Genomic DNA, 1,153,433 nt, shown 5'->3' on the forward strand with positions numbered 1-1,153,433 from the left:
CAGCCTGCCAATGCAGGAGACATGCCTTTGACCCCTGATCCAGGAAGATTCCCTGGAGAAGGAAATGGCAACCCACTCCAGTATTCTTGCCTGGAGAACACTGTGAAGCCTGCCGTGCTACAGTCCATGGGGTCGAAGAAAGTCAGACGTGACTTAGCAACTGAACAAATGTTAGCATCTTAGCCTAACCCTGCATGTTCTATCTCACACACACACACAGACACACTACCATCACCACCACAAGCAAATATTTGGAATTTTTAGGTCATAATCTAATATAGTCCTGTATCTTCACCGCAGAACACTGGTAGTCTCTCATTGCATTTAATTTCATCTTGAAGAAAAACTTGCAATATTTTTCAGTGTCATAGAACCCCATGACAGTATTTCATAGATCATGTACCAGATTTCCATACCATCCCATTTCATGTTCTATGTTTTGCCTTTGTGAGGGAAGGACACTATAAAGTTCTTTTCCATGATCATGTTAGTATTTTGGTTTAACGAGCCTTGAGTAGAAATCTTACTTTTTTCTTTTTGAGGGGCCCCTTGGAGGATTTTGAGCAAAGGAATAAATGCAGGGGGAGTTAGCAAGCATCAAGATATAGAGAAATATATATGGGTGTGCATGATAATTGGGAAAACAGTTTAAAGCTCACAAAAGTCAGAGTAAGAAGTACTGTTTCTATTCACAGGTAGGAATATAAAAAAATGTGTGAGAGAAGACAGTTGGAGATTTTTTCAAATTAAAAATCTAAAGAATCTAAGAACTGATGTGAATGACAAATAAGAAAGATCAGTAAATCTGTACAGAGAACAGCAGTATCTCCAGTAAAAACGAAGGTGTCGAGAGAAGCAGAAATAAAGTGTGGCTTTGGACAAAAGGCTGATGAGTTTCCTTAGTGCTATATTACATGTGATGTTAAACTGTCCAAAATTTTAATTATTTAAAGGAGTAATTAGTTGGTAGTAGGGAAGAATGAGGAGATAATAAAAAAGTTTTCATGAGAAGACTTCTTGCTTCCACAAATATGAACCAGCATTTAAGTTGCATCACATGCTTATTTAACTGGGAGAGGCCAGAGAGAGAACAAATTTAAATAATGAATATGATTCCTCTTTGTTGTTGAATGAGATGGGAGCTGTGAGTTTACTGTTCCCAAAGGCGTCAGTTCTTGCTCACCTCTAGAAGTAGGAACACTGATCTACGTGATTGTGGTGATAATGTTAGCCCAATCTCAATTTTTGCCTTTCATATTGGTTTTAGAACCTAACCCCTCAGTAGCATGATCTCACAGTGTGGTCTGGAAAGGAGAAACATGAAAAACTTAACATCCAAATAATCAGGTGTCTGGAGCATTTAAAAGTCCCTCTATAGTCATGCTTTAAAAGAACTTAAATTTGATAATGAAGACAGTACTTCCAATCTGGTATCTAGTACTTTTACTTCCCAGCAGCATAATACCACTTTGGTCAGGTTGAACCACTGCACAATTTTGCAGCTCTTTCAGAAAAATAATGAAAACAATTAGAAAGACACAGTCACATGCAATGGTGAGAAAATAGTATTACTATCGCCCAATCTTTCCCATAAATGTGAAATATCCTTGACTCATCTCCACACTGTGTATTTATTATAAGCCCTTATAGCAAGGGATTTTGTTTCTTTCAGGGTTTTTTGTAGCACCAGATAGACACAGTGGCTAACAATAAATAATTCGGAAAAGTCATTGCAATATTTATCGCATGTCAGAAATTGTCTGAATCTGTATGTTTATCCATTTCCCTGGCTTGATGTATTCTTCACGAGTAAGCTGCAACATAAGATTGAGTTCCCACTCTCTGCCACTGATGTGGTTTGCCAATCACACTTTACTAATATCTCTTTGTGTACTACTTTACAATTTCAAAGTACTTTTTTATATACAGTGACACATTTATTTTAATGTAATGGTATCCCCCAAGCCACAGAAAATGTGAAGACATATGAGCTCTTGTGTTACACTGTGTGGGTTCAAATCCCAGTTCCATCTGCTCTGTGACCTTGGACAAGTCACATACCTGTGCTTCAGTTTTCTCGTCGATAAAATGGAACCTACTAAAAAGAGTTGTTGAAGGGATCCAGTGATATAGTCTATGAATGTCCTGAGCACAGAACTTAGTAAGAGCTATGTGTTAGTTATGAGTAAATTATTACCTACCTTACTGGCGTCTATAACTATGGTTTTGGATTCCTTGAGCAGCATATTTGTGTGGTTTTTTAGAAAAGCAAGCTTACATAAATATGTGCAGAGAGCCTTTTATGATTTCCATGGCATAAGGGATTTCATTTCTCCTATCAGCTGTGAAGAAGGTCCCATGAGACAGTAAACTCTAGTTAATTGCTAGAGCAAGTGTTGAGTTCCTCACAGCAAACTCCAAGGGGTGGCTATATCTGTCTTGTTTGCCATTTTACATCCCAAACCTAGCATATAGTAGGTACACAATAAATGAATAAACACATTGAAAAGTCTTAATTGCTATGTGATTAATTTTTAGCTCAGATATATTCTAAGAATCAAATGAGAAAGGAAAAGTGATTTTTTTGAAAGCAGAACATTTAGAGATGGTGTCTCTAATCACAATGAATTGCCTTAGAGAAAAGTTGTTAATGAACACTGAAGGACATATTATTAATAATATGCTTGATAATTTAAATTTTTTTTAAATTAAAATATTATATTTTACAAAGTTTATAAATGGAGTTCCATGTATGGATCATAACTCAGGGAGATTTCATAAATAACAAGAAAGGCTGAGTTTTATTCATTGTAAAAACTCTGAATATGCAAACATGCCTATCTAAGTGTCCTCAAACTCTTGAACCCTTTGAAGTAATTGATTTCAAATTCATATATCTAAAAAGTATGAAGAGTCAATTCTAGTTCTAATTATGTAATTCAGAAGTTGCCCATCAGTATAAAATAAATTGGTGAATTTTTTCAAATTATTGGAAGGTAAAACTCATTTATTTAATTTCATTCATTTATGTAATTGTTTATTCATTCAGTAAGTATTAACTGACTGCCTCTATTGTGCTGGGCATGTTTCCAGATGCTAGGAGACAGCAGTCCACAAGGCTCTTTCTCAGAGATTTTATAATCTAGAGAGGGATGAGGTAGGCAAGACTACCCCCATGTTTGGGGAGAATTTCCCTTATGCTGGTCTCCCTGAATCTTCAGAGCATTGATTTCTACTTCATGATGCTATGAAAGCTGGTCTTACTAAAAAGCTGTGTTCATGACAAACCCAAACTAGCCAAAAGATGAGAAATTCAGACATTATTCACACATCCACAAATACCTATAGATGTTAAAAATAATGTAGACAAAATTGCTCAATATCTCAGAGTCCTATGGGCACAGCTTAGTAAAATGAACTGAGATCAGATCACTTTGATTTGTCACGGTTGAAAACTGCATTTGTAAATTGGTGTAATCCATCTCTAGTGAAGTTCTTCAGAGACAGCCTTGAATTCTTAAAAAGCTCCTGAATGATAGATTTTGCATTTAGAGCTCAGCATTGTCTTAAAAGATAGTTGTAGTTCACATAAGTAGAGAATTCCCTATTGATTACATGATTGAGGAAGCACAAAATCTGTTATTCTTTCCAAAGTCAATTGTAATTTAAGCCCATTATCTCCCTGTGGATGTTCTACTTCAAACAGCAACAGAATCAAAATGCAAATGCCTCAATGAAAAGGTTTGAGGATTCTTTTACTGAACTATGCTCTGTGTATTTTGCCTTCAAAAAATCATAGCAGGAAAGAGTTTAGAAAAAGCTGGCTACCAACCAGGCCAAGGGAAAGAACTAAATTTCATTAGGATCACTGATGAATAGTTACAACAAATTTTCACCCTTTTAATATCTCACTTGTTTATGATAATAAAGTTTGAGCTTCATATAGGAGCAACCTATGTCTTTATTTTGATATGATTTTGGACATCTCAGTGGCTCTAATGTGATCAGTAATAATAAAAGGCATTAATACAAGTTGTAGTAATTTTTTTCCTTTTCCCTCTGACTTCAATGAACCTTTAGGGAACCACAAGGGACCTGTCTGTCTTAGGGATGGCTACTTCTGATATAATCTTCACAGAAAGGCTTGCATTTCAACAACTAGATTTTACTGAAGAAAACTGGCCATTTGGCTGGTCATTTGTAAGCAGGACCAATGTGACATGTAATCTGCCCTTAGATGCCTTAGGTGTGATGGACTGCCCCTTCACTTAGACGACTTGGCATACATTTATTAGCACTTAATATTATGCAAATGAAGTATAAAATACAAAGACTTCTAAAAACACCAATGTAAGCTATCTGCTCATTTGACAGTTGCTTCTGTAACACCATGACAATATTTATGCTGACGTGAAAACACATGATAATTTAATATTAACCAACCACTTACAGCTAAATGAAAATATACCTTAAGCTCCAAATTTATACAAGGTACTGAAATGTGTTGAAATGACCATTTCCTCATTAGAAGGGTGCAATGATTTCCCTTTATGAGAGTATGTGGCATAGCCTGAATAACTTTAATATTTTTCTGTTAAATGATAACTAAAATATATGTTTTATTAAATTTTTCTTATAAAAATGAGAACTACCTCTTTCAAACTGAATACTACTCACATATTCTCCATTCATTCCCTTTAGTCATGCTTATCTCTTTTGTAAACCTATTTTACATAACATTCAGGGTCCTCACCCTTGCCCCCCTCCCCCCCACCTCCATTCTCTCTAGTAAAAAATGATATGTGTGCAGGAACGGGAATCTGTCACCATGGCAGGACACTGCTGAGACAGGCTCACCTCCTGGTTTCCTTACTGTCTGTCCTCTGCTGAGTGATGGACTATGAAGAATAGGAGAATTTGGTACTGACTGTAATGACCACCTGAAAGGGCAAAATGAAATGTGTGGTGGTTCCAATTGGTTTTATTTTCAAGAAAGCAGTTCCTAAACTGAGCTTCTTAAATTTCTAATTTGGGGGACTATCTGAAATGTGAAATTAATTGTCTCTTGGGGAGTCAATGGCTGCATTTGAGAAAAGGGAATATTCAAATATTTCTCTCAGTTTTAATGATCTCTAGAATGTTTCAACTGGACATTTATTCCTTCTTCAGGTACATGTGTGTGGCTAAGGTATTTAAGTGTCCAAATAATTATTGCTTCCTGCTAATGCCATAAAGTATAATCAAACTTTTGTGCCTAGATTCACAAGTTAAAAGTTATGATCAGCATAGGTGCCTCTAATAGATAATTTTCTGTATATGATACTTTCTGAAAGGAGATGTCTCACTGTCCATTTACCTACATAAACATGTGTAGTGAAGTAGGTGGATTTTCACCCGGGAAGCAGCAGTAACTTTTCACTCACAATATTAATGTCACTGGTTTCTATATGCCTAATTTGAAAATGTATTATCCTTTTGATCTTATATTGCCAAAAATATCCATTTTATATTTGAGAAAACTGATCGAGATTTTGTATGATGTATTTCTGTATATATGCACATCTATAATGCAGTTTTGTAAAGCCCTAGGCTTTAAAATATCAAATAGACTTCTATGATAGAACATCAGTGTAGGTAAAAAGAGTTGAGATTTCTTCAGTTTATCAGTCAAAAATATAAAGTTAACAAAAAATATTTAGAGAAGGGTTATATATAAATATTATATGATGATCAGTTCATCCTTGTTTGTATTCTCTTGCCAGATTCATAACACTTGGTAAGAAAAGACCTAACTTTGTAGCAAATATACTCTGATAATATTTACTTTGTGGAATAAATAAACATTATATTCTGTTAGAACTAATAAGAATAGATACAAAACTTAAATAAAAAAAAAAACAAACCAGTACTAGAGTTCTCTATCCTTGCTTCTAACAAACTGAAAGTTGAGCTGAAATTGCCTCACTATTAATGCATAATAAAATTTATGGAAATGGAAAATAAAAAGCCAATTGATTCTAGAACCTGAATAGAGTATAAATATAATAACTTGCCATTTTCAGGAGGGGAACAGAGGTTGAATTTGCAATCAACTGGAATTCTCATTCGGACAACTCAGCATTACGGATGCAGAACAGGTCTAGGTGAGGGGCAATGTGTAGATTTCTTTTAAGTAGCGACAACCTTGAACTGATGCAGTTTGAACTATAGCCTAATAAGGGATTTGTTAATCTCTGGAAAAGCTATAGACCCAAGATTCACTTAACCCTGGCCTTGGTGATTCATGTGAAAGTCACAGACTTTACTCTTCTTGTACTGTTTCCGTCTGCAGACTGGAAAACCTCTCCCTTCACACACTGAGGACTCCCACTGCAGTGAATGGGAGGTCGGTGTGTGGGAAGAGCACGTGAGCGGCGGGGGTTCAGCCCCAGAGAAAGAAAGGTGTCGAGCTGTCTTGGTAAAGAATTTATACACCACGTGTTCACAGTTTCTTGACAGGTATAATTATCAGTGTTGTCTTTTCCTTTACTATGTGCTGGGATTCTGAAGCACGGTTTCAAATTTGTGACTATCGAGTGTTTGATCAAGGAGCTTCAAGGACCTGAAAGGGTGGAGGGAGAGTGGAGAGAAATCAGTGATTAGTATTCATTTGTCAACTACAAAATGCTAAAAATATCAAAGGAGCACCTGCTATATGAGAACAGCGAGGATAATTTTAGGCGCTATCATTCATGCAGTCTTCCACAGGCAAAAAGAAAAAAAACTGATGTTTGCAAAGGAAGTAATTATCAAATGAGGATGGGAAAGACATAGTTATTCCCTAAGATTAAATTTTTAAAAATCAGTTTGGAAACATCTTAAAAGTAAAACATTTTTTTCCTCTCAATTCCAGATGACTCTATTTTTCTTCACGAAGGCAAAGGAGAGATAACTTTTATATGTTATGACTCTGAGTGGCGCTCCTGCTGAGGTACATGCAAGTGCAGCCTCTCTCTGATAGGCTGATCCTACCAATACCCCTCTGTGAAGCAGTCAGGAGGCCCGGCTCTTCTCCCGTGAGGTCAGCCTGACACAGGGCAGAGCAGTCGAGGCAGATGCCCCAGGTGGTCAGACCCGGGGGAGCAGCCCCCCCAGACACTCCCCCAGACCTGGCACTTTCCCACTGTCACGGAGTCACTTCTTCAGAGAGAACAGTGGTTTCAATCTTTGTTTTTAAAGCTGTGGATATTTTTATTTCAATGAATGTAAAGCACCGTATTATAAAAAAGATTAAGGAATTGGTCGGGTCGATGTGAAAGTGTGTGTTGCGTGTAGGTTTGCAATCTGCCTCCTCTGCATCAGCACTCTCCAGCTCGAAGCCTTCTAGAGAAATGCCTAAAAGCACCTCGGGCCTACAGGATGGAACTGAAAGTCAAGCATGAGGCCCCTGTACTCCTTCAGGAATCACTTAACAAGATACTGCATAAACATATCTGCCATTAATATTGTGACTATTATACCAACGCTACTGCTGTTACTAGAGTGCTCATCAATGGCCACATATTTTAAGTTCTGCATATTTTTTCTTATTTAATTTCCATAAGAGGCCATTTTAATGAATCTTACATTGAATAACTTCCTCCTAGTCCCTTAGCTTCCAAGTGACAGAGCTACCAAATGATTGAGTTTTTAATTACTTAACTTATCATAGAGTTACATGTCCCAAGGGAATGGGACTCAGCAGGTGAATTTCAGTAAGAGGCTTGGGTCTCTTCATCTACCCAGAGGGGAAGTGGGCCCATGGGCTATGCCAGCAGCTGAGAGAACACTGGGCCTCCAAAGGGTGCGTCACTGAAATACCCACGGGGAAGAACCACCTGCACAAAATGTTCTCTATTTCCCTCACTCCCCTGACTTGTAATTGAACGGATTCATGATTCTTTTTTTTTTTTTTTTTCAAAAAAGCCTTTCCCACACAGTATAAATTTTATTGATCCAAGTTGCTTTCCAATTTTTGAATGAGCCATTATAGTAGGCAGAATAATGACCTCTGAAATATGTCCACGTTCAAATTCCCAGAACCTGTGAATGTGTTAAGATTCCATGGTAAAGGGAAATTAAAGCTGTAGATGGAAGTAAGGTTGCTAGACAGTTGATGTTAAAATAGGGAGAGTGTCCTGAACTGCCCAGGTGGGTCCAATACCTTGTACTTAGAAGTGGAAGAAAGTGAGAGAAGAAAGCCAGGGAAGGGGAGGTGACGGTGGAAGCAGAGGTGAGTGGGTGCAATGTGAGGACTCTCCTGTCACTGCTGGCCTGGAGGAACGGAAGGATGGGGCTGGTCTGGAGGAAGGGGAGGATGGAGCTGGTCTGGAGGAAGGGGAGGATGGGGCTGGTTGGAGGATGAGGAGGATGGGGCTGGTCTGGAGGAAGGGGAGGATGGGGCTGGTTGGAGGAACGGGAGGATGGGGCTGGTCTGGAGGAAGGGGAGGATGGGGCTGGTTGGAGGAACGGGAGGATGGGGCTGGTCTGGAGGAAGGGGAGGATGGAGCTGATCTGGAGGAAGGGGAGGATGACGCTGGTCTGGAGGAAGAGGAGGATGGGGCTGGTCTGGAGGAAGGGGAGGATGAGGCTGGTCTGGAGGAAGGGGAGGATGAGGCTGGTCTGGAGGAAGGGGAGGATGGGGCTGGTCTGGAGGAAGGGGAGGATGGGGCTGGTTGGAGGAAGGGGAGGATGGGGCTGGTCTGGAGGAAGGGGAGGATGGGGCTGGTTGGAGGAAGGGGAGGATGGGGCTGGTCTGGAGGAAGGGGAATGGAACCAGGAGGTGAAGAGTGCAGGCAGCCCCTAGAAACTGGAAAAGGCAAGGCAATGAATCTTTCCTGGAGTCTCTGAAAGCCCAGTGAGATTGCTGGGCTTCTGTCTTATAATACTGCTAGAAAGTTAATTTGCACTCTTTAAAGCCAGTGCACCCCAACATTTTTGGCACTGGACATCAGTTTCACAGAAGACAGCGTTCCCACACGTGGGGGTGGGGAGTGGCTGAGGTGATGGTGTGAGTGATGGGGAGCTATACGGAGCGGCAGATGAAGCTTCCCTTACTCATCCCACCGCTCACCTCCCGCGGTGTGGCCTGGTTCCTAACAGGCCATGGACTGATACTGGTCCACCGCCCAGGGGTTGGGGACCCCTGTTTTAAGCCATTAAATTTGTAGTAATTTGGGGTGCAGCAATAGGAACCTAACAGACCTGTGATGCTTAAGTACTATGAAGCATAAGGCACTGTTTTAGAGGCAATTGGTGGGGGTTAATGCCAGCTTGCAGCAGTGTGAGACTGAATTCCTGGAAAGCTCACGCAAACGTGTCTACGATGAGGGATGGGACACGTAAGGGCAGGTGTCACCGAATACAGAGGTGGAGCAGCACAGTTGTGAAAACAAAGAGGCTTTGTAGCCCACATCTCTGAGTTTGGATCATGGCCCTATAACTTCCTAGCTGTGAAATCAGTAGACTTTAAAAAAAATCCTACATGACTCAGTTTCCTTCTTTAAAATGAGATTTAAAATAGTACCTAATACTCAAAGGATGATTGTAAGGGTTAAGTGATTTTACATATATGAAACATTCAGAAAATTTCTTGGTGTACCCTGATTCCTTAACAAACTTTATCCAGCATTATGATTATTTTCTGGTTCAAGTTTTCTGCTTGATAAGTCTGGGTTCCTTAAATTCAGTTTTTATCAGAGTTATCCTTTGGGACCTCTCAATAAGTGGGCTGGCAGTTCTGGCAGTGGTTCCCAGGATCAGGACACAAGGCCCGTGACTGTGGCAGAGGAAGGTACAGAACAGGATGTCGTGGATACAATAAGGGAAGTGGGGCCCTGAAGAGCAGGAGGAGAGTCAGTGAGGCTGCTGGCAATGGTCAGCTGCTGTGTATTAACGGATTTGCTAAGATGCAGCCTGTATTTGAATGTAAATGAACTCTGGATCTGCCAACAGAAGCTCAGAGAAATTAAACAAGCTTTTGGTCTTGACTTCCTCAGAATGCTGACATCTCAAAAAGAATTTCTCTGTTCTTCTCACTTTTATTCCTTGGAAATCTGAGAATCTGAGTGAAATATGGATTTACATAGACTCACACTTTTAAAAATGAGATGCTTATGGGATGGAAGGCAAAATAGGTGAAGGGAATTAACAGGTACAAACTTCCAGCTATAAAATAAACAAATCATGGGATATAATGTACAGCACAGGGAAAATAGTCAATAGTACTATAATAACTCTGTATGGTGATGGGTGGTAACTAGACTTATTGTGATGATCAATTTGTAATGTATTATAAATGCTAAATCACTATGTTGTTTGCTTGAAACTAATAATCAAAGTCAACCACACTTCAATTAAAAAAAATAAATGCTTAAAGAAATGTAATATTGTTTCTCAAAATAGTGGTTACAGTATTTTTTTTAAAAAATCCTATATTCATAGGTTTCTATAAAATAATTATAAAGTGATCATACTTACTACATTTTAGAAAATGTAATCTACTCTTCCTGATAAACAAAGATGGAAGTTAGGGAAAAGACAACTGAGATGTACTTCAGGGGAATTTAAAATTAAAAGTAGGCAGACGATGCATTGTCCACACACTACTTGCATTAAACCTGTTTTCCATCTGTGTGCACCACTGACGATTGCTAGTTATTTCATAACTTCTACCATCTCATATAAAAATATTATTTCTAATTTATAGAATATAAATTATATTTCATGTGATAAAAATAAGATAGTATCTGACAAGTAATTTTGCTTTACCTGGTCTTTGCTTGACTTGTCAAAATTAGAAAAAAATTAGCAATCTATTCAAAGTAAACAGTTTCAGCAACCATAGACCACAGTATGAGTTAGCAAGTGTAACAAATCCCATTTAATCCCTAAAAATCTAATTAATTAAACGTTGAATAAGAGCTAATGTAAGTCTCTCTGACTGAATCCACCATAAAATCCATGGATGATATGACTTAGTTGTACTTTGCTTGTACTTGAAATGGTCACTAGTTTAATCTCAAGGGGCCCTTATATCGTCTATTGCAAGTGCTATCTTGGCAGGCACAAACATAAATTTCATGTTCACTTAAATAGAACTTTACCCTATCCTGTGTAACAAAAAACATGGTTTTAAATGTTTTTTTATTAAAACTGCTAGTCTTTGATAATGAGACAGTAGGAAATCCTCAAGTGATTTCATGAACACTGATGGAACAGAGAATGGTCCATCAGTATTTGTGGCCAAGTTGGATACTTCCAAGGATGACTGAATGAGCACAGGAGGAAGCTTTTAGTAAGATCTTAGAGGTCTGAATGTCACATGCTTCTTTCAAAACACTTTTAAACAATTTTACTAAGGGCCAGTGTGGTAAAACAATTAGGGGAATTGGTACAAGTCTGTATTATTGAGAATGGAAGAAAAAATGAGTTCATGAAAAGAATGCCAATGTTTGGCTGAAGAATAGTGAGTTGTTATTATTAGCAAAAAGACATTTGGAAGGATTCTGGAAGTACAAATGGTCAGTACCTTTGTGTTTGAAATGGAGTAGAGAAGAGGAGGAGATGGACAAAATGACTTGTCTGTATGCTTCCAAATCATTCCATCATCCCAGTCCAAACGACCATATCTCTTGCCTATTATATAATAGTATCCTAACTGGTCTCTATTTTCACTCTTATCCTGCAATAATCGATTCTCCCCGTAGCACCTAGAGTGATCTCTTTTAACATATAAATCATGTTACTCTTTTGCTTAAAAACCTTTTTCCACTGCAATAAAATCCAGCTTCCCTCAGTGGTTTGAAAAGCTCTCTGTAACCTGGCCTCGTCCGCCTCACCTGTCCTCCTCACTCTTTATCACCTCACTATCTCTGCTTTCTTTCTATTCCTCAAACATCAACTAGCCTCATATCTGTCCCAGAGCTAATGCGCCGGCCTATTTCCTTCGCTTCCGATGCCTGTTTCCTGGCTTCTCCTTGTCATTCAACCTCAGCTTCAGTGTCACCTCCTTGGAGAGGTCTGGCCTGATCACCTCCCAGAAAGTCATCACCTGGACAGTCTCTATTAAAACACACTATTTTGATTCTACCAAGTACTGGTCTCAATAGGGTATTTTTTACCTACTTGTTAATTAACTATGCCCTCCAACCATAATGTAAGCACCTGGATAGCAAAGACTGTGCTTTATTCATGCTGTTTCCAAAGCCCATTAAATAGTGCCTGGCCCTTCCCAGTAACAAATAGATATTTACTGTTAAATAAATGTAGTTTTTGGAATGGAATGTAATTTCAGACAAAGACACCAAACTGTGGTATTTGTAATAAAATAGGTTATAAAAGAAAGATAGTTGAATTCCCAGGACCCTCTGCGAACAAGTCCCATACTCTATTTAACTTCCTCACGTAGCTTCTTTTCATGAGTTGTCACGAAAAATTGAAAATCTCTTCTCATATCCAGTGTTTCTTGTTGTGCAAACAGTAATCTGATATTGAATGAGTTAAAACCACTATTACCCACTGTCATCTTCCCAAGAATATTTGAACCTCATTTTAAATACACATTTGCATATATTATAGTACAGAGGTATCAAAGATTCAAACTCTTTCAAAGGATAGAAAGGAAAATGTATGTAACTCCAGAATTCCTAATGTTGGCAGATGAATTACTTGGCACAGTAAGAAGGAGAAATAATTCTTTGATACTTGTAAGCATGGCTGTGGGGAATCCACTGAAACTATTGCAGCTTCATATGATTCATCTAAAAAATGGTGTTTTCATGGTACTTGCTGTGAAGGGTTTTTGAGGATTAGGGATAACACGTTGAGAAGGGCCTAGCACACAGCAGGCACTTCAGAGATGGTGATTCTTACTCGTAACAGTTTTTCCTGAAGTTTCTCTCTCTCTCTTTTTAATTTTTCTAAAAACATGAAGCAAAACCTGACTTACCTTGTCACCAAGTGGAATTTAGAAAGACATGTACACCTGAGACACATTTTAAGTGAAGACCCAAAGAGAACTCCAAAATCTCAGAGCATAAACACTGGCAGGTCTCTATGTCGTCCTCTTCAATAGAGCAGCTTTCTAGTAAACAGTTTCAGTATTGTAAGGGGGGTCTTCCCAGGGTTAGCACTAGATGGTTGTTTAGTTCGTACACTAAGGCACTTAGTACACTTAGTACACTTAGTACACTGTGCTAAGGCAGCTGGCCAGGGAGGTAAGCGGGGCTGGAGTGGAGCCCACACTCTTGTCATGAAACCGTGTGCCGATCTGTACAAAGGCATCATATAGTCTGTACCTGGCCCTCCTCAAGTATACAATTTTTTCAAAATCGCTTACATTTCCAGGGAATTTGGCTAAATGCAACATAAAATAAGCAACTGTCTCGTTAACATTTTCTGAGGTCACTGTGTTTTGTTTGATTGATTTTGTTTGGATTATTAAGTCTAATGGTTACGTCCCAGCTGTCTAAGGAACTATACTTTTTAAGAAAACCAGACTCTGTGTGCACGGGGCTTTCCTTGCGTGGAGGGCACCTCTCACCTATGACATGTGGTTTTGCTGTGTTTGTTGCTGCTGCTGCTGCTGCTGCTGAATTAGCAACTGCTGCTGCTGCCGACGCCGGGCTGTCCGTAGCTTTTCAAAGCGAGCCTCCATTTCTTCTAGGACTTTCGGGGTGTATCGCACCACCAGCTTGACGCTGTCCTTAGCAGCCTTAAGCAGTTCTACAGCTTTTTCATGGTGCTCTCCTTCCACACTCTGAAATGACATGATATCTCATAAGGGGACAGTTCCCATGTTCTTTTCTCTGGAGCGAAATGCAAAATGAGTGTTATAGTACAGCCTCTAAGAACTTGAAATTTAAAGAAGGTATGGCAAATTTATGGCCACCAACGTTATCATTTTACTGCATGTGTAGCTGAACCACAAGCAGGTTAGCTGCACTAGGATACAGGATGGATGAAATGGAGATTCAAGATCGGAGGAGGAGAAATAATGAAGACCTAAAAGATAACACTTTTAGAATAGGATTGCTAAATTTCACCTGGCAGAGTAATTGCACTGGTCCAGAAACCTTGGAAAAAATTTAAAAGGAATAATGAAGGGGGATAATGAAAAGGAATTCCTACCTGGTATTAGCACTTAAAAAGAATCTACAATGCTTAAAGTAGCATCTTATTGATGTAGTAAGAGGAGAATGAAACAGAATCTAAAGCAGATCCACCGCATAAAACGTATGTTACATGATAAATGTGAAATTCAGACTAAAGGAAGAAAGGATTGTTAAATAACGATGCTGGAACAGATAATAATTAAATGATACAAAAGAATGGGGATTCCAGTCTCACAGTCTATGCTACATATAGCAGAGTGATTAACAATTTAAATATAAAAATAAAACCATGAAACAACTAAAATAAAGCATAGGTCAGTGTTCATCATCTTGCAATGTAAAAGTAATTCTTAAGTAAAATTATCAAAAAAAGACACCCCCACAATATCAGACCTAAAAATTGGAAGTTTTTAGACTGAAGAGAACAAACCTCTGGTTACCAGGGAGGACTTGTGGGAGGAAGGGATATTTAGGGAGTTTTAGATGGACACGTACACACTGCTATATTTAAACTGGAAAACCAACAAGGACCTATTGTACAGCACAGAGAACGCTGCTCAATGTTATGTGGCGGCCTGGATGGGAGAGGAGCCTGGGGGAGAAGGGATACGTGTGTATGTACGCCCGAGTCACTCTGCTGTGTGCCTGAGACTACCACATGTTTAACTGGCTCTGCTGCTGCTGCTAAGTCACTTCTGTCGTGTCCGACTCTCTGCGGCCCCACAGACGGCAGCCCACCAGGCTCCCCCGTCCCTGGGATTCTCCAGGCAAGAACACTGGAGTGGGCTGCCATTTCCTTCTTCAAAGGAGGAAAGTGAAAGTGAAGTCGCTCAGTCACGCCCAACTCTTAGCGACCCCATGGACTGCAGTCCACCAGGCTCCTCCACCCATGGGATTTTCCAGGCAAGAGTACTGGAGTGGGGTGCTATTGCCTTCTCCGTAACTGGCTATATTTCAATATAAAATAAAAAGTTTTTTAAAAAATGTAAGTTTCTAGGTCTCACACACTTTATAAAAAGGTCAGATAATAAACTGAAACAAGTATTTTCAATATACAATAGTCAATTCGTTAATATTCTTCAAACGAAGAGCTTTTCAGTTCAGTAGCTCAGTCATGTCCAACTCTTTGGGACCCCATAGACTGCAGCACACTAGGCTTCCCTGTCCATCATCAACTCCCAGAGCTTGCTCAAACTCACATCCATTGAGTCGGTGATGCCATCCAACCATCTCAGGCTCTGTCTCCCCTATCTCCTCCTGCTTCAATCTTTCCCAGCATTAGGGTCTTCTCCAGTGAGTCAGTTCTTCACATCGTAGTGAAAAGTACAGAGCCAAAGTATAGGAGCTTCAGCTTCAGCATCAGTCCTTCCAATGAACACTCAGGACTGATCTCCTTTAGGATGGACTGGTTGGATCTCCTGGCAGTCCAAGGAGCTCTCAAGAGTCTTCTCCAGCACCACAGTTCAAAAGCATCAGTTTTTCAGTGCTCAGCTTTCTTTATGGTCCAACTATCACATCCATACCTGACTACTGGAAAAACTAAAGCTTTGACTAGATAGACCTTTGTCGGCAAAGTAATGTCTCTGCTTTTTAATATGCTGTCTAAGTTGGTCATAGCTTTTCTTCCAAGGAGCAAGTGTCTTTTAATTTCATGGCTGCAATCACCATCTGCAGTGATTTTGAAGTCTAAGAAAATAAAGTCTATCACTGTTTCCATTGTTTCCCCATCTATTTGTCATGAAGTGATGTGACAAGATGCCATGATCTTAGGTTTTTGAATGAATTTCAAGTCAGCTTTTTCTCTCTCCTCTTTCCCTTTAATCAAGAAGTTCTTTAGTTCCTCTTAGCTTTCTGCCATAATGGTGGTGTCTTCTGCATATCTGAGGTTATTGATATTTCTCCCAGCAATCTTGATTCCAGCATATGCTTCATCCAGCCCTGCATTTTGCATGGTGTACTCTGCATATTAAGTTAAATAAACAGGGTGATGATATACAACCTTGAGGTACTCCTTTCCCGATTTGGAACCAGTCCGTTGTTCCATGTCTGGTTCTAAGTGTTGCTTCTTGACCTGCATACAGATTTCTCAGGAGGCAGGCAAGATGGTCTGTTATTTCCACCTTTTTAAAAATTTTTCATAGTTTGTTGTGATCCACATAGTCAAAGGCTTTGGCATAGTCAATAAAGCAGAAGTAGATGTTTTTCTGGAACTCTCTTGCTTTTTCAATGAACCAACAGAAGAGCTCTTACAAGTCAATAAAGATTTAAGCAAAATGGGCAAGTGAACTCTTGGACAAATAATAATTTTTTAAAATGGCCAATAAACCTATGAAAAAACTGCCCAACCTCCCTCATAATCAAACAATGCAGATGAAAAAATATTTTGCTTTTAATTTAAAAATGGTGAAGATGTATTTTAAAATATGGTGTATTGACAAGGATGTAGGGAAAAGGTACTCATACACTGGTAATATTGTGACAAAAACTAGTACAGTTTTTCTGCTGGGCACTGTTGTTATGCAATGGATAAAACCCTTTATAAATAAAGAATTTTATTTTAGAGAAATGTACTAATGATAAAATCAGACATGCACACATACCTGTAAGACAGATATGATATGACAGAAACAAACAAACAAAAAAAACACATCAATTCTTAGCTTTTGAATCTCAAAAATACTCTTTTGAACATAATGGCATAGACAACAGTTGGGGTAACTAAGTTTACTATAAGTAAACACCAAGAGGCTTCTCCCAGAGCTTCAAAAGTATCTCTAGGTTGGGATTAATGGTTTAGTTGCCAAGTTGTGTCCAACTCCTGCGACCCCATGGACGATAGCCTGCCAGGCTCCGCTGTCCATGGGATTCTCCAGGCAAGAATACTGGAGTGGATTGCCATTTCCTTCCCCAGGGGATCTTCCTGACTCAGGAATCGAACCCGAGTCTCCTGCACTGCAGGCAGATTCTTTACCGACTAAGCTACAAGGGATTAGGGAGAAATAAAACAATAGAAAATTATAATCAGACATCATAGAACCCTGAGTAGAGGAGACAGTCCTTTCCACTCAGCTGACCCCAGGGCAGATGACACAACCTCTAGTTTATAGGATCAAAGTGCAAAGGCCTTTTTTTACTTATTTCCCGGGTAAAGCTCAAAGAAATGTGTGTGATGTGACAGACAGGGTTCAAGACAGGCTTAAATACTGCCAGAACACTTAAGAGTGGCACTGAAGCGGCAGAAAAGGCCACCCCAAAATTGGTTTAGATTACATTTTCACAACCGAAGCAGAAGGGAGACTCAAATGAATATTACATTGAGTTACCAAAAAATAATTTTCAAGCACACAAGTTATATCTTGAGATTCATAATTACAACCATCATACATATTTGAAGATTTAAGAAATTGTGTTCCATTCTATCATTTGCTTCGGCAAGGTGGCCGCGGACTGAGGAAAAAAAAAAAGCTTTGAATTAAACAATGTCATTGGTGGCCTTCAGTCATCTGTCTGAGAGCCAGGCAGATACTAAGGACTTAAGAAACGACTGTGGAGAGCCCTGGGGGCAACTTATATAACCACTCTTTTGCCAAGTCTGGACTAACTAGAGAGCAGAGGGTTATAAATAGCTGTTGAGCAGAGTGAATTTTTATCTGTGGCTGAAGCCTAGGAAAGTAGGCTCATTCATTGATTAATTTATTCATTTAACTATTCACTCAGTCATTGACTTGGTCATTCAACAGATGTTTATTAAGCATTTATTTAGTTGTACTTTACTAAGTTCTTCTGAAGAACATGCACAAGAGGAAAGTTTGACAACTTTGTACAGTATAAATTCTCTTTCAGTGTGGTTGAAATTTCTTTGTAATTTGCCCCAAGGTGAACTGTTAATGTATGGAATTCCCCTTTAAAAGGAAAACTGGATGATTTGCTTGTTTATGCCCTTCCCTAATTTCTTTTTTAATATTAAAACTAACAAGTTCTATGTTTTAGTAACAATGGTTCACCTGTTTTCTAGGCCAGATGATTAGTCTCCAGACTTCTTTTTGGCTTTTGTCCTATTTGCTTTCATTTAATAAGGCTGGAAACTCTAGGTCAGACCTTTAGATGCTCATTATCCCCAGGTAGGCACTCTGCCTACAGTTCAGAGTTGCCCCAGGAGGGCTGTGGGATTAATACATGGAGCCATCAGGCTCTCACCACAGTGGATGGCTGAGAGAACTATGGCTGGGGTTTCATACTCCACCCTGCAGAACTGGCAAGACTACCTCACTCACCCTCAGCCCTGCTCTCCACCATGCGTGCATGGTTGCATACTAAGTCACTTCAGTCATGTCCGACTGTGCGATCCCAAGGACTGCAGCCTCCCAGGCTCCTCTGTCCAGAGATTTTCCAGGCAAGAATACTGGAAAGGGTTACCATTTCCTTCTCCAGGGGATCTTCCCGACCCAGGGACCAAACCGCATTTCTTATATCTCCTGCATGGGCACTGGCAGGCAGGTTCTTTACCACTAGTGCCATCTGCTCTCCACCACACACTTAGCAATTGATAAAAGGCAGACTCCAACGTACTTTGAATCCAGAATTTTTTTTTGTCTCAATGCTCTATCTCTGGCTCAGATAGTGACTCTGATTTTTAGGGGCTCAGCAGAGTTAACAGGCCTCTTGGTCTGAATGTATGTTTCACTGTCTTCCCCACCAGGGCACAGAATTCACATGGGATCTGGTCAGAGTGTCACGCTTCAACATTTCCACTACTAAAAATGCTCTGCTAAAGATAATATACATTACATGATTAAGCAGTATAATAGAAACCAAGAGGTAACTCAGAGACTTGAAGAAATATAAGCATCTTTGTAGAATGTATCATTTCAAACACTTGTTAACTTTGTTGTTTAAACTGTTTTCAGAAAATCTGCATCTAGAAGACTGTTCTGGGTGTCTCTCCTTTTCCACTGGCATTGTCTACTTTATTGATATTTTTGAGGGCATATGTTTGTCTTCTTAATCTATAATTTTTCTCGGAAGTGCTTTCAGTTCATCAGTATAACTTCTTAATAAGAATAAGACAGTTTTCTCTCCTTTCTTTCCCTTTTAAAGTAAGAACAAAAAAGCAGACAACCTTTCTATGGAGTTCCTGTTCCATGAACTAAGAAAAGGTCAAGCTCTCTGCTCTGTTAGGATACACATGCTGATGAACAAACACCCATCAGTAGGGTTCCCTAGCCCTGACAGTTTATCATTTGTTCCTACTTTTGACTTTGTCTCTTTCTCACTCTTAAGTGAGAAACTAAGCCTTATTTCAAGCTAAATATTTGAAATATGTTTTGAAATATGATAGTTTATTTGTAAAACAGTTAAGCTGTCTTCCTATTACAGATATATTATACACACACATTCGGGAATTGTCCTTTATAAAAATTAGCCCAGTTTGAGAAGTCACTGAAAACTTGCAGCACTAGCTTTTCACATAGGATGAAAATGTGGCCCTTATGTGATTTGAGGAGACCTAGGGAAACTTCTGATTTTAAAGTGGAATCCCCTCCTCCATTAAAAAACCTGAAGTTGCATATTTTCCATAAGAGCTTTCCATACTTTCTAAAACAAATTTTTGTAATTTCAGATTTCATCCTCTTGCTTTAAGAGTTCTGTTGTACCTATTGAAATCTGAGGAAGTCATTAGAATGGATTAAGTTAACAAGACTTTCCAACAGACATCAGATAAAAGATGTATGTCATGAAGGAGGTGAGGGATGGTGAGGAAGGCATGGGGTAAACTAGGTATCCAGGAAATATTTAGACCAAAGAGAAGTGGTCCAAAAAGAGAGAAGCCCTGAAAAATATTACCTACCCCACAGAAGCACCTAGTCTGGACATGAGCCTTCACCGAATTAAAGGGCAGAAGGAAGGATGGACATACCCATCTTGAAAATATTTCTTTCCCTTGCCAAAGTTTTAGAAAGTACATGTAGAAATCAAAATGAAAAGGAGAGTTCAAATGGTTCTATTACCATTTCCAAAGGCTTAAGAACTGGATATTCTATAATGTTAATATATAAAGTAATATATTTTCATTCAGGAATGTGAGAAAAATTAGCTCAGTAAGTAACGAGATGCCTATTTATTGCATTAGTAATCTCATGCAGTGGTAGAAAGCTCTGGAAAGCTTTACAGTTAATCTGATTGAAGTTTAACAAATCAGTAGATGGCGAATGAACCAACTTTTCAACATGGTCGTGTTCCGATTTTTCAATAGTTTTTATTTCCACACATTGTGAGTTATCAAAGTGACTACTGTTTCTCGGTACCCTCAGTGTCCTGGCTGATTAAGAATCTTAAAAAGAGGGAGCTCTGGATTACATTGCACACTTGCTCATGATAGGTACTCTCTCTTCCCTGTTATAGAGAAACTAGCTGCTAAATTTTGATCTCAGACCTCCAGTGGAAGAGATGCCTGCCTGGAAAGGGACCTCATTATCTGAGCACAATCAACTGCCAAATGAGCTGCACCCAGGACTCCACGGAGTTCTTTCTCTGTGAGGATTACAGGGACACAATCCTGACCCAGCTTGCTGATAAGCTGTTTAAACACTTTGTTGGATAACCAAGAGTTGGCTATACCTCTCAGTTGCTGTAGGAATATCTAGAGCCAAGTTCATGTTTAGGGTCCTAAATACATCAGCCATTCTTTTGGATTAAAGGCTAAATGATGTCACCAAGAAATAAATGGAAAAAAAAAAGAAAAAAAAATGATATCAAGGATATTGGGTTATAATATTTGGGTAAAACTAAGCCTCTCAGAAACTCAGAACCTTCGCGCTGTAAAGGCCCTGAGAAACCACCTCATTTGTCTCCTTGCATCTTAATACACAAGAAAATAAAGACTTGAGAGTGGCTGTGACCTGGCCCATTTTATAAACTTGTTAGTTGCAATGCTGGATTAGAACTCATTATCTTTGATGGCAGTTCTTTTAACAATCTTGTTCTGCATTTCGAGATTAACTAATTTAGATTGTGGTGGGTCAGTTTTTACAGGATGTGAAGGATAGGAATATAGGAGTATAAGATGTGTCAATACAAATAAATATATGTATTTATAATACATAAACATAATATGCATATAAGTTGGCCAGTGAAGAAGCACTATGAAACTACATGCTCACTATTAGTGGATTATAATTCTCAACATTGAAAAGGCCCTCTATAGCCAAAGACAGACCCACTTCTTTCCTACAAAGGTAATTGTGGAAAATTATTTCATTTGAAATGAAATGATCATTTATACATAATAAACATGGGTGTGTGTGTGTGTGTGTGTTCTAACACTCATTGAGCACTTACTCAGTGCAAGGCATTGCGAGCTGCTTTGTGTGCATTATATCTAATCCTTATAATAACACCATAAGAAAGGCGATACAGAGCTTAAGAAATCTGTGCCCGGTACCCGACTAGTCAGTGAAACAGATGGAACTTAACTGACATCTGTTTCCAGAGACTAGACTCTTACTGACCAATCCATAACCTTGAACAAGATAATGGAAAGTAAATATTGTATCAGTGGCTCTCCTTTTCATGGGTACTTTCAGATCAGTTGTTCTTGAACTTGAATGTACATAGAAATCAACTTAAGCACTTACAAAATACAGAGACCTAGGCTGTATCCTACACTTGCCATATCAAGGTCCACAGCAGTGTGACCTAGGAACGTGCGACATCACAAAACTCTGATGCAGCCAGCCAGTCACTGACGTGAAGATTAGTGTTTAGACATGGTGCCCTTGACTATAACTACCTTGAATAGTAAATGCCCTCTTTAACAGTTCCTTTACTATGTCACCCCAGGAGAGAGGTCTGGGTAGGTGAGGGACATCTTATAATACTGCCTTGGTGTAGCCCTCTAGTCAGTATTTTTGGTCATTAAAAAAGGCATATTGATTGGATGTTTAATTAAGAACAGAATATCCCCACAAAAATTACAGGATGTATTCAGGAAAAAAAACAAAAAAACTTTATGACTCTCTGATCCTCTCCTTTTCTCAAATATGTTAATATCCTTTCTAAATGTATTCTTTTTTCCTGAAGAAAAGTGGCAAGTATAAAAAGTATTATGTTTATCCTTTGGAAAAAATATGCTAATTCTCTCCCAAAGTACTTTGTTCCTGCCTAAATGCTAATATCTTTTTCAGTGCACTGTAATTTATCAGTGTACAATCATTCTGCAGACACCAGACCATCCTAGAGCAGGATGAGTCTTATTTATCTTTGTGCAGCATCTACTGTGTGCTCCATAAATACCGAGTCAATGAATAAGTCATACATACACACATATTAAGCTAAGGAGCCAGTACCACCTAGGTTTGAATTTGAGCTTCTTCACACAGCAGCTTTGTGAGCTCAGACAAACTGCTTAGCATCCCTGAGTCTCAATTTTCTCATCTGTAAAAAGGGTGTCAGAGAGTATCTACTTTATAGAATCATTACATTTAACACACACAAAGCACATGGAAGAGAGCCTGGCGCTTTAAAAGTGTCCAGCAAACACTGGCTCTTGCTGAACCCTTTCCTGTGCGATCACGTTACTGTAGGGCTTCAGGCTTTCAAGGACAACAGCAGTAACAAAATATAATTTGCCTTTGGAATACGTAGACATTTCTTTTATATTATCTAGGAAGTAAAAAAAATATATTTACTAAATTAATAAATAATGTATGGAATGTTGGAAACAGGTTTAGAACTACTTAGGTCAATCAACGGCTTCTAATCCCAGTCAAGTAATTTAGAAGCACCAGCTCCCTACATAACAACTGTTACGCTAATTAAAAATGAAAATTCATGACAAACTGCTCTCTCCATCCCTCCACAGCGCCACACTTTGTTAGCGAAAGAAAGAGTGTGCTAGAGACTCATCATGTGCACAAACCTGAGAGGGGGGAGCTACGAGAGAGCAATGCGATCATCACCTGGAGCCAGACATGCTGGAGTGTGAAGTCCAGGCGCCTTAGGGAGCACTGCTGCGGACAAAGCTAGTGGAGGTGATGGAATGCCAGCTGAGCTATTTCAAATCCTAAAAGATGATGCTGTTAAAGTGTGGCACTCAGTATGCCAGCAAATTTGGAACAGTTGGCAGTGGCCACAGGACTGGAAAAAGTCAGTTTTCATTCGAATCCCAAAGAAGGACAACGCCAAAGAATGTTCAAACTACCACACAAATGCACCCATTTCACATGTTAACAAGGTAATGCTCAAAATCCTGCAAGCTAGGCTCCAACAGTACATGAACTGATAACTTCCAAAAGTACAAGCTGGATTTAGCAAAGGCAGAGGAACCAGAGATGGAAGACTCAACATCTGCTGGATCACAGAAAAAAGCAAGGAAATTCCAGAAAAACATCTACTTTTGCTTCATTGACTACACCTAAAGCCTTTGACTGTGTGGATCACAACAAACTGTGGAAACTTCTTGAAGAGATGGGAATACCAGACCACCTTACCTGCCTCCTGAGAAATCTGTATGCAGGTCAAGAAGCAACACTTTGAACAAGAAAAGGAACAATGGACTGGTTCAAAATTGGGAAAGGAGTCCCTATTTATTCAACTTCTATGCAGAGTACATCATGTGAAATGTGGGGCTGGATGAAGCTCAAGCTGGAATTAAGACTGCTGGGAGAAATATCAATAACCTCAGATATGCAGATGACACTACCTTTACGGAAGAAAGCAAAAGAGGAACTAAACAGCCTCTTGATGAAAGTGAAAAAGGAGAGTGAAAAAGTTGGCCTAAAACTCAACATTCAAAAAATGAATATCATGGCATCTGATCACATCACTTCATGGCGAACAGATGGGGGGGGAAATGGAAAGAGTAAAAGAATTCATTTTCTTGGGCTCCAAAATCACTGTAGATGGTGACTGCAGCCACAAAATCAAAAGATGCTTGCTCCTTGGCAAAGCTATGACACACCTAGACAGCATACTAAAAAGCAGTGTCATCACTTTGCTGACAAAGTTGTGTACAGTCCAAGCTACGGTTTTTCCAGTAGTCATGTATGGATGTGAGAGGCGGACCATAAAGAAGTCTAAATACCAAAGAATCGATGCTTTCAAACTGTGGTGCTGGAGAAGACTCTTGAAAGTCCCTTGGACTGCAAGGAGACCAAACCAGTCAATCCTAAAGGAAATCAATCCTGAATATTCATTGGAAGGACTAATGCTAAAGCTCCAATATTTTGGCCACCTGATGCAATGAGCCAACTCATTAGAAAAGACCCTGTTGCTGGTAAAGATTGAAGGCAGGAGGAGAAGGGGATGACAGAAGATGAGATGGTTGGGTGGCATCACTGACTCAATGGACATGAGTTTGAGTAAACTTTGGGAGATGGTGAAGGACAGGGAAGCCTGGCATGCTGCAGTCCACGGGGTCACAAAGTGTTGGACACGACTGAGCAACTCAACAACTACAACAAAACATATATATGGTTTCCCAGGGGCCTCAGTGCTAAAGAATCTGCCTCCCAATCAAGTGACTCAGGAAACACAGGTTCAATCCCTGCATCGGGAAGATCCCCTGGAGCAGAAAATGGTAACCAACTCCAGTATCCTTGCCTGGAAATTCCATGGACAGAGGAGCCTGATGGAGTACAGTCGATGGGGTCACAAGGAGTCAGAGATGACTGAACACACACACATGCAAACATATGCACACATGCACACATATACACACATGCACACACATATACACATATGCATACACATACATGCACATACCTACAGCCATCTTCAAGAGTACAAATGTGAACACTAGAGATGTGAAACCAGAACAAAGCTGTGTGGAAAAATATTCCTAGAAAATGAGATCTTTAAATCAGTCTGTTAACTTTTGAGTGGTAGGCTTCATGTGGGAAGTAAAGATTATAAGGAACCCTACCAATCATGATTCATACTGATTTGTGCTTCCAAAATACATGGTCTGCCCACCTACACTCTCCCAAGCCATGACACTCTGACACTAAATCCCCCCACCCCCACCCCACAACCCCGAGCAGAGCATTTTGCAAGTGTTCAGAAGCAGGAACATCAAAACTGCTGACTCTCAATATTTGCTTCCAGGTCTGGTTTGGTATCTTTTTTGGGGGCATTAGTTCTAGAAGGTCTTGCAGGTCTTCACAGAACTGTTCAACTTCAGCTTCTTCAGCATTACTGGTTGGGGCATAGACTTGGATTACTGTGATACTGAATGGTTTGCCTTGGAAATGAACAGAGATCATTCTGTCATTTTTGAGATTGCATCCAAGTACTGTATTTCAGACTCTTTTGTTGACTATGATGGCTACTCCATTTCTTCTAAGGAATTCTTGCCCACAGTAGTAGATATAATGGTCATCAGAGTTAAATTCACCCATCCCAGTCCATTTTAGTTCGCTGATTCCTAGAATGTCGACATTCACTCTTGCCATCTCCTGTTTGACCACTTCCAATTTGCCTTGATTCACAGACCTAACATTCCAGGTTCCTATGCAATATTGCTCTTTACAGCATCGAACTTTGCTTCTATCACCAGTCACATCCACAACCGGGTGTTGTTCTTGCTTTGGCTCTTGTCTCTTCATTCTTTCTGGAGTTATTTTTCCATTGATCTCCAGTAGCAAACTGGGCACCTACCGACCTGGGGAGTTCATCTTTCAGTGTCCTATCTTTTTGCCTTTTCATACTGTTCATGGGGTTCTCAAGGCAAGAATACTGAAGTGGTTTGCCATTCCCTTCTCCAGTGGACCATGTTTTGTCAGAACTCTCCACCATGACCCATCCATCTTGGGAGACCCTACACGGCATGGCTCATAGTTTCATTGAGTTAGACAAGGCTGTGGTCCATGTGATGAGATTGGTTAGTTTCTGTGATTGTGGTTTTCAGTCTGTCTGCCCTCTGATGGAGAAGGATAAGAGGCTTATGGAAGCTTCTTAATGGGCAAGACTAACAGGGGGAACACAGACTTCCCTGGTGACTCAGGTGGTAAAGCGTCTGTCTACAATGCAGGAGACCTGGGTTCGATCCCTGGGTCAGGAAGATTCCCTGGAGAAGGAAATGGCAACCCACTCCAGTACTCTTGCCTAGAAAATCCCACGCACGGAGGAGCTCGGTGCTGGCTACTGTCCATGGGGTCGCAAAGAGTTGGGCACGACTGAGTGAGTTCACTTTCTTTCTTTCTTTCTTTAACAGGGGGAAACTGGGTCTTGTTCTGATGGGCGGGGCCATACTCAGTATATCTTTAATCCAATTTTCTGTTGTTGGGTGGGGCTGTGTTCCTTCCCTGCTATTTACCTGGGGCCAAATTATGGTGGAGGAAATGAAGATAATGGCTACCTCCTTACAAAGATCACATGCATGTACTGCTACACTCTCTGCCCCCAACCCTGCAGTAAGCCACCACTGACCCACGGCTCTGTTGGAGACTCCTGGACATTCCCAGCAAGTCCTTTTCATTATAGGGGACTGGAATGCAAAAGTAGAAAGTCAAAAAACACCTGGAATAACAGGCAAATTTGGCCTTGGAGCACAGAATGAAACAAAGGCTGATAGAGTTTTGCCAAGAGAACACACTGGCCATAGCAAACACCCTCTTCCAACAACACAAGAGAAGACTCTACACATGGACATCATCAGATGGTCAACACTGAAATCAGGTTGATTATATTCTTTGCAGACAAAGATGGAGAAGCTCTATACATTCAGCAAAAACAAGACTGGGAGTTGACTGTGGCTCAGGTCATGAACTCCTTGCTGCCAAATTCAGACTTAAATTGAAGAAAGTAGGGAAAACCACTAGACCATTCAGGTATGACCTAAATCAAATCCCTTATGGTTATACAGTGGAAGTGAGAAATAGATTCAAGGGATTAGATCTGATATACAGAATGCCTAAAGAACTATGGACATGACTATAGACATGATGAACTATGACACTGTACAGGAGACAGGGATCAAGACCATCCCCAAGAAAAAGAAATGCAAAAAGGCAAAATGGCTGTCGGAGAAGGCCTTACAAATAGCTGTGAAAAGAAGAGAAGCAAAAAGCAAAGGAGAAAAGGAAAGATATACCCATTTGAATGCAGAGTTCCAAAGAAGAGCAAGGAGAGATAAGAAAGCCTTCCTCAGTGATCAATGCAAAGTAATAGAGGAAAACAATAGAATGGGAAAGACTGGAGGTCTCTTCAAGAAAATGAGAGATACCAAGGGAACATTTCATGCAAAGGTGGGCACAATAAAGGACAAAAATGATATGGACCTAACAGAAGTAGAAGATATTAAGAGGTGGCAAGAACACACAGGAAGAACTATACAAAAAAAGATCTTCATGACCCAGATAATCACGATGGTGTGATCACTCACCTAGAGCCAGACACCCTGGCATGCGAAGTCAAGTGAGCCTTAGGAAGCATCACTACGAACAAAGCTAGTGGAGGTGATGGAACTCCAGCTGAGCTATTTCAAATCCTAAAAGACGATGCTGTGAAAGTGCTGCACTCAATGTGTCAGCAAATTTGGAAAACTCAGCAGTGGCCACAGGACTGGAAGAGGTCAGTTTTCATTCCAATCCCAAAGAAAGGCAATGCTAAAGAATCCTCAAACTACCGCACAATTGCACTCATCTCACTGGCTAGCAAAAGTAATGCTCAAAATTCTCCAAGCCAGGCTTCAACAGTACATGAACCGTGAACTTCCAGACATTCAAGCTGGTTTTAGAAAAGGCAGAGGAACCAGAGATCAAATTGCCAACATCCGTTGGATTATCAAAAAAGCAAGAAAGTTCCAGAAAAACATCTATTTCTGCTTTATTGACTATGCCAAAGCCTTTGACTGTGTGAATCACCAAAAACTGTGGAATTCTTCAAGAGATGGGAATACCAGACCACCTGACCTGCCTCTTGAGAAATCTGTGTGCAGGTTGGGAAGCAACAGTTAGAACTGGACGTGGAACAACAGACTGGTTCCAAATAGGGAAAGGAGTACTTCAAGGCTGTATATTGTCACTCTGCTTATTTAACTTATATGCAGAGTACATCATGAGAAATGCTGGGCTGGAGGAAGCACAAGCTGGAATCAAGATTGCTGGGAGAAATATCAATAACTTCAGATATGCAGATGACACCGCCTTTATGGCAGAAAGCGAAGAAGAACTAAAGAGTTTCTTGTTGAAAGTGAAAGAGGAAAGTGAAAAAGTTGGCTTAAAACTCAACATTCAAAAACCAAGATCATGGCATCTGGTCCCATCACTTCATGGCAAATAGATGTGCAAACAGTGGCTGACTTTATTTTTCTGGGCTCCAAAATCACTGCAGATGGTGACTGCAGCCATGAAATTAAAAGACACTTACTCCTTGAAGGAAAAGTTATGACCAACCTAGATAGCATATTAAAAAGCAGAGACATTACTTTGCCAACAAAGGTCCATCTAGTCAAGGCTATGGTTTTTCCAGTAGTCATGTATGGGTATGAGAGTTGGACTATAAAGAAAGCTGAGTGCTGAAGAATTGATGCTTTTGAACTGTGGTGTTGGAGAAGACTCTTGAGGGTCCCTTGGACTGCAAGGAGATCCAACCAGTCCATCCTAAAGGAAATTAGTCCTCAATATTCATTGGAAGCACTGATGTTGAAGCTGAAACTCCAATACTTTGGCCACCTGATGCAAAGAACTGACTCATTTGAAAAATCCCTGATGCTGGGAAAGATCGAAGGCTGGAGAAGGGGACGACATGGATGAGATGGTTGGATGGCAACACCAACTCAATGGACATGAGTTTGAGTAAACTCCAGGAGTTGGTGATGGAGAGGGAGGGCCGGGGTGCTGCAATCCATGGGGTCGCAAAGAGTTGGACGCGACTGAGCAACTGAACTAACTGAGCTGAACTGGTTTGGTGTAAGAGTGGAGTTGTGGAGGTGGTGATAACATAAAACTACCACCTAAAACTACCTCCCTCATACTCATAGTCAGTGCTATTACAGCTCCACTTAGGCGTGCAAATACATCTCAGTCACTAAAATCAAGTGTGATTCCTTAATGAAATCATCAGGCCAGCCCTCCGTACAGCCAGTGCGAGTGTGATAGGCCATAAAGGCCCATGGTTTGAGTCATAACAGATCACAGCTGAAGAGTGTGACCTCAGAAAGTGACCTCTCCTCTTTGTCAGGTCTCAGACAGACACAGTCCCAGTTTAGTACTGAAAGTCCCCAAAATGCCTTGGTCCTGGGCTAGCCTAGACAGTTGGTCACTGATTAAGACACAGGTTGTAAAGACTGAAGGATGCATAATAGTGCATGGTACACTCTATTTCTTCAATAAATGTTTGTCTTTACAGTATCCCTTGTGGAATTTGAATTTTCAATAGATATGAAGGGGAGCAGTTTTATTAAAGAAGGAAGGGTGTATTAAACACCAAAGGGCAGTATGAAGAAACAGAAGGAGAGATCTGATATAAAAGAAAGGTTTGGAAGAATAGGTTCAAGGGCAGATGAGTCATTTTGGTTTACTCTGAAATTCTGGCAACACCTTAAAGACAGAACTCATACCATGGAGCATCCTCGGCTTCTGGTACTGCAGAATCCCAAGGATAACAGAGTCTGGTTTAAATGGCAAAGCTAGTTTAGAAAAAGTACCCAGATTCAGTTTCATTAAATGTTACTGAACCAAGGCAGCATGCCTAGACACAAGCTGGATCCCCAAGGACAAATGCCAAAGCCCATCCCTCAAATAGAATCCATTGTTTTTTATGGCAGGTGAGTTCTGATGTGCTGGAGACAGGACTAACGCTGGAAGGTTCTTTGACAGACTTTGCAACCTAGACAAAAGCTTAGCCTATACAAACTTACTAAGTGTGGCATACATACATCATGCCATCTCCTCTCTCTAGATGTCAGCTTGTATCAGGATTCTGTCAACCAGAATAGCTTTCTTTTTTCCTTCAGTATCTTATCCTAATGATTTCACAGAGATCATTGTTTTCTAGGTATCATGGAGACAATAACAGGTCCCTGAAATTATTCAACAAATCCATCAAGGGTACGCTTTACTATCTAACCTGTTTCAGAATCCTAAAAGCCCTACCAATTGTATAAAGCATAAAGGAGAAATACAACAAGTCTCCACAGAAGTTGCCTGAATCCAGAGCTGTCCAATGTGTTTCTTGTACAGTGTAAGACAGCAGGGACTTTTATGTTGCTAGGTACCACGAATAACAAACATTAACAATAGCTATAATGCTTAATTTAATTACAGACGCCTTCTTGCAAGAGGAGGAGTGAAAATTTAAGGGATATTTCAGGTTTAAAGTTTTTTAGGTAATTCCCCAAAATACAGCTTTACTGATTTTAAATGCTCTAACTGGCTCTAAACTCCAAAGATTATTTTTACCCCTCCCCTCTGACTCCTGCTGTCACTAGGCAATTACTACTAGAAATAATTTGAAATCACAGTTCAACATGATTTTGCTGTATGGCATTTCATTGTATGGATAAATGATAAATAACCAAACCTCTCTTTTTGAACAGTTGTGCCCAGTCCCTCAGACATGTCCGAGTCTTTTTGCGACTCCACGGACTGAAGCCCACCAGGCTCCTCTGTTCATGGGGTTTTTCAGGCAAGAATACTGGAACAGGTTAGGTTACCATTTCCTCCTCCAGGGGATCTTCGTAACCCAGGGATGGAACCTGTGTCTCCTGCACTGGCAAGCAGATTCTTTACTGCTGAGTCATCAAGGAAGCCCATCACTAACCACACGGCCACCCAAACTAGGCTTCCAGGGGACGCTGTTAACTCTCCCCTCCACCCACACACAGTTAACCGCAGGTACTTGATGTTTATTGACATTGTTTATTGTTGTTTATTGATGCTGTTTATTGTGGTTGATATTTATTCCCCATTTACCATCTCATCTTCTCCTCCCTCTTATTTCTTATGATTTTAAAATATCGTCCAGGTTCTCTCCTGTCTAGATTCTCCAGATTCTAGCCTGAGTCCCTTGGTCTTCCCGCCCTTGCTGACAGTTCAGCGAAGGGCAGAAAGAATACAGCTCTGGTGGACCCTGTCCTTGAAGGCATGGACTGGTCTACACTGACTGTTTCTCCCCAGAACTCAGCACAGTGCAGAGTCCCCAGCCAGCTTGGGGAGCACTGGCTTTGAAGCTTAGGCCCAAAGATTACCAGCTGTACTTCAAGACAGGCAAGTTATTTCATTTCCTGAGCCTCAGTTCCCAACATGCAAAATGATGTGAATAACACTGCCTTTAAAGATGTCATTTAAGATTTAATCAACCACCCATGTAAAGTGCCAAGTGCTATACACCTGGCCTATAGAATGCACCAACGAATGTGGGTCCCCTTACCGCAGTGGCCCTCAACCTCCTTGGCACCAGGGACCAGCTTTGTGAAAGACAACCCCTCACTTCCTGCTATGCAGCCCAACTCCTAACAAGCCATGTCCCGGTACTGGTCCACGCCCACGCGTCAGGACCCCTGCCTTACTCCATGTATATTTCTCCATCTTCTGGAAATGAAAGTAAAAATACCCCGTTGCACGCAAAGCATTTCCATCACACAGGCATGCCCAACTCTTATTTCCTTATACCCAGCTTCAACATGAGCATGAGCACCACGCTCTTGAGTTCACTACATATTTTCGTGTTTCTGTAATCTCTCATTTTATTTCCTCAGACTCGATTGTTCTGCCTCCTTCTCCTGTCTTAGTTAAACCTCCACTCATCATTCAAAATCCATTCCAAATAGTACTCACTCTCTAATATGTTATTTTCTTGCTCAAAGTAAAGTGTAACCACCTTACGACGGCCTGTAAGGACCTTCACTATCCACTCCCAACTGGCCTCTCCAATTCTACCTTCTAAGGCTCTCTTCCCCCTCATTCAAACCCCAAATTAAACTGGGGTTCTTTTTAGTATTGTACATGCCTGGTTCATTCGTGCCAGGATTTTGTGTGACTACCTCCCTCTCATAAAATTCTCAGATAAAAGATGTTTGACTTTATTATTAGTTAGGGAGATCCAGATTAAATCCAGAAGGGAATAAAAACTGTTCACTTATTTTAAAAAATTGATAAGGTACTGCTGAGGATTTGGTGAAATTCGTATTCTCATACAATTGAAATATAAGTTGAAGGTCAATTTGGCAGTATCTATTAAAGTGTGCCCATGTTCTCCTCACCTGGGTTGCCACCTATTCACCTGAAGACATAGTTATTCATATACATGAAGATTTTCACTGAAGCAGGGTTTACAATAACAATGAAGCAAATAAAAACAAAAAAACTCAACTGGGTAGCAAGCTAAATGTCCATCAACAGGGGGATGGTTGAATTAATTCTGCTACCCACATACCATGGACTACTCTACAGCAGATTAGAAAACTTGAGTATGTAGTAAGAAGACAAGATATCCAAGATAGTTCTAACTGAAAAAGCAAGTCATAGCAAAGTACATATGGAAATATTAGTATATTTTGAAAACTTAAAATAGTAAGAACTAACATTCCTTGAGTGACTTCTATCAAGTACTTTTCTAAGTGATTTAAATTCATCAAAATAGTTCCTCTTCCTAACAACCTGGTAAGGTATGTAACGTTGTCCTCCCAATGTTATACACGAAGAATTGGAAGCACAGTAAATTTCCATGGGCACACCATGGAGGATAATAAATCTGTCGCCAAGCCTGGCCTCACGTATGGCTGTGTATTGTCTTTTACACTTTATATATAAAAATGAACAAATAATTGTGTGTGTCTCTGTGTGTGTGTACTTGAGTACCAAGGAAAACACTTGAATAAATACAGACCATCACATAGTGTTTCCTCATGGGGGGAAAGGAACAGGAATGGAGTGATGGAAAGGAAAATGATTAAAGAGGCTTTTTTAAAATTCAGATTTTAGTTTTTGAACATTGAATTCTTTGGAAATTTAAAAGGATTCATTCAACATATTTCTTGTATAATTTGTTCTGATACAGTATCCCAGAATCATCATGAGGAAAGTGAGCAGGAAAGGCATTCTAGGATAAACTGAAGAAGGCGGGACAAAGGATAATTTTAAAAGTGCTTTGAGGCACAGCTTTGAAGTAATTTGAGCAAAAAATAAATTCTACCTGCAATTGCCTGGGCAATTTAGGTGAAATGAAGGGGTTTTTGCGACATTACCTCAGAAATTATGGACAGAGGAGAGTGGTTTGTGGGAGCTTCAAAACCCCAATTATAAGGGAATGCCACTGAGATTCCATTCCAACGGTCATGACTGAATGCTTTTTCTCCTGGCAACACTGTTAATTTGTTGAAACCTGAGTTTTCCTTCCCTCCATTTCCTCTTGGTAGTTTATTTGTCCATGCTAGCTTCAGTTATGTGGCCTGCTACATCACTCTTGTTTAAGTGTGAATGCTATAAATCCAGGGTGATGTTTGACTGAGAAATGGTGAGGAAGGATTATGAAATACTGCATGGTCAAGTTTTTGTTTCTCACTAATGACTCCTGAAATGAAAAACTACAGTGATTTCAAGCTTGATGGATGGGAGATCCCAGAGTGAGTTACAAATCAGTTGACCTAGAAATTCTTTTAAAAATGAAAGCAGTTGGTTTTATATTTTTCTTTGGTATGATTATTACCATCCTCTCCTCCCATTTCCCCAAATAACAACGTGTTGCAACAAAGAAACATAGCTGTTACATAATATCTGTTTCTTCTCTCATTAAACATTCAGTTTAGTTCAGTCGCTCAAGTCCAGTCCGACTCTTTGCAACCCCCATCTTTGCAACCCCATGAATCGCAGCACGCCAGGCCTCCCTGTCCATCACCAACTCCCGAAGTTTACTCAAACTCATGTCCATCGAGTCTCATCCTCTGTTGTCCCCTTCTCTTCCTGCCCCCAATCCCTCCCAGCATCAGGGTCTTGTCTTTTTTTTTTTTTGAAATATTTATTTATTTATTTATTTTTGGTCATACATTGATATGAATCAGCCATAGATTTACACGTATTCCCCATCCCGATCCCCCCTCCCACCTCCCTCTCCACCCGATTCCTCTGGGTCTTCCCAGTGCACCAGGCCCGAGCACTTGTCCCATGCATCCCACCTGGGCTGGTGATCTGTTTCACCATAAATAGTATACATGCTGTTCTTTTGAAATATCCCACCCTCACATTCTCCCACAGAGTTCAAAAGTCTGTTCTGTATTTCTGTGTCTCTTTTTCCATTTTGCATATAGGGTTATCGTTACCATCTTTCTAAATTCCATATATATGTGTTAGTATGCTGTAATGTTCTTTATCTTTCTGGCTTACTTCACTCTGTATAAGGGGCTCCAGTTTCATCCATCTCACTAGGACTGATTCAAATGAATTCTTTTTAACGGCTGAGTAATATTCCATGGTGTATATGTACCACAGCTTCCTTATCCATTCATCTGCTGATGGGCATCTAGGTTGCTTCCATGTCCTGGCTATTATAAACAGTGCTGCGATGAACATTGGGGTGCACGTGTCTCTTTCAGATCTGGTTTCCTCAGTGTGTATGCCCAGAAGTGGGATTGCTGGGTCATATGGCAGTTCTATTTCCAGTTTTTTAAGAAATCTCCACACTGTTTTCCATAGCGGCTGTACTAGTTTGCATTCCCACCAACAGTGTAAGAGGGTTCCCTTTTCTCCACACCCTCTCCAGCATTTATTGCTTGTAGACTTTTGGATAGCAGCCATCCTGACTGGCGAGTAATGGTACACTCATCTTTGACAAAGGAGGCAAGGATATACAATGGAAAAAAGACAACCTCTTTAACAAGTGGTGCTGGGATAACTGGTCAAACACTTGTAAAAGAATGAAACTAGAACACTTTCTAACACCATACACAAAAATAAACTCAAAATGGATTAAAGATCTAAATGTAAGACCAGAAACTATAAAACTCCTAGAGGAGAACATAGGCAAAACACTCTCCGACATAAATCACAGCAAGATCCTCTATGACCCACCTCCCAGAATATTGGAAATAAAAGCAAAACTAAACAAATGGGACCTAATGAAACTTAAAAGCTTTTGCACTACAAAGGAAACTATAAGTAAGGTGAAAAGACAGCCCTCAGATTGGGAGAAAATAGTAGCAAATGAAGAAACAGACAAAGGATTAATCTCAAAAATATACAAGCAACTCCTGCAGCTCAATTCCAGAAAAATAAATGACCCAATCAAAAAATGGGCCAAAGAACTAAACAGACATTTCTCCAAAGAAGACATACAGATGGCTAACAAACACATGAAAAGATGCTCAACATCACTCATTATTAGAGAAATGCAAATCAGGGTCTTTTCAAATGAGTCAACTCTTCACATGAGGTGGCCAAAGTATTAGAGTTTCAGCTTCAGCATCAGTCCTTCCAATGAACACCCAGGACTGATCTCCTTTAAGATGGACTGGTTGTATCTCCTTGCAGTTCAAGGGACTCTCAAGAGACTTCTCCAATACCACAGTTCAAAAGCATCAATTCTTTGGCGCTCAGCTTTCTTCATAGTCCAACTCTCACATCCATACATGACCACTGGAAAAACCATAGCCTTGACTAGACGGCCCTTTGTTGGCAAAGTAATGTCTCTGCTTTTTAATATGCTATCTAGGTTGGTCATAACTTTCCTTCTAAGGAGTAAAGCGTCTTTTAATTTCATGGGTGCAGTCACCAACTGCAGTGATTTTGGACATCAAGTTATATCTATCCCCTGGTTACCCTGCTTCAAATTCCAGCCTCTTCTAGCCCACTGCTCAGATTGCAATCACAGTAATCTTCCTAAAACGCAAATGTGACCATGTCATTCTCTTGCTTACAATTCTTCTAATCCTCAAATGGCTTCCCTGATGGCTCAGTGGGTAAAGAATCCGTCTGCAATGCAGGAGACACAGGAGCCACGGGTTTGATCCCTGGGTTGGAAAGATCCCCTGGAGGGAGAAAATGGCAACTCACTCCAGTCTTCTTGCCTGGGAATTCCCATGGACAGAGGAGCCTGATGGGCTGCAGTTTCCTGATGGGTTGCAAAGAGCTGGACACCACTGAGAGACTAAGCCTCCAAACCTCCATATTGCTCAGATACAGCCCCAGGTTTGCAGTCCAGTTTGCTTTGCATTATGATATGGCCCCTGCTTATATTTTTAGCCTCACTAGCCAACTCTTAAGGGTCCAAAGAGATGAACTGGCAATTTTCTCATGTCTGGACTCTAGGATTGTTTACTCTGAGGTGGCTCTTTCACCTCACTTACTGCCTCCTTTCACCTATCCAACACCTACTTGCCCGTGAATTTTCTTCAGAGAATAAACCATCTCTGGCCCTCCCATGCCTGGGTGAGATGCCTCTTTTATGATCTCCCATGGAACCCTATACTTAACTTCATTTACAAAATAACCTATGTTGCAAAGATTATCTTCTTCACTGCCTATTTCTCCTCATACTTGTAAGGGTGAAATCAGGGGTATTTATTTTTTTATTTCACCAGTGACTAAAACAGTACCAGGCCCAATAGTACTTTGCCAAATGAATGAATGAATCCATATCTAAGTTTTATGGATTAAAGTTCATCAACAAACTTGTAACTTAACTATGTTGTCACTTCTCTGAGAAAACATAATGATTTCTAATTTAAACCACTGGCTGCTCCCTTAATTATGAACTCGTGACAATCAACACAACTAACTTATATAGTACCTACTATGGGTCAGGAACTACATTATGTCACTTAACCATCAAAGCATAAAAACGAGGTAGCCACTGTTATTATCATCTCTTGGCAGTGAGGAAACTAAGGTTCAGAGAAGTTACCAGATGGTTCCTCAAGTTTCATAAAGTACACTGAATTAGCTTGTGAGATTAAATTGCCCAGTGCATTTAGAGTGCTGAGTGAATGCCTGGCCTCTAAGCTCTCAAAGGAGCTCTTTTCTGTTACTTCTGTTATCAGCTTTGTTACAACACTTGGGGTCTGCCTGCTTTATTTCTAAACCTCATGTTTGGGGATTTTCAAACTATGATGCTAAATGGGGCATATATATTGAGTAGAAGATACACTTTTTTAAAAGTTGCATTTTTTTTAATTAGAAAAAACTTTAAAAAATTAAAAATGTAAGCTGCTACTGCTGAATTCATCTCGGGCTTCTGTGGTGCTTCTCCAACATGCCAGTGCTCTTCCATCTTAGCGTCTCTGCACCAATTCTTCCCGCTGCCTGGAATGTTTCTCCCTAGATACTCACGTGACTCCCTGCCCACCTTCATCTTGATTCTTCTCAAATATCACCTTCTCACTGAGGCTACTCTGCTCAGCATCACATCCTCCCCTCTCTACCCTGTCACTCCTTGTACTCCTTCATATGTACTGATTTCTCTTTTTTCCTTAGTACTTGCCACCATCTAACATTATATATATATAAAACGTGCATGTATATATATATAAAACATACACATTATTTACATGTTTATTGCTTTCTACTCTACCAAAATGTAGACTCCAAGAAGGAAAGGATTTTTCTTTTTCTTTTTCACTGAAGAATCCAGATTGCCCCAAGTAATGCCTGGTACACTGAGATGCTTAATAAACTTTTTTCAATGGCTTTTTTTGGGAGGGTTATTTTAATTGAAGTATAATTGATAATAAATACTTTTTGAATGGATGGATGAATATTGCCTATGTCCAGGCAATGTTGTATGTTGTGTAACCTCATTTGGCCACACATGTGCTCCTGATACAGGGTATTTATGTATATTTTGTTAACATACTGCCCTATTCAGTAGCTCTCACACTTAGGGTTTGGTAACTAGCTGAGCAGGTGCTCAAGGTTTGATCTAGGAAGAATAACACAACCAAGAAAGGTAAAGTTAAAAGTTCAACGTAGGTTACCCATGTTCCTATAAGTATCACTAATAAAAAGTGCGTCAAAGGGAATTTTAATTACTATATTTGACTTGTTTTCTTCATGTAATAATAGAACATGCTTACTAAAAATTGAACATAATTAAAACCCTGATGATTTCCTTAAAATTAAATAAGTTTATTAGAGGTGAAGAAGGTTAAAGTGATTGGCTACTTTGTGGAACACTCAAAATATGTGCAAAATTATATTCAATGCAACTGGAGGAAATTACATTTTAATACCTATAGCTGTTGACACCATAAAATGATGTGAGATCTGATAACCAGCATCAGAAGGTTCTTGCATTATCCCTTCTGCCAGCTGCGTCCAACAAAAGAGGACCCATGTGAAACAGTATGTGTAGCAGGTCCCTGTGGTAATTAGCTGGGAATTGCTACAATCTGGTCAGTAATATTTAAAACTGTTTCTAAAGTTGTGTAAGAGTGAAGAGCAATATAATAGCTATCATTTCATGTAAACTGCAAAATAATTTAAACAGATTATGGGCACCAAAATACAGAGAATTTCAGAACGAGAAGCTGTCCCCCTTCTAGCCTTGTGGCCTGCCTTATTTCAGATCCATTGTAACACTCAGAGGGCTCACAGGTTCCCTATAAACTTCACTTTTGGTTTTATTGAGTAGTCAGATAGCTACTGTGCCTTCTAGACTTAAGCAGAAAAGTAGTGAGACCTTACCATATTTCTGTTTATGACATACTGACACAGAATTTCTACAAATCACCCAGAGCTACAGCTCAGGCCAATATGAGTAATACGGTTATCTCTATTTATGAAAAATTTAAATTGAGGTTTCTAGGAGAATTCAATAAAAGTGAGCTCCTTTAAGGTATGAAAGAAAGTGAAGTCGCTCAGTCATGTCCGACTCTTTGCGACCCCATGGACAGTAGCCTGCACCAGGCTCCTCCGTCCATGGGGTTTTCTCGGCAAGAGTACTGGAGTGGGTTGCCATTTCCTTCTCCAGGGAATCTTCCCAAGCCAGGGATTGAACCCAGGTCTCCTACATTGTAGACAGACGCTTTACCATCTGAGCCACAAGGGAAGAGGTATGAGGTATGTTTTATTAAACCGTCCCTTCCCAGTGCCAAGCACATGGCATGTGGTTAATAATTCTTTTTTGGCAGCCTGAATGAAGCCTTTAAAATGGTATTCTTAAAGTACTGTTTGCCTGTAGAGACAGGTTCAATAATGGGTTGTCAATCTCCTGGCCTTTGTTATAGACAGTAATTAGGATCAACTGCAGGGCTCTGCCTCACAGATCCTCAATTCAGAGACAAGCCTTGGATAAAGTCTCTTTGCAAGAATTGGCCTCATTTGTGGAATCCCCTGCGTGCTGTGATTTGGGAGAAGTCCATTCTATTCACATACACCATACAGTGTATAATGTATGCAATTTAGATTTTAATGGTGCAGCTAATATTTGGTTTTTATCAGTCTCCAGGAAATTGTACCAGTTTAGTTTAAGGAAATGGTTCTCAGCTAGGCATGATCTGACCGATCTAAGGAGAGCTGGCAATGTCTGAGACTCTTTCAATGGTCCCCACTGGAAAGCGGAGTGTGGCCAAGGGTGCTGCCAAACATCCTACAATAGACAGCACAGCCTCTCTAACAAAGACTTACCCAGTTTAAAACCTCAACTGTTCAAAGGCTGAGAAACTCTGATTAAGACAAATTTAGAGAAGACTTTACAGAGTAGAATTTAAAAAAATAAATAAAGTTTTCTACTTTAAAATGCTGCCAGTTTGCTAAAACTCAGTTACTGCATTTAAAATTACCCATGGCCTAAAACCTATGTCCTTCTCCAAAACCAGATGGCTCATTCTATTTTGTACACTTTCACACTGATGACCCACAGACACTACAGTTTGCTGAGTACTGGGCTTCTCACTTTCTTACCTGAAACATTTTTTTTTTTTTTAAATTGCCAAGTCACCAGAACACATTTTGGATCATCACCAAGTGGAAAGGTACTCTTGGGCCTGGAAATGCAGTTTTCCTTACATCTGTCCTTGATGACTGTGGGCTCCTGCCTCTGATTGAGGCCACCGAGAGCTCCGGCTGAGACATCTTTCCTCCTGTATAGCCAGGAGGCAGGATCCACGCCAGAAACCTGGGACTTTCTTGGTAATTCCCTCCCCTTCATCTCTCATGTCCAGTCAACCGCCAGGTCTTGTGTATAGTACCATTGTCTTCAAAATAGTTTTCAAATCTCTTCCTTTCTCTTTACCCTTTTTATTTCCTCACAAGACCGTCATCACATCTCTCCCAAACTCATAGGTGTTCCCTACTTGATCTCCTCACGTCCAGTTTTTCTCCACTCCTTCACATACTCCTACAGTCACATGCTGGCAGTTGCCAGAACAATTATCTCAATGCAAATAAAAGCATGTGATGCTGGCCATTTTCTACAACCTTCAAATGATAAGTCCAGGCTCTTTATTGTGGCTTATGGGGCACACGACAACAGAGGCCTAGCCCATCCCTCCAAGACCAATCCCACACACTGTGCCTTACTCTTTAACTGCAAACATCATGTTGTCCCTTATATGTTTGTACGTATGTTTTCTCCTCTTCCTGGATTAACCCTCCATCAACCTACTCGCTCTGACATTTCTGTCGATAACTACTCTTTATCCTTTTAAGATTCTATTTGTATATTATCTCCTCTACAAAGCCAGAAGGTGTTGTTTTGTTTTCAGGAAGTCTGAACTATCAGCCAACACTGTCCATGTTATCCAGTGACAGTGACTAGCTGCAACTGTGATGGGGCATCTCCTCTCTGGACGGCCACAGCTCCCCCTTGGTCATCCCCGTCTATGTACATAATCTCCTCTTGGTCCTCACCGTAGTTACATCTTTCACTTTTACTTCTACTTCAAGGAAGCCAAATGTACTCTTACAAAACCAAGTCTACTACAGCACCATGCTCCCTTGGCTTTCAGAGGTAGAAGCTCAGTGACTGTCTAGAAGCCTCAAGTTTTCTAATGTCACAGTTTACTAAATTTCTGAATACGGACTAACTGCTGCATAATGGCGATGAGCTCAGAACAAAAAAGTGAGTTGAGATGCTGGTGCTGGGTGATGAACTAGGCTGATGCTAGGAGATCAGATCTTGTGTATACCAATCATACAAAGATTTAAATTCCTGTTCCATCAAAAACATAACTGCAACATATGCAGACTCTAACTCCAGGATGTAAAAGTCTCAAGCCTTGCCTCATATTCGAAGTTACATTCTTAAATCTTAAGCTACCGTATATTTGCATAGTTGCTGGTGATGCCAGGCACACCTACGAATAGAAACAAGATTTCTGAGAAGCCTTTAGATGCCACTGAAGAGCTACAATGTAATCTACATTTCAGAGTAAAGTCAACAGTAATAAAATTACCAGCTGATGATTCTGCCTCCATGAGAGAAGAGAGAGCAAGCCAAGGAGGGAAGGCTTACAGTTCAATATGACACGCATTGCAAGTTTATTAAAACTGTCCACACCCCATGACTGAACTTAGAAAGGTGTGGTTCTGGTACCATAACTTCTAAGACTCTCTCACTGAGTTTCCCATTTCTGAGACTCAGCAACTAACATCTGACTTAAAGTTCAGGCATCTTACATGAACCTGTCGGTAACCACATATAGTGTGATTACTCATGCAGTGTTATTTGATTCCCATCTCTATCAGTGTCTTCTCTCTTTGAGTACAAGAGAAGAAAGTTCTTATTTCTTTAAGAACCAAGTTCTTGTTTCTTCGAGAACAAGAGAAGATCAAAATCCATTCTAGAAAACTGTACAAACTCTGAGATTAACTTGGTTTGAATTTTATTGGACAGACCTATGGAGCTGTGGCTATATTAAAAATTTTCCAACTTTGCTTTAGGCTGGTACTAGTAGTCTCCAGGCCAATATTTAGTTAAGTGAGAAGAATGGTCCTTCTCAGGCAAGCTGGGCTTAAATCGAATCATAAAGAACAGCTTTTAGGCAACAGAAACTGGCTTCTCCAATAATGGTTAAAATGATAACTGATAATTGGGTTTAGTGAGCTCCATAAAGAATAAATGATGCCAGAAAGTGACCTAGCACAAAACTTGAAGGCAAACCCTGTATTCCTTCACAGGGAGCTGCCTGCTTCTCAGCCAACAGAAGAATGATCCTTGCTCGGCTTACATTTTCTGCTTTTGTAAATTAAGACTTTGCTGCCACAAAAGATATGAAGACAGGGGATTTTATGAAAAGGTTGCTTAATAATAATATACAGCAATAATGTTTTATTTTTGTGGGAAGAGAAAGTCATACATTTTTGCCAGTGCTATATTTATCAATTCCCTTTTATATTCATTAGGAAAGGTAGTTAGGACAGGTGTCATTACATCAGTTTTGCTGATGTAAGGACACCTAAAATCTCAATGACTTGCCAATAATCAACAGCACACAAGTGGGAGCCAACTGCCTCTGAAATTAGAATATTTAGTGGGAGACTTTTATTGTCTCTTGAAAATAAATAGAGAGCAGAGGAAATCACTTAGTCTGAGCTAAAAGTTTAAATCTACATGCAGGCAAAATTGTAAGATAGGAAGGAGACTATTACCTCCTTCCAGAAAAGAAATTTACATTAACAGTTAATAATAACTAATAGTTAGCAGCTACTGAATTTATAAAAGTTTTCTGCCACAGTGGCAGATACTTTCATATGCTTTCTTTTATATAACCTTCAGATCAGTCATGTGAGAAAGGTTTTATTATCTGTTTTACAGATGATGAAATAAGAGTCCCTAAATTGTAAATAGTCATATTATAGTTAGACTAACCTCAAGCTCTTCAGAAACTGTAAGAACTTGAGCTGTAACGGCATTTGAAATTTTGAAAATATCAATTGTCAATAAGCCTTTCTAATTTTCATTAAAAGTAGAAATAGAAAGAAGATGACTTCTAAAGTTATCAGATGCTAGACCTTATTCAGGTGGTTTAAGGGTTTAGAAAGAAAATTTCAATATAGAAAAAATAATACTACTATACTAAAACAGAAAATGTATAATACATTTCATTTTGTAGTGACTAGCCATAGTTGTTGCTGCTCAGTCTGTAAGTCATGTCTCTGCAACCACATGGACTGTAGCAGGACCAGCCACAGTAGGTATCAGAAACTCTTGGCACATGACCAGATTTTAGGATTGATTGACAACACAGAGATTCCTATTGCCCTTAAAATAAAACATAACCTTTCTGGTAGCACCTCTAGGAATCTGACCTGTCTGGCTCCCACCTCTCCTCAGCTTCTTTTGTCCGGCTCTCCATGACCCACCCCCCCCGCTCTTCTTTCAGCCAAGGCTGAGACCACCTGGGACCCCTTGCTGCAGTGCTCGCAAATGGACAAATGTCTCCTCCAGCAACAAAGTACAGAGAAACTATAAAGGACGAAAAATAACTGTGTGCGTGAACAACTGGGGCAGATTATGGACAACAAGATAAAAAAAGATCCAAAAGACACTGCCTCTTTTGAAGAGCCAGGAGCAAAACCAAGGTGTTGGGAGCTAAAACAGGGTACCTGTTTTTACATGAACCCTACACTCAACATCACAAAAACAGGTGGGCAAGCCACCTGATCCATCCCTCTGGCCTGACCCCTACCCTCACCTTATATACGGAACTGGCTTCACCCCCGGCCCCAGGGGAGTGAGCGAGGGAACCTGTTACTTGTTTTCATACCCACCACCCACTGCTGCAGCGAAGGCCCCAGTGAAGGCTTTCTTGGATTTCTTCTCTGGCTTCTTATCAATCTGTAGTAAGGAAGGCCAAGAATCCCGGTTGGTAACAATCCTTCATGAAAGTCACGGGCTTTCTTACCTAGATCACGTCACCCCAGCTCTTATGATGATGACTGACTCTTCCTCGCCCTTTTTGTTTTTAGTCAGTAAGTCGTGTCCGACTCTTTGCAACCCCATGGACTACAGCCCTCCAGGATGGTCTGTCCATGGGATTTCCCAGGCAAGAATACTGGAGTGGGTTGCCATTTCCTCCTCCAGGGAATCTTTCTCAACCCAGGGATCAAACCTGCGTCTCCTGAATTGGCAAGCAGATTCTTTACCTGAGCCAGCTGGGAAGCCCCTTCCTCGCCTTCAGTCTCAGCCTAGATGTCTCCTCTAGAAGCGGCCATTCCTAACACTATCAAAAGGGGCTCCTCTTAGTCTCTCACATGGCACCTGTTTTCCTCTCCTCTTCCCCCTTTAACACTTCTTACAGTATTTCATTAGGAGGCAGTGTTAAACTCTGAAGTATAAATTTGTGGGTTTTTTGTGTATTTCCCCACCCCTTTTGCTTCCTTCGGCCCACACCTAGGGAACAAACAGAACTCAAAACTAGCTGAGGCAGAAGGAGAGGGCTGCATTTTCCCCCATTATCTAAAGGCTAGGTGAAGGCTGGGGTTGGGGTAAGGAGGAAGAGAAGGAGGACAAGCTTCACTGACTGTATAGGCAGAAGTAAAAGGAGAAAAGTCCTCAAAGTGGGAGGGGGAAAAGAAAGTTGCATTGTCAGAACCAGGAGTAGGGTGGAAAATACTCAGCACATACTATCCAGAGAGTAGAAAAACCAGTGTGCTTATGGGCTGTGGACAACTGATCCCTTTCGATGGTCCTGGAAACTCCCAAGTCTTCTGAATTTAGAATAACGGTTTTCCATGACCAAGTCTTACTCACTGGAACTTGTAAACGTTGCCTTGTATGGAAAAAGGTCTTTGCCGATGTGATTAACTGAAGAATCTTGATCTTGAGATAAGGAGAGTATCCTGCCTTATTTAAAAGCTAAGACACTTTAGTCCTGAAGGACTCTGCAACCCTATGGACTGTACCTCCTCTGTCCATGGGATTCTCCAGGCAAGAATACTGGAGTGGGTTGCTGAGCCCGAGTCCAGGGGATCTTCCCAACCCAGGGACTGAACCCACATCTCTTATGTTTCCTGCTCTGGCAGATGGGTTCTTTACCACTAGCACCACCTGGGAAGCCAGGGAAGCTTCCACACAGAAGTTACAAGAAGAGAACTGTCTACCAGAGCCTCTGGAGGGAGTCCAGCCCTGGCTGACAGCCTGGTGTGGGGTCATTCAAGCTGACTTCTAACTTCCAGTCTCCAGAACTGTGAGAGAATAAATTCTATCAATTAAACCATCAAGTATATGGTAATTTGTCATAGCAGCCATAAGAAACTAATACACACATGGAACAAAAATCTCATTCCTATGAGCAGCATGGAACTGACCTGAATCTCTGAGGGAATTTGCTTTATGCTAGGATAACTGGTGGCTATGTCCACAGTTCATATACCTTTATATGTATACAGGCATATCTCAGAAATACCAAGGTAAATACCTCCTTTTCCAAAATGCTATTATTTTTAGGAACGGTTCTCCACTTTTTAAAAGTCAAAGCCCTTTATAAGAAACGGAAAAGCAATACTCATCCCAACCAAAACTGCTTATGCAAACCTATACAAGTGAAGAAACCTTGATCTTTTCTATACCATACAGGAAACCACTAGTCTTTAAAGGACTGAGAGGTTAGCTGACCCCTACGTTAGGATGAATGAAACCAGACGGCCCAGATTACACTCTCCAGCTGTACCATTCAGTTGGCTGTGCGACCTTGGGCCAGTCACCTGATCTCTCTCTTCCTCAGTTCCCTCATTTATGAGAGCACTTACCACAAAAGATCATCATGAGGAAACAATTAACTCAATATGTAAAGTGCTTAGAATGTTGCCTGGAGGTAAATATATATGGAGCTTTGACTATGTACATAGGTGCTGTTCCAAAGGGGCTTCCCTGATGGCTCAGTCGTGAAGATGCCTGCCAAAAGGGGATGCGAGTTCGACCCCGGGGTCAGGGAGATCCCCTGGAGAAGGAGACGGGAACCCACTCCAGTTTTCTTGCCTGAGAGTCCCCATGGACAGAGGAGCCTGGCAGACCATGGTCCATGGGGTCGCAAAGAGGGGGACACGACTGAGCACACAGGCGTGCTGCGCTAAGACTGCAGAGAAGGCAATCAACAGAAGTGACTGCTGTCAGTGGGGCATGCGTTTCAGTGCAGAGCTTAAATGTGCAGAGAAGTCTTATGGTGTATTTCACAGTAATTTAAAAAAAATCTTTGTATTTTCTCTTTGTCCAGATAATAGATAAATAAGATTTAATATAGATTTCCCATGTGGACTCCAGAGTTTCACAAAGCTCAAATCTAGAGAGTTCTAACCTTTGTTTCATCCTCATTCCACATCTGACCGCCTTTCTGCGTAAATAATTCAGGCAATGAGTACTCACCCTACCTATGAGTACTTCACCCTTGGCAGAAGTATTTATAAAATGGGAGAAAAGCCAGGTTCCAGGAAAACAATCTATTCTGTTCCATCCCTCAACTTTTACTCATTCATTTGTTATGCTTAAAAATCAATTAGCACTGTTCATAGACTGTATCAACAGCTTTATTTAGTATTAACTACAGAGCTGGGCAAATTTAACTGCCATTTCCCCACCAATGATGCTTAAAAACAATGCCTGGATTTCAGGAGCTAATGAAGGTCTCCTTTTCACTATGACATAGATTCAAATTTCTTGTGCTTTTATTTTCTCTTTCTAACCTCTGCCTCCCTGTTCCCCACCTGCCTTCTCCCCCGTCAGTATAGGAGGCTATCATACTGATTCTTTTGGACCTTCTCCCTTTTAAAATATTACTATGAAATAATTATTAAGTCAGACGCAGTTGAAAAGAAGTGTACAAGGAGACCCTGTGGACCCTTTAGCCAGCTTTCCTCAATAAACATCTTGTAAAGAAACAACTGATTTTTTTAGTATTAAAATCAGGGCATTGACAGGCACAATCCTGGAGCTTACTCAGATTTCATTGGGATTTACTTTTTCAGTAACCAATTATTACACTTGGTAAGCATCAGTTATGTTAATACGAAAGGCTGAAATTCACTTTTTATGCATGTATTTGGTATGGGCTTGGGGGTGCAAAGGTGTATCCATTTCTCTGTGTCTACCTGTGGGTGTGTGTGCATGTGCGTATGTGTAAAAGAGAAAGAGAGAGAGAGAAACAAGCTCTGGCCCTATCCATTCACAAGACTTTTTTGAGGAACAGATGAGAGAATCTTAGGTAAATACTGTTCATAAATTGTAAAGTACTAAATTAAAAAACAATTATATTGTATTCCATGCCTAATACTTCCGTTTAAGATAAATTTCCCATTAGTAAGGTACACAGAGCGCCTCCTTACACGTACGAGGAGAGTGTGTGTGTTTGCGTGTGTGTAGGGGTTTACAGGAGTCTGAGCAAAATACCATCTGGAAACACAGAGTCACAGAGTTAGAAGGGACCTTGGGGTCAACTGTTGTAGCCCTCTATATTGTACACATAATTTGAAATATTCTTGCCAGCTGGTCTTCTAATCTTTGATTAAAACTTCAAAACTTCAAAATCAAAGTTTAATCTTTGATTAAAACTTCATATTGTGACTTGTGATTCCGTCTTTTTCACAATAAGCCCTTCCTAAAATCTGCCTTCCCTGTGGCTTTCCCCCACTGGCCTTGGCTCTGCCATCTGCTGCCTCACACAGTGGCGGACACGTGAAGGCAGTCATCGCTCCCCTGAGTCTCTTCTCTGTCCTAAACAAGCATTCTTCCTGTACAAGACTGCTTGACTCGGGACAAGCTTCTTGTTCTTCGCAAAGTTGGAATCAGGATGAGAGCGCAGTGGGGTGTGAGCTGAACAGTATGTTCAGAGCTGAACCAATCTCTTCTTCCTTCCATGTTTATACATATTTGCATTAATGGCCCCTATAATCACATTTTCCCCCCTTAACTTGCTTCAGATTTCTCTTGAAATCAATTGAAACCCCCCACACATTTTTTTTCTTCAGGGTTTTTTTTTTTTTTTTCCTTCAGGTTTTGATATTTAGCCATTCCTTCCTGATTCTGCCTAATTTTGATTTTCCCTGCCTGATTCCCTGGTGATTCAGACTGTAAACAGTCTGCCTGCAAGGCAGGAGACCCGGGTTCAGTCCCTGGGTTGGGAAGAGCCCCTGGAAATGGCTACCCACTCCAGCATTCTTGCCTGGAGAATTCCATGGAGAGAGAAGCCTAGTGGGCTACAGTCCATGGGAAAGAATTGGACACAACTGAGCTACTAACATACTTCCTGATTCTGCACATAGGTAGAATGTTTGGCAAATGGGCAGGAATTCACATAGATTCTTATTAAATTTAGCTTATTGTACCATTCCATTGGCATTTTTTTTCCTTTTCATATATCCAGACCCAATCACTAAATGTATTTACTGTTCCTGCTGGCTCCACACTGGCTGCAACCTTTATATACGGCCCTTTAGTTCTTTCTTGATATTGCTGATGATACATTTGGGTATAAAAGAGTGAAAAGGAGATCATTAGAAAGCTATAAATTCTAACTGTAACATTTTGACTTCCTGTTAACTTTAAGCTTTAACTGAGTATTTCAGTTCTAAGTTTTTATTGAGGGTTGACCTAAGAAGTAGCCATGCGCAAAAGGCCTTGGCATTTTCTATAAAATTGTATTAGGTAATTCAATATCTCATTTGTAAAAATCCCAGGGGAAATTTCTCCTGGAGCTCAGGGACAGAAAAAAAAAGTCTCTACCAATGATGGCTGAGCTGGTATGAGTCTCCTGTTTTGATTTCTAAGACAATGAAAGAAAAAAATATTACTTGCTCTATTGCTCTATCTTTTGAAAATTTCTATTTATTGATTTTTTTCCCTTTCTATGCCATGACGTGCCATGTTAGTAATTCTTCATTAACATATTTTACTTTTTACCAGATATCATGATTAAAAAAAAAGTAGTCGTTCAATCACGTCCAACTCTCGCAACCCCTTGGGCTGTAGCCTACCAGGTTCCTCTGTCTATGGAATTCTCTAGGTGAGAACAGTAGAGTGGGTGGCCAGATCAAACCCAGGTCTCCTGCACTTTGGGAGGATCCTTTACTATCTGAGCCACCAGAGAAGCCCAGATAATCATGATATATCCCTTCTAAATGCAGGTAGAGCATACATGTAAACATACATAATCAAGACATCTTGTCAGGTATCTTTTCAGATGTTTAAAAGTCCATGCAACAATTTCCTTACTTTTTAAGTAGGACAGTAGGAAACTTTCCCCAGAAGACTTGTACTACTTGACTTCAGCCCTTCAAATCACTCTTACAAAATTTGTTCTCAGTTTAGGATGGTATGTTCTGAAAATATTCCGTATTAATTTTCCCAAATGGTACTTTACTTTAAAGTGTAAACTGGATCATTTGCTAACATGTTCTCTTTTGTGGTCCTTCCATTACAGAACAATTTTTTTTTTTTCATTAAATACTGCTATCTGCTTGGAATTATTTATATTGAGAAGACGTGTGGATTCAGTGTTAGCAGCCCAGGGTTATTGCCTTGGATTAACTACTTTGACTGCCAACTGGAAACCCACTAGGTCATGAAATTTCTCATTTACAGGATGAAAACTACCTTTTGATGAATACCTGATAAATACAAGGTGCTGTTAAAATGTATATAACTTACCTTTAGGTACTTTAAAATAGGTAGTTTACAATACATAGTTTGATTTTATAGATATGCAATATTTTACATTACAAATTGAGAAGCCTAAATCAGTCTAGGTGGTCAGCAAACATTACATCAGAAAGGTATGACTCCAGAGGCTGGTCGCACTACAAAAGCCTTTGTTATACCCATCTTAAGGATGTTTTGTTTATTAGCAACAGTTTGTCAGAAACGGATTCTTACTGGCAAAATTAGTGACTTATGAACTAGCATGATAAATGGAAGTTAATCAACAAAATTAAAGGTTTTAAATGTAAGTGGAATACTAAAGATACTGGAGATATTTCCCACCTTTGCATGACCAGGTTGCAAAAATCTTAAGGAGACTCACAGCTTGCACCAAAGGATTAGCGGCGCAAGTTTGATCACTAAAGCTTCTTATTTCCAACTGCCAGTTTAAAAGAATTTCTGGTTGTCTGATGCTGACTATAACAAAACTCTTGGCTCTGGAATGTTATTTCATCTGCCTCAAATAAACCCTTTTTTCAAGGTAATGTTTGGAACATCTGAATGGACCAAGAACTAGGATGTTATCAAACTTAACAGAAGAGGTTGTATGAGTCTATTATGCCTTTTTGCTAATAAATGTTTGCTAAAATAAGCTTTTATGGACAACAGACTTTGCTTTAAAACTTACATAACTAGCATTAGCAATATCATAGGGGGACTGCTAACTCTCTTCAAGTTCCTTCACTAACCACACTTACACACTTCATTTGTGTGTAACAAATTATCACAGGATAGTTCTCAACAGACATTTTGCCTCATTTTAATTTTCATTCAACCTCTTAAAATTAGTCCCTGCTCACCTTATTCAGATTAGGAAATTCAGTTTAGGGCTTATTAATCCATTAAATAAATCCTTTTCTACTGACTGGAAAAGGTCAGTCTTCATCCCAGTTCCCAAGGAGGGTAGTACTTGAATGTTCTAACCATCGGACAATTACACTTACCTCCCATGCTAGTAAGGTCATGCTTAGAATCTTGTGTGCTAGGCTTCAGCATTACATGAACCAAGAACTTCCAGATGCCCAAGCTGGGTTTCGAAATGGCAGAAAAACCAGAGATCAAATTGCCAACATTTGTTGGATCACAGAAAAACCAAGGGAATTCCAGAAAAACATCTACCTCTGTTTCATCGACTATGCTGAAGCCTTTGACTGTGGATCATAACAAACTGCGGAAAGCTCTTAACGAGAGGGGAATACCAGACCACCTTACCTATCTCCTGAGAAACCTGTATGTGAGTTAAGAAGCAACAGCTGGAGCTCTGTATGGAACAGCTAACTGGCTCAGGACCGAGAAAGGGGTATGAGAGGGCTGCCTGCTGTCACCCTATTTAACCTATACATTGAGCTTCCCTGGTGCCTCAGATGGTAAAGAATCTGTCTGCAGTATGGGACACCTGGGTTCAATCCCTGGGTTGCGAATACCCCCTGGAGAAGGGAATGACAATCCACTCCACTATTCTCGACTGGAGGATTCCATGAACACAGGAGCCTGGCGGGCTCCGGGGTTGTGGAGAGTTGGACACGACTGAGCGACCAGCACACACTGGGCACGTCATGAGCAGTGCTGGGCCGGATGAGTCACAAGCCGGAATCAAGACGGGCAGGAGAAACGTCAGCAACCTCAGCTATGCAGATCACAGCACTCTGACGGCACAAAGCGAAGAGGAACTAAAGAGCCTCTTGATGAGGGTGAAGGAGGAGAGGGAAAGAGCTGGCTTAAAACTAAATGAGAGGGAGATGGGAGGGGGGATCGGGATGGGGAATAAGTGTAAATCTATGGCTGATTCATATCAATGTATGACAAAACCCACTGAAATGTTGTGAAGTAATTAGCCTCCAACTAATAAAAAAATTAAAAAAAAAAATTTAAAAAAAAAAAAAAAAACTAAATGTTAACAAAACTTAAGATCATGGCATCCGGCCCCATTACGTCATGGCAAATAGCAGGGGAAAAGGTAGAAGTAGTGACAGATTTCCGATTCTTGGGCTCTAAAATCACTGCGGATGGTGACTGCAGCCATGAAGTTAGAATACAACTGCTTCTCGGCAGGAAAGCTACAACAAACTTAGACAGTGTGCTCTGTATAGTCAAGGCTATGGTCTTCCCAGGAGTAATGTAAGGTTGTGAGAGCTGGACTGGAAAGAAGGCAGAGTGCCATAGAATTGATGATTTCAAACTGGGATGACTCCCGAGGGTTCCAAGGATATCAAGGATATCAAACCAGTCAATCTTAAGGTAAATCAACCCTGAATATTCATTGGAAGGACTGACGCTGAAGATGAAGCTCCAGTATTTTGGTTACCTGATGCAAACAGCCAACTCGTTGGAAAAGTCCCTGATGCTGGGAAAGATTGAAAGCAGGAGAAGAGGATGTCAGAGAATGAGGTGGCTGGATGGCAGCACCGATGCAATGGACATGAACCTGGGTAAACTCTGGGAGATGGTGAGGGCCAGGGAGGCCTGGCGTGGTGCAGTCCATGGGGTCTCAAAGAGTTGGACATGACTGGGTGACTGAACAACAACAATCTATTAAATCCATGGATACTGAGTGGTAGAGTCTGACGTGTCTGATTCCACTGCTTCAGTTCTGCCCACAGTCTGCCAGATAAAGTCTCAGATCATTGCACGGAATGGCGAAGTGATTATTAAATGCCAACAGCTCTGTTCCCTACAAATGTATGGGTTAAACGAAGGTTCTTTTGCCCTTTTGACAGACAGCTTAAATAAAGTCAACTAAATATTGATTTAATATAAATTTCCTGTGGCTTTACATAAATACACTTACTATGAATATATTTTTGGTTCTTTTAAAAATATATATACTCTTCCTTTGATCTACTCAATACATTCAGAGAAATCATAAATTCACACAGTGAGGCACAGATTACTTTGTGACACAATTGCATGACCTAGCTTTAGAGTCCTCCCCTAGAAAACTTGACTATGGAATTATCAGTTGAAACATGCTTTGAAAAAGTGCTAGTTATCTAAAGGTCAATAAAAAGCTCATCTTAAAGCATTGTTGCATAGAAAAAAGTAAATGAAATGGTAATTTTAGAATTGGAATGCTGAAGTGATATAAAATATTCATGGATTGGTGATTTTGATGTACATGAGAGATCAGCAGAGTTGAATAATTTGGGGTTCCATAAAACTACTAGTCAGGCCAAAAAAATTCAAGATATAAATACAGAAGAATTTATTTCATGGCTATAAACAAAATATCACCTTTCAAATGCATTTATTTTGGATATTATGTCCTTAGCAGAAATCACTATGACCACAAAGAACACAAATCTAATTTATTTTTTTAAACCTTAAGTTCTTAGAAGACAGATCCCAGGTGAAAAGAAAGGTAAGTTTTGATATGTTTCTATTCATACTTCTGAAATTTTTGCTTTTGGGTTATTATTTTTTATTTAAGTAGAAGTTATAAGGGAAGAATTATTCATTTCACATGATACCATCTCATCAACAACTCATTATTACATGTGGAGGTAATGGCATCCAAAGAATATGAGACTGTAAAAAAATATATGTTCATACTTTTAACTTCATGTGAAAACTAAGATAAATATAATGGATACTCGCTCTTTTTTTTTTTGGGAAAGGGGCTAATATATTTTTATTTCGCTGTAGCTGTTTACTTGGCTTAAAGAATTACCTGTGCATTAGTCTTTTCCATGTGTGTTATTATTATACATATTAAAGCCAGCCTTCCTCTATAATGAAAGTGAAAAATAGGGTAAAAGTTCTAGCTTTGTTTTTTAAATGTGTATATTTGCTTACAGTAACTTTGAATAACTCAATGGACATGAATTTGAGCAAATTCATTCGTATCTCTGATGAAGGAAAGGGGAGTCTGCTGTGCTGCAGTCCATGGGGTTGCAGAGTCAGACACAACTCAGCGACTGAGTAACAACAAACTTTGAATAAAAGTGACTTGAAATTATGTTCTTTTAAGTATTAATTCAATTAGAGTATTATGTGGAGAAAATTCTACTAGCTGGAATAATATCTTGGGATGATTTTCCCAGGAGGTCCTCTTTATTATCCCTGAACAAGACAAAATGAGACATCAAAGCTATAAAATTATCTCTTTTGTAGGTTTGATATCCATCAATGCTTAGGAAGTTGTTTGGACACAAAATAAAGACTTGCTCTAGGATTTCGATACTGATTCAATAACAGCGGTGGGGGGAGGGGAGGATGTACTTAGAGTGAAAAACCTCTGATTATGTTATGAACATACCACTCCATTCACTGACAGCAGCTGGTCTCCTCTCTTGAGGCCTCCGTGTCTTTCAGCCACCCCTCCAGGAATGATGCGAGAGATATAAATGGGAGAATTTTGCTCCTTTCCTCCCATCACGTTAAAACCAAGGCCTTCATCTGTCTTTGGCAGTTCGACTACCCGAGGGTGGGAATGGCCTTCACTAGCTGCAAAAGCTGCAACTGTAGCCTGAAAGAAAAGATGATCATTTGGTGATAAAACGAGGGAAATAAGGCTATTCACACGATTTGCAGTGCGCAGACCAGGCAACTCCTCCTATTTTATAGCATTCTCCTGTGAAAGAAAGAATACAAAAGGGAGGGGGCTTTCTTCATTTAGATGTCCTTTATTTCCTTTCTCTGGTAAAGCTCAGCCCAACTATTTCCACCTTTCTACATCTTACCCATTATGATAAAGTTTTCCCTTTTTCATAAAAATCTTTCCCAGAGACCTTGGTTAGATGCAATTCCTCCTATCCTTGGATTCCAAATAGCTTTGGTGCATATAATACCTACATACAGTACATAAACTATAATTATTGCATATTACGTGTGGATCACCAGCACCTTAAGGGCTGAGATTGTGGCTTCCACTTTTTTGTATTACACAGTCTAACCGGGTGTTTGTGCATGCATGAAGTAGCTTCAATTGTGTCTGACTCTGTGACCCTATGGTCACACATGGGGCCACACATGGGGTTCTCTAGGCAAGAATACTGGAATGGATTGCTGTGCCCTCCTCCAGAGGATCTTCCTGATCCAGGGATCGAACCTGCATCCCTTACATTTCCTGAATTGGTGGCCAGGTCCTTTACCACTAGCGACACCTGATAAATATTCATAAATATTTACTCAATACACCACGTATATATACACACACACATATATATATACACACATATATGTTTCTATATGCATACATATATATACATATACATGTACCCTGATGAATACATCTAGAATTTTGCTATTGCGAAACCACTGGCTTAGCAAATTTAGTTCCTTTTTCCCTAAATTGAAAATGCCTAAAAGAAAAAAAAGCTAAAACAAAATAATAGATTCAAACAGATTATAATATTTCACATCAGTATTCCATATTATTATGAGAGGTCCTCTTATCTGGCACAGGTTTTTCCCCCCTATATTTAAAATTAATATTTCAACTACTCTAGCAATGTAGGTAAAATGAGAAGCCCATGGTTTTACACCTAGATGTACAAAATGCAATTTAATATGGACATAAGTTTATTTTAAAATTCATATATATTAGTTTAAAAAATAAGTTAAAGAAACAACTCACCATTAGTTTTCACCCCCTCCCTTCCATGGAAATAAAGAAAGAATATTGCCTGCTTCTTATTTTCCACCTCCAGTAACCTGCCTTAACCACAGCTGGTTAGATGTCTTTTATAAAGTGATTTACTCAACACTGAAAATACTGATTCCCAACAACTGTACGTTCCTTTTCACACACAGCATTAACACATCAACTTAGCATTATGTTACTGTCTGCATTTAGTGAAAGATAGTGAATGAAATGGAAATAATGGCTTATTTTTAGCTACATGCATTTGCTCATGCAAACCTTGTTGTCATGCATAGATTTTAATGGCTGACATGGATGCAATGCAGACAGCCCAGAAACAACCAGAAAATATTGTGCTATTGCAACATTATGCTGCTATCCTGCTGTTCTACATGAATAAGAAATGAGAATGGTAAAATACTACATAATTCACTTTCCCCTTAATTAAACCATGTAGGGATCATTTTTCTGTGTGTGTTTCACTTCAGTACAAGCAAAGCATGATGTAATGATAATAATACCCTTTTTGTGCCTGGGTTAAAAAAAATGTAAAAAAAAAAACAAAAAAAATAGTCACAAGTCTACAGTGTTCAGTTACAGAATGAAAACTTAAAAGTCAGGAGAAAAACCAAGTAAGAGGTGATGTAACACAAAAGAATTAAATGGAAAATTCTGATTATTTTCAACAGTTATTTCTTATATATTATTAGAAACAGAAAAGCTTTTAAAAAGCAAATGTGTATCTACTATAACATTTCTGCACTTATAAAATAAGAACTGCACTAGTGATTTTAGGTTAAAACTGTTATTTCCTATGGCCTATTTTCCATATAATCTCACGATCCTACTGTTGTAACATTTTCATTCGTAGGGTCTCTGCAATCTCTGGATTGGAGTTTTTCAAGAGCAAATGTAGCCTCTACCATAATAGCTGACAAGCCTTCCCTTTAGGTCAATATTGTATTCGTTCAGCTGCGCTGCTGAGTAGTACATGGGAAAATCCTGCACCAGTGGGTATCAGGTGAGTTCTTGCCATGTCTAGCTTGAGTCAAACCTTTAGACTTGTGCAAATAAATTTCCATGCATTGAATAGTGAACAGGTTCTTTTGGATCAGAAGAATGTGTCAGAAAACCTAGAAGTATTTCCTACGATGAACCAGTAGATTTGCTTGTGCCAAATGAACATTTAGTGAGTTTAATGAAATCATTCTCCTTTCTTAAGCTACAGAAGCAGCAGAAACGTTCAATTTTCCATTAGGATTTTTACCTGGGAAGTAGTACTGGTTCTAGACTCTGGGCTGCCACTGATGTCTAAATTCTCTTACAGTGTACACACGAGAAAACCTGAAACACACACGCGCACAATCAATTACTAGATCACTGGGGTTACGTCTGTTTCTAAAGCTGCTCAAGTCTTACCTTTGCTGTGGCCCTGGCGCGGAATTCGGGACAGCCATTAACAGTTATCGTTTCATGCATGTATTGATACACCTAAAATGTGCACATAAAAAAAGAATGCGTAAGAACATTAAGAATATCAATTCTTTCATTGCAGATAGGACAATAAATTTTCATTGTTAAAACACAAGTTCCCTATCACAAAGTGAAATAGGTCTGGATCAATTATCCTGATGATTTGATCCAAAAGTTCCTCCTATTTTTTTTTTGGATGGGGTGGAGGAAATTGCTGTAGAAAAGAGAAGGCAATCACTTTTATTCAGAAGTTTTAAATTTGGCATCCTTGTTTATCAAGTAATAAAACTTTTATATCTGGTTTTATTTTAAAAAAACCCTTTAGTAAAAATTTTTATCATTATTTACAGTTCTATCTCTCAAATATGTAATAAAAATGATGTATATAGTTATTTCCTGAATCTAGGTGATACTTTAAAAATAGTTTTCAAAATTAATATTCCACAACACTGAGATTACAATATCTTTTCCTTGAACACTGGAAGGTATGCATGTTGGAATGTGTTACTGATACATATCCATAATTTGTAACTACAGAGATTCAGGAGCAAATACAAGTAAAGTAAAAGAATCTCAGAAGTGATATACAGAACAACATATCAACCACAGGTTCATGTTAACATTGAGGTGAAACGGAGAGAATGGAGGCGTAAAATCTGAGTCTACAGTGACTCAGTTATAGTAAGCACATAGGTTTTGCTGACTAATGGACCTGTGTTTGAGCCTTTTAATACAATTTGGGAACTATGAGGTCTTGGTTGAACCACTTTACCACTTTGATTCTTTTTGTCCATCTGAAATGTGAGTAAATAAGAATAATTATTTAGTATGGTTCCTTTCATCTGAAATAACACTCTCAGAACGCCAACCCCAACAGGTACCTCTTAGAAAGAACATATTATTACTAAGTATGATTCTAGACACAACTATAGAGATTTTTGAAACATAACAGAAATACTGTTTTTCCTCTAAACTACCAGGGATGGGGCTAGGAAATCAGTCGCTAAAATATATTGCTTAATTTTAAATAAACGGAACTGTAGAAGATGACTTTTAAAGGATAGTTTGAAGAAGATGTTTTGAAAAATAACATGATTAAATATGCTTGTTATACGCTCATTTTGAAGATTTAAATAATAAATCTTCCCATGGTGGGAACTGTTCATGCATGCCACATCAAGCCTCTCATTTAGGTTGCTAAAGTAAGAGTCCTGTCTTTCTCTTACTCCCAGCTTAGGTCTCTTCCTGGATTCAGTGTCCTCAAAGTGGCACCTCCCTCTTCCCATGGTGGTTCAGACAGTAAAGAATCTGCCTGCAAAGCAGGAGACCCGAGTTTAATCCCTGGGTCAGGAAGATCCCCTGGAGAAGGAAATGGCAACCCACTCCAGTATTATCGCCTGGCAAATCCCATGGACAGAGGAGCCTGGCAGGCTACAGTACATGGAGTCGTAAAGTGTTGGATATGACTGAGCGACTAAGCCCAACACAGCAAAGCACAAAGGTAAAAGTCCATTTGGCATTATACTGGAGCATATTTCAGGAGTGACCTGGAAGCTACATCAATAAAAGATAAAATCGGAAAATTTAAATTGAAGATTTTTTTTCCTTTCTATTAATCTTACTTTATATGCTTAAGTTAAAAGTTATTAAGGTCAATTTAAAAGTTGATCAATTCATCCATCCAATAACCATTCATTGAGTGTCTGGGACTAATTTCCCAACATTTTTTTATTGGCTCATTTCTCAAATACATTTGGTTGAAAATCCCCACGAGTGCTGATTCATCTTCCCCAGGTAGCATATTTAAGGAGGAGAAAGACAAAGTAGTCTGGACTAGAAAGGCAGAAGGACTACTTAGAATCTACCTTTTATCTTGTACTTCCACTAAATAACCAGTTTATCCAATTTCTGTAGGAAGTCTAAACAGGGAAGAGCACAGTTTTCTGAAAAGCATTTTGTGGAACTGGGATCTGTTCATTCAAATTCTTCAGATTATCAAAAATAGCTGCTATACATGCTTCCATGCTACCTCCGAGACGGTACATCGTTTTGTTTCATAGAAATAGCCCTTCCACAAATGTCGCTTATTTGCTCTTACAGCCTATTTAAGAGAAGATTTTCTCTAGCCTGTTTCACTTGTTAAAACTCTCTCAAATTTGACCCCTTTGCTCCATCCTGACTCACTATCTGTTGCTCAAAGCACTGCATTAATGTCAATTGGGTCTTTCCACCAACAGAGCACTATGGACTTTAGTTATCACCATCAACCAGACCATGCTGCTGCGGTGCTCCTGGCTCGCTGCTGCCCTTATAGTAAAGGCTGCAAAGTCAAATGCTTACAAAAGTCCAGCCAGCAAAACAATGCAGAACCCAGGCTCCTCTCTTTAGTCTTGTTTTCCTACTTCCTTTCCTCCTCTCTGAGCATTAACCAGACACAGCACACCCTCTGAGTTGTTCAGGCCTTTGCACAGGCCGTGTGTTCTGTTTGGAATGCCCTTCCATCAGGAAGACTCTCATTTATCTAAGTTTAACACAATCTACAGATTCAATGCAATTCTTATCAAAATTCCAAAGACATTTTTCATAAAAATAGAACATAATCCTAAAATTTATATGGAACCACAAAAGACCTTGAATAGACAAAGCAATCTTGAAAAAGGAGAACAAAGCTGGAGGCATCACCCGGCTTGTTTTCCAACTGTACTACAAAGCTGTAGTGACCAAAACTGTATGGTGTTGACACAAAACCAGGCATAGATCAATGCAACAGACTGGAGAGCCCAGAATTAAACCTGAGCGTGAATGGTCGATTAATTCATGATAATGGAAATAAGCGTACACAATAGGGAAAGAGCGGTCTTACAGATAAACACTGCCGAGAGAACTGAACAGCCACAGGCAAGAGGATGGAACTAAACACTGATCTTGGACCATACGCACAAACTCATTCAAGGTGGATTAGACACTTGAATGTTAGACCTAAAACCATAAAACTCACAGAGGAAAACAGGTGGTAAGCTGCTTGATAGTGGTCTTAGAGATAATTTTTTGGATCTGACTCTAAAAGCAAAGGTAACAAAAGCAAAAATAAACAAATGAGACGACATCAAATTAAAAAGCTTCTGCACAGCAAGGGAAGCCATCAACGAAATGAAAAAGCAACTTACTGAATGGGAGAAAATATCTGCAAATCACATATCTGATAAGAGGATAATATTCAAAATATACAAACTCACACAACTCAACAGCAAAAACAAAACAATCTAATTTAAAAATGGGCAGGGGATCTGAATAGACAGTTTTCCAGAGAAGACATACAGATGGCCTACAGGCACAGGAAAGGAAGCTCAGCGTCACTAACACATCACTAATCATCAGGGGATGCAAATCAAAACCATGATGAGATATCATCTCACACCTGTTAGAATGGCTATTACGGAAAAGACAAGAAATAGCAAGAGTTGGAGAGGATGTGGAGAACAGAAAGCTGCCCTGCACTGTTGGTGCAATTGTAAAATAGTGTAAAGTGAAAGTGAAGTCGCTCAGTTGTGTCCGACCCTTTGCGATCCCATGGACTGCAGCCTACCAGGCTCCTCTGTCCATGGGATTTTCCAGGCAAGAGCACTGGAGTGGGATGCCATTGGCTTCTCCAGAGGATCTTCCCGGGGATGGAACCTGGGTCTCCCTCACTGTAGGCAGATGCTTTACTGTCTGAGCCGCCAGGGAAGTCCCATTAGTGTAACCACTATGGAAAATATTGCGGAATTTCCTCAAAAAATTAAAAACAGAACTGCATTATGATCCAGTAATTCCATTTCTGAGTATTCACCCAGAGAAAATGAAAACACTGACTCAAAAAGATATACACACACACCATGTTCATTGCAGCATTATTAAGGAGAGCCAAGGTATAGAGACAAACTAGGCAGATATCAATGGATAAACATGCAACGGGATACTATAGCCAAAGAATAAAATCTTGCAATTTGTTATAAAGTAGATGGATCCTGAAGGCATCATGTTATAAAGCAGATGGATCCTGAAGGCATCATGCTAACTAAAATCAGTCAGACAGAGAAACATAAATACCATATGATCTTACTTATATGTGGCATGTAAAAAAACAAACAACCAAAAAAAAAAAAACAAGCAAACAAATAAAACCAAGCTCATAGATATAGAAAACAGATCGGTGGTTGCCAGAGAAGGGGGATGGTGTGGGCAAAAAGGTCCAAACTTCAGTTACAAAATCAGTCCTGGGAATACAGTGGACAGCAAGGTCACTGCAGTTAACAGTACTTGTGTACATATGCCTGCTTAGTCATGTCTGACTTGTTGTGACCCCATGGAGCTATGTATTGGATATTTGAAAGTTGCTAAGACAGCAGATCATAAAAGTCCTCCTCACAAGGAAAAAAAGAAAAAAATTTGTAACTATTCACAGTTATGGATGCTAACTAGACTAACTGTGGTGATTATTTCAGAATGTAGACAAATATTGAATTGCTATGCTGTACATTTGAAACTAATATATGTTAATTATATTTCAATAAAAAAATAAAAGGAGGAAAATTGAAGCGCAAAAGCAAAAAATAATTTTCTAAGAGTCTGAGAGAAATACAAATTAAGAATAATTATCCTTAACACCCCAGTATGAATTGTGAATTTAAAAACGGGCTATACAAGAAGTAGTGTGTATAGATAACTGCACAGGCTCTGAAGGAAACAAACCCTGAGCCACTTATTAATTGTATGATCTTGATCAGTTACTTGATTTCTCTGCAGCTCAATTTTTAATTTGAAAAATGTGCTTGAAGCAGCAACTAACTTGTAGTTCTTCTGTTGTAAAGATTCAATGAGATACGAACTGTCCATAGGATATAGTAAATGCATAAAAAATTAATTACTATTATCACTGTTTAATGTTTCCCAATGTATTTGACCCTGGGAACTTTGAGGAAGAATCTTCTAGGACTAGGAGGCTGTGAACACTTTTAGGAAGAATTGATGAAAGACTGTGGTTCTCCATAATTATTAAGACTGGGAAGGGGGGGAGGAGCCAAGATGGCGGAGGAGTAGGACGGGGAGACCACTTTCTCTCCTACAAATTCATCAAAAGAATAACTGAACGCAGAGCAAACTTCCCAAAACAACTTCGGATCGCTAGCTGAGGTCATCAGGCGCCCAGAAAAGCAGCCCATTGTCTTCGAAAGGAGGTAGGACAAAATATAAAAGATAAAAAGTGAGACAAAAGAGCTAAGGACGGAGATCCATCCCGGGAGCTCTTAGGCGGCATTACTTGGGGTAGGGGCCCGAGTGCCCTGAGGACAATCGGAGGGAACTTCTGTGAGTTGCCAACTTGAACTGTGGGAGACCAAAAGAGAGAGAGTAAATTAACCGGCCCGAACACACTGCCGGCCATTCGCAGAACAAAGAGACCGAGAGGGTCCAGAGAGGAGCTCAGAGGCTGCGGACCGGCCCAGCCCCGCCGGAGGCAGGAGGCAGGGGGGAGGGGAAGGTCGCAGCGAGACACAGGGCGCAGGCACCCGACCGGCGCGGGCGGGGACTGGGGCTGGGGACGCGGAGGGCGGAAGGCGCGCGCGCCCGACTGGCGCCAGCGGAAACTGAGACTGGGTCCGCGGAAGGGAGGGGGCGCGCCACACCTGGGGATAGTGCGCCCATCAAGCCCCTGGCTGCCTGGACCGCTCTGATGGGGAAGGCACAGAGAGCAGGCGCAGCTTTTCCTTCCGCGCTTTTGTGGAACACCCGAGGGCTGGAACCTCGCGCAGCGCGGGGCGCGCTCCATATAGAACAGCCGGGAGCCTGAGCAGCACAGACGGAGAAAGCAGCGTCAGCCCCTCCCGGCAGCGCCAGCCCATCCCCACGGCGCAAGCCCGTCCCCATAGCGCCAGCCACTCCCGGCAGCGCAAGCCCCTCCCTGCGCCGCAGAGCGACGGAACTAGCTACCTGAATAAGAGTCCACCTCCGCCCGCCTGTGTCAGGGCGGAAATGAGGCTCTGAAGAGACCGGCAAACAGAAGCCAAATAAACAAAGGGAACCGCTTCAGAAGGGACTGGTGCAACAGATTAAAATCCCTCTAGGAAACACTGACTACACCGGAGGGGCCTGTAGATATCGAGAAGCGTAAGCTGGAACGAGGAGCTATCTGAAACTGAGCCGAACCCACACTGACCGCAACAGCTCCAGAGAAACTCCTAGATATAATTTTACTTTTTTCTCTTTTTTTTTTTATTATTTTTTTTATTTTTTTCTTTTTTCTTTCTTCTCTTTTATTTTCCTTTAAAATCCCCTATTACTCCCCCATTACTCCTTAACTTTCATTTCCACAGACTTTTATGATTTTTTTAATTAGGGGGAAAAAAAATTTTTTTTCTTTTTTTTTTTTTCTTTTTCTTTCTTTTTTTTTTCTTTTTTTTCTTTCCTTTTTCTCTTCTATTTTCTATTTTTCTTTTTCTCTTATTTCTTTTAAAGTCCTCTAGTACTCCTCTACTACTCCTTAATTTTCATTTTCAATACACTATAACCTTACAAAAAAAAAAAAAAAAGAAGAGAAGCCCTATTTTTAAACCGAAGATTATTCTCTCCCAATCTTGACTCTCTGTTTTCTACCTCAGAACACCTCTATTTCCTCCTTTCCCCTTCTCTTCCCAATCCAATTCTGTGAATCCTTGTAGGTGACTGGGCTACGGAGAACACTCTGGGAACAGACAGCTGCGTAGATCTGTCTCTCTCCTCTTGAGTCCCCCTTTTTCTCCTCCTGTTCATCTCTATCTCCCTCCTCCCTCTCCTCTTCTTCATGTAACTCTGTGAACCTCTCTGGGTGTCCCTAACGGGGGAGAATCTTTTAGCCATTAACCTAGAAGTTTTCTTATCAGGGCTGTATAGTTGGAGAAGTCCTGAGACTACAGGAAGAAGAAAACTGAAATCCAGAGGCAGGAGACTTAAGCCCAAAACCTGAGAACACCAGAAAACTCCTGACTACATGGAACTTTAAGTAATAAGTGACCGTCCAAAAGCCTCCATACCTACACTGAAACCAACCACCACCCAAGAGCCAATAAGTTTTAGAGCAAGACATACCACGCAAATTCTCCAGCAACGCAGGAACATAGCCCTGAACATCAACATACAGGCTGCCCAAGGACACACCTAACACATAGACCCATCTCAAAACTCATTACTGGGCACTCCATTGCTCTCCAAAGAAAAGAAATCAAGTTCCACGCACCAGAACACTGACGCAAGCTCCCCTAACCAGGAAATCTTGACAAGCCAATCGTCTAACCCCACCCACTGGGTTAATCCTCCACAATAAAAAGGAACCACAGACCTCCAGAATACAGAAAGCCCACTCCAGATACAGCAATCTAAACAAGATGAAAAGGCAAAGAAATACCCAACAGGTAAAGGAACATGAAAAATGCCCACCAAGTCAAACAAAAGAGGAGGAGATAGGGAATCTACCTGAAAAAGAATTTAGAATAATGATAATAAAAATGATCCAAAATCTTGAAAACAAAATGGAGTTAAGATAAATAGCCTGGAGACAAAGATTGAAAAGATTCAAGAACTGTTTAATAAAGACCTAGAAGAAATAAAAAAGAGTCAGTTAAAAATGAATAATGCAATGAATGAGATCAAAAACACTTTGGAGGGAACCAAGAGTAGAATAACGGAGGCAGAAGATAGGATAAGTGAGGTAGAAGATAAAATGGTGGAAATAAATGAAGCAGAGAGGAAAAAAGAAAAAAGGATCAAAAGAAATGAGGACAATCTCAGGGACCTCTGGGACACTGTGAAACGCCCCAACATTCGAATCATAGGAGTTCCAGAAGAAGAAGACAAAAAGAAAGGCCATGAGAAAATACTCGAGGAGATAATAGCTGAAAACTTCCCTAAAATGGGGAAGGAAATAGCCACCCAAATCCAAGAAACCCAGAGAGTCCCAAACAGGATAAACCCAAGGCGAAACACCCCAAGACACATATTAATCAAATTAACAAAGATCAAACACAAAGAACAAATATTAAAAGCAGCAAGGGAAAAACAACAAATAACACACAAAGGGATTCCCATAAGGATAACAGCCGATCTATCAATAGAAACCCTCCAGGCCAGAAGGGAATGGCAGGACGTACTGAAAGTAATGAAAGAGAATAACCTACAACCTAGATTACTGTATCCAGCAAGGATCTCATTCAGATATGAAGGAGAATTCAAAAGCTTTACAGATAAGCAAAAGCTGAGAGAATTCAGCACCACCAAACCAGCTCTTCAACAAATGCTAAAGGATCTTCTCTAGACAGGAAATACAGAAAGGTTGTATAAACATGAACCCAAAACAACAAAGTAAATGGCAACGGGACCACACCTATCAATAATTACCCTAAATGTAAATGGGTTGAATGCCCCAACCAAAAGACAAAGATTGGCTGAATGGATACAAAAACAAGACCCCTATATATGCTGTCTACAAGAGACCCACCTCAAAACAAGAGACACATACAGACTAAAAGTGAAGGGCTGGAAAAAAATATTTCATGCAAACGGAGACCAAAAGAAAGCAGGAGTCGCAATACTCATATCAGATAAAATAGACTTTCAAATAAAGGATGTGAAAAGAGACAAAGAAGGACACTACATAATGATCAAAGGATCAATCAAAGAAGAAGATATAACAATTATAAATATATATGCACCCAACATAGGAGCACCGCAATATGTACGGCAAATGCTAACGAGTATGAAAGAGGAAATAGTAACACAATAATAGTGGGAGACTTTAATACCCCACTCACAACTATGGATAGATCAACTAAACAGAAAATTAACAAGGAAACACAAACCTTAAATGACACAATGGACCAGCTAGACCTAATTGATATCTATAGGACATTTCACCCCAAAACAATCAACTTCACCTTTTTCTCAAGTGCACACGAACATTCTCCAGAATAGATCACATCCTGGGCCATAAATCTGGTCTTGGAAAATTCAAAAAAATTGAAATCATTCCAGTCATCTTTTCTGACCACAGTGCAGTAAGATTAGATCTCAATTACAGGAAAAAAATTGTTAAAACTTCAAACATATGGAGGCTAAATAACACGCTTCTGAATAACCAACAAATCATAGAAGAAATCAAAAAAGAAATCAAAATATGTATAGAAATGAATGAAAATGAAAACACAACAACCCAAAACCTATGGGACACTGTAAAAGCAGTGCTAAGGGGAAGGTTCATAGCATTACAGGCTCACATCAAGAAACAAGAAAAAAACCAAATAAATAACCTAACTCTACACCTAAAGCAATTAGAGAAGGAAGAAATGAAGAACCCCAGAGTTAGCAGAAGGAAAGAAATCGTAAAAATCAGGGCAGAAATAAATGCAAAAGAAACTAAAGAGACCATAGCAAAAATCAACAAAGCTAAAAGCTGGTTTTTTGAAAAAATAAACAAAATTGACAAACCATTAGCAAGACTCATTAAGAAACAAAGAGAGAAAAACCAAATTAACAAAATTAGAAATGAAAATGGAGAGATCACAACAGACAACACTGAAATACAAAGGATCATAAGAGACTACTACCAGCAGCTCTATGCCAATAAAATGGACAACTTGGATGAAATGGACAAATTCTTAGAAAAGTATAACTTTCCAAAACTGAACCAGGAAGAAATAGAAGATCTTAACAGACCCATCACAAGCAAGGAAATCGAAACTGTCATCAAAAATCTTCCAGCAAACAAAAGCCCAGGACCAGATGGCTTCACAGCTGGATTCTACCAAAAATTTAGAGAAGAGCTAACACCTATCTTACTCAAACTCTTCCAGAAAATTGCAGATGAAGGTAAGCTTCCAAACTCATTCTATGAGGCCACCATCACCCTAATTCCAAAACCAGACAAAGATGCCACAAAAAAAGAAAACTACAGGCCAATATCACTGATGAACATAGATGCAAAAATCCTTAACAAAATTCTAGCAAACAGAATCCAACAACATATTAAAAAAATCATACACCATGACCAAGTGGGCTTTATCCCAGGAATGCAAGGATTCTTTAATATCCGCAAATCAATCAATGTAATACACTACATTAACAAATTGAAAGATAAAAACCATATGATTATCTCAATAGATGCAGAGAAAGCCTTTGACAAAATTCAACACTCATTTATGATTAAAACTCTTCAAAAAGCAGGAATAGAAGGAACATACCTCAACATAATAAAAGCTATATATGACAAACCCACAGCAAGCATCACCCTCAATGGTGAAAAATTGAAGGCATTTCCCCTGAAATCAGGAACAAGACAAGGGTGCCCACTCTCACCACTACTATTCAACATAGTGTTGGAAGTTCTGGCCACAGCAATCAGAGCAGAAAAAGAAGTAAAAGGAATCCAGATAGGAAAAGAAGAAGTAAAACTCTCACTGTTTGCAGATGACATGATCCTCTACATAGAAAACCCTAAAGACTCTACCAGAAAATTACTAGAGCTAATCAATGAATATAGTAAAGTTGCAGGATATAAAATTAACACACAGAAATCCCTTGCATTCCTATATACTAACAATGAAAAAACAGAAAGAGAAATTAAGGAAACAATACCATTCACCATTGCAACAAAAAGAATAAAATACTTAGGAGTATATCTACCTAAAGAAACAAAAGACCTATACATAGAAAACTATAAAACACTGATGAAAGAGATCAAAGAGGACACAAACAGATGGAGAAACATACCGTGTTCATGGATTGGAAGAATCAATATTGTCAAAATGGCTATTCTACCCAAAGCAGTCTATAGATTCAATGCAATCCCTATCAAGCTACCAACGGTATTTTTCACAGAACTAGACCAAAGAATTTCACAATTTGTATGGAAATACAAAAAACCTCAAATAGCCAAAATAATCTTGAGAAAGAAGAATGGAACTGGAGGAATCAACCTGCCTGACTTCAGACTCTACTACAAAGCCACAGTCATCAAGACAGTATGGTACTGGCACAAAGACAGAAATATAGATCAATGGAACAGAATAGAAAGCCCAGAGATAAATCCACGAACCTATGGACACCTTATCTTTGACAAAGGAGGCAAGGATATACAATGGAAAAAAGACAACCTCTTTAACAAGTGGTGCTGGGAAAACTGGTCAACCACTTGTAAAAGAATGAAACTAGAACACTTTCTAACACCATACACAAAAATAAACTCAAAATGGATTAAAGATCTAAATGTAAGACCAGAAACTATAAAACTCCTAGAGGAGAACATAGGCAAAACACTCTCCGACATAAATCACAGCAAGATCCTCTATGACCCACCTCCCAGAATATTGGAAATAAAAGCAAAACTAAACAAATGGGACCTAATGAAACTTAAAAGCTTTTGCACTACAAAGGAAACTATAAGTAAGGTGAAAAGACAGCCCTCAGATTGGGAGAAAATAATAGCAAATGAAGAAACGGACAAAGGATTAATCTCAAAAATATACAAGCAACTCCTGCAGCTCAATTCCAGAAAAATAAATGACCCAATCAAAAAATGGGCCAAAGAACTAAACAGACATTTCTCCAAAGAAGACATACAGATGGCTAACAAACACATGAAAAGATGCTCAACATCACTCATTATTAGAGAAATGCAAATCAAAACCACAATGAGGTACCATTACACGCCAGTCAGGATGGCTGCTATCCAAAAGTCTACAAGCAATAAATGCTGGAGAGGGTGTGGAGAAAAGGGAACCCTCTTACACTGTTGGTGGGAATGCAAACTAGTACAGCCGCCATGGAGAACAGTGTGGAGATTTCTTAAAAAACTGGAAATAGAACTGCCATATGACCCAGCAATCCCACTTCTGGGCATACACACTGAGGAAACCAGATCTGAAAGAGACACGTGCACCCCAATGTTCATCGCAGCACTGTTTATAATAGCCAGGACATGGAAGCAACCTAGATGCCCATCAGCAGATGAATGGATAAGGAAGCTTTGGTACATATACACCATGGAATATTACTCAGCCATTAAAAAGAATTCATTTGAACCAGTCCTAATGAGATGGATGAAGCTGGAGCCCATTATACAGAGTGAAGTAAGCCAGAAAGATAAAGAACATTACAGCATACTAACACATATATATGGAATTTAGAAAGGTGATAACGATAACCCTATATGCAAAACAGAAAAAGAGACACAGAAATACAGAACAGACTTTTGAACTTTGTGGGAGAATGTGAGGGTGGGATATTTCAAAAGAACAGCATGTATACTATCTATGGTGAAACAGATCACCAGCCCAGGTGGGATGCATGAGACAAGTGCTCCGGCCTGGTGCACTGGGAAGACCCAGAGGAATTGGGTGGAGAGGGAGGTGGGAGGGGGGATCGGGATTGGGAATACATGTAAATCCATGGCTGATTCATATCAATGTATGACAAAACCCACTGGAAAAAAAAATAATAATAAAAAAAAAAAGGGAAAAGGTTTTAAAAACAGAAAAAAAAATTAAAAAAAATAAAGTAAATACCTGGCTCAACAAATACAAAAAAAAAAAAAGACTGGGAAGACCCAGAGGAATTGGGTGGAGAGGGAGGTGGGAGGGGGGATGGGGAATACATGTAAGTCCATGGCTGATTCATGTCAATGTATGACAAAAACCACTACAATAAAATAAAAAATAAAAAAAAAATTAAAAAAAGACTGTGGTTCTCAACTAGGGACAATTTTGCCCCCACCTCCAGAAGACACTGAGCAATGTCTGGAAACATCCTGGGCTGTTACAGATGGGGAGAGCGATGGTGTTGCTGGCCTTTAGTATGCAGAGGCCTGGGATGCTGCTAAACATCCCACAAAGGTCAGGGTAGTCTGCCCCACTCCAATAATGAAGTATCTACCAAGACGCCAATGAAGCTGAGATTGGAAAACCCTGAACTAATAAATAGAGATACCTATTTTCTTTCGATATGTAATAATTAGTGAGCTGTAAAATATAACTTGTATAGCACTGAGTAAAGGGTCTTGTAAATGTTCAATGAATAACTTTTGGAGTCAAATATCAAGGATAGGCCAAGTGTAGTGCTAAGCATTTTTATATCTGAGTTCATTTCATTCTCACAACTTGTGGTTCAGGCATTCTGCACACAAGAAAACAGCCGTGGAGATGGCAACATGCCCACAAATCACACAGCTAGTCAGTGGTCAGTTTGGTCCAGAAATTCATATCTAACTGCCTCCCACATCTTTCCTCTTTTAACCACATCAGGTCTTCTTATACTGAGACAACATCAGACCACTACTGTTTTGACAGCATGTGTTGAAACAGATGTGCAGCTGTCACAAGTTTTTATATTCAGAATAAGTTTCTGGATTTTATATGGTATCTACCACTAAACAAGTGGTGGTTGTAAATTTACAAACAAATATATCACTCCAAATGAAAGTGAAACAGCATTTTAATCCTCTTTTCTGGTTATAACATACTAAGTGAAATCGAGCATTATTGTCAGCTTTCATCTTATAAAATACAATAGATTCTGATTACTTGGCTTTCAAAATTGAGCTATAAAGGTCATGTTCTAAGTCAAAGCCTGGAGACATTAATTATTTTTTCATTAGTTGTGTCATCTTATGAACGTTTCTTAGCCTTTTATTTCCTAAGGGGCAAAGCCTATCCCTGCCTATCTTACTTTTCAAGGACAATTGTAAAAGTATAAATTTTTGAAGAAAGTTGTTAGGGAAAGCTAAAGTACTTTCCAGACACCCTGATAAAGCTTCTGAAGGGAAAACAGAAAACTGTCGTACAGGCTTCTTCAAGGGACAGTGGATGGGGCTTATGGTCCTCTGAATCTTTTGGGTCCCCAAACGTTTGGCAAACTTCACCTACACTATTTCTAAGCACATTCTACTGGATATGATACATTTAATTCCTAGTGAAAAGTCAAATAATTTATAAAAACTTTTCTACAGAGTTTTACTTTACATTTTAATCAGTAATTCCCTAACCTTGAATAAATCCCACAAGTTCAACAAGCATTTTGTGTATCTAGAACCTATTCTGCTATGCTGTGCCATGATGAGTTGCTCGGTCGTGTCTGACTCTGTGCAACCCCACGGACTGTAGCCCACCAGGCTCCTCTGTCCACGGGGGTTCTCCAGGCCAGAATACTGGAGTGGGTTGCCATGCCCTCCTCCAGGGGATCTTCCTAACCCGGGATTGAACCCAAGTTTCCCGCACTGCAGGCAGAGCCACCAAGAGAGCCCAGAATCTATTCTAAGATACTGAAAATCGACAAATACAGATCAACTCAATAAAAGCATTGGAAGTGTAGTGAGTTGGTCCAAAAAGATTCATTCATTAATTCATTCAGCTAATATTCACTTGTGGGCTATTCTACTCAGTATGTTAGGCATAAGGGCCAAAATATGAAAAAAAAAATACTGGCTGCTTCTAAAACTTTGAGCTAATATTAATGTTTACTATAGGGGGGCTATTTTAAAATATTTTAAGTGAAAAAGTTTAAATTTTAGTTTTTCTTTATATTTAAAAGCAGATAGTCTACTTTTTCTGGAGAGAAAAAATGTCACTGAGAGAATAACAAATGCAAATATAGCAAAAGCTTCTCTTGTGTACCAAGTTTACAGTTCCCATTTAGATAGAGTTAAAACAAATAGCTAAAATTCAAGCGCAAGAGGATTTTTGCCTCTGAGCTTTCATTTATCATAGACTATGTAGACAGTATCAATATAAACTTTACACTGAATCATTGTTCTTCATCTTGAAAACTCTGATTGGTACAGAGATGTAGGAAAGGGATGACAACTCTATATCATGAGTTTCTTGTCCTCAGTCGCTTTTCTATGTGACTTTAAGGGACATACTATCTCTGAATCTTACTTTTCTACTGTGTAAAACACTATCTTCAAGAGTTAGCCAAAGAAGAAAAAGTTTTGTGGCTTCATGAACCATGACATCTTATTCTTACACTTTTATTATAATAGCTGCCGTATTTTTATTATTACTATTACATGCATGTCTAAGATTCAGTTGGAAAGATGCCTTTAGCGTTTAGCTGCTTGGCCAGCAAGTATAGAAAAAGCTTTTGAGTTCAAAACTAGATTCTGATTGCTGTCTTCTGCTCTTGCAGACAGTTTTATTGACCTGTGCATTCTGATGTTATTTTAAAATTGCTGCGTGAGACAGACACAGGTAGGCTCACCTTACCCAAGCCTTCTTTTCAACCCTCTCCTCCCAGCACCGACTAGACACATGACCCAGTTCTGTCCAGTGAGAATTCAACTGGAAGTAGATGAGAGGTTTCTGTGAAAGTGTTGCTGTCTTGGTACAAGTACTGTCCTTTTTTCTCCCTCTGTTTCTCGTCTGAGTGAATATTATCAGCTGTGATAGCAACCTTTAACTGACAGAGAAAGGACAGCAAAACGTATAGACATTAGCTCTGATCACATGGGACTCCTGAATCCCTGTGATCAGCTGCCTACTCTCAACTTCTTGTAATGAAGAAGAACAGTCTTATTTGTCTAAGCACTCAAGTTGGATTTTATGCTATTTTCAGCCAAGAAAATTCCTCATTGCTATATTATTCAAGTAAATGTTGTACGTAACTATGCCATATTTGGAGTCTGTTTTCTTCTAGCCTCTTCCAATTCCAAAAGTTGCAAGTTTTGTTAGAAATCAAAGTAAATTTGTTAATATGAGGGTTAAGAAGCTAAGAGTGAAGAATAAAAACATAGTTAAAAATGCAGAAATTAACTAGGAAAATGAAAAGACAAGTTGACCGAGAGGATATGTTTGCAAAATACATAGCTAAAAATGACCTCCTATCCAGAATATATAAAGAGCTCTCAAAAGTCAGTAACAAGAAAACAATCCAATTAAAAACTGGGTAAAATAGAGTTTTGGTGGCCGAGCAGTTAGGATTCCAGACTTTCACTGCTATAGCCCAGATTCAATCCTTGGTTGGGGAACTGAGATTCCATAAGCCTCCTGGCAAGTCAAAAAAAAAAAAAATGGGTAAAGTATCTGAACAGGCATGTCATCAAGGAAGATACATGGGTGGCAACTATGAAAACATAGTCAACATCATTAATCACTAGGAAATTCAAATTAAAACCATAGTTAGATCCATGTACACATTTACTAAAATGTTGAGATTTTTTAAAAAATCCTGACAATAACTAGTATGGAAAGAGTGTTAAATAACTAGAAATCTTGTACATTGCTGGTGGGAATGGAAAATGCCACATCCTCCTGAGAAAACAAAATAATAGTTTTCTATTGATTAAAACCTAACCTTGTAAGATTCATTACCTACATTTAGCTATTTATCCAAGATAAATAAAAATGTGTATTCATATAAAAATGAGATGCAAGCATGCTTTATTCATAATCACCACAAACTGGTAACAACTCAGTAGCCTTCAAAGGTAGATGAATAATCAAATGGAAGCACGTCTGTACAATGGAATACTGCTGGGCAATAAAAAGGAATAAGCTATTCATACATGCAACCATATGGATGAACCTCAACTGCATGTTGCTCAGTGAAAGAAGCCAGAATCTCTAATGATTTCATTTATATGACACTCAGGAAAAGGCAAAATAATAAATAAGGACAGAAAACAGATTGAAGGTTGTCAGTAGCTAGGGGTGGGAATAGACTGACTACCAGGCACGAGAAAATTGGGGGAGTGTTAGAACTGTTCTAATACCTTGATATAGGTTATGGTTAAGATGACTGCATGGGATTAGTAAAACTCTGAAACTGTACACTGAAAAGGGGAAGTATCACTTTATGGCAACTATGCTTCTGATTTTTAAAAAGGCAGAAAATATTTCTTACGAGATGAAAATATTCAGAAACTTAACTCTTATTTTGGAAACTAAAAATAGAGACTTCGAAACACAAAAACCTACATATATTTAAAGTGAAAGTCACTCAGTCATGTCCAGCTCTTTACAACCCAATGGACTATACATATACAGTCCATGGAATTCTCCAGGCCAGAATACTGGAGTGGGTAGCCATTCCTTTCTCCAAGGGATCTTCCCAACCCAGGGATCAAATCCAGGTCTCCCATATTGCAAGCAGATTCTTCACCATCTCAACCACCAGGGAAGCCCTACATATATTTAATAAACTATTTAATATAATAATAAGATGACATTAGCCCCCATTCGTCAAAATTTATAAATGTGGAAAGCAACGCATATTTTAATGAATGGTAATATCTCTTTCAAACACAGAAAACTCCAGTGCCTTATTACAGACAAACTAACTACTAATATGTCAATAGAATTATAGTCAAGATTAAATAAACCCCTCCATATCAGTGACTGGAAAAAAGAAAACTTTCAGCAACGTTGTAAAAAATGAAAATGACATTAAACCTCAAAAGGGAGAAAAGCAGGAAGACGTATGATCAAATTACAGAAAAACGAATGAAAAAAGTCTAAATGGGAAAATTACATGGCCCAAATCCTACCATATTATCGTGTTCATTAAAGCTTGTTAAGTGTAGGTTTTTACTAAAAAGCAAGCAGGAAAAAAAATGCAATGTGAGTATTGAGACTGATACTTATATCTACAGCTATCTATAATTTTTAAATGAATTTCTTGATTTTTCAGAATTGGAAACTCAGATTAAGAGTTGAATAAGGAAAAATTATTTGATGTGGACTCTGATTTTAAAATATTAAATATTTTCATAACATTAAAAGTGAAGGTTGAGATCCCTCATGTTCTTATATAATTAAAGGCCACCTAGGTTTTTGGACAACATTCACAGTACTAAGCCAGTGTATTTATCAAAATATAAACTCAGCAGTTTTTATTTTAGTAAATTTTAGGCCAAGGGAGGTATTAATATGTAAAATAAATCTGTGTGGCTCTAAATTTAATTGCATTTAATAGAGTCCATGCATGCAGAAATCAAGTGCCCTGATGTGAATATGCATACTGTACTAGACGTGACTAGAATAAAATAGAAATAGAGATTATGTCACCAAATACATAGTCTACTTATTTTAGGAGGTTTTGTAGAAATAATTTCAGATCAATTGAAAGTGGCCCATCTATTAAGGAGGAGATATTTTTTAAAATATCTAATTTTTGTCTAGAATTTTTTCCTTCATTTTGGAAAAACAGCAGCCATAATTAAATTTTACACATTTAAATCTATAGCTATTCATGTATAGATATAGCCCCCATATGCTTTTCTTACTGTGGTAATGTTCTGTTTAAATTCACAGTGTTAGAATTCCTATAATCCACAAATTTAGGGTATAAAATTTAATGTCTACAACCAACCACTTTTTCAAAAGAAAACAAAAAAGTACACAACAAGTCATGTCTACTACAGTTAGGATCATCAAGGGTCAAATCAATCCTGTGAAAAAAATTCTCGAGTAATGTCTTTTCCCAGATGGCTCAGTGGGTAAAGAATCCACTTGCAATGCAGGAGACACAGGATCGATCCCTGAGTCAGGAAGATCCCCTGGAGGAGGAAACGGCAACCCACTCTAGTAGTCTGCCTGAAAAATCCCATGGACAGAGGAGCCTGGCAGGTTACAGTTCACAGGGCTGCAAAGAGTTGGACAGGACTGAGCAACTGAGCACACACTACATCTCTCTAGGACCACCGACTTGGATGAAGACATGCCAGCCTTTTGGACAAGAAAAATACTGACAGGTATAGAGAAGCAAAAGGTAATATACCTCTATTAGGTTGAAATGATTGAAAAACAGGGTTTAGTCACTAAAGCAGATGTTTGATGGTAATACTGGTAAAATCAATATGTCAACTGACATTTCCTACTTGAAATGATGGCATTACTTACAACCAAAACCAAAAATAATAAATGCTGAACTTGAAGATTGAAAACAAATGTGACATGTGGGGGAACTAAATGTTTCCGGTCCTTCCCTTTCATGTGTTAGCTTCTGTACAACTGTCTACTTATTGCCTCAATATCCCCCGGGAAAGAAGACCTGTCTGCTCAGGTGACTGGTCAGCATCCAGGAACTGTTATTAGGCCATGGTTACTGGCAGGGTTTCTAAAAGGTCAGGAGGCATGAGACCCATCTTCTGCTCTTTTTGCACCCATGTCACAGGAACTCAGGTAGGGGCTGCTGGCTTGGAGGAGATGGACCTGTTCCTCTCGTTTTCTATTCTACCTTCTAAAGCCGAACCTGACATCGCAGATTCAGACTGGAGGAGATGGGGAATTCATTTGGGTATCTAGGCCCAGACTTCATTCTCCAATCTACGTTTTACCAGAAAGAGACACACTAGAGAGGAGGATTTGGGTGCTTTCCACGCTAATAACAAAGTGGTCATTTGTTTTCTATTTGGGTCCTTCTCTTTGGTTGGTACCCCTTTAAGAAGATGGATGGAATGCAGGAGAGGATTTGTGCACTCCTGGACCACTGGCTATGATGCCATCTTGTGGGGGTGGTGGTGGTTTAGTCACTCAGTCATGTCCGACTGTTGCGACACCATGGACTGTAGCCTGCCAGGCTCCTCTGTCCATGGGATTCTCTAGGCAAGAGTGCTGGAGTGGGTTGCCATTTCCTTCTCCAGGATGATACCATCTTAATAGCACTGAAATCTAAAGTCTACCTCTCATGGTTCTCATTTCAAATCTCATTTCAAAACTCAACTTCGTAACTCAAGACTTTCTGCTGCAATGTGATACAACCATTTGCAATTTGCTTTAAAGGACACAAGGAGACTACAACAGCAGAAAAGCCAAATTAAAATGGTCCATAATTTGTGACCTAACTCGTGTGTTACAGTGAATTTATGAAAACGGTATAACCAGGCTTAAGGAAAATACAGTCTCAAATTGCAAGTGATCATCAATGCTTAGATATAGATGAAGGTAAAACTGATGGCTTTAAATACCTATCCATCCTCCTAAGCAAGTTATAAAGGGATGGGAACTTTTTCTAAAATGTTGTTCATGGGCTAATTCTAATGAGAAGTGCACATTAAGAAAGTTCTCCAGCACTCTACTTCCCAAATGATGTGGCAAGGATGAGAGGACCCTCAAGGAGGGTAATGTGAGATCACTTCCCAAAGAGGATTAAATGCCCTCTCATGCCTGATGGTAATTGGATGGCATATTGTATTTTTTTCTTGTTTTAGTTCTGGAGGAGCTCAGTAGGGAGGCATAAAACTATTGGTTTAAGTTACATATCAGTCTTCAGAATCTCCATCATTTTAAAAATTACCAGAAGTTAGTTATATCATTTGTTTTAAGTGAATTAAAATGATTCTGGATATACTTAAATTTTCCAAAAGGAACAGAAGATACTTTTTTCGGTTTTATAGTTTCACAACTAATTATAATTATTCTGTTATAAAAAGCAGAAGCATTAATTGTGAAACTATAAAAGTGAAGGATGATTATAATTTTAAAAACTATGCTGTTTACTATTAATGTCTCTATTTATTTTTATAATTGGGTTATATTTCCTAGTGGTTTCTTAACACACAGAACTTTCATAGGGTTGAACAAATTAAATATTTTGTACAAATTATTTAATAACTTTAAGGAAAAAAATGAGATCACAATGGAGAATTTCCACAGGGTCCACATGACAGGTGGCCAAGCCACCAGGGAGAAATCTCCTTCCTTTCCGTTGTCTAAAAAAGAAATCCCTTAAGGCAGCTGTTCCCATCCTGTCCTTGTTACACAGCCAGAGTCCCCTGGGACAGGATATGCCTGAACAAAATTTTGGGAAGATGTCTTTTCTGATTAGTATAGCACCATTCAAAGGAACTGGACAATCTCTATGTGCTTATTTTGGGTAAAATTCAAACAAAGTTTGGGGCTTAAAATCTTTTTTTCTGATTGAATTAAGACAATGTGAAATCTCAAGAAGGATCCCAAAATTCTAGGATATTGGCTAAGCAGACTTGAAATTTACCAGTGTACTTACAAGTCTGCAAGATTTGTAAAGTCAATCTCTACTTTTTAAATTATGTATTTATCAGGAAAATGAACTATACATTTTGGATCAACTAGGTATATACTGTCATTGTCATATGAGTTGTTTAAGCTAATCGAATGAATAGTAAAGAAAAAACTTAACCCAGTAAAAGCCAGTCTGATTATTCAGTTTTGGAATAAAATTATTATAGCTAATAAAAAAGTTGCTAGAGGTAAAAGTAAAAATACAGGATGCCTCATTAGATTGGATTTTGAGATAAACAATGACTAAATTTTTAGTTAAAGTATGTTCTATGCAATATTTAAGTTGTTATAAATGGATTATGGTTGAAAATGAGACTATTATTTTCTGGCAAGCAAGAGATGCTGAATATACTTCAGAGAAGGATGGTAAATATAATTAAGGAGTAAACCAAACAGAATTGGGTGTTGGAAGCCTCCGGGTGAGAAAAGATGGAAAAGGGTCTAGTTTGGTGGCATGGGCATGGATGCAGGATAATGAGCTTAAATCACCGTGTCATCTCCAAGAGATGCTCAGTAGACAGTTACATGTAGGTCTGAAGATCAGAGGAAGAATATGGGCTGTATGATATAATTTGTGAGCTATCTATTTAGTTAGTTGGTAACTGAAGTCCTTTGTGTATATGTTATCCTCTGGGAGAAACTTAGAGTCAGAAGATGTGAGGGTCTTGAGGGATTCCAACATCTATTTATGCAATTTATAAACTGAGCCTTAGTCTTATATTTAACTTATAGAGCCAAGGCATCGTTTTTTACTTTAAATAACTCATATATTAGCCTTTTTCAAAATATATTCAGGAAAGAGGGAATATCACAAGATACATTTTTAAAAAGTGATTTGACAGTAAAAGTAATCCACATACACTACAGAAAATTTGTACAACTGTACAAGAAACTAAAATTATTCATAATTCTGTATCAGGGTATAACCACTATTAACATTCTGGGGGATTTACTTCTAGTCTGTTCTATTTATTGATTTTAAGAATTCGGTATCAAGTCAGTCATTGCATATCTTTTATAATCTGATTTTTCACTTAAAATACTGGATACATTTCCCCCATGTATTAAATATTCTTCTATATTATTTTGGTGGTGCCATCATATTTAATCTTATATATGTGCCAAGTGTATTTATGAAAGTGACTGAAAAACAAAAGATGCTCTATAGGTAGATCTTATCATCTGTTCATGTGAGAGATCTGTTCATTTATCAATTACCCGTTTACCATAGTTTATATACTTCATACTCGGTTATTCCTACCTCTGACTTGTGTTCTGACAGAGTAAAGAAAATACAGGCCCATTTACTACTGGTAACTAGAAGCCTGATAAAAAATGAAAGAAATGGGATGGGATTGATAAAAAAGATAAACAGTATTCACAATTATTTTCTGATCTACTTTAGCATATTCACTGCCAAATTTATATTAACTCCTGAGCATAAAAGTATACACTGTATAATTTAACTAAGAATTTCACCAACTAGATCAGAGTCAGATTCTTAAAACACAAAACCAAATTCTATCTATAAGCATTACTCATCAGAATCCTAACGGCACAGACATGTTAAATAGTTGGTTCTGATATTCATAACAAAATGTGAATTAGGGAAAATCCTACTGAAGACAGCCATAGCTTTTTAAACTATAGAATTTTATGCCTAACCCACCCACCCCCAATTATCAGAATCAGCTTGTGTGACTTATTTTATAAACTACTAATTATTTTTGTTTTGTTTTGCTTTTTTTCCTATTTTGATTACTTGAAAGTTAAATGAAGTTAAAACTGAGTTATAGACAGGTCAATAAGAAGAGAAGATATTAACAAATTATAGTTTTAGTAATTCCTTATCTGATTTTCTGCCATATGTGCATATAGGAACAAAGTTCTTATATACTTACATAGGAAGCAATGCTTGCAATAGATAAATTTTTCTGTAACAATTAAATGGTGAAAATTACTAAAACAGATTATTTCTGAAATTAGGTCAGTACAAAGAAAGACTATTTAATAAATAAAGCTTCAGAGTGGAAGAGGTTATAGACACATGTCGAAAATGAGTAAAAAGGAATACTGACTTCTGGTCTGGATTTTAATACCAAATGATTTCATCATCACTTAAACTTTCCAAAGGTTCTACAGATTCTCCTACTATTTAGAAAGTGCTTTTAAAACATGTGCCAACTCACCACTTAAAGACTTTTTAGACAGTAGTTGTGTAGCCTTCAAAGTAGATCTTTAAAACAGAGAAGCAGAATATTTAGTCCTTTTCCAAATAAGTTATCAGGCAGAAACTATAACTGTCTCGGTTATGACCAAATCCTTCAGTGTACACTAACCCTACAATGAGGCACATTTTGGTAATCTCTGTGGACCCTACAAAAATAGCTTAATCATGTTTCACAATGTCCAGATACCTGGAGAATTATGATTCTTTATATTATACAACTGCATTCCTAGGCTTGATCTCTCCTCTTGAATTGATTATATTGAAAATGAGCAACACCACTGATTCCTTTTAGTTGAAATATTTCTAGTCTATAAAGTCTCTGCAAACACTGAATTAGCAAATACTGAACCACTCAATTCAGTTCAGTTGCTCAGTCGTGTCCGACTCTTTGCAACCCCATGAATTGCAGCACGCCAGGCTTCCCTGTTCATCACCAACTCCCAGAGCTTGCTCAAACTCATGTCCTTCGAGTCTGTGATGCCATCCAACCATCTCATCCTCTGCCGTCCCCTTCTCCTCCTGCCATCAATCTTTTCCAGCATCAGGGTCTTTTCAAATGAGTCAGTTCTTTTTTTTTTTTTTTTAGCTTTCTTTTTTTTTTTTTTTTAAATTTTTTTATTAGTTGGAGGCTAATTACTTCACAACATTTCAGTGGGTTTTGTCATACATTGATATGAATCAGCCATAGATTTACACTTATTCCCCATCCCGATCCCCCCTCCCACCTCCCTCTCCACCCGATTCCTCTGGGTCTTCCCAGTGCACCAGGCCGGAGCACTTGTCTCATGCATCCCACCTGGGCTGGTGATCTGTTTCACCATAGATAGTATACATGCTGTTCTTTTGAAACATCCCACCCTCACCTTCTCCCACAGAGTTCAAAAGTCTGTTCTGTATTTCTGTGTCTCTTTTTCTGTTTTGCATATAGGGTTATCCTTACCATCTTTCTAGATTCCATATATATGTGTTAGTATGCTGTAATGTTCTTTATCTTTCTGGCTTACTTCACTCTGTATAAGGGGCTCCAGTTTCATCCATCTCATTAGGACTGGTTCAAATGAATTCCTTTTGACGGCTGAGTAAAATTCCATGGTGTATATGTACCACAGCTTCCTTATCCATTCATCTGCTGATGGGCATCTAGGTTGCTTCCATGTCCTGGCTATTATAAACAGTGCTGCGATGAACATTGGGGTGCATGTGTCTCTTTCAGATCTGGTTTCCTCAGTGTGTATGCCCAGAAGTGGTATTGCTGGGTCATATGGCAGTTCTATTTCCAGTTTTTTAAGGAATCTCCACACTGTTTTCCATAGCGGCTGTACTAGTTTGCATTCCCACCAACAGTGTAAGAGGGTTCCCTTTTCTCCACAGCCTCTCCAGCATTTATTGCTTGTAGACTTTTGGATAGCAGCCATCCTGACTGGTGTGTAATGGTACCTCATTGTGGTTTTGATTTGCATTTCTCTAATAATGAGTGATGTTGAGCACCTTTTCATGTGTTTGTTAGCCATCTGTATGTCTTCTTTGGAGAAATGTCTGTTTAGTTCTTTGGCCCACTTTTTGATTGGGTCATTTATTTTTCTGGAATTGAGCTGCAGGAGTTGCTTGTATATTTTTGAGATTAATCCTTTGTCTGTTTCTTCATTTGCTATTATTTTCTCCCAATCTGACGGCTGTCTTTTCACCTTACTTATAGTTTCTTCACATCAGGTGGCCAAAGTATTGGGAGTTTCAGCTTCAGCATCAGTCCTTCCAATGAATATTCAGGACTGATTTCCTTTAGGACGGACTGGTTGGATCTCCTTGCAGTCCAAGGGACTCTCAAGAGTCTTCTCCAACACCACAGTTCAAAAGCATCAATTCTTCGGTGCTCAGATTTCTTTATAGACCAACTCTCACATCCATACATGACTACCGGAAAAACCATAGCTTTGACTAGACGGACCTTTGTTGGTAAAGTAACATCTCTGCTTTTTAATATGCTGTCTAGGTTGGTCATAGCTTTTCTTCCAAGGAGCAAGTGTCTTTTAATTTCATGGCTGAACCACTGCTCCTATGGAAAATTCAGAATTGGGATCCTACAAGCCTCTGGTTACATTTCCATCAAGCAATTATTAGTCTTTTTATGTGAGTTTTTGTCTAAAGAGACCTTATTCAATACATACTGTTGATCATTAACATTGAATTCAAGGCCAACAGCACTAAAACTCATGCCTAAACAAAGTTAATCTAGCAAGAACATTCTCTGTGAAAGCTACATCATAGCTTTTGTCCTTAAGAACACTGGACAGCACCTACCCATAGATGCACACGAACTTCACCAAGCTGCTACTAATGGCAGATTTCATTTGACTTGAGTTATCCAGATTGCTCAGGTCCCTTCCCATTCTATTCCGATGAGTTCTTTATGTAGTATGTCCTAATGACTATGATTGCAGTGTCAACAACAAAGGAGAAAGAAGGCTCAGAATAACCCCCTGGCAGTAAATAAGTCTTGAAAATGAGAATATTTTGATACAGGCCATCTGATGTCGCATTTTGACATAGTCTTCTAACATAGACAAGTAAACATAAAACACTATATATTTTTTAATGACCAAACGGTGGGTACACCACACATCTCCGGTCCTCATCCATCCTGTACCCCATCTGCGTGTCTGGGTCAGGCTTATGGTGATGCTCAGGAATAAACATAATGACTTTCAGCCATGCACAATGCTTACAAATAGGATAAGTGCTAATACTGCTTCAAGATCCTGATTTCAATTCTTCTGGATAAATACCCAGAAGATGGGCTGCTGGGTCATATGGTAGTTCTCTTTCTAACTTTTGAGGACCCTCCATTTTTTTTCCATAGCAGGTGCACCATTTTGCATTCTCACTGACTCACTAACAGTGTATAAGAATTCCAACTTCTCGTTAAAAAGCCCAGACCTGAAAATGAGCTGAACTTCACTTAACTTTTGGGAGAACCCTTCAGAATGCTCCTCTGAGGGTAGGGCAACAGCTAACATTCACTTAAACACCAAAACGTATCTAGAGTTTAGTTTGGAAAAATCTCAGCTGCGGTTTTGCAAAATTTCAGATTTTTAAAAAATAAAAAAGATTTGTTAAATTATATATCAATTATACTTTAAAAAATTTATTTAAGATTATTTACATAGATCTTTCATTATTTCCATCTCTGTAAATCTCTAAAGACAAAGTCACACTCTTAAATTTAAGGATATAATACTAACAGCAACTATATTTATTTCTTTATTGAAACCAAATGAGCTCACCTATACATAAGGCTCAAGTTAGCATGGCAAATCAATTTCAAGAGTCAATTCCCAAAGATTGATGCCATGTTCTAATTGTAACCTTACGGCTCTAAATATTCCCACTCCACTTGGAAATCATGTAAGGTTTTGAAGAAACTGGTTCCATATCAACACCAGAAAGAGAAGTTTCAAAAAATGATTTTATGGCTACAACAGAATACAGCAAAAATGATGTGGAGAAAGTAATGGACTGTTTACATTTGCCATCTTAGGATAAAAGCATCTGAATTTTTCTGTTTTGAGAAAATGGTATGTTTTTATTTGCCAGGAAGTAGGCATGCATTTTCATTAGGTATATTGTTGGAAGATTCTCACAAAGACAAACATCTGCATCATTATCACTACTGTCAAAAAATTCTACAGCATGCAAAGCAGTGAATGCCACTTGTCTCAGGCAGCAGAGATGCTAACTCATTAAAAAGCCCAGACCTGAAAATGAACTGAAATTCATTTAACTTTTGGGAGTGATATGCCAGATTTAATTCTAGAATGTAAGAAGAAAGGCACCAAAATGCAATATTTTTTATGTGAAAATATTTCATAAGACATTTTCTCTCTGAAAGAAAAAGTGGGTCAATTTTATCAATGTGGAAGATGAGCTGAATCTGAATGCATAATTAACCTGTCCTTAGGCATGACAAAAACCTGCCTTTGTATTTCCAAATCCTTCAAATTAAATCCTATAAGAATCTAACTTTTGAAAGGAGGGTGGGGTGGAAATGCTCAGAAAGTTTTAATTAGGCTCAAGTGTTTCATTGGTATCTACCCTCAATCAGGTAAATGCTATCAATCTAGACTGATGGCAAGAATCTTTTTCTCAGCCACTGATTATTCCCATCACATTGCTTGTTCATTTTTATCAGAGATAACTGTCAGCATAACTCAGCATCAAAGGAAAACAACCTTCTGATTCCATGCCTGGTTCAAACTCTATAGTGTCCTCTTTATTTTCTTACTGCCTATATAAATGTATATTTTAAAAAGTACTTAAAGAATAAGGTTGTGTAGTCACTCCTGTCCTCCGTTAAGCAAATTATCACTGTGTACTATAAAATTAAAGAAATTTTACATTAATATGACCAATAAAATGAAAAGCCCATATACCTGTCAATTTACCAGGCTTAATTTTTTAAATTGAGTGGTCTATTCTGCTGTCTAATGAGACTAGAGATGTTTACTTATTATATAATATCTATATAGATTTTATTATCTTACATAAAGACAAAGAAATCAAAACCCCAGTACAGTGACTGAGCAGTGGAAAAGAGGGACGGGGTCAATGAGAGCTGTGGGATATCAAGAACATCTTTGACGAAACCAGAAGTTTTTTTCTGGCAGCTGTCATATTAGATCATGATCTAGTGTCATCACATACACAGTCAGGATGCAGAGTGCCCAAAATATCTACTCTTACACAACAAGGTGACACTGAAATTCTCAGCAAGATTTGGAGTTCAAAGCATAGTGTTTTATGGAAGTGTGAGAAGAGAAACAGGCTGCTGTCCTCTGGCTCTTAGAGAAGGAGATGAACTGAAAGAGTTCTTCCTCTGTGATCGTAAAGGCGGATGACAAGAAACTACCCTCCTCAACATAAGAGGAAGTGCAGCCTTCCAGACAGTGGAAAATGTTTCTCCTATAAAGTGGCTGAGTCACAAAACTGTTGCCACGATTCACCTTGAGCTGTTAGGATTGTTGCCTGTATCTCCCATGTGGGGCATGAGTCACTGTGGACCATTTCTTAGATGCTTTCTAAATTCAATATTATGATAATCATGGGCCAGGTAAGAAGATATCAGACAGTCTTAATCTAATTCACCAGTGTTAAATAAAAGTGTGTGTGTGTGTGTGTGTGTGTGTGTGTGTGTGTGTGGTTGAGGAGATTTCTAACAGCTGACAAGAAAAATAAATCTTCCTTTCTTGAAATCACATATAATAAAAGCCCATATTTGTTTCTATTTGTAGACCTACTCTTCAAAGGCTAAATGTAATAAAGATGAAAGGATTCTCTCACTTTTAATTATTTTTACATAAATTAAACTTCAGGTTATTAAATAGATACAAAGCTTTATAAAAAAGGAAATAATCAGTAAGACTACTCTATCAAGAGTTGTAGGTACTTAATTATATTTGAATATGGTTCAATTAGATTGCTAAGTAACTGACTTCATAATTCCTTTTGCTAAGTTCCTTTTGAAAACTATTAAAGCATTTTTCTGACTTTTTATTATCATTTTTTTACTGTTATTTCTTTTTTGTAATCCAGTATAGTTATTCATATAAATTATGTTTTTAGTTTAAACTTTTTTTTTAGTTTAAATTCTGTTGTTTCAGTTAGGGAGCACTCAGATGAAAATAACAAATGAAGTAATTCAAAATGGCTCAAACCAGATGGTTCCCAAATGGTGCTGCATGATGGAATCACCGGGGAATCCTTAAAATATACTCATGTCTGGCTTCCTACCAACACTCTGATCAAACTTCAGTGGGGTGAGAGCGGGCATTAGGATTTTTGAAAGTGCTCCAGGTAATTCTCATGGTGCAGTGAAGTTTGGGAACCATGGGCTCAAGCACTGAGAATAGCTAGTAAAAAGAAATTTCAAGGTAAGGTGAATCTAGACAGTACAGAGTCTTCATCTTGTCATCAAAGACCCAGGTTTTTACTCCTCTGGCATGCTCAGAATGTCAGCTTTGTCTTTTGGAGGCCTGGTCTCTTTGTAATCCTCAAAAGACTGTTATAGTTTCAAAAATTATATCCAGACAGGATAGTATCTAGTAGAAAAGACGGGATTACTTGCTCGGATGTCTCTTTTTAATAGCATTGATACTTTCTCAGAAACTCGTTGCTGGACTTGGACTCATGCCACCTTGGCTACATTAGGGTCACCTTCCCATCCTGTTGGACCTCACTCGTGGCGCAGACAGTAAAGCGTCTTCCTGCAATGCGGGACACCCAGGTTCGATCCCTGGGTTGGGAAGATCTCCTGGAGAAGGAAATGGCAACCCACTCCAGTACTCTTGCCTGGAAAATCCCATGGACGGAGGATCCTGGTAGGCTGCAGTCCATGGAGTTGCAAAGAGCTGGACACGACTGAGTGACTTCACTTTACCACCTTGCTAAACTAATCGCTCACAAGAGGAATACCGCTGTGGCATCTGCCTTATATTGACCCTTCTAGCTGGGGCCTGGGTCACTCTTTCCTGAGTCCTGCTGGGGCCAGGAGTAAACAGGTAGCGGTGTAGCACCTGAAGGAAATCATATTTCTGCCAGTTAGAGAGAAGAGGAGTTGTTTGGTAGGAAGCCTGGAGGATCTGCCGGACTCCTTTTTTCCATTTTCTACTTCACAGCGTGCCATCTACCTTGACTGGTTTCCTCTTATGCAAGACTTCTGTGCATTTTTTCCTTACACTCCTTTCTTTCTATGAACAGTATGCTCCATAAACATGAGAAATCAGGAAGACGTCAGGGCTCAGGGGAATACCACCTAGAACATCTCATTCTCAAAAAATGCTCCCGTGATAGAAGATGTATTATAGGAATTTTTCATTCTTTTCGGTTTACACTTTTCTAGTATTTGCAACCTACCCCCTTCACACCCAGAAATGTGTAAAAAAAACTTTCGCTGCATGCTTCTTATACTGGCAATTTAACATATTAGTAGTATTTCAACTTTCACTTAAGCATACTTCAGATTTACAGTCCACATGAAAATACTTATCTCTGAAGTGTTACTACACTGAGAGCAGAGCAAGGGAAAGCTAAAAACAGCTATTTTAAGCCCCGTGCGGTGAAATTATGGATGGTTAGCAAGTTGACTGCACCTTGGTAACTTCTCTTCCGTCTGATCATGCTGAAGTTGCCTCCCACAAGATTGTAATAATAAGGCCATTGGCCTAGGAGCAAGGTAATCATTCAAAGTTAATCCAATACATCACTGTTTTGTCTACTCAAGGATAAAGACACTCTAGCCCTGCTGATACTGAAGGAGTTATGCCGTTCTTGATGACTGTGTGTTATTTGTCTTTTGGCATCATTTGGGGTCAAAGTTGCCAGGAACTAATTGATTCAGAAACCAAAAATGTGGCCAGTAGTATCTCACTGAACTGCCCTCTGACAAGACAGATCAGAAACGCTACCTGCCACGGCGCTCAGAGACCCACTGCTGAGCTTTACTAACTGAGCATATACAACCTACTGGATGAGACCCCTGCAGGCAGCACCTGCCTCTGGGCTGGCTTCACGAGGGGCTCTGATCAACCATAACGGCTATCAAGTCGCAGGACAGGCACAGCCTTTAGGAAACCCTAGAGAGGACACTGTTTCCAGTGTCAAAAACCTACTCACTGTAGCTCAACTGCTCTGCCCTTGACAGCTTAGGAAGACTGATAAGGATATGATACCCAATCTAAACAATGACACAATTCCCAGCAAAAAGCTGCAAGGTGAAGCATAAGGAGAGCTTGAGGGGGCCGAAATTGTGGCCTAGGTGGAGAAAGGATGCTGGCATTCAGCAATGCATATATGCTTTCTGGTCCCACACGAACAGAGCATGCAGTCTGATCAGAGGATTCCTCGGTGGGGGCCGTTCTGTGGACACCGGGACTGTCCACCCTTTATTCCCAGTGCAGTCAGGATGGTCAGAGTGCTTCGTGGCCTGTGAACAGAGTCATCCTCAGGCAGAGGGCACGTGCTCCATACCAGCACCATGGGGTGTGCTTGGCAAAGAGTCGCAGAAGGTTAGGTCAAAAACCAAATCTGCTGGCACCTTTTGATTTTTTTAAATTCACCTTTCAAGTATCCTCAAATAGCCATATCCTTAATTATAAAACTGCTGGGAATCATTTCACTGGATAACACATTATGGAAGATTCTAAGAAGTTGATAGCCATACAATAGTATTTTGTTGTTTGGTCACTAAGTCGTGTCTGACTCTTTTGTGACCCCATGGACTGTAGCCCACCTGGCTCCTCTGTCCATGGAATTCTCCAGGCAAGAATACTGGAGAGGGTTGCCATTTCCTTCTCCAGGGGAGCTTCCCCACCCAGGGATGGAACTCAGGTCTCCTGCACTAGCATGTGGATTCTTTACCAGTGGACCACGTGAGAAGCCCCGAACAGTATACGCATTGCTATAGATTTAAACAACTATACAGCTACTAAGAGCCTAACTCATCTGAATTCTTCCTTATGCAATGTTTTTTTTGTTTTGTTTTGTTTTTACAAATTTTCTTTTCTTTTCAGTCTAAGAGAAGGTCACATTTGAATACTCTTAAATCAGGCCCATGGGTTACTCAGAGTAAGTGGACGTGAATTATATAACTGTGTTGTACATAAAACAATCATACAAAATAGAAAATTATAGAATCAAATGTTTCCAGTAAACATTTCTCATAAACTTCGGAGTTCTTCATGGAGATGAAATAACTAGATGATTTAAAGGAAGGGACACCATGCTGTAAGGGGAAAAGTTAAAAGAAACGATGATGTTTAAATCAGGAAGAGGAAACTTGCTGGCTTCAGAGCTCCAAGAACTTCTGCCAAATCCTAATTTGTGGTCTCTCTCAGAATGTCAATGTACATAGCATTGCCTCTCCGTGATAAATGCACAACATGACAAAGAAAATGTTATGAGAAATCCAGTCCTATTCTTAGCACAATTGGTGCTTCTGTGCCTATTAGAAAAAGCTGGCCCTTCCTCAAGACACAGCCATCTGCCAGGAAATTGTAATAATATTCAAATTCAGGACAACCACAAAACTGAACGGTGCACCTAAAAGGTTCAGTGCACATTTTTACATGGTACTCTTGAGAAGTTCAGGAGACTTACTAATGTAAATATACTCTCCTTTTCAATAAAAGGAAGTTGTTCCTTATAACAACTGACATTACATACAAAAAGTGCCCAGAAGTACTGGGCAGAGGGCGAAGGACAAGCAGTTGCTGCAAAATAAGCAGAAATGGGGAGCACAGCAAACATAGAGGACTCAAGAAATGTTCCAAAGGTATACTAAATTTTAACTATCATCACAAACACCTACCATGCTTGGCACCATCATCTATTGCCTACTGGGAGGCCACAAAGGAAGACAAAGCCCCTCTGTAACTAGACGTTGTGAGCAGAAGGTAACTCTCCAAGTTTCAACTGAGCCAAGACTGTGGCCAGGCTGTATAGAGATGAGTTACGAACTTCACCAAGAGCTCCTCCAGGTACTAGCTGCATACTGAAAATCAGCATTTCTTTGCATAGGGTATAGTATTTTTGTTGCACTATCATAGGTACATTCAGATTCACTAATTTCGAGCCTAAATTACTGTTGTACCTGAAAAGTGTAAATGTAATGTGTCTGTATCATTTTAGGCAGCAAATAAGGATTCTAAGGAATTATGTGTATACTTTAGGAAAGGTCAATGGAAAATTCTGCTGTAAATGGAAAAAGCATTCACATAAAAAATGATCTAAGCACCAAGGTCAGAAACCCAGGACTGCTACATTAAAAAAGAAGAAGAAGAACCAGTATCATACACAGAATTAAAGAAACTTAGGCTAAAAAGAGAGTGGATGTGGGCTGGAGGGGGAGTGCACCCATCTCACTCTGTTTCTTTCCTTCTTCCAGATTCTAACAGGTAAAGGCTTTGGGAGGACGGAAGGTAAAGAGAATATATCAGTGTTTACTAGGTTTTCAGAAGCCAAGTGAATGGAGAGGTGGAGAAGAGTGGGAAATAGGAAATGTCGCTCAGAGTTAACACAGCATATAGTTTATGTTATTTATTTCCTAAATAACTTGCTCCATTAACACCAAATTATACATGTTGAACTGCAGTATCTGAAATGCTATCTCTACAAGGTTACTCCTCTATTAGGAATAATAGAGGAATTACTAAGTAAATCAACAAGCTTAATTACAAGGCAACTACTTCTGAATCCATTAAATAGTTTTATATATTCAAATTAGCCACTATATTGAGGAAAACTCTCTTTTTGCTCCTTTCAGTTGCTAATATGTACATTGACACACTTCCCAGGTGACTCAGTGATAAAGACTGGTGTGTGTGTGTTGGTCTTTCAGTCATGTCCAACCCTTCGCAACCCCATGGACTGTGTAGCCCGCCAGGCTCCTCTGTCCATGGGATTTTCCAGGCAAGAATACTGGGCTGGTTGCCATTTCCTTCTCCAAAGCAGTGATAAAGAATCTGCCTGGAATTCAGGAGACAAAGGATGTGTGTGTGTTCGACCCCTGAGTCAGGAAGGTTCCCTGGAGAAGGAAATGGCAACCCACTCCAGTATTCTTACCTGGGAAATCTCATGGACAGAGGAGCCTGGTGGGCTACACAGTCCATGGGTTCACAAAGGGTCAGACACAACTTAGCAACTGAAAACAAATATGATGTACACTGATACCAAACACACTGAAATATAGTTCAATAAGCATGTGTTTTTCTAATAATTGAAAATGCTGCTTTCCTCAAAGGAAACCAATATTTGTAAACATCTGAACACTTAACATTAAATAAATAAATAGCCAGATAAATGATTAACTTTTGAATCTTTTGCCTGTAAACTCATATCTAATTAAGCATCCTTGTAAAACATCTCTCAAAATTATATAAGTATTTGATGGTCAAAAACTTTCCAGAATCTTATAATAAATGAATAAATGTAAACATTTAAATCACTAGAAATTAAGTGACTGAAAAACATTTTATCTTCTACAGAATGCAGATATTATAAGAAATATAATCACATTAGTCAATATTTATTTTTCTCATTATTAGATCATTATAACTAGCTAATAAAGATAGAATAAATGTTATGGGAACTTTTTTTAAGCTATAAACTTCACAGGGTCCAATTTCAATTATACAGAAATTCAAATTGGGGAAATTCATATGTGTAGTCACATGTTCAAGTATTTGGACACTTCAATCTGTCTTTGCATTTGGCAATGCAAATATTATTAAAGTTGTAATTATAATAACAGTCAATTTCATTTGCTTTTCTTTTTATACCATGATGACTAAATCATATTTTATATGGATTCTTTATTACCCAAGTATACTCTTTCTAAGATGAAAATCTGAACATCAGGTATGATGCAGAGCAGGGTCCAGTGGGGCTCCTAGGCATGAAGGTCTTTTTGTCCCCCATTTCTTATAGGCAAGACTCCAGACTTGAGGACCTGCGATCCAAAGGGCAGAACAGTTCATAATCAAAGGAGAAGCAGCCAGGAAGCCATCTGAGGTAAGATTAAAGGACAAGATAATCTCATCAAGATTAGGAGACTGATCACCTAAGACCCTGCACACACCCTATTCTTGACAGCAACCTCACCATTTTGAAACTTTGCAGAAGAAAAAAATACAAGACTCTTACTGCCTTGATCCTTTTCACATACTCCTCCCCAGACCATATAACCTCTCACAAGGTGGGGGGAGGAAGGGGACAGTTCTTGAGGCCCTAAGCTACTGTGTTTCCTCTGCCTGGCAAAGTAATAAAGCCACTCGTTCCTTCTCCTCCGTAACTCTGTCTCCATAGTTCTGTTTGGCATTGGCCCACAGAGAGCCAAGATTTTGGCAACAGGTATGATTCAGCAATTCTACTACCTTTAAGTCCTTAAGTCATGGCTGCTGCTGCTGCTAAATCGCTTCAGTCGTGTCTGACTCTGTGCGACCCCATAGATGGCAGCCCATCAGGCTCCCCCGTCCCTGGGATTCTCCAGGCAAGAACACTGGAGTGGGTTGCCATTTCCTTCTCCAATGCATGAAACTGAAAAGTGAAAGTGAAGTCACTCAGTTGTGCCCGATTCTTAGCGACCCCATTGTCTGCAGCCTACCAGGCTCCTCCATCCATGGGATTGTCCACGCGAGAGTAGTGGAGTGGGGTGCCATTGCCTTCTCCACTTAAGTCATGGAGATCTTGATAATTCCTCCCTCAGCTGTAGTTGTGTGATACAATTAATCAAGGTAAATGAACATTCTAAATGGATTTCTTCTTTAACTATCGTTTGAATAATTGCCTATGCTTGACAAGGTATTTTGCATGAAGTATCAACAGTGTGATTTAAATCACACTCATGATTACAAACTCTTCAACCACAGTAATTAATACATTACTGACCTCTCATGGGACTATGTTCAAACATTTAAAGTATTTATTATTGAAAAGTTCTACTGAACTACTACAGGGCTTCCATAATTTTTTAAGTCCTTTAATTTCTTCCAACTTAATTATTTGGATATATTATTTATTGAAATATAAGTGACATGAGTCTTTGTCATATCTGGAGGAAGGACACATTTTAGAGCTTCTTGACACTAGTCTAATTTACTTAGCTAATGTCTGGTAATACCAATTCTCTCAATGTGCAGTGATAGTTATTTAATCTCTATCCTAGACACAAAAGTAACTGCTGTCCCATCTGTGAGGAAACTGAATGATTTTCAAAGAAATTTTTAATAGAATCCAGTTATAATTCACTTTCTGAAATAAGGAGTCAAAAATATCTGGCAGTTAAGTAAGTAGTCACAGAGTAAATTTAACAGAATACTCTTTCATTCAGAAACTTCAGGAGGCAGTATTCTTTAATTTCACTACACAGCCAGTAACCTTTCCCACGTTGATTCCATACGAGCCTGTAGTTCTCAGAATAGTTAGCCCTGTGTATTCTTTAAGGAATACGTGCTACAGCCCCGTCATCTTTGTGTAATTGCATGCCTACTGATATTTCCAAGTGGACAGGATCTAAAAATTGTATATCAAGGTGTGTGGAGAAAATTATATCAAGAAAATCAGTGAAAGAGAAATAATCTATTCTACCGGGAGTTCCAGAGAGGGCTAATTTCCCTTTCTTTTCTTGACCTTAAAGAAAGAGCAGCATTGCTGTATTTAATGCAGAAGGTACACATCTGTCCACTGTTATCAAGATGATGCTTTTGTGAGCTATCCAGAAGTCCATGGTTTTCCATTACTGGTATTTCTGGCAAGCCCCATCTTTCCAGTAGCAAGACAGAGGAGAGGAAGAATGTATGTGGCAGCTAGGCCCTAATGGTTTACTGAGTTGCTTTTGCTGTTCTCTAGTTAGTTCTTTGTTTATGTGATTTTTACATTTGGTACATCTTTGCATAGCCCCTGAGAAACTTGGAAAGATGCCTTTAAAAATGACTGTTGTCACAAAAAAGACTGCCATCAGAAACAGACCCAGAGACAGAGAAAACAAACTTATGGCTTCCAAAGGGGAAGGGGCCAGGGAGGGATAAATTAGGAGTTTGGGGTTAACATATGTACACTACTTTATGTAAACCAACAAGCATCTACTCTATAGCACAGGGAACTATACTCCGTATTTTATAATAATCTACAAGGGAAAACAATAGGAAAAAACAGATATCTATGTACATATAATGGAATCATTTTGCTGCACAGCTGAAAATAACATCAACATTGTAAAGCAACTATGCTTCAATAAAAAGAAATAATTAATTAATTAATATGACTGCTGTTTCTTGCTCATTAACTGGTAGGACTAGATGCTGTGATTTCACCTCCAGTTGCTGGCAATTGGGAATAGAGAGCAAAGGAATTTTTGGCTGGACTTTAGCCAGTCAGCCAAGTCTGGGATGTTCTACTGCTGATTTATGGGAAACAGCAGCAAAGAGAAAACGCAGTTCAAAAGTTTTCAAGTATCAGGCTTAATAAATATTAGGGGTCTCTTATAATATGACTAACAGGCGCACATGAGGATACAATGTAGCTCTGGAAGATAAGATTACCGGTAACAGGTTTCTTTTCTCTTTATCTAGGAAAGCAAGCCTTCTCCCTAAAGTTGTGGCTATTGGTTGAAACGGCTTCCCTGCTTGTAGAGCTGAGGCTTCCCCAGTGGTTCAGGAGTAAAGAATCCGCCTGCAATGCAGGAGCCACAGGAGACACAGGTTCAATCCCTGGGTCAGGAAAATCCTCTGTAGGAGGCATGGCAACCCACTCCAGTATTCTTGCCTGGAGAATCGCATGGGCAGAGGAGCCTGGTGGGCTACAGTCCATGGGGTTACAAAGAGTAGACACGGCTGAAGCACCTTAGCACACACACATGTGCATAGAGCTAACTTAGAAAAGGCCCATGGACACATTTGAACAGACATGCATGTGTGTGATATATCCTTAAAGACTTCCTAAAGCTTGATCTTAAAAATGCTAAACTAAAACATAAGCAGACTCACAGATCTAGAAAACAAGTGAGTGGTTAATTACCAGAAGGTAGAGAGGCTGGGTAAGGTACAGTACAGGTGAAGGGGATTAAGAGAGACAATTTTATAGGAGGCATAAAATAAACAAGTTACAAGAATGTAATACGCAATATATAGCACTAGGAATATAGCCAATATTTTATAACCTTGGAGTATAACCTCTAAAAATACCAAATCACTATGTTGTGCACCTGAAACTAATATTATTATAAATCAGCTGTAGTTCCCCCAAAACCCTAAGTTATTCCAGAAGGGACTCAAATTGTCTGGGAATGTCATAACTGTTTTGGTGATATAATGCAAATTATGCCATTATTAGTAATTAAATTTTTACATTGCCTTCTGGAAATCTGTATAATAAATATATGATATAATACATTATGAAAACACCATGCATTGTCTCATGCTAAATGAAGCAAAGAAAATAACTGGAAGCAAAAATTTTAAATAATGTTGTTGGCATACATGGAACATGATATGAAGAGGAATTATGGAAATGGAATCATGATGCAATTTTCCAATTATTTTAGCTCATTACCAGTAAGTAGTGAAACAAATGTTTCACTGTTTCCACATTTCAGAATATTCTGTTTTTGCCACTGTTCACAACAAGTGAAACCAGATTAGACTAGGAATCATGAAATTTGATTCTATACTAATTCAGGCTCTAACTAGCTTGAAAGACAATGTCAACTTTACAGATCTTATTTTCTCATCTGTAAAATTAAGAGATTAAAAAAAATCAAGACGCCAAAAGGATCAGTTATAGAGGATTTATCAGCCACTGAACTAAAAAAAAAAAAATTTGCAAATTTACATATTCTGGGAAAAAATTGTCCATAGTTTTTACCAGATTCACAATCATCAGAATCACAAAGAAGTTTATAACTTCCTAAAGGTAAGAAACACATGTTTTACCTGGGATTTGTAAGAACTCAGAGTCCTATTTGAAATTCAAGATTTATGAAAATCAAATATGTTTATCTACAAATGAAGATAAGCCATCTTAATGAATTTCTTCATGCACTCAACAAATAATTATAAATACTCATTATTTGGCACACACTATACACTAGATGCTAATTATACTGTGATGATTGAAACAGACATTCTCTTACTTCATTCTAGTAAGACTTTAGTTAAAACCTTAATTAACCTTGATGAAAGAAATAGAGACCCACAAATCATGAATGTGAAACTATTCTCTGAGTACATTTGGCTATGTGCTTTTTTCTTTTCCCCCTCCTTGGACCTCAGGTGCAAAGAGCAGAATTGGAATTATCATAACCTTTAATTTACGGCGTATATTCATCATTGTCCACTGATCCATGAATGACTTGCTCTTATTAATTTACACACACAAAAAAGCTAGGATCAAAACCAGATAGGATTAAAACTATTCCTTATTCCCTCTTCTCCCCACCTCCAATATTTATTGCCTTGGATCTCCCAATGAGCAAATAGCGAAATGATGAAGAGACAGATAAACTGACCAGTTAATCAGAAAAACCAGAAACAGATCCATGTATATAGTTTTTGGTATATAATGATGCAATAAATCAGAGGGAACCATGAATTATTTAATAAATATAGCTGAAAATAAAGTCATCTTTACAGATTAAAAACACTGGATTCCTACCTCATACTAAGGACATAAATTTTAAAAATAAAAGTTTTACTCTTAATAGAAAATACAGGTGGAATATCTTTTAGAATCTGAGGTAGGGAAATATATCTGAGGCGAGATAACAAAAAAGCACTGATTATTTAAAAAATGATCAATATGAATATTTAAAAATTAACAACTGTAAGACATCTTAAAGATAAGATACAAAGTAGCAGAATATATTCACTATATATACCAGTAAAGAATTGAAAATAAAAATATACTAAATATATATGTATATATAGATACATATATAAAAGCACAAACTAGTAGGAAAATACATAAACTGATGTTTCACAGATAAAGAAACACATTTCACCAATAATCAAAAGAAGGGATACTCAACAATTTAATGATCAATTAAATGCAAATGATGACTGCAATGAGATCCCATTTTAGTATATTCAGTTGGTAAAAATTCAAATGTTTCATACACCAAGGATTAGAGGTAATGCAAGTACATAATTTCTATATTGCATTTGGGGTATAAATTAGAGCAACCAAGTTTAAAAACTGGTATTATCTCTTAAAAAACTGAACATTTTATACCTTATGATCCAGAAATTCTATATCTACATATATATATCCATGAGAAGTCTCAATTATCTAATAAATACATGTACGCTAATAGCAGCACCAATGATCATAAGTGAAAAAGTAGAAACAACTCACGTCCTCACCAATGAGAGAGTGAATATCACACAACAGTCAGAACAAGTGAATCACAGCAACACACACAATAAAAGCTTGAACTTAGCCCTATAATATTATTCCCTGGAGAAGGGAATGGCAACCCACTCCAGTATTCTTGCCTGGAGAATTCCACGGAGAGAGGAGACTGGCAGGCTACAGTCCATGGATTTGCAAAGAGTTGGACATGACTGAGTGACTAACACTTTCACTTTAAGTGGAGAAGAATATATTCCCAAAGATTTCATCAGCATACCTTTTTATAACATTTCAAACACATAAAATTAAAATAAATGTGCTTCAGAATTAAACACAAGCACTCAGACTATATAAAAATCAAGGAAATTATGCATACAAGATGCAGTGGTCAGTTTTCAGCCGTAAATCTTATATGAAAGAAAAAAAAAGAAGAAGGAAGAAGGGAAAAAAGAAGAGAGGGAGGAAGTTAGTAATTGCCTTGCATATATTTGAATTATAAGTGATACTAATTTCATTCCCTTTTCTGTGTGCAAATCACACTCAGGGATAACAGCAATCTTGTTAAAAACACCGATTTGTAACTTAACATTCATTTTAGATGGCTTGTACAAATGGACTTGTCTCCACATGTGTTGGCAATATTGAAGCAAGGGAAGGTTAAATGATTTGTTCATTGAGAAAAAAAAAAAAAACGTTATCATCATTGGTGCCAAAAATAGAAGTTCTGATTTCCAGTCCTATGATCTCAACAGAAGGCAGAATGTTCACTTTATCTGACTGATATAAAACACAACTTCTCTGAAGACTCTATTATTTTGAACTACTGTGTAAGTATTACATGTAATTACACGTTTCTGGAAATATGTACTGTTTATTTTATCATTTGCAGTAGCAAATAGAAAGGCTGGAGCTGAGTATTTATTTACCCAACAGTGATGCTAACAGCCTAGTGATGCTCATCATTACAGACGATTTATAAGGGCCTGTTTAGATATCTGTAAGATCAATGACCCTTTAGTGCAATTACAGTCTGAAATGGTTCCTGCCACACAGACCCTGTTCTTGCCACCAGAAAGTGACATGTTGATGCTATAAACGCTCTTCACATTGTTTAAAATGCGTCTTCCCTCTGAAAAAGCTGCAGGAATAGAAATAGAACTATAACTGTAGTTTACAAATTGTTTCTCATTGCTTTTGCAATTTCCTGTGATAAAATGATATTAATAGATTAGGTTCTCCCAAAAAACTCAACCAAATGAGGACACATGTTACTATTTTTATCAGTTTAAAAATCTTCATGGTATCTGTCTTTCCCATATCTAATTGATACAGAGTCTCACATAGTCTCATATTCCTACCATGCATACATGCTCAACTTTACATAATTCCATATAATCTACACCAAGGAAAACATTAATTACTTACTACATAACTATGTGTGGATTCACAGAATTGGAGGGACCTTAAGTCAGATGAACTAGTCATGAAGTTTTTCTCAACTGATACCATCACCCTTTATTAGGGAGTTTTCTTGATTTTTTGAGGAGTGAGGTGGGAGGACATATATCATGGACCTTTTGAGAGTCTAATGAAGTATATGGTGTTATCCCAAGAAAAACAGATGTGTAAATGTTCATGCCATTGTTTTCCCTTTGACACTGAATCACTTTACAAACAATGCTACAGCTCTTTTTTTTGTAAAAATTAATCATTTCCTGGAAAATACAATAATTCCGAATTCATATAAAATAGGAAAACTGTGACTACTTAAAGTATGCTTCAATAAGAAGGCTGCTTTATTTGTTTAGAAAAAGGGAAAATTTGGACTGATCTTTACAAATATTTAGGTCATTTTTAATTTCCAATCCATTAGTGTCTGTTCTCACAGCAGCAATTGCTCAAAGCTGCAGTTCAGATCAGCTTCAACAGCAGTGGGTTAAATCCTTCATCAGAGCAGAGTAGGACTTCTATTGACACCTGAGCTTTCTCTAACACACACTTCAGGTTGAATCAGGTTCTGGCAAAGCCTTTATCCTGAGGTCAAATGATGTTATTTTTGGAAAGGCTGGCATCAGCAAGGAGGCCTCTGTCAGCAAAGAATGACATTTGAATCCTTTTTTCATTTAAATCATCTAAGCAGAAGTAACCTTTAAAAGAGTTTTGTAGGCTTTTCAGTTGTTGCAGATCTTCCCTGTGGATACACTGACAAGGCTTTCTCCTTTTCAACTCCCTTCCCCTCACAGATACCCTTTCAGCACTGGAAACATCACAAATTTTCAGCTCTAAATCTCTCTGGCCAAAATGGCAACTGTTTCCAACAGTAACCATAATAAGATCAGCAAACCTGGAATCTAGGGACTACAGCCTCCTCCTTATGTCCTAATATCGCTACAAGAAAATCCAGCCATGAAGAAGCACCTCTTGTCAAACTTCGCTAAGATATTAGCAACCCTTTACTTAGAAAAATAAACACTGAAATTTCTGACCCAAGTTCAACCAAGCATATTAACACTTATCTTCTGGAAAGCCAAGAATCTTTTGTCAAATAAAAAGAAAACATTTTGTTCCATGCCTAACTAGAAACTTGAAAATATACATTCCAGGCTAGGGCTGTGAAATTACTGGACCACTTTCCACAGAGTAGGGAAGGCCAAGCATCTTTTAGGATAATTATCAGAGTCCGTGACACTAATTTACCCTGATGCTAAAAGGAGTAAGTCTCTATGAATAAAGTGGGAATGCCTGTCTTCACCAGAGCAAGCAAGCTGGAGGCTGGACCCAGAAATTCCACATGTAGTCCACATTTGCACATGGTGGCAAAGAGTTTTCTTCCATTAGAAATTCTGCTTGACAAAGAAGCTGTTCACTGTTGGAACAACTGGCCTTGAAAATACTCATGAGGTATGTTAACACACACACACGTTAGGGTATCAGCATTCACGAGACAGATAAAAATCAGAACTTCACTGAAACAATCATAGTTTTCACCCAATAATACCATGCCAAATGGAAATGTACAGCTATTATTTTCACCATAACTGGCTACAAAATATTAGCAAAATGTCAAAGTTCAGAATTAGGTGAAGTGAACAGAGACACTCATAATTTTTTTGTTTGACACTCTTTTTTCAAAAGACTCAGAAAAAAAGACACTCTTTTCTGAGCAACCCACCAGTTCAAACATTTCTAGAGTACATGATTTGATCAAGCTTTTTTCAATTACTTAATGGTTTCTTTTTGCTTGGAAATGTGTCAAGATACACTGGGAAAAATAGAAGTCTTAGATTTTCACTTTTTAAAAGCTGAGCTTTTTCTGCAAAAAAATGAAAAATTCTATAATGTGTAATGTGCTTTCAAGATGCTCAGAAATAAGCTTCCTTGACTTCACGTTCTTGTTGGCAGGAAACTTATCACAAAAGAAAGTTTGACTTTTGTGCCCCATCACATTTACCAATGCCAATAAAATCAAAGGAAATGTAAGAGCAACGAAGCTTTCTTTTCTTTGTCATCTGCCAACTTACACTAAGTTCAATACAAACAAAAGATATGCATAAACATAATTTGAGATACATTTTTGTTCATTCTGATCTGTGTAATGCTATTCAAGATGCCATTATGTAACAAGGATGATAATTTTATACAATGAATCCATGCCACTTTATTCATATTTGAAGTAAAACTTTTAAAACATATTTTGCCATAAAATTTTTGCCAATAAAAAAAAGAAATAAAAATATATATACTTGTTCTTACTTCATCTACAACATGAAGCCTATATATGGTGTGTATTAGTCATTCAGCTGTGTCCCGCTCTTTACGAAAGCATGCACTGTGGCTTGCCAGGCTCCTCTGTCAGTAGGATTCTCCAGGCAAGAATACTGGAGTGGGTCGCCATTCCCTTCTCCAGGGGATCTTCCTGACCCAGGGATCAAAACTGGGTCTCCTGGACTGCAGGCAGATTCTTTACCATCTGAGCCACCAGGGTCTATATATTACATTAAGTTAAAAACTCTTGTTCTATCGTAACCTGAAATATGACCAAACAACCCCTGTTGTTATTAACTTCTCATCATATGGCAAGGTTTCCAGATTCCTTACTATATTTGTTTATTCTAACACTACTAGACTGTCAACATTTTACTTAAAATGTGGATCCTCCTCCTAAGAAAAAAAATTCTACATTTATTTGGATGATTGATAACTATAGACTATTCTCTATATTTGTAACTAATATTTCTATTAAAACATATTAAAAGTTTGTATTATCACTAAAACCACTAAATTTTTCACCAAAATAGGCACCATTTCCTAACTACTTCCTCTTTTAGCTAGGTACATTAGTCAAGGTATTTTGGGTTTTTTTTTTTTTTTATCTTGTTTGATCTAAAGTTACCTTATTTTATGTAAAAAAAAAAAAATAAAGCTAAACAAAACCAAGATCACAGAGTTTAAGTAACTTGCCCAAGATCACACAGTTAAGTGGCCAAGCAAGGATTTGAATACAGGCTGTCTGAATACATTGTCAATGTTCTTTCTGACTCCACGTAACGCTCCTTCTGTCTTTCCATTATAATACATTATGCCATGAGTAACATCAACCAGCCTCCCTTCTCGCCTTTCTTCCTTCATTCCTCTCACTCTCCCTTCCTCCAACTCTTCTTTCTCCTTCTGCGTATCCTTGTTTCATCTCATCTTGTCACTATTGATTTGAGGATATGTTTTCTTAAGATAATTAGAAATCTATATGCTATGATATGACCAATCATTAGCCGCCTTCTCATAAAGGTAATTACATTTGCTGTTTGTGTTCTCAGCCACACAGTAAATTAAGATGAACAAAGAGCATCAAGAACAAGCACTTGTGTCATGATGCTATGACCCATATGATTGTGAAATCAGGATGTGACTGCTCAATTTGTTTTAAATGGTAGTGGGGGCAATGAATATGTCTATTAGCCTCCTGGGTTTTCTTAGATCTAGTCTATAGAGGCTACCATTTCTCTCCCTAATTGTTATCTATTTCATGACTTACCAAAACACTATACCTAGTAATAATCTGGGACTCTACTCTTTGATAATAATAGCATTCACTGGTTTTGTAATTATTGGCTGCCAGACTGTACAAGGTGGTTGTACATGTATGATCTCTAATTATCAGAATGACCTCAAAGCTGATGGTACTACTCCCCCTATTAAAAATTGACAAATAAAATTTTATGGAGGTCAAAAATAAGTAACTAAGTTGGGGTTCAAACATTGGAGGACTTTACAACAACCTGGCTCTAATAATTTTGCTGCTCCTTCTGATCAGACAAAATATCTCATAGTGACATTTTTTCCTACATATTAGTGGTGGGAGAATTGCAGAGATGATTCCCAAACTACACATCGCTCTAGGAAAAAATCTTACTGGAGACTAAAGGCACTTGAATAGCAGACCAATACATTCTATTTCTTTTATGTTGACTATACCTTAAAGTATATAAAACAAAGAAATTCCTTCATAAAGAAATGGTGTGGGAGTTAGATGGGGTGGGAAGTGGTGCTGGAAGGTTAGTAAGCTCCATCCTAAGGAAGAAAAAAAAGAGTGTAAGAGCAAGTGGGAGCTAGAAGCAAACAAAATATGAGCAAATGCATGAGACACCTAATGTGCATTGGTCCTTATATCAGATACCAATTTTACATAGTTTCAAAATGATTTATCACTGCTTACTAAACATACAACCTACCTTTTAAAAATTAACTTTGTTTTATAGCAGTGAAAGGGCTGATAAAAGCTTATAACCTTTTGCCAAGGTAAATTTGGCTTTGTAACTGTTTTATTATCAGTCAGGATAGCTGGGTATTGCTGTGGTATGATAACCCCAATGTCATGGGGGCTGAGAGTAGCAAAGATTTATTTTTTTTTGCTGAGCCGATAAGTTCATTAAGAGCTGGCTAAACCCTGTATTTCTCACTTTCTCACTCAGTAATCCAGGATGATTGATTATCGCATAAAACATCACTTTGTTGTTGTCTAGTCACTAAATTGTGGCCGACTCTATGCAACCCCATGAACTGCAGCATGTCAAGTTTCCCTATCCTTCACTATCTCCCAGAGTTTGCTCAAACTCGTGTCTATCAGGTCACATGAAAAGGGCAGGGAACATAGCAAACACTGCACTGACTCAAAGGCTTCCATGAGGAAATGGCACGCGTAACCTCGACTCGCATTTCCTTAGCCAACGCGGCTCCCGTAACCCCATGGAGCTTAAAGGAGGATGCGGAAGTCCAACTGCAACATGTGCTAAGGAGACAAGAGAACTACAATGTTTTTCAATGATCCTGTGTAGAGTCGGTTTTATTTTCTTATTCTAGAGTTCTACTACATTAGAAATTACTAACACATACCATCTGGTGATTGCCCAAGGAAGGCAGTCTTTGGTAATATGTCATTCAGGTCTGTATATCTGGTGACAGGCATACTAGTGGGAGTGAGTGCTCACCACAGTCTGCATACACCAGATCAGTAAGCACATGACTCTGAAAAGCAGGAAGCCTAGATGCCTTAAAACTTGGAAGATAACGGTAGTAAATAGATGGCTAATTCTTTTTTCTTTTTTAATCATTTTAGTTTCAGAAAGAAATTTTTGGTATTTTGTTGCAGAAATTGGATGTCCTCTTAAAATATGACCATTCCTATATTATTGATTTCTTACTCTGAGGCATGAAGAATACAAAGTGTTGGAGGAAAGTCCATATCTTGCCAGTTGAGCTATTTGAACTGCATTTCAATTATCTTAGGAAATTCTCTTATCAAAAAAATCAACATTTAATAATCCTTTTATTTCAATCCTTATTTTCCCCTATATTTTAATTTATAAGTTTGGATCACTCAAGTTAATTAACACAGGGATGAACTAAAACTTGAGAAAGCCACTTAAAGTCACAGAAATAGTTTTTGCTGGGAATATAAGGATAATAAATTTATAAATTTCACCTCTCATTCTAAACTTTGCATGAACTTTCCTTGTGAGCCAATGCCTTTCACTTTGGAAAAGCAGCATCACTCGTCACTCCATTTTTCTGTCATGTACTCCAAAATTACTTGTACTGAATAGGTACAAGTAAATTATTAATCAGTCCTTTTAAAATCACTGAGCAAAAAAACACAATCAGGATAAGTATTGCCAACCACTATCTGTATTCTGTGAATAAAGCTCTGCATGGACTGTCATTCAAGTGTAACTCATTTATTAATAGATCAGTGCTTTATTTGTTGTATATATAGATGGCCTTACTTCAGTACCGATCACAACAAAATCTTTTCAGTCTTTTTTACAGACTAAATAAAATTAGTTAAGTAGAGAAAACATGTAATCTCTTTTAATCATCCATTTTCATAAAAAAATTACATTTCATTACATTATTCTCCCCATATAATTGCTGCACATATGCCAGAAGCTGATCCAGTGGCTTTACCTGAACGTAAAGCAAAATATGGATTTGCCTCAACATAAAATAATAATTAACATTAACACTTAATGTATGGGGGGGAAAAAAACTACAAAAAAACTGCAATAGGTCGTTCTGCTTTCTTTGTAAGCATAATTTGGGTTTTACAGTCTTGTTGGCAATGGGATGACCTGCACCTATTCTTTGCTCCAGTGAACGCAACTAAGAATGATGCCTCAGACTTCCCTGGTGGCACAACAGACAGGAAGCCACCTGCCAGGGCAGGAGGCATGGGTTCGATCCCTGGTCCAGGAGAATCCACATACCGCAGAGTAACTAAGCCCGTCTACCACAACTCCCGAGCCCACACTCGAACCCGCAAGCCACAACTCCCGAGCCTGAGCGCCACAACTCCCGAAGCCTGAGCGCCACAACTCAACTCCTGAAGCCTGAGCGCCACAACTCAACTCCTGAAGACTGAGCGCCACAACTCCCGAGCCTGCGTGCTACAACTCCGGAGCCTGAGCGCCACAAATCCCGAAGCCTGAGCGCCACAACTCAACTCCTGAAGACTGAGCGCCACAACTCAACTCCTGAAGACTGAGCGCCACAACTCAACTCCTGAAGACTGAGCGCCACAACTCAACTCCTGAAGACTGAGCGCCACAACTCAACTCCCGAAGACTGAGCGCCACAACTCAACTCCCGAAGACTGAGCGCCACAACTCAACTCCCGAAGACTGAGCGCCACAACTCAACTCCCGAAGACTGAGCGCCACAACTCAACTCCCGAAGTCTGAGCGCCACAACTCAACTCCCGAAGCCTGAGCGCCACAACTCAACTCCCGAAGCCTGAGCGCCACAACTCAACTCCCGAAGCCTGAGCGCCACAACTCAACTCCTGAAGACTGAGCGCCACAACTCCCGAGCCTGCGTGCTACAACTCCCGAGCCTGAGCGCCACAACTCCCGAAGCCACGAGCCTGCGCTCCACCAGGAGAAGCCACCACAGTGAGAGCCTGTCTACCACAATAAAGAGTTAGCGTCCACTCACTGCAGCCAGAGAAAACCGCACACAGCACCAAAGCCCAACACAACCAAAAAATAAACAATGATGTCTAAACAAGAAGGACGCCTCTATAGTTCTAGTTCTTTTCTCCTCCTGTGATGACAACATGTATAACTTTCACAATGGAAAGTATTAACTGGCAAATATTTCTGAAAACTCAAATAATTTAATCAGAGAGACTCTGAGTATTATTCCTATTATGAATAAGAAACGCACACTTCAGTGGTTTCACTCCAGCATAACAGTCAATACCGAAGAGACCAGGAGTAAAATTAAAGCTAATTTTCAGGTAGTCAGCATCTTACATCATACTTCTTAGTTGTACTTTTCTTTACTGGCTTGTGGATTTACCAATCCATCAACATGCATTCATATCTTATATTTTACTGAAGAACTTTCATTAGATGAGGTCACAATGTTATTCTATGATTCAGAATTGTTGTATACACATTGGCTACTTTTATCATTACTTCCTATGGTTAACATAAAAATACTATAAGGATGATAAAAATTCCAAACTTAAATATAAACAACACCATGCAACTATTATGAAATGTTAGCTGAGATGAAGGGACCAAATCAATGTTTATATAACATGTATTGGCTTTAAAATGATTACTAAGGACAGTAATGTGAATATAAACTAATTTTATTAGTATAATTTATAAAATGTAAGGAAGATAAATTATATCATCTTTTTTCTCCCTTCTAAAACTTCTGAACTGTTTATACATCAGTTATAAATTCCAACTACCACTAATGATAGCATACTTTACCACAGAGTTTGTAAGATGTATTCATAATATCTATACAATGGCTCCATATTTCTTTACATTTTTCCTTTTTTTACTCAAATCTTCTCTTTCCTTAGCAAACTCTTTAAAGAAAAAGGCCTGTGTGTTTATTTGAACAGGTATCTACACTGCATTTACATCTCGAGCATCAGCTTCTCCCCTGAGCTTCAGACTTAGATGTCTACCAGACATCTCTAGATGGATTTCGGAAAAGAATCATCAGTTTGCTATATCCAGAACAGAGTGCTTGTATAGTCTACTCCAAACCTCGTCCACCCCCGAGGATTCCCATCTCGTTACATCACATTGATCCAATTGTTCGGGTCCAAATGTAAGAATCCGTTGAGACTTCTATCATTCATATACTCTGTAAGTCAATTCCTATTGTTTTTATTCTCAAAACCATATATATTGAATCTGACAACTCCCTACAACTTGTATTGTCGCCACCTTCATCCGGGCTGCCATCATCTCATCTCCTGAACTGCTCATTACCTTATTACTGATCTCTTTGTTTCCACTCTTGCATGGACCCATGTATTCTCAGCAGTCAGAAAAACATTTTTAAAAAGCTGAGCAGGTGAGGTCAAAATGCTCCAAGGGCTTCCTATCATGCTTAGGATAGAATCCAGTGTTCTCACCATGGCCTGTGAAGCCTAGTGTTTCCTGCTCTCTAGCTGCCTCTAGGAAGTCTACCTACCTTATTTCACTGAAGGCATAGCCGGCTTTTGGACTATTGCTTCCATGGATTAAGGTAATTCTCGTCTCTGGGTTTTTTCACTTGTGGTTTGCTCTGCCTGGAACACTATCCCCTCCAATACCTGTGTAATTTGTTCCGTGACTTCAATTATTTTCTGATCACTCTAAGAGAGTCCTACCCGTACTCCCCTAATTCTGCTTCATTTCTCTCCATAGTGCCATTTTCTGACATTGTATTATATATTTATTAATCACCATTTTCTCACTGGAACTTAAGTTCCATAAAAGTAGAGACTTTACATGGGTCACAAGCCAAATTCCCAGTGAGCAGAGAGATATATTTAATGGATACTATTCTTCAGTTAATTCTGTGGAAAATAGAAAGATGACAGAATATCTAAGATGAAAAGTCAGCCACCAAATCCCAGGGGAGTAGCACTCTGTGAAGGAAGAAAAGAATATATAGGGCATGTAGCCTTAGTCTACAGAGTGACTGCGGGAGGCCCGCGGGGTTTCTCGTATCTTAGACCTTTCCCACTGAGCAGTGGATGGCCGAGAATTCACACACTTGGAGAAATTTTCTTTCAGTCTTTGGTCAAATTCACAGATTATAACTTAGAGATAGAATTATGGCTACTTCCTTAAGCTGTATTCACTGTAAACAAAAATTAAGTAGTTAACAACCTCACCGTAGTAAAGATTTAGCACAAGTACCGTCTAAGTCAAATCCTAGCAAAACTCAAATATTAACCTCATTGGGTAGGCATGGCTTAAATATGCAGGGAAAGAGGTTTTGTGTATCTTAAACGTTAGTCACGTGAGGCTTTCTACTTAGTGACAACACAGAAGCTAGCGCTGTTCAGGCAGAGAACATGCATTAACCACAAATACAGTTGCACAGTGGAAGGCTGACGACTTCCCTCATGGTAGAGTGGATAAGAATCTGCCTGTCAATGCAGAGGGTGCAGGTTCAAGCCCCAGTTTGGGAAGATCGCACATGCTCTGGAGCAACGAAGCCCACGTGCCACTCCTGGCCGGCGCACAAGAGGCCGCGAGTCACAACCACTGAGTCCGCATGCCATGATGACTGGAGCCTGCATTCCTGGGGCCCAGGGGCCACAGCTGCCGAAGCCCACACACCCAAGGGGCAGCAAGTCACAACTATAAGCCCTTGTCTGCAACTACTGAAGCCAGCACCCTTAGAACTTGCGTTTCGCAACAAGAGAAGTCACTACAGTCAAGAGAAGTCACTACAAACAAGAGAAGCCCGCAAACCACAGCTAGCGAGTACAGCCCGCTCTCCATAACTAGAGAAAGTCCACCAGCAACAAAGACTCAGGGCAGCCAAGAGTAAATATATGAATAATAAATAAATATAGCAGTGTGTTTATGTCAGAAAAAAAATTTTTTTAGAAAGAAAGGAAGGTTGATACAAGCTTCTCTGAGAGATGCATGCTCTCTGCTACAAAGACCCTCTTGGAAGCCATTGGGATCAACTGACTTTGGAAAGGATGACAGTACATAATTTACTAATTGAGGACTTCGGGCAGGACAAATAATGCTGGATATATGTACTTTAGGTGCTAACTAAATGTGGAAGAGGTGATGGGCTTACTGAATAAAGCATTGTAGAGTATATACCTTAAGTGAACTATCTTATAACCCGTGAAATTCATTAACTGACTAGTCAATTCCACCACGAATTAATAAAAAATTCAAACAGTTATTTTAAACACACTTATTCTACCTCAGGCTTTTTGAAACCATTAATAGGAAAGCATTGCAAAGATTTGTTGAAGAGCATATCAACCTGTATCCATTACTGCACTAGACAGTAATTTTCGGATACCTATAACTTTAGTCAGTAGTGAGTTACTCTTTCAGATTTACCTGAGAAAAGATTTAGTTGAGCGTTCTTTTAAGAAAAGCTCAGTCCCCATTAATGATGACTACTTCTACCTGAATTTCCAGATGACTTCAAGTGACTACTAAAAAGTTTAGACTATGTGTCAGAGTCACCCACTGAAGTAGTCACTTTATGGGTACCATAAGCTCAACATTTGGTTGTACATGAATGCATAAATCCTAACTGAATCTAATTTTGGAATTTAGCAGACTAAATTATATTTTATCATCTGTCTAAGCAGTTAAAAACAGAAAGCTTAAGTTACAGTTACACTCTTAACTAGTTCAACTGTTTGTGTGGAAAAGGCATGCTTTCTATTCAGAAGGCATAGAGCAGAATATAGTTATAAAATATTAGTCCCATACCTCTCGAATAGCAGTACAAAACTCACTCTGAAGCACTTTTTTGAGGGACTGTAGTTTGTGCACTGGTACTTCTCCAGATTCCTGTAGTTTTTCCAGTAATTCAATTGCTCTGGCAACATCTGAAAGAAAAAAAAAAAATCAAAGTGGAGAGAGACATGCGGTAAACTGTATCTTATCAAAAAGTACCATTACTCCAATTAAACAGTGACTATGAAAAGTAAGTGGAATTTATAGCAAAACCAGAATTTACAATTCATAGTTTTTTAATCTCATTTTTTGGTAAAAGGTCATTTAAATCTGTTCCATACCACTTGTCACATAATACATCTTCCTCAATGGTATTTCTCATATGTTATTTCTGTTACACAAATTAGTCTGAATATTCTTTCAAAAAAGAAGAGCAGGAAGCAGGTCTTTTGTATATTCTGATACCCCAATAACGAAATGAGTTCTGTCAATTTTACCTCTGAGAGGCTTTTTTTCAGTTCTTCTTTTCTCATTCCAAATTTATCAAACCTGCATGTTTACATTTATTAGTATGATGATCTGATTTATTTGAGTAGAGAAGATGATCTTCTCTACTTGTCTATAATCTCCTTGAGGGTAAGAATTTAATTGGGCTTATTCACCACTGCATCCTCAGAGTCTGGTGTAAACCAGTAAATAAATACTTGATATCATATTTATGAAAGAATGAACGAGCTCTCTCCATTTTACTGCCATTGCATTATTACAGACCCTCAACGTCATCTCTCCTCTGTCCAACTGGAATCATTTATTCTCCTCCAGCCACTTCATATGATCCATAAAGTTGTCTTCTGAAAATAAAAATCTGATCATGTACCCACCTAGCTGACTCTTAGCACCAAAAGAGTTTTTCAACAACAATTAGCTTAAATGCTTCTCTTTCACCTGATGATATATATCAAGAAACACAGTCGTTTATAACCATAGCTTTAAAATTCCCAGGATGGTTTTGTACTGTCAAGAGAAAATGATAAGATGAAGGCCATTTAAAAAATATTTACAGTGATCTCTTCTACCTCTGTTGCTGTGGCCAATAACTCACTGAAAAGACACTGAGACATTACATACAGAGATTTTCAATTCCTACGTGATTAACTCCAGGAAGTACCCATATCCCTGCCATCAGATTATTAATTAATTAAATAATTCATTCATTCATCCATCCATCACTTTGTATACTTGGCACTAAGACTGACAGGAAGAATAAGACAAGCTTCCTTTCTGAACACACAATCAGATGAGGGAAAACAACATAACAGTATAGTCACCCATCATAATAAGGCGGAAAGTGAAAGTCGCTCAGTTGTGTCTGACTCTCTGAGACCCCATGGACTATACAGTCCATGGAATTGTCTAGGCCAGGATACTGGAGTGGGTAGCCTTTCCCTTCTCCAGGGGATCTTCCCAACCCAGGGACTGAACCCAAGTCTCCTGCATTGCAGGCATATTCTTTGCCAGCTGAGCCACAAGGAAAGCCCAAGAATACTGGAGTGGGTAGCCTATCCTTTCTCCAGGGGAACTTCCCCACCCAGGAATCGAACTGGGGTCTCCTGCATTGCAGGATTCTTTATCAACTGAGCTTTCAGGGGAAGCATTGCTACCACCTAAAAATTCAGGTGGGGTTGGCATAGGTTTATGTATTTAACCAAAGACAAGAACCAAAAAGTAACTTTAATGGAGGAGACTCCCTTGAAGTATTGCCAATTGCGGCCCAAGGAAGCACAAATCATGAAATCAGTAAGACACTGTCAGTTTCAAAAATCTGTCTTTTTGTACATTAACTGAAAGTCAATATAGTCAGTTGGACAAAACCAGTCGCATCCACAATCAATAAGATACCAAGCTAAGAACTGTATGCACTTCTAACTACATGAAAGACTCTATCTAGATTCCAACAGGTACTTGGAAATCTCAACATGTTTAAAACTGTGCTTGTTATATTTTTTCCTGAAAAGTAGCTCTTCTCTTCTTACATTCCGTATTTCCATTAATAGCATCTCCACCCAGCCGTATTTCCATTAGTAGCATCTCCACCCAGCCTGTCTTCCAAGCCAGACCATGGCATCATCTTTTACATTCACCTCCACATGTAATTAGTCAGCAAGTGCTATAGGTTCAATCTCAAAATGCCTTTTGAATGGAAACCCTGTGCTTTATTGCTTCAGGGAAGCCTTTATTATTTTCCACCTAGGGACTATAATATCTCCTAATGTTCTTTAAATGGCTTTTCTTTTTCAGTCCACTCTCCACACTGCTCCTAGAGTGATAAACCTCATTATTATACTCCCCTGCATAAAACCTATTTCTGGCTTCCTGTTGCAGAGGGTGAAGTTCAGACCATTTAGGAATACATACAAAGCCCTTAACAATCAACCTCTTCTGACTCATCTCTAAAAACCTCCTCCTGCCAAACTTATAGATTGATCATCCAAAGTTTTTGCTATTCTAGAACACAACACAGAACACCACGTCTCTGTGATTTTGAACATATCATCTCCTGTTCCTGGAATGCAATACTTTATTCATCCAGTAGTGCCAGGCATGAGAGACAGTGGTAATAGAGACCACCGGTTGCTCTTGCTTTCATGGCATTCACAGGTCTGAAGGACCACAGATACCTAATAAAGGGGGCATGAGCTATAAAAGCAGCTCTATAGGCTAGTACATGGATGTCTAACCAGGACATGTAGCATCATCCAGGAGGTCAGTGAGGAGCTCTTTGTGAAAATGACAGCTTAGCGGAGCCCTGTGTAGGAGGTACAGATGAGGAAAAGGAGAAAAAAGGTCCAGGCAAACAAACGCAGACTACTGAAGTTTTATCAGGAGAGTGTGGGGCATTCAAAGAACTGAGAGTTTAATATGTTCAAAGTTGAAACCAGGTCAAGAGTAGCAAGAAATGCAGTAGAGAGAAATCACATCATGGAGGGTGTGACAGGTCATGTAGGAAGGACTTGGCCTAGACAGCCTCTCCTTAGACATGTCTTCCCTGACTCTCCAAGGCAGATTCAGTTGCTATCATATTGGTATTCCCACAGTCCTTTGTTCACTTATCCATTGTAATAATTACTACTCTCTGCGATAGCTCTTTTTATATGTATGTCTCCCTCCTTCACCCTGCAAATACATAAGATTTTTGAGAGGTCAGGAGCAGTGTATTATTTATCATCGTATCCATAGTTCAATGAAGAGTCCTTGACAAATACTGGGTGTTTATATTTGTTGAATGAATGATAGATTAGTTGATGAGACTAGAAAAGAAGGGGTTCGAGGCCTATGTCTAGGTGGACATATAACTAACTTCTCATGAGAATAAGCCTCCAGATCACTAACAGCTTTCGCCAAGACTGGTTTGGGTCTGACATGCAGAAGGATGAAAGCCTGAATGTGTAGGCTAAAGGGTATCAAGTGACTGAACTGGAATTTCAGAAAGCTGAAAATGGCTATTCAGGAGTTCTTATCTTGGGCTGCACTTTAAAATTACCTGGGGAACATTTAGAAATTATTTATTTTCCCCTCAATTTCACTGAGACATATTTGACATAGAACACTGTGTTAGTTTAAGTGTACAATGTAATTATTTGATATACGTATATTGCAAAATGATTGCCACAGTAAGTTACTAATGCCTGAGACTCACCCCAAATGAATTAAACCAGAATATATGGTACAGTGGTCCTTGATCTTGGCTTCAGACTGGAACCATGTGGAAAGCTTTGACAATCTTGGATGCCTGGATCTCACAGAGAGACTCCAGTGTGACTGGCACAGGTGGGGCCTGAGCAAGAGCTTTCGGAAGCCCTCAAGGGGATGCCAACGGTTGATAAAGGCCGTGTTTGAGAACCCCTGGTCTAGTTGGCATGGGTGTTTTTACAGCCCTGTGTGATTCAAATGTGCATGTTGAGAACCTCTGCTAGAAATGAATGGTTCTAAAACATGAGTGTGCCTAAGAATCCCCTGGGGAAATGTATTAAAATATAGGTTCCTGACATCCCCCCCACTGCCACTTGAGGGACATTGATTCAGGAGGCATGGGGATAAGGCTCAGGAATTTTAAAATTATTCAAGTGATTTTTTAGTTTTAGCTTTTATAAAAAAAAATTACTAGTGCATGGTTGATTTAAAATGTTGTATTAAAAATAAATAAAATATTGTATTAGTTTCTGCTGTACAGTAAAGGGAATCAGTCACACAGAAACATATATCCACTCTTTTTTAAGATTCTTTTCCCATATAGGTAATTATTGAGTATTAAGTAGAGTTCCCTGTGCTATATAAATATATAGTAGGTTCTTATTAGTTACCTGTTTTATATGGACTAGTGTGTATATGTAAATCCCAAGATTCAAGTGATTCTAAAGTTGTTGTTTCACAGAGATATGAACAAAATGATAGTTCAGGTTTCCTTTTGTCCCAGCATTCCCCAAACTCCTGCACTTTCTATTATTCTTTGACATCCTATATAACAGGATACTGAATGGGATTCTTTTGAGAGTCTTGGAATTATTGATAAAAGTCCATAAATGAAAGTAAGTAGTGTCAAGTATCCACCCTATTCTGAAACAGTGCTCCTAGCAAAGGCTGGTCGCCCTGACCACTGTGGAGTCGTAAAGCCAGCCTGCTCCCCAGACTTGTATAATTGTATTCACAATCTCTAAGTGTGGAATTCAGTCATCAGGTCAGGTTCTTTAAGATTCCAGATGATTTCTATGACCATTCAAAATTGAGAACCACTGTTCAAAAATGAGCTATCAAGGAAACTAGCCACCCTTCACTCCACCAAAAATTACTAAAAGCTGGGCCAGCTCTGTTACATTATACCATAGGCCTTTTCCAGTACATATGAAGAGGTAACTGTGAGATGAAAAAAAAAATTCATGAAGAATTGTTAAGTCATTAACTTTGGACAAAATACTAGGTCTTTTCCTCTCTTCAACGAGCCAAGCAAGGCGTGTTCCTGCAGCCACCGGGGGTCGCCTGCAGAGGGAGACGGCCGCTTTCCCGGTGGCACAGGTGACCTGCCTGCCCACTGCCCATCGGGTCAGAGGCGGGGACGTGGACAGCAGGGCACCAGAGCCGGCTCGCTGGCACCCACCCAAGTGAATCTAGCAGGGTGAGGTCACGGCGTTATACAGCAGTTGGTAAAAGCCAGAAGAAGCCCCCAAACTAAGAATGGCAGAGATCAGGTCCTTCCAGCCTAAGTCTGACTGGTGCTGCCAAGATGTGGTGAGTGACAAATTGGATGTTAAAATGCAGTTTAAATGGAGTTTAAAATTAATTCTGATTTCTTTTAGCTCTATAAAAGTACCAGAAACCAGCAAGGCCCAAGATCTGTAAGGAAGTCAAATAAACCTTTCAATAATTTAAAACAACTACAATAAATTGTGTGTAGTTTATTTAAGAGTCCCCTTAAGGTTCTTGCTGAGAACCTCCTTACACTCACTTTATGAAACTTCTCTACAAAATTTGGTTACTAACACAGAAGTCTGGGTTTACCAGGATAGCTCACATTTGACAGAATATTAGAAAAGGCCTGGGAAGGCTGCTTGATAAACACTAAGCAAGCAAGAAGATCTCAGAAGCTTCTCCTGAAATGAACTCCTCCTCACGTCTACCAACTCTCAGGTCCATACCTCCATTATCCATCCTATTATCTAAGCACAGTCCTTGGGCATTGCCTTTGCCCCTCCTCACTCTCCCTCACACTCTGGATCCCATTAATCTCACTTCAAAAAGCAACCATAACAATAAACCTTTATTTAATATCTGTGGAGTAGGAGTCACTGCAAGCCAAGAGCTTTCCATCTCTTTACCCATTTTATCCTTCTAACGACCCTGTGTGCTGCATGCCTGATAAGTCACTTCGTCGTGTCTGACTCTTCGTGACCCCATGGACTGTAGCCCGCCAGACTCCTCCGTCCATGGGATTCTCCGAACAAGAATACTAGAGTGGGTTTCCATGTCCTCCTCCAGGGGATCTTCCCAACCCAGGAACTGAACCCTGTCTTTTATGTCTCCTGCATTGGTAGAAGGGTTCTTTATCACTGAGCCACCTGGGAAGCCCCTAACAACCCTAAGTGGCAGTAAATATCCACATTTTACAATGAGAAAATTGAGGCTTACAGTGAGTTTAAGTATTTCATTAACAAATAGGAGACCTGGGTTTGGAGTCTGGATCTAACTGATTCCAGACCCTGTGCCTTTTATTTTTATTCCAATAATAGATTTTCTTTTAGTAGCTGTTTCCTTCAACATTCAATACTTTTATAATAGCCCTGTGTCCTGCAGGCTTTCTTGGTCAGAGGCTGAGCTCTTAATTTCCCTTTCTCCATAAAGATTAACCTCTACTTCATTTACCAGTACACCTCTCTCAAGTAATATTCAGTGGTCATCAGAATTATCTGGAGAGCTTTTCTTTAATTCATTTATTTATTTTGGCTTATGGGATCTTAGATCCCCAACCAGGGACTGAACCCAGGTCCTGACAATGAAAACACCGAGTTCTAACACTGAACTTCAGGAATTCCCTGGAGAGCTTTTAAACAACAGGGAAGAATTTTTATCAGCCTTTGCAACCCACTGGAATCACCTGCAGGAATTGAAAATAAACAAACATACAAACAAAAACCAGATACCTAGATCCTAGCTACATATTATTTCTGATTTCACTGTTCTCGCATATGGCCTGGGCATCAGAACCTTCAGAGCTCCCCCATGATATAATGTGTGGCTATGCTGAGAATCACTGCCATGGCCTCTTAAGGTGTACCCTGTGGGTTCTAAAAACAATGTCACTTATAATACTAATTGCTGTCATGTATCGACTTTAGTACAGCATGAATTTTCAACATTTTCCTTCTCTTAGCACTATGAGGTGCATACTATTATCTCCATTTTACAGGAAAGGAAACTGAGACCCATAGAGTTAAAATTACTTCTCTGGAGAAAGAGCTAGTAAGTTGTCCAGTTAGGATTTGAATCCTGGCACTATGGCTCTAGAATCTGGACTACATTTGAGATATGGCTCAGGAAAGTGTATTCTTAAGGTCATTCCCAGCACTTCTTATCCAAGCCTGTTAACAGACATTAAGCTCATCTGATCAATAAATCCTTGCCTGGAAATGAAATCAGTGGTTCTCAAATTTTAGTCAACAACAACAAAAAATTAACCCTGTACCATTTATTAAAAATTAAGATGAAAAAAAGAAGAAGCTGACAGGGAAGCTTTCAAATTTTGTCTTTGACTAGTCATCTTGGGTGGTGCTGATGCAGGAAGTGGTCCACAAATGCACTTTGGAGGTTAATGATAGTTTAATATGCAATCCAGAAAAAGGTGAGTTAAAGGTCATCATTCACTTTCATTTGCCTTACTTAGATCATCTTATAAAATCCTCAAAAACATGTAAAAGGATTACTTACTACTGTCCTCACTGAATAGTTAAAGAAGAACTTTAAAAAAACAGCTAAGGCTGAGAAAGATGAATTATCTAGCTCAAGGCTACATAGCTAGGGAATGGTAGAGTCGGAATTCAAGATCAGATGTGTCAGACTCCAGTGCCCATGCTTATTTATTTTTCTATCCAGCTGTTAAAAAGGATTAGAAATGAAACAATAAAGGTATTGCAAACTTATTTTTAAATACAGCATCATTGCAAACTGAGGCAAACAGACATAACATCATTCAAAGTCCAGGAAGATAACCCTTCAATATGTTACAGTATAATCAATGTATTCTTGCCTTGAGAACCCCATGAACAGTATGAAAAGACAAAAAGATAGGACACTGAAAGATGAACTCCCCAGGTTGGGAGGTGCCCAACATATTACTGGAGATCATTGAAGAAATAACTCCAGAAAGAATGAAGAGACAGAGCAAAAGCAAAAACAACACCCAGTTGTGGATGTGACTGGTGATGGAAGCAAGGTCCAATGCTGTAAAGAGCAATATTGCATAGGAACCTGGAATTTTAGGTCCATGAATAAGGCAAATTGGAAGTGGTCAAACAGGAGATGGCAAGAGTGAAAGTCAACATTTTAGGAATCAGCAAACTAAAATGGACTGGAATAGGTGAATTTAACTCAGATGAACATCATATCCACGACTGTGGGCAAGAATCCCTGAGAAGAGATGAAGTAGCCATCATAGTCAACAAGAGAGTCTGAAATATAGTACTAGGATGCAATCTCAAAAATGACAGAATGATCTCTGTTCATTTCCAAGGCAAACCATTCAATGTCACAGTAATCCAAGTCTATGCCCTGACCAGTAATGCTGAAGAAGCTAAATTTGAATGATTCTGTGAAGACCTACAAGACCTTTTAGAACTAACACCCAAAAAAGATATCCTTTTTGTTACAGGGGACTGGAATGCTGAAGTAGGAAGTCAAGAAACACCTGGAGTAACAGGCAAATTTGGCCTTGGAGTACGGAATGAAGCAGGGCAAAGTCTAATTGAGTTTTGCCAAGAGAACACACTGGTCATAGCAAACACCCTCTTCCAACAATACAAGAGAAGACTCTACACATGGACATCACTAGATGGTCAACACTGAAATTAGATTGATTATATTCTTTGCAGCCAAAGATGGAGAAGTTCTGTACATGCAGCAAAAACAAGACCAGGAGCTGACTGTGGCTCAAATCATGAACTCCTTACTGCCAAATTCAGACTTAAATTGAAGAAATGAGGGAAAACCACTAGACCATTCAGGTATAACCTAAATCAAATCCCTTATGACTACACAGTGGAAGTGAGAAATAGATTTAAGGGACTAGATTTGACAGAGTACCTGAGGAACTATGGATGGAGGTTCGTGACATTGTACAGAAGACAGGAACCAAGACCATCCCCAAGAAAAAGAAATGCAAAAAAGCAAACTGGCTGTCTGTGTAGGCCTTACAAATAGCTGTGAAAAGAAGAGAAGCAAAAAGCAAAGGAGAAAGGAAAGATACACCCATTTGAATGCAGAGTTCCAAAGAATAGCAAGGAGAGATAAGAAAGTCTTCCTCAGTGATCAATGCAAAAAAATAGAGGAAAACAATAGGATGGGAAAGACTAGAAATCTCTTCAAGAAAATTAGAGATACCAAGGGAATATTTCATGCAAAGATGGGCACAGTACAGGACAGAAATGGTATGGAGCTAACCGAAGCAGAAGATATTAAGAGGTGCCAAGAAAACAAAGAACTATACAAAAAAGATCTTCATGACCAAGATGATCATGATGGTGTGATCACTCACATAGAGCCAGACATCCTGGAATGTGAAGACAAGTGGGCCTTAGGAAGCATCACTACAAACAAAGCCAGTGGAGGTGATGGAATTCCAGTTGAGCTATTTCAAATCCTACAAGATGATGCTGTGAAAGTGCTGCACTCAATAGGCCAGCAAATTTGGAAAACTCAGCAGTGGCCACAGGACTGGAAAAGATCAGTTTTCATTCCAATCCCAAAGAAGGGCAATGCTAAAGAATCCTCAAACTACCACACAATTGCACTCATCTCACACGCTAGCAAAGTAATGCTCAAAATTCTCCAAGCAGGCTTCAACAATACATGAACTGTAAACTTCCGGATGTTCAAGTTGGTTTTAGAAAAGGCAGAGGAACCAGAGATCAAATTGCCAACATCCACTGGATCATCAAAAAAGCAAGAGAGTTCCAGGAAAACATCTACTTATGCTTTATTGACTATACGAAAGTCTTTGTGTGGATCACAACAAACTGGAAAATTCTTCAAGATGGGAATACCAGACCACCTGACCTGCCTCTTGAGAAATCTGAATGCAGGTCAGGAAGCAACAGTTAGAACTGGACATGGAACAATAGACTGGTTCCAAATAGGGAAAGGAGTATATCAAGGCTGTATATTGTCACCCTGCTTATTTAACTTATATGCAGAGTGCATCATGAGAAATGCTGGGCTGGAGGAAGCACAAGCTGGATTCAAGATTGCTGGCACAAATATCAATAACCTCAGATATGCAGATGACAGCACCTTACGGCAGAAAATGAAGAAGAACTAAAGAGCCTCTTGATGAAAGTGAAAGAGGAGAGTGAAAAAGTTAGCTTAAAACTCAACATTCAGAAAACTAAGATCATGGCATCTGGTCCCATCACTTCATGGCAAATAGATGGGGAAACAGTGGAAACAGTGGCTGACTTTATTTTTCTGGGCTCCAAAATCACTGCAGATGGTGACTGCAGCCATGAAATTAAAAGATGCTTATTCCTTGGAAGGAAAATTATGACCAACCTAGACAGCATATTAAAAAGCAGAGACATTATTTTGCCAACAAAAGTCCATCTAGTCAAGGCCATGGTTTTTCCAGTGGTCATGTATGGACGTGAGAGTTGGACTATAAAGAAAGCTGAGCAGAGAAGAATTGATGCTTTTAACTGTGGTGTTGGAGAAGACTCTTGCGAGTCCCTTGGACTGCAAGGAGATCCAACCAGTCCATCCTAAAGGAGATCAGTCATGAGTGTTCATTGGAAGGACTGATGCTGAAGTCGAAACTCCATACTTTGGTCACCTGATGTGAAAAACTGACTCACTGGAAAGGACCCTGATACCGGGAAGGATTGCGGGCAGGAGGAGAAGGGGACAACAGAGGATGAGAATGTTGGATGGCATCACTGACTCAATGGATATGAGTCTGAGTAAACTCTGGGAGTTGGTGATGGACAGGGAGGCCTGGCATGCTGCAGTCCATGGCATCACAAAGAATCTGACATGACTGAGCGCCTGAACTGAACTGATAATCAATGTGCTCCTATTGATAACATGCTTTAATCATCAAAAATGATTGATTCATCATCAACTGCCATAACTACTGTTATGATAGTAAGATAACATGTTCTGGAAAAACTTCCTTTAAAATAACTGTGTATTATAACCAAAAACAAAATATTGAAACTTAAGTGGGAGGAGCTTTCAGTCATCTGGAATACTTCAATTATCATATTCTCTTTCCTTAATGATGACTTTTTATTAACTTTGCTAACATTTAGCCTGCAGAATTTAACCATGACGCATTCACATCTGGAACTTGGATGAAGATGGAGCTGGGTCATTTAAGACATATCATCACAAATTTCATAAAAATTTATTGAGTACTATGGCAAACAACATGAATTATCTACCCCAAAGTCATCCAAACCCTCATGTTCCTTGTCTTCTTCTACTACAAAAGCTGGAAAGCAAACACACTTCTCTTTCCAGACTCTTCTGTCATTTGGCCAAGTTGTTTTAAGTGGTAAAGTCACTGGGCCTGGCTTCCAGGAAGGCTTTTTAAATGGATAAAATGCTGGCACACACTTCAGCAGTTTGGTCTTTGCACCCTTACTCTTTCCCCATCTCTTGCCAGGCTCAAATGTGCTGAGACATGAACTGGCTATTTTGCGATCATGAAAAGACTATCATGTGCTGAGGAAGGTGGGGTATGAAGAAGGATGGGACCAAGCCCTTGATGTCATCACCAAGCTATGCACTGGCCTTGAATTGTACAGCCAACCCCATGATTTTTGTCTATGAGAAAAACACATGCTTAACTATTTGGTTCTCTGTGACTTGCAGCCAAATACAAACTAATACCAAACGAAATGACTTTAAAGGCATTATTCTAGCAGGAATAAGGTTGATGTTATTGAGAAACTGTAGTCACACATGGATGGTGGTCCTTTGATTAAGATAGTCATGGAGGGGCTTCCCTGGTGGCCCAGTGGTTAAGAATCCTCCTTGCAATGAAGAAAATATGGGTTTGATTCCTGGTCTGGGAACTAAGATCCCACATGCTGCAAAGCAACTAAGCCCACATGCCACAACTACAGACACCGCATGCCTCAACTAAGGCGTGACATAGCCAAATAAATATATTTTCTTAGAAAGATGGTCATGGAAAGCCTCTCTGAGAAGGTGACACCAGACTGAGTCTTGAATAGTGACAAGGAGCCAGTCATATGAAAATCCAAAGAAGGAATATTCAGACAAGAAGAAGAGCAAGTAAAGACCCTAAACTGAAGGGAGCAAGCCTACATATTAGAACAGAGAAAACCAGTGTCAGAGGAGCACTGAGACAGGGAGGAAGCAACAGCCACAATGGTATACTGGTAAATGATTAACAACCACTTCTCTAAAACACAAAGCAGAAAAAGTTATTTGTAGCACTTTCTGATTTCTGTTCATGGGGTTCTCATTCAAAAAATGAAGATCATGGTATCCAGTCACATCATTTCATGGCAAATAGATGGGGAAACAATGGAAACAGTGACAGACTTTATTTTCTTGCATTCCAAAATCACTGCAGATGCTGACTGCAGCCATGAAATTAAAAGACACTTGCTCCTTGGAAGAAAAGCCATGACAACCTAGGCAGCATATTAAAAAGCAGAGACATTACTTTGCCAAAGGTCTGCTAGTCAAAGCTGTGGCTTTTCCAGCAGTCATGCACAGATGTGAGAGTTGGACCATAAAAAAGGCTGAGCACCAAAGAATTGATGCTTTTGAACTGTGGTGTTGGAGAAGACCCTTGAGAGTCCCTTGGACTTCAAGGAGATCCAACCAGTCCATCCTAAAGGAGATCAGTCCTGGATACTCATTGAAAGGACTGATGTTGAAGCTCCAATACTTTGGCCACCTGAAGAAAAGAGTTGACTCATTTGAAAAGACCCTGATGCTGGGAAAGATTGAAGGCAGGAGGAGAAGGGAATGACAGAGGATGAGATGGTTGGATGGCATCACCGATTCAATGGACATGAATTTGAGCAAGCTCTGGGGGATGGTGAAGGACAGGGAAGACTGGCATGCTGCAGTCCACGGGGTCACAAAGAGTCTCAGACACGACTGAGGGACTCTCCAACAACGACTGATCTCTGTAGTGCAAATACTCCTACCATGACCAATTTCAAACTACTGACATGTTATCATTGGCTTGAAGAATTCTTGACTACTTAACAATCAGCTCTCACAAAGCAGAAAGTACCAATTCCAACATACCATTGTATAGGAAACAGAGGTTTAGACTTTATGCAACGATCTTATAAGAAGATTTTATTTTCGTGTAATTACCAAAAAAAGGTCATTGAAGAATTTTTGGCAGAAGACTGATATAATTTGATTCACGTTTCATAAATATCATTATGATCATTGTTTGAAATTAGTCATAGCAGATCAATGGTATACAAAGAAAACCAGTTAGAAAGAAGACTATAACTGTGGCGTTGGCAAGAAATGGTGAAGGCTTAGATTAAATGGTGGCTGCGGGCACAGCAAGACATGGACAGCACAGGTAGGGAGAATAATCAGTACCCCAAGGGGATGCATATCTGTGTGATGAGGTCTCAAAAAAATGTCTCTTGAGCAGAAAAGCATTTATTAGTGAATACAGTCATACATGTTAGCCTGCTTCATCAGTAATTGTGTCTGCTGCTTTACCCATAAGCAAATGGTATCGCAAACTTCACAAGTAACGAGAGTAACATGGTAGAAGAAGAGCATCAGAACCCTGAAGACAAAATTATTTTAAGGAGACATTAATAACAGGGTGACATTTTCTCTCCTGCTTAGCCTCTTTCTGTCCATATATGACCCCTCCATTCAGGGTCAATTAGGGATTATATAAAATGTTTTATCACTGCACCAAGTGGTTGGAGAATATGGATATAAACCCAAAAGTCAGAGACCTGAGAACTATAAAATGTGGTAATACTGATCTTATAGCTATTATGAAGTCTGAAAGAGAATATAATTATGATGAGATTTTCATAGAGAGTGCCTGGCACACGAGTTATATATGAGATCTATACTTCTAACCCTTTCTTTCTATGAGTCCTCACTTCCTGTTCTAGTTAGTGGAAATGTTTGAAGAGGAAATGTTAAATTACAGGAATGAAACTATGCTACTCAAATTTCCTCTGAAAAGGTGAGTAGATGTCCTCTTTTTAATGACATATGACCAACAGAGTTTAAATAGGATGACTTTGAACCACTAAATTTAGCCATACATTAGTATTTCATGTACAGTATTATAGAAGTCATTATTAAGTCTACATTTTAAATCGTGTACATGAAATACTGACTACTAGCTTTATGATGTATCCAAAAATTGGACCAAAGAACGTCCAGTTTAAAAATCGAATGCTGCACAACAAAGCATGTTGTGAATGAATTAACATATGTGGACAATAAAGCTTTGCACTTGCATTGCTCTGATATGGAAAGCAACTCTGCCAATTTACAAGTTATAATGAGACATGACAGCCAGTGTGTCCTTCTCACATGACACTCATCTCTGTTTGGATCCACTCACAACTTGCCATGTTCTTTAAATGCAGACAATTTGGTAAACCTCAGGATGAACTAGCTCAATTTAAATGTGCTCAAATTAAAACCCTTACTTAGTATGCTGTTAAAAAATAATCCCACTTTATATTTATTATCAAAAGCTGAATGAATTCTCTTCCCAGGATTTGGGATGACATTGAAGTGTCACCACAAAGAAGTTTGACAATACTAAAATCTTAAAATTCTGAATTTATAGAGTGAAAAACCCTGGTCCAGACTCTGCTCAAAGTGTTTGCCAAACCTACTGCAGTCAGAGGAACACTTTATGTAACAAAATGAAAAGCTGTGGTTACTAAGCGATTCTCTGAAGTAGTAGGTACCTGTTTCATTTGAAAGTGACTACTTACTCAATAAACAAATCTTTAGGTATACAAAGCTTAATACAGCCTTCTTTGTCAAACAATCCCTGTTACATGGTCTGAATGAGTAACATGTTGCCAGTTTTTCCAGGAACTATAGTCAACCTTTTCTTCTTTTTCTTTTCTTCCTTTTTAAAAAAATTTATCTGATTTTCCCAGGCAGCTAAAATTGAAGCTTAATTTGCCTACCATTACCTGAAACCTCAGGAAATCAAAAGTTTCAACTTCCTTTTCTGTTTGAGCTTTATCTCTACTCTATGTGATGTCCTTCCCTTTTTTCTATATTTTCACCTCACTTTTCTTTTTAATCTTGCCTCCATGTCTTTACATAATGAAAGCCAACTATAACCTTACTTCTAATGATGGTGCAATTAGCTCATCTCATTTTTTCTTGTTTCCAGCCTTCTTGGCAGCTACACAAATGAACACCTGATTTGACTGTATTAGGGAAATATACCAGGACTTAGACCTCGTATGGCCAAAATGTAATCTATTCTTGCATGTCTAAAAGAAGTGGGACAATCTACAACTTTTTTTCACACTAAATACTAGAACACCAGTGTCCTACTAATTTCTGTATGCTCTGTTGTATCCACTACAGAATCATGATAATTGTAGGCACTTAAAAACTGGTTGCTGAATAAGACTGATTGTGAGGAATTAGATGCTGTTGTGAGATAAGTAGTATATATTATACACTTTTAATATTATGTAAGTATTTGTCCTCACTAGTTAACAATGATACTATATTAAGCCTGATTTGACAAGATTTAGATTTTTTTTTACAAAATGTGAATTCAGAGAAAATTAGGATTTAAGGGAATAGACTCCATCTTTTTATAAAGATCAAATTTAACCGTCTACAAATGGGAGGAGTAAGAACCATGGGGATGACTTGGAAAGTAGATCAGAGTTTATTTTAGAACTTGTGAAAATTTTTAGAGAAGCCTTATTTTTAACTCTCTGGGAGGTATTTTAAAATACTTTCTCAAAACTACATTGTGTACACAGACAAATTGTTTCTGAAATTTCTTGGAAAATGAATATAATTGGTGTTACTTCATTAGCCAATTAAGTACTGGGAGTATAGTTTCAGGAATACAACTAGCACATACAGATTAGCAAGATGATACTTCAATAGTGCATCACAGCTAACCAGCCTGTCCATGCACTATCCCCTATTTATATTTCATCTAAGACCTCAACCGCCTTTAGATGCAATTGGATGAAAGAACAAAAACACTTTTCACAAAGCTTTACATTGAACTCTGTATTTTACTTTTCCTTTCATAACTCTTTACCTAATGTTTCTCAACAAAAAGTTAAATCATTATTGCCCAACATCTTAAAATACTGTATAATGTCACGCTGCTTAATTAACTTACATGCAAGGTACATCATGAGAAATGCTGGGCTGTATGAATCACAAGCTGGAATCAAGACTGCCAGAAGAAATATCAATAATCTCAGATATGTAGGTAACACCATCCTACTGTGGTGTTGGAGAACTCTTGAGAGTCCCTTGGACTGCAAGGAGATCCAACCAGTCCATCCTAAAGGAGATCAGTCCTGGGTGTTCACTGGAGGGACTGATGCTGAAGCTGAAACTCCAGTACTTTGGCCACCTCATGCGAAGACTTGACTCATTGAAAAAGACCCTGATGCTGGGAGGGATGGGGGGCAGGAGGAGAAGGGGACAACAGAGGATGAGATGGCTGGATGGCATCACCAACTTGATGGGCATGAGTTTGAGTAAACTCCAGGAGATGGCGATAGACAAGGAGGCCTGGCGTGCTGCGATTCATGGGGTTGCAAAGAGTCGGACACAACTGAGCAACTGAACTGAACTGAACTGAATGGCAGAAAATGAAGAGGAACTATAGAGCCTCTGGATGAAGGTGAAAGAGGAGAGTGAAAAAGCTGGCTTAAAACTCAACATTCAAAAAGCTAAGATCATGGCATCCAGTCACATTACTTCATGGCAAATAGACGGGGAAACAACAGAAACAGTGACAGACTTTGTTTTTTTGGGCTCCAAAGTTACTGTAGATGGTGACTGCAGCCATGAAATTAAAAGATGCTTGCTCCTTGGAAGAACTAGACAGCATATTAAAAAGGAGACACATTACTTTGCCAACAAAGGTCTGTATGGTCAAAGCTATGATTTTTCCAGTGGTCATGTACAGGTGTGAGAGTTGATAAAGAAGGCTGAGCACCAAAGAACTGATGCTTTCAAACTGTGGTGCTGGAGAAAGCTCTTGAGAGTCCCTTAGACAGCAAGGAAATTAAACCAGTCAATCCTAAAGGAAATCAGTTTTGAGTATTCACTGGAAGGACTGATGCCGAAGTTCTAATCCTCTGGCCACCTGATACAAACAGCCAGCTTATTGGAAAAGACCCTGCTGCTGAGAAAGATTAAGGGCAGGAGGAGAAGGGGGCAACAGAGGATGAGATGGTTGGATGGCATCACCAACTCAATGGACATGAGTTTGAGCAAACTCCAGGAAATAGTGAAGGATAGGGAAGCCTGATGTGCTACAGTCCATGGGGCTGCAAAGAGTTGGACAGGACTGAGAGACTGAATAGCAAATCTTAAAATACTAGACACAAAAGAGATATGGACCCTTAGGCTCTATGAGTTTTATTATATCTCCAGCTTAGTACATCAAAAATTACCAAGCTTTTACATTGGTAGTGATTCCACCTGAAGTAATTGGCAATGAAGGAGACAGGAGTACTAACTCCCTTCAGTCATGTCCAACTCTCTGTGACCCAATGGACCATAGCCCGCCAGGCTCCTCCGTCCATGGGATTCTCCAGGCAAGAATACTGGAGTGGGTTACCATGCCCTTCTCCAGGGGATCTTCCTGACCCAGGGATGGAACCTGTGTCTCTCATGTCTCCAGCATTGGGTTCTGGAGCCCGAGTCCTTCTGTGTAAATGGCAAAATTGAATTTTTCCTGGTAAGTATTACTAGCACATTCCAATTCCCTTTTTTATAGTGCTCAGGAAGTTGTAAGGGAAAAGTTTTATCAGGGAATTGCTGGAGACACACCCAATCAAGCTGGGTGTTTTCAAAGAGCTCATTATAAAGAAATCTTACAAATTTAACTTTTCATGTCCTCAAATATCTCCTAAACTAGAGAACAGATGAATGTTTTTATCTAAACTGACACTCTGATATATTATTCTGCTATCAAGCTACTTAATAATATGTTTCCTCTGTTATAGTATCACCACTATATCATGCTGTCACTCGATTTTTTAGTTACTTTGAGGCCTGTATGGTGAGGTTAGTGTGGTGCTATCTTTGTCTTTAAAAGGTGATTAGAGGACTAAGTGAAGCTTGGTGTTTGCAGCAATTGCTATGGTGAATGAATAGTTACTGAGAATGTGATTATCATCAGGCTGTACAAAAGATGACTTAAAATTCCAACTAAAAATGAAGAAATAATGAGTTCCTCCTCATTAGGTTAGACTCCCTGGGGCTGCTTTGTCAGACTTTTCATAGATGTTTCTTTTCTAAAACAAATCTTGGGAATAGAGGAGGAGGAAAAAATAATTGAGTAACTTATTATATTTGCAGAGCAAACTAATAGTAACTAATAAAGTGCTATTTGGTCATGAGTATAGTTACACAATCTATTGAATAAATTTAAAGATGACAAGAAGCAAATGGCTACTTTTCCCCCTAATTACAAAATAATTCACTTCTCAGGGTGGTTTACAGGTAAATATGAATTTTACAGGTAAATATGAATTTTAGTCCTATGCTTTAGATATTTTTCTTTGTTTAAAAAATGTATAAACTGTTATCAAGACTATCACTAATCCATTTTTCTAAAATTAAAACTTTCAAAGATGATTCAAAATAATTTAAGTGAATAACTGTAGCTTAAGATTGAAGTAGCTTTTTTATTTTTCTCTAAGTCCCCAAATTCATTATTTACAAAGACTTTTAATTATGGGTATATGGCAATTTCATTTCTTTAAAATTTGAGTTTTATGATAATCATTTTCTTTATATTCAGATCCTTTATATAATAAATAGAATTCTATCTAGTATTTTACTTACTGAGTTACCAAGTATTTTCCATTAATGTTAACATATACTGTGGAATAAAAGTATTTTTTTGTTATTTGAAAAATATTTTTGTAAATTCATCAGGACCTGTGACCTTTCTTACAGTTAAGTTTTACCTTTTTTTTTTTTCCCCAATTTCTTCTGTTACTGGGCTGTTATGATTTTCTATTACTTCATGGTCAATGTGAAGAATTCCTATGGTCCTACAAGGTATTGCTGTTGTTTGGTAACTAGGTTGTGTCTGACTCTTTTGCAACCCCATGTACTATATACCCCACCAAGTTCCTCTGTCCGTAGTATTTTCCAGGTAAGAATACTGGAGTGGGTTCCATTTCTCTCTCCAGGGCATCTTTCTGACCCAGCAATCAAACCTGTGTCTCCTGCTTTGGCAGGTGGGTCTTTACCCCTGAGTCACATGGGAAGTCCCCCTACAATGTATATATATTTCATCTTAATTTTTTCTTTTTGTTTTCTTGCTCTAAGGTTGTATACAGTGCTTGATACTTAAAAACAAAACAAAACTCTTCAATATCTACAGCTATGTTCTACTTCTTATTTCAAAGTTATTTATTTATAACATTGCTCTTTTCCTTGATCAAACATGGCAATATATTAATTCATTTTCTGGTCTTTTCAAAGACCCAGCATTTGATTTTATAAAACATATTTTGTTTCATCACCATTTAGTAACATCTACTTTTATCTATACAGCTTCCTTCTTTGTCATTTGCTTAGACTTATTAATCTGTGTGTGGGGGTGTGTGTGTGTGTGTGTTTTAATTCCCATTCTCCTGAGGATCTTCCTGACCCAGGGACTGAATTCAGGTCTCCTGCATCACAGGTGGGTTTGAGACACCAGGGAATCTGTGTTTTAATGACCCTACTTTTTTCTCAGAATCCCATTATACCAATATCTTGCTTCTTTTGACAGATCATTTCTTTGTGCCCACCATTTAATTTTGATCTATTAAAGTGAACACTTTACAGAAAAATGATTTTTTTCAAGGGAATGCTTTTAAGAGAACTGTACTTTACTCTTTATTTTTTGATTGCATCATATATTGATCAGAGAAAATTACTTGTGTGAGTTCTCATTTCACATTTTAACAAATTTTTGGAGTAATACATGGTAAATATGTCACATATGTTTGAAAATAACAGATAATACAGATACAAACATACATAAAATGTGTGCTTGAGCTTGTTCAATGTTTTACTGAGATTTCAAATAGTCTAACTTTTTATTGTCTATTTATTAGCTGTCAATCTCTGAGAAAGTTGTGTTGAATTGCTGATTTTTTCCACTAACAGTTTCTGACTTATACACATATACTGCTAAACTGATGCTAGGTTTAGGATTCTAATAGATTCTTACTAATGTTTCTCTACTAAATATCATCCTTTGTCATAATTAGTTTTGGCTTGAATTCTATTAATATCATTCTGCCTATTTTTGTTCTAACTTCTCTCTGGTATGGCATTTTCCATCTCCTTATTTTCAAATTTTCTCTTTATGACTGTTTTTCATATCAGCTTATTATTTTCTTGATATTCTGATATTTGTTAAAGCAGGTATTGTTTATTCTATTAACTCTATTTTCTGAGTAATATTTTCTCTAACATAGGTGCCTTTATAAAAATTGTCCATCTCAAAGAGTGGGTGATTTTTTTTTGTTTCTACTTAATATTTAGCTTTAGGATTTAGATTAAATGGTATTATACTTCCACAATCAAACAGGCATTCCCATTCATCAGTGAATACAGTTTCTAATACTAAAAGTCTATTTCCAGGACTAGGTATGAAACTACCTGAGGAATGACCACTTCAACAAGGAGGAAGAGGGATGCTTTGCCACTGGATGTGATGGTTCAGTCACATTTGATATTTTCTCTGTAGTCTGACATGTCAATGATGAAGTCGGAATTAGAACTAAGATACTCTGAACCCCAGGCCTGATCTTTATCCACTACACTACTCAATATTTGATTGAAATTGTTCAGATTTGCCTTTGTCACTTGGTCCTAACTAAAAATAGCTTACGGTATACACAAATCTGTACAATTCATGAGAATGACTGCAACATTGTCTAAATCAATATTCTCATATCTGCTACATCCTTTCATATGTTTACCTGCCGTCTGTACATCTTCTTTTCTGGGGTGTCTATCTAAATTTTGTGTTTATTTTTTTAACTAGGTCATTTATTTAAATTGTTGAGTTTTAATAGTTCTTTATATATTTAGCGTGAAAGTGAAGTGTTAGTCACTCAGTCGTGTCTGACTCTTTGCAACCCCACAGACTATAGCCCGCCAGACTTCTCAGTCCATGGGATTTCCCAGGTAAGAAGAATACTGGAGTGGGTTGCAATTCGTTTCTCCAGGGCATCTTCCCGACCCAGGGATTGAACCCGGGTCTTCTGCACTGAAGGCAGATTCTTTACCATCTGAGCTATTCTGGATACAAATCCTTTAACAGATATATTGTGTGAATATTTTCTCCTGGTTCTTGAGTTGTTTTTTAATTCTCTTAACAATACCTTTTAATTGAAAATTTCTTTAACAATACCCTTCTTGACAATACCAACAAATTAAAACTTATTATCATTTTCTACTATAGTTCATGCATTTTACATTCAGTCTAGGAAATCTTGGATTGACCCAAGCTCTCAAATATTTTCCTCTATATTTTACTTTAAATGAGTATAGTAATTTTAGCTCTTACATTTAGAATTATGGTGCATTTTTGAGTTGAGTTTTGAGCATGAGTTTTGAATAAGATAGGAAGTGTCAGGTTTGATTTTTTGCATAGAGTATCAAATTCTTATAGTACCACTTATTAAAAGGACTAGCCTTTCTCCACTGAGTTTCCCTAGTACAACTATTGAGTATTGGCCATATACTTGTGGGCCTATTTCTGACCTCTATCCTATATTTCACTGCTTGGCATATCAATACTTACACCAACATCATCTTGGTTACATACCTTTATAGCAAGTTATGATATGAAGTAGCAACATAAACCTTCCAACTTTGTTCTTGGTTTTCAATTTTGCTATTCTATCCTATCTGTATTTTCATACAGATCTTACAATTAAATTATCAATTTTTAAAAAATCACTAACATTTTATCTGGGATTGTGTTACAACTGTGTAACAATTTGGGGAAAAACGACATCTTTACAGTGCTGAATCCCTAAACACATGAGCATCGTATACCATTCTATTTAAATCTTTATGTTCTCTGAGCATCATTTTGTACATTTTAGAATCCAGTTCTTACACAAACTGTGTTAAATTTGACTCTAAGTATTTCATGATTTTGATGCTATCATAAATATTATTGTTTTTTGAATTTTAGTTTTCAATTGCTCACTGCTGTTATATAGAAATACAATTGATATTTTCCTAGTAACCTTACATCTTCTCACCTACCAAAGTCATCTATTCATTTCAGGGGGCTTCCTTGGTGGCGCTAGTGGTAAAGAATCTGCCTGCCAATGCAGGAGACATGAGACATGGGTTTGATCAATCCCTGGGTCAGGAAGATCCCTGGAAGAGGACAAGGCAACCCACTCCAGTCTTCTTGCCTGGAGAATCCCATGGACAGAAGAGCCTGGCAGGCTGTATAGACCATGGAGTCACAAAGAGTCAGACACCACTGGAGTGACTTAGCATACACACATGTAGGATTTTGGCCACAGACAATCATTCTGTCTGTGAATGAAGACTAATCACTCCAGTGTCTCTGGCACCATGTTCTATTTTGAACTCTTATTATAGGCTTACTCTCTTTTATTTGCCATGGTCCATCTTGCCACAAAACCTTGTTTTTCTCTTTGTTTGAAACTCTCTTTCCTATACTATTTACCAACTGAGTGATTATTCATGCTTCAGATCTCAGGTCAAATATAACTTCCTCAGGGAAGCTTTCTCTAGGATAATTCTCCATGTTATCCCTTTCATTCAATTATTTTTCATTAATCCAGCCAACAAATATTAAGTACCTACTATTAAATGCCTACTCTGTGCTATGGACTACTCCATAGTCCATCTCTGTTTCCTAGTACTGATTATTATAATTTTATGTTTATCTCCAGGATTATTTGACTACTTCTTCTCTCCTGTAGATTGTAAGCTTCAGGAAAACAAGAACCGTGATTGTTTCTGTTCTTTGCTGTCCACGCCCAGTGGAAGGCCGTTAACGAGGCAGGTGCTCATTAAATATTTACTGAATAAACAAATGAGCCAGAAGAAAACACACGTCCAGAGATGGAGGAAATATTTTGGAGTAGGGGTGACTTATATGATGCTATTCAACACACTGCCCAAAAAGACTGTCCCACTGACTCTGTAACCATAATTTAACTGCTGTATGCATGAAAATGTATCAGAAACATTTTTCAAATGTAATTCTAAGGAAGTTCTAGGAGATGGAATTTGGAGGTTGGGATGCAGACTCTAAGCATGAGGAGTTAAATTTAAAATTCACAAATAAAACATTTAATTGGATAAAAACAGATGCTGCAACTTCAGATTAGATTAAAATAACAATATTTTCTTGTCAGATGAAAATTTAATCCCATAGACCATTAGATGCCCTTAAAATTATACTTGTACCTTTTCGAATTCATGAGTCATTAGGATCTAATTGACCTCAAAACAAACAGGCAAATGCAATAAACTTGAAATGACTTGCTCAACAAGGTCTTGAATTTATAGGAAATAGGTGGGTTTTGTTCCATTTCAGAGAAAATAAAATAAGGTTAGCTTTGTTTTATCTTTTGAATAAGATAATATCCCAATACTTAAATCAGAGTATGAATTCACATGTTTTAATGCAAAACAAGCTACTCTTACATTAAAAAGTTTAATTTGAAAGGTATTATTTTTCAAGTGTCATTAACATAAGCCACACCTGCCATAATTTACTGAGTAGTTTTATCTTATCTTTAATTATACATACACTGAATATCTTAACTCAGGTGCAAGAACATCATAACATTCTAATAATGCTTTAAACAACTTTACTTTCGTTACGTTTATCAAGGATATCTTTAACAGGAAAGGAAAAAGATTAACATGTCTCTCTTAGGAATCCTTCTTCTCCTACATGCATCTCAATGTCAACACTTATTAATGCATATAAGTGAAGCAAAAGAAAGAGGAAATTGTGTTGGTTTATTAAGCTTGGATAGAGGTAGCGTTACTATTTTTATCTGACATTTCAATAACAGAATGCCAGTTCAAATGCCACAGAAGTCTGAAAGCAGTGGCTAAGAAAAACATATTGTTTACCTGAAAATCACTGTGTATTTAAAGGCATTATGTTCTTCTTACATATGGGGTTAAATGATGTACTTAACAACAAACTGTCACAATCAAGGAACATTTAGACTAAATTAGACATGAAATCAATACAGCTATTTTTATCACGAACCATAATTTCCTTTAAAAATACATTCTACAGGAAAAAATATATATATTACATATACACACACACACACAACTGAACAGTCCTTAAAAGTTACTCAAGCCAGTGTCCTGAGAAATGCAAAAAGAAATCCTTTATGTGAGTTGAACCACTATCATACCAGGCAATAAACTGTAAAATTCAAATAAGAATTTTAGGAATTCCAAAATATGAATAAGTGTTATTTCATTTCAAGAAAAAAAAAATATGGGGGTTCTGGTGGAAAAAAAATCAGAACTTATTGTTTTTATTTGTAATTAAAATGTCAAATGTAAGAATTCACATGGCACAGAGTGAGTTGAAGAAAACACAGGTGCCTAATTCGCAAACTACAAAAAATACAGTATAAAGATGACCATCTGGGGAGAGCTGGCTGACTTAATATTCCTATGAGCTTACCGTCTGCTCCATATTTTTCTTCCAAACTGCACATTCTGACCTTGAAAATGCATCTACATGTTTTGTGACGTGCCCCTCCTTCTGAACAGAAATGCAAGTAGATGCAATTATGCAAAGGATATTAATACAACAAAGGACATACTGTGTTGTATTTTATTTCATCTCGACTTTCTGAGTTTTTAAAGGTTTTATTTCTGATACTTTTTCAGCCTTTCACAACCATTCTATAACTTCCTAGACTTTCCGTGATACACCTGTAAGTACCGACAGCACAGTTCTAGAGAACAAGCGCCTCTTTGAGAGTGGAGGTTCACAAGGAGGCCCAGAAGGCAGACGTGCGAGAACGTCAAGGACAGGAGTCATAAACCTAGGATGGTCCTCCTCATACGGACACAGTGGACAGATGACAAAGCTGAAAAAGTGAGGAATTTCCAGCTTATCACAATATACCGACTACCCAAGTATGCAGAGGATTTTAACTGACATCCTTCAGGATTTCTGAAAGAAGCATCACACTTTACTGACATGGGGAATTAATATGCTAAGCATAAAAACAGATTTCACACAGGTTATCTTTTTATATCTCAGTCCAAATACTGAAAATGATGCTTACTTTCAAGTACTTGCTGCTGTGTTTTTTCTAAAACTAGTCTTTTGCTGTACCCCACATTTTTTTTCTGAAAAATAAAAAGCCTGCAGCTATACTTCTTCAGTATCCCTAATTTATGCTTTAATCGTTTCAAGATTATCCTCGTGCACCATATGCTACATGGTATCTGTGCTCCTAAAACTTATTTCCAGCCTTGAATCAAGCCTTCCAGGTTAAAGCTCTAATTTAATTGTTGATTTACAATATTATATCGGTTTCAAGTGTGCAGTATAATGTGTTGCTACATTTTTTCATTACAATCGTGAAACTATGGTTGCAGACAATAAAAGTATTCTCAGGGGAGAGGAACCCTAATTTACTCATTGGTTGTCTTCCAGCATCTTAAAGTTCACAAGGTGCTAAGCTAAGCTCATCAAAGCTGTGGACCCACATTTTCCCTTTGACTTTTTCCTCTCCCATTTTCACCACCTATCATGCCTATCATTACCTCTTCCTTCCTTTCCATTCTCAAAACTCCTTGTCAAATTCATGTTAGGTCATTCAGATTACAACGGTAATACGATGATAGTCCAAAATTATCAAACTGTTCCAAAGAATAACAGGGTTCCTGGAATAAAGAGTTTCATGATCTGCATATTCCATACAACTTGTAGATTCACAAAGTATCTTAAAGGCTACACATTAGAGAAACATCTTTCAGTTTGTTTAGCCTGACGTTTCGGAAACCCAATATTTCCTAATTCATTTTACCATGGAACGTTTTTCGAAGAGCATCCAATAAAATCTTCCAGAGTTATGTTTGTAAAGCATTCATCTTCCCCATATATTAAATCCTGCAGCCAATTTTCAAACTAACCAATAAATACACAGCTCAGATGATTTCACTTCCCTGCTCAAAAGTTTAAAAAAATTTTCTTTAATTTTCCCTGCTCTAGATTACCCATCGAACAAAGCTAAGCACCTCTCACTGCAACCTACATGTTTAATCTTATCTTTCATGAAATGGTATGGACCTAACAGAAGCAGAAGATATTAAGAAGAGGTGGCAAGAATATACAGAAGAATTATACAAAAAAGATCTTCACGACCCAGATAATCATGATGGTGTGATCACTCACCTAGAGCCAGACATCCTGGAATGTGAAGTCAAGTGGGCCTTAGGAAGTACCACTACGAACAATGCTAGTGGAGGTGACGGAATTCCAGTTGAGCTATTTCAAATCCTACAAGATGATGCTGTGAAAGTGCTACACTCAATATGCCAGCAAATTTGGGAAACTCAGCAGTGGCCACAGGACTGGAAAAGGGCAATTTTCATTCCAATCCCAAAGAAAGGCAATGCCAAAGAACGCTCAAACTACTGCATAATTGCACTCATCTCACACGCTAGTAAAGTAATGCTCAAAATTCTCTAAGCCAGGCTTCAGCGATACATGAACCGTGAACTTCCAGATGTTCAAGCTGGATTTAGAAAAGGCAGAGGAACTGAAGATCAAATTGCCAACATCTGCTGGATCATCAAAAAAGCAAGGGAGTTCCAGAAAAACATCTATTTCTGCTTTACTGACTATGCCAAAGGCTTTGACTGTGTGATCACAATAAACTGTGGAAAATTCTTAAAGAGATGGGAATACCAGACCACTTGACCTGCCTCTTGAGAAATCTGTCTGCAGGTCAGGAAGCAACAGTTAGAACTGGACATGGAACAACAGACTGGTTCCAAATAGGGAAAAGAGTACATCAAGGCTGTATACTGTCACCCTGCTTATTTAACTTATATGCAGAGTACATCATGAGAAATGCTGGGCTGGAGGAAGCAGAAGCTGGAATCAAGACTGCCAGGACAAATATCAATCACCTCAGATATGCAGATAACACCACCCTTATGGCAGAAAGTGAAGAAGAACTAAAGAGTCTCTTGATGAAAGTGAAAGAGGAGAGTGAAAAAGTTGGCTTAAAGCTCAACATTCAGAAAACTAAGATCATGGCATCCGGTCCCCCCACTTCATGGCAAATAGATGGGGAAACGGTGGAAACAGTGGCTGAGTTTATTTTTTGGGGCTCCAAAATCACTGCAGATGGTGACTGCAGCCATGAAATTAAAAGGCACTTACTCCTTGGAAGGAAAGTTATGACCAACCTAGACAGCATATTACAAAGCAGAGACATTACTTTGTCAACAAAGGTCCATCTAGTCAAGGCTATGGTTTTTCCAGTAGTCATGTATGGATGTGACAGTTGGACTATAAAGAAAGCTGAGCGCTGAAGAATTGATGCTTTTAACTGTGGTGTTGGAGAAGACTCTTGAGAGTCCCTTGGACTGCAAGGAGATCCAACCAGTGTCTCCTAAAGGAAATCATTCCTGTGTGTTCATTGGAAGGACTGATGCTGAAACTGAAACTCCAATATTTTGGCCACCTGATGCGAAGAGCTGACTCATTTGAAAAGACCCTGATGTTGGGAAAGATTGAAGGAAGGAGGAGAAGGGGATGACAGAGGATGAGATGGTTAGATGGCATCACTGACTCAATGGACATGAGTTTGGGTAAGCTCTGGGAGTTGGACAGGACAGCCCTAGCGTGCTGCGGTTCATGGGGTTGCAAAGAGTCAGACACGACTAAGCGACTGAACTGAATTGAACTTCATGACTTCACTCATCTCTGTAGTCACCATATGTCAAGCCTAGGACCTACTGTACTTCAACTGCTCATCTTCAAAGCAAATAAACATGTTTCATAAAATAAATGTGTACCATCATTTAGCAATGAATCCACCTTTCACACACAACTCTGATACTACGAACATCTCTTTAAAGACTTAAAAACGTATTTCCCTTATCTCCATGATTTGAAAAACTATACTCTAGATAAAGTTACCTGCACTGAATATTTTTAGCAAATTGATTTGTCATTATTGCACTATTTTCCTGAAATAAAGGTGGCATGTGGTACTTAGCATAATTGAGCCAGATAGGAAATTGGTATGTAGATGTAATGATCACATTATCTGTGATCACTTCATTTCTTAACCAGTGTCACAATACCTATTCTTATCCAATTTTTAAAAAGTAACATCTCTTGAAAATACGTCTAAACCTTAAAATTTTTTATTACAATTTTAACTGAAATGGTACTTATTGTTCAAGAAATAATTAGTTGTACATTTGCTTTTGGTCAGGCAATGGTACCAGGCAAAACGCAGTCAATAAGATGGATATAGTTGTTATCAGTGTAGTTCTTACCATTCTTACAGACAGAGGAGTTGCAGGCGTGCTGAGTATTTTATCTCCCTCTAGCTAGTACTATACTATTTCTCTGAAAGCAAAAGTTATCCAAAAAAGTTGTCCATATTGTCACTAACATCTCTCTTCTTATTCTCTCTTGAGCCTATACCAATGAAGCTTTTACCAGTATTTCAACCACTATTTCAAACCAGTGTCAGGACCATCAGTGACCTTCACACTGATAACCACAGTGGTCAATTCCCAGAAAAGATCTTACTTCACCTGTTATTAATACCATTTCACATAGATAAATCTTTCCATCTTCTTAATAGGTTTCATTTACTTGGCCTCTGATCACCGCTCTAGTTTTCCTCCCTGGCTGGTGCTTCCACATCTTCTCAACCTTTAAGTGTTATAATTACCCAGAGCAGAGTCACCAAACATTGCATTTTTTCATCCTCCATATGGCTTTCAGTTCAGTCGCTCAGTCATGTCCGACTCTTTGCGACCCCATGGACTGCAGCACGCCAGGCCTCCCTGTCCATCACCAACTCCCAGAGTCCACCCAAATCCATGTCCATTGAGTCGGTAATGCCATCCAACCATCTCATCCTCTGTCGTCCCCTTCTCCTCCCGCCTTCAATCTTTCCCAGCATCAGGGTCTTTTCCAATGAGTCAGTTCTTCACATCAGGTGGCCAAGGTATTGGAGTTTCAGCTTCAACATCAGTCCTTCCAATGAACACCCAGGACTGATCTCCTTTAGGATGGACTGGCTGGATCTCCTTGCAGTCCAAGGGACTCTCAAGTCTTCTCCAACCCACAGTTCAAAGCATCAATTCTTCAGCACTCAGCTTTCTTTATAGTCCAACTGTCACATCCATACCTGACTACTGAAAAAACCATAGCCTTGACTAGACAGACCCCAGACACCTTCAAATACCATCTATATGTTGATAATTCCCATATTTGTATCTCCATCCTGGCGTCTTCTCTTGAGCTCCAGAATTTTATATACAGTTGCCAATTCAAACTCTCCACTGGAGTGTGTCTAATAGATATCTCTACAAGTCCAAACTCGGTATTTCTCCTGGACATACCCCTTCCCTCCTATGTTCTTCTAGAGCCTTTTCGATATCAGGTGAAATGGCAGATTGTCTGATTCTCAAACCAAACACCTGATTCTCTATTAACCACTTTGTTTCTTCTACACCTTATACTCAATCAAGCCTTCATCAAATCCTGCTGGCTAAGTCTTCCTAGCAAGTCCAGAATTTGACCACTTAGCACTACCTTTCCTGTGACTACCCTGAGCCGAACCACCATCATCTCTGATATGGACGGATTCTTTTAATTACTTTCTTATCTCCCCGTCTACCTTTTACCCCTACTGTCAACACAGCTGCGAGAGCCCGTTCAAAGTAAAAACCCTACCACTGTAGTTTTATCATCTTAGGAATAAAAGTCAAAGTCCTCAAAACAGCGGGCATCAGGCTCCTCTGGGCGGAGGCCCTGTGGCCTACCTCAGGCTCCTCTGGGCGGAGGGCCCGGGGCCTACCTCAGGCTCCTCTGGGCGGAGGGCCCGGGGCCTACCTCAGGCTCCTCTGGGCGGAGGGCCCGGGGCCTACCTCAGGCTCCTCTGGGCGGAGGGCCCGGGGCCTACCTGCAGAGCTCGCTCCGGACCTCGTCCGCCCCACAGTCTTCCCAGAGGCGGCCAGACGGCCCTCAGCGGCCGCAGTCACCCCGCAAGGCACGACAGCACCTGCGTGCCGACCGGGCGGCCCGGGACCCTGCCCCGGCCACGCTGGCAGCTCTGAAAACTGCTGCGTGTAGACCTTCTGCCGCGGCGGCTGCGCTGGGCTGGGACAACCAAACTGTCCCTCAAACAGATGGGCGCCACCAGGCCAGGCCCCGGACTGCAGCCCGAAGCCAGGCCCCTCTATTCTGTTCGCGGGCCCACCCGCCGGGAGGCTGGGCCCGCCAGCGCCGCCGAGGACCCCGGCTCCCAGCCTCGGGTCGCGCTTCCGGGAGCGGCCTGGCGCCGCCTCACGGCTGCTCCTGAGGCTGCACCTTTAGGACCCGGCTTTCCGAGGACTCCCCCCCGCAGAACCCACACCCGGCGCCTTCCCCCTCAGCCCTGCCCATCTCACACGGAGCTGCGACAACTAAAACGACACCGCTTGTCCCTTGTCCGAGTGCGATTCCTGCTCAGTAGTGTCCGACCTTTGCGACCCCATGGGCTGTGACCCGCCAGCTCCTCTGTCCATGGGATTCTCCAGGCAAGAATACTGGAGTGGGTTGCCATTTCCTCCTCCAGGGGATCTTTCCCACCCCAGGATGGAACTCCGGTCTCTTGCATTACAGGCAGATTCTTTACCATCTGAGCCACCAGGCAGGCCCCCTGATCCACCGCCCCCCACCCCCCAAAAAAACTGGAGACCCAAAAGTCTCTTTGTCTTCATCGCCTTCTACCCTTCCCGTTGTTGACTCTGCCCCAGGCATACCAGGCCTCAGTGCTTTTCCTAAAATACTTTCCGAATATTATTCATTCAGGCCTTTACCCTTGGGCCTTTACCATTCAAGCAGGCCTTTTCTCCTGGGCTGCTTTTCTCCAATTATCTTCAGGGGAAACTCCTTATTCACTAACACCTAATGCAGGAAAACTTCCCCGGATCCACCCCTACTTCCTTGCCCTGTGTGTCTTCAGATGACTTAAAGTTATAGAAAGTTCTATGTACTCACTTGTTTGTCTTGTCCGCCCTCCACCCTCACCTCACTAGAATATATGCTTCACAAGAGTTGAAATTGTGTCTGTGTTCACTGCTGTATCCCCAGGACCTAGAACAGGTGTTAAGACTTAGTAGGCACTCAAGAAATGTTGAAGTGAGTATCTGAGTGAATTTACAAAAGGGCAGGCTTCCCAGATACCTCGAATGGTAAAGAATCTTCCTGCCAATGCAGGAGATGCAATAGACGTGGGTTCAGTTCCTGGGTCGGGAAGATCCCCTGGAGTAGGAAGTGGCAACCCACTCCAGTACTCTTGCCTGGAAAATCCCATGGACAGAGGAGCCTGGCAGGCTACAGTCCACGGGGTCACAAAGAGTCAGACACAACACAGTGACTGAACACACACACACACAAAAGGGCATTATAAACTGCTAAGGAAGCATAAAACGGAGGCAACTAAACTAGTCTCAGTGATTAAGAAAAGATCCTTTGAGGAATCTGAAACCCAAATGCTAAAAAGACAAGTAGGAATTTGCTAAGAAAAGGGAGGAAGAAGAAGGGAAAGTTTCTCCCCCAAAGAGAACAGTGCTAAGACTCTGAGTTTGGTTATTCAACAAACATTCAGTAAACACCTACAATGTGCCAGGCTGTGTTCTCGGCATCTGGGACATACATAGTAAAAAGGAAAGGCCATACATAAATTATTTTTGGCATATGGTCAGTTCATAAAATTAAGAACACATTAAAGTATATTTAAAATGTTGGAAAACGATCAGCCACCAAAGAGTTTAATGCAGAGTGACATGATCACTTTCGCATTTCAGAAAATCAAAACTAAACATAAACCTTACCCCCAGTTCCTGGCTGTTTTGATACTTAACCGACAATAGCTCCCATTCAGGTTCCACAGTCATTTCTAATTTAAGCCCACAGTATCAGATAAAGCAAAACAGTGCTAATGTTCCTATATGGAAATTTTTAAATGGTGTTATAAATAGAAGTTTTCAAGTTTTTCAAAATTTTAATATAATTTAATGTCATTTTATTTTTAAAAAGTCTTCTCTCTTAGCATACTTATTATTTTTCAGTGTCATGTTTTTTCCTTATACGTTCTATTTTTTAGAGTGCACTTTTAAATCATTATAAATATGCTTATGGTCTCTTTCTGATTTCTTCTATATTTCTCATTCTTCTCTCTGCATTTCTGTTCTTTCTGCACAAAACACAGTTCTCACTCACCCCCTGACTTGTCCGCCCTGACTCACTCCTATGTTCTCCTCCTCATTTGTTCTAATGTTTATTTGTGAGCTCCCATTTGGCAGGGATTATTTCTTCTATGAGAAACCAGTGTGACTGGATGTTTCTAAAGAGTGCTTTCATTTTACTTCCTCTAGTCTGTCCTAGGCTCAGATTCATTTTATCTAAGTTCCTTGAGAGAAAGTGTTTTGAACTAACTCAGTGGTATATAGTCAGGCTCCAAGCTAAGTAATACAGTTTAGGGTACGGGTATAATGAAAATTTAACATATTCCCTCCAGTACCTGCTTTGTCCCCGGCCATAGGGCTTATTTCTGAGTCTGTGACCACTTGGCATCCACTTCATCTCCCTCTGTCCTCATCTACCAAGATGTCAGCTCGATATCACTGCCATTCCAGCCTTCACTTCCCCTTTCATTCCTGGCCCCTGGAGATTATGCTTTCTCACTTGCAATCCAAACTATAGAGAGTTTTTTATTTTTTTTTTATTTTTTTTTTTTGAGAGGTTTTTAATTGTTAGTTTTTATCTGGCACATCTTGATGTTTGTAATGGGAGAGGTTCTGTGTTAGCTCAGTCTGCCATACTATGGACTCACTCAAATTAGTCTCTAAATGGAATTTTAATTTGAAATGTGAGCAACAACATAAAGACAGTCTGCCTAACCAAATAGTTGCTCAGATGTGCAAATAAATACCAAATATTAACCAGGCTGCAAAAATGCTTTCTAAGTCTGTCTTCCCAACTGGGAACACTCTTTCTTACTCAATTAGGTTAGTGTGAATTACAGCTCACAGAAGATGAGCTAACTTTGCACAACAGAAATAGTAAAAGGTATAGAAACCCATCCAGACAGAGAGGGAAGGTGATCCAGGCGGAGAGGGAAGGTGAGCCAGGCTCACACCCAGCACGGCAGGAGAGACACTAGCTGTCACACAAGTGGGGAAAGAAAATTAGCTAAAATGTTTAACTGACTGAGGAAAGTCCAAACATGAGCTAACATGACAATATAAAACCTCTGGGAGTGGCATTTAATTCCAGACCTTCTTTTCTTCAAGTTTTTTTTTTTTAATATGGGCCATTTTTCAAGTCTTTATTGAATTTGTTACAATAATATTCCTGTTTTATGTTTTGGTTTTTTGGCTTCGAGGCATGTGGGATCTTAGCTGCCTGACCAGGGATCAAACTCACAACCCCTCCTTTGGAAGGCAAAATCTCAACCACTGGACCGCCAGGGAAGTCTCTGACATGCTTTTGCACAAACTTTTACTGGGAGCTGGTGAGAAAGAATGGATCACAGTTAAGAGTCAAGGTAAAAACCCATTAGAGCTAGGAGACAGATAAAAGAAAAAACACTTCTACCCCAAGGTAGGGGCTTCCCAGGTGGCTCAGTAATAAAGAATCCTCCTGCCAATGCAGGATATTCGGGTTCGATCCCTGGGTCGGGAAGATCCCCTGGAGGAGGAAATGGCAGTATTCCCCCAGTATACTCCAGTGTTCTTACCTGGGAAATCCCATGGACAGAGGAGCCTGGCAGGCTACAGTCCATGAGGTTGCAAAGAGTCAGATACAACTGAGTGACTGAACATATACTCCAGTATTCTTGCTTGGGAAATCCCACGGACAGAGGAGCCTGGTGGGCTATAGTTCATGGGGTCTCAAGGAGTTGGACACAATTGGGCACCCATACATGCACTCACCCCAAGGTGGAGGGAGAGGGAGGCAGAGAAGAGTGCTAACTCTGTGATCTTACCAGTATTACTGGCGGTCCTCTGCCACTGAAGGAGGGACAGGGAGCTCTCCCACCAAGACCCTCCAAGGATGAGGGAAAGGTTTAGTCTGGTAGACCAGGGAGAGACAGGATCACTGAGAAAGCCCATCCCTGAAACTCAGGAACAGGGTCTTCCTGAGACCAAGGCTGGGCTGGGACAACAGAGAAGCTCCTTTGTCACCCACCACCAGGCTCGCAAGTACCAAGAATTGAGCAACAGTAGTCTACCTCTGGGGAAGTGGAGAAAGCAAAGAGCAAAAACCATCTGGGACACTGTGTACAAGGAAGACTGCAAGTTGAGGGTCAAGCAACTCAAATGGTTAAACTGAATGCAAACATAAAAGCCATTCTCTCTTTCCTATTTCTTTAATGTTCTAAAAGATTGGCAGGCATTGTCTGTAAAGAGCCTGAGAGTAAATAGTATTAGCTTTACAGACCAAATGGTCTCTGTTGCAATTATTCAACTCTGCCCCTGTAGCCGGAAAGCAGTCATAGACAAATGAATGAGCATGGCTGTGTTCCAATAAAACTTTACTTATAAACATGGAGATCTGAATTTAATACAATTGTCATGTGTCACAAAATATTTTTCTTTTTTATATTTCCAACCATTTAAAAATAATGTAAAAAAAATCATTTTTAGCTCACAGGCAGAATTTGGTTTGGGGTCTGTAACCAAGCCCTGGTTTAAAGCACGATTAGTAGCATTGAATTATGCATTTATGGCACAGAAATAGCAATAGCATAAAAGCCAGGAGGAAGCAGCCAGAAATATATTAAGGAAGGCTGCGATAAGTTAAAGACACATTCTGTCAACTCTACTCCTCAACATTAAAAGAAAGACTTACAGCAAAAAGCCTTTCCCTTTCTCCAGGGGATCTTCCCAACCCAGGGATCAAAGCCAGGTCTCCCACAGTGTGGGCAGATTCTTTACCATCTGAGCCACAAGGGAAGCCCAAGAATACTGGAGTGGGTAGCCTATCCCTTCTCCAGCAGATCTTCCTGACCCAGGAATTGAACCTGAGTCTCCTGCATTGCAGGCGAATTCTTTACCAACTGAGCTATTAGGGAAGCCCAAAATAAACAAAAGTGAAAGTGAAAGTGAAGTCATTCAGTCGTGTCCAACTCTTTGCCACCCCGTGGACTGTAGCCTATCAGGCTCCTCAGTCCATGGAATTTTCCAGGCAAGAGTACTGGAGTGGGTTGCTATTTAATAAGCAAAGGCTTATATAAATATTAGATCAGTAAAATATTATTTGAATGTAACACGCTTGGTTACAGCTCCTTTACATTTGGAAAAGACGTAATTTACAAACAGAAGATTTCATCTTGAAAGATACCCAGGAGAAACCTGTAAGAAAAAAATAATTAAATGTACTTAAATAATTCAATGTATTTGAAAACAATGGAGAACAAGAAAAGAAGCTTTGAAAACATGTTAGAACTTGTAAAACAAAGATTTCTTTCTTTTTGGCTGTTCTGTGTGGCATGTGGGATCTTAGTTCCCCGACAAGGGATCAAACCTGCATCCCCTGCTCTGGAAGCTCAAGTCCTAAAAGCTGGACCACCACGGAAGTCCCAAGACAAAGATTTCTAAACCCACTGGGGGAAAAAAATGAAACTAAGCAGGAAATCATGCATACTTCAGTGTACATCTGTGTACAACTAATCTTACCCACTGCTAATTTATTCAACTACTTAGGACAGAGGATTGCTGAGCCCAAGATCATGTGATGAGTGCTACAATGTCTTAGCCTAAATTGCTATAAAAAACTACCATAGCCTAGGTGGCTTAAAACACAGACCTTTTTGTTCTGGAGGCTGGGGAGTTCAAGATCAAGGTGCCAGCAAATTCAGTTTCTGGTGAGAATCCCCTCCCAGCTTGCAGCCATCTGCCTCCTAGGCGTATACACACTCACACGGGAAGGACAGGGAGAGCCTTAGCGCTCTCGAGGTGGTTAGACAGTATCACCGACTCAACGGACATGAATTTGACCAAACTCTGGGAGACAGTGGAAGACAGAGGAGTCTGGTGTGCTACAGTCCATGGAGTCACAAAGAGTTGGACATGACTTGGCAACTGAACAACAAGTCTCATCATGACCCCCACCCCATGACCTCATCTAGCCCTAATTACTGCCTCCAAACTCTACTGGGGCTTAGGACTTCAGCATATGAATAGGAAAGGGAGAGACAAAAGCCTGCAGTCCATAGCACACACAATCTTAATATTTTGCTTTACGAAGTTATCATTTGGATGCCAAACTGTCAATACTTAGAAAATGTAAGCAAGGTGAAAAGACAGCCCTCAGATTGGGAGGAAATAATAGCAAACGAAGCTACAAAGGATTAATCTCAAAAATATACAAGCAATTCCTACAGCTCAATTCCAGAAAAATAAATGACCCAATCAAAAAATGGGCAAAAGATCTAAACAGACATTTCTCCAAAGAAGACATACAGATGGCTAACAAACCCATGAAAAGATGCTCAACATCACTCATTATCAGAGAAACGCAAATCAAAACCACAATGAGGTACCATTACACGCCAGTCAGAATGGCTGCTATCCAAAAGTCTACAAGCATTAAATGCTGGAGAGGCTGTGGAGAAAAGGGAACGCTCTTACACTGTTGGTGGGAATGCAAACTAGTACAGCCGTTATGGAGAACAGTGTGGAGATTTCTTAAAAAACTGGAAATAGAACTGCCATATGACCCAGCAATCCCACTTCTGGGCATACACACCGAGGAAACCAGATCCGAAAGAGACACGTGCACCCCAGTGTTCATCGCAGCACTGTTTATAATAGCCAGGACATGGAAGCAACCTAGATGCCCATCAGCAGACGAATGGATAAGGAAGTTGTGGTACATATACACCATGGAATATTACTCAGCCATTAAAAAGAATTCATTTGAATCAGTTCTAATGAGATGGATGAAACTGGAGCCCATTATACAGAGTGAAGCCAGAAAGATAAAGACCATTACAGTATACTAACACATATATATGGAATTTAGAAAGATGGTAACGATAACCCTATATGCAAAACAGAAAAAGAGACACAGATGTACAGAACAGACTTTTGGACTCTGGGAGAAGGCGAGGGTAGGATGTTTCAAGAGAACAGCATCGAAACATGTATATTATCAAGGGTGAAACAGATCACCAGCCCAGGTTGGATGCATGAGACAAGTGCCCAGGGCTGGTGCACTGGGAAGACCCAGAGGGATGGGATGGGGAGGGAGATGGGAGGGGGGATCGGGATGGGAACACATGTAACTCCATGGCTGGTTCATGTCAATGTATGGCAAAAACCTCTACAATATTGTAAAGTAATTAGCCTCCAACTAATAAAAATAAATGGAAAAAACAATTAAAAAAAAAAAGAATGAAGAAACAGACTCAAAGGTGAACAAATGTTTTGTATTGAGGATAGAAATATCCAAAATTAGCATTTTGTCTATAATAATAAATAATGGAAAATATTGGTATTATGAATAGGAAATCTTCAGAAAGATCATTTTCTTTAAAAAAAAAAAGAAAAGAAAATGTAAGTCATCAGAAGAAATGAGTGTCTACATGATCCAGAATACCTTATTTATCCAGAGGCATGTATCTGTCAACCTCGACTGACTAAAACAAGTCTGAAAAGATGGTAGGATGCAGAATTTCCCATTGAACCATGCAAATAAAACCTCATCATTCCTTTAGTAACATGCACTGGTGTACTGCTTTACTTATTTTATCTTCCACTATATTTTTACAAAAACTTCATTTTCCAGAGAACATTTGCTGTACCCAGAAAAGAGAAGGAAATAAATCCTGTATTTTCAGGTGAAAAATGGTTAAAAAATTAATAATTTTGGCCTAAAGGAATAATTTTAAGTTACCTTACAGGAGGTTTGCTTAGGTGCTAGACAAATATGGCATAGCTTGGACCACTGAAACACATGTTAAAACCCCGAGGCATTTAGTGTAATGATCCTGGGTAAGCATAGTATACCCCTTCAGGATATTTAGAACCAATCTTGAAGGAAGAAAAAGAAGTCACAATTTTTCTCTTTGTGCCTGAAAAGTCAGGTTGTGCTGCACTTGTTCCACTTAAAGAAAAGATCGTAGAGAAAGGGACCCGGGGCCCTGTTATCACTTTTCCAGCTCCCTCTGTGAGCCTGTCAACACTCCAAGCCTGTGAAGTTTCACCTGCGCATTACAGATCACTGAAAGAAAATCCGAATGTCACAGTCATTATCTCTGGGTTCACTGGCACAGCATGGAAAGAAAGATCAGAATGTGGCTAGTACTTTCTTATAATTTCATATATCGGTATTCTCATCTTTTGTAACTAAGAAAGTAACAGACATGATTAATAGTAAGAACAACCGTGTATGAAACACCTGCTGTTTTCAAATAATTATGCTAGACTTTAAAAATATATCGCAATAGTCTCTACCAACATTGGTATACGTCCCTTCTGTAAGCTGTGGCTTTCCCTTCCGTCTGGGCAACGGACTCTCCCGGTGGTACCTTCTACCTGTCCGTCTGCTCTTTGAAGCCTCTGCAAGCACCTCTGTGCCTGCCATGCCTTACAAGTTCAAGCTCCTCGAGGCTTGTTACAGACCCTGTTACAGACCTGTGCGCTTGCTCTCCGCAGTGTAGCACCGGGATTAAGCTCAAGGACTCAACATCAACCAGCCTGAGTTCCAATCCCTTTATTTAGCCTCTTTCTGCCTCAATTCCAATGTCTTCAAAAATACTAATAGCACCGACACCAGAGGTTTGTTTTCAGGACTAATTGAAATGAAATATGAAAACTTCTAAGCACAATGCCTGGCGTGTAGTAAATACTCAACCTGTGTGAGCTGTTGCTAAAATACTCAGACTCTGTTATCATAAATTATCTGACAATGTCTGTCTTCCCTGGGCTGCACGCTCTACCCCTAGCCTTGGACTCGGTACCTGGCACATCGCAGATTTTCCTTCTGTCTTGCATGGCTGAGAGGGAAGAACCAAAGGAATGCATCACCACACAAAGTGGACATCACTATTGCTATGTTAAGGATGAAAGAAATAGAATGTGGAGAAAGTAAGCAGTATTCTAAGCTCCCACAGATAGTAAGTGGCAGAATTGCAATTCAAATCCATATCTGTCTAAATCTGAAGCTTGTGCACTTTACATCTATCACACTGGGAAAAATCCATGCCCTGGGGAGAAGGGGGTGGGGACTAATCAATCAGTATTGAGCACTTATTTAATAGTATCAACTTGGCGGTGTTCTAAGCACTTACATACGTTTTCTCACTTTTACAGTAAATTCAGGAGGAAGACACTACTATTATTGGCAACTTTATAGATGAAAAGTAAAGGACAGAGAGACAATTTTAACAGGCTGAGATTATAGAGCAAAGGAGGGGGCAGGAATAGGTAGGATTTGAACCCAGATGTCTGGATCTAGCGCTCACACCCCTGAGTGGCACCTGTATGCCTCTCTCAGCATCCTGGGATGCTTCACAACTAAACAGCTAAACAAGAGTCAGAGAGTCACTCTTGGTGATAGAGTCAATCATTATTTTCAACTTCTTTATTTTACATAGCCGATTAGAGTACAGCTGAGTAACAGTGTGTTGATAGAATCAGATGAACAGCAAAGGGACTCGGCCACACATGTACATGTGTCCATTCTCCCCCAAATTCCCCTCCCCAACAGGCTGTCACATAACATTGAGCAGAGCTTCATGTGCTATACAGGAGGACCTTGTTGGTTATCCATTTTAAACACAGCACTGCGAACCTGTCCATCCCAACTTCGCAACTATCCTTTCATCCCATTCTTCTCCCCTGGGAACCACAAGTGTGTTCTCTGAGTCTGTGAGTCTGTTTTCGTTTCGTAAATAAGTGCATTTGTATCACTTCTTTTGAGTTTCCGCATGTAAGGGATGGCACACGATACTTCTCCTCTATCTGACTTACTTCACTCAGTACGACAATCTCTAGGCCCATCCATGTTAGTACACTTTTGATATCTGCAGATAAATAGAACAAAATAAAACCCCCAAACATCTACGTAAATTCTGGTCCATGTCCTTAACAATGACTAAATCTTAAAAGTCCATCTATAAGAACTTTTCCAATTTGTCATTCGACTTTTGCCTGTACTTTCCCAGTAATCCAGTAATAGGATGTTCATGAATTCCCGGAAGGCACCTGTTCTAATTTTAAACAGAATAAATGCAGGAAATTTTTTCTTGAATAAAAATTCTGTCATCTTGTATCCTTTGGTAACTTACCTAGGTTTATTCCCTGAAGCTAGGCAGTATTTGAAGGAAAAAAAAATTAATTTATTCAGCACACTTTTGAGCACTTATCTTTCAGGCACTGTGATAGGCAATGCATACACAAAGATGAATATAAATAACTTATGCTGCTAGGGTGACAGCAGCATAAATGAAAATTTTCTATATTGTGTAGTACAGTTATGAAAAATAATGTTACAGAAGCATCAAGAAAGAAGTGATTTGGGGAAAGAGGTAGCTGACAAATTAGGTAATTGTACAGGAAACTTTTTATTTTGACCTCCAGGCGTCTCTAAGTGCTTCTTGCTTCTACAGAACAGCAGAATAAACATGGTCTCTGCCTCTTAAGTGAATAATGCAAAGAAATAAGCAAAACAATGGAATGGGAAAGACTAGTGATCTCTTCAAGAAAATTAGACTAAGGGAACATCTCACGCAAAGTTGGGCACAATAAAGGAAAGAAATGGTAAGGACCTAACAGAAGTAGAAGAGGTTAAGAAGAGGTGGCAAGACTACACAGGGGAACTGTACAAAAAATTCTTAATGACCCAGATAACCACGATGCTGTGATCACTCACCTAGAGTCAGACATCCTGGAGTGTGACGTTAACTGGGCCTTAGGAAGCATCACTACGAACAAAGATAGTGGAGGTGCTAGAATACCAGCTGAGCTGTTTCAAATCTTAAAAGATGATGCTGTTAAAGTGCTGCACTCAATATGCCAGCAAATTTGGAAGACTCAGCAGTGGCCAAAGGACTGGAAAAGGTCAGTTTTCATTCCAATCCCAAAGAAGGGCAATGCCAAAGAATGTACAAACCACCATACGATTGTACTCATTTCCCATGCTAGCAAGGTAACACTCAAAATCCTTCAAGTTAGGCTTCAACAATATGTGAACTAAGAACTTTCAGATGTACAAGCTGGATTCAGATGAGGCAGAGGAACCAGAGATCAAATTGCCAACATCTGTTGGATCACAGAAAAAGCAAGAGAATTCCAGAAAAACATCTACCACTTCATTGACTACACTTAAGCCTTTAACTGTGTGGATCACAACAAACTGTGGGAAAGTCTTAAACAGATGGAAATACCAGACCACCTTATCTGCCTCCTGAGAAACCTGCATGCAGGTCAAGAAGCAAGAGTCAGAATCAGACGTGGAACAACAGACTGGTTCCAAATAGGAAAAGGAGTACGTCAAGGCTGTATATTGTCATCCTGCTAATTTAACTTATATGCAGAGTACATCATGAGAAATGCTGGGCTGGATGAAGCATAAGCTGGAATCAAGATTGCCAGGAGAAATATCAATAACCTCAGAAATGCAGATGATACCACCCTTATGGCAGAAAGGGAAGAGGAACTAAAGAGCTTCTTGATGAAGGTGAAAGTGAAAAAGCTGGCTTAAAACTCAACATTCAAAAAATGAAGGTCATGGCATCCAGTCCCATTGCTTCATGGCAAATAGAGAAAAAATGGAAACAGTGACAGACTATTTTCTTAGGCTCCAAAATCACTGTGGACAGTGACTGCAGCCTTAAAAATAAAAGATGCTTGCTCCCTGGAAGAAAAGCTATGACAAATCTAGACAGCATATTAGAAAGCAGAGACATCACTTTTCCAACAAAGGTCCATATAGTCAAAGCTATGGTCTTTCCAGTAGTCATATATGGATGTGAGAGTTGGACCATAAAGAAGGTTGAGCACTGAAGAATTGATGGTTCTGGCTGTGGTGTTGGAGAAGACTCTTGAGAGTCCCTTGGACAGTGAGGAGATCAAACCTGTCAATCCTAAAGGAAATCAACCCTGAATATTCATTAGAAGGACTGATGCTGAAACTGAAGCTCCAATACTTTGGCCACCTGATGAGAAGAGCCGACTCATTGTAAATCAGACCCTGATGCTAGGAAAGACTGAGGGCATGAGGAGAGGGGGGTGACAGAGGATGAGATGGCTGGATGGCATCACTGACTCAATGGACATGAGTTTGAGCAAACTCCAGGAGATAGCATGGAGAACTATCCACGGAGAGGGAAGCCTGGCATGTTGTAGTCCATGGGGTCACAAAGATTAGGAAACGACTTAGCAACTGAACAACAACTGCCTCTTAGTACCATATGCTTGAAGACATTGAGTCTTATCTGGCCCTGCCTCCTGGCAGTATGGTGGGAGTACAGTTGACCCTCCATATTTGGGTGTTCAATGCCTGCGGATTCAGCTAATCACAGATGGGTTGCTTGAATCTCGGAATGCAGAAAACGTAAGGGCCTAAGCATGCAAATGATCAATTGTATCACACCTTTTTAAATAAGGGACTAGACCACCCAAGGATTTTGTTATCTGCAGGCTGTCCTGGAACCAATGCCCTGCAGATATCAAAGGATGCCTTTCTGGACTTTGAAGACTCAGAAAAAATAACTATCATTGTTAAATGGTTCCCATGTGTCAGGCCTGTTTTAAGTATTTTGCACATATTAACTCATTTAAAGTCCATCTAACTTGAGTTTAAATATTATTGCCATTCGTAATTCCCATTATTCTATCCCCTTCCCTTCTTTTGGTGAAAGATGATTCTTGGATAGAAAAAAAAAACAGATCATACTGAAATTTCGTTAACTATCACCACAATAGGCAAGTACACAAAAATAGCAGAACCAGTTGGATTTGAAATAGCTACTGTGTTTCTAGAGGAACTTACCACCAGTTTAATTTAGAAGCTCTTGTTTTCGAAGATAGATACTATCTGAGTATAACTTCAGTTTAAGTTTCAATTCAGCATGACTTTTTTTCAAGCAGTCTTTGGGCATATTTACTTTTAATAGGCAAATCTTCAAATTTAGCTAGCACATTAGGTAGGAAAACTCAGTCATGGAGAATAAAAAACTACTTTATCACCTAGACTAGAGTTACCTTTGGTAACATTGATGTAATCAACAGGACTTAAAGGTTGTATTTTCATTTGCCAACCCAGAGTGATTTCAAATTAAAGCCATTCTAACTTGTTTATCAGGACACAGCTCTATCATTCATCCATTTGTGGTTAAAAGAAAAATAAGGCAGTATAGCTTATGTGTGCGTTTGGGGTTGGGGGGGGGAAGAGGTGGATTCCGCTTGGCCCTCCTCCTGTCTCTTTTTCTAACCTTTTCAGTTGTCTTCTGGCATTAACTTGTCTGGTTCAATTAACAAGTTAAGATGGCAGGTGGATGCAGGCAATGGATGTTGGGCTACAAGCCTCAGCACTGGCAACTCACATCCCTTCTTGGCCCTGGAGAGCATTCCACATTTAGGTCTGCTACACACACACACATACACACACACAAAGCAAAGAGACTAAGTATGGTAGCTACCACTTTTACATTATTACGGGTTGGAAGACTTTATTATTATTATTGTTATTAAGAATGACTCTAAAATAGCTAGTCCAACTAAGTCAATTTCATTCATCCATTTATTCAATCAGTCAATATGAAGAGTGCACCAACCATGTACCAGACGATGCATTGAGCTCTCTGCAAACAAATTCAGCATAGTCTCTGACCTAATGAAGACTTCATCCTAATAGACAGGTGTCATAACTAAGTAAAGAGTTTCTCCAAGAGGAAGCTTATAATAGCACATCTAAAACTCAGTATATATCTTCCAATTTGATACTACTCTCCAAATATTCTCTCTTCCCTATTAAATAGCTAAACTCTACCTAGTGATTCTGAAAAAGTACTCCAAAAAAAAAAAAAAGTACTCCAGAAGCAAAAGCATTACTTTCATAAATGACCAGAGTGTACCAAATATAGCTCACAGCTTAGACGGCTGACATAGGAAACTGGAAGGTATTCACCAAACTTCTGTTTCTTTATCTGAAAGTTCGATCCTTAATTTTTCAATTTCAATTTTAAAATGGTGTCTAAAACTCTCATTAAATGGAAAATACCTTTTTCAATAATCAAGACTTTTTAGAAGTTTGGTTCCTTCTCTTTCAAACTTTTTATATCAGACAAAAAAGTATAGTACAAAAAGAACCTCGAATATTGATTTCCAAAGAAAATTCAATAAAAGTACATTTTTTAAATGTTTAGTGAAGCTTATGGAAAACACGAGAAAGAATGCAAATACTTAATGTTTGTAAACTAAAATATACCTGGCTACTGATGTAAAAAGATTTTAGGACAAGAGTCAGAAAATATAGTTAAACCCTCTTTCTTTCCTCCCCACCACAACTATCAAGGCATACAACCTTAAAACAACATAAAGACTAGTTTAATTTTTACTTTCCTTCTTCCTTAATCCCTCCTTATACTAAATAAACAAAAAACTAAGACAGAGAGAAGAGGGAAGTCCTTTGGACTGTGAACAAAAGTGATTTTCAGGCAAATACATATTTTACATAAACTGGTAAATACAGCTGATTAGAAAAGCTATAGGTTGCCCAAGGCTTGAATTGGGAAATACGTAAAGTAATAAGCTCTGCTTGCCTTGGAAAGGGAAAAGGGAAGAGAGAAAAAAATTTAATGCATCACAAATTTTATGAAAAGTGTGGCACTCATGGGATTTTCATTTGCATTCAACTTTTGCACTCATTTCTTTTTCATAAGGTTGAAACCCACAAAATAAAAGCTCTTGGTTTTCTATTAGAATTTTTAAAGGGCAAAAGTTTTAAGTTCTTAAAGAAAAAACACATCAAAATTTGTTTAATCAATATTTTAGATTACAATTTATTTTAGAATTCAAGAAACCAAGATTTACATTTTTGCAATGTATCCAAGTTGAGTTTAACTCACAGAAAAATTTGATGGCTGTGACACCAGCATTTTATTTTATACTGGTGCCTAAACACAGACTGTAAACTATTGATCATGTTATAAGTAAGGTCTCAAGTATTGAATATTACACAACTTCAATTACTCTTGGAAATTATTTTCATTATCCATTTTCCTCCAAGAGTTGAATTTGTGAGTCTTCTTTATAAGTCATGCAAAGACTTCCTTGTAATCTGCTTAAAAATAAGGTAAAAATATAAGCAGAAGTAAAATTTTGAAGAATTCCATTGTATTATCTTTTCTGACCTTGAGATGGAAAGTGAAAGAGAGTTGGAGCTACTGGACTTAAGTGCCTGAATCCATGCAATTTTTAAGACAGTGAAGTATTCCTATGTTCTTTGCTATGATGGTATTAAGTATATGGATTGCACACCGCTTTACTCCCTTGATTTTAGCTGAAGGTCATCCCTGGTGTAGAGATTAAGATCTGGGCAAAGATGTAGGAATTGCACTGGACATTTTATATTCTGGAAGAGACTATTCACACTAATCTCCTTATCAGCATCCTCTCTTTGCTACAAGGGTAAATTACAGCTACTACTTTCTACATCGCAGTCTAAGATAAGATATTACACCGAAAATGAATATATCTCATCACCACTTGGGTTCCACATGTAAATCTATACATAGTGACATGTACATTATAATGTTCAGGATATCTTTGAAAATCTAATTATAATATACAGGGCTTTAGTCTAGCAATAAGCAGCAGCCAGTTGATCTATAGATTCTCTTGGTACACTTATAACCAAATGCCTACTCCAAATACATACTTAGTGTTGTTATTTCTTGGTGGTTTTTCTTTTCGATCATTCGCTCGGTTATGGATGTCCTCATGGGATGGTCGCCAAGTTGTGGATGTAGAACTGCTCTTTCATGTATTCTTCGCTCTATTCATAATGCTTTTCCTAAGGATCTTATTAACACATCAGAACTCAGATGAGATTTTACTTTCTCAGTGAGCCATCTAAATAGGTCCTTCCTCATTATTCTATCTTTGTGTCATGTTCATTGTTTTCAGAGCACGTCATATTTTCAACTAATCTAAAATCCTAATTATAAATTACATCATCTGGCCCCTGTCCAGTTCACAAACCCTTTGCTGTTTTGGTTTTTTTTTTGCCACTCTTCCCTGTGCTCACATTTTCACACTGACTTTCTTGATGCTCCCAGGATGCAGGCATGAGGTCCTTCTCTCGAGTACATTCCTCCAGATATCTGTAAATTTTGCTTCCTTACTTTCCGCAGATCTCTCCTCCCATGGCACCAATTCTTGACCATCAAGTTTCAAGTTAGCACCACATCCCTCCCTTTGATCCAGTCTTAGTTTTTCTACTAGCACTAATATACCTATGTGCTCAGTGTATGGATCTCACTGGTATGTCAACTCCATTAGCCTTTATCTACTTTGTTCATTAGGACCCCCACACTGCTTAAAACAGTGCTTACCAAAAGGCTGACACTCAGTACTTAGTTGTTGAATGAATGAATTTCTTACTGATGTTTCCATGACTAGATTCTTAAGGACCATAAAAGCACAAACTTTGTCTCTGGCATTCCTGTAAGTAACATCTTGTATACAGAAGGTGATAAATGAATATTTATTCAATGAATGAATGAATGATTTACATGAGCATGTGTGTGTGTGTGTTTAATCTCTTTCCCTCCTTAGATTCTAACTACCATGAAGACCATGTGGTATTCTGTTTAGCTCCCCAATATGCAGCAACCCCACAGGAGGGTCTCATTTGCTGTAAGCACTCAATAAGTAGTCCTAAGGACAGGGAAAAGAGGGAACAGAAACTTACTACGACCAAAGCCACCCAGAGGCCCCCACAGAGTTAATCTGAGGTCTTAGTTGCAGAAGGAAAAGCGTTTAGGATATACACAGAGCAGTGAAAACGTGAAGCCACCCTGTTTGTCCTTTCAGGGGCCAACCTGGTTCTGGCCAAGGCTTGCTTCCCGGACCAGACCCAGGAAGCTACTGGGTCCTTAAGAATCTAAGTGCAGACTACTGAGCTTTACTTTCAGATGATATCTTTGGAGTTCTGGGGTGTTCCATCTTAATTTCAAGCTCTAGCTGTGATCTGATTGCTTAAAACCGCTGCCCTAAAGATTCCAGATGAATCTGTGGATAATGCCAAAGGGCATCAAACAAGAAAAATTAGATTTTAGCATAAAATCTCCCACTGACTAGCAGAGTAACCTTGAAAACATCTCTTATCGTTGCTTCTTTCATGTTTTTCACTTGAAAAATGAAGATGCTAGAAAAGAACCTGTAGAATACACATGGATTATGTATTCAGGTTTCCTTGATAAGATGCCTGGGAAGGGGGCTTTATGAGGCATCTTCTCTTTCTCTCCTTCGCCCACCTGCCATGACCCTCCTTGCTTAATAATCACAGCTCAATGAGCTATGGTTGCTGATGGAAATCTGTCAAGAGCATGAGAGGAAAGAAAGCTTAAGAATCACTGGCCTGTGTTCTCCCTGCCTTTCTTCCCAGGGTTAAAATGTTGTGAATCTATGAACTGTACTTTTCTGTTCACAATGCTGCTGCTGCTAAGTCGCTTAAGTCGTGTCCGACTCCGTGTGACCCCATAGATGGGAGCCCACCAGGCTCCCCCGTCCCTGGGATTCTCCAGGCAAGCACATTGGAGTGGGTTGCCATTTCCTTCTCCTCTGTTCACTATGAAACCCTTGTATTTTAACAGTGTTAAGTTGTTTCAATCCTTTAGTTCACGTACATTAATTTTTTATTTTCTACTGTGATCAGGGACTATGGAAGGCTTTGAGAACACAGAGATGAATTTAGAAATGGTCCCTTCCCTCAAGAAGTTCCGTTCGAAAGGAGATAGATGCAACAGTTTGAGAAATGCTTTGATGAGGCCAAAGTAGTGGGTGACCTCAGAGCACGTCAAAAAACACCTGGAAGAGGTGGGCGAGGAAGTCATCTGTGAAATCCTCCAGTAGGTGACCAGAAACTGAGTCCTAATTTTAATTCACTGAATTCTAGGCTCCTAGAGTTGCACATTGTCTGAATCGTTCACTCCAAACTCCTTATGTGCCAAAAAGGAAAACTGCTCCCCAAAGAGGCTGACCAACTCCTCGAAAGCAAGTATCAAGAGTTATGCTTAGGAACCAGATAAGTACTATCTTTTCAGAGATTTTTTACTTTTTGTAGGAAATTTTTCATCAGTTCATTTCATCAATTTTATGATACAATTAACAAATTAATCATATTTTAACAACTTAGAGGGGAAATTATGAATATGTATTGACTTCTTACACAGTAATGATGTCAATAACCCACCATCTGTAAATTACGAGACCTTGAAGCCAATTTATTCAGATACATTCAGTCTCACCCAACTTGCCTCTTGAGCTACTGAATCACAGCTGGGAAGGACAGGTACAGTCCGGCTGTGAACAAGAACAAACTTTAAGAACAGATCTTAATCTGATTGCACTTCCTCTCCAAAATTGATCAGGCATTTAAGGTAAGCCCTTCAAAGTGGAATGTTTTTAGTAGTAGTAGTATATAAAATTGCTCAGGTATGCAATTTTCTTGGAGTTTGCTTGCCTTTTTTTTTTTCCTTTCTTTCCTAATGCAGTCGTTTTACTTGGGATGTTTAAAGATGGTGATATAGGAATGGGACAATATAAGATCTCATTACATTAAAACAGAAATACTTGGGAGTCCATAATTTCTAATAGCTTGCCATCTGTTAGGTTCTTAGAGGCAATGGATTTATCCTGCTTAGTGGAGATGATGATACTGGGGAGAAATCATGGATTATGCAATGGATTTCTGAACTCTTTAACTACTATTATTAATTTACTAGCAGGCAAACCAACATTTCCCAACATAAAATCAATTATTTTTTGTCTTTCAACTAGTATCCCGAGTAAGGTTGCTGTGGGCACCACAAAACATCTCTTCTGGCGCCAACAGATTGCGTTAAAATCACCCCACAATCTCTCCAAATTAAAAAACCTCCCTAACTTTGCACTGGCTTTTTCACTGTACTCGCAGCAGGATGCTCTTTTGCCTTGCCCCACAGTCCGGTTTAATCCTCCAGAAAGAATATTTTTAGAGGCACATCGGGCTGAATCATTTTCATCTGAGCACACCATTTCCAAATGGCCGCACAGGGTCCTAAATCCGGCCGCTGCGGGCCAGGGCGAGCAGGTGTCCTCCGCAGCAGAGTCGTGGGACCCCGGAGCATTCATAACTGGACGTCGGAAAGCAAGAAAGAATACTCGAACACGCAAGCACAGGTATAACCCCGCAGCGGTGCGCGGGAGAGGCCGCGATCGCAGCGAAGGACTCCATCCTTGGGCTTGGGGAAGTCCTAGAAAGGAAGCAAACGCTCTTCCCCAGTCAAGTCAGAAAGCAGGACGCACAGGGTCGCAGGTCAGAAGTTGAATTGCAACCCAGCCTGCGCTCCGTCCCAGCGCCTTCCGCAGCCCGGGCATCGCCGTGGCACCGGGCTGGGAGAGAACAAGGCTGGCTGGGTCAGGAGAAACTGTGAGCTGCCACGGCCGGAGAGCCGCCCCCGGCGGGGGCAGACGCGACCCCCGCCGCCTTCCGAGCGCGAAGCCGGGAGAGCGGGCGCGGCTGCCGCGACGCTGCGCCCCCGGCCCCGGCCCCGCTGCCCGCGCTTCCCTTCGCCCTTTGCGCGGAGGGCAGCTCCCAGCCGCCGCAGCCCCGCCGCCGTGCCCCCGGGCACCGGCCGCCCGGGGGCACTCCTGGCCCGCCCCCGGGCAGCTGCCGGGGTCTCCGCAGCCGGACCGACCCTCGCCCCCCGGCGCCGGGACAAACTTCCTTCGTCCTGGGTCCCCAGCCGCGCAGACTGCCAGGCGGCTCCCTCGGCAGGCTTCCCTGGGCTCCGGCTGCAGGCGCCCTCGCCCGGCCAGGCGAGCTTTCCTCCCTGCCCCTCTCCAACCCCGAGCCCCGGGCGAGCGCCTGGCGGTCCCCGCGCCTCCGCTTCAACAAAGCCGGCGGCCGGGAGGCGAGCCGCCGAGGGGCTGAGAGGGGCGGCGTGGGCTGCTGGAGCCCCGCAGAGGCACCCCTGGGCCGGGCGGTGGTAGCGCGAAGGGGCGGCGGGGACGCGGCGGGCGGAGAAAGGGGAAGAAAGTGTCCTGCTCTCGGCGCGAAAGCCCTCTCGGCTCGTCCTCGCCGCCCGGCTCCCCCGGCCCGAGCGCTGCCCGGCGGTCCGGGCGGGAGTTGGCGGCGCCAGGGGAGGCGGCTGGCGGGGGACGCGGTGGCCTGGAGGGCGGGCCGCTCCCTTACCTCTGTCCAGAGTGAGCGGCTGGACCACTGTCAATGTCGCCATGTCTGCCGTGGGAGCCGAAGTGACGCTCGGCTTCAGCAGCAGCAGCCGCTTGTAGTGAGAAAAAGAGGAGGAGATTGGGGGCGGGGGTGGTGAAGGAAGACGGAAAGGAGGGGGCGGAGGGAAGGTGGCGGTGGTGGAGGAGAACGGAGCCTGGGTGGGTTGGCAGCCGGATGGAGACGCAACTGTTCCGCGGCGGGCAGACCTTCAGATGCGGCGTGAAGCGAAGCAGGTATCGCAGAGCGAATGCCTCGCTGGCTCTGGGAGGGAACTTTGCCGTTCCACCCGAGGAGCACCGGGTGGGTGTAGCTAGCGTGTTGCTTTCTTTCAACTTTCCACTCGAATAAAATGGTCACAGCTTACGTGCGTTTCGGGGAAGGAGAAGAATGAAAGGGGATAGAGGGGAGGGAGGCAGAGAGTTTTTTTTTTTTTTTTTTTGATTAAGAGAGTTTGTCAATCCCCTAGTTGTAATCGAGGGGATGTAATCCCATCCCCTGGAGAGAAAATGCTTCTAGTTCAGAAATGTTGGGTTGCAATTGTGGTTGCTGTTAATTTCTGTTAACGTTTATTTTGGAATGTTGACTCTTAACAGTACACAGGATAACTGACTTAAAGCCAGGCTTCCATTACCCCTAGGTCTCCATTAAGGACCTCAGTATATTGCCTAGAAAATAAATTATTTTACAAGTAAACTTCTTTTAAAATGGTTTTAAATTAAAAATCACAAAGAGAAGTTTCTATCACAGAGTTTGAAAGACAGGTACCTAGCACTTTTCCAGGTTGTTCTATAGCCAGTGGTTACTCAGAGTTGCCACTTGCTGATTAATTAACATATTTGACAGGAATTGAACTAGGCCATCGCCTGACTTGAGGGATTCAGTACAGTCCCTGATTCCAGTAACCAGCGATCTAGTGGGAGATGATGTTTTTAAAAGGGTGACTTTAGAGTCAATCAATCAGGAATCAGTGACTAGAACTTTCAAATATTGGTTGTGACCCCTTCACCCTAACAGATTGCTTTCACTGTCTGGCCACATAGGGACTCTCATTCTGATCAAGAAATTAAGATATAGTTATCTTATGTAAGCAGAATGGTGATGACTATGAGTTCAGGATCGGAAATGACAAAGCTGCCTCCTTCCCTCTCCTCATGACAGAGCAGAATTGTTTTGGCTAACAGTATACTCCTGAAGACAGACACTGTTTTACAGCAAAATATTTGCACATAATCTACATCATTGTCTTCTGATTACAATATGGATGGTTTCTGAAGACCTTTCCCATCTCATGGTTTATATTTGAAAAAGAAAAAAAAAAAACACAAACAAGATTTCACGAGTGATTTGAGAAAGTCAGCGATGATTGGTCAAACACTAACAGACCTTAAAGACATACCTAAAATAATAGTTGTTGCTTATAATAGCGTGCTTATATTTTCATTTAGTGTCTAGAAAGAACCCTGATCTTGAAATTCAAGGCTTAGTTATATGCTCTCCAGAAACCACATAATCTCTCACTGATCCCCAGTTTCTTCATCTGTCAAACAAGGACACTTTTAATCTTCAAGCTTATTGAGATTCTGTAAAATGAGGAAATTAATTCTTGCCTGCAAGCTCACTGAGTTTTGTGAGGGTCTAATGAGTTCATGCACATGTATGTGCTTTGAAAACAGTAAAGTATATACAAATATATGCATACAACAAACACATTCCACCTGAACTGTGTGGCAAGCACTCTGCTAGGTGCTAGCCAAACAAAGATGAATAAGACATGGCCCTTTTTCCAGACAGTACTCAGTACAAGTTGGGAGACAAATAATGAGCAGACTGTGAGAATATGAGTAAGCTCTGAGCGAAAATGAGAGCAGTAAGTACTCTAAGCACCGTGGAAGGATAAACTGGGAAAGAGGGAAGACGCAACAATTCTGGCTGATTGTCATTATTTACATCCCCTAAATCAAACAATAGAAAGAAGTTGAATCATGGACAATAGCAATAGAATATGTGCCAGGGCTTTGCACAAAATATCAAACCTCATTCAATAATTTAGGGTGAAAAGAATATACAGATCCTTTGGCCACTTGAGTAGTTCTTAACAACAAATGTTATCATGAATATGTATTTGAGTGGCTTGATTCATAATTCTAAAAGCCGTTTCAACACAAATCCCAGACTGTGAAGTCCGAGAAAGTTGCCTTTTTGTCTTTGGGTTTCCTGATGTATTCTCAGCATCAAATATTTAATAGCATGTTTCTGGACTTAGGCTTTGAGCTCCCTAATTGAAAATTTACTCTACCATTCTCCCTCTGTGTTGACTCTGGAGAGTTCTTTTAAGGATTGAAAGAGAAAGTAAGAGGAAGAACAAATCACCATATATCTTTGCAAAGGGTCAGACATTTTAATTATTGTTTCTAGTAGTGGCAAATTCAATGCCTTTAGCTTATGTCTGCACAGGTGTAGAAAATGAATAGTAAATAATTTATTATCTGTCATGAAGGATGAGTAGCTACTGTCTCTCCAATAACATTTGTGAATTTCTGTTTGAGATATGTATAAATGTAAAGTGAAAGTCACTCAGTCGTGGAAGAAAAGCTATGACCAACCTAGACAGCATATTAAAAAGCAGAGACATTACTTTGCCAACAAAGGTCCGTGTAGTCAAAGCTATGGTTTTTCCAGTGGTCATGTATGGATGTGAGAGTTGGACTATAAAGAAAGCTGAGCGCCAAAGACTTGACACTTTTGAACTGTGGTTTTGGAGAAGACCCTTGAGAGTCCCTTGGACTGCAAGGAGATCCAACCAGTCCATCCTAAAGGAAATCAGTCCTGAATATTCATTGGAAGGACTAATGTTGAAGCTGAAACTCCAATACTTTGGCCAACTGATGTGAAGAACTGACTCACTGGAAAAGACCCTGATGCTGGGAAGGATTGAAGGCGGGAGAAGAGGACAACAGAGGATGAAATGGTTTGATGGCATCACCAACTCGAGGAACATGAGTTTGAGCAAGCTCCAGAGTTGGTGATGGACAGGTAAGCCTGGTGAGCTGCAGTTCGTGGGGTTGCAAAGAGTCGAACATGACTGAGCGACTGAACTGAACTGAACTGATTTGAGATTTGTAGAAACACAATCTTGCTTTGGCAGATAAAGGCCATATTTGTGCTGTGCTGGGCTTAGTCACTCAGCCGTGCCCGACTCTTTGCAGCCTCATGGACTGTAGCCGGTCATGCTCCTCTGTCCATGGGGATTCTCTAGGCAGGACTACTGGAGTGGGTTGCTGTGCCCTCCTCCAGAGGATTTTCCCAACCCAGGGATCGAACCCAGGTCTCCTGCATTACAGGGGGATTCTTTACCGTCTGACCCACCCGGGAAGCCATACTTAGGTCGCTTGAATAACTGTGTGGATCACTCCTGTACCAGCCACAGTGTTTCATCAAGGTCAGTATATTTGATCTATTCAAGTATACTGAATATGCTTTGCTGATTGTGTATTAATTAGGAAATTATCAAAGACGCCTGTGATTATACTTTTATCTTAGCTATTTGGTTACACAGTCAATACACTTTTTCATTAAATTATTTGTAGCAGTATACTTCTATGGCATCTTTATTTTCAATGAAATTCATTAATTCAGGAATACTTACTGAACACTTTCTGTGTGCCAGACTTGGGGCTAGGTTGGCTTCTCTGTCCTTATCTTTTCAGCCTAGAGGATTAGGTATTATTATCCCATTTTATAGATAAGTAAACTGAGACTCAGAAAGGCTAATCAACTTGCTTAAAAATAGTAGCACCTGTATTCAAGAACCCCTGTTTGTTCTACTGAAGAACACACTTCATCCTGCACTACGCAAGATTTAGTGATTTCAGCCTTTTATTTCAGAGTGAGTGTATGTGTGTGCATCCTTTATCTTTTCATGTTATGCTTGAGAAATACTCAAAGAGAGAAATGCATGGAGGAAATTTAGGTCACAGGAGGAAAGAACTACAATACTGGTTCCATTTTATATAAATACAGGTTAGTATTAAAGCTGACTATCTACTTTGAATATAAAATCTGTTCTTGTTAAAAAAATTCATTCAAAGTTACGTTAAGGTCTGTTTCACTTATTTGAATCTTTGTGAATTATATGACAAAATCAAGAGAAGGTTTGCATAAAGCATTAGCATACTAAGAAAATGTGTTTAGTTAGATTATAAATGTAGTAGAATAAGCACAGTTTCATATGAGGAAAATAGCACCTTCAAACTGGAATTCTTTCAGCCTTGGGTGTTAGAAATTATTTTTGACTGATTCAAGATATCACTTTATCTTCTTTAATTCTCACAGCTTAGTCAAAATAGTGCTAGATTAAGAGGAAGTGCCAACCTATACTTTGGAATATAAATGTTTGTGTGTTTTTTAAAAATAATCATCGAAAATCTTGTTATATTTATTTTTGCTTAGACTTTTTTAAAAGTGGCAAATATGTTCATGGCAAAATATCTGAATCCTAGACTTGTTTAATAACTACTATCTGTTTGTTCATTCAACTGATACTCTACTTACTGTGTCGCAGATGCTGTTGTAGGCACGGCTATATTGTAGTGAACTCGAAAAGGCCCTGTTCTCACCTGGCTTATATTCTACAGGGGGAGAAAGACAACAGACAAACTAAGAAACAAACAAGAAAGCGGTGAATTAGTGACTATGTGTTGTGCAAAGAATGAGTCAAGATTGGATTGAATCTAGAATAATGTCAGGATTACAAAAGACAGATAAGGGAAAGAGGCATTCTGAGAAACAGGAGAGAAAAGCCAGGGATGAAAAAGCGGACGTGGTTTATGTTTGGGCAAAACAGGCGGTTCAGTTGGGAGCATCAGAGATGAGCCTGAGAGGGCCATGGAGAGGCAGGTTGTGACGGACAATGTAATTAACAGAAATGTGATGAGCCTTTCACGAATTGCCTTGTGCCCACCATACAATGAAACGTACAAAGACCATCTAGGCTAAGAAGAAAAAAATTGTGTTGTAGCATCTAGATTAAAAATTACTAACATCAGAATGAGTTACTAATTCAGTGTTGGATGTTAGAAAATTGAAGATGCAATAAAAATATAAAATGTCAATTTTAATTATTTTTCATTTCCTTCAGAAGAAATTTTTTAAAACTCTGAAAGAAATGTGAAATCTGAGTAATTAATCTTCACTTGTAGGGTCTTATTTGCATTACTTTACATTATCTGTTATGCAAATAATGAATATAATAATGTTTGCTCTCATTCTGCCATAGGCAATAGCACATATAATAAGTGCAAAGGCTTCCTGGTGATAAAATGTTTTATTTATGCTTGTTTAACTCATAAAATATAAAATGATGTTTTTGTTTCATTTTGAAATGAACATTTTTCTATTTTCACAGTTAGAAGTTATGATTGATATTTTATAATAAATTTAAATTCAAAAACATAATTTTCTTCATTTTCTTTATTCACTCCATCCTCATATTTCCACCTTTGGGAAAGCCTAATAGACACAGAGAGGCAAGATAAAATGACTTTTAAAAGTGATACTGGACTCATCTGTTTCTCACATATACTCAGGTAATATTTCTGAACTTTGAGAACCCACAAATTTTAATGGTTTTTTAAAAATATTTTTATTATCATTACATTAAAATTTTTTAATATATTCAATTTTGAGTCTATAGTTATATGCTTTTTATCCAGCAAATGTTTATGAAGTGAAGTGAAGTCACTCAGTCATGTCCGACTCTTTGCGACCCCTTGGATTGTAGCTTACCAGGTTCCTCTGTCCATGGCATTTTCCAGGCAAGAGTACTGGAGTGGGTTGCCATTTCCTTCTCCAGGGGATCTTCCCAACCCAGGGATTGAACCCAGGTCTCCCGCATTGTAGGCAGATGCTTTACCGTCTGAGCCATCAGGGAAGTCTCAAATGTTTATGATGCACCTTCTATATACCAGACACTGTTCTATGTTCAATGGTAAACATAGGGAATGCCTTTCCTTATAGAGCTTAGTTTTTATGAAGGAAACAGATAAAACACAAATAATCAATAAATCAGATAATCTTAGGGAATGGTAAGAGCCACACACAGAGATGTGCCTGTTTACACTGTTATGTGAGATCCAGTTATTGTGGCTTTTGCAACAATGTCATTTTTTGTGACATCACATTGGAATCTTTAAACTGGCCAAGGTAGGAGTATTTAGCTTGCTTGCTTTCTTCTGGAAAGCTGGTTGTTAAATATTTACCAGCATACCATAAAGTCCACAAAGAAAATAAAATAGAAACTTGTGATGAAATATGCAGCAGGGAACAGGCAACATTAGAATAATCAGAAAATAAGTCACATTACGCTTGATAGAAAATTTTCAAAAATAACTATCCAGTATTTGGTGGAGTATTGACTAGGATGCTGGACCTAGGATGGAGTTAGAAGAAATAGGAGACATTCAGGTAATTTTTGAGGAATTACAAAATATTTGGAAAGAAAATAGAAGCATCAGTGGAAAATCAAAGATTTAATTACACAATGACATATCGACAAGAATAGTGGTAGTATAAATCTCTATGTGTTAAAGGCATACGGAATCAAAGGAAAGTCCAGATTCTTTGAATGCTTCCTGGAGGCTGTTTACAATCACTTTTAGAGGAAACTTGGAGGTATTTTTTCTCCTGTATGCAGATAATAAAATGTCACACCTCTGGGGAGAAAGCTACACTGTGCAATTTTGAATCAAAAGATTGCTAACCAAGTGGACCAGGATCTTCTACAGGATTTTCTGAGAACTAAAGAAGAGGAGGGACATGATTATCACAATTGAGTGTCTTTGTTGCTAGAGAATCTTACCACGGTGAGGCAACAACTCTATTGCCTTGATCCTTAAAAAGGATACTAAAGATGGTTAAGGCTTATTTGTTTCGGACTTTGGCTTTATTTAAAATTTGGTTTCAATGACTTTTTCTTTTCAACTTAATTCCTGATTTTCATTTTTTTTCTTAATCCTTCCCAACTTATTCGTTTCTCTCAAATTCTGGTACTATGGAATTAATTAGAAATAGTAGGAACAGATGAAAAGGACATCTTCAAGTTCTTCCCAGATTGTGGCACTGTACAGTAATTGAGGCAGTAACAGAATTTACTGAAGGTGAATTTACTACAGAATTTACCTCAGAATTTACTGAGGGCCATACTGCCAGTAATGAGCAAGCTTGAGAGCGAATTGCAACATTAGCATGGACAGCATGTTCAGGAGAGCTTACAAACTCTTGTTTTTATCCTCCAATGCTCGAAGCAAAAATGATTACAAATTTAATTGGTTTAATATGATCTTTCTTGGGGCTCAAACTGAAGCTTAAAGATCAATTCCTTAAACTTCTCAGTAGGGTCAAATTATGCTTTTCTTAAACTAAGTGCCTCATTCTCTCCTTCTCTGTCTTCCCTCCTTTCCTGGTCCTCGATTAACTCCCATCCCCTTGCTCATGTAGGTAGATCTTTCTGTTGCCTATAGTCTTATTGTGCCATTCCCCAAGTCCATAGCTATGCAAGGTATATCCACCTACTGAAGTACCATCTCTGAGAAATTTCCTCTTTCAGAGATTTTTAAATTTTACTTCTTGCTAAAAGCATTGACTTGCATCAGTTCAGTTCAGTCACACAGTTGTGTCAAACTCTGCAGACCCCATGGACTGCAGCACACCAGGCCTCCCTGTTCATCACCAACTCCCGGAGCTTACTAAAATTCATGTCCATCGAGCGTCAGTGATGCCATCCAATCATCTCATCATCTGTCATCCGCTACTCCTCCCGCCTTCAATCCTTCAGAGCATCAGGGTCTTTTAAAGTGAGTCAGTTCTTCGCATGAGGTGGCCAAAGTATTGGAGTTTCAGCTTCAACATTTGTCCTTCCAATGAATATTCAGGACTGATTTCCTTTAGGATGGACTGGTTGAATCTCCTTGCAGTCCAAGGGACTCTCAAGAGTCCTCTCCAACACCACAGTTCAAAAGCATCAATTCTTCAGTGCTCAGCTTTCTTTACAGTCCAACTCTCATATCCATACCTGACTACTGGAAAAATCATAGCTTTGACTAAATAGACCTTTGTTGGCAAAGTAATGTCTCTGCTTTTTAATATGCTGTCTAGGTTGATCATAGCATTCCTTCCAAGGAGCAAGTGTCTTTTAATTTCATGGCTGCAGTCACCATCTTCAGTGATTTTGGGGCCCAAAAAATAAAGTCTCTCACTGTTTCCATTGTTTCCCCATATATTTGCCATGAAGTGATTGGACTGGATACCATGATCTTAGTTTTCTGAATGTTGAGCTTTAAACCAACTTTTTCACTCTCCTCTTTCACTTTCATCAAGAGGCTCTTTAGTTCTTCTTCGCTTTCTGCCATAAGGGTGGTGTCATCTGCATATCTGAGGTTATTGATATTTTCCTGGCAGTCTTGATTCCAGCTTGTGCTTCATCCAGCCTGGCATTCTGCATGATGTACTCTGCATATAAGTCAAATAAACAGAGTGACAATATGCAGCCTTGAGAGGAAAGTGAAAAACTTGGCTTCAAGCTCAACATTCAAAAAACTAAGATCATGGCATCTGGTCCCATCACTTCATGGCAAATAGATGGGGAAACAGTGGAAACAGTGACAGACTTTATTTTTTGGGGCCCTAAAATCACCACAGATGGTGACTGCAGCCATGAAATTAAAAGACACTTGCTCCTTGGAAGAAAAGTTATGAGCAACCTAGACAGCGTATTAAAAAGCAGAGACATTACTTTGCCAACAAAGGTCCATCTAATCAAGGCTATGGTTTTTCCAGTGGTCATGTGTGGATGTGAGAGTTGGACTACTAAGAAAGCTGAGTGCCAAATAATTGATGCTTTTGAACTGTGGTGTTGGAGAAGACTCTTGAGAGTCCCTTGAACTGCAAGGAGATTCAACCAGTGTCTCCTAAAGGAAATCAGTCCTGAATATTCATTGGAAGGACTGAGGTTGAAGCTGAAACTCCAATACTTTGGCCACCTGATGCAAAGAGCTGACTCATTTGAAAAGACCCTGATGCTGGGAAAGATTGAAGGCAGGAGGAGAAGAGGATGAAAGAGGATGAGATGTCTGGATAGCATCACCGACTCAATGGACATGAGTTTGAGTAAACTCCGGGAGTTGGTGGTGGACAGGGAGGCCTGGAGTGCTGCGGTTCATGGGGTTGCAAGGAGTCAGACACGACTGAGTGACTGAACTGAACTGACGTACTCCTTTCCCGATTTGGAACCAGTTTGATGTTCCAATGTCCAGTTCTAACTGTTCCTTCTTGAACTGCATACACATCACTCAGGAGGCAGGTCAGGTGGTCTGGTATTCCCATCTCTTGAAGAATTTCCCATAGTTTGTTGTGATCCACACAGTCAAAGTGTTTGGCATAGTCAATAAAGCAGAAATAGATAGTTTTCTGGAACTCTCCTGCCTTTTCAATGATTCAACGGATGTTGGCACTTTGATCTTTTGTTCCTCTGCCTTTTCTAAATCCAGCTTGAACATCTGGAAGTTCATGGTTCATGTACTGTTTTAGCCTGGCTTGGAGAATTTTGAGCATTACTTTACTAGCGTGTGAGATGAGTGCAGTTGTGAGGTAGTTTGAACATTCTTTGGCATGGCCTTTCTTTGGGATTGGAATGAAAAACTGACCCTTTCCAGCCCTGTGGCCACTGCTGAGTTTTCCAAATTTGCTGGAATATTGAGGGGAACACTTTCACAGCATCATCTTCCAGGATTTGAAATAGCTCAACTGGAATTCCATCACCTCCACTATCTTTGTTCATAGTGATGCTTCCTAAGGCCCACTGGACTTCACATGCCAGGATGTCTGGCTCTAGGTGAGTGATCACACCATCGTGGTTACCTGGGTCATGAAGATCTTTTTTGTATAGTTCTGTATATTCTTGCCACCTCTACTTACTATCTTCTGCTTCAGTTAGGTCCATACCATTTCTGTCCTTTATTGTGCCCATCTTTGCATGAACTGTTCCCTTTGTATCTCTGATTTTCTTAAAGAGATCCCTAATCTTTCCTATTCTATTGTTTTCCTCTATTTTTTTGCATTGCTCACTGAGGAAGACTTTCTTATCTCTCCTTGTTATTCTTTGGAACTCTGCATTCGATTGGGTGTATCTTTCCTTTTCTCCTTTGCCTTTCACATCTCTTCTTTTCACAGCTATCTGTAAGGCCTACGCAGACAGCAAGTTTGCTTTTTTGCATTTCTTTTTCTTGGGGATGGTCTTAATCCCTGTCTCCTGTACAATGTCATGAACCTCCATCCATAGTTCTTCAGGCACGCTGTCTATCAGATCTAATCCCTTGAATCTATTTGTCACTTCCACTGTATAATCGTAAGGGATTTGATTTAGGTCATACCTGAATAGTCTAGTGGTTTTTCCTACTTTCTTAAATTTAAGTCCAAATTTGGCAATAAGGAGTTCACGATCTGAGCCACAGTCAGCTCCAGGTCTTGTTTTTGCTGACTATATAGAGCTTCTTCATCTTTGGCTGCAAAGAATATAATCAGTCTGATTTCGGTGTTGACCATCTGGTGATGTCCATGTGTAGAGTCTTCTCTTGTGTTGTGGGAAGAGGGTGATTGCTATGACCAGTGCATTCTCTTGGCAAAACTCTATTATTAGCCTTTGCCCTGCTTCATTTTGTACCCCAGGGCCAAGTTTGTCTGTTACTCCAGGTGTTTCTTGACTTCCTACTTCTGCATTCCAGTCCCCTATAATGAAAAGGATATCTTTTTTGGGTGTTAGTTCTAGAAGGTCTTATAGGTCTTCATAGAACTGTTCAGCTTCTTCAGCATTACTGGTCGGGTCATAGATTAGATTGCCGTGATATTGAATGGTTTGCCTTGGAAATGAACAGAGATCATTCTGTCACTATTGAGATTGCACCCAAGTACTGCATTTCAGACTCTTTTGTTGACTATCATGGCTACTGCATTTCTTCTCAGGGATTCTTGCCCACAGAAGTAGACATAATGGCCATCTGAGTTAAATTCACCCATTCCAGTCCATTTTAGTTTGCTAATTCCTAAAATGTCAACATTCACTCTTGCCATCTCCTTTTTGACCTCTTCCAACTTGCGTTGATTCATGGACCTAACATTCCAGGTTCCTATGCAATATTGCTGTTTACAGCATGAGGCTTTACTTCTATCACCAGTCACATCCACAACTGTGTGTTGTTTTTGCTTTGGCTCCGTCTCTCCTGAAAAATGTAGGGCTTGATAAATGCCAGAACAGTAAAACATGAATAAAGGATTTCATGGAACATGGTTGGCATCATGAAAGAGATGGCATTTATATTGGGTCTTTAAAAACAAAACAATTTCTTTAAAAAAAAAGTTTGTGTATTTGGCAACATCAGGTCTTAGTTATATGTGGGATTTCTTAGCTGTGGCATGTAGCATCTTGTTCCCTGACCACAGACTGAAATGAGGTCCCCTGCATTAGGAGTGCAGAATCTTAGCCACTGGACCACCAAGGAGATCCCAACAAAAGCATTTCTTAGATGGAGGTAGAACTGAATAGACTTTCAGTTGAACTGAACAGACTTTCAGTTGAACTGAACAGAATGTATAAATGTATGTCTCAGAAAGCAATGGCATGTATGTTATTATTGAAACAGTATGAAGATGTGAAGGAAGTAGCAAAATTGTAAAATTAGGAAGAAGCTGGTAGAGGAAAGGAATGGCAGGTACCTTAGAGGGCTTGTGAAGTCACTCAAAAAAGTCAGAATTTATTCAAAAGGCCATTAAAGCTTTTTAAGCAGGCAGGTGATATGAGGTTCTTCTTGAAATAGTATATTAAAATTTATTATAGAAAAATGATTATAAATGCTGAATAGAGTAGCAGAAAGTCAAAATTATCCATATCAACCAATGATGTTCTAGTCACATATGAAGAGAACAGACCCATTCTGAGGTCACACAGACAGGCCTTCACACAGAACTACAGCTTGGTTGAGTGGTTGGAAACACTCAATGCCATCTTCACTGTCTCCATGGCAGATCGGCAGCCCACTCTGGTATGCTTGCCTGGATAATCCCGTGGGCAGAGGAGCCTCGTGGGCTACAGTCCATGGGGTCGCAAAAGAATCGGACATGACTGAGCAACTAAACAACACAACATAGACGTAATGCTGGTGTACAAAGGAAAAGTAATCAGTGGCTTAAATTTGAAATTCTGAGGACTCAAGATTTCTTAACACCTTACATCTTTCCTAAAACATCACTGTTTATACCCCAAGTAACTCTCTGCTTTTTTGTGAACTCCTATTAACTGTAGTAGCTTATCTTCAGGTAGTCTAAAAAGAAGAATGAAGTAACAGGAAAAAATATGAGAGATTTTGTTATAGATAGGATGTGATGCAGATACTGCTATTACATCAATAAAAAGATATTCATTAGGATAGATTTTAGGGACTAATTGAGGAAATCTGTTCATTCCAATATAAACTTTGAAGTAATAATATGTTCATTCAGTTGAAATGTTTTGAAGAAACATTTCTTCAAATGTCCTCCCCGAGAACAGGGAGTGGTTATAGAGATTTAAAGGGTGGTGTCTATACTGGGTCATTTATGTCCATTGTAATTATTATTAACACCAGTTTTAAAATTAGAGACAAAGCCTGAAGAAAAATATGGAACATGTTACTGAGCCTGTAGAAATTATAATATCAGGTGGGAGATATCTTCCTTTCCTTAGTAAGTAAGTGTTAGCCACTCAGTCGTGCCCGACTCTGCGACCTCATGGACTGTAGCCCACCGGGCTCCCTGTCCATGAGATTTTTCCAGGCAAGGATACTGGAGTAGGTTGCCATTTCCTTCTCCAGGGGATCTTCCCAACCCAGGGATTGAACCCAGGTCTCCTGCACTGCAGACAGATTCTTTACCAACTGAGCTACAAAGGAAGCCCTCTAAAAGAAAGTGAAAGTCGCTCAGTGGTGCCCGACTCTTTGTGACCCCATGGACTATACAGTCCACGGAATTCTCCGGACCAGAATACTGGAGTGGGTAGCTGCTCCCTTCTCCAGGGGATCTTCCCAACACAGGGATGGAACCCAGGTCTCCCGGATTGCAGGTGGATTCTTTACCAGCTGAGCCACAAGGGAAGCCCAAATGGACGTTTAGATTTGGTTTTCTTCCAAGCAGTGAGTGAAGGAGGGATCCAGCTTCCCTCTGCTTAGAGGCTCTATTGTGGTGGTTTAGTCACTAAGTCGTGTCTGACTCTTGCAACCTCACGGACTGTAGCCTGCCAGGCTCCTCTGTCCATGGGATTTTCCAGGCAAGAATACTTGAGTGGGTTGTCATTTCCTTCTCCAGAGGATCTTCCTGACCCAGGGGTTGAACCTGGATCTCCTGCATTGCAAGCAGAATCTTTACCTACTGAGCTATGAGGGAAAGCCCTCCTTTCCTTATCCCAAGTCTTTTTGAACAACATTCCCACCCTTGATTTTCAGCGTCATAATGTTAGTGTATAGTGACTGGCATTTTTATCCAGATTAGTTGTTATAGAAAGCTAAGATTCATAGGTGTGTAAGACATATTTTAAGCATAGATATGAGATTTTTAATCTTCTATTTTAATGTGATATATATATAAATGTTATAACTCTTAAGACTTAAAGTATCTGTATTTGATGTCAGTGGAACTTTTACAGTAAGAGATGAGATAAAATATTTAGGGAATAGGAGAGATGGTAAATGAGCAAGTTAACAATTTTGTGTTATGTGCAGCTCATAATTGTAGCTCTGTGAAGAGCTCCCACTGAGTCAATGGGAGGTGTGGGTGGAGGTTAGAGCCAGGTTAATTGTTGCATTCAACATCATTCAGGAGAAAAAGTAGAGATAAAATTGCAGCATTTATATTTCTGCCCTTCAATTTTCCTTCATCTCTATACTTGTATTTTCTTCACTCGTTATTATTTATTTCCCATGTCTGAATTTTTTCCTCCCTCGACTCCTTCAGGTTATTGAAGAAATACAGTCCATAAAGTTGACTTTCAAGGTGTTTTAAAAAGAAAGAAAATGCCAGTCATCTATTCATTTTCAATATAGTGTTGGAAATATAGTTCCTCAGAAAGGATTACCAAGTAATCGGATTGAAAAATAGATTTTGGGAGGAAAGAGGTATTTTACTACATGTCTCTCTGGCAAGCTAGGGACTGTGGTGCACCATCACTGCTAGGCCTGCAGGTATTTTAATTATCATCCGACAGGTCATTTTTCTCTTTTAGTAGTTTTCTAGTCCTTTGGGATCCACCTCCTCAATGACTATTAGTTTCTTCTATGTAAGGAAAGAACCTCTGACTCCAAATATGCAGCTTCAGTAATTTGGCCTTCGTATTCTCTGACCTCTCATCTTCACAGTGTGATTTAGATCTGGTTTATGGTATAATGTGTCAAGGATACTACTGCCTAATTATCGCCAACTCCAGCTTGCAATTCTCTTCACATTTGAGACTTTAAATTATTATCAATGTTCTTTCACTACTTTGTTAATTTAGAAAGTTAACATTTGTGTAGATTAAAGAATGCCTGTATTTTGCTTCTTGTCTTCTTATTTTATTCTTCTCACTCTTCCAATTTTCTACTCCTGTGTTTGCTTTTATTTTCACCCAGGTTATTTTACCAATATTAATATTGTCTTTTGAAATTTTTTTGAGATATTCCATTACTAAATTTGGAAAGCATTTATACAAATCCTGAGGGAACTGAAGGTATCAGAAAGAAATAAAAAACAATAGTTTATGGACTGTTAAGTTGTCATGCTTATTAAATGCAAAAAAATCCTTTTAAGAGGAATAAACAAAACTTTCTTTTGTGTCTTCACCCTTCAAAGAGAGCTCTGGAAAACAACTTTCCATCAAGTTACAAATTTTATTGCATAATTTAGTGAAACAATCACACAAACCAAGTTTGTTAGCTTTGGGCATTAAATGCACATGTGTATAAATTTATCATTACCTTGCTTATCCCGCAGTTTAAGTTTTTTGACAGAAAAAGTCTATTTTGATTTTTAAAAAATCACTGAAAATTGTCTTTTAATTTTTACAAACCTGAATGTATTCTATCGTAAAAACGGTTGTATTTGTGTCACTGGCTTATTGGTGACTTTCATTTTTCTTTTAACTTCATAGAATCCATGAGTCATACATTCGTTTTCCTGGATATACAACATATAAGCTCATTGTAAAATTTAAACAAATATGTTAAGATGTCTTTCTAAAACTTGGCAACACCTCCATTAGATGAGATCTTCTCAGATGGGCATTACTTTATGGCAATGAAGAACTGTAATTGTGTTTCCTCCAGAATGAGATGTAGGTTGAACTTCCTCATCTTATTGGTCTAGAATCTCTGTCTCCTACAGAGTTTATTTAATAATATTCTAATGTTACTCATGTCCTAGAAGTTTTCATTTGTACATGGTAGCATTTGGGCATCAAACTTGTCTGATTTTATTTGTATCATTGGAACAGTTGAGAAGCTAAAATCCAGGAATTTTTATTAAGAAAATTTTAAATGTAGAGATATAAAAACAGAACATAGACAACTGAAACTAATTTCCCCAGCTTGATAACAGATGGACATTTTTAAGGCTAAACATGTTATTTCTATTATCTAGAATTAAAAGAAAATATTGTGATGACAAACAAATACATTTACCAAATTCAAATAGGATTCTTACAATCCTTATCTTGTACCAGAATTTTACCCATTAGAGTTCTAAAATATTAATATGAAAGCATAATTCCATGCATTTAAAATTTTTCTGTGGTTTTAGGCTAAAGATTCAGTTCCACTAATGAACACTGGGCATGTTTCTAAGAGTTAAGCCAATTCTGAGAAATATGAAAGCTCCTTATTGTTTTAAAGGACATAAGCTGAACATGGACAAGACCATGTTTGAGTTTTGTTTTCTTTTGTTTTAATTTGTCCGCATACCTAACATACAGTAGTGAATGAATACTAAATAGGTCGAAAGAAAGAAGGAAAAGAGGAAAGGGACAAATGAATGAACAAACAAATGAAGAGTGATCAAAATTTGTCTGAAAAGGCAATACTGCAAATAAAAAATATTTCTAAGTATTTATTTTATATCTTAAATATCATACACTAGCTGCAATATAGCAAGTAGACTAGTGTTACCTAAAAACTTCTGAGTCCCAATGAATAGATAAGCTATCTGTAATTGGCATATCCCAGCACCCTGTTAGGGAGAACTGACTTCCACTTATGTTGCATTTTCTTCACAGGCTGGCAGTGATCTTGCAAATTACAGTGAGATTGCTTCTTTCTAGGGTTAAGTTCTAAAGTCAGCTACTAACGCAAAAAATGCCCTTGAAAGATCCTTTCTATCATCTATAAAACTTAATTTGGGATCTATATCCTTATACAGTGGGCTTCCTGGTGGCTCAGACAGTGAAGAATCTGCCTGCAATGCAGGAGACCTGGGTCTGATTGCTGGGTCAGGAAAATCCCCTGAGAAGGGGATACCCACTCCAGTATTCCAGTATTCTTGCCTATATAATTCCATGGACAGATGAGCCTGGCAGGTTACAGTGTTCTGCCCGTAGTCCGAGTCCCTGGTCGGGAAAGAAGACTCCTCGAAACAATGCAACTTGCAATAGGGGAATTTATTGCTGACTCGAGCCAGAGCCTCCCGCCCTCACCAAGTGTGTGAGGACGAAAGGCCCCAAGCCCCAGCTCTCTCGGGTGTTTATTAGGTCAAAAAAAGCAAAAAAAAAAAAAAAAAAAAAAAAATAGCAGCAGGTAGTTGGCGCAATCGGATTGGTTATACAGTGGGTAGTTGGTGTAAGCGGATTGGTTACACAGTTGCAAGGTAATTTTTGTTGGCCCAACGTGGGGCTTTCAGCTTTCCCCTGATAGGTTCCCTTTTTTCTGGCTAGGCATATGTTGATTGGCTGGCTCCAGGAGGCCTGATAATTATGTTACCCTGGGAAACCAGGCCTACTCCTAATCTAGGCTGCCTGTCATGGCGTTAGCCGTGACAGCCTCACATTTCCCCCCTGTCTGTTGTTCAAGTAGAGGAATCTTCCTCTTCATCCTGTGAAATTGACTGATATTGTTGTCTCAATACCATAATTTGGATGGTATTTAGGCGCTCCCTAATAAATGAGACCAGACGGTTTAAAATGCATGGACCAAAGGTCAGTAACAATATTAATATTATGAGTGGACCTAGGAGGGTGGAAATCAAAGTGGTCAACCAGGGGGAGCGCTGAAACCAAGACTCAAACCAGCCTTGGGCTTTTTGTTCTCTCTTTCGCTGGGCTAGTCCCTCTCTTACTTTCTGGAGAGATTTTTGTACCACCCCTGAATGGTCGATATAGAAACAGCATTCTTTTCTCAGTGCTGCACATAATCTTCCTTGTTGCAGAAACAGCAAATCTAAACCTCTCCTATTCTGTAACACTACTTCAGCCAAGGAGCTCAAGGATTCTTGGATGTGCGAAATGGACTGTTCCCGTGGTTTCGCAACCCCAAGCGGCGCAATAAAAAGAGTCAACTCCCCCACATTTTTCAATTTGGTTCCAATCCCTTCCTCCCCTCGGGCAGACATAGACAGGCACCTGTTCGTAGTACTGTGGGCCTTTTCGCTCAGTTACGGGTGAACAGACCGAAAGAGCCGTGGGCAAAGAACTTGGTCAGTTGGTGGGGACCAAACCCATTACTGTCAGCCGCCAGCACGCACAAATCAAAGGTCAGTACTGGCCACCATGTCCCTTTGGGGGCCACGTTGGAGCTCGAATTAAGCACTTTTCCAGTCTCAGGATTGTAGATCACCCAAGTCAGGTTAGCTGGCTGATGGGGGTTGTGGCTGGTTGCTCCTGGGCCGATGAAAACTGTTATCAGCAGGAGAGTTAAGAGGGCTCCCGTCGTACGAGTTTCAGTTTCAAAGGATTTGACGGGTGAGGTCTTGCCTCTCATTCTGCTTGCGCCTTTTCCTGTTCTTCCGGGGTGGCTTGCCGCACGTGACTGCAGTGAACCCAGGGCCCGATCCCGTCGGCCTTAACAGCAGTAGGAGTGGTAAGGAGAACAACATAAGGGCCTTTCCATCTAGGTTCTAATGCTTTAGATTGGTGTCGTTTTACCCAAATCCAATCATCCGGGCCAATATTATGTGAGGAGATGGTCCCCTTGCTTGGACCCTCGTGTATCTCTCGAATTAATTTCTAAACATGGCTATGTACCTTAATGCCATCAGTGTTTGCTGAAATTGTCCCAAGGTAGGGGGTGGTAGGCATTTTCCCTCGAATATAGGACACACAGGAGGGGGTCTTTCATACAGAATCTCAAAAGGGGTAAGATTCAGCTTATAAGGGGTGTTACGCACTCGAAAGAATGCGAAGGGAAGGAGGGTCACCCAGTCCCCGCCAGTCTCTATTGCCAACTTTGTCAGAGTTTCTTTTAGGGTCCAACTTATTCTCTCAACCTGTCCTGAGCTCTGGGGATTATATTCACAATGTAACTTCCATTTTGTCCCCAGAGCTTGGGCCAGCCCTTGTACAATCTGGCTCACAAAGGCAGGTCCGTTATCAGAGCCCATAGTCACTGGCAGCCCGTACCTAGGCACTATCTCCTCTAAGATACTTTTAGCAACCACTGTTGCTGTCTCTCCCTTAGTGGGGAAGGCTTCTACCCACCCCGAGAAGGTATCTACCAGAACCAACAGATAGCGATACCCATACTTGCCTGGCCTTACCTCAGTGAAATCTGTCTCCCAGTGTTGCCCTGGCTCTTCCCCCTCGGTACCTCGTTCTAGTGTGCTGCCTTTTCCCTGTCTTCATCAGCTGGCGTGCTTTGCAAGCCTGGATTATCTCTCGTACAGTTGCATTTTGTCGAGGGAACCTCAGGCAGGCCGTCTGGAGAAGAGTCAAGGTCTTTTTTTTTTTTCTCCCAAGTGTGTAGTTGTGTGCAGGTGTTCACATAGGTGACGACCCAGGATGGCAGGCAATATCAGGTTGTTGTTTTGATCTTGGTACCATCCATCTTTGTCATCCTTCTGGAGGGTGGTATCCTCGTTGATCCAAATGAGGTCAGGGAGGGAATAGTCGGGGACTGGCGGCAGAGTCCCCATACCAGGAGGTGGAAGTCCCATGGCTAATATGGGGGCGGCATAGTCCCGGCTGGCCGCTTTTAGTAGGGCCTGTCTGAGTGTCTGGAAAGCCTGTTTCATTGGCTCAGTCCAAGTCCAGTTTGGGGTCTCTTTACTTCCCTCATATAAGGGCCGGGCCTTCTCAGCAAACCCCATGATCCACAGTCTACAATATCTAACAGTTCCCAAAAACTCTCTCACCTAGCGGGGGGTCTTGGGCTCTGGTATCTGCAATATTGTTTCCTTCATGGCCTGAGTTAGCCACCTTTGTCCCTGCCTGATCTTATACCCCAAATAGGTGACCTCTTGCTGGGATATTTGCGCCTTCTTTGCGCTAGCACGATATCCCAAGGTGCCTAGAGTCTGTAAGAGGTCACTGGTGGCACGGCTGCATGCCTCTCCTGTGGTTCCAGCCAACATAAGGTCATCCACATATTGCAGCAGGATGACCTCTGGGTGGCGAGTCCGATATTCATAGAGGTCCTCACTCAAAGCCTCATTAAACAAGGTAGGGGAGTTTTTGAACCCTTGTGGGAGGCGGGTCCAAGTTAGTTGTACTACCGGTTGGACTTCCCCCTCAGTCCACTCAAAGGCAAATATTTCCTGGCTCTGGGCCGCCAGGGGTAGGCTGAAAAAAGCATCTTTCAAGTCCAACACAGTGTACCAAGTGTACTCAGGCAGCAGACTGCTCAGGAGGGTATACGGGTTGGGGACAGTAGGGTGTATGTCACTCACCCGCTTGTTGACTTCTCGTAGGTCCTGGACAGGTCTGTAATCCGTACTCCCCGGCTTCTTCACCGGTAGTAAGGGGGTGTTCCAAGGGGATTGGCATCGCTTGAGAATTCTGGCATCCATGAGCCATCGAATGTGGGGAGTGATCCCCCGCCGAGCCTCCTGGCTCATAGGATATTGCTTCACCCTCACAGGAGTCGCCTCGGCTTTTAGTTCGATGACGACCGATGTCTCTGTTTAGCCAGTCCCATTCCTGCTGTTTCTGTCCATGTCAACTGGTATTTGTGGACCCACGGTCGTATATATGGTGCTATAACCTCTGAGGGCTTAGGCACAAAAAGTCTGTATTCATCTTAAAGCTAGAGACAAGACATGTATCTGCTGTCCAAGTCCATCCGTGACTGACATTCCCCCAGGGTCAAAATGGATCTGAGCATTAACTTTAGTCAACAAGTTCCGTCCAAGTAGAGGGGCTGGGCATTCTGGTATCACCAAAAACGAATGGGACACCTGGTGGGTCCCCAGATTTACTTTCTGTTCTGTGGTTCAACAATATCTTTTTTGTCCCCGTGGCTCCCTGCACCAAGCTGGTTTTCTTAGACATTGGTCTCAGTTTTTTATTTAAAACAGAGTGTTGGGCGCCAGTGTCCACCATGAAGCCAACGGGTTTCTCCTCTACATGTATGGTTACCCAGGACTCGGGGAGGGGTGTCGAGTCTTGACTCTTGACACTGTCTTCCCCCGCATATAGAACTCGAGTTCCAGGGGAAATTTTTTCTCTCTGGGTTGTTCTTCTCTTCGGGTCCCTCTTAGGGCACTCATTTTTCCAGTGCCCCCGTTCTTTGCAGTAAGCGCACTGATCTTTCTTTAGGGCCTGTCTTTTTGGTCTCTCTTTTTCTCCCGACGAAGTCGTTCCTCCCTTTCTTCTGGGGTCTCCCTATTATTAAATACCTTTTCAGCTGCTTTCAGTAAGTCTTGTATTGTTTGTTCTCTTAACCCCTCTATCTTTTGTAATTTCCTCTTAATATCTGGGTCTGCCTGATTCACAAACACTAGTAGAACTGCAGCGCGTGATTCCTCAGCCTGGGGGTCCATAGGTGTATATTGCCTAAAGGCTTCCATTAGCCTCTCTAGGAAGGCTGACGGGCTCTCAGTGGGCTCTTGTCTTACTAAATTTACCTTCGCCAAATTTGTTGGCTTTTTAGCTGCGGCCCGCAGGCCAGCCATTAGAGTCTGGCAGTACACTCGGAGATGCTGCCTACCTTCCACTCGCTCAAAATCCCAGTTAGGCCGCAACAGAGGAAACCCCTTGTCCACGAGATGAGGCTGGGCGGTTGGTCTCCCGTCGACCCCTGGGACCCGTTTCTGCGCCTCTGCCAGGATTCGCTCCCGTTCTTCCGTGTTGAAGAGCACATGCAACAGCTGCTGGCAATCATCCCAGGTGGGGTTATGAGTGAACAAAATGGGAAAAGGGTCAGTACTGATAGGGTCGCTCTCCGTCTGGGTTAGCTGGTCCCACCCGGATGGGGAGTGCCTGTACAGTAGATGAAGGTAACTCTGGGTCCCCATGATCGTGCTCACCCCTATTTCCTCTATTTCTTCTCTGGGGTCGGGGTTTCCTTATCCCTTCTGATTCATCAGGGGGGCTCTTCCCCCCGGGGGAACCTGCAGCGGAGGAGGGGCATATGGCAGGGGCCTAATTTCCGTCTCCAAGTCAATCAGGTTCCGGTACGAGGATTCCTGCAAGACCGGTTTTGGGCCCTTATTCTTCTTGGCTTCCTCTGGGGGAGTGGGAGTTTCCATAACCAGGGCCTGTACATTAGGAGAATCAAGGAGTTTGTGAACAAAAGGTTTTAACCATTTGGGCGGATCTTCTACTAGATCTTGCCATACCATAACATATGGGACTTGGCTCGGGTGGCCCCAGGGATCAGGAGCCATAACTTTTTCTTTCACCGCCCGAATAATAGAAGGTTGAAAAGTTTCTTCTGGAGGCCATCAAACTTGGAAGGCGGGCCACTCTGCAGAGCAAAAGGTTATTAATTTATTCTTTGTAACCAGCAGCAACTCTAGCCCTGACATCCGAGAAATGATCAGTCATGAGAGAGAGTGGGGTGGATTTTCCTTGCCCCATAGCGAGAGTCAGAAGAAAGTCACCGAGAATTACCACCAATAAATCCTATCGGGAGTGGTGGTGGCTAGGAGGTTGGGCTTGTGGTATGCTTCGTGGAACTATTTGAGTGCCTTAGTCGTTGCACGGAAGTTTTCTTGTTGGGGGCGGGCACCCTAAGGGTTTCTAGCCCTTTCCGTGACCCCCTTATCCTTTCACGGGAGTCTTCCAGTGGCAGGCGCCCTATCGGCTCTTTAAGTGCCTGTCCCGTGCCCACACAGACGGGTTTTTATTTGGCCAGATTCTCGGTTTAGAATATGAGAAAAAAGGAAAAAGTTTCACCCTCTCGGGCTCCCGTTGCTGGGGCTGACTTGTTGGGAGGCCTTCAGAATCCGCCAGGGAGTAGCCCTGGCCGGGACTCGTCAGTTACCCCGACAACTGTCTGCCTGTTCACTGAAACTCCCAGAAACAGAAATAAGGCTCCAAGGCTTTATAGGAAGAAGTAGACAACGACACACCAGAGAACACTGAGACAGGAGACAATGCCAGCAGTTATACAGAAAAACACACAGACAGACACACATCTGCCGACAACACAGATCCTCTGGAACAAGGGTCACCTTACCGAATGGCGTCCACTGTTCCCCAGATTCGGGCTTAGGAGAGGAGGTCTCCTTCCCGCAGAGCTGGCTGCCTCCCAGCGCGCTCGCTGGCCTCGGCCTCACGCCAGCCGGAACGGCCAATCCGTTCCCTCATGGAAAGCTTTCCTTCACGCCAGACACCTTCCTGCCTTTTAGCAGGGCCTTGGATTTACTCTGGTCTTTCTGTGCCAGATACCTTCCTGCTTCACAGCAGGGCCTCAGATTTACTCTGGGCTTTTCTAGACCTGCCTGAGCACCGGTGCTATTACCCGTCCTTTTTCCCCTTTGTTCCAAAGAGCGTTCTTCCCTGGTCAAGGGATCCCGGACGAGCCTCCAAATGTTCTGCCCGTAGTCCGAGTCCCCGGTCAGGAAAGAAGACTCCTCGAAACAATGCAACTTGCAATAGGGGAATTTATTACTGACTCGAGCCAGGGCCTCCCGCCCTCACCAAGTGTGTGAGGACGAAAGGCCCCGAGCCCCAGTTCTCTCCGGTATTTATTAGGTCAAAAAAAGCAGCAGGTAGGTGGCGCAATCGGATTGGTTACACAGTGGGTAGTTGGCAAGTAAGTGGATTGGTTACACAGTTGCAAGGTAATTTTTGTTGGCCCAACGTGGGGCTTTCAGCTTTCCCCTGATAGGTTCCCTTTTTTCTGGCTAGGCATATGTTGATTGGCTGGCTCCAGGAGGCCTGATAATTATGTTACCCTGGGAAACCAGGCCTACTCCTAATCTAGGCTGCCTGTCATGGCGTTAGCCGTGACAGCCTCACAACAGTCCATGGGGTTACAAAAGAGGCAGACTCAACTGAGTGACTAACACTCACTTTCACCTTGATACAGTAGTTCTTAAATGCATTAAAATTTTAGGAGTACTGTGCTAAACTTAAGTCAAGACAAAGTTGAAACCCTCAGGAGTGAATGACTCAGTGCTCAGTGAGAGGATGGCTTCAAGATTAAGAGTCTCTGCTTTGATATCAGCCTGCTGTTTAAATCCCAGGTCCAGTGATTGGAACCTGTGTGACCTTGGCTAAATGACAGTATGTCTTGCTCTGTTTCTACATCTGCAAAACTGGATTACTTAATAGGTTGTTATGAACCTAATAGGTTGTTATGAACCTAATAGGTTGTTATGAAGGTCAAGTGAGATAATCTGTATAAACTATTTGAAATGGTCTGGCATGCAGTAAGCGTGTTTGCTATTCTTCCTGACTTTATGACAACTATTAAAATTCCTAATAGAGAACAAATGATGGATGAGAATTATAAAATGTTTTTGTTTGCCTGAAGGATTTACTCCATTCTGTTTTAATAAATCAGCCTCTGTAAACTTAATGAATATAAATAAATGTGTCTTAGGAGGAGGTAACAAGATAAAGTGTCACTGGCCCACAGTAGGCAACGCTCACTGGATTTTAACCAAAATTTTGCATGTGAGCAGTTGGACATGCATACCATTTTTGAAAAAGATAGGGCGATGACCTTGACAGCTTACATCTATCTTTCCAGACTGTCAGTACCGACTGAGGCCTCACTGAACAGGAATCAGTCTCCTGTGCTTAGGCATTAAATGCAAATTAAGTGAGGGTTAGGTTCTAAATCCCACTCAAAAGTTGTATTCCTATTAATATAATTCTCCTACACTAAAATGTACCAGTTCACTCCTGCATATTTTATTTTATTTTATTTTATTGCCTACTTGACCAAAGAGCCTCCTCTACCATTACACCTGGTAATGGTTTCAATCTTATATGTAGCCCCAGCTAGAATTCCAAAAAATGTTTTCTCTAGGTGTTCTGCCTTTAAAGTCTCTGGTTCCGTTATCTACTCTGCACCTCTCTACCTAACACACACACACAAACACACACACACCCTCTGTAACTGTAGTTCCTTAAGCTTCAGTCCTGTCTTCAGACTCTCTGCAACCCTCTGGGTGTGACCCTCCAGGCTGCTCTGTCCAGGAGATTCTCCAGGCAACAATATTGTAGCGGGTTGCCGCATCCTCCTTCAGGGGATCTTCCCAATCTGGGGATTGAACCCTCATCTCTTGAGTCTTCTGCACTTGCAGGCAGGTTCTTTACCGCTCACGCCACCTGTGAGGCCCAAACTTCTACCCCTTTGTCATATCACCTCCATTGAGCTTTTGCCTGAGGAGTCCTGCCTCTGCATGTGTATAAGAACAACCTGTATCTTTTCCTCCTGAAACACGGTAGCAGATGTGTCCCTTGCATACCTAGTCTGAATATTTCATTCATTCATTCAGCAAGCATTAAGTCAGTATGGCAGCACACCAGGGATGATACTCTTAGGATACTGATAGGTGAAGGAGGTACACTGATCTCTGGCACCTTTGAGCTGGAAAGAAAGAATGAAAATTATATTAGTGAAAATTTGCCATAATATATGTCATCAAAGCAAAGCTGTAGCTAACTTTCTTTTGTAGGCTGGCAAGACTGGAAAACATCCTGTATAAGTATGAAACACTTGTGAGCATTCCGATACAGGCACTGTTTGTATTTGAGTGGCAAGGGGAGTCACTTGAAAAATAACCATTTTTCTGTGTTCTACTTTTCATCTATGAAGAAGAGAAGGTCCAAAAGAGTTTGACATTTTTCTCATTCTACCAGTTGTTATATGATCTCATTTGGGGTGACTATTTCTTTTTTGTTTTGAAGTGGGAAATGAGGAAAACACTGTTTTGTGGACACTGTACCTCTGGCATATTTGAGTAGAGATATTATTTTTTCCTCACTTTTTCTCATGCAGGTAGGAGCCAAGTTTTTAGGATATGAAACTGTTGGCCAAAGCTGATCATGATTTTTTATAAACATCTGGACATCTTATAACATCACAAAGTGTTGCTTTTTTAACTGATATTTTTTAGTTATGTTAAAAAGTAAGGTTCCAAAATAACAGATATAATGATAGTGATAGTGACTGAGGGCCCATTATGTGGCAGGGACACACAAATATTAACTATTTTTCATTTAATCTTTGCTGAATCTCTAGGAAGAAGATATTATTATTCTTTATTTACAGATAATAAAATCAATACCCTGAGAAGCTAAGGAATATAACCACCCTCTCTCATGACCCTAATTTCAAAGCTTACCTTTTCTCATTCTGCATTACCCTCCGCCTCCAAAAATGACATTTAAAGACTGGCTATGGACCATATCAACTTTTCACCACTATTCAAAAACTAATTTATCTATTGCCATCCCAGTCTGTTTCATGTTGATAGTTCTGGTATTAATATTCAAGGTTGGCAATTATTTAAATGCCAGCAGGTTGCCTGGCCAAGAGGATCTGAATTGATATGAACACGTTTTTGAATAAGACTCTAATGTGGACAAAGCAGATAGAGACACTGTAATTATAGAAGACAATGTAAATCAGCAAAGAGATTGATTTATTTGATGCTACAGTGGATTACTTGTGGAAAACTAACACTCTCAAAAGTGTTTTTCTTAGCTTTGTTACAGATATACCTGGGCTTCCCTGGTTGGTAAAGAATCCGCCTGCAATGCAGGAGACCTGAATTCAATCCCTGGGTTGGGAAGATCCTCTGGAGAGGAAATGACAGTCACTCCAATATTCTTGCCTGGGAAATCCCATGGAGAGAGGAGCCTGAGCTACAGTTCATGGAGTCACAAGAGTTGGACATGACTTAGCGACTCAACCACCACCACCACCAACAAAGATGTATATAACTGGTCCTAAGAATTGCCTAGTGGTTTGAATGCACGACATGCATGGAGGAAAATCTTGTTTCTTTTACATTTTGATCTCTTTACTCATTTAAAGTGTCCATCTTCTAGCTGCTTCTGAAAAACCTTCAAGTATTCTCAAAGTGCAGAACCAATGCCTTAAAAATTATTTGCATTTTACATTCAGCTATTTCAACTACTGTGAATGACTTCCTTTAGTTTTTGCTCTGTCTTTATGCTTTGTTCTGTCACCCAAATTGCTTTGAAAAGTTTAGCTTGGAAAACAGCAAAGGACCAGATGCTTTAATTTTCTTAGCTGGCTCCTTCTATCTTAATAAGATTTCTTCTCTGGATTCAAAGTAACTTTTGTCATATGTATGTTCTCTACGTGATAGCTTTAAACCAGTATAAAGCAGGGACATAGATGTAATATCTCCAAGATGTTCTCTGAAACTGTTTCCTCACAGAATCCCTTATTCATATCTCTCCTACCTTATTTTTTATATTCTTTTAAACGTTGTACTCTGTAACTTTATTATTGCTATGAATGCACTGAATGAATTCATATGTTTAAATCTTAACCCCCAACATGATGGCATTTGGATGTGGGGCCTTTGGGAAGTGATTAGGTCATGAGGATGGAGCCCTCATGAATGAGATCAGCGCCATTATAAAGGAAATCCTAGAAAGCTCCCTCTTTCCCTCCACCACGTGAGGACACAGAGAGAACAAGGCAATCTGAGAACAACGCAGAGGGCCCTCAGCACAGAGAGAATCTGCTAGCACCTTGATCTTGGACTTCCCAGGCCCCAGGACTGTGAGAAATATATTTCTCCATATAAGTCACCCAGTCTCTGATATTCTATTACCAGTCTGAATGAACTAAGACAATTATGAAATTTTATGTATCAACATATCAAAAATAGTTAACAGAAAACTTTTAAACTTGCACCCAAACTTATCTGTCCTATAAATGTCAAACATTCAAGTTATCATTTCATCCTCTTTTTTTTTTTGTATTTTTTTATTTCCTCAGTGTGAAATTTTTTTAATAGCTTTATTGAGATATAATTCATATGCCTTAAAATTTACCCATTTAAAGTATTCAATTACACACACTCATGAAGTTGTACATCCATCACTACTATATAACTTTGGGCTTCCCTGGTGGCTCAGATGATGAAGAATCTACCTGCAATGTGAGAGACCTGGGTTCAATCCCTGGGTCGGGAAGATCCCCTGGAGGAGAGCATGGCAACCCACTCCAGTATTCTTGCCTGGAGAATTGTATGGACAGAAGAGCCTGGTGGGCTACAGTCCATGGGGTCACAAAGAGTCAGACATGACTGGGTGACTAGCACTTTCACTTTCACTATATAACTTTAGAATTTGTTCATCACCACTCCGCATTCCCACCTTCCTAGCCCCTAGCAACCACTAAACTTTTACCTCTCTAGATATCCTAACCTGGACATGTAATATAAGTGGAATCACACAATATATGCATTTTTATGTTTGGTTTTATTCACTTAACATGATGTTTCAAGGTTCATCCATGTTATAGTATAAGTACTTAATTCCTTTTTACTGACAAGCACTGTTCCTATATTTTTAAAAATAAAATATATTTTAATATGTAAATTACATATATATATATATATTGCTGCTTGTGGGCTTTTTTCTAATTTCAGCAAACGGGGGCTACTCTTCATTGCAAGGTATGGCTTCTCATTGCAGTGGCTTCTCTTGCTGCTGAGCCCAAGCTCTAGGGCACTGGGGTTTCACAGCTGTGGTGCGTGGGCGCAGTAGTTGTGGTTCCTGGGCTCTGGAGCACAGGCTCAATAGTTGTGGAGCACAGGCTTAGTTGCTTCACAGCATGTGGGATCTTCACAGACCAGGGATTGAACCCATGTCTCCTGCATTGGCAGGCAGACTCTTTACCACTGAGCTACCAGGGATGGCTTAGTCTTTACCTCGTTCCTAGGCAGAGCATCAGTATCAGTCGAAGGTGAACTATTAGGGCATTCCAAGTTCATTCCTGGGGATATGCACAGTCCTGCATATGAATATCACCTTCTAGATTTTCAGGAATTTTGGGACTCTTTCAAATCCCTTAGTAAATATCTCATACCCTTTTCTTTTATGAGACTTCTGGTCAACCTCTTGTTAGCTACAGATGGTATCACTGCCTCAGCTAGCTATAATATCAAACAATTACTATTAAATATTTTCTACAAATATCCTGGAGATAACAGTCACACAGAGAGAGTTCTGGGTTAAGTCAAATAAAGGCAAGTTCTAAGAAAGAAACTTTGCCTAGCAGCTGCTAGAAAGGTCAAATAATAACATTTCTCTGGAGATGAGACTAGGAAAATCCAAGCCAGATTTTCCTAAATTTTCTATCAAAATCCAGAATTAGGAAAATCTGTACCTCCAGTGGTTGCTAGACTTCTGGTTGTTACAGCTGTCTAGTTGTGAGTCTGCAAGTTTTCAGTTCTACAACAGAGCTGAAGAGGGGTTAATGGGAGTCAGACAAGGTAAAATGCCACAATGCTTATTCTTCTTATTGAGATCCAGTCATTTTTATTGCATAATAGCTTCTGTAATTGTTGCAAGCCTTTAGTTAATTTCAGGAGTCTTTAAAAAGTTGACTTCGAGAATAATTGCTAATGTTCTCAAGGAGCAGATTTTTGGAGATCTTCACTCTGTCATTCTGGAAGTGCTCCTTGGGTCATCCCTTCTTGTATGTTTCAGTGGTATCTTAAAATGAACATCCTAAAATTGAATCATCAATTACACATCACATTTCCCCAAATTTTAATAATCTTCTTTTATAGGCTGTCTTCAATACCCATGAGGCTGTACTAACCAGAAGTCTCTTTTATCTCCCGCCACTATATTCAACCCATCAACAAGTCCAGTGTATATTATTTCCTAAATGGCTCTCAAATCTACCCATTTTTAGCAGTTCCAGTAAAAACATCATGCCTCCTCTTCTCAAAAACTGACTTCTAAGTACTATAATAACCCTTTGAGCAATCTACCTGCTTCCAGCCCAGCCTCTCTCACCATTTATCCACACATAGACTGCATGACATTTTTTAGATGCAAAAATAATCATGTAACTTTGGGTAAAACTCTTAAACACTTTCCCTGTCCTCTAAAGGCAAATATTTTTACCATGATCTTCAAAGCTTATCCATGGTCCAAACTATCTTCCACAGTAAGTTAGTAGCACACATTCTACTCTCTCCCTGGGAACTTTTCCTTCTTCTCTTGGTCCAATGAACTTTTTAATCACTATATCTGAGCCCAAGTATGACTCTCAGAGAAACTTTCTCCAAATCTGACTAAATCACATAGCAACACACACTTGTCCTTCCTAAGAATTATAATAAGAGCAATCTGTCTCGTTTTTTAGGCTATAAACTCCACGAGGACAGAGACTCTGATTTTGATTACAGTGGCATCCTCTGAGTTTTAGCACAATAGCTGATGAAAGTTTTGCCATCAATTAACATTTGTTAAATAAATGAATGTTAATAAATGATCTATTTAAGGCAATAATGGAATAAGCAAAATTAATTCCTTTAAGCCAAGAAGTTAAACAATATAACTAGCAAGCAATCAAAGGAATCAGTCTGTCTGTTTCACCTTAAATGTTTTACTCTTCATTGAAAGAAATATTAGTTGCTTTAAAAAAAAAATGTTCAAACTGTGGCCATCAAGCCACATGTGGACAAAACAGGCATATGTAGAATTTATATATTCAATTTGGAGTTTATCAGTAAAATCAGATTTTGAAAATTACTTTGAGAATTAAGTTCATAACAGCACGTTGTATAGATTTTCCACACTTAACTATTAGCATAGAGTACCAATAAACAAATAAATATTTTCTATTTAACAGATATTCTCTGATATAGCATCACAAAATAGATACAGTTAAGTCACTTGAGTTGCTTGAGGACTATTCATTTAAAAAATCTATTTTGTACACAATGGCAGGGTGGGTCTAATTTTTTTTTTTTCTGTTATGTCAGAGGAAACTCTTGAAACCACTCATTGTGGTTAACTACATTCCTAATAATATGTCTTTTGAAAGGACTATCATAGGTCTTCTACATGATTAGATTGCTTATCTTCAGGTAGATTGAAAAGAGTTGGACCTTAAAGAAGGCTGAGCACCAAAGAATTAATGCTTTCGAACTGTAGTGTTGAAGCAGGCTCTTGAGAGTCACTTGGATTGCAAGGAGATCAAACCAGTCAATCCTAAAAGAAATCAGTCCTGAATATTCATTGGAAGCACTGATGTTGAAGCTGAAGCTCCAGTACTTTGGCCACCTGATGTGAAGAGCCAACTCATTAGAAAAGACCCTGGTGCTAGGAAAGATTGAAGGCAGGAGGAGAAGGGGACGACAGAGGATGAGATGGTTGGATGGCATCACCGACTCAGAGGACATGAGTTTGAGCAAGCTCCGGAGATGGAGAAGGACAGGAAACCCTTGTGTGCTGCAGTCCACAGGGTTGCAAAGAGTCAGACATGACTGAGCAACTGAACAACAAGATTGAAAAAGATATTTCCTGAGGATTGACTCAAGGTCTATCACTTTGCTTCTAGCATCAGAGGCCCAGGATATCCGTGATACCTTATTCCAACTCGATGTGACATAGCCCTTGTGAAGTATCAGTTACTCTTTCAGTAAGGTTGCCGGTATTGCTTCACTTGGCTTCGAACCATCATTTTATAACTAAGCGTGTTGTCACAGATTTCAAATGCTTCAGATGACAGCTTTGGATTTCTTTGCTTAAGTTTTTTTAAAGTATTGAAACTTTAGCAATCTCTTCAATGAATTGTGTGTCAATTTTAGACATATTCTTGACATAGAATTGCCCTGCATTTCAAGCAGCACATTATAAGCTGCCTATTTTCTACCTGAGAGATACTTATTTGGGAAATATGTTCATGATGTAGACTATTTTTTTCCTTTAAATGTGGAAAAACTTGTTTTCTTTCTTATTATGCTGATTTTCCCTCCAAATATACAAATGAATTGTCATTCTATTGTAGCAGGCACCTTGATTTCCCAGATGTTATGCTAACTCTCTTACTGCTTTTGGATAATTTCCAAAATACAATACTTGGATTAAATGTGTCCCCGGTAGATCTTACCCTTTAGCTGTGTCCTTCTCTCCTTTTTATACTGCTACTATATAGAGCCTCTCAATGACTTTATTATATTTCAGCATATGACTGCTATTTCCTGTTATTTTTGTCTTTTCTACTTGAAAAAGAGTTTCTTATTTCTCTAGCATCTTTAGGATTGGAGATCATTAGTTATATATTCAAAAGGTACACATTTTTCATATAAAACATGTTAGTATGGTATATGACTGTGAAAGAATAAACATATTTGGAACTCTGTCTTCATTTTAGTCTGCTTTGTTGGGTCTATAAGGTGAAATAATTTCTGTATCAAAATGTATAATTTATGGTCATAAAAATATAATAACTTTTCAAGCATTCTGCCAAATATTAAAACATTTTGTTTTACAATAGTTTTAGATTTACAGAAAAATTACAAAATAGAGCAGAGTTCATGTATACCCCAAACCTAGTTTCCACTATTGTTAATAGCTTATATTAGTATTAAATACTTGTTACAATGAATGTGGGAATAAAATCAGAACATTATCATTAACTAAAGTCTATAGTGAGAGATTTCCTTAGTTTTTACCTAATATTCTTTTTCTGTTCCAGAATTCCATCCAGAAAAACACAATGCATTTAGTAGTTATATCTTCTTAGCCTACTCTGGGCTGTGACACTTTCTCAGATTTTCCTTGTTTTTGATTACCTTGACAGTTTTGAGGCATATTAGTCAGATACTTTGCAAAATATCCCTCTATGGGGATTTGTCTGATGTTTTTCTTATGATTAGACCTGGGTTATATATTTTGTGGAGAAAGACCAGAAAGGCAAAGTATCATTCTCATTATATCATATCAAGAGTACATTCACATCAATCTGACTTATTATTGATGATGTTGACCTCGATCATCTGGCTGAAAGAGTGTTCTTCAAGCTTCTCCACTGTAATGTTACTCTTTTTTCTTTCCCTTTTCTCTACTGTAACTCTTTGAAGGAAGTCACCATGTACAGCCCACTTTGAGAAGTGGACAGTTATGTTTTGCTTCTCAAGAGCAGAGTATCTACATAAAGTATTTGGAAGTTTTCTGTACTGTAGATTTTTCTATCACCCCCATTATTTATTTATTGAACCACTTATTGATATAAGTATGGATTCATGGAAATTTATTTTAGACTTTGAGCTATAGTTGGATAAAATCTATTTATTTATTTATTTCCTCAAATTGTTAGCTTTGGGAATTGTCTCATGTCTCCTGTGTCCTGTTGACACACTCCTGCTTTTTGTCTGTTTAGTTTTTATTTTTTGCATTTCTTTAATTTCTGGCACTACAAGATGCTCCAGGCTCATGCTATGTATTTCCTGCCTCAGCCCATAGAATCAGACATTTCTCCAAGGAGCTCCGGATCCTTTTATTAGAAACCAAGATCTGGGCACTAGATGTTCTGTTGTATTATTTTTCTAGCTAAAGAAATGAGACGAATTTCTTGAGCTTCTACTATTATTTAAGCCAGAGATAAGCAAATATGTTCTGTAAAGGACCAGATAGTAAATATTTTAGCCTTTGCAACCTATCATCTCTCACAATGACTTTGTTGTGAAAACTGACTTTGATGTGAAAAAAACAGCCTTAGGTAATATGTAAACAAATGAATGTGACTATTTTCTAATAAAGCTGTATTTACAAAAACAGATGACAGGCTGAATTTGGCCTGTGGATCATAGTCACCTAACTTAAGATATAAGCTGTAGGTGTGGCCTGTGTGGTGTGTGTGTGTGAGAAGGAGGGGGATAGAGGAAAAGGGAGAAGCAGATAAACAAGATACGAATTCATCCTTAGAGTGAAAGAGTCAGGGACTGAGCTCAAATGGTCTGATTACAAAGACCGTGTTATTTTTCTTTTGCCATACTGGCTTCTGGGCTTCCCCAGTGCTTGCCAGTGCAGGAGATGTAAGAGATACTGGCTCAGTCCCTGGGTCAGGAAGATCCCCTGGAGGAGGACATGGCAACCCACTCTAGTATTCTTGCCTGGAGAATCCTATGGACAGAGGAACCTGGCAGGCTACAGTCCCTGGGGTCATAAAGAGTCAGACATGCCCGAAGCGACTTAGAACAGCATACATACTGTCTTCTAATCAATGATTCTTCAAATTTTATCCCAGAAGTTCCTTGTATTTTGTTTTTCCAGCTTGCAGAAAATCTCATGCATAGACTAATCAAATGTCTCAAGTGGTATAACTATAATAATGATGCTGGCTTACAGATCATACCTGGATATCAATCTTATTTACTTTTAGTCACATGTTATATAGTTACAAACTCTAGGTTATTAATAAAGAGGTCAAGATAGCCAAGCAAACTGTTTGCTGAAATAAACTGTTGGAAAAACTTCATTCAAAGTAAAGACATTTTCCGACTGACATGGTTCATGACCAGCTATATTGTGTAACTGTGTAATGAGGAGTCTCTTGCTTGCCAGCGAAAACCAGAGTAAAGAGATGACAGCTCAACAATAGTCTTCTCCAGAGACTAACCGAGAAAGACAACGAGAAAAGATGAGTATGGCTGTTTCAAAACAGAACTCAACTCTTAAAGAAGGAAGAATTAGAACAAAGGAAAAACGTGAGCCAGATCGATCTCTGAGCATTTCAAGTTAATCGCTGAGGTACTTTTCCTTTATATCAATTCTTTTACAGACCATTTTCCAAATTGTTCCCCAGTTTTAAGCTCTCACAGGATTCACAAATCCTATGAATTTATAATTCTGGGTGCTAAATCCATTGATCATAGTTTCTCTCACCAAGTCATTTTCCCTTACTACATTAGCTTCAGCTGTGAAACAAAGTTACTTAATGGTATATGTTTTCTCCTTCAAACTGTGATAAGTCATGGGTAATCAATAAAGAGCTGGAGAAAGATAATGTATTAAAGGTTAATCACACCGTATGCCTTATATAGGACATAAGAACTCTCCTGTTATTGATTATACATTTTTTTAATTGTTCAAAGTCCATTCTCCAAAATAATATGATCTTTCTTAGACTGGTGTCAAATGAAATAAATCTCCCTACCTACTAGTTCATCGATCAGTGACAGATATACACCTATAGTAGTGTATTTAAATGATAAACCAGTTCATATAATGATTGATCATTCACTCTATGTGCTTCTGGCTCAAGGATGAAATCTGTAGGAAAAAATGACTAGAGTGGTAGATTGGAAAAATTGGGTAAGAAGGTTATATTTTTAGAATTTTGGTTCATAGATAATATTTCAGAGGATATTAACAATAACATCAGTAGTATAATTGACATTAATAATGGAAATAATATAATATATAATTAATAATAGACACAGTAGTGACTGTGTCCATCAGTCAGAAACACAAAAACCACTCTAGATATTTCAAGTGTAAAGGGATTTAATGCACAGAATTAGTTAGAAAATTATTGGAAAAGCTGGGTGAACCAGAGTTTAGTGCTCTATCCATTGATACAGAGCTGGTACCATTCCTGGGCTGAAGCCTTGCCATGCCTCTACTCTGACGGAGGCTGTGTCCCCACTGGTATTGCAGCCGAGTGGGAACCTGGGTCATGTATGGATGTGAGAGTTGGAGGCTACACTGGAGGATGTGACGGAGGCTGTGTCCCCCCTGGTATTGCAGCCGAGTGGGAACCTGGGAGCCACATTCCCACTGCAGAGCCTGTGTGGCACTCCTGCCACTACTCCTGCTGAAGGCATCTCCAGAAGCAAAGAAAGACAGCACCTCTCTTCCTCTTGCTTTCCAACATTCTGTACCCAACTAAAAAGGGAAATGCAGTTTGCAGGCTCCTACTTCTACAATTCAAAAGGGCGTGAAGGAAGGCAAAAATGGAACTTATGCCAAGAGATTATCAAAATGCATACAATATGATGGGTACCATTTTAACCATTTTCAGATAGACAAATATTAATTTAGATCTCATAACAACCCTGTGTGGTAGATATGCTTTATACTTATTTCACTGATGAGGAAACTGAGGCATAAACAAGCTAGGTAGTATCACACAACGATTAAGAGGTGGAATTAGGATTTTAACCAGGAAATATAACTCTAGTGTTCATACCTATAATCATGGTACTACAAGTCAACAAGCCAGGTGTTCTGGATCCTGCTTCATTTGTCCAAAGTAAGAAGCTAATTTTTTCCAGGACCCCCATTCAAGTGTGTCTGATACAAACCTGCCCAAGTATTTCTGATATGTACCTGCCCAGGTATCTCAGATACATGCCTGCACAGGTATTTCAGATGTCTGATACTCGCTGGTATTAGCCACATTTGATCAACATAGCACCTCTCTTATATGACCAACAATCTCAATGGTAAGTGATTTCTCTTGCTAGTCATCCCCTTTAGCCACTGTTGTCAACATGAGGAAAACCACTGCCCTTCCCCTTTTACTTCATGCCTTCCCTGGTGGCTCAGACGGCAAAGCGTCTGCCTACAATGCTGGAGACCCGGGTTCAATCCCTGGGTCGGGAAGATCTCCTGGAGAAGGAAACGGCAACCCACTCCAGTACTCTTGCCTGGAGAATCCCATGGACGGTGGAACCTGGTAGGCTACAGTCCATGGGGTCCCAAAGAGTTGGACACGACTGAGCAACTTCACTTTCACTTTCACTTACATGGATACCTCATGCAAACAGAAAAGAGACCCTCTCTGTAAGTTCCCACAACACAGCTAAATGTGAGGCTATAATACCACTTGGCTGGATTTTATTGAAGGCTGGAGATAAAGGATTTGAAAATACAGAATAAATTATAATTACACTATAACAAGGTTGCTCTTGGAGTGTGCGCGTCCAGGCCCATCTCTGAAGAGTCCCAGTCCCAAGGCACCTCCTGGTATTATTTCAGACCTGTCTCTCTCTTTTTTTTTTTTTTTTATTGGTTGGAGGCTAATTACTTTACAATATTGTAGTGGTTTTTGCCATACATTGACATGAATCAGCCATGGATTTACATGTGTTCCCCTTCCCGATCCCCCCTCCCACCTCCCTCTCTACCCGATCTCTCTGGGTCTTCCCAGTGCACCAGCCACGAGCACTTTTCTCACGCATCCAACCTGGGCTGGTGATCTGTTTCACCCTTGATAGTATACTTGTTTCAATGCTATTCTCTCAGAACATCCCACCCTCGCCTTCTCCTACAAAGTCCAAAAGTCTGTTCTGTACATCTGTGTCTCTTTTTCTGTTTTGCATATAGGGTTATTGTTACCATCTTTCTAAATTCCATATATATGTGCTAGTATACTGTATTGGTCTTTATCTTTCTGGCTTACTTCACTCTGTATAATGGGCTCCAGTTTCATCCATCTCATTAGAACTGATTCAAATGTATTCTTTTTAATGGCTGAGTAATATTCCATGGTGTATATATACCACAGCTTCCTTATCCATTCATCTGCTGATGGGCATCTAGGTTGCTTCCATGTCCTAGCTATTATAAACAGTGCTGCGATGAACATTGGGGTGCACGTGTCTCTTTCAGATCTGGTTTCCTCGGTGTGTATGCCCAGGAGTGGTATTGCTAGGTCATATGGCAGTTCTATTTCCAGTTTTTTAAGGAATCTCCACACTGTTCTCCATAGTGGCTGTACTAGTTTGCATTCCCACCAACAGTGTAAGAGGGTTCCCTTTTCTCCACACCCTCTCCAGCATTTATTGCTTGTAGACTTTTGGATAGAAGCCAAAAGTCAGTCAGTCAATCAGCCAGTCTGATTGACGTGGTGTGTAATCAGACCTGTCTCTAAATGGCTGGGGCCAACTTCCTCTTACCACCTGGCATGTTTTTGAGTCTGTCTCCATTCAAAGAGTCCTGGCCCACTGCCCAAGCTCCAGTTAGAGAAATCCCTCTCAAGACTGAATTCCCAGCTTTTGTTTCTTTTCCATTCCCAAAAAAAAGTATCCAAAACTTGGAGTGCAATATAAACTCAGATTTGTTTGATTAATGATTTACTAATGATAAAGTTCCACACTCTATGCAGTGAGAACTTAACCTTTGAAGTGAAAGTGAACTCGCTCAGTCATGTCTGACTCTTTGCAACCCCATGGACTGTAGCCTACCAGGCTCCTTTATCCATGGGATTCTCCAGGCAAGAGTACTGGAGTGGGTTGCCATTTCCTTCTCCAGGGGAGCTTCCTGAGCCAGGGATTGAACCCAGGTCTCCTGCATTGCAGAAAGATTCTTTAATGTCTGATCCACCAGGGAAGCCCTTGTTAACCCTTCAGTTGAGTCGCTCAGTTGTGTCCAACTCTTTGCGACTCCATGAACCGTAGCACGCCAGGCCACCCTGTCCATCACCAACTCCTGGAGTCCACCCAAACCAGTGTCCATTGAGTCGATAATGCCATCCAACCATCTCATCTTCTGTTGTCCCCTTCTCCTCCTGCTCCCAATCCCTCCCAGCATCAGGGTCTTTTCAAATGAGTCAGCTCTTCACATCAGGTGGCCAAAGTACTGGCATTTCAGCTTCAACATCAGTCCTTCCAATGAACACACAGGAATGATCTCCTTTAGGATGGACTGGTTGGATCTCCTTGCAGTCCAAAGGACTCTCAAGAGTCTGCTCCAACACCACAGTTCAAAAGCACCAATTCTTCGGTGCTCAGCTTTCTTTATAGTCCAACTCTCACATCCATACATGACCACTGGAAAAACCATAGCCTTGACTAGATGGACCTTTGTTCGTAAAGTAATGTCTCTGCTTTTTTAATATGCTGTCTAGGTTGGTCATAAGTTTCCTTCCAAGGAGTAAGCGTCTTTTAATTTCATGGCTGCAATCACCATCTGCAGTGATTTTGGGACCCAGAAAAATAAAGTCAGCCACTGTTTCCACTGTTTCTCTATCTATGTGCCATGAAGTGACAGTACCAGATGCCATGATCCTAGTTTTCTGAATGTTGAGCTTTAAGCCAACTTTTTCACTCTCCTCTTTCACTTTCATCAAGAGGCTTTTTAGTTCTTCTTCACTTTCTGCCATAAAGGTGGTGTCATCTGCATATCTGAGGTTATTGATATTTCTCCCAGCAATCTTGATTCCAGCTTGTGCTTCCCAGCCCAGCGTTTCTCATGATGTACTCTGCATATAAGTTAAATAAGCAGGGTGACAATATACAGCCTTGATGTACTCCTTTTCCTATTTGGAACCAGTCTGTTGGTCCGTGTCCAGTTCTAACTGTTGCTTCCTGACCTGCATACAGGTTTCTCAAGAGGCAGGTCAGGTGGTCTGGTATGCCCATCTCTTTCAGAATTTTCCACAGTTTATTGTGATCCACACAGTCAAAGGCTTTGGCATAGTCAATAAAGCAGTTAACCCTTAGAAGATTATTAAATTGTTAATGATTTTTGTTCATTTGAGATACAAATGATTTCTATCTAATTGAAAAGATAACCTAAAAGGTTACATTTTATGGTCATGGAAGCTATTAAACAGTTTTGCATTTCATTCAGCAATGTCATTTCAGCATTTTTTTTCTCTGACTGTAGTATATACTTTGTCCTTTCTTGTATTGCATTGAATCAGTTTAACATTTGGCTTAATCCCTCACTAATGTTTTTGATTTGAGTCTACATTTTGTTTCTGTGAGTTATATTTTTAACTTTTAGAAAATTATACTTTGATCCTTTGATTAGCTTCTTCACAAGATTAGTAAAAATAGAAATGACTACTTCCTTCAGAGTAAATCATCCTCAGATTTATACCTAATATTTGTGGGACTTGGAAAATATTACAAATGTAGGTCCATATACAGTAAGACTAAATGTTTGAAACATAAATTGTGACTACAGGCCATTAAATGAAATATATTCTTCTCTCCTCCTTTGACAAGTGTCACTTCATAGTAGGGCTTCCCTGGTGGCTCAGAGAGTAAAGAATCTGTCTGCAATGCAAGAGACCTTGATTCAACCTTGGGTTGGGAAGATCCCCTGGAGAAAGGAATGGGGTAATGCACTCCAGTAATCTTGTGTAAAGAATTTCATGGACAGAGGAGTCTAGCAGGCTAAAATCCTTGGAGTCACAAAGAGTCAGACATAACTGAGCAAATAACACTTACTTACTTCATAATAAACACACTGAAAAATATCCATTAGGCTCTGGTAATTTTTATTACCAAAGGTCAGCAAAATACCAAAAATGAACAAGTTTAAATATTATGATGCATACTTGGTTAGTCTGTTGAAAATAGGAAGATATTTGGATGAATAATAAAGCAAAGCAAATTGAAATTATATATTTATTTCATATAATTTAATATTTTAGCCCTCAGCAAAATTACTTATTACATTGTTATAATCAAGGTTTTCATATAATTTGTATTCTATTGACAGTAATGCCAAATTAGATCTTGGCTGAATATTATAATTCTTAAATATGTTTATTTGCTTTAAAAACTTCAATTTGGAAAATTTTGTCTGGAATTGTTTATAAAGTTATAATGCAATACTTGGAATTAGTCTATAAAGTTTCATGTTTGAATAGTGTAATGAAGGTAACACTAATTGAAAAATTAACACTCCACAGAAACTATCATCATCTTATGTGACCCTGACTCATCTTTTTATTTCATAAGTAACTTTCCAAAGAAGAATACACAATGTCTACAAAGCAAATACTTTGGCATTGCAGGGCATCTTTCTGTAGACATATTCAAACAAAAGAGAGAAAGACATTTTGGACAAAAGAATAATCAAGTAGAGCTTCGATTTAAAAGCTCCAAATGATTGCACCAGTTTCCCTCAAGAACAAAAAATAGGAGGCAGAGTGCTTGCTTTATTTGTGTAACTGAATAGCCTAATGAGGTGTTTCCCTTCCCCAAGAAAGCAATCAATGTTTTAAAGGACTGTTTGAATTCCATCACTTTCTCCAAAGTTCCTTTCCAAGCCTCCTTTTCTACTTTTATCTAATGCCAGAATGAAAGAGTAACATTTTTTCCAAATTGAGATCCAAAACTGTCAATGAATTTTTTTATTCATTCATTCAAATATTTTATATTACATTAATTCTATCCCACAACTACTCTAGTTTCTGGGGGTTAAACTTCACAGTCCATGTTTTTGATCTTTTAAAGGATATATGCCATTGTCTGACTTATTTATTTGTCCAAGTGAAAATATTTCTGTAGGCAAGGTGCCTTGGGAACACAGAAGAAGGATCTATTAGATGAGCAGGCATAACATCCATTCCCAGTGCTATTTCTCCAGAGTAATGAGAATTAAATTCAATTCCCTATATTAATCTGCATTCATTTTCTGACTGTTGATGACCTTGAAACCATGAATAGCCACTGGCAAGGGGGTTGAAGAGCACAGATGGGACTCCCCTTCAGTAATATACTAAAGACATAGAAAGAAGGAATTCATCCTAGTAACAGCCACATGTTTAGTCCCCATAATGGTCCCCTTGTACACAACTGCTTACTCTGTGGAAAGGATCAATGGATTATCTGTTGTTTCTGATAACTTACATCATTATTTCTCTCTATTTAGGAATAAAATGGTGGACTTAAAATAAGATTAAGATTGAAGATAACACAATGACTTTTAAAAGTTAAAATGAAGAATATAATTTGTTAACTTTAAATAGCCACTGACTTACCTGTTTGTAGTTGTAATGCAGGGTAGGAGGGTATGGGTGTGTTTCCGAATCTAGGCTCAACAGACCGCCAAATATGCTAGTGAATGTTGGCCTGTGAGGACTTCCTAGAAGGATCAGAAATAACAAAGTCAGGAGGAAATCTATAGCATTTATTCTGAGTCACCTGAATCAGGGGATGTGTCACGTCACTGATTCTTTTACTGAAATATGTTGAATATATTTATGCAATTTTCTTTAAAGTATAAAAATCTTATTAAATGCTCATTCTATAGCTCCTCAACAAAAACTAACATTAGCCACATTCTAATTTGTATATTCTTTCAAATTGTCCCAAAAGCATGCTCATTCAAATGTCCCAAAGCATGCTCACATATATTATTCCAGTTATCTTCATAGTAGCACCTAGGAGATACAGAGGGGTTATTATTATCACCTCCTTAGAAACAGGAAAGTGAGGGAACAATAGGTTAAATTAATAGAGGCAAGCATAAATTGATTCATAGCTTCAAAGCCCTGCAAAATAAAACCATGCTTAGTTTACAATTTATTTTTAGAAATTATAGTTTTCCAGGTATTTTAAAAGCAATATTTATCACTTAGACTTTATCTGATAATTGTAAAATGTAGTGGCATTTCAATTTCCCTAGAGGCTTTTATTTTATTTCTGGAGACACACTACACATAAGAAAATAATGCCAGAATGATATATATCTTAATATTAACAAGATCTTGGTCAATAATTAACATAAGAAGATAATTCAACAATTTTTCCTCATGCATGAATACTTGAGTAATTAATTTATGGATAAATGTCAAAAATGCAATTCATATTTCCCAGTACGACTTTACTATTCTAAACATACCTCATACAATCATTCACTTTCAAAAGTGTCATATTGAGAGATTTCATGAGGATGTAAAATGGCTAATATATAATTCAGAGCACTTTTATAACCTTGGTTCAAATGAAAACATAGGAGAAAAAAGTCCATTATGCTATAGTTACAAAAAGAAACAACAAAAACCCAGACAATAAATAAGACAGTCTCTCAACCTTGTGTTAATAGACAGTCTGCTCTTGTGAGGCAACCCTTGGGGGATGGATTAATTCATGTCCTAGCCTAAGGGTGTATGCCACAGAGGCTCTCAATCTGCGTTCCAGCGTTTGGTTCTTCCCTTCATCTCCTCCCAGTATTGACATTCTCTTTTCGTTGCTGATCTTACCTTATAAAATGCTTTTTTAAAAAAATCAGAGGCAAGACAATAGAATCCTTTGTTTACTTTCTTTCTTGTCCTTTGCTTTCTATTTCTTTTATCAAAGATATTATGCATGTATAATTTGCAAATGGTTACAGCACAGAATTCTCCATCTCTTAAACACAGTCTCGATATTGATTCTGTAAATATGCACTTTTAATCTTTTATGAGTTTGTGTTTACTTGTCTTATGGGAATATGCACACTGCTCTCCTGAACTGACAAACTATACAGAAATGGAGCCTCCCTGTTTATGCCCCAGTAAATGCTGCAGAATGACCTGAACATAACTGAAGAGTGTGTAGAAGGGCCAAGGTTGATATGCTGGTAAAATATTCCAGTTGGAAATGGAAGGGCACCTGGGATGAGCAGCCACCAAAAACACTAAATAAAAAGCAGTTATCTTTTCCTTCTTTCCTTCAGTCTGCAGGTGTCAGGTAAGTGATTGTCCAGCTTTTGGAAAGTCATCCTCTGTATGAGCATGAGTGAGAAATTCAAAGGGAGATTTTTTAGCTTTCCACGCACTGAGGCTCAATAACTGCCCTCCTAGATGTAAATGAAAGACACAAATCCACTGTGCGTTAAGTCTTGTTGACCACGTAATCCACATGCTATTAGCTTTTCTAAAGGACTATTTCATTTACTGTCGACAGAGACCTTTGGTATCCCCAAGGCACTTGAACTTGTTTCATTTACTTTTTAAAAAGTTTGGTTTTGATTAGAATAATTTGCCTTTTCATATCTGTCAATAAAAGCTCTGTGATGAAAGTGAGGGTCTTTAGTGGATATAATACTGATGATATTTTCAGATCTGAAGTGAATTGGCTTTGCATGTCTCCAGGCCTGGGGCATCACTCAGAGCCAAATGCAGAGTCAGAATGTAGTATGATTCACCACTTTCATAAACCCTGATCTTGTTCTGGTGGAAATTTGTGGCTGGATTTGGATCAGGCCTGACGGTTGGAAGGGGAGCCTGGCGTGCATAGTAACACAGATTCTCTGGAGTCAATCTGGTCCTACTTCTTCCCCAGTTCACTAATATTTTGGAGGGTAGTTTTCTATCTTCTACTATTTTTGTTTTGCTTCCAGGTGTGTAGTCATCTGGATGAGTCCACAAGTAAAGCAAGGAGTCTTTGCTGACCACCCAGTCTAAAGTTGGAGAAGGCAATGGCACCCCACTCCAGTACTCTTGCCTGGAAAATCCCATGGACAGAGGAGCCTGGTAGGCTGCAGTCCATGGGGTCTCTAAGAGTTGGACACGACTGAGCAACTTCACTTTCACTTTTCACTTTCATGCATTGGAGAAGGAAATGGCAACCCACTCCGCTGTTCTTGCCTGGAGAATCCCAGGGACGGGGGACCCTGGTGGGCTGCCGTCTGTGGGGTCGCACAGAGTCGGACATGACTGAAGTGACTTAGCAGCAGCAGCAATCTAAAGTGACCACCCCCAGGCACTGCCTAGTCCAATAACTGTTCAATTTTATTTGTAACCCATATCACTATCTGACATTTTCTGATTCCTCTGGTTTCTTGTATATTATTTATCTGTCATCTCCATGAGGGCAGGGCCACCAGTACTTGGAAAACTACCTGAACTGCTTATCATTATAGAGTAAATATTTATTTCAATAAATAAGTAAATGAAGAATGCAAAGGCTTTTAAGGGTTTCCTCCATAGGTAAGTAATTATTGTTCTCAGGCTGATGTGTTTAATTTAATTTAGAACTGTTCGGTAGTTAGAATAGGAAAAAGGAGTCCAAAATGGTGGTTGCTAAAAAACAAGGACAGGAAAAGCCTGCAAAAACAGAACAAAGGAAGGTCCAAGGACCTCAGGTAAAACAAACAGACCCCTGGCTAGCCCAATTTACATAGGGTAGGTTCACGGGGAGGAGAAAAAACATATTTTAAAAAAGGAGCCAAAATTGAGCCAGGGGCTTCTCTTCTCTTCATGTCTTTTGGGTCGGCCTGCCCACATGCCTCGAGGATGTATTTTCCTTTGCTTGCCAATAAAACTGAGCTATAACACTGGTCCGTCTGTTGCTTCAAATTTTTGCTGCGGCGAGAGAGAACTGAAGAAATTACAAACTCCACCCCAACAGAACTATAGACGCATCCCTGGGAAACAAGGAAACAGTTCTGCTCCTATTACACCCTTCATTTTCCTGCAGTGAGAAAAAGGAAACTGGAATGACCTAGCCTTCTACATTTCTTAAAATCTGTGAGTAATGACAGCTACTTTTAAGTACTATGAGACAGAGACCAAAGGAACACTGGGCTATATCAGATCACAAGAGCTAGGCTGGAACTGAATATAATTAGGAATGCAAGGAACCCCCCCCACCCAAAAAAAAAAAAAATGATTGATGGTAATTATTTTGAGAAGGTAGAATTTATTTGTAAGAAGGATGCTGGATAGGAAAGCATTCTCTTAGTCATAAGGATTTGTCTTTTATCAGGGTAAAAGTTAAAATATCAATAGAGAGAAATAGTGGCTATTTTACTTGTGGTAGCTATCCATTGTAAGCCAGAGATTTTTCTATATTATTACTTTAATGGGGCATGCAACCTTCCTTTTCACTCACAAGTATCAACAAGGTTGATAAAGAGTTTCTGCCAAGACACTGAGAGATGGACCAATAATACTGTGAGGTCAGGCTGAAACTCAGTGTAGCTAATGACTTGTGTAGCCCAAGTGATCAACTTTTTGAAAGATACATATGTCTAGGAAGTTTCAATAAAGTTTACTCTTTATTTATGTTACATATATGAACTTGGGTTAGCCAGAAAACTGTGCATATCATGGTGACACAAGGATATGCTAGTTTACAAACTGCTCTCTTAACGCGATGCTTCCGTCTTCACTCTGGCAGGGAAGAGACAATGAACATTTGCTCTCCATTTGGAAATGCTTCTATCCAAAAGAAGAAAACAGACACTCATTACTGCTGCTCACATGTAACAGACCTAAGCAAGTCACATGGACGTTCCGATTTTAAGAGGACCTGTTTTCTTCTTGTCTATCCAGGAAAGCTCTAGTTATGTCTGCCATAACAGCTCTGAGTATAAAAGAATAGTTACAGTAGAAACTGGCTGTTGCAGGGTAGCATAATGTAAAAAGATGTGGAGGGGGGAAAAAAAAACAACACTCTTTAGCAAACAATCCAGAAGTATAGGCAACAGGAAAGTGAGGATGGGCATGGTGAATTCAGTAAAAGGGAGAAATGTCACCTCCAACCGTCTCCTCCTTTCTTTTCTTTACCTTGACTTTCCTTTCTTTTTCTTTATTTCCTCCTTCCTTTCCTTACTTTTCCTTCTTCCTTCCTTTCTTCCTTCTTTCTCTTTCCATTTCTCCCTCTTCCTCTCTCTCTTTTTTCCCCTTTTTTCCTTTTATCTTTCACCCAATGTCTGATGTGTTACAAGCATTTTGCTAAGAATTGTGGTTATAAAGTGTTTTTTTTAAGTGCATGAGTGATGTCTAAGGATGTCACTCTGGTTATTGACCTGACTCCATGTCTGTGTCAAATTCTATGCTTTAGTCAAATGATGCCTTTCCCAGGATGTCGTCATGGCAGCAGAGCAGGCAAGGTGCTTGTGTGGCTCCATTAAGCTGTTCCTGAAAGCAGGCCTGGCACCACCACCTTTCAGATAGCTGAGCAATTGAAACGATGTTTCTTCTCTGCCATGACCAGAGATGCTCAGCAGGTTCACTTCAGTTCTTCCTAGTCCATCATGCTATTTAAATACAAAGCGACATGTACATCGTCATAACAAACTGTCTTCAGTAAGAGCCTAAGGAACTTCCCAGGAGGCCACCTTGCAAATGCAGGGAACATGGGTTGGATCCCTGGTCTGGGAACTAAGATCCCATATATCGCAGGACAACGAAGCCTGTCCTCCACAATAAAAGACCCCGAGTGATGCAACAGAGGTCCCGCATGTCACAACTAAGACCTGGCGCTGCCAAATAAATAAACATTACAAAAATAGGGGCCTAAGAACTTTTTCAAAATTTTTAAATTTCAAGTTGCCAAATTTGTCAACCAACTAGACAGTCTTTGGCAGAGGTAACTATTAACTATCAAGCCCTGCCTAGAATATTGCCAGGATTTTCTCTGGTCAGAAACACAAATACTATGTAAAAAGAATTTATAATATAAAAGATAGAAAAATAAAAAATAATAAGAACCAAAATTTTCAATGTGCTAATTTTATATCTTTGGATAATGTTTAGTAATAAAAACACAAAAATAATAACAAATATTTTGATGAGCATTTACTGTGTGCTAGGCACTCTGTTGGGAGAAGGCAATGGCACCCCACTCCAGTACTCTTGCCTAGAAAATCCCGTGGACAGAGGAGCCTGGTAGGCTGCAGTCCATGGGGTCACTAAGAGTCGGACACAACTGAGCAGCTTCACTTTCACTTTTCACTTTCATGTATTGGAGAAGGAAATGGCAGCCCACTCCAGTGTTCTTGCCTGGAGAATCCCAGGGACAGGGGAGCCTGGTGGGCTGCCGTCTATGGGGTCGCACAGAGTCGGACACGACTGAAGTGACTTAGCAGCAGCAGCAGGTACTCTGTTGAGCCTCTTACACGGATGATTAATTTCCACAGTGAACTTATGACCGAGGCATAAGGCATATGCTAACACACATATGCAAGAAGCTACGGGAGCAGAGGAAAAGTTCTGTCCAAGTTTCTCTGAAGAAATAAAATCATAAGAACCTTCACAGAGAAGGTGCTGTTTGGAGGCAAGACATGAAGAATGATTAGGAGCTTGCCAGCCATGTAAGCATTGCAAGACAGAGGGCAAACGTGGTAGAATAAGATATAGGTTGAAAGAAGGAAAAGGAAGTAAGACAGTAGGTTCTGGGGATCAAATAACCAAGTGTGGTATGTATAGTATAGTAAAGAATGAAATTTAAGCCATACTAAAGAGTGTAGGTGGTAGGGAACCTCTGAAAATTTATGAGCAAGAGGTGACTATATTAGTTGCTTATGAAAAAAAGCATCCCGTGATAATGGAGGATGGATTGGAATAACATAGAAGGAAGTCATAAACTTCCTTAATAAAGGCATAAATATAGACTCAGTCTTCCCATAAGTCAGAGAAGGTTCTATATATCATCCATGAGGAGACATCTGGTGAAAATAGAAAGAACATTATATGGGCTATGGCTCTTCAGGGGATAGAAAGCAAAACCCATTATGCCACAGGGACTAAGACTCTGATCTCAGCAAGGCATATGAGTGGAAAATTTTTGCTCTCTTGTAGATATTCCAGATGGAGCTACAGCAGTATCAAGGCAAGGGAAATGGCAGCAAGAGAAAGCTTCTTAACGATAGTTAAGGCCTAAAAAAGACTTAAATGTGTAAGTATAATTTTGATTCCATGGTACTTAAAAATATGTGTGTAGCATATCTTCCAACATAAATATATCAGTTATACTTGAAAAATAAACACAAAAATTACTTTAAATAATACAAGAGGAAGAGATTTAATATAAAGAACTGGAAGCTTCGAAAACCATTGTCTATGTTGGAAGAGTAAAGGTAAGAAAAAGCTACCATAACTTTCAGATTCACTGCTAGCTTTCTGAGACTCAGGCTATTTCAGGAAATTATAGGGATCTACTATGTAGGTTTACAGTTGCCTGAAGCTCCAAGGCAGATAATTTGCAGAAAAATTCTTAGAGGTTATTGCAAAATTTCACATCCACTGAAGCTCAAATATATGCCACTGTTGACCAGGAGCAATGCTTTTTTTTCTCACATGAGAGCCTTTCTTAGTAAATCTAGGCCACAATCTTGTTGACAAGGGAGACAGACAGTGAATAGAATGATTCAGAAATGGTCCTAAGTTTCCAACTAACATAGATGAGGGAAAATGACATTTATACTAATCCAAGTAGGTACACGCTAAGTGAGATAAAGGCATTTACAAAGTTTTTAGCCTGGCCTTTTTTTAAAAAAAGAAGAATGAAATTTGATTTTACTGATACATGTACTTTCAGTATTATTTATTTATACTGTGTTATGTTAAATATATATATATATATTTCATAGATGAATAACAAGCAAATAGAAATGCTAGTTGTAGCCATTAACAATTAGGACAGTCTTTCAACAGAAAAGCACTAGGAAAACTGGTTATCTACATGCAAAAGAATGAAATTAAACCCCTACCTCACATAATATACAAAAACTAACTCAAAATGGATTGGAAACCTAAATGTAATAGCTAAAACTATAAATCTCTTAGAAGAAAACATAAGAGTAAATCTTCATGATTTTGGATTAGGCAATGGTTTCTTAAATATGACACCAGTGGCATAAGCAGCAGCAGAAAAAAAATGGATAAGTTCATTTTCATCAAAACGAAAATGCTTAGCTTCACAAAACAGCATCAATAAAGTAAAAAGAGCACCCAAAGAGTAGGAAAAAATATATGCAGGAGGGAATCAAAGTTGCAAATCATATATCTGATAAGGGAATTGTATCAAGAGTATACAAAAGACTCTTACAACTCAACAATAAAAAGACAAATGATCTAATTCTTAAAAGGGAAAAAAAGTATTCTAATATAGATAAACCAATGAGACAAAAAATACATATGAAGAGGCACAACACCATCATTCTTTCATTATGTGTACGTGTTAGTCACTCAGCCGTGTCCAGATCTTTGTGATCCCTATGGCTGTAGCCCTCCAGGCACTTCTGTGCATGGAATTCTCCAGGCAAGAATACTAAAGTGGGTAGCCATCCCCTTCTCCAGGGGATCTTCCTGACCCAGGGATTGAACCCAAGTCTCCTGCACTGCAGACAGATTCTTTACCATCTGAGCCACAAGGGAAACCCCTACTCATTAAGGAAATGCATATTAAAATTACAGTGAAGTACCACTTCACAGACACTAGGAGGGCTTAAACAGAACAGATAATACCAAGTATTGGCTAGAGTGTGGAGGAACGGGAACCCTCATATACTGTGATGGGACTGTAAAATGCTACAACCACTTTGAAAAACTGCATCACATTTTCTCAAAATGTTAAACATAGAGTTACAATATGACGTAGCATTTCCAGTCCTACCTATATTCATACCTATATAGGTAGGTATATATATATATACCTATAAACATACTCAGCACAATTGAAAACACAAGTCCACAGAAAAGCTTGCATATAAATACTTATAGCAGCATTATTCATGGTAGTCAAACTGTAGAAACAACCTAAATGTCAATCAACTGATGAATGGATGAACAAAATGCAGTATAATCCTATAATCCTATTCATCCTAAAAAGAATAAAGTACTAATACATGCTAAAGCATGGATAAATCTTGAAAATATCATTGTAAGTGAGTGAAACTAGATTAAAAGTTCACATACATGATTTCAAACCAGTCAATCTTAAAGGAAATCAACCCTGAATATTCATTGGAAGGACTGATGCCGAAGCTGAAGTTCCAGTGCTTTGGCCACCTGATGCAAAGAGCTGACTCATTAGAAAAGACCCTGATGCTGGGAAAGATTGAAGGCGGGAGGGGAAGGGGACAACAGAAGATGAGATGGTTGGATGGCATCACCAACTCAATGGACATGAGTTTGGGTAAGCTCTGGGAGTTGGTGATGGACAGGGAAGCCTGGTGTGGTGCAGTCTACAGGGTTGCAAAGAGTCAGACATGAATGAGTGACAGAGCAACAACAAATACATGATTTCATTTATATGAAATATATTGAATGGAAAAATCCATGGAGACAAAAAGTAGATAGTGATTTCTAGGGACTGAGGTTAAGGAGGAATGAGTAATGATTGCTACCAGGTTTCTTTGGGGAATAATCAAATGTTCTAAAATTAGATAGTGGTGAATATGCCAAAAACTACTGAATTATACACTTTAAGCAACTGAATTTTATGCTATGTGAATTATATTTCAATATAATTGTAATTTTAAAAATGGCAAAGCTGAAATCTGAAAATGAAAACAAAGAAAGGAATGCTAGTCATTTAACCTGCTACTCTGACAAACACTTAGAATTGTAAGCTATAAAACACAAAACAAACTATAAAACAATGAAATGAGATTCTAAAATTTTATTTACTCATTTTATATAAAATGAGGAGGGATATGGAGTGGCTTCTAAATTAGATTACATGCTACCAGATGAAAATGAGCACTTATGCTTTACATTATATTTAACGTGGTGTCAACTCTACAATATGGATGCCTAATACAAACTCATGCGAAGAGCTGACTCATTGGAAAAGACCCTGGTGCTGGGAGGGATTGGGGGCAGGAGGAGAAGGGGATGACAGAGGATGAGATGGTTGGATGGCATCACCAACTGGATGGACGTGAGTTTGAGTAAACTCCGGGAGTTGGTGATGGACAGGGAGGCCTGGCATGCTGCGATTGTGCTGCGATTCTTGGGGTCGAAAAGAGTCGGACACGACTGAGTGACTGAACTGAACTGAATACAAACTTTTAATGATGGTTCTGTCTCAACTTCTTCCAGCACTGCAGTGTTAAGAATGTGAAATTCTGAAACTTTTAGACTTAGTGAAATTAAATAATCTAGAAGTATATTCTGATTTTTAATAAGTCTGTTATTTGCTCATTACCATAAAAATGAAGGTATAAAATGTGAATTTTAAAATAAACAAAATAATTATTAAATAACATTAAATTGGAAGAAACTGGGGGCAAATATGTTTTTGTATTTATCATGTTAAAGTTGAACTAAAGAAGTCTATTTTTAAAACTAGCAATATCTTTCTGATTTATAACAGTAGCATGAAGGTGACTAACTTTACTAGGAGAGAATGACATTGAATTATTCAAGAGAAATATTTAAATTTTTTTAGAACAATGGCAACTAAGAAAATGAAATAATGCATCAGCATATTTCAGTTTTAAATATCTACATAAAGATGAACACTGGGCATATTTAAATTTCAAATAAAACCTATGATCTTGCTGCATCAGCATTGTAGCAAAATGCTATTTTTTTCTATACCAGCCATGTTTGCTTTTAGCACCAGGGATATTTTCCCTTTCTAGATACTAATTTAAAAAAAATAATTATAGTAGACAGAATAATTAATAAATAGATTATCCCAGTATTCTTTATAATCATTGCTTTTTTTCTCTTGCCTTATCCACACTTTTGCCTCATATTCATTGAGTTCAGTTCAGTTCAATTCAGTTCAGTCACTCAGCCATGTCCAACCCTGCAACCCCATGGACTCACCGTGCCAGGCTTCCCTGTCCATCACTAACTCCCAGAGCTTGCTCAAACCCATGTCCATCGAGTTGGTGATGCCATCCAACCATCTCATCCTCTGTCATCCCCTTCTCCTCCTGCCTTCAATCTTTCCCAGCATCAGGGTCTTTTCTAATGAGTCAGTTCTTCGAAACAGGTGGCCAAAGTATTGGAGTTTCAGCTTCAGCATTAGTCTTTCCAATGAATACTCAGGGTTGATTTCCTTTAGCACTGACTGGTTTGATCTTGCATTCCCAGGAACTCTCAAAAGTCTTCTCCAAACTCATATTCATTATCTTTCTAAAATTCAATTTTAATTTCTAACTTCTATCCTATGATCCTATTTGTTAGCTCTTGCCATGTTACATGCTTACTTTTTCTTTTTACATAATACTTTTATCTCATTCTTAGATATCACTTTTATTCACTGGCTTTATTTTATAAATCTGCTTATTAGATATGAAAATATTTTGAATCTTTCTAAAGCAGTAATTCACATAAATTAAAACCCTGTAGTCTGTCTTTGAAGTTAAACTCATAAAAAATATTGCTAGTAGCAGTTTTTTTTTTCACCTACCAGGATTATTTTAATTTTCTACATCACCACAGGAATTCTCTATAGAAATCTTAATCATCTCTTCAACCCATAGCATTGGGGGTTTACTAATTGATACCATCCTTTGAACATCTAGTTGGTTGATATGCCAACAAATTTCTCAGATGCCTTGGCATTACAAACAATGTGCCAGAAGCTGAGTAATGATCTTCAGGATTATTCCAGGCCTTGCTCTCTTGGTGAAGTTTCCAAAGTGTCATTGGCCTACATCATGATGACATAGTCCTCCCAGAGTAACAGACAAATTGCTTCATTTTGCACCTCACCCCCTTATCATGGAGAAGAAGGCCCCTCTAAATTTCATAGGCCACCTGCATTACCCCAACTCCCTCCACATGCTTTGTGACCTCATGGGAAGGTTCTTACAGCCAGTCATATGAGAAAAGAAACCTTGAAGGATGGTTTACACAAGAGAACAGAACTGCAACCAGTCAGAAAGACACAATATACCATAACAACTCCCCTCAATTGGGGTCCTAGCAGACTTGGCAAGACCGCCTAGTGGGCAGAAGTTTGAGCTACAGTACATTTAGTGTTTCACTTGGCTGGTAATGGAAATAGTGAGATACATGGAAACATCTTCCTTGACTTATCCTGGGATTACATATTGATAAACCCATTGTAAATTGAAAACACTGTAAGTTGAAGATGTTTTTAGTATACTTTGCCTATCAAACATCATAATTTAACCTAGCCTATCTTAAACGTGCTCAGAACACTTATACAAGCCTACAGCTGGAAAAAAAATCATCTAACACAAAGTATATTTTATAACAGAGTGTTGAGTATCTCAGATAATGTGTTGAATACTGTAGTGAAAGTGAAAAACAAAATGGGTGTATGGACACAGAATGGCTGTAAAAGTGTCCGTTGTTTATCCTCACGTGACTGACCAGCATCGCTGGAGAGTATCAGATTGCTTATCACTAGCCTGGGAAAAGATCAAAATTCAAAACCTGAAGTAGAGTTTTTACTGGATGTGTATCACTTTTGCACCATCATGAAGTTGAAAAATCATAAGTCAAACCATCATAAGTGTGTACATACCAGTTAATAGATGGTCTCAATGAATTTACTGAGTAACAATGAATATGGAAGAAACATAATTGGAGCATAATTAACAGGGAAGTCAGAGGAGGAAGAAAATGGGAAATCAACAGAAGAGAACCTTTTAGGTAATTACTGAATGTGAAGAAAATTGTATTCTATATATACCCTGCCAAGACTCTCAATAATCAAGTAGCTAAGATGACATGACCTATAGATGTTAATCAGTCTCTCTCAATAGCCACCCCAGTGTTTGCTCAATGATTAAAGAACAGTGTCTAAATCATTCAGATGGAAGTAAAAAGTTAAGCCACATGGGCATACTTTCTCTAAGGGTAATCTGGCCACTATCTGGTAATCTGAACACTATTGCTGAATATGCAGTCTGGCAAGACTTGAGATGAAAGCTGAGTCCCTAGTATGGTACCACTAGTATGGTCCATATGGACCTAGTATAGTCCCAGGATCTGCCACTCACCTAGTGACAAACTGACATATTGAATTTTTATATCTTATTAAGGGTAGCAACTTGAGCTCCTTTAGTTCAGGTCAGTTGCTCAATCGCATCCTCTTTGCGTCTCCATGGACTGCAGCAAGCCAGGCCTCTCTGTCCATCACCAACTGCTGGAGCTTGCTCAAACTCATTTCCATTGAGTCGATGATGCCATCCAACCATCTCATCCTCTGTTGTGCCCTTCTCCTCCCACCTTCAATCTTTCCCAGGATCAGGGTCTTTTCCAGTGAGTCAGCTCTTCGAATGAGGTGACCAAAGTATTGGAGTTTCAGCTTCAGCATCAGTCCTTCCAATGAATATTCAGGACTGATCTCCTCTAGGAGAGTCCAAGGGACTCTCAAGAGTCTTCTCCAACACCACAGTTCAAAAGCATCAATTCTTCGGTACTCAGCTTGCTTTATAATCCAACTCTCACATCCATACATGACTACCGGAAAAACCATAGCTTTGACTACACAGACCTTTGTTGACAAAGTAATGGCTCTGCTTTTTAACATGCTGTCTAGGTTGGTCATAGATTTTCTTCCAAGGAGCAAGTGTCTTTTAATTTTACGGCTACAGTCACCATCTGCAGTGATTTTGGAGCCCCCCAAAATAGTCTGTCACTGTATATGAATATTCCTTAGTTCTGTAATCCTTTCCCAGAATCCTTTCCCAAAGTTTTGGGCCCCTGAATGTCTTATTCATTGTCATGGAATCTCAAACATTGTTTCAGACCAAGAAACTCATTTACTGTGCAATGTGATGCAATAAAATAAAACCCTAGGATTTACTGACCTTACCAGCTACCCAATCATCTAAAAGTACAATGAGAACATATAGGTGTGGAACTAAGGGAATAAGTGGGAATGATTCAAATCAGTACTATTGTTTCCATTCCTGTCCTAATAACTTCAGGCTCCCTGATACCTAAGGGAGGAATACTTCTACCCTGGAACCAAACAAAATTTCTATAACACTAGAAGTTGAGATTGCCAATGAACCAGCAGGCAAAGGAGAGGTTTACTGAATAGTCTTAGATGAAGGGTCCTGATAATTAAGGAAAAATAGGTCTTTGCTACACAGTGGAGTGGCCTGTGATATAGAAGGGATTCTCTGGGAAACTCATTGCTTCCATTTAGGGTGGAAGAAATGAATGGAGAATTACAGCCGCCAAATGAAGGTGGGGACCACAGAATTCTTTACCGGGCACTCCACCAGATAAAGAGCCAAAAGAGCAGCTGAGGGAGGAAGGGACAAAGAACAGCTACCACAGAAAGGAAGTAACTAATATCAGTTGTTGACTCACATCCAGGTGCAGACATCACTGTAGTGCCCAGGCATGGTATAATTTCTTGCTTAATTTGCTATGAATATATTTATGTATATTAACCTATGTCATTTTTTTGCTTTCAAGTATTTTGGTGGTGATTAATTTTATCACTTATTTTTTAAAGTTTGGGCTATTTATCCCAAAAGAATTGTGACCAAACTAGAAGGATAAGTATATCACCTTATTTGGATAAAGTTCAATTCAGTTCATTCGCTCAGTCGTGTCCGATTCTTTGTGACCCCATGAATCGCAGCATGCCATGCCTCCCTGACCATCTCAGACTCCTGGAGTTTACTCAGACTCATGCCCATCAAGTCGGTGATGCCATCCAGCCATCTCATCCTCTGTCATCCCCTTCTCCTCCTGCTCCCAATCCCTCCCACCATCAGGGTCTTTTCCAACAAGTCAACTCTTCGCGTGAGGTGGCCAAAGTATTGGAGTTTCAGCTTCAGCATCAGTCCTTCCAATGAACACCCAGGACTGATCTCCTTGAGGATGGACTGGTTGGATCTCCTTGCAGTAACTGATGGAATTTGGGACCATACCTTTACAGGGAGAGAGCTAGCATATATTTATTTGAATAAGAAATAATTATAATATATTAGAGTTAATAATGTTATTTTAAAATTTGAATATAGGTAGAAGGTTCTACATGAATGCTGAATAGCCAAAGGAATGACTGTGTCGTGTATTATTTGAGGGGAACCAACCAGCCTACACTCTAATTTCTTTTCCTTGCTGTCCTTATTCCACAGTGACTGGAAGCCTAGGAAATCCATTTCCCAGAATCTCTTGTCAGTAGGTTTCTGGCTTAGAGTCCACCAGGAGAGGCCACAAAGTCTGAAATGCCAAGGGAAACAGAAACCGTTGCTCTTCATCCAATCAGGAGACCTCCTGGGCTTCAACAAGAGATGCTTTGCAGCTCCACTGCATCCTCCTGGAAGTTGTTCGTCTGGTTAGCGGTGACCTGAGATCATCGCTGGAAGTTGCCTGGGATCTGGAAGTTCCTAATGCCCTTATGGCTGGAGATGCAACAGTGACTAATAAGGAATGTTTTCTATGGTTGTTGCTTCCCCAGCCCTTCCTATGTATTTTTAAGCCATTAGTTCACTGTATTGAATGTCTTCCTGCTTGCAATACCAGACTGGTTTCTTCATTTTTATGATTGAATTCTGACTGATACCATGCAGTTGCTTAAATCAATTTAAAAATTTTTAGATTTGGCAATACTGCTTATTTTAGCCTCAATCTTGAAATGAAAATTTTATAGATCAACTCTTACCACACTAAACAAAATCCTTAAACAGGCTTTTCAGGGTAAGAAATGAGAGAATATTATTGATTCTTGGGGAAGAATATAAAAAATCTATGATACTTTATAATTACATTGAGTTAATACTTATTGAATGCTTACTTTGTGTTGGGCTGTTTTCTGAAAGCTTTGCAATCCTCACAACAGTCCTATGAGGCAGGCACTATTTTTACTCCTATTTTAAGGATGTAGTAACAGAGGCTCAGATAGGTAATTTGTCTGACATTGCAGAATTTGAAAATGGTAAAGATTACATTTGTATCCAGGTATTGTGACTCCAGAGACATGACTTTTATTTAAATTTTCTTACATTTATTATTATTATTACTTCGGTTTAAAAACAGATACTTATGGCTTCACAGTTCTGGAGGCTGGAAGTCTAAAAGTCTCAAATCAAGGTGTCAAAAGGCTTGGCTCCTTCTGAGGGCTGTGAGAGAAAGATCTGTTCCAAATCTCTCTCCTTGACATCTTCTCCCTGTGTCTCTTCACATCCTCTTCCCTCTCTGACAGTTTCAGTGTCCAAATTCCCCTTTTTACAAAGACTCCCATCCTGTTGGATTCGAGAGCACTCTAGTGACCTTATTGCTTCAGTCATGTCTCACTCTTTGCCACCTCTTGGGCTGTAGCCTGCCAGGCTCCTCTGTCCATGGGATTCTCCAGGCAAGGATAATGGAGTGGCTAGCGATGCCCATCTCCAGAGAATCTTCTTGACCCAGGGATCAAACCCAAGCCTCTTATATCTCCTGCAATGGCAGATGGGTTCTTTACCCTAGTGCCACCTGGGAAGCCCTCTGTGCATGCTAAGCTGCTACTCTGCTATGGACAGGAGCACGCCAGGCTCCTCTGTCCATAGTTTTCTCCAGGCAAGAATATTGGAGTGGGCTGCTGTGTCCTCCTCCAGACGATCTCCTGACCCAGGGATTGAACCCATGCCTCTTAACACCGCCTGCACTGGCATGTGGGTATCTTTACCACTAGCGCCACTTGGGAAGCCCCCAAAAAGGAAGGGGTGTGGGGGATCCCCCTCGTGACCTCATTTTAACTTTACTTCTGTAATTACCTTGTCTTCAAATAAAGTCACACTTCCGGGTACTGGGGTTAGGACTTCAGCATATGAATTTGAGGGGCCACAATTCAACCCTTAACATTTCTCAATGGAAAAGTCTCTAGCACTATGAGAACTCATAAGAAGGGGCTTGAGGTAGTTAGAGTGACTGAGGAAGGCTTCCTAAAAGAAGTAAATCTGAGTGGAGATCTGAGAATGAATGGGCATTTACTAGCAAAAGAGGAAAGAGAAGGTTGCTAGCCACAGAAATCTTTTGGCAAGTGAGAGCATAGTGACTACATGAGCTGAAAGAAGGCTAGAAAAGTTGGAGCAAGGCAAAAGAGTGATGTGACTTCCATAATTTAAAATATTTTTTGGAAAATCTTGTTGCTGTGGTTTAGTCGTTAAGTCATGTGTGACTCTGCGACCCCAAGAACTGCAGCACGCCAGGCATCCGTCACTCTCTCCCTGACCTTGCTCAAACCCATGTCCATTGAGTCGGTGATGTCATCCAACCATCTCATTCTCTGTCATCCCCTTCTCCTCCTGCCTTCAATCTTTCCCAGCATTGGGGTCTTTTCCAATGAATTATTCTTCCCATCAGGTGGCCAAAGTATTGGAGCCTCAGCTTCAACATCAGTCTTTCCAATGAATATTCAGGACTGATTTCCTTTAGGATTGACTGGTTTGATCTCCTTGCAATCCAAAGGACTCTCAAGAGTATTCCCTAGCACCACTGTTCAACAGCATCAATTCTTTGGCACTCAGCCTTCTTTATGGTTCAACTCTCACATCTATAGATGATTCCTGGAAAAATCATAGCTTTAACTATATGGACATTTGCTGGCAAAGTGATGTCTCTGCTTTTTAATACGCTGTCTAGGTTTGTCATAACTTTTCTTCCAAGGAGCAAGCGTCTTTAATTTTGTGGCTGCAGTCACTGTCCACATCGATTTTGGAGCCCAAGAAAATGAAATCTGACACTGTTTCCACTTTTCCCCCAACTATTTGCCATGAAGTGATGGGGTCAGATGCCATGACCTTCATTTTTTTAATGTTGACTTTTAAGCCAACTTTTTCACTCTCCTCTTTCACCTTCATCAAGAGGCTCTTCAGTTCCTCTTCCCTTTCTGCCATTAAAGTGGTGTCATCTGCATATCTGAGGTTGTTGATATTTCTCCTGCCATTCTTGATTCTGGCTTGTGAGTCATCCAGCCCAGTATTTTGTATTATTTCAAGTTAAATAAGCAGGGTGACAATATACAGCCTTGATGTACTCCTTTCCCAATTTTGAACCAGTCCCTTGTTCCATGTCCAGTTCTAACTGTTGCTTCGTGACCTGCATATAGGTTTCTCAGGAGGCAGGTAAGGTGGTCTGGGGTTCCCATCTCTTTAAGAATATTCCACAGTTTGTTGTGATCCACCCAGCCAAAGGTTTTAACGTAGTCAATGAAACAGAAGTAGATGTTTTGTTTTTTTAATTCCCTTCCTTTTTCTATGATCCAGCATATGTTGGCAATTTAATGTCTGGCTCCTCTGCCTTTTCCAAATCCAGCTCAAACATCTGGAACTTCTCAGTTCATGTACTGATAAAGCCTAGTTTGAAGGATTTTAAGCATAATATTGCTAGCATGTGAAATGAGTGCAACTGTGTGGTAGTTTGAACATTCTTGCCATTGTCTTTCTTTAGGATTGGAATGAAAACCAACGTTTTCCAGTCCTGTGGCCACTGCTGAGTTTTCCAAATTTGCTGGTATAATAAGTGCAGCACTTTAACAACATCATCTTTTAGGATTTGAAATAGCTCAACTGGAATTCCATCACCTCCACTGGCTTTGTTCATAGTAATACTTCCCAATGCCCATTTGACTTCACACTCCAGGAAGTCTGGCTCTAGGTGAGTGACCACACCATTGTGGTTATCTGGGTCATTAAGAACTTTTTTGTGCAGTTCTTCTGTGCGTTCTTGCAAAAGTAGTAAGTGAAGAGATATCTGGAATAACAGGCACATTTAGCCTTGGAGTACAAAATGAAGCAGGGCAAAGGTTAACAGTTTTGTCAAGAGAATGCACTGGTCATAGCAAACACCCTCTGCCAACAATGCAAGAGATGACTCTACATATGGACATCACCAGATGGTCAGTACCAAAATCAGACTGATTATATTCTTTGTAATTGAAGATGGAGAATTTCTATTCAGCCAACAAAAACAAGACCTGGAGCTTACTGTGGCTCCGATAATCAGCTTCTTATTGCAAAATTCAGGCTCAAATTGAAGAAAGTAGGGAAAACCACTGGCCATTAAGGTATGACCTAAATCCAATCCCTTATGTTTATACAACAGAGGTGACTAATAGATCCAAGGGACCAGGTCTGGTAGACAGAGTGCCTGAGGAACTATGGGTGGAGGTTCGTAACATTGTACAGGAGATGGTGACCAAAGCCATCCCAAAGAAAAAGAAATGCAAGAAGACAAAGTGCTTCTCTGAGGAGGCCTTACAAATAGCTGAGAAAAGAAGAGAAATGAAAGGCAAAGGAGAACGGGAAAGATATAGCCAACTGAATGCTGAGTTCCAAAGAATAGAGATAAGAAAGCTTTCTTAAGATAAAGAAGCTTTCTTAACTGAACAATGCAAAGAAATTTAGGAAAACAATAGAATGGGAAAGACTAGAGACCTCTTTAAGAAAATTGGAGATACCAAAGGAAGTGAAGTGAAGTCGCTCAGTTGTGTCTGACTCTTTGTGACCCCATGGACTGTAGCCTACCAGGTTCCTCCAGCCATAGGATTTTCCAGGCAAGAGTACTGGAATGGGTTACTATTTCCTTCTCCAGGAGATCTTCCTGACCCAGGGATCGAACACAGGTCTCCTGCATTGTAGGCAGATGCTTTACCATCTGAGCCACCAGGAAAGTCAAAATAAACTTCAGATGGTAGCTAACTCTTCAGTGAGCTGAGCCAAGAATACTGGAGTGGGTAGCTTATCCCTTCTGCAGGGGATTTTCCTGATGCAGGAATCAAACCAGGGTCTCCTGCATTGCAGGCAGATTCTTTACCAACTGAGCTATCTGGGAAGCCCTACCAAGGGAAAATTTCATGCAAAGATGGGCACAATAAAGGACAAAAATGCAAAGACCTAACAGAAAATCTTACCAAGACCTTACTTTTAAACACTGTAATGTGCTGCTTTTTCATAGAAGCAATAAACAAAAGTTAATCCAAAGAGGTATAGTCAATGCTGCTGCTGCTGCTAAGTCGCGTCAGTCGTGTCCGACTCTGTGCGCCAATAAAAGTAGTTAAAATGTATAATGTAGGTGAGCATATTAAGTTCAAATGTTTTCAGAGGCTGTCTCTTGTAACATAATTATGCTCCTTGCCTGTCTTTCTGCACCCCCTTCTCTTGACTCCCACCGTTATTCTGGTATTGGCTATTTGTTAAAAATAATGATGATGGCTATGTTAATAACTAATGTTTATTGAGTGGATATTGGCCAGGTACCATGCCAAGCATTTAAAAAATGCATAGCAACCTTATTGCTGCTCTCATTTCACAGACTGGAAAAGTTGAGGCTTAGGTGATGGAGTGATTTTTTCCATGTAGATGACAGTATCAGTAATAACCCAGCCTATTCTCTCTGGAGCCCGGCACCTAATCAAACTATCATGTTTGGAAAACTGCCACCATGAAGGGAATCCATACGTTCATGTGCCTCAGAGAAAGCCCCAGTATCTTGAAGGCACTGGAGAAATTAAAATGTAAACTTCTCTCTTTTTCCTCCTTCTCTTTATAAATACCTCTGTGAAAATAAACTCATGCCCAGGGCCTAAATTAAATGAAAGTGGCAAAGAAAATGAGGACAGGAGGCCTAAGAGAAAATCTACTTTCTGCTTTGTGGATAGTGGATTTTTATAGGACACTGCTTCTTAAGGAGAATTTTGGATTTATTTTGTGTAGGTGAGAACTTTTATATTCTTAGTTTAAAAAAAAGTGGAACTAACCAGGGGAGGATGCAGAGATATAAGGCAGAGTTTTGCAGATATCTTGATGCTTGAAGCAAGCATAAGGCATGCATTTGCCTTTCTATTCCTCTCCTTCTCAAGTGAAATGAACACCTATTTTGGGCTGGTGAGGGGAAGAAACCTGGATCTTAGCTCTTTGAGGTTTCAGGTTCCAGAACTCCAAGAGGAAGTGAGGATTAACACAGCATTTTGATGTCAGCAAACTGGCACACCACACATTACCGTGGGCCTCCGTTTGATCTGCATTTAACATATCAGCTGGAGAAGCCCTGTACCCATCAGCTGCCAGCCTTAGAGTGATCCAGATCTCATCTTAGCATTCCCCCGAAACACACACTGCTTCTCGCAGAGACAGTTATCTGCCAGGTGCCTCATTGCGTGATCTCACAGCACCCTACTGAACGTGGTGGCACTTACCACAATTGTTCTATTTGTAAAATTATTCTCTTTGTATTTGTCTCCTCTTTGGCCTGGAGATTATGTTCTACTGTAGACTAAAGAAATTGGTTTAGTTGTAACTGTTGTAAATTAACAGTCAAAGGCAATAATCATATGGTTAAAAATAAACAGGAAAAAACACTTTTTCAGGGGATAAACTAGTGAACGTAGGTTTATGTTTTAGAACTTTGGTGACTATATCACTGAGCAGAAAAGTGAAAGAAAAACCCAACACCCAGATTTAGAGCAGACTTTATCAATAATTCTAAGTCTATTGACACATTAGTATTTGGGAGCTGTCAAACCACTAGGTTAAAAATAAAAGTAGTTTGGAGATACTACATGTAGATTCAGTTATGGTGTAAAGAAGAATTCTTGAATTTTATGCTTGGAAGCAAGCCAAATGATGGTCAAATCTTCTAATTTTACAAGTGAAGAAAGTAGGTGCTCAAAGTCACAGTTATTTAGTTCAAAGCTGAAATTAAAAGTAGAAGGGACTTCCCTGGTGGTTCAGTGGCTAAGGCTCTGAGATCCCAATGCAGGCGGTCCAAGGCTCGCTCTCTGATCAGGGAACTATATCCTACATGCTGCAGTTAAGAGTTCACATGAAGCAGCTGGACATCCCACACACCACAATGAAGATCGAAGATCCTGCCTGCCGCAACCAAGACCTCGTGCAGCCAAATAAACAATTATTCTTTTAAAATGATGACTGTATTGAAACAGAATGAAAGGCAGTAAAAAAAATTTTTTTTAAAACTAGGTGTATTCATATTAACACCAGTACCTTTTCCAATCCATGAAAGACATCGATAAGTTCCACAGATCTGCATCAGCCAGTGAGTGCCCTCTATCGTAAGCAATAGAAATGAACTCCAATTAACTTCAGCAGAAATGAAATTGACAGAATAGTGTCAGGAACTGTGAAATAAAATCACCATGGACTTGTCTTCAGTTGGGCCAACCAAGAGGCAGACTTTGGCCAGAACTCAAGCAACCATCAACAAATAATGTTCATGAATCAGGACTCTCTGAGAAGTGATCCCTTCAGCGCAGTTTCAAATTATATTGCTCCCTCTTTTGTGAAGCATCTTCTGTTTCCACACATTTACACACATAAATATCAAAGTTCTGAAGCTGAGTCTGTATGAAACATGCTGATATATGGCTCCAGTTGGAGCCTGGAGATCATGAGTATGATTGGGCCATTGGATATGAGGAAATTGATTTAATTGTCTACAGGATACTCTCATGCAAGGTGATTAGTTGTTAAGCAAATGAAAAGGACTTTTTAAATCTGGTTCATAGGATTGGATAATGAGGGTACGTTTTCAAATCCTAATAATCTCACTTATATAACCATACCTATTGCATCTTTACTCTTTCTGAACCAGTGCCATAAATTTTGAGCCAGAAATGTGAGTTCTGCACCCTAATGTTCCCCACAGCACTATGTATAATAGCCAGGACAGGGAAGCAACCTAAATGTCTATCAACAGATGAATGGATAAAGAAGATGTGGTACATATACACAGTGCAGTATTACTCAGTGATTAAAAAAAAAAAGAATGAAATGATGTCATTTGCAGCAACAAGGATGAACCTAGATTGTCATACTGAGTGATGTAAGTCAGACAGAATGAGACAAACATATGATAGACACAGTGCCTGAAGAACTATGGACAGGGGTTTGTAACATTTTACAGGAGTCAGTGACCAAAGCCATCCTTAAGAAAAAGAAATATAAGAAGGTAAAGTGGTTGTTTGAGGAGGTTTTACAAATAGCTGAGGAGAGAAGGGAAGCAAAAGGCAAGGGAGAAAGGGAAAGATACACTCAAGTGAATGCAGAGTTCCAGAGAATAGTAAGGAGAGATCAGAAGGCCTGCTTAGATAAAAAATGCAAAGAAATAGGGGAAAATAATAGAATGAGAAAGACTAGAGATCTCTTCAAGAAAATTGGAGATACCAAGGGAATATTTCATGCAAGTATTGGAACGAGAAAAGACAGAAATAATAAGGATCTAAAAGAAGCAGAAGAGATTAAGAAGAGGTGGCAAGAATACACAGAACTATACAAAAAAGGTCTTAATGACCTGGATAACCACGATGGTGTGATCACTCACCTAGAGACAGACATCCTGCAGTGTGAAGTCAAGTGGGCCTTAGGAAGCATTACTACAAACAAAGCTAGTGGAGGTGATGGAATTCTGGCTGAACTAAGTAAAATCCTAAAAGATGATGCTGTTAAAGTGCTGCACTCAATATGCCAGCAAATTTGGAAAACTCAGCAGTGGCCACAGGACCAGAAAATGTCAATTTTCATTCCAGTTCTCAAGAAAGGCAATGCCAAAGAATGGTCAAACTACTTTACAGTTTTGCTCATTTCACATGCTAGCAAGGTTATGCTCAAAATCCTTCAAGCTAAGCTTCAGCTGTACTTGAACCAAAAACTTCCAGATGTATAAACTAGATTTTGAAAAAGCAGAAGAACCAGAGATCAAATTGCCAACACTTGATGGATTGTGGAGTAAGCAAGGAAATTCCAGAAAAACATCTACTTGTGTTTCATTGACTACACTAAAGCCTTTGACTGTGTGGATCATAACAAACTGTGCAAAATTCTTAAAGAAATGGGAATACCAGACCACTTAATCTGTCTACTGAGAAGCCTGTATGCAGGTCAAGAAGCAACAGTTAGAACCAGACATGGGACAACATACTGGTTCAAAACTAGGAAAGGAGTACTACAAGGCTGTGTGTTGCTACCCTGCCTATTTAACTTGTATGCAGAGGACGTCGTGTGGAATGCTCAGGGGGATGACTCACAAGCTGGAATCAAGATTGCAGGGAGAAATATCAACAACCTCAGACATGCAGATAACACCACTCTAATGGCAGAGAGTGAAGAGGAACTAAAGAGCCCCTTGATGAGGGTGAAAGTGGAGAGTGAAAAAGCTGGCTTAAAACTCAACAACCAAAAATATAAGATCATGGCATCAAGTCCCACCACTTCATGGTAAATAGAAGAGGAGAAAGTGGAAGTGGTGACATATGTTATTTTCTTGGGCTCCAAAATCACTGGGGATGGTGACTGTAGCCATGAAATTAAATACTTGCTCCTTGGAAGGAAAGCTATGACAAACCTAGACCACATATTAAAAAGCAGAGACATCACTTTGCTGACGAATATCCATATAGTCAAAACTATAGTTTTTCTAGCAGACTTGGTTCTATTCCTGGGTCAGGAAGATCCCCTGAAGAAGAAAATGCCAACCCACTCCAATATTTTTGCCTGGGAAATCCCATGGACATAGGAGCCTGGTGGGGTACAGCAATGGGGTTGCAAAGAGTCAGACATGAGTTGACTAAACAGCAGCATGCTGTTAAATACTTAAAATTTTAAAAATTATATTTCTTGTTTTAATAAGTTAAATTTAAAAAAATCATAATCCTTCATAAGGTTGCCAATGTTAATAGTTTGGTAGGTTTTTTTTTCTGTGCCAGGAGTACAATTTTAGAGGCTCTCTGACTGAATTATTTTGAAGTGATAAAAAAGCCTTCATAATCTCTTTATCTTTGTAATTTTGAAGTTTTCAGAACTTTAAAGTTGCTAAGAAAAAAATAATTTAGCTTTGAAAACAGCTTTAAAAAAAGCATAAAAATCTTTTGTTATGATATAAGGGCAGTGGTATTCAATAATTATTTTTAGTGCAAGAGGAAGACAGTCACAGAACTTACTGTTTATATTCATTTCAATGTCACTGTACTAGGATTTAAAATGCATTTTTATTACCATTTATCATGTCATCTGTTTCAAAGGTTAGAAAAATAATGTATGTTATGCCCCAATCTTTCCCATGTTTCATTTTCTCCATACAATGAAACAAAAATGACAGGACAGTGAGCTCTGTGGGATCAAGGGATCCCACATCACAACCTCATCACAACTAACTAATAAAGCCTCTTAATCAAGAGAACTGTATGCGGGACATAGGACAGCTGAAGTGTGATTCAGAGGCTGGCAGACATGTAGCAGTGAAGAACTAGGGACATTTAAAAATGAGTTGTAATCCAGTCTTGATTGACTCTAGATGGAAAATGACACAGGAAATTCAGGTGCTAAGTGTTACAAGTTGCAGTCTGTTTTGTCTCAGCACAGATTTTCAGGTAATCAAAAGCATTCATTGATACCTAACAGAGTTTACGATTAGGACAATACTGCAGAGTCATAATGTAAAGATAAGCCTAGCATTACCAAGAAATCAGTTATGATTTTACTCTATTTTTTATTAAGTGCCTGCCATGAGTACATACGAAATACATAATGTTAAAACCACATACCGAGGTACTTAATTCAACTTCCTTATAAAGGTTTAAAATGCCAGTTTGGTAAATGTGTCCTAGCTGATTACATTGGGAGTAATTTGATGTAATCAGCCAGCTAAGTGACTACTCTCCACCTGGCGTATTGCTGCTTTCTTCATTCTGCTTCAGGTACTAGTGGCAAAATGAGCTATGATTTTAGCTGCTGTGGTATTGATGCACCTGCCTTCTCAGTTATAGAACAGTTTGCTTCATGAAACACTGAGGAGCACCTTAAATAGTAGAGAAACCAACTATATCAAGAGTTTTTATTCCCCAGAGTACCATCCATGCCAAAGATAGGAAAAAATCAACCAGATCCGAGCTGTCTTGTATCTTTCAAGCAGAGTATTCTTTCCAGTGAGAGGCAAGTCACAATGAAGATGACCTAAGGGGACCCAGCCTCTGAAGGGAAATGGAGAAGCAACCTAGCACAAATAACTGACTCAGTTTTCTGGCTCCTACTACATCCTCACCCCTTCATAACCCATGCTCAGATCATCATTTCACTACTAACTTAACATCTTTATTGTAAACATGAATCCAGACTACTGAGATTTCATTCTTATTTTCTATCTCAAGATTATGCCAAACTTTGCTTTCTTTATAACACCCCTGACCCTTTCTATGTATCTTTTTCTATAAGGTCCATATTATTCTGTTGTTTTTTTTTTTTTTCTTTTTTTGGCTTAGTCAACAAATATTTATTGAGAACCTACTGCATTCCAGAAACTATTCTGGCAGCAGAGACTGGAACGTGGACAGGGCACATATTATTCCTGACATCAGAAAATGTAAATTCTAAAGAGGAAAGGCAGACAACAGATAAATAAATAAGTAAAACAGACATTATCAGAGGATGATAAATGCTATGGAGCGGGCTTCCCTGCTGGCTCAATTGTAAAGAATCGGCCTGCCAGTGTAAGAGACATGGGGGTTCGATCCCTCGTCTGGGAAGATCCCATGTGCCATGGAGCAGGAAGCCTGTTCATCACAGCTACTGAACCTGTGCTCCCGAGCCCCAGAACCACAACTACTGAGTCCACTGCCGCAACTACTGAAGCCTGCGTGCCCTAGAGCCTGTGCTCTGCGACAAGAGGAGTCACCACAGTGGAAAGTCCACACGCTCAATGAAGAGCAGCCCCTGCTCATCGCAACTAGAGAAAGTCCTCACAGCAACGAAGACCCAGTAGCCAAAAATATAACGAAGCCAAAAAATAAGTAGAAATTTTTTTTAAGTGCTATGGAGCAAAATATTTCAGGATAGAGAATATAGGGGACATTGGAGGTATATTTTTAAATAGGATGGCCAAGAAAGATGTTGCCAAGAAGATAACACTTGAGTTATGACATGAAAGAAGAGGATTGAACTTTGTAGATATCACAGTTACGTTATTAATACGAAAATGGGTTTGTGTGGTTGGTGTGAACTACATGAAAATGTATCAATGTAGGTATCATAGAAATTATTAATGTAGTTACCACAATGCTACTAATACTTTTGACAAAAGTATCCAGTTTACTCTTAGCAGAGTCCATAGAGCCTTTGCAAACTACTAATCAAGTTAACCATGGATGTGTATGCATGTGTGCTCAGTCAAGTCCGAGTCTTTGCGACCCCATGGATTATAAACCACCAGGTTCCTCTGTCCATGGGATTTTCCAGGCAAGAATTTTGGAGTGGGTTGCCATTTCCTACTCTAGGGATCTTCCCGACCCAGGGATTGAACCTTCCTCTCTTGAGTCTCCTGCATTGGCAGGCGGATTCTTTACCTCTAGCGCCACCTGGGAAGCCCCAGTCAAGTACCCATAAAAGGTATGAATTAAAATTGCAACCTAAGTGTAAAACAAAAGACAATATGCGGCATTCAAAACGATAACCAAGGACTTTCCTGCTGGTAGAGTGGATCGGAATCCGCCTGCCAATGCAGGGGGCGCTGTTAAGATGAACATCCCTGCGCTGTTCAGATTCCACGTGCCTGGGGCAACTACAGCGCTCCTGTCACAACTACTGAAATCTGTGCACTCGGTCCCGGGAGCCACAACTACTGAGCCCGTGTGCTGCAACTACTGAAGCTCTCGTGCCTAGAGTCTGTGCTCCACAACAAGAAAGGCCGTAATGAGAAGTCGTGGATCGCAACCAAGGATAGCCCCCAATCATCACAAGTAGAGAAAGCCCGCATGCAGCGACGAAGATCAAGTGCAACCAAAAACACATACATAAATAAAATTTTAAAAACTGAAACCAAAATATAGTGTTGGAAATGAGCCAAGCAAAAGGTAGCAACTTTTAAAGGTAATCATATATGGCAGTTTGAAATGTGCATGCAATTTAATATTATGAGACAGGTTAGTGCTCACTAATATAAGTCTACCACTAGAATTTTTAAAGATGATTTTGTTAGCTGGAAGAGAGACGATGCTATTATGATGAATAATTAGCTTATATGTAGCAGGCTCACGTGTAGCTTGGGTAAGAGTGGATCTTGTGTATAGATCAATATTTATAGCCTGTAACCTAAAACTTGAAAATCAGGATCTCAGTAATACTCTTTTAATGAAAGATATTTTTAAACTTACATTAATAAATATTAATACCTTTCCTCCATTTAGAAATCTGGATGGACTTTCATTTTATATTTAAAAGCTAAAAGAGTCTAAAATACATGGTGACTTGATCATATCATATCATACATAAAAATCAATCAAATCAAACTCAGAAAAGAAGTCAAACAATAATACTTCACTAAGTCATATAAATAACTGAGTCCATGATAAAAAAAAATAGATTATTCTAGCCATTTACTTAGTTTTCTAAGTATTAAAAACATTCAGACAAAATGCTTTATAATCTAGCTACCACTGTTGGTATAATTCCCTAGGTATAAAGTCGATTTAGTTTTTAAAATGTTAATCATACATTCTCTGAATAGATACAGGATGCCTGAACAGTAATTAAGGTTAGATTAGTTGATGAAAAAGTTTAATTTAACATTAATTTTAGTAGTAATGAGACACTATTAAAAAGTATATTCATATATTCAATGAGCAGAGACTTTGGTGGAGAGAAAAGATTCTTTTTGCTGTAGCAGATTTGTTAAGTTGCTATAAATATTTTACAAATTCAGTCTCCAAAAAATAGTAGCAATGGCTTAGTTATTTATCTTCTCATTGCTCTTCTAGAAACCATACAGAGCATCGAGGAGAATGGAGAGGGGAAAAGGAGGAATCTACAAACTATATTTTCTACAAAACTAGGAAGCATGGAGATTGTGGAAACCACATGTACATATAAAGAAAGCATATGAGACCTGTGGAATCTGAAGGAGAAACTGCTGGGTGCAGGATGTCAGGGGAGAAAAAGATGTTCTGATTGGCAAGTATTAAACATTGATAGGAAATAATCTCTCTCAGGAGAGAGCCTTTCAAAGGGTAAGAATTTAAAATTTTAATTTAAAAATTCCCAAAGCAACCATTTGTTCAAATAGAAAATAAAATCTGCATTAAAAAACTTCTTAGATAAAAAGAAAAATGAGAACTTAGGGGATACAGCCAAATGTATACTCAGAAGTAAAATAACATCCTTCAAAGAGGGCATCATGTTTTAAAAAAGAAAACATGGATAAATTATTCATATAAAGAATATAGAAGAGATGAAAATAGTTTATAGAAATATGAGAATGAAAATAAATGGGATCAAAGTAGAAAGATGAAAATTTTTAAAATATTAGAAGAGAAACAATTCATAAGTAAATCCAAAATTTGTGATTTCTGTTGCACTTATTTTTGTTTTTGCATGTTTGTGGAGAGTAGGGATAGAAAGAATGTGTAACACACAGAGCATAAACTCTATAACAAACGTGATAAAAGAAAATATTAATTTTAGACATAAAATAGAGATACAGTCAGAGATATGAAATTTGAGACCTTTCATAGACCCACTAATAAATTTGAAAATATTATCAATATAGGCAATTTTCTGAAAAATTACCAATACTGACTCCAAAGTAAAAAAAATTTGAATGATAACGATGGAAAAATAAAAAAATACATTATTAAATTTATTAAAGAATTCTTTCCTTAATGGCTTAATTGTAGAGGCAACTGATTCTATACAAACTACCACAGGTTAGAAAAATAGAAAGTTTTTCTGTCCATTTCAAAGTGAACATCCTCCTGAGCTCAGAACATAGTAAAATTCTCTCTCTTTCACTCACTGTAGGCAAATCTGCTTATGAATATGTAGCATACAAAAACACCTTCGGGATTCATTAAAAAATCACAACAGAAGCAGATACAGGCTCACAGAGAATAGCCCTGTGGTTGCCAAGGGGGATGAGAAGTGGAGGAGGACTGAATTGGGAGTTTGGAACTAACAGATGCAAACCATCATATATAGAATAGAGGAAAGGCAAGGCCCTATTGCAGAGCACTGGGAATTATATTTAATATCCTGTAATAACCTATAATGGAAAAAGAAAATGAATCACTTTGCTATGCACCAGAAGCTAACTCAACACTCTGAGGTGGCTCAGTGGTAAAGAATCCGCCCACCAAGGGAGACGCAGGAGACCGGGATTCAATCCCTGGGTCAGCAAGTTCCCCTGGAGTAGAAAACGGCAACTCACTCCAGGATTTTTACCTGGAGAATTCCATGGACAGAGGAGCCTGGCAGGCTACAATCTGTAGGGTTGCAAAGAGTCAGACATGACTGATCGACTGAGCACACGCTTCGGTATAAAAAATCACAAGATAATAACCCTCTACAACCACATCGGTTCAGTTCAGTTCAGTCGCTCAGTCGTGCCTGACTCTTTGCGACCCCGTGAACCGCAGCACTCCAGGCCTCCCTGTCCATCACCAACTCCCAGAGTCCACCCAAACCCATGTCCACTGAGTTGGTGATGCCATCCAACCATCTCATCCTCTGTCGTCCCCTTCTCCTCCTGCCCCCAATCCCTCCCAGCATCAGGGTCTTTTCCAATGAGTCAGCTCTTCGCATCAGGTGGCCAAAGTATTGGAGTTTCAGCTCCAACATCAGTCCTTCCAATGAACACTCAGGACTTATTTCCTTTAGGACAGACTGGTTGGATCTCCTTGCAGTCCAAGGGACTCTCAAGAGTCTTCTCCAACACCATAGTTCAAAAACATCAATTTAGAGTTATCCATAGGAATTCAAGGATATATTAGTATTGGGAAAGATATTGATATTATATCATCAATGTATTATAGAAAGATATCACCATCTCAATAAATTACTAAAACTATATAATAGAATTACACATCTAGAAGCTGATGAACCAGGAGGAAAATTAGGCAAAACTGGTATTATAGAAACGTAGAGAAAAATGTTTCAGTAATGGGTGGGGTTTTGGTTCTAAAAGTTGAAATATTATGAAGATAGAAAGAAAGCAATTGCGTTAAGATGGCAAGTACTGTGACCAAGATAAACAGAGTTTCAGTGGAATGCAGGGCATAAAAGGGAGAGTAGGGTACACAGAAAGGAAATATAGATAACTCTATGATATTGGCTATGAGGTCAACAACATATAAATAATCAGATTGTGTGGCAAACAATACAACTACTTTAATATCAAACTTTGGAATAACTAGAATTTAGAGGATTGTATACCCAACTAGAGATTCTATCATCTATCATATACATTCATTCTTTCATTCACCAATAGCTGAGCAGCTACTAGGGGGAAAACACTGTAGCAAAGGATTCCAAATTATATTCTGTTCATGAGGAGTTTGCATTCCAGTTTTGGAAATTAAGATAATAAAAATACATAATAGAAGGTTTAGAGCTATAAAAAATTTTGTCCAGGCCAAACACATACACACATGCACATGCAGCAAGACACTTCATAATTATTTCTTGCAGATCATAGTTTAAAGCATATTCCAGAAAAATGCACACTAATACTTTAAAAATCATATTTTAGCTCAGAAAATAAAGGCACAGATAGTTAAATATATTATACCATGATAAAGTGTAAGTCTAAACAAAAGACAATTACTTGGATGCTTCAGGCATAATGAATGATTAAAATGAAGTCATGATCTTTCAAGGAAAACTGTTGGTTGTTCAGAATTTGTTTGGCTATCACAAATCTCATTTTCTGTTTAAATATTGACCTAACTTTAGCAGTTTTTTTGAAGAATATAAGTAAATCAAAACCTAAAAATGCCAGGAAAAACAGAACTGGACTAGGAAAACAAAATTGTGGAAGTTGGAGAATGATAAGATCGATCGTGCAGGTAACTAATCCAAAACTACTTTTTATTTGTTATTTAACTACAAACATGGATTCTGAAAAGATTATTTATTATTACCCTGTGTAAGGTATTGTGACATGCAATAGGAAGAATATATAAAGGAAGCAAAAACAGTCTGCCCAGTCACATTTTATAAAGTCTTCAACATTTCCAGTAGTGTAGATATCTGAAATGAATTCAGTTCTGTTTTGGCTTATCTCAAAAAAGTGTTTTTTATTCTTACTGTTAAAAGAATAATTTTCCTAACATCAAATTCTGATTTATTAAAGCACATAGAATTCTGATTTCTCATTAAAGATGCTATTGCATTTTCTTTGTTTTTTTTTTTCCTAATGAGAAAGAAGTTTACTTAATTCATATAGCTATTCCTCTGATAGTAATGTGTCTTTTCCCCCCTCTTGCTACTTAAGACACTTTCTTTGTTTTTGATACTCGTTTGTAGTTTGATTATGATCTCTCTCAGTGTTTTTTCTTTGTATTTATCCTGTGTGGAGTTAGCTGAACTTCCTGTTGGTTTCCACAGTTGTGTAAAATTTCTCCAATTAATCTGCCCTATTCTCCCTCTCTTATATTTCTAGAACTTCATTTGCACGAAAGTGAAAGAGGAGAGTGAAAAAGTTGGCTTAAAGCCCAACATTCAGAAAACTAAGATCATGGCATCTGGTCCCATCACTTCATGGCAAATAGATGGGGTAACAGTGGAAACAGTGAGAGACTTTATTTTGGGGGGCTCCAAAATCACTGCAGATGGTGGTTTCAGCCATGAAATTAAAAGACACTTACTCCTTGTAAGGAAAGTTATGACCATCCTAGACAGCATAATAAAAAGCAGAGACATTATTTTGCCAATAAAGGTCCATCTAGTCAAGGCTATGGTTTTTCCAATAGTCATGTATGGATGTGAGAGTTAGACTGTGAAGAAAGCTGAGCACTGAAGAATTGACGCTTTTGAACTGTGGTGTTGGAGAAGACTCTTGAGAGTCCCTTGGACTGCAAGGAGATCCAACCAGTCCATCCTAAAGGAAATCAGTCCTGAATATTCATTGGAAGGACTGATGCTGAAGCTGAAACTCCAGTACTTTGGCCACCTGATGGAAAGAGTTGACTCATCTGAAAAGACCCTGATGCTGGGAAAGATTGAGGGCAGGAGGAAAAGGGGACAACAGAGGATGAGATGGTTGGCTGGCATCACTGACTCAATGGACATAAGTTTGGGTGGACTCTGGGAGTTGGTGATAGACAGGGAGGCCTGGTGTGCTGCAGTTGATGGGGTTGCAAAGAGTTGGACACTACTGAGCAACTGAACTGAACTGAACTGAACAGACCACATAGTAGTTATCACAGTTCAGTGACACTCTTTATTTACTTATTTATTTTTACAATTTTTTCTTCTATCTTCACCCTGGAGAATTTCAGCTGACCTATGTTCAATTTCATTGACATCTTTTTCTGTTGTCTCCAATCTGCTGTTAAGCCCACTGAACATATGTAAAACCCTTATCTGCCATTTTCAATACATCAGCCATCTTAGAGTTTTTTCCTACTGAATACTTAAAATTCTTTTTTTATTGACAATGAATCACTTTTCCCTGATTCTTTGAGGTTGAGTACTTTTTATTACATGTTAGATATTGCAGGGGAAAGATGTAAAAACTGAATTCTGTCATCTTCCTCTGAAAGTGTTTACTTTTGTTCTAATAGTTAAATTATTGTTCATTCACCTTGACTTTGTGGAGGCTTGGTTTAATACATTACTACTTTGTTTTAAAATCTGAAAAGTCTCATTTTAATGACTGATATTTCAGTAAATCTAAGTAAGATGTAGTTGAGAGCAATTATAATAACAATAACAAAAACACTAGTGGATTACTTGACAATCACTTTTCAAAGGTATTCAAATAGAAAGAGAGAAAAGAAGAAAGAAAACAAGTTGGTTGCCTTCCCCTTGCCCTTAGGATAAATGCAATCTCCCCAAACTGAGATACATCACCCTTTATAGTCCCATCTCAGAGCAACTTTCCAGTTTTCCAGTCTCTTCTGTCTTCTAACACCCAGCAGTAGAACCTAACTCAGTTCAAGACTCAAACTTTTACATGTGTTCCCCATCCTGAACCCCCCTCCCACCTCCCTCCCCATCCCATCCCTCTGGGTCATCCCAGGGCACCAGCCCTGAGCACTTGTCTCATGCATCCAACCTGGATTGGTGATCTGTTTCACACTTGATAATATACATGTTTTGATGCTGTTCTCTCAGATCATCCCACCCTTGCCTTCTCCCATAGAGTCCAAAATTCTGTTCTATATATCTGTGTCTCTTTTTCTGTCTTGCATATAGGGTTATTGTTATCCATGGCTGATTCATGTCAATGTATGGCAAAAATCACTATAATATTGTAAAGTAGTTAGCCTCCAACTAATAAAAATAAATGAAAAAAAAAGACTCAAACTTTTGCAAATGCTGTGTTCTACACCACAAATAGGCTTATGTCCAATATCTTTTCAATACTACTCACAAATTACTAAAAAAAAAAAGGTGTCCTAATTCTGTTAGACAAGGTTAGGTCCTGCATCCTGAGACCTTCAACAATACTTTTTTCATGTGTCTATAACAGATTTTTATCTCATCATATCAGTTCTCTAGTGGAATTCTTGAACATTTATTCATTTATTCAACAACAGCTATTCTGTACATAAGATGTAAGAGGTATTGGTATAGGTGCTCAGAATACCATGATGAAAAAAATAGAAGTGATTTTTTACCTCAGAATGTATTGCGTTTTGTGTTTAGATTTTGTCTTGAGAAGCACTACTAGACAGTGGCTGAGGAAACAGACTTTGGAACTAGACTGCATTGTTTGCAGCACTCTCGACTATTTATGAGCTAAATATCCTTGAAAAGTTACTTCTCTGTGCCTCATTTTCACCATTTGATAATTTCAATAGTATTTCATAGTTTTCATGTGAGCTTAAAATATGTAAACCAGTAGAATGGAACCTGGCATACAAGAACTCAATAAATATTTGATATTATTTTCCTCTCATGCCTATATTATGATGTCCAAAATATTGTAGGTGCAGACAACATATTGTTGAATGAATGAATACCTAAGTTTCTGTTTTAAAAGGTACATATCACTTATTGAAGAAATTTTATATTGCTTCTCTGTTTTTTTCTTAACCAATAAGAAGCTATATAAGAAGTCAGAACTCAGGTTCAGAAATATTAAAAGTGGATTCGTTAATGCAATAATAGTATTTGCTTCTTTTCTACTTGCTCATTCAAGAAATTTTTTTTTGCTCCTCTTCACTAAAAACAAGAAATGTAACTATTCTTTTCTTTGGGAGTTTATAAGTTAGGAAATTGATATGTATTTAATTACATATAATAAAATAAAATGTAGTATACAATGAGGAATGAAATAAATCACACATTTGAAAGCATACATGAACTTCTTGTCATATATTAATTTGGATTATATAAAACTACCAATATTTTAATGGTTTGACTAGTCAAATGGCAATTTTATATGATTCAAAACAATATCAGATAATAAATACACTCATGAATCAGAATAATATGTTATTCAGAAGAGGAGAAAACTTTCAAGGATTCCATTTCTCAGGATGACAAATAAAGCTTTAGAATAAGAGGCAACTGGAATAGATTTGAAGAAAAAGTAGATAAAAACAAGTGACTCAGTGATTCTTGAAATGTGGTCCCACAATTTTAGATGAGCATAGGAAGTAATGACCAAAATATAGCTAACCTGAAAGAACAGTGGTCAGATATTTTTAAAAAATATTTCTTTAATTTCATTTACTTTATTTTTGCCATAGTTTTCCATTTTCTGAAGTTGGAAGGGGAGGGGAAAATTGCTCAAGACAGAGTCTTTCTAACTAATGAAATAAATGTTCTTACAATTAAACTTTATAGATATAGAAATTTTATAAATCTAATATTTTTACTTTTATGTTTTGGAAGCTCCACACAGCGGGAAGGATTTTGGTTCCCCAACCAGATATTGAACCCAGGCCTGCCAACAGTGTGAAGGAAGTGTGAAGTCCTAACCACTAGACTGCCAGAAAGTACCCTAGAAATCTAGCAATTTTAAACACCTATGTCTATGTACTTTATGATAATATTTCCTCCCAGTTATTCTTACTCAATATAACTTCTAAAATGTAGTGCACTAAAATATTCTGTGTTAAGTCAGAAGAATTTAAGTTTATTTTCTTGATCTACTTAGTCATTCACTTAGTAAAATGCAATAGCATGCGTTTCAAGGACTCAGTTCTTTGTTCAAAATATTCCTTTAATGAATAGAAGGATACAGAGCTGCAGGACACTAATACTTAAAGCACTGCATAAAATTAAAAACACTGAGCGAATTTAAACTAAGGATTTTTAGTAAAGTTTCATGCTTCAAAGTGCAAGTAATTTGAACTGTAATTAAAGACAGACTGTTTATTAATACTTCTCACTTGAATACTTGGATTTATGCTTTTTAAAATGGAAATTCCAAACGATATATGTGTTATGTATAAGTCCACTTAGCCAAGGGAGAATTTTGGTTAGATTTTATATTAACTTATATGCATTTAATAGGGACTTTCCTGGTGGCTCAGATGGTAAAGTGTCTGCCTACAATGTGGGAGACTTGGGTTCAATCCCTGGGTTGGGAAGATCTCCTGGAGAAGGAAATGGCAACCCACTCCAATACTCTTGCCTGGAAAATCCCATGGACGAAGGAGCCTGGCAGGCACAGTCCATGGGGTCGTGAAGAGTCGGACACAATTGAGCAACTTCACTTCACATATGCATTTAATACTGATCATGTCATTTCAGCATCTTCACATGACATGAAAATAAGTAAATAATTACTTAGTATTTGAACAAAATATACACTAAAACATATGACTTCTACCTCTGATACTAATAGCTAGTCAACACTGCATTTTATAAAGCACTTACTCAAAAATTACCCCAATATGCTAACTAATCTGAACACTATTGTCTTACAGATATTAGTTCCATCTCTGAAACAACTATAAATAAAAATAAATATGTAAGGGAGACAATAGCATTTTGATGTTGTGGAATCACCTCTGAACTGGGATTTAGGAGATTGTTTGTCACTTGGGAAATGAGGGGTGTAAATTAGATTGTCTTTATCAACTCTAAAGTTTCATGAAGCTGATACTAGATTGCAAAGATTCTGAAATTCAAAGATTCCATTAGGGTCTTAATGGAAAATACAAAGAGTTTGCCAGAAGATAAGCTGTGTGTCTTCTTATCTTTTTCTTTCCCATAGTTTAATCTCAGTCTGTATATATCTACTGTGTTTAGAAAAAAATCTTTTATGCACAAAGAGGTATTTGTTTAACTGAAAATCTTTCAAATATAGCAGACAGGGTAAATAACTCTCCCTTCATTTAAAATAACCCATATGAAAGGATTAAAAATATAATTTGCAACTTTAATCAAAGTTGTCTTTTTCAGTTGATCCCACTTACAAAATAAATATATTTTGACAAAATCAACATACGTAAATATATGACAAATCTATAGGAAGACGCTTACTCCTTGGAAGGAAAGTTATGACCAACCTAGATAGCATATTAAAAAGCAGAGACATTACTTTGCCAACAAAGGTCAATCTAGTCAAGGCTATGGTTTTTCCAGTCGTCATGTATGGATGTGAGAGTTGGACTGTGAAGAAAGCTGAGTGCTGAAAAACTGATGCTTTTGAACTGTGGTGTTGGAGAAGACAATCTTGAGAGTCCCTTGGAGTGCAAGGAGATCCAACCAGTCCATCCTAAAGATCAGTCCTGGGTATTCATTGGAAGGACTGATGCTGAAGCTGAAACTCTAATACTTTGGCCACCTGATGTGAAGAGCTGACTCATCTGAAAAGACCCTGATGCTGGGAGGGATTGGGGGCAGGAGGAAAACGGGACAACAGAGGATGAGATGACTGGATGGCATCACCGACTCGATGGACATGAGTTTGAGTGGACTCTGGGAGTTGGTGATGGACAGGGAGGGTTGGTGTGCTGCGATTAATGGGGTCACAAAGAGTCAGACACGACTGAGTGACTGAACTGAACTGAACTGAACTGGTAGGAAGACAGCTTTCTGCATCCCAAACATTTAATACTAACACTATTTTTAAACTTATTTCTCTCTATAAGGCAAGTGTTCAGCAGTGTAAGTTATGAGCCTACCCTGTGGAATATACGTGGATTTTAACAATGAGGACAAAAAGGGGATGAGTACTTAAGTGGTGGAATCTGAATACTATAGTATATTTAAGCAATGTTCTGGTTCATCAGACCATCAAATAGATACTGACAGAGAAAGCTGGTCATACATTTGCAACTCCATATTAAACAGTTACAGATCTATTTCCTTGGGTTTTAGGCTCAAACTCAGGTTTACCTTGGCATAAGAGAATAAATGGCATAAACCATTTAAGCATTAAAGATATGGGTAATGACGGACTGAGGTCTAGACAGAGGCCATCAAAGGAATGTTTGGCACCAAGAGGAAAGAGTAGTCGGCATGTCAGCTGAGTATCAGCCAGAACCGACCCAGGCAGAGAGAGGGGGTAAAGCATTGAAGTGTACAGAAGGGACAGCCTTCTGTCGGACTTCAGAGCAAACACAGTATGTGTACCTGGTGTGTGAAACACTGATGACGCTTATCACACAGCTCAGGATATTTAACTCATACATGTCCTTGTCTGCGTATGCATGCCCTCCATCGATCCGTCACTAACCCCTCCAATAACTTGCTATATCCTTCCAAGATTACCTAAAACAAAGCAAGAGAGTAAAAACACCCATCAACCAATGAACAAAATCAGGCAATTTTTATTTTTCTGATTTTTGTTTTTTACTTTATACAGAACAGTATAAATTGAAACTTTGTTTCTTTATACTTTGTAAAAATAAGTATCTCTCTAGTTGACAAGAGGATGATATAGTATTCTAAGATTAGTTTCAAACAAGTAAAATTTTGGTACAATTATAAGTATTGGTAATAAGTAAAAACTAAAAGACATAATAAAGAATTAAAACTCAAAATTCCCAAATGTTTAGTCTAATACTGTCATTTCACATCCATGAATTATTCCCAATCTTTAAAAAATATTAAAATAGTATTTATATAAACACTAACTATATGGTAACAAGCGGCTTCCCTGGTGGCCCAGGCAGTAAAAAGTCTGCCTGCAATGTGGAAGACCTGGGTTCGATCCCTGGGTAGTGATTCTCTGGAGAAGGAAATGGCAACCCACTCCAGTATTCTTGCCCAGAGAAATCCATGAACAGAGGAGCCTGGAGGACTGCAGTCCATGGGGCTGCAAATAGTTGGACTGAGCAACTAACACACACACACCCCCACACACACAGTAACAAATTCCAGATTTCCCCAAATTCAAGTGTGTTTGCTAAGGTGACTCCATGGTAAATAATCTGACTGAAATGCAAGAGATGCAAAGACATGAATTCAATCTCTGGATGAGGAAGATCCCCTGGAGCAGGAAACAGCAACTTACTCCAGTAATCTTGCCCATGGACAGAGGAGCCTGGGGTCACAAAAGAGTCAGACAAGACTCAGTGACTAAACAACATCAACATATGGTAACTAATTCCAGATTTCCCCAAATTCAGGTGTATTTCCTAATACTTTAGTACCTATGTACAAAAGTGTCTCTAGAATACTTAAAAATATATATCCATATAATGAATGAACTAGTCAAAATATCATGTATTTTAGGTGGAAGCTATCAATATTCAATGGTTATTCAGATTTTTCACATTTTATTAGGATATTTTGACATTATGAAGACATGAAAAAATTCATTTTTATTGTAAGGTATATCCACATTTGGTGACTTATTGAGAGGATATTTAGATGACTAATTCATGACAAACTGCAGTGGATGGAGTAGCATGCAAAGAACAGCCTGAAGTCTTTTCAAACTTTTTACTAGCTCTCTGACTTTAGCTACTGAGATTTCACTAGCAAAATTTATAGAAACAAAAACCTCTTTTTAAAAAAGGATTTAAAAGACACAAAATATAAACAAAATTTACTTGATTGTTGTTTATGGTCAATTAGTTATGAGACAGAAATAGAAATTTTTCAAATATCTCAACCATTAATAGTAAGCTTACTTAACAGCTTCTAAAGAGTTTATGTCAATAATTAACTTACTCTCTATTGGTAGTTGAGTAGGGGTAGAGATTCTAGAAGCCTGGACTGAGACTAACACAGAAGGACAACAGGATAAATGACAGGAAAAATTCCTTAACAAAGATAATTTACCAAAAATGACATAATAAAAAACAGTTTCTGAACAGTTCTATATCTATGGAAGACACTGAATCTATAAATTAATATTCACAAAAGTATAAATACCAGCCATTACTCATGAGTCCTTCTAAACATACAAAAAACACATAACATTAATCAAAGCAAAACCTTCTTTGGCATATAAAGAGAGGGACTACATTCCAATGTATTTTATAGGTCAGAATAAATCTGATACTAAAATATGACAAGGACAATGTAACAAAGAAATATTACAGGCCACTATCTCTCATGACATGTAGGCAAAATCCTTAAACATTAGCAAGTCAAATAAAGTAATATATAAAACATGATGTGCTATCATGATGAATTGTGATTTGTTTCAGGAAAGCATGTTTGCATTAATATTAGAGGAGTTAATATGACTAACCACATTAAGAGAATGAAGAATAAAAATAATTTAACTATATCAATCAATACAGAAAAGCCGTTTGACAATATTTAACATCAATGATGATAAAAAAAAATTCTATGAAGTGCAATGGAGGAAAGCTTCCTAAATTTCATAAAGGATATTTATTTTAAAAAATCCACAGCTATGATTACATTTAATGATGAAATATTTAACATTTTTTCCTTAGGTTGGAAAAGGCAAGAATGCCATTATTACCACTTCTATTAAACTCTGAATTGTAGCTTCGGTCCAAGTCAAAAAGTATTGAAAAAGGATAAAGATGGAGAGGATAAAGGGAAACAGATGACATGATTGTGTATCTTTATAAAATCTAGTAATATTTCCAGATAAACTAGGAGAAATTACTGTATAATTTAGCAAGATTCAAAACTAATAATAATATACAAAAGTAAATTTTGTTTCTATATGTGAAAAACAAAAAATAGAAAATAATACTGAAACTATCACAATATTTGTTAATTGGTTATACTTGAATAAAAAGTTTAAGAAAAAAGGAAAATAACAATAAAATGTCATTTATAACACCAGAAATCTAATTCCTAGTAATAAATCTTCCAACAGATGTGCTAAAACTACAAAATCTGGTTGAGACAAGTTAAAAATAACAAAAATGAATAGAAAGAATGTCATGTTCCTGCATTGGAACTCACTACTTTGTACCATGCAGAATTTTTTAAAGAGCCCTGGTGAGTGCAGCCATGAAATAAAAAGACGCTTATTCCTTGTAAGGAAAGTTATGACCAACCTCGATAGCATATTAAAAAGCAGAGATATTACTTTGCCAACAAAAATCCATCTAGTTAAGGCTATGGTTTTTCCAGTCGTCATGTATGGATGTGAGAGTTGGACTGTGAAGAAAGCTGAGCGCCAAAAAATTGATGCTTTTGAACTGTGGTGTTGGAGAAGACTCTTGAGAGTCCCTTGGACTGCAAGGAGATCCAACCAGTCCATCCTAAAGGAGATCAGTCCTGGGTGTTCATTGGAAGGACTGATGCTGAAGCTGAAACGCCAATACGTTGGCCACCTGATGCGAAGAGCTGACTCATTGGAAAAGACCCTGATGCTGGGAGGGATTGGGGGCAGGAGGAGAAGGGGACAACAGAGGATGAGATGGCTGGATGGCATCACCAACTCAATGGGCATGAGTTTGAGTAAACTCTGGGAGCTGGTGATGGACAGGGAGGCCTGGCATGCCGCGATTCATGGGGTCGCAAAGAGTTGGACACGACTGAGTGACTGAACTGAACTGAACTGAACTGAATGATTTATACTACTGCATTACTTCCTCCTCTTGAAAAAATCGGTGGGACTTTTAACTTGCTTCTAATCTATAGAATATGTATAGATGTGAGTTGGACTATAAAGAAAGCTGAGTGCTGAAGAATTGATGCTTTTTAACTGTGGTGTTGGAGAAGACTCTTGAGAATCCCTTGGACTGCAAGGAGATCCAACCAGTCCATCCTAAAGGAGATCAGTCCTGGGTGTTCATTGGAAGGACTGATGCTGAAGCTGAAACTCCAATACTTTGGCCACCAGATGAGAAGAACTAACTCATTTGAAAAGACCCTGATGCTGGGAAACATTGAAGGCAGGAGGAGAAGGGGATGACAGAGGATGAGATGGTTGGATGGCATCACCAACTCAATGGACATGGGTTTGGGTGAACTCCGGGAGTTGGTGATGGACAGGGAGGCCTGGCGTGCTGCAGTTCATGGGCTCACAAAGAGTTGGACACAACTGAGTGACTGAACTGAACTGAACTGATGGCAATGGTGAAGGGATTTTACAGATATAATCAACGTCTCTAATTATTTTTTTTAAAGGGTCATTGTCCTGAGTGGGTCTGGCTAATCACATGAGCCATTTAAAAGGAGTTTAGACAGCAAAGAAGGAAGAAGTCAAGAAACTCATTCCTCCTGGTCTTGATGAAGCAAGCTGCCTTGATTTCTATATGGTGAAGGAACAGATACTGATTCCTGACCTCTGAGTGAGCCTGAGGCAGATCTGATGTAGAAAGAGTCCAAGGTCTCAAATTAATAAAGAGAAATCACATAACCAATGAGCTGATAAGGCCCTTCATAACATTTACCATGTTTGATGCAGGGGTCAAGCACAATGATTCAGGCCACAGTCAACTCCCAGATTCACCCTACATGGACAGTTCAGGGGATCCTAGAGCTCATTAAGAACTCTGTTTACTGTGTCCAGTTACACATGCTGAGTGCCTTTGACCCCTATTCATCATCCAATTTGATGACCTAGCTTCGGGCTACCAACTGCTCTATCAGATCATGCAATCCATGTTTGTATAGGTCAGTCTTAGCCCTTAACTACTTCTGTAATTACCACTGTAACACAGATGTTGTTGTTCAGTCACTCAGTTATGTCTGACTCTTTGTGATCCCATGGACTGCAGCACACCAGGCCTCCCTGTCCCTCACCATCTCCTGAAATTTGCCCAAGGATATGTCCATTGCATCAGTAATGCTATCCAGCCATCTCATCCTCTGATGCCCTCTTCTTATGCCCTCAATCTTTCCTAGCATCAGGGACTTTTTCAATGAGTTGGCTATTTGCATCAGGTGACCAAAATACTGGAGCTTCTTCAGCTTCAGCATCAGTCCTTTCAATGAATATTCAGGGTTGATTTCCTTTAAGACTAACTGGTTTCATCTCCTTGCAATCCAAGGGACTCTCACGTGTCTTCTCCAGCACCACAGTTCAAAGGCATCAATTCTTTGGCACTCTACCTTCTTTACAGCCCAGCTCTCCCAACCGTTCATGACCACTGGGAAGATCACAGCCTTGACTACACAGGTCTTTGTCAGAAGAGTAATGTTTCTGCTTTGCAACACACTGTCTAGATTTGTCATAGATTTCTTGCCAAGAAGCAATCATCTTCTGATTTCATGGCTGCAGTCTCCATCCACAGTGATTTTAGAGAGCAAGAAGAGGAAATCTGTCACTTCTTCCACCGTTTCCCCTTCTATTTGTCATGAAGTAATGGGGCCGGATGCCATGATCTTAGTTTTTTTAATATTTAGTTTTAAGCAGGCTCTTTCACTCTCTTCCTCCACCCTCATCAAGAGGCTCTTTATTTCCTCTTTGCTTTCTGCCATTGGAGTAGTATCATCTGCATATCTGAGGTTGTTGATGCTTCTCCCATGTATCTTACTTTCAGTTTGTAACTCATCCAGCCTGGCATTTCTCATGATGTGCTCCGCATATAGGTTAAACAAACAGGGTGACAGCAGGCAGCCCTGTCGTGCTCCTGAGCCAATCAGCTCTTCCATACAGGATTCTAACTGTTGCTTCTTGACACACATACAGGTTTCTTAGGAAACAGATAAGATGGTCTGGTAATCCCATCTTCTAGAGCTCTCCACAGTTTGTTATGATCCACACAGTCAAAGGCTTTAGCATAATCGATTAAACAGAGGTAGATGTTTCTCTGGAATTCCCGTGCCTTCTCTATGATCCAGCAAATGTTGACAATTTGACCTCTTGTTCCTCTGCCTTTTCTAAATCCAGCTTGGATATCTGGAAGTTCCTGATTTGCATAATGCTGAAGCCTAGCATGCAAGATTTTAAGCATGACCTTACTAGCATGGGAGATGAGTGCAACTTGGGAATTGGGATGAGGACTGACCTTTTCCAGTCCTGTGCTCACTACTGGGTCTTCCAAATAGCTGACACTTAAATGAGCATCTACCACTTCAACTTAGTCCACCTTCAGCCTTAGGGCTTCAGGAGCATCCAAGAAATCAACAGTAAAATCACAGTCCAAGTCTATGAGACCCAGGTGAAATTAATATTTGAGTTGATCCAGAGTATTGACTTAGGTTTGGGGCCTCTTTCACACATTCACAAACTGTGAGGTTGAAGAGCCAACTGGATTAGGGGTACCTCACCTTGGGACAGGACTAACCTAAAAGGGAAAGCTTATGTTGATGAAACTGTTGGTCAAAACCTCACTGTAATGCTTTGCCTACCTGCTTACCTCTAAACTCATCCAAGAACAGGATCAGGAGGTGACGGAGGGCAGCAGGAATCTGGTTCTCCCTCCATCCGACTTCTCCACCCCTCAGGTGAGTAGCTTTCTGCCCTCCCACCCCCATCTTAGAAGGTATCTGGCTTCTTTGCTTTATGCTGGTTATTTAACTACTCCACCCTCCAGGTCTGACTTACCAAATGCAGGTTTGAAAAATTTGAACCAGCTTTTACCTGTTGAAAGTGTTTAATTCAGGGCATTCTTGATGGGTGGCTTTCTCTAGGGCTTGTATATTTCCTTTTGCTGTAAATTCCTCTTCTCTTTTGCGCTCCTCTCTTCCTAGATTATTTAGTTATCTCTTTGTTGGTCCTTTCCCACTCCCCATTCCATCTCCGATTCTCCAATTTATTTTACATCCAGAGCAAACTGTGACGCTACCTCAATTGTTACAACAATCAGTCAAATAAAGTGTTCTGTGCAGCCAAAATGGAAAACGAAGGAAGAAGAAATGAATACTTAAAAGAGGACCCTGAGTTTAAGATCCGACCTCAGACTCTGCTGGCAATTTGACTGCAGCCTTGTGAGCCCTGGCCCTGGGTAGAGCACCCAGACAAACCATACCTAGACTTTGAACTATGGAAAATGAGATAATTAGTGAGTGTCATTTTAATTCCCCAAATTTGTGGTAATTTGTTATGCAGCAATAGAAACCCAAAGCAATATAATTTCTAAATCACACCCAAATTAATCTATAAATTTAACAAAATTCCAATAATAATCCTAGCAGCTTTTTAAAAAATTAAAGTTAGCAAGCTAATTCTAAAACTTTATTAAGAAAATGCAAAAAAATGAGTCAAAGAAATCTTGAAGAAGAATAAAGCTGGATTACTTATATTCTTAGACATCAATACATAAATCTACAGAAATATTGGTGCAAGGATAGATATACAAATTAAAGAAACACAACAGAGAGTTCTCAGATTCACATGTGTGTGCTCATTGAAATCCCAGTTTACTCAGTGGTAAAGGATACATCTGCCAATGTAGGAAACACAAGAGGCATGGGTTCCGTCCCTGGGTCAGGAAGAGCCTCTGGAGAAGAAAATGGCAACCCAGCCCAGTATCTTTGCCTGGGAAGTACCATGGAGAGAGGAGTCTGGTGGGTTGCAATTCATGGGGTCACAAAGAGTTGGATATGACTGAGGACGCATGCACGATGATGCAATGTTCATGTTTGGTGATAAGAACGTCACTGAAGTTGTGTTGTACAAAAATAGTCTTTTCAATAAATGGTGCTGGGTCAGTTGAATATTCATAAATAACATGGATAAACCTTGACCCATAAAAATTTAATTTGAGATGGATCATAGATATAAAATGATCATAATAAACCTTCCAAAACAAAATATAGGAGGTCTTCAAGTGCTTGAGGTACTCAGATATCCCTGAAACAGTTCACAAAAATCAAATGATGAAACAAAAAAAATGATAAGTTTGTTTTTATGAAATTAACAACACCTGTTCCACAAAGGACACTGTTATGAGGGTGGAGAGATAACCCACTGGATGGAACAAGATAACTGCCTCACATACATCCGTCAGAAAACTTGTCTTCAAAATATGTATACCTCTTATTCAGTAGAAATCAATCAATAAGATTAAGAAAATCAATCAGTAAGAAAACCACAGATCATGATTTTATAAATGGGGAAAAGGTAAAGGCTTACAAAGAGAGGAGATTCAAGTGACCCAAAATATGAAATCATGTTCAGTGTCATTATTCATCAGCAAAATGAAAATTAAAAATATGGTGAGGTATCACTGCACAGAAATTGGAATTGTTAAAATTAGAAAATTAATATACCAAATGCTTCCTTCTTTAAAAGAACTTGGATATGAGATAAACATCAGATTCTTGATTTGAGATTCAGTTTAAATTGATAATGCAGGCTCTTTTAGGGTCTTATTAAAATTCATTTATTTTTAATTGGAGGATAACTGCTTTACAATATTGTGTTGGTTTCTGCCATATATCAACAGGAATCAGCCATAAATATATGTATGTCCCCTCCCTCTTGAAACTTCCTCATACCTGCCACCCCATGCCACCACTCCAGGTTGTCACAGAGCACCGGATTTGAGCTCCCTGCATCATACAGAAAATTTCCACTGGCTATCTAATTTTATAGGTATATTACAGCATATATTTGTATGTATAATATAATATATATAGTATACATATATTTGTATGTATATAATACATACATATATTTAATGTATATAATACATACATATATTTAATGTATATAATATATACATATATTTAATGTATATAATATATACATATATTATTTATATATTATATAAAATGTATACATATTTGTATGTATATAATATATACATGTAATATATTATATGTACTATAATATTTATAGTCCACATATGTTAGAGTGTATATTTCAATGCTACTTTCTCAATTTGTCTCCTTCCCCAGCTGTGTTCATAAGTCTGTTTTCTATGTCTAATGCAGGGCTTTATTCTTTCTTTTACTGCACATGTTAATATTCTCAGGGAACATTACAGATACTAACTAGTAAGCCTTTGGGAAGAAAATCTGTGGTTCTTCATGTTAACAAAGAAAACTATGGTATTCTTCAGTACACTGGGGAGAAAGCACAAACAAGAAAGAAGAGAGGGGTTCATAGACAGCTTCTGAGCAGAACTCAATTACAGCATATATTACTCTCTATGAAATGATGTGAAGAAACTTCTAGAGACATCATGTCCAGGAAACTGATAATTGCACTTCTGTGCTTTGTTTGCCTTTATAGTCTTTCTTCAATTGTTTTCTTGCAGAAATAACTAAAAAATAATAAGTATAATGGCAGAATACTTGCAGACAGCAATGTAGCATTATTGCAGTGTCCTACAAACTTTGCTAATTATGTGATCTGAGCTAGTATAAGAATTTTAACTATAATTTCTGATGGAAGTTTCTATTCCAAGATAAGTTTATAACAATATTAGGATGGTTCCTTTGAATCAAATTAGGAGAAACTGAATGAGGAAAACCACACTACAGAGGAAAACAAGTGTGCTGTGCAGTTAAACACAATTAAATAACTTGAAATAATTCATACATTTTCCACACTCATCACTAAAGCACTTGCTCAGACCCTTAGACATAAAATGAAGGACGCTACCTTATAAAGTATCTTTCCTTTTCCTTTGTTCAGGCTCTGCTGAACAATTTCCTACAGTCCCACTAAGAACTGATATAAAATTGCTTCCTTTTGTCAGAGGCATTATTACTAACAGCAAAAACTGACGAATCTATAATGTATTTTCTCCTCACCCGGCTCCTTTCTGTCCCCTTTCTTCTCCTTCTTCTTCTCTTAAACTATAAGATTCCTCCTCCTGGATGTAGCTGAGTGACTCATATATGGACACTTGACCCTAGCTAGGTCAATTAGATTCTCTCTTCCAGGAACTTGAAGCTATGATTCAGAGACAGGTAGGCAGTCTCCGTGTGTCAGTCAGTCAGTTCAGTCACTCAGCTGTGCCCGACTCTGCGACCCTAGGACTGCAGCAGCCAGGCTTCCCTGTCCATCACCAATTCCCAGAGCTTGCTCAAACTCATGTCCATTGAGTCAGTGATGCCATCCAACCATCTCATCCTCTGTCATCCCCTTCTCCTCCTGCCTTCAATCTTTCCCAGCATCAGGGTCTTTTCCAATGAGTCAGTTCTTTGCATCAGGTGGCCAAAGTATTGGAGTTTCAGCTTCACCATCAGTCCTTCCAGTGAATATTCAGGACTGATTTCCTTTAGGGATGACTGGTTTGACCTCCTTGCTGTCAAGGGATTCTCAACAGTCTTCTCCAACACCACAGTTCAAAAGCATCAATTCTTTGTGTGTACATGAATCCAAAGTTGTAACTTCAGGAACTGCAGAGCTCCTGTGTAAGAGATCGACACTACTTAAAGAGCTTGAAACTTGGGATGAAGTAAGTCAGAAAGAGAAAAGCAAATAGCACGTATTAAAACATGTAAATGGAATCTAGAAAAATGATACAGGCGAATCTATTTGCAGGGCAGGAATAGAGACGCAGACATAGAGAACAGACGTTTGGGCACAAGTGGGATGAATTGGGAGATTAGGACTGACATACATACAGTACCATGTGTAAAAGAGATAGCTAGTGGGAACCTGCCGTATATCACAGGGAGCGCTGTGATGACAGATGAGTGGGATGCGGGCATGTAGAGCAGGTCCAAGAGGAAAGGGGTATATGTGTTCATACAGCTTATTTAGTTGTTTGTTGTACAACAGAAACTAACACACATTGTAAAGAAACTACCCTAATAAAAATAAATAAAGAGCTTGAGACTTAACACATAGAAGAGATGTGTGCATGTGTGTCTGTGTGTGTTTGTGCTAGAGGATGACTATGAAAGCATTCTTTCTTATAGTAATTTATTCAAACTATAAAGATAACTTCGTAAAGCATACATTGTATTAAAAGACAGACATACTCAAGGGTTCACAAATAATGTGTACTACAGCATAAAGGACCACAACAACCTTTCACAAGAAATGTCACTATTTTGAGGATTAAAGGAATTAATGCATATAAAAAAATTTAAACAGTCTACAAGAAATAATGGGCACTCAATAAATTTTAGCTGTTATCATCGTTATGGAAAACTGGATTTGGTGACTATTTTACACACATAAAAAGGAAAGGGAAAGTGAAGAGAAGAAAAATGACATTTTCATCAGAACATGTGACGAATTTGCCCTGCAAGTTCATGAGAGTGTGGTGGTCAGAGTAGAAAATAAAACTACACAGCTCTTAATATGTAATCCTCTGAAGAGGATAGTCGTATAACTGTGAAATGAGGGTTTTCATCCCTTCAATTTTCTAAAGTGTGCTTTAAAAAAAAATCCCCCATTTTCTTTTAATCCCTTTAAGTATTCAGCCAAAATTGATGTATTTGAAAGTGTATCATGAATACATGCAGTTTGACAACCAACGGACTAGTTAATGAAATTACTGTGGTTTTTATTGCCAAAGCAGCTGTTGCTAAAAGATTAATTTAATATATAAATATTTTTCATGGAAAAAAATGAAGGCGGATGAGAGAAAAGAATTGTTGAATCAAGATATATGATTTGGTTCTCTTCTAAGCCCAAATTCAACGCATAAAGTTACAACAGTCTAATTTAGTTATATAGAATTATATCCTAGAACAATTATTTTTAAGATACTGACTGTATCTAATCTTCCCTTCAATATTTTCATTTGCCTACTAATAAAATTATCAAATAAAATAAAAATAAAGTAAAAAACAGTAGAAGGATATTATTTAACATTTATGTGTCTCTTACTGTGTATCGGAAGCTTTGCTCGGGGCATTACATGCAAGTTTTCTTTCAGTCTACAACTACCCTAATAAAGCAGGCCACATGGGACACTGATTTTGGCATCCCAAGCCATCATTTCTCTTCTGTCACCGTGAAGCTGCTATGTGGTCTGTTTAAGATTGAACGCAGCCCCAGATCAACACATTGGTCTAAACCTGTAAGAGCGCTCCTTGCCATTTTTCCTCTGATAGAAATGATTTTATTTTATTATTATTTTTTTCATTTATTTGTATTAGTTGGAGGCTAATGGCCTCTGGATGATTAAATCCAGATGAAGTCTGAAGGGCTTGTATTTGACATTTGTGGGAAGAGTAGGGCTCTCTTACTCTGGAGAGAACAGGGTGCAACAAGAGGATCACAACTGCTAGACATTCGCCCAGTCCAAAGTCAGCCAGCACTGGCACACAGCCTTGTAACAATGGAGCCAGAGCTGTGATCAAAGCATTCTTGAAACTTCTGAAATCTCAATTTACACAAGCTAATACATTTTAGCTATTCAAATTGGGGGGGGGTAGTTTTTTGAAACTTATAATCAAGAATCCAAAATGGTTCAGAGATGTTTTATTATCTCCATTACACACATGGGGAAAATTAAATTTGCTATGTCATTGCCTAAGAATGTAAGTTCTAAAAGTAGAATTTGGATTCTGGAAGTCAGAACTCTAGAGTTATAATGTTCAATCATTACAATAGATAGTCTTCCTAAATGATGTTGGGAAACATTGTAGCATTTACTATCACAATCAAAAAAGTTTAAAGAAGTATTTTTTATTATTTCTTCATCTAATTGAAAAAATTTTGATGGTGAGGTTGGTTTTTGTTTGGGGTTTTGAGGCTTTTTGTTTTGTTTTGTTAATTTCTTGGAGCAATGTGAAATAAAGGATAGACATAATGATTTGGATGCTTTGGAATCCAAATAGTTGGACCACTCTGTATAAAAAAAGGAATTTTCAAAGTATGAACAGTCATAACACTTCTTCTATTTCTCTAACTTGGAATCATTGTTGGGGTCTTGCAAGTCCTCTCTATTTGATGTATTGAGCAATTGATTTGAAATAGTGGAAAGAGCATGAGTTTAGAGGAGTTTGGAGACCTTAGATTAATCCCTGAAAGGCTCTATGATGTTGATTAGTCTTTGAACTTCAGTATATTCTATAAAGAGGGGTTAATAATACTTTTAATACTTTTTCTTTTTTTCACTGGCATGTTTAACAGATGAAATGTGATAAAAGGACTATAACTGGCAGAAAATGAGCCTTCAGTAAATGGTATCTAAATCATAAAAGATTTTTGTAAATTCTAGTAGGTTAAAAGTACCACAATTGCTTTTGTGCCAACCTAATATATCACTATGTGAAAGTAAAGTCGATCAGTCCTGTCAGACTCTTTTGAGATCCCATGGACTGTAGCCTACGAGGTTCCTCCATCCATGGAATTTTCCAGGCAAGAGTACTGGGGTGGGTTGCCATTTGCTTCTCCAGGGGGTCTTTGCAGCCCAGGGATCAAACCCAAGTCTTCTGCATTGCAGGCAGATGTTTTACTGTCTGAGCCACCTGTGTTCCTTAGGTAAATGGTGTTGGCATATATTTATTCCTTCTCTACAATATGGGATAGCATTAAGAGCACACTTGTGCTCTTAATGAACACATTTGCACATATTATCACCCTTAGTCAAAATTTCCTATTTACTTCTCCTTGTTGCATGGTGTTTTAGATAGGATAGGACACAGACTCTGTACTCATATAGACTAAATCAAAGCTTGATTCTGATCCCAACTCTGACACCAACCATACAAACAGAGGAATTGCTAACTTGTTTCAGGTCTTTTGTCAAAAAAAGAAGGTTTTTTTCTTTTTAATGAAATGAGTGGATTACAAGAGATAGAATCAACCACAATAATAATATAAATATGTGTAAAGTGCTCTGCATAAATTAGTCATTAATGTTCATTTCTATTTGTCTCTCTTGTATATCTCCTTCCCCATTGTCACCTAAGCACCACATCAGAGTATTTTTTTTTATGTGTGGAGGAATCAGCACTTTTCTCCTTAATGAGTGAAAATTATTTTCTTTCAAATCTAAGGAAATTGGAAAATTTAGAGTTATCCATCTTAAAGATACCCACTTAAAGTGTTCAAAGTGACCAAAACTAAATCAGACAATATTTCTCCCTATGTTTAAGACAAATTAATGGATTCCTTCCAAATACCCCTGGATAATATTGCTTCCAAAACTACACTGGGCTTAGGAAATGCAGGGTTCTTTGAAAATCTTTTATTTACTGTGTAATTTAAGATCAAATTTATCATGAGCATTGGAATATCAAGATTATAATTCCATGTATTTTGCTGTGTATGCACATGCACACACACACAAAAAGGAAACTATACATAAAATAATGTGTCTAAATTATGTAGATCTAAAGTCTTTCTCTTTTTATTTATATATATATCAGAATTTTTAATCTGAAAAAGCATGAGTAATTATCTTAGTTCTCCATTTTTATGCATTTCATAGATCAACTTTAAATTTTACTCTTTTAAATTAACTTTGCTTGCTGTCAAATAGACAGTGCCCCCCACTGTCCCAATAGACTAGTACTATGTAGCATATATTAAACATGTAAAAAAGGTGCTTTATAATGCATTATCTTCACCAAAGTAAATTAAGGCTCTCTTCCAATGGAAAAGAATGTCTGTGTAGAATGCTAATAAGTTAAATGTTTGTTTTTATGGCAACCATTTCCATTATAAACAATAGTGGTTCTTTAAAAAAAAAAAGAAGGAGGAGAAAAGCAACAGAACAAAGCAGTAGTCTATAAAATAAAACCTGAGCAGGTGCAGAGAAATACAGTAACCTCTGCCTTTGGGTATTTGTCATCATTTATATACTTGGAATTAGTGTGGTGTCCGTAGGAGATTAATTTACATGAAGAATGCCAGATTGGAAGTAAAGGCCTCTTTAAAGGAAGTGTATATTATGTAGGGACTATCTATCATTTTGTGTTCTGAGACTGGTTCTAACAAGGGGCCATATTAGTATGCAAGCCCTTGTGTTTTATTCCTTTTCGAGTTTTTGTTCTTGGAATGAGGTATTCCCATGAAACTCATTAAACTTCTATTTCTACAGCTGGCACACCACTCAGGCATGAATAATCTAAGGGGTAAATAGAAAGTTGATATAAATATGCAAACATTTTTGATAAAATATAAAATAATAGGTAGCTAAAAACTGGAAGTGACTCACTGACACACAAAAAAAGAACATTTTATCATTTTTCTTAAGATTTAGTTATGAGAAACTCTGATCTGAGTTTTAAATTCTTGTCCAAATGAATGTTAGAACTCTTTAAAATCGTCAAGTGCTGTGGACACAGCAGGGGAAGGAGAGGGTGGGACACATTGAAAGAGTAGCATTGAAACATATACATCACTATTTGTGAAACAAATAGTGGGAAGCTGCTGCATATCACAGGGAGCTCATCCCAGTGCTCTGTGACAACCTAGAGGGGTGTGCTGGGGTGGGAGGTGGGAGGCAGGCTCAAGAGGGAAGGCGTATATGTATACTTATGACTGATCCACAATGTTGTATGGCAGAAACCTACACGACATTGTAAAGCAATCATCCTCCAATTAAATATTTTTTTAAAAAATTGTCCAGAGCCCATGCAGATATGGTAATAGTAGAGTATGAATATTTAAAGCATGGGCATGAGAAAATTCAAATAAATAATCATAAATTCCCTTTCCTTGATCTTCTGTAAAATAGTGTCTTACATACAAGGTAACAATGCAAGGGAGGAATGCTTAATACCTTCTTTGGGATATTTGCTTATCACTCTGAAAGAAGTAGACTAGTATTCACAAATCATACAAATTCAGAAGACAGCCCACTTTGAATTTGAAGTAATTATACATTTCAAGAAAACAAATTGAAAGAAAAAATCTTTGTAAAATGACTGCAGATAAAACAATTAGTATTTATCAGGTTGTTTCAAATTAATGTCTGATGACACTCATAGGGAAGCAGAATTCATACTTCGTCGGTGATAGTGTCAATTTAAAAATTCCATTAGGAGAATAATTTCTTAATAGCTACTGAATGAAAAAATGTGCATCCTTTTCATCCCAGCCCTCCACTTCTAGGTGCTACCAAAAGGAAGCACAGTGGTACCAGCTGCAGCATCGTTTGTATTACTGCAAATTGGTCTAAATGTGGTTATTGATACGAAAGCATAGATTATTAGAACCATACCTTACATTTTATCTAACATCTATTCCACATGGGTTAAAGACTCTAATGTAAAAGCAAAACTCCATAAAATTGTTCAAGAATTTAAAGGGCATTTATTTTTGTTACTGAGGTAGGAGAGAAAAAAAAGCACAAAAACATTATACCACAAACCATGTAGGAAAACTTGCTGAAATATACACTATATTAAAATTACAAGGTTTATTTTGAGAAGAGATATTGTAAACTAAAAGGACGTATCTTAAAAAGATAGATGTTTAACTTAAAAAAATACTGAAAATCTATATAACAGAATATACTGTTTTTCAGAATAAATAAAATTGTTGTGAATCAACAAGAAAAACAGAACCAACACAGAAGAAAAATAAAGGATGTGAGCAGATAATTCAGTGAAAGCATGATAAAATTACATTAAAAATGCTCATTGGAAATCACAGAGATAAAATTTTCAATAATACTTTGATAGCGTTTCACGCCCAATAGATCGGAAAAACTGTAACAGGCTGACAAAAGAGGTGGGTAATAAATACAGAACTGTTGATTCTCTAAGATACTAACTGAATATAAACTAGCACAACTATTTTAAATAGCAATTTGGGAATGTTTGAAACAAATTTGAAGATATTCCCAAACCTTGATAGAGCAATCCCACATCTAGGCACAAGCCCCAGTGAAACTCTAGCACATGTGTTCCAAGTTAAAAGTACAAAATATTTATAAGAGCATTTAGAAAGTCAAATTGATTTTTTTTAGTTCTGTCATGTCATTGCTGAGAGTGTCTCATTCTGATTCCATGTTGCATCTTTCTTAGTTTATTTATTATGTCTTTTTCTTGATATCTTCTAGCTCACTCAGCATGGTTTTAATATTTATCTATTGTATGTCTTTTCTGGGGTCTTTGAATTGTGTAGATATTCTTCCACTTCTTTTTTATTCTTTTTACTTATGAGATTCACACATTACTTTTCTCTTACTCATTTTTTTCTGTGAAATTAACTTTCCTGAATTTTTAAAGGAAGCTATCGTTTGATTTGATTGGTTCTCTGATCTCACAGAGCTCACTCTTCTGTCATTTCCTGTAGCAACTTGCTTCCTGACATACCTGCCTCTCTTCTGTCTCCAATATTACCTGAACACCCCTATTCCTTCCTCTCTGTTATCTATGCCATGATAAATTTGGGTTCCACTTCCAGAAGTTACTCCCTGGGGGCCCTGCCCTGGAAGTTAGTCTTGGCAGGTCAATTTCAAGCCTTCTTAGAGATGGAATGTCCCCACTCCTTCAGGCTTCCTTACTACAAGCTCTCGCATTTACCTACATTTGGAGCAGGCCAAAACTCCCCCCCAGTGTCAGTTCTGGTTGTTACTGTCTTGCAGGGTTTTCTCTTCTCATGCCCTGTAGGCGGCTCCACTGCTTGCTTCTACTCCCCTCCACTGGCAGCCTCTTCATCCATACACACACACACCCATGCATGTGTAATTATTCATGTATTTCTTATTCTGTGTAGCTCCTTATTTACATTACATTCTCTCTCTGTCATAGAGCCCTTGTTCTAGAAGAAACAAGTTGCTATGTTATTGGCTTCCTTATAAAGAGGCCCATCTGGCAAGGAAATAAGGAAAGCCTCTGGCCAATAATCCATAAGGAACTGAGGCCCTCTGTCTAAAACTCTTTAGGGAACTGAATCTTGACAACAACCATGTGAATCAGCTGGAAAGCAGATCCTTCCCAGGCAGGCCTTCAAATGAAGACACAGAACTGGCAAATCCAAATTTTTACAGTCTTGTGAGACTTAATGAGGCAGAAGACTCTAGATAAACTCTGCCTGCATTCTGGGTCCACAAAAAATATGAGATAATCAATGCTTATCAATTTTAAAATGTGAATTTATTACATTATAATAAATAGCTGATATAACTCATATGAGGAGGACATGGCAACCCACTCTAGTATTCATGCCTGGAGAATCCCATGGACAGTGGAGCCTGGCGGGCTACAGTCCATGGCGCCGCGCAGAGTTGGACATGACTGAAGTGACTTAGCATCCATCCACAACTCATATAGGCAAAATTATATATGTATGTTATATATTGATGCATTATTTATAATTGCTAAAAAATGTACATTGCTAAATGTACATTAATAGAATAGTAGTTGAATAAGTGGAGGTTCATTCAAAAATAAAACATGATGCTACACCAAAAGGATAAGAAGCCTTTTTACGCACTGATATGAAAAGATAACCAATAAGTTATTAAATGAAAGAGCAATGTACAAAATAATACATAACATGCTAACATTTATTTATGCCTATAAAACTGTTCTGGAAAGATACAGAAAAAACTAGTAACCATGGGTACCTATTTTGGGGGACTGAGGTGGGCGGAAACTGAGTGGCTGTAAGTACAGAAGTGGGAGGGAGACTTTCAACTCTATAGTTTTTTATGCTAATTGACTTTGGAATCTATGTGAATGAATTAGCTGTTTCACAAATTAATTAAATGTTTAAAGGCTTAAAGGGAAAAATAAGTAAAATGTTTAACAGAAATTCATTTTCTTTTTCTAAAACAAAACATAAAATTGAATAAGAAAAAGAAAATTGCATTCTGTGTAGTGCATTTATATGTTTTTACAATAAGCAAACATTATATAACTTACTGGCACTTGTTTATGTAATATATAAGTAATATTACTGGATGTATGTAAGACTTATTACTCCTGTGCCCCCTTCTCATTTTCCAATCCGCATTTCAGTCCTTTCTACTGCCCAGTCCTTTGATGCCACTCGCCAGCATATCTTTCTCTGATTTCTCACTGTCCACTCCCACTTTTGCTCTTACAGTGTCCTCTCTCCTCACCTAAATCAAGATCTAAAGTAACACTTGTTGCATCTTAAATAATAGCAGCAGTAAAATCAATAGTCCAAGCTAAGCCGGAATCAAGATTGCAGGGAGAAATACCAAAAACTTCAGCTATGCAGATGACACCATCCTAATGGCAGAGAGTGAAGAGGAACTAAAGAGCCTGTTGATGAAGGTGAAAGAGGAGAGTGAAAAAGCTGACTTAAAACTCAACATTCAAACCACTAAAATCATGGCATCATGTCCCATCACTTCATGGCAAATAGACGTGGAAACAGTGAGAAACTTTATTTTCTTGGGCTCCAAAATCACTGAGGACAGTGAGTGCAGGCATGAAATTAAAAGATGCTTATTCTTTGGAAGTAAAGCTGTGACAAACCTAGACAGTGAATTAAAAAGCAGAGACATCACTTTGTCAACAAAGGTCCACATAGTCAAAACTATGGTTTTTCTAGTAGTCACATATGAATGTGGGAGTTGGACCACAAAGAAGGCTGAGCCCTGAAGAATTGATGCTTTTGAACAGTGGTGCTAGAGAAGACTCTTGAGAGTCCCTTGGACTGCAAGGAGATCCAACCAGTCCATCCAGAAATCAATCCTGAATATACATTGGAAGGACTGATACTGAAGCCGAAGCTCCAATAATTGGGCCATTGGACATGAAGAGCAGACTCATTTGAAAAGACCCTGATGCTGGGAAAGACTGAGGGTAGGAGGAGAAGGGGATGACAGAGGATGAGATGGTTGGATGGCATCACTGACTCAATGGACATGAGTTTGAGGAAACTCAGAGAGATGGTGAAGGACAGGGAAGCCTGGTGTGCTGCAGTCCATGGGGTCGCAAGGAGTCGGACAGGACTGAGTGACTGAATAACAACAATATATAACTCAATAATAATATGTAATCAATAATATGCAACTTGATACTTGCCTATGTAATAATAATAATTAATATGCATGGGAATGATAAATTCCAAATTTAGGCTAATAGTTATTTCTGGAAAGAGAAAGATATGAATAAAATTAGAGAAGAAGCGAGGTGACTTCAACTGTATCTTTCACATTTTCATTTCAAATTAGGTCATACAGATTGAAAAAGTACAGAGAAGGAGAGAAGTGTGGAAATACTTAATGCTTTTGGGTAAAGGAATTATTGTAGGAAAGCCACTTAAACATATTTTATATCTTGATGATGGAATTCTATAAAAATCAGCATGAAATTTAAAAATGGCTATACTGTATAGCTCTTGGACCTATTTTGAGGGAGTTCACATAAAGAACATAAAAGCTCCTGTATCTATCTTTGATATCAGGAACTATCAAAGTAAAAACGCATCCTTCTGACATACTGGGTGAGAAAGTGAGCTCTGAGCATCTTACGGGTAACTTTTTCGATAGCCATTCCTTGAAGTTACAAATCTACACTTGATAGATTGAACGCAATCAAACAGCCATACCTAATTTATTGGGAAATGTAATTTAGTTGTGTGCCCAGGGAAAGAAATGAGATTTAGTGAGCACAAAGTGTTGTCTCTTCCACAGGGGATGAGAGCTGCTCAGCATGTGGGAATGCTGACCTGTGACGCCAGACCTTTCTATTTTTTAAGAGCAGATAGAAATTCAACTTTCTTTAAAATTTGATATCTCTGATTTTTATATGTTGGCAACTAAATCATTCTTTTAATGACCTTATATGAGTCAAACAAAATATGTCTCCTAGCTGGATCCGGTCTATAGGGCAATAGTTTATAAACTTTGATGGTACTAAATAAAATATCCTATAATTGAACACTGAGAGGGATCAGAGTTAGAGATCTCTTTGCCTGTGGATTTTGGGTACACAGTGTTCCAAAATTACCACATTAGTTGGCACTTAAAAAAAGAGTTGGACAGTGATGCCACGGAAGCCAAGGGGTAAGACAAGATTACGCTCAGTAAATTAGGATGTGGACTCAAAGACCATTGGATTGATCCAGCAAATCAAAAGCTAGGGCCAGGCACAACCCTGTAATAAAGTTATACTGCCTTGCTTCTTGAAACTTGGGATGCTGTTGTAGAAAGGCCTCATAGACACAGAACCATCTACAACACAATATAGTTCAGACTTTGCGGCATAGACTGAACATCAAAATTAGAGAGCTATATCTTCATTTTGAGATGTGGTTGTTAGGAAAAGCTTTGTGAAGTAGGGGAGATGTGAATTACAGTTTGAAGCATGTAACAAAAAAGAACCTTGAGTATATTCACATAGTAAGTGGAATTGTGAGAAAGAAAGACAAGACAGGACTTCTAATGAGCTGAATTAAATCTCAAGCTCTGCCTTCACCAGCTACCTGAGTACAGAGGCTTCTAATTATCTCCTAATTACTATTCTTACTTTACTCTCAATTTTTAGCCGGGCACAGAGCTTCCTTGCCTTTAGGTATGATCGTATGCTAAGTATTAGCAAATGACTATAAGGAGAACAGGGTGCACAACTTCTAGAAAATGCTTTTAAAGAGGATCTTTACATCCTTCTCTTCTTGCTGGTTAAAATAAGCACCTAAATGCTGACTCTAACAGTTATCAGGGACCTTGAGGTAGCCTTGGGAATGGAAGTCCTTTTTAGCATAGTAACAAGACAGGGGCCTAGGCTGGAAACCTTTGGGCTCTCTGGATGTGTGAAAGACATAAACTTGTCTCATTTATGCCATTTTGCTTTAAAAAATACTCAAACTTGAACATATTATTTTACTCCCCTGAGCTGGAATTTCCTTAAAATGATGGAGGTAAGTTTGTTAAGATAGTCCCATTGATATCTTCATACTTAACATTCTGTATGATTTAGCAGGAAATTTTTTAAAAATCTATTTGAGCAACTGCGCCATGTCACAGTTTATATCAACACATCTCAAAAGTAAAAAGTTCAATTACTCAGGTGTTTTCAAATGTAGGGAAGTTTCTCTTTGAGAAAACACATGATAACATACAAAATACCTAAATGGAATACAATATACAGGTATCTGCCTCTTTTCAAGTTTGCTTTATACCACTTTGCTTTTACAAAAGACCCACATTAACACCTGTTTTTGCTAACTGAAACAAATCTTAAGAGGGTTTTCCTTTTTAGGGAAAAGGGCCAAAACGGACCTAAGTATTCAGTATTTGTTTGGGATCCGTTGTAGAGCAGTGCTTACCCCCCCAGCAGCAAAAGGGCACCTCGAAACTCCTTTCCTGGGACTACGCTCAGCATCTCCGTGTCAGGCCGCCATAGCTTTGAAATGTCTGTGAGCATCTGTGCTTTATCTCTATTCGTTTTTGTATGCTGTTAACAAGATGTGCCCTAGGGTAATTGCTTTTTTACTTTACTCTATTTCTGCTAACCAAAGTTTTCACAAAAACATTCTGCTTTTAGATAGCGAAAGAAGATAGCAATAGAAGTTGGAATAGAAAATTATTTCAAGTGTGCTCATTCATTAACATGACACTTGAAACAAAAAATTACATCATTAATGATACTGTAGAAAACTTTTATAATTGATCCCTTAAAACTGATGATTACCTTCCTCCTGGTCAACTTTTCCCAAAGTATATTCATTTGAATGAAAATCTTGACAAGAAATCAACAAAATACATATACTGGGGTGAAAGAACTGTTTATACTACTTTAATCCATATTTCCTTTTGAGAAACTCACCAGACACATTAGAATAGACGTCCTGAGCCATGGGGTCGCAAAGGGTCAGACACGACTGAGCAACTGAACTGGACCTGAGCCATCTCAAACAAGCAGATAAACAAAAATGTTTATCTGTGTTTAATCAGTTATTTCTACAATATATTTGACCATAACAATGTTTTTCTTTAGAAGAGTGGTTGGAAAACAGTTCTAGATGGTCTACTTTTCCAGGATTCTTTCTTTATATCCTGCTGTTTCTCCATTTAGGAGAGTAAACACAGCCCCAAGGTAACAGATAAGTTAAATTCCATTTGCTATTTCACAGCACTCCCTGCAAGAAAACTGTCTGTAAACCACAGCTTGAGATTTTCAGAGGGAAAGAAGAAGGATCAATGAGCTCAGTTTAGACACTGTGCATTTAATTTTGTCTTCTGGGCTCTGTCTCTTGTAGCAAAGCTCTGCTTTAAACTAGAAGTACCATTATCATATTATGAGCTTTAGAAAGATACTTGACATTCACCCTGGACTTACATGTCCTTGGAGAGAGATTTCAAGAAGAGAATTTTAGTGATTGATTTTAGACCTCTCCTTGTCTATAAACCTTACAGTTTACATACGCAATAAATATTTTTTGAAATCAGTAAAAATGGAAGCAAGAGACTAACAAGTGAGTGAAGTACAATACAAAAATAAGTAGTTAGTACATGGAAATGCCTCCTTTTTGGTGTAGCATAATTTTTCTGCTGTTCTTTTAAATGTTTTGTCTACCACGAGAACAGAAATCTTCTACAAGGACTAGAAGATGCCATCTGGTGATTTTATACAATATCAGTACTGAAAAAAGCTCTATTTTCCCCAATTGTAATAGGTCTAAAAGCTCATTCTTTTGAGATTTCAGTGATAGGGTCCAGAAAAACACATTTTTCTTTAATTCCTTTTTAGCATTAAGCAAAATAAGCTAAAAGTTATTTTCATTATTTAAAATACCTATATGATTTATAATATAAAATAAGGAACGCAAAAAAACAAATAAATAAATAAATGAAATAAAATAAGGAACAGAAAGAAAAACTGATCAGATCAAGAAACATAAATTCATAAAATTGCTCAGAATCCAAAATAACTTGAGAAATATAATAAAAATTATATTAATACATTTCCTCTGGAAATCATAGCTATCAAAAAGCTATAAAAGGCTATGTTACAAACGTGTGGATTTTTAATCCATAGAACAGATGGCCAGTTTTCATTTTATTCAATGCTTTACAAATAGATGAATCAAACATCCAGTAGAATTTTTATTTTTATTTCATTTAAACTTATAACTATAATTATATATAATGGAGTGCTAAGAACAGTTAGAATGTTTTTATAGGATCATAATAATCACAACATAGGATTATTAATTCAAAACTGCCATTTCTGGGAAAAGTCTAGAAATCAGTAGGTGGCAAGTAAAATATGAAACATTTGCTCAGAAACAGTTGTCAGCTTTACATATCAAAATATATGGATGGTCCTGCATAGTTTTTGTTAATGATTAGTACCGGTGCATGTCGTTAGGTTAAAACAATGGATATATTGTACATGGAAGAAAGGACGTCTATAGAAGATCAGATTGCCAATTTTGGTTTTTAGCCAAATTCAATTTCACTGGGTTGTTAATAACTTGATTGGAGGTAACTGTTGTTTCTTTCAGGAACCTGTGAATTTTATATGATCACAAAATGTGTTAATGCACATATAGCTCAGACTGAAAAATACACAATGCTGCAGATATGAGGGATATATTTTCCATTTTGATTTAAACGTTTACGTGTACACAGCAGTATTTTATGAAGCCCCTGAACTATGAACCCATGTCAGTCTACATGGCTGGTTTAACATGTGCCATGTTTGATTGTTCTTCTGAATGACCACTGGTATTATTTTGTGGACATAATTCACAATATTCTATTTTGAAATCCAGCATAACATTTCATTTCAATCTGCTGATTTAGTCCTCTAGGAAGGACAGAGACTATTAAATTTTCAAAGCTTCACAGCGCTATTCCCGTATCTAATAGAAATAGCCAATTGAAAATAACCACTGTGGCTTCTCCGGGGAACCTAGCTGTACTTTGTCTCATGGTGTCCATTTTCTGACACATAATGCAATAATCATTAATCTCAAGCTTATTAACTTTCTGTACCAGCCTTTAGGGGTGACTATCTTTATAAGAATACCTTCTAAAAGTTCCTAAAGAAGCAGTGAGACACTGCCTGTTACTAATGTCATACACCTGCTGCTGTTTTGAATTACTTTGCTTCAATAAATGAACTTCAGATAACGAATTGTTTAAGTATCAAGAAAAACCTTTTAAAATAACATGTATTTCAAGTTACGATTCTACTAAACTGAAAATACAATATTATTTTTTACTAAAATAAACACACTTACCTGCTTTTTTCAAGCAGAAAATATCAAGCATAATTTAAGTCTTCTTTTAACAATTAGAGTCATGTTTACAATCATCAGTTTTATGCTTAGCTTTAGTATGGTTGCTTCTATATTTCCTTTCTTACTATTATTTAGCTATTAAACAACAATTTAGTTTGTCAGTGAAGTGCTGAGCACATGAGAAGTTTTAAAAAATATTTATGGAATTAACAGACAAATTCTCAGATGAAGCTCTTACTAATGTAATGTGGACAGAGAAGTAAGATACCCAAGTGTTGAAAGTGTACATTCATTATATCTCACGTTGACTCAATGGTCTAGCCAGTAGACAAGACACATGAAAATTACAATACTGGGTATTTCAGTTGATCAGAACTTTATCCATTTACTACAGGTTCTAGATTTGTTAGATGCTGAGTTTACCAAAGATTGACCACTGAATAAAACAGATATTATTATCAATGAGAAATGACACGTGGAAATAATACGTAGTGCTCTTGGGCAATCCTATTACATTAACAAGTATATGAAAAGTGAAAGTGAAAGTCGCTCAGTCGTGTTTGACTCTTTGCGACCCCATAGACCCTGTAGTCAGTCCATGGAATTCTCCAGGCCAGAACACTGGAGTGGGTAGCCTTTCCCTTCTCCAGGGGATCTTCCCAACCCAGGGATCAAATCCAGGTCTCCCACATAGCAGGTGGATTCTTTACCAGCTGAACCACAAGGGAAGCCCAAGAATACTGGAGTGGGTAGCCTAATCCGTCTCCAGAGGATCTTCCTGACCCAGGAATCCAACCTGGGTCTCCTGCGTTGCAGGTGGATTCTTTACCAACTGAGCTATGCTTTGCCTTAAATGGTTTTTATATTTAGTTATTGATTTAGCTATAAAGAAAAGTCACACATCAACTTTACAATCTGCTGTCTTTCTATGTGTGGGGCCAGAATCAATTCTATGCAATGGTACCCTGAGAGGATAATGTGGTATATAAGTGGAAAACTGGGATTAGTGAGCATCCTTTGAGAACTCTCTGGGTTTCTTTATATATTCCCAAACTATTCTCTGTGTTTTTACTTATACTGATATCTGCAGAGGGCTGAAAATATTGCCTTGTCTCTGTAACATTTATGTTACAGAGGACTTCAATGTATCTCTAAAACTCATTTGTTTTCATGTACTTGAAGACTATTCCCCAGACCCTAGTGATGTTAACTTGATTAAGTCAGTGATAAATTAGGAAACAGTGACCAAAAACAAGTTAAGCAATGTTGTTAGATAATTATTTTTATAAAATATTTGTGTACTGAAGCAATACTCTTTTCATCTAGATTGTCGGAGTCCCTCCAAAAATATAATTTAATTAGAGCAATTGTATTTCTATATTTTTATTCGTTCACTTGTAGTTTTGGTACATTTATTCTTTAATAAAGTTTTTAAAGAATCAATTGATACTAAAGTACTAAAAATTGTTCTGAATTTTAACCTACAATGTTGATTTTGGTAATTTTCCTCATGATTTTTCTTGAAATTTCTCAATAAAATGGCAGAATACTTAGAAATGGTCGTATCTATTTTGATATTTTTAATGCATCTCCAGTGAAATTCATTTCATGAACAGTAGTATAGACTTTTTCTATGGAGAATGATGTAATCTCTAGTTCATGACTGTCTTGGATTTAGATGGCATCTGTCTAAAAGTTGGAAAGTATACTGCTCATAGAACCTGAAGTTGGGATCTTCAGCCCACCTGGATCTGAGGATGTATTCTGTGGTTTTTAACAATCATTTCACTGGACAATTTAAAAAAAAATTGTGCTGCATTCTGTGTATGTGTGCTGAGTAGCAATGTTCTTATTAAGTCCTAAATTCAACAACAAAAAAATGAAGGCTGAGAAAAAAGCAGCATCAATTTTCTGCATTTTAAAGAATGTGGAAAATAACAAGAGGCTACAAGCTCTCTGATGGCTGGTTCCCACTGCTCATCATTCCTAGTTTCTATCCCAACCCTAGAGTGTTTTAAGCACAACCCTGGCAAACAGGGAGAGCTGAAATGCAATTAAGTTGTGAATTATTGACCTAAAGAAGAAACTATGGATTTTCACTTCCTTGCTTTAAGAGTCAAGAAATGGTGTTTACCAAATCCATGAGAGAAGTCTCAAGAAGTGCCACCACCAGAAATGAGAAGTCAACACTGGTATCTTCAACAACATTGGCATCTTACTACCCAGGTGAGTTGTTTTCTTATGCAGCATACTTGTTGATTTATGCATATCTGTTCAGAGGTAAAACTAGATTATGGATACAAAGTGAATGTGATTTACTTAAAATTTCCTATAATTGTACACTTAACATGCATTTTTTCTGGAAGCAGTTGGTTCAATATGATCTGTAATTCATCAAAACACAATAACTAAAAGCAAAATTTTATTAAAATATATAATAATTTCTTAGAAATGAGTCTCAGTGAGATTAAGTTATTTCAAAATATTATTTAATATATGCAGAGATGATTATGTCATATTTCTTAGTGTTAGAATATTTTTTACATTTCTTAGCATTAGAATGCAACAAGTTCACATCAATTCTATCTCTATTTCAAATTTTTATAGTTGTATGGATCAAAAATGGCTTTTATAAACATTTTGGTAGGAAAGACAGTATTTTTTAATATAAATATCACTCAACTATTTGAATTCTTTTTATAAGTAAAAATAACCTTATTATAAAAAATTGCTGTTAATAACCTATTTTCTCATAGCTCAATTAGGTCCTCCTTCAATTTTGTCAAAATCTAAACATTTGAAAAATACTGACCAAAAGGATTTGTTACCTCATGGTCATAGTCATGTACTTTCTTCATTTCTGGGAAATATATTAGGAATACTAATTATATTCCTAACTATATCAGGAACCATATGAAATTGCTGTAATTATAGGTCAAAAGTGATTGAACACAGAAATTTCATACAATTTAACCTATATCCTAACCATTCGCTCCTCGTCACAGCGTATGGATAGGTCCTGTTGGTATTCCATTTAAAAGACGAAAACTGAAGTCCAGACAGGTTAAGTCATTTGCCTAATATTTCTTGGATAAAAAGTGATAAATTCGGAATGTGAATTCAGGTCATCTTGCTCAGGTTTGTTCTCTTATCAACTGAATTAAAAATTGCTCCTCAGTGTACTCAGCAATATTTGGAAAATAAAAGCATTTTCAATTTCAATACATACTTACCAATATAATATTTTTTGATAAAAGGTTTTTATCTTGCCATGTGCTTTAAATAGACTTTAAAAAACTTTGGAGCTGCAGATTTAGCTAAATTTGATTACCAAGCAATTTAATTAGTAAAGTCAGTTCTCATTGTCAAAGTAAAAAGCCACTATCATGGAAAGCCTAACTTTATTTTTCTACTTTGAAAAGTATTTCAAAACCACTGAGAAATATAGTGTAGAACATGTAAGATAGCATCCTCTTAAGACAAGATTAATTCATACAATTTTATAATTCATAAAATAAAATTATAAAGCAATATACTATTTCTTATTACTTATTTTTAATAATGCAATGTATTACATAGCTCAGATCATAAGTAATTTAGTTACCTAGAAATATTTCCTTGTTAAATCTATGTATACATGTATCAAACTCTGATGCTTGGTCATTTGAATAAATAAAGAATGTGTAAAACCACAAGGAACTCTATTAATTTTACTAGCTATCATTATCAAACAAACTTATCCTGTATCTAAACAGAGAAACTTCTCTATAGCCAAAACTAACAAGTCTGGCTCGCATTTACTTTTACTTTTTATTAATAGAAGATAGAAAATATAGTCATTTTATAAGATGAAACGAGTGGAGATTTAAATAAATATCTCACAATATGACTTGACTTGATAAAATAGATTTTAACTACTTTGAACAATACATACCAAATCTGAAAGAAAGCATAAAGATTTTGCCCATGAGTTTTATCCAGCGTATCTTGAAAATTTTGGTAATCTCAAAAAATATTCCAATTATGTTAAAAATATTCCAATTATGATCTACTTCATTAAGCTAGAGTGCTCCAGCTCTTCAAAGTTTTTTTCTCTTTTTAGCTAATGATGTTTCCCAAGGATGAGTCTTAAGAATAGCTGAAAAGAAAAAAAAAAAAAAGAATAGCTGAAAAGAGCTACTTATATTTAAATACATGAAAAAAAAAACCTATTTTTGTTATTTAATGTTTCTTAACTATGTTATTTGCTTTGCTGTTCTGGAACTACCTCAAAAATTGATGCTTTCTTTGACAATATGAAAAGTTGGAAGAAATGAAATCTTTAAACAACAATTATCAATACCGATGCATTTTAAACACCAGTTCTTCACTTGTCACACATTATTGAGCTGAGATGTATTAATGTCATAGGCATTTGTTTCTGCAAAAATTCCCCTGTCAGTAGTAATGTGTTAACAGAAATATCTGCAAGATGGAGAGTCATACATCCTGAGGTGGTCTGTATTTCCTTGGCTATACATTGACACTGATTTGTTTTCCGACGCCAGTATTTTGAAGTCACTTTCTTGGATGTCCAGAGAGATTTCTGATATGTGTGCCTTTCTTATGTGAAGCAGGATAGACGAGATAGGGAGAGGAAAAAGGAAGGGAGGAGACTGCCTCGAAGTCTTTTCTGCAGTCATTCCAGCTATGACTGTCTCAGGAAAGAACACATTATTGCTCATCATTCCTTTTAAAGTCTTGGCATTATAGTGGTTTGCATACCAAGGTTTCAAAACTGCTCCAGAGAGTATTGTTAAGCCAGTGATTTAAGAAAACTAAAGCTCTCTATTTGTACCCAACGAAGTCTAGAGTCTTCAGTAACCGAAAAAATAGATAGATTTGCATGTATGTGTACACACATTTTAGATCATCTGATTATTTTTTTTCATCTGACAGACTATTTTGTCATCATGCAATTGTGTTGTATGTTCCATGTAAATCTGTGTTTCTGGTTTCATTAGACCAAGATATTACCAAATAAGAAATATGTGCTGAGTAGAAATTTTAAACATCTATTTAATATTTAATTATAGTATGTCTCAATCTAGGGTCCACAGACTCTTTGGGATCCACAGAAACGTTCTCAATCATCTGCAGGGCCTCAGGTCTGAGAAATTTTGGTTAATGGACTGTCATTAAGAGCTCAGATCATCAGAGTCAATCTCAAATTGCAGCTCCCCGCCTTACCAGCTGTGGATCCTTGGGGAAGTTTTCCTTCCTTCTCTGAATCTCAGTTTTCTCATCTGTAAAATGACAATGTACAATGCTCTTATCCTCTTAGGTTGAATTAATTAAGAGAAATACTTCATTTACCCATAAAATCAGTAAGTCAAAAATGCTATTTCATGAAAAAAAAAAATGCTATTTCAGAACAACAGAGACTTATTATTTGGGTTCTGTGTATAATTAAGTCAAAGTAGTGTACACGGCTTCTGTAATATTTTTGTTAGCCATCAGGACCAAACTTTTTGTGTGCATTTAAAGAATAAGAAACTTTATATTGCTAAAAATTAATCATTCTGATAGCTAGCATAAAATTTTGGTTTTCTATATATATTTTTTTCTATACATTTCTATATATTATATATTTCTATATATAAATATATTCATTTTATAAGTTCAAATAAATTGAGGGTTAACTTTAACTGGAATGAGTTTTTTTTTTTCCATTTATTTTTATTAGTTGGAGGCTAATTACTTTACAGTATTGTAGGGGTTTTTGTCATACACTGACATGAATCAGCCATGGTGGAATGAGTTTTAACTACCAATACAGCTTTTCATTGAATCACACTCCTCAGAATTCCAAATTGTGCTTTTTCTGCTGATAGGAAATTGTCTTAGCTGAAAATATGGAGCCTGTGGGAGAGGAAAACATCAGTAATCATTAACAAAATCATTTCAATGTTTTGTGGAACAAAGGGGGAATATTTTGGCCCTATGGTAAGCACTGTATAATCATAATTTAGACTCACATTTTGTATTGCAGAAATGCTGGAAACGAGCGATAACTAGATTTCTAGCAATATCCAGATCAAAGCTACCCTTATTTAGACCAATTGGTGCATAATTAATGATACTTTAACATGCAGCAAGGTTGAGGATGTTGAGAGGAAAACAGGAGACACATTGAATCTTTGGAGCTTTCCTCACATCCTTTGTATTATTCAGGTTAGACTACCTACCAAAACAGACTACCCCTAAATCTCAGTGTCCTAACACAATAGAGGTTTATTTCTCCCTCACGCTCCATCTAACCTAGGAAGTGGTAGACTCTGTTCCTTATGATTTATCAGGGACATGGATTCCTGTCAGGCAGCTTTACCACTTTCTAAGGTCTTGGAGTCTTCCACAGAACTTTTGCAGCCAGACAGCAGACATAGAGAAAAATATCGAGAGTATCTCATTCAAGGGTTTGGGACCCAGCTCAGATAGTATGCTTGTATACATGCTAAGTTGCCTCAGTCATGTCCAACTCTTTGCGACCCTAGGACTCTAGCCCACCAGGTTCCTCTGTCCATGGGATTCTCCAGGCAAGAACACTGGAGTGGGTTGCTGTGTCCTCCTCCAGGGGATCTTCCTGACCCAGGGATCGAACCCCATCTATTACATCTCCTGCATTGGCAGACGGTTTCTCTACTGTTGGCACCGCCTGGAAAGCCCTTGGGTAGTATACATCATTCAAAAAAAAGATGAGAACATTGATATTAGTCCCAACTGGATGGACTCTGCTAATCCTCTATAGAAATTCAGGATTTGGTTTAAATTCAAAGATTTCTGTTGATTTTTGTTTTTTTTACAGATGTTTCTGTTACATTCAGAAACTTTTTATTTAATCATAAGTGATATTAATTCATTCATTTCTAACTCTGAGATTCCAAACAGCCTTGTCTACATATTGACTTAATTCTATTGTAAAGAAATTTCATCTGTTATAACAAGATCAATTAAGTAATTGCCAGCTGGTTAAATATGAATGATTTAAAAATCTAATTTCCTAAAAAGAATCCACAAAGATTAAGTACAATTTTCCATAATACTCAAGTAAACAAGCAACAAAGCTCAAGGTTAATAATAAAAATGACAATCATAAAAGTAAAAGCTCATAAGAGATCTTCTTGCAAATTAATTACTATATTTATGGGTGATAAGACATAAATCTTATGATGACAGGATCTAACAAGAAAGGAACAACACCCAAACCTTGCTAAGTTAAAGGTGTTTGAAGTATAGATATTCTTCATCATCTATTGTACTACTATTTACCAGATGTTAAAGCCTGGCCCATTGCTTTGTATTTTCAAAATATTTGTATCAAGAACTTTAAGTTTAACTTTAATTCTCTCAATATTCTAGTCACTCAAGCTTGGAGGTGCCATTTACATTTATTTTAATTAATGTGCATTAAAAACATTAGAGATATAGATTTTTAAAAATACCCACTCCTAAAAATATGTTTATTCTGAGAAAAACTAGGCAAATGCTGTTGGTTAAAAATGGTGATATTTGTTTATCAGCAGATGTAGATTTGCTGTGGTTGTTCAGTTGCTAAGTCATGTCAGACCATTTGTGACCCCATGGAATGCAGCATGCCAGGCTTCCCTGTCCTTCAGTATCTCCTGGAGTTCACTCAAACTTGTCTATTGAGATGGTGATAATATCCAACCATCTTTTCTGCTGTCGCCCCCTTCTCTTCCTTCCCTCAATCTTTCCCAGCATCAGAGTCTTTCGGTCATGTGGCCAAAGTATTGGAACTTCAGCTTCAACATCAGTCCATCCAATGAATATTTAGGGTTGATTTCCTTTAGGACTGATCGGTTTAATCTTCTTGAAGTCCAAGTGACTCTTAAGAGTCTTCTCCAGCACCACATTTTGAAAGCATCAATTCTTTGGTGCTCAGCGTTTTTTATGGGTCATCTTTCACATCCACACATGACTACTGGGAAAACCATAACTTTGACTTTATAGACCTCTGTCAGCAAAGTGATGTCTCTGCTTTTTAATATGCTGTCTAGGTTTGTCATAGCTTTCCTTCCAAGGAGCAAGCGTCTTTTAATTTCATGGCTACAGTCACTGTCCAAAGTAATTTTGGAGCCCCCACAAATAAAATCTGTAACTGCTTCCACTTTCCCTCCTTCTATTTGGCTTCCCTTGTGGCTCAGTTGGTAAAGAATCAGCCTGCAGTGTGGGAGACCTGGATTTGATCCCTGGGTTGGGAAGATCCCCTGGAGAAGGGGATTTCTACCCACTCCAGTATCCTGGTCTGGAGAATCCCATGGACTGTATAGTCCATGGGGTCATGAAGCGATGGACACGACTGAGCAACTTTCACTATTCGCCATGAAGTGATGAGACTGGATGCCATGATCTTAGCTTTTTGAGTGTTAAGTTTTAAGCTAGCTTGTTCATTCTCCCCTTTCACCCACATCAAGGGGCTCTTTACTTCCTCTTCATTTTCTGCCATTAGAGTGGTATCATTTGCATATCTGAGGTTGTTAATATTTCACCCAGCCATCTTGATTCCAGATGGCAATTCATCCAGCCTGGCATTTTTCATAGTGTAATGTGCATAAAAGTTAAATAACCAGGGTGACAATATACAGGCAGCCTTGCCATACTCCTTTCCTAGTTCTGAACCAATCTGTTGTTCCCATGTCTAGTTCTAGCTGTTGCTTCATGAGCTGCATGCAGATTTCTCAGGAGACAGGTAAGGTGGTCTGGTATACCCATCTCTTTAAGCATTTTCCACAGTTTGTTGTCATCCACACTGTCAAAGGCTTTAGCATAGTCAATGAAGCAGAAGTAAATGTTTTTTTCTGGAATTCCCTTGCTTTCTCTATGATCCAACAAATGTTGCCAATTTGATCTCTGGGTCCTCTGCCTACACATGGCCCTGCATAGGATAGCTTATAGCTTCACTGATTTATGCAAACCCTTTTACCATGACAAGGCTGTGATCCATGAAGGGGAGATGTAAGATATCTGGGGCTGAATTTCCAACTCTCAGCTTTCCCACAGTGAAATAAATCATGACCACATGACTCACGACATGCTTTGGATCATGTGATCCATGACCCACTGGTTGTTTGGGTAAAGCATTTACTCAAGATCCAAATACTAGGTGGACTACAATACTTTTACCCACATATTTTCAAACTTTAAAAAATGCAATTATTTTATCATGTCCATAAAACTGTGGAAAACCAAAGTTTATAAAAGGTGTTTATAAAAGGTATAAAAGTTCCTCAAAGGTGACCATATTTATTTCACTGTAAGTATCAATACCTGTGAGTCTACTTAGTAATCGAAGTTCTACAGCACTTAACAATATTTTTGTATTTACATTTTACTCTCTAACTCAAAACCTTTTCATTTCTTATTTGATTCTAGGCCAAGCTCAAGGCAAATAGATGGGGAAACAATGAAAACAGTGACAGACTTTATTTTCTTGGGCTCCAAAACCACTACAGATGGTTACTGCAGCTATGAAATTAAAAGGCGCTTGCTCCTTGGAAGAAAAGCTATGACCAACCTGGACAGCATCTTAAAAAGCAGAAATATTACTTTGCTGACAAAGGCCCATCTAGTCAAAGCTATGCTTTTTCCAGTAGTCATGTATGGATGTGAGAGTTGGATTATAAAGAAAGCTGAGTGCCGAAGAACTGATGCTTTTGAACTGTGGTGTCAGAGAAGACTCTTGAGAGTCCCTTGGACTGCAAGGACTTCCAACCAGTCCATCCTAAAGGAAATCAGTCCTGAATATTCATTGGAAGAACTGATGCTAAAGCTGAAACTCCAATACTTTGGTCACCTGATGCAAAGAACTGACTCATTTGAAAAGACCCTGAGGCTGGGAAAGATTGAAGGTGGGAGGAGAAGGAGATGACAGAGGATGAGATGGTTGGATGGCCATCACCAACTCGAAGGACATGAGTTTGAGCAAGCTCTGGGAGTTGGTGATGGACAGGGAAGCCTGGCGTGCTGCAGTTCATGGGGTCGCAAAGAGTCCGACATGACTGGGAGACAGAACTGACGGACTGACAAGCTCTTCTAACACTATGAGTTTAGTCTTTAGCAAGCTATTGATTTTTCAGATACCACTCTAATGGCAGAAGTTGAATATGAAGTAAAGAGCCTTTTGAAGAAGGTGAAAAAGCTGGCTTGAAAATCAGCATTCAAAAAACTAAGATCATGGCATCCAGTCCCATCATTTCATGGCAAATAGAAGTGGGAAAGGTGGAAGCAATGACAGATTTTATTTTCTTGGGCTCCAAAATCACTTTAGACAGTGACTTCATCAATGAAATTAAAAGACACTTGCTCCTTGGAAGGAAAGCTATGACAAACCTAGACAGCATATTAAAAAGCAGAGACATCAGTTTACCAGCAAAGGTCCGTATAGTCAAAGCTATGGTTTCCCCAATCATTATGTATGGATGTGAGAGTTGGACTATAAAGAAGGCTGAGCACCAAAGAATTGATGCTTTTGAATTGTGGTTCTGGAGAAGACTCTTGAGAATCCCTCAGACTTCAAGAAGATCAAGTCAGTCAATCCTAAAGGAAATCAACCCTGAATATTCATTGGATGGACTGATGCTGAAGCTGAAACTCCAATACTTTCACCACCTGAAGAGCTAACTCATTGGGAAAGACCCTGATGCTGAGAAAGATTGAAGACAAAGGGACAAAGTGGAGGCAAAGGATGCAATGGTTAGATTGCATCATCCACTCAATGGATATGAATTTGAGCAAACTCTAGGAGATAGGGAAAGACCGAAAAGCCTGATGTGCTGCAGTCCGTGGGGTTGAAAAGTGTTGGACATGACTTAGGAACCGAACAACAACAATTTTTCTAAGGTTTAAATTCCTTGCCTATAAAATAGGGATAAACCTATTGTTTTAAAAAGGTTTTGTAAAACTTAAATAAGATGAGTGGTAAACTCTTTGTAAACACTATGGGAGAAGCATCAAGAGCGTTTTGCTTTTTCTTTTTTATCCATGCTCTTGAAGTTTTTTTGTCATTTTGATTTTTGACTTTTTGTGTGTGGGTTTTTTTTTTTTTTCCTTATCAATTCACTCACCCATTAACTCAGTTGGCAAATCAGATATGGTCTCCAGAAACACTTACTAAATATCTACTATGTAACAGTACCACACTAGATATCATGGATATCAAGGTAAGCTTGACCCTCACCCTCACAAGATGGAGTTTATCCTGGCAGAGGGTGGAGTGTGATGAGTGCTAAGACAGTGGAAACAGAGGCATCTACTGTAGTTAGAGCTTCTTGGAAGAGGCGATGTATAAGGAGCGATCTTAAGGCTGTGGAGGAATTATCTCAGAAAAAAAAATAAGTTTAGCAAAATAACATACTGTGTATTAGCAGAGAAGTATGAGAAACAGCCATAAAGAAACTGAAAGTCCAGGGAACCACTTGGAGATGTAGTAAGAGATGAGGAAGGGGACCTAAAGAGAGGCGAGGTCATGGAGGGCCTTGTAAGTTAGGTTGAAGAATTTTTAGTCTATTTGGAGTGCAATATTTTTGATCAGTTACCCAGTTATGTCTGACTCTTTGGGATCCCATGGACAGCAGCACGCTAGGCCTCCCTGTCCCTCACCATCTCTTGAAGTTTGCCCAAGTTTATGTCCATTGCATCAGTGATGCCATCCAACCATCTTATCTTCTAACACCCTCTTCTCCTTCTTCCTTCAATCTTTCCCAGCATCAGGGACTTTTCCAATGAGTTGGCTGTATGCATCAGGCGACCAAAATACTGGAGCTTCAGCTTCAGCGTCAGTCCTTCCAGTGAATATTCAGGGTTGATCTCCCTTAAGACTGACTGGTTTTATCTCCTTGATGTTCATCCAAAGAGTGGAGTAGGCAAATCAAATCATTTTTCCAGTTCCTCTTCTGTCTCTGATCTGCATTTCTTGGGTCATAATTTAGCTTTCTCTGGTACTTCCAACAGTAAAGAACCTGCCTGCAATGCAGGAGACCAAGGTTCGATCCCTGGGTCAGGAAGATCCCTTGGAGAAGGGAATGGCAACCCACTTCAGTATTCTTGCCTAGAGAATCCCACGGACGGAGGAGCCTGTTGGGCTACAGTCCACGGGGCCACAAAGAGTCGGACACGACTGAGTGACTAACGCTTCCACTTTCGCTTTAGCATAAAGTCCTCTGTGAGTTTTCTCAGGGTACAGTCGTGTGTCTGTTGTCACCGCCGTAACATTCAGAAAACTAAGAGCATGGCATCCGGCCCCATCACTACGTGGCAAATAGCTGGGGAAACAAGGAAACAGTGACAGACTTTATTTTCTTGGGCTCTAAAAATCACTGCAGGTGGTGACTGCAGCCATGGAATTAAAAGACTCTTGCTCCTTGGAAGAAAAGCTATGACAAACTTAGACAGCATATTTAAAAGCAGAGACATCACTTTGCTGTCCAAGCTATAGTTTGAGCAAGCTCCAGGAGTTGGTGATGGCCAGGGAAGCCTGGCATGTTGCAGTCCATGGGGTAGCAAATTGGACACAATGGAGCAACTGAACTGAACTGATATATTCTGCACATTTAAGCATTTATATCTGGTTGGGTACAGTTTTCCTTCCTCATGCACATTATCAGTCTAGTATCATGGCAGATACTGTTTTCACATTGACCATGGGGCTATCTGAAACAATGCTATTACTTGAAGCTTCTGGATCATTCCATCTATCAGTCTCTTTTCTCAGCAGCCAGGAAGATCCATTTCTCCTTTCTTCAAGGTAACTAATAAAGTATAATGGGGAGTATAACCCTCCAGGAAACAACACTATCACACACACACAGGTACATGCACATGTATTTAAAAAAATTTCAACTTCCTATGATTTTGTAGATAAATTCCGTATAATTTTAAGTGGCTTAAAAGGCACTAATATTAGGTTGCTGCAAAAGTAATTGCAGTTTTTGCATTGTTGAACTTTGCCATTTGATATTGGAATACATGGTTAAATGAATGTGGTTATGTTATTTTAATGTGTATTTCTTGCTTTATGTTTTTTTTCCTGATAACTTATTTCTTGCTGTTTATTTTACATTTATTTTAAACTAGGGAAATGATGTTAGACAAAAAGCATATATGAGTGATTTTCTTATTTGAGTTCAAAATGGGTCATAAAGCAGTGGAGACAACTGGCAACATCAGCAATTCATTTGGCCCAGGAACCGCTAATGAACATACAATGCAGCGGTGGTTCAAGAAGTTTCGCAAAGGAGATGAGAGCCTTAGAGAAGAGCATAGTGGCATGAAAAAGCTGGATAAGTGGGTACCTCGTGAGCTGACCACAAATAAAATAAATCATTGTTTTGAAGTGTTGTCTTCTCTTACTGTACACAACAGCAACGAACCATTTCTTTATCAGATTGTGATGTATGATGAAAAGTGGATTTTATATGACAACCAGTGATGACCAGGGCCAGTGGTTGGACTGAGAAGAAGCCCCGAAGCACTTCCCAAAGCCAAAGTTAGTCACTCAGGTGTGTATGGCTCTTTGTGACCCCATGGACGGTAGCCCACCAGGACCTTCTGTCCATGGGATTCTCCAGGCAAGAAGACGGGAGTGGGTTGCCATTTACTCCTCCAGGGGAATCTTCACTACCCAGGGGTCTAACCCAGGTCTCCTGCATTGCAGGCAGATTCTTTATCATCTGAGCCACCAGGAAAGCCCAAATTTGCACCCAAAAAAAAAAAAAAAAAAGGTCATGATCACTGTTTGGTGGCCTGCTGCTGGTCTGATCCACTACAGCTTTCCGAATCCTGGCAAAATAATTACATCTGAGAAGTATGCTCAACAAATCAATGAGATGCATAGAAAACTGCAATGCCTGCAGCCGGTACTGGTCAACGGCCAGTTGACTGGTCAAGGGCCAAATTCTTCTCTACAACACCCTACAGTAAGTTGAACAACCAAAAGCTGAAGGAATTGGGCTAGGAAATTCCTAGCAACCCATATTCACTCATTCACCATATTCACATGACCCCTCACCAACCGCCTACCACTTCTACAAGCATTTTAAAAACTTTTGGCAGGGAAAGGGCTTCCACAACCAGCAGGATTCAGAAAGTACTTTGCAAGAGTTTGTTGAATCCTGAAGCATGGATTTTTATGCTACAGGAATAAACAGACTTATTTGTTTCTGGCAAAAATGTGTTGATTTTTACAGCTCCTATTTTGATTAATAAAGATGTATTTGAGCCTAGTTATAATGATTTAAAATTCATGGTCCAAAACTGCAATTACATTTGCACTGACCTAATACAATCTTATCCCAGGGATGGGGGAGCCTGGTGGGCTGCCGTCTATGGGGTCGCACAGAATCGGACATGACTGGAGCAACTTAGCAGTAGCAGCAGCAATACAATCTTATAAGTCCTGGCCACATCTTCACTTGACCATTAGTAACAACCTCTGTGTTCCAGTGGGTACACAGAGGGAGAGTGCAAAGAGGCTCAAGTGTGTTCAGACAGAGATTACAACACATGAAAATGGCCAGAGATGAAGATGAGAAAAGCATATGCCTATCTGAATCTCTGAAAAAATTCCAGCCATTTTCATAAGCTTTTTCCCCCGTCTGGAACACTCTTGCACCTCGTTTCTTGCTCAACCCGCCTGTTCTGCATTTCTAGCTCAAAAATCATCTTCTTCAAGCAGACATCTCTGGCTTACCTCCTTCCCCAACTTTTTTCAAGAATTATCAAGTGCTTCCATACTCCCACAGCCCTTTTCTTGTAATTGATTATTTTAATTTTCTCTTATTAAATTATAACCACATGACAACAAGAATCTTGCTCCCGTGATATTCCAAGTAGCCAACAGAATGCCTGACATAAACCTGATAACTAAAAAAAAAATATGTTGAATGAATGAATAAAAAGAACCATCCATTTAGTGGCAATTATGAATTAAGCATTTTACCAAGTGCTTTATCTACACTCTCACTTAGGCTGCCCAGTATTGTTCCCATTGTACACATGAGGAAACTGAGTCTTAGAATAAGAAAGTGAGAGTCGCTCAGTCTTGTCCAAGTCTCTCCGGGCCAGAATACTGGAATGGGTAGCCGTTCCATTCTCCAGGGGATCTTCTCAACCCAGGGATCGAACCCAGGTCTCCCACATTGCAGGTGGATTCTTATTAGAATAAGAGACTTGTTCCAGATCAAAGAGCTAGTAAGCAACAGAGTAAGGACTGAAGGCAAGGACTGTCTTACAAGAAACTGAACTTCTATCCTCTCTGCTATAACAATTCCCCTTGTTCTTCCTGTTACACGTGCTTTGTGCTCAGTTGCTTAGCTGTGTCCAACTCTGTGACACCACGGACTCCAGCCTGCCAGGCTCCTCTGTCCATGGAATTTTCCAGGCAAGAATACTGGAGTGGGTAGTCATTCCCTTCTCCAGGGGATCTTCCAAACCCAGGGATCAAACCCGCATCCCTTGTGTCTCCTGCATTGGCAGGCAGATTTTTCACCACTAGTGCTACCTATTAAGCTTCTTGGTTCTATTCCTTAAAAAGAGGACAGGTTACAACTAAGTTTAGAGTTAAAAGAGTTAAGCTATTTTGCTCTTAATAAATCTGTTTTGACTGCATATCAATGGTATTATTGTTATTTTTTTTTATTGTTATTTTTAAATGGTTTTTAACCTATGCTCCATTTCCAAAGAGAAATCTGAAGTGGGTTGCATTCTTTCCTTGGCAAGCTTTTCTGCTTGTTATCTTTCTAACCTGAACTGATTAAGTATATTTTTGTGAGACAGAGCAAGAATACTGGCTGCAAATCCCAAATCTCTTAGATCTAGATCTTGCACAAAAAATCTTGATCAAATTGCCAAAAGTAAAACTGCAGCAAGTTCAGTTAAATATTCACAGGATTATTTATTTTGAATTGATTTAAAAGTGTACTGCAATAAGTCACTTAAATGTTGCTTTCTAATAATATTTGTGGAGAAACAAGTCAACTTTGGGGTTATAATAACAATCACAAAAATGTTTGGTTACCATTCAGTTATATACAACATAACTAAAATCCCTAGGATAGATTTAATTTAGTTTTTTTTGTTTGTTTGTTTTTTATTTTTATTATTTTTTTCCATTTATTTTTATTAGTTGGAGGCTAATTACTTTACAATGTTGTAGTGGTTTTTGTCATACATTGACATGAATCAGCCGTGGATTTACATGTATTTCCCATCCCGATCCCCCCTCCCACCTCCCTCTCTACCTGATCCCTCTGGGTCTTCCCAGTGCACCAGGCCCGAGCACTTGTCTCATGCATCCAACCTGGGCTGGTGATCTGTTTCACCCTAGATAATATGCATGTTTCAATGCTATTCTCTCGAAACATCCCACCCTTTCCTTCTCCCACAGAGTCCAAAAGTCTATTCTGTGCATCTGTGTCTCTTTTTCTGTTGTAATTTAGTTTTTACAGTAACCATCTTTATTCTGCTCTACATAGGTATTTTGACTTTCATAGAAATTTAAGAATTTTGTCACATATGTTAATTATAACTTTATTACAATACTTTGGTCTTTCTAATTATCACAAATGCATTTACAGTGTGGAGGCTCAAATTTGTTTTACTTCTATAGAGTCTTATAGACTGCTACTACACGCAGCATTATTTGACTCAATGGGCATTGCACATGAAGTGAGTGACAAAGAATAAAGAGCAGAAGTTAGTCACTTTTCTATTATTGCTTACTTAATCCTGAAAAGAATAAATGTGTATGTTTAAGAAAATTGTGTTTTTTGAGTTAAACTTTTAACTCAAATATTGACTGTGGTCTAAATGTCATTCAAAACAGTATTGTTCAAAGACAAAATAAAGGTTTAGTTCAGTTCTGAGTGCATCTGATCTCTTAAATTATAAATTATAAAGGAGGCATCTACTTAACTGAGTTTCTGTCTCTTCTGTACTTATTTATATAAAGTGATTTCTATTTGTTTTCAATGTTTTCTCATCACAGAGAACATATATGCAAAAAGCATGTCTTGGTAATGTTGAGGAAAATGTGTCTGAGGAAAGGGGTGAGGAATATCTTTAAAATCACTGATCTTTTGTCTAGGTTAGTAGGCTAAGACTTTCGTTAAGCAGGCTGGATGTTCTGGGCCTAGAATAGCCATTAAGTGTACTCCAATTTGGAAAATGATTGTCAGTTATGACAGTGAATGAATAAGGGTAGGGGGCATTTGGCATTATTTAGCACTGTTAATATTATATACTTTGGGAGGGGGTGCTAATGCACTCAACTTTTCTTGAGTCTTAGGAAGTCTAGAATGGAGTTTGAGATGTTGAACATTTTGGGGTTTGTTTGTTTAGGTTTTTTAATTTGTTTTTGCAAGTGAGGAGAATAAAATTTCTTTATAGCTCTCTAATATGGACAAGACAAGAGAATCAGCAAAGGCTGAGAATGATTGAAGAATTAAGTGCCTGTCTATACAAAGGTAAAACTGGAATACAGTCTAGGAGAAAGGGCTTCCTAAACTTGAGTCAGGGTGGGACTCAGTATTAAAATTTTATGAAATAAAAACATCATAGATAAAGAGACAGTGTGCCACTAGCAAACCCCAAGCCACCTTTTTGAAGGCCTTTTGTTATAGACGTAAGGACCAGAATTTGTGTGTGTACTCAGTAATGTCCATCTGTTCACGACCCCATGGACTGTAGCCTGAAAGGCTTCTCGGTCCATGGGATTTTCCAGGCAAGAATACTGTAGTGGTTGCCTTCTCAGGATCTTCCTGAACCAGGAATTAAACCCATGTCTCCTGCATTGGCAGGTGGATTCTTCACCACTGAGCCTCCTGGGAAGCCCCAAGGACCAGAATAAGGAGGCTCCAAACCCCAAAACTTTATAAGCATAAATCAGACACACTTTTATTTTTATAATCCATCTAGCAGCTCTCAACCACATTTAGAGTAAAATCTAAAATCCTTTCTGTATTCCATAAGGTCCTTTATGATCTAGCTCCTCCTGTCTCTAAACAGCATCTCTCCATCTTTCAACATGCTCCAACATCATCTGTTAACTTTCAAACTCCCATATTCATCAGGCTTGTTCCATCCATGGAGACCCTGCATGTGTTCTTTCTTTTCTTCTGTCTTCCCCCAGATACTCATATTGGCAATTCCTCCCTATAGATCAGGTCTTCATTTAAATATCACATCCTAAGGGAATTCACTCACTTGCCCTTTCAGTTCAGTTGTCTCTCAGTCGTGTCTGACTCTTTGCAACCCCATGAACCACAGCACACTAGGCCTCCCTGTCCATCACCAATTCCCGGAGACAACCCAAACCCATGTCCTTTGAGTTGGTGATGCCATCCAACCATCTCATCCTCTGTTGTTCCCTTTTCCTCTTGCCCCCAATCCCTCCCAGCATCAGGGTCTTTTCCAATGAGTCAGCTCTTCACATCAGGTGGCCAAAGTATTGGAGTTTCAGCTTCAGTATCAGTCCTTCCGATGAACACCCAGGACTGATCTCCTTTAGGATGGACTGGTTGGATCTCCTTGCAATCCAAGGGACTCTCAAGAGTCTTCTCCAACACCACAGTTCAAAAGCATCAATTCTTCGGTACTCAGCTTTCTTTATAGTCCAACTCTCACATCCATACACGACTACTGGAAAAACCATAGCCTTGGCTAGACGGACCTTTGTTAACAAAGTAACATCTCTGCTTTTTAATATGCTGTCTAGGTTGGTCATAACTTTCCTTCCAAGGAGTAAGCGTCTTTTGATTTCATGGCTGCAATCACCATCTATAGTGATTTTGGAGCCCCCAAAAATAAAGTCAGCCACTGTTTCCCTATCTATTTGTCATGAAGTGATGGGACCAGATGCCATGATCTTAGTTTTCTGAATGTTGAGCTTTAAGCCAACTTTTCCCACTCTCCTCTTTCACTTTCATCAAGAAGCTCTTTAGTTCCTCTTCACTCTCTGCCGTAAGGGAGGTGTCATCTGCATATCTGAGGTTATTGATATTTCTCCCGGCAATCTTGATTCCAGCTTGTGCTTCATCTAGCCCAGCGTTTCTCATGATGTACTCTGCATATAACTTAAATAAGCAGGGTGACAATATACAGCCTTGATGTACTCCTTTTCCTATTTGGAGCCAGTCTGTTGTTCCATGTCCAGTTTTAACTGTTGCTTCCTTACCCACATACAGGTTTCTCAAGAGGCAGGTCAGGTGGTCTGGTATTTCCATCTCTTTAAGAATTTTCCACAGTTTATTGTGATTCACACAGTCAATGGCTTTGACATAGTAAATGAAGCAGAAATAGATGTTTTTCTGGAACTCTCTTGCTTTTTGATGATCCAGAGGATTTTTAAAAATCACAGCCCACATCATTATCTCAAATAATATTTATGTATTGTGTTATAGTACATGCTATGTTATTATTTTCTATATCTGATCACTAGAATGTAAATACCATGAGATCTAACAAAAAGTTTCTGTTTTCCATATACACCGGACATAAATTGATATTCAATAGCTCTCTGCTAAAAGGACTGAAAGGTTATTGCTGAACCATGAAAGACCCTGGGATTCTTGGCCTCTGGAGGAGAAGAACTCAATCCAGGGCCAGTGACAAGGCTTGATCTCTCAGAACTTTTGTGTAATAGAGTTTTATTAAAGTATAAAAGAGATAGAGAAAGCTTCTGACATAGACATCAGAAAGAGTGCCCCCCTGCTAGTCTTTAGCTGGATGTTATAGAGCTACTAGCAAGCTGTTAATTATAGAAAGGAGATGTCTCAAAACTCAGAGTGCCACCAGGCCCCTCACCCACAACATGCATTTTGACATAACATTGGCACCAGGTGAGTTATCCCGGGCAATGAAATGATTGGCATGAATCTTGAAGAGAGGCAGGTTTCCAGGTAAATATATAGTTTCATTAACATAGATTAGGAGAACAATGTAGGAGTAAAACATACTGGTTCGTTGAGCCCTTATCAGTTCTGAGTCTTCAGTGGAAAGAACTTGAAGAAAGACACAGTCTAGGGAAAATACATAGTTCATTAATAAGGCTTAAGAAAAACATTTCCATAAGAAAAACGCATTGGTTAGCTTAAGGTTTGAGAAAAGTTAAGTTCAGGTGGAGTCAGGTGTCATCCTGGCAACGCAGAATTTTAAGCAAAACCTCTTTTTAAATTTTTATAGAGAAGGGGGGAAAATCTAACATTTGTTTGTTTCCTCCTGCCACTTAAGAGAGAGAGAAAAAATGTCTGACACTCGCAGCCTATTTCCTCTGTTTGGAGACCCCTGGCCTTCCTGTCTGTTACCCTTTCAAGACTACCTGAATAAATGAGTTAAGTAGTTAGAATAGGAAAAAGGAGTCCAAAATGGTTCTGATTAAAAGACAAAGAAGGGAAAAGCCTACAAAAATAGAACAAAGGATGTCTGAGGACCAGATTGAGGACCTCAGGTAAAACAAACAGCCCTCCTGGCTAGCCCAATTTCCATAGGGCAGGCTCAGAGGGGAGGAGACAAATGTATAAAAGGAGGAAGCCTAGAAGGATTGGGGGCTTCTCTTCTCTTTGTGTCTTTTGGGTTGACCTGCCATCACACCTCTAGGATGTATTTTCCTTTACTTTCTAAATAAAACTGAGCTGTAATATGGGGCTGTAACACTTGTCCGTCCATCACTTCAAATTTTTGCTGTGACAAGACAGAACTGAGGAAATTACAAACTCCCCTGACATCTATGGTGCTGTGACTCGGATTTAACCCGGCTGAAACAACCTCAGCCTGGCCCCCGTGAGGTGGAGGCCAAGTACAGTGGAAGCCCGACGCGGTGAAAGCTCCCACAGTGAAAGCAGAACGCAAAGAAAACCCAGTGCAGGGGAAGTGACAAGAAGCCCAGAGTGCCGGAAACTGGACAGCAAAAACAAACTGGGCAGAAAGCTCACGCGGCTCAGTCTCAGATTCCAGAAGACCTCTGGTTAAGGTAGGAAGTCCTTGCTCCCATGGCTGGAAGGACATATGGCTAACAAAATCTTGATTTTTCTACAACCTCGTGTCTCTTTTTTCCTCAACCCCCACCCCCACCCCATGAACAGGCAAGCAGCAGTGGGTGCAACTGAGGAACTCTGGCAGGGGTACTCCTCAGGGTGTCCCTAAGGCTCCACTATCTGCTGGGCCCCAGTAGCTGTTGCCCAAGTGGGTAGGCGCCCTTCTGTCCTTGCTTTTCTTTAGGCCAAGGATCAAGCCAATGAAAACTGTGAGCACAGGTCAGGTATATAGCAGATTTTCTGGCAGGTTATGAAGGGGATTCCTTGGCACGTTTTTCCCACTGCTTTTTCCTCCCATCCTCAGCTCCTCTCTCCCGGGGCTTGAGCCCAATCAAAACCCACAGTGCCTGGCCTCAGGACTTAATGAAGCTCAGGCTCTGATACCGCATTGCAAAAATTCAGTGAGAAACACAGCATAGGTAAGAGGTGGATGTGTTTGGATTCAGAGAGAAACACACTCCACAGGGTGTGGGCCATTGCAGGAGGAGAGTGCTTCAGTCAGGGAATGTGGTGTGATTTCCAAGCTGGTGATCTCATATGCTTATGAGTGGGAGGATCATTCCAACAATTAGGGAACCACCCACTCCTTGGAACTGTCCTGGTACCTCTGGGTGTGTCATTTAGCTTGCAGATTGAGGATCAAGGTTTAGTTGAATTTGACTTGTCATCTTGGACCCATTTGATTTTTAATCCATTTATCTTATACCCTTGGGCTCTGTCATTCTTTCAAATGTTGTGCCCTGCTCCCTTCCCTCCTGTTTCTTGCTCTTTTCCTGAGCCCTGTCTGGGCCCACAGTGTTGCCTCTACAATCTTCTGGAGGAACAACCAGAAAATAGCTGGCCCTTGGGAGGGAAATGTTGTATAATATCCAGTCTTTCTAGATATTCAGGCCTTCATCTTCCATGTTTCCTATAACATGTGCAACAACAGCATCTCTCAGTGAACCTGCTAGGGTGGGTGACAGGCACACAATGCCTGCTAGAAGTCCATCTGTTGGCATCCCTTTGTTAGGTTGTTAGAATAGGAAACAGGAGTCCAGAACGGCAGCGGCTAAAAGACAAGGAAGGGAAAAGCCCGCGAAAATTGAACAAAGGAAGGTCCGAGGACTGGAGTGAGACCTCAGGTAGAACAAACAGCCCTCCTGGCTACCCCAATTTACATAGGGCAGGCTGGGGGGAGGAAAAAACATGTCAAAGGAGGAGCCAAAGTGCGCAGTTGCGCTCTCTCTCCCCCGAAAGCTGGCATGCCCTCCCACCCTCTTCTCTTCACGTCTTTGGGTTGGCATGCCCTCATGCCTCGAGGATGGATTTTCCTGGTATTTTCTAAATAAAATAGAGCGGTAACACTGATTTGTCTAAGAGCTATAACACGGTCTGTCCAAGCCCCGATAGCTGTGACACACTGACGGCTTTATTTATTTATTTTTTCCATTTATTTTTATTAGTTGAAGGCTAATTACTTTACAATATTGTAGTGGTTTTTGTCATACATTGACATGAATCAGCCATGGATTTACATGTATCCCCCATCCTGATCCCCCCTCCCACCTCCCTCTCTACCTGATCCCTCTGGGTCTTCCCAGTGCACCAGGCCCGAGCACTTGTCTCATGCATCCAGCCTGGGCTGGTGATCTGTTTCACCCTTGATAATATACATGTTTCGATGCTGTTCTCTCAAAACATCCCACCCTCGCCTTCTCCCACAGAGTCCAAAAGTCTGTTCTGTACATCTGTATCTCTTTTTCTGTTTTGCATATAGGGTTATCATTACCATCTTTCTAAATTCCATATATATGAGTTAGTATACTGTAATGGTCTTTATCTTTCTGGCTTACTTCACTCTGTATAATGGGCTCCAGTTTCATCCATCTCATTAGAACTGATTCAAATGAATTCTTTTTAATGGCTGAGTAATATTCCATGGTGTATATGTACCACAGCTTCCTTATCCGTTTGCCTGCTGTTGGGCATCTAGGTTGCTTCCATGTCCTGGCTATTATAACCTTATCTTCGACAAAGGAGGCAAGGATATACAATGGAAAAAAGACAACCTCTTTAACAAGTGGTGCTGGGAAAACTGGTCAAACACTTGTAAAAGAATGAAACTAGAACACTTTCTAACACCATACACAAAAATAAACTCAAAATGGATTAAAGATCTAAATGTAAGACCAGAAACTATAAAACTCCTAGAGGAGAACATAGGCAAAACACTCTCCGACATAAATCACAGCAGGATCCTCTATGACCCACCTCCCAGAATATTGGAAATAAAAGCAAAAATAAACAAATGGGCACTGAGGGCTTTAATGTCGATCACTCCAAATTTTTGTTGTGACGAGACAGAACCAAGGAGCATACACTCGCCTGACACCTTCAAGGGCAATTGGGCTTCCAGGGATAATGTTTGCCACTTTGGGAGTTAGCCCTGCAAGGCCGTTTGAGCCCACTTACCACCCTTCTCCTAAAAGTTACAAACATACCCCTGGATCAAATCTCCACTCCACTTTTATGGAACATCTGGTCTGTTGCCTCTTATCAATTTGTTCTTAAGTCACTAACTCCTACAACCAGGACCCTGCCCACTTGTAGGCAACATCACTCCACCCCACTTATTATTACTAAAATACTCTTAATGCCCCTAACAGAACAAGATAACCCATTCCTTTGTCATTGCTTCTGTTATTACCTAGAGTGGGTCTATGACACGAAATGTTTACCATTGGAGGTACCCTAACCTTCTCTTATAGAGGATTAGGGGAGGGAATCAGTGACTTACATTCCCTCAGAGCAATAAGAGGCATATGGCTATTTCTCTAGGTTCCAGTCTCAGGGACAGGCTTGGGTTGCTTTACATCATGGTATCTATTCTTATCTGTTGTGGACAAGCCAGCAATAAGTTAAGATTACAACCCCTTAATCCTACCCAGTACTAGTCAGATTGGAGACTTCGGGGATGCCCAACTTCAGCCTGGGGACCCCAGGAGGTCGACCTGCCTCAACCTGCCTAGGGATCTGGTCCTCAAAAGGTTGTCATGCCTCAACCTGCTCAGGGATCTGTCAGTCCAGGGGTCCCAGGAGGTCGACATGCCTCAACCAGCCCAGGGACCCAATGCCTCGACCTGCCCAGGGATTCTATCTCCAGGAGGCTGTCACACCTCAGCCTGCTTAGGGATCTGCACCCTGACCTGGGGACACCTGGCTCCCAGATTGCAATAGTACTGGGTAGGATAAGCTTCAAAAAGACTCACCCCCAAGGAAGTCCACCCATGGAAATTGAAGGAGGCCTATTAGTTTCTTCTTTTTTCTTTTCCTCCCTGTCATCACTGTCTTTCAGAGGGGAAATACCAATCCACTTCCTGACAGATGCCCTTGGGATGCATCCTTATTAATGTAGGAAGCTGTTTGATCCTCTATCTCTAAGGAGAAGTTCCTTAAAATTCTTTTGTGCCACTGCTTGGCCACGGTATCCTCTGGGGGACAAGGAACACTGACCTGAGGATTGGAGCTTAAATTACAAAACCATCCTATAGCTAGACTTATTCTGCAAAAGACAAGGGAAATCCACAGAGATTCCCTATGTCCAAATTTTCTTCCGACTAAGAGACATGAAGGAACTCTGTCTTAACTATGGGATTGTTGTATGCCCTAAAAGTGAGCCTACTAGGCAAACGGTGTTAGGCACAGACAACCAAGAGAAGGAACTTGTGGCCCAAAGTTATCTGATGCTCCTTCCTTGTATCCAAATGTGCTCCCATATCCGGGAGCACCCCCTCCACAAAAGCCAACTCGAGTATGTCCCTTAGTCGAAACTGGAGCAGAAATCAGACCAACCTGGGTCCATAAGCCCTTCTCCCTCTTAGAACTAAGACAGATCAAATAAGACCTGGGCAGCTATACAGATGGCCTGGGCAAATATATAGATACATTCCAACACATTACCTTGGCATTTGACTTGATGTGGAAGGACATCATGGTCACATTTACTCAAACTTTATCTGACACTGAACATGCTAGGATCTTAAAGGAAGCCCAAAGGTATGCTATGGGGCTTCACATGTCAAGCGATAAATACCCAGTAGGGGAAACTGTGGTCCCCTCCTGAGATGCTAATTGGAATCATAATGACCCTGAGCACATCTGGGGAAGGGATCATTTTCTGATCTGGGTAAAGGCAGGACTGAAAGCAGCCCAGCAAAAAGTAATCAGCTATGCCCGGGGCTCAGCAATAGCTCAGGAGCCCAATGAGAACCCCATTGCCTTTCTGGAAAGGCTAAAAGAGGCCCTCCAAAAGTTTACCAATCTGGACTTGGACTCTTATGAGGGACAGGTGATTTTAAAGGACAAATTCCTGTCCCAATGTGCATCAGACATCAGGATAAAGTTACAACAGCTACAGCAGAGCAGGACCCTGCTTCCTCTTCAGATGAGATGGTCCAGACAGTCACCTTCTATAACAGAGAACAGGAGAGGAAGGCCAAGGCCCAGGAAAGGGAGAAAAGGAAAGAGACAAGGCATGCCCAGACACTGGCTGCCCTCCAGGGAAGCCCTATGGCAAACCCTGAGTCCTTGAAGGACAAGGCATGAGGCAAATGCCTAATCTGTAGACAGGCAGGACAATGGACCAAAGAGTGTCCAAACTGAAACAAGGCTCCTAAAATGGCTTGCTACAAATGCCATCAGTTGGCATGTGCCATCAGGACCCAAGAGCCTCAAGGTCAAGCGCCAAGACTTCCCTCGTAATGGTTCAACAAGACCTTAGCTGAAGCAACCCACTCCAGCCAACCTGCCTGGCACAGATAACTATCACAGGGCTGGAGCCAAGAGTGCAACTGCATGCGGCAGGTAGGTCCAAGAATTTCTTGGTTGACACAGGGGCTACCTACTCTGTCCTAACCTCCTACTCTGGAGCCTTCTCCTCCCAAACCTGTACTATTTTGGGTGCTACAGGAAAAAAATTACAAAAATATTCACCTGAGCACTTCTTTGTTGCTGGGGTGGACAAATATTTTCCCACCAGTTTCTTGTGGCCCCTGAGTGTCCTATTACTCCCTTATTGGGAAGAGATCTTTCCCTGCCTTCAGAATCTTGCAGATATTGCAGTCCTGATAGAAGATGCTTTAAAACTCTCTCTTGGGGACAAACTATTTTTACCAGCCAGAAAGTTAAACAGCTCCTGAACGGGAGAAGCCATTTATGGATGTCTGATCAAAGGACACTCAGATATGCAGTAGTCTCCAATTTTGAGACCATAGAGGCTAAAGCTTTGCCACCAGGTACTTTAGCCCAATTAGCTGAGCTCATAGCCCTGACTCAAGCTTTAGAGCTGGGAAAAGGAAAAAGAGTAGCCATTTACACTAACTCCAAGTTTCCTTTCTGGTGCTACATGCACATGCTGCTATTTGGAAAAGAAAGAGGTCACTTGGGGACCGAGGGTCCCCAAATATGGCGATTGAATCTTTAGGCTCTTGGAGGCAGTCCATCTGCCCACTGAGGTTTCAGTCTCCCACTGTAAAGGACACCAAAAGGGAGCACAGAAGTGGCACGAGGGAACCAAGCAAGACTCCAACCAAGATCAGAGAACCAGCCAAGATCAGGGAACCAGCCAAGATCAGGGAACCAGCCAAGATCAGAGAACCAGCCAAGATCAGGGAACCAGCCAAGATCAGGCAACTCAGAGAGCAGCATTACAGAACCATGACCTAATAGGTGTTGCTACCTTAGTTTCACAGACTAATTTGCCAGAAAATTCCTTCGTATACTGAAGGTGAGACTCTTAAAACTAAGAGTGAGGGCTTCCAAGAAGATCATATGGGGTGGTTCCAAAAGGAGAGACTCCTTTTTCTGCCTGGGAACCTCCAGTGAAAGTTGGTTAACTCCTTACATGCCACCACTCACTTAGGGGAAAAGGCCCTCCAAAGATTACTAGAAAGGTCCTTCAGAGGAACAGGCCTCCAAATGACGATAAGGCAAGTGGTCTCCTCTTGTCCCACTTGCCAGTTAATCCCCAAGGAGCTTGAAGACGCCAGCTTGCCCAGCCTGTCCAATGACATGGGGCCTACCCAGGAGAGGACTGGCAGATGGACTTCACCCAGATGCCAGTTTCTCAAGGGTATAAATACCTATTAGTAATGATAGATACATTCACAGGTGCCGGGAGCCGGCACACGAGATCCCACCCATGACAAGGTCATGAGAAAACCTGACGGGCAAGGCGGATCAGGTTTTCAGGGATTTCAAAAAGCTGCCCCCGGCGCTCACCTTAAAGATGATATCTGTCTTTCTGATGCCTGCCTCAATAGACTACTCCCTAATTTCTGTGACACAGGCAGAAGGCCTTCCCCCATCTCTTCCCAAATAAGAATCAATTTAGAACTTTAATCAGTAAGTTTCCCAGGTGGTGGTATTTTATGAGATTATCCAGGGTGAAAGGAGTGTTTTACTTTAAACTCCTTTGCTGGTATTTTAGTTTGTTTGGCAAATGCATTTATGCTCTTGGTACTAATATGCATGATTGCTTATAATACTCTAATCATAAAACAGCATAAAGAAGCTGATCATATAAAGGCCCTAGTAAACATAGAGCCCTTCGGGGAGTGAGGAAGTCCTATTAGAAAACATAAGAAAAATTATTCTAAAGGTGGTTATTGGGTTGACGTTTGCTTGCTGTGTTTTGCTTGCTGTGTTTTTGCTTTTAATGTGCTAAGGTTGTGTTATAGAAACCACTGTTAATATAGCTAAAGATCTAGAGAAATAAGAGCCTAGAGAAATACCACCCTAGTGTGGTAACAATGAGATGGTTGCTAATTGTCAGCCAGGAGTGCTAGGCAGAAGCTGCCTCACCAAAGCCGCAGAGTCTGTGTGGGGTGAACTTCTTAGATAAACGCAACTGACACCTTCTGTAGAAGGATTAATTTTTGTGTTAACAAGGTTATACTTCCACTTTGTACTGTTGCCCTATGAGACTGCTACCTTTCAGTTAGGTCACCATAGAACCAGAAAATAGGTTTACACTCACCTGACCTGCATAAAATGTTAATAGGCCCCAAGGCCAGAAGATAATGTACAAGACCCTCATAAACAAAGAAGTATGCAGAAAACACCCTGGTTTTGTGAAGGACAAGCTGATGTAATGTTAAACTATCTTCCCCTTAGAAATGTACTAACTTAGGGTATAAAAGCTATGGTAAAAAATAAGCATTGCCAGACTCTGCCAGACCCTGCAAACACCGCCGTCTGGTCATTCTCTCTCTCTCTCTCTCTCGCTCTCTCTCTCCCTCTCTCTCCCTCTCTCTCCCTCACAGACTTGGCTCTATCAAGGCGGGTCTCACATGTCTTCTCTCTCTCTCGCCGACGCCGACGCCGTTCATCCTGAGGGTGCCCCGTGGATCCTGCTGAGGCTGGATCCCGGCACACAGGATGGATTGAAGGCTTTCCCACTCAGACTGAGAAGGTTGAAGAGGTGGTAAAAAAAAAAAAACAACTGCTCCATGAAATCATTCTGAGATTTGGTCTGCCCAGGTCATTACAAAGTGACAATGGGACATCAATTACTTCTAAGGTCACCCAAGGAGTCTCTAAAGGATTGGGCATTATTTATTATCTCCACTGTGCCTGAAGGCCTCAGTCTTCAGGAAAAGTAGAAAGAGCCAACAAATTCTTAAAATCAGAGATAAAAAAGATAACCCAGGAGACCTCCCTGGGATGGAAGGAGGCTTTACCAAAAGCTCTCCTCCACACCCGTATTGCCCCTAAAGGTCAGGTTGATCTTAGTCCTTATGAGATGCTCTATGGGAGACCTTTTGCTTATGTCAATGACCTCTTCCTAGATCCAGAGGCTCAGACCCTCTAGTCTTATACCATGACCACTAGGCAATTCCAACAGGATATACACTTGTGGGATGTCAATCAGGACTCAAAAGATTCTAAAGAGCCACCACTATATGCTCCATGGGTTCAAATCCTAATTAAAATCTGGAAAGATGGGTCCCCAAAGGCTCAACTCCAGCCCACATGGAAGGGCCCCTACCCTGTAATACTTTCTACCCCCACAGCGGTCAAGGTGCCAGGACATGACTCCTGGATTCACTATTCATGAGTCAAACCATGGAAGAAAACAGAAGAGAGGACATTCAATCCACCTGTGAGCCCCTGGGAGATCTCAAATACCTACTCAGAACTACAAATGAGTGCCATTCCAATGAACACCCCCAAAATCAAGTTTCTGGGGATAAGATTTCTCTTGATAGCACTAAAGCGCCAGTGCAGCTTGGCAGGGGTTGTACTCCAAAATAGAGAGAAGATAGATCTCCTGATCCTTGAACAAGGAGGGACTCGAGCCATCTTGAATGAGACATGTTGTTTCTGGGTAAATACTTCCAGCTAAGTTAAAGAAAGTCTACAGTTCAGTTCAGTCACTCAGTCATGTCTGACTCTTTGCAACCCCATGGACTGCAGGACGCCAGGCCTCCCTGTCCATCACCAACTCCTGGAGCTTACTCAAACTCATGTCCATTGAGTCAGTGATGCCACCCAACCATCTCATCACCTGTCATCCCCTTCTCCTCCTGCCTTCAAGCTTTCCCAACATCAGGGTCTTTTCAGATGAGTCAGTTCTTTGCATCAGGTGGCCAGAGTATTGGAGTTTCAGTCCTCAAGAAAAACATTCTAGATTCTGCTGCTGCTGCTGCTGCTGCTAAGTTGCTTCAGTTGTGGCCGACTCTGTGCGACCCCATAGACGGCAGCCCACCAGGCTCCCCCGTCCCTGGGATTCTCCAGGCAAGAACAGCGGAGTGGGTTGCCATTTCCTTCTCCAATGCATGAAAGTGAAAAGTGAGAGTGAAGTCGCTCAGTCATGTCCGACTCTTAGCGACCCCATGGACTGCAGCCCAGCAGGCTCCTCTGTCCATGGGATTTTCCAAGCAAGAGTACTGGAGTGGGTTGCCATTGCCTTCTCCGTTCTAGACCCTACAGGACCTCAAAGAATGAGCTGGAGAGTTCCTGGGGTGGCTACCATCTCTCTTTGGGGGACCCTCCTGGCGATGGGAAATTTGGAGTTGGCTAATGCCCCAATAGTCCCTGTCATCATGATATTGATCCTGCCCATGATTGCTCCATGTATTGTCAATTGTTTAACCCATTTGGTCTCTGCCCAGGTCAACAAGCTACAACATGCAGTGCCAGTTCAACAAGGATATACAAAACTACACCCAACCATAGAAAATATCACTCACCCTTAGATGGACACTGCTAGAAGGACTCTGAGGCCCGAGACTAGCAAGAGGGGGAGGCCCAATGTCCCTCGCTGTCCCAGTTCATCAGGAAGTAGCCAGAGACACCTTGGTGTCCCTGTTCCCAAAGAATTGGGCCTCCCATCTCTTGAGGGGGGAATGTTAGATAGTTAGAATAGGAAAAAGGAGTCCAAAATGGTGCTGGCTCAAAGACAAAGAAGGGAAAAGCCCACAAAAATGGAACAAAGGAAAGTCCAAGGACCAGATTGAGGACCTCGGGTAAAACTTCCCTCCTGGCTAGCCCAATTTCCACAGGGCAGGCTCAGAGGGGAGGAGACAAATGTATAAAAGGAGGAAGCCTAGAAGGATTGGGGGCTTCTCTTCTCTTTGTGTCTTTTGGGTTGGCCTGCCATCATGCCTCTAGGATGTATTTTCCTTTACTTTCTAAATAAAACTGAGCTGTAACATGCGGCTGTAACACTGGTCCATCTGAGGACTATAACACTGGTCCATCCATCGCTTAAAATTTTTATTGTGATGAGACAGAACCGAGGAAATTACAAACTCCCCCAACACGTTGAACCAGTCATATCTCCAAACTGAATATCAGAGGCATTTTTGAGCAGGTGAAGGTCCAGAAAGTCACCAACATCTGGAAAATTTGGCAGAAGTTTGTCAGGGCACATTTATGACTGGCAGGCTGAATCTTTCGTAAAGAGAAATTCATGAAAATGGACAATTCTGGAATCCAGCACCAGGAGCAAAACTCCAAGCCCTAGTAGGATATTAAATTATTCCTAAATAGCATAGATGCTTTAGTTAATAAACTAATCCTCAGGTAAATGCATTTGGATATTACATTAGCTCTTTTAGAATAGAAAGCTTCAATTTTCATAGTTTCAGATTCCTCTTGCCCATAACCTGGCCCATTTGGTGCTTGTAATATCTCTTTTAGAATAGTAACCTTTTGATCTATTACTGCAGATTCATTTTAATAAATTTGATTGGCTGTAGCACATTTAGAATTTGTATTAACTCTTTGAGCTTAACATTTAAACATCATTAAATGTGCTGAGGCAGAATTATTCTTTCTTGATTTAGAGAGGATCTTAAATTCTTTAACATGAACATTTTCTGAAAAATAAATATATTACTCGGGTAGTGCCTCCTAAAATTCATAGACATGTCTATGAAAATATAACTTTCAGCTATCTTTTTGACAAAGATAGAAAACATATATTAAAAAAATAGATTATGGGATATGAAGGCAAATTTGTACTTAAATGGGAAACAAATAGAAGAAAGCAGAGTCTGGATTGAAACAGAGCAGATCAGCTGTTCCCAAGCTTTTGCATTCTGCAATTGTCACTTAAGTGGCACCATCCTTGCACACTCACATACAAAAACACAGACAACATGCCATTAAGTTGGTCATTCATTTAACTAGCTTGTTGTATTAGGTGTTTTCTATGTGTGGTAACTGTGTAAGGCCTGGGGTCACTGAGAGTAAACTTGTAACACACATTATTGCAGGGGCTCACAATCTTCTGAAGGAGAAGGTAATAATTACAGCAGTGTAATAGATGATATAACAAATATATGGATAGGGCAGAGAACATCAAGGGCTCATCTGCTTAATGCCATCAGGGGACACATTCACGAGATGAAGAGATTTGCATATATTAAATCCTAAAAAGGGAGTTGGAAGGGTTGCCAAGGTGAAGAAGGCACTGCAGCTGAAGGAAGATTTGTGGAAGCTGAAGGACTAGGATTTTATAGGGAACTGTAAGAAGCGAGGTGCAAATAGAGCCAGGTGTGAATACGTAGGAGAAAGTAGTGTACACAAGGGTAGAACAGCTATTTGCAACACTGTTGGCAGCTTGCTAGGGGGTAATAATTCTTTCCTGTACAAGATTTTAATATCCCTGGTCTTTACCCATGTTAATAAGTAAACTCCAGTCATTATGAAAAGCCAAAAGTGCTCTTACTTTTGGCAGCCAGCCTCCAAGATGGTCCCCAGTCATCAAACTCTTCCTAGTCACACCCTTCTATAGTCTCCTTCCACCCTGTAGCAAAGTTTGTCTGTGTGACCTCCACCATAAAGCAGAAGTGATAAATTGCCCTTCTGAGATGGGACTGGGAGTACAAGTGCAAGATGGTGGAGTAGAAGGACGTGCACTCATCTTCTCCTGCGAGAACTCCAAAATTACAACTCACTGCTGAACAACTGTCGACAGGAGAATTTTGGATCCCACCAAAAAAAGATGCCGTACATAAAAGGGCAAAGGAGAAGCCCCAGCAAGATGGTAGGAGGGGTGAAATCATGTTTCTAATCAAAGCCCATACCCATCAGAGACACTTGGTAGGCCCAAAGGAAACCTTGTGTACACCAGGAAACCCCACAGAGACTGAGCCGGACCTGCCTGTGAGTGTGTCCTGAGGAGGTACAGGTCAGCAGTGGACTGCCGCAGGGGCAGGGGCTCTGGGTGCAGCAGACCTGGGTATGGCATAAGCCCTCTTGGAGCAGGTCACCCTTAACCCCACCATAGAGCTGCCAGAACTTACACAGGACTGGGGAAACAGACTCTTGGAGGCCACAAACAAAACCTTGTGCTCACCAGGACCCAGGAGAAAGGAGCAGTGACCCCCACAAGAGACTGACCCAGACTTGCCCATGAATGTCCAGGAGTCTCCCGCAGAGGTGTGGGTTGGGGGCACTGAGGTCTGCAGTGCATGCTGACCTCCTTATGAAGGAGGTCACCATTATCTCCATCACCTCCACCATAGTTTGGCCTCAGGTCAAACAACTGGGAGGGAACACAGCCCCATCCATCAACACAAAATTGGATTAAAGATTTACTGACCATGGCCCCACCCATCAGAACAATACCCAGTTTCCCCCTCAGTTAGTCTCTCCCATTAGGAAGCTTCCATAAGCCTCTAATCCTTATCCATCAGAGGGAAGACAGAATGAAAACCACAATTACAGAAAACTAATCAAACTGATCACATGGACCACAGCCTTGTCTAACTCAATGAAAACTATGAGCCATGCCATGTAGGGCTACCCAAGATGGACAGGTCAGGGTGGAGAGTTCTGATAAAACATGGTCCATTGGAGAAGGAAATGGCAAACCACTTCAGTATTCTTTCCTTGAGAACCTCAGGAACAATATGAAAAGGCAAAAAAATAGTACACTGAAAGATGAACTTGCCAGGTGGGTAAGGGCCCAATATGCTACTGGAGAACAGTGGAGAAATAACTCCAGAAAGAATGAACAGATGTAGCCAAAGCAAAAACTACATCCAGTTGTGGATGTGACTGGTGATGGAAGTAAAGTCCAAGGCTGTAAAAAACAATACTGCATAGAAACCTGGAATGTTAGGTCCCTTGAATAAAGATAAATTGGAAGTGGTCAAACAGGAGATGGCAAGAGTGAATATCGACATTTTAGGAATCAGCGAACTAAAATGGACTGGAATGGGTGAATTTAAATCAGATTACCATTGTATCTACTACTGCGGGCAAGAATCCCTTAGAAGAAATGGAGTAGCCCTCATAGTCAACAAAAGAGTCTGAAATGCAGTATTTGGATGCAATTTCAAAAATGACAGAATGATCTCTGTTCATTTCCAAGGCAAACCATTCAATATCACAGTAATCTAAGGGTATGCCCCAATCAAAAATGCTGAAGAACCTGAAGTTGAATGATTCTATGAAGACCTATAAGACCTTCTAGAACTAACACCCCAAAAAGATGTCCCTTTCATTATTGGGGACTGGAATGCAAAAGGAGAAAGTCTAGAGGTCCATGGAGTAATAGGCAAATTTGGCCTTGGAGTACAGAATGAAGCAGGGCAAAGGCTAACAGGGTTTTGCCAAGAGAACGCACTAATCAAAGCAAACACCCTCTTCCAACAACACAAGAGAAGACTCATGGACATCACCAGATGGTCAACACCAAAATCAGACTGATTATATTCTTTGCAGCCAAAGATGGAGAAGCTCTATAGAGTCAGCAATAACAAGACTGGGAGCTGACTGTGACTCAGGTCATGGACTCCTTATTGCAAAATTCAGACTTAAATTGAAGAAAGTAGGGAAAACGATTAGACCATTCAGGTTTGACCTAAATCAAATCCTTATGATTATACAGTGGAAGTGACAAATAGATTCAAGGGGTTAGATCTGATAGACAGAATGCCTTCAGTCTCTGTACAATTCCTGACATTGTACAGGAGGCAGTTATCAAGACCATCCCCAAGAAAAAGAAATGCAAAAAGGCAAAATGGTTGTCTGAAGAGGCCTTACAAATAGCTCAGAAAAGAAGAGAAGTGAAAGGCAAAGGCGAAAAGGAAAGATATTCCCATTTGAATGCAGAGTTCCAAAGAATAGCAAGGAATGATAAGAAAGCCTTCCTCAGTGAGCAATGCAAAGAAATAGAGAAAAACAATAGAATGGGAAAGACTAGAGATCTCTTCAAGAAAATGAGAGATACCAAGGGAACATTCCATGCAAAGATGGGCACAAAAAAGGACAGAAATGGTATGGACCTAACAGAAGCAGAAGAGATTAAGAAGAGGTGGCAAGAATACACAGAAGAACTGTACAAAAAAGATCTCCATGACCCAGATAACCACGATGGTGTGATCACTCACCTGGAGCCAGGCATCCTGGAATGTGAAGTCAAGTGAGCCTTAGGAAGCATCACTATGAACAAAGCTCGTGGAGGTGATGGAATTCCAGTTGAGCCATTTCAAATCCTGAAAGATGATGCTGTGAAAGTACTGCACTCAATATGCCAGCAAATTTGGAAAACTCAGCAGGGGCCACAGGACTGCAAAAGGCCAGTTTTCATTCCAATTTCAAAGAAAGGAAATGCCAAAGAATGTTCAAACTACCACACAATTGCACTCATCTGACATGCTAGCAAAGTAATGTTCAAAATTCTCCAAGCCAGGCTTCAGCAATATGTGAACTGTGAACTTCCAGATGTTCAAGCTGGATTTAGAAAAGTCAGAGGAACCAGACATCAAATTGCCAACATCTGTTGGATCATTGAAAAAGCAAGAGAGTTCCAGAAAAACATCTATTTCTGCTTTATTGACTATGCCAAAGCCTTTGACTATGTGGATCACCACAACTGTGGAAAGTTCTTAAAAAGCTCTGGAATACCAGACCACCTTACCTGCCTCCTGAGAAACCTGTATGCAGGTCAAGAAGCAACAGTTAGAACTGGACGTGGAACAGCAGACTGGTTCCAAATTGATAAAGGAGTACATCATAGTTGTATATTGTCATCCTGCTTATTTAACTTATATACAGAGTATATCATGAGAAACGCTGGGCTGGATGAAGCACAAGCTGGAATCAAGATTGCTGGGAGAAGTACTAATAACCTCAGATATGCAGATAACATCACCTTGGCAGAAAACAAAGAAGAACTAAAGAGCCTCTTGATGAAAGTGAAAGGAGAGAGTGAAAAAGCTGGCTTAAAACTCAGCATTCAGAAAACTAAGATCATGGCATCCGGTCCCATCACTTCATGGCAGATAGATGGGGAAACAGTGGAAACAGTGAGAGATTTTATTTTTTTGGTGGGGGGGGCTCCAAAATCACTGTAGATGTTGACCGCACCCATGAAATTAAAAGATGCTTGCTCCTTGGAAGAAAAGTTATGACCAACCTAGATTGCATATTAAAAAGCAGAGACATTACTTTGTCAACAAAGGTCCATGTTGTCAAAGCTATGGTTTTTTCCAGTGGTCATGTATGCATGTGAGAGTTGGACTATTGAGTGCTGAAGAATTGATGCTTTTGAACTGTGGTGTCAGAGAAGACTCTTGAGAGTCCCTTGGACTGCAAGGAGATCCAAACAGTCCATCCTAAAGGAAATCAGTCCAGAATACTCATTAGAAGCGTGCTGAAGCTGAAACTCCAACACTTTGGCCACCTGATGTGAAGAACTGACTCCTTGGAAAAGACCCTGATGATGGGAAAGATTGAAGGCAGAATGAGAAGGGGTTGCCAGAGGATAAGATGGTTGGATGGCATCACTGACTCAATGGACATGAGTTTGGGTAGGCTCTGGGAGTTGGTGATGGACAGGGAGGCCTGGCGTCCTGCAGTCCATGGGGTTGCAAAGAGTCAGACACGATTGAGCGACTGAACTGAACTGAACTGATGGGAGTGGGTTATATAAAAGATTGTGGAGTCTGTCTTGTTCTCTCTCTCTCACACACACACCCACACATAGCACATCACTCAATCAATCCATCACTCAGTCACTCATCTTGGTCAAAGGGAAGTCAGTTGTCATGTCTTCTGAACAGCCCCATGAACTGAAGCTTCCTGGCAACAGCCATGCTAGTGAGCATGAAGCTGATCCTTCTGCCCATTGGGATGATCTTAGTTCTGACCAAGAGACTGCCTGGCTACTACTTCATTAGAGCCAGAACCACCCAGCTAACTAACACATCCTGATTCCTGATCCACAGAAGCTCACATGAGAGAATAAACCTCTGTTGTTTTAAGCTGCTCAGTTAGGGAATAATTTATTAAACAGCAACAGATAATAATACAGTACTCGTTTCCAAAGACTTCTAAGAGGAGCATAATAGATCCCAAGTGAAAATGACAAATCAATGCTAACAGCTTCACAATCCTCACTATAGGTGGTGGGAAGCCATTGACAGATTTTAGGCAAGGGAGTGATACAATTAATTCATGTTTTAGGATGATTACTTTTGCCTTAGTCATAGGGTTTTTCCATTCCATTTTGGGGTCCTTCCTCCACTATTGCTTTTTCATCTACCTCTGAAGAACCTAACAGTGTATGACACTTGCTGTCTTATTTTCCTGACTATACTATGAGCTACTCAGGAACAGAAATGGATCTATTAGTACCTCTTAGTAATTTATAAATAATTCTTGGTGCTCCTAGAACCCTGCTGAGCATTAGGAAGGAGAGGACTCAGTAAACACTTGCAAATTAATTGAATGATAGGAGGTAGTTGGGCTAGCAAGTTACTAGATTAGCTTGTTGAAGGAATGATGAAGGAATGGCCTTTAGAGATGTCAAAGGAGAAGGAAGGAGAAATCAGTCATTTCACACACAATACCACACACACACACTGATAGCTAGCTTTGCAGGTAAAATCACCTACTAAAAAGCTTAAACCTTTGTACTGCCTCCTGGTGTTGTCACAGCAGAGATCAAAGGAAGAGAATTCTGGTAGCTGGAATAGTCTGGCAGAACCCAGCAATCTTATTCGTAGTTCATAGATATAAAACAATGCTACCAAAAAGTGATTAAAAAGTAAAAATAGCAACAATAGTTATCTTACTCTTTCAAAGCTTATGACTTGGTTTGTACTAAACTAATAAAAGTTTCAATGGAAAGAAGCAGTATAATGTCATAAAGAAATAAACCCTATAACATATCCACATAGTTATACAGATATAAAAAGACAAATTTTATATTCACACCAAGTTATAGGAGTATTTGGATTAAGCAAAAAAGCAAGTGTAATCAAGTAACAAAGAGAAGTCCACTGAAATCCTTTCTATACACAAAACATCTTCACTGGAGATTCTGAACACACTCTAAAACTCTAAATATTCAGTTGTTTACTTTTTTAAAAGGTAGGGATTTGAATCAACAGGTAACGCATAAGAGTATCACAAGAATCAGCTAAACTCTCCTCATTCAGAATGATGATTGGAAAAAATGTCCAAATACTTTAAAACTGTCTTAAGCTTATAAATGAGATATCTGTTTTTATGATCTACTAAAAGTAATTTCTTGTCTCCATATTTTCTTCCACTTTAAAACAGTACTCCATCTGAAATACTTGTGTTGTCTTTAAAACCTCAAAGTGATTACCCACTTCCTTGTTATGTAAGAGCAACTCTTGTTTTGGACTTGTTTCATTTTCTGGTTTAACTTCGTATCTTCCAAGTACACACACGCATGCACACGTGCACACACAAACTGCAAACCTGAAGTAATGTTAGGTAATCAACTACATTTTACAAAAACTTTTATTATAAAGGATATTTCTTCTCCTTTTCATCATTTGTTCCCTGATAATCAGATCCTTTCTTATATAAAGTTTTATTATTAATACAAAAATTGAGTAACAAGCAGTGGTCTTTGTTTAAGACTACAAAATAGAAACAATACTTTCTGAGGAATTATCTTTGAAGAAGAATTAAAATGATTTTTAAAGGATTTTGGTGATCAGATTAAAATATTAACCATTTTTATTCACAGCTCCATTGATGAGATTTTTTCCCCCTTCAACTGTAAATTGTTATACAGAGAAAAACAAACACAAACAAAACCCCCAAGAACTTGAAAAAAAAATGATTAGAAATATTTGCCTAGGTTATTCCTTTTCAGTTTTTTTCAAATAAAAGCAACTATTTTTATAAACTTTTACTAATTAAAAATAAATTTTAACATGTTTTACTTTAAAATTTTTTAATTTTGTGTTGGGGTTAGAGGTGACCAGTGAAGGGACTCAGTTATACATATACATGTATCCATTCTCCCCCAAACACCCCTCTCATCCAGGCTGCTCCACATAACACTGAACAGAGTTCCATGTGCTATAGAGTAGACCCTTTTTGGTTATTTAAAATGGATAATACGGAGCTAGTGGTAAAGAACCTGCATGCCAACGCAGGAAACGTAAGAGACGGTGGTTTGGGTCGGGAAGATCCCCTGGAGGAGGACAAGGCAACCCACTTGGGTTTTCTTGCCTGAAGAGAGAATCCCCATGGACACAGGAGTTTGGCAAGCTACAGTCCATGGGGTCGTAAAGATTTGGACACAACTGAAGCAACTTAGCACTCACGCAACTGATAAGGATGTCTTTAAAAAATAAAAATTAAGCTGGTGGATGAATCCCATACCTTATATTTGGTTGATAGGATGAACTGAAATTGTAGAGTTCTTCCCATTCACCGAAATATTGTTTTAAAACAAGTCTTTCATCTGCCTTTTCCTCCTTGACTTTACTGCAGTTAACTATGTAAGCAAAAAAGAAAAAAGTTTCAAAACAGGAGTCTATAATTACATTACTATTAGCTATTTCACTTCAGAAGTTTTAAAAATATTTACTGAGCTATGAAAACCAGCATATTTTCCAGAAATTCTTTACTAAATCAGAATTAATCTGCAGTGTTTCTGCAGGCTGAAATGTCAGCACAGTCTGTACCTGCTGCAGAAATAATTTATGCAAATGCTTCCATGCCAAGTTTTCATAATATCCAGGAAATCTGATATGTGAGACATTCTTACTTTTGTCAGTAGTAAAAATCTTAGTAGTTCAAATACACAAAGGTAGACATTTAACTCTAAACAAATTTATGTGAAAATTCTGTAGCCAGCAGAATACATGATCAGGGTAGTCTACACTTATTTTTAAACTGTGTACTTTTTAATTCCTTTTACTCTCTCTGTTAACAAAAGCCTGGATAGCCAAGACTATGATTTTTCCAATAGTCACGTATGAATATGAGAGTTGAACCATAAGGAAGGCTAAGCACAGAAGAATTGATGCTTTTAAATTGTGGCGCAGGAGGACTCTTGAGAGTTGCTTGGACTGCAAGATTAAACCAGACAATCCTAAAGGAAATCAACCCTGAATATCCATTGCAAGGACTCATGCTGAAGCTGAAGCCCTAATACTTTGGCCCCCTAATGTGCAGAGCTGACTCACTGGAAATGACCCTGATGCTGGGAAACAGTGAAGGCAAAAAGGAACAGGGGAGGCAGAGAATGAGATCGTTAGAATCACGGACTCAATGGACATGAGTTTGAACAAACACCAAGAGATAGTGGAGGGCAGGGAAGCCTGGTATGCTACAGTCCATGGGGTTCCAAAGAGTCAGACAAGACTTAGTGACTGAATAGCAACTCTGTCTGCAAAAAAAATTTAGCCTGTACTAAGAATGACTGATCATAGCCTGAAGTTATAATCCTAGGAAAAAGTTGTAGGATTCCTGTATCTTTTTCCTCTTAATTCTAATTCTACTCTGCCTTCCTAATTTTCAACATCTTTTTCTTAGGCAGTAAGTGTTTCAACTCCAATTTCCTTCCTTTCTCTCATTCTTTCTTGAGTAGTCTTTCACACTTTTTTGAATCTCTATACGCTTTCCCTGCATGCCTCTTCATCATATGAAAGTTTCAGATAATCTTGATCTATTAATCTTTGCTCAAGGTGTTTAATATGTCATCTTGAAGAGCATATTAAACATACCATTTATTGCCATATAATGAAATAAATATTGTACTTATTACAAATAGCTAGAATTTTAGAGGGCGTGAAAACTGAAAAGACTGCAACCACGTTGCCCCCAAATTAGTTAAAAATAATATTTTGCTTTTTTGAAGAAGTCCAAAATGTACATGCATGCTTCAATTAAAATAATTTCTTGCAAAAATTTCTGACTGTAAAATTTTAAGGGTGTTAGTGAAGTTGGAGGTTTGAGGGATTGATATTTTGGACTGGGTGTTGGTTTGCTAATGCCTAGGTGCTATGCAGTTTATACATATTTAAATCTTGTAACAATCCTGTGAGATAAGGATTATCAGCCTCAAATAATGTTTGATGCTAAAGGTGAAATGGTCTAACCTCAGGTAGACCTGCATTTGACACTACTTTCTAGCTTCCTATCTGGCTCAAGTTTCTAGTTTTACTGCTCACTCCAGCTGTGCATCTCCACTACTCCTCCTGCGGGCTGACCTTCACTTACGCTCTTCCCTTTTCTTGAAATGAAATTGGTATTCACAATCTATTTCAAAAAATACTTAAACCAAGATAGCACACTGCAGGGTCCAGAAAAAACAGTTTAATCCAGCAGTGTGGGGGTCTAACTTGTCTTACACAATCTTTTAATAAGCGCTTTTGTTTTTAAGTTCTTAAACTTCGTCCTGAACTTTCAGAGGAACCCAGAGCCTCCTAATGCTGAAACATTTCAGGTTTCTGATAAGGAAATCCATTTTCTCCTTTCAGCTTCCCCCTGCCACCCTCCTACCCCCTTAAGTCACACACCATGAGTTTAATTTCTTTCCATTGTCTCTTTTGGTCCATTATCCTCTCCTGTTTTCTTCATTCTTACAGATTTTTACCACCACCATCACAGTCACCACCACAACCGTCACCACTGTCCTTTCTTTTTTTAGAAAGAAAAGGAAGATGAAGAAGAGGAATAGATGTGGGTAGTCACCTTGTTATATTTTGTCGGAAGTCTAAAATCTTTCTTCTTTTTAATCATCAGCCTGGTGTGAAAATCATGGACTTCGGAGTCAGATTCCCCACCTTTTCCAAGTTGGGGCACAGACAGAAAATGTATTTGTTTGGTATGCTGGGGTAAGTGGGAGCACTGACATGACAGATCAGTGCACCTTGAATTACAGGTGTACCAAGGCATCCACCACCTTGTCTCAAGGGGGTAAACATGGGGATTCCAGTTACTGCTTCTGCGTACTGGTTGGGAAATGCAAGAGCTAACATATCTGAAAGTGCCAGCACGATGTTGACACACAGGAGGAACCCGCAGAGATCTGCTTGCTTCCTTTATATCCATCCCCGCCCCCAGTCAGTCTCAACTTACACAATGCAGGGGCTAACATATTTGTAAATGACTAAGATGGACGTCACTGTGACACCACAGAGGATGATCTGGGGTCAGAGCATCCTTTGGACCAGATAGCAGCATCACACAGCTGGGCAGAGGAGAGGGGGAGGCCAGGAGGGTATTTGGCTTCCAAACTCTGCACTGAAGTGATAACTGCCTTTGCTTTTGGAAATCACTGGCCCTGAGGCCTTAGGAAGAGTTGGCTGCAGGTGTTAAGGAAAAGTCTAGTGGCTTGTGTTTTAGATGAAAGGAAAGAGCTGAGGTGGTTAAAGATATGGCCTTTGTTTTATTATATTTAGCCCTGTTCTGTTTAACCTTCATTTTCACATTATTTTTTTCCTGCACACACAAAAAATCTGTTTACAGCTTCTCAAGTTTACAATCTTCCTAGGGTCGGGGCATTCATTCTTTGTTACTTCGGATTTGGGCATACACATCTTTACAGTTAAAAGTGCAAATGCAATCACACCAAACAGCATGTGGCATAATATAAGGCAAACGAGATAGACTCTGAATTTCACTAATGGGTAAAGAAAACAAACCCAAAAAACCCCAAACCCCAAACCAAACCGAACAGTGAGGAGTTTAATGAATGTTAAGCTCACCAAACAGTAACTTACACAGCCTGACTTTCTTTTTTGTTTCCTCAGCTTCCTCTTTTTTGATTCATTTCACCTTGACTTTGCTCTTTCTTTTGACTGAAATTTTTGTTTTTGTTTTTTTTTAGTTTTTTGACTCATCAAAAAACAACAACAATAAACACCCAAAAAACCGGCCAAAGAAACTCCAAAGAGGCAAATGGGAAGGGAAAGAAAGCAACAGGTCGTCCTGCTTTCTGCCGAGCTCGCGTGGGGAGTCGGATCCGAAGGTCCCATCCCGGGGTCGGGTGCCGGGTACCTTCCTGCGGCCTGTCAATCACCCCCACCAGGCTCTTCCCAATTCGGTTGGGCAACCTCCCTCTCCTCCTCCTCTCTCAGCTGTCAGGAAATCCTGGAGCCGCCCTCGCCCCGGAGCCACTTGTCTTCTAAGTGGCCGGGGATGGAGCTTTGTTTTCAAAAGAAGTAAATAAAAAACAACCCTGAGACTTCAGGGGCCCGAGGGCCGCAGAGCTCGGCCGGGCAGACGGCTCGTGCCGCCCGGGGCGAGGCGGCTCCTCCCGCCGGTTCTCGGAGACCGACCCCGAGCAGCTGCGCTCAACTTGTTTGTTGGAAAGCCGGCGGGACTGGGCCGGCGGTGCTCGCCTTAGGGGCTCTCGGGTGTCGGGGCGGGGCGCCCTCCCGGCGGAATCGCGGGGCTGCGGACGCGCCGGGTTTGTCGCCGGGACGCGGGGACCCCCACCCGTCCGCGGCTCCGCGCCCCCTCTGCAGCCTGGGGCTTCCCCCCGCCGCTCCAGGTCGGTTTTTCCCGGCGACTCTGGTGGTGCCTTCCAAAGTCCCAGGGCTCTGGGCACACCTCGGGGTTTTCTCCCGCCTCCCGCCTGCTCTGCTTGGGGCCCCAGGAAGTCGCGAGCGCCCCACGGGTGGTGCGTTCCGGGCGGCGCGCGGCGGAGCCTGCAAGGACTTGGGGGAGGAAGGGGCGACCCCGCCGGCAGCGATGAAGCCGTCTTGGCTGCAGTGTCGCAAAGTCACCGGCGCGGGGGGCCTCGGCGGGTCCCTGCCCGCGTCCTCTCCCGCGCGCGGAGCCGGCCCGGCCCGCCGGGCGTACTTGGCCCCCGGCCCGCGGGGCGCTCTCGGGGGCCGGGGCTGCAGGGCGCTGTCCTCGGGCGGCGGCGAGTACAAGACCCACTTCGCGGCCTCGGTGACCGACCCCGAGAGGTTCTGGGGCAAAGCCGCGGAGCAGATCAGCTGGTACAAGCCCTGGACCAAGACGCTGGAGAACAGACATTCGCCTTCCACCAGTTGGTGAGTGACTCCTGAGCCCACCCCCGGCTCTTTTGGGCGTCCAGGCTCCACGTCCCCTGCATCGGAGCCTGGAGTTCTTTTGGGAAAAGAGGATGAGACTGGAGGTGTGATCACACCTTTTAAATCCGTGTTTAATTTCAGCTTCATAGTCAAGCTCGCTTGCCTTGTCTTGAGCGATTCGGTTACCTAGGGTGAAAGCCCTGGTTGCTACAGACAAGAAATTTACCTGTATGGCCAGGCTCTGCTTAGTCGAGCATGAGCCAGCCCTCCGGAGACCCACAGTCTAGAAAGGGAAGCAGCCACCGCAACAAGTGCAAGCAGAGTGAAGAACTAAGGTAGTTTCTAAGTATCCTCACCCTGTGAGGAGGAAGAGAGTGGGTGAAAGACTTCAGTAAGATCACACCTATGTAGAGATTGGAAAAGTGGATATGTCCTCTCAAAGTTGACAAAGTCCCAGTTATTAAAGTCCAGGACATGGAACACAGGTTGAAATTTGACTGTTGATGTGGCTGCGAATAATTGTGTTGGTGGGAAAGGGGACTGGTGAGTCAGGGGTTGATTTGGGAAAGGATTTATGCATCACGCCAAGTAGGTGGGATCTGGTCCACAGCCCTATCCTGTATATGAAGCTGCAGTGTATTCCAGAGAGAATACGCAGTACATCTGCCTAGAAGATGCTAGAAATCATGGTAGGAATAAAGTTTTTTTTTTTTTTTCTTTTAGAGTTGCCATTGTAAGTAGTTATAAATACTGTTTTTGTGTTACAACAAACAAAAGATACTTTTGTAGAATAAATGCCAAACTTGTCAGATTCTTAAGGGTGAATCACACAGGCGAACTGGAGAGTTATGGCTGCTCTTTGGGCCATGTGCCTAGCTCTTAAGAATGTGATTGCTTTCCTCAGCCAGCCCTGAGGGAGAGAGGTTTTCTCTAGAAAAGTCTGCAGAACACTGCAGTGGGGTTTCCCACTACCATTTCCAAGTCCCCAGCAGTGAAATGGGAGAATGAGATGGTCAGGTTTGCATTTGATGAATGTCTTCTTGTTGAGAGTAGGAATCTGGAAGGGAGAATGACCTCTCAACCAGAGGCTGTTCTCTGTCCCCACCATCTCTGTCCCCTCTTGATTGTTCGGAGCTGTTTACATGGGTTTACCTTTAGAGTCTAGCACATTTCCCCATCCAGCTCAAGTTTTCCAATAGTGTTTGATTGATCCTCTCTTATGTACCCGTCAGCGAACCAAGCACTTGGTATGCATGTGGCAAGGGGGGCGGGGAGGCGTCATGATGGTTAACAGCCTGGTCTCTGGGGCCAGAAGTTTGTGTTTGAGTTCTGGCTCTTTACAGTTACTGGCGGTGTGTTCATAGGCAGGTTGCTTAATCTCTCTGTTCTTCAGTTTTGTCATATATGAATGTGTAACTAGTAAGATTAATTTAGTAAAGGATTAAGACCAAGTCTTAAAAGAAATAGACCCTATAAATGTTAGAGTAAGAATAGCTATCTTTGCCCTCTCATTGCACAGTTATTTAAGAGCAGGAAATCTTGCTAGATCTGAGAAGATCAAAACACAGAGATGATTGTCTCACCTAAGAATGTGTTCTCAAAGTTCTGTGTCCATATATCTGTCAAAAAGTATGGAACAGAAATTATTTACGTGACCACCGTCCCATAAAACTGTGCAGAAAACTCAAGAAATCACTGGGATACTCCAAGTAAAAACCAATGAGGGCCAGACCTAAAGTAGTGGCAGTGGCGATGCCAAGAACAGCCTCTAGAAAGAGGCTTAATTGAAGCTGGGGAGGACTCAAGGGAGAACAAACAATGTGGAACTCAAAATGTCCATCAAATCAACCTTTAAGATCTAGAGGTTTTCCCTCTATGTTTTCTCTCTTCTTAATTTCTAGTTGCTTGCTGGAATTTTTAAAAATTGCACAAAATGTCTGCTTTTAAAGAGGTGTTTTGCCAAAGGGTCCTTGTATGTATTTTCAAAAATTCAGTACATTGTAGGTCACAGTATTTGATAATACTGTATCTGAATTCTTCATTTTTGTACTCTTGGAATCACGTGGCTGTACCTGTTTTATAGCAACCCAACAGATCAAAGTGAATAACAGATAAGTCTTTGAGTCTGTATTTGTTTTAGCAGTGTGATTCAATCTTACTGAGGAGTTTGGTTGGCAGAGCAGAGTTGGAGAGGCAGGTAGACATAGGAGACCATCCATCCAATCTGAAACTTCATTCAAAAAATCGTTTTAATCCAAATCCTATTTGCAGATATTCTTCGTTGGTTAACATTTTTCTGCAAAGGTAAACTCAGTTCAGTTCAGTTCAGTCACTCAGTCGTGTCCAACTCTTTGCGACCCCATGAATCGCAGCACGCCAGGCCTCACTGTCCATCACCAACTCCCAGAGATTACTCAAACTCATGTCCATCGAGTCGGTGATGCCATCCAACCATCTCATCCTCTGTCATCCCCTTCTCCTCCTGCCCCCAATCCCTCCCAGCATCAGGGTCTTTTCCAATGAGTCAACTCTTTGCATGAGGTGGCCAAAGTATTGGACTTTCAGCTTCAGCATCAGTCCCTCCAATGAACACCCAGGACTGATCTCCTTTAGGATGGACTGGTTGGATCTCCTTGCAGTCCAAGGGACTCTCAAGAGTCTTCTCCAACACCACAGTTCAAAAGCATCAATTTTTCGGCGCTCAGCTTTCTTCACAGTCCAACTCTCACATCCATACATGACCACTGGAAATACCATAGCCTTGACTAGAAGGACCTTTGTTGGCAAAGTAATGTCTCTGCTTTTTAATATGCTATCTAGGTTGGTCATAACTTTCCTTCCAAGGAGTAAGCGTCTTTTAATATCATGGCTACAATCACCAAAAGGTAAACTCAAGGTCAGGGCAAATGTCCACCCTGCCCCACCCCCTTGCCCCTTTATATCCCTATGTTCTAGGGCAGAACAGACATATGAATTTAAAAAGTGATAGGTAACAGGATACATGGACTTGATGATTTTTGATTCTGCATGTCTTGGGAGGTGGCAAGTGGATACAGGCACAATTTGATATGAAGGTGCTTTGCTTACTTCTTTTTGATTTGAAGCTGGGATCTGGGGAAGGGAGATGTTGACCACCAGTCCTTAAGTAAAATGAGGAAGGGTTGCTACAGCTAGCTGTTCTCTTTGAGGTGGAGCTGACATAGGTGTGTAGTCAAGATCTCTGAAGACCCATGGTTTCCAGAGGTGAGACGGATTCTTCCTCATTATACACTTGTCTGTTTATTCTTCGTGGAAGCAGACTCCCCTCTAAATCTGCAGGCCTACCAAAAGCCCCAACACGTAAATAGCAGTGCATATTAGCTTTCACAGTGGCATAAACTACCCAATAGTAGTTTACCCATGCAGTAGTATGAGCATGGAGTAGAAATCTTTGAGGGTGATACATTAGGGACCTTCCATTGTAGTCAATAGCCCTGTAAAATATATTTCTGGGACTTTAATCTCTGAGATCTTTGAAAAACAAATTACATGTAGGTGCTTTAGGAACATGTGAAGAATTACCTTTCCTCATGGTTTGTTGGTTAACTCACATTGTTGACACCTAGCTTTGGGGAGAATAAAGTCTCTATTATAGAGACTTCAGTGGAGAACTGAATATATGGTGAAGCAATTAGAACCCCTAGAAATTCTCTAATCCTGGAACCACAGAATGGATGTTTTGGTTATTTTCTCCTGATGAATTAGACATCCTACTGCCTTTCCTAAAATTGAAATCCAGCTACCCCTCTCTGAAGAATTAGGCAATTCACTTTTGCATTATGCATTGTGATTAATTTTTTCAGTCTGGGTCATTAATTATCCCTTTCTCTGGAAACATCGCAGTCCTGTTTTAGTTTATTTTTATTTAAACAACATTCAATGATCAGACTCTCACATACTGTTTGATTTAGAATTTAATATGTGTTAACAGTGACTATAAGCTAACAAAAATCTAAATGCAGATGATTGGAAAAGGATTTCTGCTTGGTTAACATATCTACAATGGAAATTGTGTAGGTACTTTTTTTTAACATGCAAGATCTCAGTTTCTGACTAGCTGTGAGGTAAAGGTTGTTTTCTTAAAATGGCTTATAAGTGTTAAAGATATCAATTATTCACTCATTGTGTGTATAGGACAAAGAAAATGATGAAACAGATGGGAGACATACAGTAAATTATTACAAAACTATTTCTTTAGAGTTGTAGTAAGTGCTATGAAATAATAAGGGGATTTACCATAATTTTTCTGGAAGGATCGTGGTAGGAGAAGAAATGATGAAGAAATGATGGTTAAACTGAGATCACAATGTGTAGGGATTAGACTCAGAAGGAGGAAGGAACATTCTAGACAAAGAGAACAGCACATGAAAAGGTTGTGAGGTATGAAGTGTCTCAATAAATTCTAGGAACTGTAAGAAGGCTAACTTGGCAGGTAATAATTAAGAAACAGATGAAGAAAGCCATATCATGAATGATCTGGTGAGTCATGTTAAGGATTTAAATTTTTTTTCCTGGCACAAAACAGGTCACATAGTGGATGATCAAAACTTGAACTTCCTACTCTTCTTTCTGCACTGGAACAAGAAATGTTTGGGTTCAACCCCAGTTCTGCCACTTGCTTTGGATAGGCTTCAATATCCGTATTGGTGAAATAAGAGTAACGATAGTATCAATTTCTTAGGATCATGGAGGTGGGTGGGAGCATGTAAACTGTCTAGGACTGTACCTGACACACAGTACTAGTTACTGATGTTTTTGAAATCTGGAAGAGAGGTTCCCAGAAGCTAGTGTGGACCAGAAAGTCTTCAGAGAAATGGTAGCATTTGGACTCAATCTTAAAGTAGGATTTAGAGAGAAAGAAAAATACTTTTTGTGTGCAAAAGAAAAACTTCTGTGTGCAAACCAAACACGACAGAGGCATAGAGGAGAGAAAGAACCAAATATACTTGTAGGTCAGAATGAATAGCAGATCAGTTGGCTTGTAGTGGTTATTTTGGAGTTACAGGTACTCCAGAAGGTAGTTTCAGGATGGTTTTGGAAGGCTTGGAATAGCAAGCTCAGACATTTGCATTCACTTTTTAGGCTGTAAGTCACAACCTCTCTGTAAGCCCGCAGATAGGTTTTGTGTGACCTAAGTGCTGGGTTTTTGTTTGTCTGAAGTAGTTGTTTTTGAAGTAGTTGTCAGTGTTTAAACATTGGAGGATGTCATCTAAAATTTAAATTTCCTTTAATGATTCAATCTGGGGGGGCTTCTTTTGAAAAAAAGCAGATTAACTGTCAGGGCTTGGTCAGCATTTTCTCCTGGTAACACTTGGCTGGAACCGACTGACTGCTGTCCCAGGTGAAGTTAGACGTAAGGATCACCAGGTGGGGTGTAGGGAAGTAAAGAAGTTATGATAAACCTGAGAATTTGACTCAGATACCCAGGTGGAGGAATTGATTGTGAATTAAAGATAATGACTTGAAGACTTGGCAAGGGCTCATTGGATTATAGATTTGACTGAAATTTGTAAAGACAGGAGAGCTAAAGCTTAGTGAATGTTGAGTGGGGCGGGGGGGATAGAGAGAGAGCAATTTAGAGAGAGAGAGAGAGAGAGAATGAACAAAATACTAAAAACTGAACTGGGAAGATAAATAGAAGAGGGGGGATGAGAGAGTGTGAGAGTGGATGAGGCTTGTTCAGAGAAGTAGGATAAGGAAAAGCAGAATATTTTGGTGCCATGGAGTAAGAGGGAGAGAAGAGATAAAAATAGGGAAGGTCAATAGTGGTCAAGGGCTCTAGAGATGTTTTGAGGCTATTGAGGATTGAAAGATAACAGTTTTGACGCAGAAATCTTCAGTGATTTTTAATAATGTGATGTCAATGGAGAGGTGAAGGCCAAAACCAGGATCCCGAAATACGGACGGAACTGATGGTAGGCAAAACCAGTTCAGGGACATATTGGACAGTGACAGGAAGGGAGGGGAGATGCCAGCATGTGGAGGAGTCTGGGTTACCTGGAAAGAAGTTTCCTCACTATCTTTCCTTTCCCCACCTCCCCCTTTAAGAGAATCTCTTGTTTAAAGGAAGAAGTGAAGAAATCTGTGAAATAGGAGTGAAGGGAATTTTGCTTATTTTGAAACCTGTTCCTCATTAACAGGACTCCTTGTTTTTACAAGTTGAACTTTGTGTGGTTTCTTATCTGTTGTTTTCTTTAGATGCCAGAAGTTCATGGAAAAAACAAAATGGAAAAGTCTAAAAGATGGAATAAAAAGCTACTTAACAGATTTACATGTTCTTGTTATGTATTGCAAAGATTCTAGTGAGCTAGATATCTAAGCATTTGATGGTGAGTTTGACAGGGAAGATAAAGAGACAGTTAAAAAAAAAAAGATGAAAGAACTAATATTTGTTGATTTGTTAAATTATTCTGGGGTTTTAGACCTGTCAGTAAGTGGTTCAGAGGGAAAAAAGTTCTTTATCTTTTACTTGCAACTTTTCTGAGTTTGACATTCTTTCAAAGGAAAACAAGGAAAATATAATGTGGATTTTATATAATCAGAAAGTAATTTATTCCTCTACTGAATTTTGATTCTTTGGCAAACAATTAGCCACATTAAACTGTCTTGGAAATTCAGCCTCCCTCCCTCTCTTTCTTTTCTCTAAAATTTCCTTCATATTTATCAGATATTATTAAAAGTGTATTTAGTTCTAGTTGAAAGGTGAGAGTTTTATCTTGGGATGAAAAAAAGGTATCCCCTCTGACAAACTCTAAATGAAATGAATTTATTCATAATATTGTGCACAGTACAGATACATTTAAATTTTAAATTATCATTTTTTTATAAATGAAAAAATATTTTATGAAGGTACATGGTGAGCATGAAAAATGGCCTGTTAGCAATACTCTCCCTCAGATAGACTCATCGAGAAAGACCAATTTAAAAAGATGGGCTTTATTTTATATTCTGAAGGTCAACAGCTTCGTGCTGTGCTATATCTCATTTTCTCAGTCTGTCATGCTGCTGAAAGTTCAGAACAGAACAGAGTGAACTACTGGAATGCTGCGATTACATAAGCAAGGATGGACTGCCCGACAAATGGCACAATCAATGAACAAGGGAAATTCAATCAGCTGTGACCAGTCTTCTACCAGGTGTGGGGTAAAGTCCACACTATTAGTACCTCCTGGAAGGTGGCTTGCTTTTTCCTTTGTCCATGCCATATACTATTAGTTGAGGAAAAAAATCCAGTAGTTGAAGTTATTTTTCTCTTCTTGTTCTCCTTTTCCCCCTCCAGCTCCTCCTTTTTCTCCCCATTTTCCCCTTCCCCTCCCCTTCTTCCCCGCATCCTTCCTTGTTCTTCTCCTTCTCCTTCTTCTTCTTCTTTTTTTTTTTTTTTTTTAAGAATTTCCACTTAAGCAGTGACTGTGAAGGTGGAATCATTTCTTTCTATTGTGTGAAATTTCTGAGAGAAACCTGTGGGAGGCTAATGAATATTTGTGATAATGTATGTGAATGTAATAACCTCTTTACAGTTTTAGGAAACACATCTGACAAACTTATATTCTTTCTGTAAACCATGTGGTTAGAGAATTTATAAAAGGTATGAATTATATGTACTTTTGCTGGCATTATGGCCAACTGACTTAAGGGGCAATGCATAGAAAGGAGAAATATTATTCTTATCTAGGAAAATTGAAGTTTAAGAATTTCCAGTTTGAAATCGTCCAGCTGAAAGTCTTAGAATAGCTGAAAACAGATCAGGTAACTATGTTAGAGGACAGAGTTCGATTTATAGATTTTAGGTAAGTAGTGAATTTTACTGATTTAAAATATTAGTTGCTCTAAGTGGGATAAAAGCATCTAAAGTCTGTAGGTCTTAAGACCTAACTTAAGAGATAACTCTCAACAAGAGGAATACCTTCTTCAGGTTTTGATGTTAGAATAGCAACATTTCCCAAGTATAATTTTTGAGTTGTCTCTCCCAAGTGACATTAGTTGGGAAGATTAAGGGAAAAGGAAGAATGCTTTGTAGACATGATCAATATAGATATCTGTGCAAAAAAAGTAGTACAATAAAATGATAAAAAAAAATTTAGTAGCCAAAGGGACATAAAATCATTATTATTGACTGTTTGCTAAAATAACGATAAGTGAAAGCACTGGAACTTAGAAAAGTCTACTTTTGCACTAATCTCACTTTGCTTTCTCTCCACACTTTTTAAATTTTTCAGTTTCAGTGATTCTCAGTTGTGACTTAAGTGCTTTTCTAAGTCGCAAATGCCCTGACATTGCCTTGCTCCCAACTCTTCCTGCTTAATCAAGGCTGAATGAAGTTTACCACTGTTACCGATGCAAATTTGTACAATGTGCTATCATTTTCCCCTTGGGTAAAAATGTGGGTAGGGGAAAAAGTGTTGAGGAGTGTTATTAGTGGAGGAAAACACATTGACTTCTGAGTTAAAACTTAGGTAACCCCCGCCCCCCCAAAAAAACTTAGGTCCCCCGTCCTTGAGCAGTGAACTGTACCGAAATGTGGACCGTGGTGAGGATCGCTGTTCAGTGGTGTCTGTTCTCTACTTTCGAGCCCACAGGATGGCCCGGCTTCCCCTCCTGGCGTGGTTATGTGATTAGCTTTGGCGGAAGCAACTAGGGCTCCCCTGGTGGCTCAGAGGTTAAAGCGTCTGCCTCCAGTGCTGGCGACCTGGGTTCGATCCCTGGGTTGGGAAGACCTCCTGGAGAAGGAAATGGCAACCCACTTCAGTATTCTTGCCTGGAGAGTCCCATGGTCGGAGGAGCCTGGTAGGTGGTAGGCTACAGTCCACGGGGTCCCAAAGAGTTGGACACGACTTAGCGACTTCACTTTCACTTTCAAAGCAACCAGAGAAAGGCGTGTTTCTTCCTGTGAAACCATTAGAGGCTGTCCTTCAATCCCTAGTCCTCCCTCTCTCTCAGAGCCACTGTGGAAGCACGTATAGCCTGGGGAACCGAGCAAATGCGTAGGTGATGGTTCTTTGGGGAGTCCACTTGAAGCCTCATTAAGGGTGCATGAGTGAGAAATAAACATTGTTTCAAGTTATTGAGTGTTCCCTATTGTTACTGTGTGTAATCCAGCCTATTTTATTGATTGTGAAATCATTAATGTATATATTAATAACATATAATAATAACATAGAACTTTTTGAATGAAAGTGTCCAGCATATGGTGAAAACAGCTAGCCTTACGGTATCTGTGCTCTGAGCCAGATAGAATACTAAGTACTTGAATTTATTTAATGTTTCTAACAACCCTGGCGAGGTAGGGGGCCTTTTACTATTATTTAGTGTATATGGAAATGAACATACAGAGAGTTTAAGAAAACTTGCCTAAATGTGTAAAACTAATAGGTAGCAGATCTAGGATTTGAACCCAGGCAGTCTGAATTTGCGGAGCAGGCAATGGCAGCCCGCTCCAGTACTCTTGCCTGGAAAATCCCATGGACGGAGGAGCCTGGTGGGCTGCAGTCCATGGGGTTGCTGAGTCGGACACGACTGAGCAACTTCACTTTCACTTTTCACTTTCGTGCACTGGAGAAGGAAATGGCAGCCCACTCCAGTGTTCTTGCCCGGAGCATCCCAGGGACGGGGGAGCCTGGTGGGCCATAGTCCGTGGGTCTCAGAGGGTCGGACACGACTGAACACAGCAGCATAGCTCAGCATAGTACAGGTTGAACTCAGGGTCTGTACTCTAAATATACACTGCGTTCTATTGTCTCCGTAATAATGGTCTTAGTTAATTTCAGCTTTCTTTTTCTTTTCTTACCCCTTCTCCACTGAAACCACTAAAAGTAACTTTAAAAATCTAGATTTATATCTCAGAAACATTTGGAAAATATCTCTATTTTATTTAGAATGATAGACTGATGTTCTTTGAAAAAATAAACTGTATGTTTTCTGTAAAATATTTAAAATGTATACAACAGTCCCAAAAGTGGTGGGAGAGGGACTTTATATTAATTGTTACCTACTTTAGAAATGTTTCCTGAATAGCATAAAGCAATATTAATCCCTTCTCTTAAGAAGGCTATGTTGGTTTTCTGTCTTAAGGAAAATCTATAATGACCATATTATTACTCATTGCTTGTAGTGTGCTTTAACATTATTTTTATGAGACCATGGTAATAAATAGCCTAATTAATTCATCTAATTATGAGTACTTGAAAAATTTCCTTTCCTCCAAGTTCTCGGGAAAAAATAATTGGACTTGTTTGTAATTATGGAAGTTGTTTTGATTACTTTTTTTTTTTTAATGCATTCAAGTATAGTATTCTTTGCTGTTTTGCTTCCATTGCTTTTCATCTTGATCCTAATGCAGGTGGACAGACCTTGACACATAACATATGTTAAGTGCAGAGATGAGTTTTTTCCCAAGGAATCATATTGCATCCATCTCTCTTGTTTCTAACATGAATATCTTATTTTTGAAATCCAGTACAAGGACCATGAACTGTGGGCTCTCTCACTAACCTGTGTTATTCCATAGGTGTTTCCAAACTTTAGGGAACAAATGATCTAAAAATGTTAAATCCTCCTTTGAGTGTCTAAGGGATGAGCGACAGCAATATCTGAAGAGTCTGTAATAGATTGAGAAGAAAACACACATGATTGTTCTCTAGCACATGACTGAGTTTTTCCTTCTTTAAGACTGATGAATGAGTTTCAATAATGATAATAACAGTAATAACAATCTTGGCAATGTAACAGAAGTCACTATGGAGCACCTTTGCTGGGTCAGACTCTATGCTAATACTGCACGTATACCTTGAATCCTTCTGACACCCTATGAGATATGTATAATTATAATGCATTTTTATGACTGTGTAAACTGAAGGACAGAGAGAGTAAATGACTTGTAATATAGTGGTAGAGTTAATTTTTCATGCCCATTGGGTCGCACTGTATGAGCCCAATTTCTGTAATGGGTTGTGACTACACTCTTTAAAACCTCTTTTACCTGGAAAGTACAAAGGAATGAGAGCAATGTTTGAATTAAAAAAAAAAATTAATCAGAGATGTAACTTCCTTTCTTTCATTTGTCATCTATGTTTCTATGTGTCTTCCATTTTCTTCTCTCATTTTAGTGGAATTTAAATCTTCACTATTTTCCCAGAGTCAACTTGTACCTGTCTTCTTGGTAAATAGTTCTTTCCTAAAAAACCTATCACCTTGAATCTTATTTCCCTTTAAGCTAGTTTGGCAAAGAATGCTCAATTCCCATTTGCATTAGTCACTATACATCCACTATATAAGTGCATACTCCACTGATACTTTTCTTCTAGCAGTAATTTAAAAGATCTCAGCTAGGTGACAGAAGGGCAGGGATCAGGTCTCAGACATCTTTGTTGTCTCCACGGTGGAATGCAGCTGACTTTGTATATGTCTGTCAAACTACTTCAGGTTTAAGAATTGTATCAATGTCATTTTACCAGATTGTCATGCTTTAGTCACCTTATTTAGTAAACACATTAGCAGATAAATGAAAGAAAACTCACTGTTTAAAAGTAATAAAAGACAAATATCACATGATCTTACTTATGTTGTTTAGTCACCAAATCACGTCTGACTCTTTGAGACCCCATGAACTGTAGCCCATCGGGCTCCTCTGTCCATGGGATTTCCCAGGCAAGAGTATTTGAACTGGGTAGCCATTTCCTCCTCCAGGGGATCTTCCTGACCCAGGGATCAAATCCATGTCTCCTGCATTGCAGGTAGATTATTGACCGCTAAGCTACCAGGGAAGCCCTGATCTTACTTATATGTAAATTCTAAAAACCAGAACAAACAACAAAACAGAACAAAAACCAGGCTCACAGATGCTGAGAACAGACTGGTGGTTGTCAGAGGAGAGGGAGTTGGATGCAGGTGAAATGGGTGAAGGGCATCTTAAATACTTAAGTACTTGCTTGAGTCTGTGTGCATACACATGTGTGAGTGTGTTTTGAGTGTGTTAAAGCATTAAAGAATACAAATATATATTATTACAGTAAGAATAGCCCCAGTAATATTCCTTACCATAGTTTTTTAACTTCTCAAGAGCATGTGTTCTTAAAGAAGAATTTAGAGAAAGTCAAGTAACTTGCTCATGTTCACTTAGAAAGCAGGTGGCAGATCTGGTATGAAAAACGAGATCTGTTAGACTTCAGCTTCTTATTGTGTCATATTTCATCTTCAGTTAATCCTATTTTATCCTCATAATACCAATGTTAACACATTAAAAACATGTCAGGTGCACACACACACACACACACACACACACGCACACACGCACGCACGCACACACTTGTATGTTTGCTGACCTGTTATAAAAGTGGAGTTTTTTGGCTCTGGAACTTATTCATTCTAAATCTGTTTGTTCCTTCATTTATCCTTCCTTTCTTTCTTTTGTTCACTCATTAAATGTTTACTGAATGCTCATATAGGCCAGGCGGTATTCCAGGTGCTGAATTCCAAGTAGAGTATAACTTTGAGGAGTGATTTCATACATCAAAGGAAAAAAGTGTTTTTGCTTGTAATAAGATAGCTTTCATTTTCCTATTTAATAAAAGGAGAGTAATCATGAGTGATATGGACTATCTAGTTATTTCCTGAAAATATGGGTAATAAAATTTGCTTTATTTTGCAATCAAGTCTGCTCTGAATTACCTTTGACCATTGAGGTGTGAGTAAGTAGAATATACAAGCTCACATTATGGTGAACTGTGGCCATTTTCTAACTAATAAATCCTTTGATACATAAAATAATCAACCAATTTTAATTTTATTCCTTTGTGCAGCTTCTTATTTTCTGCTAGAAGTGCTAACACCCGGGAAAGTGGGGGAAAGACAAGTAACACAAACAGAATAAAGAGAAATAATGGGCTTGGTTAGCATGAGCTAGGTAATGAACTCTTGGATAATTGAGCAGGCTGCACTGCATTCAAGTTTCAAATTAACGAAATGTGAATGGAAAATGTTTATGATATTATATATAGACAGTGACGGAACTGGCAAGGATAGAGCAAATACATAGTTTGTGACCTTGTTGTTAGATTATTTTGAGGATAAGACTAGGGAAAAAGACAATAAAAATTTTGCCTACTTTTCTTAATGTTTTAATTTACACTCAATGGTATCTGGTTGGTTGAGTTGGCTTTAGTTTCTGGCTGTGTGTTAAAGTTGTTTTGATGAGAGTGAAGGTGGAAAATTGGAAGAGATTTAGTGGGGTTTAACTAAAAGAGCAGAGATTTTATCATCCAAAAGCCTTGGTTTGAGACATAGATTTTGAATTACTTTTCATTTACATTTCTTATTCAAAAGTAATTCTGATTGAAATTTAGGTTTATGCTTTTTTTCCCCAGATAGATGCAGTGTTACTTTATATTTTAATTGTGTAAACTCAGGAAAGCCAGAATAGATGGAATGTCAATTATAGTTCAATATCTAATCTCATATATATCTTGGTATAGTTGGTATATTTCCTTTCAGTCTTTCATTTTCTTTTTAAATTTTTGTTTTGGAATAATTATAGACTCCTCATAAGTTGCAAAAATAGTACGAAGCTGCAAAAATAGTCATTTATACCCAGCACTTAGCTTCCTCCAATGGTAGCACCTTACATGACTATAGTGAATTATCAAAAAAAAATTGACATTGGTTCAATACAATTAACTTGACTAACCAACTTATTCAGATTCACCGGTTTTTGTTTTTTGTATGTGTTGTGCTTTTAAAAAATCTATTATCTATTTCGGTTTGTCAGTTTGACTCTCTAGATCTCTACTGTTTTTCTTACAGAAAAATAGAATTATAAAAAAATAGAATTATAGAACTATACTGTTCATATTATTTGATAGCTTATTTTCCCAGCTGGAGTAAGTTATGCTCTTTTTCATACCTCTGTTCTTCTATTGGAGAAGGCAATGGCACCCCACTCCAGTCCTCTTGCCTGGAAAATCCCATGGATGGAGGAGCCTGGTGGGCTGTAGTCCTTGGGGTCGGGAAGAGTCGAACAGGACCAAGCGACTTCACTTTCACTTTTCACTTTCCACTTTCATGCATTGGAGAAGGAAATGGCAACCCACTCCAGTGTTCTTGCCTGGAGAATCCCAGGGACGGGGGAGCCTGGTGGGCTGCCGTCTATGGGGTCTCACGGAGTCGGACACGACTGAAGTGACTTAGCAGCAGCAGCAGCAGCTGTTCTTCTCTTGCGTGATTTTGATGTATGCAGAATATTTAAACATACTGGATGAATGTAAAATTATTTTTTTCACAATCCCTTCCTGTTGATTTTTAGGTGGTTTCTCTTTACTTACAAGAATACTTTCTTCTTTGGAGACAGCATTCCAAAGATCTCTCTGTCTCTGTGTCTGACTGTCCATCTGTCTCTGTTTCTTTCCTTCCTTCTTGCGGATGAATTCTTAGATTTCTGAGTCAAAGAGGAATTATATGCTTTCTGATATATATTGTCAAAATTTTTCTCCAAAAATATTAATGAATATTGTGAGTAAGGCTCCACAACCTTTTTCCTTATGAAATATTTAGAGAATCAATAAAGATAATAATTTAGTGGACTGAACATTGGGTGTTTTAAGATCTTAACATTGTGTCACATTTGTTTCAGCTCCTTTTATTTTAAGAAATAAAACAAAATTGATGCTCCCTGTGTATCTCCCCCAATTACATAGTCTTTATAGAAACAATCTCAGAATAATTTAGAAGTCTCAATGGGAAGAGAAAATTCTTTTTAGACATTCTAAAATGATTCATTGTATTCTTCCTCTTTAATAAGAGCTTGTATAGACCATTTCTCTGCGGACATGAGCTAAGTGTGTAGAATGAGTTAATAAATGTGGTGTCTGCCTTCTGGGAGCCTCAACTGTAGAGGACAATTTCCTCAGAACATTGCAGTGTCATTCTGCCTGAGTTACAGCGAGAAAGAAATGGATAGCTACGATGAAGACATAATGTGAACGTAGAAAAAATACACAGTCCTGAAGTCCTCAGGTTTAGAGCACATTAGTTTCAATCCTCTATTTTCCCCCTCTGTTCTTCTCATGTCTCCCTACCCAGAGCAAAATAACACCATGTCATCAAATTGGCTTTTTCTTCCCTTGCATGGTTGCTTTCTCCTTTATTTTTTCCCTTTCCTTTTTGTTCTTTCTTTATCACGTCATCATCACTGCCATCAGCATTAAATGCTAAAAGGCATCTTTTCTTTCTTCCAGCAGATACAGGTTGGCACTGGAGAGTGTGCACCCTCTTCTGCCCCCCTCTGATTCTCTGGATGGTTCGGAGATTTCAGGGTTACCTGCTTAAGGTCTTCATGCGCATCCTCGTCTGTAGGCCTGGTTTTCCAGGAACCTGCTCTGAGTTGGAGTTCTGTTCCTCATGAGCTCATCGTGATCTGTTTCTGAGTTGGTTGACCGAGGACCACTGCTCCTGAGTGCCCTAAGTAGTTATTTTGAAAAAGGCTGACTGATAAAGTTAACTTTCCTTTAGAATGTACTTTTAAATATATATTTATTGAGGATTATATTTAGATTTTAATAAATTTATGCTTTGAAATTTAAATGTCTTGATCTTAACTTTTACATTTGACCTTTAACTTTACTTAATTATGATTTTAGCTTTTCCTATTTTGAATTGAGTTGAATCCTACTCCCTTTTGCTTCAATACTTCATTTTCCCTGCATTTCCTCTAGAATAAAAATAAAACAAATGAGATAAAATTGTGTCCTCATCTTCTGCTTTGAATTTCGCTGCCAGGCATGACTCACAGCCTCGGACTCTTTAGGATCACTCATTCATGCCTTTTCTGTCTATTGACAGTGGATCCAGTTCAGATAACAGGTATTGATTTCTTGAAAGCCTTTCTTTTTACTCTTTTTCCTGTTGGCTGCATTTCTCACCACTGGCAGTTCTCTCTGTTTTAATCCGAGATGATCTGGCGTGGGTGCAGATCATTATTTCATGTCCTTTCATGCTGAGATGGGACAGTTTGTGGTGAAAGCTGGTAGGCTGAGGCCAGGTTCTGAGTGTATTTACTAGTGTGGAAATTATCAGTAGGGCTAAAGAGCACCTCTCACTTTATGTTAGGTTTCTCTGTTAAAATATTGTCCTATAGAGAGATATGCTTTCCAGCTTCTTTTACAAACACAATATCCCTAGTGGTTAAATGAGCATGAGGTTATTATGCTGCCCCAAGTAAGCAATTACCCAATTTGGAGGGTTTCCTGGAACAGTCAGTTGATACTGTCCAAGGCCAAGTACCTGTAACTTAGATGAGATGTCACAGTGTGAGAAAAGCAATATGATGCCCTCTTAAAAATGCTTAAAGCCTTCTCTGTGTCCGATAGTAGTCTTTTGAGCTAGCCATTGTTTTTGCTGAGCAGTTACCTCATGAGACCCTTATTCTTATTTGTGTTAATGTGTCAGAAGAGTGCTATTTCAATATACATTCATTCACACTTGCAGCATTAATTTAAAAATAATAATTAAGCATTTACAATATGCCATTAATGAGCTAGCACATGGCCTGTGCCCATAGGAAATGGTGTCTAGTGAGGGTACAAAAATTACTCAAATTAGCACACAGACATGGAAAATTGAAAATTCATCACATTTTCCCTGGCGTTGGAAAGTACTGGGTTCTAGTCTGTGATGTGTTAGTTTGATAATTCTGGGAAGTTTTTTGACCTCTTTAAGCCTCATTTCTCATCTGTAAGATAGATATAATATTGTCTTTCTCAAGGGATAGCGCATGGATTAAATGCTTTACCAAACTCAGTTCAAATGACCAAACTCAGAACCTGGCCCATTATTGGCAATGAACAAAATGCTATTCCCTCTCTTACTTCAAAAGTATTTATTTTTCTTTTTTATTTCAGGTCTCCCTTAAAGAGAACATAAACCTGATACCCAGAAATGATAAAACCTCAGTTTTCTTTGATACACCCTTCTTCCTACTTCAAGCTCCTTTGATTTGTTTCTACGCTTCCCCCACTTTTTTTTTTTTTTAAACTTCCTGTGATTTTCTAGGCTAGTCAATAGATCCTAACTGATTATCTTTCCTAGTTTGCCTCCCATTGTGACCTGAAATCCCTTTCTGAACAGGGCATTCCCTTTAAAAGACCTCCCCTTCCTTAACAAGGTATTCAAGGCTTACAAGGCCTGGTCTTTCTTGCCTTAGCTGTTGTCGTGCTCCCAGCTCAAACACACATCTCTTCCTTCTGCAGCAGTGATGCACTTTGCCCTGTTTTTCACTTTCCCACTTGCCAATGCCATTAAAAAACAAACAGTATTTCCACTAGCGTTCAGTCCTTCTCCTCTCAGTTACCTTCACGTTTTACCCTTCTCTTTTAATAAAATCCAGCTGAAAGATCGGCATAAATAAAGAGAAACTTCTCTTCACGTCATAATGTCTTGCCCTGTTGTCTGTTTTCCAAGTCCTTTTCCCTTACACTCCTGCGTCCACTGAAAGGTGACCTCAGGCCTCATCACTCGACCCAGGTTCCTCTTCCAAAAATCCATCAGTGTCAATTTGTTGCTTAATTCTATGTGTTGACTTGAAGTCCTTGGCTTGTTTGATCTCTCTTTAGTGTTTGACTCGGGACCATCTCTACCCCTGAAATTCCGCATGGCTATGTTGTCCAGGATGGTAGCCTATAGCCACATGTGGTTACTGAAATTTAAGTTTAGTTTAATTAGAATTAAATAAAATTTAATTTACATGGCTAATATGGCTATTGAGTATTTGAAAGGAGGTGAGTGTGACTGAGGAACTACATTTTAAATTTGTGTTTTAATTAGTTTAAATTTAGCCATCCACTTGTGGCTAGTGGCTATTCTGTTGAGCAGTGGAGGTATAGTACAGTTCCATCATCACAGAAATTTCTGTTGGACAGGGCTTCTCTGGAGTAAAGATTGGCAGAATTTTTCTTTAAGGGGCAAAATGGTAAATATTTGGCTTTTCACTCCAGACAGGTGCCATTGTAACCACTTAATTCTGCTGTTGTCAAGCAAAAGCAGCTACAGAAAATATATAAACAACTAAGTGTGACTGTGTTTCAACAAAGTTTTATTTATACAAAGAAGTGGTGGGCCAGATCTGGCTTGTGGCCAGAATTTGCTGACCCTTCTTGAGCCCTGGTTTCCTAAAACATTTTCTTTTCATTCTTCTGTATTTCTCAGATCTCTCCTTCCTTTCCATCTTTATCATCACAATGCTTGATTACTGCAAAAAATCTCATCAGTCCCTTCTCCTTGTGTCCTGCAGTTCATTGTACCCATTGCCACAGAACTGTTCTTTCATAATTCAGAGGTCAGATCATCATTTGTCAATGTGTGTGGTGATGGTAATCACCTCATAGGGTTATTGAAAGGGGTCAATGAAATGTGTATAACATTGTGCTGATGGTGGATTTAGATTTCTCTCACATTAATTCATCCATATAGAATAGTGTTTGTGATCCAGAGTGTGACATCCTGACATCCAGTTCCAGCTTGTCGGACTTCACTATGGACCTGACATAGGCCACATAAACTCTGTGTACCTCAGTTTCCTCATCTGTAAAAAGAGGATATTAGTATACACAGAAAATTTTTGGGAGAATTAAATAAATTAATTTGTATTAAGTGCTCATAGTATTATGTTGATACAGAGTAAGGGCTACGTAGTTGGTTTTCATTGTATTTTTCTAGTTTCATAGGTGATTGAAGAAAGACCTAAATACGTTAATTTAGGTCTTTACAAGTCTGCATCCATGCAACTTGTAAACGACATGTCTGAGATTTGAACTCTGGTCTTTTGACTTTAAAGCCCAGGCTTACTACATTCATTTCAACATCCACCACTCCTTACACATATCCTAGTTGGAATTAATCTCTTTTTGCTCTGCTTTCATCATACTTACTTTGTACTTCTGCCAGGAAATTTGCCACATTTTGCTTCTTATTATAGTTATTGCAAATCAGTCTGCCTTTCAGAGTAGAGAAGATGTACCCAGTTATATTTTTTTCCCTTCCTTCACAGTCTCAGCTAATCAACAAGAAATTGTTTATTGTTAAATTTGTTGAATAGAAAAATGTTTTAAAAGTATTATAGATAGTTAATAGTGGAGACTGTAATCAGCTATAGTCTTCTTGTAAAAAATGAATTATTAATTATAAAGATTATATGTTTATTATTATTTTAGTTCATAGGTTTAGTATTTTAGTATACAGATAACTAAATGTATTCACCATCATCAAATTGTTTTCAGTATGTTGCTTCTGGTTTATTTAATTTTTGAAAAAGAGCTTGGAGTTTCTTTTTTTCCCCTGAAACTATGATGAAATGAAGACCCACATAGGAGATCTTCAAAGAAGGAAATTATAATTTGATCCAAGGAAGAAAGCTCATATCAGAAGGTAAATTATAAGTTAGACTTTCCAGTTATTTAGTAATGAAAATTTGCAGAGAAATCAGTAGCTGAGTATATAGAGAGGGTTACAACGTTGTCACCACTAAATATGGTTTTGCTGGAGGAAGCTTTCAATAGTTATTTCATGGAATCTGAAATATGGCAGTCTGTGAAAGAGTTTCACAGGCCACACTGTTAAAAGCATTGCTTTATTAAATTTTATTCTTGGCATGGGAGGCAGTGGTAGAATTGAGAGAAACATTTTAGACTTTACTGATTTAACTTTTCATTGCTGGATAATCAGATTCACAGAATAAATTTCTATCAATTTCCCCTTCTGAAACAAGGATTTTTATTTTTTTGAGTGTCAGAGTTTCTTTTTCCTTTTGTAATGTTTGAAGATTGACTTAATAAATACATCCTTAAAAAGGAAAAGTTAGCCTTCAACAAAGGGAAGGTTGGTGGTGATGAGAACTGATGGAAACAGAAGAATCATATACACATTTGCCACTGGCTTTTTCTGGCTTCAAGAGATCAAGACCATGGAACTTGTTAGGCTCCCTGCTTCTGAAAAAAATTTCAGATATCCATCCACATTCACCAACTTAGCCCACTATGTAGGCCAAGTACACACTCCAGTCTAATGCATATGATGAAAAAGCTGAAGTCAAATACGGCATTGGCTAGAATCAGCTGTTAGGAAAGACAGGGAAGATTCAGGGTAAGCTGAAGTGAAGAAACAAGAAAAATACAACTCAAGGCAGATTTTTTTCAAAGAGCTAAGTCTAAGATTTTATGCTAGATATAAAGCTAGCAGGGGTTGATGAGGAAGAGGCAAATAAAAGTAGTAAATTATCTTCAGGAAATCTAGAAGGAATTTCAAGATGTTTCTTCTTTCCAGAGCCCCTTCTAAAGGGGGACTTTTCAGAGTCCCCCTTAGTCCCGCCTCTGTGAGCTCAGACACTGATAATAGCTCATCTCTGACTCCTTTTCAAGGAATCTAACATGACTGCTACAGAATTACACTAGGTGAGATTCCTCCCATTTCATTTGTCCTAGAATTCATTCCTTTGGCTCTTAAATTATAAAATAGGACAATTTTTAAAGCTAGTTTGAATTTGTGAAAGTGTATGGATCTTAAGACTTGTATCAGGATAGATTAAGTCATCCTGCAGGAATAAACAGCCCTCAAATCTCTGTGTTTTAAAATAGCCCAGGTGTATCTCACTCATATTACAGGTTTGTTTTGGGTTACCCAGGAGATTCGCTCCATGTCATCCATCCTAACCCAGGGATATGGGCTGATAGCGCAGTTGCCATCTGGAGTATCCTTGTGGCAGGGAGAAGGAGAAGTTGTCAGCGTGCATTTGCTCTTGAAGACTCTGTATATTACCTCTGTTGCCATTTCATGGGCCACAGCAAGCCACACAGCCATACTTCATTTCAAGTCGATATGAAAGTGCAGTCCTACAAGTGCTTGGAATGAGGACAGCCAAAATCATAGTGGACAGCATGAATAATGACCACAAATTTATGACAGATCTCTCCATGTGATTTGGAGGTTCTATCTAGCTATTTATTATTGACTCTTCAGCTGCTTGAGGTTAATTCTGGTGAAAAAAAAAATAAAAAGAACAAAGGTTTTATGGCCCAAATTTTGGTTTCTTCAAACTGAGTTTAGACATTATCATATATGTAAGAAATGCTTCTTTTTTTACCAGAAGAATATTCAAAAAAGATGTTTTTATTATAAAATTTTTCACTAATGGTAGCTGTGCTGATTACAGAGTTGATGATTCAGTCAGATCAGGAGAAAAGCCATACAAAGCATTTAAAGTTATTTAAATCTATTTAAACCATCTATTCAATATAAATACTTGCTCATGAAAATTAAATAACACAGGAAGTATTTACCATGTAAAAATACAGACTATCCCTTCTCCATTCTGTCCCTCAACTTTCTCTTACGCAGAGTTTACCACTGTTAATATTTTCCTGTCCATTTTTCTAGACCCCTTGTGCTTTTATGCAACACAGAGATGAACATGTAAGCAACTTGCTATGGCTATGTTAAAAGTACATTGTGTGTGTATGTGTGTGTGTGTGTGTGTGTGTATGCATATTCCTAAATTGCTGAACTAACTTATTTGCTCACCTACTTTATGTGAGAATGGCAGTTTCTACTCTCACCAACAGTGTGTATACTATATTTTTTATACCAGTTGGCTCAGATGGTAAAGCATCTGCCCACAATGCAGGAGACCCAGGTTAGATCCCTGGGTCAGGAAGATCCCCTGGAGAAGGAAATAGCAACCCACTCCAGTACTCTGGCCTGGAAAATTCCATGGATGGAGGAGCCTGGTGGGCTACAGTCCATGGGGTCGCAAAGAGTCAGACGCAACTGAGAGACTTCACTTTCACTTTCAGTGTAGAAAAATGACATTATTGTCTTAATGTTCATTTTTCTGATGTTTGTAAGACTGAGTACCATTTTTATGCTTATTGACTATTATCATATTTTTCCTCTGTGGATAGCGTGCTGAAATTCTTTGCCTATTGGATTTAAATTTTTTTTCTTACTGACTCATAGAAGCACTTTGCATATTACTGAAGCTGCAAATGTACCTTTCCCCTTGTCAGTTAGGGCTTCCCAGGTAACTCAGATGGCAAAGAATCTGCCTGCAATGCAAGAGACCTGGGTTTGATCCCTGGGTTGGGAAGATCCCCTGGAGAAGGGAATGGTTACCCACTCCAGTATTCTTGCCTGGAGAATTCCATGGAGAGAGAAGCCTGGCAGGCTACAGTCCATGGGGTCACAAAGAGTTGGACACAACTGAGCGACTAACACGTACTTGCTTGTTAGTTATGCTGAGAATATGCCCTTCCCACCCTCCCCACACCTCGACTTTATCTTGTCTTCTATTTTATGCACACGCAAACACAGAGTGTACACACACACACCTGCACATACACCCGGACGTGCTCATCTGAGTGTGAGGTTCAGCAGGTAGCTGAGTGGAGAGCATTTCAAAATCCAAGCAAGGATCCATGTTCACTCAGCAGTGGATGCAGGTTTTGATTGCTGCAGTCCTTCTTTCTATAATTTTTCAGGAAGAGGCAATTTCCACGTGGCAATGGTATACAGAGTTTCTGGGCCTCTTGGAAGTTATATAGAGCATTGTTCCTATTTTACAGGTCTTAAATCTTTAGGACAGGTATGCATGCAGAGATTATACTTGTTTCAGAAAGACTCTAGGAAGGTAAACTTTTGCATGATGCATATGTGTGAGTGTGTGTTTGATGATTATTAATTTTCCATCTAAACACCAATGACCCATTCTTTATTCCTACCTGCCTCTGATCTGGGAGTTATTTCAGAGCTTTATTAAAAGAGAGGTTTTCTGTTAAGTGTTTGTATTGCCTGCTTAGTATTTATACATTCCATATGAATGTATTCTGGGGTAGGGCTGTGTACATTTTTCTACCCCTTCTTTTTCTTTCTTTTATTTTAATTTAGCAGTATGTAAAATGTCACAAATTCTATGTCTGCCACATGTCTCATGATTTCTAGATTTAGCAGTCATTGATCCTATCTGTTCTATAAATTAAAAATATTTCCACTTTTCTGATCTAGTGGTAGCACCATTTCTAGTGGTTCCATGTTGCTTTCAATTTTATTTCAGTTTTACATTTTTTCTGTTATTCAGGTAGATACGGCAATTTCAGATTGCTTCCAATTTTCTGCAGAAGGAATTCAGGGCAGGGGTTGGATAGGATAAAGAATATGAAGTTTTTTCCTTTTTGCAGCAGAATTAAATCTGACTGAGTCTATATATATACACTATTTCTGTGTGATACATGAAATACTAATACATTTGGGAAGACTGGAGCATCACAAATGAATGAAAACAGGATTAGTCAAAAAAAACGATGCTTGGCAAGCTGACTGCTGATGAATAAACAAATTTAACTGTACTGCCACATCAATATATATATATATATATATATACACACACACATATACAAATATATATATATATATCATAATGTGTGCCAGGTCACTTTAGTCATGTCTGATTCTTTTCGACCCCATGGACTAGAGCCTACCAGTGTCCTCTGTCCATGGGATTCTCCAGGCAAGACTACTGGAGTGGGTTGCCTTGCCCTCCTCCAAGGAATCTTCCTGACCCAGGGATCGAACCCAAGTCTCTTATGTCTCCTGCATTGGTAGGCAGGTTCTTTACCACTGGTGCCATCTGGGAGGCCTATATGTCATAATATAAATATTAATATATAATACATAACAGGTTTTACACACAGATTACATATGTGTATAAATATATTAATGATACTTTTAAGACATAAGTATTAAAAATTAAATCAGAAGACAGTAATATGAATTATCTTAGGGGGAAATTGTGATGGAAAATTGTGAATTTATTTGACAACATATGAATTTAAAGTACCTTTCTGTCAGGAAATATCATAAATTAAAATTTGTGATAAATTGAGAAAATAATTTATAAGTGTTAGACTTAAATTCAATATCCTATATAAAGTACCTTTAAAAATTGGCAAGACATCACAAAGAGCAAAACTAAAACAATTTTTACTTCTAAAAATGAAGATTGAGAACAATCTGTTTAGAGGAGTGTGATAAAATGAACTTTCAGGTAATGCTGATGGTAATATAAATTGATTTAACATGTTCAGAAAACAATTTGGTCATTTGGTGTGTGAAAATTGTGTGTGTGTGTGATTGTAGGAATTTTGTTGGCATACATAATAAAAAGCAATGTGACCAATATTTCTCTAAAAGAAACATCATCCTAGGATCATTTAAAATAATGACAGTATTGTGAAGAGCAATTTGCCACAATGCAGAGTAACTTGTGCTTAAACAGTGCTGCCGAAGCTATTATTGAACATCAATTGAATGGAATATAATGCCTTGATTAAACATGTTTTGAGATTTTTTCAGGTCATTGGAAAAAACTTATAATGTGTTCTTAAACAGAGGCAAAATATTTACATGTAGAAAAAATAAAATACTCCAAAGTGTATTTTCTGGGTTTTCTGCAGTGAGCATTAGGGATTTTAATAATCTGGGGTGACAAACCATTTAAAATCTTCTCATACATTTTTAGAAGGGGTAGTGAAGAGACAGCACATAGAAGGCATCCAGTTGATCTGTACTGAAATGATTTGATTTGAAATGAAATAAAATCTTGTAATGGTAATCAGATCTTTGAGCTGTGAGGCCTTTTGCAGGTCACTTGGTCCCGTTATCCGCAGTAATCCGGCCCTTAAGTTTAGCCAGTTTATAGCGGTATATTCATTACCTGTAACACCTCTGGAGCCGCGCCAACATGTCACTCCATTCAGCAGTTCTTGCTTATCAGTGTTTGCAGGCCTTTCCTTCTGTTTGAATTTCTTTCCTGTCTGTCCCAAAGGGTACCTTAAAATTCTTTAAATTTCTCTAAGGGCATCCTTAAAAAAGAAAATGCTAGTGTGCAAATAATTCAAATTTTAAGCCACCCAAAATTTGCAAATAATTGGAAAAAAAGAAAACCAAAGTTCTTTGAGTACAGGTGAATTTTGGGTGCCTTCTATATCTTGGCTTTTGTAAATAATGCTGAAGTGAACATAAGGGTGTATATATCTTTTTGAATTAATGCTTTTATTTTCTTCTGGTAAACACCCAGAAATGAAATTGCTAGATTTTATGGTAGTTCTGTTTTTAACTTTTTGAGGCACCTTGATACTGTTTTTCATAGTGGCTGAACCAATTTGCATTCCAACTAATAGTGCACAAGGGTCCCTAGGGTTGTTTTTTGATTAGATGACTTTATACACATGAAATATTGGTCTAGAGTAAGCTATTAATAAATATTACTTAGAGACTTTCATGACAAGGTGGACAAAATGTACTTTTTCCTATTCATTCTGTTCAATATAGCTAAAAACATAGGACATTACATATAAAATACACATAAGACTCTGAAAGGAAGAGAGAAGAAACCAAATCAGCTCAGATTTGGGACCGGAAAAATGACATGACACTTGAATTCCCCAAGTTTTCTTTTTTGCTTATGTGCCCTAGACTGAGCGCTGGAGAAGGTGGCAATTCAGAAGTGCCAATGGGTGTAGAAAAAAAGTCCCAGAAAATTTTCTCTTTGGATCCCTCCCTCTACTCCCTAAATAAAAAGGGGTAGGGAAGGGCAGCCTGCCAAAAGAGGATCTTTGGACAGTCACCACCCTAATCCAGTCAAGCAGTATGGCAAACTGATCCCCATCCCATCCTCATCGGTGAAAAGATGGTGAGGAATCTAGACTTCTACTTTGCCAGGCTGTATCAAGGGTGCCCTAAATATTGCCAACTCCCCTAGCGGTATCAGAGAAGGTTTTCTCAGGAATTGGAACTTTCATTACAGCTAGGATAGGAGGTAAGGAGGCTCTTGGCCCTGGCAGTGTCAGTGGGGTCCATGTGGGCAGTCTCAGTGAGATGCCATTCCCCCATCATCCAGAATGATGTAATGGAAGCCTAGTGGGAGCCTGAACTTTGACCCGAGCTCAGTGGTAAGGAGGTCCCTCTTACTCTCATGAGTGGAAGCAGAGGCCTAATGAGGAGCTGGAGCTTAAACCTGAGTAAACATTTTTTACTTTTTTCTTGATGTATTAGTTAATTATGGCTGTAATTATGCTTCATATCACCATTAAAATCTGAGTCAGAAGATGCTTATTCATCAGCTAGTCTGTAGGTTGTCATGGGATCACCATGACTGGAAATGTTGCTCTCAGACATCTATCTGGCTGAGTTGGGCTGCAGGCTGAAGAGGAGGCAGCAGTTAACACCCGGAGGTTCTCCTCCAGGAGAGGGTCGAGGTGCGGCAGTTAACACCCGGAGGCTCTCCTCCAGGGGAGGGTCGGGTCGCGGCAGTGATACCCGGGGGCTCTCCTCCAGGGGAGGGTCGAGGTGCGGCAGTGATACCCGGGGGCTCTCCTCCAGGAGAGGGTCGAGGTGCAGAAGAGCGAGCCTGATTATATCTGCTGTGTCAAGGGCTTTCAAGTCAGAGCATGCCTCATGGCTGCTGATTAGCCAAAGCGAGGCACAAGGGTGGCCCCAAAGTCAGGGGAAGTATTCTCCACTGATGAGAATGGAGGCTGGAGGAAGAGACAAAATATTTTTAATAGAAGAGGCGAGGAGAAGAGACCGTGTTTTTCAACAAAGGTGGAATCTATTGCACTTGGCAGTTCAGAATCACTGTGTTAATTACTCATTGTGCTGTACTGTGAGGTCATCATTTTCACCATCTTTGATGTGTGCAGGGTCATTTGATGCTGATTAAATGATCCCTCCTACTGCCTTCTGTATCTGTTATTTCTTATTGCTTCCACTGTATCTGTAGATGTATTACCTGCTTCCTTTCACACAGGGCTATTTGAATGAGTACCTGATGGTGACACTCAGTTTTATAAGGGGATTTTTATAATCTTTGCTACTCTGATGTTGGAACCAATGAACCATTACTGGACTTGTATTTTTTATCTAATATTCTCTTCCTAAAAAAGTGAAAAATTCAATTCTCAGGGAAATGAGTTATATTTTCTTAAAAATTATCTCCATCTATCTACATTATATCTGTATTTTCAAAGGGATGCACTCAGCAATTAAGAGATAAGGTAGTGAATTGAGAAGTTTTAAAAATTTATTGACCATATGTGCATGTTGATTGCTTATTCAAATTATGAACCGTCTCAAAATTCTGAAAAGAACTTACCTATACTTTGTGAAATTGGGGGTATTACATTTAATTGAAACAATATATATCTTTCAAGGAATATAAATATTTCAGAGAAGAATTGATTTTTTCCCAGCAAGTCTGTCTTTTTATAGCAGATCCCTAGACTTCAGTCATGCATCTACCATTTGCCCTCTCAGCATAGTGCATCTGTCCTGGACTTGGATACAACTCATTTCATCCATGTAAAGTCGATTATTTTGGTGCTGTATACTCTAGTTTCATCCTAAGCAATAAAATCCACAAAATTGTCACCTTGAAGCGTGAGGTATATTTTCTTCTAGTGCACATGAAAATAAATACATGTTTATTAAAATCAAAATGTCACTTCTGTATCATCTTAAATAGTTTACAGCCATCATTACTTGGTATAACATGCACGGGAAAACACTGTTTTAAGGACAGCTCGCCAAACTGGAACTATGGAAACCTAGTTAAGCAACATATATGTTTTGAAAAGAGTCATTCACTTTTACTTTCCAATTATTTTTCAGGTTTGTGGAAGGGATGCTTAACATTTGTTACAATGCCATCGATCGTCATATTGAAAATGGTGAAGGAGATAAGATTGCTATCATTTATGACAGTCCCGTTACAAACACTAAAGCCACTATTACCTATAAAGAAGTCCTGGAACAGGTAATATTATTAACTTTCTATCCACGTTCTTTGGAAATCATACCGAAATTAATTTAAATAGCATACATTCTCATTGCATAGCCTTAATCCTCTTAGTTCATTGACATGCTGTTGTACTTTTAGTGCACGCTGTAAACAGATGTGTGTTTACTCATTTAAATTGTTTTTATTCTTTATATTTTACAGTACTAAAAGATACTCATTTTATTACTTGTAAACATTTTTATTGCATTATAGTTGCTTTACAATGTTGTGTTAGCTTCTGCTGCATAGCAAAATGAACCAGCCCTACCTACACATATATCCCCTCCCTTTTGGGTTTCCCTCCCACTTAGCCCCCCAGGGTACATTAAGTAGAGTTCCCTTTGCTACACAGTATGTTCCCATGAGTTGTCTATTTTATATATAGTATCAGTCATGGAGCATTTCCCAGGTGGCTCAGTGGTAAAGAATCTGCTTGCCAATGCAGTAGACATGGGTTTGATCCTTAGGTGGGGAGAAGGAAATGGCAACCCACTCCAGTATTCTTGCCTGGGAAATCCCATGGACAGAGGGGCCTGGCCGGCTGCAGTCCATGAGGTCACAGAGTTGGTTGGACATGACTTAGCGACTACACGACAGCAAACATCAGTAGGCTGTATGTATCAGTCCCAACCTCCCAGTTCTTCCCAGCCCACCTCTTTCCCCCTTGATATCCGTGTTTGTTCTCTACCTGTCTGTCTCTCTTTCTGCTTTGCAAATGAGATCATCTATACCATTTTCTAGATTCCACATATATGCATTAATGTATGATTTTTTTTCTCTTTCTGACTTCCCTCCTGTATATGACACTGTCTGGATCCATGGAACCAGACAGACATCCCAGAGATAAATCCACGCACCTGTGATCACTTAATCTATGACAAAGGGGGCAAGAATATGCAATGGAAAAAACACAGCCTCTTCAATAAGTGGTGCTGGGAAAATTGGGAAACTATATGTAAAAGAATGAAAATAGAACATTCCCTAACATCATACACAAGAATAAACTGGAAATGGGACCTTATTTTAAAGGAAGAGGTTAACAGATCTCTGACAGTGTGCTTTTATTCTCTCTGGCCTTCATTTTCCCTCCACGCTGGCATCACCTGGCCCTCTCTCCAACCCTTGTGCTGTTGAAGCGGTCCCCCTGCCTTCTGACTCACCTGTTACCAGGCTGTGCACCTGTCACATTGTCACCTAAGATGACACTAGAATTTTCTTCCTAAGAAATGACTTATTACTCTACCCCCACTTGAAAACCTTTTCTTTAAAAACTACTGTTATTTAGAGAGCAGAATCTGGATTCCTGTGATGTATAAGACGCTTTGGAATCTGATCACAGCATCCCTCCAAGCTTCATTTCCCAATGCTCTTGGCCATCTCTTTTTCACCCTAGATGTCCTTACACTCCCTCAGGCACTCCTGGCCCTTTAAAGATCTTTGTACATGCTCATTCATTTCCCTTATTTGCTCTTTCCCCCCTCCTCCCATCTGGGTAGTTCTCAGGTGAATCATGATATTGGCAGATAAGTTATGAGATTCTTTTCTTCCAATATTAGGGTAGAAATGAGATGTCATAAGTAATTATAAAAGTATTTGGGTTTTGTGGCCTGCAGGAGACTTATTCTTGCTCTGGGGGAGGGCATTTATTTATTTGTTATTGGAAGGGAGGTAGACTGGAGGGCAAGGTTCCTCAGCCTTGATACTGTTGACATTTTAGGCCAGGTATTTCTGTTGTGGGGAGCTGTCGTGTACACTGTAGGGTTTTTAGCAGCATTTCTGGTCTCACTCATTAGTTGCACCCCTTTCCCAGTTGTGATGACCAAAAATGTCTGCAGATATTGCTGAAATGTCCCATGTAAATGCCTTTACTTTTTTTTTTTGCCTTTTATATGGAGGCTTTTTGAATCACATTCTTTTATTTTGCTTTTTTTTTTAAAACTCATGTAGAATTTCCATGCAAGTTTTAGAGTATTTGGTTAACTTTCCCTGGCTCTCTGAAATAATATCCTTTTGCACCAGCATTGTTTCTGTTTAGCCTTCTAAGGGATTTCAAAAAAGGCAACTGAGGGAAAACTATTACTGCCCCAATCTCGGGTTGCTGCAAGCAATAAAGTTAGGAAACAAGGGGGCTTTGCAGCCTGGCTGCAGCAACAAATTCTGCCTTCAGCTGACTGGAACAGAAGAGGAATTTATGAAAAGTGAATACCCCAAGGGAGAAGGGCTAGCAGTGAAGAGTTAAGGAGAAGCCACCAATTGCCTAAGAAGTAGAGCTGCTGACTTGACTTCTAGACTGCCAGAGTAAGCACTAGTTGGCTCACGAGCTTCCAGGCCTCCGGCCCGGGGCAGCTGGCAGGAACTGTCTTGTCGTTTCATTTCACAGTAGGAATAGGGCCTTGCCTCTTTCTGGGACTCATACTAGGGAAATTCCAGTCTAATAAGAGAGTTCAAATACTGGGCAGCTGACTACAGAAAAAAAGAAAATAATGCTGCAAATACCGTGTTGGACACGTTTCATGAGTCTGAACGTGGGAACTGTGTATTTTCAGAGTGAGGTTTCTAGAGACAGAGCTCATACTGGTCTGAGGAGGAAACGCAGTCTGTTATCAGGTGATTTTGGTTTTCATCTGAGGCTGTGTTTTATTTTAAAAGATAAATCTCCTAAAAAAAAAAAAAAAGATAAATCTCCTGATAACCTGTTATATTCTGTGTTTTATTTTAGGTTTGCATTTTCAGCTTTTAGACAAGGTTTATAGCCTGTGTTCAAAAACTGAATCCTATGATGTGGGTATATGGCCATAGGCTCATTAATAATTAAGACAGGTTGATATTAAGATGGGCTTCTTAGGTGGCTCAGTGGTGAAGAATCCACCTGTACATGAGACATGGGTTCAATCCCTGGGTCAGGAAGATCCCCTGGGGAGGGTAATGTCAGCCCACTCCAGTCTTCTTGCCTGGAGAATCCCATGTACAGAGGAGCCTGGTGGGCTCCAGAAAGAGTCAGACACGACCTAGTGACTAAACGGGAACAACAATATTAAGATCCTGGATCTTAATTGCTATCCTGCTTAGGAAGCTTACTTATATATTTAACATATATGATCTATATCAGTATGTTGAGTTTGATACATGACCGAACATCAGAGTCAAGGAAGACACTTTGGGAAAGTAAACTAGGAAGTGTTAAATAAGTTGTTCCTCCTCTCATTTTCTGCTGTTTTGTTTTTAATTAGTGTATGTGATAAGTACACACATGCATTTTGCTTAGAGGCCATTCTGCTAACTCATCTTGGTTTTCTCATATGGAGTCTGGACTCTTAGACCCTTTTGAGGTTTGTGCTGGTTCATTGGTTTCAGCTTGGCCTGACATCAAAGTACTTAAAAGGCCTGTTTCTCTCACCTGCTGACAGCTTCTGATTCCCCAGGGTTTTCTTCTCTAAAGTACTAAAGGAAGGACTGTTAGGAAAGAGGGGGGCGTTGTGCTGTATTTTGATTACCTGCTCCTGGTTCCCTGTGGCTTTTACTTTATTAAGTAGAGAAGACAGGGAAAGAAAGATTTAATGGGTAAGGCCATTGAGAACAAACAAAAAAAAAGCTTTGTACTTTGCTTGTTTTCATCTCTGCTGCCTCATTTCTGCTGGGAGTTTTTGTTTAGGTAAAACTAAAGTTCGTACTTCTTAATTAGTGAACCAGAACATTTCAGGCTAAAGTATTTCAGTGACGTGAAGGATCTGAAGATTTTACAGAACGATTCAGAGGTAGAGCTTTTCTCAAACTGTCATCTCTTGTAGGGAGCTGATAATGAAAACGCTTCTTTAAGATATTTGTACTGTACATCTGTGTCTCTTTTTCTGTTTTGCATATAGGGTTATCGTTACCATCTTTCTAAATTCCATATATACGCGTTAGTATACTGTATTGGTCTTTATCTTTCTGGCTTACTTCATTCTGTATAATGGGCTCCAGTTTCATCCATCTCATTAGAAATGATTCAAATGAATTCTTTTTAATGGCTGAGTAATATTCCATGGTGTATATGTACCACAGCTTCCTTATCCATTCGTCTGCTGATGGGCATCTAGTTGCTTCCATGTCCTGGCTATTATAAACAGTGCTGCGATGAACACTGGGGTGCACGTGTCTCTTTCAGATCTGGTTTCCTCGGTGTGTGTGCCCAGAAGTGGGAGAAGGTGAGGGTGGGATGTTTTGAGAGAACAGCATCGAAACATGTATATTATCAAGGGTGAAATAGATCACCAGCCCAGGTTGGATGCATGAGACAAGTGCTCGGGGCTGGTGCACTGGGAAGACCCAGAGGGATGGGGTGGGGAAGGATGCGGGAGGGAGAATGGGGATGGGGAACACATGTAAATCCATGGCTGACTCATGTAAATGTATGGCAAAAACCACTACAACATTGTAAAGTAATTAGCCTCCAACTAATAAAAATAAATGGAGAAAATAAATAAATAAATATATATTGGGCAAAGTGGCCTAATATAATAAAATATATAAAAAAAAAGATATTTATAGAGAGACGGCTTGGTTCAAGATCCCTTGTTCATTCAACACATACTTAGTTTGCATGCCACACCTTCCTTGGAACAAGGAGTATAGATAAATGACTTATTCTTTATATTTAAAGAGCTACAAAAATCATGAAACATAACACCCGGTTATGTAGGGTAGTGTTGTATTTTGTGGGAAGGCACCCAACTCAGCCAGGGGCAAATAGGGCACAGGAAAGCTTTTGCAAGAGTCACTGTCTTATATGAGTCCTGGGACCTCCTCCCCAGCCCCGCCTTGCATTGCATTGCACACCCCAGCAAGCACCCATACCACGCCGCCCCCCCACCTCATGCAGTCACGTCTCCAGGCTTGCTGCACGCCCACCTTCAAGCCTTTATACTTGCCTGCCTTCTGTTTGAGATGGTGTTTCTTCCAGATATCTTATGATTCATGGCACCTGAATATTACTTTCTCGGTGAGATCTTCCTCGGCCATGTTAAATACAAAGGTTCTCATGCACACCACTTCATGAGTCCTTTTTCTGCTTTCCTTTTAAAATTTAACTATTTATTACTGAGTACCAGTCTTGATATTTTATTTATCTTTCTTTAGTATTTTTCCTCTTCTGGATGGCAGTTCCATGGAGGGAGGCATTTCTGTTTTGCTCACAGAATAGTGCCTGGCATGTAGTAAACATTTGTTGACTGGTAAAGCAATGAATCAATGAATGGGCTTCCCAGGTGGGCACTGGTGATAAAGAACCTTCCTGCAATGCAGGAGACGTAAAAGATGTGGGTTCAATCCCAGAGTCAAGAAGACCTCCTGGAGGAGGACATGGCAGCCCACTCTAGTACTCTTACCTAGAGAATCCCATGGACAGAGGAGCCTGGTGGGCTCCGGTCTATAGGATCAGAAAAAAAGTCACTTCAGGACATGACCGAAGTGACTTAGCATGAATGTGCAAAAAAATTAATGAATGAGCTACCATTTGGAATTTCTAAGTGACTGTAGCTTCCTTTATTGTGGGGATTTTTTATCTTTGAATTGTACCAGTAGTTTAACTTGATCTTCTTTCCAAGTAAATTCTAACTTCTTACTATCTGTGAAAGAAATTGTAGTTTATTTACATTTGGCTTGGAAGTTCAAGATGAATGTTTCTTTCTTGAATTTCCCACACTAGCAACTCTAGTGTCCACTCCAGGAGATAGGTGTTTATGGTGTCCTTCTCTTCAGTTCCGTCGCTCAGCTGTGTCTAACTCTTTGCCACCCTGTGCACGCCAGGCCTCCCTGTCCATCACCAACTCCCGGAGCTTGCTCAAACTCATGTCCAGCGAGTCAGTGATGCCATCCAACCATCTCATCCTCTGTTGTCCCCTTCTCCTCCTGCCCCCCATCCCTCCCAGCATCAGGGTCTTTTCCAATGAGTCAGCTCTTTGCATCAGGTGGCCAAAGTACTGGAGTTTCAGCTTCAACATCACGCCTTCCAATGAACACCCAGGACTGATCTCCTTTAGGATGGACTGGTTGGATCTCCTTGCACTCCAAGGGACTCTCAAGATTGTCTTCTCCAACACCACAGTTCAAAAGCATCAATTCTTTGGTGCTTAGCTTTCTTTATAGTCCAATTCTCACATCCATACATGACCACTGGAAAAACCATAGCCTTGACTAGACAGACCTTTGTTGGCAAAGTAATGCCTCTGCTTTTTAATATGCTGTCTAGGTTGGTCATAACTTTTCTTCCAAGGAGCAAGTGTCTTTTAATTTCATGGCTGCAGTCACCATGTGCAGATGATTTGGGGGCCCAAGAATATGAAATCTCTCATGGTTTCCATTGTTTCCCCATCTATTTGCCATGAAGTGATGGGGCCAGATGCCATGATCTTAGCTTTCTGAATGTTGAGTTTTAAGCCAACTTTTTAACTTTCCTCTTTCACTTTCAAGAGGGTCTTTAGTTCTTCTTTACTTTCTGCCATAAGGGTGGTGTCATCTGCATGTCTGAGGTTATTCTTTCTCCTGGCGATCATGATTCCAGCTTGTGCTTCATCCAGCCCAGCATTTCTCCTTCTCTTAGTTTTTTTCAGATTACTAGTTATATCAAAGGTCAGTGACATAAAAGAGTATGTGAGTTTATATTGCATGTGTATGTGTATATTATATGTAGTAATTATTTTTAGAAATTCCTACTTTGAATTTATCTTCTCTGCATCTAATTACATTTTAAATTTACTTCTACATGTGGTAAGTTTGTATTTTTTTGGTATTCATACAGTTGTAAATTTTTATGTATGTATTCACTAAATAAAAATATGACCCCCTACAGGGCATTTGAGAAATTTTCATAAATATGTATGCAGGGAAAATGAAGCCCAGTGTGTACTACATTTTCCTGATTTAATTCAAACTGAAAGTGTCTGTTATCTTTACTAAAGGTAGCTTTTGAAATATAATTATGGCAGGAGTTGTAGTTATAAAGGCTGAATAATTTAGAGGAGAAAATTACTCTGAAATCAAGGGCTATATCCCATGAGAAGTCCTCCTTCCAACCTCTGCCCCCTTTAGGAAGCTCTCTTCAAAATGTGAATTTCATCTTCTCAGAAACATGTCAGGGTAAGATCATCTCATATTTCTTTGCTTGCCATATCATCAATATTTCCATAAGCAAACTCCTAAATCACAAAAGCCAGAACATGAAGTCCAGCCCTGCCAGAGGTTGCCTTACTGAGGAGAAGATATACAGCAGTGTGTATATTTAGTTTTCTTTTCTTAAACTTCCTAAATAAGCAATAAATACTTCAGTTGTATTACAGTCTGCATCACTAAAAATTGTATCTCTGTAAAATAATGTTTTCCATGTTTGGTAAATTGTGAATGAGGCTACTATGAGATTGAATTAACAGTGGTTGATGTATTTTTCTAGCATGCAGTTTTTTAAGCTTCTATTGAAATGTGATATACATTTAGAATAGTGTACAGGTCATAAGTATTAACTTGATAGATTTTCACAAACAGAACACACTCATATCACCAGATCAGGAAACAGAGTATTCCTAGCTCCCAGAAGAACTTATTATGCTTCCTTTAGTCATTTCTCTCTCAGCACGCACGTGATTATTATCCAGACATCTGAACACCATCTATGATGAGGTTGCTTTGCTTTCTTGAACTTTGTGGAAATGGAATAAATCAATATACTTTTTTTTTTTTTTTTCAACTTTTTGTTCATGAGACCCTTTCATTTCATTGCAAGAGGCTGTAGTTGGGTCAGTTGAGTAATGACTAGTTTGGGGCTGTTACAAATAATGCTGATATGAATATATTTGTGTGCAAAATTTGGTGACAGTAAGTGTGCATTAACTTTGGGGACATGCTTAGGAGTAAGATGGCAGATTATGGGGCAGACACATGCTTGGCTTGCATAGATAAGGTCAAACAATTTTCAGAGTGGTTGTACCAACTTAACATTCCAAGTGGTGGTGGTAGGAGAATACTAGTTGCCAAAACTTGATGTTGACCATGCCAAGTCTTTTGAGTTTGGGCCTTTCAAGTAGCTGTGCAGTGATATTGCCTTCTGGCAATAAGTAAACTTTAAATATTTGTGATTTATCTGGCTGTGTCGGGCCTTAGTTGTGGTTTGCATGGACTTCATTGCATCACATGGGACCTTTAGTTACGGTGCCCAGACTCAGCAGCTGCAGCAGGTGGGTCAGCAGTCGTGGTGCACAAGCCTAGTTGCTCCAAGGCATGTGGGGTCCAAGTTCCCCGACCAGGGTTTGAACCCACGTCCCCTGCATTGCAAGGCGGATTCTTAACACTGGACCCCTGGAGAAGTCTGGATTTAATTTTGTCATCCCTAAAGGCTAATGCAGTTAACTCCTTTCCCTGAGCTTTTGGGCCATTTATTGTTCTACTTTTCTGAAGTGCCCAATCAGGTCTTTTGTGCATTTACTTTTCTTTTGGATTGTTACGATGTCAGGACGTTTTGGTGAGAGATTTTCTCACAATTGAAGAGAATAGCTTATCAATATCTGAAAACCTTAATAATAAAAGATGAAGATCCTTTAGTAAAAATGTTGATGATTAAGTAGCTTTAAAAATCTAAAGATGAGGACATTGTCCCCTGTTTTAAAAATAATAATGTGAAAGTCTTTTCTTTACTAATCTTGACTAACCTTTTTTCTTTTTTTTTTGAAGAAAGTTTGGAAGAAAATTCCTTACAGTAGAAGCAGGAAGCGTGAGCTCCAGTGTTAAGGCTGTAAATGATCTAGTGAAGACGATGCTGTGTTAGTACTTTCATAGATGTTAAAAGGCTCTACTTACATTGATTTTTGAGTGGTCTGGCTTCATCTCATTTTCCCAGAATCCTTGTTATTTTTGTGAGTTAATTTGTGCAGTGCAAAGTTGTATAATGCAGTTTAGCAGAAACATTTATATTTCATTTGAAACTGAAGATGTTTATATACAAACTACTGATTTAAGTTTTTATATAAATTGTAACTGGAACTTTGTTTGAGTAACTTTTCAGCTTAATGAAATTTAAGTTAGATTCTGAGAGTACTCCACAGAAAGAAAATAGGTATTAGATCAATCTAATAGATAATACAGAAGGGAATAAATTAAATGAGAAAACACCATTTTGGTATTTCCTGGCTTCTTTTTTTCCCACTGTTAGAGCCATGCATTCAAAACTAGAAATGTCTAAAAATAATTTTTACATCAACCCAGAATAGCAACACTATGGGCAACCCTTTCGAATTGTCTCAGCCAGGTTTTTAAAGTAATTATATTTCTCTAATTTTCTGAAATCAATTTTCTGTCTGGAGTATATACTCATTTCTTTTCCATTCTCCCCATGCCAGAAATCTTCACCATACTTCGAAGTCTAGACCGCTTTACTTGTACCTTTCTCTAAGCACTGGTTTCTTTTTGCTTTTTATATTACTTAGTAGTATACCTACACTATTGGTGTACCTACTTATTTATTAATGTACCTCCTGACTGTAGTAAAAGCTTCTTGAGGATAAGGGTTATATTTTATTTATCAATTTATTTTATCTATACAATGCTTTATCATTTATACTATATACATATTTATATGTATAAATATATATATTCCAATATATATATCATTGGAAGGACTAATGATGAAGCTGAAACTCCAATACTTTGGCCACCTGATGCAAAGAACTGATTCAGGAAAAGACCCCAATGCTGGGAAAGATTGAAGGACAGAGGAGAAAGGGATGACAGAGGATGAGATGGTTGGATGGCATCACTGACTTGATGGACATGAATTTGAGCAAGCTCCAGAAGTTGGTGATGGACAGGGAAGCTTGGAGTGCTACAGTCCATGGGGTCACAAAGAGTAGGACATGACTGAGCGACTGAACTGAATTGATTCAATGTTTAATATAGGCCTCATAACATAAGCTCATATTACATACTGAATGAACTAATAAATAGAATATTCAATAACTTTCATTAAAAAGTAAAGAAAACTTTAACTCTTGTCTAAGAGAAATAATCATTTCCAAAAATATCACTTGTCTCTTCCACATTGTAATTTTTTTTTTTATATTGGGAAATTTAAATTTTTTAATAGGGTGAAAATCTTCTTTATTTTAATGCATTACTTGACTAAAAGTTTCTATCTTTCTGCATTTATTTTTTTTTATTTTTTTATTTTTTTTAGTTCTACCAGTTTATTGCTACCAACCCACCTCCCTCCACCCTCGGGCACACATGCTCAGTCATGTAATCCCATGGACTTCAGCCCGCCAGACTCCTCTGCCCATGGATTTTTCCAGGCAAGAGTACTGGAGTGGGTTGCCACTTCCTTCTCCTATCTTTCTGCATTTAAAAGCTCTGCTTAAAACATTTACCTAGCTTGGTCATTTTGGAAATGTAGAAGTCTGGTCTCTAGTAGTTTTTATTCCTGCATTTGCTTAATGAATTTATTTTTATCATTCATTGGTAGGTTCTTGTTAGATGATTTGTCTTATCTACAAGGTGGTTAAACTCTGACCTTTTTGAAAGTTAACTCCGTAAGATCAGTGGATGATCTGCTTTCCATTTATATTCTTGGACTGGGATGATGATGGAGCCAAGTTTATTTATTTGTTCAAAACATACTTTTAGAATACCTAATGTGTATTTGGCACTTCTGTGGACACCATGCATTACAGTAGTGAATGATACAGTCTTTTCCTACAGGAAAATTGCATTCTAATTGGGGAGATATGTTATGAATAAAAAGATAATACAAGTGAAAAGATAACACAACATAAGGGAATAAAAGCGTAAGGCTAGAGTGACCTGGACTCTCTTGTATATAGATTTGTCTGAGAAAACTGCTTATCACTGAGGAGATAACCCAGTGACATAGACTCAGATAAAGGCTGGGAGAAGCCCTGTCAACATTTGGAGGAAATGATATCAGGCAAAAGGCTTCCTAGGTGGCAGTAGAGGTAAAGAACCTGCCTGCCAATGCAGGAGACATGGATTTGATCTCTGAGTCGGGAAGATCCCCCGGAGGAGGACATGGCAACCCACTCCAGTATTCTTGCCTGGAGAATTTCATGGACAGAGGAGCCTGGTGGGCTGCAGTCCGTGGGGCTGCAGAGAATCGAACATCGCTAGAGTGACTGAGCATGTGCACAACAAATACCAGATTTTAATGTATAAATAATTGTAGCCTGTTAATGTTATAATCGACATTTTGTTTGAACAGTTAATAATTCTTCAGGGAGACAAATAATAGCTGAAAACAAAGTCCCATAGGTGGCATACTAGAGATGGAGAAGGAAGACGTCTTCCGTGAATGTATATTCAATCGTATATTGAATGCTTATTGTATGAGGCAGTGAGCTCAGAAAAATGAATGTTTCCTACTCTCAAGGAACTCTTAGCTTGCTGGTGAGAATAACACAAAAGCAACTGTGTGTAATGTAACAAAAACATTTGTAGCACAGAGGAAGAAGGGACTCATCTGGCTCCAGCAGTTGAGAGAAGGCTTTGCTGTGAAAGTAAAGCATCAGTTGGATCATAAAAGAAAGATAGAAATATGTGCCACCTGTCTTGGCTGTTGTAAATAGTGCTACAGTGAACATTGGGGTACATGTGTCTTTTTGAATTTTGATTTTCTCAGGGTGTGTGCCCAGTAGTGGGATTGCTGGGTCGTATGGTATTTTTATTTTTAGATTTTTAAGGAGCCTCCATACTGTTCTCCATAGTGGCTGTATTAATTTACATCCCCAGCAACAGTGCAAGAGGGTTCTCTTTTCTCCACATCCTCTCCAACATAGAAAAATATCGTATATTAAGGCATATGTATGAAATCTAGAAAAATGGTTCTGAGGAACCTGCTTTCAGGGCAGGAATGGAGATAAAACAGATGTAGAGAAATCGGTGCCCCGTACGCAGATGGCCTCCCTACCAGTGTCCCTGGTCTGTAGCAGATTTATCCGAGAGTTGGACCTGACATGGTTCGTAATGATGGTGTGCGCTGTGAAGGCAAAAATGACTGCATTTGCTGACCTGAGTGGGGCCAACAAGATGGATTAAGTGGGATCCCAAGTGGAAAGATGGTTGAAGGATAAAAGAGAGAGAGACCGTTACTACAGTCAAGAAGGCACAGAGAAGAGAAACATGGGCTCCTGCAAGTGGAAGTGCGAGGACTTGGTAACAATTATTTTTCTGTTGACTAGCCCCTGCACCTGTCCTATTCTCAGCAACTTCAGGACAGCGGAGCATGTCGCCAACATTCAGTTTCTGACCTTTAATAATAAATGTTTGAAACTATGAAATTATTTGACTCGATAGAATTTTCAAAGCAAGTTGAGGATAAAGCTAATTAATATAATTGAAGACATTGATTGGCTTAAGTGATGCAAATAAAGATATGAGGATAGAATCATATTTCAAGTGTATGAAATGAAATATTTTGTTAGACTTTTTGAAATCAATAAAGATCTACACATGGGAAATGATGCTATTAACTTTAACTCATTTGACAGTTTTATACTCATATTTTTGACATTTGTACTAGTTAAGTAACATAAATGTTAATAAATCAATGCATGTTGCATTCAGTAGAGTTATTGTGAGGACTGGAGATTGGAGGGGAATTGATTGTTCATTTTTTTATGCTATACTTGATTGGAGATAATTTTGTCTCCATTATAAAGCTAAATTATGTTAACTTTATCATATGTAGTTTTTATCAGAAATTTTATTTATTTATGGGTATTTATGATGTATTCTTGGCATTTGTGATGATCTACATTGCTTTGTGTATTAGCTACTGTGCATGCATGCTTGCTCAGTTGTGTCTGACTCTTTTTGACCCCCTGAATTGTGGCCCACCTAGCTGCTCTGTCCATAGAATTTTCCAGGTAAGAATACTGGAGTGGGTTGTCATTTCCTTCTTCAGGGGATCTTCCTAACTCAGGGATTGAACCCGTGCCTCTGTGTCTCCTGCATTGGCAGGCAGATTCTTTAACACTGAGCCATTGGAAAGTCCTTATTAGCTACTAGTGTGTGCATTATATTTGTGAATTTTTCATTTTTTTAAAGATATGTGTGCCTTTTTTTGGTGAGTGATGGTAATGCTATTGGGAACAGACCCAACTATTGCAATGATCTTGTGTCCTTGTACAACTCCTGTGATATTTAGCAACTTCTCTGTGAGCCGTTTGTATATATTCATCGACGTCTAGATTGTATTGACCAATGAAATCATAAAGGTTAACAGGAACACAGGCAGATTCTGGGAAGTATGATTGGTGCACCCAGAGTAGTTGTCATGTTTATGTACTGTCTATAAAAAATGCTGAGGGTGTTTGTTTAATTAAAGCTTTGATTAAATAATCAGTGTAGAATTGATCTAAATGATGCAAGGTTCCTGTTGACATCTGTTGCCATCTCTTGCTGCTTTTTATATTTGTCTTTATGAGAAAAGAGATCAATGAAGCAATTTTTTTACTCTTAAAAATTGAGACATACAAATACTTCATAAAGGAAAAGCATTCTTACATACTTTTTGTATTGACACAATTTATTTTTTAATGTGCAATTAAAACTAAGTTTTAATGTCTTTTCTTTATAGCTCAATGCATACATAAAGCCATCTATGATTTATAAGCCAGGATAAAAACAAATCTACAAAGTCAACCAAGCTCAGATTGACAAAATTAATTTCATAGTGAGTAATGTTGAGGTAGAACTGAATGTCTAACTGCAAGGCGCTTATGGTTTGGGTGCTGTGGCCCTGGGTCCTTTGAGTTTTGGCAACCTGTTTTCTGTGATGCCTCAGTTCTTCTGTCACGTGTGTGTGTGTGTGTGTGTGTGTGTGTGTGTGTGTGTGTGTGTTGCTTAGCCACGTCCGACTCTGTGCAACCCCACAGACCGCAGCCTACCAGGCCCCCCCGTCCATGGGATTCTCCAGGCAAGAACACTGGAGTGGGCTGCCATTTCCTTCTCCAAAAGGAATGATAGAAAGGAAGTGAAGTCGCATAGTAGGGCTTAAACTTGCATAAAGCCTTTTATTTTACAGTTGTATTATAAAAAAATCATGACATCACCTGGCTTTTACTTAATATGCATGAATTATTAAAAAATTACAAATAAATACAGTGAAATTGCCTGAGTGCTCATAAATCCAGAATATGCTTCACGTTATTAATTATTTAAAAGTTGTCATCAAAATCAAAATACCAAGTTTAAAAATTCTCATAGAGAATTGATGGATGACCATGAGAATGTCTCCATAGACCCCAGGTTGAGAAACACAACAGTAAACAGTTTATTAGACCAAGAAAAAGGAATCTAGTTTTAATTCACTTCAGTTCAGTTCAGTCTCTCAGTCGTGTCTGACTCTTTGAGACCCCATGAATCGCAGCACGCCAGGCCTCCCTGTCCATCACCAACTCCCGGAGTTTACTCAAACTCACATCTATCGAGTCGGTGATGCCATCCAGCCATCTCATCCTCTGTCGTCCCCTTCTCCTGCCCCCAATCCCTCCCAGCATCAGGGTCTTTTCCAATGAGTCAACTCTTCAAATCAGGTGGCCAAAGTATTGGAGTTTCAGCTTCAGCGTCAGTCCTTCCAATGAACACCCAGGACCAATCTCCTTTAGGATGGACTGGTTGGATCTCCTTGCAGTCCAAGGGACTCTCAAGAGTCTTCTCCAACACCACAGTTCAAAAGCATCAATTCTTCAGTGCTCAGCGTTCTTCACAGTCCAACTCTCACATCCTTAACACGACCATTGGAAAAACCATAGCCTTGTCTAGACAGACATTTGTTGGCAAAGTAATGTCTCTGCTTTTTAATATGCTGTCTAGGTTGGTCATAACTTTTCTTCCAAGGAGTAAGTGTCTTTTAATTTCATGGCTGCAACCACCATTAATGATACTTAAAAAAATATTTTCCATTGGTCTTTTAAATTTTAACATGGTGTTTATAGCAGCCACACTGTAATTTCTTTTTAAATATTAACTTGTTTTACATTTTGCTTGTTTACTACTATATACACAAATATGTACGGCAGTGATTTTTTATCATGGTCTTTATGTTCATTGAAGAATATAGCCATATCCAGGTGACTTACATGAATTTGTATTTAATTGAATGTTCTTTATTATTAGAGCATAGTAGATTCTGTACCTTTTAAACATATAATACATTTGGGAAAATGTGTACATTAACTATTGTAGTTTTTTTAGAATGTCTTTGTAAAGTTATGAGAGTACAAAATTATGAAAAGTGACTTCTCTAATAGTTGAATTCTGTTTCATTGTAGTCCAGGTGGGTTATATTGTAAAAAATGTAATAAAACTTGCTTTAGGACTTGGAATATTTCCCTTAGAAACACTCTAGAAAGCATACAGAAAGTAATCAACTTTGACTTGAGCTATGCTTTAAAAATTCATTTGAGAAGTCTATAATTGGAATCTATATAAATTTCTCCATGTGTCTCTGAATGGTGCTTTTCTGAGTGGCGCTTGGGTTCCAGACTGGCTACCCACATAATTTAGCTGGAATACAGTGCATTAGCAGTGACAAATAATATGCTTGCAATACTTGTAATTCAGGGATTAAGGGAGGAATAGAAAATGAATGAAAATTTATTGGAAGTATTGGTACTAGAGAAAAACACGTTCAATCAGAGGAGAGTGTAGAGATAGAGACCAATGAGTTAGTTGTGAGAAGTCTTTCTGGGCATTCTAAAGGGTTAGAGAGGTGGATGTTATTGTGAAGAAGACAGGTGGAGGTGATCTGTAAGGAGATTCGCCTAAGGTGGGATAAACAGAGAAGATGAGCAGTAGAGGGAAAGGGGACATGGTGTAATGTCCCTGGGGCAAAAGGAGGATGTTGTGAGGATCAGCTGGAAATGGATCCAGGAGGGGACCCTGGAGTTTGGCTTTTTTGGTAGATGGAAGGTGGGGAAAGGGTCAAGATCACATGCAAATTGGGGTTTATAACTTGCATAGTGTCTGTTTTAAACCTCTGGTAGATACTGCAACAAAACCACATTTACAGACAGTCTGCCTATTTAGACACAGTATCATTTTGTTGTTGTTGTTGGATGAAGAATATGACTTTATTTAAAAAGCTGGCTGATCGAGAAGATGGCAGACAAATGTCTCAAAGTTTTAATATCATAGTTTTAAATGGTTCTGTGTGTAGTCGCTACCTAAGGGTTCTTCTGTTTTTCTCTCTCAGCTACCCGGCTTAGACTGTTTAACCACACAGCCCTCTTGCTAACATCCTCACCTGTCTTACCTGTCGTGGTCCCATCTCACCTCCAGGATGGAACGGCAGGCCTTGATCACCCCAGTTCTTTGCCATCTGCACATCTGTGTCTACATGTGTTGAATGCATGCTGTGTGTGCTGAGTCGCTTCAGTTGTGTCTGACTCTCTGCACCCTCATGGACTGTAGCCCGCCAGGCTTCTCTGTCCATGGGATTCGCCAGGCAAGAATACTGGAGTGGGAAACCATTCCCTTCTGCAGAGAATCTTCCTGACCCAGAGATTGAACGCACATCTCTTATGTCTCCTGCATTGGCAGTCTGATTCTTTACCACTGGTGCCACCTAGGAAGCCCACCTCGCTTGAAAACTGTTGAAGAAAAATGTCCTAACTGCAAATACTGGCTTACTACAAATTCGTCGTCCCCAGTATCCAGGGATTTCAGTGCTATGTCTTTTTCCCTTTGGCATTTCTTTAATAAATTTTGTCTTCTGCCCTCCAAAGCCTATTTTAAACTTTTGACCTTCCCATTTCCATGCCTCAAGCTTAATAGGGAACTTTGATTCAAGCCTGGCAACCAATTTGGGAATGAAATCATTTGCAATATCATTCTTCAAATGCAAACCTGGACCCGTTCTTTCTTTCCTACCGTTACTTCTTGCATCCTTCAATCATCATTCCCCTTATGGTCTACACAAAGTATTTCTCAAATCATATCATTTATTTTTTATCACCACCGTCACAGCCCTAGATCTTGCAAAAATAATTGCATTGTAAGGATAAGGAAAGTGCCTACTTCTACAGAGATCTTAACTTGAATATAAATCTAACTTAACAAAACTTAGCAAGGTTCTAAAAGATACATCGTACTGAATCTCTATATCTTTCCAAGTCATCTTACAACATTCTTCACCCTGAATTCTTGCTCTGTCTATTCTGAACTGCTTTACTTTCTCAGATAAATGCCTAATCAAAATATCAAATTTCCTGAGGATTAGGAATTTTGGCAGAAATTATCAAGTGCGTAAAAGCAGGAGGAAGTCATTATTACTCAACCATTAATGCCCTGAGTGAAAAGATGTTAAAATGGTAAAAAGTGGAAGCAACCCTTAATTATTCTTTTCTATATAGTTTCTTTCCTTTTAATTATACATACAGTAGTCATGTCATGAGTAAATGGTAGGTATCAATTACATTTTTTATTCTTTTAGACCTTGGACTTCTTGATGGAGGATTATTTTCTCTGTCAACAATGGCCAGACTGAAATAGAAGTACTATCTTAAAATGAACAAGATGTCCTTTTTAAGACGTGATAAATTTTGATGATCTACTTGTAAATCACAGCATATCAACATTAAGGAAATGGAGGAACATATTCCTTATCAAGTCTGTGAGTGCACATGCATAGAGAAGTGTAGGATTGAACTAATTTTCTGTGAAATACCGTCTGAAAATCACATTAGTCTTGAAAGCACACAGATTATTGAAATTGTGGTTATTTTGAGCCTGAACTAAATAGATGAAACAATTCTCCATTTCATTCTGCTTGTGAATACACAGCCTTAAAATGACCAAATATTGATTGAAACCCACTTGTGAAGAAAGTGGGAATGAGAAAAATGATTATTCTCAGGAATTATATTTATTCCTTCATTTGGGGAAAACTCTTTGAGAAGAGATGTGTTAGTATATATTTTCTAGCTCATTATCAGATAACTGTTTTGAACATAAGATACTACTTTATATTCTTTTCTAAAACTCAATAGAATTCCATTTTAAAATATGAATATATATTCTTTGTTTTAGATAGTAATAATACATTTTACTCTTGAATATAAATGATATAGTTTTATCTTTTGAAGAAAGGTTGATTTCTCTTCTTTTAATAACATCACATCACCTCTACTTTCTTTCTGTTGAAAGGCATAGCTCACAATTGAATGGACTTAATATAGCATCATATTTAAAAGAGAATTATCTCAATGGCATATCCAATAAGTAGTCACTGTCTTAAAAAGTTACATTTGTAGAAACTTCTTATGTTAGGTGAAAATATTTGCATCCTTGAAAGGTTCCTTTCAAATAAATAGTTTTAGTATTATTTCAGATATTAAGCAGTTTTGATATAATTTATTCTTTTCACAGATACTTATTTACCTGGATGCATGGTTAGTGCATGACCAAAAAAAAACAATTCATCAGAGATAAATTTTTACCTTCTTGGTGGCTCTCTATGTATGTACAAGTAAAGAAAAAGCAAAAACATGTCTGTATGATGTGTGTGTACCAAATATGTGATTAAGTTGTATGTTTAAAAGTAAAATATAGGTACTTTAGGTACTTAACTCTTTCTATGGGAAATTATGTATAGTCTGAAGAACAGGTCATTCATATCCAATTTGAGTAAACTGTTTCCTCAGATATCATAATTGATATTTTTTTGGTAAAGAGCTACTTTTTTAATCACAATTTTATTTATTTCATGTTGGTTGCGCGTGGTCTTTGTTGCTGCCTGGGCTTTTCTCTAGTTGGGACTTCTCCTGAGTTGTGGTCCATAGGCTTCTCCTTGCAGTGGCTTCTTGTTGCAGATCACAGGCTCCAGGGCACACGGGCTTCAGTAGTTGCGGCCCCCGGGCTCTTGAGTACAGAATCAGTAGTTTTGGTGCACGGGCTTAGTTGCTCTGCAGCATGTTGGATCTTCCCAGATCAGGGTCGAACCCATGTCTCCTGTAGTGGCAGGCAGATTCTTTACCACTGAGCCACCAGGGAAGCCCCTAAAATTGATTTTTAAGCTATTTACATTTTCTGATATTGATTCAAGCAGCGTTTGCAGAGTAACATCATTGCTGTTTAGAGATATGCTTTCTCTCGTCTTCTCTTTCATATAATTTTCTTTGACATGGCCCTGAGGTTGCCTCTGATTGTTATCTTTTTACTATAATTTGGATAACAATGCTATCTTTGTCAAACAATGATTTTCTTTAGATGGGCACACTGGCAGTTTGTGAAGCAAGTGCTAATTTACTCTGTGGAACATAATCTTTGATCAGTTTTGACTAATGTTTATATTTGTGTTGTGGGAATATTTTTTAATGAAACATTCTCAAATGCTTTCATATTGTAAATCCCATTTTCTTCTATGAGCTAGTATTTTATTTTTCATGAGTGTGTTTATTAGAAGTCTTGAAATCTATTTCCCCATTCATTTTCATATTTATAAAAATATATTAATTATATTTATTTTATAATTTACAAGTAACGGTGGAAAATTTTGCTGGAGTAACATTTAGTCCCAAAAAGTACTAAAAAAAGGTATTTTCTCTATTAATCATATAAAATGTGTGTCTTCATAGCAACTCAAGTGTGGTTAGTATAGCATCTAAACATTGAGGAGTCGCTGCCTGGAGGGAAGGAGGTTAACAAGGCCAAATGTGCACCATCTAGTGGTGATACAGACATAGTGCAGCTTAATTTGACAAGATGGTCCCAGGGCCGTGGTTAACAGCTCAGATGCCTGCAGGAACCCGGCAGGTAGTCTATATGGGAGAAATGGATGGGAGAAAAATCAGTCAGCCATGTATATCACATCTCTATGGGCTTCTCTGGTGACTCAGTGGTAAAGAATCCGCCTGCCACTGCAGGATACGTGGGTTGAATTCCTAGGTTGGGGAAGATGCCCTGGAGAAGGAAATGACAACCCACTCCAGTATTCTTGCCTGGGAAATCCCGTGGATGGAGGAGCCCAGCAGGCTACAGTAGCGGAGGGTCGCAAAGCATCAGATATGCCTGAGTGATTAGCAACAACAGAGCTCACGTCTCTTTAATTATGGAACTGTGGTGTAAGCACATGACGAAATAAACAGGGTGTAGAAGAATATATTTTAAACTGAGAAGGAAAGAACAATGCAAGCTCTGTTACGAATTGCCCTAGGGAATGGCAAGTTCATGGCAAACCCAGCAGCTGATCTTTGGGTGCAGTTGATTGTTGTCGTTCAAGAACACAGCCACTGTGACTAGACCTTCCAGTTTTTTAAGAGAACCTGGAAATCTGATTTTGCATCTGAAATCTTCTGATTTTAGTATGTTGGCTCTTTGTCTTTTTTAGGTGTGACATGGCCTCACCTTAAATAACATCTTGGGGCTACATTTAGCCATTGTGAGATCTTTTCTTTTCTTTTTTTTTTTAAGAAAAGAGCTGAATTTATTGATTTTCATTTCTTTAAGAGGACAGAAAAGTTTTAGAATCTTCCAGCAACGTTGTGAAGTGAGACTGGATTTTAAAGTTACTGAATCACTGCTGGATTGGGTTTTGGTTGAAAATTCTTTTTATTTAACACTGTTTAAGATGCCAAGACTGTAGCTGTGAATAGGACAGACGCTTCTCGTTGGTCTCTCTTAGTGCTGCACCTTAAATGGAACACCCAGTAATGCAATCCCAGAGCATGGCCACTTTCTGCAGGCTTACAGTGAGATGTTTGGATGTAACTTTCGGTGTTATCTTGGTTCTTGAACTCCTTTAGGAATTTAAGTTCATGATTGATGTTACTTTGATTTATTTTTCTTATAACTTCCTACTGGGCAACTTGGGGTTCTTAAAAAATAGCACAAAAGTAGAGTTTGCAATACAGGGCAGGATGAAACACTGAGACAGCTGTTTGTTACTTTCTGTATTTCCCCAGAGCCCTTAACCTTGACCACATCTTTTGCCATCTGCACAGAGGAAGTGAATAGAGAGAAAAAAGGAAGAATGATCAGGATTCAGAATCCTTTGAACTTGTTCAAAAAGTAGGAGAGGCAGAGTGAAATGAAAGGAACCGCTAGTAGCGGTGTGGCCTAATTCCTTCTCCTAGGCCTTCTCTTTTCACTCTTTTAAACGTCACATTTAAAGGCAAGCATAGTCCCTCTGTTGCCCAACGGATCCCTACCACTCCTTCACTTCTCTGAGCTGATATGTGACTACTTTCTCATTTGTTCTTTCTGCTTCAGCTCCCCCGGTCTCCTTGTTCCACAATCACATCACATAAGATCCCTCTTACACCACCGTTCTGGTGTCCTGTCTGCCTGAAATAGTTTCCTCACAGATGGCCACTTACTCTTGACCTACTTGTCGTTGCTCCAGTGTCACTTTCTTAGGTCTGTCCTGATTGTCCCATTGAGAATTATACCCCCTGTATCCCAATCCCCTCTGGTTTGCTCTACTCCCCCCATCAAATACCACTCAGTACCTTTTAACGTAATATATGATTATTATGTTTATTTCATATCCTCTGTTAAAGCAAACGTAAGTACTCTGGGGGTAGAGATCTTTGTCTTGTTTGTTTACTGCTGTATCAGAAAACAATGTGTGTGATGTATGGGAACTCAGTATGTATTTTTTAGATGAAAGAATGTTGAAGTTCTTGTTCACTTAAATCTGTGCATACTTCCCGCAGTCTGCTGTAATGGAAAGGTTTCTTGCAACAAACTATATCATGTGTAAGCTTATGATCTATGTTGTCTTTGGACTTGGATTTGCCTGCGTGCTCACTCGTGTCCAACTCTTTGCGACCTTGTGGACTTTAGCCTGCCAGCCACCTCTGTCCATGGAATTTTCCAGGCAAGAATACTGGAGCAGGTTGCCATTTTCTTTTCCAGGGGATCTCCCCTACCCAGGGATCGAACCTGTGTCTCTTTGTGTCTCCTGCATTGGCAGATGGGCTGTTTACCAGCTGAACCACCAGGAAAAACCCATTTTTGTCTTTATTACTAGAAATACATGTTAAGATGAAAGAAATATTTCTTTGTTTGGTTCCTAAATGCATGTTAGAAGTAAAAAAAGTTTGAGTGTATGCTCTTAACATAGAGGGCAGTCACTTTGTATAGATAATTAGTATTAAAAACTGCAAAGAAAAAATGCACTTGCTTTTAGGGCAACAGAAAGAACCAAGAATATGAGGTCAAAAGGCCTGTAATGGATTCTGGTTACACCTAAAGTTATCTATTATTTCTGAGTGTCAGTTACCTTTTCTTTAAAATAGGAATAATAATAATAATAGAATCTGTCTTATTTACCTAATAAATGTTTGAGGATATGTTTTCCCTGTTAATCCATGCTTGTTTCCTTCAATTCCTATCTGAATTTGAGACTGGTTTATTTATCTGTTCACTTGACAGATCACCCTTTAACAGACAAGCTCCACAGGGAAAAGCCTGTGTCTTTGTTTTTTGGTGTTGTTTTCCCAACCTTGAACACAGCAGCATATGATAGTTGTTCAGTAAAAATATTGTTGAATGAATAATTAAGCAAATTTAAGACATGAAATTCACATGGCATAATAATAGTAAATCGGCTTGTAGTCAAGTGAAGTGAAGTGAAAGTCGCTCAGTCGTGTCCGACTCTTTGTGACCCCATTGACTATACAGTCCATGGAATTCTCCAGGCCAGAATACTGGAGTGGGTAGCCTTTGCCTTCTACAGGGGTTCATCCCAACCCAAGGATTGAACCCAGGTCTCCCGCATTGCAGGCAGATTCTTTACCAGCTGAGCCACAAGGGAAGCCCAAGAATACTGGAGTGGGTAGCCTATCCCTTCTCCAGTGGATCTTCCCAACCCGGAAATCGAACTGGAGTCTCATGCATGGCAGGCAGATTCTTTACCAAATGAACTATCAGGGAAGCCCTGTAGTCTATTACAATAGTCCAAAGATCAATTGTTATTGTCACCATCTAAACTCTTATCATCATCATCAATATGTATTACTCAGGCTTCTATAATCCACTACCAATGGGATGAGTGTCTTCTAGGGTTGCTCCTATAACTTACAAGTTTAGTGAATTAATACAGAGGACACTTTGCTGATCTGATGATGTCGTTACAGGTCTCTAAGCTGGCTGGCGTTTTGGTCAAGCATGGTGTCAAGAAGGGTGACACTGTGGTTATCTACATGCCCATGATCCCACAGGCGATGTATGCCATGCTGGCCTGTGCCAGGATAGGCGCCATCCACAGTCTCATATTTGGGGGATTTGCATCCAAAGAACTAAGCACTCGCATTGATCATGCGAAGGTAAGTGTTTTACCTGGGGAAATCAAGCACTAACCACGTATGGTCCAGCTGTGTTTATCTGCAAATGAACCATGCAAGAGTGATTGTGTTTACTAGACCCTCTCATCAAATGAGATAAAGCTGACTTTTTATTTGGCATACACTCTTAACCAAAATTTTATTTTTGAGTCAGTCCTATGTGAAAGATATCATTCTAAATACTGTGAAGAGTATAACACATAAGGTGCAAGTCTTTCAAGTTAACTTTCCATTTACATTTGGATGCATAAGACATTTAAGAAAAATAATAACTAATATACTCATTCAGCATATATTCATTAAGCTTCCACTCTATGTCTGGTACTCTCCTTGGAACTGGTTAATAAATGATACTTATCACATGGAGAACTAGGGACCCATGACTACTTTTATAACCTATACATTTCCACGAATGGTGGTATATAGCACAGTGGTTAAGAGGGAGGGTCAGGGATGGGCGAAGTTATACATTTAGTTGGGGTACTGACGTCACAAACTTGAAAGGCTGTTGTCACAAATCATTGAGATATTGAACTTAAAATACTTAACATGGAGTCTGGCATATAGTACCCATTAAAAAAAGGTTAGCTGTTGTTATTCTATGAATTTAGAGCAGGGATTGGCAAACTTTTTTCTGTAAGTTACAAGGTAATAAATATTTTAGGCATTGTGGGTCACATGTGAGCTTCTGTTGAAACTATAGAGCTGTGTTGTTGTAGCACTTAAGCCCTACAGAAGCGAAGGGCATGCAGTGTCCCAACAACGCTTTACAGAATGTAATTTGGGCAGGATTGGGCTCTGAATCATAGTTTGCAGACCTCTAATTTAGAGACAGGAATGATATCTCTTAGTTGGGGTGGCTGAAGAAGGCTTCCCGAAAGAGGTGAGATTTGAGTTGTATAATATCTTGGTTATGATTCAGCTAGTTGAAAAGAATGATATAGTCAGATCCAAAAGGTGAGAAAAAGAATAAGAGGCTAGTACTAGAGGCAGGAAAGGGTAAAATCCTTTTGAAGGACAGAAAATAGATCCATGTGATTGAAGAGGAAGAGAAGGTGAGCTTGTAAAGGCAGTTTTTGTCTGAGTTGCATCCTGTAGATGCTGACCAACCAAGTTTTTGAGCAGGTGACTGTCGTGTTTTGAGCAATGTTAAGAGGAGGCAAGCCTTGCAATTTGGTGTGAGTAGGAGAAAGGCTGGAATGGGAACCTTTGGTCGATGGTCTCTTTGTGAATCATTGGCCAGTGAGCGACGTACAGGAGAGGAATAGCAGTGGGAAGGTTAAAGAAGGACTGCCATTATGAGAGTAGGAGATGATTGATCTGGAGAGTTTTACAAGCGCAGGATGAGACATTCTTAACAAAAAGGGAACTAATATACACTGAGGGTCCCCTGAGTGCTAGGCAGGGAGTGAGGTTTTACACATGTGATTTCATCTGGTAATAGATCAGTTATTAGAACTAGGAAGCTGATTTGCACACAAATTGGCTGGATTTTTTTTTTTTTTTCCTCTCTCCTTTTAGAAACATGTTGAGTTAGTCCTTTGAAGGGAAGTCTAGGGAGAAATGTGTCAAATTTCCAACTGCAAATCAATGGGCAGTTGGAGACTTCTCTAGTTTTTTAGCTATAGAAAGTCTTGAACAGCTTTTGGGCATTTGGGTTGGAAAGATCTCCTGGAGAAAAGAATGGCTACCCTCTCCAGTATTCTTGCCTGGAGAATTCCATGGACAGAGGAGCCTGGCAGGTTACAGATCATGGGATCAAAAAAGTCAGATACAGTTGGGCAGCTAACACATGAGATGCACTGTTTTTTAGAAAAAGCTTTTATATGACATGGGGAAAAATATATATACACACATGTCATAAGAATTTATAAAACTTATGCCGCATTACTGGCATTTTTCATTCATAATAACACACACATACACACACACATGCACATACACACACATGCACCCTAATCTTGTTAAGAAGTTTAGGCAATAAGTGTGTGTTCTTACAGACAAGACTTTTGAGCACGTCAAATTAATGATGAGAAGATGGAGACAGCAATACATACCTGAGATATTTGAATATAGTTAATATTTGAAACCAGGAATGATTTTGATGTCATGATTTTCATCTAAATAGCTTGAAAAAAGTTTTATTTTAATAGATGAAGATGGGAAGAATGTATTCTGACTGAGATGGAATAAAACCTGAATAAAAGGCTGTTAATAAAAATGCAAAAAGAATGATTTTCTAGAGGAAGAGTCTAATCTTGACTTTATTAATTTATTCAACCTTTGATATATTCTATACATGTTTTTAATTTGATGTGTAACTTTCATTTATTCAGAATTCTAATCATAGGGGGTGTTATCTAAAGTTATTTTTGTACATATTACAGACATTAATATGTGAATTGTATTCAAATATCTGACCTTTAAACATATAATAAAAGGATACATGATTTACTTTTTCATTTCTTTCCTTTTTTTTTTTTTTTTTGCTTTTAAAAGGCAGCTTGAAATAGTGGAAAGAGGAACATTTTGAAATCAGTTGGAACTAGCCCTCTTTCTGATTCCACCACTTATAAGCTGAGGCTCACTCTGCCACCAGCACTGGACCTCAGTTCCGTGAATATTAAATGATATTGAAAACTAGAAAGTGCTATCTATGCATATATTTGGCATAATATTAACCTTCCCTAGAGGAAACATATTGTAACCAGAAATCAAAATTCAGGAATAGATGTACCTTCTGGGATTGATTTTTCTGTCTCCTGAATCATTTATCTGTCTCCTTTGCTTTGGATTTCTCTGTGAAGAAGCAGTGTACTTAAAAGAACAAGGACATGCTTGTTTTGTAAATTACTGGGAATTTTGGTTCCTTGCCACAGGTATTTTGTTGAGACCTTATGTTATGACAAGCATTGCACCAGGCGTAGGAGACAGGGGGGTGCTGGGGCCCAGATTTGTCCGTGGCGAGCTTCCTGTGCAGAGGTGGGGATGGAGGAGCACCTTGACTCTAGACGGATGTCTGAGGCCTGCTCAGAACCTACCAAGGAGGGAAGGCTGACCGAAATCTTTCGGCTATACCTGCGCATATCTTGAAGAATGACTAGCCAATTGTCGGGCAAAGAAAGTGCCAAGTGTGGCTTAATGACAAGAGCAGACACAAGACTCAGTGGGACTTGAAACTTAAATCATTTGAGGGCCCTTTTAAGAAACATATGACACATTTACAATATAATATTTCATGAAAATGAGTATGCATTTGAAATGAGAAAGAATCATAAAATAAGTATTAGCGATTCCAGTCTCTTCCTTCGGGGTCACTTTAGGTGTTTAAGCAGAGAAGCTTACATGAAAAACCTTAGAAATGCTTATTGATAGCAGTCAGGCTGGTCTCACCCCTCTAAGAAATACTACAACTTCAGTAACAACCAGCTGTTATGTGGGCGTATGCAAGTGAGGGGACTCTAAGATTCCACTTCACTGGTTCATGGCAGATTTACATCTGCGTGGCTTAATGAATTCTTTGGAAAGTATTTTTTTTAACAGCTCCTGTTTGTTAGCCTAAAGCATCTTTGAAGGTGGAGTTCTGAACAGGTAAGTGAGATTTATGTGGAAGTGGTTAGGGCCATAACGTTTAAAAATAGTTGGTTGGTTTTCAGGCCATTTATACACGAGAGAACAGAATCATTTCTAAAGAAATGTTTGTCAGCGTATACCTGAAATATTGTGATTGCCTTAACTAGGACGGTTCAGCTTTGTCATTTATTTGTTTTTCATTGTAGCCCAAGCTGGTTGTTACAGCATCATTCGGCATTGAACCCGGAAGGAAGGTGGAATACATACCACTTGTAGAAGAAGCGCTGAGAATAGGACAACACAAGCCAGATAAAGTTCTCATCTATAATCGTCCAAATACGGTAATCTGAATTTTGAATTTGGTTCTTGCTATGGTGGTGTGCTAAGGATGATTCTTGTTGACTATTTGACAGGAGCACTTGATTTATAAACTCTTAAGTATCCTTTGTGAATGTCACTATTTGGGGCAAAAAAGAATGACATTTTCTGTCTTTATAAAAAAACTAATTTAAAACAAAAAGATTGAAACATAGAAATATCTGTAATATTAATGAGTTGGATCCAATGAATAGTCTATTGTGGTGTCCTTTATTGATTTACACTATAGCTATAATAATAATATAGTTAACCCAATGCAGGGTTTAAGGACCCCAGCCCCCAGACAGTTGAAAGTCTGCTTGTAACTTTTGACTCTCCCATGAATTTAACTGTTGTTGACTGGAAGCCTTACCAATAAAATAACCAATCTATTAGCACATTTTGTATGTTATATGTATTATATGCTATATTCTTACAATAAAGTAGGCTAGAGAAAAGAACTGTATTTATCTGAATTATATTTATCCATATTGTAAGTTTATGTACCTGCATCAATATTGTCTTATATGATATAAAATACCACAGATGTACTATATATTATAACACTAGACATCAAAAATGAAAAGATAATGTGAAAAAGAAATTCATATTTAGTTACAGATGTCATAATTCATGCATTCACAGCAAAGAAGCAACAATACAATTGTTTCATGATAGCCTGGCCTATACACTAATGAATGAAATATACAGTTTTTATGGCATATGGCATGGCCTTATAGTCATATTCATTGGAAACATTGTTAAATTAAAAAAAAATCAGTTCCCTGTGATGATAGACTGATGCCCAGTTTCTCTAAGTACCGGAGAAAGAAGTATACTATACAGTAATGTAATTCTAAGTTGGGAAACAGTAGGAACTGTTTTTTAATAATACTACCACATTATTAATTGTATATTAAGTATCACTTACTTTATGACTATATAAAGACAAACTAGTATCTCCACTTATGCATTCATGACATAACTTTTTCTTAAATTTTTCAATAATCTAAGTAGTATGGTTCATTTGAGAGTTTTTCAAATTGCTATAAATCTTCAAAAATTTTTTCAATATATTTACTGAAAAAAATCTACATGTAAGTGGACCCTTGCTTTTCAAACCTGTATTGTTCAAGGCTCAACTATACTAGAAACATTTACTGACAGCTTACCGTATAATTTTTAAGACACTCCATTCATGGATAATTTTTTTTAAATTTCCTGATAACTTTATGAGCTTGGCATTATTCCTGTTTTAAAGAAGAGGAATCCAAGGAAAAGAGAGATAAAGTAACTTGTCTAGCTAGCATCAGGGTCATGATCTGAATGCATGCATTCTGACAGTATGCTTAATCTCGCAGCTACCTAGTCTTGTGGTGAGGTATGATTAATTTCTTTTTAAAATGTCTTTTAAAAACTTTAGAAAAAGTTATTGGTCTGGAAATAAAGACTATGTTCAGGAAAACAAAATATTAATATTCTAAACAGATAAATTATCTATGATCCATGAAGGAAGAAAAAGCAGTATAATACATAAATGACTGTGTTTTACAATGCTTTTCCTAGTAAATTTGCCCAAATAATCAGCTTACTTCTGCATCCCTAGCTAGGTCTCCAGCTATTTATAGTTAGACTCACTGGGGTTTCTAGCAGATTAAAATTTTTTACAGAAGGAAAATTGCAAGTGTGCAAGGAATCATGTATAATTTGTAGAACTCTTGAGAGGTTATCTGTGGAAAAATGCTTAAATGACAAGATATAAGAACAGAGAGCATTAGAGCTCTCTCAGTTTGATTACCACCTAGGAAGTCCCATTACCACTTTTCACTCCAGTGTAGTTTGAGTAGTCTGTGGTTCTTCATGAAAGGCTGCACTCAGGGATTTTAATATTTTCAGTGTCTTGAAGAAGAATTATAAATTTCTTTCAGATGACCTCCAGCATGTTTTTAAAAAAGGCTTGTTGCTGTTGAGTCAAGGAATGTAAAGTCAGTAATACAGAAGGCTTTGAGTAAGAAAAGCTTAGGGGAAGGGTTCAGTTCAGTCAGTTCAGTCGCTCAGTCGCGTCCGACTCTTTGCGACCCCATGAACTGCAGCACGCCAGGCCTCCCTGTCCATCACCAACTCCTGGAGTCCACACAAACCCATGTCCATCAAGTCGGTGATGCCATCCAGCCATCTCATCCTCTGTCGTCCCCTTCTCCTCCTGCCCCCAATCCCTCCCAGCATCAGGGTCTTTTCCAATGAGTCAGCTCTTTGCATCAGGTGGCCAAAGTACTGGAGTTTCAGCTTCAGCATCAGTCCTTCCAATGAACACCCAGGACTGATCTCCTTTAGGATGGACTGGCTGGATCTCCTTGCAGTCCAAGGGACTCTCAAGAGTCTTCTCCAACACTACAGTTCAAAAACATCAATTCTTCGGCACTCAGCTTTCTTCACCGTCCAATTCTTACATCCACACATGACTACTGGAAAAACCATAGCCTTGACAAGATGGACCTTTGTTGGCAAAGTAATGTCTCTGCTTTTTAATATGCTATCCAGGTTGGTCATAACTTCCCTTCCAAAGAGTAACTGTCTTTTAATTTCATGGCTGCAATCACCATCTGCAGTGATTTTAGAGCCTAAAAAATGAAGTCTGAAACTGTTTCCACTGTTTCCTCATCTATTTCCCATGAAGTGATGGGACCAGATGCCATGATCTTAGTTTTCTGAATGTTGAGCTTTAAGCCAATTTTTTCACTCTCCTCCGTCACTTTCATCAAGAGGCTTTTTAGTTCCTCTTCACTTTCTACCATAAGGATGGTGTCGTCTGCGTATCTGAGGTTATTGATATTTCTCCTGGCAATCTTGATTCCAGCTTGTAATGGTAAAAGAGCAATATTGCATAGGAACCTGGAATGTTAGGTCCATGAATCAAGGCAAATTGGAAGTGGTCAAACAGGAGATGGCAAGAGTGAATGTTGACATTCTAGGAATCAATGAACTAAGATGGACTGGAATGGGTGAATTTAACTCAGATGACCATTATATCTACTACTGTGGGCAGGAATCCCTTAGAAGAAATGGAGTAGCCATCATGGTCAACAAAGGAGTCTGAAATGCAGTACTTGGATGCAATCTCAAACATGACAGAATGATCTCTGTTTGTTTCCAAGGCACACCATTCAATATCATGGTAATCCAAGCCTATGCCCCAACCAGTAATGCTGAAGAAGCTGAAGTTGAATGGTTCTATGAAGACCTACAAGACCTTTTAGAACTAACACCGAAAAAAGATGTCCTTTTCATTATAGGGGACTGGAATGCAGAAGTAGGAAGTCAGGAAACACCTGGAGTAACAGGCAAATTTGGCCTTGGAGTACAGAATGAAGCAGGGCAAAGGCTAATAGAGTTTTGCCAAGAGAACACACTGGTCATAGCAAACACCCTCTTCCAACAACACAAGAGAAGACTCTACACATGGACATCACCAGATGGTCAATACCGAAATCAGATTGATTATATTCTTTGCAGCCAAAGATGGAGAAGCTCTATACAGTCAGCAAAAACAAGACCGGGAGCTGACTGTGGCTCAGATCATGAGCTCCTTATTGCCAAATTCAGGGGAAGGGTAGGAACACACACAAGTGTTCAGTGTGTGTGTATGCTATTCACACATGTATGAATTCATGTAGAATTTACAAAGAACTTAAGGATAGGCCCAAAGTACTTTCAGATGTTCTTTATTCAATTCTTACATTCTTACAAACCAGTAAAGTAGATGTTATTACTGGCCCCGTTTTACAGATGAAAAAACTGGGTCATTGTCAGGTCACACCACAAAGTCACAGCCAATAAGTGGTAGAGCCAAGATTTAAACTCAGTTTAATGACTTTTAACCGATGAGCTGTTTTCTTTTGCTTTGTAAATGCTGTGGATATGGATATGTTTCCAATCAGATTTTTCTCAAGCAAATATCATCTTTTACCTTTTTTATTATTAATATTTGCATACATCTCTATTTGACATTCACATCTTAATACAATATTATGCATACTATAGGCACTCAGATTATTATTATTTTAATTTTTGAGATATAATTTAATACATTAAGATGGACAGATCATAAGAGTACATTTTGATGCATTTTCAAAATTGCATGCACCTGTATAACTCCATCCAAATCAAGATAGAGAAGTTTTCCAGATTTCTTCCTTTTTCCAGTCAACAATTCCCCATTCCTAGAGGCACATGCTTTCTGATTTGTACTGTCATAGATTTTTTGTTGTTGTTGTTCATTCCCAAGCTTCAAATAGATCAAATCATACCATGCATACACTTTTATGTCTCCCTTCTTTTGTTCAATATAATGTTCTTAAGATACATTTCTTGTGTGTCAGGTACTAATAGTTCATTGTTTTTTACTGTTGAGTAGTATTTCATAGCATGAATATATAAAAAATTATTTTTCTATCCTGCTATTTATGGAAATTTGGGTTATTTCCACTTTGGAGCTATTATGACTAAAGCTGCTATGAACATTCTTAATCAGGTCTGTGTGTGGATCATGTGTTTCCATTTCTCTTATGTAAATATCTAGAGGTAGCATTGCTGATTCATATAGTAGATGTATATTTGACTTTACTAAGAACTTTGACACAATTTTACATAGTGGACATAATCATTTTACTATTCCAGCAGAAAATTATGAGAGTTCTAGTTGCTCATTTTCTTTATCATTTGGTATTTTATCAAAATCTGCTTTGTTTAATAACTGTTTAATCTTGTACTTTCAGTTGCATGATGTAACTTTCTCCCATGTCTTTCTTTTTATTAGTAATGTGTTTGTATTTAAAAAAATAAAACTCTCATAGATAACATTTTGGGATCTTAATTTTTTTCATCCAGTCTGACCATCTCTGCCTTTTAAATAAAGTATTAATATTAAATCCATGTACATTTGATTTTAAAAGGTGATAGCCTTCTCTTTCCTCTTAATAGGTAGAGATCCACTGTCACTTTCCCCCCTCTGATAACTAGCTCGCTTTCTCCCTCTCCTTATTTTTCCTGAGACCTTTCCTTTGTTTTGACTTTCCTTTATTTTAGTTGGATGTTTCTTGTCCTTCATATCTGACCTTCTGTTGAGGCAGTAATTAAGCCCAGTGGATTGGCTTTGCTTTGAGTTTAGAAAAGATACAAATTATGAGGCTCAGTGATGCATCTCATAACTAGGACTGCTTTTTTGCCAGAGGAGATAAAAACCTGGCTGCCACTCCTAAGCCTCAGGGAGGCCGTGAGGGCTCAATTGGCAGGTCACATCAGTCACCTGCTGTGCTGCCCCAGGACTGCCTTTTAAGAGTGATAACAACTAGGAAGGATATGTCTATAGAAGTAAATGCATGTATGAAATGGCTAATGTTGATTTTTCCCCTGTCTTCCTCTCATTAGATCTTCTTTAAACATGCCTGCATTTCTTAGCCTGAAGAATAACCCTTCATTCAAATCCTCATTTCGTTTGAACTGCAGTTATTTTTGTGATTACTCAATTGACATTTTTTTATTACGCAGTGTGATGATTTTTTTTATAGGTTTGTAACTGTGATGCCCTAGGCTTGATAATTTGAGATGAGTTGTGTTTATCAATGCATAAAAACAAATGGAAATGGAAATATACAGTTTGATCACAGTTAATTATATTTATTTATCTAAATGGTGCCTCTAGGACACATCCACGGTGAGGCTGGGCCTAAAACTTCCCCTTCTTGAAGGGCCATTCAGATTATTGTCTATCAATGTGCTATATAGGCATTATATTTGTGATACTATTAATATATTGAAGTATCAATTTGTAATTGTATCCATTTAAATATATGACCTTTTTTTACAACCCAATCAATAAATTAAGGAACCAGAGAAACGGAAATGACCTGGCTTTTAACAATCTGTCAGTGTCTCTGAATTTAGCTGAGGGATTACCTGGATGAAATGTAATGGTTACACGCTCTCTAGGTGGTGAACTTATTTTCCGTGAGGAGTGTGTAGTCTTGCCTTGTGCCTTTACCAACAGGTTCACCAACTGTAAATTTCCGGTTTTGTTATCTCGAGATTAGTCAACATTTCAGAAAATAACTAGACATGTACTGGATCATAACTCTAATTAGATAGCTATAACTCTCAGCTACAGTAATTTTTCCGTAAGCCACTTTCTTCTTCTTCCCTGGCTTGTTTCACTGGCACCTTTTGAAGAAACCTGTCTAACTTAAGATGTGTCTGTCCAATTCATGGCTCAATTATCATAGAGTTTATAACACAGAGCTTGGTTCTAGGAACAAAAAAGAATACAAGCATTTCTACCATATTAGTCACTGTTGTTGATGGAGAAAAACTTGGGTAGCATTTTATACATGTCTCATACTCTCATTAATTTCAGAACTGATTTTTGTTCTTAAAAAGTGAAAGTAGATTACCCCTCCTCCCCTGAAAGTGATTTAGTATTCTCCTGTTTGGAAAAATGGCCACAGTATTACCCTTAACTGGCCCTTGTGTAAAGAGAAACTTTAGTAGGTTAGTTGAGATTTCATTGTGAAGACAGTAGTTCCAAAGTAAAAAGAAGTAGATTATGATAGAAGTTAGTTTTTAAAGTTGATAGTGTACATACAATTGTAGAAACATGAACCTCTGTTAGTTAAGCTCTTACGGTTGATGAAATCATGCCCGCATCACATTTAATTTCTTAAATATATCTCTAGGTTTAAATAAAACATTTTCTGCGATATGTTCGTTGAAGTCAACATCAAACTGTTGAATTTCTTATGAACATTTATCTTAACTCAAGACCCTGAGATATTGAGTTATAGGTCTGATATTTAGCTGTCTAGGCCTAGATTTCAGTCAGACACTCAGACTGATATAGATTTAGTTACTCTCCAGCGTAATCTCTTTTGTTCAGTGCATATTCCTATGTTTTTGTTTTGTAGGAAATGGTTCCTTTGGCTCCAGGTTGTTACCTTGATTGGGATGAAGAGATGGCAAAAGCACAGTCCCATGACTGTGTTCCTGTTCTTTCTGAACATCCCCTGTATATCCTTTACACATCTGGAACGACGGGGTTGCCAAAGGTATCTTCTCCCTTGCTGTATTCTTCAGTCGCTATATCGTGTCTGACCCTTTGTGACCCCATGGACTGCAGCACGCCAGGCTTCCCTGTCCTTCACCATCTCCCGGAGTTTGCTCAAACTCATGTCCATTGAGTCGGGGATGCCATCCAGCCATCTCATCCTCTGTCGGCCCCTCCTCATCCTGCCCTCAGTCTTTCCCAGCATCAAGGTCTTTTCCAATGGGTCAGCTCTTCCCATCAGGTGGCCAAAGTAGGCACTCTCTTAAGGGTAATTATAGTGACAGAGTTTTTTGCACCAAGAATATTTGATTACTGATGGAAAATGTTTGCAGACTTTATCTTGAGGTTTAGGCTTAAGTAGTTTATACCTTAAAGAAATACTGTATCTAAATATGTAGAAATATTTGTTATATTTAATGCCAAATGCTTTGTCCTTATTTCATTAAACATCATCACAAATATCAGCAATATTCAATTGCTTTAGTAAGCTATTAAAATTAAAATATATTTGATTGAATATCAGTTGGCTTAATAAAATTTTATAAAATATATTTTAAGTGAAATACTTTTATTTTTTAAACTGAGGTATAACTTTCATACAGTATGAAATTGATTTTTGATTTAGAGGAATTCAATTTATCATTATAAATGCAACTTGGAGAACTGGCCTAGACAGTTTGAACAACAGGTAATTTATCCAGAGTGTTGAGCTATTTGATTTACAGCACTGAAGACACTCAAGGATTTTTAAATCTTTTTACCCTGAAAGGTGTTTTCACAAAGCAAAGTTAAAAATGTCAATATTCTTGAACGTGTCAGATACCAAACCATTACCATGTTTGCCTGGCATCTCCAAATAATACTGTTTCTTTATATAACTTCATAAAGATTTGTGCAATCATCTTTCATCTATATTAGGGAGTTCAATATTCATTGAATCACAGAATGTTACTGGGCAAAGGGACTTTTCACAATCACTCAAATCCTGTATGACGTTGGCCTCTATTAATATTGGAACTCTTAGCATCAGAATTCTGAACCATAATCTGTTAATATTCTCAAAATTGTGATTCTATTAGTTTAGACTTAAATAAAGGAAGATCAAGACTTAAAACATTTTATATGAAATTCACTTGCTTGTGAAAAAGAAAACATATGATAGAAGGATATATTCTCTCCGACTACAGACACAGTGTTTTGTTACATTTTGGTCTACCATTGTGTTCTGTATGTAGTTGGCACTGACACTTTTGTTGTGTGAATAAATAAATTAATGCATATACATAAAAATATTTGTGTCATCGTAGAATCAAAGCCTTGTGTTTTTTTAAGAACTCTGGTCATCTGAAAAATAAATTTTTCTTATGTTGCAGATTTGTCTGTTTAAACAGTCCAAATGACTACTGGATGCAGTCTGTACCTTCCACTTTTTTCAGTTAAGCAATTATGTACCAGCCACAAAGAATCCAAATGAACATTTGGCTATGAAATAAAAGGGACTCAGCAAGTTATAATCTAATATAAAAGTATCAACATGAGAGGAAACCACTGACCCTGAAAACATAGTTTAGCCTAACAACAACAACAACAAAAAATTCAGTTTAGCTCCTTAAAAGCCTGAAGGAATCTTATAAAAACTTTTGGTGCTACCTTGAGACTTTTAATCACTGAAATTCACTGTTGCCTGGACGGGGATCTATATGAGAGGGCAGAAGAAGAGTTTGCCATCAGTTTAAAACGGACTCAGCTAGTGTGGTGGAAATAAAAGTAATATATAGGGTATTAAATCTGAAAAGTGATGATTCCAAATAAGGAAGAAACCTAGATATCCCATGTTTTCTCTGGGTCAAGAAGTACTTTGTGGAATTCTTAGATGCCCAAACTGAAGATTGCTTCATGTTTTAATCATCCTCATTTTTTTTTATTACATTATTAATACCATCCTGAAGATAAATCTATGTCTATATATTGGAGAAAGCTTTAATTGTTTGAAGATTTCTATTCACATTGAATTTAGTTCATGGATGTTCATTAGGAGCTAAAAGAGATAAAAAATTAGTAAACCACAGTGCCTTCAGCATAGTGGGGTTGCAATATATATCAACATAGATGATGTAAGATAGACTGTGATCTTTCCCTAAGAGGAAAAAACCCTACTTGTATCTCTTGAAGAAAAGATGAATTTGAATGGCATCTGAAGGATTAAATTCCATTAGTTCAACAAATATTACTGAGCACCCAAATACATATCTGACCATCTTTTTAGAGTTCTGTGGCTGGATACAGGCAGTGAACAAAGAGCTATGTTATAGGTGATGTGTTATGAGGAAAAATAAAACAGAGTAAGGGTGATGGGAGAGTAAGAATGCTGTTTTATCAGGGAGATGTCACGGAAAGCACTCGATGGTATGACATTTGAAGGATGGGTAGAAATTTTTCATCAGGTGACCTCATGGGGAGGAGGGCATTCCAGGTTGATTGGGTCAATATAAAATAAAGACAGGAGCGTGCAAGGTTCCAGAATGGCTACTGCAGTTGGTGCAAAAAAAGTAGAGAAATGGCCAGACTTATAAGGAGGGGCCAATTGTTTAAAATTTAGCCAAGAAGTTTAGGTTATATACTGCCTATAAGGAATAGAGAGCACTGTTTCTTAAGAAAGAGACAAAAATATGAAGGAAGGTAACCCTTGCACCATTACACAACGGTAGCAAGGAGATTGGATTTCAAGCTGTGCTTAGCTTTGGACCATTTATTAGGGAGCAATCAAGAATAAGAGTAAGACAGAGGAAGAGTACAAGACTTTGAACCTGAGAACATAGGAAAGTGGTTTTGTTTATTTACTAAACTAGAAACAAAGGAGAATGGTTTGGGGCTGGGAAAACTGGGAGGTTTTGTGTATACTGAGTATGATGTCTCTGGGACATTAACATGGAAATGCCCAGCCAGTAGTTGGAAATGAAGGTCTGGGTCCAAGAGTACATATAGGTTTGGAGATAGACCCTTGCAATATCATCAGCTGTAGAGGTCTAGTGTTTAATTCATGGGATGGAGTAGGTTTTACAGAGCAGGACATGCAGAATGGCAAGACAAAGTAGTCAATTTTCCAGGTCTTTCAGAAATATTTCTCTTATCCCTTCAGTGGACTTTAGAATTTCAATTGCTTTGAAATGTATATGTTGCCAACAAATACTTTAGCCACTTATTTTATCCTACTTTTGAAATATATCACTTTTAATTTACTTATCTTCATAACATTGCATGTTCTCTAACGTTGTAGAATATATTTCATACACCTTTGAATCTACTATGGCACTAACCTTAGAACTGGGCCATAGCAGATCCAAAATATTTGATAATCTACTTTTCCAGTTAGCTCCAGATGCCTCTTATTTTTAAATTGAAATATAAATTTAAATTGATTTATAATATTGTGTTAATTTCAGATGTACAGCAATGTGATTCAATCATTTATGAATATATATATATATATGTTAAAATCAATTCACAATTTAATAAAAACTACGTGAACCCAAAATCCCATGTATATAAATATATATTCTTTTAAAATATTATTTTCCATTATGGATTATTACAAAATATTGAGTATCCTGATGCCTCTTTATTCATAAGATTCTCACTTCATTTTTGGTAGGTATAATCAGGATTAATAGGATCTGAATTTTTAATATTGAGATCCCAGGAATAGAAGTACAGGAAAGATGAGCATACATGAAACATTTAAATATAAATTTCATGTCATCATTTAGTTTGTTTTCTTGATCTCCATGAAGAAGAATAGTGTTGTGAGCCCATAAAAATATTCTACTTAAAACTGCTCATTTCCCATAGGTGCATATAAGCCACACACAATTCAGTCTGTTCTTTGGCTGGAATTTGCAGCTATATTTAGGGCCTATTTGCATTTCTGCATCTGCCAACTCTGGATTTGTCAGATTGTTGTATGACAGGTTGATCTTGCTAGCTGCTGCACATATTCTAGCATATTCTATGACTGAGCTGCTTTGCATACATTTCTGAATATTGTTATGCATGTTTAGTCTGTTTGGTTTGGTTGACTATATTCAAGTTACTTAAAGGAACTACACCTCATCTGGATGGGGTGTCATTTTGGGAATGGGAGATTTAGTGATGGTCATATTTATCTTCTTCCAGCTTGCTGTCATGGAAGTATGGTGATAACCAAAAAAGAAAAAAAAAAAAAGTGTCACAGGAGCGCAGGGGAAAGAATTAGAAAGGAAGACATAACAGGAAGGTGGTAGATAAGGCCTTTCTTCTGATGTGAGTTTTCTATAACTTACACCAACTTTTATTCCTGCATTTTAGGTGACTTACTTATATTCTAGACTGTAGCAAAAAATAAGAGAAAGTTAAATAAAAAAGCCTGTGAAAAAATTTTTTTAATCTGTAGTACAATTCTTGCGGCTTCCCTTGTGGCTCAGCTGGTAAAGAATCTGCCTACAATGTGGGAGACCTGGGTTTGATCCCTGGGTTGGGAAGCTCCCTTGGAGAAGGGGTAAGGCTACCCACTCTAGTATTCTGACCCTGAGAATTGCATGGACTATACAGTCCATGGGGTTGCAAAGAGTGGAACACGACTGAGCCACTTTCATAATTCTTGCAGCTAAAGGCTGAATTCGCTACACCTTTGCCCCTGATCTCACAGTTGCTCAGATCCATAAAAAAATTATACTGCTGCTAGAGAAGGAAATGGCAAACCACTCCAGTATTCTTGCCTGGAGAATCCCAGGGACCAGGGAGCCTGGTGGGCTGCCGTCTATGGGGTCGCACAGAGTCGGACACGACTGAAGCGACTTATTAGCAGCAGCAGCACCTGCTGAAGTATCATCCGTGGAGGTGGCTTCAGAATCATCAGAAAGCCTGCAGCAGGAGATTTTATGTTTGAAGAAATATACCAAATGGAATTGTTCCATTTCTACTAATATGGCATTAAGTTATGTAAGTTTCAAGGATTTCTCTTGAACAAAGAATAATATTTTTTTAATTATAGTTTTTTTTTTTTTTTTAGAGTGAGGATGTCATCTCCTATTCTTAGTTTTCTGATAGCTTCCCACCCCCACCCGTGGGTGATTCTTTATTTTATTTTTTTCCATTTATTTTTATTATTGGAGGCTAATTAGTTTACAATATTGTAGTGGTTTTTGCCACACATTGACATGAATCAGTTATAGTTTTCATATATTGCTTATTCATTTAATTGTTCACTTTTGAAATCAGTCAACATATGTATTAATTGTCTATTCTGTGCTGAAGATACCAAGGCGATCTTATGGCGCTGAGAGTGGAGGAGGAGACTGAGCAGTGGGTGGATGTTGTTAGTGGCCAGAGGCTCAGAGAACTTGTGGCGTGAGAGAGGAGGGAGAGGCTTTTAACACAAGCAGTGGGTTTGGGTGGCTTCCAGAAGAGGCGGCACGTTCACAATGTTGTTAAGTACTCATGTGATGAATTAGGAGATAACCAGGTGCAGAAAAGGGGTAAGGGTTCATTTGAGGAAGAGGGGATATTGTCTGTAAAACTACTATAAGAACAAGAATATTGTTGGTTGTTGGATTTTTTAAGTAAGCAGAGCCGTCCATACCTCATACTTTTCAACTCATTGACTCCAATGGTCCCATGGTGGTGGATTTCTTTTTTTCAGGTAATATTTTTGTTTCCCCTTTCTTCTTGTTTTGTTCTTGCTTAATTTGCCAGACTGAATTGAAATGTATATATAAGCATGCATACATACTAAGCAAATGCATAATGCATATGCATGTGTACATATAGACATATATGCATATGTATTTACATATGTATGTGTGAATGGATATATATGTGTGTATATTTGTGTGTTTGTCTTGTACAAGTCTTTATTACTTCCCTGATGGCTCAGCAGGTAAAGAATCTGCCTGCAATGCAGGAGACACAGGAGATGTGGGTTCGATCCCTGGGTCGGGAATATCCTCTAGAGGAGGGCATGGGAACCCACTCCAGTACTCTTGCCTGGAAAATCTCATGGACGGAGGAGCCGGGCAGGCTATAGTCCACAGGGTTGCAAAGAGTCAGACGCAACTGAGTGAGTAAACTCCCAGCACAAGTTAATAGTGGGGCTTAACTTAGGAAGTATGCTTTGTTGGTTACTGTATGTAGACTTCTCCTACCTGAATATTTTGAGATTTGCCATTCAAATTTTTATAGATCTATTAAAACACATTTTTCAGATAAGACTCCCAAACTTTTACCACATATCTCAATCTTCCTTCCTTTTTGTACTACAACTGATGTTATTCCAACTGCATTCTTCTTGAATTGTAGTACCCAAACAGTACACACTTGATATAAACATGTTTTCTGTTTTACATTTACTGACCCATTTATGATATTTTGTGGCTGTCTTTGTTCAAAGGCAGCTCATTAAACTGGAAACCATAAAGAACCATCTGGGATTAACTGTTGTCTCATTCCTGGGGGATAAATAATTAGCCTTTAGTTTCACTTGTGTGGGTTGAATTTTTTGAATATCTGTATACATTAAAAGTGTTTTGTGTTGTTTAAAGAACACCTTCACATTGTCGCCTTTTGTACTGAGATAGAATTCACTTTTGTGTCTTTATTTGGGGCACAGAGTTTTATTCCCACCTGAATGTCTTTAAGTTTTCCAGAAGAATTTGAGTATTATGCTGATCCTGCAAAAACCAAAGCAGTGTATTAGGAGGTTATAGGGCTTTTCTGAAAATATATTAGGTCACCTAATGTCTTTACTTTTAAGGAAGGTAGGATATACGTGCATAAAGTAACAGATTCAAAAGAGTGAAATGCAGCATGCTTGTGTTGTAGGGGTAAGCACTGATGATCAACAGTATTTTTGCGTCATACTCAAATATACTTCAAAATGCCATTTTTTGTTTCTGGTTAATTTTGCATACTGGAATATAATAATTTGTGGGTTTTTTTTTTTTTTTTTTTGAGCACAGTTTATGTATTTTCAGAGGTTGAACAGAGTTTATCTATTGCATTTTAATTATCATTACCTGGAAAATATGATTAGAAACAAAAATGCTTTATCATATTAATTTTAACAGATGTTAGTATTATAAGAAAGAAACTATCTTTTTAAAACTAATCTTTCAGTGTTTTTACTCTTGAACTTCTTATGAAAGATCTACATGGAGTGTATGATATTATGCAGTTTTTTCCTACACTGTACTAAATAACCAGAAAATTGAAAGCTGTCACCTGAATATGTTAGAGACAAGACCAAATTTCATATTGAGAATCTAGATTAATGAATAGACAGATGATGCCAGATGAAAATTTTATACTCATTGTTAAAAAATTAAAAGTAAGTGGATATTAAAGATCAGTGATAAACAGACATGGCTTTTCTGTCTCTGTTAGCTCTGTTTTCATCATTTTTAATGAGAATCTCTGATAATAACCTCTAATTTTTTGACATTTCTGTCTTTTGTGTGGGGGAAAAATAAAAAACAGTAATTGCTAGAATTAATGAAATAATTTTGCTTGTAAGACATTAAATTATTGACTGTATAATTTTAAGTTTTTTCATGCAAATTTTCATTTTTAAGTCTAACTTTTTTGGGGTCAAATGATTTAAGTAGCCACCATTTTATAGACAAAGCAACACTGGTAAATAACCTTTAAAGAAGGGTTCACTTGAGAGGTAAGTGGAAATTTGACAACCTGTCCTTTGAATTATCTTCTAAGTTTTACAAGTGAATTACTAGTCATTTATGTTCTCTTTGGCCTTTTATTCCTATCACTTCCAGTTGATTACTCTTATTCTCTATCATTTAATATAAAAAATTTACCCTTTTGTAATGATATTTAGAATTATTGATTAAAAATGACCTCTAAATGCAGGGACAGCAGACAGGTGAAGAGAAATTCTAAAATATCTTAAGTGAAATCATGCCTGACATTAAATTTCACAGAATATTGATAGCATATTGTCTATGAAAAAACCTCCTATTTTATCCTTTACCAGATGAATAAAACTTTTTAGAAAAGAGTGTTTGCAAATTGATTCATGTCAAATTCATCAAGATTTTGAACTGTAGGAAAAGACCTTCTCAATAAGACAACAAATTAGCAAAGTACATGGAAGACGTGTACAGTATATACTGATTGAAGACCTGCTCAGTTTATATGGGAAAATGCATGTGTGAAAATTATTGGCAGAAGCTTAGGATTTCTAATTCTCCCAAGATGATCAAAAGAGCCAGCTGCATGCTAACCATGTCATACAAGCTAGAAAGCATACCTGTCAAATGCCAGCAAAGCTCCCTGTGACATTTGCCAGGAGACCAGGTGTTGCTGCTGATAGATAAAATGTATTCCACAGCTTGATACCTAAGTTTTATTAGTGGTACCTGAGGAAAGCAGCAATTTTAGTAACAAACAGAAAGTCAACTTCGTTTTCATTCTCGTGACTCATGTATGTGTGTGATAGTTACAGAGCTGTGCCAAAATAGTTCAACCAGTAGCACGTTCATTAATTAGAGCCATATGTGCCCTTTCAGGTAAAATAATTATTTTCTTCACGGAGTGATTATAGTTGCTCTACTAAGAGATGTTTGAAAATACTTGTGAGTGAACTATAACATATTTCTTAGCAAGCATTCACTTTCTCGCTCTGAATATTCACATCCTGAAGTCATTGTGAGCCAATAATGATTAATGTTTATAATGAAGCAACAAATGAAATTAGTTATTAAATTTGCTGTCAGTTCTTATCTGTGATGACTCTTGCACTTACTTTTCAAATATTAATCTTGTATTAACATTGAATACATTCACTGTCAAGAATACCTGCTCACAGACTGATTCATGAAAGTTGTAGTGCTGGGGTGTAACAGTCCCTACTTTTCCCCAAAATGTAATATAAGGAAAATCTGTCGGCCTTAGATCTAACTCATCAGGAGTTAGACCTGAAGAACTGCTCAGCTCTAATACTGCGATAGCATGGTCCTTCAGGTTAGCATTTTAATAAGACTCCAGTTAGAATATGACTCTTTCCTCTAGGCATCCTATTATTATTTAATACTATCAGGGAAGAAATACTCTTATGGTAGTCTGTATCTTAGGCACACAGCTCTCTTTGACCTTTCTGTGGACTTAATTTTGAAATTTTTCATTTTTGTTCTGGAAATATGTGTTAAAATGCAATGTTGATAATTGATGTTACCCCTGGAAATTTTTCTCTTTTTTTTTTGAATGTGATTCTGTGAAATCATGTTTTCTTTAGAACGTCCAGAATGGTCTGTGAGAAGGAATTCTACAAATGGACTGGTACGAACAAATTATTCTGTGTTTGTTTTTGGAGGTGTCAAAGAAATAGTGATTCAGATACAATTATTAATACATGACAGCCAAAGTTATTTATAGCTTTAGAATATGAAGTACTTTAAACAGGAGCTTTTCCTAAGTGGAGAGTATGAAGAAAGAGCGTCTTTTAACACAGTGTTTATTGATTTTAACTTCATCTCTTCTTTCCTTTAGGGTGTGGTGAGGCCCACTGGAGGATACGCTGTAATGCTTAACTGGTCGATGTCTTCCATATATGGACTTAAACCTGGAGAGGTAATCGTGGTTTTAAATTCATATTATGTGACATTTATCTAATTAAGATATATGCATTTTATTTTCTTCTTATTGTTTAGGTGTGGTGGGCAGCTTCTGACTTAGGCTGGGTTGTTGGACATTCCTATATCTGTTATGGACCTCTTCTACATGGAAATACTACAGTTTTATATGAGGTAATAAAATCATACCACATATACATAGTGTTAATTTTACTGAAAGTTTCTGAGAAGTAGTCTAAGTAGGAACAAAAAAAAATTGAATGGGGACAGGGAACATTTTTATGTCTTCTTCCAGTTAAAAATATGATTTCATAAGACAGAGAAATATATAGAAAAAAATAAACAGCTATTTAAATTGTGTTGAACAAAGCCATAAAATTATATTCTGAAAAATATACACTAAAGAGCTTCATGTCTATCCCTTTCTAGAAAATATCATTGGACTGGTCCTGATTTAGAACCTTAGAAAACAGTCATCACGAAACAGAGATTCACCTTTTTTGTGTTTTTAGAGAATTAATGGATTTCAACTATATGGTTTCTTGATTTTAGCAGAAATTTTTGGTAGTTTCAGATGATTGTTATATGTATAAGGAAGAGAGTCCTAGACTGATCAGACTGAATCTTCATAGCTTTAAGATTCAGTTGCATGGATTAATGTTACCCAGGAATAATATTTTTGTGTGTATACTAGAAAATTCTGCTCTTATGCCTATTCTATTTAATTTTAGTAAATGCCTTGTATAAATACTTAAAACACATGTCCATCAGATTTGTAGGATATCAGAAGTTGAGAGGAACAGTAAAATGGTAGTTTGCTAAATCAGTACACAAAATAATCTTGGACTTTCAGGATAAAAACACACAAGATGGGAGAATATGGAAATCCTTTTATAATTATATTAAAAATATAATTGCAAAAATGAAGTCAGGGAAATTTGAGTTGGTTGCAATTTATGTAGTTAAATCCCTGTGATTATAATTGTCTGTAGTTCAAACATCAGTGGTTGATAGGATGACTTTAAAAAATAGTCACCATATGCAATAGTATAATCTTATTTCCCTTTTCACATTTGGAAATTTATGTTCAGTTTAATGAGGAGGAGAAAAAAATAATTAACTTATTAGCATTTGGATATAAGGGAATAGAGTGAAAATGTCATACAAGAAAGCGATGAAGGAATTGTGAATGGTTAGTCTGATAATAGTAATATATTTAGTGCATATATGTTAAGAATCTTTTGACATTTAAAGAGTTGCCACATAGTAATGTAGTAATGTGGAATTCCAGAGACCTATCTTTTGGGCATAATCAGAGAAAATTTGACTGTTCATTAGTAGAATAGGCAGCTTCTGAAATAGAAGGCTCTCTTTCACTTAAAGTCTTTCAACATCAAGAGAGGAATCTGAGGAAGAGAATTTTATATGTGAGGTGTGGAAAATAGATTATGTCAAAATTCTTTAAAATCTTAACATTCTGCAAGTCAATGATTCCAAAAAAATCAGAGACTGTTCTTAATCTTTGTGGCAATCTCCTAGTCCCAGCCAACATTTAAAAGCATGGTTATTCCTGCATTTTCGGCTGGCTGGTTTTCTGTATTGAAATGCTCAGAGATATTAAGGCAAACTTTGACACAAATATTACGCCATCTTGTACTACTCCTCATTTTTTATACTATGCCTCTGTCTGTAGACTTATTATGTCCTGTGGTATTTGTAATAATTAAAACATAAAATAATCTTGACAATTGTGTCCCATACTGAAATTCTTGCAATAGAATAAGTGTTTTTTTTATTAAAATAATAATTCCCTTTGAAGTAAACAAAATAAGCCTTAACACTAAATACTTATAATAAATTGTGGAATTGCCAATATAAAATGACAAAGTCAAAGATGCCATTATATTGATAAGTATTTATAAGTATTAGTTTGCCTTTAGGACTATAGTACATGTAATTTTTGTCCCTTTACCATTGGCCTTTTTTTATTTTTTAAGCTTATTTAAAACAATTGTAACGCCATTAAAAGGGCTCTGTTGTTTGTCTTTATCTTGAAATGATGAGCTCAAGAACAGTGTAGATGCTCTATCAGTATTTGTTGTACAAAAGAGTGATTTTTTTTTTCTTTTTTTTAACCTTTAAATCTTATCTGTGCACTCGGGTTTCTTTCCTACAACTTATAAACATCCTCAATTCTCTCTTATCATAAAACAAAGCCTTTTAGACTTCTGCACATTTCTAACTATCCCATCTTTATATTCTTCTCCATTGAGTCCTTGGAAAAAATACCCTTCCTGTATTGTCTGAACTTTATATTCTTCCAGTTATTCTCCATCCCAGTGAAGTCCAGTTTTTCTCCACATTGTTTCATAAAGCTACTGTATCAGAGGTCAGTGGTGGCTTAGTAAGGGACAAAGTCAAGGATTTTCTTCAGTTTGATTTTATTTTTTCTCTCAATGGCATCAACCCTGGTGACTGTGTTTGGTGATGGTAATTCTCTCTGCTCTCTTGAGTCCCCATATCCTTTTGCTATTGTTTAGGCTATTTCTTTTGCCTTACATGACTTTCCCTCTGTCTTTCCTTGTCTGGTTAATCCCAGCTATCTTGTAGACTCTGATTAGATGTAATCATCACTTAGAAAATTTCCTCAAAGTCTTTGACTGCTCAGTTCCCCTTTCTGTGGTTCCACTGCCCCTTGAACTTATGTCTGTTAGTTAGCTGACCCCACTATTCTGAAATTATATCTAGTAAAGTGAGGGCCTCACAAGCCAGTCTCAGTGTAGTAGACAATACACACTAAACATGCAGTAAGTGCTTATGGAGCTAAATTGGATGCTACTTCTCTGTTCTCATTCTGCCTCTCTGACATCCTGTCTTCCATTTCCTCCCCTGGTTTCTTTTACTTTGATCCTCAACATTGGGTGATAGTAGAGTCTTGTTCTTAGCCCTCTTTTCTCATTCTGCTTTTATTTCCTGGATAATCTCCATGCAATTGGATTTGAGTATTACTAATTAAACCCAGGCTCCTAACTCCTCCTATCCATGTCTAACCTTCCTGCTAAGCACCAGCTTATTATTAGGGACTTTCAGATGGCCCAGGCATCCCTTATGGTCAAGGTGCTGTGATATGAACTCACAATCTCCACTTTTCCCTCCAAAGACATTTCTTTCCGTGTATTATGCAGTGTTGTTAACGTTACCTGCTTTTACTCAGTTGGCTAAACTAAGGATCAAGAAGTGATCCTAACTCCATTCTCCTTACATATCCTATTCTATTGCTTACCACATTTTGTTGAGTTATATTTTTTGTTCTTGTTGTTCATCTGCTCAGTCATGTCTGACTCTTTATAACCCCATAGACTGCAGCACGCGAGGCTTCCCTGTCCTCACTGTCTCCCGGAGTTTGCTCAAGCTCATGTCCACTGAATCCATGATGTCATCCAACCATTTCATCTTCTGTCACCTCCTTCTCCCTCTGTCCTCAATCTTTCCTAGCATCAGTGTCTTTTCCAATGAATCGGCTTTTCACATCAGGTAGCCAAAGTATGGGAGCTTCAGTCTCAGTCCTTCCAATGAATATTCAGAGTTCATTTCCTTTAGGATTGACTGGTTTGATTTCCTTGCTCTCAGATGTGAAATGACAGGGTAAAACGTGTTTGAGGAACTTTCAATGAATCCTTGTGTTGGTTGCTATAAGATGCTATTTGAGAGGAGTCCAGCTGCCTATAAGAAGTCTGGCCAGATTTTGGAGCCCAGGAAAATAAAGTCTGTTACTGTTTCCATTTTTCCTCATCTATTTGCCATGAAGTAATGGGGCTGGATGCGATGATCTTCATTTTTTAAATGTTGAGTTTTAAGCCACCTTTTTCACTCTCCTCTTTCACTTTCATCAAGATTTCCTCTTAGCTTTCTGCCATTAGGATGGTGTCATCTGCATATCTGAGGTTATTGACGTTTCTGCCAGCAATCTTGATTCCAGCTTGTGATTCATCTAGCCAGGCATTTCACATGATGTATTCTTATTTAACATAAATTAAATAAGGGTGACAATATACAACCCTGATGTACTCCTTTCCCAATTTTGAACCAGTCAGTTGTTTCATGTCCAGTTCTAACTGTTGCTTCTCGACCTGCATATTGATTTCTCAGAAGGCAGGTAAGGTGGTCTGGTATTCCCATATTTTAGCACCTGTCAAAAGTGTCCTCTTGTTTCTATGCCTCCTGCCACATAGTCAAGGCTATGACAGTTTAGTAAGCATGTTGCTGACTGGTGTGTATTCTATGTTTGGTCTCTGATCTCACTTGTGCCTGTGCTTTCCAGTTGTATATTTCAGGGCCAGTCTAGACCATGTTGTAATAAATACTCCTGCCTTCAGATGTCTTTCCAGGCCATCTCTACCCAAACTCTAATTTCTGAGCTCTCCTCACTATCCATCTAAAATGCAAAGATTAATGCAGAACTTCATTGCTTAAATTTTTTCAAAGGGTTGAATTCTGCCTCCAGGAAGTTAGAGATGACATACTATTCTCTATTCCTCCCGCTAAGTAGAACTGAACATTTTAGGCATTATGTCTAAAACAAATGTAAGACTAAAAGATGGAGATAAGGAGGAAAATTAACTTTAGGGAACTTGTGATTTGAGAAACAATGTAGTGAGGAGACCTTGGCTTTCTTTTTCCCTCACATGTCTTAGATTTGTGTCTAAAGAAGCTGACAACCTAGAAGTGCCAACAACTGCAGACAAAGCAAATCACAACGAAACTAAACCCTCTGAAAACAACAACAACAACAAAAAAAACAAGCCTGACCTCTTAAGCCAAAGGTTAAGGAAGGAGCAGCTTAAGACATGAAACTTTTAGATCACTCCATTCCAGACATATGACACAGAAAAATCCATGGTTCCAGCCCCACCGCCAACAGCAAAGGCTGAGTGGGAAGTTTAGACTTCCACAAGTGTTAGGCTTTAAGGAGGAGCTTAATCCTAACCCTCTTCCCACGGAGTGATGTCAGAGGAGTTTAATTAGGGAACCAAGATTTTCCTTCCTGTTAGGTTGTAGTGAGGACCCGTTGAACAAGCAATAACAGTAGAGAGCAAATAAGGAGCCTGAGCTTATCCCCCTAACCTTCCAGTAATGAGATACCCCTTCCATTCTGCATTGGGATAGAGTCAGTGGAAGCCTAGTAGAGAGTCAGGATTTTGGAAGAGACCACCTGTCTCTTCCCTGGATATCAGTGGAGGCCTTGTTGGGAGCAGGAACAGGGAGGTGCCATTAGAAGCCTACAATTAGAACGGGAACCAACCCAGAGTAATGAGGAGCATTCTCCCAAGCTATTCTCTTCTCCAGGGGCTCTTTCCCACCCGGGAATCAAACCCAGGTTTCCTGCATTGCAGGCAAATTCTTTACCATCTGAGCCACCGGGGAAGCCCCAACTGGGTATCAGTGGAGGTCAAATGACGAACCTGGATTTTTACCCCTATGTCTTCCTTCTTTGCTGGAGTGAAATCTAAATAAGCCACCTGAAACAAGATTTAAATACGAGTCTGTCTCGTAATACCAAGAAACTGTCCAAGATTTGATGACCTCATCCCAAGAACTAAAAAGATCTCAAGCTGAATGAGAGGAGACATTTGACAGGTCCCAGAACTGAGATGACAGAGATGTTAGAATTATCTGACAAAGGTTTTAAAGCAACTGTGGTAAAAGTGCTTCAACAAGTGATAATGAACATTCTTTAAACATTCTATTTTTTTAAGGTCAAAAAATAGTTACAGTTAAGAAATTAAAAGTTTCAGCAAAGATATAGATGCTATAAAGAATAATTATAGGGAAATTATAGAGTTGAAAAATGTAATAACAAAGATAAAAATTCAGTGGATGGGCTCAGTACCAGAATAGAGGGGACAGAGGAAACATTAATGAACTGGAAGAAGCAGCAATAGAAATTACCCAATCTAAACAACAGAAAGAAAGCAGATGGAAAAGAAACAACTAACAGAGCCTCAGGGATATGTGGAATGATAACAGAAAATATAGCATTTGTGATTTCAGTCATGAAAGGTGAGGAGAAAGAGAGCAGGCCTGAAAAAAATGATGGAAAGCTTCTGAAAACTTCTCATCTTCTCAGATTTGGCCAACCATATATATCTGTTGGTTCAAGAAACCGAGTAAGCCCTCAAACAAGGTTACTATAAAGAAATCCACATACACAAAAAAATCTTAAGCTTCTGAAAGTTGAAGGCAAAATAAAAAAAGGATTTCTTATCTGTATGGGTAAAACCCTTTGAATGATAGGATTTTTTAGAAACTAGGGAGGTCAGAGGAAAGTGACAGAATGTTTTTCAAGTGTGAGAAGAAAGGAACTGTCAATCCAGAATTCTGTATTTATGCAAATATATTTCGAAGATAAAGGAGAAATGAAGACATTCTCAAGGGAGAGAAAAATTTGGAAAATTTGTTACCACTTTCTTATTGTTTAGTCATTAAATCGTGTCTGACCCTTTCGCAACACTATGGAGTGTGAAGCCTGCCAGGCTCCTCTGTCCGGGATTTCCCAAGCAAGAATACTGGAGTGAGGTGCAATTTCCTACTCCAGGGGATCTTCCTGACCCAGGGATTGAACCCATGTCTCCTGCATTGGATTCTTTACTGCTGAGCCACTGGAGGAGCGATAAGCCTCTCTAAAAGGGACAGCTAATGGCCAGTAGTTAATAATGAAAGACTAAGTCCTTCTTATGTTTGAGAACAAAGCAAGGATGTCCACTCTCACCTCTTTATTCAGTTTACTTCTGAAAGTTCTAGTTAATTTGATAAGGCAATATATGGAAACAAAAAGAGAAACATATCAGAAAGGAAGAAAGAAAATTGTCTCTATTTGCATGTGGCATGATTGTCTAGGAAATTATAAAACATATTTAAAAACCTGTAATTAATAAGTGAGTTCAGCTGAGTCTCAGGATACAAGATAAACATACAAACATCAGTTGTTTTTCTACATACTGCAGTCAACACCTTTGGCTACAAAAGGGCAACATCTCCTTGTAGAGATGTTCTTTATCTTGATTATATCGTGTCCTAATTGTGATATTAAGCTATAGTTTTGCAAGATGTTACTAATAGGGAAAGCTGTTAAGGGTACATAACATACTTCTGTATTATTTCTTACAGTTTCCTGTGAATCTACAATTACTCATGTAAAAAACTTAGTTAAAAGTTACTAGAAAGGACTTCAAAGAACTCCTGTCAAAGAACAAAATTCAAACTTACTTGCATGATATGAATGATCTGTAGTCATCTGCTCTTTGCCCACCTTTAAAATCTGTCTCTTGTTCTGACCTCTAATTCAGCTTCCTACTCAGCAATCCAGTCATTATTAGCACTTACATGAACAGAAAAAAGTGAAAGTCGCTTAGTCATGTCTGGTTCTTTGCCACCCCATGGACTATACAGTCCATGGGATTCTCCAGGCCAGAATACTGGAGTGGGTAGTCTTTCCCTTCTCCAGGGGATCTTCCCCATCCAGGGATCAAACCACCAGTGATTAAGTTGTCTCCTCTAGTGAAATTCCACTTTTGTTCTGATCACGTGGCAGAGTGGTTTTTTTTCTTAAGGGATCAGCTTGAATTTCCTCTTCCCTCTGATATTTTCATGCCTTCCTCTGGCTGATCAAAGTTCCTTATAATTCCATTATGCCATCTGGATTCCTTTGGTCTTGTGAGTACAGGCCTGTGATACCGTAAACTTTGAGGGCAGGGGACGTTTGTCATTTCTGTACCCTCAGTGTCCAGCACAGTGCCTGTCAGGAGATACAGAAAATTCATTCTGTAAATGAATTTCTAAGAGGACTAATTGCCAACTGGAGCATGCAGAACACAGGGTGAAAACTTGCTTGATTAATTAAAGCAAAGCTAAAGTATAACAGAGTCCTGGCTTGTCACTAGGCCAGCAAATGAAAAAAGTCTTTATTAACTTCCACAAAATAATTGTCCAACTTTTGCCCCAATTTTAGTTGGATTGCTAAACTAACATTGTTTTATTTTAGTGTTATTATTATTTTTAATTTAGGAAGCTAAAATCTTCCATTATATAATAAAAATACATTCTTTTTATAGTGAACAGAATAATTTAGTGGCGCATTCATATCTTCATAGGATTATCTTTTCTGAATAGAAATAAACTCATAAATTTAGTTGATCAAAGATTTATTTTTATTCTTAATGAATTATAGCATATCAAAACTATAGTATGAGGTAGACAGTGAGTTGGTATCCGTGATGATATTTTTCCCTAGTGATGCATTTTAATTTAACAAAAATAGATGATCTGAAGTATTAGGAGATTTGCAGATCACTCTGTGCCAAATCATCTAGAGTACAAAAATCAGCTCATGAAACATTTCTCTTTTATTGAGTACAAATGGTTTATGATATTTTATGGATAAATAATTATATTAGGTGAAAAAAAATTAAAAATGGTTATAATTAAGTTGGGTATTCAGTGAAACCTCCAAGTACAGAAGAGTTACCCACTTGAAGCAATCTGTGCTTCACCATAAAACTTACAGTGGATATTGAAATAAGATTTTCTTTTTTGCCACAGAGCAGCAGTCCCAACCTTTTTGGCACAAGGGACCAGTTTCGTGGAAGACAGTTTTTCCACGGACTGGAGTTGGAGGATGGTTTCAAGTGATTCAAGCACATTATACTTATTGTGCACTTTATTTTTATTATTATTACATCAGCTTCACCTCAGATCCTGGAAGTTGGGGACTCCTGCCATACAGGACATTTAGGCCTACATTTTCCTGGTTGTCTGCTTTTATTTTAGCTTCCTGGTAATTGCCAAATTTTCAACAAGTTCCTGTTTCTTTCAGTAAAACAAACAGCATAACCCGCCATAAATCGTTGGTTCCCTATCCCCATGCAGTTACAACTTTCTTCATCTTTGAAGGCTCTTGCCTATACCCAAAGCTCCACTTTCTGACCTAGAACTTAACTTCACAATCCTCTCAAACTGGCCTCTGAAATCTTCATTTCATAATAATAGCTTTTGATAATTTCCTTAGTGACTGGAAAAGTCAGTTTTCATTCCAATCCCAAAGAAAGGCAGTACCAAAGAATGTTCAGATTACCATACAGTTGCACTCATTTCACATGCTAACAAGGTAATGCTCAAAATCCTTCAAGCTAAGCTTCAGCAGTACACAACCGAGAACTTCAGATGTATAAACTGGATTTAGAAAAGGCAGAGGAACTAGAGATAAAATTGCCAACATCCTCTAGATCATAGAAAAAACAAGGGAATTTCAGAAAGACATCTACTTCTGCTTCACTGAATGTGCTAAAGCTTTTAACTGTGTGGATCACAACAAACTGGAAAATTCTTAAAGAGATGGGTATACTAGACCACCTCATCTGTCTCTTGAGTAACCTGAATGGAAGGCAAGAAGCATTAGTTAGAACTGGACATGGAATGATGGACTGGTTCCAAATTAGGAAAGGAGTACATCAAGGCTGTATATTGTCACCCTGCTTGTTTAACTTATATCCAGAGTATATTATATGAAATGCTGGGCTGGATGACTCACAAGCTGTAATCAAGATTGCTGGGAGAAATATCAACAACCTCAGATATGCAGATGATACCATTTTAATGGCAGAAAGCAAAGAGGAACTAAAGAGCCTCTTGATAAAGGTGAAAGAGGAGAGGGGGAAAAAGCTGGCTTAAAACTCAACATTCAAAAAACAAAGATTGTAGTATCTGGTCCCATCACTTTATGGCAAATAGATGGGGAAATGTGGAAACAGTGACAGATTTTATTTTCCTGGTCAAAATCACTGCATATGGTGACTGCAGCCACGAAATTAATAGACGCTTTCTCCTTGGAAGAAAAGCTATGACAAACCTAGACAGTGTATTGAAAAGCAGAGCTATCACTTTGCCAACAAAGCTCTGTATAGTTAAAGCTATGATTTTTCCAGTAGTCATGTATGGATGTGAGTGTTGGACCACAAGGAAGGCTTAGCACTGAGGAATTGGTGCTTTCAAACTATGCTGCTGGAGAAGACTCTTGAGAGTTTCATGGACTGCAAAGAGATCAAACCAGTCCATCCTAAAAGAAATCAGTCCTGAATATTCATTGGAAGGACAGATGCTGAAGCTGAAGCTCCAATACTTTGGCCTCCTGATGCAAAGAGCCAGCTCTTTGGAAAAGACACTGATGCTGGGAAAGATTGAGGGCAAGAGGATAAGGGGGCGACAGGATGAGATGGTCGAATGGATCACTGATGCAATGGACATGAGTCTGAAGAAACTCAGGGAGATAGTGAAAGACAGGGAAGCCTGGCATGCTGCAGTTCATGGGTCACAAAAAGTTGGACAGGACTTAGTGACTGGACAATGACAAGAACAACTAGTAATTACATTTTTTCATATGCCAGTGGACATTTTCAGTCCTCTTCATACTTGACTCTTCAGTGGTTGACAGTTTTTCCTTTCGTCTATCTTACTTTCTTCCCTTCTGAGGAAAACACGCTTCTATTTTTCTGAAGTTATTCTTCTGTTCATCTCTACTACAGGGATTTTCTGACTCGTTGCCTGGAATATATTCCTCTTATCCTTTATAGCACAGCCAAGTGTCGCTTCCCGGGAGAAGCCTTCCTGGACCTCTCTGACGAGGGCAAATCTCCGTAGTCTCTCGTAAGCACCTTGGGTTTTTCCTTCTTGGCTTGTGTCACTATTGCCACTTCACTTTAATTTTTATGCTCCTTTGATTTATCTGCCTCTCTCTGCTCTACACTCTGTGAGGGAAGGAGTCATGTTAAGTATTTGCTCGCCATCAAGTCTCAGCTTTTAGCCTTGCTCTGGACAAATTTTCAGTCCTCAATAAATATTTGCTAATAAATACCTGAATGAAAGTAACAGGGGAAAAAAGAAAAAGCTTGATTTGTAAGTAAAGACTTTTTTCCCCTGAGAAAGGAAAAAGTAATTCTAATTTTCTCTTTAGTAGAGAACTTAATGAACAAATTAAGTAATCCATTGTACCTTTTTTAAGAAACAAAGATTTATTTTTGTTCACTTACTTGTACTTATTTAATATATGCAATTCTGGAAGTCACATTGGACTGCCAAAATATGCAAACCAATTCTGAATAATTCAGTCCTTTATTTCTCATCTATAAATGTTACTATTAATAGTACCTTTCTTAAATGACATTAAATTGGTTAATCCATTGACATACCTTAGGATAGTTGCCAGAATATAATTGTGCCATAAATGCTAAATATTATAAGCTGCTGTTATTCAAAACTATGAATATTTTCTTTCCCAGAATAAAATTCTACAATATAAACACCAGCCGTTCATTCCCATGCAGTCCAGCCATTGTAATGCTCGAATTTTCACATATTCCACATTTCTTCTTTCAAAGCGTGTTTGTCCTCCCAACTCTGAGGCAGTCATCAGCCCATTAGAGTCTGCTCCCTTTGGAGCCCATTAATTCTTCTAAGCACCAGTCAAGGGAATCAGCACACGGGGATGTGTTGATCCTGCTCCTACCATCTTTGAAGAATGAGCAGCAGATGTGGAAGATAACCCAGTGGTCTCTCCCCTCAAGAATCTGTCCTTTCAGAGTAGAACTCGTGATTGAAATGAGAGTGGCCTGGAAGTCTTTCATCTGCAAATAATACAGAACATTTCATGGTTCATTATTATCCAAACATATATAACCCTTCACTTCTACTTTTTGATTGGCTTTATCATTACAAGCTTTTAAACTGCCTGTGTATCTTTCAAAACTTCAGGGTATTCAGCTTGATAGTCTCTTTCTGAATGTTCTTTTCCTGATTTCATGGGAAGAGTTTAGATAGCCCTATTTTTTCTTTCTTTACAGTATGGTTAGTGTAGAAATGAACTCTGTACTCTCCTTGACTTGTGTAAAAATTTAGTAAAATAATGTATGTGAAAGTAGTTTGAAAGCATCAAAGAAATATTATGATATGGATATGTATCTATAAAATATATACAAAATATGATAGCATGTACAATATCAATTTATATAAAATAGTGACATTATTATCACCATATATACATGGATCAAAACGTTAAAACATTTTGCAATATGAAAGTCTCATGTTGGTGAATATTGAGGATACTTCTTTGAACTACTTCCAAGTTATTTTAGTATTGAACACTCTTGTTAGGTTATCCTCAGTGTTTTTTCAATGTCTGTCATCTACTCTGTTCGGCTTTGTATCTGTAATCTCTGTGAAGACTTCCTATGATGTATTTTCCACATGTGGATGTTCTGAATTCTCAGCGCCTCCCAGGCTTCATTTTGACAATGTAATTGTAATTTGCACTTCCATCTGTGTTAACCTGTTTTATTTATTATCCCCTTTTCAAGGACAGAGATTTGCTTCTTTCAAGTATGAAGTCTGTTACTTTTTTTTTCAACCACTAATTGCCATAATATTACTAACTAATACACTCCATAGGCATACACCAAAGACTTTCTCTCTTTTTCCTCATATAATGGAAATTTATTTCTTTCTTTTAAATCTAGTATAACAACAGTGTATTTTTTGTGTTTGTATGAAATGAGAAAAATGATGACTCAGTTATTACTTTGATTCAGGCTATATAATTTCAGTATCTCAGTTGGAACAGATTGTAAATCTGATGCTAGCATCTTTTAGGTTTCTTACAAGACTAGTTGTTGAAAGATTCCTTTTTTTGAGTATTTTTCTCTGTGTGTGCCTGTGTTTTATGTTAGAACAAGCAGGTGCAACTGTTGCCATAGCTCCAACAACATTTATTGGGTACCTGTTGTGAGCATAGCATCTTGCTAGGATTGATAGAGAAACAGAGAAAATATCAGATGCCCTCCTTGCAATGAGAGCACTGACAATATAGTCAAAGAATTAAGAGTAGTGTAAAGGAAAAAAAAAAAAAAGAGTCGTGTAAAGGGCAGAAAGCAAACAAGTTGAAGACAGCACCTAAGAAACATATTACAGTGTGTAGAAAATGTGAAAAAATTTCCAGAAGCTACATTGAACCATTAATACTCTACATTAAATGCTTGCACCTGGTTTGATGCAGTTTTCTGATGACAGAACTAAATGAAGATCAAAGAAATTCAATAAGCTGCCTTAGGTCACATACCTTGTAAATGGATTATATCTGGCTCAAAAATCTGTCTATTAGTCCCTTAAGAGAAGTTTAGGACTAGAGGAGACAGGTAAAGGTTTGTGGATGATACAGTACAAGTAATAATAGCAGCTTCTATGGATGAGTGTTGGGTGATAGGAACTCCTCTAAGCAGTTTACATGGTTTTAATTCTGTCTCCAAACTCATGGGATAAATATTTTGCATACCTATTTACAGTTGCAGAAACTTAGTTTCGGAGAAATTAAACCAATAGCATAGGAGTGATGGAGCTGGGATTTGAAGCAAGGTTTTCTGGCTCCAAAGTCTGTATCCTCGGGTTCATAATTTTGAGATGAACAGTTGGGAAACTTGAGCAGTGCAAACTAGTTTGCACCACTATATACCAGAACCAGAGTATCAGTGATCTGAACATGAAGGAGAAGGCAGGATGTTAGAGTGTCAGGTGGATATTGTAAGACAAAGGTAAAAAAGGAAATTGAAACTAGATGTCTTCAGCTAGGACAGCTGCTATAGTGGCAATTGTCAACTGCCTATAGTAGGAGTGACAGCTATTGTGGAGGAGAAAACAGTACTTTTAGTTTTCGTAATGTTGAGTTTAAAGGAGCTACTCAGACATTTATGTGGTGTTGGGAAGTAAGGTTTGAAACTCAGAAGAACTTTCAGGATTAGAAATGTGAAAGAGTTAATAATTCAGGTACCTAAAGTGATCAAGTTATGCAGAGAGGAGAAGTCTGAGAAAGGAAAGCAATATAAATTGAGAGTGAGAAAGTGAAAAGCGATAGAAGAATCAGAAAGCAGTGCCCTAAAAACCAGTGGAGGGGAGGTTTTCCAGAAGATGAGGGATCGGCAAGCCAAGTGCTATGGCTAGAGGGCTGGTGGGACAAAACTGGAGAGAGCTTGGGCAATTTGGGTGTAGCTAGTCGCCCTTATGAGGGCAGTTTCCTCGGATAATTTGTTCATTTTATTTTTTAACATGGAGAAATATGAGCATGCTGAAGTTTGTATTTGGTAAATTATGGAACAGTGTGGAAGAGTTAGACTTTGTACAGCCTCAGGTTGAATTGCCGTATACATATGTAATAGTCACACTTTATTTTCTGGGCAGAAATCTGTTGGTGTAATAATTCAAGAGGCCATTTAATTTCTCTAACAGTGAATTTTCACTACTTGTTATGAGTAAAGAGAGCCTGAATTTGTTCCTTCATTACAGGATATAGCAGTGATTGCTCATCAGCGTGGAGGAATTCAGAGGGGAAAGCAGTCCTGCTTTTATCTAGCCTTGAACTACCAGCTATCCTAGTGATAAATGTTCTCTGATTGCTGAGAATGGTACATGTGTCAGAGTCCCTAATTAGCTCAGCACTGGGTCTGTGGAATTACCAATTACTGTGCTCAGCTTCATTTACTTGGCATTAATAACTTTTGAAAGTAAGCATCTTTTTAATATGTTTATTACCTAGGTGAAGGAAATGGTTTATCCCATTGGGGGTAAGACCATCAAAAGTGTCGGTATGGTCAACTCTGAGTTGGGAAAAGGCAGGGGAAGAAAACAAACCAAAAAGTACAGACCTATTTTTGATTTTTTAAAACTCTATTGAGGTATAATTGGCAACTAAAGTTTAGGCTCTTTGATACATGTGTACATTATAAAGGGCTTTCCAGGTGGCTCAAGGGTGAAGACTCCACCTGCCAATGCAGGAGATGCAAGAGACACAGCTTCGATCCCTGGGTCAGCAAGATTCCCTGGAGGAGGAAATGGTAACCCACTCCAGTATTCTTTCCTGGAGAATCCCATGGACAGAGGAGCCTAACAGGTTACAGTCCATGGGGTCACAGACAGTCAGACATGACAAAATGAGTGTGCATGCCTGCATGTACATCATGAGAGGATTTCTCCATTTGCTTAGCTAAAGTATCTCACATATTAATCATTCTTTTCCTGTTGAGAATGTTTAAATTCTACTCTCTTAACAAATTTCAGTGATACAGTATTTTCAGCTGTTAGTCACTATCTTCTATATTAGATCCTCAGATTTTGTTCACCTTATAGCTGAAAGTTTGTACAAAAGGGGTAGATCTAGATGAGGTTATAGCTCAACATATGCAGTCTGAATATAGTAATGGAGAAGTCTTACCTTTTCAGGCTGGAAGCTAGAGCCTGTCCTTCTTAACCAAAGAAAGGCAAGGACTCAAACCTGAGGAATTGCAACTCTTGGTATCTACCACAGGAGATAGTAAAGAGGGATTGTCAAAATAGCAAATTTATTGAAAGCATTAATTTGAACCATATGAAACTGCTGATATTTGACTGGCTTTCATTTACAAAAATGGCAAATTCTTGTAATCAAAATAATAGGGGGATAAAGAAGACAGTTTGGTTGGGCACCTCAGACAGGACACTAAGTTTGGATTTTGAGACTATTTGTAGCCCTTTGATAAAAGTGGATTAAGAGGGTAGCAATAGGGAGGCTTATCCACCCCGTGGGGGCGGGGGGGGGGGGGGGGGAAGAAATGAACTGAGTTATGATATCTGCCTGTTCATCTGCCCTCTAGCTTCATCAAGCTGTTTCTCAGAGTGAAGCAAAATCTTAAAGAGATTTTACCTAGAAACCTAGGGATATATGTAGAAATATTTTGCTTACGAAGGATTTCAGAAACTGATAAAAGCAATTGACTTCCTTCCCTAGGAAAAAGGGCATATACACATTAAAAAAAATCAGAATATTTATGAACCCCTCTGAAATTCAGGTCAGAAACCCTTCATTTAAAGATAAAGGTATATTGCTTTCAAGCAGTAATAAAACCAAAGTAAAATCCCAAACTAAAACTTAATTTTCAAAGGTCTCTGGACAACAAGTTAACCTCTGCTGAGCAGGGGTTAATCGGTTCATCTTTGTGGATAAGGTAGTTTTACACAGGGTGCTGGGTCTATAAATCATGATATATATATATATAGATATAGATATAGAAATCTCCAGTCTGGAATCTGATTTAGGGATCAAGGCATAAGTAATTGGGGGAATAAGGCATTTCTCTCCAATTGTTTTCTCAGTAAATGGCCTCCTATTATCAGATTTCACTTATATTAGTATATTCTTTTTACCAATACTTAGATTGGCTTATTTACTGATAACATATGGGAAAAAGGCAGCAAAATTTAGTGTTGAATTCTAGGCTCATCTACTAGGATAACCAGGCAGGTAGATTTTGAAAAAATAGCCTAGCCTTAGGTAATGTGTTCAGTTGTTTCAATCATGTCTGACTCTTTTGCGACCCCATGGACTGTACCCTGCCAGGCTCCTCTGTTCATGGGATTTTCCAGGCAAAAATACTGGAGTGGGTTGCCATGTCCTCCTCCAGGGGATCTTCCCAACCCAGGGATCAAACCTGTGTCTCCTGCAACTCCTATATTGGCAGGCAAATTCTTTACCACTGGGCCACCAGAGAAGCTTAGTATCTAGGTAATGATTAGTATCTAAGGACTAGGCATTGGTTTCTCAATCCTGGCTGTGGATTAGATGAATAATTACTTTGGGGACACATAAAACATAACAATGTCCAACCCCATATCAAAGCTGATTAGATCAGACTCTCAAGGAGTGGGGACCAGGCATGGGTACCTTTCAAAGGAATTCTGAGAAGTTCTAATGTATATTTAGGTGTGGCAATCACTGGTTTAGAATCAATGTAGATGGTGGTATGGATACAATGGGGGCTTCCCTGGTGGCTCAGTGGTAAAGAGTCTTCCTGCAGTGCAGGAGACCCGGGTTCAGTCCCTTGGTCGGGAAGATCCCCTGAAGGAGGGCACGGCAGCCCACTCTAACACTCTCAGAGAATCCCATGGACAGAGGAGCCTGGCAAGCTGCAGTCCTTAGGGTCGCACAGAGTCGGACATGACTGGTGACTCAGCGGCAGCGGCAGCAGCAGCATGGATACAGTGAGGGAAAGCGAGATGAAAGCATATTCTCACAGGTGAGACCCACGGACTGGTGGAAGATCTCTAGCAAACAGAGTCAGTCAATATAGTTTTTTAGTTGTTAAATTGTCTTTATAGGTATATTTACCCTGGGTCAGGAAGATCCCCTGGAGAAGGAAATGGCAACCCACTCCAGTACTCCTGCTTGAAAACTCTCATGGACGGAGGAGCCTGGTAGGCTACAGTCCATGGGGTCACAAAGAGTCAGACACGACTGAGTGACTTCAGTAGTCACTAGTTACTCCTTAAAAGGGGGTCTGCTCTAGGAAGACAAAATCTTACAGCTGATCCTCTTAAAGCACAGGGCAACCACCCCATCTGGCTTTAAAGCAGTGGTAATATTTTCAAAATCAGAACAAAATAATATGAGTTATCAAGAGAAGAACTGTAGGGAAGAAAAAGCCCATCTTTAAAAGAGCTTATGCACTCATGTGGACCTCCCTTGGGGCTTGGTGGTAAAGAACCTGTCTGCCAAGTGGGAGATACAGGTTTGATCCCTGGGTCGGGATGATCCCCTGGAGAAGAAAAACGGCAGTCTACTGTAATATTCTTGCCTGGGAAATCCCATGGACAGAGGAGCCTGGTGGGCTGCAGTCCATGGGGTCGCAGAAGTCGGACATGACTTAGCAACTAAACAACAAAGCACATAGTCACTTGGCACATATCTCAGAGCTCACAAAAGGGTAAAGAGCGTGTATCTCCCTGTTTTCTGTTCTCAGCTCTCCAATTTCTCTCACTGGAAGTGGTCAATCTCTTGTTTATAGTAGCTCATTCATGTATAAACCGTGTCTTTTCTTTTTGTATACAAACAGCCTTGTACGAATGGTATGCACACTATTCTATGTTTGGCTTTTTCACTAAAAAATATACCCTGGAGAATTGCTTATGTTTTGACAAGTGTCAAGTTTAGATGTTGCATGCCCAAATTCGTATCCCTTGATAAAGGCACCAGGCATATAGTAGGAACTCAACAAATGCTATTGCCAATTTCATCATTCTTCCAAAATAAATAAGCCGGCACTGCTGCACCTGTCTCCTGAAATGAAATTCAGGAGTAGTCCATAAGGGATTTTTGCTGTCTTCACTTTAGAACTGCAATAAAAACATGCCTTCGATGACGTTCTCAGAAGTAGTGTTCAAAAAGAAACCAAATGTATTTCAAATCCTGCCACAAAAAGAGGCAAAAACTGTAGTTGATTCAAAAATGTTATGTCAGAGTCTAAGAAATCATACATATTCTTGACACCCAAGTCTTGAATAAAATGAAATCATAGGATTAGTAATTAAGTCAATTTTTTTTTTTGCTCAAAAATTTAATATTTAAGTATACCTTTGTTTTAAGTTGTTGTATTCCACACTCTTCTGTGTTGAAAAATTAAGCTCTTGGAAACTGTGAGAAGTCTAGATATTACCTGTTTTCTAGCTCTGAACTTACACTTGTGGTCTGTTAATATTAACACCTTGAAGCAGTAAGGCTTAGATGGTTTATAAGTGAAGGTTAATTTTATGATATTTGGTGTCTAAGAAAACTGTCATGTTCTCCATGCTTTGTACCATTGCTAACCACAATGTAAATGTAAGCAGTTGATATTTTATAAATCTCCGATGTTAAAAATTCATGATTTGTAACAGCTGAAAGCTCATAATCTCTGCTTTGCCATTTAGCGATTGCTTTCTGCCTTTGTTTTCTGGGTAGCAACCAAAACACTGTAGACTTTAGAGGAACGAAATCAAAGCAAATGGTAATGACATTGACTGAATTTTAAAGAGATTTTCAGTTATGGTTGCCTTTTAGCTGTATTACTGCTTTGGATGTGTGTGTTTGTTGAAAATTCCCATAATCTTAGACTCTTCTTATTTTAAAATTGAATGGGTTTGGGACTATTGCCCCTTATTGAATATGCAAGTTCTGGAGTCAGTGTCTCCAAGCAACTCAGCATGCTTAGTGTATTAATGGTTAATTTTTAAAAGCATTGTAAAGGAGTTGTATTACTTATGTGTGCATACATGTCTACATGTGCACATGAGCCTATGATGTGCAGGAGGGGAGGAGTGGAGAGTATTCCATTTGATTATTATTAAGTCATTTTCATTTAGAGTTTGTGGTTAGAGAGGCTTACTAGCTTTGCTTCAGTTTTCTGAAGCTACTAGTGCTGAAGACATACGGGTCCGATGTTTATTATGGTGGTCTTTTCTGTTATTAGACACAAAATAGCTTACAGCCCTTACTATGTAATTTTTAATAGTATTACTACATGAAAGTGAAGATGTTAGTCATTCAGTCATGTCTGACTCTTTGCAACCTCATGGACTGAAGCCTGCCAGCCTGTCCAGGCTCCTCCGTCTACTGAAGTGGGTAGCCATTCTCTTCTCCAGGGGATCTTCCCAACCTAGGGATTAAATCCATATGTCCTGGATTGCAGATGGATTCCTTACCATCTGAGGCACCATGTCCTCCCTAACACCCCATAATTACTAGAGTATAAGTTTGTTTAGAGCAGGACCTTTCCTGGCTTAATCAAAAAATTATTCCTAGAATTTTGAAGAGTATCTAGCCCATAGTAGATGAGCAATAAATATTTATTAAATTAATGAATATGTTAGCACTGTCTAATGTTTTATGACTGTATGCAACAATGGTTTCTGATGACAGATCTTACAGTGCTGTGTTGTATTTGCTGAGCTGTTATATTATTCAGAACCTAATGTTTATGTTAATCATCAGGCTGTTTTGGGAAACAATAATTTCTTTGATATAACATCTTTTAATCAAGATTTGAGATCAAACAGAAGTTTTAAAAAATAAAGAAATTCATAAATATTAAAAGTAATTCTGAAATAAGGAGTTCATAATCATGATCTCCTCACTGCAAAATTCAGACTTAAATTGAAGAAAGGGAAAACAACTAGACCATTCAGGTATGACCTAAATCAAATCCCTTAATTATACAATGGAAATGACAAATAGATTTAAGGGATTAGATCTGATAGAGTACCTGAAGAACTATGGACGGAGGTTTGTGACATTGTACAGGAGGCAGGGATCAAGACCATCCCCAAGAGAGAGAAATGCAAAAAGACAAAATGGTTATCTGAGGAGGATAACCTTACAAATAGCTGAGAAAAAAAGAGAAGCTAAAGGCAAAGGTGACTGCAGCCGTGAAATAAAAAGATGCTTACTCCTTGGAAAGAAAGTTATGACAAACCTAGATAGCATATTAAAAAGCAGAGACATTACTTTGCCAACAAAGGTCCATCTAGTTAAGGCTATGGTTTTTCCAGTAGTCATGAATGGATGTGAGAGTTGGACTATAAAGAAAGCTGAGTGCATAAGAATTGATGCTATTGAACTATGGTATTTGAGAAGACTCTTGAGAGTCCCTTGGACTGCAAGGAGATCCAACCGGTCCATCCTAAAGGAGATCAGTCCTGAATGTTCACTGGAAGGACTGATGTTGAAGCTGAAACTCCAGTACTTTGGCCACCTGATGTGAAGAGCTGACTCATTTGAAAAGACCCTGGTGCTGGGAAAGATTGAAGGTGGGAGGAGAAGAGGCCAACAGAGGATGAGATGGTTGCATGGCATCACCAACTTAATGGACATGAGTTTGAATAAACTCCAGGAGTTGGTGATGGACAGGGAAGCCTGGCATGCTGCGGTCCATGGGGTTGCAGAGTCGGACACAGTTCAAAGTGACTGAACTGATACTGAAAGGCAAAGGAGAAAAGGAAAGATGTACCCAATTGAATGCAGAGTTCCAAAGAAGAGCAAGGAGAGATAAGAAAGCCTTCCTACATGATCAATGCAAAGAAATAGAGGAAAACAATAGAATGGGAAAGACTAGAGATCTCTTCAAGGAAATGAGAGACACCAAGGGAACATCTCATGCAAAGATGGGTTCAATAAAGGACAGGAATGGTATGGACCTAACAAGCAGAAGATATTAAGGAGAGGTGGCAAGAATACACAGAAGAACTATACAAAAAGATCTTCATGACCCAGATAACCACAATGGTGTGATCACTCATCTAGACCCAGGCATCCTGGAGTGTGAAGTCAAGTGGGTCCTAGGAAGCATCACTATGAACAAAGCTAGTGGAGGTGATAGAATTCCAGTTGAGCTATTTCAAATCCTGAAAGGTGATGCAGTGAAAGTGCTGCAGTCAATATGCCAGCAAATTTGGAAAACTCATCAGTGGCCACAGGACTGGAAAAGGTCAGTTTTCATTCCAATCCCAAAGAAAGGCAATGACAAAGAATGTTCAAACTACCTCAAAATTGCACTCATATCACACGCTAGCAAAGTAATGCTCAAAATTCTCCAAGTCAGACTTCAATAGTATGTGAACCATGAACTTCCAGATGTTCAAGCTGGTTTTAGAAAAGGCAGAGGAACCAGAGATCAAATTGCCAACATCTGCTGGATCATCAGAAAAGTAAGAGAGTTCCAGAAAAACATCTACTGTTACTTTATTGACTACACCAAAGGCTTTGACTGTGTAGATCACAACACATCTTAAAGAGATGGGAAATTTAAGACGCCAAGCCTGGCGTGTTGCAGTCCATGGGGTCGCAAAGAGTTGGACATGACTGAGCGGCTGAACTGAACTTGAATTCCGTAATAAAAAAATATCACTCATTGCCTCATGTTCTTCTGAGGAATAGACAATCTAATGCAAGACAACTGAACCTTTCGTAGTTCAACTAACAAAAAAGTGTGAGATTTTATTCATCACTTCCATTAGTATCCTAATTGTAATGACATGTTATCATCATTTTTTATGCTTAAGAAATATAATATTGATGGAATTTTGTTTGATGCAGGGTAAGAATTTATTATCTATAAAAATATGGTACAGTTTGTAACTATTGTTTCTAATAAACTATTGTTTCATTATCCTTAGATATAATTAATTTGAAGGTGCTGTAAAAGACAACACATGGTGTCTTGTGTGTAGGTAGTCATTGTGGTGTAGCTTTTTCTTTATGACTAGTATCCTTCTTCAGTGAGTATGTTATCATTGTCTCGTGATGCTGGCACTGTAGTGGAATTCAACTCAAATTGGCTATAAAATCACCTTCTTCAGTAGAGGTCAAACCACTTTAAAATATTATCTCAGGGCTTTTAGCTTATCAAAGACTTATTGGAAAAGTGATTTATTCTTATTTAGCAGACAAGAAAATGGCAGCATTGACAGGGCAAGTCAATTGTGTAAGGTCAGTTGAAAAATCACTTATATGGGGGTGAAGTGACGTTTCCAAGGTTGCAGTCTGCCTCCCCTGGTGATCATTGCCTAAGACAGACTGAAGAAATAAAAGTCAAATGTTCACCTCCCTTGGATAGAAATAATAAAGTTGGTGCTGATATGCTCATGCCTTCAAAATGTATAAGTTAAATTACATACATGAGTTGCCTGAATGTATCTGGCGGCTTTTTATACTACGCCAGTGTGTTGACCTGTGTGGGATGGTAGTGAAAATAAATTAAAATCAGGTTTTCAGGGTAGTTGTGATAATGAAAATGAATTTCTAATTGCAAGAAGTATCTTCTTTGGTATTTAAAGAGCAAAAGGAGAAGTAACAGAATATAATAAAGAGGTAATTAAAAACAGGAAAAATATAACTATATTAAAGAATATTGAGAGTAACTTTAAAAAATATGTAAAAACTAAATAGTACCCTAGGAGAGATCCAATTAGAAATGGATCAGTTCAGTTCAGTTCAGTTCAGTCACTCAGTCGTGTCCGACTCTTTGCGACCTCATGAATCGCAGTACGCAATAGTGAATTAAAATTATTAAACGGCTATGGTTGGCCTCATATCATCATCCACTCCTTTATTAGTTGTTTGGGGAGACCTCTAAGTTGGCTTCTAGCAAATTCTTTCCTTCCTTCCTCCCTCCTCCTTCTTTCTTTTTCTCTTCTTTTCTTTGCTTACCATAGTTCAGTATTTCCCAGGTGTGTCTTCCAGGATATAAGGTCCAGAGGATGCTCATACGCTCCAGTTTTCAAGAAATGGTCCAAAATAGGGAGCCAGTTTATCTCAACCACTTCCAAAAGGATTTGACTGTGAAATAGACACATATACATATAAACATTCCAGGACCTGACTTCAGAAACAAAGGAAGAAGTACCAGTGATGAGAATGGATTGAGAAATGAGGGAATATAGTTGGGCCAACATAGATTTTTATGGGATACTTTGATTTTTTACAGAATTACTGATTTATTTATGTCATGCTCATTTTCAGTTAAAAATACTTTGTGTCTTTTTGAATTGCATAGTCCATGGAGATTGTTAAATTTTTGTGAGTGGATTATCTGTTGAACATGCATAATGTCATTTTGAGGCTGTGGAAAACCTACATTTTGAGATATCTTATTAGATTTTTTTTAATTCTTAGAAATTGGTTTTCTTGAAGCAAGACATTTAATTGAAAAAGGTCAATGCTGAGAAATCACTGTGATTCCAGGTTTTTCTGTCTTCTCATATATTTTGAGACTTGCTATTGTCATTTTTAATGAAGATCATGAAAAATGCGTAATGTTAGAAATGCATAGCAACCACATTTCTCATTTAGTCTGCCAGACAAAACAATGTATTTAATTGCTTGGAAAATAGAAGACTGCTATTATTGATTTGAATTATATGTATATATATGTGTGTGTGTATTTCTAGCCCTTTATGTTTCAAAACTTAAGAAAGGAAAAGTTGCAATTTGAAAAGCTTTAGGATACCGTATTGGAGCAAATCGCTTGTCTGATGCCTGGGCATTTTGTTTATTTATGATAGAACATGGGAACATATTAAAACTAAGATACGTTGAGAACCCCATTTTATCAGTATTGCTATGTTAAATGTGTAAGTATTGAACAGTCGATGAAGCAGGAGACATTTCACCCGGTGACGTTCTGAATGACTCTCTTGTAGGGGAAGCCCGTGGGAACCCCAGACGCTGGCGCCTATTTCCGAGTGCTCGCGGAGCATGGAGTGGCTGCCTTGTTCACGGCGCCGACTGCAATTAGAGCGATCCGTCAGCAAGACCCTGGGGCAGCCTTGGGGAAGCAGTACTCTCTGACAAGGTGAACTTGGGATGCGCAGGGCAAATTACATTAAAAACTGCAATCACAGTGAATAACTCAACACTGTATATTTTTTCTAGCACGGCAGTACCGTTATGGAAAAAGTCAAAGGTTCTGAATGTTAAGAATGGCTGTTCTAAGTGTATTTTGGAAAGAGGTGGAAATCTAGCTATACTGCAAATATTTTTTAATACCATATCCTGTTTATTTCTGTTCAAATTTTCTCACAATAGTTCTCTTTTTAAAATCACTCTGCTTATATTTTCCTTAAAGCAGAAGGCTATCTGTGATTTATACATATATGTATATGTATGTGTGTTTGTAATCTAGTTCTTTACCACTAGCGCCACCTGGGAAGCCCCATTCTCTCTGGTAGTAAAGAACCCACCTGTCAATGCAGGAAACATAAGAGACCCAGGTTTGATCCCAGGGTCAGGAAGATCTCCTGGAGGAGTTCATGGCAACTCACTCCAGTATTCTTGCCTGGAGAATCCCATGCACAGAGGAGCCTGGCAGGCTACAGTCCATAGGGTAACAAAAAGTCAGACAGAGTGAAGTGACTTAGCATGCACATATACATATATAGAAATATATGTGTGTGTGTGTGTATATATATATATATATATAATATCTACCTTTTGAAAATAAACTAATACTCTGAATAGAGGGAAAATACTTGATTTTACTTATAAACATAAAGTGTGCAAATTATAGTCCAAATTACCTATGTTGAAAGAGTGAAGGAAATTATTTTCCTGTTGTTTTGTAATAATGTGCTCAGAATAGTTTAGATACTTTTGTGCTGGTTTATTGCCATTCATTTTAGTTTAATGATATGTACATTCAGAGATAATTATAGCAATTTGTGTCTTCAAGGCAGTTTCCAGCATCAGTTCTCATTGAACTTTTCTGAGATAGGTCACTGCTATCATAAACTAAAAGGATTTTGTAGTTTCTTCAGGTCAAAAGTGGTTTTAAATTAAGTCAGTTTGAAATTTTTAAATTAAATGCCAGATGTTATGAATTTTATGCTGCTTTGGCCTAAAGAAGGGGTTAGAACAGATACCATACAACAATTGCAGATGTAAGCAAGAATATTTCAGTTTGGGCAGGGTCAGTGATTTGGTCCATTTGTTTCTTTTTGGGGGAAAAAAAAGGATCTGGATTTACATAAAATGTTCTTAAGATGAGTGTACAATGTGTTCATAAAATAATCTTATATTGTATTTCCGTTCACTTTATTTACTACATTGTGATTTAGCTTTCTCCATTTTGGTAAAAGAAGAGAAACATAGATTTTGGTAAAAACATCTGAGGCTGTGTATAGTCTCCATGTCTTGACACAACTCCAGGGGTTTTGAGGAAATAGTGACCTTGTTCTTGCACTGTCCCTTTTCTGACAAATGCATTCTGATTACAGGGCATGGAGGTATGTGACGATCAAGCTCTAAAGTCTGTTGTTTGCTACATCATCTTTCCCCATTTGTTACGTGGGTTTCAGATGATATCCTTTACTACAAAGGCAAGAAGCCATTTCTAATTTTCCTCAAGTATAAAGCGTCAAATAAATACCAAATGAATACCTATTAAGTCACCAATAAATGAATACCTATTAAATGCCAGATTTAATAGGTATTCATTTGGTATTGAATGAATTTCAATACCAAAATACCAACTCTTTAGAATGAATAGATATAGACATAGAGTATGAGATTTTAGTCCGTGAGATTTTAATGTAAGAGAAATTGCAATAAACTCCCCCTATCATGCCCCTTTGTCTTTAGGCATTTAAGTTATTCATGATGATAAATTGTGAACCTATGTTTTAAGTATCTATTTAGGAATGCAGACTCTACAACAGCCTCAATTATTCAAATGACTACTATTAATAAATGCAAACACTTGCTGATCACCTACTATGTGCTAGGCATAAGCAGCCAAAGCTTGTTGTCTCACTGGTTATCACAATAAGTAGGAATTGTGATTATTCTCATCTTATAGGTAAGTGAGTTTAGGGCCAGAAGTTCAGTGACTTCTTAGGAAGAAACTAACTCAGGTGATCTAACTAGAGCCTACACTCCTTACTAAATACCATGAAAATAACATTTCCTATAAAAAGTAAGTTAGGAAACTAACCTGACCTAGGGATTTTTGTCATTCATGGGATAAATATAGCTTTTCCTTTTCATATATTTATAGTCTGTATGAATAGTACCTTCACTGACCTACTTTGATAGATTCTGACTTGTGGACTAAGAGAATGTTAGAAGAGACCTCCAAAATCCAACTATCTTACTATAGGCAACTGAGGTTCAAAAAAAGTTAGGTTTGGATTAGAGGCAGAATGAAAACCAGAACCCAAGTCTTCTCATACAACTATACCTTTAAGTTATATTCATGTTCAAGACAATTTCATGCTGACTTACTGAGTGGACATTTCCTAGATATTATAATTGCAGCCTCGTGATTGATTTGCAGTTTGCTTCTCTCTTCTTTTACAGAATGTTTTGTGATGGTATTTTCTTTTTAAATGTTACATAGCTCATCAAAGGTTGTTTTAAAATAAATTTAAAGATGTTCCCCTAAATTTAAGAGGGTACTCTGAAATAGGTAACTAACCAGAACTGTAAGTTATTTTATCAGACAACTAGAAATTGGAAAAATAGGTAAGACATTATCTAGTGAAATCATTTCATTTCACAGTAGAGAAAACTTTGCCCCAAAGAGGTAGAATAACATTCCCAGGATTACAGAGCTACTATAGGGCAAAAGCTGGGCTAGGCAGTACTGTATGGTAATTTGGATTCTGACTATGGAGTTAGACTCCCTGGGTTCAAATCTACCATTTACTGACTATGTGACCTTCAGAAAGTTATGTAATCTCTCTGTTATTTGTGTGTGTGTGTGTGAATTAGTGCAAGAATATAATGAAAATAGAAGGTACATAATCCATGCAGAGCACTTGGAACTGTTAACATAGACTATCTTAGCTATTATTATCATGTGCCTTCTAATTCACTGCTCTTTTTCATACATTATAGTGATTTTTATTTCCCCCCATGATCTTCTAGTTCAATTTTAGTAAAGTTAGAAAAATAACCTGTGCTGGGATTTCCATTCAAGATAGCGCAGTACCTCATACTTTGATGTAGCCTTTCTTTTCCAATTACATAGCAATGAGTTAATACGAAAAAGAAGAAGCAGAGCATCAGCGCTGAGCTGAAAAATAACCATTTCTGTGGACTAGAAATGGATTAGAGTGGCAAAATGGTAAGGGTGGCTGAAGCCAGAGGCTTGCTCGGTGTACAGGCAAGTGTTGGCAGAGTAACAGGGACTCAGTGTTGCCTTGTACTCCCGATGGAGTCAGAGTTTGCTCAGTGATTGAGGATGGGCTTGAGGATGGGCTGGGGTGTTAACATGCCACTCAGGAAAGGCGGCTGATAATAATGACTGTCATTGTTTTCTGGGACTGTGACTTACAGCAGACGTTGGTCTAGGGGTCTGAATGAGACAAAGGTCAGCCCAGCAATCAGAGACTGAACCAAACTGCCCATCTGTTATCCTGGAATAGGATCTGTGATATCCCAAGCATCACTGTGATAATTCTAAACCATCATTATGGCATTAGATGTCACCAACCTATTGAACAGAGAAGGTGAGCATAGGAAAGAGAGAGAGATATATAAATAACAACAAAGAACTTCTATCTTGAAAAGATTGTGGGAAATAAAATTCCAAATACATGAAGAACTCTAATTAAATCAACAGAACATGGATTTATTCCAATTGACCTTATTTTTGTAATATAGTCAAATCAAACTTGAAAATAAGTATTTTGAGGATAATCAATCATAAACTAATTACTTTTATGTAAAATTATTAAACTTGGATATAAAACAATAAAAAGGTACAGTGGATAGTGTAAACTAAATAAATAAATATATGGACACAATGAAAGATTCTATTAAAATTATAGGATATTACTGAGGAAATTACTCAGAATGCAAAACAGAGAGATGACATAAAAAATCTGAAAGAACAGTTAAGAGACTTGGAGGGAAGAATCAGTTCTATTTGAACAGAAGCCAAAATAACAGTAATAAAATGGTGGAGAGTTTTTTTCAAAGGGTTATTTGAATTTCCTAGTGGGGAGAAACAGAAGAAAATAGAATGAAGGAAAAAGATGGAGATAACCATTGGGACATTGATGTGAAAATAGTGATGTTCTGTTGTGTGAACTAGAAGTTGATGAGGTATTACTGAAATAATACATTTTATTTAACCTATGTTGACACAAGTGAAGAGTAGTTTTCTCTTCTTTGGTAGCTTATGGACCTTGAAAGAAATATTCATTTTAGTTTTCTTCTGCTTATACTTTATTACCAAAAATTCTTCACCATAATTTGGTTTTGGCTTTTTATCCATTACTATATGCAGGTCAGGAAGCAACAGTTAGAACTGGACATGGAACAACAGACTGGTTCCAAATAGGAAAAGGAGTACATCAAGGCTGTATATTGTCACCCTGCTTATTTAACTTATATGCAGAGTACATCATGAGAAACGCTGGGCTGGATGAAACACAAGCTGGAATCAAGATTGCTGGGAGAAATATCAATCACCTCAGATATGCAGATGACACCATCCTTATGGCAGAAAGTGAAGAGGAACTAAAGAGCCTCTTGATGAAAGTGAAAGAGGAGAGTGAAAAAGTTGGCTTAAAGCTCAACATTCGGAAAACTAAGATCATGGCATCTAGTCCCATCACTTCATGGGAAATAGATGGGGAGACAGTGGAAACAGTGTCAGACTTTATTTTTGGGGGCTCCAAAATCACTGCAGATGGTGATTGCAGCCATGAAATTAAAAGATGCTTACTCCTTGGAAGGAGAGTTATGGCCAACCTAGACAATATATTAAAAAGCAGAGACATTTCTTTGCCAACAAATGTCCGTCTAGACAAAGCTATGGTTTTTCCAGTGGTCATGTATCGATGTGAGAGTTGGACTATAAAGAAAGCTGAGTGCTGAAGAATTGATGCTTTTGAACTGTGGTGTTGGAGAAGATTCTTGAGAGTCCCTTGGACTGCAAGGAGATCCAACCAGTCCATTCTAAAGGAGATCAGTCCTGGGAGTTCATTGGAAGGACTGATGCTAAAGGTGAAACTCCAATACTTTGGCCACCTCATGCGAAGAGTTGACTCATTGGAAAAGACCCTGATGCTGGGAGGGATTGGGGGCAGGAGGAGAAGGGGACGACAGAGGATGAGATGGCTGGATGGCATCACCGACTTGATGGGCATGAGTTTGAGTAAACTCCGGGAGTTGGTGATGGACAGGGAGGCCTGGCGTGCTGTGGTTCATGGGGTTGCAAAGAGTCGGACACAACTGAGCAACTAAACTGAACTGATACAGCATCCTATGTATTTTGGAATAAAATTAATTTAATAACAGTACCATTTTACTATTTCCCTTATTGCTTAATTTTCAACTTCATTTGAGTGTTGAATTGTGTTCGATTTTATATAGAAATGAGGAAAGATGGATAGGTCTCATTCCCATTCATCTCTCTCTCCATTTTTCTGTTCTAGATACTGTATATTGTCATTTTGTTTATCCTTTTAGTGTTTCACATTTGGAAGTAGGTTCATCTTTTCATGTGTTGCCATCATCAGAGTATCTCTCATATATTGAATTACTCTATACCAATCTAGGGCAGCGCTATCCAGTAAAACTGATATCTACAGTATGGTAAAGCAACATGTCACTACTGAACTCTTGACAAAGGGTTACTACTGTAAAGAAATTTATATTTTTAATTTTTTTTCAACTTTAAATTAAATTTTAAATAGCCAGAGATAGTAGCTACCATATTGTACAGTGCAGAGACAGGATGTATATAATTAATATGAGTAAATTTACTCTCCAGAGAGTCCACATAGCTGTGAAAAAATGGCTAATTTTCACTTTTATAAATTTTTAAATAAAAATATATTTTTGAATTTTTAAAATGGGGATTCATCTGTTTGTAATATTAATAAAATAGTGGCAAGGTCATTAATGAGAAATTTCACTGTTGGAAAATGTTAATATTCCTTTTTTGCAAATCTAAAGGACTAAATGTCCTTTAAAAAATAAGAATACAGCTCCTGCCCTTAGGCATGAGTTTATCTTTAAATTATAATTTGTCTTTCCATTATAGATTTATACTAAGTTATCATTTGGTTTTAAAAATATAAAATTACATAGTATGGTTTTGTTTATTGGAGGAATTAGGAGTTAAATAATACTGGATTAAATATTTATTAAAAGATTTTAAATTGTTCTGTCAATTATGTCTTATTCTTGAATTTTACCTTTGTTTATAATGTGTTTATACTCATTATATAATTTGAAGTTGGTAATTGATAAAAAGAGTAACTTTGGGGCAGTTTTAGGAATTTTAACACAAATGTAGATAGATAGTTTCTAGTGTACTTAGGGAGAAGAGATCATCTATGCTATTTGATGTTAGGCAAGAAATACTGGAGTAGCTTGCCATTCCCTTCTCCAGGGGATTCTTCCAACCCAGGGATTGAACCCAGGTCTCCGGCGTTGCAAGCAGACTCTTTACCATCTGAACCACCAAGGAAGTCCCTAAATTACCAGTGAACCCCAAATTTTACCTTTGCTTTTGGTAAATACTCAGGTGATTTTAATGAAAATGGAGGGGGTTTTTCTGACTTGCAGAGAAGGCAAACACCACTTTTACTATTGTTTGTTGAATATCATACCTTTCTGTTTTGCTTATTAGTGCCATTATGAAGATTGCCATCATGTATAATGTATAAATAAAAGATAAAAAGACAATAGAATTATAATATAAAACCATAATATTAAATAATAAGTTTAAAGATACATAAGGCTGAAATTTATCATGAAATAAGAAATCAATGCTATGCATGATTTTTTTATTATAATCAATTAAGTTAGTTGAAGTTTACTTGGCTAGGGGAAAAAAAGCCAAAAAATTAATTAAAAGTTAAAAAATGATGGTAATATCAAGGCATTAGTTGCCCCTTGATTAGCAAAAGATTATTTTGTATTGTGTGATAACATTATTAAATGACTGTATCTTACATTACATTTTCATTACTAAATACTCTTGAAATTCTAGTTCCTGAGCTTCATATATAAGCTAAACACATGACTATCTGGATCTTGTAGAGCTTTTTGAAGCCATCTGTGGCTTGACAGATGATGGGAATGTGGCCTCTGATGTCCATAAAGTACTTCCTTTTTGTTGTTCTTTGCCTATAGTATTAGAAGCAGCCGAACCTATTCATTTTATACATTTCACTACAAATTATCTAAATGCATATTCTTTTTCAGACCTCAGACAGTTGGATATTTACTTCTGCTCTTAAAGAAAAATTTGAGACTAATAAATTCTGTTACACGTGTTGTTACAAAGAAAGAAGGTAGAAAAGGTACCATATGCTCTAGAATATGATTACACTTTCAGTGGGAAAAAAAAATAACTGCTCTGTTGGTTAGTAAGAAAACCATGCTTGAAACCTCCTATAGTCATAAATGGCAAAAATACAACAGAAATCCTAGTAGGTACATATGCCTGTATGTGTTCTTTCTGTTCTTCAAATTTCCTGTAATATTATACAACAGCAATATGATTCTGTATAGTTAATCTAAATTGTGAAGCAAGTATCCATGATCAGTCATTAAAGGTGTCTGTTTAGTATGGTGTGAGGCAGCCCCAAAACAGTGAATAGTAGACCTTTTCATTCAGCCTTTTTTGTGTCTATGATTTGTCATGGATACCTGTGTTTTCCTTCTAATCCTGTTTTCTTGAATTTTACTTTGATTTAGGATCAGTATTTAAAAGTTTGGGTTTGGCGTTTGTTTATGTATTAGTTTTTCTTCTTCCAATGACATACAAATATTTCTAAAAGGCTTTTCAAGGGAATAGGAGTTGTCAGTGGTGATAAGTCCTGTTGCTCAGGCCTCTCAGATAATCTGCACCTCCATCTTTCCCCCTGGGGCTGCCTGGGTTCAGGTCTCACCACTTCTCTGTGATGGGAATAGCCTCCCAAACCCGGGGCCCCTGGGCTCCTGCCCTGACCTTCCTTCTATCCTCCCCACTCCTGCCAGTGATGTCTTCTAAACCAAAAATCTCACTGTGCCACTCTCCTGCTGAAAAGCCTTAATTGGCTTTAATTAGCCTCTCACCACCTTCAGGATGAAATCCAAATTCTTTAGAAAGTTCTATAAGCTCCTTTGTGACAAGGCCCAGGACTGGCTGTCCAGATGGCTTCTTGCTCCTCATTTACCCTGCTGCTAAGTCACTTCAGTCGTGTCTGACTCTGTGCGACCCCATCCCTGGGATTTTCCAGGCAAGAACACTGGAGTGGGTTGCCATTTCCTTCTCCAATGCATAAAAGTGAAAAGTGAAAGTGAAGTTGCTCAATCATGTCCGAATCTTAGCAACCCTTTGGACTGTAGCCTACCAGGCTCCTCTGTCCATGGGATTTTCCAGGCAAGAGTACTAGAGTGGGGTGCCCTTGCCATCTCCCCTCATTTACCCTAGAAACGTATAATATACTTAATCACAAAAGTTTTTTAAAAAATGTTTTGATAGTTTGAATAAGATACAATTAAAATATGTTCATATTTTTCAGTCATAAGATTATCAACAGTATGGCATTTATATCCTTATTTTGTCTTGTTTTTATATAGCATCTAAAATCATAGATATATCAACCTTATTTAAACTTTAAAACTTTAGTATTTGTTATATTTTAGCCTACCTTAATAGCTTAATGTGTCACTATTTATTTCATCCTGCTATAACATTTCTGTCTGATGAGGTTATAATTGATAATCCAGATTTTAATTTCAAGCAAATTATAAATGAATACATATTTGATTACCTAAATTTTAGGTAATTTTAGGTAATATATTTGCTTGAATTGCAAATATATATGTAGTTTGCGTAAATTTTAAATATCTAAAAATCTCAGATATTTTGACTGATATTGATGTCATAAAGATGAATGATCCTAAGGAGCTGTGAGAAATAAACAAGAGGCAAGAAATTATAGAATGAGATGTATGTTTGTAGCAGAGGCAGCATAGAGGCTCCATAGTTGTGGAGCACTGTGTGGGAATATTTGAATCTTCATGAGACTTTTATAAAATAAGGGAATGATAAATCTTTTGTGGCTATACTACATTGTACAGGATGGGTAGGCAGGTTTTTACATTTGATTTGTATTTATTTATTTATGTTTTTATTTTAACGATAGTGAATTAGCTCTTCATACACACCTTCTTTGTTTTGACAGACAGACCATGGAGCATTGAGAATGGAAGAAAAAAATAGTCATTCTCTCAATGAACCACCAGTGGTGTCAACCCAATTCTGTTTTTTTCTATTTCATCCTTTCTACACTGTGGCATAGTGTTCCCTCCAAAGGATTGTTCATCTCTTAGTAATCATTTATTCCTTTTGATAAGAGCCTTTTTATCCTGGAAGGCCACAATGCCATTTCTTTTAAAATCACCTACAAAAAAAAAACAACCAAAAAATAAAATCACCTACCTTTCCTATATATGTCCTTGGAGTAGGAGAAATATATGTTGAAATCAGAGTAATGTTTATTGAAGTAACTCATGATAAGGAGCAAGTGCATCATATCTATGAGCACATTTGTTGCCTTTGCTGATACTCTAGAGTATATTTTTGTGCATAGACTTAAATAGAATACAGCAATCAAATTTGGAGCTAAAATTAGCAGAGGTAATGTCAAGGAGGAAAAGATTTTTCATTTTTTGATTATTAGATGAATATGACAGATATATTACAAGGATCAACTCAGTTGCTTTTCTCAAAACTGAAAAGCTATAGCTGTGAATTCTGCTTTTGAAGCATTTCCAGTGCTGTGATATGCCTTTAATTATACTGGGGCCTTCCTGCCTGGCCTAGTGATGAAGAGCCCACCTGCCAATGCAGGAGTTTTAAGAGACCTGGGTTCAATCCCTGGGTTGTAAAGATCCTCCGGAAGGAGTGCATGGCAACTCACTCCAGTATTCTTGCCTGGAGAATCCCATGGACAGAGGAGCCTGGTGGGCTACTGTCCATAGAGTCGCAAAGAGGCAGACAGGAGTGAAGTGAATTAGCGCTGCATGGCATACTGGGTCCACACAAATGACGCCTGCATTCTACAACCATTCTACGGTGTTTTCCTCTGAGAATTAATGTGATTAGATTCTACAGTGCTTAAAAGAAGGCAAAAACTGAAATTATTTCAGTTTATTTTCAAGGAATAATTTGAATTCACTCTCCCTCTAATATTCAGGTTCAAAACACTATTTGTGGCTGGAGAACGATGTGACGTGGAGACGCTGGAATGGTCCAAAAAGGTCTTCAGAGTACCTGTGCTAGACCACTGGTGGCAAACTGGTGAGAATTTTCCAAACATGTACATAAATATTGCAGAAATGCTGAGAAACACTGCAGGGATGGGAGGGAATTCTGAATTGTGGCCATCAGGCACAAACATCAATCAGGCGGTTCTGGCTTCGGTAGAAGTAAGCAGTTATCTGATTATCTTTTTGTTAAAAAAACATCTTAAATTACATTGATACTATCATTCTCCTGACCCTGGATATAAAGCCCGGAGACCTCTTTTGCTTTCTCAGCCTCCTGGTTTCATATATCTGGTGAGTCACTAAATCTGAGATTTTCCTTTGCATTCATCCCACCGTCAGCACTCCAATTGCCTTTGAGCTGCATCAGCCACGCGGTCATCTACCCTTATTGAAATTATCATCATCACTCATCTCTGTTCTCTCTGCTTTCCTGTAACCTAGCTTTCCTATAACTGCTCCAAGAGTACTTTTTTAAAGCACTGTTTCTTTGACAGAATTCCCTGTGCTTCTCTGGTCCTTTATTAGGATCAAATATCTTCTGCTCACCACTCGACAGACAAATGTATTTTTCTCCAACACACTTATCATTATATGTGTAATTTATTTATTTACTTATTTATTCTGTATTTTCCTCCCACTGAGTGATCCTTGGGAAACAACTTGTCATATTAAGTGGATAGAATAAAACTTTGGTAACTTCTTTTGAGGGATGATTGTGTACATATGTGCAAGTAAGTAGTTCATCTGGAATTTGTTTTCCCTGTCACCGAAGGTAGCAATTTTGCTGGCTTTGCCATCTGGCTCACTGAAAGTAGCTGTGAGTTATGAGAGCCTTGTAGCCTTCATATGGATATATTTCAGTTCAATTCTACTTAGTTCAACTAATTAGATCAACAGTTGTATATGAGTGTTTTCAGAATTTACATCTTCTGAATTATTTTAGGCAGGGCATCAAATTTGAATTAAAATAATAAAATTTCTTAGCAAAACTTAGATCTCATTTTAAAATGACTCAGTCTAGAAGACTGAGAGACGAAAACTGAAGTTTAGTGTTTAATATTTAGAACTCTTTGATTCTGATAAATTATACTTTTTCTGTTACCTTCTTGGATGTTGCTCTTTTGGAAAAATTGTGTTTTCTATATTCTTTGTAATTTGGAATATAAAATGAATGATCAGAGAGGAATACACGTTCTTTAAATAAGATGAAAATCAGAAAAAAAGGTTCTATTCTGTCTAATTCGATTTGCTAAGAGAAATTTCTTATCTAAATTCAGATTTGTAACTATTTGGGAAATAAAAAAGATAAGATTGAATGTGGAGAAAGCAATGCTCTGTGTAAAATACATATAAAAACAAGTGAGGAATTACTGCTCTGTATGGAAGAGTGACTATAGACTTGATGCATCTCCTATGCACCAGGAAAATTCCAACAGTTATTTTCCTGGGCATAATGAGGAGAATATTTAATTACCTATAAGATTGCTTTCCATGATGGTTTTCCTTTCCTGGTCAACATGAAATTTGTTTCCAATATACAAGTGACCTTATACAAATACCTACAGTAGAGTTCTGTCCCCCACCCCGACTCCATTAAAGGTGACTATGCTGAAGATTGCTGAAGGAAACCAGTGCATTCATAAATAAAATTATGATTCCTTTACTTTTTCGTGTTGATGTTTGCACATAATAGCCTGTGCAGATGTATGCAGTTAGTGAATCCAGGCTTACAGAAAAGCTCACTGAAGCCTGAGAAACAGGCATAAGAGGTCTCTGGTGAGTACTGAGTTCCATGTGAGTTTGCGGTTTTTCTTTAATGTATCGTTCAGAGGGAATTAATCACCACATTATGTCCATGTGCTGTCACCTTAATCAGCTTTGAATGGCTGCTCATTACTGTGGAAAACATCGTGAATTTCTACTAACAATAACTGATTCTTTCCATCCACCACATTTATTTTGACAGCATTTGATACTGTATCCTATTGAGTTCACAAATACATACATTAGGGATAGGTATGTAGGTGGGTAAGTATCTAGCTGCGCTTCCCTGGTAGCTTAGATGGTAGGTAAAGAATCTGCCTGCATTAGCCTCCAATTAAAAAAAAAAAAGACCAAGTTGGAAATGGTCCTAGAATAAAGGCTTATATATTTTGATTTTGGAAAAAAAAAAAAAAAGAATCTGCCTGCAATGCAGAAGATCCGGGTTCAATCTCTTGGTCAGGAAGGTCCTCTGAAGAAGGGAATGACAGCCCACTCCAGTATTCTTGCCTGGAGAATTCCATGGACAGAGGAGCGTGGTGGGCTACAGTCCATGGGGTTGCAAAGAGTCAGCCATGACTAAGAAACCTACACTTTCACTTTTCGCTTTCAGATAACTAGCTAGTTTAGTGGTTTTGATCATCATAAAAAAAAAAAATTCATCCTAGGTGGTGCAGGTGTCTGCAATTAACAGAAAATTTAGTTAGAATCTTTATTCATTGGCATAAAAGGAATTAGTTCACTATTTTCAATGATATATGTTGTGGTAAATAATCAAAAAATGATATTGAAGTTTAATGTTTGCAACTGTTCACCCTTCTTAAGATATCAGATTACTAGCAGAAAAGGTAAACACTTTATGGGTTATTATTAACTCAGAAAGAAGAGAAGATGTGATATTTCTAGCACGTTTATGAGTTTCCTAATATTTTGCATATCAAATAGATGGTGTGTGTTTCTCCAAGAGGTATGTCATTAAAAACCTGATAACATTTGGAGGAAGGTTAATCTTTCACCAAAGGAATATTTTTCTTTATTTAAAATTTCAAATTTTCTACAAGGTTTTTCTTACTTGTTATTGACTTAGAAATTGATATTATTTTATACAATCATACACTTTTACAAGCCTCAGATACAATGCATAATTTATGAATTTGCTCTCTGATTACATTAATATATGTATACAAATGAGCTGCTAAGAAACCATGATGTGTAATTTGGAATTAATAAGGGATATGTTAAGTAACTAAAACGTATGAGTGAAAATTGATTAGTTCCTGTGACTTGGGTTCTGAGAAGGCGTTCTGCAGTCAGTTCATTTATATTACGACATGGTTTTTGTTGGGCTTCCCAGGTGGCGCTAGTGGTAAAGAATCTGCCCGCCAGTGCAGGAGATGTAAGGGATGCAGGTTCCATCACTGCGGTGGGAAGGTCCCCTGGAGAAGGAAATGGCAACTCACTCCAGTATTGTTGCCTGGCAAAGTCCATGGACAGAGGAGCCTGGTGGGGTACAGTCTGTGCAGTTGGAAAGAGTTGGACATGACTGAGCATCTCAGCAGCAGCAGCAGCATTTTTTGTTGTTGTTACTCAAGAGAAATTTTTATTAGCAACAACAGATTTCTAGTGACTCTTTTGATCTGTTAATATCAACACTCTCTGATGTCTGATTTAAATAACACCTAAGATTCTAAATCTGCGAACTAATCTGTAAAAAACAATCCAGGAACAGATCAACTCCTTGTAGGGGCATTTAATAAAGAGTTGTCACTGTTCAACACCAGTAGAGCATTAAACCCTTGTTTTGGATTGTAATAATGTAAACATGAAGTGCTTTCATGAAGGAAATTGGTCTTCCTAGTTTATATAGGAGAGTTGTATCTACATGATTCATAATTCTGGGTAATAGATGACTTGTCATTTACCCATTTACCCATTTATCTTCACAGTAATTTATCCATAAAATGATTGAAAGCATCTAGATTATCGACTGAATTTTTCTTTTTTTCTTTGTTTTTTCACATGGAGTTTGAGAAACAGAGGTATTGCAGTCATAATCCGAGAAGGGGAAATTAAGAAAATTGATGATTGTTCCCTTAAGATATGATAATGTGTGCACAAAAATATGAACAGCCAGAACTTCATTATCCTCAGTTGTACAATCACTAGATAAAACACTGTACTGTTGTAGATCATTTTTAGTCCTAAGATGAGCTTTTCGAGTAATCAAACGGCACAAAGAAAGAACTCTCAATGCAGTGCATTGTGTCTCTAGCAAGAATTTTTTTTTTTCTGACTTAAGATGACTATGAAGGAAATGTTTTCCTTATGAGTGAATCACCTAGTGTAAGCAACTAACTGCTAAAACCCAAAACATAGTAGACCTTATTCCTTTTTGAAGTTTCCTCCTTCCTTTTCCCCTTCTTTCCTTCCTGCCTCCCCTTCTCTTCCCCTTTTCTTTCCTTCTTTCTGTCCTTCCTCCCTATTTACTGTAAGATACGGCACAATCACTTCCAAACCTGTGCCATGCGTGAACAGCCACTTCGGTCATGGCAAAGAATCAGACGTGACTGAGGCGACTGACCACGCATGGCACTGGTGTAGAAATGATTGTAACAAAAAAGTTGGGCCTCCTGCTTCCTTATGTTATTTAATTCAGTAGAAATACTGTATTCTTTCATTTGCTATCAGTCAGTTAAAAGGTATTGACTGCAAAGTTAGAATACTTGAATTCTACAGTAGCTTTTATAAGAGACAACTTGGTGAAGGGTTTAGATCAAAAGAATCCATGATTCTTTCCACCTGCTGGCAGAACAAATCTCTGTGGTTTCCATCAGAAGATACAAAGCTTCTGTTGAAAGTGTTTTAAGTGATGCCCCGGTAGAGATGAAGTAATTGAAATGAGGTAATGACCACCAACTTGAGTAGCGCTGGGTGATTTCGTTGTTTTGTTTCCATCACTTTAATGGAGGAGTAAAATTCTTCCTAGAATTTTTAAAGCCTCTAGGAGGGACTTCAGTGAGAAAATGGTAGTCTGCTAATGGATTGAGACATTGGTGCCGATTGAAGTTATTGATCTTACTTTAGCTGCCTTGAGCCATCTTTGCTGGGTTCTTCTATTATAAAGCAATCACTGTTTCACTCCCTGTTTGAACTGTTGCAGTTTTAATTGCAACTGCTACTTCTGAAGTAAATATATTCTATCTATAGCCTAAATCCTCCTCCTTTGAGGAGGAATCTGATAATTCTGGATTTTATTAAAGTAGACCCACAGGCTCCAGCAAACTTTAATCAAGCTGGCTCTTAAATCAGCATCATTGATCCTAAAGGCACATACATCCTAACACCATATTATTAAAATATGTCAAGACTGCCTGATCCAGTAATCCTTATTTATGTAGTATTCAGTAGGATATATTTCCTGAGGGCCACAAAGATTGGTTAGGTTGACCAGATTCAGTCATTATCATTAGGTGTATCTGGAGACTATCCATTAGCCCAGGATTTTTTTAAAGGCAGCAATCCTTTTTATTTACAAGAATCAAAACCACAAAGTGGAATAGTTCATTGTAGTTAGCAGTTTTCCTAAACAGAGAGTTCTATGAGAAATGATACAGGCTTAAATGTAGTACTGTCTCCTTCCTCCTAGGTAGACGCATTGTGACTTGATACTTGATAGGTAGAATGTCAGAGTTTGTCATGCTTTTTTTTTTTTTTTCTGAATCATCCTCTTCGTTTGTTACATTTGTGTTTTCACACATTCCACCTTCAGGCATCTGAATTGGTATACTTACTGCAGAGGAATTTCCATCTGTCAGTGTGTAGTCCTGAGTTTAGTCTGTGATGGGGGTTTTCTTCATCCCTGGAAGTCTACATTGGGAATTTTATGAGTCTCGTTATCGTGCCTTTGAAAAATCCATGTTACAACTCTGTGCTGGATGTGTGACTTTCTTCCATCTTAATATACCTAGCTTGGCCCCATGCAAAATCCTGTATGTTTTCCTGCAAACTGGCTCCCTAGGGCTAAGAGATAAAAAGCTCTGTATGGCTAACAGTACAGCGAGGAAAAGTATCTTCCTGGTAATTTGATCTTGATGACACTAGCTTTAATTATTCAGAAATCTGTTTTCTGTGGTTTGGGTGCCTATAGTCACTAGCAAACGTTCCTTTTGTTGTAGATCTTAAAGTAAAAGATTTCTATATACAACCAAATGCTGCCTTCCTAGATTTTAATACTTGTAAACTGTCATCCCCTGCTTTTTGGGTTTTACTTAATATTTTCTGAGCCCATCAAATTTGGGCTATGACTGTAGGGTTTGGTTAAAGTATAGGCCTATATTTTTAAAGACAATGGATTGCACTAGACTTTTGAAATACGCGTTATGGAACTCAGAGAGCTGGGTCAGACTGAACAGACAAGGCCACTGCCCCATGAACTGGTTTGTCCAGAATATACCCTATGGTGCAGAGTGTGAAGGGTCTTTAGTAATAGGAACGAATCAGTACTGTCTGATGCATTTTTGTTTTTCTCGACATAATCATTGAAAATAAATTCATCTCTTTTTTCATTCATTCATGGGAAAGAAATTGTAGGTAGCTTGGCATGAGAAGTTGTGGTTGGGAAGAACCGTCATAGGACACAGAGTCATCTCAGCAACGTCCCGCTGGTGATGCTGTGATAGTGCTCATCATCCTCTCTGGTGAGAGAGGAAAAACTTGTCTTGATGTCGTCTTTGTTGCCTGGCAACCGGATTTTTTTCTCATTTAGAGCAAGACTTCATTAGTCTAAAATAGATAATTTTTACTGATAATTTGAGAAGAAGAGCTTAGAGGTAAGCTACATGAATTTGGTTTGTGGAAGGAATAATCTTTTGTCAAATGTTAGGCTTGATGAGGCTTTCTCTTTTTGAAATGAATAACTGTTTACAGATTGTTAATCCACCTGAAAATGAATATCCCAAGTCAAATAGCAGCCATTGAATCAGACATTTTCATCTTAATAGCGTTATAATGTGGGAAGAATACCATGTTGTTATTTTTTCAGATGTGATTACTATACATGAAGCTATTCAGATATGTATAATTGCTTTTTAGAATCTCTATTTATGCCCATTATTATATTAGTGATACTCTTTTTGGATCATTTTTAAACTCTTTGGTGAATTTGTTACAATATTGCTTCTGTGTTTGTTTGTTTGTCTGTCTTAATTTTGGCCATGAGGCATGTGGGATATTAACTTCCTGACAGGGAATCAAACCCATATCCCCTGTATTCGAAGTCTTAACCACTAGACTGCCAGGGAAGTCCCTTAGTGACTAAACACTGAGAAATTAAGAATATAAAATTGATTTGGTCTTAGAAATATCATCTAATTGCTCTACCCTTGGCAAGAATCACATTTAATTCATTCTAGAAGGGTGAAAATATGTAATGATTTTGTAGATCTTTATTAGGAAAAGAGTTCCTAAACCCTCCCTTGATAAACCTTATTGTATGGAAATTTGATTTTCCCCTCTTGCATGCAGTTCTTTGCACTGTGGGCCCACTGGCCTCATGAAGTAGTGGTCCCCAATTCCTCTTTTGTCGTCAGTTCTAATTAGAAAACAAAAAGTGACTCTCGAGAGGGTGTGGAGAAAAGGGAACCCTCTTACACTGTTGGTGGGAATGCAAACTAGTACAGCCGCTATGGAAAACAGTGTGGAGATTTCTTAAAAAACTGGAAATAGAACTGCCATATGACCCAGCAATCCCACTTCTGGGCATACACACTGAGGAAACCAGATCTGAAAGAGACACGTGCACCCCAATGTTCATCGCAGCACTGTTTATAATAGCCAGGACATGGAAGCAACCTAGATGCCCATCAGCAGATGAATGGATAAGGAAGCTGTGGTACATATACACCATGGAATATTACTCAGCCATTAAAAAGAATTCATTTGAACCAGTTCTAATGAGATGGATGAAGCTGGAGCCCATTATACAGAGTGAAGTAAGCCAGAAAGATAAAGAACATTACAGCATACTAACACATATATATGGAATTTAGAAAGGTGATAACGATAACCCTATATGCAAAACAGAAAAAGAGACACAGAAATACAGAACAGACTTTTGAACTCTGTGGGAGAATGTGAGGGTGGGATATTTCAAAAGAACAGCATGTATACTATCTATGGTGAAACAGATCACCAGCCCAGGTGGGATGCATGGGACAAGTGCTCCGGCCTGGTGCACTGGGAAGAGCTGGGGGGGTCGGGTGGAGAGGGGGGTGGGAGGGGGGATCGGGATGGGGAATACATGTAAATCCATGGCTGATTCATGTCAATGTATAACAAAACCCACTGGAAAAAAAAAAAAAGAAAAAAAAAAAGTGACTCTCCTCCTGAACAAGCAACGTGGGTAGTAAAAAGTGACACCGAACCCCAATAAGACTGTTTAAATCCTGGTTTAGCCACTTACTGTGTAGCCGCTGGCAAGTCCTTCATCTCTAGTGCACGTCTGTTTGCTCAAAGGTTTGTAGAAATCCTGAAATGAAGTGAAATATGTATGAACAATGCAGCAAGTTCCTGGCTTATACTAACCCTCAATGAACGTTTTTCTTTTTCTTTCATTTCTATGAATAATAACCTTTCATGAATATAAAGCCCATCTTTTAGCATTCTGGTCTGTACGTAGTTCAGACCCAAGAAAACTTAGAACATAAGAGCTTAATTCATAAAAGAAAATATTAATCATGGAGAATTTAATTTCTTAGAGTCTACTAGTTAAGATTAGGACCAGGAGCCTCCTTGTTCTGTGTTGATTAGAGCCCTTTCTTCGTAGGTTTTATCTTATGCCTTCATTAATTCAGCATTTCTTATCTAATTCAGCTGCAGGTTATTTATGAAAGTCTCTAAGGTGAGAGGCAGCATGCTGGTAAGAGAGTAGGATAAGACCAGTGTCTCACAGCTTGAATTAATGGTCTACTCCCAGTACCAAAAGTTAGGCTGCTTTGAATTAAGTAGTTTAAACTGTAATCGTCCTATCTCGTGAACACAAAAGATTAAATTGATTTTCTTTCACTGTGGTACATCTCACTGTTTCTGCTTTCTTTCTGCTACCACCATTCAAGTTATTTATAGCTCACAGTATAGATTTAGAGGTGTAGAGAATGGTTTCTTTACAAATTGCTTCTGTGCCCATCATGATGCTGTGATTAATATGACTCAAGGGCCCTGGGCCACTGAATTGATTTATTTCCAGGACTTTAACTCTCTGCATGGGCCACCAACTTCTAAAATCCATATTGCTTAAATGTAGTGTTTCTAGAACCTCAGTGGGAGCACAGTGGCAAACTTCCAGATATAGCAGGAGCTCTTATTTATAGATCTAAACCTGCATAACGTTCTTCCTCTTAGCCCTCACTCACATCTGCTCTTCTTTCTATGTTGTCTTTCATCTGTAAACCAAAACCCTGGAGGTTGTCCTGGATTTCAACCTCTTTTCCTGTCTCTGTATCCAAACCATCAGCCAGGCCTTTTAACGCTGAGTGTAACTCCAAGTTGGTCTCGTCGGCTACTGCCGCTGCCTCGGACCACCAGCATCTGATTGATTTCTTGCTCTGGGTTGGGACTCTCGTTTTAGTGCTCCAGTTTGCAACTGAAGAGCTTTTTCTAAAATGCAGTTCTGAACAAATCTCTGTTGCAAATCCCTGAGTCCCCCAGTGTTCCCAGAATAATAGCCAAACTTCTTAACATGGTGCGGAAGGCACTTTGTGATCCTCCTTTGCTCCCCTCTCTCATTTTGGTCCTTGTTATCTCTCTTACTTCACCTCTTCTTCTCATGCTCGACCTCCCCCAACTCCCGCAAAGTTTGCTCTGCTAAATAGCTTGAGGTCAGTCCCTTGGTGGTTGGTCTAACTTCTCAACTTTGCACATCCTTCTATTTCTGTTAGGCATGTCTTTCCACCTTTAACACTACTTTATCCACAAAAGAAATGAATTAAATAAGTCGGATATATTTAATACATATTCATTGAAGGACTGACCTTTCAATATCATTCTTAGAGTAAGAAAAAGATTGTAGCAGAATTATAACAGAAATATACAGCTTTTTTTTTTTTCTTCCTTTCTCGCTTACCTGAATCTTCTATTTGTCTTGCTCTCTTATCCATTTTGGGATTGCATTGTGTGATTTGCTACTTATTTTTTTAAGAACCTTGATCTTAATACTGGAAGCCCGAGCCTAAATTATGTAAGTATGTATTTACCAGTCAGAAAACATTTCCTGAGCACAAAATGTCAGGGATTACACCAGTCCTACTGATAGAAATGAATCTCAAAGCATCCAAGAAGAATCTGATTTCAGCTGCAGGCTAGAAGAGTGTTTTCATATGATTACATGCACAATTCTTTTCTGAAAGATTTTGTCACATTTATAATGGCAAGTGTTCCAAGTATATACTTAAAACCTAGTGGCTTAAAACAGCCACCCTAATTCATGATTTTATGGCTCAAAGATACGAGTTGAGATCAATTAGGGATTTTGACGATTGATTGAGACAACTCAGAAAATTGTGTGATGAATGAGCTGTTCCAGAGGGTCCAAGATGGCTTCCCACTCATGCCTGGGATAGGCTAGAAGGCTGGACTCAGATAGGACTGCTGTCTGGAAAGCTTGCAAATGGTATTTTTAGCTTGGAGGAGTTGGAGTAGCAGACCGTCTTACATGGTACCTCACTCTTGAGACAGTATTCTGAATTCCTTAAGGTCTGTGCTTAGAAACTGACAAATCATCACTTTCACTCTTTTCTGTTACTCAAAGCCATCAAAAGCCCAAAGTAAATTGCATCCACCTTTAATCTACCACCATGGAGAGATTTCAGAGTTGTAGATGTAGCCTCAGGACTCTTCAATGTAATTTCCCCTTTGTTTATCATTCAGAAGTGGTGTTCAGAAATTCTGTTAATACTTCAATGTGTACCTTGCCAAAATATATATTTTTCCCCAATGTATAATATTTATAAAAAACTTAAATCATAGTATGCATTATTTTACAACTTTTATCTAAACAGTGTTTGGTGAGAATTATTTCCTATCACTAGACATTTTCCTATGGTATTTGAATGATTTTGCATTACTCCTTAATAGGGAATAATTCCTGTTTTTTCGATAACCTTTTAAACTCTAATGTAAACATTTACATGTGATAAACATCCTTGGTGCTTAATGTTTGTGAGCTCTTTCAAACATTTCCTTGTGTATATCTCATAAAGTGGAACAACTGCGTTAAAGGCTATGATCAGTCTTTGAGAGTTTTTATAAGAATTGTCATTTTTAAGGCTTTTTATAAGAATTGCCATATTGGCTTTCAGAAATGCTGCATGGACAGAGGAGCCTGGTGGGCTGCAGTCCATGGGGTCACAAAGAGTCGGACATGACTGAAGTGATCTAGCAGGCACGCATATATTGGTGACAATGGTAAAGAATTTGCCTGCCAGTGAAGGAGATGCAGGAAATGTGGGTTCGCTCTCTGGTCAGGAAGATCCCCTGGAGGAGGAAATGGCAACCCACTCCAGTATTCTTGCCTGGAAAATCCCCTGGCCAAGGAGCCTGGCAGGCTGCAATCCATGAGGTCACAGAGTCAGACAGGACTGAGCATGCACACACACAACACTTACATAACAAAAATGACTGTCTTTGGCTTGTCCGGGCAGTCTGTCTCCTGGACTCTAGTCTTTTTGTCATTCTTTTGAATTGGTTCTTGATGTTCAGGAAGCCACAGGAATCTCTATCATTAACCAACCATCCTAAAACAGCTCCCATCTGTCCATGTTCTCCCATATATCTCTCTCAAAACCCCAGATAGAATAAACCTGATCATAGAACCTATATGATGCTCAAATATTTAAGTAAATTCTATCTGCATTGTTGTTGTTGTTCAGTTGCTAAACCATGTCTGACTCTTTGTAACACATGGACTGTAGCCTGTCAGGCTCCTCTGTCCTCTACTATCTCCCAGAGTTTGCTTAAATTCATGTCCCTTGATTCGGTGATGCTCTCTAACCATCTCATCCTCTGCCATCCCCTTCTCCTTTTGCCTTCAATCTTTCCCAGCTTGCATTGTTGTGATTCATTAACTTCTTTGTTTGAAAGTCTTCATTAGCTTGCAACATTCAGTTCAGTTCAGTCACATAGTCATGTCTGATTCTTTGCGACCCCATTGACTTGTCAGAATTCCCTGTTCATCACCAACTCCCGGAGCTTACTCAAACCCATGTCCATAGAGTTGGTGATACCATCCAACCATCTCATTTTCTGTCGTCCCCATTTCCTCTTGCCTTCAATCTTTCCCAGCATCAGGGTCTTATTTCTAATGAGTCAGTTCTTCACATCAGGTGTCCAAAGTATTGGAGCTTCAGTATCAGTCCTTCCAATGAATATTCAGGACTGATTTCCTTTATGATTGACTGATTGGATCTCCTTGCAGTCCAAGGGACTCTCGAGAGTCTTCTTCAACACCACAGTTCAAAAGCATCAATTCTTCTGTGCTCAGCTTTCTTTATGGCCCAGCTCTCACATCCATACATGACTACTGGAAAAACCATAGCTTTGATTGTATGGACATTTGTTGAAAAGTAATGTCTCTGCTTTTTAATATGCTGTCTAGGTTGGTCATAGCTTTTCTTCCAGGGAGCAAGCGTCTTTTAATCTCATGGCTGCAGTCACTATTATAGAAATTTTGGAGCCCAAGAAAAGTCTGTCACTGTTTCCATTGCTTTCCCACCCATTTGCTATGAAGTGACGGGACCAGATGCCATTATCTTAGTTTCTTGAATGTTGAGTTTTTCAGCGAGTTTTCACTGTCCTCTTTCACCTTCATCAAGAGGCTCTATAGTTCCTCTTCACTTTTTGCCATAAGGGTGGTATCATCTGCATATCTGAGATGGCAACATTACTCAGACTAAAAATTTAAGGTCTTATGGGAACTTTCTGTGATTGTGGTTTTCATTCTGTCTGCCCTCTGATGAGAAGGATAAGAGGCTTATGGAAGCTTCCTGATGGGAGAGAGGGACTGAAGGGCAAACTGGGTCTTGTTCTGATGGGCAGGGCCATGCTCACATCTGCACTCAGTGCCCCGACCCTGCATCATGCCACCGCTGACCCACGCCTCCACTGGAGACTCCTGGACACTCACGGGCAAGTCTGGGTCAGTCTCTTGTGGGGTCACTGCTCCTTTCTCCTGGGCCCTGGTGCCCACAAGGTTCTCTTTGTGCCCTCCAAGGGTCTGTTTCCCAGTCCTGTGTAAGTTCTGGCAGCTCTCTGGTGGGGTTAAGGGTGACCTCCTCCAAGAGGACTTATGCCATACCCAGGTCTGCTGCACCCAGAGCCCCTGCCCCTGCGGCAGTCCACTGCTGACCCGTACCTCCTCAGGACACACTCAGACACAGCTCTGTCTCGGTCTCTGGGGTCCCTGGGTCCTGGTGCACGAGGTTTGCTTGAACCCTCTGAGCATCGCTGGTGGGTAAGCGGTTTGATTCTAATGTGATTTCTCCCCTCCTGCCATCTTGCTGGGGCTTCCCCTTTGCTCTTGGACGTGGGGTATCTCTTTGTGGTGGGATCCAGCATTTTCCAGTTGACAGTTGTCCAGCAGCGAGTTGTTTTGGAGTTCTCGCAGGAGATGAGTGCATGTCCTTCTCCTCTGCCATTTACACCACAAAGGTTCCCTTGGTATCTCTAATTTTCTTGAAGAGATCTCTAGTCTTTCCTATTCTATTATTTTCTTCTGTTTCTTTGCACTGATCACTGAGGAAGGCTTTCTTATCTCTCCTTGCTATTCCTTGGAACTCTGCATTCAAATGGGTATATCTTTCCTTTTCTCCTTTGCCTTTAGCTTCTCTTCTCAGCTATTTGAACTGTGGTATTGGAGAGGACTCTTGAGAGTCCCTTGGACAGCAAGGAGATCCAACCAGTCAATCCCAAGGAAATCAACCCTGAATATTCATTGGAAGGACTGATGCTGAAGCTGAAACTCCAATACTTTGGCCACCTGATGCAAATAACTGACTCATTGGCAAAGACTCTGATGCTGGGAAAGATTGAAGGCAGGAGGAGAAGGGGATGACAGAGGATGAGATGGTTGGATGGCATCACTGACTCAATGGACATGAGTCTGAGAAAGCTCCAGGAGTTGGTGATGGACAGGGAGGCCTGGCGTACTGCAGTCCATGGGGTCACAGAGTCCGACACGACTGAGCGACTGAACTGAACTGATTAGAACTTTGAAGTAGTTTTACTGCCTCTTTACTATCTCTCTTACCTTATTTCCTGTTAATACTTTCCTCATTCATTCTGCTTCAGTCACATTGGCTGCCTCACTGTTCCTCAAATATCTAGGAATAAATCTACCTCTGGGACCTTTGCACTTGCAGTTCCTTTTTCCTGGACTCTTTGTCCCTAGATTCAAGGCACATGTCCTCTCTTCTTCCAGGTCTTCACTCAAAGGTCACTTCTCTGGGAGTTTATTTTCTGGCTCCCCAGTTTAAAATTGCAGTCTCTTCCCATCACATCTCATCTCATATCTTGTCTATACTATCTTTATTTTCTTAGTAGTTATCTCTTTTTAACATGCTATATACTGTACATTTATTTGTTATTATTGTTTGTTTCCCCAAATGAATTATGAACTCCATAAAGATAGAGATTTTGGTCACTTTTGTTTGTTGCTGTATCCCCAGTTCTAATGACAGCGCCTAGCACATAATAGCTGCTCAATAAATATTTGCTAGCTAGTGATATGTACTTCTATCTGCAAATATGAGAGACTGGACTCACTCCCTGTCAGAAAGGTTTTTCTTCCTCTGCTGTTATGTAGTCTGGATGAGCTCTCTTTTCTTCTCATCATCTGTATTCTACGTGAGAGCCTTCCAAGTAGTACCCTTGTCTGTTCCATTCTGCTCTTTCTCTGAAAGAACTAGGCGGACTAGGGTAATGGTTTAAATTTTCTATATTAGGTTTCAATACTTTAAATCTGTTAATATGATATTTCCTTTTCTATCAGCTTGTAGCTGAATTCAATGCAGTAATACAAGCGAAAAGCACTTATACATGGTACGCAGCATAATTCATATTTGAGAAAATTATGTTTACTTGTTCTCTTTCCTTTTTCTACTTTAGAGTTAGAGGTTTTAAGGAAAATTCATGGAGGTAATAGCTCACTGATGCAATAAGGTGGAGTGAGGCAGTAAAAATACTGAGATAATAGTGAAGTGTCTATATTAGCTTCTAAGGCAGTATGAATATAAACATACCCAGGTGACTCATTCTTCACAACTTCCAATTTCCACCAGTCTTCTTCCTGGTTGTTGCTTATCTAAAGAAATTATGCTGGTGAGTTGCTGAGCATTGTGCCTTTCTAAGGTTGGATGTCTTTGGAGATTTCTCCAAATGAAGTGTCCAATTGTTTTCTTCAAAGAGAATGTTGTGGTTTCTTCATTGCAGCTATTTCCCAGTCCACATGTTACATCTGGATTTCCTGTCTGCTTAGATTACTGCAGCCAGTTAATTACAGCCTGCGCAATGTGAGGTAGATGTGTTTAGCACATCTTTGAAAACGGGGCTTTGGGAGTCCTTTGGGGTTTGATTAAGGACTGCAGCATTCCTGGGGGCTTTCCCCAACTGGAAGCCTATTCTGTATATGGACCCACTGGGAAGCCAGGGTAGTTATACAATCAGTGAGTGTGCAGGAATGTGTGAGCACGCACCTGTGTGCCTCCAGTGATGATGGATCAGTTCTTGGGCCTCGGGATGCTCAGAGGTATAAAGAGAGAAAGCAAAGTCTCTAACAACTAGTCTTTGTTGAGTCTTTCGCATCCCATTTTTGTCCTAACTGTGGCTCCTTGTTAGACTTCGATTCCTAGGATCTGTCATCTTGTCTGTGCCCTTTGTATGTCACTACGAACAGTTGTTTTTTAATCCCCAAGATGAATATCCAGATAAAGTCAATGAGTGCTCTCTCTGGTAGCACATACACTAATATCGGAAAATCTAGAGAAGCTGAGCGTGGCCCCTGCACAAAATAAAGTCAACTAGGTACTCAAATTACTAATTTTCGAAGTAGAAACTTATATTATCTACTTGAAGTAACTGAATGCATAATCCTTTCCATTGCCCTTAAAAGTCAGTCAAGATGATCATACAGAAGAATATACTTTTAAAAATTTTGTTTATTTTTTAATTGAAGGGTAATTGCTTTACAGAATTTTGCTGTTTTCTGTCAAACCTCAACATGAATCAGCCATGGGTATGCATATGTCCCATCCGTCTTGAACTTCCCTCCCACTTCTCTCCACATCCTGTTCCGCTAGATTGTTCTAGAGCCCCTGTTTGAGTTCCCTGAGTCATATAGCACGTTCCCATTAGCTATCTATTTTACATATGGTATTGTAAGTTTCTACTTTTCATAGTTGTTTTATACTCCTAAACAAGACAGTTGAAGGTTGAAGATTATGAATATGTAGTCATCATGAAAAGATGGTTAGGGACCTTGGGGAGGATGTATAATGTCACCTTCATTGTTGTTTAGTTGCTAAGTCCTGTCCGACTCTTTGTGACCCCATGGACTGTTGCCTCCAGGCTCCTCTGTCCATGGGATTTCCCAGGTAAGAATACTGGAGTGGGTTGCCATTTCCTTCTACAAGGAATCTTCCCCACCCAGAGATCAAACCTGCATCTCCTGCTTGGCAGGCAGATTCTTTACCACTGAGCCACCTGGAAAGCCCCATAGTGTCAGCTTCTGACAGTGCTCCGGTTTCTTATGTCTTTATTTCAGAGCAGGTTTTCTTCTCACCTCTCCTTCCCACCCTCCCTACTCCCAATGTTATCAGAAGAGCAGAGAGCCTGCGTCCTTTATAAAAATCCACACTGAGATGAGATGAAGCAGGGTGCAGTTAGGAGTTTGGTTGTGGTAGTTTGTTTGCTTTTCTTGTAGGCAGCAGATCCTAGAAGCGTCGATAGGCATTAGAGCCCCTGGAGGGTGCCTTTGTGGGTTCCGGAGCCGTCCACTGATAAGTTGCTGAGAGGCCTCACGGTGTTGAGAAGTGTGGAGAATTTGAGCTTCAGATGCCTGGAGTGGCCCTACTCATCAACTCAACTTGACAAGATATGCTTCAGAAATAGCAGATTGACTTCAGCAGCTGCTTCTCTCCAGGGTGGGAGGGCGGCAGCAGCATCTCGAAGGGGACGTCTTCTTTCCTTCTGTTTCTTAGTAGCTTCTGTCCCTCTTGTCACTCTGTTTTGTCTGAGTACCTTGCTTTAAGCACCTCATTCTGCAGGGCCGCTTCCTGTCATCACCACGGCTCTTGTCTCCCTGCTCTTCAAGGGTAGCTGAGATGAGATGAGTACTCAGATATTTTCCGAAAGGCAAAAGGAAAATGCTGCTAAATTTCCAAACCTGTGGATTTCCTCCCATGCTTTGATTGTGCTGTGGGGAGAATGCTCATGGCTGATAGGATGCCATATCATAAAATACCTCCCGATTTTTTGTCATCATATGAAAATATTTGAGAATTCTTTGTTAAACATCAGCAGTGTCTGCTCTGGTTACTCACTGCTTCTGCTCAGCGGTGACCATCTGGCTCAGCATCTTAAGCATTGGACTGTGACTCAAGACCTGGGTTTTGATGTGTGAGTTCTTCCTCTGTTACTGATGCCAGCTGAGCTGCCATCAAAGTGTGAATAATAAACTGAACTACCCTAGAAGGTAAAGAACAGTAATAAATGTATTCTAAAGTGATACAAATAAGTGATAAATCATGGTGAAACACATTCTGGGTCCTTAGGAAGATAGATGTTATTAATATTTTGGATTACTTTGTGTCTCATTATTTTGACAGTCAATCCCTTGCATGTATGTAGGTGTACATTTATGTGTGTAAAATAGCTCGGGGCTGGTGCACTGGGATGACCCCGAGGGATGGGATGGGGAGGGAGGTGGGAGGGGGGATCGGGATGGGGAATACATGTAAATCCATGGCTGCTTCATGTCAATGTATGGCAAAAACCACTACAATATGTAAAGTAATTAGCCTCCAACTAATAAAAATAAATGAAAAAAAAATAGTTCTGAAACTTTTTAGTATCAATACCCACTTGCCCCTCAGAGACAAATCTCATATTCAAAATATTCTGGTAACTTCAAACTTCTATTTGCCAATAATAACAAATGCACTGTTTTATAAAAAATCATAAAAGTTTCAGAACTTACGATCATCATGTATTAATAATAGATGCTATTATTCTGTTATAACTTGAGACAGAGAAGACAAATTTAAAAGTTTTTGATAATCAATGAAGGCTAATTGTAAGTCTCTGGTCTTGAGGAAATAACCAGCGTAACATAAATAGCTTCTTCCCTAGGTTTTGGGCCTTCAGAAGTCGAAGAGCAACAGATTAAGAGGAATTTGATGAAACAGTTGATGAATTTAGTTTTCAAAGCAAGGTTTCTAGGCAAAAGTAGTTCTTAAAAAATTAGAATATGATACTGCTCATATATATTTTAAAAAATCTTGGTGTTACCTATTCCAGAGACTAAGTTATAAATTACAGAAATATTTCTCCTATCGCTGTTACTTACCCTAATAAAATAACTTTAGGTGAATTAAAAGAAAGCATCTTTACTAGAGATTTTTCAGTGTTTACTGTCTTGTAAAACTCACAGCCACATAATTTCCATTCTTCATGCTCGCTGATCTACAACTGAGAACACTAAAGAGGCCTGTCTTTAAAAGGAGACCACTGTGTATATGATTCTAAATTTGTATCCTTAAGTTTTAAAAATGCCAATATGATATAAATTACTGGATTTGTTTCATTTTTTAAAACAGGCTTGCCCTACTTATTCCTCATGCAATGAAATTCTGTGGAGGGAGAGGGGCAGTGCAGGTGCCGCAGAAACAATATGATCTCAAGTTGAAATATTAAATCATAAACATTACTTGTTTCTCCAGAGACTGGATCCCCAATTACAGCATCTTGCATTGGATTGGGTAATTCTAAAACACCTCCTCCAGGGCAAGCAGGAAAAAGTGTTCCAGGATACAATGGTGAGAAATTACCTTGATTACTTGAAATATTTAATGTTAATGAATTTGGTATTTTTCTGTATTTAGTGTGAATCATATTGATTGAAATGTATTGCCTAATACATTAGGCAATAGCTTAATAAGTATTTGATTGAGTGAATGCCTTGTATTAAAAATGTCTAACTTTTTGTGACAACTTTTGTTATTAGCCAATTTTATCAGAAGTAATACTGTAGACCTCTAAGGGCATGTTGTAAATGACTGTCAAAATATAAGGCAAGTTAAGGATCTGTGGGCTTCCCAGTGGCACTAGTGGTAAAGAACCCCCTGCCAGTGCAGGAGACGTAAGAGACACGGGTTCAATCCCTGGGTTGGGAAGATCCCCTGGAGGCGGGCATGGCAACCCACTCCAGTATTCTTGCCTAGAGAATCCCTTGAACAGAGGAGCCTGGTGGGCTATCGTCCACCGGGTCACAAAGAGTCAGACACCGCTGAAGCGACTTAGCGTGCATGCAAGGAGCTATGTGAGAGATTAATACTTACAGAATATATGCTTGGTGCTGAGGACTTTGCATACATTATTTCAATTAATGATGAGTTCATTTAATTTAGTGATATTATTCCCATTTTAGCCATGAGTTAGCTGGTGCCCAGAGGGACTAAAGAACTTTACTAAAGTAATTCAGCTGGTTACGTCCTGAAGACAGTGCAGACCATTGTGTTTTATTTTGTTTGTTTGTTTCTGTATTAAAAGCTACAGTTTTTCCCATTATATATATTATCTTTTATTTTAGGGGTGATGATAAAGTTTTTGAAACTTGTTGGCTAGAAGATGAATATGAAGAGTAAGGATTCTAAAAAGAAAAAAAAATAGTTTCATCCTTGTTGGCAGTATGTGACAATGAGATACACTATCTTTTCCATCTAAGTTTTTTTAAGTCATCAGTAGTGGTTATAATAGTTCAATAATTTCCTCTGGATTTCACCTCTTAGTTGTATATGTTATATAAAGTGACTTGTGTTAGTTACGCTTTATTGTACAAGTCAAACATTCAATTTCCTTATTTCTAAACAGGAATAATAATTCTGTATGCTTCATAGGGTTGCTTTTTGTGATGGAACATAATGAAGCACTAACCCAGTGCCTGCTGGTAGGAAAACTGAGCTAAGTCTTAGCAAGTAGGGTCATTAATATTTCAGAGAAGCCAGAGGGACTGACTTGTTTTAGATGTACGCATTCATTTTACAGACAAGAAAAATGAGATCCAGAAGTTATGCTATTTGCATAAGGTCACACATTTAGCTTAAACCCAGCATCTGGAAAGAGAATAATTCCTGCCTACAGTTTGTATTTGCATGTAAATTACAAAGTTTAGAGATTTGTCTTTTACTTCTGTAGTATAAAAATATATTTTCTTTCTAGGACAATGACTGGTTAAGGATTATTTGGTTTAGCCTAGCAGATATATTTATAAAAAGACACAAGTATTTTTTTTTCTTTTTTAAGTGTAAGAATAGATACTTTGTGAAGTCAGTGACTTCTCCAGGCATGGAAGGGTGAACCCAACTTCAGTGAAATCCTACCTTTGAACAGTTCTATCATCTCGACTCCTTTTATCAGAAAAAATGCTTTTGTGTTGGGCCATTTTTAGGGGCTGATGACCATGGGAGATGTTGACTACACTTCCTTTTCAGTGTTTCAGTACCATTTTTATATCCAGTTATAAGAAAGAGTTAAAGCTTTGATGCCTCATGGAATTTCAGTACAGACATTTCTCATTGTCTGAAAGTCATTGGCTTACAGACAGCACAGCTTAAACACTAGAACTAAAGTATAACCAAAGAAATAAAGACTTTATGACTCATGATTTTTATGTTTTGTGGTTATTCAGAGATTCAAAAGTATAATGTAACATTTAATATTATAATGAAAAAGCCATGTCCTTTTGGGAAAGGAAAGAACACCATTTTGTGTAAAAAATGTGTGCAATGTAATGTAATACTTAATCTCTCATTCATTTAGTATGTTATGCAAGATTGTCACTGAGTTTTCAATTGATTATTGTACAACACTATGAGAAGGGAATTATTTCCAGTTCTTAGATAGAGAAATTGGAGGGGTAATAGAATGAGAATATGTTCCAGGGCACCTAGTAAATTGGCCACCGTGCTGAGATTTGGGGAAACAAAGATGAATTATCACTCATCATGGCCTCACCTTTAATGAGCTACATCTGGAGGGACAGATACTGACACCGCTGATGACTGTCAGAACAGAATAGTGCTCTGGGAACAGAGATGGGAGCGATTAACTTTTTTTGGAAGTAATGCTCTTCTTCTCTGATTGGTTTTTTGAGTAGAATAATTTGGCTGGATGAAGCCACAAAAAGGATCTATTAAAGCTTAAAACATAATGATATATTCTTATTTCTAGTTTGTATTAGGTTACTGCTATGGGTACAAGCTTTGGCTTCCTAAAATCCTTCAGGGTTTTAACAGTATAGCATAGAACACATTGCAATAATATTTGGGAAGGTTAAATTGACCTTTAAAGCTCATAAGTGGATATTAAGCCTTAAATCAGAAAAAAGAGTTTGCCAGGCTTTTAAATTCTTTATTTTTATTGTTCAAAATATGTTTTGGTTGTATTTTAAAACTTTGTATCCTTTAATTTTGAAAAGCTGTACATATTTTTAATATTTTTGACAGAATGAAAGGTTATGTTTGAATGGGTATAAACATAGATTTTAATATTACCAGCATATTTAAAATACTGTGTTTTTATTTAAGGAAGGCTCTGAAGAAAGTGAATTATCTAATCAAAAATCAAAAACATGTACACTTTAAATTTTCTGTGAGACATTTTAGCTTATTTATATAGATTCATGATCTCACAGGAGTTAAAGGATGCCTTTGTTAAGCTAGAGTTTTGGGAGATTGAATATAGAAAATATGAAAACTTTCAAGCTTTAAGGTTATTTATTTTTATTTGTTTATCTATATTTTACTTTGCAGTTATGATTTTGGATGACAACATGCAAAAACTGAAGGCTCGGTGTTTAGGAAACATTGTGGTAAAGTAAGCAAAATTTGCCATCTATTATTTAAAAGAGCAAGAATTGATATATAAGATTAAGAAAAAATAGAGGGGTTGCAATGGTATTACTAGTGAAGAGGTTGCAGAAGAAGCTTGTGTGTTGTTTGAGAATACTCATTGCCTGGTCTTGTAATTTAAACATGGAAGCCCCGTAAAGTGGAATCAATTTAGATATGATTTTTAAAAAGATAAATCTTGCAACTTTTAAAAAATGTTTCTGATTATATGAGTAATGCACAGATGATAAAATTAATATGAATACCAAAAATATAAAGAAGTATATAAAGTTTTTATACTGCAACCCTTCAGTAATACAGTGTTAATTTTGTCATATATATATGACTTTTTTTTGACAACCATTTTAGATTGTTGAAATTAGTTTATTCTCATGTATTCCTGTTTTTACTTAGCCCTATCTTACAGCATTTTAAATTTTATCTACCTCTTAAAAATGTTTTTCCCCTTTCTAGGCCTCTTAGTCTTTTTTGAATATTATGACTATAAATAATGCTGTATTGAATATCCTTTTTGTGTTGTCTTTTCTGATAATTACAATGTTACTGAATAAATTTCTAAATGTGTAATTAGTAGCATGGGTCAAATAGTAGCATGACATGTAATTCCTGACTCTTCAGGTACCACAGTTCCTTGCAAACAGTTTTCATCATTGTTCATTTGACAGATAAAATGTTAGAATTTATCATAAAAATATTCAAATTTACTTTGGTTGAATCAATACTTTGAAATTGTTAAGCTTGGAGCAGCTGAAATGGAAGTTAAGTTAGAGACACAATATGTGACATTTTAATAACTGATCCAGGTAGCTTTAGTGCCTCTGATTTGCACGATGTTGGCATCTTTACTGACATGTGTTAAGTAGAATTTGCCAGAATGAGCTGTTATAAGTAAAGAACATTGCATGTGTTTTTTGGTTTGTTTTCTATTTATTAAAAAAAAAAACTCTTATTACTTGGCATTCTCAGATTGGTATAAAATTTTTCTCAGGTTAATGAACATTGTAAGTTCTTTAAAGGCTAAATGCGAAGTAGTAATTTTTAAAAGCATGTGTTTTTCTCAGGGAGAGATGCTGTAACCTTACAAAAATCTATAGAGGAGATGCACCTTATGATACAGTTCTTCTCAGATTCCTATTGTGATCAGTAAACACGAAGACACTTTATCACTATTTTAATTTAAATTTTAAGACATGTGTTGGCAAATGGAAAAATTAATTCTGAATATGCCATTTGTATTCATATTTTTCTGAATAGGAATCCATATTAACATAGAATTGATTGAAATCTTTCAATTAATTGAAATTGAAAGGGGAAAAGTGTTGGGGACAAGGGGAGGGCTTGCTAAATGATAAATCTGAACAAAATTGTGGGTGAATGTCTAGCTCACTTAGGGAAGTACATGGTTTGTGAGAATTTTTAAAAGCACTCCAGCAGCTTACATTTTTATATCACCCCTAACTCTAAGTGAGTCATCTGTTCATAAAGCAGTGCTTTGCAGGATCCCAGAGGTAGCGTTTGATGCCAGTGTAGTTTTAATCCCTCATGCATCCTGCCACGCTAATTACTGGTGGCTTCACCCCACAACCATTCCAGAATAATAGAGCAAATAAACTATAATTTTTTTTCTCATACCCATTAGTGTTACTTCAAGTACTTGAAAATGACGCAACTATTGTCTTAAAACATTCTGTGCTTTAGATTGCCTCCAATTCAGAATGGTTTTTTTCCCCCCTCTCTTTTCATAAACAGGGAATTTTATTGTACAGATTTGGGATTCTGAGATTTCATTATAAATTATTTGATGATACAGAATATTATGACATGCAGTGGACTTGGATTCCTCCCTTAGGTTAATAGTGAAACTAGATGTTTGTAAATATTATATATATATATATATAATTATATTCAAATATATATATCTATAATTATTTTCAAAAAGTAAGGTAGAAATAATGAGAAAAAAACACCCCCAAAACAGTTACCACCAATATCTCTCTTTTTTTAAATCTCAGACTCTTGAAACCTTATTTCAGGAACTCATTTTTACCTGTGATAGTAAGGATTTCATTTTGAAACTCTCATCTGCAGTAGCCATTCCTTTCTGACTCATTGACCTGAAAATTATTCATGCATCCCAATAGTTGCTTGCAGTATGCATAGGGTATTTCATATTTAAAGTCTATCAAGACTTGTGTGTATTCATCTAGAGATATTCTGTGTGCCTTGAGGGGACATATCATTCATCCAGAGTGGAAAATGTCCAATGAATGCTTTTTAAGAGCACGCAATAGATATATGTTTAATTGAATTAAGGGAAACGCACAGCTTCTTGACTTACAAACATTACTGTGGCTTGAAAAAGCTGTGTAGTTTGAGGAGAGAGCAATTTTCCAGGTAGACCATATTCTGAAGAAGGTCAGTCATCTGAGAAGCAGGGTCCTTTCCAGGGACCAGCAGCTACCTGGGTCCCCAGAACCGCGTGGTGGCTGTGGGCTTCTCTTATGGCTCAGATGTAAAGAATCTGCCTGCAGTGTGGGATGCCTGGGTTCAGTCCCTTGGTTGGGAAGATCCCCTGGGGAAGAGAATGGCCACCCACTCCAGTATTCTTGCCTAGAGAATTCCGTGAACAGAGGAGCCGGGCGGGGCTACACTCCATGGGGTCGCAAAGACAGGACTGAAGTGACTAATGCTTTCACTTTCAAAAGGTTTTTGGTTAAGGATTATATATGGTGTCTAAGGTTCACAAAATATCTGAGCTTCTAATCTTTAAGAAATGTATTGACTCAATACATTGTATTTCTCAACTGTACCGAGAAATTAAAATTTTATAACATTTAACATCATAACAACTTCATTGTCAATATAGTCTTCATAAATGTTTCATTTTATTTGCAAACATGTAGGTTGTATTTTCTTCCCATCATTCCTGAATCTGTACGGTGATTGTTAAGAAATAGTAATCAATGGTAAACTATAGGTATGTCTACTTGCTATATGACTTCAAAGGAAAATATAACCTTTTCTTTTTCAGAAAATGTTCTAGTTTATATGGTGTATTGCTATATTTTATTATCTTTGCATGGATATAAAATAGGGCCACCAATAATAAGAATCACTCAGTTCATGAGGGACTTAAAAACTGATCTGGCATTAAAAGCCATTGTGGAGAGTGACTGCCAGTCAGAGTTAGATGTCATTCTTCTCCATTATTCCTACTTACACTTTTCGTTAGTACTTGTATAATAATTAAGAGGAATATTCTTTAAAAGAACAATATTCTGTAATGCTGTTTATGTTCACTAATTATACTTGTAGTGATTAGAAAGAATAGAGAGAAAAATCTGCATGGGATATTTGAAATATATGGGGCTCAAACTACATTAAATAATTCAGTAAAAATATATATATTATGTCTCACTGTTTTAATCCCAAATTTGTTTGCTTTTTGTAAATACAGCTGTAGCTTCTTGTTGCACTGTAAAATCTGTTATGACTAGTGTAAATGATATTTGAAATTATCTTTCTCTGGCAGTTTCTTTAAAATCTGAAGCTATAATCATATGTCCAAGTTTTACAAGGTGCTAAGCATAATGATTCATTTTATCATGTTACAATGACTCATCCCCAAATCAGAAATAATAATATGTTGGAATTTTGAAAAAAAACCTCTTGATCCACTTTTGCTCTTTTAACTTCCTTTGTTAAGGCTTTCTAAAAATCTCTGCTTTTCTCTTGAGGATCCCTAACGAGAAGGTAGACATTTTAGTGATTCCTGAACTACTGTAGATCCTATGATGTAATAAACATGAATCTTACAGTTCTTGTAGATTTCTTGCTTTCAAAGAATTTATCTTTCTATAAGAAGAGAAAATGACATGCCTGCATGGAGGTAGAAAATTCTTTTGATTCTGAAACTTACTCCAGGCAGTTAATTTTGTGGGTAAGTTATGATATCTGAATTGCTATGAATACAGAACATTCATGAATTTTAGAAGGTTTTTCTGTAATTGCATCCAGAGCTCCAGAGTACAGAAATAAAACTATGAATCAGTAATTTCCAGGCAACAGCGTGCAGGGCATGAAAGAAAAGTTGAACTGCAGTTGCTTTCCTCAGGGCCACAGCGCTCACTGTTATTAAAGCCAGAGGTCTCTGACTCCTCCTGACTCGTGGACACACGTTTTTCTTTGACCAGACAGGGTTGTTGCTATTGGAAGCGCAGCTTGTCTGCCTCCTGCCGTGTCCCGCTGGCCTGTGCCCTGCAGGCAGTAATGGGGCGCCAGGGAGTCAGATGGCCTCGTCTGAGGGGCTTTTACTCTGGTGCCTGCCAGTTTCTCAGCCTCCAGATATTGAACACTTGGTCCTTATTGTTTGTTCACATCTTTACAGTTTGGCAAGAGTGACTTGGTCACTCACTGGGCTGCCGTCTTGGGAGAAGATCAGGATACCTTTGGTTCACCAGTGTATCTATCCTTTGACTAAACCAGGGGTGGCATGGAGGTGTTACCCCATTCCTTCCTAATCTCCTATGCAGATTTTAGTATGATCTTTTATTAGCCTTAAAACAACACTGTGAGTTAGGCAGTGGGACATATATTATCTCATTTTTTATCTAAAACATCATTAAAATCTAAACATCATTAATAGTTAGACAGCTACAACTCAACATTTCTTACCCAGTTGTTTGTCTACCCAAAGAGAAAGAAATTGTGGCCGACTAAGTCACTTCTGGGGAGATGAAAAATAGCTTCATAGGAAAATCTCCAGTATAGCCTGAAGACCTCACAGGAAACTCTGAGAGTGCCAAGTTGGGATCTGCCTCTAGAATTCTCTAGGGAACAGGAGTTTTGTCTTTATTTCTGATACAAATGGGCATTCCTGACGGAGTATTGAATATAGACCATCCTTTATGTGGGATTGGAGGCACCTAGGAGTTTTATCTTTCAGATTGGTCAGGGATGTTTACCTTCTACAGTGATGGATCTTCTCTTCCTTCATTAGCTATTTAAGGGTTTCCTTGGGAAGAATGGGCTTCCCTGGTGGCTCAGATGGTAACGAATTTGCCTGCAATGCAGGGGTCCCAGGTTTGATCCCTGGGTCAGAAAGATCCCCTGGAGAAGGGAATGGCAACCCACTCCTGTATTCTTGCCTGGAGAATTCCATGGACAGAGAGAGGAACCTGGCAGGCTACAGCCCATGGGGTTGCATAAAAGTCAAACACAATTGAGAGACTAACACTTGGAAAAAATATTCTTTAAGAGGAACTCCACATTCACAATTGGATGGATTGTAACAGAGCTCTCCTTTTCACTCTGGGAAGACTTAGGGAAGATATCACAGGGTGGTAGCATTTGATCTTATATTTGAAGGATGATAATCAGCGCCTTAGATCTGGTAGACAGAGTGTCTGAAAAACAATGGATGGAGATTCATAACATTGTACAGGAGACTGTGACCAAAACCATCCTAAAGAAAAAGAAATGCAAGAAGGCAAAGTGGTTGTATGAAGAGGCCTTACAAATAGCTGAGAAAAGAAAAGGCACAAAAGGCAAAGGAGAAAGGGAAAGATACCCGACTGAATGCAGAGCTCCAGAGAATAGCAGGAAGAGAAAAGAAAGCCTTCTTAAGTGAACGGTGCAAAAAATAGAGGAAAGCAACAGAATGGGGAGGACTAGAGAACTCTTTGAGAAAATTAGAGATACTGTGGGAACATTTCCTGCAAAGATGGGCACAATCAAGGACAGAAGCGGCAAGGACCTAACAGAAATAGAAGATATTAAGAAGAGGTGGCAGAATGTAAAGAAGAACTGTACAAAAAAGGTCTTAATGACCCGGTTAACCGTGATAATGTGATCACTCATCTAGAGTCAGACATCCTGGAGTGTAAAGTCAAGTAGGCCTTAGGAAGCATTACTATGAACGAAGTAGAGATGATGGAATTCCAGCTGAGCTATTTCAAATCCTAAAAGATGATGCTGTTAAAGTGCTGCCCTAAATATGCCAGCAGATTTGGAAGACTCAGCAGTGACCACAGGACTGGAAATGGTCAGTTTTCATTCCAATCCCAAAGAAGGGCAATGCCAGAGAATGTTCAAACTACCATACAGTTGTGCTCATTTCATATGCTAGCAAGGTAGTGCTCAAAATCCTTCAAGCTATGTCAACAGTATGTGAACCGAGAGCTTCCAGATATAACAACTGGATTTAGAAAAGGCAGAGGAACCAGAGATCAAAGAGCCAACATCTGTTGAATCACAGAAAAAAACAAGGGAACTCCAGAAAAACATCTACTTTTGCTTCATTGAAGAAAGCCTTTGACTGTGAATCATAACGAACTGTGAAAAATCTTAAAGAGGTGGGAATTCCAGACTACCTGGTATGTATGCAGGTCAAGAAGCAGCAGTTAGAACTGGACATGGCACAACAGACTTGTTCCAAATTGGGAAAGAAGTACATCAAGGCTGTATATTGTCACCCTGCTTATTTAACTTATATATAGAGTACATCATGTGAAATACTGGCCTGGGTGAATCACAACCTGGGATCAAGATTTCCAGGAGAAACAGCAACAACCTCAAATATGCAGATGACACCAATGACACCACTCTAAGGAACTAAGAGCCTCTTGATGAGGGTTAAAGAGGAGAGTGAAAAAGCTGGCTTAAAACTCAGCATTCAAAAAACGAAGATCATGGCATCCAGTCCCATCACTTCATGGCAAATAGAACAGGAGAAGTGGAAACAGTGACAGATTTTATTTCTTGGGCTCCAAAATAACTAAGGATGGTGATTGCAGCCAGGAAAAGAAAAGAATCTTCCTCCTTGGAAGAAAAGCTATGACACACCTAGGCAGTGTATTAAGAAACAGAGTAATCACTTTGCTGACAAGGATCTATACAGTCCCAGCTGTGGTTTTCCCAGTAGTCTTGTGCAGATGTGAGAGTTGGACCATAAAGAAGGCTGAACACCAAATAATTGATGCTTTTGAATTGCAGTGCTAGAGAAGACTCTTGAGAGTCCCTTGGACAGCAAGGAGATCCAACCAGTCCATCCTAAAGGAAAGTGAAAGTTGCTCAGTCAAGTCTGACTCTTTGTGACCCCAAGGACTGTACGGTCCATGAAATTCTCCAGGCCAGAATACTGGAATGGGTAGCCTTTCCCTTCTCCAGAGGATCTTCCCAACCCAGGGATCGAACCCAGGTCTCCCACATTGCAGGTGGATTCTTTACCAGCTGAGTCACAAGGGAAGCCCATCTTAAAGGAAATCAACCCTAAATATTTATTGGATGGACTGATGCTGAAGCTGAAGCTCCAATACCTGGCCACCTGATGTGAAGAGCCAACTCATTGGAAATGACTCTGATGGCTGGGAAAGATTGAGGGCAGAAAGAGAAGGGGGCGACAGAGGGTGAAATGGTTGAATGGACATGAGTTTCAGCAAACTCGGAGAGATAGTGAAGGAGAGAGAACCTGGGGTACTGCGGTCTGTGGGGTCACAAAGAGTCAGGACTTAGTGACTGAACTTGCAAACAACAAGGCATTAACCAGCATGTTTCTTAGTATTTTCAGAAAATTTCCTTCCGTCTACCTTTCCAATGAATTTTTATGTTATTGTAACAACAGAAAAAAAAAAAAAAGGATTCTTTTTCTAAGTAAAACCTGCATTTAATACAGAATAAGCATTAGGTTAGCAACAAGAAAAGTGTTACTTTTGAATACTGCAAAAACCAGTTCTGCTCTAGCTTGTATACATCTAACTTTTTTTCTGGAGACTATTGTTTCTCTTACAACATATTTTATACATATTCATGTACAAAATCACTGATATTTCCAGTTCTGGAACCCCCTCTTCTTTCCTGCTTTGCATTAGAACTGTTAAGTGTTACCTTCCAAGGTTCCTTCTTTAGAGTCTCTTTTCAATAGTCAATTAACATTTGCATTTTTCAATTCACCAGACTTTATTAGTGAAGAATGGGTAGCATTCTCTTACTTTATCCTACTAATTGTCAACTGCAACTTCATATCTTGCTTTCCTGCCTGTTCCTCAGTTAGATTTGGGGACAATAAAGACATTTCCTAGGGTTCATCTCAAAAATGACTTAGGACCAGACATATATGCCATTTGCCACAGATCCATACCTTGGCTGGTGATAAAAAAACTTCCCTTCCAAGAGTTCCTGATAGTACAGGGTTTAACCATCTGCTGTAAAATTTGCCTGACAAATATCTTGAATATAAACACTCTAGATGTTTTGATGTTATGTCATTAATTTAATGGAATAGACTTCATTCTTTAGTCTTTAGTCATGTAGTCCCTACATGTATTCTAAAAAAATACTTAATTTCCCATAACATACAATATGCCAGAATCTCTGTGCATCTTGGAAATAGTTTATATATATTTATCATTTGTGTCTCCTACAGTGATTGAGGAATGCCAAACACTCCACAAATACTTGATTGAATGCAGAAAATAAATGCCTGAGTTAATGTGTGCATGAATGAATAAATTAATTAAATGATCAAAGAATTCTTCTGGTGTTTTCTTCTCTAACTCTCAAATCTCCACCCTCTCTCCATTGGCTACTTCTGCTTAAGTATTTCACGTCTTAAATCAGCCTGTCTCTCTGCATTAAACCCCAGTTTGCTTCTCTCCTTCCAGTCACCCACAAACTTTTAAAAAGTAGAGTCTAACCTTACCATCTGCACTTTTCTGATTACTCCCTGATCACTGTAGTCATTTCATCTTCCCTCTGCAGAAATGGTGATCCTGGGGGTGATTCACAATATCTTAGTCATTGAGTTCCATGACCTCTGGTGAATCCACTTGGAAAATAATTTGCCCTTCACTTGACCTTGTTGAACACTCAGTATTACTAAAATTCTGCTTGGGAGGCTCTTCACATACTAGTGTTTCCTGCTTCTCATACAGCTCTGATTTTCTTCTTTTTCTTCATGGTCTTTTTTTTTTTTTTTTTTTTTCATTTTATTGGTCCTTCTTTAAAACTCATATTTGACCTTGTATTTCTCCTTAATATTCTATACTCCTCTCCATGAATCATCCTCTTGCTGTGTTATACTTAATTCCCAGGGTCTATAGGTGTATCCAAACTTAGGCAGACCTTTCTCACAGATGATTTAAAAATTCCTGCTGTCCCTATTCTTCAGAAGATTTGTGCAGATATTTAAAGTTTTGTGCAATGGCTGAGAAAGCAAGTCTCCTTAATTTTTCTGAAGGAATCGCAATCTGTACTTGTAACCCTCTAGACTTTAATTAATTATAAGAATATAACCTATCTGTTGGCCTTCCCTGGTGGCTCAGGTGGTAAAGAATCTGCCTGCAATGCAGGAGACCCGGGTTGGATCTCTAGGTCAGGAAGATCCCCTGGAGAAGGGCATGGCAACCCACTCCAGTATTCTTGCCTGGAGAATTCCATGGACAGAGGACCCTGGCAGGCTACAGTCCATGGGGTTGCAGAGTCAGATACATCTGAGTGACTAACACACAATCTATATGTTACCAATCCTAGTATCAAACTTTTTCGGGAAGTAAGAGAAAACATCATCAGGACGTCTTCTTTTAAGAACAGAGATTGCAAACTTAATCAGCTTCTGGGAAATGTAAGATTTCCTTTTCTCTCCAGGAACATTCTTACCAGAAAATGCTAAACTCTTGGTCCTATGTGCATACACTGAATTAGGTATATTCTAGGCCACTAGAAAACGCAGTCCATCCTAAAGGAAATCAGTCCAGAATATTCATTGGAGGGACTGATGCTGAATCTGAAGCTCCAATACTTTGGCCACCTGATGCAAAGAGCTGACTCATTGGAAAAGACCCTGATGCTGGGAAAAACTGAAGGTGGGAGGAGAAGAGGACGACGGAGGATGAGATGGTTGGATGGCATCACCGACTTGATGGACGTGAGTTTGAGCAAGCTCCAGAAGTTGGTGATGGACAGGGAACCCTGGCGTGCTGCAGTCCATCTGGTCTCAAAGAGTTGGACACAGCTGAGCGACTAACTGAGGAAATGCAGCTCACGTTCTGTACATGAAGTACTAACTCATTTGGATTATTATTGCAGACACTCAGAAGTCTCTATTTACTGGGAGGAGGCAGTACATGGATGTTGAAAGTCTTACATTTGGGGTAGATACAATGGATGAGACACTTGAGCAGCATGTCCGTCTGTACGCATTGTTCTTCGTATGGGCAATGTTATGTGTTTAAGAATTTGGATCAGCAGTTCTGTGTATTTCTGTATCAGGTGGAACTGAGTCAAAACTGCTCCCCCTCTACCCAACGTGTACATTCAAATTTACCTCACACCCCACCCTGCTCCATTGTCTCCAACACGGCCTCGCACAGAAAAGTCAGTTAAACGACCTGAAGGGATGACACGCTTCAGCTTGCTGCCTTCCTGCAAGCTGGCGATGAACAGTAATAGTAACGGCCGTAACAATTCAGCAGCATCTCTGTAGCTTTTAATTTTTCAGGTTACAAAATGCTTTCACGTGTATTTTATGAAATGATAATGAGGTCCAGAAACCCTGGGGTCACAATTTTCCTCCATCTTAAAATAGTACAAAAAGGAGACTTACCAAGGGAAGAGCTGTGGGCAGGCTAGACGTGGTGGAAAAGGACGGTCCTAGCTGGATGGCCGATCCCACCGGGAACAGCGTTTTCTCCTGGCAGAATGTGAGAATACAATTCAGTGACTCAGAAGCCTAATACCGGGGTTGGAAGTGGGTGATGTTGCCTCATGTCCGCAGTCACTGTGTCTCCTTCACTTCCCATTTTCTCACATCAGCGCTGTGAAATCACTGCTTCACTGGGCGTCTTTTGTGAGTACCAGAGGGTAGGGTTTTGAAAATCTTTACATTTTACAGTATCTAAATGTACAAACTATAAAGCATCTCAAAAGTTTCTGTGTCCAGAAAGTACATTGAGTGGTTATTTTTGATAGGTGATACTACTACAGGGCACTGATATGAGAATTTATTTATGTAAAAATAGATAGATAGACATGGGCTTCGCAGGTGGTGCAGTAGTTAAAAATCCGCCTGCCGATGCATGAGACACAAGAGAAGCAGTTTTGATCCCTGAATCTAGAAGATCCTGTGGAGTGGGAAATGGCAACCCACTCCAGTATTCTTGCCTGGCAAACTCCGTGGACAGAGGAGCCTGGCTGGTTACTAAGCCCATGGGGTTACAAAGAATCGGACTTAACTGAGCAAACACGCATGCACAGATAGAGGGGAGCCCTTGTCATATGTATGCGTTTAATTGCTCAGTCATGTCTGGCTTTGCGACCTCATGGACTGGCTTCTCTGTCCATGGGGATTCGCTAGGCAAGAACACTGGAGTGGGCTGCCATGCCTTCCTGCAGGGGATCTTCCCAACCCCGGGATCAAACCCAGGTCTCCCGCATTGCAGGAGGATTCTTATGTATAATCCCTGTTTAATACTATGGAAAAAAAGAAGGAAATTGAGGAGGGAATTGATTACAAAGAATAGATAAATGCTATCTTCTATTTTATATGCTCACATGTCTTCATGGGCTCATAGGGGTGAGAAATAACATAGGTCTGCATTTGTCATGAAAAGGAAGACCAGGAGAGGAAGAGTGGGGAGGCATTGATTGTGAAGATAAGACTATTCATGAGGTGTTTCATTGGATCATCTCCCTGCACAACGAGAGTGGCAAAGGTGGCAGTTGGTACCTTGATACTTCAAAAAAAAATTGATTTATTTGCCTATGGTGGAAGGAAATTTCCCTTAAAAAGTAATATAATGATGCATTTCTGGTTCCTTTTTGCAGATGTTGTGCGTCTTACCAAAACAGTGACTGATGCTAATCACTATCTGAATGCCAAGATGGCATGCCTTGTATGCACTTCTCAGAAACTGCAGTTGCCCCTCCGTGACTTTGCTATGTCTTGGTCAGCTGCTTCACCCTCAGTCAGACATGATCTATCTAGCAGGTTTAGGGGTTACAGTTCAATGTAGGATTTGAATTGTTCTTACCCATCATGGCGGAAAATTATTACTTCTAATCAGTCTGTCTTTATTACCACTTTCATCCTAATTCTCATGCTCTGTTTTTATATAAGGTTGCCATTACCACCTGGAGCTTTTTCAGGACTCTGGAAGAATCAAGAGGCATTCAAGCATTTATACTTTGAAAAGTTTCCAGTAAGAATTTCATTATTCTTTAAACTCACCTTACGTACTTCTCTGTAGTTCACTGTAATAACAGTGAGCAGCTTACTCTTAGAATCATGGATCACAAAGCTACCCTTAAAGATTATCTGGACCAGTTTCCAGATCTCAGAGGGAAAGAATGCCCAAAGCTCAAATGTCTAAATAAGTCATTTTAATATGTTTTTCATCAGTTTCTGGACCTACAAATATCTCAGTTTCTCTTATTTTTTTCTGAAAGTTACCAGCCTTTCATTTTAGGAGAGGTTTTGCTAAACTGAAATGTTTGGAGACTTTCTATATGATTTCTTGCATTGGATTCCTCCTCCCAGACTGAGAACACCTGGTCAGAACTGGACAGTTGTTAGAACCTCGTTAATGGTAAAGAACCCACCTGCCAGTACAGGAGACATAAGAGACATGGATTTGATCCCTGGGTTGGGAAGATCCCTTGGAGGATGAAATGACAGCCCACTCCATTCTCTTGCCTGGAGAATGTCATGGACAGAGGAGCCTGGCGGGCTACAGTCCCTAGGATTGCAGAGTCAAACACAACTGAAGCGACTTAGCATTCATGCACACCTCCTCTGTATGAGCAAAATTTGAGGAACATTTGCTCTGCTTGCCAGAAATTGTACATTTTTTAAAATCTCTTTGCCTATTTTGGCATTCATTCCTGAGTGCCCTCTGAGTTCTTTATTTTGAAATACAAATACAGGATAAAGACATCCAACTTCTAGTGCTTTGGATAACAAAAAGTGTCTTTTTGCATTCTGCTTTATCATTTACCTGTTACTCTGTGCCAGGGTCATGTGGTTTATGTTTATAATAGTACATAATTGATAATGCGCAAAAGGGTCCCACTCTCATCTTGCTGCTGTCTTTTCACCTCTATTTCTTTCCCTTAGAGAAATACCTGGTCCTCATTATACACTGGGTTAAAAAAGAATGAATGATTAGAATTGCATTAAAAAGCAAAGGTGAGTCTAAGTATTTAGCATTCTCTCCTTATTATTTGTGAGTGAAGGACACCTAACCTAATCAACTAGACAAATGACAAGAATTAAAATAGCTTCCTTGAGAAAGACATCTCAGGGTTAAATGACCTCAGTAGCCAAGATTAAACATGCCCCAAGGGACTGTGGCAGAGAAGATTTGTCTGTAAAATTGACGCCAATAAGCCCCATCTATCTGCCTGATGGGCCCCAGTCAAATCATCAGAGTACTGATGTGATTAATTACACCCTGACAGTGACACATGATATGTGCATGTGGTTTTCAACATGACCACCTTTAACAAAATTGAAAGCTCCTTCAAAGCCCCGTAAACCATAGTTTATGATTAAACTAGATATAATGAATCTATACTTTGTCTTGTTACCTCAACCAGAAGGGTTGAGTAACTTGCGCCCTGTTTAGAGTAAAAGAGCTGACCCGTCATTTTGGACCCATAATTTCTGGCTCCAGAGCCCGTGTTCTTAACTGTATTCTAGATTGCCTTTCTTACAGTAATTGCTGTGAGAGGTGCCGATTATTGAGGATTTATGATGTGCCTCAGTCTGCCCTCTTTATACGCTCCATCTCATTGAAGCTTCTCAGAGCCTTATAAGGCATGGTCCATTACCCGATTTAATAGATGAGCATACTGATTCTTAGGAAGATTAAGAAACACAAATAGTGACTTGCCTGAATTTATCTGGAAGCCCAAGCTCATAATACAGGTATTAATGCAATTCTGAAGCATTAGGGGGAGGAATATTTCTTTCTTTCTAATTCTTATTCTTCTTGATTTTTCATTCTGTTGTGACATCTGAAACTGTACTACTACTCTGAGTTGACAAAAAAATAAGTTTTATACTTACTATTTAGCTATAATTTCATTGAAGCTCAAGTCCAATCCAAATCTATGTTAAAAACTTAGTGGTCTATTTTGTAATTTTTAATAGAGAGCTTTAACATCTTTACAAATTAACCCAGAAAATCTATCAAAGAACTACTTTTGCAATACCAAAGCATACTGGAACTGTTGAGCTATTACTTCTCCATTAAAAGAAGAAATTGGGTTCGTAAACTTTGAAACTCTCAGTCCAAATGCTTAGCTTCAACATGTATAAGAACACTTTAATTTATTCCTGAATGTCAAGGGAGCAAAGAGATTCTATTAATAGTAAGCTTTCAAAATCAGAAGTAATGGAATTCAATAGGCTAGTTGTGAGAAAGCCAAATGCAAATCTATCATATTTTATATTTTACCAAGATTAAAAATAATTACATTACCTAATACTAGATGCTAATCAGACATTATTTATTCTTATTTTCAGGGATACTATGACACCATGGATGCTGGATACATGGATGAAGAAGGCTACGTTTATGTTATGTCTCGAGTTGATGATGTGATAAATGTTGCAGGTCACAGGATTTCTGCAGGTGCCATTGAGGAGGTATTGATGAATATTGGTCTTTTATTCTAGATAGTGTTTAGGGACAGAACTAAGTTAAAGTCAATCCTGAGGTTGTCATTCGACCTGAAAAATGATCGGGCCTTCCTTTGAGGCACAGGCTCGGTGGTCACTTGGGTGTTTCCCTCACCTTCCTTTCTCTCCTGTTCTCCATAGTCCCCTGATTTCTGCCTCATGATAGACAGGAAGCATAAGCACTTACATATATTTATAACTTATGGGAGAGTCTGTATACATTTGCTCCTCGATCTTTGCTACTTGATTGCTTCTAGCATCTTGATTTGCTCCTGTTTGATAACCAGGTTTGTATATAGTCTTGGTGTGATATTTAAACATTCTATTGTACTCTAAAATCTTGAGAATTTTCTTCCAATGTAAATTATACCAAGTCCCCAGAAGAGTGTTCTAAAATGTTCTCTCTCTTTTTTTTAATTTACCTTAAAATAGAGTAAAAATGCTCCTTTTTATTGTGTAATGTTTGTGCTAAGTCGCTCAGCTGTGTCTGACTCTTTGCCACCCCACGGACTGTAGCCCACCAGGCTTCCCCGTCCATGGGATTCTCCAGGCAAGAATGCTGGGGTGGGTTGCTGTCCTCTTCTCCAGGGGATCGTCCTGACCCGGGGATTGGACCCATGACTCCTGTGTCTCTCCTGCTTTGAAGGTGGATTCTTTACCGCTGAGCCACCTGGGAAGCCCTTACTGTGTAATACTATGAGCTTTTTACTTGTATGGATTCTTGTAACCATCACAAACAAACAGGGTAAAGAAAAATTTCAGCACTGCCAAAGAGTTTCCCTCTTTATTCTGACACTTCCCATGCCTAACCCCTGGGAACCACTAATTTTTTTCTGTTCCTATGTTGTTTTTGCCTTCTCTAGAATGTTGTATAAATGGAATAATGCAGTATGTAACCTTTGGAGACTGGGTTATTTCATTCGAGATCCATTCAAGTTGTTGTGTGTATCAATAATTTGTCCTTTTATGGTTCTGTGCGGTATTTCATTGTGTGGATGTACTAACCCATTTGTGTTTCCTTTACCGTTAAAGGGTTTTTTAAGTGCTTCTAGTCTGAGGCAGTTGTAAATAATGCTGTTGTATACATTCAAGTTCAAGTTTTTGTGTGAAAATTAGTTTTCACTTCTCTAGGTTACATACTAACAGTGAGTTTGCTGGGTTACACTGGTTAAGTGTGTGTTTAAGATTATAAGAAATTGCCAGATGGTTTTCTAGGGTGGCTGTGCCATTTTATATTCCCATGCATAGAATCTGAGTGTTCCTGTTTCATCTCATCTTTATTAGTCTTGGAATTGTCATTATTCCTAATTTTAATCATCCTAATAGACATGTAAAGGTATCTCATTGTGCTTTAAATTTGCTGGTCTGTAATGACTAATGTGGCTTGCCTGGTAGCTCAGTGGTAAAGAATCCACCCGCCAACACAGGAGACATGGGTTTTGATCCCTGGGTTGAGAAGATCCCTGGGGAAAAAAATGGTAACCCACTCCAGTATTCTTGCTTGGGAAATCCCATGGACAGAGGAGCCTGACAGGCTACCGTCCATGGGATCGCAAAGGAGTCAGACACGACTGAGCGACCAATCAACAGCAACAATGACTGGTGATGTTAGAAACCGAAATTTTCTTGTGTTTATTTGCCATTCATGTGTCTTCTTTGGTGAAGTATCTGTTAAAATCTTCTGCCTATTTTTTAAAAATATATAAACTCCTGGGGAGTATATGTATATATGTATATATATGATGATGATGATGATCTAGTTGCTAAGTTGATTCCGACTATTGCAACCCCATGGACTGTAGCTTGTCAGGCTCCTATATATATATATATAAACTCTCAATACTGAGCACTAAGAAAAAAAAAAAACCCAATTTTTAAAAAATAGGCAAAAGATTTTAACAGATTTTTCACCAAAGAAGATACATATATGTGTGTGTATATAAATATAAATATATATATATATATATTCTGGATACAAGTCCTATATTTTCTAGTCTCTGACTGGTCTCTTTATTCTTTAAAAGTGCTCTTAATCATACTTGCTCGCTCAGTCATGTCCAATTCTTTTGCAACCCCATGGAGTGTAGCCTGCCTGGTTTCTCTGTCCATGGAATTTTCTAGGCGCGAATACTGGAGTGGGTTGCCATTTCCTACTCCAGGGGATGTTCCTGACCCAAGGATCAAATGAACCTGCATCTCCTGTGTCTGGTGGCATCTCCTGTGTCATCGGCTGGTGAATTCTTTACTGCTTAATGAAGTGAAGTGAAAGTCGCTCAGACGTGCCTGACTTTGTGACCCCATGGACTGTGTAGTCCATGGAATTCTCCAGGCCAGAATACTGGAGTAGGTAGCCTTTCCCTTCTCCAGGGGATCTTCTCAACCTAGGGATTGAACCCAAGTCTCCCACATTGCAGGTGGATTCTTTACCAGCTGAGCCTCAAGGGAAGCCCAAGAATACTGGAGTGGGTAGCTTATCCCTTCTCCAGTGGATCTTCCTGACCCAGGATTAAGCCATCTTAATAAAGCAAAAGTCTAATTCACCATTTTTTTTCTTTTATGGGTCATGGTATTTATCTAAGAACTCTTTCCTAAACCAAGGTCATATTTTCTTCTTTGTTTTCATCTAAATGTTATGTAATTTTGCCATTTACCCTTAGTTTTATTGTTTTACATTTTATATCAGCTTACATTTACATTTTGAGCATTTTTTTTTTTGTATATGGTGCAAGGTACATGTTGAAGATTTTTTTAATATGGGTGTTAATTACTCCACGTGTCATTTGTCACAAAGACTGGACTTTCCCCATTGAATTGCCTTTGCACCTTTGTAGAAAATTAGCTGACAATATTTGAGTGGCTCTTTTTCCAGAGTGTCTTCCATTTTTTTTTTTTTTATCTCTGTGCTTATCTTTTCACCAATACTTCTCTGACTTGATACTATTGCATTATATAATGTCTAAGAATTGAATAGTGTCCACAGTTTTCAAAATTGCTCCACTTTTTCAAAATTATTGTGAATATCTGTTCCTTTACTTTTCCATATATATTTTAGAATGAGCTTTTCTATAGTTAAAATTAATCTTGCATGGATTTGCGATTGCAATTGTGTTAAATCTGTAGAAAAATTGATATCTGGACTATATTGAATTGTCTAATCCATGAATTTCATACACCTCTCCATTTATTTAGTCTTTTTTTTGATGTTTCATTAACATTTTGTGTTTAAGTATGTAGAATATTTTCTTAATTTATGTCTAAGTATTTAGTTTTTTTGGCTACTATAAATAGAAGTTTTAAAAAAAAAATTTGGTTTCCAAACTGATGCTTTTAAGACCATTTACATTTAAATGAAGTATTGATATATTTATGTCTTCAGGTTTATTATTGGCTTCCTTTTTACTTTTCTCTTTTTATTTCCTTCATGATATATTTTCTCCCTTTTGTTTCCTGTTTTTTTTTTAAGTTATTTATTTACTTTTGGCTGCACTGAGCCATCACTGCGGCACGCAGGCCTTCTCTAATCGGGGCAGGCAGCCACTCCTTGCTGCGGTGCTGGGGCTGCGCGTGGTGGCGGCTTCTCTTGTCGCAGAGCATGGGCTCTGGGCACGGGGACTTAGGAGTTGTAGCCCACAGACTCAGTAGCTGTGGCACATGGACTTGGCTGCTCTGCCGCACGTGGAATCTTGCCCAGACCAGGGATTGAACCCAGGTCCCCTGCTTCGCAGGCGGATTCTTATCCCCTGCACCACCAGGGAAACCCCTGTCCCTTCTTGTAGGTCATTTGGTTGCTTTTTGTAACTTCCATTTCTTTGCTGAGAACCTCTCCCTTCATTCCAGGGGTGCTTGGAATGGTATGGACTTTGGGCCATGCTGCTGTGGGGTGTTAATATTTATCTTTGTTAATTTTACCCTTAATGTGTAGATGTGATGTTCTGGGTCAAAAACGGATTTCTTAATGGTAAGTGCTCTCTTTCTCTAGGTCTTATCCCTAGGTGACCCAACAAGAGTCAATGGGAAATTTCTCTACATAAGTAGCCAGACACACTACAGATGAGAGACAAGGAAAATAACTTTTCTCTGCTTATAAAGAGGCAGGAGGCAACTGTCTTTCACTCCTCCTAAAGAGGTCTCCTTGGTAACATAATGGCCTGAATCCAAACTCCAGCTCTTTGATATGTACATAACATCTCTCCAGGAGGCAGATAGCCCTGTGTGTCTTAACTTTTATAACCTAGCAATGTTTCCAACTTCTAAAACCATCTTTTTTGACATGTAAATGCCAAGGAAGATAGTGAGCCAGTCTCCTGGGCACCTTATGAGTTTAACCTAGGGATCTAGTCTGTGCTTGCATGCAAAGTTGCTTCAGTCTGTCCTTTTGACCCTATGGACTGGTTCCCATGAGGCTCCTCTGTCTGTGGGATTCTCCTGTCAAAAAATATTGGAGTGAGGTGGCATTTCCTCCTCCAGGGGATCTTCCTGACCCAGGGATAAACCAGCATCTCTTAAGTCTCCTGCATTGGCAGATGGGTTCTTTACCACTAGTGCCACCTGGAAAGCCCCAGGGATCTCGTCTAGGCTGCAAGCATTGTATAGCCCAGGAAAATTAGAAAATTTTTATTATCCTGTCATATCAGAGCAATTAACTAAACCAACAGCTATTGATCAAATTCTCAAAGCATTTGAAGAGTCTCAGAAGGCTAGGTTTTTTATAGGAGCAACGAGAAATCTAGAAAAGTTTTATTTCCCTGCACTGGAGGGGTCCCCAGCCTCCAGGATCTAATGCCTGATGATCTGAGGTGGAGCTGATGTAATAATAATAGAAATAAAGTGCACAACAAATGCAATGTGCTTGAATCATCCTGAAACCATCGCCCCTTCCCCCCGCCCCTGTTCCATTGAAAAATTGGCTTCCATGAACCGTCGCTGGTGCCATAATGGTTGGGGAACATTGCCCTACAGATACAATAGCTACATTAAAATTTTTATCTGGTATTTCTAATACTTGGATCATCTTGGGTTTGGCATTTGTTGAGCATCTTTTTTAAAGAGGTGTTTTTTCTTTTTTAAAGAAGCTCAGTTCAGTTCAGTTGCTCAGTCATGTCTGAGTCTTTGTGGCCCCATGGACTGCAGAATGCCAGGCCACCCTGTCCATCATCAACTCCCAGAGTTTACTTAAACTCATGTCCATTGAGTCAGTGATGCCGTCCAACCATCTTATCCTCTGTTGTCCCCTTCTCCTCCCACCTTGAGTCTTTCCCAGCATTAGGGTCTTTTCAGATAGCCAGTTTTTTACATCAGGTGGCCAAAGTATTGGAGTTTCAACTTTAGAATCTGTCCTTCCAATGTATATTCAGGACTGATTTCCTTTAGGATGGACTGGTTGGATCTCCTTGCAGTCCAAGGGACTCTCAACAATCTTCTCTGACAACACAGTTCAAAAGTATCATTTCTTTGGCACTCAGCCTTTTTTTACAATCCAACTCTCACATCCATCATGTGACATGACTACTGGAAGATCCATAGCTCTGACTATATGGACCTTTGCTGTGAAAGTAATGTCTCTGCTTTTTAATATGCCGTCTAGGTTGGTCATAGCTTTTCTTCCAAGGAGCAAGAATCTTTTAAGTTCATGGCTGCAGTCATCATCTGCAGTGATTTTGGAGCCCAAAAATATAAACTCTGTCATTGTTTCCACTGTTTTCCCATCTATTTGTCATGAAGTGATGGGACCAGATGCCATGATCTTAGTTTTCTGAATGTTGAGCTTTAAGCCAACTTTTTCACTCTCCTCTTTCACTTTAGTCAAGAGGCTCTTTAGTTCTTCTTCATTTTGTGCCATAAGGGTGGTGTCATCTGCATTTCTGAGGTTATTGATATTTCTCTCGGCAATCTTGATTCTAGCTTGTGCTTCATTCAGCCCATTGTTTTTCATGATGTACTCTGCATAGAAGTTAAATAAGCAGGGTGACAGTATCAGTTCAGTTCAGTTTAGTTCAGTCGCTCAGTCGTGTCCGACTCTTTGCGACCCCATGAATCGCAGCACGCCAGGCCTCCTTGTCCATCACCAACTCCCGGAGTTTACTCAAACTGACAGTATACAGCCTTGAAATACTCCTTTCCTGGGGTGTTTAGGTTTTCCGAATTCTTTTTATGTCCCGTAATTTTACATTATGATATTCTGGATCCTTTTAAAGTCATCTGGATTTATGTTCTTGTGATTGTTTCTTTTAGCAGATGGTCAGCCCAGTTCAGATCAGACCACATGTCCTTACTTTCTGTGGATTGTGGTTCCAGGGTCAGTCTTGTTTTCAAAGCCTTTACAGTGCTATTCTGGTCCATCTCACTGTGTCTTTCTCCCAGAGGCCAATCTGAAACTCACATGCTCAGAATTTTTGTTGTGCTGATTCTGGTGGGATTCATGCATGCACAATTTTGGGAGTAGGCTCAAGACATCATACTCGGATTTAAAGTATCCCTTTTTTAGCTCCTTTCTCTCTGCGACCTTCTCCTTTTGGTTCTCAGGGCTCTTACTGTTCTACTCAGTATAAAGTCAGGGCTTCAGCCTCCTGGCAGCCCTCCCAGGGTTCAGTCCTGTAGAGTGTCCCTGAGGGGAGGAAGGAATTCATCTCTTTGCTAGCACTTGCCTACAATAGGACAAAGGGATCAATAGGGACCCACTCTCAGGGACTGGATGTTCACTAGTGGGGAGGGCAACTGATACCGGATCTTCCCAGGCTCTCCTGGTGTAGGATAGGGGAGCGCCTGGGGTTCCAGCCCCAGGATCTGCTGCATACTGATGATGGAGACGGGAGAGGCCACGGATTTGTGGTGAGAGGTGTGAAGCATCTCCAAGGTCACTACATCTCTACAGGAAGGAAGAGGGGCACCACTTCTTGGCTGGTGGCCATCGGGGTTGGAGTAGGGAGGATAAAACCAAATGATTCTGTCCCCAGCTGCTTTGCTCCTTTTCCTATACCTCTGGGTAGACCCTGCAAGCATTTCTAGGGCTTTTTCTGTCTGCAATTATCCATATTTTGGACTGCTGTAGAACCCAAGCAGTAGGAGGCAAAACCAACAAACCATAACCACAACAAAACCCAAAAGCTTCTGAGCAGGCAGAAAACAGGGGACTCAACCACCGGGTTGCCTCTCAAGTTCCGATGGAGTCTTCTTACACAAATTATGGCCCAGAGTATTCCATTGCAAGTAGTGGAAGTGTATGCAGAAACATACTTTAGTTCTCCTTTCTCTACTTAAAAGATGATCACTTTCTCTAAAGGTTATACTTCAGCTCAGACTTAATGACTTACCACTACTTGTCATGTAGGCCTTCTTTCCCCTTAGTGACAGTCAGTGTGATATTATTTGAGTAAAAGGAAATAATTTTATAACATATTTTGGAACATGTGACTTTTACCTGCTATTATAATATTGTCTTGTTTTTAACCAACTGTGAATTTTGTGATAACCTGAAATTGAAATTTACACTTCATGTATTTTGGCGTGTTGACAAAAGGTGGTTCCAGGTGCATGAACTTTTAATTTCTTACTCACAGATTACCTCCAGTATTCACCTGCATTTCTGCCAGACTCAGCTGATCAAAATACAGAGCTTACATATGCATAACTCTTGTCAGTCGAAATTCTTAGTTCTCTTTTATTTTTAGAATGAAAAATGCCAATTTATTCCAATATATATTGTGCTTTAATATGTTTCTACTGACACGCTTCTCACTGTATGTAACAGCAGAGTAAGGCAAGCAGAAGATAGGCAGTTAAAAATAGCAAAATTGAAAAAAAAAGGACAGGACCCATGGCATCTAATAATTTTGCAGTGGGTCTTAGGAGTACTTATAGCTCACAACAGGTCAGCTCTCAGGGTTAAGCCTTCTTGGGATGAATGTCTCCCTTCATATGAATGAAATAATTCTCTTTACTGCATATTTATGTCTAATAAGGAAATTATTAATAATAGCTTAATTCATATCAAGTTTGTCTTCTCCATATTAGAATATATTAGAGGGTTGTGAGCCAATATTTTTACTGGCTTTTTCCTGGCCCCTAGGAAAATTGCTTAACAAATTGATAATATGTATACGAGATGTTTATATTGATGACATCACCAGCTTTTACTACAGTGCCCCAAATTTTATCCTTAAATGCTTTTTCAGGATTCTCAGCAATTAATACTGGATTCTACTCTAATTTTTTGAAATAGGACTTGAGTGTCCTAATCTGTTGGGAGTATTACTTGTAGAAATAAAAATACTATTGTTTTTATATACAGTGAAAATATCTGAGCTTTTTTAATTTCCCATGGTACCATTTGACAGTTTATTACCTTATTTAAGACTACATCAAAGAGAAATTCTACTAAAATGACTATATCAAAAATACATCAGGGAACTATTAATATGTGTCTTTCTCTTCTCAACATTGTTGTTTAGTCGCTAAGTCATATCCTACTCTCCTGTGACTCCATGCACTGTTAAGTCTGCCAGGCTCCTTGGTCCATGGGATTTCCCAGACAGGAATACTGGAGTGGGATTTCCTCCAGGGGATCATCCTGACACAGGGATCGGACCTGCGTCTCCTGTATTACAGGCACATTCTTTACCACTGAGCCACCAGGGAAGCCCCACCATAAGAAAAGAGAATTCTAGGATGGCTTTTAGAAATTTAAGAGGACGTTATTCTTGCAGATCTCAATGCATGCCTTCTATAGATATTAAGTAATAAGCAAATCTGTTTTGAACAGTTGATCTTTGAAAGCCTAGCATCTAGCTGGACAGTAGGGACTTCTGGTGGAAGTTCAGGGTATTCTTAAAAAAGTTGTGTTCTGAATCTCCTAGTTCAGGTCTTGTGAGCCCAAATTACTAGGAGTCAGTGTGGTCCTTCTGCTTAGCTCTCTTTTACTTTTGAGAGCAGATCTTTTCATGCAAAGACATCTGCAGGGAGCAAATTGGGCTCCCTGATTTCATTCTTTTGCTTGTAACTTAAGTTTTAGTTTGTTAAACAATACTAGGAGTATCCTTGGGCACTTGGAAATCTGATATTAAAATACTGTATTTAAAGCCTAGAGCTTCCCTAGTTGCTTCAGACGGTAACGAATCTGCCTGCCATTCAGGAGACCCAGGTTTGATCCTTGGGTCCAGAGGATCCCCTGGAGAAGGGAATGACTACCCACTCCAGTATTCTTGCCTGGAGAATCCCATGGGGAGAGGAGCCTGGAGGGCTACAGTCCATGGAATTGCAGAGTTGGACATGACCCAGCGACTAACACTCACTTTCAAAGCCTAGGGGAGTGTTCACATAAAATTTGCCCTTTGTTCTGACCAAACTGTCACTGTTTGTTTTTCCAAGTTAGCTATTTTGTTCGCTATTTTAGGAATGATTTCATCAAGATTGGATACATTTCTATAAAGGATGCATTCAACAAAGATGCCATGCAATTTCATTTCCACCCAATATTAAAGGAATATTGATTTAAATAGTTGTGAAATTGCTGAATATTTTTCTAGGCACTGATGTGAATATTGATGAAGATGTGGAAGCTGACAGTTTTCTAGATCACTCCAGTATCAGAGCAAAGAAAACAATATTCCTCCTTTTCCTACTGCAGAGACAATCTTCCACTGCAGAGTGGCTCCTTGCCTCTTACCAGGGTGCTTGATTTAAACTAATTTTTCTAAAATTATCTAAAGCATAATTGAGAAACCTGTGTAATTTAGCCAACTAAAACCCTAAAATTCATTAAAATTTACACAAAAATGGCAGTACCCCAGAAACAAAGAAAGACCATTTGTTACCATAGCATTTATGTGCTCACTTTGGGCGAAACAATCACCTTTTACGTTGTATCACATTTTGGGTACTTGAGTGCCAGATCACTACAGATGCTTCATGGATTTTATATGGAGGGAATATATGAATGTGGCTTTTGATTTCTCCCCCTCTGTAGGACATTTGGTTGGCTTCTGTCTCTTAAAAGTTGCCAAGACATATTTTGATGCTTTTCTTTTTAACGAGTCAGTTGTTGAAATCATTATTTGGCATGCAAATACTGTTTGTGGAGCCAACATAGAAAGCTGCCTCCTGCCTGTATGGCATCTTTTTAGCACTGATAGATTAATATAATGTTTTATCCACTATAATGAACTTTATTTACCGATGATGTAGAATTCTGGGAAACGACATGTTTGTCACAGATTTTTAAGACTTTGTCCTCAGTCTGCAAAAACGGGACACTTTGATACTACAATTGTGTTATATATTACTTCTGATTTTAAAATACTCTCAGCCCTTATAGAAAAACCAGTCAGCATTTTCCCATCCTATTCTAAAAACACTGTAACTGAGGATGTAAATTAAAATAACAAGGTGAAATAATAGCACATTAGTTTTTGTTGTTCAATTCAGTTAGAATCATAGTCATACTGGATAGGTGACAAAATATCTGGATGTATGATTTTTTAAACAGTGATTTAAACTAAAACTTTAAAAACTCAGGTATAGAAGCACCAGTGAACACTTCAGTAAATGAGTTTTTGACAATTAAAACTCTGGCTAGCTAGGTTAAATTATTTTTCTCTATCCACGAAGGAAGTCTTAAATTGGAATGAAAGTCTTAAATTGGACCTAGCAAGTCCTCCGTGCTATCGAGAGGGTATTGTCTTCCATGATCGGCGACTGTCAATATGAACTGCCCAAACAAAACTCTCACAGTAAAATGTGTCTCTACTCTTAACATATGGACTGAAAACTAAATAAGACCTTAACAAATGGGAAAGCTGTTGGAAACATTTTCAGAGTTCATGCTGAAGCAGTAAGAGAAGGTGGTATTTTATCATCTGCATAGTGTGTTTTGCAGAAGCTTTTGAGTCGGTACCAACTGAAGGAGAGGGTGTGGACACATTTACCTCAGCAATGAAGTTAATAAAACAGTAGTGTAAAAATCATTTATTTAACTCATACTATCCAGAGCACTGTAGGAGTTAAAAACTATATGGATGGCAAGCCTCACCACTGAATTATCTCACAATTGATGCTAGTGATAGGATATGGGAAATGCTGACTTGCATGCTTAATTAGGGGCAGTGTGTAACAGTCCACTGGGCTTGTATCAAACATTCTAGCAGTTCATCAAGGCTTCTAGGAGTTTGGAGAAGAGAAAGCTCATTTTCGGACTAATTGGACTAATTTTTAACTTTTTTCTGTGGAAAGTTAGGGATGTTTTAGTGGCATGTCAAATTTTGTTGATTCTTCTCTTCCCTCTCTGAATGTAACTTTTTAGTTGAGTTTGTCAGCCTTTCCTTCTTCATACGGTCATTAGATATCAGAGTTCTTTTAGGCTTTTGCCCTTTTTTCTCCCTGCTTTGTCCCCAAATAATCTCATCCATGTCCATAGCTTTCATGATCATTAATTGCATTCAGATACACATTTTAAGGTAAAGACTCGCTTCAGACCCAACTGCCTCAACTTGGATATCTTTAAAAGTACTTCAAATGTAATATTTCCAAGACTTAACACATGATTTTTCCTCCCAAGCTTAGCCCTCCACTAGCATTTTCTGGCTTAGAAAATGACACCAGCTGTTCAAGCCAAAGCCACAGAATCGTCTTTAACCCCTCTGACTTCTTGCTTCATATCCCATTTATCATCAAATTTTGTCCATTTTACCTCTAAAAAAACCCTGGATCTTTTTATACCCCCTCCTATGACCTCAGCCTACTCTTACAGCCTCTCTGGGGTCTGCCCTGTGTAAACTATGACGCCCCATTCAACACCCTTTGTTTATTTTTCACGATGAGACCAAAGTAAGTCTGTGTTTTTCAGAATCCACACTGAGGTGAAAGAAGCCAATCGGTAAAGGCTACGTATTGTACGGTTCCAAATATATTAATGTTCTGGATAAGAACTTTAGAGACAGTAAAAAAGATCAGTGGTTGCCAGGAGTTATAGAGAAGTGAGGGATGAAGAGGCGGAACATGGGATTTTTAGGGCAGTGAATGTACTCAGTAGGATACTGTAATCATGGCTATGTGGCATAAAACCCACGAAGTGTACACCAAGCCCGATGTCAGCTCTGGAGTAGGGTGATAGTGGTGTTGGTGTTGGCTCCCCCACTGTAATGACTGCACTGCTCTGGTGAGGGATTTTGCTGACGAGGAGGTTGTGTGTAAATGGGAAAGGAGATACATGGGAACTCCAGACTTTCTGCTCAGTTTTGCTATGAATCTAAAACTATTCTGAAAAAAACCAAAGTCTTTTAAAAATCCATTCTGATCTTGCATAGCCTCCTTACCTCCTGAAAGTGCTTTACCACCTTCCAAAGCTACTAAAGGGAAACCCCACTGGCTCAGGAAAGAACCTGCCTGAAATGCAGGAGACTCTGGGGACAGGGGTTTGATCCCTAGAACAGGAAGATCCCCTGGAGGAGGGCATGACAACCCATGCCTGGGCAACCCCATGGACAGAGGAACCTGGAGGGCTACAGTGCCAGGGGTTGCAAAGAGTCAGAGGTGAATGAACACAGACAATACTACTAAAATAAGAAAATCCTTCCCAGGCACAGCCCTTTTCCTGCCTCTGTAGCTGCGTTTCCTCTCCCACCATCCTCACTTTTGCTCTAGGCTTTCCAGAGAACAAACTGCTGACCTCCACCGGGTCATCGAAAAAGCAAGAGAGTTCCAGAAAAACATCTACTTCTGCTTTACTGACTATGCCAAAGGCTTTGACTGTGTGCATCACAACAAACTGTGGAAAATTCTGAAAGAGATGGGAATACCAGACCACCTGACCCACCTCTTGAGAAACCTGTATGCAGGTCAGGAAGCAACAGTTAGAACTGGACATGGAACAACAGACTGGTTCCAAATTGGGAAAGGAGTACGTCAAGGCTGTATATTGTCACCCTGCTTATTTAAGTTATATGCAGAGTACATCATGAGAAACGCTGGTCCGGAAGAAGCACGAGCTGGAATCAAGATTGCCGGGAGAAATATCAATAACCTCAGATATGCAGATGACACCACCGTTATGGCAGAAAGTGAAGAGGAACTAAAGAGCTTCTTGATGAAAGTGAAAGAGGAGAGTGAAAAAGTTGGCTTAAAGCTCAACATTCAGAAAACTAAGATCATGGCATCCAGTCCCATCACTTCATGGCAAATAGGTAGGGAAACAATGGAAACAGTGTCAGACTTTATTTTTTTGAGCTCCAAAATCACTGCAGATGGTGACTGCAGCCATGAAATTAAAAGATGCTTGCTCCTTGGAAGAAAAACTGTGACCAACCTAGACAGCACGTTAAAAAGCAGAGATATTACTTTGCCAACAGAGGTCCATCTAGTCAAAGCCTTGGTTTTTCCAGTGGTCATGTATGGATGTGAGAGTTGGACTATAAAGAAACCTGAGCACCGAAGAATTGATGCTTTTGAACTGTGGTGTTGGAGAAGACTCTTGAGAATCCCTTGGACAGCAAGGATATCCAACCAGTCCATCCTAAAGGAGATCAGTCCTGAATACTGATTGAAAGACTGATGCTAAAGCTGAAACTCCATTACTTTGGCCACCTGATGTGAAGAGATGACTCATTTGAAAAGACCCTGATGCTGGGAAAGATTGAAGGTGGGAGGAGAAGGGGTTGACAGAGGATGAGATGGTTGGATGGCATCACCGACTCAGTGGACTTGAATCTGAGTAAACTCCAGAGTTGGTGATGGACAGGGATGCCTGGCGTGCTGCAGTTCATGGGGTCGCAAAGAGTCGGACATGACTAGGTGACTGAACTGAACTGAACTTCCAGCCACACTCATCTCCTTTATATTTGAATGGTACATGCCCAGTGCTTCCCTTGGGCTTTAGCCCCGCCATCCTCTTGGTCTAATCACCCTGCCTGCTCAGTTGCTTGGTCTTGTCCAGCTCTTTGTGATCCCATGGGCTGTAGCCCCCAGGCGCCTCTGTCCCGGGATTTCCCATGCAAGAATCCTGGACTGGGTTGCCATTCCCTTCTCGGGGGATCTTCCTGACCCAGGGATTGAACCCAGTTCTCCTCCTTCTTCTGCATTGGCATGAGGGGTTCTTTACCACTAGCGCCACCTGGGAAGCCTTCCTTTCTAAACTGCAAGTAGTATTAAGACAGTACCCAGCCTATTTTTGCTCACCACCAAGCCTACTGCAATATAGGGGGTTAGAGGTTAGGAGGTATTCGTAAATGTTTGCTGAAAAAAGAATGGGAACTGCCACACCAACCCTTGGTTACAAGTTTGCTTACTGTTTTCTCCAGCTATTGAGGGTTTGGAGTCACTGAAATGTATATCACACAACTCATCTAGGAGAGAAGCCCTATAGATGTAGTGAGTGTGGGAAAACCTTCCTTGAAAACTCAGCCTTCGATGGGCACCAGTAGCTTCCCACAGGAGAGAAGTCGTAAGAAATGTATATTAATCTCATGGAAAAGAAATTTTTGAACATTCATTTTTAAAGGTCCCATCACAGCAGAATTTTTTTTGTTTTTTAATCCTAAGCGCCTGTATTTCATGTGGTTACTCTATTCTGTGGGTTCTCATGATTCCAGATAGAAATTGCTTTACTCTTTACGGCATTTAGAGTTTGTGCTGTGTTTTGTCACTCAGTTGAGTCCAACTCTTTGCAACCCCATGGACTGTAGCCCACCAGGCTCCTCTGTCCATGGGGATTCTTCAGGCAAGAATACTGGAGTAGGTTGCCATACCCTCCTCCAGGGGATCTTTGCAACCCAAAGTTTTGCTCCCAGGTCTCCCGCATTGCAGGCAGAGTCTTTACAGTCTGAGCCACCAAGGAAGCCCATTTTCTAGAGCTTAGGGTGAACAATATGAAAATGGGTGCTCAACAATGGTGATTATCTGATGTCAGGGCTTTCCTTTCTGTCCAACTTCTCTCTCCACTTCTTGGAAAATCCTCTCTGGATAGGTGGGCACTCAAGAAGAGAAATAAAGTCACTGTTTATTCATGATTTGGGGTTCTTCTGATAGCCAGCCCTAAAGTCAAATCACCATAAGGCCACCTGTTTTCCAAGGCCCATTGCAATTTGTTCCCAAGTGGTATCCATTGTATAGTTTCCCTGACTTCATTAATAAACTGAGATGAAGAAATCATTCCCTTACTTTCCAGGTAAGCTAAAGCAATTTGTCTTAATTACTGCCAGTCTTTAGTGAGTGACTACATGGGCATCTTAACCATTCACCTCAGTCATAAAGATATGAATAGTGAATTGATAGTCATTTTCACAGAGACAGCTCTGGGTTTTTAAGTTCCCTGTCACTTACTTTTTTCCCCAATTGAAATTATATATACTGCATATATATGTGTATAGATATCTAAATGAATGCTTTTTTAAATTACAGTCTATCCTTTCCCTTGGCATTGTGGCCGACTGTGCTGTTGTTGGGAAGGAAGATTCTTTGAAAGGTCATATCCCATTAGCCCTCTGTGTGTTGAAAAAAGGTAAGTTGTCTTTGTCCTCACTGACTGGGCCCTGAATGATTAAGGTTAATTCAGAGCTTACCATCTGAACTTTCTCCCTAGATATAAATACAACAGAGGAACAAGTTTTAGAAGAAATTGTGAAACACGTTAGACAGAGCATTGGTCCTGTGGCTGCTTTCCGGAAAGCGGTGTTTGTCAACCAGTTACCCAAAACCAGATCTGGCAAAATTCCCCGCTCAGCTCTCTCTGCCCTTGTCAATGGCAAGCCATATAAGGTAAATTATCAAGGATGTTTAGTGCTTTGTTCTGAAATGTTTTCCCCCATTTCTTTGGTGTCAACAAAACTCTTTAAATGGTTCTCAATCATGAATTATATTCCTAAAAAATAGTAAAGTTAAGGAGGAGATTGCATAGCCATTCTGTCTGTAGGAATGAGGTTTTGGAGGAAACACGTTAAGATCATATTCTTTGATTGTAAGAACCAGTATGTGAAATTTTTTTTTAATTGAAAAATTTTTTATTTTTTAAGCAAAAATATTTAAAATATTTTTATTATTTAATAAAATATTAGTGAATATGTCAGTTAATTTCAAACAAACTTGTGGAAACTCAGTCTTATTAAATTAAGGATAAATTTTGCTTCATTGCAGTCAATAGTAACTGTTGGTGAGAAAGCAAACACTTGAGACTGGTTATAGATATTTTAACAGTTCTAACTTGATATATATGCTCATTATCTTTCCTGCTTTGAGTGAAAATTATTTTAGGGTATTTAAGCTGATTCAAACATATGCATTCTTTTAATTTTGCACATTATATATGCATAGATACACATATTTTTAATCATAAAAATTTTGCAAAAAGTGATACAACAATAAAGAGTGGTTGTATGGGCAAAGCAAAAAAAAATTCTTTCTATGGAGGCTCATTGAAAGACTGATAAAGAAAGTACCATTTAGGACTGACAACCGACATGACTGAACGACTAGGCACAGTGCATCTAGGACTGACAGTTTTCTAACTGAACCGTTTATTTTACTATTAAAATGTGAATCGCTCAGTCATGTCGACTCTTTGCCACTGCATGGACTGTAGCCCACCAGGCTCTTATGTCCATGGGATTCTCCAGGGAAGAATCCCACTCCAGGGAGTGGTTTGCCATTCCCTTCTTCAGGGGATCTTCCTGACCCAGGGATCGAGCCCAGGTCTCCTGCTTTGCAGGCAGATTCTTTACTGTCTAAGCCACCAGGGAAGCCATTTTAAAATATTAGGTTCAAGTCTGCTGTTTTTGAACCTTTCCATGTGTATATGATAATAGGGAATACAAAGTTGCATTGAACTGCTTAATTGTATAGAGAGTGGAAGGGGTTCATGAAAGCACTTTCATCGGACTCTAATCTTTCTAGGTGTCTCCTACAATTGAAGATCCTGGAATTTTTGGGCACATAGAAGACATGCTGAAGCAGGCTTCATGACTTTTTTTCTTCTTTTTTGAGTCACTTTTCTAAATGGAGTAAGTTTTTAGAGTTACTTCCCAGAAATAAATATTGAAATAGAAATAACATGCAAACTGAAATGTAAATTGTGGGGCTTAGTCTAAAAAAATGTACTTGAAGACTGATAAGACCTGTGCCTTCTGTTTGAGCCCAGTGAGCACTGTCAGCAGTTGCCTGGACCACACTCATTATATAGATTTTCCAGAACTTCCATTTAAGAAAAATATACCCAATGTGTGATTTTTATAAATTGTAACCCCCACCCCCTACCAAAAAAATGACACTAATATCGAGCCTCTTGCTGAAATTAGGACTCTGCAGCTTTGATCCAAGACCTAAACCTCAAGTTGAAGTCAGAAAACAGTTATTATTTTCTTATAGAAGTTCTGAGTATCTTTGAATATTCTTGAGATGCCCACAGGCTTGGTTATTTTAAATGGGTGAAATGGGAAGTTCCAGATAATCATTGAGACAGGATTTTCTAGGTAGGAGAATTTGTCTCCTCACACATTCTGAGGGAACGCTGGGTACAAAGGTGCAGCTCTCTTCAGCCCTGTGTCCTTAGTCAAGGGCGGTCACAGGCCTGGTAGACAGCAGAGAGGTCGGTTAATCCAATCCAATCTCTTCTTAGTCATGCAGATGAGGCCTCTCTGCAGCCCCTCTTACCCTTTCAGGCTCAGAGTTGACTATATGCTTTGTAATGATCTCAACTTCTTTTGGAAAAAAGGAAATGATGTAGAAATGGGTAAACTGTCAAGGAAAGCTCTTAAGGAAGAAATGTAAAATTTTTTACATTGTACATATGCTAAAGACCAGGAGGAGTTTTAAGAGAAACCAAAATTCCAGATTTTATGTGAAATCTCTAATTTTAAAATAACTCACTGAAAAAAAGTTGTCACATCCAAAGCACATCTTTCTATTTAAACTTTTGTAAAATTATTGAGCATTAAAAAATAACTAGAAATGAGTCTTTGTGCCAATTAACCAGAGTATATACAGATAATTAAATATTTGGTTTACTTAGGGTTCTACATGGTTATCAGTTGTTAAAGAATACATTCAAACTAAAAAAAAAAAAAAGAAAAGCCATACCTATTGGGTCTTTGACAGTTTTCAAAGTATTCCTCAATCTTTCAGTCCATCAGTAACGTTATTTTAAGAGCAATTGTCCTAACATAAAAGTCTGGTAACATATGAAGAAATATATATGAGAGACAATAGGTGAGCTTATTTACTTGTTTGTTCCATAAAAATTGCTTACAAATTGTATGAAGACATTCTGAAAATGTTATGAGTTTTTGGATCATACACTATAAAACAAATGGCTTCTCAAAGTAAATTGTCATTTGCTAAAATTGACTTTTTGATTGTTACCCCTGAAAAAATATATTCATCTAATTGTTCCCTTTATTTTAGAAGCCCGAATTAAACTGATTAGATAGATATTCAATTTATAATTTGAAGCTGTTAGGTTCCTTAAACTGTCTCTTCTCTTCGGTACGTTTTATCTATTGTCACAACTGTAATCTTAACAAATAATACACTTTTTAATGTCTTAGCATTAAGATGTATTGCCTTGTTTTTCATATAAAATTCAGTTAATTTGAAATGGCACGTTCTCTATTAGTTCATTTGTGAGGTATAAGCTCAGGCAGATCCAAGAATTGTGTAAAGATTGTCTTTGATCCTCTTGCACATTTTTCCTGGAGAAGACACTTCAGCAAGCAGGCTTGAGTTATTTTCCCATTGAGTGGGATTGGAAAACATTGCACAAGACCGGGCAAGTAATGTTTTCTTGTATCTGGTTGAGGAAATTGATCTCCTTCGCAGGGTCAGAGAAAGTACTGTTATTCTCACAAGACTGAATGTGGGGCAAGAAAGATACAGTCAAGTCATCAGATTGCTTAAATATTGAAGGAAAAAAAGGAATTTTCTATCTTAATACTGACTATAAGGTACTTTCACTTGATAGTATTTAAAATACTTTGAATTAAACGTGTCTTTAAAAATAACACTAATGTTACTAAAAAATGTAATTTGCTGAAATAAATTCTGTACGATCTTCTTTTGTCATTTCATAGAATTTTTTTTACTATAAGGTATTAGAAAAATTAAAATGTAAATATTTAAAAATCTATAGAAAAGTGTTTGCCAATTAATGAAGCTAGTTTGCTTTTTAAAATGTACTAAGTATATATAAATGAGAGCTGTTTTACATTTAAGAAGCAGTTTTATTTATAGGAATTATACTTGTAAAAGTTCTGATTATTAAAAACATAAAAATTCATGATGATGGTGGTTAAAAGCAAGAAAACCAAGGTTCTAAGCTTAATCAATTAATTGGGTTTTAGAATCTGACACAAATGATCTTATACACTGAAGAATATTTTATGGGGTTTTTTTTTATGGGTTTTGAGGTAAGTAACTGGATCTCTTGTATCTCTGTATATTACAGTCTATTCTGAACGATTAATATGTCTTGCTAGGTGATCTCTAAAGGGGAAAAACTATTACACAATTAAGTCATGCATAACAGTAGATACAAATCTAGTTTGTTATTATGATACCATAATTTCTATGTTATATTTCATTTCTATAAGTCAAGATCCCCATATTCAGATGAACTCTTTCCCGTTGTTTCTAATCAAGCAGCATTTTTAGAAAATTTAAAATCACTTTCATGAGCCAGTTTAGTGCACCCTCTTGTGGCAGCCTCACTTTTGTAGATAAATATTAGATTGAGAATCACTGAAAAGAATGATTTTCATTATAGTTTGAGTAAGTCTTTATATGTGACTAGAAAACAAAGCTTAAACAGAGAACTGGAAGTACTTTTTTTATTGACAATGGAGAGGTTTTCTGTTACCATTACCTTTTGACTGAGTCTGTTAAACAAAAATCGACATCCAAACAAATGTAATGTACGTGCAAACATAGCAAATTAAATACAAAAAAAAAGAATTACTAATGACAGGTCTTGCTCTTAATAAGATCAAGCAGCAGAAAATCAGCAGTTAGATAAATGATATTATTAAATAGATTTTACTTTGAAATTTCCCATATAAACAAAGAATAAACAACAGTTAACACCACCAAATAAAGCCACAGGGAAGAGATTACTCTTCTATACTTTTATACACTATATATGTTAATCATTCTGTCTTTCAGTTATTTCCTCTGATAAGACTGACTTCAGGGAAGTCCCAACAAGGCCTTCTGGGCTAAAAGCTTATAACATTAGACATGAGTCTGGCTAATGCCCTGTTACATTGACAAAAAGGAAGGGTTTCTGGGGATTTTGTTTTTTCCAGTGGAGATGACCTCAGACTCTGCAGTGGTTGACAGTCACTGAACAGTGCTTCTGGCTGGCGGTTCAGGATATTTGGATGAACATGTGGTTCTTAGTAAAGAAGGTTTTTGTTCCTTGGTCCACAGGTAACAAGAGAAGATAATGTTTTTTCTTTATAAATTTTTTTTAAATAATTGCTTTGATTCTTGTAAACAGTTTGGCTTTGTTTTGTATTGAAAAGGAGATCGAGCCATCACAGTGCTATTTCTAAAGATATAGGACATCCCTGATTGCCTTTAAAGGTCTATTTTTGGCTCCAGTTCCAGGTTAAATCATTCTTTTTTACATGATCAGAGGCAGGTTTTCAGCTTTAAGGATTGACAGACTTGAAGGAGAACCATGTGGAAGCATGAAGCGTGCTTCCAGGAAACATACCGATTTGACTGTTACAATTCAAAAACTGTAAAAATGGTGGAATGGTAAAATACAAACAGTACTTGGAATTGTCAAATGTTTGCACTCAAGACTCCATGAACCATATATTTTATTTTTTAAAAAATCATATTTATATCCATTTACATAAGACTTACACATTTAAAAAGAAATACATACACAGTAATACATAAAGGCCTAGTATATTACAATAAAACATGAAAAAACAAGTGGCTCCATTTCATAAAAGCATCTGTTGTACAGAATTTATGATGTGGATGATGCTTATTATTCAAATGACTTAAGCATTTTCTTACAGTTGTAGTAAACTAATCAAACTTAATATCTGACTCCCCCCAAAATCACATTTCAGTGAATGAACCATTACTTGTGATTATTTCCTTAGAATTCAGTCTTCACAAAGGTTTTCACTGCTGTCTTCGTAGACGGTAGTGCACTTTTAGGCAGAGTAGACTGAAAAGACGGCATCTAAAATGTGTAATGGACATTAGTTTACTGAAAGATCCCAGACTGGAAAAGCTCCCTCTGCTATTCCTGGTGCACTTCCATGCATCTTGCCCACTTTTGTCCTAAGAGATAATGAGTAGGGGGTTATCTTGGGGCTAACCAATAAGCTGTATGTAATTAATATTTGCTCCTAATTTTGTGCAGGCAAGCTTCAAAAATAAGATGTGCTCAACTTCATGGAAAGTATGGCAGTTAAGACAAAGATATTCAGAGAAAATGTCAGCAGTCCTTTTTGAAAAATGTACGGCTTGCTCATTAATACACTGAGCTGACCTATTCCATGGAAGAGATCTCTAGTCTAACTTCTATATGGTCTTCAAAAGACACTGTTGTTTAATAGTGACAAGAACATAGTGGTAATCAGTGACATAAAGAATCTGGGTCAGTGATGTGTCATCACAGATTCTTTCCAGTCATAATAAGGAAAAGATCACAATTACTATCCCAGCACAAGAAAAATATTAACATTGGATTGGCCAAAAAGTTCATTTAGGCTTTTCCATCCATAAGGTTTTATGGGGGCTTCCTAGGTGGCGCTAGTGGTAAGGAACACTCCTGCCAATGCAGAAGACAGAAGAGATGTAGACCTGATCCCTGGGTCACGAAAATTCCCCTGGAGTAGGGGAAAACGACAGCCTGCTCCAGTATCCTTGCCTGGAAAATTCCAGGGACAGAGGAGCCTGGAAGGTTACAGTCTATGGGACCACAAAGTCGGATGTGACTGAGTGCATGCAGATGTACATACACTTACACAAGATCTTACGGAAAAAGCAGGATGAACTTTTTGGCCAACCCAATATCTTCTGAATTACATAATGACAAAAGTGCTGACAGTTCCTCAAAATAGAAAGTGGTTGTTCCGGATTAATTTACTGGAAATATATATGTTTATCCCATTTAATGGTAAAAGCTAGGAAATAAGGACTAGAATGCCATGCACAAAATACGGATTGCAAATAGTTAAAGAGTAGTTCTACCCATCAGTTAAGAGCTAAGAAGCAAGCAGTACTCAGTATATTAAATAGTCATTTGTAAATTTGTGATGTATTCAGTTCCTTGTAAATTATTATGTGTAGAAACTATTATAAATGGTATTTTGGAAAACCTCATTTAGCCAAATTATTAATTGTATACTGTAATGAAATTTTTAATGTTAGGGTTTTACATTCTGAAATTAAATCTCTTATCTGAAAGCTTTTGTTTTATCATCAGCAGCTTCAAATAGTGACCCAAATAAGGCAGCGTACCAGCTCCTCTACTAGGCCCCAAAGACCATCAGTAAACTGTGTGGAGCTTTTAGTTCAAGGCAATGAATAAACAGCACAAGATGAGCTGTTCCTCTCCCCATTCCTGTGCACACATTTGTTTCTAAATATTGCCCTAAAAAATATTTTCCCAAAATATTGATCCATGTCCATGGTAGACTATTTTAGTAGAGTTGTAGATTAAAAAATGTCCTTGACATTTATATTCTAGGAAAACTCAGTTTTACTAGGACTGTTCTTTAATGAAACTTTGGAAGTAGGTTCCATCAACTAGTATTTCTCCAAGTACAAATACCTTATATCTTAATGATTATACAGCACGGTTTTCTATTCTGTCCACCATTGTTATAAAGTTATTTCACTTTGTTCCTATGTTGTACATCTGATATACTTAAAATTCCTATATATTTCAACAAATATAAATCATTTTGATGAAAAACAACATACCAGAAATTCGATTTTCTCAGTTATATTTTTGTTTTTTAATATGAAATCACCTCCATGTCATTTGCCTGTCTCTGCTACTATTTTGACTCTGGATACCTACTAGAATACTGTTTGCCTATTTCAGCTTCCCCTATATAAAATACTCACTTAATAGTGTCTTATTCTGTAAATGCCAAACTCTCATCAATCAAATGCTATGTGCATCAATATAAAATGCTCCTAAAAAGTAGAAGCCAGGGTGGTAGCAACGCATCGATGTGAAATAAGATAGTGACAGGCCTCCAATAGAGAGGTCTTAAACCATAGCAGACAGAGAGGGACAGAAAATCCTAGATTAAGAGTTACATTATGAAGAGGCCTTTGTACTCTCTAGAAATTCAAAGGGGTTATTACTTCACTTCTGTACTGCTAGGCCCTACCAAAGAGAGCATCGTGTATATTTCTAGTCTATGTAGATTCCTTTTTTTTTTTTTTTTTTGGCAGTTTGTTTTTGTCAGCCAACGAAAACTACTCACAGCAAGTCAGTGCTGCCTCCTTTGAGTGGCTTGTCAACATGAGTATGTGCGAACAGTGGAGTTGTCTAACCTCTGCAGTCTTGATGAAGCAACTGCAAATGGAGAAAAGGGCTTTAGAGGGACTCAGGTGATGAAGTACAAAATTTCAGATGAGAAAGGTTTACTTTCCCTGCATAAAGGGATCTGGACATATTAATAGATCTTCTTTCTCTCAGACAGAAGCCACTCATGTTCCTTTTCTTGAGACCAAGCTACTAATGAAAATGTATTCCAGTGTGATTCATCTGAGCTTTCAAGTTGTGTATTCCTCCTAAGATGAAGTCTGTTCATAGGAACGGTTCCCTTGGGTACTCCTGTTTTTGAAGCAAAGATTGCTCTTGGAGAATGCAGTATGATGGATTTTCTTCCCCTCCCATATTGAAAAGCTTCTACACTCATTTTAATCATATTAACTTCCTCATGAACTTTGATATTGTATTCCATAATAGTAACACGTTAGAAGAAATGTAGATCAAAACTCATGGCTTATACTAGAACTAACTTTAAGGGCCATGATAACTATCACCTTGAAAAGAAATAATGATTTATAGGTGGTTTTCTCAATAAAAGAGAGTGGGACTTTTTGGTTCAGTGCCTACCAAACAGACAAAACTTTGTGACTATAATTTCAGGGTTGTCTCTCTCCTCCAGATTGGCTGTTTTCCTTTGTGAAATATATAACACAAGTCTAATGTCCACAGAAGGAAATACTAATTGGGAAATTACTGTCGGTTTTGTGTTTGTTTAATTCTCTTCTCATGGTTGTGCTTGTTTATTTAAGGCCTTCTGCCTTGGTCAGAGATGAAAATATCTGATGAGTCCAAGTTTTTAAGATGAAATATAAAACTTTGCAATATTCAAGCATGTAGGGCAACCGTGGAGTTAATTTCCATTTATTAAGGACAGTTAGTCCAAATCCAAACTCTAAACAAATTATTTACTTGGTGAATAGAAGAGTAAAGAAACACAAATCATGCAGATGTTTTTCTTCCTAGATGTGGACATTAGCCAAAATTGTCCTTTTTAGGATTTAATTTTAAATTATTTTTTAAATGTGAATAAAGTGCTGTGAGTTCATGCATTAGCAATTTACAAAAGAGAATAGTCTGATGAAAGCAAAGCAAACTTCAAGCAAAGCAAACCAACTTAAGAGTCAATTTCAGAAAGCTGTGCAAGATCAGAGAATGATAGCTTTTGCTAAACAAGCGTTTTACTTTATAAGCAGAAATGCAAAACTACTGTACCATCCGTTGTCATTTTCCTCGACTGCCCAGACGTTGTAGTTAACCTGAATCCAGCCGGCAGTGTTTCTGAGGACCCGGGCATCATGCTGATTCCATGTACTTCACGGGGAGGAAACTGCCTTCTCCAAGTTGACCCACGCCTGAAATTCTTGTCCTCACTCTGCCAGTACAGAGTTATAATTTGATGTAATGAAAACAAGTAAACTAGTCCAGGTGCTTAAAACCGTGTGCTTAGAAACATGTAACAGAAAGTTAATGAGAACGATAAGCAACAACATCACAGGAAAAGGTTTCCATGCGAGGATATTAAAAGATACGCTCTCTAATCTCAACTGAGAATGTGCTCTCACTGGCGTCTATAGACGCCCATGAGATTATTTCAGTGGGATATGAATAATTAGCTTCTCTCAGAAACAAGTCTGTTCTGGCTCTAGCTAAGTTGTTTAGACATTTTTGTTCACATTCAAAGAATAAAACCAAAATCAAGCATAGTAACAAACAGAACACTAAAATAAGAGACTAGAGGTTTTGAATGATAAAGTCATGTGCTGCTCTTAAGAAAAAGAGGCAGCATATTTTAAGGGCAGATAGTCATGTTCCATTTAGGCTTTTCAGCTTGTCCATTATTTTCAAGAAGCAACACTAGAACCCACATAGACGTGTACCTCGGCCTAGACATCTACTTCACGTCAGTCTGTGTTTTAGACTCTAACAATATAACAGATCTCTAACAATTTTTATTAAAATTCCTTTTCTAACTTTTACGTAAGGATAATTGTATTTTAAACTGTGTATGGGTTTATGTACACTCTTTTTGTTTCAACAATTAAGAATAAAGATTAAAAGCAGATACAACCTATTTTGTACACAATATATAAACAGCATGGTCCTACTATATAGCACAGGAAACTATATACAATATCCTATAATAAACCATAATGGAAAAATATTATGAAAAGAATTGATGTAGAACCGAATCACTTTGTTGTATACCAGAAACCACAACATTGTAGATTAGCTATACTTAAATACATTTTTTTTAAATACATTTTTTTTAAAAAGAATAAGGATTGAAAATATTATCCAACAAATTATAAAATTAAAGTCAGTTAAATATCAACTGGCTTTTAAACATAATAAATATTATCCTAACTGGACAAGAGTAAGAATTTTAGGAAGCTAGCTGAGGTTCAGACTGTAGAACTTCGTCTAACCTCTAACCTCAAACCTCTAATCTCCTCACAAAGCTTGAGTTTTATAAAACCAAGATCATGTTCCCTGCCCATTTGAATGTGGTATTACTGTGCCATTTTTAAGAATTGCTGGGTTCACTCACAAAGCTATTGTAATCAGCTTTTCTTTGCAGCCAAGAAACACCTGCATTTTGCAACACATAATTATGCATCTCTGTATTTTCCACCTCATACTCAGATTTTCCTCCCCATTTCTTCCAGAAAGATCCTTGAAAACCTCAAAAGGACTATTAAAATCCACAGTTCATCAGTGCAGAGTGTGATAAAGTCCCCTGTATTCCTTCATCTCAGGAGGCTACTTACCTGTTTACTATTTTCAAATCATTTAAACATGCATATACTATGCATAGAGATTCTCATACTCAATATAGTTATCAACTCCTATGACTGTTAAAATGTTACTCATGTTTTTAAGGAAAACACAATAACGATATCTAAAATAAAGCTTCCCATTTATTGAAAGCAACTTTTCTGTTTCTTTAAATATCCTAAAATTTCCTGTGAAGATAAACTGGTGTTTAGAAATAAGCATGTTCCTTATTAAAAAGCTGAATTTATCAGGACGTGTGTTACCATTACTTATAATTTAAAAAATGTTGCTCAACAGTATTTTGCTGTTACAACCCATGAAAAATGGCTGATTCTGAATTATTTCTTACTATATCTAACTGCTGATATGATAATACTTATGAATCCATAAAGTTCTTTTCCAAATCAAATGAATAACAAATATCTAAGTGGAGGAAATTCTAGACTCCGTCTATACAAGCATCTGGTTAACTTGAGCAGTGGTCCTTGAAAGCCATCTTGCTTGCACTAAGGCCCCTTTTGAGTGACAGACAAGGACTTACTTCATCCAGGCGCCGTTCGGTTCCCAGAGCCAGGAGGTTATTGTATTCCCTTTCAAGAATCTGCCTTGCCTGTTGACATCCAATTACAGTTACCATCACTGAAGGCACATTTTATTGGAAAAATCATAGCGATTATATTTACCTCAGAAAACATCCTAATTCCCTGTTTTATTTACAAGGGTCTTATTTTTTCGGTCCTCCGTGTATAAGCCATTGTAAATTTTAACTAAGCACAAGGAAGGGCGATTTTCTTTAGTCTGTGGACAGCAGACATATAGCCTCACACAAACATCTGAGGTAAAGGGATTTGACCTCACTTATTACTTTTTCTAATTGAATCCTTGATGTAAACTTTGAAATGCACAAAAATGAACTGGAAAGTAAAGTCAGACTGCCGTATTTTTATCAAATCTACGCAGATAGTTCTCAAATCTGACCAAGGATCATCATTTGGGGAGACTAGATAATTAGGATTTCTGTGCCCTCTCTCTTGATATCTGATTTCTTAGGCCTGTGATGTAGATTGCAGATTTTCTTTTAAATTTTTAAGGAGCTCCTGTCATTCAAGTAATTACCCAGACTTGGGAATCAATGGCAAAAAGCAAAGCCGCTTGTCTAAATAATTCAGACATGTGAATAGAAATGACTGGCCCACAGAGAGGCAGAGACTAAAGGCCATCTGTCAGGGCCATTGCGTGGGGGAATCTGGCATTCAGGTGGGAGGGTGGACCACATAACTTCTAAATCCCGTGCTGCTTCATTTTATGATTTTGTTTTGGCTAGAAATCCAGTAGCTTAAAATTAAAGCCCCAGTGACATATTTCAAAGGTTGAGCTAACTCCCTTCAGAATCATGAATACAGAGCCAACTATTTTTTTTTTTCCCTAAAAGTTTACTTTGTCCTTATATACAGCTTCCGTGGTGGCTCATCTGGTAAAGAATCCGCCTGCAATGAGGGAGACTTGGGTTCGATCCCTGGGTTGGGAAGATTCCCTGGAGAAGGGAACGGCTACCCACTCCAGTATTCTGGCCTGGAGAACTCCATGGACAGGACAGTCCATGGGGTCGCAAAAAGTTGGACATAACGGAGTGACATTCACTTTCACTTATATCAGCTAGGACACAACTACAGCACGGAGGGGCTTGCCTGGGTGTTCTGTGTTGGAATCTGTAGCAACAAAGCTAAGCTGCTGTAGTCAAAGTTCTCATCCAGGGCTATAAGGGAGCCGTGCACACCGCTTTCAAGAATATTATTTGCATATTCTCGAAGTCCAATTGCTTGTATCCAGCGAATAACACGATCATTGCTCCACACCAACACATCTAGGAAAAGAGGTGCAATATTTTAGGCTTCGGTATTTTGCATAACAAATAAAAAACTGCTAACTAAAATGAGTCATGGGCGTCTGGCCAGATCATTTATGCTAACTTCTTTATCTACTTCCTAAGGCACCTAGCACCCTTGTGCTACATGTATTTACTCTTCTAATAACTATACTTTTAGCCTAGAAAAATTTTGTCATTTTAAGAGTGCTTGTTATCACTGAAATGAGAGCATTTCCATCACATGGAACATAATGTCTCAAAGCATTTCTTGTTTTCATTCTCGAGCTCTCGGGGTCTGTCTGAAGTTCAGTGCTTCTACCACCAGATGGGGACATTTCTTGATCATCTGAGTCAAATTCACCCATTCCAATCCATTTTAGTTCACTGATTCCTAAAATGTCGATGTTCACTCTTGCCTTCTCCTGTTTGACCACTTCCAATTTACCTTGATTCATGGACATAACATTCCAGGTTCCTATGCAATATTGCTCTTTACAAGCATCAGACTTTACTTCCATCACCAGTCACATCCACAACTGGGTGTTGTTTTTGCTTTGGCTCCATCTCTTCATTCTTTCTGGAGTTATTTCTCCACTGATCTCCAGTAGCATATAAGGGCACCTACTGACCTGGAGAATTCATCTTTCAGTGTCCTATCTTTTTGTCTTTTCATACTGTTCATGGGGATCTCAAGGCAAGAATACTGAAGTGGTTTGCCATTTCCTTCTCCAGTGGACGTCGTTTTGTCAGAACTCTCCACCATGACCTGTCCATCTTGGGTGGCCCTACATGGCATGGCTTCTAGTTTCATTGAGTTAGACAAGGCTGTGGTCCATGTGATGGGATTGGTTAGTTTTCTGTGATTGTGGTTTTCATTCTGTCTGCCCTCTGATGGAGAAAGATAAGAGGCTTATGGAAGCTTCCTGATGGGAGGCAGGGACTGAGGGGAAAACTGGCTCTTGTTCTTATGGGCAGGGCCATGCTCAGTAAAGCTTTAATCCAATTTTCTGTTGATGGGTGGGGCTGTGTTCCCTCCCTGTTTGACCTGAGGCCAGACTATGGTGGAGGTAGTGAAGATAATGGGACCTCCTTCCAAAGGTCCCATGCACACACTGCTACACTCATTATTAAGAAGAGGTGGTAAGAATACACAGAAGAACTCTACAAAAAAGATCTTCATGACCCAGATAACCACAATGGTGTGATCACTCACCTAGAGCCAGACATCCTAGAATGCAAAGTCAAGTGGGCCTTATGAAACATCACTATGAACAAAGCTAGTGGAGGTAATGGAATGCCAGTTGAGCTATTTCACATCCTAAAAGATGAGTCTGTGAAACTGCTACACTCAATATGTCAGCAAATTTGGAAAACTCAGCAGTGGCCACAGGACTGGAAAAGGTCAATTTTCATTCCAATCCCAAAGAAAGGCAATGCCAAAGAATTCAAACTACTGCACAATTGCACTCATCTCACACCATAGCAAAGTAATGCTCGAAATTCTCCAAGTCAGACTTCAACAGTACATGAACTGTGAACTTCCAGATGTTCAAGCTGGATTTAGAGAAGGTAGAAGAACCAGAGATCAAATTGCCAACATCCACTGGATCACTGAAAAAGCAAGAGAATTCCAGAAAAAACATCTATTTCTGCTTTACTGACTATGCCAAAGGCTTTGACTGTGTGCATCACAACAAACTGTGGAAAATTCTGAAAGAGATGAGAATACCAGACCACCTGACCTGCCTCTTGAGAAATATGTATGCAGGTCAGGAAGCAACAGTTAGAACTGGACATGGAACAACAGACTGGTTCCAAATCGGGAAAGAAATACATCAAGGCTGCATATCGTCACTCTACTTATTTAACTTATATGCAGAGTACATCATGAGAAATGCCAGGCTGGATGAAGCACAAGGTGGGATCAAGACTGCTGGGAGAAATACCAATAACCTCAGATAAGCAGATGATACCACCCTTATGGCAGACAGTGAAGAAAAACTAAAGGGCCTCTTGATGAAAGTGAAAGAGCAGAGTGAAAAAGTTGGCTTAAAGCTCAACATTCAGAAAACAGATCATGGCATCTGGTCCTATCACTTCATGGCAAATAGATGGGAAAACAATGGAAACAGTGAGAGACTTCATTTTCTTGGGCTCCAAATCACTGCAGATGGTGATTACAGCCATGAACTTAAAAGATGCTTGCTCCTTGGAAGAAAAACTGTGACCAACCTAGACAGCATATTAAAAAGCAGAGACATTACTTTGCCATCAAAGGTCAACAAAGTCAAAGCTATGGTTTTTTCCAGTAGTCATGTATGAATGTGAGAGTTGGACTATAAAGAAAGCTGAGCATCAAAGAATTTATGCTTTTGAATTGTGGTGTTGGAGAAGACTCTTGAGAGTCCCTCAGACTGCAAGGAGATCCAGTCTATCCTAAAGGAAATCAGTCCTGAATATTCATTGGAAGGACTGATGCTAAAGCTGAAACGCCAATACTTTGGCCACTTGATGTGAAAAACTGACTCACTAGAAAAGATCCCGATGCTGGGAAAGATTGAGGGCAGGAGCAGAAAGGGACGACAGAGTATGAGATGGCTGGATGGCATCACTGACTTGATGGACAAGAGTTTGAGTAAGCTCCGGGAGTTGGTGATGGACAGGGAAGCCTCGCATGCTACAGTCCAGCGGTTTGCCAAGAGTCGGACACGACTGAGTGACTGAATTTACTGAACTGGGGACATTTCTTATTTGTGTCATTATACAGCTCTTCTGTCAAGACAGCAAGATGAGAATTTAATATTGTTCTTCGTCAGAGTGGTCTTCAAACTACTACCTAATTATTACATAGACTGGAAGAAATTCTTTTTTCATCTGAAGCAATAAGTCAGAATAAGATAGAACAGACATTGAATAGTTTAATACTTACACTGCTATTTTGTCAACCCACTATTTCTCAGTTACATATTAATCCAAAAATCAATGACTCTCAAGTCATAACTTCTTTTTTCCTTTTAGGTTGAAAAGCAGTATTTTACTGAGGTATAAAATACTTTGAATTTTATTTTCTAAAATTAAAACCTTTAAAGAAAAATATTAGGTACACCTTTATTTGGACCAAAACATATCAAAGTATCAAAAGTATCAAAACATATCAAAAGTTTTATTTTTTCCTCATTTCCTTTCATTATGAGTGACAGAATACTATATAAAAACCATCAAAATAGAAGTACCAGAATGTTTCACTGAAAAAAAAAGAATTTTTAAGAACTTAGGGAAAATGAGGCGGGGGGGGGGGGGGTGGAGGGAGTTTTTCTCAATCCTGTAGAAAGGGAAATGAAGCCCATAGTTTACTAGTGCAATAAAAGTAAGTTTTCCTTAATTTTTAAATTTTTTTTCTTTTCGAGTGAAATTTATACCTTATCCACAAAATGTATAAAGAATACTTTGGGAACTGCTTATTTCCCAAATTATCTGCAAAAATCTTAATATTATTTTCTTTTTAATATGTATGTGGGGTATTTATACATTAATTTCAAAAACATTATACTAATTTGTCCTAATACATTAATTAATAACCAATTTAGGATTTCTTGTGTAATATTAAAGCAGTAATACCTCAGCACCAGGCCTTCATGTTGTTTCTCAGTCACTATCCTCACTCCAACGGTAACTAATATTCTGACTATTCTCACCACAGATTAGATTTGTCTGATTTCTTAGCTTTTTATAAATGAAATCATGCACCATGTATTTTTGTGTTTGTGTCTTTCACTCAATATATGGTTCACCCATGCTATGGTTATTTTCATTGCTATTTAATATTCCATTATATGATTATGCCATGATGGATCCACTCTACTGTTGATGGAAATGTGGGTTCTACTGTGGGTTAAGAATAGAGCTGCTTTGAACACTCTTATTTATGTATTTTGGTGTATATTGTGAATATATATATAGCTACTGAGTAGCAAATGATAGAATTGATGTTATATACATACATTTAATGTTAGCAGATATTGCTAAATAAATACCCACTCTCACAATTTAAAACCCCCAGTGCTACAGGCTTACCTCTCAACACATTTCTCTTTTTCTCAAGGCTTGGGTGTCTTAGTTGCTTTCTGCTGCCTTCAAACATCTGTTTATTGATTGACCTAGTTTTTCTACTTGTTCATGGTTGAAGATTGATCTGATTGAATGTATTCCATTTATAGTCAGAAGTAGAAATTCCTCAGATTAGTTTGTATTCTTTTTGTCTCTGCCAATCCATGGTGATGGTAAAGTATTTGCATATGAATCTGGAAGGCATAGCTACTTCACATAATTCTACTTAACTCCTATTGTGGCTTGAACAATCTTATTTCAAAACAAAGGCCCTAAGATTCTCTTGGATTTGGTTTAATGAGAAACCTGTGAGGAAAGACTCAAAATGCCCACTTTTCAGAATCGCTTTACTATATCTTGCTCCAGCCCAGGCAGAATGAATTTCTTCAGGAAGTAGGTGTTTACTGTCTCAGAATTCTAGCTCTTTCTTTCCCCATGTCTTCATCAAAGCAAAGGACTTCAGTAATAATCTTTACTATCTAAGGACATTTTATACTATGTATATTCACTGGGTTTCCCTGGGTCAGTCCTAAAGTATATGCATTCCTCTGTGTTCATTAACTTTTTCCATTGTGGTGTTAGACCTCAGAAAATAGGATGTAAGTTGGTCGTATTATATTTTGATTACATTTAATCAGTTACTGTAGTTCTATCTACTGATTATACCACACTGTACTTCAAAAGTTGGGTAGGTATGTATGGTTGGCAGTAACAGTTCTGTAATTATTTTTACTAATGGCACAACAGTTCAACAAAAATGTCAAGTTCTTTTTATGCTAAACAAATTTGTAAATAGAAAGCGTTCTTTTCTAGAGCTGGGTCTATGTTTTGTTAGTCTATGACATATATAGTTACCATATTTCTATAAATATATGTCTACCAAAAATTCCACTGACACACCTATAGCTGTTTATGAAATAATAAATATAAAATAATCCATTTATTTACAGGCTGAAGGTAAATAAGATACTACTTCCAAATTATCTTCTTCAGAACATCATAGTTTTTTTTTATTTCATTTTGTAAATTAGATCCCATTCTATAAATCTGTTTCGAAGCAAAACTTATGCTCTGACTTTAAAGCTTTGTAAGGTTCCTCTTGACCTAAACAATAAATGGCTAGAGATCAGTGTTGATGGTTTCCTAGCAACAAATTAAATGCTTGTAGATCCTTGATATGCACATGGCCTCTTCACTTCAGAAAGCTGTTTATTAAGGTCAAGGTTAATAAATACTTCAGATAATAACAGAGACCCCTAGTCATAGTCAAGAGTTATTCCTGTAAATGTCATCAGATCAGTCACAGGAAATGGGTTATTTTTATGATCTCACTCACAGCTACATCACACATGGAGTTGCCTGTGTATAATCATGGTGAATCATGGCAGTTTTTCTCAGAGTTATGCTTACAATTGCCAAGTACTAATATAATATTTGATGTAGTGCCAAAAACATCTATATCTGAAGCATTCCGTGGTGAAACCAAGCATAATAAAATCTAATTGGAAAAAAGCACTTCAAAAAGAAAACCAGAAAGGCATATCCCATGGTAAAATCTATTTGTGTGCTAAAACATCTTTTGTTAGGTTAAGCACAGACTTCCTTTTGGGGTCTTTCTTGGCCAATTAATCCCCAAATTTCAATTCAACTGAACAGTGTGGTGTAAAGATAGCTTGCAATTTCCTGGGTCCCCAAAACAAAGTGAAATCAAACAACTCAATTTTGATCATGGAAAAACACTTTCTTGCTCCTAAGCAATGAGTCCAATGAAGTGTTACAAGAAATCCATTGTGTCTGTCTAGTCTCCAATGAACCATTTATAGAAAAATATTTTTAATCAATCACCTTCACAGGCATTCAGACTAATTCAACTATAACTAATGTACTGTCCAAGAACTGCCAAAGGTAAAAGTAATTTCTGACAATGCTTATCACAAATGAAAACTACAGAAGTCTAACATCTTAAAGAATAAAACAGTGCTAAACTTTAATATGGGGAAGATGGATAACATGTAATATATACTGTTTTCATATCTAAAGTAAGCCCTAAAGGCAGTGAAAATAACAACAAACTCATGCCTAACTTTGAAAAATTAATTACAAATACTTACTGGATTCAATGAAATACTTCTAAATATAAACTCCCAGGAAATAGCAAACAAATAATAACTTATAAGTTCATTTTGCTTATACTTAAAATTCTTTTCAAAAACTTTGGGCCTTTTTTCCATTAAAAATAGACATAAAAGGACATGATTGCCCCCCACTCCAAAAGTCCTATAGATAACTTATATCTTACATCAAGTCATTAAATTTTCCCTCAACAACAACAATAATAAAAATAAAGTGGTCTCTAACAAGTGTAAGACCTAACATGTTGTTCTTTTTAAACAGTTCTTTCCTCTGTATACTAAGGTGTATCTCAATGTTTAAAGGTCAGTTACTAAATACAGTACTTTTCTACTAAGTCTGTTACAGGGAGTGTCTTTTCTTATAATTCAAATCAAATATTTTCATACAAATATTAGTTGCAGCAGCCAGTAATCTTTCTAAAACCATTTCTAGTTAAAATTATTAGTGAATTAGTCTCATGGGAAAAAATCCCTCTGTAACTTCTATATTAAAATTCCTATATAATTTCTATGTCTTACAGAAAAAATCTCTGGGCACTGAAATAAAATCAAATGATACAAGTCAAAGATGAACTGCTATAAATAAATTATATACCATGTTTCTCTGAATCATAATAAGAAGGTTCTATTAAAAGTTTGACAAAAATATCTATGTGGAGGCATCTGTAGGATAAGCAATGTATAATTAATAGAATTAATAGGTTCAGAGGAACAGACCTCAATTCAGAAAATCAAGAATATGCCCCCAATGGAATATCTATCTTATATAATGATGATAACCCTTTCTGAGTTTTAACCAGAAAAGTAATGAAAAAGAAATAATGATGATACTTCTAGTTGAATATTTATGTTTTTTAATGACAACTGTAATGCATACAACATTTTAGGTTCACAAAAAAAATGAAAACTAAAAATACCCCCCCAAAGAAAGACTTATGATTTGATATGAAAGAAAGACATAGTACCTTTTATTTCATGTTGGCTTGCTTCTCGTCTTCTTTCTAGTTCTTTTCTGTCATAATTCAACCTTTTTAAGCACATAATTCCATATTGTAAACTTGTTCTGTTATTTTTTTTAAAAAAGGAGAAAACACAGTGAGTTTACTCAGTAGATGATTAAGCACAGTCAACACTATGCCTTACTTCTTTGACAACATGTTAATAAGTTATATCTGTAATTAAATTCTTTAGGATTATAGGGAAATAAAATTATAGTTATTCTAAGCCCTCAGTGTTTCTAAAGAGCAAAGAAAGTATTTTTTAAATAAATTAAGCATAGTCTTAAAATAATCTTGGATTTTGTTGTTCATCCACATTTTTGTTTTCTGTTAAGTTATTTTAGCATTGTTTGAAGACAAATGAACATCTTACTCACTTGAAAATAACTTAAAGAGAGTCACTATTATGGAGTCAAGAAGGAATTTATAGGAAATGGTTACCCTCCTTTTCATGATGAGAAAAATAATATAAAAATATGAGTAAGTTAAGTATTAACATATAGAAGCAAATAACAAATGGCCACCAACTCTTAAGTAATAGAGAAGTATGTGAAAGGAAAAAGTCAACAAACAATGGAACTCCCTATGGAGAAGATATTGTGGATGAACAGAGAACCGACTGATCCTTAAAGATCAAGCAGAGAAAGATGATGGGGCACCATGAACATAGGATTGCTGATGAAATGTTAAATATGTGGTGATAGTGAGACCCACTGTCCAGAGTTGAGAATCCATGTCAGGAAATAAGGAGGAATGTGATTTCACACGGAGAATGGGGTTACATTAAGAAAAACATGCATTCAGAATAATGTGGGACATGTCAAGGTGATAGAAAATTACTGGACAATTTTCAAAGGAGAAAAACATTAAAGGTTTTGATTTAAGAAAGAATGAATATGATAGCAAAACAGGAGTTGGGAAAAAGAGGTAATTCTAGGTAACAGGGAAATAAGTTGAAGAATCAAGGCTGTCAAAATTATGGTCACAATAGAGACAATGAAAAGCATGAAAAGAAAATCCAAAACCCAGAGATGTTTGAAGAGAAGAAAGAAGACTCAGTGACACTATATATAAAGGTTATGGAAGAGTATAGTAGGTAGAAAGAATCTCTAGGCCTCAAGAATGAAGAGCACTGATTATTAGTGATTTCTTAAATGTTTAGAATTATAGACAAAGACATACACTGGAGAAGGAAATGGGAACCCACTCCAGTATTCTTGCCTGGGAAATCCCATGGACAGAGGAGCCTGGTGAGCAATAGTCCATGGGGTCGCAAACAGTTGGACATGACTGAGTGACTTTCACTTCACTTCACTTAGACACAATACACTGGTCAGGCTACTCTTACATGCTGGATGCACTTCTAAGCATTGTTAGTAAAACAATGCTGAGTTCAAACAGTTCAGAATCAGGAAAATGAAAAAAAAAAAAAAAACTACATTAATTGCTACTATTGGATGAATTGTGTTCCCCCAAATTCCTGTGTTGAAGCCCTAACCCACCCTACTTCCGAATGTGACTGTAATTAGAGATCGGGTCTTAAGAGAGGTAATTTAGATAAAATAAGGACATCAGGGTAGACCTTAATCCAGTATGACCAGTGTCCTTACAGAAGAGAAAATTTAGAACACAGAAAACTGGGAAGTATTCATGCACAGGAAAGACCACGTGTGGATACACTGAGAAAGCAGCTGTCTGCAAGTCAAGGTGAAGAAACCAACAATGCTGACACTTTGTTTCCTAGATTCCAGAACTTTAAGAAAGTAAATTTCTCTTGTTTAAGCCACTGGTCTGTGGCATTTTGTTATGTTAGGCCAATTAAACTAATTCAGTGGATACCAGATAATACTGATATGAAAACCATCATAGACATTAGCCAGCTTGAGATTAAACCAGTGGCTCTTTGCCTAATTTCTGCCAGACTTTTATATGTAATGCAAAATTGTGCTATAAAGGGGATATATATATATTGTTATAACAATGTCAGTCATATGGAAAACTGAGCTACAAAGACAGCAGGTTGTCATATGCAGTCAAGTACTACCTGCTTTAGGTCAGAGCTCAGAACAAACAAGAACTCTGCCGTTTGAGTAATTTTGTTTCCTTTAAAATATTTTTTAATACCCAAAACATTTTTTATTGGGCTGTGGCCAGTTAACAATGTTGATTTTTTTTTTTTTTTAAAACCTGATCACTGTGTTAACCATTTCTCTTATAACAATAATAACTAAAACTGATCTACTGAAGAATACAAAACAGGCACAAGTGTATCACCAGAAATTCTGGTATGCAAAAATCTGTTGCAACCACACAGAATTTGAGGGCTTAAACATTCAAGGACAGAGAACTCACTGCCTCACAGTGTGTGCTATAGAGCAATAGCGATACAATGTTTTTCTATTGGACATAAATCACCCACTCTATAATCTACACCTATTTGAAATAGGAAAGTATATATTCAAGAGAGCAAATGTTATTCTTCTATCACATATGTTAAAACATAAGTAAATTTATCTGAATTCTTCCCTATCCAATCTAAATTTAATTCCTTCCTTTCCCCTAGACTTCTACCACTCTATCACAGTTTAATATCCATAAATGAATACAGTTTCTTGTCGTCATCTCACCAGAGAGTAGGATTTTTATTGTGCCTGCCAATAAACACAGTACAGATATGCCCTGTCAAGCCATTAACCAGAACTGAGACTTTTGTGTCAACTATAAATATTTTTTTCAATTGAACTGCTTTTAAATAATGAATTCCCAATCAAGCATTTTAATGGTTTTTAAAAATGGTATTATATTTATCTCTACTAAATTTAATCCAATAGTGTCAACAACTGTTGAAATTCAAAAGATTTTGATAAATTTGACTGAAGAATCTCAATTATTATCTTTTCATCCTAACTTTATGTCATTAACATATGTGATTTTTATACCTTTTAATTTCAGTCATTAATTAAATGTTGGACAGGATGTGAGCAAATAGTTTGCCAAATTGTAAAGATTTATATTTATTTACTATAATTAACTATATATAAAATGATAATAATACAACTGACAGTTTTGCAGATGACTTACAAAGAGATCAGGCTATAACATTACATTTATGACATGGTATTATAAAAAGTGTTTTTTTACCCCCTGGATAATAAACAACTTGAAAAAAGAATTTTCATATTTTCAATCACAGCAATTTACTTCTCTGTGTTCTTACCACTGTCTTATGTATTATTCACTGTTTTTTTTTTTCTGAAAATCAATGCACAAATAAGCAAAAGCACCGAAAGATTTATATAAAAACAAAAATGTTTTTCAGAGGAGAATTCCTTCTCAAATTTTTTTCTAGCATATCCCTAAGTTATTTAATTTATAACTACATATATCTATAGTTGAAACTGATCAATTTATTCTTAATAAATATTTTTCTACAATGAACACATAGATTCAAATTGCAAACATGAAATTTCCTAAAGATACAGGGGGGAGAAAAGATCCACACTGTATGAGAATTTTGTACTGTCTAATTCTGTCATCTTTGGGCATGTAATATGCACCCAGCTCTACATTAGACAGTCCCTGCAATTCATTACATGAAGATATTTTTGCCAAGTAGATGTACACAGATGTTTCAAAGAGCACATACTCTATATTTCTTAAATATCTCTTTATGTTCTAGCAATAGATACATTAATTACTTTTTCACTTAAATTATCTCAGAAAAAACCTAAAACCTACCGATGGAAACTATCCACCATTTTTAAATGGACGCGGAGATCTTTTTTTGTTAGGTGATCTAGCATTCTTGCATCTACCAAGCATTCCATAAAATAACTTCTGTACTGAGGTAACCCCAGACTGGGAAGCCATTCGTTTCCAATCCACTCATGGTTCATATCTCCATATGCCAGGGTCTGTAGAAAAACCGGACACTAGAATTGTTTTATAGCAGTCAAGTTTCTTAACCAATAAAATGAGATGGTAATTGGAGGATATGGGCCTTCATTTTAATTGATATTTAATTCTTTTATATATTGAAATGAAGCAGAAATTATATTTAGCCTCTAAATTTGATTTATTTTGTACAAAGTGGAAGTCTGGGTCCTTGCCTACAAGGTCCTTGCCTAGAGTGAATCATTATGCTCACTTCTGTTTTCTCAAAAGGAAGTACATTTTATACAAAATACATTTTAAATTCAAAAGTTAAAAATGAATGATATAAACAAAGGCTGAGCTGAAAGATCCTGACTTTGTATAGATAGATTTATTTAACCCAACTTATTTTATCTTTATCTGTCAGTACGCCACCATTTCCTTCTCTTCAATGCTACTCTTATAGTGCGGTGGCGTAATGGCAAATCTTGACATGAAAACAGAAACTCCAGTAAATGAAGGGAGAAAGGAGCCCCAAGGCTAGAGGGCAGAATGCTGAAGCTTTATGTGGCCTCTGTTGTTACCTAGTGAAGCATGCAACCAGGACTCTATAAAAATTGATGCACTCTTTTATAGATATCAGTCAATACAGACTTTGTGTTTAAAGAATCAGAGCATGACCAAAAAGTAAAATATAATCTAATTCTTTAATATAACAATATAAACTGATCTTACCAAACACTGTTGGTAAAAGTCAAAAATAAAACCCAAAAAATCAACCATCGCCACTAAAACAATTTTTAAAAAGAATTATTACTCTCTATTAATTTGACAATATTTTCCATTCAGATCCTTATCAAAGTCCCAATTAGAACATGTGTTTCTAATTAAAATTGAGGTGTCCCTCTTATTTTGTGTGTTCTTAAAAAATGAAATGCTTAGCAAAATAAAAACCTAATGCAGCCCTAAGTTACTAAATGTAGGTCCTAGTAGTATCTGGGCTTCCCTGGTGGCTCAGTGGTAAAGAATGGGCCTGCAATGTAAGAGACACAGGAGACGCGGGTTCAATTCCTGGGTCAGGCAGATGCCCTGGAGAAGGAAATGGCAACCTATTCCAATATTCTTGCCTGGGAAATCCCATGGACAGAGGAGCCTGGCCAGCTACAGTCCATGAAGGTACAAAAAGCTGGACATGACTGAGCGACTAAGCAGCAACAGCAGCAAGGTCCTAGTAATAACTACCGAAAAATTCATACAGAGTTTGAATCACATTACCTGTAACACATTAATTCTTTTAGTTTAGTAGTATAATGCAGAAGTGTTGAAAAGGAACAGCTTCCCTACAAACATATCTGTATGTTCAAATTACAGATGTTTGGCTCATAATGCCGTCTCAATAAACGGGAGTGACTTCTGACGTGCAGTCACAAAGCTAACCCACATCCCTCCAACTCCATTTCTCACACAGTTTCCATTACACTATAAAGCTTGTGTGTGCTCAGTCACTCAGTCGTGTCCTACTGTGTGTGACCCCATGGACCACAGCCTTCCAGGCTCCTCTTCCATGGGGTTTCTCACGAATACTGGGGTGGGCTGCCATTTCCTCCTCCAGGGGATCTCCCTGGCCCAGGGGTTGAACCCATGTCTCTTGCATCTCCTGCATTGGCAGGTAGATTCTTTACCACTAGTGCCACCTAAAGAATAGGTGATTCCAAACAAATTTTTTGAAATCTCTCCTCTTCCCCTTACATCCAACATAAATGATTCCTGATTAAATATATTCAGAGGGCGATTTCCAAGAAGTTTACATTGTAGTTCTTTTAAAGGATAAAGGAAATTTTCCTTTCAAAAGAGGCCAGGTGTAAAATGACAGTCATCTTCTTGATTGCAAAATATGGTGATTTAAAAAGACCTATATAGTATTAAACATAATAAAGTTGAATACACAATTAAGCTAATCTTAAACCAAGTGAAGATTTAAAATATTACGACATACAGTTTTCTTACTTTATATATTCATAGCCTACTAAATGATACTGTTTTAAAGCATATGAATTTCCTACCTGGGCCCAGCTTCCTTCCTCAGATTCTTTCTGTGTTAGCAGCAGGAAATGATTAATAAAGCAGATAAATATAAATTAATCTCAAATTAATACAGTAAATTTTTTCCTAGTAGAAGCAAAATTGTTTTGCTATTAAAATGTTAATTAGGACACAGGAAGATAAATACACAGATCCTTATTCAGATCCACAGTAATCAACTGAGGAGTTCAAGGGCGACTACAAGGGCACCTATGTAATTTCTAATTTAGGCTAATTAAATACACACATGTGATATATGGAGTTTTCATGATACATTTGATCTGGTCATTCCAAACCTTTTTAACTCTTAAAACTGTGGGATTTTTCATAATAAGTTATAATAAAAAATTTTGATTATATACCTACAAATATACAATGCACAAATGTGTATACATACAGATGATGGAGAAATCCTGTACAAAGTAAATTAATGGAGTGGACAAAGGAACTGCATCCCTCCAGCTAAGCTTTGCAGTGATGAAATGGGTCTCAACAAGCAGCAACAAATAAAACTCAATAAGAGAAGACCAAGTGCAACAAACTACAGTAAAAATGTAATTAGTAAACAACACTGGCATTTCTATTCATCATAAGCTAAATAATCAATTTCAAACATGAATCAAATGAAAAGGACACTAAATTAAAATAAGTTGCTCATAATAAAATGCATGGCATGCCCAACTTTGCTACTTTAAATGAGAAATGACTATACATAATACTGTATTTTTAAAAGCTGACAATTATGAGTCACCATGAATTTCTTTAAGCATGTACTTTTAATACCAAATGGACACTTTTCATGGGGGTGATGAGAAGGAAGCTTTGTATCTGAGATGGGAAAGTACAAGAAGCTAAATGATTGCATTTAAAAAGGATATTCAATCTATACATTCTATTACAAATTTAATTGGGTTTGGTAACATGCATTACCTGGGAATATGCTGAGTTTTAAGTGATATTTGCTATCAAACATTTCCAATGTTGCGGAATAGATAAATATTATTAAATCCTTTATTACTTGTTTGCATGTTACAAACTCTTATATTAACCACATTATGATAATCTAGTATGACTTTATTTAAAAATGTCTAAATGCAGTGAAATTAGACCATAATCATTGCATATCACTGTGTGAACATACCCATTACTCTGATTCTACGGTAAACAAAATAGCTTTTCCATGCAAATAGCAGCAAAATAATGTTTTTGTATGTTCAACAAAGCTGTAAAGACTAACCGTTTTTGCTGGAGCGGCAAGATTTTCCATTTCTTCATGGGTCACCCAAACGTTGCCTGAAGGCTAGCGAGGAGGCCCAGAGGGGAGCGGGGGGATCCACAGGAGGAAGCAGTGGAAAAGAAGAAAGGCAGCGCCTCTGTAAGTTAATGGTACCCCACAGTAACACCACCACGCTCTTGCTTCTATAGTGTGCAAGAGACAGCACTGCTGGCTGCTCACAGCTCCCTTTTGCTTCTATTTCAAAAGATTAAATAGAAAGAGGCATGCTGTGAAGGTCACGTGGGACAGATTTAACATGACACTTCTGTAATTATTAATCAGGAAAAAGGCTTAATCAAAATTTGCATTTCAAAGGTATGTGGCTATTGCATCCATCTTTTTGTAATCATGGAGAACTGAATAAATTCGATCTGTAGAAGAATATTTTTTCTTCAGTAAACAAAGGCACATGTGTTTTGTCATGTTATTACCAATATTTCCTTCACAAAGTTTTGATTCTTCAATGCCCTTGGAAAGAGAAAATTGGTTGTCAATACAAAGCTGAAAGTACTATCATAACCTGCCTGGAAATCAATATCAGTTTTTCCCAAATGACCTCTTCCTTTTACAGTTCAGTGAATATGTTGTTTTCCTACATTCTTATAGAGAAAAAAGAATGGGAATGCTATTTTGGATGTAATAAAAGGTTTTTTTTTTCAGTAAATATTGTCAGAAGTCACAAAACTTGGGTTACCTGATTTTTCAGCAGTATCCTACACCATTATAGAGAAGAAGAATTGTAAAAGGGAATTTTCCCTCTACCAGGCACTATTCTATTATGAAGTCTCATTTTCCTTTTAAGAAAAACAACCCATGGTATTTGTTTTATACACTGACTTACATACAATTTCTAAACCAAAGTCCATTTAGTAACATACAGATCACTGGGAACCACTTCCCATCAAATACCATTTCCCTGGGATATCTTTATGAACATTTCAACATTGTCCAAGTACATCAATTCTACAGGTACAGTGAAATATATATCCTATGTATTATTTGTTACTTATTTTGGAAGGGGTCTCGTTTTAAAGAATTGGAAGTAGCGAAATTGATACCCCAATATACATCATTACCATAATTTTCTCTGGCCTTTTCTACCAACACAGTACCATGTTAACTTAGCTTCTATTATAAATAATGCAATTTAATATAATTTTAAAAATAACTGCATATAAGCTAAATTGATGAGTATAATTCAACATATGGTAAATCTCATGGAGAAGAGAATTAATCATGGTTGAGCAATGAAACAGTAAATATTCATTATTATAAGTAAATCATACAGGCATAAAGATCTCAAAGGATAAGTATCATTTATACATATAGAATTCTCATTTTCCTACCATTTTGGAGTTTTGAGTATAAATGAATTTTTCCTTAAAAGATAAAACTACACAACTGTAAAATATAATACAGGAGGCATCCATGTCATCAAAAGCCCCTCCCTCTATCCCCAGCTTCTAAAAATGGTGCTCATTATAAACAGAAAGTTGCATGTGAATGTATGATTATTAAACCACTTGGCAGAAGCTGCTTTTGAGGAGTGTACTCTGCGAAGAAGAGTTTTACACTCAGCTGTCACGTTCCCCTTAAATTCAGTGATGACGCCGCTTTGCCTGAATGGCTGTGCTGTCTCTTCATCACGAGCTTCAGTGATGGTTACTCGAGAGGAAATTCATTTAAGCCAGATTGTTTCACAATGCTGTCTACAGATTCCACCTTGTTTGTGAATCCAAGAAATGAAGATCTCCCTCCTTCTGTAAGAAACCTGACCGGTATTATTTCATACTGAGATGTAGATATGTACAATCTCTTTCCTTGTGGCTCAGCTAGTCAAGACTCCACCTGCCATGCAGGAGACCTGAGTTCGATCCCTGACTTGGGAAGATCCCCTGGAGAAGGGAACGGCTACCCACTCCAGATTCTGGCCTGGAGAATTCCATGGAAATAGTCCATGGGGTCACCGAGTTGGACATGACTGAGTGACTTTCACTTCACTTCACATAATCTCTTTTGCAGGTTATTTAAAGTCTATATCTGCCAGTCTATCACCTTATTCTGGAGTGAGTAGGATTCAAGGCTATGAATTAATCTGTACCTTTGCATGCAAAATGAGCATATATCCAGGACAATTTTCTAAAGTATGGTTGGCAAACTTCCAGAAGTTGTAAGCTGGTCGTTCACTTGTGCTCTGCAGTTTTACTTGGGAGGAACACTGCCTGCTCTAGAGACTTGAAAAGTAACCCATAAAATGACTTCTATACGGCCCAACCACTTAGGCATTAGTTGAGGTTTTCAACAAGTTTATTTTATAAGCAAGCCCACGGGTAGTAAGTCAATTATTAAGATTTGTTTCTTTTTATCACCAGCTTCAAGGATGGAACTTCTGTCTGGATAAGTCATAAAAAGGGTGCTTTAGAGCATGAGCGTTTCAGCAAAGAGCACATCTTAGAGAATAGCTAGAGTTGGGATGCTTCAAGCAAGCAGAGGCCATAGGACACTGGTGCCTTGAGTCCAAGGATAAAGACTGCAAAAAGTGGCCTGGAAAAGCATAAGGACAAGCATCGTATCATTTGGCTGTGGCTTTCTCAGAGCCACTGAAAACCATTTACTCACTGCCCTTGGTAATCCATGCTGCAATCTCCCAATAAATGAACTGGAGAATGCAAACCGGTAAATGATTTTTTTGGTATGTGTATGGCAAATACCATTTGAGCCTAGAAAATGATTTCTAAAATTTTAGTTATCTGGAAATTTACTAAATTATAATCAAGAGGTTTGACTTCTAGCAGTGCCACTTCTCAGTAGCTAGGACATTTCCTAAGCTTCTCCAGATTCTACATCTGTTAAGTAGGCTAAAACTACATACTCTTACTATAAAAGATGCTAATAATTTTGAATTATGATGCAATATTCTGATCCAGGGCTGGGACTAGGATGAGGTAGGTGGGGTGTCAAGGGGGCTCCATTTAAGGAAGCAGTCACTTTCAGGATCATGCAAATGCAAGGTCCTCACTGACAGTGAGACCCCCATTCAGTTTCCTTGGAGGTGCCTTGCTAGCCTTACCTTAGCCCAGAGGCAGTAGAATATTCAGCTAGTATTATCAATTGACATCTAGAAGGGAAATTCCTAAAGGAGGTTAAGAATTAAAGCACTTACCTAATTAAATCATTCAGGAGAGAGTTATGATATAAAAATAAATATTAAAATGAGTTTAAAGGGATAACTTATGAAAGGTAATTGGGGGGAAATAATTCTCTTGCTGTCAGAAAAACAAAATAAATAAAGCAGCCAGACCTCAGAACAACCCTGAACCTTATCTAGCTGTAACTTCTGTAATGACTTACATCATTTTGAAGCATTTTTTACTTTAAAATTGACCTTCAGAGTAAATTAATTTGAAATTTACTTTCCACATTTAAAATGGCCTATATCCACATTTCTCCCTAATCTGACTTGATGTTTCTCTACCATAAAAGGAAAAATATTTCTCATATAATAAGACTAATTTAACACAACTATATTTCACCTTATTTACTTACAGGTTGAGGCTTAGGAGGTTAATAATTATGTAAAGGGGAACCAAAGTAGCCTGAAAAAATGTTGTGAAAAAGAAGGAAAACTGGTAGAGTGTAGGAAGCAGGAAAGTACCCTTGTCAGGAGCACAGACTCTGGGGCAAAACCACCCGGGGTGCGACCTTAGGACCAGTCACTTAACCTCTCTGTTCCTCAATCCCTCCCATTTGTAAAACAGGTATGAAAGTACCCATCTCACAGCATTGTCCTCAGACTCAAATCAGTTACGGCATGTAGAACACTTAGACCAGGGCCTGGCACTTAGTTCTCACTGATGTTGGCTGCTACTACAATTTTACTAGAAATCTCATTAAACAATCTCTACCCAAGTAAATCTTTAGTTTAATAAATGCTCTGTATTTCCCCTGTACATTGTGTTGAAGCTTATCTTATGCCCTCCATGTCTGCTCAAAATTGCTAAATTATATGTTTATCAAAGATCATTTGTTTTTGTTCCCAAACCTTTTTACTTTCACAGCACTTTTTTTTTTTAATTAGGCAATTTAAGTAAATATTATATAGAGCCAAAAATTAAATAAACTTGGTTCATGTCTGAACACTAAGCTGAATTATTTGGAAAGACTAGATAAGGGCAAATATTAAAACACATTATCAATGAGAAATACAACTTCAGCAAAGTCTAGGGAAGAATTTGTAAATTTCCAGGAGAATTCTACACTCATATAGCTTTTCGAGTCTCTTAGTTATCACTTTAAAAAGAAACTCAAACTTAAAAAGTTGAAAATGTTTAAAGGATGAAGCTATCAAATAAACATGATGTGAAACTCCAGGCACTGGAATTATACTAAAAGAAAAATCCTAGGGTTTCATCTAAATTTGCAAGTGCTTGAATATTTACATATTTTTACTTAAGATGAAATATTTAAAGAATTTATGTATTCTTTATGATACACCCCTTAAACCAAATATTTCAATTATCGGATATCTCCATCTCTATTCTATTATATAGGAGGCCTTCTATAGTAACTATAGTAACAGCTTAGGAAAAAGAAACAGAAAGCTGGAAGATTAGGGCTGGCCCAGAGAAATAAAAAATGTAAATAATAATAATGAATGAAAACATTAGATTTTTCTATTAGTCCATCTCATCTAAACAGAAAGGAGGCAGAGTTCTGTTCAGTTTTTTGGTTTTTTTGTTTTTTAATCTAAGTATCTTATTTTTTTATCTTAAGAATTTGAGTGAATGAACAAGGTACATCTTTCTCAGGAACCCAAACCTAAACACATGGAATATCTTGTATGATCAGAACTGTTGGCAGTGTTCTAGAAGACATGATAACATTAAAAAAAAAAAAAGCCAACTCCTTTTGAAATTTCAAAGAGTGAATCCTAGTATATAATTTTAGGTGATGACTTTAAAATGTTTTCATCTTCACTTTATGTAGTGGATTAAAATCACATGCAATTTTTTTGCAAAGCAAATCATATTTGAAATATATTAAAAATAAGTAAATACTTTCATGTAGATAGAGTTAAAGAAATATTTACAAAAAGCACTCAGTAGATTATTTTTAAAGCAAATAGAGACAAATTCTCTCTTGTGCAACTTGTATTGGTATCTAGCTAAAGGCATATGTCTTCTGTGAATAAAGAGCTTTCACACATTAGCAAAAAAAAAAATGAAAATTCCTATAATCTGATAGAAAAGTGAAAAAAGCTATGAATAGGAAATTCGTTTAAATGCTAAAATAAATAAGTATATGAAAACATTTTTAACTTTCCTAGTAACTTTTAAAATGTAAACTTAAGCAATGTAGTCATTAACACTGACAAACAGGGAGAAAAGACTACACAATAGAATCTGGCAACTAAGGTTCAAAAGTAATAAAAATATAAATGCCCTCTATACAAATATTGCTACGGAAATAACCACAGTCAATGTAATAATATAACTACAGTCATACTCACTATGGTACTGTATGTAAATACAATGAAAACTGCTAAATAAGCAAAATGTCCCATATTAGGGGGTTGGTTAAATAAATTAAAGGAGGTATGCAGTAATTAACAATGTCCAATAAAATGGACAACTTGGATGAAATGGACAAATTCTTAGAAAAGTATAACTTTCCAAAACTGAACCAGGAAGAAATAGAAGATCTTAACAGACCCATCACAGGCAAGGAAATCGAAACTGTAATCAAAAATCTTCCAGCAAACAAAAGCCCAGGAGCAGATGGCTTCACAGCTGAATTCTACCAAAAATTTAGAGAAGAGCTAACACCTATCTTACTCAAACTCTTCCAGAAAATTGCAGAGGAAGGTAAACTTCCAAACTCATTCTATGAGGCCACCATCACCCTATTCCAAAACCAGACAAAGATGCCACAAAAAAAGAAAACTACAGGCCAATATCACTGATGAACATAGATGCAAAAATCCTTAACAAAATTCTAGCAAACAGAATCCAACAACATATTAAAAAAATCATACACCACGACCAAGTGGGCTTTATCCCAGGAATGCAAGGATTCTTTAATATCCGCAAATCAATCAATGTAATACACCACATTAACAAATTGAAAGATAAAAACCATATGATTATCTCAATAGATGCAGAGAAAGCCTTTGACAAAATTCAACACCCATTCATGATTAAAACTCTCCAGAAAGCAGGAATAGAAGGAACATACCTCAACATAATAAAAGCTATATATGACAAACCCACAGCAAGTATCACCCTCAATGGTGAAAAATTGAAAGCATTTCCCCTGAAATCAGGAACAAGACAAGGATGCCCACTCTCACCACTGCTATTCAACATAGTGTTGGAAGTTTTGGCCACAGCAATCAGAGCAGAAAAAGAAGTAAAAGGAATCCAGATAGGAAAAGAAGAAGTGAAACTCTCGCTGTTTGCAGATGACATGATCCTCTACATAGAAAACCCTAAAGACTCTTCCAGAAAATTACTAGAGCTAATCAATGAATATAGTAAAGTTGCAGGATATAAAATTAACACACAGAAATCCCTTGCATTCCTATATACTAACAATGAAAAAACAGAAAGAGAAATTAAGGAAACAATACCATTCACCATTGCAACAAAAAGAATAAAATACTTAGGAATATATCTACCTAAAGAAACAAAAGACCTATACATAGAAAACTATAAAACACTGATGAAAGAAATCAAAGAGGACACAAACAGATGGAGAAACATACCGTGTTCATGGATTGGAAGAATCAATATTGTCAAAATGGCTATTCTACCCAAAGCAATCTATAGATTCAATGCAATCCCTATCAAGCTACCAACGGTATTTTTCACAGAACTAGAACAAATAATTTCACAATTTGTATGGAAATACAAAAAACCTCGAATAGCCAAAGTAATCTTGAGAAAGAAGAATGGAACTGGAGGAATCAACCTGCCTGACTTCAGACTCTACTACAAAGCCACAGTCATCAAGACAGTATGGTACTGGCACAAAGACAGAAATATAGATCAATGGAACAGAATAGAAAGCCCAGAGATGAATCCACGAACTTATGGACACCTTATCTTTGACAAAGGAGGCAAGGATACACAATGGAAAAAAGACAACCTCTTTAACAAGTGGTGCTGGGAAAGCTGGTCAACCACTTGTAAAAGAATGAAACTAGAACACTTTCTAACACCATACACAAAAATAAACTCAAAATGGATTAAAGATCTAAATGTAAGACCAGAAACTATAAAACTCCTAGAGGAGAACATAGGCAAAACACTCTCCGACATAAATCACAGCACGATCCTCTATGACCCACCTCCCAGAATATTGGAAATAAAAGCAAAACTAAACAAATGGGACCTAATGAAACTTAAAAGCTTTTGCACTACAAAGGAAACTATAAGCAAGGTGAAAAGACAGCCCTCAGATTGGGAGAAAATAATAGCAAATGAAGAAACAGACAAAGGATTAATCTCAAAATTATACAAGCAACTCTTGAAGCTCAATTCCAGAAAAATAAATGACCCAATCAAAAAATGGGCCAAAGAACTAAACAGACATTTCTCCAAAGAAGACATACAGATGGCTAACAAACACATGAAAAGATGCTCAACATCACTCATTATCAGAGAAATGCAAATCAAAACCACAATGAGGTACCATTACACGCCAGTCAGGATGGCTGCTATCCAAAAGTCTACAAGCAATACATGCTGGAGAGGGTGTGGAGAAAAGGGAACCCTTTTACACTGTTGGTGGGAATGCAAACTAGTACAGCCACTATGGAAAACAGTGTGGAGATTTCTTCAAAAACTGGAAATAGAACTGCCATATGACCCAGCAATCCCACTTCTGGGCATATACACCGAGGAAACCAGATCTGAAAGAGACATGTGCACCCCAATGTTCATCGCAGCACTGTTTATAATAGCCAGGACATGGAAGCAACCTAGATGCCCATCAGCAGATGAATGGATAAGGAAGCTTTGGTACATATACACCATGGAATATTACTCAGCCGTTAAAAAGAATTCATTTGAACCAGTTCTAATGAGATGGATGAAACTGGAGCCCATTATACAGAGTGAAGTAAGCCAGAAAGATAAAGACCATTACAGTATACTAACACATATATATGGAATTTAGAAAGATGGTAACGACAACCCTATACAAAACAGAAAAAGAGACACAGATGTACAGAACAGACTTTTGAACTCTGTGGGAGAAGGTGAGGGTGGGATGTTTCGAAAGAACAGCATGTATATTATCTATGGTGAAACAGGTCACCAGCCCGGGTGGGATGCATGAGACAAGTGCTCGAGCCTGGTGCACTGGGAAGACCCAGAGGAATCGGGTGGAGAGGGAGGTGGGAGGGGGGATCGGGATGGGGAATAAGTGTAAATCTATTGCTGATCCATGTCAATGTATGACAAAACCCACTGAAAAAATAAATAAATTAAAAAAAAAAGAAAAGAAAAACAAAACAAAACAAAACAAAAAAAAAAACAATGATACTACATTACATATTTAATATTAATAAAATGGGGAAAATATTCATGCTCTATTATTATTGGGTTTTAAAAGTACAAAATAATATGTAAAAATAATTAATTTTTATAAAATGAGAAAGAAAGTAGAATGTAAAGGTCTCTATCAAAAAGTTAAGAGTGAAAATATTAATGATTTTAATAATTAACAATATATTACCTGTCTTTCAAATGTTAATTTCTCTTTGAGCCTTAATCAGGAGTGACTTTTTCCTCCTTGGAATGCCAGAGCACTCTGCTTCTATCTCACCTTAAGAAATAAAACTGTCATCTTCTACTAAACCTGCTTGTGAACATGTCTTCATTTTCTTAGCATGGTTACCTCTCTCTGTAGTCAGGGCATACATATTTCATATCCTGTGTAGTGGTGGGTAGTATGACTTATAAAATCATGATATTAAGATGCATATTTATTGACTACTTACAATTTGCCAGGCACTGAGTTAAGGCCTGCTGCTGCTGCTGCTGCTAAGTCGCTTCAGTTGTTCTTGACTCTATGCGACCCCATAGACGGCAGCCCACCAGGCTCCCCCATCCCTGGGATTCTCCAGGCAGGAACAGTGGAGTGGGTTGCCATTTCCTTCTCCAATGCATGAAAGTGAAAAGTGAGAGTGAAGTTGCTCAGTCATGTCCGACTCTTCACGACCCCATGGACTGCAGCCCATCAGGCTCCTCCATCCATGGGATTTTCCAGGCAAGAGTACTGGAGTGGCGTGCCATTGCCTTCTCCGGAGTTAAGGCCTAGGGACTATGGAAAACCTGGTAATATACCTTCTTGGCCTAGTGTGGGATGAATCAAGGAGAGAAAATTATGTAATAGCTTTTTGTAAGTATACAGAGCGATAACTTGGGAAGGGAAGCAAATCCAGACTTTGGAGTTTGGTGAAAACTTTTCAGAGGAAGGACATTCAGGGATCATCAGAGGGAGGAAGAATTGGAGGCCAGTGACCCTGGAGTGGGAAGAATGTGCCAGGCAGGAGAAGAACAACTGAAAAAGCTTATGATCAACCCAAATCATAAAAGTTTAGGAAATTTAAAGTAGTTCTGTGTTCCTGGGATCCTGATCTGAGGAAATAAAGCCTTTGAGGTGAACTGAGAATAGATGAAGGAGGGTCTCATAAGCTCTCTTCACATTTGACTGTTCTCTGAACAACTGAGTATGCCCTTACCTTTCACAGCTTCTGATTTAAGTTCCTTCAGTTTGCTTAGACATTTTTAGAAAAACAGTGCTTAATTGTTCAAGTTTCCTTTAAGAAACAGGATGCCAAATATAAATCAGTTACATTCTATTTTCCATCTTTAAGTTGGGACTTCCGTTGCTTTTACTTTTGCAAGATTAGGAATTTTAAATATTTTTGTTCAAATCTGCTCTTGGGAGGAGAATGTTAACAGAAACCAGTCATGATAACTTCTCTCTCAGTTGGAAGTTACTCAGGAAAACTCATCATCAGATCTGAATTCTGTTTATAGTAACTATTTTAATGGCCTTCTCAGCTTTTATTTTAAATATATTCTGAATTACTTTTTTAGCTTCAGTAGTACTTCAGCTATAGTATATAACATTTATATACATTTTAATATGCTATCAGTTCAGTTCTGTTGCTCAGTCGTGTCTGACTCTTTGCGAGCCCATGAATCGCAGCACGCCAGGCCTCCCTGTCCATCACCAACTCCCGGAGTTTACTCAAACTCATGTCCATTGAGTCGGTGATGCCATCCAGCCATCTCATCCTCTGTTGTCCCCTTCTCCTCCTGCCCCCAATTGCTCCCAGAATCAGGGTCTTTTCCAATGAGTCAACTCTTCGCATGAGGTGGCCAAAGTATTCGAGTTTCAGCTTCAGCATCAGTCCTTCCAATGAACACCCAGGACCGATCTCCTTTAGGATGGACTGGTTGGATCTCCTTGCAGTCCAAGGAACTCTCAAGAGTCTTCTCCAACACCATAGTTCAAAAGTATCAATTCTTCAGTGCTCAGCTTTCTTTACAGTTCAACTCTCACATCCATACATGACTACTGGAAAAACCATAGCCTTGACTAGACAGACCTTTGTTGGCAAAGTAATGCCTCTGCTTTTAAATATGCAGTCTAGGTTAGTCATAACTTTCCTTCCAAGGCACAAGCATCTTTTAATTTCATGGCTTCAGTCAACATCTGCAGTGATTTTGGAGGCCCCCCAAAATAAAGTCTGCCACTATTTCCACTGTTTCCCCATCTATTTGCCATGAAGTGATGGGACCAGATACCATGATCTTAGTTTTCTGAATGTTGAGTTTTTAGTCAACTTTTTCACTCTCCTCTTTCACTTTCAAGAAGTTATATATAAGAATTTGTTAAAGTATATATTTTCTCCTAAATATATCTTAGGAAAAAGTTAAAATGGAATTTTATAAGAAAGATAAACACTTTTAAATTTTGACTTTGTGTTTCTAGCACTGGAATCTAGTGCACTGGGAAGGAATATAAGAATATATGTAATAAAATGAAACCAATTCTCCAATTTACTGTGATGTTTAGTTCAGCTCAGTTCAGTTCAGTCACTCAGTCGTGTCCGACTCTTTGCAACCCCATGAACCGCAGCACACCAGGCCTCCCTGTCCATCACCAACTCCCGGAGTCCACCCGAACCCATGTCCATCGAGTTGGTGATGCCATCCAACCATCTCATCCTCCGTCGTCCCCTTCTCCTCCTGCCCTCAATCTTTCCTAGCATCAGGGTCTTTTCAAATAAGTCAGCTCTTCGCATGAGGTGGCCAAAGTATTGGAGTTTCAGCTTTAGCATCAGTCCTTCCAATGAACACCCAGGGCTGATCTCCTTTAGGATGGACTGGTTGGATCTCCTTGCAGTCCAAGGGACTCCCAAGAGTCTTCTCCAACACCATAGTTCAAAAGCATCATTTCTTCTGTGCTCAGTTTTCTTCACAGTCCAACTCTCACATCCATACATTAAGACCATATAAAAAAAAGTTATACTCAAGTTAGCTGTGTGCCTGAAAATTGAAATAATTTTACTTTCCTATCTTTTGCCCAGTATTTGAACTTACCTCATTTTTCCTTTTTTCTCTTTTTTGTATAAGACATGGAACCAGAAAAATCCAATTAACATCAGAAATCACATTCTTTATCAGAAAATGATATAATTTGGAGAAGGACTAAGGAAAGAAAGAATGGTATTTGCGAGTTTTTCTCAATGTTTGAATTTGTCATCTGGCATTCCTTTTTAAAATATTTTGTTCTTTTCTAATATTAAGACAGGGACAAAATTATGAGAGAAATAGGGATTTATAAATAAAAAGCAAACAGGTTTTGGGGGCAGGTAATTCACATGGTATTTATAAAACATTAAATATTAAGGTACTTTCATTTATGAAAACCGCTTAAGAGGTAGTGAGTTTAGCATTACATCTTCAAAAAGTACTGCTGCCTAGAGTTCATCTCTTGAGATGCTGGATTACATTAAAAAGGAAAAATCTCACGGAAGAATAAACTCTTGGTCTTGCTTGGGAGAAAAATCTAAATTTTAGAGGCTAGCTCGAAAGTCTATTTTGGTTGCAGCCTTCAATTCTGATAGGACTCACAGCTCTTCAATTGAAAACCTATTAAAAGTAGCAGCAAGGTTAATGAAGAGCAAGCTAGATCTCCTGGGAATAATGCATGCTGACATTGACATGCTTGCTGCCACAGTTCTGCTCTGTGGGCCTGGGGAGGCTGCTGTCCGCCCAGCCCTGGGAGAGGGGAGGAGTGCAAACGGACTCACAGTTCTGGATGTTGGAGGAGCTGAAGGACTGGTTAGGGAAACCATCTCCTGGATTGCTAATCGGAGCTTTAAGCGATGCAGAGGGTTGCTGATTCCAATTTCTCTCTGGATCTCAGTGTCCGATAAAGCAGACATAATGGCACCGCTCTTCACATTGGCTCTGCAGGCTGCCACGTACCAAGCAGGCATTCCCAACCAGAGCTGTTGGATTGGGGAAAAAATGTACCCAGATTATAACCATAGTTAACCGTTAACGCTATGTGCTAGATCGTATTCTAATTACCTTACTTGTATGAACTCATTTATTACCACAACCCCGTGAAAGAGGTGCTATTATTACTTCCCCCAGAGCAGAGAGAGGCACAAAGACATTAACTAATTTATTCAAAGAACCAGTTAGGCAGTAACGGAAATAAAGATCGGAAAGGTAGCCTTCAGGGTCTGCAATTTAACAACGAATTTATGAGGGATAAATATAATAGCTGCACCTCACCAAATCTCCTCTAGAGCTTAAGGAGAAGAACAGCTACAAGCCACATTTGGTAAAGGCTCAATTAACACATTTGTTTAATAAATGACTTCAATTTATAATTCTCCTTTGGAATTCTGAGTGCTTTTGATCAAAGGCTTTAATGTGGCTAAGCGACATTTCCAACCTACCTACCTATGCTATGTGCTAATTTGTATGTGCTCAATTAGATGCTAAATAGGAAAATGCTTTTTGGAGAATGAAATGATGGGCTAATGGAAGAGGCTAACAGTATCAGCACCTGTAAAACATTAATTAAAGAGAGTTACGAAACGAATAATGCTCTAGAAATTACGGATTCTGATTTTTCAACTTTGCTGTGAGGCTTTGGAAAGACAGTTGAATTGGGAGTGCAATGAACAGAGCATAATGCCCAGCACACATGTGAAGCCCAGCGTGGATGCACTGAGCTGGAACATCAGAATTACACACGCTTAGTAAGGAATATTCTTGCCATCCCGCTCCCCGCTCCCTTGTCGTTAGCTGTGAATAAGAAGTGGGGCACCTACTGGTGAGTTTAAATTTTTAAGAAGCTAAAATACTATTTTGGGGGGTATTTTATTTGTTGATATGAACAGACTGAGCAAAAGGAGAGAGCGCTGAGAGTGAGCGCAAGTGAAGAAACAAGAGAAGAAAAACCACAAATCAGCAATATATAACGTCAAGAGCTCTAGACGAACAATCAGAGGGCTCGGGCCTTCCCTGTCCCTGGTGAGTTGTAGAAGTCCTCTGTACCTCAGCCCTATTGCCCTCATTTGTAAAATGGAAGGGATTTGGCTTTATTATTTCTAAGGCTTTGTTTTAGGCAGCTTCTAAGATGATTCCAAATTATCTCACTTCCTGATATTCCTGCACTTGTATCACCCACTTCCTCCAAGTTGGGGCTGGACCTGGAGTCTTACTGTAATGAAAAGACTGTGATAAAAGGGACTGGCGCTGGTGGTGAAGAACCCACTTGCCAGAGACCCAGGTTCGATCCCTGGGAAGATCCCTTAAAGGAGGGCACGGCACCCCACTCCAGTACTCTTGCCTGGAGAATCCCGTGAACGGAGGAGCCTGGCGGGCTACAGTCCATAGGATTGCACAGAGTCAGACACAACTGAAGCGACTTAGCACACATGCGAAAGTGATGGGATGTGACTTTCTAGGTTAGGTTATGAACAGACGGGCTTCATTCCAGCTGGTCCTCTCTGCCCCTCTCCTCTGAGCTCTTGCTCTGGGGGAAGCCAGCTGTCGAGCTGCAAGCACTCCTGTGAGATGCTCACGTGGAAAGGAACAGATGTCTCTGGCCAACAGCAGCAAGGAGCAGAGTCAGCTCAGAATTGGATTTTCCTCCAAGTCAAGTCTTGACATGACTGGGGCCCTGGGCTGACACTCTGCCCACAGTCTTGTGAGAGACTTTGGATAGAGGCCATAGGTAAACCATGTCCAGATTCCTGACCCACAGAAGTCATGAGGAAAAGAAATGCTATGTGTTGGGATAATTTGCTACGTGATGATAAATAACTAATACTGATTTTTTTTTTAATTTTAAAAATTCTTCCATGTTAAAGGGTTGCTTGCTTCTGTAGAGGAATTAAAAAGTGAAATCATTCATCCAATGTGGCCTGGGCTGTGACTGAGATAAGAGAAAGGAGACAGGTGTGGTGCATGGCTGACAATAGCATCTCCTACGTGTTAGGCACAGGAATTGACCTTGCCTTGACAGATATGATTATATACAAGAAAAGATGGATTTGAATTCATAGTTTGTAAACTAAAGTTGTTCAAAATACCTAAACATCTAAATATACCTTCACTGGACCTGGATGATTTTCACTTCTTTTCACCTCCTCTATACTAAGATATCTGGACTTCCATACTGGTTAACATTACCAATACATGGTTGCCAATACCTGGTTACCAAGGTCATTGCTAATTGTGCTCTGTGTGCTAAGTCACTTCAGTCATGTCTGACTCTGTGACCCTATGGACTATAGCCTGCTGGGCTCTTCTGTCCATGATATTCTCCAGGCAAGAATACTGGAGTGGGTTGCCATGTCCTTCTCTAGGGGATCTTCCAGACCCAGGGATGGAACCCACGACTCTTAACATTTCCTGCCCTGGCAGGCAGGTTCTTTACTGCTAGCGCTACCTGGAAAGCCCCCATCCCTGATTAGACTTTCACAAAGTTCTTGGTGTCTATAAATGGTGTGTGAAGCATCAGACTTATTTGTATCCACCACTCAGTGGGCTGTGCACTCAAGGAGGTACTAAAGGAGGTGAAAGTTAAGAGCTCTCATTCACTGGATCACCCACCTCACTCACTGTGTTTATTCCATTTTATAATTTCAGTCACTTTAGGGAGCAGACTAGGAGCAATTTTTGTGTGCTCAGGATAGCTTTAATTAGCAGAAACGTCACTGCCTGTCATTTCCTAGGCCCTTAATGTCAGTAAATCTTTTTTTTAAATAAAGGATATTTTCATCAGTTGCCAAAATAGCAGCTAACTCTGTGAAACTGTAGCTTGTTTTGCTGGAGAGAAACTGCACAATGAGTTGCTCTCAGTTTTGTGGTGGGCTTTCTTAAACATTTTGTCTTAAAATTGATTTTTAAAATATAGTAATTTTAAAGACATATTTGGAAGAACAGCTCTGATCACTAATAAGCTAAAAAATTTCCTGACTGATATGAAAAAATAAAATAAAGCAAGACACAGGCTTCTTTCACTCAGTCCAAAAGAAAAAAAAATGCAAAGCATGTTTTTATATTTATCTGTGCAAGATAATTTTTTAAACTGAAATGAGTTTTGTTGTCTCTCATTGATTAATTCATTAGCTCTGGATTTGATATAATAATGAAGGTGAACGATTTTATAATCCTGAACCTTTTAAAACAATGGGTTCTAATTGCCTCTGCCAAGCAACAAAAGTTCATATAGTCAGTCCCTTGGTGTTCCTGGGCTATTGGCTCCAGGATGTCGCAGACCAAAATCTGCAGACGCTAGAGTCCCTATGGGGCCTGACTATCCAGGGCTCATCCAGGGATTTGTTTCAGATTGAATGTGTTTGGTTGAATCCATGGACGGGGAACCCATGGATATGGTGGACTGACCATACTCCCCTTCATCTTGACATCAGCATATCCTAGCAGCTGCCAACAGCCCACATTAGAGAACTGAATGGAAGGGGCAGTGAAACTATTGAGAAGTGGTATGAAAGGGCCCTTTGTGGTCAAATATGTATTTTCTTCACCATCCTGGTCTGCTTCTGCTGATCAGGTACTGATTCATTTATCCAGGCCATTGTGTTGTGCAGGATATGCTAAATGTAGTTCTCATTTCATTAAAAACATTCAGTCTAGACACTGAAGGGAACAACGGTTTGTGTATTCTGCAAAACTCCACAAATGTCTAAATCTAGCTGGCTCCTTCATGTTCAGGAATGTTCTACAAGCAAAGGAATGGCTGCAAAAGTCTTGGATCACACAGAAGTGCTAAAAATATGGAGATGGCTCTTCTCTGTTAACCTGCTGATGAGGAAGGGCCCTGGACTAATGTACTAGACAGATGCTTCCTAGCAACCACACAGCAAAAGTGTTAGTCACTCAGTCATGTCCGACTCTTTGTGACCCCATGGGCTGTAGCCCGCCAGGCTCCTCTGTCCATGAGATTCTCCAGGCAAGAATACTGGAGGGGGTTGCCATTCCCTTCTCCAGGGCATCTTCCTGACCCAGGGATCAAATCCAGGTCTCCTACATTGCAGGCAGATGCTTTACTCTCCGAGGAGTGTTACTCAAGAATTGTTTCTTGACTAACTCTAGATATAAAGAGCACGGAATTTACTAAAACTTTCTTTCATCTCTCTGCCTACTGCTCTGCCACAGTCACAAGAAAGCATCAGAGAAAAATCACAGCTATGACTGTGGGTCCCTAGATAAAGCAAACATTCTCTTTATAAGCTATTCCAGACTACCGGAAAAATGAAGATGTCAGGAACCTGGCTTTACATGTCTCTAAAAATTGGATTGGATTGAAAGTCTTCTGATTTAATTCTCTTACCTCTAGCCATGCGACTACAGTGGGCCCATCCCATTGGGCAAAAGGTAATCCCTTTCTCCGAGCTTCTTCTAGAAGTTCATGCCTGAAGTATACAGCAAGGATTGTTAGTCAGATAATATGGGAAAAGATGGCTGTGATTATTTTTAATGACAATATTTTTTAAAAGCCCCATAATCCTTTATAAGCTTTTTATGAGTTAATACAGAATAACAGAATTCTTTCTTCCTTTGAATAATACATGCAAATCATCCATTGATTTTATTAGAAATGAAACACTGATATCTAAAAATAATCTTCCTCAAGACTGATTCACTGAAAGTCAAACATCAAATGTTAATGGGCTAAGAAACTGAATTATATTATCAGCAAATAACTTTATCCCTTAAACAAGAAAGTGCCCACATAAACATATTCCTGCATGCATTACAGGGTCTAAGTGGAGTTTCTTCCATCTGTCCTGTCTGCTCCTCCTCATTTCAACGGTAGAAACAAATGCCTGTTTATAGAGGCAGAAGATCAAGGCAGTAATTTTAGCCCCATTCAAATGATACACTTGATTTTAGTATGCTTTCTGGGTCCAGGTGGCTATCTTAGGAGTTAGTTTTTTGTGTAGACTACAACATTACATCTCATTTGAAGGGAACTCCGAGGTACATTGACTTCCATCACTAAAAACAATGTAAGGTATAAAATTCAATAGTACACTTATTTTCATTTACAATCACTACTGGTTTTAAAGAAAGCAAAGCATCTCAATGACAAGAAATGATTGTTTCTGATAACAAAAATATGTGAAGAGCCTAGACAAATGCATCTTTAATCACTATCCCTACTACTGACCCTTGACATCCATTTACAAAACCAATTTCAGCTCGTTCATGATTGAAATAACAAGTTTGTGTTTCTTTGAAACTCAAATTGATATATACCTGGCCAGGACTATATTGGAAAATATATTCTCTATTCCTTAGATACATTGATCTTACACACACATTTTATACATATTGTTTTATTTTGAATGTGTGTCTTTCATGCTTAGGAACTCTGAAATGAAGCATTTGATTACTTCCTGCTATCAATTGATTAATTGCTTATTGTGGTGGACTATAACATGTTAGAATATATAATAAAAATGTTTTCTAACACAAAAGCTTTCCGTGTGCAATAGATGCTACCACAAAATGCAGTGCAACAAAGTAACAAGGAGGCAAAACAAAGATTAAAGTTAATAGTAGCTGAAAAGACACACCAATCAACTGCTTTTTCACTTCACGGGATAGTAAAGAAACGTGTCTCAGCTATTCAGCACCTGGGAAGGGGAACAGCGACACTGGCGTCCCAACTCCAAAGCGAAACTAGAGTAGCTCCCTCACCTGGTTCGCTGGACTCAGCCATCCCCTCAGGCTTTCCGAGGACATGCCTGCATTGAAAACTCGGCTTTTTGAATAGCCTAGTCTCACTGTGATAGATATATTGACTAGAAATGAGTCGAAGGGTTAAACTACAAAGCATCAGGTAATTATTGAGCACCTATTGTGAGCTGAGACCTGAGACTCACACAGACAAGCACCCAGTTTTACAGGAGATCCCTGGTTAAATAGAAAAAGCAAATACATGAAACTGTTTAAAAACATAGTGCAATTCACAAATAGATGCTAAACTCGATGATGCACATTCTGAGTATGATGTTTTGGAGAAGGGGTTAATATTCGTAGCAATGGAAATGAGCAGTGGAGACTTTAGAGGAACTGAACTGACTTTGAAGGGCTGGTGGAAAGGAGTCAGGGATGACATTCCAAGCAGGATGAGCAGTAAGGGTGGAGGGGCAGAGGCAGGACTGAACACAGGACACGTGCAAGAAAATTTAGAGTGGGTTTCCACAGGGCCCAGGAGCATTATCAAGAGTTGTAATGTTATATCCATTGGGGGAAAATGCTTCAGTTATGTGACAGGTAAGTAGCATTACAGGGGAAGAGACAAATACACATTTACACCTGGTTTCTGCTACATTTAGCCAAAAAAAGCAAGTCAATATGCACTCATCACCTGGAAAACACGTAACATTTTCACAAGGAAATTACATAAATTGTACATAAGCCATTTTTGAAAAGTAGAACGTTTCAATTGTGAATCTTCTAACGAGTTCCCTAATTTTAAAAGCGTGCCACAGGAACTGGAGTGATCCTGTTAAAAGTTAAGTCAGATAATGTAACTTCTCTGCTCATAACCCTCCAATTAATATCTGCCTCACTGAGAATAAAAGCTAAACCAGCTGTTAGGATCCATTCTACCCTTTGTTCTCTGACTCAACGCCCACATCAGCAAGCAACACTGGTTTCCTTGTTGTTGCCTGGACACAGCCCAGACCTTTTTCTGCCTCAGGACCTTTGCATCTGCTGTTGCCTCATTCTGAATGCTTGTCTCCTGTATCTTCACGTGCCTTACTCTTTGTATACTTTTAAATCTTTACTCAAATGTCACTTTCTCTCTGAATGTCTCTTCCCCTCTTTCCCATAATACCGAGCAGACATTCCTTATCTCCATTCCTTGCCTTATTTTTTCCCACATCACTTATCTTCTAACATAATGTATCATTTATTCCTCGACCTGTCATCTCATGAAAGAAAATAAGCTCAAGGGGAACCAATGCCTCAAGTACATACTCTGTTCAGAGGTGCATCTGAAGCATCTAGAACAAAGTCAGGCACCAAAGAGGTGTTCTGTAAGCAGTAGTGAATGTTGAACAAGTCAGCCGATATTTATTTACATTTAGTTGCTTCTGGTTTCAATAAATTACATCTCATAATATATTTTTAGTACATTTTTTTCAGTCACTTTATGAGAACAGCACCCATTGCAGATGATTCTAAGAGTTCAATCTGGTTTGCGATCCCTGATAGGAATCTGGTTAAGAGGCAATCCAATGAGCTCAAGTAATCCTATTCTCCTTTTGAACAGAAATTTACCATACAGTTGTTTGAGAAATCACTGGACATTATACCCCTTGGAAAAGTTTTCTTTGTGCTTTGTTTGTTACCTTTAAATCACAAACACTCACAGCACAACAGCTTTAGTAAGAGTATGCAAGTGTCAAGGGGAGTGTGTAATTTCCTTGGTTCTGTCTCACCGCAAAGAACTGAAACAGGAGACCCATGTTACAGCTCGATTATAGCTCAGAGTTTTACTTGGCTAGCAAAGGAACGTACACCCTCGAGGCATGAGGACAGGCTGACCCTAAAGGAAAGGCGAACAGAAGAGAGGCCAGAGGCCCAATTTTGGCTCCTCTTTTTAAACGGTTTTTCTCTTCCCCCTGAGCCTGCCCTATGTAAACTGGGCTAGCCAGGAGGGCTGTTTGTTTCACCTGAGGTTCTCACTCCAGTCCTCCGACCTTCCTCTGTTCTATTTTCATGGGCTTTTCCCTACTTTGTCTTTTAGCCACTGACATTCTGTACTTCTTTTTCCTATTCTAGCTACTTAACACAAAGATAATGAGATAAGGGTCCAGGGGATTCTGCCCTTTGGCCCTTAGCTGGCTGGGCTAAGTCGCAAATAGAGGCCTCCGAACGGACACATTTGGAACTGTGAGAAACAGGCCAGACTGGAGTGGGTGACTGGCTTTTACTCTAGGGCTGTGTTGCATGATATTAATCCAGATCTGCCTTTCCTTAACCCAAGGGTGGTAGTAATTATGTAAAGCAATGCACTGAAATTCTCCAAGAAATATTTCATTTTTCTCTATTAAAAAAATCTGCATCATATGGAATTTATTTAAGAGACATATATCTGGACATGCTGGCTTGGGAGAGAGGCATGGTTAGGAAAACAAAGCAATTTGGTTACTGCTAAAATTCTTGGAAATCACTGAGTTTAACACATGGTGATCTCATGAGAGATGATTAAGGGTAAGCATAGCATTAATTGCATGAAGGCATGCTTGTGGCCATCAGATATTTTGAAGTTACTTTCAGAGAAATAGTGACCTGAACTATTAGGAAATACTAAATTTTAAAAAAGTGATTTGGGATAAACAGGCATTTTGGATACACGGGTGTCCTCTGTCCTTCTTCCTTCCCTCCTCCCTCGCTTCTCCTTACTTCCTTCTCTCTCTCTCCATTTCTTTCTTTCTCCCTTCCTTCTTCCTTTCTTTCTTTTAGATAATCTAATATCTAACCATCCTTTCCCCTCAAATCACTTACATGCACACATCACTATAAACAGGGGCACCCATATTTGTTTTAAATTTTAGAACAGATTTTAGAGGACAATCTTCCTTCTACAGGAAGTTTCAGGTACAAGATTGTCATTTCCTGTGTGGAAACAAAGTACTAATTGTAAGGGAAGGTCAGTTTTTTTGAATCAGAAAAACTCCTGAGTCTTTTTCAGGAAACACATTCTCGTCTGCAGTAAAGAATGCCATTAATTTCCCCAAAGGCCTCAGACTCTCTTGAGAAGAGTCAGTGAGTTACTGTAAATGGAATGCGGCACGTCAAGAAGGCCCAGCATGTGGGGAACACTCAGGTGTGTGAATAATTGGCAAGTTCATAGGGCAACGTGCAGAGGGCAGCCTGCACTTGTTGTACCTGATCCAAAGACAGGAGCAAAGAGTGGGCACCCTAGTAATATCCACCACCACCACAAGGACATCTAGATGAAGGGCTGAAAATGTCTAAAAAATGTAGATCTATCAAGGGCATTTTCTGGGCTTGTAGTTCCTAAATCCTAATTCAGACTAATTTAAGCAAGGACGGTTCTGCTTGAGTGATTCCATCCAAACAGAAATGTCTGCTTCCTCCTTTACAGGTTTTATATCTTCAACTGTTTCAGTTTTGACCTCATAGGTAGAGTGTGTTTGCATTTCTTAGCTTTGTGCCTTTCATACTAAATGATATCCACATGCTCTTCTGCTTTGTCTTCCCACTGTATCTTGTTTTTCAAGACACAACAAAAACGCTTTCTCTCTAAACCATCCTACCCTGGACCTGGAGGCAATGTTTAGTACTTATTTTTTTAGGCCCCTCAGTACCAAGCAATTTTTCTTAGACTATCTTTAACATTTTGCTGAGTCAGAAATTTTGTTAGTTTTATTTTTTGTTTTGAGGTCAAAATCTCAACACATAGTAGGTCTACAAGAATCTAATGACTGCCTGCTACCCTAGTCCCAGGGCATACAGAGTCCCTGACCTCAAGCTCTTACAGTCTGGGAGAACAACTTGTAAATCAACAATTTCACTAAGATGTTAAACGCTGAGAAATGAAATTCATTATTCAAAAATTCACAACCCTGGGGGCTGTGAGGTCTCCTTCTCCATATTCTTCCCAGCGTGGATGGTTCATTGCTGTCAGAGAAAAGAGACTTTATTCTCAGACCACTTAGCCTAGGAGGCTATTTTGGAACTGCCAATTTGCGATAGGACTATCTAAATACCACATGGTTCCATTTCTTCTGTCACTCAGGCTGGCCATTTCAGTCACCGTCCATGTAATGCCTGTCTATTTCCATTCTTACTTCCTATTTTATCTCCTTTCACTTTCTGTTTTCACTGCCACTGTTCTTTTTTCTCAGGCTTGTAATTGGCCTTACTCTCCAGGCTTCTTACCCTTGCGGTACATTGCCATGGAAAATAAATCTGTAAGAGCAGATCCGGTAATAAGTACAATGGGCTCTGAGATGGGGATGCTTGGGCTGGATTCCTGGGGCCCTCCTTCTTAGCTGTGCATCCACAGACAAGTCACTTTTCCTTTTTGTAGATCAGTTTCCTCATGTGTAAGATGAAGTTGATAATAGTACCTACCTCAGAGGCTTGGTATGAGAGTTAAATAAGAAAATATATTTAATGTGATGACACCTATAACTTGTACAAAAGAAACAGCCAATTAATGTGAGCTAATTATTATTGAACTGTCCTCTGAAAACCCTTCAACAGTTCCTCAGATGCCTACCACACAATCATCAGCTTGGACTAAACCTGTTTTAGTCTTGATCTTCCTTTCTGATAGTCTTCTCTGACTTCTAATTAGACCTGGAAACTTACTTTGGCAAATAATTTGAACATGAATAATTCCATCTTTGCAAGTACCATTTTCCAGTGATTGTAAGTTGTTTCTCTTCTTTGATGATCACAATCGTGAGTGCTTGCTAAGTTGCTTCAGTCATGTCTGACTCTTTGTGACTGCAGCCCGCCAGGCTCTTCGATCCATGGGATTCTCCAGGCAAGAATACTGGAGTGGGCTGCCATTTTCTCCTCCAGGGGATCTTCCCAACCCAGGGGTCGAACCCGTATCTCTTATATCTCCCGCATTTGCAGGCGGGTTCTTTACCATTAGCGCCACCTGAAAACTGAAACTGAAAGTCTCTCAGCCATGTCTGACTCTTTGTGACCCCGTGGACTGTAGCCCACCAGGCTCCTCTGTCCATGGGATTCTCCAGGCAAGAGTACTGCAGTGGGTTGCCATTTCCTTCTCCAGGTTATCTTCCTGACCAGGGACCGAACCCAGGTCTCATGCCGCAGAGGCAGATTCTCTACCATCTGAGCTATCAGAGAAGCTCTGGGATATCTAAATCATAAAACGTCCTCTTACTTTTGATCCATCCCAGATCCCACAATGACTCTTTCATCCTTTAAAATCTGGAAATTCATAGTGTCAGCGTCACTCATAAAGTCTGCTTCCTGCCTGCCTGCCTGTGCGATCAGTCATGTCCGACTCTCTGTGACCCCATGGACTCTAGCCTGGCAGGCCACTCTGTCCATGGAATTTCCCAGGCAAGAAAACTGGAAGGGGTTGCCATTTCCAACTCCAAGGGATCTTCCCGAAGCAGGGACTGAACGGCGTTTTTTGCATCTCCTTCACTGACAGGCAGGTTTTTTTACCACTGTGCCACTTGGGAAGCCCATTAATGGCACCAAATGCATGAGCTTCATCTCCCTCCCAAGACTAACATTCAGGAGTAAGAGGTTACTCTTCTACTGCACCATGCATCTTTGCTTGATCTAGCCAAGAGTATCTTTTGATAGACTGCTGTCTCGTAATCCATGAAAATCTCAGTGTTGACAACCATCCAGGATCCTTGATCGAAGGTTGACTTTTAAGTATTCTATGTTTCTGTTAAGATCCAACTACTTATTACATCTTAATAAGGAGTAAGAATTTTGCTTAGCAGCTACAAAGATTGGCTGCAGAAAGAGATTAAAATGCCCTCTCTAAAATTAAATATGATATTTTGTAAATTGATTGGCTCCTACCAAAGATTTTGTTCAAACTCATCTGTAGCTCATGGCAGTAAACTCACAGTCTGCCTCTCCTGTAGCATTCCCTACTTCTCATCCTTGTTCCAACTTCTAGAAAGACCTTTCTAACACAAATATTTTTGTAAGGGTTGCCTGCTTTAAAAACTTCCATCCCACTTTGAAGTTTTTAAAGCAGGCAACTGAAAATAAGCTTCCCAGGTGGCACAGTGGTAAAGAATCCACCTGCCAATGCAGGAGATATAAGAGATGCAGGTTCGATCCCTTCAACAGGAAGACCCCGTGGAGGAGGAAATAGCAACCCATGCCAATATTCTCGCCTGGAGAATCCCATGGACAGAGAAGTCTGGTGGGCTACAGTCCATGGGGTCACCAAGAGTTGGACATGACTGAGTGCACAGACAGAACTGAAAATAAAGGTCAAATATCTTGGCACAACTAAAAAGACCTTTGGTGAAATGGCCCTTGGATTTCTCCCAGCTTCTTTTGCTCAATCAATACTTCAGTGCTTGCTATGTTCCAAATACCTCATTCTATTTTTTTACCCTCCATGACTTTGTATATGCCTTTATCTTTTGCTTAGGACATCCTTCTTTACATCATAATTGTGGCAAACTCACACTTATCTTTCTGACTCAGTTTAAACTTAATCCTTCCTGTTAAGATTCCAAGACCTTTCCCAGGCAGAATTCATTTTCTCTTCTACACAAATATTATAACTTGTATATATTCTAGTTATTGCACTTGCTATATTTATCATTTATGATTTAATATTATATTTAAATGTAATTAAAATGTGTTACAATTGAATACAGTGAGTTATTGAATCTATTGTACTTTCTTGTTTATATGAACCACTTCATATTCTGAGATAAAATATCATGGTTTGAAAAATTAAAGTTTCTGCATGCAGACAAATTAGGCTTTGGATATTAGATAATAATTGCTGGCATGCATTTATCACTTACTCTGTGATAGTAAGTGACAGTGTGAAGCACCATCCTTAGGGCTTTATTTGTATAAGTCATTGAATCTTCACAGCCATCCAGTAAGATACATGCTGATAAACATTTGCAGATGAGGACACTGAAGACAGAGATGCTTGGAACAGAGTCAGTGAGCGCAGAGCCAGAATTTGAGCACCAACAGCCTGGCCAGAGTCAGCCTCTGAACCCCCAGTTATCCTCGGGCTAACTAACCTCTCTGAACTCTACATGATCATTAAAGGAGGAGAGGAGTAACCACCTCTTCGTTAAAATGAAAGGCAATGATACTCTCCCATCTTTACTTCTCCTCTCATTGTTCATTCATGTGCAGACTCACATTAATTTGACTTCTGGTAATATAGGTAGTCTTTACCACCTTCACCATCACACACTTTGGTCCCCAACACTATAAGACAAAAAAGGAACCTTCCTTTTCTTGCTGTTTCCTATTAAAAACAGGTTCTGAATCTTGGCCAGAGGAAGGAAGTGAGCCCCATTTATATAATCAGGATGGAAAAGCTGAATTTGTAATTTGTTTCAGTTTAACTTTATATTATTGTAATACAAAGTAATTCTCTGGCTGAAAAATTTATCTTTAGGGTCTATTTATTTACTGTGGCACACAGCAAGTACTTACTTATTGATATAACCAGGAGAAATAAATGACTTGATAAAACCAAGAATGAAATGTAAGTCAAAATAATTTGACAGTTGAACCTACTTCTTAACAGTACAGTACAGAGTATGAATCTGCACATAGTTCTAAAAGCAAATTTACATAACTTTACACTATTATTAATTATAAAATGTATCCTGGTCCTATAAACTTCAACAGTCAAGAGGGTAAAGAAAACATGATTTCTTTGAATTTCAACCAGACAATGGGTTATAATGCCATTATTCAGAAATCTATAGCTATTGACCAATTCTGTGAGAATCAAAAGTACAAAAAACTGTTTCAAATTCTGGTCAGTAAATATGAAGGAAATATAGCACCATGTCAATTTTTTTTAAACATATGTAAGTTGAAAATATATAATCTTAATTAACATAATTATTCTAAACAGAAATATATTATAAATCCCAATCAACTGCTTCAGACATTGATTACCTAAATATACACATTTAGCTCCATAAAATTAAGAGTTTCAAATCCAACATTAACAAGGTTGACTTGATTTTGAAAGCACAGCATGCTGTGATTCTGTATGTGGGTAAGTGCAAGTGTATGTGTAGGTATATCCTATTATGGCACATATTCACATGTAGTACATATAAAAGTCCATTGCACATTTAAGTAGTGCTTTATTTAGATCCTCAGATACATGCTACATTGCTTGGAACTGAAATTATTTGAATACATAAATCCTAAGTTCATTCATGTTGAAACCTTTTTTTTTTTTTTTTTCCTGCAAGCTACTTGAAATGGAGGGCACAGCCTCAGGAAAGAAATATATTTGTGAATTTGAGTTGGGATTTACATAATTTCACTCCTCATTTTATTTTGAATTTAATTACTTTCAAAACCATTAAAAAGGTGTAAACACACACATGCACGCACAAATGTGATGGAGCAATGCAATTACTCATGCTGTTACTGAAAGCTAGAGGGGCTTGTATTTCTTTCCAGTAAACAATTTCACTTTTGCAATATACTGTGGTCTGTTCTCCACAGTCCCTTCCTGACTGTTAAATAGGAACTTACTGGAGAGACATTGGTAAGTTTTCAGGTTTATTTGGAGGCCATTTAGACTAGATTGCTTTGGTGCTTCATCTAATTTTGAGTCCTCTTTAAATCAGATTTGAAGTTTATAGTTCTACGCTTCTGAGATTCTTTTTTTCTCATACTCTTGTATTAGGAAGTTGGCAGAAAGTACAGATAATATAAGGCATTCACTCAAAGGTATGCAGAAAACACATGGAGCTTAAAGTCTTGTCTTCTGTTCCTAATTCAATATTCTTTCCACCTCAAATCTTCCCACATCTTTACTATGTTTGTACTATCTTCTCCTGACATTTAACTTCCCGAGTTTCCTTTTAGTAATTGGACCAAGGAAATGATTTTGAGGTCTTAAAATGTTTAAATTCTAGGACCATGTGCAAGACAAGAAACTGAATTTTAGAATTAAGGTAATTATATCAATTTCTTAAAGTCCACAGATATTGATGTATTATGAACTTATTAATTTTCAATATTTCATTCAAAAAGAAAAGGGAGAATAAAGTTTTATTTCTTCGCGTTATTTTCCTCATGAAACTTAAAATCATTAGAAAAGAGAAGGCCACTATTACATGATGACATGGAAATAATTCTTCAAAATCCAGTGTCAGAGTATTCAGTATTTTAAAAAAGTAAGGTCTTAACAACTTGCACTTGGCCAATGTAGTTGAATAGTACTCCAATCACAGCTTGCCTTGCGTTTTCAAGAACACTTCCTAGAGCTTTCCTTAATATCATAAATTATCCTAACTTAAGAAAACACTGCACTGTTAAATAATTAGTAGTAGTAATTATATCTTAAAGTTGACTAGGAAAAATATAACAAATGTAAACCAAACTAATAAACAAAGCACATGACCTTGCATTGGTATAAAATATACACATTGCCAATGAGTGCCACTTTCCATAGCTCCCTGAATAATTGCATCTCATTGAGCCGTTTTATTTGCTCCCTCAAAATGTTTTGCTTAAAGTGTAAGAATCAATACCTCTCTCCATCTAAAGTGCTTTATAGCTCATCATGTTGTCCATGTGGGCATTTATAGAAATGTAATACTTTATATTATGCATAAACTGAAGCCTACTTGGTTTTAGAAATAAATAACATATTCTAAATTTAGTTCAAAAAGCAGGATTTGAAATTTGGAACAGTAATCTTAGTAATACACCTTTCAAAGCTTTAAGAATTAACTCGTAGTATAGGAAAACGGGGGAAAGAACACACAAGACCAAAGGGTTCAGTCAGAACCAAGGATTACTTTGGACTCTAAATGTATGTCCTACTGGGGAAGATTCAGCATTTAACCCTCTTCATCTAAGGGCAGTTCTAGTAACTGACAAATTCATTTATCTCTTGAATATAAAGCTAGTGGAGAACCACAAAGCACTTCAAAACACACAGGCGGAGTCAGCCATGCAGCACAGTCAAAAATACCCAAGTGACCTGCAGCTATTACTTAAGCCTCACTGAATGTCACACTAACCCCTAGAGAGTGACTTAAGAACTAGGGAAAATGTCATCTGGGTTGTCTTTTGATATGTGTCTAGTAGAACCGAAGAAATTGAAGTGCCTGAAAGGCCAACATGATTCATTTAAATGTGAACATTTCTCTGAACCAATGATTCCTTTTATGGTTAAGAAAATGAATACACTTCACAATTTTCATTTTAGGTCAGAGGCAGTGCAGCTTGTGTTACAACTGAAAGGAGAAATACTAAAGATAAAAGAAAAAGAGGATGGTGCTGAAAATAAACATGTTCAGCAGCCATTGTGATTCAACTTACCCTGATGTGCTTTTCATGAGATGAAGGAGGACAGATGAAAAAGAAAAGCACACAAATGTTAATGGATACATTTCAATCCAAAGAAAGCCATGGAATAAAACAAGAGCATCATTTCAGATGTGCTGAAGCTCAGATACGAGAAAGACATGGTGTTCTGGTTTTTTTTTTTTTTTTTTAATTTCACCAATACACACATACTCACTGCATCCAAAAGCATAATCAGGCTGAAGGCAGTTCTAATAGTTGACCAGTAGTCTGTCTCTTGAAAATGAGCCACTCTGAAACATGCATGACCACATTTTCCCAGCCTGTAGTAAACCCCGGGAGGAAGTCAGGCAGCTTGTTAAAAAATATTCTTCACCTCGGGCCACTCAGGTTATTTTCCAAATAGAAGCAGTAACCTATTAAGTGGTGCTCGGGATCTCAAACAGATTTATAAGCTTAGAGCTTAAGGAAAATACAGCAGACTCTGGAAAGGCAGGGACTCGAGGAAAGCACTAGTTTGAGGGTGGGACTATCTGGATTCTAGCTCACATACATGGTTGGGTCAAAGTCACTGGCAAGTTTCTGATGTTCAACCTCCCGAACTTAATTTGAGGCAGGAAGAAATTTTCACATCCCAGATTTATAATTTTATTATGACATTACACAAGTGCTATAAAATAATAATAATTATGTGCCAGTAATCAGGCCATGAAAAAGTTCTAAAAAATTCTATCACTCTTCTCCCCTTGCCACACCAATTCTTCCTCCTCTATTTGAGCTGGCAAAATAAAGTTTGAGCTTGTGCCAACTGGGTGTCTTTAAGTAGACACATTTATTTATTTGGACAGATGTTGATAAACATTGCTCTGAGGGGGAAAATGAACTAGATTAGTTCACCAATGTTACCAGATGTCATCACAAAAATGTGGATTTAGTTGTGGTGTTTGAAGTAGCCCACTTGTTCCCTGGGTAGAGTAGAGGCACTGGGAAAATATGGAGTTTAAATAACCCAATAAAAAGTCATGAGAATATTATTTTAAATTTTTATAAAAGCATAATAGATTCTTAGAAAAATAAAATTTACTACATAAAATATAATCAATGTAACAAAATATGAAGCAGATATTCCTATCTAAGAAATGAGGCAAGTTAGAGAGTTCCCTTTTTTTAATTACACAATCATTATAAAGAAAAGCTGGAAGTGCAATGAACACCCTGCACGTGCCTCCTCCAAATGCATTCATTCAGAGAAACTGTGTATTCTTTCACTAAATGTGCATTTTGGAGAAATGCATGTTCTTTGACCTTAACTTCAGAACAGCTGTGACAAGTTTTTAAATTTTTCACATAAACAAAAACATAGCAGTCCTTACAAATTGGCATCGCAATGTCCTAAGACATTTAAGGCATTTTTCTTGCATCATATATGCAACAGAAAGAAAATTAAGACCCAAAGAGATACATTCTAGGTGGTTAGAATGATTTTCCTGTCAACATACCTGTGAACTCTTTGATGAGTTCTGAGAAAAAAGCAATTTCTGAGCTCTTCATGAAAGTTATTTTTCATGAAGTATCTGGGGCCAGTTATTACTGTGGACAAAATAATCCTCAGCCCACAAGCGACCTGGGCACTGCTCTCCAATAGGGTTGAATAAATATGCACACAGTGGAATATTAATATTTTTCACATATTTATCATTTTTAAAATAGGAAATCTGTACCTATAGAAATACCCTAAATATAAAACATAAGAGAAATTGTGAAAATAAACAGGAAATACAAACATATGACTCAAAAAGTATTGCTTAAAGCTCTAATATATTTATCAGTGTGTGTAAGTTATCTGACTTCTCATAGTTTTTACTAACTTTCTTCTCCTCCACAGCCAATTAATTTAAAAGCAATCCTGACTAGCTATTTCACTTTAGAATTAAGTATTTCAGCTCACAACTTTCAAAAAGACATGTTCTGCAAAGGACAAAAAGCTGTAATTATAAATGACTCTTAAGAGAGTTTGTGATAATATATCATAAATGCATATCAGAGGTAATATATATTTGTGGTGCTTTTGGTCTAGATAAAGACAGTTTTCTTCTTATAAAAATTGACATTCTTTTCCACATGCAATTATTTACAGGAACATACAACTTATTTTTTTTCTTTCTACTACAGATTGTCAAAATTATGAGAATACCAAGAGAGATTCTGTCAAAAATTAATCTTCTTCAGTTAAATACCACTGTAGTATATAATAGACAAATAACAATTTTTCACTGACCTAGAAAAAAATAGGTTTTAAGTTACCCTTTAACCAATAAGAACAAGTCAGTTACTGGCACAATATTTTCCTTGGGAACATCGGCATACATCCAGACACAAACAAGATATTATCAACTAACATATATCTTATATTCAAAAACAGGATTCTTAAATGCTTAATTGCCTCACTTTAATCTTCTAGATCTTCTACTGAGTGAATGGACCTTCTATTTATAAACTAGTTAACTTTGAATGTAAAATTTCACATTAGAAATATTTATAAAATGAACTTCATATGTGGAATGTAGTTGCCTTTTGCTTCTTAAAGTTCAAATTGATGACTCAGAAATTTTAAAAATCAATTGTTAACACCAGATTGAGGAGTGAACAGGTAGTGACTGAAGTAAAAACGTAGAATGAAGAAGGGATTTCTTTTAATAGGTGAAACTTGAGAATCTTTAAATGCTGAAGATCACAAGCCAGAAGACAGGAGGATTTGGAGAGAATTTGAAGCACAAGTGGAAAACTGGCAGAACCGGACAGACAAAATCAGCAGGGATGGTCTTAAATGAGAAGAAACTAACCTAGTTTCCTGTGTTAAAGCAGGATGGGGGCGAGAGTTAGCGTGAATTCAGCAGCAAATAATTCAGAGGGCTGAGATGGTCTCTTTATCTCTCCCTCTAGAGTAGAATGTGAACGCACGTGCAGAAGATACAGGTTTGAGGACAGTGGAGGTCTCTGACAAAAGTTGCAGAGAGTAGAAAGAAGACTGGTGACAGAAAAATACTGGGATTACTTGGCAGTGTTGAATTCCCACATGAAGCTGATTCAATTTCCCTTGCATTAATTTTCTCTTGTAGCATTCAGGTAACCCAAACGGAGCCATGGAGAAAGAAAATTCATTGGTGGCTGTAGTTAAGATATGGACATAACCAAATGAAAAAGAAATGATGGGTTTGGAATTTTTGAGCATGGTGAAATTATGGTCATAGAATCCAAGCGAAATAGGGAGACAGAAGAGGACTGAATTCAGCTGATGCACTAAAAAGTGATAGAAGTTTTTAAAAAGATGATAGTAGAAGAAGTTGATAAAACAAGCTGAAAGGAGGAGATAGAAAGGAATGATATGCACGAATTAGTAACTTTTGAGTAGGGGTGATTTGGAGGTAATGACAAGATTCAGAATATAATATGGGATGTGTCTGACCTGGAAGAGAGGATGACATTGGAAGTAATGAAGCCATGAACTTAAAGGTTAAGTTGCGAACAGTTGATTTATGTGGATATGAGCACCCAGGGGTGATGGCAGAAATTGCTTTATATACAATGATGGGATATAGATAAAAATAAATAGCCAAGCACATTTCTAGTGATCCTTATAAACAAAAGAAAATGATTCAGAAGTTTTAAGTATGGTTTATTGTACTTCTTCAGAAATAATTTTTCTTTAAAGTCAATATTGAATCCAAATAGCTGAAGTATTTAAGACTCTTTAAAAGAGGTTGAGAAATCTTTATTTTTTCAGGGATTTTGTTATTCTTTTGCCTGTGATTATATCCCAGTCAAGCCCCAAATTAAAAATTTAAGTATGTAGAATCTAAAATAAATACATTTAATTGTATGCTATATATATATATGTATCAGTCAGTTCAGTCCCTCAGTCATGTCAGACTCTTTGTGACCCCATGGACTGCAGCATGCCAGGCTTCCCTGCCCATCACCAACTCCCGGAGCTTACTCAAACTCATGTCCATCCCATCAGTGATGCCAACCAACCATCTCATCCTCTGTCATCCCCTTCTCCTCCTGCCTTCAATCTTTCCCAGCATCAAGGTCTTTTCCAAGGAGTCAGTTCTTCACATCAGGTGGCCAAAGTATTGGAGTTTCAGCTTCAGCATCAGTCCTTCCAATGAATATTTAGGACTGATTTACTTCAGGATGGACTAGTTTGATCTCCTTGCAGTTCAAGGGCCTCTCGGGTCTTCTCCAACACCACAGTTCAAAAGCATCAATTCTTTGGGACTCAGCTTTCTTTATAGTCCAACTCTCACACCCATACATGACTACTGGAAAAACCATAGCTTTGACTGGACGGACCTTTGATGGCAAAGTAATGTCTCTGCTTTTTAATATGTTGCTAGATATATACATCTGTGTGTGTTCAGTCGCTGTCATGTTCAACTCTTGGTGACCCCATCGACTGCAGCACGCCAGGCTTCCATGCCCTTCACTATCTCCCAGAGTTACTCAAATTCATGTCCATTGAGTCAATGATGCTATCTAACCATCTCATCCTCTGCCAGCCCCTCCTCCTTTTGCCTTCAGTCCTTCCCAGCATCAGTTTTACATATATATAATATATATATACATGCATACATATATTTTTTGAATGAAAAGTCTCTTGTTATCTATTTTTTTCGTAAAACCCTGTCAATAGGATATAGGTAATCACTGACCTTAGAAATGTGGAAACAAAATGTAGAGATGCTTGCTTCTGAAAGGCTAACTTTAAATAACTATAGGGGAAAAGCACATCTTCAAAGACCTTATAAAAATACCATACAGAACTAATATAAGATTCTACATTGTGGAAATAAATATAGAGAACACCCTTTCAATTAAGATGTCAGTGAGCATTATATTTAAATGTACCTTAATTAGTCACTTTTTTCTTTCAACAAAAGAACTTTGTCATCCTTGCTGTTAGACACTGACTTTGAAAGCTTTATTGGGATAAATAATGTTAGTTTGGTTCAAGCAGACATTTACATTTCTTACATAACTTATTAGTAATCATTAATATACTTATATCAAACTTTGGTGATAGTATGTGTGGCTAATTACATCAGAACAAAATCAACTTTATAAAGTAACTGCACTATTTTGAAATTACCTCCATTTCTCATTCTTAAATAAGTGTTTGATTTGAATACATTTGTAGCCTATTTGGAAGGATGGGATGGGGTCAGATAAGAAACTAATTATTCTCTTTGGAAAAAACTATGCTTCTCTTTTCAGAGTATAAAGAGAGAGATTCTTTTTTGATTCCCCATGGAGACCATTTAAAATTAGATAGGGTACTTAAGATCCAGCTGAAAGTTTGGACTACATAGTCTTTAAATTGCAGCCTTATCCTGAGATTCTAAATAATTCAGAGAAAATAGGGCTCTGGAGGTCTGCACTTCTGTATACCACAGTGCTTGGAAAGCTGTGTTTCTTCACGTGTGGAAGCAACAGCATTTCTACCTCAAAGGCTTTGTGAAAACTGAAAGACACAATATGTGTAAATGTATAGAACAGTGCCTAGCATACTGCAACTACTTGATGTGGTTATTAAACATTTATTACATAAAAAGAAGATCATTATTATCATTACCACACAAAGGATGAGGAGGAAAACAGAACAGGATATACACACACAAGGAGACAGAAGTAGTCATAAAAAAGACATAGATATTAAGTATATTAAGAACAGAACATGCAAGATGGGAAGTAGAGACAAAGGGATAGATAGGAAGCAGATAATGTGGGGATTTCTGGGCTATATGAAGGCATTTGAGATTTATCCTAGGGATGTTAGGAAATGATTGAGGGATTTTAGGCAAGCTTAGAAATAATGATTTAGATGGATTTCTTTAGCTGAAGTGTGAAGAATGAATTAGAAGAAGGCAGGACTAGAAGTACAGACATCGTTTTAGCATGATGCCCTGAGCAAGAAAAGAAGAAAATCAACAAGCTTGAGAGATTTTAAAGCTAGTACCTAGAGCCACAGGGAGGTGACGTGACCTTGTGTGGAGGCACAGACGGCAGGGCGAGGACAAGGCCGGACGAGGGCAGAGATGAAGCCCTGGTTTCCGGTTGGGTTAGTCTGCGGAAGTCGCTGCCCTAGTTCCCGCTACACATTCTTAGGTTTTTGTTCTTCTTTTTCCACCCAGATTCTATTTATGTGTTCAGTTATTCAGAATGCATGTCTTGAGTAGCCACACTGTGCCAGGCACTGCACTTGTTTAAAAAAGCGGAGGTTCTCTGAGTCCAGCTCTTTGAATTATGTAGAGAAACACAGAATCCAGGGCAGGGACAATTTGAAGAGCATGTAATTCAATTTCTCAACTGAAATCCGAATCCCTCATTAACAATCTTGCCACATTCATATGCTTGGCAGGTCTATGTTGGACATAATCACGAGAAACAGCTCTCTTTCTAGAAAGGGGATCAATTCTTTCTTCTCAGATCTGTGATTGTTAGCAGTCCTCACTTATACGCAGCTCACATTTATCTGTTAACAGCCTTTCACTTTGGGCCCAAGATCTTCTCATGCAGCCAAAAGAACACGTTTGATTGCTCTTTTTTCTTAGGAGCATCTGGATCTTTGTTATCTACACTCCACATATTCCTAATTGTTTCCAACACTCCTTGAAGGTGTTCGGTGTCATCTTGCTATGCTGATCATGTTCTTCTGAATATATCTTGTTTGAATATATCTGCTTCAAGCATATTTCCCAGAAATTAACATAATATCCAGCTATGCTCTGGTCAGTGCATAGAATTTTGGCCTTATCAGTTGCTTTTTGGGTACTGAAAATCATTAATGTCTTTATCAGGCATTGGCAATTTGTCTTTTTTTGTAGAAACATTTTTCTTAGGAGTTGCAGTTAAATTATACATATCTGCCTATACAAAGGCAATCAGTATGTATGAAGTTGGATGCAGATTTATTAACATATAAATGACCCTGTTAAACTTCATCTTCTTAGATTTGCATCTCTCTTCAAAGGTTTCCCTTAAACAAAATCGTTTATCTAAATTTAACTATGTCTTCTAGCTTCATGCTTTTACAAATATCATATTCATATTTAAGTCAAATATTAAAGTGCTGAGTCCACCAACTTCCATTTCACTCAGTTATCATGAATTCACTTATCCAGCCTCTGCGATTACAATGATCCCACCAGTTATATTTTCATGTTTTCAGTCTCATTCCAATCTTATGTTCGTTTAGAAAGTAATCAAAACACTTTGCTGAACTCAATATGTGGTATTTCTACAGCCTTTTTCTCATCTACATGTATAGAAAATGAAAAGTTTAAGGACACAGTTTATTCTTAAGGAATTCCATTTGTTCTTGGTGATTGAAAATCCCTTTCTTACTGTTCAAAAATAACCTATTGGATGTTTTATGTTTATTTTGAAAAACTAACCAGTCTAAGCAGGGTGTCAATATACAGTCTTAACTCGGAGAACATCTTTTAAATAAGAACATTAAGTGGTTTTAGGCATATGGCACTCTTCTCATTCTGCTCAAAGGCCAGAGACTTAGAGAAAGGATCATGGACGCTGAAATACTAAAGTGCAATAATCTGTTTTCATGACTGTCTCTCTACAAGCTCGCTGAAGAGTAGAACTGTATAATTCAAATATCAGTCGCTTCTGACACAGTTCTTGGAAAAAAATAGGCACTAAGGAAATGACTGAAAAGTTATCATTTGTATGTTTCATTAATCCAGGACTTACTTCAGTCAAGACAAATAATATGGATCTTTTTATAAAAGGAGGTCATTTTTCTGATACATGTAACTATCTTGAGTTTTCACTTACTATTTATTAATTCTTATTTTATTCTTTTCATTTTTTATGGGCAGAAAATACAAAGGCTATACAGGGATTCTGATTCTATTGATACTGACTCTGTAATCTATTAACATTGCACCACAGGTTCATAACAATATCCCTATTTCTTCCATGTTTTTTTCCTTCCTCCAAGAGGGCACACTGGTTTTCCTTAGATTTATTTTTTTCCTAACAAATTTCAGTAGATTTTGGCCTTTAGCCTTTGGCTATTATTATTTTTTAGGTTCAGGGAAGCCTTAGAATTGTTCACGGCTGGAGCTTGGCAGGACATGCATGATCAGATGGTAAGGCAACGATAGCTCTAACTCAGTGCAGGCAGAGAGGGAAAATTTCTGGAGTTCAAAGCTGGAAACTGAGATATATTTTCCCAGATAAATATTGAGAACACTGGGATTCTGAAATAGTCTACTTTATTAAATCTTTTTGTGTTGATTGCCCAAGAATGTCCCCTTTAACCATGTGTGTACTAAAGGAACACTTGACTATAACTAATTGATTCAAGTACAAATATCTCTTCCATATTAGACCAGTCAGATTCTTTCACCCAGGAACTTAAAAATGTGAAATGGAAAAGATAAGTTATTGACAACACTCTAGAGAAACATTTTATAATCTGTCTTGGTTGAAGTTTTAGAGTGGTCCTGGCTCTGTTGTTTCTAATTTCTGAGACATTCTAATATCCTACAGGTGAATTCCTTTTTTTTTTTTTTGGCTTTATATGGCCAAGTTTAGTTTCTATAACATTCTTCAAAACATATCTTTGTGGAGGGAAGCAAAGACATTTACCTTCCATATATATGACCTTACTTAGATGGAAAAATGTATTCAAAGCTAATAACACATGTCTTACAGATTAACCTCTGAAATACAACTCTTTTATAAGTTTAACTTGGCACATAGGTACTTAATAAATATTTATTGAATGAAAGAATGTTGTGGAGATTCTGTGATACCTTTAGTTATGAATATTTTCAGTGACATTTATTTTGCTTGGAGATATGCAAGCTCTGAAACTTCTAAATGCTAAAGATTAAAAATGCCAAGTCTCAAAACACATTAATGTTTATGCACTGAAGGAGACCCTTAGGATTGCAATAGAAATAAATTAACTAAATCTATAGAGCTTCACTTTTATGTCTTTGATGTTCTAACATAAAGATTCATTGGTAGTGATTAACTGTGACTGTTATGCTCCAAGGAGAAAACTGCTTCTCTGGAGGATGCTGCTGATTGCCAAGTTGGAATGTTAATTTCATTTTAATGATGTTGAAAAATTGATTTCAAATACGGAATCCATATTCACTTTGTAGTGGTATCCATTCAAGAGAGCATAACAAATCTAACATATAATAATATATTACTTATATTATAACTAAAGATTAAAAATGATAAATTAGTATATTAATATTTATATAGTGTCTTCCAATTTAGTCTCAAAATACAGATTTCAACATGCATATATGTTTTAATAAAAAATTATACAGTGTTAAAAATGCAGGAGGAAAACATTAGCAGATAAAAAACATACAAAAATTTAGGATTTATATTTCTGGAGCTCAGTAACTATTCACTGGGTAACTGTCGATTTTAATATGCTTACTGACTATCAAGAGTTGTCATGAGTGTTAGACAAGTGTATTACTACTGAAACAGACAACTGCTCTTTAATCTCGTCAGTCTCTGTAAAAATAAGCTTCTTAGAATCGAAGTTAAGCCTAGAAATAAAAATCTTTTAAGTCAATATATGTAAAACAGTCTAATCTAACAAGTCTTTAGATTGAAAGTATAAAGTAGAAAAATGAAACATAGAAGTTATTTGAATATAAATATATTATGACATTTCTGAACCTCAGGATTAAGTGAGAAATAAAGCTTTCAGGGAAAGAGAAGGGAAAATCCTATATGTTATACCACAAAACAATGACAATCAACTGATATTAGACATGAGTGGAAACCAAAAGATTAGTATGTTTAAAGCTTTGAGGAGAAATTATTTTAAACTAATACTTTTACAATTTTCAATTAATTTAGGTATAAAATATATTTAGAGATCTCTAAGGATATAGGAAGTTTGTCATAAACCTTTCCAACACATTTATAGAGATGGTGATATGGGAAATTAGCAGCTAAATATGTTCCAGAAGGAAAAAAAGGATAAGAAATCTGAAGAGGTATTAATACATATAATGGATATTTCTAAAGCTCTTTTTTAGGCAAAGATGCTAAGGACAAAATTTCATTTCTTTTTTGGTGAGTTCATAGCTATTGATTATAGAGTAACATATTTATGGCATCATAATGATGGAAATGCTATTTTTAAGAAGAAAATCCCATGGACGGAGGAGCCTGGTAGGCTACAGTCCAAAGGGTCACAAAGAGTCGGACACGACTGAGCGACTTCACTACACTACACAGACCTCACACTTGTACATCCTGGAAACGTGTGACTAGCGTTTCTTTCTTTCTCTGTCAAGTGACTTTAACTTGGGGTTCAGTTTTAGGAACCTCCTTTTATTTCCACATACCTAAGCCGTGTTCTAACAGCTGCATCAGTAACAAAGCTGACATTTTGATCTCTTGTTGTCTGACTCCTCTGTTTATCAGCAAATAAATTCTAAACTTTGTCAAAGAACAGAGTTTCTATTCACTGCGTACTAAAACATTAATACCAACACCAGATTCTAAGCGAAGTTCCGGGAGTTAGGGAGTCAAAGAATATTTATAAATTGAGGTTTTTGGTGAACTAGGCCATGTACATTTTTGATCTTGCAGTAGCTTCTTTTAAAAGGTGCAGTTATTTTATAGAGTTGTGTGGTTCACTTTAACTGGCCATCCTGAGAAAGAAGGTTTAGGGTTTAGTCTAAAACATTTGCTGGAGAGTTAAGAAAGGGAAATAGGTTCTTGAAGATCAGGATGGAAGGTATAAAAGGGAAGAAGTGAAGTTCTCAGGTTTAGTCTGGGGAATGGCAAAGATATTCAATTAATATTAAATTAGAAAAGATGCTTGCCATCCGCTGAAATCAAACAAAGGATGATAGAAAAGACCTCAGATATTAGTGACACATTAAGAGAACTCTGGAGAATCACAATTTTAATATGGAGACATATTGAAAATAATAAGTGACTCAATCCTTTAAGATTGGGAGAACTATATCACAAGACTACAGAAACGCTGGTCCAATTTTAAAAGGGAAGACTAGACAAATTAATGTGAAGTACCCTGAGTATTAATTGGAAGGACTGATGCCGAAGCTGAAGTTTCAATGCTTTGACTACCTGATGCGAAGAGCTGACTCACTGGAAAAGACCCTGATGCTGGGAAAGATTGAGGGCAAGAGAATAAGGGGGCGACAGAGGATGAGATGGTTGGATGGCATCATGGATTCAATGGACATGAGTTTGAGCAACCTCTGGGAGATAGTGAAGGACAGGGAAGCCTGACGTGCCGCAGTCCATGGGGTTGCAGAGAGTCAGACACATCTTAGCTACTGAACAACAGCTCAAAGAATTACAAGATGGGTTTCAGTTTGACATAATTATCATAGGTATTAACTGTATTCCATGTAAGCCTGCTGAGGAAATTTATGGAATTGAAGCTTTAAAGGAAAGTATAACAAAGATAAGATATAATAAAAATGAACCAGGCAGAACAACAATAGGTTGACTTTAGACCTTCAGGTTAGATGCTATTCTGAGGGAAGAATAGCACCAGTGTGATAATATACAACTCAGGAAGATAATACTCAACTCAATAATTTTTAAAACAGTGGATGCTTTAGCAGATCTCGTATTCTTGATTTCCTATTTCTCATCATAGGACAATAGCAAGAAATAGAAGAAAAACAAAAGGCTGCACCAGAAAGCAAAGCAAAAGCAGAACAAAGTAGGAACACAGACCTAGTAAGATGTTTTAATCTATATGACTTTAGTTGCTGGATGGTAAGTGTACCTCAAATTAGACCTTTGTCTGGGACTGCCAACATTGTAAATTTCTGAACTTTACAAGCATTTGGAATATCTTGAACGCTGCTCTCTGATTTCTCTCCCATATGGTTTTTCAAAATGTGTCATAAGTAACTTATTTAAAGATTTCTCTCAATTAAATTTAAATTCACAGATTGTCAATCAGAGATACCTGATATCTTAGTAAAGTTAAAAATAAGATTTTCCAGCTGGGCTATTTCCACAGGGAGACTAATGAAATGAATCTTTGATATGAACTTTGGTAAAGTGATCATAAGTATAAGTACTGTGTTTTGGACACATCATTTGGCTTGGTCATTGGACAGAATGTAGAAAAACAACTGATGGGAAACCATAGTCATTGCAACCATGTATGTATAGACTATAGTGTTTAAAAATTTGAAATTGTTTTCTCCATTTTTTGTGTGTGCACTTAAAAAAAAAGTACTTGAATTTTTTTTTCCATCTTGAGAGTAGATATATGAAATTTGAACACAGAAGGGTATGATTCATTGAAGCACATTTAAAGAGGATATAGTGTTTTTTAAACAAAGAACATCAGAATTGTTTAAATAAAATTTTAAATGCTTCAGAAAATTTGAGAACATGATCAAAGTTTAATCATGTAATAAGAAATGTGATAGAAGTAAAGTCTGAAACTATATCATTTAAAAATAATTTACCTTGCTTATCTTGTAAAACCCATCACATGAGGACACGTGACTTTATTAACCCAGAAACCCAGGCATGGCGCCACAGAAGGCACAGATAAGTGTTAGCACTTCCTTATATGTCTTACAAATACCGGTTGAATATCTATGCTTGTTGGTCTTTTGCTATGAGATGGTCAATAATAAGAGAGATGCTTCGGTCTTTTCACTAATTAGCAACACTTTGCCTTGTTGTATCCATTTTAACTCAAATACTATTATTCTATAGGAAATAGTTGTGCTAAGGAATGTTAGCCTTTGTTGTATTATGGTTTGTTCTTAATATTCTTCTTGATCTTCAAGACAAGGATTCTATGTACTACATTTTAAAATTAGATTTGCCAAAATGTACTTCAAAATGAAGTAATGTAGTCAAGGACAGGAAGGTCTTCAAACCAAGTCCAGAAGTTACAATCATTTTCTTACTGTGAGGATACTTAGGATTTAAGAAATAATTCTATAAGATTAATATCAAATCAATCTAACAGTGTATAAACTTAACAATTCCTAAACTTTAATTCTAAATTTGTGATTTTGTTAAGTCATGGTATAATTGGAATTTTTAACTTCAGTAGCTGTTAAAATTGACATTTAACTTGGTCTTATAAACAGCAAATGAATTATGTGAGGCATTGCCTCCATATCGCCTTATATGTAAGATGAAAACTGGCCAGATTGCCATTATTTTTAAATATTTCATTGTGGAAGAAATGAGAACTAACTTTTAAGGGAAATAAACTAAGCGCATAGCCAGGCTAAGGTTTGATTATTATTACTACTTTAGACTTAAAGCAATCTCAAATAAATACACTGGAAATCCTTTAGACTTCAAATAAATTTAATATTTAAATATATATTTTGAGTGACCAGTAATTAAAAAGGTAATACTTATTAGTATGGAATGTGATTGAGCATTTAATTGTATTCAAGAAAGAATGCTCTCAAGGTCACTTCTTTTTTCTGTATAGCATTTCTACTAAATTTAGATATATAATTAATTTTAGTAAGTAGAAAGTTAATACAACAGTTATACTAGTGGATTCTTCTATAACTTTTAAATACATTTTCTTTTCATTATTAGCAAACATCTGCAAAGCAAGTGAGAAGGGAAAATATGAGGTAAATTAATTAGCACAGTATAGCGACATGCATGCCAATAATAATGATGACTAGAGCAATCAACATACTTTCATAGGAAAGAAGGTAAATATGAAAATTACAAGCCTAACATAATAAATATTTGAGAGGGAAGAAAAGGAATAACCAACCAATAGATCCTGGAATAAAGAGAAAGTATTTGGATTTTAAAGAACATGGTCTAAAGGTGCTATTTCATCACTGAAAATGTTACTATGCATTTAAAAAATATGTTATATATAGACCCACTTGTGTCTAACAGCTGCTGAGACTCCAAAATTGCCAATTTTGCAAGTTCATTTAAATGTTCCATATTATATGTGAATGAAAAAATATACTATCAGTTTCCTGACAGATGCAAAACAATCTGCTGTGATTCTAAAATAAGTTTACATTCAATCAGTCAGAGAAACAGTCTCCTTTTAAATACTCCATTTTAAGAGGCGGTTCTTTAATTGTCATGAGAGGAAATACAAAGTTGGATGGTATACTCTCTATTTTATCATACCAGTTCAGTACTGAATTCAACTTCAAGTGGAATATTACATTATTTATAAGGCTACATTTAAATATTTTAAATATCTTTGAGTTTTGAAATAAAAGCTTTGATCTCTTAAAAAAAAACTGTTTATTTATACTAGGGGCCAAAATTGTTTAATAGTTAGATGACTATAACCATCACACTGGAGCACCAAAGAGTTTCAGGGAATACCAGGATAACACTGGCCTCGGTCTATTGTTTTGTTTCCAATTACTATGTTTTTAATTCCCCACAAACAGTGATAGGAAGTAAGTAAAAGTTAGAAAGAGAAGGGAAAAAAAAATCTCCAAACCTACTTTTTCTTCAGTCTTCTATCCTTCTCAGCTTGAGTTCCCAGTTTGCCTAACCCCAGGGACTCCTGAGCTGCAGCTTCGGTCTCCATAAAGCCTCCTGTGAAGAAGTAACCATTCGGATTAGGTTGGATACGTTGTGTCAATTCTGAAATTACATTTTTTAAAGTTTATTTGAACAACTGTTTAGTATCACATTTTTTTTTTCTTTTTTGGCTGGACATGAGTTTGAGTAAACTCCAGGAGTTGGTGATGGACAGGGAGGCCTGGCGTGCTGCGATTCATGGGGTCGCAAAGAGTCGGACACGACTGAGCGACTGAACTGAACTGAACTGTATTTCCAACTCAATATGCATCCAGTGGCATGGGTATACACATAAATACACACGGAGAGAATGAGGGGAAAAAGTACCTATAAAAAAAAAAAAGGCAGGCCATTCAATCACACCTAGTAGCAACTAATACATGTGGCCTGTACACTGAAAAACACTTACATATGTAATCTGCAAGTGTCAAGGTTTGTTTTTCTACTTTTCTTATGAAAAATGAAAAAAACTGTGCAGTGTGTAAGGTTTTTTTTCACTGTTTGAAATATTTGAAATTTTTCATGTATGATGGAATAAATGACAGCCCAATGCACAGAAACTCAAGTGTATGTCTTTTGTTCCAAATTGAGAGAAGGGAGAGATATTTGCTAAGTTAAAACTTTTTGTCTTTTGCTCTAGAACCCTCCTCTGCTCACCTGGCTGACTCCTATATCCTTCAGTACAAACCTGACTTTCAGAGCTTACTATGTTCTGGAAGGCTTTGTTTTGTTTTGTAATTTTAATCAAATACCTGAAAAAAATTCTAAATCTTTCTTCAAAAGAGCCTGGTAAGAATTGTTTTTACCAAGCAGTTCATAAACTATTTGAGGTAGCATCAGTTTCACTTGGCTTTAGGATATATATGATTTATTTATAGAACTTCGGAATAAGAGGAGAATGTAAGTGTGTTGGGCATTGAACAATTTTACAAAGCAATTATTTAGCAACTGGGATCAAGACCATCCCCATGGAAAAGAAATGCAAAAAGGCAAAACGGTTGTCTGAAGAGGCCTTACAAATAGCTGTAAAAAGAACAGAAGCAAAAAGCAAAGGAGAAAAGGACAGATATCCCCATTTGAATGCAGAGTTCCAAAGAATAGCCAGGAGAGATAAGAAACCCTTCCTCAGAGATCGATGCAAAGAAATAGAGGAAAACAACAGAATGGGAAAGATTGGAGATCTCTTCAAGAAAATTAGAGATACCAAGGGAACATTTCAGGCAAAGATGGGCTCGATAAAGGACAGACATGGTAGGGACCTAACAGAAGCAGAAGATATTAAGAAGAGGTGGCAAGAATACACAGAAATGTACAAAAAAGATCTTCACAACCCAGATAATCACGATGGTGTGATCACTCACCTAGAGCCAGACATCCTGGAATGTGAAGTCAAGTGGGCTTTAGAAAGCATCACTTCGAACAAAGCTAGTGGATGTGATGGAATTCCAGTTGAGCTATTTCAAATCCTGAAAGATTATGCTGTTAAAGTGCTGCACTCAATATGCCAGCAAATTTGGAAAACTCAGCAGTGGCCACAGGACTGGAAAAGGTCAGTTTTCATTCCAATCCCTAAGAAAGGCAATCCCAAAGAATGCTCACACTACTGCACAATTGCACTCATCTCACATGCTAGTAAAGTAATGCTCAAAATTCTCCAAGCCAGGCTTCAGCAATACATGAATCGTGAACTTCCAGATGTTCAAGCTGGTTTTAGAAAAGACAGAGGAATCAGAGATCAAATTGCCAATATCTGCTGGATCATCGAAAAAGCAAGAGAGTTTCAGAAAAACATCTATTTCTGCTTTATTGACTACACCAAAGCCTTCAACTGTGTGGATCACAATAAACTGGAAAATTCTGAAAGAGATGAGATGGGAATATCAGACCACCTGACCTGCCTCTTGAGAAACCTGTATGCAGGTCAGGAAGCAACAGTTAGAACTGGACATGGAACAACAGACTGGTTCCAAATAGGAAAAGGAGTACGTCAAGGCTGTATATTGTCACCCTGCTTATTTAACTTATATGCAGAGTACATCATGAGAAACACTGGGCTGGAGGAAGCACAAGCTGGAATCAAGATTGCTGGGAGAAATATCAGTAACCTCAGATATGCAGATGACACCACCCTCATGACACAAAGTGAAGAGTAACTCAAAAGCCTCTTGATGAAAGTGAAAGAGGAGAGTGAAAAAGTTGGCTTAAAGCTTAACATTCAGAAAACTAAGATCATGGCATCTGGTCCCATTACCTCATGGGAAGTAGATCGGGAGACAATGGAAACAGTGTCAGACTTTATTTTTGGGGGCTCCAAAATCACTGCAGATGGTGATTGCAGCCATGAAATTAAAAGATGCTTACTCCTTGGAAGGAAAGTTATGACCAACCTAGATAGCATATTAAAAAGCAGAGACATTACTTTGCCAACAAAGGTCCATCTGGTCAAGGCTATGGTTTTTCCAGTGGTCATGTATGGATGTGAGAGTTGGACTGTGAAGAAAGCTGAGTGCAGAAGAAATGATGCTTTTGAACTGTGGTGTTGGAGAAGACTCTTGAGAGTCCCTTGGACTGCAAGGAGATCCAACCAGTCCATCCTAAAGGAGATCAGTCCTGGGTGTTCATTGGGAGGACTGATGCTAAAGCTGAAACTGCAATACTTTGGCTACCTCATGCCAAGAGTTGACTCATTGGAAAAGACCCTAATGCTGGGAGGGATTGGGGGCAGGAGGAGAAGGGGACGACAGAGGATGAGATGGCTGGATGGCATCACCGACTCGATGGGCCTGAGTTTGAGTAAACTCTGGGAGTTGGTGATGGACAGGGAGGCCTGGCATGCTGCGATTCATGGGGTCACAAAGAGTCGGACACGACTGAGCGACTGAACTGAACTGAACATATCATTGTTCATAAATTATCTGTTGTAATTGAGAAATGAAAACTTAAACCTGGGCTCTGTTTTCCCTCTGCTAGTCACTGTTTGGAAAACATTAAGTCAAGGTAAATGAAAAATGCTCATTATTTTTAAGTGGGTTAAGGTATACATATGCTTTTAATTAAGAGATTTAAATTCCATTTAAGCTCAAGATTAGGTAGAGAGATTGAAGCTAATACTCTTACAAAGACTACACAAAAACATTCACCAATGTATCAGTAAGTATGTACCATTAAAGATAATTTTGCTGTAACTGTTTTTCATAATTTATTTTAGAAAATAATTTAACTACTCAATACTATTAGTTCTGGAACACCGTCATAAATAAGTTAATCTCATAGCCCAGTTATTCTGTTACTGAACTGGATAATTACAAGAAAGTGATCTTTAATTGAAACATATCGATTGCTATCTAGATCTTACTCAGGGATTCAGAGTTAGAGGAATGATATTAACTTTATTCAATTATGCACATAAGCAATTAAAACTTAAAGAACTTTATATTGTGAATGATTTTCATTATTGGTATCATTAGGGAAATCATCTACTAGTTGACTAAAGTACTCTTAGGGAATATTTTCAAATGTGGAAATTTCCACTATGCAGAATGAGTGAATATTTTCATTTTATTTTTCTCATTGGTATCCTTGCCCTACTGTACATCCATAAATTACTATTCACCATATGTAATTAACAATAAAATTGCTCTCTGGAAATATAAGTGGAAATGAATAGTGATTCACTTAAAAGTCACAAAATTCTTCATCAGTCCAGATGGGGACACAGAGATTGATGAGTAGACATATTTCATAAACAATGAGATATTCTCAACCACTATGTGGTTGGATAAATCAGGCCTTTTATTCTTCAGAGGAAAGAACATATAAATTATGATTTAAATTTTTTACATTTTAATTAGAGAAAAGAACATTTTAAAAAGTTTAATGCTCTGGAAGAGAAACAAAGAGAGCTCTATAGGAATTTTGAGAGTCCAAACTAGATCCAGAAAAAAAATAGTAGACTTTTCTTCTCACAAATACAATTCTAAAAGTAAAAGGCATGAGGGGCTTGGAAATATGCTGATCACTTCAAAATCTAATATCCTTTAAAGAAATCTGATAAAGAATTGTTGCTACATTGTGTTTGAAAATGCCAATAGAAAATGACACATAAGTCACAGTAGGCAAAATTAGTTTTAAGCAGCATGGGCTATACTCTTAAGCAGGAACAAAAGTCTACTTATGTGCACTTTTAAGCCCAAATAAAAACATTTATAGATGAGAAAAACATTCTTTCATAGCACTGATCCAGGAGTCCTATAAATCTAAGGTTCATCTCTCCAACCATCTGACCTGCTAACCGTAGGATAACCTTAGCCAAACCTTCTAATGAACTCGTTTACTCTATGAATGATTATATAAATCTGGTGAGAGTCTGTTTCAATTTTTCCTGGGCATCAGTGGACTCCCATGGCCATGAGGATTTTAGGAATATCTATTCATCTAGATCCGTGTTTTATTCATTTATCACATACAGCTATTGAATACTTGAAATATGGCTGGTCCAAATTAAGAGCTCTGAGTACAAATTATGCACAAGATTTTGAAAACATAGTGCAAGAAAGAAAATAATAAATCTACTTAATAATTTTATATTGATGTCTAGTCAAGGCTATGGTTTTTCCAGTAGTTATGTACAGATGTGAGGAGTGGACTATAAAAAAAGCTGAGCACCAAAGAATTGATGCTTTTGAACTGTGGTGTTGGAGAAGACTCTTGAGAGTCCTTGGACTGCAGGAGATCCAACCAGTCCATCCTAAAGGAGATCAGTCTCGGGTGTTCATTGGAAAGACTGATGTTGAAGCTGAAACTCCAAAGTTTGGCCACCTGATGTGAAGAGCTGACTCATTGGAAAAGACCCTGATGCTAGGAAAGATTGAAGGCGGGAGGAGAAGGGGACAACAGAGGATGAGATGGTTGGATGGTATCACTGACTCAATGGACATGGGTTTGGGTAAACTCCGGCAGTTGGTGATTGACAGGGAGGCCTGTTGTGCTGCAGTTCATGGGGTTGCAAAGAATCAGACATGACTGAGTGACTGAACTGAATTGAACATGTTGAAATGATAATTTTTCTATATTTGTTTAAATAAAAACATTATTAAACTTAATCTCACCTGTCTCTTTTTACTAACCCTCTTAATATGGCTACTAGAAAATTGAAAATTACTTATGCGACTCGTATTTGCAGCTTGCATTATATCTCCATTGTATTGGTTCTATACAGGAGACAATACCAATGTTGAGAGGGAGTGTAAATATTTGCATATGTTGGTGGGGGGAAGGGGGCAAATTTTTAGATGCCACAATGATTGCAAAGTGCAACAGATATACATTAGATAGGAGTCAAGAATTCTAAACACTCTTCAGTAAGTAGAAAATTCTTTCATTTACCCATCTTGAAATTGTAAGAATGTGCCCAATGAGAAACACTCATTCTCCAGGAGACCTCTTAGGAATATGGCGTGTGTACATACTAAGTCACTTCATCTGTGTCTGACTCTCTGTAATGCCATGGACTGTAGACGGCCAGGATTCTCTGTCCATGGGTTTCTCCAGGCAAGAATACTGGAGTGGGTTGCCATACCCTCCTCCAGGGGGATCTTCCTGGCCCACGGATCAAACTCACACCTCTTAAGTCTCCTACACTGGCAGGTGGGTTCTCTCCCACCAGCGCCACCAGGGACTCTGTGACCCCTCTGTACAGTCCATGAATTCTCCAGGCCAGAATACTGGGGTGGGTAGTCTTTCCCTTCTCCAGAGGGTCTTCCCAACCCAGGGACTCAACCCAGGTCTCCCACATTGCAGGCGGATTCTTTACCAGCTGAGCCAGAAGGGAAGCCCAGCGCCTCCTGGGAAGCGCCTAGTGATCCAGCGAGAGCATCATTAATTACACCCCACCTCACGGCATAAGCTGTTTAGGGAAAGAAGGCTTCAGTCCCATGAGTCAGTGGATACTCAGGCAATATATTGCTTATCACCTTGTCAGTGGCCCCCTAGAGGTGGCACATGCAAAAGCCCAAGGCAAAGTCCATACCCTCTATGAAGTTCTCTGGGCTTCAGGCACTCCAAAGTCTCTTTCGTGAGGTTTTTGACAACTTTGAAGTATTTGAGATGGGATCACTTTTAGGGTGTGAGGGGCCTAGTCAAATATTTCTTACAGACCCCTTTCTATACAAATATTTTGAGTAACCCAAAATTAGTGGAAATACAATCTATTGTGATCCAATCTCATGTGATACCATCTGACAGCAGGAGTGATTCAATTATTAGGCCGCCCTTCTGGAAACAAGGTCAGGTTGTTCTGGCCCAGAGCAACCCTACAGGTAGTCTCCAGGCTCCCCCAGGAATCCGGAGAACACTAGATACAGTACAGAGAAATTAGGGAGGAACAGGGACCCAAGTGCACATGCTTTGGTTGTATTAGGCATCGTGCCGACGGCACTGCCTTCCTGTCTGGTTCCATCTTAAAGGTAACAAAAAATTTGAATGCTTCTAGAGACTTGACCTGGGGCTTTCCTGTTGGCTTAGTGGTAAAGGATCTGCCTGAAATGCAAGATACCCGGGTTCATTCCCTGGGTTGGGAAGATCTCCTGGAGGAGGGCACGGCAACCCACTCTAGTCCCCTTGCCTAGAGAATCCCATGGACAGAGGAGCCTGGTGGGCTGCGGTTCATAGGGTCACACAGAGTCAGACACAGCTGAAGTGACTCAGCAGCAGCAGAGACTCGACCTACACAGGTACAGGTCTGGGGAAAGGGTGTGCTGCCAGGATAGCATCGCCAGTCCCAAGCTCTCCCAGGCACCAGAGGAAGACTTAGAGAATTTCAGGAGAGGTGCTACAAAGTATAAGATTCCCTAAGATCCAGGCTGAGGAATTGAGGAAAGGACGTGCATATGCCTAGATCTATGGATGGCTTTGTTACTGTCCAGTCGCTAAGCTGTGCTGACTCTTTGTGACCCCATGAACTGTAGCCTGCCAGGCTCCTCTGTCCAGTGGGGTATTCTAGGCAAGAATCCTCTCCAGTAGGAGAGGATTGACATTTTCTTCTCCAGGGGTACTAGATAGAGATATCTGTTCATTGGAATTGTGAAGGCAAATATCTCTTTGTTGCCTGGGCCTTAGACTCCATTGAGTATAATTTATTTCCTCTTGGCACTTGAGGTATGAATCTGTAGGAAATTCAGGCCAAGACCCACATGGCAAGGCCTCTATATCTCCATCTGTCCAGCAGAGTTCCTTGCTATCTTATTAAAAAGAAAATCTAATCCAAGAGAGATTAAGACTATAATCTGCAGCTGATCAGTAGTTCCATTTTTCATCTACTTGACCTCTCTTTGGAATGAATCCTTACTACTCATTTTGATTTTAAACACACTTGAATTTATAAATGATAACTTGTTTCATAACTCAGTCTATTAGTCCTCTGGAGGAGGCACCTAGGCACCGTGCCTGGCTCCTAAATGGCATGTAATAAATGCATTCATAACTGAACCTAAACACTGCTTTCTTCATAAGAAGACCTTTTTATTATGTAGAACATGATTCATCTCTAACTGATGCTTTGAGAATTTATATTGTATTTGCTACTTCCGTAGCATCTAGGAACAATCTGAATTTTGAGGTAAAGGCTAGCACAGCAACTCAAATTTTAAGTGTAGAAACGTGTTTGCTAAACATCATTGCTCTGATGTTGATGTTGCTTCTGCCCATTATTTTCTTATGCTGATTATAATAAATAACAGAAATCAGACCATTATGATATAATACAATCTGACAGATGACCATGAAGAGAACTGCAATTTAGCAGGCAAAAACATATCTTTGAAATGTTTTGCCTCTCATATGCATTTAAAGGAAATTTGCAAGAGTAGTTTTTATTTATTTTTTTACTCAATAATATACACATTTTATGAATCTGTAATTAGGGATACTGCCTGTATGATTTACACGTATTTCTCTGCTTTTGCCATTTTCCCACCTGCTAGGGTAATCACGTGTGCTCTGTTCATTTTTATTTATGGTCATTATTATTAGGACTCTGAAGACTTGGGTTGGTCTCTACCTGGGTGTCTCCCAGGTAGTAAATGTGTTAAAATCATGTGGGACAGATGACCTACCAGAGGTAATAAATGTATTTAGCATCACTACCTGTTCACACTCTGTTGCCATCTTCCTAACCGGGTGGCCGCCTCTGAAGCGTGGCACGGTGCGCGACTGCTCTGACTCCTCACTCTCACTTCTGCTCGGACACTTGACCCAGGTCATCGCCTTTGCGAGCCGCGCCTCCTTCAGGTTTCTGCCTCCTAACTGATGCATTTCCAGTCTCTCCACAGCTAGGCAACTTGATCCTCAATCCTTACCACTTCTCTGGCTTGATAATTTGCTTTCACACTTCACACGCCAGCCTGGTATCTACTTCCTAACTAACCATATAAAGACCCAGGTTCCTTTCCATCACATCTCCCATGGAGTTTATCCTTTCATGTGGCTTCAGTAGTTTTTTTTTTTGAGAGATAAGTCTTATTTGAAACTCAAGTTTTATACCTTTTCAATTCTAAAGGAAAACTGCACTTAGATGTTCCGAGGAGAATCAAACATATCCAGGAAGAGAAAAACTTAATAATTTGAACACTTTACTGACCTTATGTCTATATGTTCTATAAGAAAGTTTATAATATATTCTGTGATGTTTTTACTATTGTCTTGAATTGTTCTTTACTTTTTCCGCATTTATGTGTAATACCCTCAAGAAGTTATAAACTTTTTGAAGAAAAAAGTTTAATTTCATTGTTTCCAAACACATGTTCCATGAAACTATGAGCTCAGTGAAGTACTTTTTGATGGAAACAGTCCCAAGAGTATATTGTCTGGAGCACTAGCCCAGGAAGTGAGATCTGGGAACCACTGCCAAGCCTCGTACCAGTGGCTGCTTCTCCTGGATGATTGGTAAAGTCATCTATTTCTGTATAGTATACACTGTGGGTCATTACATGGTCTTTAGATATCTTCTAACTCTAAAAGTCTGTAATTTGAAATATAAAATGCATTTTCATAGTATGAAACTCATGTTACATATTTTATAAAAAGAAGAGCTCCTGGGTCTAAGGCTTAAACATCAGAGCTTCATAGATTCAGGACTACTAGGTTTGAAATAGATCTTAAAGATCATCCTGTCCAACTACCCTTCCAATTCTTGGACCCCTTTCTATAACAGTTCTTCCTACTATTTACCTAGCTTCTGCTTGATAATCTCCAGTGACTAATAACTCATTATTTCACAAGCCAGTTTGTTTGTATATAACTCTGACTCCCCAGTGTTCCCTTTCTTATTGAGATGAAGTTAGTCTTTTAACACTTTGCCTAGAGTTTTGTAGCCTTACTAAACAATGAAAAAGCCAAAGATTCTGCGTATAAGAAGCTTTTCAAATATTCATAATCAGCCATCCAGACAGGTCAGCAAGGGAATAGACTTGCCCTTCTACTGAGTTACTCCTCACATAATTTCAATTCTCCTTATCAGCTTAATATTTCCCTCCAAACTTCCTCCAAAGTTATGATATGCCTCTGAAAGTGTAGTTATCAGAGATGGATTCTATTTCCCAGCTCATGTTTTACAATAGAACAGGATGAAAAAGCCTTCTTTGATCTCAATACTGTTTGTCTATTAATGTGTCCTAAATTCATTGACTTACTAACTTTAACGTTACATGAATATCCAAACTTTTCTAGCAAAAATTGCTCCCAAGAATTACACTTTTAAAAATAGGATATTTTGGACCTTCCATGTCTCAGGTTTTTGAGGTAATCCTAAAGGAAGAACACTTATTTTTCTTTCATTTGTGACTTCTTTCCATATCACCAATCCATAAATCAGATCACTGTGCTATTGAAATATTCATGGTCACGTGACTGGGGGATGTGCTGGTCAAAAACAGTGAATCCTGATCAAGCCATTAGAAACCTGGATTCAGGGTGTCATCACCCCACTCATCCTCACTATTAAGGGAGCATTATTCACCTGGTTACAAATTCCACCTAATTTTTCCATCACTCAGGCTCCATTTTGACATCCTGTGTACAGGGCAGCCATGCATCACAGCTCACCCAAACGCCTTTCCTGTTCTATCACTGAGTAACTTTGTCAAAGAAACAAACAGGCTTTATCTGACATGGTTATTTTGTTTGTTTGTTTGTTTGTTTTTTTCCCCATCCCGATCCCCCCTCCCACCTCCCTTGACATGGTTACTTTGAACACAATTTAATTTGCTTTGCTTCAGAACAGGTTGATGTCTTTGGATAAAATTAAAAGTCAAGCCAGTCAACATTCTGATTCAGTTCAGTTCAGTTGAGTCACTCAGTCATGTCTGATTCTTTGCAACCCCATGAATCGCAGCATGCCAGGCCTCCCTGTCCATCACCAACTCCCGGAGTTTACTCAAACTCATGTCCATCGAGTCAGTGATGCCATCCAGCCATCTCATCCTCTGTCGTCCCCTTCTCCTCCTGCCCCCAATCCCTCCCAGCATCAGGGTCTTTTCAAATGAGTCAGCTCTTCGCATAAGGTGGCCAAAGTATTGGAATTTCAGCTTCAACATCAGTCCTTCCAATGAACACCCAGGACTGATCTCCTTTAGGATGGACTGGTTGGATCTCCTTGCCATCCAAGGGACTCTCAAGAGTCTTCTCCAACACCACAGTTCAAAAGCATCAATTTTTTCAGCGCTCAGCTTTCTTCACAGTCCAACTCTCACATCCATACATGACCACTGGAAAAACCATAGCCTTGACCAGATGGACCTTTGTTGGCAAAGTAATGTCTCTGCTTTTTAATATGCTGTCTAGGTTGGTCATAACTTTCCTTCCAAGGAGTAAGCATCTTTTAGTTTCATGGCTGCAATCACCATCTGCAGTGATTTTGGAGCCCCCCAAAATGAAGTCTGACACTGCTTCCACTGTCTCCCCATCTATTTCCCATGATCTGGTCCCATGGGACCAGATGCCATGATCTTAGTTTTCTGAATGTTGAGCTTTAAGCCAACTTTTCACTCTCCTCTTTCACTTTCATCAAGAGGCTTTTGAGTTACTCTTCACTTTCTGCATAAGGGTGGTATCATCTGCATATCTGAGGTTATTGATATTTCTCCCAGAAATTTTGCTTCCAGCTTGTGCTTCTTCCAGCCCAGTGTTTCTCATGATGTACTCTGCATGTAAGTTAAATAAGCAGGGTGACAATATACAGCCTTGACGTACTCCTTTTCCTATTTGGAACCAGTCTGTTGTTCCATGTCCAGTTCTAACTGTTGCTTCCTGACCTGCGTATAGGTTTCTCAAGAGGTGGGTCAGCTGGTCTGGTATTCCCATTTCTTTCAGATGACCATTACATCTACCATTGTGGGCAGGAATCCCTTAGAAGAAATGGAGTAGCCATCATGATCAACAAAAGAGTCCAAAATGCAGTACTTGGATGCAATCTCAAAAATGACAGAATGATCTCTGTTCATTTCCAAGGCAAACCATTCAATATCACGGTAATCCAAGCCTATGCCCCAACCAGTAATGCTGAAGAAGCTGAAGTTGAATGGTTCTATCAAGACCTACAAGACCTTTTAGAACTAACACCCAAAAAAGATGTCCTTTTCATTATAGGGGACTGGAATGCAAAAGTAGGAAGTCAAGAAACACCTGGAGCAACAGGCAAATTTGGCCTTGGAGTACAGAATGAAGCAGGGCAAAGGCTAATAGAGTTTTGCCAAGAGAACACACTGGTCATAGCAAACAGCCTCTTCCAGCAACACAAGAGAAGACTCTACACATGGACATCACCAGATGGTCAACACCAAAATCAGATTGATTATATTCTTTGGAGTCAAAGATGGAGAAGCTCTATACAGTCAGCAAAAACAAGGCTGGGAGCTGACTGTGGCTCAGATCATTGAACTTCTTATTGCCAAATTCATACTTAAATTGAAGAAATTGGGGAAAACTACTAGACCATTCAGGTATGACCTAAATCAAATCCCTTATGACTATACAGTGGAAGTGAGAAATAGATTTAAGGGACTAGATCTGATAGACATAGTGCATGATGAACTATGGACAGAGGTTCGTGACATTGTACAGTAGACAGGGATCAAGACCATCCCCATGGAAAAGAAATGCAAAAAGACAAAATGGCTGTCTGAGGAGGCCTCACAAATAGCTGTGAAAAGAAGAGAAGCGAAAAGCAAAGGAGAAAAGGAAAGATATAAGCATCTCAATGCAGAGTTCCAAAGAATAGCAAGGAGAGATAAGAAAGCCTTCCTCAGTGATCAGTGCAAAGAAATAGAGGAAAACATTCCAATTACTGATGCGTAATCGTGGATCCTGAGATTTAGAACCTCTGTTCCTGATTGTCTTGAGTTCAGACAATGTAGCAGGCAAAGCCCTTTTGGGCCAGAAACATACTGAAGTGTGTGTTTGTTTGCTTTTTAAATGAAAGGCTGTCTATGTTTATACACTATCCACCTTGCTAAATTCAGCATTCTTCGATGTCAGTGCATGCTTTCACCAATTTCCTAAAGTCCACAGTCAGTACTCTACACTTCACATTGGCTCATCATATGCTATTCATTCAAAAGAGGAGTAAATAAATGACTTTGGATGATCAACATTCTACCTGCCCCCACCCATAAAAATATCAGTTCTCTTGGGCTTCCATGTCCTCTTGTCAATGCCTCTTTTCTGGTTGAAGTTTTGCTTTTCAAGTAAGAAGCTAGAGGCAAAAGTGTTTTGGAATAGTTGCGCTTATTTGCATATTTTGTTCAAATACATTAAATCTTTGTTTTATTCATTTTCTTTAAACTTAAATAACTAAACAAAAATAATAAAAATAAGAATTTTATAATTCCCCTTTTGACCTGGACAGTTTTTTCAATTATCACTTTATCTTGGTTAGTGCCTTTTTGGACACTGTTCTTACTTATCTATGACATTCAACTATATCTGTCATTCACAAAGATACAACTTATGCAAAAAATCTTTTAGAATCTGTTTTTAGGAAGAGGTCACCTATTTTAGGTATACTGCTTAAGTTTACATCATCATAAATATAATTGTGAGTTTGTTACATTCCTCAAATTTCTTTGATAATATCCAGCTTTGATGTCCTAACCAGTCTTCCATGTTGGTTAAGATTGAACTTGTTTCTAGAATTTTATGTGTGGAAGTCAGGACATGGAAGGTTGTAATGTGACTGACAGATGAGGAAGGAAAAACTCACTTAAGCTTGGATGATACAGGTAGGGAAAAATAAGTCAATATTTAGGGAAGATGGCAGGATCAAGTAATGACTTTTAAAATGAAGATTAGATATGAGCATGTTTAAACATTTATGGAAACAACAGAGATGCATTGCATCTGGATGCATAAATCAGGGGGCAAAACTGTAGTCACTGGGCTGTTAAGTCTTTTATAACCTGCTATATAGCCCAGGAAACTCTACTCAGTACTCTGTATTGATCTATATGGGAGAATAATCTAAAACTGAATGGATATATGTAGACATTTAACTGATTCTCTTTGCTGTAGAGCAGAAACTAACACAACATTATAAATCAACTATACCTCTAATAAAAGCTAATCTAAAAAATGTATGTTATTACATCCTGAATCTACGCTATACTCTAGGAAGTAAGCAGAGATATTTATTGGCCTGCTTTTTCCATGTCTCTCAATGAGATCATTAAACCTTTCCTTTTTTTGGTCATCTTTTCATTTAGGGGTTTGTAATATAGAAAGAAATTGAGAGAAAATCAAACAAAAAAGAGAGACAGAAACTAAAACCAGATCCCCAAGTCTGCTAAAACAATATTCCCTCTGTCAGGACACTCTCCCCAAATTCATCTGTGACCTTCAAGGAGACAAGGCTCATAAACATGTTTTATCGTTTTAAATCCTTTATCTGTAAAGTATTTTTAGCTTTATTCAAATGCTTTCCAGTGTGCTGCTTCCTTTGACTTTTAGAGTTTCCACATTTATACTGCCTCTGATAGTAGCATATTCATAAAAAATAGATCTATGTATATTGAACTGGAGGCTCCATGGTTAGCAGTTATCAATGTGGTCACATTGACTGATCCATCACATCTGACGTTCACTTTATTACCTTAGCTTTTCAGACTGTATATAACAATCTACAGGGTGAATAACACCCCCTTTACAAACATTCTATTCTGTGAATTACTAAGAATTTCTCCTTTGTTGCTTGTCAAATCTGACAGAATTGAGTGAACATTTTCATAGTTTTATTTCGAAAGTTTTCTTCCTCTGTACCACATTTCATTTAAATGCATCTTTACGTTTCTTTGCCTTTATGAGCTAAACTCTTCAAGAGTTCTAAGTCCTGGGACACGGTCCAAAACTTCAAATTTGGTTCTTTGACACCATCATCCCTCTACCATATTACTTTCCATGGCATCATCTTCTATCTCCTATTTCTATTTTCATTGATAAAAGAATATTGGCACAGTGCTCCCATGTCTGAATTTTCTAGATCAAGTTATTAAAATCATGATCATTAGAGATGTTTCCCTAATTCCTTCTAATGTGTCAATCAGTAGCACCAAGTGGCAAGCCCTGGATTTGGTTAAGCTTTCACGGTCTTCCCCTCACAACGGCGATGCCCGTTTTTCAGGACAAAAGTAAACTTGAGTCTATATTCCTCCACCAAAGCACAAGTGGCAGCAGGGACCATTTCTTCATGAAAACAAAAGAAAACATGATTTACTGAAACTTACTAGTGCCTGTGTTTTCTTCTTATTTTCTCAAGTATTATATCCAGCAAAGACCTTTATTTTTTGGTTTCTACAGGAACTCTGTTTCACCCTCAGGGCCGCTTTTCTCTAGCTCCTGAAGGGTAGATTTTTGCCTTTGTCTCCCTCATCAGCTTTGTAGTTCTCACTCCGCTACGGTCACTGGCCTTGTTTATACTCCATTGTTCTACATAGCAAAGCAAAACTGCTCAGAACTCAGAAATCTCAGGTCTACAGTGTGATCTTGAAAAACAATTGCTATTTTCTGATTTGGAAGGAGTTGATAAGAACATAATTGTAATTGATTCTCTTCCCATCTCATCTGTTCTAACATAGAGACACACAGTCACTGAAAACGAGTAAAAAGGCTACGTTTCTAGAAGCTTTTATATTTTTGTAGGCTTTAAATTATATCCTAGATATTTTTATTTTGACCATAAATAGTTGTCAAGGGAAACAGATTTTTAAAATAATGTCTTGTGCACATTTTATATCCCCCCAAATAACCACCTTCTTTTAGCCTAAAAGGGTCCTTTCCTGAGAAAGAGAAACCCAAGGAACATTCTGGTCTTCTGTTGAGTGACAGTCACAGAGCTGACTGCCCATGTGTTACGAAGACGGCTGTCCTACGGCTTCCCATGCTTTTTATGGGTTTCACACAGAGAAAGCACGAGGACTGGAACTTGGGAAAGGTATTTTTGAATAATACTACAGTTGTAAATCTGCAAATATGAACATTATTCTCAGAAATTCTTGTAGTGCCAGGGCAGTAAACTGATTCTGGGGGATGGGACTTTCTTTGTGAATAATCATTCCTTTATTTGAGAACTCAAAATGAGTCCTAAGAAAGGGAGTGCCGCATTCTGTTCATCACTTACCGTCAGAAGCAGGAGCTAAATTTTTTTCTAAATCTTTTTCTCTGTAATTTAACTCTAGTTCTGAATTCAACAGAATGAGAAGAGCAGGGGAAAAGTAAAGGCAAGTACAAATAAGCAAGATGATGAAAAGGATTTGAGGAGAAAAATTCAACATGTAAAATGACATCAAAGGAAAAAAAAAAAAAGCCAAGAGTATATATCATCATTTAGAAAATACAATTCACATATTCTTTTTGCTTCAGACTATATCTATTTATTTACCTACCTATCTATTTATCCATCTACCTATTTATCAACCTATCTATATATTTATATATTTACCTAGGGTCATTTCAGATGTACTGATCTATATTCAATTAGTCACTGACAATAATTCTAATGCAACTCCTATTGCCCTTTCCTCTGTCTCCCCATCTATATGCTATAGAGTTTGTTAATACAAAGTTGTGACACTTGAAAACAAAGAAACCTTACCCTTTACATCTAGGCCCTTTAAATGCTTTATTTTGACCTAAAAAGAGCTATTTTGTTTTTTGTAGGTTTCTTAATTTTTTCAACAAAAAAACTTTTAAAATTCACACAGCTAGTTGTTATATACATCTATGCAGTGTGCTCAATGGTTTCAAGCTGGTTTTGAAATATGGCCTTGGATGAATATTTCAGTTTAGCAAATTATTAATACATTGCTTACTCATCAATAAACAAGGATGACACTAGTGACCCCTGTCTGGAGAGCCCTTGTGTCTATCACAGTGTTAAAATTACCTATATTCTTGGTATTATTATTAACAGAGAAATCACAAGGATTGGAAGTTTCATAATATTCTTCCATTGAAACTTTTACCAAGCATTATTCAGCTAAATTGGTTACAAAGATGATTAAAATAGAAAGTTTATCGGTAGGGGAAATGAGATGAAAGATAGATGGGTATTAAGAAGTAAGGAAAATGAGTGGCAGTGGAAAGTCAAACATGCATACTTACGGAGTTGCCCAAGACGAGCTTTTTCTTTTTTACCAAACAAACGTCCTATTGAAGACTTGATTCCTTTCTTCTTGGGGGCTTTGTGAAGAGAGTCTTGGCTGCTGTTGGCACTGCCAAGCCCAAGGCTTTCAGGCTCGAGGGAGACAGATAAACTACTGCGAACATAAAAGATAGAAGACTGCTTGCTTTGGTGCAACATTCACAAGGTACACAAGACAGTGTACTTTGTCACAAGACAATTCTGGAACACCCCCAAAGTGTGTGCGTGCTAAGTCACTTCAGTCGTGTCTGACTCTTTGCGAGCCCATGGACTGTGGCCTGCCAGGCTCCTCTGTCCATGGGATTCTCCAGGCAAGAGTACTGGAGTGGGCTGCCATGCCCTCCAGGGGATCTTCCACAAGGTACATGAGACCTAACCCTTGATAAAGGTACAAAAGGAGGAACAAGGACACTTGAATGTTACTTTCTCCTTTTCGTCCCATGTTTCTTCTTAAGCACATTAAAGTGTGATTTCCTCCGCCTTAGGACCCTAAGCCTCCAAATTTTCTCTAGAAAATATTCTTCCTAGTATTTTTTCCTTATTTCTCATACCATATCAAACCAATCAGTGAACATAGATTGGTTTATTAAGTTCATGTGAAGTGACCTTCTATAATTTAGTCCTTGACCCTTTACATATTTCTTTTTTGCAGTTTATTTTTTTAGATCTTTAACGTAATGACCTATGACAAGAAATTTAAAAGTAACTAAGGAGATCCAACCAGTCCATCCTGAAGGAAATAAGTCCTGGGTGTTCATTGGAAGGACTGATGCTGAAGCTGAAACTCCAATACTTTGGCCACCTCATGCGAAGAGTTGACTCGTTGGAAAAGACCCTGATGCTGGGAGGGATTGGGTGCAGGAGGAGAAGGGGACAACAGAGATTGAGATGGCTGGATGGCATTACCGACTCAATGGGCATGAGTTTGAGCAAACTCCGGGAGTTTGTGATGGACAGGGAGGCCTGGTGTGCTGCGATTCATGGGCTCGCAAAGAGTCGGACATGACTGAGTGACTGAACTGAACTGAACTGAACTGAACTGAATGAAGTTTATGCTCATATTCTAGCCCATGGTTTAACTGGATTTTCCTCTTGCTAACTTTCTCAGTTTTGGTGCTTAATTTGTTGAATTTTAAATCATCTGGGTGAGATTTTGAAGTAACAAATCATATACCCTAGTGATCACTGTATATTTTCCTTAAAATTCTCAGGTCTTCTTGTAGGTACCTGATAAGCTGAAATGATTTCCAAGCAAGCTGATCTAGGTTCCATTCTTGGTCAATATATTTAACACTTTTAATAGGATAGGTTTGATGATACTGTTATCATTTTTATAGCTATTAATTTGACAGTATCATGATGAATTATTTAACTGTACTTATTCATCTTAATTAATCTGAGTTCAGTAAGACAGTAAGGAATCTGCCTGCAATGCAGGAGACCCCGGTTCAATCCCTGGGTCAGGAAGATCTACTGGAGAAGGGAATAGTAACCCACTCCAGTATTCTTTCCTGGAGAATTCCATGGACAAAGGATCCTGGCAGACTACCGTCCATGGGATCGCAAAGAGTCAGACACAACTGAGTGACTAACACACACAACACACTAAGTATAAATTTTGAACCTGGAGTAACTTTTCACATTAGGAAATAAAAATAAAACAAAGAAAAAATGTTTGATATCACAAAAAAACTCTTTTCAAAAATGTTTATTGTAAACCACATTATAGATTCTTACTTAAATCATTAAATCATTATATTCAGTTATATCAGTTACATGTTCAGAGATGCTATAAATGATGACAGTGAAAGAACATACATTTAGGATGTAAATTGTATGCTTAGATTTATTTATTTATGGCATTAGTTACTGTAGAAATCTGCTTTGATTTTTAGGCAGATGGAAAGGACAGTATGAAGAGTTGCTATGACAAATAGGGTATTTTCCCATGTAAACTTATCTTTCCTTTTAATATTTCAGGTTGTTTTTTCCTTTTCTAAGGAGGAGCTTTATAGCTGGCAGTAGCAGCACCCATAGGGTGATATACATACCTGTTTGTTAAAAGTATCTGGGGTACAATCATGGACTTTTAAGATCTTAATTATCTTTACACTAGAAGCCAAGCTTATAGTCTTGCCTTGGAATCTCTTTAGTTTTTGGTAACTATTCCTAACCAGTACTTCCTATACTTTGACTCCATTTTAATAGGGAAAGGCTATTCTCAAAATATTGACTAGTAACAAGATAAAAAATATATACAGTTAATTCTAAAAATGAAAATTTGACCTTAGAATGAAAATTTGGCTTTTTCACAAGTGATATTGTGAAGAGGGAGCAGGAGAATTATAGCTCAAATAAAAAACTTTATATAAATTTTAAGCAGTCTGATAACACTAAAAGGAAGAATATTTTTGGAAGAAGGACATACAATGTGCAGTGTGCTGGGACAGTCATACCTTCGGGCATCATTATGGTAGGAAGAAGGGAGGGTGTGAGTCATCCTGATGGCTCTAGGGGTAGGGGGAGGAGAAGTTTCACATTTAATTGTTGCTTTATCCTCCCGACCATCTTCTTCTACCACTGCAATCTGGAAGCAAAAAAAAATATAACAGATTCACTTTTTCTAAATTCTAACTGAAACTGATGAAAATAGAGATTCATTAAAGCAAGGCTATTTGAGTAATTCTAATATAAAAGCAAAACAAGAAATTTAGGGCATATAAGTCTTACACATAAAAACTCACATTATTAAAGAGTAGGAATTTCATAACTATTTAAAAGTTAAGACACTCCAGTTAAAACACACATACACACACATAAATGGACTTACTACATAAAAATATTATTTAAGTATAAATAAACACCATACATCAATATCCAGGGACTATGGAAAAGCTATCTTGGAATCCATTAAATATATCAGAATGTAAAAGCTTTACAAAGTTATTGAACATATATTTGAACTAATTCACTAAAAATATGCATAGTCAGGTTATCATACCATGAACACCTATTAAGTGGCAGATTTTTGAAGTGAGAGTTTGACAAAATAAAATGTTATCAGATAGGGTGTTTTAAATTAGGCTAATTAAATGTGTTCCCAGATATTTAAAAAAAGAGCTGAAGTTTATAAGAAAAAAAAACTTTCTTTTTAAAGTGAAAATAATAAAAGGTAAGAATGGAATTTTTGCAAACTGTTTAATTTCACTATTTCTCATGGGAAAATTGAAAAAGGCATACAGATCACCACAAGCAGATGGGATGAGAGGGATTTCTTTAAAGAACTTAGTTCCAAGTCCAGAACAATTCAAGATACCATAACTTTTGCCAGAGATGGATATACAGAACTGTATTAAAGTAAGACTTTTCAACAACCGAGTTGTACAATAAAGATTTTTTTTAAAACAATCCTGCTTTTTCATAGTACCATTGTGTATTAAATCATATATATATATGAAGAGAGAGAGAGAGAAAGATTGTGGAAAGCGTAGCTAAAAGATGTATGGTTCTAGAAGTTCTGATGAAGGAATATCTCAATACGGCTATAACAAAAAGTTTAAACAAAAGTTCTCGTCTTTTGTCTATAAAATGTCTTGCTAGTTTCTTTCCATTAAGCTATTATACATTAATGCATTTATATGTGATACTTAATGTATTCGAGACACTTAATAAAAGTGCCTGTCTGGGCTCTTGTCATTCAAACCTAGGTTACTTTTAACAGCACAGCGCACGTGTTCTCAGGTGCGTCAGATGTGTGGGACTCTTTGCAGCACTATGGGCAGTAGCCGCCAGGCTCCTCTGTTCATGGTATTCTCCAGGCAAAAATACTGCAGTGGGTTGTCATCTGTTGTTCCAGGGGATCTTCCTGACCTGGGATCAAACACTCATCTATCTCCTTCTCCTGCATTGCAGGTGGATTCTTGACCACTGAGCCACCTTAGAAGCCCTTAACAGGATAAGAGAACTTAGAAGATCTCTTTTCTCCATTTCAATGAATATAGTGCTATTAGAAGAATCTTTTTCAAGAACTGCTTTCAGCATAATGTTGACACTATGGAAAACCCTTTCTAAACTCACATCTCATCTAAACTTGTAAAGTGTATTTCCAAACTCTTCCTAATACATATTTATGTTTTCACAGTTCTATTATTTTACCAAGATTGATTTCCACAATTGTTTCTGTGAAGCCAGACTTTTTCTCTGAAACACCCTCTTATAAAACACCTTCTTCTCTCCAGATGGCAGGTCAAACTAGGCCAACTTTCAAAATATCAGCTCTTAAAAACATCATACACAAGCCCGTTCACTGAATAATACTTAATTCTCACACTATATAAATAAAGTGAAGGAGAAAGACTTCTGAATCAGAGATGGATTTGAATCTTGACTTCTCTTATTTATTGAGTGACATATCCTAATTACTTATCTACTCTAAGATTGAATATTCTTATCAATAAAACAGAAGTGAATATACTCAGTTTAATTTCTTTTGAAGTGCAAGTTAAATCATGCATATAACTCCTTACCCTGATATACAATAAATGTTAGAGTTTGTGGGTTTTCTTTCTATAACCTACCTTTCTTTCTTTCTCTTTTTTTTAACAATTACACAACTTTAATTACGTGACATATGAAAGAATGCAAAAAAAATAAATACATAAATAAAATAAAGAAACCACCTCAGTTTTTCAGCTCTTTGGAGCGATCTGGGGCAAAGGAATCAGAATTCAACAATAGGATTTTCTCAGCTGAACTAAAGATGGAGAACAGATGGTAGGGAGTCAACTCCCGGGCTGACTGGTCTTTGGGGCAGGTAAGGAAAATGCCTTCTACAGCCAAAGGGTGACGAGAACCTCATTAGGTGGATGGACTTCAGGCTCTGCACTGACATTAACTTCATTTGGGATGTGGCAGCATCCAGATGAAGGCCAGTCAGGTAATAATGGACATCTCCTCCCGGTCTTTGCTCTCAGACACTGAGTTGATCATGCTTCTTAAATACTTGATGAATTCCATCCTGATCTCTTCCGGGTCGTCCTCAAGATTCGAGTGTACCAGCTTCAGCTTGTTCAAGGGTGGTGCCAAAGCTGGGTTTTCTTTGTCACTTCTGGAGCCTGGTTTGTGGTGTGCGATTAACAGACATGGAGTATTCTATAAGAACTGCTGCTGAACGAAGCAGGAACACCACATCTCAATTTCCTTCAGGGGACTTAGGATGCTAGCGTTGAAGACGATCACCACCCCGTGAGAGTCCTTCATCAGGGCTGGCCAGCAAGACTCAGACTTTGGATCACCGCCATGATCCCAGAGCTCAAATTCACACCCCGCACCTTTATTGTTGCTGGTAACACGTGGGTTCTCGAATTCCAGGATCCTCACTCCTTGGGTTGGGTTGTATTCAGTGATGTCAGAAGCTTCTGTCAGAAAGTTGGCCAACATTTTTTTCCACTCTAGCAGGGCCCCCCAAGGAGGACCTTGGCCTTCAGCAACTCGGTCCCAGGCCCACGCAGGCGCCGCTTGAGTCCGCGCCGCAGTCTGCGCGGAGCGGAAGTCACCACACTATAATCTACCTTTCTTACCAATCATCTCTGTATTCCCTAAATTCCTTGAGGCTTTATTTCTGCACAAGATCTTCCTTTACATTTTTTTCCCCTCTCATACACACTGAAATTATTTCACATATCATATACTCAGATTTCTTTCTCTATTTCCAGTATAATCCTTTTAAGTGGTGAAGGAAGTCAAAGACAAATGGTAATAACATTTTGCGTGATAAATTTGGCAGTTGAGAACTAACAGATAGTGTCAAGGAGAAAATATTAAAAGAAGATAGATGATGGACAATAAAAAGAAAATTCAAACAATTTAGGTCATGTAAGCATAATATGGATTCCCTTAATTAAAAAACAAAGTTCCCTAGTTCCAGAAGTATTTGGGCATAGGCTGACTATCACATCTTGAAGATGCTGAAAAACACATTTATGCATTGGATAGTAGGCTGAATCTTTAAAATCTGTCCCATCTGATTTCCTGAATCTGAGCTCTGCCACTCTCAGTTATTTAACACAATGTTATTTTGTGAATCAGAACTTTATTCCATTTTGTTTCCAACCCAGGGATCGAACCCAGGACGCCTGCATTGTGGGCAGATTCTTTACCAGCTGAGCCACAAGGGAAGCTTGTTTCCTATACCCAAGATTTATTCTCTTGACTTCATTCTAAACAAGAAAGTAGTACCTGGAGCCATGCTGAGAATGCCCCTCCCTGGGCTAGCTAATTCCTAGAGATAGCAAATGATGTTCCTGGAGTGTGCCTTCCATATGCAGACCAAACACTCTAGATCAGTATCCCAAATCCTCTTTTCTATCTGGCTCTTGCACTCTGATTGTGGTTCAGTCAGTAAATTGTGTCTGACTCTTACAAACTCCTGGACTGTAGCCCGCCAGGCTCCTCTGTCCATGGGATTTCTCAGGCAAGAATACTGGAGTGGGTTGCCATTTCCTTCTCCAGAGGATCTTCCCGACCCAGGGATAAAACCCGGGTGTCTTGAACTGCAAGCGGATTCCTGCATCGCAGGCAGATTCTTTACCAAATGAGTTATAAGGGGAGTCCTTACCCTCTAGGAGGCGCTATTCCTCTGCCTTAATCATCACAGGCCAGGTGTCAGACAACTAGAGATAGACCCTAAACCCACTGAAATTATTCAAACTAGTCAATCCTAAACTTACTTACCTTACCTTCACAATAAACATTCCTGCCCATGATTTCTCCTCACACTTTCTGAGTCCTGACCTGGTGCCTCCCCTTCGCCAGGCACATCATGGCATGCCCGGGCTCTTGGGAAATACAAGTAAGAAGCTATCTTTTATTGGTAATTGTTTCTTGATTTGCTTGTCTTACATAACTAAGTAAACTCTGGGAGATACTGAAGGACAGCGAGGCCTGGTGTGCTGCAGTTCATGTGGTCACAAAGAATCAGACAGGATTTAGTGACTGAACAACAATGTTAAAACCTACATTTTAAAACAAGCACCACTGTTCTAGTATCAACAGTAAACTATCTAATTCTACCAAAAGAGGTCTAAAAATTCTGTGGAAAATCAGGATAATTTAGTCCCCACAGTCTAAACATTCCCCTAGAAAGTATAAAAAATTTTATCTTTAGAAACTTGCTCTTATGATTGCATTTAAGCAATTCAAAACCACTTAAATATTTTTAATATTTTTATGTTAATAAAATGCTTCAATTATCAGAAAAATAATTTCAAATCTTTCATAGAAAAAACAACATTCAATTAGCAATCATATCAAAGAAATGTACAATACCTTTCTCCGATGTTTCCTTAGATCACTTGGCTATGATTGGAAAATAAAAACAACACAAAACAGAACCAGTTAATGATTATCATTTGACCATGTTACAAATTTAAATAGTAGCTATAATTTAACTTTCTTTTTTTAAACTTTCATTCCATTCTTTTCAAAATAAATGTCTTTTAATCACTTTATTTTTGGGGGCTCCAAAATCACTGAAGATGGTGACTGCAGCCATGAAATTAAAAGATGCTTACTCCTTGGAAGGAAAGTTGTGACCAACCTAGATAGCATTTTAAAAAACAGAGACATTACTTTGCCAACAAAGTTTCGTCCAGTCAAGGCTATGGTTTTCCCAGGGGTCATGTATGGATGTGAGAGTTGGACTGTGAAGAAAGCTAAGCACCGAAAAATTGATGCTTTTGAACTGTGGTGTTGGAGAAGACTCTTGAGAGTCCCTTGGACTGCAAGGAGATCCAACCAGTCCATCCTAAAGGAGATCAGTCCTGGGTGTTCATTGGAAGGACTGATGCTGAAGCTGAAATTCCAATACTTTGGCCACCTCATGCGAAGAGTTGACTCATTGGAAAAGACCCTGATGCTGGGAGGGATTGGGGGCAGGAGAAGGGGATGACGGAGGATGAGATGGTTGGATGGCATCTCTGACTTGATGGACATGAGTTTGAGTAAACTCCAGGAGTTGGTGATGGACAGGGAGGCCTGGCGTGCTGCGATTCATGGGGTCGCAAAGAGTTGGACACGACTGAGTGACTGAACTGACCTGAACTGAACTGAACCCTATAAAAGCATTCCTCCAGGAAGCTGTTTTCAAAAGGAATCTTCCTAGATGGCATGGTAGAGGGGCAGGTCTTCATGAAGGGATCATGTGTACATGCCTGAGACATGAGATATGAGACACGGACCTTAGGGAATATAAAACATATATGAAGTGACTAGCCAGAAGTAAACACGGGGCTATATCCTTCCAAGGAGATACAGACGGGAGTGAAGAAGATTATGTGTGAAGGGAGAGCCAAGGCACACACAAGCAGTTTATAAACATTCCCTTTTATCTTGCCTTCTCACTTTTCACTTTCATGTATTGGAGAGGGAAATGGCAACCCACTCCAGTGTTCTTGCCTGGAGAACCCCAGGGATCGGGGAGCCTGGTGGGCTGCCGTCTATGGGGTTGCAGAGTCGGACACGACTGCAGTGACTTAGCAGCAGCAGCAGCAGGCAGGGCCTTGGACCTCCTTTGGGCAGATATGCTATTCCCACGTGATCTCAAACTTCCTGACATCTGAAATACTGAAAGCGTCTGCTTTCTCAGATGCTATTTCCCAAATACTGAAAACTCAGGCTTCAGTACAGCATATGTCTGGGGCTCCTGTTTTCTTCACAGTGCTCTCTTACAGAATTAAAAAAAATAAGTTATTTCTTTATGACCTCAGATAAAACTTACTCACTTAATATTTGTTAACTTTTCTTACGTAAGGAAAACACTTTGTTAAACTATTTCATTATACTTTACATTTCTGCTGCTATTGAAAAATGGGTTGATTTACCTTGTTCAATATTCTAAATAATTAGATATCACTAACGTTATTTATGCCTCTGAATTTGTGGTGAGGTAAAGGTAGATATAAATAGGTTTTATTAACAGGACAAATAGTTATGTTTGCTAAATATGTAAATATAAACAATATGAGTGAATACAATGTCTTTTCAATCTCTGCTTGTCTGTCCCTAAAATTTCAAATTTTGCTTTGATTTCAAATTTATATTCAAACATGAATTACATCCAACAAAATTTTTTCTTTCTCCAATATTTTCTACAGGTAAAGGAAAACCTGTCTTTCACCATAACAATAATGAATTTGATGACAAAGTTCTACTAGGTGATAAGGACCTCTTGGATTTTACTTTTTGTTTTATTGAGTCAGATATTAAACATTTTAAATGTTTAATTTTTGTTTACTTTTTTCCTTTTTACCCTCAGGAAATTCTCTAAATAGCTTTTAAGTACTCTAATTATAGTATAATAATGTTCATTTATCACTGTTTTATTTATAACTGCTCAAGAAAATTCATGAGAGCAGTGGCATCCTATTCATACATAACCAAGCATTATGTCTAAATGGATACAAATATATTATTTTGTTATTATAAAAATAACAACACTGTCAAGGGTTATAATGCTAATATATAATGAAAATACTTAAAAGGTCAAAATAATAGGTTGAAAAAGTGTAGGAAATAATAGCAATACAGAAATAACCAAAGTTTTCTTGGCTTGAATGCTAAGCAAATTACACCCTGTGGGCCAATATTCTTACTACAGCTTTGATGACAAGTAGATCATCAATATACATAGCATAAATTACACATTCAGAAACTAAGCCAGATACAATATCATTTTTAATGACTCTAATCAGATGGATGGTTCCAGGATTTTAGAGGGGAGGGCATACCCCACAATCTGTGGGGTTTCAGTTCCCTGACTAAGGATCAAAACTGTGTTCCCTGTAGTGGAAGCGTGGAGTCTTAACCACTGGACCACTAAGGAAATTTGGTTTCTAGATTTCTAAAATAAGGAGATCATGATTTTGTCATAGATCAAAATGTAGCTCAGTATAATGGGTTAGTTTATCTTAGTACATTGGCTAAAAGGTTGTGCTGAATCTAGCTGGGATCAGCTTTGATTAGTCTTTATTTGGATTTTCCATCTGGAAATAAGCAAGGAATAGGATACTCAATGGTTGAAGGAGGTATTTCCTTTTTAATTGTTTTTCATCATTTCTCTTTTATATAGATTTTATTGCATGGAAGTTTCATAATTGTAAAGAGTTTGGATATCAGAAATACTGTATCATAAATAACCTTCTGTTCCAATTTTCAGTTGCAAAGTTAAAGAAAAAGATACCTAAACTTATATACATGGTAGAAATTTTATGAAGATAAAATCTAAAAATCATTCACTTACAAGGTGGTTTTCCCCTTGGGGTGAGAATATTATATATCTATATATACATACACACATACATATATGGACATATGTATGCATTTATATAAATTAATTCTAATGCCATTTTTTGCCACAAAACACATTATTGCAACATATTTTTTAAAGATTCATTTAACGATCATTTAGAAATTGAGTTAAACTTCATTGTTCATATATTACACACACATACACAGATGCAGGTATTGTGACACTTTTTATAGTGGCTTCACAGCCTTCTGACCAGAAACACTGTATACATTTAATATTCATATTCTTCTGTCCTGTCCTATTATTAATTTCTCCTCCATTTGTTATACTTGTACTAGATTTTTGCAGTATATCATCTATTATTTGATCTATTTGCATTTTAATTAATCTTCATCTCTAAACATTTATATTTAACTTAAATTTTATTGTTTTAATATAGTTCTAATATTCATGACAAAACATAAGACTTTCCCCTCATAAAGAGTTCAGAATATTTAAATCTTCATTATTGTTGTCATTTCAACATATTTCCCAGGTAATCACAGAAAATATATTGAAATATATTTCCCTCCTAATCACTGAAAACAACAAAGATAAAATAGTATATGCTTTTGACTTAGTAAATTTGAAGAAAAATTCAGTTCCTCTTTACTAGCTGTGTTGAACAAGGACATTTATCCACTCTCAACATTTCAATTACTTATGCCCAAGATAATGCCCTCAGATTTTCAAATGTTATCTGAGAATAAAGTGACATTAAACAGTCACTCTACCTACATTATTTTTGGCATGGGGTATTTTAATTTTTCTTTTGTATGTTAAGAGTACTTTATAATTAAATTTCTGACTTTTAATCTCAAATGAAGATACATGAAATCAAAAATTAAAGGATAAAGAAGGGTGAAACTATTGACATGGAATTATAAAGCTCAGGAAATTGCTGCTATTGTTTTAGAATTTAAGCTCTTCTTTTAGAATTATAATTTTATACTATAAAATTATAACATTCTATGTTGGTGTATTGAAGAAATTATAATAAATAATTCTGAAACTTACTGTGTTAAAAAAAAAAAAAACACCCAGTCTCAATGTACTTCATCAAGACATTATCAGTAAAAATGAACTTAATGGTTTAAATTATTCAGATTTCTGATGCGCTATTTAGATTTCTGCTCTTCTATTTACTAATTATGTGACCTTGGGAAATTATAACTGTGTAGGCTTCATTTCCTTATTTTATAGTTGGATTAAATTTTGTACTTATCATATAGGTTTATTAAGAAAAAATGATAAAACGCAAAGAAGGCTTTTAGATGAGAAGAAATATCCAATAAATTTTAGCTAATGCAACAGTAATTCTAATGGAAGCAAAAGTTCTCTGGACACATCATACCAGTGTCATGACTCCCATACGATCCATTTCCCTGGCAGGACTTCGAGGTGTGAGCTTTGGTGTTGAGTGTCCACTAGGGGGAGACGAGCTGGCCAGCGAAGACGCTGTGACCGAGGCAGTGATGGAGGTACCTGGGTGGACCCGGGCTAAATTCAGCCCTTCCAGGCTCACACTAGCCACTCTGTTCTCAATTTCTTCAGCACGTAACTCTGTGGATTCTTTTTCTTCTTGAATTAGTCTGAAAGATATAGTTTAATTTTGATACATTACATGTTGTTATAAAGTTATTAATATTTGGAATTCATCAAATAAATAAATGCATAAATAACTGAATATTTTTATATCAAATCTAATACTTTTTTTTTTTCACTAGACAATATAACTTTCAATAAATTCCAGAGACTTTTTGGCTGAGAACTAGAAAATCTTTCTTTCCAAATGACATATAATCCCTTGGGTTTTCAGTTTGATACCCTTTCTATACTACTACCTGTTAAAACTCTTTTTAAAATGTAAGTGTCTAGTTAATTACTGCCTCTGATCTTAACCTTACATTTGTACTTAGGAACCAATATATGAGACTTTTAAGAACTCAAGTCTCAACAAGGTCATTGACTCTTACCTCCTATCCAATGAAACAGTATGATTGACAGACTCCTCAAAAAATGGTCATTCATAATTATAATTTGACCAAATAAAACCCTGACTTAGCCAACTTGCTTTTACATAAGCACTAAGATTTAAATAATGTATATATGCTAGATAGTTAAATGTTTTAAGAAAAACTGTTGCTGTAAATGCTTTTGAGAAGACAAACCACTATTACTTTTTCTTTAATCAGGGAGAAACTTTAAGAATATACATAAATTATTTATTACAAAGAAACAAAGAATAAAGAACTTTAGCAAATTGTGTACTCATATAGTTTATTTGAAAAATGGGGGTTAGAAACATCTCTCCTGAGATATCTTCCTCTTAACTATAAATGGATTATTGTGATTTCCAATGATATATAATCTTTAATTTCAAGGTAATAATCACCACAAAGTTTTCCTTTTACATATTTACTTTGGACAAGTTTGGCAATTTCTTATAAAACTAAACATACTCTTAATATATAATTCAGTAATTGTGTTCCTTGATATTTACCCAAAGGATATGAAAGCTGAGGTCCACACAAAAAACTGCACATAGATGTTTAGAACAACTTTATCCATACTTGTCCAAACTTGGAAACAATTAAGATATACTTCAGTAGGTGAATGGATACATAAACTGGTACATTTATACAATGGAATAACATTCAGTGCTACAATGAAATGAGTTATCAAGCCATGAAGAGACATGGGGGAACAATAAATGCATATGACTAAATGAAATAAACCAATCTGAAGAGGCTACATATTGTATGAGTCCAAATATATGACACTCTGGAAAAAGCAACCATGGATACAATAAAAAGATTAATGATTTCCAGGGGTCTATAGGGGAAGAGGCATTAATAAACAGAGCACAGTGAGTTTTTAGGACAGTAAAAATATTCTGTCTGTATGATATCATGATGTTGGGTATACATCATTATACATTTTCCAGACAATCAACAGTGAACCAAAATGTGCAAATACTATTTGATTCCTCTGATATGAGGTTATTTAGAATAGTCAAGTTCATAGCATCAGAAAGTATATTGGTAGATGCCAGGAACCAGGAGGTGGGGGTACGGTGGGGAGGGTGAATGGGGAGTTAGTGTTTAATGGGGACAGAGTTCCAGTCCAGGAAGGTAAAAATTCAGATGGGTGATGTTAAGAGTTGCAAAACAATGTGAATGTACTTCGTGTTACTGAACTATACAGTTAAATATGATAAAAATTGTTGGTGTTCAGTTGCTCAGTCATGCCTGACTCTTTGTGACCCCATGGACTGAAACACACCAGGATTCACTGTCTTCTCCATCTCCTGGAGTTTGCTCAAACTCATGTTCATTGAGTTGGTGATGCCATCCAACCATTTCAGCCTCTGTCATCCCCTTCTCCTCCTGCCTTCAGTCTTTCCCAGCAGCAGGGTCTTTTCTCATAAGTTGGTTCTTCATATCAGCTGGCCAAAACATTGGAGCTTCAGTTTCAGCATCAGTCCTTCCAATGAACACCCAGGACTGATTTCCTTTAGGACTGACTAGTTTGATCTCCTTGCGGTCCAAGGGACTCTCAAGAATCTTCTCCAACACGATAGTTCAAAAGCATCATTTCTTAGATGCTCAGCCTTCTTTATGGTCCAACTCTCACACCCATATATGACTACTGGAAAAACCGTATCTTTGATTATATGGACCTTTGTCAGTAAAGTAATTTCTCTGCTTTTTAATATGCTGTCTAGGTTTGTCATAACTTTTCTTCCAAGGAGTAAGCGTCTCTTAATTTCATGGCTGCAGTCACCATCTTCAGTGATTTTGGAACCCAAGAAAATAAAGTCCTTCACTGTTTCCATCGTTTCCCCATCTATTTGCCATGAAGTGATGGGACCAGATATCATGATCTTTGTTTTTTGAATATTGAATTTTAAGCCAACGTTTTCACTCTCCTCTTTCACCTTCATCAAGAGACTCTTTAGTTACTTTTTGCTTTCTGACATAAGAATGGTGACATCTCCATATCTAAGGTTATTTATATTTCTCTTGGCAATCTTGATTCCAGCTTGTGCTTCATCCAGCCCAGCATTTCACATGATGTACTCCACATATAAGCTAAATAAGCATGGTGACAATATACAGCCTTGACTGTATATACTCCTTTCCCAATTTGGAACCAATCCATTGTTCCATGTCTGATTCTACCTGGTGCTTCTTGACCTGCATACAGATTTCTCAGGAGGCAGGCTAGGTGATCTGGTATTCCCACCTCTTTCAGAAGTTTCCATAGTTTATGGAGATCCACACAGTCAAAAGCTTTGGCATAGTCAATAAGGCAGAAGTAGATGCTTTTCTGGAACTCTCTTGCTTTTCGATAATCCAATGGATGTTGGCAATTTGATCTCTGGCTCCTCTGCCTTTTCTAAGTCCACCTTGAATATCTGGAAGTTCTCAGTTCACATGCTGTTTTAGTCCAGCTTGAGGGATTTTGAGCATTACCTTGCTAGCATGTGAAATGAGTGCAATAGTGTGATAGTTTGAACATTCTTTGGCATTGCCTTTCTTTAGGATTGGAATGAAAACTGACCTTTTCCAGTCCTGTGGCCACTGCTGAGTTTTCTGAATTTGCTGGCCTATTGAGTGCAGCACTTTAAAGCATCATCTCTTAGGATTTGAAATAGATCAGCTGGAATTCCATCACCTCCACCAGCTTTGTTCACAGTGATGCTTCCTAAGGCCCACTTGACTTCATAGTCCAGGATGTCTGGCTCTAGGTGAGTGATACACTATCACAGTTATCTGGGTCATTAAGATCTTTTTTGTATAGTTCTTCTGTGTATTCTTGCCACCTCTTCTTAACACCTCCTGTTTCTCTTAGGTCCATACCATTTCTGTCCTTTATTGTGCCAATTTTTGCATGAAATGGTTAAAATAGTATGTTCTATATTATGTGACTTTTACTACAATAGTGTTAGTTGCTCAGTCATGTCCAACTCTTTGTGACCCCATGGACTGTAGCCTGCCAGGCTCCTCTGTCCATGGAATTTCTCAGGCAAGAATGTGAGTGGGTAGCCATTCTCTTCTTCAGGGAATCTTCCCAATTCACAGATCAAATCCAGGTCTCCTGGATTGCAGGAAGATTCTTTACTGTCTGAGCCATCAGGGAAGCCCCTTTACCACAATAAAATGACATTAAAAAAAAGGGTGAACAATAGTGTAAATTACGGATTTGAAAAATATCCTGTACCAATGTAAGTTCATCAGTTGTAACAAAATCTACTCTTATTAAGGATGTTGACAATGTTTGAGGCCAGGAGGTATACAGGAACTCACTCCACTTTTCTCTCAATTTTGCTCTGAATCTTAGACTTCTCTAAGAAATGAAATTAATAAAAATACTAATATAATTACTCTTAATTATAATATTTCACTTACACAAAGAATATGAATTCTGTTATTCTGAAGTTTATTTTCATGGTGCCTTTTAACTTCACCAAAGATCAGAATCCCAAAGTAAGTTTTAGTAAAGTAACATAGTACAACATTAATAAGGTTTAAACACATTCCAATGGAAAAACTGCCTCCTCTTCAAAAAAAAAAAAAAGAAATTTTGTACTTAAAAATGATTGGTCATAAATGACTCCAGAAAAACCTGGTGAGAGGTGACATGGTTCTGCTAAATAAGAAAATACAGTTTTAAACTCTAGGCATTCTATTAATTGCAAAGGAAAATCACATTAGAGGAACTAGTTGAGTAAGAGATAGATTGAAGTTTAATCAAAGATCCAGTGCTACTCAGATATTCAAATCATTTGGAAAATTCATCTAAGATTTCACCTTTACCTCATTCATTTATATTGTGCTAATATCATTAATCTGCATTTTTCACATATGTTTCTTATAGAAGTTGTCCTAAGTTTATCCTGGAAAACTGTGAAATTGCACATTATAATTCAGTAGGTGTAGGGTGAGGTCTGAGTATCTGGATGCCAGTGCTTCTGATCTGATAATCACGATTTTAGAATCAAGGTCTTCCAGTCCCTTGAGACCATCAGAAATCGTTGAACTCACCTGATTTCCTTGTTGATCGCATCAAGTTGTTCCTGAAGCATCATGGCCAGTGTCTGGGCATCAGAATGACCGCTTGGAGAGAGAAGGTCCATTGAGCTGAAGATTGTTTCTCTGTCGTCATCATCAATGTCAGACATCTCTGTATCACTTTCAAAAGGGTGGCTGCTTAGCACTCCAATTTGTTGAGTTCTATTCCACTCATGATCTCCAAGAGATTTCACCTGGAAGGTAAAGGAAAAATTACAGTATATTTCATATTGCTCATTTTCAAAGCACTATTATGAAAATAAAAACCAAAAACACACATGCTTTTATAGCTTACTTGGCAAAAGCAGAATTGATTATTAACACTTTATTTATCATGTCAATAAAATAGTTCCTTGATACTTAAGTAATGGAAGGTACTAATTTCAGCATAAATATCAATACTTTAATAGGAATAAGAATGTTAAACTTCTGCATGATTTCTAGTTCAACCTCAACTCAAGGTAGTAATTATTTTAAAGCATCTATGTTTCCAATATTTTCACTTTTTGTAAATGTAACAGTCTCTATTCACTTGTACTTAAGCATGTCCATTTCTCATATTATTAATAATTAGACTGAGGGTACAAATATTTTCACACAATAAATTATACAGGAATTCTTTCTCCTGTATTTTAATCAAGTATTAATAAAAACATTGCAAAGATTTAATTTAATCTCCACTGCTCTGGTTGCTTAAATGCCTCATTGATTTTTTTAAGCCCAAGGCACATCAATTTACATAACTATGTTTTTAAAATTAATACAATACATCCTCCATATGAGTAACAGTCTTAAGTAACCAACAGACCAGTGCTTTTCAGGCTGTGACCTGAAGGCAGGAGATGGTTGAAAGAAAGAGAGCAGTCCTAGATTTTCTGCTATTTACAAGTGGACTTTCATTTTTGTGATGATATAAAATGATTTTGGGGGAGACCACAAAAGTGATATTGCCCAAAAGCCCATTTATTTGGCCACATGGCATAATAGATAAAATTATGGAATTTGAAATTACTCAAATACAAACACAAGTTTAGATTCATCATTTGGCTGACTATGTAAGGTAGGACACATAAAATTCCTGAGCTTCAATTTTTTTCATACATGAAATTAGTATAAAATAGTACTCAATTTATAAGGTTACATGAATAAATACTTGACACATGCTTAGTTCAACTTCTGGTACCTAGCAGGTGTTTTATGTTGGACTTCCCAGGTGGCGCTATGTGTAAAGAACCTGCCTGTCAAAGCAGGAGATATAAGAGACGCGAGTTCAATCCCTGGGTCGAGAAGATCCCCCTGGAGAAGGGGATTCTTGCCTGGAGAGTCCCATGAACAGAAGAGCCTGGTGGGTTATAGTTCATAGGGGCATAAAGAGTCAGACATGGCTAAAGTAACTTAGCATATGCACAGGGGTTTTATGTTAGCTATAGTTTTAAAAAAGAAAAATCTGTCATATATCACACCTGAAACTAATACAGATGAATGCTTTCAGTATAAAAATATTATCCAAAATGGAAGAGCATATTTACTTAAACCATCAAAGACTTGAAATCAAAAGTTTAACCTTTGTCTCATCTCTCCTCACACCCATGCGGCCTCTCCTTGGTCTTCTTATTACTTTAGTTGTTCTGTAATCAGACTGGCTGTCCACTAGGGATCCAACAGAATACCGCAGCTCAGCTGAGGTGTCTAGATGAGTTCTGGAAATAAGGAAAACTTATCAGCAAATCATTATGCACCACTTAATTGGCAACAAAACTCAAACCCTCAAGGGGGAAGAAAATATGTTATAAATCTTAGAGGTCTCTTCAGAGGCTTATGTCATAAATTTCAGTCTCAGGTTCATTCTGAAGATCAGGTTCATTTGAGAATATTAAAAAGCCTTTCTGTTCATTCATTATCATTTTCAAACTCACTAGTCAATTGAAACATGTTAAGATTGACAACCAATATTCATTGGCTTACATTCTGGCAACTCTGTTTTATTTTGAGCTATTTAGTGGATAATCCAATACATTTATCACTGTGTTTGTTTTGTGTTTGTTTTAAATATTCTTCATTAACCTAAAAGAAAAACGTGTAAACTTTTCGAGTCACTGCATTATCTATTTTCCACTGTTTTGTGTTTCAATTTAGGAAATCAACAAAATACTTAAAATCAGATTGACCTAAGGTTAATAATTTTTTTTTTTGGAAAATAAAATAGGATAGTCCACCAGAAGTTTTTCAGGTTTTGTTAAGACATTGTTCCAAAAATATTAAGGAAGGATCTTTTAATAAGCACATTCAATTCTTAAATCTGCTTACAGATGAAACACTTTGAAAATTCTAATCAGAAAATATCATCAGACTAATTTTCAATAAACATGAAAATAAAGTACATTGTAATCAAAGTGCACTAAAGGTTTCTCCAAGTATATTATTTATATATGGATTTATATAAAATTAAGTTTACAGCTACAGTAATGATGATAATAACAAATGCAACATGCTGTCATATAAAATGATCCATCATCAGTAGGAAATATTCTGAAATATTCTGAAAGCTGTTTCTCTTGAACGTGGGCCTTCTGTTGATCTACTATGCTCTTACTCTAAGTTCTCTTTGTGGACAAAAACAAACATCTCTAAATACTTGGCAAGACTATAAAAGGTTAGGTGAGTTCTGGGTTTTTGAAAAAGTAGAAGACACTGACTTAATTGATGCAGGTTCTTGTTTAGCCCAATTGGATGTTAAAGCAGATGAACTAAGGAATCATCCTCGAAACAGATGACAGCTATTGTTTTTATAGCAGCGAACTTGAGGCTTAATCAGGCAAAATGGCTTTATTGTGAGTTAGTTATATATTAAAAACTAGCCAATCAGGCCACAGCCATTAAATGGCACAACTGTCAGTTTTTATTTATAGCAGAGGATATAAGTTTTATTAAGCCAAAGATCAAATTTTAGTCACCATTGTGTGTTCAAGGAGATATTCCTAGAATGTAATAAGAACTTGATAAATATCTGGTAAGACAAGAAATGAATGCAATTGACTATATTAATAATATAGTCCAAACTGTTCAGGTCAGCATATTCTCTGTCTAAGGACCTTTATTGGTCTGTGACTGCTTAGGGTAATGTCTCTGTGGGCACTAGAGTTTCTAAAATTATAACTCATCATGCTAGGAGTATTGTTTTCTTGTGTTTTATCTCTCAATTCCAGGTCATCAATAAAAACATTAAATAAACATTGATCCCATTGAGGGGATCAAACAGGTCCCATTGATGCCCTGCTCACAACTCTTCATTGTTCTTACAAGGCCCTCTACCTGGGCTTCTTCTACTTTCCACTTTCATTTCCATTTACTCTCAAACTCATACTTTCTTTTGATTCAAGCCTTTGAACATGCTATTCTTTCTGTCTCTTCACACATTTATGTGATCACTATTTCTTAAGTTTCAATTTAAGCTGAGGCTTAAAAGTCTCAATGTCATCTACTATTCTAGCTGCTGGTATTCCCTGTATGAATGTGAACTCCCCATGTGAATGTGAATTCCCTGTGTGAATGTGAATGTGTTAGTTGCTCCGTTGTGTCCAACTCACAGAGTCCGTGGACTGTAGACTGCCAGGTTCCTCTGTTCATGAAATTTTCCAGGCAAGAATACTGGAGTGGGTAGCCATTCCCTTCTCCAGGGGATCTTCCCGGCCAGGTCTCCTGCATTGCAGGCAGACTCTTTACCGTCTGAGCAAACAGGGAAGCCCTGCAATCTTCAAATTTGTATTTGTGCATTTTCCATCTGGAACATGTATTCTTCACTACCATCACCACTATATCTCCAATGTCACAACATCTCACAAGTAGAAAGCATTTAAGTTATCTTGAAAGAACAAAAGACCTGAACCAACACTAATTGTAGGAAGGCATTGCTTATACTTTATTTGAAGCAGTTACTCCTCACCTCCCTCCTTTTATTCAACTCTGATCTGTCAGAGGCAGTATTTCCATATATTTCAATTTTAAAATTATTTTTAGTGTACAATATTTTGAGAGGCATTTGCAGATGTAAGTTACAATATAGTCACTGGTTCCTTTATTTTTTTCTTCTTTTTTTTTTTTTAATTATACTTTAAAGTTGTTCTTTTTTTTTTTTTTCATTTATTTTTATTAGTTGGAGGCTAATTACTTTACAATGTTGTAGTGGTTTATGTCATACATTGACATGAATCAGCCATGGATTTACATGTATTCCCCATCCTGATTCCCCCTCCCACCTGCCTCTCTACCTGATCCCTTTGGGTCTTCCCAGTGCACCAGGCCCGAGCACTTGTCTCATGCATCCAACCTGGGCTGGTGATCTGTTTCACCATAGATAATACACATGTTTCGATGCTGTTCTCTCGAAACATCCCACCCTCGCCTTCTCCCACAGAGTCCAAAAGTCTGTTCTGTACACCAGAGATAAATCCACGCACCTATGGACACCTTATCTTCGACAAAGGAAGCAAAGATATACAATGGAAAAAAGACAACCTCTTTAACAAGTGGTGCTGGGAAAACTGGTCAACCACTTGTAAAAGAATGAAACCAGAACACTTGCTAACACTGTACACAAAAGTAAACTCAAAATGGATTAAAGATCTAAATGTAAGACCAGAAACTATAAAACTCCTAGAGGAGAACATAGGCAAAACACTCTCCGACATAAATCACAGCACGATCCTCTATGACCCACCTCCCAGAATATTGGAAATAAAAGCAAAAATAAACAAATGGGACCTAATGAAACTTAAAAGCTTTTGCACAACAAAGGAAACTATAAGCAAGGTGAAAAGACAGCCCTCAGATTGGGAGAAAATAATAGCAAACGAAGCTACAAAGGATTAATCTCAAAAATATACAAGCAACTCCTACAGCTCAATTCCAGAAAAATAAATGACTCAATCAAAAAATGGTCCAAAGAATTAAACAGACATTTCTGCAAAGAAGACATACAGATGGCTAACAAACACATGAAAAGATGCTCAACATCACTCATTATCAGAGAAATGCAAATCAAAACCACAATGAGGTACCATTACATGCCAGTCAGGATGGCTGCTATCCAAAAGTCTACAAGCAATAAATGCTGGAGAGGGTGTGGAGAAAAGGGAACCCTCTTACACTGTTGGTGGGAATGCAAACTAGTACAGCCGCTATGGAAAACAGTGTGGAGATTTCTTAAAAAACTGGAAATAGAACTGCCATATGACCCAGCAATCCCACTTCTGGGCATATACACCGAGGAAACCAGATCTGAAAGAGACATGTGCACCCCAATGTTCATTGCAGCACTGTTTATAATAGCCAGGACATGGAAGCAACCTAGATGCCCATCAGCAGACGAATGGATAAGGAAGCTTTGGTACATATACATCATGGAATATTACTCAGCCATTAAAAAGAATTCATTTGAATCAGTTCTAATGAGATGGATGAAACTGGAGCCCATTATACAGAGTGAAGTAAGCCAGAAAGATAAAGACCATTACAGTATACTAACACATATATATGGAATTTAGAAAGATGGTAATGATAACCCTATATGCAAAACTGGTTCCTTTAAATAAGGAACCATGTAGTTTCCCCTCCAGAATCTCCTGGGACTCTTGAATACAATCTCATAAAGGAACTCGCACAGATAAGTAGGTATGAATTTTCTCGGAGAAAACCTGTTGCTCATTACTCTGCTTCCTGGGATGTTCTTCATTGTCCTCTGCAATTATCCAGACTCTAACCTTTCTCCAGAGATGGGCCAAATCAGGCCTTTTTCAGTCACTCTGGAACTCATTTTTCTTTCTTATCATCATCATTACCATATATATCACTGAATTAATAACTTCAGTTTAGATATATAAATCATAATAAAACATTAGAAAAATAAACATTATTTTCAAAATCAAATATCTACATATCTAAAAATTCCTTGGGTGTATTTACACCTGCAGAACTGTGTTTCTTATATTAAACTGAATTCAAAATTCTAAAGTTTGTTTTTATTAATACTCACATTGAAGAGAATGTAAATACTTTTAGGATTTTTTTAAATTTGGAGTTTTCATCTGAATGCTTGAAAAATGCTTTACTAGATATGCATTTCTTCAACAGTATCTATTGAGAGTCTAATATATACATATTTTTTGGGGGTGCTGAAATTATAGTACTCAAAACAGGCAAAAACTCCAACCCTTGTGGAGCTAACATTCTTAGGATAAGTTTAAGACCAAAAAAAAAAAAAAATGCACTTTTATAATAGAAGTCTGTGGGGGTCAAAAGTTTCAAATAGCTGATACTGTGTTGTTTAACAAATAAATGCTTGTTATCAAATTAGATATGTGTCTATCTACATAGTAAATAAGCATCTCTTTGCTTTTTTTAAAAGATGAGGTGTTGACTCAAAGTAGCTGAGTACAAAGAAAGTTATTTGAAAATTTTTTAACGTATTTCTCCTTCCCTCTTTTGCCTTGACAAAACAGATCATTACCAATGATGAGTAAATATAAGTAATCATAACCAATGATGTTTCTTCAGTAACAGGATACACTGAAAACATTTCTGCACGTAGAGAAAACGACTGATGCCTTTTCCTAGAAAAACATGTAATCTCTGTACCTATAGTTCCAGTTCTTAATGTACAGTTTATAATATATAAGAAGACATATATTTCTATATATATTAAATGACGAATACAAAAGGAAATGATTTATATTTTACTGCATGTTTGAGGAAAGAATTACTAAGTTAGAGAACTATTTTGGAGCATAGAAACTATAAATCAGTAAGGAATCAAAACGGCAATACCTGTTGACCAACAGAAGGTACTTAGTTATTTTATTTGAGGAGATATAAAACCCATAAGAAAATTCACATTGATTTTTGGTGAACTATAGATAAGCTTTTAATTTAATGTTACCTTGACATTGTGGGTTCAATTAAAGAGCCAGTTCTCATTTTCAACTGGTCAAGTTCGGATCTCAGCTTTTCAATTTCTTCTGCTAACCTTTCCTGAAAATCAAAGAGGTTAAAAAAAAAAAAAATCAAAGAAGTGTTACTTGGATGATAGGCATATACCAATAATACCAACATTTGATTATGATAAACCAACTACTAAGCTTAATAACTTTCTAAAAATGGAAAAATAATATATTGTTATTAAATATTGTTAGATACGACAGCAAAAAATGCCTGACTTTCCCCTTGAGATGAAAATGTAACAGCAGAAATTAATACAATTTTACCCACATTCCCTAGTACTCACTAATCCTAAATCTTTCTAAACATATGGGAAAACTAAGGTCATGACTAGCTGTACATACGTCACTTCAAAATCAGAGTAGAAAACATAGCAGTTTAATAAATTAAGAAAAGGTTAAGAAAAGAATGATAAAAAGTCATCACCTGACATGAGCTAAAATTATTAACTTGATATTGGTACAATAACTTGTGCATCTGAGAATTTTCTAAGATTGGCATTATCAGTTTCAGTCTGTAAACTTATGAAGACAAGGGTGCTCTTATAGCCCTTAATTAAATGCTCATGTAAGCACCCAGTTTTGTTTTCATGACTATAAATTTTATAACATTATAAATGTTTAAATGTGTCCTTCTGTATTTTCCATTGCTGTTAGTTTTCCCCCTCGCAAGGGCCAATGCTGGCCCCTTTACTGGACTCAGACTTCTTTTCTCACTGTGACCTTTTGTCAGTGTGGCCTTTGCAATGTTTATTGTATCTGCTCTTTTTATTCTTTCTACTGCCATCCTATGTTACACATATTTTTACCTTTTTCCTGAATTATTTTACCAACTTCCACAGAGGCATTGTTCCCTTCCATCTCTTCCCCATACATTCCTCTGCTAGCTGTATCATTTTTAAAGACATGTATGATCAAATAAAACTCTTGCTTATAGTTATCTGATACATTCTGATTATATTTATTAATACATTTATTCATTATTTCCACAAATACACAATAAGCACCTCTTGTGCGGTAGGCTTTAAAATACAGCATGCATGCTACAGCAATGAGCTATCAAATTTCCTGCCCTTATGTAATTTACAGTCTAGCAGAAAAGACAATAAACAATTTGGGTTTATAGGATGTTGGTAGGAAGTAGAAAATAGGAGAGTAAAGGAAGGCTCTGAATTAAGTGATATTTGAGTAAAGACCTAGAGAAAGGGAGGGAGTTAAAAAAATACCTTAAGGAAAGGAACGGCAAGTAGAAGGAATGGTGGGTGCAAAGGCCTCTTAGGGGGACTACATTTGGTGAGGGAGAGGACTAGGAAGCTTTTGTGTCTGGACTAGAAAAGTTAAGGAGAAAGGCAAGTGGTAATGGGTTTAGGAAATCATGCTAACAAGATTTGGTAAGGGTAGGCCTGAAAGCTCTGTAAACCATCTTAAAGTGTCTGGCTTTTACTCCCAGTGAGATAGGAAATGACTTGGGGATTTTGGAGTAGAGAAGTGACCTGATGATTTTGATTGCTGTGAGGTGAAGTGATGAATGGACTGGAAGGCAGGGAAGAAATAAAATTATTACTGCTATTCCAAAAACAGGCAAGAGGATTATGGCTTGGACAACCATGGTATCAGAAGAGAATGGCAAGGATATTGGTTGCATTCTGAAGACAGAACTGAGAGAATTTGCTATTGAACTGGCTAAGGGGTGTGGATAAAGAAAGAGTTCAAGAATAGCTCCAAGATTTTTAACCTGAATAATTAAAGGGAAGAAGTTGTGATCTACTGACATGACTGCTGTGTGGTGATTAGGTTAGTTGGTAGTTTGGGGAGTTGAGGGGATTACTTGTTAAGATTGAATGATCATGTGTCCAAATAGAGATAAAGAGTTGGCTCTTGAATAAATGAACTCCTTCAGGAACAAGGACCCAGTAGGTGATCTAAATTTGTAAGTACTCAATTTACAAGCGGTATTTAAAATCCATTAACTCACCAAGGACTGAACATACAAAAGATATCCAAGGATGGTCCTAGGAACTTTAGAGATCAAGATAATGAAAAGAAACATGAAGAAAAGATGTTCAGTATATGAAGGATTTTATTCATAATGGACTTTGCTGCTGCTGCTAAGTCTCTTCAGTTGTGTCCGACTTTGCGCAACCCCATAGGTGGCAGCCCACCAGGCTCCCCGTCCCTGGGATTCTCCAGGCAAGAACACTGGAGTGGGTCACCATTTCCTTCTCCAATGCACGAAAGTGGAAAGTGAAAGTGAAGTCGCTCAGTCATGTCCGACTCTCAGCAACCCCGTGGACTGAAGCCTGCCAGGCTCCTCTGTCCATGGGATTTTCCAGGCAAGAGTACTGGAGTGGGCTGCCATTGCCTTCTCCATAATGGACTTTGGGTTATAGACAATTGAGTGGAAATTTGAGGAGTAATAGGAGATGTGGTTAGATTAGGAAATGTGTTCAGCTCTATGGAATGACATTCAGAAATGACGTATGACCTGGGATTTGCTTCCTCTAGAGACTGACATGGACAGGGATGTAAAGCATGGAATGATTTGTACTGCTAATTGCCTAGGCAGACTGTTGGAGTTATAAGGTTCAGGTAGGTGGTTGGGGAGTGGGTTCTGGGGATCTTGCCAGAAGCACACAGAGCTTTGAATAACATAATATTCCATAATAGGATCGAGTCCAAAATTCACAATCTGGTAACATTCTAGTCCTTTAAACACATACCAGTCACAGCAAACTTCTGGTGATTCAGCAAATCAACCATCTTTGTTTTTTCTCCACACTATTGCATAGGTTTTGTCCTCTTCCCTACCCTTCTCTGTTGGTTAAGATCATATATGCCTTCAAGAGCTTGATGAAATGTCATCTTCATGTAGACTTTCTGAACTACTCCAGAAAGAATTAGATGCTATCTTCTAGGCACCATACTGAATTGATCTAATACATCTGTCTTTCAGGGGTAAGAGTATGTACATCCTGACTGTGGGACAAAATAGCTATTTTTAAATTAATATCATAATATGTAGCATTCAATACGGTTAGATGTACAATTGTTCCTTCTTATCTTTATCCTCTCATCTTTTCCAATACCTTCCAAATGTCATATGTTGTCAGATCTTCCGTCCCTTCCTTCCCCATCTCCTTTCCTTCCTCTCTCCCTTCATTGCTTCCTTCCATCCATCTGTTTCTTCCTTCCCTCTGTTACTCCTTCTTTCCCTTCCTCCCTCCCTTCTCTATTTCCATTCCTTTCATCTTTTGTTGAGCACACATTTAATAAGTCACTTATTAAGAGAGTGATTTGGTATTACTTCATTTACCTATGCTGAACAAAATAAGACAAAATTGCTAACAAGAATTGTACATGCTAAGGAAGGAGGGAAAGACATTATCAATTATAGCTTTTAACACTCCATAATCTGGTCCTTATCTCTCTAGTCTATCATGTATTCTACAATAAGAATAACTGATTCCAGTAAAACTTTTAAGCCCATTATTATTTAAGATCTCAAACCTAACTACTCATCCTCTCCCAACTCAAAGCACCCACAATCAGGGCACAGGTACTGTATTTGAAAGACTTGCACCATAGTCCTGTGTTTCCTTACTTAAAGTTTTCTGAAACCTTCTTTAGGGCATCAGTGTGTGGTGATCTCTCTTACCTGTAGTTCTTATTGTCTGTTTCACTCATTTGGCACTTGGCATCTGCTACTCTACAATCCATTGCTTTGTGATTTTTCTCCTGAGACTTTTTCAGATACTTTAGAACTAAGATTGTGTTTGCAAAGATGTAACTTATCACAACTGTTATGCACAATAGATATTTAATACATTTCAGCTAAATGTATTAACTAGACACAAACTAGACACAAATCAGTGCATATATTTTTATATAAAGTGCAAAAAGCCAAAATAATTTTTCTTTTTTCTTTTTCTGTTAGCAGTCAAGATAGTGATTATCCTTTAGGATAAAAGTAGTGATTACAGACTAACAACGGGGGCTTCCAGGATGTTGATTTTTAGTGTGTTGGCTTGTAAAAATTTATCAGGCTCTCTTTCTATATGTATACTTTTTTGTATGCATTATATAAAATTTAATTATTTTAAAAGATAACATCCTAAAATTATTATCAAATTTATTTTACAAAAAAAATTCACCACTGTGAAGTAGAAAAGTGGACAAAATGTAAGCTTCCATAATACCTTATCATGTAAAGATTCTTCCAGATTCTTTCTGAAAGTTTCTGATTCTTGAATTAAAACATTCTACAGAAAAGGAAAGAAGAACAGATAAATAATTAATAAACTAAGGAGAAAATCATTCAATGTGTAGATTAATTTTATATGACTCAAGAATTTTCTTTGATTCCTTCCTTGGCACCATCTATTTTTTGGTTTCCATGGAAACTAAGTTTCAATGGAATCTTTAAACAAGACACTTGAACATTTTTAGAAATACATAGTTAAAATGGGAAATGTCATTTTGTAACAGTTGGATTGACAAATAAGATAACTATTAACTTTTAAACTATTTTTGTTGACCTCTTCTTAGTCTTTTTAAAATTTGAAATAATCAGTTTACTCTTTAAATGAGAAAAAGTGAATAAAAAGCAAAATATTAGTCAAAGCTGTCACAGAGAAGAAGTCAGATGAACTCATTTTTATTACCTGAAGAAAGAAAAATTTAAGATCGTATATTTTAAAGATTCAATTTCTGAACCTTTATTTCATATACAGAATGAACAATTTCTAATAATGATTACATTATTAAATAAAAATAAAATTTAGCTATTTAAAAATCAATGTTATAGGTCATGATATATAAATAACTTGCATGACAGATTTTTAAAAAATCCTTGCCATAAAAGTATTACTATTTTAAAAATATTTATATTTTTCTTATAGTATTACAAAGCATGATTTATGATAATGCATTCTTTTTAAATTTATAGATTAAAATTAAAGTAAGAGTTTGGTAATTGGCCTGCATTTGGAACTGAAGAGGAAGAAGGTATGCCTTACGACTTGATGGGTAAACTGATCAAATTTCTTTAACATTTTCTTGAAACATTTTTTCTGTTTTGCTTTAGTGTATGGAGCAGGGGGAAATGTCTAGTTTAAGTAGTGGCTGGCATTCAGTCTAAATTTCCAAAATGATTTCTCCACCTGGGTTTTAATCCCTACCTTTTTTATATCATGGAACTGGCAACCAGCTGACATAACTTTTGTTGATCTGGTAGCTGCCAACTATTAATGAGACATATAAATTGTGAGTGAAATTACAGATTGTACAAAAGCCCATTTTTGGAAATAATATGGCTGAAAGTATGCATTTCTAAATTCTGTGGTGAGATTGACACTGGTTTTATTGGTGATATAAACTCACTCATATTTTGGCTTTTAGATTAGTAGCAGATTCAGATACTTGAAACACTTGAATGGTTCATATCAAACCTCCCTACCCTCCACTCCAAAATACTATTTTTTGTCTTAATCTTTTTTGCATACCAGGTGAGAAATAAATGAAACACTTTCATTGCAAAAGCATACCACATTTCAATACATTTGTCTATATGATCATGCTACACATGTTATATAACGTAAATTTTTTCATTCACTTAAAATTTGATCTTACATATTTTTATAGAAGCCATTTGTTCACTTTTAAGATGTATCAGGCTCCTTTCAAATTAAAGAAAGTAAATGGATCCTCTGACCAAGACTATGATTGCAGCAGAGCATAGAACAAGCATGATCATAAGAATATAGCTAATAATCATATGATTTTACTGTTGGTCATTTTACCTTCTCTTCTAGAGCAGCCATCCGTTCCTTTAAATGTAGCTGTAAGCGTTCATTGGATTCTGTCAGAAGTCTGTCCACAGTATCAGATAATCTTTTGTTGTGCTCCTCATTCATTTTCTCTCTTTGCCTAGCCTTGTATCCAAATAAATAAATTTAACATAAGAATGATTTAAAAATTATTTGGGCTTGTTTTTATATTTTTTCTAGTTTAAATACTGGATTTAATTTTATGTCTGTTTTGATTAAACTGGTAGAAGCTCTTTTTTAATGCACAGGGCATATCCATATGATTTTAAATATAACCCATAATCAAGAAAGGCATTCATTTCCTATAGGTAGAGTATAAACCCATAAACTGATGCTTGAGAGGGATGGCTCTTAAAATACATACTCTTTGAAGTTCTTGATTTTTCTCTTCGAGTTGACCTTCGAGATGCCTCATCCGTTCTTCAATGTTTCCGTGTCTTTCTTCAGCCTGTTAAGAAACATGAAGAATGCACCTGACACGTAAGGTGTGTTAAGACTCTTCCTCTAAATAAACTGAAATAAAATGTAAAGCAAGCTACTACCAACTGCAAATGTAGTTTTCAAAAAATAAACTTTCTTTCAACAGGCAGCTGAACAGCATTGCTTGAAATGTGTCAGCTACAAAGGCCTGTCACATCCAAGCATCAGCAAAACATTGGAGTTATTTATGAGCAATGAGATCAGCCAAATGTAACATGCAGACTGTGCATGGTTTGAACACAAACCTGCCATTGTCCAATCTTAAGCTCCTGAAGCACTCAACTGCACAGATGGTCGATTATCAATAAATAAAAAGTAACAAAATTTTTAGAAATGAAAAGAAAAAATTAGATGGATTCTATTTAGCAATAGAAAGTAAAGTCCAGTAGGACTACCTTCCTACGTATGGAGATCATTTCTTGTAGTTTAGCTTCCATAACATATTGATAATCATCAGATGAGGTAGAAGAGGTTGGATCAGACTAACAAGTCAAGGAAAAGGAGAGGGACAAAATTGAAAAATCAGAACGAAAGACACTGGCACTGAACAGAACATAGCACAGAATGCTTAAAAGAAAAGTGTGACAGCAAATTTAATACTTTAATAGACAGAATTGTATGTGGAAAGAACTACACTGATACTTGGTGAACATGATGCAGTTGATGGTTGTAAGTGAAAAACAATGATATGCTCAAATAAAAAGCTCCCAACCTAAGGTATGAAGGGTTAGTGATGGCTGGCGATGAAAGATTACTACAGAAAGAATTAAAGCAACTCTGAGAGAGTCATGTAATAGTTGGAATTATGGGAAACCAAACACTAAGATTATGCTTCTGATACACTGTCAAAAGTTTTGTGTTTTGGTTTGTTATATTACTTAAAAATAATGGAAACAGTGTACCTCAATGTTGAGAAGTAGGCCAAGGCAATGATCTCAGGTGAAATAAATTTGGAACAATATTTATTATAAACCCAACTCTGCAGAAATCAGAGAAGCAGCTAAGCTATGGGGTTAATTATTATGGGGTTAATTAATAATTGGAGTATTCTCCAGTTCAAGCAGGATTGAGTCTCCTCAGCAACAGCGGCAAACTTAGAAAATGACTTCTGGTCTCTGAATACACACTATGGTTGGAGGTGTAAAACCTTAGCATCTACTCTTAGATACAGCCTTAATTTGACATTTTAAATGAAAATGATTAAAAGTCCTCAAAGTTCCAAAGTGACGATAGTGCTGTGAGGACAAGAACACCTACAGTGAACTTTCCTGAATGAGACAAGGGGCCACTCCAAAACTGACTCTGCATGGATTTGTTGCTATGGAAACTAAAGAGGGCCCTCAAGTGGAAAGGCAGAACAGTGCCTTTGCGAGCTGCTCTTTGCCCAGTGACAAGGTTAGTTAGTGTCTTGGGGGTGAATGTCAGGTAACCATAGATGCAGAGTGTTCAACATATGACATTGCTGATAGCTGAATTGTATTAGTATGTTATGCACAGATTACATGTAAAGTTACATCAACATTTTAATCGTAACTACAAGTTAAATAATCACAACAGCCAAAATACCTTATGTCAGTATAAACGATATTTAACTCCAGAGCATATTCTATTACGTTTTAAAAGTTTATTCTAAAACAGTGAAACTTACTTTATGCAAATATAAGACTATATATAAATATGTCATGCAGTACCTGAAAAGAAATAGTAACCTATTCATGTATTGGTTCATATGCATATGTACTATTTTATGCAACAAACTCCAACTGAATCTATAAAATGAGCATTTAACATTTAACTCATGGGCTTATGTGAAGTATAACTCAACATTTACATTTTGTAAGATTTTCCTTCTGATATTCTTATTTCATAAATTGGCAAAGTAATGAAGAAAAAAGAAATAATCAGTTTCTCTCCCCAAATCTCCAACCAGAAGCAATACAGAATGCTACCATAGTCTTCAAATGCTACAAAACAATTTTATAATATTATTTAAAATTTATAATTCAATTATTAATACTGTATATAGGTCAAAATATTGCTGAAATGATATACTTTAAATTCTTAAACAGATCTGTAAACTCTCGAAATTAAATTTTAACAAGTAAAGTTATAACAATTAGGTGATTGATTCAAGGTAGTCAAAGCATGAACATTTCTATTTCCAAAACTGTTCTTTCCAATATACAAGTAAAGTTAGTATATCTTTCAAAGGTCCTTAAAACTTCTAGCTGTCTACATCTTAACTATTGAAAACACACCACACATTGTGAAACTTCACTTCAGAGATTAAACAAGAATTCTGTCATATTTAAATCACTATGTTTTGTTGATATTTTTATTGGTACTAAAAGTGGATGAAATACCTTATGAAATTCAAGGTGAATTATGTCCTTGCTGAGGGAATATGCATTTTAATTAAAGAAGTAAACATCATAAATCAAAAGATTGGGAGCCCAAAATGTTTATTAGTTGTGTATTCACTCACCAAAGCCAAATTTTTCATTTTATCCCTAGCCACCAGCATTTAAAACTTTTGACTTCCTGAAAGCCTTAAATGAGCTTAGCTACCTATTTTTACACATACACACACACATACATACATACACACCACCAGCAGAAGAAAAGATTGTCTTATCAACCAAACAGTAAATTCAGACATCATCTCTAAACAAGAGCTGGATAAATGTGCAAGAACTACTGATTTATGTTCATCTTAACCTGAGGAAGACTGCAATTTAAGAAAATGATGTAAATACTGCTGCTGCTGCTAAGTCACTTCAGTCGTGTCCGACTCTGTGCGACCCCATAGACAGCAGCCCACCAGGCTCCCCCGTCCCTGGGATTCTCCAGGCAAGAACACTGGAGTGGGTCACCATTTCCTTCTCCAATGCATGAAAGTGAAAAGTGAAAGTGAAGTCGCTCAGTCGTGTCTGGCTCTTAGCAACCCCATGGACTGCAGCCTACCAGGCTCCTCCGTCCACGGGATTTTCCAGGCAAGAGTACTGGAGTGGGTTGCCATTGCCTGCTCCGATGTAAATACTAGAGTCATGCAAAAATAGTCTGCAATTTTATGACTCCTTGGTGGGATACAGGGCTTATCTTACTTTCACTCTCTAATGTGAACAGACAATTTTGAAACAAGCTAAAGTTTTAGAAAAAATTACAGGAAGAAATGGTTTTGAGAAGAATGTGAATATATCTGGAAATGGAGAAGGAATTAAAATTAAAGAGAGGAGGGCCAAAGAGAAGAAAAAGTACATAACAGATAATAAAAGAAAAAATACATGTAGATCAAATAAAATATATGAAAGATTGTTAATAAAATCATTCAAAACATAGGATAGGGAGTCTAGATTTAAATTAAGCATACATCATAAATTAGTGAAAAATCAAAAATATTATGAAGTAGAAAAAGACTATGGAGATCAATAATAGTAAGATACTGTAAACAAACGGGTATTGAAACAATGAACAACTAAAGCTGGTTTTAGAGACAGTCCCTTTAGGTCTTGAGAACAGAAGATAAAAAAATGCTTAAAAATTATTTTAGCCATCAAACTTGGGAGAACAAATGAAAGACTGAAAGACTGATCTTCAAATGTTATAAAAGGGTTACAAGCAGAGGGAGTACATTGAAAATAAAATCTCAGGACCAGAGGAGCGTGAATAATGAATTAAATATGGCCATTTGAAAACTATATATCTGAAATAATGTGTTGATATACAGCCAGTCAGTAGAGAAAACAGCAAAAAGGACAAGCAGAGTGAATTCTAGCAGCTTCACACATTTTAAGAGAGCTAAAACTGAGCAAAAGGGAGGAAATCAAAAGGTCTAGATGAAGTAGAATTTTAGTAATGTATTATTAGGTAGGAGTAAACTGAGGAAATACTTTGGGTGCATAAATGAATATAGGTATCAAATATGATTCCAATACAATTAAATGGAGGGCAAGACAGATGAGATACCTACTTTAAGTTATTTTTAAATTCTAAATTAAGGATTCTTAGGGATATTTAATTAAAGCCTCATTTGTCAAGTATTATATTTTAAATTATGCTTTATTCTCAATCAATCAGAGGTTAATTTGGGGCAAATTTGCTGAATTTTAAATTGTGTTTTGGGGAGTGAGAGTCCAAACTTTCTTGTATTTTACTCACACAATATTGATAACTATTTTATACTAAAATATCACAAAAGTTCCTTTTATTATATAACCACTTGCCTAACTCCTTCTAAAATATTTCAATTCAATAAGATAACTATAAAAATCCTTTATATTCCTCAGATGAAAAGCCTAAGTACACATATCTCAATCCATATTACAGTAATTTAAAATGTGCTTCCAAAAAATAGAATACTACTAATCTGTTTGTACTTTTTATATAATTTCAAGAATATTTCTCAAATTAAATAAGTTTATATTTATTTTAGAAAGCATACAGTTCTGAAACTGCCAGAATGGTTTATGGTAATCTGACCTGTGACTATAGAAGGATCCACATTGTATCACCCTAATCAGACAAAAGTTCTGTTCAGCTAGTTAGTCCAGTAACTCTACAGACACCCAACTCTTCCAATACTTTCTACTTTGTCAACTGTTTGTCCTTTCACTACCTGATTAACTACCCTGTCTTAATGAGCAGGCATCAGTTTACTGTTCCTCTCTAATCATTTGCTTTTTCTGGAAGCAACAATGTGTGCCTACTTCTACTTTGCTGCATCAGTTGTTTTGGATAATCCCTAATATCAGAGTTTATAATTTGCAGTTTACATATCTATCTGAGCCATTTACTACAATGGCATGAAAAAAAGCTTCCATGACCTAGGAGCCTGGCAGGCTACCATCCATCCTTGGGGTCGAAAAGAGTCAAGACATGACTGAGTGACTAACACTTTCACTTTTCACCAACAATGTTTAAACATCTAAAACATGTGTACATTTTTGAATTGACATTAAAATTCAAACATGCTTTTAGTGACAAAATCTGGACTTTTATTCTAGTGACATGAATATACACTTTGAAGCAATTGCCATTTCCATTTAACTGTGAAAGGTAATAGTCATTTGGGCTTCCCTAGTGACTCAGCTGGTAAAGAATCCACCTGTAATGCAGGAGACATGGGTTCAATCCCTGGGTTGGGAAGATACCCTGGAGAAGGGAAAGGCTACCCACTCCAGTATTCTGGTCTGGAGAATTCCATGGACTATTCCATGGGGTTGCAAAGAGTCAGACATGACAGAGCAACTTTCACTTTCACTTTACAACATTATAATGGTTGCTAAGTTCTAAAATAAGCAAATAATTGCAGAACTTAATGTCCATAATGGAGCAGTTAATTCTGAACATTCTTCAGAATATTATTGATTTTATTGGTTCAGAAGAAATTTCAACTATTAAAATCACTTTCTGTATTTAATACCTTTAGATTTCACAGCTCTACAAATCTAATTTTCAACTTCTAACAAATTTTTTTCATACTGTAATCAGAAAGAAATCAACTGCTTATGATACTTCCTGCATTTTTAAAACTGTACAATTTATATTAAGCTTACTAAATTATTATGTCTCATGTATATCCATGTTAAAATCATCATTATGTTTTTATATTTGGTGATTATTCTTATGTACAAATATTACCATGGAAAATTAGCTATAAGAACACGAAACTGTTTTTGCTAATGTTTAAATAGGCAAAGAAATAATCACATTCATTTATCAATCATTGATTTCAACATAAACAGGATATATGTATATAAAAAGTCATTTAAACAACAGACCAATATAATATAAACTCCATAAAGCCTAAAGAAAATCTTTATAGATTCCATTTTGATTACTAGTCATCGCTATAAGTATTAACATATCTAGGTTGACCAGTTGTTTTATTGTAGTACCTTTGTCAAGGCTGCGATTCTCTGAGCCAATTCAGCCTCCACTTCAGGTAAGGTCTCAGCTTTTCTCATAGTTTGCTGCAACTTCTGCTCAGCCAGCTCGAGACGCTCTTGTAATTGTCTATTCTTCTCTTCCATCTGAACCAGGGATGAAAAAAGAGACACTTAAATTGTCACAGTTAGGATAGCAAACACCAGTCACTCGGGACTGTGGGCTTCAGCCTTTATCCTAGAGTTAAAATCAGCTAGTACTACCACATGTTTTCATATATTGCTTATCAATAGTCCTTAATAAATTTAGCACAGAAAAAATGAAAGCCTTTTACCAACAACAGCAAAAAGAAATGAAGTTAATAGTGAGAATTAACTTGGACAAATGAGACACAACTTAGTACTGAAACCTCAATGCACCATAATAGCAATTTACTGAAAATCTTAACATTAGCTAGAGTAGGAGAGGGAATGGATCATAATGATTGAGCATTCAGGCTCTAGAGATGAAGCTGGCAAACTTTTTCTGCTAAGGACCAGAGAGTAAATACTTTAGGCTCTGTGTATCACAAAGTCTCTGATCCACCTATTCAATTCTACTGTTGTGGCAGAAAAGCAGTCAAAGATGATGATTAAATGAATGGATATGGTTATGTTTCGATAAAACTATACTTACAAAATAGAGCCATAGTTTTGGCATGTGGGCTAGAGTTTGCCCATTCCTTCTCCAGAGCCGGAGAGACCTAGGCTTCCATTATTGACTGCAATTACTGTATGCGTGATTCTGGGAAAGCAGTCATGTTCTCTGAACCTGGCTTCCTCAGTATAATAAATGTACTTAGTTTACTCTCAGTAAAATGATTGTATAATAATTTTTATACTTTACACTATGATTGTACTTACAGGTGGTGGTTGGACTTAAGTGAGGTTTTATATATATATATATATTGGTTAGCATAGTTTCTGGCTCATGTCTAGATCCAAAGTAAATATTAGTCATTATTTTTAAGACAGATTTCTAGATTATATACTGAAAATCACATCTATTTAGTTAGCTTGATTCTAAATTGCAGAGAATAATTTATTGCTAAGGAATACCACATTTTACATACTCCATGTTTTGTGAGAATGGTGAGAACACTAACCGACCAGAAGGGAACCAAGACGGGGATACTGAACCTGCCGTAGGATGGCCTCCTTATTCGCCAGCTCATTCTCCAGCTTGTCGTTCATGTCGTGGATGGAGGTAGATTCTCTCTGAGCACTGAGGTAACGCTTCTCAAGGGTCGTGATTCTTTCTTCCATGTCTTCCTTCTGTGCCATAGCCTAAAATGAACATAAGTAAAAATCAAATCAGATTCTCAGTTTGTGTATTGTCTTATTATCATTTAAATAAAATAGTAAGATATAAAAAAAAAAACTATTGGTTTCTCAAGATAAATTTCATTCTTTTCTTTTCATAAAAGGGATGCAGGATTTCATATGTGTTTTCTCAGCTTATCTGTCAGAATTCTTAATCTTGGGTTAGCAAAAAGCATTGTCTCTTTGAGAATGCAACAAAGTACATTTTAAATCTCCCTACTGTACAACTGGTATTCTTATAAAAGAAGTGGCAGACAAATTAGCTCATTATACAGTAGAGATAAGTACAGATATGGATAGAGTTACAAACCATAAAATTGCCACAAGGGTACTTATAGTTCCAAATTGCACAGGAATTTTCAAATGAAGATAATAAATATCATCAGTATCTTTATTTTCATGTATAAGTAAGAATAACTCAGTGGTTAAAAGAGAAGGCAAAAATGAAATAAAAAGTAAACTTGAGTCACACTCACAAATGAATTGACAAATTTACTTTGGAACTTCACCATTTCCCTTGTTTATTTGGAATATGATATTTTTCAATTAAAAAAGAATTTAGAGACTTCAGCGAACACAGATCTCTAGGGGAAAAATCAACTATTGGTGCAAAAGGAGCAATAATTCTAAATACTATATTATAAATATAATATTAAATATTACATTAAGCAATAATTTTAAACCACATAATTCACAGATAACATGGGCATAATTTTATCTTCCAAAGAGCTTAGATGAGAATTTATTAATAGGCAGATAACCTACTTCTTTGAGATACTGGGGAAAATCAGCTACAGAAGTGGGCCTGGTGTGGTTTTCTGATAATTTGGAAAACTCTTTTACATGGTGGTGGTTTAGTCTCCAAGTTGTGTCTGACCCTTGCGACCCTATGGACTGTAGCCTTCCAGGCTCCTCTCTCCATGGGATTCTCTAGGCAAGAAAGCTGGAGTGGGTTGCATTTCCTTCTCCATTGTTGTATAAGAAGCCTAACACTGAGGAGATGGCGGAAGTTTCCATGTATTACTATCAAGGTCTCTTTAATCACTTGTTCCTAACCGCTCTCTGTTTCTTTCCCACAGGCAGAGCCAATCCTGCAGCACCCACAGAATAGATAAATTCTCTTCCTGTTTTCCAAAAGAAGTGGAAGCCCTTAAATGGACAGCCTTTCAGCATCCTCAACATCCCTCAGCAGCATCTGACCAAGTCCACACATCCTTAACTTCTACCTTTCACTTTAGAACAGGTATTCTGCCTTCTCTCAAAGTTTACTCATTAAATGTATTCTGGGTTTCATGCTTTTTCTACTGTAGAGATCTTGATCACTTTTTTTTCTCCTGAATTTTCAAGGTGATAGTAGAGGTAAATCCCAAAACAATAGCTGAGAGAATGGAACAGGCTTATAAAAGTTTTGGTATACATTAAAGGTGGAGAGCAGAGGAAAAAGAGATGATTCAAAGAAAATAAAAATAAAAAAGATAAATCATTTGCTTGACTACTGTCCACAACTGAACTGAAACTATGAAACCAAACTGTTGGGGAGGGTAGGAAGATCAACCGTAGCTTTAAAAATAAGTAAGCAAGTTAATTTATCAGGTAATTAATAAAATCCTAGAGAAATAGCAAGCTATTCAAAAGAAAATGTTATTATTGAAAACCATTACTTGGATCATTTGTGGAAACTATGTACATAGTCATAATAATGATGAATATAATAAAGAGTCAGACATGACTGAGCGCGCGCACGCACACACACATACAATAATGATAACACTGAATGTGATTTTGAGATGAGTATAGTGGAAGGATGGATGGAAGAGAAAGGAAGTGAAGGAGCAAAAGAGCTAAAATCCTCATATTATATGATAGCAAGACATAGTGGGTCAGTTGTGTCCGACTCATTGTGACCCCATGGACTACAGAGTTCATGGAGTTCTCCAGACCAGAATGCTGTAATGGATAGCCTTTCCCTCCTCCAGGGGATCTTCCCAACCCAGGGTTCGAACCCTGGGTTCTTTGCATTGCAGATGGATTCTTTACCAGCTGAGCCACAAGGGAAGCCCAAGAATACTGGAGTGGGCGGTCTATCTCTTCTCCAGCAGATCTTCCCAAACCAGGATCTGAACTGGGGTCTCCTGCATTGCAGGCAGATTCTTCAGCAACTGAGCTATGAGGGAAGCTCATACACATTTCTTAAATCTTATCAATTTACACACAGAAAGGTTTTATTTTATTAACTAACAGTTGTAGTTTTATAATTAAAGTTGTTGAAAGGAATTGTTTTATTTTTAATGTATACAACTCTTCTAGACCTCACAAAAAACATATGTTGAACTGTTGGCTTTTTTAACAAATTACCACAAATGTAACAATGTGAATAATACTTCAACAGCAGTTGCTATTTCTAAGTAACAAACATATTTTTAGAGAAATAAATTCATTGATATGGCTCTACTTTTACAAGCATGCTTTCATGATATATAAAAACATATTTTTTTAATTTTATTTTCATTAAAATGTCTGTTCTTTTGGGAATTCTTTCAGTAATAGCATAATCCTCAATCCTATCACCCACTAGTCCAAATGATTTTTAAGCTTATCAAAAAGCAATACAATTGTTTGCCAAAACTACCTATGTTAAAAATATCCTTCATATCCAAAATCAAATTTATTTAAGCCAGCATCTCATATTGGAAATTTACACTTTATCACATTAAACTGGTAAAGGAAGTTATAACTGATATACTAATAGGGCTTTTTAAGCTCACCAAAAAAAGGAAGTCAGTGAAAGTTTCCTTTCAGAAAGCTGGTTCTTTTTAAAATAAAGGTAAAGAACTTGTGAATTGTAAGAATTTGTTTTATGATTATATCAAAAATGTTTTCTATACCTGTTTTAAGTTAATAGGATTTTGACCTCCTCTAGTTTGGAAGTTACATGCCTCAAATACAAAATATAGCTCTTTAGTACTGTCTTCAATAAATATCACTTACACAGGCAGTTATATAAGACTAGGGGCAGTTCTAGACAACAGCGGCACTCCTCTGGAAACGTGTCTGCCTGTGGAAGGTATAGAGCTGCAATAGAATCTCAGACTCCAACCTCACTCCTAGGAAACGTACACCCCCAGAAGGAAGGAACAAAAGGTAAGTGATCACAACCACATACAAAGCAGAAGGGCAACAGCATGTCTTCCTTCCTGTAGAATACAGCAAAATGATTTTTTGTATTCTTTTGAAATCAAAAAGCACTTAAATCTCCTTTCTGTCATTACTACTATTGCAACTAGTAACACTTCTGTTTTAAATGCAAGCCTTTGAAGGGCATGAACCAGGTCTCAAAGTACTTTAAATACCTCTCACAGAAGCTTTTAAGACTTTACGAAATGTCAAACAACAATTAATATAAAGGTAACATTTTTTTGGCTCAGAAAGTCTCAGAGCATTTCAGTCTTTAAAACTACAACTGATAATTTTCTTAGACATCTAGGTTAAGTTTAAATAAGAGAGAAATACCAAAAGTAATGGCTAAAAGGATTGAAATTAGGCTTTGTTGCCTTCTTTGACTACCTTAATCCTGCTGAACTTCAAGACCAAATTAACACCTACTTGGTTATTTATGTTTATACTAATGTTCAAAAGTGTGAAACTCAATTAATCCATCAATTTGGCAAAAATTATCCAAATTATTTTTTCAACAGTATATACACTTCCCTAGATCATAGCCATCCAAACAAAAGCTACTATTTAAAAAACTTTTCCATAAAATTTAGACTTACTCCATTTTCTATATTTTTTAGTCCAATGATGGTAGGGTTTTCAGAGTATTCCTTCAGAGTGCCTACAATTGTTAATTGTATTGTTATATATCATATTGCTAATTTCATTTTCATTCAGAACTCTGGGAATGTTATAACAATTTTGTAGCCCAAGAAAAAATTCTAAACCTAGTTTACATATATAAATGTCTTACAAAATTCAGTTAAAGGCATACATGTGCTTCTTCAGAATGTGACTATGAGGCAGCACATACTGGCTTTTAATCCTAGTTTTTGATACTTATTAGCTCTGTTCTAGGTAAGCATTGCTTAATTTTTCTATGTGTCTTCTTCTTTTTCTTAAAATTTGGTCTTTGGTTGGGATATTAATACCTACTACATAACATTGTCATGATATAATATTGTAAAGTGCCTTGCATGATGTCCTATCTATAATATACACTCAGTAAATGCTAGCTTTTTTATTATCATGTACAATACCCACTCAAAAAATAATAGCTTATTATTATTATTTATTTTTTTTATTACTATTATACCTACAATTATTAATAGCTGACTAGGACATATGTTACATGTAAGAGTTAATGGATGGGACTTTGGTATTTCACTTTTTTTTTTTTTTGCCCCCCCCGCCGGTATTTCACTTTTAATTCAATGATTCATATCAGAGATTCAATTTACAACTGCAGGCTGTGTTGCCAAAAATACATTTTGAATTTACAAGTTGGAGAAATGTCTTTTCACTGTGTATTACTAAAAATTCTAAACAAGAAAGCTTTTACTAGTTCCTGAAAACTTCAGCCTAAACAAAGGAGAAAAACTGTATAAATAATTAATTTTCTCTTGGCTTGAAGGCTATAAACTATACTTTATTATATCAAATACATGTAATTATATAATAACTTAGAGCTACTAAAGTGCAAAAATATAACTCCATGTTTCAGATAACAGAAAAGATTAAATTATATGTCCTCATTCATACAATCACTTAGTGAACATTCAGAGGTCTTAAGAAGTTGGAGTGATGAGCTGTTTTTATTCATAAAACAAAATATAACTGAAATACTTCACAGAAAATTTTAGCTCTTTAGTTATCAATATGTTTAATGAGATATTACTATCCAAATACCTAACTAGTAGCCTTTTTTAAAGGGTGGAGAGGTAATTCAGTCTCCACCATGAAACTGACTATATTTTCTAGTGTGAGTCCTGTGCAAAGCTTCAACCAAGCCCCTATTCTAACAGGCCACAGTCAATTTAAGGAGCATTTATGATGAAACTTCAAACAGAAATAAATTTTGAATAGATTTATTTCTTGACAAAGAATATTTGCTAAAATAGAGTCTGAAACCATTAATGAAAGATAACCACACAATTTGTTTCAGATATATTTGACTATGCATATGCACAGCAACTGCATTTTGGTTTTTAATTTTATGGTCAATTTTTCCTATTCTCTATTTTTTTCTTAATTAGACAAAAACTATAGAGATAGCAAGGAGAATCACCTTATTTTGTTTTCTACTTAAAAATCTTGCAAGCTAGTAGTCTTTGTAGCTTGCAAGCTGGTAGCCAAGGATACAAAGCAAAGTCTGAAATATTTAATATTTATATGGTACCTTTTGAAAGTACATGATTTTCATATTTTCTTGCTTATAGAAAAGGTAAAAAGCTTGATAATATAGGAAGCAGTTATAGTGAGCTGCATTCTTTTTGATGGCTGCTATCACTGAATAAATGATTGCACCTTGCTGATTTCGAAGCTACCCCTAGTGGAAGAAGCACAGATTCTAAAGCTGAATAGTCTTGCATTTTTTATGGTGCTGGGAAGTGGGGAAGTGGTGTGTTGGGAGAACCGTGGGTAGGCCTTGGACAAGTTATTTACGTAACCTGAGAAAAATGGCACAATTAGAAGTATCTTCCCTATAGGATGGGAGAAATTAAAGAAATTAAACATAATGCATCTGTAATAGATTCCAAGGTTGCTTTTCAAGTGATTTCTAGCAGCAAACCAGAGTCCCAGGGCCTGTGACCTGGATCTTACAGGAAATAATTTATTTGGCCTTCACAGTGTCCTTAATACACACACACACACACACACACACACACGATGCATCCAAAAAGACAGGTAGAATATAGGTTCCTGGTCCAGATCTCATTAACCCTACCACGTCCTACTATATGTAGATCCTCTTCACACAGTTATATTGCTTGCCTGGGCTCTAGAAGCATTTGTGTTTGCACCACTCTCCCTCAAATGTGAATGATGAGAAATATTCCTTTCTCATGAAACCCTTCTAAATTATAACTACATAGAAATTATAGAGCTGATAAGAATAGTTATATTTGAAAAGAATTCCTTGTGAAAGCAGAGCACACTTTAGCTATTGAAAGGAATTCCTAATTTGAACAAAAACATCCGGCATCAGATATATGACTGATATTTTAAATCTGACTCAACTTTTTGTCACCTACATCCAAAGACTATTTAGAATCAAAGTTTTATTTTTACATAGATCATAAGAAACGGGCAGCTGGGGATACTGGGCTCTATCTGCGAGTGACACTGGATTAAACAAGTGTAAATAAAACAGGTGAGTCTTAAGTGAAAACAAAACAAAATACTGCTAATTCTGTGGGATTAAGAGATGAAGAAATAGAAAATGAGAAAAAGTTCAAGAAATGGCCCTGGTGGTTCACTGCTCAAAAATCCTAGCATTCTGTAACAGTAATACAGAAGAGAGGTTACACTTCACCTACTTCATAAATTCTCTGAGTTTGAGTGGTGGAAGGAGTGAAGATGAGAGATGCATTTGTGAACTGTTAATTCATACGAAGGCGGGCATGCATGCTAAGTCGCTTCAGTCATGGCTTACTCTGTGTGACCCCATGGACCATAGCCTGCCAGGCTCCTCTGTCCATGGGCTTCTCCAGGCAAGAATACTGGAGTGGGTTGCCATTTCCTTCTCCAATATAAAGGCATAGAGAGCAGAAAATCATTATCTAAGCAGTGGCAGATTGGTCTCTCACTTCACGGATCATCTATCTTACTCTGAGATAGTAGGCATTGTTTGCGGACATATTCTGATTTCATCCATGCCTTTCGATGTTTACACCAAACACTCATAAATATCCATTCTTTCAACAAAGAGCTTTTGAGTGCCTATTATATACTCAATAGTTGTATATGTGATTAAAATAGAGCAATGAACAAAACTAGACAAAACACAAAATCCCAGCTCTTATGAATATTTATGTACACTGGAGAGGGAGGCATATGACAAACAAGTAAATCAGTAAAGTATATGCTGTTGTCAGATGGCAGCAATTCTGTGAGGTTTTTAAGAAATGTAAGAAGGAGGGTGTATATTTATAAACACTAGGCTTGGAGAACATTCCACTGAGAAGACATTTGAGTAAAAAGGAGAAGGAAAAGAAAATGCAACAGAATAGATGTGGCTTAAGAGGCCACAGTAACTGAACTGAATGGATTAAAGTGAAAGAGTAGCAGATGAATTCCAAGAGGTCAGACGGTGGTAGTGGAGATGGTACGATTGTAGACCGATGCAGGGACCTTGCTTTTACTGTAAGTAGAATAGGTAGTCATTGAAGAGCTTCCAGGAGAAAGTGACTTGAGCTGACTCACACGGTAACAGGTTACTCCGGCTGCAGTGCCGAGTACAGACTATTATGATACTCCAATGAGAGATGATTGCTGTGTGGAATAAGAAAGAGCCATGAAGACTGGGGCAAGAGGTCATGTGACAGATATATTCTGAAGTTGGAAGTAATAAGATTTGTGGATGAATCAAATATAGCGTGAGTACAAGAGAGGTATCGAGGACAGTGCCAAGGTTTTTGGTCTGAACACCAATAGTAGTATTGCCATCAGCTGAGATAAGTAAGGCAGCAAGTAAGTCTGACTTCTTAGGGGGAATATCAATAAACCAGTCTTGAGGATGTTAATTTTGAGACACCCATTAGAGATCTAGATTCAGGCATCTGGAAATCAGGAGAGACGGATAAGCTGCAGATATAAATTGGGAATCATAAGGCCATGGGTAGTTTTTGGAGCTATGAAACAGCATGAATTTACCAGGGGAGTTAAGGCTGGTTGAGGAGGGAAGGCATTCCCTGGTTGGGGATGAGAAGCAGAGCCAGCAGAGGAGCCTGAGACAGGGGCAGCCAGCGAAAATGCAGGAAAATCAGGAAGAGTGTGGTGTGCTCTTAGCAGGGTGAGAAAGCACATCGGGAACGATATCAAGTGCTTCAAAGGGCTGAGAAGTGGCTCCTGGATTTAGCAACATGGAGGTCAGACTAAATAAGAACAGTTTGGATGGGACTGTGGAAGCAAAAGTGTGACAGATAGAAGGGGCTCAAAGGAGAATGGGAAGAAAAGAACTAGACACACAGAATCAACTTTAATAATAGCTAGCTAATGAAACACAAAAGATAAAAAAATTAAAAATATGATTTAAAAGAACATGGAAAATGGAAAATGTGAAAAGTCAAAGAAATTTCAGAAATGTAGATAACTTTTCTTTTTAATTAAATAGAGTGATAAAGTGAAGATTCTAAACTTTGCACTTTAGTTGGTAAGACGATTCGGCAATGTCACAAATAAGACATCTCCTTGTAACTTTTGACATAAAGTACTCTTTTTCAAATAGATGAAGTGATGTTATGTTTAGAAAGAACTGAATATATAGAAAAAGAAAGGTTCCCACTGTCACACATGTACATTCACATTCATAGATACAAAACCAAAATAAAAGAGAAATTTTTAAAGTAATGTCTGTGGGTATTCCCATCTGCTGAGTATAGCAATTCATTATTCATACGCAAATCTAGAGTTATTTAAAATTAACAGCTTAAAACTTTTAAAAATTCATTAAAAGACTAGTTTTTATTACTTCTGAGACTTGATACCAACATTTTCTTTCTGTACATATTGAGAGGAGTGATGAAATAAACTATTTTTGCCTTAGTGAATAAGTTTCATAACTAACATAATGTATTCCAATTTATGATCTTTTGAGAAAATATAAGTATATGCCATTAGGGGAAATTATGGGAAAAACATCTCAGAGGCAGCATTTAGGGAGCAGAGACTGAAAGTGTTATGAATCACTTACCTCCCTAATGTCCCTTTGATACTTAGTGTTCATTTCCTCTGTTTTAATGAGGTCCTTTCTTGCTGTCTCAGCTTCCTGTTCCACCTCTCCCACTCGGGAAGAAAGGGCTGCTAAACGTTCTTTCATTTGGGCCATTTCATAGTTTTGTTTTTCAAGCAATTCTTGTAGTTCAACTATTTGACTTGTTTCATCAGTTGAGTCTATAGAACCATTGGACAATCGCTGTGGAAAAAGAGAAAGAAATGACACTTAGAATTGTCTACCTCTTTAATTTGAAATCCATGAACTTAAAGATTAAGACTGATAAAGATTTCATACTGAACAGTAAGAGCTCTAATAGAACTAACTTTGGAGGAAAACTAAGCTTCTCAGAAAACTCTTAATTGACATTAAAATATAAAAGTAGACCAGTAATTTTCAAATAGGTTAAAAGATGCATTTGAACTGGAAGGTACTATACATACACTATACACAGTTTAGCACAAAACACAGGTAAACCCTAAACATTCAGCAAGTGTCAGCTATTTTTAATCAATTACATATGAAATTTACTATAAATAAATAATACTACATTTATGTAACACAGCATATCGTTAGTAAGAAACTATGTAATATTTTCTATTTTTATTCAAGATCCTTTATGAATTTGCAAGTCATTTTCAATGACACTCAGTAAAAGAGCTTACACAACATTTTTCTTTTAAATAAGGTTATTCCTATTGTGAATCTGACCTTGTTGGAACAAAGGTATAGCAGAGAAAAGTCTTGCTTTCTATATTGCTATCAACATAAAAGTTATGAGTCTGCATAATCAACAGGAAAGAGGCTGAAAGAGTTTAAATAATTTGAGACTGATTTTTCCTCTTTTTGATGGGGCTGCCTGGAAACCAGGGTGATCCACGTCTTCAGAAGGATGTCCTACAGCCCAGCTGCAAGAACTGGGGAGAAATAAGTGCTAACAGAAAAAGATCACAATCAAGTAGAAATAGGAAAGTGTGGACAGAAAGCAAAGAAAGTACTATCAATTCTTCTAGAATGCCTGTTTGAGAAATGTGAATTTGTTCTAGCATGATAAATACATCAAGGAACAATTTGAACATAATGTAATTTGTGTTTTCTTATGTACAATCTCATTCTTGAGAATCACTGGCTGAACGCAGAAAAACAGACTTTGCTGAATCAATCAGTGTTGGAATATATTAATCAAAATGCCACACTTGCTCATTCCTCAAGCATCAAACACCAACCTCACACTTCACTGAGCAGTTCTGGTTAATCCATCCATATCTGTTACACCTGTCTGATTTTACTTACCCCTCCCTCCACCACTTCACAACAGTTCACACTTATACCCCTTCAGACACCCACTTTAATAAGCAAAGTTCACATTTTTTTCAAAGTAAAGAGTTAAATTTATCATAGCAGTTATGGAATTCTTAACCATTTAACATGGGTAAAACTGTACGTCCAGTTTTACTAGTTTTCAATTTCTTTTTGAAGTCACTAAGCTGTGCTGCAAACCCCCTTCCCCCATGAGCTCTGTGTTTTTTATTTTGCAACTTTGCATAACTCATGACACTTTGGAATGCAAATGTCACATTGGACAACAGGTGGTGCTAGTGGTAAAGAATCTGCCTGCCAGTGCAGGAGACAAAAGAGACTCAAGTTCGATCCCTGGGTTGAGAAGATTCCCTGGAGGAAGGCATGGCAATCCGCTCCAGTATTCTTGCCTGGAGAATCCCATGGACAAAGGAGCCTGGTGGGCTACAGTCCAAAGGGTGGCAAAGAGTCAGATAGAACTGATGTGATTTAGCATGTGCGCAGATAGGAGAAAAGGAGGACTGCATCACAAAAGATAAGTGAGAAAGATAAAACAGAGAGAATGGGAAAACAAACAAATGGCAAGGCGTGTTGATAAGTCCAGTTACCTAACATGTGGAGAAACAGTCGGATACATCAAAATTAAAAGGGCAGAGAAAGACAGTCTTAGACAGCACCTTAAGATACCAGCTGGATCTGCAGTTAGTACTTCGAACATATTACTGAATTTCTGTATTGCAGGTGCCAAACTTCTAATTACCTAGTAAAATGGGTAAGAGCCATTACAATTAGGTAGGGATTTTAAAGAGGAACCACAGATCAGTCGACCAGATGCTCCTTCAGTCTTGATTCCCTTAGGGGCTGGGACTGCTGCTCACTGAGGGATCAGAGCTGAGAACATGCCTAGGAATCGCTCTTGGTGGAAAGGAGCTGCCTTCCCAAAGTTAAACGTCCTTGCTGGGGTATGCATTACCGCATACAACGCAGACCAGTATTGTGTTTGTGCTCAGTCATTCAGTTGTGGCCAACTCTGTTTGTGATATTATGGACTGTAGCCCGCCAGGCTCCTCCGTCCATGGGATTTTTTTCCAGGCAAGAATACTGGAGACGGATGCCATTTCCTACTCCAGGGGATCTTCTTGACCCAGGTTGATCTTCAACCTGTATCGCTTGTGTCTCCTGTACTGGCAGGTGAATTCTTTACCGCATAGACCAGTAATATTGTGAAGCTGATAAAAATCCAACATTCTAGACAGTTTTTAAGAACACAAAACTGAAAACCATTGACTGTGACCTTTATATATAACATTCACGGGCAAGTCTGGATCAGTCTCTTCTGGGGTCACAGCTGTGAGTGTCCAGGAGTCTTAGGCAGAGGCGTGGGTCAGCGGCAGTCTGCTGCAGAGTTGGGGGCACTCAGCGCAGCATATTAAAAGCAGAGACATTACTTTGCCAACAAAGATCCGTCTAGTCAAAGCTATGGTTTTTCCAGTAGTCATGTATGGATGTGAGAGTTGGATTATAAAGAAACCTGAGTGCCAAAGAACAGATGCTTTAGAACTGTGGTGTTGGAGAAGACCTTTGAGAATCCCTGGGACTGCAAGGAGATCCAGTCAGTCCATCCTAAAGGAAATCAGTCCTGAATGTTCATTGGAAGGACTGATGCTGAAGCTGAGACTCCAATACTTTGGCCACCTGATGCAAAGAACTGACCCTGATGCTGGGAAAGATTGAAGGTGGGAGGAAAAGGGGATGACAGAGGATGAGATGGTTGGATGGCATCACCGACTCAATAGACATGAGTTTGAGTAAGCTCTGGGAGTTGGTGATGAACAGGGAAGCCCTGCATGCTGCAGTCCATGGGGTCTCAAAGAGTCAGACACGACTGAGCAACTGAACTGGTCTGAAATATGACATAATTATCTGTACATTGAACTGGGAAAAGCCAAGTTACATTCATTAGACAGCAATTGAGAACTGATTTAGGAAGAAAGGCTAGAGCCAATTGTCAGTCAGTTATGTCCAAATCTGGGATCACTGAGGTATGATATTACTGGGTTTCTATAATAACAGCAAATTTTTTTGAACTCTATATACCACCTATAAGTAAGGAGGAAACCTTAAGCTTTAACAGAATTTCTACCTCTTCACATTGAGAATTTTCTCTAGTCAACTAGAAAAAAGGAAAGTTTTAGAAACTATGAAAATTAGAAAATAAATATTTTGCTTTGAAAAATGTTTTGTTATTGAAATATTACATTCAAGATTAAAGTCCTTAAGAACTTTGGAGAAACTGAGACTTAGGGAATTACACAAAGCTGACTTGAATTAAAATGCAGAACTTTGAATTCACAGTTCATCTGTACTTTATTATTTTTAGTTAGGACATATAAATCTAAAGGATAAATAACACATGTTGGATGGTATTGACAAGTACCAAGAATACAGTTGTGTGTATGCATATAGCTATATGAACATATGTAAAACAGCACACACACACACGTACACAACCACACAAATATGTATATAAATTCTACAAATATTTGTTCAGTGCAACTGATTGGTCTTAATTTTCTAATTAGAAAAATGATTATTCGAATTTTGTGCACCTGAAGTCCATTAAAATCTTATCTAAAAATTGCGTAGTTTTAATGGGCTCAAGGTGAGAGAAATTTAAGTAAATATAAACAGTAATCAGACAATGAAAATAAAACAGTTTCATAATGTTAAAATCCTCAATTCCTTTAAGTTCCATTAAGTAACAAATGTGTATTACAAAGTCTTTATGCTACTTTGGAATTTTGGACTATCCATGGAAATTTTCTGAACTCTCATTTTTATCTTCTGAAGTACATGAAAGTGAAAGTTGCTCAGTCATGTCCAACTCTTTATAAACATAAAGAGTAGTTTTTGCCAGGCTCCTCTGTCCATGGAATTCTCCAGGCAAGAATACAAGAATACTGGAGCATTATATGTTTAAAATATATATATATTTCATCTATTCAAATCATCTTAAATAAATTCTGTGCTGAGTTTAACATATGCTTTTATAATTTCAGAGTAGAAAGATCATTTTAAACCTGTGATTTATGTCTTGAAAAAAGAATATATAGCTTTTGTTCCAAATTGTTATTCTCTTGATCTGATACCTTTGCAAATATTTGCTTTTGTTCCAAGAGATCATTGTACTTCTCATTTTACTTTAAATTTTCAAATTTGGATTTGCCTCCAAATCTAAACTAAGATTGTATTTTCACTAGAATAATGAAAGTTATAGCTTCCAGGTTTACATATACCCCCCCTCCCTCCTGGCCTTCCATTCCACGCCCACCTCCCCTCCCCTCCCCACCATCCAGTCACCCCAGAGCACAGTGCTGGCCCCAGTGCTATGCTGGGGGTCCCCACTAGCCATTCATTCACACATGGCAGCGCATATACATCAATCTCATCTCTGGTTTATCCCGCACCTTATCCGTACCCTAGCGTCCACAAATCCAGTCTCTACATCAGCATCTCTATTCCTGCCCTGAAAATATGTACATCTGTACCATTTTCCTAGATTCTACATACATGTTAATATACAACACCTGTTTTTCTCTTTCTGACTGACTTTACTCTATACGACAGACTCTAGGTCCATAACAACCTATTGGATACAGAAAAGGAAATTGAAGCATAGAGTGTAAATATTTCCCTTAGGGTCAAATTACTGAAAAGTCATAAGATTACGATTTGAATGAAGGCATTCAAGTTTCTGATTCCTAGGAGTCTACTCCTGTCACTCTTTTCTTATTTCTTTTGTTGATTTTCTCTCTCTTTCTATGTTTTTGTTCATTCTCTTTTGTTCATTTATTGTCATTTAACCATTCATTAAATCTACTTGTTGTTTGATTTACTCATTCAGTCAATCACCAAGACTCTATTTGCTTTGCTTTGCTTCTACCATATGCCAGACACTAGGCTGAATGTGCTGTGAAGCAGGAATACGAAGATTCCTGCCTAAACACAACATAAGGTGGGAAAAAAGAATAAATCAAATAAAGCAACCAATTAATAAATGACACCACCCTAATTACAGAGAGCAAAGGACTAAAGAGCCTCTTGATGAAGGTGAAAGAGGAGAGTGAAAAAGGTGGCTTTAAACTCAACATCTAAAAAATGAAGATCATAGTATCCAGTCCCATCACTTCACGTCAAACAGATGGGTAAAAATGGAAACAGTGATGGACTTTATTTTCTTGGGCTCCAAAATCACTGTGGATAGTGACTGCAACCAGAAAATTAAAAGACACTTGATTCTTGGAAGAAAAGCTATGATGCACATAGATACTGTATTAAAAAGCAAACATATCACTTTGCCAACAAAGCTTTGTATATTCAAAGTTATGATTCTTCCAGTAGTCATATGTGGATGTGAGAGTTGGACCATAAAGAAAGCTGAGAACCGAAGAATTGTTTTAGAACTGTGGTGCTGGAGAAGACTCTTGAGAGTCCCTTGGACTGCCCCAAGATCAAACCAATCAATCCTAAAGGAAATCAGTCATGAATATATACTGGAAGAACTGATGCTGAAGCTTCAATACCTGGGCCACCTGATGTGAAGAGCCAACTAATTGGAAAAGTCACCTGATGCTGGGAAGGTTGAGGGCAGGAGGAGAAGTGGGTGATGGATGATGAGGTGGCTGGATGGACTCAATGGACTCATCGACTCAATGGACATGAGTTTGAGCAAACTGTAGGAGACAGTAAAGGACAGGGAAGCCTAGCAGGCTGCAATCCATGGGGTAGCAAAGAGTCACACACAACTGACTGAACAACAAAAAAATAAAATTCATAATGACCAGATAGCATTTAAGCAATGTGGATTCCTAATGCTTCAAGGTTATTGCTTTTGGGCATCTTAGCCTGCCTAGACTGTTTTTATTTTTGTTTTAAATCTCCAGCACACATATTGCTTTTTAGCTCTCAAAAATCAGACTTGACCTCAGATTTCAAATATTGTTCAACGAGTAACATTTTGTCTTTGATTTGAAATTCTCCAGTACAGATTTCACAGCTTTTATTTCCAATTCCACAGTGACTCCTTAAACCTGTTTTGCTATATATAAATCATCTATTTACAAGCCCTACAAACCTAGAGCCTAGAACAAAGCACTAATATTTGTACTACATATGAGTTATTCTCAACTATGACCACACATAGAATCCTTGGAAGAACTGAATATAAATATAGAATGGAAATCACTCTATATTCCATCCAATGGCGGGGTCCAGACATATAATTATTGTTAAATCTTCCCAGGTAATCGCAATGTTTAGTTGAGGTTAAGAACCACAGACCTCTATTATGCAGGTACTTTACTAATAACTATATCCAACTTATTTATTAAACCTAAAAAACTCTCTGGCAAAGAGGAAAGCTTCAAAACAATAAAAGGATTGATGAAAGGAATTTTAATAAAAGATCTGATAATAGACCCAAGAAATTAGTACATTTTATCCTAATATCAACTAATTATTTTTAATGTCCTATTTCAGATGGAATGACTTGACTTTACCTCTTATTTAATTAACTAATTATAAAAGTTCAAAGGCACAGTTCTTAGAATTACTAACAGGTTAGCAGGTTTGCTGGATGCCATACTACTGTTTAGAAATCAACTGTACCTTTATATGCCATTATTAATTTATTTAGAAAAAATTAAAAGGAACTAACAATCACAATAGCAACAAAACTGTAAGTACCTAGACATAAATCCAACAATCTTTAAGACCACTATATGAAAAGTGAAACAACTGTACTGAAGAACATAAAATAAATGGGTATTCCAACCATATTACAAATGGCAAGACAATATATCATAGAGGTGACTATTCTTCCAAAATTCATTTATTTACTTAAGCAATTCCCATGGAAATATGATAGGGTTTTAAAATGGGACTTCAAAAACTGTTATTATAATTAAGCTCTAATAATCAGGATTTAGGTAATAATAGTTAAAATAGTGTGGCATTTAATTATTTAACATATTCTTATTGGACTTTCCTGGTGGCTCAGATGGTAAAGAGTCTGCCTGCAATGCAAGAGACCCAGGTTCCATCCTTAGGTCATGAAGACTCCCTGGAGAAGGGAATGGCTACCCACTCCAGTATTCTTGCCTGGAGAAGTCCATGGACAGAGGAGTCTCGTGAGCTACAGTCAAGGGGGTTGCACAGAGCTGGACACAACTGAGGGACCAACACTTTCACACTTTCACTTTCAGAGCTTACCACGGCCAGGAGCTGTTCTAGGTACTTAAGCCTGATGAGGAATAAAGCAGGAACTTTAAACCTCATGGAGTCTATTCTTAGCTAGAGCGACCGACTATAAATTATAGGTATCATAAATAAATGATTATACTCTATATTAGAATATGTTAATGGCACTTGAACAAAGGCTTGATGGAAGAGAGGGAAATACCTGCACAGGTATCTGGGAGAAGGGCATTCTAGACAGAAGGGAGATCAAGTCACAAGTCAACAGGGAAATGGTACTGATAAACCTATTTGTAGGGCAGGAATAGAGACACAGACATAGAGAACAGACCTGTGGACACAGTGGAGGAAGGGGAGGATGGGACGAATTGAGAGAGTAGCATTGAAACAGATATTATCATATGTAAATGTTTACTAGAAGGACTGATGTTGAAGCTGAAACTCCAATACTTTGGCCACCTGATGCGAAGAACTGATTCACTGAAAAAGACCCTGATGCTGGGAAAGATTGAAGGCAGGAGGAGAAGGGGATGACAGAGCATGAGATGGCTGGATGGCCTCACCGACTCGATGGACATGAGTTTGAGTAAGCTCTGGGAGTTGGTGATGGACAGGGAGGCCTGGTGTGCTGCAGTCCATGGGGTCGCAAAGAGTCAGACACGACTGAGCGACCGAACTGAACTGAATTGAAAACAGATAGCCAGTGGGAAATTGCTGTATAACAGGAAGCTCAGCCTGGTGCTCTGTGACAACCTAGAGGGGTAGGGTGTGGAGGGGGGATGGGAGGGGGGATCAGGGGAGAGAAGACGTATGTATACTTATGGCTGATTAACAGTGTGGTACGGCAGATATCAACTGGCACAAAGGAGTCAACAGGAGGCCAGTGTAGCTGGGGTGAGGGAAGAGGTGACGTCAGAAGATGAGGGAGGTCACATCATGTAGTGGGCATGCTCCGTTGCTCAGTCCGTTTGTACTCTTCGCCACCCTATGGACTGTAGCCCGCCAGTCTCCTCTGTCCACGGAATTCTCCAGGCTGGAATACTGGAGTGGGTTGCCATTTCCTACCCCAGGGATCTTCCCAAACCAGGGATTGAACCCACAGCTCCTGCAGCTCCTGTTACTACCGCACCACCTGGGAATCCCCATAAATCATGTAGAGTCTTGTGGTAAATAGGAAACATTTGCAGAGTTTCGAGTATATGATTGACATGTTCAGATTTAGGTTTTAAAAATCACTGATTCATGCCATGTTAAAAATAGACAGTAAGAGCCCCTGAGAGAAGCAGAGAGCCTTGGAAGGAGTCTGACTACAGTAATCCAGGTGAGAAATGATAGTGGTTTAGGGCAGAGTGCTAACTGGAGGTGGTGAGAAGTGGCAGATTCTAGACATATTTTGAAAGTAGAACAAACAGAATTTCTGTACAGTTTGATGTGTGGTATGAGACATAGGTGGCTCAGCTGGTTAAAGAATCCGCCTGCAGTGTGGGAGACCTGGGTTTGATCCCTGGGTTGGGAAGATCCCCTGGAGAAGGGAACGGCTATCCACTCCAGTATTCTGGCCTGGAGAATTCCATGAACTGTATAGTCCATGGGGTCACAAAGAGTCGGACACGACTGAGTGACTTTCACTTTCACTTTCATGAGACGTAGGGAAGACCTGAGAGTGACTCCAAATTCTTTAGATTGAGCAACTGGAAAGGTGAGATTTACATCATCTGAGATAGAGCAGATGCAGGGAATTTTGGAGGGGAATTTCAAAAGATAAGTTGTTTTGACATTTTAAGGTTCAATGTCTTTTAGATATATTAGTGGAGATAGATGTTCAAGAGGCAGGTGAATATATATGCTTGGTTTTCGGGTCTGAACTAGAAGTAAAGATTTATAAGTCATTCGCACACAGATAGCATCTATGATATACGGATGATTGAAATCACTGAGAGAAAAGATGGAGGACTAAATCCCTGGATTATCCCAACATTAAGAATTCAAGAAGAAAACAGGAAGCAACTCTAAATAGAGTATAATCTATAAAAAACACTGAACTACTATGCTGTACATCTGAAACTAATATTAACATAATATTTGCATCAACTATACTTCAATAAACAAATAAATATTAGAGCAAGATCTGACCATGAGAATGTAATCTTTCTTGAATCTGAAGAAATCTTGGAAAGTATATAGGAGTTTCTATTTTATGGGAATAGGAGTTTAAAGCAAATTTAATGCAACTCTCATTGAACATGAATATCTAGATGCATTAAAAAAAATCAAGAAGAATATTATCCAGGAAGGGAGACGGAGACAGAATAACTGGTGGGGTAACAGAAAAACAGAGTATACTTTCCTGTCCTGCAAATGAAAAATAAAAATGAACCTAGAAGGAAAGAATAAATTAAACAGTTATGCATCCACACATGCACACTCAGCTGCTCAGTCATGTCCGACTCTTTGTGACTCCATGGACTGTAGCCCACCAGGCTCCTCTGTCCATGGGATTGTCCAGGCAAGAACACAGGAGTAGGTTGCCATTTCCTCCTCCAGGTGATCTACCCAAGGATCAAACCCTCATCTCCTATGTCTCCTGCATCAACAGGTGTGTTCTTTACCACTCAGCTACCTAGGAAGACCCTAACAACTATGACATTAACTCAAAAAGGGCTGAGCATTGGTCACTGTATTTAGCAACATAAAATCAGTGATGATGGGAACAGGAGATGTTCCTGTGCAGTGATGGAGCAAAGACCTCCCTGGAGTAGGTTTATAAAGAAAGCAACCATGGACAGTGAGTAGACCACTATTTTGAAGAATTTTGCTACATAGGGGAGTAAAAAATGAAGCAATAGCTGATAGTATAAGTAGGACCAAAAGAGAATTTCTTTTGAGTTGAAGAACTTAGTATGTTACAACAATGGGATATACGAAGAAAAAAAAGGAAGACAAAGGAGAGCACAGTAAGAATTGCTGGAGAAGGACATGTGACTAAGGGACTTTCTTGACGGCTCAGCAATAAAGAATCCACTTGCAATGGAGGAGACGCAAGAGATGTGAGTTCAGTCCCTTGTGGAGAGGAGCCCTTGGAGGAGAAAATGGCAACCCATTCCAGTACTCTTGCCTAAAACATCCCGTGGACAGGGAGCCTGTCACATTGCAGGCCGGACAAAACTGAACATGAGCATGCACACCTGAGCAGATGACTGGGGAAACACCGACGTGGGTGTAACATGGTTTTCTTTGTCTGAGGTCTTTTTTTAAAAGTTCTTAAAGGCTTATACTTCTGTCTGAAAAGCTCCTTCATGCTTCTAGATACCTGGCTGGATTTCAAACTTCATAAATAGTTGTATATTTCAAAATTCATGAAATCATGTAGTTTTTATGATACCTTTTTCACCCATGTTCACTTTTAATATTTATATACTTGTTACACTATTTATCTTGGCTCCTCCTTCTCACAAGCTATGTGACTTTAGAGCCAATAATCCTTGCTCTACAAATCTCACAGGGTTATTACGGAGATCAAACAAAACAATTATATAAAAGCACTTTAGAGGGAGGTGGGAGGGGGGATCGGGATGGAGAATACGTGTAAATCTATGGCTGATTCATATCAATGTATGACAAAACCCACTGAAATGTTGTGAAGTAATTAGCCTCCAACTAATAAAAAAAATAAATAAATTAAAAAAAATAAATAAAAAAAAATAAAAGCACTTTTGGAAACTGTAAAGGGCTTTACAGAAGTTATTTATCTTGTTCTCATTGGCATGTAGCCCTTTTGTTAATGAGGCTTATGGACAACTTTGAAGAACAGTCTGCCTATCTTTAAAATTCCAGAGCCACTATTAGGGAATATTTTTCAGAATACTCATCTTGGCATGTGCAATTCTCCTGCAGATTAATAAGATTTTTGGTCATACAAATTTAGGAAACACGGAATAGCATTAATATGTAGTCCTGGGGAATTTGAATAAATACTACAGTAAAGATAACAGTTCAAAATTGTATAGCATAATATATCTTAATATTCTCATCCCCAGGAAATCTCTTTTTGGGGGGAAATGGGTTCTATAAAACACCCATTAAATTTCTGGAGAACTATAGCTTTATGAGAAACGTTAAGATGGATAAACCCTACCAAAGTGAAAAATAAAATTAGGTCAATTGCAAACATCTGAATGATAATCTTAAAAATTCTCCTGAATTGACTTAAAGATCAGACAAAACAATGCCCAGGGAAGGAAAAGTACTTGTTCTTCTCTGTCTCCCTATATGAAAGCAGAGTCCTTGGCACAAAAGAGACACTCAGATTATACCAACAGGACAGAGGTAAATGAACAAACTTTCTGTCAAACTCTTGTGAATCAGTCAGCCTTTTAAAGTCTGAAATTATCCTCCTTCAGCAAAGATGTGTTTATCCTGCTTCCCCTGGACCTGGGCTAACAATACAACTGATACTAAATCTGTTATTAAAGATAGAGGAGTCAATTTCACTTCCCATCTATTGAAAGCATAGTGAAACATAAAAACCCAGTCACTGCATTCAAAGGGTTTGTCTTGAACTTAATAAGTCTTCACACAACATTAGAAGATTTTTGCTTCTTATTTTTGCCATTGTTTATAAAAGATGGCTTTGGGTTACAATCTTCCTCTCCTATAACTCAGCTCCTATAAAGTTGATACAGGGTAACTTCCTGTGCCTATGGATGAACCATGAAACAGCCTAACCTTGCCTCTTCTGGGCCCTTTTCTAGCCAATCATAGACTTCTAGGCCACTCCAGCCTTATACATGTAAGGCTATATACTTGGACCCTCTATTTCCTGGGAGGTGCACCAATCCCAAAATGGCAAATTCACAAATCTCATCCGTTTGTTTGGCTCCAATGCTTAAAAATTCAGTTGATGGATAAAAGGAAATTGTACACTTTACTATAATGTCAATATGAGGAATTACATCACTGCATATGGGATCAACACACAGAAGAAACCATTCTGTTAGGGCTGCACCTTTTCCGGCTCAGTCGTGTCCGACTCTGTGACCCCACGGACTGCAGTCCCCCAGGCTCCTCTGTCCACGGGATTTCCCAGGCAAGAATACTGGAGTGGGTTGCCATTTCCTCCTCCAGGGAATGCTTCCTACCCAGGGATCAAACCCAAGTCTGGAGTCTCCTGCACTGAATTCTTTACCACTGAGCCACCTGGGAAGCCTGATTAAGAGGTAAAAAAAAAATCCAAGGATAATTACCTTTGAAACAGAGAAGAAACTGGAGCTTAACAATTAATAAAGTAAGCCACAATTAAGAAAGAATTGAATTTTTGGATGAATAGTTACTGAAAGTAGTTGACATGGGGTGAGGAAAGTGTATAAAAATTGGCAAAAACAATTAATTAATGGAGATATCCCGATGGATAAGGGATTTCAGCTGTAACACAGTAGTGATCTTCAAAAGAATGGCATTTGTGTTAATGGTCTTTTATAGTATTTTTAAAATAGATATGTAGTATATTCATAAGCCAAACATTTAAATGTATAGCTAATAGGTTTGTGTGAGACTATGTAGAATCTGCATACTATAGTATTTCATAATGCAGTGCAATAGTGTGAGGAAATCTGTCATCACTGAGGAGCACACTGATCACAAAGTTATATTACCTTTTTCTAAGTGCCCATTTTTGTTATTGGTGGTTCAGTCTAAAACAGTCCTGCATCACTAAGAATCCACAAAACCCTTAATTTTGGTAAAAGCACATTCCATATTTCATCTTTTATAAAACTTCAGAGTTCTTTACGCACAGAATGTAACCATTAGACACTTAATTACTAGATTTTTTGATCTGAGAGTTATTCTTGCCACCGATCCTTCATTTTGTTTTACATGTTTTTGGCCAAAGCTCTTCTGCCTACCTGGCAGGAATTAAAGAAGTGAAAAAAATGCAAACAAAAATCTATTTCTGATTTTATATTTACTCAGCTTGCACATTTACATTGACTGTTACCCAATTATTCTGCTGTATTTTATTAAATAACAGCTGCAAATTAACGTCAAATTCTAAGAGGAATGAATAATGACAGCAGTGCTGTTGAAAAGGGAAGCATCAGCTCGGTTCACTAAGAGTGCCTACGTGCAAAGTGGGGTGACAGACAGAGAAACTTGAGAGGTGCGTGGAGGCCAGCCCGCTGGGGAGGGCTCTCCTGTGACGTGCCAAGGATGCACGGTGTGATCACTGAAAGATCAGCCGCCCACTTCACCCTGAGCTCGAGGACCACAGTAATCTCTTAGTCACTGATGAACACCAAATATCAAAATGCATTGTCTAAAGTATAACTACTGTTTTGTGAGACTTCAGTTTCACACACACACACACACATACACACACACAGATATATATAAATATATATATACACATGTGAACATAAAAGTGCATAGTAAAATGTTGCAACTGAATTACATTTTATATAGTGGGTAGCAGACAGGTGGGTCCTTAGTGTTTGTGGAACCCAAGGCAAAAGAACAAAGAGAATAAAAAAGAACAAAGAAGCTTACACGCCATAAATCCAAATATGTAACAATTTTTTATTTGACAGTCAAATAAGAAAATCATCCTACTATCTTCCTTGAAATAATACCTTTCACACTGACTTTAGGTTAGATTTGAATGAATAATTCTAATGAAGTTCCACCGCAGAACTTAGTTACCCAGATATGGCCCTAGACTGTAGCCTGCTCTCCATCTCTTTCCAGCCTCAGCTCCTCCCAGAATCCTGGTCTGCTTTATCTGCACAAACAGTGCCTCTAAAAACATGTGTCCCTTAGCCTCTTCTGAGGTCCAGAGGTGGGAGCACTGGAGTGGGGGAGAGACAGACACTGCTCCTAGGAAGAAACTCACAAAGGCTCTGGAGGGTAAGGTCTGTTTGGTCAGAAAGCCTGGGCAGCCAGGAACTTGGCAGGCTGTCAGGAAGGGGTGCAATTTCTCCCTGGGCCCATCCTCAGAGAGGGGCACGAGGCGCCAGGGAAAGACCCCGCTCAACTGTGGACCCCTCTTGCCTGGGTTTAAAGACCATACTCATAGCAGTCAAAGTCTGTAAATGCCGCTGTCTTTGAGCACCTGTTCAGAGTAAAAAAGAATAAAACTGGGAGATTTGGGGGAAAAAACATTGAATTTTTTTTAAAAGCATATTCTTAAATAGACTAAAATAATTCTAGAAAACAAGTACATATGCATAATTATGAAAGACTAAACGTTCAGAAAAAAATAATATTGGATTAGAATGACTTTTCAGAAACCAATAATAACACCTAGAGAAAGCATCCTGGCATGAAGGAACATGCGAGCACAAAGCAGGTGAGAAGACCAAAGTTCTGGTCCTCCTCTGGACAAATAAGAGTAGGATTCACTTAATCCTACTTAGTCTAAACAGACCTCAATATCATTGGCTATAAAATTAAGAAAAAGGGAAAAAAAATCTCTAACTGGTTCAGAAGTCTGATATGAGAAAAAATGATAAATGGATATAAAGATGTAGGACAAATGATTCGCTCAGAAATATCTAATCAAGATGCTTGCACGTTGAAAACCCTTCCCATTGCTCTGAAAATAAAGCTGGACTTCCTACTGCAGCCAACTAGACGGATCGTCAGTGGTCTGGCACACCACTGCCCCTGTCTCCTGCTTCTCCCTCTCCTGACAATCAGGCTCCAGTTACTCGGCCCTCCTTTCTTCCCAGGAGAGTGCCCAAGAAGTTCTTCCCCGTGGTCAGAGCACGGGCACGTAGTGTGTCCTTCGTTTCAGGAACTCTCGACACTTTTCCACAGACTCCCTGTGCTCCTTCAAGGTTCCAGTTCAAACACCACCTCCTGAGAAGCCATTCAGTGCCCTGCCTACTTAGCAACCTTCACATCGACCTTGCCCCTGCCCCTTGATCACATTCATTTCCCTTTATGTGTATGTGCTTATTTTACTTACCTCTGCCCCATTCATTAGCATTCCCACCACCCAGAACAGAACCTATTTCTGAGCACTTCAGTAAGTTCACCGCTAAATATTTACTGAAAAATGAATGACCATGAGAACATGGTATTAATAAATACAATGACCTCAGTGCTTATCTATTGCTTGTATTCTTTACAACGAAGTTACAAGCAAGGCATGACTAGTTACCTGTAACTGATGCTCAGGGAGGTTGTAGCATAAAGACACCAGCTACTATTTAAATGGCACAGATGGGATTTGAAGCCAGGTCTACTGACTTCAACCAAATTACTATTTCACGCGGCCTCACTGACACCTCCTATCACAACTGATGCATCTCTCCTTTAAACTCTATTATCATTTTTGACATCACTTTATTCATCACGTTTTGCAATATTAATTTGGGCAGATTATTTTCACTCCTGCAAAATTTAGTCACTATGTCTTCTGAATCTCAATCACTGTCTAACATTCTACTCATCCACTCACTTAGCAAACATTTTCAGCTGAAAAAAATAACTGCAAGTAGAGTTATAAGTCAGGAGCATTATTACCTCTTTTACCAGAGCAGTGTGTTTACTAAATTTCTTCCACACGTTAACTCCCCTGTAGAAAGCAACAGGAAGAGAAACTTATTGGTCCTAGTCTGAACCTTTCATGAGGCAAAATTTAGTGTTCTGAAAAACTGTTATTATCCTGTGGATATTTATGTTCTTCTAGAACAAATGATTAAATATGTGGCATAAAGGAACAGACCTGTTTCAGTTAAACTTATTTTTTCATTTTTATTTTTTAAATGTTGGTAATAATTACACAACTTTTCTATGAGTAATAGGCCTGTTTCAGAGTGTTCTTTGTAAGACTATTTTTATCAACTATTTTGTCAACAGAGGGTTGAAGCCACTGATGTAAAACATCTCCTGTTGGCTAATAACCCACTCTGACCATGTAATTTAAATAACTTTACTGCCCTAAGAAAGAGCAATCCTTGTGACTAGGATTTATCTGGCACTTTCTGACAGTTCCACAGTATCTAGTAATAGTTTTGTGATTTCCCCTCCAACAACCACTTTGCAATTTATACACTAATACTACAGTCATCCTACACTGATAACCTTCATTACACAGACACTCCCCCAAATAATACTCTTTCCCTTTGTTTTAATATACTTTCTAAATACTCCTTATAGAAAAATTAAGTGTAAGGAATTAAATTACAACCTTCTAACACTTGTTTTTTTTTTTAACACTTGTTATTCAATGGTATAAACGCACTTTAAATAATCCTGTTAGAAGGGATACTTTTGAAAAGATTTATAATGTTCATATATATAATTTAAGTATTTATAGCAGGATGATAAAATAATACTTAGGATATTATGTCATCTTTTATCAAAAAATGTAGGCAGCTAGAAGATGAATAAGTTTTGGGGATCTAATATATAAATTGGTGACTATAGATAATACTGCAACTATACTTGAGAATTACTAAGAGAGTAAATCTTGAAGCTTCTCATGACACACACACACACACACACACACACATAGAGACACGGTGATGACTGCATCAACTAATCTTATCATGGTAATCATTTTACATAATTATACAAAATCATCACACTGTATACCTTAAACTCATACAATCTGCATACCAAACCACCATATTGCATTCCTGAAACTTACATAATCTTATATGTCAATTATATCTCAATAAAGTTGAAAACAAAAGAAATGTCAGGTAGAGAAATGTGATATAAATTAAAATTTAAAGTACTTTCTTGAATAATCTCAAGAGTAATATGAATTAAAGCACAGATTACTTATTTTTAAAATTAAAAAATACATATGACATATATTTTAGGATTATATTTCAGGATAGGTACATGATATTTTGAAATATCCTAGTATACCATTACTCCGAGCATTTGGAAATCATTCTTCCTACAATTCAAGGAAATTGAAAAACAGAATACTGTTAATTACAGTATTTAAAAATCTTTAATCCATGTACATCCATTCTATACACCCATTTAAAAAGAGTGAGTTAGCAATGGCACAGAATTCCTCTTCTGCACTGGCTGAAATGCCTTCCCCCAGAACAGGAAGGCAAAGACAGTTAAAGAGAAGTTCTTCGAGTTTTAAAATACTCAGAATCCCCCACACATACACCACTACCTGTTGAGTCCAACAGAGACAAACATCATTTATTTGTAGGTTCTCATCCTAATTCTGTAATTAGTTTCTAAAAATCAATCTGACATCAATTGTCTTATATTCTATAATGCCTGAATATTTAGGGGTTATATTTCAAAGAAATAAATTTGCAAACAAAATACATATATGAGTACTCCTCACTCCCCAGAAGTACTAGAGAAATGCTTTAAGCATCAAATGGTTTGCTAGCAAATAGATACGGTCTACACGTATACATCCATGGTGGATTCATGTCAATGTATGGCAAAACCACGACCATATTGTAAAGTAATTAGCCTCCAATTAAAATAAATAAATTTATATTGAATAAAAAAACACTTGTTATACCTTTGAAAGTATATTTTTTAAATTTTAGTTTGGATTAGCATAATGTGGCATCGTTATATTGTGAAGATTTCTAAGAAAAAGACTAAATGACCATAAAGTTCATTTTCACATCCAAAACAGTGTGACTATGTAATTCTCTGAGAAAAGATGTATCACTGTATCACTGATGACATAATTAAACTGAAACAGTAATATAAAAATGGCATGCTAGTTTCCTAAACTATTTTGTGTAGATGCCTTATTTTTGAGAGCTTGGTGGTTTATTTACTGAGTTAATGTCACTTAACTTATCTAAAGAAAAGAGAAATAAGTTTTATTCAAATTTGAAATATAGCTCATGAAATCTGGCTGTCAGATTGTAGCTTATTTTTAATACCTAGCTTAAGATTTCTATAAAATACATGGATAAAGGCTAAAATACAAAGGCCTTTAACGAAGAGTTGCTTCTCAGCCACCAGAATTGGTGTTCCTGGGAAATTAGCTTGATTTACTGGACTTCTTTTGCTTTAACACTTAAAGGAGGAAACATAAGAAGCCCTTTCACTTGTTTCAATTGGACAAATAAGAAAATGTGCAATTTATTTTATGGTAAGAAGTCTAGGGCTTCCCTGGTGGCTCAGCAGTAAAGAATCCACCTGCAATGTAGGAGATGCAGAGATGCAAGTTTGATCCCTGGGTCAGGAAGTTCCCCTGGAAAAGGATATGGCAACTCCCTCCAGGATTCTTGCCTGGAAAATACCATGGACAGGAGCCTGGTGGGCTACAATCCATGAAGTCTCAATGAGTCGGACACGACTTAGTGACTAAACAACAAAGGTCGAGTACTATTTGTATTGTGGTCCATTCACTTGCCTCTTAATCTCTATGTTTTAAAACCTCTTGATATTAACAATGATACTAGTTTAGATACCTGCTTCATGAGCTCTTGATGACTAAGGAGTTCAGCCATTCAAAGCTATAACTTGCAAACACCCAGGAGATGGTCCAAGCCTCATGCACAGGATGTACAAATACCTATATTTAATATTCATGTGATTCCAGGTCTACCAGCAACTGACCTTCTTTCTCTTGTGCTGGGAACAAGTGGTTCAGCACAGAATAGCGCAGAAAGGCGCCAGAAGAGACTGTAGGTTTCCTTGATCTTGGTCTATGCCCCACCCACAAGGAAACTCAATTCCTTCTAAAAAAATAGCAAAAGTTGGATGACTTCAGATATCCTTTCTTGTAATTTCTCATTAACAGAGGTACTGCTAGAGTACCTCTAGCATCAAACACATGGAAAATGAAAAGTCAAATAAGATATTATCAACATTTTCTGCAGTGATAAGCCACAGATAAGTCACCAACTATACATAAAGCCACTTATAAATCAAACATTTTACTTTAAACAGTCCTGGATATATATTACTAATATATATATATACACACAGGCATATTTATTCAATTAGAAATATGTTCAGTCAGGTATATAATTAAATTCTTAAGAGAATCAAGTTAATAACAAGTAATCAGAAATTCAAATATATATATATATATGCACATAAACCCACACACATTATTTTTGAGAAAATCAGATTATGAGCAATTAATGATAAGGGAAATCATAAGGTACTTTTGACCAAGTCAAAACATAGTAATGTTTATTACAAGAATTACACAGATATTTCATATTCCTATTAAAGGATATAGCAAGTAAACATTTCCATGTAAGAGCATGTCATATGCATGATACCTTTTCATGGACTTTCTGGCCAGGTTCCATCCCTTCAAGATGTTCAGATTCTGTGGATCCCTCACTTGATACCATTTTTCTTTGTATATGAACATTTTGTTCACGCAAGGCAACAATCTGAAAAATAAAAACATTGTGCCTTTAAAATCTAAAATACCAACATGAAGTATAAAAATATCTGAGTTTACTTGAATGTGGTTAAGAACTAGTAAATACAAACAAATAATCATAATAAACATTAAATTGTGCTCATTATTTCATAAATATTTCTAAAATTTAGATTAGCATTTTGAAAAATATTTATAATATTTATGGAATATAAAATTTACTTAAAATATTTTCTAGTTGGAAAATGTATCTATCAAGTTTGAAATTTTTGTAAAGTGGTAGGATCCATGAGTTATTAATTGAGAAATTCTTAGTTTATGAGATGTAATAAAATTCATATTAGTCTGAATCCTTAATGTATATAAAAAAAATAAAGACTGAATACTGAAGACCAATTATGAGCACATTCATCTTCCCTAAGAGACAGTACATCTACAGTTTTAAAACAAGCAAATAAATAAACTGGACTTAATTTTGTACCACTATATAAGCACTTAAGAGTTAAATTGGTCTCACTGTCATTATTTTAACAGTCATTATCTTAGTAGTTCTAGTCCAATTATAGTTAATTTACAAAAAAAATTATCAGAAGGCAATTAATTCTTGTAAAACATTAGCTCAGTTCGATACACATGATACTTTGAACTAAGAAACAGATTCTCAGATAGTTGTAGTTTAAGTGATCTTAATAATGTACAGAGTGGAGAATCATATTCTAGCATTTTAAAATGGTGTTTTAAAATATATTTGCTATTTACACGTATTATTTCAAAAGTCTTTTACATTATATCAATACCACAAGTTATTCGTTTCTTGGCAAATTTTATTATAATATCAACTTAGATATTGAGTCAGTATTGGTTCTAGGGGAAATTAATGTCCATTGTATTCAGTACACAATAAATATTGAATGATATTAAACTCATATGTTGAAATTATAAGATGAACATGTCACATAGACAAATAATTATCAAATAAACCAAAGACATCAAGAGACTGGTTATTTGTCCGACTGTCTGCCACTGTTGCCTGTACGCCAATGGTGTATTCTTGAGAAAAAGTGATTTTGCGTATGACCTCCAGCAGTTCAACACACATTTCTTAAGGGCATATCAACATAATGAAGAACAACTCTGCAAAGGTTCATCTCTCTTGAAGTACTGCGACCACCAAATAACTGGTTCCCTAAAATACCATTCTTGCCCATCTACAATCTATTATCCACAAAGCAGCCAGATTCATCTTCTAAATTTAAGTTATATCGTGTCGCTCTTTAGCTTTCCAAATAACCTCTCTGTTTTTCCCTATTTAGCATAATTTTAAACTTCGTGACCTTCAGGATCCTTTTGACTACAATGGATTCCTTTCAGTCCCTCAAACAGACTGGACACTTTCTCACTCAGAACTGAGGAACTTGCTCATCTTCCTATCTGAAGCATTCTTCCCAGCTCAAATTACACCTGACACAATCATATTTCAAAACTCAGCTGAAAAACATGCTCCTCAGAGAAAGTGTACCTAACCACTATATGTTTTATAATATATCTGTGTTTATTTCAGTGTGCACGTTACTCATTAAAATCTAATATTTTATTCCTTTATTTACTTACTCACTTTGCTTGTTTATTTAGCTAGCAGAAGTCCTAATGACATCTCATGGGAAAATAATTTTCAAAGGAATACCTTATTGAAGACAACATTTTCAAATGAAGCAGCACATCACATTAGTATGTGCAAAGATTCAACATAAATGTTGAATTAAATAGTGAATGGGTATGGAAAACCAAAGAATATAGATCTAATTTATTCAGAAATAACCATAGATAAAGATTCAGAGTGCTTGAGAATCTTCAGAGACGTTCCTCTCATGTTGGCATAGAAATGAATTACACCAAAGGAAAAGCAGGAGTGAAACAATCTCTGAATACACCATTTTTATATTACATTCTTAACATCTTGTCTCTTGCAGAAAGCAATAATACTATACTACTATCAGTACATAATAAAACTTTATTACGAAATTTTAAAAATTAAAGACTTGTATATTGAGATCTCACTAAGGCAACAACCAGCACCAGTGTAAGTCACTCAGTCATGTCCAGCTCTTTGCAACTCTATAGACTATAGACCACTAGGTTCCTCTGTCCATGGAATTCTCCAAGAAAGAATACTGGAGTGGGTAACCATTCCCTTCTCCAGGGGATCTTCCTGACTCAAGGATCGAACTAGAGCCTCCTACATTGCAGGCAGATTATTTATCATCTGAGCTACCGGGAATCACAGATAACATCCATGACTTAACAAATAATGTTAAGGCAAAGGTAACAACAAATTTAAAAATTCTTTGCATTTCCTTCCATTATTTAATTTACTTAGAAGTGAAGAGAGACCTTTTAAAAAAATTTCTCACTTTACAGAATAACTTCCATTCTTATAGTAATTCAGATAAATATCAAATATACCCTAGTGCCTAAAATAAAGTGTTCATCTGTAAACATTTACTGAAATGACTCAGTGAAAGGATGAATTAATGACCTTAACTAAAAAAGTCAAAATGTCAAATTCATATAGAAAACTTATGTCAATATGCTTGTGCCACTATGTTAAAAATTGCAAACTTTCAGTTTTTCATAACATATACCCATGACAATTCCAAGAAAGACAAACTTTTCAGCCACTAACATGCAAACTCTGCTTTTTCTAAAAAAACATCAATCTCACAAATTAAATTTCTGAAACTGGAGAACAGATGCAAAATCCTCTATATTCTCTATCATTTTAATATGGTTATATTCTGTTCTATTTTTGCCTAACAACAAATTATCCTGAGCAGTTCTGAAAGCAAAGCTTCAGCCTCTGATTTAATTGTAGGTGTTAATAAGCTTGATCCTTCCTTTCACACTGGGGAAGGTGAGAGGTTCTCTCCTGTGAATACTATTTTGATGGTTGGGCTCGCTCTTCTGTGTGTGTTCAAAGGGGCAGAGAAGGTCACCTAGAAATCTGTAGCTGAAGGTAGCATAGACCTCTTTAGGAAATTCTTCCGGCTGGCTTCACAAACGAATGCAGAAGGTGGCTTGGGAAGTATTTTACAAATAGCAAGTGGAATGAAAAGCGACTGATTCTCTGGGCTGTACTGACAGTGGATGCTCTTAAAGGGAGGGCTGAAGTGACTTGTCTGGAATCTCAAAGCAGGACTGAATCCCTCATTGCTAAACTGCTAAACCTACTACAAATAGGGTGGCGTGGTGGGTAAGAGGAATCATTCCTGGGGAGTCTCTATTGCTTACTCAGTTGCTATGTAACTGCAAGAATGTACTGGGAACCCACCATGTTAAACTATTTTCATCTGCAAATTAGGTCTTACGATCCACATTTAGCAAGTGATTAAACTGAGACAAAGAGAATTTGATGAGAACTAAGGAATCAAATAAAAGTCCTTATCTTTCAGTTTTTTACTTTATCACATTGTCTTACATGGCTTTGCATTTGGCCTCTGATAAGTCAGGGGAAATTAACAGTGGGTGAGGGTGGGTAGGAAGCATTTCTTTTCCAAGTACTGTTGTCTGCCCACCCTGGGCTCCCCTGTACTTCATTAAAGTTATGGACACCTCCCTGGAGAGATCCACCTGTAGGCAGAATTTTGCATGTATTTTTATGCATATCAATCCACTGAAGGCCCATGACACTCTGGTCAAGAGTCTTTCCACAACCATTTTAACTGATAAACCATGATTTGTCAAGTGTTTGTTGACATTTGTTTTTAAATGCCCAGAATTCATTCATATTTCTCTTGGTGATGACATCTTACATTTTCACTGGGGAATTTTCCTTCTCAGCTCTCATCCTGGACATCCTAGGTGGCGCTAGAGGTAAAGAACCTGCCTATTGATGCAGGAGATGTAAGAGATGCTGGTTCGAAGCCTGGGTGGAGAAGATCCCCTGAAGGAGGGCCTGGAAACCCACTGCAGTATTCTTGCCTGGAGAATACCATGGACAGAGGTGTCTGGGGCTGTAAAGAGTTGGACTTGACTGAAGCAACTTAGCACACACTCTAATCCTAGAGACATTGTCAGTCCAGCAGCCAGAGCCCATGGCAGATGGGGAGCGCGTGATCTAAGTCAGCAGCTTCCTTGAGAGAAGCTTCTGGCAGAATTATAGGGTAAGAGCCTCTTTCTAGTATGGAAGGTAGGCTAGTGGGATATGACCAGAGCATTGTTTGCCATCAGTTCCTCCTCAAAGAGAAGCAGGTAGAAATGATGGAGCCCTGGTGAATGACTTCTACTGCTGGTTTTAGCCATTCTTAAATCAATTTTATCCCTGGCATCTCCATAAAATGAGCCCTCAATTTTGTCTTTGTGCTTAAACTTTGTATTGATTTTCTGTCACTTGCAACTAGAAGCGTCCTTGCAAATATAACAGGGAACATGGAAGGCAACACAACACATTCAATATCGAAATGGGGATTTGGAAAAATGACTAAGAATTTATGAGTGAGGCAGTAGAAGACAACTTTTCAGTAGCCAGAAGAGCATGAGCTCTTTGTGTTCCTAGTGCTGCAGGCTGTTTAATATTCCTGGGGCAAAACATATCTGGAAGAAGATAAAAAATGACAGGTGACTCAGAAAGCTAAAGTATTTCAACTAAAACTCAGGCATCTGTGTGATTCTTGCTCTTCAGCTTATTGGTGTGTGCCTTGACCCTTCTTTGTGTTTCTTGATAGGTTATTAAGCTTCTGACAGCCTGACTCTGCTTCTAGGCACTCCCAAATCCATTATATTTCCAAGGCAACCTTCCAAATTATTATTTTTTTTTTTCTTTTAACCTTTGCCTCTGTCGGGTTGCTTTTGGCCCTTATCAATCTCTGAGAAGCTCTGATCTCACACAGTGGACTATGGGTGGTCTTGGTGGCCTATCTTCCAGTTAAGAAAATTACTCAGTGCTCATTCCTTTATTTCTATCAGACTATTTTGTCAGGAAACATTTAACAGGAGGCTTCCTGTGTGTTGTTTTGGATCTGTCATGAATCCTCTGTTCCTTATTAATTCCTGAATATTCAGGAATTAAGAGGAGAGCCAAGCCTCTCCTTGGACTGAGGAATCCATGCATTTCCTTCATTAGTTTTTCCATACGGTGAAAAGTAACTATTTACGACCCTCTTTTGATATGGATCGCCTTTTGGCCTTATGGCCTCTATTGCTCTTTGCTTCCTTGGTAAACTTGTAAAGTCTGGTCTCTTGATCTTTATCTAAAGAAGCTATTGGTATATATACTCTTACAGAATTCAATAAAGCACCCTTGTTCCTTCAGAGCTTGGGTCCCTGTGTCATTTCTCTCTCTCTCTCTCTCTCTCTGGCTGATTCCCTGGAGCGCGAAGGCCGGCTGCATAACCCAGGGAATACTAGCCTTTTTCCTTCTTTCACTTTCTTATCGTTGACTCCAGACCACCAGGTTCCAGTCCATTAAAGGACCCCAACATGTGGCGCCCGAACAGGAACCTGGTACACGTGGCAGATTCAGACGGAGTGACCCCAGGGCCTATTGAGGCTGGTAAGTACTAAGACGGGTCAATCGGTTGGGAGGCCCCCTCACTTTTCTACTCTACTTCATCACCTATTTAAAGTTCAGGGACTTTCAGTTTTGCGCCAGGAAATAGAGGCTTCCCTTCAGACAGTGGTTGAATGTAACCCTTGGTTCCCTGATGAAGGTAGTTTTGATTTAGAAATTTGGCATCGGGTCAAAGAGAATGTTGAATGAGCCACCAGACAGAGAAAAAATATTCTAATAGATTTCTGGCCCCTATGGGCTCTCATTAAAGCCATGATTCTGCCATTTCAAGGTAATTCTAGCCCTCCTGATACTCGACAACAGGCACAACACTTATACATGAATATGAATAGGATGATGAAGCCTTACAAAAGGCCCAATTAGGACAACATAAGACATTTCAGAATTTTCCTACTAACCCTGCCCCGGTTGCTCCAGAGCTCTTCCCCTGCCAGTGGGCACAAATCCCAAAGTCTCTCCTTTGATAGAACTTAATGAGTCTGGCAACGACTCCCTTAAGACACCTTTTAACATTAAAACCGACAACACCTTTCTGAATAACAATAATCTACCTCCACCTCGACAGAGGCTCTCTGAATTGCTAGCTTTGCAATCGCAAGTCTCTGAAGCCGATGGTCTCTCCGCTTTTCCAGTTTTAAGAAATGCTGACAATCAAGGGCAGACAATACCTCAATATGAAGGTATTAACTTTTTTCACATGCAACAAATGAAAAAAGCTGTAACTATGTATGGCCCACATTCACCTTTTACGAGAAAGATTCTAAATGCTATGGCATCTTCTATTGGAACCTTTATTCCCTATGATTGGCAAATTTTAATAAAAGCTCTCCTTAAACCAGGAGAATATATTCAATGGACAATGTGGTTTCAAGATATAGCCAGAGATCATGCTAACAAAAACCTCGAGCTGGCACTCCCCAAAACCAAATTACTTTGAAATGTTACCTGACACCAGACAATTTGACACTATAAAAGCTCAAATACAATGCCCTCCTTTGTTGCGTGGACAATTAAAAACAGTGGCCTTTAAAGCTTGAGATAAAATTACTCCACAAAAAAAAAAAAAAAAAAAACCTACAGGTAGTTACACTAAAATATTATAAGGACCTAATGAAACTTATGCTGATTTTTTAGCTAGATTCAGTTCAGTTCAGTTCAGTTCAGTTGCTCAGTCGTGTCCGACTCTTTGCGACCGCATGAATCGCAGCACGCCAGGCCTCCCTGTCCATCACCAACTGCCAGAGTTTACTCAAACTCATGCCCATCGAGTTGGTGATGCCATCCAGACATCTCATCCTCTGTCGTCCCCTTCTCCTCCTGCCCCCAATCCCTCCCAGCATCAGGGTCTTTTCCAGTGAGTCAACTCTTCGCATCAGGTGGCCAAAGTACTGGAGTTTCAGCTTCAGCACCAGTACTTCCAATACCCAGGACTGATCTCCTTCAGGATGGACTGGTTGGATCTCCTTGCAGTCCAAGGGACTCTCAAGAGTCTTCTCCAACACCACAGTTCAAAAGCATCAATTTTTTAGTGCTCAGCTTTCTTAACAGTCCAACTCTCACACCCATACATGACCACTGGAAAAACCATAGCCTTGACTAGATGGACCTTTGTTGGCAAAGTAATGTCTCTGCTTTTTAATAGGCTATCTAGGTTGGTCATAATTTTCCTTCCAAGGAATAAGCGTCTTTTAATTTCATGGCTGCAGTCACCATCTGCAGTGATTTTGGAGCACAAAAAAATGAAGTCTGACACTGTTTCCACTGTCTCCCCATCTATTTTCCATGAAGTGATGCGACCAGATGTCATGATCTTAGTTTTCTGAATGTTAAGCTTTAAGCCAATTTTTTCACTCTCCTCCTTCACTTTCATCAAGAGGCTTTTTAGTTCGTCTTTACTTTCTGCCGTAAGGGTGGTGTCATCTGCATATCTGAGGTTATTAATATTTCTCCCGGCAATCTTGATTCCAGCTTGTGCTTCTTCCAGACCAGCGTTTCTCATGATGTACTCTGCATATAAGTTAAATAAGCAGGGTGACAATATACAGCCTTGACATACTCCTTTCCCTATTTGGAACCATTCTGTTGTTCCATGTCCAGTTCTAACTATTGCTTCCTGACCTGCATATAGGTTTCTCAAGAGGCAGGTCAGGTGGTCTGGTATTCCCATCTCTTGAAGAATTTTCCACAGTTTATTGTGATCCACACAGTCGAAGGCTTTGGCATAGTCAATAAAGCAGAAATAGATGTTTTTCTGGAACTCTCTTGCTTTTTGGATGATCCAGCGGATATTGGCAATATGATCTCTGGTTCCTCAGCCTTTTCTAAAACTAGCTTGAACATCTGGAAGTTCTCGGTTCACGTACTGTTGAAGCCTGGCTTGGAGAATTTTGAGCATTACTTTACTAGCGTGTGAGATGAGTGCAATTGTGTGGTAGTTTGAGCATTCTTTGGCATTGCCTTTCTTATAGCTAGATTAGAAACTGCTATTTCCCGTACTGTAATTGAAAAAGAAGCTAAAAAGCAACTAGAGAAATTACTTGCTTATGAAAATGCAAATCAGAAATGTCAAAAGGCTATAGCCCCAATTCATGAGACAAGGACTATTATTGATTATTTGAAGGCTTGTCGCAATCTAACATCAGAAACTCAAAAAATGCAAATGCTAGCTGAGACAATGACTGCTTGCTTTAATAGGAAAAATGAAGGATGCTTTACATGTAGAGATAAAAACCATTTAAAAAGGGACTGCCCAAAGAAAGCTAATAAAAAACCTCCAGAAGTCTGCCCCCCCTGCCGTAGAGAAATGCATTAGGCCAAAGATTGTAAATCTAAATTTTACAATGAAGGAAAACCTATTCTGGGAAACTCCAAGCAGGGGAACCCCCAGGTCCCCTTCAACAAAAACCAGGGGCAAATTCCATCTTTTCCCTCAAACCCTCAACATCTGGCACTGCTGCCATCGATATACCAGCCCTAGATGACTTTCTCCTTTACCCTCAAGCTCCTCTACCCTCTAGAATACCTACCAGGCCTTTTGGGCCCCTGCCCCCACAAACCTTCAGTCTTTTACTTGGCCGATCTAGTTTGACTTCTAAAGGGATTACTGTTCACCCTGGAGTAATTGATTCAGATTATAAAGGAGAAATTCAAATTATGATGTTATCTCAGATTTTATGGCCATTCAAAAAGGGAGACAAAATTGACTCCTTCTACCTTACATTTCTATTAACTCCTCTAATAATGTACGGATGGGCAGATTCGACAGTACAGATCAAAAACAGTCCTTATGTACATCATTGGTATCTGAATTTTCCCAACCAAATATAAATATCAAAATTAATGGTAAAAGGTTTTCTGGTCTCCTCGACACTGGATCTGATATTACTATTATTTCCAAACATCTATGGCCCAAATCCTGGCCTATACAAAAAATTTCTTGCCAAATTACAGGGATTTCTCAGTACAAGAGGTTTATCAGAGCACTCAAATTTACCCATGTGAGGGACCAGAAGGCCAACCTGCAACATTAAGACCTTATGTGATAGATGCACCCCTTAATCTAACAGGAAGGGACTTACTTATGCAATGACAAACTCAGATATACATTTCACATTTTCCCTAGGGGCCACTGCTCATTTAACAAATAATACAATTATTAAAATAACTTGGAAGAATGACGAGCCTATTTAGACAGAGCAGTGGCCCCTCACGAAAGAACAATTACAGGCGGCTAAAAAACTTATAGATACACAACTAAAATTAAAACCTATTGAAAAATCTTGTTCTCCTTGGAACTCTCCTATTCTATTATAAAAAAGAAATCTAATAAATGGCGTCTCCTAACAGATCTTAGAAAAGTTAATACATCTATGAACCTATGGGTGCATTACAACCAGGAATCCCATCACCTACCACTATTCCTCAAAATCAGCACATTATTATTATTGATTTGCAAGATTGCTTTTTTAATATACCTCTACACCTTACCATTACTTAGGGTTTGTTGTTAATAGACAACATATTACTCCCCAACTAACTCAGATCCATACTGATAAATTATTAACCTTAAATGATTTTCAAAAGCTCTTAGGTGGTATAAATTGGATTAGACCTTCTTTAGGCATTGCTAATTATCAACTGAATAACCTATTTAATACTTTAAAAGGAGATCCTGATTTAAATAGCCCTCGTTCACTTTCTCAAGAGGCACAAGAGGAACTCTATTTAGTGCAAAATAAATTATAAAAACAATCTGTTACTCACATCAAACTAGATTTACCTCTAAAATTATTTATACTCCCCACTCCATTCTCCCACAGAACTTCTTGCCCAAGAAAATCACCCAATAAAATGGATCTATACCGGTTTTAGGAAAATAAAGTCACTTACACCCTACCTTGATTTAATTGCTCTAGTCATTATCAGTGATAGAAATAAGACTAAAACTCTAATTGGCTCTGATCCTCATAAAATTGTAATACCTATCAATAAGTCTCAATTTGAAAATACATTACAAACTTCTACTGATTTCCAAATAGCTTTTCTGGAATATTTTGGAGAAATTTCACTTCATTATCCTTCTGGTAAGCTGTGAAATTTCTTCAAAAATACTAAGTTTATTACTTCCCACATTATCAGCTCACAGCCTATACCACAAGCTAAGGTTTTCTATATAGATAAAGCTAAAAACACCAAAGCTTCATTCTGGTCTCTTAAAAAATATTAAGTCTTTTATACTAAATTTCATTCTGCTCAACAAAATGAATTATATGCTCTTATTCAAGTTATTTACCTACATCCTTACCACATTAATATAGTCTCTGATTCTATATATTCAATTTTTGTATTAAAAAATATAAAAACCTCCACCATAAATTCCAATCAACCTATTATTCAACAACTCTTTTTCGAACTACACTTTAAACAATTTTTACAATCTTTTTCTATTAAACATATTAAAGGTATTCCTTATAATCCACAGACACAAGATATAGTCAAACAAACATATCACACACTAAAATTACAAATAAAAAAATTAAAGAGGGGGGAATACACAGGAACACTACTGTCTTCCTTATCTAAAGCAGACTTTACTAGGTTCCAACATAAAATATTTTGTAAACCTATAACTATTGTTAATACAGCTTTGTTTTAAATTTTTTAAACTTACTACAGGGAGATATCTTAGCAAAAGCAGAAAGACATTTCGAGGAATTGAAGGACATTTCTCTTCCTCTGCCCATTTGGTATCAAGATGGGTTCAATAAACAATGGAAATCTGGGAAATTAATCTTACAGGGAAAGGGATATGCTTATATTTCCCCAGATGGAGCCAACAAACTCACATGGCTTCCTCCTCGGAAAATTCAACCCAAGGGGGCCCCCCGGCATTCAAAATGGAAATGAAACAACAAGAACCCCAGGAGGAAGAAATTGCAATACAGGGCATGTTGGCTCTAAAGATCTCCAGGAAGCACCGACCTCGGTGGTGGTGCTTAAGGCATCAACCTTATGACCTCCCCTCTTGGGGACAAATAAAAACCCTTATTAATTAAGCTAAAAATCTGGTTTCTCAACAGAGAATGCCTCGGAGTTCTGAAATCCTTCCTATCACTATGCTGGCCTGCGACCCCTGCTCCAGCCTGATTAACTAATCAGACTTACCTGGGCTTACTTACCCAACCCCCCCTAATTGCAGGTCATAAAATGGACAGAGAAAGGACTGAGGCTATCAACCAATGACTCCACCCATATGCCCCCTCCCAGAAACGTGAAAGAGCCCTCACACCCTGGGGAGGAGGAAAAACTAATTAACATTTCTTTAGGCTATGAAGTCCTTGCATTGTGCCTGGGCTCAGGGAAATTATGTGGACATTGCTTGGATTATTTACTGTGAGCCATGTTTACACTATTGAAACTTTAGGGAAAGAGTTAGGGAAAGAACAAAAAACATTATGTATTATGCTACTTAAGTGGCTTAAAAGGTTACTAACACTATGATGAAACATTACCATGACAAAGGACTTCTTGGCTGGCTTGATGGTGGAATGACATCCCCTCGTCCTAGAATCATCCTCGATAAACAGAGTGGGCCTAAACAATGGGACATCTGGAAACTTGCTGCCAGCACCATAGAACTTGGGACTTGGACCGAACATTTCACAGAGACCAGTCGTGGTCATAGTAACTATTTCTTTCGCTATAATCAGTCATATTTTATACATGCCCGTGTCCCACTTCCTTTTGTTATAGCCATAGAAAATTTACAATTTAATAAGACTTTACGTTCTGTAATTTGAATTAATTGCCAATTTGGTGTTACTCCTGTTCATTTCAATCATAGTACCTACAACTGGGAACAAATCAAATTTCATTTACATGATAATACCTCTCTGAATGTACAACTACTGCAAAAGGAAATCTTTGAAACTTTTTCTAAATGTCTGCCCTCTTCCACTAATTTGGAAACTTTAGCTAAACAGCTCGCTGATCAATTGTCTGGGTTAGACCCACGAAGATGGTTTCAAAGTATTACCCACAGCATCGGGTCTGTAACTGTAACTTTGGTGATTGTCTTGGTAATTATATTTTTTGTTTATCATTGCCTTTCTATAAGGTTTGTTAATATAAACCAAACTCATTTGGTCAGGACCTTTATCACAAGTATAATAAAATAGGGGGAATTGTCAGGAAACATTTAACAGGAGGCTTCCTGTCTGCTGTTTTGGATCTGTCAGGAATCCTCTGTTCCTTATTAATTCCTGAATGTTCAGGAATTAAGAGGAGAGGCAAGCTTCTCCTGGGGCTGAGGAATCCATGCATTTCCTTCGTTAGTTTCTCCATACGGTGAAAAGTAACTATTTACGACCCTCTTTTGATATGGATTGCCTTTTGGCCCTATGGCCTCTATTGCTCCTTGCTTCCTTGGTAAACTTGTAAAGTCTGGTCTCTTGATCTTTATCTAAAGAAGCTACTGGTATATATATACTCTTAGAATTCAATAAAGCACTCTTGTTCCATCAGAGCTTGGGTCCCAGTGTCTTTCTCTCTCTCTATTTCTGGCTGATTCCCTGGAGCGCGAAGGCTGGCTGTGTAACCCAAGGGAATACTAGCCTCTTTCCTTCTTTCACTTTCTTATTGTCGACTCTGGGCCACCAGGTTTCGGTCCATTAAAGGACCCAAAAACTATTTCAAGGATCCTAGCATGCTTTACAACAGATTTTCTTCTATCCTCTTTCTTTGAAAAACAGTTTTCCTTGATGGCCTGGAGACATTCATTCACTTCACAAATATTCGTTGATATTTCACTGATGATGTATCAGGTATTAAGAAAATTATTGGGGGGGAAGGCAGAAACCCTTTAATTCATTCTTGTTGGCTGAGGGAAACTGTAAACAAAAATAAGTGGAATACATTTTTAAATGGTGATAATTGTAAAGGGAAAATTAAAGCAAGGGAGGGATGCGATGAGGTACAGTTTAATTAGGAATTAGGTGTTTTCTGAGTATGAACCTGAATGAGAGAGAGGAAGCAATGTGGCTGTCTGGGAGAAAAACTTCTCAAGCAGAGGGTTCAGAAAATGAAAATCATTATTGAAAACAAAAACTTGAGATTCATAAAAATGTTTTAGTGAGTTCATATGATGTAAGATGTCTTCTTCAAAAGATAGGTGCAAGTTGACATCTTGAAAACTGATACCTTCAAAAGATCACTGAAAATTGGTGTCTTGGAAACTTCAGCTGTCAGGAAGTGCACAGAAACATGTGATTCTTAAGAGAAAGGTGATTTGGAAGAAAATAATAGAGTCTATTGCATATCTCTATACTCTCACATTTTGGGATTTCTCAAGTGTTGAAACTATATTAATTCATTCATTGAACAAATATTCATTGATCACTGTTCTAAGCATGAGACCCCACTGGGAAAAAAGTCCTTCTCTCAAGAAACTTACATTCTAGTAAAGGAAAGAAACAGAAAGAAAGAATAAGACAACAGCAACAAATACCAATAATCTCATGAACTCTTAAAATGTGCCAAAAACTGTGCTTAACACATTATATAAAGTTGCTTCTTTACATCATCTTTTCACCTATAGTATCTTTTCTTTCCAAGTTCAAGATTTCTTGAAAGCAGACCCTAAGACAAATAATTGCACACAAGTAGCTTATTTGGGAGGTGATTCCTGGAAGCATAAAGTTCTTAAATATTCTTAAAAGGCCTAGGAGGAATCCTGGCCCTTCTAGTTGTTACTGGTTTCTGACTCTATTTTTTTTTTCATTTTTAATTTACTTTTAATTGGGAGAAAAGGTTGTCTGACTTTGTACAAGTTTCTTAATCTCAAGGTCATGTTCCTCTGCTATAAAATGAGGGATAATAATACCTATGTTTTAGTGTGTTTGTAATGTCAAGTTCGTAGTCAAATATGATGTACATTAAGTGTTTATTATGTAAATATTCATAACATAATAATGAGGATCACCTTTGTCTTCTTATTCATACTTCATGTTCTAGCTGATGAAGGACTTGCAGTCATACACACTCAAAATGCCACCTTGGCTGTGTGCTTTTATACGCATTTGGAATGCTCACACATAGAGATCCTAAAACTCTTATAAATTCCACAGTGATAACAGTACTCATTCAGAGCATCTTTTCTTCTAATGGGGGATTCTGGGTGCACTCCTGGAGGGGGGCTCATCACCAGAAGGATTAAGTCATTATTACAAGTTTGGAATTTTAGGTCTACCCACCATTCTCCAGACAGGGAACAGGGAAATGAATCAATGACTAACTATTCATTCAATAAACGATTGATCATACCTATGTAATGGAGCTTTCATAAAATTCCCAAAACTACAGGGATTTGGGCATTTCCAGGTTGGTGCACATATCCACATGATGGGAGGTGATGCATCCCAACCCCACAGGGACAGAAGCTCCTGAACTCAGGACCCTCCCAGACCTCATTATGCATCCTTTCATCTGGTTGTTGATCTGCATCCTTTATTATTATGTTTTTGTTGCTAAGTTGCTAAGTCTTGTCTGACTCTTTGCAACCCCATGGGCTGCAGCACTCCAGGCTCTCCCATCCTTGACTAGCTCCTAGGGTTTGCTCAAATTCACGTCCATTGAGTCAGTGATGATATCTAACCATCTCATCCTCTGCTGCCCACTTCCCCTTTTGCCTTCAGTCTTTCCCAGCATCTAGGTGTTGGATGCTAGCATCCGATGAGCTGGTTCTTTGCATCAGGTGGACATAAATGTAGGTAAATGTTTTCCATGAACTGCTCTAACAAATTAATTGAACCCAAGGAGGGGTTAGTGGGAGTCTCTGATTTGTACCCAATCAGCCAGAAGTACAGATGACAAATTGGACTTGCAACTGGCTTCTGAAGGAGGCTGGGAGTGGTCTGGCAGAACTGAGTCCTTAACCTGTAGGATCTGATGCTACCTCCAGTATCAGAACTGTTGGCAGTGTCAGAACTGAGTTAAACTCTAGGACATCCTGCCAGTGTTGCAGTGGATTGCTTGGTAGGGGAAGTGTTGGTGTCAGAAGTATTGCTGAGTATGACAGCAGAGTGAGAGTAAAGGAGAATCACAGGAGGAAGAAGAGAGTTTTTCTTACACACCTTTCCTCCTTAACTGCCTCTCAAAATCTTTTAGGAATTAGCTATTATAGTCAACAAGAGAGTCCAACTGCAGTACTTGGATGCAATCTCAAAAATGACAGAATGATCTCTGTTCGTTTCCAAGGCAAACCATTCAATATCACAGTAATCCAAGTCTATGCCCCGACCAGTAATGCTGAAAAGGTGAAGTTGAACAGTTCTATGAAGACCTACAAGAGCTTCTAAAACTAACACCCAAAAAAGATGTCCTTTTCATTATAGGGGACTGGAATGCAGAAGTAGGAAGTCAGGAAACACCTGGAGTAACAGGGAAATTTGGCCTTAGAATACAGAATGAAGTAGGGCAAAGGCTAATAGAGTTTTGCCAAGAGAACGCATTGGTCATAGCAAACACCCTCTTCCAACAACACAAGAGAAGACTACACATGGACATCACCAGATGGTCAACACTAAAGTCAGATTGATTATATTCTTTGCAGCCAAAGATGGAGAAGCTCTATACAGTCAGCAAAAACAAGACCACAAGCTGACTGTGGCTCAGATCATGAACTCCTTACTGCCAAATTCAGACTTAAATTGAAGAAATTAGGGAAAACCCCTAGATCATTAAGGTATGACCTAAATCAAATCCCTTATGATTACACAGTGGAAGTGACAAATAGATTCAAAGGATTAGATCAGATAGACAAAGTGCCTGAAGAACTATGGATGGAGATTTGTGACATTTTACAAGAGGCAGTCATCAAGATCATCCCCAAGAAAAAGAAATGCAAAAACGGCAAAATGCTTGTCTGAGGAGGCCTTACAAATAGCTGAGAAAAGAAGAGAAGTGAAAGGCAAAGGAGAAAATGAAAGGTATACCAATTTGAATGCAGAGTTCCAGAGAATAACAAGGAAAGATAAGAAAGCCTTCCTCATTGATCAATGCAAAAAAATAGAGGAAAACAATAGAATGGGAAAGACTAGAGATCTCTTAAAGAAAATTCGAGACACCAAGGGAACTTTTCATGCAAAGATGGACAGAATAAAGGACAGAAATGGTATGGACTTAACAGAAGCAGAAGATATTAAGAGGCAGAGAACAGAAGAACTAAACAAAACAGATCTTTACAACCCAGATAACCACAATGGTGTGATCATTCACCTAGAGCCAGACATCCTGGAATATGAAGCCAAGGGGGCCTTAGGAAACATCACTATGAACAAAGCTAGTGGAGGTGATGGAATTGCAGTTGAGCTATTTCAAATCCTAAAAAATGATGCTGTGAAAGTGCTGCACTCAATATGCCAGCAAATTTGGAAAACTCAGCAGTGGCCACAGGACTGGAAAATGTCAATTTTCATTCCAATCCCAAAGAAAGGCAAAGAATGCTCAAACTACTGAACAACTGCACTCATCGCACATGCTAGCAAAGTAATGCTCAAAATTATTCACGCTAGGCTTCAACAGTACATGAACTGTGAACTTCCAGATGTTCAAGCTGGTTTTAGAAAAGGCAGAGGAACCAGAGAACAAATTGTCAACATCCGTTGGGTCATCAAAAAAGCAAGAGAGTTCCAGAAAAACATCTATTTCTGCTTTATTGACTATGCCAAAGCCTTTGACTATGTGGATCACAACAAACTGTACAAAATTCTGAAAGAGATGGGAATACCAGACCACCTGACCTGCCTCCTGAGAAATCTGTATGCAGGTCAGGAAGCAACAGTTAGAACTGGACATGGAACAACAGACTGGTTCCAAATCAGGATAGGGTACGTCAAGGCTGTACATTGTCACCCTGCTTATTTAACTTATATGCAGAGTACATCGTGCAAAATGCCAGGCTGGATGAAGCACAAGCTATAATCAAGACTGCCGGGAGAAATACCAATAACCTCAAATAGGCAGATGACACCACCCTTATGGCAGAAAATAAAGAAGAACTAAAGGGCCTGTTGATGAAAGTGAAAGAGGAGAGTGAAAAATTTGGCTTAAAGCTTAACATGCAGAAAACTAAGATCATGGTATCCGGTCCCATCACTTCATGGCAAAACAATGGGGAAACAGTGGAAACAGTGGCTGACTTTATATTTCTGGGCTCCAAAATCACTGCAGATGGTGACTGCAGCCATGAAATTAAAAGATGCTTATTCCTTGGAAGGAAAGTGATGACCAACCTAACAGCATATTAAAAAGCAGAGATATTACTTTGCCAACAAAAGTCCGTCTAGTCAAGGCTATGGTTTTTCTAGTAGTCATGTATGGATGTGAGAGTTGGACTATAAAGAAAGCTCAGCTCCAAAGAATAGATGCTTTTGAACTGTGGTGTTGGAGAAGATTCTTGACAGTCCTTTCGACTGCAAGGAGATCCAACCAGTCCATCCCAAAGGAAATCAGTCCTGAATATTCATTGGAAGAACTGATGTTGAAGCTGAAACTCCAATACTTTGGCTACCTGCTGCGAAGAACTGACTCACTGGAAAAGACCCTGATGCTGGGAAAGGTTGAAGGCAGGAGGAGAAGGGGATGACAGAAGATGAGATGGTTGGATGGCATCACCGACTCTATGGACACGAGTTTTGGGAGTTGGTTGTTGGACAGTGAGGCATGCCGCAGTTCATGGGGTCGCAAAGAGTCAGACATGACTCAACTGAGCTGACTGAACTATTATGTCACTCACTTTGAGATGGGTGGCACTCCAGTGATTTAAATTACATAATTCCTTAGCATACCCTAGTAAATCATATCCTACAAATTATCACTTTTCAGCATGACTGGCTGGCTATTTTTTTTTCTGACTGCCCATTTTGACACTGAGTTTCTTGAGACCAGAAACTGCATCTGATTGTTTATTCCCAGTTCTTAGTAAACTTGTTGACAAGTAGAGAACACTCTAGAAATATTTATGGAGTGTTGAATGACAGCAGACTGTATGAATGGAAAACACCTATGGGGGGTTGGAAAAATACTCGAGAATGTATATATAGAGAAGAAAATTAGTTATCCACATTAAAGACCATATGAATTTGAAGTCTTCCCAAATGTTCATATTACATGATTCGAGGTTAAATAAGGCACCCTGAGCATGGAAGAGCTCACTGGGTAAATAAAGAAAGAAAAGAACAAGAAATATTGCCATAGTCTTGTATTCACAAGTCTCAGTGTGAAGGGGACAGATAAAGCAGATAGCACAGGCAACCACACAGGAGGGTCGGAATAGGATCATGGAAGGGCAGTTTATGGAACGTCTATAAGAAATATTATATAAATACAAAGTAATAGGAAATGTCATTGTGTCTTAAAACATTAAGAAACATTTACAATTGTATTGTAACCTAGGTAATGTGATTCAGGTGCACTCAAGCACACACTGCTTAAATGCTTTAGATTTAGAAGAGATTTACATTAGATGCAATGTGGAATTCCAAGGGTATCTAGGAATTTATTTGTGCCAAAAAATTCTTAAATTGGACACAGAAAAGCAATGTAAATTAATTGTCACTTTCCCCCCTTTTCCTCATGTTTTTGAGAATGTTAATGCACAGGATGTTTCCCTGAAGTTGAATGAGGGAGGATAAGAAATAGGAGTTTAGAAATTAAATTTCTAATTAAGAACTGCTAACAATAATAACAGTTGCTAAATGCTGAAAATTAATTATATGCCACATATCCCTAGTGGCTCAGAAGGTAAAGCGTCTGCCTGCAATGCGGGAGACCTGGGTTCGATCCCTGGGTCGGGAGGATCACCTGGCGGAGGAAATGGCAACACACTCCAGTATTCTTTCCTGGAGAATCCCATGGACAGAGGAGCCTGGTAGGTTACAGTCCATGGGGTTGCAAAGAGTTGGACATGACTGAGCAACTTCACTTTCACCTTTCATATGCAAAGCAATTCATATGCACTTACATTATTTCATTTAATCTTCCCAGGAACCTTATATATTTGGTATTATTTTTATTTCACAAATAAGGAAACTAACATAAGGGGAATAAGTAATATATTTCAAGTCTGTAGAAAAGGATATGACAGAGACAGGTTTCCAATCCAGGTATGATACCTTTAAAAGGGATGGTTTTTAAGTATTATGTACAATGCCTTTTGAAAATTAATGAACTCATTCACTGTATACACAATCCAAATATTTATCTAGGTCAGGACTATAGTTCTGTGGTCTGATGGCAGGGGAATTTACCTGCCTTGATTTGTCAAACAATTCAGACACAAAATTTGTCTTCAATTATTTTTTGGAATAAAAATCATGCTGTTTACATTATTTATCATTTTTATTTATAGCTCTTCTGTGGCACAGGTATTTCATTTTATGTTGAAAACTTTCCAAACTTTTAAAAATAAATCATGTCTACCATCCTCATGCTAAGTCTCTAGGGGTTTTCATTCTGATGCTTTTAAATTCATATTTGCCTTTACCTATTCAACAACAACTTCCAGACAGTGCCCACATCTAATTAGCAAGATTCTTTTCATCTATTTTTACTCCAAACTCAATTAACAATTCCAAGAGTGAGACTTAGAGAAGTCTCACTACACCAAGCACATAATTTGCTTCTGCACAAATAACTTATTCTAATTTAGCTGAATTCTCTGCTTAGATTACACTGATATTGCAACAACAAAAAACAAAGATAAGAAACTAGTAGAGCAGTAGGGATTTACAGTTTATATTTATGCAACTCTCCAGACACACAGTTTAGATTTGTGTTGTTATATATTAATTGGGAAACCAAAAAGATTGAGACACTTATTCAAAATAAAACTAGGGACACTAAGCCAATAGCAATTTCACTTTCCAACTCTGGCTTTTGGATGTGAGATTTAAAAGCATCACTGAAGCATATTAAAACCAGTGTAAAGGAACTTCATGTAGTTCAATGTGGTTCGATTAGTTCATGTGTAATATTCACTTTCAACGTCTGTCAGTGAGAATGGACAGATTAAAGACCTGTATAACAGAACTGGTTCATTGAATGATCAAATTGTTTTGAGATGAGAATCAGTGGTTTACATTGTGAGGATTCACCTCTTGTCAAGTTCAAAAAATAGTTAATTAATAACTTAATGAGTGAATCTATTTATTCTAATGAATGACTGAATAGCTTGGAAGGGAGAAGTATAGTTTAAGTTGGTGGTTGCTTAGAATTTTTACCACTGCTCTATCTCTGTTCAGTCAACAAACATTTATTGAATGAATGAGAACACACTATACATCTTTTTAAAAAAAAAAAAAAAATTCTTCCATTTTGACTGACGAACCTCCCCAACACCCATTAGATGAATTGACTAGGAACTATAATTTTGTTCAGTTGTGTCCAACTCTTCACTACCCCATTGACTATATAGTCCATGGAATTCACTAGGCCAGAATACTGAACTGGGTAGCCTTTCCCTTCTCCATTAATTTAAATGCACATCAAAGCTTCTGGTGATCTTTTGATGAAAAATATAGTATATGAACAGTACATGAATTTTGACTGCTTCCAAATTTTATATCTGAACTGATTTGGCTTATCTCTAAAAACAGGACATTCTGTCTGACCATGGAGTCTAAGCTTATTTAGTTTTTAATGAAAAAATTCTTTTAAAAATAATATTAAACATTTTAAGACCAATTCTTAAAATAAGAAGCCTGGAAAACTGTTATTTTTAGTTTTAAGTTTAAGACAACAGTAGCAATAGCAATAAAATTCAGATGTTTGCTTATGGTGGATGACTATAATCTCCATCTCCAACATAGCATTCAAAATAGCTATATTTTTAATATAGCTATTGATATATAATTCTAATATAAATTCAACTCCCTATCAAATGAATCTCTATTCTGTTCATCTAATTGGTATTTGAGTCATTACATTTTTGGATACTTGGTTATTCTTTATTTTTATTTATTTCCACTATTCAAATTGTTGTCTGATATTTAAAATGACAGTAAAATCAAATGCCAGCATTTTCATTAGAAGCATATAAATGGCTTCAGAAAATACAAACTACTTAAACTGGACAGAATTAGTGGATATTGTTAAGGCATTGTACAGCTATTGTAGTAGATTAGCAGCTAAGAATGGGAAAAGATGAAAGAATAGGAATAAAAATGACCGAGGAAACCGCTAGTGTGATAAAGTACAAGAATTAGTCCAGAGAACAAAAGCAAACATTAAGTCCTAAAAGAGTTTTCCAAAAGTATCAGTAAATAGGAAAACACACATTGGAAAAAAATAGTTTTCATTGAAAGCAAACCTCCATTGAAAATATAAATAAGCAAATAAATAAATGAAGACAGGTGGAAAATATTCATTGACGTACACAAAGACGTTGAGAAGGGCAAGACCTCATGTAGAGCCATAATTTGGGCTTGAGTGCTGAGAATGTTGGCAGCTACTTAGTTGAAGGTTTCAAATGTCGTGGAAAAAATACATTACAATGTCTATCACCCAGGAAGATGCCATTGCTGACAACTTTCCCTGCCCAAAGAGGACAGCAGAATTCTATTTACAAATAAACTGGTGTCTGTTTAATTAGAAAAGGAGACCAGTAAGTTGAGGTGGCTTTAATGCCAGGGCAACCTATAGAAGTAAACCAAAATTTAAGCCTGTAATGCCTCAAGGTTACAAAATCGAAATGCTTAGGCTAACCAACCACGGACAGCCAACCAGGCTTTATTTTTTAAGCTATCATCAATTGAATACTGCAATTTCTCTTCTTTATTTCTGCACTGTATCTGAGGCTCTCCTGTGGCGGAGCACTCCTGATCATGCATGCCTGGTTTGACATTGCTTGATTTGAGTTAATTTGTTTTCAAATAAACTCTTACAAATTTTTAATCTGCCTCAGTTTACCTTTCAACTCTTGTGTCACAATGAAAAAAAGCAAATAGGACTTACTAAAGGTGTTGATTACGATAAAGTATCAATACTTCTTGACACAGAACAAGGCTTCCTTTCTCATACTCGCCCCAATCACTTCCCCTAAGGACCATTATTCTGTAAAGTCAGAAGTATCAAAATACGCTAATTTGGTCTGGGCTTCAGCCAAAGCAGCGGAATGACTGAAGGAATTATCCTTCCTCCTCCAAAGAAATAAAAAAGAGGGCAAAATAAGGAGACCAAGTTATGCTGAGAAGGTCACCAGAAACTGAGCAGTCCAATGAGTCCCTACATGATGCACTCATGCAGTAGCAAGTACACTCTGAGGCTTAAGAGTCTCTGTCTTCAACACTCTCAACATTTTTTATGAATTATGATGACATGAATAAAAGCTTCTTTAGTTATTTCATGTATATTAAGCAGTATTAAAATTCATCAAGCAAATACTGATTATTAAATTAATCAAGGTAAGTCTACATAATATTAATCACATCTCTGTCATCTGTTTATTCAAGTGCAGCCCATCTGCTGTTAGGAAATTTGGGATGTTTTAGAATGAACATTCTGTTTTAGTAATCCAAACATGCTATATTTCCATCAACAAATATTTGAAAAGACCACATTAAAATTCATCCCTGCGATCTGAGTACTGACCAGGCTTGGATTCTGCTTCAGAGATCAGACAACATATTGGGACTTTCTGGGCTTTGGGGGTAGGGAAGAATGGGAAGTTGCTGCTTGATAGGTATGAAGTTTCAGTTATGCAAGATGAATCATTTCTAGAGATCCGCTGCACTACATAGGGCCTACAGTCAATGCTATGATATTGGGCACTTTAAAATATGTTAGGTATTGAAATAACTTCGTAGGTCCAAGATGAGGCCACTTCAGCACACCAGAACTTAGGTAACTTTTGTGTCCTTGTAAATGCTTTGCTTGACCAGAAAAGTAGCATGTCTGATCAGCCAATGCAAATGCCAAGCCAACCCTGGGCCTTTCCACCCCTATCAAGGTGACAAATGTGGCCCCAGCCAATCGGATGTTCTCTATTACTTGTTCTTTACCCTTTATCTTATAAAACATTTTTGCCTTCCATCTCATTTTGCAGTTATTTGAAAAGAGACTATTTCATGGGGTGTTAAATAAAGTTGGTCTGTATCAGCTTAATTGTTTCCTTCAAAAAATTTTAATGGAGGATAGATCTCATCTAAGTGTTCTTATGACAAAAGCAAAAATAAAAACAAAACAAAACCTAAAAAAGAACCGAGAGGAATTTTTGGAGGTGATATATAAGTTGAGTACTTTGATTGTGGTGATGCTATCAATGGGTGTATGCATATATCCAAACTTATCAAAATGCATACTTTAAAGTGCACTTTTTATATACCAGCTATACCTCAACAATGCTTAAGAAATCAAAATGGCCAACAAGAATATGAAAAAAATTAATCTCTTTGGAGATGGACTATACTATCCTTCCAGCACCATGAGAAATGACCTTTTCACTTTTTTCATCCAGGCAGGGCTAACACTATTAAGAACACAGTTGCTTTTTTTCCCTCCAATCAGGGCACAAGTGATAAAATTACAAGCTATGTCTTGGAACAATTCCTTTTAGCTCTGATATGCTAAGGGAAGGAGTCTTCAGGCAAAGAAAAGCATTTCAAAGTGCTTGAAAGTACTTGAAAAAATGTAGAAGGCAGAAACAGTATCCATTAGTATTTCTTGCATATAAAAAAAAGCAAGCCAGGGTAATAAAAAGGATTTATCCATTTAGTTCCTTCCTTGGAAATCCCAAAAGAAGTATACTAAACCCACTATTCTCAACAATTCCTTTTAAAGCAAGCCATTTAATTGGGTTCTAACAGTAATAATCTTGTGTTATATTCATTGGCATGCATTTTGGAGAAGGCAATGGCAACCCACTCCAGTACTCTTGCCTGGAAAATCCCATGGACAGAGGAGCCTGGTGGGCTGCAGTCCCTGGGGTCACTGCGAGTTGGACACGACTGATCGACTTCACTTTCAATTTTCACTTTCATGCATTGGAGAAGGAAATGGCAACCCACTCCAGTGTTCTTGCCTGGAGAATCCCAGGGACAGGGGAGCCTGCTGCGCTACTGTCTATGGGGTCGCACAGAGTCAGACATGACTGAAGCGACTTAGCAGCAGCAGCATGCATTTTAATTTTGTATTTATGTGACTTTAAAATGTGTACATTTTATAAAATGTCAAAATGGGAAGTGTCCAGAACTTATGTGGTCTTTATACCTTTTTTTTAATAGATGAAGAAAATGATATTTACAGAGAGTGAACGATAAATCACGTCCCATACTCAATAATTGCCAGCTGGTCAGTCCCACTGTGGACATACACTCCAACTCTCCAGATCTCAATTCAGTCGTCTTATTAAACAGAAGTCCAACAATATCATGGCTGAAAAGATCAATGTCAACATCAATAACAATAATATTTACTGAAAAATACTACATGCCCAGCAGTTTTAAGCACCCTATGTGTGTCACCCACAAATTGGCACTTGCCATTGGCACTTGCAATCTGCAAGGTGTGAGCTCCAGGAGGTGTTGGCTTCACCATCTCCTGAAAAGAGTTCAGGGTGGAGATCAGGAGTGAGGCACTCTGAGAAAAACTGGCAGAACAGGTCTTCAGATAGTTAGATATTTTCAGGGGAAGATTTTATGAGCCCAATTCTCACATTTCCTCATATCTAGAAAAGCACTAAAATCCTTCATGACTAGCAATAACCTTCTGCAAAAAACACGTGCTGGATTGCATGGACTCCCCCTTCACAAAAATCACACATGTTCCGACTTTCCCCTTGACTCTTTGGAGCTGTTTCTCAGAGCTACCTGAAATGCTGTCTCCCAAGCTATAGTCTTCATTTTGCCCCAAATAAAACTTCACGCATAACTCTCATATTTGGCATTTATTTTCAGTCAAAAGTGTATTAACTCATTTAAACCTCTTGATAACCTGATGAGGAGTATTCTATTAGAATTGAGGTATTGGGCTTCCCAGGTAGCGCTAGTGGTAAAGAATCCTACTTCTAATGCAGGAGACATAAGAGGTGCAGGTGGGCATGGCAATCCACTCCAGTATTCTTGCCTGGAGAATCCCATGGGCAGAGGAGCCTGGCAGGCTATAGTCTGTGTGGTCGCAAAGAGTTGGACATGACTGAAATGACTCAGCATGCATGCAATTGAGAGAAACAGGTTATAAGGAAATTGCCTGTAGTCAAGAACTAGCAAAGAACAGAACTATTCAGCGGGAAAATAAATTCCCCCGGGTGGAGATTACAGCTCCTGTTTCGAGTGTGCTCAGGCCTTGCCTTTCTTGTAATTGGCCAGGGCAGAATATATGTACAGCACTCAGCTGAATAATCTATCCAGAAGGAGGGTTTTGTACAACACTTGCTACTTTCTCTCTGCTTGCCAACACTAACTTCTAACTGCTCTTTACTACCCACTTTTCATAGAACATTTCATATTTTTGTCTCTTCTTTATTGTGATATATATCTCACTGTGTTGCAATCTGCAGTTTATAGGTTTTATGTCCTATATTTATGTTATATTTAGATCAAGATTCTTAGCAGTTCAACATCATCATCATGCTTCTTTAACCATTTTTCTAGATTCCACGCATCCATTTTAATATATGATATCTGAACTCTACTTAATGCACTGTGGTATCCTAAATGGGAGGGAAATCTAAAACGAAGGGGATACATGTATATGTATGGCTGATTCATTTTGCTGTCCAGTAGAAGCTAACACATCATTGTGAAGCAACTATACTGCAATAAAAATGAATTAATAAAAAATAAATTTAAAAATAAATAACTCAGTGTAAAACAAATAAATCAATTAAATGCAGATCCCATTTTAATGAATCTGCATCTTAATATTCTTTCAGTGGGTTTCATTATTTTAATATTAAATTAAAATTAATATTTTAATATTCCAACAAGGGTGGAATATTAAACCCCTTTTGTTTGAGGACCAATGCATATGAAGTCTTCAGGTGCAGAGGGTTTTTTCCTGTCTATCACTGTATGGCAGGCAGAGGCAGCAGCCCAGTGAAAGACTGCTGAGGGCAGTGACAGAGTAAGCCTCGGGACATGACCCATGTGACCGTGTATTGTGGGGGTGGCCAACTACAGCCTTCAGGCTGCCTATTTTTGTCAGGCCCGCAAGTTAAAAATGGTTTTCACATATTTGAATGGTTACAAAATATCAAAACAAGGATAATACTTTGTGATACATAAAAATGAAAAGAAATCAACTTTCTACTGTCCATAAATACATTTTTATTGGAATAGGGCTAAGCTTATTTATTTACATAATTGTCTGATTGCTTTTGCTCTGTAATGATAAAGAAGCTGTGATAAAGAGCTTCCAGCCCACAGAACCTCAAATATTTACGAGCTGGTCCTTAATGAGAAGTCTGCTGATCCTTGGTGTAGCAGCTCATGTCCATCTCTTTTTTTAAAAACTATTCAAGTGAACTTAGGAAAGACCAGAATTATAACTCTACTTCCTGATTTTTAGACTTATGCCTTCTATTCACTTTCATACATTATTTCTAATTTCATTTAAATCAGTAGAAACACAGAATAAATTATCCCTGAAAAGGAATTATTTGATGAAGTGGAGTTTTTTTCCCACATACTCTTTGCTAAACTTGTGTCTAAATAGGAATATTTTAGATGACATTAGTTAACATTACAAATGTAAGAACTGAGAGAATGTAGAGAAAAACTAAAAATAAGTGTAGATGATATTTGCAATGCTTTCTATTCATAGCTCTGTGTAATTTGCTTTATAGAATCTTTCTCTACCTAAACTTAATTTTAGATTTATAAATTTCTAACATCAGCTCTTTGAGAGCAGGGAGTTAGTTACTTCTTACTTGGTCACCGGTATGTCCTCAAGACCACAAACAGTACTTGGTAGCTGTCCAGTAGATTCTGAAGAGTACTTATTTAGATAATGAACTATGAAGTAGAATTCTGGGTCTACCACTTTCTGACAGTATGACCTTATTTCCCTTCTCTGTGACTTCTTCCTTTTCTATAAAGTGATAATATTTGTAAAAGCCACATTTTGTAATCGGCAGACTGAGTCAAACCTATGTCTGTCTCCTATAGTTTTTCTCTACTATATCCCTCCCTACTCTACTTCTCAAATCAGAATTACACTATTTAATTTTTAAGTGTAGATAGTCAGGCTTCATGCTAACAATGAATCAGAATTTCTGGCTGTGCTTGTATTTTTCAAAAGCCCTACAGGTGAGGCTGGTGTTCACTCAAGATTGAGAACTAGTGCGCTAGGGTGAACAGCCTTTCTGTTCTTCCTCTGTGTGAGAGGCTTCTATGTGTTAGAAAGAATACTTTTTAAAAGGATATCAGTGGGTTTCTCTTTTTCTCACATTGAAATATTAACTTATTTTCCTCACCTAGTCATTTTGTTCTTGATACAACAGAAATATCAGCAAGGGTGCAAACCCATCCAATTCCTTGGATAGAAAATAGCTATTTCTCTAGGAATCAGTGGGAATTAATCACTACCTTGTGAAAAGTTTTAAAAGGTAGAGATGTGAAGAAATGAATAGACTCAAAGAAAGAACAGTTGCTCAAATATTTACTAGCTGTGTATTTTAGGCGAGTTACTTTATGCTTTAGAACCATGTTTTTTGCCTCTTTAAAATTGTGACACCACATGCTGTCTTATAAAGTGATGAGGCATTAGCAGGATCTCAATAAATGCTCACTGTTAATAGCAGCAATTATCTCATAATGTGGAGTTCCACAAACCTGAATGTGAGGAGGGTAAATCAGAGAAATTTCCTGGAAGTGCATTAAAACAGAGCACTTAAGTGCTTGACCCAGTCCAGTGCCCCCAAATAGTAGGCTCCCCTAAAATATTTCTGACACTATAACTGTATTGCAGTTTTATCTTAATAAAATTATATTTTCTTTCTCCACTCCTTTCCAGGCTTTTCTCCCTCCCTCTCTTTCTCTCTCTCTCTGTCCCTTTCAGTTTCTTGTTAATTGGTTTTATAAAACTTTCTCAACACATACTTTGATTCCACTTACAGGTTTCTCTCCCTCCTTATCTCCCAATCTCAGTATTTTCTGAGTGGAAAATAACATATTGGCTTTATGAGCATGTTATTAAATAAGGAGATATTATCAACACTAATCATTCCTTAAAAAAATCTTCAGTTAGGATAGACAGTTAAGATGATCTCTAGTGTGTAGTGAAGAATTTGGCTCTGCCTGAAGAGAGATCAGGCCTCTTCCTATAGCTTTTGGAGGTAATCTGCATCAAACTTGATAGGAATGTCTTCATTTAGAATGAGGTCTAATTATCTAATTACAGAGGATCATAGGATGGGGTTGGTCACACTTAACAGTCTTAAATCAGGACTGATAATGTCAGTAAGACCAACAATATGATTTAGGAGGGCTTGTGTCTTGACCTGAAGTCTGAGATCAACCACATGGATAATCAAACTATCAATTTTGCTTATGTAATAAGTAAAATAAAATTCAATCAAAACTCTGGAGAGTCAAAGCTTGAGTGAACTTCCCAGCTTGGAGAATTATCTCACATCAGTTCTAGGAGGGTAATGTATACTGGGGACAATGAAAATTTAGCATTTGAAACCCTCCCAGACTCTGTCCTATGGACTTCCCTCCTTGGTTAATTTTGAGCTGTATCATTTCCCTGGAATAAGCCATAGAGGTAAATGTAATAGCATCCAGTGAGTCCTGTGAGTCTTCCTCGTGAACTCCATAAACTTGGAGTTGGTGTCAAAAGTGAGGCCAGTCTTATGAATGACTGAGTCCCTGGACTTTGAAGTTTGGCTAAATGCTGGTAATGGTGTTAAAGGATTGAAGGCTTATATACACCCTTCCCCCTTCCCAAATCCATACCTTGAATCCAAACCCCCAATGTGATGGTTATAGAAGGTAAACCCTCTGGGAGATGATTAAGCCATGAAGGTGGAGTCCACATTAGTGGGATTTAGTGCCCTTACAAAGGAGACTCTAGAGGTCTCTCTCATTCATTCTTCCAGAGAAGGCACCATCGATGAACCCAGAAGCAAATTCTTATCAGACACCAAACTTATGAACTCTTGATCTCTGATTAGGTAGCATTGAGAACTGTGAGAAATAAATGGTTGTTTAAGCCACCCAGTCTACAGTAGCTTGTTTCAGCAGCCCTAAATGTTAAGATATGGCAAATATCTTAAGATATGCCAATAGTATATGGCAAATATAAGCTGATCACACTTGTGATGTTTTCTGCTACCAAGGTTTTAAAAAGTAAAATTATGAGCAGTCAAATTAATAATTACACACACATTGACATACACACACAAAACAGATTAAAGAACTTCATGCAAACTTTCTGTCTACATATTTCCTTTTAGTATCACCGTAGCTCATTTATTTGGAACTTCCAAATTTCTCAACATTTGAGATCCATTGTCCTTCCCTGCCAAAGTGAAATGGGAATAGAGAAGTGCTACAGAAATCCTCTGATTTTGTTTAGTAAAAGTGAGGTCTCAAATTTTCTACACTGAAAATTTAGGGGCCAATACAACTCTCTCAAATTCAAATTCAAAGTAATGCTCAAAATTCTCCAAGCTAGGCTTCAATAGTACACGAACCAAGGACTTCCAGATGTTCAAGCTAGATTTAGAAAAGGCAGAGGACCCAGAGATCAAATCGCCAACATCTGTTGGACCATTGAAAAAGCAAGAGAGTTCCAGAAAAACATCTGCTTGATTGACTATGTTAAGTCTTTGACTTTGTGGATCACAATAAATTGTGGAAAATTCTTAAAGAGATGGATTACCAGACCACCTTACCTGCCTCCTGAGAAATCAAGAAGCAACAGTTAGAATTGGACATAGAACAACTGACTGCTTCCAAACTGGGAAAGGAGTACATCAAGGTGTATATTGTCAACTTATTTAATTTATATGCAGAATACATCATGTGAAATGCTGGGCTGGATGAAGTACAAGCTGGAATCAAGACTGCTGGGAGAAATATCAATAACCTCAGATATGCAGATAACACCACCGTTATGGCAGAAAGCCAAGAGGAATAAAGAAGCCTGTAGATGAAGGTGAAAGAGGAAAGTGAAAAACCTGGCTTAAAACTCAACATTGAAAAAATGAAGATCATGGCATCTGGTCCCATCACTTCATGGCAAATAGATGGAGAAACAATGGAAACAGTGACAGACTTTATTTTGGGGGGCTCCAAAATCACTGCAGATGTTGTCTGCAGCCATGAAATTAAAAGACACCTGCTCCTTGGAAGAAAAGCTATGACAAACCTAGACAGCACAGTAAAAAGCAGAGACATTACTTTGCCAACAAAGGTCCATCTAGTAGAAGATATGATTTTTCCAGTAGTCATGTATGGATGTGAAGATGTACCATAAAGAAGGCTGAGTGCTGAAGAATTGATGCTTTTGTACTGTGGTGTTGGGGAAGACTCTTGAGAGTCCCTTGGACTGCAAGGAGATCAAACCAGTCAATCCTAAAGGAAATCAGTCCTGAATATTAATTGGAGGGACTGAGGCTGAGGTTGAAGCTCCAATACTTTGGCCACCTGATATAAAGAGCCAACCTACTGGAAAAAGACCCTGATGCTGGGAAAGATTGAAGGCAGGAGGAGAAGGGGATGACAGAGGATGAGATGGCTGGATGGCATCACCGACTCAGTGGACATGAGTTTCAGCAAGCACTGGAAACGGTCAAGGACAGGGAAGCCTGATGTGCTGCAGTCCAGTTCAGTTCAGTTACTCAGTCGTGTCTGACTCTTTGCGACCCCATGAGCTGCAGCAAGCCAGGCCTCCCTGTCCATCACCAACTCCCAGAGTTCACCTAGACAGCTGCAGTCCCAGGGGTCATAAAGAATTGGACACAACTGAGTGACTGAACACAACCACCATGATGCTCTCATGCTGTTTACTTCAGGATTCCAGGCAGAGTTATACTGTAGTTTACACCAAGGGAAAACATTTAGATGCAAGGTCTAAAATCTAGCAATCAAATTTATCCAAATAATTGCAAATAGCATCTAGATGTTTTAATGTGCTTTTTTCTATACAGTTAAATGTGTAATTTCAACACAATATAAGGCAGTTCAAATGCATGTTAATTTAACTAACTGATTTGTGTGTGTGTATGTGTGTGTTCAGTTGCTGAACACTGAAAACTGTGTCTGGCTCTGTGATCCCGTGGACTACTACTGTCCTCTGGGCTCCTCTGTCCTTGGTATTTTCCAGGCAAGAATACTGGAGTGGGTTGCCAATTCCTACTTCTGGCAGTCTTCTGAACCCAGGGATCAAACCCATGTCTCTTGCATCTCCTGCATTGGCAGGCAGATTCTTTACCACTGCACCACCCAGGAAAGCCCAATTGATTTAATGCATGTCATTAACTAATGCCTGTTACATTTTTCTGTCAATATAATGAAGCCACGATCCTTGAAGTAATCCATAGAAACACAACAAATATAAAGATGTCATGATGAATTTAAATAACTATTAATAAGTAAACTGTTGACTTAGAAATAGTTTTCATATATAAAGAAATCTTGTTATTAACAGAAAGGCCAGGTAATCGTGTGTCTACCGTTAAACACTAAAATCTGAAGTCTTCTGATATCCTGGCTTTGGATCCCTGCTGAGTAATGACAACATGCTAAACAATTCACTTATTTCCTTGAGGTTTCAGTTTCAAAATGCAAGTAATAACTATACTTTTCTCATAGGTTGTAATGATTAACTTAAAAATATGTCTGTGTGTGTCTGTGTCTAATGGGGGGTATGTACAGTGCCTAGCATAATGCCAGGCACACAATAATCTCCTTCAAATTTGCAGGTGTTATTATTTTTACAAACTGAATAAATGAGTAAATTGAAAAGTCATATATAAAATTCATGTAGTGCTACAGAATCATCCTATGAATGAATATATTTTTTGTTTCTTTAATAAAAGGGGATTTTGTTCTGAGTTCAAGTAAAGCACTGCTATTATATCATCAAGTTTGCACTGTCAACAGAAGAGAGTTTTCATCTATTTAACTAATTAGCTAATATTCACTTTTTAAACCTAATAAAAGTAATACAACTTAAGTACTTCAAGTTTACAAAGTGTTTCCTTGTATACTATTTTATCTAAATATCATTACTCCCTTGAAAGATAGGCTAGCCCAAAATTTATTAATATTCCATTTCACAGATGAAAAGGCTTAGGTGCAGAGGTTAAATAAATTACCATGGGTCATAGAATCAATAAGTGATACATACAGGAGTCAACTCAAACTGAAATCTTTTGATGTGAACTTAATATTCTTTTTTAATTTTTACTTTGTACCTTGTCTCTTACTAAATTCAGTACTATACTTAAAAAGGATAAGTAATCTTGCTCAACTTTTTAGCTTTAAAGTAAATAAGAATATGCTAATAAACACATGGGTAAAATAATATCCATCAATTATGATGTTTATGACCAAAGTATTAATATTAATGTCAAGCATGATTTTACTACTAATAGAAAAAAGTAATTCATGATCTCCATGTGCAAAGATAAAATAACCAAGTCTGCTATCACAAGAAAAACAGACTTTATACTTTCATCAAAGAAAAGATTCTAACCAAAACACAGACTTTTAAAAGACTTGAAGACAGATGTCAAACGTCTCATAAACAACAGGAGACAATTTTAAACTATATTTTAAACAATTGCTTCACACAGGTCTAGAAAATAGTGAACACAATGGAAGTAGCAAATAGCAGTTTCTTCAGCTCTCTTTTCACTGCTGAGATTTAACACACGTTGTTGTGAGATGTCTTGACTTCTTTCTATTTGGGAAATATTCTTTGCACTGGAACAGTACAATTATCAACAACAAAGAAGACATTTTCTATTGATGATAATAATTTGGGTAATTTACAGTTTCTATATTTAATGTTCATAATGCAGTATCATCATAAAGGAACATCTAGAGGTGTCATAGGGAATTGTAAGCCTTTGTAAACAACTATAGGTTTGACAATGCTGAAACTTTGAGTTTATCAATATCAAGCAAAAAAGCACATCCTTCACTATGATTAAACGCTTCCATTAAATAAAATCAATTAAGAATTACACAATTTTCTAACTCCAAATGATACAAGTCCAACAGGAAGAGTAGGTTCCCAATAAGTGGCTTTATGGAAACCCATAATAGTTTGCAGACAATCTAAACACACCATGTCATTACCTTCAAGGGATCTAAGTTTGCAGCTGCAAGGATGCCATTATCTTAGGCAAACACTGTTGTCTTTTAAAAAGTTTTACTGATGAACCTATTTGCAGAGAAGCAATGGCGAACAGACTCATGGACACGGCTGGTGGGGTGGGCAAGGAGAGGGTGGGATGTGTGGAGAAAGTAACGTGGAAACATACGTTACCATATGTAAAATCGACAGCCAATGGGAGTTCACTCTACGGCTCAGGGAACTCAGACAGGGCTCCTAACAACCTAGGCGGTGGGGTGGGGAGGGCGTGGGAGGGAGGTCCACGTGGGAGGGAACATGGGTAAATCTATGGCTAATTCATGGTGATGGCAGAAACACACAATACTGTAAGGCAATTATCCTTCAATTAACAACAAACAAATAAAATAAAATGCAAATAAATAGCTAGGAAAAAAAAAACCCTGAGCCATGATGACTTGCTTCAAAGCTAATAAAACATGAAACTTACATTAGACTTTCTGTTGGACTGAGAATTCAAGTTGATCAAGGAACTTACTGATAATGAAAAGTTTCATTTACTAATGGCGAAAATAAACCAACCAGTTGAATTAGGATATGTTGTATACATAAACATGTAGGAAATCAGAAAGCTGTTTTGAGATTAATCATTTTAATAAAGGCAGTGAGAGACATAAAATATTAAATCTGCTTTTATCTCATAGAACTGGGAAAGAGAGAGAATGAAATGAACCAAGAAAATGAGCAACTGGCAAAAGGTCTATCAAAGTAAATAATTATCAATTTTAGGATTATGAAATAATTTAACTCAAGAACTTTTTCGGTGGTGTCCTTTTCTATATCCGGACTTTTCCACTCACAGAAATGGCAGGTTTAATTTAAAGAGAAAAATTACTTGGTCATTTCATTAATTCTGCAAACAAGTGATCCTACAAACTTCGATAAGTATTTATATCAGTTCCCCCAAGGCAAATTTTTCTAAGTACTGCTCAACCACTTTTCCACTTTCCCCTTGGTTCTTTTGGTTTATCTTTACCAAATTTTCTAATTATTTAAATATTGAGTTGCTCATGAATTTCAGAAGCTTCCTGAATTTTACTCCTGTCAAGTTTTAGGACAACATTTTACCTCTGAACCAAAGTCACCTGAGACAACTTTAGTTTCATATTTATATCTCTTTCTTTCAAATTATGATGAATAACATAACTTCATAGATTTAGATAAGGAAATGCCATGATGAATCCATGTTGTTTCAGTTCATAAGTGCTGTGGAAGCTGGCTTTATTTAATTTGCGAGGGTAACTTAATGAGAGCTTCCTCTGAGTCTACCATCCTACCCCAAATTGTCCTTGCTTTGTCTTATTGACTCTTTGCCATATTCTACATTATGGTATTCTCAATCTTTTTAAACTCACAAAAGTAACTCTGTTTCCACCCTCCTTAGCAGATAATCCATTTCCTTGGGATGACCCTCTGATAAAATTCCTATGTCTGCTTTCCTCTCCAGATCAAAATCTTCATTCGTGTCTCTACTACACATTCCATTTTCCTTCCCACAATTCTCAAAGGAAGGAGTTCTACTACTTGCCATTGATCTCCAAATCACTCTTATCCTCTTCCCTGTTGTCCATCAATAATCCCTTCTTTCTCCTTTTTGTAGTGGCTGTAACTATCTTCAACAGACTGTCGCTGGATATTGCCTACTTATTTAGCTTTCACCCTCCTCTCTCCTTCATTGCCAAACTTCTCAGATGAGTATTCCTCAATGTCTCCCATTTTTAGACTTCTAATTTACTCAAATTCTTTTCATCACAGACATTCCATTTTAGTGCCATTATAGTTTCCTTCCATTACAATTTACTATAATGTCTTTGCAAACATTTTCAGAGACTTTCTAATTGCAAATCTAATAACCTCATATTAGACATAATCTCACAACTTTCTATGAAACATTTGATGCTGCTGACACATCCAGTCTACACTTAAAACTGTCTCTCTCTCCCTCTTTCTATCATTGTTTTTGCTTCAAAGACTCTTGACTACATTTTGGTGTAGGTTTCACCTTTGCCTGTACTTATATACCTTTTCCACATCCATGGATTCAATACAGTACTGGTTCTTAACTCAAAAGACTGTAGTGATGATTAAAAGTATAATGTACTTAAAACAATGGCCATATTCCAAGGTTCCATAAACTCCTCAAATGTGAATTTGCTGTCTCTAGCCCCTCTCATCATCTTGATCCAGTATTCTGAATGTGAATGATACCTGGTTTGCCCATAAAGTTCTTTAATTTTTCCTTAGGAAATAAGACTTCAGGAATAAGGCTGGTTGTAGATGAAATAACATTAAATGCTAATTTCCTTAAGATAATTCTTATTGAAAGTTGATAGATTCAGTGGCTGGAATAAAATAAAAACATAGAATAAAAGCAACATAAAAATACAGTCTACAACTAAATGTGCCAGTTCTTTTTAGATATAATACAATCATGTAGAAAAGCTTTTAAAATAAGTACAGCTGTGTACTCAGTGAAATTAGTCTGTCAATTGAACTTTTACTGTAGCTTCTGAATAATCCATTTTGTCTGACTTAATTAAATAATTAAAAAAGCATACGGGCTTCTGCTAAATCAGAACACATTGTTAAAATGTAATCTATTTATTCCTCTGCACTTCCCTTTATTGTACTTTTTTTTTTCTTTTTGCAGTTTTCCAGTTTTAAGCAGTAACAAAAGTACTCTTTAAGAAATAAAGACTTGATTGCATTTTCTCTGTCTAAAGAATCTGGACTCACTTTTTTAGGACAATGGCCTGGAAGATGTATTCAATGTTAACAATACAGTCTGCCCTTGTGGGGCTATTCAAAGAGGCATAAAATAACAGCAAATTTTCATTACGTATATGTATTTATTTACAATGTTGTTTTGATTCTTTCATTTATTAGTATTTCCCATTAGTAAAAGAACTTTAGAAATGCCAGATTGTTCAAGTTCTGTATTTTGCTACACTAGTCCTGTTTCTTTCAAGAAGCAGTAGTGATTTTTATCTGAACTATAAACACAGTACATTGACTCAGACATATATTTTTTAGCTGTAACTTTTGTATGCTAGACTGCAACATTAAAAATCTGATTATATTTCTTCCCTCTAAAAAAACTTGTTGCTGATTCACCATTGTCTAGAGGACAAAGCCCAGGCTCCAGGCATCCCAGACTCAGGTCTGCCTTTCTCTGCAGCCTCGTCCCCGTCTCTAATACTGCCTGCTTTTCTTTTCTTCCTCCAGCTTCATCTGACAAACTCGTTGTAGTCACCCTCAAAATTCTAGGTAAATATTTTTCCCTAGGAATATTTAAAAATTTTTTCCAGCTTTATGGATATATAACTGATGAAAAACATTTGCAAGTTTAAGCCATACAATGTGGATATTTGATATATGTATATATTATGAAGGACTACCACAATAAGTTTAACTAACTGGAGTGGGTAGCCTTTCCCTTCTCCAGGGGATCTTTCCAACCCAGGGACTGAACCCAGGTCTCCCGCATTGCGGGCAGATTCTTTATCAACTAAGCTATCAGGGGAGTCCTAACTAACATATCTAATACTTCACATTCATGTGTGTGTGTGTGTGTGTGTGTTGAGAACATTTATGACCTACTCTTAGAAAATTTCAGGTATACTACACGAGTTTGAGCAAGCTCCAGGAGTTGGTGATGGACAGGGAAGCCTGGAGTGCTGTAGTCCATGGGGTCACAAAGGGTTGGACATGACTGAGTGACTGAACTGAACTGAACTGATAAAGAGTGTTGTGAACTATAGTCACCATTCTGTATATCAGATCTCCTAATCGTAATCATCTTATAACAGAAAGTTTATATTCTTTGACAAACATCTCCCCATTTTCCCCAAACTCTAGCCTTTAGCAACACCAATCTAGTCTTTCTGTGTGTTTGACATTTTTAGAATCGGGATATAAGTGAGATCACACAGTATTTGTCTTTCTTTGTCTAACTTATTTCACTTCGCATAATGCCCTCAAAGTTCATCATTATCCATGTTGTAAATGGCAGGATATCTCTAGGAAGTTTTTTGTAATACCATCTGCTTTTCCTCATTCATTCCATACAATTAATTACTACTAAAGCTTACGGTTTCATTTTCACTTTAGTATCATTGTATTATAATTAGCTTTTGTTGTGATAAATAGTATATAAAATTTGCCATTTAAAACATTTTAAGTGTACAGCTAAGTGGCAATAAGTACATTTACATTGCTATATAGTCATTACCATTATTCAACTTCAAAAATTTTCTCATCTTCCCAAACTGAGATTCTAGGCCCCTTAAATAGTAACTCTTCATTATAATTAGTTTTTACCATGTCTATTTTCCATAACAGATTTGAAAAAACTGTTGCTTTATTAATATCTGAGTTTATCAATATATTTACACCCAGTACTTAATATAATGGCTGGTAAACAGAAAATGCTCAATAAATGTCTGTTGAATTGATATATCATGCTCAAAATCATATTTCATTATGTCAGCTGCCATATCAGATTGTCCACTTTCCAGCTCTACTCCATCCTAACCCCATAGTTTATAAAAAGGAAAAAAAAGTACACATTTTCAGTGGATTTCACTTTACCAACACAAACACCAAAACCAAAAATAAAACACTACAAGACAAAAACAAAACTACACCTTCAGTGCTTTTTAATTTCATAAAGAGAAATTCCATATTCTGAGCATGGCATTCAGGGTTTTCTAGCATCTGAGTCCTATTATCCTCTCTTCCTTCCTCTTCCACATCTTTTCATACCTAGATTCTTACCAATACAATACCATCCATTATTTCTGAAACAGGCAATTTCAGGTTTCCTTAATCATGCTGTGTGTTCAGTTTTAAATGTTTCCCCACAGTTTTGAAGCCAAATCATAGTCTTCCTTCATGGGTGAAACTTTCTCTTATAATTTGGTGCAGAATGAATACCCTTCATCTCTCTGCTCTTTCACACTTTGTTTGAGTCTCTATTTTATATTTATTTAGTTTTGTACTAAATTACATTTTACTTATATGTTTATATGTTTGTCTTCATCACTGGAGGACAAATTATATAAACATTTTATTATTGTTGCTTAGTCACTAAGTCATTTCTGACTCTTTGACACCCCATGGACTGTAGCCTGCCAGGCTCCTCTGTCCATGGAATTTCCCAGGCAAGAATCCTGGAGTGGGTTGCCATTTCCTTCTCCAGGAGATCTTCCTGATCCAGAGATTAAACCTAAGTCTCCTGCACTGGCAGGCTGATTCTTTACCACTGAGCCACCAGGGAAGTCCATATAAATATTTGCATAATGCTTATTTATCATTTCATTTTTTTCTATTTCTACCATCAGAGACTCACAGAATTTTCTGCATACAGTAGTTACTCAATAATTATATTTTGAAAGGACAAACACCCTTATTTAATACATGTGATCAATATAGCGCTGTTTATTGAGCATGATGAAGGCTGTTCCAACTACCTAATTAAGGAAACACCCAAGGAACAATGTGAAAACACCAAATATAAGGAACTCTATACAATGCAAGCTGACAAATATATATTGATCACAAGGTTTATATCACTGTACTGAGTGAAATAAGAACAAATAAGCAAGACATAGCCCACTTTCTCAGGGAACTAACAATCTAGACTTAGACAGGTATATAATAAACTCTAATACTTGTTTAACAGTCAAAACAAATGTTGAAGCAATGAGATTAAGCAATTTAAACTAAGAAGCAATGACTGCTGGCAAGAAATCATAAAAGATTTCATTAAAAAGGTGATATCTGAACTTGAGTTTAAATGGGGAAGTATGATTTCAATGGGTGAATTGGGATTGTGGATACATTCCAAGAGAGACATTAATGTAAGTAAGATTTAGAGTCAGGAAAAATGTTGACTGCTTTCAAAAACAATGAATACTATAATTCAACAAGATGTTAGAATGACTCAGAGAAGAGTTAAAGGTGACTTTTAGGCTAGGACCACTGAAGAGGTGCTCAATAGTATATTACAGGTCTAGTAGTAGACATCATTATATTGTTAATATTCATAAATATGTAAATTTTCAAAAAAGCAAAGAAAGTTCCAGAAAAACATCTATTTCTGCTTTATTGACTATGCCAAAGCCCTTGACTGTGTGGATCACCACAAACTGTGGAAAGTTCTTCAAGAGATGGGAATACCAGACCACCTGACCTGCCTCTTGAAAAATCTGTATGCAGGTCAAGAAGCAACAGTTAGAACTGGACATGGAACAACTGACTGGTTCTAAATCGGGAAAGGAGTACGTCAAGGCTGTATATTGTTACCCTGCTTATTTAACTTATATGCAGAATACATCATGAGAAATTCTGGGCTGGAAGAAGCACAAGCTGTAATCAAGATTGCCAGGAGAAATATCAATAACCTGAGATATGTGGATGACACCACCCTTATGGCAGAAAGCAAAGAAGAAATAAAGAGCCTCTTGATGAAAGTGAAAGAGGAGAGTGAAAAAGCTGGCTTAAAGCTCAACATTCAGAAAACTAAGATCATGGCATCTGGTCCCATCACTTCATGGGATATAGATGGGGAAACAGTGGAAACAGTGGCAGACTTTCTGGTTTTGGGTTCCAAAATCACTGCAGATGGTGACTGCAGCCATGAAATTAAAAGATGTTCACTTCTTGGAAGAAAAGTTATGACCAACCTAGACAGCATATTAAAAAGCAGAGACATTGCTTTGCCAACAAAGGTCCATCTAGTCAAGGCTACGGTTTTTCCAGTAGTCATGTATGGATGTAAGAGTTGGACTACAAAGCAAGCTGAGCGTTGGAGAATTGATGCTTTTGAACTGTGGTGTTGGGGAAGACTCTTGAGAGTCCCTTGGACAGCAAGGAGAACCAACCAGTCCATCCTAAAGGAAATCAGTCCTGAATATTCATTGGAAGGACTGATATTGAAGGTGAAACTCCAGTACTTGCGCCACCTGATGGGAAGACCTGACTCACTTGAGAAGACCTTGATGCTGGGAAAGATTGAAGGCAGAAGGAGAAGGGGATGACAGAGGATGAGATAGTTGGATGGCATCACTGACTGAATGGACATGAGTTTGAGTAAACTCCCAGATTTGGTGATGGACAGGGAGGCCTGGCATGCTCCAGTCCATGGGGTCACAAAGAGTAGGACATGACTAAGTGACTGAACTGAACTGAATATGTAAATTCTATCATTATGTTAGTAGTATATTAATATGGCATAGATTACATTATATATCAGAAAATATTATGACAATAATCAGTATGAATGGAGCTTTGCTTAGTAGGTTTATCCTTGAAGAATTATACAGCAGAAACCCTATTGTAATATCCCAGTTGAGAATAAGGAAGATTTGAACCATGGTGGTTTCGATGTATATGGAAAAATCAGAACAAATGAATGCAGGATAGACTGTGGATAAGGTTAAATGCATGGATTGAAACCCCCTGAATGCATAGAGCTAAGATAAATTCAAAGACAATCACACTTTCAAGTAGGAGAGAATAGTGGTACATTAGGAGAAATAATCTCTCTGGATTCACTTGTAAAATAATAGTAGTAAGCCTGGCATGCTGCAGTCTATGGAGTCGCAAAGAGTCAGACACGACTAAGTGACTGAACTGAACTGAACTTCCAGTATTATTCTGCTGATATGTGTGTATTTAGCCTAAAGCCTAGAGATTTAAAGCACTCAATAAATATTAGCTATTGCTATTATTAATTTACCAATAGAATAAATATGGAAAATGGCATCTGACTCTAAAATGTTTATTATTTCATTTATTTATAAATATAATGGAAAGTTACTTAAAAAAATCAAAGACTATAGAAATATATAGTACATGTTTGCAAACACCAAAGGCAACTAATGGTAACAGTTTGGCTTGTTTTTTTTCTAGGCCTATAATAATGCATTATTTTCTTAATTAATTAATTTTTTAAAATTGTATTACTATTACTTGTAGTTGTGCAAAATCGGGAGCAATCTGTGCAACTTCTTCCTTTTTCCATAATAGAATTCTTTGGTGCTTTCAGAACAGAACATATAGTTATCTCATATTCTTTTTAATAAGACTCCTTATTTCACTTCATTAATGTGCCACAGAGAATCTAGGGCCACTAGGGAAACCTAGGGAGGCCCATCAGCCCACATGGCAACTTTTTGTTAACTAGAAAAATTGAAATTGGTGCCTATAAATGTTTACAGTCCCTTTAGTGCATGTCTTCATTACTAAATCTTAAACTGGTTTAATCCTTGATTAACGCTTGCTGGACACCTGTGGCAGAGAACAATCTATACAAACATTAGCAGAGCCCTTGAAGATGCCAAACCAATTTTTAAAATCTTTAGTGGAGCTCAGAAAAGAGCATGAACACTGAGTTATAGATTTGGTTTCTTTTTCACAGGAGTCATGGTTGAAATCTTGGATGAAGGAGATATGTATGAAGTCTCCGAAGAATAGATTACATAAAGAAAAGTGTTAAAGGATGCTAACTCCAAAATCATCTGTGAAAATGGCAAATGCATTATTTCTGAAATTTAAATTGTTAAACCTAGAACAAACAAAAGCCTATAGAAGCTCATTTAATTAGCCTAGCTAATTTTAAAAAACAAGGGAGTTGGTACCAGACAAGATTTTTAGCATGGTTGTAAATGTACACTTGTTTGTATGTGAAATGCAAATGTAAGTATTATTTTGTTAAGAATCTCTTGGTAAAATGTATAATTAGGGACACTGACCTCCCACTTGCTTAAGTATTTAAAAGGAGGAAGATTTTGCTAAATTGTTTAGTAATAATAATACCTGTATTTACATTCCTGGAACAGACTTCTGAAAAAAGGTATTCCTTGTAAATAATTATCAGAGAGAAGGAATGAGACAGAGAGAGATGGGGCTATTTTGGTGGCCTGTATACATTTAATTTGAGATCCATCTATCTATCACTCATCTATATCTTATCCAATGACTCAAGTTCATTGGTAGACAAACAACCAAGGAAATAAATATTCTAAAGGAAAGAATTAAATGTAAATCTCATGGATGATTATAAAATACTTTCTTAATGTCATGAATGAGAGCAAAAGAGTGGATTCAGTGATGCCACTAAACATGGGCACAATGCTTCATTTGTAACAATTTCCTAATTTAACAGATATTTGACAAGTTTTCCAGTTTTGAAGCTGTGTTTTACTTCTTAAAAGGACTGGCAATCTGACTGCAGTCTTTCTAAATCCCCATCTCAGTACCTCTCATATCACTAGCTCTTGATAATTTTCCTTTCATCTCTTAGTGACAGATCTGAATCACCAGAAATCAGAAAACATGATTCTGGCAACTAGTTTGAACAGGCCTTGTTCAGTGGCATATACAGAATGTAATTTATTTTTTGTGACAGTTTTAATAAAAGTGACGTGAAACACAAGGGATATAATGTTATCGATATTGCACCTCAAAAGAGGAGAAAGTTTGGTATGTTACCTCCTGATTAGCAGCAGCTAGTTCTTCTTCCAGTGCAGAGACTCTTTCTAAAGAAACCCTCAGTCGCTCCCTTACCTAGAAGAAAAACCAAAATATGTGCAGTAATGTACATCCCATACATATTGAACTGTGCTGAATCCATTAATATTACCAGAGACAGTCACATTTGGCAAACTATTAAACTATTTTTAGCCTTAAGTGCTCAGGAATACTATGACTATACTGTCACTTTACAATATGACTGTATCAAGGGATTTTTCTTGTAAGCAAGTCCTTCTAGTGTTTCGATTAAGATCAACTCCTCTTGTACTGAATTCTGATACATAGTAAGTGGAGGCAAAGTTCAAAAGCTTTTTATGAATTCATCTGAAAAACAGTCACTGATTAATCATAAGATACAGGCAAAAAACTTTTACTGCTTTTAAAAATAAGCTTTTTCCTTTGATGTTTAGTACAAAATAATTTGTCTAAAAGCAAAGGATTCTTAGAACCTGAAAATTGTTGCCCATTGCTCACAAAATTAATTTTGCATTGGTTAGAGGTCTACATTGTTATTGAGGGATTGGAAAGTATGCAATTCCTCTGGAATTCCTAACTATTTTTCAGATACCAAAGGTTAAACCATTATATTTTACAGAACCAAAGAATGCACATTCAGTTTGAAAGTAATGATTTCCAAATGTTTCATATACAAATGAAACTCAGAGAAGAGTTTCTTTGATCTTTGTTTTCTTAGAACTTCTAAAATTGTTTTAGTTATCATATGTTCAGGTTTGTAGATATGCTTCATATTAAATGCATCAAAAGTAGAAAAGCTCAGAGAAAGAAGTTTGGCTAAACTAAAATAAATGACTATAGCAGTTTAATTTTCCTTAAAAAAATCAACAAAATTTATAGATTTAATTTAAAACAGAATTCATGGTGAGTTTTAGATTACTTATGATTAACATTGATTTTCCATGGGAATATAACAGTAAGCATTTATAATATGTAATTATATAAATATATAATAAAGTTCAATTTTATCAATTTATTAATGGTATAGTTTAATTAATAGTCTTTTTCTTTTTTAAAGTAAGATTTAACTGGGGATATAAGTTAAATACACAGAATATCTAGAAACCTATACACATAATAAATTTAAAATTGAAGTACATTTTCTAGTTAGCAGACATAAAAAAACAAGTGATAGCTTATGAATCTAGACTCTAATCAGAATTTTAAAAAAATCTCAATTATTTTAATACAGCATAATGAAAACTAAAATTATTGAGGTGACTGGGTGTACTTAACTCACGAAATACATCTTAAATAAGAAAGAATTAATGCCTGAGTGGAGTTTTAATACTAATTTCATTAATATTTTCATTATATTTCATTATGTTTAAAATCTGAAAATTAGTAATACATGCATAAATGGATATTTGATATCAAGTATAATTACAGAAGATCCTTCATGATATTTAAGTATGCCAGATTGGCTGCCAGGTACCAATGCTGTTAGACAAATATCCAACTGTTCATAAAAATGCATGAAACTTATGCTGATTAATAACTAAACAAGAGTGACTTAGAAGGAAATCTTCGATGATTTGACTTGGGAAATACTTTTTTCTATGAGTGCTTGGAAAGACGCAAACAAAGTAAATATTCCAAAGGCATGAAAATGCGGAGGACTGCTGATATGTTGAATGCAGATATCAACAGAAATATTAGTAGATGTCCTTGATATTTAACAGGGGATGACTGTAAAGTTTTATGCACCATTTCCTAAAATACTAGATATAAAATATGCATATTCTGATAAAAATCTAAGAATCTTGGTTGATGAGAAGAGCAATATGAAATAGTCGAAATGTAGATTAACCTCAACATATGCAACACTAATCAGATCACATTTAGACTGAAATAAATAGATTAGAGTACTATATTTAAAAGACATACATTTTTCTTTCCCTCTAGCCCACAAAATTGGTAAACATATTGGAGAACTATGTCAAAATCACTGCTGGTCTTAGCTAATTGGTGTGTATTCTACCCTACAGCTCAGTGACTATATAAATGAGGACATTAATAATGAAGACTGCCAGTCATTGCAATTGTCCAGAGCCATGCTTAGTCTGTATTTTTTTAGCTCTTCTTGTGTTCTAAACCTTCTGTGGCAAAGTAGGTAGCTTCCTATCCATGATATAATTACATCTTCTTCTGATCTTTCATATATGTTTTATGTTAATAACCATAGCACTTAAAATAGAATATTGTAAGTACTTGTTTATATGGGTCTCTCCTCACCTCTGATCTCCACAAGAAGCTGTGAGCTATTCTTAGTAAAATTGTTTATGAAGGTGCTCAGGCACATGTCAACCTCTCAATTAAATGAAATGCTAATTTAAATAAGCATGTGAATCAACAGTGATACTAATATCTTTACGTAGTTTGTAATTTTTGTCAAGTGTTGAAATTTATCATTAATAATAACATTCATTAACATTTACTGAGCATTTGTTATTTACTAAGTACTGGCTGGGAGCTTTACATGTAAGACAACTCTACTAGGTAGGGTAGGTATTATTATTCTCTTCATTCAACAGAAGAGAAAACAGCTTAGAGAACTTAAGACACTTGTCTAGTTCAGTCTAACTCCAAAGTCCAAGCTCATAATACTTTTCCTTCAGGCTCTTTGTTATTACTTAGTTGATGATCAGTTCAGTTGCCCCTGAACTTAGCAACATCCAGGGTACTTCTGGTGAGTCACTAAACCCTATTACAGTTCCTACAGTCACAGTATGAAATAGCTTATGCTAAGCTCACTGAACTTTAATATGCACTAAATTACTTTTAGATCCTAAGTTGTACAACAACCATTTTCTTCTTAAATGTACTCATATTTGTACGAAGTGCTGTTTTGTTTATTGCCTTCTATTCAGTTTTTTCATAAGAGCATCCCTCACTTCAGTGATGTCGGACCACATCTGGGGAACAGCCAAAGTTACTCACTCTCTAGACCCTCATTCAAGTCACTGAAAACTTAAAGCTTCTCTGAATAGGCCATGCTCTTTTCAAAGCTCTTGGTTAGGTCACATACTGAGCATATTGCTTAGAGTATCTTTACCTCTCTGCCTAACAACCCTTACACATTTTAATACCCAGGTCAAATGTCACCCCCTCTGTGAAGACATTCTTGACATTCTTATTACTTCTTCAAGCACAATTAGTTGCAACTTTTCCTGTGACTCCATATCACATTGTATATATCTTTGCTTCACATGGCCTCTTACTGACATGTGAACTCGAGCATTATGAACTCCTTACTTGTAAAGAGAGTGTGCCAAATATATGCCAAGGAGTCTAACACATAATAGCTATTCTATAAATGTACAGTCTTGCTAATTCCTATTAATGCAGTTTTATAACAAGAAAAGAAATATAATAAGAAAGTAAACATTAAATATATTAAATTATGATCTGATATTAGTTGATATTATAGACAGGGATTTTTATATAATATCCATTTGTGTTTTATTCAAAATTATTCATAAGCTAGTTGCCTCTCATACTAAAATTAAGATACAGTTTCTTATTAATAATCTTGAAGACAGAATTGTAGTTATCCTTATACATGCACAAAATCCCCTGCTCTAAGAACATCTGAAAGACTGATGATAAAAATATGCATGGATATAAATATTAAATACAGCAAAAGTATCTGTATGCTCAAAATCTATATATAACTGAGTAATAATCCCTAGTTTGGATTTTAATGCTCAGAACTTGTCAGATACTTTACAATGAAGTGCCCCAATTTCCACTCTACAAAATCCTAAAGCCTTATTAATTTTAAAAATTTCATCTTTGAAATTTTACAAAATTGAAATCATGTCATAAGCCTTACTAATCTCCAAAGAATATTATCATCATATTGGCTTATTAATGTCCATAGGACTTATTTGAGTAACAGTTAAGAGAACTTACAGTTACTTTAAAAAAGACCTAAAGCAGATTTTGCTACTAATACCTTATGCTGTTCCTTGTGGAGACTCTTAAAAATGTGTGTTCAGTACTAAGCTATTAAAAATACCCAAAATAAAAGGGCAAACTTCTAATGTGACTCTCTAAAGGTTAAAGTACATCCAGTTTACATCTCAAGATGTTTTACTGTCAGCTACTAGTCTTCGACATGGCAACACACTTCAGAGAGGTAGGGAGGAGAGAGGCTGTGGGGTGGGCAGAGAATGGGAGAGAGAAAGGGAGAAAGAAAGAAAGGCTAAATGGCAATATTAAATTTCAAATGGCCATCTGGACTAGGACCACAGTGTGCCATAATAGAAGTCTTAATAAGCCACAGAGTCAGTGGTATTAAAAAAAAGGATGTGGTTATGAATATTACTTACATACATGTAACAGTCCAGCTGCATTTTTTGAGTGGTTTTTCCTGTAACTCAAATATGCTCCTCTGAAATGACTAACTTCAGCAGTCAGCTGAGTCGTGGATGAAGACAAGGAGTTTGATGATGATGACAAAAGCATAGTTAAGCTTGAAATCTTTTGGCAATACTATACCTTTTTCCCAGTAGTTTGATTTTTAATTTCAGCTTTATTGAAGTTATAATTGACATATAAAATTGTAATAGTCCTTTCACAGTACTATACCTTTTCATCCAAGGCCTTGTGGTGCTCAAATAAAGATTTCAGCGCCTTGAGAACCTCAACTTCGCTGGACACTCCCGAGGGTGACTGGGCTTGTCGCTTCACCACCGTCATTCTTAGTGACCTTTCATGTCGTGACACAAGGCACTCCAAATGCTCCAGTAATAGCTATTGGGTTTAACAGAAAATGTCATTGCCTTATGAACACAGGTCACTAATGCACAGAGATGATTTCTATCTTAGCAGACTGCAGATTTATATATTATCTAATGATAACGTCAGATGATACTAGCATCAGTGAAACACAAACCTGAGTTCATAAACCAGGGTTTATGGAACAAGATACTAAAAGTAAATTGCATTTCTGCCACACAACAATTTATTAAATTAAAATATAATGTGAATTGTATGCATTCTTTTATAAGATTTAATAATTTCAGTTTAAATTGAGGAGAACTAGAACACACCATATGTGAAAGTGAAAGTTGCTTGGTCGTGTCCAACTCTTTGTGACCCCAGGGACTATACAGTCCATGGAATTCTCCAGGCCAGAATACTGGAGTGGGTAGCCTTTCCCTTCTCCAGGGGATCTCCCCAACCCAGGGACTGAACCCAGATCTCCCGCTTTGCAGGCAGAGTCTTTACCAGCTGAGCCATAAGGGAAGATCCAATGAATAGGGTAACTACTGAAAAATGTTATACAATGATGACTTTGTTATAAAATAGAATTCAAAGTCAAAATTAATTTCACTTATATCTATTCATTTAAATTTTTTAAGTTGAAGGAAATGAGCATAAACTTCATGTTGCTTTAAACTTGATTATAATGACAATCATATGTTGCTATAGTAATTAATGTGGTAACACTAATGATTTTATTCACAATTAAATTCTTGGATTACATAATAGAAAAATATATGCAGCTGACTGGAATATAGTAATTGAGACCAGCAGTAGAATTTTCGGAAAAGAGATTAAAGGACATAATTATTAAACTGTCTACTCTGGAATGTACATTCACCCAGAGTAGTCTCTGATGCCATGATAGAGATTAGGGGAAAGTCCAGTGAACAATGTCTCATTCTGTCACAGACTTTATGCTCTGACTTTTCCCAAATAAATTTTGCTTTTAAATGTTTTGTGAGTTGGAGTTTCACCTTTATTTTATAAGGCAGTTCTGCAACTAAAAGCAAAGATATATGGAAAAAAAAGAAAAAACCATTATCAGTTATTAAAATTTTGCTGGTGAAGAACTGTGGTGTTGGAGAAGACTCGAGAGTCCCTTGGACTGCAAGGAGATCCAACCAGTCCATCCAAAAGGAAATCAGTCCTGAATATTCATTGGAAGGACTGATGCTGAAGCTGAAACTCCAATACTTTGGCCGTCTGATGGGAAGAACTGGCTCATCTGAAAAGACCCTGATGCTGGGAAAGATTGAAGGCGGGAGGAGAAGGGGACGACAGAGGATGAGACGGTTGGATGGCATCACCGACTCAATGGACATGAGTTTGTGTAAACTCTGGGGGTTGGTGATGGACAGGGAGGCCTGGTGTGCTGCGGTCCATGGGGTCACAAAGAGTTGGACATGACTGAGCAACTGAACTGAACTGAACAACACATGACTAGTAAGGAGAAAAGATTTTCGGAAGGTGAGTGAAAGCATAGGCTAACAAATGGTGTCTAGGCAAAACAAGCAGGATAACTGAAACAATAAAGGAAAAAGCAGATATAAGATACTGAGTTGGAAAGATGTAAAGAAAAACTATTATCTTTCAAGAGTTTTCCTAAAGCTCATACTATAATGAAAAATTTAGTTTTTCCACAATACTGCTATTAATTTCAGTATCACATATTAGGGTCATGTTTCTCAGTTCTTAATAAGTTAATTTTTCTGTATTCACTATCATTAATTATGGTTCAGTGTATCAGAAAACTTTGCCTATTATTAACAATAAAACCCCACAAATATCTGAGATCCTAAATATATATAGGTCAGTCAGTAGGAGTCATATTTAAGCATCAAAAAAATAGTTAAAGTTCTTCAATATGAAGATGATACAATCAATATTTTCAAAGAGCTTTTGTTTACCAACCTTTGATTATAATCATGGTATTCTACTCCCCTGAATTCTATAGATTCTATAGACACATCTATAGATGTGTGCACTGGTTAAATCCAAGCTGTTTTACATAAGTTATAGAGCTCTGCCTATTTCTCCAACTTTATCTGATATTAGTTTTCCCTTCTCAGCATTTGTCTATATCTAATTCCCCATTTATTTTACACATTTACCTTGTTTAAGTCTGTTTCTCAAAAAACAGTGTAAGTTCCATGAGGAAAGTATTTTTATTTATTAATATTTCCCTATTTTGTCCATTGCCATATCTCTTATTGCCTAGAAGACTGGCACATAATAGATGTGCATAAATTTTTGTTGAATGAATAAATGAACAATGATTAAAAGAGTAGTTTGTAAGAGCTATGTCTGTAAGTAACAACTCCTCAAACAAATGGGAATCTGGGATATCTGACCCAGATAGATTTGACAAATCAATAATTAGATTAACATCAAAAGATGGAACATTATCTTCTATGATTCATGGATAGTTAAATGACCACCTGAGTTGTCCTGAAATGAGGTGCCTCTAAAAGTAAGGCTTTGATGGACTGAGTCATAGGGACAAGAGACCATCTTGAAGGGCAGGAAGAATATAAGGACAATGAGGTGAGCTGGCTTCTTTGAACTGCACTGAAGAGTTAAAAGAAACAAAACGACTAGCATAAGGTTTTAAAATTTAGGTCAATGCTCAGAGAACCCAGAAGTTGCTGTGGCTGCTCAGAAGAGCCTCTTACTGAAGTCCCAAGACAAAACAGAAAAAAAGATAAAGAGCCTGATCTAGGAGAGGTCACTGAATTACAATGTATCATGAATTCAGAGCCTTACCAGATATCTTATTCGGAAACCTTGGAACTACTCTGAAAATAAAAAGGCACCCCCAAGAATTAGAAAAAGGAAATTTGGAAAACATTCTTATTTCCCAAACTCCAATGAGCTGCCATGCTTCACTGATAAGTTACGTCTTATTTGTCTTGATGACCATGCGTGACTTCACGTAAAGCAGTTACCTTGCAAAACACAACCTGTGTTCCCTCTGCTTGAATCTGTGGAGGTCTGTGACTGTTCTAACCAACCTGTGTTGTAAGTTACAATTTGTGACTTTTGAGTCTAGGTCCTAAGAGGCAATGAAGTTTCCAGCTAGTTCACCGGAACACTTGCTCTTAGGTCCTGGAGCCACTGCATAAAAATTCACTACTCTGAGACCACTGTGCCCTAGAGCTCACATGGAGGTTCTTACATGTAAAGTCCCAGTCAGACCTGTCTGTCTTTCAGTCACTCCAGCCTACGTGCCAGACACAAGAGCAAAGAAGTCATCTCACAAGTAGACCTTTCAATCTGCAGATATTGAGTCACCACCTGAAAACCATATGCTAAAGTTGTCCCATACCATCTTATGAGAGAGGATAATTTTCAGAAATCTTGTGAGCTTGTGGTTAAACACAGTTAGTTAAAGTTTAAATTATGTAAGCTTATGACTCAATGGACATGAGTCTGAGCAAACTCCAGGAGATAGTGAAGGACAGGAAGGCCTGGCGTGCTGCAGTTCCTGGGGTCGCAAAGAATCATACATGACTTAGAGATTGAACAAGAACAAATGATTAAATATTTTAAAAAACAGTAAACACTCAAAATATATCATTTCCTAATTATCTTACTATATTTTACTATTACCAATGTCCACGGCGTTGCTTATTTCAATTGTATTTGAATAATAGAAATACTATATAATGGTTCACTACTGTGCATTTTTTCCCAACTCTGCATTCAGTGACAGCATGTTGGTAGTTTGAAATCAGCAACAGTGGGAGTATTTCCACCGTGAAAAATAACTAACACTATATATTTTTTGCGCTTTCAGATAAAAAAAAAAATCATTTACCAGTCACTGTGTGTGTGCTCAATCGTGTCCAACTCTTTACAATCCCATGGGCTGTAGCCTGCTAGGCTTCTCTATCCATGGGGTTTCCTAGGTAAGAATACTGGAGTGGGTTGCCATTTCCTTCTCCAGGGCATCTTTCAGACTCAGGGATTGAAACTGTGTCTTCTGCATCTCTTGCATCAGCTGGTGGATTCTTTACCACTGAGCCCCCTGGGAAGCCTCAAGTCATCCCAGCTGAGAGCCCAAAACTTAAGAAGCAGAAAAGGGCTGTCATACCCGTGCCCTTTCTGAATCTCTGACCCACAGAACTGTGAGTGTAGTAAAATATTGATTGTGTCACTATATTTTGGGGTGGTCTGATATGAAGCAATAGATAATCAGAAAATCTTCCCTAAAGGGACCTACAACCATGTAGTAACTGCTAAGGAAAAGAGAATACAAACATTTCTTTGGATATTAGCTCTAAGCTAAAACTACATTTTTGGTACTCACTGGTGTAAAGCTTTCCAATAATCTGGTAGACAAGATGATTCATCCAGTGGATATTGGCCTATTTGTTTGACCACCACAGCATTTGCTCAGTGGGCATAAACTAGTGACCATGGTTTCAGGGATAGGACTTATTTATTGACCTGACAAAATGGGTCATTAAGGTTGATAGTACTAAGGTTGATACTACTCCAGACGAACAGCCAAGTTATTTGCTGTAGCCATCAACCTTGAACCTCTGAATACAATATACTTGGAAACCAACTATCCATTTTGAAGCAAGCAGATTAAGTCAAACCCTCCCATTAAAAAAGCAGCTGTTTTTTATTACTGTAATAAACACTTTTTCTGAATATAGATTTGCCTTCTCTAATGGCTATGCCTCTACCAGCAACACCATCTTATTAGATTTTTGCTAACAATCCTGTTATCATACACAACACTAATTTTGCACCACCTCCTAAAAAAATACAGTGAAAGGGCTAATGCAATTGACTGATGCTCTCAGCCCTGGTTTTACCATGCTATCACATCATTCAGAAGCTGCTAATCCTAAAGAATGGTTAAGTCACCCAAGGAAGAATCTATTTTGATTTAAGCTGAGAGACAACACATTGCTAGGCTGGGATGTTCTCTTTCCGTAGTAAGTATACACTCAGAATTAATGATAAAAGCAAGGTTCAGTTTTTCTCAGGATATGTATGGGTCTATGTACATAGGTCCAGGAATCAAGGTTTAGAATTGGAATTTATATTTCCTAATAGGACTTTGTGACCAGTTGGAGAAAACAAGATCTTTCTACTTTATTGTATCATATACATAGCATATATTAAATTATTTTCCCATTTTCTTGTTATGTTTTTACTTTTTATTCTATTTTACTTTCATCAAAAAAGGAAGAGAGTTCCAGAAAAACATCTATTTCTGCTTTATTGACTATGTCAAAGCCTTTGACTGTGTGGATCACAATAAACTGTGGAAAATTCTGAAAGAGATGGGAATACCAGACCACCTGATCTGCCTCTTGAGAAATATGTATGCAGGTCAGGAAGCAACAGTTAGAACTGGACATGGAACAACAGACTGGTTCCAAATCGGGAAAGGAGTACGTCAAGGCTGTATATTGTCACCCTGCTTATTTAACTTGCATGCAGAGTACATCATGAGAAACACTGGGCTGGATGAAGCACAAGCTGGAATCAAGTCTGCCAGTAGAAATATTAATAACCTCAGATATGCAGATGACACCACCCTTATGGCAGAAAGTGAAGAAGAACTAAAGAGCCTCTTGATGAAAGTGAAAGAGGAGAGTGAAAAAGTTGGCTTAAAGCTCAACATTCAGAAAACTAAGATCATGACATCTGGTCCCATCACTTCATGGGATATAGATGGGGAAACAGTGGAAACAGTGACAGACTTTTTTTTTTTTGGCTCCAAAATCACTGCAGATGGTGATTGCAGCCATGAAATTAAAAGACGCTTACTCCTTGGAAGGAAGGTTATGACCAACCTAGATAGCATATTAAAAAGCAGAGACATTACTTTGCCAACAAAGGTCAGTCTATATAAGGCTATGATTTTTCCAGTGGTCATGTATGGATGTGAGAGTTGGACTATAAAGCAAGCTGAGCGCCGAAGAATTGATGCTTTTGAACTGTGGTGTTGGAGAAGACTTTTGAGAGTCCCTTGGACTGCAAGAAGATCCAACCAGTCCATCCTAAAGGAAATCAGTCCTGAATATTCACTGGAAGGACTGATGCTGAAGCTGAAACTCCAATACTTTGGCCAACTGATGCGAAGAACTGACTCATTTGAAAAGACCTTGATGCTGGGAAAGATTGAAGGCAGAAGGAGAAGGGGATGACAGAAGATAAGATGGTTGGATGGCATCACTGACTCAACGGATATGAGTTTGAGTAAACTCCGGAGTTGATTATGGACAGGAAGGCCTGGTGTGCTGCAGTGCATGGGGTCGCAAAGAGTCAGACATGACTGAGCGACTGAACTGAACTGATCTGATATTAATTCTGATGAATACCTAAGTAGTTCATAGGTTACAAAATGTTAAGATAATATTGATATTTAATGAGAACATAATTGTGCACTGAAGAACCATATGCATATAGCTGAATACAGTAATGAGAGACTATGAATCTTCTTTTTTGTGAAAAGGAGATTTTATGTTTGCCTAAGAAGTCTATTTGTATTGTTGGGTAGGTACACATCAGTATTGCTGCTTTTTGGAATTTTAATACGAAAACAAGTATGATAAAATGGGGGTGGTAATGCAGACTGACATCTCAGGTTGCCTCAAATCTTTTGAATACATCTTCTATGTTAGATAGGTCCCCACATTCTGAATGCCATCATTCCAACAGACAATCCAAGAAACACTTCTCAGGCATGTTTACCACCAGATGGCAGACATGTGACTTAAGAGACGGCCCCCTGCACAGGAGAGATTCTGAGGGGAGTCAGGTGAGGTAACACGCTGGGTAAGTGCCATCCCTCTTGCTGGTACAGGTATTAGCAGAAGCTGCCTGTTTCTGGGACTTGGGATGGAAGAAAAACTTACAAAGCTAAGAAATGTGGTCCTAGAAATTGTGCAAGTAAGCTCAGTTTAGACATTTCTCATAGGCTTTAATTAGAGCCTTCTTGAGTAAAATGGCAAGCTGTACTGTTTTGTGCAATTGGGAACTCTCATTCATATAATAACAAAAACAGTTGTGTTTTTAGTGATATAAACCAGACTCCTTAAGGGTTTGACAATTTAACTATTCTGAACACTCTTTGATGCCTAGAAAAATATTCTATATAATAGAGGCTTAATACTTGTTGAACTGAAGTAATAATGCATGTAAATTTTCTATCTCGGAGAATGTGGCCAAAAAATGTTCTAATCTAGAAGGTATCTATGGCTTTTAAGCTTCAAGTGAAAACCTATTACAAATAAAAAGGAACTTACCTAAGATGCCACTAACAGTCTACTAATTTGTACACCTTTGCTAGGAATAAATCTTTAGTCTAACGTTTAATGAATCTTGCAGAAGGCACCTTTTGGCCTACACTCAAAGGGCTGGAGGGACTATGTGAGTGGCCCATAATTTCTGTTGGAATTCACTTTAAATGACCACAGTCTGGATATGTATACACACAAACATATCAAATCCTACATCCATAGACACATATTGCCTCACTGAGAATTTTTAAACTAAATTTGTAAAACTGTAAGTCTTTCTACAATGTCACCTTGTGTGCAACTTTCTTCAGTCACATATAGTATTCAAGTAGAAATGTATTCTACCCTGTAAATTAATTTGGCCTCTGTAATATTGTGGTCAAACAACAAAATAGCAACATCTGAAAATGAAAACATTCAAATCGATTGCTTTCTTAGTCAGTCCACTTAGTATCCTTTACTCTCAAACATGGCTTAGATACCCTACAGGATCTTGTTTTCTTTTCACATTAAGAAAAAAGTTCCTTGGAGAGGGAAATGGCAATCCACTCCAGTACTCTTGCCTGGGAAATCCCATGAACAGAGGAGTCTGGTGGTCTATGATCCATAGGGTTGCAAAAGGGTTGGACATGACTTAGTGACTAAACAACAATGTGTTTTATGCACATGCTTGAGTCCCACATTGAATAGCTGTAGGGAGAACATATGTTGTCCCTTACTCACTCTTTTATTTGTCATATCCTATTGTAGCACTTCATAAAAAATACACATGAACCCAAACACACACATATTTTACTTGCTTTTAACTACTAGGGTCTTCCTTTTCTCAATTGGATTGTAATTTCTACTCCTCAAGAAAATAACTTTAGAGGGATTTTAATTTGTACAGACAGGCTTATCAAGAATGGGAAGCTTTTCTTTAGTGTCTGATTGTATTTGAACATTTATTTAATGTAATTCTTTTGGTTCAAAACAAAAGTAAGGGCATAGTAAGGAATGTTTCAAACTCAGTCTTTAATTTAAACTAAGGATGATTGTCTTTTTTTTTTTAGTTTATGACCTGTGAAATGAAATTATAGTGTCATTATTCATGACTAATATTAAGACTAGTTCTTGAAACCCTAACTTCTCTTTCCAAGTCATGCAATGGTTGCATTCTGCTGCTGCTGCTGCTAAGTTATTTCAGTCGTGTCCGACTCTGTGTGACCCCAGAGATGGCAGCCCACCAGGCTCCCCCGTCCCTGGGATTCTCCAGGCAAGAACACTGGAGTGGGTTGCCATTTCCTTCTCCAATGCATGAAAGTGAAATGTGAAAGAGCAGTCACTCAGTTGTGTCTGACTCTTCATTTCCCCATGGACTGTAGCCTACCAGGCTCCTCAGTCCACAGGATTTTCCAGGCAAGAGTACTGGAGTGGGGTGCCATTTTCTTCTCCTAGTTGCATTCTGAAACATTGTTAATAAGTCATCTTTCAGCTCTTCAGGTACCAGAGCAGTTAAAACAACAAACAGCAAAAATGAAACAACAGAACTTTTCTACTCTTGTATTAAGAAATAATAACTATATCAATATTTCTATTTTTCCCTCACCCTTTCATTAACTCAAATAATTCTGCAAAAATATGGTAATTTTCAGCAGTTGATTTCAATATGTTGAAACAATGGCAGGAATGCTGTTTTCTACAAAAACAACTTGCCTGGGTATGGTTAGAGAAGTTTTAGAAATAACAAATTTTGTTTCATCATTTTTTGCTACATTCTTTTTAGTGTGGAAACATTAAACAATAAAGATTTTTGAATGTTTCTGTAAATATGCACTAAAATTTTTGAAGTTTTTATTTTTGTACAATCATGAATAACAGTAAGATGACTTTATTTGGATTTTCTCAATTTAATTACTTGAGGCAGTTGGGTTTAAGAGCAACTCTAGCGATTACTTTGTTTTTTCTCTTGTACACTTTTATTTTGGGGTCAAGGATCAGGTTTATCTATAGTGACAAAATGATAAATGGCCACAGCTTTTTTTTTTTTTTTCCAGTGGGTTTTGTCATACATTGATATGAATCAGCCATGGATTTACATGTATTCCCAATCCCGATCCCCCCTCCCACCTCCCTCTCCACCCGATTCCTCTGGCCCTTCCCAGTGCACCAGGCCAGAGCACTTGTCTCATGCATCCCACCTGGGCTGGTGATCTGTTTCACCATAGATAGTATACATGCTGTTCTTTTGAAATATCCCACCCTCACATTCTCCCACAGAGTTCAAAAGTCTGTTCTGTATTTCTGTGTCTCTTTTTCTGTTTTGCATATAGGGTTATCGTTATCACCTTCCTAAATTCCATATATATGTGTTAGTATGCTGTAATGTTCTTTATCTTTCTGGCTTACTTCACTCTGTATAATGGGCTCCAGCTTCATCCATCTCATTAGAACTGGTTCAAATGAATTCTTTTTAATGGCTGAGTAATATTCCGTGGTGTATATGTACCACAGCTTCCTTATCCATTCATCTGCTGATGGGCATCTAGGTTGCTTCCATGTCCTGGCTATTATAAACAGTGCTGCGATGAACATTGGGGTGCACGTGTCTCTTTCAGATCTGGTTTCCTCAGTGTGTATGAATGGCCACAGCTTTTACCTGTGACATCAGAATAAATTCCTAGCACATTACTTTCCACACAACTGATAGAAAATAGATTACTAAACAGATTGGGACTGAATTACAAGAAGTTGAACAAACTCTGCTCCTACCTAGAGATAATCTCTTAAGTCACACATTACTTGTGAGTAACAGGAATATGCTTTTTAAAATATATAGCCTTTGCTTAAGCCACAGAGCGGACTCTGGGTGTGTCACTTATGAGCTGTGTGTCTTGGGGCAAGTTACTATGTTAGTTTTCTCATCAGTTAAATGGGGACAATAGGATTGCTGTAAGGATAATGTGAATTAAACACGTAAAACATTGAGAAAGACATTTCATGTTTAATTAATATGTTACTATATTATTATCATTATTACTGTGTGATATACAAGAAAAAATTTATTCATTCACCTTCCTCTGAAAATTCTATTTTCTATTTGAGAACAGATATAATTCACTCAAATATCATACCTTTTTGATCTATTGTTTTTGCTGATACTCAAAATAACAACAAAACCTCCATTCACTTATGAGTTCTCTTTATAAACTGTCTTTTCTGTGTTATATATTTCAATTTGTGAGCATATGTTAACCTCTCAATGTGGAAAAAGAGTCACAAGCTTATCAGGACCCTAGAAATTGAGACACTCAATTCTGCTCAAACTTTCCCACAATCTAATAAAAAATTCTCTTTGGGTGTGAGATCACACTCCTTTGTTGTTTTCTCTCCATGACCAGTAAGTGGGCGTTTATAGCAAGAAGAAAAATACACCACATAGAAGGAGAAACTATTACATAAATCTATTCAAAAATCTTACACTTAGCAACATTTAATAGGGCATTATGGGAGAAGAGAAAAGTTTTTCTGATTTTCAGACCTGGATATTTTTGAGGTGGTGGGGGAGGTGATTATGTAACTAAGTTGTTATATATAAATCAATAGGTTTGCACAAGGAAAACTTCATAAATCCATTTTCCTTGATGTAATTAACAACAAAAATCCTCCACATCATTGCTTTTAGAAAGGCAGAAAAAATGTTTTCCAGCTTTATTCATGCTTTGTCTTACAATATTGAGTTGTCATTTTTATATTACTATCTAAGACCAAGCATACAATGAATACACAATTAACGTACCTTACTTTCTCAGTATTAATCTGCCAGAACTCTTAACACTTCAAATATTTTCACTTACTTCATATTGAAATTGAACTGCAGTCACACCAAAGTGGTTTTACTTTACATTATTTTACTAGAAAAACTTCTCCCATTTATGAGTTATATGACAATTTACACTGTCTGAAATTTAGTAAAGTTTTTTCTGAACTAGAAAATAAGGTCATGTGATTAAAGAAATACATGGGTTTTCAAGAGCAGAATACTGTAATTTCCATCAGGTTCATGAAATAAAAATATCATAACTGGAAGTCTCCTTCATGAGCTTCTAAAATAGAAAAGGTATGTATGCCTCCTTTAATTAGGAGAGTCATCATTCAGTGAATTTATGCTTTTAATATCTTTTAAAAAAATTATTATGTATGATTTTTTTAATATGTTGTTGGATTCTGTTTGCTAGAATTTTGTTAAGGATTTTTGCATCTATGTTCATCAGTGATATTGGCCTGTAGTTTTCTTTTTTTGTGGCATCTTTGTCTGGTTTTGGAATTAGGGTGATGGTGGCCTCATAGAATGAGTTTGGAAGCTTACCTTCATCTGCAATTTTCTGGAAGATATACACCATGGAATATTACTCAGCCATTAAAAAGAATTCATTTGAATCAGTCCTAATGAGATGGATGAAACTGGAGCCCCTTATACAGAGTGAAGTAAGCCAGAAAGATAAAGAACATTACAGCATACTAACACATATATATGGAATTTAGAAAGATGGTAACGATAATCCTATATGCAAAACAGAAAAAGAGACACAGAAATATAGAACAGACTTTTGAACTCTGTGGGAGAAGGTGAGGGTGGGATGTTTCAAAAGAACAGCATGTATACTATCTATGGTGAAACAGATCACCAGCCCAGGTGGGATGCATGAGACAAGTGCTCTGGCCTGGTGCACTGGGAAGACCCAGAGGAATCGGGTGGAGAGGGAGGTGGGAGGGGGGATCGGGATGGGGAATACGTGTAAATCCATGGCTGATTCATATCAATGTATGACAAAACCCACTGGAATGTTGTGAAGTAATTAGCCTCCAACTAATAAAAAAAGAGAATTATTATTTTTCTGGGGTGAGGTGAGGATGAAGGTCAGGTCATTCCCTCATAGTACCCAGAAGGCAAAATCATGCTCCCCTTTCAAACCTATGACCTGACCATCCGACCCACTCCCAGTCTCTGAAGCATGACCCATCTAACTCCACTGCAAAACAGCCTGGAACTCACTACTGAAATGCCACTCTTCCTTTTAAAGTCCAATACAGCAAAGGTCAGAAGAGACACTAACATTTTTTAAGGCAACACCGTGATTTAGTAGGGAAGGCTGTAATTTCAATTTCTTGTCTTCCCGTTCTGAGTTTTGTAGTATACTCTCTCTTACTCTAAGTAACAGACAGTGAGTTGGTGTCTGCACGAAGCCTTTCTGAAGCTTTAAAGGCCTCTGTTTTTGTGACTGTGTTAGAAGTAAGACTCTGAACTGCGGAATCACCTCCAAGCAGAGGCGGATTTATACTTACCCTTGTGTTGTTTCTTTCAGCTTTAAGTTCAGAAATCTCTTCTTCCTTTTCTAAAAGTTGTTCCCTGCAAGCATTTAATTCTTTCGTCAGAGCAGCAAATTCCTGAAAGGGGAATAAAAAAAATTTGAAGGCATATACCAGATTTTTAAAAAATGTATTCCATCAGGAAGGAAAAAAAACTTCAAAATATAAACTTTTGAGTGTAAGGAATACAAAAAAAATGGCCTAGTTGACTATACATTGCTGTTATGTATACATACATTGCTGTCATTAAATCAACCTCATTCCAACTCTGAAGAAATGCTAGCCCATGATACTTAACATACACATATTATTATAATACACTGTTCAGATGAGAGTATAAAATATATTTCAGAATGTATCAGATATAGCATACTGAATTTAACATTAGTATGATAGCATATTGATAATATGGAATAATTTAAACTTTGCTAATTTTGTGAACAACTCTGAAGATCTTACAGTCTCACTCCATATCACAAAGTTTAGACTGAGTATCTAGACTTTCCTATCATAAGGAAAAAACAGCCACCATCAACACCAAGCTAAAATTCTTTAAAAAAATACTATTTAGAGATTAAGAAGTTTACTTATTTAATAGGATGAAGAAAGAGAATACACCTATATCCTACAAAATAATAAATGCATCTAAGACTTGATAACATTATCTAAGATTCTCCTCTTAATTTATGTATTGCTCAGTTTTTCATTCTGAAAGGTAAGCTCCATGTAAACTGGGACTTCAATTGAATTCACTGCTTAAGTCCTAGTGTCTAAGGCATAGTGGGTGCTCAATTAGTATTTATTTTCAATAAATGAACACAGGTAATGTATTCTGGAGGGCTTCCCAGGTGACTCAGTGGTAAAGAATCTGCCTGCCAAGGAGGAGACGGGGGTTCAATCCCTGGATCGGCAACATGCCCGGGAGAAGGACAGGACAACCCAAGCCAGTATTCTTGTCTGGGAAACCCCTGGGCAGAGGAGTCTGGCAGGGTACAGTCCAGGGGGTCACAGAAGAGTTGGACACGCCTTAGCAACTAAACAACAACAACATATTCTGGAGTAATCCTTTCTCCATTACAAATGACACTTTGGAGTAATTGTCAATGGTTTTCTTCCCCAAACTGGGATCAGAGATTAAACAATGTGGGTATTTCTACCATTAGGTAGTATGTTTAGACAGAATAAAGATTGTTAACAAAGAAGGCAAAAACACCTATTGAACTATTCTGTTACTCCAACTTGCAAATAAATATTTTTAAGTAATTTTAACATATACATGTTATTATTAAATTCTTTACAGTGGTTCTTTAGTAAAATTAATGGCTGTCAAATGTGTTAAGTATTTGGGAAAATCTGACACTAGACTGGGAAAGCACTGTCAGAATATCAAAAAGAAAAAACAAAAACGGAGAGACAGTTTTGGTTAACCTAACTTTCACATAGGCAAATTTAGTAAAAAGTAAATGAATATGATGATCATGTAAAGCTGGGAAAGGCTTAGGGTTTATATTTTTGCGTGCTTCAAACCACTTATTTTGCTGATTCTCTGAGTGGCTTCAAACCAAGTGGATGCTTCAAAAACCTCGGAGCAGACTTAGAGTTTAGAATCAAGATGAAAGAGTCCATTGTTTCATTTGGCTGCCATTACAGATAAATGTTTTCTCCTTTGATTGCTGCTTGCTTAAATGCTGATATTATCTGAGTATATCATTCAAGTGGAGAATGGAAATAAGCAACAAGAAAACAATAAACACTTGCATAGAAAACAAAATTTTCTTCATATAAACTGCATAGTTTTGATGGAGAAAAGAAGAGAGTAACAAAGATCCTGCACTGCTTTTTAAAACTAATCCTATATCCATGAATAGGGCTTCCCAGATGGTGCTAGTGGTAAAGAACTCGCTGGCCAATAAATGAGAGACAAGAGACGTGAGTTTGATCCCTGGGTCAGGAAGATTCCCTGGAGGAGGGCAAGACAACCCACTCTAGTATTCTTGCCTGGAGAATCCCATAGACAGAGAAGCCTGGAGGGCTATAGTCCAAAGGGTTGCAAAGAGTCGGACATGCCTGAAGGGACTTAGCATGAACACATGAATACTTATGAATATCGTAAGACAAAATATTAATCAAATCTGTAAATTTAATATCATACCATTTTTTAAGTGAAACATATATCTGGATTATCTTTCTAGAGGTTTAACTTACTATCTGCAGAAAGAAAAACGCTCAGAAGAAAATAATTTATAATTTTAACATTTCTTATCTCCAGATGGTAAAATTATAAGTGAACTTTGTTTTTTGGCTTTCTGCTATGTATTTTGTCATCAAAACTCTCTAGAATAAATATGCTTTTATGCCTAGTGAATAAAAGAAAATGTGAATCTATAAATTCACTGAAATAATCATGTGTTCATAACCAATGACAGATATTAGTCAAGATGTTACTGGTGATGGATGACTTTGCATTTTTAATTTACTATCATGGCACTGACTCTGAACAAGCTATTTAGTGACTCCATGTATTAAGATTAGTCTTACATTTATTAACTTTCTCGCAAACTCTAGGCACTATTTTCATATTCATTATCTTATCTACTCTCTCAATAACAAGTGAGGGAGTCTCATTTCCATTTCATGGCTGAGGAAACTGAATTACCAAGATAAAAGTTCAAGTTCACAAAGCTCATAACCCATAGTGAGGTATGTTGTGAATACAGCTCTCCAGACTAGACTTCCAATGGTTTTCCACTATACCATTTTGACCTGGCATTTATGTATGGTTCAGAGTTGGAGTACATTCAGCAATCCTCTTCTTTATCTGGAGTATTACATAACCATTACTTATAATTACCTGACATGACCCTTCTTAATTAGTCCAAAGAGAGTGTGCAGATCTAGGAAGTGGCGTATTTCTTCCATGCAGGCTTACAAGTGTGAGACAAGGACATCCTGAAAATCTAGGACTACAGTAGATGCAGCTGTCTTGTATGGAGTTAATCATCAAATGTTTTTACACTTTTTCTCTGACATTTCTCTATTCTGTACCAACTTCTCCATCCATACTGTCATATGAACTGAGTTTTTTAAATCAACTTTTCCTAGATAACATTAATAATAACAGCAGAGCTAATTAACATTGAGTGAGCCCTTACCATATGCCAGGTACTCTGCCAAGCAATTTATATTGATTATCTCATTAATCCTAATGAAACTCTATAATGTGATACTAAAATCTCGCTAAACAAAGCTAAGTGCTTACCATACAATTCAGCAAATCTCACTCCATGGTATCTCACTCCAAAGAAATCTCACTCCAAAGAAGTCGAAAACTATGTCCACACAAAAACCTGCATACACCTTTTATAGCAGCTCCATGCATAATTTCTAAGACTTGGAAGCAATCAAGATGCCTTTCGGTTGGTGAAGGGATAAACAAACAGTAGCATACTTAGACAAGGGGGTATTATCTAGTGCTAAAAAAAATGAGCTATCAAACCAGGAGAAAACACGGAGAGACTTTCAATGTATATTAGTAAATGAAAGAAGCCAATCTGAAAGAGGCTACTATTGTATGATTCCAACCATATAGCATTCGTAAAAAATAAAATTATGGAAAGAGTAAAAAGATGAATGGTTGCCATAGGGGTTGCAGGTGTGCAAGGGATGAATAGACAGAGGACAGATGACCTGTAGGGAAATGAAAAAGTTTGTGTGGTATTTGATGACTTATACACGTAATTAAACATTTGTCCAAATCTCTAAACATAACAACACCCAAACTATGGACCAGCACTAATAAAGATGTATCAGTATAGGTTCATCAGTTGTAGCAGATATACCACTCTGATGTGGGATGGAATTAACAGTGGAGATCACATGTATGTGGGGGTAGAGGGAACATGCAAAACCTCCGCACCTTCCTTTAAACTGTGCTATGACCCTAAACTACTCTATGAATATAAAATCTTAAAAAAAACAAACACACACTGAGGCCCAGATAAGTGAATAAAATTTTCAAACTTGGACACTTAGTCATGGTATAGCTGGGTCTGAATTCAGACAAGCTGTTTCACACTGGATAGCTACAATAGACTGTTGTTTTTTTCCCCTCTCCTGACCACATTCTTTCCCCTTCTAATTTGCCCTTCCTTAGTCTTTGAAAAGTTATACTTTCCTCAAGCTCACAAAACTTTTCAGAGCTTCCTACTTTTAAACACATCAAATTTAAACATATTTTTAACTTTGAAAATCCAAACCATCCAAAACATGACCTTTTCTCAATTAATTAGCTTTCTTTTTCATTGAAAAATAGAAACTGCCATTTTGAGCAAGAGCCACTTCGTGCTGAACTTAGCATTTTATATGAACTACTTCATCTCTTTCCTATTTTTTAGATGAGAATATTGAGGCTTAGCATGGATGAATAATAATTTGCTCAAGGTCACACAGCTAAAAATAATTCACCTTGATTACAAAACTGCTTTCTGCAACACTGCTTCTTTCTCACTGAAAACGGAAAACCATCAAATTTTTCAATAGTAATGATTAATATAAACATATCATCCCTCTAACTCTCCATCCATACATATAACATTTATTGTGCACCTAGACATGTTTGGATGTGAGAGTTGGACCTTAAAGAAAGCTGAACGCTGAAGAATTGATGCTTTTGAACTGTGGTGTTGGAAAAGACTCTTGAGAGTCCCTTGGACTGCAAGGAGAGCCAACCTGTCAATCCTAAAGGAAATCGGTACTGAGTATTCATTGGAAGGACTGATGCTAAAGCTGAAACTCTAATACTTTGACCACCTGATGAGAAGAACTGACTCATTTGAAAAGACCCTGATGCTGGGAAAGAAAGAAGGCAAGCAGAAGGAGAGGACAGAGGATGAGATGGTTGGATGGCATCACTGACTCAATGGACATGAGTTTGAGTAAGCTCCGGGAGTTGGTGATGGACAGGGAGGCCTGGCGTGCTGCAGTCCATGGGGTTGCAAAGAGTCGGACACGACTGAGCGACTGAACTGAACTACACATACCAGACCCTGTGTTAGGTGCTGAAGATATGGAAATAACTTAGGCATAGTTGTTGTACTTGACCTCATGGATCTTTTGGAATTCACATTTCAGGCATATCAGGAGCTTTCATCACTGATAAGCACTCAAAGTTCCGTTCAGTTCAGTTCAGTCGCTCAGTTGTGTTCGACTCTTCGTGACCCCATGAACCACAGCACGCCAGGCCTCCCTGTCCATCACCAACTCCCGGAGTCCAGCCAAACCTATGTCCATCTAGTCGGTGATGCCATCCAACCGTCTTATCCTCTGTCATCCTCTTCTCCTCCTGCCCTCAATCTTTCCCAGCATCAGGGTCTTTTCAAATGAGTCAGCTCTTCGCATCAGGTGGTCAAAGTATTGGACTTTCAGCTTCAACATCAGTCCTTCCAATGAACACCCAGGACTGATCTCCTTTAGGATGGACTGGTTGGATCTTCGTGCAGTCCAAGGGACTCTCCAGAGTCTTCTCCAACACCACAGTTCAAAAGTACCAATTTTTCGGTGCTCAGCTTTCCTCACAGTCCAACTCTCACATCCATACATGACCACTGGAAAAACCATAGCCTTGACTAGATGGAACTTTGTTGGCCAAGTAATGTCCCTGCTTTTTAATATGCTGTCTAGGTTGGTCATAATTTTCCTTCCAAGGAGTAAGCGTCTTTTAATTTCATGGCTGCAATCACCATCTGCAGTGATTTTGGAGCCCAGAAAAATACCCACCACCAAAGTGCCACACAGGAAGTAATACTGGTTTATGTGCTTAGAGGCATTGTTGACTAACAGGTAACTCTTGCTCTCTAGTACCTTCCTCGTAGCAGGTCTATCTTCTGCCTCTACCAAAGATTTCTCCTTCCTGTTTCTATCTCTACCTTTAGATTTTCCTATCTCTCTTTTTTTCTACTCCTTTCACATACTATTTCCCTTACCAAGAATACTTTTCCCTATCGTCTCTGACTAACTGACATATTTGTAAAGTACCTGCTTGACTTGTTAATGATCTATTATAGCTTGTTCACGATCTAGCAACGCAGTTACTGTATTTTTCATAATAATTGAATTATGTGTTCATCTCCTCCAAATTAACAGCATGGTCCTTTAAAACAATGCTGTTACCTTGTTTGTTTTTATAGCTTTAGGACTTAGCAGAGTTTTGGACAAATTGTAGATATTCAGTAAATCCTTGTAACAATAAGTGAATAGTTCATCTCATAAATGCTAGTTTTAATACCAAAAACACTTTTTAAAATGTATAAATAACTAAGAGTTCATTTCTTTTTTCTGAGATTGTTAGAATTTGATCATTTATAACATGCCACTTGATGTGAAGAACTGACTCATTTGAAATGACCCTGATGTTGGGAAAGATTGAAGGAAGGAGGAGAAGGAGATGACAGAGGATGAAATGGTTGGATGGCATCACTGACTTGATGGACATGAGTTTGAGTAGGCTCCAGGAGTCGGTGATGGACAGGGAGGTCTGGCGTGCTGTGGTCCATTGGGTCGCAGAGAGTCGGACACGACTGAGTGACTGAACTGAACCGAACATGCTCAATATTCTTTTTGCTTCGTTGCTGTTGTTTTCTCCAATATCTGAAATTATACTGTCCTATATTCTACATAGCAATGGTGTTACTCTTTGCTATATTTTATTGCATATATATGAAGTAATACTATTGTTCCTACCAAATCACACATTCGTATTTATCATTTGTTCATTGGACATGCTATTTCAGTCTTATTCAATCTCAAAATAAAAATGCATATTTAACCCATATGTTACTTCTCTAATCTAGAGTTTCTTAAACTATATTGCATAGAACAGTATTTCCACACATTTCCCAGCCAAGAGAAATGGCCAAATAGATTTGAGAAATGATTTATGGTCTATATTTTGCTCTTGAAAATATACTATAGACATCAGCACAGAAGAGATTATGACGAAAGTTGGTTTTGTGGCCAAGAAATGGAAACAATCAAGATTTTTATCTATAGGAAAATGGATGAATCAAATATAGTAAATGCACATGTGTAAAAGGCAGAACAAGTTGGCTAGATCTTGATATAATGACATGTGAATGTTTCAAAAATACAATCTTGCGTGAAAAGAGGTAAGTTACAGAACATAATGTATAACACAGCGTACTGTCAGAAGCTAAAGGCAGCGAAGGATAAATTTTAGATGAAAACTTCATTTCTTCCTCCGCATCTAAAGTCAAAGGAGATTGCTCTGAATCACTGAGACAGAATTAGTAGGTCAGTTGCCAATCACAAACCATATTCAACAACTTTTCAAACTAGTCATTTTGTTCCCCAAACACAGCCTGCCAAAATTCTTACTTTTCCCGAGAACCAAAATGACTTTCCCCACTCTGCACTTTTTTCTTGGAATTTTAAGAGCGGTCAGGACACAGAGTGCCACAGAAATCCTCCCAGACAGAAGGGAATGTCCTGTTTCCTTTTTAGTATGATTCATGCACACCACACACACTCACATGACCACTCCCTCTATGCTAGGGAGATGACAGTGAAAGAAGCAAGTTAAAGTCCCTACTCTCAAAATGTGTATACACTTTCAGGCACTTAGCACTCAAAATACTTTTATTCAGAGCAAATCATTTCTAGTTATGTCAATCCCCTCTTAATACCAATTCAACTCATGATATAGAGCATTAGTTCCTTTAAAAAGAGAGCAAAAAAAAGACATTTCTTAAAAAAATTGAAGGTATAATTTCCTTTTTTTGCCTTCTCTTCTTCCTGCTTTCCTTTTTTTTTTTTTTTAAAATCAGATTATAGTTGATTTACAATGTTGGGTTAGTTTTGGTTGTACAACAGAAGAAGGTATCGCTTCTTAGAAATTAACACAAGTTATCTAATTTCTGTGTCCTCCTAATTCTAAGTTACAAGTTTCAGAAACTGCATGAAATTTAGTTTCTCTATTGTCAATTTTTAACACTAACTTCTTGGTATTACCTCTTTTCTCTCCTGCCCACCTCAACCTTTTTTTAAGCTATTGTTTCTTGAGCACTTATTATAGGTTAGAGATATTGTTAGGATCTTTACATTTGTTATATCATTTATTCATCATGACAGCTTTATTCTTTCTGGATGAGAAAACCTGAATGAAAGAGACTAAATAGCTCTAGCAAGGCTCATGCTGATCCACAACAATATCCGTGCTGGTATCAACATCCCTCAAGCTTGTCAGCTCTCTCTCCCCAAAGAGAGAGAACCTGCCTTTGTACCTTAACAGTGGTTTTGCTGGTGCATGCTGGCAAGTGAGCTAACGAGGGTCATCAGGATATTATGCCTGAGCTGCTAATACTTCAGTGAATATGCCTTAGGTTAGTGAGGTGTTCTCAGTTTAGTGCAAAGAAACTTCTCCTGTTTTGGTCCCTCCATGTGTATTTTCAAAGGAAAAGATATATCAGCAAAGTATACATTGACTCAGATCCTGTGCCTACAGGATCTGGTCAGGTGAAAAGTGTATAGATTCAGCGCTTCCTCAGGCCATCCTCCCTCTTCTCTTCTCCTCATGTCTCTTTCCACCTTGTAAATCACCGCAGACTACAGGCTGCCAGCTTAACACAGATACGGGAACAGTATGCCTGTTCGTCTTCAAATGCATTTTTTGATAGCTAATATTAAAGATGGAAGGATGGAAAGAGACTACTGACTTCTTTGCCTCATTTCAGGATGGTGTGCTTACTCGAGGAGATTTATTTGAAGAAAAAATGATATATTTTCCCACTAACTAAATGTCCGAAAGGTCTTGACTTCATAGATGAGTCCTCACCTCCTAAAAGCAGGTCCGGAGAAGCTTCGTGACAGGAGGGGAATTCAGCCTTTTAATTTCATGTCATTGACACCAGGCAGCAGTCTCTAGAGTAATCTATGACAATCCGTTCATCATAATTACAATTTTAACACTCTTTATCTTTCAATTAAAGCTGCATTCTGTGGGCCACTTAATTAATGAACTGACAATGGCCTTATTTCTGCAACCATATAAATTGAGTAAGCACTGGCTGAAAAATCATGAGTGTAAATCAGACAGAGAAGAGAAAACATAAAGGATGAGCTAAAATGCAGCTTTCCTACACACCACCAACACCCTCCCTAACCACAGAAAGCATTTCTAAAATTTATTCTCCAAGCATCTAACATTTGTGCAATTCAAAAATAGCTCTGAGGAAAGCATATGGCATGAAAGCATGCTGACTTGACCATCTAGCATTTAAATTAGACAAATTAACTACTTCAACATGTTTTTATAATGACTTCCTTAGGCTGTGCCCCCAACTTAGTATATTTTGGTTTCTCCTCTTTTGAAAATGGAAAATTCTTCAAGCAATTCTATTTGTAATACTTGGTGGAAAGCTCTGGATTTTAACTTTGCATTTATCTGGATATAACTTGTCATAAGTTTACAGATGTAAAGATATACATCTTCTCCACACCATACATCCTGGATTTAATAACAGAAGTATTACACTAGAGAGGTGAAAACAAATCAGCTAAAATAATTGATATAGTGCCTAAATTTTATATCTGTACAAATCTCAGAATATTAGTTGCTATAAATTCACAAGAGTCTTTATAAATTTAGTTAGGAAACAAACAAACAAACAAAAAAATTTATTTCCTAGGAATCCTATCTCTTCTTCTCTACATATATTGTTTCCTATTTTATTATGTTATGTAATCAAATGTGGTGTTAATGACCTCTGGTCTTATAATTGCCTCCTAGACTTGCGGGAGCCCAGGGAAAGCTGTCATCCAAAATTACTGTGTGAAACAGCCGCGTCTCACAGTCGGCTCTAGGCTAGACAGCTTGAAGGTAGAGTTGCCCGCATAACTAATACAATCTGACAGGCACAACTGGACTTTTAGCGTCTTCACAAAAATTGTTGGGTAAGCCTGCTCAATTTAAAAGGAAAATTAGATTCCAACTTTATGCAAATACTATTTTGTATCCCTTTGATTTTTATGTATGCCTATTTCAATAAGACACTGTTTTGTCTTTTTGCTAAAACTGCATAATAGAAGATTATGTTAATGTAAGAAGATTCTGTTAATAATGACCTGAGAGATGCAGGTGTGTTTAAAATCAAACATGCTTACAAATGACACTTCACGGTAGATGTGGACATGGGTACTGGGGGATTTTGTTTTCAAAAATCTTCCAATCAAGGTAATTGTCATTAACCAAAAGTGGATGTTTCTTGAGTCAGATAACAGTGCTGTCAGGCTGCTTCAGGCTACGTGACCATCAAGTCATGTTCCTATCATGCTTCACTTACTACACTGCCGCTGAAATGTGCCCATCTCATATATTACCCCTGCTGGTTTCCGAGACGTTAAGTTGTCAGAATGTGTACAGAGCTGCCCCAGGTACTGGGTGCTCTTTAACAGCGTCATTTGTTTGACATGATTCAGCTTTGTTGTTGAATTCTCGAGAGTAGGCAATGTACTTATTGGAAACAACCCAAATGTCCTTCAATAGGTACAGAGATAACCTTTCAAAAAGAGAAATGGTACATCCATACAATGGAATATTATTCAGTACTAAAGAGAAATGAACTACCAAACCATAAAAGGACATAGAGAAACCTGAAATGCACTTTACTAAGTGAAAGACACCATCTAAAAAGACTACATACTGTATTATTTCAACTATGTGACATTCTGAAAAAGTTAAAACTGTGGAGACAGTCACTTTTATCATCAGTGGTTACCAGGATTTGAACTGGAGTGGGCTGTGACAAATAGACAAAGCACAGAGGATTTTTAGGGCAGTGAAAATGCTCTGTTACGATACTGTGATGACTAATACATGTCATTATACATCTTCCAAACCTCAGAATGTACAATATCAAAAGTAAACTATAATATAAACTATAGACTTCTAAATGATAATGCATCAAAGTATCATCTGGTGGTGGCTATATGGATAACAGGGAGGCTATCTATCCATGTGGGGCAACAGGAGTATACGGCAAGTCTAAGTACTTTCCTCTCAATTTTGTTATGAATTTAATATTGCTCTAAAAAATAAAGTCTTAATAATAAAAAAATGAGACATTAGTAGAAATGTGAACATTTGTTCACATATCATTGTTATAATAGATATTCATAAGTGATATATACTGAGTAGTTTTTGAGCTAGATGTGGTTATTTGACAGTTAATACTTTTCTTCCAAGACAAAATTTTCCAAGTTAGGATGGGACATTTCATTAGATGCTTCAAGAAATTAAAGCAAATGCATGTTTTTGTTCCTTTATGGTAACTGAAATTACATGGATCTCATTGCTAATTATCTATCCCCTCTTTTTGAGGACGATACTGATAGCACTCCTAATAATAAATCAGGGACAAAAAGATTGTTCTCAAGAGTAACTATAAAGAAGAGGGGGTTCCACTCTATCATTAGTGGACTAGAATGATTAAAAATTATAAGTCATGTGACACAGTAAACTCAGCACATTTTTGTAAGAGAAAGTGCTTATTTTACCCCTCTTCCTTTGCACTTGGTAAATTACTGCTGATCAATTAATCAGGTTATTATTATGCAGCACACTGAACAACACAGTATGTTCTCTTATTAAACTAAGCCATAATAGTTAAGAGCTGTGAAGATAGAAACCATGAGAAAAATCACTGAACATCATGAAATTGTTCATTAAAGTTTCTTAGAAAACATGTCTCTGACCTTATCTGCTATTATTCTCTCCGCATTTTTTTTTTATTGTATCTATTACCATTACCCTGGGGCTTACACAACTCTCAAGATATTATCTGGTGTAGATGTGAAATGACAGAGTAAAACATATTTGAGGAGCTTTCATTGAATCCTTGTGTTGGCTTTGATAAGATCCTATTTCAGAGGAGTGAGGCTGCCTATAAGTCTGGCCAGAACCCAGGGTTATAACATAAAACCTTTTGTAGATTTTCTGACCCAAGAGATGAGGATGAACGGTGTCTAATGAAGAGCTCTCCTCCTTGGGCTGGGTCTCTAAGCTTGAGTAGCTTCTCTGACTCCTACATCCTGCCCTCTGCCTACTATTACAAATTAGGATGAGAAAGACAAAGTCGATGGCCTAGAATCAAGATTAAAGTTACCCAGTTCATGAATCCTTTCCCTTTAACCTCCTCCAGCTCCCAGTGTCCTTTAAGTCAAACAGAAAAAGCCTGTGGGCCTGATCTTATTGTATCAGATGTATGGAGGTAGAGAGAGGCAGATCACCAGAGAGGAATCCTCACAGAGGAACCAAGGCTTCTACTTCTAGAACCCAGTTAACGACCTTGTCCTTGATTTAGACTCATCTTTATGGAAAGGGGGAAAGAATCTTTTATCTCCACCAATGTCCAAAAGATATCTGTTCATTTGGTGCTTGAAAAATTTGGACACTTATTAAAACTCAACATTCTGGATATATTAGTAAAATCACCTGGCCCAGCAAGCACGGTAGCTAAAGCATGTCAGGCTTAGTCACCGCCAGCCAAAAACCCTGTTGGCAGGAAAAGCCAATTTTCAACAGCTCTGACAGTGTAAAGCAGGAGGCATGTTTGACAAGATGCTGCGTATTAATTTAAAAGGCTTTAGCATCTGGTTAGGTAACACCTGCTGTGGCGAGCACCCCCAGGCACATAAAATAGCATTCAAGCTGAATATTTAAATCTCCCAACATAGCCCAACAAAGCTCTAACTCTAAATAAAACAAAACTAAATCATGTCTCTCTAGAAATCAACAAGAGTTATAATTATATAGCCAAAAATATTTTCTCTATGACATTGTTTGCACAGTGGTAAAGAATCCGCCTGCCACTGCGGGAGATGCAAGAGGGGTGGGTTTGACCCCTGGGTCAGGAAGATCCCTTGGAGTAGGAAATGGCAACCTACTCCAGTATTTTTGCCTGGAAAATTCCACAGACAGAGAAGCCTGGCAGGCTGCAGTCCACAGGGTCATAAAAAGGACACAAATGAACGATTGAGCAAGTACACACACAAAATGCTGCAGGGGGTGTTATAGAAGTTATAAAGTATATTAAAATGTACTCTCCTGTGTTGGAGAATTATACTGTGTGCAGTATTTAGAAGCGGATCAAGGCCCAGAGAAAAACACTTTGTGTTCTATTATGTTGCACTGATATATACCTAAAGCAGAAATTGTCACTGAAAAGGGGGAGATGATGGCACCAAATAACAAAGAAACCCAGGCCATAGGACAGGAAGAGCTGGCAAGGCTCTTCTAAGTACTCTGTCTTTGAAAGGGAGTCAAAGCTCAAGGATTAGAGTCATCAGGGAGAAGGGAGAGAGAAGTGGAGTTTCAGAAGTCTAGAACTGTCAGGACACACTACAGGACTTAAAAGTTCAGTAACATGCATATACAGAGCACGGCATGAGAAATGCTGGGCTGGATGAAGCACAACGTGGGATCGAGATTGCCGGGAGAAATATAAATAACCTCAGAGACACATGACACTGCCCTTATGGCAGAAAGTGAAGAGGAATTAAAGAGCCTCTTGATGAAAGTGAAAGAGGAGAGTGAAAAAGTTGGCTTAAAGCTCAACATTCAGAAAACTAAGATCATGGCATCCGGTCCCATCACTTCATGGCAAATAGATGGGGAAACAGTGAGCGACTTTATTTTTCTGGGCTCCAAAATCACTGCAGATGGTGACTGCAGCCATGAAATTAAAAGATGCTTGCTCCTTGGAAGAAAAGTTATGACTAACCTAGACAGCATATTAAAAAGCAGGGACATTACTTTGCCAACAAAGGTCTGTCTAGTCAAGGCTATGGTTTTTCCAGTGGTCATGTATAGATGTGAGAGTTGGACTGTAAGGAAAGCTGAGCACCGAAGAATTGATGCTTTTGAACTGTGGTGTTGGAGAAGACTCTTGAGAGTCCCTTGGACTGCAAGGAGATCCAAACAGTCCATTCTAAAGGAAATCAGTCCTGAATATTCACTGGAAGGACTGAAGCTGAAGCTCCAATACTTTTGGCCACCTGATGCGAAGAACAGATTCATTTGAAAAGACCGTGATGCTGGGAAAGATTGAAGGCAGGAGGAGAAGGGGATGACAGAGGATGAGACAGTTGGATGGCCTCACCGAGTCGATGGACATGAGTTTGAGAAAGCTCCGGGAGTTGATGATGGACAGAGAAGCCTGGCATGCTGCAGTCCATGGGGCTGCAAAGAGTCGGACACAATCGAGTGACTGAACTGAACTGAACATTTTCTGAGTCCGTGGATACCAAGAAAGATTGTTAGAATAGTTGAATTTTCTGTGTAGTTTTCTACAGTGAAGAGATCTGTCAGCCCAGTTTGGATACCAAGTTATTTGACAATTCTTTCTCACTGTAAATGAATAAACTGACATTTTGAAAATTCCTTTAACTCCACAAAGTATTATTGACTCCCCAATATGTAGGGGATTCTGCAATTTTTTCAGATGTTGCAATGTGAACAATGTGAAAAAGATGTAATAAACCAAGGTAAGTGAAGCAATTATAATATAATATGAGAAACACTACAGTGGAGCTATAACCAGGATATTCATCATGCACAGGCATGTTTCAGCTAACCCCTGGAGTGGTTAAGGGTATGGAGGGAGCATGTAAGGCAATGTGTGAAAAACAAGCAAGAGTTAGCCAGGTAAAGTATCTGTTGAATAAAAATTTTTCCAGATCAAAGGAGCAGCATAAACAACTACCCCTCCCCCACCCTTAAAATGTTAAAATTGTAACACTTTTAGAAAAAGCCACAAGGGTAAATTAGAATCATGGATTAGTTGATGGCTTCTTCCAGAAGACACTGAAAGCTCAAGCAACACCTGAAAAAATAGATACACTGGACACCATATGCTATGGCCTGAAATGCATTCAGGTTTTTAAGCCCTGACTCCCAACCTGATGGTATTTGGAGATGGGGCCTTTGGGAGATGATTTAATTTAGATGAGGTCATGGCAGTGGGATTACTGGCCTTTGTAAGAAAACAAAGAGGCAGTAAATAGAGATTTCTCCCTCTACCATTTGAGGAGAAGACAGAAAGCAGCCATATGTAAGCCAGGAAGAGGACGTGGCCATGCTGGTATCATGAACTCAGATTTTCAGTCCCCAGAACTATGAGGAAATAAATGGTTAAGCCACCAAGACTATGGTATTTGGTTATGGCAGTCCAAGCTGACTAATATACTATCAAAACTAATAAATTTTGCACTTCAAATGAAATCATCCAGAAAAGGCAACCCATACAATGAAAGAACATTTTTGAAAATAATGTACCTTATTATAAGCACTTGTTTCTAGAATACATGAATAACTGTTACAATTCAAGAATAAAAACACAAATAGCCCAATTTAAAAATGAGCAAAGAATCTGAATAGACAGTTCAAAGATGTATAAATGGCGAATAAGCAAAAGAAAAGATGTTCAATATCATTAACCATCAGAGAAATGCAAATCAAAACCATAATGAGATACCACTTCACATGTACTAGAATGGATATAATCAAAAAGATAAATAATAAATGTTAGCAAAGATGTAGAGAAACTTCATACACTGCTGATGGAAGTGTAAAATGGCACAGCTGCTTTGAAAACCAGTTTGGTCATATCTCAAATGGTAAAAGAGATATCATATGATCCAACAACTCCACTACTAGGAATGTACCCAAGAAAATGGCAAACATACATCCACACAGAAACTCGAACATGAATGTTCACAGCAGCATTATTCATTATAGCTAAAAAATGGAAACAAACTAAATGTTCAACAATTGAAGGACTGATGAAAAAGATAGTATATACATAAAATAGAAATTATGCAGAAATAAAAGAAACAAAAGTCCTAATACTTACTATATCATTCATAAACCTTAAAAATCTTGTGCTAAGCTAATGAAGCCAGTCACAACGGATGGTATATTTTATAATTTGATTCATATCAAATGTCCAGAATAGACAAATATATAGAAACAGGAAATTGGTGGTTGCTAATACTAGGTGAGATGGGAAAGTTGGAGGAGGTGATATTTGGGGGTAATAAACTATTCTAAAATTGATTGTGGTGATGGATGCACAGCTCCATGATTCTACTGAAAGCCAACGGACTGCATTTTAAGTGCGTAAATTAGATGGTATGTGAATGATGCAGATGACACCACCCTTTTGGCAGAAAGTGAAGAGGAACTAAAGAGCCTCTTGATGAAAGTGAAAGAGGAGAGTGAAAAAGTTGCCTTAAAGCTCAACATTCAGAAAACTAAGGTCATGGCATCCGCTCCCATCACTTCATGGCAAATAGATGGGGAGACAGTGGAAACAGTGGCTGACTTTATTTTTCTGGGCTCCAAAATAACTGCAGATGGTATTGCAGCCATGAAATTAAAAGACACTTACTCCTTGGAAGGAAAGTTATGACCAACCTAGACAGCATATTAAAAAGCAGAGACATTACTTTGCCAACAATGGTCAGTCTAGTCGAGGCTGTGGTTTTTCCAGTGGTCATGTATGGATGTGAGAGTTGGACTATAAGGAAAGCTAAGCACGGAAGAATTGATGTTTTTGAACTGTGGTGTTGGAGAAGACTCTTGAGAGTCCCTTGGACTGCAAGGAGATCCAACCAGTCCATCCTAGAGATCAGTCCTGGGTGTTCATTGGAAGGACTGATGCTGAAGCTGAAAGTCCAATACTTTGACCACCTGATGCGAAGAGCTGACTCATTTGAAAAGACCCTGATGCTGGGCAAGAGGAGGATTGAGGGCAGGAGGAGAGGGGACGACAGAGGATGAGATGGTTGGACGGCATCACCGACTCGATGGACGTGGGTTTGGGTGGACTCCGGGAGTTGGTGATGGACAGGGAGACCTGGCGTGCTGAGGTTCATGGGGTCGCAAAGAGTCAGACATGACTGAGCGACTAAATTGAACTGAACTGAATGATGTTTCAGTAACTGTTTAAAATCTTGTTTAAATAATTCAGAACCAGGCTGGGAGGTCCCGGGAGCCGCCCCTGACGTCACCCCGTCTCGCCCCCGACTCCCCCATCCCAGCTGACCTACACAAGGCGGAACCCGGGGAGGAGGAGCCGGCCTGGGTGCCGACGGAGTGGGAACAGTTCCAGGACTTCCGGGATCTGCACAAGGACCGGAAGCTGGACGGGAATGCCGTGGGCCACTGGGTGCTGCCCTGCTCAGGATCAGCCCCTTGTGGAGGCCAGCCACTTACTGCATGAGGGCGACACGGCCAAGGACGGGCGTCCGAGCAAGGCTGAGATCCTGGGAAACTGGACCATGTTCGTGGGCAGCCAGGCCAGCAACCACGCCGAGGACCTCACACAGCACCACGCCGAGCCTGAGCCCCGTGAGCGCGCGGCCGCCTCGTCACCCCGCGGGCTGACCTGGGGCGCCGCGGCGGCCGGGGCCCCACCTGTCCGGCCCTGCAGGAGGTGGGCCCCCGACCTCGGCGTCCCCTGCCCCTGCGCTCTCCACGCTGGTGAGAACCAGTGGGTCAACTTCACTCCCTGAGACACCGCAGCCTCTCCCAGCTCCCCAAAGGGGCTCTCAGGCCCGAATGAGGAGATGAGGGACCACCCCTTTCTCACTGGCAGAGTCTCCCAGCCCAGACCAAGGCCCCCTGACATCAAGCCCAGCCTCCATAGGCCACTAACCCCCCAGTTCCAAATCTGAGCCTCACCCCACACAGCGGAGGAACACCCCCGCCCCCCCCCCCCCGCCCCCCCCCCCCCCCCGGGGGCCCTGAACTCGCCCCAAGCACCTGCCCAAAGGATGTCTCTTCTCTGCCAGGGAGGCAATAAAACCCAGTCTGGGGCAAAAAATAATAAATAATAAATAACAGTTTAAAACAAACTTTAAAAAAGACAGTTCACTATGGATTCAGTGTAGTATGTATGTGGGCTCAGTTGTGTCTGACTCTGCGACGCCGTGGACTGTCTTCGGAATTTTCCAGGCAAGAATACTGGAGTGGGTTGCCATTTCCTACTCCAGGGGATCTTCCTGACCCAGGGATCGAACTTGTGTCTCCTGCGTCTCCTGCATTGGCAGGCAGGTTCTTTATCACTGACCCACCTGGGAAGCCCTTCAGTGTAGTATATGATAGTCTAAATATTTCGAACTTTGGTAAAGGGCTATGGCAGCTATGGAAGAGATTTAAGCAGGAGAATGACATTATTAATTTTATCTTCCTTCTTATGAGTTCAGCAACTACTCAGAGATAGTAAAACAACAAAATTCTGGACTTGCCAAGCTAAAGGTAGGATCATAGGTCTTATTAAACTTATCAAGGTAACAATACCCTGGCATATTCCTTTTAATAACCATTCAGTCTTATTATAGACATCCAATTCTTTTGATTTCAATAACATTCATTGATTGTTATCATTAGAAATTTTTCCATTCCTGCTTCTTGGACCATCTTGATAGCCTTTCTCCAGCAACAAAACATGTTAGAACAACACTTTACATAAAAAATATGCTACTTTCACTTCTTTGAGGAAACGTCCCCTAACATCTGAGTATCTTTCTGGCCAGTATAAGCAGGAAGAAGCTCAGGAGGCTGCTTTCTCTGGAAGTACTCTTCAAGATAAATTTTTCAAGAGGAAAATATGTGGAAAATATCTCACATATATTCTTAACCTCTTCAGTTCAGTTCAGTTCAGTCGTTCAGTCGTGTCAGACTCTTGGCGACCCCATGAACTGCAGCACACCAGGCCTCCCTGTCCATCACCAACTCCCAGAGTTCACCCAAACCCATGTCCATCAAGTCGGTGATGCCATCCAACCATCTCATCCTCTGTTGTCCCCTTCTCCTCCTGCCCTCGATCTTTCCCAGCATCATGGTCTTTTCAAATGAGTCAGATTTTCGCATCAGGTGGCCAAAGTACTGGAGTTTCAGCTTCAACATCAGTCCTTCCAATGAACACCCAGGACTGATCTCCTTTAAGATGTACTGGTTGGGTCTCCTTGCAGTCCAAGGGACTCTCGAGAGTCTTCTCCAACACCACAGTTCAAAAGCATCAATTCTGCAGTGCTCAGCTTTCTTCACAGTCCAACTCACATCCATACATGACCACTGGAAAAACCACAGCCTTGACTAGACGGACCTTTGTTGGCAAAGTAATGTCTCTGTCTTTTAATATGCTGTCCAGGTTGGTCATAATTTTCCTTCCAAGGAGTAAGCGTCTTTTAATTTCATGGCTGCAATCACCATCTGCAGTGATTTTGGAGCCCAGAAAAATAAAGTCAGCCACTGTTTCCACTGTCTCCCCATCTATTTGCCATGAAGTGATGGGACTGGATGCCATGATCTTAGTTTTCTGAATGTTAAGCTTTAAGCCAACTTTTTCACTCTCCTCCTTCACTTTCATCAAGAGGCTCTTCTTCACTTTTGTCCATAAGGGTGGTGTCATCTGCATATCTGAGGTTATTGATATTTCTCCCCGCAATCTTTTTTCCAGCTTGTGCTTCCTCCAGCCCAGCGTTTCTCATGATGTACTCTGCATATAAGTTAAATAAGCAGGGTGACAATATACAGCCTTGACGTACTCTTTTTCCTATTTGGAACCAGTCTGTTGTTCCATGTCCAGTTCTAACTGTTGCTTCCTGACCTGCATACAGGTTTCTCAAGAGGCAGGTCAGGTGGTCTGGTATTCCCATCTCTTGAAGAATTTTCCACAGTTTATTGTGATCCACACAGTCGAAGGCTTTGGCATAGTCAATAAAGCAGAAATAGATATTTTTCTGGAACTCTCTTGCTTTTTCAATGATCCAGCGGATGTTGGCAATTTGATCCCTGGTTCCTCTGCCTTTTCTAAAACCAGCTTGAACATCTGGAAGTTCACGGTTCACGTATTGCTGAAGCCTGGCTTGGAGAATGTTAAGCATCACTGTACTAGCATGCGAGATGAGTGCAATTGTGCGGTAGTTTGAGCATTCTTTGGCATTGCCTTTCTTTGGGATTGGAATGAAAACTGACCTTTTCCAGTCCTGTGACCACTCCTGAGTTTTACAAATTTGCTACCATACTGAGTGCAGCACTTCACAGCGTCATCTTTCAGGATTTCAAATAGCTCAGCTGGAATTCCATCATCTCCACTAGCTTTGTTCGTAGTGATGCTTCCTAAGGCCCACTTGACTTCGCATTCCAGGATGTCTGGCTCTAGGTGAGTGTGAGTGATCACACCATTGTGATTATCTTGGTCATATAGATCTTTTTGTACAGTTCTTCTGAGTATTCTTGCCACCTCTTCTTAATATCTTCTGCTTCTGTTAGGTCCCTACCATTTCTGTCCTTTATTGTGCCCATCTTTGCATGAAATGTTCCCTTGGTAGCTCTAATTTTCTTGAAGATATCTCTTCAGCTATCTCACATATATTCTTAACCTCTTCAATTGCTCATAAGAAATCTACAAAGACTTAGTTAAAGCAGGAAAAACTTTTCAGTTCCCTCTACCCTATATTTATTTATGAAACAAATCTTATCAATACTGAATTGCCACACAAACATACATATGCATAAAATTACATATAGAGTATAATGTATAATGATATATATAATACATAGATTTTTTTTACTATCTTATAAGGCCTTTCTACAACTTCATGAAATAAATCACATGTGTGTTGGCACAATATCTTCCCTTGCCTGAGACAACATGAAATAATCATTTATTTATTGAAGCAGTCTTGCAATATTCCTTGATGCTGAACTTTAAGTAGCAACTACTTAGTTACCCAAACTGGCACAGGAGATGAACCCTATTTGCCATCCTGTTTTCTTGCCTGGAGAATTCTATGGACAGAACAAGCCTGGCAGGCTGCTGTCCATGAGGTTGCAGAGTTGGACACAACTAAATGACTTTCATTTTACTTTTCATTTTTGAAAAGTGTACCAAAAAATTGTACATTTTTTTCATGTCTTCTTAAAAAAATAAAGTATTGCAAATAGTCCAAATCATTAACTTCTATAGAAAATTTTTTCAACTGTGGAACCAGAGCTTAGATTATCTTTTGTCTACATACATAAGTTGAATTAGAATGATTGACTCTTGTCCACATTATGCAGATAAAGCAACACTGGAAAGTCTCTTTATTTGACTGAAAGTCCATAGCACTCCTTACTTGTTTTTAATTTACTTAAGCTAATGTTTCCTGGAGAATGGAAAATAGCTATGAGTCTAAGTAAATATTCAGATGTTCCTTTTTCCCAATTTTATTTTTCAATGTGGAAATGGTTTAATATTAGTTTGCTTGATTTGTTTAATATTAGCTTTCAATGTGGAAATAGTTTGTTTAATATTCCTCAAAAGGAAGATTATATTTATGAGTAAGAATTTTATACAGTGAAAAGTAAAAGGAGATTATTTTTTCAGGGAGGAAGACATTTTCCACAATTCCTTCATGCTGAGTTTTTGCATTTTCATTTAACAGCCCCACACTTGCAAATACATACTAGCACCCAGACTCACTGTAATAGCATTAATTACTCTGAAATCTATTACTGCCTTTGGCTTTACTGTGTTTTTTTTTTAAATCTTGTATTTCTACTTCACAAGTAAGCAAAAATGAAATTAGCTGTTCTATGTATCTGCTTTTAATGTATTAAAGATTTAGTCCATGAGTTTGCTAATTTTGAAAAAAATTACTCTTAGAATTATTTAGGTGGTGAAGTCAGTGGTACAGGCAAAAGGAGGACCTAGACTGGTTGAAGAATCTTCAGAGATGTTAAATATGAATTGCCTAGAGCACAACGATACATATAACATTAAAATAAAATGATCTTTTAAAGTTAATGAGATTTTTTTAGGTGGCTTATCTCATTTAAATTAGTCATGCTATTCTTCCTTGAATTTTTGTTACTCAAGGGTAGTAACTCTTCAGATCCCAGTAAGACGGTAGACTAGAAGTTTTCATTCTAATCCAATATAATAAATAACTCTGGATCTAGGTGGTAAATTCTGTGAGGGCCAGATCTAAGGCTTTCTTCCCTCTGTTAAATTGCCAATTCCTCACTCTGGGTCTGTCAAGGAGATTACATTTGTTAAATAAAGACAGTGTTAAACTGTTCACATTTAGTAATGAAAACTTTAATGCAGATGAATTAGCACCAGAAAAAAACACAACTAAAATATTATTCTGATAAAGCTACTGAGGTATGAATTTTAAAACATGCCATACCAGGTTCAGTCTTTTAAAAGTGCTATTCCTTAAACATTTTAAACACATATTACATTCTTTATATTTGATATTCTTGATACATTTGATATCCTTGAGAATAGAAACTGTTTTTTCTGATTTTTGCATAGGGCAAGTTAGTTCTTGGGATTTAAAATAGTGATTGCAAGCTCATGTTTGGTTATTTTAATGTGTGGGAATTCTGTGAGGTCTGGCTGAAAGAACTTCTTTCAGAGAGAATATATTTTTCCTTCTGGTAGGTACTGTGAAGCAGGGGCTAGTAATTTAAAATCCTGAGTTCAAAGACAGCACTGTGGTAATCACTGTTTTTTCCTAAGCCTTAACTCAGGTTCATAGTGACAGCCTGAGCGTCTTTTTGCTGATGACAGTCTTGTAGGCTATCCTGTCTTTGAGGGTATAGCCCCCTTCAGTTGTTCTGGATTTATACAGGGGTTTTAATTTTTTCTTCTTCCTAGATTCAAGGCCCTGTTCCCAGCGTACCCTACTGACAATAAGCCCCGAGTTTTTAGCTTCTGGGATCAGCGAAGGTCATCAGGATGCTCAAGTCTTCAGAAAACACTGCATTAGTTTTTCAACAGCCTATATGTTATTTTTATCCAGGCTTTTGTACTATAAAGGTCCTTGAGGCTTTCCTATTTGCTACATTAGCAGAAAGTGGAAGCTGAACATGATAAAATATTCATAGATGCTTATTTCCCATACTGAATCAACATTAAACATAATTCAAGCCATCAGGGAATTATCACTGGGAATTTTTTTTTTCTCTGCAGGTTATCTAGTTTGTGAGACACATGATCAAATGTGACATAAAAAATTAATGAGTTCATAAAAGAAAACACAAGGAATCTAGGTTTATATAACATAAAATATGATCTGTATTTAAAATAATTCAGTCAACTAAAATATTCATATTTCCTCAGTGAAAGTGCTTTCTGTTAAGATGTTTGGTCTGAAGAAGAAAAACAAAACCTCAGGATGGGAGCTACCTTCAATTACTTGAAAAAAATCAAAATGGAAAATGACTTTCATAGAAGGCAGTTTCCCCAGTTTTTGAAGTCTAGTATTTTCAATTCTATAGGATATAGTGAAAGTAGTGTTAGTCACTCAGTCATGTCACACTCTGCGACCCCATGGACTGAAGCCATGGGGCCTTTGAAGGGCTTTTGGCGTAGGGATCACTTTTAAAATGCCATACTCCTTCATCTTCAGTCATATATTCTTAAAAGACACTGAAAAAAATTAAATGTTGGATTGCCTGGACAAAGGTCATTTCCTTATAAAAACTCCATTATATTCTAATAATTTTAATTTAATTTTACTGCCCTATTTAAGGCCAAATAAATGGCTGAAAATGCCACCAGGGTAAGAATCAAATACTCTTGAGGTAGGTATAAGGCACACATTAAAAGAAAAATTAGTCCACATTGTTTTATGCCTGACTCTCTGCTAGACATTTTTGAATAAGAAGTAGTTTAAACCACATTGATTCTGATTATCTACTGGGAAGAACAAAGCAGATAGCTATATACTTGGGATAGGGCCTTATGGTTAAGTCTGTCATTGAGTCTGTCATTAGTTTATTTACATGAGAGAGAAAGGTGACTTCTGGGACGGTAAATTAGGAAACTGATTAAAATCGCCAGCTCTGGAGGCAGTTGTTTTTGTTAGAATCCCAGCTCCATCCCTTTAGCAGCTGCTTGGAAATTTACCTTTTGTATTTCATACTGTATCTTCTGTAAAATAGAGATGAATCAGAACTAATCTCACAGTCTTATTGGGTTGCAATGAGAAATTACTACTTTATTCATGTAAAATGGTTCAGTTCCGTTCAGTTCAGTCACTCAGTCGTGTCTGACTCTTTGTGACCCCATTAATCGCAGCACGCCAGCCCTCCCTGTCCATCACTAACTCCCGGAGTTTACTCAAACTCATGCCCATCGAGTCGGTGATGCCATCCAGCCATCTCATCCTCTGTCGTCCCCTTTTCCTCCTGCCCCCAATCCCTCCCAGCATCAGGGTCTTTTCCAATGAGTCAACTCTTCATATGAGGTGGCCAAAGTATTGGAGTTTCAGCTTCAGCGTCAGTCCTTCCAATGAACACCCAGGACTGACCTCCTTTAGGATGGACTGGTTGGATCTCCTTGCAGTCCAAGGGACTCGCAAGAGACTTCTCCAACACCACAGTTCAAAAGCATCACTTCTTTTGTGCTCAGCTTTCTTTGTAGTCCAACTCTCGCAAATATAAATACTTTCTGATTAACACTATTATTATTATTAATTTTTTTTATTATTACTAGAACAAACTCAGAGCCTGTATCTTTAAGGACAGAAGCTCATGTCACAGGTGATTATAGGAGTAAGCTTTATATTCCTAAGCCCCACCTATCAACAGGGACTGATACTGTCACATTAATCACCAGCTTCCATGGACGATATTTCACATCCATGCTCTCAAGTCCCTCCTCAGAATTCTATGATAGTCAATTTCAGTTAATTCTGTTGTAGAGAGAAAAAATGGTGGCATTTGGGTCAAATATCATAAAAATATGATGTTCAATGGTCAACCTGATGTTTAAAGGATCTGAACAGAACTGGACAGAAAAAATAATTAATATAAATGACCACAGATATAAAAGGTAAAAAATATATCACACTAACAAACAATTTAGAATGTGTGTGAGGGTAATGAGCGTCATAATCTGATAGTTTGATTCAGCATTAGCATTTCCATTTAACTTTATATTTATTTTCATATTTAAATTAGCAATTTAAAATACATTAACATTGTTAAATGCTTTGTGAATACATTAATTATTGCTGAGAATTCTAGCACTTATCCAAAGAAAAGTTCTTTTATGTAACAATACTACACAAAATACAGAGTTGATAGTTTATCTTTCATCTTTCACTGTCTTTTCCTCTTATTTTATTATTCCAAGTTTTTAAAATATTTGCATTTGGAGAATAGGATGGGACAAATGTGAAACATTTGTCACATACAGAGGGTATGGCCATATTGAACCAGAATCCACTCCAATTTTCATGAGCAAATGAGTAAAAGGCACTACTTTGTCATCTGTTTCCTCCCACCAGCACTACTGATAATTTGCATCACCTGCCATTATGACATTTCAGGATTTTTAAATTAAGGTATAATTAACATATAACATTATATTAATTTCAGGTATACAACATGATTCAATATTTGTATATATTGTGAAATAATCACAAGAAGTCTAGTCTGGTTTAATGTCTCAGCAACTTTCAAATATATGCAACAGAGTATTGCAAACTATTGTTCCCATGCTACACATGACACCCCCACGCATTTCTTTTCTAACTGTAACCTTGTACCTTGTCATCACCTGCATACACTTCGCCTATCCCTCACCCTGACTCTGGCAACCACCAATCTGTTCTCTGTGTCTATAAGCGCCTTTCTTTTTTTTTTTTTCAAAGAGTCCCTCTATAATTGAGATCATACAGTATTTGTCTTTCTCTGTCTGATTTACTTCAATTAGCATAGTGAAAATCAGTTTCAAGTTCCATCTATATTGTTACAAATGGCAAGATGTCCTTCTTTCTTTTGGTTGAATAATAGTCCACTGTGTGTATATATATGTATATATGAAATATATACATATGTATGTATATATATGTATGTATAAATATATATATATGAAAGTGAAAAGTGTTAGTCATTCAGTCATGTCTGACTCCATGGACTGTAGCCCGCCAGGCTCCTCTGTCCATGGAATTCTCCAGGCAAGAATACTGGAGTGGGCAGTCATTCCCTTCTCCAGGGGATCTTCCTGACCCAGGGTTCGAATCCGGGTCTGCAGCATTGCAGGCAGTTTCTTTAGTGTCCGAATCATATGCTAGTTCAATTTTTAGCTTTTGGAGGCACCTCCATAATCCTTTCCATAGTAGCTGGGCTAATTTACAATGCCACTAGCAATGTCCATATCCTCACTAACTTTTGTTATTTTTAAACGTTTTCATAACCATTTTGATAGGTATGATGTGGCATCTCATTGTGGGTTTTGCATTGCTCTGATGATGAGAGATGCTGAGGGTTTTTTTCCCATGAGCCTGATGGCAATTTGCATATCTTCTTTGGAAAAATGTCTATTTAGTCTTCTGTCAATTTTTAATTGAGTTCTTTGTTTTTTAGATATTGAATTGTTTGAGCTACTTATAAATTTTGAATATTAACCCCTGACTAGTCATATCATTTGCAAATATTCTCTCCCATTAGTAGGTTATCTTTTTGTTTTGTCTGTAGTTTCCTCTGCTGTACAAAAACTTTCCCATGAACTAGTCCATTTTATGTCCTAGAGGGTTCTGCCTAAAACTCCTCTAGGAGCTTTATTATTTGAGATGTTATACTTAGGTCTTTAATCCATGTTGAGTTTGTTTTAGTTTGCAGCATGAGGAAATCTTCTAATATCATTGTTTTATATTTAGATATTCAGTTTTCCTAGCACCACTTTTTTTTCGTTTTGGCTGTAACCATAGGGTTTGTACCATGGGGTTTTTTCCAGTGGTCAGGTATGGATGTGAGAGTTGGACTATAAAGAAAGCTGAGTGCTGAAGAATTGATGCTTTTGAACTGTGGTGTTGGAGAAGACTCTGGAGAGTCCCTTGGACTGCAAGGAGATCCAACCAGTCCCTCCTAAAGGAGATCAGTCCTGGGTGTTCATTGGAAGGACTGATGCTGAAGCTGAAACTCCAATACTTTGGCCACCTCATGTGAAGAGTTGACTCATTGGAAAAGACCCTGATGCTGGGAAAGATTGAGGGCAGGAGGAGAAGGGGGTGACAGAGGATGAGATGGCTGGATGGCATCACCGACTCGATGGACATGGGTTTGGGTGGACTCTGGGAGTTGGTGATGGACAGAGAGGCCTGGCGTGCTGTGGTTCATGGGGTCACAAAGAGTTGGACACGGCTGAGCGACTGAACTGAACTGAACTGATGGGTTTTGTGGGATATTAGTTCCTCAGTGAGGACTGAACCCAGGCCCAAGGCAACAAAGGTGCTCAGTCTGAACCACTGGACCACCAGGGGACTCCCTAGCATCACTTACTGAAGAGACTGTCTTTCCTCAAAAATATATACTATTTCCTGCTTTGTTGTAGGTTAATCAATCATAAATAAGTACATGGGTTTATTTATGCATAATTTCCTATTGATATAGTACCCATCCTTCAAGGTTCATTTTGTACTCTACCACTATAGAGAGGCCTACTCAAATAGTCTCCTAGTTAGAAATAAGTAGTCCTTATGTTTCTCTTTCATCTACTGATCTATCTATCTATATCACTTGTTCTTATTATTGCAGTCTTTCTTTTGTATATATATCCAGTTTCCCCATTACAAGATCTTCCCTGTTATAAGACTTAACATTCATTTTGGTATTATGATAAACATGTTAGCAGTGTTGAGCATATGGTAGATGACTAATAAATTCATATGGTATTAAACTGATTAATTAGGTTGGAAATACAAATTCTCAAACTTATGACATCTGCTGATTTATAGTTGGGTGTACCCAGGGAATTTTAGGAGCTGTAAGGTCACCTTTCAGTAAATTCTGATTTTTTGTCTATGTTGCTAATTTTACCCTGGGCATATAGCTTTGTAGGATATTTCTATCATAGAAAGGCAACCCACTGAAAATTGCAAATGCAAATATTAGAAACTCAGCATAAACATAAACACCTGCCTCAATGGAAGCTCATAATTTTCAAAGAGAGAAAAGTGCATCTGGGTATCAACATCATTCTTTTCCATTGTTCTATCACCATTTTGCAACCAATAATGTTTCTAAATAAGCAACATGCTATTTCTTCTAAATTGGATGTTTATGGTTAAGAAAATGCAAAAATAAGAGAACTAAATACAATTAGAGGTTAGATTAAATTTGTATATTTAGATTCTATAGGAATTCTGTGTGTCATATTCATATCAGATAAAGTAATTTTTGCTACATAGCTCTATGCAAGGGAAAAAGCAACAAAAATTTCTTCAGACTTCTTGGACTTCCAAACCCTCGTATTCTCTATAACAAAACTCTCCCTTACTTTTCCAATATGCATTTTCCTTCAGTCTCACTAGTCTTTTCCTGCTTTCTTCTTTTGAAACTTAGGCATTTGCTTAAACATGTTCCGTTGACTTCACTCATGTTCACCCTCAATTCATTCTTCCTTTGACATATCACTCCTCTACTAAGAATCTTTCAATGCAAGGAAATGACAGCCTAACTTATCAACTGTAAGTGATTATTTGACTCCATTTTTTCAAGGCCTCCGACAATTCCTGGCCCCACCTGTTGCCATTTCTCACTTGAGCATAATGCTAATTCTACCCCTTCTTCTGGTACATCAGACTCTTGCCGAAAGATAGGCTTCCCATTTGCTTTTCTTTAAGCCTGGAATGCTCTTCTGTCTTCAATGCCATCTTCTGAGAGAGGGCTTCTTTTTCACCCGCTCTAAGTTAGGTTTCTGCAGCCTCTCCATAACAGTTTCTCTCTATTCTGGCATGCTTTTGGAAAATTACCTTTTGATATTTTCTTTGAATTTAGCTTTTCTTTTTGCTTTATTTCCCTTCTACTGAAATAACTGCCAATCTGGGTTTTCTCCCTTCAGTCTTTCTTATGTTTAATTCATCTTGCAGTTAGAATGCACTGATCCCAACACCTTGTTTAACCATCTCATTCCTCCACTCTCCTACAAAAATATAATAAATAACTGATAAATACCCCATGCCTAGAGGATAAAAGTAAAAGTCCTTAGCCCTTTGTTCAAAGTCACCATGTAGAGCCTCTTACAGCCCTAAAGCATAACTTGTTTAGTTGCTAAGTCATGTCCAACTCTTTTGCAATCCCATGAACTGTACCCTCCCCCAGCCTTCCCACGGGATTTCCCAAGCAAGAATACTGGAGTGGGTTGCCCTTTCCTTCTCCAGGGGATTTTCCCAACCCAGGGATGAACCCAAGTCTCCTGCATTGGCAGGCAGATTCTTTACCACTCCACCAGGGAAACCTCAAACCATAACCTTTATTACTCCTTTAAAAGGAATGTTCTGCCTCAGGGAATAAAAAACATGTTAACATACATCCTTGGCTGTTCAGTTCAGTTTCGCATCATTTCTGTTGCCTCATTCACTCGTCTACATTTCCAAATCTCTGTTCTTTATTTTAGGACTAACACTTCAATGAACACTTCTCCAACTGTTCCAGAATTTAATGATCGTTCCCTTTTTCTTCATACTTACTCAGATCTAAGCAGAAAGATTTTTGTGTCCCTAAATATTAAGATAATTTAAAATAGTCAGAAATTGTATGAAAGAATCATTATGCTGTTTGTATTTGATATAATGAAGTAAAATTTAAAAAAAACTTAATTATCATTTTTTTAAAAATTTCATCACATTCACCCCAAAACACGGATAGGCTTCTTAGTTGAGGATCCAGCACTCTGTCAGATAATGGAAATAGAGCAGCAGACCATATTCGGTCAAAACAGACAAAAATCGTTGCCCTTAGAGAGCTTACATTCTTGAAGAGACGGTGATAGGGGCTAAGAAGCCAGACAGTAAAGAAGACAAATAGGCAAACATAGAGAACAGTAGATGGTGAGTGCTAGGTGAAAGTCATTCAGTCGTCTCTGACTCTTTGCGACCCCATGGATTATACAGTTCATGGAATTCTCCAGACCAGAATACTGCAGTGGGTTGCCATGCCCTTCTCCAGGGGATCTTTGCCACCCAGTGATCAAACCCAGGTTTCCCTCATTGCAGGCGGATTCTTTACCTTCTGAGTCAGCAGGGAAGCCCTGGTGAGTGCTGAGTATGGGGTGCTAACAGAGAGGGGTGGGGTTGCAATATAGATCAGGAGGCAGAAAGCACTCAGGGAGAGTGTGACATTTGAGGAAAGGCCAGAGATGATGAGGGAGTTAGACATGAATATCTAAGGGGTGGGTGAAGTGCTTCTGGTATGATGGAAGGGCAAATATAAAGGATGGAGTATTCTGAGCAATACTGGTGGCCCAGCGGTAAAGAACCCGCCTGCAATGCAGGAGCCGCAGGAGATGTGGGTTCGATCCCTGGGGTGGGAGATCCCCTGGAGGAGGGTATGACAACCCACTCCAGTACTGTCGCCTGGTTCCAGGTACAGAGGAGCCTGGCAGGCTATAGTCTATAGGGTTGCCAAGAGTTGGACACGACTGAAGCGACTTAGCATGCATGCATATTCTGAGCAAAAGGAGCAAGGAAGAGAAGGTGACCAAGTCCCAGAGGTAACTTGGGCTCAAGCATGTAGAACTTTATAGGCCACTGGGAGGACTTGGCTTTAGGGAAGCATTTGGAAGTGACATGATGGGATTTCTGTGTTAATGGAATCCTTTGAGTAGCTGCTTGAGAGAGAACAATTTAAGTGCAGTAAGAAAAGAAGTAGGGAGACCAATGAAAGGGCTCTTTCAAAAATCCAGAGAAAGGCAATGGTGGCTTGGACCAGACTGAAGCAGCCAGTTTCAGGAACCAGTGTATATATGAATATACTTTAAAGATAAAGCTAATAGGATATGTTATAAAATTATATCTGGGTGTGAGATAAAGAGGAAAGTCAAGGATGATGGGTGATGGTTTGGAGAATTTGGGCCAAAGCATTTTAAAAACAGAATAGAGATCTGGAAAATTATGAGAAGTACAGGTTTGGAGCAAGGGCAGGGGGTTAGGAAGTAAGTTTTTGATGTCTTACATGCAGATGCCATTTAGAAAAGGTGGATTTTTTTGAAGTCTGGAGTTTAGCAGAGGAATCCACATTGGCTACACTAATGTGAGAATCATTACATATAAAATGGTACTTAGATCTGTAATTTAGCCAAGATTATCAAAGGGATGAGATAAAATGAATAAAATGTGAAGAGGTTCATAGACTGAGTCTGGGGCACACCTCAGTGTCTGGATGGGGGAGATGAGGAAGGAGTCAATGAAAGAAACAAATAGAGTCTAAGAGGCAGCAGAAGAAAAAAACATAGAAATGGTATTACTAGAAGGCTGGAAGGTGTTGCAAGGAGAGAGTAATCAAGTCTGCCAAACACCCCCAGAGACTAGAAACTCTAGTCACTGGATTTGGCAACACTGAGATCACTAATGTTCTTAATATTATCAGTTTCACTGGAGAGCTGGTGGCAAGAGCCTGAGAGAATTAGAAGAAATTGGAGACAATGAGCATTCACAATTTTCTGAGTCACTTTGCTATAAAGGAAACGAGAGAGAGTGGGGTTGGGCGTCATTAAAGCCACAAGTGGAGTCAAGAGGACTTGTACAAATGTCATTATTAATACTGGAGAGTAACAGAGTTTTGAACATTGATGGAAAAGCAAAGGAGAGAGAGAGAGGAAGAGTACAGAAATTGTCTCTGAGTAGGCAAGAGGGAGCTGAGGAAGGGGCTGGTCTTTGCTGGGAACAGGGCAGGTTTTCCCCCAGTAACAACAAACAGGGAAGCAAGAACAGAGAGGCATGAGATGCAAGGAGACCGGGAGAGGCGATGGTGGGAACTTCTACCTGCGAGTAAGAGGCAGTCAACGACTGAGAACGAGGCTGGGCATGGTGGTGCTGCAAACTTTAGGGAAAGTGAAGGCGTGCAAGCGTTGTTTAGGACAAAAGTCTTCAAATATGTTTGTTCAATTATCCTCTAAAAGAAATTTAGAGAACATACCTCCTCACGCATCTTTAGAGTGATGTATAAAGTTTGTTATGCTACGTAAATTGGAAGCAAAGTATGCAGTTTCTGATATATCATAAATTCTGGCTTATTAAAATAAAATTGCTACATCATTCTTTTAAATATATCAAATTAAATCATAATCATAATACCTTCACAATTTTATATCACCATTATCTACCAAACAACAAAAAACACATATTCTTCCCTAAGACAGAAATTTATACTTTTCTTTGTCCAAATTTGTATTTCCATTTTTACTTCTCACCATATGGAACATATATTTTAAGCTTAAAGTCACTTATTGATTACCTAACATAATTTTCTGCAATAAATATATTTAAATAAATTGAATTATAAATGTGTAATATCATAAGGCTCCAATTTCTTAATCTTCCTTCTAGTTTGAGTTCTCATAAATTGCTATTAGTCAAAATAGTTGATTATTCGTCAAAATTTCTATTCAAAGAAAACCAATATACATATAATAACATATTTAATTATAAAACATTTCATATGAAGCAAGTTTTATTTGCAATACATAGCATAATTTAAAAGATAAGGAAGAAATATTGTAACTTAATTCAGGAAAGCTTCACAGATGCCAATGCATGTTTCATCTTATTGTTTGGTGTTTCAAGAGCTTTTCTAACTTAGTGCAATGTACCATGAAAAATTTGGGATGGATGAAAGTGATGCATTGTCTCTCTTTCTCCTTCCCTCCTTCCTTTCTTTCCTTTCTTTCTCCTTCCATATTTCTTTCTTTCATATAGATGGAGATCAGTATTTGAGAAATGGGATATGAGAAAGGAGAATCAGCTTGATTCTTCAATAGGCAAATCAGTTTGAGGAAAGGGAGCTCATGAAAGGTCCAATTATGGATCAATGTGTGATCCTTGATTAAATTCTGGACTGAATTAAAAAATGACAGAGAATATGAATATTTTGGGGAAAATTGGAGAAGACTGAGTATGGATTATTTCTTTGATACCATTGTATCATGTGAAATTTCCTTGGTGTGATAATAGAATTGCAGTTATAATAGAAAGATATGCTAAGCTTTTAGGGTTGGGTTGAGGCACAATGTAATTTGCCACTTAATTTATAATGTTTCAGATAAAAAGTCAGAGAAAGAAACAAGTGAAGCAAATGTGTAAAACAGCATAAATGGAGGTGAAGGGAAAACTTGATAAGAATAAACTTTTGACTCTATACGCTTTGTCAGCTTTAGTACACATGGTCAGAGTTCAGTGTTTCTATTAACAGCACCCAACCTGCTGCATAGTACGGGATGATCCAACACCCAGCAATGAAACAGAGGGGATGTGCCAAGTATTAATATATGTGTGTTACAGGATGTTGATGATGTTATGTTTATATGCATAAGACTAGATGGACGGGTTAGTACAATAGGAAAGGAGACAGATTTGAGGCATAAAAATAAACTTGAGAAGCTGGTATATTATGCAAGGTATCACAACTTGCTCTTCTTGACTGTAGCATGCCTCCGAGCAAACAGAGCTGACATATTAAAATGGCTTTAGTCCTACTGGAGCACTGTCTCCCTGGAGAGTGAGGGTACAGGTTGTTTTCTAAAATGCAACAACCGGGAGTGAAAATCTGCCATGATGAATACTCCAAAATCATAAAGGTCAAAATATATGTTCTAACCCAAGCTTAGTTCCTCATGCGTATGAGCTGTCTGGCAGCAGCCCCACTTCCCTAGAGACAACCAAATGCTTTAGTCACCAATGACAGTTGTGACTACAGAAATAACCCTCTTACAGATTGTTCTTTGTGATTAACAGCAATGAAAACAGAAGCTATTGCGCTGAGGCCACATTTTCAGGTCATTTCATGATTATATTTGGTTCAACAATATTGAAAATTAAGGATTAAAAAAATGAGATGTCTTTGAATTCCTAAGATGAGACTGGTGACTTGAGATCTTTTCTTACTGAGAGTATTTGTAAATTAATCTTTTTACTAGAACGCAGGTTTCCCTATGTGTTTTTGGCATATGCATTACATAAGAAAATGTAATAGGGATGAACTATAAAAGGCCTCCTCTCTGCCCTCACACCAGTCATGATGATCTTGGATCTAAATAAGGCCCCATAACTCACAGTTAGGATCCTTTTTGATCCTCTTAAGCACAAGCTGAAGTTCTTGATTTAAAGCATTTCTTTCACATTTCATGGGTCATGCTCAATTTCTTTTCTCCATAATTTTGCTTTTCCCAGGCTTTCCAATAAAACTGATTTGGAGGAGGGGGGAACAGTATTCCAAATACATATAATATAAACAGAAAACCCTAATAGATGCTTCTCTCACAAATTTACGTAAAGTTGGCTTGGCTGGTGAGGGCATACTGTGGTATATGCCATAGAGGACTTTTTTTTTCTTCAAATGTAGTGTGAACTAATTCTAAATTTATAGAAGAGTTACAAAGATAGTACAGAGATTCCCATATATCCTGTACCCAAGTTCATCTACTGTTAACATCTTATATAAGCATGGATCATTTACCAAAGCTAAGAAATTAACACTGGTACAAAATTATCAACTAAACTATTCAGGTTTCCCACCTTTCTCCACTAATAATCTTAGTCTGTCTCAGATCCAATCCGAAACACCATGCTGTATTTAGTCATCGGGTCTTCTTAGACTCCTCTAATCCATGATGATTTCTCTGTCTTTCTGTGTCTTCCATGATCTTGACATTTCTGAAAAGGACTGGCCACATACCTTCGATTTGGGTTTATCTGATATTTCCTCATGATTACATGGAGATGATGAATTTTTATGCCCGTCTTATTGCATCCTCGGGGCATGCAGTTATGGAGATTTAAAAATGCATGTTTCCCCTTGGGGAAGAAAAGCATAGTGCATGAAGCAATGGGAGAAAAAAGTTATTATGATACTTTCCCTGTTGGCATTTTTGGCCTGCTCCTATAAGCCAACGCTAGAAGTCAGCAGGTAGGGTGCTGAAAGGACTCCAGTACCTCTACCACATTCATCTTTGCAGGCCCGACTGCCCCTGCAGTGAATGCATGGAACGTCCTCCCTGCCAGGACACACATCCTGAGTTGGCACCATGACTCTGCAACGCCTCTTCAAAGGGTGCCCCATTACATAGCTGCTCTCCATCTCCTATTGTCAACAATTACAACAATAAAGGGAGTCCCTGACTGTTATTTGTTGTTGTTCAAACTAAGAAAATTGCTGATAACTTCAAAAAAATGGCTATTAACTTTTATTCTCTCTTTCATTTTCTCAATCGTTGCTTTTAATCTACATCAGAGCAGAGAGGCACAATCAAAAACTATGCCCCAGGGGAGTCCACACTCTTCCCTAAGTTAATTCTCACCTTGGAGATAGTGGCTCAGCTAATAATAACTATATCGCTGAAGAACAACGAAAGGGGAGGAAGGGAAGATGAGTCACGATAGATGTACCATGCTCAGCACTTTCCATCAGATCCCATTTAAATCTGAGAACCTATGAAGTGAATATTATTTTCTCTGTTTTACAGATGAGGAGAGGAGAGTTCAGTGGGATTAAGAAAATTTTTCAAAGACAGTCAGGTAGTAAGGGGTAAAGACCAAAGGTCCCTCCCTTTCTCACCTGGAGATATAAATCATGCATACTGTCTGAGTTCAAGGTTAAAAGGCCTACATTTTCATGCTATCACCAATCAAATCCAATCCTGACACCATTCCCCTAAAGGGTGAGTACCCAGATAATCACCCTGAGATAATTGGTAAAGGCTATTTCTCTGACTCTGATCCCTTTTAAAAGGAAGAGATGGATGTAAACAATAATATACATAGCACAAAGGGTTCCACAAAGTTCTTATTCAATTCTGTTTGATTATATATGAATTGGACCCTGTTAAAGGTCTGAGAAGGATTTTGCTCATCTCCCTTAAAGAGTTCAGTGTCTCTCCTTTCACATGGCTGCTACTGCTGCTAAGTCGCTTCAGTCATGTCTGACTCTGTGCGATCCCATAGACGGCAGCCCACCAGGCTCCCCCGTTCCTGGGATTCTCCAGGCAAGAACACTGGAGTGGGTTGCCATTTCCTTCTCCAACTCACATGGCTAGTCCTACTCTAATACAAAAAGGTACAAACAAAAATGTTTTTTCCCTGTTTCTGATGGCTCCCTGTGTCATATACAACTATAAGAATTCCTTGTAGAAACGTGGCAAAATAAGAAACTAAAGACTAAGATTCTGACTTTAATTCTTGGCTTTATTTATCTGTAAAGATCTTAAATTTAAAGAACAAATTTCTTCATGCTCAAGGTCTTAAAGCGCTAAAGTGAAAGTGTTAGCCACTCAGTCGTGTCCAACTCTTTGCAATCCCAAGGACTGTAGCCTGACAGGCTTCTCTGTCCAAGGAATTCTCCAGGCAAGAATACTGCAGTGGTTTGCCATTTCCTTCTCCAGGGGATCTTCCCTATCCAGGGATCAAACCTGGATCTCCTGCATAGCAGACAGATTCTTTACTACTCAAGATCTTAAGGCTCCCTATTTCTCATGGCAGCATGGGCAGTCCAGCACTTTCTGAAAACTTCATTTCTTAAGAGATTCCATGTCTGGGTCTCTGATTATTCTTACGCCTAAGTGCCTACGTTGTAATCTCTCCAGAAGACTACCCTTGCAATATTATGCATTGTGATTTTGAGCCCTTACCAGGAAACTTCACTTACAGGGCTTCTCTAGTGGGTGTCTCAGCGTAAAGAATCTGCCTGCAATGCAGGAGATGCAGGTCGATCACTGGGCCAGAAAAATCCCCTGGAAAATAAATGATATGGCAACCCAATCCAGCATTCTTGCCTGGAAAATCCCATGGACAGAGGAGCCTGGAGGGCTGTAGTCCATGAGTCACAAGAGTCGGACACAACTTAGCGACTAAACCACCATCCCCAGGAAACCTTATACCTAAGGACATGACCCTCCTGATCTGACTTACTTCAGCCAGTGCAACTCTGATCAGCCCCTCAAGGTAGCCATCTGTGGATGTCACTAGGGATGCTTACAAATGTCCCAGGTTTTCTTTTCCTTTGGGCATATAGCAACATGCACTTCCCTTCTCTCTTTGAAGTTAGCTGTGGTTACCTTCAAATCCTAATTCTTCCCTTTGCTAGTAACCTGGACAAGGTAGTTAACATTCCCAAACCTTACTTTCATCTGTGACATGAAGAATACATACTTGATTCATAGGTTTGTTGTAAGGGTTACGGGAGTATGTAAAGCATCAAGAATGGATATTGCAGGATTTTATTTTCATTTTCTTTTTTTCATTATTGAACACAGATTCAAACTTTACCTTGTTGCCACTCCACTCTCAGGGCATACAACTTACAGGTAGATTTAGGAAACACAAATTCACATAGTTTAACAGCTGACATTTTACAAGTTCTTTTTGTCATCATAGTGGAAAAGGGTAGGCAAAGATAATTTCTTATAAAGGTCTGCATTTTCAGTTCCAGTACAGTTTTAGGATATAGCATACACAAGATAAGTGCATGTTAATTAAATGACTGACAGTGAATGAATGATGACCTCCACCTGGAAACTCAAATGCATTCTTCAAAATTCGGCTTATTGGCTCCCTCCTGACATCTTTCTTGATTCCGCCAGACACCTTTAGATAACTTTCCTGCAATTACATTGAGCCATCTATCTCTATATACCCTACCCAATCTATTTCATAACACATAACATTATGAAATGTAGAGTTTGCGATCATAACTTGTAAGCTCTGAAACTCAGACAAAAATCAGCAACAGAGCAATAAGCACCATTAACTGAGTCGCTATTATGTGCAGAACTCTCTAAGTACTTTATATAATTATGTAATCTTCCATCAGCCCTATAATACAAAGCAGAGATCAATCACCATTTACACTTGAGGAAACTGAGATTTAAAGATTAAATTATTTACTCAGTGTCATAAAACTACCCAATAGGTGTGCTGAAGTTCTAGTCTCTTTGGCTGAAAACCTGACTTCAGAACCACTGCAGTAAATACTCTCTATCCCGTGCATCCTTGTAACATCCAGCCCTGCCCAGCCCCTTCTTGTAAGATCCTTGGAACACAATGAACATTCCACCAATTTGATAATTTCCATAAGCTTTCAGTTTGAGTTCATTTTTTTAGTTCATTTTTCATTTTGAGTTCATTTATACATTTTACCCCAAATTTTAGCCATTTCAGGTTGGAAAGCTTCCAGATCAAAGAACACACTCCCCATACAACACTACTTTTGGCAAACAGCATCCAACATCTTGTCATGCTAAAAACCTGCTGCCACTGATACACAGTAGAAGCTGCTCACTTTCTATTTTCAAAAAAAATACAGTAAATTATTTGTTTTAAAAATCTAACTTAAATTAACATAATTAACATATTTGTCTTACTTGGGTATCATGTTACATTAAATAGCATTAAAGATGCTATTTATTGAAAGCATTTAGGGTGTCACATGGTCACTCATTCATTTGTGCTAATAATGTTCAAATCCTGACCTGCTATATGACCCATATCTTTGAACTGTGGGCTTTTCTGAATTTCATCTGTTTATTTGAGCCTGATTTCTTAACTGCTGTTTCTGTTTGTCCATGGACTTAACTCTTGTTCTCCCGATTTCTGCTACTCATAATCAGATTAATTCGGATAAAGCTGCATCAGGGAAGAGGTCAAAACCATTGCCAATAATAGCAGCTGCCCTACTTCAGTCTATTTTCAACACTGGCTGGGAGATTCTGTTCACACCAAAGTGAGCTCAGCACCTCCACCCACTGCTCACAATCTTTGAGGGGCCTCTTTCTTCACTCACAGTCAAGAAGAAAGAAAAAGTCAAAGAAGAAAGACAAAGTCACTGCTACTGCCTACAATGTCCTACATGATCTGCACACCTCTCCTCTGATTTTATCACTGATTACTTTTCCCCTAATCTATTCTTTTATAGCGGAATTGTCCTTTTTGCTCAGACATTCCAGGAATGCTTTCACCACAAAGACTTTCCACTTGTTATTCCCCTTGCCTTTCCCAGAGAGTTTCTCCCTCATGTCATCAAGGCATTCTGTCACCTTACTTAAATTTGTAATACCTCTTCTTTGCTTTATTCTCAATAAGGGCATTTATCACTATCCAACATACTATATATTTGCTTAAATTGTGTTTATTGTCTAGTCCCCCTGAACACTGTAAACTCCATGACAAAGGCACGTTTCTGTATTTTGACCATTGTTATATTATGGAGCCTAGAGATGCTTGAAACAGATGCTGGAAACATACTTATCAAGTGACTGAATAAATAAATGGGCATGTCATTATCAACTTTTGCAAATGTTTGTGGCATGGATTATTTTTACTAAATAATATGAGCCAGTTCTTAGAAGCTGATGTGTGGTCTTCCTGTACTAAATCTTTATACTTAACCATTAGCATTTTGATTTTTTAATGAAAATTTTAAAATAATATGCTAGAGGCAGTATTATTTCCAAGATGAAGATGGTCTCCTAAGTATCCTTAGTGCTTCTAATACTCCTATTGTCAATTTGCTGCTAAGGTAGATCAAAGAAGAAGACAGTGACAGCCAAGGATGCCCGGAGCCACAGACATTACTGTGGCTTTGAAGAGAAAGAGATGTGAGCACTGGCATTGAGAGGAAGTTACATAATGAGGACTATTTTTCTCTCAGAGAAAGGGATGTGCATTTGGGGGACACTTCTTTGTTCCCCAGTGGCATACTGTATTTCTGTGGAATCCATGCCTTGACCTGATTTATAATTTTAAGAAAATAGATAAAATTACCTTTTCTTACTATAAGCAAACCTTTCAGTCTTTCTTAGTTTCAGCCTTAGATAATCTGAACTCAAGCTAATCTACAGTTATTTTTCATCATTAATCTAAATAAGACTGAGGATTAGTAAACGTAGGCCACTGTCTCTTATCTAATAACCATTCCTTTACTTGGTAAGTCCTCTAGGAAAAAGCCCAGCCTCCATCAGAAGCTACCTGCCTTCAGAAACTTCAAAAGAGTAGAGACAGAGACGGAGATAAAGAAAGACAGACAGAGAACATTTACTTTAAGAACAAACAAGAACACTTCGGTTATTTTGAAATCCTGTGTGTGACTTTTATTCTCCAGACTGAACATTTCCATCTCCCATAACCACTTCTCTCTAGTGCATTTTTTTCTCTCATATTCTCCTTCTCACTGCCACAGCCCTGGTCCAGATTGGTTCTTCTGGTAAGGGTTATGGTAACAGCCTTCTAACAAGTTTCCTTTCCAGAATCTTTGCATCTAGATAAACCTTCAGATCTCCAAAAGATATCTCTGAAACTTAGATCTGCTCATCACACTGTTAAAAAAAAAAAAAGAAGTCCAACATATTCCCATTGTTCTCATGATAAAGTTCAAAGATTAAGAAGTTTGGCATGATGTACAAAGTCTTCCATAACTTGACTCTGATCAAATTTTCTGGTGCAACTCTAGCTAGCCAAGTCTAGATATACAGAATTATTCACTCCTTTGTTGATTTGTTAAAAGAATAACCTTTACTAACTGAAAAAACAAAACAAAAAGATGCAAACAGTACTCTGTCATTAATGCATTTTTGATAGCCTTTTGGTAAAATATGAACTGAAATCTCAATCTTTGTATAGAAATTTATTTTCCTGAGTCCCTGGTAAGTTGAGAAGATTGTTCATTTTTCCTATGTACCTTTCATTTAAAAAATTGACCTCAAAGGCCAAGTAGTCATGCCAAAGCTCATGAATAAACATACAAAAAAGTTATTTTAATCTGAATCTACAATGCATAGAAAACTAGGTCAGATTTCTAAGTAATACTTGGTATAAAACTCATTAAAAAGAAATAAAAACTTCATTTTTTTTTGTTATAGCAGCCCCAAAGAACTGAACAGATCCCATATATTTTTATAACTTTTATATACTTTGCTCATGGGTGTACTTCTCTTAGAATACTTTTTCTTTCTTGTCTTCCTAGAAAATTCCAAGGATTTTTTTTTTTTAACAGCTCAGGTCAAATGCCTACTCTGTATAGAACTTTTCCCACTTCACCACCAGAACTAACTTATATTTGGATACCACTTAGCTTATAGCTCTACCTTAATATTACCACATAGCATTATATTTTTATGTATATTTTCTCTATTTAGATATTAGTTCATTGACATTGACAACATGGATTGTGGCTCATTCTTTACTCCAAACAAAATACAGTACTGATATATACTAAAGATACTATTTGTTGATAAATTGATATTAGGTTTACTATTCCTATACTGTCTGTTCATCTTTATCTCAAAACCAATGTTTACTGATGTCTTTTGTGATAAATGTGACATAATATTTAGATATTATATAACCAAAGAGGTCTATGGTCGATCTATTATTTTCGTTGATCCAGACTATCAGTTGGAGAATAAAGGGCGAGACAGAAAATATTTTCAGATTTGCAGACCATACACTCTCTTTCCCACCACTCAACGCTACTATTGCAACACAAAAGCAGCATGGATATGATGTAAATGAATGGGTGTGGCTGTGTTCCAATGATCGTTTATTTACAAAAACAGGGGACCAGACAGATGTGGCTCTCCTCTAGAGCAGTCTTCCTCAATCATGATTACATACAAAATAAGGCATTTTAAAGAACAGAAACAAGACCACCTCATTGGGGTCTGAACTAAGGCAGAGCTATCTGTCCATTAATTCCCAGTGAAATATGGATGTATAGATGATGGAAATCTGGGTGGTGCCCCTCCACAGTGGTTCTCAGACCTCAGATATTACACAGAAATTGGAAAATAGTAAGGGAAAAAAGATTTTTAACATTAGCCCTCCTGCTGATGAGAGAAGACCTTCAAATTATACTACTAGTGCACCTGTTCCATCATCCTCTTCTCCTACCTTTGGTCTGAGATCATACTTCAAGGCCAAATCCAAGATATAATGCCAAAGTGAACAAGCTTTTATTTACAATGGTTTATATAAAGTCCTCTCTGTCCTAGGGATCTCAGGACTCTTGATATGTCCCTCTGATCCACGTCGTCTAGCTTCAGGGAACACTTTCAGGCCTTGCTGTCTGAACCTGCTTACTCTACCCAACCCCACATCAGGACCCTTCACTTCAAGTTTAGTTCTTGATTTTATTAAAAATTTAAACATAATCTCAAACTTTTAATTTTGTATTGGGGTAAAGACGATTAACAATATCGTGATGATTTCAGGAGAACAGCAAAAGGACTCAGCCATACGAATACATGGATCCATTTTCTTTAAACCTGAAATTGCATAATGCCTTCTTGTGTGAAATTCAGTCTTTGCTTTCTCTCTGCCCTAAGTTCAAAGCTCCAGGTCACCTCTGCTCATTCCTCTTTCAAATGTGGCTCCTTTCAATCCAGGACAGGTCAGGTTCTGAAAACGGAGCTTGAACAAAAGAGAAAGCCAGACACCACCTTTAAAGAAAATATTCTCCCTTTTCCCTGACAACAAAGAACTCAAGATCCTTTCTGTGAGAACTCAACTTTGTGTTTCTTCATCAGAAGTAATGTGAACATTTTACAAAGTTGAGAACCATTATATTCTATCTATTAGATGTTAAGGAAGACTAGAAGAGGAAAAAAGAAAGGCACATATTTCACAAATACAGAGCAACCTAACTATTCTAACTACCTGATTGTCTAATGCCTTATAATTTGGTTTCTTCACTTGGCAGATTGCAAATTTTTTAACACATATTCCAAATCCCAGCTAAACCCCCCAAAGTTGAATATTTTTCAAACAGCTATTTTATATATATCCCCATAATAATATACATACAAATAGACACATAAGAGATGCATTTGTGTGTATGTGTACATATTATATGTATAATAACTTTCCTCAGAAATATACCTTTCTCAGGTAAATTGAATCTCAAATGTCTATATGTTAGCTTTTCTAATTTTTACAAATAAATTCACATTTGTTTTTAAGTTTGAATTTGCAACTTATGTAACTTTATCAGTACAGCCATAATAAAATCATTGACTACTGAACAGAATTTTAAAAGAAAAATATAGAATCCTATATCTAACATGATTTACCACCTGTTAGATACAAGGTAGTATTCAGATCTCTTTACAAATTTTAATGTGTTTAATTCTGAAAACAATGCTATGAGATAAGTTTCATTATACCAATTTTATACCAATTTTAGTGAAAACAAAAGAGGTACAGAAAGTTACAAATACGTATGGCAAGGCAGGGATTTAAACCCAGGCTATGACCCAGAGTTTTCATTCAAAACTACTTCTGTTTTTCTTTTTTTCCAAATTAATGTTATGACACACTAATTTTGTACAGTTATCATAAAAGAAGAGTCTTCAAAGAAATTTCTATTGCAAACGAAATATTCATGACAAGGAAAAATAAAAAGAGCCAAGTCTGAACACATATCCACCCATGCAAAACTAACCAAGCTTTAGCTAGTGAAGTTTATGTACTTTTTAAAGTATTCTAATTAGCTCTCTTCTGTTTTTCCTTTATTTTCCATCTTTATTTCTTCCATAGTCTTCAGAAGGAAGTGGGATGGATGCATAGTTGTTAAATTCACAATAATAATTTACCGGTAAAAGGAAATGCCACATATTGTAAGATTTTCATTGCAGAATATATGACAGATTTTCTGAAAGTAATAGCAATAGAAAATTCTGAAAAATTTTCAAATAAAACAATGAAAGCAGAAAACTCTCTGGCATACAAAGAAGATTCCATAAAATTCTAGTTCAGTCGTGTGACCACGTCTGACCCATCTTTGAACATTTCCCAACAATATGTCAAGAGAAAATATTTACATTTGAAAAACCATTTTACAAAAAATCCTCTCATCATTGCTACTGAACACTTTGTTTGTGAGAGGTGTTAACTGGTATAACCTTCTGCAAAGTTAATTTTTTAAACAAATAATATACCCTAAAGGGAATCACCATAAGAATAATCAGAAATGCAAATCAAAATTTATATATGAAGATATCTGTAATTAAAATTGACCAAAATTCAACTTATAATCATTCAAATTTAAATGGTTTAGAAAAATATTCCTAAATAGTACTGTTTTATAAAGCACTGGACAATAATATGTATATGTATATATAAAATTTTATTTCAAATACATAGAAATACACTGAAAGCTGCATAAAGCTTCCCTCAATACTGGAGAGTCTTTGGGGGAAAAATTGTGCTGTTCACTTTCATGTCTCAGGCATGTAATTTACATAATTAATGCTCAAAACTCTCAATAAATGCAGAGTACATCACGAGAAACGCTGGGCTGGAGGAGGCACAAGCCGGAATCAAGATTGCTGGGAGAAATATCAACAACTTTAGATATGCAGATGACACCACCCTTATGGCGGAAAGTGAAGAAGAACTAAAGAGCCTCTTGATGAAAGTGAAAGAGGAGAGTGAAAAAGTTGGCTTAAAGCTCAACATTCAGAAAACTAAGGTCATGGCATCTGGTCCCATCACTTCATGGCAAATAGATGGAGATACAGTGGAAATAGTGGCTGACTCTATTTTTGGGGGCTCCAAAATCACTGCGGATGGTGACTGCAGCCATGAAATTAAAAGACACTTGGAAGGAAAGTTATGACCAACCTAGACAGCATATTAAAAAGCAGAGACATTACTTTACCAACAAATGTCCGTCTAGTCAAGGCTATGGTTTTTCCAGTGGTCATGTATGGATGTAAGAGTTGGACTATAAAGAAAGCTGAGCGCCAAAGAATTGATACTTTTGAACTGTGGTGTTGGAGAAGATTCTTGAGAGTCCCTTGGACTGCAAGGAGATTCAACCAGTCCATCCTAAAGGAGATCAGTCCTGGGTGTTCAATGGAAGGACTGATGCTGAAGCTGAAACTCCAGTACTTCGGCCACTTGATACGAAGAGTTGACTCATTTGAAAAGACCCTGATGCTGAGAAAGATTGGGGGCAGGAGGAGAAGGGGACAACAGAGGATGAGATGGTTGGATGGCATCACCGACTCAATGGACATGTGTTTGGCTGAACTCTGGGAGTTGGTGATGGACAGGGAGGCCTGGCGTGCTACGGTTCATGGGGTCGCAAACAGTCGGACACGACTGAGCAACTGAACTGAACGCTCAATGAAAAAAGTAAAATTAACAAACGAATGAATGTTTATAGTTGGATATCTGGTAAGGGCGCTTCCCTCATAGCTCAGTTGGTAAAGAATCTGTCTGCAATGCAGGAGACTCGGGTTGGGTTCGATTCCTGGGTTGGGAAGATCCACTGCAGAAGGGATAGGCTACCCACTCCAGTATTCTTGGGCTTCCCTTGTGGCTCAGCTGGTAAAGAATCTGCCTGCAATGTGGGAGACCAGGGAGACCTGGGTTCAATTCCTGGGTTGGGAAGACCCCTGGAGAAGGGAAAGGATACCCACTCCAATATTCTGGCCCAGAGAATTCCATGGACCATACAGTCCATGGGGTAGCAAAAAGTCAGATATGACTGAGCAACTTTCACTTCACTTCACTTCACCTGATAGGAAGTCCTTTAAAGATCTTACCATTTCCAACTCCTGAATTGATTGTTTATCTTGAAAGACCAAGCAAATCTACACAAACAGATATTCTTGCATTCTCTTTCAGCATTGCAAAATTAAGTTCCTGTTGTTTAGCTGCTAAATCCTGTCTCACTCTTTTGCAAAATCAAGTAGTAAAGTGTTTTTATTTGCTCATGAAAAATAAAAGAGTCTAGTTACAATCTATAGAATTTTTGTGCAGTTTAGATGACACAAGGCATGTAAAGCATTTTGCACATAAACATACAGCACGAAGCAAATCAGTGCTGCAGTTACTGAAGCACAGTTGTCTCTTGGTATCTGAGAGGAATCCATTCCAGCACCCCACAGATAGCAAAATCTGAGGATACTCAAGTCCCACATATAAAACCGTATAGTATTTGAATATAACCTAGGCATATCCTCCCAATACTTAAAGCATTTCTAGATGATTTATAATACCTAATAACAAATAAATATCATGTAAATACAGTAAATCATTTCCAGCCTGTGGCAAATTCAAGTTTTACTTTACAGAACTTTCCTGATTTTTTCTTTTAGTATTTTTGACCTGCCCCAAGTTGACTCCTGGGAAGCAGAACCTGGGGATACAAAGCGCTGACTATAAAGTGAAGCCCTTAGGGCCTACCGAGATGCAGTGTTTACTGCCTGCTTTCAGTTCTGTTTCCTATAGTGTCCATCAATGCCAGCATGTTAGCCAACAGTGTATTCCATACTTGGTAGATGTTGCCTTATCATCCTCCATTTACTATCCCATAGTATCTCCCCAGTGTTTGTGTGACAAAGTCTCAGCTCCTCATGCTGACACAAGAGACCCTGGGTGGCCTGGCACCTCCCGACCTGTCCTGTCCCATCTGCCACGAGTAGGTGCCCTCGGCCAAACCACATTACTTATATTCCCTGACTTCTCTCCGCTGTAGACTTTGCCATGCTGTACCCAGCTTAGAATACACTTTTCCCTTGACCTGATTTCCAATCTTTCTTTTTTTTTTTTCTTTTTATTTTTTCCTTTATTTATTTATTTATTTTTTCAGTGGGTTTTGTCATACATTGATATGAATCAGCCATAGATTTACACGTATTCCCCATCCCGATCCCCCCTCCCACCTCCCTCTCCACCTGATTCCTCTGGGTCTCCAATCTTTCTTTAAAATTTAAAACTGCCATCTTTTCTTTCACTGGACTTGTGGTCTTTCTTCCATATTCGCATGTCTGCATGCTAAGTCACTTCAGTCCTGTCCGACTCTTTGTGACCCTATGGACCACAGACGGCTAGGCTCCTCTGTCCATGGGACTTTCCAAGCAAGAATACTGGAGTGGCTTGTCATGCCCTCCTCCAGGGGATCTTCCCGGCCCAGGCGTCAAGCCCGTGTCTCTTAAATTTCCTGCACTGCCAGCTGGGTTCTCTACCACTGGCACCACCTGGGAAGCCCATGCGTGCTTCCCACATCACTGCAGCTTTCCTTGACTGTCCTCCCCCTAACTGATGAGTGCCTCCCACATCACTGCAGCTTTCCTTGACTGTCCTCCCCCTAACTGGCACCCGTTCAAAGTCAAGTACTGTGTTATACTCTCTTTTCCAGTGCCCAATACAAAGCTTAGCCCCAGATAGAGATTTATGAAATCATTTCATTGATGTGCTGCTATACTAAATTAGTTTAAAAATTACAGTATTCCGTTTCAGAACCAAAAAAGGCTTAAATTTTCAGAGAAATTTTTTTTTTGAATTCTTTAAGGCAAGTTTACCAAAGAGACAAGTTAAACCTAACAGCACTCTCAACATGGATCTAGCTTTCCAAGGTACTTTGCAAATTAGAAATGAAACACTTTATGTTCATGAGCATCTCATTGGCATGCCTCTTTTCCTAATACAGTACTTTATTGTTACAGGCTTTCAACATCTGACTTTTTTCCATCGTAAGTATATGTGTAACCTTGTGTGTGATAAAGTCATTTATCATATTTCAAATACCATTAAGACTTCTTTCCTAAAATAGTCTAACAGCTAATGGGAAGGCCTTAATACTTTCTAATAAAACTAAAAAAATGATATTTGAGAGTACATTTAACTTATTCCCTAATGTCTTCAAAGAGGAGACTTGGGAAAACATAAAATAAGGAAACCAAAAAGTTAATACTCTCGTTCATTTTTTTATTGGGATGTGTGAATAGTGTTAACATTTAAATAGATACATAAAACCCATCGTAGAGTTATTGGCAAACAGTGTCAGTGGCTGTCAATGAAAAACAAGGGCTTGGTAAGATTAACTCAAAACAATCAAAATTTAGAGATAAATTAAAAAACATGAATACCTTGCATTTTTAAAAAAACTAAACCACACTTGTTTTGTAAAATTGGGTAAAAGGCAGAAAAAGAGGCTATATCAAGTAATACAACAGGTCAGTAAGCCAGAGAAAATAAATATCCATATGACCATATATACATTTTCCTCATTTATAAAAGGAAGCCAGTGTTTCCTCATAGTATAGTTGTCACATAAAAGATGATAAAAGTCACAAATATCATTTATCACGTGATTCAGGCAGAGGAGGCACACATTCAACTAGTGAGGTGTAAGTCACACATTTCTTTGGAAAACAACTTAGTAACATTTATCAACCTTGAAAATGCAGGTATCTTTAATTCTGCTTCTAAAAATTTATCCTACCATACAATTCTAAAGAAGAGGGCCTGGCAACCCAATCCATTGTTCTTGCCTGAAAAATGGACAGAAGAGACTGGCAGGCTATTGTCTATGAGTGTTAAGAGTCAGATATGACTGAAGTGACTGAGCATGCATGCATATACTATTAAAATTATTTAAAAGGTGTGTAAATGGAAGCTTACTGCACTACTTTTTCTGTCAGCAAAAAACTGGAAACTCAACAGCCATTACTCACGTGTGATTACATGCAGCAGTACTATATATCAACACAAACGAATACTATACAGTCATTAAAGGAAGGAGATTGTGTGTTTTAGTTTTTACTGAGTTTTCTTTTATAACTTTAGTTTTTTTTTTAAAAACAATGTTTGCTTTCTTAACTGTTTATTTCAAAATACTTTTAGACTTATAGGAGACCTCTTTTCATCAACATAAAATACTTCTCCATTGATTTAGTTATTTGATTTCATTCATCAGTTTTGTATTTTTTGTTATATTGATCTTGTATATATTTTATTTCATTAATACCTAAACATTTCATTTGCAGGGAGCTAATGTGAATGTTGTTGTATTTTTAATCTCAAATTTCTCTTGTTCATTGTTGGTATATAGGAAAGCAATTGACTTTAGTGTGTTAGCCTATCACCTTGTTTATTAGGTCCAGAAGTTTTTGTCAGGATTCTTTTTGATTTTATCCAGAGACTATTACATCATCTTTGAACAAAGACAGTTTATCTTATTTTCAAAGAGCTCTAAATATATAGTTCCCATATACTCCTCATCCTAATTTTCTTAATATCAACATCTTACATAATGCTGATATATTTATCAAACTAAGAAGTTAACACTCTCTTTTTAAAAGTTATTTATGTATTTTAAAAAAGCTATATCATTTGAAATAGATCAATAACACATAATAAATGTAGACTAACCAAGCATAGATAGGTAGACTGATCTCAATATCAGTTTTCTAATAGCAATTGATCAGAAAAATCTAGATTTACTTCTCATTTGTGACATTTAAATAGCAATAAATTAGCAGCCCATCTTATATATGATTTTCCCTTCTGTGCCACAATTAAACCACACTGCTCTATAAAAATAAACAAATGAAACAATAAAAATAAAATAAGTGTGATATGCAAGAAATTGTGTTTCTATTTCTTGAAGACATCCTGAACCAGTACTACATGAGCAGACTGAGTTGGAATTGTTAGGATACACAGAAAATCTCTTTAAGTTCTGTTTCAATAGAATTCTTAGAAGGATCTAAGTAACAACTATATTTGTTCATTGGTCTTGCTCTTTTCTGTCCCAGCCCAGATTCCTCCCCTGAACCCTTCCACACAAATTAAATACACAGAGTTGGTCTAATAAGCAGATCTGCTCAGAAAATTTCTTCGTTTTCTTTAAGCCCCACCCACATGTACAATCCTGTTGCTGCTATCATTCAGAATACATCACCTTCTTTTTACCCTGGGGGCAGACTAATTTACAAGCAAAACGAAGGCCTTGACTTTTACATCCTATGACAGTAATTCACATACTGAATTGCTAAATAATAAAGGCTTGTAACTTATCTTTTGCAATCATCTGAGAAAATGAATTACTTGTAAGTGAGGATGCTTTATTTTAACCCTTTTAGAAGTATCTTTTTAAATAAGCATTTTCACCCACACAAAGTTAGGATCTTTATGGAGACACGCACTCTCTCATAGGGCTTCCCAAGTGGCGCTAGTGGTAAAGAACTCACCTGCCAATGCAGGAGACGTAAGAGACCTCTGGGTTCAATCCCTAGGTTCGGAAGATCCCCTGGGAAATGGCAACCCACTGCAGTATTCTTGCCTGGAGAATCCCCATGGACAGAAGAGCCTGGTGGGCCAAAGTCCATAGGGTTGCAAAGAGTTGGACACAACTGAAGCGACTTAGGACGCACGCAGGCACTTTCTCATAACTTATTCACATATCAATAAACACTTTATCGAGGCCAGGAAATCAGGGGGGAAAACATCTTTAAGGAGGAATCATAGTGTTCTGAAGCAACTAAACAATACATTATTGACAAAGTTGGAAATTCAAAATAATCACTTTTATACAATAATAGTAAATATGATTTCTGTTGCTTATAGTAAACATACTAAACTATGCTGCATGGTTCGGTTTTCTCCTTTCTGCAATCCTTGTCCTTTCCTTGATAACAGATTGTGGAAATAAATTGTTATTTTATAAATAAATAAATTGTTATTCTATGTCATTCTAGTATTTCGGCTGTCACCAATGCTTTTATCATAAAGAAGAATCACTTGTGGATTCTGTGTTTTTCTTCTTACGTATTTTTTTTTTTTTTTGGCATTCTTTCAGTGTTCTTTCCTGCTATTAACTTTAATCTGTGAGATGATATACATGATAACTAAAAGGGATTTAATGAGAGAAAAAGTATAATATGTTCCTATTACTGACATCTCCATGAATTTTATAACACTCATTTGCTTTTAAGTATTTTTAAATCACTATAAAAGTGGACTGACAATTAAAGTTGTACTTTATGTGTCATGAGCAGTATCTGACATTTGAAAAATAACAGATAAGGCTAACTCAACAGTAATGTAATCTACAACAAGGCCACTTGCCTCTTTCCTACCCCCTTGATGTATTGGATCATTGGCAAAGGGTAAATCAAAAGGAAACTTACATGGAGGACAAACCTGTTGTTTCTTAGAAATCTGGAGTTATCAACTAACGTGCATAAATACACTTTAATGACTATAAATCATACACAAATCCAAAAGGATATTATTTATGTTGATCAACATACTTTGTTTACTTTGGAAAAACAATCTCAACACTGTCACAATTATGTCAGTTTCATCATCTATTTTTCTGATTTCTGACTCATATATAGAATTGGCTACTTTTCAACATTTACTCTGATGTTCAGCGCAGGCCTCCAGAGACTATCATTAGCTTCTTCCATCGGCTCAGATTCTCATATTTGAACTCAGTTTACATCACTTGAATGTTTCAGTCACCTCAAACTCAATGTCCTCAAAACTTATTTTCTCTGCATCTTCTCTTTTTGAATACAGTTTTATATATACATGAATGCTTTTATGACTGAGAGAGAAAAGAGAGAAAGTGACTTGTTCAGTCACATCCAACTCTGTGCAACCCTCTGGACTGTAGCCTACCAAGCTCCTCCATCCATGGAATTTTCCAGGCAAGAGTACTGGAGTGGGTTGTCATTTCCTTCTCCAGGGGATCTCCCCGACGCATGGATCGAACCTGGGTCTCCCACATTGCAGGCAGATGCTTTACCATCTGAGTTACCAGAGAAGTGTATGACTGAACTTTATTAAAATAAAAAACTTGGGAGTCATTCAAAACCTTTTTTTTCTCATTGTTACACATCCAATAAATCATCAAGACTTCTAAACTTTACCCCAGTTAGATATACAGGATCTTATTCATCTCACATTATTTTTTCCATGAATACTGTGAAAATCAAGGAAATATGCTTTCTACAGTAGATTTATAAGTCTTGTGTAGATTTATATTTGGGGAGAACAGTGTAGAAAAGTAGAAAAGTGAATTGGATTTGTTTCAGATAGACTAATTTTAGAACTTTAGAGTTCAAATAGTTTTTTTTCCTTGTTTAAATTTGGTTAAATAATGCAAATAACCAGAATGTCAACATCTTATATAATCTTGGTACCTTTATCAAATTAAGAAATAATATCCTGACAGTCTAGTCATTAATAAAATAAGGATGATATTTTCTGACAGAGTTCTTATGGAGATTAGTGAATTAGATATAACATACAATCTTATCTCTTTATCAACTCTACTATACATTTCCTTTTCAGTTGCCAGATATTTACATTTTTCCTAGGTTTTTGTTATGGGATGAACTGTGTTCCCCTCAAAGATGCTAAAGTACTAATACCTAGTACCTATAAATGTGGCCTTATTTGGAAATAAGATCTCTACAGATGATCATACTAAGATAAGGTCACTTGGTTGGATCCTAATCCAATATGCTTCTGTCCTTATAAGTAGAGGGGAAATTTGGGTAGACAGACACAGATGAATGACAACGTGAAGACACAGGGAAAACATTATCTAAAGCCATGGAATCCCTGAGGCAATAAAAAGCGTGGATCAGATTCTCCCATATAACTCTCAGAAGAAATTAATTCTGCCAATAGCTTGATTTCAGACTTTGAGCATCTAAAACTGTTAGACAATAAATTTCTATTTATTTTGTAGTTTGTAACACCTTGTAAAAGAATATCCAGCAAAGTAAGGCAGCAGTTTTGTTTCATGTAAATGTGCCCATTCTCATGTTAACCATTTTAGAAGGTTAAGTAAGAAAAAAGACACACCTGGGATATGTAGATCATGTGTCTCATGTCACTTAGTACACAGGTAACTAGATAATTCAAGATATTTATAATGGCACACATGAAATTCTATAAAACTCAGAGGGAAATATGTCAAAATAATTACACTTACATTCTACCAAGCCAAAGGGAAGCCTTCATGATCAAAAGAGAAGCTGAACAAAGTCGTTCATGTAATATTTTCCTTAACTCCTCTCTGTATGACTACCATTGAAATTCTGTGTAATTTTTCTAACTGCTGGATTATTGTGCTATTAAAGAGGCTTCTATTAGAAAGACCATATTTCAAGTGAATCACTTGGAGGGCTAAATAAACAAACTTTAGATTAGACATTTAGTAACTAACCCTAAAGTAAACCCAAAGAACATGGATCCAGGGGACCTGCTCTCTTTTCCCAAGTCTCCAGCTTTCAGACAACACGCAGTGATCAGGAAAACAAGAGGGGCAGCAGCTCCAGAAGCCCAGCCTGCCTGCTAGAGCTGGCACAGTGAGATCTGTGCGCACGCCCTGCCTCTCAGCATCCACAAGGGGCCGAACAGGATGCTGAGACCTTTTCTAACTCCGCCCCAGAAGTAAGTCCTACATTCCTCTCTGCTGTGCATTTCAGCTGATAGGACAGAAGCCACAGAGAGAGATCATAACATTGACAGAACCTGAATCAAATCACATTAGGAGCTCTGACTGCAAGAGAATCTTGAAAATGTAGGTTGTAGCTGTCTGCCTTCTGCTAGTTATCAAGACCCATTAGAAGTAGGATGGTGTTGAGCACCAATCTACCATACCACCAGATAAACTAGCATTGTCGGTTTGATATGGAAGCAACTTAGGTGCACAATGAAATTTCTTGTATAGCAGTTCTTACTCTTCATTGCTACTTTCAAACTGTTTCCTTCCTAAAAGCCTCCAGTTTTGAAACCCAACTCTTAGGCTACACTGCCAGCCACACTTCTTTGTGTAGTAATTTAAAGATGTGATTTAATTACTTTCTATCATATATTAAATACTTTAACATCTGGCTCAAAATCATTTTTTTCCAATCAGAAATTTTGATGCATACAAAAGAATCTTGACCTATTTTCAATGATTTGATCCTCAATTGTACCTTAGTCACCCATTTTTGATGATAGAAAAGGTAATGGAATTCCAAAAAAATCTACTTCTGCTTCATTGACTACACCAAGGCCTTTGACTGTGTGGATCACAACAAAATGTGGAACATACTTAAAGAGATGGGAACACCAAACCACCTTACCTGCCTCCCAAGAAACTTGTATGCAGGACAAGAAGCAACACTTAGAACTGGACACAGAACAAATGACTGGTTCCAAATTGGGAGAGTAGTGAATCTAGGCTGTATATTGTCATCCTGCTTATTTAACTTATATGCAGAGTACATCATGCAAAGTGCTGGGCTGCATGAAACACAAGCTGGAATCAAAACTACCAGGCAAAATATCAATAACCTCAGATATGTAGAAGAACCACTTTAATGGCAGAAAATGAAGAGGAACCAAAGAGCCCCTTGATGAAGGTGAAAGAGGACAGTGAAAAAGTTGGCTTAAAGCTCAACATTCAGAAAACGAAGATCATGGCATCTGGTCCCATCACTTCATGTCAAATAGATGGGGAAAAAATAGAAATAGTGACAGATTTCATTTTCTTGAACTCCAAATCACTGTAGACAGTGACTACAGCCATGAAATTAAAAGACATTTGCTCCTTGGGAAAAAAACCTGTGACAAACCTAGACAGCATATTAAAAAGCAGAGACATCACTTTGCCAATGAAGGTCCATATAGTCAAAGCTATGTTTGCCCAGTAATCATGTATGGATGTGAGAATTAGACCATAAAGAAGGCTGAGCACCAAAGAATTGATGCTTTCAAACTGTGGTGCTGGAGAAGTCCCTTGGGCTGCAAGGAGATCAAACCAGTCAGTCCTAAAGGAAATCAACCCTAAATATTCATTGTAAGGTCTGATGAAGAAACTGAAGCTTCAATACTTTGGCTACATGATGCGAAGAACTGAATCAGTGGGAAAAAAACCTAATGCTAGGAAAGACTTAGGGCAAGAGGAGAAGGGGTGAACAGAGGATGAGATGGTTGGATGGCATCACTGACTCAGTGGACATGAATTTGAACAAACTCAGGGAGATAGTGAAGGACATGGAAGCCTGGTGTGCTGCAGTTCATGGGGTCGCATAATTGGACATGACTTAGCAACTAAACAACACTACCACCCGCTTTCAAGGCCATGCTTTGTACTGGTAACATCAATAAGTGAGTGAAAGTCACTCAGTCATGTCCGACTCTTTGCAACCCCGTGGACTGTCCTTGGAGTTCTCCAAGCCAAAATACTGGAGTGGGTAGCCTTTCCCTTCTCCAGGGGATCTTCCCAACCCAGGGATTGAAACTAGGTCTCCCACATTGCAGGCAGATTCTTTACCAACTGAGCTATCAGGGAAGCCCACTGCTAACATCAATAGCTACATTCTAATATCATAATCTAAATTTTAAATACCTCATTTCTATATACCATCTTCTATATTTCTAACTATTCCCTTATATACCCAAGACTCAGTAATTCTCCAAAGTGAGAAGGACCTGAATCCACTGCATATCATCTTTACATTCTATCTCAAGTCCTTACATCCCTGGACATCCATCTTAGATACTGTAACTCATAATTAAAATTGTGCAGACATCTACATCTTTCCAAGCATCTCCTTGTCTTCTCTAGCACTTTCTAAATCACTTTTCCTGATGTATAATTTTCCCTAACACTTGTGTAGCCATCTATCTATCTATCTGCTTCTTTTTTCACTTGACTCCAATTGCCACGAGGCCAAAGACTGTTTTATTCACTGCTGCTGCTCCAGACTGTACTGTAAAGTCTGGCATGTAATAAGAACTCAAATAATATTTTCTGAGTAAATAAATGACATAGTTAACTTATAATAATTCTTTAATTTAACTAGAATAGTGGCTGTCAGACTGTAAGTGCTCAAATGCTTTTTTGAATAAATAAGTCACAAAGAATTGCAATTCTAAGATGAAGTAAGCCCTTACAATTCTATTTGGTATATCCATTAAAGGTAAGTGGAAAAGACCATTTTGTAAAGTCAATAATACTTAAGAAATATGAAGTTATCTTGATCTTTTATTTATAGTTTATGAAATTTAAAATTTCATATAAAATTTAAATCTTCAAAATATAAAATTTTTAAATTTTCCTCTATTTTCCCTTATAAAATTTCCCACCTTTTTAATGATAATTACTTCAACTCAAGTAACAATGGGCTTGTCTGGTAGCTTAGCTGGAAAAGAATACTCCTGTAATACAGAGGACCCTGGTTCGATTCCTGGGTTGGGAAGATCGCCTAGAAAAGGGATAGGCTACCCATTCCAGTATTCATGGGCTTCCCTGGTGGCTCAGATGGTAAAGAATCTGCCTGCAATGCAGGAGACCTGGGCTCAATCCCTGGGTTGGGAAGATCCCCTGGAGGAGGGCATAGCAACCCACTCCAATATCTTGCCTGGACTCCCTATGGACTGAGGAGCCTGGCGGGCTACAGTCCACGGGGTCACAAAGAGTCGGACACGACTGAGTGACTAAGCACACAATGTAACAATACAACTTCTAAAGATTAAAAATATGTGAGATAACTAAATGAATGAATTCTCGGATTGGTCAATTAAAATAACTATAGTTATATTAATGTTGTACTGAAACTCTTATTCTTTTCAAGTTGATTCTACTCTCTTCAATTTGTCTTTGAGAAAGGAAATTAAATAGCTTAAAATATTTAAAGATTCATTTTAATGATGCCTTTCATCAGTCATAATGTAGTTCCCAAGCTATTAATTACATCAGGTAAGTCAACCATGACAATCTGTTAATAGGAAATGAAGAAGAAAATTAAATTAGTGGAAACTACTTAAACTGATTACCTAATTATAGAGGCTCACATTACATAAGCATGCAAAAGGAGAGCCTATATTTGTACACTTACATGCACCTAACTTTGATTGCTGACAGTGATGTTGCTTTCATTACTCTAGTGAACCTTCCAGAGATCTATAGTATGTCAAACTGCATGAAGTTCAAGTCCTTTTGTAATTAGCATGTTCCTAAAACCTACACAATCTTTAGCTGTAGAAGCATATCACAAAAAAATGCTATTTAGAGATTATCATAATAACATTTATGATGGGTTATTTAAAGAATGGAATTATCTGATTTTATGTATTTTGTAACCTCTCACAGTACAAAAGGCAACTGCTGCTTTCTTCCCCTTTTCCTTTCTGATTTCTTTCTTTCCTTCCTTCCACGAATATTTTTTGGTTACCCACTACGTGCCAGGTACTTTGACAAGTTTGGCAGGATAACACATAGCAAGACAGAAAAAACTGTCTGAGATCTGAAAGATAAGAAGCACTCAATTAAGAGAATAGCTGTGAGGAAGGGGGTCAGGATGCTTTCCTGTTTTTCTGGTGGGAAAAGCATAGCATATTCTAAGTTAGTATGTTGGAACAGAGGGGACGACAGTAAGTGTATGGAAGGAAGAGGGATAGTAGGTGGTCAGCATTCACACCATGCGGCGTCTGGTGGCCCGGAGAGGGAATCTGCATTCTATTGCATGCACAATGAGCAGCCAGTGTAGTGCTTTTGGGTCTTCCCCCTGTAGCAGTGGCTGAGTGGTAAAAGAATCCCCTGCAGTGTAGGAGACAGACGCAGGAGCTGCAAGTTCAATCCCTGGGTCAGGAAGATCCCCTGGAGGAGGACATGGCAACCCACTCCAGTACTCTTGCCTGGAGAATCCCATGGACAGAAAAACCTGGCGGGCTACAGTCCACAGGGTCACAGAGAGTCAGGCAGGACTAAGGCGACTGAGCGCGGCACACAGGGCTTTTCAGGAGGGAGCCGAGATGGGTCAGCGTCAAATTCTCTAAGTGTCATAAAAGGTAACAGCAGAAAATCCTTTTGTTATATGCTGCCCTACTTTGTGTTTATGTTAGAGAATGACATAAATCCAAAAACTAGAGTATATATATATATTTTTTAAGTAACGACGGTGCTAAATATTCATAGATGGACTGCTAGAGTATAAATAAATGATTAGTTAATGGAAAGTGATGTTTTGCTGACCCTTACAAATTTAAGGAGCCACATGAAGGAAAATGGGGCCTGATGATCATTAACAAAAGATCAAAGTAAGTTTTGAGACTTCTGCATACCCTAGATAATAGTCCTTAATAAATACTGCTTAATACAGTAACTCTGGTGAGTGGTAATTTGAGATATTAATCATCTAATTGAGTGAATGGAGGTTTATTTTAATCTTTACTAATCATGAATTCTTGGAAAGGAACCAATATATTGCAAGCTTCTGCAATGTATGATCCACAAGAGCAAGAGCAATGTATGTATCAATAAGCACTCAATATGGCTATTTTCTTAACTGAAGTATTTTAAGTAGTGACAAGGCACCCAAATGAAAAATTTTAAATGTTAACAGATTTTGTTAAAAGTGTTTCACATTTTATATGTTTATCAATTTTTTATCTTATGAAGAAGATAAATTATATCCAGGACTGCTTGATTTTGTAACATAAAATTTACACTATAGATTGTTATTAATATGTAAAGGCAACAGCAAGAACTGATTTTTGCAGTGGTTCTTATTCCACCCAAACATAATAAAAGAATACATTTCTCTAAGGGAATAATTGTCATGCATTAAGGAAAATACTAAAAATATTGCTTCTTACAGATATTTGATACATCATGACTTTTTGAAAATATTAAATCTGTAGATTTGAATATATAAGAAATGTGAACTGGGCTGCAAACATCCATTATTCAAAATATTTAAAGCTAGCTATTTCACTGCTTCAAAATAATCTATTGCAGGTTATATTTTTCCTTTGATTCCACTGCCTACACCTCCCTCTGAAATGGATATGTATTCTCATAGGTATACATTTAACTTCATCCAAGAAATATGCATTGACTCTCTACTGTGGATTCTATACATAAAATACAATATAGGCAAAATCTGATGTAACTCTATGTGTCTTTATGTTCAGAAGGTATGATACATTAAAACTGACTATCATTCCTATCTGAAGATTGCATGCCTGTTAAGTCTCTCATCTGTGTCTGACTCTTTGCGATCCTATGGACTGTAGCTACCAGGTTCCTCTGCCCATGGGATTCTCCAGGCAAGGACAGCCAAGTGAGTTGCTATCTCCTCCTCCAGGGGAGCTTTCTGACCCAGGGACTGAACCCACGTCTTTACCACTGAGCCACCTGGGAAGCCATCTGAAAATTAGCTCTCTAAAAAAATGTTTTAACAATTCTCATAGAGAAAACTTTAGATATAAAAGCTTGAGTCAATCGTTCTACATGTCTCAGTACACATGGAAGTGCTTCTGACTCAGAAGTCACGCAAGCTTTCTACCTCCAAGCTCCTGCTAGTTCAGTAGGACAGTCCATCCTACATGTCACTGCAAAACCGACATCAGTTCTTTATTTCACCCCACTTTATTTCCCTCCCATCCAATTTTTTCCTTAGAAGCCCTTTTTCCACAATAATAACTCTATTTGCTTTCCTTACAAAATACCTTTCCAATTGCCTGCCCTTACTGAAGCCCAGCTTTCTCTAGAAGGCATCACTCTCCCAGTCCCTCACTTGTAGGGACAGTATCCCTATCAGTTAAGGGAATGGTAGCTCCTATAACAGTCAGTCACTCAGTCGTGTCCGACTCTTTGTGACCCCGTGGACGGCAGCACGCCAGGCTTCCCTGTCCATCACCAATTCCTGGAGCAGAGAAAGCCTTAAATCTCAATAGAAGCATTTTCTAATTAGTGGGCTGGCAACTTCACTCCATGTCCTCTATCAAGGACCCAGGGTGATGGAGGTTCTGCGGTTTTTAACATGTTGCTTCTAGTTTGCTTGGGGAATCAAGACCCACCTGTCAGAAGATTACATGGGATTTAATAGGCCAGAAACTGGTGTTTGCTTTTGTGGCCACTAATTCATTGGCCATAAATCTGTCAGTTGGCTGCTCTTGAGAACAAGGGAAGAAGGGACATAATACTATAGTCAAGTGCTTGGAAGGAAAGGAAACCAATTTTGCTAAATCTCTCAGTATCCTATGCTTCACATACAACAGGCACAATTTGCTGGCATTTTCGATGTTAAAAACAGTTCTTTATTCATTGAGACTTGCATAAGAATCACATCTTAGACTTGACTACCTTCTATATGTTCAGCAATGTGAGAAGTTTTAGTCTTTATGTGGTCGACCCTTTCCAAAACCTAGCTTCCAGCTTTTATTATTAAATTTATTTCAACATAAGTAATTGTTCTTTACCTTCCATCTCTTCTGCCACCCACATTCACAGACACTTGTGTAAACTGCTTTACGCATTCTTGTCATTTGAACATTTGAATTATTGCAGTTCTTGAATTCTGCATCCTTTTTCTCATTGGCATCCCTCTTGAAACTGCTATTAAGCTCTACTTACAAGGGATTCCTTCCTGGCCTTTCCTTCCACTGTCTGAAGGTGGATCTGTACTCTGTGTTACCTAAGAAACTAGAACTTGACTCTATAGTGTGAAGGATTTTGAAAAATGAAAATTTTCTACTAACTTCAGCAAGTTAGCCTGAATTTTTCCACCCAAATCTCTTGTCTTGCTAAACCCATACTGACCCATCAATAGCTGCTAAACCATGGCCCCAGTGATGCTGTCTCTATATCCAGTTTTAAGATGCTATGTTTGTGGTAATGTATTATTCAACACCGAGGAACACTTAACATACTCTAAGTATGGCACATTCATGCCTTTCTTCATGGTGAGACTCTACGTTCCTTGAAGGTGGGAAGCACATTTCATCTATAAAACTTAATAAATCAGTAAATATTTTCTTCCTGAATTAAATAACATATGTCTAAGAAATCTAGTCATTAGTAAAAGAGATAAAATTTAAAAATCAAGACATTCTAATAAAATCTAGGTCTCAGTAGTGGATATTGCTGTGTCCTTTTCTTCTTTCTAAATATCCAGATTTTAGAACAGTTATTTCTCCCTCCTACATGCATCCCCGGTAGCCTGGGAAAAGCTAATTAATCTCCTAATTTCAGAGTATGTTTTTGACTTGAGATAACCAGAATTTTCTTTTCTCTGTTCTCAGACACTATCCTAGGGATGTACCCTTAGTGAATCTCTTACTTGGAATCCTGGAAACAGAAAGTGTCTTGTCTTCACTAGACGTCGATAAATATTCCTGTGGTCCTGCTTTCTAATGGAAGGTAATGTTTGGCTCTGAGTTTTGCCTGTTTGGGGATGGTGATGACATTTCTGGAGGGCTGAGCAGAGAAACATGAAACTGTGTTCTTGATGACATAGTTGAAGCCTTGTACCAGCTAGTGCTGAATCCTACCTTATTTTTGGATGAGTTACTGGTAAATCTCTTCATGGTTTAAAACTAGTTTTAGATGAGATTTCGTTGCTTTAACATAGTTTCTTAAATTATATACTTAGGGCTTGATATAAACTTTTAGTCATTTGACCAGTTGTTTATTGAATGTCAAATAGATGAATTGATAATTTTGACATGTTAATACATTCCTCATATGATAATGTAAACAGAAAATAATGCATTTCTTAGCTTTATGTTGCTACATAACTAGAAATAATAAATATCAGATATTTTAAAATATTTAATATGCTTAATTTCTTGATAGTGTTTATCTCTAGCTCCTCATACTCAAGTGGTTCTGCATAAGTTTAGGCTACACATGATTTATGTCTGTTTTAAATGATATAGTTATTCATATTTTTGAATTCCAATAATAAAATTTTACTTATGCTTCTAGATGGGAGTATGACTTAATGGTTAAACTAAATAATTTCTCTCCACGAGAATTTAAATTAGCCTTTGATTAAAACCAAGGCATTGATCTAATAGCAAAAATGATGGGAAATTCTGCTAGTTTTATAAGAAAACACATGGAAATTATATGGTCAAAGTGTTTGAGTCTTGATCTATTTTTTAACCATAATATAGGAACTGGGATAATCAATATTTAAACTTAATAGGTGTCAGTACTACATGAAAACAGACTAATTAACCAGAATTATGCATCTGATGCATCATTACTTGTCCCTTTTCACTGGATCATTTCCGTCCTAAAAGATGCTTTATTTATCCTTCTGTCTCCTCCTACCTACTAACTACTCCTACCATTTTTCTACTTTCCCTTAGAATAAAATTCTTTTAAAAAATTGTCTCAAAAAAAAAAATTGTCTCTACTCATGGTATTTACCTACACTCTTTCTATTCCCTCTTAAATCCTCTTGACCAAAACTTATTTTTGACAAGGTACCCAGTGACCCCCCACACACACACTCTCACACATCTCCTCACCTCATTTGCCTTCATGTCCAAATGCAACATTCTCAGATTAGCCTTACACAATACCTCCAGCATCCCTGCTTTACCATTCTCTTTAGTGCTTAATGACCATCTGATATTCTCTATATTTTATTTATATATTTATCATCATCACCATTCACTCCCACTAGAATGTAGGCTCCATAAAAGAGGCTTCTATTGTATTTTCATTTCAGTATCACAGGTCCTAGAACAATGCCTGGCAATTTGTAGACACACAATAATTTTTGCTGAATAAATGAGAGAGAATAAATGATCAAGTAAGCAAGAATTAGGGAAGCCACTATCGGTAGACAGACGATGTCAGGGTACAGTCTAAAACACACAGGCTGATTAAGGATTAAGACGTCAAAAAATGGTATAGGTAACAGGAATTCAGATTCTACAAAAGAGTAGGTAAAATGAAAGAGCAGAACTAGATAAAACATCAGCTTTCTACTGAAAATAATTTTCATACATACTTCATATATTCTAGAGCCAGAACTTATTTTAAACAGAGCTTTTTTTAATCAGTGGAAGCAGTCAAATATAACTTCTGCAGGGTGAAATAAAAATGAGCTCCTGACAATGAGAGGAATCTGCATTCCATTCAAATTACTGGGTACTTATGTGTTCAGGCCCAAGCAGCAGTGACTTATAACTGTCTGTGCCCACAAAATACAATTTAAGTTCACAAATTTGCAAATAAGTAAGCAGAAATATTATACAGCAACACAGCTACCAAAAGCATGATTAAACGTACTTCCACAGCAACGTCAGAATAATTATCTCTATAATCAGCAGCAGAGGAAGTGCACTAAAGCCAAGTTTTACCTTTCTCAGATTCATGGGACTGCGGAGCTTACCCACACAACAGAATCAGTAGCATGAAATTATATTTTACACATAAATCAGTCATTGTGCACTCTAAAATTACACAGAAACCAATGAGTATAAAAAACATACTTTATATAACCATAGCTATGAAAAGAAACAATAGTGGTATTTTTCAATATCAGTAAAATGGGTCATATTCCGATTTTGGATTACTTCTAAAATTAAAGCATTGCAGGAAGAGTTCCAGTTTTAAAAGAAGACATTCAAGAAATCATTTTCATTTATAACTCATTCGGGAAATTATTTTCTTCTTGGCACAAAGAACAACTCATCTGAAAACAAGGAAGGCACAGACTAGCAGAGTCAATGTGTCAGAGAGAGAAAAAAAAAAAAACTGACCACCAAAATGAGAATTATTTTCATTTTAATGAACATTATTAACAAAGAAAACATTTCTGTGTATTAAATAAAGGTTTAAGAAACAAAATATAAAAATGAGGTTGTTATAGATTTCTCCAGACAGTCAAAGAAGACTTCTGACCCTAATGCTAATATCTTATTTTCCTTTCCAGGATCAAGTGATGAACTAAGATCTTAATTTCTCCAAAATTACATTTCCCTATTTTCAATATAATATTCTTAATGTTTTATTTTATGATTCTAAAATAATAAGTAAGGCATTAAAAAACAAAAAAAGAAAGGGTTGGGGGAGAAGAGAGAAAAAAAGGGAGGTCAAATGAGAGTGCTAAATCCCAATCCAATAGTCCACCAAGAAGGACTAACCTCTAGGAAGAATATAATCTGTATATTTATTCCAGTTATAGGTGTATAGATGGAGATGAGAGAGGAAGAGGGAGATAGAAGTAGACAGAGAGACATTATCTATGTAACAAGATTGTTCTAGTTACAATGGTGACCAAGGTTATTTCTCGTTCTATGTCAGTTAGAACAGTTATTTTAAGTAAAATATTTACTAAGTTTGCAATATTAAAATATTTAAGGAAATTTAGACTTGCATATATTATACTTATTAAAGTGTAATTTAAGCAATTTATCTTATGTTATCTTTATGTTATCTTTCAAGCAATTTAAACCATTAAAGGGAAATCAAGGTATTCACTATACAAATGTGGAACAAAATATAAAAATGTACTAAGCTTGTCAATGACAACATATAAATTTAACAAAGCTCTGTAAAGGTGAATGCTAAAATTTGCTAGAATTATGAGCAGAAAAATATGATTTCCAAATAAAATTTAAGGTTTATAAATGACAGATATAACTATAAACCAATGAATACTAATTCTTAAAATAATCATCTAATAAATATTTTCTACATGTCTCTCTAGATATTTGTGAAGAGTGGGAATGAAACAAAAAAAATCAATAATCATAATGCATATTATTTTACATAGTACTGGATATTAAAAGAGAGTGGATCACAGTATACTGAGAGAAACATGAATTGAACTCTTGACCAGGGGAACCAGTGGTAAGGAGGTGCCATTTATGAGTGAGTCAAAAATCTGGGGGCAGAGCACGCCTACCATGAATGAGCATAGCAGGGGAGGACTATGCAGGCCAGAGTCAGGATGTGAAGAATTCTTTTTACCAGGTACCCTGGAAAATCTTAGAGGGTTTAAGTATGGAAGACAGGAGACTTGATACGTATTTTAAGAGACGACCTTGGTTGCTATGGTGGGGAGACAAAATGGAAGCATGGAAGGCCTGCTGAAAGGCTATCCTGTTTCAGTGAAGAGTTGACATTGTCTTACGCTGGAGGGAATTAGAGTATGTGGATGTATGACATCGGGTAAAGTTGACAGAATGTGCTGACTTCCACTGAGATGGGCGATGAAGTATACACAAGCAAAAGGGTGAGATCAAGAATGAATCCTAAAAAGGAAAAAAATGAATCCTATAGTTTTGGGAGAATCTGAAAGAGACAGTGTTATTTATTGAATTGGAGCTGGCTAGAGATACACAAGGCTTGAGGTGGAAAATCCTCCTTTGAGGATGTCTGAGGTATATACTTAGACATCTCAGTAGAGATGTGAAGTGTGAGGCTGGATATGCATGTTATGTACGGCTCTGTGGAAGTCAAGGCAGCAGAAATATACCTGAGACTTATATCTGTTGTTCTGGTTCTTTGTTTTAATACACTTCAAATTCATTTGTATCAGTTTGGTCATAAGCCTAGAGTGCAACTGTCAACACATAACTCTGATTTCAGTTCAGTTTAGTTCAGTCATTCAGTCCTGTCCAACTCTTTGCGACCCCATGAATCGCAGCACGCCAGGCTTCCCTGTTCATCACCAACTCCCCGAGTTTACTCAAATTCATGTCCATTGAGTCGGTGATGCCATCCAATCATCTCATCCTCTGTCATCCCCTTTTCCTCCTGCCTTCAATCTTTCCCAGCATCAGTCTTTTCAAATGAGTCAGTTTTCGGCATCATGTGGCCAAAGTTTGGAGTTTCAGCTTCAGCATCAGTCCTTCCGATGAACATTCAGGACTAACCTCCATTAAGATGGACTGGTTGGATCTCCTTGCAGTCCAAGGGACTCAAGAGTCTTTTCCAGCACCACAGCTCAAACGCATCAATTCTTCAGCAGTCAGCTTTCTTTATAGTACAACTCTCACATCCATACATGACCACTGGAAAAACCATAGCCTTGACTAGACAGGTCTTTGCTGGCAAAGTAATGCCTCTGCTTTCTAATATGCTGTCCAGGTTGGTCATAACTTTCCTTTCAAGGAGGAAGCGTCTTTTAATTTCACGGCTGCAGTCACCATCTGCAGTGATTTTGGAGCCCCCAAAATAAAGTCTGCCACTGTTTTCACTGTTTCCCCATCTATTTGCCATAACTGATGGGACCAGATGCCATGATCTTAGTTTTCTGAATGTTGAGTTTTAAGCCAACTTTTTCACTCTCCTCTTTCACTTTCATCAAGAGGCTTTATAGTTCTTCTTCACTTTCTGCCATAAGGAGGTGTCATCTGCATATCTGAGGTTATTGATATTTCTCCCGGCAATCTTGATTCCAGCTTGTGCTCCATCCAGTCCAGCAATTCCCATGATGTACTCTGCATATAAGTTAAATAAGCTTAAATAAGTTATATATAAGTTAAATAAGTTAGAAGAAATGGAGTAGCCATCATAGTCAACAAAAGATTCCAAAATGCAGTACTTGGATGTAATCTCAAAAATGACAGAATGATCTCTATTCGTTTCCAAGACAAACCATTCAGTATCATGGTAATCCAAGTCTATGGCCCAACCAGTAATGCTGAGGAAGATGAATGGTTCTATAAAGACCTACAAGATCTTCTAGAACTAACACCCCAAAAAGATGTCCTTTTCATTACAGGGTACTGGATGCAAAAGTAGGAAGTCAAGAAATACCTGGGGCAACAGGCAAATTTGGCCTTGGAGTACAGAATGAAGCAGGGCAAAGGCTAATAGAGTTTTGCCAAGAGAACACACTGGTCATAGCAAACACCCTCTTCCAACAACACAAGAGAAAACTCTACACATGGACATCACCAGATGGTCAACACCAAAATCAGATTGATTATATTCTTTGCAGCCAAAGATGGAGGATGGAGAAGTTCTATACATTTAGCAAAAACAAGACCACAAGCTGACTGTGGCTCAGATCATGAACTCCTTACTGCCAAATTCAGACTTAAATTGAAGAAAATAGGGAAAACCACTAGGCCATTTAGATATGACCTAAATCAAATCCCTTACAATTATACAGTGGAAGTGAGAAATAGATTCAGGGTTTAGATCTGATAGGCAGAGTGCCTGAAGAACTATGGACGGAGGTTTATGACATTGTACAGGAGGCAGGGATCAAGACCATCCCCAAAAAAATGAAATGTAAAAAGGCAAAATGGTTGTCTGAGGAGGTCTTACAAAGAGATGTGAAAAGAAGAGAAGCGAAAGGCAAAGGAGAAAAGGAAAGATATACCCATTTGAATGCAGAGTTAAGAAAGCCTTCCTCAGTGATCAATGCAAAAAAATAGAAGAAAACAACAGAATGGGAAAGACTAGAGATCTCTTCAAGAAAATTAGAGATAACAAGAGATTACCATAGCAATAATTGTGATTAAAAAAAAAAAACCACTGATGTTAGTACTAAACCCTAAGCAAGTAAGTATTTTTCTATAATGCCAATGTTTTAGTGTTGAAAACTTACTAGAGAGCATTTATTCCTTGTTCTTTATTTTATTGGTGAGAAATCTAAGGTGCAAAAGTTACAATTCTTTGTAAGTAAAAATATAAACAGAATATTATTATTCTACTTTATCATTCACCTTTCTCAAGGGAAATTTTTCATTTTTCTAATATTTAGGAAATGGAAACAATGCCAGCAAATCAAACTGGCATAAACAGTATTATAGCGTTTATTCATTGAAAAATGCCTGTTGAGTAATTAAGTAATTAGTTACCATGAGCCTGGGATTCAGCAAGGCTCTTAGTTCAGTTCAGTTCAGTTGCTCAGTCATGTCCAACTCTTGGCGACCCCCATGGACGGCAGCACACCAGGCTTCCCCGTCCATCACCAACTCCCAGAACCTACTCAAACTCATGTCCACTGCGTCGGTGATGCCATCCAACCATCTCATCCTCTGTCATTGCCTTCTCCTCCTGTCTTCATTCTTCCCCAGCATCAGGGTCTTTTCCAATGAGTTGGTTCTTTGCATCAGGTGGCCAAAGTACTGGAGTTTCTGCTTCAGCATCAGTCCTTCCAATGAATATTCGGGACTGATTTCCTTTAGGATGGACTGGTTGGATCTCCCTGCAGTCCAAGAGACTCTCAATAGTCTCCAACACCACAGTTCAATAGCATCAATTCTTCAGCAGTCAGCATTCTTTATAGTCCAACTCTCACAAAGATAAAAGATAACAAAACTAGAGAAGAAATATGATGATAGTGTAAGTAGAGTATACCATGACATTACAGAAAAGGGGAAAAAATGCAGCATCAAAGAATCAGAGACTTTCACAATAAGTTAATGTTTGGATGGAATTCTGAACAATGAGTTCCCTAGGTTATGACTCGATCAGTCAAACTTCAGAAAAACAAAAAACAAACAAATGATGAAGAAGATAATAATTGGCAACCAGCAAGTGATCAGATGATTGACATATTGGCATGTGAGGATATGGCAAGATATGAGATAGGAAGGAAGAGGGTCTTCATTCCCACATATCTTATAGGATATGAAAGGGAAGATTTCTTCCAAAGGGTGCTGGGGGCGGTTTTGAAGGGCTTTTTTTGTTTTTTGTTTTTTTTAAAGAGAATGACACAGGAGGAGTAAGACTGAAATGGACCAAGACTGGAGGCAAGGAGGTGATTTTAAGGGCTACGATAATAACAAATTTGGTAAGAAATAACAAGAACAACAAAATCTGAAAATTAGAAAGCAACTCAGAGATCAACTCCCAGGTTTATGATATCACTTCTGGAAATAACAGATTTATAAATGTTAATTAAGAAAATAAACATAATAGACACATTTCCTCGGAACTGTGTTGCTCAGTTTTCGAAATGGTCAGCATTATCTTTAAGGTAAGCCTGTCTCCCCAACCACAACCTTTGGTCACAGTTAATTGGATAAAAATAGTCTTCTGAAATAAATGCAGCCACGACATTGGCTGGACAGACTTTATGACTTGGGTGGTCTGGCTTTAACAGAGGAGTTAATCCAATCACATTAGAGGTTGAGAGATTGTTACCTGGAAGAGTTTGTATCTTTAGGTTCTGGGGTAGATATTTTCAGACTTGTGCCAACTGCTGACTAAGCCAACTTGTAGAGAAAGGAGGATAGAGCAGACATAAAAAAGAAGGTGAGATAATATTCATGCAGTCCCAGAGAGACTGTTCATGCAGCTCAGCTCCCAGCCTGAACTGGCTCATTCTGCTGGTTCTGAGTCAGCTAATCCTTTCACTCCTATCCTTGGATTTTATGAGGTCCTTTAACACTATAATTAATATTCTCTGTTATTTGATCTAGTTCACATGCATTAGTTGCTTGCAACTAAAAGAACACTGGGTGAAAATGCAAGAAATCAATAATCAAACACACAAGATGCTATACAGTTAGGATTTTCTTTTATGGACAAAAGAAAATCCAGCTTCTTTGTGAATATCTAGTTAATAGAAGTATATCTTTTTTGGATACACTATTTTATTTTTAGAATTTTAGGTATCAATTATTAGCAGTTTCTTAATATTATCATGAAATAATCAAAGCATGAACTATGCCTATTGCTTGCTTTTTTTCCTCATCCTCAAACCCACCTATCTTTAGCAATATGCCTTGGAAAGTTTTTAAATTTATATTTGCATCTTCCTCTCTTTCAACATATTAACAGAAGTAGCTTCTCACTAAGAGAAGCAAAAGCCCCTTTATCTCAATTAAGCTGTCTCCATTTATCAAATATCACTTAAGAATTTTCTATTAATAGTGTATGTCTCATGTATCTGGTTTTGGCCAAAATGTAGCTGACATTACAACTTTGTAACATAACATTGGTATGAAATGCTGTGAAGGGGCACTTAGCTTTCTGAGCAAATTAGGGTTCAGTTTCACATTCAATGTCACCAATACCTTGGCTGAAGAAAGGGATGAATGAAATGCAGTGGGTAACCAGATGGAAGGGTCACTGGTCAAAATGTTCAAAATGTTTATACGGATTCAATTTGGTACTGCTGTAAATAATGCTGCAACATTTGATGTAAAGGGGTATTCTATAAAGGTACTAATCTTCTCCAAAGGTCATATATAAATCTAGGGTCTATCAAATATATACATATATTCTTTAAATGGTGTGTGTCCCTTTTTATCCTATTCTTTAGGTACAGGTTATTTAAAAGCAAACCAAAAATACAACTGATCAGACCTCAAAATCTATAGCAATAAGGGCTTATAGATTATACTCAGTTGCAGACTTCCTACAGTGATTTTCACCACTTTAAAATTTTTACTACTTTCACTGCTTTTTAATTTTAAAATTAGTAAAAATTTTGAGTGGGAATGAAATTGGGTGTGAAAATTTTGACTTAGAATAGTACTATAGTGACAAATGTTTGAAATAAAAACTACAACTTATCAATATTATGACAAAGATCCTCTTCAATTACAGTGGTTCCTAAACTCACATTTCCTTGCTTCAAATCATTGTTCTATCCTAATGTCTTGTCCTGGTTCTTAATGACCTTGAAAAATGTCATATTTATCTTTCAATCATCACTTCCTTGCTGGATATTTCACCAAATAAGAGTGCAACTAAGAAGGCCCAAAGTTTTTAAATATTTTCAATGCATTTTCCCTTCTTGGAAATTAAATTACTTTCTTGTTGTTTTTCATTCTTTAAGAATTATTTTAGGGAAGACCATGAGGGAACCTCTAGGACTAAAAGTTCATTACTGAACTTTGAACTTCAAACTGAACTACAAAAATCATAGCTAAGCAGACTTTCAAAAGAGAGAGTAAAAGTTTTCTCTTGAAGCAATCAAAGGAGAGTTTTTATCTATCAAGAAACAAAGTTTAGATGATAGTCCATGATATCAGAACAAAGAGCAGATAAAGTAACTGACATACAAATAGATTTAGGTATATTGAATCAACTCAGGTTGATTAGAGAAACTGATCATCTTGGGGAAATTCCCTGCTTTCTCCTGTGTAGTCTTGGCAAGCCACAATGCCCTCAGAGACACCCCACTGTTACCAGGTGCTATGGTCCCCACAACACAACACCATAATTAACGACTCAAGAGGCTATCTAGATGAATAAACATGGTAGCATCCTCAGCGATCTGGCACAGTCCAGTATGAAGTACGAAATATGTACTCAAAATTGGTGTCCAAGACAATGGACACCAATGGCTACACACACACACACACACACACACACGCACACACATAATATATAGAAGTTCTGAGAATGTTGGTGGATTTCAAGAGGCCTGGGCTAAAGAAAAGGGCATCCCTTTTCTGGAAACTCTTGACTATGGGCAATGGCCAGGTCTATAGTCATTAGCACCGGGCTCTAGAACAATACTTGAAAAATCAGATGGGACCAGCCACACTTCAGTGGACACCAGGTCATGATGCCCAATTTCCTGGAAAATAAAACTTAACTGCAACTGATGTTATGAGATCATGGTGAGACATCTAAAACAATGGAAATTTAATTCATAGTCAAAAAAATACCCAAGATTTCCTCTCCATCCAGACACTCTCTGAGCAAGGAGGGAAGGAAGAAGGTCTGTGAGCATAAACCCCTCCACTGTATCCTCTCCTTAATCTGAATAGTTATGTAAAAGCTGTTCATTTGGGTTTCTTTATGATACTATCACAAGTTTCTTCATATGAAGAAATGATGGCTCAAGAACAAGAAGATACTCATTATTAGAAAATAAGGATGTTTATATTACTTTTCTTTCATATTTAAGGATTTTATGAAAATTTAAGTTCTATTATAAGACTTATAACTTGAAAAACTCACTCATGTGTTCTTTGTTGTAGCTCAGTACAAATCTATCTTTTACATATGAAACCAGAATAAAAATATAAGGTAACAACAAGGAAAAAAGGCATTAGCAAACTGGTGTTCAGTCACATCACTAAGTTAGGCAAGTCATAAAAGACAAGCAAAGTCAGATTTTCAGATTTGTTCCTCAAATTCATTTTCACAAACTACTGAAGCTAACATTTCAGTGAAAATATGAGTATTATAAATATAGTAGGCATCTTAGCATGTGTAGAATACACCATAAGAATTAAATGTCAAAGCACTTAAAATTCACCAATGATCATGACAAAGCTAATAGCTATTACTTATTGCCACATCAGATTAGCTGAAGAAAAACATGAAACAAGATAAATGTATCATCCATTCTGAATTATCAACCCAGCAATCCTCACTGACTCAGCATAATTTCTAAATTTTAATCTAACATAGTCAGATATTTAACATTACACATAAACTATAATTTTAAATCTCAGATTCTTATTGTACTTTAGTGCTTAATTGTATATTCCAAACTACTCAAGTACCATATTAAAAATTACTTGTAGATATCAGCTAAAGACTTCTTATATTCCCCTCAGTGACTTCATTAGAGAAAATAAAAAATAGAAATATTTTTAAAAGTCATGTATGGTTCCCTGTCAGTGCCTGACAATTTTATGTTTTTTTATATCAGTAAATACTAATTTATCAAGCATGCAGTATTTGTAAAATACAGGCCCTAAAACCTAGGTGGAAAGTAGGAGGAGAAAGAATTAAAAATAAGGATCTTCCAATAAAGCACTTAAATATGTATATATGTACTTTATAGATGAAATACAAAGTTTAATCTGAAACAGTCATAGAGAAATCATCAACAGAGAATAATTATTTGATGTGATATAAGGTTTCAAAAAATCTCTGCTGGATCAATTAAGTCGTAGATGACATTCAGCATCTAGACATTTGACTGAATTTTATCATTTTTTTTCACAAATCCTTCCCACTAGCCATCCAGCCACTGTCTCTAAATCCTTTACTCCCTAACTTGCAAGAAAAAAGATAAATTAAAGAAGTAAAGGAGGAGAGGGAGGGAGGGAGAGAAAAGCACAGAGTGGCCCCAACTAGAACTGAGGACATCGAACAATATATCAGCTTTTCTCAGTCTGTCTCTTTGACCACACAGAGCCCTGTAGATAGATTCTTCTCCTGCTTTCAACCAACATTTTCTGGATAATTTACTCATCTAACCCGGATCCCTGAGGTGGCTTCCTATATACCTCCTGGTAAATGTAGATGCCCTTGGTAGAAAACTTATACTACTGTCAACACACCTCTACTAGAGTGCAGATCACAAAGTATTTTAAGAATCTCATCTTCTTCTTAGTGAGTAAATTCTTTGTTTCACTAATGTTTTCCAAGGTCTGACACAATGCATATATTAATGCTTTTACTTACTTTCATATTCCTTATTCTCTCATTTTCCATTTCTATTAGGCATGATTGCTTGGAGCTAGTTTTATCTTCCCAAAGTTTTACTAACTTCAGTGTCTTTCTATTTAATCTGATTAAGTCTGATTAAAGCAACTTAAGTTAACTAGAGCTTTATTTAACCAGGGATAAGTAACATTCCAAATAGTACCTCATTTACCCAAATGAATTCCCATAATGGAAGGGAGGGCAGAGACCCAGAGAGAGGATAAGTGAACCAGTAGAGGTTTGCGTAAATTGCCTATTTTACACAGATTTTACACTTCTCATCAGCTACCACTCCTGCCTTACCAAAGCAAACAAATCAAACAAAATGGCAAATAGCAAGAGAATATTCACACACAAATCAGGGAGTAAATACCTGATAGACCTTTTGAAGTTCTCTCTAATGTTTAAGGAAGGTAGGATGATTTATTGTAAGAGTTAGCAAGTAAGAATGAAAAGAACTGTGTTGGATACTAACTCAATAACTAATCTGTGGAAAGTGATTTATCGTCTCAGAACCTCCTCACGTTCAACAACAAATATGTATACAACTAGAAAGCCTTTCCTGCAAACCCACCATGAAGGCTGAGACGAATCTCTCATGTGACAAAAACTCATTCTATGAGGCCACCATCACCCTAATTCCAAAACCAGACAAAGATGCCACAAAAAAAGAAAACTACAGGCCAATATCACTGATGAACATAGATGCAAAAATCCTTAACAAAATTCTAGCAAACAGAATCCAACAACATATTAAAAAAATCATACACCATGACCAAGTGGGCTTTATCCCAGGAATGCAAGGATTCTTTATTATCTGCAAATCAATCAATGTAATACACCACATTAACAAATTGAAAGATAAAAAACATATGATTATCTCAATAGATGCAGAGAAAGCCTTTGACAAAATTCAACACTCATTTATGATTAAAACTCTCCAAAAAGCAGGAATAGAAGGAACATACCTCAACATAATAAAAGCTATATATGACAAACCCACAGCAAGCATCACCCTCAATGGTGAAAAATTGAAGGCATTTCCCCTGAAATCAGGAACAAGACAAGGGTGCCCACTCTCACCACTACTATTCAACATAGTGTTGGAAGTTCTGGCCACAGCAATCAGAGCAGAAAAAGAAGTAAAAGGAATCCAGATAGGAAAAGAAGAAGTAAAACTCTCACTGTTTGCAGATGACATGATCCTCTATATAGAAAACCCTAAAGACTCTACCAGAAAATTACTAGAGCTAATCAATGAATATAGTAAAGTTGCAGGATATAAAATTAACACACAGAAATCCCTTGCATTCCTATATACTAACAATGAAAAAACAGAAAGAGAAATTAAGGAAACAATACCATTCACCATTGCAACAAAAAGAATAAAATACTTAGGAGTATATCTACCTAAAGAAACAAAGGACCTATACATAGAAAACTATAAAACACTGATGAAAGAAATCAAAGAGGACACAAACAGATGGAGGAACATACCGTGTTCATGGATTGGAAGAATCAATATTGTCAAAATGGCTATTCTACCCAAAGCAGTCTATAGATTCAATGCAATCCCTATCAAGCTACCAACAGTATTTTTCACAGAACTAGACCAAAGAATTTCACAATTTGTATGGAAATACAAAAAACCTCGAATAGCCAAAATAATCTTGAGAAAGAAGAATGGAACTGGAGGAATCAACCTGCCTGACTTCAGACTCTACTACAAAGCCACAGTCATCAAGACAGTATGGTACTGGCACAAAGACAGAAATATAGATCAATGGAACAGAATAGAAAGCCCAGAGATAAATCCACGAACCTATGGACACCTTATCTTTGACAAAGGAGGCAAGGATATACAATGGAAAAAAGACAACCTCTTCAACAAGTGGTGCTGGGAAAACCGGTCAACCACTTGTAAAAGAATGAAACTAGAACACTTTCTAACACCATACACAAAAATAAACTCAAAATGGATTAAAGATCTAAATGTAAGACCAGAAACTATAAAACTCCTAGAGGAGAACATAGGCAAAACACTCTCCGACATAAATCACAGCAAGATCCTCTATGACCCACCTCCCAGAATATTGGAAATAAAAGCAAAACTAAACAAATGGGACCTAATGAAACTTAAAAGCTTTTGCACTACAAAGGAAACTATAAGCAAGGTGAAAAGACAGCCCTCAGATTGGGAGAAAATAATAGCAAATGAAGAAACAGACAAAGGATTAATCTCAAAAATATACAAGCAACTCCTGCAGCTCAATTCCAGAAAAATAAATGATCCAATCAAAAAATGGGCCAGAGAACTAAACAGACATTTCTCCAAAGAAGACATACAGATGGCTAACAAACACATGAAAAGGTGCTCAACATCACTCATTATTAGAGAAATGCAAATCAAAACCACAATGAGGTACCATTACACGCCAGTCAGGATGGCTGCTATCCAAAAGTCTACAAGCAATAAATGCTGGAGAGGGTGTGGAGAAAAGGGAACCCTCTTACACTGTTGGTGGGAATGCAAACTAGTACAGCCGCTATGGAAAACAGTGTGGAGATTTCTTAAAAAACTGGAAATAGAACTGCCATATGACCCAGCAATCCCACTTCTGGGCATACACACTGAGGAAACCAGATCTGAAAGAGACACGTGCACCCCAATGTTCATCGCAGCACTGTTTATAATAGCCAGGACATGGAAGCAACCTAGATGCCCATCAGCAGATGAATGGATAAGGAAGCTGTGGTACATATACACCATGGAATATTACTCAGCCATTAAAAAGAATTCATTTGAACCAGTCCTAATGATATGGATGAAGCTGGAGCCCATTATACAGAGTGAAGTAAGCCAGAAAGATAAAGAACATTACAGCATACTAACACATATATATGGAATTTAGAAAGGTGATAACGATAACCCTATATGCAAAACAGAAAAAGAGACACAGAAATACAGAACAGACTTTTGAACTTTGAGGGAGAATGTGAGGGTGGGATATTTCAAAAGAACAGCATGTATACTATCTATGGTGAAACAGATCACCAGCCCAGGTGGGATGCATGAGACAAGTGCTCCGGCCTGGTGCACTGGGAAGACCCAGAGGAATCAGGTGGAGAGGGAGGTGGGAGGGGGGATCGGGATTGGGAATACATGTAAATCCATGGCTGATTCATATCAATGTATGACAAAACCCACTGGGGAAAAAAAAAAAAAAATCTTGAAATAAAAAAAAAAAAAGAAAAAAGAAAAAAAAAACTTTTTCAAGCTAGGAACTCAGTAAAGGTTAAGTTGCTATTAAAGTAGATGGAAGAAATTCTCTCTCATTAAAAAGGGACACCGACATGGCAAATTTATCAATCATTTAATATTAAATAAATACAGCTCTTTATGGCTTTAAAAATATTTTTAAGAGTATAAAGCATATGTCTATGTATTTATTTGTGTTATTATTGATAAAAACAGGGAGTGTTCAAAACAAAAATTTACACAAATATCCATATTTTTAAAATACTACATTTTAGAAGTCTAAGACATTTTGCTCCATGTAAAGTAACAGAAAGTAACAGACAGAAAAGCACAGAAATAATATGACAGACAACTCATACATATCAAGACTTTATAAATGCTTCATATTTCCACATTAACTATAGATCTCTCCTTAGGAATGTCAGACACAATTAAAGCCTGTACCCCCTCAGCTCATCCTCTTTTATCTCTTTTTCCAGGTATATCCACAATCCTGAAGATGGAGCATATTATTCCCATAATGATTCTTGCATATCATACAAATATACATGTATTTGTAAGCACCATATAGTGTTGTGTCCAAAATTTGCTTAAATAACTTAGTATTTTTACTTAACATTACATTTTTGAAATTTATCACTATGGATACATGTAGCTGTCATCCATTTGTTTTCATTGCTAAACAGTCTTCTACTACAAGAACAAAACAGTTTATTCTTTCATAAAGAAATCAGGTCATTTCCCATTGTTTTCTCTTCTTGCATTACAAACGGCTCATTGGCAAGCGTTTTCTCTTTTTAATGAGTGCAATTCAGATGAACTCAGTTGTAGGAAACTTCCCAGGGCACAGGCAAACCTGACAATCCTGACCATAAGCCCCACCTCAACAGCTGTCCACACTGATGCAAGATAATTTTACGTATAAATTAATGTTTCTGTAAGAAGTTTCCATGAAAAGAGTTGTCTCCTGTGGTGGGAAATCAAGTGCCAAAGGAAAATCATAATCTCCAAGAAGAAATATACAACACAGTAAATTTGTTTTGGTGGCTCTCCACGTGATGTTTACAGTATCTATGATAACGTGAAAATAAAGGCTTTATTTTCTTTTGTGGAAAATAAAACAGACTTGTGAAAAAAATGTTATTGCTCAACAAAATAGTTCCCTTTTTTTAATATTAATCAGACTGATTATGTCTTTAAAGTGATCAGTAAACAAAAGACTAGTATTTTCTTGAGTATTTAGGATAACTATGATCAGGCTTCTGACAAAAAATCACTTTTTCTCGAGTTGATTTGCTCAGGAATTGACCTGCTCCAGGCTCTAACTTAACAGTTTTTGAAACCACTGTAGATACATAATGGAATTGAACAATTAAGTAATGTTTGGCCAACGGGGGCATTTAGGTTTCTCTTTTGGATTGATAGGTTATAGAGAAGCAAGGGAAGAAGACTAGAATGGTCAATATGAAACTGAATTAGAGTTGGAGACATTAGTATGAATTCATGCTTAGTTTAATAGAGATAAAGAGGAACACTGTAGTGGAATACTTGCGTGTGTCCTAAGTCACTTCAGTAGTGTCTGACCCTTTGCGACCCCAAGGACTGCAGCCCACCAGGCTCCTCTGTCCATGGGATTCTCTAAGCAAGAATACTGGAGTGGGTATCCATTTCCTTCTCCAGGGGACCCAGGGATTGAACCTGAGGCTCCTGCCACGTCTCCTGCATTGGCAGGCAGATTCTTTACTGCTGAGCCACTGGGGAAGCCCTGAGTGGGATACTTAAAGAACCTTAAAAGGTGTCCATTTGTCCTAATCCTTGGAACCTATTAATATTACCTTAGTTGGCAAAAGATGTAATTAAGTTAAGAATCTAGTTGTGGTTGTTTAGTCACTAAGTTGTGTCCAACTCTTTTGCAACCCATGGACAAAGCCCACCAGGCTCCTTTGTTCATGGGATTTTCCAGGCAAGAATACTGGAGTGGGCAGCCATTTCCTTCTCAAGGGAATCTTCACCCAGGGATGGAACTCAAGGCTCCTGCCACGTCTTCTGCATCTGTAGGTGGGTTCTTTACCACTGAGCCACCTGGCAAGCCCCTAGCTTATTCTAGTTTATCCTGGTGGCCCTAAATGCAGTCACGTGTATCTTTACAAGAGAAAGCAGAGGAAGTTTTGAGAAAAAAGATGAAGAGGCAGTGATATGACAGAAGCAGAGACTGGAGTGATGTGGCCAAAAGTCAAGGAATATCTGGACCCACAAAAACTGGAAGAGGCAAGGAATGAATTCTCCTCTAGAGTCCTGGAATAGAGCATGGCTCTGTCTCAGATTTGGGCTTCTAGCTTCCAGACTGTGAGAGAATATATTTCTGGTTTTTCGGGGTTTTTTTTTGCTATTCAGTTTATGACAATTTATTATAGCAGTCTCTGGAAATGAATATAGATCTATGTATCTACATTGTCTATCTAATTTCTAGACAGATATTATTAGATATATAGACATTATCTATACAGATATCTAGATACATTTCTTTGTGGATAGACAGACATTACTAGACAGATAGATTAGCATGCATATATTTAACTGCTCTTTCAGGTGAAAGGGCCTAGAAGTAATGATACCCCGATAGTAAAGGGAATACTGACCAGACCCTATTTTATACGAAAAGCTTTCAGAAAGCCTAACTACCAATGACTCAAGTCACCAATATAACATACCTCATCAGTCACATGTACAGAGATTCTATATGTAAGTAAACACACCTTAAACATTCATTATGTCTGGACATGCCTTAACATTTACATATTAAAAAATGTGCTATTTATTACTGCATTAACTTTCTTTTACATTTCTGGAGAAAGAAATGGCAACCTACTCCAGTCTTCTTGCCTGGAAAATCCCATAGACAGAGGAACCTGGTGGGCTACAGTCCATGGGATCGCAAGAGTCGGACATGACTTAGCGACTAAACCACCACAACATTTCTTTTATACTTCAGTTAGAGTGTTACATTGACTTTTTAAAAATTTAGATGCATTATATTTTGTATGAATTTCACTTTAGGAGGTAAAAAAGAGCATCGCATTGGAAAGCACTGGATTTATTATGTCAGGGTTGTAGGGTCTAGGAAGTCTGAAGACCACTGGTTCAGGATCTTCTGATCTTTTTTTTTTCCTGCAGTATACAGACAGCAGGCTGTGACTCCTCGGTTTCTAATCATGCCCTAAGCCTGGCAGTGATAAGTGTGGCAGATGCTGGGGGTGGGTGTGCTGGAAGGGAAAAGAAAATAATATTTTCCAGTATCTAGATTTTGGTGTTGGCAGTAAAATTATTTGTCCATCACAATCTGCATTTATCTTCTGTCGATACTGTGCTCAATTTATGGAACTATGCTCACTTTAACTACAAACCTAAGCTATACTGTATAAGTTTCATTGGCATTTCATTTTATTACCAAAAAATGTATTGATCAATAATATATTTTGAATGATTTCAAATCCAGGTATCAAAAGTCTCCTTCTGAGTCTCAGTCCAAAACAAAGTTACACACTCTTCACTTTATGGTAACTGTTAACTTGCTGACTAATAAATGGGTAAGTGATGTATTTAATGAAAGAGGCAACCAAACTAGAGAAAGAACGAAGAGAAGAGCAAATTTGAGCTATATTTCACCATAATTTGTTCTGGAACAAATTAAAAATTCTTTGACAAATGATGTAAATTCCATGTGACTAATATTTTAATAAGGAAAACAGGAATAATAAGTGATCTTTAATTAAAAGTACCTAGGAACAATAAAAGTATCTAGGAAAATGTAATAAGGAAATGAAGTGGAACTCTGCTGTGTTTTATCAGCTAAGGACTATTATTACTTTTTAAAAAGTGAGAGAGAATTAGAATATTTACTTTCTTTTAAACAATAACAATATTAATTCATGACTCCTGTAGCCTTATTATGAGGTCGGTCATTAAACTAATATTACAATAGGTACTATGATTTATACACAAAGAGACTGCAGGTGCTTTTCATACAAATATAATACTACATTTGCAAATAAGATATTTATGCCATTTCAAAGATTTAGTTGGTAAGCTTTTAATTAGCAAAAAATATAAGGAAGCTTAGTTTCTCACAAGAGAAATAAATAGCAAAATTCAATGTCTTTGAGCCATAGCTTGCCTCCACACAAGTAGTGAATCATGCTCTCCCATCTGTCCCAACCCGATTGCATCCTTTAGAAACACATGCCTCTTTGGAAAGAGCATTGTCACATATATTTATTATTCCTTTCATTTATATATAGTTCTAGCTTTGCCACTATATTCCAAGAGCCTTCTGTCCCTTAATGATGTTGAGTAAGCTTTGTTGGAAAGATGCCAGTCACTACCATTCATAAATGGAGATAATATTTGAATTGACAAGTGAAATATTAATGTATTCTAAGGGAAAAAAATCAACTTTTAAGATATCTGATGATATATGTTAGATACTAGAGAAACTGAGAGAGATTTTAGTTTCTAAAAAAATGACTTGGATGTCAACTGAGGCCTTTTACATTTTGAGATTTAAGTAATATTGATGGTTACTCCTATATCATGTCCAATGGGAAGTGTAAGACATTCCTTGATGTTTTTAAAAATATGGGCATGCTCATTTCCTAACAGCCTCTTCACTTCAAAATTCTTGCCTCACCAAATTCTTGAATATGGCCCTTTCCCCTAAAGGGTCTCAAAACATTATTTATATGACTCATTTGCATGTTTAATAAATAATAGTAATAGGATAAATAATAGTTGCACATAGTAACACAGAATAAATAGCAGTAATCTGAGTATGAGGCAGTCTTATTCTGAAATGCTATTTTAGCCACTTCTTCGCATATCACTATGAATTTGTTGCTGCCAGGCTGACCGGTTTTCTGTTGGGAGGTCTATTATTTTCTCTCCATATCCACAGATCCCAATTAACTTATTATGTAAAGCAATTAACTTGTCTCTGCCTATCCCAAATCAGCCTCAGATCATTTTATCTTAATTTAAGAAAATGAGTCATTAAGATACATTCTGAAGCAAAGACAGTAGCTTTCTTTCTGAGATGAGTTTGTGAACTTCTTGGTAAAACAGATAATTTAATATGAAAACATTTAAAATTTTTAATCCCAAATAAATGGACCAATTATACAATTAGCACTAGACACAGGAGATATAAATTTTGCTCTTTCAGAAGTCACAGTCTAGGGGTTTCCCTGCTGGTCCAGTGGTCAAGAAAAAGCCTTACAATGGAGGGGACACCAGTTTGATTCCTAGTTCAGGAGGATAAATCCCAACATGCCTTGAGGCAACTAAGTCCATTGGCCGCAATAACTGAAGCCCACACAACTAGCGCCGGTGCTCTGCAAAAACAGAAGCTCACGTACCACAACTACAGAGGAGCCCCCTCTTGCTGCAACTAGAGGAAAACCATGGGCAGCAACAAAGACTCAGCACAGCCAAAAATAAATAAAGTTTTAAAAAATTCACAGTCTAGCCAGGAAGAGGGAAAAGTGAAAAACGTTATATATAATAAATTAAATCCTGTAAAAGGGTTGTACGGGGTGTTTAAGAAGCTGGAAAAATCCAAGATTATCAAGCTCATGGCCGAAGGGGAGGATTCACGTACAGAAAACATCTGATTTGAGCTAAATCTTCAGAGATGAATAAGAATGTGCTAGGCATTTGGGAAGTTAAGGCATTCCAGATCTAAGGAAGAGCATTCGTAAAATCATGAAAGTAATTTATCTGGAAAAATAGTAACGGAATATCTTTGATAGGGTATGTACAAAATGATATGATGCAATTAACCAGAAGGTAGTAGGTTAAAGTGATAGATGATCTTGGTAAGGCAGAGAGTGGAAATAACTAGTACTTAGAGGATTTGGACATAAACAAACTTCGTATTCAGAATCTGGGTTTAGTGGACTATAAGGATTCTGGTTGAGGTCTCTCCACAGAGCAGTGTAAGAGTAATGTTTAATGGAGTTTTGTATTTGGCATTTAAGTTGAACTAATACTGATATGCACACAAGATGATTCTTCAGTAGAAATAAAAGTTAAAAATAAACTCAAGATGCCTTTGCAATGTCATTAGAACATAAGAAGGAGTGAAGGTAAATATATGAGTAAAAATGTGAAGAAAGAAAATTTAAGTGAAAAGAAGTGAACTCTGGTAGAAATGGATATTTAATGGCTAAAGAGATGAAGAGTCTGAGATAGGAAGAAATCTGAGAAGGAAATCTCATTAAGTATGATAACTACAACTAAAAAACATTGACACTAATTCTTCTCCTATCTCTCCCAAAAGGGATTGCACGTGTGCTAAATCACTTCCATCGTGTCCGACTCTTGGCCGACCCCATGGACTGTAGCCTGCCAGGCTCCTCTGTCCATGAGGATTCCCCAGGCAAGAATACTAGAATCAGTTGCCATGCCCTTCTCCAGGGGATCTTCCTGACTCAGGGATCCAGCCAGGATCTCTTAAGTCTCCTGCATTGGCAGAAGGGATCTTTATCACCTGGGAAGCCCAAAAGGGATTATGCCTCACTAATCTGAGGTTCTTTGAATTGATAATGTAAATCTTAATAGGAGTAATTTTCAAACAGTTACAGAATTAATGAAAGGAGAAAACAGTCCTTAGTCATGGGTTTCTGTTATTTCATCTTTTTGCTGATACTTTGGCAAAACACAAAACATTATAATTAATTCCATAAAAGGACAAAAATAATAGTTGAGCACAAACCAGCAAATCAGTAACTTGATAGAGTTGAGATAGTTTTCAAAATAAACAATAGAACTTTAATTGCAGATGAGAAACAAAAACACATCCAGAATCTCAATCCGTGTCTGAAGAACACAAAACTGGAGGTTCAGGGATGTGTGTGCTACAGTTACACTTCTGAGTGTTCAAATGTGACACTGATAAATATTGGAACAGAACAGAGTCAAATTCAGTGGCTCCTATACACTGCTGCCTGTCAGGATACTTCAAATAGTCTCTAGAAATAGAGACTTCCAGGGTTTAACCCTAAATTAAATAAACTGAATAACAATAAGTTGGCATGGAACTAATAAATTCTTATATTCAGAGGCACCCTCAGTGATTTTTACACCACTCATTTATGACTAGCCGTGACATGAGGAATGACTAGGTTGGATGTACCTAGTTCACTTTCCAATGGTTTCCAAATACTTTAAATAATGTGCATTATATTGGTTGGTATACTTTCTAGTTATCACGACTTATTCATCATAATGAAAACCTACTGATTAGGCAAAATACTTTGAGGTGAAGATTGTCCAATAGAGAGCTGTCATAGCTCAGGCAGTAAAGAATCCACCTGCAGTGCAGGAGACCTGGGTTCAATCCCTGAGTGGGGAAGATCCCCTGGAGCAGGAAATGGCAACCCACTCCAGGTTTTTTGCTCCTTTGTCCCATGGACAGAGGAGCCTGGTGTGCTACAGTTCATGGGGTCGCAAGAGTTGGACATGACTTTGTGACTAAACCACCACCACAGTCCAATAATTATTCATTTATAAATGTATCATGGTTATTTTACCAAAATTAACCCAAGGAATAAGCAAAAATCTATGGCTATCAGATGAATAATATATCTTACTATGAATAACAGGATGGGTTTATTCACATTCTAACATTTTAAACAGGCTCCTTGTTGAACCTCATTCACTTTGGTTTTGTGATTATTTATAGAATATTTTCACACAAAAAAAGAAATAGGATATATTTATTTTAATAATTTTCATGCATTTTAAAAGATGCAAAATTCTGTACTGTTTTTAACCAACTAAATGTAAAATGTGTTGATTGGGTGTAATAGGTCATTCTATGAGTGAAAGCTTATTGCTTAAGGTGAGATTAGGTAGGCAGTGAAAGGGAAATGGGGAAATTTGAGCAAGCTTTTCATGAATGTTAGGTTGTTTTGATTCAGTTTATCTACCCCCTCCACTAACTTTTGAGATCAAATGGAATATAATTATGTTTAACTATGGAACCTTTTCATGTTCCCTCTACAAATGAAAGGAAAGACATTCTGACATATTTTTGTAGAACTGAATTTTCTTCTGTGATCTACAGTTATATATTATTGTATTTAGACTGATTACTGTCTGCCAGCAGGACTGAAAGAAAGCTGTATGAATGAAGAGATCAGGCCCACTACCTTCATTCATCAGGATATTCCCAGATCAAGACAGTTTCTTGCACAGGAGAGACTCTCAAAATACCTAAATACCAAAACCTTAAAGGAATAGTTAAAATATTTTCTGTTACAGGTATATAAAATCCCTTTGGTTAGAATTTTTGCATATTTTTTTTTCTGCTTACCTGAGCAGAGAAGGATCTTTAAAACTTAGCAACTTTTAAAAGTTATATATTAGAGTTAATGCTTTCTTATTCAAAGTTCTCATCACAAAGGCTATCAATTATTCTGGGAAGCAGCATTATTTCAGCAATTTCTACCAGTTATCATTAAAATTAGTCTTTGAATAGGTGAATGGCTACAATAACTTCATTTCTCTATTATTAGAGCTAATTCCTGAAAACACAGAAAGTCTAGGCTATTACTCAGTTAAATAATTTCAGATCATAACTGAGCCTTCTCAAATTAAACATCATTTAGTTCACTAAATGGGTAATTTACTTAAAAGTATTAATAGTTTGAGAGAATTAATACTTATGGTAAAATGCATGTATAAAGTTTCTGGCCATAAATTACGGCCAGAAGCTCAGGAAAGAAGTTCTGAAAAAGCCATGGTCTAATTTGTATGAATGTTTATATGAATAATTAATAAATGTACTAAGCCTCACACACTCATATGTGACTAACATGTTTCTCAAGAGCCAAATGAACTATCATAGAAAAAGGGATCAACAAACTCCTTCAAGTATGGTGGGTTTCCAGCTATAAGTTATGTGCTGGGAGTCAGTGGCCCTGGATCATAAATGTACAATTACACAACAATCCTTTTCTAATTGCATTTATTTGGTTCATATAATATGCTTGGGCATAAAATATGGTGTTTTCTTTTACTCATCAGATAAGAAACATGTTAGTGATACTGCTTAAAAATATGTTCAAATGATTCATGTATTTTTTAAGAATTTCACGTAACTAATACAAACAAAATATAATGTTCATGGTGCTATTCTATCTTATTAGGTAAAAAGTGGCAAAGAAATTTTCTGCCTTGACTTTCTAAAATCTGAAAGGTAGAAATATGGAATTGTATTGGGCCAAATTTTATGACAGCTGTTAACATAACTCAAAGAATTTGTTATATTAATATGTTTACATTGAATAATTCAATTTTGTTACAGTGTTCACATGCAGAAGTATAATACCACACATTTCATTTATTTTGAATAACAAATTAAATGATTTTTACAGGAGTAAGAAAATATAACAAATTTATCTAGATTTGCAAATATTGGTATTATAATAAAAATTATATTGCACATTTTATTGACACTATCCAATACAGAATGCAAATAAGTAATATTTTAATATGAATCTATAATACATCTTGAAAATAGTATAGAATAAGATATACATTTTCAAAGATATACATTGCAGAATGCAGAGAAAAAGCTATAATTGGGAAAAAAAATAGTTGTAAAAGCTAAATCACTCTCACTGACAAGAAATGTACATATTTTATTAAACTAAAGAATTTCTTAAATAAAAGTCATAGGATGGCACACCTATAGGGTTTCCCCTAGAACCAAGTGGTTCTGGCTGAAATCTGCCAGTATAGGAGAAATAATAATAATGTTGAAAACATTTTTGAGTCATTATATTGTTATTCTTTCATACTGTTCATGGGGTTCAGGAGATGGAATTCCAGTTGAGCTATTTCAAATCCTAAAAGATGATGCTGTGAAAGTGCTACAACTCAATATGGCAGCAAATTTGGAAAACTCAGCAGTGGCCACAGGACTGGAAAATGTCAGTTTTTATTCCAATCGCAAAGAAAGGAAATGCCAAAGAATGCTCAAACTCCCACAAAGTTGCACTCATCTCACACATTAGCCAAGTAATACTCAAAATTCTCCAAGCCAGGCTTCAACAGTAGGTGAACAGTGAAATTCCAGATGTTCAAGATGGATTTAGAAAAGGCAGAGGAAACAGAGATCAAATTGCCAACATCCGCTGGATCATCAGAAAAGCAACAGACTCCAGAAAAACATCTACTTTTGCTTCATTCACTATGCCAAAGCTTTGGACTGTGTGGATCACAACAAACTGGAAAGTTCTTAAAGAGATGGGAATACCAGACCACCTTACCTGTCTCCTCAGAAAACTGTATGCAGGTCAAGAAGCAACAGTTAGAACCGTACATGGAATAATGGACTGGTTCCAAATTGGGAAAGGAGTACATCAAGGTTATATACTGTCCCTCTACTTATTTAACTTATATGCAGAGTACATCATGTGAAATGCCAGGCTGGATGAAGTACAAGGTGGAATCAAGATTGCCGGGAGAAATATCAATAACCTCAGGTATGCAGATGACACCACCCTTATGGCAGAAAGTGAAAAGGAACTAAAGAACCTCTTCAAAGAGGAGAGTGAAGAAGCAGGCTTAAAATTCAACATTCAAGAAACAAAGATCATGGCATACAGTCCCATCACTTCATGACAAATAGCTGGGGAAACAATGCAAACAGTGACAGACTTTATTTTCTTGGGCTCCAAAGTCACTGCGGATAGTGTCTGCAACCATGAAATTAAAAGACACTTACTCCTTGGAAGAAAAGATATGACACAACCTAGACAGTATATTAAAAAGCAGAGATGTTACTTTGCCAACAAAGGTCCACACAGTCGAATCTATGGTTTTTCTAGTAGTCACATATGGATGTGAGTTGGACCATAAAGAAAGCTGAGAGCCGAAGAATTGATGTTTTTGAACTGTGGTGTTGGAAAAGACTCTTGAATCCCTTGGACTGCAAGGAGATCAAACTAGTCAATCCTAAAGGAAATCAACCCTGAATATTCATTGGAAGGACTAATGCTGAAGTTTCAATACTTTGGCCACCTGATGTGAAGAACTGACTCACTGGTAAACACCTTGATGCTGGGAACAATTGAAAGTGGGAGGAGAAGGGGACGACAGAGGATGAGATGGTTGGATGGCATCACCAACTCAATGGACATGAGTTAGGGAAAGCTCCGGGAATTGGTGATGGACAGGGAAGTCTGGTGTGCTGCGGTCCATGGGGTTGCAAAAAGTCGGACATGACTGAGTGACTAAACGGAACTGATTGTTATTTAAAGACATCCTTTTAAACACAATCACCCCAAAAGGTAATATGCTACTGTGTTTATCAAAAGGTTCTTGAGATCCCAGATGTTGGCTTGTTTCTCAAAGGAGATACAGATGATTCACTCTATAATAAGTAAGAAATACTATTGTATCATGCCCAGTTCGTCACATAACTAAATTGAAGTATATAGAAAACTAAATTCATGGTTTTCCAAATGTTCTCTATAATTCTCAATTTCTGGAGCTTGGATTTCAACCAGTATTTAGAACACATGGAGGACTGATACATAGTTAATATGATCTATATTTATTTACCCAAATGTGAGTATATTTTCTCATCATTTGTAACATGAGATAAGCTCACTGAGAAAAGTCAGGAAAACTAGACAAGTAAAACACATGCAAATGCTCTCTCTGGACCACCCAGAGAGAGCATTCCCGTGTTTCTGCATAGAACATAGCATAGTCCTGGAATATTGGTGATAGTGGAGACAAGACCACCTGAGTATGACCGCAGAGCTATAGAGCAGTGCGCATTATAGAAGCCAGGACAGCCAGTGAAGGTAACAGTAGCTCAGTGAATTTATTTAGAACTCCTGAGATATCTCTGGAGACCTTTAAAATACTTAAAGATGTGGTTGGCCCTATGCTAAATACTTAAAGTCCTGCAATGGCAAATGAGACCATAGCTAGTGAAATATGTGAGTCAGTTGCTCAGTTGTGTCTGACTCATTGTGACCCCATGGACTATAGCCCGCCAGGCTCCTCTATCCATGGGATTTCCCAGGCAAGAATACTGGAGTGGGTTGACATTTCCTTCTCCAGGGGATCCTTCCCTGACCCAGGGATCAAACCCAGGTCTCCTGCATTGCAGGCAGGTTCTTTACTGTTGGAGCCACTAGGGAAATAGGGGTTACTATTTGCCAGTTGGGGTTCCCATGTGGCACTAGTGGTAAAGAACCCACCTGCCAATGCAGGAGATATAAGAGATGCAAGTTTGATCCCTAGGTCAGGAAGATCCCCTGGAAGAGGGCATGGCAGCGTACTGCAGTGTTCTCTCCTGGAGAATCCCATGGATAGAGAAGCCTGGCAGGCTAGAGTCATGCATGCACTTGTCAGTTTAAACTCTGGCTGGAGTTCCTGGGGAAGCATGCACTGCAATGCCTGTTATGAACCATAGCATGTTTCCATTCTATCTCACATTCTATCTTCCAGTCTTATCTCTCACAATGGACTTAGTGCTATTTCTAGATGAGAAGTTATGTACTAAAAAAGCTGAAATTTAGTCCTTTTTGCTTTATAAAAAGCATAAAACTTGTTTTATAAGTTCTTGAATTTCAGCAAAGGGCAATTTGGCTTAATATCTTTTGTAAAACTTATCTCAGAATTAACACTCCTGAAAATTAAGAAATTTTGAACCTTTAAAAAATGCCACATTTCATGAAACAGTTGAAAAAGTTTTAAAACACAGTGAGAAAAGGTCATTTCCATTTCACTAAAGGAATCAAGAATTGCTTTATGATACTCTAACTGGTACAAAACTCAGATAGTAACAGCTCTATTTCAAAAATAAGTGTTAAAGAGCCTTGCTTTTCTGTTTTAAAAAATGGAAGGTGGGTAAGATGACAGCAGTGTGTGTATATATATGTGTGTGTGTGCACATATTTTAGGTAGTAAGACAATTAAAGGTCAAGAAAAGATGATCCAAGATTGGAATTCATGGAGTTGAGTGGTACAGGATTCCATAGTTTTATTCATTTGAAAGGAAAATAATATTTATTCCAAAGTTAAACTACGGTTTTCCTGTTGCATGACCAAACATATGATTTCAGCTAAAGAAATTTTATAAATATAGGGAAAATTATACCCAAGATGCCATTAAAAGATTCTTTGTTTGGGGCTCAGTAATTCTAGACTTAAGAATAAATTCATGTGTCACTATATCAAAGAGTTCATAAGAACATCAAAAGAAAAGATTTTCTTAAATAGGATGTTCTCTTTAAAATTTCAAAGTAAAAATATTTATTAAATGATTTTACATTTTTCTCTTATCCAATACTTTTTCCATAATGCTAAGTTCTTTTGTAGTCTTATGGTTCATTTATTTCTCCAGAGTGATGTTGACGTACATCTGCTCAAATTAATTAACAGTGTATCTCAGTAGACTCATTTAGCCTGAATAAAAATGCTAATTTGTGGGCCAGCGTAGCTTCCTTCAACCAAAGTATAACACCTTATTATGCTTCACACTACCAGAGACAGAAGAGTTGTACACCTTTTTTCTTGTTTTTGTCTTTTTAAATGACATTTTGGCTCAGACGGTAAAGAATCTGCATGCAATACAGGAGACCCAGGCTCAATCCCTGGGTTGGGAAGATCCTCTGGAGAAGGGAATGGTTACCCACTCCAGTTTTCTTGCCTGGAAAACTCCACAGACAGAAGAGCTTGGCAGGCTACAGTCCATGGGCTGCAAAGAGTCAGACACGACTGAAGTGCCTATCACTTTTACTTATTGGACTATACTTGTAATCACGAGGAATACAGGTACCAGAGACTGAAAAAGTACCGGCATCTCCCTCTTTTTTTTAAGAAACATAACTCTGTGCATGTGTGAGAGACGAGAGAGAGGAGAGAGAATTCTTTAGCACTATATTAAGAATTATATGTGAAAAGCAATGTGTACTCATATATTAGTTACAAGTATTGCCATGACCTCACAATTTGATTGTTCTTATAAAATATGAGCAGAGAATCTTATGTATTTTGAAAAGAACTAGAGTTATCCAAACTCTTATTTAAATAAAAACCGAGCTGACTTATTTTTGTCAGGCAGAAAACTGGGCTCTCTCTCACAGAAGACTTTTTCAGATCTTAAATGTATCACTCTAAGTATTTTAACTTGACTTAAAAGTGTCAACAATTTGCCTTTACTATTTTTAGACATCATACAACCTACTAAGCAACAGAAAGCATAGGATAGGAGAAGGCAGCCATATTTGGAATCACAGAGACCTAAGTTAACTTTCATCTCTAGTACAGGTGCCTCAGATTCCATCATTATAAAAATGATTTCTTGGTGACTATAGAGATTTAAGTTTATAAAATTTAACAAAATATTTCTGTCTAAAAACAGCTGATAAATTTAATTAATTGAGATTTCTGATCATGAAGAATATACATCCACAAACCATCTTTTATGCCAAAGACATTCTGTGCAAATTATAAAAAGAGTTTTGATTCTAAAACTGAAAAGCTAATTGCTGGTTTCTATTCACATTTTACAAATATACAACTAAACTCATAATTTATTAAAACTTTCATATGAGGCTTACCTCAGGTACGAGGCTGTGTATAGGAAAGATATGGCTTTATAAAGTGTGGGTCAGGAGAAAATCAGTGTATAGAGACGTTGCTGTAGGTACTTCAGGGGTTCCTAAACCTATGTAGATAAAAGGCTTGGTTTCTATTGGTGATTAATTTTTGTATTCTCCGGAGAATTTACTGAGCCACTTTCACAAACCACTTTGTCCTAATTACAACAGAGTTCTGATGGAATTAGTATCAGATGCAAGCCATTAACTTTTGTTTTCTAGGCTGTGTGTGTATATATATGTGTGTGTGTGTTTCCTAGGCTGTGTGTGTGTGTGTATATACATATATATATGCACATACACATATGAAACAGCACCTATTTGCTTCATGGTTCGGTTAAAGTCAAAGTTTCTGTCTTTAGATACTTATTTTCATCAAAGGGAGAGTTTGTATAAACTGAGCACTGAATAACTATCTCAAAAGTTAATGCAAACATGAAATTAGATGACATTTGTACAATGATTGATATATTTTAGGTACTTTGTCATTGTACAGATGTCATTTAATTTCATGTTTGCATTAACTTTTGAGATAGTTATTAGGAGATAATACATGGAGTTCAAGGAAAGGAGAATACAGTGTGGGGAGAAAATCAAGGATGATTCATGGAGGAAGATAAAACAGGTGTAGAGCTCATCTTACAGATGATGTAACAGGGAACCAGGGGCTTGCTGATATAGAAGCAACCCACAGAGTTTGCAATAGGCACTCATGGTGTTGAAAAGCATGACATCATCAGTCTGATAAAGTTCCAGGTGGGTACTTTAGAATAACTAAAAACAATAAATACGGTCATACATTAAAGTTTAAAGAAAAACAATTTTAAAAATATCTACTCTTCTTCCAATTGCATGCTTATAAGTTAAAAAGCAATGACTTTCATAAAGAATAATTGCAATAATAATTCAGGAATTGTGTATATAGCTCAGCATCTTTTATTAAAAAAAAACTGTTATACATCTAATGATAATAATTCAGGAATTGTGAGTACAGTTCAGCATCTTTTATAAAAACAAACTAGCTGTTATACATCTACAATCAAGAGGATATGAAAAGCATGGATGCATTTTAACATCAACAGTTATCCAGCGTAAAACTCTCCCCTCAGTGTTACTCTAAAACACATAGTTGAAAGTTTGGATAAATGTTTTGAAAAGCTTTTCAAGAAGAGGCCCCTAAAATCCAGAGAGTATTATAGTGTGAAGATTAATTGAAAAGTTTAATATACCACACAGATATATAAACCAGTGGTTAATTTCTGATATTTCCTGATCATAAAATTATAACAAGTAAAAGATGATTGTCAGCATATAAAATGAAAATAATTCAAGAATGTTAGTGCACTCTTTTTAGTGTCCATGGATAATTTTATTCTACAGATAATGGTAGAAACAATACTATTAGAGAAAAAATTTAAAACTCTTCTGTAGTTTGGACTAAAAGTGATAGCTGAAAATAATTCATTGAGGAATATTTCAAAGTGAATAGCCATTTTAGGGGCTTCCCTGGTGGCTCGGATGGTAAAGAATCTGCCTGCAATGCAGGAGACCTGGGTTCACTCCCTGGGTAAGGGAAGATCCCCTGGAGATAGAAATGGCTGCCCACACCAGCATTCTTGCCTGGAGAATTCCATGGATAGAGAAGCCTGGTGGGCTACAGTCTGTGACCCCATGTCTGCAAAGAGTCGGACATGACTGAACAACTGACACTTCACTTCTTATTTCAGAGCCATTTCATAAGAGAGTTTGTGTTGACTGAACCATAGCCACTTGCTCTGGAGAATTCCAATATGCAAATATAAATTCAGGGCATCAGTCAAGGAGAGAAATTCTTATAAGTCATTCTTCATCACAATGGACAATGAATATTGTCTACCCAGAGAAGTCATGGTCTCCATTTTTAGTCTTTTTTAGGTGTGAATATCTTTATCTTATCCTCTTCTATACATGTATTCATTTTACTTTTAAAGTTTCTTGAACAAAGAACCCGGTCATCTGTTCCTTTCCACACATATCAATTTGCTTATCAGTTACTTTTATCTTCCTCTACCTCCTCTGAGGTGTCATACCTTGGGTACCTTCTCCCAGCATCTCCACTGAATCCTTCTCTATGATGACCTTCAAATATTATATATCATTAAAAACGTCTTTAATGTATTTACAACCTCTACTGCCTTAGATTTTTCCTTTTCATATCTATGCTTCTTAAGTGGTCTAACTTCACTGCTTCCACTTGGTTTAATTTGTTCATTGCAATCTGGCTTCACTTCTAATGAATTAAATCCGATGATTCTTATAGTTCACTTCTAATAATCTGTTGTTGATAACAATTGGTTGCTCCTTTCTTTAAAACTGTCTCCACTCTTGCCTTCTATAATAACACATTCTTCAGTCACTATTCATTAATTTATTCCACTTAACAGATAGTAAACCATTATCACTCGGCAGACATTATTATAGATGCCAAAGTATAAACTTCAGTAAGATGTGGTGCTTGTAACTTTGAGCAGAAAAAAGCACACAAATGATTGTCATAAAATGTGATAAATGCTGTAGTAGGGATATTTACATTACAGTGCAGTGTCAGGGGAGAGGAATCATTTTTAAAAATTTTGGTATAAATCAGTGCTTCAATTCAACTATATAAAATCAACAAAAGTTACTCAGTATATAGCTCATCCTTTAAATAGAAATAATGGCTTCTAAAGAGTTCTGTGTGAATGACATAAAAATTACTCATTTATTTTGTAAAATAGATGAGTATGAAAAATGATTATTTTGGATGATATTAGTTCTGATTAACATTGTAAATAGAAAAGATTCATCTTCATTGAAAACTTATGAAATTAATCATTATTCAAATGGCACTTCAGAGGTGGTATATTTGAATTGAAAACAACCAAAAAAAAAAAAAAAACCACAAAAATATAGTCTTTTAAAGCTGAAGGGATCTTAGAGACCATTTAGTCCCAGCCTATTATTTTATAGGATTTCCTTGGTGACTCAGCATTAATCCACCTGCAACGTGTTGCAGGTTGATCCCTGGGTCAGAGAATATCCCCTAGAAAGAAAAATGACAACCCAATTCAGCAGTCTTGCCTGGGAAATCCCATGGACAGAGGAGCCTAGCGGGCTACAGTCCATGGAGTCACAAAAGAGTTAGACACAGCTTAGTGACCAAACCACCACCATTATTTTATAAAGAAAGAACTGATCTCTGAAAGGTACTTGCTCCACATTACACAGATTTTAGGGGCATAACTGAATTAGAACTCAGGATGCTCTTTTCTAAATGATCTTTCTAAGACAGGAAAATTGAGCACAATAATAACTCTATATAGTGAAAGGCACACATCCCTTTCGAAAGTATTTACAATAGTCTAATGGTCCATCTAGTCAAGACTATGGTTTTTCCAGTGGTCATGTATGTATGTGAGAGTTGGACTGTGAAGAAAGCTGAGCCCCGAAAAATTGATGCTTTTGAACTTTGGTATTGGAGAAGACTCTTGAGAGTCCCTTGGACTGCAAGGAGATCCAACCAGTCCATCCTAAAGGAGATCAGTCCTGGGTGTTCATTGGAGGGACTGATGCTGAAGCTGAAAGTCCAATACTTTGGCCACCTCATGCAAAGAGTTGACTCATTGGAAAATACCCTGATGCTGGGAGGGATTAGGGGCAGGAGGAGAAGGGGACGACAGAGGATGAGATGGTTGGATGGCATCTCCGACTCGATGGACATGAGTTTGAGTAAACTCCGGGAGTTGGTGATGGACAGGGAGGCCTGGCGTGCTGCGGTTCATGCGGTCGCAAAGAGTTGGACACGACTGAGCGAATGAACTGAACTGGACTGAAAGTAAAATATTTTAATGAGTATCACATGTGTTTGTGAACCGCCTCCCCCACAATTATAAAATGATAGACCAACTCCTAAATACAGTGTTAAACTCCCAGGAATGATCACATTGATGTTACTTAACATAACTGGAACTGTGCTGCCCCAAGAAACAAGAATGAGAAAATTAGATTCCTAAACATGTCTTTCATATAAAAAATTATGAGCTGTGTCTCAAAAACTGTCACAGGCAATGCAACAAATATTTATTTTACCTGTCATCTAGTCACTTTATTTTAGGACAAATCCGAAACTATTCATTCTTTTTTTTTTTAATTAAGTTGCCTAAGGCTGACTTGCATATGGTGTCCTCAATCCTGTCATTTATATATGTTTGCAGGGAAATCATATCTTCTCTGTGGAGAGGGTTAGGGTTTAAAGTCAGCCTATAAGGCAAAACGGCTGAAGCGACTTAGCAGCAGCAGCAGCATAAGGCAAAAACCAATTTATTCAAAACCACTCCAGACAGTACCCCAGGGAAGCATCACACTGGAGATCAACATCCTACAATCCACTAGGTCCACTCCAGGCAGTTCTCCTCCCAACTTAGAACATATGACTCCCACTGGGGGAGAGCTCTGGATGGATGAGCTGCCCTGCTATGGGGTTTTGTGGAATGAAAAGTACAATGTGCACTTTTTGATGGATGAGAAGTATCTTTTAAAACAGGGATTGCATTCAGCCTCACAAAGTGCTCACACTATAAGCAGCACAGGAGCTACCACAGAATTGTTTAGGTTTCCCATATCACAGTCACTTGGGGGAATTGCTCATTGCATAGCATCTTCTGTAATATTTACATCTTTATTTGTCTCCCTTTCTGCTGCTGCGGTACATAAATAGTTGAGTTTACCTAAGATACATGTGCAAATGGTGCCATCTCGCTTAATACACACTTTGTTCATATGAATATGTATGTATATACTCTGATATATATATTATACTATGTATACCATGTATGTATTATGTATATGGATACTATGTATATGCATACCATTACTCAACTATACGCGTGTATGTAGCACAAAAAATGTTTTACTGACGTGTTTCAGAAAGATGCTGAGTTTTGTTAAAATTCTAATAATAAAATTTCTAAAATATGTAACTATTGCATAATAACAAATTTGTCTGGTCTTTTGTCCCACCCTCCTAAGAGGAAGCTTCTGAAATTTTGGAATGTGCCCAGCGATGAGTCTCTTTATTAGTCATGGTGGGTCCCACAGACCACACCTGAGTTTATGCTAATGAGATGACTCAAGATAGGCCCTCAAGTAGTTTCAGGGTCAGAGCAATCCAGAAAGTTCAATCATGTGATTGATTAGAGGATTGGGACTTAGAACCAGGTGCTCTTAGCCTGATCTCCAATGAGCAGATGAGATTGTAGATCAAGTTCAATCACTCTGCCAATGATTCAATTAATCATACCTGCATCATAAAACCCCAACAAAAATTCTGGATGTCTGAAGCCTTAAGAACTTCCTGACTGGTGATACACATCAGTGTGTTGAAAGGATGATGTATCCTCAGAATACAGAAGGTTTACAGCTGGGCAGCAAACAGGTCTCACCCTAGTGTCTCTGCTTTTGGCTGGTCCTGATTTGTATCCTTTGCAGTGAAACTTAAGTTAAATAGAAGTATAGTAGCTTCCTGAGTTCTTTGATATGTTCTAGTGAATTATTATGGAGGAGGAAATGGCAACCCACTCTAGTACTCTTGCCTGGAAAATTCCATGGATGGAGGAGCCTGGTAGGCTACAGTCCATGAAACTGAGAGGGTAGAGGGGACCCTCAAATTTAGAGCCAGTTGGTCTGATGTGTGGGAGGATTGGGAACCCCAGAGCTCGTCACTGGTGTCTGAAGTATTAGAGTCTTGTGGAGGTTTATGCCCTCAACTATGAGGTCTGTGCTAATGCTAGGTAGTTGATTCAGAATTGCACTAACAGTAACTTTGCCATAAATGTGACCAGCACCGTGTCTGAAGGTAGAGCGAATTGTCTGTTTATTATGTAATTCATCTAATTTTCCTCAAGGAGCTACACATACTGGGTGAGAGATAAGAAGTGAACTTAATCCAGTCTGATAATTTAAACTGTCCCTAGTTGAGGGAATCTCATCTCAGAGTAACTAATAAGAAGTCCATTATGGTCAAAACATCCCTCTGCCTTATATGCCACTCTTTTTACCTACTATATGTGGACTGCTCAATTCTTCTCTATCCTTCCTTTTAGGGCCAGGCTTTATCTCATTCTCTACATCATTACTCAGTGTCAGAGGTCAGAATGTATCAATGAATCTATGGCTTGATGGGAAAATAACTTTTTTCAAAACATTATCTTTTATTAAATAAGGATATAGATTTTTAATTACTTAAAATAATAAAATATGTGTAGCCAAAAATAGAGAACCACTGTTTAAAGTAAAACTGAATTAGGTATTTTTATACTTTTCTTAACAATGATATTCAAATAGAATTGTTTAAAACAAACCAATATTTGAAGTATTTACTTCAGTCACCAATATGCATTTATCTTGAATCATGCCTTTTCATTAATATTACTGAAAATTTACTTACATGGTATCACAATTTGCATAAATAATGTCATCTTTCTATGCTTCAGTTCTTCAGGTTTATTCAGGTCAGAGCTAAACAATAAACAAGCTCACAATAATATTATTTAGACTAAAACTATGCACTGGTGACTTGCATAGTCACCAGTTGAGTCACTTGAGTTGTTATGTCCTTTTATCTTTAATAACCAAATATATGATAAATACCTAGAAGGCTGTCCATGATTTGAAAGAACTTTGGACCTTATATATTAGCTATATTGTACAAGTGAAAAATTACAAGGATGTTTTAAGATTAGCACTGTATGCCAATTTTATCTCTCCTAGCAAAAAAGTAAACTACATTTACTCTAAAACAAATTAAAAGTATAAATAAGCAAAAACAAAATAAAAATTATCTAATAATTTGCAAATCTTACCTAAAAAATCTTTAGCATTTTTTGACATGTAAAATCAAGTAAAACCTTAGTGGTCTGGAAAGAAAGAAAACTGGTCGCAATATGTTTCAGGGCATACTTGCAGAATTTTCTAAATATAGTCACTCAAAAAATTTATAACAATAAGATTGCACTGTGCATGGAACACTGTTCCCTATATGTTTAATTTAATATCAAATAATAAACATAAAATTACAATATTAAAAAAGTTCAGAACACTTTCATTATGGAATTAAGGAGCAATTAAATAACACCAATCAGTAGCTTTCACTAGCCCTTAATGAAAATGAGAATTGCACAAAACTCTATATTCTATTTTACTTAATATGCAAACACTATATGAGCACTATCATTATTTCTTTTATTGATTTTTTAAAATATGTTAGATGTGGTTAAGTCAATTACTCAAGGTTACAGAACTGGTAATAGTTTGTATAGGTGTTTGAAGTCAAGCCTACCTGCAATCTAAACTGCAAGTTTAAGTTCAGTTCAGTTCAGTCGCTCAGTCATGTCCGGCTCTTTGCGACCCCATGGACTGCAGCATGGCAGGCCTCCCTGTCCATCACCAACTCCCGGAGTTTACTCAACTCATGTCCATAGAGTCAGTGATGCCATCCAACCATCTCATTCTCTCATTATCTTCTCCTCCTGCCATCAGTCTTTTCCAGCATCAGGGTCTTTTCCAATGAGTCAGTTCTTTGTATCTGGTGGCCAAAGTATTGGAGTTTCAGCTTCAGCATTGGTACTGCCAAAGAATATTCAGGACTGATTTCCTTTAGGATGGACTGGTTGGATCTCCTTGCAGTCCAAGGGACTCTCAAGGGTCTTTTCCAACACTATAGTTCAAAAGCATCAATTCTTCTGCACTCATATAGTCTAATTCTCACATCCATACATGACTACTGGTAAGACCATAGCCTTGACTAGACAGACAGACCTTTGTTGGCAAAGTAATATCTCTGCTTTTTAATGTGCAGTCCACTTTGGTCATAACTTTTCTTCCAAGGAGCAAGGGTCTTTTAATTTCTGGGCTGCAGTCACCATCTGCGGTGATTTTGGAACCCAAGAAAATAAAGTCTCTCCACTGTTTCCACTGTTTCCCCATCTATTTGCCATGACGTGATGGGACCAGATGCCATGATCTTAGTTTTCTGAATGTTGAGTTTTAAGCCAACTTTTTTACTCTCCTCTTTCACTTTCATCAAGAAGCTCTTTAGTTCTTCTTCACTTTCTGAGATAAGAGTGGTGTCATCTGCATATCTGACATTATTGATATTTCTCCCAGAAATCTTGATTCCAGCTTGTGCTTCATCCAGCCTGGCATTTTACATGATGTGCTCTGCATATAAGTTAAATAGCAGGGTGACAGTATACAGCCTTGACGTACTCCTTTCCCAATTCAGAACCAGTCTGTTGTTCCATATCCAGTTCTAGCTACTGCTTCTTGACCTTCATACAGATTTCTCAGGAGGTAGGTCAGGTGGTCTGGTATTCCCATTTCTTGAAGAAGTTTCTACAGTTTGTTGTGATCCACACAGTCAAAGGTTTTGCCGTAGTCAATAAAGAAGATTTAGATGTTTTTCTGGAACTCTCTTGTTTTTTTGATGATCCAACAGATGTTGGCAATTTGATCTCTGGTTCCCCTGTCTTTTCTAAATCCAGCTTGAAAATCTGGAAGTTCACGGATCACATACTGTTGAAGTCTGTCTTGGAGAATTTTCAGCATTACTTTGCTAACACCCGATGCAACCAAATAAATAAATATTTTTTAAAACTCTATTGCATTTATATATTTTAATGAGAACCTTCAGAAAGACAAATTAAGAAAATAATCCATTTACAATTGCCTCAAAAAATAATCAAATATCTACTAATAAAATTAATGAAGAATCTGAAAGACTTGTGTATGAAAAATTATAAGACACTGATAAAAGAAATTAAGGAAGACAGAAATAAAGAAAATATATTCTTTGTTCATTAATTAGGAGAATTAATATTACTAAAAGGCTTCCCAGGTGGCACTAGTGGTAAAGAATCCATCAGCCAATGCAGGAGACATAAGAGATGCAAGTTCAATCCCAGGGCTGGGAAGATTCCTTAGAGGAGGAAATGGCAACCTACTCCAGTATTCTCACTGGGAGAATACCATGGACAGAGGAGCCTGGCGGGCCAAGTCCATAGGGTTGCAAAGAATCCAACACCATGAGGGTCTGAGCATACATGTGCAATATTGCTAAAACCCAAGCAATCTACAGATTCAATGCAATACAAATTCCAATAGCATCCTTCACAGAACAAATTTCTAAAACTTTAATTTGAGACCACAAGAGATCTGAATTGCCAAAACAATTCTGCGAAAGGAGGACATAGCTAGAGATATCACACTCTTTGATTAGCTTCATAAGTGACAAACAGATTCAAGGGATTAGATCTGATAGACAGTGTCTGAAGAACAAGAGATGGAGAGTCATGACATTGCACAGGAGGTGGTGATCGAAACTATCCCCAAGAAAAAGAATTGCAAAAAGGCAACGTAGCTGTGTGAAGAGACCTTACAAGTAGCTGAGAAAAGAAAAGTGAAAGGCAAAGGAGAAAAAAAGATGCATCCATCTGAATGCAGAGTTCCAAAGAATAGCAAGGAGAGATAAGAAAGACTTGCTAAATGAAAAATGCAAAAATGAATAGGGGAAAACAATAGAATGGGAAACACTAGAGATCTCTTCAAGAAAATTAGAGATACCAAGGGAACATTTCATGCAAAAATGAGCTCAATAAAGGACAGAAATGGTATGGACCTAACAGAAGCAGAAGATATTAAGCAGAGGTGGCAAGAATACACAGAAGAACTGTGACCCAGAACTTATGACCCAGATAGCCAAAATGGTGTGATCACTCACCTAGAGCCAGACATCTTGTAGTGTGAAGTTAAGTGGGCCTTAGGAAGCATCACTACAAATAAAGCTAGTGGAGGTAGTGGAATTCCAGTTGAGCTATTTCAAATCCTAAAAGATGATGCTGTGTAAGTGCTGAACTCAATATGCCAGCAACTATGGAAAACCCAGCAATGGCCACAGGACTGGAAAAGGTCAGTTTTCACTTCAATCCCAAAGAAAGGCAATGCCAAAGAATGTTCAAAATACTGCACAATTGCATTCATTTCACATGTTAGCAAAGTAATGTACAAAATTCTCCAAGCTAGGCTTTAACAGTACATGAACCGAGAACTTCCAGATGTTCAAACTGGATTTAGAAAAGGCAGAGGAACCAGAGATCAAATTGCCAACATCCACTGGATCATAGAAAAAGCAAGACAATTTCAGAGGAATGTCTAATTCTGCTTCATTGACTATGCTAAAGCCTTTGTGTGGATCACAACAAACTCTGTAAAATTATTAAAGAAATGGGAATATTAGACTTACCTGCCTCCTGAGAAACCTGTATGCAGGTCGAGAAGCAACAGTTAGAACTGGACATGGAACAATGGACTGTTTCCAAATTGGGAAAGCAGTACATCAAGGCTGCATATTGTCACCCTGCTTATTTAACTTATATGCAGAGTACATCATGCAAAACGCTGAGCTGGATGAAGCACAGACTGGAATCAAGATTGCTGGGAGAAATATCAATAACCTCAGATATACAGATGCTACCACCATTATGGCAGAAAGTGAAGAGGAACTAAAGAACCTCTTAAAAGAGAAGAGTGAAGAAGCTGGCCTAAAACTCAACATTTAAAACACGACAACCATGGCATCTGGTCCTATCACTTCATGTCAAATAAGTGGGGAAATAATGGAAACAGTGACAGACTTTAATTTTCTTGGGCTTCAAAATAACTGCAGATGGTGACTGAAGTCATGAAAGTACTTCATGACATGAAGTCATTTGCTCCTTGGAAGAAAAGCTATGACAAACCTAGATAGCACATTAAAAAGCAGAAACATTGCTTTGCTGACAAAGGTCCACACAATCAAAGCTGTGGTTTTTCCAGCAGCCGTGTATGGATGTGAGAATTGGACCATAAAGAAGGCTGAACTCCGAAGAATTGATGCTTTTGAACAGTGGTGTTGGAGAGGGTCCCTTGGACTGCAAGAAGTACAAATCCAGTCAAACCTAAAGAAAATCAGTCCTGGATATTCATTAGAAGGACTGATGCTGAAGCTGAGGCTCCAATACTTTGGCCACCTGATGCACAAAACTGACTCATTAGAAAAGGCCCTGATGCTGGGAAAGACGGCAGGCGGAAGGAGAAGAGGACGACAGAGGATGAGATGGCTGGATGGCATCCCCGACTCAATGAACATGAGTTTGAACAAGCTCTGGGAGATGGTGAAGGACAGGGAAGCCTGGCGTGCTGCAGTCCATGGGGTCACAAAGAGTCAGACTCCGCTGAGCGACTGAACAACAACAATTACAAAGCTACAGTAGTCAAAACAGCATGGTACTGGCACAAAAGCAGACACACAGGCCAACGGAATAGAACTGAAGGTCCCCAAATAAATGCACACATGTGTGAACAGTAATTTATGACAAAGGATAAAAGGACATACAGTGGAGAAAGGATAGTCTCTTCAATAACTGGTGTTGGGAAAACTATACAACCACATGCAAAAGAATGAAACTAGACCACTATGTTACACAATACACAAAAATTAACTCAAAATTAATTGAAGACCTGAATATAAGACCTAAGCCATAAATTGCTTAGAATAAAATGTAGATAGTGCACACATTCTCATTGGATTGAGTGGTGTTTTGTGGATCTGATTCCAAATGAAAACAAATAAAAAATAAACAAAGGGCACTACACAGACTTAAAATCTTCTGCATATCTAGAAAACCATAAGCAAAATGAAAAGGCAACTTACTGAATGGAAAAGATATTTTAAAATCATATGTCCAAATTTTGTGAGGCAACTGAGTTGTCAGCCTGCAATGCAGGATATCTGGGTTTGATCCCTGGGTTGGGAAGATCCCATGGAGGAGGGCATGGCTACCCACTCCAGTCTTCTTGCCTGGAGAATTCCCATGGATAGAGGAGCCCGGTGGGCCACAGTTCATGGGGTTGCAAGAGTTGCATAGGATTGTGCAACACAGCACAGGTGAAACTACAGCTATATTGATTGTACTATGTCTAAAATGATTCCTGTGCTATTTTACAGGTGAGAAATTTTACCTATAAAATCTCTATGCATGTACACATACAAAATAAGAAAATTTCTATAGCATCAATTCTTTAGTCTATTGGTAATTCAGAGGAACTCTGTTATTAGGTGGAACTGTAGTTCATCCACAGTTCATAAGAGAAAGCCCTTCTTTACAGTGGTTTCCCAGCTAATAAATAGAAGAGAAAATATAAAGTTACTGTTTCATAACTGTCAAAGAAAAACATGACGTTCAAGGACCATGGATCCTTGAATGCTAAAAAAGTGGGGTAACTATTTTAGAATAAAAGAGACTAAAAAGACAAAAATACAATGTGTCATACTTGATTTGATTCTTCTTCAAAAGAAAAAGTCATAAAGGATATTTCTGGAACAGCTGGAAAAGTTTGAACTGTGTATTAGGTGATAGTGTTATATTCTTACATGTGTCGTGACGGTGGTTATAGAAGAGAATATTTACTCTTAGGAGCTCATGCTGAATTGCAATGAATGTATACAACTTACTCTGAGATTGTTCCGAAAAAGGAAAAATAGATATACTATGACCAAATATTGCACAAAGAAACTACTGAATCAAGATATGGTAATTCAAATCTTCATTATACTATTCTTTCAATTTCACTGTATTTTGAAATTTTCCATAACAAAAAGTTGAAATATAAGTGCCAAAACTTGAATGGCCTGAAATGGGCATAATGACAATACATAATATCATATTTATATTCAATTTTAAAATGTTAATGAAAATTAATTGCTAACCTTTTTGGAATACAACACCCTATTTGAGATTTCTCTATCTTGGCATTAGTGACATTTTGGATAGCTGTGTTGTGAGCAACAGCCCTATGCATTGTAGAATGTTTAAAAATATTTCAGCTTGTGTCCACTACATGCTTGGATATTGTCCTTTTACCCTTCACCCCGAAAAAAAATCCCTCAAAATGTCTATAAAAATTGTCATATGTTCCCTGGGGCAGCAAAATTTTCTCTGGTTGGGAAACACTGCTTTATATGTTGATTTAAAAAAATTTTTTTTGGCCATTCCTCCAAACTGCTACTTTTCAGATATTTAGAAAATAAAAACTAATTCATTATTAATATAAACTTTTTGTTAAAATCCAACTCTTCCCATTAAACACACTCAAAGTATGTCTCTACTCTGATACTTGTGGATAAAAATGGTTAAATGGATTGCTAAAAAAGAGTATTTTTAAACACGCAATTTTAAAATGCTTTTATGATAAAGCCTCTAGCAAATTTTTTAAAATAAAATCTTGTCTTTTCCCACACCATTATTCTGAATAGAGATCAAACAAAAATTTTTTGGCCTGGTATTTAAATCTTGCTGCTTCTAGTAAGTGATATTACAATTATAATTTGGTCCATGGCAAATTTACTAGGAAAAAGATATAGGCATTTGGAACAAAAATTACCACCAGAACTGTGTATAAGAAGCTTTTAAAAGCATGCATATTATTAATACATACAACGACTGAGATGCATCTCTACAGGTATTAGGTTGAATGAAAGCAGGTATTCTCACAAGGTTAAATTATGTATGATTCCATTTACATGACATTCCTGAAGGATAAAAGTACAACTATAATGATGGAGAACAGGTCAAATTGCCAGAGGATAGAGACAGAGGAGAGTCGGATGACTTAGTGATAGCAAGAGGGGGTTTTTCAGGTGATGGAATGGTTCTGTACCTGAACGGCAGTGGTGGTTACATGAATCTATATACATGTTAAAATTCACAGAATGGTAAACAAAAAGTCAGTTTTACTGTTGTTGATTTATAAAACATAATAAGAATTTTCTTATAATCCTAATTATAATCACATAAAAAATTCAATGCTTAATAAAGCATTTTCTTTTTCTAGAAAAGTCTTTTAGTTGCTTAACAATAAGGGTGAGTTCCCTGGTGGCTCAGATGGTAAAGCGTCTGCCTACAATGCAGGAGACTAGGGTTCGATCCCTGGGTGGGGAAGATCTACTGGAGAAGGAAATGGCAATCCACTCCAGTATTCTTGCTTGGAAAATCCCATGGATGGAGGAGCCTGGTGGGCTACAGTCCATGGGGTCGCAAACAGTAGGACATAACTGAGCCACTTCACTTTATTAATACACTATATGTAAAGAAAATACTTAAGGAAAATTAACAAAAATTCATAATCCAAATTAAAAAATACTTATAAAACATATAATAGGAACTAATATATCGTGAGTGTTCATTTGAAGGACTGATGCTGAGGCTGAAACTCCAATTCTTTGGCCAAATCATGCGAAGAGTTGACTCATTGGAAAAGACCCTGATGCTGGGAGGGATTGGGGTCAGGAGGAGAAAGGGACGACAGAGGATGAGATGGCTGGATGGCATCACTGACTCAATGCACATGAGTTTGGGTGAACTCCAGGAGTTGGTGATGGACAGGGAGGCCTGGCGTGCTGTGATTCATGGGGTCACAAAGAGTCGGACACGACTGAGCGACTGAACTGAACTGAATTGAATGTAACCTGGTTGATATCATAAGAAGGCATCGATAAGCTTGGTTAACTAATCTATTAATTAAATGAATGATAAGTTTAATTAAATGTCATAGTCCAAATGTCAAATATGAGTATCTTTAGATCATCAGGTTGTGCTGCATGTTGGTGGGGAGAAACAACACAGACGCTCTAGTGTTCTAGCGCTAGTGCTAAGTTGCTTTCAGTCGTGTCTGACTCTTTGCGACCCCATGACTGTAGCCCGCCAGGCCCCTCTGTCCATGGAATTCTCCAGGCAAGAATACTGGAGTGGGTTGCCATTTCCTTCTCCAGGGGATCTTCCTGACTCAGGCATCAAATTCGTATCTCACGTCTCTTGATTGGCAGGCAGGTTCTTTACCACTAGTGCCATCTGGGAAGCCCATGCATGGTCGTTAAGTTCCCAATTATAATAAATGGTGACAGTCACAGACCTAATGAAAAGAAGAGGTACCAGTCAAAGCAGTAGCATCATCTGGGTTTGTCTTTTCCTTATCACTGACTCCCTAAGGGATGGATGCACAACTGCTATCACATTCTCTGTAGTTGTGAGGAAACGGCCAATTTCTTTCTAATAACAATATGACAGTGTTCTATACTTAGACCTTATGTCATCATTCTGGAATGCGAACAGTCTATGTGTGTCCATTTAAATGATGTTTACAGACTCTGATTCTTCTGATTTTTGACCCATATTTAGCTTTAGCAAGACTATCTCCTCAAAGGGGAAATAACACAGTTAATACTAAGATTTCACAAGTTGTCTCTACTCCCAGGCTCTTTCTGGTAAACTTGAATCCCCACATTCCATTCTGTCTCTAAAATCAGAGCCTTATCCTGGTGATTTTGATCCTGGGTTTGGTCTGACAATCACAAACACTTTCTTCACTTTCCCAAGAATTTATAAGCCCCTTATGGAAGACAGAGAAAGAGCAGCATGGTTTCAATCACTGATGCTAGAAGGTTCAGAACCGTTAATTACAATGCTCCTGTGGAATAGCAATTTATTATAGTCCTTAAATGTATTATTTTTGAAATGTCTACTGCTGTTAAAGAAGTTTTAGTTGACCCCAAGATCCTAGAATGATCAATATTTCTTTCTAACTTAAAAGCACTCTAATATCTTAACTGAAAGAAAAAATTAATCCAATCTGTATACTATTCTAGGCTGGGAGCATTCTCAGCAGGAACTGTACCTCTGACTTTCACCCTATCATTAGAACTTTACTTAATATGCCTGATCTGTGATCATGATTTTGGCTTGCAATTAGACAGATGGTATTCAATTGCACATTTAATGTTACATCTTCTAATATTGCAATACAAAAATAGTTATCATGGGCTGCATATCCATTTTCTGTAGACACCCAGGAAAAATAACTTTCACATTTCCTCTTTTATCATCTACTTCTGTGCAGCCAGAAGGTTGCATGTCACGCCTCACCATCTGTTGATGTATTGCTTATTAATATATTTTTGTTTTAAACCAGGGAATTAATGGAAAATTCTAGATAATAAAAGATTCTATTTAATAGCAATTTATTATCTTTTTTAAGAAATTAAAATATATCTAAGACTAAAACTTCATGAACCATTATTGACTTTTTTTTTTGATGTTTCAGAAGGACCATCAGAATTTTAAGATTTCTTGCTTAAAAAAAAAAAAAATCTTAGAGAAATCCCACTGAATAGAAAATGGTAAGAATTTAGAGGAGGATTATTCTTATTTTTATGCCACTGTGTTCAACTTCCCAGACATAAATGTTTACATCCTTCTATTAAGACTAAATGAACGCAATGATAATAATTTGCAGTTATCAACCTACCAATTACCTCTTTAGGAATATGAGCCTTAGAATAGCCTTCAACTTTCCAGTTCCCATGAACAAAATACAGATTCATTTCTACCTGTATTTATCATGATACCTCTATAGACTTTGTTTTTCTTGGAGAAAAAAACCTTATTCCCCTGAGAAGGCTTACATTCATGTCGAATTATAGAAACAAAGTCCTAATTTAATTTATTTTTTTGTGCTTCACACTGCTCTTACATTTGCAAAGCTTAAATTGCTTTGGTAAGGCTTTGTGTTCCCAAGGTTAGATGATGACAGGAAACCCAGTTTCTTTTGGTGTTTTCTCCTGTTTTCATGGAACTGTATCAAAACTAATTTGAATGCTAAACAAACTAAAACAAAACGGGTCTTGGTTCTGCCAGTATATTATATATACATATATATATTTAAATTATTTTCAAAATATGTAGGAGGTTGAAGAATATCCTCTAGATTTAAGTATGCAATGTTTGTGAGATCACTGATTTTAAAATCTCCTTAAGATTGTTAAATTTCTCTCTTACTGTAGATTTGTGAACTTCCACTTAATAATTACTTTTCAATATTCCCATCTCCAAATGGGAATAGTTCCTGAAAGTAGAGACAAATGTAGTTAAGAAAACTGGAAACTGAGAATTTCATCAAAGTGATGAGGACACCAAGACAGAGAATATGTCACACTACTCTTCTCACTAACTAGGTCTTATGACAAAGCAGAGAGTTATAAATCCAGTACTACTCCTGGACAGGCAACTGGCACAAACATGAGAATCTATGAGATATTTAAATTTCCACTTAAGCTTGTCAATCTTGGATCATACATACTAACCTTCCTTATAGAATAGATATTTATGAAATATTGACTTTGTGGTCAGCATCAAAATAGGCTTCAGTTAATAAAAGTGAGCAAAAACATACACGGGCTCTGTTCTCTGGAGTTTTCAATTTAAAAAACCCAATATATGTACGCGTACAATTATATACTGAGATGACTAGCATCAAAGAAAAGAGTGTGGTGCTTCTAAAGTTGTAAAACAGAGGAACTTGACATGATGTAATGAGTTTGCAATAGCTGTTTTACTAGTTAGGATAAGGTTCAGTTGATATAAAAATAACAGTGACAGAAGAAAGAAAGAAGTTCACTGCTGTCTCAGATAAAAGACTGATAGATGTATGCGGTCCAGGCTAATTGTGGAAGTTCCAATAAGACAGAGGCCCATATTCCTTCTCTCTTTTTTTTTCTCTCAATTTGAGCATGGGCTTTTACCTCATCATCAAAAATGACTGTGTGAGCTCCAATAGTCAGCTTTGCATTCCAACTATCAATAAGGAGTAAAGTTAGGAATGACTTTACTTTCAACTTTTTGAAAGAGCTTCCTAGAAGTATTGCACAAATATTCCTATTACATCAGTGGGTAAGAACTTAGTCATATAGTCATACCTAGCTTTGAGGAAGGATGATATAGCCACATAAGATATCACTAATTAAGAACTGAGCTACTTAAATAGAGAAGATGAAAACAATACATATTTGGAGGCAAGCAGTACCTACCATAACTTGCCTAGGAAAATGACTTTGAAACTGAGGTTTGCAGAATGCACAAATGTTAACCAAATGGTGGGAGGAAGGGGAAAGTGGAGAGAATTCCCGGCTGATACACAATCCACATGACTACATCAGCCTCCAACGCGGCTGGACATAGACTACTTGTATTTAATATTCTTTTAAGTAAGAGAGAAAAGAACTTCTCTCTTGTAGGCAATGCTATTTTGAGAATTTAGAGATGTGCAATTCAGCTGAATCCTAACTGTCTCTAAAATAACAGCCTTTGCTAACCCCTCAGATAAGTTCCAGGTTCTCTATTTTACTATTTTGAGCCTGGCATTAACATCATTAATGTTTTTTGCTTTTTTACTAATTACATTAGGTTTACTCTTATGAGTTTATATAAGCTTCTAACATTATTACAGATACATAAGGAAATAAATCTGGTCAAGATCACATAAATGTCATCAGAATGAATACATATATATATATATACACACACACACATATACATCTATATATATAGACATATATACATAAACATTCTATAAGAGGATCTGCTTGAAATACTTTTTGTTGAGCTATAGCAAAGATTTTGAAAATGTTTGATAATAAAATCTCATATTTCAGGAAATATTTATCCAAAAACTTACGCTAAAATAAGTCAACTCAAGTGCATATGTTTTCTTCTGATATATACATTCTCCAAAAATATCCCCGCCAATATATTTTTTGAGGAGAGGGGGTTAGAAATGTATCAAAAACAATTTCAAATACTTTTAGTCTAATCATTTGTTTGTTGACAAACCCAGAGTTGACACGTAGTTTTAAAGTACAGCTGCCGATACTAAAATTTCACATAAACACTATCAAACCTCAAATATGAGAATTCATGCTATTCCAAATGTTGTTAGGATAATAAAATGCATTACTAACCAGGCTATTTTAATCTGTATATTTACTTAATAGAGGTTCGATTTTCTTCCATGCAAAATGTTATTTTATTCAAGGAACATAAACAGTATATTTTATCTTTCATAAAATAATTAACTACCCAGATTACTAAAATAAACATTCCTCTGCTTTGAAAAAAAAACACATAAATTAATTAAAATATTCCATCGTAAAAAAAAAATCCTATAGAAGGTTGCTTCTTTTTTCTTCCAAATTTTCTCTTTGGACTGGTTATCCACTGCCTGAAATACTTCTGTCCTATGCATAATCATAGCAAGCAAACATGACCTTCAATTGCATGACTTTTTTACTAAGAAAAGTCATTGGTAAGTAGCAGAGAGCACATAAATATTTATTTAATTCCATAAAATGAGATTACACCAGATGAGCTGCCAGAAGAGTACAAAGAAGAAAAGTTAAGGTACTTGCTGATAAGCAGTGTATACATGTATTTTGTAAACATCTTAGAAAAGACTTTCTGAAAGAAAGGCCAATGAAATAGTTTTCATTGAAAGATATTGATGCTGTAAGACTGAAGTATTTATGAAGTAAAACAGGGAGGTAAGTGAAAAACAAAGATAAATTAAGTGGAGAAAGAGCAAGTTGGTTTGGGTAGAAAAGCTCTGTGAGGGGTGATGAAATATATATATAGACAGAATGGCTTACAACGAACTTGCTTAGAGATGACAAGGTTGCCTCGGCGGTTGTGTTAATCATCTAGTCCTAAATCGAATCCTAAAATTTAATGTCTTAAAACAAAAGTGATTATTTATTATCTCATTATTTTGTGAGTCAGGGATTTGGGGATGGCTCAATTGGGAAGTTCTACCTTGGGGCCTCTCAGAAGGTTGCAGTCAGAGACTGATTTGGGCAGCAGCCATTTAAGGCTTGACTGCACTAACAGGGGATCCATTGCCAATGTATTTCAACTGCATGGCTGGCAAGTTAGTGCTGGCTCTTGGCTAGGGACCTCAGTTCTGCGGGCGTCTCTACAGGGCTCCTGGAGCACCCTCACAACAAGACAGTTGGCTTGTGAACAAGTCCAAGAGAACAAGGTAGAAGCTACATGACTTCATAACCTCATTTCCGAAGGCATATACTTTTACGTACACCACACTTTATTCACATAAGGGCAGTTTTAATTTAATGAAGGAGACGTCTACACAAGAGGTATGCATTTTAGGAGGTGAGAATCATTGGTGGTTATCCTCGCAGTCAGAAACCAAATCAGGGATCAAAACATCTACCTCTGCTTTATTGATTATGCCAAAGTCTTCAACTGTGTAATCACAACAAACTATGGAAAATTCTTTGAGAGATGGGAATACCAGACCACCTTGCCTACCTCCTGAGAAATCTGTATGAATGTCAAGAAGCAACAGTTAAAACTGGACATGGAACAGTGGACTGGTTTCAAGTTGGGAAAGGAGTACATCAAGGCTGTATAATGTCACCCTGCTTATTTAACTTCTATGCAGAGTACATCAAGAGAAATGCTTGACTGGATGAAGCACAAGCTGGAATCAAGATTGCTGGGAGAAATATCAATAATGTCAGATATGCAGGTGACACCACCTTTATGGCAGAAAGTGAAGAGGAACTAAAGAGCTTCTTGATGAAAGTGAAAGAGGAGAATGAAAAAGCTGGCTTAAAACTCAACATTCAAAAACCAAAGATCATGGCATCTGGTCCCATCACTTCACGGCAAACAGATAGAGAAACAGTGGAAACAGTGGCAGACTTTATTTTCTTGGGCTCCAAAATCACTGCAGATGGTGACTGCAGCCGTGAAATTAAAAGACACTTCTCCTTGGAAGAAAAGCTATGACCAACCTAGACAGCATATTAAAAAGCAGAGACATTACTTTGCCAAAAAAGGTCCATATAGTCCACATAGTCAAAGCTATGGTTTTTCCAGTGGTCATGTATGGATGTGAGAGTTGGACTATAAAGAAAGCTGAGCGCCGAAGAATTGATGCTTTTGAACTGTGGTGTTGGAGAAGACTCTTGAGGGTCCCTTGGACTGCAAGGAGATCAAACCAGTCCATCCTAAAGGAAATCAGTCCTTAATATTCATTGGAAGGAATGATACTGAAGCTGAAACTCCAATATTTTGGCCACCTGATGCCAAGAACTGACTCATTTGAAAAGACCCTGATGCTGGGAAAGATTGAAGGCAGGAAAAGAAGTGGACGATGGAGGATGAGATGGTTGGATGGCATCACTGACTTGATGAACATGAGTTTGAGTAAGCTCCGGGAGTTGGTGATGGACAGGGAGGCCTGGCGTGCTGCAGTCCATGGGGTCGCAAAGACTCAGACACGACTGAGCAACTGAACTGAACCTCCGTACTTGGTGGTTTACCCATTTTTTAATCTTCATAAAATTCCTGAGATATAGGTTTTACTGTGTTCATTTTATAGTGAGAGGACTAAAATTGAGTAGTTGAATAACTTTCCCAAAGTCACACAGGTGGCAGGATATATGTTGATCTGATTTCTAATCTTACGCTCCTTCATCCATGCCATGAAGTCTCAGAAAATATTGTCCATTCTAGGATGATTCTGCTGGATGAAATAATGTCTGCATGGTGACTGCTGCATCTCTTAAATATAGCATAAAGGGCATGAGACAGAGATATTAATCAGCACAAATAATTCAGGTACTTTTAAAGCATTTGTTTTTAAAATATATTTAATGATGATACTTATTTTATAATATTAGAATAAGATTGCTATCTTCTCATTGAAGCTAAATTCAAAATAATCTTGAGACAGCTATTAATGAACTTTAACCAAACACAAAATGGTACTTTTCTTCATGACGGTTTTAACATAATTTTCCTATGAACTTGTAACTTTGAACTTGCAAATATATCTTGACATAAGGGCAGATATTTTATGAAAGCAAAGTGATACTTCATAGGCCTTATTACTGAAATTCAGCTTAACCCATAAAGATAATTATCAAACATACAAGGGGTGTGTTCTTGGTATTCAAGAATTAGGTAGTCAATGAATAGCAATCATATAACACCACCTTTCTAATGAACATTTATTACTTTAATCAAGTTCTATTTTGATTTTAATATTTTTTAAATAGGACAGATCACATTTACTGTGGTAGATAATTTAAAGGTTTTATTTCATTTTACACAGCTTCTGGGTTACAGACAAATCATTAACTACTAACAGATGAGTATCATTCTTGACACATCAATATATTAAGTCTGAATTGGGAAATTCCCTGACAAACACATGCCCTAAAGGATATAGAAGGTAAAGGTAATCATTAGTGAGGGCCAGTCCTTGATATAATTAGCTTATTTTAATTAAAAAAAAAAAAAAGGTTTAGAATCTTCGCAATTAGTACCTCAATTGGAGTTATAAATTGGTCCAAGAAGAAATAACTAAATGACTTTATCAGAACAAGTAAAAATCATGCCTTTCTAAAACAGAATAATTATTTATAACTAGAAGAAGGCCTTGTGGATATTTAACCTTCTACCCAGCAGTTGTCTTTCAAATAGAAAGTACCATTTATAGTGCTGAAAGAACTCTGTCTCCTGTCCACTGTTTCTCAATGTGTGACATTTCTGCACTGACATCAGTTGGAATTCTGTTTAAAAATGAAGAATCCTTGGCCCTTACCAGATTTTCTGAATCATCTCTGGGGGTGGTAATATGGTAGCTTGAATTTCTGGATAATTATGTATTCTAAAGTTTGACAACCCCTACAACAGCTCTAAGTATTTTTATTATGATCCACAACAGAGGAAGAATAAAATAAGCTGTAGTCAATAACATAAAATCTGAAAGCCTAATTTCAATTCCCAGAGAGAATTTGCATTGACGGTATGAAGTATTATAGCCTTGGAAAAAAAAGTATTTCATTCAACTATTTGATACTTTAATAAGAATAATACTAAAAATTATGCTGTAAGAACTACTATGTTGTATCTGTATGTTTTGAGCCCATGGTAAACAATTCACTTCACCTTAATGACAACCCTTTGAGGACAATATTCCAACTGCATTTACAGATGACAACTGAATTTAGACTGTGTCACCTGTTTAGTAGGTGGCAGAGAATGATTAATACTTAGGTCTGACTTCAAACTGCTATACAATAGCACTATAATTGGAGTGGGTTGCCATTTCCAACAGTCAGTAAAGAATCTGCCTGCAACGCAGGAGATCCAGGTTTGATTCCTGGGTCAGGAAGATCCCTTGGAGAAGGAAATGACAACCCACTTCAGTATTCTTGCCTGGAGAATCCAATGGACAGAGGAGCCTGGCAGGCTATAGTCTATGGGGTTGCAAGAGTCAGACACAACTGAGCAACTAAACCACCACCACTACTACTCAAACCTGATAACTTTAGGAAAATATTAGATATTCAAGAAAATTGAAGCTGATGTACAGCATGGTAATATAGAATATCAAACAGATTGAAATGGAACACCTAAGTGTTACATGCAGTTCACATGAAGTGCATTGATCCTGACATCATTTAGTAGACATTAAATAAGAAAGAATATATTTATTTAAAATTTCGGAATGTTTTAAATTTTTTCTTCCAAAATGTTTACAACAATTATTTTGTTAATTATATCTTCTCTCCGCCAAATAAACAAATAAAACATCATCAAAAATAACATACACATGTGCTCACAGGCACATGCGCATACACACACACTCAGGCAACTTAATGGGGTTAATCACCTATCTTCTCTTGGATAATTCATATTTTATAGTCACAACGTCAAGTTTAATTGACATAGTCTCAATATAAAGCTTGGTATAAAAGGTAACTTGTAACTTTTGAGATAATGACATGTATCCTTTATATAGTCAGATATCTCTTAAGCACGCACAATTTGTTCACCTAACAAATATATATGGAGAAACAGACACACCTACTTAAATGTTGTGTGTGTGTGCTCAGTCTCTAAGTTGTGTCCAACTCTTTGCAACCCCATGGACTGTACCTCGCCAGGCTCCTATGTCCATCAGATTTTCCAGGCAAGAATACTGGAGTGAGTTGCCATTTCCACCTCAGGGAATCTTCTCGACCCAGGGATCAAACTCGTGTCTCCTCATCTCCTGCATTGGCAAGCAGATTCTTTACCACTGAGCCACCTGGGAAGCCCGTACTTAAATTATGTTGGTGTTAAATAAGTAAGCGCAGCATTTTGCAGGATCTCACCAAGGATGGCGGTGAACCTAACTGGGAATTGTGACACATTCATGAAAGACACATATTGCACATGGTTTGAAAGAATGAATGAGTTTGGAACGAACAAGTAGAAAAAGGGGAAAGAAAGTTCTAGGACCTCTGAGGAATATAGAGATGCAATTGCTATTTTTTTTTGTCTTATAAGAAGCCTAAAATATGTTTGAGCACCACAGTCTTTCGATACCTCATTATATAAATATAATGTATACCTCATTATAGTATACCTCATTATAGTAAACAGAAAATTTGGGGACCTAGGTTGAGCAAGCCAGGTAGAAGGTTAATAGATATAGATAGATGATGGCATGTTTATGGTTAAGTGAGATCCAGGTTGGATCAAACAGACTTTATCTCTCTTGACTTTAAATCTTGGGAATGGAGAGAATACATATAGAGTTAACCTATTTGGTGGCAGCACTGTGAAGAGAATACTCTTCAATTTATGCCAATACAACAATCCAAAGCTGTTCTGATTCATATGTCCTCTTCTCCAGATTGTCTTCTCTGTGCGCTTCGATGCTTCCTATCTGCTTCCTACGCTCTATATTTCTCCTTAGCATTTATCAACATCTAACACACAATACCGGAGAAGGAAATGGCACCCCACTCCAGTACTCTTGCCTGGAAAATCCCATGGACGGGGGAGCCCAGTAGGCTATAGTCTATGCGGTCGGGAAGAGTCGGACATGAATGAGTGACTTCACTTTCACTTTTCAGTTTCACGCATTGGAGAAGGAAATGGCACCCCACTCCAGTGTTCTTGCCTGGAGAATCCCAGGGATGGTGGAGCCTGGTGGGCTGCTGTCTATGGGGTCACACATGGTCAGATATAACTGAAGCGACTTAGCAGCAACATACTATACATTATCCTATTTATTTTACTATCTGTTTCATTCAACTAGAATATAAGCTTCATGTTTCACTTACTCACTGCTACACATTATCCTATTTATAATCCATTTCCCACCCCCCACTGAATATAAGGTGATTTTTCACTTGCTCACTCATTTATCCAATGTACAGAATAGAACCAAGCACTTAATTGACTGCATGAGTCAATAAAAGTGCTTCCCATATCATTCAAATATTTCTCTTTTGAATAACATACCACAGTCAGCTTCTGTTGCTTGTAAAAGCCTTAACTGAACTGTGTTTTTAAATGTATAAAATGCTTTCAAGTACATTTTCTCATATCAACCCTGGAAAATGTATTTATTATTCTCATTACTTAAAGGTGAAGAAATTGAATCTCAGTGAAGTTTAATAATTTTTGTATGTGTACACATTTCAAGTTATAGATATGAGACTCCAACAGTCTCACTTGCACCCTGCTTTTTGTACTCTGCCTCATTCTGAAAATCCCCAATACAAACGTTCCATTGAGATGTCACTGACAACTACCCACTTCTGTGTTTTATCACTCCAACAGACTCATTTTCTATATTCAAGTGAAACCTCTTCTGTTTTTATTCAGACTCACGTATTCCTTAAGTTTTCTCACCACGTATGCTGAACAACTTCATTGTATGCAAACCAAAAGAACATTTCTTTTGAGTGGCAATGAAAGTGAAAGTGAAGTTGCTCAGTGGAGTCCAACTCTTTGTGAACCCATGGACTGTAGCCCACCTGGCTTCCCCATCCATGGGATTCTCTAGGCAAGAATACTGGAGTGGGTTGCCGTTTTTTTCTCCAGGGGATCGTCCTGACCCAGGAATTGAACTCAGGCCCCCCAGATTGCAGGCAGACTCTTTACCGTCTGAGCCACCAGGGAATCCTAGTGGCAGAGATGGTGTCTTTTTTCCACATTTCTTTCCCTGATTACATAACATCCACAATTTTGTCCACCTTTTCTTCAAAGATCTATTTTTCAATAATAAATTGTGTTGGCAGCATTCTGTATTAAAGATTCATCTCTGTACTTAATTTAAACTGTTGTACCATAATAGGCTATATATAATGAAATTATATTAATGTAATGTGAAAAGTAAGAGTAATTTTCTGGACAATGTAGTCTGTGGCATTCCATGTATATGATTGTAATGCTGACCTTTCCCCACAAAGGCACAAACTCTCCTACATTTTCTTTAGCTTATAATAAGTTACTATTGTACCCTTATTACTTACAATGTTTTATTTGCTCCATTTAATCCTTAATATTACATACAGGCAAAATATTTAAATAAATTTGAGAATTACCTACTAGTGCTAACTATACTAACTTTATTTTAGTTGTAATATTTCATGAGGTAAACAACCCTTTAAATTTATATTTTTAAAGAACATCTATTCATTCTACTTACACTTTTGGAGAGCTTACTAAGTGCCAGGCATGATAGAATGCTCTGGGAATCACTGTTAAATAAAGTATAATGTCTCAGAATTTATGTTTATAACAGTATATTATAGAAACACTGAGTAAAGTGTAATTTTTCAGTGATTTTTTTTTCCTTAAAAAGTGAAACTTCAATCAATTACTTCCTATGTTCATTAAGACTGAAGACTGACCCACACTCAGACAGTTCAACCTTAATCTCGTTAGCACTTTGATTGCTTGATTTTTTTTGCCACATCTGCCAATATTTATTCCCATTCCAATTTCCATTTAGGGAGATTAACAAGAAACTCATTTATTAAGACTGATCTGAAACTATGCTTCCAATCCTGGCTCAATTCTCAGTTCTACTTGATGTCTACTATTTCAGGCTCAGCCATCTTCCTCTCTCTTGCATTTTCACTGTGTTCACTTTGCTTCTCAGAAGATAAAGCATTCTTCCTTCCAAGGCCAAGGCTGCGGTTCTTCCTCCACCCTCACCCTTCTTCACTTCCCTAGTTCTCTCTACCCTCTGTCGTTACATATGTACATGGTCAAAGGAAATACGTAGTTTCTTTCTTGTTTTGCAAAACCCTTTTTGCTTTAAAAAAGAGTAAAAGTTGAATGTTTAGGATATAGTAAAACAACAGTCATTGCTCTTTTCAGAATACCACACTAGTTCAGGAATGAGACTATTTATGAAAGTCTCTTAGAAGAACTATTTTTTTCTTCATGATCACCATCATCATAAGGTTCTACTGAATAAGTATATGAAATTACATAAATTATAATAGTATTATCTATATAAACAACCTCAGATATGCAGGTGATACCACTATAATGGCAGAAAGTGAAGAGGAACTAAAGAGTCTCTTGAGGAAGGTGAAAGCGGAGAGTAAAAAAGCTGACTTGAAACTTAACATTCAAAAAATGAAGAGCATGGCGTCCAGTCCTATCACGTCTAGGCAAATAGATGGGGGAAAAGTGGAAACAGTAATAGATTTCATTTTCTTGGGCTCCAAAATCACTGCAGATGGTGACTTCAACCACTAAATTAAAAGACGCTTGCTCCTTGGAAGAAAAGCTATGACAAACCTGGACAGTTTATTAAAAAGCAGAGACATTACTTTGCTGACAAAGATCCGTAGAGTCAAAGCTCTGGTTTTTCCAGTAGTCGTGTATGGATGTTCTTGAAAGTGAAAGTCACTCAGTTGTGTCTGACTCTGTGACACCAGTAGAGTTGGACCATAAAGTGCTGAGTGCTGAAGAATTGATGCTTTTGAACTGTGGTGCTCAAGAAGACTTGAGAGTTCCTTGGACTGCAAGGAGATCAAACCAGTCAATCCTGAAGGACATCAACCCTGAATGTTATTGGAAGGACTGGTGCTGAAGCTGAAGCTCCAATACTTTGGCCACCTGATGTGAAGAACTGATTCACTGGAAAAGACCCTGAAGCTGGGAAAGATTGAGGGCAAGAGGAGAAGTGGGCAACATAGGATGAGTGGTTGGATGGCATCACCAACTCAACGAACATGATGTTGAGTAAACTCTGGGGACACTGAAGGTCAGGGAAGCCTGGCGTGCTGCAGTTCATGAGGTTGCAGAGTCGGACACGACTCAGTGAATGAACAACAACAACACATAAACCCTTAACATCAAAGTATCTTCAGAGAAACAAACAATGTGCTATTATTATTTTTGGATAATTTTCCACAAGGCTACTCTTTATGAGTTTTGACGATAGAAATCTGGTGTTTTGCTCATTATCACTAAAGTCTGGCATAATGGGGATATAGAACAAGGTGTGTCAACTGATTTTACAAACTAATATAAAAGAATTAATTTTAGGTACTCTTCAATTTACACACAAATTCATTCATTCAGAAAACACATACCATCTATACGACAAGCATCAGGCTAGGTGTCAATAAACAAATATGAGTAGTTAAGTAAAATAAATTTTATGCTTTTCTGGAGTTCAGGGGATAATATTCAATGGCAGGGTGCGGGGGGGGGGGGGGGATGCCAGAGGGGGCTAAAAGGAAGCGTTAGTTTCCAAAATGTATTTACAAAATAAAGCAAAGACACACACAAAGAGGCAGGAGCATCTAAATTAGATTCAGAGGTGATATTCAAGGAGAGCTAATTAGGGAAAAGCTTTCAAACTGTATTTGCAAAGTAAACCAAGCACACACACTCCAAATGACAGTAATTCTGGGAAGTCAGTAGGTTCAAGGATTTCATGCCCAGCCCCACCCTTCTCCCCCATTCTCCTCATTCTCTGCCAAGGTCGTTTCATCCACTTCCAGTTTCCCCTACCCTGTAAACAGATGACTCCCACATTCATGTCCACTCTTCACACAGACCTCTCTCCTGAGAGCCAAGCCCATACTTCCAACTGTCTCCTCAGTCTGCCCAAAACCAAACTCAGTACATTGTTTTTCAAAGCTGCTCTTCCTCTAAATTTCTCTCTCCCTCAATAGAAACTTCGGAGGTAATCTTGCCTTCTACTGTCTTGTCTCCTATATTCATACGTTAATGAATTTTAAAAATCTATCTCCCAATGACTTTTCCCTCACCTTAACATCTCTTAGTTCATACCCTTGCCACCTCTAGTGTGTTTTGCAGACCCCACCTCTGGTTCCTGCTGCTGCTGTGGCCGCGGCTTATTGACCTCTTACTACACATGGAGCACTATGCTCCGTGCCTTAAATATTTTACCTTAAGAGCACCCTAATTAAAGTCCCTACTTCCAGTTTCCTTCCCCTTCAGTCAATACTTGACAGCTTAAAGTTATTGTAGCTAAGTATATAAGTAAAATATATCTGTGGACCTCATGCTGGGAATTTCCTATGGGGAAGTCATTCTAGATGAGGATACATCCTTTTCCGTTTGTAATTCAATTCAACACCTATTTACTAATTACAGTTTTGTGCTGCACAATCTCTTGGTGTTAGTGATTTAACAATGCAAGGAAAAAAAAAAAAAAAGAGGACACATGGGCCTGTCCTCACAGAACAGATAGCCTAGCCAACATCTATTGAGCAGAAACCTCTACAGATGGAAGAGATATGATCTCCTATGGGGAGCCCAGGAGCTATTCATTGTTTTCTACGGTTGGTCTCACTAATGTAAAGAGCATTCTTGTATAGACAAAGGTGTGTATTAAGTGAATATTTCCCCCCTTGATTTCTCTTTTATTTTTCAGCACAATTTGATTGGCAATTTGATTACTATAAAAACATATTTCTAACTAGAAGAAAACTGTCAATAAGGATTAAATGAGGAGATGTAACTAAACAAGAATCTCAAGTTTAAAAACTCAGTGAGTCTGTAATACAATGTTTTGAAGAAGTAGAGCTAAATTTCTATAAGTTTTTGAATTAATAGACCAACAGAGGATTAGAAATTACATACCTTGGAATAATTTTGCTGATGTATTTAATCATCAACAATTTCAGCAGAAGAACATAGAGGAAAGAGTATGGAATTTTGGGTTCTAAAACTCTGGATTCAGACAGAAACCATGTTACATATATCTCATATTATTAACAACTACTTAAGTACATTATTGAGCTTCAGTTTTTTCTATCTTTAAAGCAGGGAAATCATAATTCCTCTAGTTTTTTGTTTTGTTTTGTTTTGTTTTTTACTTTGGAAAGCCACTGAATAGTTTTTGCTGTCCCATCAACCAGCCAAGGCACAATCCAGTATTCCAACTAGATGGTAAATTGAAGCCTATCATTTCTCATTGAAAATCCTTGAATCCTAAGATCAAGTTCCTGAGGATCTGGACTTGACATTCAAACCTTCCTTTATATTTTTGAGTTTGGACATTGAATTTTAGCCATTTCCTGTCTCCAGCTTATGTTTTAGTTATATAAAAGTCTGCCTTTCCCACACACCAAGAAGGACATTTAAATTTGTCAGTCTACTTGCTTGAAAGGCTTCTTGTATTATCTCTACCATTTATAATCATAATCATGACTGCATATAATTGGGTGACAGAGAAAAAGTTCAGTTCTCTCATTGAGCTGGGGAAGTCTGCCTATATTACTCTATAACCCTAGAGCCAAAGGGTCTGTCTTATTTCTATTGGGCTCCTTTGCTTTCATTTGTTTTATTAAATACATAACATGTTCCAAGCATACTGATAGATATATTCAGTGCATTAAAAAAAATATCAACAGTAAGAAGTTAATATAATGTGCTTCAAATAATATAAGAGTAACAGTGGATTCCCAGGTATTAAAAAAAAAAAGATAGAATATGAAAAAATCTGTTTTCTTCCCCTGAAAAGCCAGAATTAACTCAACCTCATATGATCACAAAGATATGGTGCCCCACACTAATTATCAGTAATACCTTTTGAGTGAAATTCTTCATGCAATTGAGATTTCCAATTTGCCTATTAATCTCCTACATATTTCAAGTAATAGTATCTGCTAAATGAAAAATTACACATTAAACAATTTTAAAGTTCTTTTGATAATGTATGAAAAACCTAAATTACTAAGGAATTATAAATAGGTATAAAGAAAAAATCTCAAAAATGTTTTGTCTAGCTGTAAAATAAATCTATTACAAAAACAATGAAATTAAAACTTTTCTGAGAACCATAATGTAACTGTTATTTATTTTGAAGAACCCAATGGTGGTACTCAAAGGCTTAGTTTTAAATACATTTACCTTTAAATATCTTTAGCTATGTTTCTAATAATATATATGTCTCAACAAATGCTTACATAGCTTTGGCTGATTCATATCAATGTATGACAAAACCCACTGAAATGTTGTGAAGTAATTAGCCTCCAACTAATAAAAAAATTAAAAAAAAAAAAAAAAATTATAGTTTTTGTGTTGAATTTTCAAATTTTAATCATTTACTTTCCAATAAGCCCTGCTTATTATACAGGGATAATAAGTATATCCATTTGCTAGGGATGCAGATTAATAAAATATTCTCAGTGATTAAAACAAAGCATATTAAGTACTCCTGTAGTGATATAAACAGGCAAATGATCAAAGAAAATGTACTTAATACATCATGAATAAATCAGGTGAATGAGTGAAGGCTTCATGGGAGGTGGTATCTTAAATGAGTCTTTAAATAAAAACAACTTTGCAATAGACAGGTTCAGTGAAGAGGCAAAGAACAGAAGCATACAGATAATTTTTGGGGAAAGCAAGTCAAGAAAGCAGTATGTTGCATGAGCTCCAGATCAGGAAGAGCTTCTTTATAACAAACTAAAGAAATGAATTTTACTCTTTAAGGACAGGGGATATATAAAGTATTCTAAACATGGAAATGGCACATTAATATGTTTCCATGCTTTGTGACAAAGTGTCTTTCTCTTGTTTTCAGTGGGTACCAGAAGGCAACAGAGTCAAATACTTTCACACATTCTTGGCAATAAATGTTATTAATGCTAGGATTAAATGGCAAAGAAATACATCATAAGCAGAAATAATTGCTCTGTGGGTTCAATAGATCAAAACTGGTCCCATCAAAAATTAACTCCTTTGGTTTGAGGAAGTGGTTTGCACACCACTTTTGCTTTGTTTTTGAAAGGAGTATGCCATTTGTTACTTGCTGTGCCTGAAAGCTTGCATAGAGTTCCAATGAATAAAATAGGTAAATGTAGAATAAGGAAGCATTAAGAAGCTCAAAAGAATGTATATCTCCTCCCTACTGTCTCTAGCAACTACTGACAAGCACCCATGAAATCTTAGGATTCTGCAGACAGTGTGAAAACCTCTAGATAAAGATACTTAATTTCTAGGAGAAGATGGGATAGCTTGGTGGTCATCAGTACTTCTGGGAGAATTTACACATTATGTTATGATTAGTTTATCTAGATATTTAATAAAATATAGTAAATAGTTTTACTTGCAGAAATAGAGCTAAATATGAAATGATGTTAGGACATCATCTTTTATGGACATTAGAAAGAATTTACTGCATTCATATATATAATTTAATTTTGTTTTAAAGTAGGTTTCCCATTTGTACCTATTTGAGGACCATAAACTGACAGCTTTAATCCATTCAAATATTATAATTAATTTTAATTTTTGTCAATCAAAAATCATTCTAGACAACTATTCTCTAGAACTTGAATTTTTGGAGGCAAGTTACTAAATATATAGTGCAAATTGGGTGTTGGCATCATTTAAGGTGCAGGGACCTCTGAATGAAAATTGCAGATTCAAGTATTTTCATAGTATATAGAAGTGAGATCTCACTTATAAGGAAATTAATTTAAATTAAGTGTTAGTCTATACAAGATAGTATTTGCACTTGTGAATAGAAGTATAAACGTATTTGGCTAAATTGAAATGCAATGAAAAATATAGGCTTGTAATTAGAATATTCTTCAGCTTCTTATTTGTCGTCTTTTTACCTTAAACAGTTCAGGTCAAATATGTTCTAAATCTTACTTTTAAAATTTGATATTGTACAATTTCAACAAAAAATGATAGGATAGTTTAAACATTTGATGAGAAGATGGAACTGAAACTGAGTATTATTCATGCTAAGCTATCCTAAATGTTTTTGCATATGTTAACTCTTGGGCTAGAATAATTTTAAGAAGGTAAGCATTAAAATCTCAATTCCTTGATGTAGAATCATTTCAGAAACACATTTATGCCATTCCATAATGAAAACCATTTTCAAAAATTTAACTAATCATTTCCACAAGATACACTTTTGACAAACGGCCTGTTATTTTACAGCATCTCATTTCTCATGACAGTACTACAATCGAAGAAAGCACATCACCTTAAAATAGGCTAATGTATATATAAATAAGAAAGATACTCATGTATAATTCAGTCCCTTGAAGATAAAAGCAGAGTTAACTTTTATAAGCTGGTATATTTATGCTTTAAAAACCATCCTTCTCTTCCACCAAAAGCAAAAACAAACAATAGCAACAAAAAGTTAAACACACAGTGCCTGTTACCACAAATGTCAGGATCAAATACCTTTTTGTGATTTTAAAAATGTAGCAAAATAGAGCTCATATTTGTCAACATTTCTATTTTATCTGAAATCTTGGTGCTTTTTACATGAATTGTTATAACACTAGCAAAAAAAAGAAATGAGTGGTTAAAAATCATTCCAGTGTGTTTCCAAAGAAAATCACCTGTCAGGAAATCTGTCAGCAAGACCTGCTGAAAGAATTGTAAAAAGCCTGTCATGACTGAGCATATGGAATTTACTGACCCTTAAACTTTAAGAGACTGAAGCAGAATACCCAATGTCAAAAACTACCCCTAAGAGGCAGCTACAGGATATTGTAAGGAGTGTTTATATCTCAGTGTACAGAGAAGAAAAAAGTAATAATTCTGTACAAGAGCCCCAGGGCAGTTGCATTTTGAATCACTGCCACAATAAGCTGATCGCTACTGGGAAGCAAAAATATTCTGTAACAGCACAGACTTGCACTATCAGTAGACATCAGTGTAAAGCAGGAGAGGCAACAGGATTAAAAATAGAAGTATAAGAAGGAGGAGAGAGAGAGAGTAATTATATCTGCTGCTATTGTGCGCAAAGGCAAGAGATTTTGATAAATCATATGTGCATTTATTCAGAGCTCCTTTTTAGAAGACATAGTACCTCTACTATATTAATTCTCTAGGTCTTTGCATTTGTTTTTTAGTACATTATAACTCTATAGCTAAAATAATTAAATGCTAGGCTGTTCATATTCCCATAGTGTAAAATATACAGAGATGAGTTTCATTCCCCCTTTTAACCTAATGATGATATGATTGAACTACAAAGTAAACCTTAGTACTGGAAAATGCAATTTGAGGATAAAAATGAGGTAGAATATGATTTACTTTAGACTTAACCATTTTCTAGACTGATGACTGATTTATTCAAAGGCAACTGAAAGTCCGTAACAGCTTTGTAGCACACATTTACATTTATATTGCAAATCATTTTGACTTTTTGATAACACAGAAAATCTTCCATCTTAATGAGTTTCTACTTTACCTGAAATTGAAAAAGCATAAACATGACACTTAAGCTACTGTATTATTGATTAATTGTGTATTGCACTCATAAAAGTAAATAACAAGAGTCATGTTAAGCTATGTATATGAAATACAAAATTTTTCTAAGCCCACAGAACATAGTTTGCAAAGTTCCATAAAATGTCTTTTAATTCTATCTTCTCTGTAATATATCAGGGAAGTAACTTAATAACTTTTACCATATTATATCTATAAAGAACAATTTCAGGAGATTATCTCATAAACCCTGTAAATATGATAATGTAGCAGATTTAAAAATCCTTGTGAAAATTAGTTCACTATTATTTTGCTTGAATTCACAGAGAATCGTAATGCTATCTCATTTCCATATCAAAAAACCTGGATTAAAAGGACATGCACATTTTCTACATCTTACATCCTCTTTAATACTTTCACACTTTGCAGTTTTCCTTCCCTTATTTTTCTCTTTATTAAAAGTTGGACTATGTATTAACTCCCTAGGTAGTGAAGCCATTCAAAGCACACTTACTTGAAAAGTATAAAACCGGGTCCCATTAGGAGGATGCACTTTAGGGGAGCCAGAAACGGTGTTCATATCCGAGAAGATCATTTCTGATCAGAGAGACAATATAATCCACAAGGAGCTACAGATGCAGAGCAGAGAGCTTAGCGTACAGATAAATCCGTGCATGCATTGAGGGAGGCTAGAGTGTAAAATGAAACCTGCCCCATCCTTCTTAGATACACAGTGAGAGCATTTTGAATCTTTCTCCTACGTTTGAAATCTAAGCTGAAAGGTCATCAGCTACTGACCTTTTGAGCAGCTAGTTCTTTAGAACATACAGTGTTTAAAAAAAAAAAAAAATTAAAACACCGAAGGGAAAAAGCAAGAAGCAGCAAATAAATGGAGCTTGTGCAGAATCTGGCAGTGCTGTGGACCTGCCCATCTGTTCTCAGTGATAATCACCTCCCTCCACCACAGTCTAGCAGAGTGATTATGCTAAATATCCTGGTTAACCAATAACATACAGTTTCAATTCAGGGAAACACGCACGGTGTAATTCTGAGGACCTCTCCTGACTAACCTGAAGCGTGTTTCCTACACCATTTAAAGATATATCTAGTAACAAAGCAGAGTTTCATCATGATTATTTCTGTACCTTTCTAAATCTCTGTTATTCCCAGTATTTTCAACATGATTCTAAATTTTAAAGCCTTTTAAAAAAACAGTTCTTTTTAAAATGTATAGATAAAATCATATTGTAGCTGGCTAAGACTTTCTGGGGCAAGGCATATAATTCAGTAACACTATATAATCTAGGCATATTATCAAATAAAATGTATCAATTATTTTTAATTTTCTGCTCTTAAATAACACCATGAATATGAATGTATCATTGCTTTCTTATTTCCCTCACCTTAATTCAAAAAATGATTTCACAATAAATACAAAGTACCATACATTTATTCTAAATAATTACAACTCTATCTCATATGCAGAAAATAAATAAAACATACTTTAGATACATGAAAATTTTGACCCAAACTCTCAAAATATTGATTATAAATATTTAGACTGTATTGTGATGCATGTCCATTTTTCTATGTCTTTTCACACAAATTATTCAGTCTGTTTAAAGGATCATATTCAGATGACTTTACACTTTTCAGAGGTAAAAATAAATGTTCCATTTACACATGGTTCAAAGGTGGAGACTTCAGGAAGACGGAGATTAAAATGAACCAAAAAAGGTGTCTTTGGGAACGTATCTAAGATGACATAGTTATTCACAACCAACAAACAGGAACTAACTGTTCTGAACTTGAAGACTATAAAAGTAATATGTTGGTGATGAGCTCTTAAAACTTAAATTACTATTCCTTTTTACTTTTAAATTTCTAGTTATGATTCAAATTCATAATATCAAAGAGTAGAAAGTAGAAAGAAATTCTCAATTCCTGGAATTCCTATATTCTGGCAACTTATGTACGTAGTAGTACCAAGCTACTAAACAAATCAGAAGATAATGTGCTAAATTAATGCTTAATTATTAGGGGGATAATTTTAGATTTACAGAAAAGTTGCAAAGGTAATACAAAGAGTTTTCATGTATCCTTCACCCAATTTCTTTAATTGTTAACATCTTACATTACTATATCTTTTTAAACCAAAAAACCAATACAGTACATTCTATTAATGAAACTTTAGACGGTGCTTGGATTTCACTAGTCTTTCCATTAGTGCCGGGTACCACAGTTATTTGGTTTCTTTGCTTTTTTCCGTAGTTTCCTCTGGTCTATGACAGCTTCTAAGCTTTTCCATATTCTTCACAATCTTGAAGACTATAAAGAGTTTCTGGTCAAGTATCATGTAGGGTATCTCCCAATGTTTGGTCTGATGTTTTCCTCAAGATTAGACTAGGTTTATGGGTTTGGGAGAAGAATACTACCGGGGTGAAGTGTCTGTCTCATCCCATCATATTAATATTATTGTGAAGCGACCTCACCACATCATATTAGGCATGAATGACATCCGCATTTTACTAGCGGTGTTAACTTTGGTCCTTTGGTTAAAGGAGTATTTGTCAGGTTTTTCAACTATAAAATTACTCTTTCTGTTTCCATACTCTACTCTTTGGAACTTGTTCACTCTATTTTTTGGAAGTTGCACACTCTCCAAGAAGAAATAGGGAGAGGTGAAATTAAGCTTTACCTTCCTGAGGGGAGAGTATGTACATATATTATACTGAATTCTTCTGTACAGAAGCCTTGCATCTCTCCTTCGATTATTTTTTCAATCATTTATTTATGCAGGCATGAACTCAGGTATATTTATTTCATACTTTGGATTATAATACAATCTATTTGATGCTTAAATTGTCCTAGCATTGGTCACTGGGAAACCCTTCAGGTTGGATCCTGTTTCCCTTTGATATGTTCCCATCTTTTTTTTTTTTTTTTTTTTTTTAGCAGAAATGCTTATGTTTTTTTTTATGTTTTTTTTTCTGGTGTAAATATTATTTGCTAAGATTACTTTTAGTCTCCTTAACTATAACTCTAATTACTACTGTAAGTTTCCTTGAAAAGTCTTGTTTTCCTTTTCCATTTCTATGTTAAGTAGCCGTATTACTTCATTCCTCAAATTAACTGCTTTTCCCCTTCTGATTTCTTAGCCCACATGGGATTTGTTCCATTGATGCTCAAATAACTATACACACATACTAGTTGTGGTAATCAGTGATGTGTGTGTGTATATATATATATATATTGGTTCTTCCCTTTTAAAGATAAATGTTGGGATCATATTTACTCTTAAGCATGGGTTCATGTAACTCATGCTCCCCAAGAGTTCGGAGTGAAAAAATGTCTCAAAAGAGATAAAGGGAAGGATGCATGTGTGAAAGGCATGAGATGGCATAGAAGTAGAGTGATTGGGAAAATATGGCTGAAAATTTTGCAGGGCATAAGAAGTAACCCTGCTAGGTATTTTTTTTTCTTTCATATAGAAACATTTACTCAAGTGAAATTAGTAAAGAGACTTAGTCAACATCCTTTTCCTAAGAAATCCAGTGAAATTAGAACATACTTGTCTTCTAAAAATATAAGAAATGTAGAGACATATTCTCTTACTTATAGTTAATTAGTTTTCCAAATAGCTTTCCAGGATGATTGTGGCTTGTCAAGAAATTTCATACTTAGTTTGACTGCTTTTGAATTAAAATAAGACTATTTTTAAGTATTAACTTAAAAGTTTAAGAAGTACATTATTGTTCTGTAATATAAAATTTAATACACTGATGGTAGTAATCATCAGTTTCCAGGCAATATTCGCCACAGGATGGGTAAATATGTCTGTTTCAATTACTACACACAGATCACTCCCTTAAATCTCTCGAGATCTATCTTTCACAAAGATAAGTAAATTAACAATATTAACTCTAGACGGCTTAATGATCTCAAGTCTTGAATTTTCAGAAAAAAAAAACCTGAATATAAAAAAGGATAAATAAACTACACTTTTTTTTTAAATGAGTAAAATAGAAGTCTTCAAGCCAGACACTTGTTTTTGATAGACTTACAGAGATGATTCCCAGAAATCATATGATAAACCCTTCTGCCTCTGGGAATAATTACTCTTAAGTCTTCTGAAATATAGGTTATCAGTTTGGTTTTATAAAAAGTTCAAGAATAGTTTAAAACTACCATTTCATATCCTGTCATGAAAATTAAGCACAACATTTTTATATCCCTTCAACACATTTTTTCCCAACAAATAACATATCCTGCTTCAAGACAAGCAATTCCATATAAATTGTCTTTCATTCACTTATAGGCATTGGATAACACGCTCCAACATTTGCTAGAATAAGAACTTGCAGAGTTAAAGGAGTACACTGCAAAGGGCTGTTCATTTGATGTTAGTTTCCAATAAATGCTCAGGGGGAAATGCCATACTGGATGAAAAATAGGAGAGAGAGAGCAGAAGAAAGGAGTAAGAACGATGAGGAGGAGGTGGGGGAGGAAAGGAGAGATATCAATATAGTTTTCATCATAGCATTATAAGGTAACAAAGAATTTTGTAGCCAAGCATTCAGTTAGAAGTCATGCCATATGGAGTGAAATTTACAGCCCAGATGGGAAATACATCCTAGTGAATCCATATGGATGGCATATGGAAGAGAGTTAAGTATATATTGCTATCTATCTATCATGTATCTATCAAACATCTATTTATTTATCTAAATATATATTCATACTTATGCACCTCTATCCATATCTGTATTGTCTTTGTATCAGGATGAGCAAAGATGACCCTATACATGTAGCCAAAACTCTAAGGTTACTTCAGATCCTGCTTCTGAGTTTTCTATTTTCTGACACTCACAGCAGGTTGTTCATTCACTCTCTCATTCACTGATTCAACAAATGTTTATTGAAGAGAGATGATGTGCCAGATACCCATTATAGTTACGACAGAAATGAAAGACAGGCGAATTGAGGGGAAATACTCATTTAGTAGCATGTCAATGAGATGATCGATCCAACAGGTGTCATCAAGTCTAGCAATGAGAACTTGATTAAAGTATTTCAAAAAAAAAAAAAGTTTCTAATGTCTCAAGGACATTTTGCCAAGTTCAAGACTATTTTTTAGCTAATTAATCATTCATTTATTGAGGTTGTCCCAAATAAATCAAGACAATCCCTGGTATCCTTGAAGATTTGTGACCATGTGGACCAAGAAAAAGTAAATGGGCATATTGAAGTAAAATTTTACAATCTTCCATTTATAACAAAACAAATATATTAAATTTGGCTTTAATCCATATCTTGATAATAGTATGTTGCATTTTCTTACATTATCTCATAAAGCTTTATATATGTCTGTACATATATATGCATGTATATGTATATGTGAATTATATACACATATACATATATACATGTTTATGCACACATGTGCATATATGCATATAGACACACATATATGCAAGTATACTGTCTTCAAAAGTCAAATTAGAAATTTTAAATATTATCTTTTTATATTTTTTATTCTCTTTCACTTTAGTTTCTCCTTACCTGAACCACATTTTCCACAAATGTTTACCTGTATTATGATGATAGCCTATGAATCCTTTAATTCTTAAATTACAAATATTAATTGTCTGAAATTCAGGATTCAATTTTGTTTTGTCTTTTAATAAAGAAAAATATTAGTTGACTAGAACTCTAAATTTTACAAATCAGTAATTTCATTACATTACATTGTTTATGTTCTGAAATATATATCATCAATTTGATTTTATAAAAATTACATTAAAGTTTTATAACAGGATATTATTTCCTAATCTACCACTCTGGATATCAGATGCTCACATAGCTCAAGTTTTTATAATAATACTTGAAAAGATTTCAGAGCTCTGATTTTATACACATTAAAAACAGCTGAGAAGCTGTGGGTCCATTCTATGGCATGAAAATTCCATATATAGTATTATATGTTGAACTTGAAATTGGATACACCCCACATGCTCTACTATACAGTAAAGTTTTTGCACTAAATTTCACTTTTCCTTAAAAATTGGTAAAATTCTTATGCATTCGTGACCAAACAAATACTTTCATTCCGGACAAATTTGTATTTTCTTTTTCACTATCCACTTTCCATATATGTTCTCAGATACTATGCACTGAAATTACTGCATCAAGATTCAGAGCATTCTCAGTTGCTCATAAAGGATCTGAACTTTAGTCTTTTTTAATCAGCAAGTATAATTCCTTGTTAAAATTTGAGATAAAAGAATCTTCCTTAGTGTGCAAAAGTTGTGACATATATGGAACTTATCTTCTAGTCTGTCCCTGACAAGAACCAGCACCATGCATGCCATAGAGTTATTGTTTAGTCACCAAGTCGTATCCGACTCTTTGTGACCCCATGGACTGTAGCCTGCCAGGCTCCTCTGTTCATAGGATTTCCCTGGCAAGAATACTGGAGTGGGTTGTCATTTCCTTCTCCAGGTGACCTTCCCAACCCAGAGATCAAACCCATGTGTCCTGCATTGGCAGCTGGATTCTTTACCACCAATGAGCCACCTGGGAAGCCCATGCCACAGAATAGGTATCCAGTAAATACTTGGGTAATGACTGAAACATTCTCCTTTGACTGCTTTGCTTCTCTCTTTTCATAGATTACATTTTAATATTATCTCATTTTGACCTGCTGACTAGTTTGGACCAGTAAAAAATCTATTTTCTCAGTGTCAGATTCTTACAGCTAATATGTGGTAGATTTAATGTTCCAACTTTGGACTGAGTGCACTGTTTGGTATATAATAGGCAAGTCTTTGCTGAATGAATGAACAGAAATAAAAATGAACAAATATAGATATTCTATCAACTTATATTGTTTTTATTAAATAATGCTGTATAATGGTTTAGAAAATACATTTAAAAATATATGTTGAGACACCTCATTTTGTACACTTATGTGAATGCACTCACCCAAGTGTATACATAGATAAATTCATCTCCATGCACACATCCACAGAGCTTTGAGAGAAATATCATATTAAAGAAAATAAACATATACTCCAAGCAAAAAAGACAGATATTCTAATGCTTTTTTTGCAGTTCACTTTACACTAAACATCTTGATTATATCATCCCAGAAGCAACAGATTTGACAGATAGGATTAGAGAAATCATGATGGTAACCAATTCTATGCAAAGACCTTTAGGATAGCATTACCATGGTTAGCTTGGATAATAAGATGATTAAAAAAAAACATTAATTTATATGGATGCACATGCCATTCATAATCCCATGTTAAATTAGAAAGACTGCAAGATTACAGGAACAAGGGAATTATTATGCAAAACTGTGGAGTAGACTATCCAAACTTTAGAATATCTTATTTCTAACTCTTTAAATTCTCTACTGCCACAGTTGCCATGGTAGAAAATACATTATTTTCTTCTTAATTTTACTTTATCCAAGAATTTTTCTTGAAAGCTAAAGCCAATTATTGTCCTGTTTTATTTTCTTTTAAGAGCAAGAACATGGCTCAATAGTTACCATTTATCTAATGATATTATATGTTAGTCATAGTGTTCCCTTTTTCAAAACCTGTTAAAGGAGGTATTTTATTTCTCAGTTATATATAAGGAATCTGAATCTTAGAAAAATTATAACTTGTCTAGGGTCACACAGCAGGTAAGTGAGAAAGTCGCTTACTTTCAGGTTTATCTGATAGCAAAACCACACTATAACTCAAAATTACATGTTGGCATGCTTATCCACCACTGACTTTAATTCAGTATTGAAATATAAAAAAAGGAAAAAAAAAACCTGATTGATTGAATGATTGATTTCATACATCTAAGAATCTTTAGGTGATGGGCTATCTGATGAACTATTTATTTTAATGTTATTAAAGTGCACAGATTTTCCTAACGGATCAGTTGTGGGTTATGAAAGAAAAGAATCTACAACTTCAAGTCTTTTGACCTGAGCAATTTCTCAAGTGTTTGGTCTGATCCACGGAAGGACCTTCCCTGATGGTTCAGATGGTAAAGAATCTGCCTGCAACACACGAGACACAGGTTCGAATCCTTGATTGGGAAGATACTTGGAGAAAGGAATAGCTACCCATTTCAGTATTCTTGCCTGGAGAACCCCATGGACAGAGAAGCCTGGCAGGCTACAGTCCATGTGGCTGCAAAGACCTGGACAACTGAGCAACTAGCACTTTCATTGCGGGTTGTGTTGTGTTTGTTTGTTTGTTTGTTTGATTTTTTGGTCTCATCCATGGAAGAATGAAATAGCTACCAACCGAGATGAAGACTGCCAGAGAAGCAGGTTTGGGGACAATTCAGTTGTTCAGTTTTGCACATGGTGAGTTTGAGGTTTCTACTAGTTATCTAAATAGAGATTTACAAAGGCAGCTGAATATACAGATCTGAACACCAAACAAGCACACAGACTAAAACCAAGAGACGGGAATGAATGCAATTAGAAGAGAAAAGAGGTCAGAGCCGAAGCCCAAGTGCACTCTATCTATAAGCATATTGGTAGATCAGCAAAGGAGAATGAGCAGAAATAATCAGCAAAGCAGAGGGAAGACCAAAATGATGTGCCTGAAACACTGCTGATCAACATGAATCCAAGAAGTAAAAGTGATCATCTGTATCAGATGCTGAGATCAAGTAAGATGAAGACTGGCTCTTGGAGTTATTAATAACAAAGCAGAGGTTGGCCTCAGTGGAGGGTTGGGAGAAACGCTGATTAAAGTAAGCTTAAGATAAAATGGGAGGAGAGAAATTGGAAACTGCAGCAATTTAAAACATATTGCTGCAAAGGGAATTAAAGAAATGGCACATTGGCTGGCAAAGGAAGGAGAGAAATAAGAACACATTTTGCTGAGGGAAAGGCTCTAGGAAGAAGATGAAAAACTGATGATGTAGAATGAAAAGAGGCAAATTTCTGCAGTAGATGAGAGGAGATAGAATCTATTAGAAAAGAGACTAGCTTTAGAGAGGAAGAGGACCCCATCTTTGATAACGCATGGAAGGCAGAGCACTGAATACCTATTCTGGTAACTGTGGTGGTGGGAGGTGGTGCAAGTCTTTGAGGACTTAAGAAGAAAGGTTATCAGCTCAGAGTAGGTTGGGGAAGGGTCCTACGAATGTTGGAGATGTGACAGAATGGTATAAATTAATTGTGTAGGAGAGAGAGAATATTAAGATACATCCATATTAAAGAACATAGATTAGATATGTGAGCAAATTAGTTGACTTTACTTCTTTAAATTAAAGGCTTTGGCAATAGATGAGTGGGCTGGGAGAAGCTACAAAGTTTTCCGCTTGGCAAAAAGCAGTTTAGAATGGATGCTCACTGGAGGCAGGAAGTTCGAGAGTTTGATAAAGGGAGGGAAGAATAAAACAAGCCATGATTCCAGTTAATTCTCTCAGACTGGCTTACCCAGGAAATCAGTTCTGCTTCAAAGAGTGCAAGTTAGGCCAGAAGCATTATTATAACGGTGTCCCTGCCGCATGGGGTGGGTGGGGGGTGCTTCCCTGGGGGCTCAGCAGGAAAGAATCTGTGTGCAATGCAGGAAAGTGAAAGTGAAAGGAAGTGAAGTCACTCAGTCGTGTCTGACTCTTTGAGACCCTGTGGACTGTAGCCCACCAGGCTCCTCTGTCCATGGGATTCTCCAGACAAGAGTACTGGAGTGGGTTGCCATATACTTCTCCAGGGTATGTTCCAAACCCAGGTCTCCCGCATCGCAAGCAGACGCTTCAACCTCTGAGCCATCAGGGAGGTGTGGGTTAATCCCTGGATTGGGAAGACCCCCTGGAGAAGGAAATGAGGACTCATGCTGGTATTCTTGCCTAGAGAGTCCCAAGGACAGAGGAGCCTGGCTGGAGTCCAGGCTTCGTGACTCTCTGGGTCAAAAAGAGTCAGACACAACTTAGCGATGGAGCACATATGCACACAGGGATGCACAATGCCTCATAAACTAGAAGGTATTTCCCAGAACAAACATTCCTCATTCTTTCATTCTGTATTCTAATTTGTTGTTGTTCGCTCACTAAGTCGTGTCCAACTCTTTGTGACCCCCATGTACTATAGCACGCAAGGCTTCCCTGTCCTTCACTATCTCCCTGAGTTTGCTCAAACTCATGTCCATTGACAGCAAAGCCATCCAACCATCTTGTCCTCTGTTGCCACTTTCTCCTCCTGCCCTCGATCTTTCCCAGCTTCAGGGTATTTTCCAATGAGTTGGCTCTTCGCATCAGGTAGCCAGAGCAGTGGAGCTTCAGCTTCAGCATGAGTCCTTTCAACGAATATTCAGGGTTCATTTCTTTAGGATGGTCTGGTTGGATCTCCTTGCAGTCCAAGGGACTCTCAAGAGTCTGTTCCAACACCACAGTACAAAAGCATCAATTCTTCAGGGCTCAGCCTTCTTTATGGTCCAACTCTCACATCCATAGATGACTACTGGAAAAAACACAGCTTTGACTATATGGACTTCTGTTGGCAAAGTAATGTCTCTACTTTTTTAATACATTGTCTAGGTTTGTCATAGCTTTTCTTCTCAGGAGCAGGCATCTTTTAATTTCATGGCTGCAGTCACCATCTGCAGTGATTTCAGAGAACAAGAAAATGAAATCTGTCACTATTTCTACTTTTCCCCCCTTCTATTTGCCATGAGGTGATGGAACCAGATGCCATGATCTTCGTTTCTGGAATGTTGAGCTTTAACCCAGCTTTTTCACTCTCCTCTTTCATCTTCATCATGAGACTCCTTAGCTCCTCTTCGCTTTCTGCCATTAAAGTGGTATCATTTGCATATCTGAGGTTATTGATATTTCTCCTGGCAATCTTGATTCCAGCTTGTGCTTCATCCAGCCCAAATAATTCACATGATGTACTCTGCATGTAAGTTAAATAAGCAGGGTGACAATATACAGCCTTGATGTACTCCTTTCCCCATTTTGAACCAGTCTGTTGTTCCATGTCTGGTTCTAACTGTTGCTTCTTGACCTGCATACAGGTTTCTCAGGAGGCAGTAAGGTGGTCTGGTATTCCCAACTCTTTAAGAACATTCCACAGTTCGTTATGATTCACTATATTTTTTCCTGGACATCCTAAAAATAGGAATCATCTGACCCAGTTTTCTCCTAATTTATCAGTTAATTTTCATTTCTATTCTCTCCATACCTAACCAGGAATCCATGATCTATTACATCTTCCATTCTCTTGCTGATATGGTCATCCTATTTCCCTAATATATTTTTATTTGATTCATTCAGTAAATAATTTTTTAATCCAATTGTCCATTTTATCTGCTACAACCTGAGTGAATATGTTCTATTGGAGTACATCACACAACTGATGCATTTTCAAGCTGGCCATTCTCCACCTCAACAGTGCTCCCTAAGCTATCTGCCCTTCCTTATCTCCCACTTGTCCCTTTTCACAGCACTTCCCCAAACTTTTTAATCTGTGTAAGGCCTTTCTCCACTGCTTGCTCACTCACTCTTCACAAATTTACAGCAGTTTTATACTGAAATCCCTTTCTTTGTACTCTTACCTATATTTTCACCCATGCTTATCTTTGTGTCTCATCTCATCTCAAAGTCTGAGACTGATCCTTCTACTCGATTTTGTCACAAGGAGAAAGAGAAGCTTCCTGGCAATTTCAGGTCTACAAGGGGATCTTCCTAAGCATCATTCTTTTATGGTATCTTTTATCCATATCTCTTTCATGGATTTTCCTTGATTGGCCCTGTAAAGCATCCAATTATTCATTGGCCTCCAAACTTGACTTGCTATAGACTGTCTCCAAACATTATTTAAAGTTTCAGATGGTTAGAGATACAAAAGGCCCTAGCAACCAACTAGCACAGTAGAATCTTCCAACATTAGAATTCTCTAGGGTGCTTTTAAAAGTACTAATATTTAAGCTTTACTTCTGGCTCTCTTGGTTTAATTAGTTTAAGGATGCCAAATTAGTATTTTTCTAAAGCTCCCCTGGTGTTTTTCAAAGTGCAGTCAACATTAAGGGATCACTGACATAGTGCAATTCTTTTATTTTGCAGTCAAACTGAACCTAAGAGAGATAAAAATGTCCTGCTCTTCTTGGTCATACCATGAATCATTCTGAGCTAACTAGGGCAGAGCATCTCAACTAGCATGCTGCAAATAGGTTACAAGTATGCTGCAACACCACTCTCTCAGCTTCAGAGTGACTCCTCAAAGTCTCGACTTCCGAGGCTCCTGAGGTTGCTCTGTTCTAGGCTTGAGCATCCTCCCCTGCCTACATTAATATGACAGGGAAATACCATGATTTTCTCTTTGTGTCATTATGTGAACAAGCTTGAGAAACACTGATCTAGTATACCTTTATCCTCAAAATTTGCTGACTGATATTTCCTGTCTGAGAAGATTGTCTTTCACCTTGTTCTCTATTAAATCCCATTTTTTTATGTTGATCTTCTTCTCTAAATCCAGGTCATGTGACCAGTTTTGTGTTACTAGTACATTCTTCAGTCCAATAACTAAAAAGGAATGAATGGTTGACCACCACTGAGAAAGGGAATGACCTCAGTAAAACTTTATTTTGAACATACTAACAGTGAGTTATTATTCCAGAATTCAATTTCTTAGCTGGAAATGTGGAGAGATAACTGAACGACTATGATCAAGTCACAGTTTTGTAGCTTGTTGATTAGGAAGCTGTATAAACACAGAATTAAGAGTTTATTATTCCATGATAAATTGTGGGCATTTATTAATTCCTTCAATTTATCTGCCTTGTACTTGACATCCACCACACATAAATAAATGAAAGGAACATAAATATTAACACTTCATGACAGAGGCAGAAATTTTTATTATAAATGCTTTGCTTTAATTATCAAAAGGGCACATAATCAGCAACATAATTTCAGTGTCTTGGGCAGCATTATATACACTGGCAACTCCAGTCATACAAAAAATGTTAATTTGATAGAACTGATTAAATTTAAGGAATTGGATAGTTCTTGGATTTATGATTATATTATCAGTCAATGACTGACTCAGTACAAGGGCTCTTGGTCAAACAGAGTGAGAGCAAGCCAAGTCGCTTCAGTCCTGTCTGACTCTTTGAGACCCTGTGGTCTGTAGCCCGCCAGGCTGCTCTGTCCATGGGGACTCTTCAGACAAGAATACTGGAGTGGGTTGCCATGCCCTCCTCCAGGGGATCTTCTCGACCCAGGAATGAAACCCGCATCACTTATGTCTCTTGCATTGGCAGGCGGGTTTTTACCACTAGTGCCACCTAGGAAGACTGGTGTCAAACAGACCCAATTTCAAATCCCCATGCTTCTACTTTCTTGACCAATAAAACTTTGAGTTAGCCTCTCTGAGCCTCAGTTTTCTTTCTCTCCAAAGGGAGGATTAAAATAGGTTTTAGCAATCGGTGGAGTTGTAAAAATCAAGTAAGATTACATAGGTAAAGCTCTAAGCGTCATCACCACTCTCAGAATCAAATCTACATTCTAAATTTCTTTTTTTAACCAACAGACTATATTGCACTTACGCCTTTCTTGACTGCCTACTATTATCCAGAATTCTCTTTTCACTGAAATTCAGGGGCCAGCTCCAGTGCCCATTTCCTATGAAGTCTCACCAGTCCAGAATCTTTATTTTCACACCACTAGTCTGTGCTTCAGTCGTAGCCCTTATCAAGGCCTGCAATGGGTGAGCAATCAGCATATTGGTGCACCTGTCCACTCAACTAGCTCCTAGAAAATATGAATTGCTTTCTTCATACAGACATCTATAATGTCTGTAAATATGTGAATCAGACCGTGCCGTTCTCTTACTCTCATCTCTTTAGTACGTTTCTATCACACTTCAGAGGAAATCCAAAGTCCTTCGCAAGCCTACAGAGTCATGCAGTATTTGATCCGGGCCTTGCCTGTCCACTGCACTCCACCATGCCCTTTCACACCATCCAGAGGCCACACAGTCTCCTTCTCAGCCCCAGAATATAGTATCATTTGACACAATGAAGATCTACGGATCAGAAGCTATGAGTTAGATGCCATTCTAGGCATCTGGGGAAATTGGTGAATACAATAAACAAATACCCTTCTTTGTAGAGCTTTCACTACAGTGGGAAGAAGCCCAGAAATCAGCAATATAAGTAAATTATATTGTATTTCAAAAGGGGATACGTACAATAGAAAGAAGTGGAGCAGGGTAGGGGACAGGGAGGGGAGCCAGGGAACAAGGGATTAGTTGTGATTTCAAGTCAATGCTAAGCATGTTCTCCCCCAGCACTTGCAACTGCTAATCCGCTGGCCTGGCTCTTCCCCTGCCAGCCCACCCAATATTCACATAGCTCCTTATACCAATTATTTAAGTGTCTTCCTAAATGTCAACATTTCTGAAAATCGTTATCTGAAGAGAGGGTAAAATGTATGCTCCTGCTCCCACACTGCAGCTCTCTACTCCCCTAATTAGCTTTATTTTCTTCACTACATTATATATCTATTCATTTAACAATGTATATATATATATATATATATTTATTTATTTATTTATTAACTGTTGTATTTCTAGTGCATAGGACAGTATTTGCCATAGTTATAATAGATATTTATTAAATAAACAAATGCAGGCAATAATTAGCTTCAGCTCATGGTTATTAAATGTAAAAGGTACAGCCAAGAAAAGTGAAATTTATTCAATAATATATTATTCCTTAACAATTGGGAAAACAATTTCTATTTAAAAATTCTGCTTTTTTATGCTCATGGCACTTTTCATAGAAAACAAGGACCTGCCAAACTTCTTTAAATGAGATCCCTCTTCATTAATTCAATAGTTGTTGAGTGCTCATAACATTCTAAACTATGTACTAAGCACAGAATATACAGACATTCAGAAGATGGATATAATTACTTTTAAAAGGGCATCTTTAATTATTAACAGCCTTGCATACATATGTATATATAATTATAAAAATCAAAGCACAAAGCTTGTGAACATCAGCACACTAGTTCTTTGGAGTGAAGCCCCATTCAAAAACGATGGGTTGAGAACAAAAGCATGCAGAGGGGTAGTCAGGGGGAACCAGGGAAACAGGCGAGGAGGCTGTTCAGGTGAACACTGGCGGTGGCTCAGACCGAGGTGGTGGGGGGAAGGTGCTGAGACTTACCTCGGCTCCAAAGTACTCTGAAGGTAGGTTTGGATACGAGGGAAATAGGAGACAACAACAACAAAAATTCCAAGAATTTTACCTACATAAATGGAAGGATAGAATAAACGGAGATGGGAAGACTGTGGTTGGATCAGGTTTGGAGGATGATCCAGAGCACAGCTTTCAACAAGCTGTGTTTTAGATATCTATTAGACATTCACGTGCATGTCAAGTAGGCAGTTAAGATGTGTGAACTTGGATTCAGTGGAGAGTTCTGGCAAGAACTACACATTTGGAAGGCTTCAGTGTTTAGGCTTAAGTGTACAGGAGCAAATTTAAGGTGAGAAGAGGAGAGTTCAAGAACAGAATCTTCCACCCCAATATCACAGAATCCAGTGAAATGAGGAAGGGTTGAACAAGTAGCTAAAGGGGGCTAAAAGGGGGTGTCAGTAATTATAGTGCTGGGATTGGTGTTCCATGGGTGGAGCAGTCTACTCGTAGGCTCCTTCCTGAATAAGGCGCCTCCTGTGTAGAGCAGACAGTCTTTTTGTCCAAGCTGATAATCTGGACAAAAAGCTAGGCAGACTGAAAACGGAGGTTGCCTCTTTCCAGCCAGCCAGGGCAGTCAAATCCACAGTAGTGACCAAGGAAGTGACAAATTATCACATGATTATTATCCTATTCTGACTTTAATGGAAGGCAGGATGGAAACACATCAATAAACAACATGTGCTTGCAATTTGATATACAGAGTGTGAGTGCTAAGTAGCTTCAGTCGCGTTCAACTCTTTGCGACCCTATGAACTGTAGCCCACCAGGTTCGTCTGTCCATGGGATTTCCCAGGCGAGAATACTGCAGCGGATTGCCATGTCCTCCTCCAGGGGATCTGTCCGCCCCAGGGACCAACCCTGCATCTCTTATATTTCCTGCACTGGGAGGTAGGTTCTTTACCACTTGCATCGCCTGGGAAGCCCATAGAGCTCAACGCCAACACCAAAATAATCCGGAGGGGTAGACGTCAGTGCTATGGGCTACATTATAGATTCTTTGAATAAAATGTTGATATAGTCCAGTAACTAGTAATTTAGACTCTTTCCTAAACAGAAGAATGTATGTTAAATAAAATTAAACGTGGAAACCCATGATACAGACATATAAAAGTGTGATTTCTTTGTTGGAAGCAGAGGTAGCAGAATCAGAGACACGCTTGTTCACAGCTCCTACTGGGCTGTTCTTGGACATCTTGACACAGTCCCAGAGCCCTGGTAAACATGGGCTGAAGAACACTGGCAGAGACTTAAATATAAAGGAGGTTAGACATGAAAAAAATTGGCATTTGAAGCTCTCAGGAAAGGTCTGTGGAAACAGGACCAGATACACAGATTGAGCCCAGGTTGTCAATGTTTTGGATTTTCCTGCCTCCAGAATTGGGACATCTCAGTTGTAAGACCTCCAAACTAAAGAAAAGATCTTGGAGATAACCAGAATCATCTAGCAAAAGTGTTAAATAAACTGTATTTTAAAGGAAGAGATAAAATGTATAGTCCAGAAGAAAACTAAACTTGATGTGAATAAGAATATACATATTCAGTGAGTTTCATCCATTTCACGAATACATTGACTCTAAGGTAAAGAGGTTAAAAAATGCATTTAAGAGTTTTTAAAAGCAAAAGGAAAACAAGACAGTGAATATGCTCGTCCACAGCCACCTTGGGAAAGACAGAAGTTGTGATGGAGCACACTCGATAATGAACCTACAATTGCATCCAATGTTAATCTATTTTAATCAAATGGGAAATTAGCCTTCCTGCCAGCACTAAGTGGAAGTGTGAATAAGAATGCAATCTTGCAGGGTCCCTCAAGAGGAATATTCCAACTTATTTAGAGATGTGAGACTGTCAGGAGGTATTCAAAACAGGGAAAATAGAGACACTCAAAAGGCATGGACTAATTTAAAAGAGCTGATAAGATGGAATAAGAGTCATGAGAAACACAAACTAGTATTTATAAATGCTCACTTCAGTGATGAGGAACTTTGGCAACTTTAATAGCCTAAATGATACAACATTAAGTTCGTCCATCTACTACATCAAATTGGGACATTATTTCTTCTAAGGCTGAAAGATGTATTACTAGTTTATAAATGGGAGCAGTGAAATGATCTGCCAAAGATGTCCCCTCTGTCCATGGGATTCTCCGGGCAAGAATACTGGAGTGGGTAGTCATTCCCTTCTCTAGGGGATCTTCCTGACACAGAGCTCGAAACTGGGTCTTTTGCCTTGCAGAGAGATTCTTTACCATCTGAGTCACCAGGGAAGCCCTAAAGATGTCAGAGTAACTTACGTTAACAATACAAGATACCAGAATAAATAGTCTGTGCTACTGTGATACCTGTAAGTTTAGAAAGCGTATACAAGAAATCTTAAACAAGTAGAATTCAAGTTAGATGAATCAGGACGCCAAGAAATTTTTTGTGTGAAAATGGAAATTATTATGTGCTAGCTAAAGATATCAAGTTTTGAATTTGGAGTCTATTTTGAATAGGGAAGTGTTATCCACATCATTTTCCACCTAAGATGTGATGAAAGTAAGGCTGTGATATTGGGGTTAAAAAAGGTAAATTTTACTTAGTACTCTTTTATCTCCTGTAAACAAGTCAGCTAAATTTTGGGCACTACTGAAATAACTACATAAAAAGAACAGACACACAACCAAAAACAATATTCACAATTTCCTTGATCAGGACATTATACTAATAATCTTTTATATAATCATATGTCATATTATTTTGTACTCATTGGTTATTGGGATCAATGTCTTCCTTTTGCCAAAGGAAAAGATTCCATGTGAAATGGTACTTAGGAAGGAACAGGTTCAATGGAAGACAGGATGAAAAATGGATCTTCATTTCTACAAGCACTAAAGGTCAAAATACACTCTTCTAAGAGCAGCTGATAATCATATGTCAACTTGCAAATCCAAAAAATACACAGTAGATATGTGGCTGTTATTACTCTGTATACCCCGTTTTTTAATTATTAATTTCTTAGGTTCAGAACCAGGCCAATCCTATAATTTGTACATTGCTTAGCACTTATCTCAGGCCACACTTTTATACATAATATCTGATCATGATAAGGATGATGATGAGATATCTTAAAGGTTTACCGCTCAAAATCTACCATAGACAACAAGAATTAAGATAATGACATACACTTTACTGGTTTTGGCCTTTCACAAAATTTTGACAGAAGTAATTACTTCCAAGTTACAAGATGCATACATTTTAAAATCTTTCCATATGTTAAATATGATATCAACATGCAAAAGTCAAGGAGGTTAGGCTATCTTGCAATGAACTACATTATTAGCAAAATACTTCAAAGTAACTTAATTAGTCAATTAAATGTGAATAACTGAGGAAATTTCATGTAGAATGACATCAGCTCAGTTGGTTAAAGCATAGAGGTTAATGACGTTATGATGCTGCTCATATAAATTAACCACTCTCTGAAGTGGTACCGCCACTGCAAGCTCACCACTGTCTTACAAACAGTGGTCATGTGCCACAGAGGAACTTGGCTCAAAGCGGTGCTCATTTAAACAAAAATTCATGACAGAATGGAGCATGTCACTATCACGTGCTTACACACTTTAACTAGGGTAACGGTAACTGATATGTCAAGGTTGCCTGTAATATGTCCAATTTGCATGGACATGTCCTAAGTAGTTGTTAGAGACGTGAATGAGGATTCAAAGCCTGTGTTTACATCCTGAAACCAGAAATTTAACAAGAAAAATTTTGCTTGCCCTCAGATTCATTACTGAAATCTGAAGTCCCTTTGGATGGCTCACCAAGAAGGCAGGAAAACTCAGTGTGAAAGGAAAGAGCTGAAGGCTGTGTATTAAAATCCTCAGCTGGTATCACTGATATAGTAATGTCACGGCATGATCTTCTTTGGTTCCTTGGTCAGACTTAACAAAAATCTCTCAGCTTTAAAAAAAAAAAAAAAGAGCCTGAGCCAAAGGCCCAAAGAGCTTTCAAAATTCAGCCAAAGTTGACTGACGTAATATCTGAGAGGAAGCCTTTCCACGATTGGGAGAGACGCTGCTTCTGCACAGACCGGAAGGGATGACGGCCCAAGCAGAGAGCAGGGTTCAGGATGGACGGGCCACGGGTGAGCAGGAGCATCCGTGTGAGAAGGGGCTTCCATCCACTACGCCCTGGGGCCTCTCCATACAGAGCCCCAGACTCTCCACCTCCAGTTCTGGCGACCTTTCCTCTCGTTTGCTCTTACTGTGTTTTTCCTCCTTTTACGTTCTTTCTCAACCTTTTCTATCAGGCCAGGAAACTTGCTGATCTCTAGTGTTTGGGTAATTTACTGACTGTCATTAGAAACTTTAATAAGATGGAAAAAAAAAAAAAACCACCCAGGTTGGCCTCAGATGGCATGAATCTCAGCTCTGCTACTTTGTGTAGTGGCTATTTTGTGTCCCTGGGCAAGATTCTTGACTTGCCTTGTTTTGATTCTTGACTTTGAAAGTCATGGTTTCTAAGGCTGAAACTGGCTACAATAACACGTATCTGACAGAGTTCTTGAGCAGATTGTATTCGAACATCTTATTTGAAGCTAATTATCACGATAGGGAGTAAACTCATTTCTGCTATTTCTATTATTCTCCTGCATTGTCTAAGTATTATCACCATTTCCTGACTTTTTCTCTTTTGTTTTTACTCCCCCATAATTATTTTGGGTGCTATAACTTAGCTGTTCGTGATAGAGAGAAATGATTTGTAAGCCATGGAAAGAGGAGAGACTGATTCTCAACAGCAATCATTCTCAGATTTCATTAAAATCACTCTCTGAAGTGGTGCTGTCCATGCTCACCACTGTCTTACAAACAGTCGTCCTGTGCCACAGAGAAACTTGGCTCAAAACTGTGTTCATTTAAATAAATAGAGCCTTAATTGACAGAAATGTCTAGTTCCCATAGCAGAATATTTAAAGCTAGTTTTTGTTACTCCTTTTCTAAATTAGATTATTAACTCATGCAGATAGCATTTATGGCAAGTTTGTAAATGTAATTTATATATCCTACCAATTTTAGGAACATTAAAGCCAGTGAAGAGGGCTTATTCTAGGTCAAAAAGGACTCTAAAGTTGAAAGAATTCTTCTCTGTAAACTGAAAAGGAAGCTATTTTCAAGCTTTCTCCATTGCACATCAAAGGGATGTTTTTCTACTAATATAGCCTATTTCAACTTACAAAATCTCAAATCTAAGGCTATATTACCTGGTGTGAGGGACCATCAAAAATATAAATCCATAAACTATTTAATCTAGTATATTATTACATCCTCACTAAATTAAATATAATCTTCATATAATCATACAATCTTCATATAATCTTCAAAACTAAGGTATGTGATCAAATAGACACAATGTTGGATATAAATAGAAATTCTCTCAAGCTATTTGAGTCACCCTGCAGTATGTCTGGTTGGATGGGCAGAGTACTACAAACAATAATGAAATTAATACAATAGGAATTGTGTTCTGAACATTATGTTCTTGGCAGGAATTAAGGTGATGCTATCATAAAGGACACCTGCTTCCAGAAATTCAATTGGGAAACGATTGCATTATTTCCCTGGGAACAAAGAAAACAGATATTTTGAATGATGTGCATTATTTGGCGATTTGAGGTTAGCATGGACAGAGATTTTTGAAGTATTCAGTATATTAAATCTTTCTTTACCCTCTAAATACTTTTTCTTCTTTGTCCTAGAAAAAGTAATTATTTATGCTACATTACCTTGAGTCATGGGGATACAGACAATATTTCTAATCAATCTACTTTTAATTCTCAAAATAGATCTTAATTCATAAAGGATCTTTTTTTTTTCTTTTTTGTCTTGGTCTTAGATGACGTGCTTGAAAGCAGGTAACTACATCCATCATCAGCCATCAGGCAAGGGTCATCAATATCCATGACAGTCTTTAAAAATTAGAGTGATTTTTGATCACTGAAAGACTGCCAGTCTCCTGGGAGAGTACTGGCTCTTCATTACGACTGTTTTTCCACGACATCCTTACAAGAAGGATGTACTCTTATTCTAGTATCATACATGGGATGATGTATCAATTGCATAACTGTGACTATCACAACCTAAAGGAAAAGACTGAGCTTAATTTGTCTTCATTTCCAAGTTAAATACTATGGAGCTTTATATTGTCAGAACTGACAATAATGTTAAATTCATGATCAAAGATAACTTACAACATCCTCACATTATACGTAGCTGAAATAATCCTTGGAATTTCAATTATTTTCTTTGATCGCCCTCTTGTGGCCATATATATGATGCTGCTATCAACAAAATGAAAATGCTGTATGTATTTTGCTTTGTCCTATCTTGAGGTTTTATTAACATCTGAAAGTTCATTTTATAGTTAATGATAAATGGCCATGCACATTATTCAATTTAAATTATAAGCAAAATCTTTATTTCTAAAAATTCAGTATTGGCAGCAATAAAATTATTCAAGAAATATAATCAGTAAAAGGTTTGCTCTGGTTATTTATTAGTTTTGAGCCATGAACATTCGTTGATCCACAAAACTAATATAATGATATAATATCATAATATAAGGTTTTAGTGCTATATTTGATATAATTTTCAGGAAAAAGAAATTTTAGAATAGTAATATCTAAGATTAGTATTAGGAAAGTACTGGTATGGGTGTTAGAATTTCTTCTTGGTTCTCTAACACATTTAGTAAAGCACGTTTAGTCTCAAAGACACCTTAAAAATAATAATATACAATCAGGTATACCAGGCACATAAGCTGTTGAAATGTATTGATCCTGGGCTACTATTTAAGTTTTCTAGGCCTCTATTTCCTCGTTGGTAAAGTAAGGAATTCGAGCCAGGTGATCCTGACTAACATCTATTTTAGATCCGTCTATTAATATATCCCACTCACAAGAACTAACTAGCAATCAACAGCTCTGTTCTCGTTTTTCCTCTCTCCACTTGATTTCTAGAATGCAAGTCAAAATATCTACTGAGTTCTCATTTTGTTTGAGACTGCTGCCTCCGATTCACGGTTGCAGGCCTCAGAGAAGGTTCTTTTCAGAACAAAGGAGTCCAGTGACACACAGTGTTTATAGTCTCCTGTTGATTCCAGTGCTGGTTAGCAAGATGTGGCCCCGAGCCTAAAGAAGGAAGGAAAAGGGCCACCGGCAGAGGGAGGCTGAGCGGGCTCCCGGGGGTAAATGGAATTAGTTGACCTTTCTACCTCTTCCAGAAGGGATATATGCTGAGAAGAAAGGTAAAATAAGCTCTGTGGCTAACACTGGAATAAAAAATGGACATAGATTAGATCACCTAAGCTTTGCAAATATTTGTATAGCACAGACCTGAGAACATGTATCTTTCTATAATATATCATTGATTTTATAATGCATTGATTATACCACTAAAATTTATATTGTATTGAATGAGCTTTGATAGTATGATTTAACTAGACAGGGACATAAAACCTATGCACCATTTAAAAATTTTTAAATACAAAGACTTAAAAAAAACCTGATTAATCTCCAGCACATTTAAAACTCCCGGAAGAGAACATAGGCAGAACACTCTTCGATGTAAATCATAGCAATAATTTTTTGGATCTATCTTCTAAGACAAAAGAAATGGTCAAAATAAACAAATGGGTCCTAATTAAATGAAAGGTTTTGTACAGAAAAGGAAACCATGGACAATACAAAAAGACAATCTATTGAATGGGAGAAAAATTTGCAAATGATATGACCCATGAGGGGTTAACATCCAAAATACATAAACAGCTCATACAATTCAACTGATATGGAAGCAACCTAGGTGTCCACCAATAGATGAATGGATTGGATAAAGAAGATGAAGTGTGTGTGGAATAATCCTCTACCTCACCTAACCCAAAGGTCTGACAGTGTGTTAAAATGAAGGGAAAACAAAATGATAATGATAATGCTGTATGAAATTACAAAACTGTCATATAAAAATACAGACGCAAAAGGCAAAGCTCTAAATGGTCTTTCATTCTTTTTTTTAATATTTTCTGGTGATAAATACATAACATCTAACTCATGAATTGCTGAATTTTCATTTGGAAGATAATCATCTCAGTCAAGTTATAACATAATCACCACAATGTCTACTAAGTATTTATGTTTCCATAACATTGTCATGGAGGATGAGATGGTTGGATGGCATCACCAACTCAATGGACATGAGTTTGGGTGGACTGCGGGAGTTGGTGATGGACAGGGAGGCCTGGTGTGCTGCGGTTCATGGGGTCGCAAAGTCGGACACGACTGAGCAACTGAACTGAACACTGTCATTCCAATACTGCATTACAATGGCTTCTAAACATTTAGGAAGTATAGAACTGTGTTCTATGGCAAAGACTTCATTCCTGACAGACCTGACACCCAGTTTTGGCTCTCACCTAGGTCCAATGTCCCACCAACCCTCTTCACATGTAAAATGGTAGTAATCACAGTACTTACCTCATAAGTTAGAAACATGACCTAGTGACATAACGCCTTAGTGATTTGGTGCTTTATCTAGTAAAGGATAACTACTCAGTACATGCTAGTTATAAATATCAGTAATGTTAAGTCAAGGATGAGTCAAATCTATATTGAGTGAATAACAGTTGTGTCCATCATTAGGGACACATACTATGTTTATTTAGTCCATATGTTTCTACTGTTGTAAACCATTAACATGAACAAGTAATAGGTATTTTATAATACATTGCATTTTTCTCTTGGAAATACCTTTAATATACGTTTCTTTACATAATTGCATGCATGTACCACAATCTGGTGAGCACATTTTTCTTCAAAGAAATAAGCAGATAGGAAAACAATTCTAATACAATGTGATGTATGGTCACCTAGGAACTCAGCTAGACATGGCTGTAGTCATGGTTAGGTTAGGATGGTTTTTCTTCTTCTTCTTCATTTTTTTCTTTTTCCTGTAGGACAGCAAGAAAATACTTGCAAAGATTTCCCAGAGGAGATGACTTTTAAATTTGTTCTTGAAAGCTAAAATGGAGTTGGCGAACAGAGAAGGATAGGTTTCCCTGGTGACTCAGACAGTAAAGAATCCACCTGCAGTGGGAGACCTGGGTTCAATCCCTGGGTTGGGAAGATCCCCTGGAGAAGGGCATGACAACCCATTCCAGTATTCTTGCCTGGAGAATCCGCATGGACAGAGGAGCCTGGTGGGTTACAGTCCATGGGGTCGCAAAAACGTAACCAAGCGCTGAGCGCCCAAGTGCAACATGGTAGATACAGCAATAAAATATTCCAGGCAGGAGGAATTTTATGATCAAAGGAAAGAAATCTAAATAAACTAAAGATCACACATTTATACAAATAAAAACTGTATAATTAAATACAAGAAGATAATAAGACTAAGTGAAAACTATTAAACAAGATAGGAGAGTATAAAATGAGCCATAATCCCTTATTATGATGATATTTAAGGTAATTTTACTTTTATTTTGTGCATGAGTGTTTGCGGGGGGCTATAGAGAGACTGCTTCTATTTTTATTAGGATCTCAGGAAAATTCATGCCAAAAATAAGAGAAAGTGAAAGTTGCCCAGTCATGTCCGACTCTTTGCAACCCCACGGACTATACAGTCCATGGAATTCTCCAGGAGTCCAGGAATTCTCCAGGCCAGAATACTGGAGTAGGTTAGCCTTGCCCTCCTCCAGGGGATCTTCCCAACCCAGGGATTGAACCCAGGTCTCCTGCATTGCAGGCAGATTGTTTTGACAGCTAAGCCACAAGAGAAGCCCCAAAATGAGAGAATCAAGTACTCAAAAATCTGCTGGACTCTTTGGCAAAGTTTGAAAGTCTACTTACAGGTACTCATTGTGGTAAGCTGGTATTCACTTTGGAATGACTTGGAATATACATATTACTTTTTTTTTTTTTCAGTAAAGCAGTTTTTGTGCCCTTCCACATCAAGTATGAATGCAAATAGAAGTTGGAGTTTCTTTCACTTCTAGAAATGTCTGTAATCTTTTTAATAGATTTTGATCTCATGAACTGCTGTATATAAATTGTTGGTTTGAAGGCTTGCATCTTTCTGTGGCTTGAAATATGAACTCTATAGCTAAAGGGTTAAAATTATTGATAAGGCAAGATGTCTCCATTATTTCTTTGAATGATCTTGCTGCAACTAACTAACCTTAATTTTCATAGCCAGAATGAATTTCTGTAAGCTTATTTTGTGGAAAACATTTAAGCTTTCATTTTGTATTCCTCGGAGCAAAGAGGATATTTCTGATCTTTAGATGACTTGATGAAGTGGTTCAATTCAACTGTAAATAACTTTGCGGTTCCTCAGAGCAGGGAAGGCATTAATAACTTTCTGAAATTGAGCCATTTTCTTGTCTTAGGCATTAATTCTCCACAGTTAAAACAAGTTCCTTCCCCCCAGGGCTCTTACATTGCACTCTTGTGGAGAAAAGTGAAATATTTTTCCTTTAAGGAACATGCTGCCCATTATGATACAATTTTCATAGATATTACCTGTAGTCATAATTAGTTTTGAGAACCACATCAGAGTAGTAATTTTTATTCCAAACATCAAACATAATTTTGAAAACTCAAGAGGAGAAGGAAAGTCTATATTTATGCCCCTTTAATGTTTTTCTTTTTTCCCCTTATGTTCCAAGTTTCTTTCTTTTATTATTTCCTTTCTGTTTAGAGAATTTTCTTCAGACATTGTTTCTTAGAGGAAGCCTGTTGGTGCCAAATTTTCTTACTTTGCCCTCATCTGAGAATTTCCTGATTATCCCATGTTTTTAAAGGGTATTTTTATTGGCTATAAGATTTTCTGTTGACAGACCTTTTATTTTCATCATTTAAAAACATAGTACACTACATTCTTAGACATCTAAGGTTTTTGATGAAATTCCACCGTGATTTGAATTGGCTTTCCCCTGTTAATAACATGTAACTTTTCTCTGGTTGCTTTCAAGATATCTTCTATGTCTTGTTTTCAGAAATTTGGGTAGAAAGGGAAAATGGGAAAATGTCAGCTATTATTTCTTAGAAGACTTTTCCAGCCCTCCATCTCCTTCCTTCCTTTTTTGGATTGCATTGACATGAATGATAGAGATTTTGTTTCAGTTGCATAAATACATGAGAATATTTATGTTGTCTTTTAGTTAATTTATACTTTCCTTTTCAGATTAGGTGATATCTATTTCTTTTTCAATCTCCAAATCCAGTGATGCTTTCCTCTGCTTTCTCCATTCTGCTGCTGAATCCAGCCACTTGAGTTTTTATTTTTGTTATTGTACTACTCAGTTCTAAAATTTCCATTTGGCTCCGCTTACATTCTCTATTGGAGAAGGCAATGGCACCCCACTCCACTCCTCTTACCTGGAAAATCCCATGGACGGAGGAGCCTGGTAGGCTGCAGACCATGGGGTCGCTAAGAGTCAGACACGACTGAGTGACTTCACTTTCATGCATTGGAGAAGGAAGTGGCAGCCCACTCCAGTGTTCTTGCCTGGAGAATCCCAGGGACGGGGGAGCCTGGTGGGCTGCCGTCTGTGGGGTCTCACAGAGTCGGCCACGACTGAGGCGACTTAGCAGCAGCAGCAGCAGCATATTCTCTACTAGGGTTTCCCAGGGGGCTCAGTGGTAAAGAATCTGTCTGTCAAGCAGGAGACGTGGGTTAGACCCTGGGTGGGGCAGATGCCCTGGAGGAGATGGCAACCCACTCCAGTATTTCAACATGGGAAATCCCATGGACAGAGGAGCGTGGCAGGCTATAGTCCAAGGTGTTGCAGGAGAGTCGGACACGACTTAGTGACTAAACAACAATCTATTCTCGATTACTTTGCTGAAACTTCATAATTTCTTTGAGACACTTTACTTTTTGTTTCAAACATGTTTATAGCTGCTCATTGAAGTGTTTTAATGATGGCTGCTTTAAAAAATTTTACAAATAATACTAACAATTGTGCCATCTCAAGATTGATGTCTGTTGATTGTAATTTTCATCCAGTTTGAACTCTACCTGGTTCTTACTATGCTAATAATGTCCTATTGAAACTTGGACATTTTGGGTATCATGGTATGAATTCCAAACCTTATTTTAAAAATTCATATTTAGCAAACCTCCACGGACTACTCTCCAATGCGTAAAAGGGTTGCTGCCTCATTAATTCTAGGTGGAAGTGCAGGTTCTCCATCTATTCCTACCACCATCCTTAATGGCTTAAAAAGTGAAAGGAAATTCATTCAAAAGCCTCCTTTTTTAGTTTAGTTTTCTCAGTCTCTTCTCCTCCATTAGTTTGTCAGACACCCATACTCATATTGCAATACTTGATCTTTCATCACCAGTGACTGCCTGATCTTCTAACCCCTAGCTTGAGGAATCTATTTGACTACCATCTCCTGTGCTCCAACTCACTGCTTCCAGGATTCCATTGCAACTATGCTGTGATCAGATTTACATTTCACGCGGCAACTTAGTATAGAAGTTAGAGAAAATTTCAGGGAGTGAAGCTATGTGTAGGGAGCCTAATGAGAAGGCTATTGCAGAGGTCCAGTTAGGACTCCAGTTAGGAGACAGTTAGGAGACCAGGTTTGTAACAGTGGAAGGGATATTTGGGTTTGAGATTTAAAGATTTAATTGATGAAGCTTGGAGAATACACTGATGCAAGTTGTGATGAAAGAGTGGTTCAGGAAAAAAAGATTCAAGAACAATATTTAAGGGCTTCACTGAAACCACTTGACTTTGCAGCAGAACCATTTACTGAAATATAAAATCCTGGAGGAAAAAAAAAGGCAATACCAGATTTGTACTTGAGGTGTTTGTGACATAAAGGCTATAAAGCAGATCTAGAACTCAGGAAGACATCCTTTGTCTAGGAATTCTCCAGGCAAGAATATTGGAGTGGGTAGCCATTCCCCTCTCCAGGGGATCTTCCAGACGCATTACTCGAACCCCAGTCTCCTGCATTGCAGGCAGACTGTTTTACTGTCTGCGCCACCAGAGGAGCCTAAGTAATAAATATTTAAGTAATAACTAGCATATGTTGAGATAAATTTATCTTTATAATGATACATGATTTTTAAAACTATATTTGCAGTCACAGGTTTAGATGATTTTTGGAGAGATGGTAGGTAGAGATCTGATGAGGGATCTTTGAGCAATATTTGTCTAACTGATTTCATCCACATATGATCTATCTAGGATGATCATCATTTATGAATGTGTGGCATCTCTATTCAAAGATTTCTTAGAGCTCCAAATACGGCATGGTAAGATGAAAACTGCAGTTTCAATTTTTCTCTACTTGTCTTATATTTTCTTTCTCACTCCAATATATTTTGAAGTCTCCTTCCCATATTTTTTCTCTAGTTTCCTGTGGCTTTTCCCTTCTCTCCTTTGAAGGAAGTAATTGTTAGCAAGGGGACTGTCAAAGCCCTACTTATGTCAAATAGGAAAGCCAACAATCTTGTTCATCACTATCCATCTCCTGAGGAAAGCAGTCAAAACTACCAGATGAGTAGTGTAGGAGGAGGTTTGACTCGTATCAATTTTCCCCCTTGTTTCCTCTTAAAACATGTTCCTCTGGATCACATTTCCAAATACCACTTGCAACAAAAACAACATTCAGCACATCTCTGACAAAAGAAAACAGAAACTACAATAGAACATTCACTCCCAAGTCTTGAAATATCCCCCAATATATCAACATACCACCTACAGCCTAGAAAAATAAAATACAACCACCTACAACACCCTCCCACAGCCAACATGACTCAAACACATGCTTTCCTTTTAACCTCACTTACAGAGAATGTCTACTCAGTTGAAAAATTAAATTTTCCTAAAGTCAGCAATAAAATATATTATTCAGCCACAATAGGTTTTACCAATGCTAAAAGATATTTCTGGATTTAAACTAAGAAAGTTAAAGTATATGTGTTTCATACAAAGGTTATAAATGTTTTCTTAATTGATAAACAAGAACATCCTTCACAGAATATAAGCTCAGTAAGTGTCTATTAAATAGAACCAAAAATGTCATATTTCACTAAAGAGTTCATACTTGTAATAATCATTATGGAAAAGAATATGAAAAAAATATAAAAATAATATATATATAATAGAAAAAATCTGAAAATAATATATACATGTAATATATATATGATTCAGTTAAAAATAACTGAACCATTTCGATGTAAACCTGAACTAGCACAACATTGTAAATCAACTAGACTTCAATTAAAAAAAGAGCTCACAGTAAGATTATAATAGTTCTATAGAAGTCCAAAATTGTTAACAAACTAAACAGTGTTCTGCTCTATGTTGAGCCATTAAAAAAATGAATGTTAGGTTGTTTTTGAAAGAACCAGATGATTCCATAGTTTTCTATATCAACCACAATTTGTTACTACCATTTGTATCAGTTCAATTCAGTTCAGTCGCTCAGTCGTGTCCGACTCTTTGCAACCCCATGAATCGCAGCACGCCAGGCCTCCCTGTCCATCACCAACTCCCGGAGTTTACTCAAACCTATGCCCATTGAGTTGGTGATGCCATCCAGCCATCTCATCCTCTGTCGTCCCCTTCTCCTCCTGCCCCCAATCCCTCCCAGCATCAGGGTCTTTTCCAATGAGTCAACTCTTCACATGAGGTGGCCAGAGTATTGGAGTTTCAGCTTCAGCATCAATCCTTCCAATGAACACCCAGGACTGATCTCCTTTAGGATGGACTGGTTGGATCTCCTTGCAGGTACTGTTAATTTTATACTCAATTATGGGAATAACTATTTGTTTTTTTTTTAAATAAATATTTGAATTTTGAGTTTAGGGGAAGTTTAGCTATCTATGATTGATGTTCCTCAAATGTGAACATGATTATGTAAAAACATTTACAGTTAAATATGTTTAGATTGAATGTTTATGCAATATGAAGGACAATCATAACATTTTGGGAAACTTATTTATATTATGAACCTTGCATCTCCTCTTTTAAAATTAATTAAAATATTTCCTGAGCTATTGTTACTCACCTACACTACACTTCAGGCTGAGATCATTAAGCACAGAAAGTTGGGGATGTATGAAATGTCGCTACAGAGGAAAGGGATTCTAACGGTTGACGATTCCAATGACCAGAAACATGATGAGCAAAAATATAGTGCCAGAAAAGCAAACAAAAAAATACCATCTTATCTTAAGTATTTGATCAAGCTTGCCAAATTAATCATGATCTAGTCTTCTAAAATCCTAAATATTTAGTTTGACTGCCTGCTCTTTTTCTTATACAGATCACTGCTCTAAATTTACATCATTGCCAAGGATTTTACTGTCATCTCTACATGGACATTTTATCTGTGATTTCCATCTAAAATCCCAGTTTTAAACTTTCACTGCCCCAGCAATTATTTCCCTTGACAATGCAATCAAATCTAGTCCAACACAGATTACTTTCAAGAGAGTTTTCTTTCTGACATGTGTTTTTGTTGTAATCAGGAGACTATTCATAATACTAAGGAAATCATTAATTCTATAAATAATATACTAATGATATGTTTTGAGCAGTTACTATTTTAAGCATACAGTCATGCACTTGCATGATTTCTTTTAATCCAACCAATTATCTGATGAGGTAGCTATTATCATTTCCAGCTTTTGCAAATAAACAAATTTGAACTTATAGAAAATAAATGACATGTCTAAGGTCAGTTTTTAGGAAAGGGAAATTAGTGCTAAAATGAACATACTTTTAATCAAGGGCAATCTTACTGTAAATCTTTAATCACATAAATTATTTTGCTTGTCATTAACAAAGTCACTTAGGTCAAATGATTTCACCTGACTTTTTTCACTTCTTAAATATTTTCCCTGATATCAGGTACCATTGATTATTATCTCACAGGGTATATCATGATATTGTGAAATATATATACACACACACATACATAGTCATTCAGATGACCAAAATATATTACTCACATACATTTGGTCTTTGTGTGGCTCTTGGCTCACAACTTCCAAAGCCCTTGTAATTTCCTAAGTGTGGAGAGTGATAAAGTTGTCTATTGGTTAGCTCCTAAGAAAGTGAAGCCAACCAAGCAATTAGAGGATTTGAATTTTCAGTCCCACTCACTGACCTCTGAGGAGGGTAATGGGCTGGACATTGAGTTCAGTCACCAATGGCCAAAAAGCTAATCAGTCATGACTATGTGATAAAGCCTCCATGAAAATCCAAAAGTATACAGTTTCAAGAGTTTCTGGATTGGTGAACAAGTGGCGATTCAGGGAAAGTGGTGCACCTGTGAAACTCCACACCTTTTCTTTATGCTTTTGCCATAGGCATCTCTTTTGTGTGGCTCTTCTTGAGTTAAAGCCTTTTATAAGATATAGATCAGTTCAGTCACTCAGTCATCTCCAACTCTTTGTGACCCCATGGCTTCCCTGTCCATCACTCCTGGAGCTTGCTCAAACTCACGTCCATCAAGTCGATGATGCCATCCAACCATCTCGTCCTCTGTCATCCCCTTCTCTTCCTGCCTTCAATCTTTCCCAGCATCAGGGTCTTTTCTAATGAGTCAGTTCTTCGCACCAGGTTGCCAAAGTATTGGAGTTTCAGCTTCAGCATCAGTCCTTCTAATGCATATTCTGGACTGATCTCCTTTAGGATGGACTGGTTTGATTGCCTTGCAGTACAAGGGACTCCGAAGAGTCTTCTCCAATATCATGGTTCAAAAGCATCAATTCTTCGGCGCTCAGCTTTCTTTAAGGTCCAACTCTCACATCCATATGTGACTACTAGAAAAACCATAGCTTTGACTAGATGGACCTTTTTTTGGCAAAGTAATATCTCTGCTTTTTAATATGGTGTCTAGGTTTGTCATAAGAAATGGTAACCCAGTGAGTAAACAGGTTTGCTGAGCCACACTGGCAAATTTATCAAAACCAAGGAGCAGGCCGTTGGAACCTCCAATTTGTAGCCTATTGGTCAGAAACCCAGGTAATGCCTAGGTTTACAACTGACTGGTATCTGAGTGTGTGTGTATGGGGTGCAGGTTGGGGTGGAAGAATCTTAAGAGAATGAACCCTCAACCTATGGAGGCTGATGTATCTCTGGATAGACAGTGTTAGATCTGAGCTAAATTATTAGACTGCCCCCAATCCCTCTTCACACACATACACTGGAATTTGGTTCAGGAATACAAAAAGAGCACCAGTTCCATTTCCACTGCTACAAACCTGGTTGTAGTAGATTACAAAGGTGATCACAGTCTTTTGCGGATATACCCACTGACAAGTGAAGCGCAGTTTGCTGCTGTTGTTTCAGTTGCTAAGTTGCCTCCAACTCTTTTGCACCCCATGGACGGCAGCCCACCAGGTTCCTTTCTCCATGGGATTTCCAGGCAAGAACACTGGAGTGGGTTGCCATTTCCTTCTCCAGGGGATCTTTCCAATCCTGGGATCACATGCACAGCTCCTGAATTGGCAGGTAGATTTTTTTACCCACTGAGCCACCAGGGAAGCCAGAGTACAGTTATCTACATCATGAATCTGGGCTGGCATGTGATTTACTGAGGACCAGAGAATACACAGATGACACCACGCTTATGGCAGAAAGTGAAGAAGACCTAAAGAGCCTCTTGATGAAAGTGAAAGAGGAGAGTGAAAAAGTTGGCTTAAAGCTCAACATTCAGAAAACTAAGATCATGGCTTCCAGTCCCATCACTTCATGGCAGATAGGGGAAACTTCATGGGGAAACAGTGGAAACAGTGGCTGTCTTTATTTTCCTGGGCTCCAAAATCAATGCAGATGGTGATTGCAGCCATGAAATTAAAAGACACTTACTCCTTGGAAGGAAAGTTATGACCAACCTAGACAGCATATTAAAAAGCAGAGACATTACTTTGCCAATAAAGGTCTGTCTAGTCAAGTCTATGGTTTTTCCAGTGGTCATGTATGGATGTGAGAGTTGGACTGTGAAGAAAGCTGAGCACCAAAGAATTGATGCCTTTGAACTGTGGTGTTGGAGAAGACTCTTGAGAGTCCCTTGGGCTGCAAGGAGATCCAACCAGTCCATCCTAAAGGAGATCAGTCCTGGGTGTTCATTGGAAGGACTGATGCTAAAGCTGAAACTCCAATACTTTGGCCACCTGATGTGAAGAGCTGACTCATTTGAAAAGACCCTGATGCTGTGAGGGATTAGGGGCAGGAGGAGAAGGGGACGACAGAGGATGAGACGGTTGGATGGCATCACCGACTCGATGGACATGGGTTTGGGTAAACTCCGGGAGTTGATGATGGACAGGGAGGCCTGGCGTGCTACAGTCTGTGGGGTCGCAAAGAGTCGGACATGACTGAGCTACTGAACTGAACTGATAGAATGGTCCAGAAATGAGGTTGTATGAGTTCTAAATCAAAGTTTCAAGAGACTTCTCAAGCTCTGCTCTCCATCTTGAAACCTCTGCCACTGCTGGCTACTGAACACACCTGCCCTATTTAAAAACTAAAAGGAAAACTTCAAAGACCTCTCAGCTACTAAAGCACCTTCACAGACTCCTGTCCTAAAGCTACCATGAATTACCCTTATATAACGATGTCTGAAATCATGGAAAATCCAATAAATCTGTGACTGGTTCTTCAGAATTATACCTTAATTACACACAATGAATTATTAATGCAAGAAAAAATATTTATTTGAATTACAATTTGTTATAAGAAAAGAAAGATAAATATCGCTACAGTGCAATAATCCTGGTGGGTATGATTATTTGAATTGAGGCTTTTGGAGAAAAGATAAGACATGAATAAGTGGACTACAAGTCACCTGAATGTTGGTCACCAGAATAAGACTCAAGTTTTTTTAACTGAACCAATTAATAGTTTGCCGTTGCTGTCTATGAAGACAGAGAGGCACCTTTACAATTTACGTTTATCACTCAAAGTTATAGAAATAAGGAATAAAGAACAGAAGCAAGATATATAAAGATTCTAACAAACTAGAAGAATGAAAGTCGCATTGCTTAAGACTCATTAGAAAAGTCACCCAACTCAAACATGTTAAGAGTAGTGGTGAGGAAAACCGGGCTCAAGAAAACTCGATGTTTAGGGGCTTGCCTCAGAGCTCAGTCGGTAAAGAGTCTGCCTGCAGTGCAGTGGATCCGGGCTTGATTCCTGGGTCAGGAAGATCCCCTGCAGAAGGAAATGGCAGCCCACTCCAGTATTCTTGTCTGGAGAATCCCATGGACAGAGGAACCTGGCAGGCTACAGTCCATGGGATCGCGAGAGTCAGACACGACTTAGCGACTAAATCCCCAAACAATAAATCATTAAAAAACAAAAACTATAATGGATTTTATTCTTCTACAGTTTCAACAGAGAGGAGTAATACAACTTATAAAATGTTGTAAGGTCATTTGGAATCCCAAAGCATGAGTACAATGTTTGAGTTTGCAAGATGATGAAACCCATGTTTTTTTTATATTCACGGAGAGCTATGGGCTCTCCGTTGCAAGAGGAGTAGCAACAACCTTTAGTTCAACCTTTCAAAGTAAATTGAGATGAAATAATGTCACACATGGAACCTTTAAAAGAACCAGCATCAATATAATCCATAAAAACAGTTAAGCTTTTTCAAGTTAAATTCCATGAAATACTAGATAAACTACTTGTTCTTAGAAAAACTGGAATAATGCACCAGAATCTAGAAAGATGCTAGAGAAGTATTATCTTCAAGTACACAATAGTATATGTGAGCACTGCTTTATTATTAAGATAACAAAATTCATTTTTGTTAAATAATCTTATCCCCAGTAAAGGTCAATGAAGGATTCCCCAGTGCTGGTCAATGAACTATTACTATATACTAATACCTGACAACTGATCAAAAACCAGTCAGGCAGACAGGACTGATGTTTTCATGACCATATTTAGCCCTCCACTGGTTACATGTAACTTGGTGAACACAATAAATTCACTCCCTCAATTTTGGTTTCCTTACTTTTAAGGTAAGACTTTTTTTTTTTGGCTCAGGTCTTAATAGTTTTTTATAATTTATTATCTTATGCTAAATATTAGTTCTAAAATAATGTTCATATAAAAAGAATCATTAGTATTATAATTTTACAGATGATTTTCATTGCTTCACTAAATGAAAAAAGTTGATGTACAATATGGTTACAATAAAATTTTTCTAATTCTATCTTTCCCTTTTAAAATTTTCCTTAGGAAAAAGCATGAGGTTTTATTTCTATGCTAATAACTTCAGTTCAGTTCAGTTCAGTCGCTCAGTCATGTCCAACTCTTTGCGACCCCATGAATCACAGCACGCCAGGCCTCCCTGTCCATCACCAACTCCCAGAGTTTACCCAAACCCACGTCCATCAAGTCAGCATCACCGACTGATATCCAGCCATCTCATCCTCTGTCGTCCCCCTCTCCTCCTGCCCCCAATCCTTCTCAGCAGTATCGTATAAATTACAAGCACTGCTTTTTAAATGAACTATTATTAATATTCCTGTCTACCAGTACATACAAGCATATATTCCCACAAGGTGGTGCTCTTTATTTAAAAATTCCAATGGGAAGCAGATTTTCTGTATTTGCATAGTGCTCAAAGACATAATACAGGCTTCACAGCATATTGTAAATAGTCAAATGAGGATTAAGTTGTGGTAGCAGTTCGGTTATTGAAAATTTAGAGGTTTTAAGAGTTAAGATCTGAATGGCAAAATGCATTCTATTCATAAGCAAAAACATGGCAGGAATACACAGCAAGAATATAAGTTTGTATGCAACAGAAGTTCTTCTCTGGAAATAGAAGGAAGCTAGAATACAACATGGAAACTGTCTAGAAAAATCTCCATTATTAAGTACAAAGAAGTCATACATTAAGCACATTTTATTAACCTACTTCAGCTATGGGGGATGGAGGGAGGAAAGCAAAGAGATGGGGGAAAATATAGAAAAAATGAGAAAGAAGGAAAGAAATAAAGAAGACATTGAATAATGACAGTGATTGCTTTTATCCGTCACTCTTGAATACGAGGTAAGAAGACTGAATTCGCGGTTTCTTCAGTGCCCTTCGTTCCCTCAGCCTCTCAGAGTATCGTCACATTTCACCTTTCTGAGGCTCAAAATAATATTCAGAATTTTCTATTATTTGTGTATATCACTTATCAGTATAAGCCAGAGTTTATCCAGTAACCTCTACTTGATCCTTCCTCTCAAAGCCAGCTTCCAAGGTGATGATTCAAAATCAGGTTACTTTAATAGTGCTATTAAAGGCTACAAGAGGCTCAGAATCTTAATTTTAGTTACTAAAGGAATATGACAAATCCTCACATAACAGTGAGATGTGGGTTTAACTTTACAGATGAGAAAACTGATGCTCTGTGAGAAGAAGTAGCTGGTCTAAAATCCTAACACTTATTAAAGTGATAAAATTGGGATTAAACCCTAGGGTCCTTTCTTAAGACTTTATTTCTATCTCATATAATCATGGTATTTAATAAATATTCTCTCTCAAAAACAGAATATATTTAGTTTCCCTCAATGAAACTAAAATCTAATATTGCATTTTAAAGAAAGTATCCCCTTGTCATTAATTTCAAAGAGGAGTTCCCAGTTACAGTTTTGACCAGACAAAAGAAAACCAGTGATCTCAGTTCCACTTCTGCCACTAACAAGATATGACCACCATGGAAAGGTTGTCTTTCTGACTCCTGATACCCTTAATTGTCAAGTAAAGGGATTACAGTCATACAGTTTGTGAGGTCAATTCTAGTTCTACAGTATATAAACATAAAAACTGACTGTGAAAGACATATAGATGATCCAAAGTTTGGATTGGGTGTAAGTTTGTACCCACCTTTCTTTTCATTTGGATTTTATATATAAACATTTTAAAGTTTACTATTTGAAATGGCTATGAAATTAAGAATAGGATACTATTGAAATTTATTGCTCATAGAAGCTATCAAAAGCAATGTGATTTAGATTTGTGGATTTACAAAAATGTCATTGGCAATTTGTTTCAGAATTCCTTATCCCATCTTAAATAGTAAAAAGTAGCATAAGGACTAAAAACACAGAAGTGATAAAGACTACTCTGAATGTATTACTAAGGAAAATTCTTGAGATGATAGGCAAACAGTCCTAAACGCTGAATCATTTGACTCATGAATCCCTTGTTTATATACAAATAAATCTGTTATAGTCACTATAGCAGAGGATAGAACTTAGTTCCCTACTTACCTCTATTTCTATAACATTCACAAACATTCATAATTTTTCCAGCAGGAAGCTTCTTATTTAAGGTCCTGTATTGCATATTCTGGGGTTTCATAGTTGACTTAGAGGGTAGAGAACTGGCCTGCAGTACAGGGAGACCTGGATTCGACCCCAGGGTCAGGAAGATCCCCTGGAGAAGGGAATGGCTACCCACTCCAGTTTTCTTGCCTGGAGAATCCCATGGAGAGAATAGCCTGGTGGTTACAGTCCATCAGGTCCCAAAGAGTAGGACACGACTGAGCAACTAACACATACCCACAGAAAATTGCATATTTTCCTCTAATTTTCTTCAGTTTTGGCTTGGACTTCTCTTTTTCTACAGTTTCTCCCTAAATGACCTTAGCTATTCACATGCCTTTCAATATTATTTACATACTGGAGTCCCTGAAATTTAAATCTCAATCCATACCAAAAAAACTCACCTATGTCAAGCTAAAAAACAGCCTTCTTTTTCACTCCTCCCCAATTTTTATCTCCCTCATGTTCTCTGTTTTGGTAAATTTCATGAACATCTATCCATTAGCTCAGCTCAAATCTTAGGAAGGCATTTTTAATTTTTACTCAACATGTACTTACAATCCATTAGTAAGTCATCAGTTCTAACTTCAAAATATATCTCGGCCTGCTTTACTTCTCTGTTGCCATCACCCTACACCAAACTCCCACCATCTCTAACCTGGACTTCCATGGTATCCTATCCCCTTACCAGGCTCTTCTTGCTTTAATTCTTATCCTATTCTACTCAGTTTTTAAGAGCATCCAGCATATTATTTTAGCACATAAGTTTTATGCAATTTTCTCTCCGAGAGGTGGACCATAAAGAAGACTGAGTGCCGAAGAACTGATGCTTTTGAACTGTGGTGTTGGAGAAGGCTCTTGAGAGTCCCTTGGACTGCAAGGAGATCCAACCAGTCCATCCTAAAGGAAACCAGCCCTGAATATTCATTGGAAGGACTGATGCTGAAGCTGAAGCTCCAATGCTTTGGTCACCCGATGTGAAGAGCTGACTCATTGGAAAAGAAGCCTCATGCTGGGAAAGACTGAAGGTAGGAAGAGGAGGCGACAGAGGATGAGGTGGTTGGATGGCATCACTGACTCAATGGACCTGCGTTTGAGCAAACTCCAGGAGAAGATGAAGGACAGGGAAGCCTGGCGTGCTGCAGTCCATTGGGTCACAAAGAGTAGGATAGAACTGAGCGACTGACCAACTGCAACTTCCTATAGCACTTGAAATAAACTCCTGTAAGACCCAACGTGACCAGGCTATTTCCTCTTATCCCAATCAAATGCAATACTCCAAGCAAATGTACTTGGTTGTTAACTTACTAAGCTTTTGTCACTCTTAATCCCTGTCTTAGTTCCCCAAGGTGTTATAATAAATTACCAAAAGCTTGGTAGCTTCAAATGACAGAAATGTATAGTTCCGGGTGCCGGAAGGCTGAAATCAAATTATTGGGCAGCCTTGGTTCTTTCTGGAAATTCTGAAGGAGAATCTATTCCATGACTCTCTCCTAGTTGCTGGTGATTGCTAGCAATTCTTAGCAGTCTTTGATTTATAGGTGCCTAATTCCAAACCCTGTCTCCATTTTTATAAGGCATTTTCCTCTGTGTTTTTCTATGTGCTCTCCTCTTCTCATAAGGACACTAACGACTGGATTTACAGCCCAGTTTATATCCAGGATGTTTTCATCTCAAAATTCTAAGCTATATCTATAAAGACTATACTTTCAAATAAGGTCACATTCCAAGATGTTGGGTAAATATGAATTGGAAGGTGACATTATTTAACCCACTACACTCCACAGGTTATTACATCTGCCCAAATATTCATCGATTACTCTTCTTTATTGAAGTCACTTCCTCAGAGAAAACATCTTCCATTCTGTTGTTTCCTTCACAACATCAGCCAAACATGTATAATTTCAATATTATATTTAAATGTAGCATATAAAATACATACATATAGACAGACATATATAAATACACTAAATGTATACATATAAGAGAAGACATACAGTAACATGTGTTTGTGTGTCTGTTACTATGTACATAAATATTTAAAATTTCTGTCTTCCTGATATACCATGATGTCATACCTTATGCATTGCTTCATTTAATTAGCCAACATTTTAAGTTAATATATCATGCTTTGCTCCAAGTTTTTTTGGCCTTATATCACAGACAGATCCAAAGGTGGCCTCCATGTTCATTCCTTCCATAAAACCCTCTTTTTGAGCAGCTGGAGGGGGTTGACAAAAGGGATGAATATAGGGGCCACCATTGAGCATTACAGGGCCTGCGATTTGCTTCTAATTAAATAAAATGCAGATAAATATGCATGTCTATATATGTGTATGCACATACACATACATATAATAACATCACCTAGCAAACAACTTGATTGCAACCAGTTAAAACCCTCAGCAGAGGAGTCACCTAAGCTATTCTCAGACTCCTGACCCCCAAACTGAGATAATATGTGTGTTGTTTTGAGCCTATTGTGTGTGTTTAGTTGCTAAGTCTTGTCCAACTCTTCTGCTACCCCATGGACTGTAGCTTGCCAGGGTCCTCTGTCCATAGAGTTCTACAGGCAAGAGCTCTGGAGTGGGCTGACATCTCTTCTCCATGGGATCTTCCTGACAACAGGGATCAAACCCACACCTCCTGCATCGCCAGGTGGATTCTTTACCATGGAGTCACCAGGGAAGCCCTTTAATTCCATTAGATTGGATTAATTCATTATATAGCAACAGGAAACTGATATACCTCATAAAACAACATTAGAAGTGCTTCTTCTCTTAGAACTTTAACAGTATACTTCCTTTCTTAAATGGTCACAGAATTCACAGGTGAAGCCATCTTGTCCTTGATTTCTATTTGTGAGATTTTTTTTTTTAATTGAAGATTCCATTACTTTCATTCAAAGTATTTGTACGTTTTTATTTCTTGGGTTAACATTGTTAAGATGTACTTCCTTAGGAATTTTCTCATTTCATCTACAGTTTTAAATGCACCCACATAAACTGTGTTCAAACTTCTATTATTTTAAATTTTACCAACCCACCAGGGAATAATCAGTTAATTCTTTAAAAAAAAAGTTTTGCTTTGCTAATACTCTATATTAAATATTTCTACTTTATTAATTTTTGTTGCTAGCTTCATTTTTGCCTTCTTTCTCTATACCCTAGGTTTTATTTGCTGCTTTATTTCTTGAGATAATGCTTCTTGAGATAATGCTTGGACCATTGATTTTTGGCCTTAATCTTTTCTAATCTATATTAATGATATAAATATGTCTTTAAGTGGAACTAACTTCATCCTAAGATTTTTCAGTATGTAGTAGTCCAATATCACTGAATTCAACATTTTTTTTCTGTTATTTTGAATTTTCTGACCAATTAGAAATATACAGCATACTTTACAAAAACTTACATACTTTCTATTTATCACTTTTAATTTCATTTTTATATTAATTTCTAGTTGAATTCTGCTGTTGTAAAAGAACATACTTTGTATGATTTCAATTCTTCAAAATTTTTTGAGTCTTTCTGTAAGACTCATATTTGTTCAGTTTGGGGAAATAAAATGCAAGATTCTTTACACATTACTGAGGAAAAGTTTATCACATTGCTGAAATTACTATTATCTTTATAGTTTTTATCTTTTTGTTCAGTCCAGTTTGAAAGAATTATTGAAATGTTCCACCATGACAGAGGACATTTTTATTCTTCTTTTATTTCTGCTAACTTTTGTTTTTTATATATTTTAAGTGTTTATTACCATGTACATAAACATTTAAAATTTCTATCTTCCTTGTATACCACTTTTTTTTATATTTAAGTTTCTCTTTTTATATTTAGTATTTCTTTATGAAGGACTACACTTTCTGGTATTAATGTAGCTATACCTCTTTATTTTGTTACCTAGTTTTACATGGTATGCCTTTTCTACCATTTTGGTTTCAATCTTCATTTCCATATATTAGAATTCTTTTACAAACTACATATAGTTTTAAATTTTTTTCTGACAATCTGTATTTCACATTGACTATTTTTCATTTATATTTAATGCAATTACTTACATACATTTACTTAAAAGTTAGAATAATGATCTTGTTTGTAATGTCAAACTTTAATGAATTATCTGGCCTTTTAGAAAATGGTCACATGAATTTAATGAAACTTAGTGTTTCTGAATATGAATACTAAGATTTTTAATTCTTTTTTTTTTCTGCAAAAAGTGTTGTTCATAGAAGAAAAATAGTCAATTGTGGATTACTCATTTTAATCTATGATGAAGAAAAGGAAAAACAGAAAAATTAGCATTACCACAAAACTTTTCATCATACTCCAGTAAGAATATAAATTGTTCCTATGAGTAAAACAAAAGATTATCTGGAGAATGTATTATGTAGCCAAAAGATAATTTTGCAAATTTCAGGGAAGCTTGATGAATGTTTTTGACCAAATATTAAATTTTTAAAATTATAACTCTTCTATTTTTCCTATGAAGTGAAAGTGAAAGTGGCTCAGTCATGTCCAACTCTTTGTGACCACACAGACTATACAGTCCATGGAATTCTCCAGGCCAGAATCCTGGAGTGGGTAGCCTTTCCCTTCTCCAAGGGATCTTCCCAACCCAGGGATGAAACCCAGGTCTCCCGCATTTCGGGCAGATTCTTTACCAGCTGAGCCACAAAGGAAGCCCAGGAATAGTGGAGTGGGTAACCTATCCCTTCTCCAGTGGACCTTCCTGACCCAGGAATCAAACCGGGGGCTCCTGCATTGCAGGCGGATTCTTTACCAGCTGAGCTAACAGGGAAGTCCATTTTTTCCCCCTATAATACTTATAATTTCATAACTATATATCAATAACTTCAAATATCTTTTCAAAAACAATTTAATAGCCTATCATAACATCTTAGATTCCTATTATGTGGTGTTCTTAACACAACACAGATTTTATTTGAAAAGTAAGAATTCTGTATAATATTAACTTTATTATGAACATATAATCGGATTTCTTTTCAAAGTGCCTTTGGGGGTTATAATTAATGTTAAGTGAAAAATAAGCATATGCATGTAATTTCAGCATTCTCATTTTGCTGATTCATGTTTCCATGAATGTTCATTTGAAAAAGACAATCTTCACTGGGAAGTAGCTACAGTAGCTTTCCTTCCAGATGAGTGTTCTTTCACATAGAGGCACAGGTTCCTAGATTGGACCAGAGAACAAGGAAGCCTTATGCTGCCTCCTCTGGAAGCCCAGTGAGGAAAAAGGGGAGCCACAGAGTCCGCAGTTTCTAACCCCACTAAGTTTCGAATACTAACGGTAGAAAAGGGTAAATCCTCAGAAAACGAGCTCATTTCTCATTTTGCCAAAGGAGGTGGAGTATCACCTCATTGGGATCCCTGGAAAAGCAGCAGCAGCAGCAGCCCTAAATCGGAGCAAATCCTATTGCCTCAGGTTATCTGGAATGACCCACCAGACCTCCTTTTAAGAGAGCCAGCTGTGTGCAGTCATGGGCTTCCCTGAGAGCTCAGCTGGTCAAGAATCCACCTGTAATCCAGGAGACCCCAGTTTGACTCCTGGGCCAGGAAGATCCCCTGGAGAGGGGAAAGGCTATCCACCCCAGCCTTCTGGCCTGGGGAATTCCATGGACTGCAGTCCACGGGGTCGCAGAGTCAGACATGACCTAGTGACTCGCTTTCACTGTGCGCAGTCATGACCCTTCTATTAGGGAACAGCCAAGCAACCCTCGGCCCAAAGCCTGATCTCCTTGAGGCTGAACAGGTGTTTAGCCATTAAGATGCACAGGCACATGGAGGGTGTCTGAGGCTTCCTAAAAAATAAAAACATATATACTTAAAAAAATACCCCAGACCCCTTAAATCTTATATTCTAAGCTTCAGTAATTACATTTAAACTGATACACTGTATATAAGTTGCAGTAGTCAGTTTTATGAGTTGCTGAAGTCTATAGAATTGAACTATTTTTGGATACAAGAGAAAGACAGATCCTTAATTCCTTCCATCTGAAACAAAGGTTTTAATTAAATGCAAATTAGATCTTCAAGATTTGGTTCAACATTCACCTCTCAAAATAAGTCTTACAAAAAAATAAAAATAAAATTCCCCCAAACACACTTACCATGGTTATTTCCATTTAAAAGAAAAGCAATTATTTATCTATGTACCAATTTTTACACTTATCAATCATGTTTTAAAAAGAAACAACTGCTAACCATGTTAAAGTACAAAAATCTATAGAGCTTAATTGATATCTTTCATTTCTTCTCAATTGCCCAGAATAGTATTGCACACATAATAGGCATTACAAATATGTTTCCTAAATGAAACTTTATTTTTACTTTATATTTTTCACATTTTAATGAGCAGTTACATGTATAAAGCTGTATTTATCCATCTGTCTTTTCAGATAAACATCCTAAATTACAAGCATCTTTGATCAAGAATAAAAATAGTTCCACTTTATTATGTTGGATAAGAACAGTCTAATTAGAAACCAGCGTCTTGTTTAGTTGAGAAACTAAAAAAGATCCCATTTTTTGTAAGGTGAAATATATATTAAAACATATATATATGTATTAATATGTATGTATATACACAATTAAATGTGTATATATATATATATAAGTAAATTCATGTATAATAAAAATAAAGAGAAAGAAAAAAGCAACTAGGAAAAGAACATAATACAAGTATGTACAATGTCTATAATTGAAATTATATTACTATTTTTGATATAATTATTATATAGATTTTAAGGAACAAAGACAGGTAAATTAAAATGATTCATATTAAGCTTTATATGATCAGAAAACTGAGTATATATTAATATATAGTTCAATGTTTTATTATTAACAAAAATAATATATCTTTGCAATAATGCAAGTTCCTAATTTATTTTACTATGTTGTTTTTCATTAACATATTGCTTTTGCCTCAAAAAATTTCAAGAACTATACCTTTATTTTTATAGATTGATTAGAAATTAATAGTAACATGACCCTTATTTCTAATAAGTTGTTTTATTACTCTCAGCTTCTCATATAACTTCACCTATAATAGAAACACCATTTCTAAAATGTCTCTTATTATATTAAAACACCAGTGAAGCAATATTCTGAGAGATCTCAAAAAAATGCTTCCACATTCAGTGTTATTCTAATGCAACCTTTGGATGTTAGTCTACAATTCATATCTTTTTTTCTCCCCTTTCTTATTTAAGATGATTCAAATTTTTGAAAACAGGAAACCATGTTCAAAGGTACCCTGTAATTAATTAGTATTGAAATACATATATTTAAATTGATCTAATCAACAAAGCATTAATAAACAGGAAAATATCTAACATGTAAATCTTTTGGTATCATTTACACTAAGCATTATATTTCTCTCATGATAAAATTCCTGCATATGAACTTTCATTATTTTTGCTACATATTTATGACACTAATAGCTTAAGTACCTATTCTGACTAGTTAAAATATTAATAAATTAAATAATTAAAATGAAGTTATTGATTCCTTTCATTCCTATCCCTTATCCATATTTACACAGAGGAAGCAAACATCTGATTCAGTTGTTATGTGTATCTCCAAACTCTAAGGGATACACATTATTTTTTTTCCCCTTGCCTTATATCCCATGGAATTGCCTGCTGATGTAGCTGCTGAATAAATATCCAAACAGAGAGAGCACTGCTTTCTTCTATGAGTCATTGTTCTGGGTCCAATCTCATTTGGCTTAGGAGAAGCACACCCTTCTCTTTTTCATGAGAGTTAAAACTCTGCACCAATCCTTACCAGCTGAAATTCTGCTAGTAAGGCCTGTGCGGTCACCAGTTAGAGAGGCTAAAGGTGGTGATTCACAGTGGCAGTGCTGACATTACCATTAATTAACAAGTCTATGGTGAGTATGGTCTTCCCTGGTGGCTCAGTGGCAAAGAAACTGCCTGCAAAGCAGGAGACCTGGGCTACATCCTTGGGTCAGGAAGATCTCCTGGAGAAAGAAATGGCAACCTACTCCAGCATTCTTGCCTGGGAAATCCTAAGGACAGAGGAGCCTGGTGGGCTACTCTCACAAAGAGTCAGACACGACTTAGTCAGTGAGCATGCACGCGTGGCGAGTATGTCTAGCACTACCCCATGCAATGTGGAGATGCTTACCACCAATGATAATATGCTTTGAGGCCCTGAGTATAACTTTAAACCAACAATGAAAGTTCCCTTTCTTTTCTTTTACTCTCTTATTTATTGAAATTTTTCAATACCTGGTTCACATTAATTCAGTCTGAAGACCTACTAGATTCTTCTTCATTCATTTGTTCATTGGAATGTATAGTTATAAACCAGACAGAAACTTCTGCTTTCAAAGGGATTATACTTAGTGACATTAAATGAGACAAATAAGATATTTAGTATCCAGATGTATCCTTATGCTTTGGCATTGCCGTTATTTTTCCCAATGGTCAATATTTGAAGTTAGCCTTGAGTCCTAGTTCTTTTCCCCCTGGAAGAGTCTACTAACATTGCCTTTGTAAGGTTTTCTTCTCTACTATTTAAATTCCTGCTACCACTAGGATATTGTGAAGTACATTCCTGTAATCTCATTCCAGAATTATTATTATAACAGGCTCAATCCCTTTCACCAGGCAGCATTCTGCTAGAGTTATTACATTAAGCACACAAATACGATCATATACATCATGTGTTTAAGTTTTCTTCTTATTCATTCAGCAAATATACATTGAGGGACTCATATGACAGGTATCAGTCCAGATCTTTGCAATATAATAGTGAACAAATGAGATAGTCTCTAACTATATGGAGTTTTTATTATAATAGAAGAAAACAAACAATAAGCACATAGGAGCAGAGAAAAGAATATTAGATGATCTCTCTGATAAAGTAGCTTTTGAACAGAGACCTAAAGAAAGTGAGGGAGTAGGCTTAGCAGGTCTCCGTGGAAACATCATGGTAAGCAGAAGGAATAATGGTAACAGCATGCCCTTGTAAAGACTAGAAAATTGTTAGTGCAACCAAAGTAGAATGAACTATGGAAAGGAAGCTACGACTTGAGTTCCTAGAGACATTGTAAGGACAGAAGTCATGAAGGGTCTTAGAAACCACTCCATGGGCTTTGGGAATTTTATTCTGATGGGAAGCCAACAATGATTTAAGCCTTGATGTGAAACGAGTTGACATATTCTAAGAAATTTATCTTGCTTGGTTCGCTGAGAAAGGATATGTGAGAAAGTATGGTGATTCAGACCAGGGTGGTATTTTGTAGGGGTGGTGAAAATTGGTTAAATTATGAATAAATTATGAAGACAAAACCTACAGGATGACTCTAAGGTTTTTACTTTTGGAAACAGTGGTATGAAATAGACATTAATTTTTAGGGGTAAAATGCAGATTTGTGGAAACTGACAGAGAAGACCAGAAGCTCAGTTTTTAATCCATTATGCTTTAAATTTCTATTGGATATAAAAGTAGATATGTCAAATATTTAGTTGGATTATACAAGTATGAAGTTCAGGGAAATGATCAGTCTAGAGATGTAAATTACTCAATTATCAGTGTCTAGATGGTACTTAAGCTGTAAAATAGGTTAGGATTATCAAGGGAGTAAATATGGGTAAAAAAGATTGCAGAGTCCACATAAATAATCCATCAAACTGGCCTCTCAATTCCTTGATGTCATCAGTTCCAATGAACTTCATGCCCTCTATACTTCATCTATTTCCATGACCACAACCTGGATCTTACCAGCAGCTGGCAATGTTTTGGTCCTATAGTGCTTAAATCAAGCATCCTACTCTCTTGTAACCTCTTCCTACACTCACTGTACCGGTTTTTCAACTCATTGAGATCCTTTCCTATATTCGCTGCAATTCTTATTCATCTTAGACTTTATGATATTCTTGCTAATATTTTCAATTACGTTGCTTCATTGGTCTTCCATAGTAATTGCCTGTCAGAACAACCTGAAATCAAAATGACTGCAGGCATTCCCCTGTCCCATACCTGAGCTACAGAGCACTGTCGAAGCAAAAGCAAGCACAGCTTTATTGACATATTTATAACCAGTACAAATTCACTACCTACAACAAGTAGACCCAAAATCTTTCCACTAACCCATCTATGGTTTGCATAGTTTGTCTACAATGCATAATGGCTAAATATATCTTCTCTATGTTCTTGAACTATCTTAACTCATCATCTCCCTACCACTGTCAACTAATTAATTCTTTTTTACTTTGCGGGTAAAATAGAAGTCATTCAATGGAAACTATCTCAACTTTATAAGCGCCGCCCCCGCCCCCAAAATGTTTGCTTCAGTTTCCATAATTTTTTTCTACCCTTATTTCACATTTGAACTGACATTGCTCTTTCTATATAACATGCCCTGGAGTCCACCTTATTCTGCTTCATTCAGTGACCTATTAACTTCTCTTGCCTCATTAAATTCTTTCCCTCTCTATGAGCTTTCCATAGGTTTCAACACACTCAAATTTTCTCTCCTTAAAAAAATTTCTCAAGCTTATCTCTAATGTTGGCTATTATTTCTTTTCACTACATTCATAATTAAACTCTTTGCAATTATTTCCTTAAACACAGAATTCAATTCTTATCTTCCTATTGCTCAGTTCAGTTCACTCGCTCAGTCGTGTCCAACTCTTTGTGACCCCATGAACCGCAGCACGCCAGGCCTCCCAGTCCATCACCAACTCCTGGAGTTCAGCCAAACTCATGTCCATTGAGTCAGTGATGCCATCCAGCCATTTCATCCTCTGTCATCCCCTTCTCCTCCTGCCCTCAATCTTTCCCAGCTTTCAAATGAGTCAGCTCTTTCCATTAGAAGGCCAAAGTACTGGAGTTTAAGTTTCAACATCAGTCCTTCCAAAGAACACCCAGGACTGATCTTCTTTAGCATGGACCGGTTGGATCCCCTTGCAGTGAAAGGGAATCTCAACAGTCTTCTCCAGCACCACAATTCAAAAGCATCGATACTTCGGCACTCAGCTTTCTTTATAGTCCAACTCTCACATCCATACGTGACTACTAGAAAACCCATAGCCTTGACAAGACAGACCTCTGTTGACAAACTAATATCTCTGCTTTTTAATATGCTGTCTAGGTTGGTCATAACTTTCCTTCCAAGGAGTAAGCATCTTTTAATTTCATGGCTGCAATCACCATCTGCAGTGATTTTGGAGCTCCCAAAAATAAAGCCAGCCACTGTTTCCACTGTTTCCCCATCTATTTGTCATGAAGTGATGGGAACAGATGTCATAACCTTAATTTTCTGAATGTTGAGCTTTAAGCCAACTTTTTCACTGTCCTCTTGTACTTTCATCAAGAGGCTCTTTAGTTCCTCTTCACTTTCTGCCCTAAGAGTGGTGTCATCTGCATATCTGAGGTTATTGATATTTCTCCCCGAAATCTTGATTCCAGCTTGTGCTTCTTCCAGCCCAGCGTTTCTCATGATGTACTCTGCATATAAGTTAAATAAGCAGGGTGACAATATACAGCCTTGACGTACTCCTTTTCCTATTTGGAACCAGTCTGTTGTTCCATGTCCAGTTCCAACTGTTGCTTCCTGACCTGCATACAGGTTTCTCAAGAGGTGGGTCAGGTGGTCTGGTATTCCCATCTCCTTCAGAATTTTCCACAGTTTATTGTGATCCACACAGTCAAAGGCTTTGGCATAGTCAATAAAGCAGAAATAGATGTTTTTCTGGAACTCTCTTGCTTTTTCGGTGATCCAGCAGATGTTGGAAACTTGATCTCTGGTTCCTCTGCCTTTTCTAAAACCAGCTTGAACATCTGGAAGTTCATGGTTCACGTATTGTTGAAGCCTGGCTTGGAGAATTTTGAGCATTACTTTACTAGCGTGTGAGATGAGTGCAATTGTGCGGTAGTTTGAGCATTCTTTGGCATTGCCTTTCTTTGGGATTGGAATGAAAACTGACCTTTTCCAGTCCTGTGGCCACTGCTGACTTTTCCAAGTTTGCTGACATATTGAGTGCAGCACTTTCACAGCATCATCTTTCAGGATTTGAAATAGCTCAACTGGAATTCCATCACCTCCACTAGCTTTGTTTGTAGTGATGCTTCCTAAGGCCCACTTGACTTCACATTCCAGGATGTCTGGCTCTAGGTGAGTGATCACATCATCGTGATTATCTGAGTCATGAAGATCTTTTTTGTATAGTTCTTCTGAGTATTCTTGCCACCTCTTCTTAATATCTTCTGTTTCTATTAGGTCCATACAATTTCTTTCCTTTATTGAACCCATCTTTGCATGAAATGTTCCCTTGGTATCTCTAATTTTCTTGAAGAGATCTCTAGTCTTTCCTATTCTACTGTTTTCCTCTATTTCTTTGCATTGATCACTGAGGAAGGCTTTCTTATCTCTCCTTGCTATTCTTTGGAACTCTGCATTGAGATGCTTATATCTTTCCTTTTCTCCTTTGCTTTTTGCTTCTCTTCATTTTCACAGCTATTTGTAAGGCCTCTTCAGACAATCATTTTTCCTTTTCGCATTTCAGTTTCTTGGGGATGGTCTTGATTCCTGTCTCCTGTACAGTGTCATGAACCTCCATCCATAGTTCATCAGGTACTCTGTCTTTCAAATCTAGTCCCTTAAATTTATTTCTCACTTCCACTGTATAGTCATAATGGATTTGACTTAGGTCATACCTGAATTGTCTAGTGGTTTTCCCTACTTTCTTCAATTTAAGTCTGAATTTGGTAATAAGGAGTTCATGATCTGAGCCACAGTCAGCTCCCGGTCTTGTTTTTGCTACTGCATAGAGCTTCTATATCTTTGGCTGCAAAGAATATAATCAATCTGATTTCGGTGTTGACCATCTGGTGATGCCCATGTGTAGAGTCTTCTCGTCTGTTGTTGGAAGGGGGTGTTTGCTATGACCAATGCGTTCTCTTGGCAAAACTCAATTATCCTTTGCCTTGCTTCATTCTGTACTCCAAGGCCAAATTTGCCTATTACTCTAGGTGTTTCTTGACTTCCTACTTTGGCATTCCAGTCCCCTATAATGCAAAGGATATCTTTCTTGTGTGTTAGTTCTAAAAGGTCTCGTAGGTCTTCATAGCATCGTTCAACTTCAGCTTCTTCAGCATTACTGGTTGGGGCCTAGCCTTGGATTACTGTGATATTGAATGGTTTGCCTTGGAAACGAACTAGATTATACTTGAATTACCCCACTACAATTACTCTCACCTAGAACACCTTTTGGTCTCCCCTGGTGTCTCAGTAGTAAAGAATCCACCTGCCAATGCAGGAGAAAGAGATTTGACCCCTGGGTCAGGAAGATGCCCTGGAAAAGGATATGACAACCCACTTTAGTATTCTTGCTTGGGAAGTGCTATGGACAGAGGAGCCTGGTGGCTACAGTCTATGGGGTTGGACAAGAAGAGAAGAAGAGTTGGACAAGATTTAGCAACTATATAGCAGACCATCCTTTATCCTCCTATTGCTAAATTTCAATGGGCCACTCTGTTCTTGAACTCTCAACATCATGAATCTGCTAAAAATCCTTTTCACCATCCTCTTGTGACCTTGGCATGTATAACTGCACATTTTTCTGGTATTCTTTCCTTGTAATCATCTGTTTTTTTTTTTCTTTTTTGAAGCATACTCTTCCTCTTACCTTTACCTTTCCTCTGATCTTTAAATACTTTTCTTACTCAGGGCTTTATTCTGAATTTTCTTATCTTCTCATTAAGAATACATTTTTTTAATGTACTGATGAACCTATCTGCAAGGAAGGAATGATGATATAGACGTAGAAAACATACTTGTGGACACAGTGGGGGAAGGAGAAGATTGGACTTGAGAAAGAAGCATTGATATATATACACTACCGTGTGTAGGAGAGACAGCTCTTGAGAAGGGGCTATATAACACATGGAGCCTGGCCTGATACTCTGTGACGACCTAGAGGAGGGGGACAGGGGGAGGGGAGGGAGGCTTGAGATGCAGGGGATAAATATATAATTATGACTGATTTGAACTGCTGTATGCTAGCAACCAACACATCATTGTAAAGCAATTTTCCTCCAATTAAAAATAAATTTAAAAAAAAGATGAATTTTGGTTATTAGTTCAAAAAATACTACATTTTTTGGAGAGATTTCATCAACTCCAATAGTATCAACTATTTCACATGTTCTATTTTCTTCAACTACTCTAACTATTCTACATGTTCAAATCAATGACTAATATCTGACCTCTAAATTCTGAAATCATTCACATATTCCCAACTCTGACACCTCAATTTAATGTATCAAAAATTGAACTCAGTATCCCCTCTCCAGAAACGCTCCACCTGGTAGGATTCTTTTCTCTATGTATGGTACCTTTATTCACTAAATTGTCATATTAGAAAGTTCAAAATCAGCCTGACCTTTTCCATAAGTTTTTTTCTCTCCCCTCCAAGCCACCCCCTATTCCTGTGTGTTCATTAAGTCCTTAATAGCTCGTGAAGCAGTTTATTCCTCTCCATTCTCACTGTCACTTGATGGGCTCAAACTAAAAATTTAATGTTTTAATAAAATAAAATGTTGACTTTCCCCTGAGATATTGCCTCAATTAGTTTTCTAATACACTGGTACAAGAGCCAAAAAAAGTCACCATGATCGTTTTTATCATCTTCCTTCGGATGACTGTAAGAGCCTCTTTCAATGGTTTTTCTTACTTAAGCTTTTCTCTAAATCTCTCTTCAGTAGAGCCAGGAAAATGTTTCTACAGGACAGAATGATTAAGTGACTCTCCTATTTAAAGACGTTAACGGGTCCTCATGTTTAGTACAGAGCACAGTGCTTTTCCATGGAATTTCCTCCTCTTGCCCTGTGCTATCTTTTGCCTTCTGTCTCATCACCACCTACCATCCTCCAGCTTACTTCGTATGCTGCTGCTGCTGCTAAGTCACTCCAGTCGTGTCCGACTCTGTGCGATCCCATCCCTGGGATTCTCCAGGCAAGAACACTGGAGTGGGTTGCCATTTCCTTCTCCAATGCATAAAAGTGAAAAGTGAAAGTGAAGTTGCTCAGTTGTGTCCGACTCTTCGTGACCCCATGGACTGCAGCCTACCAGGCTCCTGCGTCCATGGGATTCTCCAGGCAAGAGTACTGGAGTGGGGTGCCATTGCCTTCTCCTATTTCATATGCTAGCCACTCTGTTTTCTAATTTTTCACCTACACATATAGTATTTCCTTATTTAAAATTCCATGCTTGACTTTTTTCAGTTGGCAAGCTTCAACTCATTCTAAAACTAGATATTGTTTCCTTTTATTTGCCTTCTTTGATCCTCCAGCCACCTCTTACTCCCAACTTGGATTACATGATCCACTTACTTACTTTCATCTCATCCTGTGCTTATATTACATTGCAATTATTTTACCAACCTGTCGCTTTAACTATATTATAGGATGCTGAAAAAAGAAACTGTGAATTGCTTACCACAGTATTTCCAAAACCTAAGTAAATGTCTAGCACACAGCATACACTCAAATATACACTAAATTCTGACTAAACGAATAGGACAATGAAAGTAAGTAATAAAGCAATAGAATGTTCAAGGTGAAAAAAATTAAATTAGATCACAATTCAAACTCACATTTTGCATTGCCTTATCTTTTGAAGCAAGTGAGTAGAACATTGGCATTTTTTTGAAAAATCAAATTAAAATCAGTTTGGAGACTTTAAAATTTTTATGCTATTTACAATTTGAAAAACATATAACCCGATCTAAATACCACCCTCAGGAAAATGAATTGGTTTTAAGTTCTGTGGAGTGTTTACTCAAATTGCTAAGAACCATCAGGAAGACCATTAAAAAGAGAACAGAAAGTACAAAAACATGGAATGTACAATTCTGGTTCCTCAGCGGGAAAAAAAATTAATACAGCTGGAGAATGTTCAGGACAGTGTGCATATCAAGCCTAAGGATACAGATTAGCTGGGTAGTCGCTTATTCACCATACTCTAGAAGTAAAGAGAACCAGTAGCATTTGACTAAAAGAAGCTTAGAAAAATTAAAACTTGAAGTTGTGTCGGAAGCAAATTTATAAATCTTATTACGCCAAGGTAATGAATAGAAAGAAACTAAGGGATGAACTGAATAGCCCCACGAGCACTGTTGTTGTAAGTCCCGGGTGAGGCAAGGACGTGGACTTCATTCAAACACTGATCCCAGCTCTGAACTACCAGGACACCCTGACATTTGACCAACGTGCTCAGAAATTTGCTTCATATAGTCCATCCATGGTTTCTCTCATATTACTCCTCATTAGATTTTGTCCATATTAACTCTTAAAAATAATCAGAAATAATAAGAAAGTGAATAGCTGGTTTATATCAGCATATAAATAGTAAGAACATTTCTTAAACCAAATGACAAAGAGAAACTCCTCTCATTGTGTACATTAGTCTGCTTAGGTCTGTATCACCAAACTTAACTTTTGTGGCCAAAGCTTAGCTACTAAATCCCCCCTGCAGACTTAGACGTAGCTAGCAGTATGGGACAAATCCTGGCTCCCGGGCCAACGGTTGGCCAAAACCTCTGCATCATTGTCTCATGGGCTCAAGAAAAGACACAGATCTGTCACACTGCTGATTCCGCATGATCCTGCATAGCCACAGCTCTCCAGATACGAGGTTCAGCTGGTGTAGCAGTTGAACTGTTTATGCTTTGTACCTGCTTTTCAGCACCCAAAATCCCCTTGGCCATCAGAGACTGAGTTGTTTAGACCTTACCCTGGCCTTCCTATCAGCTGGCCTGATGGCCTGACGACTTGATAATGTGAGACATCCCTGACATCTAACATTTCACAAGTTTTTCACTTTTAATAATGTTAACATTTACAATTTAAAACACTATGGTGAAATGGTGTATATAAAAAGCACTATTTAATTTAATAATGACATTTTAATGATCTATTTTTCTTCCCTTTATTTTATATGGGTGTGTCACTCAGTCATGTCTGACTGAGAGAAGGAAATGGCAACCGACTCCAGTGTTCTTGCCTGGAGAATCCCATGGACAGAGGAGCCTGGTGGGCTGCCGTCTATGGGGTCGCACAGAGTCGGACACAACTGAAGCGACTTAGCAGCAGCAGCAGCACGTCTGGCTCTTTGCGACCCTATGGACTGTAGCCCGCCAGGCTCCTCTCTCCATGGAAATCTCCAGGCAAGAATACTGGAGTGGGTTGCCATTTCCTTCTCCAGGGGATCTTCCTGACCGAGGGATCAAACTTGGGTCTCCTGCATTGCAGGCAGATTCTTTACTGTCTGAGCTATAACAGAAGCCCAAAGAACACTGGAGTGGGCAGTCATTCCCTTCTTCAGGGGATCTTCCCGACCCAGGGATCAAACGTGGCTTTCCCGTGTTGTAGGCAGATTTTTTACTGTTAAAAAGTTTCCTTATTTTTATATGTGAATATACGCAATATGCTTACACTAGAGGTTAATCTGTAGTCTAATTTTTGTGAATAAAAAATATATGCAGAATATATAGTATCTTTGATACAATTTTTCAAAGATAAGTTTAAGTTAACATAACAGGCAATATTTTTCTCAATGATAGAAGACATTTTGTCTAAGATAATTGTGTGATTTAGAAAATTCTGTAAGTTCTATATGAAGCAACAATGGGTTTCCAGCTTATGAATTTAAAAACATACTTCCCGAAATTCTTTTCAGAAGGAAACCATTGTAAAACATCTTGAATTGTCCCCTGAAAATAATGAATGAGCCAGTCTTCCTTTCATTATATAGAATAACAACTAAGACTACTGGAATGTTCAAAATACCTCCTTAACATTTAGAGTTAAAAATATCATGCAAACTGAATTCCTAGAGTTACACAAATTTATTCTTACCAGATATGCAAATGTATAAACACATTTGCAAATTTGAAAAAAATTTTATATACACTTGCTATCTGAAAAAATGTAACATTCACTTTTTTAATCTTCAGAAATCATATTCATATCTATTCACAGAAAATTTTTCAAGCTTTAAATACACTCATACTCAAAGATGGATCTGGTATTTCTATTACACTGGTAAAGATATTACTCCACAGCTATGCTATTCAATGAGAGACCATTCATTCAACATTTTATATTACTCTGTTCAATAAGCAAAAATTATAAGACCTTGAATTTCTTACCAATGAAAATTTCAACACAGAATGACTTTAGTAATACACTGTAAACATTTATTAAAAATACATAACTTTAGAAATGGATAATGAATAATAGTATTTAGAAGATCTATTATAAAGACCCTTCCTAAAGAAAGAAAAAAGTAATATGAAACTTCAAATGCACTTAGTTTATGTATAATTTAATCTGACTTTCAGTTTTCTAATCTGGGGGCAAAAACAGTATGATGATTCAAAGTCTTAAATGACTGATGCAACTGTAGACATTATTACCGTTTCACCTTCATATCTGGACTACTTTTATAAGCTATATAGAATATTAAAAAGTGGTTTTATTACATAGCTCTTGGTAATATGCTTTGGCTATCTCTTTAACAAGGGGATAGCTATTTAACAACAGTAAAAACAAATGTATACTGTTAAAACCCTAGATTGTCTAAGCACTCAAATACTCTGACATTTGTGTTAAGAATTTCCACTCTACAAAACGTTATAAAATAAACACACCTTCATGGTAGGATATGCCAACAGAGAACCTCTATCCTCATGATATTATAAATTATGTCCAAAGAAAAGACAAACATATGTGTAGTATAAAACACAGACACATATTCACTTCACTTTAGCTCTTAGAAATGAAGTTGGTTAAGTTTGCCTTCAGGTCATCAACTTTCATTTCTGGGACCTTTTTGCCACAGGGGCTTCTTCTAATAACAAGGTTTTAATGCTGAATCAATCTTCCATGGTTTGAAATTGGCCTTCTTGAAAGGATGTGATTAACTTATTTTAACACGAAAAGAGCAGGTAAGAGTTTTATGGCTACATGTAGAAGAGAGGTATTTTGCTTAGTTTTGAACAAGAGACAAATCCTCTTAAAACCAACTTATCTCTAATTGCAGAATTCTTTCAGGAATCAGTGAACAGTGAGGGAGGTATTTTAAAGGGAATGGACTTATTCTTCTAATAAAAGGGGAATGCTATGCACAAACATAATGCAAAACAGCAGGGTGAAATTACATCACATAAGCAGTGACCTATACTACTTGCATATAGGACTGGCCAAAAATCCTGTCATAATATACTTGCTGGGCTGACTTACATTTCATCTTTTCTTATGCTTCAGTGTAATATATTCAGGGACTAAATATAAGCAGCTATCTCAAGACAATACATTTTTTTTCTGCATAAATTCAGACCATGAAACTAACAGGACAGGAATGGACTAAAATACGTTGTTTAGCCTACTTTAGGAGCAAATTGATAAAGATTAGATAGCATCATGAGATACATGAGAGTAAGACAGGAGAGAAAAAGCTACAATTAGTTTTAACACTTCAGTGATGTCTTAATGTAATTATGGACTTCAGATAGATGCCTAGATGAAGTATAGCTGAAAATTGATAACACAAGATTTTGTTTCATATTAAACCTCACAGAGCTAAGTGAAAAAGAAGCAGTGATAAAAAAAAATTATACTTTGGCTATTTGTTGAAATACACTGAATTTTATCACTTGAGATAATGCCATAAACTTATCATTGTGCCTGAAGAGTGAAATCACAGGAATGTTATTTTACTGAATGTTTTCTGAGATCAGACATCACAGAAAAGACTACAGTGTTCCAATATTAGACTATCAATCTCTTATTATTGTCTAAAAATAATAATCTTCTAAAATTTTCATGTATTTCATGGGTAAAGTAGGAAAGAAACAGTGATATCAAGAATTAACACTGTGAAAAAAATGGCCTGAAAAAAAAAATCTTTTTTCTCAGTAACAAGAGAGTATATTGCAACCAAAATCATACACTTATTTGAAACAGTAAACTCTCAAGTTCCAAAATGTTTTAACTTCTGTTATAGCCCATTAGTAGGATGTAAGGTGTTTATATATTCTAATGAAGCTTTCATCCATATTTTTAGAGTCAATGTAGGGATGAATTTTACAAATTATTAAAACTTTTTAAAAGACCAAATGACACCATGAAGTAAGCTCACATTTTTATATTAGTTATTGTAATAGCTATATAGTTTGTAAAGAACCTATTCCCAAAAGTTACCTGTATAACTACTTGTATACAAGTAATCCTGATGATCTGGTATGTACATAATTCAATTTGTCAATAGTTAAATTTAATGAAGAATCTAACTTACCGGTGGATCAGCCCCCTTAGAACCAGCCAGCCCTCCTGTTAGGGATTCGATATCCTGAAAAGGGGAGAGGTGTTGATTGTAAAATGCTACTGAACAGCATGGAGAATTTCCCAGTCCCACCGTGTAATATATTTTTAGCTACAAAATGAGGGTACTCAACTACATTTTTGTTTTGTCTTTCGATAATTTTGCTTATGGTAAAGCTATGCCAATTGTTGTTATCTAAAGATCTAGATATTTTCTATACAATCTGTAAATAGAAAAAAATAAAAACAGATTAATTATTCTTGAAATATGCAAAGAAAATGGCCCTAGGTTAGAAAGCAGATGTTTCATTCTCTAAGAAGCTGAAGTGAGGGTGGAACTGAATAAAGAAAATTAAATGAAATCGCAATTTAACACATTATTTGCAAGAATTTTGAACCTATGGAAAATGTTCAAACTACAAAAAAATCTAATTATCTACAGTTCATTCAATCACTATACATGTTCAGTTGCTAAGTCGTGCCTGACTCTTTGCGACCCCACGGACTACAGCTCACCAGAATCCTCTGTCCATGTGATTTTTCCAGGCAAGAATACTGGAGCGGGTGACCTTTTCCTTCTCCAGTTACTACATATAGAAGATGAAAATTTAAACATATCTGGATAGATTAGCTATTCTTTCACAAGGATTGATTTCTAATCTTAAATTGGTAACCACAGTAGATCATGCCTGAGCAAAGATTACAATTGACAAAGATATCACAAATAAAGAAATGGGTGATGCTGTGGCAAACTAGAAAGCAAGTGCCCTGTTTTAGGGACAGCTGCAGCTCTTTTTTATCAGTTGTATGGCTTTGGTTCCAGGGTTACTAATCAAGATCTTTTCAAAAGAATCTAGAATTGTAGGTTTTTAAGTAAAATCTCTCGGGATGTTAACCTTTGCAGCTTTTAATTTTTAAACCAGCCCCCTCTCCTCCCAAATAAAAAAAAGGAAAACAAACAATCTGCTCAAAGGTAGCAGAAAGAAGTTTAGAGTTACATAAACAATTCACACTTTTTGCTAAAATGTTTCTTTCTTGTGAACCTGGTCACTCCTTATCTGTTTGCATCTAGCTGAAGGCACAGGTTTGAGGAATCTGGGGAAATGCAGTTGCAGCTAGAAATCAGAGATGAAAGAAAGGCATCGGCGTAAAGACAAAGGCAAAGAAATTTAAATATTTATGATCAGAGAATCAGCCAAACACGCGGATATTATTAAGAATGCTACTAATTCTCACGGTCTTGAGAAAAATTAATCAACAAGAGAATTCTGAAGATGCATGGAAAAGGCATTGTTATTCAAGATTTTTAACATGCTGAATTAAAGCAAATTATGAATTCATGGCTCTAAAGAGAATACAGATGTATACTTTTACTCTTTTAATTAAAAAAGAATTTTTGAGCTCATATTCTACTCTGAGTGTAAGTTGAGACAGTGTCCTACTTGCACAAAAACCCAAGTTAAACATGGCTTATCCATCACTTGACGCAAAAATAATTTTCAGGTGTGAACAACAAGAGACGTATGCGTGAATGCATTTATGTTGTAAAATTAATAGGTGAAATAAGCAAATCCCTTGAGAAACTCTGAAAATAGTTGAAAGTGAGTCAGTCTTTTAGATGATTGTTGAATATTTTGTCTACCAAATATAACTTAAATCTTTGACAAATGTGTCTACCTTGTTTTCATATGTCTTCTTAAATACATAACAAAAAGGGAGATACTAGAAAGTAAAAACATTAATTTTTATAGATAGTTTTAAAATTTGCTATTGTAATAATGCTATTTGATTAAAACATTCAAATCAAACTTTGATTTTTTTTAGGTTATGGAATTTAGATTTAATAGCTAATAAAATAATCACTACTTACTGAACATTTACTACATGCAGATATTCTTTAAATGCTTTGTATACATTATAAACAGTCTTAGAAAATAGCTACAACAACCTTATAAAGTAGTTATTCTTTTCTCACTTACCAGGTTAAAAGGTTTATATAGCTTAACCAATATCATACAGCTATTAAAAAGTGGTGTTACAAAATATATTTGTATGATTCCAAACCTGTTTTATTTACTTATTTATTTTCAAACCTGTGTGTTTAACACCAATAGTAGGGGAACAGCTTCACCTTGGCATCCTGGTGAGTGTGCACATATCCACCTGGTCCATGTGGGCAAGGCTAACCTTTGGCTGGCAGGTCTTGGTGGAACATCCTTTGGGCCTCCCAGGAACATGACAACATAAGCAAGCCATGAAGAGCGTCCACACAACTGGTTCTCATTCTCCTCCCTGGCACCAGTGAGGCTTGGAATTTTCCCTTGCCCCCCCAGATCCATCTACAGGATACAGAATTGCTAAAGCTCAGGATGGAATGGGCTACCCCTCAACGGAAGAGCCCACTGCTCTTACTCTCTGTTATCTGGCTTAACCAAAAGTGTGTCCTGTGGGCCTGGGGTCCAGGTCCAGGACTGGACTTATGCAAGCAATGTGACTACGGTGAAAAACGTAAGGAGACACTCAGTTTGAAGGTCATACAGGTGCTGATCCAGCCCTTACAGGATCCTGAGAGTGATACCCCTTAAATGTTATATGCCATTTTTAAATAGCATAGCCCATTCTTAGACATCTGCAAAACAAACTGACACTTGTAGAATCCTAAGAGTGAATGGCTCTTTAAACTCTGTGCCCTAAGTACCTATTTGCCTCACCCTAGTCCTGGCCTTTCTGGGGATCCGGAAAGCTGACACAGAGGTGACTCCATTTATGCCGTGTATGTAATATAGTCTGTCAGTCCCTTTGGACCTACTGTCTCCTCAGTCAACTCTACAGAAATGTGGGAAGCTAACCTGGCACCTGCCATGTGCTTCTTGGGGAAGGCCTGCTGCTTACCATCAGCATTACACAGCCTCTTTTATGTGGATGGTTACCACCTATACAGAACCCAGTAAACCAGGATTAATGAACTGCATGAATTATGTAGTCAACTTTCTTAAAAAGAAAACCCAGCTGATGAAAGTTTCACTTCCTTCTCCAAGGTGTCAAACACCTGAGTGAGGTTATTAGTCAGTCTTTGACAGAAGCTACGGAGAGTCAGTCTCTTTTACACGGGAAAACTCTGCTCCTGAGATGGAAGGTTGGTCATTCAAGGCTGATCCATGAATCAGAAATCTCGGGAAGGCTGAACTGCTAGTGGGATGGCGCAGTCAGTTAGTGTCATAGCTCTGAGCACAGGAGATTTGAGGGCAGCCCTTTGAGGGAAGGTTTAAAATAAACCCCACTTGGTGCCGCACTGATGCTCCTGGTTGCCTATCTGCACCCCCTTCCCATGATCGAAAAACTGATATATTTTTTTCCCTTTGACACGTAATTCGAATGATTGAGCTGTAGGGATTCATCATGTGGTTTTTCATGCAAATCATTAAGTTCAGATGTTGAAAATCCTGCTTCTTCTGTGTGGAGATGGGAAAAAGGAGTACTTTGGGAGTACAGGGCCATTGATGGATCCTTATTTTATCCCTGAAGAGTAGGATCAGCCAATTATGGTAAAGAAGAAGATGATAAGGTAATCTGGGTATAAAATATGCTAAAATGAAGAAAATAAAGCTCTAAACAGTCAACTGAATTTAACATTGCACATGTCATTAAATTCAGAACATCTTAGAACCTAATAGCTACATTTAAAGTTAATATCAAGTATTCAAGTATTATTCTTCCAGTTACTTTATATAATATGAAAATACTTAAAGCAATATAATATTGTTACCAGCTATGAGTATGTTAAAATTTGATTTATGCATATTTTTAACTTGTAATAATTTTAGAAATTCTTTAGAGGAAAGTGACCATATTTCAATATAGAGTACATTTTTGTGCACAAAACAATCTATGAAAAATGTTTTAGTACAGTAAAATCAATATAAAATAGTAAAACATCAACCATATTTATTGAATGATTACATACTCAATATAATGACTATATAAAATTTGTTTCAAGGTCTTAAAAAATATGATGAGGTATCTTATGTTTGTAGAGAAGTTTACACAATTCATATATTCAAAATATCAAAATTCAGCATTTCTCTCATCTCTTTCATGGAAAAACCCCCCAAATGTCCCTCATGTTCCATTTTCTCTCAACGCAGGCTTCTATCCCCACTACATCATTGCTACCCCTCTTACCAAGGTTACTAATGACATCTAATTGGCTGAATCAATGGGCAGTGTTCCATCATCATTTTTCTTTATCTCTAAGCCACATTTGACACAGTTAACCACTCCATCCTTCTTGAAATACTTTTTTTTTTCCTCAGTTTATTTAGTACCATGGCTTTTATCCTCAGAGATTTACACTGCCTACTCCAATTTCCACTTGGGGTATTACAGTCATCTAACACTTAACACTGCAAAATCAAACTTGGTTTTCACCTCAACTCCTCCCTCAAAGTAGGTTTCTGTCCCAGTACTGTCCATCTTGACATCACCATTTATCAAATTTCTCAGGTCCAAATCCATCAGCAAATCCTGCCAATTCTATGTTTAAAATATGGCTAGGAGCAGACTATTTCTTATTATCTACATTGCTGTTGCTATTAAATCTCTAAGTCACGTCTGACTCTTTGCAACCCCATGGACTGTAGCCGCCAGGTTCCTCTCTTCATGGGATTCTCTCCAGGCAAGAATACTGCAGTGGCTTGCCATTTCCTTCTCCAAGGGATCTCTCCAAACAAGGTATTGAACCCGCATCTTCTGCACTGCAGGCAGATTCTAAAGAATCACTGAGCCTCCGAGGAAGCCCAGCCACCTATGTTGCTACCATCCTAATCCCTTGGATCATATCAACAATATCCTCCCTTGGGCTAAAGAATTATCTTCCTAACTGTCGTCCCTTCATGTGTCCTTGTCTCCTCTTTCCCCATATATTCTCCACGCTGCAGTCAGAACTATCCATTTAAAATGAAGGTTAGGTTAGATCACTCCCATGATCCAAACCCCTCCATGGTTTCCCATTAATCTTAGAATAAAATACAAACTCACTACTATGTCATGCAGGCCCTGTGATGATCTGGTTTTGGCTGTTCACTGATCTTGTCTTTTACCATCATCCCTCTCTCTCATGCGAGCCAGCCACACTGGCTCCACCGCTGTTTGAAAAACAACCCAAATACAATCGACTGTCTGAATCAGTGAAGGTGCCACCCAAAAGCAACAGGCAAACTCGAAAACAAGATGCTTAATCCGAGGGTATTTTACAGAGATATGGATGGTTGAATGGATCCAGTGCAATGGTGAAGCATGGAGACTGGCAGGAAGTTGTAAACATTCCAAGCCCAAAGGGGTTTGGTGAAAGAACAGAGTTGTCTGGAGTTCAGCAAGGGATGATCACCACTCACCAGCCTCTAGAGCAGTTTGCCATATGGTGGGAGCTCAAGAAGTACTTTGTAGATGAATGACTGAATGAATAAATCAGGTAATATAATTTATACTTTAAAAAGGCAAGTCTCAGAGGATGTAATTGAAGTATTTCTCATTGTTCTATAAATGTATCACTTTGAAAGCATAGCTCAAGGCAATAGTGTCTGCATACCAAGTATTTTTAGTATGCCTGAATGAACAAATTAATGAATGACTTGTGTAAGAGCACACGTCTGGTAAATGCTCCGAAGAAGCTTTGAAATCCTGGGTGTTGTAACTTCAAGCACAGTATGCATTTTTTTTCCCCATTATACATCACTAAAGAGATATCCTCCTTCAAAAAAGACACTCAACTCTATATTATCTTGAGGCAATACATTTCTCTATATCCATAGTTTCTAGTTCAAAGAAGGAAAATATACAAAATGATTTAATAGAAAATGAGAGTCAGACATGACTAAGCGACTCAACTGAACTGAAACATTAAATTCATCTTCTGGTGAAATACTGCCAATATTTCAATTAAAGACCTGATACCCTAATCATTGTACAATAAATAAATCAATGGTTGAAAACTTTATATAACATATGTGCTGAACATTAATAAACAGTTCAAATACATTAACGTAAAAATAAGAAATGCTCATTTTTAGGTAACATTTCAGAGTGTAGGTACATAGTACTGGGCATGAGTAAAAGTCAGAAAACAAAATTTCCTTAAAAAAATCATTCAGTGTTTTACATAAGGCTTAATGGAAACAATCTTTCATCACAGAACACCAGCTCCTTGAGGCAAGCATCCAAATAATGAGTCTGAGTTTATTAATGAGGCATCTTTCCTCTTTTACCAGACTTAAGCTGTTAGTGTTTCCTTGGCAACTTTACAGGGTAAATTTCCTGGGAGGCAGAGAAGATGCAAGAAACACACAACCAATTTCATAAATCGTCTTTCTTAAGGAGGCCAGAGAGAGTCCTATTTAGTAGTTCTTTAAAATTTTTAATAGAGGAAAATAGCTACATTTTTACTTTGAACATAGTCTGGCACAAATATGAATGTTCTCTGAGCCACAGAATTAATTTGTTAAAATGAGAATGACTGAGGCACTGGGGTGGACACAGACATCATGGTGTTGAATAAGTCAAAGGCACAGCTCTCAGAGTCCAGAGTCTAGTTGGCCATCAGAAGGATGACAACTTAGTCAACAACATATCACACACAAAATAAGCATAAGGCACCACATCTTGGCACACCACACAGAGACTTAGCAGAAAACGTATTTATTTAATATTTGTATAAGGAATGAATAAAATTGCAAGCAGAATTCTCCTGAAGTGAGGTGGATATTTTCTGATGGGACAAAAAACATCTTGGTTTGACCTACAGATATGAGCGTTAACACCATTGGATTTAGCAAAAAAGTAAAATTCCAAAGATTTTTGCTTTATATTTCTAAATTCAAAGTATCCTCCTCAAATAATTTAAACCAGGACAGGAACTCTACATATATTAAAAACCTAATTGTGTCAATGTTGCATGGAATAGGGTTTTCTGAAGAAAGTACAGAAGAGTTTTAAGGTTCTGCCTTTTCTACGGAGGGCCCTCTTGGAAGAACTTTCCATTATCATTTCTCTGTGTGTGTGTGTGTTACTTTTTTTCTTTCTTGTCTATTCCCCTGCATATGGCTGAGGTGATAAAGGGAAACTTTAGCTAAATCTTGACTCAGACTCAGCTCTTTTTTTGCCAACTTTTCCACACTGATGGGTCCTTGTTATCTCAAACTCAATAACAGCCAAATCAGATACCCTCTCCTCTCCTCCTCTAACTACACTGGCCAACTGCCTCCACCCAACTTCTTCCCTCAGTGTTTATCTCTATTGGCATTTCCAAAAAGCAGTCGATCAAGATTTCTGGAGGTCAATAGAGTATTCCCTCACTCTGGTATTCAAATAACAATGCCAGTCAATTTTTCCCTTCTGGGTATCCACTTAGTTCATTCTGCTACCTCCTTTCATTATCCACTCCATTCACTACCTTAGCTCAAAGCCTCATCTAATGTTCCCCCTATTCCTAGCTTTCTCCAAAACAGTGTCTTTCTTGAGTTTTTTCTACTCTAATCCTTATATTAATATGGCCTCTTCTCCAGAGAAGTGCTTCTTGCAAAGTGACCTGGAAACTAGGAGCATCAGTGTCACCTGGAAACTTTAGAAATGCATTTTCTTGGGCTTTACTCTCGTCCTGCTGAGTCAGAAACTCTGTGTTCAATGCTTGTCTAGCCCTCCAAGTGAGCTTTGATGCAGGGTAAAGTTTAAGAATCACTACTTCAGAATGATGTCTTTCAAATGCAAACATGTGTATGTTAACTCCTATACTCAGTCCTTAATAATAAGATCTTTTTCTTCTTAGAAAGAAACGTACCAAGTATCTTTATGCATGATTTTTCATTATATGGTTCTAGACTACTTTTCCTATTTCACTTTTTACCACCTCTTCAAAAGAAACCATATACCCCCATCATAATGAATCCTGTGCTTCATTTTGTGACCAGTGTTTTCTTACTTCTGTGCTTCTACACCACAGATCCTTCTCCCTAGAAAGCCATCCTTCCCTCCTCTGGATAAATCTTACCCCTTGAAACTCCACCCAGGCACCACTCTTCTCAGGAGACTTTCCTGAGCCCCGAGAGCTGGGTTAATGGTTCTGCGGCTACTTCCACAGCATCATGTACTTAACTCACTCACAGCTCTACCAAATCATTTTATAATCGTCATTCTCCTCATCTGTCTTTGCCATTTGAGGGATAAATTAGCTCAGTGAGGCACTTGCCATTTGTGTATCTTCAATAATTATTGTGAAGCATGACCACTAAATGTTAAAGGAATAAATCTATGTTGAATTTCACCTCCCACGAACTCCTATAAGGAGAGGGTGAGCTGAATGGCTGACAGTAGTATTTGGGACCACTCTGAAATGTGCATTATCCTATATTAGGCCATTTTCATTTTGGATATATATTGGTTTCGTTGGTGTATACCAGTCACTGAGAAGCTGGTTATCTTTGAGTTTACTGCAAAATTTAAACTTCTGGAGGACAAAACTGATGATCAGATATCTTTGTTCACACAACAGAGGACCATCCCAAGAGAACCTGGCTGAGCATCCAGCAGCCCTGTATTTCTACCTCATGCCTACAAAATGTAACAGACATGCAAGTAGAAATATCTTAGTGATCAAGAGAACAAGTTCAAGCCTAGTTTTACTACTTACTAGCTATGTTATCTTGGGCAAATTGCTTTATATGTCTCATATAAGTCAACTTATGTCTTACTACTTTATCCTAGAAGGACCTTGGGTTATTAATTATAATAGTTCATAGAAAGTTATATTGATAAGCTTTATAGTAAATTATCAATTAAAAGTAGCTATTATTATGCATGCACAGGTATAGATTAGATTATATATGTATAAAATAAAGATGGGCTATGGACACATTACATATTGATATGCATTAAAACATAACCATTACCAGGCATATAGATGAGATCCAGATCCAGATTAATTCTAGGTATGAATCCCCATTACATTTCTAGAATGTATTTTCCCTGAAAGGCAAGAGATCCTAAGTGTCATGTTCTACCTCCTCAACTATCCCTATAATTTTACGCATTTCTATGGCTTCGGTTCTTATAAACTTTTCACCGGTATCTTTTTTAAAATGCATAATTTTTATTCTCTCTACTAAAGTTCAAGCAATCTTTCTTCAGCAGAGCGCGAATGACTTTTTTAATAGAATTCATGAATGTACACACAATTTATTCCTCTTGCAGTGTCGTGTCGTATGACATCATCACATGTTAATACACCACAGTGGACAGCATTAAGTCTGTTTGAAATGCACTATAGCAAGTGAGAGGAAGAATCCAACATTTAAAAGAGGATATCAATGCTCTGATCCTAGCTACACAAAATTTGTGAAAATTTATCTTACTATCCTTCATTGGTTAAGACTCAATTTCTGTGATCTTAATTTATAATTAAACCTCCAATTATATGATGCTTCATCTTTTCCTATCTGATACAAATACAAGTAAATAACTAGAAAAAAAATACAATACCCTACCTATCCTTTATACAAATCATGTTTTATTTTTAACTCAGTAAATAACTGCTTAAAACTTTTACTGGGTTAAAAAAAACCTGAATATTATCCTGAGGTGACTTTTTTAGAGAAGAGTAAAATATAACTCTTTTTCAACTATTATCTGACTATAGTATCTCAAAGACATGTATCCTTTTGATTTTCATCAGATATTTCTAACAAATATCTAACAATATCTCTCTGAATTTTATGTATTAGGCCAATTAACACATAGAGTTTTTAAGGTAATGATGAAAAACTGGTGAGAATGCAGATGAAACATTTTCAAATTAATTAAGTTCATGCTTCCAGAAAAGTCTGACACAGGATTTCCAGCTAAATATTAAGTATTTATAGATAATACGTTAATTTTGGAAATAATAATCATGAAAGAGAGAGAGATGAAAAATAGATAAAGCAGTAATAAGTAGCATTGCCTAAAATAAGACTTGCAAAATTTTCAGAAAGAAGTCTAATTTGAATCTAAAGGGTATGCAGATGAGTTCTCCTCATAATGCTATTTCTAAGAGAAAAACTTAAGTTCTAAATCACAAGAGGTAAATTTTACGTTCATTTCCTGTTTCTTTTGCTTTTGAAATAAAGAATGATGACTAAAATGGTAATCAGAAATAGCAAGAGGATATATAATTTTTCTATCTTTCTTATGGGCAGCCCTATTTCAATTGATGCTAACAAGATTCCGATACTAATCAATGTTTACAATATCAATATCACATTTTAAAAATACTATTAAATAAAAGGAAAAGGAAATGAAACTGACTGAAATCAGAGCATGAATGCACTGATATTATGCTACTAAATCAGTTGGCATTATAGCATAGTATAAGAGTCTTCCAACCTGGAGATTCAGAGGCAATGACAAAATGTTCTAGTCAGTATACATTCTATAGATAGTCTTTTCTTCTATTCAACTGAACAAGTTCCAAAAAAAAAAAAAATCAAAAGCAAGTTTCAAAGTTTATAATAAATATGCTTTGATTTGTAAGACACAATAAATCACATAAAATTGGAATATTTTATCTCCCCTTTCTGTAATATTTCTGGAACTTACTTTTCCTTATTTATCATTCCTCCTAGATGTAAATGAGAGCAATTCAACTGAGCCACACAGCCAAGAACTCCAAAGTGCAAAGGATTCTAAGTCTCTTGAGATTAGCTCAGTGGCAAAGAAATTTGACTGTTTCTCTTAAGTAAAGCCAGCCAGGCAGAAAATGCAGACAGCTGACACTTTGCTCGCTACAGTGTGAATCAAATCTGGTGACTATAAGACCCACGCCCTGGTTTTCAATGGCTCTGTCTCTGGCAGTTCAGCCGCTGTGTGAAGCAAGAGGACAGCTCTTCTGTTTCCAGCATGCACTGGCTTCAGTTAACGTAGCGGCATGCAAAGTAGGGACTGCCTGCAGTTACTTTTTAATGGCAGATTAGTCTTTATCCCTTGCCTCCAGCATCCCCAAAACTGGAATGCGAATCCTGAATACATAGTGCAACAGCTATATATAACCAATATTAGAACTGGAATCTTTCTCAATTTTAGGCTGGCCCAAAGGCCCAGAACAGTGCTATGGTAACAGGCACCCCCACATCCTCAAGCAAGGAGCTCCACCAAGTCTTGCTAAATAACACTGCAAAGAAAAGTTCTGCCAGAATCGAAAAGCATCTTCTCTTAATGGGGGCATTATTAGCATATTGAAAGGAAAATATATATATATATATATATATAATTTTACATACCTTAAGCACATTTAAAATGGGTTCTATCCTCTTAACAAAATTTTAAGTGCACAATGCAGTACTATTAACTGCAGGCGCAATGTTGTACGGATCTCTAGAACTTACTCATTTCGTATAATGGACATTTTATACTTGTTGGTTGGCAACTCCTCATTTCCTCATCTCCATAGCCCCTGAAAACCACTAATCTCTCCTATGACTTGAACTATTTTAGGTATTTCATACACGTGGAATTGTGCAGAGTTTGTTCTTCTAGGACTGGCTTATTTTACTGAGCATATCCTCAAGGTCTATTCATGTTCTTGCATTTAGCAGGATTTCCTTCTCTTTTAAGCCTGTATAATATTCTATGTGCATGTCTATGTGTAAGTCTCTGTGTGTAAACATCACATTTTCTTTATCTATTCATCCATGGGGATCTTTTGCACATCTCAGCTGCTCTGAATAGTGTCACAGTGGAAAATATTTTTGAGATTACAATTTAAATACTTGTGGGTAAATATCCAGAAATAAGATTTCTGGATCATATGGCACCTCATCTTTAGTGTTTTGAGGAATCTCTCCTGTTTTTCATAGTGGCTACACTATTTCGCATTCCCACCAACAGTGTGCAAGGGCTCCAGTTTCTCTATGTCTTCACCAAAACGTGTTGTCTTTTTGTGTGTACAGTACGGTATCTTTGTTTTTCAGGATGCTTGACACCAAAGCCTGTCTTTGTTTCTCGCTCCCTAAGCTCTAAGCAGGCATGCGCACACACACACACACACGTGTGCACACACTCTCATTTCTAAGACTAGCTGTCGGCTACACAGGAAGAAGTGCATCCAAGAGGATACCTAGAAGGATAAAGCAAACTAGCCTGGAAGTGGATAAAAAGAATGCCCAGGGGTAAGATGTTTATTAATTTTCTATTGCTGCTTTAACAGGTTACTACAAATTTGGTGACTTAAAACCAAACAAGTTTATTTTCTTACAGTTTTCGAGACCAGAAACCTGAAAATCAAGGTGGGGGCAGGGTTGTGTTCCTTCTGGAGACTTCAGAGAAGAACCTACTTTCTTGTTTTTTCCAGCTTCTAGAGGACACTGACGTTCCCTGATTCATAGTCCCATTCTCCAGCTTCAAAGAACATCAGTTTGATTTCTGGTTGCACCTTCACGTCTCCTTTTTCCGACTCTAACTCTCTGGCCTCCCTCTGAGAAGGGCTCTTACGATAACAGTGAACCACCCAAGTAACTTAGAATAATCTTCCCATCTCAAGATCCTTAGACATAATCTATAAAGTCCCATTTACCATGTTAGGTAACATATTTTCAAGTTCCGGGAATTAAGATGTGGACATCTCGGGGGGCCATTATTCAACCTACCAAAGGGGATATTAAAAATGCAAGCCAGAGTAGGCCTGGCCTGAATCACAGGATGTATGAGGACACTACAGATTCAGAACAAACACTTTCTTGACCAGTCCAGGAGTCTGTTAGGTTGTTTTTGTACTCTAAAATAAAAATGCCAAATATAATTTTCAAAAATTGCATCCACTGAATTTATATATATATATATATATATATATATATATATATATGCCCTATATTTCTTTTCCATGGGGATGGTCTTGATCCCTGTCTCCTGTACAAGGTCCTATATTATCACTCTATGTGTTTTCTTTCCATATAAATTCTAACTCACCTAGCAGAGATTTATCTACCTCTCTATGTTCCATGGATTCTCAAAAATATATTGATTCAAAAAACCCCAAAGTCATGGAAGGAAGTTTGCAGTTAACAGTTGCCTGTATGGTTGCAGCAAAGCTTTCTTAAGGACTCTGCCAAAAAGTAATCTCCTTCAGACCCCAGCAACTTATATTCTCCTATTATAAACTATTTTTCTATTCTAGGGCATTGAAAGATGACACATTATTGGAATTAGTCACTGACACTAAGTGAATCATTTCCACAGATTCTATCCAATCTCAAACATCTCAAGTGCAAACTCAATGGGAAGAAGTTTATCCTTCTTCATTGTCCACGATGCATTTGCCAAATGTCTTTCATATGAAACATTACTTCAACAAGTACCTACTGATGGATAATAGCTCAAAGCAAATTTTCATCAGTCATGGGAAGGAGGTGCATCATTTCAGACCAGAGGTAACACTCAGGGAGAGAATTCCATAAAGGAGATAATTACCAAAAAGGGAAAGGGAGAAAGGATACATCTCACTTATTTTGCAATATTGTTTAATATATCTTTGAAAATTGGGGTAGAGAGACTCTAAAATGAATCTAAATGATCCCATCTCCTAAATTCCATAGCTTTGTGTACTAGTCTCCCCTTGAATATGATATGGATCTGTTGGAAACATAGTAAAAGTGATGAGATGTAAGATTCTAAGATTAGGCTGCAAAAATTGTGATCTCTCTCTGTGTCTCTGTCTTTCTCTCTCAACCCTTAGGGGAAGCTGCCCCTTACAAGTATCATTATGGGGACGTCCATGTAGCAAGAAACTAATGTCTCATGTCAACAAGCAGCCAGGACATAAAGCTTGTGAGCTCATGTAAGTGAACTCAGAAGCCACTGTTCCCCTATGTGAGACTGAGGTGGCTGCAGCCCTGGCTGATGCTTTGATTGCAGACTTATGAGAGACCTTGAGTCTGAGGACCCTGCTAAACCACCCCAAATCCCTACCCACAGAGGTCATAAGATAACAAATATTGTTGTTTTAAGTCAGCTGGTTTTGAGTTTTATAAAACTGTGTAATTGTTTATAGAGGGATGGATAGCAGCTAAATAGGAATGGATAACTAACACAGCAACTAAACTCAATATACATTTCACATTTCTAATACTTTCTGCCACATAAGGGCTCAATATAACATAAAGGCATTTCACAGAATTAAAATTTTTATACCAATGAGTCAATAAAAGAAATAACATTTCTCTTATTCTGGTTTTTATGCATTTATACAACTCTATCTAAAAACAGTATTTCTAGAAACATTCTAAAAGGAATGTTGGGGTATAAACACTAAGTGATCAGCCAATTGCTTACATTGTTATTAACAACTCTCAGTATGAATCATAAAAGTATGCAAAGCTCACAATACGTCTTCTTCCATACACATTTCTGTTGTCTTAGCCATTTCTGAATATTTAAGAATTCTTAAATTTCTAAGAAAAAATAATTTTTGCTATGATTACTACTAGGTTGAATTTTGATACTTCAAAGCCACATGTAACTATCAGCTTTGACATGGAATTCTATTAAAAAAAGGCAATTTCTTTTCAATTATGTATGAATGACTCAGTCAAACTGACACAAAAGAATATTTAAAAAGCACCGTGATTTTTAGATGCTGAATATACACCATCATGGCTGATGACTCATATGTTATTTTTAACCAGAGATATTTTATAACATAGATTAAAAATATTCCTCATTCAGTATCTGATCACATATTAAAAATATGAACACATGCATCCAATTTATTTCTATCTAGTGCTTGAGTAATAAATAAGGTAATTAGAAAGCATCCATTCAAGAAGGCACAAGGAAGTACATGACAATCTTAAAACTCCATGTATAGAACTCCCCCCTCCTCCATAGGAGCTTTTACAAATGGTCTAGTCTAGCCTCACTCTGCACATACACATGCTAGTCAAAAAAAATGTTTCCCTTAGAAAAATATATTCTGCTCCAATGACTACCTCTATACTTCAACTGATTTCTGCTTCTTTTAAATGGTTTTGCATTTTCTATTCCTCAACTCTAATTTCCTTAGGCAGTTCCCTGACCTCATTCCTAATTCCCAGTGTTGTAACGGAATTGTCTGAACAAGCAGGATCCCCCAAAATGACAAAATTTATCCAGAATTTTGCAATCAGAAATTCAACAAAGGTGATAATTTAATTTCAATATATTATGGTTTTGCCATGTAGTTCATGTTAGTGTTTTATTAATACATGGGTCTGTATAGCTTACTTAGAAACATGAGCTTTAGAGCCAGGGTACCTAGGTTCAAATCTTGACTTTGACACAGATTAGATATGTAATCTTGGCTAGCTACTTCACATTTCTGTGCTTTAGTGTCTCATATATGAAAGTCATCTAATAAGAGTGTCTCACATGATTGATGAGGGGAGTGAATGACTGCACATAGAAATTTCGGGGCAGCAGCATAGAGTCAGACACGGCTGAAGTGACTTCGCAGCAGCAGCAGCAGCAGCAGCAGCAGAAGCAGCCACAGTAGAAACAACAGCGGTCACCGATGTGCTTTCCTTTGAATAACATGTTGATGCTGTGCTGCGCTCAGTCGCCCGGTCGTGTGGGACTCTTTGCGAACACATGGACTGTAGCCTGCCAGGCTCCTCTGTCCATGGGGATTCTCCAGGCAGGAATACTGGAGGGGGTTTCCACGTCCTCCTCCATGCGATCTTCCCAACCCAGGGATGGAATCCAGGTCTCCCCATTGCAGGTGGATTCTTTACCATCTGAGCCCCCAGGGAAGCCCATGAACACTGGAGTGGGGAGCCTATCCCTTCTCCAGGAGATCTTCCCAATCCAGGAAGGATTCTTTACCAGCTGAGCTACCAGGGAAGCCCCCACATACTGGTAGGGGGAGAGAAAAAGCTGGTTTTTCCATTCTTCTACCTATAGGTTCCCCATTCTCATAATCCAGTCATAAAGAATGTGGCATCATAATTTCATCAGGATACATTGTGACTGAGTCAAGTTTAAGGAAAAAGACACAAAATGCATATTTTTACATTTAAACCTTTTATATTTGACTTACAAAACCATGAAGAAACCAGGCTTATCTAATGAAGCACAGACACAAACCAAGATGAGCAGATCTCACAATATTTTTGCAGACTTAATTGGAACTTATAATTAAATATGGTCTCTTAAAGTCTTCTTGATATGTAATGGCTTCAGCAAAACTTTTTATCTACATGTTACTTTATTTTCATTCCTTTGGAATTCATTATTGATCAAGAAATTTTTTAAGCCATATCATGAATTCTTCTCTCAGGAAAGGAATTAAAGATTTTTTGGACAGTTTTTTGAAAATGCGCAATAAAAAAGTTAACCTATTAAAATGGGATCCAATTAGTCCTGACCTATTTGATTCCCTGCTGTTTTTCTCCACTAGATGAAAAGACAGTCTTTCATCCTTAAACCTCATACACTTAAAAGGACATCGATGTTCTGACTTTTGACCTTCATTTTTTCACCTAAGAATCAAAGACAAAAAAAAAAAAAGAATCAAAGACTTTTTTTGCATGTGAAAGTATATGATTTTTAATCTCAAATCTGGGTTTATTATGAATATAGAATCATTTTTATTGAAATAAATCATAGACAGACATTACCTAATGGCAGAAGTGTCAGGCTTCCATATGAAATGTAGATTTTCCTCTGAATTTCTAAATTTTATTTAATGAACATGTTTCTAATTGTGTAATGAATTAAACATAAAAAGGAAGATATCTTTCCTCCTCCCTCTCAATTGGGAGGTCTTACTGGAAAGTACATATTCCAAATGAGATAATTTATCAGTAAACAATTTTTAAGACCTTGAGGCTATGTTGGTTCACTAAATGCTATAGTATATAATAAACTATTTAAAACCAACTTACAAACTATTATTATTTACTGAGTTACAATTTTATTCCCTTACAACAACTCTCAGCTCAGACTTAGAGAGATATATCCAATTAGTTTGGGGAAGAAAAGGAAAAGAAAAACAGAGAAATTAAATGTTATATTTGTAATTATGAAGAGTTTTATAGGCCACTTCAGCTGAAAAATCTATACATAATTATATCACACTATTGGATTTAGATTTACATTATTCAGAAGAGGGCACTTTACACTTTCTAGCAATAACATTGACCTAGAAACTGCAAGAGAACATGGGTTTTCTTTAGTAAAATTAACATCAATCAATAAAAACTTCTAAAGTGTTACAAATGCTCTCAAGTTGTCTCTCCCCTTCACTGTTCAGCATGTTTCCTCAAGACAAAGACTTTGTTTTGTTCACTGCTCAATTTCCAGAATCTGGATCAATGTGTACATATGACAGGCCCTCAATAAATATGACTCAGTGACTGGATGAATATACTATTTCAATTCAAGTCAGGCTAGAATGATCAATCAAGGAAATAACTGACATTAATTTTTTAAATAAATCTATATATGGTGTTTAAAAGTCTGCAATACAAACAACTATAACCAATGTGATAAGAATAGTTCTATTCAGATAAGTTTACTGAGGGAAATTTTAAAATAAGTTACATAAAATATACATAAATTTCATCATGGATATTACTATTCCAGAAGAGAAAGAAGATGACAAAAATACTGATGCCATGTCTTACTCAGAGACTTTCTGATTTAGTAGAGCAAGAGTTGAAAATATTTGTTTCTAAGAAAAGAGATTTGTTTATGTAGGACTGCTGTGGGTAAAGAGTCAGAAGAAGAAGCATGAAGATATAGGCCCCTGAGGATAAAACATATTTTTAATCTAATTTGAGACAAATCCCTTAATTTGCATAACTTTTGACCATTTCCTGTGCCTATGGAGGGGTGGTGTTCAGAGAGTGTGGCCTAGAGTTGTGATTAATTTAACCTACCTTATCCTTTTCATATATATGCACACACTTACACACAAAACAGATACACACAAACACCGTTATGGAAACAGATTCATTCCTTTTCTTCTTTAAAGCAGTCGTTTTGAGTAACCTGAATGCAAGTTATCTGTTGCATGTTCCATGATAATTACCATGTACAATAAAATACATTGGAACACAGGAGATTTTATAACAAATACTGTCAGAGGCTATGATATTTGCTAACTTTTAGACTGTTGAAAGAAAGTGAAGTCGCTCAGTCATGTCCAACTCTTTGCAACCCCATGGACTGAAGCCTACCAGGTTCCACCGTCCATGGGATTTTCCAGGCAAGAATACTGGAGTGGCCTTCTCCATTGCCTTCAAACTGTGGAAAGCAGAGTTATTTTTTTCTAACTCAGAAAAGCCTCTAGATCAGATATTCTACCATCAAAGGATGTGCAAAATCAAAACCTCAGAAATAAAACATTATAGGATTCAAGAAATTATAAAGTTACTAAAGGTGGTACATAGTATATAAACCTCTTTTAATGGCAAGATTTATCCTCAAAGATAAAACCAGATCAATTGACTACTGATTTGAATTTGATTTGTTTCAATAGCATTTTAAAAATGTGATAGGGTTGAGTAGACCCTACTCTGCTATATACTGCAAGCTTTTTTTTTTTTTGACATTGAATGGAAGTTTTTTTTTTTTTTTTTTTTCCAGTGGGTTTTGTCATACATTGATATAAATCAGCCATAGATTTACACTTATTCCCCATCCCGATCCCCCCTCCCACCTCCCTCTCCACCCGATTCCTCTGGGTCTTCCCAGTGCACCAGGCCCGAGCACTTGTCTCATGCATCCCACCTGGGCTGGTGATCTGTTTCACCATAGATAGTATACATGCTGTTCTTTTGAAACATCCCACCCTCACCTTCTCCCACAGAGTTCAAAAGTCTGTTCTGTATTTCTGTGTCTCTTTTTCTGTTTTATTGCAAGCTTTTTAAAGAATAGATGTAATAATATCGTGTTGGCCAAAAAGTTCGTTTGGGTTTTTCTGTATGATGTTATCGAAAAACACAAATGAATCTTTTGGTCAACTCAATACATAAAATTATTTTAAATTTTTTATGATGTTATAATTGGGTAAATATGACTTTTTGCAGAGATATTTTCTTCTTATTTTTTCAATGTTTATTGTGAATATTTGATGTAAAAAATTGTGTAGTGGTAAAATTACTTTATTCATATTAGTAATATAAGTTTTTGTTGAGAATATGTAAATTAAAAATTATGAAACACACTCTAAAACAAAAGTGAGTTTCTCCCTTGATTATTAAGAGTTTGGTATAACTCTTATAGATTATAACAGGTTAATTTAGTACAGTCATAATGAAAGGAAAGCAAATGATTGGATTCTGGATAGGTCTATAAATACAAAAGTTTGCTTTCAGTGGATTTTATCACCATGATGATTCTCCATCTTATAATATTGGTATAATATTAATTATTGTCTCTGAACATATGATTCATCCCCAGGTATCTCCCTATCTCTCTTTTCAGTTCATCCTCTAGATGTAGTATATATTTTTATCTCTCCATATCTTTACTAATCATTCAATCCCAAACCTGTTTCTACGTCCACAATTGTACAGAATCTTATCTTAGGGTTAGGGGTTAGGGTTAGGCACATTAGGGATCATCAAAGGCACAATGATCTCAATATGCTGCTAAATAAAATTCTTACTGGATGTCAGAATTACTATAACATGGGTGAATCTTTGCTCCTTAAAATTTTAATCCATGAAACTTTTCTTCCATAAAATATTGGACGCCTACTCTTAACCCCATGATTACTTCTTCACCTGAGTGCCCCTGAAACTGGTATCCCACAGAATTCTATCCTTGACCCATCTTTCTTGTGCTGTGATTCCCTGGGATGATCTCATTCATTCATAGAGTCATAACCACTAGCAGTGGTTAGAAACCATATACTGATGGTTTCTAAATTGTTACCTGTCCTGGTGTTTAATGTCATCAAGATATCTCAAATACACTGTATCCAAACTGAAGTCTTCATCCTTTCAACTGTCCTTCATACCTCAATTACTATCACCATTGGTTCAATTCAGTTCAGTCACTCAGTCCTGTCCGACTCTTTGCGACCTCATAATCGCAGCCAGGCCTCCCTGTCCATCACAAACTCCCAGAGTTTACTCAAACTCAGGTCCATCAGTCGGTGATGCCATCCATTACCTAGAGCAAACTTTGAAGAACCCCTGGATTTAATCAGCTCTATCGTGTTTAATGACCCAGTCCTGCTACTTTTATTTTGTAAGTCAGTATCAAATTTCAGTGCACAGAGAGTAACCTGGAAAGCTGATAAAAAGACATATCCCAGATCTCATCTAAAAGTTTTTGATCCAGAGGTTCTGGGGATGAAAATCTACATTTCTAGTACAGGAAGTTTGTTTTTTAAGATGGGCAAGATCTGAACACACTTACAGGCTGAAGACTGGCTGTGGATAAGGAGGAGTCGCCAAAGAAGAACAGAAGGAACTAATAATGTTGTTAGGCATGTAGGCACCCCTTTGTTGTGAAATCAGTCCTGTAATTTTTGGTAATACACACGTGCAAAGTAGTGCAGGCGTGGGGGATGTATAAAGGTACCTTGTCTTTTCTTAGCCGTATAAGCCAGTAAGATTCTTTTTTCTGCTTCTTTTTCAAGTTTTATTCTTCTATTTTATACTGCATTAGAAAAGACTATTCTTTATTTAAAACAAGAAGCCCAAAATGGAGTGGTTTATGCTAAGCACATCACCAAACAGCGCTGGCTCTCCCAGAAACAGCATCAGAAACACCTGTCAGGAATCAGTCGCCGGATCAGAGCTAGTTAAGTAATCTGCCTGACAGACCCCTGCCATCCCTTAAAAGAAAGTAACTCTGCTATAACCAACGCGCTTTGGGGCCTATTTTCCTTGTTCCTGCCTGCTCCTTTCTGCATTTTCAACTTGGAACCCCTTTCTATTTGTTACAGTGGATGCTGCCCGACTGAATCGACCTTTGCTCCTCTAAACTTTTAAATTTTTTTTAACACGCCTCAGTTTATCTTTTAAAGCTCTTAGTGTGAGAACCAAGCAGAGGCCCAGGGCCCCGGGAGCCACTGGCAAGCAGCCGCGGTACCTGCGGAGTGCTGAGCGCGCATCCTTCCAGCGAGGGGCTGGGTCCTGCCCTCTCGAGGTCTCCCGGGCTTCAGACTCCGCGCGGACATCTTCTCAAGTCGGACCGGGTCCAACATAGAAACAGGACCAGACGAGGGGCCGGACTGCGGTCCGACTCAGAAACGACCGGGTTTGGGGCCGGACCTCGGACAAGTTAGAGACGGACTGGTTCCGGGTCAGTGTGGGTCCGCCTGAGGCTGGACTGGGCCCGGCGTGAAGCCTCAGCTGAATCCTATTGTGTTTTGAGGCCGAAAAACCAGGTTAACCTTATCCAGGATAATCCTGAGTTACAGCGGCCACCGCGAGAACTTTTAACCTGGATAAACTTTTCCATTTACAAGGTGCTTTAGTGAAAAAAAATAAGGGGTGGGGGGGGGGGGGCGAACACTCAATAACAACAGTAGACTCAAGACTATTTTTCTGCCTCCTCATGAGCTCCTGGCGACCACGATAAGGCCAGCTGGGATGCCCCACTCGCTCCAGAGCCTGCGGAATCCTGGGGGAAACTGGCAGAAGACAGCCAAAGGTAAGAATGCTTATCACACTCAGCTCTCCTAGATCTCTATCAGCGGTGCCTGGTGGAGAGAGGAAAGTAAAACTTCAGGTGGTCCTTTCCTTCCCAAATTCATAGTGGCAGGCAGAAAGCCCTTTGAACTGACTTGTGCATTTGCTTTTGGAGATCGATTGGTTGTTGTTTCTTGCCCAGGAAAGCTATTGCCTTCTTGATTGTCTAGTTGGCTTCCTAACAGTCAGGTTGGCGCGCGGGATGCGGGAGGGAGGGTCCCCAAAGTATGGCTGGACAGAATTGTGGGTTGCACTCTCCAGCTAACATTCCTACTGACTGTTGGGAATTGTCTGAATCCTTTGTTGTTGTCTTGAGGAGTGGCACTGGATTTGGAAGGGTAGTATTTTTTTATTCTCTTTGGGGACACCTCTTGCATCCACAGGGTTGTTCCCTACTGCGAGCGATGTCCCTGAGTAAGGGCCAAAATGACAAAAGAAAAAAAAGAAAAGTAGAATGTTCTATCTTTGCCATCTAGCTATTTCTCGGCTTGCTTGTTTATAACATGATAATGGCTCTTTGAGGCTACCCTCTGCAGACCAAAACTGCCTTTGAAAAACAAAGATAAACCTATGTAAGTGTGAAAGTGATAACAAAGATCATTGTACTTGATGAGTAAATGAAAATGTTTTGAAACATTACACTGTTCATCAAAGGCAAAGTTTTACTAACTATGTCTATAGCTTTCAAATTTTAAAAAAGTTATAATTCCTGTTCTTAGGCTTTCCAAAGCTGTTTTCTTCTGCCAAATACAAAATTTGTCATAGCTTGTGAAAAAAAAAAATGATGAGCTTATTCTTATAAGGAATAAAGATTCTTATTCTTTATAGGAGTAAAACATGAAACCTGAAAATTTCTCTGTCCAAAGTTTTGTTTTGTTTTATTCACATTCCATAGCATATGGTTCTAGAACATGTGTTTCAAAACAGTTTTATATCACTATATAAAAGATTACTAGTTCCACTTCTGGCATTATGCATTATGTTTGAATTTACATTTCAAATGTATACAGTGTTGAGAATGATATAAAAAGTAAAGTGATGGCTAAAAATTACTACAGAAATATTTCAAAGGACAATTACCAGTAAAGGCAGCAGGGAAGAAGAAAACAAACAAACATAAAGTTCAAATAGTTGACTACTAAAATTGAGTAAAGGAGACATTTTGAATGGAAATGAGCTTCACCGAGAATGCTCAAAGTATAGACTTTCTATATTTTGCTTTCATTAAAAATCAACAAAATGTCACCTACAAATGGCTCCCAAATTGAGATAAAAAGGTTTAGAAAATAGAAATGGACTATGGAGAAATGGCTATACACAGTATAGAATTTTGAACAAGTACAGAATTTTGAACAAGGAAAAAGTATCCAAGATTTTGAGACTGACAACTTAAACTGTGGAGTAATATTGAATCCTCCTACACTTAGAGTAGGTTGTGGATTCCTCAGCCACTGTGAAACCCATTTCCCTCGTCTGTGAGATCAGCATGAGCCCTCTGCACAGCATCGTTGCGAAGATGAAAATGCCACAAGTAAAGTGGGTGGGACAGTGCCTGACACTTGGGCACCATTCAGCAGAGGAAACTCTTATTCAGAGCAGTTGCTATAGCTGCTGCTATTACTACTGCCTGTAAGTTTTTGACAGAGACATGGTTCTCTCCATTTGGGGCTTGGATCAAACTGATCCTTTCATTTAGAGGGCGCCATCTCTGAGGAACCACATGATTCTGAACTTTGCTTGGACCTCCATCCATAGCATCTATTGGCTCCTCATGTAGTAGAATTTAAGGGTTAAAGCTTTAGGCTTTGTGTCAGATTACTTGAATGAACTCCTGACTCCAAAAATTCCAACTGCATGGTCTTAATTCACATAACCTCTTTCTTTATCTATACAATGAGGATGCAAATAATAGCTGACCGAGTTATTGTGAAATTTAAATAACCTTTCACATAAAGCACTTATACCAGCATATGAAACATAGTGCTCAATAAATAAATATCAATCACTGCCTAATCTACCATTTTCTCCTTCAAGTGTGTTGTAAAAATATTAATGAGGTTATCCATTAAAACTATCTAAGTAGAGGCTTATTACTTATGCATCATTACATCACAAAACTGTTCTGGTAAACCCTGAACTGAACTTTTCTGATTTCAGCTGACCTCATAAGAGTAAGCTGTATATATTTGGGGAAGGTAAAAAGAATAAAAAAGAAAGTGGCTGAAAGCTGAGACTTATAAGAGTTGGATAAGTAAGGAATGAGAAAGAAACAGCAGAGTGGTAACTAGAGAAAGTGAGAGGAAACATGGGATGTCTGCAGGAATTTACTATCACTTGCTCCTAGCAGCTGGCTGCTGGATTGGAAACAAGAAAAATAGTGCAGGTGGCAAACACCCGACTGTAGCTTCTCAGAAAGAGAAGAGTCCCACTCCCACCACAAAGGTCACTGCAACTTCTCTTGTCTAGGAACACCCTTGAGCCCAGATTTTGCAAGCTCATGTTGCGCCATGTACACCCCACTTCCATATAGAAAGGTGCTATAGCATGTCCCTGTCTAAATGTATCTTTTCTCTGTCCATGTTCTTTCCCAGTTACTATGTTTCTCTCTTGCCTCTGACAGCCACAATTATAACCTTATCTCCACTAGCTCCCTCCTCTGTAAGTATCACCCAATTCAGGCCAGTCTGGCTTCAAATACCTTCCGATGCCAGTCTTACTGACATCACCAAATTATTTAAGTCCATTTTGCTACATTTCAGCAGCATTTCCTGGAGTTGTTCACATCCTTTTTCAAAACACTGGGATTTATACAGCACAATAAGCCTTTTGATGTTTTATCCAAAGTGCACTACAAAACCACAGAAAGATTTTTGGGCCGGGAAGACTCCAGTGATACTATACTGTCTGGGCTTTATGCCTGCTCCTACAATGCAGCCTCCTCAAACAAAACTCTAAACGTCAGCTATTATAAACTAAATGTTTTCATCTCCCCAAAATTTACATGTTGAAGCCGAATCCCCAGAGTGATGGTATTAGGAGAGAGAGCTTTGGGGATGTGATTAGCTTTAGATGAGTTCAGAAGAGTGAAGGTCTCATGATGGGATCAGTGCCCTTATAAATAGAGGAGGAACACCAAAGCTCTCCCTCTCTCCTCCATTTGATAACACAAAGAAAAGGCAGATGTCTACAAGCCAGAGAGAAGGCTCACCAGGAACCAAACCTCCTGGCAGCTTGATCTTGAACTTGCCAACTTCCAGAAATAAATGATGTTAAATCACCCAGTCTATAGTATTTATTATGGCAGCCTGAGCTCATACACAGATGTTCCCCAGGGTTCAGTCTGGAGACCCCCTCCTTCCTTCTCTAAACTTTTTCTCCAGAGGTTTTCATCCAGTTCCATGAGTTTTAAAGACTATCTACCTGTGTCAATAAACTCCAGATTTGTACTTTTGTCCTCCTAAATTTCCTCTGAGCCCCAGGTTTTTATAACAGTGTGTTTATCTTGCATTTTATGGGGTATCTCACAGATAACTCAAACTTAAGTTTCAAGTTTGTTTGTCTTACAACCTCCTAATTGTGTTTCTCTCTTAGTCTTGCCCATTAAAAAAAAAAAAAAGGTTTTAACACACCCACGGGTTGCAAAGCAGAAGCATGTCAGTCATTCCTGATTCTTTACCTGCCTTTAATCCTACTATACTATCCCTTACGTCTTCTCCAAATCAATCTAAAATATGTTGTCTTCTCCTCTCTTCATCACCACTGCTATGACTCTGCCCAAGTCATCATCTTCTATCCTAGGAACTCCTAGAGTGTGCCCTTTATTCTTATTCTGTTTTCTCTCTTGCCCTCCTCCACTTGCTTCTGCAGATTCTTCTGTTAAATACTAATGACACCCTCATTACACAAAATCTTTTAAGTAAAAACCTATTGTTGCCTACAGATCTCAGCTTAATCCTGTGCATTGCCTACCCTTCCACCTTCATTTCATCCACTGAGTCTCAGCTGCAGTGGCCGTCTCTGAAATCCCAGGGGGCACCATGCTCTGTCTTATTCTTGCTGTTGTCTCTCCTGGGAATGCTCTCTCTCCTGATCTTCATATAGCAATTCTGTGTTAATCTTTCAGATCCAGTTTGAACGTCTCTTACTCATGGAGGCCCTACCCACTTCATCTATGTGGATTCCCCTTGTTATTCTTTCTCAATCATGTGTTCCTCATTGAATTAAGAACATTATATGTATACATTTGTTACTTATTTGCTCTCTGTATTTCTCATTACACTGTAAAATATAAAAGGGCAGGATCTTGTTCCTTGTATTCATTAATGCACAATCAGTCTCCAGCACATTTGCTAGACTTGTAGCACTCAATATGCTAAATGAATGAATTCAAGTATAAAATGGGCATTCCACATGCACTTGAATAACTAAGTAGGGTTTATTATAAATTAGACAATATAAACATATTTATATTGCCAATTTAGTAATGTTTAAATATTATACATAACTGTTATGGAGAAATATTTTGAGTTCACCAATACATTTTTATTGAAACCAGTATCTACCTTATGCTTGGCTTTTGGTGTTACGGGGAGAGTTTAACAAAAGTAAAGATAATCATTGCTCTTGAAAAGGGTTCCAGTCTAGAGGAGCTAATATTTAAATACACAAACAACATGGGAAAGATGTATAAAATGATTTCCTACTGTGAAAAACAGCTGTAGAATATTTAAGGAAACTTAAATTGCCAACATCCGCTGGATCATCGAAAAAGCAATAGAGTTCCAGAAAAACATCTATTTCTGCTTTATTGACTATGCCAAAGCCTTTGGCTGTGTGGATCACAACAAACTGTGGAAAATTCTGAAGGAGATGGGAATACCAGACCACCTGACCTGCATTTTGAGAAACCTGTATGCAGGTCAGGAAGCAACAGTTAGAACTGGACATGGAACAACAGACTGGTTCCAAATAGGAAAAGGGGTACACCAAGGCTGTATATTGTCACCCTGCTTATTTAACTTATATGCAGAGTATATCATGAGACGCGCTGGGATGGAGGAAGCACAAGCTGGAATCAAGATTGCTGGGAGAAATATCAATAACCTCAGATATGCAGATGACACCACCCTTATGGCAGAAAGTGAAGAGGAACTCAAAAGCCTGTTGATGAAAGTGAAAGAGGAGAGTGAAAAAGTTGGCTTAAAGTTCAACATTCAGGAAACTAAGATCATGGCATCTGGTCCCATCACTTCATGGGAAATAGATGGGGAAACAGTGGAAACAGTGTCAGACTTTATTTTTTGGGCTCCAAAATCACTGCAGATGGTGATTGCAGCCATGAAATTAAAAGACGCTTACTTCTTGGAAGGAAAGTTATGACCAACCTAGATAACATTAAAAAGCAGAGACATTACTTTGCCAACAAAGGTCCATCTAGTCAAGGCTATGGTTTTTCCAGGAGTCATGTATGGATGTGAGAGTTGGACTGTGAAGAAGGCTGAGCGCTGAAAAATTGATGCTTTTGAACTGTAGTGTTGGAGAAGACTCTTGAGAGTCCCTTGAACTGCAAGGAGATCCAACCAGTCCATCCTAAAGGAGATCAGTCCTGGGTATTCATTGGAAGGACTGATGCTGAAGCTGAAACTCCAATACTTTGGCCACCTCATGCGAAGAGTTGACTCATTGGAAAAGACCCTGATGCTAGGAGGGATTGGGGGCAGGAGGAGAAGGGGACGACAGAGGATGAGATGGCTGGATGGCATCACCGACTTGATGGGCATGAGTTTGAGTGAACTCCAGGAGTTGGTGATGGACAGGGAGGCCTGGTGTGCTGCGATTCATGGGGTCTCAAAGAGTCAGACACGACTGAGTGACTGAACTGAACTGAATGATAATGAATGGTCTTTTTGATGAATAGTCATAGCCCTTCAAAAAGTGACCACCTATGAGAGGTCCCACTGAAGTTACAGAATCACATCACATATGTGTGTACACATGCAAAGTCAATGTGCCTTGTGAATTTTTAATACCTGTGGATAATTTATAAGAAAAATTCAGAATTGTAGTTATCTAAAGAAGTCAAATAACATAATACTTCAGGGTGGCAAAATATAATATATAAACAATAGTAACCTATCTTGTATTATATCCTGACTGATGTCAGACTGGCAAAAATGAATAATGTATACTACCTACTCACAGGGTCTCCATAGTGCAGTTGGAGGGAGATGGAAGTAAAATAATCATATAAATACCAAATCAACAGGTGGTATAGAAAAAAATACACACACAGATCCTATGCAAGTGCCACATCTGAAGAGTCAACTAATTTGCTTGTGGGAGTCTACAGTGAATTTACACAGAGTAAATGGCACCTATAGCCTTGCTTGAGGGTGTGTCATTTGAACCAAGCCTTGAATATAAGTAGAGTTTGGACTTCTTGAAAAATGTGTGTGTATGTTAGTCTCTCAGTCATGTCCAACTCTTTGCAACCCCATGGACTGTAGGCCACCAGGCTCCTCTGCCCACGGGGATTCTCCGGGCAAGAATACTGGAGTGGGTTGCCGTGCCATCCTCCAGGGGATCTTCCCAACCCAGGGATCAAACCCGGGTCTCCCACAGTGCAGGCAGACTGTTTACCACCCGGGCCACCAGGGAAGCCCTGGTGTTTTGACTGCTTGAAAAATGAGAGAAGCTTATCCCAGATAGAAGGAATGACTTGTTCAAAGTCCATGACTCAGACGGCAAAGAATCCTCCTGCAATGTGGAAGACCTGGGTTTGATCCCTGGGTTGGGAAGAGCCCCTGGAGGAGAGAATGGCTAGGGAACTGGAGAGAACTCCAGTATTCTGGCCTGGAGAATTCCATGGACAGAGGAGCCTGGCAGGCTACAGTCCACGGGGTCGCAAAGAATCAGACACAACTGAGCAACTTTCACTTCACTTATTCCAGGTAGAAGGAATGGCTTGTTTAAAGTCATAGGCCTGAGAGGAAATGAGGTATCTGTGGAATATGGAATGCAAAGAAGTCTCGGTGAATTAATACAATAGGTTCTTGGAGCATACAAGACTTTGCCTGCCCAGGCTAAAACATCCTACTTAAAGGGAAGATGCAAAAACTCAAACCACAGACTGAATGCAGCTGGCGGTTTTGTCACAATGTAAAATTGCCTGATCAGTCAGTTAATTTCTTTCCGCCTTGTTAGCTATCTTTGTTAAGTGAAAAATAGTTCACCTTTTGGAGAAACTATAGGAACTCTTTTAAATCATAGATCAATGCATGTTCTAGAGCGTCACTGCCCGCCTGGGGGCTGCAAGCACAGGTGGCCATAGAGCACCGGAAATGTGGCTATTACCACACACTGAAATGAGAATATTTTGGATACATTGGTTTAAACAAAACATTATTAGTATTATTTCACCTGCAGGCATGCCTCAGAGATATTGCTAGTTTTGTTCCAGACCACAGCAATAAAGCAAATATCACAATAAAGTGAGTCACACAAATATTTTGGTTTCCCAATGCATATAAAAGTTATGCTTACACTGAACTGTAGTCTTTTAAGTGTGCAATAGCATTATGTCTAAAAAACAAATAAACAAACAATATAGATACCTTAATTTAAAAATACTGTGTTGCTAAAAAATGCTAACCATCATCTGAGCCTTCAGGGAGTCTGAGTCTTCTTGCTATATTATTATCAAAGATCACTGATCATGGATCACCACAATACAATAATAATGAAAAAGTTTGAAATATCAAAATGCGGCAGAGTCACAGAGTGAGCAGAGGCTGTAGAAAATGGCGCTCAGAGGCTTGCTTGAGATAGTGTTAGTTGCTCAGCCATATCTGACTCTTTAGGCTGTAGCCCGTCACGTTCCTCTGTCCATTAAACTCTCCAGTCAAGAATACTGGAGTAGGCTGACATTGCCTCCTCCAGGGGATCTTCTCAATCAGGGACTGAACCTGGGCCTCCTGCATTGCAGGCAGATTCTTTACCTTCTGAGCCACCAGGGAAGCCTTGCTCAAGATAGGGTTTCCACCAACCTTCAGTTTGTTTAAAAAAAAATAAATAAATCTACAACATCTGCAAAGCACAAAAAGCAAAGTGCAATAAAATGAGGTATGCCTGTATTTATTTTTCCTGTTTTAAATGACTTCTAGAAAATTTTAAACTACATGTGCAGCTATTTCTATTAAAGAGTTCTGTTCTAAAAAAGGTTTATAAAACAAATTAATAGTATTTTCTAGGAATGGACAACACCAATTTAGAAGATTAGGGATTATTCAACACTGAGCGCATAAAATCCTTTCTAAAATTTATGTGATTAAAATGAAAGCCATAAAAGTTTAGTACTCTTATACACGTGGGAAGGACTGAGCATTTTTTTAAAAGTGATTTCACCTAGAGAAGCTGTATTTTGTAATTTTAATTAAACTTGGAAAGTGGAGAATTTCATGACCCCTTTAGTTTTTAAATGAGGCTATTTATTGTGTTACTTTTGTTATTTCCACAACCACAGAAACTTAACATACAAAATACTTTTCTGATCCATGTATGATACCCTTCCTTTGACTCTATTTGTTTTTAAAAGCACTTCGTATATGTGAAAGGCAAATTAAAATAAAAATAAGGTAGAAATGTAGAGCAATTATTTTTAGTGTGACTAGTTTTTTTTTTAAATTTTGAGAAATATAAAAGTAAAGAGGATAACAGAATTTAGAATCAAATTGAAAATGGCTTAAAATGGTCAATATTTATTGGTTAAAACTAGAGATTTGGGGGCCCATCTACCAATGATTATAAAATTAAGAAAATACACCTAGAAATTGTTTGAAATAAACCTAAAATAAAAAGTTTTCTGAGTTTGACAAAATTATTACTTATACAAAAATTACAACTAATATTTATTTAGCAGAGTTAGCATGAAGCAATAGTGACATTCAGTAACATTAAACTAATTACACAGATCCACTAATTTCTGTGAAGTGCCTTAAAATAAAATGGATTGTTAGTATCTACTGTGTTTAGGGAATCTCTGCTAATAGAAGAGACTCAGTCAGCTTCTTCAAATGATCAGGAATAACACAGCTTTTAAAATGCATGAGATTACACTGTAATGGCATCTTTTACCTAGTAACAAATCAGGCCAGAAAAACCAGTACACATAATCACTGGGCCCTTAGTGGAAGATTTCTGCTAATTTTGAAAGCTTTACAATTAGCTGCGATTCAGTGAACCTGATCCCGTTAAACTGTTGGGGAACACAAAACACTGCTGTCTTAAGAGGGCAATGCTGCAGATTTTATGTGAGTTTTTACTTGACCAAGGCAAGGTAATTTTAAAAATAAAATTGTTTCATTGTTTTTGTAACTATAAAAAATTCATAGACTGCACTAAGACTAAAGTACACTTTTTCTTTTAAATACTCGGGACCCACCAGGGCCATTATACTGCCAGGATCTCAGACTTTCTCTCACACACTTCTCGGGGTGCAGGGACCCCCATCATAGAGACCTTTTTTCTGCTGCAGCCGTCCCTGCTAGCTTATTCCAGTCTGAAAATACTCGTCCTTGCTATTCCTCCTCCCAAGAAGGCAGTGTTCCTCAGAGCTCTCATAACTAGCTTTCTTTTCATTTAAATCTCCATTCAAACATTACTACCTGGAAGGCCTCTTTCCAGAGTTCCCTTATTAAAGTGCCATCATTTTCCCTAATGCAGGAATTATTCCTTTCTTTGCCTCAGAATAATCCTCAAATTAGAATTTATTTTGTTAGTTTGTATGCAGCGTTGTTTGTTGTTAGCCTTTCCTTTGCAGAACATACACTCCATGAAAGCAGAAACATTATTTGGGTTGTCCACCTCTGCTAACAAACTGATGATATATATACATACAGGCTACACACACATATATTTATAAATATATAATATGTATTTATTGTCATATTGCTCCTGATATTTGGGAGCATATTTTTTTCTATTAAAAGTCTATTTAGAGCTTTTCAAAGTTCATAAGCATACCTCTGCAGCTGTGTTTTAATGCTTACAGGGTGTTCCACCATTTCAATATACGAGAGTTGGTTATCACATCTTCTATTGCTGGATATTTAGGTTCCTATCATTTTTTCACTGTTATAAACACAGTGTTGTAGGTAGATATTTGAACACTTGACTGATTATTTCCTTCAGATAAGTTCTTCTAAGATAAACTAAGTTAAAAAAAATACAAATTTAAAATTTTGACTCATATTACCATTCTTTTCTACAAAAATATTTTACCCATTTCTACTTATATCAACATTGTATATAAATGGCTATTTCTCCATAGTCTTACCAATATGGAAATTATCAATATTTGTCAATTCAAAAGGGGAGGATATATCATTTCTCTTTAAATAAATTGTTCATGGCCTTTGGAACATTGGGAAATTTATCTTTTTCATTGGTAGCTAAGATCTATTTACATATTAAGATTATTTAACATATAGTCAAATAACTGTCAGTTACATATAAATTTTTCCAATTTTTAATATGTATTCTATCTTTTTTATGTGTGTTTAGCAACCCCATGGACTGTAATCCACCATGCCAACCCACAGATCAAACCTAGGTCTCCCACATTTCAGGATTCTTTACTGTCTGAGACACCAGGCAATCCCAAGAATGCTGGGGTGGGTGGCCTCTCCCTTCTCCAGGGGATCTTCCCGACCTAGGAAGCAAACTAGGAAGCTTTACCAGCTGAGCTACCAGAGAAGCCCATTCATATATTAAGATTATTTAATATATAGTCAAAAAACTCTCAGTTACATATAATTTTTTCCAGCTGTTTTATAGTAAAATCTGTTTTCCTTCAAGTTTTTTATTTTTACTATCAAGTTTTTAGAAGTGCCACTTTATCCCGAGATGATGAAAATCACACACAATTATATAAAATGTGTATATATTGTAATATGTCTCACACATATATACACTATATATTTTCTCACTTCCATCTTTATTCAAAAAAATCTGTAAGTATCAGAGAAATTACTTTGCAAGTTTGAAATATTAAGGCTTATATCAATGTATCATTGTGATAGTCTGATACAAAATGGTAAATATTTTCTATTGCTCTCAAAGAGAACCTCACAAATAATGCTATTTCTCTATAGGACAAAAATGCTAAAATCTCTTAATTGTAAATGTGTCTTTCCCATTAATTTTGGTTTATAGGGATATACCTTAAAAAGGGCTGCCTAGACTTCAAAACAGACTTAGGGACTTAAAGTAAGAGTTTAGTATAAGAAGTACCAGTTGTGGAGGTTGCACTTCTGTACCACCTAATGTTTTCAGTTATGACTAAGGAACAGCCCACTCTTAAATATATTCTAAAGGTAGACACAGTTTGAAACATCATGATTTAACTGGTGGCTTAGTGAGTGACTCAGCCCCTTCACTCTGGCTCTAACAATAACATAAAGGGATTTTTAGAGGACATGATTGTTCTTTTTTTGACACCAACCACACACAGAAATGACTGAGTTATACTTCCAATTATGCTGACTGTCTTTAACTTGGATAATGAAGTTACCATCCTGTCAGTGCCTAAGACTTCTTTAAATGTTGTGTTATTTTCAACCACATCTCCAAGAGAAGTGATGATGTGGCTAGAGTCCCACTATGTAGGTAAAGTTTGCTTTTATCATAAACTCATTATCTCATTATTTGTGAGCAAGGGCTGGAGCCCAGTTTTGGAAGCTTGAAATACTGCATTTTTCATTTTCATGATTAACATTTTTAATTTTCTTGCTCTTTTATGCATAATAGAAATTAATCATAAGACAAATTTTCACCTGTGTGATTCATGGCCATGATTAGTATTTCTACAGTCCCCTTTAATATTCCAGTACAGATTTGCTAGAAAATACCATAAATAATAACAAAGTTGTGAGGACTGACTGGATACTAAGAGTTTTAAGTATATTAATTCATTTAATCATCATAGCAAATTTATAAGGTTAGTACTATTTTTATTTCTATTTGACATGCAAGAAAACTGACCCACCAGAAAAGTAAAATACTCAGCAAAGGTCACACAGCTAGGAGCAGCAGAACTAAGACACTAAGGCAGCAGACTGCTTCTACAGCCCCTCCAAAGAGTACACTCTCCTCTGCTTCATACAACTTACACTTTTCTCCAGCTTCCATAATCTGAAGTTATGATGGGGTTATAATGAAAGTGATAGACATTTCCCTGTTGAGCAAGGCTAGCTTCTCCAGTTCTACAGCAAGCAGTTACTCTTAAGAAGCTCTGGAAATCCTAATGCATTAAGGGTGTGTCATAGGCTCACCAATGTATTTAGTCTATGGCATATTTCTCATTTCATTGCCATGAAGTTTTCTGCTATGTATACTAACTTGTAGGTCAGCCTGGTTCTAGTCATCAAAATTTATTCAATACTTACTATGAAACTAAAATAAAATCCTTGTTGTTGTGAAGCTTATATTCTAGGTAACAGTGCTAAGTGATAAATAATTTGTGAGCAATAAGTGCTGTGGATGAAAAAATCAAAGATGGGAGAAGTCATTTTATATGAGATGGTAAAGTGAAAGTGAAGTCACTCAGTCGTGTCCGACTCTTTGCAACCCCATGGACTGTAGCCTACCAGGTTCCTCCGTCCATGGGATTTTCCAGTCCATCTTCCATCCATGGGATACTCCAGAATACTGGAGTAGGTTGCCATTTCCTTCTCCAATGAGATGGTAAAGGTAGGCCTTAACAATAAGATGATATTTGATTAAAGACCTACATGAAATAAATGCATGATCCATGTAGATTTCTGAGACAAGACCTCTTCAGGAAGAGTTCTGAAGAATAGCCAATGTGATTGGAGGAAAAACAATAGAGAAGGGGCTTCCCAGGTGGCACTAGTGGTAAAGAACCTGCCTGCCAATGCAAGAGTCATAAAGAAACTCCGATTTGATCCCTGGGTCAGGAAGATCCCCTGAAGGAGGACATCACAACTCACTTCAGGATTCTTGCCTGGAGAATCCCATGGACAGAGGAGCCTGGGAGGCTACAGTCCGTAGGGTTGCATAGAGTTGGACACGATTGAAGTGACTCAGCACGCACATAGTATGGTCAAAGAGATAGAGGGGCAGATGAGATGGGAAATGTGTGTGTGTGTGTGTGTGTGTGTGTGTGTGTGTGTACACATGCATTATGCAGACATGCACACATTTGTATGTATTTAAAGATTTAAAGTAGAGCTAGAAATATTAAATGCTAGTTAGCATTTAATCAAAGATCTTGAGGGCAAATGGGTAAGCAATTTAAGGTCGGGGTTTGGGGTGGAAGTTAGATACTCAAGTTATGGACATGTTAAATTTGAGATTCCTATTCCGTGTCAAAATAGAGCTATTGAATAACCAGTTGCAGTTGTAAATCCTTCTTGAGGAAGCAGTACTAGCTGGAGATGCAATCTGGGAGGTGTAACATTATGAACTGTATTCAATGCCATGAGACTGAATGAGCTTACCCTCAGAATCCACATAAAAGCAAAAGACAAAGGACCAACTTTGATGTCTGCTGACATTTAGAGGCTAGGAATATGAGAGAGAAATTACATTGTTTGAATAAAGAAGAAGAATTAGAATATAAATTCTGAAGCAATAGGATCTGAATATCCTTCAGATGATATTCTATGTGTATTATGTTTTGCAACTATACTTTAAAAGATTCATGGTAGAGTTCATGGAGATAATGAATTTAAATAAAGGAAAAGCCTTTGGCATTTCCAGTGAACTAAGAAGAATATGAAGTTGATGTTATTTTAAGAAAATAAAGGCAATAAACAGGGATACATATGTTCATTCTTGGCATAGTATTGGACCAAGAGCACATGTCAACACTTAACATTTCCAAGAGGTTAAGATGGAGAATTTGTTATAAAAATCTTTCAATGGTCAATTGATATTAATGGAAAGGAAAGTCTGTTTACAAATTTGCCTGAGTCACTTTTCTTATTATTAGTCTGGCAGGCAGTAGGAGGTAAAGTTGTGGAGAAATCAAAGTGCTCCTCGGCCCTGATCTCACAAAATGGCACAAGAACCCTGGTACAGAAAATTTCCTAATATATATAACAGACCATAGAAATAACACAGTGTTTACATAGAGTTCTAGTGCTAAGAACACTTTCTGTACATTGATAAGACAGAATTTTTTAATCTTCATTCACCCATTTCTCTCCTTTACTTATATTAAGAGAATTTGCTGCATTCATAGCTACATATTAATAGCAGAATCTGGTACATGTTCTTAAATTCATGCTTGTGTTCTAAGTTTTATATAAGAAACATTTTAAATTTTTAAAATAGGAAATAATAATTAAGGGTACATTTTTATCAGATGATTTTATGTTGAATGTTCAGGTGAAAAAAAAGCTACTGGGGATAGGCAGATTAGATAATAATCAAATGTTACGTGCTTTTTTCTGTTTGGTTTTTTTTTCCCATAACATTAAGGTGAAGGCCATAATGTTAATGAGAGGAATGCAGCATTTGCTTTCCGATTTTATGAACATAAACTTCACTGCTAGGGTGAATAATGAAAACTCATTTGTAATTTAAATAGTGCTTTGCAAACTGGATGTACAAAACTTAGGCAAAGAAATTATATAAATCAAATGAACAACTACTGGCAAAAGTATATAATTCACATGCGTTTAAGAGAAGCTAATAACTTATACTTCCTTAATCTCATTTTACCTTGTATATTTTACCGTTTAAAAATAAAGGGTAAAAATTTACAGTTATAAACAAGTCATGGGGATATAATGCACAGCATGGTAACTATAATTAATAATATTATATTGTATATTTGAAAGTTGGTAAGAGAGTAGATTTTAAAAGTTCATCAAAAGAAAAATTTTGCAACTATGGTGATGGATATTAACTAGATTTATTGTGGCAATCATTTCACAATGTAATATATAGATATCAAATCACTATGTTGTAAACCCAAAATGAATACAAAGCTATATATGTCTATTATATCTCTATAAAAATAATTTAAAACAAAACAAAGCATATCATTATCAACATAATTATATCTCAATACTTAGGATTGACCTTATACATAGATAATTTTTCCAGCCTTACTGAGATATAATTGACACATGACATTGTATAAGTTAAAGGTATACAAGGTGATGATTTGATAATCATATATATTATAAAATGATTACCTCAATAAGGTTAAATTAGTTAATACATTCATCTTCCTACATAGTTACTTTTTATTGTTGTTGCAGAAATTTTAATATATAATACAGTATTAGAAACTATAGTCACTATTTCGTATATTAGATCCCCAGAACTTATTCATCTTATATGAATAAAGATATAATAAAACACTAAAGACCATCAGAAACCTATTAGAACTAGTAAATGAATTCAGTAAGTCTAAGGATAGCATCATCAACCCAAAGGTCATGAGTTTGAGCAAACTCTGGCAGATAGTGAAGGACAAGGAAGGCTGGTGTGCTATAGTCCATGGGGTCACAAAGAATTGGACACGACTGAGTAAGTGAACAACAAAAGTCTAAGGATACAAAGTCAACATATAGTAATCAATTGCATTTCTATATACTAACAGTGAACTATCTGAAAATAAAATAAACAATCCTGCTTACAATAGCATTGACAGCAATAAAATACCTAGGAATAAATTTAACCAGGGTAGGGAAAGATCTCTACACTAAAAACTGTAGGACATTAATGAAATAAATTGAAAAGAACACAAAGAAATGGAAAGATAGACTTTGTCCATGGATCAGAAAAGTTAGTATTGATAAAATGTCCATGTTACCTAAAATGATCTGCAGATAAAACACAATCTCTATCAAAATTCCAATATTATTCACAGAAATAGAAAACATATCCTAAAATTTGCATGGGACCATAAGTTTTAAATTTCAACTCATAATTCAGTTAAAAACTTTGGATATAACCAGAGTAAATTTCTTTAACAAATTTCTTCAATAAAGCATTATTGAGTAAATAAAATAATAACATTTAACATTGATATAGTTCTAAAAACATTTGGTTTAGTATTGCTTGTCATAGCCTTAATTAATGATAATGACTAATGTTCACTTTTACCTTTGATTTTGTATTTGTCAACATGTCATCTAGAAGAACATTTCATAAATATTAAAATGTAATCTGAATTTCTTATATAAAATTTCTGCTAGAATATGATTACAAGCTATGTAATTAAGCTTTACCAATTTCATCCACTCTGTTGCCTTATTCTAATAAACAAAAAGAACAAAGAGTGTCACTGATCACTGCCCTCCACACAGGGTTAGGTCACAACCCATTTCAGTCCCCACTGCCAGGACACCCAGAGGAGACTTAGAATGAAAAAAAATAGGAGGCATTCTGTGCTTTTGCATAAAGGGACCCATAGATCAGATGCAAATCTAAGGGAGAATTTCAGTGACCCCAGATTCTTGCATCTTCTCATACATGGAAAAACACTAAAATCATTAACTTGAGATATCTGTTCTTTATGATTAACAGTAATTGCTTTATGCTTGACTACATGTACTTCCCAGATCCCCCCCGCCAAAAAAATATATCGTATATATATATACTTGCTCCTCCCCCACCTCTTCAGAACAGTTCCTCATATCTATCTGAGAGAGTGTCTCCCAGGTTATAGTTCTCAGTAAGGTCCCACTATAACACCGAAACTCACTGATCTTACGTTGTGCTTTTTTCCTTCAATTGACATTTTCTATCTTAATAAAGAAATGGACCAGCAAAACATTTCACTAAATTCAAGTTATGTGATCAAAGAATAACAGAGAGCTAATTAGCTTAGAGAAAATTAGTTCATCCTTTTCAACTCATTAGAATCATGGTCTAACTACTGAGATAGTTAAAGCAGAAAGCAGTTCTTAAAGCTGCCAAGACATTTATTTTTAATATAAAGTGTAATCCATGGTTATTGTTTGAGATTCTGTTTCTCACCTAACAGTTCTTCAACTAGATAATAAACTACCTCTTAGAAAGCCAACACACACACACACACACACACACACACACACACACACACACATGTGTACTTTTTCTTCTCTGTATACTGTGTAGGAAGAAAGACACCGGTGATCTAAGAAATGCAAGTTAGAGGAGATGCAGATAAAATTAGTGTTATTCTGGAATGAAGTATTGTGGGACACATGCATGACAAGAATAAAGACTTCTTAGAAGAAAACTGCCACAAATGGGAGTCTTCTGTCTTCTGTTCATGTTCTATTTTTTTCTTGTTTCTGCTAGCAAGACTTGTGCTGGGGATGTTTTCCTGGGTAAGACAGCAAATATATTCAGTTGTGAATGCTTTGGATAACTAGGAAGGAATACTAGCTGAACAAGTAGCAGCTGGTAACAAGGAATGGAATGAAGCTTCTTCAAGGAAAGAACAGTTTGTCTTAAAGAAGTCAGAAAATGATGATATGACAAAGTATGTCATAGGTCTTACTGAACTAAGGACATTTCATGATTCAAACCAATGCTTATAAGACTCCAAGAGATGGTGAGACATCATAAGAGTCTAGGTCTAAAGAAGAAAACAATCAGCAAATGTTTTCTGCAGTGAGCCAGATAGTAAAATTTTAGGCTTTGTAGGCCATATAACCTCTGCTACAATTACTAAAAAATCTGCCTTTGTATCATGAAAGTAGCAATAGACTGTACATAAATAAATGGTTCTGGTTGTGTTTTGATGCAGCTATGGACACTGAAAATTGAATGTCATGCAATATCCATGTGTCACAAAATAGTATTCTCCTTCAATCTTTTTGAATCATTTAAAAATGTAAAAAGCATTTTTTTATCTTGTGGACAAAACAGGACTGTATTTGACTCACAGGTTTAAGTTTGGCTTAAATTATCATAGAGCTTCAGAAAATGCAATGTTAGTTGAAAATATTAGTAAAGATTTATGTTAATGAACTGTTTCTAATTGAATTTTAAGATGCTTGCAAGGTGGTAGGTGGATGTTTTGTTTGTTATTTAATTGTCTTCATTGTCTTCATTGTCTTCACCCAATGCAGAGTGAATGTTCTGACCACCTAGGGTGTTGCTCTACATAAAATAATGAGGGCCTTCAAGTCCAAAACAGTCATTCAGAACCAGTTAAGCGCTTCCAGTGCCAGCCTGGGTGCTGAGAGTATAGCAGCGAATATAGGAGACAAACTGTGGAACCCCTGAGAGCTGACATTCCAGAGGGATGTCTTGGATCAAGTTCTGCAGAAGCAAGAGCATGAAGAAGAGGATAAGGGAGGAAGCAAGGTTTTGTAGGAAAGTAAAAACTAAGCAAGAGTCCTAGTTTTAGGTAGATCCTGGTTTCAGATCGATCCGGGGGAAAAGATGTGAAGTAGGAACGCACACAGTTGGCCGGGCCTTGAGGGGAGGGAACTGGACCTCATTTGTCCTGTCTTGGGGTGAGCGGGCTCACGGGACCGACAGCTCCTATTTAACGTGGGGGCAGTTCTCCTAAGATAAGGGGATAGGCGCGTCAGGGAGAGGTCACTAGAGGGATCCGGCCAGGGAACTATCCCCATCCAGTAAAAGGGAGCGACGGACACTAACACATAAACATTTAACATGTCAGCTCGTGGACGGTTGTGTGGGTGGAGGACAGATACTGACGCTGGTGAAATGACTGCTTTCAGCTAGGGTGCTTAAGGAAGCCCTCTACAGGAAGGTGAAATTTGAGAAGAGATCTGAGGACATTAGAAGTCATGGACATGTAGCTATCTGAAAGAAGAAAGACAGTAAATGAAAATAGAACTAGCCTCGGAATGTTCTAGGAAGAGGGAGAAGGTGGATGTGGCCGAAGTAGTTAAGAATGGATAGATAGAGAGGCTAGAGAGGAAACAGGTGGTGACAGATTGTACACAGCCTTGAAGATCATGGAAGGATATTAATCTCCTACACTAAGAGAACAAAAGCACCATGTTCTGTAAGATACCTGCATCACGGTTAGAAACAGACGGGCTCGCAAAGCCATCTGGTCTGACTCCTAAATTTTAGAGAATTTCTACAGTGGAAAAATCTCATTGAAGCTAAAAGGCAAAAGTAGAATTCTGAACTGTATGAAAAGCAACTTCCCATCTAATACATTTGAAGGAAATTCTGCTATAAATGTTGGAACAGTTTCTATATATAGGTTCCATTTGTTTAAGTCTTAAATCGTAATGTCATCCTATCAATGGCAAAACTGTTGATGATGAGATCTAGCTGGCTGATATACAGAGAATGTATGCTCACAGTCTGACATTAGCTTGGCATTTATTCTAACTGTAATTCCATCACTTTGGGGAAGAAAAATAGTGATAATGGTTTCAAGCAAGCAGGCCATATTTTCCTTACATGCAGTGGTCAGCTACTGCCAGGATGATTATAGCTCCATAAATTGCCAGTTCCACCAAGTCCAGAGTATTTTTTTATGTTCAAGTTGATGAATGGAGAACGGCAGACTACCCTTGAAGGATAATCAGTGACTAGTTATAAAGTAATTTGAAAATAACACTGCATATGAATACCCAATAACACTAATGATACCCTGTTGCTTCTATTAGTTTGAGAGAAATATTCCATTTCATTAGTATTAGCCTTCATAGAAATAGTTATTAGTGGCTTCAGCTCTCTGATGTTGTTTTTGTTTAATACAGAGTTACTATATCCAGTGCCTCTATTAAATCAAAGCACATTTATATGCTCCAGTGCAAAACCATACTTTGTTTTCTTGAAACACAATGTCTTAAGTTTCTAGACATTTATTATTTACTTTAAGTATCCCACATCTTACTCTGATGTTAATTCTTCCCTAATACAAATTTCTGATCCTAATAGTGCTTCCTGATTATTTGCCATTAAAAACTTCTCAATGTAGTGACTATGCCTTACTGAGGAGGTGTCCTTGGAAAAGAAGCCTAATTTTCATCTTTGTGTCACACTTCTTCAGCTTCTTTTTTTTTAAACATGTTGAGATACCAATGATATCAGAGAGAAACTTAGCATACTGATGCATTTGGAGGAGTTAAAATTTTTGCCTGAACACATGTGTCTATCTTAGTTTAATTAAGTCAATGTTAAATCAACATTCAACCATAGATCTTAAAAGGGTCATTGAGTAAAAAATTCATTCAGTTCAGTTCAGTTGCTCAGTCCTGTCCGACTCTTTGCTTTCCTGCAGCTGTATATATTTTAATATCTTGGTGGGACAAAGTCATTTCAAAATAGTGTGTGTGTCCACTGACTTTTAAAATAGAGTGTTTCTGATAAATAACATCATGACATACTTAGCTTAATTTATTTAAATACCCTGTTTTAAATATAAAGAGTATTTAAGTGTGAAAGAGCATTAGTTCCTTTCCTTACAGTTAAAGTATTTTTATTTTATTAACAAATTGTAACCATTCTAATGTATTTAAAGTTAGTAAACCTCAAGAAAACTTAATGCAATTTAAACATAGTCTGAAAAAAAATAAACATAGTCTGGCATTCTCTTTTTAAGAAGTTAAATATGATTCCTGTGAACCAATCTGTGATATAATTGGTGAGAAAGCATAGCCTACATATGCCCACATCTTAAATTTCAAATAGAATAAAATCCCTAATTGTTACTCTCTTCTGTGAAGACAGTTGCTCTCAACAGGATTCTTTAATTAGGAAGAGAAATGGTTCTGGAAAAAGCTCTAACTGATTTTAAAATGTTTTTTGGAATAAAAATGGGTTGCAATTACTGGCACTAAATACATTTGGGTCTGCATGTCAAATGCATATACACAATAAATTCTTTGGCTAAGAGCTACATACATATAAATGGAACTAAAATGGATAAATTTAAGACTACAGCAGAAGTGTTATCTATGGATTTTCTAGCACAGCATTAGTTCCCTTTTTCTGTTAATTAGACTTCAAATTCTTTGGAACACTACCCCCTCCAATACAGACACTTGGACCTTGAATTAAACTATTGATCCCTTGTGGCCATGATGTGAGCTTGTGATTCAATTTGGGCTGCTTCAGTTCTGTCATTTGGGTATGTGAATTTTGAACAGAATTTGCCAAATTCTTTTGGCATGAAAAGAATTGAAGGTGTTAGAACTTATATGCAAACACCCCTTTAACTGTTCTTTTGTTCCTGCTCACATCCCTGGATTTTCCTTGGTTCCTATTCTTTCTGAGACCTAACTATTGGGTTTCCTTTCTGAGACCCTACACTGCCTTGCATACTTTCAGTAAATTATTTTTTGGCTCTAGTTAGCCAAAATCAACTTTTGTTACTTATAAGCAAAAATCTCTGGCCAATGAAAACTCACAAAAAAATGATAACATATTATATGTTAAGGGAAAAAAAATGTTTCTGTATGGAAATAAAACTAAGTAAATTAGAATTGGCACATAAAATGTGCCATAGACCTTAAGTTGGAAAGAGAAACAGGAAGTTGATTAATGGATAAATCTTGACACCCTATCAAGAAAAACAAATAGACAGATTTTATTGCTTAGCTGTTGCTATTAGAAATTACATTAGTTCATCAATAAAGAAAAAAGTGAAATAGGGATACAGGTGTAGATGAAGCCAAGTTTGGATATTCTTTTACATTGATCCCAGAGATTTTCCTAGAAAAATTCCACTGATCCATTTTGCTGTCCCCTTGGCAGGGGGGACATGTTTTACATGTGTTCTAAGCTCTTTTGCATTCTTTAATGCATTTTTAAGCTGAAACTGGACAGAGCTTTTGGTTACTTAGGTTTTCTATATCTAGTAGAGTGACTCTTGCAGAATTTTTATTCTATTAACACATGTTGACTTCATTCCTGTTAAGTGCACACACACATATACACATTTAGTGACAATTTGATTGCTGAGTGCCCTGAATGATTAGGTAGCTGTTGTTGAGACACAATTTCAGAAGAATTGGGGGTTTTACAAAGCATATATTGCACCATTTTACCATTAGAAAAACATTGTTTTACTACAAGTCTTTTCTAAAAGCAACTGTACTGCTTTATTCATAATCTCATATGTAACACTGGTACTATACCATCTAAATAATTTTTTAGTTACATAAACTTCATATACTTAAGGATAGCATGGTGGAACTGTAGACGCTCTAAAACTCTTCAATGCCAATCTATTTAAATTATTTATGACAAAATTTATGTCTGTTTAAATCCCAAGGCTTTTATACGATTACAGAAGAGATTCAGCACAGTAGTCAAAACATCCTATGAAGCTTTGACATGCCTAAAAATAAATGCACACAAAAATTTAGTGAACTATGAAGATTAAAATTCAGCACCAGAGGGGGAAAAATTACTATTCACAAACATCATTCTGAATATCCCGGTGACCAGTCTACGGCCATACCACCCTGAACGCGCCCGATCTCGTCTGAATATCCTGGTGACCAAAACAAAGAGGAGAACATGATCACTTTTACTATTTAGAATCTCAACCCCTGTGAGCGTGAGCAGTTGTGAGAGCGCTGCAAGAACGGGTTAAAGGGCCACTTGGCGCTTCTCTCACATTTGCTGGTTCTGTGAAGAAATGCAGACTCGAGTTACCAGATTGCCCACTTTTTTAGAGACTTATAATTTCAGACTTAGGTGAAATCTCCCAGATTTGAAGCTCGGAAACTAACCTATAATTACCAAAGTAAAAAATTAGCTCTGGGATCAGACTGCTGGAGCTCATGCCTTGACTTCATCATTTACTATTGTTTTTCCATCGGCAGGACAATCATTCTCTCTACACCTCATATGGAATAACAATAAAAGCAGCTTTATGAAAGAGGTTTTTTAAGGATTTCAGTGAGATAGTAGAGTATCTAAGAATTTAATAGATATTAGTTATTTTTATATTTAAAACAATGTGTAGTAAAACAATATATCTGTAGTGTTAGATATAGGTCAGTAGTTTAGATCTGTGCTTTATAATTGTTCCTATTGTCCAGAAGGGGAAATACCCATTTTTCAGAGAAAGCTCTTTCTTATAGCATTTGTCTCTAAAATAATGTTTTTCTGCAGAACTTCATAGAGATAATGTAATGTATAGAGCAGGTATAACCCAGACAGAGTTCAGTGATGGTACACCCTAACTCTCTTCCCCAGCACCTACTTCCCAGCAAAGTTTGATCTTAACCAAAAATCAAGTGATATCTTGAGCCTTGCATTTGAATTGAATTAGAATCCACTATACAATAATCAACAATAAGAACTTGATGTCATATATATCAACCCATTGCTAATATAGACTTTTCTCTAAACAAGATTCACTGTCCATCAAGTCATATGAGAATTCTCACAATGTACATAGATCTTATTCCCAAATCTAAGCTGGCTAGATCTGAAATTAAACTTTCTGGAATATTTTAGGATAAAAAGTAACAGTGCTTCTGTAGTTTGCTTCAAAAAACATTTCTTTTAATTCCTTATTTATCAACAAAGGATTGTCTAACATCACAGAACCACATGAGAGAAAGAGCACCTATCTCACTGTTTATGAAACTTCAGCTTCCCACAGCAAAATCTCTTAAGAAATAGTTACTATATTTTCTTCTCCTTGTCTCCCCAAAGACAAATCAGGATACCATCTCAGCAAGCTCTGGTTCTATGGAGGAACTTTTTATTATTCAAAATTTTGGTCTTGATACAGATTTTATAGATTGTTTCATTCCAACCCACATAAGGAAGATCTCTGTTCTAGAAACCTTGCCGACTTGATGCTTATCAAAACTGTTGCTGCTTTGCCATGACATGATTTATTTCCAAATTTCTCTTCTGATAGTTCACAGAGGGCTTCGTGTCAAACATAAAGGATACTAATTACCTCTTCAACTTGTCCAGTCTCCGAAACACATGAATCACGTGTCCATTGGCATCATGTAACACCAGACAACAGAACCTAGCCTGAGGACATAACCTTCTATCATCTGTGCCTAGCCTCAATTAAAAATTTAGTTGCACATGTGTACAGGTTAAAGCGTATAGGCAAACATGTTCAGGAACACAAAGGTTAGAAATATGCTGTGCCTTTTCTTGCCTGCCTCATATTTCACTGCACCACTAACTCCACGCAACCTCTTTGAAACCTGTAATTAACACTTTGAAATACTACTTCACTGCACCCTTTCTGCCTGCAGTTGAAAACATAAGGACATGCATCGTCAGTCCACAGAAAATACACAGGCAAGATTGCACAGGCTGCCTCAGTTTATGGTGATGATTAATTGAAATAATATACAGCACACCTACAGTTCAGTTCAGTTCAGTCGCTCAGTTGTGTCCGACTCTTTACGACCGCATGAACCGCAGCATGCCAGGCCTTCCTGTCCATCACCAACTCCCAGAGTTTACCCAAACTCATGTCCATTGAGTCGGTGATGCCATCCAACCATCTCATCCTCTGTCATCCCCTTTTCCTCCCACCTTCAATCTTTCCCAGCATCAGGGTCTTTTCAAATGAGTCAGCTCTTCGCATCAGGTGGCCAAAGTATTGGAGCTTCAGCTTTAGCGTCAGTCCTTCCAATGAACACCCAGGACTGATCTCCTTTAGGATGGACTGGTTGGATCTCCTTGCTGTCCATGGGACTCTCAAGAGTCTTCTCCAACACCACAGTTCAAAAGTTCTTCAGTGCTCAGCTTTCTTCACAGTCCAACTCTCACATCCATACATGACCACTGGAAAAACCAGAGCCTTGACTAGATGGAGGACTTCCCTGGTGGCTCAGACGGTAAAGTGTCTGTCTACAATGCGGGAGACCTGGGTTGGAGACCTGGGTTCGGTCCCTGGGTCGGCAAGATTCCCTGGAGAAGGAAACGGCAACCCACCCCAGTATTCTTGCCTAGAAAATTCCATAGATGGAGGAACTTGGTGCAGGCTACTGTCCATGGGGTCACAAAGAGTCAGGCATGACAGCGACTTCCCTTTCCTTTCCTTTTCCTTTTGACTAGACGGATCTTTGTTGACAAAGTAATGTCTCTGCTTTTCAATATATAAAGTTAAAGTGATGTTAATAAAATGTTAATAATTTGCTTCTTAGTTTCATGAAAACAGTGACCAAAGACTATGACTCTGTTGAAAGCTGTCCATATTGATGTACTTAGGAGAATCAATGAGACCCAGTCTTATGTATCAATACAATCACCTATTCTGTCATTGGTATTTTAATTCTAACACAGTCTCCAGGTGTCCAAGAAAATAATTACTCTTCTTCATAAAAAAAATCATGTCATAGCTTAATAGAATACAGTTCTCTGTACACGTTAAAGAGCTGCTAGTTGAGTGCATTGTTTTGCAAAAAATACCTATTATAATGCAAATTATGAAATATAAACACTCTCTAGAATTCCTGTCTATAAAGCAGCTCATTGAGAAAATTTTTCATAATACAATGGGATAATTCCTGCCACTTAAGGTGCTTTATATCTGAAAGCACAAATTAGAGGATAAAATTAAAGACATTTCTCAATGAGATGAATTATAAATGATATTTTATGTTAATTTTATCTAAATTGTCAACTCAAATGCCTAAGATTGAAGCACATTTTAGGGAATTTCATATTATTATTGCTTTGCTTATTTTAAATAATGGAGTTATCTGCAAATATTAGAAAGAAAGAAAACTATAACTTATTTCATTTGAGAATATTTCCAATTATATTTTGGTTTGGCCACAACTGTTTATCTCTAAATTTGAATAATCTTAAAAATAATACTAAAGATTTGTACAATATCTTCTTTTAAAAGATTGTGCTTGACATCATTAATAGTGATTGTCAATTGTACTTATTATGTTTCCAAATGACAGTTGGCTGATATACCTTGCTGATAACTTGAAAGCTCTGTAGTTATTAAAAATGTCAATGTTATTAATTTTCCTATATAATTAATTCAGCCTTTTTTCAATTCATGTGAGGTCAACTGTACCAAAATTAAATAACAATTTAGAAGAATTGCATAAAAAGATAGGTCTACATAATATATACATTAATTTTACCTTGAAAACAATAACATAAAGTTTTTTTTCCCCCAAATTGCTTTAGAAGGGTCACAGGTTTTACCATATAAGAATATTAAAAAACCAATAATTTGAAAGTTGGCACTAGTAGAGACCACATTTTCTGATCAGAATATATTAAAAATAAAAATCGTAATAAAACTAGATAAAGTAGCCAAAACTATTTCATCTGAAAAGTTCAAAACTACTTACTCTATTATTTAATTTTTAAAAACTGCAGCATACTATTATTTTGGACACTACATATCAGAATCTATTGATGAGAATCCATCCAGTTCTCAGGGGAAAAAATTCTTATTTCTCAAAATAATGGTGAGAAAAACTGAAAATAATTGAATTAAACATCCAACATATAAAGTTAGAAAAGGAACAAGATAATAAAGTTACAGGTGAGAGAATAAAGAATTTGAAAAAGATAAAAAATAAATTGATGAATAGGGAAACATAAATATTATAGAGCTAATAAGTCAAATAATGGAGGAGAAAGTCGCAACTCACTCCAATTATTCTTGCCTGAGAAATCCCATGGACTGAGGAGCCTGGCAAGCTTCAGTCCAAGTGGTCCAAAGACAGGCATATTACTGAGCGACTTAGCACAACACACAAGCCAAATAAAAGTCAGTAAGGTGAAGAGAAAAAAAAAAACACAGAAGATAACCTTTTGAGTACTCTAATCAAGAAAAAAGGAAGGAGGAGAATACATAAGCAAAGAGAATAACAGCAAAATAACAATAGGTACTATAATAAACTTTAAGAGGATCTTTAAATGTTTTTTTAGCTACCATACTCTACATTCAAATTCATTTTTCTTTCATTCTCTTAGAAAAGTATTTCACATCTATTCTTCTATCTTCAACTTATCACCCATATTCAGTCTTAATTGATTGCCTTGCTCTCTACTGGACTAAGAATATTGAAGCAACCAGCAGAGAACTTTCACAGGCTCTCTAGCATCTTTACTGATATACTTTAACTTTTCATTTACTATCACAGAAAAAAAAACCTGTGTATTCATCTATGTAAAATGCTATATATTTTCCCATTCCCACAACTTTCTTAAAGATGTAAATCCCGGAAGGCCCCCCCATCTTCATACATCACAAAGTTTTGGAGGTTATTTCCATCAGTACCAACTGTATAAAAAATCCTGTTATTCTATCTATAAGAAAAGAAAATATTTATTTCTTTTGATTCCACTTTACCTATCAACTACCACCTGTTTGTATCTTCCTATTTATAGCAAAGTTTCTTGAAACATATCTTTGTACTTGAAATCTCTAATTCTATTCAATTCATTTTCTCTGAAACTCAGAGAAACTGCCTTTTGCCCATGCTGCTTCACCAAAAATTTGCATGAAAATTATTAATACAATATGCTAGATAATGTAAAATGCTGGACATACCCAAAGTTTAATTAGATATAGGCTTTGCTTCTGAGAAATTTCTAGTGTAAAACAGTTGTTACTTTCCCTGGGATTGTAAATAATTAAGGTAAAAAACAGATACCATTAACTACAGCAAATTTTTTAAAAAGCACAGTGAAATTGTTATACATGCAAATGGTATTCTTTAATGATAGCAAAAAAGAGTCACCAATCTCTGTAGCTCCAGACCTGGATCTGCTGACTGAAACAACCACATTTCCATTGACTAACATCCCTGCCACCACTGCTACAAAGCTCAGCTAAATTCAGTTTTTGTCTTCAGAAGTCTTGCTTTGGATGCTAATCCGGTGGACGGGTGCTGGCTGCTATCTTCTCTTTCATTTCCCTTTCTATTTTTCTTCTTTGAATTCAGCAGTTAAAATTATCTCTGGTCTGTCTGGGAGAACTGAGAACTATGGCAAAGTGAAATACTTGAATTTGGAGGCTCAGTCCTTTTTGCTGATTTTTCTTGGCTATGGATGTGAACCTTAGTAACTATTAAAAAGTGGAAAATCTGCAGCATAGCGAGTTTGGCTAGATTGATGTAACTAGAAATCTAAACTTCAAATTTCATAGGGAATGCTTTTTTTTTATATCACGGTCTAGAGTGTAGACATTGGTGTCTCAGGTTTGCTAAAGGGCTTTATTTTGCTAATATCTTAACAGGAAAAACCTTAAACTTTCCTTTGGGGGTAAGTTTGAAATAGTCACCAAAAATTGTATATCATATATGACTATACCAATGTAGAATGATGGTCAGTGTGAGAGATCAGAAACTAGACTTTGTTAGAAATGGAACCCTGACTTAGACTACCTTTGCAACCTGAAGAAGGTGAATGAAACCTCCATGCCAGTTTCCTCACCTGTAAGAGAGGAATAATAATAGTACTTTTGGTCCATAGGGTAGTGGTTCCTATTGAGTGCTACATATGCGAAGTCCTTAGAACTGTCTCTGGAACATAAGTTCTTAAACAATAATTATCATTTCTGTTTCTGATTCTAGTCACCACTCTGAAAGTTGGTGGTCCATGGGTGCATGAAGAGCAGTTATAAAAGATTTCAGAAAACATGATAAATAATGAAAATCAATTATTAAAACCTGTGTCATAACATGATATGATGAATATATATGGAATTTTGCCATATAAAAAGTCAAAAGAAATTGTTGAATATGTAAGGACTGAGAAAATATACCAGCACTCAAATATCTTTCATAGAAAATTTACTTAAGATTACATTTCATCTGGCCAAGAAATGAAATCAAAGGTAAAATTATAAAAATATATAAATGATGTATTCAGGAATGATACAAATATTCAAACATATTAAACATAAGTGGCATTTAATTAGCTGCTAAACACTATATTGCAGCCTTGAATACAATTATACACAATATGTGTTGTTTTTTAGTCCCTAAATTGTGTCCAACTCTTTGCAATGCTTTGGGCTACAGCACACCAGATACCTCTGTCCTCCACCATCTCTCGGAGTTTGTTCAGATTCATGTCCATTGAGTTGGTGATGCTATCTAACCATCTCATCCTCTGCTGACCCCTTCTGCTTGTGCCTTCACTCTTTCACAGCATCAGGGTCTTTTCCAGTAAGTTGGTTCTTCACATCAGGTGGCCAGAGTATTGGATATTTAGCATCAGCAACCAATGAATATTCAGGGTTGATTTCCCTTAGGATTGACTACTTTGATCTCCAAGGGACTCTCAAGAGTCTTCTCCAGCACCACAATTCAGAAGCATGAATTCTTCGGCGCTCAGCCTTTTTTATGGTAGAACCCCCACCAGATATATGACCTCCAGAAAACCCATAACTTTGATGATACAGACCTTTTTCAGCAAAGTATTCTCTGCTTTTTAATATGTTGTCTAGGTTGGTCAAAGCTTTCCTTCCAGGGAGCAAGCATCTTTTAATTTCATGGCTGCAGTCACTATCTAGAGTGATTTTGGAGTCCGAGAAAAGAAAATCTGTCACTGCTTCCACTTTTCCCCCCTTCTATTTACCATGAAGTGCTGCAGGGTTGGGGGCACTGAATTTGCAAATATGGACCTCCTTTTAAAGGAGGTCACCATTATTTTCATTACCTCCACCACAGTTTGGCCTCAGGTCAAATAACAGGGAGAGAACACAGCCCCACCCATCAACAGAAAATTGAATTAAAGATTTACTGAGCATGGCCCTGCCCATAAGAACAAGACCCAGTTTCCCCCTCAGTCAGTGTCTCCTATTGGGAAGCTTCCATAAGCCTCTTATCCTTCTCCATCAGAGGGCAGACAGAATGAAAACCACAGTCACAGAAAACTAAACAATCTGATCACATGGACTACATCCTTGTCTAACTCAGTGAAACTATGAGCCATGTCACTGAAGGCCACCCAAGATGGATGGGTCATGGTGGAGAGTTCTGACAAAATGTGGTCCACTGGAGAAGGGAATGGCAAACCACTTCAGTATTCTTGCCTTGAGAACCCCATGAAGAGTAAGAAAAGGCAAAAAGATAGGACACTGAAAGATGAACTCCCCAGGTCGGTAGGTGCCCAATATGCTACTGGAGATCAGTGGAGAAATAACTCCAGGAAGAATGAAGAGATGGAGCCAAAGCAAAAACAACACCCAGTTGTGGATGTGACTAGTGATAGAAGCAAAGTCCGATGCTGTAAAGAGCAATATTGCATAGGAACCTGGGATGTTAGGTCCATGAATCAGGGCAACTTGGAAGTGGTCAAACAGGATATGACAAGAGTGAACTCCGACATTTTAGGAATCAACAAACTAAAATGGACTGGAATGGGTGAATTTAACTCAGATGACCATTATATCTACTACTGTGGGCAAGAATCCCTTAGAAGAAATGTCAATAGTCAACAAGAGTCCAAAATGTAATATTGGGTGCAATCTCAAAAATGACAGAATGACCTCTGTTCGTTTCCAAGGCAAACCATTCAATATCACAGTAATCCAGGTCTATGCCCCGACCAGTAATGCTGAAGAAGCTGAAGTTGAACGGTTCTATGAAGACCTACAAGACCTTCTAGAACTAACAACCAAAAAGATGTCCTTTTCATTATACAGGACTGGAATGCAAAATAGAAAGTCAGAAGATACCTGGAGTAACAGGCAAATTTGGCCTTGGAGTACAGAATGAAGCAGGGCAAAGGCTAACAGTTTTGCCAACAGAACGCACTGGTCATAGCAAACACCCTCTTCCAACAACACAAGAGAAGACTCTACACGTGGACATCACTATATGGTCAATACCGAATTCAGATTGATTATATTATTTGCAACCAAAGATGGAGAAGCTCTATATAGTCAGCAAACACAAGACCAGGAGCTGACTGTGGCTCAGATCATGAACTCCTTATTGGCAAATTCAGATGGAAATTTTAGAAAGTGGGGAAAACCACTAGACCATTCAGGTATGACCTAAATCAAATCTGTTACAATTAAGCAGTGGAAGTGACAAATAAAGTCAAGGAATTAGAGACAGAGTGCCTGAAGAGCTATGAATGGAGGTTGGTGACACTGTACAGGAGGCAGGGAACCAGACCATCCTCAAGAAAAAGATATGCAAAAAGGAAAAATGGTTGTCTGAGGAGGCTTTAAAAGTAGCTGTGAAAAGAAAAGAAATGAAAGGCAAAGGAGAAAAAGAAAGATACAACCATTTGAATGCAGAGTTCCAAAGAATAGCAGCTAGTCATGCCCCAGAGAGTCATGATGGTGTGATCCCTCACCTAGAGCAAGACATCCGGGAATGTGAAGTCCAGTGGGCCTTCCTAAGGCTTCCTAAGCATCACTATGAACAAAGCTAGTGGAAGTGATGGAATTCCAGTTGAGCTATTTCAAATCCTGATAGATGATGCTGTGAAAGTGCTGCACTCAATATGACAGCAAATTTGGAAAAGTGATCAGTGGCCACAGGACTGGAAAAGGTCAGTTTTCATTCCAATCCCAAAGAAAGGCAATCCCAAAGAATGCTCAATCTACCGCACATTTGCACTCATCTCACACGCTAGTAAAGTAATGCTCAAAATTCTCCCAGCCAGGCTACAACAATATGTGAACCGTGAACATCCAAATGTTCAGGCTGGTTTTAGAAAAGGCAGAGGAACCAGAGATCAAGTTTCCAACATCTGCTGGATCACCGAAAAAGCAAGAGAGTTCCAGAAAAACATCTATTTCTGCTTTATTGAATATACCAAAGCCTTTGACTGTGTGGATCACAACAAACTGTGGAAAATTCTTCAAGAGATGGGAATAACACACCACCTGACCTGTCTCTTGAGAAACCTATATGCAGGTCAGGAAGCAACAGTTAGAACTGGACATGGAACAACAGACTGGTTCCAAATAGGAAAAGGAGTACATCAAGGCTGTATATTGTCACCCTGCTTATTTAACTTATATGTAGAGTACATCATGGGAAACACTGGGCTGGAAGAAGCACAAGCTGGAATCAAGACTGCTGGGAGAAATATCAATAACCTCAGATATGCAGATGACACCATCCTATGGCAGAAAGTGAAGAGGAACCAAAGAGCCTCTTGATGAAAGTGAAAGAGGAGAGTGAAAAAGTTGGCTTAAAGCTCAACATTCAGAAAACAAAGATCATGGCATCTGGTCCCATCACTTCATGGCAAATAGATGGGAGAACAGTGGAAACAGTGGCAGACTTTATTTTTTTGGGCTCCAAAATCATTGCAGATGGTGATTGCAGCCATGAAATTAAGACACTTACTCCTTGGAAGAAAAGTTAGGACCAACCTAGACAGCATATTAAAAAGCAGAGACATTACTTTGCCAACAAAGGTGTGTCTAGTAAAAGCTATGGTTATTCTAGTAGCCGTATATGGATATGCAATTTGGACTATAAAGAAAGCTGAGCACCAAAGAATTGACGCTTTTGAACTGTGTCCTTGGAGAAGACTCTTGAGCATCCATTGGACAGCAAGGAGATCCAACCAGTCCCTCCAAAAGGAAATCAGTCCTGAATGTTCATTGGAAAGACTGAGGCTGAAACTGAAACACCAATACTTTGGCCATCTGTTGTGAAGAGCTGATTCATTGGAAAAGACCTTGATGCTGGGAGAGACTGAAGGCTGGAGGAGAAGGGGATGACAGAAGATGAGATGGTTGGATGGCATCACCAACTCAATGGACATGAGTTTGAGTAAACTCCGGGAGTTGGTGATGGACAGGGAAGCCTGCCGTGCTTTAGTTTATGGGGTTGCATAGAGTCCGACATGACTGAGTGACCGAACTGAACAGAACTAATGGGACCAGATGCCATGATCTTAGTTTTTTGAACTTTGAGTTTCAAGCCTGCTTTTTCACCCTCTTCTTTTATCCTCATCAAGAGGCTCGTTAGTTCCTCTTTACTTTCTTTCATAAGGGTGATATCATCTGCATACCTGGAGACTTCCCTGGTGGCTCAGACGTTAAAGCATCCACCTACAATGTAGGAGACCCAGGTTCAATCCCTGGGTCAGGAAGATCTCCTGGAGAAGGAAATGGCACCCACTGCAGTATTCTTGCCTGGAAAATCCCTTGGATGGAGGAACCTGGTAGGCTACAGTCTGTGGGGTTGCAAAGAGTCAGACACAACTGATCAACTTCACTTTCCTTTCCTATCTGCATATCTGATGTTATTACTGTTGCTCCCGGGAATCTTGATTCCAGCTTGTGCTTTATCCAGCCCAGCATTTCACATGATGTACTCTGCATGTAAGTTAAATAAGCAGGGTGACAATATACAGTTTTGATGTAATCCTTACTCAATTTTTAATCAGTCCATTGTTCCATGTGTGGTTCTAACTCTTGCTTCTTGATCCGCATACAGGTTTCTCAGAAGATGATTAAAGTGTTCTGGTACTCCCATCTCTTTAAGAAGTTTCCACAGTTTGTTCTGATCCACACAGTCAGACTTTAGCATAGTCAATGAAGCAGAAAAAGATGTTTTTAAGAAACTCCCTTGCTTTCTCTGTGGTCCCATGTATATTGGCAGTTTCCCATGAATACTGGTTCCTCTGTCTCTTTGAAACCCAGCTTGAACATCCAGAATTCTCGGTTCACATACTACTGTAGCCTACCTTTAAGGATTTTGAGCATAACTTTGCTAGCATATGAAATGAGCAAAATTTTATGGTAGTTGGAACATTCTTTGGCATTGTTTTTCTTTGGAATTGGAATGAAAACAGACCTTTTCCTGTCCTGTGGCCATTGCTGAGTTTTCCAACTTTGTTGATGTGTTGAGTGCAGTACTTTCACAGCACCATCTTATAGGATTTAAATTAGCTCAGCTGAAATCCCATCACTTCCACTAGCTCCACTAGCTTTGTTCATAATAATGCTTCCTAAGGCACACTTGACTTCACACTCCAGGATGTCTGGCTCTAGATGTGTGACCACAGCATCATGGTTATCCAGGTCATTAAGACCTTTTTTGTATAGTTCTTCTGTTTATTTTGCCACCTCTTCTTAATCTCTTCTGCTTCTTTTAGGTTTTTACCATTTTTGTACTTTATCAAGTCCATCCTTGCATGAAAATTTCCCTTGATGAATCTCCAGTTTTCTTACAGAGATCTCTTGAAGAGTCATTCCCAATCTATTGTTTTCTTCTATTTCTTTGCATTATCCATTTAAGAAGGCCTTCTTATCTCTCCTTGCTTTTCTCTGGAACTCTGCATTCAGTTGGGTATATCTTTCCCTTTCTCCTTTGCCTTTCACTACTCTTCTTTCCTCAGCTATTTCTAAAGCCTCCTCAGACAACCACTTTGCCTTCTTGTGTTTCTTTTTCTTTGGAATGGTTTTAGTCACTGCTTCCTGCACAGTTTTACAAACCTCCATGCATAGTTCTTCAGGCAGTCTGTCTACCAGATCCAGTCCCTTGAATCTATTCATCACCTGCACTGTATAATCATAAGGGGATTTTATTTAGGTCATATCTGAATGGCCTATTGGTTTTCCCTACTTTCTTCAATTTAAGTCTGAATTTCACAACAAGGAGCTCATGATCTGAGACACATAGTCAGCTCCTGGTCTTGTTTTTACTGATTGTATAGTACTTCTCCATCTTGGACTGCAAAGAACATAATCAGTCTAATTTTGTTATTGACTATCCAGTGATGTCTGTGTGTGGAGTCTCTTGGATTGTTGGAAAAGGCATTCACTATGACCAGCATCTTTTCTTGACAAAACTCTGTCAGTCTTTGCCCTGCTTCATTTTGTACTCCAATGCCAAACTTGCCTATTATTCTGGGTATCTCTTCACTTCCAACTTTTACATTCCAATCCCCTATTAGGAAAAGGACATCTGTTTTAGGTATTAATTCTAGAAGGTGCCACTGGTATTCATAGAACTGGGCAACTTCAGCTTCTTTGGCATTAGTGGTTGGGGCAGAGACTTGGATTACTGTAATATTGAATGGTTTGCCTTGGTAACAAACCGAGACCATTTTGTCTGTTTTGAGGTTGCACTCAAGTACTGCATTTCAGACTCTTGTTGACTGTGAGGGTTATTCCATTTCCTCTAAGGAATTCTTGCCCACATTAGTAGATATAATGGTCACTTGAATTAGATTTGTTCATTTCTGTCCACTTTAGATCACTGATTCCTAAGATGTTGATGTTTAATCTTGCCATCTCCTGCTTGACTACATCCATTCATGGACCTAACATTCCTGGTTCCTATGCAATATTGTTTTTTATAGAATTGGATTTTACTTTCACCATCAGATAAATCCACAGCTGAGCATCATTTCTGCCCACCTGCTTCATTCTTACAGGAACTACTAGTAATTGCCCTCTACTCTTTCCCAATAGCATATTGAACACCTTCCAACCTGGGGGGCTCATATTCCAGCATCTCATCTTTGTGCCTTTTCATATTCTCCATGGGGTTCTCCAGGGAAGGATACTGGAGTAGGTTGTTATTTCCTTCTCCAGTGGATCAGGATTTACCAGAACTTTCCACTATGACCTGTGCATTTTGGGTGGCCCTGCATGGCATGGCTCATAGATTCATTGAGTTATGGAAGCCCCTTCACCATAATAAGGCTGTGATCCAATAGACAATATACATTTAAGTATTATATAAAAGTTTCTAATAATATGAGCTTATGTTAATATAGATGGAGCTGTTCAGTACAGGAGAAGAGCAAGAATACAGAAATATTCAATTCTTCTAGTTTATAAGTTGTGCAAAAATGATACAATTACTCTAATTTGCTAAATAAAGAAATAGAGATGATTTTTTTCAAGGAAAAATATGATCCACTAGTTTGATTACAAATAATTTGTATTTGTCATATATTGCAGAGAATAAACCAAAGAAACCCAGTTCAACACCCAAACATCAAAGAAAAAGGAAAGAAAATTTGAAGACAGGGAAAATTGCTCATAATAGTTCAATGAGGAAAGCAGCATATAAAATTACACACAGTATGATTCTGACTTTGAGAAAAGCGTCTCAACTATGCGCTCATTCTTATGCTTCATTGCTAGGCCTTGCCTGACTGTGACGCCATGGACTGTAGCCTGCCAGACTCCTCTGTCTGTTGGATTTTCCAGGCAATAATACTGGAGTGGGTTGCCATTTCCTTCTCCAGGGCATCTTTCCAACCCAGGAATCAAACTCTGGTTTGATTTTCTGCATTGGCAGGAGGATTCTTTACCACTGAACCACCAGGAAAACCCTTTAAACTAGTTTGAAAGATGATAAATATCTATTTAAATTGAACTTTAAATAATTGTGGGTGTAGATATGTGAACATTTTCTGCAAATCGTAAAAAAAGCAATACACAAGAAAGTAATTTCCAAGAACAGACCAAAATTGAACAAGGTTAGTATGTGACTCAAAATGGAAAAATCAGCAAAACATGTATCACAAACTGTGTTGAAAATCAGCTCAGGGCATCTGAAAAAATTCTCATAGTTATAGCTGATCTTATATTTTTGACAAGTCTCTTACTGAAGAAATGTTATAAATTAAGATAGCAATCCCTTTGAGGTCTTTATATAGTAGGATTATATAGATTATATTAAATTTATGATGATGATAATACAGATAAGAATGCTGACCTACTTTAGAACCATAATTTTAATAATTTTTTTACTTTAATAAAGTTTCCAGTTAAATAATTTTTCCAGAAAACTACTAGTAAGTACCAAGTGTTTAATATTGCTCTTGACTATTTGCTGTGCTTAGTCGCTAGTCATGTCCAACTCTTTGTGACCCCATGGACTGTAGCCCACCAGGTTCCACTGTCCATGGGGATTCTCCAGGCAAAAAATACTGGAGTCGGTTGCTACGCCGTCCTCCAGGTATCTTCCCAACCCAGGGATTGAACTCAGGGATTGAACTCTGCTGTAGTGTGAGAGAGAAAACATACTTTTCTGAGATTTTATCTTACTGTATATAAAAGAGAAATAAAGTGATTACTCTCAGAACTTTTCTTTTTATGGGATTGTTTTAATCCAGATGTTTCTTTTGTATTTCTTCCTGTCATGTTATTTTTTATTTTTTAAATTTTTATTTTATATTGGATTCTTTGAGAACAAAATAAAACATTTCAAGGAGTCAACTAATATAATACATGATCAACATGCTTCCCTCCCACTATTCCACTACTCTGAAATTTTTGCCCTTGTTCATTATCTGCATACTTCCATCATTGTCAAACATCTATCATACATCATCATAAATATAGGTTTGATCATCAGTCCCCTTAAATAAACTAAGCATTCCTTGAAGGGAGAGATATTTTTCATTTACCTTTTTCATTTCTATAAAGGAAAGTACCCATAACTCCCCAATATAAGCTAAACATCTACCCTTTGTTCTCCATTACTATTAGTCACATGCCTCTCTGTAACATATACTTTTATTATAATTTTTGATTAGGAATCTTTATCTTCTGAAAATATGTAATATTCTTAAGGGTAGGAATACACTGTCTCCCAGCTTAAAAATGATCAGTACTTGTCCTAGATAAAACCATGTTCTCATGTTACCACTGTTTTCGATTTAAGGTACATATAGCACTCAAGGTTGGATGGCATCACCGACTTGATGGACATGAGTTTGAGCAAGCTCTGGGAGTTGCTGATGGACAGGGAGGCCTGGAATGCGGCAGTCCATGGCATAGCAAAGAGTCGGACACGACTGAGCTACTGAACTGAACTGATAGCACTCAAATCTGAGAAGCATGTCGTGAAAATGATAGGTGCTCTCCTGTGCTTGTGGTGTTCACAGTTTAATTTTCTCTCTAACCCAGGTGAACCTCTTCAAATATCTAACAACTGTTAACCACAGATAAAGCAAGGCTTAGCACTGCGCTAGTAATTTGGGGAGATATGGAGATATAAGATAAAATCTCTGTATCCTCAAGAGATTGCACTGCATTTGGAGAAGAAAATACATGAAATGACACTGAGCAAGACAGCATTAATAAGAAATTTAGACGTGTATTTTAAGTTATGAGGCAGTCAACAGAATGTGAGGAGGAAGAGAGGCAGATTTGAGATCAGATTTTGAGATATAGTAAGAAAATTAATAATTTATTTTCCAGATTAGTGTTTTCAAATCTAATTATATGAGTTATCTAAGGTGATATTTAAAATATGAAGTTGAAATATCCAGAGAGAAAGATATCATTGGCAACAAGCATTGTGATTCTTATTTTCAATGAAGTTTCTGAGGACCGAGAGCCTTACAAAGATATTTTCTATCACCTTCATTGAGGAATAATTTAAATATGACAAAATTAATCTGATTTGAGTATATGGTGCCATGATTTTAATGCACAGTTATATAGTCATCACCATAATACAATTTTGGAATATTCCCATTATCCCAAGAAGAACCCTAGTGCTCACTTGCAGTCACTTCATTTTCCTATCATTTTCCTATCTCTGTTCAATTCAGTCACTCTTTGCGACCCATGGACTGCAGCACGCCAGGCCTTCCTGTCCTTCACCAACTCCCAGAGTTTACTCAAAATCATGTCCATTGAGTCGGTGATGCCATCCAACCATCTCATCTTCTGTCGTCCCCTTCTCCTCCCACCTTCAATCTTTCCCAGCATCAGGGTCTTATCCAAAGGGTCAGTTCTTCACATCAGGTGGCCAAAGTATTGGAGTTTCAGCTTCATCAGCAGTCCTTCCAATGAATATTCGGGACTGATTTCCCCTAGGATGGACTGGTTTGATCTCCTTGCAGCCCAGTGAATTCTCAAGTCTTCTCCAACACCACAGTTCAAAAGCATCAATTCATCGGTGCTCAGCTATCTTTATAGTCCAACTCTCACATCCATACATGACTACTGGAAAAGCCATAGCTTGGACTATACAGACTTTTGCTGGCAAAGTAATGTCTCTGCTTTTTAATATGCTGTCTAGGTTAGTCATAACTTTTCTTCCAAGGAGTAAGCGTCTTTTAATTTCATGGCTGCAGTCACCATCCGCAGTTGTTTAGAAGCCCTCCCAAATAAAATCTGTCACTGTTTCCACTGTTTCCCCATCTATTTGCCATGATGTGATGGTACCAGATGCAATGATCTTTGTTTTCTGAATGTTGAGTTTTTTTAAGCCAACTTTTCACTCTCCTCTTTCACGTTCATCAAGAGGCTCTTTAGTTCTTCTTTGCTTTCTGCCATAAGGGTGGTGTCATCTGCATATCTGAGGTTATTGATATTTCTCCCAGCAATCTTGATTCCAACTTGTGCTTCATCCAGCCTGGCATTTCTCATGATGTACTCTGCATATAAGTTAAATAAGCAGGGTGACAATATGTAGCCTTGACATACTCCTTTCCTGATTTGGAACCAGTCTGTTGTTCCATGTCAGGTTCTATAACTGTTGCTTCCTGACCTGCATACAGGTTTCTCAAGAGGCAGGTCAGGTGGTGTGTTATTCCCATCTCTTGAAGAATTTTCCACAGTTTGTTGTGATCCACACAGTCAAAGGCTTTGGTATAGTCAATAAAGCAGAAATAGATGTTTTTCTGGAACTCTCTTGTTTTTTCTATGATCCAGTGGATGTTGCCAATTTGATCTCTGGTTCCTCTGCCTTTTCTAAAACCAGCTTGAACATCTTAAAGTCCATGGTCCACGTACTGTTGAAGCCTGGCTTGGAGAACTTTGAGCATGACTTTGCTAGTGTGTGAGATGAGTGCAATTGTGTGGTAGTTTGAGCATTCTTTGGCATTTGCTTTTCTTTGGGATTGGCATGAAAATTGACCTTTTCCAGTCCTTTGGCCACTGCTGAGTTTTCCATATTTGCTGGCATATTGAGTGCAGCACCTTCACAGCATCATCTTTTAGGATTTGAAATAGCTCAACTGGAATTCCATCACCTCCACTAGCTTTGTTCATAGTGATGCTTCCTAAGGCCCACCTGACTTTGGAGTACAGAATGAAACTCTGTAAGGCTAACAGAGTTTTGCCAAGAGAATGCACTGGTCATAGCAACCACCCTCTTCCAACCTCTGTCTCTAGGAAGCTATTACTATACTCTCCATTTCTATAGCTTTGCCTTTTCTAGGTATCTCATATACATGGAATCATATGGTTTATAATCTTTTGTGATTGGCTTCTTTCTCTTATCATGATGCTTTTTAGTTTCATTTATCCTGTAGTATCAGTAGTTCGCTATTGGTATTTCTGAGTAGCATTTTATTACATGGATATACAGTGTTTTGTCCATATATTTACCATTTAAGGGATATTTATGCCACTTCCATTTTTGGCTGTTACAAATACTCCTTTTACAAACATATGTAAACAGGTTATATGTAGACATATGAGTTCATTTCTCTTGGTAGATTTCTAAATTGAATTTATGTTTATCTTTTTTAGGAAACTGCCAAAATGTTTTTAATAGTGGCTGTATTATATTAGATGCCATCAGCAACTTACAGAAGTTCGAGGTTTTCTACAGTATCGTCAGCACTTAGTATTGGCTCTGTTTTTGATTATAGGATTCTCATGGATGTGAACTGTAATCTCATTTTGGTTTAAATTTGGAATTCCTAATGACTAAAGGTACTGAGTATATTTACATGTGTTCATTGATATCCACTTATTGTTATTAGTGAAACATCTATTCAAATTGCCCACTTTTTTAATGTTCCACTATCTTAATTTTTTCCAGATTTATTGAACTATAGTTAGCATATAACATTGTGTCAGTTTAAAGTGTACAACATGATGATTTGATACACTTATACATCATAGAATGATTACCACAGTAGGATTAGTTAACACCTCCATCACCTCAAATAATTACTTTTTCTTCCTTATGCTGAGAACAATTTTCAGGAATGTAATATAGCGTTATTAACTATAGTCACCATGCTGTACACTAGATCCTGAGAAATTATTCATCTTATAACCTGAAGTTTGTACCCTGTGACCAACATCTCCCTGTTCTCTCTTCACATGCCCTCAATCTCTGGCAACCATCATTCTATTAATACAATCTATGATCATCTGTTTTCTATGATTTCAACTTTTTTAGATTCCTTATATAAGTAAGATCATTTAGTATTTTTCTTTCTCTATGTGACTCATTTCACCTAGCATAATGCCCTCAAAGTCCATCTGTGTTTTTACAAATGACTGGATTTCCTTCTATCTCGTGACAAACATGAGTCAATGCTGGATTATATGATAGTTCTATTTTTACTTTTTTGAGGAACCTCCATACTCTTTTCCATAGTGAAAGTACCAATTTTGTTGGTGCTGCAACCTGTCTATTGGAATTTTGGATTTCCACAAAGCCTCTCTTGATTATTGGTGATTGTCTAAGACAGTGTCCTCTAATGCCTTACATACCACAGTCAAGAGGAATGTGTGCTTAGTCGCTCAGTCATGTCTGACTGCAATCCTTTGGACTTTAGCCTGCAGGTTCCTCTATCCATGGGATTTTTCAGGCAAGAGAGAACACTGGAGTTGGTTGTTATTTCCTCCTCCAGGGGATCTTCCCAACCCAGGGATCGAAACGGTGTCTCCTGTGTCTCCTACATTGCAGGCAGATTCTTTACCTGTTGGGCCATCAGGGAAGTCACAGCCAAGAGGGGCTGGAGATGGTTCGTTGACCACTGCATGATCTGCAGTTGGACGCAGGGTCTATGTGTCTATCACGCAACGCACAGTGGGCGAGACCCCTTTCAGGTCCCTTGGCATATAGTGCTGAATCCCACAGCTTCCACAAAGGCATCTTAATGCATGAATTGATGCCATTGTTGTTGTTGAGGAAGCAATATGAGTGACTATGTTTTTGATATCACTTTCTATTTGGGAATAATTTAAATATCTCATTATTGAATTGTGAGAGTTTTTATTATATTCTGAATACAAGTCCTTTATCAGATAAACATTTTGGGAATATTTTCTCCTAGTTGTTCTGTCTTTTCATTTTTCTTTATGGTCCTTTTTAAAGTATGCATTTTAAAACTTTGTTGAAGTCCAATATATCAGTATTTTGTGAATTGTTTTTAGTATTATGTATCTTTGCCTAATCCAAGGCCTCAAACATTTTCTCCTAAGATGTGTACTGTTTTGCTCTAACATTTACATCTTTGGGCCATTTGAGTTAATTTTTGTGTATAATATGAGATAACGGCCTAAAATAATGCTTTTATGTGAATATCCATTATCCCAGCATCATCTGTTGAAAAGACTGCATTCTCCACATTAAACTGTCTCATTATTTGTTAAAAATCAATTGACTGTAAATCTAAGAATTTGTTTTGTATTCTCTCATGTTCCATGTTCTATCCTTATGTCTGCACTTATTATATCTTAAGGACATGTTTATTCTTAAGCTAGCTTGATTATAGCACTTTTGAATAAGTTGTGAAATTAGTAAGTCCTTCAGTTTGTCATTATGTTTCAAGACTGTTTGGCTATTTGAGGTTTTTTGCCTTTCCATATAAATTTTAGAATCACTTTCTCCCTTCCTGCAAAACATCTGCTGACATTTTGATAGGAATTGTGCTCAATATGGAGCTTCCCTGGTGGCCCAGCAGTAGAGAATCCACCTGCAGTGCAGGAGACACGGGCTGGCAGGCAAGCCACTCCAGCATTCTTGCCTGGAGAACCATGTGGACCGAGGAGCCTGGAGGGCTGTTGTCCACAGGGTCGCAGAGTTGGGCGTGACTGTAGCAACTGAACATACACATGTGCTCAATACATAGATCAGTGTGTGCTCATGTGTTATCTTAATTTTGAGTCTTTGAAATATGGACATGGAATGTGTCTGTTTAAATCTTCTTTCATTTTTATTGGCAATATTTTGTAATTTTTTAATGTGTTTTTTCAGCATTCACTTTCAGTACCTACAGGCTATGTATTTTGCTAAATTTATTCTCAATTATTTCATTTTGATGTTACTGTAGATAGAATTATTTTCTTTCTATTACTTTTTGATACTAGGTAGGAACATGATCAATGTTTGTATATTCATCTTTTATTCTGTAACCTTGCTGAACTAGTTTATTGGATAGTTTTGGAGGTTTCTGATAGTTTTGGAGGTTTCGATAGTCTGATAGTTTTGGAGGTTTCTCGTTGTCTTTTTTTTGCACATGAAAGAATTTTAAGAAAGGGAGTAGCGTAATCATATTTGAATTTTAAATAGATAGGTTTGCAGCTGTGAGGAGGATGTATTTGCACGAGGAAATGCTGGAGCAAAAGAGATTATTTTTCAACACTGTTGGAATAGTTACTGACAACCAGAATCCAGCAGGAATATGTAACAAGACTAGAAATACATTAGAAAATGAATTGAGAAAGATAATTGCTTACTTTTTTTTTTCACAGAACCAGATATGTTTATTTTAAGAAAATTCTTTTAAACTGTCTTTTCAATTAATTACATTTTTGAGCTCATTAAAGCTCATAGACTTCTGCTTCCAGTAATGGCAGACTGCAAGTAAAATCAGCTTTGTTGATAAGGAAAACTACCAATGTTCCACATTAAAAAAAAAAATAGGTTCACCTATAGTCTACTATGACACAAAAGATAGTAAAGAATAGAGCGTATGGGATCAGGAGAAGATTAGGTTTCAGACTTTTAGTTGCTTTTTCTCTAATTTTAGAGGGACTGGATCAGCACATTATGCAGCTTCATGAGGCTAGACAGAAAGATATTAGAGTCAACTCCTGACAAGGTAGAAAAGCCCTGGTGAGTCCTCCCCATTTGGAGTTGAGACTCCGAAGGGCTGTACTCTAGAAGGATCTTCCCAGAAATTATTTGAATGGAGGTAATTAAGGATTGCTGTGTTTCCTAGGTACCTTGCCAAAATAAATTGATATTTCCTGTAGAGGAAGATAATCTAATCCTAGAACTAAAATGACTTCCACTAACAAATTTAAAATAAATGACTGCCACACAATCAAAAATAACCATGCACATGAAATGACAAGACAGTAGGAATTAGCAATAACAAAAAATGGAAACTAGCAGAAATAGGCAGAGGAGGTACAGACATTGAAGACAAAACTACGCTTCCAGCACTCAAAGTGATAAGGCAAGCTGGTAAATTTTCATAGGAAACCAAAAGTTTAAAAAGCAAAACAAATGGAAATTATAGAATTAAAAGGAAAGTAAACACAATAAAGAACCAAATAAATGAACTCAACAACAGATTAGACACAGCAGAGAAAATTAGTGAGTCAAAAGGCAGGTACAAATAAGATATTTGACAAATCACAGACAAATATGTAGACCATACAGAAAGGTTATATGAGGCATAGAATACAAAATGAGAAGAATAAGCATATGGGAAGTAGAAATCAAGAATGAAAAGAAAAGAAAAAAAATTTTCCCCAAAATAATAAAAGGCACTAAGTTACAACGTCAATAATCTCTATGAACACAAAACAGGAAAAAGAAATACATTTAATTGTAAGGATCATCATTTTAAAACTTCTTTAAAATATTCCTTAAAGCAGCCAAAAAGAAAAACAAAAAGTACTATTTATCCTTGGTGAGAGTCGCTCCGCCTTGTCCAACTCTTTACGACTACTGGACTGTAGCCTGCCAGGCTCCTCTGTCCATAGAACTCAGGTCAGAATGCTGGTGTGGGTAGCAGCTGCCTTCTCCAGGGTATCTTCCTGACCCAAGGATTGAATCCAGGTCTCCCACGTTGCAGGCAGATCCATCTGAGCCACCGGGGAAGCCCAAGAATGCCGGAATGATTAGCTTATCCCTTCTCCAGGGACCTTTCCAACCCAGGAATCAAGCTGGGGTCTCCTGCATGGCAAGAGCGTTCTTTACCAGTTGAGCTACCAGGGAAGCCCATTTATCCTTAAGGGGGCCACAGTTAAATTGGCGACTACCTTCTCAATAGCAACGATGAAGTTTAGAATAAAATGAAATGTTGAGTCATCAGAAAAATACTGCTAATCTAAAATTCTATATCCAGTGAAAACATCCTTCCCTCAAGAATAAAGGTGAAATAAAGGCATTTTCAGAAAGTCCTAAGCTGAGAAATAAGTTATCTTTAGGTCTATACTACAGGAAATATGGAAGGACTGCTCATCAAGTAGAATAAAAATGACCTCAAATGGAAGATCCAAGATCCAGAAAGAGTGATTAGTAACAAAAATATATTATAAATAAAGCAAAAAAAAATACCTATAGACAACTACAAAATAATACCTTCATATCATACACATGGAAATATAAAGCAGGAAAAGTACACATTAACATTACATTTTGGTACACTGAAATAGACATTGCGATCTATACATTAACTATTAGAAGAATAGCAAAAGAGTGTAAAACTGCCAGAGTAATACAAGGTGAAAACTGAATGATTAAAAAAGCATTGTTAAACAATTCAAAACGAGACATGAAATGTTAATAACAGAAATGCAAAACATACAGAGAAAATGAAAAGCCCTTAGTAAGACAATAGATTAAATACAAATATACAGGTAATCACAGTAAATATAAAAAGAGCAAATAATTTTAAAAGGAAAATTGACAGACTACATAAAAAGAAAATCCAGAAACTATTTGCTATTTGTGAGTGATACATGTGTAGACGCAGACACATTGAAAGTAAAAGGATAGGAAAAGATGTACAGTGCAAAAGCTAACCAAAAAGAAATCTGCTACAATACTATTAAAATCAGAGACAACAGAATTTACAAGAAAATGCCTGTCTAAGAAACCTCATGATGGCATAAGATTAAATAGACCACGAAGAGAACAAGGACACAGCTGAATACAACTAATAGAAACCTCAAACATATGCAAGAAATTATAGAATTGTGAAGAGAAATGGGAACTCTATAATCATATTGGGAGCCATTAAAATTAGTGACTTATACCAACATAGAACTTGAAACTTGGAATTGTAAAGTTAAGTTGAATTTTTAGAAGAAAAATTAAATTTACTTAACAATGTTCTGAAAAATAAGATTTTAGAGATCAAATATTTTCTATGAAAAAGATATTAGTAGGTAAAATTTTTCTGCCTCTAGCAATATAAACTGTGATGGAATATTTTGTATAGAATATATTGTATAGTTCATAAGACCATATTCTGATGACAGAATATATCAGGCAATAAAATGTTTAAATGGCATTTTTAATAAGAATTATTTTTAAATAATGTTTCCCATATATAAAAATAACAATAGTCTTGCTAGTCAGTTCAGTTCAATCCCTCAGTCTTGTCCAACTCTTTGTGACCTCATGGACTGCAGCATGCCAGGCCTTCCTGTCTTTCACCAACTCTGGAGCTTGCTCAAACTCACATCCATCCAGTCGATGATGCTATCCAAACATCTCAATCTCTGTCGTCCCCTTCTCCTCCCACCTTCAATCTTTCCCAGCATCAGGGTCTTTTCTAATGAGTCAGCCATTCCCATAAGGTGGCCAAGTAGTGGAACTTCCCCTTCAGCATCAGTTCTTCCAATGAGTACTGCAAATTGATTTCCTTTAGGATTGACTGGTTTGATCTCCTTGCAGTCCAAGGATTCCTCAAGAGTCTTCTCCAGCACTACAGGTCAAAAGCATTAATTCTTCAGTACCCAGCCTTCTTTATGGTCCAAATCTAACATCCACACATTACTACTGGAAAAACCATGGCTTTGACTATATGGACATTTGTCAGTAATGTCTTTGCTTTTTAATATGCTGTCTAGATTGATTATAGCTTTTCTTCCAAGGAGCAAGTGTCTTTTAATTGCATGGCTGCAGTCACCATCCAAAGTGATTTTGGAACCCAAGAAAATAAAATCTCTCACTATTTACATTGCTTCCCCATCTAAATGCAATGAAGTGATGGAACCAGATGTCATGATCTTAGTTTTTTGAATGTTGAGTTTTAAACCAGCTTTTTCACTTTCTTCTTTCACTTTCATCAAGAGGCTCTTTAGATTGTCTTTGTTTTATGCCATAAGGGTGGTGTCATCTGTGTATCTGAGGTTATTGATATTTCTCCCAGCAGTCTTGATTCCAGCTTGTGCTTCATTCAGCCTGGCATTTCACATGATATACTCTGCATATAAGTTAAACAAGTAGGGTGACAATATATAGCCTTGACATACTCCTTTCCTAATTTGGAACCAGTCTGTTCCATACCAAGTTCTAACTGTTGCTTCTTGACCTGCATAGAGATTTCTTAGGAGGCAGGTCAGGTGATCTGGTATTCCCATCTCTTTCAGAATTTTCCACAGTTTGTTGTGATCCACACAGTCAAAGACTTTAGTATAGTCAATGAAGCAGATGTTTTTCTGGAACTCTCTTGTTTTTTCTATGATCCAGTGGATGTTGGCAATTTGATTTCTTGTTCCTCTGTCTCTTTGAAACCCAGCTTGAACATCTGGAAGTTCTCAGTTCATGTACTATTGAAGCCCAGCTTGGAGAATTTTGAACATTACTTTGCTAGCGTGTGAGATGACTGCAATTGTGGACATTCTTTGGCATTGCCTTTCTTTGGGATTGGAGTGAAAACTGACCTTTTCCAGTCCTGTGGCCACTGCTGAGTTTTCCAAATTTGATGTCTTATTTAGTGTAGCACTTTCATAGCATCATCTTTTATTTATTTGGAATTAATTGATCATTACATAAGAACTCCATAATGAACACTTTCAAATTAATGACCAGTGTTTTTTAACTTATTCAATTAAAAATATACTATAAGTAAACAAAACATGAGTGAATTTTCTAAACTCTAACAAGAATAGGAAAAAAAAAAAAAAAAGAGCCAAATGTATGTCTTAAAGCAGCTTATCCTAAAAGTGGGCATAAAAAGAAAGAACCATAGGTAAAATTAATCCAGAAAAATTAGCTTACTGTAGAACACTGTAGTGTAAAATTCTGATCACACCAATTCTTGAACAGTTTCCTCTAACATCAAAATTAACATGGGCTTACAGGCAAAGGAACACCTCAAGGCAGAAGTCTTCTGTCAAATACTCTAGGAAAAACTGTCAGTTCTTACACGTGCTTTTGAAAGCAATCTGAAATCTATTCAGGACTTCCTGGAAGGAAAGGGAGGAGGATATAAGAGCCAAGAGAGATGAGATTTACTTTGCTCCCATAGTCCCCATTCCAAGTTCCAGGATAAGAGATCTCAGTTTATGGGAGGCAAAAAATATTTTAAAATTTAATTTTGGGAGAAATCTATCCTAATTCATGGACCAAGAAAGAAATTACCTATTATTCAGAATCTCAAAACACCTGGAGTAACAGGCAAATTTGGCCTTGGAATATGGAATGAAGCAGAGCAAAGGCTAACAGACTTTTGCCAAGAGAACACACTGGTCACAGCAAACACCCTCTTCCAACAATACAAGAGAAGACTCTACACATGGACATCACCAGATGGTCAACACCGAAATCAGATTGATTATATTCTTTGCAGCCAAAGATGGAGAAGCTCTATACAGTCAGCAAAAACAAGACCGGGAGCTGACTGTGGCTCAGATCATGAACTCCTTATTGCCAAATTCAGACTTAAATTGAAGAAAGAAGGGGAAACCACTAGACCATTCAGTATGACCTAAATCAAATCCCTTATACAGTGGAAGTGAGAAATAGATTTAAGGGACTAGATCTGATAGACAGAGTGCCTGATAAACTATGGATGGAGGTTCATGACATTGTACAGGAGAAAGGGATCAAGACCATCCCCAAGAAAAAGAAATGCAAAAAAGCAAAATGGCTGTCTGAGGAGGCCTTACAAATAGCTGTGAAAATGAAGAGATGCAAAAAGCAAAGGAGAAAAGGAAAGATATACCCATTTAAATGCAGAGTTCCAAAGAATAGCAAGGAGAGATAAGAAAGCCTTCCTCAGTGATCAATGCAAAGAAATAGAGGAAAACAATAGAATGGGAAAGACTAGAGATCTCTTCATGAGAATTAGAGATACCAAGGGAATATTTCATGCAAAGATGGGCTCAATAAAGGACAGAAATGGTATGGACCTAAAAGAAGCAGAAGATATTAGGAAGAGCTGGCAAGAATACACAGAATAACTGTACAAAAAAGATCTTCATGACCCAGATAATCAAGATGATGTGATCACTCACCTAGAGCCAAATATCCTGGAATGTGAAGTCAAGTGGGCCTTAGAAAGCATCACTACAAACAAAGCTAGTGGAGGTGATGGAATTCCAGTTGAGCTATTTCAAATCCTAAAAGACAGTGCTGTGAAAGTGCTGCACTCAATATGTCAGCAAACTTGGAAAAGTCAGCAGTGGCCACAGGACTGGAAAAGGTCAGTTTTCATTCTAATCCCAAAGAAAGGCAATGCCAAAGAATGCTCAAACTACTGCACAATTGCACTCATGTCACACGCTAGTAAAGTAATGCTCAAAATTCTCCAAGCCAGGCTTCAACAGTACGTGAACCGTGAACTTCCAGATGTTCAAGCTGGTTTTAGAAAAGGCAGAGGAACCAGAGATCAAATTGGCAACATCCGCTGGATCACCGAAAAAGCAAGAGAGTTCCAGAAAAACATTTATTTTTGCTTTATTGACTATGCCAAAGCTTTGACTGTATGGATCACAATAAACTGTGGAAAATTCTGAAAGAGATAGGAATACCAGACTACCTGACCTGCCTCTTGAGAAACCTATATGCAGGTCAGGACGCAACAATTAGAATTGGACACGGAACAACAGACTGGTTCCAAATAGGAAAAGGAGTACATCAAGGCTGTATATTGTCACCCTGCTTATTTAACTTCTATGCAGAGTACATCAGGAGGAACACTAGGCTGGATGAAGGACAAGCTAGAATCAAGATTGCTGGGAGAAATATCAATAACCTCAAATATGCAGATGACACCACCCTATGGCAGAAAGTATAGAAGAACTGAAGAGCTCTTGATGAAAGTGAAAGAAGAGAGTGAAAAAGTTGGCTTAAAGTTCAATATTCAGAAAACTAAGATCATGGCATACGGTCCTGTCTCTTCATGGCAACTAGATGGTTAAACAGTGGAAACAGTGGCTGACTACTTTTTTGGGCTCCAAAATCACTGCAGATGGTGACTGCAGCCATGAAATTAAAAAAATGCTTACTTCTTGGAAGGCAAGTTATGACCAACCTAGACAGCATATTAAAAAGCAGAGATATTACTTTGTCAACAAGGTTCTTCTAGGCAAAGCTATGCTTTTCCAGTGGTCATGTATGGATGTGAGAGTTTATAAAGAAAGCTGAGCACTGAAGAATTGATGCTTTTGAACTGTGGTATTGGAGAAGACTCTTGAGAGTCCCTTGGACTTCAAGGAGATCCAACCAGTCCATCTAAAGATCTGTCCTGGGTGTTCATTGGAAGGACTGATGTTTGGGCTGAAACTCCAATACTTTGGCCACCTGATGCAAGAGCTGACTCATTTGAAAAGACCCTGATGCTGGGAAAGATTGAGGGCAGGACGACAGAGAATTACAGTGGACAGTGGACGACAGTGGACAGTCGACAGTGGACGACAGAGGATGAGATGGTTGGATGGCATCACCAACTCAATGGACATGAGTTTGGATAAACTCTGCGAGTTGGTGATGGACAGGGAGGCCTGGCGTGCTGCGATTCATGGGGTTGCAAAGAGTCAGACGTGACTGAGCGACTGAACTAAACAGAATCTCATTTAATAAATTCTGTCATGTTTTGGGGAAATTAGCAGACTTTTATGTAAAAAAATAATCACTAGAATCACAAATAAAACTTGGATTAGCATACAATGAGTAATTTAAAATGTGAATCCTATGTACCTTTGACCTACTAATCTTCAGTAACATTAAATCACATAATCTTTATGACTGTTAAATAGTTGGATAAGAAATATTAAGGGCTTACTAAGGACCATACAGAATAAGCTAACAGAGCTACCGCTTTGTAAATTAAATTGCAGTGATCAATACAAAGATGTATGATATAATTACCCAGGGTGTGATAGTTATGTTTTAGAAGAATTTCACTGTAGTCTAAACTCTCCTTTCCCAAACTACAGCATTTTTGTGGCTGCTACCTAGCTTTGAGCCATAAAACTATGAAGAGAATTATCCAGGGAAAGTAAATAGTGTGAATTTCAATATCTTTGTATGGAATCTAGATGTTCTCTTCAAAGATTAACAAAAAACAAATGAATCATATGGATGCTAACATCAAGTATGCCAAAGTAGACTATAAGATTTAGTGGAAAATTCAGGTTAGAAATTCATCTTGAGAATACTAATGGTTTTTTTCTCTTTTAATATTTTCTTTTTTGAGAGAATGACAATGAGAACGAGCAAAACAATAAACTGCTTCAAAAAAAAAAGTAACCCAAACATTCTACTTTTATTATTGTTTTCTCATAATGAAAGTCAGATATAGATACGAAACAGTGGTAGTAGTTTTATAACATCACAAAACTATTTTTACCATTTCTTTTATGAAAGCTGACTTGATTTAGGAGCTAAATTCCTTAGTCAAAGAGCATAAAAATGCTAAAAGAAATTTGAAGTCAAAGGAATTTATTCATATCTTAAAAGAAAGTTATTTACATTCTGATCTTCCATGCTCTGATTTGTAAAATATTCAAAATGCCACCACCTCTTGATATAAAACTCACTTCATTATGGAAGGGGTTTGAAGTATAGTATAACACCAGCCTCATATATACTATGACTTTAGTGTTACAAACACTCTAGCCATAAGGCTTTATAAATTATATTTGTTCTTCTGTTTTGTGAAGATACTTAATATATGCTGTCTAACATGTTTATGACTATATGACTTTCCAAATAAGCACAGAATATAGAGAACGTGTTCAGAAAGCAAAGAACTGATTTTTGTGTTCATTTTATTATTTAGTATTTTTGAACAACTAAATGCCAGATACTGCTGTAGGCAGAAAACACAGCTGTGAACCATTAAAAAAGAATCTCCTGGCTTCATAGAATAGAATATAGTGAGGGAGAATGAGATAATGAACAAGACAGACAAATAAAATATGCACTATGATAGATGCTTATAAGTGCTATGGAGTAAAACTAGAGAAGAACTGGGAGTATTAAGGAGGGGCTATTCCCAGGTGGTGCTAGTGGTAAAGAACTTACCTGCCAAAACAGGAGACATAAGAAACCCACAGCTTCGATCCCTTGGTTGGGAAATACCTTAGAGGAGAGCATACAACCCACTCCAGTATTCTTGCCTGGAGAATTCCATGGATAAAGGAGCCTGGCGAGCTGTGGTCCATTTGGTCATAAAGAGTCAGACACAATTTAGCAGAAAGAGAGATTATAATTTTAAATAGGGTGATCAGGCAGGGTCTCACTGAGAATGTGATATCTGAGTAAAGCCCAAATGAGCTGAGAGAGCATGTTTTTATGGAGAGGCAACTTTCCCAGGCTTTAGGAAGGGTCACGGCAAAGTCCCTAAGGCAGTTGAATGCCTGACATGTTGAAAGAAAATCAGGATGGTAGGAGTAAAGTTGAGTGAGCTAGATAATAGCAAGGGATGATATATGACAGATAAAGAGGAGGGGGCATATGTTAGACCTTTGACCCAGTTTAAAGACCTGGGCTTTTACATTGAAATGGAAAAGCATTTCACAGACTTGAACAGATGTGAAACAAAATCTGACTTGCCTTTTATCAGAGTCAGGATCTCTCTTGCTGTTCTTTTTGCAATAAAATGATAAAGTACAGGGATACAAGCAAGGAGACCAGTTAGGAAAATCCTAGTCTACTTGGAAAAGACAGTGACTCCTAAGGTGCAATTGTAGAGGTGATTATAGTGGTTCAGTTCTATGTATACTTTGAAGCTAAAACTGAAAGGTTTAACTGCTAAATTGAATACAAATGTGAAAGAAGCAAGACACCAATATTTTGGCCTAAGCCCACATAAGACTGGGATTTCCAGGTGGCTTAGTGGTAAAGAACTTGCCTGCAATGCAGGAGACCTGGGTTCGATCCCTTGGAGGGACATGACAACCCACTCCAGTATTCTTGTCTGGAAAATCTCAAAAAACAGAGGAGCCTGGTGAGCTACAGTCCATGGGGTTACAAAGAATCGGACACAACTGAGTGACTAAACACATATACACGTGCATAAGATTAGCACTGCTGTTAATTGAGATGCATAAGACTAACTGAAGATCACAAACTCAGTTTTGGACATTTTAAATTTCTAAATCTTGGCAATATGAGTCTGAAGGTCAGAGGAAATGTCTGGATTAGAAATGTGAATTCCATTGTTATCAATATTTAGATGTTATTTAAAACCGGGAGATGGAAGAAATAATCAATGGTGTCAATAGAGGTAGAAAGAGGAGAAATCAAGTATTAATGAGTCAGGGGGACGAGAAGCAACTAACAACGAAGACTGAGGAATAACCAATAAAGGTAGAAGGAAAACCAGGCAAGTGGGCTGACTTAGAGCCAAATGAAGAAAGTACAAGAAAAGTGTCTAATGATAAAACAAATGGAGACTGAAACTTTATCACTATAGTTAGCAATATGGAAGTTATAAATAATATTTGCAAGAGTAGTTTAGATGAAACTGATGGGGTTTCATCTATACCTGAGCGGTATAGATTCAAGAGAAATAAGGAGAGAGAAATTAGAACAAGTATAGTGAAAAAAAATGAACTTTTCCTGCAAAGGGAAAGATAAATGTGGTGCCATCTTGGTATGGCAGGGTGTTGATAGGTTTTTTAAATGCGAGAATTATAGGAATATTTAAAGCTGTTGGTTATAATTCATTAGAGATGGACACATTATTGTTGATGTAGGAAAAAAGATGGAAAATGTTTTGTCCTAGAATAGCAGGAGGTGAGGAGATTCTAGAACACAAGAGGGAACCAGCCTATTATAGAAACACGGACAGTTCATCACAGTTGAGAATAAAAGGCAATAAAATAACTAGAGATGATAGTTTCAAAGAATTTACAAATAAATATAATATTCAGTGGATTATAGACATTATATTCTTAATACCATAACAGATTCCTAGAAACCATAATTGACTAAAGTCTTAAAATAAAAAAAAAAAAACAAGTATGTATCAGCCACACTATCCTGTAAACACAGAACCTGACTCAGAGTAGGCCCTAAAATATTGTTGAATAAACAATAATTGTATATTAAGTGGCTGTGAATAAATTAGTAAAGCTGAGGTGCATACCCTTTATAATCATTTGAAATTGGCACACGTATACAACATTTTAAATGGTACTAGAATTCCTTCTTTTATATGTAAGTAAACAGAAGCCTCAGAAGTTCAGTGGTGTTCTATTGTCACAGGGTTTGGCAAAATTGAAACTAGAATCCAGGTATTGTAATTTCTAATTAAATACTTTTCCATAAAGCCTATACTGTCCTACTTATTAGGTGGACCTAATGGGCTATAAAGTATGCTCAGTACATAAAAAGGCAAATTCATGGTAACATAAATATGAAGATTTGGGGTCCTTGAATACTTATTTTCAGTATAATTATACCAGCTCTAATAATCATTTCACATTTCCTTAATGGCAACCCACTCCAGTACTCTTGCCTGGAAAATCCCATGGACAGAGGAGCCTGGTAGGCTACCGTCCATGGGGTCGCAAAGAGTCGGACATGACTGAGTGACTTCACTTACTTATTTCCTTCCTTGTTAGAACTTAGGAGTATTTCTGATGAGTGCTTTCTGTGGCCCATGTCTCTTAAAGGTTTCTGTCCATGGGATTCTCCAGGCAGGAATACTAGAGTGGGTTGCCATTTCCTTCTCCAGGGTAGCTGCCAAACCCAGGAATCAAACCCAGGTCTCCTGCCTTGCAGGCAAATTATATACTGACTGAGGCACAAGGGAAGCCCTAAAGGTTTCTAGAGAAGTTAAATACTTCATTATAAATATAATGAAATAAAGATGACTAAGAGTAAAACAAAAGTAAGCCATGAATAGAACCCTGGTGGAACAGGTTACTTAGCCTGTCTATGCTTCAGTTTTATCATCTGTAAAATGGGAATGATAACACTCTCATTGGAATGTTTTAAGGATTGATTCAGAAATTAATATTATTATCTGTCTTCTGACTCCCTCAGGTAAAGAAATTAGCCCCAAATGAAAGTTCAGCCAAATGTGCTAAGTTTTTTTGTTCATGCTTAGAATATAAACTATCTTTCCTTTTGTTCTGAAATTATCCAGTCTCACAGTTTCATAGGGCTAGTTCAATATAGTCTCACAATTCCATAGTGCTAGTTCAGTAACATACTAGCTCTGAACTCCTGTTCCAACCTGAAGATGTGCTCTGTCCTTCCCAGCCCCAGCCATCCTCCCCACCCACCCACAACACTTAGTTCAGGCTTGTTTCAAGCCTTGAAGCAGGTCTGCCTTGGAGGAGGAGGGCATGGTCTCTCTTTACTCTGACATCCCCTACTCATAGCAATAGTTTCTGACCCTTCTAAGAATCAGGGCCATGGAAGGGGAACCTGGGGAGAAAGATCACAGCGGTATGGGCTGACCTACATGTCATCCATGGCGGGGCTTTCTGAATGGCAAATAGATAATCAATGGTCCTTCTCCCAAGGTGCATTCGTGGCTTCCTCAAAAAAACCCCTCTGTAGATTCTTTGGTTTTCATTGACTTGCTTTCAGTATCTTCTCTGAAGTCAGTCTCCCAATTTGTCACTCATTGCTCACCAATTAGAAACTCTGGGTTTTAACATTCTACTTTGTGGGTTTACACAGAAATTACCCTAAGTAATATCCCCTTTAGAGGGAACTTCTTGCTCTTCAAAAAACTAACCTTTGTGTTGATACTGGAGGAGTTGCAGTTTATCTGACAGGTGCCACCTGCTATAGAGACAGGGGCATCTCTGGCCACAGCTGTGGCTTTTAGACTTCAGCCTCTGTATTCTTCAACTTCTGGAGGAAGCACATCAAGCTCTCTGAACATTTCCCATGAAGCCCTTCTCACCTGACTACGTTGAACAGGAATCACCCCATGCTTCATACGTGGTGTGGTAGATGATGCACAGCATACCAACTGCTATGTGAAACAGTTCTGTCTCTCTTCTAGCTTTACCAACTTTTGTAGAGTCTTAAAATGGAGTTTTAGCTCATATTGGACAAATTAGTTGGATTATATCTTAGCACCTCCTGCAAATTAAGTCTTGCACCTCACTAGTTTAGCCTCCCCTCAAACAGAAAGATGGCCTCCCATTTTAATATCTGGATGCTTCAGTGAAACATTACCTGGCATAGGTGGAGTGTTCAGAAATGTTAGATATTACTGTCAGTCATCTTCTATTTATTATCTAGCATTTTAAAAGTGGCTAAGTGAGGAATTGCTCACAGAAAAAAGTATTAGGAGAAAAAAGTTTGAAAGATTTAGGAATGAAGACAATGTGCTATCATGAAAGTTAACAGTGAAATGTTTTTGTTGTTGTTGTTGTTTGTTTATCTTGGGAGGTATTTTTTGAGAAGGGAGTTAATCACAGTGTCAAATTTTGCAGTGAATTTTAATAAAACAAACCTACTACATTCATCAGTTGGTAACTGGTAACATAATTTTTAGTAAGGTTTCAGAAGGAGAGTCCAACTGCAGTTGCTCAAAAAGTGGATAGAAGATGAAGACATTGAGACAGTGAAAATAGACAAGTTGGGAAATAAAGGAAAAAAGAGATTGGTAGCTAAATGGAGACACAGTGTTAAGGAATTCTTTTGTTGTTATTGAACTTACCATCACTGTACTTTTAAGAAACAGATTTGAATATGTTACCAAAAAGCCAGTTGAGAAGGAGAGGGAGAAATTCAAGATAAGGAGACAAAAAAAAGTCAAAGGCGGAGATAAAAAGGAGGGGATCAAGGGTTTGGAGGGAAGTATTAAAGAAGGTAGTGCTTAAGGTTGGAGAACATAGGTAAATAAAGATGAGCATGGATAGAAATAAGTATATGAGAATATGTAGGAAAAGAGTGAGTACTAGAGAACAACACAGCTTGTAGCCTCTGAGGGGAGTGGTTATGAAGAATTAAGGACATGAGAATTTCAAGATGAGATAATGAATAGCATGTTTTGGCACAAAGAGGCCATGAACATGAAGAATGTAAGGGGATCACTAGATTTGCAAAATATGCACACATTGGTGGCATACAGGAGTGTGTTTTTAGGAGAATGGTGATGATAGAAGCCTTATTATAAGAGTTAAAGAAGAAAAGAGAGGGACTTCCCTGGCAGTCCAGTGGTTAGAACTCCACCGTTCAACTGCAGCGGGCATGGGTTCAGTCCCTGGTCAGGGAACTAAGATCCTGCATGCCTCACAGCACTGTCACACAAAAAAAGTTATAAATAAAGACAAATAAAAGGCTATAAATAACAGGAAATAAAGGCTGAGGGTAAGTACCATTTCATTTGGCTGGGGGAAAAATAACAGGAAGAAAGAGAAACACATTTTAAGAACAGAATAACCATAATCAGAGATAGCAAAAATATAGCATCTCTATTTTTGACAGGCGTGAAGGATAAAACCCTTCTGTGTGTGGTATGATGGCATTAGGTCTCACTGAAAAGGAAGGAGCTCTCAATCCAGATGTGATCTTAGCACAACAGGAAGGCTATTGTTTGACTTAAGAGACGTGAGACTGGCCATCAAGGAAGTGAAGAAATTGGGAAAACAATTTAAGAAAGTGCAATTAAGATTTTTTTTTAATAAGATGAATCAAAAACTTACAAAATTTGATAGTGATTGTGGAGAGTAGAATTTTTAGTACGTTCAATTTGCGCTGGTGTTCATTATTACCCAGGAAAACTGTGCCATTAAGATTGGCTAAGGATAATGATGGTAATATCTATGGTAATAATAACATCAATAGCTGCATTTAACATTTATTGAGCATGTACTATCTGCGAGGTACGAACTGATCATTTGACATGTTCCAGTTCATTTTATGTCTCATAATGACCTTATGAGGCAGGTTCTATCATTATTTGAACTAATTACTTTGACCAAGGTATTAAGCTAGTAAGTAGTAAGTAGCAAGCCAAAAATATACCTAGGGACAGCGTCTCTGGAATAAGAGTGACTTCTGTCACTTCCAGTAAGTTTCACTTAAATATTTTGTTTTTTAAAATGTTAAAGTATTAATGTTTCCCTCTTCTCCACAAGTAGCCTCTTTTAACTTAATTCCTCATCAGAGTAGATACTGGTGCATTGCAATTTATGAAAAATACCAGGCGACATTTAATAATGTTTAAGGTTTCTGAAGCACATACGCACACCACCTTTTAACCACTCATATGGTAGATATCATCCTCTCCTTCCAATTAAAAAAATAGGGTTTCAGAGAAGTCAGTCACTTACCCTTGACAGCTTAGCTAATAAGCGGAAGAACTCCAATTCAAATTCAGATCTTCTAACTTCAGTCCAAAGTCACAGCCATTTAGTTCATTTTCTCGCTATGTCCATTCTCTCTCCTCAATATTCTCTACATTGACATGCCTTTCTTAGTTTCAGGGTTCACAGTCCTATTTCCAATTCCCACACCTCATCAAAATGATTACATTATCACAATAAGCTCTTCTAACATAATAATGACCCAAATGACTCTTTTAACATCTATTTGTGGTAGTTTTGTTACACTGATGTTAACTGTGTTTCATGCATCCTTGTAATTTTGCCATGTAATATTGCTTTCCACTCTGTCTCTTGGCTTGGCCAAGGAGTATTACCAAAAAATAAAGAAAAAAGACCCAAGCAGAAGCTTAAAAAGTACTTGCTTTTTTTTGCTTTGCCCTTACTCTCTTGCCATCACCATGAAAACATGCACAGACTATCTTATTGAAGGATCAGATACAAACTTAGAGTTGAGGGGCCCGAGCTGGTCCAGCTAAGGCCATCCTAGATCAAACAATAGCCAGTTAACATACAGTTAATTGAGTCCACTTTCAGACAACCAGTGGCCTAGTAAGCCCAGCCAAGATTAACCAATCCAAGTCAAGGTCAGGCTCAGGCACTCAGTCTTGTCCAACTCTTTGCAACTCCATGGACTGTAGGCTGCCAGGCTTCTCTGTAGATGGGATTCTCCTGGCAAAAATCTTGAAGTAGGGTGCCATTTCCTCCTCCAGGGGATCTTCCTAATCTAGGAGTCAAACCCATGTCTCTTACATCTCCTGCATTGGCAGGCAGATTCTTTACCATTAGCACCACCTGGGAAGCCCAGTAAAGGTCAGCTGAATTCCTTAAACCCATTATATTGCATGATAATGAAGTTTCATGTTGTTTGTTACATAGCATTATTTTAGCCATAGGTAACTGATACACAAGTATTATATAACCTATCCTGAATCAAAATGGAAGAACAACATCCCTTCATTATTGCCTTATCATGTCACGAGTTCACTCAAGCTTCTATTGATTACTCTGTATACAAATGTCCATCCTGAGCTTTCACCACACATACGAACAGGCCAGAATCCTCCACTATCACTAAACAAAAGATGCATTCCTACCCTACAGCCCTTCAACAACAAATCTCTCAGTCATTCTCCTTATTTAATTCCTATTTACTCTTCTCTTTTTAACCAGGGATACGCTAGCTTAGCTGGTTCCTTTCTGGGAATTAGGAACACCTCACCTAGCCTGGAGCAGAGCACAGGCTAAATTTCAGTCCCCACATATTCTTCAGCAGGATCATCCCGGCATAATTATACTGTCTGATACAAAATATCCTCTAGTCCTTTCTAACCTTCTCTTAAAAATATCTCTAATAGCATCTTCCACATGAAACTTTATGTAGTTTATTACATATCAGTGTTGTGGTACAAATACTTTTAGTACCTCTATAATCTTCTGGTACTATATTAATTTCTACCTATTAATGTTATATCTATTTCCTACATTCTCTGGGAAAAAAACTATGTTCTTTTTTTTTTTTCTATCCCCATTACAAACATATGTAATCATTCAGTAATAAACAGAAGACCCACAATATATGCTAAATAAGATGCTGAAAAAGGGCCTCCTTGATACATTAGATGGTAAAGAATCAGCCTGCAGGAGACCCTGGTTTGACTCCTGGTTCGGGAAGATCCGCTACCGAGAAGGGATAGGCTACCCACTCCAGTATTCTTGGGCTCTTCTTGGGCAGTCAGCTATGAGGACTATCAAGTGTTTGGATGAAGAGCTAGAGCAACTTTGGTTGAGTGAGAGGCAGATGATAACTGAGTTTGGGCATCTTGAATCTCAGATTCTATGGCTCATTAAAATGGATCTGTGCATTATACATCAGTGTACTGCTTAGAAACATCAGGCCTAAATGTGGAATGATGTGGAATTATCAGTCCTTGTTGAACACCTTTAATTACATAATGAAAAAAGTAAACAATATGACTACACAATATTTTCACAGTTAAGACTGTAAAAATCACCATTGCATTTGTTCCTGAAAAAATGATAGGAGAGAAAATGACTAACACAAAACACAAAATCATCAACAACTAAAAATTATTGTATAGGCAATTGAAAACATAATATGTCATAAAATTTGACTCAGCTTTGAATTCTATTCCGTGTTTGCTAAAACAAACTTCACTCTTACATTATCGTAGTTTTTATTTTACATACTTTATTTCTGCCTAAAAACTCACAATACCAAGGGAACATTTCATGCAAAGATGGGCACAATACAGGACAGAAATGGTATGGACTTAACAGAAGCAGAAGATATTAGGAAGAGGTGGCAAGAATACACAGAATAACTGTACAAAAAAGATCCTCACGACCCAGATAATCACGATGGTGTGATCACTCACCTAAAGCCAAACATTCTGGAATGGGAAGTCAAGCAGGCCTTAGGAAGCATCACTACAAACAAAGCTAGTGGAGGTGATGGAATTCCAGTTGAGCTATTTCAAATCCTAAAAGATGATGCTGTGAAAGTGCTGCACTCAATATGCCAGCAAATTTGGAAAACTCAGCAGTGACCATAGGACTAGAAAGGTCATTTTTCATTCTAATCCTAAAGAAAGGCAATGCCAAAGAATGCTCAAACTACTGCACAATTGCACTCATCTCACACACTAGTAAAGTAATGCTCAAAATTCTCCAAGCCAGGCTTCAACAGTACGTGAACCATGAACTTCCAGATGTTCAAGCTGGTTTTAGAAAAGCCAGAGGAACCAGAGATCAAATTGCCAACATCTGTTGGATCATCAAAAAAGTGAGAGAGTTCCAGAAAAACATCTATTTCTGCTTTATTGACTATGCCAAAGCCTTTGACTGTGTGGATCACAACAAACTGTGGAAAATTCTGAAAGAGATGGGACTACCAGACTGCCTAATCTGCCTCTTAAGAAACCTGTATGCAGGTCAAGAAACAACAGTTAGAACTGGACATGGAACAACAGACTGGTTCCAAATCGGGAAAGGAATATGTCAAGGCTGTTTATTGTCACCCTAATTATTTAACTTATATGCAGAGTATATCATGAGAAATGCTTGACTAGATGAAGCACAAGCTGGAATCAAGATTACTGGGAGAAATATCAATAACCTCAGATATGCAGATGATACCACCCTTATGGCAGAAAGCAAAGAACTAAGAGCCTCTTAGTGAAAGTGAAAGAGGAGCATGAAAAAGTTTGCTTAAAACTCAACATTCAGAAAACTAAGATCATGGCATCTGGTCTCATCACTTTGCTGCAAGTAGATGAGGAAACAATGGAAACAGTGAGTTTATTTTTGGGGGGCTCCGAAATCACTGCAGATGGTAACTGCAGCCATGAAATTAAAAGACGCGAAGAAAAGTTATGACCAACCTAGAGAGCATATTTAAAAGCAGAGACATTACTTTGCCAACAAAGGTCCATCTAGTCAAAGCTATGGTTTTTCCAGGGATCATGTATGGATGTGAGAGTTGGACAATAAAGAAAGCTGAGCGCTGAGGAATTGATGCTTTTGAACTGTGGTGTGGAGAAGACTCTTGAGAGTCCCTTGGACTGCAAGGAGATCCAACCAATCCATCCTAAAGGAAATCAGTCCTGAATATTCATTGGATGGAATGATTTGAAGCTGAAGCTCTAATACTTTGGCCACCTGATGTGAAGAACTGACTCATTGGTAAAGACCCTAATGCTGGGAAAGATTGAAGGCAGTAGTAGAAGGAGACGACAGAGAATGAGATGGCTGGATGGCATCACCGACTCAATGGACATGAGTTTGAGTAAACTCTGGGAGTTGGTGATGGACAGGGAGGCCTGGCATGTTGCAGTTCAAAGAGTCAGACACAAAGAGTCAGACACAACTGAGTGACTGAACTGAACTGAAAAACTCACATTTACAGGAGTCATTTTCTTCTCAGGTACATTGCTTACAAAATATTTTAAAAGGTTGAAGGATGCCAATTGAAGAATTTTATATTCCTCTGTAACTGGCAGAAAACTTAAATCCCTGAAGTTGCAGATTAGGTTATGAAGTATTTGCTTTAACAAATTAAAGGACTATCACTATATTTAATGTCCTGTGGATTGCTAAGGTTATTAAATATTTCTAATAGTAAAATATAAATATTGAAAACTGTGTCAAAGTGTTATAAGAGACTAGAACTATACCCATGTAAATGTACAGGCTCCTAATCCCTAATCTATAATTCCCAAACTCAAACACTCTGAAAACTGACATTTATTTGTAAGTATGAGACCATTTATAGTCTTAGTATTTTTCACACAGTAGGAATTTCTCATATTTCTTCAGAAATATGAAGTGTATAATTATATAGTGTTTCCTAGAGTTTGGCTAGAGGAGATCATAGTTTAAGTTTTACAATACATACAGAACATAAATTAGGAAAATTCTGAACATTAAAACACAAGGGGTTTGGATAAGAGATTGTGTACCAATATAATTAATTAAAAGTCAAAAATTTTAAATTTAGGTGTGGCTCAGACAGTAAAGAATCCACCTGCAATGTTGCAGACCTGGGTTCGATCCCTGGATTGGGAAGATCCCCTGAAGAAGGGAATGGCTACCCACTCCAGTATTTTTGCCTGGAGAATTCCATGGACTGTATAGTCCATGGGGTAGCAAAAAGTCAGATACAACTGAGCAACTTTCACTTTCACATTTTGAAGATATAATACAGATTTTCAACGTAACTGAATGCTATAATTAAGATATTTTCATTCCTATACCATTTAAAAGAGGTTTATCTACACTATATATATATATAAATATATAAATATATGAAAAATTTTCAGTTTTCTCCTTTCCCTCCCAGATATTCTAGCATTAATATTTTACTTTTACAACATCTTTATAAAAGATTCACCCATGTCTCTATCATGTCACCATGATAGAGAAAAAAAATGTAAGACCCAAATTATTCTTAGAATCATCTTAATAGGGTTAGCATCAGAAACTAATAGCATCAAGCTTAAATAAAATATACGAAGATAACCTTAGGAGGGGTACCTGTATAGTCCTACACTTAGGACCAAAGAGTCAACTTCTAAGAAGAGTGTGGGAAAAATACATGGTATTTTTGGAACTCAATTACAAACTTCAGTTTTTTGCCATTCTAATGCATAATAAAAGTATGTTGAACTGGCCCCCCAAATAATAAAATAATACAATTCTAGGATTCTTCATGAAACACTCTATCCAGAAAAGAAATGATTGCCCTATTCTGTGCTCATCACAGAAGGTAAGGAATAGTGTGATTGGTTATAAGACCATATTTTAACAACAGCATTAACCAACTCAGATAATTCTGGAGGTGAGCAAGCATGATGATAATCATTCTAGAAATGACTGTATGAAGAACAGTTGTAAATACTGAAATGTCTAGTTGGAAAAATATAATTCTTGGTGAAGTATGACAGTTGTCCTTTGAAATGAACCAATACAATACATTCTGTGTAAACAAATCAGTGTATGTCATCAGGTTAGAGTTATTGGAAATATTATTGCATCTCAACACAAAACAGACTGAAAATGAACTGGGATGGGAATCATGGAATTACCTAATGGGAACGTGACAGAGCAATCTAGGAGATCCTTTTTATTCTGAAAGTCATAAATATCTCAACATCATACTACATGTTTATAGTATGGTTGGTTTAGAATTCTATCAACATTGATTATGTAATTTTCAGTTATAAAAAGATATTACCTACAAGACATAAATTTATGGAGAAAGATCAACTCTTCAGCATTTGCTGTACTGTCTTTTAAGTAAAGGGCCAATCAAACTTGCTTTTAAAAGAAAAATATTTATTGAGGGGTGATTATTAAAAACTTAATTCATTCTATGATGCTTCTCATACCTAAAATATGCTATTCTTAAATAAGAGATCTGACTCATTATTAAATTTGTATATAAATTAGCTGAAAATCCTTAAAATATCACTTTTTTCTGTAAAATAAGTATATGACAATAATATATTAAAAATGTTATAATATTACTACATATAATAGTAATAATATTATTATTATACATACACATAACACATATAACATGTTATTACATATCACATAAAATAATTATTTTATAAATATTTACTTAAAATTGTTAAAATGTAACAATTTTAAGTTTGTGAGAATAAAGCTGAACTTTTGCCTATTCTCCTATCTCCAAAATACTTTTCTTTTTTAAAGAAACTCGTTGAAATGTCTTTTTTGAAGGGAGGGTAATACATCATTAAATTCAATAATTTTAAGCAGTATTAACCTTTTCTAAAGAAAGACAAATAAAAACTATTGGACAACAGACTTCCAAGCACTATCATTTCCAAAGACAGACCACAAAACTGGAAATGTAAAATACATCTTTCCAAATGTCATGTGTGCTAAGTCGCTCAGCTGTGTCCAACTCTTTGTCACCCCATGGACTGTAGCCCCCAGGCTCCTCTGTCCATGGGGATTCTCCATGCAAGAATACTAGAGGGGGTTTGCCCTTCCCCAGGGGAATCTTCCCAACGAGGGATCAAGCCCAGGTCTCCCACGATCAGAGCCACCAGGGGAAGCCCAAGAATACTGGAATGGATAGCCTATCCCTTCTCCGGGGATCTTCCCAACCCAGGAATCAAACTGGGGTCTCCTGCATTATAGGTGGATTTTTTTTTTTTTTACCAGCTGAGCTACTAGGGAAGCCCAAATATCATAATAGTGTTTAAAAAGCAAGAAAGAGAAAACTATCTATTTTCACACTCTGGTAATTTAAAGCTGATCAACAGGTGATCTTCCACCTCCACCAAAAAACAAATAAAATTTCCAAGAGAAACACGTTGGGACCCATGCTTCAAGTCTCCCACTTCAAATTCCCACTTCAAATCTCCCACTATTTTGTTTGAGGCAAAGTTGCATGTGAACTAATTACCTATTAAATTTTTCTCACCAAAATTTGCATATCATATCTACTAAGGGCAAAAGTAATTATCAGAATGGAAATAAAGAAAAGCTTATATCTTATCACATTTTCAGCTGCAGTAGGAAGGACAGAAGCTCCCAGGAGGCATACCTGTGGCAGGGCTGAATTGAGCTGTCTCTGGAGTGAATCTCTGTCATAGATGACATCCTGCAGTCTTTGCTGGGCAAGTGAGAGGCTTTCTTGGGTTTCCCGAAGGGTGTCTAGAAGACGATCCCTTTCATCCAGCATGTTCACCATCAGCTGCTCAAAATGGGAGTCTGAGTCCGAGCCACTGCTTTGGGAACCCCTTTGGCTCATTGGGGTGTCCTCATTAATCGTGGGCATCACTTCACACATCATTGCTTAAATTAAAGGGGAGAGAAATCTTAGTAAAAAAAGATTTCCAATAAACCCACTTGACCCTCAGCTCACCCAACTCTTTGCAGCTCATCAGCCTTTCTCCTTTCCCCACTGCCCCAAATCCTACCATACTAAAAGTCTGACCTCAGTGAAATATGATTCACTGACTTCCTCAAACCAACTGCTTTCTCTTTGCATGACAATCTACATATCTCCTGCCTACAAAAACACAGCTTGATTTCATTTACTTCTCAAAGATTTTTTTTTTAATGATTTACCCCACCCCATTCAATTTATAATAAGATGTTGTAACACTTATTAATTGATCATCTTTCTTCCCATTCAAATTTACAAATCAGTTATAACTAATACCTCCATTTTACCCTTATTTGTTATCACATTGTTAAAAGCAAGCATAGTGGCTGACATTTAACAGGTAGGAAGCAAATTATGTTTGTGTTACTTAAATAAATGAATGCATTTATGTTCATTCTTTCATTTAGAAGATCTGAAAATAATGGAGCATTTATGTAAAAATCAGCTTTTACTTTTTAATTTTATCAAATTTTTAATACAGCTATTTTAAAGCTTCTTGACTTTACAACTCCCATTTTATTATTACAAGCTCTCTTCCTGAATTCCTACAGTATTCTACACAGAGTAGACAAGTTATGCTGACTAAATTAGACACATGCTTTAGGATATAGACTAAAATGAATAAATTTGTTTAGGTCATTATATTACTAATTATACTTATTCTTTTGTTTCTTGCAAATTACTTTGTCTGCTTTCCATCCAAACAATACAGACTAACACTCTTTCAAGTATTCCACAAAACAGATGCCATAAATTACATTAGCTAATGTAGAAAGTTTACATCCTAACTGCTAACCAGAAGCAGCTAGTCATAAAATAAATGAACTCTTCAGAATATTTTAAAATTAATTTATTTAAAACAGAAAACACAGACATTAAGATGTAACACTGACCTGTTGTGTAGCATTTTAAAAATCAAAAATTATCTCATTTACTCTTTTCTTTCTTATGTTTAAGAAAACATCAAATCCATCTCAGTTTCAGTTGTACTGAAGCCAGGAGCTATTAATTAGAGGGCTTGGTTTTGCAAAAGTCTGATGTGGAGAAAGGCTGGTTTGGCTGTTGATCCTGGAGCATTCTTTGGTTTTATAATACAAGGTCAATTTATTTTTCTGCCTACATAATCCTGTCCTTGGGGAAAATATTTCTGGTGATATTTTCAAATAAAATGTCAAGATTTAACAGTTCATTAGTTAATTACTTTTTATGTAATTCTTCATATAAATTGAGTTATTGAATAGAGAAATTCAATTATCTGTGAATTATTTGGTCAAGGCCCACTGAAAATTAGGAGAAACTTTTAAAAAGATAAAAGGAAGTATTCTGTGACTGACAGCCTATACAGAAGAATTAAGGCAGGGGTAAATTTTAGAAAAATTCAAAGTAATCCTTTGAATTACTGCTCATCATTCAAAACACTGGGCTCCCTGAAGGCAAGAACTTGACTTGTTCAATTTCTTTTTCACCCTAAACTAAAACAAGTGATTCAAATAGGACGTATGAATATTTAAAAACACACATGTACACACTCAATCACACTCATGCATTTGCTAATATTGTTAACCACTTAATGGTTGCAAAGAAATAATTTTTATTTTTCTCAACCTGAATTTCATTCAAACAATTTCACAAAGCTGGGAAAAATGAGACTCTTTCTGTTATAAATTTCTTCACATTAATTAAAAAGAAGTTGGAAAACAAACAAACAAACAGCTCCAATACATTTGAATATTTAAAGCAATTGGTTCACATGCCATGCATAAAATCCACAGCACTGAACAGCTGTGTCATTCTGAGAAATCATTATCAAGAGCCAACGTGTTTCTTTCTGACATTTAAGGTTAAAACAAAATACTGGGCAAGGAAATGGTAGCACAGTGACAATGAGTGCCAAAACATTTACTGGGTTTCAGTTTAAGGTTGGTTAGACATTTTCAAAGTTGTGTTCTAAATGTGTCCTTCCTGAAGGAAAGCTCTGAGCCCACCTCTACTCTTAAGTCACTCATAATACTTTAAATTATGAGGAAAAACTTAACTGCAGCAATTACCTCAGCTACACCTCTCTTCCGAATACGCTACTCTAGTTGTGACGACCATCGTCATCAGGAAACATTAGACATTCACAAACTTTAGGCTCTTTGATCAGTATAAAAGTTGGTCTTTGACTTAGTTGGAAGATGCTATGATGAGAAGCAGCTAAGGGATTTAGAAAGTCCATTAAATTTACACTCAAAAGAACTTGATTCAATTCAATTCCCAAGACATGTGAGCCAGAGCAGTTCACTTCATGTCTCCAAACTTCAGTTTTCTTTTCTGTAAAGTAGGAATAATAATGTAGGCATTTTTAAAAAACAAGCCCATAGATCCAATAGGATACCTGACTGAGAACACATAGTAAAATTATAAAGAACTATTGCAGATTCAAGTATTTATTCTTATTATAAAATAGCCAACATTCACCTTTGCAAAAAGAACATTTTACCTTTATGATTCATTCTGCTTCTATGCCTAAAGGTTTAATTCCAGTGAGTGCTCTAAACTTTTCAAATCCAATTGGAAAAAAAAAAAAATCCAACGATGCAAAAGTTACTTAGGAAATAAGATGAACACATGGTACCTGCTTTTTCCCCTCACAGTCAACCTGAATGAGTAAACCTAAAGTCTTCTCATCAAAATTAGAAGGAAAACATTTGTCTACAAAAAACAAGGCAACTTTCATGAGCTAGCTTAGTTTCTTGCAATAAAACTGATATTACGTCTAGTGTAAATTACAAAATAGTTGTATATTCTTTGAAATATACTATAACTTATTAAGTGCGTGTTTTAGGTGTTAAAAGCAATTAAAAATCTGTATTCAGTGTAACTTGCATAGTTCAGAAGGCTATGGTCATTCAAATTATCTTCTATTTCATCCTCATATTGCCACTTTTAACTTTTAGAATCATTTTCAACATTAAAAACTTCATTGTATGACATAATTCCTAAAAAACTAGAGAGAGCATACTAACAATTTGCTTTGATATTTGCCTTTTCATCATTCCCTTCCCAAAATCAACTGATACATGAATTATGTGATACTCTTCTAGACGATGATGCCCTGGTCATTTAATTACTGAAGGTTTCAAGGGCTAGTTAGAGACATTGTTTATTTTTTTGTTAAAAAAGAAAAATAGCTGCTTTAATTATCTCAGTGCTGAAATTTAGCTTGAAGTATTTTATACCAGGAAAACCAACTCCCTTATTCTTAGCACATAACCTTGACTGTCTTCTAAATCTCTGATTTCAAAATAAAACTTTTGAATGCCCACTGGAGTCATTACCCAAGGGCTTTCAAGATCCAGAGTGTTTCTTAGCAATATATGCTATTCAAACAGTATGTGTCCAGATATGACAGTGCTACAAAAGCCTTTTTTTTTTTTCCTGTCAATGACTCACTTTATTCAAACAGATAATTAGGATTTAGATCCTACTGGAGACAAAAATCTAATTATTCTCGGTAGTCAGTTTCTTCTGCAAAAATTTAGTCTTTAGAACCTACCTATCTCCACCTCAGTTAATCCACAAGGAATAATTTGGTGAAAGAAAGCCTAGCCATTGTCTGATTACACTACATGAATATTCCTCCTCCTATTTAACTCTTTGAAGTCCCCTGTCCTCGGGAAATATTATTCTATTTTTAATGCCAGCATTTTGCACTTTCTTTACGCTAGTGCACTCACAGCTGGCCAGAGGGCCAGCACACTCCCACAAGGCTGGCTGGACAGTTCTCTCTCAGCCACACCCCCCCACCACCCTGAAGAAGTTGACTTCATAATTTCCACACCAAAATTGTCCATCCTGCCCAACAGGAGACAGCCAAGAAATAGGAGAAGGGAGAGGGTGGGGGTGGAAAGCAAAAGGTAGGGAACAGTAATTGACAAGGAGGGAATTTGCATCTCATCTTCCCTGGGGGCGGGGTGGGGCCGGGGCTGGGGAGGGGGGAGGGGGAAAAAATAAAGCAGGTGGGAAACCGTGTAACTCAAACACAGTCTCTGTACCTAATGTCTGTAATTTCGGGTCCCGCTTCTTCAATTGAGCAATGACAACCGCAGTCTCAGGCTTGACGAGAGGGGAGGCTCACAGCCGGCACTCCTGGACCATTTCCCTAGCAACGGGAGGAGAAAAGCAGCTTAGACACTCGGTGCCCCGGCGTTCTCCCGGAACGTGCCCCGGCTGGCTGGCGTGGCAGCAGCTCGGCATCTTCCCGCGGCTCCGTCAGCAGCCAAAAGGAGAAGCGTCCATCGGAAAAATGGCATATTACAAATTTTGCTTTGGGAAGCAGAGCTCGGTTCAGACCATTGTCAAAGGGAGGAGAGGGGGAGGCGGCTCTTAAAGCAGCAGCGACCCGTTTGCCGGAGCAGCCGCAGCTCCTCGCGGGCAGCTGGAGACCCGGGGCGGGAGTCGGCGAGTGGGGACTGGCTTTGACTTGTAGAAACTTAACCAAGCGGCGCTGCTCCGCGACCGGGCCACCTGGAGGGTGTCACCCCCAAACGTGAGCTTTGGGAAGAGGTGCGAGGAGAATCTGGAAGGGAATTTCTCCAACCAGCCCCCGACCCGGAGCCCCTCTGGAGTTTATGGCTACCTCCAGGAGTTGAAAAGCTGGAGGGAAGCGAGTCCGCAGGGATGCGAGCAGCAGGGCAGAGCCCTTCCTGGCCCCCTGCCTATTTCCACGCGAAGGGTGTCTTATTTCACTTAAAAGAGCTGCTGCCTCTCCAGAAGGGCACGCAGTCAGCACCCCCACGCCCAGCTTCGCCTCCCAGCCTCTTTGCTGGCACCGGTTGGCCGGGAGAACCAACCTGCTGGGCGCCAGTGCGGATGCTACAGCATCTTCCTGCTTGCCTGTGCTGTGGCCGCTCCTCCTCCTCCGTCTGTCTCCCCCGCCTCCACCCCCTTCCTCCTCCTTGGCAGCCGCCACCTCCTCTTCCTCTGAAACAAGGGCTTCCCCTGGAAGCTGGTGCAGTGGTTTCCACCGGTCCTTAAATAAATTCTGAAGTAATCACGTCTTTGCTCTCCTCCTCACGTACACGCGCTCGCGGATACACACGACTCCCCCAAAGCTGCTGAGGCTCGCGCTGGTCCCAGTGCCCCCGGCTAAGGCAGGGGCTGGGGCCGGGCAGGTGTGACGAGGCGGGTGCCTTCCTCCTCGCCCGGGCTTCACGCACAATGGTCTCCACAGGAAGACGTGTGTTGGCCCGTCCTGCTAGGGACAAAACAGGCTTGGGCATCTTCTGGCTCTCTGGCCTTCCGTGCTTGTCATTTCTTTAGCGGCTTCCTTCTCTCGAGACCGAGGGCATGGTACTCGCTCGGGCAGTAGAGACCTGAGTCAATGTAGGGTGTGGCGGCATCTGTCACTTCTCATTACCTCTCCAGCTCTTTTCCATTCACAGCTTTGGAAATGAGAATTGTGTGTTAAGTACTCCCTGCCAGAGTACATTTTAGCTTTGAGCGGTCTGCTCCCTGGATCTTTTCCAGCTCTCTCATACCTGCACACCCCTTAACATACTCTCCTTTCTTCTGCCTCTGCTGTCCATTCTTACAGACCCATCAGGGACAGAGAGGAAGCCGAAGACAAAACTGGTACCTGCTCTAAACAAGAAGGAAAGGTTTCAGTAAGGGAAATTGAGATATCCTAGTTTTAGTATAAGGAAGAGGATATGCAGGAGGGAATTGGGAGAAGGGTTCAACATTGTGTATAATTTGGAAGTTAGTACAAATACTCTTATGATGTAGTGCAATAAATTCAAAAGATATGTTTCACTTTTGTGTTAGGCAAATAGTCCAAAGCTAACTGTAGAAATACTATTCAAATAACAGCTCACTTACATTAGGTACAGTATTCAGTATTCAAGAAACATACCATTTTATGTTACAGGTAGCATTTAATTGAGTTGATGACCTCACAGTAGAAGGTGAGCTCAAGCTCACGTATTTACCCCCTTCTCTTCTAGACTGTTACTCAAATTCTGCATCACAACATAATCCTATTAGAATTAAGTACTAGAGTAATGTAAAGAGTCATTAGATGTCAACTGGAGCACTGTTTCTCAAACACAGGGTACTTATTGCTGTTGTTTACGTCACCAAGTCATGTCCAGCTCTTTTGGGACCCCACGGACTGTAGCATGCCATGCTCCTCTGTGCATGGGATTTCCCAGGCAAGTATAATGGTTGTCATTTCCTTCTCCAGGGGATCTTCTCCAACCCAGAGATTGAACCCATTTCTCCTGCATTGGTATCTGGATTCTTTACCACTGAGCCACCCCGGAAGCCCCATAGATCACCCATGGATCTTGTTCTCTTGTAGATTCTGACTCACTTGGACTGGGGTGGACCCTGAGATTCTGCACCAGTAACAACTCCCAGATGAAACTATACTTTGGGTAGCAAGGATCTCGATCACCCAATCAACCTACCATTTGATGTTGACTTAAATATTCTTAACCACAGGAAAACTCAGTAAGTCACAAAGCAGCCCAGCCTATTTTCAGATAGATCTAATTTAATAACAGATTTTTCATTCTGATCATATATCAGTACTCATAATTTTCACTGTCTGGAATTCCCCCAGAAGATATAAAATGTTCTTTATACCTCAGAAACATTCTTATTTTTAGAGACAGTTGACACATCTCTTTGTACAAGAATTTCTTCCTTCCTTCCTTATAATTTCCTTGGTAATCAACATTTGCCAAATATAGCCACAAAGTTGTTATTAATAGTATTTCCAAGAAAAGTCTTGATTTGTCTAATATCTATTCATTTAAGAAGTACAAATATTAATTCTAAATATAATGCCCACATATAGTTGACACAACAGAGTTGAAGGCCAACTAAGAGTTGATAGCACAAAAGAGAACAATTTGATAATGGATGGCAGGAAACATATAGTAAAGAATATTTTACAGAGAATAAATTGTCTTTATGGTCATTCTCAGCTTAGAAACTGTATGTTCTCACATTCTCACCCTTAAAACCACTGTGTAATAAAAGTGTAAATAACATTTAGGTGATATAGTCAAACCTACACTAGTTTTAATCTAGTGGATCTCAAGTTTAGCATGCAAGAGAATCTCTAGAGGGATGGTTACAGAACAGATTAGGGGGCCCCATCCCTAAAGGTTCAGATGTGCCCAAAATGCTACTGGGGAAGAGCATAGAAATACTTCCAGAAAGAATGAAGAGGCTAAGCCAAAGTGGAAACAGGCCCAGTTGTGGATGTGTTTGGTGGTGTGAGTAAAGTCTGATGTAAAGAAAAATATTGCATAAGAACCTGGAATGTTAGGTTCATGATCCAAGGTACACTGGAAGTGGTCAAACAGGAGATGGCAAGAGTGAACATCAACATTTTAGGAATCAATGAACCAAAATGGACAGGAACAGGCAAATTTAATTCAGATGACCATTGTATCTACTCTCTGGGGAAGTATCCCTTAGAAGAAACGGAGTAGCCCTCATAGTCAACAAAAGAGTCTGAAATGCAGTACTTGGGTGAAGTCTCAAAAATGACAAAATGATCTCAGTTCATTTCCAAGGCAAGCCATTCAGCATCACAGTAATCCAAGTCTGTGGATAAAAAGGCAAATGAAACTGAATTTGACTGGTTCTATGAAGACCTACAAGACCTTCTAGAACTAACACCAAAAGAGATGTCCTTTTCATCATAGAGAATTGGAGTGCAAACGTATAAAGTAAAGAGATACTTGTATTAACAGGCAAGGTTGGTCTTGGAGTACAAAATGAAGCAGGGCAAAGGCTAAAACAGAGTTTTGCCAAGAGAATGCACTGATCATAGCAGAAACCCTCTTTCAACAACTCAAGAGAGAACTCTACACATGGACATCACCAGATGGTTGATACCAAAGTCAGATTGATTATATTCTTTGTAGCCAAAGATGGAGAAGCTCCATAGAGTCAGCAAAAATAAGACCTGGAACTGACTGTAGTTCAGATCATGATGAGATCCTATTGTGAAATTCAGACAGAAAGAAACTAGGGAAAACTACTAGGCCATTCAGGTATAACCTAAGTCAAATCCCTTCTGATTATACAGTGGAAGTGACAAATAGATTCAAGAGATTAGATCTGATAGACAGAGTGCCTGAAGAACTATGGACAGAGGCTCATACCATTGTATAGGAGGTGGTAATCAAAACCATCCCCAAGGGGGGGAAAAATTGCAAGAAGGCAAAGTGGTTGTCTGAGGAGGCCTTACAAATAGCTGAGAAAAGAAATGAAAGGCAAAGAAGAAAGGGAAAGATATAGCCAACTAAATGCAGAGTTCCAGAGAATTGCAAGGCAAGATAAGAAAGCCTTCTTAAGTGAACAATACAAAGAAATAGAAGAAAGCAATAGAATGGGAAAGACTAGTGATCTCTTCAAGAAAATTAGATATACCAAGGAAATATTTCATGCTAAGATAGGCATAATAAAAGACAGAAACGGTAAGGACTTAACAGAAGCAAAAGAGATTAAGAAAAAGTAGAAAGAAAACACAGAAGAACTATACCAAAAAGGTGTTAATGACCCAGATAACCGTGATGGTGTGATCATTCACCTAGAGCCAAACATCCTGGAGTGTGAGGTCAAGTCGGCCTTAGGAAGCATTACTATAAACAAAGGAGGTGATGGAATTCCAGCTGAGTTATTTCAGGTCCTAAAAGATGATGCTGTTAAAGTGCTGCATTCCTTATGCCAGCAAATTTGGAAAATTCAGCAATAGCCACAGGACTGGAAAAGGTCAGTTTTCAATCTAGTCCCAAAGAAGGGCAATGCTGAAGAACATTTCAACTACTGTACAACTGAGCTCATCTCACTTGCTAGGAAGCTAATGCTCAAAGTCTTTTAAGCTAGGCTTCAACAGTATGTGAACCAAGAACTTCCAGATGTACAAGCTAGATTTAGAAAAGCCAAAGGAATGAGAAATCAAAGTGCCAACATCCATGGATCATAGAAAAAGCAAGAGAGTTCCAGAAAAACATCTAATTCTGCCTCAGTGACTACCCTAAAGCCTTTGACTGTGTGGATCACAATAAACTGTGAAAAATTCTGAAAGAGATGGGAATACCAGACCACCTTACCTGCCTCCTGAGAAATCTGTATGCAGATCAAGAAGCAACAGTTAGAACTGGACATGGAACAACTGACTTGTTCCAAATTGGGAAAGGAATATGTCAAGGCTGTATATTGTCACCCTTACTTATTTAACTTATATGCAGGGTACATTATGGGATGTACCAAACTACTAAATCACAAGCTGGAATCAAGATTGCTCAGAGAAATGTAAATAACCTCAGAAATGCAGAGCAGACTACCCTAATGGCAGATAGTGAAGAGGAACTAAAAAGCATTTTGATGAAGATGAAAGAGGAGCGTGAAAAAGCTGGCTTAAAACTCAACACTCAAAAATGAAGATCATGGCATCCGGTCCCATCACTTCATGGCAAATAGATGAGGAAACAATGGAAACTGTGTGAGACTTTGTTTTCTTGGGCTCCAAAATCACTGAGGACGGTGACCTCACTCATGAAATTAAAAGCCACTTAATCCTTAAAAGAAAAGCTCTGACAAACCTAGACAGCATATTTTAAAGCAGAGACATCACTTTGCCAACAAAGGTTCCTATAGTCAAAACTATGGTTTTTCCAGTAGTCATGTATAGATGTGAGAATTGGACCATAAAGAAGGCTGAGCACCAAAGAATTAATGCTTTTGAACTGTGGTGTTGGAGTCCCTTGGACTCCAGTCAATCCTAAAGGAAATCAACCCTGAATATTCATTGGAAGCACTGATACTAAAGCTGAAGCCCCAGAACTTCAGCCCCCTGATACGAAAAGCCAACTCACTGGAAAAGACCCTGATGCTGGGAAAGAATGAGAGCAGGAGGAGAAGGGGGCAACAGAGGATGCGAGAGTTGGATAGTATCATTGACTCCATGGACATGAGCTTGAGCAAACTCTAGGAGATGATGAAAGACGGAATCCTGGCGTGCTGTAGTCCATGGGATCACAAAGAGTCTGACCCAACTGAGCAACTGAACAACGACCACAAATCTGCGGTGTGGCCGGAGAGTTTGCATTTCTTTTTTTTTTTTTATTAGTTGGAGGCTAATTACTTCACAACATTTCAGTGGGTTTTGTCATACATTGATATGAATCAGCCATAGATTTACACTTATTCCCCATCCCGATCCCCCCTCCCCCCTCCCTCTCCACCCGATTCCTCTGGGTCTTCCCAGTGCACCAGGCCCGAGCACTTGTCTCATGCATCCCACCTGGGCTGGTAATCTGTTTCACCATAGATAGTATACATGCTGTTCTTTTGAAACATCCCACCCTCACTTTCTCCCACAGAGTTCAAAAGTCTGTTCTGTATTTCTGTGTCTCTTTTTCTGTTTTGCATATAGGGTATCGTTACCATCTTTCTAAATTCCATATATATGTGTTAGTATGCTGTAATGTTCTTTATCTTTCTGGCTTACTTCACTCTGTATAATGGGCTCCAGTTTCATCCATATCATTAGGACTGATTCAAATGAATTCTTTTTAACGGCTGAGTAATATTCCATGGTGTATATGTACCACAGCTTCCTTATCCATTCGTCTGCTGATGGGCATCTAGGTTGCTTCCATGTCCTGGCTATTATAAACAGTGCTGCGATGAACATTGGGGTGCACGTGTCTCTTTCAGACCTGGTTTCCTCAGTGTGTATGCCCAGAAGTGGGATTGCTGGGTCGTATGGCAGTTCTATTTCCAGTTTTTTAAGAAATCTCCACACTGTTTTCCATAGTGGCTGTACTAGTTTGCATTCCCACCAACAGTGTAAGAGGGTTCCCTTTTCTCCACACCCTCTCCAGCATTTATTGCTTGTAGACTTTTGGATAGCAGCCATCCTGACTGGCGAGTAATGGTACCTCATTGTGGTTTTGATTTGCATTTCTCTAATAATGAGTGATGTTGAGCATCTTTTCATGTGTTTGTTAGCCATCTGTATGTCTTCTTTGGAGAAATGTCTGTTTAGTTCTTTGGCCCATTTTTTGATTGGGTCATTTATTTTTCTGGAATTGAGCTTCAGGAGTTGCTTGTATATTTTTGAGATTAATCCTTTGTCTGTTTCTTCATTTGCTATTATTTTCTCCCAATCTGAGGGCTGTCTTTTCACCTTACTTATAGTTTCCTTTGTAGTGCAAAAGCTTTTAAGTTTCATTAGGTCTCATTTGTTTAGTTTTGCTTTTATTTCCAATATTCTGGGAGGTGGGTCATAGAGGATCTTGCTGTGATATATGTCGGAGAGTGTTTTGCCTATGTTCTCCTCTAGGAGTTTTATAGTTTCTGGTCTTACATTTAGATCTTTAATCCATTTTGAGTTTATTTTTGTGTATGGTGTTAGAAAGTGTTCTAGTTTCATTCTTTTACAAGTGGTTGACCAGTTTTCCCAGCACCACTTGTTAAAGAGGTTGTCTTTTTTCCATTGTATATCCTTGCCTCCTTTGTCAAAGATAAGGTGTCCATAGGTTCGTGGATTTATCTCTGGGCTTTCTATTCTGTTCCATTGATCTATATTTCTGTCTTTGTGCCAGTACCATACTGTCTTGATGACTGTGGCTTTGTAGTAGAGTCTGAAGTCAGGCAGGTTGATTCCTCCAGTTCCATTCTTCTTTCTCAAGATTACTTTGGCTATTCGAGGTTTTTTGTATTTCCATACAAATTGTGAAATTCTTTGGTCTAGTTCTGTGAAAAATACTGTTGGTAGCTTGATAGGGATTGCATTGAATCTAGACTGCTTTGGGTAGAATAGCCATTTTGACAATATTGATTCTTCCAATCCATGAACACGGTATGTTTCTCCATCTGTTTGTGTCCTCTTTGATTTCTTTCATCAGTGTTTTATAGTTTTCTATGTATAGGTCTTTTGTTTCTTTAGGTAGATATACTCCTAAGTATTTTATTCTTTTTGTTGCAATGGTGAATGGTATTGTTTCCTTAATTGGAGTTTGCATTTCTAATGAGTTCCCAGGTTACAGAGTACTGCTCGGTCAGGAATCCCACTTGAGAACACTAAATAAGTAAATCTGAAGGAATTTGGGAACAGTATGACTACAGAACAAGAAAACAACTGATATTTTATACTTAAGGCAAAAAGTCTTCTAAACAAATATAAAGCCCATTATTATGCTGAGGTTATCTTCTACTCCTACTGGTTTTTGAAAGCCAAGGAACAATGGTTAAGATAAAATATGCTTATCCTCTAAGAAGTTAATTACATTTAGGCAGAAGTAGTGGAACCCACCTCTTTCATTAATTTTAGTGCCTACCTTGAATGAAAAAAAATAGTTCATAGAGGCATACAATGTCACTAACCACACTTATTAATTCTTATTCTGCATATTTTATTTCAAATACCACTTTTTTGTCTGTTTTCTTTAAAGGGGAGCCTGTCATACAGCTACTCTCGTGTTTACTATGGTGGCCAGCCCTTCCATCTCTTTGGATATTCTGTATATCACATGGTGTATTAGTAACATAATAGCATAATAATAATAATAATGAGCACTTGTTCTATTCAGACCAATGATGGCTTTGTATGCCACGATAAAGTGTACTAAGATCAGGCCCCAAAGAAAATGAATAATTAAGTATGGCCATGACTGTGGCAAAGATTGAGTAAGTTGCCGTAAATTGTCTTTTAAATGCAAATATAATTTTGATGCAAAATAAAGCAAATATTTACAGTTGTAGTAAACATTTTAATTTCAGTGTCACATCATTTCAGCTATAGAGTTTACCATTTATGAAAATAGTTTGCCTATATTCACAACACTGTATTAACTATTATGAAAATTATTCATATTATAAATGCTAACATTATTGAAACAATTAAATTGCATTTTCTTATTATGCTTACTGACATTATGCTCACTGTTGAATTTAAAATTTAACATGGCTTAGGTTGATAATATAAATAACTCCTACCATACACTTTACCTATCTATGGTTTTGTGGGAACATGAATTTATTTCATTTCCATTAGACAGTAAGACCACATAATATTATTATGCTGTATTAATTAGAGCAAGCAATAAAATAATCCCAAATAAATAATGGGTCACAAACTCAAGTGAACTTTATTTTTTACTTTTTCAATATTCCAAGGTAAGAATTGGTCAGTGGGCTACTCTCGTCCGTACAATAATTTAGGGTTCTTGTCTGATCTCTACCATTTCTTTGGGTTTTGAACCTACATGGTTCAAAAGATGGAAGAAATAAGCACCCCATTTCTAAAGCCCTTGGTCCAGAAGTGACACATACTTTTTTCATTTGCCCCTGGTAAGAAAAACTCACACGGCAGCATTCAATTACAAGAGAGCCTGGGAAGACAGTCTATCCTTAAGGCTGGAAAAAGAAAAAAGAGACTTTTGGTAAAAACTTAGCCAGTTTCTCTCACATACTGTTTGTGAAGGTGACAGTGGAAATAAAAAGGATGTAAACAATAAGTTATGTTTAAACTTTCTGTTATTTGTACATTAAAAAAAATCAATTAATTGGAATCAATGGTCATAGCAGTCAGTACCCAATTCTCTCACAGTTAACATTGTTTATTATAGAGGTTTCATGTATCGTGTGTTTATCCTATACATTTTTCTTTTTACCTGTCTAAAAGAGCAAACTGAAGAATATGAAAGTTATTTAAAAACATAGTTGCTGACTCTTGTGCTTCCACACAAATGTATGAGCATCAATTCTCACAAGATACATTATTTGTGAGGCTACATTAATCAGCTTTTATCTATGCATTTATATGAGATTATTACAATATATAGCAATTTGACAAATAGTCGCAGGGATTTCAATTTATAACTAAGGAATCTTAGTGTTGTAGAAGAACAAAAACTGTTATTTTTTGAAGTCAAAATATAAGAGAAGGCAAGTTTCAGAGAACTTTATCTTGTATTATTCAATACTATGTAACATCAAATCGAAGAGCAATATAAGGGCACTGAAAACAAATAAATTAGAATAGTGATGCCTTATGAAATAACATTTTCTCCTTTTTAAGGAAAAAATAACATTTCATGGGAAAACAGTTATCTTACGTTACTCTTTAGACTACTGTGAGGGAAAATATTAAAAGAAGCATTCTAAATGCATTCAGTAGTTATTTTATTATCTAGAGAGGAAATTTATTCTAACATAAAGTTCCATAATAAAGATTTTAATTTTTGCTGCTACTCCAATTCAGGGAGCCTTGCTTTATTTTTTGGGGGGGAGCCTTGCTTTAGAATTGTAGAATCATGGAATTTTATGCTGAGAGTTCTGATATAACCCCATTCTTACAGATGCATGTAGTAACACTAATTCCTGGGTTTTCTAGCTCAAGTACCTAAAGAAACTAAGCAGGCACTGGTTCAATTTTGATATCTACTTTTTGACACCTCCTATTAAATATAAATATTCCAGAACTTGACTCAGACTTATTCATAATTACCTACCTACTTTTATCATTGGTATCACTGATACTAATCCAATTATTTCTTTCAATCAATTGATAGCACAAATAAACTGCATGAAGTTGAGATCAGTGATCACTGCTGTTCTTTGGATGAGAAATCATTGGAAAATAATAATCACCAATGTGAAAATGAGCTTTACCTTAATGCTCACTACTTCAGAACATGTGCAAGCTTAAATGATGAAAATAACTGATATGGGTAATCCTCATTTTTTATATAGTTTAAAGATTTACAAAGTGAATAGAAATGTAGGTTTTAGAAAGATATACATACACAAGATATACATGAGAATTATCTTTCATGAAGTCTTTATTTGGCCACCCACTGGTGACTTCAGTTGTGGCCCTATATGTCTTCTGCTCAAGTAACCATATAAAATCCATAGCTATTCATTAGGCTAATTGGAGAGCTAGAGCTATTGGCCAGGAGTATTCGTCCCTGCATCTCTCTAGTGGAACATGTGTGTGTCATTTACCCAGAGCACCTTTTGGCATTTCGCCACCAGCTCAGACTTTATCTCTGGCCTTTGTAACCACATCCTCAGTCAGCGCAGTTGATACAGCAGAAGGAAGAGGACATTTGACCATAGATTATCCAGCATTCAAGTAGTGTGGTCCTTTCCCAGTGCACCTTATCCTCTGTGGGTTAACATATCTTATCTCTTTTTCCTTGCTTTGGTGTGTTTTTAATAGACTTGATAAAATGAATGATTTTGAGTATTTTTGTTGTGTGAGCTTTTCTAGTCTGTGACCTCTGATACATTTGCTGGTAATGTACTTGAAGGCTACCATTCCCTCAGGGTGATGTCTCATATGACACTTTGTCTTGGGAAGTGGGAAGGGAAATTTGGGGATCTTTCTATTTTTCCAATCTTAACTCTCTGGATTAGGTTCACAACAACAACAAACAAATAGAAGCAGCAATAACGACAACAACAAAAATACCGGATACTAACCAAGTGCCGTCCTCCTGGGTGTTCTCTGAAATCTCATTCAGTCACAGAATGCAAAATCATCTCACAGACACATATGTTGTGGAAGACAACTATCATCAAACATGCCAAACTGTAACCAGGTCCAACTTTGATTTATATAGGGAAACCATAAAGTGGACTCCGGCAAGCTGGTGTTAAAGTGTCATTAGGATCCCTTTGAGTAATCTTGAAATTATGCAAACCAGCATATTGTGTAATTAAGTTTATTTTAGTAATCATTTCACCATGGTTAGTAAATAATTGTTGCTGCATACATCAGTGTTTTCTTTGCCTTTACTTTCCCCATGAATTTTAGAGTTTTGAAGTTGTCAAATGGGTCTTTGGTACTGAAACTTATGTTATAATATTATGTATTTTAAATAAAGGTTTTATTCATAATTTTAGGTGTCCATGCATCATCTTGGAACTGGCTGTGTAGGGAGTCAGGAGTCACACAGTATGACTAGATATAATGGAAGTGATATAGGAGCATAGTAAGTAACCATCTAATCTACTTGTGGAAGACCAGGATGAGAAGTGCTTTCTAAATAAATCTGTGAATGAACAGTGTGAAAATGTAACAGCAAGGGCAAGTAAGCAGAGGCAGATAATCTATAGATTGCATAGGAAACAGGGGAAAGTGCCAGTTTGGCTGCTGTGTAGAGATAAGAGAGGCTTAGACTGACAGAAGTGAATGGAAATCTAAGCAGAGACCATGTGTGAAAGAATATGTAAATCTTATTAAAGAGCTTCAAATGTATTGAGGGGAATGCAAAGTCTAGTAAAGTTTTACATCAAGAAAAGTTAGAGCACATTTTGGAAGGAAAAGGGTAACAATTGGGAGCAAAACAAGCTATAGTTAAGATATGAAGTTTGAATCATCCTTCAAGGGGGTATGAAAGAGGCAGGAGTATTCTCAGTGAAAACAGAGTAAATTCACTTTTGATCATGTTGAATTTTGTTATCTGACCGTAAGCTGTCCAATTAGAGATACTAAAAAAGAGCTGAAAATGATAATCTATCAAATGAGAAACCCAGGACAATGATAAATGTTTGAGAATCATTGGTGACATTTGAAACAATGAAAGTGAACAATATTGACAATGAAGAGTGTATAGAATTAGACAAGATGAGGGTAGAGTCATGGAACCTAAATAAGTACGAACATTTAAGAAATAATTCTAACAAGTTAGGCAGAGACAAGTGAGGAAATTAGGTGAGTATATGTCACAGATGGTGCTTCCATTATGGCTCAGTGGTAAAGAATCTGCCTGCAATTCAGGAGACCCAGGTTAAATCCTTGGGTTAGGAAGATACCCTGGAGAAGGGAATAGCACTCTGGTATTCTTGCCTAGAGAATACCATGAACACAGGAGCCTGGCGGGCTGCAGTCCCTGGGGTCGTGAAGAGTTGTACATGACTGAATATAAGCGCACGCACACACACACACACACACACACACACACACACACACACACATCATGGATACTAGGGGAAGAGAACAAACATTTGAAGGAAGGGCTGAGTGATGGCCAATGTAAGATATGACTGAGAAATCAAGTAAGGTAAAAACTGGAAAATGTTCTGTAGATTTAACAACAGACATTACTAGAATATTTAACAAGGGACGTTTTACTGAAGTGAAATTGCAGAAAAAAAATCACAATGACTTAAGAAGATTACAGGTTGAAATAGTGGCCATCCAAGAAATGTAGCTACTAATGGTATGAAAAAGATGTAAGGAAGCCGAAAAGATACTATAAAAAGTTCTTGTCTTGGGAGTCAGTAGAGCTCTAGGTGGTGATTAATTGGGCATTAGAAAATTCCAGAATCTCAAAATTGTATCCAAAATTTGCATGTATATGCATGAAAGTGAAAGTTGCTCAATCATGTCTGACTCTTTGTGACCCCAGGGACGACAGCCTATGAGACTCCTCTGTCCATGGAATTCTCCAGGCAAGAATACTGAAGTGGGTAGCCATTCCCTTATCCAGGGAATCTTCCCAACTTACGATTCAAACACAGGTCTCCTGCAGTACACTAGATTCTTTACCCTCTGAGCCACCAGAGTATATGCATAAGTGCATTTATTTGAGGTGAATGTTTATAATATGAGATTTTTGAGGCAATTAGAGATCAAAATATTAGTTCAGTTCAGTTCAGTCATTCAGTCATGTCTGACTCTTTGCGACCCCATGGACTGCAGCACACCAGGCTTCCTTGTCCATCACCAACTTTATGAGCTTGCTGAAACTTATGTCCATCAAATCAGTGATGCCATCCAACCATCTCATCCTCTATTGCCCCCTTCTCTTCCCACCTTCAATCTTTCCCAGCATCAGGGTCTTTTCAAATGAGTTAGTTCCTTGCGTCAGGTGGCCATCAAGTGTTGGAGTTTCAGCTTCAGCACCAGTCCTTCCAATGAATATTCAGGACTGATTTCCTTTAGGATGGACTGGTTGAATCTCCTTGCAGTCCAAGGGACTCTCAAGAGTCTTCTCCAACATCACAGTTCAAAAGCATCAATTCTTTGGTGCTCAGCTTTCTTTATAGTCCAACTGTCATTTTAATATTAATATTAATTCTAATTTTAAAATATTAATAACCAGAGCTATATTTGTGTGCATGCATGCTAAGTCACTTCAGTCATGTCTGAGACTCTTTGCGACCTTATGGACCATAGCCCATCAGGCTCCCCTGTCCATGGGTTTCTCCAGGCAAGAATACTGGAGTGGCTTGCCAGGCCCTCCACCAGGGAATCTTTCTAACCCAGGATGGAATCTGCATCTCTTGTGTTTTCTGCAGTGGCAGGTGGGTTCTTTATCACTAGCACCACTTGGGAAGCCCAAGCAAAGTTGTATATAGTATATTATTTAAATAAATACCCATTAGTTTTATACACTATTTGTATAATCTTTATAACTTGCATAGACTTGAGGTTATATATGATGACAATATATTATTGAGACTTTTTTATTTTTGGTTTGGGACAGGAAAACAAATCTTGTTACTTTACTGTAAAACATATTGTGGTGTATTTTATTACTGTTCGCTGTTATTCACAGTATTCCCTGAAAAAGATTATAAATCACTACTTGTTACAATGTTCATTTTACTGCCCTTTGTGGAAGGAGTATATATCCCTTCCATACTGACACAGACCTTGTCATGTTACCTGTTTCTGTTCATGGAATATGAGCAGAAGTGGCTATGTCAAGACCTAATAGAAATGTGAAAAATCACCACAATTTCCTATGCCTTTTTTCCCTCTGTCATACATCCAAAATAGTTGCTATTCTTTCAGCCTAACTAGTACATAAATGTACTCTTCAAAGCTATACCTTTTCTAATGTGTTCACATTGCTATTATTTGGATATTGTTGCCATTTTCAGGTATTTCCCCTTTCTGTTCTACATAAGTAATGAAAAGGAAGGACTACATCAAAACTTTTTCACAGAACGGGTATATATTGAATGATGTCATTATATTACTTAATATGAATGATGCAAAGAGAAAACTGGGGTTCCTCAGCCCTTGGCCCCTTAAGGGAGAAATAAGACAAAATCACAAGGGACTTTAGCATGAAAAAGCAAAATTACAAGCCAATAAAAATCTATGCAAATAAAACTAGTAATGTCTCAAGTAAATATGAATTTGGTTTTAACTGTTCCTTATGAGTTACAGTAGGAAACTGTAAGGGAAAGTATGAGTACATAACTTGAACAAATATACAGAATTTATTTGGGGCATGAGAGAAGCAGAGAAAAGGGTTAAGTAATGAGAAAGATCATCTGACTGAGAGAATGACCTGTGTACAGAGGAGTGAGACACCTAAATTATCAGACATGAGACTATTAACTTATTCAAATAGGTGACCCTAAAGCTTTAGTGATAGAAGAACCAAAAGACATTTGGTGTAAAGATCTTTTGACCTTATGTTAATTTTATATGAAAATAAATACAGGAGAGGAAGAATTGGAAATTAAGTTAGAAATCCAAGGTGTTACTTGATACTTGGTTGAGAATTAAGAAGATAGGGATTGGAGGGCAGTGTTAATCCAAGTAGCCCGAAATACATTTTTATGCTTAGATAATTTTCCCTGTTATTACCTTGTATTTATAAATTTCATTTCTTTCATCCTGTGTATGCTTTATTAAGTGTCTATGATATTCCAGACAATGTTGTAGATGCTGAGAATGTAGCAATGAATAAGCAAAACAAGACAAAACACACTTGTGCTCATGGAGTTTGCATTCTAATATTCATTCATCCCAAAATGTTTATTATGTATCTTGTCATCAGATAATTCATCAGTAGTATGGGACTCAGTTATAAATATCATTATAAATATCAATTTATAGTTATAAATATCAATTATTGTATGGTACTTTTCAAACCATAGACCCACAGTCTGTGTGTGTGTGTAGAGAGAGAGTGAGAAAAAAAATTTTTTTTGACCCTAGAGACATGTAACAAGTATCTTACTTTTAAAATGCAGAGGGCCTGAATAGGCATTTTTCTAAAGAAGACAGATGGGCAGTAGGCTCATGGAATGATGTTCAACATCACTAATCACCAGGGAAATGAAAATCAAAGCCACAAGATATCCCTTCACATCTGTTTCAATGGCTATCATAAAAAATGCAACAAATAACAAGTGTTGGAAAGGATATGGAGAGAAGTGCACTGTTGATGCGAATGTAAATTGTTGCAGCCATAGCGAAAAACATCATGGAACTTCCTAAAATAATTAAAAATAGAGCTACCAGATAATCCAGCAACTCTTCTCTTGGGTTTACATCTGAAGAAAAACAAAACACTAATTCAAAAAGATATATGAATCCCTAGGTTCGTGGATTTATCTCTGGGCTTTCTATTCTGTTCCATTGGTCTATATTTCTGTCTTTGTGCCAGTACCACACTGTCTTGATGACTGTGGCTTTGTAGTAGAGTCTGAAGTCAGGCAGGTTGATTCCTCCAGTTCCATTCTTCTTTTTCAAGATTACTTTGGCTATTCGAGGTTTTTTGTATTTCCATACAAATTGTGAAATTCTTTGGTCTAGTTCTGTGAAAAATACCGTTGGTAGCTTGATAGGGATTGCATTGAATCTATAGATTGCTTTGGGTAGAATAGCCATTTTGACAATATTGATTCTTCCAATCCATGAACACGGTATGTTTCTCCATCTGTTTGTGTCCTCTTTGATTTCTTTCATCAGTGTTTTATAGTTTTCTATGTATAGGTCTTTTGTTTCTTTAGGTAGATATACTCCTAAGTATTTTATTCTTTTTGTTGCAATGGTGAATGGTATTGTTTCCTTAATTTCTCTTTCTGTTTTTTCATTGTTAGTATAGAGGAATGCAAGGGATTTCTGTGTGTTGATTTTATATCCTGCAACTTTACTATATTCATTGATTAGTTCTAGTAATTTTCTGGTAGAGTCTTTAGGGTTTTCTATATAGAGGATCATGTCATCTGCAAACAGTGAGAGTTTCACTTCTTCTTTTCCTATCTGGATTCCTTTTACTTCTTTTTCTGCTCTGATTGCTGTGGCCAAAACTTCCAACACTATGTTGAACAGTAGTGGTGAGAGTGGGCACCCTTGTCTTGTTCCTGATTTCAGGGGAAATGCCTTCAATTTTTCACCATTGAGGGTGATGCTTGCTGTGGGTTTGTCATATATAGCTTTTATTATGTTGAGGTATGTTCCTTCTATTCCTGCTTTTTGGAGAGTTTTAATCATAAATGAGTGTTGAACACCTTATCTTTGACAAAGGAGGCAAGGATATACAATGGAAAAAAGACAACCTCTTTAACAAGTGGTGCTGGGAAAACTGGTCAACCACTTGCAAAAGAATGAAACTAGAACACTTTCTAACACCATACACAAAAATAAACTCAAAATGGATTAAAGATCTAAATGTAAGACCAGAAACTATAAAACTCCTAGAGGAGAACATAGGCAAAACACTCTCCGACATAAATCACAGCAAGATCCTCTATGACCCACCTCCCAGAATATTGGAAATAAAAGCAAAACTAAACAAATGGGATCTAATGAAACTTAAAAGCTTTTGCACTACAAAAGAAACTATAAGTAAGGTGAAAAGATAGCCCTCAGACTGGGAGAAAATAATAGCAAATGAAGAAACAGACAAAGGATTAATCTCAAAAATATACAAGCAACTCCTGCAGCTCAATTCCAGAAAAATAAATGACCCAATCAAAAACTGGGCCAAAGAACTAAACAGACATTTCTCCAAAGAAGACATACAGATGGCTAACAAACACATGAAATGGTGCTCAACATCACTCATTATTAGAGAAATGCAAATCAAAACCACAATGAGGTACCATTACTCGCCAGTCAGGATGGCTGCTATCCAAAAGTCTACAAGCAATAAATGCTGGAGAGGGTGTGGAGAAAAGGGGACCCTCTTACACTGTTGGTGGGAATGCAAACTAGTACAGCCACTATGGAAAACAGTGTGGAGATTCCTTAAAAAACTGGAAATAGAACTGCCATATGACCCAGCAATCCCACTCCTGGGCATACACACTGAGGAAACCAGATCTGAAAGAGACACGTGCACCCCAATGTTCATCGCAGCACTGTTTATAATAGCCAGGACATGGAAGCAACCTAGATGCCCATCAGCAGATGAATGGATAAGGAAGCTGTGGTACATATACACCATGGAATTTTACTCAGCCGTCAAAAAGAATTCATTTGAACCAGTCCTAATGAGATGGATGAAACTGGAGCCCATTATACAGAGTGAAGTAAGCCAGAAAGATAAAGAACATTACAGCATACTAACACATATATATGGAATTTAGAAAGATGGTAACGATAACCCTATATGCAAAACAGAAAAAGAGACACAGAAATACAGAACAGACTTTTGAACTCTGTGGGAGAAGGTGAGGGTGGGATGTTTCAAAAGAACAGCATGTGTACTATCTATGGTGAAACAGATCACCAGCCCAGGTGGGATGCATGAGACAAGTGCTCCGGCCTGGTGCACTGGGAAGACCCAGAGGAATCGGGTGGAGAGGGAGGGGGGAGGGGGGATCGGGATGGGGAATAAGTGTAAATCTATGGCTGATTCATATCAATGTATGACAAAACCCACTGAAATGTTGTGAAGTAATTAGCCTCCAACTAATAAAAAAATTAAAAAAAAAAAAAAGATATATGAATCCCAGTGCTTATTGCAGCGTTATTTATAATAACCAAGATACAGAAGCAACTGAAGTGTCCCTCAGTTGACACTGAGAGTATCCCTCATGATGAATGGGTAAGGAAGAAGCAAGATATATGCGTGCACACACACACACACAATGAAACACTCCTCAGTCATAAAAAGGAATGAAGTTTTGCCATTTGCAGCAACATGGATGGGCCTGGAGAGTATTATGATCAGTGAAATAAGTCAGACAAAGAAAGACAAATAATCTATGTTTTCACTTATATGTGGAATGTGAAAATAAATAGAATATAACTATATAGAAACAGACTCAGACACAGAGAACAGAAAGTAGTTAGCTTTGGAGGGAGCAAAGCAGAGAACGCAAGATAGGGCTAGGGGATTAAGAGACATAAACTACTGTGAATAAAATAAATAAGAAAGAAGAATGTAATAGGAAGCACAGGGAATATAGTCAGTATTTTATAACTTCACATGGAGTATGATATATATTGAATTACTATGTTATTCAAGTGAAACTATTATAATATTGTAAGTCAACTACATTTTAAAAAGCATTTCACTTCTATATTCCTATTAAGTTACAGAAAAGCTTAGATGCAAAATGAACTTATTTACAAAACTGTTCCTTATTTCTTCATTGTGTTTGTTTATTATCATATGTGATTTTATTACTATTATGATACTTTCAGGTTATAATAAAATTGACAAATTTGCAATAATATTTGAAAATTTTAAAAAGCACAAAATTATACTAGTGTTGTTTAAACCCCTTCAGAATCTGAAGATATTCTGAATATAGGAGAAAGGAGATATTCCGAATAAAGGAGAAGAATATAATTCTCCTTTAATTAATTTCTGTTGAATTGGATTTGTGTCTGAATTAAATAACTCAAAAAAAAGTCAAAGAAAACAAAAATTTTTTGCTCTATAAATATTAATGCATTAATTATCAGGAATAAATCTTAAAATACCTTCCTTTAAACCTCTCTTTCTTTATAATATAGAAGTCTATATTAAGATATTTGCTGTAACATGAGGATACTATGACATCTAAAAATTACCTGCAGTTAAGACCTAGGATGTGAACTTTTAGACTGATTTTTTATTTCACTTTAAAGTTATTAAAGTCACAAAAATTATTAACAGTATTCTTAAATTTGACACTGAAAGTTGTTGAGATTAATTGAATGTGTCTGTAAAGCAGATTCTGCCTTAGTGAGAGCATTTGATGTATTTTTTTAATTCATCATCAATTGAGTGTAGCAAAATGTCAAAAGTAGATATCATCTATGCCTTTTTGTGATAATTACAATTAAATTTACAATGAAATTTCTGAATATTGTGTAGATTTTAGTGCAACTTACAAAGCTCCTACTTGATCTCTCTATGAAATATTTAAAAAGTAGAAGAAAAAATCATGCTATCATGCAGAGTGATTGATAAACATGTGAACATGGTGGTGTCAAGATACTCTGCATGTATTTCTCCTTTTCCTCAAACTTAATGTAGCCAAAACCAAATTTCTTTCTTTTCTTTTTTTTATTCCTAACTCCTCGTGGTGTCCATTTTCTGAGTATGACACATCCATCCTCCCAGTAAGTAAGATTCATAATTTTGGAATCTCCATTTAATCCTAAATTTCTATCCAGTATCTAAATATAATACTTAGATTTGTTGGGTTTTAAGTACAAAATATTTCTCAGTTTTTCTTTCTGTTTTTACCATCGCAACTCAATGTTCACTCCACATTAGCTGCCGTCTGTGGGGTCGCAGAGTCGAACACGACTGGAGCGACTTAGCAGCAGCAGCGTCTAACTGAGTTGTTTTTAATAATCTTGAAGGAGTTCAGCAAGTGTAGGAGGAAGTCAGGATATAAAGAGAGGCTTGGGATTAAATTCAGGCAGAGAGATATACCGCTGAAGTGCAGTGATAAACTATACACAAATATTTCAGCAAGCAGAGCGTCTGAGTCATCATATGTCCATACATAATAGGTCACAATCCAGCAGTCAAGTAGGGGCAAGTAGGATGCCTGGCAGCGTGTGGGCTTTACTCCAAAATAGACAGAAGCAGAATTTCAGTCCTTCAGAGGTTGAAAGAGCAAGGGAGGGCATCTGCCTAAGTAAGGAAATAAAATATTATACTAAAAGCATCATCTAAACAGTTGCCTGCTTCACGTCTTCTCATAGGCCAGCTTATCTTAGGCAAATTATTTAGATTTTCTGTATTTCCCATTATATTATGTGTAAAATTGGGATAAAAGAGTATCTGCATCATAGGATAAAGGAGATCATTTATATACAGAGCTAAATAAATGCCAGCTATTCTTAGCACCAGTAATTCCAGACCTGAGAAATCAGGCAAAACCTAGTATTTGCAGCTGAGATAAAAAGTAGAGGTCACACACAGTAGAGCAAATTTGTGTAAACAGCTAAAAGTCAGGGATGGTCTTGATAGATGAACATACCTTACTTTACCCTCTCAATTCTGAGATTTCATCTAGAAAATACCTAGCTAAATTATATAGAATTTATGTTAGTATGTATGCCACCAACATACCATTAAGTTTATTAATGAATTTATAAAATGCTTTTTAATATAGTTACTGTCATTTCCATTTTATCAGAATATAAGTACTTGAGCAGTATGAAGGTTCTTTAAAAGACTAAAAATAGGAGTACCATGTGATCCAGCAATGCCACTCATGGACACAGATCCAGAAAGGATGAAAACTCTAACTTGAAAAAGTACATGCACCCCCGTGTTCACAGCAGTGCTCTATACAGTAGCCAAGACATGGACGCAAACTGAATGTTTATCAACAGATGAATGGATAAAGAAAATGTGGTACATACACTAAGTCCCCTACACACAAACATTCAAGTTGCAAACTTTCAAGATGCAAACACACATCTGGTTCCAGCAAACGCCAGAACCTGTGCCATCATTGCGAGTCATTGAGTAAAATTGCAGATTGCCCCCCATCTCCTCCAAAATGTAGGCTTCACAGTATGTGAACTGAGAACTTTCAGATGTACAAGCTGGATTTAGCAAAGGCAAAGGAACCAGAGATCCAATTCCCAACATTTATTGGATCATGGAGAAAGCAAGAGAATGCCAGAAAAACATCTATTTCTGCTTCATGGACTGTGCTAAAGCCTTTGACTGTGTGGATCACAATAAACTGGAAAATCCTTACAGTGATGGGAATAACAGACCATCTTACCTGCCTCCTGAGAAACCTCTATGCAGGTTGAAAAGCAATAGTTACAACCGGACTTGGAACAACTGACTGGTTTAAAATTGGAGAAGGAGTACCTCAAGGCTGTGTATTGTCACCTTGCTTATTTAACTTATATGCAGAGTATATCATGTGAAATGCTGGACTGGATGACTCACAAGCTGGAATCTAGAAATATCAACCTCAGATATGCAAAATGATACCACTCTAATGGCAGAAAGCAAAGAAGAACTAAAGAGCCTCCTGATGAAGGTGAAAGAGGAGAGTGAAAAAAACAGTTTAAAACCCTTTAAGATCTGTTTCTTGGGAAATTAGCTCTCTTGCCTCTTGTAATCCCCTTCCCAAGGAGAATTCAGTAAATAAGAAATCGGCATTTTATGTCTATGTCCTGACTGAGTAGGAGGAGGACACGGTGTAAAATCAAACGTGTACAGTATCAGAGCCAGACCCCAGGACCAAAGATCCAGAGCATGCTGCCCCACAATGCGGTGCATTTGGCAGATTCCAAGAAGGAAGTGCCGAGAACTGGAGTTGGTGCTTTGACATGGTGAGAACAGCTAGCTATCAAAACAAAGGAAACACTCATGAGCCAGCTCGCAATTGCCTGTCTTTAAGGCCTGTGATATGATTTTCCATTCTCAGAGCCTGAGAATTATAAAATGTGGCCTAAAAAGAAATGAGTTCTTAAACATAAGAGTTTAAGGATCCTTCGACCAGTTCATGAGGTTAATCAGGACCCATGTTTGTGACAAAGCTCCCTGTAGAGGTTACAGAAGGCTGGTCCATTGGGAAAAGGTACTGCCCAGATGAGCAAACTTGAGCTTGAAGGGAAAGAATGACTGAGTTTACAGAACAGCGATGACCTAAGTGAGAGTGAAAGGGGAGGAGGGTGTAGCATGTCCCTGACCACAGCTCATTCCAAGCATGGCCTGGAAGTCAAATCCTCTCAGTAAAGAACTCCGATGACACCTAAGCTTTGTGCAGAAGTTTCAGTGACAGAAGATCATGGCTGTTCCCTCTCTTTCATGCAAATTTAGACAAAGCTCAAGTTATTTTCATAGGCCTTTGGAAAATGCCAGCTTGCCTTCCCTGATAGCCCATGCTTGGTCAGAGGAATGAAGAAAACAAATCACTCAGCTTATCTAGTCAATTAAGCTGGCAGACAAATACACATTCTAAAAGGAATCTAAACGAGGAAAAATTTGGAACATGGTCATTCCTTTATAAACTGCCTTACACTGTTTTTATAATCCCCTGTGATTTCTTCTCTCCCCATCTGCATTTTAATTTTGAAGGTGGGGGATGTGTATTTTCCTTCTGTGCTGGCATTCACTGTGCCCGGCACACATGGGATAGGGAACTCTTATCATTTTAGGCTGGTGGTTTGAAGCCAAGAACCCACACAGAGGCAGGCAATGGTGACACAAGGCAGAAGCAGCAAAATTTTCAACAAATTAAGCAAATCAGTTCGCGACTAATCAATAGTTAGTTGTAGCATCTTGAAACCCATTCCAAGAGCCAAAGTGTTTTGGAAATTAATCCCATGAAATGTGTTGCACATTTTAGTGAACTGAAAGCAAAATCACGGTTTTACAAAGAATGTATATTTTAATAAATCGTGTGTAGTCCCTTGGAAAAAAAAAACACCTCAACATTCAAAAAACCAAGATCATGGCACCCGGTGCCATTACCTCATGGCTAATAGATGGGGAAAAAGTGGAAACAGTGACAGATTTTATTTTCTTGGGCTCCACAACCACTGCAGATGGTGACTGCAGCCATGAAATTACAAGATTCATGTTCTTGGAAGAAAAGCTATGACAAACCTAGACAGTGTATTAAAAAGCAGAGACATCACATCTGTATAGTCAAAGCTATGGTTTTTCCACTAATCATGTAGGGATGTGAGAGTTGGAACATTAAGAAGGCTGAGTGCCAAAGAATTGATGCTTTTGAACTGTGGTGCTGGAGAAGACTCTTGAGAGTCTCTTGGACTGCAAGGGCATCAAACCAGTCAATCCTAAAGGAAATCAGTCCTGAATATTCATTGGATGGACTGGGGCTGAACCTGAAGCTCCAATACTTTGGCCACCTGATGTGAAGAGCTGACTCATTGGAAAAGATCTTCATGCTGGGAAAGATTGAGGACAGGAGGAGAATGGGGTGACAGAGCGTGAGATGATTTGATGACATCACAGATTCAGTGGACATGAGTTTGCACAAACTCTAGGAGATAATGAAGGATGGGGAAGTCTTGTGTGCTGCAGTCCATTGGGTTGCAAAGAGTCGGACATGACTGAGCGACTGAATAACAACTCCATCTCCTCTTGCTGACAATCCTTCAGTTCTACCATCTTCATATTCAAAGATAGTTTACTTGAATAACTTCAAAACTGCTTCATTCTCAGTCAGACTTGGTTGTATTTGTTAAAACTCAGTTTTATTTATTTGTTTATTCCTCCTTCTTCACCAAGATGTCACTTATTTGATGAGCATGATAATAGTCTCAGGTTAATTTCTGATACCATCAAGGATAGCATTTATGAGAAAATATTTTCATCTCCAAATGTTGGGATTTTGCATTTTCTTAGAAGGAAACATTTCAAAAATTTAAAATAAAATGTGGGCTACTAAAAGTAATTACCTCATAGAAGCTACTGTTCCAAACAGAAGACAATTATAGGAAAATCTCTTAAGACTCTAAGATAATTTGAATATTTGGGTTTGTATTATAAAAACTGAATGTTAAAATTATATTGGGATTAAAACTGGGAGTTTGTTTTTCTAATATGGGAAAATGTAGTTTAATTTAATTTTTCCATTTGCTGTAAGAATAGACTGTATTCCTATCAGTGTTTAAGAATGTCATTATACCCTGTTATGTTTATTGCCATAAACATTATATTAAAAGAATCTAAATGTGTTGTTTATGTTTGGTTCATTTTAGGAAAGACATTACATTATATTTGTATCAAAAACTCTAATTTTAATGAATAAATTATAATATTCTATATGAATATAATTTAAATATAAATGAAAACTGTACATAAGGCATTATGCAAAAATAAAATTGGATAAATAGCTGACAATATGACTAATAAAATAAATACTTATCATGACATTGTAAAATGATCCTGCAACTAAATATCTTTCATTTATCAAAAACTATCTCTGTGAAATATTTACACCTGGTCTCTTTGCATTACTTATTTTCTACATGCACACTTATTTTAGGTATTTAAGTTTGCATGCATGCATGCTCAGTCACTTCAGTCGTGTCTGACTGCAACTCCACGGACTGTAGCCCACCAGGCTCTTCTGTCCATGGGACTCTCCAGGCTAGAATACTGGAGTGGGTTGCCATGCCCTCCTCCAGGGAATCTTCCTGACCCAGCGGTCGAACCTGTGGCTCTTATGTCTCCGGCATTGACAGGCGGGTTCTTTAGCACCACCTGGGAAGCCCATTTAAGTTTATATATTCCTTTATATTATCTTATAAACCCTTGTTACACATTACATGAAGATTTTCTGAAATAATAGTTGTACTTATTTATTTTCTTGTCTTTTACTGGAATGATGTATTTACCATGTAAACTGAAGGCTGCATTTCAAGATATGCTTAAACTTATTCAAGTGGGAAAACTATTCAAGACTCCAGGGTTGCAATGATGTCATTTTCTTGGAAAACTTTAGAAAAATCTATACTTGATGAAGGAAGAATATCTTTTAGAAAGGAGCAACCACACTGGCCAATCTGGCCAAGATTAATAAAACTCCAAAGGGCTTAATAGGCTGCATATGTTTATGGGGCAGGCACCAGGGGGACATCAACAAGAGTAATCCAATATTCCCTTCCTTTGTCATTTACCTATTATGGGACAAAGGAAATCTACAGATGGACAAGGTGATTTAGTTTAGACTAATTTACAATGATTGTTTTGTGATCACTTAGACAGTGAGTGTTAGAAGAAGTAATTTGTCCTTTAGAAATTAGATCAAGATATTGAGGATAACCTTCAGATGGTGACCTTTGTTCCTTTCAACTTTGGCTAATTAAAGATCTTGGTTTCAAGGTTAATGATGTTATATCCATTACACTGTCAGTTTTCTAAGATAAATCAATTCCTAAGTGATATCACTGTAGTGCAAACTTTTCACATCAGGAGCTAATCTGGCCATGCACTTTACAATTTAATTATTGTAAAAGGAAAATGCATTAAAATATAGTCATTATATGACACCTTTAAACAGAGGGCTGCCACTATACTTTCATTTATATCTTTGAAAATGAGTAAAGGTACTTTAAAAAACTTCAACTTAAAAATGCACAGAACACAGAAGAAAACAAATCATTTGCTTATCTTTGTATCATACATTAAAAACATGTATTTAGATTTTATATGTATGCACACACGCATATGGGCTTCCCTGGTGGCTAAGCAGTAAAGAATTCTCCTGCAGTGCAGGAGACATGGGTTCAATCCGTGGATGGGAAAGATCCCCTGGCGAAGGAAATGGCAACCCACTCCAGTATTCTTGCCTGGGAAATCCCATGAATAGAGGAGACTGGTGAGCTATAGTTCATGGGCTTGCTATGAGTGGGAAACAGCTTAGTGATTAAACATGCTTGTGTGCATGTCAAGTCCAACAACACACATGTATATATATTTTATATTTGTGGAAGATAGTAAAGCTAATTATACTGCATGTCTTCAAAGAATTTCAAGTATGATCAAATAAAATGTTAAGTAGTAGATATAGTATGGGAGGGCTTGAAATACATTTGTAAATTTTTAACTCCTTCATGTGCAAATAATTTATTCACATGTAAGGAACTTGAGAAAAATATGATTTCCATAGTAAGACCTATTCTTGCCTACCACGACACATGACACCATTTCATTATCTTATTGTGAACTAAAAAAAAAAAAATCCACTAGTTATTGGTTAGTAATACTGACACAAATAACAATAAAACCTTCTGTTTAAGGTAGTCAGGCCATAAGTATTAAATTACTCTTTTCATTTAGCACAGTGCTTTAGGATTAAAGCTAGAACTCAAATACAATGTTTACTCCTGTAATCTGCATCTCTGATTAGTTAAGAAATGTTTTCCAATACTAAACAATTTAAGAAATATATGTGTAAAGTCTGTAGTAGCTCAAAATGTCATGGGCATTTTAAAATGCCACACTGAGATATGTTTCAAGAAATGATTTAACTGAGTCGGTCATTAGATCATCATTATTATATCTCAGTTTAAAGAATTTTTAAAAACTTGCCAAAACCTAACTAGGAACTCTGATACAGCATTCTAAAGGATAAGGTTGGAGGGTTTTGTTTATTTGAATGTAATTTGATGAGGGTAAGGGCAACATTATCGAAAAAAAAGTATCCTTTTCTGTGTCCATCAATGTTTGACTGATCTGTCAAAGGGAAGTTAATTTACTATCTTTGAAGGTTTTGCTCTGAGAGCTTTTAAATTTAAACTTCACATTATAGCTATTAATTTAATCAGCATGTCACAAATCTGTCCATCAATATAAATGATGTGTAATTTAACTTCATCATCACATAGTATTGTTCAATATTATTTACCAAAGAAGCTTGTGTTTTTTTTTATTTTACATATTTTAGAAGATTTACTCTCTTCCAATTAACGTGTGAAGCTGGTATATGCATAAAATTTCCCTGCCACTGAGTGAATTAAAAGCATAATCTGTAATTTGCATCTTCAATATTTTCCCCACAGGTTTGCCCTCTTTATTTTTTTATACAAAATAAACTAACAATGAAAATACCTACAACAGATACATAAATCACAAGTCTATTGATTGCTGCTATCCATTTTATACCACATTTTAGGGACCATATTATTTGAACAATAAATTTGCCAGCAAGTAATTCAAGCAAATGGTCTCTACCCTCAAATAGAAACTGTAATCACAACATTTAAGCATTAGTACTGACAGTTTGCCTTAATGTTTCATCATGAATTTAATTCTTCACAACAGATTGTAGTTCAAATTAGAGGCACTGCTTTGGTATAGGAATCCATATCACCTTTTGGAAATTAAGATGTATACTTAAATCTGTACTCACATAAAGCTCAGCTACCTTCCTTTTATATTTTATTCTGTCATTTTATATTCAGATTATCCTGGTATCAAAAAGTCCTGCAGTTTTGCCTTTCTCTATTAGAACAGGGAACTAACAATAGAAATGTTCAATGATGAAACCATGGTTACATTACAAGAAGTTCTGCATTAGTCAGAGATTCTATTAATTTGTGTTATGTCCATCATTTGAGACATATTCCAGTATTTTTAAAGCAACTTCTATTCATGAGAGAGATACAATAAGAGATAGGGTTTTAAAAGATCAACTAATTATATTAAACTATCAGAGGCTTCTAAATAAAACAGAAATGAACAAGATATACTCTTTCATTTAATGTGTAAAATAGCATTCTGCAGATAAAAATTATCATCACATAAGTTTAGTGCTAGCACAAAACCAAAAATGTCTCTCTTGTAGCTAGAAATATTCTTCTTCATATCCATAGAAAACATTATTTTCTCTGTTATAACTATATATTGTTAACATGTAACATATATTTAATTATTTTATTCAATGAAACAAGTTTTAAACTTTTGACTATTATTCATTGGCTACAAGAAAATATATGTTCTTTACATTAGGAACTGCAAGCAAAATAACAAAATGCACATGCTAATTTTTGTTGTATATGTATAAAGAAATTGTCACATTTTAATGTATATATGTACACATTTATAGATAGATATTAACATCCATATTTATAAAGGTGAAGAGTATACAGATGTACACAGAGATATCTACATAATTTACCCTGAATTCCTCCAATTATATTTTTAAAATAATGGCTTGATGAATAGTCTTCCTTGACATAGTCTCTGAACATACACATATTCACTTATACGGAAATCAAATACTTTAACAATTGTAGGTATTATTTACTTAATAAGTGCACATAAAATAAAGATTGTGTTCTAAAGCCTTTCTAGATCCACATTAAAGGTAAATTTCTTGCTGGATATACTAACCTCCAGTATTTAAACTCTCCGTTCCCTCATGTTTAAGCTTAGGAAATCAAGAAGACAGTGACAATAATGTAAAACATCTGTATGATACTTTCCACAATCTGAGCACTATAAGATATAAAGGTTACATGTCGGCCTGTGTAATGGCCCCCACTCATAAAGCTGTTGAAGGCTGAGCAGCTGATGCAGAGTTTCTAGAATATGTGGAACATGCTGAGTGATCAATGCACGTTGCCTTTCATCACTGACAACCCGTCTTTTTTGAATGGTGCGTTGCATTCATCCTCTCATTTAATTCTCATGATAACCCAGTGGAGCAGACAATAGCCACTTTATTTAGAGATGTGGAATTAAGACTTAAAGAAGTTAAGCCACTTTCCTGTAGCCCCTCTTTGTCACTTGTGTAGCTGGAACTCAAGTCAGACTCCAGAATCTCTAAGTTCAACCATTATGATTTACTGCCTCTCATACTCAGCTTCCCAGCTGTAGTTAGTAGTAAAGAACTCACCTGCCAATGCAAGAGATGTAAGAGGTGCGGGTTCGATCCCTGGGTTGGGAAGATCCCCTGGAGGAGGGCATGGCACCCACTCCAGTATTCTTGCCTGGAGAATCCCATGGACAGAGGAGCCTGGCGGGCTACAGTCCATGGAATCACAGAGTCAGACATGACTGAAATGACTTAGCACTGCACACGCAGCATTTGGCAGCTTGCTTTTGTTATACTAAACAATATATATTGCCTAGGATTCTAGCTGACTACCTAAACAATTCTAGGGGAGATTAATAAAGGGAATCTTCATAAAGTTATGGTTAAGGTGAAGGAAAATCTCAGATTTACTCCAAGATTACTGTATCTTGGAGTCAGTAATTGCACAGACTGGTAAGGAGCAGGACAGCACCTTCTCATCTCCCCAGACCTGAAATGTTAACCAAAAAAATAGAGTGGATAGGACAGCAGTGCTTTATAGGAAACCATCTAGTCTAGTCCAGTATTAGTCGCTCAGTTGTGTCTGATTCTTAGCGACCCCGTGGAATGTAGCCTGCCAGGCTCCTCTGTCCATGGAATTCTCCAGGCAAGAAAACTGGAGTGGATTGCCACTCCCTTCTCCAGAGGATCTTCCTGACTCAGGGACCGATCCCTGGTCTCCCGCATTGCAGGCAGATTCTTTACCGGCTGAGCCATCAGGAAAGCTTCCAGCTAGAAAACAGATGGATCATCTGTAGCCCTTCCCACAGACTCCAGCTGCCTTCCCTCAGCCACCAGCATCACTTTCATGCTTTCCAGAGTCTTTCTCCCCCATGTTCCTATCTCTGCAACACTTGGTTAACTGTTAATGAAGACAGGGCAATAGCATTTTGGCTCCTTCATCTAGCTCAACTGCAATCAACTAAAGAGATTCACCCATTCTAACTTTAATGACCCATCGGAGGGTGGGGATGACAGACAACTCTCACACTGCTTTTCCTGTCCTAACTGGAAACCAAAGGTCAAAGTAGTCTATTGGTGAAATTTTTACACAACTGGGAAGCACAAACTTAGTGTGGAGAGAGGTGGCCAGTTGATCTGGAAGGGTAAGAATTCTTTTATACCATATTCTTTTAAAAGATTTCAGAATGTAAAACTTCTATTTTAAAACCTTAATTTATTAATGCAGTCCCTTATAAATGGTCATTAAGTTTTCAGTTTTGCCTATTATAAAGAGTGACTATACATATATTATTCCAAACTTTTGCAAGTGGAATTTCTAGTGTTTTAAAAGAATAATTTCAACATTCATTGTCTTATTAACAAGAGTGTTAAATTCAGTTATATTAACACCAACTGTTTGATAATTTCTGTTTTACATAGCAGATGTAAACACTGCTGTTTATCAACTTTATATTTTTACAAATCAGTATTTTTATTAATACATCCATATAATCATATATAATGGCCTTTGGTATGTGATTTTCTTATATTTATTCATTATTGATATATAATTTTATAAACTTCCATTTTATCTTCTTTTTATATTATAAACACATATTTATTATAATTTTTACAAATGTAGGGTTATACTATATTGATATTCTTCAGTTTTGTTTTATTTCCACAATAATCTGTCCTATTTGTCTCTTCATATCTGGATATAGATATTTTTCTTGTTCTTTCTATGGCTAAGTAATATTTGTTTGTGAGTGTACTAAGATATATTCACATTTTTCTTGATAGAATATAGCAAAATGTTTTTTAAAACTAGAAATGATCCTTTAATAATCACAGTTCCCCATACTTTGCAACTTTCCAGTGTTTTTCATTTTCCATTGGGCTGTTATCTTTCTCTTAACTAATTATGGATTATTTTGCATATTTAGGAGACTGGCCCTCATCTGTTTCATGTGTTGCTTACATTTTTATCTATCATAATTTGCCTTTTGACTTTTTTGATGTAGCGTATTCTCAGCTATTTTGTAAAGAAATTCATTAATCTATTGCTTTTAGGGTTACTGTATTTCATGTCATGCGTATAAACAACATCCCCATCCTTTAGGGATTTCTCTCCCTGGTCTTAGGCAGTCTTATAGTTGTGCTCTGAGCAGTATTGTCTTCAGTACTCAGGGAATCCACTGCAGATCTCTGGGCAGGTTTTTGTTGTTTTTTCAGGTGTTCTGATTTGCAGAATTCTTTCCACCTTGGCTTCTCCCGACCTCAGCTCCGACTGCTTAACTCAGGGAGGTGGCTCTCTACCTGGGTACCCACTCTGTGCACACAGCATGAAGCTCTCTGAAGGCAGAAAGCTGGCCGAAGTCTCGCCTCACTTTTGTCGTGTCTCTTAGGGATCACTGTCCTTCCTTGCTTTATGTCCAGTGTTTTGAATATCTTTGATTTACAGATTTTGTCCATTTATTTTTTTCATTGTTTTTAGGTTAAATTGAGTTTCTGTCACGTCATCTTGGCCAGAAGCAGAAGTCCACACATAAGTTTTTTATTATAATTCCCCGGGGCTTCCCCGGTGGCTCAGTGGTAAAGAATCTGCCTGCTATGCAGGTGACATGGGTTCTATCCCTGGATGGGCAAGATCCTCTGGAGGAGGAAATGGCAACCCACTCCAGTATTCTTGCCTGAAGAATCCCATGGACAAAGGAGCCTGGTGGGCTATAGTCCATGGGGTCACAAAGAGTCAGACGTGAGTGAGTGACTGCATGCCCTAGAGACTCAGCAATATTTTATTTTATTTTTTATTGAAGTATAATTGATTTACAGTGTTATACCAGTCTCTGGTGTACAGCGGAGTAACTCAGTTATATACGTATAAACATTCTTTTTTTAAAAAATATTCTTTTCCATTATGGTTTATCACAGGATGTTGAATCTAGTTCCCTGTGCTATACAGGAGGACCTTGTTGTTTATCCATCCTATACATAACAGTTTACATAGTTTGCACCTGCCAATTCCGTGCTCCCAGTCCTTTCCTGGTCTCCGCTTCTCCCCTTTGGCAACCACAGGTCTGATGATATACTGTAACTCCTTGCATGGCTCCAGTCCCTGCACAGGGTTGGAGATCCCCCTGAGCCCTCATCCACATAGCTCTCGGTAATACTCTGCCTCCTGCTCCTAATTTCCAGCCTCCTGGAAGTAAGTGGCTTCTGCTGCTTGACCCCAGCCTTTCTTCTTATGCTCCAGGAAGCTAGATGATCTCTAGGACCTGAAAAATGACTCTTGCCTGGCATGAAGCACTGCTATGGGCTAGGAATTCCCCTTGACAAGCTCTGGCCTTTGAATACTATCACCATTCCCAATTACTTATTACTCACAAGCACCCTTCATTCCTCATCCCCACTTTGGGATAAATGCTGTCCTCTACACAAATTAATTTCCCTGCATTTCTCGCTTCCAAATTCATTTGAAATAAAAATTTCCCTTAATGTGGTATAGTGTTGAAGAATTAATTATTCCACTTTACATGCCATACTGAATTATCTTTCAAGTTATTTTTTCCCTTTGCTTTTACATTATATGATTAAGTTCACAGTGAAGAACAAAAAGACGCTTTATGGAAACCTATTTCAGTAATATGGGAAAATTTTTATTCAATTCTGTGAAGTCACTGAAAGAATTATTTTGTAATTAGGGTTTTTCAAAACCTAATTAAATGCATGTAACTTAAGAAATGATGAGCTACAGTTTATATTTTTATAGCACCTGTTAGTTGTTCAGTTGTGTCTAACTCTTTGTAACCCCATGGACTGTAGCCCACCGGGCTCCTCTGTCCATGGAATTCTCCAGGCAAGAATACTGGAGTGAGCTATCATTCCCTTCTCCAGGGGATTTTCCCAACCCAGGTATCAAACCTGGGTCTCCCGCACTGCGGGGAAATTCTTTACCATCTTAGCAATCAGTGACCCCTCTGGTTTTATTGTACTTAGTCCATCACAAAAATAATAAAAAGATCAAATTAGTTAATTAATAATGTATTAATTAAATGATGAATATATAGAATATGCTTCTTCAAAGAGTTTGGGGTCAGGATGTGTGGGTATGGAATTATCAAACTTTATGGCAGATGAAAATAAAATTTCACAGTTTCATAAAATCCATCCTAAATGTTTACTTTCCTGACATCACCAGTTTTGATAAATTAATCTATTAATAACTGCCAGAATGCAAATATACTAATAAGAAAATCTTTGTATATGAAGGGCTTTCACATATTGATAATCACTATAATAAAAAGAGTAGAACTAGTCAAATGTATGTTTCTTTAGTTTATGTTACTCTATCTTTTCTTGGAATAATCTTAATATTCAAACTGAAGTCACATGTCAAAACATATTTTATTTCAATTAAAAGACATATTTAATTTTGAAATCCGTCTATTATTCTCAAAGTGTCTGCAGATGTGACATCTCTTATGTGCAGTCTTTCACTGCATAAGAATTAGTTTCTTACCCACATTGTAACTTTTTCACCACTATAAGTAAAAATCATTTAAATTATGTTGTCTCACTCTGACAGCAAGTGAAAACTATTTCATTAAAAATTTGAGCACATTGGGTAAAATAAATAGTAACATTAGTAACAGACTATATCACTGATAGTAATAGTATTGTTAAAATGCCTAGGAGGATAGGATGGTTGTATCTTTACAGAAAAGAAAACTCATTCAGTTTCACTTGTAGCAGTGAAATATCAAAAAGATAGACTGATGTTTGTATTGTTACTCAATGAGAAAGTCACATTCTTATAATACGATATAGGGTTTCTCATTTTCATATTTTTTACTAGAGTCACTATATCATGTACCTCAATAATGAAGAAGCCTTTTTATCAGTGATAGCGTATAAACAGATACTGATTTCTTTCTAGTACTGGCATGAATAGTAAAAGGGTGGAATGTCACAGCCAAATGTAGGCAATAAACTCAACCTTTATTGAGTCACACTGTTACGTGAGAAGTGAAATAATGACTGAATTGAATCAAAGTTTTAAACAAATGAATTCTTAAATTATATCTCATTTGAACAGCAGTTTCACTGGTTTTCAACTCTTTGAAAGCATTTTTTTTTCAATTCTAGAAGAGTTTTATAAGTTCTCATCCAGAAATTGTAAAAAATATAAAAGAGAATTTTAGTTTCTAGAAAAACATTTAGAGGCAAATTTTATTGGGATTTATTAGGATCCTAAAATTTATTAGGATGATAACTGAAAGCTCATTATTTTGAGCCAGAATTATATTTATTTGAGTACTTTAATGATAACCTTGTTATAAGTTCCAGGGATATTTTGCATCTCTAAAGATGATCACTCATTTTCCACTTGAAAATTCTATCCTAATTATCACAGCATTTCATAAAACTTAAAACCCATTACTGCCATGATCAATCTTCTTAATATTTTCTCATTTATTTAATGTATTTTATAAGGAAATTCATTTCAAACTGCTGAAGGCTTGTCTTCATAACTTATTATTTTATCCCTTCTTAATAAGAGTAATAAGAATAATTTTTCTGTTATTTCTGTTGGTTCTAATTCACTTTAGGTTTGTTTCACACAAGTACAAATGAATTTTTTATAGAATGTTGAAAATCCATTTAAATAGGTTGAAAATACATTCCTGTGTTTTGGAGCTCTCTCTCTCTGTTTTGTTCTATTGATCTTCTTTCTCTCTTTCATTACCAACCTCTTACTTTCTTTTGACTCCTTATTATTTGAAACAAATAAACCTGCTCAAATCTCATCTATCTTTTAAATTCCCTTCAAGGACCCATCTCCTCTCCCAATTACTACTATAGGTCTCTTCCTATTTACAACCAATCTCCTGACATACTCATCTATAATCTCTCCATTTTATTAACTTCCACTCATTCTACAACCCACAGTGATATTCTCTACCTAAGATTAACTTTGAGCTTCATATTGCTAAACCAAATGGGCATTTGCAATCTTTATATAATCAGAATGATGAGATTTCTTGGTTTGCTCTGGAGAGACTTGGATTATGCTTGCTGTTACGGTGTCATATTCCACGACTTAGTGACCAAACAACAACAACAAATTGTGTCAAATCCAGTTCTGTATTTGCCCAAGACTTTTCATCTTTTGGTAAAATCTAACTGTTAACTCTTGCATTAAGTATGGCAAGTTGTATTTGGTAAACTGCTCTTGTGAAATGTCCAGCTTCTGCTGTCATCTCACCTAGCAGGTGAAAAACATGGGCAATGCACAGACTTCTCATGTTAATAATACTTTAAACATTGTTATTATGGTATTGTCATATTAATATATCACTGGACAAGGTCTCATATAGACTGTAGATTAAATTTATATTCACAAGATATTTGAACAGACCAAAAGATAAAGAGTGCAGCACCTTCACAGCATCATCCTTTAGGATTTGAAATAGCTCATCTGGAATTCCATCACCTCCAACTAGCTTTGTTCCTAGTGATGCTTCCTAAGGCTCACTTAACTTCTCGTTCCAGGATGTCTGGCTCTAGGTGAGTGGTGACACCATCGTGATTATCTGGGTCATGAAGATTTTTTTGGTATAGTTCTTATGTGTATTCATGCCAACTCTTCTTAATATCTTCTGCTTCTGTTAGGTCCATACCATTTCTGTCCTTTACTGAGCCCATCTTTGTATGAAAAATTTCCTTGGTATCTCTCATTTTCTTGAAGTGATCTCTAGTCTTTCCCATTCTATTGTTTTCCTCTATTTCTTTGCACTGATCACTGAGGAAGGCTTTCTTATCTCTTCTTGCTGTTTTTTTGGAACTCTGCATTCAAATGGATATATCCTTCCTTTTCTCCTTTGCTTTTCACTTCTGTTCTTTTCTCAGCTATTTGTTAGGCCTCTGCAGATGGCCATTTTGCTTTTTTTAAATTTCTTTTTCTTGGGGATGGTCTTGATCCCTGTCTCCTGTGGTGGTGGTGGTGTCCAGTACAATGTCAAAAACCTCCGTCCATAGTATATCAGACACCCTGTCTATCAGATCTAATCCCTTGAGTCATTTCTCGTTTCTATTGTATAATCTTAAGGGATTTGATTTAGATCATGCATCCATCCTAAAGGAGATCAGTCCTGGGTGTTCATTGGAAGGACTGATATTGAAGCTGAAACTCCAATACTTTGGCCACCTGATGCAAAGAGCTGACTCGTTGGAAAAGACCCTGATGCTGGGAAGGATTGAGAGTGGGAGGATAAGGGGACGACAGAGGATGAGGTGGTTGGATGGTATCACTGACTCAATGGACATGGATTTGGGTGGACTCCGGGAGTTGGTGATGAACAGGGAAGCCTGGCGTGCTATGGTTCATGGGGTCGCGAAGAGTCGGACAGGACTGAGTGACTGAACTGAACTGATACCTAAATGGTCTAGTGGTTTTCCCTACTTTCTTCAATTTAAGTCTGAATTTTGCAATAAGGAGTTCATGATCTGAGCCATAGTCAGCTCCCAGTCTTTTTTTGCTGACTGTATAGAGCTTCTCCATTTTTGGCTACAAAGAATATAATCAACCAGATTTTGGTATTGACCATCATGTGATGTCTATGTGTAGAATCTTCTCTTGTGTTGTTGGAAGACCGTGTTTTCTGGGACCAGTGCATTTTCTTGACAAAACTTAATTAGCCTTTGCCCTGCTTCATTCTGTCCTCCAAAGCCAAATTTGCCTATTACTCCAGGTAACTCTTGACTTCCTACTTTTGCCTTCCAGTCCCCTGTAATGAAAATGACGTCTTTTTTGGGGTGTTAGTCAATATGCCACCCAATTTGGAAAATTCAGCAATAGCCACAGGACTAGAAAAGGTCAGTTTTCATTCCAATCCCTAAGAAAGGCAATGCCAAAGAATGTTCAAACTTCTGCACAGTTGCACTCATCTCACACGCTAGTAAAGTAATGCTCAAAATTCTCCAAGCCAGGCTTCAACAGTACATGAACCGTGGACTTCCAGATTCAAGTTGACTTAAGAAAAGCCAGAGGAACCAGAGATAAAATTGTCAATATCCGTTGGATCCTCAAAAAAGCAAGAGAGTTCCAGAAAAACATCTATTTCTGCTTTATTGAGTATGCCAAAGCCTTTGACTGCGTGGATCACAACAAACTGAAGAAAATTCATCAAGAGATGGGAATACCAGACCACCTGACCTCCCTCTTGAGAAACCTGTATACAGGTCAGGAAGCAATAGTTAGAACTGGACATGGAACAACAGACTGGTTCCAAATAGGAAAAGGAGTATGTCAAGGCTGTATATTTCATCCTGCTTATTTAACTTATATGCAGAGTACATCATGAAAAATGCTGGGCTGGAAGAAGCACAAGCTGGAATCAAGATTGCTGGGAGAAATATCAATAACCTCAGATATGCAGATGACACCACCCTTATTGCAGAAAGTGAAGAAGAACTAAAGAGCCTCTTGATGAAAGTGAAAGAGGAGAGTGAAAAAGTTGGCTTAAAGCTCAACATTCAGAAAACTAAGATCACAGCATCCAGTCCCGTCACTTCAAGGCAAATAGAGAAACAGTGGAAACATTGAGAGACTTTATTTTTTTGGGCTCCAAAATCACTCTGAAATTAAAAGACGCTTGCTCCTTGGAAGGAAAGCTATGACCAACATAGACAGCATATTAAAAAGCAGAGACATTACTTTGCCAACACAAGGTCTGTCTAGTCAAGGCTATGGTTTTTCCAGTAGTCATGTATAGATGTAAGTTGGACTGTAAAGAAATCTGAGTGCTGAAGAATCGATGCTTTTGAGTTGTGGTTTTGGAGAAGATTCTTGAGCATCCCTCGGACTGTAAGGAGATCCAACCAGTCGATCCTAAAGGAAATCAGTCCTGAATATTCAATGGAAGGACTGATGCTAAAGCTGAAACTCCGAACTTTGGCCACCTGACACAAAGAACTGACTCATTTGAAAAACTCTGATGCTGGGAAAGATTGAGGGCAGGACGACAAGGGGACAACAGAGGATGAGATGGTTGGGTGGCATCACTGACTCAATGGACATGACTTTGAGTAAACTCCAGGAGTTGGTGACGGACAGGGAGGCCTGGCATGCTGCAGTCTTGGGGTCACAAAGAGTCGGACACGACTGAGCGACTGAATTGCACTTACTGAAAAGATAGAGATAATATAATTAAGTCTTAATTATTTCTATACCTTCCCCAAATATGATGTTTAAATTCTTTGGAAATGTAATATTAATGAAAATCTTGGAATATTTGCTTTGAAATTCACAATACTTTATAGCACTTAAAAAAGTCATTTCCAGTTTTGTTTTCTTTTAACCTCAATTGTTCATCCGTACTCAATGTTTTTTTTTTCCCCCTTATACACACAGAGAGAGGGAGAGAGAGCAAGAGAGGGTAAAAGACTCTCTATTTTACTTGTTCTTGGCTTCTTTTTTTTTTTCATATTTTTTTTAAATTTTTATTTATTTATTTATTTATTTTTGTCATACATTGATATGAATCAGCCATAGATTTACACGTATTCCCCATCCCAATCCCCCCTCCCACCTCCCTCTCCACCCGATTCCTCTGGGTCTTCCCAGTGCACCAGGCCCGAGCACTTGTCTCATGCATCCCACCTGGGCTGGTGATCTGTTTCACCATAAATAGTATACATGCTGTTCTTTTGAAATATCCCACCCTCACATTCTCCCACAGAGTTCAAAAGTCTGTTCTGTATTTCTGTGTCTCTTTTTCCGTTTTGCATATAGGGTATCGTTACCATCTTTCTAAATTCCATATATATGTGTTAGTATGCTGTAAATGTAAGACCAGAAACTATAAAACTCCTAGAGGAGAACATAGGCAAAACACTGTCCGACATAAATCACAGCAAGATCCTCTATTGGAAATAAAAGCAAAACTAAAAAAATGGGACCTAATGAAACTTAAAAGCTTTTGCACTACAAAGGAAACTATAAGTAAGGTGAAAAGATAGCCCTCAGACTGGGAGAAAATAATAGCAAATGAAGAAACAGACAAAGGATTAATCTCAAAAATACACAAGCAACTCCTGCAGCTCAATTCCAGAAAAATAAATGACCCAATCAAAAAATGGGCCAAAGAACTAAACAGACATTTCTCCAAAGAAGACATACAGATGGCTAACAAACACATGAAAAGATGCTCAACATCACTCATTATTAGAGAAATGCAAATCAAAACCACAATGAGGTACCATTACTCGCCAGTCAGGATGGCTGCTATCCAAAAGTCTACAAGCAATAAATGCTGGAGAGGGTGTGGAGAAAAGGGAACCCTCTTACACTGTTGGTGGGAATGCAAACTAGTACAGCCACTATGGAAAACAGTGTGGAGATTTCTTAAAAAACTGGAAATAGAACTGCCATATGACCCAGCAATCCCACTTCTGGGCATACACACTGAGGAAACCAGATCTGAAAGAGACACGTGCACCCCAATGTTCATCGCAGCACTGTTTATAATAGCCAGGACATGGAAGCAACCTAGATGCCCATCAGCAGATGAATGGATAAGGAAGCTGTGGTACATATACACCATGGAATATTACTCAGCCGTTAAAAAGAATTCATTTGAATCAGTCCTAATGAGATGGATGAAACTGGAGCCCCTTATACAGAGTGTTCTTGGCTTCTTATGCTTTACCAGTGATATCCTGTAGTTGAAGAGCTGAATCTCCACCCATCCACTCAAGGCAATACTTCTTAAGAATACTTGCTTTCTTGTCAGAAACGCTGGTAGATATATCGCGACTTGCATAGCTCATCTTTATTAGAGTTGATGATAAACAAGACATGCTTGTCAGCTTTGGCATTTGTCCTTGAGGATGCTGTCTCTGCATCACTTTTAATACTCAGAGAATACTTATTCTTCTCAGTGTTGGAGTTTACAGTCGTAGAAACTCCAGTCTCTGTCTGTAAAGACTTACGAAACCATTTTAATGTTACACTGATGCCCTAAAGAAGCTGAATTGAGATATAGGGGGAAATGTTACTGTTTTCTCTATTGCCCAGAATCTTCAAGGCCCCATTTCAAACGCTTCATTTTAATGTCTTAAACAAAATCCAGATCCTTCACACTTCTGTTGTCTTTCCTACTGAGAAACATAATTCTTCTGACTTAACTTCTAATTCTGGCTTAACTTCATCTAACATCTCTAAATGATTTGAAAATAGGGACATCTTAAATGATCTTTTAAATTTAATTCTCAGAAAAAGCCTCCAATAATATGTGAATATTATATAGCCTTGGAAAAAATAAAATATTTGTGAAAAATATCTTCAGGAACTTAGGAAAGAGACAAAAATTTTCAGTAGAAAATGTATGTGACTGTACTTTGACAACTGCAAGGTAGTAAGCAAACGGAGAACAATACAGTCATTATGTTACTCTACGGGGCACAAGAAGTCTTTTAAACATCTGTATGTGGAAGCCCAAGAGGAAAGGGATGGCTCAGAATTTAGAGGAGAGCAAATGCGAGGTACATTCTGTGGATGTTACATACCCTGGGGAAATGGTCTGCATAGAACCCTGCGTGGCCTCCCTCAGTTCTGCAGCTAAGCTTCATGCTTCAGTTGCCACAGTTACTCTGGCCCCATTTTATTAAATTCAACACTAGCACCAGGGTGTGAAGTTGCTAGGGAAAAATTTTGTAAAGATACTTATTCATAGCCCCAGTTGGTTTTCTATGGATTAATAAGTAGCTCAGTGCAATTTAATTCATTTCAAATCAATGATGCTACCCATCTCTCTGTGGAAGAAAATTACACTTATCTCTGTGTACCGTTTGGTGAGCGAATTACCTATTTGTGCTGCTTGCTGCCCTCAGTACTTAAACGTTAATTTTAACGTAAACAGAATTACCTTTCTGTACAATTCTGGCCTTTAACACCTTGTTAGATTTTTGCAGTAGCTTTCTAACTTTCCACAGCCCCAGCTACTGTCTTGGGGCAGCTGTTGTCAAGAGAACCTGCCTAAGACAAGAATTTCACTGTGGTGTTTTTGGCTCAGAAAAGGTCACTAGATTAAGAATGTCATTGAATCTTTTTCTTGGGCTTCTAAAATTCCCTAGTCACCATCCCTATTGATCATTTTGCGAAATTATGTACTGTATTCTAAAACTGATTGTGTGTATGCGTGGCATATTTCCAGTTATAGTCTAAGCTGCTTAAGGACAGAGAAATTAAATTGTACTTTAAACTTCTAGCTATCATTTAAATCATACCTGCAGTATTCTAAGAACATTGTATATGTCATATCTCTAATTACACAGCACCTCCTGCGAGGTGTTGTTATCACCATTTTATATTAGGGAAACTGAGTCACAGAAGATATGTGACTTGACTAAGTCCATACTCCCAGGTAAATGATAAAGCCACTTTTAAACTGAAGACTCTTGGCTTCAAAACCCTCCCTCTTCATTCTACAACATATGCATTTAGTAATTTGTTTTTGTTTTTAATGATATTTGGCCTCAAGAGAACAAAATTGTCAACCGGGTGATACATGCTGGATGAAAGAAAAACCACCGAGATTGCTGATACCTTTCTGTTTGCTTATTGGAGTCAGATCAAAGAAGCAAAGTGAAGAATCATGAAACAGATGTCAGGGCAAACATTCAGCAGGATAGGGCCACGCCACATTGATCTTGTATGACACAGTTCCCCTCATTCAGTAAAATATGCAGAAATAGTAATGTCCTCCTTATTTAAACACCAAGGCAAACTGAAAAGAAAAAAAAATATGATTAGAATTGGCACCTGTTCATTAACATTCTTTCTAGACTAATGAAAAAATAAAAGAATCTTTAGGCCACCTTCCTTGAGTGTTGAAATGCATGCAAAGTAACTTTTCTGAGCCACTGGTTGCTGGGAATTTTTGGTAGTCATGGTCCATAGACATGTAGAAGGCAGTATATACAATAATAGTACTTTCCTGAGACATATGTCCATACTCTAAAAAGGAGGAGGTACTTCAGCAAATATTCCCTTTGTGTCTATTGAATGTTTTGCCTGATTTCATGTGCACTCCATTAGGAAAAAAAAATTATCTCTTTATCCCAGTGGCAAAACAGTAGAAATCTTTTTCATTCTGGAAAGTTGTAGATATGAATTCCTTAATTTAAAAAAAGGAATTTTTTTTAGTACTAAGTTTCTGTGCTACCTAATCAGCTCTTGACAGCAAGACAAAGACAAAAAAATGTTTTTTGGTAGAAGACATAACATAAAATGAGTTATCTGTTATTTTAAAAATGTTGGAATTAACAGCATTTAAAGTTCATGACTTTGAAAATCTCCATTGAAAACCTAAACAACGTATTCCATCAAGACTCTTTCTTTGACACCCAGGTTCTCAATGAAAATCATCTTTTTCACCTGGCCACGCGCTGATTTCCCCCCCATTAGCTCAGTTCTCCCCGACAATAATTTTAGCAATAAGTGTGTGTTCCTTTGTGAATGTACGTTACAAGGATTTTACGTGTGTACAAAATGGTAAACATCTTAAAATTCTTTGATGGTAATTTTAGGTGAAAGTCTTTTGTGAGAAGGAGGGCAGGTGTTATCTATCAGGGACAGTGCTTCAGTAAATTTTATCCATTTCTAGACCTATAGAAAAGAAAACATAAGAGAATCAAGTGGAAGAGGGAAGATTAGGGATACACCGTAATAAAATACAATTTTCAAACATAAAAGTACTGATAGTACCCTTTGAAGGTGCAGCATTCATTTTTTTCAAAAAGAAATGTCAATATAAAAGATAGGCAATTCTTACTATTACTATTTAGTCCTATCAGTATTCTTTGCTGGACACAGTAAAACACACTGCCTCTTAAGTTAAATTATGTAAATTGAGAGGAAAAAGCAAGGAGGTCAAATAAGTAGGTCAAGCAAGTAGGTCAAATAAGACAAATCCTACTTTGTAAATATTGATACCAAATAGCAAGTGACCTTCTAATTAAATGTGATTTAATAACAATATGAATATGATGTAGCAAAAAAGACTAATTATCAAAGGTAAGCCCAAATCAAATATGTTCTAGGATAATTCTCACATGTCTACATTTCAGAGAAGTATAGTAGACTGGAAATATGACATAATTTTATTTTTGTAATGAATACATTGCTGTAGAGCTAGAAATCATTTTTTATTGTTTACTGAAAATGCAACTGAAAAATATTAATAGCATATTTAACTGTGCAGATATTAAGTAGAACTGCAAGTGCAATGTGGTTCCCATGATCGTCATCTCATTTATTTTTCCCATCCTGTGTAAGAACGTTTTGCATACCCTTCCCCAAAGTAGATACAATTCTAGAAAGCAATAATTGCAGTGTACGTTTTACTGAAAATGGTAATTTATCGCAACCACATAACAGAACTTCTGAAAAATCTTTCTAAGCACCTTCTATTCCTTGTCCCCCTTGAACAGGAGCTCTCCCTTTCCACACAGGCCTCTCCAGCATCAGGACTAGCGCTTTTCAACCTCTGGAATCTACTCTCGGGGTCTTCTTATTTCACAGCTCTTCTTCGGCAGAAAACAGTTACGCCTCATCTTCTCAAGTCTTGCAATTTCCTCATTCTTATCACCCAGTTCAGCAAGCAACACATGTTCTTTATAAAGCTTTGGGGTCTTGAAATATTTTAATATTTTCCGGCCATGAATGTGTTTTTATTCACAAGTAAAATAGATATCTGAAAATCAAATATATTTAGGGATGGGAACAGGAGAATAAAGGGAGTTTGTAGCACAGATTTACAGGAACTTATGGGCACGAAATGGTTAAATAGGCAATCAGAAAAGGAAAGGGAGGAGGAAATACTGATGAATGAGACAGGAACAGTCCTATAGAAATTTTTATTAAGTTCTGCTGCATGTAGTAATATCTCTCCAGTTGCAATACATTTTTTAAAAAACTTACTTATCAAAAGGCACTATGTAAAGCCAAGCTTCCTAGAGATGATGTTTGTAATACTTGTAACTAAAGAGAACTTTCATTCAGAATATTTCAAATTCAAAAATCCAGCAATAAAGAAATAGATGACCCTTTCAAAATCAAAACAAAACAAAAAATGATAGACAAATGATTTGATCAGGCTCTTCACAAAAGGGGAAATCCAAATTGCCTTTAAATGTATAAAGTAGTGTTTCACATCCTTAATCATCAGGGAAAAGTAAAATGAAAACCAATAATGAGATATGACCCTACACCCAAAAGATGGCCTTAAAAAATAGTAGGCATAGCTGGCAGTGCTGTGTCCTTGAGAATGAGGAAAAATTTGAACTCTCATATACTGCAAGTGGGGTATAAATTGGTACAATCTTCTTGGAAAACTGTTTTGTAGTTTCTAAAACAACAGACTCTAATCATCTCTTCAATTCCATCCCCAGGTAGATATAACATACAATACACAGTAGAATTGTGACGAGAACCATGTAGTATGAATATGGTGCTGTATATTCATAATAGCACTCTTCATAATAACTCAGCTGGAAAAGAACAAATAACCATCAGCAATAGATTAAGCAAATAGTGTTAGGTACTTAAAATGGAGTATTACAGAGCAATAAAAAAAAATCACTGTCACACACAACAGCATGGGTCATGTCAGATGTATTATGTCGTACAAAATTAATACAAGCAAAAAACATACACTCTATGATTCCACTTCTCCCATAAAATGCAAGTTCAGTTCAGTTCAATTGCTCAGTTGGTCTTACTCTTTGTGACCCATGAACCACAGCACACCAGGCCTCCCTGTCCATCACCAACTCCCGGAGTCCACCCAAACTCATGGCCATTGAGTCAGTGATGCCATCCAGCCATCTCATCCTCTGTCATCCCCTTCTCCTCTCACTTTCAATCTTCCCCAGCATCAGGGTCTTTTCAAATGAATCAGCTCTTCTCATCAGGTGGCCAAAGTATTGGCGTTTCAGCTTCAAAACCAGTCCTTCCAATGAACGCCCAGGACTGATTTCCTTTAGGATGGACTGGTTGGATCTCCTTGCAGTCCAAGGGACTCTCAAGAGTCTTCTCCAACACCACAGTTCAAAAGCATCAATTCTTCAGCAATCAGCTTTCTTTATAGTCCAACTCTCACATCCATACATGACCACTGGAAAAGCCATAGCCTTGACTAGATGGACCTTTGTTGGCAAAGTAATGTCTCTGCTTTTTAATATGCTATCTAGCTTGGTCATAATTTTCCTTCCAAGGAGTAAGCGTCTTCTAATTTCATGGCTGCAATCACCATCTGCAGTGATTTTGGAGTCCAGAAAAATAAAGTCAGCCACTGTTTCCACTGTTTCCCCATCTATTTGCCATGAAGTGATGGGACCAGATGCCATGATCTTAGTTTTCTGAATTTTGAGCTTTAAGCCAACTTTTTCACTCTCCTCTTTCACTTTCATCAAGAGGCTTTTTAGTTCCTCCTCACTTTCTGCCATAAAGGTGGTGTCATCAGCATATCTGAGGTTATTGATATTCCTCCCAGAAATTTTGATTCCAGCTTGTGCTTCTTCCAGCCCAGCCTTTCTCATGATGTACTCTGCATATTAGTTAAATAAGCTGGGTGACAATATACAGCCTTGACGTACTCCTTTTCCTATTTGGAACCAGTCTGTTGTTCCATGTCCAGTTCTAACTGTTGCTTCCTTACCTGCATACAGGTTTCTCAAGAGGGAGGTCAGATGGTCTGGTATTCCCATCTCTTGAAGAATTTTCTTCAGTTTGTTGTGATCCACACAGTCATAGGCTTTGGCATAGTCAGTAAAGCAGAAATAGATGTTTTTCTGGAACTGCTGCTTTTTCGATGATCCAGCGGATGTTGGCAATTTGATCTCTGGTTCCTCTGCTTTTTCTAAAACCAGCTTGAGCATCTGGAAGTTCACGGTTCATGTACTGTTGAAGCCTGATTTGGAGAATTTCGAGCATTACTTTACTAGCGTGTGAGATGAGTGCAATTGTGCGGTAGTTTGAGCATTCTTTGGCATTGCCTTTCTTTGGGATTGGAATGAAAACTGACCTTTTCCAGTCTTGTGGCCACTGCTGAATTTTCCAAATTTGCTGGCATATTGAGTGCAGCACTTTCACAGTGTCATCCTTCAGAATTTTAAATAGCTCAACTGGAATTCCATCACCTATACTAGCTTTGTTCGTCGTAATGCTTCCTAAGGCCCACTTGACTTCACATTCTTGGATGTCTGGCTCTAGGTGAGTGTTCACACCATCATGATTATCTGCATCGTGAAGATCTTTTTTGTACAGTTCTTCTGTGTTTTCTTGCCACCTCTTCTTAAAGACTAGAGGTCTCTTCAAGAAAATTAGAGATACCAAGAGAATATTTCACACAAAGATGGGCTCAATAAAGGATAGAAATGGTAAAATGCAAAAAAGAAACAATAATAGTTTTTGGTGAGTCAAGTCAGAATAGTGGTGATCTGTGGAGTGAACATTGGAGGGTGATGTGGCAGAATCTTTTCAGAGTGCAGAGTCTCTAGTGTATGCTGGTATAGATGGTGGTTACATAGGTGTGCTTATTTTACTACTTAAGCTATACAGTTTGATTTGTGTACTTTTAGGTATGTACCATATTGTTTGGTTGTAAAAGTTAAAAAAAAATAATGAATTCAGTGACCTTTTGAATTCTTTTCCAATCTTTTCATTCCAACAAAAGCAAATGTAAAATGTCTACTGATTCAGTTTCTGTGTTTTTGAGACATAAATGCTTAAATTTATTTACTTCTTGCTATTAGCCGTGTTGTCCATATCCTAGGATCCATGTGAAACTGTAATTGTAAGGGAGAGATTACTTATATCGGTGCTTTCTTTACCTAGAAGTATACGGAGGAGAGTAATTTGTAGAGGTTTGTCCAAGCAACAGAATAAGATGCTGCATCTTGAGGAATAATAAACATGAAATATTTTAAGTCATGACCTAAACAATATACTCACAGAGACAACATGAAGGATCATTTCTTTTTTTTTAATATTTGTGACTAATATGAAACTTTCATGATGAAGTCATCAAGGAATGATGATGTATCAAAACCCATTTCTTAACTGTAATTATTAGAATGTGTTGGGGCTGGCAGTGAGGAAAATTATGGACAGTTGATCCCCTGTTGGTCACTTATTCTACAAAATCATAGCTCTTCCCTACTAAGACTTGCCTTCATTGGGGCCACCCATGTGGTACATTAAGCCTGTGTCCATGCTGATGAAGGGAACAGTGTTATCAAAATGCTGAGAGGGAACGAATAGCATTGTCAAGGAAGTATGAGTTATTAAGTTTATTCGAAGTAGAGGCTTAGGAAAAGACATTGAGAGTAGTAAGATCAAGATCAAGGAAGTCAATTGGGCTCAGATCCTGGAAGATCTAAAGATAATGGCCATGAATGAAACTGGGCTTCCCAAGTGGTGCTAGTGGCAAAGAATCCGCCTACCGGTGCAGGAAACATAAGAGACACGGGTTTGATCCCTGTTTTGGGAAGATCTCCTGGAGGAGAAAATGGCAACCCACTCTAGTATTCTTGCCTGGGAAATTCCATGGACAGAGGAGCCTGGCGGGCTACAGTCTGTGAGGTCACAGAGAGTCGGACACAACTTCGTGACTACTAAACACTACTAAACCAACTTAGCATGCATCCATGAAAGAAATTTTATTTTTAAAAATAGTTACTGTGATTGGAATAAAGAAAGACAAACCATTCCTAAAGTCACTGATTTTGCCAGAAAGGAAAAAAGGTTTCATTCTCCACCCATGTCTCTATACACACAAATGCTGTTTGAAAAGATATATTATAGGGCTTTCAAAACAAATGTGCTAATAAATGCATAGTCACATCCTGAGAGTAATCATTTGATGGTGGAAGAATTAGATTGATGGTTTCTCTCCATCACTATATTATTTGGAAATCCAAAGTCTAATTTCTAATTTTAAGAAGATGGTATATAAGGCTTAAAGGGCCTCTTAAGGGTAATGATTAATATCACGAGTGTACTTAATTGTGCTTGAAGCTTATGTGGAGGAGTACAGAAACCTGTGGTCCCCACACAACCCCAAACAACCAAGGTACTTTCAACTCTCCCCATGGTGGAGAGCTCATTGTTTCCTTACATCTTGAAAACTTAGCAGCTTTTTACACTCCCTTATGAAAATGAAAAGGAAGTACTATATGTGTATATATTATATATAATTAAGTAAATATAATTATACTATATTTAGTTAACTAAAATCTCCCTAACAGCAGAAGAGGAACAAGGAACCCAAAGTTTGTAGAGGTATATACTAAAGTGGTCATGCCAAAGACATCTCTTTGTATTATCAACCTCTAACAAACCATGATATTTTTACTTTCTACCATTCATTACATCATATTCATGTTTCTTTTAATGTGTACTTTAGTTTTCTAAATTACTTAAAATTTGCCTACCAAAAATTTAGAGCAAACGTTTAAAATTGTTTAAAACTGATGCCATAAAAGAGGTATCCATGAGTTTTGGACTCGGATGTTGCCTACTCACTTGATTCTTTCCTTCTGTCTTACATCACAACTCGGATTTTGTTTTTAATAACAATATTTCAATAGACATATTCACCACCCTAGACCTTCTCCCAGTCATTGGAGGCCATGTGACCCATTTCAGTTTCATGTGCTATAAAGAGTCTAGTAGCTGGAGGTTCTGGAAAAGCTATTATTTTTCTGGAAAAAAAAAACGAGGATAGAATCAGCTGTAATCAGCTTTTTGGCACTTACTGTTTCCCTTTTTCCTGCCTGGAGCATTGACATGAGGCCTGAAGTCACTCTGAGCTGTGGAGTCATGGACAGGTGTGCACAGTGAACAGCCTGGTAAGAGTCTCATAGGAGCCCGACTGCCACCCGTGCTGACTGCCGTTGTCCACTGGAGACTTCTGCTCGGTTAGGCGCTGTCCAGTACATCAGCCATTGTCCTCCCGGAGTTACAGAGCGTCTGAAATGCACCTAGTAAGACCGAAGAGTCAAGTTTTAATCAAATGCATTTTAAAATTTAAATAAGGGCCATGTATATCTAGTGGCCACTATATTAGGTAGCACAACTAGACTATATCTCTATTTAGTTGAGTAGATAGGCAGGTTCTTTAACATGAAATTACCTTCACTCCTAATTATGTTTATTCTGGAGCTTCATATTCTCTCTTTTTCCTCTTGGTGCACACACACACATACCTACATACTTGTAGTCTGAAAATCTGTCCCTTAAATTACTCTCGGATCAACACCTTAGTGGGACTGACCTACAAATAACTGAGGTTTTCTTTATAGTGGGACACAGCATGGAGAAAAAAAAAAAATGGAGATGTGGAATACTGAAAAGAGAATGATTTACCACAAGCAAACTCCAATCCCTGAAGGAAATGTCCCTGATTCCGAATGTAATCAAGCTTCTTGTCTGTACTACTCAATGAAGACAACTGCATCACACAGAAGGACATGTGTTCCTTGCAGGTTCAGCCTTTCCTTCTCAAGGAAAATGGGCTCTGCCTCTCCTCAAGGGATATGTCACACCCTGCATGTTCTGCTGCTGTAATTCGTCTCAGCTCATATTCAGACACGGTACCTCTTCTGACGTGGGCTTGTTTTACATTAGGGCAGAAAAGGAAAATGAGTAGACAGAATGCCCTGACTGATGGCTAGCAGTACACGTATGTTCAATTTCTTGTGTCTGAATCACTCACACAGACCCGAGAAAGAGTGGCGATCAGTGTGACAGCCAGCAGAAGGAACAGAACGCCAGCTTTGGACAACTGGAAGGATTAGCTGCTGCTGCCAGCAGGCAGGAAGCAGTGTAGGAAAGGTCTTGTCTTTGAAGGCTGTGAAAAACAGAAAGATCTGAGTCTTGGAGTCCCAATCACAACCGTAAATAAGGCTTTCTGTGAACAGAAAGTATTAAGAACATTGCTCTGGTTGTCATTTTCACCCTAGGTTGCTAGTGGAAACATAGCCTGATAGTGTTTCATACAGAGGAACTGTTAGGCACCCTCTGTAAAAACTGTCTTTGGGAAATGAATTATTATACACTTCCATTTTAAACATTAGAAGATTTAGAAATTACCTTTACCCAATTATGGCCTTAATGTGTGCCTGGTACTAACTGAAGCCATGTTGTTACACAGCAATTGCTTATTTTCACAGAGCTTCATTTGATATACAAAATACGTAAGAAATAGTAGGGAATAAAAGCATTTTAAACTTTTTTTTTCAAATAGAAACTATGACAAACATTATAACTGGACTTGTGAGAGTGTATTTCTTTCCATCAAACACAGTTCTGTAGCTGGCTGGTTCATTGCAGCATACAAATGCTGCTGCTGCTGCTAAGTCGCTTCAGTCGCGTCCGACTCTGTGCGACCCCACAGACGGCAGCCCACCAGGCTCCCCCGTCCCTGGGGTTCTCCAGGCAAGAACACTGGAGTGGGTTGCCATTTCCTTCTCCAATGCGTGAAAGGGAAAAGGGAAAGTGAAGTCGCTCAGTCGTGCCCGACTCTTCGCGACCCCATGGACCGCAGCCCACCAGGCTCCTCCGTCCATGGGATTTTCCAGGCAAGAGGACTGGAGTGGGGTGCCATTGCCTTCTCCAGCAGCATACAACTAAAGGAACTTAAATAAATTAAGAAAAAAAAATACCACTCTGACGTGTAAATTCTAAATTGTTTGATAATATACAGATATTTCAATTATACTGGAAATGATAGTGGGTAAATATAATAAACCTAAGGAAAATATCAAAGCCCCAGAGTAAATCCAGAACAATTAAGTAATGTGCTTCTAAGGCTTCCTTAGCTATAGAGTGAATAGAAGCTTACCTGGCATCTGTTAGCCACTTAAAAGACAATAATAGCAAAGACTGATTGAGTACTTACTATGTGCCAGACCCTGTGCTAACCACTTATATTTATTGTCTCATTTACTCCCTTTAATCAGTTGTTATAAAATTTAATATGATCAAGGCAGTTATTTTATTAGCTTTATGAAGGATTCACATTATGTCATAGTTTATCAAAATATATTTCATATTAATTTGTAATCATTATCTTTAATATGAATGATAACCTCCAATGAGGTAATGACTATATTGCAAAGAATTTTAAACTGCAGATTCACAAGATTCACATCCTTACATCCACTTTGAGCTCTACCACTGATATATCAGTTATATGACTATGGGCAAGCCACTGAAGACACTCCTAACAATTTGCCTTGTATTTTGAAAATTGTTTCAAAATAATAACTGAGGGAGGAGGAGGAAACAAAATAGAAGATACTCTTAAATCACAAATTGTTGACCCAGGAGAATAGGAACAGGACTTCATCATGTGTGCCTCTTAAAGATAAGTGAAGTAGAAGGAATAGAAAATGATTTGGATGTTTTTTTAGGGCCAGTGTAACTTTTATCTGAGTTTTCATGAAGAAAAGCATAGTAACTAATTAGGAGTGATTGGAAACTATAGAGCAAAATGGTAAGAGAGGGAAACTTGACTCTGAGAAGTCAACCTACAACCACTAATTATGTCTCACAAAGACATTATAGTGCTGGGTTCCATGAAGAGAAATAGATAGGAAAAAGTACAAAGCCTGGGCAAGAAATAGGCAGAACTTATGCATTAGTTTGCCTGAAATCATGAACTACAACAACAGTTCTCAGGGAAATGGATTGAAAGGATGTGTAGCTCTTTGTAGTTTGTGTAATATTAGAACTCTTATACAAGTATGGCTTTTGTGTTATGTTGGTGACTAACACTCTTCTATGATTGACTCATCTGCCTCCTCTACTTTCTCTTCAAATTACCCATGAAATCGCAAGTGTCTGACTCACGATGGCTCTAGAAGGGAGAATACTGATTCTGATTTGCCATATTCTGGGAGGCATTCCCTCTGCTACACAGCAGATATACCAGACTCTGCAAATACTCAGAGCTGCTCTATATTTTGGTGGATGGAACAAACACCACCACACAGGGAAGTCATGAATTTGAAATTCAAGTCCAGTCACGTGAATGGTGGTGCCCTTGGAGCAACACGATCTGCACCAAAGCTGAATCTGTTTTCTTCAGTGTTAGGTCATTGTTAGACCTGTCTTTAAGCATCTGCCCTGGAGACTAGTTACCCAAGATGTGGGTTGGCCAACTAAGAAATTGTCCTGACAGGGATTCAGTCCTGGGACATGAATGGCATGTATGTTGGGGCAGCCATTCTGGGGCTAGCAAAAAATACCATTTATTTCAAAATATCCAGGGGGGGAAATCCCATCATTCAGAGTTGGAAGAACAAGCAAAATGAGGAGAACAAGCCCACTCCTTAATCCTATAGGTCCACACTGGCTGCTAAGTCACTTCAGTCGTTTCCAACTCTGTGCGACCCCATCGATGGCAGCCCACCAGGCTCCCCCGTCCCTGGGATTCTCCAGGCAAGAACACTGGAGTGGGTTGCCATTTCCTTCTCCAATGCGTGAAAGTGAAAAGTGAAAGTGAAGTCACTCAGTTGTGTCCAACTCTTAGCGACCCCACGGACTGCAGCCTGCCAGGCTCCTCCGTCCATGGGATTTTCCAGGCAAGAGTACTGGAGTGGGGTGCCATTGCCTTCTCCGCCCACACTGGCTAAAGGCTGCCAAAGATGGGAAATGCATACATTGAACTGTACTCGAGCTGAAGCTCTAAGAGGAGTATTCTAGCAGCATCCAGGTGGACCCAACGAGCCCAAGGGGGAAATTCACATCTTGTCTTTGCTGAAGAGCCAACTACTGAGATATAGCTTCATTATTGAGGAAAAAGGAAACTATAGGAAGTGTTGAGGGAAGGAAATGGCCTTAGGGTGATTAAAAGACTATTGCAAGGCATACTGGGGACATTGCCTTAAAAATGTAGAAGACAGTTAACTCTAAAAGTGTAGTACCTCAATAAATGTAAGAAGACGTTAGACTGTGCTTACTATGTGCTGTCACTAAAATATATGAACAATACATGCTGTCTGAAATAAGAAGGAAAGGAAAGGAAGGAAAATAAAATGGAGACAGACAGGCATGATGATAGCTACATGGCATTATAACTTGAAAATTTGCATTCAAATCCAGGTTTGGCCACATCAATTATCAACTCTATGATTTTAGTTGGTTATTTAGCTTTATTAAATCATAAGTATCCTTGCAGATAATAAAGGAAAATTAAAATGATACAAAAATTTAGAAAGATAGTACAAAAATATTAAAAGAAAAGTAGAGGATAATGTCTGTAATATAGGCTTAATTAAAAGCCTTAATAAGAACAACTGAGAAGAAAGCAATACATGGCATAGCTACAAAAATTTGAGGGAAAAAAACTCATATTCGAACCTCATGCCATGTAATAATGCCAAGCAGTCTGAAGAATTATACGTGAAATATACAACTGATCTTGGCAAGGCAGCAGTGAGTGGACTTTACAGCTTCTACTGTGAAGCCAGATCTGAATTCTCTGCCCAAGAACTGAACCTGGGTAGCCTGGATGAGAATCAGAAATCCCAGCCACCAGACCAGCAAGGGCTAGAGGCTAGAAGCTGTTTTTTTCCTGGACCTTAGCTGCCAGTGAGAAATGCATTGATCACGGAGGCAGAAACTGCAAATGCGGGTACAGAGTTTAATCATTAGAGGCATAGCACAGCAACAAGTGCGCAGAGACACGGTTTGTTCAGTCAAGACAGAGGCAACCTGGAGACAAAAGGCGTGGGCATCCCCGTCTCGTGAAGAAGAGCAAAATAAGAGGTGATGAAACCATTTTGGTCAGTTCTTTCGGGTCTTCGTCTTCCTTCAGGCAAATTATCTGATTTCTTTTCCCACGCCTGGCCTGCCCTGGGAGCCTCCTGAGTGTGCATGTGCTCCTCAGCCAGGGATGGATCTCGAAGTGAAGGCTTTTGGGAGGAACAAGATTTTTTATGATCTGGTGTTGTTCCTTGACTTCTGACCCACAAGGAGCCTTTCTGCACATGTGTAGTGCCTCCCTTGTCCCGAAAGTGGGGGGAGGAGAGATCCCTTAACCCTTTAGTCAAATAGGATTTTACCCCTCTTTGTCCTGGGCATGACTATTACCTTGACTATCACTGTGACTACTACCTCAAAGAGTTTACAAGTGACAAACACTTGCTATTTACCCTGTTTCTGCATCAATTTTGGAGGGCAGACAGGAGGCTGATTGTAAATGTCTTAACTAGAGCACACCTATCTCTTGTCCTAGAAAATGCAAGTATCCAGCCTGAAACCCTCTTCTTTATGCCCCATGAAATATAGAGGCCAGTTATAAATGTCTAAGCTGGAGCCCATCTATCTCCTACTCACAGCTACAAAGGAACAAGATGAAACTATAGACGAACATGCATGTGTGTGATCTAGGAGAGGGAGATAATAAAGTTTCCTAAGCACAAAATCATGAAATAAATCATAAAGGAAAAATTAATGTGAATATATTATTAAATATAATTACCTTTTAAAACAAGAAGACCATCATAAACAAAATGTAAGCATGAGAATTTAAGCAGATACAAGCTACCATACATAAACTAGATAAGCAACAAAGATTTACTGTATAGCATAGGGAATTTTAAATTGTTGTGCAAGAGAAGACTCTTGACAGTCGCTTGGACAGCAAAGAGATCAAACCAGTCAATCCTAAAGGAAATCATCCCTTGATATTCATTGGAAGGATTGTGGCTGAAGCTCCAATACTTTTGGCCACCTAATATGGAGAGCTTACTCACTGGAAAAGACCCTGATGCTGGGAAAGATGGAGGGCAGGAGGAGAAGGGGACGACAGAGGATGAGATGGTTAGATAGCATCACCGACTCAGTGAAGATAAATTTGAGCAATCTCTGGTACATAGTGGAGGATGGAGACGTCTGGCATGCTTTACAGTCCATGGGGTCACAGAGTCAGACATGGCTTAGAGAATAAACAACAACAGTGAAGATATATATATATGTATGTGTGTATATGTATATATATATATATATGTGTATGTAGTTAGAATAGGGAAAAGGAGTCCAGAATGATGGTGGCTAAAAGACAATGCAGAGAAAAGCCCATGAAAATAGAGCAAAGGAAGGTTTGAGTTATGGATATTTCTCCTGGCAATCTTGATTCCAGCTTGTGCTTCATCCAGCCCAGCATTTATTTACAGCGTTTATTAACAGCCCAGTGTTTATTTAACTCATATGCAGAGTACATCATGAGAAACGCTGGGCTGGATGAAGCACAAGCTGGAATCAAGTGATGTACTCTGCATATGAGTTAAATAAATAGGGTGACAATATACAGCCTTGACGTGCTCTTTCCCTGATTTGGAACCAGTCTGTTGTTCCATGCCCAGTTCTAACTGTTGCTTCCTGACCTGCATACAGATTTCTCAGGAGACAGGTATTCCCATTTCTTTCAGAATTTTCCAGAGTTTGTTGTGATCCACACAGTCAAAGGCTTTGGCATAGTCAATAAAGCAGAAGTACATGTTTTTCTGGAACTCTCTTGCTTTTTTGATGATCCAACAGATGTTGGCAATTTGATCTCTAGTTCCTCTGCCTTTCCTAAATCCAGCTTAAAATCTGGAATTTCACAGTTCACATACTGTTGAAGCCTGGTTTGGAGAATTTTGAGCATTATTTTACTAGCATGTGAGATGAGTGCAATTGTGTGGTAGTTTGAGCATTCTTTAGCATTGCCTTTATGTGTGTGTGTGTGTGTGTGTGTGTGTATAAAAGATATGAGTAGACAATTCATAGAAGATATATGAAGGGCTAATACACATACAAAAATTTTTATCCTCATCATGAATTATTTAAATTAATGTTCTAAATTGCTTAAATTAATATTTTGTTACCTGTTGAATTCACAAAGAGAAAAGAATAGTAGTGTGGGTGAAAGTGCACAAACTAAACACTCTCATGCCCCCTAGGAGTATGGCCCAGAACAACTTTTCTGAGAAACAATCTCATCTCATATATTAAAAAAAAAAAAAATCTTTAAAAATACTACATACCCTTTGACCTAGTGTGTTACTTTGTACTATTCAATCTAGAGGCAATAAAAATTCTGACAAAGATTAATGTACATGTGTATCATTGTGGCATTGCTTTTAACAGCAAGATATTAGAAACAGCCTACATGTTCAATGTTTGGAAAATGATTAAAAGCATATTGGCACATCCTTCTGCTGTTGGGAGATTAGATAGGCATAGATTTAAATCCTGATTCTCTGCTTTATCTGTGCCTTTTTCTGAGTTACCTACTTATCTTCACCTTTGTTTCTTCAAATGCAAAATGGGGTTAATAATATCTATTCCAGGGTATTTTTTCTAGAGTAAATATGATGATGCATTCTAAGTGTTCTACACATATGCATATGTGACGATGGAATGTCACACTTAAGAAAAGTTATCAAAATAGCATTTGTCAAATCAAATTATATGAATTGCTATGAACATTTTTGAAAAAAAAGTCATCCATAAAATTCAGAATATTTTGTTTGTTTCTTTCCAGCGGTGATTCTGGTATGTTCCTGTAGGGTACTTTTTTCCCTCCCCATGCCAGACTGAATCCGGAGTCTGGACCCCATGTGAGCTGAGCTCCATTAGGTATTTGCCTGAGTCATCATGGTGAATGGCATGATAAATTGGAGAAGGAAAATGGCAACTTCCTTGGAGTTGGGAGTTCCTTCCTGGGAGAAGGAAATGGCAACCCACTCCAGTATTCTTTTCTGGAGAAATCCATCGACAGAGGAGCTTGGCAGGCTATAGTCCATGTTTCAAAGAGTTGGACACAACTGAGTGACTCACTCTATCATGGCAAACAAGGCTCCTTTCCCAAAAGTAGAAACAGTTTTACACACAAGAGGCAGGCCTGAAGATGTTGCCCCCAGGCAAGCTTTCAGAATTGCAAAAGCCTCTTTATCACCGAGTACTGTGTAGGTGGGTTGAGTAAAGGGAAAGGAAAGTCGCTCAGTCTGCCTGACTCTTTGCGACCCCATGGACAATAGCCTACACCAAGCTCCTCCATCCATGGGATTTTCTAAGCAAGAATACTGGAGTGGGTTGCCGTTTCCTTCTCCAGGGAATCTTCCTGACCCAGGGATCGAACCCAGGTCTCCCGCATTGTAGAAAGACACTGCTCTCTGAGCCATGAGGGAAGTCCGGGGTTGATAAAGGGACCGCCTAACGGGATTTTCCCCAGTGGTTTATGGGATCCAGGCAATGCTGTTTGGAACACACAGTGTTGTGACAAAAGTGATGTGACAGGCTGAAAGACTCAGAAGCATCACATCAGATTACTCAGGTTTTAGCCACTGCTAACTGAAAGGGACGGCATCACCAACTCAATGGACACGAGTCTGAGTCAACTCTGGGAGTTGGTGATGGACAGGGAGGCCTGGCGTGCTGCAGTCCATGGGGTTGCAAAGAGTCAGACATGACTAAGTGACTGAAATGAACTGAACTGAACTGAACTGAACTGAAAGGGAAATGTGCAACCTAACAGCTGCAAGTTAAACTGTATTCAGGGACCTAACTTAGGAGGAGAGCCGGGAAGCAGCCTCTCATAGCTCTGAGGCTACTCCAAAGAGGTCAAGGAGGAGCCAAAATGCATATGAATTCTTTTTAAAGAAGAAAAGAATGTAGTCCAACATCAAATGATTAGTGCTAATCACAAAGAACAGACAACTCAGGATAATGATTTTAGTGCTTTATTGTGTGTGGGAAGGTGCAAGAATCTGGGTCCATTGAAATTGTTTTCTTTAGATATGCATCTTAACTATCTGGGCTTCCCTGGTGGCTCAGACAGTGAAGAATTTGCCTGTAATACAGGAAACCTGGGTTTGATCTCTGGGTCAGGAAGATCTCCTGGAGAAGGAATTGGCTACCAGCTCCAGTATTCTTGCCTGGAGACTGCCACGGACACCATGGGGTCTCAAAGAGTTGCAAACAATTGAGCAACTAACCCTGTTACTTTTTTTCAGTTCAGTTCAGTTGCTCAGTCTTGTCCAACTCTTTGCGACCCCACTCTTTGCACAGCAGGCCTCCCTGTCCATCATCAGCTCCTGGAGCTTACTCAAACTCATGTACATCCAGTCGGTGAGGCCATCCAACTACCTCATCCTCTGTAGTCCCCTTCTCCTCCCAGCATCAGGGTCTTTCCCAGCATCAGGGTCTTTTCAAATGAGTTAGCTCTTTGCATCAGGTGCTCAAAGTACTGGAGTTTCAGCTTCAGCATCAGTCCTTCCAATGAACACCCAGGACTTCTTTACTTCACTTAATTACGTAGGGCCAGTATCCATAGCATAGAAGGCTTCCTGTTTTTCCTCCATCCTAAACTCCCCTCAGGGGCACTGTCAGTGGATAACATTGTCACTGCTAATAGGTTCAGGATTTCTTTTGGGGGTGGATAAAAACTGATTGTTGTGATGGTTACATGACTCTGTAAAACTACTGAAAAAGACTGAATTGTAAGCAACTAAAATGTAAATGGCTAATACATTTTGATCCATGTAGAACTAGAATGGCAGCCATGTGGGTTTGTTTACAGTATTGACATATACACAAAACTCTCCAGACAGAAAAGGTGAGACCCTCCGATGTGGTAAGGTAGAGAATTTAAAGCAATTCTTCGTCGTCTTCTTTTTTTTTTTTGTATATTTTTTTATTTTTTATTTTTTTCCCAATTATTTTTATTAGTTGGAGGCTAATTACTTTACAATATTGTAGTGGTTTTTGCCATACATTGACATGAATCAGCCATGGATTTACATGTGTTCCCCATCCTGAACCCCCCTCCCGCCTCCCTCCCCATCCCATCCCTCTGGGTCTTCCAAATGCACCAGCCCCGAGCACTTGTCTCGTGCATCCAACCTGGACTGGCGATCTGTTTCACACTTGATAATATACATGTTTTGATGCTGTTCTCTCAGATCATCCCACCCTCGCCTTCTCCCATAGAGTCCATAAGTCTGTTCTATACATCTGTGTCTCTTTTTCTGTCTTGCATATAGGTTGTCATTACCATCTTTCTAAATTCCATATATATGCATTAGTATACTGTATTGGTATTTATCTTTCTGGTTTACTTCACTCTGTATAATAGGCTCCAGTTTCATCCATATCATTAGAACTGATTCAAATGAATTCTTTTTAATGGCTGAGTAATATTCCATGGTGTATATGTACCACAGCTTCCTTATCCATTCGTCTGCTGATGGGCATCTAGGTTGCTTCCATGTCCTGGCTATTATAAACAGTGCTGCGATGAACATTGGGGTGCACGTGCCTCTTTCAGATCTGGTTTCCTCGGTGTGTATGCCCAGCAGTGGGATTGCTGGGTCATATGGCAGTTCTATTTCCAGTTTTTTAAGAAATCTCCACACTGTTCTCCGTAGTGGCTGTACTAGTTTGCATTCCCACCAACAGTGTAAGAGGGTTCCCTTTTCTCCACACCCTCTCCAGCATTTATTGCTTGTAGACTTTTGGATAGCAGCTATTCTGACTGGCGTGTAATGGTCCCTCACTGAGGTTTTGATTTGCATTTCTCTAATAATGAGTGATGTTGAGCATCTTTTCATGTGTTTGTTAGCCATCTGTATGTCTTCTTTGGAGAAATATCTGTTTAGTTCTTTGGCCCATTTTTTGATTGGGTCACTTATTTTTCTGGAATTGAGCTGCAGGAGTTGCTTGTATATTTTGGAGATTAATCCTTTGTCTGTTTCTTCATTTGCTATTATTTTCTCCCATTCTGAAGGCTGTCTTTTCACCTTGCTTCTTCAATAAATAATATGGGGTATTAAAATTTACAAAGCCTCTAGGTGCTTTGCTTGGCTTTTTTCAGTATTCTTTATTTTTTAATTAGTTTTTATTGCAGTATAGTTACTTTACAATGTTGTGTTAGTTTCTACTTGCAGCAAAATTAATCAGACATACATACTTGTATACCCCCTCCCTTTGGCCTTCCTCCCTGTTCAGATCACCACAGAGCATTAGGTAGAATTCCCTGTGCTATACAGGATGTTCCCCTTAGTTGTCTGCTTTATACATAGATAGATACCAAGGAGGAAAGGGAGGGAATGAGCGGAATTAGGATATTGGAATTGATACATATACACTGTTGGTACTATTTTAAAATGTTTACCCTGTCGAAAACTGGAACCCTTATACACTTCTTGTAGAATGTAAGATGTTACATCAACTTTGGAAAATAGTTTGTTATTTCCTCAAAAGTTTAAACATATAGTATCATATGACCCAGTGATTCCACTCCTAGATATATGCCCAAGAGAAATTAAAACACAATCCGCACAAAAACGCTTACAGTTAGGAAGAGTAAGAACAAGTAAAATGTAAATCAGCTGATGAATGGATAAATAAAATGTGGTAGATCCATACAGTAGAATATTATTATATGACAATGAAGGAGATGAGGTAGTGATAAATGTTATATGGATGAACCTTGAAAGCACTATGCTGAGTGAAAGAAGCCAATCACAAGGATCACATATTGTATGATGATGCCATTTATGGTAGATACTCAAGAGTATGCAAATCCATAGAGATAGAACCTTGATTAATGATTGCCTAGGGCTAGAAAAATTGTTTGAGGAAAGTGGTGAAAGTGGTGAAAGACTGCTAATAGGTTCAGGGTCTTTTTGGGGGGTTGGATAAAAATTGATTGTTTTGATGGTTGCATGACTCTGTAAATCTACTGAAAATGATTGAATTGTATGCCCATAAATGCATGAATTGTAAATTATATGAATTATAGAACAATGAAGTTCATAAAAAAGTACTTGCTTAGACTTTCACTTATATCAAAGTCTACAATGGCAGTTAGTCCTTGACTATTTAGAATAAGAATCACTTAAATTTTCAAAGTGAAAGAGACATTAAATATTTTATATTCCAATCTCTGTTTATGTATCATAAAGTATAGTATAGTCACTGTCTCCCTCCACATGTCAAACCTAGATGTCCAAACTGTTTTTTTAAACCGAGGATTATTTTCTCCCACCTACTATTCATTTTATATGGTTAGCAGGCAGTTCCAACCACCTTGGTTTATATACATTTTAGGAAGAAAAGCTCCCAAATCCTGTTGATACCTGGAAAAGAAAACCATCTGATATAATTAAAACATAATAAAACAAAACATGCTTCAGTTCATTTCCTTCAGATCTTGGCTCAACCATCATTCGCTCAAAGGCATTCTATGAATACTCAATAAAGTAGTTTAATACATACTGTTATTACCAAACTCAGGTCCAGCTGCTTGCCACTCAAAAGCCAATACTCAAGAGAAAAATGCTGTAGAAAGGAAAAGTTGCTTTATTCAGGAAGTCTGCAACCCCAGGGGGAGAGCCAAGGTCCCCTGTCAATCAAGGGGAAGGAGTTTTTAAAAGGGAGTTTCGGGTGTATATGGGCAAACAGAGGAAGCTACATGCATAATGGTGCAGTCAGCTCTGACAGTTATCTTGAATTTAGTCAGGTGGTGGTCTGATCAGCATTATCTTGATTTTTTTAAGTGCAGTTAATCTTCACCACCAAGGACTGATTTTTGCCCCATTTCTTTGAGGCCAAGTCTCAGAACTGTGGCAGTGTGTTTCATGGCTACAGTCTAGTCATTATGCAATTAATTTCTTCCACCTGGTGAGGGTTCCAGTCTCTACAAAACAGCTCCAAGGATATGGCTCAGAATATTATCTATAGCCCTTGAAGAGGAACTAAAGGTCCTTGAATTTCTTTAATGACTAAACTATTACTTTGATCTGTTTTGACTGTTTTTCTTTTGATTCTGCATGTCCTCACTTCTCTGACTAAATTTATTTTTGACTAAACTTTTCCTACAGACAAAATGCAGGCTGAGGTCATGAGGTGCGGCAAGGATCTGTTCTGGGAAGGCTCCATAAGTCTTGCACTGTTTCACTGTATTTTTGTGTATATTGTTCATTTCTCCTAGAATATAAGGTCCATAGGGTAAGATATTTTTCATTGTCATCTGACCTAAGTAGATTTGGTCATGCACAATGTTTAAGTTTTTATTCTTTTAGTTTTATATTTGTAGATTACAGCACCTGGCAAAGAGGTCTTTGAAGTAGGCTAACCTTCCTCCGCAGGCTTCCTTTTCTTCTCCCAGCTCTCTGTCCTCTTAGGGACGGCAGCTCCACATTGCACAAAGGGCTGATAAAACAGTGTTCTGTCATAGTTATGGTCATCTTCAGGCAGCAAGCCAGCACCCTGCCTGAGGTTGATTGTAAGATACAAGATTCATGATTTGCTAGCCTTTAATGGGCAAAAAGAGGGAAGGAGCTCTAAGACATTTTAGCCTGTGGATATTTCTTGAATATTGTTAGGTTTTTCCACTAATCTCCAAATGTAGCATTCACATAATAGCCAAGAGCCACACTTTTCACTAAAATAAATCCACTTCTGAAGTTCAGTATGGCAACTAGAAAACCACGAGTTTTTCAACAAACTGATATCTAGAGCTTTTACTGTAGCCACTGCTAACGTGCTGTTCCTATATCACAATGGAGATCCACCACCCCAGACTGTGATTCTTGATTACACTAGCTAATGGCCCCTAAACTCAGTATGCATAGTAATATCATGTTCCATAGGCTGAGAAGTTCAAAGGATGGCTCAAAGATCTTGACATCTCTCTCCTTTGCTACTGTATTCTCCTCACTAGGTGTCTGTCACTGTACAGCCGGTTGTTTTAGACAAATTTAAGATGCCATCTAACCCTTATCCTCAGACTTCTCATCCTGTCATAGTTATAGTGCATCAGTTCAGTTCAGTTAAGTTCAGTCACTCAGTTGTATATGACTCTTTGCAACCCCATGAACTGCAGTATGCCAGGCCTCCCTGTCCATCACCAACTCGCGGAGTTTACTCAAACTCATGTCCATTGAGTCGGTGATGCCATCCAACCATCTCATCCTCTGTCATCACCTTCTCCTCCTGCCCCCAGTCCCTCCCAGCATCAGGGTCTTTTCCAATGAGTCAACTCTTCGCATGAGGTGTCCAAAGTGTTGGAATTTCAGCTTTAGCAGCAGTCCTTCCAGTGAACACCCAGGACTGTTCCTTGACTAGATGGACCTTTGTTGGCAAAGTAATGTCTCTGCTTTTTAATATGCTGTCTAGGTTGGTCATAACTTTCCTTCCAAGGAGCAAGCGTCTTTTAATTTCATGGCTGCAGTCACCATCTGCGCTGATTTTGGAGCCCAAGAAAATAAAGTCAGCCACTGTTTCCACTGTTTCCCCATCTACTTGCCGTGAAGTGATGGGACCAGATGCCATGATCTTAGTTTTCTGAATTTTGAGCTTTAAGCCAAATTTTTCACTTTCCTCCTTCACTTTCATCAAGAGGCTTTTTAGTTCCTCTTCACTTTCTGCCATAAGGGTGGTGTCATCTGCATATCTGAGGTTATTGATATTTCTCCCAGCAATCTTGATTCCAGCTTGTGCTTCTTCCAGCCCAGCATTTCTCATGATGTACTCTGCATATAAGGTAAAGAAGCAGGGTGACAATATATAGTCTTGACGTACTCCTTTTCCTATTTGGAACCAGTCTGTCGTTTCATGTCCGGTTCTAACTGTTGCTTCCTGACCTGCATACAGGTTTCTCAAGAGGCAGGTCAGGTGGTCTGGTATTCCCATCTCTTTCAGAATTTTCCACAGTTAGTTGTGATCCACACAGTCAAAGGCTTTGGCATAGTTAATATAGCAGAAATAGATGTTTTTCTGAAACTCTTGCTTTTTCAATGATCCAGCGGATGTTGGCAATTTGATCTCTGGTTCCTTTGCCTTTTCTAAAACCAGCCTGAACATCTGGAAGTTCACGGTTCATGTACTGTTGAAGCCTGGTTTGGAGAACTTTGAGCATTACTTTACTAGCGTGAGAGATAAGTGCAATTGTGCGGTAGTTCAAGCATTCTTTGGGATCGAAATGAAAACTGACTTTTTCCAGTCCTGTGGCCACTGCTGAGTTTTCCAAATTGCTGGCATATTGAGTGCAGCACCTTCACAGCATCATCTTTCAGGATTTGAAATAGCTCAACTGGAATTCCATCACCTACACTAGCTTTGTTCGTAGTGATGCTTCCTAAGGCCCACTTGACTTCACATTCTAGGATGTCTGGCTCTAGGTGAGTGATCACACCATTGTGATTATCTGGGTCATGAAGATCTTTTTTGTACAGTTCTGTGTATTCTTGCCACGTATTCTTAATATCTTCTTCTTCTGTTAGGTCCATATCATTTATGTCCTTTATTGAGCTCATCTTTGTATGTTATAGTGCACAATCTGGTATAATTTCTTCAACTGTAGCTCTAATAAAAATTTTTACCTATAGGAAACAAAGCAGCTAAATATGATGTTCTCCTGAATAAGTTCATCCTCATTCATCAATTTTGCCTTTTCCTTTTTTAATTTTTGTATTCCTTTGAATATGCTGACCAAAGGATTTTTTCACTGAGGCTCAGGTAGAATTTCAATTGAAAATCAATTGCTTTTGTTTCCTGGGAAAAAATGAATATTGAGCACCTTAACTTTTTACTGTAACTGAAAATATTGTTAGCTTACTCTGTTTTTAGCTGAGTATTTTTGTCTCAGTCATGAAGAAACTTTTGCCATGATAGATCAGGATTAGTTTTTAATTATACTAGATGCTACATAGCATGTAAAATAGTATAGTCAGTCACTAGTTAATGTACTCTTTACCCCAAATCATAAACATTTGCTATAAATAAATCTTTATTGTAGAAGTGTGATTTGTAATTTCAAAGATCCTTTAAGTTTGAACTCATGCCAAAAGACAGCCTTCTGCCAGGGTGGCTGCTGGCAGTTGGCTCACTTGTAACTCTCTGCAAACCGTTCTTCATCTCTTTACTATCGACTGGGAAGCAAAACATTCCTTACTCCAGCCTCTTTACAAGTCCCTTACAGAGTTGGTCAGGATATAGAGTTTTGACCAGTAGAATGTAGAAGGATACCCCAGGATTTACCTCATGAATGAAATGTCAGAATCTCTTGAAAATAAGGCTTTTGCTTTTGACCCTCTTTTATCACCTTTCTCATCTCTAGAACTTGAAAATGATAATCAGAAGTTCAGCACCTTTCTTAAGGTCAGGGAAGAAAAGGTATATGTTAAGGGCAGAAGAGAAGGATAGAAGCATGGATTCCTTAAGATATTCTTGAGTAGCTCTGCTGGACTTGGACCATGTAACCTCCAGATTTTTGATCTTAAAGAAAATTAACAGCCTCATTATCCCAATAGAGCAAATATCTAATATAAATAGTTGCAGTGATTGAAAAAATAATTTTAAAAGTGATTTTCAAGACAGAATTCTTCCCTTTCTTCCTATCACAGAAAATATGACAAAAGCTAAGGGATGTTTTTATTATATTCCTTTTAGGCATCAGAATAACAGAATTTTCTGTGAGATAAGTTGGGACTCTGTGTTACCATTTGGTACTTTAACCTATACAGTTTATTTTTATTAAATATGTATTTAAAAGAAAATAAATCTGAGATGTGATTTGAGAGTTATGCCGTAAGTTATGACAGAGTACTGATAATATTATTTTTATTCATATGCATAAAAGTTTCAATACTCTTATATAGGCATTGTTTCTTGGACTTTGCTCATGAAAGTTCTTTTATCTCAGGAAAATAGAATTCATAGTTTCAAAGGGTACTAACAATGGCTGGAGCAGAGATTTTCTTTTAATTTAAAACTATCAGTTTTATATTATATACTCTTAAAAAGTGCCTCAGGGTTTATTTTATCATTTTTCTGTTTCCATTCTGAAAAGAAGGGTTATGAACAAGATAAGTGAAAAAGAAAAGCTGCTTAAAGACATAAGCTTGTGTACCATGATTAATATTTTGCAAATGATGACCCACATGCATTTTAATTTCCCCCTTAAATCATGTTTGAGTTTTCCACCTCCCACTTCCAGAACTAAGTCAGGAAGTTTATAGATCCTGGGAAGGAGAGGGTAGAGCCTTCCTCTTTTTAGCAAGACATTGAACATGATAAACAGGCTCTGTGAAGAGAGAGAGAAAAAAAAATGACTAGACTGTTGCAGCTCCCACTTAACATTTTGCGGGCTTCTCAGGTGGCTTAGTTGCTAAAGAATCTGCCTGCCAATGCAGGAGATACAAGACATGTGGCTTCGATTCCTGGGTCAGGAAGATCCCCTGGAGTAGGAAATGGCAACCCACTCCAGTATTCTTGCCTGGAAAATCTCATGGGCAGGGGAGCCTAGCAGGCTACAGTCCATGGGGTTGCAAAGAGTCAGACAAAACTGAACACACAATAAAGTACACAGCCATAGCAACCAGAAGATGCCTCTTCCTCCTGTAACACCTAGGCTTTAAAGGAGTTAAGATATAGAGAATGGGAATAAGCCAGTCATTCTCTGTCCCATGCAATTGTGGAAGCAGGAAGACAGAAGAAAGCAAAATTGCTAAAACTCCTTCGGATTTTTCTTTCTAGTCTTTGACATGGGATGTAGAGTCAGATAATGACATAGAGAGGATGCCCTAATCCATTTCCTTTCAGATTAGTGTGTAAAACTATCTCCCAGGTGTTTTCTCCCACATCAATCTTGGGTCCCAATATCAGAGTAGATGGTCATATAACATAGTCAGGCAATAATGGTAGGGCTTGATTTTTCAAAATTCTTGCATGAATTGAGGTGGGACCTGCAAGGCAGTGAGAGTGCTGACTGCTAGGTTCTGAGGATGGTATTGAGGTCACCGAGGAGGTGAGTCACCTAGTAGGAAGTCACAGAAAGTACTGAAGTGAGATTAAGTCTATGAGGAAGGACCATCGTGCTTTAACCAAACTGAAGGGAAATGGATTTTGAGTATTACTGGTCTCTGATTTCAGACCTAACTCTTGGTAGTGTTGCTGCAGGTTTGTGCCCTACAAAACTGGACTCTGATCAATTCTATGTCAAGCATAGAATTGTTCGACATAGAATCTCATATATATTGAGAGAGAGACAGAGACAGACAAAGGCAGACACGGAGAGTGGAGGGCGGACAAAGACGGAGAGATAGAGACTCCCTGGGCAATTTTACGATTTGATAATTGGAAGAAGTGTTTTAACAGATTAACTTCTGGCTCTGAACATTTAATACATTTTGGACTTTTCCTCTTCCATCCATACCCACACACTTCTGATCTCTGATGCCATCAGACATGTTCATATGATATTAAATCCTCTTGCCCTGCATCCTCATGTCTTAAAGTAGGTTGAGCTATCACAGTAGAGAGTAGTAGGAATAATTCTGGGAAGCCATTGCTGCACTGATATAGCTAGCATAACAGAACTCTATATGACAGTAAGGGTGATCTTCAAAAATATATCACCCTTAACCTAAAGCAAGGAAATTCTAAAGATACATCTACTTCTGCTTCATTGACTATACTAAATCCTTTGACTGGGTGGAAAGGCTTTCCACACCCAGCTGGAAAATTCTTAAAAAGATTGGAATACCAGACCACCTTAGCTGTCTTCTAAGAAACCTGTGTGCAGAACAAGAAATGACAGAACCAGACATGAAACAATGAACTGGTTCAAAATTGGGAAAGGAGTATGTCAAGGTTGCATATTGTCATCCTGCTCATTGCAGAGTACATGTGAAATGCTGGGCTGAATGACTCACAAGTTAGAATCAAGATTGCCAGGAGAAGTATCAATGCAGATGATACCACAATAAGGACAGAAAATGAAGAGGAACTAAAGAGCCTCTTGACGAAGGTGAAAGAGGTGAGTGAAAAAGCTAACTCAACATTCCAAAGATGAAGATCATGGCATCTGGTCCCATTGCCTCATGACGAATAGAAGGGGAAACAATGGAAACAGTGACAGACTTTATTTTCTTGGGTACCAAAATCACTCTGATTTTGTGACTGATTTTGTGACTGCAGCCACAAAATTAAAAAACAAAACAAAACAAAAACACTTGTTCCTTGAAAGAAGAGCTATGACAAATCTAAATAATATATTAAAAAGCAGAGACATCACTTTGCCAACAAAGGTCAATATAGTGAAAGTTATGGTTTTTCCACTAATCATGCATGAATGTGAGAGTTGGATTGTAAAGAAGGCTGAGTGCTTTCTTTTTTTTAATGCTTTTGAACTGTGGTGTTGGAGAAGATCTTGAGAGTCCCTTGGATAGCAAGGAAATCAAATCAGTCAATCCCAAAAGAAATCAACCCTGAATATTCATTGGAAGGACTGATGCTGAAGCTGAAGCTCCAATACTTTGGTCCCCTGATGTGAAGAACTGACTCATTTGAAAAGACCCTGATGCTGGGAAAGACTGAGGCCAAGAGGAGAAGGGGGCGACAGAGGATGATATGGGTGGATGGCATCATCGACTTGATAGACATGAGTTTGAACAAACTCAGGAAGATGGTGAAGTACAGGGTAGCCTGGCATGCTTTAGTTCATGGGGTCACAAAGAGTTGACATGACTTAGCAATCAAATAATAACAACAACAGCATTTTCAGCGAAACCCCTAAATACCAGCAGCCACTCTCCTTTCACTCAAGATGAGGAAAGTGCAATGGAAATATTGTTGGAGTGAAAAATATAGCAGTCTTAACTAATTAGAATTAACCGAACAACAAAACCAATAGAGCTACTCTTAAAATTCTAACAAAAGATCAACCATGTTAAAACATTGCAAATAGTTCACAGTAAATATTCTTCTGAATGAAAGAGTGAAGCAAGTGAGAGACTGAGCCCTGTGTTCTATTGTGTCTGTCTCTTGATTAAATTGTCTTCATGGGAGAGGGTTTAAACTGAATAAAACTAAAATCTAAAATTTCTCCCACTGAATAGTGGCTGCAAGGTCAGTAGTAAAGAGAAACAGATTTGTTATTTTAAAAAATCCATATTTAACCTACATTCAAACTTTAATGTGATTTTCCTACATTCAGTATATACACATTTTGAATAAGCTTCATTCCATACATCTTATCTCTATTGAAATCTTCCTCTTTCTTTAAGATCTGACATAACTGCCACCTCTGCTTTGAAACCTTCCCTGGTCTCCAGGGAGAATTGAACTCACCCAATTATGAATTGCAGTGGTCCTTGCTTTGTGCTTATTTCCTAATAGCTATTACTTCCCACTTTGTATTTTAATTATTGGTTTATATACATTATCTCTAGGGTGACCATATGATTTATTGACATAGCAACACCACCTTTAAAAATAAGCAGAACATCATGTTAATTAAGCCAGGAGCACAGGTACAAATTCAGGCTGCCTTGAGGAAACTGGGAAGGATGATTACTCTTTATCACTCTTATTTGAATGAAATTTTCTGAACACATAAATTGGAGCTTTGGCTTTTTTCCCTTTAGGGTTAGTAATTTCATTAAAATCACTACAGAGGAGTTTAATAGAAATTGTTAGATGATTACTTTAGTTGATAATTTTAAAAACTTCCCTTTATTGACTTATAAACACTTACCTTTCTGGTTTATGGACAATCAAGTCATGACATAGACACAGTTCATATAAGCAAGAATTTCATAGGCAGTTTAAATTAATAAAATTTACTCAATAGCTGGTTCAATAAATACATATTCTCATGTATAAAGTGGGAAGATATACATCATTATGTACAGAGATCACTGAATCATAGAACAGATATTTCTCCTTTTTAATCTGATGGGTCACAATGCAAATCTGAAAGATGTAGATTTCCAAAATGGACTAAATCAACAAAGTTTATCAGACTACAAAGAGGAAAATCCAAGTGGTTCATTCCCCACTCTAGAAAATTGTGATTATTAATTTAAATATCTGGATCATGCATCATTTTAATTGATAGAGTTGACTAGAGTATTCTCATGTTTTTGTTATTGATCATGATTACTTTTTATGTCTTATATCTCTAAAGATTATATAAACAAAATTTGAAAATTGTCAACAATTTTACATTATATTCATTTTCATATTATTTTGAATTTAGCTTAGATGCTTAGATTTTACATAAGACTTTTGGATCCTTTATGTATTATCTTCTGTAGTTTTTTTTAAAACTAGGTTTTGTTCATTCAATAAATATTGATTGTTTATTATAATTCATGAAAAGTAGGTCATTCACTGTGCTATATCCTGAAGAAACAGTGAGGATGATACATTTAATCAGAAACTTCCCTGATAGCTCAGTTAGTAAAGAATCTGCCTGCAATACAAAAGACACCAGTTCAATTCCTGGGTCAGGAAGATCCCCTGGAGAAGTGCTAGGCTACCCACTCCAGTATTCTGACCTGGAGGATTCCATGGACTACAATCCATGGGATTGCAAAGAGTTGGACACAACTGAGTGACTTTCACTTTCCTTTTCCTAAGAAAATCATCTTAATTATATTTAAAAAATATTTGAATTGGTCTCTAGTTTTATATTTGGGATTATAAAATTTATAAATAGAATTGTTAGTTTTTAAAAATAATCACATACTAAGTCAAATACATTAAGATACATTAAGTGTACAATGATTTGTACCTACATATGAGTGGAAAAAATGCAAATATAGAGGATAATTCAATTAAGATTATTGTCCTTCAGTTGAATAGTATGTAAATTACCATGCAGTCTTCTGAAAACAAACTTGGTTTTCAATAAAATGATGTCTTACCCTGTTATTATTCAACTTATCATGTCAGATTGTGTTCTGTTTTTTACACACTAGCAATTAATTTTATAGTTTTCAAGATTAAGATTACTTTCTTTGGCTCCCCCCATTTAGCTTTAAATACCATGTTATAGGTAGTACAACTAACATAAGTCTATGATCTTGGAATTAGGCTCATATAAACAAAAATATCAGTATGTCAGAGTTAATGTATAAGTCAAGGTCTCAACAGGATAAAAATGGTATATTCATTTAGGATAAATTGAGGAGGATTTCTTAAAGAGATTGTTTTAAGAGTTAGCAGTGTGAAAACCTTTGAAGAATTCCATAGGGGAGGGACTGGTACACTAAATGCCCAGAGTGTCTGTCTTCCTTCCCTCTGATCATCTGCCTGGGATTCTTTATTGGCAAAACCCAGCTGGAAGAGGACAAGAGAGCCTTCTGAGATGGTCAGTACAGGTGTACTTTCCAGGAAGGAGAGTGCAGTGAAGAGTGAATCTAATAAGACAAACAAGATACATGGCACCATTCATTCTTCTGTTTCTCAGCATGCACTGTAGTCTTTGGCCTGAATGTGCTGCAAATAGAGGAGACACATAGAGACCCACAGCATGTTCAGGCAGTCAAACTCCTATCTGACATCTAAAATATTAACTGCAACCAGTTTTCATATAAGAAAGCAGGAGAAAAAGAGAGAGAAAGAAAGAGTTAAATAATATTAAATATGGCTAAGTCACCACTTCTTTACCTGGTTAAAAGATCGAGGTTGATTATAACTGCCTTAATTCACAATTTATTCCATATTCTCCTTACCCTCTGCCGGTAACTTTCTGGACAAAGTTCCTTAGAATGGTAATCCAAATCATCTTCCCTATAGAATCTGACACCTTGCATTGCCACAGTATTTCACTGATTAGGGATATAGCATATTAAAAAGCAGAGACATTACTTTGCCAACAATGGTCCATCTAATCAAAGCTATGGTTTTTCCAGTAGTCATGTATGGATGTGAGAGTTGGACCATAAAGAAAGCTGAGTGCTGAAGAATTGATGCTTTTGAACTGTGGTGTTGGAGAAGACTCTTGAGAATCCCTTGGACAGCAAGGAGATTCAACCAGTCCATCCTAATGGAAATCAGTCCTGAATATTCATTGGAATGACTGATGTTAAAGCTGAAACTCCAATATTTTGGCCACCTGATGCAAAGAGCTGACTCATTTGAAAAGACCCTGATGCTGGGAAATATTGAAGGTGGGAGGAGAAAGGGACAACAGAGAATGAGATGATTCGATGGCATCACCGACTCAATGGACATGAGTTTGAGTAAACTCCGGGAGTTGGTGATTAACAGGGAGGCCTGGCGTGCTGCAGTCCATGGGGCCGCAGAGTGGGAAACGACTGAGTGACTTAAGTGAACTGAACTAATTCACAATATATTCCATATTCTCCTTACCCTCTACCAGTAACTTTCTGGACAGAGTTCCTTAGCATGGTAATCCAAATCATCTTTCCTATAGAATCTGACACCTTGTGTTGCCACAGTATTTCACTAATCAGGGCTATTAACAAGCACAAAGAAGTGTAAAGAGACACCCAGTGAACCCATGGATTCCAATTAGTCTTCTTTTTGTCCAGTACATCCCAACTAAAGGGATCAATGACCCCAGTTAGTTCTCTTCTTATTGATTTAGAGACATGAGAAGCCCCCAATGGCCAGGAGTAAATTTAGCCTCCAATTTGCTGGAATCATGACTGTGGTTTTTTTTAACTAACATCCCTAACATTCCTTCTTTGAGCTCTGGGGCCCCCACACCTACCAAGTTCAATGTTGCATTGACAAGAATAAAAATTTCTCAAAATGTTACTATATGTTATATTGAGAGAGGCCATCTTCACTGTCATCTCTTGGTTCCCATATCTGTGCATTCTGGGTATACATGAGCTGAGGTTTAAGGCATATATCACATATCCTGTAAGGCTACTATATCCTGTTCCCTCCCCAAAATTGAGGTCCTTGATGATGTGAATATGAAACCCTTAAACCCCATTAGGCTACTTATTCTTTTATCGCTTTTCCATTCATCCTCAACAGGGGTATCCCTGAGTGGGGGATGTTGAGTTTTGAGTGTAAAAAAAATCTGGAGTATCAAAATAGTATTTGATGGAAGGAGAAGGGCAGGAAGTGGGGGTGGCACAAATAGAAAAAGCAATGTCTAAAAAAATTCTGTAGGAGAGAGATAATGAAGAAACTTTGAGAAACACTGAATTACTATATGTTGTTGTTGTTAAGTTGGTAAGTCTTGTACGACTCTTTGTGACCCCATGAACTGCAGCACGCCAGGATTCCCTGTCCTTCACTGTCTCCCTGAGTGCAATTCATGTCCATTAAGTCAGTGATGCCATCCAACCATCTCATCCTCTGTTGCCTCTTTCTCCTCTTGCCCTCAGTCTTTCCCAGCTTCAGGGTCTTTTCCAGAGTCAACTGTTCTTTTCAGGTAGACAAAATATTGGAGCTTCAGCTTCAGCACCAGTCTTTCCAATGAATATTCAGACTTGATTTCTTTTAGGATTGACTGGTTTGATCTCCTTGCTGTCCAAGGGACTCTCAAGAATCTTCTTTAGTACCACAATTGGAAAGCATCAATTCTTCAGCACTCAGCCTTCCTTATAGTTCAGCTCTCACATTCATTCATGACTACTGGAGAAACCATAGCTTTGACTATACGGACCTTTGTCAGCAAAGTGATGCCTCTGCTTTTTAATACACTGTTTAGGTTTTTCATAGCTTTTCTTCCAAGGAGGAAGCATCTTTTAATTTCATGGCTGTAGTTACCACCCACTGCAATACTTTTATTTAAAATATTTACAACAGAAGCAGAAGGATATTGGAAAACCATAAAGGGTAATGTAATAACCTGAGGGTAGGCACCACCTATTTTTCAAAGGAGACAAAAAAGGAATAGTTAAAAGCACATGATCATATCTAAATGACTGATGAGAGGAAATACAACTTTTGTTGAGAAAAACAGCCAGTTTAAAGAACCTCTTCAGGAAAGACTTCATGGCAACAAGTTTTCCAACATTATTTTCATATTTTTTTTCTTATCTTTTACCACAGTCCCCAATTTTCTGTACTGCAAGCTATACAGAAATGGAACCCATTGATATAGGCTATCCAGGTCAGTCTCTTAGGTCAGAAAACAGAGTGTACAAAGGTGGATGGGGTAAACAGATGCTATTCAATACAATCACATTGAAGGGTAACCAACAAAGGGAAGATAGTTTCTAAAATTTGTTGCTTTCTTGAAAGTGAAAATATATGGATGAATCATTATCTTTGAAATATGTTTCTAAGTAAAATCTTGCATTAATCTTAATCTAATTAATATGGGAAGCAACTGATGAAAGTATGGTGAGATAATGGTATGATACTGGATAAAACTGTCAGAATTTCTAACAAGGTATTACAGAGCTATCACCCTCTGAGTTCAAGGTAATCTTCATTATCACTTTTATATAAGTGTATATAGAAGTCTATGGAGAAAAAAAAAAAGTCTATGGAGAAAGTCTATAGAGAAAACAAGTTTTTTTCTAAAAATAAGCAGTTAGTTTGTTTTTTAGCCTAAGGTTGGCTAAAGGTTGATACATTGAGTAAATTTATCAATACTAAGTAAAAAAAAAATCCTTATAAAACACCCCCTCTGATGGTCTGAACACTTGATAGTTACGCCCTTCTCAGTGTACTGCATGTCTATCCACAGTTAAAGGAACCAGGGACTATCAGGAGGGATCCCAAGTGGATCACCAGGGTTTCACATGTATCACTCCCTGCTCTCATGTGTAAAACTGTCTTAAAGACTTCTGCTGACTAGGGTCATAGCCTGATGGTTCTTAAGGAGTAGCCTCACGTGGAGGGCTCAGTACTGGCTTCTGTTTTTTAAAGTTAAACATTCAAAGGCAACTGTAGTAGATATTCATTGGTAGAATACTTTGTAAAATTGGGCCCATAAATAGCCTCCATGTCTGCCATTTTGGCCACTTTTTTATTGTGCTTAACATCCCAGTTTTGGGGTGGTCACTGAAGAAATTTGGCTAAGTCATCTTGTCTACTTCATTATTCAGTGCCTCGTCCATGATGGATGTTTTCTGGTGTAAAGTAAATACAGTTTTTTTTACTTTGTGCCCTGACCATATGTCCATTTGCACACCTCTGCTGGAGATTTTGTCTCTGACCTTTCAGGCTTTTTTCACCTAAGCTGCTGACCAGTTGACCAAGTCAGTGATCAATAATATGGATCCATATAAATTCTTGACTCGGGTCACTGTTTGCTCACTGTGTCACATTGGCATTGTGTCCATCAATGTAGTTTGGTTTATGTCATTTTGGTTTATATGGAATTGATCTATGGCCGAAATCTTTTTGACATAAGTATGATGCAGGCAGTAAAGTTGAGACTGTCCTGTGAAAAAAGTCTAAGGAAATTTTTTCCATCCCACATGAATGCAAACTCTTTCTGATTTATTTTATAATTGGAATATTAAAAAATGCATTTGTGAAATAAATAACCACATACCCTGTTCCTGAAATATTATTAATCTGCTCCAGCAGTGACACAACAGTTGCTATTGGAATTGCTCCTTGGTAGAGCCTGAAATAGTCTGTGGGTAATTCTCTTAATTCTGCAATGACCACAACAGCAAATTAAATGCTAGCCTTCATCATACTCCTCAGGAAAAACATATTTTCTTGGATAGAAGTTAGGGGGGGTCGCTTCAAAGTATTCCATCTGACTTTCCAAATTTCATTAGCTCTTATGCCATAGACTAGGGGGGGCTTCCCCGACGGCTCAGTGGTAAAGAATCCACCTGCAATGCGGGAGATGCAGGAGACACAGGTCCAATCCCTGGATTGGAAAGATCACCTGGAGGAGAGCATGGCAGCCCACTCTAGTATTCTTGCTGGGAAAATCCCATGGACAGAGGAACCTGGTAGATTACGGTCTGCGGGGTCGCAGAGTCGGACGGCTGAAGCGACAGACCACGCACACACGCATAGACCAGGGACTCAGTGCAGAGTCACCCCTACAACCAAGTACGCTAATTCCACGTACATGGTTAGGAATTGAGAACACAAGTGCTGACCGCATGTGCAGACCCAGCGACTCACTGCAGGGGGACTCTCACCAAACTCCGCTTATTACCTGGCTCCCATAGGTTCCCATCTACTCAAGAGAGAAAGAAGGAGAGGAAGACAGTGCTTTGGGGCTCTGGGTATTGATGCCAACTCATATTCTGTTTGCCATAGTCCTTGAAATGTTTGTGTATAAAGAAATAGAGGGAACTATGGAAGGATGAGAAAGCTGTCAGACTGGGTTAAAATGAGTGAAAGAGAGGGAGAAGGTTGGATGGAGACAAAGCCATTTGTGAACTTGAACCAAAAGTGGTCAATTGAGTCCCATGTTTATTTCCTAGAAGCGGCTGACCTTGGCATTCCTACACACTTAGTCACTTAACAGTCCTCACACCTTTTGTTTAGAGATGCAATTTCTCTCCTCTATTACAGTAGTCTTGAATAAAGTCTTCCTTGTTTCTTTAACTTGTCTTGTGCAATTTTCTTTACATATAGGAAGCAACCACTAATCTACTTTTTATCTCTACGTATTTGGCTCTTCTGGACATTTCATATTAATGGAATCATACCATACTGAAGTGACTGACTCACTTCTTTCCTTTGACATAATGCTTTCAAGTTTCATGATGTTATAGTATATATTAGTACTTAATTCTTTTTTGTGTGTGCTTAGTCACTCGGCCTTCGGCGACATTTTGCACCCAAATGGACTGTAGCCTGCCAGGCTTCTCTGTCCATGGGGATTCTTCAGGCAAGTATACTAGAATGGGTTGCATGCCCTCCTTCAGGGGATCTTCCTGACCCAGGGATTGAACCCAGGTCCCACATTGCAGGTGCATTCTTTACTGTTTGAGCCATGAGGGAAGCCCTAATTCCTTTTTACTGCCAAATAGTATTTCATTTTTATGTCTATGATATGTTTTGTTTATCCATTCATCAGGTGATAGATGTTTGAGTTCTTTCTTTTCTGTCTATTGTGAATGCCTAGAATAAGCATTCATGTTCAGGTTTTATGTGGATGTATTTTCACTTACCTGGGATACATACCTAAGCATGAAGTTGCTGCGTAACTTCCTGTGTAATATTTGGAGTAACTGACAAACCGTTTCCCAAAGTGGCTGCACCATTCTGTCTTCTGACCAAGAATCTATGAGGATTCAAGTTTCACCCTAACCTTGCCAATACTTTTTATTATCTATTTTTTCATAGCAAGTCTAGTGATTACAAAATGGTATTTCATTGTGGTTTTGATTTGTATTTCCTAATGACTAATGAAATTGAGCATCTTTTAATGTGCTTATCATCTTTGGGGAAATATCTGTTCAAATCCTTCACATATATCTAAATTTAAAATGGCCTTGTCTTAATAGTTCAAGTTTAAAAAGATTTTCAAAAGGACATTTCAGTTGTCCTTTTTTTGCTGTTATATACGATGCAAACAGCCAACTCATTGGGAAAGACCGTGATGCTGGGAAAGACTGAAGGCAGAAGAAGAGGGCAACAGAGGATGAGATGGTTGGATGGCATCATTGATTCAATGGACATTAACTTGGGTAAACTCTGGGAGATGGCAAGGGAAAAGGAGGCCTGGCATGCTGCAGTCCATGGAGTCACAAAGAGTCAGACATAACTTTGCAACTGGACAACAGCAACAAGTATTTAGCAAAAAACAACAAAAATTTTCATGTGGGTCATGAGGTAATAGAAGCTTTTTTTCCCTTTTTTAGTCATGCTGTTTACTTTTTGGATCTCAACTAATATTGACATTAAACCATGAAGCATGTCTTCAAAACTTGTGCTTGTTCCCTAAAATATACAGAGTTAAAAAGCTGATATTCAAATTCTTGGTTATTGAATGTTATTTAATGTTCCTTTTTATAAATCCAAGTATGCCCCATCTAAAAAGTACTGGAATAAAAAAAGATTCTACCTTTATAAAACTAACAAATTAGGGTAAAATTGTATATACACTATAAAATATTATTTTGCCAAGACAAGGAAAAAAGAAATGATTAGAGAATTCTTTTAAAACATTTGTCTACTGTTTAATCATCATCTGACTAGTTATAGTGAGTCTGTACAATATATTTATGAAACATTAAAGGATAAAAGCAAGTATATGAATAGTCATGTTCAAATAACAACAGATGTGGGAATATATACAAGTCAATCTTCCTAGTATAATTAAATCAATTTAGCTAAAAGTATATTGCTCTTCCTCCTATAGAATAGTGGAAACAACACTGGAATTCGATTCAGAAGAATTGCATTTGTGGTGTAAATCTATAGCATAATGGTTGCATGAACTTGGGCAAGAGAAGAGAAAATATTTCATAAACTTTTAAGTTTTATGCATACATAAGGCGTTAATAGTTCTGAACCTGACAATTAAAAGTAATATATACATATCACATCTTCTTTATCCATCCCCCTGTTGATGGACATTTAGGTACAGCAGGAACTAACACCACATTGTAGGGCAACTATACTCCAATAAAAATTTAAAAAAAAAGAATATAAAGAAGATAGGGAATACATGTAAATCCATGGCTGATTCAAAGAATAAAAAAAAAATAAAATAAAAAAAGAAAAAAAAAATAAAGAAGATAGGGAAGCTCATCTGAGTAGAGGGGAGCTACCAATGTATATCTGCATCTATATCTACCTATATAGATATAGAATTCTAACTCTAATTTGGTGATAAAAAGCTGCAATGACTTTAAAATGACTTTTAAGTAGCTGATAATCAGTCATACAAGTAATGGTTGACAGTTATTTTCCTTCTTTACCACAGACAGAACAAGAGGTTTTATAATCTAGGAACATTAAAATAAAGACTTTTCTTAAAATTTCCAAGTATAACAACATTCTGTACCAAAGAATGTTTCCCTATGAAGTCAGAATGTCTAGACTTGTATTGAAATAAACTTCTGTGAGATAACACTTTGAAAAGACTTTTAAAAACACAATAACTTATGGTGACATAAGAGGACAATTTTGCACTTAACTTCCGGCAAGAATTCTACAGTAAGCAAATGTATGATAACAAAAGTAACAGTAACCTTGAATCCCACCCAACAACTGATCTACAAAGTTTCTCTGGTCAGATCACTTCCTTATTCTATAGATTATTTGCAAACTTCTCCACTCTCTGCAGCCTGTCCTCTGCGCCTTCCCTGTCATCAAGTGATCTCCCTTGCTGTTTCACAGAAGAAAAGAAAGAAAAAGTCATTTAACGTCCTTCCACCAGTCTTGCAAACCATCTGTCCACATTCTCCCATCTATCCTTCCAGTTTCAGTAGAGGTGTCCCTCATCACATCCCAGCCCAATTCTATCTTTGCTTCTTTCCTGCACCTTCCTGTCTGCTCGGGAACCTCAGCTCACACCACAGGTTATCATTTCTCTTTGCTTTACATTCAAGTTTTCCCTCTTAAATGTTTGCATTAAAGCATGATCAAGCCTATAGTCGAGCAAACAAAAGCAAAACCTTCCTAAATCAAACAAACTTTTCTGGCTAACATTGTTTCCTTTCTGCTTTTGCTGAGAATATATGCAGGAATTTTAAAATTAAAAAAAAAGTTTTTGAATCTTAAAATCTGCCTAAAGGATCTTTTCAAATTACATTAAAACAAAATCACAACCCTATCATAGTATTTTTCTAAAAGCTTCAACTGCTGAACTAAAAATTTCCTAGATAATTCTTTGGAATTTTAACTCAGTGACCTTTGTTTCAAAATGAGGTCAGATACACTGTGAATTTCTTATTCTTTCATATCTTTTGATGAGTCTAGATATTCTGGAAATTTTCAGTGGCACATTAAAAAATGTATAATTGCCCATAATAAAAGCTACATCTCACTGCTGCTTTCTCCAGTTTTTCTATGGAAGAATTTCTGCTAATGAAAGAGCAATAAAGTGATATTATAGTAAAATAACAAAGTCTTGCCTACTGTAATAAGGATGTACAGGCTGAAATATGAACTGGTCTCTCTCTAACCTAATTAGAGTTCCCAAACAAAATTTATTGAAAAACCAAAGAAGTTTCAACATTGAAGACAATTTTTAGAAAGTAATTTTATAGAACTTACACCATCAGATTATAAGGATTACTGTAAAGCTGTAATAGTTCAGACAATGTGATGTTAGCATAAGGCTTGTCAAATAAACCAATGACTAGAATAGTCAAGAGTGAACCTATACATAGAGTCATTTTATTTATACATAAATATGCCAGTGTCAGGCGGTGGTCTTTTCAATAAATGGCACTAGAAAATATAAAAAAGAAAGATCTATCTGCTCTTATGTTTACCATAATAAAGAAGAAATTCAATTACAAATATTTATACAAAAGAGAAGGGTAAAACAATAATACTGATAGAAAGAAACCAAGGACTATATCTTCATGATCTTAGAGTAGGCAAAGACTTCTTTAGTAAGACACACAAAAAATTCACTAAAAATTTCTAATTTTACATTAAATTAACCTTACTGTTCATCAAAAATTATTGTGTTAATAAGTAAGACATATTTAAGAAATTGTTCACAGTAAATATATTATACAAAGGACTCATACTGAGAATATAAAGAACTCTGCTAAGCAAATATATTTAAAATCTCATTTTGATAGAAAAGTTTCTATTTAATTGAAAATGGCCAAAAGACTGACCAAATATCTAACAGAAGAAGATGCTCAGATTGTCAGTAACCATATGAGAAGTTTCAAATCATTAATCAAAGAAATGCAAATTAAAACCATAGAACACCCAGCAGAGTGGCAAAAATTAAAATGAGAGAGTATCCCAAGTGTTAGAACAGAGGAGTAAGGAAAACCTGCATATGTTGCTGAATATAGTGTAAATCAGTACAACTACTTTGGCAAACTTTTAGGTAGTATTTAGGAAAATTAAACCTACACTAGACTCATTACTTTTAAATTCTTTGGTGTTCCCAAGACTGTGTGTCTCTTATAAATGATTTATTTGCAGCAGCTTTATTTACAGTACCCAACTATTTGAAAAACTTAAATGACTGTAAACAATAGAATGGCTATATAGATTGTGTGTTATACATACACAGAGGAACACTACTCAACAATAAAAAAAGAACAAATCAGTGACAACCACACATAAATAGATCTCACAACCTGTTGATTAAAAGAACTCATGCATAGTGGACAACTCAATACATCAGTTTCGAGGACAGGTGAAACCAGTGGTGATAGATATCAGAATACTGGTTAATTCTAGAGGAAGAACAGTGGGGTGAAACACAGAATGAGGGAACTTCTAGAATTTAATATCATGATCTGGGTTTGTTGTTAAATGACTGTATTCATGTTAAAAATCATATGTTAAAATTCATCCATCCATGCACTTAAAATTAGAACAATAAGCTGTATGGATGGAGACTTCAGTTTTAAAATAAACACACACACACACGCACACTCACGCTCACACAAGTGTGATCAAATGCTCTGAAAACATAGAGGAGAAAGTCATTACTTTTTCCTGTGACACATTCAACTGAAGAGGTGCCTAGTCATCCTGTCACATGCTTCTTGCCTAAGACTGAGCGTGAGCAAGTCTGAAAAACACCTAGTCGTAAAAATCTTTTATGCTGATGCATAATGACTCCCTTCTATTTTCTTCATGCTTTGTAAGACTTTGCTGACAAGATCCTGAATTTTTTACAATGAATATCCTGACATGATGAATCATAATAAAGCCTTTGTCAGTGATCAATCCTAAGTAATAGAGGGAAAAAATAGGATGGGAAAGACAGACCTCTTCAAGAAAATTAGAGATACCAAGGGACCATTTCAGGCAAAGATGGGCTCAAAAAAGGACAGAAATGGTATGGACCTAACAAAAGCAGAAAATATTAAGAAGACGTGGCAAGAATACACAGAAGAACTGTACAAAAAAGATCTTCATGACCCACATAATCATGATGGTGTGATCACTCACCTAGAGCCAAACATCCTGGAATGTGAAGTCAAGAGGGCCTTAGGAAGCATCACTATAAACAGAGCTAGTGGAGGTGATGGAATACCAGTTGAGTTATTTCAAATCCTAAAAGATGATGCTGTGAAAGTTCTGCACTCAATATGCCAGCAAATTTGGAAAACTCAGCAGTGGCCACAGGACTGGAAAAGGTCAGTTTTCATTCCAGTCCCAAAGAAAGGCAATGCCAAAGAATGCTCAAACTACTGCACAATTACAGTCATCTCACACGCTAGCAAAATAATGCTCAAAATTCTCCAAGCCAGGCTTCAACAGTATGTGAACTATAAACTTCCAGATGTTCAATCTGGATTTAGAAAAGGCAGGGGAACCTGAGATCAAATTACCAATATCCACTGGATCATCAAAAAAGCAAGAGTTACAGAAAAACATCTACTTTTGCTTTATTGACAATGCCAAAGTCTTTGACTGTGTGGATCACAACAAACTGTAAAACTCTTAAACAGATGGGAATACCAGACCACCTGACCTGTCTCCTGAGAAATCTGTATTTAGGTCAGGAAGCAACAGTTAGAACAGGACATGGAACAACAGACTGGTTCCAAACTGGGAAAGGAATATGTCAAGGCTGCATATTGTTACCCTGCTTATTTTTTTTTTTTTTACACAACTTCTCTAACTTTATTGCTTGTAAAAATGCTACAAAGTAATAATGTTTACAGCAATGCAAGTATTTTTTTTTCTTTTTTTTGAAGTGTTAATTTTTTTTTTTTTTTCCAGCGGGTTTGTCATACATTGATATGAATCAGCCATGGATTTACATGTATTCCCAATCCCCATCCCCCCTCCCACCTCCCTCTCCACCCGATTCCTCTGGGTCTTCCCAGTGCACCAGGCCCGAGCACTTGTCTCATGCATCCCACCTGGGCTGGTGACCTGTTTCACCATAGATAGTATACATGCTGTTCTTTTGAAATATCCCACCCTCACCTTCTCCCACAGAGTTCAAAAGTCTGTTCTGTATTTCTGTGTCTCTTTTTCCGTTTTGCATATAGGGTTATCGTTATCACCTTTCTAAATTCCATATATATGTGTTAGTATGCTGTAATGTTCTTTATCTTTCTGGCTTACTTCACTCTGTATAAGGGGCTCCAGCTTCATCCATCTCATTAGGACTGGTTCAAATGAATTCTTTTTAATGGCTGAGTAATATTCCATGGTGTATATGTACCACAGCTTCCTTATCCATTCATCTGCTGATGGGCATCTAGGTTGCTTCCATGTCCTGGCTATTATAAACAGTGCTGCGATGAACATTGGGGTGCACGTGTCTCTTTCAGATCTGGTTTCCTCAGTGTGTATGCCCAGGAGCGGGATTGCTGGGTCATAAAGGGAACCCTCTTACACTGTTGGTGGGAATGCAAACTAGTACAGCCGCTATGGAAAACAGTGTGGAGATTTCTTAAAAAACTGGAAATAGAACTACCCTGCTTATTTAACTATGTGCAGAGTACATCATGAGAAATGCTGGGCTGGATGAAACACAAGCTGGAATCAAGATTGCTGGGAGAAATCTCAATAACCTCAGACAAGCAGATGACACCACCCTTATGGCAGAAAGTGAAAAAGAACTAAAGAGCCTCTTGATGAAAGTGAAAGAGAAGAGTGAAAAATTTGGCTTAAAACTCAACATTCAGAAAACTAAGATCATGGCATCTGGTCCCATCACTTCATGGCAAATAGATGAGGAAACAGTCGTAACAGTGGCTGACTTTATTTTGGGGTTCCAAAATCACTGCAGATGGTGGCTGCAGCCATGAAATTAAAAGATGCTTACTCCTTGGAAGAAAAGTTATAACCAACCTAGATAGTTTATTTAAACTACCTTTGCCAACAAAGGTCCCTCTAGTCAAAGCCTTGGTTTTTCTAGTAGTCATGTATGGATGTGAGAGTTGAACTATAAAGAAAGCTGAGTGCTGAAGAATCGATGCTTTTGAACTGTTGGAGAAGACTCTTGAGAGTCCCTTGGATTGCAAAGAGTTCCAACCAGTCCATCCTAAAGGAAATCAGTCCAGAATATCCATTGGAAGGATTGATGCTGAAGCTGAAACTCCAATACTTTGGCCACCTGATGCAAAGAACTGACTTTTTGAAAAGACCCGGATGCTGGGAGGGATTGAAGGTGGGAGGAGAAGGGGATGACAGAGAATGAGATGGTTGGATGGCATCACTGATTCAATGGACATGAGTTTGAGTAAACTCTGGGAGTTGGTGATGACAGGGAGGCCTGGCATGCTACAGCCCATGAAGTCACAAGGAATTGGACACCTCTGAGTGACTGAACTGAACAGATGATGAATCACTTTTGAAGATGGAAGGTTTTTTTTAAAATATTTCGTTCTTCATAATGATTAGCAATTTTACCTCATAATAATAGTATCCTTAAGTTGTTACTTCCTTTTTCCTTCAAAATAGGAGACCCATAGTTAATCTGGGTGTGCTTTTCAAATAGAAACATAGTGTGGAGCTTTTCTCTAGTAATTTGTAGTTTTCAGGATGCCTACCATTTTCCCAGCTACTCTCATATTTTGACATCTCTTTAAAAATGCTTACATTAACTTATTTTGTTTCATACTTGATTTTGTAGTACTGACAGTTTCCTATTTATGTGATACAAGTGAATGAATTAAATGTATTTCACGTAATGTGTGTTAGTTGCTCAGTCATGTATGACTCTGTGCGACCCCATGGCCTTGTAGACCAGGCTTCTCTCTCCATGAGATTCTCCAGGTAAGAATACTTGAGTGGATTGCCATGCGCTCTTCCAGGGGATCTTCCCAACCTCAGGATCAAACCTGGGTTTTCTGCATTGCAGGTGGACTCTACCATCTGAGCCACAAGCTCCAGGTGTATTATTTCACATAATACTTGATGTTAAAATTTGAATTGATGTACAAAATGAAATAAAAGATAGTTTATTAACCTGATTACATTTATATTTATTTTTCTGAGCTGCACAAGAAAAACTTTTAGAACCACGAGTGTCAATTATCAAGTGAAATATGTTGAACTTCTTAGACATGTAAAGCTATATGTTCTATCTCACATAAAATGTTTGACTTAATAAAGTTTTTTCTTTGATACAATCGAAGCAAAAGGCTTTGCAGAATAAAATAATTTAAAGGGAAATTATTAAAACTATAAACATAATTTAAATGATAATTATTTTCTTCTTTTAAGATATAACTTCTATTTGGCCATAATATACATGAGATGAGTTGAAAAGTAAGCAATACATTTTTAAATTGCAAGTTACTTCAAAAGTGATAAATTCTACTTGAAAACTAAATATGATCTGAGTTTAGCAAAAATAATTAATCAACTGTAATGTGATTTATTTTCAGCTTTGTGAGTCAACATAAAAATTCACACATCCAGAATATCATTCAAGATTAAGTGTTATCATTTTAAAATAATTTTTCTTACTATTTGTCCTACTTGTCTCTTTACCTCTACAAACTGTTTTCTCCTTCAGTCAATATTTAAAATAGAATATTAATATAGAATTAATTCCTAACATTTATCATACTTTTCTGTTACTAAGCCAAAGATCTTGCCAAGAAATAGAAATTAAGTGAAATTGATTTGAGCAGTAACTTTTAAGGCTCTGGGTTTTGAAACATTCATTGTCTACCACTATTGCATTCATACTACGTGGTCCCTTTGGTTATACCCCTGCCTATAAGTAATTCCACCTCCCCTAGACTGAGAATCCATTTCTTGATTCTTTCTCCTTTGATGTTCTTCTATATCTTGTCTTGGTAAGTATAACTTTAATAATGGAGATTCAGGAATTTTTGCTTAAACTGGGAGAACAGGCGAAGAAGGGGATCTAAAATCAAACTGTTGGTAAAATAGTAGAAAAATAGTAGACTGAACTTTTATACTGACCTTTAGCTCACTGTCTTTTCCTTAATTCAGTCTATTCCCCTCAAATCATGTTTAAATGGAAATATGATCATGGTATTTGAAAGGTCTTCAGTCTTTCTTTTGATTCAAGTGTTGAATTCAAAATCCTCAACATGGCCTACATCATTTGGTACCTGCCTAACAAAGTCAGTATTCTACAGGCTAAGTAGTTTCTTCTCAGAAACGCATATTCAGCTAATCACTTGAATGAAGCAAACTAATTGGAGTAAAGTGCCAGATGCCTTCCATATTCCAAAAAACACTGAATAAAATGCTTCAAATGAGATATGATTCTGACCAACTCCTCCTTCTTTTCATGCAAATTTTATACCTAATCCTGCTGGGCTTCTGGAATTAAAATGCATTTAGCATAGCAAGGGTGTTATGGCTATGGAAATCTCTTCAAAAAATGGATGCTAAACAAATAAGGAAAATTTTTAAACTTGTTTTACAACAATATATATTTAAATAAATTAATAGCTCCATGATATTGTAAGATATCCCATTTCAACTAAAATTTATTTGAATGAAACACTAAGTAGATAAATATCAAAATATGTATATATTTGTTTAGTATATAATATTTATTACATATAATGTTTAAATAATTGTTTCTCAGGTATCGTTTCCTTGCAGGTGTTCATAGATGTATTCAGGACATAAGAGCTATATATATAACTAAATAATATTTGTTCATGTCAACTATCAGTAAATATCAATGACTTAAGTCCTTCAGAATTCAATAGAGACTTAGCAATCTGGTTTTTTTTTTTCCTTCCAGATATAGTCTAAAGTATATCTTTAGCTATTCTCCTGTGACTAAAATTTTCAAATCTCTTTTTAGTGTTTGGTGATATAGACATATTTTCCAATAAGCTTCAAAATGCATATCATGCATCAAAAACTTACTATGGGTTTTAATAAATGCTTATGAAATATATATGTGAAATGTCAAATACCATACTAGGAAAGTTTGGGGTTAAATAAAATTAAATAGGTTTCTGTGCTGCAGGACTTCTTAGACACTTTAATAGTGTAATAGCTTATGTGTGTCCTACACAGCTCAGTTGTATCCTACTCACTCCTCTGTCCATGGAATTTTCCAGGCAAGAATGCCGGAATGGGTTGCTGTCTCCTGCTCCAGGGGATCTTCTTGACCTAAGGATCAAACCTGTGTTTCCTTTCCTTTTTTTTTAAACCTGTGTTTCCTGAATTGCCAAGCAGATTCTTTACCACTCTGAGATTTAATAATAGTAAAATAAAGTATGCTACAATTTCCAAAGTGATTTAATAAAAAAAATCCACTGGAAAAAAAAAAGAGCACTGCTTCATGAAACTTTGAAAGAGCTGGCAGAAATGCACATTGATAGGTAATTTTCTTAATTGTACACTTTCATAACTAAAATTAAATATTGTTTCTTCTTACTGATGATTTACTTAGTATATGAATAGAATTATCTTGTTACATCTGTTCTCATTGAAATAACTTGGAAAGTTGAAGTCATCTTTCACTTGGAAGTTCTCATCATAAACGTTATTTCTTATGTAAGACGTATTACTCTCACCATACAGTAAGTACATAGTCTATCTTCTCTTGCAGCACCATTTTAAATTCCTCATAACATAAATCAAAACATCCTCACATCTGTTTCCTCTCACTAGAATTGTTTTCTAACTTCACTACTATAGTCCAGATACCTAGTCAGTGGTTGACACAAAGTAAGTTCTCAATTAATGTTTACTAAATAAATGAAAGGGTTCATTAGGCTTTATGGCTTGTAGAAATTTAAACCAAACAGTTGTATACTTTGTGTGATTAGTCGCTCAGTCATGTCTAAATCTTTTGTGACCCATGAACTGTAGCCCACCGGGCTCCTCTCTCCATGGGATTTGCCTGGCAAGAAACCCTAAGTGGGTTGCCATTTCTTTCTCCCCAAAATCTTCCTCTATCAGGGATTGAACCCACATCTCTTACCTCTTCTGCATTTGCAGGCGGGTTCTTTACCGCTGAGCCGCCAGGGAAGCCCAGTTAAATACATAAAAGCAGTCTAAATCAGGATCAATGGTCACATGCCCTACTAAAGGATAGTATCATTTGATTTAGTTACACTTTTACTAATATTTTAGTGAAAAACATCAAGTCAATAGGCATGATATCAAAAGATGTGTTTCTGTGGAAAAAGTCAAGAATCTATAGCAACCATAGCAGGTTGTTGGATGGGAGCCTAATGCCTTCAACGTGATAGTTCATCGTCCTTTGACAGTTCACCATTTCCTTTAAGGCCAATCAGTACTGACAACTATGAAGTAACTGGAGAAAGCTGTATTTTCTATTTTTGGAACCTGTTGACAATAAAAATTTAAGACACACATTTAAAATTTACAAACCCAAAGCACTTCACTTCATAGGAAGAAGCTTAAAACTTGGATATTTATAATATACTTAGCTATATAATATTATCTCAAAAAAGTATTTATTTACTAATGGGGAAGAAAGCTTTTAAATATAAAAAAAAGTAATTACAAAGGTTTTTAAGAATAGTTAGCCAAAATCCTCAAATAGGACTCTTTCACTCTATAGTACTTCTATGTAAAGCATTATTGAATGCTATGCAAAAGCAGTAGTACTGTGTTAAACTATACTTGCACAGTTATATTTTAAGCTATAGTTTCAAATATGGAAAATTTTAGTATTCAAAATATTGAATTATGTTACTATTTCTTTTTCAATATTATTTGCCCATTAAATAAAAGAGATTTTAAAAAATGAATCATTTTAGTTTTTAAATCATTTTTTGTGCTTCTGATTACTCACGTGAAATTGGATTTGGTCACTATTTGAAAAAAAATTTAGTAATGGCAAGGAACATTTTATTTTCTCTTAATGCTCCATTTTGAACTGTATTCAACTTGAGTTACATTCAAAGAAAATTTTAAATTGCTGGTAAATTTTAATCACAGTAAATAATTGTTTCCTTTTACTTGGGGAAGAAAAAGCACACCCAACAAAATAATCGTTTCTTGTTTGCATACTGATAAAGTAGAAAATGTTATTATTAGTGTGGTCATTTATTTTATTGTTGAACTGGGACAGTTTTGAGAGGATAAGAAGACCTAAAATTAAGTCAATATTGATATATTGACTTACAAAACTCTTTTATTATTTGTGGTGGATATATAAAATGAAAATTATAACCATAACTACAATCATATGACCTTCTGACTTCTACTTATATACTCAACAATAAGCCATTAATATATTTTCAAAATCATACATTAAAATATTCATAAAGCACTTTTATCCACTAGCCCAAATGAACATTACCAATACGTCCATCAAAATTAGAATGTATAAGTAAATTTAGTGTATTCACGTAATGGAAATCTGCAGTGCAATAAGAATGAAATAACCACAAGTCTAACTCTTAGGGAACATGAAAAGATTATTATCAATATTTTGAGATAAGAACCAAATAAAGACTACATAGTATATGACTCCATTTATGTAAAATTTGAAAACTGGCAAAACAAATGTATAGCTTAATCACAAGTAGAGCAGGGCATAAATAGCGCTCATGTCTTTTGGTAGTGTTCTGTTTCTTGATTACATTGTTTGGTTCAATTAGTGAAACTCTTTGGAGATGTACACATATCTGTGAACTTGTACACATATACTTCAAATAATAGTTTCTTTAAAATCACTGGTATACTCCATAAGCAAAGTTATTCTTGGTGAGCGTGCATAATCTTTAATGTGATCCATAAATGTGTCTTATACTAATGTCATGTCTGCTATTTTTCTGAAGAATAAAGGGTCTCTTTTTAAATTTTTCATAAAGTTGTCTTTTGGAATTATCTTCAAATTGCATTTATGGTTAGTACATTTGCTATGGTTGACATACTTAACTGAAGCTCTTCTAGAGACCATAATCTTTGAGAAAATAATCTCCATATAGGCACTGAGGTAAAGGAAGCTCAGAAGGTTCTAGTAAATGGAGACTCTCGCTATTTTTTTTATACCGAAATAGATAGTCATTTCAACCCACACATTTTCAAATGCCTCCACTCACAAAATTTTTTTCCTGCAGTTTACAGCAGACAAACAATAAATGGGCTTCCCTGGTGGCTCAGTGGTAACAAATCCACCTGCCTTGTAGCTCAGTCGGTAAAGAATTTGCCTGCAATGCAGGAGACCTGCATTCGATTCCTGGGTGGGGAAGATCCACTGGAGAAGGAAATGGCAACCTGCGCCAGTATTCTTGCCTGGAGAATTCCATGGACAGAGGAGCCTAGCAGGCTACAGTCCATGGAGTCACAAGAGTTGGACATGACTTAGTGACTAAACCACCACCAAAGCAGGAGACATGGGTTCAATTCCTCAGTCAGGAAGATCCCCTGCAGAAGGAAATGGTGACTCGCTCCAGTATTCTTGCCTGGAGAATCCCATGGACAGAGGAGCGTGGTGGGTTATAGCCCATGTGGTTGCAAAAGAGTCGGACATAACTTAGTGACTTAACAACAAACAATAAATAAACTCTATATTTACTTCTTTTAAAATGCCACAAAATTCATACGCTACAAAATCATTAGGCTTCTCCAGTTCATTCAGTTTTGGCATAGAATATAAGTTTATTCAGTTAAATATACAATTCCTTCAAAGAGCTTTAAGACAAATCAATATATAATAATAATGGCCCTATTTCAAAACTACATCTCATATACTCCATATGTTGCTGCTGCTGCTGCTAAGTCGCGTCAGTCATGTCCAACTCTGTGCGACCCCATAGACGGCAGCCCACCAGGCTTCTCTGTCCCTGGGATTCTCCAGGCAAGAACACTGGAGTGGGTTGCCATTTCCTTCTCCAATGCATGAAAGTGAAAGTGAAGTTGCTCAGTCATGTCCGACTCCTTGCGACCCCATGGACTGAAGCCCACCAGCTCCTCTGTCCATGGGATTTTCCAGGCAAGAGTACTGGAGTGGGGTGCCATTGCCTTCTCCTACTCCTTATGTTTCCATCATCCAATTTGTTCACTTCCTCCCTTGCTTTGATAGGAAACATCCATTCCTGTTTGCAGGTGTCAATTTCAGTAATTGTAACTTATTAAAATCTCCAAAAGCTGTAGATTGTTATTGCATCATTTATTGGTTTTAGGCTTCTAAATAATTTTGGCCAAATGCAACCAGTTTAAAACACAAATTCATAAAATAAGCTCATTATTATTCTAAGGCACTTAATTTACAAGGTAGTTTCATCAAAGGCTCAACATTTTAAAAATCCAGTTGGTGATGGGCAGCAAAGAAAGCAAGCATGTAATGCTCTGCTGAAGTATCAGTATTTAATATCAGCTTCTGGCTCAGATGGTAGAGAATCTGTCTGCAATGCAGGATACCTGGGTTTGATCCCTGGGTCCTGAAGATCCCCTGGAGAAGGAAATGGCTACCCACTCCAGTATTCTTGCCTGGAAAATTCCATGGACAGGAGAGCCTGGTGAGCTATAGTACATTGGGCTACAAAGAGTTGGACTGAGCACCTAACACTTTCACTTGTCATTGTAAAATAGTTTAAGTAGTATAAACAGTGTATAATTTAAAAAAAAATACTTGTGAATGTTGACAGTTTTATTTCGATTAGTAGAATATCACAGCTTATTTCTATGCAGTTATAAATTGGGGTGTTCTGCAATCAAAATCAAACCACATTGCTCCTCGAAGGGTTCTGAATTTGATAAGAAAACAAGTTTTCCATGACTGTGCTCCATCAAAATTTGTGCTTAACTTTTCACTACAAAACCACTAATTTTATGTTTAATATTGAATTTTAAACTGAATTACAGTATTATTAATAACTAGTGCCAGGTATTTCACTTTGTACAAAGTGAACTTCTAATGTTTTACTTTGATTTCATGCAAACTGTAGATTAACTCAACAACTGATTTTCTCTCTGAAGCATCAGATAACACTGACAAAAAATTAATTGTTGGTATGAAATAATTATCCATCCTTTACCTGTTTCCAAAGTTCTGCTAATGAACAACACATTAACAGTTAGTGTTTCACTTCTGCATGTAAAAGAAATTTGGGGCAAAATATGAGTTTAGAAGAATAGTTACTTGCTTTAAATAAAAAGTCATGGTTCAGAGTGAAATCCAAAAACACATCATCTACAGCTACATGAATTAATTTCTCATCTTGTGGAATACCATCTTCTTAAAATGAATACTTATATTTGAAGTAGATGCTAATGCCTCTTAAGCAGATTTTACGACTTTTGATTTTCATGGGCCATTGATATTACCATGAGACCAATGGCAGATGTTAAATGTAAGCAAACAAAATTTCAAAATGTTAACAAACATGAAATAAATTCATATTTCATACTATGTATTTATATCAAATAATAAATGGCAAAACTATAGAAGCAGGAATATTCATTATATCTATGCTCTCTAAACCACAGGGTTCAGACTCTTTTTCTTGCTCATATTTCATATAGCTAACCTATAATTTCCAACAGATAATGCTGTTTTCATAAAGCTTCACACATCTGACAGACCGTGAATAGGCCATGACAGAACTGATAGTCACATCAGGGCCCAGCAGAGGCCCAGAATATCTCCATGTGTTGTTGTTTAATCACTAAGTTGTGTCAGACTTTTTTGTGACTCCATAGACTATAGCCCGCCAGCATCCTCTGTCCATGGGGTTTCCCAAGTAAGAATACCGGCATGGATTGCATTCCTTCTCTTAGGGATATTCCTGACCCAAGGGTCGAACCTGTGCTTCCTTCACCAAACAAGGCTTCTTTGCCACTGAACCACCTGGGAAGCATTGTTCACACTGCCCGTGAAGAGAGGCGCTTAGTCTCTTGTGCCTGGAAAAAGGCAGGGGGAAAGAGGTAGATTGAAACTCATTGCTTTTTCCATTTTGTCTGCACGTTAAAGTGAAAGCTCTGTACTCTGCACATGTATTTCAGATACTGCTAGAAAATATGATGGCAAAAAATGAGCAGCGTATGGTCAACCAGTTGCATGTCAGTTTATTTTAATGTACTATTGGTAATAACTAAAAAGCGAAAACTCTGGGACATATACTAGATCAGTTGAGATTCCAGGTCAACAGTCATAAACTGAGAAGAAATGTTTTGCTGACTGTGATCATGAAAGAATTCTTAGAAGTAGCACTAAGTTTGGGATTTAAAAGGTGAAGAAGTGTTTAACAGGCAGAAACGGCAGTGAAGACACTTGAGGCAGAGAGAATGGCCGTAGCAAAAATTCATGACCTATTTTACTGTCAGTCAGTAACCCAATGTTCTCATTCTCTATAGCAGTAACTCAAAAACTCAAGATGTAGTCAAATCCCCTTAGAAACACTGATGCTTTCCATACCAATAAAATCTCCAGTACATTTTCTTGATACGTCCCAATTGTGGATCACACCACTGGTGGTAAAAGATGATTTCATTTATGTGAACACACTATTATAAAATTAAATCAAATACTAAGACAAATATTCTCTTCAATCTTTATAATTATTTCAAAAGGAAAATCTTACCTTACTGTGTGTCTTTAACACCTTTCAAGACTTGATATATATGTTTTTTAAGTAATAATTATCTGGAAAAAAATTGAATATTTGTTATTTTTAATAAATTTGATTTTTATTGATTAAAATTTTTATTTAGATTTATATTTTTACAAAAAAATAATGCTTTTTTTTTAAAGACATGATATAAAGTTTTCTTTTAAGTCTAAAGGGAGGAAAAAGTCAATTTAAATATAGTATTTAGTAGAAAATAGTTAATAGAGTTTGCAAAATGGTAAAAATTTCAAAGGTCATATGTAAGTGCCTCTATTTGGGGAAATAGCATGTTAAAGATTTGAAAACAGTCTATAAAGAAAATTTTAAATTCAAAAAGCACAGTGAGCAGGCATTTCAATGTGTCAAAATAAGGACCGCTTAATTTGTCTTTTGCAAGGACATTACTTTTCTAGATGTCCTATGTAAAATTCAATGTTCATTTAATTCCAAGCTTTACTCTATCTTTTCAACATGTAGTCAACCTATAAAATTTTAGAATGGTTCATATAATTTTGTTTAATATTTCCATCAATTCTACAATTACAATAAGATCATATTTAATCTGACCTCTCTCTTCCAAAAGAACATATTCAACACATTTGCCCATTTAAGTCTAGATTTAAAGTATTCTACAGAAATTGAAAGGGAAACATTGTATTAATATAAAATATTTTAGAGACTATTCAGTAAGTTAACAATATACTTACTGTGGCATATTTTTACTACTACCTGCATAATAAATTTGGTTCCTTTATTGGAAAAATGCTTCTGTTGTTTCTGAAAAAAATTACAAGTGTATAGTTATTATTCATTTAGTCAGACCTTGATGCATTTTGAAAATAAGCTTAAGCATTCTATAGCAATCATTCTTTTATTTATCATACAGCATAAACAGCTTATTTAGAAAGGATCTTTTCAAATGATACCAAAAGAAAAAGAAGTTTAGTTGTGTTTTGTGTCACATGCATCATATCCTTGGTTAGACCAGAAATTGTGCAAATAGTTTAATTTGATACATTGTAATTTATTTCTGAAAATTTGCCAAGACACTTCAGTTCAGTTCAGTCGCTCAGTCGTGTCCAACTGTTTGCAACCCCATGAACCGCAGCACGCCAGATCTCCCTGTCCATCACCAACTCCCAGAATCTACCCAAACACATGTCCATTGAGTCGGTGATGCCATATAACCATCTCATCTTCTGTCGTCCCCTTCTCCTCCTGCCCTCCATCTTTCCCAGCATCAGGGTCTTTTCCAGTGAGTCAGCTGTTCACATCAGGTGGCCAAAGTATTGGAGTTTCAGCTTCAAAATCAGTCCTTCCAATGAACACCCAGCACTGGACTGGTTGGATCTCCTTGCAGTCCAAGGGACTCTCAAGAGTCTTCTCCAACACCATAGTTCAAAAGCTTCAATTTTTCAGCACTCAGCTTTCTTTAGAGTCCAACTCTCACATCCATACATGACCACTGGAAAAACCATAGCCTTGACTAGACGGACCTTTGTTGGCAAAGTAATGTCTCTGCTTTTTAATATGCTATCTAGCTTGGTCATAACTTTCCTTCCAAGGAGTAAGCATCTTTTAATTTCATGGCTTCAATCACCATCTGCAGTGATTTTGGACCAAAAAATAAAGTCTGACACTGTTTCCACTGTTTCCCCATCTATTTCCCATGAAGTGATGGGATCAGATGCCATGATCTTAGTTTTCTGAAAGTTGAGCTTTAAGCCAACTTTTTTACTCTCCTCTTTCACTTTCATCAAGAGCCTCCTTAGTTCCTCTTCACTTTCTGCCATAAGGGTGGTGTCATCTGCATATCTGAGGTTATTGATATTTCTCCCAGCAATCTTGATTCCAGCTTGTGCTTCATCCAGCCCAGCCTTTCTCATGATGTACTCTGCATATAAGTTAAATAAGCAGGATGACAATATACAGCCTTGACGTACTCCTTTTCCTCTTTGGAACCACTCTCTTGTTCCATGTCCAATTCTAACTGTTGCTTCCTGACCTGCATATAGGTTTCTCACTAGGTGGGTCAGGTGGTCTGGTATTCCCATCTCTTGAAGAATTTTCCACATTTAATTGTGATCCACACAGTGAAAGGCTTTGGCATAGTCAATAAAGCAGAAATAGATGTTTTTCTGAAACTCTTGCTTTTTCAGTGATCCAGTGGATGTTGGCAATTTGATCTCTGGTTCCTCTGCCTTTTCTAAAACCAGCTGGAACATCTGGAAGTTCATGCTTCATATATTGCTAAAACCTGACTTTGAGAATTTTAAGCATTACTTTACTAGCGTGTGAGATGAGTGCAATTGTGTGGTAGCTTGAGCATTCTTTGGCACTGCCTTTCTTTGGGATTGGAATGAAAACTGACCTTTTCCAGTCCTGTGGCCACTGCTGAGTTTTCCAAGTTTGCTGGCATATTGAGTGCGGCACTTTCACAGTGACATCTTTCAAGATTTGAAATAGCTCAACTGGTATTCCTTCACCTCCACTAGCTTTGTTTGTAGTGATGCTTCCTAAGGCCCACTTGCCTTTGCATTCTAGGATGTCTGGCCCTAGGTGAGTGATCACACCATTGTGATTATCTGGGTCGTGACGATCTTTTTTGTACAGTTCTTCTGTGTATTTTTGCCACCTCTCTTAGTATCGTCTGCTTCTGTTAGGTCCATACCTTTTCTGTCCTTTATTGTGCCCATCTTTGTATGAAATGTTCCCTTGGTATCTCTAATTTTCTTGAAGAGATCTCTAGTCTTTCCCATCCTATTGTTTTCCTCTTTTTCTTTGCATTGATCGCTGAGGAAGGCTTCCTTATCTCTCCTTGCTATTCTTTGGAACTCTGCATTCAAATGGGAATATCTTTCCTTTTCTCCTTTGCTTTTCTCTTCCCTTCTTTTCACAGCTATTTGTAAGGCCTCCTCAGACAGCCATTTTGCTTTTTTGCATTTCTTTTTCTTGGGGATGGTCTTGATTCCTGTCTCCTGTATAATGTCACGAACCTCCGTCCATAGTTCATCAGGCTCTCTGTCTAGTCCCTTAAATCTATTTCTCACTTCCACTGTATAGTCATAAGGAATTTGATTTAGGTCATACCTGAATGGTCTAGTGGTTTTCTCCACTTTCTTCAATTTCAGTCTGAATTTGGCAATAAGGAGTTCATGATTGTGCCACAGTCAGCTCTCAGTCTTGTTTTTGCTGACTGTATAGAGCTTCTCCATCTTTGGCTGCAAAAAATATGCTCAATCTGATTTCGGTGTTGACCATCTGGTGATGTCCATGTGTAGAGTCTTCTCTTGTGTTGTTGGCAGAGGGTGTTTGCTATGACCTGTGCGTTCTCTTGTCAAAATTCTATTAGGCTTTGCCCTGCTTCATTCTGTACTCCAAGGCCAAATTTACCTGTTACTCCAGGTGTTTCTTGACTTCCTACTTTTGCATTCCAGTCCCCTGTAATGAAAAGGACATCTTTTTTGGGTGTTAGTTCTAGAAGGTTTTGTAGGTGTTCATAGAACTGTTCAACTTCAGCTTCTTCAGTGTTACTGGCTGGGGCATAGACTTGGATTACTGTGATATTGAATGGTTTGAGTTGGAAACGAACAGAGATGGATTACTACCCTTCTTTCCTTAACGTCAGTTCCTACATTATACCCTATGTTTCTAAATTAGGTTCAACATTAACCTGTAGTCAGATCTTCAGATAAAACTTATTGAACATTAATTATGAGTTGATCTCAGAACCACAAAGATATTAGAATGTTACAAAAATTGAAAGAAGCAGAGTCTCTGTTGTTAAATAAAAGTGCTAGTTAGGGAAATCCAAATATAAACATGAGAAAACTAAAGAAATTTAAAAAGCAAGTTGCAATTAACTATAATTAAAATAGTCATTGAGAATTAAAGAGATAGGAAACAAAAAGGCAGCAGGTTCTCAACAAAATCACTTATTAGCCATGTAATCTTGAGCAAGTTTCTTAACAATTCTGTAACTCAGTTTCCTCATCAGTAAAATGTGGATCACATTAACACATGCTAGGCAAGCAGGTTGGCTATTCAACTCTCTCCAATTCCTTGTCAGTCAGGTTTTGACGGGCAAGTTTCCCAACTATAGACTCCATTTCTCAGCTACTCTTGTAGCCAGCTGTGGCCATGTTATTTGTGTAGGTTTTACTGAAGAAATATGGACAGAAGTAATGCTTGTCTCTTCTGGACCAAGATTACTAGAAAGAGAGTGTTTTGCCTGAATGCTTTCTCTGATTTCACTGTCTGTTGGCAGGTCAGTGTGTGGAGTACTGCTTTCCACCTAGCATAATAATCTCCTTTGACTATTTAGCAAAGCCGTTGGGGCGAGTTATCTGTTAAAGTAGATTTTTTTCTACATTGTGTGTGTGTGTGCTTGATTGTGTCCAACTCTTTGCGTCCCCATGAACTGTAGCCTGCCAGGCTTCTCTGTCCAGGGCATTCACCCGGCAAAATACTGAGGTGAGTTGCTGTGTTTCCTACTCCACGGGATCTTCCCAACCCAGGGATCTAAACTGTGCCTCCTGAATCTCCTGTATGGGCAGGCAGATTCTTTACCACTGAGTCCCCTGGGAAAGGTTACCCTACTCTAATACAAATGACCTAAGGCTGTTGTGAGGAACAGTTTAACATATAGCCTCATCCATAATAAAAGCTCAATAAATGTTATAAACAGTGCTTTTACCGTGAAATATTTCTGATATTTGCTTAGTTGTCTTATCAATCAGTTCTTTCTATAAGATAGCTGAAAAAATGTCAATCAACTCTAACTTGAGAGAGTTAAATAATAAATCCAACTTTTTAGGCCCATGTTACCTGTATGAAATTTGATCCAAAAAGTATTTTGTGTTAGTCAAAGAAAACAAGCTATTCTGACAGAGGGGAATCTCCAGGGTTTTGCACAATGAATGTCTGCTTTTTTATGTGGTTATTGTCATTATTTTATAAATGAACAAATGCATGATCCAGATTGATAATCATTTCCAAAGCTAGCAGGTAGCAACTCTACTTATTAGTCTCGTATAATACACTAAAAATGACAGGATGGGGGGTTCAGCAATTGTTTTGCAGGTTTCATGTATGTAGAAGAAAGTCAGTTTCTAAAATAACCTTATGGTTACTTTGACAAAGTGGTAATACTACATTTTTCTGGTTGCCCTTTCAATGGAGTCTAATCACATCTTCAGTAATTCATTTCATAATCAACAATCTATCAATTTTGTTGGATGTATAAATCCTACCTAGCATAGAAGTTGTTATTTGACAGCTTATATTAGACATGTTATTTCTTAGGAGTTCTCTTTGCCTTGGCTGTCACTTTCTTTGTCACTTTTGGAGCATCTGTCATCAGTTTCTTGTTTTCACAGTAGCACCCTTTTATGACAAACCATTATTCTCTAGCTCCTTCCAATCATATAGGATTCCTGTCATCCACAAACCAGATATTTTCCACTGGCTCAGAGTATTTCACAACCAATATATTGGCAAATGATCATTACTATTTTGTTTTAGTCTATAGGAAGGACTATAAATCCAAGCAAGTGATACTGATTTTAAGTTCAAATTAAGCATCTGCTTTTGCACTGTAATGAACAACTTAAATGCACCATATTTGTCACTTTGGTACTTTTTATAAATTAAAAAAATTAAAACATTTCCCACAGATATACTCATAGAAGACAATAGTCTGAAGACGTATGGACTAAATATAAGCATGAAAATTCTTTGTTCTGAGTCAAAATTTGGGAGTTGAAGAACTAACTGTTCTCTACCAATAATCAGGATGATTTCATCTATAGATTTCTAAAAAGTATCTGCTATAGATGAATGTTTAGAATGGGATAACAATGATAAAAAGACAAATATGTCAGCAATTTCTCCAAAATCCTCCCATAATTGATTTATAAATGAAGAAATAATTATAAATACCTTGGTAACTTATCATCTTGAAATAAATAATGAACTTTCACACAGACATATTCAAGAGTGATTATCTCCTGACCAATTATGTTTCTACTACTGATGATGTTTCCTGAGAAATTTAAGTAAACTGTTTCATATTTATTATGATTGAATTCTCCATGCATAAATTAAACAACAAACTTGTGTTTCCCACAAAGAAAATAAGACTTTTATTTCTTAAATTTTGCTTAACATCTTGAAGATTAAAAAAAAAGGAATCCCCAAATCCTATTTTATTATAAAATATGAGACATGAATACATGAAATAGTATAGCCCTGTGGTGTTGACCGTGAGTGTAATACATATAATTTCATTTCAATTGTGAGTTTATTCAATCTGACAGTGATTTACCTAAGATAAATGAGTGAATGCTATTCTAAAATAAGAGGCCTACAACACCTATATTAACTAAAGCCCTATACTTCTAACCAAACAGATTACCTCCATCTTGCAGTTCTCATGACTCAAAATTAATTCCTTCCTCACATGAAAAAAAAATTGTATTACTATATTCTTGACCAAATAATGTTTGAATGTTATATTTTTTCAAAGTCTTTTGTTCAGCATAACCTATCCCTACTGAAATCAAATGCCAGGAAAATCCACCTACAAGGTGAGCATCATTTCAAAGGACTCCAGGTGGTCTGAGTGATTATTTGACTTCCCATTTACACAGAAAAATCAGATGAAAATTTGAACGCAACTATAGAAAAAGGTATCTGTGATAGCCCAGTGCTTCTGGATCCACTAAATGCTGTCATTTTTCCTAATTGAGCAGCTTTTGCCCATCCATCCTTTCCATCGGAACTAGACGATAAAGACTAACATTTATTCATGTGCATCATATGCCAGGTTCCCTTCTAAGCACATTACATACAGCAAATTCTTTAATCCATACAGCAACCTATAAAAGTAGATACTATTATTATCTTTTCTTATGTTTGACAAATAATGCTGCCAAAGTTAAATATTGTCCGTAGTTATAGTTAGTATATAATTTGTTGTCTTTTTTGAGACACTCTGAGAATTAAGGTATAAATAATAAAGATAAGAGAGCAGACATAAACTAGGACAACCCCAGACACATGAAAATATATGGTTATCCCCCCTATATTTCATAACGAATTTAAAAAGTAGAAGTTATGCTACATGTTAGTCATTGTTTTTCCAGCATTTAAATATCTATAATTTTAAATTTTTTATTTAAGTAATTCCAAATCCTTGGGACTAACTGTATAATACCTACTTAGTAGCAGCATTGAGAAACAGTTTTCAGCAATGTCTGTTTTCTACTTCAAATAAGCAAGAAAACAGCTTGGCAGAGGAGTGAGATAGGAAAGATAAAAATAATTTTATGTCCCCTTTATATATACAGAAATGTCAAACTTTTAAGCAAAATTGCTTGTCATTTCTTTAACAGTGGTAATTGAAAAACAAATTAAAGCACTGTATGTAAACCTAAATCCATTTTCACAGGTTAATTGTTCATCTCAGAAATGTCAGCATGAAATAATACTAAAAGATATTATCCTTTCCTTTCCACATTTGTTCAGGACACACGTGGAAGCTAATATTTTAGACTTGGTCTAAGTACTGCACTATACATAGTCTCAGTTATTTAGAGAATTTGATTTAACTGGTATTTATGGACTACTTACTGTGTACCAAGCAAATAGGGATGGTAGGAACTAAACAGTCAAATTCTATTCAGAGGTCTTTAGGGGGAAAAAGAGAAAAAGACTAATAATTAGAAATAATCACAACGTATCAGGTATTAATAATCGCTGTAAAATACATTATTAGTATAGTGACTGAAGGGTACTTTTGTTTGGGTTAAGGAATTCCTTTCTCAAGAATAAACATTTGAGCTGAGTTTTTTTATTCTAGGAAGGAATCCATCACGAGACGGCTGGGAGAAGTGTATAATATGGAGGAAAGAGCAGATTCACAGACCTGAGACAGGATACAAGTTGGCAGGTGAAGAGGATGAAGAAACCAGTGCTAGAGTTTAGGCACAGCAGGAAAGCAGAGGATCAGGAGAGTCTAGGGACGTCAACCCTGGCCAGGGCACCAATCTTGTGGGCCCCGGTACTTGCTGTGGGTTTAATCAGAGTGCAGTAAAATGCCTTTAGAGTTTTAATCAATGGCACCATGAATTGGTATGCCTTTTAGACAGATCACTCTGGCTGCAATGCGGAGAATAGATTATAGGAAGGCAAAATGGACACAGTGATACAAACTAAGAGGTCTCGTAGGTAGTCAAACTGTGGTTTAGGTCTGGGAGCAGGCTTTGGAAGTGAAAAAAGTAAATTGATTTGGTATTTATTTCAGAATTAGAACAAGTGAGATTTACTGGTAGACCTTCTGGTAAAGGAATTACAGCTTCTTTTTTTCTGCAATAATTTTTACTTAATTAATGAGACTAGGTTTTGCTGCTTTGTTTTGCTTTTCACTTGTCACAGGATTCAGTGAGTCAATTAATAGATTTCAGGTTCTTAGTGAGCTGTCTAAAATTGTGTGCAAAATAATCAAGTACATTTTTTAGTATATACAATTTTGAAGGGAATTCAGTTCATTTGTTTTGTTGAGTAATGAGATCAAGATTTGGCTGAGACATAAGTTCCTCCAGAATATACTTTCTAAACTCCTAAACTCAAGTAACTTTTTTCCTGTATGTCCCCCAAACATATATATTTGTTCTTATTATCAGGATTATTTCATTAGATAAGACCCACAGCACAGATATTATTAGATCAAAGGTTATTAACATGAAGATTTCTTTTAATCATTGCCTAACATATTTCTAATACAATTGTATGATTACAGTGTCACCATCAGTGAAGGATGAAACTATTTTGTATCATATTCTCCTGAATGTTGTTGTTGTTATCCAGTCACTAAGTTGTATCTGACTCTGCGATCCCATGGACTGCACCATACCAGGCTACGCTCTCTTCCACTATATCCCAGAGTTTGCTCAGATCCTGCCCATTGCATCAGTAATGCTATCTAATCATTTCATCTTCCACTGCCCCTTTCTCCTCCGCCTTCAATCTTTCCCAGCATGAGGATCTTTTCCAATATAGGCTCTTCACATCAGGTGGCCAAAGTATTGGAGTATAATTTTATTTAAAGAGTACATAAGAATTGCTTTTTCATTTTGTGTTTGTTTAATAATGACCGAGGCAGAAGTTTTAAAAATAAACATTTAGGTGCTAATTATGTTTCCTCTTTTGTTTGCCTACTTATATTATAATTATAACTTATTTTATCTTTTCTCATTAATTTATAAGAATTATTTATAAAACAAGCAATTATTTCTACCATATTTGCAACTTTGTTTTAAAATTAGTTAACACTTATTGAACACTAATTGAACTAGTTTATGTCATAACCACCATGCCTAGGGGTTTACATATGCTAGCTCATTAAATTCTCAAAGCTAATTATGAGAAAGGTGCTATCGTAGCCCTCATTTTAGAGATAGGAAACTTATGTATAAAACAGTTTAGTAGTAAATTCTAGTAAGGAAAACCAGAAATCAGATTAAAATAGACTCTAGAACTACTTCCCTAGAAAAATCTAACCTATTCCAGTTGACATATTGCTTTTGGTCTGTCTTTGAACATATTTAAAGCCCTGACTATGTAAGCTTCCCTGGTGGCTCAGACGGTTAAGAATCTGCCTGCAATGTGGGAGACCTGGATTTGATCCCTGGGTTGGGAAGATCCCCTGGAGGAGGACACAGCAACGCACTCCAGTATTCTTGCCTGGAGAGTCCCCATGGACAGAGGAGTTTGGTGGGCTACAGTCCATGGGGTCACAAAGAGTCGGACACCACTGAATGACTAAGCACATGTGTAAGATTATATTATTTCTTAATTTGTATTTTAGTTTCTTGATTAGGAGTGGGTAAATACTAATTCCTGGTTATATTCTGCTTCAGTTCAGTTCAGTCGCTCAGTCCGGTCCAACTCTTTGCGACCCCATGAATCACAGCACACCAGACCTCCCTGTCCATCACCAGCTCCTGGAGTTTACTCAAACTCTTGTCCATTGAGTCGGTGATGCCATCCAGCCATCTCATCCTTTGTCGTCCCCTTCTCCTCCTGCCCCCAATCCCTCCCAGCATCAGGGTCTTTTCCAGTGAGCCAACTCTTCGCATGAGGCGGCCAAAGTATTGGAGTTTCAGCTTCAGCATCAGTCCTTCCAATGAACACCCAGGACTTATCTCCTCTAGGATGGACTGGTTGGATCTCCTTGCAATCCAAGGGACTCTCAAGAGTCTTCTTCAACACCACAGTTCAAAAGCATCAATTTTTTGCCGCTCAGCTTTCTTCACAGTCCAACTCTCACATCCATACATGACCACTGGAAAAACCATAGCCTTGATTAGACAGATCTTTGTTGGCAAAGTAATGTCTCAGCTTTTTAATATGCTGTCTAGGTTGGTCATAACTTTCCATCCAAGGAGTAAGCGTCTTTTAATTTCATGGCTGCAATCACCATCTGCAATGATTTTGGAGCGCCCAAAATTAAAGTCTGACACTATTTCCCCATCTATTTCCCATGAAGTGATGGGACCAGATACCATGATCTTAGTTTTCTGAATGTTGAGCTTTAAGCCAACTTTTTCACTCTTCTCTTTCACTTTCATCAAGAGGCTCTTTAGTCTTCACTTTCTGCCATAAGGGTGGTGTCATCTGCATATCTGAGGTTATTGATATTTCTCCCGGCAATCTTGATTCCAGCTTGTGCTTCTTCCAGCCCAGCGTTTCTCATGATGTACTCTGCATATAAGTTAAATAAGTAGGGTGACAATATACAGCCTTGATGTACTCTTTTTCCTATTTGGAACCAGTCTGTTGTTCCATGTCCAGTTCTTTTTCTTCCTTTCTTTCTTTTTTTTTTTCTGCTTAGTGAGATACATAGAAAAGGTATGGGTTGCAGTGCTAACTCTTTGAATCAAAAGTCTAAAATGTGTTGGAAGTACGTATACAGAAGTTCGATATTTATTTAATAGTGCTTCATCTCAGTTACACAGTATGCAACATGAATAATGCCCACTAGAATTGTGTGTGTACAGCACCACAACTGTACATTGTTAACCCTGAGTTACTGTAGTTAGGTACACAACTACTAGCTTATAAGATCAGGTAAAATAAATATTTAAACTTATCTGCTAGATATTTTTAGTTCTGTCCTTGGGAATATTGGGCTTTTTACATATTCATGCTACTATATTGTGGGTACAATGCTGTATGCCCATATAAACAGTTGTTATGTTTCTCTTGAAAATATTCCTTAAACAAAATAAGTGATGTACATATTAATTCCTCATCATAAATAGTGGTTTAATAATGAGCATATAGGAAGTCAGCATCACAGGGGTGAAAAATCTCAGGCTCTGAATTAGAAAGACTGTAGAAATTCATGTTCTGTCATTTACTGTGGGACCTTGGGCAAATGAATAAGCCTCAGTTACCTTACATTTAAAATATGCACCATAGTAGCATCAACCTCTGTCAGGTATATTTTGGTGATTAAATGTGATATTTAACGTACAAGAAAAACAAGTTAAAGTGATATTGTTAGCTATTCATATAAGATAAAAAATAAGTATTAATCTCAAAACAGTGCTATTAATAGTATCTAGCAACTGTCAATATAGAGCTTTGTGAGTTTTATTCTTAGGGCTCTGCTTTCAGGCCCTCTGAAGTCTCCTTCACTCCAGTGGATATGCATACCAATAAATTAGGCCATTGTAAAAAATACACACTTGACCTGGTTGTCAGTGAACTACAGCTTTTTTCAACTGGGAAAATGCTTGCTCCTCTCCCATTAACTGTTTTTCAGTTAAATCAAAATTGAAACATAATTATTTCAGTTTATTTTCCAGATTGTTGAAAGTGATGATTTCATTTATTATTAAGAGCAACATCTGGTAACATCTCAGAGCATGCAAATCAGTTAGCCCCCTTTGATTTGGTTTTCTTCTCTCTTTTCAGGAGGGCTGTAGGTTTTTTACTGGTCCAAAAAGGAATTGTGTTTAATACAAAAGAAATAATAAGCAGGTTGTTTATCAATATCAAACAGACCATGCACTGTGAGTGTATAGATAGTTTTGAGTGGGTAGAATCACTCCTCACATATTACAAGAACTCTAATATAATGTATTTAATTTTATCATTAGAAAACACTTCTTTAATGTGAACATTTAAATGCTGCTTTGCTTATCAGTGTCACCTGAATGAGTTATATTATAATAATGGTCAAGGCTAATTTTGGCTAACATCTCTAGGAAAACACAATAAATGAAGCTGATTTATTTTGGGGCATTGGCTTCATGTGAAATATTATTGTTTTAAAAAATTTTAAAATATAAATTGGCTTTAACTAGAGTTTTAAAATCAAGATGGAAAATTTTGCATAAAAGTATCATACTTAATAAAATCACAAACCATTTCTTCATTAAAAATTTTTACTAAGTCTTTAGTAATGGCATTTATATTTTTATCACTAGAGACAGTTTTTCATGTTCATTTTATCTAGTCTTTTTGCAGTATAAAGAACCAACAACGTGATAAACTTTATAACTTCTTATACAAAGAATAAAATATTTCCTACTCAAAAAACTTGGCTTTCCTATTTATCATCTACTCTTTGATTCCAAAATAATTATACTTGTTTCTACAGAATTTGCAGCATATTATTCATTTATTGCTAAGCATGTTTGGAAATACAAAAGTCCTATCATTCTCCTGGAACTATTATAAATATTAGATATATATTTCATAAGTCTGTTCCAGTAAGAAAAACATGACTAACAATGACTAAAACTCTAGCTCTTTCCTAAATTATGCCAATTACTTGATCCAGATTTTATTTTTCATTTGATTTATATTGCATGCATTCATGACAATATTTTTAATTATTATTTTCAGAAAGTATCATGGGTAAATAGTATATTATCTTCATCAACATCACCACATTTGCTGTATTATGTCTATTTGATAAAATAAAATTCATAATCTAAGATACTGCTGAATTTTAAAATACACAGAAATATTTTAAAAGCAATAAAATGATCATCTGCATTTGGAGAGCCAAATGAGAGTTCTTAGTGTCCAAAACATCCTGAATTAAATTTGACAGTATTTCAAAGAAATTGATTTTTAAATATTATTTCATCATGTTGGTAGCTGTTTTCATTTTAATTCATCCATTTAGTTAATTTAGTTAACTCGCATTTCTACTTTTTTCATAAATTAGTTCAAAAACCAGAGAATCTGGTGTCATTAAAATTAAGCTACTTTTGCTTTTGACCACTTTTAAAGAGAATATATTGCCAAACCAAATTCTTTTATCTACATGCTCAGAATATATTTCTATTTTTGAAACTACATGAATAGGGAGATGTTTTGAACTTCTGGTATTCTGGATCATGGGACTTCCTTGGTAGCTCAGCTGGTCAAGAATCCGCCTACAGTGCAGGAGACCCCAGTCTGTTTCCTGGGTCGGGAAGACCCCCTGGAGAAGGGAGAGGCTGCCCACTCTGGTATTTTTGAGCTTTCTTGGAGGCTCAGATGGTAAAGAAAATGCCTACAATGCAGGAGACCTGGGTTGGATCGCTGGGTTAGGAAGGTTCCCTGGAGGAGGGCATAGTAACCCACTCCAGTATTCTTGCCTGGAGAATCCCCATGGCAGAGGACCCTGGTGGACAACAGTCCATGGGGTCACAAATACAGGTTTATTCAAATAGCTTGTTGAGCATGCCTATATAAGAATTGAGACATTCATGACTTCCCTGGTGGTCCAGTGGTTAAGAAAGAATCTGCCTGCCAATGCAGGGGACATGAGTTGGCTTCCTGGTCTGGGAAGATTCGACGTGCCTCAAGTGGAGCAACTAAGCCCCTGCACCAAATCTACAGAGCCCCTGTGCTCTCAGCCCGCAGGCTGCAACTACTGAGCCCAAAGGCCACTACCACAGAAACCCGAGCGCCTAGAGCCTGGACTTCTGACAAGAGCAGCCCCCGCACCACAACAGAGAGTAGCCTCTGCTCATCACAGATAGAGAGAGCCCGCGTGCAGCAGTAAAGATCCAGTGCAACCAAAGAAAGAAAGAAAGAAAAATAAATAAATTAAAAAAAAAAAGAAGATCTGAGACGTCCAGGACAAGGAAGTAATAATTGCCCTGGAGAGTTGGAGGCCTTCGAATGAAAAGAGATTGAAAGTTCAGTTGAAGTATAACCAAGAGAAATATAAACATTTTCTCCCCAAATTCCAAATAATATTATTCTTTTTCTCTGTTTAGAACTTAAGTGCAGAGAATTAGATAAATAGCTTATTATAAAATATCATGAAGCTCATGTTATACCATTTAACTTTGGTTAATATATAGTCTTCTGTGCTGTTTTCCTTCTTTATAAAAACAAGTAGCACCATAAATGCAATACCAACTAAAAGCTATAACATTAACACTAATTTATACTTACTATTCATTCCTTTCCTAATCAAATCTGTATTCTGAGTTTTACATTTATTATCACCATATGTAGTCTGTTCGAACCTGCATTTTTCACTCAATATTGTTACTAGGATTCACTGCATATTTTCCTATACTTGACTATTTCTTACTGTTACTATTTCTTGACTTTTTAAGATACCTTACATGCAATATTTTTCCTTCTGTGACTGGCTTATTTCACTTAGCATATTGTCCTCCAAATTAATTCATGTTGTTGCATGATTGCATGATTTCCTTATTTTTAAGGCTGAATAATAATCCATTCATGCATGTACCATATTTTCTTTATCCAGTCATCTGTTAATAGATATTTGAGTTGTTTCCATATCTTGGCTACTGTAAATAGTGCTACAATGAGCATGGGAGGGCAGATACATCTTTGAGATCTTGATTCCAATTTTTTGGATATATACCCAGAAGTGTTAGTACTGAGTTGAATGGTCATTCTGTTTTTAATTTTTTGAGGAGCCTCCATTTCATTTTCCATAGTGGCTGTAGTATTGAACAGCCCCACCAATAGTGTACAAAAGTTTCATTTCTCTACAATCTAGCCAATACTTGTAATATTTGGATTTTGTTTTGTTTTGTTTTGGATAATAGCCTTCTTAAAAGATGTGAGGGCATAACTCATTGTGGTTTAATTTGCATATTCTTGATAATTAGTGATGTTGAACATCTTTTTATAATATTGGTCATTTGGATGATTTCTTTAGAGAAACAACTATTCACGTTCTTTGCCCATTTTTAAAACTGAGCTATTTTCTTTTTTACTATTGAGTTGCAGGAGTCCCTTATATATTTTGGATTGTATGTATCTCATAGTGCAAATATGCCAACATTTCTTTTCACTGTATGTAATTTGAAGTGGAACTACTGGGGAGTATATAAATGTTGTATATCATAACACAATGACAAAGTGATTTGTGGAATGGTTTATTTATTCAAAAAGTATTTATTGAAAACATACTGTTAGAAGTATCATTTTGTACCCATAATGTATTAATGAATGAAAATAAAGGATATTTCCTTCATCCGAGTTTACAGGTAGGTGTAGAATATAAACAATTTGTATAACAAGTAAATTACAGAGTATGCTAGAAGGTGATAAGCATTATGGGGGAAAGTATAATAGGCTTAAGTGTACTGAAAGGACTGTTGAGCAAGGACAGGGAAAAATTTAATTCCATTGAAAATTCATTTGAGCAAGAATTGAATACCCGTTTTCACTATCCAAAAGAAATTGAAAGAGTATTTTTGTTTTATGGAAGTGTGTAATAATGTATGTAAATCTTTCACAAAAGTGAGATGGACTAGTGTAAAATTTCAGAAATTGGAGGATGTCTGCACTTCAAGGTTAAGCAGACAAGGATTTTCTAAAAAAATTGTATGTGGTGTTTAAAGATATATAGAAGTCAAATATAACCCCAGGACTTCTATTCTGAGCGACCAGAAATTTGAGTTGCCATCTCCTGAAATGATGTCTAACAAAAAAAGTTTGTTGAAGAAAGATCAGGAGCATGATTTTGGGTATGTTCATACAAGTTTAAAATATCCATTTGGCATCCAAATAAAGATGTCAAATATACAGGGTTTTTCATATTCTTTTCCATTATGGTTTATTATAGGATATTGAATACAGTTCCCAGTGCTACATAACAGGATCTTGCTGTTATCCCCTCTACATGTAATAGTTTGCATCTGCTAGTTCCAAACTCCCAATCCAACCCTTCCCCACCCCCTCTTCTTGGCAGTCACAGGCCTGTTCTCTGTATCTGTGAGTCTGTTTCTGTTTCATAGTTCATTTGTGTCCTATTTTAGATTCCACATTTAAGTGATATCATACAGTATTTGTCTTTCTCTATCTGACTTATTTAGCTGAGTATGATGATCTTTAGGTCTATCCATGTTGCTGTCAAAGGCACTATTTCATTCTTTTGTGTAGGTAAGTCATGTTCATCTTCCTATCCATTCATCTATCAGTGGACATTTAGGTTGCTTCCACGTTTTGGCTGTTGCAAATAGTGCTGTTTTGAAGATAGGGATTCATGTGTCTTTTTATAGTTTTGTCCAGATACATGCCCAGGAGTGGGATTGCTGAATCATGTGGCAACTGCGTTTAAAGTTTTTTGAGGAACTTTTATACTGTTTTCCATAGTGGCTGCACCAACCTACGTTTCCATCACCAGTACAGGAGGGTTCCCTTTTCTCCACACCTTCTCTGGAATTTGTTATTTGTAAACTTTTTAATGATGGTCATTATGACCAATGTGAGGTGGTATCTCCTTGTAATTTTGATTTGCATTTCTATAATAATTAGCAATGAGCATTTTTTTTTTTTCATGTGCCTGTTGGCCATGTGTATGTATTCTTTGAAGAGATGTCTATTGAAGTCTTCAGCCCAGTTTTTGACTGGGTTGTTTTTTGGGTCATTGTTGTTATTGAGTTGTATGAGCTGTTGGATATCAAAGAAACAGTTTTATTCTCTGTTTGAGAAAGGGGAGTTTGGAATTAGAGAGTAAATTCTTAGCAGGCAATATAAATTTGGAAAAAGTTAGAATGTCCTGGACAAAACTATAAGGATGTGATTGTATACAGAGAAGAAAATAGAAGATCAAGAAGAGGAGGGGCTGGTAAAAAGTAGCAATTAGACAGGAAAGAAATCAAAAGTGTGGTCTCCAGAAAGCCAGAAACAAAAGTATATTAAGGAGTATACAGTGATTAATGTTGTTAAACACTGCTACAAGGTCACATAAAATAAGAACAGAATTAAGCATAAGGATGTAGCAACATACAAATCATCTATGTCCTTCCCAAGAGCACTTTCACTGGAGAAGTGGAAGTGAAGGCCTAATTAAAATAGCATAACAGAAAATAGGAAGAAAGAAGTACCAGTTTATAACCCCAGCAACGATATATGAGATCCTACATAGAACGACAGAAATAGCCATGTCATTTACCAGGTCTCACTCAATGATAACCATTCTCTATTAATATTATCTTCCACATTTAGTCAGCAACTCTTCTATTAATATCATTTGCTGTGTTTTGTGACTTACTTATAAATCTCTTCCCTGCACTCTATACTCACTTAGCTTCTCTTATTGAAACTGTTGAAATGCATCCTGTGGGCTTCCAGCCTCACCCCATCCAACCCCCGACACAATAACTATAGCTTTTCTAAACCAAATCTGACATTTTATAGATTCTTTGGTCCCCTACATACCGCACACTCACAATTTTAAATGGAAATTTTTGTTTCCCCTCATCAACTTATTTAAGATTGAGCAACTTTAAATTATTTTGAATATTTCCAGCAGCCTTAAAAAGAATAAATAACATTTACTGAACATCTCTAGGAATAAGTTGTGGAATTTCTGACTTTGACAAAAAAGAGTAAGAGAAATTGCATAATATGTTATACAGGATAGTAAAGTTCCTGAAACTTCTCAGAAGTGAGAACAAGATACAAATAAAATCAAGATAAGATGTCAGGGGCATGCCAACTAGTACTTTTGATATTGTAGAACAAAGAAAAAATAATGATAATGACAAAGTGGCCTAAGAATGGAGGCTGATGAATGTTTGTATGAGAAGTCTGAAGGTATTATTGAGAAAAGACTAATATTGATAAGCCTTCTTTCCAGTATCATGTCCCACCAGGGTAAAATATTCTTAACAGCAATCAGTAAATTGAAGTAGCAAGCTATTTGTTAATATATTTTTTTATTAAACAATGAGATCTGAATGTGCTCCATACTGAAATTTCAGAATCTCTTAATATATTGGGTTGCCATGACCTTAGGTTATTACTATTAGGAGGGCAATCATGGAAATTTGAAAATACCACTCTTTTGCTTAAAACCCTGATTATAGGATAAAGTCAAGTCATTACTCCTTTAGCAAAATGAAAATCCTTCACATACAGTAGCTTCCTTTTCTTTTTAGCTACTATCTTGTGTATTCTGTGTTACCAGTGTCCATAAAGAAACAGTACATTCACACAGGTAATTATGGAGAGTTTAATAAAAGTGTCAAATATATGTTAGGTATCATAGTGAGAACAATTCAATAAAATAATTACCAGAAATACTATAATGAAAACACTAATAAACGTTTGTAGTTGCTTTATGAAGGATTTTATGTTTGAAAAAAATTTTCCCAATTGAGACACAAACCCAGATCAGGGCAAGTTATAAATAACCAAATCAAATGCAAACAATCAGAGTTGACAATGTACAATGCAAATTAAAAATGAGTCATAAAAAAATAAAAATGAGTAATAGAATTAATAAAATTATCCAGATCTACAAATTAGTCTCAACATTTTAATAGTCATACTCCTGTCCTTGGCAACCTCCTTAATTTTACTATATAATTGGTTCTAAAGAAAAGTGTATCAGTTAATATTAGTGGACAAAGCTTGTTTTGGTTTTGATAAAAGAAATAGGAATAAGACTTTACCAAGGTTGGCCTTGTAAAATCTTGGCCCTGTAATTTAGTATCACTTGGTAAAGGACAGCTCCTGACTGATTAGAAAGGAAGCAATGCTTCTGTGGTAAACCAAAAGGCTTTCATTCATATTATTGAATGAAATAGACCTTAGAGGTCAGCAGGGCAGAGAATGTTATGATCCTTATTTCAGAGCTGAGAGATCATAGAGTCAGTGTTTGCAACCAGTTCAGTATCCCACAGATTATTTATAGAAGAGTTAGAATGTGAATTTATGTCTCCTGAAATCAGACTCCAGAAGTCTTTAATGCAGTTCATTTTAATCCAGTCAAAGCAGCTGTGAGTACCAGGTACTGATGAAAAGGAGCTCTGTCCTTTAGGAATTTGTAACATGGTTTGAGAAAAGAAACCTACAAATTTGACAACATAATGCAGAAACTCATTCTGAGACATATTTTTTTTAATATAAAGCCCTATATATAGAAACAGCAAAATCTTGTGATTATTGTGTATAGAGAGGGATACCGGCAATAAACACCATGTAGTAAACCCTTCCTAAACTGGTTTTCTCCAATTTATTGCCAAGTTTTTCCCCAAATAGTTTATAAAACACTGATTAAAACATTTGTCAGCCCTTCCTCTGATGTGTTAAAAGTTATAAGTGTGTGCATGAAATGGTTTTATACAAATTTAGCATATAATTATTCCTGTTACTTGGTTGAAGTTACTGTACTTAATTGAAAATTAGATGAAATTCAGGAATATTCCTATAATGTGGTAAAATTGCCTTTAATATTTTAATCCTTAAATATCTGTCATTATGCTTTTCAGGGCATTCTGTGGCATAAAGGTACACTCCTATGTCTTAAACATATATCCATTCAGAATATGCAAATATTTTAAATACTAAATTACTCAAGGAAATTGTAGTCATATTGTTCCCTCCTTCACCTCACAAGGGTTTCCCTAGTGGCTTAGTTGGTAAAGAATCCGCCTGCAATGCAGGAGACCTGGGTTCGATCCCTGGGTTGGGAAAATCCCCTGGAGAAGGGAATGGCTACTCCAGTATTCTGGCCTGGAGAATTCCAGGGGCTCTATAGTCTGTGCAGTTGTAAAGAGTTGGACAGGACTGAGTAACTTTCACTTTCACCTCGCAAAATGCTGGTTATTTGGTATATTATAGTATGCCTTGGAAAAAGTATGAATGTATGTTGTAATCTTTTTCTGATGAATCATTAAAATTTGAGGGAAATGCAGAAATGACGTTGAAAATTGTATTTTTTCTGAAGCTTCACTGCTAGCTTTACCTTGATCAACAGTGCAACCATACAAAGGGAATAGAAATATGAAGTAAATTTATGTTAATTATGTTGAATGAAACACTATATGCTGAAAAATAAATATAAGTGCAGTGATAACATTTATTGATTGTTTACCATCAACAATACAAAGTGTTTGCTAAAGGTGTCACACATATAATCTCATATTTTACTTGCAGTTGTTAACAGTTTTCTCTGTTTTGTAGTTGAGAAAATTGGGTTTTACATAAGTTAATAATATACCCAATATATGCAGTGGATATGAGATGAAAACTCACAATTTTCTAATTTTAGCACCTAATTTTTATGCTTTGATTTCACCACGTTAGTATCAGAGTAATTATCTTTAACACTAGGAAAAAAAAAATTAAGAAGAGTTTTTCTTTCCTTAAAATTCTAGAACTAATTGATGATACCCAAAATAATTTTTTCTTGCCATCTGTTTCTTGGATAATTTTTAGCTAGTAGACATCATTTTATAGTTTTACTATTTTAAAAATAATAATAATATGTCCAGGCCTAGTTTAAAAATATTATTTTCTTATGAATGCCTAGCAGTTTTTTCCTCTGACAGAATTTAACTTTTTCTTTTGATCATACCTTAAAGAAAAGATGTGTTATCCATGAAGTATTGCTGAAACAAATGAGGAAAATATTTAACCCAAAAAATTATATTTAAAAATTAAGTTCCTTTTCCAAATTATCATAAATTTTTTGTATGGATAAGATATGTTTATGTCTGTTTCATTACTCCATAAAAAATTCCTGAAAACCTCACTGATAAATTATTAACCTTGAAAGACATTAAAATGTAAGGAGGATTTCAGCTAAAGTTTTCAAATTCTTTAAACATACAAATAAAACATTATAAAAGCAAAAATACACTTTTTTTTTCTTTTACTAATCTAGAAAATCCAAAGACATAAAAGCAAAACAATATGGATGGGATTCTTAAATGAAAGTAATGAATCATGTCAGCACTAATAAGACAAAAGAGCTCACAATATTTTTGCATCTTTTTATTGATGAAAGCAATTACTTTGCTTCGCCATGTGTGGTCTGCTCATTTTTTAAAATCTGCATGATTTTTTAACTCTTCCTTAGTTTCAAAATTATAGCTTCAAAGAAAGCACTGTTCTGTAAATTCCTATGGCAAAATAGGATTCATGAAATCTTATGAAACTTGAAGATGGTGGGCAAAAGAAAGGAAACAAGGCTTATTGGCATTGTGCTCAAATCCTTAAAATCATTTATCAATTTGCATTAGGCATTATTTTCAGCATTCTGAAGATAAGGAAATGAAGGTCAGAGAAAGATCAACTAGAACAATTCAGCAACTATGCTTCTTCCTTAAAAAGAAGAGAAAGCAGCATGGTGTCCACTAGTAGTAGGCACACTTGTAATTTCTGGAATTTGCTTTCAAGCCTTGAATGTATCCTTGAAACCATTGACTGGCATTCTTCTTAACTGTTAAACTTGGATTCTTAACCACAAGCTCCTAACTTAATTTTTTTTTAAGTACTCTACCAGTCTCTGTCATTATTGGATAAATACAAACATGATTATGTATTAATTTTACTACATGAATTTTCAAACTATATTAGAAAGTATTGGGCTTCCCCGGTGACTCAGTGGTAAAGAATCTGCCTGCAATGCAGGGGACTCAGGAGGCACGGATTCAATCTCTGGGTCAGGAAGACCTTCTGGAAGAGGGCATGGCAACCCACTCCAGTTTTCTTGCCAGGAAAATCCCATGGACAGAGGAGCCTGGGGGGGGTATCCAAGGGGTTTCAGAGAGCCAGATATGATGGAAGTGACTGAGCACACACACACATAGATTTAAATTGCATTCATTATATTGTGCAGAAACTAAATATTTAAACAGTTTTGTAGTTGGCCTTTTGTTTCTGGTGTGCAAAAAATATTCCTGCAGGAATTCTACCACAGGAGCTACATATTTCTAGGACGCAGTACTCTCTTATATCACTCACCGTTCCCCTCAGCTAGCAACACTTACGTCTCTCTGGCTTGCGTACTTTCATGGGAGCAACAAAAAAACAATTTTACTGGATGATTTGAACTTAACAAATGATCTGATCAGCAACAAGAAAGTGTCTTCTCTTTTGTAGAAGGTGTATTAAACATTTGTTTCCATCTTAACATACAAGATTTTTAAAGGTATCTCTATTTTCTCTTATTCTATATACATTTTCTTCAGTTTCTCACACATTTAACATTCAACTAATTGTTAATGCAATTCAATTTCATATCAGTGACTAATGATCAGGATGCTTTGAAAATGATTTACCATTTTTAAAGATGTTTTTATGTTATTTTGAATAAATAGTGGCAGTTTTATTCATTACTATGGCAACCTGAAATTCTATTTAAAACTGTGACATTCCATTTTCTCAGAAGGCATTTTAATTAAAACATACTCAAGTGTTTACTGAAATGAATATCTAATCTCACCATCATAGCAGGAAATCATATAATATTGCTGTGACTGATAATATAAGGTGTACCTATCACTGAAAATGAATTGAATTTGGAAAAATGTCTTTGTCTACCTGATTAACTTTCTTGTTAATTAGGTTTGCTTAGTTTTACCACTGCTACCTATAGTTTAATACTCTTATGCTTTTGATATACTGAATCTATTGAACTTGCTGTAACTTTGAATACTAGATACTATTTCATATTTCTTCTCCTTCATTCTGAGTCTTACAAGTCCATAATGTTAACAAACAGCTTTTATTTTCAGCACTCAACTCAGATAGTCTTCCTTAAAGTTTTTAAACCATTTTCCCCTTTTAGGAAGAATTGCCCATTCCTCTAAGTACCCCTCAGTTCAGTTCAGTTCAGTTGCTCAGTCGTGTCCAACTCTTTGCGACCCCATGAATCGCTGCACGCCAGGCCTCCCTGTCCATCACCAACTCCCAGAGATTACTCAAACTCATGCCCATCGAGTCAGTGATGCCATCCAACCATCTCATCCTCTGTCGTCCCCTTCTCCTCCTGCCCCCAATCCCTCCCAGCATCAGGGTCTTTTCCAATGAGTCAACTCTTTGCTAGTGTTTTCTATGTAGGTCATGAATATGTTTTACATATATATTTAATTCTGTTTCCTCTTCACTGAGCTGGTATGTCTCAAGGGCAGAGCTACATTTGTTTCCCAGCATCTAGTTCTAGCACTCAAAATAATAGACTCTCAATAGAATTAGTGCCTAGTGTATAAGTGCATGCTAGAATGAATGAAAATCAACCAAATTACAGATGGCAATAGTTTATAAAGGCACATATTTGAAAGATCTCTTGAAAAGATAAGAATAAATATGATACATATAAAGTTTTCATTGTGTCTCAACTAAACTATCCTCTTGAGTTGTCTCCTCTTTGTAATTTTTAAAAAAAAAATTGTTCCTGTGCAGTTTAGAACATAGAGAAAAGACTAGTTACAGAACAGCATGTATATCATAATATTATATAATATGCTATATATGGAAATGGTGTGTGTGTGTTTGTGTGTCTCTATTTAGAGATCTTGAAAGTGTTTATTAAAGTATTAGAGTGGTTACATAAGGGTGCTAAAATTTTGTGTCATTTTTTGTTTCAACTTTTAAAGTTTATTTGAACTGCTAGGTTGATCACATGAACTTATTTTGAAATATATTTCCTAAAGGAAAATAAGTTAGTTACATTAAATGAAAAGATATTAGTAATAATGCCTATGTATGCTGGAACTGAATAATTCAAATGATAATAGTATTTTGCCAATATCCATTGGATTATTAAAAAAAACAAGAGTATTCCAGAAAATCATCTACTTCTCCTTCATTGACTACACTAAAGCCTTTGACTGCGTGAATCACAACAAACTGGAAAATTCTTCGAGAGATGGGAATACCAGTGAGCCTTACCTATCTCCTGAGAAACCTGTATGCCCATCAAGAAGCAACAGTTAGAACTGGACATGGAACAATGGACTGGTTCAAAATTGGGAAAGGAGTGTGTCAAGGCTGTGTATTGTCATCCTGTTTACGTAACTTCTATGCCGAGTACGTCAGGCAAAATGCTGGGCTGGATGTAGTACAAGCTGGAATCAAGATTGCCAGGAGAAACATCGACAACCTCATACATGCAAATACACCACTCTAATGGCAGAAAGTGAAGAGCAATTAAAGATCGTCTTGATGAGGGTGGAAAAGGAGAGTAAAAAAGCTGGCTTAAAACAACATTCAGGAAATTAAGATCGTGGCATCTGGTCCCACTACTTCAAGGGAAATAGATGGGGAAGCAGTGGAAACAGTGACAGACTTTATTCTCTTGGGCTCCAAAATCACTGCAGATGGTGACTGTAGCCACGAAATTAAAAGATGCTTGCTCCTTGGAAGAAAAGCTATGACCAACCTAGACAGCATATTAAAAAGTGGAGACATTACTTTGCCAACAAAGGTCCATATAGTCAAAGCTATGATTTTTCCAGTAGTCATATATGGATGTGAGAGTTGAACCATAAAGAAGGCTGAGTGCTGAAGATTTGATGCTTTTGATCTATGGTACTGGAGAAGACTCTTGAGAGTCCCTTGGATAGCAAGGACATCAAGCCAGTCAATCCTAAAGGAAATCAGTCCTGAATATTCACTGGAAGGATTGATGCTGAAGCTGAAGCTTTAACACTTTGGCCACATGATGGGAAGAGCCAACTCACTGAAAGAGACCCTAATGCTGGGAAAGATTGAGGGCAAGAGGTGAAGGGGGCAACAGAGAATGAGATATTTGGATTGCATCATTGACTCAATGGACATGAGTTTGAGCAAACTCTAGGAGATAGTGAAGCATAGGGAAGCCTGGCATGCTACAGTCTATGGGGTTGCAGAGTTAGACATGACTTAATGACTGAACAACAACAATTTTTCTATATGAGGGAATCACAGTTGTCATTTTTCCTCTTTTTAAAATATATAATTGCCCAAGTATACATTTTTTTTTCAAAATGAGAAAATCATAAACTTTAATATTAACAACAACAAAATCCCCAGACATAAAATATCTTATGCTGTTTGAAAGCTCTAATGGGTGACTTCCAAGGTTTTTTAAAAGAGAAAAGAGTAATATCAGTTAAAAAAGAAAGTATAGCACACTAGTATTTCAGATTATTTTGTAGATTCTAACAATGAAAGATCTAGGAGATAGTGATGACAAAAGCCTGTATATAGTTAATGTTACTTCTGCTCCACACATTATGTTTTTAAGTGACTAAGTGTACACTTGATAAACCACTGTTACAACAGTCCAACTATGTCCCAAATAGAACACTTCCCAAAAGGCAGCGCTGGTTTCATAAGAGATAAGGATGTCTTTAATTATTCTCCTCATAGTAAAAATTACTATGTATAAATTGCTAAGTAAAAATTACATGTATATGATCTGGTGCTGGAACAGTATATGACCATAAAAATGATTGTTCTGAGGACATCTTCCAGCAATAACACTGCCGAGAAGATATTCATCCTTGGATGGAATGAAGTTGAGACATGAAGTCTGTAATTTCCCACACTGACTATGATCATCAGGAGGCTAAGATTATCTCAGTGTGGATACTAGTAAATGTAGAAGTAAATTGCCTAAGAGAAAAGATTTCCCCATTTGTGGTATGCTTGATTCTCAATGGGTAAGAAGAAGCTATAAAGTCTGTTAAAGATAACCAAATGTGAAAGAAGTAAAGTCACTAAAAGTCAAAGTCAGATGAAACAATGAACAAAAATATGTTTAGATGTTCAACCATAAAGATATTGAATTTCAGATATTAGCACATCTACATATCAATTATTTTAAATGGTTAATGTCTGCACAAAAATCCTGAATATGAGATAATTTATTAATCTTATGAGATACATAAAAAACATACTCTCCTTCTATACCAGTGGCTATTAAGATCAAATCATGAAGCACCATCCCTTGTTATCTATGTAACTTATATGCATTAGGTTATTGTTATTACCCTATTTTTCCACGGTCTAGTTTTAAGAGAATGACTTCAGCACCACAACACTCATTCTGCTCTTTCCCCAATCTCCAATAGTTTCTGAAGGTTGTCATTGTGTATTTTATATGATTCCAAAGACATTCTCTCAAGTTCTTCTACTTATTTCCATCTGTATGTGAAGCTCTCTCAGACATTAATAAGGTTTCAGATCTCAAGGTGTCAGAGCGGTGGTATGATCCTCACAGAAATTGAAACAAGGCTTCTGATCACTCAACATCATACTTTGTCTCCTAAGCCGAGACAACACTGTGCAGTCCCTGTGTTCTAAAATCCCTTTGAAAACATTCACCCTCACTTGTAAATTATAGGGCTCTTTTTAGAGATTTCAAAAGTAGTAAATGGAAGCGTTTGAGCATAAGCCATCGTGTGTGCTCCTTCTCCCCATCCAATTTTTCACTGCCTCCAGACGCTTTTCAAAAAACTTCCTTTCTGTCCCCTACATTAACTAGTATCTTGTTCCTGATCATATTTCACTTTATTATTAAGCTTTAAACAATGATAAAGTTCAGTGTTTTTAGAAGTTTGTTTGTCAAAAGAAGTGCCTGACTAATCAGAACACTCAGATGGTATGTCACACTGGCATATATTAGTACCAGCTGAATCATATAGCTATAGTATAAAGCTCTAGCAAAGTTAGGTTTCATCTTATGGTGGCCTGAGCATGTTGTCAATATCTTGCATGGTTTTCTTGTTGCCATTGTTGCTGATTCGATATCTGTTCTCCAGTGTGCTGTAAAAAATAAGAACTCAGAGGTTTTTGATACTTTGATGGTAAGTGAGTTATAGTCCTAGTAAAAATGTTACAGCTTTATAGTATCTGCAGAAGTGCAAGTCTTTATTAGCTGGATCAAGTTTACAGTTTTATATATTCTGTAGAAACAAAAGGCTAACACTCAAAATGGCCATTTCCTTTTATTCATGGCCAGTCTATTGTGTGTTAAAATAACTTTTCAATTCTGAACATCATGGTGACTGATAAAGTTCTCTAATGACTGGACATCAGCTGGCATGAACAGTCTGACATGGGCTCTTGCCATAGTCACATTAATTTATGTTACAAGCAATTGTGGAAAGTAGATATTTAAGATTCAAATATCATCCTAAACAGAGAAGAAGAGTAGAGAGACAATACATCCAAGTCCTTTATTTCTAAGACAATGTCATCATATCTTTTTTGGACTAAAACCATATCGTTTGCTACAAAGACAAAATTGCAAATGACAAAGTGTTGTGTGTAGGGGGTTGCACGTGTATATAAACATACTTGCATACACTAAGAGTTTGAAACAGTCCTTGGGAACAAACACATTTCTGTATATAGGCAAACTGATTGGGAGGAAGGCAGGAAATAGAAACAAGTTTCTCATATTTCAGCATTTCAAATGTCCTTATATAAGCTCAATTAGGATACCCACTTACCCTTGATGCCTTCCTTTTTCTTCCTCCTTACTAAGCTAAATTAACTCCATCATCACCCAAATGTATCCAGTACCACAATTAGAGAAGCATGTAGAAAAAAGATGACATAACACATTTTTCCATTTATACTTCTTGCTCATTTATATCTCAGCAACCAAAAATTGGCTTAAGCCTAGAAGCCAATGGAATATTTTAATATAAGGGTTAAGAAAATTAGTGAGAGAATGAATGAAAGAGATTGCAAGTGGTAGCTGGAAAATGTATGAATACATACAGTCCTAGCACCTCTGCCGTAATTTTCAAAGTATAAATACTGGGACAGTAGAATATTATTCTTTTTGCCGTTGGATAGAACATAAATCTTTAAAAGAGGAATTGAAAATATCCTCACCTCTGTTATTCAATTCCAAACCAGCAGAAGTAAGACTTTTATTAAATTATGTCCTCCACAAAATTCTGCTCATATCAAATATTACAGAACAAATTTATAACATGATCCCTAATATACAGAGATTGGGCTACTTATATGCCATCAAGATCATGCACACTGAGTCCACAAATTGAAACACATTTGCACTGATTTAATCAGAGCATTTCATAATTGCTTTTGCAAATGACATTCTTTATAGCATTTTAAAATTTACAAGTATATTAATATATATTTAAATTATTGAATTCTCAGTAGGAGATAAATAAAAATACTTTTCTCTGTTGAACCAATTAAGAAAACAGGGATACAAAGACCTAAATAACTTGCAAATTGCATGTAGGTAGTAAGTGGGAATTAAAATTCAGATTCTCTTAATTTCAAGTTGCATATTTTTTTCTGTATGAAGTAGTGTCTTGTAATTACAGAATAGTTTTTAGCCATGAAGATAAAATGACTAACGGGGCCATATGAGCATTGAAACTAATTAATTCTAAGTGAGAAATTACAGGGAAAAAAAACAGGCTAAGCTTAGAAACTTAGTTCTTTCTCCCAAAGGATGCATTCCAAAAAATAGAGGAAATCTTAATGCAGATGGATATTAGAATATATTTATTATTATTAATTTAAAAATGAATACGTAGTATTTTATTTATGGAAAAATATATGATTTATTGGATTTGTTTTAAAATGTTTATGCCAAAAAAGTGTATGTCAGGAAAATAGATGAAATTAAACAGTAGAATGTTTCTATACTTTAATTGATGTTGGCAAATGGATATAGGGGAATTTATTAATCTATTTGATGAATATTTGGAAATTTTGCATAATAAATGTTTTAAAACTCAAGGTAGTACAAATCTACTTTGTCAGTGAACTTGAAGACTTAGTTAATATGGGCAATTTTCCCTAGAACATATCTTATCAAACCTTACTTTTAAAAAAGAAATAAAAATCTCAACTGGTATATGACTGTTAAAGAAATGGAATCAATCATTTAAAAACTGCACACATATGTATCTAAACCTGCTGATCTCAAGTATTTTTTCAGGTGAAGCCTATTTTCAAGAAACAAGGTAATTTCAATTACATGTAAATCCTTTCAAAGCATCATAAAGTGAATATACTTCTGAATTCACTTTATGAAGTTAATACATCATTGATCCTCAAATCAGAAAAGGGCAATAGGGGAAAAGAAATTTATAGACTAATCTCATATATTATCATAGATGAAAAATTCTCAATAAAATAGCAAATCTTATTCAGCAAAGCCTTAATACAAGTAATCGAAAAGTTTGATATGAGAAATATCTCCATATGCTTTGCATTAGTCATAAGAGGAAAATATAATAATTTTAATTTTAACATGAATAAAAATAATTAAACATGATTAATTATGCATTTATAGTGAAATAAGAATAATAGTCATAATAATAATAATAAATCCCCAGGAAACTAGGAGTAGAAGACAATCCCTTAATCTGACAAATATTTCAATACAAACCCACAACAAATAATCATACCCAATGGTGCAATATTAAGATGGTCCCTTTTAAGGACTTTCCTGGTGGTTCAGTGGTTAGGAATCCACCTGCCGGTGCGGGGGACATGGGTTCAGTCCCTGCTCCAGGAAGATCCCCCATGCTGAGGGATGACTAAGCTGGGGGCCACAGCTACTGAAGCCCACACACCCTAGAGTGTGCTCCTCACTAAGAGGAGTCACCGCAAGGAAAAGCCTGTGCACTGCAACTAGACAGAAGGCCGCATGAAGCAACCAATGCAGCCAGAAAATAAAATTAATTAATTAAAAAACAAGTGTAACAGAACACACTCTTACTAAATATTTTTCTGGAAATCCCAAGCAAATACTGTAGAAAAGGAGTCATTTTATGATCACTAGCAGGATAAGTACAAATACTCCACATCCTAGACAGTATGATTGCCCAGCTAGAACATTCACACAAATCTAGGAGTTATCATACTTGAGTTCAGTCGCTCAGTTGTGTCCGACTCTTTGTGACCCCACGGACTGCAGCACACCAGGCTTAAGGCTAGGATTTAGAGTGCGCTACGCAGGCGTTGGAGGTCCGTGGTCATTGCTTCCCTTGACTGACACTCGGGCTTCACAGGTGGCACTAGCGGTAAAGAACCCGCCTGCCAAGGCATGGCCTAAGAGACACAGGTTTGATCCCTGAGCAGGGAGGAAGAGCCCCCGGGGGAGGAAATGGCAACCCACTGCAGTGTTCGTGCCTGGAGAATCCCATGGACGGAGGAGCCTGGTGGGCTACAGTCCACGGGGTCGCAAAGAGTGGGACACGACTGAGCGACTTGGCACGCAGGCACAATTTAGTCAAACGGCAGGCAAACTACACAGCCTGTAGAGAAAATCTAGTTTGCTGCCTGTTTTTTTAAGAACTGTGAGCTACAAATGATTTAAAATGTAAAAAATTTATTAGCTGTTTGTTGAGAATAATTGCTGGATTTTACTCCTTGGTCTACAAAGTTAAAATATTCACTAACCAAACTTTTATAGAAAGAATTTGCTAATCCCTGACTTAGATCTCTAAACAAAATATAATCACAGACACAAACAATTAGAAAATGTAATTTATAAATGTCATTTCCAAAAGTTAATATATAGGATAAGGCAAATATATTGAAAGTAATGTTAAGACATTTGTAGAGAAAATTGTAAAACTGTGTTTAAAGGCATTAAGAGTAGCATGCAAAAAAATGTAAAGAAATTCTACTGGTCAGTTTTTAAATGTCGAATATTCCCATAGGAAAAATAGACAAAAACACAGAAAACATAAATGTCCTATAAACTGTGTATCACTAGTAATTAGGAAATTGCATATTAAGACCATAAGGAGAAACCATTTCAGGTTGGTAAAATTTATGTTTGACGTTGTCAAATATTAATGAGGATGTAGATCAAGTAACATTCTAATATTTTGGTTCAGTCTCTTTGGAGAAAATTTGATACTTTCTACTGATGTTAAAGATATGTATAACCAATATCCCAGCAATTTCATCACTGGAAATTTGCTCTAGATAAACTCATGTTTGTTTGTAAAAGAGGATGGATTTGTACTAGAATATAAGCTTCAGGAGGACAGCAAATTCATTTTCCTCTTATATTTTTGATGCTCAATAAATATTTCTTTAAAGAAGGATAAATGAATGAAATATAATCAGATATGAACTAAATATCCACCAACAGTACAATGGATTCTTTCTGATACACACATAAAAATCCATACAAGAGGAAAAATAAATGATCTAGAGCTACATGAACCAACAGAATGAGTCCCAAAAGCATAATATGGGAGAAAAATAAGTTATAGAAGGATACATACAGCATAAATATAAAATGCCAAAAGTAAAAATGATACTATGTATTTTTAAAGATAGAAACATTGTATAAATATAAAGACATTTATGAACCTGGTTTTCTCTGAGGTTTAAGAAGGTTAGATTAGGGGGGAGCACATAATGAACATCCTATAAGATATTTTTAATGCTTTTTATTTTATTCTGGGTAATTAGTATATAAGTATTCATTATATTATCTTTTAAACTTTTTCCTATGTCTAACATAGTTATTAAAAATAAAAATATAGTAGTGAAGTATTATGGGAGCAAAGAAGACAGTTTATTAAAAAATTGAACCACAATATTTATTTAGCAGAAGATGAAATGCAAACACAGACAGCCTTTTTTTCTTTTCTGCTATGTTCTCTGCCCTGAGAATATGGAAATCAACTTTGGTTGTGAAATATGAGTTTGGGAAACTAAATATTAGTTTAATCATAAAGAGTCTTGAATGTCAAGTTTGAAAATTTAAACCAATTTCTGAAAACACTACATTTTCTAGCAAGGTAATGACGTGCTCAGAAAAGTGTTTCAGGGTAATATGCTGAGCAACTAAGTTTATAATAAACAGGAAAACAATATGGAGACCATTAACATAGTCTAAATGCTGTGTTATGAAAATCTGAACATACACCCAAAAATAAAGAAATGAAGAAAGTAGAAAACCTAAAAATGAGTCGAAGCTTTTGTATGAAATTGAAAGGGTTAAAAAATAAAATGACAGCATTCTCTGGATTGGGGGCAGTCTTCCTGAAGGGTTCACACTGCAATTTTTTTTTTTTTCTTAAATCATGAGTTGGTTATTTCAGTGCTAAGTTTTACTTTACCTGGTTTATAGAAAACAGACTAGATCTGGGTAGCTGTCATAATTGGGGAGTATATCACAAAGAACAACTGTACCTATACTTTTATTTTCATTTTGGTAGATAGCTTGAAATGTTAGCTAATTATGTGAAAGAAAAATCCTTCCATAAGCTTTACATTTGATTCTCTCAAATGTCCTATGAGGTAGTAATATCAGTTTGTTAGGACTGCCTTAACAAAATACCACAAACTGGGTGGTTTAAACAACAGAAGTACATTGTCTCACAGTTCTGGCGGGTAGAAGTCTAGAGCCCAAATATGCCAGGTTTGGTTTCTCTAATGGCTGTGGGGAGAACCTGTCCCACGTCTGTCTCCTGGCTTCTGGGCTTTGTTGGCGCTCCCCACCATTCCTTGGCCTGGAGATCTGCGCCTCCATCTCACTGTACCATTCTTTCTTTGTCCACGTCTGTGTCTACATTTCCCCTTTTGATAAGAACACCAGTCACATTGCATTGGGAGCCCACTCTACACCCAAATGACATCATTTAAATCATAATTAAATGATTATTACTTAATTATATGTTCAATGGTCCTATGTTCAATGACAATTACATGTGCAATGATCCTATTTCCAACTAGGGTGCTATTCTGAGATACTAGGGGTTATGACATCAATATTTAAATATTTGAGGGACACAATTCAAACCATAAGAGGTAAATATTAATTTGTTTTAAATTTTTACAGATGACTAAACTGAGGAAGAGAAGGGCTAAGTTTATTGCCAAAGGTCACACAGGTAGAATATGGTGGAATATGGCGGAGGCAAAGTTTGCAGTCAAGCTGTCTGACTTCATATGCCATTTTTTAATTTAGAAGCTAGAAAGAATAAAAGAATTTCTTTTGATAGGAGGTTGTCTTAGTATATACTAGATATACAATGACTCACATTTTACATAAACATTATAAATTTGTCCTGAAAAGTGTAAATAAAATGTGTGAACAATAGATACCAAAGGGAGAGAAATGAAGAAATGGATACAAATGCAGAAACCTAGCTCTTGCTCCCGAAGACTCAGGTGTCAATCAACCATTTCCCCCAGGCTTCTTCTGAGTCTACTGACTTCTTCACAAGTGATTAAAGTCAATGGGAATATTGCAGATGGGGATGTGAGAAATAGTTAAGTCTTGAAAGAATTAGAGACACTGGAAGCTGATCTTTGTCTAACTGAGTTTCCTTTAACTATAAAATCCTATCCTTGATATCAAAATGTAGGTAATTCTAAAGGTCTGTTCGAAGTTTCCACCCCTATTTCAGGCCCCTATTGTTTCCCATTTAAGGATTCTTCCAAATTTTTGTTTCTAGATAAGCCTGTGAGTCACATCATTGCTGCTGTGTCAGACTCTATCCACGTGGTTTTCTTAGAAAAAACTCCAGTACATAAAATTGTTCAAGGCGTATATAACTTCTGAGACCCTTGGACTATTTTGCAATTGTCCTCAATTTTCCTTCAACAAGGTCTCAGTATGAAATGTGCTATCTTGTTTCAATACCCTTTTACAGTCTTATCTCTCATCAAAGTTATTTTTCAATCATGAGTTTGTTTATTGGCTCCCTGAAACTACTTCATGTGCCTTTTCTATATCCTGGTGAGATCTGATAATATCATAGTCTTCTAACTCCAATTCACGGTTATTACGTTTGGGGGGGAGCTCTCTGATTCTCATAACAATATTAATTTATCCTTCCCCTGTGCTCCCTCTTGGAGAAGGGAATGGCAAATTAGTTTAGTATTATTACCTTGAGAACCCCATGAACAGTATGAAAAACCAAAAAGATAGGACACTGAAAGATGAACTCCCCAGGTCAGTAGGTGCCCAATATGCTGCTGGAGATCAGTGGAGAAATGACTCCAAAAAGAATGAAGAGACGGAGCCAAAGGAAAAACAACACCCAGTTGTGGATGAGACTGGTGATGGAAGTAAAGTCTGATGCTGTAAAGAGCAATACTGCAAAGAAACCTGGAATGTTAGGTCCATGAATCAAGGCAAATTGGAAGTGGTCAAGTAGGAGATGGCAAGAGTGAACATTGACATTTTAGGAATCAGTGAACTAAAATGTACTGGAAAGGGTGAATTTAACTCACATGACCATTATATCTACCACTGTGGGCAAGAATCCCTTAGAAGAAATGGAGTAGTCATCATAGTCAACAAGAGTCCGAAATGCAGTACTTGGGTGCAATCTCAAAAACGACAGAATGATCGCTGTTTGTTTCCAAGGCAAACCATTCAATATCACGGTAATCCAAGTCTATGCCCTGACCAGTAACGCTGAAGAAGCTGAAGTTGAATGGCTCTATGAAGACTTACACGACCTTCTAGAACTAATACTCAAAAAAAGATGTCCTTTTCATTATAGGGGGCTGGAACACAAAAGTAGGAAGTAAAGAAATACCTGTAGTAACAGGCAAATTTGGCCTTGGAGTACAGAATGAAGCAGGGCAAAGGCTAATAGAGCTTTGCCAAGAGAATGCACTGGTCACAGCAAACAAGCTCTTCCAACAACAGAAGAGAAGACTCTACACATGGACATCACCAGATGGTCAATACCAAAGTCAGATTGATTATATTCTTTGCAGCCAAAAATGGAGAAGCTCTATACAGTTAGCAAAAACAAGACTGGGAGCTGACTGTGGCTCAGATCATGAACTCCTTACAGCCAAATTCAGACGAAATTGAAGAAAGTAGGGAAAACCACTAGACCATTCAGGTATGACCTAAATCAAATCCCTTATGATTATACAGTGGAAGTGAGAAATAGATTTAAGGGACTAGATCTGATAGACAAGAGTGCCTGATGAACTATGGACAGAGGTTCATGACATTTTACAGGAGGCAGGGATCAAGACCATCCCCAAGAAAAAGATGCAAAAGCAAAACAGTTGTCTGAGGAGGCCTTACAAACAGCTATGAAAAGAAGAGAAGCAAAAAGCAAAGGAGAAAAGGAAAGATATCTGTGTGAATGCAGAGTTCCAAAGAATAGCAAGGAAAGATAATAAAGCCTTCCTCAGTGATCAATGCAATGAAAAAGAGGAAAACAATAGGAGGGGAAAGACTAGAGATCACTTCAAGAAAATTAGAGATACCAAGGGAACATTTCATGCAAAGATGGGCACAATAAAGGACAGAAACAGTATGGACCTAACAGAAGCAGAAGATAGTAAGAAGAGGTGGCAAGAATACACAGAAGGACTGTACAAGAAAGATCTTCACAACACAGATGATCATGATGGTGTGATCACTCACCTAGAGCCAGACATCCTGGAATGCAAAGGCAAGTGGACCTTAGGAAGCATCACTACAAACAAAGCTAGTGGAGGTGATGGAATTCCAGTTGAGCTATTTCAATCCTAAAAGAGACATTACTTTGCCAACAAAGATCTGTCTAGTCAAGGCTATGGTTTTTCCCGTGGTCATGTATGGATGTGAGAGTTGGACTGTGAAGAAAGCTGAGTGTTGAAAAATTGATGCTTTTGAAATTTGGTGTTGGAGAAGACTCTTGAGAGTCCCTTGGACTGCAAGGAGATCCAACCAGTCCATCCTAAAGAAAATCAGTCCTGAATATTCATTGGAAGGACTGATGTTGAAGCTAAAACTCCAATACTTTGGCCACGTGATGCGAAGAACTGACTCATTAGAAAAGACCCTCACGCTGGGAAAGATTGAAGGCGGGAGGAGAAGGGGACAACAGAGGATGAGATGGCTGGATGGCATCACCGACTCAATGGACATGAGTCTGAGTAAACTCTGGGAGTTGGTGATGGACAGGGAGGCCTGGCGTGCTGCGGTCCATGGGGTTGTGTAGAGTCAAACACGACTGAGCGATTGAAGTGAACTGAAATGAACTGCACTCCCTTTGTACTTGCCTCAAGATCGTTACAACAGTTATTAGGTTGTTCTCGTTAGCTGACTTTCTGCTTGGTTAAGGTGCTAGCTCTTTATGAATGGGAACAACAATATATGTAACAATGATTACATATATATAATCTAAGCAAGGAGTAATTTAAGTAATATATAATCAAGTAATCAGGTTTTAATAAATGTTTTTGAATGTGTAAAGAGAGCACACACTCTGTTTCCTCAATTAGTCCTATATTCTCTGAGTCAGTGTTCATCATGTTTTACTGAAGCAAATGATTCTGATATTGGCTCACTGTGGTAAATCTCAGTTCCAAAATTACTTGAGACAAAGTTCAAAGAGTTGAATAGATTTATAGAAAGAACTATGTGGGAATTTAAAAAAATAGATTTAATTCATATTTTATTAATGGCTGTAGGAGTGGTTTCATTACCATTTAATCATGTTTATTCAATGTAAAAAAAAACTATGTGTTTTGAAGAGAAAATAACAGATTTCAAATTTTTTCTGTTGAAAAGCAAGGGAAACATGAGAATTAAAAAGCACTTCTGAGATCAATGGACCATAGAATATTTAACATATTATTGTAAAATTTTAAATCATTTAACACTTTTGATATATCATGTAATCCAAAGAAAACATGACTTCAAACAGGGTATGACAAGAAGGTATCCTGTTTGCAACCTCTGTGATACATAAGTTGTGTCAAAAATACAACCCCTTTGGGGCTAGAGGCTCTAACCCCTAAGCCAACATGCCTTTCAGGATTCAAGAAAGTTCCAAGTGAAGCATTCAAGTTGGGAATCCACTGCAGCTTCTTCTTTTAAAAAAAGATGTATATTTAAGCATGTATTTTAAAAAATCTGCAATGTACTCAAAATAGTTCAAAAGCCAATGTAAGCAGCTTTGTAATCTGCTCCTAGTTGTGTTCATCTAGGTCAGGGAATTGTTACCTATTAACTTCAAAAGTAAATTAACTCTTTTATTTTCTGTGAACTGTTGTTTTAAGTCTCCTCTCTGCAGCCTGAGCACTCAGACTTTTACATATATTTGGTACCTATGGCTTCTAAGTGCATCCCTTGTGAACATGACATATTCTCTGTACCGCCCTCACTCAGAACTCTGCTCCCTACTCGGGCATTAGCACACCAGTCTTTGTTAACATGAGGATGAAGTTAGTGATCTTTTCCATGATACACATCTGCTCTCTGCCTGAAAATTCTGTAGTTTCATAAACCAAAAAGTGTCTTTGTTTGTGGAAATTTGATGACATAGCAAGCACTTTGGGAAATCATTTTCTGTCAGGCAAGACTTTGGACATAGCTTAAAGAAGTGATCATAAATTCAAATTCTGTAGTCTGACAAGTAAGACACACGAGCAATGCAGATATTTTGTGGCAAACTTAAATGTGAAGCCCTTGTCCTGGTAGCTTTATTCCAGAAGAATTTCTGTCCTGCAGGATAGTAAGAATGGAGCCAAGAATCCCAAATTTCAGTTGCTATGAAATGAAACATTTTGAAATTGTCGTTGAAGTACCATGTAAGCCAAAGAAAACATGACTTCAAGCAGGATGTGATAAGGAGGCATCCCATTTGCAACCTCTGTGACATAAATTATATAAAAATATTGTGCCTTTGGGACTAGAGGCTCTAACTCCTAATACAACATGCCTTTTGCAGTTCAGAAAAGTTCCAAGTGAAGCATTCAAGTTGAGGACCCACTGTAGCTACAGATCAGATTATTCATAGCTATTCAGAAATAGGAAGTTTGAAACTTTTGGAAATGTTCACAGTTTGTTGTAAAAGGAAAAATCCACAAAAAAAGGCTTTTGCTTCAAAAATTTTTAAATAGTGGGTGAGAAACATTTTTCAAAAAAATCAGTGAGGCATATTTAGCAATGATCAACTTATCAGTTCTCCCAGCCCCTGCTTAAATTGTTATATAGAATTTTCACTTTTCCCATATGGCTATATTTTAATCAGAAATAAAATAAATTTAATGTGTTATATAATATTCTTAGAAGTTCTTACCAGTTTAATCATCAGTGACATTATTTCTTTTTCTTTTTTTTTGTAATGTAGTTGATTTGCAATGCTGTATTTGTTTATAAATATGTGTGTGTGTGTGTGTGTGTGTATGTACACACATTCTTCTTCCTATTCTTTTCATTACATTTTATCACAGGGTATTGAATACAGATCCCTGTGTTATACAGTACAGCCTTGTTGTTTATCTGTTATATATATAATGGATAAATATATATATAGTTTGCATCTGCTAACCCCGAGCTCCGGCTCTGTCCACCCCTCGCCTCCCTCCCCCTTGGCAATCACAGGTCTGTTCTTTATGTCTGTGTGTCTGTTTCTGCTTCACAGATAAGTTCATTTGTGTCATATTTTAGTTTCCATAGGACTTCCCTGGTGACTCAGATGGTGAAGAATTTGCCTGCAATGCAGGAGACCTGGGTTTGATCCCTGGGTGGGGAAATCCCCCTAAAGAGGACATGGCAACCGGCTCCAGTATTCTTGCCTGGTGAATTCCATGGACAGAGGAGTCTGGTGGACTACAGTCCATGGGGTCACAAAAAGGTGGCCATGACTAAGTAATGAACACTTTTGCTTTCATTTGCTTTCACTTTTAGATTCCACATATAAGTGATATCATATGGAATTTATCTTTATCTTTTTGACTTAGTTCACTTAGTATGATAATCTCTAGTCTGATCCATGTCACTGCAAATGGCATTATTTCGTTCTTTTGTATGGCTGAGTAGTATTCCATGATATCTAGGTACTACATTTTTTTTCCCATTTATCTGTTGTCAGAGATTCAGATTATTTTCATGAGTTGGCCATTGTCAGTAGTGCTACTATGAACATAGTGGTGAATGCATCTTTTTGAATTATAGTTTTTTCCAGATCATATGCCCAGGAGTGGGGCTGCTATATCATATGGCAACTCCATTTTAAGTTTTTCGACGAACCTCTAAACTCTGTTCCATAGCAGCTGCACACAATTATATTTCCAACAGTATAGGAGGGTTCCCTTTTCTCCACACTCTCTCTAGTGTTTGTTATTTGTAAACATTTTAATGATGGTCACTGTGACCAGTGTGAGGTGCTACCTCATTGTAGTTTTGATTTGCATTTCTCTGACCATTATCAGTGATGAGTAATTTTTTTTTTTTGATGAGTAATTTTTTATGTGCCTATTGGCCACCTGCATGCCTTGTCTGAAGATCTGTCTATTTGAGTCTTCAGCCCATTTTTTGCTTGGGCTGTTTGTTTTGTTATTGAATTATATGAGCTGTTTTTATATTTTGGAAGTTAAACCCATTTAAAAATATTTTCTCCCATTCTGTAGGTTGTCTTTTCATTCTGTTTATAGTTTCCTTTGCTGTACAAAAGTTTGTAAATATGATTAGGTCCCACCTGTTTATTTTTGCTTTTATTTCTATTGCCTTGAGGTACTGAACTAAGAAAATACTGATTTGAATTAAGTGACATTATTTCTTAACACTAATAAATATGGCCCTAATTACCCTTTCTCTTTTGTTGAATTTCATTTTTTCTGTTATAATAATGAATAAAACCTCACTGCAGAAAATATGGAAATAAAAAATTAATAAATAAATTTTAAAAGTAATTATGAATACCCTATGCATAGAAACTTCCAGGTTAATTGTAGATATACACGTGCAAATTTGGTCATTGTTTTTCTTAATAGGTTAATAGATATGAATACGCAGTTGACCCTTGAACAGTGTGAGAGTAAGTGACATCAACACCCCATGCAGTTGAAAATTTGCATATAACTTTTGACTCCCTCAGAGCTTATCTACACTGGGAATAGACTGGTTTACCAAAAGTCTTACTGATAAGATAAACAGTTGACTAGCACTTATTTTGTATGTTATATGCAGTATATGCTATTGCACGCCTTATTCTTACAATAAAGTAAGCTAGAGAAAAAATGTTATAAGAAAATCATAAGGCAGAGAAAATGCATTTACAGTCTTTTTTTGATACCGTGTTTATATTCTCTGTTTTCAGAATGAATCATTTGTCAGTACCTACATCAATACTGCCTTAAATGATGCAAACACTGTAGTTGTTCTACATATTACTAACACTAGACATCAGAAATGAAAAGATAACGAGAGAAGAAATTTATGTTTATTTACAAGTAAAATAATTCATATGTTGATAATGAAGAAGTAATATGATTGGTTTAAGATAGACTAGTATAATCAATATAATTGCTTCAAGATATCCTAGCCTATACACTAATGAGTGGATTTTTGCATAATTTTTTGGCATGCAGTACTACACTCAAATTCTTATTACAGTACTGGATACATTGTTACTTTATTTAAAAAAGGTACTTACTGGTGATGTTAGGCTGATATAAATTAGACAATTTCTCAATTATGATAGAGAGAGACATACTATATAGTAATGTGATCCTTTGAAAATAAAGTTATAAAACTGTAAGAAAACTAATACATTATTAATTTTATATTACCAACTCACCTTATACCTATAGAAGATAGACTGGTATATACATGTATTTTATGCATTCATGACATATCTAATTTTTTGTTTTCCTTCAGTATTTCTAGGCTATGCAGTTCATCTATGATTTTTTTCAAAGTACTGCTAATCTCCAAAAATTTTTTCCAAAATATATATTGAAAAAATCTGCATATAAGTGGACCCCTCCAGTTCAAATCCATGTTGTTCAGAGGTCTCATTGCAGTCGTTCAGGTGTGTCTGACTCTTTGTGACCCCATGGACTGAAGCACATGAGGCTTCCCTGTCCATCATCAACTCCCAGAGCTTGCTCAGACTCATGTCTATCAAGTCAGTGATGCCATCCAACCATCTCATCCTGTATTATCCCCTTCTTCTCCTGCCTTCAATCTTTCCCAGCATCAGGGTCTTTTCTAATGAGTCAGTCCTTCGCATCAGGTAGCCAAAGTACTGGAGTTTCAGCTTCAGCGTCAGTCCTTCCAATGAACATTCAGGACTGATTTTCTTTAGTCCTGACCAGTCTAGGACTGGTTGGATCTCCTTGCAGTCCAAAGGACTCTCAAGAGTCTTCTCCAACACCACAGTTCAAAAGCATCAATTCTTCGGCACTCAACTTCCTTTACAGTCCAACTCTCACATCCATACATGACCACTGGAAAAACCATAACTTTGACTAGATGGAGCTTTGTCGGCAAATAATATCTCTGCTTTTTAATATGATGTCTACGTTTGTCACAGCTTTTCTTCCAAGAAGCAAGCGTCTTTTAATTTCATGACTGAAGTCACCATCTGCAGTGATTTTGGAGCCCAAGAAAATAAAGTCTGTCACTGTTTCCATTGCTGCCCATCTATTTGCCATGAAGTGATGGGACCAGATGCCATGGTCTTAGTTGTCTGAATGTTGAGTTTTAAACCAGCTTTTTCACTCTCCTCTTTCACTTTCATCAAGATGCTCTTTAGCTCTTCTTCACTTTCTGCCATAAGGAGGTGTCATCTGCATATCTGAGGTTATTGATATTTCTCCTGGCAATCTTGATTCTGGGTTGTGCTTCATCCAACCTGGCATTTCACATGATGTACTCTGCATGTAAGTTAAGTAAACAGGGTGACAATATACAGCTTTGATATACTCCTTTCCTGATTTGGAACCAGTCCATTGTTACATGTCCCATTCTAACTTTTGCTTCTTGACCTGCATACAGATTTCTCAGGAAGCAGGTCAGTCTTCAAGTCTGGTATTCCTATCTCTCTCAAGAATTTTCAACATTTTGTTGCAACCCACACAGTCATTGGCTTTAGCATAGTCAATGAAGCAGAAGTAGATGTTTTTCTGGAACTCTCTTGCTTTTTCTGTGACCCAACGGATATTGGCAATTTGACCTCTGGTTCCTGTGCTTTTTCTAAGTCCAGCTTTAACATCTGGAAGTTCTTGTTTCATGTATTGTTGAAGCCTAGCTAGGAGAATTTTGAGCATTACTTTGCTAGTGTGTGAGATGAGTGCAGTTGTGTTCAGAGGTCTACTGTATACTATTTTTTGAGAGGGCAAAATATCTAGATGTACCCTTATTTGGGGGGCTCAGCATTAAAGAGTTCACCTGCAGTGCAGGAGATGCATGTTCGATCCCTGTGTTGGGAAGATCCCCTGGAGACACGAATGGCAATCCACTCAGTTATTCTTGCCTGGGAAATTCCATGGACCGAGGAGCCTGGCGGGCTACAGTCCATGGGGTTGCAGGAGAGTCAGACACAATGTAGTGACTAAACAATAATAGCAACAACCCTTATTTTTAATACATATACTTTTAGAATGTATCCATATACTAATCCATAAACTTGTAGAAATTTTCTTATTTTCTTACTATTATATACAGTACCTCAATATGTATAAACTTCTGTTATAACATGTGAAAGATTTCAAATGTGACAATTTAAAGTTTGAGAACAATCCAAGATAAACACAAGACTACAAGACCAAATCTTATCAACACTACTAGTGCATTCACTAGCTGAGCATTTCTTTTTTAAATAATTTTTTCTATAAATTTTATTTTTAAAAAATTCAATATAATTGATTTACACTGTGATATAAATTTCAGATATATGACAGGGACTTACAATTTTTAAAAGTTATGCTTCATTTATAGTTAATATAAAATATATCCCATGTTGTCCAATATATTCTTGTAGTCGCTTGTACCTCTTAATCCCCTCCCCTGATCTTGCCTCTCTCTCCTTCCCATTCTCCACTGGTAACCACTAGTTTATTCTCTATATTTATTTGTTTCTTTTTGTTTTACTCACTAGTTTGTTTTGTACTTTAGATTCCACATATAAATGATAACATATAGTATTTGCCTTTCTCTATTTGACTTATTTCTCTCTATATAATAACCCCCAAGTCCATCCATGTGATTATATATGGCAAAATTTTATTATTTTTTACAGCTATATGGTATATATGTACCACATCTTCTTTATCTTTTCATCTGTCTACGTACACTTAAATTGCTTCCTTGACTTGACTATTGTAAATAGTGCTTCTGTGAACATTGGGGTGCCTACATATCTTTTCAAATTAGTATGGAAAACTGCTGTTTTAGATGGCATGGTCAAGGAGGTGCCCTTGGAAGAGTGACACTTGAGCAGATGCCTGAAAGAAGCAAAAAATTAATTACATGAATCTCTTGGAAGGAAGCTTTCTAGCCCTATGAGTGGCTCAAATAAGTATATTCATATTATGTATTCTCAGTTATAGAAATATAAATTATACACATCTCTTAAAGATTGACAACACATCTGTGGTTTTGTGGTTCAGTGAACCATCAGTTCAGTTCAGTTCAGTCACTCAGTTGTGACCGACTCTTTGCGACACCATGAATCGCAGCACGCCAGGCCTCCCTGTCCATCACCAACTCCCGGAGTTTACTCAAACTCATGTCCATTGAGTTGGTGATGCCATCCAGCCATCTCATCCTCTGTCTTTCCCTTCTCCTTCTGCCCCCAATCCCTCCTAGCATCAGGGTCTTTTCCAATGAGTCAGCTCTTGGCATCAGGTGGCCAAAGTAATGGAATTTCAGCTTCAGCATCAGTCCTTCCAATGAACACCCAGGACTGATAGCACTAACTAAAAAAAATTATATGATAAAAACTATTTCCTCCCTTGTGTGTATTATGACTATGTCTAATGTTATATCCATGGGTCTTAGAATATCTGGTTAGTTAGGTGGTCAGTACCTCTGCAAGAGACGTCTGCTTCCACTTGATTACTAGATTTTCATTTACACTCTGATGTTGCCGGACTCAGATCACAGGCTGATTGACAAACCCTTACTAGTCTCAAGCTTCTTATACTTCCCGGCAATTAAGTCATGTATAAATCATCTTGAACTATGGGCTCAAATATATATAAACCTACATAAGTTCTATTTCATATCTTTTGATAGCTTTATATAAATACATGTGAATAAGGGAAGGACTATGCACTAGCAAATTACAAAACCCCTATTAAATGTCAAGTATTCAATAGACTCTTTACATATTGTATTCCATTTGCTTATCTTAACAACTCATGAAATATTATTAGCTCCATTTTGCAAATGAGAACCTAGGATAGATGGTGCTTAAGGAACTTGTACCAGACCATTCAGATTATGACAGATGGAAAAATAATATTAATCCAGAGAAGACTGACTCTTAAATCCTATCTGCATTCTAGCTTGTTCTCTTCATAAAACTGAGAGCTGCTTCTAAAGAAAAGTAGTCTGCTTATGCTGCCTCCATGTTTAATAATTTTTAATGTTTTTCCTACTGTCCATGGGACTAAAACTAAACTTTTTAATATGTTTTACATACCTTCAGAAACTAGTCCTTCACCTGCCCTGCCATAGGCTAGCACTCTTCCTTCATGTGCCTGCCATATTCCCAAGTATGAAGCACATTTATTTTCCTCTAAAATGTCATGTAAAGGAAAAGTATTTTTTAAATTACAGTTTATTTCTTTCCCTCTGCTTCATTTCTAGTCCCTGAAAGCTCATATTCTCTCTTTATTTGACCTTTTGTATCCCCAGAGGATACAACAAAGGCAAGTATTATTTTAAATAAATAATCATGTAAGAAGGAGATTATATTTTTTCTCAAAATTTTCCTAAGCTATGCATATTAGGGGAAAACTTGGTTATGTTGGGATGTAATTTTAAATATAGTTCTTGTACTTTATAAAATCATGGATGTAATGATTATAATTTTATGTATCAACTTGGAGAGTAGTTTTGGTTGAAATTGACAATTAATTCAGTAAAGTGTAAGTAAAGCAGATTACCCTCCCTAGTGTGAGTGAGCCTCATCTAATCAGTACAGGCCTAATTAGAACAAAAAGAATGGCCTCCCCTGAGCAGGAAGGAGCAAATTCTCCAGCAGGCTACATTTGGAGTTTATTTGTACCATTGGCTCTCCTGAATCTTCATCTTTTGGCCTTTAGACTAGAACTGCACCACCAGCTCTCCTGGCTTTTGACCTTGCTGGTCCACACTAGACATGCGCCGGTCTCCATCGCTGTGTAAGCCAGCTCCGTATTCTCTCTCTGTTGATAGATAGATAGACAGATAGATAGACAGATAGACAGATAGATAGATAGATAGACAGACAGACAGACAGATAGATAGATAGACAGATAGATAGATAGATAGATAGACAGATATATTTACATACATACACACATCATATTGGCTTTGCTTCACTACAAAACTCTCATATAATGGACTGTTAGCATTTTTAATTTCCCATTAGTGTGTCTTTTTCAACATTATCTTTTCATATTTTATCATCTTTGTGATTATAGACTCTCACCAGAGAATCCAATAGCAACAATATCAAATTTATGAAAAAAGAAAGTCACTAACTTTATGAAAATATAGTCAAGAAAGAAAATATAAATCACAATATACTCAACAGTGAATAACATTTAACATTTACATAGCCATGATATTCTAAACACTGAATACTGATTTAACTAAAAATTGTGAGTTTTTTATTGTGTGAAAGAAAGGGAATAGCAATATACAAGGAAACAAAATCTTTGTCTGCAGTAAAAGTAAATCAATATTTATTATACAAAGACACAAATTAATAAGTAATGATATTAACATGTCACCTAGAAATTTGTAGGTAAATATCACAAGAGACAACTGGATGAATGAAAAATGATTACTACTGTGGATTAGCAATGGAGACTGTGATTTGCAATATTATATATTTTTAAGTTGCATTTCATATTACTTTGATAAATATTTTTACATGAAAGCAAAATTGGAGTAGCGAGTAGTCAATGAAGACAAAAATGCAACAGTCTATGAATTCCATAAAAAAAAAAGAAACCTTGGAAAGAAATGTTATAATATGCCTGATGCAGCAATTATCTCAAAACTTAATTTTATTATAGTTGCTTAGTGTGTATGTAAAGAGCACTGTCTAGGCAGAAGCGCGATTAAATGAGTAATTTAGAGTATAATCTCAGGCCCCAGACTCTTCAAGCCAAAAGACACCATAGAGATCATCTATATATTTCCCATCCACTTTCCCCTTTATCTCACAAACAGGCATAAGCACGAAGTATTAAAACTTAGCAAAGGGATATGCCGCAGCTGTTGCCTCTCTCACTAGCTTCCAGTTGGTCAAGTGGGAGTCGCCAAAGTAGGGAATCTGAATTCTATGAGGAAAAAAGATCATTTGATCTGATTAATAAAGTATTAATAAAATTATTGAATTAATGAAGTTATTGAGTTAAAAACAATTATTGATCATCTTATTGACTGCATATTAAGCTATTTTAATATCAACAAATTTAAATTAACTTTAAGAATCTTCTGTAGACTTTCATGGAACTTAGGCATTTTAGATCTTTAAAAATACAGGTAGATTAGACAAATTAAGATGAATACTCACAACAGTTAGCATTGTTTTTGTTGTTGAGTCCCTAAGTCGTGTCCGACTCTTTGCAACCCCATGAATTGCAGTATGCCAGGCTTCCCTGTCCTTCACTATCTCCCAGGGTTTGTTCAAACTCATGTCCTTTAAGCCAGTGATGCTATCCAAGCATCTCACCCTCTATCACACCTTTCTCCTCCTGCCTTTAGTCTTTCCCAGCATCAAGGTCTTTTCCAGTGAGTCAGCTCTTCACTTTAGGTGGCCAAAGTATTGGAGTTTCAGCTTCAGCATCAGTCCTTCCAGTGAATACTCAGGATTTATTTACTTTAGGATTGACTACTTTGATCTCCTTGCAGTCCAGGGGACTCTCAGGAGTCTTCTCCATCACACAATTGGAAAGCATCATTTCTTCAACACTCAGCTTTCTTTATGCTCTAGCTTTCACAGTCATACATACTACTGGGAACACCACAGCAAAGTAATGTTTCTGCTTTTTAATACACTGTCTAGTTTGGTCATAGATTTTCTTCCAAGGACCAAGATTCTTTTAATTTCATTGCTATAACCACTGTCCAAGTGATTTTGGAGTCCCCCCAAATAAAATTTGTTACTGCCTCCACTTTTTCCCCTTCTATTGGCCATGAAATGACAGGACGCAATGCCATGATCTTAGTTTTTTGAATATAGAGTTTCCAGCCAGCTTTTTCACTCTCCTCTTTCACCCACATCAAGAGATTCCTCTTCACTTTCTGCCATTACAGTGGTGTCATCTGCATATCTGAGATTGTTGGTATTTCTCCTGGCAATCTTGATTCCAGCTTGTGATTCATCCAGCTTGGCATTTAGCATGATGTACCCTGGCTTGGGAAGATTCCCTGGAGAAGGGAAACACTACGCATTCCAGTATTCTGGCCTGGAGAATTCCATGAACTGTATAGTCCATGGGGTCACAAAGAGTTGGACACTACTGAGCAATTTTCACTTTCATCCTGCATATAAGTTAAATACTATAGTAGTCTTTATTTTACCCTGGGGTGGGAAATGTTCAGAATTAGACTCCCTGAAGCACAAGGCGTTTTTTTATCCTAATGATCTGTGAACGAACTAGACTTGTGGCCATTTTTATCATTAGACTGGAGAACTGGAATGGCCTTTCTTTCCCAGAAGCAATTTTTTGTGGTGTGATATTATGGATACCCACATTTGTAGTTGTAGTCAGCCTTATTAATTGTATAATGACATTAGATGTGTACTTGCCAATGTTTTTGTAGGATTTTAAGCTTGTTTATATTGCCTATCAACAGAGAAATCCTACTTTCCACACTGCCCACTCCAGGAGAATCCTAAGCAGACCCTACAGTTGTGAAATGTAGCTATGGGTGTGCCCACATCCTCAAAGAGTTAGCATAGGCAGAAATGAGGCACTGGATGGAGATTGGTCAAGGACATCGTGTACTCCAGAGCTGTCAGTGACAGTCAGTAAGTATGACATTGCTAGCCCCAAGATATAAGAATATAGAGAACAAAATTTCCAGACAGGGTGGGAAGAAAAAAAAAGAGATATGTTGTTTGCTGAAAGTGCAAATCAATTTGGAGGTTAGATGAAAGGAATATAATTTTCAACAAATTTTGTGTATGGTGAATATTGAAATTTCCAAAGAAGTTTATTATTCATCATCATATTCCAAGGCATCAGTGGTTTTTCTGAGGTGAGATGTTGTCACTGGGCCAGAAGAATTGGAAAAAGGATAAAGATTGTGAACAGCCGGTTGGTTTCTGTGTGCCCGGAGTGAAGAGACGCCTGACAAATTGCTTAACTGTGAATCTGGAAGACAAACAACATAGGTAGTTGACATAGAAGAATTTGAATTAAAGGCATTTATGGAAAATAAGGGAATATGAATTTTTTTTGCCTTTTGTAATCATAGTGAATAGGAAAGACAGAAATATAGATTCCCCATGGATTTATTTGGAATGTCTCAAGGGACATTTGGCCTTAAACAACATCAGATTTTTTTGGAATCATGTATTTTGTACTGCTGATAAAAGTAAATGTCTAGACTAAATGACTAAAATTATTAATGACTAAAATTATTAATTATATAGTTTAAAATTTATAATTATAGCATGACATAAATTACATTATGTAGCTATAGAAGTAAAACTATGGAAATTTTTTTTGATCTTTACCGAAGACCCTGTCTTCCCTCTTATGAATTTTATCTTCTTGACAGTGAAGGGCTTGCAAGATTCCCTATAGTCATCAGCATAATTCTTATCTAAGCTCATTAAAGATCTTCTGGGGTTCCATGCAATGTCTTAGAGATTACATTTTGCTCAGGTGTGAGCTCAAGGGGAATTCCATACAGAAGGCTGAAACTTTGATTTCTTCACTAGGGAGAATTTGTAAAAGTCATAAATAGCATCATGTAGATTTTACCTTGGAGAAGGCAATGGCACCCCACTTCAGTACTCTTGCCTGGAAAATTCCATGGACGGAGGAGCCTGGTGGGCTGCAGTCCATGATGTTGCTAAGAGTCGGACATGACTGAGTGACTTCACTTTCATTTTTCACTTTCATGCGCTGGAGAAGGAAATGGCAACCCACTCCAGTGTTCTTGCCTGGAGAATCCCAGGGACGGGGGAGCCTGGTGGGCTGCCGTCTATGGGGTCGCACAGAGTCCGACACGACTGAAGTGACTTAGCAGCAGCATATATATATGTGCAACGTTAAGTAGAAGAACACAGAATTTGAAACCTACCTTTAATCATTGATTTCCCCATAGCTTTATATTAGGCCACTTGGACTTTGTGGCTACTGTCTGAATTAGGTAGAAGTGAGTCGCTTTGCTATAGCAGTCTGAAACTCAGATTGCTGACATGTAATTGCTGGCTATTTTTAGAATCATTGTTCTATGATTTTTCTTGTTCTTGCATCATAAGTTGAGCTGTATTTGAACTGTATTATTGTACACAGAGGAATCATCCAGTTGACATAAAACAAAGTAAATATATTTTTGCCTCTCCAGCAGTTTTAGAGAATGCATTTTATAAAAGGACAGCAAATTAATCATTAAGACCTATGTCTTAATAAAGTTGTTACTATATTATGTTCTAGTTATTGATGACATATTTTAATCTGGGAAAGGGCAGATGGATTTAGTAAAATGTTATACTGCATGCTATAGTAAATTCTAAAATGTTATACTATATACAACATGGTATACAGAATTTATTAAGATGCCAATATTGAGAATACATTTTGGCTTAATAATTAGTACCATTTATTGAGCATTAACAGTGTACTTAGAAATATACCATGCTTTACATTTCTAATTTTCCTAGAAATAGCTTTATTAACAGTTTTTTTGGTCTTATTGTTGAATGCTTAGTTTATCAGTCAGCATCCCTACAGAAAATAGATGGCATACTCTAGTGAATAACTGAGATTTGATGAAAGATAAATTATAAGGATGAAGAAGCCAAAGAAACAGGATGAAAACCTAGGAATTCAGAAACATGTCCCCTGAGAGGCAAGGACAGCTAGACCTGATCTGGGGATGCTGCAACTTTTGTAAAGGTGTTATGGGACAGCTGTGGCCTTAAATAGCACAGCCGCTAGCTACTTGGGTACTTTAAAGGGAATAAATATCCATACTAATTTTCCTGTCTCCTCTGAGTCTCTGAAAGTATTTCCCACTGGCAAAATTCCACACAGGTAAAGCCAGAGGGCAAGGAGGCCCAGATTGGCGATCTGTAGAGGCCAGCCTCCCATAGCACAGAACATTTAAGGAAAGAACTTGAAGCAGATCTGGTAAAGCAAATGGAGAATATGTAGCACTATGTTTTGGGTACTCTTTCAGGCTCTTTGTTATTACTAGTACACAGAGAAAATGTCTTCAGCCAGGAAGATTACATCCCACTGGGACAGTGCATAAAAGGAACAAAATAAGTAAAATATATAGTATACAAGATAATGGCTATGGAAAAAAACTAGGGCATTGAAAGAATAGAGGGAACAATAGGAAGTGTATAAGTTGGGGTAAAAGTTTTAATTTTAAATAAGGTGGCCATAGAAGGTCTCACTGAGGAAGTGATATTTGAGAAAAGACCTTAAAGAAGAATCTATATGGTCATTTAAGGAGAAAACATCTCAAGGAAAGGGACTAGCAAGCATATATCTCTAGGTGAGAACAGGATGCAGGCAAACCTCATTTTACTGTACTTCACAGATACTGCATTTTTTGCAAATTCAAGGTTCATGGCAACCCTGAATTGAGAAAGTCTGTTGGCACCATTTTTTTAACAACATTTACTTACTTTATGTCTCTGTGTCACATTTTGGTATTTTCACAGTATTTCAGAGATTTTTATTAATATTATACCTGTTACGGTGACCTGTAACCAGTGGTCTTTGATGTTACTACTGTAATTATTTAAGGTGTACTACTGGGTACACCTTAAATAATACCCATATAGGATGGCCGACATAATTGATAAATGTTGTGTGCGATCTGACTGCTCCATTTACCAACTAGCAGTTCCTTTATCTTTCTCCCTCTCCTCAGACTCCCTGCTCCCTGGGAGATAACAGTTTTGAAATTAAGACAATTAATAACCCTGCAATGGCTTTTAAGTTTCTAAGTGAAAGGAAAAATTGCATATCTTCCACTTTAAATAAAAAGTTAGAAATGATTAAGCTTAATGAGGAAAGCATGTTGAAAGCTGAGACAGGCCATAAGCTAGGTCTATTGCACTAAACAGTTAGCCAGGTTATGAATGCAAAGGGAAAGTTTTTGAAGGAAATTAAAAGTGCTACTCCAGTGAACACACAAATGATAAAAAAGCTAACTTGCATTCTTGATGATATGGAGACAGTTTCTGTGGTCTGGATAGATCAAACCAGCCATAAGATTCTTTTGAGCCGAAGTCTAATCCATAGCAAGTCTTGAATTCTCTTCAGTTCTATGAAGGCTGAGAGAGGTAAGGAATCTGCAGAAGAAAAGTCTGAAGCTAGCGTAGGTGGGCTCATGAGGTTTAAGGAAAGAAGCCATCTTAATATCAAAGTACAAGGTGAAACAGAACTGATGAGAAGCTGCAGCAGGTTATCCAGAAGATCTAGCTAAGATCATTAATGACAGTGGCTACACTGAAAAACAGATTTTTCATGTAGATGAAATAGTCTTACATTTGAAAGAAGATGCCGTCTAGCACTTTCATAGCTAGAGAAGAGAAGTCAATGCCTGGTTTCAGAGCTCCAGAGGACAGGTTGACTAACTTTCTTGTTAGGCGCTAATGTAGCTGGTGAGATTAAGTTGAAGCCAGTGCTCATCTACCATTCCCAAATAAGGCTCTTAAAAATTTTGCTAAATCTGCTCTCCTATGCTCTCTAAATGGAACAGCAAATCCTGAGTGACAGCACACATGTTTACAACATGGTTTACTAAATATTTTCAGCATACTGCTGGCATCTGTTGCTCAGAAAAAGATTCTTTTCAAAATATTACGGCTCACTGACAATACACCTGGTCACCCAAGAGCTCTGATGGAGACATACATCAGAGATTATAAACATAAACATGAGATTAATGTTTTTTTCATGCTGCAAATACAGCATCCATTCTGAAGCCCATGGATCAAGGAGTAATTTCAACTGTCAAGTCTTATTATTTAAGAAATGCATTTCTTAAGGCTGTAGCTGCCATAGATATTGATTCCTGTGATGGATTTGGGCAAAGTAAATTGAAAACCTCTGGAAAGGATACACCATTCTAGATGCTATTAAGAACATTCATGATTCATGGGAAAAGAACAAAATATCAATGTTAATAGGAGTTTGGAAGAAGTGTATACCAGGCCTGATGGATGACTTTGAGGGGGTCAACACTTCAATGGAGGAAGTAACTGCAGGTGTGGTGGATATAGTGAGAAAACTAGAATTAGAAGTGGAGTATGAAGATGGGACTGAATTGCTGTGATAATTCATAATAAAAATTGAATGGATGAGGAGTTGCTTCTTAGATATGAGCAAAGGAAGTGATTTCTTGAGATGGAAACTTCTCTTGGTGAAGATGCTATGAATATTGTTGAAATGACAAGAGAAGAGTTAAAATACTACATAAACTTAGTTGTCAAAGCAGTAGCAGATATGAGAGGACTGATTCCAGTTTTGAAAGAAGTTCTACTGTGGGTGAAATGCTATCAAACAGCAATGATGCTACAGTGAAATAATTTGTGAAGGGAAGAGTCAATTAATTCAGCAAACTTTCAGTTCAGTTCAGTCCCTCAGTCATGTCTGACTCTTTGCGACCCCATGGACTGCAGCATGCCAGGCTTCCCTGTCTATCGCAACTCATGGAGCCTGCTCAGACTCATGTCCATTGAGTCGGTGATGCCATCCAACCATCTCATCCTCTGTCATCCCCTTCTCCTCCTGCCTTCAATCTTTCCCAGCATCAGGGTCTTTTCTAACGAGTCAATTCTTTGTATCAGGTGGCCAAAGTTTTGGAGCTTCAACTTCAGCATCAGTCCTTCCAATGAATATTCAGGACTGATTTCCTTTAGGATTGACCAGTTTGATCTCCTTGTAGTCCAAGGAAATCTCAAGAGTCTTCTCCAACACCACAGTTCAAAAGCATCAATTCTTCAGTGCTCGGTTTTCTTTATGGTCCAACTCTCACATCCATTCATGACTACTGGATAGACCATAGTTTTGACTAGGACTTTTGTCAGGAAAATAATGTCTCTGCTTTTTAATATGCTGTCCAGGTTGGTCATCCTTGGAGAAGGAAATGGCAGCCCCCTCCAGTACTCTTGCCTGGAGAATCCCAGGGCAGAGGAGCCTGGTGGGCTGCAGTCCATGGGGTTGGAAGAGCCAGACATGACTTGGTGACTAAACCACCACCACCACCAGATTGGTCATAGCTTTCCTTCCAAGGAGTAAGCGTCTTTTAATTTCATGGCTGCAGTCACCATCTGCAGTGATTTTGTAGCCCAAGAAAATAAAGTGTGTCACTGTTTCCATTGTTTCCCCAGCTATTTGCCATGAATTGATGGGACCAGCGGCCATGGTCTTAGTTTTTTGATGTTGAGTTTTAAATCAACTTATTCACTCTTCTCTTTCACTTTCATCAAGAGGCTCTTTAGTTCCTCTTCACTTTCTGCCATAAGTGTGGTGTCATCTATATTTCTGAGGTTGTTGATGTTTCTCCTGGCAATCTTGATTCCAGCTTGTGCTTCATCCAGCCTGGCATTTCACATGATGTCCTCTGCATATAAGGTAAATAAACAGGGTGACAATATACAGCCTTGATATACGCCTTTACCAATTTGGAACCAGTTCGTTGTTCCACGTCCAGTTCTAACTGTATTGCTTCTTGACCTTCATACAGATTTCTCAGGAGGCAGGTGAAGTGGTCTGGTATTCCCATCTCTTCAAAAGCTTTCCCCAGTTTGTTGTGATCCACACAGTCAAAGGCTTGGCATAGTCAGTAAAGCAGAAATAGATATTTTTTCTGCAAAGATGTTCACAGCAAAGTTAATTGTTTTATTTTAAGGAATTGCCGCTGCCACCCCAGCCCTCAGCGACCACCTCCCTGGTCAGCCAGCACCATCAACACTGGGGCGAGACCCTCCACCAGCAAAAGGATGCAGCTCCCTGAAGGATCAGGTGGTGCTTAGCAGTTTTTAGCAATAGAGTTTTTTTGAGCAAGGCATATACATTGTTTGCTTAGATATGGTGTCATTGCACCCTAAAATATAGTGTAAACCTGACTTTTAAAAGCATTGGGGGAGCAAAAAATCCATTTTATTGCAATATTTACTTTATTGCAGTAGTCTGGAACCAAGTTTACAGTATGTATGACTGTATGTAGTTTGTTAGTGAAATGGTAAAAAAGTAACATAAAGCCAGTGTGGTTGCTGAGAAACAGCAAAGGAGAGAAAGTCTGGCAAGATAGGACTCTTGAAAGTCATATAAATTAATTCTGTTTTATTGAAAAGCAAAGGGAAACCATTGAAAACTTGAAAGAAGAGGTTGATGCGGTTGTTAGCTCTACATTCCAGAAAACTTACTCCAGTTGTAGTGAAAAGTGGGAAAAATGCTTTGGTGCAGGAGGTGATGGAAGGACAAGGAGGAAAGATATAGATGGTCTGGACAGTTGCAATTAGGTAGATGTTAAAGGACGCTAGTTTGGATACAGGTGGTGGCAGTACAAATGGGCTTCCCTGGGCCTCAGCTGCTAAAGAATCCACCTGCAATGCGGGAGAGCGGGGTTCGATCCCTGAGTTGGGAAGATCCCCTGGAGAAGGGAAAGGCTACCCACTCCGGTGTTCTGGCCTGGAGAATTCCACGGGCTGTAGAGTCCATGGGTTCGGAAAGAGTTGGACATGGCTGAGCCACTTTCACTTTCAGTACAAATGGAGAGAAGCATAAAGGTTCAACAGATATTTAAGACAATGTAATCATCATAGGTCATGGGAAAAGCACTGGATAAAGAGGATAGTGAGAAAAAAGGAAATGAGCAGGGTGCTGCCTTTCACAGGATAGAAGCAATGGCAAAGGATTGCATTTGGTTTTAATTCATCTTCAGATATGCTGAGGTGCTTTTCTGACACCCAGAAGAAGATGCCAGGCAGACTGTTGGTATTTGCTTTGAAGTTTAGAGTACAATCCTTGATCAGATATGCAATCTGTGACTCATCCAGTCATCCTTCATATGAATATACAAACAAAAAACAACAAAAAGCCACAGTCATAGATATAATTGATCAGGAGAGTTTTGGTAAACTTTGCTCTGAATAGCTTCAAATTTAGCAACAGATAGAATGAGCTTGAGAAGGGAACAAAAAAAGCATTATATATATATATATATATATATATATATATATATAAAAATATGTAACCTCATACTAAAAAGAGCTATACTTTATGTTCTAATGATTAACTTTAGCTTGAGCAGCTACAAAACTCTAAATAGTAAAAGGCTAAATCTGTAGAGTTGTTCTAATATTAATATTCAGTTTCTCATTGAGATATAAAGTGGACTTCAGCATTTTCAGAAAATGGCTTCTTTTCCCCACTTCTGCAATTTTTCATCATAATCCTTTGTTGACTTTTTCTTTCTTGTTTTTTTCCTTTTGCAAATGTACTTTCTATACCTAAATAGTCATTCTTTTGTTTTATATAAGCATATTTATTCCAAATGCCTTTAATTGCAGCATTTTTGGTCATATCTAATAGACAATAACCTTAGATTGCCCTTTCTTTGTTCAAAAATAGCACTTATTTTTCCCTTTTCCAAGAGATTTTATAGAATTATTCTCCCTTAAATATTCTAACAACATATTTCCTTATGTACTTTCACCTAGCTTAAAAATAAAAGACAGCTCAAGTAGCAGAAGGTAAAAAGTTTTAAGCCAAAAGAGACTAGAGCCTTTGGGGATACTAACTGCATCTCAAACAGAAAACAGAGAAGAAAATAATTTTCTGATGGATCTTATTCAGTGAATTGCCTGAAAGAATTTTTTTGTCATGCAATGATTTTTATGCTTTGATTTACAGTTTATGGTTATGCCAAACCTCCCACAAAGGAGCCCTGATGTACAACGTTCCTTTGTAGTTAACAGGCAGGCCTATTACTTTTTCAACAGTTGGGCTCCTCCTGGCCCCTCATTATCTATGACAACAATTTGGCTGCTTTTTCAGTCTAGAATAGAGTCCTCACATCTTTTTGCTTGTTATATGGAAGTCTTAGTTTCACAGAAGTATAGCTCTTTGAAGTAAAACAAAATGTCCAACTAACAAAATTCTTTCGAGGTTAAACATAAGATTAACTTTGAATAGTAATATATCCATAAATGCCTTGAAAAAAATCAAATATGAAATACATTGTTTTATGACATCCTCGTTTCTATCCAGTGTTTAGAATATTGATACAGTTGACCAAGATGGACTTTCCTTAATGTTTCCCTCAGTTTGTCTAAACATTAAGCATGTTTTCTCCTGAGTACATACGCCTGAACTCCCTACTTAGAACATTTAATTTAGAAAACTTGCAATTGTAAGTTATTTTTCTGTCCTTTGTAAAGGACAGAAAAGATTTCTGTAAATCTTCTACAGCGCAGGAAAGTCTTTCTCAAGGACCTGGGATTCATTTTTATTTTTGAAATGTAATCATCAGAAAAGATTTCATTCCTGTCTCCCAGTTTCTGTGGGAGAGTAGTAACCTAACTTCTCTAAGTGTTAACTAGTAAACACGGCTGACCCGTTCACGCTGCCTGAGTCTCCCTTTCCACAACCCCATGTCCTTCAGTACTTCCCACTTTTCCTTTCAGTGGAGCCGAGTTCAACATTTCTGCCCTGTTGCAACAGTCTCTCTTCTCCATTGTTGTGTTGAAGAAGGTCTTCATTGCCTGTTTAACAGACCTGGTGTAATTTCTCTTTCACTAAAAGCTATGTGAATATGTTGAAACAGAGCATGCAACCCACTCCAGTATTCTTGCCTGGGAAATCCCATGGACAGAGGAACCTGGCGGGCTACAGTTCATGGGGTTGCAAAGAGTCAGACACGACTGAGTGACTAACATGAATATGAATATATGGGTCAAATGGTCAAAGATTCAATGCTGACTTGTAACGTAGCTTTTATTCAGTCAGTTATATAGCCCATGCACAAAATTGAATGGGACTGTGATACTCAGAATCTCTTGACCAAAGTCATTCTTATCTTGCTAATTTAGTACAGTTTTGAAATCAAAAGAAATAGCATGGTCTTGGTCCATGTAGTTTTTGCCAATATAGTTTCCAACACATGTCTTTTATTTAAATTCTCATCACATTCATGTCACAGTTTTTAAAATTACTGTATGCTATTTTTTGAGGGATATCTTCATTTTAGAGTTCTGTAAATTATCATTTGAATTAAAGATTAACAGTAATTTTAGCTTTGGGTTTCTTTCAAGTGTCCATAATTATTTAAACAAAGGTTAAAATGTATTATAATTAAGAAGTTTGGCAAGTAACGGAGAAAGTATAACACTGGGAAAAGGGACATTTTAGTATACTCTAAAATATAAATATAGTGATCAAATATTATAAAAATGTAATGTTTAGTAATTCCACTTAAGACAATGATTTTTTCACATTTAGATATGATTGACAAAATTGTAAGATATAAAAGTATAGATCATGATGATTAGACATATATATACGTGTGAAAGAATTCCTATCTAGTTAATTAACGGATGCATCATCTAACACGTTTATCTTTTTCGGTGAGAACTTTTAAGTTCTATTCTAAGAAATTTAAATTATATACAGTACTATGTTATCAATTGTAGTCACAATGTTATTAAGTAGAACCTCAGACTTTGTTCATCTTTCAGCTGAAAGCTTGAACCAAACTCTCCTTATTTATCCAACCTCCCAGTCCCTGGCAACCATTTTTCTGCTTTATGTTTCTATGAGTTTGACTTTTTATTTAGATTCCACATATAAGTAATACCATGTAGTGTTTGTCTTTCTCTTTCTGGCTTATTTACCTTAGCATAATACCCTAAAGGTCCATCCATGTTGTCTCAGAAGAGCCAAGATACAGAAAGAATGCACAACTTATGGATTACAAATACACAAATTTGACAGGTATTACCCTTACTGTGAAGCTTCTGAAAAACTTGTAAAATTTCACCTTAAGTTACCTGAAATTATTGCAAACAAAAACAAGATTTTTAGTGGAATGAACACTTAGATTAACACTTTTCTCCATTGCACTTTTCCTCACCTCCCTCATCTACCATCCATTCTCTGCCCACCTCTGCCTTGACTGTGCTCCTGAAGCCGGCTTTCTGATGGAAAACACCAGCCCTGTACTAAAAGATGATGCTTTTCCTGCACACACCTTGTTTCCACAGCGCTAGCTGCTTTCCCGTGGCCCATCTCCAGGGCTTCAGGTCTCATAGAGTCCATTAGCACTGTTCCATTCCCTGTTCTTGTTTTTTTCAGGCCCACGATAATACTGGCTTCCATAAATCCTTTCAGTACAGTTCAGTTCAGTCGCTCAGTCGTGTCTGACTCTTTGCGACCTCATGGACTGCAGCACGCCAGGCCTCTCTGTCCCTTGCCAACTCCCGGAGTTTACTCAAACTCATGTCCATTGAGTCGGTGATGCCATCCAACCATCTCATCCTGTCGTCCCTTTCTCCTCCTGCCTTCAATCTTTCCCAGCATCAGGGTCTTTTCCAATGAGTCAGCTCTTCACATCAAGTGGCCAAAGTATTGGAGTCTCAGCTTCATCAGTCCTTCCAATGAATGTTCAGAACTGATTTCTTTTAGGATGGACTGGTTGGATCTCTTTAGGCTTCACCTTTCCTTGGTTTCCTTTACCTTGATCTCATCTCTAAGAATAATTCATCTGTTAAACTTTGTCAGTTAACTTCTTTAAGGGTGCCATCTGTTCCCTGCTGGATAAAATGTGTATCATATTGATGCTACATGTGAACTGAGTTCAAGTTCCTATCTCAGACAATTGAGAAAAGTAACATCATATTTTAAAGTAAGGCCTGTTTTAAACTTTTCAAAGACAGTAAAATATAACTTCACAGGTATCTTCATTATCTCTTTATAAATTTACATTAATAAAATTCCAAACATACACTATAGTATGGTAAAATAAACTCCTGTGACTTCCATCACCCATTTCAAAAACCCTGTATATGTTACTGTATTTGTTTCAGTCGACCTTCCTTGTCCTTTTTTAAGGAAAAGAAGGGTGGTAAGAGAAGGAATAGGCCTGAAATCTTTTAAAGCTAATCCCAGATAGCATATCATTTCACTGTTTTAGTATACATCAAAAGCAAAAAATCCATGTCATTATTACTATGAACAAAACAAAATTAGCAATTTCTTATTATCCACTAAAATGCCTGTAATTGTCTCAAAAAAGCTTTTTAATTAGCTGTTTTGAACATTGGAATCTAATCCAAATGATCTATTCGAATTGTATTTCCTAAATCACTCTCTTTCTGTCTTTCACTTTTTTTTTTTTTAATATAGATAAGTCTCCCCTCCTTCCACTCCATTTTCCTTGACATTACTTTTTAGAGGAAATTAGATTAGTTATCTTGTAGATGATCCACTGTCTGGTTTGGGTGATTATTTCCTGTGGCTTTTCACACTGTATTCTGTTAGACTGGATATAAGTCCTTAGAAACTTGATTTAATTCAAGTACTTTTTTTTCCTTTCTTGCAAAAATGTTTTATAGATGATGCTATGATGCTTTGTACATCATATTGTATCACTTTGGAGGCATATATTCTCCAATAGTCTCAGTTCAGTTCAGTCACTCAGTTGCATCTGACTCTTTGAGACGCAATGAATCGCAGCACGCCAGGCCTCCCTGTCCATCACCAACTCCCAGAGTTTACTCAAACTCATGTCCATCGAGTTGGTGATGCCATCCAGCCATCTCATCCTCTGTCATCCCCTTCTTCTCCTGCCCCCAATCCCTCCCAGCATCAGAGTCTTTTCCAATGAGTCAACTCTTCGCATGAGGTAGCCAAAGTATTGGAGTTTCAGCTTCAGCATCAGTCCTTCCAATGAACACCCAGGACTGATCTCCTTTAGGATGGACTGGTTGGACCTCCTTGCAGTCCGAGGGATGCTCAAGAGTCTTCTCCAACACCACAGTTCAAAAGCATCAATTCTTCGGCTCTCAGCTTTCTTTATAGTCCAACTATCACAATCCATACATGAAAACTGGAAAAACCATAGCCTTGACGGACCTTTGTTGGCAAAGTAATGTCTCTGCTTTTTAATATGCTATCTAGGTTGGTCATAACTTTCCTTCCAAGGAGTAAGCGTCTTTTAATTTCATGGCTGCAGTCACCATCTGCAGTGATTTTGGAGCCCCCCAAAATAATGTCTGACACTGTTTCCACTGTTTCCCCGTTTATTTCCCATGAAGTGATGGGACCAGATGCCATGATCTTAGTTTTCTGAATGTTGAGCTTTAAGCCAACTTTTTCACTCTCCTCTTTCACTGTCATCAAGAGGCTTTTTAGTTCCTCTTCACTCTCTGCCATAAGGGTGGTGTCGTCTGCATATCTCAGGTTATTGATATTTCTCCCAGCAATCTTGATTCCAGCTTGTGCTTCTTCCAACCCAGCGTTTCTCATGATGTACTCTGCCTATAAATTAAGTAAGCAGGGTGACAATATACAGCCTTGACGTACTCCTTTTCCTATTTGGAACCAGTCTGTTGTTCCATGTCCAGTTCTAACTGTTGCTTCCTGACCTGCATACAGGTTTCTCAAGAGGCAGGTCAGGTGGTCTGATATTCCCATCTCTTTAAGAATTTTCCACAGTTTATTGTGATTCACACAGTCAAAGACTTTGGCATAGTCAATAAAGCAGAAATAGGTGTTTTTCTGGAACTCTCTTGCTTTTTCAATGATCCAGTGGATGCTCGCAATTTGATCTCTGGTTCCTCTGCCTTGTATAAAACCAGCTTGAACATCTGGAAGTTCATGGTTCATGTATTGCTGAAGCCTGGCTTGGAGAATTTTGAGCATTACTTTACTAGCGTGTGAGATGAGTACAATTGTGCAGTAGTTTGAGCATTCTTTGGCATTGCCTTTCTTTGGGATTGGAATGAAAACTGACCTTTTCCAGTCCTGTGGCCACTGCTGAGTTTTCCAAATTTGCTGGCATATTGAGTGCAGCACTTTCACAGCATCATTTTTCAGGATTTGAAATAGCTCAACTGGAATTCCATCACTTCCACTAGCTTTGTTCGTAGTGATGCTTTCTAAGGCCCACCTGACTTCACATTCCAGGATGTCTGGCTCTAGGTGAGTGATCACACCATCGTGATTATCTGGGTCGTGATGATCTTTTTTGTACATTCTTCTGTGTATTCTTGCCACCCCTTTTTAGTATCCTCTGCTTCTGTTAGGTCCATACCATTTCTGTCATTTATGGAACCCATCTTTGCATGAAATGTTCCCTTATTATCTCTCATTTTCTTGAAGCGATCTCTAGTCTTTCCCATTCTGTTGTTTTTCTCTATTTTTTTGCATTAATCACTGAGAAAGGCTTTTTTATCTCTCCTTGCTATTCTTTGGAACTCTGCATTCAGATGGGAGTATCTTTCCTTTTCTCCTTTGCTTTTCACTTCTCTTGATTATATTCTTTGCAGCCAAAGATGGAGAAGCTCTGTACAGTCAGCAAAAACAAGACTGGGAGCTGACTGTGGCTCAGATCATGAACTCCTTATTGCCAAATTCAGACTTAAATTGAAGATAGTAGGGAAAACCACTAGACCATTCAGGTATGACCTAAATCAAATCCCTTATGATTTTACAGTGGAATGAGAAATAGATTTAAGGGACTAGATCTGATAGACAGAGAGCCTGATGAACTATGGGCGGAGGTTCGTGACATTGTACAGGAGACTAGGATTAAAACCATCCCCATGGAAAAGAAATGCAAAACAGCAAAATGGCTGTCTGAGGAGGCCTTACAAATAGCTGTGAAAAGAAGAGAAGTGAAAAGCAAAGGAGAAAAGGAAAGATATTTCCATCTGAATGCAGAGTTCCAAAGAATAGCAAGAAGAGATAAAAATGCCTTCCTCAGGTTCAGTGATATTTATTGATACATAGTTTCAGATGGTTACAGCCTGATTTCTTCATTGCAAAATTCTCTCTTTACTTAATAGTCTTAACATCCATTATTGACCATTGCCTATATCAGTTCTTTTGTTAGTAGTAGCAAAATAATGTTTTTTCTAATTATGTTATTTCTTCTACATTTATTACCTGGAATTCTTTTTTTTTTTTTATAAAAGATAGCTTTCTTCACCTACTAGGGTCTTTTTGTTATATTGAATTTCAGTTTATGTTGAAAAGCTAGAATAATTGATTAATATTTTTTGAAGAAGTATCATACTTTAAATCCAATTGGAATCATTTCTATGTTATCTATTTCCTGTGGTATGGGGTGAATTTTGTTACTTATAAATACTGTGATAAACTTGTGACCTTTTGTATGCACTGTGTTTTAAACAAATTTAGTCTTTTTTTTTTTTTTTTTGAGGTTCATGCTGTCTCATCTTTGGTCAGTGATACTTCCTGTGAACTTTGATATCTCCCAGTTTGTTTTCTATAACTTACTTTCTAGCACAACGGGGGGGCTGTCCCAGGCTCTTCTTGTACATTTCATGACACAGACTTGAAATCAATCATGTTTTCAAGAAGGCTCCCTTTTTAGTGTGAAAATATTTCATGTGAGAGCTGGAAATGCTGGATATTAGTATGTGGTCATTGCCCCATGCTGTGCCCAGTCACTCAGTCGTGTCGGACTCTGTGTGACCCCGTGGACTATATCCTGCCAGGCTCCTCTGTCCATGAGATTCTCCAGCAAGAATACTGGAGTGGGTTGCCATGCCCTCCTCCAGGGGATCTTCCCAACCCTGGGATTGAATCCAGGTCTCCGGCACTGTGGGCTGATTCCTCACCATCTGAGCCACCAGGGAACCCCAAGAATATTGGGATGGGTAGCTTATCTCTTCTCCAGGGAATCCTCCCAACCCAGGAATCAAACTAGTGTCTCCTGCATTGAAGGTGGGTACTTTTCCAGTTGAGCCACAAGGGAAGTCAGGTCATTGCCTCTAGGCTTTTTCAATTGAGGAATGTGTAAAGTTTTAAAAAGGGAAAAGCAAAAGAGGTCATATGGCTATTTCCCGTGAATTGCACAATTATAGGGTTTTTATTTGCTTGCTTTCTTTGATTTAATACCTGCACCATGTTGCTTTATGCTAGAAAGCTCAGTTAACAACAAATAGAGTAAGTTACAAAACATAGTTTTTGCTTTACTTGATCCCTGGCTTGGGAAGAGCCCCTGAGGTAGGAAATGGCTACCTACTCCAGTATTCTTGCCTGGAAAATTCCATGGACAGAAGAGCTTGGCAGGCTACAGTCCATGGGGTTGCAAAGAGTGGGAGATAATTGAGCAACTGACACTTTCACAACATACAAAGGATGCCTATGACTTTAAAATTGACTCAATACATTACATTTCAGGAAAGAAAAGAGGTTTTAGGAGAATAGACAACAAATAAGAAACAATTTATCTATATTCCAGCTACAATGGAGTAATTGAGACTGGACCTATCTGCTACTGTAAATAATTATAGAAATATATAGAGAATGTAAGCCATGGTTTCCCTGAACTAAAGATCACAGATTGGAATTAAGGATGATGAAATGGCCGCCAATTTCAACACTAATGATCATGATCCAGAAACCTATGTGGGGGTTCCGTATGAGTCTCTGATCAATAGCTGTGCTACCAATGCAATGAGCAAGACCTAGTGTTACATGATTGAATGATGGTCATACCATGATATTCCAGCTTGAAGAAAGTGAAGAGAACTTCCCTGCAAGGCCATCACTCAGGTGAAATTCTTAGAAACCCAAATCTTATCAGAAGGAACTATGCATAGAGTAAGACTACACACCCTAGGAATAAAAATAAAACTAAAATAAATTTCCCAAAGAATAAGACTTTATGGGATCAAAAGGCTCTACTTAACTGCCTTCCAGAATGATGCTCAATACTCTTTTCAAAAAGTCAACATAATCAAGACTTTCTATAATGTACTATCCAGAATGTTCATCATAAAATAATTTGTCTAAATATTTCTGACTGTTGTAATTTGTGTTTTTAAACATAACAGACTTGTCTCATATATCCGTACATATCATATTTTTCTGAAAATTTTCATTTTGAGCAGCCTTAACATGTTCCACACTTTCTAAGACCTGCTCTGTCTTGGTGATTTGCCCCTGTCATTGAAAAGGATGAGGGGAGTGGAGTTACATATCATATTAGTTTGCTTCCTGTGCAGTTTGTTTTGACTGCCAATGAAATTATTTTGCATCCTACTAACTTTGTATATATCAAAATCTCTTTTGGTGATGTACATGTTTCTGAGATTTTTTTTTAAATATTAACTACAGAAAGCAGAATAGAGGTTTCTTTTCTCCAGTTTATAAAGATTTCTCAAGTATTATGAGTCTCCTATGTATGGATAGCATCAAATATTTATCTGCTAATGTTGTAAAATGTTGGTTGAAGTTAAGCTGTTGATTTGTAAATAACCATAAACACTAATAAAATGGCAGAATACACAATGTATTTTCCTATTATAGAAAACTGAAAAAGAATTACTGATATTCAGCAGCATCTGTACAGTTACTTTCTGACATTGCACTATTTTCAAAATGAAGATATTTTACCTGAAATTCAAGGTTTTGTGAAAATAGCAGTGGATTTTTTACATTAAACATATGGTGTGTTGTTAATTTCAAAAATTATAAGTAATTATTGGGTATTAAATTATATAATAAAATGGATGAATTAGCAAATAAGGACATATTTTGAACTCTAAAAAATACATACTAGTTTCTAAGTGCCCTCCCTTAGGAATTGCCTACTAAGTACTTACAAGAGTGCCAATGTGGTCTTAAGTCCTTAAAAATGGGAAATAAAGAAAGATTATAATAATTATTTCCAACCATTGTCATAAAATTTATACCCTGGGAAAGATGTATGGCAAAAACAAGCACAATATTGCAAAATAATTATCCTCCAATTAAAATAATTAAAAAAATAAAATAAGTACTTAAAAATATTAGTGTTAATTTTTCATTAAAATGAATTTGAATAGGTTTTCATGCATGTGGTTTTCAGTTGTTTAAGCAATGATGAGTTATGGAAAGAACAGGGAGTCTAAAGTCAAGCAAACTTTGGTTCTAAATATTGACTTTGTTATTTCAACATTTCATGTTGGACAAAGAGCTTATTCTCTCTGTCTCTCAGTTACTTGTCAACAAAATAGTCATACTAAGGCCTTTATTTCAGGAGTTTTATGAGGATAAAGTGTGATAACAAGTAAAATTTCTTTAGAGTGTGTGGAATGTAGTAATATTCCATAAGTGTCAGTATCCTTATTCTTTGTCCATTTCTCTCTCATGAAATAAGAAAGCTCAAAAATCAGATCTTCTTCCAGAATTTTCAGAGAATAGGAAGTAAAGACATATATCCTAGTCTGTCAGAACATTCTCATTCTCTCACCATGATATACCTCAATCTACTGTGCTAATACTTGCATTCTCTACCTCACTTCCATCATAAGAAATGGACTACTGGCATTTTTATCGAAGATTTTATCTGGCACTTATGACTGCATTTTAACTGATTTTTCACAGTCTATAATTTTGCTCCCACTGTATCCCTCTCTTACACTCCTATATTTCACTTTTCTTCTGAATTCTCTTTCTTAACATATAATCTTGCCCTTGGGTGTGTGTGTGTGTGTGTGCATGCTGAGTCGCTTCAGTTCAGTTCAGTTCAGTCCCTCAGTCATGTCTGACTCTTGGCGACCTCATGGACTGCAGCACGCCAGCCTCCCTGTCCATCACCAACTCCCAGAGTTTACTCAAACTCATGTCCATTGAGTCGGTGATGCCATCCAACCATCTCATCCTCTGTCATCCCCTTCTCCTCCTGCCCCCAGTCCCTCCCAGCATCAAGGTCTTTTCTAATGAGTCAGTTCTTCGCATCAGGTAGCCAAAATATTGGAGTTTCAGCTTCAAAATCAGTCCTTCCAATGAACACCCAGGACTTATCTCCTTTAGGATGGACTGGTTGGGTCTCCTTGCAGTCCAAGGGATTCTCAATAGTCTTCGCCAACACCACAGTTCAAAAGCATCAATTCTTCGGTGCTCAGCTTTCTTTATAGTCCAAATCTCACATCCATACATAACCACTGGAGAAACCATAGCCTTGACTAGACCCACCTTTGTTGGCAAAGTAATGTCTCTGCTTTTTAAGAAGCTGTCTAGGTTGGTCATAGCTTTTCTTCCAAGGAGCAAGCATCTTTTAATTTCATGGCTGCAATCACCACCTGCAGTCATTTTGGAGCCCCCAAAAGTAAAGTCTGTCACTATTTCCACTGTTTCCCCATCTATTTGCCATGAAGTGATGGGACCAGATGCCATGATCTTAGTTTTCTGAATGTTGAGCTTTAAGCCAACTTTTTCACTCTCCACTTTCACTTTCATTAAGAGGCTCTTTAGTTCCTCTTCACTTTCTGCCATAAGGGTGGTGTCATCTGCATATCTGAGGTTATTGATATTTCTCCCGGCAATCTTGATTCCAGCTTGTGCTTCATTCAGCCCAGCATCTCTCATGATGTACTCTGCATATAAGTTAAATATTAGGGTGACAATATACAGGCTTGATGTACTCCTTTCCTTGTTTGGAACCAATCCATTGTTCCACATCAAGTTCTAACTGTTGCTTCCTTCCTGCATACAGATTTCTCAAGAGGCAGGTCAGATGGTCTGATATTCCCATCTCTTTAAGAATTTTCCAGAGTTTGTTGTGATCCACACAGTCAAAGGCTTTGGCATAGTCAATAAAGCAGATGTTTTTCTGGAACTCTCTTGCTTTTTTGATGATCTAGCAGATGTTGGCATTTTGATCTCTGGATCCTCTACCTTTTCTAAAACCAGCTTGAACATCTGGAATTTCATGGTTCATGTACTGTTGAAGCCTGGCTTTTAGATTTTTGAGCATTACTTTACTAGCATGTGAGATGAGTGCGATTGTGCAGTAGTTTGAGCATTCTTTGGCATTGCCTTTCTTAGGGATTGCAATAAGAACTTAACCTTTTCCAGTCCTGTGGCCACTGCTGAGTTTTCCAAATTTGCTGGCATATTGAGTGCAGCACTTTCACAGCATCATCTTTTAGGATTTGAAGTAGCTCTACTGGAATTCCATCACCTCCACTAGCTTTGTTCGTAGTGATGCTTCCTAAGGCCCACTTGACTTTGCATTAAGTCACTTCAGTCATGTCCAACTTTTTGCAGCCCTACAGACTGTAGCCTGCAAGGCTCCTCTTTCCATGAGATTCTCCAGGCAAGAATACTGGAGTGGGCTGCTATGCCCTCCTCCAGGGGATATTTCCAGCCTATGTATCAAACCCGCATCTCTTACATCTGCTGCACTGTGGGCGAACTCTTTATCACTAGTGCCTGGGAAGCCCAATCATGCTCATAGAGGTTAACAAAAATTCTTCAGTGGCCCTAACAGTAAAGCCTGACCTTCAAGCCCAGGTTCTTCCCACTATACTGTACTATTGCAATGTCTACTTATACTCTGACAATCCAAGTCTCTTCTCCTTCACATCTTTTACAAGTATGATTTCCACAGACTTCTTAAATTTACACGTGTGCAGCTCTGAGCCCAATATACTTAAATACACACGCACACAATATGCATTCTAAAAAGTAACTATTTGTTCTCAAATAAGATAGTGTAATAAGAAGGTAAATATTTACCTGAATATTACCAAAGTTTACATGGAATTAGAAACTCATAAGCATGCAAACTATTTGTACCAAACACTTCGATTCTCACTCTCGTTTCAAGCAGTTTTCCTTGGCCTTGCTGAGAATGAGAAATAAGCTGATTGCTGAACCTCGTCCTTCTTCACGGCTACTCAAATATCAACAGAAATTTCCAGTCAAAGCTGAAATGACTGCACTGTTTCCACATCTTAGTGTCTGACCTACTTTCAGGGAGCAGGGCTCACTGGAGCCCTGGCAACCATGGTTTTGTTCCCGTCTTCATAGTTTTGAGTTTTCCAGAATGTTGTGTAGTTGGGATCACACAGTATGTAGCCTTTTTAGACTGGCTTCTTTCACTTGGCAAAATACACCTAAGGGTTCTTTATGTCTTTTCCTGGCTTAATAGTTCATTTGTTTTTATCACTGAATAATACCTCATTGTGTGGATATACCACAGTTGCTCATCCACTCATCTATTGATGGACATCTCTTCTTCCACTTTTATTAAGAAATAATTGACATACATCACTGTGTAAATTTAAGATTTATAGCTGAAGGACGTATTGGTTGCTTCCAAGTTTTGGCAATTATGAGAAAACTGCCATAAATGTTCATGTTCAGGTTTCTGTGTGAACATAAGGTTTCATCTCCTTTTGGTATGTATATATTTAGGAGCAGAATTAATGAATCATATGGTAAGACTATATTTAAGTAAATATCAAACTGTCTTCCAAAGAGGCTATACCATCTTGCATTCCCACTAGAAATGAATGAAACTTTGTCTTGCTATACATGCTCAGCAGCATTTGATATTGTCAGTGTCCTGTATTTTAGCCATTCTGATACATGTAGCATGGTACGATGGCATCACGCATGTATGTAGGTATATATATATGTGTATATATACATACATACACACACACACACACACCCATACACACACATATATATCTTTGCTGCTTAAAGAGTTTTTCAATGTTATCGCCACTGTTTAGGTTCTAAGAATATCTTTCTCTGCCAGCTTTTTAAGACTTTAAGTTGCTGGGATATATAGTCCTGTTATTTCTTACTTGCAATGCTAGCAAATTCTTTTTTAAGCTCATTTCCTTCTGTGATTCCTGGGCAAATGTGATCAACAAAAACCAACGTACACATTGGTATTCTGTTTTCTGACTTCTTCCCCTCAAGCTAAGTTCTGTGTATACATGGTCTGCCTCCCAAGTTTCCACTGGAAGCAGACTCACCAAATATTTTGCTACAGAATAGCATGAATTGTCACCACATAACTTGATGGCCTTCTTAGCCACCATCTACTAAGCCGACATCATATATTACTTTTAAGTTTTTATGAAAGACCCCTACTACTCATGATCAATTCCTGTATAAGTAAAAAATAAGCTAGTTTCTTATTTTTTTAATGAATCTCCAAATCAGAGTGATTTAAAGCAAAAGTTTATATTTCATTCATGCTGCTTGTCTGTCTTGGGTGAGCTGCTCTACTTCATTCTCTCTTTAGGGCTTCCCAGGTGATTCCGTGGTAAAGAATCCTCCTACCGGTGCAAAAGCCACAGGAGACTCAGGTTCGATGCCCAGGTAGGGAGGGACCCTGGAGGAGGAGATGACAACCCGTGCCAGGATTCTGGTCTGGAGAATCCCATGGACAGAGAAGCCTGGTGGCCTACAGTCCATGGGGTCACAAAGAGTTGAACGTGACTGAAGTGACAGCACCTTCTCTTAGGGTTGCAGGCTGCTGGAGAGGCCACCTCCTGAAAGGTTTGCCACAAAAGGAAGAGAACACAGCCAACAACGTCTCAGCCCTCAAAGGCTTCTGCTCTCAGATTACACATGCTACTGCTGCTTACACTGCATTTCCCAAATGCAGTCATGTCCATGCCTGCTGTCAAAAGGCTAAGAGAGAAAAATCCTGCCCTGTGTTTGGAAGGAAAACCAGAAACATTGATGAACAGCCCCCATTATAATCACAGCACCAGAGGCTGAATCCAGAGAGATGTAAAAGCCCTACTTCAAAATAAAAATACCATTAATTTTTTAAATTATAAAAATATTTTATCTCAGTCTTTTTTCTCTAAAATAAATGTATTAGCATTCTTTAGAGAAACAGAACCAATAGGATATATATATATATGTATATATATATATATGCATATGTCTATATATGTATATATGGCTTTATATATAATAATATATTGACTATATAATAATTATATTATTATAATAATTATATCTTATAAATATAAAAGAGCCTTATTAAAGGCTAATTCAAACTGCTATGGAGGCCAAAAAGTCCCACAATATGCCATCTATAAGCTGCAGAACAAGGAAAGCTGGTAGTATAATTGAGTCTAAAGGATGGGGAACCAGCAGAGCAAATAGTATAATTCTTAGTCTGAGACCATAAGCTTGTGTGCAGGTAGTGCCAATGTCTGAGGGCAGCTCAGGAAGAGAGGAGAGAGAATTTATCTTTCCTCTACCTTGCTTTTTCATTTTATTTAGACCCACAGAGAATTGATGATTCTCTCCCTTACAGAGTTGAGAACTTTACTCAGTCTATTGTTTCAAATATTAATCTCTTCCAGAAACACCCTCACAGAGCTAACTCAAAATAATGTTTTCCCAGCTACCTGGACATAGCTTAGTTCAGTCAAGTTGACACAAAATGAACCATCACTGGAAACTGTCCCTAACAAGTGCCCCACAGAAACTATATTACCACTCTAACTTTGGTTTCTGCTCTATGCAGGGAGGCCAAATGCAATTAAAATAGCAAAATTACACTTCTTTTGATCTACTCACCTATATACTAAAGGATCTCCAACCTTTTGCAATTTGAAAATAGATTTCTAAGCAATTTATTTTTTTATTCATTAGAAAGGGTCTATCAAACAGATAGAGTGTTCCAGGATGGTTTCATAATGAGATAAAACCAGGCAATATGAAAAAGTTCAGGACCAGCGTAACCTGTTGTTCAGTTGCTAAGTCGTGTCCAGCTCTTTGCAACCCTGTTAACTGCTGCACACCAGGTTTCTCTGTCCATCACTATCTCTCTGTATTTGCTCAAACTCATGTCCATTGAGTCAGTGATGCCATCCAACCAACTGTTGTCCCCTTCTTCTCCTGCCTTCAATCTTTCCCAGCATCAGGGTCTTTCCAATGTCGGCAATTCACATCAGGTGACCAAAGTATTGGAGCTTCAGCTTCAGCATTAGTCCTTCCAATGAATATTCAGGGTTGATTTCTTTTAGGATTGACTGATTTGATCTCCTTGCTGTCCAAGGGACTGTTAGACATATAGTAAAAATAAAGCCCATTCTAAATAGTTGCTTCTGCCTGCCTTAGATTAAAATTCTAAGAGAATTAGGGAATAAGATTTTGTTTCTGCTTGTTTTAAAGAACAAAGGTACAGAAAGTGAACATTAGTATTTTAAAAGGATATGTGTACATATTTTTTCTAAAAAAAAACCAAAAAACCTTAAAGGTTTTTTTCAAATGCAGCCACATTTTAATTGGAGCAATATAAATAAGACACTTTGTTTTCAAACACAAGATACATTGCTTTAATAGTCACGCTTAGTTTAAATCTCGCAACTGTTAAAAATCATGATAACTTATTTTAATAATGCTGGTTGTTCCAAAATAAGAAAATTGTATCAAGCTACTTTAATTAATTCACTTGTAAATGAAAATTAGAAGTAAACATTGAAAGATATTCCCAAATATTATGATTCTTTATTCACACGGAACACTATTCTGAGAATTTAAAAGAACATCAAATACCTATTATCTGATTTTCTTTTCTCTTTGTAGTGTGTGAGGCAGAATCCCATATTGTTCCCTTCCTGCAGAATAGAAAGGTTTTAATGGAAAGAAAATATATCCTGAAATATATCCTTCCTGAAAATATATCCCTCTCTTTGTATTCTGGATCCTGTCCTCTCCCAAACTTGTATAAATCATCCACCTGTTCATTCATTTATTCATCCTTCCACGTACTCTGCAAAACTGTGTGGCAGTCCAACTGTGTACTGAGCACCATGCTTGGCAATGAGGATACAATAATCCTAGAGAACATGCTTGGAAAACGGGAGAAACGGGCAGCCCAGTGGAACCTGGCAGTAGGCTCCTGTCCTCCGACCAGCTCCCATTCTCAGACTAAAGCAGATCAGAACTTTTGTTTCCTGAGGGGAAGAGACGTGTATGGAAGGGGGTTGGAGTCAGGCAGGGAAACTGCAAGCATTGCAGATTTTTATGTTTTCAGTATTTTTCAGTCGTGGTCTCAGGGGCAAAATGACTAGGGATATTGGAATTGCAAGTGCTATCCTGGCTATCCACAGCCAGCTTCAGGCCCTAGAGTTATCTTCATGTGTATTTAAACCAGAGCGGGAGCAGCATTAAATGGTACTGAACAGCCGCCAGAACCAACTGGATTTGTACCTTGAGGACAGATCCCTGGGGCTCAGGATGGTTGCTGTGCAGGCTGCTTGGACCCCATTTCATTAATCTTGCTATAAGGTGACCCCCACGCATTCCGTTACTTAATTTGGGGATCTACTTATATTAGAGTGGGGTAAGCTACCTGAAGACACCTTTTTCCTTTGTGACACAGTGCAAAGAAAAACAAGGGAAGGAGCAAAGATGCTGCTGGTTCCAGCGTTGGTAGCAAGGAGCTGAGGAATTTTCTACCTTGGTGGTGGTGGTGTCTAGTCAGTAAGTAGTGCTCAACTCTTTGCAACCCCATGGACTGCAGCATGCCTGACTTCCCTGTCCTTCACTGTCTCCCACAGTTTGCTCAAATTCACGTCCATTGAGTCAGTGATGCCATCCAACCATCTCATCCTCTAACACTCCCTTCTCCTTCTCCTTCCAATCTTTCCCAGCATCAGGTGTTTTCCAGTGAGTTGGCTCTGCACATCAGGTGGCCGAAATATTGGAGCTTCAGCTTCAGTATCAGTCCTTCCAATCAATATTCAGGGTTAACTGGTTTGATCTCCTTACTGAGTTCTATTTTTTTCTGTGGTTCAGGAAACAAGTTCATCTGGTGAGAATGGTGAGGCAAATACATTAAGACATTACAACTTTAAAACAAAACAAAAACTTTTCCAGTCTGTATGCTTTTTGCTCCTCAGCCTTCTCTAACAGTTGCTTCTTTCTCTGCTGAGACCTTTTAAACTCTTTTATTTCCCGACTTGTTCCTGGCTTTATTTTTACTTAATTTGTTTTACTTGTTTGTTTTGAACCAGCATGCCGTATGTGGTATCTGTGTCTGTCAGTTCTAAATTTCAATTTATTGGAAAAAAGAACATGACAAGGCCAGCTTGGCTCAACTGGACCCACTAAAGCATTCAGCTGTGGTCAGGGGTCAAGTCATGGTCCTGGCGGCCGTACCTGGGTATAGAGACTGCTCCTGGATAAAGAGAAACTGCTGTAAATTAGTCAGAAAATGTATGGCACGTTCATCTTCGCCATGGACCCCATGTTCCTGGTTTTCTTTATTTTCAGGAGAATCTTCCTCAGGCTCTTTGCTGGACTTTTTTCTCTCATCCTGAAACTTTGCTAGTGTTTTCCAGGATTCTCTTCAAGGTCCTCTTCTCCCCTCTCTCTGGGACCCTCTCCTGGGTGATTTCATCCTTTCTCAAGGAGACAATCAACACTGATCCAGTGATAATGCCTAAATTTATTCCTCTTTTACAGATCTCGTTCCTAAGTATCAGGCCAAGAACAGAGCTAAGAGAGGTAGAGAAAATTTTGATGACATCAAAAATGTTAAAACCCTGGATTTAGCTGACCTGAAACTAGATCTGTCTCTGGGTTGTTTTGTAATAAGAATTCTTGCTTAAGCCATATTGAGCTGAGTTTCTATTACTTACAAACAAATGATTATTTGACTGATTCAGGGATGTTTTTTAGACTGGTTTCTTCCTCAATGTTTCCTCCTGCCATTTGCCCCAGAGTTCCTGTCTTGGTCACATCCTTCTTTTTCTCCCAAGGTCAGGGAAGTAGCAATCACAGGAAATATTCTTATGCTCTTTCAGAAGCATTCTCACTTTCTTATTAACATGAACTTTTCCTCAGTCAACACACGCATGCGTATACAGACATGATGAAACAAACTCAAAATGCTAGTTATCATTTTGCTCTTAATTAATAAACAATTCTTTTGAGAGTGTAGCTTTCAAAGTTAATCTAAACAAAGTTCTCTATTTTCACTAGAGAAAGAGATAAGGTATAAGCATGACTGGTAGTAAAATATAAACTCAAGAAATCTGGGACTCATTTCATCTATTTTGACAATAAAACTAGCTGAGAAAACACATATTTTTAAAAATGATTTCTACCTTTTTATTGCTCCCCTAATAAAAATTATAATACCTACCCCTCATAGTGCTGTGTGCGTGCTTAGTCACTCAGTTGTGTAGGACTCTGTGAACCTTTGGACTGTAGCCCGCCAGGTTCCTCTGTCCATGGAATTCTCCAGACAAGAATACTGGAGTGGGTTGCCAGTTCCTTCTCCAGGGAGTCTTCCTGACCCAGCAATCAAACCCACATCTCTAGTGGCTCCTGCATTACAGGCAGATTCTTTACCTGCTAAGCCTTCAATGTTACAAAAGTCTAATTAGTAGGAGCTCTGAAATAATTGAACCATGAGAAATTGTTCTTTGATAATGACATCTCAAAAGAATTAGATACACATTTAAAAGTAAAAGAAAATTCAGTTCAGTTCAGTTCAGTCGCTCAGTCATGTCCGACTCTTTGTGACCCCATGATCCGCAGCACACCAGGCCTCCCTGTCCATCACCAACTCCTAGAGTTTACTCAAACTCATGTCCATCAAGTCGATGATGCCATCCAGCCATCTCATCCTCTGTCGTCCCCTTCTCCTCCTGCCCCCAGTCTTTCCCAGCATCAGGGTCTTCTCCAATGAGTCAGCTCTTCACATCAGGTGGCCAAAGTATTGAGTTTCAGCTTCAGCATCAGTCCTTCCAATGAACACCCAAGACTGATCTCCTGAACACCCAGGACTGGTTGGATCTCCTTGTAGTCCAAGGGACTCTCAAGAGTCTTCTCCAACACCACAGTTCAAAAGCATCAATTCTTCAGCACTCAGCTTTCTTTATAGTCCAACTCTCACATCCATACATGACCACTGGAAAAACCAGAGCCTTGACTAGATGGACCTTTATTGGCAAAGTAATCTCTCTGCTTTTTAATATGCTGTCTAGGTTGGTCATAACTTTCCTTCTAAGGAGTAAGAGTCTTTTAATTTCATTGCTGCAATCACCATCTGCAGTGATTTTGGAGACCCCCAAAAAATAATTAGGAGACATTAAATGGACAAAATCTTAAAAGAAATACCTATATAAATACTTACCTATATGTATTTTTATCTTGAAATATACAACAACATTTGTATTCTTGTTCAAATAGCCATACTTTTGTAAATAAAACTGCAAGTTCTTTCATGTATTTACAAATATAGTAAACTGTATAGAATTCATATACATTATAGCAGTTGAATGTGCATACAAAGGATTTAATTTAAAGGGAAAGGAACTCAGCTATTGTTTAATACTATACAGACATAGTTATATCTTAGCACATTAATAGTGATCTGGCCAGAACTGCAAAATAGACTGATCTTAAATATACTTAGTTTCTATATATAGATTTATTTTATTTTAGATACTGAGTGCAATGTAAGATGTTGTAAGCAGATCCAAAACAATGCTTTAGAATACTTCTAAGCAATTCCTGATGCATCAAGTAAAAATAAAATTCAATACAAATTAAAAATAGATAAAACATTTTACTTCCAAGTTGTATTTTGCCTATAGTATATAACCCAAAGTAACCTCTCAATAAGACCTACAATCTTCATAGTAACATGTATTAAATATTAATTTCTCTTGTTTATGAAAAAGAATGCTTTTTGAAATTAAGACAAGAGAGTAATTAATTGTCTTGTATTTTCAAACAAATTCTTCTTAAAAATAATTTCACTAAGCTAAATTGCTCACTCCTTTTAAAATGTACAGCTACCTTTAAAACAATTTATATTTACTAAGAATTCAGAAAGATGATACCAAAAGAATACAGAATAAAAATATATATTGATGTAGTAGAAAAAATAGAAAGAGACTGATGTCTTAGTATCTAGTTTAGTTCTTGAATTAGATACCTTTGTTGACTGAAAAAAAAAATGCAACCTAAAAGTTGAGAATTATGTTTTATTTTGTGGACTTACTGAGAACTTAAGCCCAGGATACTGCCTCTCTGACAGCTGTGATGGACTGTTCCAAAGACATAGCAGAGAAGCCAGGATATATAGGAGTTTTTTATGAAAAAGTAGTAAAACATCAAAAGATTACTGTTAATCACAAAAACACTCAAAGTTAATGATTTTAGTGTTTTTCTATGTATGGGGGTACTCAAGATGCCAAGCTCATTGAAATCACTCTCCTGACACATACCTGCTTTTCTCCACCCTGTTTTCCCTTCAGGGTACACCCGCAGGGCAGTTGCAGTGGGTGATGGCTTTATGGCTGTGACATCCTTGTTTATGGAAACGGCAGATGATATTCTTTGTCAGCAGCTGTATGACCTTGGGTCACATGGGTTCCTTGGGCCTCAGTTTCCTCTCCTGAATAAAGAGAATGTCAATTTTCATCAAGGATATCTCTACTCATCCTAGGTTGCATTTTAGTGCAATAAGGAGAGGAATTAACTAATACACAATGAAAGTGCGTGCTCAATCTTAGGTAACTTTACAAAGAAAAGTAAAAGATAAAATTTTTCTAAAAAGAATCCACTCATCTTCTGAAATTATCAAGTGTTTTTATGAAAGGATTAGCTCCAGCTTACTCTTAAGAAATGAGAAACTGGTTATTCATATATTGTGCATTATTTGTGATAATTCTGCTATATTTTTCTTTACTAAATTTTGTGCCTTTTTGTTGCTCTTCCTCTGGTTAAGAATTTTAAGATTTGACCAACAGCTGGGAAATAGGGGAACTCCCTTGGTGACCTAAAGTTGTTTAGAATGCATTTGTATTCCACTATAAGAAATACAGTAAATCAAAGAAGAGTAAGTAAAAAGTTGCCCAGGGCTACTTTAACTGATGCACCAATGGCAAACACAGAATTCACATAGTGCTTTGTACAACTATCGCTTTTCTCTTTCTATTGAAAAACAAATGAAGCAGTATCCACTTAAGCATTAGCCTTGTCAAATCGATGCTGGATTTCTCTTCTTTCCTGGAGGCACTTATACTAACAAAGTATCATTATGATTATTAAAGAAGCTGAGGCTGGCTTTGTGCTCAAAATGCCAAAATAATTTAGTCACTACCAAATGAATTGATTGGCATCATATAAACATAGCTTTATTTGGAGCAGTCTAGCTTGTTTGAAATTGTTTAGGGATAAAACATAAGGCACCAGTCAAAAAGAAATGAAGTCAAGCTTTAGTCCAAAAAAAAAAAGGTTAGGACAATAGTCATTTGGGGATAGAGTAATACCAAGCTTACAACAAAGTTATTTCAAGAACAAAGAAAGGCAATTTAGTCCATTTAGTGGGGGAAACTCTAATGAGACTTTAATAATAGAAGAAATATACATCTCCAGGCTTACAAGGGATACTTCATCAAATTCCTGGCTGTGAATTTGAAAGCTTCATTGCCTCCACACCTGCTCTTCTGCCTCTGTCTATTCACATAGTAATTATGAAACATCTACTATATGCTAAATGCTTGCTGGTCTAATGGAAATGAAAATGTAGCATGTGATCTGTAGACTGATAATTGTTGTGGCAGGGTTATGCATACAATTAAAGGGAGAATGTTTGACTAATGATGGAACTTCAAAGAGGATGTCCTAGAGAAGGAAATTATTGACCTAAGCCTTAAGGACAGGTAGAACCAAGCCAGGTAAAGAAGGGATGTGTGGCTATTCCGGGGGGAAAAGACATCTTTCAGTAAAATAATACAGAAAACTCCTAGCAAATAGGTTACTTGTACCAGAAGAGTGATAGATGAAGTTTCAGAGGCAGGGGTGAGATCATGGAGCCATGAAGATTAAACTAAGAAGCTTTAATTTTGAATATTATGGGGAGCCATTGGAAGAATACAAAAAGGCAGAGTAACAAGATTTTGATTTTTTTTTCAAAACATTCTTTGTATCTAAAGTTTAATCTTCTCTTCATATATTCAGCAAATATTTGTTGAGATCTACTGGGAGAATGTACTGTATCAAAAAATAAAAGTGCAACTATAAATTAGAAAGTCAGGGTCCCTGCCCTCATGGAGTTTATAGTTCCTCAACAAAGATAGCCAACTGCTTATAATTTAATAAGTTATTTCAATAAATGTGGTGATATGGGGGGCCACAATTCAGTCAGTAGCAACAGGTACTGTTGAGAATGTAGAGAAGAAATAGTGTGTAAAATAGGAGTAGAAGTAACAGGATTTGGTTATTCTGTTTTTTCCAGTAGTCATGTATGGATGTGAGAATTGGACCATAAGGAAGGCTGAGTGCTGAAGAATTGATGCTTTTGAACTGTGGTGTTGGAGAAGGCTCTTGATAGTACCTTGGACTGCAAGGAGATCAAACCAATCAATCCTAAGGGAGGTCAACCCTGAATTTTCATTGGAAGGACTGATGCTGGAAGCTGAAACTCCAATACTTTGGTCACCTGATGCAAAGAACTGACTCACTGGAAGAGACCCTGATGCTGGGAAAGATTGAAGGCAGGAGGAGAAGGGGATGACAAAGGATGAGATGGTTGGATAGTATCATAGACTCAATGGGCATGAGTTTGAGCAAACTCGAAATAATGAAAGACAGGGAAATCTGGTGTGCTGCAGTCCATGGGGTCGCAAAGAGTCAGACAGGACTGAGCGACTGAACAACAACAAACACAGGTAAGTTTGTTTTTTTTTTTTTTTTTAATTGAAGGATGATTGCTTTACAGAATTGTGCTGTTTTCTGTCAAACCTCAACATGAATCAGCTACAGGTATGCATATGTCCCCTCCCTTCTGAACCTCCCTCCCATCTCCCGCCCCACCCCACCCCTCTAGGCTGATACAGAGCCCCTGTCTGAGTTTCCTGAGCCACACAGCGAATTCCCGTTGGCCATCCATTGTACATATGGTGATGTAAGTTTCCACGTTACTCTTCCCATACAGCTCACCCTCTCCTCCCCTCTCCCCATGTCCCAGCTCTATTCTCTATGTCTGTTTCTCCATTGCTGCCCTGTAAATAAATTCTTCAGTACCATTTTTCCAGATTCCACATATTTTTTAACAATAGCTATGTAGCTGATAGGAGAAAGACGTGGCGACCCACTCTAGTATTCTTGCCTAGAGAATCCTGTGGACAGAGGGGCCTGGTGGGCTGCTGTCCATAGGGTCACACAGAGTCGGACACGACTAAAGCAACTAAGCATGCATGCATGCATGCCTTGGAGAAGGAGATGGCAACCCACTCCAGTGTTCTTGCCTGGAGAATCCCAGGGACGGGAGAGCCTGGTGGGCTGCCGTCTGTGGGGTCGCACAGAGTCGGACACGGCTGAAGCGACTTAGCAGCAGCAGCAGCAGCCGCATGCAGCTGATACACAGGTACATACAATGAGTGGCTACTCTTTGTCAGGCACTGAAGCAAGCACTGTATTTTACTCAATGCTCATGAAAACTATCAGGTATATATTATATGTTAATCTTATCAAAAATTAAGGATGTATAGATTTCAAATACTCTGCAGGTTCTCCCATTAAGAGATGAAGCCTTTTTCCTCTCAGGGCTTGGTCATGTAGCTTGCTTTGACCCCTTGAAGGCAATGGGAGTGATGTCATATCAGAGGTTCAGAGACTGGACCTCTGTCTTTTATGTCCTCCACCATCCGTACACCCCTGATTCAAAGCACACATTAAAAATAATGGGATGAACGAACAAAACTGGGAGTGGACCCCCAGCCATGAAGCTTTCCTAAATTTGTGTTTGGGAGAGTTACTTTCAGATTTCTCAGAAAAGATCCTACTCTGTACATATCTTCCATTTCTGGGCACACCTTTACTGTCATAGCATTCTGTTCTTCAGACAAATCCAGAGACCATGTAGATCGACTCACGTACATGGATAAATCAAGATTTACTAGCAGTTTCTAGGATCCTGTTTCAGGTTCTTGTGGTACAACCTCTCTCATTGGCAGTGAGCCTCTGATGCGGTTTCATAGATATTTTTAAATGTAATTCTCTGGTTGTGTGATTGTTTATCATAATAACCATAAAGCCAGAAATATGCCACAGAATCATTCGTAGAAGAGTAGGTCAGAGCTAGAAGGGTAACTAAAGAAAATGTATTTTAATGTATTTCATGGATGAGAAAACTATGATGAGTTTCAGAAAACAGATGAGGTTCAGAAATGTTGTGGCCAGCCCAAAGTAATACAGTTCATTAGTTAGAGAGTTAGAATCAAATACAGGTCTTCTGAGGTTCTGTCCAGCACTTTTTCAACTATCAAAAGTACTGCTTAGAATCAATGACTGGTTAATAAAAAAGGAAACTAAAATAGGCCCTTTCACCTCCCTAGGGAATTTTCAAGTCCTACAACATAAAGTATAAGTGTCAGTCGCTCAGTTGTGTCCAACTCTATGTGACCCCATGGACTGGAGTCTGCCAGGCTCCTCTGCCATGGAAATCTCCAGGCAAGAATACTGGAGTGAGTAGCATTCATAAAAGTACAACTAAATGAAAAAGAGTTGAAACAGTGCAAGAGAACATGGGGAAGGAAACAAAATGAAACAGTCTTTCCTTAACAAGCTACCTATTCAACACTCTTCTTGAAAAGTAAAACTCAATTTGTACATAGTTTACTAGAGAGGTAAAACTCTGTGGAGACTATTTTTAAGCAAAATTACATATCCAAGAGAGCAGTTAATATACACTTCAAAGAATTTTTTAAAAAATAAGCATTATAGAACAATGATTAGTACCTAAAAAAGAATCATTGTTGAAATAAAATGATTGTGATTATTATCTTTCCCAAGGTAGTATTACCTGCAGTAATCATTCTATGTTTTTTAAAATAGTAACAACTTTTGAAGTTTAAACAACTGCTCCTATTTCATCTGAATTTTAATATATACAATTGAACCACCTAAAACTTCAATGAATTGGGCTTTTCCTCAGACTCTCAAAATGGTGCATATAATTATCTCATTTATTTTTACAATGAGAATGTTTATAATTTTGCAATTATGGGGTGAAAAGTTTCCATGGCTTTTTGAAATTGCATAGAAGACCTGGAATAAATACAGAAATAGAAAAAAACCTAGTGATTCTATAAGTATACTATGGGATGTCTTCCCAGCCAATACTTATCTGAGAAGCCTCCCCAGACCCAGGCTCTGACACAGTTAAACTGCCCTCCTGTGCACCTGTGGCTTCCCTGCAAGCACTGCTAATGAAACAAAAGTGGGCATAACTTCCAAAATAACCTAACCTTACTGTTTCTTTCAGAAGTTTATGTTTTCTGATTCAGGGGCTTACTTTGTTGATATTGGTTCTTGGAGTTATAAGGTATTGTTCAGTTCAATTAGTGTTTGAACCAGTGTCTCCGAAGCCTAGAGTCATCATGAGCTAGGAAGAAACTCATTGACAAGATTGCCTACCTGAAGAGAAAGAATGAAGGCAGTGTGTAGTACGCAGCCTGAGGCAAAAAATGAGAAGAGAGAATTTGAGTGTAAGAAAGAGGACAAAAGAATAGAACAGAGGCTACTTATTAACCTTATACATGAAACTATCTGTATTCTTTACAACTTGGTTCCTTGAGATTACTCTGGTTCCTATCTGTATTCTTTACAACTTGGTTCCTTGAGAGTACTCTGGTTCCTAAGTGCTTCACAGACATATCACGATGGTACAGAGCTAATTGTATAAGTTGTTTCCTTGTCTGAGGAGATTTTACAAACAGCCAAGGAATAAAGAAAAGTGAAAGGCAAGGGAGAAAGGGAAAGATATACACAACTGAATGCAGAATTCCAGAGAATACAAGGAGAGATTAGAAAGCCTTCTTAAATGAAAAATGCAAATAGAGGAAAATAATAGAATGGGAAAGACTAGAGATCTCTTCAAGAAAATTGGAGCAATCAAGGGAATATTTCATGCAAGGATGGGCACAATAAAGGACAGAAACAGTAAGAACTTAACAGAAGCAGAAGAGATTTAGAAGAGGTGGCAAGAATATACAGAAGAGCTATACAAAAAAAGATCTTAATGACCCAGTTAACTACAATGGTATGATCACTCACCTAGAGCCAGACATCCTGGAGTGTGAAGTCAAGTGGGCCTTAAGAAGCATCTCTATGAACAAAGCTAGCAGAGGTAATGGAATTCCAGCTGAGCTATTTCAAATCCTAAAAGATGATGCTGTGAAAGTGCTGCACTCATTATTCCAGCAAATTTAGAAAACTCAGCAGTGGCCACAGGACTAAAGAAGATCAATGCCAAAGAATATTCAGACTATCATCCAACTGCACTCATTTCACATGCTAGTAGGGTAATGTTCAAAATCCTTCAAGCTAGGCTTCAGTAGTATGTGAACCAAGAAATTCCAGATGTACAAAAAATGGAAACAGTGGCATGTTTTATTTTCTTGGGCTCCAAAATCACTGCAGATGATGACTGCAGTCATGGAATTAAAAGACGTTCTGTCCTTGGAAGGAAAGCAATGACAAACATAGACAGTGTATTAAAAAGCAGAGACATCATTTGCCAACAAAGTTCCATACAATCATAGCTATGGTTTTTCTGGTTGTCATGCATGGATGTGAGAGTTGGTGCATAAAGAAGGCTGAGTGCTGAAGAATTGATGTTTTTGAACTGTTGTGCTGGAGAAGACTCTTGAGAGTCCCTTGGACAGCAAAGAGATCAAGCCAGTTAATCCAAAAGAAATCAACCCTGAATCTTTATTGGAAAGACTGTTACTAAAACTCCAACACTTTGGCCACCTGATGTGAATAGCTGGCTCACTGGAAAGACTGTGATTTGGGGAAAGAGTGAAGGCAAAAGGAGAAGGGGGCAGCAGAGCATGAGAAGGTTAGATAGCATCACTGACTCAATGGACATGAATTTGATCAAACTTCAGGAGATAGTGGAGGACAGAGGAGTGTGGTGTGCTGTAGTCTATGAGGTTGGAAAGAGTATGACAGGACTTAGCAATTGGACAACAATGGAGCTCGTAGATTAGGTCCCTAGCTTAGAACCAATGGAGAGACAACCTTGGACGCATGACAGAGACCAAATTGTTACCTTTAATTAGTAATAAAATCTAAGAGAAGGGCAATCTAATAACTTATCCTAAATTTGTCAGCTATATATATCCAGTTACAAACCTAAAAGGAATACTGTCGGTTTCACTCATGAGGTCCCGATCCTGAAGAAGGAGGTATAGGTGATACATTTCTCTGCACTCAAAGGAATGGGCAATCTATATGCATTCAATGTGTTCTCCAAAATTCACTAAATAATGTCACGTCTACTTGTCTGTGATGTCAGTTCTCATCAAAGATAGTCTTCTTTAATTAGCCTGGGTGTTAGCAAGACAGTGATACTATCTAAAGTTCTCTGGGTGCTTCTAATATACAGCCCATCCTGGAAACCTCCTTTCCAGGGAAGACTTGCTAGAGAAAGAAGTGGCCATTGTCAACCTCCCAGGACTTTTTTCTCTCAGCTGTAGGACTTGATCATCTGACTTATGACCTACCTAGGTGTGGTCTTCCCTCTCAGGTAAGCAAATCAGCAATTTTCTCAGGATTATCCTGCTACCATACCCAAGAGGCTCCAACCAAAATACCAATAGCTCCTATTCAGACTATCTTTGATCTTATGGTTGGTAAGGTATATCCCAGGAAAAGCTGCACAATCCATCCTAAACCCATCCTAATACATCAATTAAATTAACTCCAAGTGTTTCTCAATTCAAAATAATACCTTTTACTATTTCCCAACCCAAATTACGTCAGTTCATGTCATTATAGCCCATTAACTTCAGCAAGAAGATTAAGTGACTTTAAGTACACTAGTTATAAAATAACAACTAAGATATGTGCCATATTTGGATAGAAATCTTCCATTATTAATTCATAGGAAAATGTGAAAAAGCAGTCCAAAGTAGTTTTATATTTAAAACCAAAATAATTTTTTCAGATGAATTTAAAGCCTATCTCTAATTTAAAGGTTTACCCAATTTCATAAATCATTTAATCTCTGCAAGAAGAGGTCTCAACACTTGCAGCTATAGTTTCCGTTTTTGTCTGCTGAGTGAAGTATAAATCCCACAGCACCAATAAAGTTCAGCTTATCTCAGCTGAAGTCTCTTGTGTGCTTTATTAAAAAAATTTCATGTGTATCCCCCATTACAGTATTATACAGAATAGTTGCACTGCCCTAAAAATCCCCTGGGCTCCTCCTATTCATCTCTTCTTCCCCACACCTACCTTCTAGAAACCACGATTCTTCTACTGTCTCCATAGTTTTGCCTTTCCACATGAATACCCTGGTTGGAATCACATAGTGTGTTCACTTACCACTAAGCATTTGAGATTCTTCCATGTCTTTTTATGATTCGAGAGCTCATTTATTTATTGTTGAATAAAATTCCAACACAAAGATATATCACAATTTGTTTTATCTATTGACCTATTGAAGGACATCTTGACCCAGGGTATTTTAATGTCCAGTCAGAGTTTAAAAAATCACTGCTATAGACCACAGCAGAAATTTAATTGGTTTTGAAGGAAGGAGAAGAAATTGGGAAACATTTATTTTAGCCATGGCTGGATGCCAGATTACTCATTGTCAGTGTATATTTAAACACACTTTTAATATATAAAGTCAGGAGAAAGCTCCCATTGAGGGATTAGTGTTTTTCACTAAGTGTTTTTCATCTGGAGCTGGGAAAGCCACCTACTCACACTGTCTTTTCATGCAACATTTGAGCTATTGTTGCATTCTTATAAAGCCTAGAAATTTGCTGTCAATTCCAGTCACCATATGCTGTCTTACTCCTTCCCTGTCTAGCTAAATTTAATTCAATCCCTTCTAATCAATTTCTCTTTGGGGTTGTATGCTTTCACACTATTATGTAAGCAAGCATTTTATCTTCGTACTTTAGGTCATTTAATAAGCGTAGATGCTTTTGGAATCTGTGGCATAAGAAACGTTTTCTCTAGTCCTCTAGTGTGTTTCAACTGGAGAATCACTGTCAGCATATTTCTAAGGTAAAACTTACCTGTTCCCCACCACCACCACCCCCCCCCCGCCCTCCGCCCCGTGGCTTGTAACCCCAGAGGCTTAGAATGGGTCACCTTCTGTCAGGCAGTCTTAAATACGTTGTCTTGTACAGCTTTGGAAAGCCTCAGGTCTCGTATATCGTTGCTCTTTTTGTTGTTTTTTGTTTTCAAACAGCTTTATTGAGATATAATTAACATACTTACGTGTTATCAATTTAAAGTATACAATTCAACATTTTTCAGTATATTCACTAAGTTGTGCAACCATTATGAAAATCTTAGTTGAGAACATCTTCAGTCTCCCTGGAAAAAACCTGTTCCCATAAGCAACCAACCTCCATTCTCCCCATTAAACTCTAGCACTAAGCAACCACTAATTTACATTCCATTTCTATAAATTTTCTTATTCTTGCTACTTAATATGAATAAAATAATCCAGTATATGTTCTTTTGTGACTGACTTTAACTTAGCATAGTATTTTCAGTAGTCATCATGTTACAGCATGTATCAATACCTCAGTTTTTGCTGCTGTCTAACAGTCCACTATATGGATATACGACATTTCATTTACCCATTTGTCAGTTGATGGACTTTTGGGTTGTTTACACTCCTATATACTGCTATATACTGCTGTTCTGAAAATTCATATACAAGTTTTTGTGTGGACATATATTTTTATTTCATTTGAGTATGTACCTAGGAATGGAATTTCAGGTCATATGATAATACTGTGTTTAACTTTTTGAAAAGCCACCATCTGTTTTGCAAAATGGCTACAGTGTATACTACCCCCCCCCCCCCACAATGATGCTATGAGTTCCAGCTTCTCCACATCCTCACCAAACTTGTTATTGTCTGTCTCTTTTATTATCACCTTTCTAGTGGGTGTAAAGTAGTATGTCACTGTGTTTTTAATTTTCATTTATAATGTAGAATATCTTTATATGTGCTTGTTGGTCATTAATATACCTTCCTTGGAAAAAATGTCTATTTAAATTGTTTGCCCATTTAAAAATTTCATTATTTGTTTTTTTTATTATTGAAAAGTCCTTTTTAAATATCTGGATAAAAGTCCTTTATCAAATATATGATGTGCCAGTGTATTTTCCCAGTCTGTGAAGCTTATTTTATTTTCTTGATGGTATCATTTGAAGCACAAAAGTTTGAAAAAATGTAGTCCATTTTATTTTCTTTCATCATTTGGGCTTTTTGTGTAGTACCAAAGAAACCATTGTCTAACTTATGGTTGTTAAGATTTACTTCTGTGTTTTCTTCCAGGAGTTTTATATTTGTAGTCCTTATATTTAGGTCTATGATCAATTTTCAGTTATTTTCATTTTATCATATTGTGTTATATTATATTGTGATTCTTTGTATATGATTTGAGGTAAGGCCCCACTACATTCATTTGCATGTAGTCATCCAATTTTCACAACAGCATTTGTTGAAATGACTATTTTTTCACGATTTAATTTTCTTTTGTCACTTTTAAAAAATAAATTGACCATATGTTTATAGTTATGTCAGTACTGCTGGAATAACAACTGTCTTGATTACTATAGTTTGCAGTAGGGTTGAAATCAGAAAGTTTAAGCCCTCCAACTTTGTTCTTCTTTGAATATATCTTTCGGCACACACACACAAACAAACACCCATCTACCCATTCATCTATCACTGGGCGTTTGCATTGCTTCCATATCATAGGTATTATGAATAGTGCTGCAATTAATTTTGTCTTCTGCAAGTTTACTGAATTCACTGTGTAAGTTCTGAGAGTTTTTTGTGGCATCTTCAGGGTTTTCTATATGTAGTCTCTTGTCATCTACAAATAGTGACAGTTTTACTTCTTCCTTTCCAATTCTTTTTTTTTTTTTTTTAGGTGATTGCTGTGGTTAGGACTTCCAATACTATGTTGAATAAAAGTGGTGAGGTTGGGCATCTTTGTCTTCTTCTAGATCTTTGTCTTCTTCTTGAAAGAAAATGCTTTCAGCTTTCTACCACTGAGTATGATATTAGCTATGGGCTTGTCATATATGGCCTTTCTCATGTTGTGTTATATTCCCACTGCTTTGCTGAATAGTTTTTATCATAAATAGATGCTGAATTTTGTTAAAAGCTTTTCTGCACCTATTAAAATAATCATATGATTTTTACTTTTCAATTTGGAATATGGTGTATCACATTGATTAATTTGCAGATATTGAACCATCCTTAGTTATAGGTTTTTTCTTTTCATCACTTTAAATATATTGTTTCACTCCCTCTGGCCTGTAAAGTTTTCATTCAAAGTCAGTTGATAATCTTATGACAGTTTCCTTATACATAACTATTTGTTCTCCCTGCTGCTTTTAATATTCTCTCTTTACCTTTAATTTCTGCCATTTTAATTATACTGTATCTTGATGAGGCCCCTTCATGGATCACTGCCTTGTCATGGCAAAGGGGCTTGCATCACATGATGAAGCTATGAGCCATTCTGTGTAAGGCTACCCAAGACGGACAGGTCACAGTGGAGAGTTCTGACAAAACATGGTCCACTGGAGGCGGGAATGGCAAACCACCCCAGTATTCTTGCCGTGAGAACCACATGAACTGTATAAAAGGACAAAAAGATGGGACACTGTATGTGAATCCCCCAGGTCTGAAGGTATCCAGCTGCTACTGGGGAAGAGTGGAGAAGAACTACTAATAGCCCCAGAAAGAATGAAGCAGTTGGGCCAAAGTGAAAATGATGCTCAGTTGTGGATGTCTGGTGATGAAAGTAAAATCCAGTGCTGCAAAGAACAGTATTGCATATGAACCTGAAATGTTAGGTCCATGAATCAAGGTAAATAGGACATGGTCAAGCAGGAGATGGTAAGACTAAACATCAACATCTTAGGAATCAGTGGACTAAAATGGATGGGAATGGACTAATTTAATTCAAATGACCATTATATCTACTACTGTGGGCAAGAATCCCATAGAAGAAATGGAGTAGCCCTCATAACCATCAAAAGAGTCCAAAATGCAGTACTTGGGTGAATCCTCAAAAATGACAGAATGATCTCAGTTCATTTCCAAGGCAAACCATTCATTCAGCATCACATAATCCAAATCTATGCCCCTACCACCAGTGCCAAAGAAGCTGAAGTTGATCAGTTCTATGAAAACCTAGAAAACCTCCTAGAACTAACACCAAAAAAAAAAAAATAAATAAATAAAAAGATGTTCTGTTTATCATTGACAATTGGAATGTGAAAGTAGGAAGTCAAGAGACAACCTGGAGTAACAGGCAAGTTTGGTCTTGGAGTACAAAATGAAGCAGGGCAAAGGCTAACTGAATTCTGCCAAGAGAATGCATTGGTCATAGCAAATACTGTTTTCAACAACATAAAAGATGATTTTACATATGGACATCACCAAATAGCCAATACGGGAATCAAATTGATTACATTCTTTGTAGCCAAAAATGAAGAAGTTGTATATAGTCAGCAAAAACAAGATCTTGGAGCTGACTGTGGCTCAGATTATCAGCCTCTCAGAAAAAATCAGGCTTGAAATAAAGAAAGCAGGGAAAACCACAAGGCCAGCAAGGTACAACTTAACAAATCCCCCATGAATATGCAATGGAGGTAATGAATAGATTCAAGGGATTAGAACCTGTAAACAGTGTGCTTGAAGAGCTGTGGACGGACATCTGTAATATTGTACAAGAGGCAGCAAGCAAGAAAATAAAGAAAGAAAGAAACCTCAAAGAAAAAGAAAAGCAAGAAGGCAAAGTGGTTATCTGAAGAGGCCTTACAAATAGCTAAAGAAAGAAGAGAAGTGAAACACAAGGGAGAAAGGGAAAGGTGTGTCCAACTAAATGCAGGATTTCAAAGAACAGCATGGAGAGACAGGAAGGCCTTCTTCAATGAATAGTGTGTCAAACTAGAAGAAAACAACAGAAGGGGAAAAACTAGAGCTCTCTTTAGGAATATTGGAGATATCAAGGGAACACTTTGCCCAAAGATAGGTACGATAAAGCACATAAATGATAGAGACCTAGTAGACATTGAAGAGATCAAGAAGAGATGGAAAGAATACTTGGAAGAATGGTACAAAGAAAATCCAGATGAACAGGATGACTATGATGGTGTGGTCAGCCACTAGAGTGAGACATCCTGGAGAGCGAAGTCAAGTGGGCCTGAAGAAGCACTGCTGTTAATAAAATTGGTGGATGTGATGGAATTCCAGCAGAACTTTTCAAAAACCCTAAAGGATAATGCCGTCAAGATGTTGCATTCAATATGTGAGCAAAGCTGGAAGAGCCAGCAGGGGTCACAGGACTAGAAAATGTCAACCTTCATCCCAGTTCCCAAGAAGGATAGTACTAAAGAGTGTGATAACCACTGGACAGTTGCATTCACCTCCCATGGTAGTAAAGTCATGCTTAAAATCATGCACGCTAAGCTTCAGCTTATGCAAACCAAGAACTTTGAGATGTCCAAGCTGGGCTTAGAAAAGGAAGAGGAACCAGAAATCAAATTGCTGACATCTGGTGGATCATAGAGAAAGCTAGGAACTTCCAGAAAGACATCTATCTTTGTTTCATCGATGACACCAATGCCTCAGACTGTGTGGATCATAATAAACTGTGGAAAGCTCTTAAAGAGATGGGAATAGCAGACCGTCTTACCTATCTCCTGAGAAACTTGTATGCAGGTCAAGAAAAAACAGTTAGAACCCTGTATGGAACAACTGATGGGGTCAAGATTGAGAAAGGAGTACGACAGCTGTTTGCTGTCACCCTGTTTGTTTAATCTATATCTGAACATAGCATAAGAAATGCCGGGCTGTATGAGTTACAAACTGGAATCAAGATAGGCCAGAGAAACACCAGCAACCTCAGATATGTGGATGATACCACTTGAATGGCAGAAAGTGAAGAGGAACTAGAGAGCTTCTTGGTGAGGGCGAAGGAGGATAGTGAAAGAGCTGACTTAATACTAAATATAAAAAAAGCTAAGATCATGGCATCTGGCTCCATTACTTCATGGCAAAAGAGGGGGGAAATGTGCAAGTAGTGACAGATTTCCTCCTCTTGGTCTCTAAAATCACTGTGGATGGTGACTGCAGTCATGAAATCTGAAGACGATTGCTTCTTGGCAGAAAAGCTATGACAAACTTAGTGTGTTGAAAAGCAGAGGCATTACTCTGCCAACAAAAGTCTGTATAGTTAAAGCTATGGTCTTCCCAGTGGTCACAAATGGTTGTGAGCGCTGGACTGTAGAGAAGGTAGAGCACCAAAGAATTGATGTGTGGTGTTGGAGAAGACTCCTGAGAGTCCCTTGGACAGCAAGGGGATCAAACCAGTCAATCTTAAGGGAAATCAACCCTGAATACTCATTGGAAGGACTGAAGCTGAAGCTGAAGTGAAACTCCAGTATTTTGGTTATCTGATGCAAACAGCTGACTCGTTGGAAAAGTCCCAGATGCTGGGAAAGATTGAGGGCAGAGGGAGAAGAGGGCATCAGATGACATGGCTGGATGGCAACACCAATGCAATGGACATGAATGTGGGCAAACTTCGAGAGATGGTGTGGTTCCTGGGGTGGCTGGATGTGGGGGCTCAGGGTCTCCCAGAACCAGCCCACTGGTAGATAGGGTCTGGTCCCAACTTGACTGGATGTATGGTCCTGGAGGATCCAGAGATAGTGCTGACCCACTGGTTTGTGTCGCTGGGTGCTGGGTCATATGGTGGGCAGCACTGAGCCCCAGGGTGGGTGGAGGTCTTGGTGGGGGTGGGGGACTGTGGCTGCTGCCAGCCTGCCGATGGGTGGGTTTGTGTCCCTGTGAGGCTGGCTGGAAAGTCGCGAGAATTGTGCAGATAGGCCGGAGTTGGCGCTGGATTCTGACACTAGTAAGCTAAAATGGCACTTGCTAGCACCAGTGTCTTCATGGTAGAATGAGCTTCCAAAAATGACTACTGCCAGCATGTGTGTCCCCAGCGTGAGTCCTCATTTTCTCCTGCCCTTTCTAAAATCAGTAACTGAGTCTGCTCCAGGCTCCTTTGCCATAGATCTCAGAGCATGTGAGGCTTGTGTGTACACTATAAGAGCAGAGTCTCCCTTTCCTACATCCTTCTGGCTCTCCAAAAAGCAAATCCCACTGGCTTTTGAAGCCAGACATTGGGGGAGCTCATATTCCCAAGGCAGAACCCCTGGGCTAGGGAGCCTGATGCGGAGCTTAAACACTTCAGCCCTTGGAGAGAACCTTTGAAATTGTGATTATGCTCCTGCTTGTCGGTTATCTACCAGGAAATGTGGATCTTGGCTGTACTATATCTCTGCCTCACCTGTCAGTCTTGTTGTGGTTCCTTCTTTATATTTTTAGTTGTAGATATGTTCTGCTAGTTTTCAGGCTTTCTCATCAATGATTGTCCGTAAGTAGTTGTAATTTTGGTATTTCCATGGAAGGATATGTACTGAGGGTCTTCCTACTTGCATCTTGGTCAGTCCCCTATTGACCTCTTTTATATTAAGCAAATTTTGTTTAGTGTTAACAATTTAGTCACAAGCAATTTTAACTACATTTTGAGAAATTTGTATTAGATATTACTTTCTCAAGGATACACATCTTAACTTATAAGAGTCTACTTCACGTTTATACTGACTAAATGTAATTCCCAAGTAAGATAGTAGGCGCTGAGAGAGGGCATCAGAGGGCAGACAGACTGAAACTACAAACACAGAAAGCTAACCAATCTGATCACATGGTCCACAGCCATGTCTAACTCAGTGAAACTAAGCCATGCAATTTGGGGCCACCCAATATGGACGGGTCATGGTGGAGAGGTCTGACAGAATGTGGTCCACTGGAGAAGGGAATGGCAAACCACTTCAGTATTCTTGCCTTGAGAACCCCATGAACAGCATGAAAAGGCAAAAAGATAGGACACTGAAAGATGAGCTCCCCAGCTCAGTAGGTGCCCAATATGCTACTGGAGATCAGTGGAGAAATAACTCCAGAAAGAATGAAGGGATAGAGCCAAAGCAAAAACAACACCCACTTGTGGATGTGACTGGTGATAGAAGCAAGGTCCGATGCTGTAAAGAGCAATATTGCATAGGAACCTGGAATGTTAGGTCCATGAATCAAGGCAAATTGGAAGTGGTCAAACAGGAGATGGCAAGAGTGAACGTGGACATTCTAGGAGTCAGGGAACTAAAATGGACTGGAATGGGTGAATTTAACTCAGATGACCATTATATCTACTACTGTGGGCAGGAATCCCTTAGAAGAAGTGGAGTAGCCATCATGGTCAACAAAAGAGTCTAAAATGCAGTACTTGGATGCAGTCTCAAAAACAACAGAATGATCTCTGTTCATTTCCAAGGCAAAGAATTCAATATCACAGTAATCCAAGTCTATGCCCTGACCAGTAATGCTGAAGAAGCTGAAGTTGAATGGTTCTATGAAGATCTACAAGACCTTTTAGAACTAACACTGAAAAAAAGATGTCCTTTTCATGATAGAGGACTGGAATGCAAAAGTAGGAAGTCAAGAAACACCTGGAGTAATAGGCAAATTTTGCCTTGGAGTACAGAATGAAGCAGGGCAAAGGCTAATAGAGTTCTGCCAAGAGAATGCACTGGTCATAGCAAACACCCTCTTCCAATAACACAAGAGAAAACTCTACACATGGACATTGCCAGATGGCCAACACCGAAATCAGATTGATTATATTCTTTGCAGCCAAAGATGGAGAAGCTCTATACAGTCAGCAAAAACAAGACCAGGAGCTGACTGTGGCTCAGATCATTAACTCCTTATTGCCAAATTCAGACTTAAATTGAAGAAAGTGGGGAAAACCCCTACACCATTCAGGTGTGACCTAAATCAAATCCCTTATGATTATACAGTGGAAGTGAGAAATAGATTTAAGGGACTAGATCTGATAGAGTACCTGATGAACTATGGATGGAGATTCCTGACAATGTACAGGAGATAGGGATCAAGACCATCCCCAAGAAAAAGAAATACAAAAAAGCAAAATGGCTGTCTGATGAGGCTTTACAAATAGCTGTGAAAAGAAAAGAATCAACAAGCAAAGGAGAAAAGGAAAGATATACCTATTTAAATGCAGAGTTCCAAAGAATAGCAAGGAGAGATACAAAAGCCTTCCTCGGCGATCAATGAAAAGAAATAGAGGAAAATAACAGACTGGTTCCAAATAGGAAAAGGAGTACGTCAAGGCTGTATATTGTCACCCTGCTTATTTAACTTATATGCAGAGCACATCATGAGAAACCCTGGGCTGGAAGAAACACAGCTGGCATCAAGATTGCTGGGAGAAATATCAATAACCTCAGATATGCAGATGACACCACCCTTATGGCAGAAAGTGAAGAAGATAAAGAGCCTTTTGGTGAAAGTGAAAGAGAACACTGAAAAAGTTGGCTTGAAGCTCAACATTCAGAAAACAAAGATCATGGATCCAGTCCCATCACTTTATGGCAAATAGATAGGGAAACATTGGAAACGGTGGCTGACTTTATATTTTGGGTTCCAAAATCACAGCAGATGGTGATTGCATCCGTGAAATTAAGAGATTCTTTCTCCTCGGAAGCAAAGTTATGACCAACCTAGACAGCATATTAAAAAGCAGAGGCATTACTTTGTCAAAGAAGTTCCGTCTAGTCAAGGTTATGGTTTTTCCAGTGGTCATGTATGGATGTGAGAGTTGGACTCTAAAGAAAGTTGAGTGCCGAAGAATTGATGCTTTTGAACTGTGGTGTTGGAGAAGACTCTTGAGAGTCTGCAAGGAGATCCAACCAGTCCATCCTAAAGGAGAGCAGCCCTGAATGTGCATTGGAAGGACTGATGTTGAAGCTGAGACTCCAATACTTTGGCCACCTGATGTGAAGAGCTGACTCATTTGAGAAGACCCTGATGCTGGGAAAGATGGAGGGCAGGAGGAGAAGGGGACAACAGAGGATGAGATGGTTGGATGGCATCACCAACCCAAGGGACATGAAATTGGGTAAACTCCGGGTATTTCGTGTTGGACAGTGAGGCCTGGTGTGCTGCGGTTCATGGGGTCGCAAAGAGTCGGACACGACTGAGCGACTGAACTGAACTGAATGTAATTCCTATAATGGGGCTTCCTTTGCGGCTCAGCAGTGAAGAATCCTTCTGCCAATTCAGGATATGCAGGTTCGATCCTTGTGTTGGGAAGATCCCCTGGAGAAGGAAATGGCAATCTAATCTAGTATTCTTGCCTGGAAAGTCCCATGGTCAAAGGAGCCCGGCGGATTATAGTCTTTGGGATTTCAAAGAGTTAGACACTACTTAGGGACTGAAAAACAACAATTTCCTATAATATATGGAAATTTTATTGGCCCCATTTCCTCCTTAAATTTTGTACTATTATTATCATATATAATACATTTATATTTTTACAAACTGAAAATATAATTATAAATATTTGTTTGTATAATATATATATTTTAAGAAAGCTAAAGAAGTAAAAGCACATATATGTGTTTATAGTTTGTTATGGGGATTTTCTTATTTACCCTTTCTGTTTCCCTTTTTCTCTTCTATCTAGTGTCAGTTTACTTCAGCATAGCTTTGTTCCTGTCCCCCTTCTTCATAGTATTATTATCAAATATATTACATTTATCTGTTATTACTCAGTAATATACTCATATATATGTTGTGTTACAGTTGCTTTTTAAATCAATCAGGAAAAGATAGGAAAAAATCTGTGCAATTATACCATATTTTGTAATGAAAAGTTGTTTCTAAACCATGAAAGATGCCGTGATTCTTGGCCTCTGGAGAGAAAAATTCAATCTCGAGCCAGAGACAGGCTTGATCGCTCAGAGCTTTTGTGTAATAAAGTTTTATTAAAGTATAAAAGAGATAGTGAAAGCTTCTGACATAGACATTAGAAGGGGGTAGAAAGAAATACCCCCTTGCTAGTGTTAGCAATGGAGTTATATACCTTTTAATTAGTTATTACAGTGAATCAAAAGAATGTCTGGAGGTTGTAAAGATCTTACTAGACCCTCTCCCATAATTTACATTTTAAGATAACAGGATTAGCCAGAAGGTATTCAGGAAGGAGAAACCGTCCTCAAGCAGGATACATTGTTGTTGTATAATCCCTAGTACAGAGATTAAACTGAGTTGTGTAATTGTCTAAGACTACAAGATGGGTTCAAGAAAGGACAGAAATGGTATGGACCTAACAGAAGCAGAAGATAGTAAGAAGAGGTGGTAAGAATACACAGAAGAACTGTACAAAAAAGATCTTCACGACCCAGATAATCATGATGGTGTGATCACTCACCTAGAGCCAGACATCCTGGAATGTGAAGTCAGGTGGGCCTTAGAAAGCATCTCCACAAACAAAGATAGTGGAGGTGATGGAATTCCAGTCGAGCTATTTCAAATCCTAAAACGTGATGCTGTGAAAGTGCTGCGATCAACATGACAGCAAATTTAGAAAACTCGGCAGTGGCCACAACGCTGGAAAAGGTCAGTTTTCATTCCAATCGCTAAGAAAGGCAATGCCAAAGAATTCTCAAACTACCGCACAACTGCACTCATCTCACACGCTAGTAAAGTAATGCTCAAAATTCTCCAAGCCAGGCTTCAGCAGTATGTGAACCGTGAACTTCCAGATGTTCAAGCTGGTTTTAGAAAAGGCAGAGGAACCAGAGGTCAAATTGCCAACATCCGCTGGATCATCGAAAAAACAAGAGAGTTCCAGAAAAACATCTATTTCTGCTTTATTGACTATGCCAAAGCCTTTGACTGTATAGATCACAATAAACTGTGGAAAATTCTGAAAGAGATGGGAATACCAGACGACCTGACCTGCCTCTTGAGAAACCTATATACAGGTCAGGAAGCAACAGTTAGAAATGGACATGGACCAACAGACTGGTTCCAAATAGGAAAAGGAGTACGTCAAGGCTGTATATTGTCACCCTGCTTATTTAACTTATATGCAGAGCACATCATGAGAAACCCTGGGCTGGAAGAACACAAGCTGGAATCAAGATTGCTGGGAGAAATATCAATAACCTGAGATATGCAGATGACACCACCCGTATGGCAGAAAGTGAAGAGGAACTCAAAAGCCTCTTGATGAAAGTGAAAGAGGAGAGTGAAAATGTTGGCTTAAAGCTTAACATTCAGAAAACTAAGATCATGGCATCTGGTCCCATCACTTCATGGCAAATAGATGGGGAAACAGTGGAAATAGTGTCAGACTTTATTTTTGGGGGCTCCAAAATCACTGCAGATAGTGATTGCAGCCATGAAATTAAAAGACACTCCTTGGAAGGAAAATTATGACCAACCTAGACAGCATATTAAAAAGCAGAGACATTACTTTGCCAACAAAGGTCCATGTAGTCAAGGCTATGGTTTTTCCAGTGGTCGTGTGTGGATGTGAGAGTTGGACTGTGAAGAAAGCTGAGCGCTGAAGAATTGATGCTTTTGAACTGTGCTGTTGGAGAAGACTCTTGAGAGTCCCTTGGACTGTAAGGAGATCCAACCACTTCATCCTAAAGGAGAACAGTCCTGGGTGTTCATTGGAAGGACTGATGCTGAAGCTGAAACTCTAATACTTTGACCACCTCATGCGAAGGGTTGACTCATTGGAAAAGACCCTGATGCTGGGAGGGATTGGGGGCAGGAGGAGAAGGGGACGACAGAGGATGAGATGGCTGGATGGCATCACGGACTCCATGGACATGAGTTTGAATAAACTCCAGGAGTTGGTGATGGACAGGGAGGCCTGATGTGCTGCGATTCATGGGTCTCAAAGAGTCAGACACGACTGAGCAACTGAACTGAACTGACAATGGTACCCCACTCCAGTACTCTTGCCTGGAAAATTCATGGACGGAGGAGCCTGGTAGGCTGCAGTCCACGGGGTCGCTAAGAGTTGGACATGACTGAGCGACTTCACTTTCACTTTTCAGTTTCACGCATTGGAGAAGGAAATGGCAACCCACTCCAGTGTTCTTGCCTGGAGAATCCCAGGGATGGAGGAGCCTGGTGGGCTGCTGTCTATTGGGTCACACAGAGTTGGACACGACTGATGTGACTTAGCAGCAGCAGCAGCAAGGAATATACACAAAAATGTTTGTCCTTTCCTCCTCCTTGAGAATTCCAGACCCCTCTCTCTTTGGGGCCCCCTGGATTTCTTATCAACCTGCCTAGGAGTTGACTCTCTCAATAGCTACCTACATAATTACTCTTAATGGCACTCTGTTTTTTCTTGTGGCTTTGAATTACTATCTTTCACTTGTTTTCAGTCTGCAGAACTTCTTTTAATATTTCTTTTAAGGTAGATCTACCTGCAACAGACTCTCTGTTTTTCCTTATCTGGAAATGGCTTTGTCTCATTCTCAGTTTTGAAAAATAGTTTTGCTAGACATAACAGTCTATGTGTGACAATTTTTGCTTTTAGTGTGTTGAATATGTCATCCCACTGCCTTCAGACTTCTGTTGTTTCTGATGAGCAGTCAGTTTGATGTTATGATCCCTTTTCTCTTGTTCTTTTCAAGATTTCTCTTGGTTTTTCAACATTTTGTCTGTGATTGGTCTGGGTGTTTCGCCCTTGGCACTTATTTTACCTATAGTTTGGTGAGGTTCTTGGCTGTAGTACATGCTTATTTTTCATCAGTTTGGGGGAGTTTTTAGCCTTTATTTCCTTAATTGTTAGTCTTTCTTGCTTTCCTCTCTTTGTGGTAGTCCTGTTGCATACATGTACATTGGTGTTTTTAATGGTCTTCCACATTTCTCTTGAGGATCTGTTAATTTTTCTTTTTTTGTTTTCGTTCTTTTCGTGTCTTTTTAAAAAAGTATTACTGAAGTATAGTTGATTTACAATGTTGTGCATATTTATATATGTATATATTCCCTTTCATACTTTATTCCATTACGGTTTATTATAAGACATTGAATATTGTTCCTTGTTGTGTACTGTAGGAGCTTGTTGTTCATCTATGTTATGTATAACAGCTTACATCTGCCAGTTCCAAATTGTCAATCAAACCCTCCTTCACTCCTCTCCCTGGGCAACCACAGGTCTGTTCTTTATATCTGTGAGTCTCTTTCCATTTCATAGATGGGCTCATTTGTGTCATATTTTAGATTCTAAATGTAAGTAATATCATATGATATTTGCCTTTGTTTTTCTTTTTGTTTTTAACTTCACTTAGTATGATAGTGTCTAGGTCTGTTTATGTTGCTGCAAGGTGGCATTATGTTATTCTTTTGTATGGCTGAGTAATATCCTTTTATATACATAAATCACATTTCCTTTATCCATTCATCTCTTGATGAACATTTAGGCTATTTCCATGTCTTGGCTATTGCAAATAGAGCTGCTGTGAATATATGAAGCCTGTGTCTTTTTGAATTATAGTTTTATCTGGGTTTATGCCCAGGAGTGGGATCGCTGGATCATATGGCAACTCCAATTTTAGTTTATTGAGGAGCCTACATGCTGTTTTCCATAGTGGCTGTACCGACTTACATTCCCACCAAGCATGTAGGAGGGTTTCCATTTCTCCACACCCTCTCCTGCATTTGTTATTTGTAGAGTTTTTAAAAATAATATATTTCTTTCTTTATTTATTTTTGGCTGTGCCAGGGTTTCGTGGCTGCGTGGGCTTTTCTCTGGTTGTGGTGAGCAGGAGGCTCCCCTTTCATGTGGTAAGCAGACGTCTCGCTGCGGGTTCTCACCTCGCTGCTGAGCACGGGCTCCAGGGCACACAGGCCTCGGTCGTTGCACCCGAGCCGAGTAGTTTTGGCCCCTGGGCTCTAGAGCACAGGCTCAATAGTGGTGGTACCCAGGCTTAGTTGCTCTGTGGCATGTGGGACTTTTCCAGCCCAGGAATCAAACCCATGTTTCTTACACTGGAAGGCAGATTTTTTTTTTTTTTTTTTTTTTACCAGTGAGCCACCAGGGAATCCCCTATTTGTAGACTTTTTAGTAATGGCCATTCAAACTGGTGTGACGTGGTACCTCATTGTAGTTTTGATTTGCCCTTCTTAATAATTAATGATGATGAGCAACTTTTCATGTGTCTATTTGCTCTGTATGTATTCCTTAGAGAAATGTCTATTTAGGTCTTTTGCCCATTTTTCAATTGGGTTGTTTGGGTTTTTCTTTTGTTGTCGTTGCTGTTGAGTTGTATAAGCTATTTGTATATTTTGGAAATTAAGTCCCTGTGGGTCACATTGTTTGCAGATGTTTTCTCCCAGTCCATAGATTGTCTTTTCATTCTATTTATGACTTTCTTTGCTGTTCAGAAGCTTATAAGTTTGATTAGGTTCCATTTGTTTATTTTTGCTTTTATTTTTATTACCTTGGGAGATTGAACTAAGAAAACTTTGGTACTATTCATGTCAGAGAATGTTTTTCATATGTTTTCTTCTAAGACTTTTATGGTGGCATATCTTAAATTTAATCTCCAAGCCATTTTGAGTTTATTTTTGTGTATGATGTGAGAGTGCATTATAACTTCATTGATTTGTGGCTCTCCAACTTTCCCAACATCACTTACTGGAGATACTGTCTTTGCCCCATTATATATTCTTGACTGAAGTTGTTGATGTTTCTCCCACCTGTCTTGATTCCAGCTTGTAACTCATCCAGCCCAGCATCTCTCAAGATGTGCTCAGCACGTAGGTTAAATATACAGTGGGACAACAGACAGCCCTGCCATACTCCTTTCTCAATAATTAACCAAACAGTTGTTCCATACAAGGTTCAAACTGTTGCTTCTTGACCTGCATGCCGGTCTCTCAGGAGACATCTTACTTATAAGTAAGATGGTCTGCCTGTCAACAACCTCAGATATGCAGATACCACTCTAATGGCAGAAAGTGAATAGGAACTACAGAACCTCTTGCTGAGGGTGAAGGAGGAGAGTGAAAAAGCCAGCTTAAAACTAAACATTAAAAAAGCTAAGGTCATGGCATCTGGCCCCATTACTTCATGGGAAATAGAAGGGGAAAGGTGGAAGTAGTGATAGATTTCCTCTTCTTGGGCTCTAAAATCACTACAGATGATGACTGTAGCCATGAAATCAGAAGACAGTTACTTCTTGGCAAGAAAACTGTAACAAACCTAGACAGTATGTTGAAAAGCAGAAATATCACTCTGCTGACAAAGGTCCAGATAGTCAAGGCTATGATATTCCCAGTGATCATGTATGGTTGTGAGATTTGGACTATAAAGAAGGCAGAGTGCCAAAGAATTAATTCCTTCAAACTGTGGTGCTGGAGAAGACTCCTGAGAGTCCTTGGACAGCAAGGATATCAAAGCAGTCAGTCTTAAGGGAAATCAACCCTGAATACTTATTGGAAGGACTGATGCTGAAGCTGAAGGTCCAGTATTTTGGTCATCTGATGTGAACAGCTGACTAATTTGAGAAGTTCCTGATGCTAAGACTGAGGGAAGAAGGATAAGAGAGCATCAGAGGATGAGATGGCTGGATAGCATCAGTGATGCAATGGAAATGAACTTGGGCAAGCTTCAGGAAATGGTGAGGGACAGGGAGGCCTGGCATGCTGTGGTCCATGGTGTCACAAAGAGTTGTACACAACTGGATGACTGAACAACAATATTCGTACCTCCTTTGTCAAAGATTGATTTACTAAAGGTGTGCGGGTGTGTTTCTAGGCTCTCTATTCTGTTCCATGGATCTGTATGTCTGTTTATGTGCCAATACCATGCTGTTTTGATTACTGTAGTTTTGTAGTATTGTCTGAAGTCTGGGAGGGTTATGTATCCTGCTTTGTTCTTTTTATTCAAAGTTACTTTGGCACTTCTTGATCTTGTATGGTTCTATATAAATTTTAGGATTAATTGTTCTAGTTCTGTGAAAAATGTCATGGACAATTTGATAGGGCTTGCATCGAGTCAGTAGACTCTGTAGTGTATGGCCATTTTAACAATACTAATTCTTTCAATCCAACTGCATAAGATATCTTTCCATTTCTTTGAATCATCTTTAGTTTCTTCTATTAATGCTTCATAGTTCTCAGCATATGAGTCTTTCACTTCCTTAGTGAGGTGTATTCCTAAGTATTATATTTTTGATGCAATTTTAAAAGGGATTATTTGCTTATATTCCCTTTCTGATATATTATTGTTAGTGTAAAAAATGCAGCTGATTTCTGTATGTTAATCTTGTATCCTGCTACCTTGCTGAATCATTTATCAGTTCTAGAGGTTTTATGTGGGAGACTCTTATTTTTTTTCTTAATTCCTTATTCTCTGTCTTAGATTATATAATCTCAATTGATGTATCTTCAGGTTATTTGATATTTTTAAATTATGCCAGTTCAACTCTGTTGTTGAGCCATTCTAGTGGTTTTCATTTCACTTACTGTATTTTTCAACTATAGAAATTTAATTTGGTTCCTTTTAATAATTTCCATTCCATTATTGATGTTCAGTATTTTATGAGATGTAAAAGAGATACATCATTTTAATCCTTTAAGCTTTGTTTCCTTCAGTTCTTTGGATGCATTTGTAATATCTGCTTTGAATTTTTTTTTTTTCTGCTCAGTCCACTATCTGGACAATTTCAAAGACATATGCTATTGCTCATTTTCCTTTGTTTATAAGCCACACATTTTCCTGTTTGCTATCATGTTCCATTATTTTTGTTGAAAACTGGACATTTTTGATAATATATTGTGGTTTATTTGTTTAGTGACTTGAAAAAAAAAAATGATTCTATAAAGTGTGTTTACCCTGCAGTGTGTAGCCTCTTATATGTTGCTCATGTTGTCATCCCACCATTTTTTTCTTAAGCCTGGTCCCTTCTGGGTCAGCATAAATACCTTACTGGTCAGAGGTCATACTTAAGCCTCCTTAGCCAGTTAACTTTTTGTTGAATGTGCTTGTGTGGTTTGGAGACTATAGCATTTCATGGATTTTTATATTACTTCCCATGTCCAGCCAGGAATAATAGCTTGATCATTCCTAAGAGAAGGCAGCCTTGGGCATACACATAGTCTTTGAGATTTCCAGGGATGACTGATATTATTTAAAGACGTGGTTCTTGAGGAGTCACCCCTGGTTAGAGTAGCTTATTCTGTCAGTGCCAGTCAGAGGTTGTGTTTTAGCCCCCTTTCTGTGAAACTTCAGATATTATTGATCTGTGTGAGGCTTGAGGTATATTTCCAAGTCTTGCTCTGACTACTGTTGAGCAGGCTCAGCCTAGTAGTATACATTCTTTCCAAACCCTAGAGTTGTCTATGATCTCAGTAGGGCTTTTATTGGCTGTCTCTTTCCCTGGTTCTCTTTACTAAGCTTCTGGCTATCTTGTTATTTTGTTAGTATGAGAGCTACTGGTGTATTATCCTTGAAGCTTGCAATAACGTCATTGTGTTTTTTTCCCACTGTTACAGCCCTGAAAGATGGATTTCTTAGATTGGGAAATTTTTTCCTTTTATTTGGTTACTAATAATATCTACCACTCCATTGTGAGTGAAATAACACATTGAGGCTCAGATAGCTAAAGCATATTCCTAATTCAGTAATTAACAATTCCAGAGTAGGTTGGTTGAATGTTACTCTTGACTTTGAGGCAAGATACACTTAGCATGAACAATCTTAATTTAGAATGTTATCAGGACTCTATAGCACTATGTGGAACTCAGCTCTCTTTGTGAATAAAAGCCTAGGCCTCAGCTTGTATATTCAGCTGAGAAAAAAAAATTAAGAAGCTGAAAAATTATTCCTCACCTGATTATCTAAAGACTTACTTAGATAAGATTCCCCGAGGTAGGCAGCACTGATAGGAGTAATAAAGCCTCTGCCTGGCTCCGTGATTTCCAGCCCTTAATGTGCACACCTTCTCTGATATTCAAGCACTAATATAGGTGGAGGGATGTAGCAGGTAATTAAACTCCCTAATCAACTGGCTTTAAATTGGGGAGATTATCCTAAGGGAGTCTGATCTGATCAGTAAGTCCTTTAGTAAAGTGAAGTGGTAGGATTTCCTTTCATTTTAAAGGCTAAAATAATATTCTATTAATGCACATACCAGATTTTCTTTATCCATTTTATCCATTCATCCGTTGACAGGCATTGAGGTGGTCTAAATGCCACCTGCCATTGGAGATAGCAGGTAATGCCGTTATGCTATAAGTGCCATTATGGAGAGGGCTGTTGTGAATAATGCTGCAGTGAACATAGAAGTGCACATATCTCTTCAACATCCTGATTTCAACTCTAGGACATATATTCAGAAATGGGATTGCTGGCTCATATGATACTGCCTTTTTTAACTTTTTGAGGAGCTTCCACATAGTTCTGCACCATTTTTCTTTTCAATGAATAGCATTTAAAGATCCCAGTTTCTTTATAAACTTACCAACACTTGTTTTTTTCTTTTTTTTTAAATGTAATAGCTGTTCTAACTGGTTTGAGATATTTTACACCATTTTACACCATGGTTTTAGTTTGCATTTCCCTGAAGACTAGTGAGATTGGGCACCTTTCTGTATACCTGCTGGTTATATGTATGTCTTTCTTGAAGAGATATCTGTTCAAGGCCTTCACCTACTTTATAGTCAAGTCATTTTTTTTTTTTTTTACTACTGAGTTGTAGGAGCTCCTTATATGTTTTGAAATTAACCCCTTAACAAGGATATGATATGCAAATATTTTCTCTCATTCTATATGTTGCCTTTTCACTCTATTGATTGCTTTCTTTGCTGTGCAGAGTTTTATAGTTTGATGTAGTTCCACTTGTCTATGTTTTCTTTTATTATATTTTCCTTTTGTGTCATATCCAAAAAACTCATTGTCATAAGGCTTTCCTCCTGTTTTCTTCTAGAGAGTTTAGAGTTTTAGATCTTTAATACATTTTAGTTGATATTGTGTGTGGTATCAAATAAGGGTTCAATTTCATTCTTGCACATGTGAATTTTCAGCATTCTCAACACCATTCAACAAATGGATGAAGCTAAAGGACATTATGCTAAGTGAAATAAGGCAGTCACAGAGGGATAAACACTGCCACTTATATGAGTATCTAAAAATCTCAAGTTTAGAGAAACAAAGGTGGAATAGTATTTGCCAGGGGGAGGAAAAGGGGGGAATAGGGATTTGCCAGTCAACGGGTATGAAGTTTCAGTTATTCAAGGTGGATAGGTTGTAGGTGTCAGCTATACAGCATTATGCCTGCCATTTATAATACTGTATTGTGCACTTAAAAATCTGTCAAGAGAGTAGAACTTATGTTAAATATTCTTACCACAATAATAAATAATATGCAGATATATACATAGATAACTAGACAGACAGCTGGATGAGTAAACACATAAATGTGTAGATAGATAGGCAGAGGCACAGAATAAAATGAGGTATAAGAAAGAGATTCCCCTGGGTTGGTATAAAAGAAAAACTGGAATATGCCATGAATTCTGCCAATGGATTTGGAAGAGGTCCTCAAGCCTCAGATAAGAAATGCATCTCCTGCTTATACCTACTGGAACAGTTGAAGACCTGAGCAAAAGATTCAGCCAGCACTTGCCTGGATTCCTGACCCTGGAAACAGTGAAATAGTACATTTGTATTGTTTTAAACTGTTAAA

The 1,153,433-nt window shown here is 37.7% G+C and overlaps 3 protein-coding genes, 1 long non-coding RNA gene and 1 pseudogene across 21 annotated transcripts; 1 reads left to right on the top strand and 4 right to left on the bottom strand.

Moving 5' to 3' along the window:
- Positions 1–1,428: 1,428 nt before the first annotated feature.
- LIN7A (lin-7 homolog A, crumbs cell polarity complex component) lies at positions 1,429–160,147 on the bottom strand. Of its 3 annotated transcripts, none has more exons than XM_043880393.1 (6): positions 159,838–160,147; positions 109,173–109,291; positions 56,695–56,766; positions 53,950–54,159; positions 13,562–13,777; positions 1,429–6,601 (listed from the first exon to the last, which is right to left on the bottom strand). In XM_043880393.1, the coding sequence occupies exons 1-5, from the start codon at positions 159,878–159,880 to the stop codon at positions 13,562–13,564; spliced, it is 660 nt and encodes a 219-aa protein (XP_043736328.1). In that variant the 5' UTR covers positions 159,881–160,147; the 3' UTR covers positions 1,429–6,601. The 3 variants fall into 3 exon arrangements, with proteins under 3 accessions (XP_043736328.1, XP_043736343.1, XP_043736334.1); XM_043880408.1 differs by lacking the exon at positions 159,838–160,147 and adding an exon at positions 139,343–139,518; XM_043880399.1 differs by lacking the exon at positions 53,950–54,159 and having other exon boundaries at positions 159,838–159,980.
- Positions 160,148–267,533: 107,386 nt separating this feature from the next.
- Positions 267,534–308,100, bottom strand: LOC122679670. Of its 2 annotated transcripts, none has more exons than XR_006336479.1 (4): positions 308,021–308,100; positions 303,164–303,278; positions 269,157–269,212; positions 267,534–268,065 (listed from the first exon to the last, which is right to left on the bottom strand). It is a non-coding gene; the product is annotated as an uncharacterized LOC122679670 (long non-coding RNA). The 2 variants fall into 2 exon arrangements; XR_006336476.1 differs by lacking the exon at positions 308,021–308,100 and adding an exon at positions 306,514–306,894.
- On the top strand, positions 307,349–469,961 carry ACSS3 (acyl-CoA synthetase short chain family member 3). Of its 2 annotated transcripts, XM_043880518.1 has the most exons (16): positions 307,350–307,794; positions 335,530–335,674; positions 358,816–359,004; positions 362,802–362,936; positions 369,909–370,049; positions 379,586–379,666; positions 379,747–379,842; positions 403,744–403,895; positions 414,250–414,353; positions 433,069–433,164; positions 436,159–436,222; positions 448,370–448,451; positions 450,779–450,901; positions 466,319–466,418; positions 466,500–466,675; positions 467,807–469,961. In XM_043880518.1, the coding sequence occupies exons 1-16, from the start codon at positions 307,487–307,489 to the stop codon at positions 467,873–467,875; spliced, it is 2,061 nt and encodes a 686-aa protein (XP_043736453.1). In that variant the 5' UTR covers positions 307,350–307,486; the 3' UTR covers positions 467,876–469,961. The 2 variants fall into 2 exon arrangements, with proteins under 2 accessions (XP_043736464.1, XP_043736453.1); XM_043880529.1 differs by lacking the exon at positions 369,909–370,049 and having other exon boundaries at positions 307,349–307,794.
- Positions 469,962–470,719: 758 nt separating this feature from the next.
- PPFIA2 (PTPRF interacting protein alpha 2) lies at positions 470,720–954,784 on the bottom strand. Of its 14 annotated transcripts, XM_043880420.1 has the most exons (34): positions 954,539–954,784; positions 950,157–950,407; positions 862,971–863,024; positions 679,613–679,714; positions 666,843–667,007; positions 662,193–662,267; positions 619,164–619,280; positions 599,347–599,568; positions 590,256–590,402; positions 589,089–589,223; positions 583,076–583,159; positions 582,685–582,816; positions 581,083–581,145; positions 576,829–576,920; positions 571,459–571,594; positions 569,868–570,088; positions 565,172–565,409; positions 560,799–560,828; positions 555,929–556,059; positions 553,433–553,587; positions 536,710–536,803; positions 522,191–522,199; positions 510,456–510,537; positions 505,888–506,088; positions 505,175–505,282; positions 493,515–493,577; positions 492,259–492,288; positions 490,061–490,236; positions 486,290–486,387; positions 478,907–479,082; positions 477,760–477,828; positions 475,656–475,815; positions 474,373–474,464; positions 470,720–472,207 (listed from the first exon to the last, which is right to left on the bottom strand). In XM_043880420.1, the coding sequence occupies exons 2-33, from the start codon at positions 950,403–950,405 to the stop codon at positions 474,406–474,408; spliced, it is 3,873 nt and encodes a 1,290-aa protein (XP_043736355.1). In that variant the 5' UTR covers positions 950,406–950,407; positions 954,539–954,784; the 3' UTR covers positions 470,720–472,207; positions 474,373–474,405. The 14 variants fall into 14 exon arrangements, with proteins under 14 accessions (XP_043736355.1, XP_043736373.1, XP_043736362.1 ...); XM_043880438.1 differs by lacking the exon at positions 505,175–505,282 and having other exon boundaries at positions 954,539–954,783; XM_043880427.1 differs by lacking the exon at positions 505,175–505,282 and having other exon boundaries at positions 490,061–490,254; positions 954,539–954,783.
- LOC122679658 lies at positions 556,069–560,761 on the bottom strand (annotated as a pseudogene).
- Positions 954,785–1,153,433: the final 198,649 nt, after the last annotated feature.

This window comes from Cervus elaphus, chromosome 3, assembly GCF_910594005.1.
Source record: "Cervus elaphus chromosome 3, mCerEla1.1, whole genome shotgun sequence".
In the NCBI taxonomy this organism is placed as follows: Eukaryota; Metazoa; Chordata; class Mammalia; order Artiodactyla; family Cervidae; genus Cervus; species Cervus elaphus.

Excerpts from the sequence above, each read along its gene's own strand:
- PPFIA2 (XM_043880420.1), bottom strand. The coding sequence starts at position 950,405 with ATGATGTGTGAAGTGATGCCCACGATTAATGAGGACACCCCAATGAGC. Across the intron at positions 599,569-619,163 it reads GCCAGAAAGTCCATGAAAAG|CGATTGTCCAATGGTTCTAT; the intron begins GTATCATGCATA and ends CTTTTTCCACAG. Across the intron at positions 590,403-599,346 it reads ATCAAAGGGACATTAGGGAG|GCTATGGCACAGAAGGAAGA; the intron begins GTAAGTGATTCA and ends TGTTCATTTTAG.
- ACSS3 (XM_043880518.1), top strand. The coding sequence starts at position 307,487 with ATGAAGCCGTCTTGGCTGCAGTGTCGCAAAGTCACCGGCGCGGGGGGC. Across the intron at positions 335,675-358,815 it reads ATAAAGAAGTCCTGGAACAG|GTCTCTAAGCTGGCTGGCGT; the intron begins GTAATATTATTA and ends ATGTCGTTACAG. Across the intron at positions 379,843-403,743 it reads ATACTACAGTTTTATATGAG|GGGAAGCCCGTGGGAACCCC; the intron begins GTAATAAAATCA and ends ACTCTCTTGTAG.
- LIN7A (XM_043880393.1), bottom strand. The coding sequence starts at position 159,880 with ATGGCGACATTGACAGTGGTCCAGCCGCTCACTCTGGACAGAG. Across the intron at positions 109,292-159,837 it reads GCCGCTCACTCTGGACAGAG|ATGTTGCCAGAGCAATTGAA; the intron begins GTAAGGGAGCGG and ends TTTTTCTTTCAG. Across the intron at positions 54,160-56,694 it reads GCGCCAGGGCCACAGCAAAG|GCTACAGTTGCAGCTTTTGC; the intron begins GTAAGACTTGAG and ends CTTTTCTTTCAG.